We start from the raw sequence: 1,153,433 nt of genomic DNA, 5'->3' as shown, positions 1-1,153,433 counted from the left end.
AAGGTTGTAAGTTTTATTTTAATATACGGTCTGGCTCTTGTCCATTTGTATATTCATTTGCTCAAGCTCCTTGGAGAGATAAACCATGTTTGCCTTGCTCTATTTGCAAAGCTGAGTTGATCAAGTAGAAGGCAAAGGAATGTCCAACCATGAGTGAAGGGCTTATATTCTGAATTGTATTCCTTTCCTGCTTACTCACTATCAAGATCACCAATAGAATTAATTGTGATTAAAATTGAGATTCAAATAAAAGAGCTCTTTGCATTTCCAAAGAAATCATATAACTCTAGAAAACAATGCACTCCTTTTATTAAATGAAAATCTATTGAGCACAAATATGGATTTGACCCTTTAACTATAGAGTTCAAATTTCATTGAGGAAACAGATTCATGTAAGCTACTTATGTTTCTGCTCTTGGTTGATATAGAGTATCAAACTTGATTCACTCTTAGGCCCCAGAGCATGGAGGATGACTTCCAAGAGGGTTTGGTGACTTCCCTATATGGGTGGAACAGAGCTTATGCAGAAGGATTCTTCAAGTCTTCAGTTGAGGGTGTGTCAATACATATGTGTATGAAAACAACAGTTGAGAAAAGAAACAAAAGATAGAAAAGGTTAGGGCACAGTTCATTTTCACCATACAGCATGAGTTGTTTAAGATATCACAAGTCATACAGAATTGAAGAGTATTCAGAAAAGTCCTCTTCACAGACCAAACAAAAGAACACAAGACAAAAGAAAAATAAAGTGGATATATTGGACCTCATCAAAATTTTAAAAGCTTTCTTTTCAAACAACATTGGTAAGAAAACAAAAAGGCAAGCTGGAGACTGAAAGAAAATGTTCACAAAACACATATCCTACAAAAGACTTAATCCTAGAGACATAAGGAATTCTTATTATATAATAATAAAAAGACTAATACTACCCCTCCAAACAATTTTCAGACTTTCTTAAATAAAATACATGGATAACAAACAAGCATATTTTATAATAAAAATGATCAACATAATTTGGCAATAGGATAATGTGAATTGTAGCAAAGCAACATATTTCTACCTACTTATTAAAATATCTAAAATTAACATGGCTGCACATTCAAGTGCTAGCAAGAACATAATATTGGAACTCTCAAGCATTTCTGGTGAAGGTGCAAATTGTATGCCTAAAATGACAATTTCTGAAATGCAATTGACACTTTCTTAAAATTTTAAACATATGCCTATAAAATGATCCAAGCATCCCACAATCTTGCACAATAAAAACATATCTACACAGAGGCTTGTATGCAAATAGCAATTAGATTTTGTTTGTACACCAGCTTCCATTAACAGTTGATTAATAAACAATTTGTGGTATATGCATGCAGTATGAATACATTGCATTGAGCTCTATGTAGAAACATAGATGAAACTCAAAAAATTGCAGTGATTGAAATAGGCCAGACAAAAGAGAATGAATGCATGTCATGAACATAGCTTGTATTTTAGATGGTGATGGTCCATTGATGTTAGTTAAATTGCAGTAAGACTTCATCAGATTTCTGTCTTAGAAAGTTTACTATAGTTGTGGAGCTGTAATATTTATTTGGAGACTAGAAGAGCTGGGATGGATGCCTTTAAGAAATATGAGAATGATTGCTTGAATCAAATCTATTTCTTTCCAATTATGCCAAGAAAACATACAAGCCAGAGACTGAGTTGGAAGAAAATTACATTAGTTATTTGATATTGAGGTGAGATGAGTTTGTGATCAAGAGAAGAGAGGAAGACAATTGGGAGGCAAAGATATGAATGTGCTGAGTCTCTGAAAGTTTTCCAACACTCTATATTCTACAGCTCCAGTGCTCAATCCCTCTTCTTGAAATCCCTGAACTTATTTAAAAATTAGAAAAAATTACTTGTACACGTGAAGATTATTTTATTGGCCAACTTTTCTTTACTTGCTTCTTTATAAACTCTAACAAGGTGCTATTTTTCCATAACCAGTTTTTAACTTACATTTTTAACTTCATCCACTTAAACAATACATTCTTTGAAGTTAGGGTTGATGGATTTCCCAGCTCACAATCAATCCCCACAAATGCTTTCTTGCATAACATACACATTCAATAAATATGTATTGATTCTTAGCAACCACAACAGAAATTTAATTGTTCCTGATTGTTAGTGTTCAATTACCTTTCTTTTATGAACCACATAATTTATTTGTCTTCTCCTTGGTTTTCTGTGATCATTTTTATATTAAGCCTTAGTAACCTGTTTTCCTATTATAATAAAAGTTCTTATCTACTCAACTTAATGAAATTAGCAAGTTAGTACATTCATTCTTCAATAATCAGAGAAGATATGACTGAATTTATAGAAACATCAGTGATGTTTGAAATATTTTTGCATGGGGTTGGGTAGATAAATGTTTGATTTGCTTTGGATGATGGGTAATGTCCAGACATAAGGAGAATTTTTTAAAACATAAAGAAATACGAATTTAAAAGAGTTAGTTCAAAAAAATATCAATTTAAAATTTTAATTAAATTAAAATTAAAGTTCAGAAACTGATTTTCAGAGATTGAATACAGGTAGGTATTTAATCAATGCAGTGAGTAATTTTAGTTTGAACTAGGATTGGGTTTATGGTATGTAGAATTTTAACTTAACCAATGAAGTATAAATGAGTCTGTTTCCATATATTAAATATGTGCCTAATTAAGTCAAATTTATAAACTTAATAATCAAAATTAGATTATTTCAAATAAAATTATATTTAAAACATCAATCTCTCTTGCATAATCATCATAAGGAATAGATTTGCTGTACAGATGAATACTTCTTTTTATTTCTAAAAGCAATATCTATATCTTTTTCATTAAAAAACAATAGTCATTTTTATGTTGAAAAGTAATTTATCATTCTATATGTATAAGTACATATTTTATCTATTGTTTGCCTATTTATTTATTGCCTCTGTCATCCTTTATTATTTTATAAGACTCAGACAATTACTTACATCATGAAAGTTTCCTTGAATTTTACGTATAAATTTTACGAACATGTGTGTGATTAGCCTTGGTTCTCCCAGTTGCTGAAATCCTCATACTTTGTGTGCATCCTCTTTAAATTGGTAAGAACCACTGCACCACTCTATCTTTGGTTGTACTCAGTAGTTCTCCCCTGTGCTTGGGATGGTATAATCTTTAATTTGTTATGTGTAGATTAAAAGCTGTATTCCAATAATAAATTAAAATCTTCTCCAGGCAACTTCAATATCCTAAAGAAATCATGGTTCAAGCAGTCTATTTTTTGACACTTGTTTACACTATCCCATCCACAGTGATGGAAAAAGTGACATAGTATAGATCTGTAAGTGACAGATTCCCATCCAGCTCTGTTTCCCAACCCCAACATCACTCAGCAACTCAGATTCAAGAATTTGCTGATGGTGCCCTCTGCATATAGACACAGGCCCAATTCAAATACATTCTATGAAAATCAAAATGACACAGATGTCTTAAGAACTCATACATGAACGGAAAGCCTCTGCAAAATAGCAAGAAACAAAGAACAACTCCCCAGTTGTACTTTCTGGTGTGGCAGCATATTCAAGCTAAATAAGGTTAATTCCTATTACCTATAGTTTGCTATCACCCATGCCCAAAAACACACTGCAAAATAAATATCAGAAAGAGACATCAAATAAAATTTAAAACAAGAGATAATCAATGAATTGATAAAAATCAAGTTAGACAATTCTGTAACATGTATATGACAGAAGATTATAAAACAGTGATAATAGAGTGGATGACAATAACTGATTAAAGTAAACAACTTAATATTTTCAGAATAATTTGTTTAGCAATGTTACACAAATCTCTGAACTAGAAAAGACAAAGCATGCTCATAATCTAATTACTTCAAAAATTCTATTAACATAACAATCCAATCCTGTTCTTTGCATTGTATTGTTATTGAGAGCTTCAGTTGCCATGACAACAAACTCATTTAGAGAAAGTAGCTGTTCATTTTTATAAAAAGCTTTTTGGATTATTATAGAGAAACAAAATATTTTGATTCAATAAAATGGTTGTTATAATATGTTGTTATGAAAAAACAGTCTATAAATAATTATTAAAAAGTTTTAATTAATTAATTACTTGATATTTATAGTGGAATCCAATACATTAAAAGCCTTATGATAAGAACCTAAAACACAAAATATCAAATAAGAGAAACTGCAATATCATTTGTGAATATTTATATTTGAATTTAATATTAAAATTAATGAGAAATGTAAAGTATCTGGCATATGGTATACTCCGTAAATCTGCATAGACTAGGTGGAAGGACATCTGTATCTAAAATTCAATAAATATTAAGATATATGTATTCCATTATTTCCATGCTATTGAGTTTCAGAAAGCATTTGTACTGTCAATTACATTTTGATAGATCCTAATAGAAGTTGGATATAAGTTGCCATATTTTAATAATGAAATGGTAAATATTTAGGTGAATTTATAAAAATTAAAAATGCATAGTGAATATAATCAATATATTATAGATTTAAAGAATTATGTTTTGAGGTCACTGTTGTCCAACCCTGCACTAATTCTATTTGTTTAATTAAAGGCAAAATATTAAAACTCCAAAAAGAACTATGATAAGAGTTATATAACGTTGAGTTAATTTGGTTATTCACAAATTTCACTCACCAAAATAATAATATTTTAAAGAAACTTGAAAGATTGGGAGTTTTAGTAAAATAAAAGACGAAATTATCTTAAACAATTAACTTCCAGAGAGTATAGTAAGCAAAACTTATTCTCTTTCCAAAAGAGAGATAATTAACATTTCCTGAGTACAAACTACTTGCTAAAAGAATATTTTAGGAGATTTGCATGTTTTAACTCTGAATTCTTACAACCATAGGCTTTTGCCCCATTTTGTAGGATGGGGACTCCTTCATGTTTAGCTCCAGGGAATCTGACTCCAGATTCTTTGCAACTATTCCTCATTGCCCCTAAGTTGTTCAAGTTATGGAGTAGGGGGACAGGTCAAGGAAAACCAATGTCTAGCTCATATATTTTCAGAGATTTCCCATTTTCCAGTGGGCAAAAACTACTGTTTTTTTTAGAATGCATTTCCTGTATACCATCTCTGTATTTCAATATTCCTATGATGTATAATTTGAGGCATTTTCAAAAGCACTATTAAGTGGTATTACGATAATTCAGTTTGAGGCACAGTGATATTTTTTCATAGCATCTCTGGGAGACATCATGTGCTCATTAGAAGGGAAATTCTGACATCAATACCTTTAGGCAGTTTGGTAGGAAGAGAAATGCATTTGAATATGAGCCCCATAATACAGACAATCATAGCTGCATTTCAAGTTCAGAAAGAGGTAACAGCTCTACTCCTAAATAAAAATAGATATCTGTCAGAAGGCTTAAAAATCCATGCTTTCAAAAGCTATAATATTCAGAAGCCCAGAAAAATAATCTGATATAATCCAAATAAACACTCCTGTCTGTCATATAACCTTTAATTATAATATGGCAACTGTAATTTCACCTAATTAGAAAAGGTGAACCCAATTTTGAATTGCAAATTATTCATTTTATGAAAGCTTTTATGAAATTAAAGCACCTTTAGACTGACAGCCTCAGTCAGTACGGTTTGAGTGCCCTATGATGTGACGTTTTGATTAATCAGTGAGCCATTCCAAAGGCTCTCACATGCAGCCACTGACTGGTTCTAATGCTAGGAGGTGCAGATTTCCAATTAAGACTTGCATCATGGTGTATAAGAACTGGCACTCTAACCCTGTGTGGTCTATCCAAACTTTTATTTATTTTCTGATTTATAACTGATGATTAGAATATCCACATGTCCATAAAATAATAAGAACTGAATGAGAAATCATGGGAAAATAATCTTGTGCTTACTGAAAGCATTGTAAATGAATTTAATTACAATTAATTTTGGATTGTATGCTTTGTGCAATACACAATTCTACAAAGTATGAGGCAAATCTTGATCAAAATAAAAGCCTAGTTTGCATTTTAGTTTTCGGATCTATAGAGGTTAAACTGTCATGATTGAATATATAATTTCATTCACTAAAAAGTAAACAAATTCTAAAAAGAGCAAGAAATGTTAAATCTACAAAATCTTTAAGATGACAAATTCATTTGGGCTGAATAATTATCAATTAAAATATTGATATCAGTAAATACATAAGTAAATATCAGTGTTCTCATCAGAGTAGCAATTAAAGAATATTTTGGAGATGGAATTCACTATAAAATTACATACACAGAGGAGTTGTTCTAGGATTCTATATACCTAGGAGTAATGCAGTCTTTAGGTTTAAGATATACCCAAATCTAAAAAACTTTAGCGTTGTCCTAAAATTAACAGAATTTGTTTAAAAGTAGATATAACTGTCAAATTTTCACAGTCTCTCAAACAAAAAAACAAGATATTAAAAAATAGCAAATGTAGATGAGTATTTTGTTTATAGTCCACAAACACAATTTAAGAGAATTGATATGTAGGAATCATACTTTGGCACACATTAACAATCTCAATAATTTTATTTCAGTGCCTATTTAGTCACCATTTTATTTTAGTCAACTCTTCTAAAGGTTTTTTTTGTGTGTGTGTGCTTACTGAAAGCATTGTAAATGAATTATGAGTGTGAAATTATGAAAATCTAAATAACCTCAAGAAGCAAACCTTACTGTTATTTGTCTTTATATAATGTACAATTTTTATTGCTTCAGAACGTACTAAAAATGATCCAACAGAACACCAACAAGGCAGCAACCGGAGAGCTTCTAAACCTATGTTGTCTACCAGCAATCCCAAGCAACAGGTAGTCTTAAAATAATGGACTTTCAGTAAGTGTCAGAATATTTCAGCAAAACTCAATGTATTATTTTCAAATATAATTTCAAAAGACTGTGTAAAACTTCTCACAACTACTGTGAACATTATTTTGCAGAAAATTCACATGAACAAAGATTGCTCAAGAATTGTGGACATTTAAATATTCAAGAGGTGCTACAATAATGACTGTAATAAAGAAACTTTAAAATATAATACACAGTTTATTCGCTGTATAGGACAGAAAGCTTTTAAAAGGATGAGGCATCCCAGAAGACATGGTGAACTGCAAGATACATGTAGAATAAAATGAAGTGACATAGAGGAGCAATATGATGGCAGGGAACCATTCTTGGTAGGAATTGTGAGACACAATTTCTGTCTAAGTAGTTAGCAATGTTCTTTAGGACAGGATTTATAATGCATGGGAACACATTTCAGTAGTCATCTATATCCATAAATTGCTACTGTTTATTCAAAATATTTACCAATGAAACTAAGGCACTAAAAAGTCAATTGTCTGAAAGCAATTCTATTAATTAAAGGATGAAAGTTTACATAAAATCCAGTAAGATAAAGACAAATGGGAATTTTTACTATGGGTCAAGACAGAAGTAAAATTTAATTCGAAAAGATGAAAATTTAGCTAGCTTTCAAAATTTTTTGTGCAATGAAGAATAGTTTAATATTTTAAATTACTAATTAATCCAAGGTTCTAATGTTATGCTGATATACAATGTCAATTTCACTTAAGAATTGATAGAGTTGAAATTGAGAACCTTGGAGGATATCATTCTTATTTATAATGGTAAATAGTGGAATCATTTATTCCTGTGCTATTTTAAGAGAATTGGTATGTAGGAATCATACTTCGACACACATTAACCATCTCAATAATTTTATTTCAGTGCCTATTTAGTCACTATTTTATTTTAATCAACTCTTCTAAAATTGCTAGCATAGGGATTAAAAGGCCTGAGGGCTATTTTAGTCAAGGAAACAAAAATAATGAAATAACTTTCTTGTGAGGGTGACCAATACATTTTTTTCTGAGGATAACATCATTTCTGTACAAATATTTTTTTATTATTTTTATCTCTAATCATGTTAAACATTTTCTCCCATGTATGAAGAATGTATTCATGAAAGCCAAGAACAGGTGCATCTTTCTACCTATAGTTTGTTTGTGGTTTTTATTTATTTTTTTAACTCTTGAATATATCCTATTTTAGTTATGTGACTGGATATCCTTTACATTCCAATTGGTAGAAAAATAAACTTAGGGTTTATTTACTCCTTCCATGAACTCATACTAAAATAAGGAAATGAAATAAGTACAATAATATGCAGAGCAGAAGGAACTTCACAAATATTTAACACATCTCTAAAGTCGGCCTGATTATTTTAAATTCAACTACAGAGACCCAGGAGAAAGTATTTATATGAGTTTTTTAGTGCAGACAGAATTGCCAAATTTGATGCTCTTGCCCAAAATGCCTAGATTCAAATTGTGGCTCTAAAACTTATTATGTATGTAAACAAACTTATTATATATGAAAAACATTTTGACTTCTCTGAACCTTTAATCTTCTGAGTCTATAACATGGAAATGTATGGTAATGTTATTTATTAGTAGAGTTTGCTTATGTATAAATTAACACACAACTTTTGTTAGTATATCTGGTACACAGTATAGTTTCAATAAATACAAGTAATTATTATCTTGTTAGTTGGAACTTCTAAGTATTGGAAGTCACTTATTATAATGTCAAGGGATATATCTATTACTAGTCTGGAATTCACAGTATCTATAAAGGATATTAAATATTTCATATCAGTAATGATATGAGCAATAGACAACATTGTTTCCTGGCCATAAATACAAGAAACATTATCTTACATATAAATAGAAGTGCTAGTCAACTTTTGCTTGAAGCCTTACCATGTATGATAGATGTTTTTAGCTGGAGAAAAGTGAACAGTGAATACAATAAAATGAAATGATGAGAAGTGAAAAAGTAAGGAGACAAATAAATGGGAAAGACATTTTAAAAAGGAGGAAAGCAGAAACACAGGAAATGAATAGTGTTATTGTAGTTGATGTCTCCCTAGACAGAGTCATCAAAATAAGTACAAATTGTCTACTAAGACACACAGAAATGAATTATAAACAATACAATAATATCCATCATAAAATATCATTTTTCTGCAAAAAAGTATTTGCATTTACACCTTTTAGTGTGTATGATTTTATGACTTAAAAAAAAGCAAACCACTTTTTAAAAGTTGTATTTGTTGGGTTGGCATTATTATTCATTATTATTATTACTAGTAGTAGTAGTTAGTGGTAGTAATAGTAGTATTTTCTTAGGAAACAGAAAGACAGATTCTAAATAACCTTTAAAGATCTATCTTTATTTTATCCCACTATTCACTATTTTTTCTAAATGTCAATCTTGCAATTTGGGGTTTAAATAAATCAATAGTAGCAACAAACGGGCCACTTTCATGACTAAAACAATCCAGTATCATCTTCATTTTAAAACAATTTTGAGTACCTACCATGTGAGAGCCATACCAGAAGTGGCAGTGTATAAAGAGAGAGAGGACACAGTCCCTGCCTGTAAGGAAAACTTGGTGATTGTATGTGAAATGTAATGAATAGCACATGACAAGAAGTGCTAGAAATTAATAACAAACAGAGCTTATCTGAACTCTACACCCAGAGCCAAAGCAATGCTTGCTGTTCAGTCTAGAAAGTTTCTTTTATAAAAAGAGGTTCCACAAGTCACAATGCTACCAGTGTAAGAATTTGAGGTGATGAAATCAAAGGATTATGAGATGTAAAATGTTTATGATTTCTGCTCTACTGAAGTGATGAATCAGCACAGATGGGATATTTAACCTTGAGTTTAAGCCCAGTTTGGGGGAACTTAGAGAAAGTAATCTCCAATCCAGTTTTATAGCTATAGAGAATTCCTTTCAAATGGACTGAAATCAGCAGTTAACCTGCACTATTCTGCTAGTTTACTTTCTGTAAAGATAGAAGCAGCTGCACACACTGTGGGGATCCAGGCTTCAAGGCCACTTTTGAAAAACAGCCCCTCTCTAATGAAAGTGAAATTTTATCCAGTAACAACTGACATGATTTACTTATTCTCAGAAGATTTAGGAAAAGATTTATTCAGATTTAGTGGAGAAACTAGTGGGGTTATGGTCTCTAGAAAGAAAAAAAAATATATGTGTCTTGAGCTATAAATTTTCCAAACAAAACAATCCAACACTTGGCTAGCAAAAAAGTATTTTACAATCCTAGAATAGAAAATACAAATTTTATAAAGCTATCTTTATATATCCCCAAATCTCCAATTACTAAAAGAGGCAATGAATGCCACAGATTTTTCAGTAATCTTATAAATTTAAGCAAATTCATGGACATCATCAGGAAATTAGAGACAATCAAACTATATCTCAATTGTAGTTCTTTCTTCTCATGTTATTCCTGAAATCAAATCTCATGAATAATTCGGGTATCTGATTTAACGCAGTCCTGATTTCTAATGCTTAGAATATTAAAAAATATGTCTATTGTCTAGCCTCATCATCACTCAGACTAATAAAACAAAAATGCTTAACCACGTTTACTCACATTTTTGTACATATATATTACATTATACATCATATCAAGTTTTGAAAAATATAAAGCCATTTCTTGCATTCAAATTGAAAGAGCAGATATATTTAAACTAAATAAAACTTTTTACATAGCTTAGCCATCTTTTTATAACTACTCAACAAAAAATAAATTAAAAATGAAAATTCAAGTGTGAGAATTCAAATATAATGGAAATGAATATTTAATCATAGAGTCTAGGTAGAAAGCAGAAACCATCCCAGTTGTGTTAACAAATAATATTTAATATAAATAATCATCACCTAGGGATTGAAGAACTGAGAAGACAAATTAGGAAGAATACTGAAATTTCACATGGTAGCAACTACAGAAAGAAAGCAGTACCATATGTCTCAGGGAAACAGATGAGATAGTTCAAAATTATTAAATTTATTGACTTAGTGAAGGGAGAACTGAAATTTAGACTTTAGTAAAAACAATCTGTGTCTGGTGTCTCTGAGATGAGAGTAAGTGCCTACTGTGTCTGGTGAACATAGTTCACCAGCTGGCACTCAATCCCTGAGGGACCTCAAACCTGGTTTGGTAAGTATTTGGGGTGTGTGATGTAAGCTGGAATCAACTGCCTATTTAGAAGTGTTTATCTCTGATCAAAATCATTTTTTGTGCCCAACTAAATTCTAGATTCATCAGTTCCATGAAGAATTCTATCTTCTTAAGAAAGGCTATTTATGTTGTATTGTATGTTTTTTTTTTTTCAGCAATAACACCTATATCTACATGTTCAAATAATGTAGTTGAGGAAATAAATCCTTTTCCATTAGATCTCAAAATTTTCTTTTCAAAAATGCATTTTACAATGAGAATTCAGAAAACTGGAGTTTCTATTAAAGATAAGGACCTAAGAACTAAGAACCTGACTCTAAGGCTCTTAGAAGCCACCTTAGCCCCTGATAGCTATAAAGCAGGTATTCTTCCAAGGCAATGGCTTGAATCATAGGAAACTAATGACAACAGAGAGGAAGTCACCAAAGTTTGAATAGGATAATTTTATAATTTTAATTCTCTTTTCTCTGTGTTATTAACATACACATTTACTTAATAATACACACCAATTTAGATAATTCTAGTTCATCAAAGAATAAGAACACAATAAACAGGGTGAATGTCAATGAATTAGTTCCATCAATGTTTACACCTGAAGTTATGCATATTCTCTAAATAAGGAAAATAAGTTTATCTGCTTTGTGATTTACAGATATTTCTTATCCAAGTAAACAAAACATCAGGCTTTCATGATATAATTACTGAGATGAAATGTAAGGGGTAATGGTTCAGTATATTTTCCAAAATAAAGTGCCCCATTCCTCCAAATTATTTCAGATTTGGAAGTTATTACACTATACATTTAGCTTTTTTACTTTATTCTATTCTCTCCCAAATATCTTCTTCTATACCACATTCTAGTTAACTATAATAAAACACAATATATTTTACCAAAGTTTACCATATTTTAGAAGTATAATTGATATAATGATCAACTATGCATATTTAGATTACACAATCTGATATATGTGTGTATATATATGTATTTCTGCCATTGTAAATTAATTTGTGTATATATATATATATATATATATATATTAATATAGCATATATATATGCTATATTAATGTAATACACACTAGTTGCATTTTTGTATTAATGACACTCTAGTATGTAGACTTTTGTGGCTGGATTCTTTCAGTTATCCTAATCATTAGAGCATCATCTATGCCTGTCATATGTATCAATGCTTCATTTATTTCTATTTTCCAGTAAATTCCACTAAATGAATATGCCACAATTTTTATGTATGCTTGTCTGTTATTTTTTCTTTTAATTTTGCCTAGCACAAAGAAATCTGCCATAAACTGTACACAATTCATTATTTTAAACATGATTTATGTATGTGTGATTTATTTTCCTTTGGTTAAATAACTAGGAGGAGAACATCTGATTGTATGGCAAGTTTACCTGTAAATATTTAAGAAACTGTCACACTGTTTTCATACTACTAAATAAATATTACTTTAAATTAAAAAATATAAAATGTATATTTCCATGAGGAATATTTGAGAAGTCCAGTTCCTCCAAATGCTAATATTTAATATGGTCTGTCTTCAGTTTCCCCATTATAATAAGTATATAGAGGAGTCCAATTGTACAGTTAATTTATATTTCTTCAATAGTTAATAATTTTCATTTTTATTTGTGTATGTGTATATATAGAGAGGCACATTTATTTAAATTTTCAATATCATTTACATTCACATAAATTTTGCTTCCCCCATGAAAATAATTATCTGAATTATGTTTTTTCTTACACTATAAAAATAATTTACATGGAAAGGAAAACACTAGTGTGCATGTAAGTACTGTGTTCCTTTTACTTATCTCAACCAACTTTTCTCTCAAAATGATGTGTCACATACATCTGGGACATACACAGCCTCCATCATTCTGTAAAATCTAACACTTTGAAAGCTTGACTGGGCTTCCCTGCTCTGTAGTGCTATTCACACCCTGCCTAAATCTATTGCTGAGAATAATGTGGTCCACAAGTCAGTATTCCTTATAATTTGTCAAAAATGAGGAAAAATGGGACTACATATTTTAAGAAAGACTAAATAGCAAAATTATTCGAAAATCACTCAAGATTTCTTTTTCTTAAATTCCTGTTTTGAACATAAAAAACTATGCGAGTACAAGAAGGAGAAGACCTTTCTGTTAACTCAGAAATTGTTCTATTCAGGAGTGGACAAAAATATATTACTTTTATTATGAATTCTAGGAAAAGACCTATAGATAGGAGATGTAACACCTCCATCCCTGTCAAGTGGAAGGTACTTCTTAAAACAGTGCTTAATATCATGTGTATCAACTAAACGAAAAAATTACAGATGACAGGACATTTGTTGCTCCTTTTTGAAAAATGCCATTTAAGACATTTGCTATATTTCTTTGTAGAGAATTTAGATGAGTATTTCTAAAAATGGCTAGGGATGCATAAAGTATTGTGAATAAAAGTTTTAGAATTGAATGAAACAATGTCATCTCTGTTTATTTTTGGTAAAGCATTTTTTAAAAGGTTAAACTCCATTTTTATTATCTTCAATATTTTTTAATAAACAAAACCTAACCAAATCAAGCAAGTCCAGAGACAATGTCCTTTAGTAAGAAATTTATTATTTTCCTTTTAATCTTGTGTCAGTTGGATTTAGTACAGAATTTCTAACTTCTGAAGAGAAAGTTACCACTCCAAGTTTTGTCATCTATATTTGCAACTCCATTGTAAAAAATTTACAATTTACTAAGTTTGCTATAACAGATAACTAGAGTTTGACTGCCTTTATGCACTTAGTACTTTAACTAGGTCACTATTTCCAGGAAAAAAAAACAATTTAAATACAGTTAAGTTGGTAAAATAATGAATTTCCCCTTAAAAATTGAATTGCTTGATTCTCTATTCCGTTTCAAACCTTTTGGTAAGACGATGTCCTGCACTGAATATCTGATTAAGGCTCTAGTTTTTCTCCACAAGAAATGTCTATATATCACGTACATTGAACATTAATGTAATTTCAAAATGTTCACAGAACGTGAAGTCTGTGAATCCAGGCTAACTAAATCCAAGACTGCAACATCCAAGTGTATATGTTGTACCTCTAAAAGGACACTATGATGTGGGAGTGGAGTGCGATGAGTTAGAGTTGAATCTCGTGGCATTCAGCTCACTAATACTTATAGAGATGAAAAATGTGGCAAAACATTAACTTCTAATTTATACAAAGAGGAAGTATGTGTGTGCTATGATAACTCATAGCTGCCATTGCAATAAATTTGTTAACCAGAAAAATTGTTTCCATTTAGTCAGTAGTTTAAAATTAAATCTTAACTCAGACACAATTTAAATTTATTTATACTGCCAAGAGAATTGAAGTAATCATGACTTTCTTGAAGGTTAATCCTGTTCTATTTTAGCTCTGTATTCTTGCAGAATACCCAGGATATGCTACATAATAATACATTCTTCTTTGGATTAAATTAACTAAGTGTGTGTGTGTGTGTGTGTGTGTGTATCTACAATGCACTATCAATGCATTTCAAACCAAAATTACAGATATCCTTTGTAAAATCCAGATTTCTTCTTTAAGTAGCTTCCTATTTACTCCAAAATATGTTTTTGCTTTATTGTCCTAGATCTAGAGTTTTCCACAATTGAATAAACCTAAACAAGTAAGAATTTTCAACGTATGCATTGAACATATTTGCCATCACTTCCAAAAACATTGAAATTATCCTTTTGGATTTCTCTCCTTGTTTTCAAATTATTCTAATTAGGTTTTGCAATATTATAGTAAAAAAGATTAAGTTTATTTATTTCTACACAAATTTTATCCAGTTCCATGTGACTAGGTCCATGAGATACTGGGTAATGGAAAAGGAATGTAAAAATAATTAACTATTAGGGAACCTGTGCTTTTGTACTACAGAATATAATTGTTTACAAAAGTAATTCTATTGCTACGGACACCAAAAAGATAAATGGAAGTCCATAAACAAACTTTTTCTGAATGTTTGAAAAGTATTGCTTATTGCTAGTCTTAAAAAAATAATTCAGTGAATAAGTTTGTAGCCAAACAACAAGTTAAATATCAACAATTTCAGTTATGAAATGAAAACATTTTTGAAAATAAGAAATAAAGAGCAAAGTACAATCAAAAATAAATAACTGGGTTGGAAAACATAGCAATTAATATCTAGAACAACTTAATATATTGCTTATTTTCAAAAAGACACTGTTACAAAATAATATGAGGAGGAATAGCATTTACAATTTTTTTTCCTCTTTACATTGTTAGCATATTTTGAACTGTGATATTTAAATTTCTATCTTCTGTCTTCTAAACGACTTACAAATTACCTTTGATTAGGTATCTCTAGATTTTGCTATCTAGAACTTATAAACTCTATGTCTTTACATGTCATCTTAAACAATTTCTGAGTAAATATTTCTTCCCAACTCTATTGCTGTTTTGTCTTTAAGAAGGGCTCTATTCTTTCATTCCTTCTGGCCACATTCATTTGATTGTGATAGGCATATGACACAATTTGGGCCACTAACACATGAAGGACATTTATATGTTTATATTTACCTTTAAACAAAATGTTTATATATTTATTTATTGGTACTAGTGATTGGACCCAGGTGTGCTTAACGACCGAGCCACATCATCAGCCCTTTTTTATATTTTATCATGATCTTCCTGCCTCAGCCTCCTGAGCTGTGGGGATTACAGGAGTATGCCTCTGTATCCTGCAAAGCTAAATATTTATTAAGCATATTTATATTTAATAAGTCTGTATTTTAATAAATATACTTTCCCAAATTATCTTTCTTGAATAATAGTCTGTATATTGTTCATCATTGACTGCCAAGTTTAGATTATGAGCCCCCATGTACATTCCAACTATGTTTATATGTTTTGTTGCTATGAAAAACTTTTCTGAAGATTCTGCACTGACTCTCCAAACTGAGAATTCTCCAAGCTGTGTGAAATTTGAGATTTGAAGAGCCCAGACGCCAAGGCCAGTCCAAATATGATGACTGTGTACAGTAACCAGAGTGTTCAGTCAGAGTTGGAAATTTAACTTTTCAATGACAAGATAAATAGTGAATCAGGATCCTATATCACCTCTGCTGAATAAAGCAGTGTTTAAATGATATTTTCCATCTCTAAATTTTGAGACCAGAAAATCTAGGAGCTGTCCAAGATAAAGAACAATAGATTAGGCTAAATTTGTGTTGCATCATTTCATGCAATGTATGTGTATATGGCTTACAGATAAACCTTAATAAAAATGAACTCATAACACTGGTTTGGGTGACATCATTTTTCTCCACCATGAATAAACTCTAAACTCTATAACTAACATTAATTTCTAGTCATCAATGTCCTGTTAAAGAACTCACAAAATTCATTTATTTTAATAATGAGATATAATTTGAATTCACATTTTTAAAGCTTATCTTCTAACCTCCTATATATTTAGTCAGTTATTCCAATGTCTTTATTTACTCTCTACTCAGTAACTATAGACAGAAATTCTTTTGAACTCTCTCTCAACACCCACATAAATGCAACTAAGAAATTACCAGGGCAGGAAAGACAATTATACTAAGAAAAACAATAACACAATTGAAGAAATATTCAATGACATGTTTGAAAGTGGAACTGGAATGACAAAGAGCATCAGTACTTACCCAAACTTCACCTCAATAAATATAAGTTTTCATTCATTGGAATACATAAGATGATACCATATCTACCTCCATAAGAGTTCCAGAACACCAGGCCCTATATTGAAGAAAAACTTTCTTGCATAAATGAAAGATGGAACTTTTTGAAATGACCAGTATATTTTTCCATCCTTTTCCCGCTCTTAAGTAACCATGAGTCCCATGGGATAAAAACAACAACAAAAAAGAGACAATGGGTATATCATAATTCCCAGAGATGAGGTGCTGTAAGTTAGCAGAAAACAGAACTGCAATAGTTCAAGGATTGTGTTATTAATGAACTTCACTGGTGAGTGTTAAAAAACCAGGCAAGAGAGAGAAGAAAGAGAAAAATACTGATAAGCAACACAGATTAGACCTGGGAAATTACTAAAGATCTAAAGATAGATCATTATTTTTTAATTATTTTTTATTTATATATGACAGCAGAATGCATTACAATTCTTATTACACATACAGAGCACAATTTTTCATATCTCTGGTCGTATACAACGTATATTCATACCAATTTGTGTCTTCATACATGTACTAGTTGTTATGTATTCACAAACAAGCTGTCCACAGTTTAAAAGATGAAGATCTTTTTGGTCTTGCAGGAGATGATTCATTAAACTACTAACTTATGCTTCCTGAAAGACAATTGCTGGAAACATACCATAGCCTACAAAGAAGTTCATCAAAATTAATATGTCTGCAAAAGGATTCTTTAATACTAAGTCATCTTTCATTCATGCCTGTCAAGGGAATTCTAACAATTCTCTGGAGTTCTCACTCTGTGTAATATCTCCTCTGTGATACTCAGGTCTTCAGATTCTAAGAGACTTGACTCTTTTGGAATCCAGATCTATTTCCTCAACTCAGGAGGCTTCTTAGCTCTGAATTAGTTTCTTCCCCTTTAAGCTACAGCCGGAAATATTTCTCTGGGCATCAAATTGGGTCAGTCTTGGAGCTTTTTTCTTCTTCCCCTCTCAAGGCCACTCTCCTTCACAGTCTGATGACCAAGATCCTGAATGCTTTGTTCTCTATATTTGGTCAGATTTTTTCTAAGAGGGTAAAACTAGTCCCTTTTACTCCATCTTAACTATATATAAACTATATTCTTTTGATACACTGTGTGTGTGTGTACACACACACACACACACACATATATATATATAAATATATATATATATATATATATATATATATATATATATTTCAAATCAGTCTTGTATCATACCAATTTCATTTAAAATGTGTTTTTTTTATTTCTGTTCATGAATAATTCAAACAGTACTTTCTTTTTTTTTTCTTTCAATGTTCAGAATTTTCCAGGATGGATGGATACTTTCTAGTGATTAGAAAACAGCAGCTATATCATGTTTTATTCAGAGCTTCAACTGTTTATACCTGTGTCTATAGTTTCTGTTATCAGCATATAGATATTAGAATTTTAAATGCAGATTAGGAAGTAGGTTTTCTTGTTGTGTCTTACAGGCAAAGAGCCTTCAGCTTATTAGAAACATCACCCAATGAGTAGGTTTGAGATAAGTAAATTGGTCAATTAACCTTCTGCTTATCACCATTTGCTCTCCTGATTCTCTTTGATATCTGTGTATATATTAAAAATATGAGTGGTGTGCCTAGTAAAATAAACAACACAAGTAAAGAGTAGCAGAAAAGATGGTCTTATTTACTAATAATTAATGTACATGATACACATCAGCTTCCTAAATATTTTATTATTGTTTTCATTTTTACTATTATAAATTACATTCTCTAAATATTAGAACATATAGTCTATAGTTTCCATGATACAAATGGTGAATGAGAACTGCTTTCTAAATAATTACCAGTGTATCAAGTGTCTGAACACTCATTTTCATCTTCATAGGAAAGATATTAATCCTTTTTCTTATAGTTCATCAGCAGAGGCTTGAGAATATAATTTGTTAGTAGCAATAAAATTTACTGGTTTAAGTGCCTTATGGATTGTTTATCTAATTTTTAATTTACTCAAATATTTATCTTTAAAAATTATTTATTTACGGTAGCATATATTCAAACTGCTTAAAGAACTGAGGATAAGAGTGAATAAAGGCATTATTTTGGCATCTAGAAGGGGAAGAGACAAGTACTAGTTATTAAATATCAACATGTTTTATGTAATTATTACTTTTATACTTCTTTGGCAGAGTATATATCCTTTTCATTTAATAATCAATTCACATTTGCACACAATGTACTAGGTATTGGGCAATCATAAAGGGCAATTGCTTTGGTCCTGTGATTTATTTGATATGGTGGGATATTCACAGTATGATCTTAGGAAAAATTGCAAACTCAGTGACAGGTTTCTCATCTAAGGCTGTTACTTGAGACATATTCACACACACAATGTGAAGTGGAAAATTGAGACAATTCTCTAGACAATTAAGGTTGTTATTTAGGGTTGTATTACCTAGACAATTGCCTTAATTCTCTATTTCACTTTTTTCGTGTAGACATCTTATTTTAATAAGACATCTCATTAAAGTGTGTGGGAGAATATGTGTGTGCATGTGTATTTTGTTTAAATGGTTCTACTAATGGAGATACAAACTTGTAAAGCCAGTCAAATAATTCTTAAGTTGTCTAGGGGTGGGAAGCAGTATTGTATTCCAGTTTAAATCCTTGCATTATAATTACTAACAACATATTTGATGTTGACATGTTCAGACATTCAAATCTTCAATTAAATAGAAAGTACCCTACTTTCTGTCAGAAAACCAAATTTTGAAAAAGGAAAAAAGAGCAAGTTATCAGGAAAATAAAAAAATTCTATATACTGAAACCCTTAAGAGTCTACTGTTGTACTAATTCTGATCCCCACTTCAAAGTTGTAATATTTGCACATGGGCTTGCAAAGCTCATGTATGCAAAATATTCCAAACTACACAAATAAACAAAAAGGTCTGCATGATCAAATTAAAAATCAGTAATGAGAATACTTCTTGTAAGGAATAATTCTCAACTTGAATCAAGCATGAAATAAAAATCAATGAAATAATGTGAGACAACCATGCAAGTCTTCTTTTAATGAATTGTGTCTTAATAAATATCACATTCATTAAAAACCTTCATCCAAAAATATTATCTACACCTTAACCATGCCACTTGATTCTGATTGAAAATTTCACTTAACTAAGCATGAAAAATGGTTGTGAAAGGAATGAGATTCCAAAATATTATTTATTGTGTATAACTAACATGTTTTATCTCCCTTTTATAATATTTAAAATTTAGGGGAATATTTCTACTATAGATTTTAATTTACATTAGAAAATGTTTCCAAGTTTGAAATTTCCTTTTTTTCTAAGTACATAGCATGACCACATTATAATAATCTATATATTATGGATCATATAGTTTTATAATAAATATAAATAATAACATAATATTGTGTATATATAAATTTATCCTTTAATGAAATTGTTTTCTGTTTTAGAAACTAAAGCATAACCCTATTTTTTATTTAAATTTATGTGTGTGTGTGTGTGTGTGTGTTTGTATGTGTGTTTTCATTTTCTGTCACTTGGCTTATTATTTAATTCCTAAGAGGGCTAAATAATCCTTGATTAAAGGAAAATAAGAGAATATATTATCTGGCTTCCAACTAATTGTAAGAATTCCTTTAAAGTAGAGAAGACATGGAATGAAGAAGAGAATACAAAAATGTGCACTTACAAATTTTTAAAATACTTCTGCAATGAATTATACATTTCTTTTGCAAAATGGAGTGTCTTGGTAAATACAAAAGTAAAATAAATTTTATATAAATTATAGTTATAACATTACAAGTTATAACAATACTAAATATCTAAGTTATAATATATTTTATTCACTTCTTAAAAACAAGAAAACAAATGACTATAGAAAAATCATAAAGAAATGTAATATCTAAGATCTGTACATATAACATAAAGTTAGATTTGGTCTTTTTATTTAAAGATAATTTTAGAAGAAATAGAAATCCAAATGCCTATAGAGGTAGACAACAAACATGAAGAATTAAATCAGGTAGTACAAGAATACAAGCAATACAATGGGGTTAGCAACAAATTAGAGAGTTCAAGTTCCATCTGAAGAGATTTCTCTTGTAAAAATAAATAAATACAGCCCTCTATGAACTTATTGAATCCCACATTAGACTTGTCTGTGACCCAGAGAGCTGCAGTCACAAGCTCTGCATCCAAAGTCTCAGCAGCAGAGACACATTTGGGAAAATGTTGGCTTGGGGTATTAAAGTTAGAAATAAAGATTTGTGTTATAATTGTATTGAGTTTTTAAAAAATAGTACAAACTAGAATTTCCTGATGAAAATTATTTACAAATGAATAAGCAAAACTTGCCACTTTGTATACAGCAGTTTCCTCTTACCTGCAACTTCCCCTTCCACAATTTGCTACCCAGTCAATTAAGGGCTGAAAATATCAAGTGGAAAATTCCAGAAATAAACAATTTATAACATTTAAATTGCACTCCTTTCTTGGTAGCATGATGAAATCTTTAGCATGATTCCACAGTGTTCTGCCCTGAATGTGAAGCATCCCTTTGTCCAAATTATTCACACAGTGTACACTAACTTCCCATTAAGTCATTTTGCATGGATATCAGATTGCCTATCCTGGTACTGGCATGCTGTGTTCCAGTAGCTCATTTTTGCTTAAAAATGTCTGCAAAGCACAAAATACTGGTGCAAAGGAGGCAACAGGGTATAATATTTGTAAGGACAAACTAACTTTTGTTCTTGGTTCTATGCATCCACTGGGGGGCTTGGACTACATCTCCTAAAGACTGGGACTAGAGATACTATACTAATTATTTTAGCATTGGTTACATATGTTAGGATTCTAAATTATTACTTTATTGAAAATTACAATTCTCTATAACATACAAACTAATAATAAATAGAAATTTTCCTATATAAATGTATTTCTAGTGTATTTTCTCCTTGAACCAGCAAATGCCATAATTTCATTCTTCTATACATCTAAGTAAAATGTCCTTGTGTATTTAGGCCATGTTTTCTTTATCCATACATCTATTGATGGGTATCTGGGCTGTCCATAGCTTGGCAATTGTGAGTTGTGCTGCTATAAACATTGATGTGTCTCTATCACATATGCAGACTTTAGCTCTCGTTAGGAAAAATACAAAGGAGTGGGATAGTTGGATCATAAGATTATTCCTTTCCTAAATTTTTGAGGAATTTCCATACTACTTTCCAAGGTGGTGTACTGATTTGTAGTCCCACCAACAATGTATGAATATAGCTTTTCCCCAAATTCTTAAAATAATTTATTATTAATTTAATTTTTTATGATTCCTATTCTGATTGGAGTGAGATGAAATCTCAACATAGATTTTATTCTTATTTTCCTGATTGGTAGGAACTTTGAACATTTTTTCATATATTTGTTAGCCATTTGAATTTCTTCTTTTGAGAAGTATCTGTTTTGTTCTTTGGTTCATTTACTGATTGGGTTTTTTGTTTTTCAGTGTTAAGATTTTTTAGTTCTTTACGTATTCTGGATATTAATCCCATGTCTGAGGAGCATTTGGCAAAGATCTACTGTTCTATAGGCTATCTCCTCATGCACTTATTTCTTTTGCTATGCAGAAGTGTTTTTTTTAATTTGATATCATCCCATTTATTGATTCTTGCTTTTACTTCTTACATTTTAGGTGTCTTGTAAAGGAAATTTTTGCCTGCGCCAATATGCTAGAGTATTGATGCTATTTTTTCTTAGCTGTTGAAAAGTTTCTGGTCTAATTCCTAGGTTTCTGATGTACTTTGAGTTTTGTGCAGGGCAAAATAGGGTTCTAGTTTCATTCTTCTACGTACTGATACCAGTTTTCCTAGCACCATTTGTTTAAAAGAAAAAAGCTATCTAACTCCAGTGTATGTTTTCGGCACCTTTGTCAAGTACCAAATGACTTTATCTATGTGAGTTTGTCTCTGTGTCTTCTAATCTATTTCATTGATTTTCATGCCTGCTTTTATGTTCAATACTTTACTAGTTTTGCTTCTATAATTCAATATTATAATTTAAGACTAGCTACTATGATATTCCCAGCATCATTCTTCTTGCTTATGATTGCTTTGTCTATTCTGGGTCTTTCATTAGTCAAAATGAAATTTAAGACTATTTTTTCCTAGTTCTGTGAGGAATGTCATTGGTATTTTGATGGGGATTGCATTAACTCTATACAGCACTTTTGGTATATGGCCATTTTGACAATATTAATTCTGCCTATTCAAGAACATGGGAGGTATCTCCATCTTCTAGGATCTTTTTCAATTTCTTTCTTCAGTGTTCTATAATGAAAATTATAGAGATTTCCACATCTTTGATTATATTTATTCCCAAGTATTTTATGTTTTGTTAATTGTGAATGGGAGAGTTTTCCTGATTTCTTTCTCTGCCACTTCATTATTGGAGTATAGGAAAAGGGGACAAATTCCACGAAAATAGCAGGAAGATCAGAGGACTAGAGGAAAGGAAGAAGGACAAAAAAAGGAAGGAGTAGAAGGAGAGGGAGGAAGGACTGGAAAAGCAAAGAAGAGTAGAATGAAATTGTCCGAACTATGCTCCATATATACATGAATATACCCCAGTGAACTTCAGATTTATGTCTATCTATAAAACCCCAAATTAGTGGCTGGGGATATAGTTTAGTTGGTAGAGGGCTTGCCTGACATGCATAAGGTCCTGGATTCAATCCCCATCACCACAAAAATAAATAAATAAATAAAGCACCAAATTAAAATAACTATAAACAAATAGCAGGAGTCCAGTAGAGCAGAGGAAAGCAAACAGAAGCAGGGAGGATGGGCAGGAAAGAGGAAGTACTGAGAAGCCAAAATGAAACAAATAATATTCCATGCACGTAAGAGTATGTTAAAATGAATTCCAATATTATGTACAACTAAAGTGCACTAATAAAAACATAAAAAGATAAATATAACAAATAAAAACTTAAAAAAATAAATTCAATAGATAATACTGTACAAAGTATCAAGCATTCAGAAATTAGTATAATAGAAAACTTTTACACCCTCAAGGAATTTCATTCTGTAGGGGGATAAAACTAAAAATAAAACAAAGTAATTGTTAATATGTTAGATGATAACAAATATTATGAAAACAATTGAACAATTATCTGGAAAACATTAATGAGGAAGGAGAGTTACTATTATTAGAATAGAATCTATGAGAAGGTGGCTTTTATACAGACCAGAATGAAATGAGGAAATGAGGAAGCTAATTATGGCATAAAATTATCCTAGGTGTAGAGAAAAATAAGTGCACTGATGCCTTTCGTGAGTTTAAGTACGAAAAAAGGAGCAATGAGAGTTTGGGTGAGCTCAGTAATAGAGTGTCTGCCTAGAATGCACTAGATCCTAGATTCAATATCCAGCCCCAGAAAAATTTTTAAAAATTTTAAAAAAATGTAAAAGGCCAATAAAGCAGAAATGTAATGAATAAATAGCACGGATGGTGTTAGTTTATGTATTCAAAGAGGCAACCAAGAGCCCATTTATATATTTGAGAAAGCATTCTGATGTCTGTGGGTAGAAATTACAGCATAATAGTAGGATCAGAAAACTACAAAACTATTACTATAATTAAAAAAAGAAAAAAGAAAGTAATTTTAATCAAAGTAGTATGGTATTATGAGAAATCAAAATATATGGAATATATTAATAGTATTGCAAAATGTGCTGAATTTCTAGATGCAGGTATGATAAAAAGAGGACTCAGAAAAGACTTCAAGACTTAGGCCTGACTATAGTAGGATGGATATGCTGAGATAGGAATGCCTTGGAATAAGTAGATTTGGGAGGTACAAAAGCCAAAAATCAATTTAGGATATGTTAAGTTGGAAATGTCTAATAGACACCCAAGTTGAAAGGCCAGGTAGAAGTAGAATACATGAGTCTGTAGTTCATTGTTGTCATGGGAGCTATAGACAGGTAAGCCATCCCCACCTGGAGATGTGATTTAAGTGCACAGGTCTGAATGAGCTAACCTCAAGATCCTTTCAGACCAAAGATTTAAAAACAGCCCAGGGTTCAGAGTGATGAGGAGGATGCAGGAAAGGAGTCCAACAACAAACAGTGAGGTGGCATTCAAAATGAGAGATGTTCAGAAGTCCAAATGAAGCAATAAAAGAAGGCAGAAAGCAGCAGTTTGTGTTATACCTAATGGGAAGTTTAGAAAGTTGATAGCTTGGAATTATTTGTTGCTCCCAGCATTGTGAGGGTCATTGAAGAACTCCAGCAATTACATTTACTAAAATGAGGTTAGAAAACAAACCTGACTGAAGAACATTCAAAAGACAGTGAACAAACAGGAGCTAAAAAACACAGTTATAAGAATTCTTTGAGGAAATTTTTCCTGTTAAGATGGGCTAATGCTGGAGAGAGGTATAGAATCTCCAAGGATTTTGAAACTTGTGAAACATGAGCTGTTACAAAGGGTTTGTAAATAGTTGGAAATAATCAAGAGGGAAATAGCTGAGGAGGAAAATGTGACAGAAAATCCCATGAGTAGGTGAGGAAGGATTGATCAGACACAAACAAGAGTGTGAGCATTTTGTATGACTCCCCCCACCCCCATGGCCAGGGAAGGCAGAGGCTGCAGGTATAAGCAACGTTGTAGAATAAAATGTGGGAGAAATGGAGATTCTCCTTTGCTTCCTTCTGTTTTCTTAATAAAGTCCTAAGGTATTCATCAGACTTTGTAGAAGAAAGAGGGATTGCAGTTGCATAAGCAGCTATAAGAGAGTACAGTAGTCGCCTCAGAGGTTTAAGGATCCATTTGTCTGGTAAACTGGTAGGATTACTATACAGTATGGAAAACTGTATAGGGTTTGCAGTCATGAGTTTAAAGTTATCTCAGGAACCCATTTTTAAGTTCTAATACGTGTGTGTGTATGTGTATGTGTGTGTGTGTGTGCACGAACATGTGCGTTCCTTAGGAATTGGTATATATGTGATCCTGTCATTCTTTTCCAATTTTAATTCTTTACTTGTATGTTTTACTACATACTAAGTTTAGCACAAATACTATATCAAGAATAGTAATAAAACTTTTATACCAACTTCTAGTTATCTATTCCTTTTTCAGTATTTTGGGGACCACACTAGAAGGACAAACTGACTACATTTTCATTAATCTTTTATTTTCCTTAAAATGATAATTTACTTTAATAACTCTATAAACTATTTGATCACCTTTAGGCAATTTTTATATTAGAAGCCAAATCCTCCTAACAAATGTGTGTGGGGTGGAGTGTTTGCAACTATTTCTCTTTTTTTAATAAGGAACTGATATGCTAGATGCTTTTAAATGGAGAGATTTGGGTTGCTATTATCTTAGCTATAATTCTTTTCCTTTGGAACATCCAATCTGCTTGATTTGCATAAGTGTTGTCCAGAGGCCCATCTCTTAAGGGCTTTGTCTTCAGCCTGTGCCAATTTGGGGACATGGTAGAAATTTCGACAGATGGGGCCTCACAGGAAGTCTTCTGGTAACTGGAGGTGCACTCTTGAAGGGAATAGTGAGACCCCAACCTCTTCCTTTTTCTCTTTTTTTTTTTTTTTTTACCTCCCAGCTTCCATAAGGTAAACACTTTGCTAAACCACATATTCACAGCCACAGTGTGCTGCCTCCCTTCAGGTCCTACAGCAGTGGAGCCAACCAACCATGGTCTGAAACCCCTAATAGTGTGAGCTAATAAAAGAGTTTTTCTCTTTTCAAGTTGATCCTTCAGGTATTTTGTTAAAGTAATGGACATCTGATTATCACAGAAACTAAACAATTCCTCTGGTCTGTTCAATGACATTTATACTGAAAGATTTCCTATGGTTAATAGCATGAAACTTGATTACAATAATGAATCTTTCTTTATCCATGTCCTTAGAATTGGAGGAAACAGTAGTTTAAATTGCAAAATATGAGAGAATACTCTGAAAGATATTCTCATATTGACTTATTTCACCTCTTTTCCACTCATCTAAGCACCTTCTTCCCATGAAGTTTTTCAAGACTGAAGATTAAATTTTCAAACCAAAGAAATTCTACTTGAAAATTTTTTCTTTTTCATTATTAAATTTCCCTGTCACAAGTAGATATGTAAGATGCCTTTTATAAAACAAGCTTGAATATAGGTGAAAAACTATGTCATTATTGTTAAGAAATATCACCATATGAAAAAAAAATCTGAAGTGAGCAAAAAAGTTAGAAAAGTGTGAATTTTAGAAAACACTTGCACTTCCACAGCATACATATTTACATTTTTAGTGCTATCTTCTTTTCTTATACCTTTCCTTTCCAATCTTTTTCTGTTGTAATTGTGCAGAGTAAGTATGACAAATATTGGCTGAGAGTATTGCCAGGTAGATAAATATCCTAATATCTGCCTATTAGGTGGCAGAGAACCACAGAGAGAAAATGGCTTTTTAATGGCACTATGCAATATAAGCCCAAAACACTGAAAGTTAAAACTGATGACCTCTCACTTCCTTGGATAATATAATTGTTAAGGAATTTCTCCTCAAAAGGACTAAAGTCACCACCTGACAAAATGGTTTTAATGAGTCAACTAAGTCAGATATATACATTTGAATCATTCATAAAATTCAGAGTGCACTCTTATGACATATGATATGAAGATATTTAGTATAATGAATTTTAATAAGTTTCAGCAAAGATCTCTTTCATGTGCATTAGAAATATGATCTTTGAAGACATTCAAAGTATTTTATGAACAAATAAATTTCAATTATATGACTGGCACAAATAAACTTTTAAAAAATTTTGTCCATATACATACAAGCACTTTCTATATGCTTAAATTTTAACAAAGAGTTTGGCAAAAAGCTTTAATCCTGATTATGCTGAATTTGTTAAAGGTCAACTTCCTCCACCCACCTATCTCAGGAGATTATTAATGATTCTGATTTTTTAAAGCCTAGATAATGAATTGCAACAATGAATATGTTACAAATGTTGATTTTTACATAAATTTAAGTTGTTATCAATTTTAAACACTTTTTCTAAAGCAAAACTTTAGGCTTCAAAATAGAATTTATAAAGGACAAGCTTTAAAGAGACATAACTTTAAAAGGAAAAAAAGAGAATGAAACCAATTGTTGTTTTATAATCCTCTTCAGTAAATCCAACAAGAAAGAACAAAAAATTCCTAGATTTTGTTTTTTGAAATTATTGAATCACCATTAGGAAATAAATGAGAGACTATGCTTTTATGTTTTTTTAATTTAAATCGAAAATTATGTTCTGATTTAACGCAATTAGCACTTTTTTTTTCTGAATGCAACCATTCTGTAAGAAACTAAAGAGGAGAAACTAAACTTTGGAAATTAATATTTTAGGTAAAAGTTATATGAGAGGAATAAAGGAATGATGGTATAACAATAGGAAATATGAAAAATAAAGGAAATAGAATAGTGGGGGAAAATCAGAGTAAAATTCAAGGTTTATGATTATTGCATATTCTCTGCCCTAAATACAGAAGGTAATCCTTTTAGCTAACCAATCTCAGTTAATCTGACAGCAGCCACCTGAGGCAAGTTGGTATTATCAATCCTGTTTTACAAATGACAGTACTCTGGCTAACTATAATTGATTGCAGCTTTTGTGTACAACAAAATCATAAAGATGTTACTGGTGATAGATATCAGTTAAAGCAAACAATCAAGAAAAATAATGTGAACACCATATACAGGCATTAGAAATGTTATTTTAACTGAATATATCAGTTTACATTCGTTATTGGAAATAAAGCTGTTAAGTATGGGATGACAGAAATTTCTTCAAGTTCTACATTACAAAGACAACTAGAATACACAGTCATAATTTTAGTGTAAATTTGCCAAAGTAAAGTGAGAAATTGAAGAGATTTGTAAAGCATTCCAAATCCACGATCCTAGATTTTCATTATTTTGTCAAATATTTTTACTCTTCTTTTTGTACCTTGTTCAAAATCAATGTTTAGAGACATCTTTATAGAGACCTCCCAAAACACTTGTTACTTTCATAAAACAATATGTATTTTCCTCATTATTGATAAACCAATTTATATAAAGTTTATTTAAATTATCACATTATATGAGACAATTATATACACATAATCTTAAAGATTATTTTCATAGAGCTTACCTTATAGCAGCCAGGTTGGTGTTTCAGAAAGAAGTCTTGATATTTTGGAGTATTCAGTAAGCAAAAGACAACAAAAATTAGAGAAAGATGAATAAATTTGGTTTTGGGATTTTCTGCAATAATAATAATAGCTATTAATTATTCACTTAATGAGTGTTAAGTCCATAATAAATTGCTAAATGGAAAGTTTCTTAGACCAATTAAATTTAGTAGCTTACTTGAGCAATTATATACGAAACTGAATAAAACAAACACAACAAAGTGATTCAATAATTAGGCTCCCTCCAGAACCAGAACAGGTTCTAGGAACAACCACCACCAACATGATCTGCCAGAATTTACAGAGAATGGAAGTAAAATAAAGAGACAGCTTAATTGGATGTGGCTTACTTGGTTAATTGGTTACAGAGCTCCCTGCAATTAACTAAGGCTCAGCTACTGTGATTAAACTCTATATTGTTTTGGTCTGTTGGGCCCAGTACAGAGGCTTAGTCCAAGTCAATAGCCTCCTTCAAATTTTCATTTAACAACCTATTGTCTCTTTCATTGTCACAATGGTTTGGGATAAGCTTTATTACTCACACTTGACAGATGTAGATAACAAAGTCTAAATATCCTCTCTAGGTTATTATCAACTGGCATGGAATATTTAGATATGTGCTCAGAGACTCAAAAATAGAATATTGGGAACTAGGACTGAATCACATGCCAATCTCATTCTAAAACTCTTAACTACTACAAATAAGCAAGGCGACTGGGATGACTTACAATATATAGTACAAGCTCATTGTGATGACCGTGATATACATTTTTCAGAACCTCTAACTGCAGTATGCATACATGTTTGCAGGTCTGATATGAAATGCTCTGAAACCCATCTCCTCATCTGAACAAAGGCTGGACTTTTCAATGGATGCTTCTAGCCAATGACTAAGAGGATACTAAAGCTGGTCCACTGTAGGAGATGAATGACTCATCTAACACACCTAAGGGAAGACCTGTACTCCACAAGTTTCCTTAAGGTTTTTGTGTACATTTCTTCACACTGCACTGCAGTCCACAATCTTCCTTTGCATGTTACTTCACCCTCCCTTCCTGCCTTTCTCCTTCGGTTTTCAGGAGTCAAACATGCATTACGCATCCCTGGTTTTCTCCATCTCCCCACTCCAACCTATTTTCCTCTAGTATTTCCTCCAATAAGTTTTCAGCATGATTTATTCCTCCTTGATTTGTGTTGATTTATAGAGAATCTAGACTAATACATTAGATGACTCTTATATCGGACAAAAAAAAGTAAGTTCTGGATTATTTTTTATCCAATTAGTCATCTCTATTTTATTTTTTTTTTTTGTTTTTTTTTTTCAGATGTGCAAAAATTATTTTATTCTCTAGGGACATGACTTTGTGCATATTACATGGCTTCTTCCCCATCCTCCTCCTCCTCTTTTTCCTCTTCCTCCATCTTCTCCATTTCTTCACCATTATTCTTTACATAATTCTGCCCACCCCAACCATTATAGGCATTTTAAAATTATTGTTTTAAGTGAGACATGTTTTGGAAACCCTTGGACTAACTATATTTTCTTTCTTTTTTTTTTTTTTTTTTGAGGGAAATTCTTTTTTTTAATTTTTTATTGTTGGTTGTTCAAAACATTACAAATTTCTTGACATATCATATTTCACACTTTGATTCAAGTGGGTTATGAACTCCCATTTTTACCCCATATACAGATTGCAGAATCACATCAGTTACACATCCATTGATTTACATATTGCCATACTAGTGTCTGTTGTATTCTGCTGCCTTTCCTATCCTCTACTATCCCCCCTCCCCTCCCATCCCCTACCCTCCCTCTTCTCTCTCTACCCCCTCTACTGTCATTCATTTCTCCCCCTTGTATTATTTTTCCCTTTCCCCTCACTTCCTCTTGTATGTACTTTTGTATAACCCTGAGGGTCTCCTTCCATTTCCATGCAATTTCCCTTCTCTCTCCCTTTCCCTCCCACCTCTCATCCCTGTTTAATGTTAATCTTCTTCTCATGCTCTTCGTCCCTACTCTGTTCTTAGTTACTCTCCTTATATCAAAGAAGACATTTGGCAGTTGTTTTTTAGGGATTGGCTAGCTTCACTTAGCATAATCTGCTCTAATGCCATCCATTTCCCTGCAAATTCTATGATTTTGTCATTTTTTAATGCAGAGTAATACTCCATTGTGTATAAATGCCACATTTTTTTTATCCATTCATCTATTGAAGGGCATCTAGGTTGGTTCCACAGTCTTGCTATTGTGAATTGTGCTGCTATGAACATCGATGTAGCAGTGTCCCTGTAGCATGCTCTTTTTAGGTCTTTAGGGAATAGACCAAGAAGGGGAATAGCTGGGTCAAATGGTGGTTCCATTCCCAGCTTTCCAAGAAATCTCCATACTGCTTTCCAAATTGGCTGCACCAATCTGCAGTCCCACCAGCAATGTACAAGTGTACCCTTTTCCCCACATCCTCGCCAGCACTTGTTGTTGTTTGACTTCATAATGGCTGCCAATCTTACTGGAGTGAGATGGTATCTTAGGGTGGTTTTGATTTGCATTTCTCTGACAGCTAGAGATGGTGAGCATTTTTTCATGTACTTGTTGATTGACTGTATGTCCTCCTCTGAGAAGTGTCTGTTCAGGTCCTTGGCCCATTTGTTGATTGGGTTGTTTGTTCTCTTATTGTCTAATTTTTTGAGTTCTTTGTATACTCTGGATATTAGGGCTCTATCTGAAGTGTGAGGAGTAAAGATTTGTTCCCAGGGTGTAGGCTCCCTATTTACCTCTCTTATTGTTTCTTTTGCTGAGAAAAAACTTTTTAGTTTGAGTAAGTCCCATTTGTTGATTCTAGTTATTAACTTTTGTGCTATGGGTGTCCTATTGAGGAATTTGGAGCCCGACCCCACCGAATGTAGATCGTAGCCAACTTTTTCTTCTATCAGACGGCGTGTCTCTGATTTGATATCAAGCTCCTTGATCCATTTTGAATTCACTTTTGTGCATGGCGAGAGAAAGGGATTCAGTTTCATTTTGTTGCATATGGATTTCCAGTTTTCCCAGCACCATTTGTTGAAGATGCTATCCTTCCTCCATTGCATGCTTTTAGCCCCTTTATCAAATATAAGATAGTTGTAGTTTTGTGGATTGGTTTCTGTGTCCTCTATTCTGTACCATTGGTCCACCCGCCTGTTTTGGTACCAGTACCATGCTGTTTTTGTTACTATTGCTCTGTAGTATAGTTTGAAGTCTGGTATCGCTATACCGCCTGATTCACACTTCCTGCTTAGCATTGTTTTTGCTATTCTGGGTCTTTTATTTTTCCATATGAATTTCATGATTGCTTTCTCTATTTCTACAAGAAATGCCATTGGGATTTTGATTGGCATTGCATTAAACCTATAGAGAACTTTTGGTAATATCGCCATTTTGATGATGTTAGTTCTGCCTATCCATGAGCAGGGTATATTTTTCCATCTTCTAAGATCTTCTTCTATTTCTCTCTTTAGGGTTCTGTAGTTTTCATTGTATAAGTCTTTTACCTCTTTTGTTAGGTTGATTCCCAAGTATTTTATTTTTTTTTGAAGATATTGTGAATGGAGTGGTTGTCCTCATTTCCATTTCAGAGGATTTGTCGCTGATATACAGGAATGCCTTTGATTTATGCGTGTTGATTTTATATCCTGCAACTTTGCTGAATTCATTTATTAGCTCTAATAGTTTCTTTGTAGACCCTTTTGGGTCTGCTAGGTATAGAATCATGTCACCTTCAAATAGTGATAATTTAAGTTCTTCATTTCCTATTTTTATGCCTTTAATTTCTTTTGTCTGTGTAATTGCTCTGGCCAGTGCTTCGAGAACTATGTTGAACAGAAGTGGAGAGAGAGGGCATCCCTGTCTTTTCCAGATTTTAGAGGGAATGCCTTCAATTTTTCTCCATTCAGAATGATGCTAGCCTGAGGCTTAGCATAAATTGCTTTTACAATTTTGAGGTATGTTCCTGTTATCCCTAGTTTTTCTAGAGTTTTGAACATAAAGGGATGCTGTACTTTGTCGAATGCTTTTTCCGCATCTATCGAGATGATCATATGGTTCTTATTTTTAAGTCTATTGATGTGGTGAATAACATTTATTGATTTCCGTATATTGAACCAGCCTTGCATCCCAGGGATGAATCCAACTTGATCATGGTGCACAATTTTTTTGACATGTTTTTGTATCCGATTCGCCAGAATTTTATTGAGGATTTTTGCATCTAGGTTCATTAGAGATATTGGTCTGTAGTTTTCTTTCTTTGAAGTGTCTTTGTCTGGTTTAGGTATCAGGGTGATGTTAGCCTCGTAGAATGAATTTGGAAGTTCTCCCTCTTTTTCTATTTCCTGAAGTAGCTTGAAAAGTATTGGTATTAGTTCCTCTTTAAAGGTTTTGTAAAACTCTGCTGTATACTCATCCGGTCCTGGGCTTTTCTTAGTTGGTAGTCTTTTGATGGTTTCTTCTATTTCCTCAATTGATATTGGTCTGTTTAGGTTGTCTATATCCTCCTGACTCAATCTGGGCAGATCATATGACTTAAGAAATTTATCGATGCCTTCACTATCTTCTAATTTATTGGAGTATAAGGATTCAAAATATTTTTTGATTATCTTCTGTATTTCTGAAGTGTCTGTTGTGATATTGCCTTTTTCATCCCGTATGCTAGTAATTTGAGTTCTCTCTCTTCTTCTCTTCGCTAGCATGGCTAAGGGTCTGTCGATTTTGTTTATTTTTTCAAAGAACCAACTTTTAGTTTTGTCAATTTTTTCAATTGTTTCTTTTGTTTCGATTTCATTAATTTCAGCTCTGATTTTAATTATTTCTTGCCTTCTACTTCTTTTGCTGTTGTTTTGCTCTTCTTTTTCAAGGATTTTGAGATGAAGTATGAGATCATTTATTTGTTGGTTTTTTCTTTTTTTAAGGAATGAACTCCAAGCAATGAATTTTCCTCTTAGAACTGCTTTCAATGTGTCCCATAGATTCCGATATGTTGTGTCTGTTTTCATTTATCTCTAAGAATTTTTTAATTTCCTCCTTGATGTCTTCTATAACCCATTGATCATTCAGTAACCTATTGTTCATTCTCCAAGTGATGTATGCTTTTTCCCTCCTTCTTTTATCGTTGATTTTCAGTTTCATTCCATTATGATCAGATAAGATGCATGGTATTATCTCTACTCCTTTATATTGTCTAAGAGTTGCCCTGTGACATAATATATGATCTATTTTTGAGAAGGATCCATGTGCTGCTGAGAAAAAAGTGTAACTGCTTGATGTTGGGTGGTATATTCTATATATGTCAATTAAGTCTAGGTTATTAATTGTGTTATTGAGTTCTATAGTTTCCTTATTCGACTTTTGTTTGGAAGATCTGTCCAGTGGTGAGAGAGGTGTGTTGAAGTCTCCCATGATTATTGTAGGGCGGTCTATTAGACTCTTGAACTTGAGAAGAGTTTGTTTGATGAACATAGCTGCACCATTGTTTGGGGCATATATATTTATGATTGTTATGTCTTGTTGGTGTATGGTTCCCTTAAGCAGTATGTAGTGTCCATCTTTATCCCTTTTGATTAACTTTGGCTTGAAATCTATTTTATTTGATATGAGTATGGACACTCCTGCTTGTTTCCGAAGTCCATATGAGTGATATGATTTTTCCCAACCTTTCACCTTCAGCCTATGTATGTCTTTTCCTATCAAATGCGTCTCCTGTAGGCAGCATATTGTTGGGTCTTGTTTTGTGATCCATTCTACTAGCCTGTGTCTCTTAATTGGTGAGTTTAAGCCATTAACATTTAGGGTTATTATTGAGATATGGGTTGTTCTTCCAGCCATATTTGTTTATTTCTGTTACTAAACATGGTTTGTTTTCCTCTTTGATTATTCCCCCCCCCTTTACTGTCCTACCTCCCACTGTTGGTTTTCATTGTTATTTTCCATTTCCTCCTCCTGTAATGTTTTGCCGAGGATGTTTTGAAGAGATGGTTTTCTAGCTGCAAATTCTTTAAACTTTTGTTTATCATGGAAGGTTTTAATTTCATTTTCCATCCTGAAGCTTAATTTCGCTGGATACACAATTCTTGGTTGGAACCCATTTTCTTTCAGTGTTTGAAATATATTATTCCAGGATCTTCTAGCTTTCAGAGTCTGTGTTGAAAGATCAGCTGTTATCCTGATTGGCTTACCCCTAAATGTGATCTGCTTCCTTTCTCTTGTAGCTTTTAAAATTCTCTCCTTATTCTGTATGTTGGGCATCTTCATTATAATGTGTCTAGGTGTGGATCTCTTATGATTTCGCACATTCAGCGTCCTGTAGGCTTCTAGGGTTTGGGATTCTGTCTCATTCTTCATGTCTGGGAAGTTTTCTCGTATTATTTCATTGAATAGACTGCTCATTCCTTTGGTTTGGAGCTCTATACCTTCCTGTATCCCAATGACTCTTAAGTTTGGTATCTTAATGTTATCCCATATTTCTTGGATGTTCTGCTCATGGTTTCTTAACAGTCTTGCTGAGCTGTCTATGTTCTTTTCCAGTTGAAATACTTTGTCTTCATTGTCTGATGTTCTATCTTCTAAGTGTTCTACTCTGCTGGTAGTATTCTCCATTGAGTTTTTAAGTTGGTTTATTGCTTCCTGCATTTCTAGGATTTCTGTTTGTTTGTTTTTTATAACCTCTATCTCCCTGTATAGTTGATCCTTTGATTCCTGGATTTGTTTGTGTAATTCATTGTCGAAGTGATCTTTCATTGTCTGATTTTGCTATCTAATGTCTTCCTTGATACTCCAGATCATCTGAAGCATGTATATCCTGAATTCTTTATCTGACATTCCATCTGCTGCAGCTGTTACCTCTTCTAAAGTTGAGTTGACCTGCATTGCTTGTGGTCCTTTCTTTCCTTGTCTTTTCATACTGCTTGCGTTTCTTTCTGCTTGGTGAAACTGTTGTGTTTTTGAAATGTTTTTTTTCCCCTATATATTTATATTGCTCTTGTATAGTTGAAAAGTCTCCCTTGCATGGTCGGGCGGCGGTCTGCCTACCTTGCAGGCGCGGGCGGCGGCTCTGCTCTCTCCTTACTCCAATTGGGGTGACGTGACTACCACGCCGGCAGGTCACTGGGCCTGTTCCGGTCGCGGGCAGCGGCTCTGTTCTGCCCCTACTCCAATTGGGGTGACGAGTGTACCATGCCGGCAGGCCACCAGGCCTGATCCGCCGGTCGGTTGCAGGTCTGCCTACCCTGCAGGCGTGGGCGGCAGCTCTGCTCTGCCCCTACTCCAAATGGGGTGACGTGTCTGTCGCACTGGCAGGCCACTGGGCCTGTCCCGCTTGTCGGTCACAGGTCTGCCCACCTTTCGGGTACGGGTGACGGCTCTGCTCTGCCCCTACTCCAATTGGGGTGTTGGGACTACCACGCCGGCCGGTCGCTGGGCCTGTTCCTGGCAAGGGCGGCGACTCTGCTCTGCCCCTACTGCAATTGGGGTGACGTGTGTACCAAGCCGGCAGGCTCCTGGGCCTGATCTGCCGGTCTGTCACAGGTCTGCTTACCTTGCAGTCCCGGGCGGCTGCTCTGCCCTGCCCCTCCTACCACGCCTGCGGACCGCTGGGCCTGATCTGCAGGTTGGTCGCAGGTCTGCTCACCCTGCAGGCACGGGTGGTGGTTCCGCTACGCCCCCACTCCAATTGGGGTCACGTGACCACCACATTCCACACCGGCGGGGCCTGATCTGGGCGCGGGCGAAGGCTCTGCTCTGCCCCTACTCCAGTTGGGGTGACGTGTGTACCACGCTGGCAGGCCGCTGGGCCTGACCCGCCAGTCTGTCGCAGGTTTGCTTACCTTGCAGGCGCGGGCGGCGGCTCTGCCCTGCCCCTCCTACCACGCCCGTGTACCACTGGGTCGCGGGTCTGCCCACCTTGCGGGCGCGGGTGGCGGCTCCGCTCCGCCCCCTCTCCAATTGGGGTCACACGATCACCACGCTGGCGAGCCGCTGGGCCTGCTCTGGGCGCGGGCAGCGGCCCGGCTCCTCCCCTCTGGCTCCACGACAAATCGAGAGAGACTCGGGTGTCTGTGCCTCACCCTCCCTACCAGGAGACCTACTGTTTCTGTCGCCGCTGGTATTGATGAAGTTCTCTCCTCCACGGCTTTCTGATGACATCAGATCTCTGCCATGTTGGTATCCTATGCGAATGGCAGCATTTCGTTCCCTTTGCCGGGTAACCAAAGCAACGGGTGAGTCCTGACCGGGCCTCAGCAGGACCCGGACCGAGAAGCAGTTTCCGTGGGCTCCTTAGCCCTGGGCCAGAGCAGTTCAGGGAGCCGGAACTCGGCCGCTCCGTGCTCAGTGTATGCTCTGATAAGAGCAGGCTCCAAGAAGCACTCAGGCACTGAGCCTGAGTAATCTGTCTGCAAGCCGCAGGCGAATGACAGCCTGAAATTACCTGTTCTATGGCTGAATGAGCTGTGACTAGGTAAAATTTACATAAGTCTTGAGTTGCTAATGGTTGTGACCTGACTTCTGGTTATGCAAATTTCCATAGCTAGAATCCCACTCATTCACCTTCCTATTGAGAAAGGTGAACTAAGAGCAATGGCCTTGGAAGTACTCTAACCAAATAAATCAGTTACTTTTTTGTTTTAACTCAAATGCTTAGTTATCTTAATTATAATTAATAACATTAGTGGTAGCACTTTCAATAATGAGTCCCATGATAGGAGGGATCCTGACTCTGGCTGAATTTCAGTCTTTGCTGTCATATAGTTGTACATGCCTTTCTGGACGTCAGTTTTCTCAATTGTAAAAATGTGAATAATAATAATAATATGAGTGACTTAAGAGGGTAATCCACACATATTATTTTTGGTAATGTCTAAGCGTAAAAATTTATGAATTATTAGTTATTATGTCAATCAGGAATTTGTATCAGAAAGTAAAAAAAAAACAATATTAACTTGGTACGCTGGTATGCACCTATAATCCTAGAAACTGGGGAGGCTGATTCAAGAAGTTTAGGAGTTCAAGGTCAACCTCAGCAACTTAGCAATACCCTATCTCAAATGGTAAAAATGACTGAAGTTGTAGCTCAGTCGTAAAGCACCCAATCCGCAGTATCACCTCCCCACCAAAAACTAAATAAATAAATAAAAAGAAAACCCAGCTATTTTAAACAGAAACATATTTAATATAGATTAGACAGTTATAAGACATTTTGAAGGAGTGTGACCATAAGCAGGGGTTATTGAAATGCACCCCACCTTAGAATCACAACTCAAACTGACAATTGAAGATTCCCATTCTCAGGGCATAAGCAGGAAAGTTGTGGGATCAGGAAGCTAGCTACCACTGATTGCATCAGTTGAGTCATCAGAACAAAGGGCTGTGGCTGTTAACTAAGGAGCCTGAAGCAACTGCCACTACCATGAGTATGCTTCTACTCTCTGAAGTGAATCACTGGACTCCAAAGCACTGCTAGAGAGTAGTGCTATGCCCCCACCCCAAATCTGCTTTCAAGCAGCCAGAACCAAGAAGCAGGAACAGCTAGTCCAACTCCCACTTTCCAAGGCTCATGAGAGGGCCTGATAATAGGTATAAAAATGTATGGGAAATTTAATTATTCACTTTTTAACAATTGATAATCCAGGAATGATTATTGAAGTCATGTGTACCAAATCATAGCTACTATAGTTATTATTATAGACAATGATGTTCATAGAGTGAAAGTATTATTAGGGAAAGTATTATGAAGTGATTTATAAATGAATAAACAAAAATGTTTAAAAAATTGCTTCAAAGACAGTATGCTTAATGATGAATATCTTTTCAAAGGTGGTTTGCTAAGATATTGGCCTGTTTATTCTAACAGGTCTTGTAAACACAAGTAGGAATTTACTGTTTAACCTATCAGTCTTAGATACAGAGACTAGCATTGATAAAGAGGGGCAGAAGGCTTCTGAACACCTTAAAAACCTTTTAATTTTATTCTTATTTAAGTCACTCTTGGTTTTCATTATGTATCTGTTTATCCCATCTACCTACCTACCTACCTATCATCTATCTTTCTTTTTCTTTCAGTACTGGGTATTGAATCCAGGGGTGCTCTATTAATAAGCTAAATTCTAAGGAGTTATTTAGTTATTTACTTATTCATTGTTATTTTGAGTCAGGATCCCACTGAATTGCTGAGGTTGGTGTGGAACTTGCCATCTCCTGCCTCAGGTTCTCAAATAGTTGGGATTAGAGGTGTGTACCATTGTGCCCAGCCCCACATATTTCTTTTCTGAGCATTCATTATTTCTTCTCATGAGATAAAGTAAGGGGAATGATATAAGTTTGCAAAAAAGACTAAGTATATGGCAAAATATGATGTATATTTATATTAATCTAATGGAGACATAAACCTGACAGGTACTTACATTAGAAAGGGTTTCTCTACACTAAGTCAATGTGCAAAAATATCATTAATTTGACAGGCTTAGCTACTGTACTGAAGGAAAAGTAATTCTTATTTTAAGATAGAATATTGTTGTATGTAGGAAAATATATTTCTTTTTTTGATAGACACCATTATTGCCACTAAATGTAGACACAGTCAGGTCTGTGCATACAACAGAAAGATTACTTCACTGCATTCCAGGGTTGGATTTTTTAATTGTACCAAGTTTGGCTAGGCCTTGGATAGCAGTACCTCTCAAACATCAGATACTGCAATGGAGCTGGTAAAAGTAGAAGCTAAAGAATAGACTGAATGAGGAGATAAATGCTATTTCCTTTTTATTGTTGAACATAACATAACTGCATGAGAGGTATAGGTATACAGGATAAAGTTTCTCATCTTTTTTAGGACCAAAAAGCAAATTAGTATTTAAAAGAATGTGCACCAATTAAAGTTTGTTAAAGGAACAGAGATAAATAATAATGCATTTGATGAAGAAACATAGAATTATAAGATAAATCATTGTAGTAAGTTTTAGATGCAAATATTAAAAAAATCACTTGGGATTATGCAATTACCTTATTAATGAGAACACAAAGAAAACTTTATGGATGAAAACTTAAAGAAAGTCATATGCAGGTCAAACAGAGAGAGTAATAAATAAACATAGTAGGTTGCTCTAGTACTTTATTTCTATGACTTCTCAAAATCCCAGTAAATAAGCATTAAAAAAAAGAATTAAACCTATACTATCAGAGGGAATAGAAAAAGGTACAATGGCAACAAAATCGTAGAGGTTGGAAAGCAGGTTAGATGACTGATAAATCATTTAATGTAACCCAGAACACTCAACCTTAAGCCAGCAGACAGGAAAGCTGAGAGGCAAACTTGATTTATATTGAAAACTTCCCAGAAGACTCAACAACTATTTCTACAATGTACTTTTGGAAACAAGATGAAGATGGTGCCAACAGCAGAAGGAATGGTGAGAAGCCTAAAAATCACTAAAGGAACTAAAAACTCAGAAATCAGCATGACAGATATCTGAGGAAAACATCCATTTCAAAAGTCCTAACAAATCTGAAAAGTACTGTGATGCACTAAACAGTCAAATATAGACCCAAAATTCCAAGGAATCATCATAAACATGTAAAACTGTGAAGAAATATATGAAAGAAACATATATGCACCTATATATATATTTTAGATTTTTAAATATGTATATGAATTTGAGGAGATTGGAGATTGAATGTATGTATATATACACACATATTTTCAACTATACATGCATATGTGTGTATGTATATATACATAAAAATATGTGTGATAAACCGAAATTAAAAGTCTACAAAACATTAGTGTGATGGAGGTTAAGCAGTGGGATCTAAGTGGACTGAAGCTGTTAAGGGAAGAGATTGATACTAATTAAAAGAAAAATATATATAAATATATGACATTAATTTGGTTTTGTTGTCTAAGGCTTTCTGATTGAAAATGACAAACTGACTTTAAAAAAATCTAAAAGTAATAATTGATTATTCAGAATTCATAGAATTAAATGGTGCCAGATTTTCTAGTAAACTTCCAAATATGTATTTTTTTAAAAAAAAGCTTGTGGAATTTATGTTTCTGAAGTTGTTGAAACTTAAACATGCCCTGAGACTTTTAGAGACAAGCTGTTTTATATACATACATATATATGTATGTATTTGGATATGTGGAGGAGGAGAAGGAAGAGGAGGAGGAGGAGGATGTGTATGTGTGTACATGCATGTGTGTGTATAAAATGACCTTAGAGGGACTGGATGAGATTGAGAAAAAGTATAAATGGGGAAAACAATTGAAGGCATGTGTGCAAAAACAAAATTATAAAAAAAAATAAATGAATATTTTAACGTTGCATATATATATATATATATATATATATATATATATATATACAGAGAGACATATACTCATAAACAAACATAATTGTGCACCAGTGAATTATTTATGAGCAAGCATAATGTTAAATTGTAAGTAAATCCAAACATTTCAGTTGCTTTGCCACTGATGATTTTCAGTGAAATGGGGACAATGACAAAGGAAATATAATTGGAATCGGTTTGGAAATGTCAGGTACAAATTTCTTAGGCAAATTCCGATAGAACATATTTCAAGGCTGGATATATGTGTGTGTTTATGTGTGTGTATGTATGTGTGAACACACATCTGTGAAATGTGTGTGTGCAATTGTGTACATGGAGTTTGTCCTTTATAAATATTAAAACTCAACATTCAAACCTCTACTTTGAAGTTGAATATTGTTCACTGTAGTAAATGTATTCATTGAGGAGGGCCTTGGCTTGTGATTAAAAACATTTTTAGGAAAAGTGAGAAACAAATATTTTGAAAAAAAAAAAAAAAACGTTTCCACTGTGCTTTTCAAATAATCTATAACAGAATCACTGGACATGGCTTCTAAAGACTTATTCCAGATTCTAAAAGACAGAGTTGAGTTCTCCTAGAGATTGCCTTTGTACTTGAGAAAATAATGAATCCATCAATTAAAAACACCTCAATGCAATCTGTGCAATATACTACTCTATTTTACAGTCAGCAACATTTATCAATAATTGAACTCTCTCCATTTTATTTTTCACTTCGTCTAAAACTATTTTTTTTCATGAGAAAGAAAGGGAATAAAAAGAAATTGAAATTACAGTGGAAAATTTGTAACCTTTCCACAGTAGGAGGAAATTTAACTGTGCAAACAGGTTATTTAAAAAGACTAAGAGCTAGCTTTTCATCTGTGCCCCTTGGACAGGGTGATAATTATTTACAAAGCAGGATTACCCTGGCATGGACCTCTCTGGATGACCAGTAAGGAAACCTGAGGTGGCTATGACAAGCCCTTTATTAATACCAAAGTGGTTATTTCAAACAAGTGGCCAATTCAGGAACAAAAAGCATGAATAGCATTTACTTATAGCACAATGCTCAGACCTTGGCCATCATTATAAGGACAAGATCACAGGATGCATTTTATTTGCATGTATTTTTATTAACATTTACATTGGCAAAGTTAACAGAGCTTACATATGGAGCCTAGAAGAAGTCATCACCTTGCATAAAAGGTTTTTGACCTAATCTGGCCAGTCCGAGGAATCAGTAAAAAGAGAATTATGAACACACATATGTTGGTCATATTCCAATGGAGTAATTACCTTTTACCTACATAAAATAGTTTTTGCCTTTCTCACTTGAGAAGTTATTTCTCCACCTTTCTTTCTAAATACTGTTTGCTGTGGAGCAGCTATCATATCCAACTCCACAGGTGCCTGCATTTCAATGGTGGTGACTGATCTCTGAAGATATAACTGGTAGGGCATTTGGAGATCCTTCTGTATGAAAGGCATAATATAAATTTAAAGCATTGTTCATTTCCCTTGGGGCACTCAGTTAACATGCCACACCAACACTAATCAGTAAGGCAGCTTGAAAAACATATTCCGTTATCAGGACTTGGTTCTGCTTTAAGAAGGAGTTTTGAAATATATCTTGATCATGCAAATGCCATATAATACCAATACTTGGGACCTCAAATGTTCCTTTGCCTCAGAATGTCAAGATGCCATGGGAAAATTGTGCTTTCTTCAGGAGAGTTTATGTGTAGGAGGTAATTGAGGTGAAAACCCCCGGTGAATAGGGAATTATTTTAAACTGCTTCTGCTAAGGTAAAAATCTCTGGTGCCAAGGCTCCTAACAGTAAACACATGAAAATATCTCTTCTAGTTATTTGCAAATTAAGTAGCAATGAAGTCACAGGAAGTATAACATCCAAATTTCTATGCTGATGCTGAGATTTTGTGATAATAATTTTTCTGAAGAAAAATAGAGCAAGAATGAAGAGGTGAAATCCTTCAATGCTACTTCAGTAAGAGTGGTCAAAAAGTCACACTTTCTAAAGGTAGAAGATAGGTAGGAGGCCCCTGTTACATAGTAAAATGAGAGTATAACCCTGTATCAAGGGAACACAGGAAACAAGACATTCTGTGAAAAGTACATTCTGGAAACACAAAATGCCAAACACAAAGACTTTCAACAGCAAATTCAAGATTAGCACGTTAGCAGATCAGATTCACAGATCAGATAAAGAGCCAGGTGAGATGGAAAGCACATTGTGAAGTGAAGCTTGTTAGAAGAGCATATTGGGTAAGAATATTGGAGGTTTCTGAACCTGGGAAGCTGGTGGAGTCTGTGATCAGAAAAATGATGTAATGCCTCTTAGTTCTTGAAAGTATATCTCTGACTGAACTGTTCTGGGAAGAAGAGAGAGTGGTAGTACAAGAACAGAAACAGGGACAGCCAAAGTGAAATACTGTTGCCTTGGTCCAGGATAGTATACGTAAAAACCAACCTGATGCAAATAAAAAATCACCTGTTAAATATGCAATGACAATGGCTTGGCTTTGCCTTCATTTAAAACTATTAGTGGATAAACAGTTCTATCAGTAGGGCATCCTATTCATCTCTATAAGTTTAGTTTCCTATGTGGTATTGTGTGCAAATTTCCATCCTGAATTCAATATAAATTGATCTTTCATACTTCTAACATGGGGCAAGCTGTGCTAGGATAAGAAGAGAACAATTCACATGGTCTTTTTTCCTTTTGTTGTTCCCTGTGTAGGGGTTTAAGACAGTCGCCAGCACAGACTTGCATAGAAAAAGTCATGACAGTGGTTAATGTTATTAGGAAGGGCAAATCAAAGTCAAATGAAGAAGCAAACAGGGAGAAGATTAAACTGAGAAACATTTATTCATGTATCTATTTATTTAATTACTGTTTCTTCTGTGATATATGTAGACAATTCACAGATTAATAAGATTACAGAGCCTGGGAATGGTTTGTGATCCTATGTGTGAAGGCTACTCTGAGTTGAAAAGTCGTAGAGTTGTATATTCAAGTTGTGCTTGAAATACTTACCCAGGGCATCGGTTTGTAGCATAGTTTCTAGAAAAAGACTCTGAAGCATGCTGCAAATGACAGAAAATGTTCAAACCCAGAGGAGCAGTACTAAACACGAAATCCAGAGGACAACATGGGACTCAAAGGCAGAAGTCATGAAGATTAGGTACTGCTTTAAAGCAAAATATTAAGCAGTTAGAGCAAGCATCTTAGTTAATACAAAAGTCATGTGCCTGAATCTGTTACCAGGGAACAGTGAGTTTTCAGAAGGTGTGGAACATGTCAAGCATTTGTGGGGAGAGGGGAGAGGGAACTGTGTTAAAACCATATTATGAAGGTCTTAAATGTCAGCATTGTGTACATATGGCAAAGACTTCAGAAAAGAGCAAAACTGAAAGTGATAGGGGATATTGGGATATGTGCTCCTCCTCTAACTACCCATTTCATTTTAGAATTCTCCTACATAAGCTTCATTATTTTACATTACAAGTAAATATTGGTTGAGCATCCACTTTTGCCAGGCACTGTGTTGCACACCTGAATATAGCTTTAAACATTTTGTTTGGATCTGGCTGATAATGAATGTTAGTTAAAGAAATGGACAATAACTAATAAATGAATGCATACTTGATAAAATCTGTGATTTAAATAAAGTGCACTGTGAGAAAATAATACAGTCAGATGAGGTTTTGGATTCCTAATTTAGATTAATTTGGATATAAAAAAATATAACTCTTGTACACTCCTTCTTTCTTTTTCCCTTTCTAAAAATTCTTTCTATATTTAGAATAGAAGCCCAGACTGGGATGTAAATTTTGGAATTGATTATATATAAATAATAATTAAAATCGTATAATTGACTATTAACCACAGAATTGCTTGAAATTGCCAAGGCAGAAACTGTAGAGAAGAAAGATTAGATCTGAGCTTTGGAACAATTCCAAATACCAAGTCCAAGGAGAATAAGCTGAGCATACTCCCAACCCTGCCTCATCTCCCCTAGACAGGGTATGATCAGAAGACAAAGATAAAAGGAAAGACACATAGAGAAGGTAAATAAGGAATAGAGTTGGGAAAGTTGCCCAAGATCACAACAAAGATGTGACCATTGGCTATGGTAGCAGGAAGGTCGAAAGAAGATACTTTTTAAATTCAATTTTAACTATACAAGTTACCTCAATCTTCATCAATACACTCTTTATTTTCCATTGTTTGCAATGGATGGAAGGTTTCTCATTTTCCATAGATCAATTTTACTTTAATCTCTTATACTGTTTTTTTTTTTTAATTTTTCCATTGGACTGTCCTCCTCAGTGGAAATAAATAAATAAATAAATATTATCTTTTGTCAATTATCCACTATCTTCTGTCATTAAAATTAAGTACGCAAAAAAAAAAAAAACAAAATTATGATCCCAGTTTTATCCTGGTGGCATGTAATTACTTGTAGTTCATCTCCACCTTGAGGAATCGGTAGGATTTCTTTCTTTTTTTTTTTTAATTTTTTATTGTTGGTTGTTCAAAACATTACATAGTTCTTGATATATCATATTTCATACTTAGATTCAAGTGGGTTATGAACTCCCATTTTTACCTCATATACAGATTGCAGAATCACATCAGTTACACATCCATTGATTTACATATTGCCATACTAGTGTCTGTTGTGTTCTGCTGCCTTTCCCATCCTCTACTATCCCCCTCCCCTTCCCTCCCCTCCCCTCTTCTCTCTCTACCGCCTCTACTGTCATTCATTTCTCCCCAGTAGGATTTCTTCTTAGTGAAGTAGGGGCTTAGGCCACCAGCAGAGAATGAGGGTTTGGTGAAACTGATAATTTAAAGAATGAGAATAGAAAACAGAGTAGGAAACAAAAGGTCTTAGGGACACATAATCGATGACACTTTAAACAAGTCACAAATATTCCCTTTTACTGAAATTCAGGGTGTTTAAAGAACGAAAGAAAACTTTCTTCCTTGTCACTATAAATGTGTGTGAATGTGTGTGTTATTATAAGGTATTTTTTCCTCAATAGTCTTTTTTTATTTTTTTACTTCAGAATCTAAAGAAACAGAACAACAAAAATTACTCATCAAATTAAACTGGCATTTAAAATCAAGTTACTTAAAAAGATGTGGTGAATCTGAGGTGTCATTCCAAAAGAAAAATCATTGTATCTCTAATTATATGCCTTAATTAATTAAATTGTAACTGAAATCTGTTATACATAGAAACTGAATAAATGAATGAACACACAAATCAATCAATGAAAAGCTTTGGTCTTTTCTGATGTCACCAAAGAAGAATAGACATTGTTTCTATAAAGTGAAATAATCATTCATGAACAAAGTTCCCTATTTTAATTTTAATGTTATTATCATATGTTTTATTTTTTATATTTTTTTTCTTTCTTTTAGCATTAGAAATGTAGATAATATGGACCTTCAGTAATGCAATGTAGAATTTGATCTCAGTTTGCATATGAAAATAGTGATAGTGTTAGAATATACAGCCAGTAAGTAAGTGCCAGATCTTCACTTGTTATTGGAAAAAGCAAATTGCATTTTTCTATATAAACTTGTCTACTCTCTTTACCTTTTTCCAACTACTTAGGATGCCAAGGTAGTTGGCTGCTTCAATGACCTCCTTTTTTCTCTGTCTCCTCAAATGTTCAGCCAATGGAAGTTTCCAACAGCAGGTTTAAAAGTGAAAAGAGACAGAGGTCAGAAGAATGAGTTGGGTTCATTTGTTCATATATATGTATTTTTTTCCTCTCTCTTCAGAGCCTTTCTTTTTACATTCAACATATTTTTTCCAACATTATTAAACACTCCCTACACTTATTTTTTAAAAGCTTGGTATAGTAGCTTCCATTTTTATTAGGCCTAGAGTACTACATTATATGTTATTAAATACTGCTCATACTTTGTAAACTATTCCTTTATCAAAATTTCTTCAAATGGCCAGAAGGAGAATAATATATGCTTCTGTTTCAGACCTTGAACGGATACAAACTGCTCTCATGAGAAAAAAAAATTGAATGGGGAGAAGATTGGCTACCATATGGTAATATTAGAATTTTTGAGAACTTTGAGTCAGATTTGGGATGGCCCATACATGATATGAAGCTTCAGATTCAATGAGACAAAAATCCTTGCTTTTCTAGGTGACTTCAGGATAATAGGAGGCCACAGAGTGTGAAGGGATGGAGCTCAGAGGTCTGCCAAATTATTTTTGACTAATTAAAAATTTAATTAAATCCTAGGACTGTGACAAGATAAATATACTATGACCCTGGAGCATCTTGTAGTACCAGAAAGTAAAGGAGTGTTCAGCAAACAAAAGGGCAAGGACATGTCAAAGGGATACAGGAAGCCAGCCCATGCCCCTTTGAAAGCATTCCCAAAAGACACAGATGGAAAATTTTTAAAACAGAATAAATGATAATTAACATTATATTGGATTATAACCCAAAGCAAAAATAAATAAACATGAATCTATACTGTTATGAATAAAGGATTGAATAAATAAATAAATGAGTGATAAAAGAAAAATATTTTCTGTAGAAGAATACCCCAGAAACCACAGAATAGACAGACACATTCCCTTTTTAGGAAGAAGAGCTTAGTTCCCTGACCTTCTCTTGAAAGAGAGCAAGACTCCAGAATTCCCAACCTCCTTAGTTAGCCATGCAATTTGATTTTTCCCTGAGAACATTCAATGGATTTTCTAAGACTAAACACTTGTTCCTGCTAAATTCATAGCCTCATATAATTTTAGTTTATATTGATGACTCTTAGTGTGCTGGTGGCAGCAAGAAACACACTCTCTCTCTCTCTCTCTCTCTCTCTCTCTCTCTCTCTCTCTCTCTCTCTCTCTTTCTCTCTTCCTTATGTTTTTTTTTTTTTTTCCCCTAGGGTGTGTGGGGTGAACAAGCAGTAGTTTTACATATTCTATTGATTTCTGTAGACAAAAAAAAAATGTGCCTAACAGTTCATCTTCAAAGATGCATTGACTACAATTTTATCTTCTGACTTTAGGAGGTAATAGGATTGTCTCTTTTTGTACATGGAAATAAGAAAAGTTTCCTTCTATTACTCTCTGGTTGGTTCAGACACAAGTCTTAATCTAACTGAAGAGACTTGTTATTCCCAAGAAAACTATAAAGGAACTATTTCCCTTTTGCTCTCAAAGAACTATAGGAAATGACTGTCACAAATATTATGCAACTAGGAAGAAGAGGAAAGCAACATGATCTTATAAAGTAACTGTTTTCTTAATGCAATTTACTAGATACCAATTTGTCCTGGGGGAAGTAGTATATATTTCTAGCATTACACTATATATTTTTGAGAAAATAAGGTCCAAAATATTTTATACAAAACAGGGTTCCTTTTGAGGTATATGTGGAAATAGCTAAATTGATTGAGAAGTATTAATATAATTGTAATCTTATATTTCAGTGAACCAAACAGAGCCAAGGTGGCATGTGAAGTCCTTCTGTATCCCAGCTGTTAGAGCAGTCGTGCACAGAGGAGCAGGGAAAGCATCACTCTTACTAATAGGATCTTAGAGGGACTTACTTCTAAAGGAAATTGATTTTAGAGGGAAACATGTCAAGTTCTTTTATTTTGAGAAACTTGCTACTCCAGCAAGCCAAAACAGACCAATCAAGACAAAATATGGTCTAAAAATTCTGATACAACTTCTAAGCAACTCAAGTTTGCAGACTGAAGTTTCAATTAATGAAAAATATTTCAAGTAAGAAGGATTAAATAAATCTCTGATGAAACAAATCTGTTTGAGGCCTGAGGTTAAATGCAAGATGACAAAATGTCAAAAATTTTAAAAATCCACAAAAAGTCTCATTGAATTGTTAAATTAATTTTAATTCTTAACTAAAAATATCTCTTCATGCGGCTGGGGTCTTGGCTCAGTGGTAGAGTGTTTTGCTAGCAAACACTGGGTTCAAACCTCAGCACCACATAAAAATGAAATAAAGATATTGTGTCCACCTACAACTAAAAAATTTAAAAATATATTTTTTTAAAAAAATATCTCTTCATTAGTTGTTTCATCTGATTAAAAGTGAATGGAAACAAACATGCTTAAGCATTTAGGATTGCTCTGAAGTACCACACATTGGGGTGACACAAATTCTTTGGGTAAGTTGCAACAGTTATTTGGAATGTCAACAATTCAAAGGAAGCAAGGCAGATAAACAAAATATTCTTAGCAAGAGCTTAGACTTAAAACTCAAAATTAGTCAACAAAGAACAGAAATTGAGTTTCTCATTGTTCTGAAAATGTTGCAATTTTTACCTTACTTTTCACTATTTGATTCTATTCCTGTACACATACCCTTTCTAATGATCACGTGTTGATTATCCTTAAAAAATTATTTTTTAGAAAGGATCTCCTTAAATTGTCCAGGCTTGTAATCTTCCTGCCTCTGCCTTTTGGTATTACAGATGTGCACCAACTCTGCCCATGTTTATTGACTCTCCAATGGATTTCTAAAATCATCATGCTCCCTGGTTTCTCACAGTTATTCATTTGACATGTTTCTGTTTTCATCTTGAAATTGTATTGATAGCTATATTTTTGTCTGCCCAGATTTGGAATTTTGTTCCATTTGTCATTGGGGGATGAATCCCCAACTCCCATAGCTAATAAAACTGTAATTTAAATTTATTTTTTTAAATTTTAAATAATTGGTTGGATGCTGCAGTACCATCAGTATTATCTGAGATGTTTAAATAGAATTTAACATTTTAATACATTTTAATAATAATCTAGTAGTGAATTGGGCTGTCAGTAATCTAGTAGTATATTGGGCCTATAGTTATGTAGTCTTATGAACATAGCTCCTTCTTCAATGAAGGCAGATACTTTTTTTCTAGAGGAAAGAGAACACTTGGGAGATAAAGCTCATCTATGGAGGTGAATAATGATAAAGTCTGGAAGCTAGACAGGGTATGAACTTCCAGCTTGATTACTTACTAGTGAGATTTTGAGTGATTTCCTCATGAAATCCATCAGTGTCCCTTTTGAGCATTACTGGATTCTCCTTAAACTACATCTCAAGTTACTGTACAAAGATCCTATGTTACTACAAAGAACTAAAAAATACGATAGAACTTCCCTCTAGTATTGGGAAGATAACACCAGATGCTATTTGACAAAGTCTCCTGAAAATCCCCTTGGAATATGACTGGCCTTTTGTCAAAAGGTTTAGCTCCTAAGGCTCTTTCACATTCAAGGCAGCACTCACACCTCCCATGGTCTCCCTCAATGCATCTCCTTTTCAAAAGTCTGTAATTGTCTTCTCTCAAAGCCACTGAATTTCTGTCTTGGTCCACTTGTCTGTTTCTCTGATTTCATGTAAGCCATTTAGCCTTCTTTTGGTTTTTCTAATTCTCTTCCTCACACTTCATTTTAGCACTCAACTGAGCAGAAAAAGCTGAGTCAAAGAGTATTGTAAGATACGTAGAGGAAGCAAAGGAATCATCCTCCTTAGGAAAGAGGGGAGCATTGTAAATGTTTATGTATGTAATGTCATGTCCTGTTGTATTTACTGACTCAATATCATGACCTCATCTATAATCGCAATTACATATACCGTCTTAGAATGCGATCAGGGTTTTACCTGTGATGATGCATATAAAGTACTTTACAATGATCGTATTAAAAGAGATCAATAAATGTTAGTTTTATGATATTATGTTCAGTAAGTTGTATGGATTTAGTGGACATTTCCTGGGCAATCCAGTGAGTCTTTACTAGGCATAATGAGATCGCCCCTTGGCAATTACTTTTAACTTTATAGAAGTCATCTTCATCCTTTGTCTTTGACCATAATTTCCCAAGTAAAAATAATCAAACTCTTTGCCAATTCAACACACTTGTGCCACTCTCATAATCTGTTATTGCACTTGAAAAATAATTACACAAAGTAAAAATATTAAATACAAAATTTCCTTTTGAAAGGTACATGAACTTTGCATCCCTGTCCTAATATTTGTTAACCATAAAGTCCTAGGGGGTGATTTATCCTCTTATCGTTAACACACCGAATTATATTTTTAAATCTTGCATTGCCCCAAAGCTCAGTGCCTATCCAAGTTGAATGCCTGGAGAAATGTTTCCATTTATAAGTTACTATTAAGCTTCAAGTACAGAATTTATTCCAGGTACTAACCTAGACTATGCATCCAAGGCAACGTAGGTTAAGACTTTTCTTTAAATTGGACTAAAATGGTTAATTCAGTATGTTCCTATAGATTCAGTGACTATGGTTTCAGAATTTCTGCTAAGGTGAACAATATTAATGTGCATTGAAATATGTAGAAAAATCCCAGCATCAAAAACAATACTTTCTCCAGACATGTGCCCATGTGAATAGGTAATATATACAAATAGTTCTATATTTCTTTTTTCTATTTCAGAAGACATATTTACACCAATTTCATGGCTTATATAGCTTGATGATTGTGCATGGTAGATGATATATTAGATAGTATTGCAGGTACAGTTTCTCTACACTGATAACCTGAAATGAAATGAAATATCATTTCCTTCTAAATGCAAAGAACTAAATATATCTTCCATTCTAATTGCTAAAGTACTTTAATAAGGCATGAAATCTATTATCTAGGAACTCTACAAGTAAGGTTCAAGGTACAAATAATCCATGTCCCAATGTTTTATTATTTAAGAAATATTATCTGATTACAGTTATAAAAGAATTGTAACTTGAAATACTGATTTTATTAATTACCTTTATTAGAATGGGAAATGATCTTGTTTAAATAAAATGTACTATAAATTAAGAAATTATATCCAATGCTGCTCAACAAAGCAAATGTTAGTTAAATAACTATTTTACAATAAAAATAGTTATGTCATTAAAAAATGCTTCAAATAATAGTAAATAAACATTTATACATTAAGTGAAAATCCATAATGTCTGGCTTGTTTCAATTAAACCAAAAGCTCTAAGGCCAGTGAAATTAAGCCTCGTTCTCTTAATTTCTGTATTATTGATGCACATTATAAGTTAATTTTCATTTCATTGGAAAAGATATATCAAAGTAACGTGAAAAAATATCTGAGTTCCAGCCTATATTTATGTCTTAAATCTTGATTAAATTACCCAGGCTTATAACCCTGATGTATTTTGTCTTAGAACCTTTCCAAATAAGCTTTATGGTGTCAGAAAAATGCAAGAAGAAAATTTTGTCTGTTTTCAGTTGAATATGAGCATCAAATTGTCTATGCAATAATTGACTTGATTAATCTGTCCTCCCATCATTAGTCAATTACATATCTGCTTTCTGCCAATGATATTCTTAATCTCTAAAAATTTAACTCTATGAGGAATGACCACACATCACTGAACTCTATGCTGCAAAATATTGTCTTTACCACACAAGTATAGTGCTGAAGAGACCAAGCAATAGCCCAGCATGTAAAAACTCATTAGCAAGTATCTCCTGGCATTGGCCCATGTGACCAGGGAATTTCTCTAGTCAACTATGGACTTTCAGCTAACAACTTAGAAAAGGGGAAACATGGCACAGAAAATATGCATATTGTGGTCCCATTTCTGAAGTATAAAATCCAGCTTCTGATTTGAGATCAGGGATTGTGTATTCAAAAATGATAAAGGAAACAGTTTTGCATTTAGTACCAGTTCTTCCAGTTCTTCCATCCTGAAGGGAAACTACACAGCAATTTGCAGCAACATTCATAACAATTGTGTCCTCTCTCTGTAAGTTGTCTGTTCTGGAACTCATTCAGAAACTTAATTTGTTCTTCTGTTTTATTTTTAGTGACTATCAATTACTGTTGTCACAAAATTCATAGACTAAGACCTTAACAATTTGCTTTATTTCCTACATACAGTGGACTTATATACAGTGGCTTTATTTTATTTTAGAACATATTGGACCACTCTGTTTTGAGTCCTTGGTATTGACAGGCTAGTGTGTATCAACCAAATGGACCTTATGAAGTAAATAAAAGTAAACTCTTAGGCAAGGAAAACGATTAATTTAATGAAAGGAATTATCATTATTTAGACTGGAGAAGAATCTTTTTTAGAATTGGATGCCAGAGCTGGGTCATTCAACTTGTGCCCAGAATTATAAAAATGGTTGGTTTTTCTTTAGTAACAAGCAGAACTTTGGCCACAAAAAGGTAGGATGTGTGCACAAAGGCAAAGTAGTGGGACAAAGCAGAAGCCAATTTTATAATCTGAACAGATTTAGTTGCAGTGTTTTGGCAGTGTTAAGAGAAAGGGAGATTGATTGGATGGGATACTTTTTTAAAAGATCTTACCATACTCCAAGTAGGAGTTGGAAAATCAAGTCACAGGGTATCCTTTGGGCCTCCACAGGAGTTTGTGGTCTTTCTCTCTAGAAGATAGTCATTAATATGATTTAGCTATGATGATTCCCAACAAAATATTTCTTGCTTTCAAAATCTGATACTTCAGGAGTGCTTGTGAATTCCTCATACTCAGGTGTGCAAAGCTAGATAAATAAAGGCAGTCAGTGAGTAGAATCATATTATACTCATGGAGAAGATTTCTGATGATAAATGGGGTAAAAGGTACAGGCCGTTCCCAAGAGGTGAAAGCCTTAGCTCAGAAATCATTCCTTATGTTGACTTAACTCCTACTGGGAAAATTATTACACTCATCTGCTTATTCAACATAGGCAAAGATCAAAGACGTGTATCTGTTTGTGCATTTTTAAGTGTGAAAGTAAGATTTAGATATATATTAAAATAAGATAAAATCCCATTTATTTGGGATGATTCAATATATTTATTCCTGAACTCAAGAAAATTAAATGATTTATATGATTTCCCCATTATGGGGCCTAAAGCAGAAGAAAGCAGTCTATTTCCAAATAAAATAATACAGTGTGATATTTATGCATATGTGTGTGTGCATGAGTTCCTGTACATATTTTATAACCACATAATGGCATTGCTTATCTCCTATTCAATAGAAAATAAAGCTTAGTATTCTTCATTAATTTAGCTGGTACATGTCCATTTCCTTCATTATTCTAATGTCAGGTATCTTAGGCAGGTAGCTCTGTCTTGTTAGGGAGAAATACATTTGAACTTATTTTAGAAAGAGAAGAATTTGGTAGCTGCCTAACTATTCTGATCAATTAAAATCCTGATCTGAAATAGAAATGTATTTTTAAAGCAGCTGTTGAACATTTTTTATCCTATAACAAATGCTTAGATTAACTATAAGCTCTAGTCCAAAAATAAATTCACATGTTTAAAAGGTTTCTGATCTATAGAAATAAATATCTGATAAGCTATTTTCTTTAATTAGTAAGTCAATTAGGCATTGATTATAACACTATAGTATCATTGCAAGTTTTATTGCACCATTCTGGCTTAGAGAGCTTTTTGGCTTCCTTATATGTTGCAGCAGTTCTCTTTGGTTTAATATTTGGAATTAATTTCTGAAATAGCTTAGACAGGCTAACATTCAGGCTTTCGTTTCTCTAAATCTGATAGGATGAAAAAATAAATAGCTGAAATATTCTAGAGCTATATTACAGGCTTCAATGATCACAAGGGTCTATGATTCATTCCAAAGTAAAGTTTCTCTCCTAATATGTCTGATGTATTGCTTTTATTGGCAATTTTCATATCTGAGCTGGTGACCCTGCCATTTGTTTTTATTGTTATTGTTCTTTTTGTGGCAATGATAAGAAAACTACTTCAGGCCCTCTGGTTGTTTATGTCTGCAGTCAGCTAGCAGTGCTGCTGTTATCCTTTGCAAGGTTCTTTTCTTGCCAATCATTTTTTGGATACCTGATTTCTGAGCAGATGCTCTTTTTAATCTCATCTCATGTTAATTTTAAATATTTATTCATCAGATGTTTCCAGTATCCAGTAAACTAGGAATAGGTTTTTGTGTTGTGTTCATTGTTCCCATTGAATTGTTGTGTCATGATTTACATGTCTGTCTCCTTCAAAGGACTTGGCTCAAAGATGGTAAGGGTTGATATTTTGTCATCTCTACAGAATCAGAGGATAAGCAGTGAACCAAGCAAATTTTAAACATCCAGTGGCTTTTGATTGAAGGAATAAGCAATAATAGAACATGACTGCAGAAGCGGCATTTTAGTGGCTAGCAATGAAAAAAATTAAGTACAGCAGAGAATGGATTGGCACTGTATCAGTGGTTTGGAGAGAATTACATAGAAAAGAATTATCACTTTGGAGAATCAGCTTGCCTACTCTTTCTTAGGTTCTTTAGATAGATCTGACTAGAATGTGTGTTGTGTTACCTTCCCTGTTCTTTTTATTTTTCAAGAATACTCATCCATGTGCATGTTTGACCTACTGTATAGGCCTGACTGCTTTTCTATGGTTCATTGCATTCTTCTGTCTTTGTAGTCTTAACTTGTGTCTCATTTAGGACTCTCTCTTTATTTCGATCATGCCTTTGATCTTTTCTCCAGCATTCTGAATTCACTCTTATGCATTTACACCTACTCCCACTCTATTCTAATTTGTTTTACTGCTTCATACTTTTTTCTTTTCTCTTTTTCTTTTTCTTTCTTTCTTCTTCTTCTTCTTCTTCTTCTTTTTTTTTTTAATCTCCACAAAGGTTAAAGTCATATTATAGAGTCTGGGGAACTACTATGTGTATCTAGATTTTTTCTAAGCTAGAAGGCCAAGGGGATGGCTCTGAACATATATGTAACCATGCTTTGTTTTATCTAAAGCTTGGGGCCTATATGCTTGTGAAATGAGGCCTGTGTGTTTTCTTTTTTCCAGAATCCCCATGTGTGCTGAGTTAATGAACTTTGTTCAGTCTCCAACATTTCTTTTCAAACCTGCAAAACTTGTCTGCAGGGTTACAAGAAAGATCAGAAAAAATGATGAATATAGAACAATAATTTCAGAAAGATCTCATTAGTTACCTATATATATTGTTTAGCAATTAATTGACAAGATCCTATACAACTTCCCAGATATGGGTGAAATGCTTATGAGTGCTCAAGTCAGAGGATACAAGAACATTTTCAGTTGTACTCTTTGTCTTGCTAGGTGACCTTTGGCAAGGTGCTAAAGTTCTGTATACTTCACTTGCTTCAGAGGATTGATAAAAAAAGTATACACATTTCAATTTATTGGCTATCACACACTGAAGGCTCCTTAAATACATTACTATATTTATTTTTACTGTTACAAAACGTTCTCTTTTTTGACACATAAGAAGTGTGTATACTTGTGAGGTGCCATGTGATACTTTGATTCCTGAATACTTTAGGTAATTATCAATTCAGGATAATTAGGATATCAGTCATCTTAAACCCTTGTTATTTCTTGGTGGCAAAGATGTTCAGATCCTCTCTTTTAACTATTTTGAGATATACTATTCATTGCTGTTAACTGTATTCAATCTCTCCTTCCATGGAACATTGCAACTTACTTTTCTCATCTAACTGTAACATGGTAACTACTGACTGACCTCTCCCTGTCCTTACTCCCTTTTTCTCTCCTTAGCCTCCAGCAATTAAAATTCTACTATTAATTTCCATGAGATCCAGATCTTATATGAATAAGATCATACATTATTTCTCTCTGTGTACCTGCCTTATTCATTTGACATAATGTCCTCTAGGTCCATCCTTCTTTTTTATTTCCCATGTTTTTATTGGTATATTATAATTATATATAATATAACTATGTATGTTATTCATATGAATATATAATGTTACATATTCATACATGCACACATATAACTTTTTGTAGAATGAATTTGTGAACTTTGATATACATAAATGGGGTATAAGTTATCATTTTTCTGATGGTATATATTGTAGAATCCTGTAAGTCCTATAGTCATTTATGTACATAAGGTAAAAATGTCTGTTTTGTTCTACTATCCTTCCTATCCTGTATCCCCTCCCCTCTCCTCTCTTTATTCCTCTCTACCTAATCTAAGGTAACTCTCTTCTTCCCTATTGCTCTCTCACCTAATTGTGAATTAATATCTGCATATCAGAGAAAACATTTGGCCTTTGGTTTTGGGAGATTGATATATTTTGCTTAGCAATGATAGTCTCTAACTCATTAATTTTTCTTTTTCTCCTTTTTTGGATGTCTAGTATTCCTGTGTGGGGGGCGGTATGGGTGCACATGAACACTACTGGTTTTTGTGTGTTGATTTTGTGACCCACAGCATTACTTAAGTCATTTAATAACCTCTAAGAGAATTCATTAACATCCAACCTGTCTTACAAGAAATCATAAAAGGAGTTCTCCAAATTTCAAGAAAATAATGCTAATGTGTATCATGAAAATATCTTAAGGGAGAGTTAGATTATGATATAATAGTAGCAGGGGACTTGGGACACCCCACTTTTAGCAATGGACAAATCATCCAGACAGAAAAGTCAAGAAAGATACAAGAGTTTCTTAAACTATTTTCTAGGCTTATTCTTAAGGCAATTCCTAGCCAACAAGTGTAGTCACACTTGCAAGAAATATGCTTCTAATTCCAAAGAAAAGCTCACAAGCTATAATTGAACAATTGTGGTGTCATAATGTTGGACAAATATTGATGTTCTTGAAATCAGAAGTCTTTAAAGCAATCAAAGATTCTAAGTGATTAATAGTCTTCCTTCTTTGCCCAAATTTCTAAAGTTTGCTTCTTTAACAACAAAAACAACACACCCTGTTTTCCTGTTCTTTGCACATAATTGGAACTTTTACCAACTGAATACTCTGTTTTAGCTAAACTCTGCCCTCTTGTAAGCCCCATTTTATTACATCAAAATTGACACCTCAAAAAGAAAATAAAAATAAACGATAACTCTGCAAGTTGTGGGGCTCATTCCTTATAAGGAGATGCTGTTCTTCATCTTTGCTTTTCATTGGCTAGGATGAAAGCTGTGGTCTATTGAGACCGTTTTCAGGTATGAATACACCAGAGAGAGAGGCTTCATCCCTGGTGAGTTCCATTCCTTTAGGTTCATTGTCTTCTCAGCATCCATTCTTTCTTCTTCATGCCGCATTAACTTTGCATAGGGTGGATTGATCTCCGCTAGCATGGTATCAGGTTCCCCATTGAAACCAGGACTCCCTTATCCCTGCCTTCTCATAATACTTCAGACAGCCCAGGTCAAAACTAGTCAGAACACTGCTCTTCCCTGAACCCAGAAATCTATTCAGGAAACTTTCAATCAGTAAGAAACTCTGACATTTATTTATTATTCTAATTTTAGTTTATTTTTATTCTTTAAATTAAATGCATTTTGAATTAGTGTATAAAACAAAATCTATACATATTAATGGGTAACCTGATGTTTTTATACATGCACACATTGCATAATGTTTAAATCTGGTTACACAAATATATCTCATCAAATATTTATTATCTTTTCAAGTGAAAATATTTCAAAATTCTTTAACAGCATGTTATTGTTATCACATACCAGATTCACTTGCTTGTATCTCCAATTAACGTAGACTCCAGAGAGGAACCTTCTGCATCCCTCCCTCTTACAAGCTCTCCTCAGCCTCTGCTAACCATCATTTTACTCTTCACTTCTATGAGATCAGCATTTTGTTCCCAGAGGAAACTGCTGGAAGAAAATGAAGCATCTGACCCACTTGCTGGCAGCTACATTAGGAACCAAAAGGGAACCAGCTTTAGAGTAGACTCGGGACTGTTTGTGAAAAAAACAGAAAATCTGAAAGAAACTGGGACCAAAATGATCTTGTTGAACCACTGGATCTTCAAGTGACATGACCAAGTGGTTCATTTCACTGTTTACACCATGTGTAATTAGAGATTTCCTTTACAATGAAAAGAATCAAACTGAAACACTTTCATTGGGTGACATGTGAATGAACTTACCACTGAGGACCATAGCACAGTCATTGTGCTGTAAGTCAGAAAACTAAGTGACCATAGTATTCGTTAGGAGAACTCCTGATATCTGAGAACTTAGAAGTTATTTTATTAAAATTAAATCTAGCTTGCACAATGTAGATTAGGTAGCTGGCTCATGAGTATCCAAAATATTGCTTGAATGAGATCCAGATACATCTTAAGTCAGGTCCAATATCTTCAGAGATTAGCGAGGCGTGGTAAACCTAAGCCTGGTAGTATTGGTCCCAGTCAAGTAACTTTTCTTCAAATACAGAAACTTTGCAATAGCACTACATTCGTAGATCTCAAGTATGTTTCAGAATCCTAAATCTTTCTCACAAGATTGATTTGTAAAACATAAAAGCCACACATGATAAAATACCCCTATTCAAGGTCTTTTGATGACCTCTATTATTTTCAACAATAGCAGTGGAGCAGTATAAAGGATATGTAAAATGCCACCCAAACTGATCTGCACTTAGATCTCTAAATTCATCTCCTAAAATTCTTCTCCTCATTTATTTATCTCTAGCCTTGTTGGCCATCTCACTTTCATAATCTTGTCATCGACACTTCTGACATATACCCTACCCCCTGGTTACTCATTTGCCTAGAAGGTAACGGCCATCAATATCTGCATGAATCTCTTTTTTACCTATCTTTTAAAGTCATCCTTGCAATAAGAACTTTATTAACTGATTTTTCAAAAGTAGTAGATGCTCTCCTTATCATCACATTTATTCCCCATACACATACATGGACACCATATCAATGCTACTAATTTATTTTCTTCTTGTTCTTAGTATTTAGCATAGTTTTAAAATAGGCATTTATTTTATAATAATTATCCATTTAAGTATGATTTTCATGCTCGTGAAGGAGCACCTGCAATGGAATTACCATCCTCTTATTCTGTCTCTTTCTTTATGCACTGCCACCACTCAATGCTAGTACCAGCTGTGTTTCCCCTGGCTGAGAGTCACCAACAAGATTCATTCCCAAGTCCAGCCAGAAGCCTTATAAGCAACACAAAAGAAGGAGAGCTTTTATAATTTTTAGCCCTTACTCTAACAAGTGTATAACTCAAGGAGACATTGAAAAAAGTACAGGTTCATGAGTACTAGATATCCATTCTTGTCCAGTTTTCATCAACTAGTGAAGAAAATTTTTTCATATTATATTAAGGTTTTGTGTATTTGTTGATTGGTTTGTATATGGATATATATATATATATATACATATATATAAATATATGCACATAATTTCTCTTCTTTTCTACCATTAATTCTTTTTATTATCTTTTTTATGGATATACTTTTCTTCTCCTAATAGTCAAATCCTTTTCTATATATTTTTTATTATTTTATTCTTTTATTATGTTTATATTTTTCTTCTGCTCTCTCTTCACTGTTTTAATATTTTAACTTATCTTTTGCTATCCTCTTCCCCTTTTCTTTCCCCTTAATTAATTGCATTTATCATTTTTAAAAAACTATTTAGTTTATACAATATCTGCTCCCAGCATTTCTGCTTTCATAGTTGTTAGTATTCTGAATGCAGTTGGTACCTGGTTCTCACTTTAATGCTATATCTGTCTCACCACTGTTTGTTGTTGATGCTGTTGTTCATTTCCCCTTTTGATTAAGTGCTAGGAATTGAGCATGACACTTTGTGTACATGGGCAGATGATCTTGTGCTGAACTACATTAACAGTCTGCCTAAGAGACAGTGTAGCTTATCCCACATCAACCCAACCCATTTGGACTTGATCAAATATGGGAATGCAAAGTACAGGGAGATAAAACTGCAAAATAATTACCAGGCCTATGGAGGCATAGTTAGAGTGGCCTAATGATCTAATTCTGGATATCTGATTCTACATCACCAGTAGAGAGAAACAACTGTGTATATCATACAATTAGAGGACTAAGTATTGGTCTCTTTAATACTCTTCCAGAATACAGCATTGACATGATTTGAGGAGTAATCACATAAGGTGAACCCAAGCGCTACTTATTATAACACAATTGCCTGATTCATACAAAGGACCACACTCTTGTGAGAACTACAGAGAAGGTGGGGCCCTCAGACTCCAACACAGTGTGTATTGTGACAAAGAGTCATTATCAAAGAAGTAATGAGAAAAATATGTTACAAAACCCACTTGGAATTATATTAAATATCTCACAGCAATCTGATATCCCAGAACAAAACATAAAGACAAGGTTGTTCCCTAAAAAGGCCCTGACAGACAAGTAAGAAAGACATCCAACCTAACAGACACACAAATCTCAACATAGAAAGTATGTGTGTGTGTATATATATATGAAAAAGCAAGGCATCATAACTCCTCCTAAAGTTCATAGATTATATCCAATAAAACTATCCTTTAGAATCATAAAAGAAATAAAGACCTTTAAAATAAGCATAAAGGAATATAAAACCACTAAGCCTGCGTTGCAGAAGATGCTTAAAGCAATCATATAAGTACAAAGAAGAGGAAATTAAATACAAACATTAGATTGGGGAAAGAATAAATCTTACTTTAGAAGTAGTTATGCAAATGAGAAATTGGAAAGAATATAACATTAGAAAAACTACAAAATGTCAGAAAGTAGTATTCAACCCTGAATATATATGGCCTTAATTCTTCAATAAAAGATGCAGACTATTTAATTGGATTTAAAGAAAATATTTGTTCACTGAAGGAAATACATCTCAATGGCAAAACATATACAGACTGAAAAATGAAATGATAGAAAATAGTGTTCTATGAAAATAGAATATGGAAGCAAACAGGAGTACCTACTATAATATCTGACAAATCAAGCCTCAAACCAGAATTAATCAGAAGGGACATATTGGTGAAGAAAACAATCCACCAAGAAAATATAATAATTAAAAATGTATATGCATTGAACATCAGTACACCCAATTTCATAACAAACATTACTTGACATACAGCAATAGATAGATAGGCCCAAACTCAATTAAAGTGGGTGACTTTAGTACCCCATTCTCACAAATAAGTAATTCAGATAAAAAAATCAACAAAGAAATATCAAAATTAAACTACATTATAGATCAAATGAAAGCCATCTAAGGAATATTCCATCCAACAATAGCAGCTCATGGAACCTTGTCTAAAATAGAAACATCTTAGAGTATAAAGCAAATCTTAATAAATACTAAATTAATTTATATAATTTCTTACATCTTTTCAGATTACTATGGAAGGAAACTAGAACTGAACAGCAAGAGAAACTAAAGAGAACTCAACAGAAAGAGAAAGTACAAGATAAACTATATAAGCACAAGGTTGAACAATACACAGGAGAAGGAAATGAATAATAAAGATCAGAGATGAATTAATGAAATCAAAACTAAAAGAAAAATGCTAAGGATTGATGCCTCAGAGTTGGTTCTTTGAAAAAATAAAGATTGATAAACCCTTAGCCAGAATAAATAAAAGAAAGGGAATACACAAATTAATAAAATTAGAGAAATAAAGGGGATTTTATAGCAAACATCACTGAAATCCATAAGATCATTAAGGACTATTTTGAAATCTTATATTCAATAAAATTGGAAAATCTATAAGAAATGGACACATTTTTAGATTCATAGAATCTACCGAAATTGAGCCAAAGGATGCAACAGAACTAAGCAGGTCAATAAAAACAATGAATATTAACCACTCAAGTGTCTCCCCAACCTCCACAAAAAAAAAAAAAAAAAAAATTCCTGACGGATTCACTGCTGAATGTTACCATGCTTTCAAAGAATACCTAACACCAATTCTCCTGTTAGTCAGCTTTTCTTCATTGCTGTGATGAAAATATCTGGCAAGAACAAGATAGAGAGGGAAAAGTTTATTTTGACTCATGTTTTCAGAAGTTCAGTCCAGGGTCTGCTGACTCCAGTGCTCTGGGCCCTAGGGGAGGCAAGACATCAAGATAAAAGGGCACGGTGAAGGAAGACTGCTTAGTGTCTAACAGTCTGGAAGCAGAGAAAGCAAGAGAAATGACAGAAACAAATTTAAATAGATTCTAAAGGCACATCTCCATTGACTTACTTCCTTCAGCCCTACCCCATCTGAATACAGTGACTACCCAAGACAGTAGTCCTCTTAAATTATTAACCCATCAAATGGATGAATCTGCTGATTAGGTACTAACTCTCATAATCTAATCTTTTCATTTTTGAACATTCCTCCATTTTCTCACATGAACTTTTTACAATTATGCTATAATTTTTAAAATAATTAATTTATTTTTATTTTTAAAATTTGTTTTAATTAGTTATACAGGACAGTAGAATACATTTTGATATATATATCCTCCATTTTGATATATATATATATATATATATATATATATATATATATATATATATATATGGAGTATAAGTTTTCATTTTGTGGTTGTACATGATGTAGAGTTACCAGTCCTGGAATCATATATGCAGAGTAATAATGTCTGATTCATTTGGGGGGACACTTTACATCCAAACTGAAACATCCACAAACTATTTCAAGAAATAGAAAGGGAAAAAAGAAAAAAAAGTTCTTAAACTCATTCTATGGAGCTGGTTTCAATCACCCCCACCAACTAATCTATTTAAATTAGTTCATAACTCTCATAATCAGTTTACCTCTGTATATTTCTGCATTAACAAGATTATGGGAGATACCTCATATCCAAAACATAGCAACTTGTTCCCATAATATTTGGAATCTAGGGACAAAAAAAAATGACATGAAACTATGATTCTTTCTGAGGTCACTTATGTGAATAATGTGAAGTTGGCTATCCAGATTTGTTTTATTGAATTACCATTGCAAACTTTTTAAATAATTAATTTGAACCATTGTGTTCAACTGGTTTCAATATATTGTGGTTTAAATACTGTAGTTTAACAATATATCTTCAAATCAGGTGTTTTAAATCCTCTGATACTGTCATTTGCTAAAATAGGTTAGTTTTTTTTTATCATTCTTCTTAATATCATATACATTTTAGACTAATTTTGTCGATTTCCACCAAACCGTGTTAGGACTTATTAAACTAGTGTTGAATCTCTACATAATTTTGAGGAAATTAGCCATTTATCTATATTGAGTCTTCAAACTCATGACAATGCTATTTCACTTTATTTATTTACATCTTTCTTAATTTCTTTCATCTATTTTCTATTAATTTTTGTGTATCTAAGTCTTACACATTTTCTAATTTTTTTAACCAAGAACTTGGTTTTTTCTGATTCTATTTTTAATCATATTATTTACATTTTAGATTGTTGTCAATATAAGAAAGAAAACATATTTCTACAATGATCCTGTTAAAATCATTAGTTTATCCAATTACCTGGATGATCCAGTTCTACTTCTAAGCATAATAGTGAGATTAATTTTAACATATCCATAAATGCATATAACATAGTTTGCTCCATTTCAATCCCCAACATTTCCTCTTTGACTTCCTTTTTACAATCTTCTTTACTTATCCTACCCCCAATCTTCTACTACTCTATTTCTCTTCCTTCTATTTATTTATTTAAGTTGGACTATTATAGTTATATTAAAATTTGAATGCATTGTGATATATTCATATATGCACTTGTAATGTTTTTCCTTGTAATGTTTTTAAGTAAATTATGGAAATTCTTTTTAAAGATAATGTGTCCTTGTGCCATTTAGATCCATGTATGCTCCAATTCCACCATTCTTTTTTTTTTTTTCCCTTATTAATTGTATGACTTCATGCAAAATACTGATTTTTCAGTTAAGTTTTTATCTGGCAAATGGAAAATATCTCACAGAAGCTAGGGGCAATCATGGAAACCGCATGGACAATGTTTGCTATGTATATCTGAAGTATGGTTGGTGCTATTCAGTTTAAATACTTTTCTGCAATTCTATTCCAGAAAGGAAGAAATAAATGTAAACAGTACCCAAATTAATACTTTTATTGTGGAATTTTGAAAGAAATATTGGTAACACTTGAATACAAATATTTCTTGAGCATTTAGTTCAGCTTCTTTCCAGCCTTTACAAACACTGAGAAAGACAGTATTTTCCAACAAATTTTATTTTCCATGACTATGAAGAAGCATCTTTTCCTAATCTGTTTATGATTAATTTTTCAACAATATTAGATTATCTTTATTCTTTCTTAAGACATTGTTTTCTGGTAATCTCCAGCTTGTACTGATTTTACTTCTTGTAATGTTTTTCTCCTATTGTAAATAAATTAAATACTCCAAGGTTAGAGTATACATGATCTATGTATTTTCCTTACTGTTCTTCTTTCCCTGAGCAGGGGGAGCTCTTCCTCTAGTAAATCACAAGATCCTTTAGCTTGGTTTGTTTTTTTTCTTGATTGTTCTTTAACCATTTTGGTTGGGGAAAATGCACTGATATTCCTGGGTGGAAGAAGAGAGGATTTAAATTCTCAAAATTCATGTGGGCACATGGGATTGAAAAGATCTGAAATTATCTATTAGATATCTTCTACTGCTGAAGTTCCTTTAAGTATACATAAACTTACTCCAGGAAAATAAACAAAATCAGACTCTATAGCTCATTTCTCCTTACACTAATTATTTCAGTTTGAAAGTATGTATTTATGGTTTGTCAATGTCTTACCTAAGTTAAACTATTAAGAGACACACTGGCCTCCATGGTAATTTTTAGTCATTTTTCATTGCAACTTGAAAGGGTAAGCCTTTATTTTAGCAAATGGTTTCAAAGGTTTCACCCTATAATTGGCTGGCTCTATTGCTATAAACCTGTGTAGAGAGAGCATGATGGAGCAGAGATGCTCATGTCACAGCAGTTGGGAAGAAAGAGGAGGAAGTATGAACAGGGGGCTGGGAACAAGATTCATCCTTCCAAAGTACACCCACACTGACCCACTTCCTCCAATTAGGCCCTACAGTCTTTAGTTTGTATCACCTCCCCATAGTCTATTCAGTTATGAACCCATAAATGAATCGATCCATTAATGATATAAAACACCTCATGATCCAATCATTTTCCAAAAGCCCCACCTTTGAACTTGTTTCATTGGCACCAAACCTTCAACAGTTGGTCTTGGGGTGATTTTTCAGGTCCAAACTGTAACAACAATTTTATTTAAGATCCCAAAAAGCCAAGGGCAATAAACAGGAATTTTAATGTTTCTGCATTTTCTATAGGAAAATAATGTATAGTTTAATGTTGTACACAAATTGTGCATCTCTAAGATTGCTCTTATTGCCTGCACTTTTGATGGTTGTCTCCTCTTACCATGCTGTATGAGTGGAAAAAAGAGGCAGTCAACCTGAAATTTCACAAAATGTCAGAGTATGTAGCCAGTAATGTCTCCTATTATATTTGCTGTAATCCTCACAATAAGTAATGAAAGGCAAATGTTATTGACAATTTTAGAGCAGAAAGAAATAACACAGAGAAGTTCATCCATCTATTTGCTTACAATACTACAACCTAATAAGGCAAAGTCAAATTCAAGTCAGGCCTTTTGATTCTGAAGTTCATGACTCTTTCCTCTAAAACAGTACTTATTTGAAGGACTTTGAACAAATGATACTGTATTGTTGTATACCCAGCAATAACATTTTGCTTCATGCTGTGTCAAATGACTATCTTTGTGATATATAAAACAACATGACATAAGTGTCATATAATCATTTTAAAATATTTTTAAAGCCACCACAAAATTGCTTTTCATAATTTCAACTGTGAATAATGACAAGATAGTTAACTCTTGAAGTGTTAAATTATATGTGTACCCATGCTGTGTGTATATTCATATAAAATCTATTTTATATGAAATAGATAATACATAGATCTAATATTTTTCAAATGCCATTGTTTTCACTAGATTGAACTGTCATCTGCTCCAATAACATGAAACCCTTATTTTACTGCAGTATCACAAACAGCCACACTCTGTTTTTTCTGACAGGCTGTATTTTTATTTTATGCTTTATTCTTGAAGCTTCAGTAATTGATACCAGTTCTGTTCTAGACAATATGTCCAACACAGTGGGGTAAACATTTTTTTTCTTGTAATGTAGTGCAGAATGTCAGGTGATAGAGTTCTAATATAAACTTTATCTCCACTCGTAACTCAGAAGCTCATAGAATACCTTGATAGTTGGACAAACGTGTTAGATTTCAGTCATAAATTGCCATACTCTGTATCCATAAATGCATTTATATTTGGGAAGTATATTTTCTTACTTATGTTTACATTTTTAAATATTGTCGTTTCTGCTTTAAGTCTCCTTCAATTCTTTTAATTTTGTACATGTATATACACATATGCATATAGAGTTTATTTCAGAATATTATTTAATCTGAACAAATCAGTGTTTGTGCTAGATTTGTAGAAAGATTATTGATCATATTTTTGAAAAAGAATACCAGGATCGAATTCAGGGGCAATTGACCAATAAGCCACATCCCCAGCCCTGTTTTGTATTTTATTTAGAGACAGGGTCTCACTGAGATGCTTAGCGCCTTGCCTTTGCTGGGGCTGAATTTGAACTCACTATCCTCCTGCCTCAGTCTTCTGAGTCACTGGGATTATAAGCATGTGCCACTGTGACCACAATTACCACTGTACCTGGCAATTGATTATATATTTTTAATTATTATTTTATTCACTCCAGATCTTTAGACTACACATCATCTGTGACTTTATTTTTGTTACTCCATCTCTATGTCTGTGAAAGGGTATAACACACAAATGTAAACTGAAAAAGACTTTGAATGATAAACATAAAAGACTTTGAATGATAAACATAAACTGAGATGACATGAAATTAAAAACGTGTTTGTAAAAATGGACATTATTTTCCCATTTATACCTCTTTGTATATAAAATGTAAAAATATCAACATATTTGTATTTCTATATTTAAAAATCTGTAACAATATTTGTCAAATAATTTCTACTCAACAAATAGAATTTCAGAGTTTGTGTAGCCAAAAGCATATACAATTTGGAAAATCTTCCAAAGAAAAAATAAAATATAAAAAATGCAAAACTAAGTATGAAAGTGAATTTACTTAGAATTTTAAAAAATTACCAATTGTGTGATTTCAAAATCCAAAAGCACAAAAATTACCAAAATCAGAAAAAAATATGTAATATCATATAGATACTTATCAAAATATCTATAAAAATCTTAATTTTGATTGTACATTCTCTGATCATTTCTTCATATTTAGCAGTTTTGTAATTTTTACTAATGTAGAGAACAGAAAGATAATGCAGTCTTACCATATAATGGCTTATTTTTTTTTAATTGGTGAAGATGATTCTCTCCTGATTGCAATTCACCTGTGATGTGACGTAATTTTTTTGATTGTTGTCAAATTTGAGAAACCTTTTATCAGGTTTATTTCATATATTCTGGTAGCATTTGAGAATATTTTATGTATTCTTAGGTAATAACTGATTTATCTTCAGTAGTGTTTGAATTAATACACACTAAACCATTTGTTGTCTATGTATTCTTATTGCAGTGGCTTGTTATGAATATATTATTTTTGTACAATGTAGAAAATATTCATTAACTGGACTATCAAACTGTACAAGCCTCTATTTTACTTCAATTCACAATGTATTTTCCACTTGATGAATTGCTGATTTCACAATGACCCAAGAAATACGTTGCAGGGCATGTCTCATTGCTAGAATAATTTCTACTACCTACATGTAATACTGGCAAAATTGTTTTATTGTATGGTCCATTTATAATTACATATCCTGTTTATCAAATATAATCCTAACAAATTTGCTAATTTGGCTTGGTGTATAAGAAAACTCATTATGCTGCTTACAATTGCTCATGTTTAATAGTTAGAAGAGTTTCTCCTAATTTTCTTCTAGCTTTGTACATTTCAAACCTTGATTTTTCTCCACTTTTCACATACCTCTGATGCCTGCTATCAGGCAGGAGATATACCATATTGTGATTCAACATCCATCCCTTCTTCTTAAGGACAAAATTCCAAGTTAGTTTGCAGACTGTGTACTGGCCAAGGCTTTCAGGAAAGCCATTATTACACTTTCATGTCTAAAACATTTCTCATGAATTCTATGTCTAACAGTACCTAACTCTCAAGAAGATTGCTGCAAACTATAGATTTCCATCTCATGAAGCAAAGGTAGGTTACATTCCCAACTGAATTTCTTTTTAGCAAAATCTTCCAACTAAGTTCACTTCAATGATATTATAGACATGGGGATATGTAATGAAAATGGAGACTAAGTAGAAGGAATGAGGAATCTTCATTAACTACAGATTCCTATTTTTTTTCCAAATTTTGCAAAAATACTATTGACTCAAACACATTGTCAGAGCCTTTTTACTGAGCTTGAGGTATGGTTCTTTTCTTTTCTTTCTTTTATTTTTTAAAATACTTTTTAGTTGTCAATGGATATTTGATTAATTAATTAATTAACTAACTAATTAATTAATTAATTTATATGCAGTGCTGAGAATTGAACCCAGGGCCTCACACATGCCAGGCAAGTACTCTACCACTGAGCTGCAACCCTAGCCCCAAAATGTGCTTATTTGCATTATAAAATTAATTCCAGAGCTGTTTTCCATACAATCTATTTCATTAAATCCTCATACACATTTTATCTATAACTAGATGAGAAGCCAAGGAGCAGCAGGTGAAAAAACACATTCAATGAATAACAGACAAAATGTTAGAATGACTTTTGGTACACAACAGTGAAAATAAATGAATCATCCCTGCATACGTCAACACAGATCAACTTAAAAGAATATAATATTCACTATTAAAAATAAGTTGTTGAAGTTTGCAGACAATATGATTCCTCTTATGTAAATCTCTCTCTCTCTCTCTCTCTCTCTCTCTCTCTCTCTCTCTCTCTCTGTGTGTGTGTGTGTGTGTGTGTGTAGAAAGCATGATAATGAATGTGATGACCGCTCAGTGGTGGCCAGGTTGGTCGGGGGAAGGGAATGGAATCACAGCACAGCATTAAGACACTTCAAAGGTAACAATGGTGTTTCTTTCTAATGCCTTCTGAATATATTTAAAATATCTTAAGCATTAAATATTTATTTAAAACATTTGACAAATCTCAATGAGATTTGAAATATCTAGGCAGTGGGACAGTTTCAGGCTTAGAACAACAAATCCAAAACAATGGAGATAGGTGGAGTAGATTCAGGTGAAGTTAAAGACTGAAAAACAGTTTTAGGCTTGGCTATTTTTATTGTGAGGTTGGATTCATAAACAGGCACATCTAAACATAGGTCAAGTTTTAAAACTCAAGTGAGGCAAAAACACTGATGGCCTTTGTTCCAGTTGAGTTAAATGTCCACAGTGAAAGGTCCTCAATACCCTCTGTGCTAAATAACAATAGTATACAGGTGGTGCTGTTGAAATGGCAGGTACCCAAGGGCAAGCTAAGGAGCTGGGGCTGACTGCTTTATTTGGCAGCATGTCAGTTGTTTTCAGAAGATATATTGCAAATTTTTACTAGGGGCCAAAAATTTATCAGGCTCTATACTAAGATATGGAACAAACAGCGGATCCTGTGTTTTGTTTTTCTTTTTTTTTATTTTATTTATATATGACAGCGGAATGCATTACAATTCTTATTATACGTATAGAGCACAATTTTTCAAATCTCTGGCTGTATACAAAATATAGTCACACCAATTCATGTCTTCATACAAGTACTTCGGATAATAATGATCATCACATTCTACCATCATTTATAACCCCATGGATCCCGTGTTTTTCAGTAGCTTAAATTGTCTTGCCAGAAAAATGTTCCTTAGGCGAGAAAGAAAAAGACCAAAACCGAGATTAGGAAGATGGCGGCGAGGGGAGTGCATTGCCCCCGTGTGCTGCTTCACTGTGTGGGAGTATGACAAGTCAGGACGGCTAAAGGCTATCTTGTTAGGAATGGGGTGCTCCGGAACCTGGAGGAAGGATTTCCATCGCACGAGGATCGGCTACGGGGACTCAAACGCGAGAGGTTTGTCGCACGGAGGGTAACACTGCTTATTCAGCAAATCGCCCCGCGGCTAGAGTCTGCAGCGCGCGCTGGGAAACGAGGAGATAGCGACACAGGGATACAGCGCTGCAGTTTCTGCCAGCCGTGCAAGCACCGTACTCAGGGCTGAATTCTGGGTTCGAGACGGGGGAAGGAAGCGGTTCATCTCGGTTCTCCACACCGGTCAGACCACAGAGGAGGCCAGCAGCCACCATGTTGGAAAGCTGACATCACCATACCTGTTTTCGACTGACCGCAGCTCATTCAGCCATAGAACAGGTAATTTCAGGCTGCAATTCGCCTGCGGCTTGCAGACAGATTGCTAGGGTTCAGTGCCTGGGTGCTTCTTAGAACCTGATCTTATCGGAGCGAACACCGAGCGCGGGGCGGCCGAGTTCCGGCTCCCGGAACTGCCCTGGCCCAGGGCTGGGGAGCCTGCGGAGGCTGCTTCTTGGACCCTGCTCCTATCAGAGCATACACCAAGCACTAAGCGGCCGAGTTCCGGCTCCCGGAACTGAGCCCGTGGGGGCTGCTTCTTGGAGCCTACACTTATCGGAGCACACACCAAGCACGGAGCGGCCGAGTTCCGGCTCCCGGAACTGCCCTGGCCCAGGGCTAGGAGCCCGCAGAAACTGCTTCTCGGTCCGGGTCCTGCTGAGGGCCGGTCAGGATTCACCCGTTGCTTTGGTTGCCCGGAGGGGGAAAGAAATGCTGCCATTCGCATAGGATACCAACGTGGCAGAAATCTGATGTCATCAGAAAGCGGCGGAGGAGAGAACTTCATCAATACCAGCGGCAACAGAAACAGTTGGTCTCCTGGTAGGGGGGTTGAGGCACAGACACCCGAGTCTCCTCGATTTGTCGTCGAGGAGCCGGGCCGCCGCCAGCGCCCGGAGCAGGCACAGCGGCTCGCCAGCGTGGTGTCCGCATGACCCCAATTGGAGAGGGGGCGGAGCAGAGCCGCCACCCGCGCCCGCAAGGTGGGCAGACCCGCGACCCAGTGGTACATGGGCGTGGTAGGAGGGGCAGGGCAGAGCCGCCGCCCTCGCTTGCAAGGTAAACAGACCTGTGACAGACTGGCGGGTCAGTTCCAGCGGCCTGCCAGCGTGGTACACAAGTCACCCCAACTGGAGTAGGGGCAGAGCAGATCCTTCGCCCACGCCCGGATCAGGCCCTGCCGGTGTGGTGGTCACGTGAACCCAATTGGAGTGGGGGAGGAACGGAACAGCCACCCGTGCCTGCAGGGTGAGTAGACCTGTGACCAACCTGCAGATCAGGCCCAGGGGTCCGCAGGCGTGGTAGGAGGGGCAGGGCAGATCCGCCGCCCGCGCCTGCAAGGTAGGCAGACCTGCGACAGACCGGCGGATCAGGCCCAGGAGCCTGCCAGCGTGGTACACACACCACCCTAATTGGAGTAGGGGCAGAGCAGAGTCGCCGCCCGTGCCAGGAACAGGCCCAGCAACCTGGAGGCGGGGTAGTCACGACACCCCAATTGGAGTAGGGGCAGAGCAGAGCCACCACCCGCGCCTGCAGGGTAGGCAAACCTGCAACCGACCGGCGGATCAGGCCCGGTGGCCTGCCGGCGTGGTACACTCGTCACCCCAATTGGAGTAGGGGCAGAACAGAGCCGCCGCCAGCGCCCAGAACAGGCCCAGTGACCTCCCGGCGTGGTAGTCATGACACCCCAACTGGAATAAGGAGAGAGCAGAGCCGCCTCCCATGCCTGCAGGAAAGATACGCAAGCAGTATGAAAAGACAAGGAAAGAAAGGACCACAAGCAATGCAGGTCAACTCAACTTTAGAAGAGGTAACAGCTGCAGCAGATGGAATGTCAGATAAAGAATTCAGGATATACATGCTTCAGATGATCTGGAGTATCAAGGAAGACATTAGACAGCAAAATCAGAAAATGAAAGATCACTTCGACAATGAATTACACAAACAAATCCAGGAAGCAAAGGATCAACTATACAGGGAGATAGAGGTTATAAAAAACAAACAAACAGAAATCCTAGAAATGCAGGAAGCAATAAACCAACTTAAAAACTCAATGGAGAATACTACCAGCAGAGTAGAACACTTAGAAGACAGAACATCAGACAATGAAGACAAAGTATTTCAACTTGAAAAGAACATAGACAGCTCAGCAAGACTGTTAAGAAACCATGAGCAGAATATCCAAGAAATATGGGATAACATTAAGAGACCAAACTTAAGAGTCATTGGGATACAGGAAGGTACAGAGCTCCAAACCAAAGGAATGAGCAATCTATTCAATGAAATAATACGAGAAAACTTCCCAGACTTGAAGAATGAGACAGAATCCCAAATCCTAGAAGCCTACAGGATGCCGAATGTGCAAAATCATAAGAGATCCACACCTAGACACATTATAATGAAGATGCCCAACATAGAGAATAAGGAGAGAATTTTAAAAGCTACAAGAGAAAGGAAGCAGATTACATTTAGGGGTAAGCCAATCAGGATAACAGCTGATCTTTCAACACAGACTCTGAAAGCTAGAAGATCCTGGAATAACATATTTCAAACACTGAAAGAAAATGGGTTCCAACCAAGAATTGTGTATCCAGCGAAATTAAGCTTCAGGATGGAAGATGAAATTAAAACCTTCCATGATAAACAAAAGTTTAAAGAATTCGCAGCTAGAAAACCATCTCTTCAAAACATCCTCGGCAAAACATCACAGGAAGAGGAAATGGAAAATAACAATGAAAATCAACAGTGGGAGGTAGGACAGTAAAGGGGGGGAAATAATCAAAGAGGAAAACAAACCATGTTTAGTAACAGAAATAAACAAATATGGCTGGAAGAACAACCCATATCTCAATAATAACCCTAAATGTTAATGGCTTAACCTCACCAATTAAGAGACACAGGCTAGTAGAATGGATCACAAAACAAGACCAAACAATATGCTGCCTACAGGAGACACATTTGATAGGAAAAGACATACATAGGCTGAAGGTGAAAGGTTGGGAAAAATCATATCACTCATATGGACTTCGGAAACAAGCAGGAGTGTCCATACTCATATCAAATAAAATAGATTTCAAGCCAAAGTTAATCAAAAGGGATAAAGATGGACACTACATACTGCTTAAGGGAAACATACACCAACAAGACATAACAATCATAAATATTTATGCCCCAAAGAATGGTGCAGCTATGTTCGTCAAACAAACTCTTCTCAAGTTCAAGAGTCTAATAGACCACCATACAATAATCATGGGAGACTTCAACACACCTCTCTCGACACTGGACAGATCTTCCAAACAAAAGTTGAATAAGGAAACTATAGAACTCAATAACACAACTAATAACCTAGACTTAATTGACATATATAGAATATACCACCCAACATCAAGCAGTTAAACTTTTTTCTCAGCAGCACATGGATGCTTCTCAAAAATAGATCATATATTATGTCACAGGGCAACTCTTAGACAATATAAAGGAGTAGAGATAATACCATGCATCTTATCTGATCATAATGGAATGAAACTGAAAATCAACGATAAAAGAAGGAAGGAAAAAGCATACATCACTTGGAGAATGAACAATAGGTTACTGAATGATCAATGGGTTATAGAAGACATCAAGGAGGAAATTAAAAAATTCTTAGAGATAAATGAAAACACAGACACAACATATCGGAATCTATGGGACACATTGAAAGCAGTTCTAAGAGGAAAATTCATTGCGTGGAATTCATTCCTTAAAAAAAGAAAAAAACAACAAATAAATGATCTCATACTTCATCTCAAAATCCTTGAAAAAGAAGAGCAAAACAACAGCAAAAGAAGTAGAAGGCACGAAATAATTAAAATCAGAGCTGAAATTAATGAAATCGAAACAAAAGAAACAATTGAAAAAATTGACAAAACTAAAAGTTGGTTCTTTGAAAAAATAAACAAAATCGACAGACCCTTAGCCATGCTAGTGAAGAGAAGAAGAGAGAGAACTCAAATTACTAGCATACGGGATGAAAAAGGCAATATCACAACAGACACTTCAGAAATACAGAAGATAATCAAAAACTATTTTGAATCCTTATACTCCAATAAATTAGAAGATAGTGAAGGCATAGATAAATTTCTTAAGTCATATGATCTGCCCAGATTGAGTCAGGAGGATATAGACAACCTAAACAGACCAATATCAATTGAGGAAATAGAAGAAACCATAAAAAGACTACCAACTTAGAAAAGCCCAGGACCGGATGGGTATACAGAAGAATTTTACAAAACCTTTAAAGAAGAACTAATACCAATACTTTTCAAGCTACTTCAGGAAATAGAAAAAGAGGGAGAACTTCCAAATTCATTCTATGAGGCCAACATCACCCTGATACCTAAACCCGACAAAGACACTTCAAAGAAAGAAAACTACAGACCAATATCTCTAATGAACCTAGATGCAAAAATCCTCAATAAAATTCTGGCGAATCGGATACAAAAGCATATCAAAAAAATTGTGCACCATGATCAAGTAGGATTCATCCCTGGGATGCAAGGCTGGTTCAATATACGGAAATCAATAAATGTTATTCACCACATCAATAGACTTAAAAATAAGAACCATATGATCATCTCGATAGATGCGGAAAAAGCATTCGACAAAGTATAGCATCCCTTTATGTTCAAAACTCTAGAAAAAACTAGGGATAACAGGAACATACCTCAATATTGTAAAAGCAATCTATGCTAAGCCTCAGGCTAGCATCATTCTGAATGGAGAAAAACTAAAGGCATTCCCTCTAAAATCGGGAACAAGACAGGGATGCCCTCTCTCTCCACTTCTGTTCAACATAGTTCTCGAAACACTGGCCAGAGCAATTAGACAGACGAAAGAAATTAAAGGCATCAAAATAGGAAAAGAAGAACTTAAATTATCACTATTTGCAGATGATATGATTCTACACCTAGCAGACCCAAAAGGCTCTACAAAGAAACTATTAGAGCTAATAAATGAATTCAGAAAAGTGGCAGGATATAAAATCAACACGCATAAATCAAAGGCATTCCTGTATATCAGCGACAAATCCTCTGAAATGGAAATGAGGACAACCACTCCATTCACAATATCTTCAAAAAAAATAAAATACTTGGGAATCAACCTAACAAAAGAGGTGAAAGATTTATACAATGAAAACTACAGAACCCTAAAGAGAGAAATAGAAGAAGATCTTAGAAGATGGAAACATATACCCTGTTCATGGATAGGCAGAACTAACATCATCAAAATGGCGATATTACCAAAAGTTCTCTATAGGTTTAATGCAATGCCAATCAAAATCCCAATGGCATTTCTTGTAGAAATAGAGAAAGCAATCATGAAATTCATATGGAAAAATAAAAGACCCAGAATAGCAAAAACAATGCTAAGCAGGAAGTGTGAATCAGGCGGTATAGGATACCAGACTTCAAACTATACTACAGAGCAATAGTAACAAAAACAGCATGGTACTGGTACCAAAACAGGCGGGTGGACCAATGGTACAGAATAGAGGACACAGAAACCAATCCACAAAACTACAACTATCTTATATTTGATAAAGGGGCTAAAAGCATGCAATGGAGGAAGGATAGCATCTTCAACAAATGGTGCTGGGAAAACTGGAAATCCATATGCAACAAAATGAAACTGAATCCCTTTCTCTCGCCATGCACAAAAGTTAATTCAAAATGGATCAAGGAGCTTGATATCAAATCAGAGACACGCCGTCTGATAGAAGAAAAAGTTGGCTACGATCTACATTCGGTGGGGTCGGGCTCCAAATTCCTCAATAGGACACCCATAGCACAAAAGTTAATAACTAGAATCAACAAATGGGACTTACTCAAACTAAAAAGTTTTTTCTCAGCAAAAGAAACAATAAGAGAGGTAAATAGGGAGCCTACATCCTGGGAACAAATCTTTACTCCTCACACTTCAGATAGAGCCCTAATATCCAGAGTATACAAAGAACTCAAAAAATTAGACAATAAGAGAACAAACAACCCAATCAACAAATGGGCCAAGGACCTGAACAGACACTTCTCAGAGGAGGACATACAGTCAATCAACAAGTACATGAAAAAATGCTCACCATCTCTAGCTGTCAGAGAAATGCAAATCAAAACCACCCTAAGATACCATCTCACTCCAGTAAGATTGGCAGCCATTATGAAGTCAAACAACAACAAGTGCTGGCGAGGATGTGGGGAAAAGGGTACACTTGTACATTGCTGGTGGGACTGCAGATTGGTGCAGCCAATTTGGAAAGCAGTATGGAGATTTCTTGGAAAGCTGGGAATGGAGCCACCATTTGACCCAGCTATTCCCCTTCTTGGTCTATTCCCTAAAGACCTAAAAAGAGCATGCTACAGGGACACTGCTACATCGATGTTCATAGCAGCACAATTCACAATAGCAAGACTGTGGAACCAACCTAGATGCCCTTCAATAGATGAATGGATAAAAAAAATGTTGCATTTATACACAATGGAGTATTACTCTGCATTAAAAAATGACAAAATCATAGAATTTGCAGGGAAATGGATGGCATTAGAGCAGATTATGCTAAGTGAAGCTAGCCAATCCCTAAAAAACAAATGCCAAATGTCTTCTTTGATATAAGGAGAGTAACTAAGATCAGAGTAGGGACGAAGAACAGGAGAAGAAGATTAACATTTAACAGGGATGTGAGGTGGGAGGGAAAGGGAGAGAGAAGGGAAATTGCATGGAAATGGAAGGAGACCCTCAAGGTTATACAGTGGAGGGGGTAGAGAGAGAGGAGGGGAGGGGAGGGGAGAGGTGGGGAGGGGGGATGGTGGAGGATGGGAAAGGCAGCGGAGCACAACAGACACTAGTATGGCAATATGTAAATCAATGGATGTGTAACTGATGTGATTCTGCAATCTGTGTATGGGGTGAAGGTGGGAGTTCATAACACACTTGAATCAAAGTGTGGAATATGATATGTCAAGAAATTTGTAATGTTTTGAACAACCCACAATAAAAAATTTTAAAAAAATAAATAAAAATAAATAAATAAATAAAATTTGAGGCTTGCCAGCACAGTGGTGCTGTCTGTAATTCCAGCTGCTCCTGAGGCTAAGAGGGAGGATCACGAGTTCAAAGCCAGTCTTGGTAATTTAGCAAGGCCCTAAGAAACTCAGCAAGACTCTGTCTCTAAATAAAAATATAAAAAAGGTCTGGGGATATAGCTCAGTGATTAAGTACCCTGGGTTGAATCCCCCATACCAAAAAAAAAAAAAAAGTGGATTTAGGAATTGCTAGTCAGAAATACCTAAATACCTGGGCCTTAATGCTAGCAGTGTGACCTGAAGTAAGACAATTCCACTTCATATCTCTCAGTATGTTCAGTGATATAATGGAAGTAATTAAGGTACCTACTCCTTCACAAATTAAAGTAGATATCACCTATAAAGTACTTATAAGACATTTGATATGGATAAAAATATGATTACATTAACATATAGTTCAATTTTCTTGAGTTAATAGTACTCAAGACAATGTGTTCACACTGAATCACAATCAGTTATATAAATAAGCCCATACAATTAATAGAAATGTTAATACTATAAACAAGTCTCTTTAAAGCAAGCTGCATTTTATACTGCACTACCCACCAAATGAGAGATCAGGGTTTTCTCATGTTCAGAAGTATCCTGTAGAATTTTATTACACCAATTTCTTTTTGTCCGTATTGTGCATATATCTGTGCCTGGCTAAGACAGCACACTCTGTCATTAGCTTTTCAATAACATTGCAATCGGTACTCCCCAACCTCACTTTCTCCTGAACACAGGCTTTACTCTTAGCCTTTCATTACTCACAAAAGAATATGCAGTGTCTCAGTTCCCCAGCTCTATCTCTGTGTTCCTGGGGTTGTTCATTCTCTTCACCATTAAGTGGTAATGTCATGTTCACAGGCTAGCTTCTCATTTTTTGCTGATCAAGCTATTATTTCCTTTTATAAAGCTTTGTTCCAAAGACTCAGCTTACACCTGTTAGAAGTTTATGTCATTAGTGACTTAGCCAAATAAAACTGATAAAAATATAAACTATTAAGATTTTTTAAATCAAGTTAGTTAGAAAATGATTAAATCAGTGGCTTACACTGAGATTGTCATTATAATAGCATTTGGACCATCATAACTGGTAGTCATTCTTCCTTGCCAAATTATGAAAGATTTGGACTAAAATAATTGTTCTAAGTACCCAATATTATAATAGGGCAGAGATTCAAACTCAAAATAGTTTGGTGACTCAAATCCAGCACTGCCAGGATCCTGTTATCTATAGTGGGATGCTGAGTTGTGGACTCCAACACAATCCCTTCACTTTCACCAAGAGCAGAATGCTGTGCCCATAGAACCCAAGCTAGATTGAGTACTATTGATAGTGATATGTTTAGCAGAAAATTTATTTTGATACTGTTCTGCATTATTTTTTGATGTCTACTTCTATATTCATTTTATTAATTGACATAGATATATTAATCCAATGTCAAAAGTTTTAAATACACCCTTTCTCTGAAATCTGATCTCACAAATATTTCTGTGCTTATCCATAACATTCATAAAATATGTTCTATTGTCATGCTTCTTCATTTTCCTAAATACCAGATAATAGAGCTTTATTTTGTACAAATGTAAAGGGTAAGAAATACTTACTAGTGGACTGCTTTCCTTTCTTAGTTAAATTGTTAATTTTGCTGGTATTTTGTATTGAGATCCAAAAGAAAGAACAATAGGAGAAACACTAAATTTGGGGATCATCACAAAAGTTTTTTTTCAGATCAACAGTTCTCTGAAGTAGAGAAAATTTAGGTAAATTAGACAAATTCAATAAAATCTTCATATGCCAATCATTAAGAACTTGAAATCTTTTAGTCAGTAATTAAGCCTAAATATTAGGTGGAAGAATATGAACAGATTGTTTTAACCTGCAAACTTTCTAGTTTAGAGCAAGGGATAACAAAAGTACATATTCCATTGTATTCTGACTCTCACTTCCTCTTTTTTCTTTTCTGTGGCATTGCTGAGACCTGGGACTTTTAGTTTTGCAGCTTTGGAAAAAATAATGTACTTTTTTTGGTGGGAGTGGTCACAGTGGTCACAAAAAGTTGTGGCTATAATTAATTCAAACAGTGTAAATAATGTAGTGCCAGAGAACTATGGTTCTCATGCCAAATCCTGCTACATATTTTGTAAATTGGATTATATTGTAACATGGTACGCAGCCCATAGAAAGTACTATGATAAGATCATTATATATAAAAAATCTTTTAAACATTTGAGTGCTACAATGGTAGAGTTGAGTAGTTTGGACAGAGATGGTGTGTCCCCAAAAGCCTAAAATACTTACTATCTGACTTCACAGAAAGTTTGTCAAACACTGTCCTAATGCCTGTTTTTCCCTTCCTTCCTTTTTTATTTCTTTTTTCCTCCTTTCTACTTATCTCCCTTTCTGCATCCTTTGTACTCCCTTCATGTTTCCTCCCTACCCACTCTCTCCTCTCCTCTCTCTTCTCTTGTTTTCCTCCCCTCCTCTCCCTTCCCCTTGCTCCCTCCCTTGTTTCCTTCCTTCCTTCCTTCCTTCCTTCCTTCCTTCCTTCCTTCCTTCCTTCCTTCCTTCTTTCCTTTCTCCCTCCCTCCCTTCCTTCCTTTCTTCCTTCATTTTTTTCTTTCTTTCTTTCTTCCTCTGGATAAAGGTCTCTATATGCTAGTCAGTTCTCCATTGCTGTAACCAAAATACCTGACAAGAACAACTTAGATAAGGAAAAGATTAGAGGTTCATGGTCAGGCAATGCCATTGTTCTAGGCCTGAGGTGAGACAGCACATCTTAGTAGAAGAACATAGCAGTGGAAAGCTGCTCAACTCATAGCAGCCAGGAAGCAGAGACAGTGCAACAGGAGCCAGGGACAAAACATAATCCCCAAGGGCATGCTCCCACTGACCCATATTTTCCAGCCATACCCCACCAGGCTACAGTTAACACCATTCAAATTTTTAATGCTTCAAATGGATTAATGTATGATGAGGTTACAGCTATAATAATATAATCATTTCACCTCTGACCATTCCTTCATTGCCTAAAACATGATCTTAGGGGACACTTCATATGCAAATCATAGCATGTGAGTCAAGGTCTCAGCTAAACTCTAAGAATACATCAATAAAACCCAATTTCTACAGTGATTAGTAGGTACAGAGAGGTAAAACTTGCAGTAGCAATACTATGATAAGATCAAGTATATATATATATATATATATATAATCTTTTAAACAGGTCTTGGGGAGTCACAGAAGGTTTTCTGAAGTAAAAGATCTTTATGGTGACATCTGTAAAAGGAGTGAAAGTTTGGTAGAAAAGTATGAACGAGGGACAATATTTGCAAAATTATTGTAATTCCAGAATTTTGCACTTTTAAGAATTTAAAACAGTTCAGCGTTGTGGGAATGTTATGGGTATGAGTACTAATAGGTAAGTTGAGACAGCTGAGCAGGGGCTGGCCAATGCATGGCATTAAAAACCATAGTTCAGGACTGAATTTATTATTGCAAAGTAATGGAAATGTCCACAGAGGGAGGAAGCTTGTTGCAATGGATTAAAAGCCAAATTAGACTAAAAAAAAGTATCTAGTTATCATTCTAGACAGTGAATTTGGGCATAATTATAAGTCATATGATTTGAAATACTCTGAAAAAGTAAACAAATAAAAAGAAATTGGTTAACACTAGTAATAAATCTAGGTGTGATTTCTTTGAAGAATTTGATGGTATTACACAAAGGGCACAGAGATTATCAAATCCTACATTACTAAGACATGTTGATCAAAGATGCAATGTCAAAATAGGAAAAAAAATACTGTATGATAATAATAAAAATTGTTGACAAAGCAATCATAAACATGGGTTATAATATTATTTAGCCTCATGTATATTTACTTAGTATATATTTATGGAATGTTTTCTAGTTTTCAGGAAACATTCTAAGTATTGGGAACATAGTAGTGAATAATACATTGTGCCTTCTCCATTTATGAAGAGCAAGTTGTAATGAAAGTTATAGCAAAAAATAAGAAAATGAATATAGAGTTATGAGTTGTGAAATATGCTATGAGGGAAGAAATAACAGGTTTGAGATAAAAGAGACAATATAATGGTAGTTCATCTGTCTTAGAAAGGGAAATGGGGGAAATTGTTGTGATAAAGTGACATTTTAATTGATGCCTAAAGATGAGTAGATAATGATCATGGAAAGGGACATCATTTTCAGCAGAGTACAGCGCATGTGAGAGAAGATTCAAAGGATTCAAGTCTATTTTAAATTGCTTATACTTTGATTAGTGTGTATGTTTATTTAAATCCAGTATTATATTCTTTGACTTTTAATTAAATAATTTTGTGCATTTATACTTAATATAACTAAGTTATATTTATACTTAATTTATTATAGTTCATGATTTATATTTGTCTCATATTTTCATGTTTTATTTTCTTCTTTTATTGACTTTAAAATTATATCAGTCATCATGAGTGAATTTGTACTCTATAAAATATTATGTTATAAAGTTCTATTTTTCTCATTTAGAGTTTTCATTTTAACTTCTTGCTTTAGTGATTTTCAGCTTTTTCAAACAATTTTTATTTTTCACTTTTCTTAATACCTTCACTCATAGGTCACAAAATTACTGTATGATTCTCAGACATGCTTATAGTGGTGGATCATATGACTGAATTTTCTCCCACTGACTCAGCTGAAATCATGGTAGCTTTTTCTATGTCGAATCTATTAAGTACAAGGTGCAACTCTATGTCTTTTTCTCCTCATGCAACTGCAGAAGATAACTTCACAGAGGATGGAAAATTTTCAAGGTAGGAGAAAATTTCAGAGTCCCTGAAGTAGTAGAAGAAATCCCCATCAATTAGAAACATCTTCCTTGAAGTTTAGATTATTGAAAGACTATCAACACAAATTAGAAAAAAATAATCATTTGAAAACAGTATAAAAAGAGCAGGAATAACTTAGTTGATTTAACATATATTAAGGAACAATATTCTATAGCATGTGATGAATTGGACTTGGGGGAGTAGAAACAGAGCTGAGATACACATGAGCAACTCCATGATTGGTAGTGTCATTTCCTAAAAAGGAAAGACAGGGAGATAAACAAAACAGAGCAGGGAAAATTGAGTTTAGTTTCCATTACATGTGTCCCAAATTCCTTTTAATCTAAACCAAATTTAGTCGTTGTGTTCCTCCTTCTATCTGTCTGAATGGTAAAGGTACACAAAGGAGGGAATATCATATTGTCACAAATGAAGATAAATAAATCATTCCTGACCATGTACAGGGACCATGTGCCTATTAATGAACAGGAGTCCATCACTTGCCTGGACTCTGCCCCATCTGCATGTTAATACCTCTCATTTTGGAAGGTATTGGAAATAATAGAATGATCATACTTGAGTGAGCAAACAAACAGGCAGAAAAGTCTGCTGCTATAAAATTTGGAGGATTTGGGGTGGACTGGATTGCATAGACAAGAAAGAAATAAAAGAAGGTGAAGAGCCAAGTTTGACTCTGGGTTAGAACTGAAGAACAGAGGAGACAGACAGTGTAGTGGCACAATAAAGATGAAGGATTTATTTTTAAAAGGTCCCAAGGGATAACATGGGACACTGTCAAAAGGTTTAAATGACAGTAACTCTGATCTAGTCTCTAGATTGAAATACATTTATTTAGGATATAAATAACTATTGGGATGTAGTGGTGGGCCAATGAGAAAGTACATACAAAAGAAGGGGAAAAAATTGAAGGCAAGTAGTTAGAGAGGAAGGGTAAGAGGAGAATGTAATGTCATGAAAAGAGAAGATTCTAGAGCATCATAGGAGAGATAAATATTTAAACATAAACAACATAAACAATAGAAATTAAATATTATATCCATTTACATTCTGAATATGGTAAGCACTATGCAGTGTTCCATGCTTTTCGTAACTAGTAGAACCGCAGCAATATTAATAAAAGGAAGATTTACTGGGGAAAGGGAGTTGAAGACAGTTTGATGGCCTAGCAATTTTTTTGTGGTTTGAAGAATAATATACAGGTGAATAGATATTTTTATAATTCTAGTTCTTTACTTTTATTTTTTTCTTCCCTTAAGCAATACTATTCTCTGAATTTGGAGAAGGACCAACTTCATTCTTTTTTGCCCTAGAGCCTCCCTGTAACCCCCACACTTGCTGGGAAGACCAAAAGACTGAAAGGGAAATCACACCTGGCTAAGTTTTTCTTTAAACTTGAGGGAGTCTTAAGAAAATGATAATTTAAGAATCTCATAACAGATTGAAAGTTATTTAAAGTATTATACTTTAATCACAAAACCTTATTCCTTCCCTTGAAATCATTTTATAAAAATATTTTATTCCTGACTTTGCAAATGGCATGAGTGAGTTTTACATATCTGTTTATTGCTTTCCCACACAAACACAAAAATAACCCAGCTATGATTACATATTACTGACTGTTTATAAATTGCAAATCTGCTCCCAAAAATTCATGGCATTTTCGTGTGAACTTAAAACTATTCTAAAAAATAAAGTCTATTAAAAATTTTGCAGGCACAACTCCAGGAAGTCATTTTATACAGTCTGAATTTTTTTTTATAGAATATATTTTGTATCCTACATATCCATCCTATAGGAGAGTTAGTGGAGGACATAAAAGTCAAAGTCCACACATAGCCATCTGTCTGAGGGCTTCACAGAGGAGAAGAGCTCAAATCACCTTATGACAATACATTAACAATTTTCTTTGGGATAAATTTTTTACATCATCATGCTTTCTTATAGGCACTTACTAATATCAATCTGACAAATGATATCTCCCATTTTGCTTCATCTAACTACATATAATTTAATTTTAAGATGTGGCTTTTATCATAGAAGTTTTTCAGGAAATAATTTATAAGGTTGAACTAGCTGAAATCAGCACTTCTTATCAATTTACTGGCATTTTTAATGTTTTTATGATTTTATGTTTTCCTGAAGTACCTAAGTAGATTTAACCCAACATTAATGTGTCCTTTTCTTTTTAAGTCTGAATAACAATGATCCTGTCTCAATGAGCTCCTTTCCTGAGAGGTGGATCATTCATTTTTCTCATCCTTTAACTTTAACCATACACAGCCCACATCACAACTGTCCTGATTGGCGGAGCATTCCAGCTATGCAAAAGAAAAATGGAGAAACTCCTTCAGGGTAAATGAACCTGTAGTACAGAGGATAGAAGACATAAAATAAACCAGGTAGTTTTTGCATCCAAAACTACCTGATTTATTTTATTCCCAGCTATCTAACTACAGAACAAATTTGAATGTGATACCTATACGGTAACCCCAAACATTTTATGTTTTTGTTTCCATTCACTTATTTTTCTTTTACTATGCACATTTTGTTACCATTCACTGAGATCTTAGAACCATTAGCCACATTAATTTATGACTCTTGGCATTCATTACTTCTTTATGTGCCCACAAAAACTCCTGGACTAGTATTTTCACCAAGTGTTTTTGATAAATTTTAAGATTTTTCCTATGAGATACTGGTTTATCTTAAGACATTAGTAATCAAGTGTCCTCTTACATATTCTTACCATTCTAGCCATCTCCCAAACTAGACATATCACATATCTCATTGGAAATTTCTTCTTGACATATTGCTTACTGTCTTCACCTGTTCTGTGTTCTAGTTCTGACGACTCTTTGGCTTTCTTCTGTTTGGTTTTCTCAAAACATTTCTAAATAGAGGAATGGCAGAAGATACTTTATCTACTCCTCTTCTAATAGACTTTTACATTCTGTCTATGCATAATTGCATCCATATCAAGGATGTGACTGGCAATGATTCCCTATTATCCCTCTAATTTCTACTCACTATTTTCAATCTACACTCTCACTAAAGTATGGGGCCTATTTGTCTTAATACCATATCTTCATACACCTGTCAATTCTTCTGTTTTCCCAACCTAGACATTTTATAATATTTTAGCAATATACTGGAGAGATATAGGGCCACAGTGAACCTCAGTTTTACTTGAAAAACTATAATTCTAATATGATTTTCTAGTCAGAGCTCAGTAGTTGGTCTTGTTTCTTATTTTCATAAAAAAAATACAACCATTTTACAAAGATCATCTTCCACTAACCAATTTTCCAAAACCTATATATATTCTGCATGTTTACAAGTTTGCTGTGCCATTTTTTCTATTTAACATTGATCCTCTACTTCTGCTTTGGATCCCATTAGCTATGGCCAAGTCAGAAAGCTGTTTGCGCTATTTATTTCATCGTCTGTCTCTTCCCACAGAGACACTTACAGTTTAAATGGAATGAAACAAATACTTTGGTACCATGTTACTCTATAGCTCCCTTCCACTCCTTGCTTCCTTTTGGAACAGAATTCCATAGTTACCTCCACATTCTGTCCTGAATGTCTCGCCTCCCATTCTCACCTTCCACCACCATACTGCAGCCATACTCCCCATATGCCACTTAACTCATATTTACAAGATGACAGTGAGTGTACCCTACTGAACCATTCCCTTGGACAAGTCTCTGTCTTCATTTTACTCACACTCTCAGCAAACTTTCAATGATAAGTCCTACCTTCTAGAAACATTTTATTCATGTTGTCAGACAACTCACATTCCTGATTTTTCTCCTACTTCACTAAAGGCTCCTTATTCATCTTTATCACCTATTTTATCTTTGCACAGCCTCTCAGTATCAGAGATTTCCAGGATTTGGGGTGTTCTCATTTAATTTCAGAGTTTTACTCACGGCTCATTTATAATAATAGCAACCAAACTAATAAAGGTTAAAACAACTACACAACAGATACTGTTAATTAACTCTAATGATTAATTGTCAGAAAAAAAAGTTTTATTTTGTAAATGATCAAACTGAGTGCCAGAAAAATCCAGTGTCTTGATCAAATTTACAATGTTAACACAGCATGCCAGGGATTCACATTCTGGCTATTTGGCTCTTGAGCTCATAACTTCAGCCTGTATGATATACACCAACTGCATATACCCAACTCTGACCTCTCATTGGGCACTGGAATCTTATAACTTCTTATCCAACATTTATCCACATTTTAGAGACCTAGCCACCTCTAAAAGTAAATACATACAAAACTAAGCTCTTGGTTTCTTCTCAATACCACTTTTCTTGTCTTCCCTCTGTGACAGAGACACTTCCCTATGAAAGAGTTCCTATTTCTCTGTGTTCATCTCACTGTTTTCAGGGACATTGGATTTCTGATGGCATTTCAACTTATTTTCTAGTAATGGTCTTTGCATCTTTCCTTTTATGCACCAGGAATGTCCTCTACCAAGAGCTCCTATGACTCGCTCACTCACTTTATTCAAATCTGTGCCCAAATATCACTTTCTCCTAAAAAACATTTCCATGAGTTAAATATTATCACACTGCTTGTTTTCACTAAGTTTTTCTCTGTCTGGCTTATTTTACTTTTCTTCATGAAGTTTAAGTTCATCTGAAATTAAATATTTTTTACTTGCTTCTCATTTGCCTAAAAACAAAGACTTCATTAGGAGAGACATTATTAACCATGAAGTCATTCCCCTCTTTATGACTTCTTCATTTTCTTTTGGCCTCCTTTTCCCATTATTATCAGTTTCTAACAGTATCACATTTATCAATAGAAATGATGTAATATTTTTTTCTATGAAGTTGTCAATGATTCCTCCAGATAAAATATTAAACTCATATTTTTTACACAAATCCTAACTTTGAATTCCTACTATAGATTTATCACATCCTACCTAGTGGTAAAATGTAACTGCTGCTGTTTGTCTCCCTTGTGCAATTATGTTTAATTATGTTTTGTATTTCAGTAACCAAACATTTGCTGACACTCTCATGTTGCCTTTATGTGGCAAACTTGTGTCATCAATTCTGTTTGTCCCAAAGGCCAGACATAGTTACTTGCATATAGCAGCCACTCAATAAATATTTGTGAAACTGGTGAATCTTCCTGTTTGTGAAAAAAAAATGTATTAATTCTTCAACTTGAATAATATGATTTAATTATTATGATATTTAATTACTTGGGAAAAAACATCTGTGAATACTCTGGTAAAGATACATAGGGTGCTATCATCTATTTATTTTATATATTCTACCTTTTGTGTATTGGGTTTTCCTAGAGGGAAAGAATTTCCTAGAAATGCTTATGGTTCTTAATGATGTACCACAATCTACTTCTTACTATTTTGCCTATAGTAAATTGGAAACCAGATGACCTGCACCTCCTCTCTGAGGTTATGTTTGTTTGTTGAGTGACCCACATTGACTGCTCCAAATTCACAATCACTATTAAAACCCAACAAAGCCCAGGAAGCAGCCCTTCCTATGCCTTTAGCAGATGCTTTCCAAATCTCCTTTCCTTAACAATGACAGGCAGGCTGCTGGGAGGCCTCCTAAGTCCCTTGGACTTGAACTTCTTATACTGACACTGGCTGCACAGATTAGTCTGGCATAAATAACAGCTGCTTTAGCCTCTTGTGATATAATTTTTGACAAACTATCTGATGTCTTATCTAAGAAGAAGAACTAGAAATAACATCAGAGGGAGATTTCATTTTATTTGTTGAACTAGTGGAATCCAGGATTTGTGTATAATCCAAAAAATATTTGTCAGAAATGTCAAATGTTTGTTTGCCCACAGAAACCAATAATTTATCTTTCTAGATGCATTACATTTTCCAAATTCTCAAAAAAAAGAAACACTGCAATTACTATAGTTTATTAAATTTATATGTATACCTTCTGTTGTGTATTTAGCACAATAAAAACCATCTATAAATTCAAAATAACACAAATGTGGCTTATGTATTTTTCATCCAACAATCCCTATCATTGTTGAGTTTGTTCAGAATGAGGACGGAAGATATTAGAAAATGTCCCTGTCTCTTGCCAATTGAAAAATAAAACTCTTTCAGTTCGTTGATTCCCTGAAATTCTTTGCTTTCTTAGGAAAGTTCCTTATACTCTGTAAAGGGAGCCTTGGAATTAAATATTATTTTGGCAGTTGTGTCATAATGTTGGCTCCTACTAATGTTGTGAGCCAATAAATTCCATTTGTGTGTGTGCACATATGTATGGGTTGTTTTCTTTCTTTAAAACATCAACTGATGTGTAGCAAAGTTTCCATAAATTATGCTTATGCAACTGATTTATTTTAACCTAAATTCAAGACTCTAGGTTCCTCATTTAGGCAACCAAAATTACACTGTAATTTAATTTTATTACCTAATAAAAAGGCCAACCTCCTTTAATATGAGTCATCTGAAAGCCTAATAAAGATAGCCTCAACTTATGACTTTTACAAAGTTGCTGAAGGGGCAGGACAGGACATGGAGCATTGAGAAACTACTCTGAACTGTTACCAATATATTTGCTGAATTCCTGCCATGAGAGGCTCCAGACTGGCTTCTATCCTTGTCCTTGTTCCCTGGCAGCTAATTGTGGCCCCATATCATAGTGACAGAGCTAAAGAAGAAGTTGAGCCTGTCTTTCCTGTTCAAGATCTTCTTCTCATTCCTGATAAGCTGTCAAAACCTTATCCTCCTCAGCTTTTATATTTAAAGAAGTCATGATTTGTTTGTCACTACCTGCAACTGATCCACACTAACCCCAGTGTGCTATTTTTATTTGTTTGTTTAATTTTCTAGGATTGTAATAAATATCCTATATGTGTGTTTATAAAATCAAAAAGCAATTGAAAACATATGAAATAAAAGACTTTTAATCTAGTAAAATCAAAGCTTATAATTTCTTCCAGATTTTATGTAAAATACATGTATCAGATTATATATAAAGCTGTTACAATAATACCACTTGTAGTTGGTTGAATTACATCTCCCCCAAATCAAGTCCACCTGCAAAATAAAATGTGATCTTATTTTGAAATAGAATCTTTGCAGATCTAATCAGTTAAAAACCTGGAAATAAAATTATTCTGGATTTATGATGGGCCCTATACGAAATGATTGGCGTTCTTACAAGGAATAGATATAGAACAAGAAACAAAGATAGCCATGACAAAAGAGGTGGGGGAAATAGGAGTTATGCTTCCAAAGGCCAAGGAGGGGTAGTGCCACCAAAAGCTAAAAGACGCCAGGAGTGATTCACTTCCCTCAAACCATCAGAGGAACTCAGCCTGGAGGACACCTTGATTTTTAACTTCTGGCATCCTGAACAGTGACAGAATACAATTATGCTGCATTAGGTTTAGTGTATTTTAATGCTACAACCCTAGAACCCTAAAATACAAATGTAAATACTCTCGACATATTTTTTCACCTGTGACACATAATTCCCATTTCCAATGTCCCTGTCCAAATACACCATAGACCTTTTCCCAGATGAAAGCCATGCTAAGAGCATGGGGAAAAGATAGGTTGATCTAGATGGTATGGGTTTTTAAAATTTAGTTGGTATAGGAACATGAAATAAAACATGAATTACGAGAACCATTTAATACCAAAATTGATGTCTTTTGGCTGTTCCTGCAGGCTACCTTTCAAATTAATCATTTTTTTTAAGTTTAAAAAAGAAAAGATTAAGTCTGGAAAATTGAATGCAAAAGAAGCATCGTCATTTCAGGGTTAGCTTGATAGAATTGAACTATATGAGTCACCTCCAGGGAAAAAGAAATTCTACTATACAAATACCTAAGTTAAGTGAGTTATTGTGAGATACAAGCATTGTGAAAAATACATTTTATGTTTAAATAACTGAAGGAAGCCCATTGTATCTTGAAGGCCCCTATATCCTGGAGTAAATAAGTCTGTATGAGTTTGTGTAAGGCATCAACCACTCCTTTTTCTTTTGTGTAAGGCATTAAAACTCCTTTTCTTCACACAGGAAACCTACTCATGTCTTTCATAGAAAGTGTTCTGAGAAACTGATTTTTACAAAACGCAGGGTTGTCTATACCAAACCATCTGAATGAATTTAAAATTCAAGACAACCCATTTTACATTAAAATCAATGCAAAAAATATATTTTTATATCATTAATTCATTTGGATTCTAGCTGGGGTTACCTATAATTCACAGGGAGAGTGTTCAATAACCCTCAAGTGCAAAAAAATTCCTACACATATATTTTCAGAGCCTTTCTTTGTATAGTCAGCAGTGACTTCTACAAAGGGAATAATAAAGGGCATAACCCCTCAAATTGGTAAGTTTCAATTAGTGGCTGATGCAAAATTGACAAAAGTAAGATTTTAGCATCAGAATCTTTTTTTAGAAGGCAAATTTTGTATACAAACTATAAAAGGAAAGAATACCTGGGACTCTGGACAACTGTACTTATATACAGGAAAGTGACATAAAGCAGTAGCAACAGCAGAGGTCTAAAGTTTGAGAAGCTGGGTTCACAGTACACCACTGCTGTACATTTCCTGAACAAACCTGGACTTCTCTCTCATGATGTATTATATTTAGAATCAAGCTAAAGATGGCATTTGAGAACAATCCCTTAAAAGTAAAGTGTCATACAAAATGAGCTGTTTATTGTTCAGGAAATGTACAGCAGTGGTGTACTGTGAACCCAGCTTCTCAAACTTTAGACCTCTGCTGTTGAAAAAAAAATATTATGGTAAATTATAAAAGATGGCAATTTTTACACCTGGAAAAGATCTTCTGGTTCTCAATATCTGAATGTATCATTTACTTGTATTTGTTAGGTAAAAATCATATTATCTCAATCAAAACTAAAGTATGTTCCAATCTTTTGCTTCTTAACAAATGCATAATCATCATAAAAAACTGTTCATGTCTCCTGTTTATATATTTTATATATTGAAAACAACACGAGAGAGAGAGAGAGAGAGAGAGAGAGAGAGAGAGAGAGAGAGACCATTCAAAACCATTCGTGTATAAAAGATGCTTCTCCTAAGCTGCCAACATCTGAATGTAGCCTCATCAAAATGACAAATACAGGTAAAGTAATACTGCAGAAAGTCTTAAATGATGTGAGGATAATTGTCCTATGACATAAATATTATTTTCAGTCAACAAGGGGTTATCACTCATAGTTCAGCTGTAAATACATTATGGCTACGAAATGGGTTTTTCTAGAGGGAAAGGAATTTATTTCTAGAAAGCAAAGCGGGAATGTACAAACACTTGAAGACTGGAAATAGGAATGGCATTCAATCTAATTAGAACATAACCATTGATTTGGTCATTCTACTTTGTATTCAAACCCATAACATCAATTTGTGTCCCATAAATATGTACAGTAGTTTATTCTGTTTTCCACTCCATGCTTTCACTTAGTAGCAGCCTAAAGAAAGAAAGAAAAAAAAATGGCAAATTCCAGAAATAAATAATTTGTGTTTTAAATGGCATGCCATTTGTAAAGTGGTAATGAAAGTTTGAGATAGCCCAATCCATCCTGCTCAGAACATGAACAATTCCCTTCTTCAGCATGGCTGCACTTAGTTGCTTAATAGCTGTCTCCATCATCACACTGACTCTTGTGTTATCACAGAACTTGTGTTCAAGTGACTTCTTTGTGTGAGTGTGTGTGAGTGATGCTGGGTATCAGAGCCAGGGCCTCCTGCATTTCAGAAAACTGCTGTACCACTAAGCTACATTTTCAGCTTTTTCAAGTAACCTTTATTTTACTTTGTAATGGTCCCAAAGCACAAGAGTAGTGATGCTAGCTAGCAATTAGGATATGCCAAGGAGAAGCTGTCTGGTGCTTCCTTTAAGTGAAAAGTTGAATGATTTCAACTTAATAAGGAAAGGAAAAACAATCTTATGCTGAGGTTGCTAAGATCCATGGTAAGAATAAATCTATCCATGAAATTGGGAAAAGAAAAAAAAATAATCTGTGCTAGTTGTGCTCACAAACCTCAAAGAGCAAAAGTTACAATCACAGTGTGTGGTATGTGCTTAGTTAAGATGGAGAAGTAATTAAATTATGTGTTTCAGTACTATCCATGGCTTCAGGCATTCATTGGTGTGTTGGAAGTTATCCCATGCAGAAAAAAGGAACTAATTTACAGCTATCATTTGTCAATATATAATGAAGAATAGCTAAAACTGCACATTTGGGGAGGTCTTCATTTTGTTTGGGAATTTCTGTGAGCCAAAGTCACATTAAATACTTTCATGTTATGTCTCTGAGTTTTTGCTTTACAAAGAATGAACTTTAGATTCTTTCCTGCCTTCAATGAATTTATAATCTAGGTACAAGTAAAAAAAAAAGTTCAAAAAAGAAATAGTGCCATACCTATTGAATTGGGATGGCAAAGCATTGAAAAAAAATAATAATAGAATTGGAAAGAGAAAATGAGAGAATTCTAGACCAACTTAGTTATAGAAATCAAATTTTATCTTGGATTATTTTAGGATCATGTATGATTCCAAATATTCTACCTTACTGTTTATAAAATGCACTTAGTCCAGAAGTGAGGTTCTGGAAATGCGTTCATCAAAGACAAAAATTAAAGGGCCTAACTGTATTGTTAACTTGCTATTTGAACTTACATTGTATATTTATTTTTACTATCTTTACAATGACAAATTTTGTTCTGGATTTCTACTCTAATTCCTCGTTGGAGAATACTGAGATCACTGTGCCAAGGAATCCAAGACTTTCAGAGTATAAATGCAAAACTGTGCTGTTTATATAAGCTCCCCCTAGGAAGGTAGTGAGCAGGGCTAAAGCACAAATATGACACATTTGCTAAATTAATTCCATGACTCTGTAATGAACACTGTAGCTTGCTAAAGGTAATCTGAAACCACTATTATGGAGATGCTCAAGGAAATTTTCTTATAGATAACGGAAATCAAGTTGAAATGGAAAATGAATGCAGTTCAGAAAGACAGAGCTAAGAAAATAATATCAAGTAGATGTGAATGCCACAGTGGTTGTAAGAAATCCTGGGGAGTACTCAAATAATAAGTTGTAACAATTAGGATGTGCAGCAGATAGTACTAGAGCCTATAGACTTTGGAAAAAAGAGTGTCCAGTTTGAAATACTAGCTCTACTGGTTCTATGGACATGAATTTGTCCATGTGTAAGTTTATTAATTAAGAAAAAAAAGTATGAGTGTACCTTTCCCCCCACATCCTCGTCAACACTTATTGTTGCTTGTATGCATAATAGCTGCCATTCTGACTGGAGTGAGATGAAATTTTAGAGTGGTTTTGATTTGCATTTCTCTAATTGCTAGTGATGATGCACATTTTTTTCGTACATTTGTTGTTTGATTGCACATCATCTTCTGAGAAGTGTGTCTTCAGGTCCTTGGGTCATTTATTGGTGGGTTACTTGTATTTTTGGTGTTTAGCTTTTTGAGTTCTTTATATACCCTAGAGATCAGTGCTCTATCTGATATGTGAGGGATAAAGATTTGCTCCCAAGATGTAGGCTCTCTATTCACCTCACAGATTGTTTCTTTTGCTGAGAAGAAACTTTTTAGTTTGAGTCCATCCCATTTATTGATTCTTGATTCTACTTCTTGTGCCACAGGAGTTGTACACTGCTGGGGGTACTGAAAGTTGGTGCAGCCAATATGCAAAGCAGTATGGAGATTTCTTGGAAAATTGGGAATGGAACCACCATTTGATCTAGCTATCCCTCTCCTCAGTCTATACCCAAAGGACTTAAAAACAGCATACTACAAGGACACAGCCACATTGATGTTTATAGCAGGACAATTCACAATAGCTAAATTGTGGAAACAATCTAGATGCCCTTCAATAGATGAATGGATTAAAAAATGTGGCATATAAACACAATGGAATATTACTCAGAAATAAAAGAGAATAAACTCATGCATGGTATTTACAGGTAAATGTATGGAGTTAGAGAAGATAATGCTAAGTGAAGTTAGCCAATCCCGAAAAAACAAATGCTGAATGTTTTCTTTAATATAAGGAGGATGATTCATAGTGGTATAGGAAGTGGGAGCATGGGAGGAAAAGAGGAAATCTAGATAGGTCAGAGGGGTTGGAGGGGAAGGGAAGGGGCATGGGGTTATTAATGATGGTGGAATGTGATGATCACTATTATCCAAAGTACATGTTCTAAAGTCACAGATTGGTGTTAATATATTATGTATACAACCAGAGATATGAAAAATTGTGCTCTATATGTGTAATGAGAATTATAATACACTCCGCTGTCATATATAAATAAAAATAAATAAATAAAACTTTAAAAAAGAGTAAATATTATTAGTTATCACAGTATATTAAATAGGAGAAGAAAAATGAGAGAAACCCTTTGATTAATGCTAGCAATCATTTCTTCAAGGTGAAATTAAGTTTCTATAGGGAATCACAAGGAGTTGAGTAGATACAACCAGGTTGTAGTCAGGCTGAGAATTGCTTTTAATGTCTGGCCAAAGAATTTATATTTTATTTTATCAGCATTTGTCACATTATGTTTTTCTGAACAGTGAATATTAATAGCTTTTCCTATGAAAATATGCATACTACGACATTTCTTTTAGTGGCAAAGTTGCAGATCATTAAATCTTTTTTTCATTTACATAGATATAGCTTATTTCAAGGGAAAATATTATGGAGGATACTTAATAGCAATGGACAAAAGTAATTTAAAAAACCATGTTCAAAACTTAATCCCCCATGCCCTACAACATTTAGCAATTAGACCTCTATTTATAAGAGTACAGTGTGTCATTAACAGTATTGGTACCAGAATAAGATATAAGGCAGGATCTAATCCCAGTCATATTATCCTTGTCAGCAGCTCTAAGCTACTCAACTACTTAAATTTCAACTTCTAACTTTTTTATCTTTGACCACAACCTGATATGTATATATTACATAATACATATATACATATATATATATATATATCTCCTGTTATCATATAATATTATGTTATCACATATTATTATATTATACATACACTATTATATCTCATCAAATATGCACAGATATCTATTATCTTATGATTCATTAATTTCCTTAATTTTGCTTATTTGCCAGCTTTCTTCTTTGACCCTTTACAACACCAACATGTGAACTTTTTATTTTTTGATCCTTCTATTATATCCATCTGGTCAAATATTACAATAGTCTAATACAACTAACCATATTTTTTTCTCTGAAACCCAAACTACAGGAAAACATACACACAAAAAAAGAAAAGAAAAGAAAACCCTATGTTTCCTAGTATTTGAATAATGTCCTGATGGCAACTTCAACTGGATCTTTGACATGGACACTTTCCATTATTAGTCCTTAATCTTCAAATTTCCTGCATTCTTCTTAACTGCCTAAATCATAACTTCACTTTTTACCTTTTAGTATTTGATTAAATGCTTCACTTTACAAATAAAAATAGAAGGCATGAGATAGAATTTCCATCCATGGAATATTCCTATCGGTGTCTTGCTCTTGTTATTACCATGTATTTTTCCAATGAACCACCTTTATCTAGAATGCATGATTAACATGAAATGCTGCTTTTCCTTCAATACTAAAGTCAGATAACAAGACCTTCTTGGAATTTACTAAGTTTGAAATAATAGTCCCAAATTTAACTTCTGTAATATCCTGTTCTGATGTGTAATCCTACAAAGAATTGCCATTCTGTTTCAATTTTCTCCACCCCTCTCTACTACTCTGTATTCAATATGAGGCCAGGAATCATGGTTTTATTTGTCTTTTCCCTCTGGTTCTTAGTACAATACTTGCAACATGCTAGACATTCAAGCAATGTTTATTGAAAGAAGTAGTGAATAAAGTTTACTTTGTAAAGGGTTTCAAGGCTACTGTACGCCGCACAAGCTAAATCTATGACTCTACCTCATGAACAACAGTCTGTGTCTTCTCTTCCTTCAAGCTATTTCCTAAATCTTTGCTATTTGATGCGTGGTTCTCTTAAGAGCATTCTTTCCTTGGAGCTCACTATGACTGGGGAGCACCAGCCTCCAGCCCAGAATTATCAAATATGAATCTACATTTTAATAGACGTAATTCACATGCAAATTAAATACTGAAAACCACTGCTCCAAAATATATTTGAACACTGAATACCCATCAGAAAGGAAGCTTATGAGAAAAGTGAGAGATAAAAGACCAAAACACTGGCAAGAGATCATTACTCAATAGGAAGCATTATTAAACAATATCAGGTTTCATTCGTTAAGCTAAATTTTCCCAATACTAATGATGTGATGGAAACAGTCCTAGGCTCTGTGTTACAAACTGGAAATCAGTGACAAATGAGAATATAGCCTAGGAACTCACAGTATCCTAGGTTATTCCTTTTTCTATTGGGAATCTCTCCAGCTATTTAGGACTATTTAGTGGAGTCATCCTTCAATAAATTGGCTAAAGAGGGGTCTCTTCAAATTGAATGTTAATGTTTAATGTGTCAGAGAGAGAGAAAGGTGGATGAAAGAAAAGAGGTCTTTTGTAATGCCAGATATGATGGTTAGTTTTATTTATCAACTAGACTGGGATGCTTAGACATCAACTTAAACATAATCTGGGTATATCTGTGAGGGTGCTTCTAGATGAGATTGGCATCTGAATTATTAGACTGAGTAAATGAGATTGCCCTCTCTAAGGGGATCATGCCTCATATAATCCCTTGAAGGCCTGAACAGGACAAAAAAAAAAAAGCTGCATAAGGCAATTCCTGTCCTTGTCCCATGATTTTCAAATTGGTACATTGGTCTTTCCTATCTAAGTATGCAGATTGAGACTGGGACTTACATCATCAGCTCTCCTGGTTCTCAGACCTTCAGACTTGAAGGAAAACTCAGACATCAACTTCCCTGAATCTCCAGCTTGCCAAACACAAATCCTGAGACTTCTGTGTAATATGTGAGCCAATACCTTTTAATAATTCTCTTCATATTTATGTACTTATTATACTTTTTGTTATTACTCCAGATTATATCCGGTCTACTTAAGAAAAGAAGTATGCTGTGAAGAAACAGTGCATGTGTTATGCAGGCAGCAGCCTCATGCATCTATTTTTATTGTCTTTTCATTGCATCAAGAAGCCATGTCAAGTGGTTGACCTATACTACTTAGGTTTATGTGAGTACTCTCTATGATGCTGCACAATGATGAAACTATCTTAACAACTGATTTCTCATCGTTAAATGATCTATGGCTATATACCCTATCCTAGTAGCCCTATTTCTATGGTGGACACAGACTAACACACCAAGTAAATATTGTTAAGTTGTTTACATGCAGAATTTATGATGCAAGTTAATCAAAAATGATCAGTTAAGTCTTTGAAGCACTCGAATAAAACTATACTAGGGTTATTGTTCTTATGTTCTTTTACTTGCACGCATTATCACAACAAAGCAATTAATGATGAGCTAGATAATATTCAATACTGTTCTGATATTGTAGTCACTAGCCACATGTAGTCTTTTAGACTTTTATTTAAACTAATTACAATTACTAACATTAAAAATTCACTTCCTTCACCACTCTAGCCAACTTCAGGTATTCTATGACCAAGGGAATTGTATGTAATTGGTAACTGTCACATCAAACAGTGCCGATGAAGAGTGTCCTCCACTGAAGAATATTCTGCTGAACAGCACTATTCTAATTCATCAGTGAGAACTTTGGGCATCAACAACTTTTATAAAAATATGGTTACTTTTAAAATCCAAATAATATTGAACAATTTCCCTAAATTATTCTTGGTATGTCTTTTCAGGAAAAGAGCAAGTTCTCCAAGTGTTTTTGGTATGAAATGTGAACAATGAAAGCAAAATATTTTAAATTGAACTGTTTTTGTGGCACCTCAGTTATTCCTTAACAATTTCCAACATATTTGACATTGCTTTTTAAATAATTTTTCATTAAATACCCTTTACAAATTTTTCCAACTGATATTTTAAAACAAGTTTTGATATTTTATTCAGAAACACTAGATGATGCTGAGCCGTAAAATGCTTTCTAATTTAAGTCTCGTTTTTTTTTATGTGTAGGCACAATGAAAATTAATCACAGGAAATTTAAAAAGCATGCAGTCGAATTAAGTAGGAGGCCATTTCTTCTTTCCTTGTGAATAAGAATAGTTAGATATCAACAATCTTGACTTCCTTATATTTCTGATGTGAAATGAACTATACTTGGTAAAATTTCTTTGCAGTTTCCATACTCAAATGGTATTTTTCCATTGCAACTTACGAAAATTCTTCTTTGTCAGTTTCAGAATGCAAGATTTACACTTATCTATTATGCAAAGCATAGTTGTAATTCTTGAATCCATTCATTATAGATTTATAACTACTGGCCTCTGTTTGTCTAGGCACTTAAATACCAAGCCTTTTTGCTGCATTTTTTCAGCAACTCATTACATTTCTTTTATTTGTTTGACAAATTGATCTCAGTTCTGTTCCTCACTTCCAGGTTCTTCTCTTTTATTATCCAATCTAGCTAGAACAGAAGGAAGACTGACAACTTTCATTTAACTGTCAGGTCTTTCTGGAGTCCAGTAGCTGCAGTAAAATGACTCTACATTGCATTTAACGAACCATGAAGATGGTGAGACCAATAAAAGAAGTTTTCATGCACTTAGAGCAAGAGGCTGGTCTCATCTTCTATTAATGCTGTTTAACAGCCCACAACAACTGCCAGACACAGGAAAAAGGTGAAATGGTGATGTAACTGAGCTACTCACCTCCCATAATGAAGCATCTGTTCAAAAAATAGAGTGTTCTCTTCGTCTAAGGAACTCACAAGGCGAAGGTGCATCAATCAGTAAGGACAATTAGACAATATGTGTTCTAACTGCAGGAAAAATAGGTTAAACCAAAAAACAGGTTTTTAAAAAAACAAGAAAATGATGGCAGCTATTCCAGCAATTTAAATACTATTCATTTGTTAGAGTAAAAAGAAGTGCACAGCCTACCTACTGTTATGGCAATTAGGTTCCACCCAATTTGGCAAGAATAATATTAAGCAGTAGATGAATGTTCTGTTTGGTTTGTAAACATAAAAAAATACCAGTATTGTTTCTATAAAATGCTGGAAGTTTACCTCCCACCATAGAATTATTTCTCCTCTTTGTATTTGGATATCTTGGCTATTAAAGGAAATACAAGAATAAGTGTGGAAGCAGCTCCCATGGTTGTACCTTATGATCACACATACATCCTTTTCCCCAGGACGACTTGAACATTTCAGATTTTCTTTCACTTTCTTCATTTTGTTCACTTCATTTTAACACTAAAATAAAAAAAAATTCAGTTACTTTATTACACAATGAATGGAAAGAGGAATAATATATGTTCAATACACACCCATAGTTTATTAGATGAACAAGTGATGATAACTTGTAACCCTACAGTATCCACAGCTCTGCAAAAACTGCAACTCCAGTTTGCCACAGTAGTTGCATTTTAATACTCATAGATTTGGATTATGAAAGTGAAATTTGGGTTTTGAAAGTGAATTTTCAGAAGTCACCTGGTAGAATATTACTGCTTTCAGGAGATATGATGCATTAAGTTAAGCTATTATTAAACAAAGAAACGTTATAGAAATTAAATTTCAGAAAAGTATGGGAGATGATGCTTAGAAAAAAGAAGTAGGCTACTGACAGAGGATACAAGCAGGGCCACCAATAGCTTACCAATGAAGCTAAATGCAGTTCTGCCTTTAGGTAGGTGCCTTGTTCAGGGCACAGACTACACAACTGAGAACCATTGGTAGACCCCGTAGGTTTAGACCCCAGATTTAGAGCCTAAAATGCTTCAGGACAGGTTAAATATGGGTGGAAGTATTGAACAGGGTGTTACTGGAATGTCAGGCCTTATTAACAACAGTGAATCGATCATTGAAACTGCCTATCATCTGTGAGTGTTAGGACAATAAATTAGAGAACAATATGGTAATTGGAAGACAGTAAAGGTTGATTTTTATTTATTTATTTATCATTTCTTTTTAGTGGATGCTGTTTTTCAGAGGGGGCTTACTCTGTAGATGTTCTCTTCCTGGGGAGTTTTTCACTAGAGAGATTTATTTAAGAAAGTATTAAATAAAGTACCTTGGTATTCTTCTAAATGATTGGAATCCTATCATGAAAAGAATGTGCAATCTATATATGCTAACAATAATTTATTATTAGTTTTACTTAATGCATTTTAATCAAACCTATCAGTTTTTATTTTACTTATGTATACAGAAATTATTTGTCAAGTGTCTGCCTTTAGCTTTCAGAAACAAATGAATAACATATCTATTATTTTGCTTATATGGATATGTAAATGCTTGGTTTGCATATATGTATCCGAATTATGTTTACATTAAGGAACCTTTCCTTGGAAGAGGAGAATTAGCTAACACTTTAAAAATTGAACGTAGGTATCCTGGAGCTTTGTATAGTAAAAACCTGACCTTTTAATTATGTACCCAGAGAATTTGTGGTTTATGTCATTTATGACACAAGTCTATCATGCCTCAAAAATTTGATGCCTTAGTCAAAGATCACTTGACCCCAAATTCACATGTTTATCTAGAAATTCAGTGCACTTAAAATATCACCTTAGCTCTAGGTTTAAATAATATAAAATGTGTGTTTGGCCTTTAGCTATATAAATATAGTCACTGTTATTTGCCCTTTAAAATTCTTAACAAGAAAACCATTCATCTAATTTATAGTGAAGTGTTCTACAACGGGCTTAGTATATAATCATCTGCTAGCACCACAATAAATAGCTACTATGTATTCATCAGAAGTTATTATTAATCATCAGCTTCTTATAATGGCTATGCTTATGCCTCTCTAACAGCTTCACTCTGTCAATGAAGTTATTGTGGATTGAGCTAAGAATTTCATTAAGTGCCTATTTTTTAGAAGCAACACTTTTGTGAAGAACATGTGGACATATGCACATAAGCAATCTATAATTTCCTTATTATTTCATTGCCATAATTCTATTTTAGAGCTCACTTTAGATATCCATCTTTAAAATGAACCACATTAGAGAAAGCTTGAGATTTACTTCATTCTAAAGTGCATCAAAATATCATATAAAATAGAAGAAGCTTTGTAGGACCAACAGTTCTGCCTTAATTTGAGTCTCAGTTTTTATCCATTTTAGGTATCTAAACAGTCAATTTAAGTTGTAAAATCCATCCAATGTATATTTATCCAGTGAATTAACAGGGATAATATTTTAAATTTAAAAACAAAAGCCCTGTGTATATTGATGGGATAAAATTGGACAAGAACAGTTTCAGTCTATTGATTTAACTCCTAACCTTTGGTAAATCTATAAACTTTACTCCCAAAACTGAGCATGTATGTACATATACTGAGGAGATCAAATCTATATCCAAAATCCTAATAGGTTATGTATGAAAGAAGAGGGAGATATGATTTAGCTTGTTTTTCAGAAAAGCATGAATACTTTCCATGACCACAAATTGATTTTTTGATTGTTGGGTTAAAACACACACACACACACACACACACACACACATCTTTATGAAACTTTTAAATTTAGAAAGTAAATCCAGTGTCATAAGAATTTGAAGAGAGAAAAGATCAACATGGCTGAAATAAGTAGGGATATTGCAAGAGGTAAGATGACAATTTTTTTTGCGAGGCATGGTAGTGCATGCCTATAATCCCAGCAACTCAGGAGGTTGAAGCAGGAAGATCATGAATTCAAAGGCAACCTCAGCAAAAGTGAGGTACTAAGCAAATCAGTGAGGCTCTGTTTCTAAATATAATACAAAATAGGGCTGGGCAAATGGCTCAGTGGTCGAATGCCCCTGGGTTCTATTCTGGTAACCCATCACTATCACCACCACCCAAAAAAAACATGATGGCAATTTTTAAAAAATCATTTGGATGCATGGAATGAAAAGGGTTGTCCAGTGCCAGAGATTCAGAAGCAGAAGTCCTGATGTGAGAAAGTGTCATGAGGAACAATAAGGAGATTGGAAAAGTCTACATGCTATTACAGGATTACTCTGGGAAGATATCATAGGATTAAAGTTTAAACTTTTAATTTATTCACTGCCAAATTTTGAAAAAAAACATTAAAATTTTAAAAATAGAATGAGAGACATTATTAATATATTAATTTTTTTCTAACATATACTTTGGCTTTGTTTTCTCTCTCTCCAATAGTTTCCTTCTCACGTTTTTGTGTTTTTTCTCTTCTAATCTGTAGGGCTTTTTGTTTTGTTTAGTTTTATTTCATTTTGTTTTATTTTCAGATCTTGAGTTTTGATGTTCTTTCTTTTTAAATTTACATTTTCTTCCTAAGACCTTCTCATCACTCTAGTGTTCATCTGTGCTCTTCTCGTCTCATTTCTTGAATGACTATCTAATTTTGCATCTTCCCTCAAGCTCTAGTCTAAATGACTATTCATCAACTCTTTCCATTTGGCTAGATTATTTCTACATTGGAGAGTATATTATTGCCTCCAATTCATCAAGTACAAAAATGAAACTTCATATTTTGACTCCGAGTTCAATAGCCTAACTTCTACATAGTAAAGGTATATTTTAAATTGTACTTTTATTTTGTATACATATTATTTGAATCATACCTCCCTTCAAAATTATCAGTGAATCACATCCTCCTCTAGGCCTGCCCAACACTAATCCTATACACACAACCATGCAGAACATAACATTATATAGAATAGTGAAAATGTTCTTTATTAAAATGTCCTCAATTTCTTATCAATAAAGAATGACTGAAAATAAAATAACTACATATTTTAAAGCAGTAATATCAATGAATATTTTGATTATAAGTACAATAAAGCGAATACTTTTTAAAAAATGAGAGTCCATAATTCTTTCAAATAGATTTGCAGTTAAAAATGCACTAAATTTTCAATAAAGGTCTGCACACTCTACAAAAATATCTTGATATATTAAGGTATCAGAAAATTTGACATAATTGTGTTACCTAAATGATCAAACTTAGCCAGACACTGAAACATAAAAATGTTACAAAATGATCATAACCTCAATAGTTATTATGCTCAAAAAATTGTTTTCTAATTTTTAGTACACTTTGATAACAATGTGCTATCAAAGAATCCGAAGTATAACAGTTCCTCAAATTTTGTCTCTGTCATGTTCTTTCCTTCTTGCTTACTATAGCATTAGCAAAAAGCAATTTTTTTCACTAATATTGTGTCAAACTTAATGTTTTCAATACAATGAAGGCTGTACATTACAGAAAATTATTATGTATTAATAAATTGTGTAGAAGCAGAAGTTAAAAAGAAAAGAAGACCAAAATTTGATAATTTTTCTTCTCCCTTATGTAATTTTATGTTGATAATATTATCTAAATGGCAACTTTATTGAAAACATTTTACTGTGAGATTTAAAATCTACAGAATCACTTTGTAGATTACTAAGAATTACCAATCTACTATGAAAGTACAAGAAAATGTATCTTGAATTTTCTGTAATCAAGTACTACAGGAACCAAATGTGGTAAAAGTCACTTAAAATTTTCAAATCAAAGACAAAATTGTAGCATAATGTCCATTTTTCTCAGAGTCAAATGTATTTTTAAAAAAGATTTTTTTTGTTTTTCCAAAGAAAAAAAATTAAAATGTGTGAAAAGAAACTAATGTCTAATAGTTGTTAGTAGTATAAAAGTCTGCTCCCAAGATCAAAGAAAAAGATTTGGTAATTAATGATTAAACTAAAACCATCACCAGTTTTTCAAAGTGATATGAATCATCCTTATTTTTGTACATATGAAAAAAATTATGTAAACAACCTGAATATCCACTTTCCATTAACTAGTGTATATATATATATATATATATATATATATATATATATATACATACACTCAGGAAAACATAATTGTGCTTGTATCACAAATTCATGTACATTATTTAACATCTAAAACTTTCTGTACTTCAGCAAATAAATACAACTTTATAGTGAAAGACAGTCCATGAGCTAATGAGTTCCTATTGTTACATACACCAAAAAAGCAGTGATGAGTAAGCTTCAGCCCCAAGAAAGCCACAAACCGCTTAGCCAGATGTGCACAGTGAATAAATCATATTATGGTTTCATCAAAGGATTAGAAAATCCTAAGCAGAGAACAGAACCTTGGCACTTTATACTGATCATTAGGAAACAATGGCCAATGCCCCAGCTGAAAGAGTATCCAGGTGATCAATAGGACTCCATACAATGTGGGAACAGTGTCTTCCAAACAAAGCCACCCATGCATGTACTTTCAGTTAGAGGCACAGCTCCCAAACCTAATGAAACAAGGCGCCAAGCATTAAACTCAGACTTAGGAAATATTTTTATCACAAAATAATAAAAAATTGAAATTGAACAGATTATAAGAATCCAAGAATAAAAGAAAATTATTAGAGAATGCAAATTTTTGTTATTTCATTTTTATTCCAAAATTTTGCAAATTTAAGAATATTCAGGGCTTTTTGAAATTATTCAGGTCATGAAACAAGAGGCCATCAGAGTGTTCTTTATTTATTTTTAGATGAAAAAGACTAGATTAGCAGTCTATGTGGGAATGAAGTTAGATTAATTTTGAGACAGTTTTTTGTTATATCCTATAACCTTTCTCTTCCAACATTTCCCTGGTGAACATGCTTTTCTCGTACATGATTAACTTCCTTCAAATAAAAGGATAAACATTCAAAAACAGAAAAAAAAAATTGTCCTAACAAGTGTTATGATGCAAGCCAGCAATTTGGGAGGTTGAGATAGGGATTGAAAGTTCTGGGTCAATCTCAGAAATTTAGCAAGATCCTCAACAACTTAGTGATAATTTGTCTCAAAATAAAATAATAAAGAACTGGGGAGATAGATCAGTGGTAAGGTGCCCCGAAGTTCAACCACTAGTTCCCCACCAAATAAAGAGAGTAATCTTTATACTCTATCCCATGTTTATCCTTGTACAAACATTACTATAACCAGTATCATACTCTATTTTATATTCTACTTTTTAGTTTTCCAATGATAGGCTTCTTCTTGTACTAAGTTCTCCAATGAATTTACCATTTTAAACATAATATACATAAAAATATACCAATAATTGTTAATAGACCAGGAAATAATCTTTATACCATTTTTCCTTATTCCATGACACATGAATATATCACTATTTTTTTCTGTTTTATTTCCTTCATACCACTCTCACATGTGTCTTGCCCTATTCTTCCCAACCCCATTCCTACTCATGTAGGCTTACCATCATCTCTAATCTAGACTATTATATAAATTATCTTTTTGTCATCAGATATAGTCAGCCTCTCAATTACAAGGGGTGCCTATCTGATAACATATAAAATGCCATAGGTTATAAATCACACCACTAATCATGAAGCATCAAGTACATGAAAGACATGCTGTCAATCAAAATACAATTTAAAATATTCTAATACTCTAATTTTTTTTATACTTACTGAGATATTTTTAGTTAAAAAAATATCTATTTTTAACACAGACTATTTTCTTGTCAGTTCACTCCAGGGAATAAAGATACATGCAAAACAAAATGGCTACAGAATTCATAAATCATCATCACATTTACTACCAACTCCTCTGAGTCATTGTTCAGGTAACAGTTTTTTAATTGGTGTTTTTTTTTTTTCCCATTCAATAACATCTCATGTGCCACCAAAATCATTGGCAGTGTGATATTTAAATGTTAAAATCTTAAGTGTTTATGCATCAATTTTAAAATGTAGGCAGATATACAGGTTTTTAAAAATAACAGAGCAAGGGCTGGGGATGTGGCTCAAGCGGTAACACGCTTGCCTGGCATGCGCGAGGCGCTAGGTTCGATCCTCAGCACCACATAAAATAAAATAAAGATGTTGTGTCCACCGAAAACTAAAAAATAAATATTAAAAAACTCTCTCTCTCTCTCTTAAAAAACAATAACAGGGCAAATATCAGAAAGAAAAAAGAAAAAGGAAGGTAGAAAAGAAAAGAAACATTGCTCTAAATAGAGAAAGTGAACCTGGGCATTGCATTATTGAAGTGAGATATTTCTCATTCTCATTTCCTGGACTAGATTTCATTACAAGTTCCAAGGCAAATGTTGGGATTCAGATAACATATGATTATAAATCTTTGGTTTCTGTAGGCTAGTTGGGAAATATGGAAATATACTTTTTTATGTAAAGAATGATGTTTTAAGAACCAGTATACAATTAATTTTTTATAAGTTTGTTCATACATAAAATATGAGACTAATTATTTTACACAAAGCATGCCTAAAAAATATCCATCAAAAGAAACACCTTTTTTTAAATAAAATTTTCCAACTTTGAGAAAGAAAACACTATGTGCCTTATCAATTATTAACAGAAATTTTATTATGCCAACATGTAAGCTATTTTGATTATAGGAAAACATTCCCCATATTCTAAAAGTTAAAAATAGTATCACATTCACTCAAATATTAAATATAATCTTATTACAAATGATAGTCATGTTTTTTCTTCTTAGTCTTCGGTAATTCCATTGGTAAATTAAAATAGTTTAGAGTAACTATTTAGTCTCTATCTTTTGATGTTAAACATATGCTATATAAATAATATAAAAATTAAGAGTTTTCTGAAGTCTTAATGAATTATTAGTTTGCTATAACTTCCATAGTTAAACAAAACAGAGTTCACACCAATAATGATGAAACTAGCCCAAAGAACTTATGTTGTTCTGTTTTTACCAAGAATATTTGTTTTTTAAAGTCTTGAATTCAATACATAATACCATATGTTTAATTACCTTTTAAAACAAAGTTCTTCTTAACTGATATGATTTAAAATAATTTTAAAACATTGTGTTTATTAAAACTCTTTATTGACAAAATGTTAAAATTGTTTTTCATTACAAATGCCTTGAAAGCCCTTTTTCTGGTATAACCCAGGAAAGAAATGAAATTATTTAAGTATTTTAAAATAGATGCTTGGCATTTTAAGCCTGTAGAACATTAATCTGATATAAATATACAAAAGTTATAGAGAAAAAAATCTGTAACTCACAAAGAAAAAAATAGGTATATTCATGATACGATTATTGTGATTAGTGTTAGTAATAATAAGCTAAAAACTAGAGTCAAGGAAATTACATATTAAATATGTAAATTACATATAAGTATATATAATATTATAAAATATATATAAACATTTGGAAGTGAAAATATTAATATAAATTCAAATGACTATATTTGAGAATAAGTAAAATTAAAAGATTAATGTTTGACTTTAGCTGATGTAAGTTTTAGAGAGTTCTGTTTAGGAAAAATATTACAGAAGTTTCCCTATGTATTTAGTATTTTATTTCTTAATGATTTAATATCCATGATTTCAATTTACAGTATTTTAAAGACTTTTTTAGTTGTAGATGTACACAATATCTTTATTTTTATGTAGTGCTGAGGATCAAACCCAGTGCCTTCCACATGCGAGGCAACCATTCTACCACTGAACTACAACCCCAGCCCCTAATTTATACTTTTTATGCAGTTAGCGACTCAAAATTAATCAAATATCCATGTAGAAATTTTTAATAGGTAAGACAATAGTTCTAGAAATATAGACTTGAAGGCATGTGTTGACAAAATAGAAAGAAAGAATTAATGAAAAATTTTAAACAAGCCAAGAAGAAAGCTTCAAATTCTGAAATGTAGAAGATAAACAGTAAGAATTGAAATAGAATAAAGATTATTGCTCTTTGTCAATTTTTTTCACAAAAATAGTATAACCACACTGGGCCCAAAGAAAAAAATGTAATAGCAATAATACAGAAGTGGTTTTGAGACTCATACTAGGTATTACACTGAAACGTTTAAAATCAAGTTTAGAATATAAATTTTTAGGAATCATTAAGTTACTTTTTCAGAAGTTAATTCCAGAAAATTGGTTAGAAAAAAATTTATGTCAGACTTCATTCAAATGGTAAAGAAAATTCAAATCAGACTGGATACATTTTGATTTTTAAAAGGTTATTAAATTGCTCAAGTATTTTTTTTTCTTTTTATTTGTGACACTGTCAAAGATTCAGATGTTTTATTAAAAATTTACACAGATTTAAAAGGCTTCTATAGAGTGTCATAAGACCATGGAGTAGACTGTTTTAATATAGAGGATAAAAACACACAGCAATGCAAAATTCATCTTGCAGTATTTCTATTAAGATAGAATTATGGGTAAGATATTGTCTCTGAGGATAAATTAACTGGCTTTAAATTTTTGGGCTGGTTACTTAATATCTGTGCTTGCTTATTGTTGTTGTTCTATGAAATCCAGATTTTTGAGAGCCACAGCCGAGTCGGAATGGCCCCTGGCATTTTGCCAGATGTAATGGTTGAGAGGGGAGCCATTAAGATGATGCTGGACTGAAACAGGTTGTGTATTCAATTGTATATAGACCCCTGCTGTCCGCCTTGGGTGCCCGCTACTTTGGAGTTCTTGCGGAGATTCCTGGGGAGTTTGTGTTGGTTGGTGAAGTTCCTGTGGAGGGAGTTCTGGTTGGTGTGTGGTGTTCCTGAGAGAGCCTCGTGGGTGGCGTTCTGGGGAGCTTGGAAATAAAGTTTGTTCCTGCTTGAGTGGCTCGTGATTTCTGCCCAGCCAGACTGCAGCACCAGATAATAACAATTGTAAAATTATGAGTAACATATCAATTCATTCATATAAAGCACATAGAAAAGTATATGGCGTATCATATAGTAAAGGCTCCCTCTGCAAAATGAAAGCGTTACACTACTACCTGTTATGGACTATACTATTTTGTAACATATTTTAAATTTGCACTTTTTATTTTCATTTGTAATAATCATCAAACTAACTATAAGTAATAAATGTTCACACATAGTCCTTCCAATTTAGAGCTTATACAAAACATTAGTTTATGATTCCTCCTCCACAATTCCACCCACAACACTTTAATAGCCTAAATATGCTCATTATTTGTTCCACCATTAGGATATAGTCCCTCCCTAGATTATGGAAATCCTGTCTTGTCTCCCACATCTTTTCTATTAAATTCTATTTTCAGAATACTTAAAAAAAATCTAGCTGAGGCATCCTAATAACTTAGACTGTCCTATTAAATTACTACTTGAGAATTGTTTCTTCATTTCTGAAAAAAACTCAATTATTCCCCTTATTGTTTCCACTTGAAGAAGAAGAAGAAGAAGAAGAAGAAGAAGAAGAAGAAGAAGAAGAAGAAGAAGAAGAAGAAGAAGAAACAGATCATATATTTAAACCGGATTAAATTCTAATTTATTTGACAGATGTCAACAGGTTAAATTTTAAGGAGGGTACATTAGCCTTCTTCACTGTCGTGTTTTGCCATTTATAACTGATAGGCATGGCATTTCCAATAAGTGTGCCCTTTCTTAACACAAAAGATAGACTTTATCTAGTATAGTCAAAAATTGTTCTTATAGCCGGGTATAATATCTGTATTTTCACATTGTTTTTCTAGCTCATTTACTATAATCTATCATGCATTATAGTATTATAGTTTTGCTGCCTTTTTATCTCTTAATACCAAATAATAAAATAATTGTTAATTCTTCTCCTATTGGTTTACCTCTGGAACATAACACAAAGTCTTCAGCATATCAATGTTAGGTAACTATAGTATTGAGAGAAGGAAGGATATGCTCACCCTGGGCAGACTGATATTTTACATGTGACACTGTGTGTTCCTTGAAAGTAGGAACTGCATATTTTATTTCTGTTTCCCTGGCTATCCTAAACTGTATTAAAAATAGCAGTTGTACAATTAATATTTTAGTAAATTAAAAAATTTGAAGAAAATAAAACAGGGTTTTCTGAAAGTAGCCAAGAAAAATAAAGTTCAATAGATTAGTTAAGACTTAAAGATCGTTTTAAATTATGCATCATAACAAAGGATTACAAACATAATTTTAGATACTAATTAATATTCTATTATGGCATTCAATGAGGATAACAGGATAAAAATCTCTAGGAAATTAAACTTTTCTCCATTAAAGTGAGAACCTCCTTTTTTTCTACTTGCTTAATGTATGTAATGCAAAGTGTGTCTTCTAGTCAGATGCAATGGGTGTGAGGAAAAATAGTAACACACAAGGGATTCTATAAAATTTTGAATATTGCTGTTAATTGATCTGCTTTTGGCTCTTAAAAGTAAAGCGTGCTACTCCAACTGTGATGAAAAAGGTCAAAATAATCAACCTTGTCCAGCTGGCTGTCTAGACTCTTAGAAATAATACAGTATTGAGGACTCAATAGCTTCTGCTTTGGGCAGATTAGGCACCCAGGTTAGATTTGTCAAGCAGTTTCTACTGTCAAGAGTGTGCATGGTCTCCACCATGGTTACGTTATTCATGGGTTCACCAAAGAAACCATATGTTTTGGGGGAATGCATATGATTATCTGTAGGATGGCCCATTTTATATACCAGATTATTGATTCCCTATATTTTCTATTTGCAATTTAGATAGGCCAAAGATATCATCAAACTGTTCTGTTCTAAAAGGCTTATGTGTATTCCTGTACTCCAGAAATCTTTGGAAAATACTCCTATTTTGGTTTTTATTTTTCCCCAAGTCTAACAAGAATTTAAATAGAACCAAGTTCTTTTGTTATTCTTCATAAATTATCACAGATTCATAATTCACACCATCACTCCTATGGAAAATGAACAATTAGAAGAATTTCTCTTTACCACTGTTTTCAAGGTCTCACACATTACAGACTTAAGTAGGGGTGTCTGCTTTCAATCAGTATCACCTATCTTAGAGATCTAACAGTAAACCAGAATCACACTTCTCTTACTCCATTAACCAGTCATGGGAAACTCCTCTTAAGGTCACATCTGTAGTTGACGGGGAGTCAGTGAAGCAGCAAGAGCAGGTACCATGGGAGTCTAAGCCATCTGGTCTTATGGTTTATTTGTGCCTTCCTGGACCTATGTGGCCAAGTCTAATATATACCCTTTTCATTTTACAATGGAATGCTGCAATGCATATCCAATTTTATGGTTCGGTGGATCAGATCACACACAATTAATGATGTACAATACAAGTTGCATAGTTGTGGTATCCCATGAACAGGTGTTCACTCTACAAACTTCCAGTGACAAAGCAAGGCTACATTTCCAATGGAGAATACTTATCAGTTGAAGAAGATGTGACTTTATTCAAGAGTTTTAGAGTTCTGTGTTGTTATCCATTTGTGGTGGTTTTGCAGAATTTTTATATAACTCTCATGTCTATCATAATACTTCTAATACAGTTGGATATATTAGGTCATAACACTCAAGTGACTGGCAAGATGAACCATAGCCCCAAACTGAAGCTGAGTCTTTCCTCACTTCAGTGTTGAGCTTTGCAAGTACCCCAGTAAATGAATGAAACTAATTCTCCTCTGCCTGGCTCCAGAGATACAGTGTTGCATCATAGAAGGTAGTGAGGGTGACAGGAGCTATTTTAGAGTCTCTTACTTGGCCTTTCATAACATAAATGTCTCACGCTGAAACTTGAGATTTTTTTCCAGTTATTACTATTCCATATGCTGGTACTGGAAATAGAACCACAGGATTGGTCTGTGATCCATTGATCCCACATAAAGAATGATTTGAATCACATTTTTTCACTGATGACTTCACTCTACTGCCTTCAAGCTGAGCAGTGGAACACACTGTGACTTTCAGCTCAGACATTAACATAAATTTAGGAGTTATTTTTTTATGAATTTTGGGAAATCTGAGTACAACTCTTCCCCAGTGTGGAGTCAATCTGGTAAATGACCACTGGTCTCCCTAAGAGAAGATTCATGGGATTTAATCTGAAACTGAAACTTTTCTTTCCAGGAAGATTTTGAATTAGAATTTAAATGTCTTTATATATATCCAGATATTCATGATATATTCATTGAGTAGCCAGTGGTGATTTGTTGTGAAATTTATTCATAATTTTCTGTTGACTAATTTTTTGGTATAAAGTTTTCCATAATATCTCCTCAATTTCCAGTTAATATCTATAAAATATGTAGCCATATAACCATTCTCATTTCTTCTTTCTTTTTTTGCCAGTAAGATATTTCTTATTTATTTCTAATTTTTAAATTAAATTTGTTTTTCAACTAGTACATAAAACAAAAATTGTTATTGAGATTGCACATTTTTTGATTCATGTCATTTTGTGTAATGTTTAAACTGCTTAAATACATTATCTTCTTACACATCATTTCTTTATGGATAAAACTTTCAAAATCTTATCTACTCAGCTTTTCAAATGTACAATGAATTATTGTTATCTATAGTCACCCTACTGTGCAAGCGCACAATGGTATTTCTTGCTTCTTAGTGTAACTTAGTAGACATTGATCAATCATTTCCCATTTTTATATTGGTAATTTATTTCACCTCCCCCTTTATTTTTTCTTGTCATTCTTATCTGGAAACTTATGAACATAATTGACTTTGCAATATACTGTGTTTTTATCTTATGGAATTTTTTTCCATTTATACTTAATGTATTTAAATCTTACATTCATTGCTTCTTCCTTCTAGTTATTTTAGATTTGCTTTATATTTTCTAGTGATTTTGGTTTGGGTTTTGGTTTAGATGACTCCCATGCCATTGATTTGAGATTTTATTTTCTTGATTCCATTTAATGATAAAAAATTTTCCTTCTTATTATTTCATTGTACACCTAAATTTTGATATGTTACCATTAAAGCAGTCAAATCATTTCTAGTTTTATTTTTATTTATTTCTTTGACCCTTGATCGTTTAGAAATGTAGCAAGTTCACAAATATTTGGAGAAATTTCAGAAATATTTCCATTATCGATTTCTAATTCCCAACTTTGAAAGATTAACTTGGGTCTTCAAAGTTCTCTTTCTATACATCTGTCCCTTTTGTTGTGTTTTCTTTTCATATTCCAGCTGACTTGATCCCTGAAGACTCTCAGCTCCATCTCCTCAACTCAAGGAATTTCCCAAACAGTCTGCCTGTTTTTTTCTCCATTTCATATGTTGGAAAGTGTTTTACAGCACTAAGGTGTTCTAAATCATTGCATTCATATTATTAGTTTCTCATCTCTCAGTAATCTCTATCATTCATTTCCTAATGTCCATTTTCTTAAAAACCATGGTTTCATATGTTTTGTCTGTTTCAGGTATGAAGATAAATACTATCTCATCTTGCCTGGAAGCTAAAAAATGTCAATATTTTAATTGAAAATTTACCAAATAATGAATTTTATTAAAAGGATTTTAGTAGTGAATTCCTTGGCTCAATTTATCTGCTTTATTAAATTTCATATGAAGCACCAAATAATTTCCTCTTCTTTTTTTATTTTGCAAAAGTATATTTTATCATGATCCATTATTCTCTATGAAAATCATAATTAAGATTTTATTTTATCCATCACTTTCTCACTATTCAAAATAAGTTACAATAATTTCTGCCATTGTGAGTTTTATCTTGTGGCTATTATTTACATCTAGTCACAATTTTGCATGTCTGAATGATTTTAGGAAGATTTAATTCCCTAGTCTCTTTTTGCACATTAATGTATTTGGTTAGTTTAATTGTAACCATTGAGAGATTTGCATTTGCCGTTTCAGTAACATATATCCTGATCTATATTAATAAGTAATCTCATGTACCTATTTTAAGTGTATTCATTAAAATATTATCAATAAATCTGTGAGAAAGAAAAGTGGTAAAGAAGGATCAAAAGATGTAACAAGGAAATAAGGAATGGAGGAAGAAAGGGAAAAAGAGAGAGAGAAGAAAAGAAATAGTGAAAGAAAAATTTGTTAGTGAATACTGAAGGCTAAGCACCAAATTGTAGAAGGGATCATATACCCTTAGCCTTAGAGTACCTGAAGAAACACATGTAGTCTGGGATTGAAATTATATAGCACTCTCCATTGACATAAGATGATGTCTAAACCTTCTACATGCCTTAAAAAAAAAAAAAAAAAAACCTCCATTACATGGTCTGTTTTTCTCTTCAGACTATTTTTTGATTCTGCCCTCTTCACTAGAAAAAACATTTGGGTTTCCCTAATGAAATATAATTTCTATTATACATTAATATATGTACATGTATATATATGTATTTATATGTACATGTACATATAAATACATACATGTACATGTATATATATATATATATATATATATATTTCTTTTCATGTACATATATTTTTTCTTTATATGTGCATATGTACCTATTTCTTTAATGTACATACATATTATTTTTTCTTATTAGTTATACATGATACTAGAATATATTTTGACATATTTTACATATATGGAATATAACTTCTTCTGGTTGTATGTGATGTGGAATTACACTGTTCATTTAGTTATATATGCACATAGAATTGTAATGTCTTATTCATTCTACTATCTTTCCTATTCCCATTATTCCTCCCTTCCTTTCATTCCCCTTTGTCTAATCCAAAATACTCATTTATTGTGAGTTAGCCTCTGCATATCAGAGAAAACATTGGGCCTTTGGTTTTTTTGGATTGATTCATTTCACTTAACATGATATTCTCCAGTTCTATCCATTTACTGGCAAATATCATAATTTCACTCTTCTTTATGGCTGATTAAATATTCCATTGTGTATATAAAACCACATTTTCTTTATCCATTTATCTGTTGAAAGGTCACCTAGATTGGTTCCATAGTTATACTATTGTAAATTGACCTTGATGTGGCTGCATCACTATAGTATGCTGATATTAAGTCCTTTGGGTATAAGCCAAGGAGTGGGATAACTGGGTCAAATGGTGGTTCCATTCCAAGTTTTATGAGGAATCTCCATACTGCTTTCCAAAGTTGTTGCACCAATTTGGAGTCCCACCAGCAATGTATGAGTGTACCTATTTCCCCACATCCTCACTATCATTTATTGTTACTGACAATAAATGAAAATTGCCATTTTGACTGGAGTGAGATGAAATATCAGTGTAGTTCTAATTTGCATTTTTTAACTGCTAGAGATGTCAAACATATTTGTTGACCAATCCTATTTCTTCTGTGAAGTGCCTGTTCAAATCCTTTGCCTATTTATTAATTGTATCATTTGGTGTTTTGGTGTTAATTTTATTGGTTTCTTTATATGTCCTGGAGATTCATGCTCTATCTGAAGTTCAGGTGAACATTCTACCCTTTCTCTTTACTAATGCTTCTTATTTATCCCAATCTCCTATTTCAAAGCGATTTCCTTTGTAAAAATGTCTCATGACTCTCTAAGCACAAGACTAATTTAAGTGTTCCCATTATATATCACCACAGTTCCTTGAGTTTTTCCTTATAATACTAAGCACCACATTTTATTGTGCTTTCTTATTTATTCTTTGTTTTCTACATTGTGTGATCAAAAAGTCTAGAATATTTTTTATCTTAATTATTGAAGAGTTAGCACTTAATGAAACAATGGGACCAGAATAGGTCTTTAAAAATATGTGTATTTACTAAAAGTGCTTATCATTCTCATATTTTATGACACCATTTTTCGAAGAATCAACTAGTATCTCAATAGTTGCATTCCTTTGAACATATTGCACTCACTCAATTTGTATCCTAATTAAATTAAGTAAAATAAACTGAAGTTCTACCCACAAAAAAATCTACTTTTAAAAATAGACTTAACTTGTTAAAGGAAAGAAACAATTCTTGTTATTTTAATTAGTATGTCTTCTTCAGATAGCAAGGTGATCTATTAGGATACAAAGTATGGATTTTAATGAAACAACCATTTCCCAAAAAATCCTGTCCTTTGGCACTTATTTATTGGGTTAATCAATGTTCCACAAAATTTCATGTATCTAAGGCCACCACTACTCCCCCTACCCTGGCCACAGAGATTTGTAACACTAATGAGTACCCATGACATGGATGTATGATTCTCAAAAAAGCTGGTAATTTAAGCTCTAAATCTAAAGAGAAGAAACCAATGTGATTAGAAGAAAATTAACTTCTCAATGTCTCTATAGTCTTAACCCTGTTCCTGCTTGTTTCTGAATAAGCCTCATTCTTACACATCCTTAATTCTCAATGTTATTCAGGAAGTAATGAAGATGTAAAGGCAATCTTATGGGTGGAGAGTTAGAGATCCAGAAAGTGCTGTTTGTCTTCAAGTAACCATAATACATTCATTCAGAATGAATCATGTGGCCAATATATATTTAACCAAAGTTTCCAGTACTTCAAAGACATCATGGTTTCTCATGTAATTTTATTATAAATTCCCCATAAGACAGGATCTGTAATTCATATTTTTAAGGCTGACCAACTGATAATGTGTATATTTTAAGAAATATGTGGCTATGGTTTTACTCACCTTAAAATTTCAAAGAAAGCCTTAATAAACTAAAAGCAAAATTCTAATGAAGAAGGCCAGATGCCAGCCAACATATACGCATTTATTTTTCAGGGCATGAAAGGTGAGTGGGGGGAACTATGACCACCCACAGAACAGGCCCAGCGGCCTGCTGAGGGGCAGAGCCGCCCCCCACCACCCACGCCTGCCAGGTAGGCGGAACTGTGACCACCGACAGAAAAGGCCCAGTGGCCCGCAGAGGGGCAGAGCTGCCAACCACTCCTGCAAGGTAGGCGGGCCTGCGACCCACCGGCAGAACAGGAGCAGCGGCCTGCTGAGAGGCAGAGCTGCCCCCTCCCCCCACGCTTGCAAGGTAGACAGAACTGTGACCACCCACAGAACAGGCCAGACCTGCAACCGACAGACAGAACAGGCCCAGCGGCCTGCGGAAGGGTAGAGCCGCCCTCCCCCCCGTGCCTCCAGGGTAGGCGGTCCTGCGACCCACCGGCAGAACAGCCCCAGAGGCCTGCAGAGGGGCAGTGCCGCTGCCTGCGCCTGAAAAGTAGGCAGAACTGCGAACACCGACAGAACAAGCTTAGCGGCCCGCAGAGGGACAGAGCCGCCACCTGCGCCTGCAAGGTAGGCGGACCTGCTACCGACTGGCAGAACAGGCCCAGCGGCCTGCAGGCGTGGTAGGCACATTGCCCCAATTGGAGGAGGGGCAGAGCCACCGCCTGCGACTGCGAGGGAGATTTTGCAACTATACAAGACCAATATAAATATATAGAGGGAAAATTCAATAGCACAACAGTTTCACCAAGCAGAAAGAAACGCGAAAAGTATGAAGAGACAAGGAAAGAAAGGACCACAAGTAATGCAGGTCAACTCAACGTTAGAAGAGGTAATATCTGCAGCAGATGGAATGTCAGATAAAGAATTCAGGATATACATGCTTCAGATGATCTGGAGTCTCAAGGAAGACATCAGAGAGCAAAATCAGACAATGAAAGATCACTTCAACAATGAATTACATAAACAAATCCAAGAAGCAAAAGATCAACTATACAGGGAGATAGAGGTTATAAAAAACAAACAAACAGAAATCCTTGAAATGCAGGAAGCAATAAACCAACTTAAAAACTCAATGGAGAATACTACCAGCAGAGTAGAACACTTAGAAGATAGAACATCAGACAATGAAGATAAAGTATTTCAACTTGAAAAGAACATAGACAGCTCAGCAAGACTGTTAAGAAACCATGAGCAGAACATCCAAGAAATATGGGATAACATCAAGAGACCAAATTTAAGAGTCATTGGGATACAGGAAGGGACAGAGTTTCAAACCAAAGGAATGAGCAATCTATTCAATGAAATAATACGAGAAAACTTCCAGGACTTGAAGAATGAGACAGAATCCCAAATCCTAGAAGCCTACAGGACGCCGAATGTGCAAAATCATAAGAGATCCACACCTAGACACATTATAATGAAGATGCCCAACATACAGAATAAGGAGAGAATTTTAAAAGCTACAAGAGAAAGGAAGCAGATTACATTTAGGGGTAAGCCAAACAGGATAACAGCTGATCTTTCAACACAGACTCTGAAAGCTAGAAGTTCCTGGAATAACATATTTCAAACACTGAAAGAAAATGGGTTCCAACCAAGAATTGTGTATCCAGCAAAATTAAGCTTCAGGATGGAAGATGAAATTAAAACCTTCCACGATAAACAAAAGTTTAAAGAATTTGCAGCTAGAAAACCATCTCTTCAAAACATCCTCGCCAAAGCATTACAGGAAGAGGAAATGGAAAATAACAATGAAAACCAACAGTGGGAGGTAGGACAGTAAAGGGGGGAAAATAATCAAAGAGGAAAACAAACCATGTTTAGTAACAGAAATAAACAAATATGGCTGGAAGAACAACCCATATCTCAATAATAACCCTAAATGTTAATGGCTTAAACTCACCAATTAAGAGACACAGGCTAGTAGAATGGATCACAAAACAAGACCGAACAATATGCTGCCTACAGGAGACTCATTTGATAGGAAAAGACATACATAGGCTGAAGGTGAAAGGTTGGGAAAAATCATATCACTCATATGGACTTTGGAAACAAGCAGGTGTGTCCATACTCATATCAAATAAAATAGATTTCAAGCCAAAGTTAATCAAAAGGGATAAAGAGGGACACTACATACTGCTCAAGGGAACCATACACCAACAAGACATAACAATCATAAATATATATGCCCCTAACAATGGTGCAGCTATGTTCATCAAACAAACTCTTCTCAAGTTCAAGAGTCTAATAGTCCACCATACAATAATCATGGGAGACTTCAACACACCTCTCTCACCAATGGACAGATCTTCCAAACAAAAGTTGAATAAGGAAACTATAGAACTCAATAACACAATTAATAACCTAGACTTAATTGACATATATAGAATATACTACCCAACATCAAGCAGTTACACTTTTTTCTCAGCAGCACATGGATCCTTCTCAAAAATAGATCATATATTATGTCACAGGGCAACTCTTAGACAATATAAAGGAGTAGAGATAATACCATGCATCTTATCTGATCATAATGGAATGAAACTGAAAATCAACGATAAAAGAAGGAAGGAAAAAGCATACATCACTTGGAGAATGAACAATAGGTTACTGAATGATCAATGGGTTATAGAAGACATCAAGGAGGAAATTAAAAAATTCTTAGAGATAAATGAAAACACAGACACAACATATCGGAATCTATGGGACACATTGAAAGCAGTTCTAAGAGGAAAATTCATAGCTTGGAGTTCATTCCTTAAAAAAAGAAAAAACCAACAAATAAATGATCTCATACTTCATCTCAAAATCCTAGAAAAAGAAGAGCAAAACAACAGCAAAAGAAGTAGAAGGCACGAAATAATTAAAATCAGAGCTGAAATTAATGAAATCGAAACAAAAGAAACAATTGAAAAAATTGACAAAACTAAAAGTTGGTTCTATGAAAAAATAAACAAAATCGACAGACCCTTAGCCATGCTAGCAAAGAGAAGAGAGGGAACTCAAATTACTAGCATACGGGATGAAAAAGGCAATATCACAACAGACACTTCAGAAATACAGAAGATAATCAAAAATTATTTTGAATCCTTATACTCCAATAAATTAGAAGATAATGAAGGCATAGATAAATTTATTAAGTCATATGATCTGCCCAGATTGAGTCAGGAGGATATAGACAACCTAAACAGACCAATATCAATCGAGGAAATAGAAGAAACCATAAAAAGACTACCAACTAAGAAAAGCCCAGGACCGGATGTGTATACAACAGAATTTTACAAAACCTTTAAAGAGGAACTAACACCAATACTTTTCATGCTACTTCAGGAAATAGAAAAAGAGGGAGAACTTCCAAATTCATTCTACGAGGCCAACATCACCCTGATACCTAAACCAGACAAAGACACTTCAAAGAAAGAAAACTTCAGACCAATATTTCTAATGAACCTAGATGCAAAAATCCTCAATAAAATTCTGGCGAATCGGATACAAAAACATATCAAAAAAATTGTGCACCATGATCAAGTAGGATTCATCCCTGGGATGCAAGGCTGGTTCAATATACGGAAATCAATAAATGTTATTCACCACATCAATAGACTTAAAAATAAAAACCATATGATCATCTCGATAGATGCGGAAAAAGCATTCGACAAAGTACAGCATCCCTTTATGTTCAAAACTCTAGAAAAACTAGGGATAACAGGAACATACCTCAATATTGTAAAAGCAATCTATGCTAAGCCTCAGGCTAGCATCATTCTGAATGGAGAAAAATTGAAGGCATTCCCTCTAAAATATGCAACAAGACAGGGATGCCCTCTCTCACCACTTCTGTTCAACATAGTTCCTGAAACACTGGCCAGAGCAATTAGACAGATGAAAGAAATTAAAGGCATAAAAATAGGAAAAGAAGAACTTAAATTATCACTATTTGCAGGTGACATGATTCTATACCTAGCAGACCCAAAAGGGTCTACAAAGAAACTATTAGAGCTAATAAATGAATTCAGCAAAGTGGCAGGATATAAAATCAACACGCATAAACCAAAGGCATTCCTGTATATCAGCGACAAATCCTCTGAAATGGAAATGAGGACAACCACTCCATTCACAATATCTTCAAAAAATAAAATACTTGGGAATCAACCTAACAAAAGAGGTGAAAGACTTATACAATGAAAACTACAGAACCCTAAAGAGAGAAATAGAAGAAGATCTTAGAAGATGGAAAAATATACCCTGTTCATGGATAGGCAGAACTAACATCATCAAAATGGCGATATTACCAAAAGTTCTCTATAGGTTTAATGCAATGCCAATCAAAATCCCAATGGCATTTCTTGTAGAAATAGAAAAAGCAATCATGAAATTCATATGGAAAAATAAAAGACCCAGAATAGCAAAAACAACGCTAAGCAGGAAGTGTGAATCAGGCGGTATAGCGATACCAGACTTCAAACTATACTACAGAGCAATAGTAACAAAAACAGCATGGTACTGGTACCAAAACAGGCGGGTGGACCAATGGTACAAAATAGAGGACACAGAAACCAATCCACAAAACTACAACTATCTTATATTTGATAAAGGGGCTAAAAGCATGCAATGGAGGAAGGATAGCATCTTCAACAAATGGTGCTGGAAAAACTGGAAATCCATATGCAACAAAATGAAACTGAATCCCTTTCTCTCGCCATGCACAAAAGTTAATTCAGAATGGATCAAGGAGCTTGATATGAAATCAGAGACACGCCGTCTGATAGAAGAAAAAGTTGGCTACGATCTACATACTGTGGGGTCGGGCTCCAAATTCCTCAATAGGACACCCATAGCACAAAAGTTAATAACTAGAATCAACAAATGGGACTTACTCAAACTAAAAAGTTTTTTCTCAGCAAAAGAAACAATAAGAGAGGTAAATAGGGAGCCTACATCCTGGGAACAAATCTTTACTCCTCACACTTCAGATAGAGCCCTAATATCCAGAGTATACAAAGAACTCAAAAAATAAGACAATAAAATAACAAACAACCCAATCAACAAATGGGCCAAGGACCTGAACAGACACTTCTCAGAGGAGGACATACAATCAATCAACAAGTACATGAAAAAATGCTCACCATCTCTAGCTGTCAGAGAAATGCAAATCAAAACCACCCTAAGATACCATCTCACTCCAGTAAGATTGGCAGCCATTAGGAAGTCAAACAACAACAAGTGCTGGCAAGGATGTGGGGAAAAGGGTACACTTGTACATTGCTGGTGGGACTGCAAATTGGAGCAGCCAATTTGGAAAGCAGTATGGAGATTTCTTGGAAAACTGGGAATGGAGCCACCATTTGACCCAGTTATTCCCCTTCTCGGCATATTCCCTAAAGACCTAAAAAGAGCATGCTACAGGGACACTGCTACATCGATGTTCATAGCAGCACAATTCACAATAGCAAGACTATGGAACCAACTAGATGCCATTCAATAGACGAATAGATAAAAAAATGTGGCATTTATACACAATGGAGTATTACTCTGCATTAAAAAATGACAAAATCATAGAATTTGCAGGGAAATGGATGGCATTAGAGCAGATTATGCTAAGTGAAGCTAGCCAATCCCTAAAAAACAAATGCCAAATGTCTTCTTTGATATAAGGAGAGTAACTAAGAACAGAGTAGGGTCGAAGAGCATGAGAAGAAGATTAACATTAAATAGGGATGAGAGGTGGGAGGGAAAGGGAGAGAGAAGGGAAATTGCATGGAAATGGAAGGAGACCCTCAGGGTTATACAAAAGTACATACAAGAGGAAGTGAGGGGAAAGGGAAAAATAATACAAGGGGGACAAATGAATGTCAGTAGAGGGGGCAGAGAGAGAAGAGGGGAGGGGAGGGGAGGGGGGATAGTAGAGGATAGGAAAGGCAGCAGAACATAACAGACACTAGTATGGCAATATGTAAATCAATGGATGTGTAACTGATGTGATTCTGCAATCTGTATATGGGGTAAAAATGGGAGTTCATAACCCGCTTGAATCAAAGTGTGAAATATGATATATCAAGAACTATGTAATGTTTTGAACAACCAACAATAAAAAATTAAAAAAAAAAGAAAGGTGAGTGGGTATTGAGCTTCTTGGACCCTTGAAATCACTCCTTAGAGTCAGCTGTGTTTCTCCGACACACATGAAACTGTTTTTCTGAAATAAGCACCATGAATGGTGACTTCTAAATATTGAACTTCAGGTTTATTATCTGTTTCAGTTAAAATGGCTGAGTTCTGACATCTGGAAAATAAAAGTGGATTTTTTGGGGTTTTTTTGCTGGATCCTGGATACTTACAAACTATTTTTATTATGATATTTCTGGCAACTCACCCTGCATGCATATTCATGGATTTGGAAATGCTTCCTATTTCTATAGATTCTTTCCTCATTTGCAGGTGTGATTATGGATTCATGAATGCAGCTAATCACTTCTAATATGTACAGCAATCCAGCCACTGCATTGAAATTTTCCTTGATTTGTAATGAAGCTATGGCCCTGAAGTAAGCTCACAAAATTATGTAATCCAGGATAGCCTTCAGCAATAGTGAGAGCTGTACATAAAGACTGGTTCCTTTGGAGTTTACTCTCAATTATATTTGAGGAGTCAGCAGAATTTCCCTTCCTCTCTCACTTGCCCACTCCACTCTACATACAACACGCTACATGTAAGCAGTGAATGCTCACACACCGACACTCTCACATCTTTTCTACATATATTTAATAAAGACTATGTGTACATGTGTTCACAGTCAAAAAAATGAAATCTCGTTTATTTTAAAAAGAACAGGATATTTTATCTTCCCCATGTTAAATAAGATTCTGATCCTATTTCCATAAATTATAATCAAAACCTTTGCAGGAAATATGCAAAATAATGACCCCAATTTATGTTTCAGCAGTTTGTTTCTTAATTTTATCAAAAAAACTAGAAATTTTTCTTTCTTCTGATCATTGAGGGTATTAAATTTCTTTTGGTGATAGTTTATGTCACAACAAAGAAGCAGCACACAGAGAAATTTTTTTTTCTTCTTTATCCATGATGCACAACAGATTCTTAAAAAACATTTGAAGCTCTTTAAATGAAATGTACCCCAACAGCATAGAAAGTATTCCTCTGATGTGAAAAAAAAAAAAGTGAGAGACCTTTCTGTGATTTTGTGACTTTCTGACACTAGAACAGATGCAGAATTTAGAGACCTTGCTCCTGTTAGGTGCTGGGCAGCACCTGAACCACGATGCTGCCAAAGGAGTGAGACACCACAGATTCCAGGCTCATTAAAAGTGGCTTGAGGCAAGAGATGTCAACCTGCATCATCAAATGGCAGTGGTGATTGCTACCCCAGCTGCAGTTTCCAGGCATCTCACCTGCTTTCTGATGTAACTCTACTTGGCTTCTATTTTGGCTCCTCTTTCTTTCTTTTTTTTTTTTTTTGACACGTGGCTTTATCAAACCACATTTCCCCACGGCTTTCCCCCATAACTATGTTGCTTGGATTCCAGCATTCATTTAGTTCTTTGTAGCCCTGTGTGATTTTGGTCTTACCAGATCCCATATTATGTCACACAAGGCACCTCTAATACAATATTCTGAACAAAGACAACATAAAATATTATGCATGAATTTGTAGGCCTTTTTTTCATATAATCTTATGGATTTTGACACAATTCTTGATTTTTCTCACTTTTTTTCCCTTAAGTTTCTGGCACATAGAAAAGCCCTACTTTTTGTTGTTATTATTTATGCTTCTATTCTTGTTTAGAGTAAACTAAAACCAAAAAGATAATAATTTTTTCAGTGTCACAGAGATAGCAAATAATGCAGCTAAGACTTGAGTCCAGAGACTGCATATTATGTCCCTTTATGCTTAATGAGTATTGTTGGACTTAATTCAACTGAGCTACTCAGAGGATTTCAATGAAGAATAGCGTGGTTGCTATTCCCTCAGTAAGCAAGAAGTCAGCACAGCCCAACTCTGTCAGCAAGTAGTCTATTCAGGTCCCAATCACCTGGCAGGCCTTGCATATCAGAACCACTCTTCCTTGTTTTGGGTACTGGGAATATTGAAACTGAGTCCTGGAACCTGGGAATTCATATGTTAAGTAAAACTCAAGTACAAAGGAATAAAGCAGATGTTAAATTTCCTAAATAGGGATGAGATAAGTTCCTCTAGTTGGAAGGAATGTTTTGTGGTGAGTTCCACAAATTCAGGATAGATTTGAGCCCTTTTCCCTCAGATCAGCATTTTCCCTTTGGAACTGATAGGAATGAAACTCTGATTGTAAGAAATGGAGGGCTGAAAGCACTACTAGCATAATCATTTCATGTTCTATACAGAGATTTTTCCACAAGTCAGACCAGCACTACTTGTATGTGGACTCCTCTGAGGATCTTTCCTTAGAAATGACTCTTCCACATGTATTGGTTTCTAATATGACTTTGAGAAAGTTGTTTCAATTTTGTGTCCCTGGTTTCTACAATTGTAAACTGGTGGTACTAAAACGATGCATCTCATGTGGTTCCTTTGAAGATTAAATGAGTAGATATTGTGTATATCTGCACATAGAAAGGTCTGTAAGTGCTACCTATTAGTACAATACTCACAAAATAAGTGTCAGTGTGCTTCCTCCAATCTTTGTATTCAAAGATAAGATATACAAAAACTCTATGAAAACGGAAAATGAAAATAGAAAGAATTGTGTATTCTCTATAGATAAAGTACCTGTACATTTCATAAACAGTCATAAATTTTATTGCTTATACTATGAACTGAACACGAAAGAAGGACATTGAATTGCAAAAACTCAATGCCTTGAGGATGTTAATGACACTCACCTTTCTCAACTATATAAAAAATAAAGCAACCACTCTATTAAATAGCTTTCTTTAGTTTATTACTGTCAACATTTGCAAAAAACTTCTGCTAAGATGATATTGAGGACAAAAGTATCTTTCACAAAATTTTCAGTGTAAGAAAAATGACTAATAGTTAGCCATATTTTTTAAAAGAAAAAAGGATCATCATCTCAGGTTAATATCAGAAGGAAATATTTGTAAAAACTACATATATTTCCCATTTCTCAATCAAGTTTTCCAAAGACTGTGAAAAAGAAAGAAACATACTACTAATTTCCAAAATGTTTATAGATAATCCTTCAAATTCATAACAAGTTTTGACTAAGTTTGTTGCTCTTTCCCCAAAAAGAAACAAATATTAAGCTCTATAGAAACTCTATAAGTATAGACTTATAGGGCTGGAGATATGATTCAGTGGTAGAGTACTTGTCCGGCACATGCAACGGTTCAATTCTCAGCACCATATAAAAATAAATAAAGTATACAATTAAAAAACTTATAAATGAGTGCATACAAATTTTATTTTTTAAAGCAAGAAAAATGAGACAAGAAGACATCAAATTTTCAAAAATTGCAAGATTCTCGGTGCACGCCTGTAATCTCAATAGCTCAGGAGAGTAAGATGGAAGGATGGTGAGTTCAAAGCCAGTCTCATCAAATTAAGGAGACCCTAAGCAACTCAGCAAGACCTGTCTCTAAATAAAATATAAAATTCAGTTCCTGGTACCAAAAAGAAAAAAAAATTCAAAAATCATATTGCAAGCCACTTTATAAAATAGAAATATGAATATATGGATGAAATTTAAAACTGTTGATTCATTTTTTTAAGAATTGAATATCTTTTCTATGTGCATACCTCTTCTGATCAGGCAGAATAACCGATCCCAAAGATGCAAGCATCATTACCCTTAGAACATGTGAATAATTTGTACTAGGTGGAGTTTACATTACACATGAATTTATATAACAGGGAATTTGCACATCTGATTGATTTAAAACTCTTGAGATCACCCCCGATAATCTGTGTGGGCCTAATATAATCACAGGAGCTCTTCTAAAGAGAAGTTAGGGAGTCAGAGTAGAGGAGATGCCACAGTAGAGGAGGCTAAGGCCTGAGTGATGTAACTCCTGGAACAGGCCCAGGAAAAAATGCAGGCATCCTCAGGAAGTTTTCCCCTTATAGCCTTCAGAAGGAAATACATAGACTATACCTTGATTTTACCCCCTGAGACTTTGGTCTCCAGAATGATACATAAATGTGTGCTTCTTAAGTCACCAAGTTTGTTGTAATCTGTCACATGTAGTCATGCTCATTGGGGCAACATACTGTGAAGGGAAAAGATGTGCATTTGTGGAATTGTGAAGTAAACTGAATATTTCATTTTTTATTTCAAATTTCAGGGTGCAAGCAAAACATGCTGTTATGGTGTTACTGTTATAACATCAACAGAAAGGCAGCTTGATCCTGGATAGAATGAACAAGAAAATTTGAGATAAATAAAAATGAAATATGAATATATAAACTCTGCTAAACTGGAGATTTCTACAGAATCTATTGTTATCAATACAAAATTAGTTCCAAAGTTTAGTAAAAACATGAATTTTTGATGTTAAAGATTAGTTATCAATTGTAATTTTGAAATTTTTACACACAAAATGTTCCTAACATATGAGGATTTCCCTTTTATGCTGAAAAGAGTGTAAGATAGTGAAATATCATTGCCTGTTTGTGTTATTTTTGCCACATGCTAAAATAAATTATTTTGAAAATACTTTTGATTATAATATTATTTCTCCAAATCTTCAATCCAAATGATAACTGAATACTTGGTCTTTATTTTAAATAACATCTTTATACAAATGTCTAAAGCCTATATTTATTACCATTATCTAAGGAAGAATACCTTCAAGTCCACTAGGAGGGTTTATTTAACACCAGATATCTTTGAAAATATCAATTTTTAAATTGCAGTGTGACTGAAATGCACACAAATATATTTGGCAGCATGCTGATTCATAGTCAGGTGAGATCAATGAGGATGCTTTGAAATTAAACTGGATCATCAATTTGAGTCATTGCTTAATTTCTTACTTGATAGATCTGCTCAGGTCACGGATTGTTGACTTGCAGATAGTATGCCATTTGATGCCACTGATAAAAATGATGATTTGGGCAATGAAGACACATGTGATGAATGAAAAAACAAGGAAATAATAATTTTGCCTATAGAAAAGAGGGAAGTACAGAGAAATCAGAGTGATATGTTTAAGACTGATGAGATGTTGGCTATAATTTGAGGTTTAAGTTCTGCTCTAAAAGCCAATTGGACTGATACCTATCACGTGTTCTAGTATTAGTAGTCACTATTGAATCAGGTGACAGAGAATGTGATTCTACTGCCATTATTCTCATTCCAGAGCATTCAAACTAAGATGTAAAATGCTTTGACTAGTTCTTTTGCTATCTTGTTTCTTTATAGTAGAATTGTAATTTGGGATATATTTTCTATCTTCAGGCCACTGTAAAAGTGTCAGAAGCTTAGAGAAGGTTCAAAGTATCCTATTCATTTCCTCTGTCTTGGGATGAGGATAAAAATCCTTAGTATCATACTCCCTGAAAACACCTTTGACAGTATTTAACTATGACACAGATGTGCATCATGGACACACATGATCACAGGCTCTAGAAGCATAGAATTGTTGGTGTTGTTGTTGTTGTTTTTAATTTACTCTTTAATAGAAAAACCCTTTAAACTCATTACTCAGACTTAAAATTTTTCAGTGTTAGCCACTGCCCATCTGCTGTCTATATCGTAAAAGACAGATATTTCTGAAATCCTAACCAATCAATATATTTCTACAGAAATGATGCCCTATAAACCTCAATGGCACTTGCTGACATTAAAACTCATGCCTACAGACTGGGGTTGGGGCTCAGTGACAAAGCGCTTGCCTTGCACATGTGAGGCACTGGGTTTGATCCTCAGAACCACATAAAAATAAACAAACAAAATAAAGAAATTGTGTCTGTGTATAACTAAAAAAAAAAAAAAAAACCTCATGCATACAGTATACACAAAACACCAAAGATGTCATATGAGTTTTCTAATTCTAAAACTTCTTTTCATACATATACTGTTTTCACTAATAAACTGTGTTGAGTCATCCCTAAATATTTTGACAAAGGAGGGCTGCGGCTGGGCATGTGTGAGGCACTGGATTCGATTCTCAGCACCACATATAAATAAATAAAGGTCTATCAACAACTAAAAAAGAATATTTAAAATTTTTGACAAAACTATTAAATTTGTAAATATAGCTGCTTCGTAGTTTAGGCAGCATTATTGTGGATCAGAAATTCAGGCACTATAATGTAAAATATCTGGAAATTTTATATGAGCTGATCTACACCTTCAAATTTGTATATCCCAAATCTTTATATGGTTTATATAGTTAATCAGTAATATATAATTGATTTTTTTTAAAAAAATGACTCCTATATACATTTGAGGATTTTAAATTTCAAAAACTACATAAATCTCTAACATGCACTGGGAAAGTTCTTTACACAAAACTGCAGTGTTTTTTAGTCAGTTTTTTCACTTCCGTGACCAAAAGACCTGAAAAAAACAATTTAAGGAGAAAAATTTTATTTGAAGGCTCACAATTTTGGAGTTCTCAGTCCATTAACGGCAGCCTCCATTTTGGGGGCTCAAGGTGAAGCAGGACATCACAGTGGACAAATGTGACAAAGGAAAACAGTTGGAAACATGGCAACAGGAAACAGAGAGGTCTGCTCAACAAGGATAAAATATAAACCCCAAAGACATGACTCCCAGGGACCCACCTCCTTCATCTATACCTTTCCTGCCTACAGTTACCATCCAGTTAATCCCTATCAGGGAATTAACACTTGATTAGGTTAAGATTATCATAACCCAATCATTTTACCTCTAAACCTTCTTGCATTGTCTCACACATGAGCTTTTGGGGGACACCTAATATCTAAACTATAACAGCATGGATATTTTAATATTCTGTAGTCTAAGTAGAAACTAAATACAGATACAATAAAATTAGTAACTTATCTGCATGATATTTATCATGTTTTTATTTATTCCAATATACTCATGCAAAAATGTGGTAGGAAAATATGTGCTTTTTCTGTAGATATATAAAGGATATAATTTTACACATAAGCACCAGAGACCAAAATAAGGATTCAAGTTCAAGATTCTCTGAATTCATTAGATTGTTGAGGTAAACACGTTGATGTAGCTCATTAAAAGGAAAGTAGAGTGGATCATTAAAATCCTTCCAAAATTTATCCATTTACAGACAAATCCATCTGTACTGACAGTCATTCAGCTACATGTTTTTCCATCAACATGTGTAAATGTAGCAAGATTTAAATTGTTTCTCTACAATGAAAACACAATTTTGTTCTAGTTTCCTGATTGTATATTATACTCTGAAAATTTCTGTTTGGTCTTTTGAGTGGTAATTGGCATTCATCTCTCATATGCTGTTTTATCATGTGCCTTTCTCCCTGCACATTGAATTTGGCTATGAAATAATACAATATTCTTACAATTCAATATTCATACTTGTAGACAATAAACTTGGAGGCATATCAATTTGTTTTTAGTATGTATGTCTTGTATCTTGACCTAATCAATTAGTTTTTATTACCTGAAGATTTAGTCCAGAAGTTTTCCTGAAATTTTGCTGAAGAAAGTGAAAAAAACATGATTAATATGGACATGTAAAGAAAAATACAGTAACAAAAAGAGGGCAGGTGGCATACAAAGCTAGGAAAAGAAATAGAATAGAATCTTCATCTTTAGTAGCTGTTAGGATTCGCCAACAAGGCCATTTTCTCCTTGCCAGATGGCATAGCGCAGCATTGTAAATCTTCCAGCTTTTGTAAGTAGATGAAGATCAGCAAACTGAAAAAAAATGTATTTGGCTGCATTGAAAATAGGAAATATAGAACCCAATAAAAACCTAGTATTAATAAAAATCTAATTGTCAAATAAGACATAAATGAGGGGCTGGGGTTATGGCTCAGCGGTAGAGCATTTGCCTAGCATGTGTAAGGCCCTGGGTTCGAACCTCAGCACCACATAAACAATAAGTAAATAAATAAAACAAAGGTATAAAGAAAAATGCATAAATTATAATACATACATTTTGAGAGGGAAATTTTTTTTTCAATGCTCTTATGTTTTTTTTTAGTGCTCTTATGTTTGTAAAAGTTGAAGAGACAGTAGACAGCATTAAGTGGTTAGATAATACAGGCACACTGATAGCAAAAATACATATAATGATGGGAAATTGAGAAGCAGATAATCATAGACTACCAATTAACCTATAAAATCATTATTAAGTAACACTTGAGTAGAACTTAAACTGTAGAAAATGTACTGGGTAATCAAAATTAAACACTATCTTTTTCAGGAGTAAAAAACATTATATTTCTGCAATTGAATTATGTTATACAGTAGTTCTCCTAATTAACCATGGTTCCTGGAAGCAAATTCTAAGTTCAATTACATTTTATCTTATTTTTGGTACCCAAACTATTGCCATCAAGAACAAGTGACATAAGATCATGATTCTTAATTGAATGAATAAATGAATGAATGAAGTCAAGTAGCAAGCAGTATTTTCAGCCACTTATAATTCTATAAATCATGAGATTATCATAAAATTTATATGACACTCTACTCTCTAGTTAACATTACCTTGTAAATATATTTTGAAAATATACATGATGGTACCTGAATGACCAAAAAAAAACTTGTTTTCTCCAATCAGCAGTATAACAATGGTAAGAGTGTGAGCATGCCTACCAGAATTCACTATTATAAGGTTGTGAAAATTAGATGTTTATTCTCTTATTTTGCATTCTTGTGTTAGTAAAATAGAAATAAATGTAATAAAAAAACTTCGTAGGCCAATATAAAAATTAAATGAGAGTCATTAAGTCAAATACTTAGCCCAGTGCCTAGCACATACTAGCAACATAATAAAGGGTGGTGGATTACTTGATTTCTTATCTTGCTTTTGAGGAGGTTTAAAAATTATTCTAGAAAAGCAAATAATGACCTGGAAATTTGCTGGACATTTTCAAAAATAATATCATGAGATAACAATAAGCTAGTCAAGTTAGTCAACATAATAAACATTCACAGACTATCATGTAATAAAGACAATGGGAATTATCAATAAGAACATAAGCAAATCTTTAGATATAATTATTCCAAAATATTTATAGTTTTATATTTCTACTTTTTGCACTTCTTTATAAATGCAAACAGAAAAGAGCTAGAAGTAAATAATACTTTGTTTTCTTGGAATTAGATAATGGCTCATAAAGCCTAGGAAAGATCTGGAAACATAATGCAAGTAGGATCAAGTAAACCAAGGAAAATTCCTATGGTGGCTAAGAACACTCAATGAAATACCATCTACATGATTTGGGAGAATATTATAATCACAGATGGAAACTTCTCATTTTTAAATTTTAAAATTTAACAATATCTGAGTTTGTAAAATGATAAATATTGCATTAATGTACATAATGAAAATTCACAGATATGCAACATATTTACAAACCATGCTGAAGTTAATATGCCTCCCCAAGAATCTGAGAGGATCATTAGAGAAAATAAAATAAATGACATTATAGGGGAGTTGGACACAATTCATTATCCATTGAGTATTGTCTAGGATTTATTAAATGCTGGCAATCTGAATAATTTACAAAGTATTGTAGACTTAGAGTTAATTCTTTTATTACAATGGGCAATATGGGTAATTAAGAACAAAAATACAGAACAATCAGATCATCAGAATTTACAAGTGTTGGTGAGGATGTGTGAAAAAGGGAACAGTTGCACACTGTTTGTGGGAATGTCAATTAGTAAGTACAACCATTAGTGAAAACAGTATGGAGGTTCCTGAAAAATTTAAACTAGAAATACCATGTAATCTAGCAATCCAAATACTGGCTTTATATCCAAATGAAATGAAATTAGTTTGTTAAGTGGACATCTGCACTCCCATGTTTATTGCAGTACTATTCAAAATGAAATTCAAATAATCTATGTGTCCACCAAGTGATGAATGGATGAAGAAAATGTAGTAGATATACACAATAAAATACAATTCAGCCATAAAAAGAATGAAATCTTGTCATCTGTGATTACATGGATGAGACTAGAAATCATTATGTTAACTGAAACAAGCCAAGCACAGAAATACAAGAATCACATGATATCACAGCTATGTGGAATTTTAAAAGTTGATATCAGAAGTTGGAGAATGATGGTTGTCATATGCTAGGAGAGAAGTTTGGGGAAAGATTTGTCAAAGCATGATGTTATGGTTTAGATATGAGGTGTCCCTTAAAAGTTAATGTGTGAGACAATGCAATAATTTTCAGAGGTGGAATGATTAAATTATGATAGGTGCAACCAAATCCATGGATTAGTCCACTGATCTGGATTAACTGGGCAGTAACTGTAGATAAGAAGGGTGTGGCTGGGGATAGTAGGTCACTGGGGGTCTATCTTGGGGGTTTATGTTTTGTTCTCTGTGAGTGGAGCTCTCTCTGTGTTTCCTCCCAATCATGTCCTGGGCTGCTTCCCTCCGCCATGTCTTTTCCCCATGATGTTCAGTTTCACCTTGGATCCAAAGCTGTAGTATCAGCCAGCTGTGAACTGAACCTCTGAAACTAAGTCAAGATAAATTTTTCCTCCTCCACATTATTCTAGTAGTGTTTTTTGATCACACCAGCAAAAAGATAACTATAACAGGGACAAAGTTCCTGTTAGAAAGGAGCAAGAAATTCTGGTGTGCTATTGCAAAGTCAGTTGACTATAGATAATAATGTACTGTCAATTGCAAAATGTTAAAAAATAGTATTGTAAAATGGTTGTACTAATTTACATTCCCACAAACAGTGTGCAACTGTTCCCTTTTTCACACATCCTCACAAACACTTGTAAATTCTGATGATCTGATTGTTCTGTATTTTTGTTCTTAATTACCCATATTGCCTATTGTAATAAACAATAAGATAGCTATGTTTATCCAAATCTGTGTGTTAAACTTTATACAAGATATATATGTAATGAAACATCACATGACCCATTGTTATTTACAAGTTTTTTGTTTGTATGTATCAATTAAAAATACATTTAATTTAAATTTTAAGAATCACCAAACAATTATTGAAATAATTCTTTGGCCCAAGATATATAACAATGAAATTATGGATTATTTTTAAAAGCATAAAAATGAGGATGTTTAACATTAACTTTACAAAATAAAAATAAAATTCTATAAACATCAAAACAGTATATGACATTTTTATAAATAATAAAAATGTATAAATATTTAGGAAAATAATCCAGAAAAATGACAGCAACTCATAACTATATAAGATTGAATTAAGGGAACAAATCAAGGGTGGATATATGAAACTGCAGAAAGGAGTGATGAGCATTGCAAAGGTAAATGTAAAAAGACTATTGAGCTGGGGCTGGGGATGTGGCTCAAGCGGTAGCGCGCTCGCCTGGCATGCATGCGGCCCGGGTTCGATCCTCAAAAACTGAAAAATAAATATTGAAATTCTCTCTCTCTCTCTCTCTCTCTTTAAAAAAAAAAGACTATTGAGCCCTTAAAGCTCATATAATAGATGTTCATTTTAGAGTTTGTAACATATTTCTATGCATAAATAAAATGGACTATAAAAAGACCAAGCACAGAAGAGGTAACTAGAATTTAACTTTTGCTTCTTAAGTAGCAGTAAGAATACTGATTTTATGAAAGAAGATAATAAACCCAATAAACATATTAAACTTTGTAGGTTACGAAAAAAGGTATTGTATTGATATGATATGACCAAAAATAGAGTGAAAAAAATAAAATGCCCCGAATGTTTGATTAATACAAAAAATGAAGAAATAAAATATTGGTAGTTATATTAAAAGTAATATACTCTAAGTAAAATACATTACATAATCTAAATAAAATACTGAGATTTTCAGACTAACAGCACCCAAAACAAGAAAAACATGCTGTTTACAGAGACATAGGATAAATGCAGACATAGAAGGTTAAGTTCAAATGAATAAGGAAAAATACATCATCACTCACATATAAAAAAAGCTGGTGTGGCAAAGTAGGAAGTAAGACAAAATATTTTGAAAGAGCAGAATTTAATATTGAAAAAAGGGTCAATTCATCTGATTACACAATGCCCTTTAATACAATTGCATAAAATATAATACAGAAATTGTTAAGATTATCAAGGTGCTGTTACACATGATTTGGGAAGCTGAGGCAGGAGGATCAAGAGTTCAAAGCCAGCCTCAGCAATTTAATGAAGCTCTAAGCAACATAGTGAAAACTTGTCTCAAAATAAATAGTTAAAAGGGCTGGGGATATGGCTCTGAATCCATGGATTCAATCCCTGATACCAAAAAAAAAGAAATTGATAAAGACAAATCTCCAATCATCACTACAGATGTCAACCCATATTTCTTTCTAAAGGATAAAAAACTAGGTAAAACTAATTATAATTGAATAATATAATATTAATTTATATAATATAATATTATATAATATTAATATAAAATATTAATGTTGGATATTTGAATTACAAATGAATTGATATATATAGAATAGTGACAAAAGTATAAAATGATTAATTTACATATTTAAAGAATGTTTACTAAGATCTTTCCTATGATTAATAATGAAATCATATCTCAAAAACTTTTTATTGGTTCATTATAGTTATACATACTAATTATAATTCATTGTGACATATTCATTCATGCACATAACTTGATCAATTTCATTCCCTTGTATCTCTCCTTTCCCTCACCTCTTCACTTTCCCTGAGCCCATTTATTTCTTGGTGTCTTTTCTATTTTCATGACCTCCTTTTTTTGTTTTTCCTTTTTTCTGTCTAGCATTCAGATTTGAAAGAAAACATGTGACCCTTGACTCTCTTGAGTCTAGCTTATTTTACTTAACATGATGTTATGTTCCATCCATTTTTGTGCAAAACCTGTCGCGACCCCCTCGCCAGCAAGGAAGACACGACACAGGATTCTTCTTTCAGCGGTTTATTCAGGCCTTAATTCTAGTCTTCTCTCAAGCGCTCTTGCTTCCGCGCACCCACACACAGCCTAATAAAGCTTATTCAAGTCCAATCCAAAGCTGCCACGTGGGGTTTTCTCATAGGGTATTGAAGGACAGCGGGCCAACTCTCCCTAATAAGGAGTTGTTTACCAAGATCCACAACGGAGACCGGCGCCATCTTCTAATGGCGGCAACGGTCTACAGACACGGCTCACCACAAAAACCTATAATTTTATTCTTCTTTATCACTGAATAAAACTCCATAGTGTATGTGTACCACATTTTTAAACCCATTTTTCACCTGTGGACAGACATCTAAGCTGTTGCAATAACTTAGCTATTGCAAACTGCACTTCTATAACATAGGTATGCATGTATTGCTGTAGTATCCTAACTTCAGATCTTTTGTATATAAATCAACAAGGGGTATATGTACCTGGGTTCCACTCTTATTCTTTTGAGGAACCTCCATATGTATTTCCATAGTAGTTGTATCAGTTTCCAGTCCCACCAAAAGTGCATAAATATTCCTTTCTCTCCCATCCTCACCAACATTTATTAATATTTATATTCTTGATGATAGCTATTCTAAACGGAGCCAGATGAAGTCTCAGTTTTGATTAGCATTTCCTGACTCCTAAAAATGTTGAACTTATTTTTCATATATTTATGCTCATTTGAATTTCTTTTGACAAATGTTTAATTCATTTGCTTATTTATTGATTTAAATATTATTATATTTGGATATTAATATTTTTAATTCTTTATGTATATTACATGTTAATCCTCTTGTCAGAATAGTAGCAGCAAGGTTTTCCTCTCAGTTTTGTAGGCTTTTTCTTTATGCTTTTAATTTTTTTTTTTTTTTTTTTTTTTGCTGAGCAGAAGTTTTTTAATTTGATGCCATCCCATGGAATTAAATCATTATTTCCTGAACCTTAAAATCCCATGATTGTAGTTGTTGCCTTTGCCTCTATGTTGTACTGTTGTCCCTATGTTGTCTCCTCGTAGTTGCAAACTTTTATGGTCTACTTCCTAGCTCTTTCACCCATTTTATTTGACTTTCATGCAGTGTGAAAGTTATGGATCTAGTTTCATTCTTCTACATATGGATATCACCTTTTCTCAGTATCATTTGATAAAGACACTAAATGTGACCTGACATTTTACTCTTGAGATTTTTAGAATTCTATTCTTGTTTTACATATCTGGGATTTTAATTATAATATGTTCTGGAGAGGTGCATTTTTTTTTGGTGTTGTCTATTTTGGTTTCTAAATGCCTCCTGCCTTTGGATGACCATCTCATTCCCAAGGTTGGAAATATTTCTGTTACTATTTTACCCAATAGGTGATGCCATTAGTCTATATCTCTGCTCCTTCTCTGATGCCAATGATTTTGAAGTTGTTTTTTTTTTTTTTCCTAATGTTGTTACAGAGTTCTTGTATATTCTGATAATCTTGTTGTGGTGGTTTGCTTGCTTGTTTTCATGTTATTTTGCTGTCTTAGTGTTCAAGTTCTTGTACCTTGTCTTCAGGGCTTGAAATTACGTGTTCTTTGTCTAATCAGTTATTGAGACTTTGAATTGAGATTTTTATTTGATTAATGAATTTTTCACATCCAGGACTTCTATTGGTTATTTTTTTTCAGAATCTCTGCCAGTTAAATGATATGCTTTGTTAAATACTGCATTTTCTCTCTTGCAGAGATCTTATAGGGCTGAGGATAGGTGTCATTGGTTAGAATCCTTGGCTAGCATGCATGAGACTCTGAATTGGATCTCCAGCACCACAAACAAACGAACAAAATCTTCTTTTAGCTCACTGATTATTTCAACAGTAAAGTTTTGAATTTTTTATCTGGCATTCCTTCCACATCAGTAGTAACAGCTATTGGAGTATTCACTTTGGGTGAAGTCTTATTGTCTCATTTTCTTAAATTATCTATATTGCTATGTTGATTTTAGAGCATCAGGTGGGGTGATTACATTTTATGTTACACAAAGGACATTTTAGTGAAGTGATTTTTCATTACTATGTGCCCTCTGCTGGGTGCATATATGTCAACATTTCCAATCAACATGATCATGCTACCATGTTCAGTTGTTATCATCATTTTGAGAGAAGAAAATAATCACAAGTACCTGGGGCCACTTCAGAACAAAGCCATATACTAGTAAATTTTAAAACTCTTATTGAAAATATTCTCTACAAAAATATTCTCGACTCCAAAGGGAAAATAGGAATAATGCTCTAGAAGAGATTGAGAAATTAGTTATTAAGGAAAGTAGACTTGTTATTGAAGTATATATGATATAAAAGGGAAAATATAAAAAATAGAAAAACTTTAAGAAAAATAGTGGAGGAATAGAGACTGGAACAGATAATGCAAGAAGAAAAAGAGAGACAAAGAGGAGAAAGTATAAACATGAAGGGAAAAGAAAACATAATTCCAATTTATGTTTTTAAACCATAATGGAAATACATAAAATTGGATTAAGGAATGCAATATCAAATAACAAGGGGAAACCTATCAAATCAATACAGCTGTTGATATCTGTGAAATCAAAAACTGACATTTGAGAGATTTAAGCTATTCCTTGACAAGCACTTTTATGTGGGCCTTCCAGATTTTTATTTCATCTGATTTTAGGAAACTTAGTAAATGTCCATACCTCTTTGACTTTACCCCTAAGTTTCTGAGCTAGTGGAGGTAGCAACATCACCAACCCACCTCTGACAGAAATATAGGAGGCTCCTTCCATTCTTTTGTGTGTCCAATACATGTTTATGGCCTAGCATCTAGTTCTTTCCCTGTTTGGAAATGACATGTATGTGCTCACTTATAGAAATCTTTCCTGGGCCTGGAGTTATCAAAATAAGTGTGAGCTTCCCTGTGTAGATTTTGGGGTGCATGAGCAGTGGGAACCTATGGCAGAGACACAGCAGGCCAGTGATTTTTGCATTTTCCTATGGAAGATGTGGGCTTCTGCCCTCAGCTAGCATGTGTTAGTGGGTCTGCAGTCCTGTAAACTCAGTGGCAGCCGATGTCTGTGGAGCATGCATCTGGTAATAAACATGAATATACTCAGACACTCATTAAGCTATCTCCTTAAAAAAGTTAAAAAGCACCTAGATTTGCTAATTATAATAAATATATTAATATATAATAAATGTATAAGCAATAAGGAATTTCTAAGGCTTATAAAGTGTTCCTTAAAATTAATAAAATTTCTAAATCCTAGCAAGATTAAAACCTAGGCAGAACTCTTTTTCTTTTTGGCAATCTCTACTCTTTCCTTTTTGAGTATGACCCATCTGAAAAGGAACACTAGTAAAATTCTGAGAGGCAACTAAACGGATTCATTGTAACCTCAGGGAGAGAAAGGTAAGGACACATATGCTGTCTTTATTTAACTGGGGTTGTGTCTGAGGGGTCTTGAAGCAGAGAAGAGGTTTATGTAGCCTTGAGCATGAACCAAACTTTGGTACCTATTTATAAATTAGGGAATAGTTACCTGCACTTCTTCCTTTTGGGGCACATAATTTAGCCACATGAGCATAATATATCTGTTTGTCAGCCCTTACTCATTCACTAGATTGTCATTCTTTTGCAACATCACATACATAGATCTTTCTGACCATGGATGAAAGATTTCAGGAGACACCAGAAAGTTGACAGTCATCTTGGGGGAGGGTCTCCCTGGCATGCTCACTTAGGATGCTAGAAAGATCTGTCTGCTGACCTCTGAACACCTTGAGAGGGACTACTGGTGGTGCTTCTCTGATTACTCCTGGTTTATCACCAGTCCACAAGTATAGAAACTATGTGCTTAAAACCAGTCACTAAGGGGCTTCCTGAGACTACACAAAACCCTTAGCAAGCAAAGAGAAATTACAACTGAAGAAAGACACTAAGGAACCAAAGAAAAGAACAAGATGAACACCTACAAAAGTAAATGAAACTGATGAACTCAGGTGAGGTTTTCAACTAAAATGCAGAAAAAGGGATCAAAATTTTAAAGTAAAAATATATATTAATAATTATCTTATAATATTACTTTTAAATTGCTTAATACTTTAAAGTCTAATCAAGAAGAAGGAAGGAACACGACTAATATAAAGAATTGAAGACTCTGAATGTCAAGTGCAATGCCAGAGCATGTGGCAAATTTAAAAAAAAATGGAATTAATAAAGGGAAAAATGAAAAACAGAGAGAATAGTTTCAGAAAATGTAGCATCCAAATGTTGATATTCCCGAATAAACAAAGAAAACAGAATAAGAACAATTATGCAAGTAATTAAAACTAACTTCTCTTTATAATAAAAAGACTAGATTCTTCAGCTGGAAAGGGCTCATTGAGATTCATGCAAGATTCATTTTTAAATATAGACACAAATATATTGTTTTGAAATTCCTGAACAATAAATATGAGTAGAGAGCTTCCCAAACAGCCCACCCCACAAAAGAACCAGCTTCTTATCAAGGAATAATGATGAGATTTTTTTATATCTGTACAGAGATAGAATGATCAAATATTGTCCAATACTTGATCAGAGGAATTGACCTATTAATAGGTCAGAGTCTGCTGAGAAAAAGGGTTTGACTCTCAAGAATCCTGCATCCAAACACAGTAGCATTCCCCCCCGCCCCCAGGAGCTCTATGCAATTTTTAGACTGTCTGAGCATACTTGATATATTCTTTCCCTGAGTAAAAATTAAATTAAAACAATGGTATGGTTTAGATATTAGGTATCCCCGTTAATCTCATGTCGGATACAATGAAAGAAGGTTTAAAGGTAAAATGATTTGACATTTGAAATTATGACATCCTTAAACTAATTAATGAATTAATCCCCTTACATGAAAAACTGAGTGGTAACTGAAGTTGAATAGGGTGTGGCTGGAAGAGGTGGGTCACTGTGGTGTGCCTTTGGGGTTTGTATTTTGTTGTGGGAAGGAGAGCCGTCCCCACTCCAGCTGGCTCTCTCTCTCTCTCTCTCTCTCTCTCTCTCTCTCTCTCACTCTCTCTCTTTCATATATATATATATATATATATATATCCTAGCAACAGTATAACCTAGGTAAAACAACCCTGTGTGTTTTACTTTCTCCTCTTTGTCTCTCTTTTTCTTCTTGCATTATCTGTTCCAGTCTCTATTCCTCCACTATTTTTCTTAAAGTTTTTCTATTTTTTATATTTTCCCTTTTATATCATATATACTTCAATTTTTAATTGAATTAGTGGATATGATCACACTGGGCTCTTTCTGCAAACCCCATACATACTGGATGCTAAGTCAAGATGGCTCCAGATGGATTCTAACTTTGCAGGCTGAACCAAGTTGTTCTATTCACCTTCAGCAGGTCAGAGCACAGAGTAGGCCAACCTTCTGAGGGTCAACATTTCAACAAAGGTTTCTCATACCCTAGAGGAATTTTCTTAATGCAGAGGTAGTTAGATCACCAATTCACATACCTACAGTCTGTTTGGGCTTCTTCTATGTAACTTTCCTTAAAAAGCCATCAAACTGCAACCAAGGATTCTGGAAGTGGAAACTGAGCTTGGATTTCCTGTTTTATCTCATTGAACTCTACATTCTCAAGCCACCGCTTTATGTAGGAAAATTAAATCAATTTTGGCATCATTCCCAATAAAAATTTACCTGAATTCCCCTATTTCAAATTTAAAATTTTAACTTCCTCCTCTTAAGAAAAATACAATTTCCCTCTGTTCTGATTCTTAGTTCCTTAAAAAATGTAATTATTTATAAACAAAAAAGATGTATGGAGACCAATACTGGTCTGAAAAAAGAAGTGGTGAGGTATTCTAAAAAAAAAAAAAAAAAACCAGAATTTATAAGAGTAGAATGGTAAGTAGATACCATATGTTTGCATTATTTCCTATATGCAAAAATAATATATTTCAGACTTTCTTGAAATCAAGTAAAGTCACTAATGCAGAAAACTAAAATATGAGTGGAACTAAAACATAAAAACACAATTTTGGGATCTTCAGCTCTCTTCTTCTGCTTTAGTGACTGAGGGGTCCATGGACTGAGGTGGTAGGACACCCTAGGTAATGGAGGCCAATCGTCACAGCAAAAGTTCCCATGATGTCTCATAAGTGAAAAACAAACTTTAAAAGGCTGAAGAATTGAGATTCCAGCATTTTCCCCCTCACAGTATAGCCTAGTTTATCCTGAATAATATAGAAGGTAAAAGAAAGGAGAAGTGGAGAAGTTAATGTTTTCTAAAGCTTTTATCTTGGATTGTGGTCAGAGATAATGTCATTTGTTTTCATTACTATAACAAAGAAAAACAATGTATTAAATTATGATTATTCAGAATGAAAAGATGAATACTACCATATTGAAAAGCATTGAATGTAATTAGCAAGGCAAAAAAGGGAAATAACACACTTACATTAAAGCCAGCAAAATAATAAAAAGGAAAAGAAAACAACAGCAAAGTAAAATAAATAGACAACATAAAATAAAATGCTAGTAATAAAATCAATTATATCATTTATTACACAAAATGTAAGCTGGCTGAATTTCCTGATTGGAGATGGATAATTGTTAGAATGGGTAAAAGCAAAATCCACACATATGTTGTTTACAAAAAAATAAAGTGATAAAAACAAGTTTGAAATAAGAGATTGGCAAAAGATTCTTAAGCAACTATAAACAGCAGAAAACGGTCCGGGAAATATATTCATAACAGTGGAATCAATGAAAAAAGAATTCAACAAGGAAAAATGGCACAATAAAAAACAATTCAAAAATCTTACATTTTCAGGGAAATGTAATAGACTTAAACCTTCACATATTGAACAAAATAGCAAATATCTGTATAAAGCATCTTTCTAAATTGAATTTCTGAAAAACAGTTATAATTGGGAGAGTTAAAACATCTCTGTCTGAATTTTGACAAATCATATTTAACAAAATATAATAGCTATAATGGATTTAAATGTTCCAAACATTATTAACAGACTTAAGTATTCTCTCAAAAGGAATAATTACTTATATCCATAAAATAATTTATTTTATCCATGGAAAAAATATTTTAAAAATCACAACAAAATTAACAATTTTGTTTTAGATAGAGAATTCATATGCTACATACTGTGATACTAATATATAAAATTAAGTTGAATTGATAAAATGTAGCATAACTAGTACAACTTCCAACAGATATTCTCCCGTACATTCCTCTTGGACATGCGAAAAGCAAAATTAGAAATTAAGTTAAAAGTTATAAGAAAAGGTACCCCTTGAAGCAAAAACTATGATATTTAGGCATATCTCATATCTCTTAAAAGTTTTTATTAAAATAAAAGCCATATTAATAATAATAGTTAACATTGTACATATTTATTTTATCAGGAATTGCTCCAAGAACTCAGAAGTATTATTAAACCTTATTGCAAACCTAAGAGATAAACATTATTATTTTCCCCATTTTACTAATGAGAAAATTGAGCCACAAAAGTGTTAAAAAAAATCCATGCACAAACCAGCATTCCAGTATAGGTGGTCAAGATCCATAGATCATATTCTCTAATATTAAAATGTAGTGAATATTAATCTTCAGAATTGGGATAGAGGAGTTATAGGGAACTAAAAGGAGAACAAGAGAAAATAGGAGATTGCAAATAATAAATTTAAAATTGAAATTCATAAATCAGAAAAAAATATAATTGACAAGACCAGTAGAAGAAAGCTGAAACTTTTGGCAAGAGTAAAAAAAAATTATAAACCATTATAAATCCAATACACAAACAATATTTATAACAGCACACCTTTTGATCAACTAATTCTATTTCTGGTCATGGATTCTAACTGAAAATTGGACAATCATGGAAAGAATGTACATCTTTCAAGACCTTTCATAATTAAAATTTTTGAAAATTATGTAAATAAATGACCACTGTTTGGCCACTCAGTGATTCCATATCCATGGAACACTTAACATAGAACAATGATAATATAGATCTACAGTTATTGCCACAGAAAAGCATTAACAATTTTTGATGTTTTTAGGGTATCAAACGTCATGTAAAATAACATTATTTAATAATGTGTATGTACTTAAGGAAAAGTATCTTAAAGAATTAGAATACAAACATTTAGTTTTTGTACTTGTGACCTCACCCAGATCTCTGGATAAAAATTTTAGTGATTTATTTTTAGCTCTCTTCTTAATTAAATTATTTCAGGATTCGAATTGCTTTAGAATTAAAATTACTTTTATAGTAAGAATAAAAACATTTTTCACATTAAAAACAAAAAAAAAACCAATGAATTCTGGATATTTAAAAAAAAAACGAGTCACAAATGTTAAAGTTATATACTATCACTCAGACTTAGAAAATATAATGAAAAAAGAGGCTAACTTTGGATTCACAATCATTAGAGAGACATTAGGCATAACTTTTTCTTCACAGTAAGTGTAGTTCATTATCTGCTTATAACAAATGCAAAGGAAGGCAAAGACCAGGCCCTAATAGAATAACAATTAGGAGCTTCCTAATAATTGGCTTGGTCTAGAGGCAGAGTTTTGGAAGTAATCTAACTTTTGATGCACTCAGAACTTTCTCCAATTTTTCCATATTTATCTCTTTATTTCTGTGAGATAAGTTTTAGCATATTTTTTCTATTTCATATTAACATATAGGAGCATACTTTGTAAAAATAGAATTCATGTTAAACCATATTTTAAACCAATTTTTGCTTTTAAAAAGACACATTAAAATACAATGAGATTGTCAAGATAATCTGATGAGTTTAAATTTATAGAAACTGTTGGCTGATAGACAAGGCTGACTAGAATTTACTTATCTCCTTCATATAAGAAGTGGATTTTTTAAGTCATTGTGAGGGTTAGGAGGCATAGATTCTGATTTCCTAATACAAAGATAGCCCTGATTCTATTTTTAAAAGTATTCTTAAAACATTTTATATCTCTCAATTAATCTTTAATTTAAACTATTTTGACCTATTCATCATAATGTGACAATAAAAAAGACCTCCCTAGAAAAATATAGTAAAACCTAAGAAGTAAAAATCTGGTGATTATTGGGATGCTAATCTATCTAATCTCACTATATTGAAGACCTACAACATACCTACCCTTTTTCTAAGTGCTGAGACTACAAAAAGAAATAAAACACAATACCTTTCACTCAAATATTCTAATGGAAACCCAAGGAGAACAATAATGGGAAGTTCACTATTATAAGCAGAAGCCGTAATAATTTTGTACAAATGTATTTCTGATATAAAACTCAGGTAAAAATAATGCATTAAGTAAATACATTTAAAGACCTGCTATGACTTATGTCAAATTGTTTAAGGACTTAGTATGATTTAAGTAAAGACAGACAAAGTATACAATAAACCTGCTATCAAAAGAAAATCACTAGCTCTCTGGCTTCCAACAGATTTGGTGTCACTTTTTTTTTTTTTTTAGTTGTTACCCCTTCTGAGTGTGTGTGTGTGCCACATCAGTGATCATGAAATAATTAGATGAAATAACTTATTTTATTAATCAATAAAATAGTATATGTTTTAAAACATGTTTAATAGTAAATAAATGGTTAAAAAAACAAAGAATGAAAATTCCACCTTTTTAGTTTTATGTCTTCTATCAACTTTATAATATGTAAAATTTTGTGGGTGTATATAGAGAATAAGCATACTGTAGTTTTCACTGTGATTGGGAGAATACCTGTTTCTGGAGTTGTTGACAATTTGTGAATACATTAGGATAGAGGGCAAAGAGGGATTAAGCTGACCTTAAAATACAGGAATTATTCGTGATTATTCAAGTGGCCAATCTTATCACAGAGCCACTTAAAAGTGCAAGGAGGGAGGCAGAAGGATATAAGAAGAAAAATGTGAGGACTGAAAGAAAAGAAGGAAGAAATGGAGGCCCAGTAGAAGTGACAGAAGGAGGGATGGGTGTCTATGGATTTGAAATCTTTTACTCTCAAATCCCCAATGTTTCACCACCTGTTTATTAATTTCTAATTTAAGAACAGCACCTAAGGTATGGCCACCGTGATTATATATTTAGGAAGGTGTCCAGTCCATAGATCCCCTTGGATGAATAATGGACACAGTAACCTAAAGTCAAAAGGGATATGGAGGAATATAGGAGATTTTAAATGTAGAAGGAAATAAAAAGAAAATGTTAATTTTAAAGTCATTTTACAAAATAGGAGTGTCTCTTTTTCACTTGAATTAGGCTATTGGCTGAGATTTGAATTTTCTTTTTAATCAGTTTTGTCCTTGTGCTATTCATAACAACATACTCTAAGCCACATAAGGAAAAATATCTGTGTGGGAGATTTCTTTCTATTTTCCATAATTTCCATTATTTAAGTTTATATTTGATATTTTCACTTTTATCATTTTCTTCTTTTCTTAGCTCTGTTTTTGGACCTCTGCTCACTCTTGCTCTTTGTACCATTTATATTACATACTTAGATATTGATATTTACAGCCTTTAACAATCCATCTCATGAATTCCAGACACAAAAAAGTTAGATGAAAAAAATCGGACTGCTGAATTTGTTGGCATACATCTTACAAAATTTGAATGTTCTCTGAGAGCAAAGTTTACTGAACTTTAAGCCAATTGATATTTACATATGTCTAACATTATCTCAATGGCTTTGTGATTTTATTTGCAAAGCATTTTAAGGTCACTTTTTTTAAAAGCTATCTCAATCATAAAAGTACTTTTTGAGTTTACATAAAACATAAGGATTATTAAGAAGGAAAACTTTGCAAAATATCCCTCCTGCTAGCATCTTAAAATAACAAAGACAAACAAAAATTACAAAAGAATACACAGTTTAATATACTAAAATAATTTACATGATGCCATGAGTATATATGTATGTAAATGATAGTACATTCCAACAAATTAAACAAGAAGTAGGGAATGATGATTTTTAAAATGATAATCATGTGAACATTTCTAAGGATCTGTTATATATATATATATATATATATATATATATATATATATATATATATATATATCAACCTTATTTGATTGTTTCATATGTTGACCAAATACAACTGAATTTACAATGATTTGTTCTATGAAACAGTTCAGAATCTTTTTATAATAATTGAATGGCATTGAATTAAAAGTGAGTTTTTGCTGCTTCACTTTTAACTGAGTCATCTGTATAACCACACATTGTTTCCATCCATGATATTATTGCATTGTAGGAGTAGACTTGGGTTAAGTTTTAATAAGATCTTTATATCTGTTCACTAAACACCAAGTAGCTGATGAACAAGCATTAGCTAAAGAGGCTTATGAATCAAATTAGGGTACAGTTTTAAGCTTCTATTTTCTTAAATTGTATCAACTTCTACTGTTAGTCATTTATTTCAATAGTAGTTCAGCCTAAACATATTTTAAATTAAAAGTCCTTTTGAAGACTTGAAAATCTTTCATTTCATGATCTTTTCTTCATTAAATTTCCTGTCATAAAGCCAAAGCCCTCTGAATATTCATTAATTTGCTCTTCCAATTAGATAAATGTTTTAGTCTTCCTCTGTTCACAATACCATCTATGCCTAGAAATAAGCAGTTCATAGACCCACTTTAGACAGGTGGCTAGCGACTCTTCTATCATTTTGTATATTCAATAGACATATAAATAGCAATTAAAAATCTGCTCTACTATTTAGATGAGAGATAAAGTATACTCAGATCTTGCTTCTAAACATTACTTTCTGTGAACAATATTTATCTTTGTCTGGATTTTGTCCAGATAGAGTATAGAACTCCTGAAAGTTAGATTGGATTTTTTGTTTGCTATATAGAACCAAAATAATCAGTATATACACTAATTCCACATCTTATCACAGATGGCAGAGAGGCACAATCCAGAGAAAACCCACAAGTGACAGTGGAGAGAAATGAGAGGCATAAAACAAACAACAGCTTTCACAAGGCCTAGAGCACAACAGTATTCATCTGCCCACCAAAAGCTTTCTCCGGCATGGAGTTAAAGGGAAAATGAGGAAGAAATAAGGGATTATGCTCAAGATCAACACCATGTCTTGTAAGCAATCTGGGATCAGAGAACACTATAGACACAAACCAGGAATAGCAGCCCACTCATGCTGAGCCACTTAAAATCACAGAACATGATTAATACAAAGCAACATGTCCTCTTCTCTATGTAAACAGCACACTTGGGGAACCTGGTACACAATATTACTTTATTTTAGAGCCCATTATGTTACATATTTGATTTTTCCTTTCCATATTAAATATAGCCTGCCGGGCGCAGTGGCTCATGCCTATAATCTCATCAGCTAGGGAGGTGGAGACAGGAGGATCCCAGGTTCAAAGCCATCCTCAGCAATATAGGGAGGCACTAAGCAACTCCTGAGACCCTGTCTCTAATAAAATACAAAATAGGGGTAGGGATGTGGCTCAGGGATTGAGTGCCCCTGAGTTCAATCCCTGGTACCCAAAAACAAAAATTAAAAAACAAAAACAAATAAATATAGCCTTATTCACTTTTAAAACCCAGGTTGAAATAAAGAAACCCCTACACTTACTTATAAATTGGCTTTATGTGAAAACAATGATAAATAGGGACAGACATTAATTTTTATTAATAAAACCCTCCAATACTTAAACATGAAATTATGATTTTTAATAATTTGCTTTTATTCCATAGTGTGAATGTGTGTGTGTTTAGAGTTAAATATAAGTCTATGTCAGTATGTTCTCATTTACAAAATTTGGCCTAGAAGCAAAAATAATAGTGTATTTCATTTCACTTAAATCAAGTAAGCATATCAGAAAAATTCTATGCCCCAGTCTGGCTGCAGCTGGGCGGGCAGAATAACCGGGGGGTGATGAGCAACTTGTGTACATTGATACAGCAGGAGTGGGAGCCATTTATTGTAGGACAGGAGGGGTATATATACATTCCAGATAGCTTATCTTAATTAAAATAAACTAGATACAGCAGTCAACCAATAAGGAATCTCCACACTTAATGGCTCGCTGGCGTTACTTCACAAACCACTCCCTCTGGCCAAATGCCAGGCGCCATCTTGACTTGTTTACAGACCCTAACAATTCTAGACAATAAAGTTTGAAAGACATTTTACCAACAGATATCAGTATACAAATATTATTTAAAATATACATATACTAAATAACTCACATAATATAATGAAAAGTAAATATATATATGTATATATATACATATATATACATATATATATTCTTATTCTATTGCTTTGTCAATAATCAAATCTACAATTTACCAAAACACACTTGCCAAATATCATATGTATAAATAACAAGTGCAGTAACAAAACTCTAAATTCATATGTACTTTTAATATTAATTTATTGATTCTTTCAATTATAAGAACTTTTGAGAAGAATTTTAAGATTTATGAAAACACAGTTCTCTGAAAATCCTCTGACCATTTTTTTAAATTCATTTTAATGATGCATGTAAGTACTTTCTCCATGCCTTTATCCTAATTCATTCATTGGCAAAGTCATTCACCCATTTCGTTAAAATCTACCTATTCTGGGAATAAGTAGAAGTCAATTGAAATCAGATTGGGTAGGGCAACAACATAGGAAGCCCACACTCTAGTGACGAAAACTGCTATCAAATGATAAGTGCTACGAAGGGCAACACACATGGACACACAGGAATGAGGCTGGTCTGAGGATGAATATGGATTAACATATTATGAGATGAAAGAATATTTCAAGCTAAGGAAAGCACTTGTTCAAAAGTCTCAAATATCACAGAATATCAGTTGAATCAATTTTAAAAAGAGGTAATATTGGAATAGAGATCATAAAGAAAGGAATTAAAGAAATATATCATTCTTCAGACAAATATGTTTTTAAATTTTTTGTTGATGAACCTTTATTTTATTCATTTATTTATATGGGTGCTGAGAATCAAACCCAGTGCCTCATATATGCTAGACAAGTGCTCCACCACTGAGCTACATCTCCAGCCCCTTCAGACAATATTTATTGAGGGCCTATTAGACTGTTCCCGGTGATATGGATACAGTAGTGAGCAAAACAGTCCAAGAACCTGCAGAACTTACATACTTTTCATGGGAAAGAGTAACATGCAATAAAAATTAAGTGAGTGAAATATTAGGCAGTAAGAGCTGTGGAGAAGAGTTAAATGTGGTGAAGTGGAAAAGGAATGTCAGGGGAGGGAAGAGGGTTGCTGTTAAATTGGGAAATATTTGCAGAGTAGTTAAGAGTGATGACTTGAGTCCAAATAACCTCGAGGTTATAACGGAAATGTTGCTTAACTTTAGACATTAGGAAACATGAAGCATTGCGAAAGATTCTGAAGTAGAGCGTGAACATAGATATGTGAGAATATTTTTAAGTTCCCATCCTCCTCCTCCTCCTCATCTCATAATCATGTTCATTATTGCCATCATAGGAAAGTAATGGAAGAAGTCATTGGAAAGAAACTATGGAAGAAGCCAAATGAAGAGCAAAATCAGTGAGAAGAACGTGACAGGCAGAGGGAGTAGAGGTACAAAGACCTCAATGCAGGATCCATTTTGGTGAGGTCACAAAACCATCAAGAGTAGCACCTGACAGGGGAATGGATAAAAAGGTATCTGAAGGAGGTCATGGCAATTTCAATAGATCCTTAAGAGTCCTTGCAAAAGATTTGTATGCATTAGGTGGGAAGGGATATATTAGAGTGATTTAAGCAGAAGAGTGAGATGATGTGATTTTGTGAGGATATACTTGATTTTTATAGAGAACTGTGGAGGCAGAGTCAGGAACAGAAGGATGGAAAACAATTAGAATGTCTATAAATGAGGAAAAACAAAAGTGTAGTCAAGAAAGACCTAGGCCTGTCAACTGGAAGAACAAAATCGATACTCACTGAAATTGCTAATCATGTACAAGGAAGAAGTTTGGTTGTGGTGGTACCGGGTGGGAAGGGGTAAGGAATTCAGTTCATACATGATATTTCAAATGCACATTCAAATGGAGTTGTGGAGAATGGTTGAACAGGAATCTAAAATTAGAAAACATTAAAAGATGTAAGTTGGTTGTGTTCTTCTAGACTCTCCTTGCCATTTATAGATAGATAGATGGACAGACAGTGTGTGTACACCCAGTCATGCTCCACTTACCAATAATAATGCTGATACACTCTGAGAAATGCATCATTCCTCAATTTCTTTATTTTGTGAACATTGTAGAAAGCACTCACACATACCTAGATGGTTTAAGTCAATCACTCAACCTGGCCTCTTGATATAGTCAAGAGGGGAGGAAAACAGGACATGTATGAGGAAAGAAGAGAAGAGATGTGAGAAAAGAGCCTTGATGCATTCTGAGATTATAAAAGTAAAGGAGAAGAGAAAGGAGTCGTGGAGATTACCTGGGGTTGCTCTTTACTTGGAAGGAAAAGATTTACCTGTGGGTGGATTATACTTAATTCTTTCTTCTCAACTCTCTCATTTATACTCTGAAGGTCAATTTTGTTCCATAACTTACACTGATATATTTACAAAAAATTTAAATGGTGTTAAAATTTAAGACAAAGATTCTCTTTATAGATGAATAACAAGGTTTAATTTTCACTACTAAGACCAGGTAAGACACTTTCTGGTAAGTATGAGGGAGGAAGATAGCCTTCTCTCACAGGGAAAAAAAATTAAAAATCCAAAGTCATAATCAGAAATTATTGAAGACTTCCCTATTTCAATACTCACTATTCTTCAATAGTACTAAAAAGCTCTAAGACCTACAGAAAACTTGACAATATAATAGATGTCTTGTGTGAGGATAAGAAAAGAGGGCGGCATGAAGAGACATTTTGTACAGGTGTAGTGCACTTACCAGTTGGATCTAAACAGAACTAGTGCTCTCTGAGGGAGAAGTACTGGTAGTTCTCTTATGAGAGGATTCTAAAAGAAATTGCATTAAGTCACAAAAGGCTTATTAAGTTATTTAAGGTAAGAAGATATCTATTCTGGTGGTTGTTAAATAACCAATCGTTGAGTCGTAGGGCTTAAATAAAAATTATGTTAATAGCCCTCATGGTTCCCTGGGTTGACTGGTCTCAGCTGGGAAATTCTTGCTTAGAGTCTTCTGTGAAAGCTGTAGTCAGATGTCAGCTGGAGATGTTTATTTGGAGGCTCAACTGGGCTTGAGAATTAAGATGGTTCATTACATGATTATGGGCTCAAGATTAAACTGATGCTATCAAGCAGAATGCCTACACTTGGCCTTTCTATATGGTCTGGACTTCTTGCAACATGGCAACTGGCTTCCAAAATGGAACATCTCGAGAAGGAAAGCCCAAAGAACAAGGGTTCCAAGAGGTTCAGGTAGAGGCTCCAAGAATATTGCGACTTTGATATAAAATCATACATTATAATTTTCAAAACCTTTTAATGGTCAAAGCAAATCACAGGATACTCTCCATTCAAATATATACAATACTGCACATGAATACAGACAAGGATGTAAACACTAGGAAGTGTGGCACATTGAAAGGATATTTTTGGAGACTGGTTATCACACTATCTACTAGAGTAGATTTTTTTTAAATGTGATATAGCTAAAAATACAAACTGAATTTATTTTAAGTGTATTCTTTTGGTTCATAACCATTGCTTCTCTAACATAAAAGTATCTAGGCATTCTAGTTGATCCCCATCCAAATGTACCTACATCTGCCTTTATAACTCTCTATATAACATGCAAGACATATCCTTACAGAAGCATTCTTACAGAATTCAAACTCTTTATAAATTATTTTTATCAGAAAAACAATAGACAATTTAAAGTGTTAATTTTAAAATGAATTGTGAATCTTCCTCCAAAAACTGCTATAATAATTTCTACTAGCATTAACAGTGCTTGGAGTTTTCCATTTCCTCACAGAAACCATCAAAAAACCCTTCTGATGTGGAAAAAAAAATTTTTGGGTCCATTTTTAAATTGCCTTTTTGTACTTGCCATTGGATCACTAGTAAAATTGAACATACTTTAATCCACTTATTTTTATCCTAATATTTTATAACAACAATATATTGTGATTTTTCTGTTCAAGGTCTTTACTATATTTTCGATTAAAATTTGTATTTGTAAAAAGGTATTTTTGGTACCACATTAAATATTTTAATAAGTCATCAGAACATTGGTGAAATAAAACAAATACACCAAATACCATGGTCTGGATGACATCTGTGATTGACTTCATGAATCAGTACATGATAATATTCAGAAACAGAAGCAGAAGATTACTATTATCTGTTCATTTGTGGATAATCCTTTAATTCATCATCTATCATATATTTATTTTATGTTGTAATAATTACCATCAAAATTTTGTTCCACAAAACAAGTATATATATTTATATATGTGTATATATATGTATATATATTTATATGTGTATATATATATATATGTATATGTTTATATATATAGGGTAGGGAGATATATCAGGTCCTTTATTCCACATATTTCTTCTAAACTTTGGATAGCAAAGATTACACACACCCTCTATATTTGAAGAACTAAAAGAATGTTCAGAAGTATGCACTGATAAAATGGGTAAAGAAAAGAAGTTTTTTCCTAACTAATATTGATAAATAATAAATGCCTAATCACAATTTGTATCTTTACCAAACTGTAAAACTGTCTGTTTTCTAACAGGTGCCAAGCACCATTTAATCACTAAATTAAGGGAGAGTGACTACATAAAGTTTCTTTAAAATTATTTTATTTCTTGCTTGTAACCAATGTTTATTACTAATAAGAAACATTAAAATTATCATTATCAAAAACTAATCTAACGAAATACCATTTTATCCAGTTAAATACATTTCTGCATTTCATTAATTCAAAATACAATCAAAAGCACAAGGATAGAATACAGTTACTATCTGCCCAAAAAAGTCATTGTGTGATACTATTTGTTTAAAATCATTAAAACAAATGGATCTTGTTTTTACTGCATAGTTTTATTTGTTTTAATGTCTAATGAAATACTCTGTTTTTTCTAATATTTTACATGTTGAAATCCACTTTCATGCTACTGCATAAAACATGAGAATTAACTTTTGCTATCAAAACTGCAAAATTCATTTGTAAGCAATTCACTGGACATTGTCTAAAAAGAAAATCCAACTATAAAATTATGTATGATGTCATAATACTTTTGAGTAACGAGAGTGGTAAAGAGCTCAAAGTGAGCAACATATTATTGAAAAAGACATATTTGTCAGAATTAGTGAGATAGTCTCACTAATTCCTGCCTGCTCAGGCTCTTGGGTTTGCAATCCTTCTGGAATTTGGCAGATAAAGACACAGAAACAATTCCTTGTTTTCCCCAGATAGCATGCTCAAAGATATAATATATAGCCCCTCTGGCTCACAAATTTGTTATGTCAATTACTCAAACCTGTGGACACCTTGAAAACACACTCTCATTTATCTATTTTCCATCTTTGCCTATCATGTTCTTTTTCTTTTCTTTTTTTTTAGTTTTTTATATATGCAACTGCGCTTGAAAAAATGTTCTTTACACATTGGCTGTCATCAAACTAATAAGTTTTCTAGGGCTTCAGAGTAGGACAGGTTCTCAGTTACTAGATCTTATGAATAAACAAACCCATGGGAGGGATCCACACAGCTAAAGAGATTGAATAGGCACCTAAAGCCAAAGTTAGACAAGATAAGGACTAACACCTATGAAAGTGAGAAAGGATTCACAAAAAAAGAATTACAGTCTTTGGAATAACAAAAAACGATTTTGTTGTTGTTGTTGTTGTTAGTAGGATTGAACTTAGGTTCACTTTACCACTGAGTTACTTCCCCAGACCTTCCTATTTTCACTTTGATACAGGATCTGGCTAAGTTGCCCAGGCTGGTCTTAAACTCCTTGTGCTCTTGCCTCAGACTCCCAGGTTGCTATAATTACAGTTGTGCAACCATGGCTAACAATAAAATCTTTAAAACCTTTGGAATCACATCAAAATGACTACATGCAAAACTATATTTTTGCATTCTTTAATACTGCTCCATTTTAGCTTTGTTCCTACTCATTCTATCGTTAGAACAGTTTTTATAGCTCTAACAGGTTTCTACCTGAATTTATAATAGTTTAATGCTTGCTGTTGAAAATGTGGTCTGTGAACAGCATCACAGATACACCTGGGATCTTGTTAAAAATGTAGACTCTTAGGCCTCTCTTTAGACCTGCTGAATTCACTCTGCATTTTATCAAGATTCCTGAGCTATTCCATACAAAAGAAAGTTTGAAAACACCAACTTATCCAATGGAAGTTAGCTTTGAAAACTGCAGAAAGACAAACTTAATTTGTAATACAGTACCATGATAAGTGAGGTCTGGCTCTTGTCTCCAAGGATGAAATTGCTTGGTTGAATAAATAAAACTTTTGGCAGTTTTCTTTTAGTTTTCACTGACTCACAAGAGAGCCCAACTATTTTTTGGACAAAGGGACAAATAGCGGAAAAAACAAACAAACAAACAAAAAAACCTAACAAATACTCAGTATCTATACTAGGTCAGGTACTTTACTTAAGGGATTCACCAAAGTTATCTTATTTCATATTATCAAGAAACCACTTGAGTAGTGGTAAGATGGACTTCATTTCACTGATGAATAAGCTGAGATTAAATAACTTTCAGTATCACAAGCCCAATAACTCTTGGGCAAATATTTCTTTCTGCAAGAAAACACACTTTCTACTATTAAGTTCAGTGCACATGAGTTAGAAGTAGTTTGTGAGAAAATTTAGTATAATTAAATGCATGTAGCACATTTTAAATTACAAAAATGATCAGAAGACAGTATTATCACTGTGGACTGGTAAACTTACTAAAAAAGACTCATGGAGGGTTGGAGTAGAAAGAAGGAGAAGATGTAGATGATGGGAAAGATAATTAATTATTTTTATTTATTTACATCAGCTTTGTGTATAGCACTGTGATAAGAATTTTCCATTCATTTTCTATTTCTTATGCTAACGCAATTAATTACAAAATATTTCCAACTTAAAGATAAAAACTAGAGTCTGAAAAGTGTAATAAATAAGATAAAATTTACAAGGTAAATAGCAGACAGAATTGTGGAGTCAGAGTTTTTTTTTTTATTTTTTTTATTGGTTGTTCAAAACATTATAAAGCTCTTGACATATCATATTTCATACATGAGATTCAAGTTGGTTATGAACTCCCAATTTTACCCCAAATACAGATTGCAGAATCACATCGGTTACACATCCACATTTTTACATAATGCCCTATTAGTAACTGTTGTATTCTGCTACCTTTCCTATCCTCTACCATCCCCCCTCCCTCCCCTCCCATCTTCTCTCTCTACCCCATCCACTGTAATTCATATCTCTCCTTGTTTATTTTCCCATTCCCCTCACAACCTCTTATATGTAATTTTGTATAACAATGAGGGTCTCCCTCCATTACCATGCAATTTCCCTTTTCTCTCCCTTTCCATCCCACCTCATGTATCTGTTTAATGTTAATCTTTTCTTCCTGCTCTTCCTCCCTGCTCTGTTCTTAGTTGCTCTCATTATATCAAAGAAGACATTTGGTATTTGTTTTTTAGGGATTGGCTAGCTTCACTTAGCATAATCTGCTCTAGTGCCATCCATTTCCCTGCAAATTCTATGATTTTGTCATTTTTTAGTGCTGCGTAATACTCCATGGTGTATAAATGCCACATTTTTTTTATCCATTCATCTATTGAAGGGCATCTGGGTTGGTTCCACAGTCTAGCAATTGTGAATTGTGCTGCTATGAACATCGATGTAGCAGTATCCCTGTAGTACGCTCTTTTAAGGTCTTCAGGGAAAAGTCCAAGAAGGGCAATAGCTGGGTCAAATGGTGGTTCCATTCCCAGCTTTCCCAGGAATCTCCATACTGCTTTCCAGATTGGCCGCACCAGTTTGCAGTCCCACCAGCAATGTACAAGAGTACCCTTTTCCCCACATCCTCTCCAGCACTTGTTGTTGTTTGACTTCATAATGGCTGCCAATCTTACTGGAGTGAGATGGTATCTTAGGGTGGTTTTGATTTGCATTTCTCTGACTGCTAGAGATAGTGAGCATTGTTTTCATGTACTTGTTGATTGATTGTATGTCCTCCTCTGAGAATTGTCTGTTCAGGTCTTTGGCCCATTTGTTGATTGGGTTATTTGTTTTCTTATTGTTTAATTTTTTGAGTTCTTTGTATACTCTGGATATTAGGGCTCTATCTGAAGTGTGAGGAGTAAAGATTTGTTCCCATGATGTAGGCTCCCTATTTACCTCTTTTATTGTTTCTCTTGCTGAGAGAAAACTTTTCAGTTTAAGTAAGTCCCATTTGTTGATTTTTGTTATCAACTTTTGTGCTATGGGTGTCCTATTAAGGAATTTGGAGCCCGACCCTACAATATGTAGATCGGAGCCAACTTTTTCTTCTATCAGACGCAGAGTCTCTGATTTGATATCTAGCTCCTTGATCCACTTTGAGTTAACTTTTGTGCATGGCGAGAGGAGGGGATTCAGTTTCATTTTGTTGCATATGGATTTCCAGTTTTCCCAGCACCATTTGTTGAAGATGCTATCCTCCCTCCATTGCATGCTTTTAGCTCCTTTATCAAATATAAGATAGTTGTAGCTTTGTGGATTAGTCTCTGTGTCCTCTATTCTGTACCATTGGTCCACCCTCCTGTTTTGGTACCAGTACCATGCTGTTTTTGTTACTATTGCTCTGTAATATAGTTTTAAGTCTGGTATCGCTATACCGCCTGATTCGCACTTCCTGCTTAGAATTGCTTTTGCTATTCTGGGTCTTTTATTTTTCCATATGAATTTCATGATTGCTTTATCCATTTCTACAAGAAATGCCGTTGGGATTTTGATTGGCATTGCATTAAACCTATAGAGAACTTTTGGTAATATCGCCATTTTGATGATGTTAGTTCTGCCTATCCATGAACAGGGTATATTTTTCCATCTTCTAAGATCTTCTTCTATTTCTCTCTTTAGGGTTCTGTAGTTTTCATTGTATAAGTCTTTCACCTCTTTTGTTAGGTTGATTCCCAAGTATTTTATTTTTTTTGAGGATATTGTGAATGGAGTGTTTTTCCTCATTTCCGTTTCAGAAGTTTTGTCGCTGATATACAGAAATGCCTTTGATTTATGCGTGTTGATTTTATATCCTGCCACTTTGCTGAATTCATTTATTAGTTCTAGTAGTTTTTTTGTAGACCCTTTTGGGTCTTCTAGGTATAGAATCATGTCATCTGCAAATAGTGATAATTTAAGTTCTTCCTTTCCTATTTTTATGCCTTTAATTTCTTTCGTCTGTCTAATTGCTCTGGCCAGTGTTTCGAGAACTATATTGAACAGAAGTGGTGATAGAGGGCATCCCTGTCTTGTTCCAGATTTTAGGGGGAATGCCTTTAATTTTTCTCCATTCAGAATGATGCTAGCCTGAGGCTTAGCATAGATAGCTTTTACAATGTTGAGGTAAGTTCCTGTTATCCCTAGTTTTTCTAATGTTTTGAACATAAAGGGATGCTGTACTTTGTCGAATGCTTTTTCTGCGTCTATTGAGATGATCATATGGTTCTTATTTTTAAGTCTATTGATGTGGTGAATAACATTTATTGATTTCCGTATATTGAACCATCCTTGCATCCCAGGGATGAATCCTACTTGATCATGGTGCACAATTTTTTTGATGTGCCTTTGTATCCGATTCGCCAGAATTTTATTGAGGATTTTTGCATCTAGGTTCATCAGAGGTATTGGTCTGTAGTTTTCTTTCTTTGAGGTGTCTTTGTCTGGTTTCGGAATCAGGGTGATGTTGGCCTCATAGAATGAATTTGGCAGAGCTCCTTCTTTTTCTATTTCCTGAAATAACTTGAAAAGTATTGGTATTAATTCTTCCTTAAAGGTTTTGTAAAACTCCGCTGTATACCCATCCGGTCCTGGGCTTTTCTTGGTTGGAAGTCTTTTGATTGCTTCTTCTATTTCATCTATTGTTATTGGTCTGTTTAAGTTGTGAGTATCCTCCTGACTCAGTCTGGGCAAATCATATGACTTAAGGAATTTATCGATGTCTTCACTATCTTCTATTTTATTGGAATATAGGTTTTCAAAATAATTTCTAATTGTCTTCTGTATTTCTGTAGTGTCTGTTGTGATATTGCCTTTTTCATCCCGTATGTTAGTGATTTGAGTTCTCTCTCTTCTTCTCTTCGTTAGCATGGCTAAGGGTCTGTCGATCTTATTTATTTTTTCAAAGAACCAACTTTTAGTTTTGTTAATTTTTTCAATAGTTTCTTTTGTTTCAATTTCGTTGATTTCCGCTCTGATTTTAATTATTTCTTGCCTTCTGCTACATTTGCTGTTGTTTTGCTCTTCCTTTTCTAGGGCTTTAAGATGAAGTGTGAGCTCATTTATTTGTTGGTTTTTCCTTTTTTTCAGGAATGACCTCCAAGCGATGAATTTCCCTCTTAAAACTGCTTTCATTGTGTCCCATAGATTCCGATATGTTGTGTCTGTATTTTCATTTATCTCTAAGAATTTTTTGATTTCTTCCTTTATGTCTTCTGTAACCCATTGATCATTCAGTAACATATTGTTCATTTTCCATGTGATGTAGGATTTTTCCTTCCGTCTTTTATCATTGATTTCCAGTTTCATTCCATTATGATCAGATAAAATGCATGGTATTATCTCCATCCCGGTATATTTACTGAGGGTTGCCCTATGGCATAATATATGGTCTATTTTTGAGGAGGATCCATGTGCTGCTGAGAAAAAAGTATATCCACTTGATGATGGTTGATATATTCTATATATGTCAGTTAAGTCTAGGTTGTTGATTGTGATATTGAGTTCTATAGTTTCTTTATTCAGCTTTTGTTTGGAGGATCTGTCCAATTGTGAGAGAGGTGTGTTGAAGTCACCCATAATTATTGTGTTGTGGTCTATTTGATTCTTGAACTTGAGGAGAATTTGTTTTATGAACGTCGCAGCACCATTATTTGGTGCATAAATATTGATAATTGTTATGTCTTGTTGGTGAATGGTTCCTTTTAGCAGTATATAATGTCCTTCCTTATCCCTTTTGATTAATTTAGTCTTGAAGTCAATTTTATTCGATATGAGGATGGCCACCCCTGCTTGCTTACGAGGACCGTGTGCATGGTATATTTTTTCCCAACCTTTCACCTTCAGCCTGTGTATGTCTTTTCCAATCAGATGTGTCTCCTGGAGGCAGCATATTGTTGGATTTGTTTTTTTAATCCATGTTACCAGCCTATGTCGCTTTATTGGGGAGTTTAAGCCATTAATGTTTAGAGTTACTATTGATATATGGTTTGTACTTCCAGCCATGTTTGATTATTTATCTTCTTCTTTTTTTTTTTTTTAATTTAGTTTGTTTCTCCATGGTTAGCTTTCCCCCCGCCCTCTGTCTTTATAGAGGCACTTCCCACTGATGGTTTTGGTAATTGTTTTTCATTTCTTCCTCGTGTAGTGTTTTGCTCAAGATGCTTTGCAATGCTGGTTTTCTAGCTGCAAATTCTTTTAGCTTTTGTTTATCATGAAAGATTTTTATTTCGTTATCGTACCTGAAGCTTAATTTTGCTGGATACAGAATTCTTGGTTGGCATCCATTGTCTTTCAGTGTTTGAAATACGTTGTTCCAGGATCTTCTCGCTTTCAGCGTCTGTGATGAAAAATCCGTTGTTAACCTTATTGGTTTACCCCTGAATGTAATCTGCCTCCTTTCTCTTGTAGCTTTTAGTATTTTCTCTTTGTTCTGTATATTGGATATCTTCATAACAATGTGTCTTGGCGTTGGTCTACTGTGATTTTGTGTGCTCGGTGTCCTGTATGCATCTACAATTTGTATATCCGTTTCCTTTTTTATTTCTGGAAAGTTTTCTGTAATTATTTCTTTCAGCAGGTTACTCATTCCCTTGGTTTGAATCTCTGTACCTTCTTCTATCCCGATGACTCGTAGGTTTGGTTTCTTTATGTTATCCCATATCTCTTGGATGTTTTTCTCGTGGTTTTTAACCAGCCTTTCTGAGTTGGCTAGGCTCTTTTCAAGATGATATATTTTGTCTTCATTATCTGATGTTCTGGCTTCTACTTGCTCCACTCTGTTAGTGATACTCTCAATTGAGTTTTTAATTTGGTTTATCATTTCCTTCATTTCTAGAATTATTGTTTGGTTTTTTTTTATAATCTCAATCTCCTGATAAAGATGCTTAACTTCTTCTTTTATCTGTCTATGTAATTCATTTTCAAAGTGTTCTTTCACTGTTTGGATTTGCTGTCTCGTATCTTCTTTAAGGTTCCATTCCATCTGTCTAAGGTATTCCTTGAGTTCTTTATATGACCATTTTTCTGCTGACTCTAGGTCCTCCTGAATATTTAGGCTGTCCTTCATTGTTTGTACTCCTTTTCTTCCTTGCTTTTTTATGCTGCTCATGTTACTTCTTGTTCTGTTTGACTGCTTAGTTACTGTTTACTCTTATAGATTTATTTGATGCTTGAGAGGAAAGATATTAGAAGGGAAGGGAAGAAGTCACTAAAGAGAATGAGAGTAGGCAGGTAGAATTCAAGGAAGGGGTAATAAGAAAATTGAAAAGAAATGAAAAGACAAAAGAAACAAGAATAACAAAGATTAGATAATAAAGAAAGAAAGAAAAGACGAAAAAAAATTTTTAACAAAAATAATAGTGATAATAAAAAATGAAAATTAAAATTTAAAAAAATAATAATAAAAAAAAATTAAAAAAAATAGAAACATTGAAAAAAAATTAAAGAACAACAACAAATAAAAATTGAAAATGAAAGAAAAAGAAGAAAAAAAAAAAAGAAAAGAAAAAAATGATAATAATAATAATAATAATAATAATAATAATAATAAATGCAGTCCTAGAGTTCTATTAACTTCTCTTCCAGTAGGTGGAGCTGTGCCCACTGGACCAAGCTTCTCCTCTCAATAGGTGGGAACCATTCACTGTGCAGCAGCTCTTTCTCCTAGACTGGGCGGGTCTCCAATCCTGAGTGTCTAGGGCCTTGTCTTGTGTTTCCTAAAGCCAAGCCGTGCTCACCTGTGGTGCTCACCACAATACTGGCTACATGCCAGGTCTGCTGCTCCTGGGAGCCCTGTTTTCATGAACACCTGGGCTCACTCTCCCTGTTTGCCTCCCTCAGACCCTAAGTTTGTAGAGCTTGGGGCTGAGATCCCCCAGCGAATTTGCTTGCCCTCCTGTAGCCATGCCCCCGGTAGCTGGTGCAAGAGACCTCAGTTGTCAGCACTGGTGGGAGCGGTAGCCGGGAGTTCCGCGCCGCGAGTCCCGCGTCACTCCTGATTCCCTCGGTCTGGTTATTGCGTTCACAGGAGAGCTGGGAGTGGCCCTTATGTTTTCCCTGCTGTGTGGAGAGAGATGACTAGGGGATTACACACCTGTCGCTCTGGTTTCAATGCAGTTATCTCCTCCGCCCGTGACGCCATTTCTCTGCCATGGTGATATCCCATGCAAATGGTGACCGTTTGTTCCCTTTGCCTGGTGACCAATGCAACGGGTGGGTCCTGACTGTCTCTCCCAATCCCCGTTTCAGTCCTGTGGCCACTGCCTATGAAGGCTCGGTTGGCTTTTACCTCTGTAAGTTCCTAAGGGCCGGCCAATTATTTCAGCGGGATCGTTAGTGCTGAGTCACACGTAGCAGGCGAACCGGAGCTTAATTGCCTCCAATTCGGGCTCTGTGTGTGTGTTCTGAGGGGCCCAGCCTGTACACCCCAGATCCACGTCAGCTCAGCATTGCCTAGTGATCCTGAGCAAACAGCATTTAGACAGTTTACGGCTCCCTATGCCCGCGCAGTTGAAGATGTCAGAGACTTGATCTCTCTGCGCCTGCCACCATGTTACATCTCCTCAGTGATATTCATGTTGCCCTTACAGCTTCCTGGTATAAGCAAGTTCTTGGGATTATACAAACTGCTGCTTCTGTTTCCAGTCCAGATTTCTAGAAATGAAACCCTGCTGCCGTCGCCTCCGTCTCTGGGCCACGCTGACGAGCGCCGCGCTTGTCTGCGACCGTAGCAGAGCCGCCCTGGCCTCCGCAGCTCTTCAGCCCGGTGCCCGGCCCCAGGGGCCCAAGCGGCTGCCGCCGCGGCTCTCGGTCCCCCTCCTCAGGAGCACGGGTCCCCTGGCAGGGGGGTGCAGAACGACCCCAGAGCAGGCTCTGCCCGAAGGTACAGCGGCGAACAGGCCACCGAGACGCTCGAGGCTGCAGTCCAGCCTTCGGAGGACAGGGCTCGGCACGCAGCCCAGCTCCAACCTCTAGGTGCGGCTGCTGGACAGTGTATACAGAGCCATCAAGACAGCAAGCAGAAAGCAAATGGCGGCTCCCGCGGAGTGGATTTTCGGCACAGAAACCACAGCCCCGCCAGAAATCCCAATCCACAAACTCTCCCTGTATAAAAAATATTCAAAAAAAGAAAAAAGAAAAGAAAAAAAAAAAAAGGCGGGGCACACTGAGCTTTCTTTGCCTCGGGTACTTACAATCCACTGCTGATTACACATTCAGCTTCTCCGCCCGGAGCGAAGCGAAAGAGGAAGCAGATAGGAGCAAAGCGCCCGCGGCTCTGAGCAGCCAAGCGTCTCTTTTTCGAGTTCTTTGTTCTTCCTGCTCCTAGGCAAAGTGGTCCACTACAGATTAACGGTGAAAGGAGCTTTAACAGACTGTGCGAAATCTCTATTAAAGCCGCTGCTTTGAGCACCACGCTCAGCACTTCAGCAACCCCCGTATGCAGTGGCCATCTTCCTGGAGTCAGAGTTTTAAAGCCATGATACTCCCACCAAACCACTGGGTATAAGCGCAAATAGTGGTATAAGGTTTATTTAGGTTTATTTATTATAAGGTTTATTTTAGCTTTATTTTTGACTGCAATAATTTCCACAAATAATCAGAAGCCATATGTATTACTCTTATTGATATTATGCCAAAGTATTTGCTTTAAAAAGTCTATTTTTTTTATAAATATCAGTGGCCTAACTATTCATGCCTCCATTGAATTATAACTGATATATCTAAGTATTTTCTTCAAATAATCTTCTGGTTCCTTCTGGGATAGAATAAAGAAGTAGAAATACTTGCAGATCAAAAATACAACCTTCCAAAATCATATGTAACTTATCCCCTAAGTACAAAACTATAACATCACAAGCTTAATAATAAAGAAAATACCTAAGTACCTAAAGCCTCCTCAGGGGTATATAAACATTACTGGAATGTTGCAATTTTTTTTGCCATTATATCAAAGGGTATCACAATGGTCTCAGTGGAGAATCATTTTCTAGCTGTTTAATAATACCAAGCAACTAGTAATCCAATGAAAAACAAATCAGCAGGGCTATTTGATGTCACATGTAACTCCAAGAGAGACTAATTCAATGAGTCTACAACCTACATTTCTAAGTAATAAGAATGTTTCATTGTATTATTCAGTACCTTGCAGAGACACATTAAATGTTTACTGAAAAGAATTTAATTGGAAGTAAAGCCAAAAGCCTGTTGATGGATGTGAATTTGTAGATACTGCATGAATTTCTACATAATTGATATTTGCATTTTCCTCTCTCCTTCATTTCTCCAGCAACACAAATGAAATTACTGATATTTGCTAACTGTAAGAAGTAATGCAAAAGATGCCTAAAAGAGATGTTAAAGGGGTGTTGATAGCAATAAATATACTCTTTTCATTAAACTTTAATATGTAGTTTTTATATTGATAGACATATAAAGTTATTATATTCACTGGCACAGAATATATGTCATATATTCCCTAGCCCAACTTTCCATTAACACATTTTTTCATTAATTAATTTATATATTTTTATTCAGGCATTTCATTAAAACACCTCATGCTTATGTTCTTTGATAAAAATAAATAAAAATGGCACTTGCCTCACAGTGTTGTTGCAAATATTCAATCAGATAATCAAAGTTAAGCATCTAATACACTTTCCGATAACTAGTACATATCACTGTTACTATTACTAAATTAAATATGCCTGATAAATAGCACATTCCACTCTTATTATTACTCCTACTATATTAACTATATATACTGAGAATCTAGTTTGAACAAGACTCTATGATGAAAAAAAAAAAAAAAACAATGAATAAAACAAGTACCTGGCTCTCATATTATGGACATCCTGGTAAGGAATTTAAGTAACATATTCATATAATATACACCAGTAAGGTGATGATAGTTTCCAAAAAAAGCTCTACAGGAAGACAGAGACAATAGCATTCCCTTCTACAGTGTACACTGACAGGTACTTTAAATTTTCTTTTTGCAGGTTTTTTTTTTCACTGACTCACAAAGCAGCCCATTCTATTTTTGGATATGCTTAATTATTAGAAATTGTATTTTATCATTCCATGTGAAAACTGACTTCAGTGCTTTTCAAAATATTTTCCATTATATTTCTAATCTCTATCAGGTATATTTCAAGCAAATGCAAATCAAATGGGGAAAAAAAGTGAAAGAATTTTCTTCAGTGTTTTTTTTTTTAATACAGAAACTAGTAACTTATAAGTGAATTATTCCTTGTACCATGTTGTTGTTTTATTTCTGCTGACTTCTAAGTAAAATATAATTTTTAAAAAGGATAAGTAAAGGGCTGCCCTGGCCACTTGTTCCCAGTATATTTTCAAACAAAGAGCAAAACATTTCCTTGGGGAAAAAATTACCCTGCTATGTCCTTAACATTTTATATATCAATGGATGTCTGAATTTCAGTTTAGCCACAGAAGAGAGCTGAAGGAACAAAAGTTGACAAAGTCGAGTGCAACTAATGAGAGGTAAGGGAGCTTAGAGTTTTGCCATGAACTCTGGTTTTCATTATAGCATTTTAGGAAGCAAGACATATCAAGGAGAGGGATTAAATGGCATGGGAAAAGGGTGAACATGATTAGATTTCACTTTTGAAAAGATATATTAGAAAGTATGCTGTCAAAATGTGACAGTTACCTTCAGTTTTTTTTCCAGTTATAGGCAATATTGTTTCTCCAAATATGACTTATTTGAAAGTACTTTTTCACTATGTATTTTTCAATTTGAACAAAATAATTGAGCTTGTTGTTGACATTATTTGTTAATAGAAATGATAGATATAAATGCAATATTGCCTAAGAATGCTCATTCTTTCTCATATTCTGCTATTGTGATGTCACATTTTACCTGTCTACATTTGGTGTTGCTTATTACTGCAGGCAGCAAGAAATATGCACATGTCAAACTGCCTCTAGCTAGCAAATACATTTCTGGGAGACATAATGTTTTAAACAGGAAACACAGGCAAGTATCTACAAGGCAATCTGTCGACAACTAATAAAGTATTCATATTTTACCTCTAGCACTGTAAGTTCAAAGGGAAGCCCTTACTAGTAGAATTCCTGTGCATGTATTAAAATTTATTATTATTAATACAACAGTTTCACTAATACAACAGCAAGTTTAACAAAGTCTTGTACTAAAGGCAAATGATTTGTCAAAATTATTAAATGTGAATTTTTATCTCCTTTTCTGGTCAAACTAGTTTTTAATACCTACATGACATACTTAATAATGAATGTTTCATGATCCCAGGAACTTTTATTTCCTAATCCCCTTAATCATGGTGTATGCCTTTGAAATTCCAACCTAAAAAAGAAAACAGAAAAAAGAAAACTATCAAAGAAAATTTTCATAATGGTATACCATTTAATATCATAATAACTATATTTAGATTACTGGGGATACAGAACTCTATTAAAACTTTTAATAAATGAATTTTAAATGACATTTGATTCAGTGCTCTTTTATAAAAAAATATTTTAAAGTGTGAATGAGACTTGTTTACTAAAATGTTTGCACATATACATATGTGTATGTATTTATAAATTTGATTTTTCTACATATATCTACATAAAAGTTAAAGAACCCTTAATGTCCATACTTTGAATCTCATATTTTCTGAATAAATGATAATTTTAAGTCTTACATTATAGACTTCCACTTCTGACCAAGATGGAATAATAATAGAATGACTCTAAAACAAACCAGAATGACGTAAAACAAACCCATACTAGATAAAATATATGCAACAATTACTTTTCAAGCTACTGGAGATCTGGAAATGCAAAATAAGGATATCAGAGAGAGGGTAAAGAAATGTGGTGAGTTCTAGGCTAGTCCATAACGCCAGTAGGGAAGACTTTACAATGCATGAGACACTGTATGGAGACCAGAAGTTCAGCTCAATCATGGCCAATACATGACCTGAAACTGAGCATCACATTGGACTTTCAAAACAAATCTTAAAAACAAAGTTTGAAAAAATTATTGTCAAGAACATAACTGAGTACCCAAATCAAGCTCAAAACAATTCTAAGAATATAAAAATATCCAGAGCTGGGGATATAGCTCAGTTGGTAGAGTGCTTGCCTTGCATGCACAAAGCCCTGGGTTCAAACCCCAGCACCACAAAAAAAAAAAAAAAGAACATAAAAATATCCAGTACCCCAAAGGGAAAATGCATAATTACAAAGAACGCAAGGATTCAGGGGGAAAAAAATACCCCAAACTAACACAGAGGCTAGAGTTATAAAAATAAAATCTCACTATAGATTCCTCAGATATTAAAATTAAAATAAGAAATTATGAAAAAATACATGATAATATACATTTAAAAACAAATAAAATGAAAAATTCATCTTCAAAAATGCAAGTTTATTTGAAAAGAAATAGCCTGAATGATTCTATAGCTATTCTAAAAATTAATTTAAATCAAAAATCTTCCAGCTGAGAAAATGTCAAGCCAAGATGGGTTTTCCAGTGAATTCTACCAAAAATTTAAGAAAGAAATAATACCAATTCAACACAAATGCTTAAGAAAATTTGAGGAAGAGAGAATAATTTCCAACTATTCTTATTAAGTTGACATGTCCCTGATAACTAAAGTGATACAGATATACAAAAACCATATCAAATAAGAACAAAATGATGTAAAATGTCTTCAACTTGCTAAAAGTATCTAAGAAAAAATAGACCTAACATTTTACATTTTAAAAATTTTAGTGTAGTGAGAACAATTAAATGAGATCTATCCTCCTCTTAACAAATCTTTTAAATGTATGGACATTATTACTCCTTATAGGTTTCACGCTATACAACTGGTCTTCAGAGCTTCATCCTGCTAACCTGAAACTTCATCACTACTCATTAGGAACTCCTACTTACCCTGTCCTCTTCAACTTCCCTGATAACTACCAGTCCATACTTTGATCTGTGAATTTACTATTTTATATGCCTCAAATAAATAAAATCATTAAGTATTTTTCTGAGATTGGCTTATTTCAATTGGTCTATGACCTTGCCTTATCCTCAGCCCAGTTGTGTCAGGGTAGTGGGGTAGATTGCAGACAGGCTAAAGATAGTGTCCAGGTACATCACCGGAGACAGATGGTTTATTGGAAAAAGTTTACAAAAGATGAGACTCTTACAAGAAGAGTTCTGAGGCAAGAGGCTAATGGACACACCTCTGTCCCCTCACAGTTATTTGTCAACCAATGCCTCTTCTCCCACAGGTGTTGTGCCCAGGGGTGGCTGGCTGAATAAGTGACATATATGCTTTCCTCACTTCTGCACCTATATCCATTCAAAGAGAAATTTTATATTAGGCTGCAGAAGCCATGGAATCATCAGCATTATCTGGCTTAGTTTGCTGCACGACCAGCATCCCAAAGACTAACTGTCTTGGTGTACGTGAAAGAAAATTGCTTTCTAGAGATAATATTAACTTGCATTAATTTCCAGTGCATATGAGAGAGTCAAGGTCCTTTAAAATAATATGTATCTGGGGGCTAGGATTGCAGCTCAGTGGTACAGCGCTTGCCTAATACTTGTGAGGCACTGAGTTCGATCCTCAGCATCACATAAAAATTAAATAAGTAAAATAAAGTTATTGTGTCCATATACAACTAAAACATTAAACAACAACAACAACAACAATAATAATAATAATAATAATAATAATAATAAGTATCTGAACTTTCCAGTATAGGCTTGATCTCATTGTTTCCTTAACTTGGCTAGGTTTTGGGAACAGAAAGGGAATATTTAGGGACAAGGTATTTTTCCATATCCTTATGCTTTAGAGTTAAAAACAAAGTCAAGTCCCATCTAAGTTGTCATATTTTGCAGAATTACATTCTTTTTAGAGGTCAAACAGTATTTCCTTGTATGTGTTTATCATGTTTTATTTATCCATTCATTTGTGGTATATTTGGGTTTCTTCTATATTTCCACTGCTGTGAATCATGCTACAATGAACATCAGAATACCAATGTATATTTGAGCTCCTAATTTCAACTCTTTGGAACAATATATAGAGGTGGTATTGCTGGATCAAATAGTAGTTCTGTTTTCAAGTTTCTGAGGAACCTCCATAATATTTACCTAGTAAAAGGACAATCTTGCATAGTTACTAAAAGTGTGCAAATTTCTCCACCTATTCATCATCACCACTTCATTCATATATTCATATATGAATGGTACAAAATAAATATTTATTTATTTATTTATTTTGTTATATATATGTATTTATTTATTTTGTACTAGGGCTTGAACTCAGGGGCACTGGACCACTAAGCCATATCCCCAGCCCTATTTTTTTTGTGTGTGTGTGTATTTTATTTAGAGACAGGGTCTCACTGAGTTGCTTAGTGCCTCACTTTTGCTGAGGCTGGCTTTGAACTCATGATCCCCCTGCCTCAGCCTCCTGAGCTCCTGAGATTAGAGGCCTGTACCATCACACCCTGGCTATCTTTTGGTTTTTCTTAGTAGCCATCCTAAAGGATGTGGTATGATAATACATTGTGGTTTTTATTTGCATTTTCCTGATTAATAAAATTGAGAATTTTTCCATATATCTGTTGGCCATTTAATTCTTCTTTGGAAAAAATAGTCACTTAAGTTCTTAACCCATTTTTAAAATAAAGTTATAAGATATTTGCATTTGACATGTAGGAATTATATTTTCATATATTTTGAATTTTAACTATTTGTCAGATACATGTTTGCAAATATTTTTTACCATTCCATAGGTTTTCTTCCTGTCTTACCAATTGTTTCCTCTGCTATGCAGAAGGTTTTAGGTTGATATAGCCCCACTTGTTCAGTTTTATCTGTTGTCTGTGATTTGTGTGTCTTATCAATGAAATTATAACCACTATTAGTGTTGTGAAGCTTTTCCCTTAGGTTTTCTTCTAGAGACTTTATAGTTTCAGTTATTATAGTTCTTACATTTAAATCTTTAATCTATTTTTAATTGATTTTCACATAAAAATATCATCCAAATTAACTTGGTAAAATAAACATTCAGTTTCATTTTTTTGTTATGCATATATACCATTTTCCCATAACCATTTGCTGAATAGATTATCCTTCACATCTTGGTTATTCTGGGCATCCTCTTTGAAGGCAGCTGACTGTATGTGCGTGGATTGATTTCTGGACCCTTTTTTTTGTAGAATTGTAAATTAAATTGTTCTAATTTTTGTTTCAGATATTTCTTTGTCAGTTTATGAAAACATAAGTGGTTTAATGTCCTGCAACTTTATACTAAATTTATTTATTACTCTTAACAGCTTTTACAGGATTTTCAGGATTTTTTAAATATATAAGCTCATACTATTTGTAAATAAGGAAAATCCTATCTTTTCCATTCTGATTTAGAATTCTGACTTGGAATTATTTTATTTCTTTTTCATGCAAAATTGTTTTGGCTAAGACTTTTAGTACAACATTTAACAGAAGCAGCAAGAGTTGAAATCTTTGCTTCATTCCTGATTTAGAGGAAAACTTTTAGCTTTCTACTGTTGAGGATAGAGTTAGTTTTGAGCTTGTAATACATGGACTTAATTATGTTGAAGTATATTTCATCTTTTTCTAGCTTGCTAAATTTTACCAAATTCTCTTTATATATCTACCGACATATAATTATTTGATTTTAACTCTTTATTTCATCAATGTGATTTATCACATTAATTGATTTCATATGTTTACTCACACTAAGTATATGATCCATTTTTTAAATGTGCTGTTGCATTCAATATTTTGTTGAAAATATTAGCAATATATAATCAGCAATATTGACCTATGATCTTCTTTTGTTCTGGTGTATTACCTTGAGTATCAAGGTGATTTTGGACTCATAAGTTGAATTTGGAAAGATTCTAATTTTAATATTATAAAATATCCTTCCTTACCTCTTGTTATGGTTCTGATGTGAGGTATACCCAAAAGCTCACACTTGAGACAATGCAAAAAGGTTCAGAGGAGAAATGATTGGGTTGTGACAGTCTTCACACAACCAGTGAATTAATGTCCTTATAGGAATTAACTTAGTGGTAACTGAAGGCTCCTAGTATGTTGCAGGGAAAAGGTTGGTATTGGGGGGTGTGGCTTTGAGATACATATTTAGTATCTGGCAGTGGAGTTCTTCTCTTCTTCATGATCATGATTGTGAGCTGCTTCTCTTTGTCATTGATATCCTGCCTCACTTAGAGCCCTGAGGAATAGAGCCTGTTGTCTATGCTGAAACCATGAGCCCTCAAACTTTTCCTCCTCTGCAAAATTCTACTGGTCGGATCTTTTAGACACAGCAGCATAAAAGCTGACTAAAACACCTCTTGTAAGAGTTTTGGATTAAAAGTCTATTTGTCTGATATAAATATAGCCATTCCTGCTTTCTTTTGGTTACTATTTACATGGAAAACTGTTTCAGTCTCTGCAGTTTCAGTCAAGGTGTGGCCTTAAATCTAAAGTGAGTTTCTTGTAAACTGCATATTATTTTATTGAAGAATAAAGTACATCTATATTTAAATTACTAATAGGAAAAGGTTTACTATTGTCATTTTGGAGTTGTTTTCTGTGAGTTGTGTACTTTTTTTTTCTACCTTTCTTCCCCTCTCTTTATGTCTTTCTTTGCATTTTTAAAATTTTTGTACTGATGTACCCTAATTACTTTTCCTTTTTCTCTTGTATAATTTTGATAAGCAATTTTTTGTGATTTCCTTGAGGTTTACATAAAATACTTGTTAGTCAGCTTTCTATTGTTTTGACAAAATATCTGAGAAAATCAACTTGAAGAAGGAAAGATTCATTTTGGCTGATCAATTCAGAAGTTTTAGTCCATGATCATTTGTCTGTCTTGTTTCTGGACCTATGATACAGCAGAATTTCATGGAATGGCCCGCTGCCCGCGCAATTGGGCGGCTGGAGACCGCCCGCCCGCAGGTGACCGTGCGGCTAGACCCCCCGACGTGCGGCCCAGCAGGTACAGCACAGAGACTCTAGGAAGAGGTCTATAGCCAGGCCTTCATGAAGTAGCCAACTGGGAGCTGAAATCAACCAGAGACAGTCCAGTCCCAACCCCCCCTTCAGACACCCCAGCAAGGAGCTTGAGGCCCGCCATAGCAGAGAGGTGAAGTCACTGGAGCTCGGCCGTCGGAATTCCTTCCCAGCGGAATCCACTTTAGCAGGCATAGTCTATCAACACAAAGGAGAGACAACAGAGATATCAAAAACCAAAACAAATCTATAGGAGAGAGCAGAAACACAGCAATCAAATAGAGCTGGAAAGTAACATGAACAACATGAAAAAACAAGGGAAAAAAGGATTACAAACAATGCAGGACAACTTAAATCTACAGAAGGACCTAGAAGCATCAGAAACATGGATAGGGAAAGAACTCAAGGCATACCTAACTCAGATGGAAAGGAATATTAGAGAAGACATGAGACAGCAAGTCCAAGCAATGAAAGTATATTTTGAAAACGAATTAAACAAACAAATTCAAATGGCAAAGAATGAGCTTTACCAGGAGATAGAGATCTTAAAAAAAATCAAGCAGTAATCCTAGAAATGCAGGAAACTATAAACCAAATTAAAAACTCAAACGAGAATATTACAAATATATTAGATCAAGTAGAAGTCAAAACATCAGATAATGAAGACAAAGTTTATCAACTTGAAAAGAATATAGTCAACACAGAAAAAATGCTTAAATCTCACAAGCAATCTATTCAAGAGATATGGGATGTCATAAAAAAACCAAATTTGAGAGTCATCGGGATAGAAGAAGGCATAGAGATTCAAACCAAAGGAATGGACAACCTATTAAATGAAATAATTCTAGAAAACTTCCCAGAGATGAAAGATGGAATGGATTGCCAAATTCTGGAAGCCTACAGGACCCCAAACATTCAAAACCGTAATAGACCAACTCCAAGACATATAATTATGAAGATAGCCAACATACAGAACAAGGAGAGAATATTAAAAGCTACAAGAGAAAGGAGGCAGATTACATTCAGGGGTAAACCAATTAGGTTAACGACTGATTTTTCATCACAGACTTTGAAAGCGAGAAGATCCTGGAACAATGTATTTCAAACGCTGAAAAATAATGGATTCCAACCAAGAATACTGTATCCAGCAAAATTAAGCCTCAGATTTGACAATGAAATTAAAATCTTTCATGATAAACAAAAGCTAAAAGAATTTGCAGCCAGAAAACCAGCACTGCAAAGCATTTTGAGCAAAATACTACAAGAAGAGGAATTGGAAAATAGTGCCCCAAAATAACAGCGGGAGGTATCTCAGTAAAGGGGGAGGAAAATAACCAAAAAGTAAAAACTAGCCAAACTAAAATAAATAAATAAATAAACATGACTGGAAGTACAAACCATATTTCAATTGTAACCCTAAATGTTGATGTCCTAAATTCACCAATCAAGAGACATAGGCTAGTAACCTGGATCAAAAAAACAAATCCAACAATATGCTGCCTTCAGGAGACTCATATGATAGGAAAAGACATACACAGGCTGAAGGTAAAAGGTTGGGAAAAATCATACCACTCACATGGCCCTGGAAGCAAGCAGGAGTGGCCATACTCATATTCAATAAAATCAACTTCAAACCTAAGTTAATCAAAAGGGATAAACAAGGACACTATATACTGTTAAAAGGAACCATCCACCAACAAGACATAACAATTATCAATTTGTATGCACCAAACAATGGTGCTGCAACGTTCTTAAAACAAACTCTCCTCAAGTTCAAGAGTCAAATAGACTACAACACAATAATTATGGGCGACTTCAACACACTGCTCTCGCCATTAGACAAATCCTCTAGACAAAAGCTGAATAAAGAAACTATAGAACTCAATAGCACAATCAATAACCTAGACTTAACCGACATATATAGAATATATCAACCATCAAGAGTGGATACACGTTCTTCTCAGCAGCACATGGATCCTACTCAAAGATAGACCATATATTATGCCATAGGGCAACTCTTAGTAAATATAAAGGTGTGGAGATAATACCATGCACTATATCTGATCATAATGGAATGAAACTGGAAATCAATGATAAAAAAGGAAGGAAAAATCCTACATCACATGGAAAATGAACAATATGTTACTGAATGATCAATGAGTTACAGAAGACATAAAGGAGGAGATAAAAAAATTCTTAGAGACAAATGACAACACAGACACAACATACCAGAATCTATGGGACACAATGAAAGCAGTTTTAAGAGCGAAATTCATTTCCTGGAGTTCTTTCCTCAAAAAAAGAAAAAAAACAACAAATAAATGAACTCACACTACACCTCAAAAACCTAGAAAAGGAACAGCAAAACAACAGCAAATGTAGTAGAAGACAAGAAATAATTAAAATCAGAGCATAAATCAACAAAATCAAAACAAAAAAAAAACATTGAAAAAATTGATAAAACTAAAAGTTGGTTCTTTGAAAAAATAAATAAGATCGACAGGCCCTTAGCCATGCTAACGAAGAGAAAAAGAGAGAGAACTCAAATTACTAACATACGGGATGAAAAAGGCAATATCACAACAGACACTACAGAAATACAGAAGATAATTAGAAAGTATTTTGAAACCCTATATTCCAATTAAATAGAAGATAGTGAAGATATCGATAAATTTCTTAAGTCATACGATCTGCCCGGACTATTCCCTGAGGATCTTAAAAGAGCTTACTATAGGGATACTGCCACATCAATGATCATAGCAGCACAATTCACAATAGCTAGACTGTGGAACCAACCTAGATGCCCTTCAATAGATGAATGGATAAAAAAAAATGTGGCATTTATACACAATGGAGTATTACGCAGCACTAAAAAATGACAAAGTCATGGAATTTGGAGGGAAATGGATGGCATTAGAGCAGATTTTTCTAAGCGAAGCTAGCCAATCCTTAAAAAAACAAATGCCAAATGTCTTCTTTGATATAAAGAGAGCAACTAAGAACAGAACAGGGAGGAAGAGCATGAGGAAAAGATTAACATTAAACAAAGACGAGTGGGCGGAGAGAAAGGGAGAGAGAAGGGAAATCATATGGAAATGGTAGGAGACCCTCAATGTTACACAAAATTACATATAAGAGGTTGTGAGGGGAAAGGGGGGGAACAAGAGAGAGAATTGAACAACAGCAGATGAGGTATAGAGGGAAGATGGGAGGGGAGGGGAGGGGGATAATAGGGGATAGGAAAGGTAGCAGAATACAACAGTCACTAATATGCCATTATGTAAAAATGTGAGTGTGTAACCGATGTGATTCTGCAATTTGTATTTGGGGTAAAAATGGGAGTTCATAACCCACTTGAGTCAAATGTATGAAAGATGATATATCATGAGCTTTGTAATGTTTTGAACAACCAATAAAAAAAAAAGAATTTCATGGAATGGTGCATATGGTAGAGCAAAGCTACTTACTTCAGAGGTGCCCGAAGACAGAGTCAGGGGTGGCATTGGGATTCCAATACACCCTTCAAACGAATGTTCCCAGTGATCTTATTCCAAATAGAACACACCTCCTAAACTTTCCACCAACTTCTGATATCCCATCAAGCTATTAATTCATCAATGGGTTAATCCATTAATAGGGTCAGAACCCTCTGGGACTGAGGTAGTGGCTCAGAGGTAGAGCATTCACCTAGCACATCAGAGGCCCTGGGTTTGATCCTCAGCACCACATAAAACAATAAATAAATAAATAAAATAAACTCCAACAAAATAAAAAATTAATTAATTAATTAATTAATTAATTAATTAAACTACAACTAAAAAATAAATATTTAAAAAATAAATAAATAATGTCAGAACCTTCATAATTCAATCACCTCCCGAAACCTTCATCTTTGAACATTGCTACACTGGGAACCAAGCCTTCAACACATGAGCTTTTGGGGGACTTCAGATCTAAACAATGTCTTAGAGCTATAATATTTTACTTAAGCTAACAGCAACTTAAATTCAATTGCACGCAAACACAATAATTTATCTCATACATAATTATATATACTTGTAACAATTTACATAGATGCATATTGTATATTTTAAAATGTAGTTTTAGTTTTAGTTATTTTGATACTTTTACTCTTTAACTTTTATGCCAGAATTAAAAATTAATTAACCACTTCCATGACAATAATACAATGTTATGGTTTGGATATCAGGTGTCCCCAGAAAAGTTTATGTTTCAATGCAGCAGATGTAATGAATAGAGTATGGGAGTTATTTAGCCATTGAAAGAATTAGTAATTTGAGTGGATTATATCTAGGCATGCAGGGCGTGGTGGAGTAAGTGGGTCACTGTGAATATTATGCTCGAATTCGGGACCCCCAAAAGACCATCAGAGACCAAGATCTATGTAAGCAGCAAAGAGGTGTTTATTGCGAGCTAGCTGATTCCTCCACGTGCACACACAGCAACTGGTGACGCTGAGAGGCCCTGAGCCCAGGGTTTGCAGCAGTTTTATACACTCTTTGGGGAAGGCAGGGACTCCACATACATCATAGCATCTCTTAGCAAATCATCACACACCGCAGGAAAATCATAAAACAACTCTAAAACATGATTAGCACATTCACTGGCAGGAAAAAGTTGGGTAGGGGTGATTGGTTACTACAAGAGGGGGATTCATTTGAACTGATTGGTTTAAGCCAAGAAGGGTGTTCGTGCTGAACTACATTGTTTCCCAACACATTATCAACCACCATAAACTACTGGGAGGGTCATCTGGCATCCCAGGTATTTCCCTGTCTCATGCTGATTGGGCTGCTAGGGGATTGCTATGGGTCCCCACCTAGTCTGACTGAGTCAGGGACACCTGGCGCAGCAGATCTCTCCTATTATTTGCAGACAAACAACTCAGCAGGGTGGGTATGTGCCTAGAAAGGCTCTGTGGGTTTTTACAAGGACAAGGGTCACGCCCCTTCCTTGGACAGGCTTTGCTCTGAGATAGAGGCTGGTTTCTCACAAATGGAGTCACATCAGTTTCTCACTTTTACCATGATGTTCTACCTCACCTCAGGCCCAGAGCACTGGAATTAGCCATTGATAGACTGAAACCATGAGCCAAAATGAACTTTTCCTTCTCTAAGTTTTTCTGGTCAGGTATTTTGGTCACAGTGATGAAAAGCCGAATAATATATAAAGTCTTCTGTACTGGTCTATGATTTACCTATATCAACATGCTATATATTTCCTTGTGCCACTGTGTGGCTCTTTAGGGCTCTTTCATTGCAACTTTGAGTACAATATTTAAGGCTTTTGTAATGTAGGTCTAATAAACATGTCACTACTTTAGAGGGAAAGTAGTTCTCCTTAATTTTTGAAGGAGAGATTTCCAGGTATTGTATTCTTGGTGGGTAGGTTTGCATTTTTACCCCAGAACTTCTTCTTCTTCTTCTTCTTCTTCTTCTTCTTATTATTATTATTATTATTATTATTAATTGTTTTTAGAAAAAGGAAATAGAAGGTTTATTGCTTTGTTAGCAAATGAGAAATAAAGGCGATTCCTGTCTCAGAGGCTGTGATTCTGCTCATAAGCAAGAACAGCAAGCTTTTAAAGTTTTAAAGAAGTGATTCAAAGATTTCATTATATTTGTTCTCTGTTGGAGTTATAATTCTTTTGTTAATTTGGGAGATAATCATTTCTGAGATCTCTTAGTACCTTCCTAAAAGTCTAGATTACTTCTTCCAAAGGTGGGTTTGTACTCAAGGACAGATAAATCTGCCCAAAATGGGGGGAAAAAAAAGGTAATCCTGTTTCCCAGGAAATTCAGGAGGGGAAAAAATTAGGGAGGAGCCAAGAGAGAGGAAGAGAAAGAAACTTATTTCCATTTTGAAAATAAGTTGCAGTGGCAGAGCAGCAAGGGCTGTATTTAAAGCATAAAATAGACCACTGTTATGTCTCCCCACTGTTAATTTCTACATTCCATTTCTATGGAAAAATGGGGAATGGTATCTCCAAGCTGCTTCCTACTAAAAGAGGGCAAAGTTAGGGCAAGTCCTTGTTCTCTATCAGACAGGGCATGGACAGTTAAGGATATTCAGCATCAGAGCAGTTCAGAGGTCCACAGTGGTTGATGGCAGGTGACTGAACAAGGCATACATAAGGCAGGGATCCTGCTAAGAAGACAATAAACAAGACAACAGGTATTACATTTTTTTAATAAAAAATTAGCACAAAAGCAATTACTATTTCAGCCAGTCTCTGAAAACCATGAGGACACTAACTCATAATCATATCAGTGTAAAACAGATCCAGTTTATCAATGTAGGAAGTTAGAAAGATTTGTAAGTCTATCAGATCAGGCTCAAATTAACTCAGGACAAACTTGCAACTCTAGAGACCTATACTCCTCATTATTAGGCACTCCCCCACAAAAACCCTTCCTTTTCAGCCTCCAGATTTACTTACTTTACTTTTGGTAGGGCTAACAAATTTGTACACCTTAAGTTACATTAAAAAAAAAAAAAACATTGTTTTTTCTTTTAAGTGTCATGTAGGACCGTGCTTTGACTATTCTTTCCTTCCAGGTGTTTAGGACCAAGTTGGTCAAAACCGACTTGGTTTCTATCTATTCTTAAGAATCAGCTAAGATTCCTCAGAATCACTCTTGGGGATGTGTGTGAAGCCTCTTGGCTCCTTTAGATTTCCTCTACCAGTGGTGCCATCTGCCAGAATGGGTCAGGATTTGAGTGACCATTTGTGGCTTCTCAGGAAACATCAAGGACATTTCCCTCTCCAAGGACCTTCCCCTTTGAAGAATGTATACTGGTTGGGTTCCTGTTCTTTAGAGTACTCTCAATCTCCCTGTTCAGCAGATGGGGTAACTCACTGGAGTTTCAGGACCCAAGAGGAGTCCAGTCATTCTCTGGATCCTGTCTGACCATAGATGGCAAGGACCAAAATGTTAGCTGCTTTTTCCTTGATGCTTTCAGTTCCTTGACTTATGGTCTCCAAGTTTGTGGTTTTAAACACCCAGCAGGACAGTTTCATTCTTAAAGGGGGTGTAATAGGTTATAACTTTAATATCTATAACTTTACAGATATCCCTTTCATTTAATTGATGTCAATATTAGTACTGGAAATCAGCATCTTATCTGTTTCATAGGTGATGGCTTATTATCTCAAGTTATTTCATTAGAATCAGTTATCTCTGTAAAATACTAACAAGCAATGGTTATAAAGCTCATAAGGACAAACTGAAAATAACAGAGCAATAGCTATGAACCAAGTAAAATGATCTTTATAATATTAAACCTTAGTTCTGTATAATATGCCCTGTTTATTTTGAGATCACAGTAATCTTTACAACAAAATTCAATCTTTTGAACACAATTCTAAATGAACTCAAGTCTAGTGTATTTGGAACCATTCTAACATGGAATAAGGTGGGAGGAAGAGTCTTATCTCAGGTAAGGTGGGGCTCTTGACAAATAACAATACAACATTACATCTAAAACATGAATCAAACAAAGGCTAAGAGAGCTTTTAACCTTCTTTTTATGGAAAAAGTGGCAAAATGCTTCTATGTTTTATAATGTCACATTAAAACAGATCAGAATGTCTTTATCTTCCAAAACTACATTTAAATTCTAATTCCGGTGTGAAGCATAACACAAAATTGTATATATAACTTATTTACAACAGGTTACTTTATCCACCTATATGGGATATCAAATATCAAAGGATAGCCTTAATCTCTTCTAATTTAGGAAACAGTGTTGATGATCATAAATTGACATAGTCAAAGCAAATTGATAAAAGACAGACAGGTCTTCAAATGACAGTTTTGTCTATCTATGTCAGATACAATGTATAAAAGAGAGCACTTATTGGTTACCTTGCCAGTAAACTTACATTAACTTTTGTTTAATATTTATTGTTTAGTTATAGTTGGACATAATACCTTTATTTTATTGATTTATATGTGGTGCTGAGGATTGAACCCAGGGCCCCACATATGGTAGGCAAGTGCTCTACCACTGAGCCAAAGCCCCAGCCCCACATTAACTTTCATTTTATAAAATTTACATAACATTTAGATAAGGCTTATACAGATATGGTTCTCAGATGCATACATATACTTAGTCACATGTACTTAGGATGTCAACTAATGTCAACTATATTGTTATAACCTAAATAACAGTTGTTTATCTAACCAATTACAAAATGACCATTTAAGACTTTAAAACAGGTACAAATCTGTATTTGGGGTAAAAATGGGAGTTCATAACCCACTTGAATCAAATGTATGAAAGATGATATGTCAAGAGCTTTGTAATGTTTTGAACAACCAATAAAAAAAAATTCTGAAAAAAAAACACCAATTCCTTTAACAATTTGTTACCTCAAGTAACAAAACCTAACAAATGAAAAAAAAAACTTATCTTGATAGATAAGAGCAGATCAACATTTCAGACTTTGCTTCATTTCAGCACATTAAAGTTCAAATAAATTTGGGCTAATTATAGACAATTTAATGACAAATACAAACTTTTTGAGATTTACCTTCCACAAACCTTCTGTGACTTATTTAAACATTCACAACTTGTTTACCTCCTTAGTTTTGTCCTCTCTCATCTTAGATGTTAGCCCAAGAATATTACTTTATGAGGTGAAATATTTTCTTATCCAGAAACATTTCTTTTACCTTCTAAGTTTCCACTCTAAAATATTTCCACATCTATAACTTTCATTTTATTTTTTTAGTTTCAGACTCTTTCTTAAATTCACATTCTGAAACAATCCTTATGAGTGTTATGTGTGCATGTAATCTACACAACAATTTCATCTCAGGAGAGGGATCAGATAATCTGGCAAATACAAAAACTGTGTCTTAATCTTTTCTCTTCCAGGTAGCATTCAAAGAGTTGGAGTAGAGGGTAGTTTTAAGCCTGACCTGTCTGCCTTATTATTATCATGATGCCATCAACTTCAAGTGAGATCCCCCACTGTTGATTTTACCCAGAGGCTCCTTTTGGGCCTTTTCTTATGCTAGACATATTGACATGCATTGGAGGAAGCCCTTTCCATCTTTTTCCTTAGGTCTCCTTGAAGATCCCTTTGCAGAGGCTGCCTACAAAATAAGGGTTGGTAGTTTCTGTGTTTTTCTTTTCTGGGTGTATTTATTTATTCTCCCTAGGCATTTAGTTTTATGGGTTAACAAGAACTGCCTGTCCCCAGTGATATATATCCCCTAACCAAGTGGGGAGATCTTAAAAAGGAGAGACTATTCCAGTCCCTGAGTCATAAACTAATAGTACTGAACTGAAACCCATTGCCACATCTTTTGTGACCAGCAGTCTTCACACTCCATGGGCAAAAGAGGCTGAAAGGCAGTGTAAAGGCCAGGTTTTTTTTTAGCCTTTATTCTACACCCCAGGCAGCTTTGCTTGGATTTTTTATTTTTTTTTTCCAGTTTAGGGCCAGTGTCCCTAACCATGATGAGATGATCTGCAGCCTCAGGGGGCCAAGATGAGGAAGACTGCAGGAGCTTCTGCAGCTACTAAGATAGTCCCTCAGTCCCTCCCTTTACTCATAGGAATAGCTTCTCCCATTCAACTTGAAGCAAACTCACCTGTCTCCTAACTCTCTTTCAGTTGGATCTCAACAAGTTCATCATCACCTTGAATACTCAGCATGGAAGTGGGATTCCTTACAAAGCCAGACCTGCTTAAGAAAGCTGGAGTGGGGCCTGATCTCAAGGTCTCATCTGGGATGTCAAATTTGTTGCTGAAACTGGGTTCTTATTTGGATGCCAATATGATGACAAGGACACCATTTTGAGAAAAAGGAAAAACAAGTTTTATTGTTTTGCTAGCAAAGGAGAAACACAAGAGACCTCTGTCCCAGAGGCTCTTTTTTAGCACTTTGGAAGTGTCATTTGACTGGCTTCTGGCCTGCAAAGTTATGCTGAAAATTGTGCTGATAGTGTTCATGGAGATTTGCTTGTATAAAACAAGTTTTACTTGCTATTCTTGAATTTTTTTTTGTCTGACTTTTGACAATTGGATTATAAGGTGTCTCAATGTGGGTTACTTTTAGTTCATCATATTTAGTTTTCTTTGTGCTTCTTGAATATGTTTGTCCACTCCCTTCAAAAAATTTTGGTGGTTTATTATTTTTTTAATAAACTTTTTGGTCTCTTCTTTTTCTATTTTCCTGATAGCCTCATAATTCATATATTGGTTTTATAGTATTCTGTATTTTCTTTAGTTTTGTTTACCCTTAATTTTTTCCTTATAATTCTTCTGAATAAATTATCTTCCATAACCAAAAATGTGAAAAAAACAAAACTAAACTTTTATGGTTTTCATACACTAGAAACTATAAATGTTGCTTATGAAATTTAAATATGATGCTGTACTTTGAAACTGTCTTCTTCAAAATTCATGTTGAAATATTGTGATGGTATTAACAGATAAGACTTCTGGGAAGTGATTCAGTCTATTTAAGTTCTGCCCTCAAGAATAGATTTGTGCCTATATAAGGACTTATGAGAACTAGCTTAGATCTTTAGCTCTTCACCTGCTGCCATGTGGGGACATAACATCTATCCTGTCTGGAAAATACACAAGAAGGTACCATCTTGGAATCAGAGAATGGGGTCCCTCAGCAAATTGTGCTTCTGCCAGTACCTTGATCTTGGACTTCCCATTCTGCAGAACTATAAGAAATAAATTTCCATTCTTTAAAAATTACCCAGTTTGTGGAATTTTATTTTAACAGTACAAATTAATTAAGAAAGATGATGTTATAAATAGAAAAATAAACATGGATCACAGGTAATAAGATTTAATGGTGTTAAGATATTCAATGTCTTCATTTTTTCTACAAATTTAATGCAACATCAATTTAAAATCTTGCAGATTTTCTTTGGCAGTGAAAACATAACTTGAAAATCATAAGAAAATTCCAAGTATAATTTTGGAAAAAGTAAAATACAAACAATTTATTTCACAGCTTTTCATAAAAATAGAAAAATAATCCAAACCATGTGATATGGAATTAATATATATAATTACACCAACAGAAGAGACTGACACATTGAGAAATGGACCTAAACATGTAGATGGTTGATTTTTTCATAAAGGTGCACAGCAAGTCCAAGGAGTTATAATAGTCTTTTCAACAATTGAAAATTGATATGAAAAATAACAAAAACTTGTTATAATACTATATAATGCAAAAATACATAAAATTGATTATAAATGTTAATATATTTCAAAATATTTTATAAGAATTGAGTGAATATAGGAAAAAAAGTTGTTAGGTTGAATGAGACTCAAAATTTTTTAAATATTACACTAAATCCAAATTTGTAAAGAAAAAAAATTGACTTGATCAAATTAAAAACTTCTACTCTTCAAAAGGTAATTTTGTGAGAAAGAAATGTCATAGAGTGTAAGAAATGATTTATCAACAAAATACCAAAAAGTGATCTTAGTAGATTTAAACAACATTCAAACTCAATAATCAGGAAATAACCCTATTATTAAAAATAAATTAAATATATGAATATAAACATCAACAATAAATATAGGTACACAAACACAGGAAAAGTTGTGCAACATCTCAATATTTATTTAGTCAGTGAAAAATGTAACAAAAGTGAATTAGCACTACAAATATTAAAATTGCTAATATAAAAAAATGACTGAACATACCACATGTTAAAGGGGAAATAGAAACTCCTACATTGATGTTGAAAACATATGATATTAAAATTAACTTGAAGTAAAGCTTAGCATTTTCATAAACAAATATATGTGAAAATTGTGTAACTACCACATGATCCAACCATTCCTTTTTAGTTTTTATCCAAGATAAATAAGGACTTGTGTTCTTATGAAAGACATTTACTTGACTGTTTATAGCAGCATACTGTTAATAGCAAAAGAAAGAGAGAAAGAAAGAAAGAAATGACAATTACTTATATGCCAACAAGTAAATGACAAGCAAGCCCTACAATGTAACAGTGCTCAGCATAATAAGAAATAATAAAGGTAATGAACCATTGACACAAGCTACCTCATGGATGAATCTCAGTATAAGTAGGTCAGGTACAGGAAGCCAGACAGAAAAGATTATTTATATGAAATCCTAGAAAAATCTAAGTATAGTATCAGAAAGCAGGTCAGTGTTTTCCTGGGGCTGGGAGAGAGAGACAGAGATGGCACAGGGGCAAAAAGAAATTTGGGAGTGACATATTCACTTTTTTTGTGATTTAATGCTTATATGCCTATATAAAAAATATTATCAGAATGTATACTTGTCTCTAAATTTGTGTCACTTTTATCTCTAAGTAAAATTCACAAAATATATTGTTGCAAATTATTTTCACTAAAATCATTACAATTTATTTAAGCATTATTTCTAAATGGTTACTATGAACAATTATAATCTATTCTAGATTCAAGTGTACTCTCTACATACATATTAATGTAACACAAGAAGCTTGTCATTTTGACATGTATATATTCTTAAAAGCTCTAGGGCTTTGGAACTACATATTTTAAGGAAATTTGGAAATAGTTGAAGTGGGCAGAGTGAACTCAGTTATTCTGCTGGGATGTCCCTTCTGTAGATGATAGCCTAAATTACAAATCACTTCTAGTTTAAGAAACAATAGAGAAGTGACTGCTAGGTGTGTGTGTTTGCAAGTATTTACACTTAATGAAATTAATGACAAAAGGTACTTGCTTATGTGTGGGAGTGATACTATGGTCTGACAACCATCTGTTTTCATTACAGATGAACTGAAGGAGTTCTATTTACACTCTTAAGAATATGACATGAATTTTGCACTAGGAAACTTTGTCTAAGCTCCAATGATAAAATGGTATTGAAACAGTTGAGTTCCTGATAATAGATACAGAGATGAACATTTGAGGCAATTAAGAAAATATCAGTAGAGAGGAAAGCAAAAGAAAGGTATTAATTAGCAAAATATCATTTTCAGCAACTATAACTTAGTTCCACCAGAAGAATCTATATAACATATTCAAAGTGAAGTGGGGATAGGGGACAAAGAAGTCAGTACATCTACTTAACAACTCTCATTCATCATTGGCTGAGAGTGTTCCTGGTGTATTATGTCTCTCATCCTACATGTGAGGAACTTAGCACACTCCTACTGTGAGAGAAAGCTTTCAGACAGATCAGAATCCATTTAAGGACCGTGGCAAGGGGATATGGGTGAAGTACCAACAGTGCTTCCAAAAACTAAATTAACGTTACATATTCAAGAGTTTTTTCTTTAAAAAAGGGGGCAGGGGGAGATTTTGAAATAAGAATAGAAGCAATATTTACCAGAAGCCATGTTTATATACTTGTACATTAGGTTACTAATAATGAAGTAAAGCAAGCAGTCTCTATACAAAGCACAAGGACTTTGGGATTTACAGAAACTATTAAAATAAAATAAAATGAAAACTCACTTGAGATGTAGATGAAATGAGTAGAGGCAACTAGAGTTATCCAAATAGATGCTCATGAATTCTCGGGTGAAGTCCCTTGCATTGGCAGGAATAATGCTATAAAACTGTGTGTAAATATAGCACATGTAGGAATTTTATTAGATTTTACAGAATATAATGGAATACAGATAAAATGCTTACCTCATGTAAAAGAGATTTAATATAAAGCTCCATGGAAAAGTGGGAACCCAAGAAAGTGTTCCAGCAGGGAAACTTGAGCAGTCCACTTTGCCATGCAGGAAGAAGCAACAATTCTGGAGTGGCTGTATAGCCTGTCTTCCCCTGCTCTGATGCACTCCTCTAGGGACTCCAACACAGCAAGTCACTTCTCCTCCCTTGCTGGCTTGAATGTTTCCCCCAAAGGTTATGTGTTGGAAACTTAATTCTCAAATTCATATGTCGATAGTATGTAGACGTGGGGACCTTAAAGAAATAATTAGGATTAGATGAGGTCATGATGGTAAAATCCCAATGATAGGATTATTGGCTATATAAGAAGAGGGAGAGAGACCCAATAGACCCCACTATTTTTCTCTATCCTGCATCTTGCCATGTTATAATGCAGCTAGAGGGCCCTCCCCAGATGTGGACTCTCAATCTTAGATTTCGATCTTAGAAATAAATCTCTGTCCCTTATAAACTACATAACCTAAAGTATTATGTTATAGCAACAGCCAATATTCTAAGACACTCCTTTCTACTTTTTGTCCTCTATGACCATTGTTTTTCATCTAATGCCTCCTGATGATTCCCCCTCTTTCTGTTTCATAGTCCAGCTACCAAAGGGATATGACCTAATTGTATCACTAGGTTATTCTCCAATTGAAACAACATCATTAGACAATGGTCTTGTTCTAGAACTTCTTAAGAGTGGCTGTCTTTGCAAGAGAGCAGATTCCCAGCACAACATGTTGGATCATGGCAGCTGTCTTATTGGTTGACATAAAGCCTGCCCAGTCATGGAAAGGACCCTATTCTGGTCACTTTATTCATAAGAGGAATTGAGTTTGCTAAGAATATGGTGGTTCCTAAAGTATATTTTATTGTCCTCAGGAAAATGAAATCAGAGAGTTAAGTTTTCCTATAAACTTTCCTGAAAGAGTAAACATGGTTCCTGGAATGTGGTAATAAATTTGTGTGTGAAAATATTAGATGATGTTAATGTTTATTATACTAAGCTAAAATGGAAGGACTCTGAGCAATTATAACATCTGACTGGGTAACTTTGATAATGATATGATGAAATAAATAAGAGTAAGACCTATGAACCCAAAATAGTATCAAGCAAGAGAATTATCATTGAGTGTTCCTGAGAACACATGCATATGTTTTCATAATGGCAAACAGTGCCTTTTAGCTTTCCTGACATGTTTACTTTTTTTATGAGCAAATGCTAATGGACAAAATTTAAATTGTCTTTATTTATTTAACATCCAGGATATGGCTTTCATTTATTAAAAATTAAAATAATGAAGCAATATTACTGAAAAATACCTCCTCATGCAAATTAATGATACTGGTTTTTAAGTAAGCATTTTGTAAAGTACTTAAAGATCTTCTTGTGGTTTATACATAACAAACAAAAGTTTTGTTAAGGTTATCAGTAGTTTACCTGAATTTATTTAATTGAAAATGACCATGAATTAAGCCACCACAATCAATACATTTCAAACACTTTGAGTTGATATAGCACCTATGACTAAGATGCATAATAAAGCTTCAAGTAGACATTATATTAAAACTTTTTTTTAAGATGTGACTTCAGTTGCAAGGTAACTATAATTTAAGGGAATCTTTAATTATTAATATTTCTGGGAAATGTATAAACTCCTTTCCCTTTTGCCCTCAATAACAACAACTCCTATAGGCAATGTATTTTCAAATATTCTTATTATTTTATCTCTTAGCAGTTTGTTTATAAAAAATCCAACAATGCCAAAGCCAATAATGAAGTCAGCTGGTGAATCATAATGCTGTACATCTTATTGACACATCTTAATAATTGACTTCAGATGAGTGCAAAAGAGTGAAGTGATTTCACTGAAAGTAGTTCTTTCATATCATGTCTGAAAGACGAAGGGAAATACAAATATTTCAAATAAAAAAAATATTCCTGAGCTCTCCCTTTTCCTGGCTTTGTGCCAGGGCTGTGGGTAACACAAGGAAACTAAACCACAGTTCCTGATTACTAAGAACTTTTGATAGTAGTTCAATATAATAAAAAATTTGGCATATTGCCCCATAATTAGTATAAACCATATAGACCTAGCTGCATGAAGGGCCCTATACAAAATGATTTTACGTTAAGGAATGTTAAATTTAGAATCACATTGAATACATTTTAAGTTTAGGAGAAGTTGAGGTATAGAATGTATGTGAAGGTTTGGGGATTTATTATACATTTAATTGGGGATAATTTTATACTTCTCTCAGACAAATGAAAATATTTGCATTTCAAAGTATTACTGTGCTCTAATTAATAATAATTAAGCAAATCGGTGAATAATAATTAAGATTCCAAGAATTAAGATCCTCATGGCGGAGCATGAGCTGTGACCACCAGATCTAGTTGCAATGATTAAAAACATAAATAAAACTTTGAAAATATCAATAAATGCAATGGTATCAAACTAAAGAGCAAAGGAAACAATCAAGAGCATGACGAGAGAGCTTACAGAATGGGAGAAAATCTTAGCTGCCTGCACCTCAGGTACAGAATTATTCTCCAAGATATACAAAGAAATTAAAAAAAGAAACAAACAAACAAACAAACAAAAAAACTTAACACTCCAAACAAATAGCCTAATCAACAAATGGGCAAAGGAACTAAATAGAAACTTCTCAAAAGAATAAAAATCAATGGTCAACAAATATATTTTTAAAATGTTCAACATCTCTAGCAATTACAAAAATGTAAATCAAAAGTACACTAAGATTTCATCTCACTAGAGCCAGACTGGCAATTATTATGAATACAAGTAAAAATGAATGTTGGCAAGGATATGGGGAAAAGAGTACACCTGTACATTGCTGGTGGGAGTGCAAATTGGGGCAACCACTCCGGAAAAGGTATATGGAGCTTTATCAAAAAACTAGGAATGAAACAACCATTTGATCCAGTTTTCCCACTCCTCAGTATATATCCAAAGGAGTTAAAATCAGCATTCTACAGTCATGCATCCATATCGATGTTTATAGCAACTCAATTCACAATAGCTAAGCCATGGAGCCAATCTAGGTGCCCCTCAAGAGGTGGTGAATGGATAAAGAAAATGTGGTACATATACACAATGGAGTATTACTCACCCGTAAGGAAGAATGACTTTATGACATTTGTCCATAAATGGATGGATCTGGAGACTATCTGCTGAGTGACTTAAGCCAATCCTAAAAAAAAAAAAAAAGGTCAAATGTTTTCTCCGATATGCAGAAGCTAACTCAAAATAAGCAGGGGAGGAGAAGAATAGAAGTTCAATGGATTAGACACAGGGTAATGACGAAAGGGAGGAAGCATAGGAAAAGGAAAGACAGTGGAATGAATCTAACATAACTTTCCATTGGAAATATATGAATAGATCACAGTGAATCTCACCATTGTGTATGTCCACAAGATTGGGGTTCTAATTAGAATAAGATACATTCCATGCTTGTAGGTATAATTATATCAAATAGATTCTATTGTCATGTATAATTGAAAAGAACAAAAGGAAGGAAGGGAGGAAGGAAAGAAGGAAGGAAGGAAGGAAGGAAGGAAGGAAGGAAGAAAGGAAGGAAGGAAGGAGTGTGATACAAAGGGACATCAAGAAGATTCTGCTATAACTGCATTCTTGGCAGGAAGTGCAAATGTAGTTGTGTTTAATGTATGCATTTTGATAATGTTCCTCTAGCTCATGTAACTGTGATATTCAGTTATATGAACTAGAGGAAAATTGGAGTCTACAGCCATCAAGTCATGGTCTGAATGTGGCCATCCCATTCCAGCCATACCGGTCATGAGGGAGTGCTTTTCCAGGTGGCATTTCTTGCTTCTTTTCATTGTTGACTAGGGCATCTAATAAGCTTTTCCTTCCTTTTAAAGAGCTTTCTATTAAGGGACCAAGTTGATCTGTTTCGAAAGAGGAAGCAAAGGATAAATGAAATATTGGGAGGAATATTTATCTATTATTATCTGTTGATAGGGATTGATAGGGAAACATATTCATATAAACTTATCTAATGTGACATGTAAGTCACTCTGAACATTTCAATAAAAAATAAATTTTTGCGACATCAGTGAAATTATTTTATAACTACTTTGTGGATGACAGTGAGATGTGGATGACAGTGAGAGGGAGAGGGAAGGGGCATCTGTGTTTTCCTGTATTATCCAGTTGAGGCATCTCTAGCACGGGGCTAAGAATACAGTTCAGGAATCCTAACACCTGGATTTAAACTCCATCTCTGTTTCTTACTTGTGGAATGAACTTAAGCAATTTATTCAATAATTTGCAACTTTATTTCTCATACTTAAATTACAATATGAGTATGATCCTATAAATGTTAAATATCACAATATTTAACACTATCAGTAAAAATTATTTTACAAGCAGTTATTTTCAAATAAAAAAATAATAACTTACTGTGGCCATTTTACTTGAGCTAATTTTCCCATCCATGTTGCTCTTCGTGCAACTCAAATCAATGAAGAAACCCCCATAGAGGAAAACTCATTAAATGCACAGTATTATTAATAAAATAGTGCACAAAGAAGGGAGTATTTAATAGCATTCTGTAGCCTTCTTATAGTCCACCTTAGAGAATTACTTTTTAATTTTCCCTTGGTCACCATGGAAATCACAAAATCCTTAAGATGCTCTGCCTGGGGATTTAGTCCCAGGGACATTGCCCTGGTAATGGTGATGTATTGTGTTCTGTAGGTGTTAGATCAGTGTCTTCTTTGATGACCAGGAAGCCAGAAAACACATAGCAATTAAAAAGATGTACAGTCTAATATATTCCAATTAGAGATGATTACCCACATCCACCAATGGGTATTCACAAATTACCTATTAACCCTTTCAAGAACAGGACTGACTTTATAATGTTGCCATTGATTTTGAAAGATGTACAAAAGAAAATGAAGATTATATTAGGCACAGAGTGATTTTTTAAAGATTTGCTTTGTTTTTTCTTTTCCTTTTCTGGATAATAAGTTGGTTTACTTTCCTCTTTAACATATAATATCCTTTAAAATAAGAACCTGAAACACTAACATCTTATTTGGAAAAAAAAATTACTTCACAGAAGGTAGGATCAATGGAGGAAAAATTTACCAGTAATTTAATTCTGACCATTAGAATAGAATTATCGATAAGGAAAAAAAATAAAATGAAGTATACAATTTCAGGGAAAATGACCTTGCAATATTTGTCTTTAAAAAAATAGAAAATGGTTTATGAAGGAATTTTACTGACTAGTCATACTTTTTCAACTAAGGAGTTAGAATGGAGCAGAAAGAGAAAACAGCAATAAGAAGCAGGCATGAATCTGTCCTATAGCTACTATCATGTTGTGTTGATGATATTTTTAACTTGATGTGACTAACTCAAAACCTTTGTTCTCTTTACTATCAACCATTCTTCTCTCTCAAACTTCATAAATCACCACCTTCTTACTCAACCTAGAAACCTTAGAAGTATTATGGATGTTTTTTTTCCTTTTCCTCACTTCTGACATTCACTCCAGAAAATACTATCATTTCTATCTCAAAAAGTGTATCTTATGCCTGCTCCCTTCTCCCTGTTTCAATACCTATCATCCTAATAGAAAAGGAGAGCAAGCCCTGGCTTTTTGCCTCCTTGCTGCATAGATTAAAGTGGGGAATGCTCTACTCGTTGGTAACATGAAGAGGACTCCAGAGATTCACTCACACAAATCAGAAGTGCTTCTGAGAAAAAGGAGCCTTCACCTTGTTACCATTAGTGCATTCAGAGTACAGACATTGAGAACATTTCTGGGAAAGCTGGCATGTGTCCTCTGGAGTTTTTCAGAATGGGTGATCAAAGAAGATAGTACCTTGCTTCGCATCGGGAGAAGTCAGCATGCAAAATATTCTTTCTTGCAAGCTATAAAAACACCATTTGGCAGGAGAAGAATCGTTTGTTTCTCATGATAACGGGAATGCATTGAATGCATCAGTACCTGGATAATTTGAAAACACCTCATCTTTCCTCTCAATCCTTCTACTCTCCTCTATCCCTAAACTGGTACCTAGAGAAGCCAGAAGCAATTTACTTAGAGAAGGAGAAAGGCCAAGGTCATCGTAGAGTGCATGGAATACACCATGTTCCCCATTTTCTAGTGCTGCACAACAAATTCCCATAAATTCAACAGTGACATCTATTTATTAGCTTATAGTACTATGAGTCAAAAAAATCTGACACGGAATGGCTTAGTTCTCTAGTTCGGATATCATAAGCCTGAAATCAGGGATTTGAGCAGAATGAATTATCAGCATAAGGCTTTGGAAATTAAACAAAACAAAACAAAAACCCCAAAACATTCTATGCTCAATTAATTCTTGCTATTGGCAGAATTCATTCCGTTGTGGATATAGGACAAAGGCCTCTGTTTTCTGGCTGGTTGCTCAAGTGCATTTCTACACCTTTCTCTGTCTTTACACCACCGCATTAAGTCTCCCTCATGTCACAATACTCTGACTTTCTCTTCTATGACCAGACCCCCCAAAAAAATCCATTTTTAAGAGCTCAAGTGATTGGGTCAGGCTAATCATAAATTATACTGCGGGGAGACTTTAATCAAATCTGCAAATGCCCTTCACAGCAGCACCTATATTGATATTTTAATGAATAACCAACTGGGGGCTAAGAATCTGGAGGGGTCATCTTAGAATTCTGCCACCACACTTCTCTTTTTAACCACAATATCTCAAATAGCCTCAAACAGCTTAAATGATGCTGGGAATGAGGACAAAAGAGGTATCAACTAGATGTAAAAATAAAGTTGTTGTTGTTGGTTTTAATCTTATGTTTTAAATGACTGAAAATAAAGCTACAATTTAATTCAAGAGAACCGAGTTATTATCAGTCTGCAAAAAAAGAGTTCCAAAGAGCAGGCTGTGGTGTTTACACATCAAGGGCCTCCTCTGACCACTCCAAAAAGGTGGCCCAGTACAGCCTTCTACTCAGTTCTCAAAAAGGCCAACTTCTTTCACTTCTCACAGTCTTCCTGCAAGTGGTTGTTTCTGAATAGAACATTATTTCCATTTCAATTCCCCAGTAGTCACATAGTCCACAAATTTTCACATATTTCTCTAAGAAATTTTCTAGCCCACACCACCTAATTAGATACTGTTGTATTGTAACCTATTGCTTCATCATCTTCATTCCTTTCATAATATTTATGGAAGTTTGTAATCATTTATTTATTTTCTTGTTTATTTATTTTTGTCTCTCACAGCTAGGTCTCAATTTTATAAGTACAGGAAACATGTAGAGTTGTGACCTTTCTCACGCTCAATCTCCTGAATAGACCTAATACTCAGCAGGTACCAATAACTATTTTGAATAATTAATAATATATAGTACTAGAAAATCAAATCAATCAAATCATTGAGAAGGGAATGAGGTATGTACAGGTTATACAGGTGATAAAGTCACAAGCCTAATGTGATCAACAGAGTTGTTTTGTTTGGAGAAAGCATGTATTTTTTGTTGTTGTTGTTGTTTGTTTGGTTGGTTGGTTGGTTTAAACCAAAATGTGATCTGTTAGGGACTAAATTTCAATGACCTTTCTACCTTCTAATACACCCATCACTCTAGCATTTTTATGCTGTCTTATCTCACATTTATATGTCCTACCTCACAAATTCAAACTTTAAAATATGTATTACTACTTATACAGTGACAAGAACAGGAAGCCAGTTGAAGATTCAGAAGAGTGGCTATATTTTAAGGCTAGGCAAAATAAGGCAAGGCTTGTTGTTTTGGTTTCTGTTCTAAAAATATTCATGCCAGGACCTCAACCCTAACCTGAATTCTAATATTATTCCAATTCCTGCTCTCTAGAAACTGTAGCTCTAAACTTGCCATTCTATCATTTTATGTCTTTTAAAAGGTAATGTCTTATTCTGTAATAATTGAACAGGACTCTTCTTTTTCCTTCAGTACTACTATTTTTTTTATACAGGGATTAAAACTTTTACAAATTTTTATGGTTCCTTATAAATAGTTGATATTCAACAAGTGTCTCCCATGTAAAATGTATAAATGAGTGTTTATACTCATGAAGCCCTAACTATGAAAAATGTAAGGCTCAGACAGCTTTTTTGTAAAGATTATCCACTCAGATTTAGAAATATAAGACCTTTACAGCTCAAATATAGTTTGCTGAGATCTATGAAGACACATTTTTATGCCATGCAAAGATTTCTCCCATTATTATTTTTGTATGCCTACCAGATGAATTTTGTCATAAAAATGTTGTCCTGGAAAGTTTCCCATTGTAATTATGGGACACTTTCTTCCCTAACACATCTATAAATTGATGCTGCAATTTTATTTTATACTCTCCCCTCCCCCATCCTATTTCCAGTTAGACAGGTGAAATGAAACTTGTAAAGACTGGAAAAGTCCTTGCCTAGATGATCAGGGATTACCAGTTTATAAGAAAAATAAATAAATCTCACAAGGCAGAGCAAATTGCAAAGTACTGGACTCACAACTCTTCCTTCATGATTCCCTGCAGTTTTAATGTAGTTATCTGGCACCTAAAGGACACACTCAGAATATATTATGCCTGCTTAGTGACAGTGATCCTGAAGAAAACTGTGCTGGAATTCTCAGCCTCAGTTTCTCCACTATTAAAGGTCACATATAGACTTCATTTTGTCCTAATCTCCATCACATCACCCTTATCACTGAATCTCTAGGACACTTCCTCTTTTTTTAAACTCTTTTTTTAAAAATATATTTTAGTTGTTGATAAACTTTTATTTTATTTATCTGTACATGGTGCTGAGAACGGAACCAAGTGCCTCACGCATGCTAGGCAAGTGCCCTACCACTGAGCCACAACCCCACCCCACACTTCCTCCTTTTTAAAGAGAAAAGGCAGTTGTGGGAAGGGATGGGACATGACGCTCTTCATGCCCCTCACTAAGCTCTGCTATGTACTTTGTTTCCTGTTTAAACTTTCCCTCTCTATCATGATCATTCACAGCTGTGACTATTTTGCTTTTATCAAATGGCCACCCTTCAGCATGTAAAAATTGACTTCCATCTGTCTTGAATCCTTTTATTTTTTCCAACAGCAAATGCAATACAGAAATTCAATAATTTTCAGCATCATTATTAAAGTGTCCAGGAAAACATATTCATTTTTAGAGAAATATTTACAGTATGTCCCATCTTGTCTCTTTCTAGATAATTATTAATTTTAAACCTATTATGTAATATTGCATTGATTCCTTTCAAGTAGAGAGATGAACATGTACCTTGTCTGTCTTCCTTCATGAATAAGTAACTCCAAAAATTAAACAATAAATGATGGGCTGGGGATGTGGCTCAAGCGGTAGCGCGCTCACCTGGAATGCGTGCGCCCCGGGTTCGATCCTCAGCACCACATACAAAAAAAACAAAGATGTTGTGTCCACCGAAAACTAAAAAATAAAATATTAAAATTTTCTCTCTCTCTCTCTCTCTCTCTCTCTCTCTCTCTTTTAAAAAAAATGAATATATTTATTCACTTATATGAATGAATGAATTCATATAAATTCATCTTTAACAAAACTTCTTACTGTTGTCATTTTGGGTACAGGTAACATAAATAGTATAAGCTAATTACTTAACCTAATGTGCAGTAATGTTTTATCTCAGAGCTCCAAAGTGAATATAGTTAAGCCTGTAAAAATTATCCCATAAATCTGAACAGTCAAAAAGCATCACGTCAAATTTTATCCATGTACATGTGCGTTTCATATGCTGAGTTCACTCCTGTGTGATAGAAGACAGCTCAAGGACATGACCAAGATTAAGTATAAATTTTCCTTCAAGGATCATCTTTATCTTTACACCAAGGAGGAAAGTCATAATCCTTTTCAGGTAAGTACATAATGCAAATACAGATCTATGGTAAAATGGTTTGTTCAAAATATTTTGGCTCTGGTAGCTAATAAAATATATACTTGTTATACAAAGAAAATAATAAAAACACAAACCCCAATTTCAGAATAATACCAGAAAAAGGACATTATATTGTGTTTTGTTTTCCAAAACTTCATCTATTTTGATATTTACATTTGCTGGTTTAGGGTGGAACAGTTCTTGCTAAATAAGGAACTGACAGCTTAATTATGTGTGATTGATATGCTTTCTTTCTAGAAGTCATTGCTGGCATATAAACACCTACCTTTACTGTTATTTGTTTTTATCATACTCAAAATAAAATAAATATAGAATGGAGAAATTTAAGTTTTGCTGAATTTAGTAATGCTCTTTGAAAAAAAAACCTAACACAGGCAATATTCTATTTAGCAAGTATTAAATTATCCTGTTCTGCATTGTAAGGTTATTCCCCATATGGTATATTGTTCATCTAAAATTGCTATGCAGATGTAAATATGACAAGTACTGTTTTAATGAGAAATCCTTTACAACATATTCATTGCCATGTCTCTATTTAATACTCAGTGTAAACAGCAGGAAGAAACTGTCCATTTCTCCATCTTAGCTAAATTGCACAAAATTGTCTGTAAAGACAGGCAGTGTTTTAAAGAACTGCACTTTTAAATATCTGTACAGTGTTAAATGTTCTTCATAAAATGCCACCATTTCCAGATTATTATGCCTTTCCCATCAGTAGCAGAGTCTAATGGGAATAACATTGCCTTTGAAATCAAACTGACCTGGTTTGCATCTTTGCTTTGTTACTTACTAGCTGAGCAAACTGGCCAATACTGTTTAACTATGAGTTTCAAATTCTTCCTCTGTAAAATGTTATCACAAAAATTATCACAAAACTTGCAGAGCTAACCATGATGCTTAAAGTAATGATGAGTATAAATTGTGTAAAAGCATGTATGCACATTGTATATACTATCAATAAAATTGTTGTTGTAGTTGTTAGGTCCGATGAAGGTTTACACTGAAAACTCCTTGATTATAAAGGTAACAACCCTTTTCCATATATGACTTTTAATGTGTTTCTCTTAGTCTGTGGCTTTTATTTTCAAGAATTCTTTCCATCTCTGGGCAGAATCACCTTGGTGTGACCAACCCCAGCTGCCTATGTCACGCTTGTTGCAGCCAACATAGCCATGCTGTGTCACATCCTAAGTTCATAGACCATCAAGACAAGCAAGCTCTGCTGATGTAGGACTGAAGAGGCTGAACCCTCGATGAATTTTCAGGAAGCAAGTTTATTGACTCCAGGGTCCAGAGAGGCTATTGCCTAAAAATTTGTCTAAAAATTCTTTGAACTTTATACCCAATGAGAGGAGGATTTAGGGGTTTAAAGATTTACATGACAAGTGCTTTTTGTCCTTTTTTTTTTTTAGACTAGACAGAGGTTTTGTAAGAATTTTTTTTTTCCGCAAACCTGGCATTTACAAAAAAGAGGAACGTACACACCACAATGCCCTTTGCAGAAGTTTTTGCTGATATCCTATGTAAAAAGCTTTCCAACAAGAAGAGGAAGTTACATGTTTAAAATATGGTGAGAGTTTCTGCTTGATTATGGTAAGGGTCTTCTGGGGAGGGGTCTCTGTTCTGCTTCACTGGGATAGGACCACTGCCTATATTCCTATGGGCTACCTACTGAGGTAGAATCCTGGCCTAAGACTTCTAGCCAGGGGTGATGCTTGGCAGAAAAGAAGTTTAAAGGACTAGTGCCACCTGTTTCTACTTGGTACTGAGGCTATACTACAGGCTCTGACTGTGGGTACTGAACCAGGGAAAGGGGCCATTAGGATATATGACCAGCGTTAGATTTTACCGGCCTAGCACTGAGTATCAAGTTAAAGTCCTATACTTACTACGCTGTCCTAATCTCCTGTAAATGGAGTCTTGCTCCATGTTAAGCTACCCAAAGTTGGAATAATATTGGTGAAGGCAGTGTCTTGACCACCAATACTGATGCTAAGCTGGGTCCCACCCGAATAACATAGCTACAGGGACCTGCACAGCCAGGTGCAGTGGTGCATGCCTGTAGTCCCAGTGGCTCAGGAGGCTGAGGCAGGAAGATTGAGAGTTCAAAGACAGACTCAGCAACAGTGAGGTACTAAGCTACACAGGGAGACCCTGTCTCTAAATAAAATACAAAATAGGGCTGGGGATGTGGCTCAGCGGTTGAGTGCCCCTGAGTTCAATCCCCAGTATGAAATATGTGTGTGTGTGTGTGTGTGTATGTGTGTGTGTGTATCTGCACAGTCTCAGGGGAGAACCTCAGTCCATGATGCAGCTGGTGGGGATATTTAGGTTGAAACATGAACAGTTTCCCACTAGTGCACACTTCTCTGTGTAATGCCTAGGAAGGTTCAGAGATGGGGTATAAGGGCTTTTGTTTTCTCTCTGGTGCCCAGTCCCATCACAGCAGGCTTAGCACCAAGCTCCAAATCAAACTGCTATGTTTACTTCACTGCCCATCAGTGGGCAGTGTCTTATTTCTTCTGCTCTGCTGCCTCAGATTGGAGGGGAAAGGTGGTCAAGGCAGTAACCTAGTTATCTGGCTTATGCAGTTCTGGTATCTCAGGCCACAGGTCCTGGAGTGGGATCAGGTATTGTGAGGTTCTGTCTGGCACAGGGTTTCATCATGGAGGCCTGGTTCTGGGTTTCAATTTCTGGGTTTCTTCCTCCTTCCCTCAGATGGATGGTGTCTCTCTCCTTACTGCTTGGAGATGGGGTAGAAGTAATGAAGAGAACTCTTCCCTGATTTCTTTAATAATTTGTATACTGAAACTAGTCTCTATGGTCTCTCACATGGATTCTATAGGTCTTTTGAAGATAATTTGGTGCCTGAATAGCTGTTCAACTTGGTGCATGAATCAGGAGATGATTGCTGGAGAATCTTAGCTGCCTTTGTGCTCTGCATTTCATCTTTGACTGTTGAACCACCTTTACATACCTGAGACAAATCCTATCTGACTTTGGTCTATAATTATTTATATACATTGTTTTACCCGATTTTCTTATGTTTTGTTGAGGGTTTTTGTTTCTATGTTCATGAAAATTATAGGTCTGCAGTTTTCTTGCAACTTCTTCAAATGGCCTTGATACTAGGATTGGTGTTGAGGTTTAATGTTGATCTCATATAATGAATAAAAAAGTATTATCTCTACTATTTTCCAAAAGGAAGTAAATAAAATTGAAACATTTTCTTCTTTAAATGTTTGGTAGGACTCACCAGTGAACTTATCTGGGCCTGATACTTTCTTTTTTGAAATGTATTAATTATTCAGCCAATTTTCTGAATCAAACATTGTCAGATTTTTCTTGTGAGTGTTTTGGCACATTGTGCTTTAGAAAATTGGTCTATTTCATCTATATCGGTCTATTTCATCAAATTTGTAGGCAAAAGTTGTTAGTAATATACCTTTACTATCCTTTTACTATGTACAGTATCTGTGGTGATGTCTCCTTTTTCATTTCTGATTATTAATAATTTGTGTCCTATGTCCTATAGTTGGCATGGTTTAACAATTTTAGTGGATTTTCAAAGAACCAGCATTTGGCTTTGTTCATTTTTCTATTAATTTCCAGTTTTTAATTTTACATATTTCTTCTCTAGTTTAAATTTGGTCTATTAAATTTACTTTGCTCTTCATTTATTAGTTTCATATGGTGGAAATTTAGATGTAATTCATATCAATCGTCTTTTGTTATATAAGCATTCAATGCTATCAACTTTGTCTGAATTCTACTTTCCACACAAATTCCCACAAATTTTGCTAAGTTGTCTTCTTCATTTTCATTTAGTTCCAAATGAAATAGTAATATTATTATCTTGTTTTCTTCTTTGACCCATGTGTTATTTAAAAGTTGCTGTTTATTCCCCATTTATTTTGATATTTTCCAGATATCTTCCTGGTATTGATTTCTAGTTTACATTCTTTCATTATTACACTCCAGTCTCTACTTGCATGCCAACTTCATGAGAAGTCAGATACGATGTTTTTGTTGCTCTATCCTGGATCTGTGGTTTGTTCTCTGACATTAATTTGGGGAAATTCTTTGTAAATGTTTCAATTATTTCTTCTGTCCCTTTCTTTTCCTTCTGGTACTTTTGTACTTACTGCATAGTAACTTAAATGTCCTCTTTGTGGTGTTGTTTTTAGTCTTTGCCTTTGTTCTTCTTGCTATTCCTATTTGTAGTTTTCTAATGATTCTTTTGGAGATTCTTTCCTAAGTGACATCCAGTCTAATCATAAGCCTATTTGAAAGCATGTTTCTCTTTTGCTGAAATATTTTTATATACAGCATTCTTACTTGTTCTTTCTTAGAATTTAAACCACTACTTATGTAGCTGATTTGTTCTTATATGTGATGTGGTCTATTTTATGCAAGAGAGGCCTCAGTTTATTAATCATAATGGTTTAAAATTCCCATTTTGACAAATCCAAAATCTCTGATATTTGCTCTTTCTCTTCAAATTGTGGTGTTTATCTTTTAATATGTCAGTGTTGTGGTTAGGATATGAGGTGTCCCCCAAAAGCTCACATGTGAGACAATGCAAGAAGGTTCTAAGAAGAAATGATTGGGTTGTAAAAGTCTTAACTCAATCAGTGATTTAATCCTCTGCTAGGGATTAACTGAGTGAGTGGTAACTAACCTGGTAGGGTGTGGCTGGAGGATGTGGGAATTGGGGTGTGGCTTTGGGTATCTATTTGTATCTATTAAATGGAGTTTCTCTCTCTGCTTCTTTATCACTGTGATGTAATCTGATTTTGTCTGCCACCCTCGTCTGCCATGATCTTCAGCCTCACCTCCAGCCTTGAAGAATGGAACTGGCCTTCTATGGACTAAGACCTTTGAAAACTGTGAGCCCTCAAATAAACTCTGCCTCCTCTATAGTTGTGCTGGTCAGGTCCTTTAATCACAGCAGTGAAAAAGCCAGGCACAGTGGAACATGTCTGCAATCTCAGCAACCTGGGAGACTGAGGCAGGAGGCCAGCCTAAGAAACTTTGAGAGGTCCTAAGAAACTTAGTAGGATCCTGTCTCAAAATAAAAACTAAAATGTGCTGGAGATGTGGCTCACTGGTTCTATCCCCAAGGACCAAAATAAAATAAAACTAATGGTGATGTTGATCTCCCCTCAAATTTTGACTTAAAAGCCCATCTAGAAAGCCCACAAACTAAATATCGGAAATGAAATATAAGTTTATAACCCTTTTCTTGTTAAAAGTAAATGACCCCTAAAGCTGCTATCCTTTTCCTTAAAATTTTAAGATAGTTTTGGGTAGAGGAAATCTTGGAGTATCATTGGCCTAAAAGAGTAGGAGACCTGTCACCAGGGAGAGCTTTGGGGTTGATTGTATAATGCTGAGCTATATTTGGGAGAAAAAAAAAAAAGAAAAGAAAGAGAAAGAAAAAGAAAAAAGAAAAACTCTTAATTTTTTTATAATACTGTCATTGTAATCAAAGTAACACTGGCCCAGATATTTGGGTTAAAAAGCACACTAAAGAAAGAAGATAACCACATATAAAAGGAAAACAGATATATTTTCTTAATCATGTTTTTTTGTTTGTTTGTTTGGTTGGTTGGTATTGTGGTCAGAGAAATGCAAAGTTTACCCTACTTGAAGGGTTCTGAAACCCTGTGCTATCTCAGACGGCAGGCTTAGAAGCTTTGACTTGTCCTACTGGAACACATTTGCCTGGGTGATAGACCAATAACTGGGCCAGCCTCGGTGCTTAGAGGAGTGCTATCCTTCTAGCTGGAACCTTGTAAGTGAAAAATATCAATCCGGACAGTGGAAGGAAGAGCTGGATATCTCACCTTTGTCATGTAAACTGTACAGTTTTATGATTTGGACTATGTCATAGGCATAAGGGTACAAAGCACCAGCCACTCCAACTAAGGGTCTTGCGTTTGGGAATTACTTGTGAGACTCTCCGTGAAGATAGGGTGCCCTGACCAAATCAAAAGGGTCTGCAGGCTGAGGTTGAAGGGGGCTGTAGAATCCACAGGAGAAAAAAAATAAGGATTGATGGAAGTTCTGGATGAGATGGGAACATTCTTGTTGCCTGGAAGGATCTGGTTTGGTGGCTTTCGTGTTTGCCATTGCTATTGCTGCTTCCTCAGTTTGAATCTCCTGTTCCTGAACCAATCCTTTCCTGTTTTCTCTCAGAGGTTGAGTTTTAAAGCTAGCTCCTCTGGAAGTTGTTTTCTGGGAACCTGGTCCGGCTAAATAGACCTCCCAACCCTTCATTCTTGATGCTTCTTTAATACTATGGAATTGGCTTGATCCTGTGGTAGCAAGTGCATGCTGAAATCACCTGTGTTGTTTAAAATGTGTGACTGAGAAGACTGAAGAGGAATTTTGTTCATCAGAGGTACTATCATAAATCCCTCTGGATTGCCCATTTTCAGTCCTGCTTGATGTGTCTCTCTAAGGAAATGCATTTTCCTTAGTGTGTCATTTTCTCTTGATAACTATGCAATGATGGATTTGGCACTAGCTCACATGGAGATTTCTGTTCAGGAGTTGCAGCTTCAGTAAGTTGTGATTCTCTGTGTAGTCCTGTCTGTCTCTCCAATATTGGGGGTAATGTTTTGCTATCAAACATTTCTTCTCTTATGAATTTAAGAAGCATGTTAATTTTTTTTTTACTTTAGTGAACTTTTTTGCTAAGAGCCATAGCCAAGTAGTAATGATGCATGGCATTTTTGGTTGAAAGGTGACACCAGCAAGCCGTTGAGATGATATGATCATGTTAAGATCTGCATTCAAATGGATATTAGACCCCTGCTGTCCACCTCTGCCTGCTATGGGACTCCTGGAGAGTTCCCATTGGTTGGGGAAGTGCGGTAGGAGGGAATTCCAGAGGAGGGATTTCCTGTTGGTGTGTGTGTCAGAGAACGCCACATGTGTGGATCGGCATATTTCCCAGGAACATACAGGGCATTGGCGGGAGTTTCAAAACTAAAGTTTTGTTCCTGTTTGAGTGGCTCATGATTTTGTGCCCAGCCAGACTGTGGCACTTTTTTACATGTTGTTAGTTGTGGAAACTTCCAATCTCATTACTGAAGGAACTGGAAGTCCCTATCTTTTAAATCCACATTTTCTTCTTCTTATATTTCTCATCTCACCTCCACTTTCTCTCTATATTCCCCTATACTTCATTGATATAATTTGTTTCCATTCTTCTTTTTTTCTTGTCCCACTGTTCCTTCTTCATTAGTTTGGAAATTACAGCTTTTATTATACAGTAGTTATGCTTGAAATTTAATAATGTATATTACCTTAATAATATCTGAAATGAAATAATATCTTCCTCCACATTCTTAATAATTGAAAGCCATTGGAATAATTTACCTGTTATTACACTTTCCAGACATCCAATTATTTCTTATATATTAACCCTATGAATTAGATATATATTTTTATATATATATAGCTCTTCAAATTTACATATATGCTTCCATTTATTTGGCTCACTGACTGTGAATACTGTACATATAATTTCTTATATGGGGCATACCCTGAATTGTTGGGGTTTTTTTGTCTAATTTTTTTCAATTGATTTTAAAACTTTGATTTTATTCTGTATTTCTGGGAATAAATATAGATAAATCTATCATTCCTGTTGCTTTAATATATTCTGCTTCTCTTTCTCTGTTGCATTACAGAAAATTTCTTCATAAAAATCCTTTATTTCTATATTCATCCTTATTTTATCTTTTTGTTCTATTAATATTTTAAGAGTTTATTTTAAATAAGTGATTTTTCTTTCTAGAAGTTTATTTTGGCTTTTTTCTCTATTAGTCAGTTATTTCTAATAATCAAGAAATAAAAATATTATTTTTATGAGTCCATTTTTTCTATCCTTTGTTTTCTTTTATTCCTGCCGCAGTCCGGCTGCAGCAAAATAACCGGGGGATACCTCTGTTGTCCTACAATAAACGGCTCCCACTCCTGCTGTATCAACGTACACAAGTTGTTCTTCGCCCCCCGGTTATTTTGCTGCAGCCGGACTGCGGCATTTTCCACTTTAATGAGCTCTGTCATACAAAAAGCTGTACATATTTAATGTATAAAACATGATGAGTTTGGAGATACATATATATTATGACAAGGGTATCCTATGATACATGCCTCATGCTTATAATTCTAATTACTCAGAAAGCTGAATCAGGAGAATCATAAGTTCAAGGCCTTTCTTGGAAACTTAGTATGATTCTGTCTCAGACATATATACACACACACTCATACACTTGCACACAAATACCATTAAACCATTACCATAATCTATGCCATAAATGTATCATGGATCTTTCACCTCTAAAAGTTTTTTTCTACTCTCTCTCTCTCTCTCTCTCTCTGGTTGTGAGAACACTTAACATAAGATCTACCCTTTTTATAAGACCTGTCAGAATACAATATAATACTATTAACTTTAGCCACTGTCTATTTTTTATTCTTAGATATTACATTGCCAATTATAAAAACTGAGGAATTAGACATTCTATGGACTTTCTGTGGACTTCAGCACATGTTGACTTTCTCTTTCAGTACTTAGTGATACTTGATTGCAATGTTGTAAAATTCCTATTATATTGTCATAATTCTCAACATACTCTAGGACTAAACAGGAGAAGATTTCTTCTAGAAACGTTTCCCCCTTCTTATGCTTAACTCTAATCCCCTCAAAATTTTTACCTTAAATAGGATTCCTGATTTTAAGGACTTCTACTTATTGGTGATCCAAGATTTATTATTCTTATACCCAAAGTAATAATACTGCTTTGAACTTCCATTCTTGGCAATCCTATTCCTCTTATTTCCATACATTTTTGTCCCTAGAAAGGAATTTGGCATTTGTAGTGTTCTCTACTTGTTATGTATGTTGGGAATAGCGATTAAAATTCTCCTTTTTTTTTTTTGTAAGCTGTAGATCATATTAATGTACCTTTGTTATGGAGGATTTCCCAGAGTAGCTTGTTCACCATGATGCTAAAAGCAAAATCAAGAATTTGGGGATCAAGGTTTGTAAGATTTCATCAAATGCATAAATATCAGTAAGAAATTTCCAAAGAATCAGAACCAATAGGATGGACAGATGTAGATGGTTGTATAGATCAGAGATTAATCATGGAATTGGCTCACTTGATTATGGAAGCTGAGAAGTTCCATGATATGTTGTTGTCTAATAAAGAGAGTGAGTCCAGAAATCCAGTGGTGTAATTCAGGTGGCCAAAGGCCTGAGTGCCAGGGAAGCCAATGTTATAACTCCTATTCTGAGGCTAAAGGCTTCAGTACCTGTCAAGCCAGTGAGCACTGGAATTACCTGTACATGTTTCTACATCAGAACGTCCAATACCAGGAGCTTCGCTGCTCAGAGCAAAAGATTGGTGTCCACAAGAAAAGAGACAACAAATCCTCCCTTCCTCTGCATTTTTCTTGTGTGAAATACCTCCATGGATTTGCTGATGCCCACCCACACTGGTAAACCTGGATCATATTTACAAAGTCTACTGATTCAAATGCTAATCTCTTCTGGAAAAACCCTCAAAAATGAACCTAAAATTAAGGTTTTACCAGTCATCTGAGTGTTCCTTAGCCCAATCACATCGACAAACAAAAGTGAACACCACAACATTTTATTTGTGCGATTATAAGAGCTGTTGATCCTGAATTTTTGTATCAATTTATTATTGCTTTAGTGGAATAGTTACTTGCTTAAATGCACAGAGGCAATTCTGCAGTTATTCCTACTTCATGTTGTTACCTTTGTCCTTATCAACAAAAAAAATCAGTTAATTTTTATCCTTTCTCTGAAATATGCCCTTCTCTCTTTACTTTCTTCTTCAACTCCATATAAAACAAATCATTGTAGGTAATTATTAATTATCTTCTAGATGTAAAAGTCAATTTTAAAATGACTTTACTTTGTGTAAGTAAAAATGTCAAGTGTGTTGTTTTATTTTTTCAAAAATCTCTAGCCTTATACATAAAAGCAAATTTATTTCCTATTATCCACATTCTAAGTTAATTTCATTAAGCATCTTCAGAATAAATGAACTGTTTTAACTGTTTTAAGATAACTTTTTGTTTATTCAAACTATATGCATTCCTATGATAAATGTTCTTATTTCAGATTCTAGTCATATTCATTGCATTAGTAAAATAATTAATTTTGAGGTGGCAGGTGGTGATGAGTTGTACTTAGAAATGAATATATTTAGGAGGAAGGAGGCAGAAAGGAAAAGCAGAAATACTGGGGAATGATACTGACCAATTTATGTTGTTATATTGTGTGCATGTATGGATATGTAACAAACCCACCATTAAGTATGACTATATTGCACCAATAAAAATGTGGGAAAAAATAAAGGAATATATATCACTCTTTCTAAAATATATAATCCCTTTCTTGTTGAGTTTATTAATATTCACCAATTATTAGATATGAGGTGTCCATCAAAAATTCATGTGTGAGACAATGCAAGAATTTTCAGAGGTGAAATGATTAGATTATGAGAGTTGTAAACTAGTCAATGGATTAACCCACTGTTATGGATTAACTGGGTAGTAACCATAGGCAGGTAGGTTGTGGCTAGAGGAGATAGGTCACTGGGCATGTCTTTGGGGTTTATATTTTGTCCTGGTTGGTAGAGCTCTCTATTCTGGTTGCTGTGTTCTGAGCTGCTTTCCTGTTCTATGCCTTTCACCATGATGTTCTACCTCATCTTGATCCCAGAGCAACTGAATTGGCCATACTTTGGTTGCACTATGCATAACTTCACATTATCATTATAATTATTTAATTAATATCACATATGCATTCCTTATTTTTGTCAGTGATATGCTAAACACTTCAGATTCTCATAAAACTCTATATGCAATCTTAGAATTGGAAAAAAAATGATGCAAAGAATATCGATGTGATTTGTTGTATTTTTCACAAAGCATGATTTGTTACATTTTAATATAAAAATTTACTTTTTAATAATAGTATTATACTTAAGACTCATCAAATCATTATGCAGGAAAAATACAAGATTATTGACTCAAAAACTCTAGTATTTCCAGGAATTTATTTTTCCCAAAAAATACATTTTAAAAGTATTTTCTCTCTGACAATAATATTTGCATCCATATACAAGCACTTTAAAGGAAATGACTGAATCAGAAATCAACAGATTGCATCAAACCAAGGTCAGCAAATCTCGCAAATGATTATCATAAATGCCTGTCAGCAAGCCTATATAAAAATGGATAGATGTCATTGTTTGGTTCTTAATAGAGAGGCACTAACTCCAGTCTCCCTTTCAATACAGTTGGCACCTCTGACTTCACATTGATAAAGCAAACATGTGCTGACCACAGCAAAGGCAAAGGCAGGATGAAACCAGCATGGAATATCAGAGGGTGCAAATATTATTAAAGCATTATCATTTGCTGAGCCCCCATCTGCCAGGAAAGCTCAAGTGATTACACACAGTACATCCTTGTGGACATATACTTTTCCTTTTCTCTCTCTAGTCCAAATTTTTCTTACTTCACTAAATTGGCCCTATATTTACATACAAAAAATGATCCAGCTGCTTTTAAAACAATACATCCCACTTTTGCAAAATGATGCAAAACAATTTCCATACCTGTAGCGTGATACACATGTGTGCTTATACACAGAAACACACAGCACTAAAACAAATTGACTAGATCTGAGAGCAGATATTTATATCTAGAATAGGTTTTTCAATGGTTTCTAAATCTAAATCTAAGTTCATGACAGGTTAGGGAGTTATTTATAATTCTATGCAAAATATGTGATATGTGCTTGTGTTTTAAACAAATATCTTCTTTTCATACAAGAAGTCTTCTCTCCTTCTGGGGGAACATTCCTCTACCCCAAAGAACCAGCTCCGCATGTGTGTTATACATTGTCATGGCCTTGTGTACACAATTAATTGCACTGTGACTGATTTTTTGCCTAAACTGAACTATTCTGACTCCCTTTCCTAATAATTTGGAATTGTATTCAGACTTTGAGTGAGTGGCTAGAGATTTATGTGCTCCAAAATGTAACATGCCCATTTATGTACTTACAGACAGTCATATTTCACTAGGGAAATAAAGTTATCTTACAAAATCAAAATCAGAACAGAAATAGGAGAGTTATTCCTGACAATACTCCATATTCTAAATGAGTGTATTTGGTTGAGGCCTGGCTTTATTCCTAGCTTAAATTCTGTGAGCTACCCCAATATATAATTAACAAAGTCATTGTCCTTAAGTTGCTTCAGATTGTTTCAGTTACATAAAGATCCATAAAAGATTGTATTATTTTTAAGAGAGTTGGTATGAGGGGTCACTGTTTTGAGTCTATAAACCATTTTACAATCATGCAGATATTGCTCTGGTTTTAGGGATTGCTTTACTCCTAGTTCACCGTTAGTCAAAGCCTTGAAGAACCTCTTTAGCCTTGCAGAATATAATAAATTTCTTGTATTTTCTACAGAGGAAATAAGATAAGACTTGGTCATTAAAGTAAACATGTATTCTCAAAATAAGATATTAAACAAATACGGGAGTTAAAAAAGGAAAAGTGCTTTTGGAATCAGACTACATTTAAATTTCACCATATGTATTTTCCTCTTTTTTATTTTTATAGCAATCAGTTCCACTTGATTTTTTATCCTTGAAATGGATGTTTCGGAATTAGAACAAAACCCTCTTAATATGTCACAGTGAAAAGAGAATGCACTTTTGAAATAGTTATTCTAGTTTCAAATCCCAAATCATCCATTACTATGTGCATGATCTTGGGCAAGTTACTTTATCACTCTAAGTTACATTTTCTTCATCTAAATAATGGTAAATGGATCAGTATGAGAAATAAATTAAATGAGATAGCACTTGTCATGTAGCTTGAGTGGTGCCTGATATATAGTAAGTGCATAGAGCATATTAATTCCTTTCTCTTGCACTCACACTGGAAAACCTTTAGGCTTAACTCAGGAGTTTATGCTAATTCAAAATCAAGTTAATAAGGCTGGGTAGTGGTGACAGAGGTCCCCAAATGTTAATGTCCCCTAATCTACTGTTCCCACAGGCCCCAGAGGTCTTTCAGTGTTAATAACACCAATGATGAAGAACCTTTTTTTTTCATTCTAGAATCAATTTTCATTATGTATCTGCCTAGAACATTCCCTATAACAATAATAAATGCTAGTTATTGATCACTAACTAGGTAGTAATCAGTTAAGCATTGTAGGATTTATTACATTTAATATTCAGAGCAACACCCTGAGTTAACTACTGCTATCTTTATTTTAATACTGTGAAATCTGAGGCTTAGAAAGTTTAAATAAGCCTATCATCCAAGGTTACCAGCCAGAAAGTCAGAGTCATGATTCAAAACCAACTTTGTCTTATCTCCAAAGTCAATATTATATTCAACCTCTTTTATATCTAGCCCATTAAAGTAACGGTAGCCTGACTTCAGCATTTCACAGGAACCCAGGAAGAAACACATCAAAAAAAAAAAAAAAAAAAAAGAGTGATTCTACACACCAGTGCTTTAAAAATAAGCAGTTTATATACTTAAACTTTTTTTCAACTTATACTTCAGAATGACATTTTATGATATATTTTTCAATTTAAAAATTGTACCAAATTCAATTTAATTTGAATTATACCAAATTGAACTGAATTTTGATCATTCAATTTCTCTCTTTAAAAAAAAAACCAAAAAAACAAAAAAACCTGTGTGGCTTTGTTGCCGAGTGATTCTTGTTTTCTTCTGCACTATATTTCCTTGTTTTTGAAAATATAAGCTTTAACTGGTTATCTGTTCATCATCTTCCTTCTCCACTAACATTCAAGCCCAATAATTGCACAAACTTTATTTTATTCACCATTGTACATGCCAGCACCAAGGACCCTGCCTGGAACCATTAGCAACTAAATGAATTTTATTACTAAAATATATTAAAAAATGTATAAATCTTTTTAATATATGGTTAGAAATCTTGCAGTCATTCTATGAATAAATGAGGTGCAAATGATTCAACATTTAATTTATGTATAAATGTAGACCAAATTACAACAAAAATACTGCCAAACTACTGTATATTTTTATTAATAACTCCTATAGTTTTCTTAGTGGGAATTAACAAACAGTGAATACATAATTGTTCTCCATCTGTTTTCTTTTTTTTTTTCATTGTTATACTTGATTCATTGAAGTTTCTCTTTTTATTTGCCAATCCAAGTGCTCATTACTTTCACATTATTTCCTATATTCCATTTTATAAACGGCTAATAAGTTTGACACACATGACACACTGACTTAAAAGAGATTATTTTCTTTCTTGTTGAACAAACCATGTTACTCAAACATGTGAAAGAAGTGACTCTTCCGTAATGTAAGTAAATTTCTCTATCCATCTATCTTATGTATCTATTTATTATTTTGAGAATGAATTTATCCAGAGCTTTTTCCAACACTACTTACAATGCAAGATAATAAAAGGATTAAAAGTATGTCTATGGAGCAATATTTCCAAATGCTACCTGATAATTATTTATTCTTCCTGTGCCTCATTTTTATCTTAACTAAAATGAGCATTAGAGAAGAATTCCAATCTTTATTCTTTCTTTCTAAGCTAACAAAAGAAAAAGTGAAGTCATTCTCCTCTATTTTGAGAACGGAAAAGGTAGAGAAGTTTCAATTCAAAGACTGTGGATATCTTGCACTGAAAATAATTTTTTTTTTTATATCTGTCAGTGTTTCTGGTTGTCTTACATTTCATAGTTGGGTAAATTTATTCAGATAGCCTGAACAGTTGTCATTATTCCTCATATACTGGCTGTGTGGCCTGAGACTAGTGACTTTAAAACCCTCTAATTTCTGTTGCTCCATATTTGAAAAATGGGAGTAAGAAACGCTCTGTCTTCACAGAGTTGTGCTGAGAATTAATAAATGATGCATGTGAACTGTTGGCACCATGTTTCTTCCGTAGTAGTAAGTTCTGAATAAGTGTTAGCTATTGGTAATTTTCTGTACATTAAAACTATTATTATTTTATTACTTCATCAAGATTATTACCAGTGCAAGAGAAATAGTATTTTAGACTCTTTTGAGCTTTCCGTGGCAGGTTTATAATTGTACTTTAATTAGAGTCCCTGGTAAAATCCTCCATCTAATCTAGTCATTTCTGAAGGGCTAGTTTATGATTCATATGTCTGTACTTAATTCTCTCTTGAATTTTTTGAATTCTGCTTTATGTTTCTGATGTGAAGATTTGGGTGTAATTCCTTGAATCTTTATCTATAAATTGCCAATTCCATATTATCAGCAGATTTGTATGAGTGTTTTATAGTGTATGGGATAGAAAAATCTCAACATATTCTTTTTTATTTTGTTTAATTTCTTAACTTATTGAATCTTTCCTATTCTACTTATAATATATGCTAATTATAGAAAGATTACAAAATTGCATGTAGAAATGAAAGGTAAAAGAAACAACAAGTGTTCTCAAGCTATTTAGAGATGAAGATAATAAACATTGGATTTTAATTTCTTTTAGGGTTATTGCTTTATATTGTATACAATTCTGTATTCTGATAAGTGGAAACATCTATATGGCTTTCTGTTTAAAATTTATTTAGCACTTATTATATGTTGGGCCAATATGTTTAAATATAAATTACCCACAATGAGTATTTGATCTATTATTTAACAATTTTTATTATGGGAATGTTAGAAAAGTGCACAAAACACATATGCTTGGTTTAAACAAAAGTTAAAAATTCAACATTTATTTAACCTTTATTGACCTGGTGAGGAAGTAGAATGTACTAAACATCCCCAAAATGCCACTGAATAGGTCTCTCATCAATTCCTTCTTGTTTGTATCTTTCCAGGGATAAAACCATCTTGACTTATTTTGCTAGCCACTTCCTCACTTTTTTCTTTCTTTCTTTTTTTTTTTTTTTAATTTCTTGGCCCATAAACAATAAGGTCTGTTAAAAGAACTGTGAATGCTATGAGATGTTATCTTACATGTAATCTGATATGTTAGCACCCCCATAATTACGTGGTAATACACAAGACTTCTATATAGTAGACAAAAGACAGTTTATTAATCACAGGAATGGAAGAGCCAGATAATTAGCACTGCTACAAGTTTCCTGAGTATCTTTTCCCACCATGATACTTGGAAAAGGTCAGAGGACCCACACACAGTGAGATGGATTACACTAGAAGGATCCTGAGCAGTGCAGACAGTATCTTTGTCTTCATGTCTGTTTACTATAACTTAAAAAAATAGTGTAAAGCAAAGAAAGTTAGTGCCTTTGCTCAAAAGGCATAAAGAATCACATGGAAGACCTATTGACAATAATTAAGTTATTAGCACCAATTGTGGCAAAGTCAGTCCTTTCCTTAATTATCTAAAATTATTTATTTCTGGAGCAGGATGTGCATCTTAGTATGTCTGCACATCTTTCTTCCTTGCTTTTGTTCTGTTGTTTTGTCTACTCCAGAGAATTACCATCTTAACTTTTTGTGACTTCTAAATTTTACATCAAAGATTACATTATATTAACCATAGTTTAATTATCTACATATGTTCTGACAGATACACATTTCTTGGTATTATTTTAGAATTTGTTGGCGACTATGAATGTGGAATTTGCAAAATTTTCCCAAGCAACATCTTGAATATTGATTAAATAATTATTCACAAGTAAATCATAGTGTGATGCTACAGTAAATTGTATCTTTTAATTTTTTCTTCATGTCCATTTGACAAGAATAAAATTTACTTTATATACATACAAATATATATACATATGCAATGTGTAATTTTTGTTTTTAGTAACCATATTAATCAGATTAATTTTAATTTTATCCTTAGTATTTTTATATTGTATTAATCACTTTAAAATAGTGTTATCCAGTTATAATAATTTTAATTTTGTTCTTTTTCTTGTCTCACTTCTCTAGCTAGAAGCCTGAGTAATATTAAATGAAATTTATAATAGACAATATTCTTACTTTATTCTTGACTTCTGCAGAAATGATGTCAACCTTTGATAATTAAATGTGAAGTTCCCTATAGGTTTTCTGTAACAATTAACAAGTTATTAAACTATATTCTATTTGCTAGCATATAAATCTTTTTTTTTAATTGTGAATTGATTTTAGTTTTTATACAATGCCTTTGCTACCTCTATAGAAATGATTTTAAATGAGTATTTGATTTTACAAAATTAGTATGGTGAGTTACTTGAATGATTGTCTACTGTTTAAAGAATCTTTAATTCCTGACATAGAAAACATGTGGTCATGCAGTAAGATGTTTATATATTCAGGGTTACAATTTCTGATGTTTTCTTTAGTATTTTTTGCTCTACTTATGAGCTTGATTGGTTTGTATTCTTTTCCAAAAAATTCTTTTGGATTTTGTATCAAAATGATAGTTGTCTAATAATATGAAGTGAATAGTGTTCTTTCTTTCCAATTGTCTTGGAAATACTTTCTCAAAATTTGAAATATCTCTTCTTGCTTTAATTATTGGTGGAATTATGAAAGAAAAATCTCACTCTAAAATTTTTTCTAGAAAGATTATTTCATTTCTTTTTATTAGGTTAAGTGAAGTTTTCTGTTTCCTTTTGTGTAGGTTAGTAATTTTTTACTTATTTGCTTAGTTTCTTGTGGGTATAGTGATGGTTTAAAAGACAATTTCTGAGTCCACATTTTTTCATTTAAATCCCAGTTCTGACATTCATTAGTTGTATGATGTTGGTAAACTTATTCAACTGGTTTATGATTAATACCTAAAATGTGCTCTCTCCTACATTGCCAGTAGAAATGTACATTTTATAAACACTTCAGAAAACTCAAATATGTATAGATAGATGTAATAATGAAAAAAATGCTGATGAACATCCAAAGCAGCTTTATTTATAAAAGACAAATATTGCATACATTCCTAATGACCTTGTTATGAAAGTGAGAAAGCAAACAAAAAAACCCTGCATAATGCTCCTAAAAAAAAACACTACAAAGCAATGAAGAATGACACTAATGCACATAGAATGTCTGCATCTCAATCACAGTGAGGAAGTGAAGTTAGGTACAAAAAGTAGAAAACATTATTTTCTATTACTTCGAAACAAGTCAAATTATAACAGATGTCAGAACATGGATTATCCTTCAATGTAAATACTGACAAGAAAATGGCATATGGAAACATTCTGGAATGATGAAAATTTTGATGGGTTATGGTTATGTGGGTACTGACATAAGTAAAAATTTATTTAGCTGAACACATTAGTGCTATGGGATTGCCATGTGTAAAATGCACTCCTAAAATTAGAGAATTAATGGAGGCAGGTGATTAAATAAAGTCTATATAGATGATATTTTTAAAATAAAATAATGAGATTACAAAACCTCTAATTAATTTTCCATTAATCCCTGTCCAATATACAGACTCTAGTCTATTTAAATTTAATTTAGTTAAAATTATAGAAAAATAAAAAACTTAGATCCTCATTTATTCTAGCCATATTTTAAGTGCTCAATACCACTTGTTAGGAAGATGGCATTTTGAGAAGACAAATTTTAGAATATGTCTGTCAATGCAGAAAGTCTATATGGACAACATTTACACTCATTCCTTGAAATCCTTGGTATTCTGGAGATAACAAAATAAATATCTGAATATCTACTGAAATATGTACTGATGAAAAATAATGATTTTTTGTATGTCTTTCATTTTATTTATGTCTTTATTTTCATATTTTTATTTGTTCCAATATATCTTATTTCTTAGTTAAACATGACAGTATAACATAGACATGGAGTATAATTTATTCTTCTGGTTGTACACGATGTAGAATTACACGAGTCATGTAATCATATATGCACATAGGGTTATGATGCCAGATAGATTCTATTATCCATCCTACCTATCATACCCGCTCATCTCCATTCACTCTCCTCTGTCTAATCTGAAGTATATCTATTCTTTCCTAGCCTGGCCCTTTATTGTGAATAAGCATCCACATATCAGAAAAAAACATTCCACCTTTTGTTCTTTGGGATTGGCTTATTTTGTTTAGCATGATATTCTCCAGCTCTATCCATTTACCAGCAAATGCTATCATTTCATTCTTCTTTAGGGCTTGTAGGGCGTGATGTAACACGTGGGGCATGTTGCATCAGAAAGGAAGAAACCTACTTGGTACCTGCTTCTGGTCTTGGGGCTGCACATGGCTAGATAGCGCCTGGCGATCAGCCAGGAGGCAGTGCTGAGGGTGGTGACAGAAAAAAACAGACCACCTCCAGGATAGGTCCAGGACTTTTCTGCCCTTGTGGACAGCTCTTGCCTTCCTTTACAGATCATGGGATGGGTATACACGTGAACTCGCTCCACCCCTCTGACCTTTATCCCGATTGGCTCCTGTGCATTATATTAGTTGTGTGTACTTCCTCAATAAAGGAGATCCTGTTTTGACTGGTCTCCCTGGCATGTCTGATTGTCCTCCAGAAAGGGAGGGCTGGGTGTGGGCGGCCAGTAGACCTTTGCCTTTCTTGGGTCCTCCTGGTTGGGGTGTGCTTTCCCCATCTCCTGCAGGTCAGGAGGAAACGGGGAGGGGGGGGGCGAGGGGGGGAGGCTAAAAACCCGACAAGGGCTGAGTAATATTCCATTGTGTATATATACCACATTTTCATTTTTGGTATTGAGGATTGAACCCAGGAGTGCTTAACCATTGAACAACATCCGTAGCCCTTTTTTATATTTTATAGAGAGACAGGGTCTCACTGAGTTGCTAAGTGCGTTTCTAAGTTGCTGAGGCTGGCTTTGAACTCACGATTCTCTTGCCTCAACCTCCTGAGCCACTAGGATTACAGGCATGCACCACAGTGCCCAGCTATATACCACATTTTCTTTGTCCATTCATCTGTTGAAGGGTACCTAGGTTGGTTCCATAGTTAAGCTACTATGAATTGAGCTGCTATAAACATTGATGTGTCTCCATCACTCTAGTATGCTGATTTTATGGTTAACATAGGTATTCTATTCTCACAAAAATATTTAGATATTACATTTATAACTATGTCATTTTATTCTATGTTCTGGACTAGTATTTTTAATTTTTCTTCAAGTTACTTATATTATGTTTTGTCAGTTTTAACCTATAATACCTTCAGTGTACATTTAAATTTTACTATTGGCTCTTGATCTTTTTGCAACCTTCAGGATAATTTCTTTCCATCTCCCTTTTCATATTTATCCTGTTTGTTTTGTCCTTCTCAGCATAGTTCTTCCTTAGGACTTCTGATTCTGTTTCATATAAGCATTTATTTCTTTCATTTTTGAAACATTAGAATATTCACAATCTTCATCTGTTTCTAGCAGCAGGGTATAGTTGTTGTTTTTGTGTTTTTGTTTAAATGCATGTTCTTTGTTCTTTCCAAATTTTGGATAGTTTTAGCACTACTATCAAGACTCTTTAGACTTACAGATCAAAGATTGACTTGTAAGAATGACTGCCAATCTAGTTCCATTTTTCTATCTGATGCTCACCTGATGCCATATGAATGTATTTCTGTGCTTAGTTTTCTGAGACCACAGAATTCTTAAAAATTACAGTTCCCCAAAAGTACTTGAATAATGGTCTCTCTGTAAACTCAAAGTATCAAAGCTCTAATTTGTAAGATTATAATCAGAATGTATCCCTACTAATTCATATCATTCTGATCTGTTTCTTCCCATCCTTCTTTCCCAGAAAATACACTTAGATAGTATATAGAAATTGGGATAGGGAGAGTGAGGCATGAGTTCTTCAGATTAGGACAGTATTTTTCTCACTTTCATTAAAGGAGACACATATTTTAACATTCTAATTAGATTTCACAAAATTAGCTAAGAATGTTTTGGATATAAAAGTTAACTTTGTAGTCTGGCTAAACATCAAGAAGTATAACAAAGCCCAATCTACTAAAATTATTTAACATTAGCACAATGTTAAAAATGGAAAAACATAATTTCTCATATAAAAATCAGTGCCAGAAATATAACAAAGTACAGATCAGAAAATGAAGAAAAACAAAAAGTCTATTCCTGTATTATATACCAAACAAATTTTTCATGGATTCTAATATTCACAAAGCCAAAATAAAATTATAAAAGGGTATGTTGTAATATAAATTATTATGAAAACATTATTCAATGAACTAAAGAAGGCATTATTCTTATGTCCAGTATTCATGCTTGGGAAGAAGAATCATAGTCAAAATGAAAGTTCTCTCAAAATTATTCTATGGATTCGACAAAATCCCAAACTATTTAAAAAATTCCACCTATTTTATAGACATTGGCAAATCAATTCTTAAATTTATATGGAAAATAAATATATATTCAAGTTAACACAATATTGAAATAAAGGAAGAAAATTAGAGGCCTCACAATATCTGACTTCATTATTTACTCTGAAGTTCCGGCTAATAAAACCCTGTCTTATTGGTGAAACAAAGACATATAGATTAGTAAACTAGCACAGAGATCCCAGAAATTGACCTACACAGATATAGTCAACTGATCTTTATCAAAGCGGTAAAAGAAATACAATAATGAAATAATATTTTCCACTAATGGTGTTGGACCAAGTAGACATCCAAAAAAAAAGAAAGAAAGAAACAGGAAGAATGTGAGACAGCAAGGAAGGAAGGAAGGAAGAAAGGAAAGAAGGAAACCTTATATGTGTCTCAAAAATACATCCAAAAGCAAATGGATCATAGACCTAAGTATAAAGTGGAAAACTGCTGAGGGGTGAGGGGCAAAAGAACAGTCAGTGTAGGTAATGAATGATTGGGTCAGGAAGATGGGGGTTGATTCTAGAGGAAACAAATTCCTAATACCTCCAGAGCACTTGTCCTCCTCCAACCTATTGCCAAGGTTACCTGCCTCCAGGAAATTTTTCCTCCCTGCAAGGAGTTGTTAATAGCACCTGGGTGTAAGTTGTTAGTAAGTAGCACCTGCCTGTACCCCTAGGCTGCTTGGTTCCTGCCCTTGGATCACTCCAAATTTTAGGTCACATCGCAGGATGAGAAGAGGAGGGGACACAAGAACAAAGGAACTCTAAAATCTATAAATGGGACAGGATGTAAGAACAAAGGAAGCAACTTGGATTCCCCTCCTCTGCCAAGGAGCCTTTGCCCCCCTCTCTCTGTTTACCCTTTAAATAAAATGTTCACTCTTGCCTCAGCATTTCTCAGGTGTTCAGTCTTCAATACTAGAATAATGAGATTCCAACCTGATTGTCAACATCAATATCAAAATTATGAAAGCTCTATAAGACAACAGGAGAAGATCTAGGTGACGTTGGGTTTGGTGATGATTTGTTAGGTACAACAAAAAAAGGCATCCATGAGGAAAAAAAAAAGTTATACTTCTTTAAATAAAAAAACTTATGTTTGCAAAGAAAATGAAATATTGTAAAGACAACAAAAAAAGGAATCATAGACTGAGAGAAAATATTTGCAAACACACATACATTGTAAAGGTTTTGCATGTAAGTAACAAAAAAGTCACTTAACACTCAAAAATAAGAGACCAACTCAATTTAAAATGCAGAAAATGTTCTGGACTGGAAACCCCACCAAAGAAGATAAACAAATGACAAATGAGCATATGAAAATGTGCTGACTACTGTTTTCCTTAAGGAATTGGAAATTAACATAACAATGAAGTTTCAATTTACACCTATTAGAATGGCTAAAATCCAAAGAATTACTTATGAAGTGCTGGCTAGAACACATACACTCAGGAATTCTCCTTCACTGTTAATGGGAATGAAAAACCTACACCAACTTTGGAAGAAAGTTTGGCAGTTTCTAACAAAGCTAAACACAGTCTTAAAATACAAAATCGCAATTAAACTCTTAGATATTTATCCCAAATGAAGTGAAACCTTATGTCCACACCAAATCCAAACACAAATGTTTATAACAGCTTTATTCAAAATAACTTGGAAGTAAACAAGATGTTCTTCAATAAGTGAGCATATAAACAAACTGTGGTGCGTTAATATAGTGTAATATTACTCAACTATAACAATAAATCTTATTAAGTCACAATAAGACATTTGTAAACCTTAAAAACACACTGATACATGAAAGAAGCAGTCTGAAAAGGCTAACACAGTATGATACCAATTATAAAACATTCTCAAAAAAGCAAAACTATAGACACATTAAACAAATTACTGGTTGCAAGGGGCTTGTAAGAGACTGAATAGGTTAAAAAAAACAAGGAAAATTTTAGGTTAGTAAAAATTGCTCATGTGTGACACTTTAAAGATAGATGCATGAAATTGTACATTGCTCAGTACATAGAACATTGCAGTACAAAAACTGAACATTAACTTGCAATTTTAAGTCTCATTTAAGGGAACTATGATCTTAGCAATGAGAGTAAATGTTGGTGGAAGAATTTATTATTTCAAGTGTAAAGAAGAAACAAACAAAAAACACCTCACCAAAGTGGTAGAAGAAAAAAATGCTGACATTTAAAAAAAGAATTTACTATTAAGCAAGGTGAGAAGCTAGGGTGATTCATGTGTTAATAAAGTTAATAAAGAGTTGGGGATATTAGTATGAATTCATGTTTAGCTTACCATACATACAGATGGTTACATATAGAAATATTTATGTATACCAATACATACTTGCAAAAGTAAGGGAGCTTTCAAAAAACACAATAGGAAAAAACCTTGACTGATGAAGGTGATGTAGGACAGAAGAGGCTAGACACTTGTGGAATTTTCAGGAAGCAGGTTTATTGGCTATAGGATCTAGAGGGATTATCACATAAAATTCTTTGGACCTAGAGTCTGGAAATTCTTGGAACTTTATATCCAAGGGGTGGGTGCTTGAAGGTTTTATATATATATATATATATATATATATATATATATATATATATATATATATATATTTAGTTATAGATGGACACAGTATTTGTTTATGTTTTTTTTATGTGGTGCTGAGGATCAAACCCAGGGCCTCACATCTGCAAGGCAAACACTCTACCACTGAGCTACAGCCCCAGCCCTAGGTTTGCATTTTTGTAGGAGTCTATATAAAAGTATTTTTTTTCTTAAGTTCACAGAAAATGCTTTTCGTTCCATTTATTTTTAGATAAGTCAGAGGTTTTACAACAAAAGCCCAGTACTGATGTCATCAAGTCTGTGGCCAAACTTGCTTTTTGCAAGACAGAGTAACTTAGCCCTCACAAGAAATAGGAAGTCCTATCCAACATTGGTTTTTTGTAGAAGTTTTTTGTGGATATTCTGTGAACTGGTGCATATCCTCTGCTTTGTATGATAGAAATGGCACTCTATTCTGATATCTTTTTCCCCAAAGACCCATAACCCTAGTCTAACCATTATAAAGATATCAGATAATTCTCCAAAATACCTGATGAACAATACTTCTCAAAACTGGCCAGCTCAGGGAAAATATGAAAAACTGTCATAGTTAAGAGGAGACTAAAGAGAAGTTGTAACTAATGATAATAGGATCTTGGAACAAGAAGAGAACATTAGATAAAATCTAAGAAAATATTAATAACCTGTGAGCTTTAGTGAACAACAACATGTCAATGATGGTTCATTAATTGTAACAAATGTACCATGCTATGTAAAATGTTAACATGAAAGAAACTGTATGATATTCTCCAGTGTTCTATGAATCTAGTGTTTTCCATAAAAGTAAAGTCCATTACAATAACAAAGACTAATTGTTTTCACAAGCAATGTGCTCTGAGAATTTAAGAAAACAGTGAGATAGAAAAAGAAATGAAATACATATGTATACATAGAACACTGACACATAAATCCTGTGGTTTGGATAAAGTTTGAGTGTGTCTTCAAAGCACTGAAGGTCAAAATGTGGTTTCTAGTGTGGTGATATTGAGAGGTGGTGGATTCTTGGAGGCAGGGCCTAGGAGAAAGACTAGTAATGAATTCAGGTTGCAAGGAGGATCACCTTGGGAAGGGATTAATGTAGTTCTTAGAAGATGCCACTTACTTCCAGTCAGTGGGTTGATATACAAAGGGCAAGCTTATCTCTTAATATCTCTGGCTTCCTACTGCATGATGTGATGTCTTCTGCAGATGGCCGTTTGACCAAGGAGACCTTGATAATACCATGGCACTCTGCTCTTAGAACCTCCAAAACTATGAGCTAAATAAACCCCATTTCTTTACAAAGTATACAGCTTCAGGTATTTTGTTTTAATATCATGAAAGAGACTAATATGATCTATACACAGTCCAAAAGATGAATTAATAATAAATTTTATATATATGTACATATATATATATAAGCAGAATGAATATCAAAGATTCATAAGAGATTATTATGAAAATGTATAGGCCAACAAAATAGTTAACCTAGAAAGAATGAATAAATTACTAGAAACATATAAGCCTGAATCATGAAGAAACAATCTGAACAACGTAAAAATGATTAAGGAAACTGAAGCAGTGTAATCGAACACCTCCTAACACAGAAAAGTGCAGGTTCCACAAGGCTTCATGGTAACATCCTACCAATCATTTGAAGAATACCCAATTTTCTCACATTCTTCCAAAAATCTTAAAAGGTAAGAATTCTTTCAAAGTTATTTTACCAGGCCAGAATTACCATCATACCCAAACCAGAAAACAACACTATAAGAAAAGAGAATCACAGGAGAATATCCCTGATGAAAAGCATTGCAAAAATCCTTAACAGAATATTGTCAAACTTCAACACAATATTAAAAAGATCATACACCATATCCACATGGAATGTATCCCTGGGATGAGAGGATAATTCAGCATATGTAAATCAGTAAGTGTGATATACCACATTAACAGAATGAAAGATGAAAATCATATTTTTATCTCAACAGATACAGAAAACATTTGAATAAATTCGAAATCCTTTCATGATAAAAACTCTCAACAAACTAAGTATAGAATGAATAATGTACCATACATGATAAAAGCCATAAATGACAATCCCACAGCTAATATCAAACTCAGTGGTTAAAAAGCTGAAAGCTTTTCCTCTAAGATCAGAACCAAGACAAAGGTACTACTTTTTTTTTTTATACCACTTCTGCTCAACCCAGTCCTGGAAGTCCTACCTAGAGAAATTAGGTAACAAAAAGAAAATGGGGCATCCATTTTAGAAAGGAAAATGTTACATTTTCTGTTGGGAGATGATATAATCTTATATATTCAAAATATATATTTAAAATATATATCTTACAAGACTTAATCTTATATATTTAAAATATATGATATATTTAAAATTCCTAAGAATTGTTACAAATAACAATGGATTAAGTAAAGATACAAGACATAAAATCAACACACACAATTTGTATTTCTATATGCCATTAAAGGCTATCCAGAAAAGAAACAATAAACAAGTAGGACTATATCAAACTAAATGCTTCTGCCCAGCAAGCTATCTCATTTATAATTGCATCCAAGAAAAAAATACTTAGGAATAAATTTAACTATGGAGGTAAAAGATTTGTACACTGCAAACTATAAAATTTTGATGATAGCAATGGATAAAGAAAAAAATAAAGGAAAGCTATTCCATGTTCATGGATTAGAAGAATTGATATTGTTAAAATGTGTGTGCTATCTAAAACTATCTGTTGATTCAGTACAATTCCTATAAAATTTCACTAACATTTTATAGTAATATATAAAGATGATGCTAAAATTCATGCAGAACCATATAGAGTATCCATATCAGTTTTGATAAATAAAAAGTTATAAACATATTTTCTGATCAAAAATAGAACACAAAAATACAATAATACAAACATGATGATACTATTATAGTAACAGACACACAGACCAATGGAATAGAATCTAAAGTCCATAAATGTGTCCATGTATATATATGGTCAACTAATCTTTGACACAGTTTCCAAGAATATTCAATGGAAAATATTCAATTCAAAAATAGTCTCTTCAATAAATGATATCAGCAAAACTGAATATCATGTGCAAAGGAATGAATTTATTTCTTTATGTTACAAGATACAAAAAAAATTAACTAGAAATAGATTAAAAATTAATAGACTAAATTTAAATCCTGAATCCATAAAATTCCTAGAAGAAAACATAGGGGAAAATTACCTTGACATTGGTCATGTTGATGAGATTCTTGGAACTGAAACACAAAGTGCAGGAAGCAAAGCTGCAAAAACCAAGCAGGATTTTATCAAACTAAAAGCTTCTGCACAGAAAAGGTAACCATCATCAAATTAAAACTATGCAATGGAAGAAACATTTGTAAACCAACACTTGATAAGGGTTTAATATAAAAAACATATATGGAATTCATACAAATCAACAGTAAATTTAGATGGACAAAGGACCCAAACACCTATTTTTCCAAAGTCATACAAATGATCAAAATATATCCAAAATGTGCTCAATATTTCCAATCATCAGGAAAATGCAAATAAAAAATCACAATGAGGTATCGCCTCACTTTTATTAGGATGATTATTAGCAAAAGGTTAAGAGATAACAAGTGACAACAATGGTTTGCAGAAAGCAAAATCGTTGGTCATTTGCTGAGAACCACCACCGAGTCTGTATGGCCCCTGGCATTTTGCCAGAGAAATGTTAGAGTCTGTAAACAAGTCTGGATGTCTCCTTGGCTCTCAGCATTGCAAAATGCCAGGGGCCATACAGACTAGGCTGTGGCTCTCAGCAGTCATTGTTGGGAAAATAAATGGATATATCCATTAGGATCTGACAGTTTCTCAAAAAACTCAAAATAGAACCAACATATTATCCAGCAATCCCACTCCTGGAAATATATATATATATATAGGAAATATAGTCAGTATTGTGAAAGAGTTTTCTGCTCCTCCATGTTCATTGCAGGATTATGCAATTGCTGACACAGGGGAAGAGTCTAAGTAATCAAATTGATTTTAAAAAATGTGCTTCATTACACAATGGAATCCTACTCAGTCTTTATGAAGAATAAAATCTTGTCATTTGTGACAACATGATTGAATCTGGATGACATTATACTAAGTGAAAAAATTCAAATTCAAAAGCAAAAGGCAAATATTCTACAACTTCATGCACATCTGGAATTTTAGAAAGTTAAATTCATAGAAACCCAAAGTGAAATGGTGACTGTCAGGGTCCAGAGTGTGGAGCAAATGGGGAAACATTGTTAAAGAATATAAAAGTTCACTTACAAGATAAATAAGTTCTTGAGATCTCATGTATAGCATTGTGACTATAGTTTATATTGTATTATACAATTAAAACTTGTTAAGACAATAGATCTTACATGTTCTTACCCTTAAAAAATTTAAACATGGCAAATATGTGGGTTAATGAACAAATAATTGACATGATTGTGAATCATCATATACATTTTAAATATATATCATTTTGTTAGTTATACTCAAATAACATGTTGTACATTTTAAGTATATATAATTTTATTTGTTAGTTACACTTCAATAAAGCTGATAAAAATTAGTAATCAAACAAACATTAACTGAAACATAAATAGTATACTGTACATGGATTCTCAAATTGGAAAAGAATAATAACCCAAATTCTCTAATGGGAAAGTAAATATTGGCTGGGGAAATAGCTCATTTGGTAGAGTGTTTACCTCACATGCACAAAGTCCTGGTTTCAATCCCCAGCAACACAAAACAAACAAACAAACAAAAACAAACAAACAAAAGAACAAACCCATAAATTGAATTGAAATAACTTTTGGAAAATAATTTGCAATATTTCAAAAATTTACCCTTCAAGCTTATAATATCAGACCCATATATTCCAATTGTAATAATTCATTCTGCATATCTATATACATATACACACATTCATATTGATTATATATTATGTAAAGTTTTAGCACTATAATTGTATATTGTTTTAAATATCAAACGTTAGAACTTTGAATACTTTATTTAAATATATTTTTAGTTGTCAATGGAGTATTTATTTATTTATTATATTTGTTGCTCGGATCAAACCCAGGGCCTCACATATGACAGGCAAGTGCTCTACCACTGAGCCACAACCCTAACATCTTAAATACTTTTACCATAAGGAAATGATGAATGTTTGGGGAGACAGATGTTTGTAATGATTTAAATATTGCTCAATATTCACTTGTAGTAAACACGACATGGTACTCTATGAATATGCATCATTTTTTATGTTTTTATATGTTAATTTAAAAAATAAGTTGAAGTTTTAAAACAGCAAAAAATAGAAGAACCTAATTATTCTACTAATAGAAGATGAGTTAAAGAAATTATACCTATATGATTACACACAGCAATATAACAACATATTACTTTGGAATTAAGATTTGGAGGTATATTAATAGCTTGAAACGTTGACCAAATTAAAATCTTTGGCATATTACAAATTTTAGTGCGGTATAATTCTGTTTTTATAAATTCAAATAAAGCTACAGAGTATCCAGCCTCCAAGATAGTCCTCAGAATGATCTTGACTCCCAGTATTCACAAAACTATATAATGCCCTTTTGCATTGAATCATAGATATACTGTAGAACAATCTGTCTATGACAGAATTATGGCATATGACTTCCAAGGATAGATCATAAAAATCCCATCTCTTGGAGTTTGGATTGCTTGCTGAGAGAGAAGGCACTCATAATAGCACTTCAAATACTCAACAACCCAAGTGGAGATCCTTTCTGAAAAGGAACTGAGACCTCCCTGCGAAAGCCAGAACTCCTTTTTCAATCCATGTGATTGAACTACCTCGGCAATGACTGGCTCTAATTTGAGAAAACCTTGAGATAACTACAATCCCAGCCAATCTCTGACTGGTTCCTCAGTATAGATTTTAGGCAATACAATCCATTCTCAAATCTTTGACACATAGAACCCACTAATAAGTGGCTGGTTTTGATTTACACAGCATTAGATCACATATGCACATAGATAAAGTACTAGAAATGTATATACTAAAATGTCATCTCATGAAATGTAAATTACGGGAAATTTTTTGGATTATATATATTTCAAGATTTTCTGATAAAGATTTTATGAACTATTTTTTAGAAGAGTTTAAAATGGAAACTTATAAAGCAGTAAAATCACCCTTTTTTGTTTATATATATATATATATATATATATAAATTCCTAAGATTCAAGGTTCTCACAGGGTAATAAATTATTATTGTTTTTTTTTCAAAAGTCTTATGTCATGAGAAAAATTGTGGGATTTTTTTGCTTATTTTAAATGTAGTGTTAAACATCTTACAGTTTTAGAGATATTTCCCAGAAGTTAGAATCAGGATATTTATTATTTTAGGCTTCAGAATTTATACTTATAACTTTTTCAGAATATTCATAAATATTTCTTTGAAATGGTATCTTGGTAGCACTTTAAATTGTAATTACTTTCATTTTTATTTTTAAAAATTTGAAGCATCTAAATATTAAAGAAATTCTTATACATTGTCGAACATTTGGCAAACACAAAAGAGCACAACTTAAAAATGAACAAAAATAATTAATCTATCACTAAGAAATAAGAGTTGATGATTTTTATATATGAAGGAAGGATTTGTATGTACACAGAGACAAAGATCATTGTGTAGAAGTTGGAGAAGAAAAATAAAGACATAGGCAGATGATAGATTAAAATATTTATAATTTCCTTTTATTTTTAGGAAAGGTAGAACTGTATATCCAAAGTTCCTTAGATTTCTGAACAAGGTCATACTGTACATATATGTATTTTGAGATTGCACTTTGTTCCATAGAGGAAAAAAAAATTGAGAGGCAGAAGAACAGACAGAATAAATCACAAGTGAGAGCACGGAACTAAAAATGCTGGAGGAGGAACAGCTAAAAGACATAATCCAGAGCCAATATTCTTTGCTTTTCTTATAAATCCTATATGAGTTGTTTTCTATAGCTTGAACCTGAACTTAATCAACATAGTTGTTATAGAGAGAGAATAGTGGAGAGGAAGAAAATGCAGAATTGGAAGCCAAATTTCTTCATTTCAGATTCCAGTTTAACACTTGAGGTCTCTGGGACCTTAATCATCCATTGAGCTGCTGTGTACCCCACTTTCCTCTTCTGTGGCATGGGACTAATGATGGTGCCTAACTAATAGGGTTGTTTATGGGATGATGAAATTACTTAAATATTAGAAGTGGAAAGAGTGGCCATCATTAATTAGTGTTATTTTAATTTTTCATATAATTATTTTATTGGGTTTTCATTTGTCCTTAAAATTTGTGCAGTATTTTATAAAGCACAAAGTAAAATGTGCCTTGAATTTTTTTCATTCTTTTCTCTTTTGACATCTACACAGTCTTAAAAGTCCTTTGCATCCTAGGATCAGATAAAGATTTCATACCCCATTTGACCCTCAATGATTTTTGTTTTTCTTTCAGGGAATGGCATAAGATGATGGTTTTTACTATTTTCTAAATAGTTGACTCCTTTTATCATTACTGTTTTTTGACTAATTTTTCCTCCTGTAATCTACTGGTTATGTGAACTTTATCATATACATATACTAGGTATCAAGCATTTTCAAAAATATTTTTTAGTTGTAGATGAACACAATACCTTTATTTTATTTATTTATTTTTATGTGGTATTTAGGAACGAACCCATTGCCTCACACATGCTAGGCAAGTGCTTTACCACTGAGCCAAAAGCCTAGCTTGGTATTATGCATTTTTATTTTCTGTAAGCACTATGAGTTCTTTGGATTTTTCCTCTATATCACTGGTCAGTTTGCTGCAGTGTCAATACTGCCAGCCAGCATGCCTCCATGATTTTAATATCGTGGATATGAACTTAAATTGCAAAATTGCATTTTTTTCTCAGATAAGTTTTTATTTTTGCTGTGTATTCTTCTTGGTTTTGAAAGATTCATTTCTTTGTTTTTACAGCATTCACATGAATGGATGCCCATATAAGCTTTTGTTTTGTTTATATCGTTTTCTTTCTCAGGCACTTATCCAAAGAGAAAAAACTCTTGACTGATATTTGTTGACTGTTTCCTTGGCTAGAACTATAAATAAATTTTAACAGAATCAGTGGATAGTAATGCCACATCATATACTGGTAGTTTATAAATATGCAAGTCAATATATAGTTTAAATGAGAACATTTATAGATATATACTATTACCTACACAGGTAGGTAATGTAGAACTTATTTTTTAAAAATCATTTGGTTCAAAAACATGAATCCTGTCATTTTCTTTTCCATTACTCCTTTTATTTCTAATCTTTCTTATTGTGATTAAATTCTATTCCTAAAGCACAAAAATGGTCATGTTGTTCTCCAACCTAAAATAAAATGGAACTTAATTGCATTCAGAAGACATATTCCACAATTCTCCCAATAGTGTTTTTACAGCATTGACATGTACTATTTCTTACTGTACCACTCATTTTATGGTTAAGCATACTCTTCATAATGATATTCTGTATCCTAGATATGCTTTAACGCAGAGCTAAAATGTTATCTCCAAACAAAATACTGATTGCAATTCCTCTGTGTGGTAACACTTCATTTCTGTCACTATTGTGGTAAACTTTTCTATAAAGAGACATGAAGTTGTGAGATTATTAGACACTGAGGTCAGCCTTGGTCAAGACTGGAACAGTTACCAAAAGTAAGGTGAACTTGAAATGAAATAGGAACTTGCTTCGTCCAGAGTCATGTCCATGGGCAGGGATTATGTCTAGATCTTCTTAGTACGTCTGGGATTCTTCCTCTGTAAGTGATCCTATGTCTACCTTTTTTGGGGGGTGGGGGTGGTACCAAGGATTGAACTCAGGGCACTCGCCCACTGAGTCACATTCCCAGCTCTAATTTGTATTTTATTTAGAGACAGGGTCACAGTGAGTTGCTTCAAGCCTCACTTTTGCTGAGGCTGGCTTTGAACTCCCGATCCTACAGCCTCTGCCTCCAGAGCTGCTGGGAACATATGTATATCTTAAAGGTAGAAAAACACAAGTCAAGGAATTAACAGTTACAACAGTTTATATGTTTTTTTTTTTTTTTTTTAAGAGGTGAGTGTAAGGCCGGGCATGGTGGCGCACATCTATAATTCCAGTGGCGTAGGAGGCTGAGGCAGGAGAATCGCGAGTTGGAAGCCAGTCTCAGCAAAAGCGAAGTGCTAAACAACTCAATGAGACTCTGTCTCTTAAAAAAAAAAAAAAAAAAAAAAGAAAACTAGGAATGGGGATGTGGCTCAGTAGTCGAGGGGTCGAGGGCCCCTGAGTTCAATCCCTAGTACTAAATATAAAAAAGAGGTGTGTGTGTGTGTATCATGGGGCCAGGGGTGGGGGAGAAAAAAAGAGAGAGAGAGAGAGGGGAGAGAGGATGAGAGAGAGGGGGGAAAGAGGATGAGAGGGGGGGGAGGGGGGAGAGAGAGAGAGAGGGGAGAGAGAGAGAAAGTGAGAGAGCGAGTGAGAGAGAGAGATCCATCTATGAAAACAAGGCCTTTATCTTATGTACTCAATTTCTAAAGCTTTATAGAGTGTTTAAGCATGTATCTTCCATGTCCAATATTTAAGTGAACTTATTCTTTAATTCTTTCAACAAATATTTGTTGAGTCTCTGCTATAAGCTGGTATTATACTAAACTCTGGCAATAAATTAGGAAGCAAGACAAATCTCAAGGAACATAGACTACTGTGGAAAGAAATTTGGGAACCCAAATTCCCATGTTGAATCACTAATCTTCAATGTGACTCCATTTGGATGTAGAGGTGTTAAAGAGGTAAGGTTAATGAGATCATAAAGTTAAGGTCCTACTCCAGTAACACTGGGGTACTTACAGTTTGTGGAAGCAATACAAGGAATGTCTATGAAGAGGAAAATCATGAGTAGACAATAAGAAGGTAGCCATCTACAATCCGATGAAAGAGGCCCAGGGAAACTAATCCCTCAAAGACCTTGATCTTAAATTTCTTGCTCCAAGTGGGAAACCTGTTTCTATCTTTAGTCACCTATCTGTAGTATTTTGTTACCATAGTAGTATTTGTAGTATTTTTGTTGCTTTGGAAAACTAATACATAGCCCATAATGGAGTAAGTGGGAGAGAAGCAGGATCCTGCAGTCTGCTGAATGTATTGAGGATTTGAGTTATTATTCTTCACAATATAATATAAAGCCACAGGAAAAATTAAGAGGGATGACAATAATCTTTGCTTTGAAAAACTACTCTGAAATATTAGTTTATAGGAGAGCAAGAAGGAATTTTAGAGATTAACAGTTGGTTAGTTATTAAGATACAGAATTGTTAATTACTTTTTTGCCACTAAATGGCAAAAAACAGACAAGTCTTTATATCTTAAATAAAGTATTTCTTTAAAATATATTAGGGCTTAATATAGCCTCAATAAAATAATTTCAAACAACATTCACATATAAAATAATAATTTAGAGATATGGTATGTATATTTATTAAGAAAAATCAAAGAATAACAAATTTAGTAACTAAACAACAAGAAAAGGAATAAGACCCTAACACAATGTTCTGTTGACTAAATTGCTTTATATAATACCATTACAATTGTGATTAATAAATATATTTAAATAAATGTAACTTATTTCTGTTTATCATATCATTTTTAAAAAATATATATGTCAAACCCCATTATATGAAATGAGTTAATGAAATAAACTTACAGAGTTTGGCATATAGTAAATTCTTGGTGAAAGTGGTGCCTTTTATGTCTTTTTAGATTTCTTATCAGTTTGTGTTGAATCTTCTGGAGTTTGCACATTATTTATTCCTTTTAATTGCTTCTAAGACTTTACAGTGATAATGGTATCCCAGGTTGCCAGATAATTTAGAGAAATCACTAATCATCTACAACAAAACTGTTTTTGAAATAAATTCACTAGTAAGGTAGGATCATAATAAATATAAATAGAAATCGTTTGAGAAATCTTTATTATAAATATTAATCCATCACTACTTCCATGCTTTAGCACCTTCATTCTGCAGTGAAGATTATATGGAACATTAGAAAATCAGTCATAATTAAAACAGTAGCTTTAGGTCTTTAAAAGCCATGTGACCCCACATTGAAAATAACAGAATTATCATATATGAATAACCCAAGTAAATGAGTCATTTGGGAATGCCAAAATTGGTTTCTGAATGATGATATAGGAAGAAAAAAAGCATTTGAAAAAAATAGCTAATTACAATAGAAGAAATCATGCAATTTTCTGGCCACAACCCTTCTCTCCTTTCTCAGAAGAGACAGGACTAAATATCCTTAAGAGTTCCTGATAGCATCTGGATTTGAGTAATGGAAAATTAGATCACCCATAAATGATCACAGATAAAACCTTCCTCATAAATCCAATTAAAATTGACAGATCAGGGTAAGTGTACCTTCTAGATTATTATTACAGAAATAGAGCAAAATTTTATTTGTTTTACAGCATGATCATTTACATGTCTCATGTCAAGGATGTGGGGTCTGGGCAAATATACTTTGGACTGTAGACTTGTCTCAATTTTAAAACAGTTCTCAAATGTTCTTTAAATCCAATGCTAGTCCTTAAAGATCTTTCATTATAAATAATGTGTGTTTGTGTGAGTGCACCCATATACACGCATGCAGGCATTTGCATGCACAAGCCAGGAAAGAATATGCACCAGGATAAACATATTTTGTTTTCCACCAAAATTGTATGTCTAGGTAAGTTGCTTGAAATAGCCTGCAACTTCAGCTTTGACACTTTGTCATTGTTTATAACTTATCCATGTGTACAAATCCCCATCTCATGGCCCTGATATTTTTTTCCTTTAATCTCCAAGAAAAAAATATAACTGAGTTTAGTTGTCACTTTACATTGACTGAACTGTTGTTTTTTTAGGAATAAAAATGAGAACATTTGCCACCATAGTTCATGTCCAATCATATCCAGAATAAATGAGAGATAGAAAGTAAGTATTAAGTGTACAAGAATAAATCTCTTTAGGCAAGGACTATGGTAACCTATGATCTTATAGAAGTAAGCTGATCATTCAGTTATTAAAATATCTAGTCCCTCCAATTATTCTACAAGTAGCCTTAGAGATTACACATTATTCTTTTCTTTTGCATTGCAAGAGCTGAAATGGAATCTAAGGGAACAGATTTACCTTTGGTCCTTCACAACTTAGTAGCTAAAACCAGATGAATTGAGGTCTCCTGTCCTCAATTTCAGTTTTCACTCTGGTTGAAAAGATCATTTAACCTAGAGGTATCAATTTAAAATTTATGGACATCCATAAGAAAATTTCCGTTTTCTTCATTTCTAACCTTTGGCTCTTTTCACTAAATGCACCCATCATTGTAATTGATTTATATTGCCACAAAGTTTTTCTGATGAACACACATCAACAATAGATAACAACAACAACAAAAAAATAGATTGATAGAACCATAGCCATTTCCATGACATCACATGAACACAGCCTGCCTGTTTTGAAATACATACTAGGTCTGAGAAGTTCTACAATTAAATTCATCGTAAAGTTTTTTTTTTTTCCTAAATTTGTTTTGCTTACAGACATCACTGACATTGTGTTCTACAGTGGGGAATGAACAAGTTGGTTAAAGTAACATTCTGTGATAAAAGAGATGAAATCCAGAAAAATTATCTCTATGATGATTTGTGATCTTATGTACGTTTTATGTACTTGTTGCTCATTTTTATGTCTTCTTTGAAGTGATGTCTATTCAAGCCCCTTGTCTATTTTTAATTGTATTTTTCTACTATTGCATTATAAGAGTGCTTCATAAATTTGGATTATTAGATATGAAGATTGTATACATTTTCCCATTATGGATATTACCTTAAATTTTCTTGATTTTTTTTCTGTGAAAAGCTTTTCTAGAGATATTTGGTTTTATTTATTTATTTTTGTTTTTGTAGCTTGAACTTGTGGTATTAAAACTAAAAAAAAAAAAAAATCACTATCAAGGTTAATGTCAAGATCTTCCTCTGTATTCTGTTCTAGAAGTTTTATGGTTTCAGATCCTACATTTATGTTTTATCCCTTTAGAATTAAATTTTGTAAATACCATTAGGGTCCAATTTGAACTCCTTTGCAAATGGAAAACCACTTTTCCCTGCATCATTTATTGAAGAGCCTATCCTTTTCTGATTGTATCCTTTTCCCTTGGTACCCTTGTTGAAAATTAGCTGACCACATATGTTTGGATTTATTTCTTGATCTGCTTTCTCATCCATGGTTTTATGTTTCCATTTTCAACCTTTAACATATTATTTTGATATCTATACCATGGGGTATAATTTAAAATGTGGAAGTGGGATGCACCCACCTTTGTATTTTTATTCTTCTCAACATTGCTTAAGCTGTTAGAGGTTTTGTGGGCCTACAGAATTTTAGGATTTTTTTTTCTATTATACGAAGAATACTATTGATAAATTTTGCATTACATATGTATATTATTTTCTGTAGTATGAAAAAGGGGGATCATCAAACACACAAAGAGAATACTGAATTCTGCCACCAGACTCCCTCACATTCCAGGATGAGGAGTAAATGGGGAGATAGAAGTCAAAGGATAAATAAGTCCTCAAATTGAAAAAAAAAATCTTTTTGAAAAATAATTGATAATTTTATTCAGCTCATAGAATTTGACAAAATCAAACAGAACTGGGTTTTATTAACTATCATTGTAAGTAGGAATGCTTCAGTATTCTAATCTGTTTTGTTCGGCACTCATTATAGTTTTAATGTAGTTTCAAATAGCAAAAAATTTTTGAAGTCTGTATTTAAAATAAACTCAAATAATACGCTAAAAAAACAAAGTTTTCTTCTTAAGTGCTTGCTTCAATGTTATTTAAGGGAAAGAAAGCCTTGAAAAGAATCAAATATTATATATCTAAGTGACAAAAGAACTCATAATTCAATGCTGACCAAAAATTCTGTTGATTACAAAGTACTGAAGTAATAAATATAGTAAAGAAATAGCCAATGGTTGATATTATTTAAAACTCTCTTACTTTAAGCTAAGATGAGGAAGGGCTACCCTTTAGCATGAGTAAACTGGAGGTATACGAGTGTGATGGGTAATATTATGTGTCAGCTTCACTTGGCCCTGGTACTCAAATCTTTTGTCAAACACCAGACAGAATATTGCTGTGAAGGTTGTTATTTTAGATGTGATTAATTTGAAAATCTATAGATTTTACAAAAAGCAGGATATCCTCTACATTTAGAAGGGGGATCATTTAATCAGTTGAAGACCTTAACAAAAACTCGATTGAGGTCCCATGAGGAAGACTGAATTCTGCCACCAGACTCCCCTCACTTTCCAGCTATAATACAACACAACCCTAGGTCTCCAGCCTGCTATCCTACTTTGCAGATTTTGGATTTGCCACCTTCCACAACTGCATGAGACAATTTCTTAAAAATCTGTGTGTATGTATGTGTGTTTCTCCCATCTGTATTGTATAAGGATGTTTTAGTCAGTGATAGACCACATATATGATGATGATCCAGAACATTATAACAGAGCGGACAAATTCCTATGGCCTAGTGATATCATAGCTATTATAATATTTTACTGCAATGCATTGCTCATGTTTGTGGTGAAACTGGTGTAAACACTCACTCTGCTGCTGGTTGTAAATATTTAGCACTTACAATTATGTATAGTATATAACACCTGATAATGATAATAAACAACCTGTTACTGGTTTGTGTATTTTTATATTATATTTTTTATTACTTTAGAGTGCACTCTACCTATAAAAAAATGTTTATGGTAAAATAGTATGAAATGTTATGCCAGCAGCAGCCTCATATATCTCATGTTTAAAGTGTCTCTTGATTCCATCATTTTCTCTTGTGCTTGATCTAATCTTGCATTGTATTGTGGTTTGGATGTGAGGTGTCCCCCCAAAATTCACATATGAGACAATGCAAGAAAGTTCAGAGAAGAAATGACTGGGTTGTTAACTCACCCAATCAGTGAATTAATCCCCTGATAGAGATTAACTGAGTAGTAACTGAAGGCTGGTAAGTTGTGGCTGGAGGAGATGGGACATTGGGGGCGTGGCTTTGGGGTATATATTTTGTATCTGGGAGTGGAATATCTCTCTCTATTGGCTGATCATCATGGGAGTCATGCTTTTCTGTCATGATATTCTGCCTCACCTTATGCCCCAAGGAATGGAGCCAGCCTTCCATGGACTAAGACCTCTGAAACCCTAGGCTCTTAAATAAAGCTTTCCTCCTCTAAAATTATTTTGGTGAGGTCATTTAGTCACAGCAATGTAAAGGTTGACTAAAACACATTTTTTTTGTTCATCATGGCCTCTAGGTATACAAAATCTACTGTTAATGTTGCCAGGAAAAGGCATCATTGAGTGGTTGACCTGGACACAGAATTAAAAATGATTAAGGACAATGAAGGTAGAAAATCAGTGATTGTTATTGCTTGCCAGACATATCCCACTTGACCTTAGTTATCATCTTAAAAAACAAGAACAATGTAATAGAAATCATTAAAGGATCTACTTCATTGAAGAGCCTATACCAAATATGGAGATGACTTAGATTGAATGACCAGGCACCTTCTCAGCAACATAAAAATCACAGACAAATCAAAAGTCTATTTTTGATGTTTAAATGCAGATTGGCATCCTTGAAACTATAGCCAGAGCAGTTAGACAGAAAGAAGAAAGAGGTTAAAGGGATATGAGTAGGAAAAGAAGAAATTAACTTATTCCTATTTGCCAATAACATGATTCTATATTTAGAAGACCCAATAAATTCCACCAGGAAACTTCTAGAATTCATAAATAAATTCAGCAAAGTAGCAGGATATAAAATTATCACCCATAAATCAATTGTAGTCCTATACATCAGTGATGAATCTGCTGAAAGAGATACTAGGAAAACTATCCCATTCACAATAGCCTCAAAAAAAAAAAATGTGGGAGTCAATCTAGCAAAAGAGGTGAAAGTCTAATGTGATGAAAATTATAGAATACTAAATAAATAAATTGAAGAAGACTTTAGAAGAAAGATGGAAAGATCTCCCACACTCTTGAATAGCAGAACTGACATTGTCAAAATGGCCATACTACCAAAAGCACTATACAGATTTAATTTAATTTCCATTAAAATCCCATTGACATTCTTCATAGAAACAGAAAAAAGCAGTCATGAAATTAATTTGGAAAAATAAGAGACCCAGAATAGCCAAAGCAATCCTTAGTGAGAAAATGAGGCAGGAGGCATCACAATACCAGACCTGAAGTTATACACAGAGCTATAGTAACAAAAACAGCATGGTATTTGCACTAAGACAGATATGAATACCAATGCTAGAGAATGGAAGACATCGAGACAAACCCATATAAATACAGTCATTTCATATTATACAAAAGTGCCAAAACCCTACCTTGGAGAAAAAATAGCCTCTTCAACAAATGGTTCTGGGAAAACTGAAAATCCATATGTAGCAAAATGAAATTAAACCCCTATTTCTCACCCTGCACAAAACTCAACTCAAAGTGGATCAAGAACTTAGGCATTAGAACAGAGATACTGAGTCTAATAGAAGAAAAAGTAGGCTCAAGCATATATCACATTGGCTTATGAACTGACTTCCTTGACAAAACTCTTAAAGCACAAGGAGTGAAATCAATAATTAATGAATAGGATGGAATCAAACTAAAAAGCTTCTTCACAACAAAGGAAACAATCAAAAATGTGAAGAAAGAGCCTTCATAATGAGAGAAAATCTTTGTCACCTATACTTCAGATTGAATGCTAATCTCCAGGATACAAAAAGAATTCAAAAATTTTAACACCAAAAAACCAAATAACCCAATCAATAACGGACTAAGGAACTGAACAGACACTTCATAGAAGAAGAAATAATAGTATCAGTCAACAAACGTATGACAAAATGTTCAACATCTTTAGCAATCAGAGATCACTGAAAATCAGCATACTACAGTGATGCTTATATCAGCCACATCAATGCTTATAGCAGCTCATTTCACAACAACTAAACTATGGAACCAACCGAGGTGCCCCTGAAGAGATAAATGGAAAAAGAAAATGCGGTTTACATACACAATGGAATATTACTCAGCCATAAAGAAAAATGAAATGATGACATTTGTAGATAAATGGATGGAATTAGATAACATCATGCTAAGTGAAATAAACCAATCCGCCCCCCCCCCAAAAAAAAAGGCCCAGTGTTTTCTCTGATATGCACATGCTAATTCATAATGAGGGAAGGTTAGGGAAGAACAGAAAAACATTGAATTAGACAAAGAGGAATGAAGGGATGGGAGGGAGAATTGGAATAGGAAAAATAATAGAATGAAGTGGACATTACTATGTGTACATATATGATCGAATGACCAATGTAATTCTATATCATGTACAACCAGAAGAATGAGAAGTTATACTCCATATATGTCAAAATACATTCTACTATCATGTAGAAATAATGAGAACAAATGAAAAATTATAAAAATATGAGATACAGGATTGGGCCTGACCAACACATTGAATTCTCTGCTAGCTCTGAGTAGTTTAAATGATTCAAAAAGTTTTATTCATTACATAAAATGAAAGGAGTGATGAGCGCAAGTGATGATGTGTAGGAGGGATCTGAAGAATTTTAGGAAACTGAAGATAAGCTGATCCTTGAGGATAGTTACTTGCCACAATAAATCTTCAAATGGATGAAACTTTCCATTTTGTATATGGATCCCTGAAAGTATTTTCATCCACAAGGAGATCAAATCACTGCCAGATTTCAAGGATGTGAAAACCAGGATAACATTCTTGCTTGGGGACAAAGTTTCAGGCTACAGATTGAAAACACTGTGATCTGGCACAGTGGGAATGCATGGTCCACAAGGATCTTCCTTACTGCCCATGTACCACAGGAGTAACATGAACTCCTTAATGACTCAGCTTCTCTTCCAGGATGCCTTCCTGAATTGATGAGCCAGCAAAATGGACAAGCAGTATTTGGAGAATAACACACTTTTCAAAATTTTGTTTGTTATTAATAAAGCTCCCAACATCCTCTTTTAAGTGGTTATCAACCTTCCCACATTCAAAATGGTATTTCTTTCTCAAAACACCACCTCTGGGATCCAACCCAAGATCAAGGTGTTATAGAAGCCTGTAAGGTCTATTATTTGAGGAGGACCTTGGCCCAGACTATTGCTACAACTAAGGAAGACAATGATGCAATTGCAGAAGTACTGTGACATCTGTGACAGCATCAATAAAGACACAGGTGAAGTTTGTCCATGACTTCAAAGTATTTGCCAAAGATGAGGAAGTTGAAAAAAATCAACCTGGCTGTTGCTGAGATTGCAAACACCTTTAACTCCATTATGGATGAGGATGGACATTTGGGCTCTCATAGAGCTGATTCCTGAGGAATTGCCTAATGAGGAGGGGATGGAAGTGGAGCAGGAATACAGAGATGAAGAAAAGACAAAAGGAAAGGAATTGTTGTAGGAGGAAAAGAACTTGTTAAGTTTCACAGTGAAGGGTTTAGCAGTAGCTTTTGCAGAACTTAACAAGTTCCTTTAAAGCTGAAAATACAAACCCCCAAATCTGCATGCATTCATTCACAGAAAGAATGTGAAGCATCTGCTTACAAGCCAACATGATGAAAAGCAACAAGAAGAAGATGCAGCAAACCACCATGGACTTATTTGTGAAGAGACACCTCTTCCAGAAGACCCTTAGGCAGGTACTTTGGCAGGTATTTCAGAAGAAGGCATTGTAATCACAGGAAATGACAGCTCCATATGTGTTGTTGCTCCTGAAGACCTTCCAGTAGGGCATGATGTGGGGGTGGAAGCCAGTGATATTAAAGATCCTGACCCCATGTAGGCCTAGGATAATGTCTGGGTTCTTGTTTTATTTTTAACAAAATTCTAAAAGTAAAAAAATAAGTAATTTTACAGTGCACAAAGTGTTTGTGTTTTAAGATGATGATATTACAGAAGAGTCCAAAAATTTAAAATATAAATTAAAGTTTATAAAGTAAAAACTTACAGTAAGTTATGGTTAGTTTATTATGAAAATTGTAAAAAATAAATTTTGAGAAGTATATGTAAGGCTCACAGTACTGTACAGTATTTCACATTTATTGACCACTCACTCACTAATGCAGAGCCCTTCTAGATTAGCAAGCTTCACTCATCACATAAGTGTCCTACAGCAATATATCGATTTCTATATTTTGTACTGCAAATTTTTACAGTACCTTTCCTATGTTTAGATATGTTTAGATATACAAACATCATTTTGTTATAATTCCCTAAAGCATTTAGTACAGTAATATTTCGTTTAGGTTTTTAAGTCTAGGAACAATAGGCTATACCACCTTGGTTTGTAACAGGCTTAACACTTAGGTTTGTATATGTATACTCAGTGATATTTGCACAACAAATCACTTAAGGAGCATTTCCCAAAGTGAATCTATCATTAAGGGATGCATGACTGTACCTCTGTGTGTGTATGTATGTGTTTGTGCGTGATGTGTGTGTGTGTGTGTGTGTGTGTGTAGTGCCCTGAGGGAAATTTTCAGCACTGATGTTCAAAAATATTTGTAGTGTAATTTGTCTATAACAGACAATATAAAACATAACTATCTGCTAACAATATAACAGATATATATGCAATAGTGTAGTCATACCATGAAATGCTATATAGATTTTTATAAAAATGAAGAAACAACAGCTGTACAATGGCACAGAGGAATCCTAACATATAGGATTGTTCAGCACAAGAGACCAAATACAATTTGTGTGTGTGTATGTATTTAACAGTATATTTATACTGTTAAACTAAACAGTATATCATATAAAGTGGTTTTGTATGAATACATGTAAAAACAAGTTATTATTTCAGATATATGCAGAACAAAGGGGCAAAAATGCAAAGACATTGAGGAAATGCTGACCATGAAATAATTGTTGTAAATATATTCAAAGAAATAAACAGAGGTTGTAATTAAGAAAAGGCTTACAGGAAACTTTTGGGATACTGATGATTCTTGTTTGTTAAAGTGGATGAAATTAAATTGATGTTAAGTTCAAAATAATACTTTTAATAAATTGTACGTTTATAGTTAAGTTCAAAATAATACTTTTAATAAATTATACATTTATATTCTATGTACTTTTTTGAAACATAAAATTCTAAAATGTCATGAACATGGGTGGGTAAATTTGGAAAGCAATTTGAAATAGTTCTTTAAACTTATTACACTTCAAACCTAGATGGTTTTCTCAAGTCTTAAGACAATTCAATTGTTTACTTTCCTATGAATATAGCTTACAGTAAGAGCATTGAAGACCCCAAAAGTTTCTAAAAGTGGTCATGGAACAGAAAAGGTATAGTAACTTTGTTTATGCTTAGGACCATATCTTAACGCCAAGTTTTATGAAAAGATGAAAGCCTGTTTTATGAAAACCATTTCAGTAGTGAACATTCTTCCAAATTAAAAATTACCAATTCCTGTCAAGATGACATCATAAATTTACACAATGAGGTACTTCCTCTTCTAAAAACATACATAAGCATATAAATTTCAGGAAAAAAATGAAAAAAGGAAAAAGGTTGACAAATCATAATAGAATTTTAAAATATTCAAAATAAACCTATCCTCAATAAGAATCAGAACTTTCCAAGAAATAAAATGAAATAACATAATAAACGACTTGTTTGAAAAAAATAAGGTTTTATTATCTTTACAGTACAAAACGAAATATTAAATTTGGCGTTTATTTTTTAATAGATGGTCCTGAGTTCCGTACAGTCTTTTGGGAAGTGAGGAAAATCTTTAAAAATGATTATTGTTTCTAACTGGACCCATGCAAATGTATGATTAAATGTCTTAAAGCCAGACTCATTATTTTATAAGCAAAAAAAAATAAAACTTTCATTGCTTTAGAAATGATTTCTACCCACACCTACTGTAAGATTTCTCTTTCCTGTTTAAGTACTTTAGTGAAATTTTCAGGGTCATTTTATGGGAGTGGCTGAAGAACTTCATAAATGGAGTAGGTATCCCCACTCTCCCTAAACAATGCACAAACACATACTTCTTATTTCTTTTGTTTACCCTTAGAGCTGATAATTAATAGAAAAGATGGTAAATAACTGGAAAGTGAATGAAATAAATTATGATTATTAAACAGCATGATTCAATAGTGAAATGACTTTGTTTTTCCTCTCCTTTATTCAATAGCCATCTCCAAGAGTGCATACTGTGCAACTGCCACAATATAAAGAATACCAAGACTTAAATAAGTTCTGGCTGGAAACAAGCTCATTTACTTTTACTTGAAAACCACAAAATGACAAGTTATTTTAAAAACGAGAACTATCAATTCAATTCTGGCTTAAATCTAACCCTCCTTTACAACAGCATTTAAAACCAAACCATGCATAACTAAAGAATGTATTCTAAAAATACAGAAGACATTGTAATTGTATATTGTAATTGTGGTCTTGAGAAGGTCTCCTACAGTACATGAAAAAATCATAGAAACATATTTTTATGTTCTGTCATTAAATTTATTGCATCTGTGCTAATCTGGGCTACTTGATTATACAGAAGGGTAAATTCGGAGAGTGAACTGATGAGGAGAAATGATTTTGTAGCTACAGAATTCAAATTAGTTGTTTTTTTGGACCAAAAATCTGCTTCATTATTTTATCAACAAGGAGAAGATAGCATATATTTCTAGAAAGTAACCTACACCGGAATGGTTTGTAACTTGGGGTGATCCAGTTATCCATGCCCCCAATCCACAAAACATGTATCAAGTCAGGAGAAATTCCGGTTATCATAACTACTGCCATCTACTGGTATCACTGGCATCTAGTGAGTAGAGGCAGGGAATGATGTTAAACATTTTCCAGTGCTTGGGGCAATCCCCCAAAACAAGTACCTGGCCCCAAATGTCAAAAGAGTCTAGGTTGAGAAATCTCTCAACAAATTTGCCAAGTTTTATACATCTCATACTGATTTGAAAACCATCACTAATGATCAGTTTTAGTTGTCAAGGTGCTCCAGTCTTAAGCCAGTTTAATTCAAATAGAGAATCAATTATAGGCCAATTTATCGAGTTTTATTATTCATATGTCCTGTTTTTAAGTGTACCCTGACTGACTTCCTTCAGAAATTACAAAATGCTCTCATTAGTTCTTTTCATTAGATCTTGGGTCCTGTCTTGCCTAAAATTTCTCATGCCTAGACAGTAATAATATGAAATATGAATATGGCTTTACTCATTATCAAGAAAAAATGTGAATTTATATTTTATCTTTTGTTAATAACAATCTCGTTTATACCACTGAATAAAAACAGGCTTATTAACTAACACAGCTTTACAATATTACCCTTCCCAACACTCCTGAATGTTCAAAATACCAGTCAGAGGGCATGGAAGAAAGGAGTGTAAATCAATCTACATAACCGAATAATAAGCTATCACAATCAATCTCCACCTTTCTCCTTCCAAACTAATTCCATACAGATTATTATATTTCTTCAAATATTAGAAGTTGAAGTTTAAAAACAAAGGAAAGCACATAATTATAAAAGAAGAATTAAAAGCAATGTCATTTCTAAAAAATTCTGGCTGAGGATGGATTCCATTACATCCAAGCCAATATTAACCATCTAAAAGATTTTTTTTTAACAATCCTATTATCTATTCTTGATACTAGGAGGTTTTCTTTCATTTTGTTGTGGTTATTTGTTTTTGTTCTGGTTTTTCCTCAAAAGGAGCCAAGACTTCCAGGATTTATGTTTCTGCTTGGAAGAACTCTGGGACCTCAAAAGCAAATACTGGAAACCCTGTAAAATCCTCTCAGATATATACCCTTAGAAAGGTCAAGGGGAAAGAATGTCATAAAAGGCTTTTAAAATCATTTTCCTCTCTAGTCAGAGGACAGCAGAAGTATACAGGGCAAGAGGGGCTGCCCCATCCAACATTCTTGCACTCACTTCAAATAGCACTGACCTACCTGTAAATAATCTCTCCAATGCTCTATGCATCTATAAACTAGGTTTAGTTATTGCTTCTTTGGGTTGTGTTCTGTGAGAATTAAGTGCTTTTTGATCAATGAATAGAAGCTGAGATAGAAACTAGAAATAAGGAAAAGAAACTCTTTGCCTTTAAATAGAAGTGGCTCCAGTTTCCGTTTACAAGCTTGAAGGGTTGTTGTACATATTAAAACTGCTGCAAAGCTTCATCCGTGGTCACAGAAATCCCTCCTCCTTCTTTCCCAGTCCCCACCCCCGTTGACACTGAAGATGTCAGATCCTAGGGAAACAACAGTTAGGAAAGGATGCATTTCATAGCTTGTATTAGAAAAGGCTGGCAACCCCATCTCTGCATAAAATAGCACTAAAGTGAGTCACAATGCCGGAAGCTGTGCCTTCTGCTTCTCTTTATCCAGATCTAATTCATCTCTAGCAAAAATATTAAATAATATTCCATAGTTTTGCCCATGTATATGACATGTCAATTCTTCTAATCCCTCGTTTGTTCTAGATAATTTTAAGCTTTAACTATCAGTGTACCACGCTAGAAGGAAAAAAAAAATCAGTTAACAAGATGACAGTGTTATCTAGGTATTTGGCGTCAATATTAGCAAGAGTCTGTCATTTGATAATTATTTCCCTAGCACACCAGACGGTAAAGAAAATGTTTTCATTCATCCGCAAATGACTAACATTTTATTGACGTTTCAAAATGCGGCTGCATACTATTGCACTTTCAATCCGAGCCGGTTTTAAGAATTAAGCCTGAATACTAATAACATCAGCAACTCCTGCTGCAAACCTCTTGGTTAATTGCTGAGCTTGGAGTGTTAGTTTAGCAGGGAAGTGTTGTTGGTTAGGGGCTCTTAGATATCAGTCCGTCTGGGTGGTCACAGGTGATGGGAAGCCTTCCCTTTTCCCACAAGTCCTTATGCATGGCGATAAAAATCACTCTGAGTACCACTACTACCAAGCAAAACGACTCCCTGCCTGCCTCATAAAGAGCTCGGGCTGGGGAGGAAGCCGGATGCTGACCCCTGCAGAGATTATTGCTACGGTGCGCTTTGCCAAAGGATCCTGCTAGCGTTATGAAAAACGAGTTAGGATGTGCAAGGCAGCTATATTGTTTAAGAGGAGAAGGACTGGGGTGAGGCGAAGAATATCTTTTTGAAACACTACTAAAGGCGGAGGGGTGGGGGAGGAAAAGAATTAAGGAGGGGCTAATTTATTTTTAACTACTTGTTTCTCTCCACTTGGGTCCTCTGCTTCCCGAACTCCTCACTGAACAAGATTGATCGGCAGAACTGCTATGGACTCCAGCATCAGTTCTTTCATTGATTTGTAAATGGCCCGGAATAGCTAAAGGATCTTGAATCTGAAAATGAGTTCAAGAACGAAAGAAAAGAAAGCGGGAGGAGTAGGGGTCGGTTCCCTGCCCATTCTGCCCTGGGCCAGGACCGCGGCTTGCAACAGCCTAGTGAAGCAGCAGAGGGGCTGCGGCTTGATGAGCGGAGATTGCAGCTCTGCGACCCCTGAGATGAAAGCTTGTTCCAACCCGGTTTTGAGGTTGTTTAAAAATAAAACTCTGTGACTCCTTAAACCTGGTAACTCTGCCCTGCCTAGATTCGGATGAGCTGATCATTCCGCCTGATAGACGCAAACGGGTTAAACTGTTAAACTGCCTCTTACATAACAGGACTGACTGGCTCTACACAATTAAAACACTTGATTGCAGTCTCTTTCCAACACTGCATCCCAGCACGGCCCGCCCTGTCCCTCCCAGCGCGCCTGCGTGCCGCGCGCACACAAGCTCTGCGCTCGCGCCCAGCGCGTACTACTCGCTGTCACACACACACACACACACATACACACACGTACACACGTTTGCTCTCTCCCTCTCAATACCACACATACACGCACACACACACAACACACGTGTGTGTGTCAAGACGCCTAGAGAAGGACAGGAGTCCTCCAATCCATATGGGCTGACCGGACAGACTCGCCAGCTGCTCTACCGCAAGGCCTTGCACCCCATCGTGTCCCCGAAAAAAAAAAAATCGGCGCCCTGCCACACCGTCCCTTCAAATTCCAGAAAAGGAGTAAAAAGAAAACTAGTTAGCAGCTTCTTAACTGTAGCGCGAGACCACCAGGGCAAGATTAAAAACAAAACAGCAACAAAAACCAACTCACAGTCTTCGGCGTCATGATGGCGCCGACCCCAACTTAGAAGACTTAAAACTTACGGTGCCTCAGGAGATAAAACGCACCGAAGAGGGGAAGGAAAGCGCCCCTCAGCTCTCTCCACCCCAGCCCCGGTACACTTTTCTAGCAAAGCATCCCTCTAGCGCTTACGACAGTGAGGGAAACCTTCAGTCTATGTGCATCTCTTTCCTCCTCAGTTTGCACAATTGTGATATACCTCCTCGGATTTTTTTTTTTTCGTTTTCTTTCTTTTCTTTTTCTTTTCAATCTTTTTTTTCCCCCTTTCATATCCCCCCTCCCTGCTCCATCCTCAATCCCCGGGCGGGGTTGCTAAGGAAACGGCCGCTTGGCAACGCGCGCGAGCCCGGGGGCCGGCGGCCGCCGCTGCGCCCCGCGCTGCTTCTGCCTCTGCTGCCGCTGCTACTGCTGCTGCGATTGCAGCCACCGCCGCTCGCCCTGCCGCCGCTGCCGCGCCTCCTCCCTCACTCGCCGGCGCGCTCGCCTCCTCGCTAGATGGTGTGCGAGCCGCCCAAGAATTAGACACACTCCGGACTCGGCCAAAAGCAACCGAGAGGAGGTGTAGTGTGGCGCCAGGGGGTGGGAGGGGAGGGAGGGAGGGAAAGTGAAGAGGAGGAGGAGGAGAGACAGAAAAAAGAAACAACACCCGACAACTAGGAGGGGGGGAAAAGAAAGAAAGAAAAGAAACCCACCCACCCACTCAAAAAAAAAAAAAAAAAAATCTGTGGCGCGCCGCCTGTTTCCCGGGAAGACTCGCCAGCACCAGGGGGTGGGGGAGTGCGAGCTGAAAGCTGCTGGAGAGTGAGCAGCCCTAGCAGGGATGGACATGATGCTGTTGGTGCAGGGTGCTTGTTGCTCGAACCAGTGGCTGGCGGCGGTGCTCCTCAGCCTGTGCTGCCTGCTACCCTCCTGCCTCCCCGCTGGACAGAGTGTGGACTTCCCCTGGGCCACCGTGGACAACATGATGGTCAGAAAAGGGGACACGGCGGTGCTTAGGTAGGAAGAACGTCTTTCTTTTCGTACTTGTCTCAGTCTCTCTTTCTCTCTTTCCACCTTCTTTACCTTCTTTTAAACTGAACAGTAATACTGGGGGTGCTCACTAATCAAAAGACCACATCTCAAGAAATCCAGGTGCTGATTCTTCCCAGAATCCAAGCCTCTTTTTTTGCCGGGGCAAAAGGATGCTAAAGCACTTTGCTGGGAAGCCAAGTAGCCCGGGGTTGAGTGAAGTGTCAGGTTTGGAAGGAGGAGCAGGTGCCACTTTGAAACTCAATTCACAAGGTCTCTGTTTTACTGTCATGGGGTACTCTCGGAGAGTCTGACAAGTTTATCAGGTTTGTTTCTATTTTACTCTAGCCTAAGTGACTTTGTCAAAGTGCTGGCTCTCTGCTCCATTTATTTTTCCCTCTCACTTGGACACTCAGGCTCAATTTTTCTCTCTCTTTAGCTTTCTTTCTTTCTTTCTTCCGGTTTCTCCCCTCTCTTTTTTCCTTCCTCTCTTTTACCATTTTCTCCACCTCCGTCTTACTATTTGCTCTCGATTGCCTTCTTTTATCCGTTTTCTATTTTTCTGTTTCCTCCCCTTTTTGATCTCCTCCACTTTTATTTCTTATCCACTTGTTTAACCCTATCCCCTCCTTTCTTCACCCTTCCCTTTCCCTTAATTTTTTATTCTTATTAGTGTCCTCACTCAGTGCCTTGTCTTCCCTCTTTGATTCCCATTTCCCACATCCTTCTCCCCTGTGCTCTTCCCCATCCGTGTCACACCCACATGCATGTTCCCGCTTTCCCCCTAAGTACCACTTCTCACCCTCATAAATCTTAGTTTTATAAACACACTCCTTCACAGGCTCTTTCATATCCTAGCACACATGGGCACTTCTGTACTCTACGGACCCCTCTCACGTTCAGATTCTTGCTGTTTAAAACGCATACACTCCTCTGCTCCACACACTGTCACTCATATGTGTGTACACACTATCTCCCCCACCCCCTCCTGCCTTCTCACCTTCCCCAACCTGCTGCCACCTCTTCTTCCAACCTTTCTCCCTCCTTCTGGTCTTCAGTTTTACTTCTCCCCCAATCCCTTCTTCTCGTTTCTCTGAGCTTAAACGTTGAAATGGTTTGTCATTAATGAACATCCTAGCCTGGTTTTATCCCTAAGCAACATTGCAGAATGAGCTTCTGGAAACATTTCCTTTCCTGTGAAAATACAAATTGATGATCAGTAGTGCTTGAATCTAAACAAGGATAAATGCTCTATTCCTTCATTTCCCATTGCCCTCCCTTCTCCCCTGACACCCCCACCTGACATATACCTCAAATCTTCCTGAAAGATATTCTTTCTCTCCACTGGGTGGTAGTTAGCTTATAAGTGTAGGTTACACAAATTCAGGATACATGGCTTAAGAGATGTGAAAGAAATTGGTATATATTTCTGTTTGAATCATGCAACATATTTTAAATTTAATGATGTGGGTGTGGTATATGGCTTATACATCTTGAGACATGAGTCCCAATTTGCAGAGTACTATTATAATTTCTAATATACACTAATTTATGTTTTAACAATATGTTATCTTTGTTATGAATACTGTTGTATATACAAAAGTAACAAGTTTTCAAATTACACATAGTAAAATAACTTCATTGTTAGTCATAACATTGTCACATATAGAATATAATTTAAACACATAATTACTTTTTATATTGTTTCTTTTAGAAGTTTGAATAACAGTGATAAAGACAAAATACTACCTTTGGGGGCTGAAAACACATATCATGGAGCTGCAATATGTATGTCTGTAGTGGCATATTGCTTATGTGTGGAAAGCAGTACCATTTTCAACCTAAGGGATTTGGTAGATGGCTTATCTTTTCACCATATTACTTGGCATTTTTTTTTTCCTAATGAACAATCCATCAGATACCATGGTTAATTACAATAGCTGGAGCCACATTCTGCTTCCAGGAGAACTCACTGCTTCCAACAGTGAAGCTTTCCTGACATGTGGGGATAATATCTTTCCAATGTTGTTGGTTTGGTGCAGTCCTTGTTTACTTTCTGAGCAGTGTACTTCATCCATTTATATGCTCTATCCTGAGTTTTGTAATATCTTTAGGAAAATTTTGACTTTTAAAACTTCTTAAAGCAAATAGAATCTCTGTCTCTTCTCAATGATATTTTGAACCAATTATAATTTATTTTTTTGATGAACAATCATTTTTTTGTAATATGAAACAGAAATCTTATCTGCATTACCTTTTACTCAAAGCAATTTGCTCATATTAATTTTATAATTATCTAGGATGTATCCAATTGTTGAATTTTTTTACATTGCCCAAAGGTTTAAAAATAATTAAACATATTTATTTACAACAAATTTTATCTCTATTAAAACAACTTTAAGTAATATCAAATATTTTTCTTGACTTCTGCATTTGGTATTGTCTTTGTTCAAGACCAAAACATGTATGGCCTAAGGACTCATAGAGTGTGGGCAACTTAGGTGCCATATTTTTCAAAAGGAATAAACTTACAGAGTTATATTCTGTTTTTTTTTTGTTTTTTTTTTTTTTTTTTTTTTTTTTTCTGGTATGCTCAGCATTATATTTGGCATTAACCTATAACTCATTAGAAAGCAAACCAAAAATCTACCCTCCAAATATACACCCCCTTCCCATCAAAGTAGATGAATCCAGTGTTAAGAGAATACTTAACTGAATTACAAGATGTTATTTATCAAGCTTTACGCAATATATTGTTTTTATTGTAGCATGTTCCCCAAAGTGTCTAATAAAAAACAAATGGTGGCATAACAGTTATCAAATAACTTTAAGTGGTAAAGGCCTTAAAGTGCAAGCCTGCCAGTCAGTGACTCTGTTGCTTGTGGTTACATTAATGAAACAGAAGTTTAAAGGTCAAATGATACATTTTCATCTTCTAAGTGCCAGAATGTCTGTTTTTAAGAAGAGAATCACGAAAAACAAAACTTTCCTTAAGTGGAGCTACAACTCAAAGGAAATTCATTCTGTAATCTACTAACTTTATCATGCAAATAATATAATCTGTTAAATTTGAATAGAGAATTTATAGTGAAATTCCATTTAAAAATTTCAACATCTGTATCATTTTACTTTGTCCTTTAAGGTTAGTCAATAATATTTTTCATTGCTAAATCTCTGTTCACTTGAACTATTTGGACCTTCTTGATAAAATATTTCATGGTGAATATACTCAATGTAATAATATATACTTTCCTTGCCTAAACTTTGGATTTAAGTAAATTCACGAGTGTCTAAAGGACATTATTTTTATATAAACAAAGCATTTCCATTAATTTATTAAATTTGATCACTACCTCATGTAATACATATAGTATTTTATTTCTAACAAAACTTGTTAAGCTTTGTGTGGACACATCAACTTTTTTTATAGTTTTCATGTTGCATTTATACTGCATAGAAGATATGAGTTACTTTGTCAGTGTATGACATCAGAGAACAGAAGACAGTAGAACCACATTGGTTCTGTTTTAGGAACCAGAGTGTGTAGAACTGAGGAGTGGGGCAAACATTACTTTGGAAAAGTACGTAAATTTTAGATGACTTATTTTTACATAGAATGTGGCCATTACTGTACTGTCAATCAATTGCTTTATTCTTACCCTATTAACATATACTGTTGTATAAACAAGTTGAAAATGGTTAACATTCTTTGGAAACAACACTGTGAACATCCACATTTATATCCTCCTTGTGCCTGCACATTTTTTAATTACATGTCATTTTTAAGCTAAATTTTTCAATCTGTTTCTCATTCAAACCCTTCTGTATGAATTTTGTGCATTTTTAGCCATCTTCCTGATATGAATTCAAAATGTCCTATTATCTGCTTGTCATGCTTTAATCAAAGGAAGGAAGGAAGAGAGATTCTTTGCTTAAATATGATATCTTCTTTTACTTTAGCAAAACTGAACACAAGTCTGTCATTTTAATCCACTGAATTTGAATGGAAATTGTGTGATATCCTACTATGATACTGTAATAAGCAGAAGCATTTTGCTTACAGCCTAGAACACAGTTCTAGGAAACATTTTCATTGGAACGTACAAAACTTTTTCAAGTATATTTCTAAATGGATATGACAATTATTTATTACTTCTCAACATGTTTGTCCAATACATTTTGCCTTTTGACTAAACTGTATTAATTAGTATTGGTTTGAATGCATACTATTGGCTATAGTAACTTAAATGATTTATGTACAAAAATGCAGAATTACTTATTGCAGTAAAAATGCATTATGCTGTACTTGGGGAATATCATTAGAAAGTATTTCATTGTTGAGTTGTTCCTACACGTGGATACTTTGCATATTCCAAGTAAACTTTTTAATGTGGCATAGAGGTTTTTCAGAACTATTCTGAAGTATGATATATCGCCAAGTATATTAATATACAGCCTTTATTAATTAAGTAACAACATAATATTTTTAACTTTTCTAGATAAATTTATATTTGCCATTGGGGATTTAGACCCTTTTAAATTTATTTATTCATTTTTGATACCAGAGATTGAGCCCAAGGGTGCTTAACAACTAAGCCATATGCTCAGCCCTCCTTTATTTTTTATTTAGAGACAGGATTCACTAAGTTGCTTAGGACCTCACTAAGTTGGTGAGGCTGGCTTTGAACTTGTGGTCTTCCTGCCTCAGCCTCCCAAGCCATGTGCATAGTTCAATTTTTTTTCTTAATTCACAATCATTGAAAAGTTCATTTTGTTGTATAAATCTTTGCACCAAAGCATGTTAATATACTACTTATTTTGAATAGATTGGTTTTGTAATTGAACTGCTTCATGAAATAAGTTAATTATGTAACACTTGACTTCTAAAGAATTTAGGAAATTGGTCATATCATGTTATGTGTCAGCCAGTTGTGGGCCTGTTGTACTGGTGTATCCTTTATCATTCAGCTGTTCTAAGTGTCTGGGATTAGGAGATGGAGCTAGCACCCCAGGCTTCCATGTCATCTGTCTTCTGTCTGTGACTGGCTAATGGAAAGTATTTTGGGAAGAAGGGAGAGCATTACAAAGTGAAAAATCTAGGGTATTTCCCCTTTCCTCTCTTTCATTGTTTTAGACAGTGTCCAGGACCATATCCAGCTCGCACTAGAAGCCTTTTGTGCTAGCTTCCAACTGATAGCTAGTTCTTGGACTTGTGTTTACTGCCTTATCCTTTTATTCCTTCAACTTAGGAGTACTTGTGGCTTCCTGCTGTTACTACACACTGTGTTATCTCACCAATTTGTTTGGTTCTCAAACATTCTATCCCCTTTGTAATAAATTCCCTGTATTAAATTGCCTTTGTTTTAAATATACTGAATGGTTTAAATGTTTCTTGCAGAGCAATGATTGATACATAGTGAAAAATAATAGTTTCAGTGATTTTAATTATGTTTGATTGAATGACTACTTCCCCCTGGTACTACAAATGTTGCTTGCTGGGGATGGATGTAATACTTATTTAAGAAGAGATGCGTAGAAGTTGAACAATAACATCAGGTTTTATTACAAAGAAGAAAGATGGATACATTGTGGGTTTTTTTTTCCCATACCCAGATTATGGTGAGAATAATAAGCCAAATATATATAAATACTTAACATAAAATTGAGCAAATTCAGTAGAAAAAGATAATTTTTTTGGATGGAAAATTAAGTTAGTGAATCTATATTGATAAAATTTAATAGGGCTCTATTATTGCTTTTGACAAAATCAAAAAGATAACTAGGACTACGCCCTGCTTGTGGATATGAGATCAGAATGCTAAGACAATTTCTGTAGTATTGCCATGAGGATCAAAAGGAATTCAAAGTTTTTCTTTTATTTAGCTTAATACCTGAGAAGCTAATCAAAGTTTCTTGTTTCTTATAAGGTGTATGATCTTAGCAATGCTCTTGATTCAATTATTCGACTGTTGTAGGATCTAGTCTCTCAAACTATAGAATTCTCTAGTTAGAAATAAGATCTATCTTTTATCATATCTTCCTTCAGAATGACAGAAATTAAGACATTGTAGACATTACATGATATTACTTACATGAAGAGCTATGAGAAGTTTCAAAAGTGATTATTGTTGCAGGAATTACTTAAGAGTGTTTTTTAAAATTCTTCCCCTTAATGAAGGACTAGAGGGTGTAGTGACCAGTGACCTTCCATCCACTTCTGTAGAACACTTTCTGAAAGACAACTGTTTTTCAATTTGCTGTCTGGTTTCAATATAAGCAATTACTATCAAATCCTACTTTTGGTACATTTCTCCATAATTTTTTAGGAAAATGTTAATTTAAAATCATCATTGATTAAATGACTTTCAGAGATACTTTAGAAAAGATTTCTGAATTAGGAGGAAAATTAAATTCTTGATGTCTACCATTCCATCTCTCAAAGCTTTGGTGATCCATTAAAGTTCATCATTGACATTTTTCCTTTGGTATATATACTTCGATATAAAGAAATTAAAAATTATTGCTTTTTTATTTCCTACAAGCTTAATCTTACCTATCCATATAGACATCATCTTACATGTCCATGTAGACATCATCAAAAATGTTTCAAATTAACTAGTGAAAACAAGGAATTTCTATACTACCACACAGTAAGAATTAGGAATTTTCGGCATAGGCATAATAATTATCAAATTATAGTTCCATACTATAGTTATTACAGGATGAAAAGTGCTATAATTAATAAGATTCTGAAGAAATTAGTAGTTTTGGATGTTTTGCTAAAATATACTTCCTATCCTTTGCTATATTTTGATTAGAAAAAAAATATTTACATTTTTAAGTATCATGACTCTTTTGTATCTAGGGCCTTAGCATAATATCTTGAACACAGGAAGACAATGCCTACTATTTTTTTAATTAGAGAATCAATGGAAGTATAAGGAGAGGAATAAAACAATTTGTTCCTTGTTGTTTCACATTTTAATAATTATAATACCATTAATACTTAATTGGAACTTCATGTTTATAGAGAAATTTTTAAATTAAATCTGCATACCAAAAGTCTCTTGAGTAATTCCTGAAAAAGTCTTAGAAGATCAAGACATAGACATTAAAAACATACAGTGCCTTTAGATTGCAAGAAACAGTATGTTAGAGGGTCCTGAAGAAAATATGCTGAATATCATCAGATTTGAAAAATAAAATGTACTAGAATGTAAAATAAAAAGCATTGCATATAATAAAGGAAAATATTGTTTGATTAACCTTTTACTTTGTTTCTATTTATGTGTGCCTGCGTGTATGTGCTGCTAAGACTTGAGATGTTTCTTACAGGGACTTCAACAGAACTTTAAAACATAGTGGTCCAGTTACAGATTTTGAGATGTTAATATAATTTCAAAATCCAAGATTTTAAATTATATAGGAGGACTTTTGCTCTTTGCAATTATAATCATCAGGTAATAGGAACAGTTCAAAATAGTGAAATGTCTGTTGTGACCTCCTAATAATTTCTGTGTTTCTACCTCAATGCATGAAACCTCCTCTTCCTTTCTCTTAAAGCTTCAATTAAAATGAAACCAGTGAAGATAATGAAGGTAGAAAGAATTGGCTGTTGCTACAGATGAATAACTCTGAATTATGAAAAGTAGTTACACACCCAAACCAGAGCAGAATTTTGTGTTATTCCAACCTCAACCATTCTCCAGAGATTGGCTAACAGTACTTTATAAACCACAGGGTATTGATACTAGCTTAAAGAATTTTAATGTGGCTATGAGGTTTTGATTTATAATGTTGAGGAGGTTATCTATTAGCATAGTGGTTTCTGAGCCATATCAAGTTCTGAATCCTGACAGAGGGCCTTTGATGCTCTTAAGCATCTAGCTGGCATGGAAACTGGTCACTTAATCACATTCTCTAAGAAAAGTGGAATAGAGGAAAGAGGAATTTGGCAATGTTGCCCACATTAAGTGTTTGTCTTCTGACCAGAAGCCAATATATTGTAGTTTCCAAATAGCTAGTAATTTGCTCGATGTATGGAAGATGTGTACAACCATTTTTAGTCCAGAGCTAAACTGTTCTTTACTGAAGTTCACTAAGTCATTTGGACATAGGTGCAGTGCCTATGCTCATGCTGCATTATTGGATTTTTGTTCTGTTTTGTATTTTTTTTAAATTTTTTTTAAAGCTGAAGCTATTCCCATAAAACTTTTAATGGTTCTGGATTGACTTAAAGGGTCATGGAAAATGTATGTCCTCTTGTCTTCAGAAAACCCTTTCCGCTCATGCAACTTAATTAAATTTATGTATAATAAATGGATTTAAGAGATACAGTAAATGTAAAAGCTATAATAAGACATTGTATATTACCTCCAATAATATCACATCCTATGGTATAGGGATATTAAAATAATAAATCAAAGGAATCATAAAGTTTTCCTAATCTTCTAGACAGAATATTTCTTCCAGGAGAACATGTTTAGATATATTTGATTCACACGTAACCTTTTTTTAAAATTAATATCCTGGGTAATTGATCAGTTGAATAGAAAATGACAATTCTGCTGCTTCCCATAGTGTTTGGCCCATTATGACTACTGAAACTCAGAATGCAGAATGAAGAAATGGAAGAAGAGAGGGAGACAAGGAAGAAGAGAGGAAATGTTATACTGTTTGAGTGACTTATAATAAAAATATTTAAAAGTTTAAAGATTAGGAATAGCATAGAATTAAGCCCATAAATTGTGCTATATGCAAGTATAATAAGAGAACATTTGTTTATTTAATATAATTAATTAAATAATGGACATTATCCTAAGCCTGTGTCCTTCCTATGATGAAATGAGGTGCACTGTATAAATTGCAACTCTGAAATCGTGTCTTTCGCTCAGGGATATGTCTTCATTTCAATTTAGCAGTTCATTTATGATAATTTTATATATTGGCCTGCATTGAGGTCAGGGGATATGTTTTGCAATATGTTCACAAAATGAAATTTTATATAAATCTTCAAATAATGGGATCCTTCTTTATCATTGATCAATATTTTTTTGCTCATGCATAACTAATATGAGACAATAGATATAAAGAGTTAAGAGATATGAAGATTTGCTTTTTCTTATGCACAATTTTTCACTTGTTATTGCTTAGTTTTACTGAAATTGGTCATCCTTTGAGGTGTCCAGAATAGCAGGGACCAGATTTTGCACATCTGCTTCTTTATTTAACTGGATTTCTGACCTTGAACAAATGCCTTACCTCAGTAGAACTATGAGCATTATATGAAATATTGCCTATGAAAGACTATCAGTATATAATACATAGTAAATACTAAATTTATATCAGCCAATAATTTTGGGCTGCTTCTCTTCTAATCTCAATCTGAAGTTTATTGATACATCTTACCAATTAATGTGAGTATATTTTGGTCCCATTTAACTCACTGTACCAATTATTTGTGGCCCTCTGTAAAATATTCACCAAATATATATTTTACATTTTAAAGATTATATTTGATACATATACTTGCTTTTGTTGTTTTTAGCCCAATAAAAATTAAATGACTCAAAATAGAAATAGAAATACACCTATGAAATGTTAGCTATTAGAATGCAGAACCAAGGCATGAAAATGCCATGGAACCATAAACTTTACGCTCAGCAGACTGATGGTGATTTGATTTCTTGCCAGTATTAAGAGAGGACAGTAAGTTGGTGGTCACATGAAACGTAAAAGGCATAAAGGAGAAACAAAAAGACTCAGAAAAGAACAAATAAGGGATTAGAAAGTACGATGCAATTCAGTGAAGGAGTCAGAGGGTAAAGATTAACATTTGTGAAAGTTTCAAAGAAGATTTGATAACTGGTGATAACATTGGAATAGTAGATAAGAAAATTAGAAATTAAAAAAAAATAGCTAACTCTGGACTCTGTGTAGGGTAGCAAATAATTATCCTGGATTAGGAACATCCTATGATTCCTTAGATCATCTGTAGGTTAAACTGAAAGTAGTACATATCAGAGGGAGGATTTACAGGCAAGATCTTTCTTTCTTGCCATTTTAGCCAAAACAATATGCTGAGTACAAGCTCAGAAATTATGTATGAATGCTTGCTCTAATTCTGCATATTTTAAAAATGCATAGCAGAATGTTTTATATACATAATGGTGGAGGCATCAACATCTTGACTTAGATCCATCTGGTACTCTTTGAATATCTATATGACACAATTTTGCAATAGTATGTTATGAAGTATTGATTTTCAAGTTTTATAACCACTTAGGCTTGGAAAGGTGATATAACCTGCTCCAGGTAGAATAGGAAATGACTATATCAGAATTCCAATCAGAATTCCAATCCAGGTCTTCCTATACCAAGTTCAGTGCTTTATCCATTATCTTTTACTTTTATTAAGAAAAATTGGCATAATTGATAAATTTGTTATTTAGTTATTAAACATTTATTGAACACTAACTTCACTTTAGCTACTTTTGTGTCTACAGTGATAAAAATCAAGAATATATGTTATATATTGAGGAAAAATATGAAATTGGTTTAAATGAGACTAAGTAGTTTACACATTGCATTAGATGGTCATCAGCATATACTAGGTAGGAAAGAGTGAATTCTTAAAACTATGTATTTCCCCAAAGAAAAACCTATCATCCAAAAAAAAAAAATCATCTCTAATGATTACAAGCTACTGATAACACAGAGAAAAAAAAACAGCTAGTGAACATAATATATAGTTAGTATTATATATTTGCTACTTCAACATTTCCTTGCAACAACATGTAATTTTTCTACTCTTAACAGTGGAGGAAAAATCATAGAAATACCTTTCTGAACTTCATTAGGGGGAGTAAATGCGTGCCAGGACTTGGTCCATGGCCTGTGTGTCTCAAAAGCCTGTGTTCATTTTTAAAAGTGACTACATTTTTTGATCTTTTGTATATTGTAATCCTTAACAGAAGGGACAAGCATTGGTTGCTCACTATAGTATTCCAAATCCCCAGTTTAATCATTTGAATGTTAATTCTGATATAACTCTGAACAGTAGAACCACCTTGATTTACTCCTTTGAAGAGAGCTAGGCAGCCGAGAGTGTGGAGTACCATTATTTCCCATAATAGACAGAAAGATCAAAAAATGCAGGAACCTATGAAAGATGCTTTTACTCCTGTTTCATTAAGCCTGTCAGTCTTTTTTAATTGCTAGAAATGAAAAAAAATCAAGCATATTAGGCATGTTGTCTTTTTCTGCTAGTTGGTAGGAGTGTATATAGTTTATAATTAGGCAAATATGTGGTCTAATTAGAATATATATGAATATATGTATATGTGTATATATGTATGTATATATACACACATGCACATATATATACGAGTTGAGTAAAAACTTGTTTCCATCTGATAGTATGTAATTTATTAATATTTTTATTTTATTTTTATATATTCACCTGCTCCAGACTTTGCATGATGGTGTTTTGCTTTAGGTATCCAAAGTGCTCCCCAACAAATGTACAGTTTTTGTTTCATATCATCCGAGAACATTTTTAACCTTTCTAGGCTAATTCTAGCTCTGTCTTTGAATTCCTACAGCCATCATTTTGTGTTTTTTTTTTCTATGAATTTTACAGTCTATTGTTATTTGACTTCAAAGTAATATAACATGATTTTAATTGATGTATATTATTGCAACCCTTAATTCAACCTTGTATATTATGATTTATTTAGAAAATTTTTATTAAATTTAGGATCCTTAAACTGATTTTGTTCATTTTTTTGAAAAGTTATTTTTCCAACTCATGTGATAGTTTTTGCATAGAAAACATGGTCTTTCAGATTTGAACTCATTTTAGCATATATATTTATGGAGTTCCTGTAATACAAAGTTAAAGGAATCATTATAGGTCATTTTATACTAGATACAATCTGTTTTCTCCCTAATATCTTCTCAGGTTTACCTATTTTTAAAGGAACTTTTGATACTGTGAAGAATAGTAGTCATTTAAACACCTCTATTCTGCAATGACCTTCCCTTCATATTGTTTCTAATTTGAGGGTTTGTTTTTATAATCATCTGAAATCCTTTGTCTTCATACCATCCTCTCGTTAATATCTTTATGCATAGATTTTCCTTCACCTTTATTGTCAATTTTGATATATTCTGAAGGTCCATCATGAGTTTTCTTTCATACAATTTCTTCTAATTGACACCTTGTTGCCATTGTAATTTGTTTTTTCTAAAATACTACACTTTTCTCAATGTACTTGCTTTATATTTTTCTTGCATGGAGTGATAATATGCAAAGGAGGACTTCATAATTACCACATGATGGTCTATTGGACTGACAAAGCAAACAGTATTTGTAATTCTTCTGTAAATGATTCTTCATTGAAATAGCACTTCTGTGCTTTCATCCCTTCATTTTCTCAGCTATTTCAATCTTTCTGCTCACAATGGAATGGATGACACTTCTTCCAAATGTGTAAATTGATGAATTTAGTTTCTGACTTATCCTGGGACATTTAAAAAATTCTCCTCATATTTGACACAAATAATCAGTTGATTTCTGCCAGATAATATCTTCACTTTTCTGTGTCATCTAGCTTTAGTAGTAAACAATGTGAATAATATTTATATGGGGAAATCATGAAGATATAAATTTTTGTTACTATTCTGAGGCAGGAGGATCATGAGTTTGAAGCCAGCCTCAACAAGTTAGAGACCCTAAGCAACTCAGTGAGACCCTGTCTCTAAATAAAATAGAAAAAAGGACTGGGGATGTGGCTCAAAAGTAATGGTAGCTGAAAATAAGACTTTTTTGCATTTGATTAAATAAAATTACTTTAATCCTAGTGTGCATATTGTAATATTTTTTCCCATATATATTATAAAATAGGCTGTCACACATGGGGAGAAGAATTAAGTTTCTATTTGAAAGTGACAATCAAATAAGTTTCAGAATTAGAAAATTCTGTTGATTATTATGTCTTAACATTGATGATAATTTCTATAGTCCAAGAAAATTTATTTAAAATTATAAAATTATAAAGACAGCTCATTAGAGGTTGTCCAAATATTTTGTAAGTTTCTAAGGTATATTTGATACTACATGTTTTAGTTTGAAGAGATAGAGTTCTTAGTTTGATTTTAAAGAGAAGACATTTTGATTTCTATGGTCTTCAGTATGTATTAGTAGTTAGTGGAAAATTTAATAGATAGTTTATTGAATGATTATATTATGTATCCTTGGAAGCTTGAACTATACTTAACCACTGACTCATTATTCCATAATAAATTTTCATATACTGTAGGATTAAATTAATTCTTAGTTGTTCAACTAAATTGTGCATTTGCATTTCAAGTATTTTCCTTAGAGAAAAATGCAAAGAGGAAGCTTTATGTATTTTAAGATTAAATGGAAATACTGAAACTGATTGACTTTTAGTACCATAAAACTAATTAAGATTAAAGGATAACAAAACTATCTTCTTAATGAAAGAGTCGATTTATTATCTACTTTAAATGATTTTCATTTGGCATCAGCACCTAGGTTGATGGTCAAACAGGCAAACAGCTATCATCAGTCATGCATAATTAGAACATAAAAGATTGTCTGAGTGTGCAGAGTAAGTATAACTTAGGAAAAAATTGACATAAAAAGTGTAAACAAATTGGTAGTAATGGTGTAAACAACATTTCATCAAGAGAAAATGGAAAACATATATAGCTTTTGTACTAGTTTGTGAAGAGTTGGCAACTGAAAGTATACTTAAAATTTATTCACTTCATTAGTTCATAAGAAATCATTAATGTATTATGTCTTCATATTCTTAGGAAGGACAAAAATACCTAAATTTATTTCTTGAAGTGTTTTCTATCTATAGAAAAATTGACTTTTGGTACACTTAATTTTTTTTTCTTTATATTCAAGAGGAGAATTTTTAATGAAGAAATAAAATATTGGTATTTAAATATGATAACTATTGAAAAACTTTCTTTATTATCAAATATGTTATACATGTCAGTAGGCTCTTTGTTGTCTGTCATTGAAAATAACCAATCAATGTGTTTAAATAATTATTACCATAAAACTATGGTTTCCATATATATTATTTTACTTTGGATGATAAGTAATAATAAACATTTAGAACAATGAGAACCAAAGAATAATACTCATTAAAATATATTTGATTACATTTATTCATTAATTTTCTATATTTAAAAACCTTCAATTTGAAGTCTTTGTATTTATTAATACAGTGTAAATATTCCTATCAAAGTAGAAATTAAGATATGATGGTAACTATGTCTTATAAACTTCAAGTTAAAATCTAAGCATATTTCTTTCATACCTTTGAAATATTGCTTATTTGTTATCTCACTTAAATATCACAACAAGCTTATAAGGAAATCAGAGCAAGTGTTAAAATTCCAGTTTTACAAGTGAATAGGCTTGGATGTTTGAAGACCTTTTCTTGGTTACTAGCAATAAATATGTATTATAAACATCAAAGCTTGGACTGGAACCCAAGATGAGTTCTTACTTTGTATCCCTTGCTTCATATTACTGATTACACAGACATAACTACAGAGTTACAGATTCATTTGATTTTCCAGGTTCACTACAAGGGCTTTTGGTTTCACCTTAGCCTCCCTATTGCTTGTGCCTGTCATAGCTAATAATACCTCTAACTTACAGAGATGGCTATTTCCATTTTGTGCTCCATTCCTCATCATACTCTGCCCATTTCTACAGAATAGATGTACTTTGAGTTAATAGCACAAACATCTAAGAAATGGAATCACATGAGGAGAAAATATGTGAGTAATAATGATATAGAAAAAAATGATTTCATCCTAATCTACTAACATACCATTTCCTTTCACTTCTGTCATTGTCATTTCTCCACTTCCACTTCAATAGCTTTTTTCCCCTTCACCCTGAAATCCAAAGAAGAAAATACCAGGAGAGGATAAATATGTTAATGTTTGAATGATATTTTTATAACATTTTTTTTGGTGATCCTTCTCATTATATCCTCTAAGTAAAAGCCACATCCTATAGTTGTGTCTAGAATCTTTCAAATTTGTGTTGACACAATCAAACACTTTGTGTTTAAGCTTTGACTTAAACTCTTCTAGAATTCTATTGAATTCCAACTGGAATTCATTTGATATGTTAAATATTAAAATAGTTTAATTCAAACAATTATTTTATACCAATCTTGATACCTGCAGTATATTTTCTTGGGAACAGTTTAAGAAACGCTCTGCCAAGTAACAGAGGAAGGAACAGTGAAGTATAGTGTGTCACTAAAGACAGCCTCTTTGTTTTCAATAACAAATTGCTACCACATAGGTGTGACTTTGGGCAAATTGCTTATCAAATCCTGTGCTAATAGTGCATATTTTATAAATTTGTTTTGAGCATTTGTTCATATAAACTTATATATTACTTAAAACAATGTCTGGCTCATCATAAATACTTAGTAAATATTAGTATATTACCACATGTTGTTTGTGCATACAGATCATATAGCTTAATGAGTGAGAAAAAGGTTGTAATTCAAAAACATTTTCATACAAATTGGCTCACCAATAGAGATCTGGGTTTTGGATGGAATTAAAAATGGAGGATGTCTTTAACTATATAATATAAATAACTATATAAATATAAAATATATAAATAAAAATATAATGTAGCAAAAGTCAATTTTTCTATAGTTAGAAAACACTTTACCAAGAAATAAATTTAGGTATTTTTGTCCTTCCTAAGAATATGAAGACATAATACATTAATGATTTCTTATGAACTAATGAAGTGAGTAAATTTTAAGTATTTTCCCATTGGGGAAAACATCATTTTAAGCCCTCGGATTTCAGTCAAAGTACTGTGGATTCTTTGAACTCCTAGATGATGTGACTTTTGGCAGTTCACTTAACCTCTCAAAATCAACTAGTGATAAAAAGAAGGATGTGTCCCTACTTCTTAGGGTTGCTCTGTGGATCAAAACAGGAAAGTTACAGAAAGCCTTTAGCAGCATATACAATACTTAGTGAATGATTGATAGGTTTTGTTATGGTTTTTATATTAGTTTTATGTTGTATCTAGTTATTTTTAAAATTTATTTTAAATCAGAAAGGGAACAAATGTATAAAGAAATAATGCATGATGAAAATTAGAAGACTTACTACTGAGAAGTGAAGAATAAGAACAATAAAAGAGACAAGCAGTAGCAAAAGGTAAACTTTGCCTGCATAGCAGTTTTTCCTAAGAACTATATGCAAGAGTAGTTTTATGTTTATCTCATTAATGTCAAATAACACGTATCAGCCTTCTTCATCTTCCTGGTTTTGAGATTGCCCATCAAATAGACATGATACTTAGCCTTTAGAAGTATTTAATGAGATGTATTTTCTCCATGTATAAACTCCCTTTCCACAATAGGCTTGATACAGCAGGAAGCTTCACTGCATCACAATGATACAATAAAATAGTAAAATAATAAAATTCCTCCTTTCATCATAGATGAGACAGAAGTTTTTGTTTTGAGATTTAAATACTAAAAACCACTGATGTAAATCAGGGGGTGATTTTATGAGCCAAAACTTGTCTTCAAGTACAGAAGGAATCATTACTGATGGTGCAGGAAAAAGGGTAGTTGAGGAACAAAATAGTAAAGATATTTCAATGTATTAAAGGAGAAGAGCAGAAAAAATCAATACTGAAGAGGGTCTTTGGGCCTGATCACTTGTTGTCTAGACTCAGCCTCATTTCGTCTTCCTTTGATGACCATCTCTTCAGGAGGCGAGCATTTCTTTCCTATCATCAATGACCAGCGTATTCTGAATTAAGGTCTACTGAGCTGTACTAGCTTGAATTCTAATCAATGGCTCTTTGTTTTTTAAAAAATATTTTTTTAGTTATTGATGAACCTTTATTTTATTTATTTATATATGGTTCTGAGAATCGAACCCGATGCCTTATGCATGCTAGGCAAGCACACTGCTACTGAGCTACAACCCCAGCCCCTAGCTCTTTGTTTTTAATGTACTTTCCTAAAGATAATCTTGTAGTCTTGGTAAAAGCTGCCAAACTAATGCTGTAAACTTGGGGTTTATAAGACCTCATCATAAAAGGCATTTATTTGGTCTTCTCATGGTTCAGATCATGTATAACTACAGGAAAACGAAAACAACTTAAAATGTATGAATAAAACAAGCTGGGATATCAACAGGAAGACATTTTATATAGAGGTACACTTTTTGAAGAGCCTTGATAATTTATTCTTCATTGGGATCTTTGGATGAGCTCAATGAAATATGTGGGGAAGATTGTAAAATAAAAGAGAGAAAATAACTCAGGTCATATATCTATTTAGTAAGGAAATCTAAAAAACAATTTTCTGCTTCCAATGCTTTACTTGTTTCATGAAACCAAAAAAGTGATAGGTGAATTTTAGTGCCTACTTATACATGTTAGTACATTTAGAGCTTAATGTAGTTGATTATTTTTCAGTTTTAGGATATTTTCTCATGATTTATTATCCTTTTTTTTGGGGGGGCGGGTTCCAAGGATTGAACTCAGGGGCACTTGACTACTGAGCCACATCCCCAGCCCTATTTTGTATTTTATTTAGAGACAGGATTTCACTGAGTTGCTTAGAGCCTCAATTTTGCTGAACTTTGAACTTGTGATCCTCCTGCCTCACCCTCCTGAGCTGCTGGGATTACTGGTATGGGCCACCAAACCTAGCCTATTATCCTTTTTTAATTTTTTAAGGTAAAATTAAAAATTAACTTACTTTTTTCCATATTTGCTTTATATTACTTACTTGATCATTTGTTGTCTAGACTCAGCCTCACTTCATCTTCCTTTGATGACCATCTCTTCAGAATGGGAGCATTTCTCTCCTATCCTCAGCGACCAGCATATTTACTGAATTAAGGTCTACTGTACTTGAACTTATATTAGGTATAATAACTTAGTCATGTAATTGACCTGTGGAATGCAGGGCCATAATAATTTTATTTCATAAATGTCCAAAGCATTTTTATGATTGTTTCTTCTTTCTCTCTGCTCTATTTTCTTCTGACCCTTTCACTTTAAACTAGTGATAATCAAATATTCTGGAGGTGTGTTTGTTCTTGATAAACTTAATGAAACCAAGGGAGTCTGATGAATGCTCAGATCCTTGAAGGGCTATCATGTATCTCTGAACTTTCATTCCAGAGTTTCCGAAATTTGAGCCCGAAGATTTTGTTTTGGGGGTTGTCTGAGTTTTCAGTGTTTAGTATTATCTGTGGCTATTATCTGTGTGATAAAGGTAATTTATTGTCAGATGCCCTCATAAGGTTAGAATCACCCCCAGTTGAGAATCATCAATCCATACACCAATGACCCTTGATTCATGAATTACAGATTTTAAAATCCTGCATGAATGGCAATTTGGAAAAGATTGAGAATACTGGGGAATATATATTTGTAAAATATTAGCTTCCCTAATTCAAGACTTCAACCTTTTATGTCATCATTTCCATAAACAATGACAAAAATGAACTTTTAGTAATTAGTGATGTTCATTATGTGTATTTTTTTTCCTGAAAAGACTTCAAGGAATTGTATAAGAAAATTATAACTAATGTGTGTAACATTCTTATCTTTATACTTTATGAATTTCAAATATTTGGCCTTTGCATTTCATTTCAATAGATGCATGGTCAGATAACTATTGTAGCCTCATATTACAGATAACATCTCTCAGACCTGGGGGTATAAAATAGGCCACAAAACAGAGGTGTACTCCAAAACAGTGAGCAAGAAAGAGCTACTTTAGTAGAGATGGTCATTAAGTTGCTTTCTCTTGTTCTATTTATTCCTGATAGAAATATTGCTGCTTTAAAAAAAGTGATGGAAATAGAAATATATGGAAGAAGGACATATGGACAGGAGACATATATCAAATTTAGTTACACATATCAATCTGTAGTTATATATATATTTATCAGCAATTTTAATAAAATATATTAAATTATCATTTATTAAGCACTTACTATTTGTCAAAGGGTAAATCAAATTACACATATATATTTTTTCAATCCTCACCCAAACTTTTAAGAAATACTATTATATAATATTATTAGCTGATTGATTAAAGAAAATTCTTAATTGTTAATTTGAGTTTGAATCAAAGTTTGACTTATTCTAGAACATATTCTGTTAACTACTGCATTATATTGATTTTCAAGTTTTGTTATCGTAGATTTAAATTTTTAGGATTAAGCTGTGTCATTTCTCTAATCAAGTAAAAAAATATGATAACAGTAAAGAACAGTAAGTTTTTATTTATGCACAGAATATATATTGTAGTTTTTACATAAATTTTAGCTCATTAATTTTATTCTATGAACTGCAATAATAAAATAGATGTGAGGAAATAAATTATGTTTATATGTAAAATAATGTACTTACATGGTTAGAGTAATTACAATTCATAATTTCATTTTAATTTAAAATGTGTATTTTCTACCTCCTCATCAATTTATACTAGATAAACAAACAAACAGAAAGCATATTCTTGTTTTTGTTTTTTTCTGTTGAGAGTGGGTTAGAGGAAAAGGATCTGGCCAGCTGGTGCAGAGTTACAATTTACTGTAAATGGCAGTGAAAACAGACTTGTTTGGAATCTCCAGCTGGATGAGCATTGTGTCAACACTTTTGTGATATTTCTTGATGATACCATGTTAGTCTGAAGAGCACTCAGCAGATACTAATTATCATCTGGTGAATACTCTTCATTCAAAAAGGTAAAAATCTATTCAGTATGTGCAATGCATGCTTAATTGTTAACCTAAACTTCAGGCTACTAAGACAATAGTGTAGGTATATGCAAAACATAGTCTGCATTATTGCATAAAATATTTCTTTATCAGCATTTGTATTTTGTTTTCTATTATTTTTATTGTGTTGGTTAAATAATTTATCTGTTCATACAAAACATATGTTATTGTGCAATTATTACATAAAACACAACACATAAACGTCTAGATTTGTCTTCAATATAATTTGAAATTTTTATTTAATTTATAAAAAAGATAATAAATGTTTGCTGTATGTCCATGGTAGGTATAATGGTTTAAAATTAAGATATAATTTTAATAAATTATAGTAGGAATTCTTACGTGATAGTAGAGTTCTCAGCATGTCTTAAATACCACAAATGGGATAAAGTACATTAATACCCTATATAGGTTAAAATTATATCCTGAATTTTTATTGTATTATGAACATCTACTTATTTACTCATTCATTTATTCAATATCTATTCAAAACCTAATATATGCTAGCTATGTTAACTATCATTTCACGTTGCTGGAAATAAAATAATTGCTGTTCGTGTATTTTATCCAAATAACCACTCATACTATTTATTATTTTATTTTAATTATCTGTATGTGAAATATACTGCACAGCAAATGCAATCTTTAAAATAATAAATGTCAGATTAGCACACAAGAGGAACATTTTACTCACGTGTACTTTCTAGTCAAAAACAGCCCAGCTCACTGGTTTATTTTCTATAATATATTTCCTTTAAAGACCAACTGACTATGAGAAACCATAAGTAGAATCAACAGATCAATATAATAATATATTGTTGGATCACTGAGATAATAGAAAACCTAATGTGGATAATGGGGGAAAAACAAAACAAAGCTAATACTAAAAGTAGATAAACACTGATACATTTTACTACATCTTTAGAGTTGGATACATAAATTGCCCCAGTGAGTATCTGAAGAAATAGGAATGTCTGTAAATTTGGGGGGGGAAATTAGGCAGAAATAATATGAAAGAAAAACATTTTAGGGAGGATGAGGGTATCAGGGATTGACTTCATGGGTACCAATCCACTGAACAACATTCCCAGCCATTTTTATTTTTTATTTTGAGACAGGGTCTTGCTAAGTTGCTTAGGCCATAGTTAAATTGCTGAGGTTGGCTTTGAACTTGCAATCCTGCCTCAGCCTCCTGATTTCTTGGATTATGGGTGTGAGTCATCATGCCCAGCTTAAAAAAAAAAAAATACAGTTTAAAAGAAACAAAGGATCTAATTCTTGCAACTGAATCTTGAAACAAACAAACAAAAACTATGTAAAATTTGTCAATATTTTGCAGGCTGTTGAAAAATATTGAACCATATGTGAATTAAATGTTTTTTATAATGTGTATAGAAAGTGGGAGCTAAGGTATCACTTTGGAAAACTCAAAAGTGTTCAGAACTTTAATGTGATGACTAGAGTGGCAGCAGCATTCCTCTTTCATTCATTTTATTTAGGCTTCAAGTATTCTCTGAGTGTCTCCTAAAACATATTTCTACTGTGCATTAAACAAAAATATAAAGCTTATTGTCCATTACAGGAGAGTTAATTGTAACAACAATAAATACACGCATGAAAGAGGTACTATATATCAATTATATTATGAAAATATTACATAATACTTAAATCCAGAGAACAAGGAGAATGCATGATATAGAAAAATGGAAATGTTGTATGGTCTGAGTAGGAATTTGGCTTATTATGAGATTTGGCTTAGGAAAGTATACATGTAAATTTAGTTGCTATTAGAAAATGTCATCCAGCTCTGCTTTGGAAACTTTTGGCCTTGGGAAAATCATTTGAAACTACTTCAGTTTTCATTTTTTAATTCATAAAATGGTGGAATATAAAAAAGATTTCTGTCATTCAAGATCTTGTTGAATTAATCTTTCATATTAACTTCATTCAGTGTTTTTACTGCTGATTTTTCCTCCAACACACATCCAAGATCTAATTCAAATTTCCTGAAATCTCCATTTTAATATCATAGAAAGAGCATTGATATTCTCTGCCAATATCCTGAAATCCAAATAATACTTCTATTTATTCCATTTAAAGGCATTCACCATTGGATTAATTGTTCTTGTACTTCATTTTTATATCCTTTCAATTAGCATCACATTTGACATCTCTCACAGATTTCCCATTTCCATTTTTATTGGTAACACAATGCTCCAGTATGTATCTCTTCCACAAAAAACAAAAAAACAACAACAAAAAAAAAAAACAGATTTATTCCTAGGGTATTTTCCATGTCTTTCTTTGTGTTCTCTTTTCCTATAGTTGAATGGAAAATACCCATCATTGGCTATGCCCCAAGATACGGCAGAAAGACTAATATATTGAAGCAAAGATGAGTGTTGATTTATTATTTTAATCCCTCTCCAGGCTCATTGTCACTCCATAAAAGTATTCTGATTCTGTTACTTGATCTGAAATTCATTGTCTGATTTCTCTGCCTGAACTTCTGGGCATCTAGCCTAATGAGATGGAAATATTTCCTAGAGAGTCCCCAAAGCATCTTAACATGAACTTTTCAATTCTTCAAGTATTTCCAAAAGAGATAAAATGAAAATAGAACTATTAGAGATTCTTTGTTGACAATGAGGAAGGGATGATGGATGCGACAATGGAACATTATTGCTCAAAATCTTAAAAATCACTGCCCACCAAATTCAATATAAATTCTGAAGCTACATTATCAGATAATTTGAACAATTTTTTCACATCTTTTGGTCCATAAAATTCAATGCACCCAACTCAGTGTAACTTTCCAATTATTTATGCTTGTCAAAGTATTGCTTGAAGCAGAAGGTCCTTTAAGTTAAAAAAAATCAGAAAACATATATTCCACTTAGATAGGGAATACCAGTTCATTGTTCCTTAGCAATGTCATTGCTTTCTAAACAGAAAATTTCACTTTGCCCTCAATATGACCATTTATAATCATCAGCCTGAACTAGATGTTGTGAAGTTATATTCTGTACTATTAAATCTATAAATCAATGTCCTACACATATAAATCACATACTACTTTCAGGAATTGATATATTTAGATCCCCAAATGGTCAAGCATCTGACAAATTTAGAACACCCAAAGAAACACTAAATAAAACCTATTCTCTCTGTTTCGCTATCTCTTTCCTTCTCCCTCTCTCTCCTACCTCTCCATCCTCTTACTGTCAGTTTCATATATGCACATACAGACTCTCTTTACCCTCTCTGCAAGTCATTCTAAAGGTAAGTCAATATATAAACTATATAGAATAATTGTAATGTCACAGAATATAGTAATTGAGCAAAATAAATCAACCAAAATGTCACACACATATATTAGAATTATTGAGATTTGAGTATATCAAACAAACTTTGGGGTTATAGAACATGGTATAGTAATCTTTTAAATGATTTTTTAAGCTCTGGAAGCAACCTGACATAAGACCACATGGTATATAATATTATTTTTCAAGTAAACTCGTTGACTTCCCTAACCAAACCTTTAAGTTATTAGGCTGCACATTTTTAGGAAAAAATTCACACAAATTGATGTTCTTGGACGTTTCAAGTAAGATATAGAAAAAAATATACTTCTAAATGAATTATTTGTAAACAAAACACAATGATATCTACACAATAAAAAGTAATATGCTGAAAGTTCTAATGTACTAAATAAAAGTCTTTCTATAATCAATCATCTTTTAGAAAAAGTAATTTATTAAATTTTTCTAGAATGCTTCCGTAGAAAAAATACTTTGAATATATATCATAAGAAAATATTTATTCATAAATATATAAAATAGTGTATATTCATTTGCCCTTTACTGTCTTGCTTTAATATATTTTTGTGAAATAAATATTTTATTATTATCTATTAATTGATATATTGACCTAATACTTATAAATAATAAGATTGATTTATTAGAAGAATAGAGTATATTTTGTTTAAAATAATACATTGCCTGAAAAAAAATCAATGATACAGTATGACCTAACAAGGTGTAATATGGTCCTAGCCTACTTTGTTTCCTACCTATTCACAGGAGAATTTCTAGTCAATAAGAGTTGATTTTAATGTCCCATTACTCTTCCCACACATTTTCTATTTTGCCAGAGGATCTTCACATAGGCATAGGAAATCCTCTGGTGAATTTGACCGGGGTTCCTACAATAAAAAAATTCATGAGTTCATAAATCTTTCATTCTCTTCAATTTATCTGGAGAGTTATGGATAGCATGCTGGGTAGCACTACTTGGAGCAGATCATCTTGAAAAGTAATGCCATCTCCATAATGGGGAGGTTGCTATTTCCCAGTGGGGGTGAGTGTTTAGACTGTACAGATACAGCCCTATTGCAGATTGCTGCTATCAGAGAAATTCACATTCTTGGTTTCGGTAACAATTTAAATATATTTCAGTGGCTAAGATTTTAATTAATTATATCAAAAAGAGCCTATGTAATCACTACTAAGGTTCTGATAAAAATGGATAAAAGAAGAAAATTCTACAGTTCAATGTATTCTTTTTGTATTAAAGCCCTTCAGTGTATGAAGGTACTACAGGACTCTGGAATTATAAAATTATTTTATGCTATGCATACTGTGTCTTTAGGCACAATAGTAAACAAAGAGACTATTTTTCTTTGGCTTGTTTTGCATATTTCTTTTATATTTTATTATACATTACTTGAAGGAAAGGATGTGTATTTTATTGTCCTTAATAATCTTCCAAATAGTCATTTTTTTAAGCACGTTATCTTGCTCTTTGGTATGAATGTGACAATATGCATGTAAGTGTTAAGACTTAAAAATAGTTTTCTTACTAGATATGGAAAAAATAATTAATTACAAATGTAAGAGTAGGAGATTAATCAAAATTCTCCAAAAAAAATCAATAGAAGATATGCATACATGGCAGGGAGAGAGAGAGATTTATATATTTAAGGAATTGTCTTAGGAGATTGTGGGGGCTAGAAAGTGTGGAGTTTGTAGGGCAAGGAAGCATACTGGAAACTCAGGCAGAGTTTCTATGATGTAGTTTTAAGGAAGATTTCTTGTTTAGGAGACCCAATATTTACTCTTTAGTTCTTCATCTGATTGAAAGTAGCCAATGAAGCTATTTCTCTGCTTTTTGGTCCCTGTGACCCAAATATCTGACATAAACAAAAGGAGGAAAGAGTCAGTTAAACTCAGGGTGTCAGTCATGATCAGCTGGCTCCATTCCTTTGACCTCAAGGCCAGGCAAAACATCATGGTGGAAGGGAGTGGTGGAAGAAAGTTGTTCAGCTCATGGCAGTGGGGAGTGTAGCATGGGGGAAGAGGAAGGATGGTACCTTGGGCGAAATATAGTGCCCTAGACACACTCTAGTCACTCCAGTGAGATCCCAACTCCTATTAAAGTTTCCACCTCCCTGTGATTTCACCAATGTTTTAATCCATCAGTGTATTAGTTCACTGATGAAGTTAGAGTCCTCCTTATACAAATACTTCCCCAAACCCCAAATTCTGAAATCACTACCTAGGGTAACAAGCCTTCAACATATGAATCTCTGAGGGACACTTTATAATCCAGATAATTACAGTGGGCCACCCACATGCAGCAAGGTAATCTGCTTTACTCAAAATCTCCCTATTTAAGTGTTTATCAGGTGTGGTGGCATATGTCTGTAATCCCAGCGGCTCAGGAGGCTGAGGCATGAGGATCAGGAGTTCAAAAAATAAATGAAAACATTTTAAAAAAAAGGAAGGAAGGAAGGAAGGAAGGAAGAAATTAGTTCAAAGCCAGCCTCAGCAACTTAGTGAGGCCCTAAGCAACTCAGTGAGATCCTATCTCTAAATAAAATAGAAAAAAAAGCGGGGCTGGGGATGTGACTCAGTGGTTAAATGCCCCTGAGTTCAATCCCTGGTACCAAAAAAAAAAAAAAAAAAAACAAAGAAAGAAAAGAAAAAAAAAATTAGTGCCAGTGGGCTAAATATCTGGTGAGGATCTGCTTTCTGAATCACAGATGATATCTGGCTCTGTTTTCATATGATACAGAGGTGAGGGGTTCTCTCTTGAGCCTTTTTTATATAGAAACAAATCTCTGAGCCCATTAGAGGACTGTATGCCTAGACCTACTCACTTAACAGAGGCTCTACTTTCTGTTACCCTTACATTAGTGATTAGATTTCAATATGTGAATTTTTTTGGTTTTGAACATATAAAATTAAAGATATAAAATTAAGTTATGGGATAGCAATCAAGGATAACTTTCCAGAGAATATGGAAAAATATTAAATAAATTAATATATGTTTTTGCCTTTTTACTCTTGCAGGATTATTGGATAATACAAAATAAAATTTCTTTGTGGTATTTTCCCATATTTTTTTTGGTAAAGTGCAATTGTTTCTAAATAAAACCAAAACACTATCATTTTTATGGCACAGTTACTCCTTAACTAGTGCTTCCTTTATAAATAACAAATTGTTGAAGACACAGTAAGATGGACTTGCAGGATAAAGAACAGCATTGTACATTGTTTCTGATAGTGCTACAAAGAAAATTTTGAATGATTTATAATAGTTTTATGTTGATTATGTTACCAGGTTTAAAAATGTGGGATAGCAAGTCTGTTCAGCCTGGACAGATTAAATACTTTTGAGGGTTGTTATGGGCTGAACTTTGTCCCTTGAAAAACTGATGTTAAAATTCCAACCCTCCATGTCTCAAAATGTGACTGTATTTTGAGATAAAAATTTGTATAGAGGTAACTGAAGTTCAAATGAGGTTACTAATATTTACCCTTTTCCAACACGACTATTTCTATTAAGAAGACAGATGATGTGTTATAACATGGCAAAGGCATTGGTCTACAATAGGGCCAGGTGAGAGGCCTGGAGCACATCCTCATCCAAAACCCTCAGAAGAAACTACTGGCTGCCAACACATTGATCTCAGAATTTCCAGCATTCTGACCTATGGACAAAAAATTCTGTTATTCTGCTCTATCAAACTAAAATAAGGGTCAGCAATATCCAAGTAATTGTGCTGTTGGAACAACACATATTAATAAAAGGACAGATAACCTATTCTTCTCTTATTAGCTTTTGTATTACCTTACTGAGGAATATGTATTTTTATAAAACATTTAAATTCCTTAAGTCTTTTGTTCATCCTTAAGAACACCATAATATAGATAAGGTGAATTTTGGATATAGACATTTCAGATCAGAAATACTAAGTAATATATTTATTAGTTAATTAAGTCCCTTATTAGATGCAAAGGTAGTATGTATTATATGCCAGGCACCAGTCTATGAAACTTTACTCCTGGCATAGTTGTCTGTTTATTTGCTTCTTTGTGTTCAGAATAAGTCCTAAAATAAATATTAATAAAAATTTCTTAAATTACTTTTTACCTTGAAAGTTATTCTTAGGATTTAAGAATGAAGTAAAATAAGCCATTTTGTTCACAAGCAAAGGAAGGTTTTTCAAACTTTTCCATGATTATAAAAAATCACTGTATTTTCAGTTTTAAAGATTTTTATTATACAAATTTTTAAATATACAAAAAACATTCAAAATAATACAATGAATTCCTATGTGCTTTGTACCCAATTGCAGTAATTATCAGCATTTTGCCAATTTTGTGTGACATAGCACATATATATATCTTCTCTTACTGAAATATATTAAATTATATCCTGGTTATCATAATCAGTCATCCACAACTTCAGGAAATACCACCATCATACTCAGCAATATTAATAATGACTTTGTGATATTGTCTAATAGCCATTGAATACACAGAGCAATCTTGCAATCACCAAAAGTATGACAACCAGATAGCAAATAAGGACTAATGTAGTGAAACAAGCAATATTCATCCTAAATATTAAGTAATCTTGCCAAAAGCATTGAGTCTGCATCTTTTTAAGTTTGTATAACTAATTACAAATTTAAAGAAAGTGCAGGTAATAGAAACAAATTTTTTAAACAAAGCCACGATGATACAGAATAAGTTCAATATATGCTGTACAATATGACTATTTTTAATATAACCATTACTGTAGTCAATAACAATGTATTATATTTAAAATTGCTAAGAGAATAGAATTTAGGTGTTCACACAACAAAAATCTAAGTGTCTTAGGTAATGTATATGTTAATCCAGGCAATTTAGCCATCCACAACATATACATATTTAAGAACATCATGTTGTACCCAATAAATATATGTACATATAAATATATGTATGTATATGTAAGGTTTATTTGCCAATTAAAATCTATAATAAAACGTAATAATGCATTCTGCTAACTGGAGAACTCCATAGGAAAATATTTTTTTTCAGTAACTAAATTACTTGAGAAAACATTTGTAAGTATGGAAGGCTGTAACTTCTATAGAAAATTAGTAGACATCAACTAAATGCAATGTGTTAGTTTATTGATTTGGACAAACCAAGATCATACATGCATTTTCAGATAATTGAGTCAAAGAAAATGAATAGTATGATTTAGTAAAGTCTAGAATTTATTTCACATTAAAGATTTTGCTTATCTCATTCATCTTTTCTCTCACCTGGGGTAGAGAATGTGGGTAATAGAATTTGGGTGAGAACACTCAATTTGGAATTTCTTTTTTAGTAACCATTTATATCTTCTTCATCTTTAATTTGTTTATTTGTAGTGATGATAGTCATAATAAAACCTATCTCATTCCATCCCATGAAGATTAAATGAATTAATGCAAATAAAGTACTTAGAAGAGTGCCCAGCTAATAAAATCATTCATTGTATTTATTTTCTGTCTCATATTTTAATGCATATAATTTCTACTATGACATAATGCTTCAAGCCTTTTTAAAGAAGATGGTATAAAAATCTAAGATTAGAAAAAATGAAGCTAGGTAGTTCAACTAGTGATATTTAATGAACTTCTTACCAAATTACAAATACTTCTAATTCTTTTAATGTTACTTTGCTAAAATTACAATAAAAGTAATTCCCCATTTCCTCTGTTACTACTGAATTATTTTAGGGTGAAGAATTGTCACCCTACTATTGTGCTGTGTACTAAACCAAATCAACAATTTAAGTGGAATGCACAGAACTTCCTTTTAGTTTCATTTGTCTCAGGGCACAAAATCACTGGTCATTAGCTATGTGATAAGGCCTGTGTTAACTATTTAGCTTTCAAAATAAATAATATAAAATAAATAACACTGGTAATTAAGAAGTCACTCTAAGTTGTTTGGAATATTATTCCAATATAATAAAGGCAACAGCAAATGGATGTTAAAATTTCTGAAGTGGAAAATGATCACGATTTTTCTCAAGATAACCAAAGCTTCATAGAGAAGAAAATGCTTGAGGTGCTTTTAAAATAAGTAAGAGATTTTTTAGACAGAATAAAGGAAAAGGATTCTAAAGTATGAATGCAGGGCATGAAGTCAGAAAAAGTAACAGGATTTGGGGTAAATTAGATCTACTACATAATTGTTAAGGCACAATTGTGGAAGGGCATGACAGGAGGTACGGTTCAAGGACTAGGCAAGGATACAGTAGTAATGATGTTTGAGTTTCATTTGCACAAAGCAAATTACAATAGTTTGGGTTTTATTTAGTTGGCTGTGAATTTTTTCATGCAACAGGGTGATCTAGGCAGGATTTTATTTTAGAAAAGTTATGGTTGGAAAAGAGACAGCAAAACACTGGAAGTAGGCTTATTAGTTTCAGTAATATATTGCAAATAGGCAATAGATAAATATAATCAGTCTATTATTAAATGGAACAAAACACTTTCTACAGTAAGATAATTGTAATTCATCTCACTGTAACAATGGAACTCACATATTTCAAGGGAAGAAAAATATTTTGAAAAATATTAGCAGTTATATTAGTAGAGTAGTAAATAATTATTATTTTGATATTTTGGATTAAAGCTTGCATTTAGTTTCTGTAGCCTATTAATTTACATGTATTCCAGAAGTAGTTTTTAATAACATATGGTTTTATGTCAGTTTTTTAAAATGTAGGTAAAATGTGTTGGGTTCCAAACTTATACATTAGAAGTATAGAGTATATAGTTGGTTTTAGATGAATGGAATTTTTAATTAGCAATTTTGTTAAAATGAGCCATGAATATTCTATTTCATCATTGCATATGCAAGAAACTTTGTGTCAAATTGAAATATTTTATTTTAGAATATTTTTCACATATTTAAAATTAATTTTGAATCTTATAAATGATTCACATGAAACTTTATTTTCTTATGGCCAAGAGTATCATTCTTCTTTATTATTTTAACATGATTAGATTTAAAGTTTATGCCTATTTAACTATTTCAAAAACTTGTGTGTATTATTTAAATATTAATTTATACCACATGCATTCAGGAATTATTATTATTATTATTATTATTATTATTATTATTATTATTACTATTATTATTATTATTTTGGTACTAAGCCACATCCCCAGACCTGTTTTGTATTATATAGAGACAGGATCTCACTGAGTTGTTTAGCAACTAAGTTTTGCTGAGGCTGAATTTGAACTCACCATCCTCATGTCTCAGCTTCCTGAGCCTATGGGATTACAGCATACATCCGGCCGCCTGCCTAGGAATTATTAATGGTGTTGTGACCATGCATTGACTTGGGATTTGACTGGAACTTGGAATTGGAAGAATGACTTTTTCTGATGGTGTTGTGCTATTACAATAGATGAAGTAGCATAATCCTTTTTGCTTCTAAACATTTCTTTAATAAATTTTAGGTAATTTACTGAAAAAGATATTTAGAATTTATTTTAATCTCTTCTCAACCAATTAGAAAACTTTTGAGCTTTGTGATCCACTATGGAAACTTTGGCAACATATAGCTGATCCTCAATGTGTATTCCATATATGTGAAATTATTATTATTTATTTGTGATACCAAAATCAACACTTGTGGCACCTGTATGTATATGCAAAAGGGGGAAAACTTTGAGTTGATGGTGCTCTAATTTCTATTTGAGATCAAACCTGGTGATTCTGTTTTCTTATTTCAGTCTATTGGTGATATATTTTCCACATTTTTGTTGTTTTTATTGGTGATTTCACTGTTTAAAATGGTCCCAAGTCAGAGTGTGGATCAGTTCAAGAAAAGTGTTATTTTTTATGGAGAAAATACATGTATAAGGTGAGCTTCATTGGGCGTGACTTAGAGTGTTGTTGGTGATGAAATCAATGTTAATGAATCAATAGTGCATATTAAATATAAGGAGTATTTAAGTAAAAGCTCATATAAAACCAGGCAGTGTGTTAATTGGTTGATGAAAATGTTGTGACCAGAGACTCACAGAAACCTAACAAGAAATATAAGAAGTTAACTTTGTATTTCCCCCAGAAGCAATGGTCCAGTGTTTGTTCATGCAGGGTAGGCAGTGAATTAAAAGAACATTACTACCATAAATAATGAGAATTGACTGCTTTTGTGTACTCAGTTTATAGATTTGGCAATGTGAGGGTAGGAGATGCAATGACAACATGATTTGCTTTCATGCATATGTGTGTATAGCTAAATTGAGTAATGTTTATGAATTAATATTCTTGGTTAGAAAAATCCTGAATCACACATCATGTTACATAAAGTAGATAGAAAAGAATTACAAAGTCTCATAGAACTAACACTTCTTAATATTTTGGGTAGTTAATTTAGCATAGATTATTTCAGAGTCAGAGAGTTCTAAAGGTATAAATCTAACAACTGTCAAACAAAATGCCAAGGCATTTGTATCAGCTGACATGCAGTAATCCTGTCTTCATCCTGCACAATATATATTTTGAATATACACAAATAAAAAAATTACATGCATGTGGCAAGAAGTTCTCTACCACATATTGTTTTCAAAACAAAAACAAGTTCAGAATGCTGAACAAAATAAATAATTAATGAAACATAGAATTAACTTGGGATCAGGGACTGGTGTACTAGAAAATCAGATTAAGATGCTATCCTTAGATAAATCTGAAAGGATAAATCTAGCTTCTCTATAAATCACCTATTAACCTAAAACAAAAAGAATTTAATTTCCAATTCAAATTAAAATGAAAAACCTTGTTAAAACATATTTCAATAGCCCATCGCTATTTATCCAAACTTCATGCCATATAGAAATTAATGTACTTACTTTAGAAATAATTGAAAGTAGCATAAAGCCAGCAATATAAATAATATTTTTAGTCTCTTAAGGCATATAATTAGTTAATGAGTTAATAATTGTAGTGGATACAATCCAGCAAATTTATGCACATCACAGACTTCTTTTTCTAGATTGTTATGATTGTAGTCAATTTGTGGTTTTTGAGTTCATGCTATCTCTTGAAAATTAACTTTATTCATTTAGAAATATATCTAGCATTAAAACTGTCTCCACAGGAGCACAAAACTGTGAGTATGATAGGCTCTGTCTTAAAGTCTGGTGGTAAAACCATTTCCAAAACTCCAGATTATTTATTATTTAAATATTAAAATCACCCTATAAAATAGATACTATTTTTTGCTTCAAAGTTTATTCATCCTGATAAGAAACTTACCTTCTGAAGAAATAAAATAGCACTTTTAAGTTTATCATATCCAAAGATGCCATTAGTCATCTTAATTGAGATAAGAGGGGTACCTTTATGATGTAGTGATAATGATTTGAATCATTTCTTGTGACCTTGATTAATAAAACTTGATTGATAAAATTCAATTTATTAATAAAATCTTGATTATTAAAATTTGATCATTAAATATTACTCTAAATATTATCAGAGTCAGAATTAGATATTTATAACATGTTATTAAAATATTTTAAGATATATAAATAATTAAAATATTATCTTATTTTTATTCATTTTATCCTGTTCTTTATTTATAGCTTAATAAATAGATTTAGTATAAAGGCGTGATTAATACCATTGCAATCAATATTACTTTTACTAATCATGTTATATTATAATTTTAAAACATGGTGTTAAATCTTGCTTTGTAAAAATACACTGTTATACCCAGAAAATAAGTAGTGATATGTAGTATAGGAATATTTATACAAAAATTATTTTTGGTTAGCCTCCAGGAAGGGTTAATTCCCCTTTTCTGTGTTGCTATAACATGAGGCAGTAGTGTAGGGCTGGCCAAGAATGGAACTGAGCTTAATTTTCAGCTTTGACATATACTAATGTAATATTCTTGGACAACATGATTAATCTATCTGTGCTTTGATTTACTCTTGATATAAATGGAAATAATAAGGTATCATATAGCTTTGCAGTGGGGGTTGAATTAAAGAATACATTTAAAGTGGTTAGAAAGTATCTGATAAATTTTACCCGATAAATATTAGCAATTAGTGGTAAAGTAAGCATAGTTTATATACACTATCATGAGAAGATCATTAAATCATGGTAACAGAGGCTAGTAAACATATAAGGAAAGAGTTGTTGAATGAAGGAAGGAAATCTCTTAGCTATCATGTGGGCCTGAACTCAGTCAAGAGGTATTTACTGAGTCCCCATGTATTTCTGAGGCCAGGAGGTAGTTCAATGAACAGGATAGATCTGGCCTCTGCCATTTCAATATTAGTACTTAAAGTCTAATAGTAAAAATAAAATGAAATATCTAAGTATTTCCATATACATACATGGAGAATACACATATACTCACAAATTTGTTGTATAATGACTACTGATGAATGTCTTATAGTTTAATTTTCCATCATAGATTTTTTTTTTCCTGTTATTGGAATTGAATCCAGGGGTGCTCTACCACTGAACCACATACCAAGCCCTTTTCAGTTATTTGTTTATTTATTTATTTTTGAGACAGGGTCTAGCAAAGTTGCTGAAGCTGGTCTCAAACTTGCAATCATCCTGCCTCAGCCTCCCTAGTAGCTGGAATTACAGGCATGTGCCACCAGACTCAGCAACAGATAAAATTTTTAATACCTCAACTAGTTTTACTTTAAAAAGAAGCATATAAAAATTTCTTTGTTCTAAAAGAATGATATTCAAGAGGATGATTATTTAATTTATAATTCACTTTTATTGTTCTATGAGTGATATGTCAGGAATAATAATTTAGATAACATCAAGTATATAACATGATATGAATTCACAATTACTTTGTCATCTTCTCTATATTAATAGTTTATGCTATAAAATGTATAATTATCTTTCCTATACTCATCTTTTCATTATTCAAACTAAGTCATAACTCCAAGAGTTCATTCCAAACAAAAACATTTCCTTCTGTGCATGATAGAAAATGTGTTTTAGATGCTTAGTATATGCCAAACACTGTTCTAAGGGTATTCCAGGTGTAATGACTTTTAAATAAGCTTCACAATATGTCTTTCAAGTAGATATTATTTAATATATTATTAGATATAGAAATAGAGACCAAATGAGGCTAAGTCCACATTCATAAACTGGTGGTAGAACTGGAACTCAAATCAAATCTGACTCCAAAATGTACATAAGTACCCCCCTTATGCTGTACTATGTCTATTATGGAGCTTTAATTTTGGATTGCCTGGAAATAGAGGAATATTTTAATGCATTAAGGTTGGATTTATCTGCCTTTTGAAATCATTTTTTACTATTTGATTTAGAGGCCTAAAAATGAAAGAGGAAAAGTAGTTGATATGTGTTTCTAAATGTAGAATATGGTAAACACCCATTCACACAGATTGCATAATAATTTTCTTTAAATAGATTTATTTCATAGATTTAGGGTTTATTATACTGATTAGTCATTCAATAGCATTATATAAGTAGTAGTGTAAAATCTGAAGTCATTTTAGATCTGTGCTGTCCAATCATTTTATTTTGAAAGTGATCTGTAATTTGGGTAGTTTGCAGATAAGAAAAGGTAAAAATTCATGTGAAAATCTAGAGACTTAAAATATCTCAGATCTACATTTGCAACCATGCAGATCTTGCCTACAGATGAGCTAACCAAGGCACGATTTTACAATCTTTCTCAACGAAGCACAGAGGCCACCTATAGGCATTGGTCAGAGTTAGTGTGTAAGAAAAAAAGTACACAGCAGCGTGGGAGGCTGAGGCAGGAGGATGGAGAGTTCAAAGCCAGCCTCAGCAAAAACAAGGTGCTAAGCAACTCAGTGAGACCCTGTCTCTAAATAAAATACAAAATAGGGCCAGGATGTGGCTCAGTGGTCAAGGGCCCCTAAATTAAATCCCAAGTATCCCCCAAAAAATATGTGTGACCTTATTTCATACATTTTATAGAACCTGATTCATCAGTTATAGTTCTCACATTCTTAGAAGCCCAAAGAAAAACAAATCCCCTTTAAAGCACTTGCATAGACTTTATTAATCAAATAATTTGCCCCCTTAAAATTATAGTCAATGGGTAATATCAAGTATCCAGGACTTTGGATTCCAGTCCTATCTGAATATTTGCTATTTTAATTTAAATAATTCCTTAATCTCTAGGATTCCATATTTTCACCTGTCAAAATACATGAGGGAGGTTTTCATTTCTAAAATTATATTCATCTTGGTTCTTTAAGTATAATAATAAAATTATGGCCTTATTTCCAAATCAAAATACTATGTTTAGAATTTCTCATGTTAAAAAAGCAAATTATTTTATAATTTTTACTATTTAATTTACATTTCACTTTTATCTTATTTCATTTTTTAAAAATTTTTCTGACTATAAAGTCAATTCTAATCCACTTATACTATCTCTTCTAGCTTCCAAATGATGGAAAGCTGTGGGTACAATTTTTAGGTAATTTTTATCTGAAAATTTAATTTTTCTCTCACTATATTTTTATCATTCTGTTTGAAGAACTCATCAGTTTTCATCATGTAAAAATTATATAGTTTCACTACAAATTGCCTTTTCTGATTTTAATTTCAGAATACTACTTAGCCAACCCTGAAAATTAGGTGATATTTGTGAAGAACACAAGTAGCATAAAATGAAAAATACAAATCCTTTTAAGTAGCTGAAGTACTTAAAAGGTTATTTATGTCATTGTTTCTTGATTCAGGCTAAAGAAATAAAGAAAAATGTAAATAATCTTAGCACCATAGTTAATTGTTTCAAGGAAGAATTTTAGGAAAGAATTTCAACTGAACATAATTTTATGATGAATTATTGAAGATTATGTCTGTTTTCCTGAGAGCAGAGTCACCTGCATTCGTTTGCAGTTTTATATGCTTAGGGATAAAGCATCTTTGACAGTGGGAAAAGAAAGATTAGTACAACATTCTCTTCATAGCAAACTATTCTTTTCATACAAAGCAGTGATGGGTTGACAGTGATATATTTTTGTTTATTATTTGCCTTCTTTCTTAATTTAAAAATAATTATTTTTAATATTTTTTTTAGTTGTTGATGAACCTTTATTTTAATTTATTTATATGCGGTACTGAGAATTGAACCCAGTGCCTCACCCATCCTAGGCAAGTACTCTACTACTGAGCTACAACCACAGCCCGAGTAATTATTTTTGAACGGGCCCTTTTTCACACTTCAAAGTTCATGTGAAATAAGATTTCTTTCAACAGTTTGGAAGCATTTTTAATGTAGGATGTGAGACCCATGAACTCATGAACAGTGCTCAGGAAGGAGAATGCAAAGCACATGTTTTTGAAAAAGTACCTTACTGTAACATCTCTTTTACTATAACACTAATTATTAAGCTCTATAGTGTGAAGTACCATGAAAGGTTCTTCTGCACCACAGGTCCTGTCCTTCCCAAGTTTTGAGCTTTAAATACCTTGTTTATTCGTTCTGCATTTGGTGTACATTTGGGGTACACAAGTAACTTACTGTATTTAGCCTGAGAATCTTTAGGAAGAGTAGGAAGAAGGCACACTGAATCCTAAAAAGGATTTTTTTTTTTCAGATTAAATGCAACAGGATTGCATAATAAAGGAGAAGAGGGCTGTGGGATCTCAGGCAGTTGTCAGGAATTGTCTTGCTGGATCTCCAGCACCAGAGGCAAGGAGACATCAGTGTCTAGGGAGGACTGTCCTGACACCCCTGAGATAATCCTGCATTCCGTTAAGGAGGTTCAGTTGATTAGAGAAGTGGACTTTCATGATAGCCCTGGAATAATCATGTCCCTGTAGGAAGTAGGTTTTGTTTTATTTATTTGTTTTAATTTCATCAGCCTAACATAACACAGGTAAGAAGTAAGTATCTCTTGGTTCAATTTGATGTGGAAATTTAACGTGGTTTATAGAGTACACTGTAAAATCAAGAAGAATTTTATACTTTGCACATATTTCAGTTATCATCTGTACTCAATTATATTGTGGTTATTTTTTTTGCAAGCCTATCTCTTCTACAAGAATCTCAGGTTCTGAAGGGTTGACACCATGTGTTATTCACCTTGGTATGGTTAACGTTTGTCACAGTGCCAAGGAAATTGCTAGTGTCCAATGAAGGAGGAAAGAGGAAGATGCTAAAAATCCCTAGCATTCCTACTGAAAGGATTGTATTAGTAAAGGTGGATATTTGATGATGTCTGTCCGAAAAATTGAGGAAATTAATCACTTATAAATAATCAGACATTTAAATCATACAAAAGTAATTTGTATGCAGTAAGAAAAGAAATAAAACATGGTCCTTAAGACAGGAAAAGAGAAGGAAGTATAAAGAATAAGGAAATAGAATACCTACCAAGCTTGGCTACCATATGGCAACTTTATTAAATGATCTCATTTAATTCTCACAACAACTGTGCATGAAGCCATTAATACCTTCATTGCACATAGGTACTAATTAAAATGTCGCTTGTCTAAGTGACTGGTAAATATCAATACCAAAATGAGAGAACAGGTCTGTCCTTACCAAATTTTACTGTACCACCCAGTCTCCCTAAAAAACATTTAATAGGAGAAATTTACAGACATCTCATTATGAACTCTTAATAACTGGAACCTCTACAAATTGAATTTACATAGTCTGATTGGTACGGTCTGAATTTTTTGCCCCTTCCTCCACAAAGTTCCTATGTTAAAATCCTAGTCCTGGAGGTAGGCCTTTTGGGAGGTAATTAGTTTGTGAGGGTGGAATTCTCAAGAATGGAGTGAGTGATCTTATAAAAGAAGTCCTTGAGAGCTGCTTTGACCCCTACACCAGAGGGAGGATGTGGTGAGAAGATGTCAACCAGAAAGTGAGCCCTTACTGCACTAAATTTGCTGAAGCCTTGATGTTGGACTTCCCAGGCTCCAGCACTGTGAGCATATTTGTTTCTATAAGCCCCTGGCTTACGAACAATTGATTTTGACTTTAATGTATGGTTTTCTGGCTTTAGACTCAACGTTAGGTGTCTGCTAATCTTTAAACAAATCTTCAAATTCATTTGACAGTAATACAGTATTTAGAAAAAAACATGTATTACATAGTAAATTATAAAATTACATTTGCTTTATAATTCTGGAATGTGACTTGAGTTTCATAAGCAGGCTCACCTACAAAAATTGGATGTACATGTGTCAATTTTCTTTAAATATAATATCATATATGTCTCTTAAATTCTGGCATACTTTCTTCACTACTGTGGAAGAGGTCTCTGATGAATCTATGTGCTGAGAGAGAATATTCTGTATTTTAATTTTCATAATTTGTGAAACCATTTAGGAGTTAGTGAAAAGATGACCCATGAAAAAATAAATAAAATATGGATAATAAAGACAGATGTTATGGTTTGGTGCTGAACTTTCCCCCAAAAGCTCATATGTTGAAGGCTTGCTTCTAATGCAGCAATGTGCAGAGCTTTGGGGAAGTAATTAGACATGTGCGCTCTGATCTCATCAGTGTATTAATCTACACATAGCTGCATGAATTGCTGGGAGGTGATGGAAACTATAAGTAGTGGGGCATGGATGGAGGAAGTATGTCAATGAGGGCATGCCCTTGGGAACTGTATCTTCTCTTAAACCTCTTCCTCCACCCTCACCCTTCCTGGCTACCATGAGCTGTGCATCTTTCCTCCGTCATACCCTTCTGCCTTGACATTCTGTCTCATCTCAAGTCCAAAGCAATGGAGCCAGTTGACCATGGATTGGAAACTCTGAAACCATGAGCCAGAATAAATCTATCCTCCTCACAGTTGGTTTTCTTGGGTATTTGTCACAATGACAAAAAGCTTAGTAACAAATCAGGCATTTGTCACTTTTTAATTAAAGTCAAGAATATATATATATATATATATATATATATATATATATATATATTGGTGAAAATCTCATAAGACAGAAAATATTTTCTAAGTAACCTGAACACAGAGAACATGAATGTGTAATATAACATTTTAACCCTAGGTTAGAACCTAGTATACAGTGTCATTTGAATCTTAATTACTCTTTCTTCCCCAAACAAATCTCTCAATTATTTTATGTATTTCAACTAAAATTACACTCCAAAATATTAGAAAAGTGAATCTTATCTCTTCATAAAAGTTCTAAGCAACCGAAAGTGACTTATTCAGGTATCTCAGTGGAAAGAGAAATAAAATATAAATTTGTTAATGTCCTTCATTCCCCTCATTTCTCTTTTACAGCACAAAGACCACCCTTTAAAAGGAAAAGAGCCTATGACCAACAATTAAGAGAATGTTAAAAATCATTATTTATACATACGATTTAACACATAAAGGAAGGTCAACTATTGATTATTTCCCAAGATGGACTAGGTATTAGTATGATTCAAAATTGCATTTAGTTCAATATTTTCATGTTTAATTTTTTAATCTCTATGATCTCACTTTAGAAGATTAACCTTCATAAATATTTTGATCATGGTTTCTTTGACTTACATTCTCTTAAATTCTTATATTTGCTGACTACACTAATTTTCTAGTAATTCTCCCATTTCTTAACTCTTCCAAATGTTATAACTTTATAACTTTTAACCATGTTACTTCTTACACTGTGAAGAGTGGCTCCCTATGATGAACAAAGTACCAGACTCTTCAGACTAACTTACTTCTCCCAGTATACCTCTGTTGTCAGTTAGATTAGCAGTATTCTGCTTTACTATCTAAACACCATATTTTCTGTCTCCAAGTCTCACTTTTTATCCTTCTTAATGAACTATTTTACACAAACTTTGTATTTCATAGTTACAAAATGCTGTTGCAAATATGACATTTCATAATCTCTTACTACCCACAGATTCATCCTATATTCTGCTTATCAGAAACCTCTCTAAAATGCAGATCTGTTTCTGCAATCATCCACATTTAAAAATTATTCATAGATTTCCATTGCCTAATAAGATACCAATTTTCTTGGTGTAGGTGTCTTCCACCTTCATTTAGATAATGAATTAACTAAATGAAGGTGGAGGACACCTACACCTGCCTCTCCAGGTTATTCTTCACCCACCAACCTTTACATTCAGTCCATGTTTCAGCTGGTATGCAGTGTTATACCCCAACGTGTACACCATATGTCCTGTCTGAGTTCCACACCTTAGCTGACAGTCATCTGCCTACTGGAATGAACAGTGTACCTTTCTCCTCACATCCTTCCCCATGTTTTTCATATTCAGGGCACTCTTCTAGGCCAAGAAGTGTGATCTCCTTTCTAAAAGTTTCCCTGATGAGGGCAACAGTAATGGACTGCCACTCTGTCCTGAAGGCCATCTCAGCTTTTAAATATTGCTTTTAACAAGAACCACACCTTGATATATATTCATGGAGGTGTTATTTTCTCTGTAAAGTTTCAGTTCTTTGGGGGACAGAAGCAATGCTACATTTCTCTGTACTTCAGTATGTCTGTATTTTTCCATATTTAATCAAATTACAAAATTTGCTAAATTTAGTGAAAAACATGAGTTATCATAACTATCAGAATTGTGAAATTAAAATATAGCTTTATAGCTACATGACTATTTTTAAGACTTTAATGTGTAGCTCTTTTAATTCAGCTGTCTCATGTCCTTTTGTTGTTTTCTCTAGAGGCATTAAAAGCATCTCAGGGGAGATTTGATAATTACCTTCAGTCCTATGTGGTAAGAGAGAAATTCATGAGACATGAGAGTGAATGAAGACCATGTTGTTTTAGTCATCTGTGTCCCTCTGCTTTTCCTTTGCCCAGTCCTACAAAATGGATTGTGTTATACTTATTTTTCATGGAACAATATTTGATAAAAATGAGAAAATAGTAACCCATGATACAATTGAAACTCTATTATATTACCTTATGGGAAAATATATTAGTTACACATCATTCAAAGCACACAATTTCATAGATATTGTTTGTCAAGGCCAGAATGAAACATAGTTATAGCCATGGTGATGGTCAGTAACAAAGCTCATTCAACTATCAAAAAAGACCTTTTTCTATCTCACCTTCTCTCTAAGAAAGCCAAATGGACTTACCTGAGTGGATTGACGTGTAGCATTCACATGCTTTGTGTACCTGTCTGTGCATTAAACTTTCCTTTGAGTGCCTGTCGAAAAAAGACTGCGAGATCATTCTAAGAGATCCTGATTCAGTGGCTGTATGCCCTGTTTGCTATTTCAAAAATTCCCCTAAGAAGCCAGACTTGTACAGCTCATTGACAGCGTGTAGTAGATTTTTCTCTGCATCTATATGAATGAGATTGTTTATTGGTGAATTATCAAATATTTTATCAAATTTGTGCTAAAACAACACCCTTCTTTCTATATTCTACCTACTTTCTATATTCTATTTAATTCTTTATTTCTTCTGTTTGTTATTCTTCTAAAATAATATTGGCTAATTAATGATATTCAGAAGACCATGGGAGGAATGTAACACGGTGCCCTGTTCCTAAATTATTCACTGTTTTGGTAGATGATCCCACAAATTAACAAATTTTTTAAAATACTACAGTCTCATACATTTTGGGTAATATAAAGTCATTCAGGAGGAAAGTTGAAGGAATTCTATCAAAATGAACAAGATATCACATGACAGCAATTATAAAACCAATAATAATAGCAACCACTGACAGACCACTTACTATGGTTTTAAGCACTTTTTATATATGAACTCCTTTGTCTTCAGAACAATACTGAGATATGTATTACCATTTTCTCATCTTAAATGTGAGGAAGCTGATGCAAATCAGAAAATAAAGAGGGATAAAAATTATTTGATAAAAGAAAGAAAAGAAGGGTAGAAAGGCAAGTATCGTGAAAAGAAGCTATGAAAGAGTAAGTTGGAAGGAGTTGATGTGCAATGTGCATAAAGACAGATGATCTCAGTTGTTTCAATCTGCCCACTTTTTTGAGTCACTCCTCTAGCCAACAACTTTCATGCATTCATTAGTCAGGGACTGGTTATGTTATTCTGGGCAGGACATGAATCACTATGTAGACACTTCTTGATACCTTGGGAATACTTCCTTGACCCTAACAGACCACATAGAAAACATTTAAAAATACTGAAGTTTGCTAGGAAAGGGCAGATATTAAGATAGCTTAATTATATTATTTGTAAATAACTCAATGTTAACCTAAAAGGGCTTGTTAAATCATAGGTAGTAGGATGAAGTTCCAAAATCAGTATTATTTCATATAATTTATTATTTACAAGGCTAAAACACGAGTGTGCTTATTAAATTTTGGATGACAGGAAGTTGGATACAGTTGAGAGAATTTTGTAAATAATAGGATAAGAATTCAAATTAACTTTGATAAATCAGATAAATATTCAGCTTTATACTAGATGAATATGACATGTTCAGAGTGAATATTATAAGAGAAATAAGGTTGGAAACGACTGGCTAAGACTACTATTTTACACAGAAATCTGAACTTCAAAACTAGATAAAGAACATTGTGCTTCATTTATATTTATTAAGCAGAAATCCAAATTTATGTTTGTAATGAAGAACATCATAATTTGATTTACACATTTGATGACTTAGGAAATGCATTTGAAATCTACTAGGTTTACCTTCTATCTGTAAATCCATTTCTAGCAACAAAACTGTAAAAAATAACTTTTGGGTCCCATTTGTAGCAATGAGTTCTGCTTTTTTAGTTTAAGTTAGATGTTGGATACAAATAATTATTTTGCAATTGATAATCATCTTGTTACACCAAAGAGAATTTTTGAGGGAGTTAGTTAACTTCATTCTTGAGAAGATTTTTTTAACTTTGAGTGAACTTTGGACTGCTTACTTTAGTAGAATTACATTAGCAAATGATTCATGTGATATTTCCCGCAGTAAAATCTGCAAAGTATCCTACCCAATTTGGTTGCTTAAACAGTTAAATCTTCTGCAATCAGAGAACTCCCACTGAACTAGTGATTATCTGTATGATATATTCTAATGTACTGAGCAACTGTGTAAAGATCATGTGGATTGATTGTTCATTTCACTAACTTCTTAAAGGGATTGAGTGGAAAAATTACACAGTACACTATTCATTGTACAAAATCTGCTTTTTGATAAAAGCAGAATGTCCTAGAAGAATAAAGAATTTAGAAATGTAATTTTCATTACTTGTTGGAACAGATTTTTTTATTTTTGATGAAATCTTTGAAATGAGAAGATGAATCTAATTCTCTAAATAAATCTTAATTTTACAGGTGTTTTAGAAACTTCAATCATTGTGTTTCATTATAAATAAAAAATTAACCTTAAAAAATAAAAGGATATATTGATTAACATAAATATAATACCCAAGGACTTAACAATTAGTTAAGTGTATTTTAAGATTTATTCTTACTTTTCTTAGACTCAAACATGAATTTTGCAATAAAGATCTAAAGGTCTTAATAAATATTATCTTTCTGGAAATGCAAATTATTTACTTTGAAAAAATTTGAAATTTATTATAAGATTCTTACCAATTAAAAAAAAATAAACAATAAGGTCTGCTATCAATAGCAAAAATATTATTTACAAACAAAATATTATTTTATGTAAGTGTATATGTAGGTATATATATATATATGTAATTATATATTTATAAAACAAAAAATCTATCAGAGCCAATACTACAGATTCCTGGATCAATTTGCTTAAGCATTAAGCCCTGTGGAATGATACTCTGTTTCAAGACTCTGTAGGATTTTTGACAAGTGGAGTTCGGAAAGAAATTTGGTAATGACTTTCAATAGTATAAAACTAAGGATTTAATAACCTGTATATACTAACACATTAACAACTTAGTGAGAGCACTATTCTCAAGAAAGTGAATTTTTGTCATATTTCCCTTATTCTATTTTTTGTTGCCCTAATTCTAACCTCCCCCGCTAAATTGTGAGCAACAAAACTTAAAAAAAAATGCCCCAGATTAAACTATTTCAGTTTCATTTTCCTCAAAGAAATACAGCTGAATGAAAACATGAGAGCTTTATAATTCAAAAGTCTCTGACCACCCTTTGGTCTATAGATGTATCCAGACTTCCTTTTGATGCTTTATAGAGCCCAAGGTCACTTAGTATATCTTACATCATAATATAAAGGGATTTGTTTTGAGGAATTAACTCATAACTTTAGGGAGGCTGAGAAGTCCTACAATCTACCTTCTGCTAGCTGAAGAACCCAGAAATTACAATGATGTAATTCTAGCCTGAGCCCAGAGGCCTGAGCAGTGGGAGCCATTCCACGTGCAGGAAAAGACTGATGTGCTATTTTAAGCAGGTAAGCAGGAATCCAAACACTAAAATTCCTCCCTCTTCTACCTTTTCTTCTATTCAAGCCCTCAACAGAATAGAGGACAGGATGATGCCCACCCATACTGAGGAGGAGAGTCCACCATTTCAAATCTAATCTCACTGACATTAAAATTATCTGCCAGGTACTGCTATCATACTGATTAGAGTGATGAAGAAAGTGAAGCACTGAGGAGTTAATAACTTGCCCAAGGACACCCAACAGTAAAGCCAGTGTTCTAGATCAGGGCAGTCTTATTTCCTTGTGCTCTGGATAACCCTAGCTAAAATTGCAGAACACATTCTGTGAAATACAAATCTTTCTCCAATTTTATGAATTACCAATATTGTTTTCCCTCCCCCCACTCTTTTTAATGGTAACCCCATCTTCTTTGTGAACCTGCACTTATTCATACCACATCAAACCCATGTCTCACAAGGGGAAAAAAAAAACTTGCTTTGATGAAAGATTTGTATATATAGTAGAGGAAGAGTCTAAATTTAGCTTAGCAAAGTTAGATACTTCAAATATAAATGAAACATTTTCATCCTCAGAATATTTTTTAGCTCCTTCACTCCAAGCTGAGATGTAGTGCCAGTTTCTCCTCAGTTTCTAGCATTGCAATATCATCATGGTTTTCTTTCAGTCCTTCCCTTCTTGGAATCAAAGTGATTCATCTTGTCCCATGCAAAGAAGGTCTTCTGCAAACTTCCTTTATGACCTTTACTCTTATCTTCAGGTCATTGATTTTTCATCTTATTTTCATTATGACTTTAGTATATTTTCACAAATACTTCCCACCCATAAAGGACTCTGGAAATAGCATTCAAGATGATGTAATTTTGAACTCCTTCTTCTATCCTTTATTTGATGTTCAGTGTTTAGGAGACACTGTTTTATAAGAATACTTCTCATGACTTTCCCAATAGATAGGCTTTTAGTATTCCTGTTTTAGATATGAAGAAATTTAAATTTTGATAACATTAACTAGGTTTTCTGACATTACAAAACTCTGGAGTAGAAGACTACGCATAGTAGCTTTGATTTTACTAAAACCCAGTTTTAGTTTTAGTTTCAGGTGGTATCTTCTCATTTAGGTCATGGATATTCCTAAATACGTTGTTTAAACAAAGTATTTTAGGATTTAGACACTTTGTGTATATATAGGTTCCATTTTCTTAAGGCAATCAACTTGTTCGCTATTCTGTGAAATTAGAAGGGATGACCATTTCGCTTACCCTAACACTGTAATAATTGTAACCTCTTGTTTCTTAGTGACATTTTTAAAAAGTTACAGAATAAAATATGACAGAAAGGAGAATGCTTTGTTTTATGTTGGTTTCTATTTAGCTCAGAGATATAAAAGTTAAAAAAAAGTGTGTATGTGTGTATGTGTGTTTGTGTGTGTGTGTGTGTAATATGATAACCCGGTTTTTAAATTACTTTTTTTCTTGAATTCCAAAACATTATAAAGGATGGGAATAGCATCATTTTATCAAGAAATAAACAATTTCAAGAACATATTGTGAATATTCTGGTAAATATTAATTTCTAAGAGTCACATATAAGTGATAAATACACTTGATTTTCACCAAAGGTTAATATGGCTTGTAATATAACTTGAGAATTTCTGAAAATATGAATTTATGTATGAAGTGAAATTTAAGCTTTCCCTTGACAATTAGGAATTGAAGGTTATAACATTTGCCATTGAAAAGATAATTATTCTCTAGATATCCAATAAAGTCTGTGCCCTGTGACACTGGTGATTCAGAAAGCAGGTGTGTGCCCTTTATGAAGGATTGGCTTTGAAAGTAAGGAGGGCATGTGTGTCATTCATTTGTAAAATGTGACTTTTTGGATCTTGAGTTTCTGATTGATCTTATTCTTTTATAGCCATTCAATTTTGATGTTCTTTTATTTGAAAAGATCTGTAGTAGTAATGTAGCATGTTGTAATATGTCTACAACTGTCTCTTTTAATGAAAGGCCCTCTTGGAATAATACCAAAAATTCTGTAGTGTATATATTATTGATACATTAAATAAATATGTATTTTTACAAAAATGTAGATTCCAATTATTCCAGTGGGTATGTTTAAGATTTGTTTTTCTTTTATTTCCACTCAAACAATATTTATGACTATTTACTTTATAATATATTTAATCCTTAAATTGTGTTTTTTTAAATTTAGCTTCTTAGATCTTTCATTTTATTTTATTAGTTTTTGGTGATACTGGGGATTGAACGTAAGGACTCACCCATGCTAGGCAAGTGCTGTACCACTGAGCTATATATTCCCAGCAGACCCATTTTAGATCTTTTAGTCTATAAGTCCCTACTAAGTTAGTTACTCAAAATATGTATTTGCATATAATACAAGTCTAAACTTCTTTAAATACATATTCTCTTTCAAAATCAGCAAACATCAATGGAATTTCATCAAAACCAAAGGTAATATGGATCAACTTTTATTCCAGTTCTTGTGAAAAGTAGCACTAATGGTCAAAGTAGTTGAGTTTGATTTCTCTGTCCTTTCATTACTACTACATGAGGCTATATTAGAAATGATCAGATTTAAAACAGAAATTAAAAATTACTAATCAAGATAAACTATCCATTAAAATTTAATTAGTTTCAATCAAAAATATTATTAGATATCCATTAAAGAGGCTGGATATGTACCTAATATGTATGTTTATACTTGTAATACTCTTAATTCTTTAATACATGTTGTTCTTATTCTTTTGTCCTTGATGAATTTTGGCTCAAAGAAATAATCTGTAGCACAATTTTTTTGATGCTAGGAGAATTCTGATGAGTTTCTTTTGTAAAGTCACTATTTTGTAAGATAATTGTTATAAAATACCTTAAAAAGTAAAATTTTATTTTTCAGCAATATGAATGTAACAGTATAATTTTCAAATGTATAATCAGTGCGGAACTCATATTTGAATAAAATAATAGTTTATTTGGACATAACAACCATAAACAAACTTGACTATAAAAAATACACAATGATGTTACCTTATTTAATCCAGCTCTGATGAGAAATAAGGGACAGTGTGATGTAATAATTTATAGTCACCTGAATCAGAAACATGGTTTTTAATGAAATTTTATCACTTTTTACTTACTAGGAAGGAATTCATTAATGAGTAACTTCTCTGATTCTTAGTTAATTTATCTTTAAACATTAATAATTAGGTTGTTGTGATAAATATACACAGTACCTGGAAATTGCTAACAGCATTACTGATTCAGTAATTTTAAAATATTTAATTTGGGTGATATTTTAATAGAAGATATCTTATCAAAGTCTCAGATTTTTTAACCATTTTAATGAATACTAAAATATTTTACCAAGTTGTTTCCTTAACAAATAGAACACATTCAGATATTTAAATATTTGACATGGAATCATTATTAAGTATATTGTTTAGTCTAATTTTTTATAGTCATAAGCAAAATAAATATTAAATCATTAAATAATGTCCTTATTATTTCAATTATAAGCAGTGATTTTTTGGACTTTATTATGTAGATTTGGGTCTTAAGGCGTCAGGTACCACTACCATGTGTTTGAAAGTGTAGGCATTCTCTTATTTCCATATACAACTGTTAAATTTTTGTGGTCTAATGAAGATGCAAAAAAGACAATAAGACTCAGATTTGTAATCATGCCTCATCTTGATGTTGAGATGTTTTGAGTCAATTCCTTATTCAATACTGTTGGAGTCCAAAATAAATTTAAATGAACTGATTTTTAAGTCATCAAATAATTATAGCCTACAATGTAAACCATTCTATTAGTTAAATAAATAATTATAATTATTCATCTCTTTTCATAATTCAGTTAGTTTAACTATTTAGTACATAGCTTTTCAAACCTAGAAACATTGTCTCTAGTCCAGATTAAATAATCAAGTATAGGGGTTGGGTTGTAGCTTAGTGGTTGAACACTTGCCTTGCATGTGTGAGGCACTGGGTTCAATCCTCAGCACCACATAAAAAATAAATAAACAAAATAAATATTTAAAAAAATAATAACAATCAAGTATATTTTGAATAGTGTCTTTATTGCTGTTTGTGTCTGTCTCTCACGGTTTTACGTTTTGATTAACACAATAAACTAAGTTAAAATTTTTTAAAAGCTAACTTTAATTTAGATTTTGCAATATACTATCTATGTAACCTTAGGTAAGTTGCAAGTTATTTATATAATCTTGGACCTCACCTTGGATATTCAAGCAGATAATGAATATTAATTAAAAATAATATTGAGACCAAACTCATAGAGGAGTTATATGAGAATTACATTAAATAATACATGTAAAGAGCAAATAACTCAATGTTTTTGCATTTTTATATCCCCTGTGTAGAACACTGTTCCCAGGATATTCATCTTCCCAGAGATATTCATCAGAGAGAAATTTACTAAATCATTTAAAACAGCATTCTTTACTTTCCCACCTCCTCTCATTACATCTCAAATAACATGGCCATACATTAGGAAAAAATTCAGTGAATTTGACAGCTTTCCTAATCAGTTTTCTCACGGGGTCATTCTTAATGATATGGTTCTCAAGAGAAATGTTATTAAACAGGAATATCTTTTTCACAACTTAGTCAGAAATTGTTGAATCCCATACATCAATGAAAGCCTGAGTTCTTGGGGGATATTTTGGTACACTTAAGCTTACAATAGTTTTCATCAAAATTATTTTTAATTAAAGTGGTTGTCATGTAGCTGTGATGTTGTCACTTATCAGCATAATGAATTTAAACTGAAGGCCAATCTTACTGTGAGGATGAACTGATTAACTGGAGGGACTGCATTGGTAATAATTAGTAAGAAAAGTGCAGTGGTGCAAATCAATATCTTGGTGCTGAGACTATCCTTGGGGAAGCTAAACCATAACAAAGCTGTCAAGCTGCCAGAAGATGGGGAAGTTGCTGATTTGTGTTGCTAATTTATTCTCTGATACCTTCAATTTATCTACTGAATACATCAAAAATGAAAGAAAGATATTTGACTTAATAATCCACACTGAAACCTTAAATGGTAAACTAATCACACCTTTTTTTTTCTTTCCTTTTGAGAGAAGAGGAGTAAAAAGCTTCAAGGAATATAAGGAATTATTGTAATGTTTTATTTTTTGATCAATTTTTAGCAAAGTAGGTATGCATCGCTTTCTATTTATTTAAAATGATTATGTTAATATAATTATTTCAATATTTTTTCATTTTAATGGAATATTGCATTATAAAGTAGTCAGGATCTTTACTTAACTAATGAAATTATAATCGTTCTTTTGGTCGCTTAAACACCGTGCTTCAGGAATGAATCACAAAGACAGGAGATAGTTCACTCATTATAAGTGTTAGATTATCAAGTGTAATAACTCGTTAACAAAGAGTTATTTCTAATACTTTTTTCAGAAAAATCTTTCCTGCATCACATGGAAAGTAAGCCACACAGAATTTTGTATGAGCCTTATTGTTTTGTTTTGTTTTTGTTTTTGTAGTACAGTATGTTAAAATACTGGAGTCCTGATCTATTTTTCTATAGCTACATAATGAACTACTCCAAATTTTGTGGCATAATGCAAAAGCACTTGTGAAAACTCATGAATTCAGAAAAAGTAAAGCAGATGTCTTGCCTTTGCCTGATGATCAGCACAGGGTAATGCAAATGGGTAAGGAAAAGAATTATCTGCCTACTATCCAATAGGGGAGGCATTATTAAAATTTAAATTTATATTAATTAAAATTAAATGAAATTAAAAATTGAATTCTTCAGTCACACTATCTATATTTTAAATGACTTACTGAAAAATACAATAGCTACCTATTTAGAAAATACTGGCATATAGAAAGTACCTTTTGGATGGTATTAATCTAGAGATACCTTAATTCATATATTGAACACCTGGACTGAAATGATTCAGAGGTCAGGAACAGGTAGAATTGTCAATTGAGTATGTACATTTGGGGGATTTAGAGGAAGAAAACTGAGTTCTGAGTGGGAGATTCTCAACAGCATGCATTCCTAGAAAACAAGTTTGGAAGTTGCCTGTCCTTCTATTTCTTAGCTTCAGAAGTCACGTAGAGTACTATAACCTTACTTTATCAAATAAATAAGCCCAGCCATTAATAACAACCCACTCAGATAAATAATGAGTGAATATTGACTCCAGCTCTAGAAGTTTGCTGAACTTTCTTACAATGATTATTTTGAATTTTTTGTTAGGCAGTTCATACATCTCTATTTCTTTAGCATCAGTTGCTGGTGCTTCATTTTGTTCCTTTGGTGATTTCATGTTTCTTTGTTCTCAATTGTCATAGCTATGCCATGGTATCTGAGCATTTGAAGAAATAGAGACTTATTTCCTTCTTTATAGACTGGTTATGTTTGGGAATGCCCTTTACCAACCAGCCCATGCAGAGTTTTTTGGGCAGGCTATCTGTAACAGACTGTATAAGGACTACTAGTGGTTGGAGTCCTTATCAGTCTAGCCTTGTGCTTGATCTTTAGAAATGGGTCGGCACCTGAATTCACTAGAGTGGACATACTGATTGGGTCAACAAGAGCTAGTCTGCACTGGCCATACCTACAGGCTGTATCAATAAAGGCCAACATGAAGGCCATGTACTCAGGTATTGGACTGATGGCTGTAAACCTGAAATTGGGGATAGTCCAGAATCTGGAGTTACTGGATCCAGGCTTGCTAGACAGAGACTGATTCTGTGGTGTAGATCTGGAGCCTGAATCTGTAGGGGCTGGTTTCATTTTGCAGCAGGCCTGATCCACAGGGTTACTTGGGTCTGATTGGCCTTACTTATAAGTGAGGGGAATGTCAAAGATTCTGAAGCTGTAAGTTAATATCACTATATAAATGATGCCTTAGAAAACTAGATAATTAGTCATTGTGGGAAATGCTCAGTAGTCAATAAAGAAGGCTTAGTTTAAACAATACTTAACAGAATTTTTTACAATTTTTATGGCTAATATCAGAGGTGAAATTATGTGATATTTTTACAATTGCATTTTATCATGGTGTATTTTAATAAATTAACACTAATTTGTATCCAGTAACATTAAGGTCCACAAAAGGAAAATTTGAGCAATGATAGATTGAGTATACTTCAATTTCAAAAATCATGATTTAATTTTACCCTTTTTCCAGAAAAAAAATTATAAGATTTACTATGAATTAAAATTAAAATATATATGAGGGATTTAGCTAAATAAAATCATTAACACTATTGGATTGAATAGGGTTCCCCCCGAAATGCATGTCCACTGAAAATTTATATATAACCTAATTTGTAAGCAGAGATTTTGAAAATATAATCTATTTATGATGAGGCTATACTGGATTGGAGTGGCCAGTAAGTAATACCAAGGACTGGAATGCTTATAAGCACTATCTTTTTTAATAGCCTAATTGCTAGGGGTTGTGGTACACGCCTATAATCCCAATTACTCAAGAGGTGAGGCAGGAGGATCCCAAGTTTGAGGCCATCCTCAGCAATTCATTGAGATCCTGGATCAAAATAAAAAAATGAAGGGTTGAGGAAGTAGTTCAGTGACAAAGTGTCCCTAGGTGCAATCCCCAGTATGTATGAATGTGTATACACACACACACACACACAAATGTAATAAAACTGTTTCCAAATAATATACTCCTTTTCATATTAACTACCAAGTTGGACATAGTATATCATTTTGACATTGACCCTATTTCTAAATGTCCTTACCTTTCATTAAACTAACTCTATTCCTTCAATAAGAACACTCAGAATTAAAATGTTGGTTTGGTTAATAGCAACATTTAATATTAAAGACACTTTAATAAGCTCTAGAAAGACTATAACTGTTTATGTGAAAATATTTAATTTAGAATGAGAAAATGTTTTCAATATGCCTTGAGTATTAACAATTTATTTGTATACCTGAAATATCATAATTTGATTTTCTATTTAAATATTATTCCTGTTGTTGTAAGTATATAGCTATATCCATATGTTTGCTATAAACTCACAATAACTTGATTCTACAATGACTGAAAATATTATAATTAATAATGACTTTTAGAAACTTGAAAAATACATGACTGCCTGAAAAGGTTATTATTAATAATGACTTTCAGAAACTTGAAAAATTTATGACTTTAAGACTTTAAAATTGAGATCTCATTGTTGATTCTGGAGACATATATTGTTTACATCAGTATGTGGTATTAGGGATAAAACAAGAATATATGAAATTTGGCACATCTCTGTGGTTTCAGGAATACTTGGAATGACTAAGAATTTATCCCACTTAGGCAAGGGTGAAAAATTATCATATGTCATTATTTGAAAATTATTTTAAAGCTTCTAGATTGATATTTGTATTTCAAATACTTCAGTTTCAGTATTTCCATACTCTGGAATATAATATAGCTGATACTTTCTGATAGGAAAGTGATTTAACAATTGGTCCTAACTAGATATGTACTTATAACTATAAGTACTTCTTTTGTGAATTATGTTCTTTAGTGTCTTTAAGATACCTAATATGAAAAGTTTTATTAAGGATTTTTAAACTGCATAATTTATCACCTTGTCAAATTCACTTTTATTTTTATTAGAAAGAACAAAAACTATATATATGCATGTGGTTTATTTATCTATCTCTATATATCTCCTAGGCATATGCAAAGACTGAATCATTTTTGCAAATGTTTTACAAAATCAACAGGAAAAAATATATCTGGACACATAAATGCTGAATTAGTCCTTATTCATTCTTGTGAATGAAGAATTTACAAATATGCCTACCATTCTTCTGCTCCCATGTGAAATTAGGAGAAGACAATGTGAATAGTTACCTTCAATTCATACCTTTAGAAGTTTATCTGTCCATGGGCTCTTTAATAGTGTAATCAGAAAGATGCAATATGCATATCTTTTGATGAGAATAATCTGTTTTCTGATGTCTTTGGCTATGCATCTTCACCTCAAATGACCTTCCTCTGTTCCTTTTCACCACCTGTATTAACTGATTGCCTACCACAAATGGATTGTCTTATATAATGTTCTATCATGATAGTTAACCTCTCCCATATACTTGACACATTATATGGTCTTCTATTCAAAGACTGCTTATTTTGCACTTTTTATGACAACTTCATAAGTCTTATCATTCATGTTAAAATGTTGTTAGTTTAGGAAGTGGGGATATTTTATATTTCCTTATCTAACCTATGGCAAGTTGTTTCTCTATCCTAGTGAGTGGAAGGACGGATTTTAGAATTACTAATTAACATTTTCTAAGTTTATTACCTTCCTCTCATGTGGATACAATTTTGCTTGTTATTTTCTTAATACAAAAAACTGTATAAATAATTTAATGCTCCAAATGTAAGTGATTATTAAGGCAAAATGTAAGTAGTGAAGTGGATTATAAGAACTTCCTTAAACATTGAGCATTTGTGATTTTAGTGGAAGTCTTAGTTTCTATTGTTGTTGGGTTTTTGATAAATTTGGTGTCCAGCTGCCCACCTCCAAGCTTGGCTTCCTGAAATGACTTCCAGCCAAATGTGTTAATTTTGTCCTGTTCTTTCAGGATCACACCTAACCAGTGTGCCATCTGCCACCCTGGACATAAGAAAGACTAAGAAAAAATTATTTCAAAGTATAATATGATAAAATGAAAATATGGGTTTTGTAGTATTGTAACAAAAAGTTCATTAATGAAGTTTACTGGTTATGACTCAATGATAATTGAAAGAGAAAAGATTTACATAAACTATCTTATTTCTTCAGAAAATTCTATCCCTTATTCTTTTAATATACTTATATCCTAAAACTGAAAAAATCAAAATAGTGTGAACATCTTTGCCAATATCATCATTTGGTGACTGGCAGGATTCAGAGAACATGTATCATGAGTTTCTACCTTTAGGAATAAGGATTTCATTCAACAATTATGTGTTTTTCTATTCCACAATTGTGTGTTTGATTTTTAAAATAAATTCTAATTTTTTTCTGGTCCATTCACTTTTCATTGCAAATGAACCTTAGAAAATAAATCTTTCCAAAGACAGTGGTAAGGAACTATAAGGTATTATTTTAAGACACTCTCCAGAGTTGTTCATCTTTTCCTAGACTATTTTATCGATTGATCTTTGTCAATAGGGCAGCAGTTCTCAAGAGTTTTTAGTCTAATCACCTTTATACTCTCAAAAAATATTTAGAACATCAAAGGGATTCTGTTTATATAGGTTATATTTTTCAATATTCACCTTTCTAGAAAGTAGAGAAATTATAAATATTTATCAGTTCATTTATAAATAAAACAACAAGGCCATTCCATGTTAATATATAATGAAAATAATATAAGCATGTGTGTATTTTGTAAACAAGATGAGTGGCATTTTGTATTAGATTTTCTGCATATCTTTGTTGTCTGCCTTAATAGAAGACAGTCTCATTTTATTCTGATTCTGCATTCACTTAGTGACACTATGATATTTAGTTGAGCATAGAAATAAAATCTGCCTGCCGTTTTATAAATTTGAAAGAGCATAAGTGTGTTAATAGCTTTTTCAGAAAATTGTGAGTATTCTAATTTTAAGCTCCTTTAAGTAGAATTGACATATAAAGATACAGTTCATATTTAATACATATAATTTCCTGATTTTAGACATAAGCATACTCCTTTAATACCATCACTACTCAAGTTATCAGATATATCTATAATACTTTTAGAATTCATTAAAACTTTCATGTATTGATTTAAAAAATTGTAGTTGTAGATGAACAGCATGATTTTATTTTGTTTATTTTTATGTGATGATAATGCTCGAACCCAGTGCCTCACCCTTGCTAGGCAAGAGCTCTGTCACTGAGCTACAACCCCAGCCCACATGTATTGATTTTAAATGGTTAATTGCATTGTTGACCCTTGTAATATACCAATAAACTTTTTGTGTACTTTTACATTAAAATTCATTGATTTACCGTGCTCTTTGAATACATCTTTTACCTTAATAGGATTCTGTAATATCGAATATTGCTAAATTAGAAAATACTGTGCAAGCTAGGAAGCCCTCAAATTAACAGTAGCAGAGTCAAAATGTCAGAAATTTAAATTTTTGCTGATTTATATCTTTGAAATAGAAATTTTTCATGGGTGATAGTGCTTTATTTGAAGCATATATCTTCCACATACCTTTGTTTAATTTTGATTTCATCCACCATGTATTCCTTTAAGGAATAAATAATGTTGAAGACAAATGCCACTAACTTAGCTTGCACTTCAACAACCCAGAAAACCATGGTACAAATCAGCAAAGGATGTACTTTTTGTATTTGTTCCATTTCACCCCTAGAATACTTAAAAAAAAAAAAAAACCCACACGTGCTCAGGGATTAAATATTTTTTTCAAGTCATGATGCCACATTGTTCTACTAAGTTATTTCTTGCTAAAGGCTGTCATTTTACCCACCATTGTTTTTACAGAATTGTTGCAAATGTCAACATGATTAAAAAATAGTGCAACAATATCACTATAAAAATAATTTTTATGGAGTAATTGAAACTCACAGATACTTAGATTTCTATGGACTACTATATAAGTTAAACTTCCCTGCAATATATGTTCAAGAATGTCTTCAAAGCCTATTATATTCCTCCATTGTCTACATTTGATTTTACAAAAACAGTAACTGGATCTGCAAGATCGAAAGCAATTCATTATTAAATGACTGTCATTCAGTAAGTATTAAAAATGTTGCAAAGTAATCATTGTCATCATTTTAACTATCATTGTGTGGGTATTTATAATGTGTCTGACACAATGATAGGAATGATCTATGATTACTTTGATTCCTTATAATTACCTATAAAGTTAGGTAATTATCTGGTTTCACAGATAAGAAAACTGAGGCAGGAGATTATGAAATTTGCCTATGTCTGCTGTTCATGCTTTCAGTCTTTACTTATAAAAGTAACATTAAAAGGCAATGCAGAATGAATTCTTTTAAAATCATGTTAAGTACATGTATAAATCTATGACAAGAAACTTCACCTGTATGCCTGGGTAGAAAGAACCAATCAAATATAAATTAATAGATGAGCAAAAAGAAGTCTAATGGAGTAGAGGAAGACGGGAGATGGGAAGAAAGATGGGAGGGAAAAGCAGGGGCATGATGAACTGAAATCTAATTCCATGTATGTGTGAGTTTGTGAGGATAAGCCCAACTATTATCTATAACTATAAAGCTCTAAACCAAAACAACTATTATTAATAAACTATCAACCACTTTCATGAAAAAAGAAGTAAATATTCACCCACATATTTGGAATGTTTAAATGTATGTACATAATTATAATAAAATACCTTATAAAAGACAAAAAAAATATAAAAATTCAGAAAATTTTCAAAAAAGATGGCTATAGTGATTATAGGAATCTTCAATGAATGAGCAGGATACATGCCCAAACTGTTAGAATTAGTTGTTATTTAATTGATTATCATGGTATGAGGGATAATTCAAAGAGATTTATCCATGAAATAGTATAGAAAGGAGGAGAAAAATATACTAGTTATAAAGGCTACTGTGGGTGTTTGAGAAATAGCAATGGTATTAAAAATAGAATACAGTGGTTGAAGGAGATGTGGCAAAAGCTGAAGACATGGTAAATCTGTGGGAGATTATGAGTCAAAGATATTTTTGGGTTTTGAGTGTGTGTTCATAGAAACATTGTATTTCTATCACCCATGAGATGATGGATAATTTTTCTGATTCACAATTCTTGTCACTTTTCGTGAGGAAAATTAGATAAATGGGTTAAGGAGAGTTGCATAATTAAATAAGATTTCTATATTTCTCAATGTTGAGGAATATTTCCATACACTCTTCTGAAAATAAATGTTAAGCATCCAATTAGTTCCAAATAAGTGCATCTAATTTTTAATTTGGTTTTATATCCTCAGAAGGCAAATGCAAAGGTAAAACTTTGCAAAAACTTTAGAAATAACCATATTAAGTGATAATCATTTCTGGGGGGAGAGAGAAGAAACAGGAAATTTATACTGTTTGTTTCCTTTTTGTTATGTTTTTTTTAACCCATGAATCACCCATTCCTTTTAAAATTCTAGCAAACCTCAAAGTAAGTACTTTGAAGTTGCTTAATTTTGGATCTATAATCATACTTGTCAAATTATTTTCTAGTACCACTGGGTATAAAATAGCACTTTTTAGAATATATAACCAATTGACATAGTAATTGTCCAATTTCTCACACTTTTCTCTATTCTTTATGTCTTAAATAAATGACTTAGATCTTTATTTTAATTGGAAAGTCAAAGACATTTCCATGAAGGAACATGTAATGTGCTGATCCTCTGCTGTGTGTCCTCTCTGTTCTTCTCTTTTCTCATGTTGTATTCTGTGCACTGTATCCCATGGTTTTATTTATTTGATATTTAGTTCCTAAAATCAATCAGTTTCCTTATATACTTTACTGAGAACTTCTTTCAAGTGCCTGTATTTTGGCTTTTTTGGCTTGTTTTTGTCCTCATTGTCATTGCTGTTTTCTGTCCTCTCCAACTTACAACTTTCCTCTGTGGTGTAACAAGTTATTTTAGAATAGTACTTAACATCTTCATCTATTGGTCCTAAACATCTTCTAAGAACATCTGTCTTCAATTCTTCATGGACCTATCATTCACTAGGAATAAATTATGCCTCTGAGTTCTACACTTTTGAAAGCTAATCCTTCTTTTCCAAATATGTCTCATTTCTCTTTATAATTCATTTCATGAATTCTCCTATTTTTCATCCCACTCCATTCTACTTTTGTATTTATTTTGTTGTGTTTGGTTCTTCTTCTTCTATTATAAAACTGTATATGCCCCAAATTCCTGTCTTTAATCTTCTTATGGCCTTTCATCAATTTTAGCCACATTAGTGTTTACCTTTATATTAATATTTAGCAAATCTCCATCCCTAGACATAATCTTTTTGGTAAACAAATACTCAGTTCCACATTGATATACTGTCCTCTGAAATGCAAATGTCCAACTTCAACATGACATCCTTGCTCAATCACAATCTATTTTCTTTGAAAGAGTATACATGGGCACATTCTGCCTCAGAGTCATAGTATATGAACCATTTTAAAAATGATAAGTCATAAATAGCATCTTGTGTGTAAGGAAACATAATGTTTGAGGCTTTAGTCATGCTGGCACTGTGGTCAGCTAAAGATTTCCACAGATGATTAAAAACTAGCGTGACATTTGTTATTAGGAAGAACTCTTGATTTCTATATATTTGCATATAGTTGATTACTAATAAATTAGAGATTATGTTAAAATTAATATAACACATTTCTTCGAAACGTATGTACAAATACTTGTACAACTACAAACTTGGCATAACTCCTAGTAGCATATATGCAGTCTTCACAGTAGTGTGACATTCAAACATTTCTTTCTAATACCAAATTCATAGAAAGATTCATTCAGAAATAAATACAGTAACACACTCTTTTGCATATTTGTGTTGGCTTTATAACTTCTGGTTAATATAAGGAGAAACTATTTTTGTGTTACTTTGTATTAACTGTTGAAAACAATTTAATCACATAGTTATTAAAACTCTTATTTTTTCATTTTCTATAGTTAACATTTTTTAAATAATGAGCATGAAGTGCAAATGGTTGTAAATATGATGTACATTTTGTGCTTTTGTATTTTTCTATTAATTTTCAACTCAATTTTACAAATCTCACTTTATAATGTATACACTTCCTCACCTTGTCTGGCATGTACCCCTTAAGTACTTTGTAACTACGTTTAACCTCATTTTTGGCTCCTCTGGTTCTCTTGTGTTTGAACTCAGAATTAGTTACACTGAGAGCTTCTCTGGCCCTCCAGTTTGCAGATGGCATATCCTGGGACTTACCTGCCGCCATAATCATGTGAGCCAATTCTTATAATAAATCTCCTTTTCCATATCTAAAAACATGGGTAAAGATATCTAAAGATAAGTCTGTATTTATCTCACTGGTTTTGTTTCTCAGAAGAACCCTAACACAGTCCTCATGGGTGAAAATGAAAATGAGACTTGAGGTCATAAAATGTAATATGACTTCCCTCCACTTTAGTAATTGTCTTACTATAAGGATTAGCCTATCTGGTCTTTAACACATTGTGCATCTCTGCATACTGAAAAAAAAAAAAAAAGGATATCAACTTTTTGAGTGAGGTCAAAGTAAAACATAAAGATTAGTTCCTTGGAAAAACATTATATAAGATTAAGATTGTAAATGTGGGAAGACAACAAGTCATAGAAATGACTGTATCAAATTAGGAGGCACTTCAACATGCTGTCCAAAATTTATATCACTGAATATTTGCTTGCAATGAACATTAGGACACTGATATTTCTTGAATATTTGGTTTTGCTATTTGTTCAGATATTTTAATAAATGTTGAAATTAATTGTGTTTTCTTCTCAGAGTGTGCCACATTTTCAGAAATAGATTTGTGCCAAGACTCAGATATAATCATCTGTTAATAATGTGTAGTTGATGCTTTTAAAAATAGCATTTCCCATACACACTCACAAAATTGCCTGACTTTCCTCCCCCACAGAATTAATCATGCCATCTGTGCTTGCATTGTGTTTAATTATACTTCAGTATAACGTTTACCATATCATATTAGAGTTAGTTTTATATCTCTTTGTCTTCTCCACCAAACCATGTGTCCCTGAGAATAGAAATATCTCATTCATCTCTGTATCCCCAGCAACTGGCTTCATGTTTGACATATAGTAGATATTCAATAAGACTATATCTGCATTCTTTTAAAAAGAAATCAAGTCAATGAATGGGAGTATTTTTTAATTAACAAAATCACCTGTTACTCATCACTCTAAAAGGTAGCAAACAATTGTAAAAGGAAACAATCTTAGAAAGCTAACAAGATTCAAGTTTCAATAATATCTACTAGAGGTGTAACTGAAGTTGAACTTGCACATTTAGCATCTATTTTGTCTGGTATTATGTTTGAGGCAATTCCCCAATAGATGAAGGCCAGAGTCAATCTTTTCTCCCCTGATTCCTAGAGTCGTGTTTTGTATTCCAACCAAGATTGATTTACCCATTCCTGAACATTCATGGAGTTAGAACCTCTAGAGTGAAGAGATCTGATGTCAGTGTGTAGGTTGACTGAGAATGTAGAAGTGATAGAAAGTCAAAGGAAACTGGTTACTGCAAATTGGGACTTAGTACTTTAAAATCACTTTCAAATTCCGTATTTCAAATTCCAAATTCTATCCAGTTTTTTTTTTTCTCTAGAAAAAATATTTTTTGTTCCTTCCCAATTATGATCCTGTGACAGGAAAATCCTACATTTGCAACAGATTTTTTCATACATCCAAGCTTTGTCTGTCATCAACACAGTTGTTTATTGTTTTGGATTATATTCTATAAAGGCATATAATTTTATTTTTTAGCATTATTATATGCGATTTCAGATCTATCAACCTGCTTTAGATTTCCTATGACAAGTTGTAGAAAGGAAGCTGGAAATAATTTTAGTATTACAACCAGAATTGAGGTCTATTATAACCTGTTAACATCTTGAATTCTATAACATTTATTCTCATTTGGAAATTAAAATAAGTGTCCTGATTGTTCTGTTTGATAGTTCTGAAACAGAAGAATCAGTGACTATACATATGTTTTAAGTCTTAGCTCATTAACATGGCCTTCATTATTTGTGTACCTCTATTTTTGTTGTTGTTTTCCTGTATTCTCAGCTATAACAATACTGCAGAGAAGTCAGCATGTAATTAGTTTGGATGTATGAAAAACAGATTGCATTGTTTCACATGCTGTGAACTTTGAGTGATCTACAATGCTGTGAAAATAGCAAGCATCAACAGTGTTTCCCCTTAAAGCTCAACATTCTTGACGTTTTTACACATCACTGCTTGGGGAACTGAAAAACACAGAGGTCCTACTGATATGATGACTATTGACTAAAATGGCTGGATTGGTTAGCATTTATTGGCTTATGGCTTACCTCTAAAGATGCTTTTATTCTTAAAATCAATTGTGATCTTATTTTGAGCATGCATGTTACAGAGGAATAAAAGGGAAATGGTGAGGAAATATGAAATGAATTTTATTCTCATGTAATACGGGCTTCAGTAAATCTAAAGATCTTTGCAAGGAACCAATTGAATGATGTTTATGATTATGGTCCAGAAACACATTATGTGGTCAAATAGTTAATTCAAATTGACACAGAGTTTTCACTGTGCAACTTTGTTTTAGGAAGGTTTAGTCTTTAAGAAGGTTATTGGTTATTATTCTGAGATTTCACTGATGGATATTTGGTGGGATCAAGTCAGAGTTCAAAGGCTGGTGGATCTAGTGACTATGACTATTCTAATTTTCCTTTCTAATACATTTCTATTCTAATTAGATGTTTGGTCAAGATTAATTTAATCAACTTTTATGCATAAAATAAGACAAATGTTTATAAAAACAAATTTCCTGATTCTTTTACTAACCCATCCCTTCAACATTTTAACATTTTTGAAATTATGACACAGCTTAAACTCCATGTAACCTTATGTTTGTGATTAGTCAAACAGGAGAAACAATGTTAATGTCCTATGTGTATACAAACTTTGTCCAAAGCTATTATATTTTTCTTTCTTCATTTCAGATATATACACTGTTGAGTGTATAAGAATGGAGACTATTTGCCATATGCATCATCCTCAACTAATGCCCTAATAGGTCAAATTAAAATGAAATTTTGAACACTATGTTCTTAGAAAGCTCTGAAAAAAGAACAAAAGACATCTGATACATTTGATATTAATTAATCAAATATTCTCCACATTAGAGGAATATATTCTCTTTCAAAACTATAAACAAATACCTTATAAGACCCAACAAAGAAACTATTAAGTGAAGATGTATTGTTTTCTTACTAAAATATATAAAATATGATTTCCTGTCATTTCCAAATAATGTAAAATGAAAGCATTAGAAATTTTTTGATCCAGTAGACTAAGGACAATAGATTTCAATGTAAATAAAACTGATAATACCCATTATTATATCATATACAAATATTATTAAGTCATTTTATAGTATGTAGGATGAATTTTTCTTAGTTTTGGCACATAGTTTTTATCACTACTAGTGTATAAATGTAAGGCAACATAAAATTACTGAAATATATAATCTAACAAATACATGTAAATGTAGAATGCAACAAACTTTCTGAACACATTCTTTATTGAAAAGTTAGATTGAAAGTTCATTATAACTCAAAGGTATACTCACTCATTCTTACACTGATGTCAAAATGCTCAACTTCATATAATATTTATGATGATTTTTTAATTATACATTTTATATTTAAGTATAGGGTAGTAATGTCATTCATCACGTCTGGTGCATTTGCTGACCAGCAGTTTCCCCAAATGTATCAAATCACTTTGTCCACTGGTTTATATATAGGTGTCTTTCGAATCAAAGATGGCATAAAAGAAGGAAACTATACACTAGAAAATTAATTTCAAGTTTTCAAGCTCAGCATTCACTTCTATATCAGAGTAGATGTATGTACAAATTTTTAAGACATACTATATAGAGCCATGTATGTTAGCATAGGTCTGTAACCTCAGGTTTGTTAGGAGGCTGAGACAGGAGGATTGCATGTTCAAAGCCATTCTCAGCAACTTAGAGAGGCCCTAAGAAACTTAGTGGGACCCTGTCTCAAAATGAAACAAACAAACAAAATAAGGGCTAGAAATGTAGCTCCGTGGCTAAGCACACCGGAGTCAATTCCTGGTACAAGAAAAAAAGTACAACCCTGCTCCCCTACACCCCCCCCCCCACATAAAATACTATAGAGCAGCTGTTAAAAACAAGGTAGAAATCAGTGTTTGTCATACATTAAGTTGCAGAGGTAGGTGGTCCTGGCCTTTTGTGGTATTCCTGACTGTCACAAAATTATGCTCCTTCCAGCTCTTACATTGTCTTACATTGCTAACACTTACATTTTCCCTATCCTCTATGTTACTCCTTGGCAAAAGGTCTTTAGAGCTCCAATATTACATCACATTCCAGCAAATAGGGTGGACAGCAAGCCAGAAATCCACACTCTTCCCTTAAAATTCATACCAGATTATCCTCTATCTTTCTTCTTCTCTTGTCCTTTGACTAGAATTAGTCTTCTATATGTTCCTATTTCTGAAGGAGATTGGGAAATGGGGTCTTTATTTTGGGCATTATCTGAAAATTAGAGGCACATTTTCAGTTCAGAGAGAACTTGGATAAATTCTACCAGCCTACCTTCATACTCTCCCGAGTCATACCTCTTTCTGCTACCGGGATAGAAGTGAAAAATTATACTCTTCAGAGAGAGAAAACCTTTCTGTCTTATTTTCCAAAATATTTGAAATAAGTATAATTTTCACATACTACCAGGGTTTTATTATTCCTTACATGTCTTTATGTTCATATGATTTAATAAAAGTTTATTATGAATTTTGTGCTTGGTTAAATCCCATCTTATTGAATAGTTCCAGGACTGCAATTCAAATTGAATATAATAAGAATGGTTCTCCTGGAGTTGTGAACTATAATGCCCCTGTTGCATAAAACAAAAAATGCAAACAAAATGCTAAATTTTAACTGATTTCTTTAAAATCTCTTTTAAATATGAATGATGTAAATTGACTCAACCAATGACTAATGAAAATGTCTTATTTTGTTTTTAAATCATTGAATCTTACCATCCATAGAAGTGTCTTGCTCCATTGTTGAGAAATATATTTTAACTTCTCTTCTTGGGTCTGGAGTTTGGTAATTCATACTTAATCTACTTGGAATAGTAGGTAGGTGACAATTTATCTGAGAGATGAAAATGGAATTTAAACATTTGGAAGTATACATTGCCAAGTGTTGGTCAGTAGGCTGCCCCTGTCCTAGTGATTTAAGTGGCAAGTTTTTGACTCTATGTAATTAAACAGTGTGTGAATAATTAAAACAATTATTTTCAAAAAGTTTAATATATAAAATATTCTATCTTGAAGTCTAAAAGCCAAATAGTGGAAGTAAAGCTTCTGTTGATTAAGGTTATATTTTCCATCATTCTACTTTGTAGCAATAAAATTGAGTAAATAAAGGTACAATAAGCAGTTATTTGGAATCTTTTATAAATAATGAAGAATATGATTTTCCAATATTTGGTTTCTGTTTTTATCACTATAATAATTTAACTTGAGTACTTATTTCCTTGGCTATTTTATCACTTTTGGGGAAAGCATTATAAACATTGGCTTTTAGTAGAATATAAAAGGTATATACAGCATAGTTCTTGTTGCCATCTGAAGTTTCCTCTGACCCAGGTATATCATTAAAATTTTTCGATAAACACATAGTATAAGCAATGTCTTAAAATATTCTCCTTAAAAAAATACATGTCAGCTAAATTCTCTGATTTATTGTTTCAAATAATGTTAGGTTGTCCCAAATCTACTTGCCACTTTTATATGGCACATAGGGAAATGAGAAAATGGTTATTAAAATTTTAATTTCATTCTCAATTATTAAAATGACTTCTTGTGGGACACTGTTTTATTATCTCAACTTGCCAGAAATCCTTTCATTATAGTTACATGTATGTCATTTTCTCTCTTACACTGATTATTTTTTTAAGTAAAAAATTTTGCATTTCCCTGTCATTTTTACAAAGGCACATATTTTATTCAGCATTTTAGCATGTGTTAAATTAAAATTAAAGTCCTCACTTAATATAGCATTACTAAGAATTTCCTGTGGTACTTCTCACTTCTCCCCTGAAGTCTTCTTGAAGTCTAAAAGCAAACTTTTTCAAAGATTGTGTATTGTTCACAATTGTGAACAAAATTTTTAAAGTTTGTGTAGCAGTACCTAACTGAAGTCATTGGAAGGGAGGAGAAGGGAGGGGTTGTGGAAACTTGATGAAGAAGGCACAAATGTACTGAGAGTTAATGCATGAAATACCGTTAGGCTGCTTCTTCTAAGCAACTGCTCTCTCAGTTTTCTTCAAACTTAAATCACCACCGTCACAACAAGAAGAATGGTTTGATCCTTAGTGTGCAACATGTACCACCTTTTAATTTAATGCACAAATAAGATATGCAGTATTTTGCAGAATATCAATGAAAGACCTTCATTCATTTATCAATCATTCGTAATTCTATTGGTATTTCTGGATATTATATTCATTTATTATTTTTGTTTAAATCTACATTTATTCACATATAAATAGACTTTCATAAAAATGAACTCATGCTTTGTATACTGTTTCCTGCTGGCATTTCTCATTCAACATGTTTCATATAGCTCATATATTAATAAATATAATTTATAGAATCAAGACAAATACCTGTTTTACTGTTGATAATTGTATGTTTATTTTTTAGTGTTTTTATTGGTCCATTATAATTATGCATAATAGTGGGATTCATTGTGATAACAGTCTTATCTGCAGATAGCATAAATTAGCCTATTTTATTCCCAGGTACCTCCTATCTCCTTTTGCCCTCCTTCCCCAACACCTTGGTTATTCTATTTTCTATTTTCTTTCCTTTTTTTCTATCTTGCATGTGTGAGAGCAAACATACTACCCTTGAATTTGAGTCTGGCTATCTCGCTTAGCATGATGTTGTCTTGTTTCATCCATTTTCTTGCAAATGAAATAATTTTGTTTTTCTTTAGGAGTGAGTAAAGGTCCATTGTGTATATATACCACATTTTCTTCATCCATTTATCTAATGATACACACCTAGGTTAGTTCATTGTCTATTGAGAATTGTGCTGCTATAAACTAGGCTACCTGAGTATTATGATCAGAGTAATAAATTATTATATGTGTTAAGTAAAAAAAATTAAGTTATCTGACTATACTTCATAAGGTTTTGCAAAAACACACAAATATGTTTTTTCATGTATCTTTGAAAATACATCGTTTTTATCTCCAAGAGTTAAACGTTGGTTTTCCTTTGTCAAATTGCTATTTTTAAACTAAGGTAATATATTACATAATAAGAAAAAAACCTGAATTATTGCATTTCAGAAGAATAATTTTACCTAAAATTAACATGGCTTTCAAATGAATTTTGAGCTTTACAACTAAAAACATAGAAGAAACTTTGGCCTACCACTTCCTAGTAAAACGTTTATCTGAACTGTATCCTAGAAATTTGGAGTAGATAAAGTCACGGTGATAAGATTTGAAATTATTGGGAAAATATTAAATGTATAACAATAAGGAGTAAATCTTCACCCTCAAGTGACATCTGGCATGTCTAAAGTACTTTGATGGTGGTTTTTTTAACATTATCATAGTGATGAGCCTTATTCAATTTTATATATATATATATATATATATATATATATATATATATATTCAATTAGACTTTGGATATTAAAGGTGGATATCAAATGTAGAGTTAGTTGAGTGTCCCTGAAAAATCCCTGTGCCTCATTGTGTTGTGTACAAACATGAATAACCAGGTAGAGGGTCCAGCAGAGGACACTCTCTTCTTTCTGTCATGGAACGCATCTTCTAGGGTGAGGAGCTGAGGACAATGAAAACATCAGATAAAATATGAAGATCCAACCATGAATTTTGAAAGCGCTTTTGTCATTCAGGTGGTCTGTGGTCATGCAACTAGAATCTTCAGAAGAGGGAGAAAGAAGAGAAATATAGAATCCCCTGTGTGGAGGGCAAATCAAGTTCCCCAAAACGTTAACCAGATCTTCATCTTTATCTGATACTTTCCATGTACCAGCACCTTCCTTAAGCTGAATAAAACTGTTCATACTGTGAGGTATGGAACACTCAAAATCCATTTCCCTGGATTTGAGTGTTTGTAGCCTACTCTTGAGTTAAATAATTGATTTTACATGTTTTTCAGAGAATCAGCTAAGGAATCTTAGCAACTTACCTAAATTGCTTGCTGTGGACTTTGAGTGTAACAAGGATTTCTTCCTGGTAACAGTGTCCTTTCAGACTCAAAGTTTGATGGCAAATAAAATATCTATTTGTAGAACAAATGCTGCCACTAAAATTAAAATATTACTCATTTGTTTAATCCTTCTGATTACCACATCATAAAAAGATAGCAAAAAAATTGCTCCCTTTTACTGTTTCATCCTTATATATGTGTATCTTTGAGATACACGTACACACACACACACACACACACACACACACTTTCACCCCTGTGGGCCCCGTCATCAAGAAGGGAAGGAGATTGCATGGTTAGGTGGCACTGCAACATTTGTCTTAGCCTACTAGAGAAGTAGTCCCATTTATGCACATACAGGGAAGTGCTAAGCAAGACACACATCTGGACAAATATTGATGTCGTTTATTGTATTCGAATACTTCTTTCTGTAAATTCAAGTGATGAATTTATTTTTCTTGTGAGCTTATGGATTTGTCAGTTCTATGGTTTGTAACAGTTTTTTGAATATAAAATGTTTATGTATTATTTTCTTTATTTATATAGAGATGATGGACACTGACTGAAAGTAATAAAGTGATACATTAGACCAATATATTTAATAAATTTGATATCACTCACTATGTTCTCTAGGCTGTGTCTGTATGTTTTGATTATAAAACTTTGGAGTTGATACATAGGGCTAAGTTTCAAGGAATTACAATGCTGTTTAGGAAGTAGATTATCAGGATTATAAAATGACCTGGGATGCATTAGAATAAAATTGAAAATAAAATATTTTATAAATACACACATGAATTTCGTATAGTAAAAAATACCATATGATCTAAGAATAAAAGAATATATTATGTGAAAAAAAATTATAGGCCTTATACTGAGTTAGAACTAAATTGCATATTTTTTTCTTAAAATTTATTTTTACCTTCTAAGAGAGTTCTCTGCATATAATTCTTTACTTTTAGTAAGCCCAGCACCATAGATGTTTAAGGAAATGATGGTGTTGACATTAGGACCTGTTGACACCTACATTAATCTTGTTTGATTATCAACTTTAGAACACACAGTTACACATTTGTCTAATGTAGTTCATAATTTTTGAATAACAAAGATACTAACAACATTCAAGAGATATGTTATGTGACTGATTTACTGACCCTTGTGGTGCATTATGTTTATACTGATGGTTAGAATATTTTTAAATGTACCAGAATGTTTCTTGGTTGTTCTATATGAAATTCTTGCAAAAAGGAGAAGAAAAACTTGTTTTTCAATTATCTATTAGTGTTATCTTAGTGACATAGACAAGAAAGATTTCAATCATCTGCAAAATCAGCCAACAATCAACTTTTCTATAGTCTAATGTAGGTGCTTGCTTCTTTTATACAAGATGCAGAAAGGTTAATTGCATAATTGACACTCCAAATTAGTGATTTTCTGTCCCTTACTGGCTCTCGGACGTTAGAAAAAGTATTTCTCTTTCACTGTGATGTTCAAAAGCCATAGTGTAGATATGAATGTTCTTTTCCTATAAAAATGTATTAATTATTATTTAGAACATTAAAAACATTTTTTTCTGAAATGTGGGCTGAATAGGAACAATAAACAATGAAAACATAATTGGACCATCGATAATCTAATTCTTTCTAGGTGTTGCACACTACACACACACAAAAAGAAGGAAAGAAAGAAAGAACAAAATAAAGAAGCAGAATCTCAAACTGAGAGGAGATAGAGTCCCCAGGTATTTATAAAAATCTGGACATGGTAAATAAAGCCTATAATTTGTAAACTATAACCCGGCATGACAAAGTAACATCCCAGAAAAACCCACCATTCTAATGTGGCAATATACAGTTTGATTAAATACAGTTAATACATTGAATATTTGAAGCTTAATTAGTATTTTAGTTTCCTAAGTGAAATATTATTCTTCTTACTGAATCATTGCTAAGAATGTATCTCATAAAGACATACGCTTTTGCCCTCCTAGACTGTAATTTACATTTTAATATTTGTGATTTGCAATTAGCACTATCATTACCTTTTATTTGGGGAGTTATATTAAATCAGTACTCTTAAAATTTTAAGAAAAATCCATATTTTGTAATGTTCTTCCTAGAGTATATTATAGTGAAATGTATTTTACTATCTGCCAAAACTGCTCTCTTTTACAGCAGAAGATAAATTGTTCTTTATCTCTGAGCAGTGCCTTTTTGCCATAGCCAGTGGGATTCAATACCACTGATTCTTTTTACAATCTTGGTTTAGAAAATTAAAGAAACTCAAGTAGCACTGCTGCAATCCATTCATAGCTAATACATCTTGTCGCGCATGGCTGAGGACAAGTGCCCTCCAGATTAAATTTTGCTGCTCAGCACCCTGCATTTTCATAAAATATAGTCCTTACATAGCTCCATGAATATCCCAAGCATGTGGTTTAATTTAAACCAACATGCTTGAGTCACCAACTTAAATAAAATGTTTATAATGTTCCAAACTATTTTATAAATGTACCTTAAAATAAAACAAGCAAACACTATAATTTCAAATGAAATAAAATGATATCTATACTCATTGACAAGTAGAGACTTCTTCAGGGAGAGTTTCATGAATTAACTTGGAACCAGGTATTTGTAACTATTAACCTGTGACAGAGAAAGCCTCTATTGCCTGCTTGGTCTAAGTCACAAGGTGCTGGATAGACTATCCTGCTTCCCAGCCTCAGGGCCGAAGCTGCTGAGTTATTTTCATTATGAACAGTCTCACGAAAAAGTTACCTTTTTTTTTTTGGTGCTGTCTTTGAGTTCCATGCTACAACACTTATAATCACAGATTAATGGCAGTCTTTGATATGCATTTTGAAAAACAAATCTTCATAATAACAATTTGTATTTGAGTTTAAACGAAATCAAGACAGAAAGGGAAACAAAATGGACAAAACCAGTCCCATTGGGGAGTTACTTATTGTGTTGTATACACATACATGTCTTCTTAATGGTTCTTGGGAGTTATTTTTATTTTTATTTTCAGTATTATTTTTTGGTGCCAGGGATTGAACCCAGGAATGCTTAACCACTGAGCCACTTCCCTGGCCCATTTTTTAAAATTTTCTTATTTGAGACAGGGCCTCACTAAGTTGCTAAGGGTGGCCTTGAACTTTCAATCCTCCTGGTTCAGCCTCCCAAGCCACTGTTCTTTGGAGTTATTTATTGTCATTATTAACATACATGTGGGTTGGTTTTCCTATAAGAGGCATCATGTGAAATCTACAAGAGCACTTTATACTTATATGTGATTACTAAAACAAACCATTTAAAATAATCATCTACTGCTACAAGTTTCTCATGTGTGTGTATGTGTTTGTGTATGTGTGTGTGTGTGTCTGTGTGTGTGTTCTAGTCTCAATATAATCTATCAGATGATTCTTCATAATGATAAAAATTTACTTTAGGAACTATTAATATAACTTTTGGCCACATAGAAATATAGATGAGATAAAAATGAAACTAAAGGTTAAGGAGAAAGTATCCATCCATATTCTAATGACAAGTATATACAGTTATTAATGTCTGTAAACCAGTTGGAAGGGTATTGTGATCTTTTATTGTTAGAAGAGTATGAATAGAACATCAAGCATACAGGAGCCTGTGTGTCTGTTGGGAATTTGAAGGAATCAACACCATATGGTTTATAGGGAGACCTACTGAATCATCATATAAAGCTTTAAGTAAACCTTCAACTAACATGACAGCAATATTATAAATTTAATTGAGGCACCATATACACAATGTAGAAAGTATCAAAGGTCATCAAAAATATCAAAAAAGTAGTGGAATCCATATAACTCAAAACAAATAGTAAACAAAATAATTTAATGTGTTAAAGTGCTTTAATAATTGTATATCATATACAGTTATGTCAATGTTTTAAATTAATTTTCACATAAATATCAAATGCCCTTGAAAAATTTTTTTTCTAATAAGATTGACAGGTAATTTCCTAAGAGCAGTCTCATGACTTTAGCTATACACATCACACATAATTATTAGTTATTCAGGTACATTAGCAGATGTATTTTTTGCCTCTGTAAAACATTTAACCAAAATGTTAATTCTATAGACATAGCAATTTGATTGATGTGTTAGATTAATATAATAGAAAACAATATTAAATTGAAATTAATGCTTAGGAACACCATTTCTTTGTTGGTAAGAAATAAAAATGTATGCTTTATGGATTAACAAAACCATTGTTTTCAATTTAAGTAGAATACCAAAATTAAATATACCCTCCCACATAGATATCTGAAGGCACATTTTTATTTTAGTTACTCAGTTATAAGTAATTCATTAGTAATTATCAGCAGGCACATTTCAAGTAGTGAAAAGTTATGGGTCACTTAAATGCTCACAAAAAAAAAACTGTATTTAGTTATTATAGTAACTCTAGAAGTAAAGCACATAAACACACACACAGCTTGGACACATACATATGTGCATGCAAACACACACACACACACACAACCAGAGTATTAGAGGGGTTAAATTAACTTTATTAAGCAAATATATGTATTATGTGATAGAGTTACAATATGAATGCATATATTTTGCTTTCCTTCTCATCAATTTGTTCTTAATATAGCTATGTTTGACAAAAGGAATTTGAATTTCCCATTTACGTACGTGTTATTTTGGATAGTGTATCGATATTCTCTACATTAGTAAAACATTTTAACATGTTTTATTAAGTTGAGGGATTCTAATTCACTGACTTCTTGATGCTATTGATTAAAGAAATGACGATTAGGAAAAAAGAAGAAGGAGAAATAAAAATTTGTGCACTGTAAATTTTATTCCCTGACTATAAAGACCAAGATAAATTCTTTATATCAGATAACTTTGAATATTTTATATTCCTCTTAAAGTCAATGTGTTCTTCAGCTAAGGCCTTGAAGAATACTCTCATATGGTGACGACATTATGCCAGTTGTTAGTATGTGTCTCTTTGATAGTATGTTTACTATCTATATTAGTTCTTATGTGGGGAGAAACTATGTAAAACATGGACATATCACTTAAGCAATGTTACTTTGCCATCTCATGTGCGTACTAATTTATGATTTCACTAATCCATTGAACAAATATCACTTCTTAGGACCTGCTTTGATGACCATTATTTTAGTGACTCAGAATATAGAGATAAATAAAATGCATTGAAGCACATGAATTTTATATCCTCATAATGTGTCAGAAAGAAATAAGAGAAGAATTGCTGCACAAGTGACCTTCTAAGAGAATATTCCTAGAATATTAAAAAATATAAACATATATGTAAAGGAAAAATAAAACAATATGTTTTTATACTATGATAAAAATACAGTTTATCATTTGAATAGTGAAGCTATTTTCCTAAAGAGGAAAAATGAGATAGCATCAATTACACTTTTGACAAATTATTATGAATGGAAAAATGTGTTACATTTATGAAATATAGTTTTGTGTTAAGTTATGAGGAAAAGAATCACTACTCAATAAAAATATATTTATGGATTTAAGACAAATGTGAAATGAAAAGTACATGTTAGAACCATTCCTGTCTTGTTTTGTTTTTGACTGCTATGAAGAGCTGAGTTAAAGTCATTCAGAACTGAAGTATTTATCATGACTTGATGGTCTGACTGTTGTTTAAAGAAAATCTAATAGTTGTTCAATTCTGATTAGAACAATAGGAAACTTGTTCCCTAAGGTTTCTGTGTATTATATACAGATAGTATACACTTAGAAAACATTTCCTAAGATGATTAATAATAGTATAAAGGACTCTTGTTTAAGTGGAAGCCTAGGAATACTATCTTGGATATTCTATACAAATCAATTGTATGGCCTTTAAATAGAAGAGTTAAGAAAACTCATTTTTTAAAGTACAAGCACTAAAAGCAAGAATATGATTCATTTTAATCCAGTTAATGAACTATTGCCAAGAATTAAACAATGGTATTCCACCAGTGTGATTAACCTGCAGGCTATGGAGAATATGGACATAATACAGAAAGGTCATTTGTTAGACAAAAAGCAAAGAAAATTTTATGCTGCAGATATTGAGAACAAGTCCAACCTTCTTGATCTCTACAAGTTCATAATTTGTGGATAACACTGCACCCTTAGAAAGGTTCATCTTTGAAACTTAATTCTAGTATTTTGGAACACCCATGTAGTATGAGAATGGCACAGAATGGCTAATGCGAGTCCCTCCACATTCTTTTCATGAGAGTAGGAGATCAGCATTCAACACCAATTTCACATTCCTTTAGCTTCAGGAACCAAAACAATTTTAATGCTCAGAGCGATTTGAATGTGTGTTGGCATTGAATTCTTCCTGATGCATTGATTAAATTAACCTCACTGAAGTTGTCTGAAGGAAGGCCACATGAAGCATGGAAATTCAGGATAGTCATCAAAAGCTTGTGCTAAGCCAGCCATGCTTGAATTTGTAAAGCAGCTCCATCATCACTCAATATCTTTATGCATTAGCTACTCAGTCCTCAAAAGAGGATTTAAAAATTGTGTCTACCCTGACAGAATGGTGGACATTAACTAAGGCCACACATGGAAAGCTCTTAGCACTGTACTTGGCTTGTGGCTCATTAAATATTAGCTGCTATTATTATATACTACTTTTGAATTGTGTGTTATATATAATTAAATATCTGTATATCTGTAAAGTTTAGGGTTCTCATCCTCTCTCTATTGGTCTCCCCTCTCCCTTTTCCTGAACATTCAATAAGAAGAAATTCAAGGAACCTCAAAATCTTATAGCTTGAACCTAGGAAAATATAGTAAACCTTAGAGTCATTTGTTCAAATATTTTGAGTAGCAGTCAAAATGGTTGGTCCTGAATCATGTCTTTGGTTTAATTGATCAAATAAATTAAGTTAAACACAAATATTTTTACAAATAAACATTGAATACTGGACATATGTCAAGTACCATTCTGGGATCTGTTTTCTATTTTATATATATATATATATAATTTTTTGAAGAACTAGTATGAATTAGACAAAAATGTTCCTTTGGTGACAAAAATAATAGCCCTTGCTGATAAGATTTTGAAGGTTAAAAGTTTTATCACTAAAGGCTGAGCTCTCTCTAGAGGGGAGAGATACCACCCGGAAACTTGCTAAGGATGAGGATAAATCTGCAGTAAAGTCTCCTCGAGCTAAAGGGAAAAGCACTGGAAACCCCAGTGCTGCCTTTTTCTTGCTATAATATCTGGCCCAGGTTTTTCCCCCTCTTGCTGCTACTCTTAAAGGGTTTAAGGATATGCATTCCTCTAGTCAAGAATTAATGAAATATTCAAGATGAACCAAAAAAGAAAGTATGTTTCCAGTGCACTTAGATTGGTCACCTACAGTGATGGTATCCTAAGTCCAGAATGATTGGCCACGGAAAGACGTTTTCTTTGAAGCATTGAATAAGAGAGAAAAAGAAAAAGAGAAAGGTGAGTATTGCTTTCTCCTAGGGGGTACAAATCTCATAGAGCATATCAAGGACTATGCTATTAAAGGATTGAAAACAATCTTTGTGCAGAACTTTTCAGAGTTTTCAGCATTCTTCTGAATGCTTATCTCATTGCATTTTCAAAGAAACCCTTGCAGTTTTAAAATTTCCACTTTAAAATAAGGTAGCAGGTTCTTAATACAGAACATGACACAATTCCAAGAGTTATGCTTGGAGAACTAGGATGGCTCAGATTGAGAGTTATGATTTTAATAGCAATTGCATTTGAATTTATTGAGCTTGTAAATGTGGGATGGAATAATCTGTGTAGTATCTTAAGCCCTGTTACAAAATTACAAAATCGCTTCACCCTGTCTCAGTTCTTTGTCTACTAAGTAGAGAATCTGAGATTTCAGCATTTGTACTATATCATCTGGCCTGGTCCTTTTTTCCCCTGCTGCTGCCCCTTTTCAATGGTTTAGGTTAGGCATTACCTTAGGCAAGAATTAATGATATATCCAAGAAGAATCAGTATTAAGTTATAAACTCTCCAATAAAAGCTACTTAGATTGAATGGGGAAGAGAAAAGAAAAAAATGGAAACATTGTGGAAATTCAAAGAATTATTTGTTTTCTTGAGAAACATACATTTTCATGAAAAAAGTAAAAATTGGAGCTAAATTTATTATGATGAGCTTTTTGAAAGTTGTGTAGGCAGTTGTCAAAATGTCATGTTAAATTTCATTTGGGCTAGTATAAATCAACAGGTGGAGAACGATCTAAATGCTCTTATGTGATATTTTCCGAGTTATAGGTGGACAGGAATTACCTTGATTAGGAAGATGTTTTTTGCTGAATAGAGTTTAATCTACTACTTTGTGTTTTTTTTTTTTTTTTTTTGATACATTTCTGGATTGACAAATTACAGAATAAGTAATAATTTACTGCTTCTATTGATCTTAAGGGTCGCAGATAGCATTTGGTATGTATTTTAAACTAAAGCCTTATAGTATGTGATGTTTTATATTTCATATTAAGTTATATCTAATCGATTAAAACATTTGCAAGTCCAGAATAGAACATGTATTTTCTTCACCTATAGAGGGGAAAACAGTATATGTGTCACATCTAATCTGACCAGTGATGCAAAGGTTTTATTTATTATCCCAGTTGCATTGCATGAAGGGTCCAACATAAATGTGGGTCTTTGTACTTCTCAATTTATTATACAGTTGAACAACATTTTAAGAAACACCCACATAGTAATCTGAGAGTAATTCCCACTAGATTCTGCTTTTCATCTCAGCTTCTGACCTAATAAAACATTAGACATATTTTATTTTTTTCATCTATCTTCTCCTGGCTGGTTACCTCAAGTAGGAAACATAATTTTAATGGTAGAAAACCCTATTTAATGCATGGAATCATTTCAATGAATTCCATTTCCATTTGTGCGGTTCTTTTTGTACTTATCACTCAGCCTTTCTACCAGTCTCCTGGGGAAAGGCAGCCCTTATTGTTTCTCTCATTTTCAGACCCTGAACAAGTAATTGCTAAGTTTATGAAGTCAGTCATAACAGGTATATTCATATTTGATTGATTGTTCTGGAGAGTTCTGCCACTGGATTATACCATATTATGTTGAACTCTTTGACAGTCTTTTCTTTATTCATAGTGCTTTAGAATAAAGGGAAATATATCTCTAAGACTACTTAATTTAATAGTCTTTAATTCTAAACACGATGCAAATTATGGTCCTTTCCTTTAATAATTGTATAGGTATAAAGATTTATTTAATTGGTGACAAAATGATAATAACAATATTAGTAATAAGTTTGGGAAGAAAGGAAGTGAGAAAAGTAAAAGGAAGAGGTGCAAGTACTGAAAGCCTGCTGTGCGCCAGGCTTTGTTCTCATGCCAATTGCTTTGTTCTCATTGACTCTAATCTTCACACCATTAAAATGTGGTGTTTGCCATCCTCACTTTAAAAATAAGGCAGTCGATGTTCAGGGAGCTTAAGTAACCTGCTAATCATAATGAAACTAGTATAATAGCTAGCATTTGTTGAGAATACCCTATGTGCTATAATTGAGCTAAGCAACTTTTCCTGTTATCTCATTTAATACTCAAAAGAAGCCTGTGAGGTAGGCATTGTTTTTATCCACCTTTAGATATAAAAAAAAAAAACAAAAGTAAAAACAAAACAACAACAAAACAAAACACTATCATTACAGAATTGACTGCATTGACAAACTAATAAGTATTTCAGCATACATTCAGACCTGGAACTTGAATTTAGTACCTAGCACTAGGACCAGATGTTTCCTAATGATCATCTGCATATTCCAGGATAAAACTATAGTATGACAGATCTAAAGGATATCAGTGAATTTTGTACCACTAATGTGTGATTTGAGCTATGCCTAAAACACAAGAAAAAAAATGGAATAATCATAATGAAACTAGTATAATAGCTAGCATTCCACTTAGCCAGGAAAGCTAAAGCTACTGATTTAGGTCTGTTACCTAGTTTCTCATCTGTCCAATTCTGTCTTGCCTTCTGTTATTTTCAGTGCATCACAGGAGGCTTCCTAACTGTGTTCAGTGACTCAGGATGCAGCCATTTATTGTTCTTTCTCTCAAGTCTGATTTACTTTCCAGAGCTATTAATTCATATGGTTTATTCTTTATTTCATTCCTTATTTCCTGAGCTTCCTTTTCAGTCTTCTTGCACGTTTCTTTTCGATTCTGGCTCTCTTTCTTGCTAGGGTTCTTTTCTGGTACTTACTTTGCCAACTGCCTTTCCCTCACCTCCTTTCAGGTATCTTCTTGCTCACTGGTCAGAACACACTTTATTTTTTCAGTGTTGTTACTATTGCTGCTACTGCCTCACAGAGCATTGGGGAAGAACCCCAGTACTTAACTGTTTTAGTTTCTTTTATTCTTGCTCATAATGTGTGAAGCTCTGAGCTGCTCTTAAAGCCCCATCCAACATCAGCCTTAAAAGTTTTCCCCTCCACATAGTCTGGGTGCTTTTCATAATCCCAGACTGAATGAGAGCTCTACAAAGGGAAGGTATATTTGACTGTCAAGATCACTAAGAAAAAGCTTAAAGAACACAAATAAAATTTGTCCTTGGAAGCATCTTAAATATGACTGTCCAGTTATAGCTCAATAAAAAGTTAAAAGTTGTTGGATGTTCTTTTCATATGTCATTTACATCCATGCTGTTTTGTCTATATTTATGCAGGTCCTTCTATTTGGGATATCCTCTTCCAACAGCTTTCTCCATCCCTATCTTCCACTTAAGAAAATATCACTCAGACATGAAAGCCAATATCAAATGTCAGATCATTCATGAAACCTTTTATGAGCTTCTCTTCCTGCAGAAGAAATAACATCTCTTCAAGTTCTTGTGCATGTTATATACCCCTGGAATCACAGAAATTAGCAAATTGCACTCAAAAGAAGCCTGTGAGGTAGGCATTGTTTTTATCCACCTTTAGATATAAAAAAACAAAAGTAAAACCAAAACAACAACAACAAAACAAAACACTATCATTACAGAATTGACAGGATTGACAAACTAATAAGTATTTCAGCATGCATTCAGACTGAAATGTTTAAGCAAATAGAGATAAGTTAGGGTACTACAAATAACTATCACCAACAATAAGTTTTGAGGTCTCTAGAGACATTCTTACTGTCAAACTCTTAGCACCTGGTATTAGACATACATAGTGATAATGAACAGATGCTTGAATATTTATTAAGTTTGTTAGATCTTCCAAGAAGCACCAGTTCAGGATTAGATTACAGTATTTGTCGGGGAAATATTTATGAGGGCTGAGGAAATGGGAACAGAGTAGGCAGGGAGAGACTTCAGATGGTGACACAGGTCTGACAGCTGTAGGAGAGGCAGAAACATGGAAAATTGAAGGGGAAGAGGATCTTCAAAATGCAGCACAAGACTGAGACAGACTTGTCCTGGTTGTTGTGAAGTTTCTCAGCAAACATCAGAAGAAAACTCCAAAGTTAGGAAAATCACAGTTTTTATAACACCCATGCACAGCCGTTCCCTAGAAGCAACCTTGGGAAAGCTTGGCCTTGGCATAATTTCCAAGTGGATATTTGGCCAGTATGCTCTCTGCAACAGGATCTCTTAAAGAGAGGTTGCAATGATCCACTTTCCCCACTACCACTTAGTAGCTCCATAAGAATAGTTCTGCTACAGACTCATGTGGTTAATATATTGGAAAATGGGGGCTTACCTCTAAAATTTTTAAGCAAGTAGAGATGAGTTAGAAAAGAGCAGACCTAGATTTGGGTCTTACTTTTAGTACTTAGATGAATAATATTTGTATGTAACTGTACCCGTGTACACCTCAATTTTCTTTTGTATATTATATTAAAACTTTTCTGTTTTATTTTAAGGGAAATATAAATTGGCAAAAGCAGACTGTATATATATGTATGTGTGTGTGTGTGTGTGTTTGTATACCTCTCTATATATGTGATTATATACACATATATCTAATAAATATGTAATTATACAATTGTTACTTTTCCCAATTCAGACCTTACAGAGCCACATGTTACCCTTAGGGTTGTAAGGTAGATTTGGGCATAGATTCTTCTTTAATAAGCTGCTTCATTACTAATATTAGTGTTCACTAAAAGAATCAAAAAGTAGAAATTGCAATGTTATCTTGTGATTGAAAATGAGAATGAAGCATTCAGAACTTTGGACTGTGATAATTTACTCAAAGGGCTTAGAGATCCTTATTAAAATTTGAAGTAATAATGATGATGATGATGATGATAGTAATACTAATAATAATACCTGAACATTTTTTTAAAAAATTCTGTATCTGATGTATTTTTGTAGTATTCTGTATTCTGTTTCTTCAGATAACTGAGTAAATCCTATTAAGAATGTCAATATAAAATTAATCTGTTAGGGTAATAAAAATGTAACCAATATATCTAATAAACAGGTAATTTTTAGAACTAGGAATTCTTCTAACCACAGGAGAAAAGGAAGTGTTACAATGTCACTAAGCATGAAGAGCTGCAAGCGCCCTCAAGCCCATGAGTCATGGGTGTCCTGATTTAGCCTACTTGTTCATGCGAGCTGTCAAGGAGAATCAGTAGAGGGCAAGGGAAGTGCTGTGACAAGGTGCCACTGAGAAGAGAGCTAATTGGGATTCTGCAAACCAGTGGGTGTATGAGGTTCAGAGAAGAAATGGACCAGTTAATGGGCTATACTAGCTTTAAGAAATGACCATAAATATCCCAAAATGCAATTGTGTATTGGTCAAAAATTCAGTGTCTGTATTTTTTAAGTAAATTTAATTGTTAAGAATGAAATAATTAAAAAAACAGTGGTTATTATTTTAACTACACATAATAAACTGTTTCTTCAGTACTAACCTCTCCTAGTAAAAAATGAACAACAACAAACAAACAACAACAAAACTACCGGTTTGATTATATTAATTCTCTGTCTTTGGCTTTTTAAAGACTTCTGACAACTAGGTTAATACCATCCTTCCTAAATTTTAAGATACTGAGATTCTAGAAACTTATGACTTAAAGCCCACAGTTAGGACCTGAAATCAACAAGCTGTGCTTAATCTCAGTGAGTCATTCTTGCAGTCCTCAAAGAAACTTTATTGTTCCTCCTTGCACTGTCTGTGTTGCAGGTGTTCCCCAGTGTTTTTTAAAAATAACCTATCAGTGTATTGACGATTTTAGATGTCTCGTACAAAAAAAGATATGGTCTACAATTACATTTAAATAATGTTGTTTTGTTTTTCTAGAAGATGAGAATATTAATGCATTGAGAAGGAAAAGCTTATATGAATGATTTTTGAAGGAATTCTTATTTTGATATACTGTCCACATAAACATTAACATTATATGTAACAATTTATATAAAAGGAAAATAATTCAAAAAATGGATTGGTGTATGTACAATGATGTTTAATGCAGTATTAGTTATAATAATAATATATGTAAAAATAAAATGAATGTCCCATAATAAGAAAATGGCTAAACCCTAGTATATATAAACCACTGCAATGTGCTTCTGCCATTGCTTCCTAATCTCAGAGGGAGGCATTCAGTTTAGCTAGAACTAGGCTTGTGCCCATCTCTGCTTCTTTACTCATCATATCACATTGCTTTTGCCTGAATTCGAATCCTGACTTTGTCAATTGCTTTGTACATCCCATGAGTAAGTTCCACACCTTCTCCTTGCCTTACTTTCTTCATTTGCGAAATTGGACAAAACAGAGGTATATATACTTTAGTCTGGCCAAGATCATATAACTACAACCCATAAATCAACAATAGGTGCTCCATGAGCATTAGCTTTTAACTACTGTGAAGACCATGATACAATCATTTCTGTAGTTATATGAAAAATATTCATTGAACCAATCTTGAAAATAACTACTCATTATTCCCAACTATCATTATTTTTCCACTGAAATCTAGCTTTTTTTTTTTTTCTTACAGACACTAACATCATCTATCTAAGTCTGACCAATTCACTTCCCTATTTCACATCTCCCAGTTACAGGGCATGCTGGTACCTGTAATCCCAGCTACATGGGAAGCTGAAGCAGGAGGATTGCAAGTTTGAGGCCAGCCTAGGAAATTAGCAACACCCTGCCTCAAAATAAAAAAAAAGAAACAGGGCTGGGAATGTAAGGTCCCCTGGGTACCACAGTACTAAAAACAAACAAATAAATAAAGAATCAATCAAAAACCTTGTCAGTGGTCTCCCCAGCTACATGACTTATCCCTGCTATAACTACAAGCACATTCTTAACACTCTACCTTCCAATTCATGTTCATCTATCCCAAACTGTTTACTCTTTCCCTTGTAAAATGGCAGCCTTTGTTGTTTTTAAGCCAATGCTAATATCTTTTTTTTCTCTTGTGTCTAAGAATACTCATCTACTGACCTTGTTAAATTAAATTTTACTCATACATTGATGTTTTAATTCAACAATTTTAGTATTCTTCTAGAGCCAGACTTTAGTTAGGTGGTTCTTCTCAGGGTCCTCTTGATATTGCTTGTCTATTTCTATCATTTCATCTACCACCTTGTATTTTAATTGTTTTGGTGTTCTTCTTCTTCATGAGAGTTGGAGTATATTGAGGCCAAATTCTTAGGAAAAGGTATTCATCAAGCCTGACACAGTGTTTAGAGCATACTGTTGTTCTATAAATGCTCAGAAATAAATCTTAAATTGATACAATTGTTGTGATCTTTATAAAAGTACTTATGAGCAATTACATAGTCACACAAAAATATTTGTATTATTTTCTGAGGTGAAACAAGGTACAAAATTTCATAGGAGTCTACATACCATCATTAGAACTGTATAAACTAATCATAGATGGGGAGAAAACAGTTGACTTATGGAGAATTTCAATGTTGATTTTCCAATCAATTTCCAGAAAATAGTTATTTAATATGTAATTTAGTACTGGTAAAATTTATGCAATTTTCTTAGAAAATCTTTTTAAAAGATTTTGTTCTTATTTTTAACTGTCTTCAGAGACAAAGTATCCTACAGTATTCATAATTTTTCATTTCCTTGATATAGATAAAGGTTACATAAATACATTCAAACGAATAACATGTAAGTTGTATCCATAGTGCAGGACCGGCTTAACATGTGAAGTATATGAAATATTTTAGTTATTAAATATTTTAGTTATTAAGTATTTTAGTTATTACATATTTTACTTTAAAAAGCGTGAAAGTCATTGATAGAAAAACAGTTGTAATTTCAAATTTTAATATTTTATGCTATAATACTTCCCGAAACTACAATCAGTAATTTTCTTATAGATGGAGACTATCACTACTTATATTCAGATATTTTAAAGATTTCTCCTGCTTAAATGTATATCCAAAACATACTCCACTTATATTTTCCAACATATTATATTTTCCAGCATTTTTACCTCAACACTTTTGGGTAATTATTTCCTAGACAGTCTTGATATCATCACATTAGTAGCAATTAGACGTTTATAAAGAGGAATGTGAAGTATTTCACCATTTAAGTAACTTTTGAAAACGATATCTGAAAGTGCAATTAAGCTACTAAACATCCCTATGACAACAGAGAAAAAGGAGGAATGGACAAAACATTAAATGGGAGGAGGAGACCTCTGGTAACTTCTAACTATGACTTTCCTTCTTGATAGGTTAATTTTGGGTGATGATTAGCCATCATTAATCATTAATCATCCATTAGTGATTTCAAATATACATTATCTAAACTTATCATACACAGTTCTTAGTGGTTGAATATATTATACATATTGCACATAAAATGACTAAGTCTCAAAGAATTTAAAACAACTTGTAAAAACTGAGTGAAATCTTTCCTTCTAATTCTTTTTCCCCCCCATTATTCCACACTACCTCTCTTAGATCATGGTAATGCAATAAAACAAAAATTTAAGAAGAAAAAATAAAAAGACTTATGTTTTCTATTTTTTAAAACTTAAAAAAAAATAACTTCCTCCCTGGTCCTTTGATTCATCAATATAAGCATGCAAACTTTTCATTTGAAAAGAGTAACAAGGTTTCAAAAAACATACTTAGTATCAAAAGATCTTTGTTCTAATTTAAATCCAGACACTTGACTGAGTAGATGGCTTGAGGAATGTCAGTGAACCTCTCAAGTCTCAGTTAACTCACCTATAAAACAGGATTATACATGCCCAGTGTAGCAAAACTCTACAAATGGCAAAGAGAGCAGTGACTGCCAGACCTCCGGAGAGAAGAATGAAGAGACAAAGCACAGAGAAATTTCTGGGCATTGAAAGCATTCTGTATGATGCTATCATGGTGGAAACCTCTTGTTATACCTTTATGCCACTCCACAGATTGTGCACTCACAAGCATGAGCCCTCATGTGCACTCCAGGTGCTACAAGAGATTAACGTGGTGGGGCATTTTGGAGAAGTCTGTGCACATGTGAGTGAGGAATATCTGGTAAATCTCTGTGTTCTGTACTCAATTATTTTGTGAACCTTAAACTCCTCTAAAAATAAAGTCTGTGCATGAAGTACAGGATAAGAAAATGTACAACTTTATACCAGTAAATCTTAAATAAAATTGACAGTTTTCTTAGGAAAAAAATGTCTGGGGTGCTCATGTCAAATGATTGTTGTACAACAATATGAGAGAATTAGAATGTACTTAAATAATTATAGGCATTGTAGAGAGTTACAACTTTATTAGCATTGTCACTATCTAATTATTTTCATCTATCTTTTGTTATTTAATAGAATGGCAATAACAATCAAAATGATGTAATGAGAAATATAATGAAGATTTGAGCTGCAGATGAAACTGTTAGAAATTAAGTAGCCCAAAATATCATGGGGAAAATTTCTAGCCAATTACTCTAGACATTTTTCTTTTAAAAAAATGGCATTTAAAAATATATTAAGAAACACTTATATGATACTTCCTTACAAGCTGGAATATTACATTAAATTATATTGCATAAAAAATGACTTAATACCTGGGACATATGAATATATTAGTTTATACAGCAAAAGAAGTTCAAGTGTCAGATGGAGTTGAGATTGCCCAACAATTGACTTTGAGATGAAGAAGTTATTCTGGGTTATGCTGGCAGGCCTAAGGTAATCCTAACAGTTGTTATAAGAGGAAGAAGAAGATAGAGGAGAAAGAACCAGAGATAACCAGAGAGACACCTACAGTTACCTGGCAGGACTTAGTTTAACATTGCTGATTTTGAAGATGGAAGAAAGATCCATGAAGCAAGAAATAGGAGAAGTCTCTAGAAGCTAGAAAGGGCAGGGAAATTAAGTCCACCATAGAACCCCCAGGAGAAATGTAGCTGTTTGATCTTAGTCCACTGATACCCACTTCCAATTTCTGACTTTGATAACTGTAAAAATTTGTGTTCCTTAAGCCACTGAGTTTGTGATAAATTCTTATTGTGGAAGTATGACACTGACATAATATGCTTAGCATAACAGGTAAAGAATATAACAGAGTTTTTCATCTGCTTATGATGATGGCAAACAGGTTTTCTATCCCAGTGTGAAGAGTGAAGACACCTTTGGGCAAATTGCAATTGATACTGGTGCTTTTATTTATGGAGAAGGCGAACATATACTTATTACTATTAGAATTATATTCATAAATTATAGCTGATTAGGAAGTTTTTCAAACTGTCTATTAACAAGTTGCATGTTGGTGAGTGAGTGAGTGCTATATAATATTTTCTTAAAAAATAGTACATTGGTGCCTGATAGAAGCACATGGAATTATAATGATAAAACATTGAAATATTTGATATAGAAAAGATCTAGTATAGGTACTTTCTTATACCTGTCTATGATACATTTAATGCAGGCAAACTACTATTTAGGATGATTTTACTGAAAAAAAAAAAAAAAAAAAAACGACTCACATTGGTTCAATTAAAAAACAAAGGACTAAATCATTAACATTTTATAATTTACATCCTGATGACCTCTTTACCACCCACTGATGATGATTATTTCATAATCCAAAAATGTTTTGTTTTAATCCACCAGTTTTCTCCTTGCGTTTCCTGTTAACAAAGTCATTTGACATTACAAATGTTTAATTATAGGAAATATTGGTTTCACAAAAAAAATCAGCTTTTCAATGACTTGGTAAAAAAATGTGTAATTGTTGAAAGAATAGTTTTTATTACAAAGTACATTTCTCATAATTTTGGTATTTTGTATAAATATTCACAGAAATATTAATGTTCTTAAGCTGGGGATTTGGGTCAGTGTTAAAGCACTTACCTGGTATGTGTGAGGCACTTGGTTTGATCCCAGTGTTCTTAAAATAGTTCTAGGAAATGTATTGACTTTTCTCTATCAATCAAGAGGACTGAAATTGAATATAAATAAAAGTTTAGTAACATTCAAGTGTGAAGCACTAGGAAGAGCACAGAACCAGCTAAAAGCAGGAGAAAGATTTCTGAACCTGGAGAGTTTACAATTTATCAGAATGTATACTTAGCATCTTGTAGAGATATTAAAAGAAGTGCAAACAAAAGAATCTTGTGTGGAAATAAAATCATTTTTATTATTGAGTATCAATAAATGTAAATCTGAATTCCTTGATTAAACATCTAAAATTGGTATTACTGGTCCCACATTTTTATTATTTTTTCATATGGTAGTTTCAAGAGCTGTGTCTTTCCCCCTTCTACTGATCATTTGTGTTTAAGTCTTTCATTTGTCTTTCGCTCACCTCTAATTTGTCAGTGAACCTTTAACTGACATTTATTAAAGTTCACTAAATTTGGAAGCAATTCTCAAGGATTAGGAAGTGTCAGACATAATTTTATGCTAAAAACAGTGGGTCAGAAAGGAAAGCCTCATCAGTATATATCCATTTAATGGAGAGTTTGGCATAAATTCTGGATCACATAAAAGCCCTTACAGGGGAGGAAAAAAAGCACTATTTGCATATGGATAACCATTAGAGAATTTCTACTTCATTAACCTGTTGAATCCTGTAAAAGGTCAGAGACAGAAATAATATTAAAAACCATAAAGAAGAATTCAGTAGAGACAATATATTTAATTCCTAAATTATAAGATTATACACTAAGTCCAGACCTGAGGCAAAATATCTTAGAATGGATAATTAACTGAACATCAGAATTAAATGATATAGGGAAATATATCCATTATTCAATTAATATGTAATATGAAAAACTGTTTATTAAAGACATTTGAAGCCTTTTAAAAATCTGAACTAGCAAAATTTAATCCAATGTGCTGAAAGTTATACCTTGCAGATTTTGAGGAAAATAAAATTTCCTAAGGTATGTAAAGATTTGAATATGATTTTTAAAGGTCTGATTAATATCTATTGCTTTCCTAATATAGTCATGAGAAAAAACTTTACCTAACACTTAATATCCTTTCTTGATAGTGAGCTATTTGATGTGCATGAATATCTAACTCCTTGCAACTACTACTAATTATTCTGATTTTTTTTATTGTGTAGAATGAATTTGGTACATTTTTTATATGAAAGATTTTTTAAATTTAAAAACTATTATGTCCTTCTCTCTCTTCCTCATATCACTCTCAAATTCACCTTAATTAATTCATATACTATGCATTTCATAAAATTTCCCAAATCTTTATGAAATTTGCAGTTACTCTCCCTTCTGAACTCTCTATCTGGGTTGCCAATGTTCTGTAGATAACCAATGTTTTGTGGGCCCAGAAATTAACAAAACAAATGAACAAAAATCATACAAACATATCTGTATTTCTCATTCAATTTTTTTTCATGTGTATACTTTTATTTGTGTACATGTGTTCAGAGAGAAAAAGGATTAAAAAAAAAAGGTCAACTTTCCTTTTAACTCACCAATTTCTCTCCAAAATTTAATGTAAAAACTTACTAAGTAACAGGTTAATTTGTCTACTTCTGGCACAGAAGTTACTATATTTTTAAAACTTCATTTGTAAATTTGGAATAGTTCATACATTAAAGATGAATTTACATAGACTGGTAAATATAGAGCTGCATATTAGTTTGAAAGAAATTCAATGATCCAAAATGAGAGTTACATATGATCCTTAACACTTCATAAAAAAAAAAAAAACAATAAATATACTTCATTTGATTTCCTCTACCTTAACTTCTTTCCATACTGATAAAAGAAAAAAGAGGGAATTAAAACAAAAACAAAAACAGAAAGCTGTGACTGTAAATATTCAAGACACTGATCATCTAGAAAATTATCAACTTTAGATACTCTAATGAAGTATAATATTCTAAAACTAAATAATATACATATTTGAAAATCATAAATTTTATTTTATTTCCAGTTTAATCTTAAAGTATTCATATGAATAAAATGACAGACAATTGTATGTTGAAAGAAAAGATGGCTCTCATTTGAAGTCTGGGCACAAAGTACAAACTGGAAATTTGGGAGGGTATTGGAGCTGATCTCAGCAGTTTGTAAGACAGGGCTTGAGATGAGTGGATCTAAAAAGAACAGGTGGAGACAGTAAGTTGGATGATAAACAGGTAGCAATACCCTTCTTTAGACTGCTCAAGGATGCTTCTACCTGTATCACAGAGAAAAACTAATAAGAAAATTAAACAATTTTCAAATTCATTTGGAATGGATTACATTCTAAATGCAAGGTTCTTTCTTTTAACTTACATTAGGTCTTTTAAAGTAGCCGTTTAGGATCTCAAAGCAGCAGTTCACCACAAAGTGAGCTATAACTTTAAGAAAAGATAGGCTCCCTCTAAGACTCAAGGAACTTGGTTTTAGTAGCCTGCAAAGTAACTAATGGAGACCTGTTTTTCCATTCACCTTCTGATTTATGCTTTTACCTTTACTTTAAATAAATGTTTGTCTGGCTTGGTGTTGTGGCATATGCCTGTAATCCTAGCAGTTTGGGAGACTGAGGTAGGAGAATTACAAGTTCAAATCCAGCCTCAGCAGTTTAGCAAGGCCCTAAGCAATTTAGTGAGACCCTGTCTCTAAATAAAATATAAAAGAGGGCTGGGGATGTGGCTCAGTGTTGAGCACCCCTGGGTTCAATCCTTGCTACAAATAAATAAATAATGTTCATCTGAAAATTTATTTAACTTTGGATTATTTTCTAATTCTTGTATCCTAAAAGTGTCTACTTCCATGGTATCTCTGAGGATTGAACATATTTTAACTTACAAGAGAATACTGACTTTCTGTAGGGCCATTCTTTTTTTGTTCTTTAGTTTAGATTTAGCTCCTAGTAGAAAATATGATTTCTGATGCCATAATTGAATAACACATTATACTTCTACTTTCTTTCTTATGCTGTGTGAAACATATCTATATCCATATCTATCAATCAAGAAACCTAATTACCATCTGCCTTAACAGTATTTGTGAGAAGGATAAAATTCATTTTTAAATGGTTGGATTGCTTTTGTCTAGTAGTACCTTTAGATAATTTAGTTAAACTGTATAAAGTATTCTAAATTTATAATCAGTCTAGCTTAACAACTTAATTGTTCTAAAATACATTTTTGTGCCTACGTTTGTTTACATATTCATCAAACTTCTAACTTCACTATTTTTAGTAATCCTTTCTAATCATATTTGTGTGTTTATGAATTAGGCCATGGTAGAAATAAAGCACATAAAGAAATATAACATAACCTCTAGAATGTTTTTAAGTATGTAATTATTAAACAATAGGCTATGTTGTTACCTTTACATCACAAATTAGCAGTATAGGCTCTGGACAGGGAAGTTTGGATCTGAGTCTCACCAATCACCTTACACAAGTTGGCTCTACTGAGTTTCCTTAAATATAAATCAGTAATAATAATAACAGTGTCTGGTACAAGGATTAAAGACAATTTCTCAGTTGTTTAGCATGTGTCCTTATCCTCATATTCTTACTGTAAAAGAGATGTAATCCAGCAATGGAAGTAGCATGGTTAAATTAAGCACAGTACCATTACAGAACACTGATGAATTCTGCAGCCTTTTTGGTCAATATTACACTATTTTTCTGATACTTTCCCCACCAAAAAAATAAAAAAAAACTACCTTATGTTATATATTATAATGTATCTTTATTTTATAATAAGTGAAAGATAATGTAAATCTATATTTATTAAATACCAACTATCCATAAACTCTCTGGGAAATTATCTATGTTATCAGAAAAATGTGACACTTTCAAGCTGTAAGAAATTTTCACAAATAATTTCCTAATTAAATATAACAGAAGCTGTTGATTTATTTAGGTGTACATTATTGCAATAGCTTTTAAGTCCTATCTTTAAGAGAGTAGAATCTTAACAATTTTGAACTGCTGGGTTTCTAGGGCTCAGAATGTTGCTTATTATACTATAGGTGCATATATATAAATATTTGTTACTGAATGAAGAATCGCTTAACTCTTACTACTCACTTTAGTCTACATAATGTTGCATAAGGATGTTATGGTTTTTAGTCCCATATTATTATCATTCAAGACTCTATTGTTCTCAGTTCTTCAACCTGTCTCCTGATAGGCTAGGTTCATCTGTTTCTAAGAACAGATTTCATGTTTTTCTACTCCCATTTTCATGGCCACATTGCTCTTTTCTGTCTATGTCATAGACATCATTGCTTTGCTGAGCACAAGAATTTTTATTAATGACTGTCACTCTAGTCTTGAGGCATGGAGCCATCGATACTTTCCTTTCTTTCTTGGACTTTTCCATATGCATACAACATATAGTTTAGTTGAACAAAATTAAATTATTTGGAACTTGTTGTGGTGCTTACCTTTTCCATAATTTCTGATAGCACATTTGGGTCTAAACTGTAACTTAACACTAGTTTAATTAATACTTTAAGGAGAAAGCAAGGAAAATGCAAAACACTGGCATATGTTTCACAGCATCTGTGGTATGGGCATTTTGACTGAATATTCTCTTAATAGGTCGGTACCCTACACATTGTAAGCTGTTTAGCTGCAACTTGGCTTCCACCTACTAGATGACCATAACAACATTACAAATCATGACAATCAAAAATATCTCCAGACATTGCCAAATGTCCCCTGGGGGCAATGCTAGCCCAGATGAGACTCATTCATCCAGGGGATATGGAACATTTCAGTTCTCACACTGGAAGTACTCCAATCCAACACACATCTAGGAAGCTAGATGCAAGCTTCCCCAGAAAAGGAAGAGGTGCTTTCTCACTGTAGTCTAAGTAAAGACCACCACCTGGCATCTTCACTGCCCCAGGAATGGGCTGACTCTAAGTGATAAAGGGTATCCTTGAGCTCTCCAAATCCAGCCTCTTTTCAAAATCTACCAGTGTATGGTGAAGCTGTCAGTCCTACAAGTCCTTCTGGCAGTAATTCTCCCTCCAAGATCCTGGAGTTCCTGAAATAATGCTCATAGTAATAATGTGCAACTAGATAGATACGTAACAGACTATCACCCAACTTGGCATTACTAAACATAGAAATTGTCGGGTTCTTTCACAGAATTCAATCTGTCATGAAACTCTGAGAGAGTCTTACTATATAGCAACTTAAATAATAGTTACAACCTATTTTGGTTTGGTTTTGTTTTTCCCTAAGAAGCAAAGGGATGACAATAAAAATAAAAATTCAAGTCAGCCCTAGAAGGCAAAGACTGTTCACACATTTTTATGTGTCATTTTTCTATATTCATGTATCTTAAACTCTAGCCTCAGAAGGAATTCTATCTTAAGTATTGTGGCAATTTTTGATGTTCTGCAAAAGTTTCATTTGTAGAAAGACTTTTTTATAACTTTTCTAAAAACAATACAAATAAGAATGTTTTTTCAGTAACAATATCATGATAGAATCTATGTATATATTATTGAAATTATTTTAAAGTTCTAAATTTGGATTTGGTACTTAGATTACATGATGTATCTGACTGCCTTTCTGGTCTTGCCATTATTGAAATAGACTTTTTATTTAAAATATTTTTATATGGAGAAATATAAATAATAAATTCTGTCATAATAATATTCTTATAATTGCAATTTAGATTTGTAATGGGAAGGAGAACTAACGAAACTATTGAAATATTTTTAGACTTTTTAAAGTTTAATTTGCCATTCCACCTGGGCACTTTAGGGAATTTAAAAGTATTTTGATATAATATTCCAGGGAGAAAAGTCATCAGCAAACGGTCTGTTCTTTTTAGCGCTAATATTGTTCACCCATCAGCACCTGCTTCTTTGGAGAGGGTAGCAGCTGTTTCAGTTGGAAAAAGGAATGAAACCTTGATAGTTTCACACTCAGTACTACTGTGTAATGAGCTGAGCCAGCTTTTGAAAACCCTACTTACCTTCTGGAGGAAAGTGATACATTGCTTGCGGAAACTTTGGTCATTCATTAAAAAAAAAAAACAAAAAAAAAAACAGTTACAAAAATAAGATAAGTTTTCAAAAAAGAAAAATGAATAAATAAATCACATAAAATCCATTTATCTATAGTTATTAAACTATTTGTATGTCAGAAACACATTAGGCAGTTTTAATGCACCTTAATTTCAGATCAGTCATATATATATATATATATATCAGTCTATATATATATATATATCAGTCTATATATATATATATATATATATATATATATATATAGAGAGAGAGAGAGAGAGAGAGAGAGTTTAATCATGGGCTAAATTAATTCAAATATACAAAATGTAAACCACACGTTGTTCTTCCATCCACAAGATTTATTTGCTTATGTGTGACTTTCTTATATCCCATTTAACTTTCGACCCAAATTATGCTGCCCCGAAATATTTAAAAGGTCTCAGGAAAAACCACAGCAGGAAATAAATCATATTAAAACAAAATGTGTGACATCAGACCCAAAGGAAATTGTAACACAATTCCTGGGCAAAGCTTTGCATTCTTCTGTAATATTTAAATTCATGGATACCAAAGTGTTTAATTGCAGAGAATGAGAATAATGTGACTCTGCTTGTAGTATTTACTGTTTGAAATTGCCCTGCAGTTGTCTTTCTTACTAAAGTCTTGTAGCACTTTCCATTTGGAGATGTTCTTGAAGACCATGGGGAGATTTTGTGTTGTGCAGAAATCAGTGACCCATTTTACTTTCCAATGTGAACCCAATATTGCAGCCATGTTCTGTGGTACCAGCTTTACCTTTAGTGATTGTCAAGGTGTTGTGTTAATTAGCTAAGACCTCTATGGTCTGGCCTATCATTTTCTTAGCAGTAAAATTTTCTTCTCACTTATTAAAGAGAGAAGGTACAGAAAAACAAGGAGATAATTGCAGGCTCTTCCTACTCTTAAATACCCTGTCTGTCTGAAATGAAAGTTTACAGCTGAGGATATAACCTAGCAGGTTTCTAAAGTAAGTACCAAAATTGGCATGACAATAGACATCAACAAGCACACAAGAAAATGATTTTGTCTAACCTTTAGTAGACAGTTAGGATCTATTACACTAATTTCACATTATCTAGGCAAAGTACACACCACCTGCAGCCACAACAGATGTATTCTTCAGTCTTACAAGGGCCTTACACCTGTGTTTCATTTTATTTCGGGTTCAGTTTAACATGTTGAATTAGATTATTTGGGGTTTCATCTTTGTCAAGTGAATTCGTAGACAGTACATTCCACATACTATTTATGTTTTAAAAATCAGCGATATCTTCATTTTAATTACAGTCATCCCATTCTTAAACTCAACTAATGTAACAACTGTGAGACACTTGATCAACTAATGTATATTATAGATCTTGTGTTTTTACTAATTTTCATATTACAACTTAGTTATTGCACAAAAGGTCTTCCAATCTGAAATGTGCTGATCTAGGAAAAAAGTTTTATATTTCTATGGTGAGATGGATTTATTTCAGTTCTATCTGACTTAAAAATTTGCCCCCAAATTTAGAAGCAGATTCATCTGACAAGGGCAGAGAAGAGGAAAAGGGAAACAGAAGATGGCAGGGAAAACTGAATGGGCTACACATAAACTGGTGGGGCTGGTTGGGCCACTGGGTCACATGAAAAACACAAGACTCTTCCCTGGCACACGCTCCTTTGACTGCATCACAGCTAGTGGGCCTGGTGCCCAGGTCTGCCCACAGGCAGCTGGGCAAGAGCTGCACAAAAGGGCACTTTCTGCTGAGGATCCTATTTCCTAAAGTACATCATCTAAGAGACTTTATGTCCTGACAACATTATAGAATATTATATTCATAAAATACATCCCCCCCCAAGATGTCTTTTGACCCAAAAAACTTTGAACACTGTAGGTTCCCATCTTTCCCAATGATAGCATCTCCATGCTTCCAGGTGGTGAAGAATACCTGGTCTTTGTGTTGTTTCTCAACTGTGTTACTAGAGGGGCATTCCAAAGTCACTGATCCCTTCCATGGCTAACTTCAGAGTGATTTTCCTCATGTAGACCTATGTAGGAAGCCCTTAGATTTTTTTCCTCCCCTTACTTCCATGGGCAAATGGTGAAAATGAGAGAGATTTGATAAAGCAAATAATCCTTGATGTTTGCTCATAATGCTTTTCCATAATGTTTATTAATTTGTGTGAAATTTGGCTCTCTTTATGTTTTTATAACTTTATTTATTTATTTTTTATGTGGTGCTGAGGATCGAATCCAGGGCCTTGCACGTGCAAGGCAAGTGCTCTACTGCTGAGCCATAACCCAAGCCCCTAAATTTGACCCTCTTTCCTCGTATTCTAGTCTATTAGTACTACTGTCTGGTTCATAGAGAGTAAAAATTGTGAAATGAAAGAAGTGATTACTTTCTGTAACCAGGGTCTCATGCTTGTAGCTTTGTTCTTGTGTGGGTATGTGCAGTGATAACTTGATCTATCAGGTTGGCTTCTGGAGGGACTGGAAGACTTTGAAGAGAATCAAATAGCATGTAGCTCAATTTTAATGACTTACCGCCCTCATATGATGAGGTGGAGCTGCCTTGGATTCAGTGCATGCAGTCATTGTTGTCCAGGCCCCACGGTCCCCACTGTCTGGATGTCTTTACTGTGGTAGCCCAACTGACATGCTTATATTGGATGGAATAGTTAAGCTTCCCTAGTTCAAATTGTAAAAATACTCCATTCATTCTAAGAACAATGCTTTTTTGTAATCATGAATCAAATATAATTGCAGAGATTAACCTTACGATGTCCACTTAAACTTCTAGTCTTACATACATACCTGTTTATAAGAATATGTGAAAGTAACAGTGCATAGAATCATGAACCCACTGCCATAAAAGTTAGAGATAAAAATTTGGAAATTAGGGATCGCATTAACATTTATATTAAATATCCTTTATTGTAAGTTTTATTATTGGTAACATGAATTAAAATATATTTTTCCATTTTGGAAGTTAGTGGGAGACATTTATTTTAATCTCCAAAACATTATCAAAGCAAACATGTAAGCTGTTTTGTATGATATATAACAAGCAATTGAAAGATAGGGTGTTTTATATCAACTGAGACATGTGTATAAAATTTTTTCTTATCAATTTTTAAAAATCTGACAATAGTACAAAACAAAAAATTGTTCTCATAAAAAAAGGAAAATATTTTTATTATGTTTTTTAATTTGTGTGAAATTTGACCCTCTTTTGTTTTATTGTAGTCTATTAGTACTGCTTGGAGATTTATATATATATATATATATATAAATATATAATATATATAATACACATATATAATATGTATACTTTATCATATATATTTCATATATCTATGCTAGTTATATAAACTAGTAATATATAATTTATGTATTAGTTATATATACTAATATATATATTAGTAACAGCAGTGATAGAAGAAGAGGAGGAGGAGGAGGGGGGAGGGGAGAAATGTACCTTTTGCATTTGTTGAAATAGTTAATCTATCAAGAAAATTTAATATCTAATTGTGGAAAAAGTTGCTTAATAACAAAGTTCATGTGAAACATAAAACCATTTAGCAGAAATGAGGTGATGATTCTTTCCACTTCTTGCAAAAAATGTTGTTTATGATCTTGTTCAAAACAAATATTAAGAAATTCATCTGAAACCCTGTGAAATACAGCTAAGTGGCCATATGGGCTTCCAAGCTCCAAAATATTGCCAAGACCAGAAATGCGATTTTTATATTAATTGAAGACTTAAAACAGGAATCTGAAATACTATTGAAAATATGACATATAAAACATAAAAAGATGATCCAAGCAGGTAAAGTAAAAATATGTTAAGTCTGTCTTATTTTCTAAAATCTCTCACTCCTATACTATTATATACATAATACTTAGTATTATGTTATTCTATAACATAGTACTTTTCTGCCAGAATGCTCATGTTAATTTTTATAAGAAGTTGCAGGTATTTTCCATTTGCTGTTTCTGATACTTTAATTCTATGTGAAATTATTTTATAAACAGGACTACCCTTGTGTTTTAACTTAGTAGTATTCTCTAAAGGATGTTTCTACTTCAATTTGATTAGTTTGACGTGGCTTCATTTGGTTACCTTGGTTGGATTTGAGGAGGACGTGAAAAAAAATTACCACTAATAAAATACATATCACTTAGATTTATAAGATCCATAAGGTAAGGATGGTGTATGTATCAATGACAATCATCACTGCAGACTTGGACTAAAGCAGGTAAAGTCATATATCCGCTACTCAAATTACTTGGGACTGGAAATATTCAGATTTAAGAGTCTTTTACCTTTTGAAAAAGTTGCATAAACTGGGTGTGCATACCTATCCAGAAAATCAAAAACCCTAAATGTTCCAAAGTCTGGAACTTTTTGAGCATGTTACATTTCAGTCTATAATTGGAATGATTGTAAATGGATGTTGTTTCTCAAACTTTTCCTGTTTCACCATTAGAAATTCTTAGGGTGGGGAGGAGCTTAGGAGAGCTTTTTAGTTAATTGTCCAAGGAATGTTGAAATGACTAGGAACGTGTAGAAGATTTGAAATGTGAAATGGAGAGGTATCAAAAGCACACTTCAGCTACTTCCCAGTGATGCTGCAGGCTACTCTATTTCTTAGATAAATCAAATCTGACACTTCATTTAGATCTGCTTCTTCACATTTCCTCCATTTTCCCTGTCAATTTAATATTTGATGTTCCCTGTTAGCAACTGCCCACTATTGAATATGTGCTGTCTTCGACACCAATGTTGCATCACCTTTATTATTCCACTCAGTGTGTGTAAAATATTTGCCATTATCCTTATTTTGAAGATAAGAAAACTGAGGCTTAAATTAGGTAAGGAAATTTTGCAAGGTTGAGTCTCTTAGAGTCAACATGTCATTTTGCTTATTCAACTAAAAGCCTACATTGGGTCTGAAGATATTGAGATAGATTATGTCTTGCTTAGAAAATACATTAAAATATTTTGCATAATAGCCCCATAAAGATAAATATTTTATTTTCAATTAATAACCTGAGTAAGTAAAAATACTCAAATCACTTTTGAACTACAATGTAGTTAATATATCATTTTTTAGGAACTTGACTCATGATGAAATGACTATCTAGAAAGAGATAAAATCCTTGCCAAAATGTTAATTATTTCAAAATGGAAATCTGATTATTTTTAGGATAACTGACTAAGCCACTAGGTTATGTGATTTGGGTACTGATGACATTTCTTCCCTTAAATTGTAATTCTGAAATATTATGAAGGATGGGCTTCCTTGACTGAAGTTGATAGTTAATTTCTCAGCGTCCTTTAACTGCTAACATTTGAAGTGAACATTTTTATTACTAAAGAGGGATGCTCTTGGAACCACTACTGGGATAAGAGTCACAGTGGTTTTAGCAATGATGAAAAGGTTAGAACAATTAGAAAGTACTCATGGCATAATTGAGATGTATGAATTTCTGGTACATAATCAAACTCTTTTAAATAGCTTCAGGAAAAGTACAGTTAGATTTTAAACAGGAAAAATAATTTTAAAACAGCTCATTTAACTATTGTTATTTTCTATTACGTATTTTTCCCTGGGGGATCAGGAATTTGAAGAGTTATTCTATAATATTTATCATTGTGTTTACTATGTTTTATATTTATCGTTGTATTCAAAGACTAAAGTTACTCATAGCCATTCCTCTAATAGCCTCATTTTTAATCTAGCCCATTCAAATATGGTTTGCTGACATTCATTCTGAAGGATAATTTATTAATGTATTAATGTACCCAGTGACCTGTGGACATCTAATAACTGCTAAACCAGCAGGGCTCAGATTTGCCCATGAGTCATGTATAAAAAAACATATTAACCAAAAGTTACATATGATCTTAGGATTTGAGTCAAAGATGTTCTTATAAAGTACACTTGGTGCATGTTCATATTGAGAGAAGTCAAATTTTGTATGAAATACACAATCTGTAACATTTATTTGATGTTGAACTAGCTCAAAAGTGTTTCAGATTTGGTGGGTTTCTAGTTGAGTTGGGCCTTCCTGATATTCCCCCATTAGAAGTATATTTGTTATGTTTATGCTGTGGAAATAAATGTACATAGACAATTGTGCCCTGAAGGAAATGGAGAGCTTTCTAAGTTATAATGATGACAGAAATGGATTCTGGAAAATGTTCTGGGAAGACTGGCTCAGCACCAATAGCCAGTCATGGACCAGAGGCCACAAACTATAAACTAGAAAAGAAAATTTAGAAGGTTCTGATTTGAACAACTTGTAAATATGTTGGTAAAAATTCCTGACTCTTCAGAGACTTTACTTTGCCTTCAAAAATTCACTCCTAAGCTCTTAAACTTCTCCCTCTGAAGTCCATCAATCACATAGGGATACTCATATGCTCACTTCTTGCCAGAATTAAAAACCGCCATTTTTTTTTCATGGTCTACAGATAACTTTTATTAAATATATTAAATTGGTTCAAATTTTAGAGAGATTAGTTTTTTTTTTTTCCATTTTGGCCTCCAAGAAGGGAATGCTTTTTAATGTGATGTACAAAAACTGTCAGAAGAAACACAGCCAAATTTACCCACGAATCTTTATCAGCACAAATATCTCCCAGATACTCCATTACCTCAGCCTATACATCTGGTTAGAGATATTCACACTTACTATCAATACTTGCTGAACTCACATTCATTTTTCACATTTTTACTCTATGATATTAACTTCTACCACTATCCAGAAACTTTATCTCACCAGATTCCAATCCTCTTTCTTCTGCATAAATCGGTGGTCAATTTTTAGTCCTGAGTGTATTTTACTTTTAAGAAGCTCCTTTATCTTTGGGACTCCTTTATGTGTGTTTCATGCTATTGTAGGTTTCCTTCCACTATTCTACCTTATTCTTCTTAGATTAATTCAATAACTTTTCTCACTTATCTTTAAAAAGATATGATCCATCCATACCCTATTTTTAGGTCCAGTTATCAATACTAAATGATTCCATGAATAATGTATGAATAATATCACCTATATATGTAGTTTCAGTCATTGTTTATATAGTGTATGTATGCACATATATATGTACACATTTATTATCTATCATCTATCCACTGCCATGTGTCATCTGTCATCCCTATCTCTTATCACAATTCTGACCTTCAGTTCTATCTATTTAACTTGTCTTTGGGGCTGGGGTTGTGGCTAACTTGTCTTTTGAAGTCCTTATTCAGAATCCAAAAATCAATTTGTATTCAAGTTTATAATAATAATAATGCTTTCTTAAACTCTGATTATAACTTGGGTCTTTTTCTCAAACAATACTATTATTAGGATTCAATTTCCAAATGATATCTCTGTGTCATTTTAGATTTATATCTTTCTACTTTATTTCCTAAAGTTCTCACCTTTACTTCCAAAAATTGTGTATGTAGACATGTGTGTGTTCCTTTTCTCCATTTTCCTGATAAATCTTACCATATTAATAAATTTTTATAATTCTCATATATATAATTTTATTTGCTTTATGGTAACAAATTCTTTAGTTTCTGGTTTTGTTAAAATTAGTATTTTATAGGAAAGATGTTTGTTTTCCTTTTTTTGTTTTTTGTATTCCTTCCTTCCTGCCTGCCTGCCTTCCTTTTTCTCTATGTTTGCTAAAGAGTCAGAGGAGTTATTTAATGGACCAAGAACTAAACCAAGCAACCAAAGGGCTACAAATCAGAAAGATGCTAATGATACAAACTTGGTGCTACTATGTTTTTAATGTTTAGGTTTTAGAATGCCATTGGAAAATGTATGTAAATAAATAAAGTTACCATTTTTAGCTTTGTAAAACTGTCACAATTTCATATTCTAGTACAGACTACAACCTGAATGTGTATATTTTGAAAACCTAAAAATCATCAACAGATCTTTACAGGTAATAAGTTTTTGGCCAGTCATGGCTGTAGAAGTCCAGGGTTTTCCACAAACTCTAGTCACCCATGTTGATCATTTTGTGAAGTGATTAATAATCAAATGCTACCAAAATATCACTCTTCCAAAATTTAAGACTTGAAATATGCATATTGTATTTGTATTTGATGTATTATCTCTACATTTGCTAAGGTCTCAGGTAAACTTACTTGGTTTCATTTGTCGATCTTTAAATAATGATTACAAATATCTTCTTCAAATTTATTTCAGTTCATTTTTGCAGTCATTATATTTACTCATTGCATAAGCAAAAATTCCTATCACAGCTCTTCATGCTTCTCACACTTAAGAGGAGATTTCAACCATGTTTTCTCTCTTATTATATATTCTTTTTTAAATAAGCAATAAATGATTCTTCTTTCAAAGTCAATGTGTGTCAGTTACAAATCCCTAGTATCTTTGTATCTTGAAAAGCTTGTGCTTCATGACAGGTGTCAGGATCGGTGTTGATTCAAATTAATATTAAAGAATAAGAAATGCATGGAAGAAGAAGTGCAAAAATCTCTGTCTGAGATACTCAGCTTTGGATCTTTAATGCCCATAAAAATGAATTGCTACTAGGCAAATTATGGGAGGATTCAGAGGAGTGATATGTGAAGAGAATAACACAAAGAAAAACATAACAGGCTCTTTGAATATAGGTCTGGTGTATAAGTTTTAAACTTGCCTTATAGTTATTGTGTAAGGATATTAATACTTGGTGGATTTAAAATAACAATTTTGTAAATTGAGTCTATTTTTTTCCCTTTTCCTTAAGAAGCTTGCATGTTAAAATATACTAGTTCTCAAAGTCTAAATTTAAATTTAGTGTGAAATCCTTTAGAAAAATATCTTATCAGTAACAAATTTCTTTTTTATGAACTCATCTACATTTAAATGTGAACTGCAATGATATCTTATTGTCTAAATATGACTAATGCCTTATTCATGCAACACAAATACGTACATGCTTGTGTGTGCACACATAGAACATTGTGCTGTTTTCACAGAGTAAGAAAGATTGTAAAAGTCAGCCACAATCAAAATGCATTCATTGGGAGCATAGGTCAGTGACTAGAGTATAAAAATCCCCTGTGAATTGGAAAGCAATTGTACATCATGACATAGTAGAAAATTCAACTTTTCTCATAATTTCACAGCATATTCTCCTTAAAGATGTAGTCTCTGGCTTGTGTGATTGCATATAAATGACAGTTGCTATGTGCATTTGTGCCACCTACCAACCCTTAATTGTTGAAACAGCATATTAAAACATTTTTAAAGATCTAGTATTGATATCGATATGGTAAAACAAAATCCTTCTGCAAAGAATTAAAATTCAGTTTTGGGAAGATCTCAACCCACAGCAACCCTGACCAACAGAAAATAGAAATAATGGGAATCACATAGCATGTGAAGACAACAGACCCTCTGAGAATTTTTCTGAATGATATCCTTCAACTTTCAAGAAAAAACTAAGGTATTCCAATTCCAAAATTATAATACATGTCATCAGAGATGGAGTTCTGTATATGTGAACAGAATTTAATAAAATATTTTATTATCTGCTCAAATATGAAAAAATTGATGGACTTAGTAAAAAGAATCCCTTTAACAGGAATGTCAATCAGCAAGGGAAAATTTATTTTTTTCAAAACACGGAGTGATATTTTAGCAGTCTGCTTTATAATGACTCTGAGTAAGTATAACAGGGTTACATGAAATAGTGAGAGTAAAGAAAAAGAAAAAAATGGAATCTCAGAAACACACAAAGACAAAACAAATTTTCTAGGATAATCAACCATATTGTGAGATATGACTTGGATCACCAGATGCCCACTTATCAAGAAGGCAAAGAGATGGAATTTCTACCATCGTAGTTTATCCAAACTTAACATTAAAAGACCCAGTTCCCTATCTGTCAAGATCATTGTACTGTCATGTGTAACTAATTAAAACAAATTAAAAAATTATAAAAAAGACCCAGTTCCTGAAGTAGGCAAAAACAACAGATTCATGACAGCATGGTGCACTCTCATCAGCCTGAAATTCGCACCTTGCAAACTCTACTTTCTGCTTTTATGTAGCATTCACAGGCAATCAAATACTGTTCAACAACTTGATTCACTTGACCTGAAATCACAATGATTAATGTACTTGGAATGAAAATAAAACTACACAGGTATATTTAGATGATGCCAGAAGGACACATATAAGATAAATTTTTAGTAGTTGACTATGAGGATATCTTTTTTCCCGAGCATGTCCTTTTACTTACTATCCAGAATGCTTTAAATTTCTTGGTATTATTATTTTTTTTCTACTAGTTACACATGACAGTACAATGATCTTGGTATTATTCAGGATATTTAATGAGTGGCATGACTGCATGACTGACAAACTTTTAACATGAGTTCATTTTGTAGGTATATAGGCAATATATACAGATCATGGAGGAACAATGAAAACCCTGGGGGCCGAGTTACATATCATATTTGAAGGAAATATCATAATAAATTCTTTTCTTGAAATTTTCTAGGGACAGAGATATGTATTACACACACACACATATATCAATTTTAATTCTGAGTCATATGGAGGAACAGTCCAGGAAGTAGTAGATAATTTAAGCAGTAGATAATTTGGCTCTTTTTTCTAAAGTGTAAAGTGAAATAGGTCCCTTTTGATCCCTATGCCTTTTTCTTGTCTCTTAAATTTGGACATTTATCCACACAGGTAGAAAAGTACCTTTGGGAAGAGTTTTAAAATCTAGGCAATTTGGGTATACATAGTGCATTATTAAGGAAGAATTACCAAAATATGGTGAAATTCTAAAACATGTCTGCTTTGTTTCTTTCATATGTGAAATATGTAGCTACCTAATTATGAATGTGTTTACTCCATGCATATATAAACTCTAGGTTTTGAATTGCTAATTCACATTCCATAGCAATTATGGTTTATGTGTGTATGTATGTGTGTGTGTATGTGTGTGTATAGTAAATTGCTGGTCTGTTTTTTATATTTTCTTATATTTTGTAATTACTTCCTCTTTATATCAATAGGAAATACCTTAAATGTGAATGGTATTTGAAAATGTTAGATAATATTAAATATTGTGTTTTTCACTGACCATAACATATCCACATGTATTTAATAGTCTAGTTATGCATGATTATAAAATAAGTACATATTCAAAAATGAATGAATTTTTGAATAAGATATAATTTGAAGTTCCCTAAAGACCTATGTGTTTTGTATAATTTAGAATGAGCAAAATCTTGTGTTTATTTCTGGACCACTCTACACTGAATTTATATGCACTTGTTCTTCAGAATCAAAACTGTAGTAATTTTCCTTCTTCATTTTAAAAGCCTACTCCAAAACACCTGAAAGATAAAATACTTCTCCATCAATAATAGAATTGATACAAAAGGGGAAAGGACAATGAGAAAGTACTAGATCATTCTGACAAGTCCCTCCCCATCTGAAAAGCCTGAGTTAATGAATATATACATTTAAAATCGTTTCCTTGGTTGTCAAGACATTTTCTTGAAGTGAAGATAACAGTGACCTCAATTTACAACGTGAAGGGACACTAAAACTGTCCATATTCAATAAAATTTTTACATAGAACAGGATTTCTCTATTGCTTTTCATTATTATTTAAAATGTATTCACTATTGGAATGGAAAATGTCTACTTTAGAAAGCATTTTTGTGACTCAGAAAAAGTAGATATTTAATAATCAGCAGATACACAATCTGCAAAACAGTTAATCAGAAAAATAATAATTTAATGTAACCTTTACATATTATACAAATTTTAAAATCTGAAATTATTTTCTTATTAGAAATTCTCACTGAATGTTACTTATATGTCGCATAAATAAATTTTATTGGGCCAATTGTAAACCCTCCATAATACTAATTTAATACTTACTGCATTTTTATAAAATAGGCATTATTTTAATCCCCATTGTAAAATGTGCACTATCTTAATCCCTAAAACAGAAATGGAGGCACACAGAGGTTAATAAGTTGATATGCATTATACAACTATGTGTTACATCTGGAATGTGAATCCATATGGTGTGACTCTGCAATCTGTGATTTTAACAAATTGGAATACAGCATCTCTGAAAAGGCTTTGTAAATATGTATTCATGATCATAGGTGAATAACGAAGCCCATCATTTTTTTCTTCCTAGATTGTGTACCGTCTTGATATTCTTTAATAGATAATGAAGAATGTGTGTTTCCAAATAATGAGTGGTATTTGGATGTTCAGCATTAATTTCATTGGATTGTATTAGCTCATGTAATTTCACAATTTTACTCACCCAGCACCTCCTATGTGTTAGTCTTTGTGCTGTGAATTGAAGAGAACAAGGATGCCTGAGTTGGAATAACTTAAGAGCTAGGGAACATACAAATAATTTATTTTCAGTTATTATTGAACGCTAAATAAAACAAAATGTAATATGTATTATCTCATTCCATATGATGCAGATACAGTCAAATTAGTAAAGTTTGCCTCATATAATTACCTTCTTATTGACTTCTGTATCATTCATTGAACAAATGTCTATGGAACATGTATTCTTCTTTACAGTTCCAGGTGTGGAAATAAAACAATCATTTCTGCAATCTGTACATGGGGTAAAAATGGGAGTTCATAACCCACTTGAATCAAAGTGTGAAATATGATATATTAAGAAATTTGTAATGTTTTGAACAACCAACAATAAAAAATTAAAAAAAAAATAAAGATGGACATAACCTTTGTCTCCACTGAGTCTAACCCACCCAGCCATCTTCACCATCTATCGCCTGCTCTTTGTCTGCTCACCTGTGCTCTTCTGACTTCCCTTAGCCACTATCCCTGCTTACTTTCAACACAGACACATTACACTCAACATTATGATTTCCAGCTCTATCCATTTTCTTGCAAATGACACAATATGGCTCTTTTTTATGACTGAGTAAAATTCCATTGAATATATATCCCACATTTTATTTTCCAGTTGTCGGTTGATAGACTCTTAGTCTGATTCCATAATTTGGCTATTATAAATTGCACTGTGATAAACATGGGCACGTATTATGACTTTGATTCTTTTGGATAAATACCAAAGAGTGGTGAAGTTGGATCACATGGCATTTCTATTTACAGCTCTGTAAGGAACTCCATACTAATTTCCATAGTGGCTGTACTATTTTACATTCTCATCAGTAGTGCATTAGAGTTCCTTTTTCATGCATACTCATTAGCATGTATTGTTAATTTCATTCTTGATAATTGCAATTCTTACAAGGGTGAGATGGAAATTCAGGGGTAGTTTTGATTTGCAATTCCCTGATGGGGAAAAATGATAAACTTTTTCATATATATTTTGGTCATTCATCCTCCTTTTTTGAGAACTACCTATTTATTTCTTTTGCCCATTTATCGACTGGATTGTTTGTTTTGTTACTGTTGAGTTTTTTGAGTTATTTATATATTTTGGAATAGTAACTGGCAAAGATTTTCTCCCATTATGTTGGTTGTCTCATCACTTTGTTAATTGTTTCTTTTACTGAGAAGAAGCTTTTTTAATTTGATGTCATCCATTTCTTGGTCTTATTTCTTGAGCCATAGGGGTTCCTATTCAGAAAGTCTTTGCCCACAAATACAAGTTGAAGTGTTTCCCCCTATATTTTCTTCTAAAAGTTGCAAAGGTTCTAAATCTTATACATGGGTCTTTGATTCATTTTGATTTGACTTTTATACATTCTTCTACATGTGTATATCAAGTTTTCCCAGTACCTTTTGCTAAAGAGACTATCTTTCCTCCAATGTGTTTTTGTCATCTTTGCCAAGATTTTAATGAGTGTAGCTGTGTGGGTTTGTTTCTGTGACTTCTATTTCACTGATATACATGTCTATTTTTATGTTGGTGCCATGCCATTTTTGTTACTATGTTTCTGTAGTATAATTTGAAATTGGGAATTGTGATGTTTTCAGATCAGGGTTTCTTTGACTATTCTGAGTCTATTGTTCTTCAATATGAATTTTATTACAGTTTCTTCTAGTTCCATAAAGATTGTAATTGGCATTCATGTGGGCTATATTGAATCTATGTATTGCTTTTCATAATATGACCATTTTGGCAACATTAATTCTGCCTATTCATGAACATGGGAAGTGTTTCTGTCTTCTAATTCTTCTTCAATTTCTTTCTTTAGCATTATCATTGTAGAGGTCTCATATGTTCTTGATTAGGTTTATTCCTAGCCTTTTTATTTCTTCTGAAACTATCATGAATGGAATTATTTACCTGATTTCTTTCTCAGTGGATTCATTATTGGTGTACAGAAAAGCTATTGACTTTTTTATGTTGATTTTTTTATCCTGCTACTTTGCTCAATTTGTTTATCAGCTCTAAAAGCCTTTTGGTGGAACATTTAGGGTCTTCTATGTACAGAACCATATCATATGAAAATAGAGATAATTAGATTTTTTCTTTCCTATTTATATCCCTTTTATTTCCTTAATTTTATTTCCTTAATTTCCTGCTTAATTGCTCTCTAAAATTCTAAGTGCTGTATTAAATAGGGGTGCTGACAACAAAGGGAATATGCTTTTATTTAAATATCACTGGATCTGGACCAAAAGACAACTCTAAATTCTAATATAATATTTGAGTCACTGGTGCTACCAGGATTCAATGTAAAGCAGCCTGGAAGTTAATATGTATCTCAGGTTGGTTCTTTTACTTAAAGGAAACAAAATGCATGCAACTCAGGCAGCCATCTGTATCCATGTGTTCCATATCCACAGATTCAACCAAAAGTGGGTGAAACTTAATTTGTAAAAGTTACATCAATACTGAACATAGAGAGACTATGTTTTCTTGTTTTTGTGCCCTAAAGAACACAGTACAACAGGAACATTGACACTATATGAGGTATTAGAAGTAATCTAGAGGTTATTAAAAGCACACAGGAAGATAGCATAATTTATACGCACATACTACACTATTATTTTTTGTATACCTTAAGTATCTGCAGATTTTAAGATCTGTTGGATCCCTGGAAAGAATCTAGCACAGATATTGTGAGATAACTATTTGTTTAAGCTATAAAGTTACATACATTTTATATATGTATGTATGTTATGAACATGCATGCACATATATGTATGAATCTCTCTTTCTTACTCAGTGTTGTAGTTTAAATATGAGATGTCCCCCAAAAGCTCATGGCAATATGTAAATCAATGGATGTGTAATTGATGTGATTCTGCAATCTGTATATGGGCTAAAAATGGGAGTTCATAACTCACTTGAAGCAAAGTGTGAAAGATGATATATCAAGAACTATGTAATGTTTTGAACAACCAACAATAAAAAAAATAAAATAAAAAATAAAAAAAAGGCTAAATACAGAATAAAAGAGGAATAATCTCTTATAAACTGTTTGATTAATAGAGCTATTTGGATAATTCAAATATGAGCACACTGGAATGAGTAAAACCAAAAGATGTGATAACTTGCACTAAAAACATGGGGAGCTTGTGTCTACCGAAAGGAAAACAGATGTCTCTGAAGATGATTGTGGGGCTCCTTTGAAGAGCTTGGCCCTCTGTTTTAGCAGGGAGTATGAAGATGAGGAGATAAGAGAAAATTACAAGACTTCCTCAACCTGTTTATGATAGCTGGAATATTTCAATGAATTATATAAGCTAAATGTTTCCCTACTTAAATTATTGAAGGAAAGTTCTGAAGATTTCCTTAAAACAAATGTTGTAATACGATCTTTATTTTCCTTAACATACAACTGAATTCATTGTAAGGTTAAGTCAGCAGATATAAGGACTTTCAGACACCAATAAATATTAAAATGGCAAATGTTTAAAGACAAAAAGTTTGCTTTAACCTTTAAGGAAAATAATGATTCTAATAAGAGTGAAATACAAAATATTAATTGAAGAGGAGACTCACAAAAATATTAGTGAAAGAAAATAAGTTTCAAAACGCTGAAAATATAAGAATCCTTCTAAATGAATAACAAAAGACCAGTGAGATTTTTGATGGATTATGAGTAATTTAGAAAACTTACAAATGGATCACTATAAAAGAAAACTTTTTCATTTTTTTAATCATCAAAAAAAAAAAAAAAAGCTCATGTGTATAACAAGACAAGAATTTTCAGAGGTGAAATGGTCAGATCACAAGAGAACTAGCCTAATCATTGGATGGATCTGTTGATTGGCTTAACAAGTACTATGGATGTTATAAGTGGGTAGGGTGTAGCTGGAGGAGGTAGGTGATGAGAGGTATGATTTGGGAGTTTTTATTTTGTCTCTGACCACGAGAGCTCTATCTGCTTTATTTTCACCATGTCCTGAACTGCTTTTCTCTTTCACACCTTTCCGCTATGATGTTTTGCCTTACCTTAGGCACATATGATGGAGTTGGCCATCTATGTACTGAGACCTCTGAAACTGTGAACATGAAATAAACTTTTCTTCCTCTAAACTTATTCTGGTTAGATCTTGTGATCACAGCAACAAAAACTCTGACTTAAACAGTCAGCTTTTATTACTCTAACAAAATACCCGAGATAATTATCATTTAAAGAGGAAGGGGTTATTTTGCCTCATAGTTTTGGAGGTCCATAAGTACTTGTTAAGTCAATAGTACTTGTTAAGCCAATCATGACTGATTGGCCTGCTGCTTTTGGACCTATGGCAAGACAGCACTTCATGGTAGGAGCACATGGCAGAGGAAATCTGTTCACTGTATAGTAGGAAGTGGAAGAAAGAAGAAGGAAGTACATGGGGGGGGGGGGGGTCTCAATAACCTTTTCAAGGGCATTCCCCTTATGTCCAGCACACCTCCTACTAAGTTCTAACTCTAAATATTCCACCATTCTCCAATGGCATTATGGACTGGAGACCAAGTCTTTTACACATGGTCCTTTTGGGACACTTATCCAAAACCTAGATCTTGGGCACTGGGGTTGTGGCTCAGCAGTAGAGCACTCGCCTAGTGCGTGTGAGGCCCTGGGTTGGATCCTCAGCACTACATAAAAATAAATAAATAAAGGTATTGTGTCCAGCTACAGCTAAAAAATAAATATTAAAAAAAAACCTAGCTCTCTATAGTGACCTATCTAGCAATCAGATTATTGTGTCTCATAAAATGTCTTATTTCCTAACTAAAGTAGTGGTCATGAGAAAAATCTGTCTTTTTTTGGTGAAACTAGGATAAAATATTTTGGTAATGTGGATTTCATTATGTTACCTACTATTCAGTAAGTGAAAATTGAGTTACTGGTGTTGAAGATCAATCTCATATTTTGCATGTGCATGTATCTTTATTTCCATGTGTGTCTGATAATCATTTAGAATTGCTTTTTGCTTAGTAAGAAATAAAAAAAATCACACTCTGACAGAGTAGAACCTTCCTAATGAAGCATTAAATTATAAAATCTAAGTACCAATTGCCTCCCTGGGTGAGAGGGCATGGAGTTGGAGTCTGGCAAAGTAGAATGAATGATGAACTATGGGTTCCCTCCAGTTCCTGCAGTCTGTTTCTCTGATGCAGAGATGTTTCGCTAAAGGGGTACTCCATTGGTTTATTTATAATGATTGCCTGGATATGGTGTTCATGCAGTTGCTGCATTCCTTTTCTTTATTAGCTGTAGACTATTTTATTATCATGCTTTTCCTTTTTGCTATAAATTGTTAATTATTATCTTGATGGTATGGGTAAAACTTCTATTACTGTCATTGTGTGCCTAGCAGTTATAGAGATTTGCTTTTGCTAAACCCCTATCATACCAGACAGTCATAAACCACAGATACAATGCATTAGAGAAAAGCCTTTCTGCTTTTGTGGCATTCAGCCCAAGGGGATATATATGTTTCCAGGTGCATAAAGAGACGGTTTATCATGGACCTGTATATTTTGTCATATAGGTGTAGTTGCCATCATTTAAACGAATGATTCCACCAATGACATATGTTCCTTTAATGAACCTGTCACACTTTGACCAATGTTATTGTCACTGATTTGCTAAAAGTTTAATAAGAGATATCAATAAACTGAATGGTACTTTCAACTGGTTTCAGAGTGTTGGGATTTCATTTGAATAACTTATTAAAAATTTATTAACTGACTTCCAAATATAGTTTGGAATAATACATACCATAGAGTTACACAGTGGATTCTGTTTATTGAATGTATGATTTTGATATATTTTATCCTAACTCCATGGTATAATTTCATATCATGTCAAGACTAGAAAATATGGATAAAATATAGCTTTTTATTTTCATAATACCTTGAAAATAACATGCACATTTATTTTTTTTTTTTACAAAATACTTTTAATTTGCACAGGATGGGTCCGTGTGTTTCCAGTTGCATATTTCTGAATCTTCTGTTTTAGACAAACGCGTTTCTCTTACTAGAATCCCTGTCTTTACAATTATTCTAATATTCGCTTCCTTTTAAAAAATGTTTTACTAATGTATTATAGCTATATATAGTAGTGGAGTTCATGTTGACATATCAATACATGCATGGAATATAATTTGCACCCTATCAATTTCCATTTTTTCCATTTTTTTCATTCCCTCCTCTCTCTCTCTATTCCCTTTCCTCTACTCTACTACACTTTCTTTGATTTATTTATTTTTAAGGTAGATTTCACTGTTGTCTATTCATATATGTACATAGGATAGTTGTCAATTTCATTCCACATTCCTCTCTTTTCCCATCCCTCCTCCCTCTGCCTCAAACCCCTTCCTCTATTCTACTTATCTTCCTCTTATTTTCATGATTCCCCTTACCCTATTTTCCCTTTTATTTCACTCTAGCTTCTGCATATGAGAGAAAATATTTTGAGTTTGACATTCTGAGTCTGGTTTATTTCACGCAATGTGATGTTCTCCAGTTCTATCCAATACCAGCAAACGCCATAATTTTGTTCTTCTTTACAGCTGAATAAAACACCATTGTGTATACATACCACATTTTCTTTATCCATTCATCCATTGACAGGTACCTAGGCTGGTTTTATAACTGTGCTACTATAAGTATTGATATGCTGATTTTGGTTCTTTTGGATAAATAGCAAGGAGTGGGATATCTGGATCTTATGGTAGTTCCATTCTCAGTTTTTTGAGAAATCTTTGTTCTGTTTTCCAAAGTGCTTGTACTAATTAGAAATCCCCCCAAAATATATGAATTCACCATGTTTCTCCACACCCTCATCAGTATTTATTATTATTTATATTCTTGATGACTTTCATTCTAACTAGAGTGGTATGTAATTTCAATGTAGTTTTGATTTGCATTTCCCTGATAGTTAAGGATATTGAACATTTTTTTTCATATATGTATTGGCCATTTGTATTTCTTCTTTTGAGAAGTGTCTTGTTTAGTTGTTTTGCCTATTTATTGATTGTGTTTTGCAGTCCTTTATATATTTCTGGATATTAATCCCCTGTTGGAGGAGCAGCTGGAAAAGATCTTCTCCCATTCTGTAGACTCTCTTTAAGTTCTTATTTCCTTTGTTGTTCAGAAGCTTTTTAACTCCAATATGTTGGAGTGTTCAGCCTATGTGTTTTTCTTGCTGGTACAGAATTTCTGGTCTAATTTCTAGGTCTTTGGCCCACTTTAAATTGACTTGTACAGAGCAAAAAATAGGGATCTACTTTAATTCTTCTATATATATTTATGTATTTCCCTTGGCACCATTGTTAAAAAGGCTATCTTTTTTCTAATGTATGTGTTTAATACCTTTGTTGAGTATTTCATGACTGTATCTCTGTGGATTTGTCTTTGTGTCTTCTATAATGATCTATAGGTATTCATGTCTGTTTTGATGCCAATACTATGCTGTTTTTGTTGTTACAACTCTGTGGTATAATTTGAAATCAGGTATTGTGATTCCTCCTGAATCACTCTTTTTGCTCAGTATTGGTTTGGCTATTCTGGTTCTTTTATTCTTCCATATTAATTTTAGGTCTGTTTTTCTACTTCTTTGAAGAATGTCATACTATTTTGATGAGGATTGTATTAAATCTATATATTGCTTGTGGTAATATTGCCATTATGATATTAATTCTGCCTGTTCAAAAACATGGGAGGTCTCTCCAACATTTAAGATCTTTGATTTCTTTCTTTAGTGTTCTATAGTTTAGATTGGAGAGGTATTTTACCTCTTTGGTTAGATTTATTCCCAAGAATTTTGTTTGTTTTTTGAGACTATTGTAAATGGAATAGTTTTGGAAGAAGTTTCTTACAAGATTCTGGTACATTGATATTGAATTTCCCCACCTCTAAACTTGTGAGACAATATATTTCTCTTCAGTATAAGTTACCTTGTGTCAGGCATTCTGATAGAGCATAAAACAAACCAAGATAAACTCCTTTTATCCTTCCTCCCTCCCTCCCTCTCTCCTTCCTTTCTTCCTTCCTTTCTTAATACAAAATCATCTTAAGTCATTTGGAACTCAGATAACAGCCAAGAAAATAAGTTGGGAAATTGAAAGGGTGGTATATGGGTTTAAAAATAAAATTCTACCTCTACAACCAGTTCTCTATATGGGTTAGTTTGGTAACTGTATTCTGAACCAGAGGGTCTTTCTCAAAATGATGATAAACATGTTATTATTCTAGACTAGGAAGCAAAATGTAGGGCAATCTCATTCATTGGATGAACTGCAAGTACCAAGGTAAGTGGAGGATCTTCTACTTTTACCAATGCAAATTTAGCTATTGTCAAGAGAGGAACAGAAATCAAAATAAATAACACAATTGAGATTACTTTCAACATAATAAAGATGGTGTTTGTGATGTGACGTTTTAAAAAATTTTTATAATATTTAAGTCATGAAAGAAATATTTCCATGATTATAGAAGACAATTGAAAAGGATTTAGTATAACAATAAACTACCCATTGAACAGATTAGCAGCTGTTGAAGTTTTGTAATATTTATTTCATAGCCTTTTCCATTAAGGGGATAAAACAATAAGATTTAGTTAGAATATTGAAAAGAATAAAATATTATAAATTAAGCTAGAAACACTTTATCTAATTTCCTTTCCACCTGCCCTACAGTCATTTTATAAGCAACCGGAGGTTTCTAAGTTTCTGTATAGTATAAAATAAGAACTGTTTAATATAATTTTTAAATTATACCAAAAATTATACCATATCCTAGACATATTTCAGACATTCATTTTTTTACTCATGTGATGTTTTGACAATTGACGTATGTTCAAAGTGATGATTTAGTTATTTTATTCATGTTATTTGCTATTTTGCATATCCATAGATTAATAATACATAATATAGTATTATTTGAATATTTTCTAGGCTCTTTGTGTTTTTTAAAAATTTTGTTCTTTTTGTTATTGTGTCTTAAATTTAATGAATTAATTGTTGTCTTTATTCCTTTTCTCAAATATCAATTTGAAATTCTAGTTCTAATCTTGTGCAGTTTTTCTTATTTTTAAAAAGTGTTCTCGACTTAACATACAAAATAGGTTAGTGGTTCTGTCCTCCGCCCAAATGTTCCAAGAACATAAAAATACAACACTTATTAGACCCAATAGAAAGCCCTATTGTTTTTGTTGTTTTTATTCTACATTGTTTTAATTCCACATTGTTTAAACCCACCATTAGAAAATATTGCTGCTGGTAGTTTTACAGACAGTGAATGTGGAAATTTTGCTTCTTGTTGATTTTTCTGTCCTACTCCTTCCCCTGAATTCAGTTTTTTCCTTTCTTCTTTTCTCCATTTTTTTGTGGTGTATTCAGCAAGAACATATTAAGCATGATTTCTTTATTTTGTTGGGAAATGTTATTATTTGCCCAGACTATTGAATACTTCAGAAGAGTTTAGACTTCTGTAGTTACAGATTTTTCCCTTAGCACCTTGCAAATGTTTAATGTTAGTATGTTAGTTTAATGTCTAGTATGTTTAATGTTATTGATTAAAAATCACCTTTAATCTAACTTGCTATCATTATTCTGACATTTCCATTTTTCTTTTTACCTATTATTTTGCTAGTTTTACACTAGAGATGTTCTATACATGGAGTTTGTTTTATTCATCTTTTTGTCACTTACAAAAAGACCAGACAAGAAAAATATTAGAGGATAAAAAGTTTATTTGGGGCTCATGGTTTCAGTGGTCTCAGTCCATAGATTGTTGATTTGACTTCCTTGCTCTGGGCACAGGCTGAAACAGAACATTATGGCTCAAGGGTATAGAGGAGGAAATCAGCTCAGGACCTGAAAATCAGCAAGCAGAGAAAGGCTGCTTTGCTCAGCTGGGAAAAAACATATACTTCGAAAGCATGCTCCCAGTGACCCACTCCCTCCAGCTACACCCTACCTGCCTATAGTTACTACCCAGTTAATCCATTCTAGTGGATTAATGCACCAATTAGGTTAAGGCTCTTATAACCCAGTCAGTTCACTTCTGAAGTTTCTTGGATTGTCTCACACATGAGATTTTGGGAGACACCTCATTTCTAAACCATAATAGAGATTTTTAATCTTTATTCTAGATTTTGACTGATTATGCTTTTTCATTCTAAAGATTTAATTAATTCTAGAAGATTGCATCCATTTCCTATTGCCATCCCTGTTCACCTCTTCCCCTTATCCCTCACTGCTTACACCAATCTGTCTCCAAACACTGATACACTTTCTATTTATAAATTTGTTTGCAGTTTCTACAATTTTACATAAATAGTATCTTATATACTTCAATGGATATAGGATATTCAGTTTGTCTGTGCTTTGATTTTTGGTGCCTTTCAAGGAATTGGTTCATTTAATCAAATTGTTGAATTTGTTGACAAAATTATTCATAATATTTCCTTATTATATTTTTAATATCTGTAGAGTCTGTAGTAATTTTGAGACATTCACTCCTGATAATAAATTATTTACTCTCTCTTCCAAAGAATGTAATTAAATTTTCAATTTCATTGGATTTTCACACATAATCAGCTTTTGTCTATTGGTTTTTTTTTTCTATTTTTTATTTCATTCATTTCGGCTCAGATATATATTATTTCCATGCTTCTACTTGGTTTGAATTTAATTTTCTCCCATTTTTCTTGTTGCTTGAAACAAAAGATGAGATTATTGGCTTGGGATCTTATTTTTTTTTAATTTGTTCTAACTAGTTATATATGGCAGCAGAATGCATTTCAACTCAATGTACACAAATGCAGCATAACTTCTTATTTCTCTGGCTTTATTCGATGTAGTCACGCCATTCGTGCAATCATACATGTACATTGGATGCTAGTGTCTGTCTCATTCCACCATCCTTCCCATACCTCCACACTCCCTCCTCTCCCTCACTCCCCTCTGCCCAATTCAAAATTCCTTCACTTCCCTACACCCCAGCCATTATGTATCAGCATCTGTGTGTCAGAGAAAACATTTGGCCTTTGTTTGCGGGCGGGGGGGTGGGGCGGGGAAGGGTATTGCTTATTTTGCTTAGCATGATATTCTCCAACTCCATCCATTTACCTGCAAATGCCATCATGTCATTCTTCTTTAAGGCTGAGTAATAATCCATTGTATATGTATACCACTTTTTCTTTATCCATTCATCTGTTGAAGGACATCTAGATAGGTTTCATAATTTAGCTATTGTCGATTGACCTGATATAAATATTGATGTGCCTGCATCACTGTAGTATGCTGATTTTAAGTCCTTTGGGTATAAACCAGGACTTCTACAAAATCTCTAAACACTGCTTTAGTAACAATTGACAAATTTCTAATTTCTCTTTCATTTTCATCAAGTTATTTATATATAAATGTTATCTAGTTCCTAATACTTAGGGAGTTTCCAGAAAATTTTATTCCATTGAATGGTAACTTAATTTTACTCTATAAAGATAGCATACTTTCAATGACTTGAAGTTTTTGAAAGATTTGAGACTTTAATGACCCAGAATATGTCCAATATTATAAATGACTGGTGTTGCACTTGAAGAAAATTTACTAATCTGCTGTTTGGCAGAATATTTTATACATGTAAACTTACATCTAATAATTTCATAGTGTTTTTGAGGTATCTCATATCATTGCTGATGTTTTGTATAATTCTATTATTATTGAGAGACAGGTATTCAAATCTCCAACTATAATTGTCCTTTTGTTTAGTTACCCTTGTAGTCCGAGCAAAATTTTATTCATGTATTTTGTATTTCTGTTACTGGGTTGAAAATAACTTAGGCATAAATTGTTATGGCCTCTTAAATTGACGTACTTATAAATATGAAATCATCTTCTTTATATTATATTCTTTCCTCTGAAGTAAATCTTGTGTTTTTTAATACAATCTACTAAACCTCCTTTCAATTTGTGCTGCCTTTCAGGTGTTTGCCCATCCTTTGACTTTTAACTATTTCTCTTTTCACATGTTAAATTATCTTTCTTCTTGAGAGCACAGAATTGGACGTTGCTTTCTAATCCAGTTTGACAATATTTGCCTTTCAATTAATGTGTTTGGAGCACTTATGTTTAGTGTGATTATTGATGTAATTACAACTAGGTCTATCATCCTGATGCGTATATTTTTATTTTCTTATGTGTTTCTTATTTCTATTTTATTATTATTATTATTTGTTTTACTTTTTTTTGGATTAATGGAGTTTTTTTATTGTTCCACTTCTATTGCTGGCTTATTTTTATAGTTCTATTTTGCTGCTTTACTGATTGCTTTCATGTTTTATAATATACAACTTTCAGGGGTATTTTTGTGTTTTTTAAGTAAATGATCTTTTGTTTTCATCTCACATTTAGTAGCCAAGGACATGCAAAACCATCCAAATTTAATAAGACCAATGTTTTTTAAAAACATAATTTGATCAAGCATATATTAAAAATGTTACAATGTAACTTAAAGTGACTTCACACCTATTACTCTGTATAAGAACCTAATAATAGCATATTCTATTTCTTTCCCCCATTCTTCACACAAAATCTGTTTACATATGCATATGTGATAAATGCCACACTACACATTTTTTTTATTTTTGCTTAAAAAACTAGTTATGTTTAGACAATTAAATAATAAGAAAAGTCTCATACATTCCTCTCCATGGTACCCTTTCTAGTTCTATCTAGCCCCTGTGTGGCTCTAAAGTTCCATATAGCATATTTTTTACACCTGAATTACTTTTTTAGTGCATCTTGTAGTGTGGCTCTGATGGTGGTAAATTCTTTCAGTTATTGTGTGTCTGAAAAACTCTCTGCCAGCATTTCTTAAATAAATTTTCAATAGTTATAGCATTTTAGATTGACTTTTTTTTTTTCAGAATTTTAAAGTTTTCACTTCACTATCTTCTATCTTCCATTGTTTTGGCAAGAAAGCTGCTGTCATTTAGAACACATTTATGCCTCTGCATGCAATATACTGCTTTTGTCTAGCTTTTTAAAAGGGGTTTCTTTATCACAGATTGTGAGCAATTTGTGTCATACCTATGGGAAGTTTCTTGTGCTTGGGTTTATGGGTTTTCTGCCTTCTTTTGGTTTAAAGTAGTATTTTTATTGTTTCAGTGGACTTCATTTCCTCTCTTGGTTCTATGAGTTTAACATTTTCTCAAATCTGGAAATTTTTTATCCATTATTTCTTCAAGTTGTTTTTCCATCCTTTGGCTTCTGTTCTGGAGATTCCACTTGCAGTTACATAAGACATTTGAAGTTGTTTCCAAGTTTACTTGAGATATCTCTTCTCATATGCTTCATTTGGAAAGTTCCATTGCTGTGTTTTCAAGTACTGATATATTTTTTTTTCTTGAAAAGTCTTACTACTGTCAATGCGAACTTTTGTATTTTTTTAACTTAGATAATGTATCATATTTTTATATCTTTTGTTTCTATTTAAATTAGCAAACATGTGAAATGCAATTATAATAATTGATATTCTTACCTACAAATTCTAACACTTTTATTTCTGGGTCATTTTTGATTGATATCATTTTTGTCTTCATACTTCTTATTTCCCTGACTTTCCTAAGAGTGGATTCTAAGCAGTGAGAGTTTTATGTTGATTTTTGCTGGATATTTTAAATGCTGTGAATATTTTGATCCTTGCTATCAGAAGTACTTTAGTTGCTTGGAAAGTGTCTTATTCTTTAGAATCTGACTTTTAAAGTCTGTTAGTCATACCAGAATGATGAGCAGTATTCAACACATTATTATTCCTTTCCACAATGGTGCAATTCTTCTTGGTGTCATGCCCAATGCCTTGTGAGTTACTATATTCTTCTTCACTTACTGGAGTTGTCATATGTTAATAAAGCACATGAATAATAGTGTTAATTAAAGAAATGACATTTCAAAAAGATTACCATAATACCTTTATCTTCAAATTTGGTCCAAGTCATAGTTGATTCTACTCTTGACATGCTTACCTTAATGGATTTTTCCAAAGCACCAGTTCATGGACTTTTAGGAGCTATGCTTGATGCTCTCTCTGGTTCTGACCTCAGGTTTGGTTTCTTATAAACTGTACTTCCTCAAGACACTCTAAGCAGAATAACCAAAAAGATCAAATTTTACTCTCCATTGAGAGAGTAAACAAATATGAATTTTTAACTCCATAATAACTTTTTAAGATTCCTATCGGTGTTCTATTTATATTCGTAGACACTGGAAGTAAAACGATTCTAAATGGTGGCAGTGTAGTAAAGTCAGTCCACTAATGTACATATAAACAGTGAAGGCATATGTGATATATTCTTAGGTTTATCTCAACTTTTATGGCATTACAAAATTTTCTTGAAAAAAACAATTTATTAGATATTTTTAATATTTGATATACAATATTCTTATATAAAGATTAACCACTAGAATTTTTTACTTTATGTCTTCCTGACTTCTATAAAATGAAATTGTGCTAATTCACCAATTAGTTGGGACTCAAAATTTCCCTCAAATTCATTTTATTTGTGAATAAAATATTCACAAAAGCACTATATGCTGGACCTTCTTTGTTTAAATTCCCCCCAAGTCCACTCAATTTTTAATATATTTCTTCTGTATCTTTATTTTTACATAGTATATTGTATATATCTCAATCCCCTGTTATAATACATAAGAGGGAAGTTTTCTTCTTCATTTATTTCTAAAACATCAGAGTTGCTTGTAAAATATAATAAATATATTTTGCATAGTTTTTGAGTATGTATTATCAAATATATTGAAATGTAGGTGTACGCAGTGGGTTGTTTATAAATGCTTAAGTATACAAAGTTGATCTTATTAAAAAGCTAGACCAAATTAATCAAGTGTCTGAGAAGACAGAAATCATAACAATTTTTTTGACAGATGAATATGAATTAATAATTTGAGCAATGGAATTCTTTTATTAACGTCAGTTCTGTCCCTTATCCATCCTTCCATCCATCTATCTATCCTTTCCTTCCATCCTCCTATCTAACATACTTAGGTGTGCACTTTTAGCTAGAATCCATTACAGGTAGTAGAGATGTAGCATACATATTCCTAATGTCATGAAACTTATACTGGAAATGTGAGAAAGAATTTAAGGTTACTCAGGGATCAATGAGAAGTATAGTGAAAATTAGCAAAAAGTTTATTGGAAATGAAGCTTCAGAAGTAATGAGGATTGAGGAATCCATGATTGGTATTCAAACTGGCCAAATTTACTACTGCAGTCACCCCAAAAATAGCAGCCAAGGAATTTCCTCAGAGGAGTGCCCCAAACCATCTTAATATGTGACCAAAGAAAGAAACAATAACTGCCAAGGAGGTTGGTTCAAAGTACTTATTTTGGGAATTTACATACAAAGTACTTTAGCAGCTTATAATAGACACTGAGAAAGGAAACCAAGTATGTCTCTAAGGAGGAGTTGTGTTATAGAGTTTATTTGAATGTTTGGACAATTTGGTTCAAGACGAAGGCTAGTTTCTCTGTATTTAGCCCCAATTTTGATCTTTCAGAATTTCAGGCAACAGTTTAAACTTCACCAGTAACAGTATAAATGTTTAAAGTTTGGGCCCGGGTTCAAGCATTCAGGGGAAACATGCAGCTACCTGGGTCACTGGACATCAAGGCTGTATTTTCTATGTCAAGACAAAGAAAGCAAGAGTAATTGGGGAGTATGGTATTAGACTATCTGTCCACTAGTGTTCAAAGTGTACATGATGCAAAGTGAAATAGGAGTCATTAAGAATTTGAGCAGAGGAGTGGTAGAATTTAAGTCACTGACTATTCTGTAAACTGAATTGAAAAGAGGATCTATTGATGAAGCTATAGAAGCAAGAATAATAAATGGCAGACCATTACTGTCAACCAGGTAAAGGGTAAATTTAAGTTTGCCTTCAAAATATATAGAGAATGCACATATTAGACTTTTTTTCTGATAAACCTAATATATAGTATCTCAGAGCAAAAAAAAAAAAAATGTAGTGAAGGATCACTCCAATCTGTTTATTCTGAGCAACTTCAAGCAGAATAGAAATATCCTTAACTGAGAGAGTAGTCAATCCTATCTATTTTCATTCTCTCCCACTCATTCTCATGGATCTTCCAATTTAGATCCTACATCAAACACTGAAATAAATTAGACCTCTATCTATCTTCCTACTTGCCTACCCTGCAACACTTCAATCTCTTAGGAAACTCTTCCCTCCCTAAATTTCAGGATTAATGTTTTTATCCTTGTTTGCCCTAAATATTTTTGCTCTGTATTTCTTTCTCACTTTCCATTTGTGGTCTTTCATTGATTTTGTATGCAAGAAATAATTAACAAAGCTATACATCTATTAATAAATAAATATATTTAGCTTAGTTATTAATGGATATAGTTTATTATATTTTGCTGTTGGGTTTCTGTTGTTATTAGCATGATTAAATATGGAAAAATAAATACATTTTGTCAACTGACTATCATATATTAATCAAAGAATATAAATATGCCTTCAGAAAGATTTATTTGGGAAATTTAACAATAGCATTCACAAAGATTGAGCATGAATGTGTTCATGAGGATTTTCCAGGGAAGCAGAACCTATAGGCTATATACATATGTATACCAATAGAATATATATGTATATATAAAAAAAAAATATATATATATATATATATATAACATGTATGATATATAAACACAAACACATACACATCCATACATAATTAAAATTTTATATGTATGTGCATATAATGATATATATATATATATATATATATATATATATATATATATATACACACACACATATATATAAATGCATACATACACACACACACACACACAGAAAGTATAGGGAATTGCTCATGTTATATGGAGACTGAGAAGTCGCACAATCTGTCTTTATCTGTAAGAGATCCAGAGAGGACAGGAAGCCAGTGATATAGTTCCTGTTTGAGTCTGAAGGCCTGAGAACCAGAGAATCAATGATGTAATTTTCTAGTTCAAGTCCAATGGCCAAAGAGCCAAGAGCACTGATGATGTAAGTCACAGTATAGTGACAGATGATCAATATCCAGTCCAAGAAATTAGGCAATATGAGTGAATTCTACATTCCTTCAAAATTTTGTTCACTCAAGTCCTCAACAAATAGAATGATGCTAACCCATCTTAAGGGGGAAAATTTATTTTAATCAATGTACTAGATCAAATGCTTATCTTATCAGGAATCCTCATCACAAAAACACCCAAATTGATGTTTAGCCAAATATGTGGACACTTCTGTCCAGTCAAGTTTACAATAAGATTAATCATCATAATAATAAAATTAATTAAAAATAATTGAAAATGTTTATGACTTTTAAAAATAATTTTATTTAAATATATGTAGAATTTGCAAACTTATTTCCTATTTAGCATGGGTGGTCAATTCTATACAACTAGCATATATATTTACAACTCCAGTTAATCTTGTTTTACACAACTTATGAATATTATTTATTATTATGTTTCAATTTCAAACTTTAACTGTTAGATATGTCTACCTTATGGCATCTCTGTTTATTATAATTCACACTCTGGGGATAGAATTCATTTTTAGATGTGCAGGTTTCATGATTTATTGCTACACTTTAATACTTTTTTTCTTGCCTGCATTAGTGTTCTACACCTGTTCTCTATCAATATTTTTTAAAATTTTCAGTACATCTAACACCATTGAAAACCTTTAATGTAACATAGTATCATGATCCCATGTTTATAATGCAGTTTTAACTTCTTATATTTTTACACTTCTTGAGTGAGCTTTTAACAACCTATATCAAATAGCAAATGAGAAATATTTCATGTTTTATTTATTATGGACATCAAAGGAAGGTAAGTTTTTATCCATATCATTTTAAGGTTAGATTGGGTTATTCTTGATTCTCCTAGTAGTATGTGATGCCACTCTTCTTTTAAGGAAATTTGTTATATTTATTTGCCATATTCATACATTGTTATTTCAACATAAGAATGTTTATTGGCTTTGTTTTGTTTTGTTTTTGTCCTACAATCAATTACAAATAATATTTATTTTTGTCTTCTCTTTTGAACCTTGGAAAAGATGATATGGAGTTGTAAATAAAGGCTTATGTATATGGACATTTTCTCTTTTAGATTAGAAACATTGCAAGTCAATTATTTCTTGATTGTGATGAATTAAATGTCTTCTAAAGCCTGTTTTACCTAATAAGTGGATGCACTTAGGATACACTTAACTACTTGTTGATCTATTCATTTTATAAATGAAACATATGTTCAAGGTGTTGAGCTTGAAATTTGAAATAACAAATTGGATTTCTTTGTCATCTTTAGAATCTTTTTCATCATTTCATTATATGAAGATTATTTTGGAAAATTTATATTAGTGATCCCATACAATGAATTACAATTCTTACATTTTTAAGTGCTATTATTCATATATCAATCATACAAGTACCAATAGTCACAAAGATGATGCTATTATACATGGAGGGCCAATTTTCCATGGCATTTCTACACATCTTGTGACAGCTTTTGTCCATAACTATCTTTTCAAGTCCATTCTAAAGCAAACAGAATTGGAGGAGATAGGTGGTGTTTCCTTCCAGGACAAAAGGCAGATTTGCTTGAAGATCAGATTGATAAACATAAGTTCTCTGCGGCAAATGTTTGGCATTCTTTCCTAAAGACTTCTGATTAGATTGGGATTTTCTAACTTCAGATTTCCTCAGCTACAACACATTCCTGTTGTGTAACATCAGCCTGGGCCATTCAGCATCACTTCAGAGAGTCTGGGTGGTAGGAAGAGGACATATGAGAACCTGAAATTCATACAAAAATAATAAAATTCTCTTTGTAGCACTGCATGTTTTTTTTAATCAATGATGTCTTAACCTGGCATAAATACAATAATATGTATTCTCCAATAAAGCAAACTAGAAGGGAACTTTTAAAAACGATTATTTCCATTTTTTTTAAAATTTATAATTGTATTTTAATGTAAAAATATGTTCTTGGACTTTGGAAAGTTCCAGAAATAATATGGAGATGGTAAAAACAAACAAATGAACAAAAACCCCTCTTTCTTGAACACTGCCTCCCTAATGTCACAAACATACTTTCTCCCTTTTTCTCTTTCTCTCTCCCTCTGTCTCTGTCTTTTCCTTTCACTCATTAACATTCTCCCCTCCCCACACACACATTCACCATTTAAATTTCAGAAGAAAATCACACCACATTGCAGACTATCCCTAATAGTATTAGTATATTTTAAGGATTTAGCATTACTGCTTTTATAAACTGGAATTATTTCTTTGTTGGGGGAACTGTCTGTGCAAGACACCAAAATGTAATAAAATATTTGAAATAAGAGTCCAGACACCTAAGTTCCAGTCTCACACATCCCTACCAGTAGGACCATTGCAGTTCTCCTAAATGTGTTTCTTCTTGTTCTGTTCTGCTAGGAAAATGAAAGTTCATTACTATAATAATTTAAAATAATTTACAATAATTTAAAAGGGCATGTCCAATTATAAGTCAAGTTTCTTGATTCTGTGTGAGAAATATAAATACTGTCAAAGCAACAAAGTTTCCATTCTATTCTACTGCATCACTTCATACATACTTTGAATATAAGCATTAGTTGCTATAGTTTGGCTATTCGATACTTTACCTTTGCTCTATGTATATCCATTTAGAAATGATATTTTTATTATTTTCATAAAATATGATGAAACTGCCATTGCACTTTAATACTGAAACTTCTTAATAATCCAATTTACAAATAACTTACAGAAGAGTTGTTAAATGACTTTAGTATATAATTTATTAACTGAATTTGAGTATTTTAATTTGCACACATTTTATATTGTACTTTATAACCTATTATATACTATAATAATGATGAGGTAGGAAAATTGTGTTACTCTGCTATTGTTGCTATGCTAGAGCCTGTGGATAATTTTGTAAATATTTGTCTTTAATTTTTTTTTAAAGAGAGAGAGAGATAATTTTAATATTTATTTTTTAGTTTTCCGCAGACACAACATCTTTGTTTGTATATGGTGCTGAGGATCGAACTCGGGCCACAAGCATGCCAGGCGAGCGTGCTACCGCTTGAGCCACATCTCCAGCCCCTGTCTTTAATTTTTTAAAAGCAGAAACAATTGAAATACATGTGACCATGTAGAATTTTATTTGGGATATTCATTTGTCTATAGGAAGGATGAAAGTTCTTTTTGTTTGTTTGTTTGTTTTACTATCTTGCATAGTGTTATTTCTTTTTTGTTAACTAGGAAATTTGAATGAGCTGTGATAACTTGGGGTTCTACTAATACCATTTTATACTGTTTTGTGGAACTGATATTTTATCAGATATCATTCCTTACAACCTAACAGATTGCTTACTGAAGTTGTTATTGAGTGACATGAGGTCATGAAAAAAAATTAAGATTTAAGTTAAATTAACCTCTGATTTTTATATAAACCTTGAAGTATTTATCACTAGTAAATATTTTTATTAAGGAAAAATTACTACTCATTCTAAATTTTAACTTATATGTCATCAAATGAGGAAATGAACCATTTAGATGGCTTTGTACTTCCAAATTAAATTATTTGTAACAACATTTCTGTAGTGAAAATGCTAGCTCAAGATAAATTCAGCATCAATGCTTGGAATAAACTAACATCTAAATGTCTATCAATAGCAAAATTGAAGACAGTCATAAACCTAACAAATTAGGAACAATAAAATTAGGTCTGGTAATCTTTTCTGTATTCACAGGCAACCTAGATTCATTTTAGTTACAGTAATCCTGAATCTGGTCTTTGTTTTCCACATCTATGTTTCTATGTATTTCTAAGTCTCAGTAATCTTTCTTTATCTGCTGCATTGCTCAAGGATTTGTTGCTCTTGTTCTGTTCATGTCTGATTTTTGGTTTGGATAGTTTTTTCCTACCCCAACTATGGAGACTTGGATTTTGCTCTGGGCTAATCCTTTTTCAGTTCTCTTTCAACTGTTCTCCAGGGGTTTCCTCAATATTTTGGGGGGAACAGTTAGAAGAGTTACTATGGCCATAGTAGGAGAAGGCCACCTAGGAGATTAGTCATAAACCAGCAGTGAGCATAGAAATATACTGTGTTTGCTAAAATGTGTGTTTACTTAGAAGGAGGGAGGGTCATGGAATCCCTGGGGAGTTAAAACCCTGCTGTTGGCTCTCACTGCTGATCATCAACAAACTTCAAGGCAAGAGATTTGCAAGCTAGCAGTTTCTGAGGTTGAAGGGAGAAATATGTTTTCATTTCCTTTCCTTTCCAATTCCTCAAACATTACATCTCAGATTATATAAACTATATAAATGATAAATTTCTAGTTTCAAAGAAGTGATTTATATGTAACTTTAAAAGAACATCTATTTCTTAGAGTGTATGAAACAGCAGCAATGCCACCACGGCAGAATCATCCACCTAGGCCAATGGTTGTACTTCACTATGTAAATGTAATTTTACATATGCAGATAATACCAAATAAATCCATTTTCTCTTCTGCTTTTAAAGATATTCAAATGCTCAAAACCTCAAATCCAGTCATCATAATAAAGAAGCTTTTGAATTCCATCTTTTAATCAATTATATAAAATTATCTATCACTTCATCTTTTTAGCTAATGACTTGTTTATACTTACTATTAATTTATTAGGACGAGAATACAAAAGGAATATAGCATCTGCACCTATACAATATTCTCTACAGGACTTTTCCTATCGCCTAAAACCTGTGAGAGGCTCTTTGTATCTCCTAAATTTGTATTTTTCTTCGTAAATTTTTAGAAACTGAATGCATTATTTAGCGCTGAATTTTTCATCCCTACCTGAGTCATTTGCCTTCATTTCTATATGAATGATTACCTGCAGTTAGAATTTGTCATCATTATGATCCTGAAGCATTTATGAAGCACTTCATACTATATGGTACCAAGCAAAAGGTATTTCTCATCCTGCTGCCATGCTTCTTGAGGGATTTGCCTTTCTTATATATACTTCCATGAATTATACTGACTTATTCTCAAGATTATCACTATACATTTAAAATTTATAGGAATTATTTTATTAACGATATTTTATATTAGCCAAAATTGGCTTTTAAAGTAAAACATTATTTCACCATAGCTAAAGATACATGGAAAAGGACAAAGACAGAAACAACTAAAATTGAAAATCTTAGAATTTATAATTCCAATTAAGAGGAATTGTGTCAATTTCAGGACCTTACCATGGAGAATTAAAATGTTACCAAAATAAAGCTTCTGAAATAAGTTTATTTAATAACATTAAAATCTTTTAAAACAATATTCTAGGAAGTGTTTTATGTCCTCAAGGTCTCCATTATTTAGACATACAGAGAATACTCCTAGAACTTTCATGTTGTCATTACAGAATATAGAGTTGTTTTATTTTGTATTTTGAAAATGTGTTAGAGTGTAATCACACTTTTAACATTATTACTGGACCTCACTGCTTTCTATTAGGGACCATATGGAACTGTACTCCAACACACTAAATAGTTGTCATTTTCTGATATTTATATAGTATTTTTAAATGATAATGTGCTTTTAAATTGCTGCCATAGCAATGGACCATGGTACCCTGCACAGTATCCTTCCATTTCACGGATGCTAGTATTTTCTATTAATTAAAGAACTCACTATACTATTCTTAAGAAATTCTGTTGAATCATGTATGTTTACAGTAGAATAAATACATGCATGCATGACTGATATCAGATACATTACATGTAAAAACACATATACTAATCTCCGTAGAAGTACCAGTATCACAAGTTTGCATATGTTTCTATATGTTGAAAATCATAAAGTTACTAAATGGATTGGGAGTAAAATTCACAAGATTTGTTTCACCAACTAAGAAACTGCATGATTGTGCATGTTCTTGAAAAGGCCATTTCTTTACAAATAGGGTCCTGGGGGATTGATAATACTAGATGAAGCTTCCTTTTTATTCACTTGCTCTGGGATTTCCCATTTTGTCAGCACTACATGCACATTGTATTATAAATGAGAACAGCTTGTTGAGGGCCATGGTTTAATGTTTTCTGGAAATAGATGAAGACAACAGGTTGTGATATATCTGTAGCAAGATCTCAATGGGAGTTTGTGAATATGAGAGTTTTGTTGTTTGTTTTCTTGAACATAGAAAACATATTTTTGCAGTGACACCGTTGATAGTTACAAATTCTTCCTAAAGAAGTAATAATGCATATTTTCGAATAACCTGGTTTTGGGGAAACAATTGATGCTCAGTTTGCTCTCTGAGAAAACAATATTTACATATAAATACTATAAAGCTATTTGCATATTAACTTTAAAAATCCTCTACATTATCTCTTTTGTTGTTGTTTTGGATGTTTTTAAAATTTATTTATTTATTTATTTATTTATTTATTTATTTATTTATTTTCTGTATGGTGCTAGGGATTGAACCCAGGGCCTTGTGTGTACAAGGCAAGCGCTCTACCAGCTGAGCCTTATCCCCAACCCCCATATTATCGCTTTACAAAGAACTAACCTAGTATTTTTTTTTATTGTTAGGACTCAATTGATAAAGTCTCCTTACTCATCTAGAAAATACTTACTTTTCTGAAAAAAAATGGGGTAAGGTAAAATAGTCTTTTCTATTTTTCCTCTAAACATGTTTTGCTTTCTGTATGTTTACAAGTCTGCTCATTTCACAACACTGTAAAATTTACTTATTAAAAAATATTTACTAATGCCTTTAAGGAAAACTAAGTTATGCCTTTATTTTCTATCTTCTCATAGATTGATAAAGAACCTATTCTTAGATATATTTATTAAAGTCTTAGTACATATCTGAAGTAGAAGATTGATTGTGGTATGGCATAAATATTATGGTATTGACTTTTTGAAAATATAGACTTAGAATTCTATGCAATTGATTTTAAAACATCTAGCATTTAAAAAAAAAGCAGGGATGATTTAGATCTGTGATAGGTGATTAAAAGATTGATACCTTTGATCTAGGAGTATGTTTAGGTAACAGTTTGTTTGCAAATGGCAAGGTAAAAGACATATCCCAAAACAATAGTAAACTGGGTAAGGTAGTGTATATAAAATTATACCAAACAGATGTAAGAAAATGACTCCAATGTGGAAGAAAAATTACCTCTATGCACCCCACATTTAAAGTTTAAGTATACTCTTGGTATACACAAATGTGCAAAAATTTGTTCTAACCTCCTGCAATAAATTACGTTTCATCAAATGTTGGCACCTCCATTACTGATCATTTTTTAAGAGAAAATGTTATATGACAACATTTTGCATTAAAGTGAACTATAAAAATATTTAAATCAAACAGCTTCAGAATGATACATTGTTCATTGAAAATTGCAAAGCATGAGGGAAAAAGGGAATGAATTTACAATAGACTTTAATTTCATCTGCTAAAAAATAGGGTTTCCTAAATGAACATCTTAAGAAGTACTGAATTATGCACAGATATATAAAACATTAATAGGATATTTGTTTGGAGTGGCTAATTTCATCCTTAATTGCTAAGTTTATTTACAGGATACATGATACCATTCCAATTTCCTATCTTTTCAGTTATACTCTTGAATAGATATATATTTCTAAAAGATACTACTTCATCAGCAAAGCATTCTTTTCATCATAAAATATATTTTTCAGATTGACCTTTTCCATTTTGAAAATAAGTCAAATATTTGTTGAATATAAAGAAAACTCATTTAACTCTCTTTGTTTAATATGGTTTATTATCATCCCTTTATGACTATTATTTTTTAACTCTCGTATTTCCCAAACTTTCTCTTATCTGCCATCTGAGCGTTTGTCATCAGACTTCCTCTGGAATTAAGATAGCTCTGAGACAATCTTAAACTCTTATTTAAATAAAATTATGTGAAATCCAAAAGACCTTGATTTTGTCAGATTATGGTGTACAGTTTCATATTCATTTGACTCATTTTCAAAATTAATAATTTATATATGGTTCACAAAAAGTTCACAGTAATGCCCATCTACGTGAAAACCCTCTCCTCCAGCATAGCCAGACATTTCAGAAGGTGTGAGTGTGACCAAGTGTCACTTGTCTGCAAATTCACAATGAAACGCTCTTTGAAGACATTCCAGGATTTCTCAACCACAGCTCATTGACATTTGAGGCTGGATAGGTTTTTGTTGTGAGGGTCTGTCCTGGGCATTGTAGGACATTTAGCAGCATCCAAGTCCTTTATCAACAGCATGCCAAGAGAAATTCTCTGCCAGATGTGACAACCCAAATATCTCCAGACATTGCCAAATGTCTCCTGTAGACAGAGGGCAAAGAAATCCTCCCCAGCTTAGAATCATTGAAATAACCCAATATTCACAACAACATAAATATACCACCTGTTGACATAACTCTCTGAATTTGCTAACCCTGGTAGTTTCTTTTATCATACAAACAAAAGTTTTCTTCTGCCTTAAGCTGTTTTGTTTTTTTTTTTTTATAGTACTAAGGCATTCCAGTTCTGGTCTTCAAGATACATTACATTTTCAGAAGCATCTTCATCTCTTTTTAAAAAACAGTCTTGGAAACTATTCATAAATTTTAACCTAAGCACATTTACTAATACATCTTTGTCATTATCTTTATTTAACAAATTTAGGCCATTTTTATTCTTAATAAAAATAAGAAATTATTATTTCATTTATTATTTACATTTCAAATGAGTTACATCCTGAGAGCATTAAATTTGGTTGATGTTTACCAATTTCCATTTATTCTGCATTCATTGCACCAAATTATATTGTGAAATGAGATTCTCTTTATTTAAATTGACATTTTACTCATATCTTTTTTCTCCACATATCAAACTCCTACTCATCCTTCAAGGCCCAATTTTCCACACTTTTAGAGAAAGGTGTATTCTCCTCCTCTGTGTTCCCAGAGAACTCATTTCTAAATGTTATTCAATTTCATAGCTTAAATATAAAACATTATGAAAAGTTAAATTAGAATAAAGCAAAACAAACTTTTAATTTTATTTACCTTAGAATTGGTTGAAAATCTAATTCAATTAAATATGATAAAAATCATTTTCATTACAGGATATAGTCAAGTTCCTTTTGCCATACCATGCTGCTTGAATTCAAGAAATTTTCTTAACTAAAATATTTAATTGACAAAATCATATTTATTGGAAATTTGTTTGGAATAGCTGCCAAAATAGAAATATATTTCTATATATGTGTGCTCCACTTATAGAAACTGACTTATATTTATTAAATACATGTATGTAATTCATGTATATATCTGGAGTCAGGTGAAGTAACAAAAACCAATACAACCATTTTAAACAGAATGAAATTGAGTTTGGGTACTTAAAACTTTTGAAAGGGTAGAAAACCAGGCTATAGGTTAGGTTGCTAGTAATGAGTCCTAGAGGAACACTGCAAAACTGCTACTACCAGTTGAGCATCCCTATTCCAAAAATCCAAATTGCTCCAAAACTGTTAAAACTTTTATTTTTTATTTTTGGTACCAGGTATTGAACCCAGGGGCACTTAACCACTCAACCACATCCGCAGCCCTTTTTATATTTTATTTTGAGACAGTTCACATTAAGTTGCTTAGCAACTCACTAAGTTGCTGAGGCTTGCTTTGAACTTGTGATCCTCCTTTCTCAGCCTTCTGAGCTGCTGGGATTACAAGCATGCACCACCATGCCTGGCCAATGTTCAAAACTTTTTGAGTGACAATATGACATCACAACTCTAAAATTTCACACCCGACTTCATGTGACTGGTTGTGGTCAAAACACAAGCACACTCCAAATATTGCATAAGGAGTTCCATATATAGGAACTCCTTATGCAATATTTGGGCTTTAGGTCTCATTCCCAATATTTTATATTTGCAATTATTTCAAAATACAAAATTAAACAAATTTTAAAATACTGCTGGTTCTGAGCATTTTGGATAAGTTATGCTCAACCTCTTAAACACCACAATCGGAAAGCAGGAAAATTAGGATATGGCTTTACTGATTACAACATTCAAGATCATGCTACCTAAGCCAGTGCCAGAATTTTTGCCACCTGAGATACAAAAAGTGCTGCATTAACCATACTAAAGCAAAAACAGTATTTCCCACTACTTAGCTTCCCAATTCACTTGGTTCCTAATTGTGATGGGCAGAACCTAAGTCATTTTGGAATTTTAGTTGCAAGGGATATGGGATAGTTTCCTTCCTCCCTCCCACCCTCTCTCTTCCCTCCCTCCCTCCCTCCCTTCCTTCCTTCCTTCCTTCCTTCCTTCCTTCCTTCCTTCCTTCCTTCCTTCCTTCCTTTTCTTTCATTCCATCCTGGGCATTATAAAGTGTTAAAAATAAGAAAGACTGAGGAAAACAATCACCTGCTGTAGTTTGCAAGCGCAGAGTTAGAATGTGGCCACAAGTAATATGATTCTGAATCCAAGGTTTTATATTACGACCAACAAAAGAAATGCATCAATCCCAGTACCAGGTACCTACCTAAAGGAATTGAAGGTTGGGGATATGGCTGAGTGGAAGAGTATTTGCCTAGCATGCATGAGGCCCTGAGATCAATCCTCAACACTACGAAAAATAAGAAATAAAGGAATTGACATCAGTGTGCAGAAGAGATATCTATACTCCCATGTTTACAACAGAATTAGCATTACTCACAAATAGACAAGGTATGCAAACAACCTAAGTGCTGAGTGGATTAAAAACTGTGGTGTTTGTACACTTGGAATATTGTTCGGTTTTTGAAATGGGAAAATTCTGTCAACTGCAACAACACAGATGTACCTAGAGTGGGGACAGAATTCTAAGAAATTAAAGCCAAGTACAGAGAGACAAATATTACATAATCTCACTTATATGTGGAATCTTAAAAAAAAAAAAGTGAACTCATCAAAGTGTAGAATAGCATGTGGTTTCCGGAGTTTGGGGTAGGTGCATAGATGGGGTAAGGGGAAGCACTGGGCAACAGGTACAATGTTATAGTTAGATCCAAATATAAACATTGGTGTTCTCTTGAATAACATGGACCCAGTAGTTAATAATAATGTCTTGCCTATTTCAAATTAGCCAAAAGAAGATTTTTAATATTCTCAACCACAAATAATTAATATTTGAGTTCATAGATATAGTAATTAGCCTGATTTGATCATTTGTGTTCTCTTCCTTTTGCTATAAGAAACCTTTAAGAACACAAAACTACCTAATTGGGTATTGTTTCTGTAACTAGGGTAACGGGGCTCTGTTTCTGTAACTGGGGTGACTGGGCTAACTGTGATTGGTTAGGCTTCCCTCCGCTTGACTGAACTGTCCCGCTTCTGTAACCTGGCTTGCTTGCATTGGCTAGAATCCCTGAACATCCCTTTTGCGGTTTTCAGGCTTATAAGGAGTGCCCTTGCAATTGTTCAGGGGCTGATCAGGGGAACAGCCTTATGTTCTGGTCAGCCGCTACCAGTGTGCTTCAATAAAGGCTTGATTTGATTATACGTGAGTGGTCTGGAAATCAGTTTATGAAACCCCGGGACAAAGCTTCAATTATATATATATATATATATATATATATATATATATATATATATATATAGAGAGAGAGAGAGAGAGAGAGAGAGAGAGAGAGATGTTATAGTTGATATAATATATATACATGTATTGAAAAACCATGTAGGACCCCATAAAATATATAATTATTATTTTTCAATTAAAATAAGGCTGAAGGTGTAGCTCAATTGTAGAGCTTTCCTATTAAATATGTACAAGGTCTTGGGTTTCATCCCAGCATGGGGGAAAAAAAAATATATATATATATATATATATATATATATATATATATATATATATATATAATATTACTTAAAAATAATCTAGAATTATAAATCATTGGGAAGAGTACATGTTTAGCATGCATAAGGACCTGGGTTCAACGTTCCCCAACATTGTAAAAATAAAAATAAGGCAGGTGTAATGGTGCATGCCTGTAAGCCTAGTAACTCAGGACTATCACAGGTTCCAAACCAGCCTTAGCAATGTAATGAGTCTCCAAGCAATTTAACAAGACCCTGTCTCAAAATAAAAGATAAAAAAGGCTGGTGATGTGGCTCAGTGGTTGAGTGCCCCTGGGTTCAATCCTTGGTACCAAACAAATAAATAAATAAAAATAAAATGAAAAGGCTATATTATATTGTCCTTAACCAAGTCCACACAACACTGCTATGGCCTAGCCACTCAGTATTACAGAGAACAGACGCAAGTCTTGGAAGAAGTCCAAAACCTCAAAAATATTATCTACCTTTTTTTTTAAAAAGAGAGAGAGAGAGAAAAAAAATTTTTTTTTAATATTTAGTTTTTAATTTTCGGCGGACACAACATCTTTATTTGTATGTGGTGCTGAGGATGGAACCCAGAGCCGCACACATGCCAGGTGAGCGCGCTACCACTTGAGCCACATCCCCAGCCCAATATTATCTACCTTTAAGGAGTAGGAACAGAAAAGTAGTTTCTTGCCACAAGAGATTTGCTAGCATTTCTCCATGGCTTCCTTCCATCACATTTCCAGAAAAACGTGCAGATGACTTTCCAGAGTGAGTAACTTCAGTGTTTAGATAGTCCTGCGTATTCACAAAATTTCTTCACCATACTTTCTGTCTCTTCTCTTAAATAACATTTGGCTGCAGTTTCTAGAGCAGGTGGCACTTGAGAATCAAAAATACCTTGAGGCAAGTGAACATCCCTCTGCTTACAGTCTGGCCTATATAAAGAATGTTAAACTAGCAGGTGTCCACACCCCCAGATGCATTCTGCCTACAAACCAAAATGAGATCGTTCTTTTTTCACTGGGGAATATATGTCTGGCTTTGAGAAATTGGTGGACAGTGATTAATTCCTTCAGTGTTAACAATGTCAGGTCATAGTGTATGTAAGTGGATAGGAATCCCGAATTCCAATGATCTTACTATAGAAATGAAATCTGCCCAGGTGTCATTGTGTTTGCTTTCCTTCCCTCCCCCAAATGGAGCAAGGTAGAAATGTCATTGTAGGTGTTTTCTCTGTGCCTGGAATGCTGAGAGATTAAAGCACAGAAATCAGTGTCAGCGTTGCTACATTCTGGTTCACTTTAAATCTTTATTCCCAAACAAGCAATTCACTGATGTATTCAAAGGGCCGCTGATACAAATAATAAAGGAACAAAGATTGCCACTAAACCTTGTGCTTAGAGATGGTTGAGGACAAAAAGAAGTCATGCATAAACATCTCTAGTTTTAATAAAAGTCACAGATTTAATGAGACATTTCTTTCAAAACCACATATAAGATGTTCCAAGCACATGCCATATAGTCTGTGAAAAGAATGGGCCTTCATTGTCCCAGTGTATTTAATATGTATTAGTAAAACTCATCAATTAGAGATGACGCTATGAAGATAGAGGGAAAAAAAGATGAAAGTCAAAATGGCTTACGATATTGCCACTTCTTTTTTGAACCAAAGTTCACAGAAAAATTACTTAAGCATTCTTTTGAGCTTTCAGACCAGCAATAATAAGCTCAAATAAAATGCATTTTCCAAGGTACATAGAACCAAGCTATTAGTGAACTATTTTAATGTTACTTAATAAAATATTTCAATTAATGTTCTTGAAATCAGTGAATAAAGTTTTCTATACATATGAATATTGGAGTACATTTAATGTTAGCACATTTATTTCTAAGGAAATAGGTGAAATAAATAATAAACACTTTTAAACATTATGTCATTTGAAAGATTTAAATGTTAATCTCTATTTATATAATTTAAATGTGTTTTTAATTAAGCTGTTATCTGAAGTCAGCATAAATATTCTACATAAAACAAACTAATTAAAACAACTTCTTAAGCGGGTATATGGTAGAAATCATGTTGGGATATTTTATTTTCATTAAGTAGGGATTAAATTAGCTGTAATTAGCTTAGAACCACTTCTGCCTATTTTTGTCTAATAAATATTTATTGATTATATTCTATATGTACAACAATTATGCTAATGATTATAAAGTTAGATCATTAAGTCTGCATATGAGTTTAAAGAAATCCAAATTTCTAAACCTAGGGTTGTAAATTGGGTGTTATTGTTCACATTTCAAAAGGATCTATGCTTTGCAAAGCAATTCTTTTAAAATGCCATCTCTAATGCATTTGCTGCTTTACAGATCATAGGTACTTTTCACAGATTTGATGGATAGGTACATTTTAACTTAAGGTTTATGGCTTTACTTCTTTCTAAGTATCTTTTAATGTGCAGGACGTTAAAAAAATCAAAAAGTGAAGAGCATTATTATATAAAAAGTAAAAGTCTTTCACTAAAATTCCTCTCATTGCACTCCCCAGAGTGGGACTTTTTCTTTATCTGTTTTGAGAATCAAAATTTCTATTATCCTTTTATTGAACCTCCAAACTGACAGTGACAATATAAAATCTCCAGGGTGATTTCCTTACTTACATAATATGTGCCTTCTGTTTTAAAGGGTCTGATCAATTTTTGCATGATTTTGAGGTTAGGATGCATATAACAGTGTCTCTAATGTTTCATTGTTTCCCAGATATTCTTAAGTGAGTGCTATTGCTAGTCAAGCCCTACTTGTTTTCTTGACTTCCTGTATTTATAAGAACTATTTCACTTGCCCACCCGCCATCAGGATGGCATCACCGAAGATATAAGAAGACAGACCCTTAACACTCACACTCTGAATTTGAAATTTTCTTTCCTTTAGTAACTATCCCACATTTCATTTTGGGTTAGTCAGTGTATCATCTAGAGCTCATCCTACGTTTGGCAGTAGTGTCTCTGCTATGCCATCAGTGCCTGGACAGCTTGCCAGCCAAGTCAATGGAGCCACCATGCTCCCCTACTTTCATCTAACTTGCGGGTGTTGCTCCAGTTGGACACATGGTCAGGCTCCTTTGTCAGACTTAGTCTACTCATGAGGCTCTGTCCAAAGGCCAGGCTGATGCCAGATTCTCTGATACAGATTTCTCATTAGCCTTAGCAAGATTACAGACTCTTGAGGCCAGGGTGCAACACCAAACAACAGTTTCCAGACAACTAGAGGAAATGAAGAGATAAATAACTCTAATAAATGTAATTCTTGCCATTAAATATTACTGTGAAGTCTAATGCCAGCCACATTTCCTTTGGTTCATCAAAGATGCCTACAAGCCCTACTTCTCATCTTTGATCTATAGTGGGAATTCCCATGGGAGTATGCTTAACCCAAAGTGATGTGTCACTATTTTATATGCTAAATGGAAATATGTGAAAGGCCAAAATTAATGGATTGTTCAGTAGTTTAGTATTCCTTGGGTTGTTCTTGGACTCACTCTGGCTCACTCAGGAAGATTAACAAAACAAAATTTGGAACCAAACTTTCAGTATTTTTTGCACAACCACAATAGCTTTCAGACTAGAAAAAAAAACAGCTTTCTCATAATTCCACAAATCCTATTTTGTCATAAAAAAGCAATAGTAACAGATATGTCACTTCATCTTTTTATAAGACTCAACTTTGTTCAAAAACACAAATGCTTCATGAATACAATACTTTTTACTTTCAGTAAATTGTAGGTTTAGTGAGCTAAAAGTCTAACTCCTATATCAACAGTTTGCTTCAAAGAAATTTGTGCTTTGCCCTTGAGAATGGTGGGGAATAGAATCAATTAGAATAAAGGGACTTCTCAGAACTCCCTTAGTTTCTTCATTTAAAAACAAAAATATCTTCCAAAATGTCTATCCAAAGTAGATGTTAATTTTTCTATGTCATCACTTCAAGTCCTAATGTTATACTCACTTTATTAATGAGGGCTGTTCAAAGACATAGAAATAATAGGATGGCTGGGGTGTTAACTGAATATCTGATTCAGTGAGTTGATCAATTCTAAAACCTTCAAATATTTAACAGTTACAGGTTGTAACTGTTATCATGATTAGCAGGCAATAACAGAACATCACACAGGTATTTGTACATAGACTATTTGTATATATACGATATGGTTTGGGCTGGGTATGTGGCTCAAGCGGTAGCGTGCTCGCCTGGCATGCATGCGGCCCGGGTTCGGATCCTCAGCACCACAAACAAAGATGTTGTGTCCGCTGAAAACTAAAAAAAAAAATAAAATATTAAGAAATTCTCTCTCTCTCTCTCTCTCTCTCTCTCTCTCTCTCTCTCTCAAGAACCTTTCTTTTAAAAAGAAGATATGGTTCAGTGGGTTATTTGGTAAAAATAACATGTAACAGCAGCAGTGTGCTGAATGATGAAGCAGTGTGTATGGTGCTGTCATACACAAGAGTTCAGTTCAGTCTTACATACTGTGCAAGGTGGTACTGACTAAGAAACTGACACCCGGATGGTACTTGATAAAAATGAGAGCCACCTAACTGTGAGAGAACAAATTCTACAGAAAATCCATGATTAAAGATCACAGTCTGAGTCTGCTTAGAAAGAGTAATTTGGAAAAATAGCCTGAAGTGGTGCAATTCCTCAGCTTTGCCATCCTTCTCCATGCTTTCCCTGTTCACCTACCTATGTTCCTCTTTACTTTCTGTCTTCCTTTCCTGATATTACTTCTTACATTACCAAATATTCTTCCTTTACCAAATATGCACGTGTACACATACTTCTGAACATATGTATTTCTAGGCATCTATATATTTATCTCACATTAAAATGCACATATACTTTTTTCCTGTAAAAGTTTAATCCCACTCCCAACCTCCAGTCACCAAGGACAGCAGCTACACCATTACCTCAATAAATTACATATATCTTTACTTTGTTCACTTTATTTAATTTTTTAATTTTGGGCCTCTGTTCAGTTGGATTGGCAATAAACTCATATTTTATTTTGGCTTTCTCTACTGCAAAGTTCATTTTGTGTTAGACTGTCATATGGCATCAAGACCTAGGCCATTGGGCCACACCGTTTGCTAGTTACAACAGGTTCATAACCCCTTATAGCATGAAACCCTTAGTTCTAATAATCCTCTGGACCTCTCTGTGTCAGGTTGGACTCTTGACTTTGTGCCTGCCTGGTGTCAGTCTTCCTAGATGCATCATGCAGCAGGGATGAGTGAGTATGCAAAACTAACTCGCAGGGTTGCTGTAGAATGAATATATTCAAATCCAAAACACCAAGCAAAGGAGATCCGACTTGTGTAAAGGTAAAAGAAATTGAAGTTAAAGTGTAAAAGTCCGGGCATTGTAAAGTTTCTAAGCTGCAAGGCCTGAGTTAAAATGTAAAGGACCAGGTATTGTTAAGTTCCTATGCTACACACAAAACCTGAAATTCCTGTAGCTGTTAAGACAATACTTGGAACCGCCCAGTAAATATTTCCCCTGATCGCCTGGTTGTTTGATAACCTAGGACCCTGTATGACTTTGCACGTAGACATCACAGGGCCTAAACCAATCAGTTTGAATGTACCTCCCCCCTTAGAACTGACCTATCATTCCCGCCCGACCTGTTCCCGCCAATGAATGAACTAATCATGTTTAGGAGTTGTTGTTTGATTTTCCCGCAGTGTATGATGATTTGTTAAAGGAGACTATGATGTATGTAAAGTCCCCGCCCTCCCCAAAAAGTGTACTTAAGCAGTGCTCAGCCCCTGCTCGGGGCTCTGGGCTGCTCTCCCTTCTTGAGTGAGCACGGAGCCCCAGTGCGCTGGATTGGATCCTCAATAAACCCCTTTTGCTGTTGCATGAGCCGCAGTCTCTTGGTGGTCTCTTCCTCTGACTTTGGCCAGACCCTTACACTTGTTGCCTTTAAAAGGCAGGAAGTTTAAGAAAATCTAGGCAGGTGAGGGCCATGGAGTTAGTTCTAAAAGAAAGAATTTGAAAGGAAGGAAGAATAAAATGCAACACTAGAAAAGTTAAGAGGGAGAAAGTATGGGGAAAAAAACCCAATTCCTCATCAAAAACCTATTAAAAAGAGGAACCTGGAGGATCAAAAGTTATGCCATGGCATGGGTGGTACTGAGAGAGGTGGGGAGGGGAAGGGTTATGATTTTCAACAGGAACATCATTTGAGCCTTAAAAGAAGAAACCTGGAGTGCAGAGGAATCACCTCTACCAACTAGAAGTAGTTCCCAAAGTTTTACATCATTTTCACTCCCTGTCCCTCAGGTGGAGAACTGAGGGAACAGAGAAGTGGGGGAGCAAAGCAGAGGTCTCAGGAAAGGTAATCAGAAGCAAATAAATAATGAGATATATTTTTTCAGAGTTGGGATATGGTGCCTTGCTGTTTCTGGCTCCTGCGAATCTATGGTTGCTCCATTATCCTCAGTAAACTACAGATTACTCTCTATCTTCACTTCTCCCTTTCCCCCAATCTTGGAAAATAATTTTCTAGTCTGGAAAAACTATCTCCCTTCATTTTGGTGACTAAAACCTATTTTCCTTTGAATCATTGGATGTAGACTTCACTCAATTTTGTATATCATCTCTGTGGAACACTGTGCCTAATACTTATAAAGTTAAATTAATCTGAGAATGATTCTTTTGTACTTTTTTATCCCTTTAATACTTTGTTTAGACCTATCAACTAACCAGGTGCATTTACTTTGGTGACTACACACTTGTGATTAAAAAAATGATTCTCAGGTGTCCCAAGCAGGGCTACAGCATCTTCCATAACATAGTAACAAGATTTCAATAATCACTGTACACATGGATCTTTAAACTGCTGGTTATTATGGTTTAGATATGAGGTGCCCCCCAAAAGCTGAGATGTCTCCCAAAAGCTCAGGTGTGAGACAATACAAAAAGGTTTACAGGTGAAATGATTGGGTTCTGAGAGTTTTAATCAGTGAATTAATTCCCTGATAGCGATTAACTGTGTGGCTGGATAAGGTGGGCATTGGGGGCATGCCTTTGGGGTATTTATATATATTGTATCTGGGGAGTGGAGTCTTTTCCTCTCTCTGCTTCTTGGTAGCCATGTGCTGACCTGCTTTCCTCCCATACCTTCTTCCACCATGATGTTCTGATTCACCTAGAGCCCTGAGGAAAGAGCTATTTATGGACTAAAACCTCTGAAACCGTGAGCCCCCATAAACTTTTCCTTGTTGAGAGCCATAGCCAAGTAGGAATGACACATGGCAATTTCCTTGTCAGCCTACCCAATGTTGCTTAGAGGGAGGACTCTCCATTGTGGAAATGGGCTTGCCTTGGACCCAGGTCATTTGCAGTGACATTGCATGAATGTTTGATAAAGGTGACCCTGCTCAAGGACCAGGGTGGATTGGGTTTAGGGTGGATCCTGCTGGGAATTGGGCGTATCCTGCTGCCTCAGGAGCCTGCTCCTTGAGTTCCCATGGAGTTCTGGTGGGGTTCTGAGAGTATTTGGGATGCAGAGCCCAGTGGAGGCAGGAATTTTTTCCCAGAACGTGCGTGTAGAGCCAGTGAGAGTTGGGAATAAAGAGTTGCTGTTTGAATCTACAAGGCTTTTGTGGTGGCTCGGTTATTTTGTGCCCAGCCAGACTGCGGCATTTCCTCCTCTGAAATTGTTCTTGTCAGGTCTTTTTAGGATTTGGTGTCTCTGATAAACTCCATGATTGTGACATGCTTGGTGAATAGGAAGTTTCTGTGCAAAGACATGGAATGCCTGGCTGCTGGGAAACTCCTGTGCAAAGACACAGTATACCTGGCTGCTACAGCAATGTCCTTCACAAGGAAAATCTGTGTTGGAGTCTTATCAGTTTCAACCCTCATCTCAGGCACACAGCTTCTGGGAATATAGGGACTTGTAGGTATTCTGACAATGGAAATGTACAGGGGCGTGTTCTTCTGGTTACCAAATTCCCGTGAGGGGGTAGGGGGGAACTAGCACTCTGTTTCCCATGCTTAGAATGCTCAACAGTTTCTCCTTGAAGCTAGTAAGATAACTATACAGGTGCAGTATCTAGTTTCTATGGTAATGTCCTTAGAGAAAAGGGTTCTGTGTCTTAATCAGCCTGGACTTTGATCTCAATTATCTAGCACCTGGGATTAAAGGAATACTAAATAATAATGTAGTCATGGTACTGAAGACCTAAGTAACTTTTGATATAAATAAATGTGGCTGCTTGGAGGAACAGCCACTTCTTTTCCTGCCTCTGCATCTTGTCTCTGTGTATTCTTTTTATTTTCCTTACATCTTTTAGCCACAGCAGTTAAAAAGCTGACTAAAACACAGGAGGAATTATCCATGTAAAATACTTCATTTTATCTCCACACCAAATGGAAATTAATCTTCTGGGTTTTGCAGTTGTATTGTCTCTCATGGTTCCCCAGCCTGGAAACAGATTCTAGAAGTTTTCTTTTCTAAACTTTTGCTTTCCTATCAGGGAAAATATGAGAATTCCACATTGTGAATTTGTAACATTCACAATAAAAACATCAATGTTTTTATCCTGTTATCAATTTTTTATTCAATTTTATTCATGATGTAGGGGGAATTGAAGGAAATTTTTTAAAATATAATTTAAGAATCTTTATGGATATAGACATCCTTTTCCATACAGTCAGAAAGTAATCAAAATTTTACCCATTGTCTTATTGCCTAATTCTCTTGTCTTAAAAATATGGTAACAAATATGTTCTTCTTTGTTAATAACAATGTTGATTTGGTCATTTAAAGACAATTAGGAACAGTTGACTAGAGTCAGTAAGATTTAATTTCCTCCTGGTCTTGGGAATTAAAGATAGTTCTCAAGTTTCTGCCTTCATACTAGGAACAAATTAAATTTCTAAAGCAAATAGAGAGATGGGAAAATATGATACATATTTATAATTTTTAAATATAAAATGGATGTACAAAAGAAACAATTACTATAACATATGCCTCAGAATGATTCCACAGAATCAATTGAAAGTTCATAAATACTTTGAGCTACTTTAAAGAAAAAAATTCATTAAAATACTCCTCTCTCTAAGTTTTAAAGGTAAAATAGCAGTGTATGAGTTCCTTGAACTAATAACACAGGTAGAATTAAATGAAGTGTTTTTATTTACAATTTTTCCTGTTTTTTTTTCTCTAAACCATTAAGCTTGATCTGCCTTTTAATGAAAAAAAGGACTCAGATAAAAGAGAATGAAATAATAACATAGGTTGGGAATTCTTTCTTTATTTTCTTGGAGCTGTATATTAATATTTAAACAATTTTAGAAATCCCTACTATTTTCCTGTAAAGTTGTTATTTTATGTATAGTGCTATCATATTAAGAAATTTGTCCAGATAATCAGATTATTAAATTATTTTATATATTGTTAAAATGTGTTTATGTGAAAATGAGATGGAAATAATGGATTATCACCCATTTTCTAGACATGACAACCTTGTCTGGTAATGTTGCTTGCTTACCTGGGAAGTTATTGACTCATTAACACCAGGAGAATACTTTATAATATTAAGATCTATTAGTACAGTTGTATATTAAATAAAATAAAAATTTCCAAAATAAATAAAAGCTAGACATCATGGCTTTACTATGAAAGAACTGTATCCAAATTAATACTCAGCAGAGCAGGAGACAAGGTGTTGCTGAAAAGGGGAACACACCAAGAATTTGGAAGCTCAATTCATTATCCTAGTTTTTATCCTGTCCCCCTTGGAGAACTTGGATGTGTTTTTGGATTACTAAGGAGGCTGATATATCTGATTCCCAGAGTCTATTCTAATATCCCATAATTGTGTTTTAATTTAGCAAATAACTGATGAGGTGTTCTTGAATTCCATAACACATACTTTTAATAAATTTTAATTTATTTATTCTTCTGAACCAAGTCTTATATTATTGCAATAATATGAGATTGTTCTTTTGTTAAAATTATATGTATAGAAATGAATAATGTTGAACTATTTTGATAGACTTTAATCTTACATTTAAATGATATTTATCTAGTTCCATAGTGATTAATCATATTGCATCTATATATCATACTTGACAATGTAATAATTCTCTGAAGATACTAAAATTATCCTAAAATGAAAAGTAAAAAAAAAAATCACAATTAGAAGGAAGATTTCTCTGTAATGCTCTAATGAACTTAGTAGAGAATGTTAACACTTCATGGTATTACATTAATCACTTAAATAAAAAATGATGGGGATGTGGCTCAAGCGGTAACACGCTTGCATGGCATACACCGGTCGCTGGATTCGATCCTCGGCACCACATAAAGATAAAATAAAGATGTTGTGTCCACCGAAAACTGAAAAAAAAAAAAAGAATGAATCCAATGTGTAGTCATAACAATGAAAAAGCTTTTCAGAATATTTTTGTCACAAAACATCTGATCTTATGGGATTTTAAGTACATGAGGGGACAATAGAAGGTGATTTTAAAAATATTTGTAATTACCTATTCAGTTACCCACTAAGATGTTCTGGAAATTGTTCAACTACAACTTTCATTTTTTTCTCAAAAGACTGTTCCCTTTGTTTTCCAGAAACCCCAGTATCACCACACACAAAAAAGAAATATGTGTGTGTGTGTGTGTGTGTGTGTGTGTATGTGTGTATGTGTGTATATATATGTGTGTGTGTGTGTGTGTATATATATATATATATATATATATATATATATATTATACATATAGTAACAGAATTAACCACTGATTTCAGAAAAGACAGGGAATAGGGTAAGAACACAGCCAAATGTATTTTGTTAATTTTAAAGAAAAACAACATGTGTAGACTGATACAGATTTATTAAGTGCATATATATGTCTGAAGATTCCACTAATATTTATTTAAATAGACAACAAAAAAAATAGTTTCAGAGAAGACAGACCAATTTTGGCGATTCCATGGATAGAAACTCATTTTTAAGTGGAAAGCATAATAGAAATGACATCCTTTTGCCTAAAAGAGGCTAACAGTTTTTTTTTTCCTTTGAAATAAGACTAGAAAATCAACCCAAAAGAAACATACAAATGGGTTTAAATAGGTACAAGTTGTTAGCACATATTAAAATATAATTTTAAAGTATATGTAAAAACTCTTACACATCTATCATATATTTTCCATACTAATATTTTTTTGCCGTTTATTCAGTATAATTTTTTATTCCAGAATAAGGCCTTATTCTCTATTATTTAGACAGGTTATACTACGTGTAGGACTTACCATGAATTTTCAAAAATAGACAATTCTAATCAGAAGTATGATTTCACAAAACTTCAGTATGGTAATTTCACATAATGAAATTTTTAATATTATCAATATAAGTTTGTTTCCTGCCTATGTTATCATTGCAAAGCAGTTCTGCAATCAGTTGATTCATTAGACCATTCTTTTAAGAAGATGTATGATTATTCACACCCTAATGATATTTCACTCAAATCATTGTATACAGACCTAATAAGAGAAATTTTCTTATCTGAAAAATTGGTTTCTTGAAGAAGCTATATAAATCAAGCTTGAACCTTTTACAATTCTAAGTTTCATGAGTTGTTGCCAAGTAGCTAATGCCTCTTACCTGATGCCATAACAGGAAATAGGAAAGTGTCATATATCTAAATCTCTATTTCTGTATTATAATGACACTCTTTGCCTTTGATAGAGAGGGAACATTGAAAATCCTGAATATCCTAATGATACTTCATTCACAATTGTGTCTAAAGATTTATCCAAAATTTAGAAGTAGTAATTTAATCTCTAATCTACCATTACTCTGATTCATTCAATATTTCTTTGTTGAAAAGTTTGATGGGTTCCTTACTCTAAATGCATTGCTGTCTTCCTTAGTCATATTTTCATTTTAGTTTTCCATTCAAGGCAATGGGAAGAAATTTATAACCCATCATTTTAGAGGCATAATCCAATCATCCTAGAAATCAAAACCTTATTATTTAAGTCCATTTTTCCCCCTCTCCCAGCCTCCTTATTTCATAGTTGGGATTGAGAATAGATATCTGAAATGTATTATGAGTAACTTAAACTAACATAGTTAGCAATATCTACTGAATTTTTTTTCCTATATAATGAGGCATGCCTCCGAACAAAGAAGTTTGAGAAAGCAGACAGTGAATTTTTAATATTGCATATTCCTGGGTCACTGCCTTCTCAAATTGAATTTGAGTGCTCAACACTGCTTTTGACCATGCTGCAGAATAGTGTAGTAAGAAAAGCTAACTGAAATTTCAAATCTACCACTGAGACCAAACTCCCATTTCCTTTGTCTAGTAACCATTTGATGTAGTTTACAATCTTCTGACCCTATTCTAGAGTTACATTTCTTAAGTGTTCTTTATATTTGCCATTATTGTTTCCTTATAGTTTAATCTCAGTGTATCAGTTATTATTTATCATCATATTTCTTTACATTTCCTTCAACCAATTGTAATAACTTTAGAAAAGAAGTTATCTAATATTTTTTCTCCTGCTCAAAAAAAAATAAGTTTAGATTCTACTTATTCTAGGGCAAAGTCATATTTATCTTAGTTATATCTAGGTTTTCACTGCCATCTGGCATCTCTGATGCATTTTCCATTTTATTTTCCATTAAACCTTTCTAAAAGTCTTCTGCTCTCAATAAACTTAACACTGTTCTCCCTGCTCAGTTATGAAAAGCAAGTTTCTCTACTAAGGTAATAAAAAACCTTTAATGCAAACTTCCTCAATATGCCCCTTTGTTGGCTTTGAAACATTCACCTCCATCCCCTTCCTTCTTGTTCCTATTGCTGCCCTCAGTCATCTTCTGTTACCATTACATGTGTAATTCTCTCTCTCTGTATACCTACAAATATCTTCAAGTTTCTATAGCATAAGATAGATTTCACAAATACTGTTGATACTTAGTAGTGTTTCTGTTGTTGTTGTTTTGGCTGTTGATTTTTTTCTTATATTTCAAAACCTCATAATAAAGTAGTCTTTCTGCCAAAATTTTCTAATCTGTTACTCTTTATTGTCAGATGCTTGCCTTTTGCTTCTGTTGAATTTGTTCTCTTCAGAATCAGTGATGATTATATAATCAGCACATGTCATCCATTCTCTTATTAAGTAATCTCAGATATCACATAGCTCTTGGGGCATACTGGGACAGTGGAACAAAAGGCAGAAAATGAACCTGAGAACCAAGAGAATTGACCACTGTAGACGTTCCACTTTGAGGCAGGTCTGAATTAAGGGTGGAAGTGACAACACTAAATCAAGTTCAGAGTCATGATTAATATTTTGGACTTGACAACCTTAGCAAATTGAGATGGTGACCCAATGGGTATTATCTGTGAATGAATACAGAAGGCATGAAAAATGCTAGATATTTAATCCATCATCAGGAAAGATTTTCCTCACTAAGTCAAACCTAAAGGAATTAGTAGGAGACAAAACATTAAATACATTGTGAACATTAATATATTGTGATTTTAAAAAAATTATCATTAGTTATGTGGTCAGCATACTGTATTAGAAAATGAAGGTCAGACCAAAGGACAAAGGAAGAAAATATATATATATATATATATATATATATATATATAAATACACTTTATTCACTACCTTTACTCAAATATCAGTGGAACACAGTACAAAAAACAAACAAAAAAGGAACTAGTAACATCTTAATAATCAAGTATACATGAAAAGTGGAATTTAAGGACTCCATTTAAAAATTTGTAGTAAATACAAAAAAAAATGTGTGTTATTATATATTTAAAGAAAAGTACTTTTTGGAAAGGGAGATAACAAATACAAGCAGTTGCAAACAATTAGAAATATTATATTACAAGAACAATAAAAAGATAGCTATTCACTTAGAGTGGTTGCTTATGATATATATCTTTTCTCCTCTCATCTGTTGACTTTATTGTGATTGTAAGGAATTGCCACTCAGCTAACATTGCAAAGTTTTCTTTTAAAAATCATTGCATATAGTAGGTTTACTACTGAAGTTGCTTACCTTTTAAATATTGTTTGTATTTATTGAGAAAGATTTGGGATTCATTTGACTTACAGTATCATTGATTCAGCAATAAAATAATAATTAGGTAAAATATCTACAGGAGAAAATATAAATATATTCATAATTCATATTTAAAATATTCACAACTATATAAGTGAATATAACTATATTCTTAATAATAAATATGAAAGTGAAGTATATGTGTGTCTATCCAAGTGTATAATATTTTATTTGTTTGTTACATAATAAGATGTGGCACTTCAGCTTGCTTTGGTAAGGAGGCCGCTAGTAAACACCTCACTTTAAAAGCTTTTCAGTTATACTCTCATTAGCAGAAAGTTACATAGCTAGCATGTTTACAGAGCTAGACTAATTTTACTATCTTCCAAATGTGGGTAGTTCATTAAGCTTAAATACTATCTTTTTTTCATTTTATAGAAGCAAGGTCACAGTTATAGCATAGAATGTTGTCTATTGCCAAATTTCTTGTAAAATAGCAAGACTGCAATATTTATGCAAATAGGCAGGGTTTTTTTAGTTTGGCCTTTTAATTTTGAAGGTCACCCTCATAAAGACCATGTAGCCTTCTCACCATTAGGCTTCTGAATTTTTTAGAGCATAATTGAATTGGGAGGGGGTTGAAATACCCACTATGTCAGCTAACTCATCATATTACTTAGACTAATTATTTTCATCTTACTAGTAAAACATTCACAAGTATGCTTCTTTCTTCAATCTGCTATAGGATTCATTGTAAAGCAGACTTAATTGAGAACTGTTGAGAAACCCAAGTGTGTCCTTAGTTTTCTTTAGGGTAGCACCTTTTTCCTAACTGCTCCCTAAGGTGACCAAATGCTTTTTATTAGTGTTAAGGCAGTCAGCATAGCATTTCAGGTGTGCTATAACTAGATAAGAGATGAAGGAATGGGTATGCAGATGCAGAGGCAGATAGTAAAACATGCATAAAACTCTAACAGATTTTAAAAAGCAATATAATGTTATTAAAGCTCAAAATCAGTTAATGTAAAAATAAAATAAAACCCTCTGAAAACATTGTTGGCATTTCTAATTTGATATCTAGAATTTATTTCTGTAGACCTCTGTATTAGAGAAGTTTCTTCAAACTCATTACTTTTATATGACCAGAGACTCAGCAGTGTCTGTTCTTTGCTGTGTTTGAAATCAGCATTTATTTTCTTTTTATTTATGGAACATTTGATATAAAACTTTCAATGATGTGGTTCTTTATTGGGGCTTAAGCATCTCTTTCTCTTTGAACCTTTTTTAAAAAATAATCTATAGTCTCCAATTTTTCATTAGTTTCTAAAGAAAATAGTAATAATAATAAAACTGCTCACAACTGTCCTGAAATATTGGTGAATTCAGTCCATTTATGCTCATTGTGTTTTATTTAAATCTTCAACTTGACATAGAAGTAGACTCCTAGTAATTTGGAGTTTTTAAGGTGCCAAACTTAGTTTGGTAAACTTACTACATTCAGAATTTAATAATTAGCAATTATTTTAAAAGTATTTGCTTCCTTCGTGTTAAGTACTTTACAGTGATATTGAAGGCATCTTTGCAACTGGATAGCTTTTTTCCTGCTAGAGAATTCTTCAACACCTATGTTTAATGAGTTCTCATATAGATAGGTAATTTGTTAATGTTTTGTTGAAGAACTACACAAATGCCTCCTACTGAATTTTTGTTCTTTAGAATGTTTTATGGGAGAAAATGAGAAAGACAAAGCCAAGTTCAAATGTTGTGCTTAAGCACTTATCAAGGACTGAATCATGCACCCTCAAAATTCATGTGTTGAAGCTGTAACCCGAAATTTGATGTGCTTTGCAGCCTTGAAGAAGTAATTAAGGCTAGACAAGGTCATGAGAGTGGAGTCCTAGTGATATGCCAGTTACCAGTGATAAGTTCTACTTCCTCACATGTTGAAGTACAACATTAGAGAAGCACTCCAAGGCAATCATATAAAGCAGGGTTTATTTAAAAATGGGTAACAGAGACTTCTGCCAGGAGGGAGAAGGTGGTTGTAGTTGGTATCCAGGTATCCCAAGAAGTGAGTGTGTTCTGCCTTTTTATATGTCCTAGGCTTCCCTTGTTCTCCTGCTTTCTTCACCTTATCTCTCTCCTTCCTGCATACATGACTAGGCCCTGGGGATGCTTGATGGGATGGCCAGTAGGTGGGAAACAGGTGGGATGGAGGGGCTAGGAAGGAGTAATCCTGGTAAGGAGGGGGCCCAGAGCAAATTAATTAGCAGTTCCTCATAAGCTCAGAAGTTGTTTCATTACGGGCTGTATATACAGCCAAGGCTTTGGGAACATTAACATTTCAATCCTCCCGTAGCCCAGTTTCCAAAATTTGGAACCAAAGTGGTTTGGTCTGTTTTCTTCAATGTGGCTGAAAATACATATCTACACTACTACCTGTTTTTTAATTTTAGCTTTATTAGTTTGATGGGAATGGTATCCTTACAAAACAGGCAGAGACCCTTAAACTTTCTCATTATGAGGATATAGGGAGAAGGTGGCCATTTATAAGGCAGGGAAAGATCCATTACCAGAAATCTGCCTTGCCAGAAACTTGATTATGGACTTACAGGATCAAGAACCACAAGAAAATAAATTTCTATTGTTAAGTCACTCAATCTGTAGTAGTTTGTTATGGAGGCCTGAGCAGACTGACATAAGCATATGTCATATGCACATCATATGAACATAGCTACAAAAACTTGTATAATTCTTAGCTCATTTGTGTCCTCAGTAGACAAAATTCCACATCACATCAAATGCTCACTAAGTAATTGATAAGTAATTAAGTGATTTAGAATTGTTCTATATGTGTTTATCATTGAAACCATGCCAGACCAGTTCCACAAAGTGGAACAACTCAATGAAATGTACTTAACATTACCATGGTCACATTGAGTGGGACTGACTGTGTACGGAGATGCCTAGGTTCTAGAATCTCACCAAAACACTAACCTCCACAATACACTGAATAAATGCATAGCTGACAAGATTTTGTGTTGGCTGTTTTTATGAGCTGAGATATAATAAATTGATGATATTGTGAAATTATAATAATAAAAAGTAAGTACTGAAATCAATTTTAAGCAAAACATGAACATTCCTCTATGTGTTTTTCTCAGGGGTAGCTAGTACAGAAAATTTGTGTTATATTTCTAAACTTTCCTGGTGGATGTTTTAAAATTAAATATTGATTTGGTTTTCAGTTATACTCTTGGGTCCTTGGTCGTAGCTAAGTTCCAAGTCTGTCTTTTTATTCCTCAGAAATAGAGAATCAATGAAACAGAACTGACAAGAATATTCTAAACAGTTATTTGAGTCCTTAGAAGAAAATCAGATCATTTTATTTTTGTAATTACAGTATTTAAATTTCAATCTTCTATATTGGCAATGTCAAGATCACTACTTCAGTTTTATTTTATTTTTTTTCCGCTGCCATGCAATGGTTAAATATAAGAATGTTTGCTACTTAAGATCCAATTCTAGAGTGTTATGCCTATATAAAAATATTCAAATTTTTGTTTACTTAGAGTTAAATCAACTAAAAGAACTTTACTGTTTGCAGAAAACAATAATGAATTTAGATAGACCATATTTAAAAATAATATTTAGGTTTTATAAAATGGTTCAGATGCTAACGACAAGCAAGAATTAAATTGGTGAGAAAGGCAAAGCTACAATGTATGTAGTGTGGTAGAATTACTGTGAGGAATAAGCCAAATATTAGACCTATGTGGATAAAATATTTCACTAAGTTTACCAGGCCCAGTTTGAATGGTAAATCATTTATTCTTGCCACTAAAGAAGAAAATTGGTATGTATAAATGAATTTTATTCCTTATATCATACCTTCATAAAGTTAGAAAATCAGCAGGCCAAAGTCTGAACTAATATTTGTCTCTTTGCATTTTCCATTTAAGAAAAAAAAAATCAAAATCTCAAAAGTTTTATTACTAATGGACAAGACGTGTTCTTTAAGCAGCTCACTCACATAAGAAATAAAGCACACTAAAATATACAATACATTTATGCTAGGTTAGAAAAGACAACTAATCTTTGAAATAAAATCGTTCTTAGGCTTAATCAAGACATTTATAAAAACTGTTAGCATTTCTTCGATTCCTTGCTATTTCTTTCTATGAGAGTACATTATTTGAAATAACTTAACTTCCTGGAAATTATCCTATGAAACATTAATACAAAGTATTTAAAATAAAATAATACTCTGTAATAATAATTATAAATTTCTGGTTCAAACAAATGCTGATAATAAAGATGTAGTATGTCATTAAAGATAATATACACAAATAAATCAGTAGACGAAATTCCACATCACATCAAATGCTTTATAAGAGTTCAAAGAACTGAAATGTTTTATAAGAGTTGAAATTACAAATTTTATATTACTGCTGATTTCAAGATGAAATGCATTTCATAAATATAATCTGAGTCACAATGTATTTATTTTTTCTAGTTTTAACTTTGTAAGTTTTTGAGTGCAAATGAGACTTTATCCATAGAAACTGAATTTTAACACAGCTGTAAATGTGGGGGATAAGAGTAAAAACAAACAAACAAAAACCCTTAAATATTACACTGCTTCAAAAAAAAAAGAACGTTGTCTTGTGACTTGAATATTTTTACTACAATGACACATACCTGCATCAAAGCTTCTGATATAGCTATTTACTTTCAACTTACCTATTATTATTACATCTTAGTTTAGACTTCTCAAAAAACTTACTAATCAAGTGAAGCTAAGCTTTAGATTTAGTTCACATGTTTCTAGTAGATACTTCAAGTAGGAAATGAGAAAGGGTATTTAAAGGCATCCGTGTTGGATGATTTCAAAGTGGGTCTCACAAAGTACATAACTGGGATTGGGCAAACTTAGGACACAATAGTTTTATATTGGTGCTCATAGAGTGGCAATGTCTTGATGTGATTCATGAGATAACAAGTGTTTTGTCTCTAAATAAAACAGTTCCTTGAGCTAGCACCTAAGACCTAGCATCTATTTTTTTTTTTTTTAAACTGGTCTCTTATTTAGCAGAGGAACAAAAAAGTAGGCCTGAACCCTGTATTTTTTAACACAGAACCAGGAGAGTGTGACTAGATCTGGTATTGTTTACTATAGGCAAAGGGAATTATATTATTGCTGTTCTCAGTCCCTTCTTTTGGTTATTTTTCAGCCTAAATTGGATAATAACCAATTAAGATCTGGGAAATGATCAATCCCGCTCTGCTCTGCATAGTTGTTTTGTCATGGTCATAGACATTTTGTTTCTTAAGGTGTTGCCTGCCTCTTTTGCCCTTTTTCTTTTCAAAAGATTAATTATTCCACCATTTTACAGGACAGTGGCTATTCAACAGTGTTTAAAACTCTGAAGGTCACATTTAAACCTATACCACAGATACTAATAGAATGATTATAATCAGAGTTTTAAGCAAGCAGTTAAAATTGACCCCAGAGTTCACAAAGAGAACAGATTCCACTTCCAATACAAAATTTGCACAGAAAAAGACATGGGGCTTTAGTCAAGTTACCCACATTCTTGATTTCTTCTGTCATTTCTAAAATTACCTTAATGATCCCAGAGGTCTCTACAAGCATGTGAGGACAGTATTCCTACCTTAAGGATGAGTGAACATGAAGATGAATGTTATATGTAAAGCAGCTGGTCCAGCTTCAGGAAACTTTCAGAAAAGGCATCCTCTCGTCCTTCTGAAATCACCTGATTCTCCTGCTGTTCTCTGAACAAAAGCAGGTAATATCCCTCCTACTTTGTTAACCTTTTGTAAACATGGCATGGAAGTCCTGGGGGATGAAAAAAAAACTGTCCAAAATTTCAATGAAATTTTTGAACTCAGTATAAGCCCTAGCTTATTTCATTTTCTATTATACCATTAATAATTCTCTTTTCTAGAAAGGGAAATGGATGGGTTAAAATGGAGCCTGTAGGATGTAAGCCACTCCTTACATCAGGAGGAGGAGGCCTCTGAGGCCTGTGACTTGGAGAATAATGAGACAGGACAGAGCAATTCCAGCGGTCTTCCCTAGGCAAGATGCATTATCACATAAACTGATAATTGGGCACTTAACCTTTATGTGTGGGTCAGATATCCTGTAGTTGCTTTTCATATTACTCAATCCTCACAACCACCTTATGAGATAAGTACTGTTGTAATCCTACCTTCCTGAGATAGAGTGAGCTTAAAAGACCTCCACATATTTGCTAGCTTCTAGAAAGTGATGGTAGTGGGCTTCAAACCCAGACTCAAGGGTCTTTAGTTTTGATCATTGTAAAATATCACCTCTCATAAGCCAGCACAACTTAAAAAAAAATAAGAGTTAAAACTAATCAATCTGCATAAGAACTTATAAAAATTTATTTTGCCTGAAAATTCAAAATTAAAAGTTTAAAACATATGTCTAGTTACATTGACTCGAAAAAAAAACCTACTTAATTATCTTTTACACATTTATAATTTTTAAATGCAGTAAACTGCAAAACACATAAAGGTATAATTCATCATTATTGACTTTATGATTTTCTAATCTGTATTAAAATAATATTTTAATGTTGGATTTTATAATAGCAGCACTTAGTTTGAGTTAACTTGATATGAAAATAAAGTTAGACAAAACATGATAGCTTTAGAAAATTCATGCCACATTTCATTAATTTTCCTATTATTTAACCAATTATTACTTATTGAGGTTTCTTATGTAGTAAAATAAGTTTAAATAATCATTGACTTTACTATATTATCTACTCAAATTTTTGTTTGCCCAAACTGTGGGGAATCTATAAACCAAAGAATGAAACAAATGGAGCATTTTGTTATTTAAGAACATTTAAAATGAAATAAAGTTAAAGTTCACCTTGAAACATCAAACATCATTTCTAGTTATTTGGTGTATATTCAACCTTAATTGGAAAATTGATCATTTAAGACTTGTATTTGAAGTGTAAAGAAATGTGGTCCACAGAGAGAAGAAAATTCCTGCACACTGGATTTGAGGCCTTGTGAAAGTCTTAGCAAGATGCTTAGTCATGCTTTAGAAATCATATACTTTGGATCAAAGCTTTTAAAAAAGGACATATCTAATCCATTGCTTTGCTTATTAAAAGTAAATGTGAAAGCATGGGAAGCAGAGTTAAGAGGTGGAAGAGGAAACTGGGAAGAAAATACTTTCAAGGCAAGCTTGGAGAGAGACCAATTCTATTTTCATTAAAAATAAACCCTTATAGATGTACCTCACCTGGAATTGGTGTGGATTAGGGTTTGCCCTCTTAATTACAGTGGTTTTGGAATTTGAGGATTCTAAAGTTTTATATCTTATGAAATATCTAAATAGTGAAGAATCAAACTATTAGACAATGACATACTATAATAGACTTTGTTAAGTTTTACTTTTAAAATAATGACTATGTAAGACACTGAGAAGGAGATGTCTGAATTTGAGAAACATAAGCAGTATGCTAAACTTGGCATTCACAAAAAGGAGAACTTAACAGGAATTTTAGTGGGAGAGGTAAGTAGAGGGCAGGAGATTCTTTAATTAACATAAAGCATTGCAAGGAAATACACCACCCAAATCAATTAGAAGTGTCCTTAGATCTTCTGTTTGATTCCTACAAGAATTATACATGTAAAAGTAGTGTAATTTTGTCTGAAAAATACTAAATAGGAAATCACTGAAAAGGTAAGGAAAGTATGACTGCACTCTCATTATATTATGGAGCAGAGACTAGATTTTCTTGTAGATTTCCAAGAAATCTACAAGATTTTTTTGAGTGTAAGAATAAACATGAATTATTATTGAACTATCTGAAATGGATTTTAATCCAAAGTCACCACTAGTCCAAGTTTGTATTCTAAAATGTAAATCTCAAAGGAGACTTATAGATAATGTAAAAAAACAAGCTCGAGAAAAGTACAATATTCTCGCATTTCACGTGCATGTTTAGGTAATTCACTATTAAGTTGCTCAGGCATCTCCACTTGTGGATTAATTTCTTCTGAGTATTGTGGATGTGGGGAGGTACTAGAAGTTACTATAGTAAAAACATGACATTATGTGACATTCTTACATAACAGTTTTGGCAGCTGCAATGCACTATTAACCTTTATGAATCATGATACTTTTAAAGCCTATACATTTATTATGGTGCTTATTTAATGAATTTAACCATATTACTTTTGGTCCATTCAATGTAATTATAAATATCTTCAGTTCCTTTTAGCAGTGACCTTTCCTAATGGTTTTCTTTAAACATTGGTACAATTCAAGGTTACTGTTGGTTACATGATGATTCCTATGGAGAATCAATAGGAGACATTCCTATTGAATAATTGAGCTCTATTGTTTGTTCTGTTTTATTTATCTTTAAAAGTTTCAGTGTCCTCAAAAGGAAAAAAAATCCTCCTACTCCTTATTAGAGCATTAACTTGAATAAAGTGAATTCCAATGGATTATTAAGCATTTATGTAAACTCATTTGAAGTATAGAGTGGGAAAAGAAACATTGAGATGTATAGAAACAAAAAGTATTAAGAAAAATAGTTTCTGGAGATTATCAGTGCAATAGCTTGGACTCAAGTAGTATCTATGTGTGCTATATATATGTGGGGTCACAGGAAGAAGTGTCTTCATTTTTGATGATAGGATGAGAAAAAAACTAAAAAAACAGCACAGAAAGTGATTCAAAAAACACATGCTAAAATAAGAAGATGATTAAATATATAGAGTGAGTGCTAGGTACATGACTAAAAACTAACACTCTATGATTAAATGCTCAGAGTCCAGACCATTTTGGAAGCATGAGGACACAGGGAGCAGGAAGTCTAGGTTTGTTCAGGGAGGAGTTTTGTTTCCTGTTGTAGACATTTGAGTATCTGGGTAGAAAGAGAGTAGCTCTGGGATTGAATGCCAATACTAAATAAATGTATTTGTGTTTCTAAGAATCTAGAAGCAGTTGTCTTAATGGATGTAATGAGATTAGAAAACAGTCAAAAACTTTCAAAATTGTAACAGCAAATTATTTTCTCTAAAAGGATTTCTAAACTAAAGATAACCTTTAGCTATAAATGCAGAGCTAGACAATAAATACCAGTGAGAAAATTCAGTTATTGGTTACATCTGACTTTTACTCAAGTGTAATGGCCTTTATTTCCTTCTAACCACTGCAGCATCTTTTTCTTACCCCTTTTTCTTAAAATTCATATTACCAATAAACAAACAGTAAATCAACATCAAAATAATTGTGATGCCAGCCTAATAATTTTTTTCTGGGGCTTTCCTTTGTTATTCTACATGAGGGCTGAAACACACTTCATAATGAAAATCAAGCTCCATAATTCATCAGTCCAGTTATTTTCAGTTCACATAGGAAAACTTGTAGTTTATGGCAAGAATCTATGCTCATTAAAGGTTTCATAGAGAAAGAGCAGGAACCTCATTTATGATTCATTTGGGTTCAGGGCACAGATTATTCTCTGCCTGAAACATTCTATCTCTCTTTCCCTACTACTGTTAGTATTGAATGCCAATACTAAATAAAAATATTTGCTACTGCTTATTGATCCATGAGATTGTTGATTTTCTGTTTAGTTTCCCCAAATACATAAATTAGTTAATTCTCATTTTCCTTTATGACATAACTCTGATATTATTCTTCATAGCCTTTTCTGTAATGGGTAGTTACAGATTTATTTGTGAATGTACTGTCAATTTGGCCTCTTAGTCTGATAAACATGTGTTGTTCACCATCTCTAACATTGCTTTAAATTACATGAGATCATTACTTGTGTGAGAATTGACATCATTAATTAATTATTAAATAGTAAGGGAAAAGGATGAAACAAGCCAAAATACTTACAACTGAATGCCTATTTCTACTGACTTTTAAGCAATAAATGTCAACAAAATTTATTGTATTCAATTCTTTACTAAAAAAATGAATCATTCACATCTGTGAGTCCCTTCCTGTTTTGAAGTTAGATGTTCATTGTCTCAGAAATGTGAGAATGTGTACTAGGTGAACAGCAGCATGCTAGTTAAACTTTTCACTAAGAAAGCAGAACATGGGGAATATTTACTGACAAGATTTTAAAATTTGATCTGACCAAACTGTAGTTTTAGGAAAATGCTGATTTATAAAGAATGACCTTAATGAGACTTTACAATTATAAACATCTTTCTAGGTAGAAAATCACATTATCAATATAACCCAGTGTAAGGATGTTCTCATATCTTGCTAGATTTTGATGATGTTCATATACTGGGTATTTGGAATAATAAATACTTTCCATTTAAAAACATAATGGCCACATAATACTCTTACATATACACATTTGTAAACTATTGAACATTGTTAATGACTTGCAAATACTTTCTCCCTCAAATCTATGAAGATTTGGAAGCAATTACATAGTTTTTATTAGTAATGTTACATTATTAGACTCCTAACTAAAAAATGTTTGCCTTTTGCTTTATCATTTGATTTTCACATTTTTAAAGAACTTTTGTAGTAGGTACAAGGCTTATAAAATGTCCAAAATTAAAATTAAAGATTCACCAGTAATAATAAGAATTTGAGGAAATTGCACATTATAGTACAACAAAGAGGAAGAGCTCATCTCCAGTTTGTTCATTATGGCCTGAAAATGAGAATAAGCACAATTGTACTTCACTTGTGCATTGTATTTTTTGTATTAAGTAAAATTCGGTTAGATAAATGAAAATTATAGAGCAACCTGTGTTTTCAAAATCCTGTTTCTTTCAGAAGAAAAAGGGGGAATAACTAGATCTCTTTTTTGTATAGCTAGAAATCCTCCCCAAGTGCAGCTGCATCTACTAGTGTATTGTTAAAAAGAAGTGAAGCACATCAAGTCAGAAAGCCTTTTCAGTGGTGGGTAGAGAGACAACACTGACTAGATATATACTTCTTGTCGGTCTTTGCCATGGATGTTGACATGTGCTGGATGCCCCTCCAGACTCCAGAGGAGGAGGACATTTCAGACCAGCCTCTAATTTTCCTCTCTCTTTTTTCCTAAAACTTCCTGACTTGCTCTCTCTCCCAGCTGTACAGTACATGTTTGCATTGCTCAAAGCATAGAACCCTCTCCTCCAACCAGCACGACTCCCTCACACTGACTCAACCCTTTGCCCTCAGTGTTACAGACTAAATGTTTGTAGTTCCCCAAATTCCTGCTTTGGGCCTGAGCCTCAATGTGACTGTATTTGGAAAATAGACCTATAAGAAGTAATAGGGGTGTGGCTTTGACCCATTTAGGATCAGTGTCTTTATAAACACACACACACACACACACACACACACACACACACATCATGTGAGGATACAATGAGAAAAAGTTGCCAACAAGACAAGAAGAGGCCTCAGAATGAATCCCACCTTGCTGACACCTTGATCTTGGATTTCTCAGGCTCCATAACAGTTCTGTTGTTTAAGTCACCCAGTCAGTCCATGGCATTTTGTTTTGGTAGCCCAAAAAGACTGACACAATTGGTCTAGTTATTCTGTGTGAATGAGAGAGCTAAAATTGCTCTTAAAGCTTCTAGAGTCTTTCCTGACTTACAGTAAAGCAAAATTAGCTCTTCCTAGCTCTGCACTCCCATGGGACTTGAAAAAGACTGTGATATGACAGTGTGTGCTGATTTTTAGAGTTGTTCATTCCTTCCTTCCTTTCATAATATCCTTGAGACATAAAAATCGTAGTTTGGCACAAATGAAGAAGGAATAAAGAGAAAAGGGACGAGAGAAGCCATGTAATCAGAGGGAAAGGAAAGGAGGAATATAGAAAGATAAAGGGGAAGCAGAATCTGATAAATTCAGCTATATATTCATCACCATTATCATAGATATACAGTGTCCATGAAAATGGATGCCTTCATATATCTGAGTGGATATCATTTGAAACATAAGTGTGGCTGACTGTCTTCCCCAGGCAGGGAGTAATTCATGCTCACCTTTATTGAAACTTTTCTAGATCTCCAAAGGGATGGAAAGACTGAAACTGTCTTTTATAACTTGTAGGGAGGAAGATTACCCAATAAATTTAAGATATATTATGCATGTCAGAGACAGGGAAAGACGCATGCTTTCCCAGCAAACTTCACAATTGGGGATTGCATCTTTATGAATCCTGAAAGTTACTAAAATCACCTCCAACAAAATTCCTAAATTCTTTATAGAGAGATGGCATTTGTGGAATCTCAGCTTGACACTGCCTAGGATATTACCTCAGTCTTATTTTTCATATGTGAAAATTCGGTCTACATGACTTCATGACTTACCCAAAGCCCCCAGTTCTAGTCTACTCAGGAAGAATGCAAGCAGGCAAGTGTGCGCACTCCCCTGAAAGTGGGCCTGCTGCCTGCTGAGAATGTGCTCATTTTAATTTTCATGAATCTAGAGTTGTCATTAGGCAAGCTTAGCCAATGTGTTCAGTGAGCAAACTTGCTTCCTGTTAAAAAAAATTATCCAAATTATCAGGTAGATGATCCTGGAGTTATTTTAATTAAAGGCAATGGATAAAAAAATTAGGCACTTAGATAGGTTTCTTGGACTCATAAAATTCAAAAAGGCTCTTCTGTCAATATGTAGGTTAGAGGTAATTCCTGTAAATGTGAATGTAAATTAACTGTGTAAATTCCCATGCATATTAATTACAAAATAAAACCTCACTGCACTATCCATTACTTCCATGATGGGAGCTCTGATTTTTAAGGGAAAAATTTTTATAAACAAACTAGAAATGTTTCAGGTCTCTATCTTGATCCTGTCTGACCTCAGACACTCGAGTATATAACAATTTTTTGATGAACTTTTGCCTTAAGGCATTCCACGAATGGAATGGTTACATAAAACTAAAGGACCCCACAAGGCAACACCACAGGAGAGTGATTTAACCTCCAGGGACTCCTGCTTATAGGTATATTTAGAGAAATATGCACACAACTCTCCTATTAATGATGATATGCAAATTAGTTATTTGAAGCAACCATAAATGATTTTGCATTTTTAGACAACCTTTTGATGGAGATAGAAATCTAATGTCAAGCTGTTAGTCATCTGGCAAATCCCTAATTTCTGACTTTAATTTCCAGTTTGACTATTTACATGTTTAAAAGGCTCATAAAATGTAACAGTAATCATTTTTCTATTTAAGAAATTAGGAGAATCTCCGTACCCCAAGTCCCTGAAGTTAGGTGTGATTTGGTATTTCTTATCTCAACCAAATTTAAAATTAATCACTGAACTAATTAGTTATATATATTTAATGGTCCATAATTTAATCTTCAGTCTTCTGGGCAAGACATTATTTAAAGTGCCCCAAGTGAACATAGAGTATAACTGATCAGATGAAATAAAGAAAAGATAAAGACTATCAGAAAAAATAAAAGGTGTATATAGAAGTTGGCCTTGGTGGAGACATACTAATAACATATGATTTAGTAGAAATCAAATAATATTAAATAAAGAAATAAGCTTTATTATTATGCTAATTTAAGAATTAGTAATTTTTTCTGTAGAAGTTATTGCTTCAAATATAATGATTATATTCCTTTATATAAAATAATTATTCAATTAAAATTGTGCTTTCAGTGACTAATACATATGTATTGACATATAACTTCTTGTTTGGAATATTATTAGCTAAAAGTTACGTGCTTTTGAGTGTCAATCACTATTCTAAGCATAATGTACAACCATTATAATATAGGCACTATTCCTTGTCTCATTGCACAAATGGAGCCCAGAGAGATTTACCAGCTTGCTTAAACTCACATCATTACGAGTGGAAGTGGGCGATTCCATTCTGGCTAACAGAAATGTTCATCTTAACTTCCATGTGTTGGTTCACAAAATATGGTTCATGTAATAACATTATTTGGTCCAATGAATGACCAACATCCTCTAAGAGCTTGTTAGAAAAGTAGAACACTGGACCCAATTGAGGCCTGATAATTCAACAACTAAGTACAGTCATGTGCATATAATGACATTTTGGTCAATAATGGACTACATATGTGACTGTTGTTTAATCAGATTATATCACTAACTGATATTGAAGCCATTTTAGCTTGTGCAGGTACACCATGTGATGCTCACACAATGATGGAATTTCTAAGGACACTTTTCTCAGAACATTTCCACATTAAATGGCACATGACTCTACTGCCTCTTAGTGAAACATTCCTTCCACAGCTATACTATGTATTATTTTATATTCCAAATTGATAATATATGCTTCCAATTTTAAAAGGAAGAAAAAAGCTCCTTAGTATCAACTTCTGTAAAATTTTGTATCAATTAAAATATAAGACTTAGGCATTGAACCAAGAATTTATTATCTAATCAATTATTTATTAGAATATTATTATAGAATAATATTCTAATGATTTATTATTCTATAGTTATTCTATTTTTGATCTTGCTATTTAGTGGGAGAAATGAAAGGTACACATTTGAGTCCTGTTTAAGACTGATCTGGATTCTACTCCTTTCTGATTGAGGGCAAGTTACTTAAACTTTGTTTTCAACTCTACAAAAATTGAGATAAATTTGACAGTGTCTCTGAAATATACCCATGAGCAGCTTTTTCTTCATCACTCATATACCAGCATACTGTGGTAGCTTACTTCAGTAGCAGAAGTTTAGTGTTTACAGCAAGCCTGGAGGTCCTTTCAACTGTAAAGGTAGTTTCACTTTTTCACGGTTTCTGATTTCAGTAAGTTTGGGGTGACCTCTGACAATGTGCATTTCTTTTTGAGGGTTCTGGGAATTGAACTCAAGAGTACTTGACCACTGAGCCACATCCTCAACCTTATTTTGTATTTTATTTAGAGACAGTGTCTCACTGAATTGCTTAGCACCTCACTTTTGCTGAGGCTGATTTTGAACCCTTGATCCTCCTGCCTCAGCCTCCAGAGCTACTGAGATTAAGGCAGGCACCACTGAAAATTTGCATTTCTATCAAGTTCACAGGTGATAATTGCTTTTCCAGCTGGCTAAGGATTACATTAACAAGACACCTTTCTGGCCTCTGGTTTCATCTAGGTTGATCACCAAGAGTATTTCCCAAATTAATTTAATTAGACATTAAAGAAGTCTCAGGGTTATCTTGTACATAAAATAGCTCTGATTCTAGAAATATAGTGAAATAATTCTTTCAAACTGGGTGGAATTATACCCCACTGGGTGAATACCTCCTAGGAACCTGAGGCATGCAAGTATTTGGGGGATATGTATTTGCTGTGCCTCTTTGTGAGTCATTTTATTTCTTCTTCCACAGAGGTCATTTCTTCCATGTTAATAAGCAAATGTGCTCTGAGAGAACTATGCTGTTTGTTTCTACCAGGGTGATTCTGAGGAGTATATGCCATCCCATTATTGAATGTTTTGAACATAATCCCTGCATCATGTATATTAATTTTGTATTATAAAGTAAGTCATTCATATTCTAAGTATTTGTAGTCAAAGAATTTTTGAGTTTCTTTGAATTATCTATGATAACAGGTCATATTTAAGATAAATGAAATATAGAAAGAAAATCATACTAAGAATCACAGTTCATTATTAATATCAAACAACTATAAAATGGGTTTACTAAATTTTAACCATGTGTTTTTAATCACAATAATTTACTAAACAGTATAATGATTTGGTTTTATAAATAATTATTTTAATCATTGCTATGTATCTAAAGTTATTAAATAATGCAAGGAAATAAAAGTTATAACATTATTATAAATTGGTGATTAATAAACCTTTGGCAAATGGATACATGATAACTAAGAAGTTTTTCATAATAAATATAACATTATAATACATCATAATTAATTCTCATAATTTTATATGGATGTATCAAAAAAAATTCAAGATATAAGAATTTATCAAATTACCAGAACAACTTTATTTAAAGGAAACCAAGCAGTCTAAAGTTTTAGCACAACCTGCTTAGTAAAACATTTTTGTAGCATAAGTACTCAAGTAATATCGGTCAGTCTAACAGATTATCTAAGTTCTTGTGATAAACAAATAATGCATTTATGTTATGAATAAAATTACACTATTTTAAACAAGAAAGTGGTGTAGGAAGTAATCAGGCTCTTTTTTCTATTTTTCTTTCTCATTTTTAATCTCATAGTACATTAAGCATATTTAACGGTAAACAAAGGGTGAAACAACAAATAGTGTAAAAGTTACAAGCTATGCCATGTATGACTTGTAAATCCCTGAAAGCTGGTGTCATTGTAGTCTCTCTGTGTTCATCCAAGGAAAAATCATCAGCCCCTTGAAAAAGCACATTAGCTGACAGTTTTGGCAATTATTAGTCACAATTCAGTGTTATCAGCTTATAGCTGGATATTCAAGTATTTTCATTTCAGTTTTGAAATTACCATAAATATCACATGGATGATAATTTTGCACTACTCTTGTAGGTGATTTATGAGAAATTATGCTGTTGAAGTTATTAGCAGGGACATTTTCTTATAAGCATTTAGGGGTTTCCAGTATGATTAGTCAGCTTTTTGTCACTGTGACCAAAATACCTAATAAGAAACACTTAGTTCAAAATAAATTTTTCCTCCTCTAACAGTTTCAGAGATTCAGTTCACAGTTGTCCAACTTCATTGTTCAAAGCCCAAGGTGAGGCAGAATCGTTTGGTAGAGCAGAGCTGTTCCACACATGGAAGCAAAGAGGCTCAGGGAAGATGAAACCTTCCAGGGTAGGTCCCCAGTGACCCACCCACTCCAGCCCACCTACACCTACACCTATCACCCAGTTATTCCATTTCAATTAAGATGCTCTAACTAGCTTCTCTAATTATTTCACCTCCTGCATTAATATGGAAGCTTTTGGGGCATCCCCTCATATCTAAACCACAACACAGGTATTGGCCTTTGAAGTGATATACTGTTTTTAAAGTCAAATTTTTTAGGAAATATAAATTTTAAGGGGAGATATTATGTGTGAAATTTCTTTTGGTTCATAATTGCATTATTTGTAAAATGTTCAGTGCCATTATTAATAAGGAGTATTAAAGGAACACAGATGATTTAGCTCAGAGAAGAGATTAGTTAAGAGCACAAAGAAATATGCAACATATACTTGATCTGACAATTACAACTCAGGGTTATAAGAGGAAGTTGCTTTAAAATTTTTTCGAAACTGAAACTACAAAATAAGATGATTTTAAATTATTGATAACAAAAGTTCTAAAACCTACCTAGACTGATGATCTTAAATCAAGAATAGTGTCTGTAACATTTTCAAGTCTGAAAATACAAATAATGCACTTTCTCCTGCAAAACTAAACATTCCCTAACACTATTATAATAAATGCTAATCTTTTTATCCATTTATCTATAAATCTGTGTAAAAGTGCACATACTCATAATGATGCAGTGAACACATTTCATTTAATAAAATGTATTATATATATTTGAGCAGTCTTCCTAAAACAAAATATTAATGCAATCTTGTGTGTGTGGGTGCTTTACCACTCTCAGCAATCAACTGGATGCTGTCTAAAATGAGCTTTGTTTATGAAAATTTATTTATGTAAGTTGAAAAAGCTACTGTATCCTCAGTTGTCTCACATTTTTACTTTGTATGTAAATCTATCAGGCCATTCCACAAAAGGTCTAGACTGAAATCATTGTGTTGCGCCCATTTAATGTACTGTTTTCTTCTATAATTGCTTATCATCATTCCCAAAGTGCTGTATTTTCATCATTTCATCATCTTAGCAACCTGAGACATTCAACAGATAATTTAGTGCACATATGATGCATTTTTTCTTTCTTTTTTATGTTCCAAGAATCCAATAAAATTTTCTCTCAGGATAGCATAATTTCCTGGTCATTAAGTTAGAAAATGTTTTGTATCCTACTTTTCCTTCAAAATTATATTTGAACCACATTAATCATTTTTTATAAATGTTTTATTCCTTTAAACATTATTAAGAAAATTCTATATGTTAGGCAGTAAAATAGGGTCTGGAATGCAATCATGAACAAGCTTGACAAAAACCCAACTCTCCTGGAACTGATTTTCTGGTATAAAAATACAGATTTTTTAAAAAATGTAAAATACAAAATAATCTTGTTGATGATTATAATTGAAAAATGATTAAGAAAATGGTGTTTAGAATTACAAGAAAAAATGTGCACTTTATACTTTTAGATAGAATGTCCAGAGGAAGCTTCACCAAGAAGGTTAAGCTTTGAATAGTCCTGAAGAGATGGCCAAGCTGGTCTGTGAGGAAGAGAGCATGAACAGACAGAGCACAGAGGATATTTAAAACAGTGGAACTATCCAACAATTATAGTATAGAGGTGGATACATGTCATTATAAAATTCTCAAAATCCACAAAATGTACACCAAGAGTGCACACAGTGTAAAGCATGGTCTGTGGTTAATAAGGAGGTCAGTGTAGGTTCATGGAATCTTAATAAATGTATCACTTTGGTTCAGGATATTGACAGTGGGAGAGACTCACACACAGGGCTTAGGGATTTGTGGGAACTCTCTACTTTCCACCCAATTTGTTGTGAATCTGAAACTGCTCTAGAGAAAGCCTTTCGAAAGAATCAAAGCATAGAAAGAATTTCTCTCTCTCCCTCAAAACAGAATGCTTGTGAGAGGGGAGCAAATTTTTACTGGGGGGTATTGAATAAATGTCCATTGTTACTAAAAAAAATTGGATGATATTTTTCTTTATATATTCTGATTCTAATAGTTGTTTTATATCTAATTTCCAAATTTATTTAGAAAGAATAACATAGCCTCTATCGTTTCCTATTTTTTTATTCTTAAATTATACCAAATATTTCAATTATAAGTAGAGTCGAGTCAGTATAGTTAATTTGTTTCTATAATGCAAAATATTTATCCAAGATTTTTGAATCATGGATTATTAATGTTTTCATTGATTTTTAGTTCATGTTTAAAAATGAAATTCATAGCACACTTTGTGTTTTGGATAAAATAATCTCTATGATGAAGGAAATGACAACCAATGGTAAGACATACACTGCAGAGTTCTATGTTTCAATATTGAGGCATACATGTAAATCTTTAGGTTTTAGCTTGATTTGGATCATCATTTCTTTTGTCTTTAAGTGAAGGAAGTTAAGCTTGAAATAAATATAAAGACTGGCTAAGAAAACAATTAAGCAATATTTTAGAGACAGTAATGCCAAGGCATTAAATGAGATTGCAGTTTCTGTCAGTATGATCCATAGTTTTCTTCTGTTTTTGTCGTTGTTTTGTAAGCGTAGCATTTCATCATGTACAGGATCTATTTTCATTCTTATCCGTGAATAATCCAGGGAGAAGATTTGCTAAGGAAATAAAATGACCAGTATAATAGATTGAAGATTTCTTTTGTGTGTCCTCAGATAACACAGTGTCTTTAATACGAAGATGGAATTTTAGTTGAGGAGAATAATATAAGCCTCTATATGGAAAGTGAATTGTTATAGGTACATAAAGAAGGATAAGTAATTTTTGACACACAAATTAATACATTCATTAAAATATTTGAATTACAATAACTTCGCTATAGTTTGGATCTTGAATGTCTCCCAAAGGTTCATGTGTGAAAGGTTTGATTTCCTGGGTGTTGCTGTTGGAAATTATGGAATATTTAAGAAGTGGCTCCTAGTCACAAGTCTTTAGGTCTTTGAAGTCATGCCCTTGGAGGGGATTGTGGGACCCTGGCCCATTTTTTGGTTTCTCTTTGCTCCCTAGTGAGTGGTTTTGTTCTACCAGGGGCTTCTCCCACGATATACTACCTCACCACAAATAAACAGCACAAAATGGTCATGGACTTGACCTCCCAAACTGAGAAAAGACAAACCTTTTTTTTTTTCTTTATAAGATGATCTTCTCAGATCTGTTACAGTAATCTCAAGGAAGTTAACATAGTCATTAATATTCCTTGCTTTAATGTCAATTTTTATTGTTATCATCTTAAGTATCATCAAATAGTTATTGAACAGTATGTTTGATAATACGTGTCACTTTCTAAAGAGAAGCCTATTAAGGATTTCTTTCCCTATCACTTTCTTTAGCTCCTCTCTCCATCCTAATTCTAGTCCTTGCTGCTCAAATAACTCAGCCTTCAAGTGTGGAGAAGGCAAGAAATAGTTACGTTCCCTGATTTTTGGTTGCAAAATACACTGATCAATTTTATTTCCATGATCATAGAATGGAGATCCTGGATATAGGTCTAGGTCAATTGAGAAACTGGTCAAGTTAATGTTTGATAGTGTCCTTCTTTGTTTACACAGCTGTATCTCTTGTTAAAAATCTTCAAATTCAAATCTTCTCTGAGTCTGTTTTATGACCAACTAAACCAATTGATGCAGTCATTCACACAAAAGTTTCAGAGATATCTAATAACATCTCTAATATCTAATATCTAATAAGAAAGTATATGGCGTGGCTAAGAAGAAGTGTCAGGGGATACTCATAATACATAGTAACGAAGAAATCATAAGATAAGAATCAGGAGAGTTGCTTTTAGATCCAAACCATGTCACTCACTAGCCATATTTATTAAGACATAGTACCGAAAACCCTTGGCCTCAGTTTCACCATATATTTTTTCAGCTAATATTTACTTTTCATGTGTCTTGCTCTGTCTTGGGCCATTATGTACACTGGGATAAAATGATGATCATAAAAAAGGAGACATTATTTACTTCTAGGAGACTCATAGACTAATGGAGTCAAATTAACCAAGATATGGTTAAGTGCAAAAAAAGGAACCTACAGGGAGATGTAAAGAAAAATTATATGAAGGTTTGGGAGTGTGTAATTTCTGAGATTCATTTTAGATTTCAAATTTCATAAAATAATCCCACAATCCTTGATATATTTAAATGCTGAGAGTGGGCATGAAGAAACTCCATCAAGCCCTCTTTATTCTACAGGCAATCTTCTGCTTTCAGATTGGGTATGACTTGAGAAAGCCCTATTGTGCTCAAACACCATGCAGTTTGATTGGTTTCTCCAGAATGTACTAAATGTAGATTTTAGGATCACAATGTCTTTCTTTATCACTCTGTTGTGTTTTTTTTTGTGTGTGTGTGTGTGTGTGTGTTTCCTAAATTAAACCCAAGTCCTGCGTGCATTTTCCTGACTGGAAACTAAAAGTGTCTGAGAGTCTAAAACCTATCCGTAGCGCAGCTTCTCTTCAATTCTCTATTCAACATCACAAAACCTGTTTTTTTTTTGAACCTGCTCTTTCATGCCTCTGTCTTTTTTTGTATTTTTTAAACCATCCCGTGGTCTGATATCTCCTCTCCCAACTGGAGACTCAAGTGTACATTCATTCTTTTATATGTTCATTCATTCCAGTCATAATGTCAAAATGTAGAGCCCAAATCATACTATGAAAGTTTTAGGAAGCCTTCCTTGATTCTGCCAGGAAAATCTAGTTGTAGTCACCACTTAACAAATGTTTTCCAAGTATGTGTTTCTGCCATAAACACTTTTCATGCTTCATGTCATTCAAACCTTGCAACAATGCTGTAAGGTGGTTCCTCTTATTCTTTCTATTTCACAAATGAGGAAATTGTAGCCCTTCAGCTGATATATGGTCAGACCAGAATCCAAATCTAAGCATATAATTCTATAATCTTGTTTCTTAATCAGCACCCTTGTCTTTTTCATTTTTAAAAACTTTTTTTAAGTTGTAGATGGACACAATATCTTTATTTTATTTATTTATTTTCTTATTTTTTAATGTGGTACTGAGGCTAGAACCTAGCCTGGCAAGCATTCTATCACTGAGCCACAAACCCAGCCCCTCTTTTTTGTCTTTGAAACATTCCATTTGTTATCTAAGTGTAGTGCCTAGTACTTAATTGATTATGTTTTTGATATTTTAAAAATCTAACTTCTATATTTAAATATGAAATCCTTGTCCACAGGTGCCATATCATGTTCTTTTTATTATTTGCAATCTCTAGGAAAGCAATTTTAAAGTAAATTAATTAATTTTGTATATTATTCATGAACTTGAAAAAACGGTCAATCACTGTAATAAGTTTTGAAGATATACTTCTGGAATATGTATTTTTTCTCAATAAGTAACTATTTGAATATTTGTACATAAGTAGTTAATACATTTGAAATACTAAAAGCTTATAATGACAAGATTGCTTTACTTTCAATGATTCATGATATCATATAATATATTTAAATTTCAAAACACCCTATTATTTAACCCTAGAAGATTGATAAATGAATGAATTTAAAATATCAAATCTCAGGTGGAAAAAAAACAATAATAATAGCAGCAAAATATGAATATTATACAGATCATTTATTGCCCAAACAAGGTAAACCCTATTCATAATAGGTTTCTAAATAAATTACTTAGAGGGTTTTTGACACAAACAAGTTAACTTTTCTGCAGCAGTGACCCTTGCTTGAATATCAGTTTCTTAGGAGACTAAGGAGGATTCTTTGAGCCCAGGAGTTTTGGGGACTGACTGGGCAACGTAGTGAGAGCCTAGGTGAAGAGTGATAGAATGAAAGAAAGCAGGGAGAGAGAAAACAAATAAGTAATGGTTCTATCTAGTGAAAGAAACCATAGATGTTTATTCAAATGCACAATTCAATCTTGGAATTTGTGTGTGTGTGTGTGTGTGTGTGAGAGAGAGAGAGAGAGAGAGAGAGAGAGAGAGAGATTTTGTTGTTTTGAAACTATCAGAATACTTTTGAATATATAGAAGCATCTTTTAGAATTCAGAAGCAGACTTTGGGATTCTCTTCAATACGATAGAAAATTATAGAGGCATGTTTTGGTCTTTGTTCCTTAATTACTCTGAATTCAAAGACAATTCTCCAAATTTTGAATATTTTTTAATACTCACTTGGCTCATCTTACCTAAATTTGTAATGACTGGTTATGAAACATGAAATACATATAAGCAGATGTTTATTATAATGACTGGCATTGTTTGGGTTGTCATATCCTTAAGAGAAAAGAGAATTTTCTATATTTCTTTCTTTGCTATTGTACTAAGATTGTAAAGTAGGACTGATTTGTCCTCATGTCTGATACTGCTTTTTATCCTTAAAAATCAGATAAAAATCATTACCAGATAACCAAATTTTTTTTTCTATGAGATTTTGATAACTGTGACAATTACTTACTTAATTGGTATATTACTCTTCCCACTGGTATACTAATTACAAGGAATTTACTGTCATATAGAATTGATGAAATAGTGTATGGTTGTTTATGAATCTTAACTCTTAATTACCAAGATCACATGATTATATGTATATCACACAGAAATCACTCAACCATATTCCTAAATGAACTAATGAGTACTAGGGATGCTGAAATTACTTTTTCATGTTTTAATTTGAATTTATATTATTTTAGTTATAGATATATGACACATTTCATTTAAGAAGATTTTATGTGTGTGTGTATATATATATCTGTGTATATATATGTGTGTGTGTATACACATGTGTATACACACATAGATAAATACCTATACAAATATCTCCTGTTAAAGTTACCATTGACATATATCTATTAAATAAATCCATATGTTTTTAGTAGTATTATGAATTTTTCAATTTTATATGTATTACCATAAACTCATCATTTGAACAAATGGTCTATTCAGAAGCAAGAGCTCCATTTTGAAATGGAGATAAAGTAATATTAATATATAGGTACATTAGTATATGTGTTAATAAATTAATATAAACAGAAATATTCATATCCTTTTAATTTTAATATACACTGATAGTGAAATTTCAAGTATAAATAAGAACATGTTCTTCCTATGGATATCAGTGAAATTGTAAACACAACCCAAAAACAAGACTACATCCTTAGAATCTCTAGTCTTCAAGATTATGGTTTTTACATATGTATATGAATATTTGTATATATGTCTTTTCTAGTAAATCATGTATGAATTTTAATGAGATTTTTAGCTCAAAAGTAAAAGGTTGAAACAGTGTGTGTCATATTTTCTGGGCATTTTTCAGTCTTTTTTCTGGTCTTATAGTGAACTGAACTTACTGAAGATGCCATGCTGTAGGTGATTTTTCTGGATTTTATTTTTGCCAGTAAATTACATTTGGCATCTCTGCTGTGTCTGATTTTTTACTATGTGACTTGGATAACTCTTCGGGTTAAATTAGGGAGTAGTAAATTAGTACTCACAGTTGATCATGGATGAAAAGACAGGCTGTCTAATGGACAGAGATGTTAGAATTACACTCTCTTGAACTAGACATTGTTAGTTCCAAGCTAATAAACAAGAAATGTGCATCTTTTCAACAGGGTAGTCATTAGTTGTTCTGCATTTCCACTGTATTCTGATTATTTATAATTATTTGTTGCATTAGAACTGTAGAAAATGACTTAAATCAATAGATGCTTTCTCCTGATTTCTAAAGACCATCCTCTGTTCTTTTCTAGTAATTTCACTTTCTTTTCTTGGTGCTTGACTTAGGAAAGAATAATTTTAAAAATAATTATTCATTTACCCTGAAATGGAAAGGATTTTGATTTTTTTTTCTTTATAACTTTTTAGTAGAGGTTTATGTGGAGAAAAGTAGAGCTTAAATGATGTGGTTCAGTTACCATTAGTTTCTCTGAAGGCCATAGAACCCCATCTTTCTACCTTGCTGCTTCCCCATCCTCAGCTTCCTCATGACATCCCATTGTCTAGTGTGCCTGCTCCAACTGCAGATGTTACATTCACATTTCATCAACAGAAAGGAGGAAAAGAACTGAGAAAAGCACACTTTTTATTGAGAGTGACTAGATATTGAATACTGATTCTGTTTTGCTTTCATTTACCACAGTTTGTCATATGGTGGATTAGTCAGGGTTCTTCAAAGGAAATAGAACTAATTATGTATGTGCATGCGTGCACACACACACACACACAAACATACACAGAGGAGAGAGAGAGAGAGAGAGAGAGAGAGAGAGAGAGAGAGAGAGAGAGAAAGGAGGTATTATATATTACTGTAAGAACTGGCTCACACATGTAAGCCAAGAAATCTATCTGCCATCAAACAAGTCAGCAAACTGAAGACCTTAGATAGATAATCATGTAATTCAAACCTGATGGGGGTAGGGTGCTGGGTAGCAGGTAGAGTTCCTATTTCAGTCTATTCAGCTAATCATTTATGAAGCAAAGAATGGGAATTTGTATACTCTGTGTTTTGTTAATGCCCCTTTTGTTTACCTCATTATATGATTCTCATGTAAGTCAGATAGATAAGGATGTTTCTTTTCAGTGAATATAGTAGTGAAAACATTGCAGGGTGGGGGTATTTCACTAACCTTCCTGTTTATTGGATTGATAGGGCTTAGGTAAACAGGAATATTTTCACTGTGATAATTTACAAGTCTACTAATTTAGAATAGTACAGAAAATTACACTAACAGCACAGAGCTCTATACTGATATTAAATAACGCTTGACTAATGGTGGTATTGTACGTGCACTTGTCAAAGTTATTTGTAATAGAGCAATACCATGCTTATGTAATGCCCACTTATAAAGAATATGTCACTTTGTGAAATATCTTTCCTGCTGAAGCCATTGATTACTTTGGTTTACACTTCATGGAATACACTGGTATGGATAATCTCTAAATCAGCAAGAGTTGTCATTCAAGAAGGTGAGAAGCTCATGTTTAAACAAGGAAACTATATCTTTAAGAGCAGAACTTGGATATGAGAGGGAATGGTTTCTTCTCTTTTTGTCTCTATCTTTTGAGTCTGAGCATTTTGTCTGGGCTTTAACTGTTAGTAAAGTATAAGAATTGCCTCTATCCCAAGCTTGAATCTCTGCCCTCTGGGTGGTGGAGGTAGCCTTCCTCAAGCCATCATCATTCTAAATGGAGAAAAACTGAAGGCATTCCCTCTAAAATCTGGAACAAGACAGAGATGCCCTCTCTCACCACTTCTATTCAACATGTTCTTTAAACATTGGCCAGAACAATTAGACAGATGAAATAAATTAAAGAAATAACTATAGGAAAAGAAGAACTCAAACTAGCACTACTTGCTGATGATTCTATACCTAGAAGACCCAAAAAACTCCACCAGGAAACTTCTAGAACTAGTAAGTGATTTCAGCAAAGTGGCAGGATATAAAATCATCACCCATAAATCAAAGGCATTTCTGTATATCAGTGACAAATCCTCTGAAAAGGAAATGAGGAAAACTACCCCATTCACAATATCCTCAAAAAAAAAAAAAAAACCTTGAGAATCAACTTAATGAAAGAGGTGAAAGATCTATACAACGAAAACTACAGAACCCTAGCGAGAGAAATAGAAGAAGACCTTAGAAGATTGAAAGATCTGCCTTGCTCATGGATAGGCAGAATTAATGTTATTTAAATGACCATACTACCAAAAGCACTATACAGATTCAATGCAATTCCGATCAAAATCCCAACGGCATTCCTCATAGAAAAACCAATCATGAAATTCATCTGGAAAAATAAGAGACCCAGAATAGCTAAAGCAATTCTAAGCAGGAAGAGTGAATCAGCTAGTATTGCTATACCAGACCTTAAACTATACTACAAACAATAAAATAACAAATAAACAAAAAATAGCATGGTACTGGCACCAAAACAGGTTGGTAGACCAATGGTACAGAATAGAGGACACAGAGACTAACTCACAAAATTACAACTCTCTTATATTAGAAAAAGGTGCCAAAAGCATGCACTGGAGAAAGTATAGCATCTTCAACAAATGGTGCTGGGAAAACTGGAAATCCATACGCAACAAAATGAAATTGAGTCCCTATCTCTCACCATGCACAACAGTTAACTCAAAATGGATCAAGGACCTAGGAATTAGACCAGAAACTCTGTGTCTAATAGAAGAAAAAGTAGGACCTAATCTTCATCATGTGGGATTAGGCCTCAACTTCCTTAATAAGACTCCTATAGCACAAGAATTAAAACCAAGAATCAACAAATGGGATGGATTCAAACTAAAAAGTTTTTTTTTTTTTTTCTCAGCAAAAGAAATAATCTGTGAGGTGAATAGAGAGCCTACACCTGGGAACAAATTTTTATCCCTCACACATCAGATAGAACTCTAATCTCTAGGGTATATAAAGAGCTCAACAAGATAAACACCAAAAAAGCAAATAATCCGATCAATAAATGGGCTAAGGACCTGAACAGACACTTCTCAGAAGAGGATTTACAATTAATCAACAAATATACGAAAAAATGCTCATCATCTCTAGCAATCAGAGAAATGCAAATCAAAACTACTCTAAGATACCATCTCACCCCAGTAAGAATGGCAGCCATTATGAAGACAAACAACAACAAGTGTTGGTAAGGATGTGGGGGAAAAAGGTATACTCATACACTGCTGGTGGGACTGCAAATTAGTGCACCCAATTTGGAAAGCAGTATGGAGATTCCTTGGAAAGCTGGGAATGGAACCACCATTTGACCCAGCTATTCCTCTTCTTGGACTATACCCAAAGGACCTAAAAATAGCATAATACAAGGACACAGCCACATCAATGTTTATAGCAGCACAATTCCCAGTAGCTAAACTGTGGAGCCAACCTAGATGTCCTTCAGTAGATGAATGGATAAAAAAAAAAATGTGGCATTTATACACAATGGAATATTACTCAGCACTAAAAAAAGAATAAGATCATGGCATTTGCAGGGAAATGAATGACATTAGAGAAGATTATGCTAAATGAAGTTAGACAATCCCCAAAAAACAAATGCTGAATGTTTTCTCTGATATAAGGGGGGGTGACTCAAAGTGGGGTAGGGAGGGAAAGCATGGGTGGAAATTATCTCTAGATAGGGAATAGGGGTGGGAGGGAAAGGGAAGGAGAAAGGGAATATCAAGGATAGTGGAAGGAGACAGTCATCATTATACAAAATTCATGTATGAAGATGTGAATTTGGTGTCAACATACCTTATATACAAACAGAGATATTGTGGTATAAAGGTGTATTAAGAATTGTGATGCAAAAAAAAATAAGAGATCATGTATAATGGCATAATTTGGCGTGAACATACTCTATACAGAGTTATGAAAAATTGTGCTGTGAATGGATAATTAAGAATGTAATGCACTCTACTATTGTCATGTCTATAAGAAATAATTTTAAAAAATTGTCTCTAACTATGAAGTCAGGTGGGGGTTTGGGTCCAGCTGGACTGAGCTTAGTTTTAAGCTAGATTTTAAGATAGATTATCTAGGCGAAATTATTTTCTGTTTTCCTCATTTTGGTTACTCCGCAAAAGTTTTAATGATGGACAAATCATTTCAAATTCAAGCCTTTCTGAATGTAATTAAGAGGCAACTCTAGTAATAACTGTAATAATTTAGAAAGATGTTAGACCATGATGTCAAGTTGTCCTTTCCAACTGAAAGATGCCCCTGCACTGACAATTCTGTTTGTCTTCAGATTACCTGTGAAGAAGGCTATAGAACCCCATCATTCTACCTTGTTGCTGCCGATCTTTCAATTGACATTTTATTCATGGTGCTTTAGCCAAAACATGCTGATAGAGTATTTGAGGGTGCCCAGTGAATGTTTTTAACCAATTGAAAAAAATGAACAAAAATTAAGGTAAAATAGTTCAAAATTACAGAGGTGTACTAGGTTGGAAGACATAGTTTAGTATGGATAAAAATAGGCTTGCTAATTCCCTGTCTCCTTGAAGCATTGTTTAAGCATCTGAATGGAAGTATGGGAGAATAGGAGATGAAACCACCTACCTAGAAACTTTCATCAAATAGATACATATAATTTAAAAAGGCATATTAATGATTATTAACCACTGATAACTTATGTCCATAACCAGAAAGGACAGCTCTTGCCTTCTTATCAGATGATTTCTGTACTCTTCAGTAGTCACTTTACTGTCTCACACAATGAGACTTGGCAGACTCACTTTACATAGCTCTTGATCCAGACCCTAGAATAAGCCATTTATTAATAGACCCTGCTTCACATTAGTGGGATATGAAATTAGAAACTACAACTGGATACCAGAATAAATCATGCTAGATATGACTTATTTGATCACAGACCAGTTTAAATATTCATGAGTTTATGATTTTCAGCTCTTAATGTGTTTTATAGATATTTTTCCTATAAAAATTACCTTTATTTTAAATAATGAAACCATGTAAACAAAACATTTTCAGTAATATGACAAACACATAACCCTTGATTAAACAAAAAGTAATATTTGTCATTTGATTTGTATGTAATTTATATTCTTACAGATAACAAAGATATATATAAAGTATTTATCCCAAAACTGATGTGAGTCATACATAATAACATACATGTGGGTGTGTTTTATATTTAAAATGTAGAGAAATGACACAGAGAGGTGTATATAATCTCAACCTGCCTTTTTCAGTGGATATGCTATATTTGTGATTTGCTCCCTGTTAAAAAGAAGATGTGGCTTGATGTCTATATAGTATTTTATGAAATGAATGAACAGGAGGTTAATTATCTCTTCAATTGAGAGACTGTTAGAGGTGTTTCTTCTACTTACTCTTATTTACAGTACTTCAGCAAAACATTCCATCCTGTGTCCTCTTGTACTCATGTAAAAAATTTTCTCTAGGGAAGATATCTAGAAGCGAAATCGCTGCAGGAACTATATGTACTATTTTGATTTTACTAAGTATTAGTGAACTTCCTCTACAAATTGGTTCCACAGTCTACACTTTTGCCAGTGCAAGTGTCACTCCAAGTATCATTAATATGTAATGTTATAAGGCATTAATCTTTGGAGTGATACCTAGTTTTAAATATATTTTACTTATTACTAATGACATTCTATAGATGTCTTATAAGTCCATTTTGTTATATAAGTGTGTATTTCTTCATCAGATTCATAGTATTTGATTGTTATAGAACTAGTAAGATTTTCTCTTTAATCCTGTCAATTTTGATGATTTTTTTTTCCTATAATATAATTCATCTTAATTTCCATATATATTTGCATAAAGTAGTCCTAGCAGTTGTTTATGATCTCAAACATTGCTACAGCTTTATGTATGTATTCTTTGCCTTTCAATAGATGTTTCTGTGTATTTGAACTTGTCTATTTTCTTGATCTGTCTTACAGAAGTTTATCAATCTTAGTCTTCATAAATGAAAAGCTTTTATTTTTTGTTTTATTTAGACTCTTTGATTTGGTTCTTAAAGCAATCTTATTAATTATGTGTTATTATCCTTTTTAAAAGATGAAGACACTAGAATTTAGAACATTTGAGATTTGCAAAAATCAACAAGCAGGAAAACTGTTAAATCCTGAGTTAAACCCAAGTACTCTGACTCTAATCTTAGTTACTTAATCTTTTTACTCATATGTAGGAACAGTTACTCTTGTTCATACAGTTAAAAGGCACTAAAGTTAATATATAGAGGAAAATTTCTGTATAGAACATACCCAGGCACATTTCCACTTTGCAGCATGTTGACAAATGGACTTCCTAAAGCTCAACCAAAATATATTTTTCCATAGCAGCAGGAATAACTTTAGCTTCTGTTGAAAGGACCTGGGTAGTCATCTGTAGCATTCATTCATCCAGATGGTCAGCACCATAAAAATTTGGATGAGAATTAGGATATGCAGATGAGCTGTAGATTCTTCACAGCTTGACACTGCTGAAAATTTTTTAAAAATTGTGTCTGAGAGCTCAACATTTCTTATTTTGAATCATAAAGAAAAGCCACAGTATACATATTAATTGTTTTACTTCCAGTATGTAATCTTCATACTTTCATAGTGCAATGTTTAGAGGACAATTGTTTTAGGCATTTTTTTTTTTTTTAGTAAATCAGAATTTAGAGTAAAAGTAGTGTAACTCACCAGACTGACCTGCTTTTCTGTAACAGTGTGTAGGCAAGCATACTTTTAAACAACAGATAGAAAGCAAACTTTTTAAAGAATTAATAAAACCTGTATCAGTTATTTGTTTCTTACTTTTTCAACTTTAATTACAATCTTGTGGATCTCTAATTTTTAAAAATAGATATTTGGTAAGCTTCCCTAAACCTATTTGGAATCTTGAAATATGGCAATATTTCAAAAAATATCTGCAATTATATTAAAGGAATTTATAGGGAAAATTGTGAACTCATTTTATTCCATGGTTCAAAAGTTATATCTATTGGAGGTAAAAATGAGTTAAACATGTAATATTTTAGGCTTAATATTATCCATATTTATATCTTCACAGGTGAATTTTGGAATGGTGTCTGTTAAAATATTTATTACAAATACCTGAATTTGAAAAGATTTCCCAGTTATTTAAATTAGAAATATTAAGGGCAAAGGAATTAATGAACTTGTTTGAAATAATAAATTTAGAATAAAAAATAATAAGACAAAAAAATGGAAAAACACCATTTTTTGAGTATTTTTGAAATTGAGAATGATAATTTATCTTTCATAAATTTCATATTGTAGAGTCGTTTTGAAAACATAAAAGAAAGTAAAAATAAAAACATTTTGGGAGAGTTTACAAAGTATTTAAAATCTGTGCTTATTAACAATTTTGAATAGGTATTCAGGAATTTACCATATTATCTTCAAATAATGTCAAATTAATGACTTTCCCTTAGGTATTAATCAACTTTGAATTGTTATAATGAAATACTTGAGATAATTATCTTATAAGAGAATGGGCTTATTCAGCTCAAGGCTCTGATGACTCCAATCAAATATGAGACCAACTCCTTGGTCTTTGATAAGAGTGACAAATGGCCATGTGAGAAGCATGTGACACAGCAAATTGCTCTCCTCATGACCAGGATGCCAGAGAGGAAGAGAAACTGAATTGGTTCCTAAAATCCCCTTTGAGAGGAGCCCCTAGAGGCCTAAGAACCTCCCATGATGCACCTTCTGAAGATCCATAGCTCCTCCCAATAGAATCACACTGGGGTCCAAGCTTACAATCTATGGACTTTGGGAGATGTTTAAGATTCAAACTATAGTCCCTTATATCAAAAGCTGATGTTCCTTTAATGTCATAGGAGTAGAAGCCCAGAAATTTCTTTTTCATTGCCAAGAACAGAGGCAAAGAAATGCCTTCTAAAATCTGGAAGAGCAGTGAATAGAGACATGTGATTTTTTTTCTATCCTAACTAATATATGTGATACATTTACATTCACTAAATAAATAAATAAAGCATGGTGAAGAATAATCTAAGTAGCAATATAGTTAATCTTTATAAATGTAGCTAAAGCACAAGGAAACCTAACTTATTTTGTAGCAAATGTATATAGAAAACTATAACTTGAGGAACTTATAATCACTGACCAAGGAATAAACTTGAGTAATATCAATATGGTCATTTGTACATTTATCCAATTCAATCCAGTTTGGTACCAGTTTTCTTTTTCATGCCACTTCTTATTTTTGAGCTTTTTTTTTTTTTTCTAATTTTGCTATAGTAGTCCTTTAGTGAATCCAAAGGGCATAGCTTTTATACTTAGGAAAGGCTTATATGCAAAAATATTTCATTTGTTTCTCTAGAATTTCATTTGTGGAACTGTTCACCCAAGTTATCAATGTTTAATGGGAAAAAATGATCCTATTGGAAAAGCATTACCTTTTGATGCACTTTTTATGTAGTTTGTTGTAGATAAACCTTACCTGTTAACTTCGTATCATTTTAATTATGCAAATATTTTAAAGGCTGTGCACTGGTATGAAAAGCCATTTCCTATTGGACCCTTTGTTTCAGTCACCATAGTAGGTATTGAAAATTCAATGCTTCAAACAGTTATGAAATAATGTTCAAACATCTGAAAGTGGAGACAAATAACTTTTTCTACCTGCAATACAATTTGCATATATATGTATACCCACACAGAAGGGATTGAACACAGGTTCACTAAACCACTGAGCCACATCCACAGCCCTTTTTGTTTATTTTTTGAGACAGAGTATTGCTAAGTTGCTAAGGGCCTTGCTGAGTGGCTTTGAACTTGGGATTCTTTTGCCTCGGCCTCCTGATCCATTGGGATTATAGTTATGCATCACTGCAAGTGGCCACAATTCAGTACTTTAAAAATATATTTGAAGGGCATGAAGAAATGTAATGGTGTTACAAAAGATATAATAAACCAAGACTGGCATTTTGGGGTTTCTGATAACTGAGGGGACTTAAAAAGAACTGGATTTTAGGAGAGGAATAGGAATTTGCCAAAGAGGAAAGACTATTTCAGTAGTAGTAACTGACATTAATAAAAGTAAAATACATTTATAGGAAGTGTTTAGAAGGGACTGGGAAAAAATAATACTGGATGAGTAGTTCTAATTTCATTCTGAAGTTCACAGTAACCATTTAAAGTTTTGTAACCAAGGGAGCATGATATTTAAATTGTTTCAGAACATTTCTAGCAAAGAGGAGGACTGAGAGAAAAACGACTAAAGAGTGAAGATGTTGAAGTCAGGACAGTGTTTAACTTACTGCTAGGAGGAAGAAAAACAAGTTTCCAACTAGGATAGTAGTTGTGGGAATAGGAAAAATTCTTTTTGAAAGATATTTTAGCATTAGAGTCAGAAGAAATTAGAGATTAGTGAAATATAGTAGAAAAGTGGGATGACGGAGGGATAAATCCACAGTAGCAGTAACATATTGCATTGAACTGACATTAAAGAATAGCTTATCAGAGATTCTTACAAGCCTCATGTACATATAGCAAATTCTAGTAGAGATACTGTCAATTAGGCAAAAAGAGCAACTAATGCAGTTTTTTTGCATGTATTAACATTGATTAGCAGTCATGTTATTGACATCTAAAATATAACCATCGAAAGGAAATTATTGAAAGGAAATTAAATATGTACTCAGCTAATTTGGATAAGTTGTTTTCTCTATTATCACCAGTAAAGTGAGTACTTTATTGGGCATGAATATATACACAGTTAAATGTGTGCTTGTTTTTGTGAAATTTTGAAAGAAAAATGTTTTAGCATCATGAAAGAATCATGGTTTTATTATTTAAATCACAATGATGTCTTTAAATTTACATTTACTAATATTTTTACCTGTTATAAACATTTATTTCATTATAATAGCTTTAAACAAGCAACATCTTAAATTTACATAATTTACTTTTTTTTTTTTTTTTGCTCACTGGCTCCTTGATTTCAATCCATCCTTTTGGAATCATCTTCCTTCTTGAAGATCATCCTTTTACAGGTTTATTTTTCAAGTTAATTGACGTTAAAAGCTTTTTCATCTGATCCTGTTTTTTGTCAGTTTTTCTTGGTACTTATTCTATGTTGATGATAAAATTTAGGAAGATATTGTTCTACCATATTTGGGGTGTATTGCTGCTACTGAAATGTGTACTAAGTACTTAATTGTCTTGCTTCCCTGATAAAATACAGGCTCCACTTTGGTTGCTTTTACAATAGAGTTTGGTATTCTGCAGTTTCACTATGTTGGGATTAGGCATGTATTTTATCAAAATATGTGTTTGGGACTTATTGTGCTTCCTGAATTTATGAGTTTATGATTTTCCAACAATTGTGGGAAAAAACAATATGTTATCTCTTTAAATATTTCCTCTCCTCCATTCTGTTTTCTCATCCTAGTACAACTAGTCTTTGGAGTTCTTCCCTCCCTATGTATTAACATATCTTTAGTATTATCCATCTCCTTATTTCTTCTTGCTGCATGCCAGATAATTTGTTTAGATCTACCTGTTCATTTTACATATTATCTTTTTTAGCTGAGTTTAATGTAATAGTCAACATGATTTGTGAAGTTTTTTTTTTTTTTTGTATTTCAATAGATATACTTCTCAATTCCACCACTTTTTTTTTTTTTAAATCCAGATATGCCTGTGGCTCCACTCTTCATTACTTATGTTGCTGTTGAGAACTTAAGTAATTAAATCCTATTTGGGTGCTATTCTCTAATATTTAACCAAATGTTGCACTTACTCTTCTTAGGTTCTATATATAAATGAAATTTAAAACAGTGATTGGGTGTTTAGGTATGGGTATCAGAAACTGCAGGGATTTATAAGTTTATATGAAATCAGAAAAGGCATTTTGCATGTGGAAATAGCATAAAGTTTACATCATATATTTTATTATAAAAGTATAACAATTTGAGATTTTTAAAATTAATATGCTATTATTTATGGTATAAATTTAATTAGATTTTTCTTTGATATTCTTAGAAGATAACAAATAGCAAAACAAAGTAACCAAAGTACACAGTTGGATGGGTTTGCATGGTGTGCTACATATTATCCTTATTATATGGTTTTCTGGTAGCATGAACACCAGTATTCATATTCATAGCAATAGTATATATTTTAAGGTTATACTGATGTATAGCTTAACATAAAACACTTAGTATTTTAGTGTTTTATCTAAATATTTAGGTGTTGATTTTAGAAGCTACCAAATTTACTACTTCATAAACATAGTTCTTTATTCTTTATCATATTTCAGACTTCTACTACATGAAACAATAAAAAACGAAACACAGAAAATTGCAGTATTAAGCATAAAAATTTTTTTGACCAAGTCGCTACTGATAGCTAATATCGACAGAACTTCAAATGAGAATCCTATGACTCTTTTGGGAAACAAGAGAACAAGTACAAGAAACATAGCCATTAGGAAAGAAATTTCAATTTTGCAAGTGCAAGAAGAAAACATTAAGCTATAATTAAAAAAAGTTATTGGAGACCTCCAGAAAGCTTCAAGCCAATTTAATTAATGCAACCAATCTACTTTCTTTGTATATTATAAAAAAAAAATCAGTAGTCTAAGGATCAGCTTTCAAAGTTTATGGAATTTGGCAGTACACATTTTAAAACCTAAATTTTTGTATTTAATAGAATCAAAAGAATCTTAAAAATGCATGTATAATCTGAAGTTCATTATCTTAGATTATAGATTATGAAATAAATAATTGTTAACAAAATTATTAACAAAAATCATATTTGCCATATGAATAATAAACAAAAACTGTTTTGATAGAATTTTTTTAAATGAAGCTATAAATATTTGAGAAGAAGCATGCAATTCTGAAGTGATCAGACCATTAATGTGCCAAAGGTATTCTCACATGTATGATCAATGGAATATTCCAAAATTTTTATGCAATTTCATAACACAACAGGATTCCATTACAAATTCAAAATGAATTCACCTTAATTGAACATAAATTTCCTTGCTTTGCAAAATGTTCCTTCAGCAAGAACTACTCAGAAATAGTACTGAGGAGAAAGGAATAAAAATAAGATAGAAAGGCAGGGTGTGCATAGGTCTGTATGTAAGGGAGAGATAAATACAGGAAGATATTTATGCAGCAGATAACAAAAGGTTTATGTTGTTTATCATATCACATAATGTACTTTAATCAACATTCCTTCTTAGAGCAAAAATAATTGTTTAAACTATTGTTTACATATTAAACTGATTCAAATGATATATGATGTAAGAAAATTATTTTAGGTTAATTATGTCATTATTGGTTGAAATCTTAAGAATTTCCTATTAGAAAACATAATGATTTCTCTAAGAAAATAATTTTTCTAAGTGTTAATTGACCAACATTGTGCTGGTTTAATATATCTTTAATGTTTCTCTGTTAAGTAAATATAACATTTATATCTGTTGTTCCAAATTAAAATGATTAAATTTTAGATATCAATATATGCTAATATCTAGCAAATTCCTCAAGAATAATTCCAAACTGGTATTTGGAGACAAAAGTCATTTGAGAACATAATTGTATAATTGCTAGAATGTAACTACCAACAGTTACTAATTCAGATTAAGTATTTTCTGTCTACTTATACTGGCCTTCTATTCAAATAATTTATGATCTCTGTAAAGTTCTATTGCCTTCAGGAAGTTGTGTTGTCTTATGAAATTTTATTAAAACATTAATGCATTATCCATCCCATCATTTTCTTACCCTTCCATCTATTCATCCAAATAACAGTATTTTGAACAATAATCAGTGAACCTCTAATGACATTCTGTGAAGTTTCTGAAGAGATGAGCCTCTTTAAGAGCTGATTTTACTGTGCATTATACTGCCAAAGACAAACTTGTCAATATACATTTCATAGCTGAATGCCAAAGTCTATATATAAGATACAAAGGAGCAACACTTTGGTCTATCCTGTTAGAAAGTGTCCACTAAATATTTTTTTAAATTTATTTTTTAGTTTTTGGCGGACACAACATCTTTGTTTGTATGTGGTGCTGAGGATCGAACCCGGGCCGCACGCATGCCAGGCGAGCACGCTACTACTTGAGTCACATCCCCAGCCCCATCCACTAAATATTTTATAATCTATGTAATCTTCACTAAAGAGAATTGTAACTGGAATTATACTCAGTTCAACCAAATTGGATGCCAGCTATTTATTGCTATCTTTTTTTAAATTAATTTTTTATTACTATTTATGACAGCAGGATGCATTACAATTCTTATTACACATATAGAGGGCAGTTTTTCATATCTCTGGTTGTATGCAAAGTATATTCACAGCAATTCATGTCTTCATACATGTACTTTGGATAATAATGTCCATTACATTCCACCATCTTAAAGAAGATAAATCTGATAACATTTTTATGTAAATGGTATATTTTAAGAACAGCCCCTCCCAGGACTTGAAGTCTATTCACATCCACAAACCTGATATTATTATGCATCACTGACGATGTTTCTTGTTAGAATGGACAACAAAATTGACAAGCTAGAGCACAGATTAGGAAAATCACTCAGTGTAAAACCACAGTTCAAGCAGGATTCAGAGCATGTAAATTGTCTGTAAATTATGGTACCTTATCTTCAGAGTTTTATAAATTGAATAAGTTGTACTTCTTAAGATTGGAGTAGACATCAAGTCATATTTTTTTTCAGTAGTAAGAAATGGGTATGGTGTTAAAATACACATTTTATCTTCTGTTTGGTGCTTGAGGTATGACAAGATGATTCTCATCTTTACATAAAATCAAAATGCGGTTCACACTGTGAACTTTTTACAAACCAGTTTGAGCAGAACACTCATTAAGGGTAATGGAAATTGAACATATACAGACACTGTTACACCACAACAAAATTTAAATCTCTAATGTACAGGATATTACTAAACATTAAAGATTCATGAGTTGAGTTAGGATCTTAAAATTAAAAGGTATATAATTTGGTTTACAAATCAAATCGATCTTTCCCATGTTTATAGAAGTTGCTATTTTGTCACTAAATGTTGTTACAACTAGTAAGATAGTTCTTTACTGCTTTAGCCAGGTACAATATTCCTAGCATGAAATAAATGTAAGGTAAATGTATATAGATATTTTCTGTCAAAAATTTTAATTGATGACGGAAGGGTCTACAACTTATCTTGTCCTTCTCTACAAATGTTTCACTAGCATTCTACCTCATTTTCAAAATTCTTCTAAGACCTTCTGCGTCATACCTGCATGTTCTTTAGTTACTAAAATTTATATGACAAGTATCTTATTCTGTTAGGGCAAACATAACGAAGTACTGCGGAGTGGGTAGCCATAAAAAGAGAAATTTCTTTTCTTGCAACTCTGGAGCCTACAAGTGTCAAACCAAAGGTAATAAGGGTTGTTTTCTCCTGCAGCCCTCTGCTTGGTTATCTACAAGTCTTCTCACTATGTCCTTTTGGGGGGCATTTGTGTCCCTGATGTCTTTCTTTTTATAACAAGGCCAGTCATTCTGGATTAGAGTTCCAAATTTATGCTTTCCTTTAACCTTAATTACCTCCTTAAAGGCTTTATCTCCAAATACTTCACATTGTAGCTTAGAGAGGTTCCATCTGAATTTTGGGAAGACACACTTCCATCCATAGTAGTCAACCATTATTTATTATATTGTTTGTTACTCTACAAGATGAAATTTGGTCTCAGTTTCAGGCCTCTAGAGGAAGCAGACTAGTTCTGTATATTGAAATTTTGTTGTGCACCATTATTTTGTTTACAGAAAACACATAAATTGAAATTAATGTTAATAACAAGCAGTATGTTGAGAGTTTTAGCCTGTGGATTCAGGTTTGACTATCTGAATTTGCTTCCCAGCTCCACCATGTATTGGATGAGAGATCTTGGGAAAGTTGTTCATCTTTCCTGTACCTCAAACTTTTCATGTGTAGAATTGATATGAATAATGTTTTAAGAGCAACTCATGAAGAATTTGAAAAACTCCTAGCAAATAGTAAATGCCTTATAAACATTAGCTATATTTATTATTGAGAATAGTTTTCTATTTACTCTGCATATTTAAAGGTATACTTGGGATAGTTTTTAAAGTAGAGGAACTTTTTTAAAATAATACTTTTAATTGCAGATTGGTTAATTGTAGACTCTGGTCTCGGTCTGTTTTGGTTTCTATCCTGGCTTTGTCACTTCTGGGCTTGGTGCTATTGGACAAGTCATTTAATATCTTTAAGACCTGTTTTGCTTATGGAAAAATGAGAATTCAAAATAGTGCCTTTTAGTGGTGTTTTGAGCATGAAATGCAGAAATGAAAATGAAGAAGAATATTACCTGATGTGGAAGAAGAATTATGACTCTTATTATGTTTTACTTATATAAATATCAATGTGATGATGATTAATTTACCTGTTTGCTAAAAGTACACTTTATACTTTGTGTTTCATTCAGTGCAGTCAAATCTGGACAATAAGCCAAACTCTCCCCAAGAGTCATTGCTGCAGTACTTTTAATAGACACATGGAAAAGGTGCTCAGCTCCCAGTGCAGCCTCTGCAGATTGATTCTGTTTGTTTGTTCATCTGTTTGAAGCTTGGGTAGATAATAAGCAATGCCAGTGTTTCCTATCTAAATCTGTGGGAAAGAAATTGGTAGTTTGCTTCTGTATCCTGACAAAACAAATCAAATTCACACCATTTAGGACCATTCACTAAATGATGGCTGCTATAGAAGAAAGACCTACAAAAAAAAGATTTAAAGAGGAACCAGGAGATTCAAAAACAGGTAGACAGGATGTTTTAGAATCCTTACAAGTCTGCCACCTCTTTGACCAAGAAGGTAAAAATATCTTGTTATCTATATTTTGAACATAATATGAAAAGTGTGCAAAACGTAGACAGGAAGATAAAGATGCCTAGTTGAAAAAAACATGAAAATGCAGTTTACAGTCTTGTAGGTATTTGTATGCTTGTTTTCATGGCAAATATATGAAAAAATACACATGTATATAGCTACACCTGTTTACCAAAAAATCAGTGGGTATCTTGAGATACTTGGATTTTTTTTCCTTAGAAATATCTGGCATTTGACCTACAGGTAGATATGAAAACAGTAAGTATAACAATAATACCATAGAGCTTGAAGTTTATGGTTATAATTCAGATACTGCAACAAAATGCCATGACTTTAGGCCAAGTCATATATTCTGTATTTCCTAGTTCCTTCACTTATGGAGAGGAAACAAGAAAATGTACCTTCTGTATCTCAAGGTTGCTCTAGAATTTGTGATGAAAAAAAAAAAAACCACGAAAATGCTTTTCAGTGTTAAAAGAACAGTTTAAATGCCAGGTATTGGGGTTAGCAGCAACAAGAAAAATAATAATGATGATTCTCATTTCAGATGATTAATGGTTTTAAGTACATTTGCTTTTCTGGTAAGGTATATCCTTTGGTAACACAGATCCTATTAAAAGTCCATTCTGGAAAGAAATTTAAACTAAATTGACAAGAATGACTGTGTTTGGACACCACTGATGAAAGAATGGGGCCAGCATAAAGGAAGCCTTGGGCTCAGGGCCACTGCGCTCTGGTTTGATCCCAGCTGTCTGAACCACAGGAGCTTTTGCTCAGACACTATCAACATATTGCTTGTTCAGTCAGAGTTTATCTTGCTCCAGTTATTGGTGCACTAACAAAGCCGCAGAGGTAAAGGATCCTCAGCTCCTCTACATGCCTGGAGAGAGGATTAGAGGCTTTCTCTTCTTTAGGTAACTGTGTCTGGTTTCTGTATTTAGAGGGCTTATTTTTAATAACTGAAGAGAAAAAGGCGAAGTGAAAATGTTCTTTCTGAGAGACTGGAAAGGCAATATGATTTGTGATAAAGGCCGTTTCTTTCTACAAAATAAATGACACAGACTTAATTACCCATCACTTCTCTACATCCGCCTTAACTCCCTATACCTTTGGCTAGCACAGTTTTAAGTAAAACAAATGCAAGAGAGAAGGAATTTTTTTCCTTTCTCTTATCCTTTCAGATGTTTATTTCTGCTTCAATATTAAAAAATTTATTAAATGCACCTCTTGAATTGTTCTTTAAGCTGAAATTGAGTCTGTAAGTCATCTCATCACTGAGCATTATTTTACAGGATAGTAGCTGTCAAAAATTACATTAAACCTAACACTTTGCAGACTACATCTTACATAGAGATTCTGTGAGCATTAAGCCTTAGGAAGAGCACATAGACAGTGTGATCAAGAGCTGCAATCTCAGCTTTGTGGATGGTTATCACTGTGAGGGCTAATAGTCATGATTTAAATTGTGCACATATGTGCATGGTGTGTTATTCCCTGCATACTACTTTCAGGATGACATTTGCAGCAGTTTTGTGAGCTACTGAAGATTTTAATCTATATATTTAGGACTACTTAGTCCTGTCCTAGAAACATCTTAAATTCGTACTATATTGGAAATAGAACTAGCTTTAAAATAAATGAGACTCACATTCAAATTCTGGCTCTGTTATTTGAGTCCCAGAATCCTCATGTAACTTGTAGGGAATGGTAGAGGATTAGAAAATTGCATGTGAAACAGACTATCCATTTGCTTGTTGGGATAAGAGATTATCCAGGGAAATGTTTGATTTTGAAATTTATAAATTTATCCTACAAGATGATTCTTACTGATGCAGTTTGAGAAATAATTTAAATCTGAATAGATTTTATTCATTTCAAAATAGATATAACACCCTGATCTATTAGCAATTCCACAACTAAATGGTTCTTCAACAATGCAACATATAGAAAGAAGTTTCTTCTTTCTCTTTCCTTCCACTAGTTTCAGCATACCATGGGTTAGCAGGCTTCACTCCACTTGTATATGCATATGTTACCTTCTTAACAGAGGAAGAGGACTGAAGCTGGAGGTGCATTCTCCCTGAAAGTGGCTAACCATCTGTTAATTGGCTAACAACACCATCTGGGCAGACCTTTGTTTCCTTTTCAGTGAAAACTATCTCAGGCAAATATATCCTCTTGCAGTCTGAGAGGCACAAACCAACAAGGTCAGTTCAGTTGACAAGTTAGCTCCTACCCCAATGTTGGAGAAATAGCTAGGTTGAAGAGAGAGTCCTCCTTCTGTGGCATCAGGAATGAAAGTCTACAAGGAGATACATAAGTCTTTGGGGAGTTCTTCACTTTGGTGACCAGAAAAAATAGGTGCATCTCCAAAGTTCTTTATAACTACTTTATTTTTTGCTCTATTTGTATTTCTCAAACTAATTCAGTTTCTTCATACTATTCAACATGCTGGACATTTGAAGTCAAATCAGGATAACTTTCTACTAAGAAGAGGGAATAATATCAATGCATGTAGTGTAAAGATATAACACCTAATAAATTCTGCTAATACTGCTGTGGTAGGTGTCCTTATAAAAGTACATAATAAATATTATGGTATCACAGAGAAGGAGTGATTAACTCTGCCTGTTGGATTCTAGAAGTCTTTAAAACTTGGGTGACAGTAGTTGGGAAATGCCCTATTGAAAAAGGGGTCATGTGATCTGGGAAATATTTTATAGTCAGAGGAAACAAAATAAGTAAATGTTGAGAGAAAGGAAATTTTATTGTTTTGTGGAATGCCCATTTATATCCTGAGGCAGCCAGCTCCTTCCCAGGGTAGTTTTTCCTGGTCAGGTGGTGATAAGCCACCTGAGAAAATAGAGCCTGAAATAATTAGTGAAGAAATAAAAAAAAAAAAAAATAGAGTGAAATAATAGGTTTTAAAAGAAGAGCAACTGATAGATTCTTCCAGTCTTGTTAGGAACTGAAACAGATCAATTAAAAATGGCTCTGGTAGTTTATTTAAAGGGGTAGGTCAAAGGCAGGGATAAGGTTGCAGGGGTAGAGTCTTGCTTCATGATGTCTTGCTGTCAACAGGTTGATTGGCATCTTGGCAGGCTACACCCATCTCTGAGAGACTGTGTGGCTACAGAAGGTCACCTCATCTCTAGAGGGGGAGTTCCATGTAATAGGTGATCTTAATAGTGTGATTGTCATTATAAATTCCCAAATACCAGATCTACCCCCCCAGTGGCTCTAGCGCTGAAAAGGTCCTCATGGGTAGTCCACAGATGGCTCTCGACACATATGTGATGATGGTGCATCTTATTGAGAATTAGTTATTCTGGAATATAAAGTGGGGACCAGTTTGGAAAGATCTTGAATCCCTATTAAATAATTCTGCTTTATAGAATATGATCCTATTGACAGCAGAACACTAAGTATCACTAAGAGGCAAGGAAATTCATGTCAGCACTAGATGTAATTCTACTTGTTACTCAGATGGGGCTGAGATTTCTGTGAAAATATCTAATGAAAATTATATTTAAAAGTCTATTCCCTTGCATCTTGTTCCAGCTATGTAATGGTTGGTAGGGAAAAGTCTGCTATCCAATCATGTATTCAATCTCCATGTGCTGCATGTCATGCTATGTATCAGGCATTAAATTAGACATACTAAGTACAGGGTATTAAATAGACACAACTATGACCTTGGTCATCTCACTGTTAAATGCCTGAAAAACCAAACCAAACCAAACAATGCTATGTATTGGAATAAATCATAGTGACTCTGTTTGAAAGTATGTGTATTTGTAGGGAAAAGTTCTCATTAGCTGTCCAAAATAAGCTCATTTTAAGTGCAGTTTTAGGGCAAAATTTCTCCATTACACTTGATGAAATAATGGCACACTGTTAGTAATGATACAGATGATAGGGTGTTAAGACATCAATACATGGAGCAGTTAATTAGGTTAGTTATGTGTTCCTTCAGCTAATTCTGAACCATGGAAGACATCTGTAGTTCTGTGTAGAAAAGGAAGACTTTTTATGTTCTTTTTTATTCTCTTTTTTTTTTTTTCTCTTGACAGAAATCCATTCTAAAAGATAAAACTAGAAAAGTCAAAATAGGTATCAAACTTTTTTACTGGGAAGAGGAAGTGGCTGTGTCATACTTTCTAGCCCCGAGGGAGGAAATTCATAGGTGACTTCCCTCTTGCCCTGGGCCATTTTCCAATAGGTTCTTTTTAGTCCATCAAGACTTTTATCCAGCAGAAAATACAATTTGGGAGTTGGTTGAGCATTTGGAATTTGCCAGGGTAAACATTCAGATAAGATGCAATGGATCTGATGTTGAGAAAAATAGGAATTAATCTCTAAAGAACTATTTATACAAGAAGTACATCACTTTTAAAAGCCCAGTCTCTCAAAACAGTCCTGTTTAATGACTAGAAGCCTGGAGATTACAGATGGAAGATAATGGATGACACTAATGTGTCCATCTCAGTTAATTACATGAAAACTTAGGGAAATTGAGTACTGTTTATTGTTGTTGTCCATCTCCTGCTGAGAACTGCTCCAATTGAATGTCACAGAATTTTATTTATTCCCAATTTTGAAAGAGTGTTCTGTAATCCAGGAGCTTATCGTATTAACTCCTCCTCTAAACAAGGGCAGAGATGCAAATAAAGAGGTTATTAAATTCGGCTGTAGAAGACATAGATCTTTCATTAAAAGTTTCTACACAAGCAGAAGCACACAAGCTTAACTCAAGGAGATTAACATGGTTAGGTTAGAGGCTAATTGTGTTTTGCATCTGAAATGTAATAAAAGTTTGTACCCTTTGGGGGGAAATACAGCTAAGGTTCATCAATTTTTACCATCTTTAATTCTGCAAACCCTGGAAAACTAATTCAGAGCAATAGTACCGCTAGTTAAGATGATAAATCTCTAATTAAATAAGGAGCTATCTTCTTAAATGAATAATCTGTATCTAGATCTCAATGTGTCTCATTGTATTTAACTGTCTGTGGGGGGGTGATCAAGGTAGGTTCATAATCGTGGACATAGAGTTTGAATTATTTTGGAAATGGTATTGACATGGGTGTAAATTATTAATATCGTAATTTCCTAAAAGCAATTTTTGCCACTTCATGAATATGAACTTTATGAAAATTTTATTATAATTTTTCTAGCCAATTACTTTGTCAGAGGGACTGCAAGATGGATTCTTTAAAACCTGAGTTTCCAACTAAATCATGTTGAAATCTGAATTGCTTTAGGCATTGTCATGGAGGGAGCACTGGTCTGTGTGAAACAATGGAGAATATTTTCATTGTTTTCTAAATGTGACTTTGCTGCTTGTTTTATGTTTGTAAAATAGTTATTAGTGAAAACATGACTTAGGATTTAACATGCATAATGTATAAATTTATGAAAAGTACTTGATTTCATAATTACTAAAGCATGTTTGTTGAATGAATATTCGTGGTTATTTTTAATCTGCTATATAAAACTGAGAAATCTGCCTAACATATAAGCAAAACCAACCAAAATAGAGGAGGTTACTTTTTCTCTCTGCCATTATATATATTATCACTCAAACCATCTATTAAAATCTATCTACTATTAAAAAAATCATTGGCTGGATTGTCTGTGTATTTAAAAATGTATATAGAGTATCTATTTAAAGTCAAGGATGCTAAAAAGAAATGCTGATAAACTCCAGTAAATAGGATTTCACTTGTCAGTATCAGATCTGATAACAACTTGACACATCCAGGCAAACAAACCAAACTCTTCCCTCTACCCTCAAAAAGAATGGATGGTTCCTGAGTCTACAGCAAGATTATATATATATATATATATATATATATATATATATATATATATAGTGTATGTGTGTTTTATTTTTGTTTTTTGTTTTTTTTTGTTTAAGATGGAGGATCTGTAGTGTTAGTGGTGCTAAGAACATTTATTGTGAATTTGCTTTATAGACAGAACTTTATGGTTTTGGATGCTCATAATCCTTACTTCTTGGCTTAAAACTAGGAAATCAAGAGCACTAATAATGAAAGCTCAGGCTGTAACTAAATGCCAGGCTCTAAGAAGCTACATCTTTGACATCTTGTCACATTAACTTCCCTACAAGTCAGATGTAAGAGAAAGACAACAAGAACAATGAAAACAAAAAGAAATCAATGTGTTGCCGTAGATCAGGGACCATTCTGAAAGACACACTTCTAGTTGTATTTCCAATGTGCCTTTTCCATTTTGTGCTGCTGTAAAAGTAACATCTTCATTAGATACCTCTGGTGTTTACAATCCCCACAATAGAAATAAAAAGGAAATGAGATGTTCCATTTTTAATATTACACATACAATCATTTTAGAGTGTAGAGGTTAATTCCACCCACAAAAGTGCATGAAAGAAATTAAAGGAAACAATTTGAACATTTTAATTCTTTTCATGCATTTCAAGGAGAGGAATTAGGCTCCAAAACACAAAACAATTATATGTGTAATTTAAAATACATACTGATTTTTTTCAGAGCAATAAATAGGCAATGGCACTAAAGTGTAGGGCTTACCTTGCATAAAAGAAATGTCTACCTACCCAATAGCATGAAATTTTAAGGACAGTTATTAGCAGATGCTTAGCTTACCATTATCACGTCTGTGTAATGACATAAACCTCAGCCATTTTGTCGAAAGCACACACGTGAAACAAACTAGACAACCTACCGCTTAAATTTTTCTTCTAACACCACTCTATTTCAAATTTTATTAACTGTGTTTATTTAGAAACCATTTGATTCTCAGAAACCTTTAATAGAACCCAAAGCCTTGAACTCTTTAACTTGCTGTTAACAAGATCCAGACCAGAAATCATACTGAACTATCTAATGGGAGTATGCTAACTACTTGGTCTTTCTTTTGATTCTCTTTGCCAAAATTCTAAATTCCTTTTGTATTTTCGGTATTTTCAAAGGCAAAGAAAAAAAAAAGAGCTGTTAACTCTATTTATGATGTTCCTTCATTTCTTTCGAAATTATCAGGCCGAGTTATGTCACATGCAAGGATCCCTCTTAAAAGTTTCATGTGAAGGGAGTGACAGGACGCTGAATCTCAAGGGCACATGTTACCCGTGTGAAACTTTAATGTGTGGCCTGTCAGGTTGATAATGTTCAGATATGTCCTACTAAGTCAGAAAATTATCAGGGAAGGAAATGTAGAAAAATTAGTGTATATTATAGACTGGATTTTTTTACCCCCAAAATTTATGGTTTGTGATCCCAACCCCCATTGTATTGTGTCTGGAGACAGGGCATTCAGGAGGTAGGAAGTTTAAATGTGGCCAGCAGAGTGGAGCCCTCATCCAATAGGAATGGTCTCCTTATGAGCAGAAGGCAGCAGAGGTTTCTGTCTCTGCCATGTGAGGACACTGTGAGATAGCAGCACTCTATAAGCCAAGGAGGGAGCTCTTGATAGCTCTGCAAGATACCAGACACCAACCATGCTGCGACCTTAATCTTAGGCTTCCAATTTCCATAGCTGAGAGAGAATTAATGTTGTTTAAGTCCCCAGTCAATAGTATTTGTTCTGGCAGCCTGAGCAGATGGTATGGTGTGGGTAATGGGGTGGAGATCCTCTTTTAGAGGACTGCAGAACCAACAAGAATACCTGGTGCTCCTTAGATCCTCCAGGAGTTCAGCAAATGGCTAGGGAGTCAAGAATGGAAAAATCTTTTTTTCTTGGGTCTTTTGCTAATTCTAAACAAAGCGAATTACAAAACTGTCCCTTTTTGTACCCATGATGTAAGAAAACTGCAAAACTACAGTAGGTATGAACATTTGGCTGTTTAACTAGAATCCAGTTACCCGGACTAGTACACACAATTATCCATGCCAATCTAGGAGTAAGAAGTAAATAAATGAATAAAATACAAAGTTGAATTTAAATGTACTTCAAGAATATACCAAGTGAATTTTGCTGATGACATTTTTAATAAGGAAACTCCTTCTTAATTTAGACTGTGTGCAAGTAACTCATGCAATTCATTTTTGATTCATTCTTTCATCTGATAAATATCAATATTATTCACCAGCAGTAATATCAGGTACTTTGAGAACTCATCACTGCTCCCACTTTCAGGAACTCTCAGCATTTGGGGGAGAGAAGGGGTTTTTAATTATAATGAAAACAGACGAGAGAAATGAGACACTGAGTACTATTATGACACAAAGGAGAGATGACTGGCCCTACCTTTGTGCAGGGAGATTTGACAAAAAATGCACCTGCATGACCAGCAGTTATGAGCACTGAAGGACTGAAGTATCTACCTGTGTTGAATCAGAAAAAAAAAAAAATAGTTCCAAGGGGGTCAATAGAAATTGATGATTAATTGGACAAATTAGTGGGCAAGTAGAGGAAATATCATATAAATAGATTTCAAAACAAAAGTTAAGTTTCACATTCTATTAATTCTTATTTAAAACACTGTTATGTGTAATGAAAAGGAACTAATTTAATAAAAATGAATTACTGGCTATTGTACTACATTTTAAATGTAATCAAAAGACATGGATCAGTGAAAATAATATTAATGAGCATAAGGAGACATTTGTTTCTTAAAATAATAACTTAGTGAAACTCTATTGCTATTCTAATCACTTTGGTGAGCTTCTTAAGAAAATCACCATAATTTCATCAGGACTTTTTGCTTTCTACTAGACTCTTCTAGTTTCTGTTTCCACCACAGCATCTGGAAGAACACTGACAATACTACCTCTGAGAGACTGAGAGGAAAAAGCTAGCCTCTTGCATTCTTATCCTAACTCAGCCAAGAATTTTCCTTTGATCATCTATGTAGTCATAAACAAAGAAACCTTCCTTGTGCTGCCAGAAAAAAAAATCAATAAATAATGAGTAAATAAATTTCTAATTCAATTCATGGGATGCATAAATTTGGGTTTCTCTTTACTCACCTTCTCCCCCTGGACCAGCAAGACCCACACAAAGAATATAAAGGTTTGATTTACTCCTTAACAGTATTGTGTTGTTAGCTAAAATCAGAATATTGAGTATTATTGTACTCATTATACATAATTACTCTTGTTGGAACTATAAGTATTGATATCCCACAACAAACAGACTCATATCTCTCAAAGAGCTTATTGATTTGCCAATTTGTCAAGAATAAGAACTAGGAAATGCACTTAGTAGAAAATATATACATTCAAATCATAATATCATAGAATTAGCTCTAGAATTTTAGGAATGATGAAAGTAGAAATCAGATTAAGTAGTTTATTTAGGGTAACACAGTTTTGTTTGTTTGTTTTATTTTTTTTTCAGAACTAGTTTTTAGAAGCTGGATTTCCAGGCATTAAATCTTTTTGATTCGTTTTCATGTGCTTTGTATTTTTGAAAAGGTTAAATGAATGAATTGTGCAGACTAGATACATGAGTATTATTTGAAATAAAACTTTGACCACAGTTTTTTTTTTCAAATACATCTAAATTGATATTTGTTTTTCCAGTTTGCTATATTTTTATTATAAGCAGTTGATACATTTAGGAATAGGATAGTACACTTTATTTCCCAAGTAATTTTGTCAATAAATAGTATTTTGTGTTTCTGAAATAATGTTGAAATTAAGGCATAACCAGCATAATTAGACATATTTCACTTACTCTCTCATTTTTTAGCGAACTTTATAAGAGGTTAAATTTTATCTCCAAGAATGGAAGGAAAGAGCATACTCAAACAATAGATAATTCTAGAGCAAATCAAGCAGCATTTTTAATCAGTAGAAAGAGACAGAAGTAATGGAAGATAATTATTTGTTATAGGAAAAAGAATTTTACCCTATTAATCAATTGAAACTTGTTGTAAATGACTTGTTCAAAAGAATTTGTCTATGCCATTAAGGATAAAGATGATATGAACATTGTATTTAATGTAAACCTCTAACCTTTGCAAAATATTCTGATATATAGTGAAATAAACACATATAAATATACATAGTGGAGAAAAAATAAAAGTATTTGGCGTAAGCAATGTAAATATAAGTTTATTTTACCGTAAACTAATCATTTTGAAAGGAAAAAAAAAGTGGTCCACATGTCACTTATTGAATGTGTAATCTTGCTAATTACCTAATATTTGGAAAAGGCTTTGAAGATGAGAAGTGCTATATGTGTGAATATTATTTGTGTACTATAGCCTCCATAAATTAAATCTTGGAAAAGGAAATACCATTCTTTTGATTTCTCTAAGGGTAATTAGCAATTTCTGCCCTCTTCAGAATTTGTAAGTCATAACATCTCAAAATTATTAGAAATCCAACCTGATAATACAGGATATATATATATATATATATATATATATATATATATATATATATATATATCTGCTATAGATAGCAAAGATGGAAAGTCAAATATTAGATGAACTCCAACAGCAAATTTGTATAGGACAATTTTTTTTATGGTGAGTGTTAGCACAAGATGACAAAGCTCTGAGTCTGTTATCAAAACACAATTAAATACATATTTATTACTAAACAGGGTACCGTAGTGCTGCAGATATAAATTAGATACATGTAGGGACAATTTTTGTAAATAAAAATTCACTTTCAAAAGTTAGTTGCTTTAAATAATGCACTGTAGCTTGAATTGAGTCAAGGCAGGAGAACAATAAACTATTCCAAAGAATCTATAGTCTAAAAGTGATTCTTCAGAAAATAGTTCCAAAATGCCAAGAAAAAAAGCACAAGAGAAGACAAAGGCAGATGAAAAGTTCGAAGATACAAAGATGTATAAAGCCATAGATGTGAATATTCAAAGACGCACATCATCCATCGTTTACTCAGCAACAGAGAACTTCCTAAGGGGCTTCCGTGCATGCTGAAGGGTTTCTGGCTTAACCTGCAAAAGCTCTGATGATTTACTTTGCACTAGGGAAGAAAGACATTTTCTTTACAATTTTATTTTTCCACCTGCTGTATTTTTCTTTTGTGCAGAAGATATTTTGCTGTAATTTTCTCTAGTTAATGTACCTATTATTTTAAAATTATTCCCCAGAGCTAATTAACTTCAGCAGGTTTAGATCCTCTCATTTTACCTTATGACTTTCTACTCTTCTAATTGCTTCAACAATGCCTTCTATCAGAAGAGATGATTTTATTCTGAATATTTAGAGAATTAATTTAAGTTCAACAAATATTTAATTGAGGTTATGATATATTTAAGGTATAAGAATCTTAAAGTTTAAAAAAATCGCTAGTTAATTGTAGAATACTTAAAATATTCTGACATTGATGTTTTATTGTAAATATAAAATATGAAACTAGTGTTATTTTTAGATACAGTTCTAAGAAGGGGGTAAGAAATAAGTGCAGTAGTTAAATAATTCAGCATTTCTAATTTTTCCCTAATTCATCTAGCAACTTAGCTAATTACAGATAGAATTTGGCTGAGGACATTGTGGCCTTTGAGTTTAATGTTAATTACCTTACTATGGTTCCTGGCAATTAATTTTAAAGAATAGATCAAGCAAATTGTTTCTAGACCCAAGTACGATTTATGTGATATGAAAAATTAAAAGATAATTTAAAAAATCTTTATGCTGTGCACACTTAATTGGCAAAAATATAATTACTATATTTTCCTATATGTAGTCTATTTACTCTTATTTAAATATTATTAAAAAGTATATTTTTATAATTTAAAAGTCAGGGTTCACTTGGTGTTGGGGACTAAAAATCCCACACTGTCACATAGTTTGTATTTATTGGCCTTACCTGGTTGCCAGTTCAATTTTCATTTCTAAGCAAGGAATGAAGGAGATGAAGGTATCTTCCCATATAAAATAATTTGTCTTACAAAATCAGGCTGCCCAAAAAATATCAAAACAAAGGAGAGGGTGTGTGTATTTGTATTCATTTACTCATGAATGTTTTGTGAGCACCTACCACTTCTAAGACATTGCACTAATTAATATGTGCACTGAATGCAAACATGAATATATACTTCCTGTTCTGAATAATACTGCAGTCTGGTGACAAGAAAAAGGAAACTACAATAAAATCAGGTAAGCACCATCACAGACATAGACAAGAATGCTAGGAATGCAAAGGGAAGCAATGTTGACTCAGCCTAGAGCAATCAAGGCAAATTCTGCTGAAAAGTTGAGATTTATGGCCTTTCATTACTGCAGTCACCAAATCCATCTGATGGAATCACTGGAGGTCCCACACTGGAAAACAGCAAATATAAACAGAAATGAAAAAGTGTTGTTTAAATCTATGTATGCATTAGCATGTACTTTAGTCATATACTAAGTTAAACTACTCATAAAATGTCTCACTATTTTTATGCAAAATTTAATGGTCCAATTCTAAAACTAAGATGAAAAGCAAGAAATTAAATTTATACAAATTAAAAATAAAACTTTTACTATTCAAAATTAATTTTCTTGACAAGACAACTGCTTGAATACAAATTTGAACTTGTGTACTTTTTGTGAAACATGCCTATATATACATCATTTTGATGTAAATGGAGGTTGCCCTCCTTTTGATTGGAAATGTGCAAACTTTGACACTAATACCTAAAGAATCAGGACTTACTGTCAGTTATGTCTGTGAGGGTCTACCTATTTTTTAGAATACCAAAATTCTTTCAGATTCTTCATTTGAATTTATGTGAGTGAGTTATTAGAGTCAGATTTGACCTTGACTACTTCACTAATGCTTTCTATGTCAATATCAAAATTATTCAGTGTGTGATCAGTTGTAAAGCTATTTCAGGAGGAGCAATAATCAAAAATTCTATTAATTCTGGGATCCTAAGGCATTTTTTTTTCATGGAAGAATTCGGTCAATCTTTGTCACTATCAACTTAACCTGAAGAAGCATTTTTATAACATTTGGAAATTCACATAGATGTCCACCTCCTAATTTTGTTCTCCAATTAACAACTTGAACTAAATACTTCATAGTTTATCATCACTATCAAGAATGATGTCTTCACATTCTACCTGAAATTCATAAATACTCTTCTACATAAGTCAATTCACCAAGAAGTTCTACCAAATTGTTTTGAAGATGAGCTTTATATCTCTTGAATTTTTACTGAAAGTTGGACCAAGTGCTCTGGAAAAGTTGGCAAATCGATGTAGGACAGAAAAACTTTATATTCTCTTTGTGTACTCTTGACATGTTTCAAAAAAAGGCAGTGATTCAAGACCCTGGATCTGATAAAGTTCAGGACAGTAGACAAAAATTGTCCCAGGATCATTGACACTGTTGTTAATGCCAGTGTATGCCAACTTAGAAAGCAGTGAGTCATAGTCTTGTGCAGGGCTCCTTTCCTCAGCAAAGCAGCAAAACTATGGGTATTGCCAAGCCTCACAGGTGCTTCGTCTGTGCACAGAATTACCCACCTCTACTTCCAAGCTAAGTTTTCCTTGGCAAAGAAACTTTTTCACACTTTCAAGGATATTGATGGCCCTTGTAGTTTTCAAAGGGGACTGAAAAATGTAATAAAATAATACAGCATAACAGAAGTGCTCACAATTTTATACATATAATAGCTGACAATATATTATTTTTCTTCAAATCACAGATGAGGTGGAATCTTTCCAGGGATTATAACATTACCACGAACTGCCCCCCCCCAAAAAAAAAGTAGTTCTTCTTTTGCTTGACAACATAATGCTTAAAACAAAGGTGTTTTATAGAAGAAAAATCTAAATTCAGGAAACCAAGTTTTCTTCTCATGACAGTAATCTTGATTGCATTGTATATTTTCATGGTAGACAAATGCTTCATCAAAACTTTTGGTCTTTCAGAAAATCTTTCTGGACATTAATGCTAATTACGTGTTCCTTGAAATTTCCTGATGAATAGGTAGTCATCAGTCATTCAAAGAAGGGTTGGGCTTAACATGTTTAGGGAGCATCACATGCAAATCCACATGTGGAAAGTGCATAAGGTAGACTGGAAGATTAGCATGTTTGGGGAGAAGAGAAAAATTAACTTCTGAATATGAGACTCAAGGGTCAATGAACAAGGTTCATTGACCAAATACCAAAATAATTATAATTGAGGTACATTTTTTTTCTCTTTTCTTTCTTAACTAAGAAAAATAATTTTATGTTAAATTAGGACATGATGTTGTCACACTCTGTACAAATTTGGAATATCAAAGGGTTTTACTATTTAGTTACAGATCTGAAAGCCTGATTGAACTGAGGATCTGATTCTAAGATGGTTCCTAGTAAGGTAGGCAAATGGGTGCTAAGTCTTTTCAGAAGATTTTAATTTCATTCTCTACAGATCTCTTTGTACAGCTGCTCAAATGTCCCCAGGATACTAACTTCCCCTGGAGTAAGTAACTCAACAGAGCAAGATAGATGCCTCAGCAGTGTCTTTTATAAACTAATCTCAGAGGTTACATGCTCTCATTCCCTTATATCCCATTATGTAACACAGTATTCCGTGAGAAAGGAGAACTACAGAAAGGCATGTATACCAGAGATGAAGATTATTGGGAGCTATTTTAGAGGCTTGCTGACATAGACAAAAATCTTTGCACAGCAGAATATCTAGAAGAGTCATCCATGAATTAAATATTTTAAAAACTTCTCTTTCTACATTAGTTAGAATTGAACTGGAAAAAATATTTCAGACAGTAACCCAGTACTTTAAGTATCTGAGTATAGCAGCTAATAGATTTAGCATAGTTCTTAGACTATAATTTTATGATAATTGTTGTTCCTGATTTGTGGCTTCAAATTAAATTTAAATGAAATTAATTATGTATTTGTATTGTAGAAATACCTTACAATATCAGTGAGTACATACTGTATATTAACTAATTCATTTACAAATAATTCATTAAAGATTTTAATTCATTTTTGAGATAATTTTAATATTAACCAGTAGCATTTAACTGTATATACTATATATTAATTAATTTTTTAAAGTTATGATTTTGTTAAGCTTTATAATTTTTTCCTTTTAGAATAGAAAGATATTGCCTTATCTAGAAAAGCAGTGGACTTGAACTGAATCAAATATTATAATGTAATTGAATTTTTTATCCTATATTAGCAACCATTTTTCTCCATCACGATGAAAAATACTTCAACTATCTATGAATTAACAAAAGAAGTAAAGCAAAAATTGTAAGTACTTTTCTCCATATTAAGCCAGAAGCTGATATATATTGCCTTCAACTTTCAAAATTGCTATTTTGAAAGGTTCAACCATTTTGGAGTTTAGCCTATTTAATAGAATAAAATTACATGTAATAGAACCCAATTCAACTTTTATTAATGCCCAGCAGTATGCAAAGAATTGGGATGCAAAGATGAGTCAGAGATGGTGCTTACCCAGAAAAGTTCATCTTTCAGTAGGAGAAACTGGCATGTCCTTATTTAGCCTGCTTCCTAGATTCAGGTAGTATATATTTGAACAAAGGCACACTAACAGAAGAGCATAGAGGAATGAACTTGAAGCTAAATGCTCTGTGCTGTGGTGCTCTGCATCCAGATAAATGTATGTGCAAACAACTTTCCATTCTGTAACTTTATAGGTTTAATTTGTTTCATTTTAAAGCATGGAAGAATTTTCTGATCAATAAGCCTTGCTGCCACCTGTGCTCATTTAAAGGTATCTTTGCACTTCCTATTTTCTCTGCCTTGAATGAATTTCATAAAATTCTTCCTGAGGCAGGATACTTTCATCTTCCATCCTCAGTTTCAATGTCACTTCCTAGAGAAATTTTAATGACTTCTCTATCTTGAGTAGGCCCCAAATTATTTTCTATTTCATCATTCAATATATTTTCTTAATATAACCAAATTTTTATAATCTCCTTGCTTATTTTCTGATTAGGTACCCAACTTCTTCACTACAATGGAAAGTCCACCCATGTGATTTTGAGCAGGTGGTTTTAGGATCAAATTTGGAGAATTCCTATTCTAGGTTGTTCTCTTTTTTTGCTCCTTTAAGGTTGTTCAATAGTTTGACTTAATTTTCCAGAATGTCTCAAGAATGTAGCTAAGGCAAAAGAAGGTCTAAACCTCTAAGTGAGTGTAACTTCACTTTGAAGATGACAGGATTATCCGCTGGAGTTTGGGGAAAGACAAAACAAGCATCTGCAAATTAGTATTATATTTTATCAGATCCCTGGAGAATATTTTACTCCTTATTTGCTAGTCATGTCAAAGCAAGGCTTGTCCCTATTGGTCCCCCATCCTACTCCATTCTTCAATTCTTTTATCATCTCCATCAATGAAAAAAATTTGCTGTGTAAGTATGTATTGAAAAATTATGGCCAGGTGCAACGATGCATGCATAATCCCAGTGACTCAGAAGGTTGAGAAAGGATGACAGCAAATTGCAGACCAGCCTCAGCAAGTAAAGCAGTCCTCTGTAAATTAGCAAGATCCTATTTCAAAATAAAAATATATAAGTAAATAGGACTGGGAATGGGGATCAGGGATAAAGCACCCCTAGATTCAATTCCTGGTACCAAAATTTTTACAAAACAAAGAAATTATGAAACTTGAAAGGACTTGGGCATTTTAAAAGATAATGGACTACATACAGGACCAATGCAAAATGCAAGGTAGAAAAGAAGATTATCAAATACAAGGAATTTAGTCCTTTTTGCTTCCAGTGATATCTTATTAAGCAATTTACTTATTAAGAGACTTCAGTTTTCTGATGTGCTCAAGAAAAAAAAAAAAGAGTCGTGGGTGAAATGAACTCTAAAGTTGCTTCTAATTCTAACATCTTTATTATAATATGAACTATTATGATGAGAAAGATCCATGGGAATTCAATGCTGTTCATGACACTTCTGACAGAGGATAATAAGAAAAAACTTTAAGAAAAAATATGGATTTCCAAAGGATGTACAGAAAGGGGGTGGATTTGAACACTTAAGGACAGAATGGGGGTGGATTTGAACACTTAAGGATAGAGGTGGAAGACGAGAAATGGAGAAGGATATTGCAGACAAATGGAAGTACACAAAAAGAGAAGTAGAAGGAGTAGTTGGCCATTTTGGCTGCCTCCTATGTACATGCAAGACTAGATTCTGGGGGGCCTCCACTGTTTGGATGAGCTGTGTTTTCTTATGTTTCTTTCTGTACAAATGAAATTCTGTAGTCCTCTATATTTCACCTACTGTGCAGAAAAAAACTTCATGTCCATCAATGAATAATAAAAATTTAAAGTACTGAATGTTAGTTAATGATCCAAATACTTATCAGAATGTGAATAGTAACCCTTCTTAATAAAAATAAACTTCTCAAGTTGAAAATTTGAATTTCTAGATTTTCCATGTCAGTGGTGCATAAGAGGCGAATGATTGCTTACAATAAGAACATTCCTTTAAATTTAGAATAAATACTAACCAAAATTAACCTCTGAATAATTCTAAATATATTTCAGAATAATTTATTATTTTAAAGGATTCTACAGCTCTTTAGGGATGACATAATTTATTAAGTTCATATTTACTGATATCTCAATGAAACATGCTATCAAGCCATAATTAATTTTATATTAAAATGTGCATATTCATTTAATAATTTATCAATTATGTTATTCAAAAATCAGGGATTGAGTACAATTTTAGAAAATAGATCATCTGGCACAGCTACTCATTAGAACTGAATGAACTTTCTTTAGGTTTTAACTCTATTTCTGTTTCTCTTTTTAAATTTACTTATATATTGGGTGATAAGAGATACTCAGAAATCTTGAAATGGTTTTCTGAAGATTTAACTTTAAATCTCTTATTAATATTAAATCTCATCCCTTTTCTGAATGCTTGAAATGCTTTCTGAAATGGATGAGTAGATATTTAAAAAGCTAAGAACAGATTGCTGGTATGAAAAAAATATAGCAGAAACTAATCTTTAAAATGAACTTGAGTAGAGACCAGGAAAAGGAGGATGCTCAATTAAAAAGATTCTGAGCTCTTTTGATGGTAAGTGTGGGAAAGGTGGCTAATCATTTCTTACAATCTGTGTATCATTCTGCCTATTTGAAAATCATAGATACTAAAAGATGGATGTTTATAGGTCACATGGACTGCATCCTCACTAGCTTCTGAGATAACATTTCAATATTTTTTTCTGCGATGTTTTTTCTTGTTTCTTATTTCAGGCTTTCCTGATCATTTTATTTGTATTTATTTTTATATATTTGAAATTTTTCTTATTTTTAATTAATTTTATTTATTTTGTATCTTACATATTTGAAGATTTTGTTCTGGTACTATAAATATATTGCATATAGAACTCTAGAAGCTTTATAAAAGTATTTTTATCATTAAAAAAGGTTTATTACTATTAAATGGGCAAATTTTTTAAATAACTAAAGATTATTTTATTTATTGCTAAATAATCAGATCATTTACCTGTTTTAATTAACTCTAACATAGATTGCTTTAGGTCATTTATCCAGCCATAATCTGCAGTCTATAATTTTTTTTTGTCATTTTAAAGTATTTCAGTGCCCTAAACTTAATGTCATTGAACTGAAGTCAAGACTCATCTCTCTGCAATTTGTTGTTTCTTGTATATTTTTCCTAAGTAAAATATTTTGAGTAATAAACTGTGCACATACTTTTCTCAGTGCTTACTTTGTTTTAAAGAGATTTTTAAAGAACTTTCTCCTTCCAATTATAAAATAAATAGATGATTTCTGTCTTCCAGAACTCTAATGCAGCTATGTTATGCTGAGTGAGAACAAGTTATATTAAGAAGGTACTGCTCAAAATTTCCTGTGAGTAAAGGATCATGGGAAAATAAACTTAATTTTTGATCACCATATTTTTTTTCAGGATTTGATAAAACCTATAAATCATAAAATCTGCTCCTGCTCCCTGTCCTTGAGTATCACAGAATGACCTCAGATATATGTTGTTATGGAATAATGCTTTACTTCTCTCTATTCTTTTAGGTTAAAAAAATAATGAAAGAAAGAAAACCTTGAAGTGTGTATAAACTTTATTTATAAGCCATTTGTCAAAATAGTAAAAGGTGAACATACACTTGATAATTTGGCTTTGCCACCAAATAATGCTATGCTTTATTTATGATTAATCCTTAGAACCAAAGCAAGGTGTAGACTTCCCAAAGGACTATTAAGCACTTGCCTATAGGACGATTAATCATGGCAGAGTTTGGGTGAGATCATGACTCCATGATTTTTTGTGGGGTGGATTAATAGAATATTTAAGTGGTTACTCTTTCATCTTAGATGTCCTAAACATATACACTACTTAAATAACATCTGGCTATATCCAAGGCCCTGCAATTAGGTATGGTTGCAAAGATGGTTCAGTGAACTTGTTATTTACATAGCATCAAATGTTGAATTTATTTTAGCTAAAGTTATGGAATATTTAATATCTCAGGGAAAAAAAATCATGGACCTCCTTTATTGACTGAGGATATTGTTCTGTTTTGTTTTCTTCTTTTTGTTTGTTTGTTGTTTTTGTTTTTTAATAAATCTTAGTGCTAACTCTGTTTTATTACCTTTAATATTGAACTGACAGAGTATTGAGATTTTTTACTTGGTAGGAATTTCTCAGCTTTCTCAATTCACTCACCAGTAATCAAGTCTTAGTAATATTAACCATAATATATTAAGTAGTTATTATGTGTCAAGCACTGTGTTCAGGACTTTATGAACATTAGCTGGAGCTTAGAGAGATTAAATATTTTTCAAGGACTCAGTGATGGAAACAGTGTCTGAATACAGATCAGTGTGTGGTGCTTCATAGTGTACATGGTAAAGCTTTTTATTTCTTACATCTTTGTTTTAATCCTTGAATTTTAATTTTTTTTTAATTTTTACTTTTGTTTTTCTGTATCCCAGAGAAATAAGGGGTATTTATTCTGATATGCTTTTTTGGGATATGGTTAAAGAGCAATTGTGTAGTCCAACCAAAATTTCCAGGAGTATTATATTATCCTTGCAGGTACTGATGCAACATGGGTCACTGAGCAGTGTAAATTCTACTGTACTATTTCAAGTGCCCTTGCCCAGAAGTCAATATGTGTCACATTTATTCCAATGTCATTCAGACCATTTCAAAACATGATGGAAGGCTCAAATTTAAAAACCTCAAATAGCATGTAATTGAAAACACATAACAGTGTGATTCTGAGCATTGCCAACACAGTTATGCTAGCTTTTGACTGTGAGATAGATATATAGTTCATTTCAGAGAATATAGCATGCAATTTAACTTTTACTTCTTTTTTGAGTTGAAACTTGACATTCATTCTGAAGTCATTTTACAATTACTTGTAAACAAGGTATAAGATGAATTTATCAACATTTACTACAACTACATCCTCCAACACTTATATTTATGTTCATACATTCCTATATAACATGTAACACACAGTGAGTGTATAAGTCCAGACCCAATTAGGATCAATGCTATTTCAAAGAAAGAAATTTTGATTAAAACAAAAAAAAAGTGGGCAAAGGAGAGGGAAGGATGGAGGGGAGATGAGGGAAGGAAAGATGGTGGAATGAGATGGATATCATTACCCTAGGTACATGTATGACTGCACATATGGTGCAATGCTAAATCATGTACAACCAGAAAAATGAAAAGTTGTGCTGCAATTGTGTACAATAAATCAAAATTTATTCTGCTGTCATATATACCTAATTAGAATAAACAATTTTTTAAAAAAGACAAAAGAAAAATAATGTTTGATACAAAATATTGGATAGGTTGGAGAATAACGGCGACTATGAGGAAAATGCAAAGATTATTGATTCCAGGGGAAAAATTGTCAAGTGAGCTCAGGAGATAAACTGGGGACAGATGTGCCTAATTGGATATCTTGGAGGAGGAACCTTCATGACTAAGCCATGTTAGGAAAGATAAGTACCAGATGACTGATACTGGTTATCAGGGGTTGAAGCCCAGCAGTTTAGCCCAAAAATGAGAAATGCAGAACTGAGAATGTATCTACTAGGTATGCTCTGAAAAACTGGAACTTTACAGAGTGTAGTACAAAACCAGTTTTTTTCCCTAACTCTTTCCCTGTGTTTATTTAAAACCGCTATAGGAAAAAGAAATGTTGGGTGATATCTAGTATAGATTCTTTGAATTTTCAGGGTTGTATAAGATAAGCAGAACTGGTAATAGTCAGAAAACACACCTGTGTTCACAGGTAATGTGTCTACAATGTCTTGGGAAGTATAATAGATAAAATTCTAAATTTTATTCCCCCAGTTTTGACCATTTCCAAATGTGTGAAAAGGTGAGGATTGTAGGTGACTTTGTTTTTTCCTTTTTCTCCTCTGTTGCTTATGTGATTTCTGAATTTTCTAGAGTTGATGAGAGGATATATCAAGGGGAGATAAGAAGCAAAAGTGTTATTCTTTAATTTGTGCTTTCATGATCTGACATCGGTGCTCACTGTGCTTGGCAGATGTTCAAAATTCATACTTCCTTGAATATTTTCCTTGGACATATCTGTGCTGGGGATACAAAGTGCATTTCTTCTTATGCAGGGTGTGTATTCTATGGATGAAGTCTTTTGGCTTCTTCTTATCCTGCAGTATCAGCAGGTTTTCCATGATATAACAGGCAGGTTTCTGAGGTAGCATTCCTGTAAGTCATCTCAGGCTGACTTTCTGCATCATATGATCTACAAATGGTCCAAATTCACTTGCTTTGGCAACCCAGGATGTGCAGAAAAGTCCTATCATGGTCCCCTCATCTACCCCCTGCTTTTTAAGGAACACACATAATCTCTTTTATTTTTCCCAGTAGCTCAAAGACCCCATGTGCTATGCTGAAAGGCAAGTAGATATGTACACATCTGCTTGCTAGCATTTCCATTTAAAATAAACAAACAGAATATTTTCCAAGATTCTTCCACATTCACCATTTTGTACCCTTCAGTGGGAATCGGCAAGTTTCACCAATCCAGACGACTACTCTCTTTGAGGAACTACCACATGGGTTAGATGACTTAGCGTCTCACTTTAGAACACAAGGGTAAGCTTGCCATCCCTTTTCAGTTCTTATTCTTTAAATACACAAACAATTCAAGACATTAAACTTATTTTGTAATAGAATATGGTAGTTCAGGAGACAAAAAAATGAAATTCTGAAGAAAAGAGAAAGTACAGGTTGGAAAGAGCATAGGAAATAAGATATAAAATTCTAAATATTTGTACTGCAGATATATGTATGTATTTGTATATACTGCATATACTGCAGATATATGTTAACTGTATTTATGTATTGAGCACATGAAAAAAATTTAGATCCTTTCAAAATAGGTTTAAAAGAGAACTTAAAGGAATTGATGAAGGAAGTAAGGGACAAATGATTAGTACCTTAAGATTGGGATTCAATTTATTACAAACAAATATATAAAAGTATTAGTGGCCAAAACAAAACTAACATACATAAAGTATATTTTAATTATTTTATGCTTCATTTAACTTTTAGATTAAATTAATAATATTCTGTAGGGAGATTAACAAATTTCCATTAATGTATGCTATCATTGATTACTTGAAACACACAGTACTGACATATGGATGAACCCAAATAGAAACTAGACTATTAATTTAATGTCCAGAGAGGTACAGACTATTCTGACTTGGACTTCCTTAACTCATAGTCTTTAGTGGAAAGATCATTGTTAAAGATTATGGCATTGATAACCTAGAAATAGTTGCAAGCCATAATTGGAGTTGGATTTAGTATTTGACCATTTTTAAAGTGCTATTTTTTCACAACTTCCACCTTTATATTATTATAAGCAGCACTTAGTCACCTATTTCGTTATGAACCTTGTAATAACCATTGTCTTCCTACTCTCTTGCATGCTTCTGTGTGCATGTACATGCGCACACACACACCCACACCCACACACACATTCCCAATTTCTTTCCTTTCACTAAGATGCAGAGTTGATGGACTTGTTCTCTGATTTTTTGTCAGTGCTCTTACAGCACTTGCCAATTTAACTGCCGAGGGTTAGCAGGCTGACAAGTTCATCATAATCAGCATCTATTCCATTTCCATTTTATACTCAAGGTCTATTGTTGCCAATTCATTCAAGAAGGTGTTTTTATTTAAGTGGTGCTTAAGTGCTGGCTTCTGTGCTCTGTGAATGCAGCCCTCAGAGGGAATGATACTGTGGAATGGTTCACTCCGTGTGATTCTAGGCTCTTGTCTATTTCTATTGCAAATTCATCAGAGATTTTCCTTTCCTCTAATGTAACAAGTGTTTATCTGGCTTCTCTCACCCTCTAGCATTTTGCAGGCCATGATGTTGCTTTCAGGGGAAGACTATTACAAAGCCTTTGTCATAAGTTGTGCTAAATATATTTGGGGCTCAGCAATTATAATATATAATAGAGACTCATATACAAAACATATATTAATATTATATACAATTTATAATATGCCTCCTACCTACATTCTTGGCACGTTATATGTATTTGCACTTAATACCAGAAGATAGTCCTTTAGTATTTATTCCTTGATATCATATTCATTCTTCTTATCAAGTTGCTGAGAGTTTCTCTATTATCCTTTATATGCTTCAGGGTATCTGCCTAGTAAAAAAAAAATCCAAAATCCTCTTTGTTCTCTTGATCACAATATTGAGCTGGTATCCAGGAATACAATTTTATTTTATCTTTCCAACACTTAGATGGTTCTTACTATTAAATGAAATTTATATGTAAAATGTATTAAATATAATATGTGATACAAGTAGTATTAAAGGAAATGAAATTATTGAAGGGTTTGAGCATGTCTTGCTATCTAATTTTTTCCTGGCTACACATTAGACATATTGTTTTTTATAGCTCTGTACATTGGATCTTACTTTATGCATTTACTTCAGAATATATGGAAAATACATTTTTGAGTAAAGTGCTTATGACCAGTGTTCTATTTCATCAGAAACACTTCTTAAATAGATTTTTAGAACTACCAATGGTTCTCAATCTAAGTAAAAACTGAATAAATTTTTAGGTCTTTCTGATCATAAAAGAATTCCAGATTGTTGTGAATCTGCAGGTCTCTTCTCTACATTCTTGGCACGTTATATGTATTTGCACTTAATACCAGAAGATAGTCCTTGAGTATTTATTTCTTGATATCATATTCATTCTTCTTATCAAGTTGCTGAGAGTTTCTCTATTATCCTTTATATCCTTCAGGGATTCTGCCTAGTATAAAACCCCAAATCCTCTTTGTTCTCTTGATCACAATGTTGAGCTGCTATCCAAGAACACAATTTTATTGTTTTTTTCTTTTTTTTCCTTTCCAATACTTAGATGGTTCTTACTATTAAATGCAAAATAGATGAATGCTGGAATATCAGAATTTTGAAGAAGTGAGTTCTTCATTATATTATTGTTTCCAAGAGACTATTTCTGAAATACATGCTCTTATGCTTACTTTTCTGTTGCTGCAAGCTTTCTTATCTGGGCTTCTGCAATAATGTCTACACATCCACGTATTTGTCCTTTACCTTGCTTACATGGTGATCACTTTCCTGATCGAAAAACCTCAATGGTGTCTCAGTGCTTACAGGAAGAAGCTAACCCTCTTAGCGTAATATCCATAGTTTCACATTAAGCAACCATTATCATCTGCAGTCATCTTAATGTGCACTGAACTGTAATCACATTGCATGATTTATTGTTTCCAGAACTTTTCACAATCTATTTTATCCCATGTCTTGACTCATTTTGTTCTGTTTGTTTAGAATGGCATTTCCTACATTGCTTTCTGAAAAGAGTTTACAGGTTCCTCAAAGTTTACGTCAGCTTCTTCTGCCTTATTTTCCCTTTTGGGGAAAATCTCTCTTCTATGCACTCACAATGTATTTTTTTATATTCCTTTTATAGAAGTTATTATAATCTGAGTCATATGATTGTTAGATCTGCAGGTTCTCCTCCGCGTGATTGTGAATCCCCAGTGACCTGAGTGATGCATTTCTCAGGACAGTCTTGCATTCAGTGTCTTACAAACAGTGTTACATTGGAATCCATTTATGTTGTTAAAGCTGTTGACTCATGGAGCATCCATACTAACACTTTTCCTTTTCTTATTAATGTTTTGTCCTGGAACACAAGGATCTTCACTTACCTAAATTACTATTGCTGCTCACTAATGAGGTAATTATCTCAAAAGATTATAAGCTTTTGAAGACTGAAATCCTATCTTTCATCTTTGTACCCTTGCATTTGTGGGCAGAAATCTTTGCAAATGGAGATATGATGTGAAAGAGATGTGAAAGTTATATACCTGAGCTTGTGTCCTTAGTATCTCAGCTCTCTTCTAGCCTACTGAGTAGTTCCCTTCACCTTGAAGACTAGTTTTTATTAAAATATCATGATTTAGTAGAAGTATTATGAGCTTCCTTGGGAAATAGACCCAGCTCCAATCTCAGATTAAGCATGTTAATCTACAACTTATCTTAATAAATGTATCATATTTGTGTAGATAATGTTTCACTGCAGGTTTTTCTTGATACTACATCATGGATATTTATCCCTGATGGTGTGCGTGGAACTACCTCATCCCCATTTATCACCATGAGCATTCAGTAGTATGCATGTAGCAGATTTGAAGATTTTTTTAAGGAGGAAACCACTGTACCATAGTGGTTACCACCTTCAGTTAGAGTTAGAATTCAATCCTTCTAAACCTTACTTACTAGTCATGTGACACCTTGGCCAAGGCCTGATGTGTAAAGTCACAGTATTTAGAAAATCAGAACCATTCACTAATGCTAAGAAATATGCTTAGCAACAGAAACTTTAGTTTTTTTATTACATGTAAATGCCACCAGAGGTGGCAGCAACTTTGAGTGGTGGCCATAAACGCCAAGAATGGTGCTTGTTTAATTATAGAAGTCTTAGGGAGCAAATAAAAATAAATGACCTGGCAAATATATTCTGTTAGTACCTTTACCAATAGAGCTGTGTTACATATTTTGTACTATTTAATAAAAATGAAATCATATCTTGCAGTACATGATGGAAATATATTCAGATATTGGCAATTGTTCAGATTGACAGTCTAATACAAAAATTCATGGCATAGTCTTTTGCTTGATTATAAGTATAAAACTATTTAACTCTATTGTTTTGTCTAAGTTTTATCTAGGTGTTAATAAAGAAGGAAAAAAGGCAAAGAATGATAACCAAGGCCATTGTGCTTTAGGTTGGAAAAGCAGAGCATTTTCCAAAGAATTGCTATGACACAGTTGATTCAGGGTAACAAGAAATCAGTCTGAGCTAATAGTTTATGTTCATATGCTGGCTCTATCAGATGTTAAGTACAGGACTTCAGAACACATTCCCTCATTTGTGAAGTGGTAATAATAATATTGATTTTCTAATGAGATTGTGAACATTAAATGATATAAGTTGTTAACAGTGCCAAGAATATAATAAGTACTCAATAAAATGTAGCACTTTTCTTTTTTAACATGGTCTTAAGTTGTATTTTTAATTTTTTCTATTAAATATCTGTTCTTACATCTCTTTAAAATCTGTAGTCCTTAGAGTCAGTCTTTTTCCCAGATTTTGTGTTTAAAATATCAGAGATGTGAAAAATATTTAAGGTAAAAATACAGACACAAATTCATTTACAAAAGTGATTGATGTTGCAGTAGCAGGATGCTGGCACAGGCGAGAGCGAAACACCCAGTACATCATCACCTGTATTCTATCAAACACATCTGATGGGTACCTGAGGGAGTAGTGCTTTCCTCTGTAAGCAAAAATACGAGGTTTGCAACATCTATTTTAAATGCTTTTATTTTACTCTTTTCCTCTATCTTGTGATATGTTCTCTGCATTAATGTACATATATATGTATACACACACACACATACAAACACACATATTCCACCTTGTTGCAAAACAGAATAGAATTAACCATGATTATTATTTGCAGTATCTGGCCTATTTCTTTCATCTTGTTATACCTAGCATTATACCCAAGATATATATATATATATATATATATATATATATATATATATATATATGTGTGTGTGTGTGTGTGTGTGTGTGTGTGTGTGTATGTGTGTGTGTGTATAAAATACTCTTTTATCATTCTAATATACTAGTTGAATCTTTAATATTCCATCAATGTGATTTAATATTGCTTTTAATGATTATTCAGTGTGCGACTTTTTTTCTACCATTGCCTAGTAGGGCATAGAACCATATAAACATTTGTCACATTCAGAAATGTTAAATACTTATTAGGAATGCTTCACATTTTTTCCATAGGGTTTTTACATTTCAAGAATAAATTCATATCTATCTATCCATATAAATAAGTTTAGGGAATATCAAAGCGATCAGAATAGGAAGACGGATTGCTGGATTCATTTCCCTCCTAACAGCATCACATTAGTACTCACTAAAATGTTACTTATGCTAAATCAGAGTGCAGTTGTAGAAATTGTGAATTGTTGACATGGTGTTCAAAGGAATCAAACAACTCTGAAATCTGAGAAGACAATTTTTGATTCATATGGCTTTAAAATTTTCAACTGTGATGCTATTTCTTACATTCAAAGTTATTCTAAATCTATCCATCTGTGATTGTGAAGCTATTACAATACAGTGAGTGTAAATGTGGGAAGAACTTTTCTAACCAAATGACAGGAGAAATGTGAAACAATCCCAATTCTCCTCACTCTTCTGGGTCCCTATTGGCTCATATGTAAAATAGGGGTTGTAAAAGGACATAAGCTCAGACAGGTTTTGTGAAGGTTTAATGAATAATAAAGTGCCAAACAAGTATCTGACTTATAAACATTATCCATTCATGTTAATGATTTTCATTATTATAGAATGCTTTAAATCCTTTAAACTTTGACTTTCTGAGGATGCTTCTCCCAAGGGTGCCACTGGGCTCCCTACCTTCCTCCACATGCACGTATTCTCAAACCTCTGCATCATGTTGTAGGGAAATAGCTCTAAACACAGAGTTTAAAAATTAAACTTTTGAGTCTGAACTCCATATTATTAGCTGTTTAAATTTAAGCAAAACATTTCAGCTTTTGATTCTCAGCTCAGTGAGAGCTTGGTAAGATGCCTCATTCCTGAAAATGATTTGTAAGTAATTATTTCCTCTGATTTCTTACTGCCATTCTGCAATAAGGTTCAGAGAAGTCAGATGCCTTCCCTACTTATTAAAAGGCCTTTTGATCCAGGGAAGTAGCAGCAGTTGTCCACTAATATCCCAGTTCCTTAGAACAAGAAGTATTTTCTATCTGGTCTATCTGTTCAACATTCTGCTTAACGTTGCCACCAAATAAGGTTTTGTGGATGAAAAGAAAGTGGGATATGTTTACCACAAGAGAGATGCCAACTTATGCTTTTCCCCAAAATGGACTACTGAGTTAATTAATAGTAAACCAAAAAGTAAATACATAAAAACATTCTTCTCTCCCCTTTCTTGCTCATCAAAAAGGACATATGAATTATACTCCACAGTGGGTGATCACACCTGCATGTACAATAGGAAACCCTTCTGCTGTTTCCAAGGGCTAAAGATATAAGACAATACTAGGAAAAAGTAACACACCTGTGCACTTTTGGCTAGGCTTGCTATGTATTGTAACTGGCCAAATGTTTTCAAATAAGAGTATTCTGAAACAAATTTTATATAAAAACCAAAAACTGTCATTCCATTTTGCACATCTTATTCAAGAGTGCCTCTGCTAAATGATTGCTGTGCTAATAAGGAAAGATACAAGAAAGTAATTCAGTTCTTGCTCTTTCCAACTTCCTGAAATACATGCAGTAATTAAGATTGGTATTCTTTAACAAAGAGGACAGCATTTTGTCGGCTTTCTTGTTTAATGTAAACATATGAAAATAATAACTCATGGCAAGTCAATGTTTCTGAATAATTTTCACACCTTAAAGGATATTTAGAAGCTTGAGTCCAAGAGGCTTTATTCAATTCAGAGACAAGTAATAAACCCAGAAATGGTCTAACCAGAATATTAATATTATGAAAGAGAATCCATACAAAGGAACTCACCTAGCTCTGTGCATTCACTATGTTATATACACATGGAAAAACATTAACAGATTCCTAAAATGCACATTTGTAGAAGTTTTTGTTCATAAACCCAGTTAGATGTCCAATATTGTGGATAGATCCAAGATTTTAGGGTTGGGATATAGTTCAGTGGTAAAAGTTTATTTAGCATGTAGGAAGCCCTGGGCTCAGTCCCTCGCAGTGAGGAAAAAAAAAAAAGTGGCAAAAGTTGGGTATAGTTTTTGATATCAATTAAATTATTAGAACTGGACAAATTATCATAAGGTAATTGCTTAGGTTAATTTGATTAGAATTTGAGATGAATGAATTTACTTGAAAATGAAATACTGCAAAAGCTGATGATTAATGTTCCATACTTTAAGAAATAGCAACATTTATGAAATACATGACATCAGAATAAAATTCTAACCTGTATAAAAATCTCCCATTTGACAGTGCTTTAAAAAATCTTTCCATTATTGCAGGGTAATAGCTTGACTGTAATGTCTGCTGTTAAAGGAACAAGTGTCTGTACAAATATTAATCTTACATTATTACTGCTAAATATTCAGCTGATTTGAATATTAAAATAGCCCAAAGGCTCTTCAATAAAATATGTGATTACTGAAATAGTGCAGTCCCTTTTATCATGCCGGGCATATCCCATACATATATTAACAGATTTCATAGTTGCTTAAGTTAAGTAAATATATTAATTTATAATAGTGCCAAAGCCTGAAGTCTAATTTTGTCTTTTTAGAAATGTTCTTGCTATTATACTTTGACTTTTCTAGTAGATTGCAACAAAATCTTGACTGTATAACATTTAACTCTTGTAATTTTGCACGATTTAAAAAAAAATTAGAAATGCTAATGTAATTTTTAAATAACAATATCATCTTAAATAACAATAGCTAACGTTTAACATATTGTATGCTGTGTTGTATCAAGATACTTTGAGAGAGTGAATCTTTTAATCCTTGCAGAAGGGCTTTGGCAAGTTCTGTCATTATTCTCATTTTAGAAATGAGGAAACTGAGTTTGAGGGTGCTTAAGTAATCCTCTCAAATCGACCCAGCTAGCAAGTGACTAAACCAAGATTCTAATCAATGTGGTCAGATTTTGCAGCCTGTGCTCTTTTATGCTAAAATATATTTGATGAAGAGAATATTAGTCAAGCACAATGTTTTTTAATAGGACAATCTACATATGTGAGAATGTGAGGACAGTATGAATAATAACATTTGCAAAAAAAAAATGTTTTGTGTGTGTGAAATGGCTTCTTTGTTTTGGATGTGAATAGACTGAAGGAACCTGATGAAAATCAACTATGATCTTGAATCCTGGCATCCTATTTTATAACAGAACTCATTTATGCTGTTTAGATTAAGGAAAAGCTGAAGAATACAGCAAAAGTCCTTCATCTCTGCCTTCCCCATGGCATTGCAAGATTAGAGACACAATAAACAAGGACAGCTCAAGTCCAATTTTAAAGCTGGCAGGTGTCCGGTGTTCCTCACAGCTTCCCACTCGGTTACTTATTCTGCACACAAAGTTCTCCTTGGTTCCTAATCTCTCTGTTCCCAAACTTTAAAACTTGGAAGTTTTCTCCATAAGCATTTTTAGCTCTTTAGGATTCTTACAAGGACTCCACCAAAATTAACCCATACTCAGACCCTAAATTTTAGGAATTTTAGAGTTGTCACACTCAGCTACCTTAAAATGTTTGAATCAGATATGAAAATGTATGTGAGCAGTAAGTCATTCTCCATGTGTAAGATGCTTCTTGAAAATGTAGAAGCACAAGTGTTTTGAAGTCAGAAAAATCTGAGTTTATTTTCCAGCTCTTTTACTTTTTAATTCTGTGAGTTTGAGAAAATGAGTTCATCAATCAAAATTTGTTTTCTTATCTGTTAATCCAGATAAAGTAATATCTACATCATTGAGCTATAGGGATTTATTTTTTAAATGCATGTAAAATTCTTGATATATTGTGGATACTGTATAAAAGGACCACCCCATCATTTTCTTGAATATACCTTGTGATGGAAAACATGCCACTTCATGAGGCAGTGCATTTCACAGATTAGCCCTTTTATTAGCCTCAAACATCTCCCTCTTCAGACCATTTCTACCCCTTTCTAGTACACTTCTGGATCCTCCTGGGCCTCTGCCTCTCATAACCCCACATAATTCCCAGAATCTCTCTGAACTACCATGCTCTCACTTGAAAAATGAAAGGATTTTTCATGTGAGATATTTTACAACCTCTTCTCATCTATAAAACTTGGCAATACTTTACAGTGTTCTCATATTTAAATCTTTCTCACTTTGCTTCTCATTAACTCTGAAGTCATGAACAATCCACTTGTGATTTTGTGTTTTCTTTTCCCAAATCTTGTCCTATGGAGGGTCAACTTTAAGGAGCAACTCTACTGATTACATTTAAGGTAAGAAATGCATTTGATTTTCAAAGTTGCAAGCTGAATTTTAGTATCCAACACTTGTAAAAGTGGAATGGTACCGCAATAAAGTGGGATTGGTACAAGGAGTCCTCCTGCCTCTGGACTCCTTGCTTTCTTGCCCTCTGATCCATTCTACCTTCTTATCTTCCCTATTGCCAATGTCTCTTTAATGCCTTAAACAGATGGTAGCTCTTCAATAGTATTCCAATAGTATCTCAATAGTATCTCTCTCTAAGTGGCTCCATGGAGACATTATTTCCATGAAACATTATTTTAAAATCACTTCCTTAAACTGAGTGGTGACCTTTATGGGGAATCTTTAATTCTATCTGGAAAGTTGTTGTCAGCTACTTCCTCCTGGTGCTTAAGGCCCAGAAAAGCCTAGTTTCCAAACAGCTGCAGGTTTCTCTTTTTTCTCTCCTTTTTCTAAATGGACTGGTTATCCTGGTAATCAGTAGGAAAGCCTTCTACAACATGTAAATAACAATGTAAACAACAATGAAAACTTAAAATTTTCAATCTTATTATGACTCAATTTTCTGAGTGTGCACAATGCAGAATTGTTTCAAAATGCTGCATAACAAGTTGCTTTCCTTCAGTTTTTTTTTTTCCTATGTATAATTTCGTTGTCTTCTTTTCTAGGAAAATGTAAAAAAAATGCTCAACCAATAACTTTGTATGATCCCTGCAAAGATTAAATTATCCCTATCATACTTTCCAATGGCATTGAGTGACAAATCAAGCAACTTGGAAATTTCATTGACTATATATAACTGCATTTGCTTTAGTGCAATTTTAATTATAAATGGTATATGTTTTCTCATCTTTTGACTTTGAACAGAAAATATTTTTAGTCAGTGTGATAATTCAGAAGAGTTCTGGTTGCTTTACCTTACTTGTATAGTTGATAGGTTTACTTTTTATTTCATGAAGAAAAATACCCACATGCCATGTACTATTATTATTTTAAGTGATAAAATTTGTTTCTTCTAATGAGACTTTTACACACAAGGTAGTCATATAAGGTATTCATCTTAAACATGCCTCCCCATAGATACAGAGATAGAAATATTATATTTCTTAAGCCTTAAACAGATGGTAGCACCTCAATAGTACCCCTAGTTGTGACTTTACATGTTAGAATTTTACATTCCAGATTTTCATTTGTGTCAAGTGTATACTAAAGAATGCTGATTAGACATACTTTCTAGGTGCATTAGGATTGGATTTATGTTTAATACTACCTACTTTAAAGTTGTATTAATTTTTCCAAACTTAGCTGTTTTCAAAAACATTTATTAACACAAAGTACTTGCGAGAGAGAAAAAAATCTATAATTTTTACAGCACATTTACATCTTTCAATATGAATGAAATTATATTTTATTCACATACTATTTTTTTTTTATCAATAAACCTACTTCAATTCCCAAAATTAGGGCATGAAGTCTGAATAGTATTACTCTACTTTAGCATTCTGACCTACTTCTATTTTAGCTATTTTAGCTATTTTTATTTCCTTAATTGGATCACATATAAACATAATTCTCTGCAGGTTGTTGAGCATCTCTCCAAATATACTTTTATCCTTAAACATGTTGCATATAATTCACATACGGTCTTTCTTCCATTTTCTTGCATATGAATTTTGGTGCACAGAGGAAAAGTCTTCAACTTGGCCCATCATTTTCTATTTAAAAGTTCATATTTTCAATGAAGTGCGCTTATTAATAAATTCATCAAAATTACTCTGTCATGGACATACAATTCTTGATATATTAATGATACATTATGTGAGTTTCACAGTTAACTATTCAGAGCTGCTATCCAATTGCTGACTGGACATGGGTCTTGCTAGGTTTTCCTTATATCTTGATCTCCACACAAACAATACTGAGATTGTCTCTATCCCTTTCCCCTTCTTCCTTTTCTCTAAATTATTGTCTTATTTGGATCCCTTTCTCCATTATCTTTCGTCTTCTTTCTAGATTTTCAAATTATATTTTCAAAGTGTAAGAATCACTTTTTGCATAGCAGTCTAAATGATTAGATAATCTAATGTTTTCTAATCAGTCATTTAAATCATTTCTTTTTTCTTGAAATTTTAGAGATATTCGTATTAATTTCCATTTTTAATTTTTAATAAATATTTAGTTGTTTAATTTAATTGAGGTATTTAGTAAACATTTTATTGTGCATCACACCCTGAAGGAGGGATATAAGACATGGTTCTTACCTCACTATTCACTATTTAATAAGGAAAATAAGTTCACACTATTTAATAAGGAAAATAAACACTGAAACTTTGCAGTTTTCAAATTGCTGCAATAAAGAAATATGTAGGGTGCAGTGGGAATATAAAGCAAAACATCGAAGTTTATCTGGAGAAGGTCAAAATAGTTGACAAAGGCAGAACTATTTGAGCAGAATCTTGAAGGTTAAGTAAGCATGTTCCGCATTTAAAAGGGTGGGAGAAATCATTCTAGGTAAAGGTATCAGTGTGTACAAGGAGAGTGACAAGAAATCACTTAGTGCTCTGAACTCAGGGTGATGTGCTCAGGAAAGTGTAATTTGTGGGTGAAGTGGTCAGAGAGCTAGGGAGGAGGAAGGAGGAGAGTTGATATTTATAGGTAGAGAGAAATGATGATTGCATAAATTTATTCACATGCATATATCAAACCTCCTAGTATATAAAAAACATACATTTTCATATATATTTTCTATGTATTTCAATGTAAAAATAGATATTTGTGTGAAAGCTTTTATCAAGAGTATAAATAAGATTCATGCTTCTGACAAATAACTTCAGTATAATAAGAAAAATAAATTATAATAAGCATGACACTAAGTCAATTTGAAAGGTGTTGTAATGGCCAAGGTAAAAAATGATAAAGGCTTAGAATACTGCTACACTGGGTTTAAAAATAAAAGAGGAAACAATTCTGAGGATTATTAAAGCTATTTATTCAATAGGATTCAGTGGCTATTGAATGTATGAGGTGAGGAAGTCTCCAAGAAAATTAGTATGGATAACTGAGTGAATTGGGAGCACCAGATATTAAGACAGGAATTTCAGGAGAAAAGATAAGAAAACAGGGAGATGTTGAATCTGTTGGAAGTAGAATATTGTGAGGAGGAAGTGTTGGTGGAAAATACAGGAAGAAAAATCTAGTATGATTTAACATAAATACAGATTACCTGGTCATGGTCTTCACCTTTAGATTCTCCACTAAAATCAACATGGAGTACAAGGTTCTGCAATTATAGCAAATACTTCTGGGAGATGATAATCTAAGTGCCCAGGTATCACACTAGGACATAGTTGGACTTAATACTTAGTGAAGATATGAATTGGAAATATAAATTCACCAAGGTGTGGTGGCATATACTTATAATACCAGCAGCTTGGGAGGCTAAGGCAGGAGGATCCCAAGTTCAAAGCCATCCTGAACAAAAGCAAGGCACTAAACAACTCAGTGAGACCCTGTTTCTAAATAAAATACAAAATAAGGCTGGGGATGTGCCTCAGTGGTGGAGTACCCCTGATTTCAATCCCAGTACTTACCCCCTCCCCCCAAAAAATCCATAAGTTCTTATATTATTTGGTTGGCAGCTAACACCAGGCTAATGATTATTTATATAGCTTAAACATTAAAAAAAACTTTCCTATAAAACCAAATTTGAGAGAATATTAAAAAGACTCAAATCGTAGTACTTTTGAATACTTTAAAATTTCATATAAAAATGTGGATGATCTCTACCTTTAACTAAGTTAGCCTACCAAAGAAGCTCTTTATTGCTGTTTATTTAGAATAGAATACATATGCCTTTTATCTGGACCTCTGCATCTATCATATGCAATCAGTAAAGGCTAACTTTTTTTTAAGTGAGGTAATCTCATTATCATAAATATCAGATGAAACATCTCAAACTATCACACACAAAAAACCAAACTGGTAAATGAAAAAAATCTAAACATTCAGACCAAACCCAGTAATAATGCATAAAATGAGAAGAAACATAAGGCCTAGGACTAATCCCCATGGAGTGAGAATATTTGAGAAGTAGGTAGAAAAGAGAGAAGCTAGCTAAACAAATAGAGGATTACTAGAGAGCTAGAAATAAAGTCAGGAATTCATCAAATTATTACAAACAGAAGAAGCAGGGCACTAAGGAGGAATTTGTAAATAGTAGCATAGTTAAGTCAACAAAAGTAAGGTGGGGCTTGAAGCTGGTGCCTTAGAAGTTTTGCTTTATGCAGTTGATAACCATGGCCAGGGCCAGGACGACTATGTAAACAGAGAGGAGAAGAACCCAGATCTATGAAGCTTGAAGACAGAACTGGTGGTAAGGAATTAACAGGAATGAGGGCAAATTCTTTCTTCTTTTCTAAAGGGATGTTATTATGGATGGTATAAAAGGAAAAAGAGGCATTTTATAAAACTCATTTTCATGTTACATTTTAATTTTAGTGTTCAACTTTGCTGATAAAGTCTTTAATGTGTTTTGGTGTGGTGAAACCTATACCTTAGGAAAAGAAATAGGCCAGAAGTAGAGAAAACAGTTTTAGTTTCAGTTTTGCCATGATAATCCACTTAATGGAACCATAAAATTTTCAAATCACCCAGTCTAAATGCTGCATGACCACCTTTTCCATGTCTTCCCATTCTTAACAGCAAATTGGCTGAGAACTACTTCACAGGTGGAGCAGAGATAATATTGTATTTGATCCAATGAACCATCTGCTTTAATTATGTCACTCCTTGAAAGTGGGGCTCCCTTCTTCAGAATCCAAACTTAGTTTTTGGGAGAAAGTACAAAGATCAAAATTATACTGCCTTTCTCATCAGTGAAATATTTAAATGCTGCTACACGAAAAGTCAAAATTCAGCAGCTAACTTCAGATAGATCACAGATCAAATTTGTTTTCCCAATTTGACCTATGACTTGTTTATCTTCTTCAGTAACTTTCTCCATGTTGATGCTGCTGACTGGTCTGGGACTAATTGTGATCTCAATTTGGATGACATTTTGCTAGTTCTTGATCCCCAAGAGTTAGTAGAGTGCCTAGAAATATGAATGATGTACCCCGGATATTTACTGAATCAATGAATGAATTATTTTATTATTTATAGGAGTTTTAAAACCATCAGAGTAGTATTAAGCTAATTAAATTTAACATTTTTTGTTCCTATTTTTTTTATTGGTTGTTCAAAACATTACAAGGCTCTTGACATATCATATTTCATACATTAGATTCAAGTGGGTTATGAACTCCCATTTTTACCCCAAATACAGATTGCAGAATCACATCGGTTACACATCCACATTTTTACATAATGCCATATTAGTAACTGTTGTATTCTGCAGCACTAAATTTAACATTTTTATAAATAAATTTTATCAATAGGCATTTTAGAAATATCGGATCTCTAATACGATCATTTTTGTTCAGTATAAAATCCAGTATCTATATAGGCTCTCGACATAAAAAAAATGTTAAAATGTTTCATGTACAGAGAATTTGAACATCTTAAGAGTTTTTTTGTGAAATCAATGTGAAGGTTATGCTATATATTAAAACTTAGCCATATGTATAACAAGTTATATTTGGTGTCTAAACTGAGCATATTCCTTAAAAGTTTAATAGACGGTTTGGTTTCTTGGACCATAATTCATTTGTAGAAAAGTGAAATTGAATTGTTTCTCTATAACTCCCAAGTGGCAAATCATTTCAAGAGTTCTATGAATAGGCATATTTGCACAATCTTATTGGCTACCCTAAAGGCAGAACCAATTATATTATGCTAATGCACATATTATACTCAGCCATCTGAATTTACCATTCTAGTACATCAATGTATATTGTCTTTTTAAGAGGTAAGCTTATAGCTGTCAAGTTTGCATAAAGAGAGGTTTTCAAGATTTGCAATTGTCAGGTTTAGAGAGCTTGAAGCATTCTTACATTTCATAATAATGACTGAATATATCTTTGACAGTAAATACAAAGTTGAATACAGTGGTAACCTTGATTAAGTATAACATGGTTGTGGAAACATTTTGAAAAAGGCTTTTGCATCTTTATGTGAAGTTCATAACAACCTAAGGAAAATTATTTGGAAATTTGCTCATTAAGAGCTTAGCAGAAAGGCATTTACTTTGCATTGCCTAATAAAACAAACCAGTGGATACATATTTTTTTCCTAGGGCATATAGTTTATGGTTTAAAATGTTGTACTTTTGTGACATAATTTACCAAGGGATTTTATATATTTTATTTTATTTCTTATCAGATAGTCTAACATGAAGAGCTTCCTCTAAAATAGAGTAAACAAAAATAAAGGCTGCTAATGCTTCCAATTTATGTAGATACTTTATAAACCCTAGGATGCTATGAGCATCACTTGTGTAACTAAGGAAAAAACGTATAAAGGTTTTTTAATTGAAATTTTATTTTTATTTTTTGATGAAAAGAAAAATAAATGATGTGGTAGTGGGGGAAAACATTTAGTACATAAAATTTTTCTCAAATAATGTCTGGTATGTTATTCAGTAATATGATATAGCTAGATGGTTATCTATGAGAAATCACTTGTGAGTGGAAAGCATTTTAACCTGAATTTTAGCAAGAGTGATATCTTGAATTAAAGAAAATTAATGACTTGCAAATGAGATCTGAGTTATAAATGGTGAAGTTAGGATACATGATGGATTCTTTAATGTTTTTAAGGGCTTTTCTTAATATCTTGAAGGTGAGAAATGAATGTGCATCCTAGTTCTAAGCAACCCATTTATTTCCCTCTCTGTCTCTGATTGTGGTTATCCTTTTGTTTAAGCAATACAGTGTGTTGAGGCAGGACAGCACAGCATAATATGATAGGAGAATCTAATAAAGTATAATGACATTTACTAGTCCCTAATACTCCTACCATGTTATTTTTGTTAGTTCATTAAACAGTTTTCTTTTTTCACTTTAATGTTCATTGATCCCCAGTGTGTATGAAAGCCTTTACATAGCTCAAGTCTTTAATTTGTTATTTTAGTAATTATTATTCTTGTGTTATTTATTAAGACTTTTTTTATCAAAATGTTTTAAACATGGAATGTAATCTAGTATGGAAGCATTATATTAACTTTAAAAATCTCTTGCTTTAATTTACAAGATATTTTCTAATCTCATTATAGGGGATTTAGCAACATAGCTCTCATTTATACAAAAACAGGCTAGTTGGCCTGTCTGTGTGGAAAAATTTGCATCTGTATTTTAAATCACTAAGCCTTTTTAATACTCCCCAGATAAATCAGCTTTTTGGATTCGTCCAGCAAATAGGTGTGGGGACAAACTATAAACACTTAGCTAAGTAGTTACAGATACATGAGCAATTAAAATAAGGTAATTTTATTTGTGTAAAGGGTTTGGGCTTAATGTCAATCAGACATTAATTTGCTCAGGGTCCATTGCCACCAGCAAGACACAGAAAAGGAGTCAGTGGTCTGTCTACTTTCTGATCAATAACTCCTGCCACAAATATGGCAGTGACTAGGAAACTGAAATGCAGCAAAATGAGCACACAAAATTCTGTTTCATGAAAAAAATTGTGTATATGCAGGTTTTACTTCTATCATTTCAGGGTATTTCAATACACAGTATTACCATGATTTGTGGAAATGAAATAATATTTAATGAAAGTAGTGCCACATGTAGAGATTTTATTATTACTATTGGGATGTTTCTATAGTTCTAAATTATGAGTCTTTTACCTTTTTTAAAATAACAGTAAAATTAGAAGGATGTAGAAATTGTCATTATTCCATATTTTTTTTCAAATTCAATGGATCAATTATTTTTGTTTAACTGAAAAAAATTAAAATCTTTTCCTAGAAATCTTGTCAAATATGTTCTCAGAAACCTTGTCTTTTTATTATTATATTACCTTTTTAAATTATAATTTTTAAATATTTATTAGTAGTGCATAAAAGGGCAACTGATTTATATTATACTGATTTTATATGCTGCAGTCTTACTATACATTGAATTTAATTATGAATTTGTAGATTCTTTTAGTTCCTCCATCTAGATAATTATAAATAATGACAACCTGGATACTTAATTCCTGGATACTTAAGTTCTTATTTCTTTTTCTTGTCATATTTTCATGGCTAAAGTACTTGTAAAAAGTGATAGTAACTTGCCTAGCATGTGTGAGGCACTGGGTTCGATCCTCAGCACCAAAATAAAAATAAACAAATCAAATAAAGGCATTCTGTCCATCTATAATAACAACAACAAAAAATTTTTTAAAGTGATAGTAACAAATATTAGTTTATACTCTAAAGGAATTGCATTTATTTTTTTCACTATAATACCTACTATAGCCCTTAGTTTATATCCATTTTAAATTTTTGTTTTTGGTACCAGGGATTAAATCCAGGGACACTTAACCACGGAGCCACTTCCCTGGTCTTTTTTATTTTGAGAAAGGTTCTAGCTAAGTTACCTCAGGCCTTGCTAAGTTGCTAAGGCTGGCTTAGAACTTGTGATGATCCTGCCTCGGGCTCCCAAGTTGTTGGGATTACAGACATGTGCCACTACACCTGTCTATATCTTTTACAAATTTAAACATTCAAATATATAACCTTTATCAGTTTACTAAACTTTTTTTATAAATAAATATGAATTTTATTTAATATATTTTATGCATGAATTGAGATGATCATATACTTTTTCTTTAACGCATTGCTAAACTAATCAAATCTTTGAATAAACAAAATATGTTGAAGTGGTATTTTTAAAATAAACTGCTAAATTCAGTTTACTTTAGACTATTTATATTTATTAATAAGAATCATTTATAATTATCCATTCTCATAGTTTTCTTGTCTAGGTTTGGCATCCTACATATAATTATTCAAAACAAAACAAAACAAGTACATAACATTTTCCTTATTTCTATTCTTTGAATTAGCTTAATATTGTAATATGGTTCCCCGAGTAATTGATGAATTTACTTGTAAAAATGTTACTGGATTCTTAGGTCAGAACAGTGCTACTTTGGAGAGTCACATCAAATCAGGTCTGCTTACTCATCCGAAAAGATGAAATAGAGAAATATAATGGTGAAGTAGGAAAAGAGTTCATTGAGTGTAGCTATACCTAGAAGACAAGGGGACAAGCATCTTTGTGGATATTGGCATAAATTTCAGATTTAAATAGCCAAAGAATTGGAGCAGGGGAAAGAGGTGTATATAATTAAGTAGTCCTAGGCAGATTGGTCAGGCTGATCACTGTTTCAGGTTTGGTTCCAAGTCTCCATGGAAGTTTTAACTGCTTCAGGGGAAATTTGGTCCCTGTGTGTCTGGGTTGCTCCTGCTTGTGGGGGTGGCTCAGTTCTCACCATAGGGTAATCTGTCTACAAGACTTGCTGTTCCTGTCAGGTTCAGGACAGTGAATGGAGACTTCTAGATGCTGTCCAAATGGTCTGGAACAAGACATTGTAAAAGTTGGCAGTTGACAATCCATTGAATATGATGTCCATGTGAATCTTGAAAATAGCTTAGCTACTCTTGTACAAGTCTACAAGAAGCTGTTGTCTTCTGCCTTGAAGGAAAAGGATTGTCAGATTCAGATGAACATTATTTAAATGATTAACATGCATATGTGCAGAGTTGAGGAGGAATCTGATCCAGAGTTTTAAGGTAATGAAGTCAACAGATATATTATAAAGAGGTAGATGCCAAGCTTTATCTTGGTTTTAGTTCCCCATGTGCAGGTGAAGTGTCACTACTTTAGTAAATGCAATCTCTAAGTCCCTGTTATTAAAACAGGGATGTGGGCTGGGGATGTGGCTCAAGTGGTAGCACGCTTGCCTGGCATGCGTGCGGCCTGGGTTCAATCCTCAGCACCACATACAAACAAAGATGTTGTTTGCTGAAAACTAAAAATAAGTATTGAAAAATTCTCTCTCTCTCTCTTTAAAAAAAAAAGGATGATAGTCTTTAAAGGATGATGTTTTACTAATGATTTATTTTCAAGTGTCAGATAAAAACTATCAAAATCCTCTTCCTTTTTGAGTCAATTTCTTGATTAAATATTTTTACTACATCGATCATTTTTTTCTGGTTTTTAAAAATTGTTGTTATTAAGATGCTGGGCATTGAACCCAGGGACCCGTGAATGCCAGGAAAGCTCTCTATCCACCAAGCTACAACCCTAGTCCCTTGCTTTGATTCTTAAGTATATTGGCATGAAGTTTTTAAAAATATCAATAAATTGTCTTTTTAATTTCTATCACATCTCTATATTTCTTTTTAATTTGCAATATGGTTTTGATGACTTTTTAATTAAATTCACTGGATATTAATTAAAACTAATTTTCTTGAGCTTTGGGATGATATAATCTTTTTTTGTATTTCAATTTCTATTGCATTAATTATCACTTTAAAATTACTATTTTTACTTCTTGAATTTTTCTAACTTCTACTCATAAATTTACATACTTAGTTCATCACTTTTTAGTGTTCTGCCATTGTCTACATTTTTTAAAATTTTAAGTGCTACATATATGTATGTATATATTCTTGAAGTTTGATAATGTATAATGTCTAGTTATTGGTAGAACTCAGTAATTTTTAAAATATCTATTCTGATTTTCTTTAACCTATATATTACTTAGAAGTCTGTTATTTTTCTAAACTAATAGATTTTTCAAAAATATAATTTTCTTTTTTTTTTATTTCAAATTTATTTAGTCAGAAAATAGTCATTATGAAATTTGGGGGGACTTATAGGAGTCCCAAAAGTCAACTCTTCATATTAGTAGGCTGCCCATTTGTAAGTTCAACCACATGTAGATTAAAATTCCTCAGAAAACCAAACATTCCAGAAACTTCAGGAAACAAACCAACAAACCTGAATTTGCTGTGCTCCAAGCTCTACATTGAATCCATGTAAATAAAGAGATCTGCAGGCATACCCTGGTGAAGCCACCTGCTGTGAAGGAAGACAATGTTACAGTGTTGCTGATGTTTGCTATTGTAGTTAGAACTTAATGCCCAGCCATACTGAGCACAAACATTATAAAAAGTAAGGTCATCCCTGGCTATCATGGGGAATTGGCTTCTATGGATATCACAATTCATAGATACTCACATCCTGTTTAAAATGGTTTAGTATTCATATATAACATACACGCATCCTCCCATATTCTTAAAATCATGTCTAGGTTACCTATATGACCTAATACAATTTAAAAGCTTTGTAAATAGTTGTTAGGCTGTATTGTTTAGGGAATAATGACAAGGAAAAAAATTCTGTACATGTTCAGTGCAAACAGCCATAATAGTCCAAACTATGTGATACTCCTCAACAATGTAGCATTTTCTTTATTTCCTGGCAGCGGGTGTAGTAGGGTATTCCTATACATCATTTCAGTCAGGCAGATTCAGTGTAGGGCTAATTGGAATGTGGCCAATTCAAGTTTTGATAACTTGGAACTTTCTGGAATTTGTATTTTGAATATCTTCAATCCAAGTCAGTTGCGTTTGTGGATACGGAAACCAGGAAAATGAAGAGCCAATTGTATTTATATAACTTAAACTGTACTCATTTTTGTGACTTAGAGATGATTTTAAAGTATACCACAAGGTGAGAGTTGGTTATATACAAATACTACCGATTTTTATCTAAGAAACTTGAACATCTGCAGATTTAGTACTCTCGTCTCAATTCCTATGCTTACAGAGGGATGACTATATGTACTTATTTTTTATGAACATTTAATTGGCTCTTGGGAGTGTGTGTCCTTTCCAACTGTTTGAAAGACAGTTCAATTATGACCACTGAATCAGTCTCATTAATTGATTAACTTGTTCACATCTTTTATGCACTTCTCTGATTTCTTTCTTTAAAACTGATTAATCTTATAATGACCGGAGGAATTGTGTTAACACCCACTGCTCTAATGATAGATTTGTTATTATATTTCTGCAGTTATATCAATTTTTTTCCACTATTCTGAAACTGTATTATAAGCACATCCAAAATTAAACCTTTCATACCTTTTCTGTAGAATTGGCACTTATATGAATAAGTAGTTCATCTCTACCTTGTCTCTACTGTGTTTGTTGGTGGCAGTATTGGTGCTTTGTTTTACTATTTTACATCATAATTTATTTGATATTAGCATAATTCCATCAGGTTAACCTTGCTCAGAATTTACCTGACATCTTTTCTGACCTTTGACTTTTGATATCAGAATAATTTTGTTTTATGCATTTTTTTTCTTGTAAACGGTATAAAGTTGGGCTCTGTTTTATTTTAGCTACTCACAGATTTTTTTTGGTCATCCGCTGTATAATATATCTACTATAGCAATAATCTCTGCTGTTCTGTTATCTGGAAAGAGAATATTTTTTCTGGCATAATAAGGGTGCTACTTTTTGGAATTCTGATATTATCACAGATACTCTTCCAACCTCCCAACTTTCCTGGGCCCCAAGTTTTGTCTATGGCCTTCAGGAATGACTTGAGATATCCAAACTAGTATTCATGTTTTGCCTTCCTACTTTAGACATTTTGGAAATTTTGTCCCTTGAGTATTTCTCTCCTTAATTTCCTACAGTTAAACCATACATCTGATATCCTAAATGACCATACAGGGATTATTTTCCTCAAACTCTTTGATGATTTATTACCAAAAACAAAAAGGGATTTTACAAAATTAGTGTAAAAACTTAGAAGGAATTTTAGAAGAAATCTGCCCAACATTCGTATTTGTTTAGTCCCTCAGTTTCCTCATTTGAAAAACAAGTATTCTAGAACCTAAATTCCTGCATTAGTTCTTTTATTATAGTCAGAATAAGGATGAAGTCCTTGACTCATACTTAGTCACATAAGTACTCAATAAATGATCATTTATGCGATTAGTACTTATAAAGTTTTTATTAAAATCAGTATTTTAATAAACAATGCCTTTAAAAAGAAGAAGTGAAGATGATGAAGCAGACTGTAAATAAAACTATAAATGATTTTACGTTAAAATGCAAAGCTTCAAATTTACAATGATGCATGGAACAAAATGAGGAAATGTGATACTGTATGGCAAATTAGGCACAGTAATGAAGCTTGACCATTATTCAGCTTTGATCAAAAGAGAAGTGGCAACTTAAAAATTAAGACAAAACCAATTTAAAGATGTCTTTGCCATCCAAAAGCTTCCTCCTGGTTGAAAGTTATTCATTGATTTCATCAAGATTTCATTTCTGTCTTCATGTTACTTTTTTTTTTTTAAGTTCTTCCTAGCTTCTCTTACTTTTAAAGAATTTTCAGTTTCATATTGATGGAGGCAGCATATAGTACACATGAGTTCTCATATAGGGTTGTCCTCTATTTTTTTTTTCCCTCTCACTATTTTCTAACGTGGAACAAGAAGACTCTCAACTTAGGAGCGTTTTATAACTGTGCATGTGATTATGTAAATATGCTTTTATGCTGTGTCCATATGATTAACACTATATATACATGTGAAAGAGAACTCTAAATAGATAATTTTACCATAGTATTTTAAGTCACCAAGACCCATCTTCTGTCTCATCAGCTAGATGGAAATGCATAAGCAGATAAATCCAAGCATGATGAGCACAGAACTGCCATTCATTTTATTGCTTGAGGTAACAACTGTGGAATCATCCTTAACTTTTCTCCTTTTCTCTCACATCATATACAGCCTGGGAATGTGTTTTCTCCTTTCTAATATCCAAATACGTGTTGAATCATATTTCCTGATTTCCAGGCTACCATCCTCTCAAAGCCACCATCATCTCTTGAGTTTTCCAATGGTTATTGTTGCTTCCACTTTTTTTCAGTCCTCTGCAGAAAAGGCTGAGGGTGGTGATACCTATGTTAGATCACATCGCTCTACACTAAGAATCCCCCATGTCCTCTTATCACATTTAAGCTCAGACACAAAATTCACATAGTGGTCTTTAAGCACAACCTAAAATAAAATCTCTTACCCTGCCTATCTGGTCTTCATAGCAGCCATGCTGGCCTTCTCCCTGTTCTGGAATGTTCTCTGGGAGATGTGCATATAGCTCTATAGCTGCTTGCTGATTTTTTTTCCATTTCATTCTGCTTTATGGTGCTTCATAACAATTATCATCACCTGATATTGTATTTTATGATTTTGTGCTCATTTATTTCTCTTGGATATTGTACACTTCACTTGCACATCAGAATTACCGGATAAATTATCAAAATTACATATGTCCGTGTGTGTATGTGTGTGTGTGTGTGTGTGTAATCACTCAGTAGAACACGAAGGGTAGAATCCTAGATTTATATAGTTTTTAAAAGCTCTTCAACCAGATTCCAAAGTGGCATATATTCATTTTGTTTTGATTTTTCTTCCTTTAATTGACTATAAACTTAAAAAAACAAGGGCATTATCTATTTTTTTCTTTGCTTTATTCCTACCCCTTTGAATAATACTTGGCTCATAGTAGGCTTCTGATACATATTGTGTTCAAAATTTTTTAAATGCCTGATTTAATCTTATCCATCTAGAATATATAAATAAATATGCACTATTGCTAATGTTGTAAATAATTCAGTAAATACTCTTGCTGTTATTCTTTCATCATCCTGTTCACCCACAGAAACTCTGAGTTGAATAAGTATATAAATATCTTTGTCGCCATGGAGATTACAATTTCATCCTAGTGGTAAAGTTCTGTAGATGGTTATAAGTTTTGAATTAAGACTATCTAAGTCTCTTTAGGACTGGTTGTGAAATTACTTTAAAGAATCCTTTTCCTTTAATTCAATGTAATTGCAACTGTTATTTTTGCAATGCTGTTTAAAGTAACTTTCCAAAGTAATTTCAGAAGATTCTTTCTTTTTAAAACTATGACTAATTAAAAGAAAAACCAATTTTCTGCAAAAGAAAATAGATAGATTGTAATAGATTTACAAGAAAGACTCACTACATCTATCTTAAAGAAAAACTCATATTCTGCATTATAAATACAGTTTGTGTGAAAACTCTGGGATATCCTAGATGGAAAAAATCTTAGGTCATTTAAAAGTTCATCTGAGATTTATGCCCAATGATCATTCATTTATTTTTTTCACCCACTCACTCAATAAACATCTTCAGATGCTAAAAATTATAGGTATTTTCCTAGATCCTAAAGATAAAATACATGCCCTCTGCTCTTAAGAAGATCATTTTGTCAGAGAGATCTACTTTTGTAAGGAAATATTAAAAAAAAATATCCTGTTGGAGGTAATATAAGCCATAGATTGTAAAATGCTAGGAAGCACATGAAGTGAATCCAAAGTGAATCCAAATATGGTCTTGGTCCATGCACTTAACTCAAAATCTCTCCCTCTGGATTTTGTAGTATTCAACTTGTTTTGTGTTAAGAGAGATAGTCTACTTATTATTTACTCATGTTATTCAGTCCATTAAACTCCCTTTGTCTACAACACACACACACACACACACACACATACATTTTACACTTAATTCACATTGCATTGTGTACCACATTTGTTCAATATAGATATTTTATCAAATTGTATAGAAAAATATCAAATGACTATAAGGGGTTACAGTAAGTATCATAAACATCTACTACAAAATTCAAACTCATGTCATGTTTAAAGGCTACCAAAGTAGCAAATAAATTCACACAAATTACTGTGGTTACAATTCAGGTATAATACAGAAACAACTGTGAGTTGTAATTAAGGAGATACAAAACCAAAATCTCTAGAAAGATCGAAGTGCTTATAGCATTATAGTAACTGCTCATTAAACATAATTTGATATACCTATACTTTTTCTCTGAGAGAGGGCCTCTGTAGTAGTTTTTAGAGTGAATCTAAATATCTCAACTTTTGGAATGGGGGTTTTATGAGTTGCTGTCTGTTTTCTTCCAAGTTTACAGGTTGTTTTCCTCATACATAACAGCGAGACCTAATCATTTTTTAGAAAATTTTATTTGTTCTTTTTAGGTATACATGACAGTAGAGTATATATATTTATACAAACCTGGAGCATTTCATTTAGTCCTATTTCTTTCTTTGTGCAAGTACTTAAGGGAAAAGGGGAAATTCCATGTACTTGAAAAATTTTCCTATCTATTGCCTTCCTGTCAACTCCAGGATAATTATCTAGCCTCTTTTTTTTTTTTTTTTTTGAGGCAGGAGGCAGATGAGTATAAAGAGAATGAGGATCCCAGAGGTATGTAGGCCTGAATTTCAAATCTAGCTGTACTACTCATAACTGTACCACCTTGGAAGAGTTAATTTATTTAATTCTTAGTTTATCTACCTGTGAAATAGGGAAACATTCTACATCTCACATACTCTCTCTCTCTTTTGTCTGTCTTTCTTTTCTTTGTACCAGGGATTGAACCCAAGGGCATTTAACTACTGATCCAAATCTCCAGTCGCTTTATATTTTTATATTTTATTTAAAGGCAGCGTCTCAGTAAGTTGCTTAGGGCCTTCCTAAATTGCTGAGGCTGGCTTTGAACTTGCAATCCTCCTGCCTCAGCTTCCTGAACTGCTGGGATTAAAGGTGTGCATCAACATCCCTTGTTCACATGGTCTTTTTGGTTTTGTTTTTTTATTTGGCACACAATCATACAGAGTTATAGGTCACAATGCAATGTTTTGAATCACATAGACTTGGATAATTTTTTGGATAATTTTTGATGATTGCATTTAAAAATCTTTGTAAAGGATGATAAATAACAAATGTGAATTTTTCCTATACCTCTCTTCCTTACACATTTTTTAAAAAATCTTTTTTGGTTGTATATCGACTCGATGCTTTTTTTGTTTTTATGTGGTGCTAGGATCAAATCCAGTGCCTCACACTTGCAAGGCAAGTGTTCTACTACTGGGCTACAACTCCAGCCCCTTACACATTTTTATTAGTCAGCTTTTCATCACTATAACCAAAATATCTGACAAGGAAAAAAACTTTATTTTGTACTCATGGTTTCAGAGGTTTCAGTCCGTTGTTGGCTAACCCCATTGCTGTGAGCCCCAGGTGAGGCAGAAGAGTAGGGAAGAGTGTGGAGGGGGAAGGCTGCTTAACTCATGACAGCAAGAAAGCAGGTGTTGGGGGAAGGTACCAGGGATACATGAAACCTAAAGGCACACCCCCAGTGACCTATTCCTCCAGCCACACCCTCCCTGCCTACAGTTGCCATACACTTAATCCATTTAAATGCTTAATCCAACAAACTGATAAATACAATAACTAGTTTACAGCAATCACAGTCTAATGGTTTCACCTCTGATTATTCCTGTGTTGTCTGATACATAAGTTTTAGGGGATACCTTATATCCAAACCATAACATTTTATCAATTATTTTTAGTTTAATTTTCCTTTATTCCCATTTGTTTCATTCGGAGTTGTTGTTTCCCTAAGGTGTGATTCAAATCTGTCAATGATACCTCAAGGAATTTATTTATTTTAAAAGGTCTTTTAAATGCAAACTATAAGGTAAAATTATCTCAGAATGAAAGATAATTTCTTAATTTGAGAAAATTTACCTAAAATAAAAATTACTACATTCTTCTTGTTCTTATTTCTTTTTGGACAAAATAAGAGGTCAGCCTAGTTTGGAATTCATGCTTATGACTTATTAGATAACTTTGGAGACCCATTTTTTTTTCTGATATTCTTTGAGATTTTTTGGTCATGAACTCCAAAATACCTGAGAAAAAATAATGATCATCTTTTCCATGGTAAAACATATATGTTTTATCTTTTCCATGGTAAAACATATGCTTGACTCAGAGGTCCACCATCTGTTCCCACCACAGCTTTCATATAACAGTATAGATACGGATACTCAGGACCATAGGACAATAAAATGTATATTTTTATGACTACAAAATTTTAATAACAATATGTTTATTTTATAAGAATATAGATAAAAGGTGACATTAAACACTAAACATTTTTAAAAGATAAAAAATGAGTTACCAATTTCATTTATGCTCATAAAAGCATCACTCCTACAATAGAATTTTTATTATGTTTCTTCTAAAAACTATGCACATATAACAAATTCAGGGAGGTCCTCTTTTCTGAACTATTTGGTTATGTGTATGGAGTGTGTGCGTGTGTGTGTGTGTGTATATATATATATATATATATATATATATATATACATACACACATATATATAAATACACAAGGGAAGAAGAGATGCATGCACACACACACATATATATATATATATATATATATATATATTTTTTTTAATTTTGTTTTCTTTCAACTCATACTAGTACTTTTCTCTAAAAAATGTTTTCTGATTGTTAATAATTGGAACAAATAAGGTGTTAGCTATGACATTATACTGAACACAGTTATATTTACTTGAATTTCTTAAAATAGATTCTTAGAAAACAACACTATAATACAATTTTAATGACACCTGTATGCCTAAATTTGGTGCTTTTGTTTGTCAAGAAATAATTTCTTGTGGAATATTTGGAAGACTTCTTAATTGTTGCATTTATGTTGACATTAAGGGTTAGAAATAATTGTTATGTAGAAAACTATCTTGGTTGTAATAAGTAAAATGCACAGTATATATTTCCAGTTTAATGAGGATATCATAGTTAAATAAAGAACTTCCTTTAAAAACCTAATGTTCACACAAGTTTCATGAGAATTTAATATGCCAATATTGGTTTTATAAACTGGAAATTTTTATTTAAATGTGTTATTTAACTAAATTGCAATATATAGATATAGTATTGTTACTATATCTTACAGAAATTCATTCAAAAGCTTCATACATCTTTCAATAAGTTTTGTATGTTTTGCTGTTAGTATATGGTAAATAATATAACTTAGAAAACAATTAAACAACCTGAATTTTAAAGTGAGATTAGTAGTATTTTATGGTTTGGATGTGAGATGTCCCCTAAAAGTTCATGTTTAACACAATGCAAGAATATTCAGAGCTGAAATAATTGGAAATGGCTGTCTATGGACTGAAACCTCTGAAACCATGAGGCCCCAAATAAACTCCTCCAAAACTGTTCTTGTCAGGTCTTGTAGTCACAACAGTGAAAAAGCTAACTAAAATATAGTAGTAAGAATAATATAACTGAGAAATGTTGCATCAATATCTCAGAAAAGATTTTTTCAAGTGTTAGTTCATTTATAAGTATGATGATACCATCTATGGTCTAGAAATGTATCTATGGAACTCAACAGTCCTAGATGCAAACTTTGTTCTGCCACTTACCACTTATGGGGCTGCTAATGGTTTCTCATATTAGCCACAGGCTCTTCAAAGGAGAAGAGGTATAATATCCTACAAAAATAATTATAAACCAAGATAATGTTTGTACTGCAAAATGCCAGGAAGACAACAAGCACTCAATAAATAATAATAATACAATGATAATGTTAATCTGTATCATGTTAAAAACAAAAGAAGTTATATTGTTAAAGCATTTTAGAAACATTGCATATAAAAAAGGTGAACAGCTTTTATTTTTTCTTCAGTGATCCCTAGAGCTTTTAAAATGCTAATGTGCATTGTGAATCTCTTGAAATTCTACAATTCCCAAACTTAATTAACTATGAAGCACCCTCCTTTTTTTTTTTTTTCCCACAGAGCATCTCTTGGGACTAGTGTTCTTCCCACACACTTTCTTAAATGATTTCTTAGGTAAACACCTACCTATTAATCATGATGCATGTAAAATTCATATTGGTTAGATTTTTAACTGCTTGAATTAAAAAAAAGTATTAAATGTCAAATATCAGAGAATAGAATGCTTACAAAACTGATAATGAAGATGACAGTCAGCTAACTAGAATATTTTAGGAATAAAATTTCAACTGCATCAAAATTAATCTCTCTGTTCTAGATGTTACTGCAAGGACAAGAGCATAATTTCAACTAATACCATTGTTAGTAATTATCATTTGTTAATTATAGAAATCAATTTACTTATAGTTACTTTGTGTTAACAAAAATAACACATTATATTTCCCTTCTACCTTCTGAAGTTTCCCTGATTAAACTAGAAAGAGTATATAGGAGAAAAGGCACACACACAAATTTATTAATATGCAAACAAGACAAATCATACAAGGGGAAAAATCATAAGAGTATTATTTCCCATGTGTTCAAAAGTACTTAAAAACTTATATACCCCATTTCTATAGGGGAGGATGGAATAGGGACTGTTGGTGAACATGAAATGATTTCTAGAGGAACTGAATGGGTTTGCTGAACATGTGATGGGCTAGGATAGTTCCACAGAAGGCACAATATCTTGTAAACGATTTTCTTTGGGACTGAAATAGAGGAGAATATTGTGTGACAAATGTCTGTCAAAGTGTATAGCCAGACTTAAGTCTCTTCCTGTGAGTTTTAGTTAACAGAAATGCCCAGAAGGGGCTATATGTGATTATTTTTCTCTCTGTGGACCCAACCTTTCAGCAGAGGAAATGGCAGAATACAGCATCTTCCAGCACCTTCTGATAACTTTCTATAATTGGAAATAATCAGCATATGGGGTGCCATGGGTGGAGATGCTAGTCCCTGGATTCCGGCAGTTAATATCACAATTTTTTCTTCTCTTTGTTTTTTTTTAATATTTATTTTTTAGTTGTAGTTGGACATAACACCTTTATTTTATTTATTTTTATGTGGTGCTGAGGATCAAACCCAGGGCCTGGCACATGTTAGGCAAGTGCTCCACTGCTGAACCCAGCCGTGTCACAGTTCTCTTTAGGGTCCAATAATGTGTAATTTTGTAAATAATAATAGTAATAACAACAATAACTAAATGACAAGATTTTTATCTTGCCCTCCAACCAAAGTTCATTGATTCCTTATCTATTGATTATAAAATCAAGATTGGTTGTTGAAGTCATTAGATATTATGTATCAACTTTAAATTTAAGCCTTAAGATCTCAAATACTACCCTCACTTGTGCAATTTTTATTCTATTTGATCTGCCTTGTATAGTTTTTAAAAATACACCTTATGCATTGTCCCAGAGGAATTCACAAGAAGCTGACTTCTCTTTGCCTTCAGTCTAACTCTGAGCTCTTAACACATCCTAATGTTCTGCACAGCTTTGCTTGAGCCTCACTCAGCACCCCCTTCCCTAGAACTTCATGTGTTTCATCACTTAAGTTTTCTCCACCTAGAGTTTTGTAGGTTCCTCACACTTCAGTTTGTTTACTTGTCTCTATGCCTTTGTGTGTATCATTCTTATTGGCTGCTAACTCCAATTTCATTGTTCCACTTGTATACCACCAGTTCTAGAGACCTTCTCAAAGCCTTAATCACTACTGCTTATAATGCCATTCAGCTCTGTTCCTATCTCACACTATCACTTCTCTTATTTGCAGTGAACATGTTGTAGTCTAACAATATAAACTTTTATTCCTAAAAGATCACCTTTTTGAGGACAAACATTGTGGCTCATTAATTCTTAGCATCTCTGTGGTATCTTGCTTGATCTATGGTTATTATTTGTGATTGACCTCACTAAGTATTAGCAAATTTTTCCAGTAATAGATTAACCTTACAAATCTGTGAACCTTCCAAGTTACCCACATAGCATCTTGAGAGTATTTGATCTGCTAAGTCAATATTTCCATGTGAATGCTATTATGTAACACTGAGAGATCATCCTTTCAAACCCTAAACTTCCCTTTCCCAAAGATATCCGCTCACCCACTGATTTTCTGAATTATTCTAATACCAACTGCATCTTATTCAGGCACTTGCTGGTAATGAACTTTTCATGCTGAGCCCACTAATATCCTTTGAATTCTTATATTCTCTCTCATCCCTCTTTCTGGGTAGATTCTCAGAATGTTCATCAGCCCCCATGGTGCCCAAATTGATCTTCATTGACATGACCAAAATCATGCAGAGGGTACTACATTAGGCAATTACGAAAAGCAGGAACTTGAAAGAAATAGTTTGTTTTAAATATGTACTTAATTTTTCTCCACTTACTTTATTCTTTATTCAGAATCCCACTTATTCTTGTGTCCCTTTCCATTTCCTATTGCCACTGATGCCATTTCTAGGACCTCTTTATAACAAGGGATTTCAGGATGAAGACAATAATGGAAGCTAGGGCAGAGGTCATGATTTGTCCTGTGTATCAATTTTAAATTATCTTTTTAAAATCTCACTGTGGGCACATGATATCCTGTGCTCAAAGAAACATCTTTTATTCACCCAATCCCTTCCCATACATCTACCAGCAAACCAGTGCTCATATCCTCCTATACTTAGGAAACATTCCATTCCCCTGGAACTTACGGCCAAAGTCAAGTTTCCTTTGAGTTCCACACGATCCTGATTTCAAAGAATAAATCCTGTTATTTTCACTGTCCTAGTGGGGATGGGAAAGTATGGAAATAAGGATGAGAAAAAAGAATATAAATAGACAGGAGAGAATATTGCGATGCTTTAGTTGAGCCTGGCAGGTATATAGAGTTGTATACTGCACATAAGGCAGAAATTTCATTTTTATCCATTTTCATCACATTTTCTTTAGTGAACAGAAGGAGGAAAAAGAAAGAGTATGACTTCGTACTAATTAGAAAAATAGAGATAAAAATAGGCATCTTGAAATTGGACATTTTATGGGCACCATTTGTTCTCTCTTTTCCTTCTGTTTTTATCCAGAGCTACTTTTCCTTTGAGTTCTTCCCCTTCATATATCCTCACCTCATTTTATCAGCTGTCTTTAACTGCTTCTGACCTATCTTACAAGCATGGGCCCTGGCAATGACAGTTGTCAGCAGCTCTTCACAGCTGATAGAGCCATATTCTCACTTGATTCCCCACCCCCCATTCAAAAAAAAAAAGAAAACAACAAACACCTGTTTTGACTCTTGTCTCTTCTTTTTCACCAATGGCAAATTAAACTGACAATCAGTAGCAGAGGAGACTTAGTTTTCATTCAAATAATGTTTAAATATTTTTCTTTTTTTTTTTTTGCCAATAGTTTCCCCTTCTGATGTTTCTTCCATGCATGTTTTTGAATGCTTAGATTATTTTTATAATACATTCAAGTCTTGGTTTTTAATACATAGGATTTTATTTTTTCACTTCTTAGATTTAACTAGCAGTGGAACTGCTATATCTGACCCCATAATTAGTCATGTTTGCCAAGTTTAAAATAACTACACTATATTTCATTCATTTTCTAAGAACACAAATATCTATGATATGGTGATGCTATCAGATGTTGGGGCCAATGATTTGAATAACACATAATCCTGTTATTGATAGCTGAGCATGTAGTGACTAGCTGGATACAAACAGTTTAATAGAGATGCAGGAAGTCTTGCCTGGATAACCCCATGGGTTACATGTAAACTGTCTCAGAAAGTTGTCCTGCCCATGTTAGGATGCTACTAGTCCATTTCCAGATGGTAACCAGTAGAGTCTTTGAGGACTACTTTGTCCAAAGAGTATTTTTATCCTAAGATTGTGCTTTTTATAAACACAGCAAAAAAGCATTTAAAAGTGGAACGATTTTTAAAAAGAAAGAAGAAAAACGCAAGTTGGGGAAAACTGCTAATTTGGATTTAAATGAAATCAAAATTAGAATATTATGTAAGAATCCATATGTTAACCTTCACAAAAGCATAGAACACTTAGAAGAACTGTCCCTGACATGTCGAGGGAAATGGAGTGGCTTGATGCCTCTCATTTTCTATAGTTGACAATAAAGGAAACTTTGTATTTTAGTTCTGATTATTTATGTCATAGAAGATAAAAGAACTCAGGAGACAAATGTAAAACTTGTTGATTATCTGCTATATAATATTTCATAATGTATTTTGACAAGACATTCAGATGGGTTTAACACTGATATATACTTGGACTGGCTTGTAATGCAAGTTTGTTTGATTTCAGTCATCCAACCAAAGTAGTTTCTGAAGAGGTTTTCCAAACTATCAACCCAGCAGTATATACTTAGCAAACACTACAGGTGATTCTGATGAAAATGGTCTAGAGGTGAAACACTGCACTTGCATCTTGAATTATGACCATCAGTCAATCACCTATTATTCAGAACAACTTGCATTAAGCACTGCATTAATCATGGAACTATGGAAAGTATTGATCAAAGAGAATCATATAGGCCAAAGCTCAACTTTCAGTGAACTTGACTCACCAGTTTTTATGGTTTGGATATTAGTTTTGCAAAAGCTCTTCTGTTAATGCAGGAGGTGAAATTATTATATTATGGGATCTGTAGCCTTATCAGTTCATTATGACTTGAATGGGTGAACCGAATGGTAGGGCTTGACTAGAGGATGTATATCCCTGGGGATGTGCCCTGAAAGGGTTTACTTTCCCTGAGGCCTCTTCCCTCTTCTTGGTTTGCTTCCTGGCTTTCATGAGGTAAGCATATTTCCTCCAATGCCTTTCTGCCATCATGTTCTGCCTCACTTATCCTCAAAGCAATGGAGTTGATGGATCATAGATTGACCCTCTGAAATCATGAGCCCAAAATAAACTTTTCCTCCTTTAAGTTGTTCTTATGTGGTATTTTGGTCACAGTGATGAACAGGTGATTAACAAAACAATGGTTATGGAAATAACTTTATTTAAAGTGTATGAGCAATTATCATTTGTCAGGCCCCATTCAAACTTATTATATAGATGATCTCATTTAATTCTTGAAACAGCCCAGTGCGGCAGGTACCATTTTAATTTTCACTTGTGAATGAGAAATTAGAGCCTAGTGTAGTTAAACAACTTGTATCATTGGCTCATGAACAGAACACTTCAAAAATAGAGTTGGAGAATGTTTCTATGCATACTAGAAGATCATGAAAACCAAAGTAGGTACAATTTATTGAGTAAAAACAATATTTACTTGTAAAAAAGAGTATAACATGAGAAGTAGATGTTTCTTAGTTGCTAGAAATTTCTATACCCTCTTTGATTATTCTATTAACTATGTGACTTTGGATGTACCATGGCTATTAAACTCAATTACCTGTTGTATAAAACGTGGATAATGGCCAGTCATGGTGGTACACTATTGTAATCCCAGCAAATTGGAGGCCTGAGGCAGGAGGATTACAAGCTCAAGGCCAGCCTCTGTAATTTAGTGAAGCCCCAAGTAATTTAGTGAAACCCTGTATCAAAATAAATTTTAAAAGGGCTGAGGTTGTTGCTCAAGGGTTAAGCACATCTGGGTTCAATTCCTACATCCAAAGTCACCTGTCCAAAAAATGTTGATAATAAGAATTCACACCCACTAAAACCACCAATGAACTTGTGTATCCATACCATTATTGTTTCCTCATCGATCAAAGTGATGTTTGTGTATGTAGAAAGGTCCCCAGATGTTTATTTAAATAATAAAGAGTATTGAAATATATTTTTAAAATTTAGAATTTCATTATAACTTTTCTATTTCTTCCTTAGTCAGAAGTAGTCCCTCTGTCCTTACATGGCTCATTATTACACAAATATAAATAAAGCTCACTCAATGTATTTTCATTGAAAAACACAAAAAACACAAGGTTCAGAACGTGAGCAAAGTATTGTATTAATGCATGTCATGAAGAAAGAATCACAATTACTCATAGATGATAGAAATTATCTTCATCTTCAGAGTTCATTTGGAAAATTAGATTAGGTTTACTCTAAGCTTCCAAACTTCAAACAGACAGTGCATGAATAAGTAAAAATGATAACAAATGGATTTTTAATGAGTTCACTTTTATTGAAGGATCTGTTTAATTTGGGCTGTCTTCCCTTTTTACATACTGGGTATAATACTTGATTTCTATGTGCATTTTTCAGCTGAGAGCCCTAGGACAATTGGTAACTTAGCTTGGCAGTGGCAGAGCAAAGCCGGAGCTGGTGGAGGGAAGTGACCTTCTTCAGAATCACCCTGGCATTCCCTGCTGCCAATCAGCTGAGCTCACACTGAGCTTGACCCAGAAAATTGGTCAGGTTAGATAGGAAAGGAGGAAATTTCTTCCTTTTTTCTTCTTTTATGTGTATTTTTTTTTTTTAATCCTTTGGACTAAGAAGAAGAAGAAAAGTGTTAAAAGGATCTAATGCCTGTATTCACTCTGGGATACTCATTTCAAAAATGAACTCCAAACTGGAATAAACATACAAAATTTGAGAAAGAAATGGTCAATCTTATAAGTATGCCAAACAACACTTACAAGTGTAAGTGAATTTTTATGTTTGCTTCTAGGGTGAACCCAAGTATTTAAATGATACCTTTTTAAAAAATACCCTTGTTAATGTTTATTCTACTTTATTATGAAAGGAAGTGATTATTTTGGATGGGGACTTTTGGCCTTTGAAGGGAATGGAATTAGAACTTACTAACAGTAAAGAAATATGTGGAGATATACAGGCTTATTAAAACATACACAAACAAACAAAAAATTGCACCATTAACTTTGACCTTGATCTCTCACTTTACACTTTCATCAAAAAGCTGTTAACAATGTACTCATCCCCACTGTGCTCTGTGGGAAAGGTAAGGCTGCTGCAGAGACTATTCAACTCGGGGTCGCAGGGACTTGTTAAAGGCACTCTAACCTTGCAAGCTACCTCATTTTTTTATATATAGTTTTTTCTGCACTAAGTCAAAATAACATTTTAGAAATGGAGATTCACCTCTACATTATTTGAGTTGCTAATGTTATTATTTTTAGTGGAACTTTTCTGAAATGCCTTTGTTCTAATATAATTGTCATGTTCTTCCTCATCACATTATGCAGTTAGGTACATGGTACATGGTGTTTAATGTCAAAATGTATAATGTATCTGGCATGCGCAGGCTTTTCTTCCCTTTATGATACCCTAACAGTATTGTGCGGGGTACTGACCACAAGAGAATATAAACAGGACAGTTAGTTTGGTGGCAGGGATACTTATAGGGGAAAATGATTATTTTGATAGAACATATATTACATTTTGTGGTGGAGAATTATGATTATAGGCATTTAAAATGCATGGAATGTTTCTGCTATACCTACGTGGTTTGGAAGGCCTTTTCTATACAAGGCTTATTTACTCTCAGAACTCTAAATTTACCATGTCATTTTAACACAGTCTTGGGGGCTGACAGAGCCAGGGATACTCTCATAGACTAATGTAAGTGGACACACAGAAGTGCCAAAGTGCATTAGGAAAATGGAAATCTTTCTGCTTCATGGTTGAATTTACCCTTCTCTAGAGACTGAATTTATTTGCATATTTTATTTCAAATATATTTGAGTTACACTGAAAGAGGTTTGAAATTAATGCCATGATTAAATGACAGACATAACAATGGCTAACCTGGTAGCCACTCATGAATTTTCCTTTCCATAGAATTTAACTATTCTTTACTTTTTGGTTAAAAAGATATCTTTCCTATATACATGAGTAAGATTGTATTGGAAAAGGTTGGCCAAATAAAAGGTATACTTGACACTGTATGCATTACTTATACATAAGGAAAATTTAAAAACTAATAAGATGAAATTATAGAGACTTATCTAGTTGATTTTCCTATTTTCTAAACTTTCTTCCCTGAATGCATGCATTGTTGTCTTCTGCTAAATATTTGGAAGTACTGAAGTCACTAAAAACAGTTTGCAGGTGATCAACTTACTTTTCAAGTAAAAAAATATGGAAACTTGATTTATAAAACAAACAAACCTGCATTATGATGCCCAAAGTTTGTAGAACTATCTCAATTAAAATTATTAAAAGCAATCTGAAACTGAGTTTTTCAAATAATCTACAAATTTCAAATAAAGACAAATTTAGATAAGTTTAACTAGAAAACATGAATGTTCAATGTTTGAAAACCCACTATCAACTTTGATATTTGATTTTATCTTTAATAAGTTTAATTTATAAGGAGAAAGAATACTTGACAGAGTGACTTATAATATTGAACATCTCATCAGGGTGTGAAAACATCATTTAGAGTCATACATTATATATTGATTATTTATCTTGATTTTGTTGGTAGACTGTTGGGATCTTCCTCTCAGTCTTGTTGGTGTTGGGTCATTTTCATTCACGATGCTCTTATCTTGTCTCTACTGTTCAAGTTCCCTGAATTTCTCAACATAAAATAATAGAAATATCATGCCTCAAAATAAATACGCAAACAGAGTTATTTATTTTCAGCTCTCAGTCACTGTTACATATTGGTATGCCCTTGACTTGCAAATGTTAGCTTCTGTTTTACCCAAGAAAAATGCAAATGGCTCAGCAGGTGGAATGGAAACCAGCTAAATGGCATGCAGATAAGCATAATCACCAAGGAAGCAGAGGGAAATTAATGTATCAATGTCATTATGACCACTCTACAAATCTAGTCTGAGGTGCACAATAGATAACTGTTAGCTAAAATTAAAAGACTTTTATTCTTTTGTCTTTGTCTTGATTCTTACTTTCCAAATATGTATTCTTAGACTAATGAATCCTGAATCTTTAGTATATTGAAATGAATTAAGCAATGGTTTTCCTAAATATCAGTTTTCATGTCAGAGTATTAGTTTTTGATTTTTCTTATATACACAGAACTGATCAGGGCAGCAGGACAGGACTATAATCCCAGCAACTTGGGAGGCTGAACCAGGAGGATCCCGAGGTCAAAGCTGGCCTGGGTAACTTAGTTTAAACCTGTCTCAAAATAAGATAAAAAGAGGTGGGGAGATAGTCTGGTGACAGAGCACTTGCCTAGCATGTGCAAGGCCCTAGATTCAATTGCCAGTACCGCAAAAATAAGAAAAGAAAAAGAGGGAGTTACATAATAGTTTGTTTTATTTTTCTATTTTACCACACCAAGGAGGTTGGTATGGTTATATATGTATACTCATATGTAAAACCCTATAATTATAAATATAATGTATGTGATTAGACAAAAGGAAACAAAACAAGAATAAAATTGTGACATGAAACAGTTGTGGGTTATGGGAATTTTGATTATCTATTTTCTCTACACTTCTTTCTTCCTCAATTAATTCGACATGCTGATCACACAAAATAAGTGGGAAGAAAATTTATCTTTACTCATTCATTTGTCTTGCCATTAATCTTTCCCTTACTTCATGAACAGTGGCTCATGTAAATGAACTTCAAATATATATATATATATATATATATATATAATATGACTGTGTGTGTATACACACAATTCTAGAACAATAACAACAAACAGTGTGCTTTGTAATGATTCTGAAATGGAATTAAACATTTTAGTTCTGTTTATCCCAGTATTTCAAGTTTTCACTGTATTGAATTGATTCTGGAACAAACTGAAGTATATATTCCTTCAGACTGATATTTTCTGTGTATGATTTTATACCATTTTATACCATGTTTATTTACATAAGTTCAACAGAAGGATGGTCCCAAAATATAACCATTTTCAGTTAATATATTCTAAAAACAAAATTGAATCCTGTCTTCCAACAATTTTTTGGCTTCCTCCAATTAGGCCTTTTTTGGATACTTCTATTTTGTTTATTTTTTTATGTGGTGCTGGGGATTGAACCCAGTTCCTCGCTCATGTTAGGCAATCTACCTACTGAGCCACAATCCCAGCCCCAAATGTTAGCTTTTGATTTTTAAATGTCTTTAATTTTATTTGCTATACCATACTGCTCTATTTTCTTGTGCTTTCCTTTCCACCAATATTATCTCCTTGCTTATTTAACTTTCTAATTAAATTCTTCCAGGATCCCGTTAGAGTTGCATTGCATGCTTCTGGCAGGCTTCATTTTGCTGTGCTGCTTCAGCTTGATTTCGGGTACAACAATGTTGATATTTACAAAGCATCCTGTGAAAGTCAATATTGTACCAGGCAGAGCAGAATAGCAGCTGGGTTGTCAAGCCTGACCTGCTAGCCCAACACTCAGATAGGGTTTAAAGGAATCAAGGCAAAATGAAAACCTCAAGCATTTTTATATGTATTTTAGGTTATTCTTGAATCAAAGATTAAGTTTCTAAGGAAATGAATATCTGAACATAGAACTGAGTCTCTATCTTTTCTTTACATTTTTGTTTGGGGGTTGTAATTTGCCAGCCTTGAATGTGCCCATAGGAATGTTGCCTAGTTTTAAGTGCTACTTTTAAGTCACTTTACAGGTTAATAACAAGTGTAACCTCTCAAGATATTTTTATTCATATGCTATTTAAACTGTAACCCATTAGCAGCAATTACTTTTTGGTAAGCTTAGAAACATGCAGCATTTTACATTTGATGTGTCCTTTGCATTGATTCAAGGAAATCATGAGAGATCTGTGGTAAACTCTTTGGTGCAATTTGTAAAGAATAATTAATGAATCGCTGAATTGCATTTTTGAGAGCTAGTATTGATTTACATTTAAGAGTAGGCAATCAATATGACATTATTGATTAATAATAGGAATACTAAATTTTTTATGTAATTTCCTCATACTATGGTTTTGTTAGTCCAACACTCCTACACCCAATTTTTTAAACTCCTATTGAACACTTTTTCTATAGAATATATAGTAAAATTCTGCCAAACAATTATGTGCTTGCTTTTAGTGCTATCTAATGACTGCATCTATCACTTCACTGGACCATGGACTCCTTGAGGATGCAGTTTCTATCACAGTGCAGTCACAGCCCAGGTGTTGAACAGCTTCTGTTAATTAGTTGGTATTAGAGACATCATTTTACTTTCCCAGATAATACTGTGGAAATGTGTTTGATTTCTTCGCTATCATCTAGCATGTTTAGGAATTCAATAGGGGAACTGAGAAATGTATATAATTTAGAAAAGGTGATAGTTATCACATTGCTATCTTTTAAATATTTTATTATGTTTTTTTCTGACTTTATAATACACTTCCCACACCTTTATGTGGAATTTTCATTAGAATAATATTAGCAGTTGATAAAGTCACTTGGTTACTCGACTCCCAATTTATTTTCTATGGGTCATAAAACAATGTGAGAGCAGGAAAGAAATGTGTTTAAGTCCAGATTCAAATTAATTTTCTTTCAAAGCAGCTTACAAATTTTCACATTTAATAATAATTAAAAATATATTTGTATTAAACTTTAAGAAGTTGTGACAGGATGAAAATACCAGGACACTAGAATTTTATTAATAATAAAATTTAAAAACAAACATTTGATTCAAGAAAATGGTAAATTCATTTTATTCTCTGGAAAATATGTAGAATGAATTATCAAATTTACTTTTTGAAAGGGAGACACTCAGGAAAAAAAAATATGTCTGTAGTCTGTGTAGCACAGGGGACAATTTCCTTGGAATGAGCTCTTAAGTGCATCAAGAGTTTCAGGTGAACTTTAAGGAGATACATTCTTATATGTTTATTGGCAATCACTTTTGTGTTTCCCTCAAACTCCTTTGTATTCTGATCTACCACTGCTCTAGTTTGTTCTAGCTACTAACCATAAGATTGAATACAATATTTATAATGCCTTCCTTAAGTTTAAAGGAGTTGATGAATGACTAATCACCTATCATTCATCTTGTTCATGTCTACTTTTCCTGGATAGTGCCTAATGTTAATCTGTCTATTTTAATATTTAACATTTTTTATTTTTGGCATGTCCAGAAAATTCATATGCTATGTTATTGTGATTATAGTTCAAATTTGATCCCTAGAAGAGTGATTCTCAATATTAATAAGCATACAAATCACCTGGGAGCTTATTTAAATGCTGATTCTAATCCAATGAGATACTGCATTTCAAACAAGGTTGCAGGTGATGAATATTTTGCATCATCTAAAATCCAAGATTATAAAATAAGGGGCAAAAATGAAACGTTAATATAAGCAACAGGTGCTACAAAATACCCTTACCTTGGGATAATTTGATGAACTGCTCATTGGTACATTGCTACACACTATTTACACAAAAGAATAATTTTGTGACATGAGTATAAAAAATTTGAATAAGCTGCATTTACCAACATTATATGATAGAAGTAAATGAATTGTTTTCTTATATAGGATGGTAAACATTATTAAACCAGAAAAAAATATTTTAAATACACAAAACCAAAAATGTTTAAAAGAAATTAAAATAAACTTTCAGATTTTATTTCTGGTAATGTAGAAATTATATTTTTAGAGTTACTAAAGCTCAGAGTGCACAAAAAAATTTTGCACATTTCCTCTCAACTCTTTGTCTATCTGGAAAATGAAAAGAGCATTACAGAGCACATAATATCATTGTATGAATAATATACTTAGCACATGGATTGTGCAGGGACTTCAGACCCAGAAAGCAGATTTGAGATCCTGACATGTGGAAGAAGATTCAAGGCATGGTGGGAATATTGGCCATCCTTTGTTTGCAGGTGGCAATAGCCCCTAGCAGGCCTCCTGGAATCACTTCCTGTTTTCATAATACAGGCCAAACAAAGAAGGCACACTGCCAACAGGTCACATAAATGATCGAATGCTGACAAGCAAATATTTATGACCTTGAATAAATACAGTGAATCAGAGTGTTTCTGACCTTGCCTGCAAACTGATCATAACATAGCCTATTCATTGCCTTGGTCACCCACAAAAAAGCATAGCATAGTGTGGGAGCTTAACTATAGCCATTTTGTGACTGCCTCAACAGCATGAAAGTACTAAATCACTAGTATTCATTTTGATTGTACCCATAATTATTACCTTTGTCCAAAGGTCAAAATTAAGTAGAAACTAAGGGAACTTAGGAAGTAAGTAGCTTCATAGTACATCATGCCTCTTCTAGAATAGTGGTCACCATGGGATTCAAGTTTTCAGAACAAACTGGAAATTTTAAAGTGTAGGCTTCAAAGTTAGCATTGTATACATTTAGGAGCTTGATTATGCTGCTTAGCCCTCCTGAGCCTTGGTTTTAGCATCATGCATATAGTGTTATTATGAGAACTATACAAGACCATCTACATTTCATTCACAACACAGTGACCAACACAAAGTAGAGACTCAATTATGTATACTACTTTTCAGAGTAAACAAGCAAACATGGACTATGGAAAACAAAAGCAAACTACTCAGTGACAAATTAAGCAAAGTGTGGCACATAGCTAAGACTAGGATTTGAGACCAAGGCCTTAAAAAACTCAGGAAATCATAGATAGTCTGTAAAAAAAGTGAAAGATATGTAATTTTAGTGACTAAAACTAACTGTCATGGAAAGCCAAGGCTCAGAGACCCAAAGGGCAAATGCATTTATCCAGATATAAATACACTAGCATCATGGGAATAGAGAACATGCATCTTTGAAATTATCAGAAGACAAAATTACCAAACCTGAGTGAAAATAGCTGAAGAACTTCAATTCTGAGGACTGAACCCAATTTTCATAGTTCTTGCTCATTCTTACATATTCCAGTTTCTTAAAATTTCTGATATTATGTCATCTTCCTAGACAGGAAAAAAAATGTTGGAGGGAGGGCAGATAATGATTCAATTTCCTTGAAAAATAATCTCAAGACAGTCTGCAGGAACTAATAGTGGACATTATTAAACATGAAAGGATAGAATGAATGGGGCAGGTTATGAAATCCCATTCAAAGTTGAACTCATTTAAAATAGAAGTATTTTCCCAAGTAATGATGGCCTCATTGAAGAATGGAGTAGGCATTCTTGTATTCCTTTTCAGCCCTACTATTTTGTGATGTCAAAATAATTGGGACTCAGAAAGTGAATTTTAGAAATTGGTATCTTTCAATGAGAAAAACTGAGAGCTGGAGGCAAACCTGACATCTGTGTACTTTGCAGATGGTAGCATAGAAATCAATTCATTCAATCACATATTCTTACATTTAAGAAGACTGAACTGATCATTTAACACGTGTCAAATACTTAACTCACAGAGTTAAGGCTTGGTAAAAGAGAGTCAGATACCTGAATTTTACATTCCCAAGTGCAAGAGAATTCTACATACATAGTATAATATACATGGGTATAGCTATAATAGTCCTAAATATGTCAGCATATGTATATATAAAATGGTAATACTCATTTTACATATCTAAATTACTTACAAATATTCATATGTAATATAGTATATATAAAACCTATGTACTTAGAGTCATAATACATATTGTATGTCTATTCAAATATATGAAGGGATTATGTATATTATATATTATATAAGGTATTATATATATTATATTATATAAGGGGTTTTATATATATGTATACATATACATATATATATTTAAAATCACATACACAGGGAAATTCAAGTCTACTAGATTATAGTAAATAAAAATATTGTGGAGGGCATGACCTACTTTCAAGCAATCTTCCAAAGTGTGAGTAAAAATCTACACAGGAAGGACGTAGTGGGGAGTCAGGAAGGGCATTGAAGAGAGAAAAAGACATGAGGCTTAAAAGTACATGACATACTTTTATTCTGCCTTTGTGTACTGTATGTGAAATAAACAATAGCATTATAAGACTATAATAGTTAAATAGACTTCTATTATGGGTATATTGAACTGTAGGCCAACAATTGTAGAATTTATTTTGTGAGCAGTAGGAAGCCATGTGAACCTTCTAAGCAGGAAGAGCCATCATCAAGACTGTGTTAGGAAGATAGCTGTGGCCATAATGGGAGAGATAGGATTGACATATTTAGAAAATGATTTCAGTAGTTCAGGTTACAGATGATAGGAGACCATACAAAGGTTGTGACAATATGAATGAAGAGTGAGATTCAAGTACTGAAAATCACATGAATCTTCACAGAGATCTCTTCCTTTTAACAACTAACTTTTGCTAGTCACAGAAATTCATAGACTCCTGTTACTCTGAGGCTCCAGTTTATTTAACTCTTTATATGATAATCACACACTAAATATAGATGGGCTTTACCTAATTTATAGACCCAGAAGAAATAATTCCAGAGTATTCTTTGCAATTGAATTTTTGTGAACTGACTTGTTATACCAATGTATAAAGCAAATATTTTCATTGAAACTGTTTAGTGCCTAGAAGATGGGAAGAAACAATTAATAAAAGATTTATTAAACTGCATGCCAAAAATCATGGAAAACACTTTATATGCATTATTTTTGGTAATCTTCACAAAACCTTTGTAATAAGTATTATGACTGCCCTCATTTTACAGATGGATTCACAGGCAGATAATTTGTATAAATTTTTTTATATAGGGTGTTAATTGAAAATGCATAGGTTGGGCTGGTGATTTAGTTCAGTGAAAGAGTACTTACCTAGCTCCCATAAGAGTATGGGTTCAATCTCCAGCATTACAGAAAATTTAAAAATAAAAAATATCTTAGTGTTTATTCTTTATATAGAATCTCTTAGCCTTACCATCCACAATTACAACAACAACTCAAAATTTTCTTAGGGAAAATTAAAAACTCATTTCAACATTGTTAGTTTTTACAACAAAAGATGAATCTATTAATGCTAAGAAATGTTAATGCAAACTCTATTAATGTTAATTAAAACTGGTAGGAGTATAGATAGGAAGTGGTACAGTGTTAGACCTTGTGTATAATATTGAAATTCATGACTGGCAAAAATGTTGGAGATTATTTAGAATAAGTGTATAATTCAGTAGCTGGGCAACTGATGATCTAACTCAGTGAATATTACCAATTAAAGAGAGAAGCAAATAATTTATGTAAATAGAAAGAAAATGTAGCAGACCCATAAATATTTTATTAGTATATGAATTCTGGTGTCCTGCTATTCTTAAGAAAACGCATTCAATAGAAATTCACTGGAATCTTAGTTATGCAAGATTTTATAATGGATTCTCAGGAAGAAAGAAAAAATCCTGTGTTTTGTGTATTCAGAAAGTTCAGAGAGTAGAACATTATATTACATCAAAGCGTTAGAAATTAGTAAGCACTAATTGAAAACTTCAGTGTTGTTATATGTATTAGATGATGCTCCATGGACAATGATGGGGGAGTTTAAGTGATAATTAGGGTTTGTAGTAGTACACCTGTGAGCAGCAAAGGGCCTTGAACTACGCTTGGTGGCACAATGTGTTTACAACTTGGAATACAGGAAGTTGCTTCTAATTTAGGAATAATTAAGAGGAGGTAGTGGTCAAATTTAAACTTGGAAAGTTAAATTGAAGTTAATTATGGAAATCCTAGAATAACAATCTACAGAATTTGGATTTTATTCTACAAAGATTATTACTGAATGGATATGTAGAAGGTGTTTGAATTCAGTTGCTTCATCAGATGATTCAGAATGATTAATCTCTCAATAGGTATAGAATTCATAATGTAAGAGAAGACAGTAAAGGATAAAAACAAGATCTGTTTGGAAGGATTGTACATTAATATAAGCATTAAGTCATCAGATCCTGAGATATGAGAAAAAAAAAAACAGAAAATAAAACAACAAAAATTTTAAATCTAATTGGTCTATAAAATAGAATTCAAGAATGTCTACAAAGTTTCCAGGCTGGTTGACCTTGTACCATTTTGTGTCTATTTAGAGGTCTCAGGAGAATCAGAGAATTAAAATGAGAACTTAAATTTTAACCATACTGAATTTTTGAAAATTGCAAATTTTTGAAGAATTAGTTGGAAATACAAAACTGAAGTGAAGAATAGAAATGAAAGCTAAACATTTAGTTTTAAGAGACATCAAACAAAGGTGACATTAATACTACACAATTATGTTTTCTAGAAACAATGAGATTTAAGGAGAAGTAGTAAGGAAGTAGAAGGAACAAGCAGGAAGAAATTTGGAAAATAAAGCATTTCAGAAACAAAAGAGAAGCATGTTACAAAAAGGCTCAAGGAAAACACAAATCTGAAAAAAAAAAAAGATCAATTGAAAGATCTTCGGTGTCTTTGGAAAGCATTTCACAAAGAATGTAAGGTTAAAGCTCAAAAGCAAAAGATGTGAAGGACAAAGAAAGTGAGCTCTTTCAAAGCAAAAATAATCTTATCTATTGTTATGTCTCTGGATCCTTTCAGTCATGCCTAGAACTTTGTAGGAAAAAGGATTAAAAATTTCCTAAGGTGAGGATTGATGAGAGAAGGCAAGAAGGAATGGGATCAACATCATGTTATTGTTGGAATTGAGGATAGTTCCCTGAAGGGAAAGTTGAGTAGAAAAACACACATATTTCTGAGATGGCTAAAAAGATTGTGAGAGTATCCAGCGTAATGAGTTTGATTTTTTTTTCTCATAGCATTGAAAAAGGAATCTATTAAAAAATGATGGAATTGATTAGGTCCTCAGGGGTTTTAGAAAAGGCTTAAGAAATCATTGTGAGGATGTAAGAGGTAGGCACAAATGAATAAGCAGAATAAATAGCAAGGGTACATTTGTGGTAGCATATCATGATTCTAACTTGTCTCAATAAAATAATTGCATGACTTCTTACAGGTATATTTGACTATACGTAACTGAGTGCATATATTTAATTATGATATAAAGAGGTATAAAGTATGTTTGTTTTTTATAAAATGTCAGCAACTTGGACTGACCTTAAAACATACCCATGTTTTAATAATGTTATCAATATTACTGCATATTTATAATACATGTTTATTATATGTCAAAAAACCTACAAGGTACTATACAGAAAATAGAACATTCTCCAGGAAGTTTTTCAACTGGTATGTATTGCTGGTGTATATTACTTTTTTCATCATATTAATGGTTATCCTTAACTCTTTCTGTAGTTGCAAAGTTAAGAGATGTATATACATAGGTATTTCTAATTTTAAGAAGATTTATTCTCTAAACTAATGCCAAATCATTAAAAACATCTTTAACAAAGCTAGCTACCAAGAAAAGCAAACGTTTTATGTATATAGAGAATGGCATGAATGCGATTAAAAAGAAAGCTTCAATTAATTTCATTTAGAAAATTGTCCTAGGATATTATGTTTGAGTTGCAATTGGTGACTGATGAAATGATCAGAGAAAGAAATGTTGATTGCCTGTGGCATTAAAAATTAGTTTAAATTTCTTGTCTTAATTAACCACACATAGAAAGCATAGGTTGTATCTTTTTAGCATTTTCTTGAAAATGTCAGAGGCCTGTATGATAAGGCAGAACAGAGAAAGCAAATCAATGTACTTTTAAGTCTTACAGTGATATGTTCTGAATAAACTAACTCCAATTGATCCTTAAGTATAGTGAGGATGACAATGGAAAAAGGTAAAAAAAAAAAGTAAGAATTTCCACCCATTTTTACACCTACAGTTAATTTGCCTGCTGTTATTTCCCTGATAGATTTGCCTAATTGATTTTTCCCCAAAAAATACTTTCATTGATCCTGGCTCCCTAAATGTGTAGAATAGTAATGTTTTCCATGGTATAATCAAAAAGCATAGATTTGTGTCTCTACCCATTCTTTATAGGTTGTTCTTTGTGGCTACAGGCAAAGAGATTTCAGTCATCAATTCCCCCACTAGTTTGGCTGTGCTGGACAACACAAAGGAAGTTACCAAAGGAAGCTTCCAAGGTCTATGCTCACCCTTCCTAGTCAATGTTGGATGTAAACTTAAATCTTCTGATCTTGTTGTGACTCAGCTACTACCTGTGAAGGTTTTCTCCGAGGGCAAATTCATTCCTGGAACTTGGTGCTTTTACCTTGATCTCATAAATTGTGACTTTGGTAGTGTTCTTTTAGTAAATAACTTTTTAGGGGATTCCTCAAATAGGAAAGCTGTTTCTTCTCTTAGATTTACAGTTTTCAATTCTCCCCAATGCTTAAACTGCTCTTCCAAAAATCCTGGCATACTGATGCCAGGCAAAAGTTCTTCTATAAGCACTATCTACTGATATTCCTGCACAATTCAAGTTAAGAATGAAAGAAATGAATTCAAAGACCTGTCTCTGGGAGGACTGTGAAACCATCATAGAAGAATTTCACAGAGTAATACCATGTTGTAGGTCCTGAGCATTGACATAAGCATTTAGTCTGAGATGGCATGATTTTGGGGTTTGATTGGACAATCCCTTTTTCTTTCCTCCAGCTGGAACAGATGGCGGGCATTTGGGAAATCAACAATGACCATCAAACTTTTTATAATAATAAACTTTACATGGACTTCTTGGCTCTGAACAAATAAGAGAAGGGTAGATTTTTCATGGATAACACATTTAGGCGTTTCAATATTAATGTCGTCTCTTCTACCTCATACAAAACATCTTATGGTTTTTAGGCTCTTGAATCTCTAAGAGCTGGTGGCTTTTTGACAATGTGATCCTCTACATTAGCAAATGGAAGGCTGTCATTTTGTAAGTAGTTGACAGGGGCTTAAATGGTAGTCCTCATACATGTGTTTGTTCATGCATTCATTAAACCACTGTTGTGATAAGTTTCTATTAACTGTTGGGGATATAAAGCCAGGTTCTCTAGTACTTTGTCACAATGTAGATAATAAGAATGGAAAAATAGTAAAAGATAGTACCAATGGCAAGGTTAGACATCCATAAATTGAAAAGAAAGAGTCCTCTAAGAAAGGGTTGGATTTGAAAAGTGCTCTATGTATCTATGGGTGACTCTCTCAGATTAAGATCATAACATTGGAGTTCGACTTGAAGTCTGAGATCTGCCATAAAATAACTAACTGCATGACATGAGGAAATTTTTTTTTCTCTCTTTTTTCATTTTATTCATCTATATTTTACCTATAATAATAATTCCTGCTTTATGATGTAGTTAGAGAAAAAATTAAGTAAGAATTCATTGGACACATTTTGAGGCACATCTTAAGCACTAAACATGTAGCTATTATTATACCTTATTATACCTGAACTATTGCCCAACTTCCATTTTCTTTTCTTTTTTTTAATAACTAAAATCTGAAACAAATTTTATTGTTTTCTAATTAGATAAATTCCATTGTCTTATAAGGAGATAACATGCATATTTATCTTTGTAAAACAATCCATTTTTACATAATATTTGGCTCTTGAGAGATCTGAACCTAAACAGTTTACATATTATTATGAGTACATTCTGTCAGTAAAATAGATGAGACATCATTTTTCAAGTTTAGTTAAGTATAGAATGAGGTCATAAATGGCTTTATGTCAGAAGTTGGGCCCCTAACTCCACTCTGCTCTTTGCCTATTACATCATGCTTTCTTGCTTAAAAAGTACTTTGCTGTCTGAATAGTCTCTTTAGATATTCTAAGAAAGTTGCTAAGAGATAACATATCAGTCTAAAAATTTAAAAGTTGGCTTAGCTCCATAACTAGGGCATGGGGATCATGAACCTTTAGTTGAGAGCAGTATGAACTACCAAAGTTATCCACATTAATTTGTCTGAGAAGCAACCTGCTGAGCAGTTGTCCCCATAGAATGCACTGCTTCCAGAAAGATGGAAGAAGGTAGACGGTACTCTAGTTCTCAGTTATTAGTTTGGAAATTTATAATCAGTATATTTGTTCATTTTGTATCACTTATGATAGTGACAGAGAAAACTTATATACTGTTTTCTGAGTCACTCTTATTTTACATAAAAAAATTCAGAATTAATTAAGTTACTTCAGTCAATGTTTTTTTGATACTCACCCTAGAAATATATAAAAGGTTCTAAAATATCTCAATTTCGTATCATTACATGGTGGAAATAATAGTTGGTATATGTTGACCTAAGTGAAACTTATTATGAAAGTTTATCTCATCTCTTTTCATTGATTATTTTTTAAGGTGCCTACAAGAAAATTTAAAATTACATTTATGGCTCATATTACATTCCTATTGGATAGTGCTTTTCTAGACATGTAATTATACACACTTTAAAAGACATCATTTGAGAGTAAATCCCTCAATTATTTAAGAAGTTTTCAGTGGCACGATATTTGGAATCTTCTGGTAGTTTCCATTTCAGGTTTTGTTTTTCCTTTTTGTATTTTCTACCTATTTAGGAAATTTTACCAGTTATTCAGCAAAAATATATGTGTGTGTGTGTATGTATAAAATTTTTCAATAATAGTACCTGTGATAATAGTCTCCAACACTTGAGTCATCTATGTCGGTATTAGATAGAGCCTAATGTTTTATAATTGACAACACTATGGTTTATTAGTTTTCTGATGTTCCATAAACACCTACAATAGAGTTGGAACATAAAGTTGGGTGCTTGGTTCTTGCTCTCAAATAAAATCCAGTAGATTAAATAAATAATAGAAATATCAGTAAGGATGCAGAGAAATGTACTTTGATAGGAGTAAACAGAAGTTGTTATGAGAGTACACAGAATAGGGAGAAAAAAAGAGTAGAAACTGTGTTTGAGGAATACTATGGACCAATTAGTGATCATCAAATAAAAAGTTAGACACATCCCAGGTGCAAGATACAGAAGCATGAAGCATGTTCTGTCAAGGAAGGAAATGTGTTCTCTGTGGCTCAAAGTGTGCATTTGGCAAGAGGAAATAGAGGCTGAAAGGGAAGGGAGTAGTGGCAAAAGCTGATATTGTGCCAAATGATAGTAAAATATGTGATTCTAAAATATGAAATCCATTACATAGTATTGAGTACTGTATAGGGAAACTTGCAATTTGAGAGCTACCTCTAACAGCAGATTAGAGGGTATATTTCAGAGTGAAAAATTGGAGGTGAGGAAATCATTTAGGAGGTCATTATAGCAGTTCCAACAAGCATTTATGACCACGTTAGCTACAGAATTTTTATTCTGTAAGAAGTATGGCAAGGAATAAATAAATGAAGGCAAAGAGGATAGCACTGAGTTTTTTGCCTTGGGTTACAAGACATTTTCAAAGATGGAAACTGCAGGGAGACAATCAAGATAGGTTCAGGGAATGATTGTTCAATTGAATACATTGACTTTATAGCATCTCAGAATATCTTCTAGTCATTAATTATATATATATGACCTGGAGATATAGATTGGGAGAGTCATTACTGTATTTAAGAAATAGTTCCATTAAGTGTTTATGGATTGAGCATTCTCTCAAAAAGAAAATGTAGAGTGACAAGAACCTAGAGCTAGTGACTAAGTCTTTTGATGAAATTTAGTAGGTATCAGAGACATATCCATAGAAAATTCATTTGCATTTTTCCAATTTAATATAATCTGTAGCTTTGCTAGGCCAGGAATGTTCTAAAAGAAAGATGTTTTATAATTTCACTAAATTATCATTTTACCAGAGATAAATTTTGAGAGCCATACTATTATTCAAAATTATGTTAATTAGATATAAAATATATTTTGGCATGCATTTGATGTCTATAACCAAGAATTTTCCCAAAATACCATATGAATACTACATACTAAGAAACTCCTTACAAATGACTGGGAATAGATAATGGATTCATCCAAAGGGTGCCCAAATGTATATACCTTAATTGTAACTTTCACTTAACAGTCATTGGGGGCGGGGTGATAATGTATATACCAATAGATGAGTGTTGTTGTTGTTCTTGTTTTAATCAATGTTATGTTGTTGAAGAAATCAGAACTGCTGAGGTAATTCAGCAAACTTGTCCATTCTAGTAGCTATGAGAAAGAGAATTTGCCTTCTCTATGTAAGATCAACAACTTCTGTAAAGCGGTATGCTGTTTGTAGATAAAACTATTGGAAATATTATATTGACATCATTTGTATTCTGAAAAAGATTAGTATTGCAGATACTGAAAACAAATTTGGCTGCACTTCAATAATAAATAATAATATGTTTTTTGTAGACAGAGTAGAAAATCTTCAATAGTAAATTATAACATAGTGACTCCTTATAAATGGACACATCCTTGTTGTATATGGTCAAAGTTATATCATTTTGCTCTAAGTTGTGTATCAGAGATCAAACAAGTTCAGAGAAAACAACAAGGGCAGTTAGTATATATTAGGATTTACATATGATAAGTGATTGGAAAAAATAATAATGGGAATGGTATTGAAATTAGAAAATCAAGACAAGGAGTTTTGTTAGGAGAGTCACAAACATGGAAGCTATGATCCTTATGACTTCTTTATGCTGTTTCATATTGTGTAGAAGAAAAATGGAGACTCCCTGTTAAAATTTGTTAAAAATATACTTACCAAAGTGATTTAATTTTCATCACTTGGGTATTTTTAATAATATACTTCCAGTTCACTGTATGATCAGGTTTAGGCTTTATTCTCCCAAAGTTTATGAAATAAGCATGCTGGTGGGAATTTTTTAATGGACTGGGTCATTTTTAAAGATGGATTAAAATCATTAATAACATTTGCAGGTATGTAAGCTCTGGCCCTGAAATGCCATCACTCATTTGTTCTACTTAGGCAACACAAAATGTAGTTGCTGGATTGATCAGATCTGCAGCTGGATCACTTACCGGCTCATTAATTTTTATCATATATTGAGTATTCTGACCTGGTACATCAGCTTTTGAAATAGCCACTTGTCTTCTTTCCCTGGGCAAATAGCTACTGGATGCATTTTTAAAATGTTGATCTAATTTATTTTGTTCTCATTGAACATCTGTGGAAGTGGAAAGCTGGTAAACAAGTGTTTAGGTTTACATGTACTTTGGGACTCATATCACCTCTGTGTACACTCAGGCAGGATCAGCCTAGGCAAATTTGTTTACGTGGCAAAACAGGTCTTCAGCACTTCACCTCTTTCATGCTCTCCTCCCTTCTCTTTCGGCATCTACCACCACACATTTAGTTTTAGCTCTTCTTGATGCTTGGTAGTCTCAGAAAAAAATAATTTGTATGCTTGACATGCTTGTGCATTCTTAGATGCCTCAAATCTTTCCCAGTGCAAAGAAAGCCCTTTTCCTACCCAGCAGGATAGATCCCATTGCCTTGACATCAAGAATCCCCATCCTACATATTCAGTGCCTCCTTCATGAGTCACAGGGTGAAGAACAACGGGTGTGTCACAGAAGGACATTGATTCTGTTGACTTTAGGAACTTCAACTTCTTACACAGCATTTTTTTTTTTTTTTGCTATGCCAGTAATTTTTATCTTGTTTCTCCTCCTAATTCCAACAATCTGTTCCTATCTCCCAAATTAATGCACATCAGACTATTAGAGCCTTCATATATGTTTCATGTCTCTGAAATAGAGAAAACAAGACCTCCAAAAATGGCAGTGCTTCACATGTGATTTCAAATATTCATGATAATCTAAGCACAAAATCTTGTGTATGTAACTTTTCCTTACATTTCCAACCAAGTATGTTCAGCTGTATGGTCAGAGCCATTTTATTTTTTGTTAAACCATGTATTAGCACAGCAGGTTGTTGTTCTCTTTGATTTATTCAGCAGTTGTTTATGATGGACGTGTTTTGTGTGTGCACCATTGTGAAATCTCTATGTGTATACAGTTCAGTGCCCTTCTCCCTCCTTTCAGTTTGGCCTCCTCAATTTTTATACCTCCTTCCCGTTTTACAATTTCCTCCCTTGAAAATGAAAGTCTCTGTTTTCCCTCTGTCTCTTCTCTCATCCCCATAACACCTGTTCCTTTCTCCCTTTTACATAGATTTCTCTGACTGCTATCCTTTGTGTGTTTGTGTTACGGGAAGGGAGGATTCAGTTCCTTTATAGTGATTTCATGAAAGAACAATAACAAAAAAAAAGACAACTGATGTGTGCCTGACTGTCATGGCATGTAAGGAGGATCATGAATTCCCCTGCTGTTAACAAGGCAGGGCCACAAGAAGTCATATCTGTAGGATTGGAGTGGCCATAGCAAACAAGAAAAAGATTATTTTCTTATTAATAGCTTAGAGTTGACAAAGATTTTCTAAATGATTTTTAAAGTAGCTTCCAATACATCCTTTTTGAATGAAGGGCTATGCTTTCATATTCCATGTGGCAGAGCTGATTATTTTATACACATCTTTTCAGAGACTTAATTGTATAGAAAAGGAACTAAGACACAGAAAATAAATAGCTTTGATAAAACAGATTTTATAAAAAAAAAAAAACAATTTCTTCAATTCATCATAATATTCCAGAGATTTTCCCCTGGCGATGAATGGATGTAATTTTCCCTTTTGTACCACAAATGGGGGTGTTTATTTTCCTACTGCTCAATAGTAGTTAAAATGCTGTGGGAATGTACTTCCGTGGTATCTTCTCCAGTGTGCTCTATCCCTGTGCAATCAAATAAATTGGATCATTGAAGACCAAGAGGCACATTCATGCTGCCGCAGTAGTGACAGGGTCAGTGTTCTGCATTCTGTTTCTGCCCCTTTCCTTCTTTATTCTGCAGTTTACTATTTGGCCAGCATTATTTAGTGTTATTTCTGCACCATGTCCCCCTTCCCCTACCCTTTCCACAGATCACTACCGTATGAGTGGTTTGTTTCTCCCTAGTAGCTCTTGCTGTTTCTCCCTAGTAGCTCTCTCGTGCCTGTCTCTTTATCTCTTTTTTTGTGTGCAAGATGTGAGGCTGACATCAGGCCTTGATTGAAATCCTGGAGTAGCCCTTTCACTACTTCCTATTCCTACCTCTTCTTTCTTTTATCTGGATTCAGTAAATGAAGGCTATATAATAAGCAGGTCTGGGAGAGAACTGGACATTAACTCTTTAGGAATTCTAGTGTGACTGATAAAGCCATCCTGTTGAAAAGCAGGGCAGTTGTTTCCTAACAAGCTTGATTCCAGAGACAGCAAGAAATGCTCCTTTCTGGAAATCTCTTGTTCACAAAACAACTCAAAATTCTGCTTTTAGAGTATCAAAACTCTTAAGTTGAATGTTTCTTCCTCAAAATATCAATATCAAGGCAGATATGGCAATTTTTTTCCCCCATGGGTCACTATATCAACCTCTAGGTTCTACAACTCTGCTGCAAAATCATCAATCCCTTTTTGCATTCAAGATCTTTGTATTGGGGAAAAGGACAGAAGGATTCTGAGTCATTTCTGACAACAACAACAACAACAACAACAACAACAAAAACAGTACTAGAAAGCAGCATTTCAAAGACAATGGTTAGAGTGAACTTTTAAAATCTGCAAATCTGACACAGACCAGAGAAGCCCCAATAGCAAGTCAAGGTGTCAGGGGAGGATCTGTCTTATTAAATGTACTACGGGTAACCAGACATGTAGACATCATTTTGAAGCTCCATCTTCTTTTTAGACTACCTTGATTCCATTGATCTTTATCATGGAGCCCTGCAGCATGTATCTGGAATTTGGAAGCCCTTTATGGTAAATGTTCTTGAAGGAGTACATAACATGGGGGAGGAGGTGTGAGTGGTGAAGGAGAAGGACTGAGTGGGACACCAGGGCAGTTACAAGAGGTATTGGGAAGAAGTATAGAATGAAGGCTGGTCTCTGGGGTCAGACCAGATATGCCAAAGGACATCTTAGTATTATTGAGTTGTAGCATCCAAAGTGGAAAAGACAACTTAAACATTCACTCAGCCAAGACAAATATTTCTTTTAAAGTGTCATAATGCACTATTGTGTGGAACATATCTAGTAGATTAATGACCAGCTGTGGTGAAGGCCTAGAGCCGAATTTTAAGCTAGTGATAAATATCCTGGATTTAGAAGATTAAATGTTTCTGTAGCTAAGCTATGTTTTATGAAATGATAAAAACAATTACCCTGCCACATATAGAATTCTCACACACTGAAACCAAATTTAATTATCTATATCTTTCCAGACAAGATTGGAGAACAAATAAATATTAATATATGAGTATTTCCAGATTCATATAATCCTTTTTCTTTTTACAGTATTGTCTTATATATTTTCTTAACTAACATATTTCAACTACTATACTTTCCAATTTTCTTCTGACAAGCAAAGTTATCCTCATTTCAAACATGAGAAACCCTGGTGGTTGGAGAAAATTATTTCATCAAGTATAATGCTCTTCCAAGTATGGTGAAGCAATGCAGGTTGTCTACCAACGAGAGAATGAATAAACAAGTCTATCAAATGCCATAATTTTCTAGATAGTCTGGGGAGCTACCAATATAAAATAGATGAAATGCTTAATAGATTAAAAGAGAGAAAGAAGTTTTGCTTCTTTCCTTTGTGTTACTCTATGGTTACCATTTCTAAAATCCATAAAATCATGCATATATGTAATTTAGTAGGCTTGTCCATACATTTTCATAGCTTTTATATGAAAAAATCAAAGACATAAATATACTTTTCCACTCCCTCCTAGGAACTGTAAAATACCAGAATGCATATGAGTGAATATAATAATGCTTGGCACATAGTGAAAGTCTGCTAAATGTCCTTTTATTATTTTTCAGAGGAATTCCTGATACACTAATAGCAACTGGAATATTTTCAGTCATATGGACATAATTCTAGATCTGTCTTTACAGTTTTACACCTGTGTAAACTTTAGCATGCCTTCCATAGTGATAGTAATGATATCAAAATAATAACTCACTACTACAGAGTAAGTCAAATACTATTATGAGTCATTTCCATATATTACAACTAAATAAATCCTCATAAGAGCCATAGAGTATTCTTACTCATATTTAAGGATGAGGAACTCAAGGAACATGAAGGCGTAATCACCAAGAACACACTGATTGCAAGTGGCAAAGACAGAATTTGAATCCAGGCAGTTTGTCTTATTTTGTAGACTCCAATATTAGGCTGTCCACATTTAAATCCTGGTTGGGGATTTTATTGTGGTCTAACTTTGGGCAAATTACTTGACCTGTCTAACTCTAGCTTTTTCATACAACAGCCCGTGAAGATTAAATGAGCTATTCCATATCTAATGTTACCAAAGTGATTTGAACATATTGTATTACATATTACATACAGTGATATTTTCATGGCTTAAAGTATGCAATGTAGGGGGAGAATTCAAAGGATATCCAGTGCATCTTCATATTTTTATAGTATCCTAAAAACCTAAATGTATGTGATACTTCCAAAATTATAATTTATGCTGCTTTTTATTTATGATTTTGTGTGTGAAAAGATTAGTAGAGTATAGAAGAGGGAACCAAAGCTTACAGAGATGAATGTAATGTGATATAGAAGTTAAGAGGCTAGATCCTGGAGACAAACTGCCCGGATTCAAATTCTGTGAGTTATTATTTTTATATCATTATTATTACTATGTAAAGCATGCTTAAGTTTACACAGGTGTAAAGCTGTAAAGACAGACCTAGAATTATGTCTGTGTGACTGAAAATATGTCAGTTTCTATTAGTGTATCAGGAATTTCTCTGAAAACTAATAAAAGGACATTTAGTGGACTTCTACTATGCGACAAGCATTCTTATATTCACTCATATGCATTCTTGTATGCAACTACTTTCCATTCAGAGAAAATTTATCCTCATCTCAATCATGAGAATTCATAGAGGTTGGAAAAAAATATTCCATCAAGTATATGCTCTTCTAAGTATGGAGAAGCCATACACATTGTCTACCAGTCAGAATGAGTAAACAAGTTTATCAGTTACTGTGAGGCTAGGCTATTTTTGTTGGAATATTAAAAATTATTCCTTGTCCCAAATATAGGATGTAAGATGTTACTGTGCCCTTTTTATCCAAAAGAACCCGAGAGATTAAACTATTTGCCTAAGACCACCAGAAATCCAACAAAAGAAGTCTAATCCCAGAGCATGCATAATGTTACACAAATTTTAATTTATTATTTTTCTCTGTATTTTTTAATTATCCATTGTGGATATATATTAATTTTACAAATGAAATAAGTGAATATTAAAAGTTATTTCAACAGAATAACTATTCTTTGAAACAGTAGATGCCTGAGGGAATTGTGCACAACTGGTGATGACTAAATTGTGGAGGCAGAAGGTGGGATCCTGTTGCTGTGGGTGGGCAGGAGTCTTTTATAAAGAGGAAAGAAGAGATAAAAAAGAGAATTAAAGTGTAGCAGACAGTAACTGAAATGGAAAACTTCAGCTTCTCAAAATACCTACTGGGGGCTAGATTTATATCACAGAATAGTATAATTATGATGCAAAACATTTCAAAGAGACATTTTATCACAGCTGGATTAATGCAAGTATTGACACACCTTAGACTGTTGTTCTATGACTCATAGAACAACTGGTATATTTGTTAAATCACAATTATTTGAAGAATAGCTAATTATTTTCAATAAAAAAGGCTAATTTTAAAAGTTGCAGTGAGGGGAAAAGCTAATACATTATAAATAAAACTGGAGTTTAATTCAATATGCCTTATCTATATTCATTACTATTGTGATCAGTTTTTCCATATTTTTGGATACATGGGTACCATTGATCATATATGTATCCTTTGTCCAATTTCTATTTGTGAGACTTAAACATTTGTTATTTAGAGTCTTATCTAATTGTCCAAACACAGCTTGAACTTCTGCAGGTTTAGCAAGAGCAGCTAAGAGGCCTGAATTGGGTTTAATCTGATTCTGTTCACTGGAATTAAAACTGACTTCAAGTCCTTGTGGCGGGTGCAGGAAATTTAGAAAGGTGGCAAATTATTCTCTGCTCTGCTAATGTAGAAAGTAGTCTCTGTGACATGATCCAAAGAAATAAATCCTGTCCGTTAAAAACAGAGAAGAAAAACACTTGTTTAATTTGTCGTTACAACTAGATTATAAATCTCTTTAATCATTTTGTTCTGGGGGAAAATAGGTGTTTATCTTTGTCCTTTCATTTTTCATATACCATTGTATCAAATCATTCATATTTTCATCATTGCATCATAGTGAAATTGTTGTTTAACTTATTTATTTTTATAGTAATTAATAGCTTTAATAGTTTGAAGTTTAATTTAGAATTATTTTTGTGGGATTTTTTGTTGTTGTTATTGTTTGCTTTAGGTTTTTACAGATATTGCCTACAATGGACATGGAAAATAATCTCAACTGCAAATTGTTTAATGATTAGCAAATGATAATGATTCCTGTTGCTTTCTATATGACAGAGCTATTAAACATAGTTTTAAAAGGACAGCTTATTTTTAAGTTTCAAGAGGACACCGTATTTATAGTTTGACTTTACTTTGCATTTGTAAAGCCTAAAGAAAAAGAGATTTCAGTTTTGAAAATTAGGATTTATTTATTATTGTATTTTTGAACTTACATATCTAGAAATTATTTTTTCCTTCTATAAATTGAAAGAATCAAATAGTGCCAATATCACAAATTACTATTCCACAGGACATTGCTCATTGAATGCAAAGAAAAAAAAAAGTGTCATTAAACATTTTTGCTTACTCTACAGTGTATACAATGTGTTTGCAATATATGTGCTTTAGTATTCTGAATGAGAGCTGAATGGTTCTAAGCTTGGTGTGAATTTAGAATTCTTAAGTAATTCACATTATGAATATAACTGCAGGGCATGTTCCATCTTTTTACTGTGAAACATGAAGCATCTCACTTTCTCACCCTCTTAAATCTCACCCTCTTAAACCTCACATTTTACTTACTGGTAAGGCTAGAGCCACGACACAGAAATCGTATGCCTTCTACAGTGCCATATTGTGCACATGCTGAGATTGAAAACCTTGGATCCACAGGATTCCATCTCACCAACATTGTGCTTTCTACAAACCCTGGAGAGGTTTCACTTATAAGTTTTCCTTTGTGATTCTCCACTGCCTGATGGTACTTTCAAAACTACTTTTTCAGTTTTGTTTTTTTTAAGTCATTATGCCATCACTTACTCCACTCCCATCCAGTCTACACATGTCCAAATACTTCAATACCAGCCCCATTCACAAAGTTCACATTCCTCCAAGCTATGGAACTAAACCTTCCACACCATACACTAGTAACACTGAGCAAGTCTTCTGCTTTCTGATGGATTTGCTTGAGACTTCTTGAATCCTCCACTAGTACTTTATCCTCTGCTTTAATTATGTAATGAGCCTTATCAAAGCTATCCTCCTACAATAAACCCTCTGTAATAATAATCTTCTTTCTAGAAATTCTCAAATGAGAAATGCTTATTTCTCATAGTCTTTTCACTGTCTAAGTTGAATTATAACTTTCTATGTGATCTTTGCTATCTCTATTTTTATACCCAGTAACTCTTGAGGTACAATTGAATGAACATGGTGTCTACTATGACCAGTTCTTGCCCTCTCACTGCTTGTGGGATTTCAAATGAGTCACACACTGTACAGACAGAAGTTTATTAGAAAACATGAGTGAATAGATGCCCATGTAGGCACTGAGTGGACAGACTCTGGGAAGAGCCTCAGAGCTCATAGAGAGCCCAGGTGTTTAAGGAACTTGTGTTCCTTTGTGCTTGCCTTACTTTTTTTTTCTTTTTCCTGTTATGTGATTTATTATGCTTTGCGTACCCTTCATCAAATTTTCTGTGTGAGGGTCATGATCACAGGGTTGGTTGTGACATGATTTTGACATAGTAGTTCCCTTAAGGGGTTAAAGTTAACTATAGCTAGGTGAGGTTTGGTATACCAGTTACCATTTTCCAGGTGCTTGCTTTGAGAAAGTTCCCTGTGATTCTCTGACCTGTGACCTATGGATTCTCTTTGATGTATATGTCTGATGCTCTCCCTGGGGTTATTGCCCTTCATTGTCTTTCCCCCACCCGCCTGCCATGGCTGCCTATCCGGACAATAATATATTTCATAATATCTCTAATATCTCTCACTAATAGAATATTAGGCATGGATGTGTAGGTGATAAGGTCGATGAGGAAGGACACCATGGTTACAGAGGCACAGAAGGACATTTGAGCCAATCTCAGAGTTTTGGAAGATTTCTTGGCAAAGATCACGCATAGGTAGACTAAATTATAAAAAGTGGAGAAAGAACAAATAAATAAGAAGATGGAAAGAATATTTAAGACAGAGGGAATAACATAGGACTATAGAAGCACTGAGGAATGTGGCTCTGTAGAGATGGTTTGTACTGAGAGAGTTAAGTATATAAGACAGGAAATGGCCAGTAATAAGCTAAAAGTTTGATATTGTTTTGCTTAATTGCGATATGAAGGTTGAACATTATGATACTATGGGTTTGGACTTCATCGTATAGATGAAAGGTAGCCACTAAGTGGTATAAAGTGAGAACTGACTCTAATAAAGGGACTTTTAAAGCATATGAATATTTATATTCCTACTTTGCCACATGCTGTGAGCCATTAGGAATAGGGTGGTGTTCCTCATTTGTAAAATGTATAGGATAATTTTTAAATCATTTTAGAAGAATTAAATTAAATAACGCTGATATCACATGTTTTGTATGCTGCTTAGTTAGATATTGTGTTTTTCTCTATTGTCTAAAATATATCCCAGCATATGGAAAATTTGCAGCAATCACTGTTGAATAGACCACAGTCCTATGCATAAGAGAATGGGTCCTATGTTGCACTGGGTTGCCAACAGAAATGGCTTATATTTGAATCTTTCTTTGTTTTATTTTTAGATTGAATTTTAATTTTTATCAAAGTAATGCATGTGCATAGCTTAAAAGTCAAAGACAACACAAGCTTTCTCACTACTATTTCTGGATCCTCAGAGGCAAACTCTTATAATTCTTATAGCTGTTTCTTTTTACATGTATCTCTGTTTTTCTAAATAACATTAAATCAATAGCATCATTTGCTAATTTTCAATTTGAGGCATTTCTTATAAGTTACAAGTAGAAAAGATAAAATTCTGATTTTTCTAACTTCTTCCTCACTTCTGTATACTTACCTATTTCTTTCCCTATTCATCTCTTAGAATTGTATCACATTTGGTGGTTAAATGAATAATAATCAAGGACTACAACCTCACTACTATAAAGATTGTTTATACCTAATAAATAAATAAATACTATAATTTAATTTTTATGTATAGCTTTTAAAAAATACTATATTTAATAAGTATTTCATTTCTATAGTTTTTTATATATCTGTATTTACATTGTCTGAAGATGATATACTTAATATTTTAAATATTCTATTTATTTTTCTCAGGCACTTACATTGCTATTGTCCAGGAACTATTTCTTATCCATGACAGCTGAATCTAATTTTACTCTCTGAAGTCATTGAAGGTGTTTTCTCTTTCTTTTTAGTGTTCTCAAACTTCTTGCATCAGTATTTTCTTTGTGTTCCTTTATTTTATTAGATTCATTTGTTTTTCTCAAATGTTTGATGATCCTTTCTGTTTATTTGCTTTAAGAAAGCAGTAGACAAAAAGAATTTCACAATTATGTGTAAAAATAGCGGTGTGTTTGTAGAAGGATCCTGTGTATAATACATTCATTTCTTTACAAACCCCAGAATATCATTATCTGTGTCTCATGACATTAGCACATGACCCAGAGTTTTTTTATTTCCTGTCTCCTTTCTGGAATGGGGGGTAAGCCTGTTCTGCAGCTATCAGGTAGATGCACAGGGAGAACTCTGTATTGTTTTGTTGTAATTGTGAACTTCATGTCTGTTTTAATCAGCTTTCTCACTGCTGTGACTAAAGGATCTGACCAGAACAACTGTAGAGGAGGAAGAGTTTAATTGAGGGCTCACAGCTTCAGAGGTCTAAGTCCATAGAAGGCCAGTTCTATTTTGGGGGGCAGGAGGCAAGGCTGAACATAGCAGAAAAGTGTAGTCTTGGGAAACAGCTCTCACCCAGGTAATCAGGAAGCAGAGTCTGTTCCCCAGATACAAACACATACCCCAAAGCTATGCCCCAATTCTCACCTCCTCCAGCCACACCCTCCCACTTCAGTTAATCCTACCAGGGATTAATTCACTGATTAGGCCAAGGCACAATCATTTCTCCTCCAAACCCCTCTTGCATTGTCTCATATGTGAACTTTCAGGGGACATCACATCCAAACATAACAATGTCTTATCCCTGTTTACACTATAATGACTTTTCCCCTATTGTGCAGGGCAACTTTGACTTTATAGTCTTCAGCATAATTTCCCTTGCCTAAATGAATTGGAGAAGGATTTAAGTTATGAGTTACACAAAATTCGAACTAACCTTTTTTTCGTGGCCACACTCCTCACTCCCATTTTTTAAGTTAGCTTGTTTTGCCTCTGATTTTCTAGCCCCTCTAAATTTTGATGATTCCAATTGACTTGCTTCGTTTCAGTCACAACCTCAAAAGAAACTTGATTTTCATCTGTCTTATAAATCAGTATCCACTCCTCCATCACATTCTCACCACAAAAAAAAAAAAAAAAAAAAAATTCATCTCATTTATTTTCATGTCCATTTTTAGTCTCATCCTATGGTTTATTCTTTCTTCTACTTTGGTGATATTTTAGTGTAATTGGGGGATTAATTGAAGATGTAAGCCCTTTCAATCTGGAACTTTAACCCTAGATTTGAAATTTTCAAAATGCTTTTTTGTGGACCATCTGATTTGACTCCCACAACAGTCTGGAATATTTCACAGATGGAGTCGGTTTTATCTCTATTTGATTGATAAGTTATGGGGGCAGCTTCTCAAGTTAAGTTTGGTAGTTGTTAGGTAAAACTTCAGGACTATAATTGGGTTTTATCTTCATTGCTCTTTGTAATATATTGCAGAGTCTAAGGTATAAAACATGGAGAAACTATTAGAAACTCAGAATTAAATAAATATAGAAAATAGAAAAATAAAATTTTATCATAATACCCAAAGAAAAAGTCTTACAAAAAACCAAAAGATCTGTCCATCTTCTTTAAATCTTACTTTAATTCTTTAATTTAATTATTTAATTCTTGCTCATTTAAAAAGACTAAATAATTTTCCAAAGTTAAACAAAGTATTGGTTACTGCTCTATCTCCTGTGTTTTACACACAGCACTTAGCTGGTGGTATTTGGCACCTCTCTCACCATGATGAAGAACCCTCTGATTACAGAAATTTAAGAGTTTTATTACCTTACATGCTGGGCTCATGTAGAAGACCATCAGGAGACTGTACTCTCAATGAAAAGCACCTTTAATAATGCTCATCACCTAATGCAGCCAGCCTGTCTGGACAGTCCTCTTGGTACCTCAATTTACATAAAACAGCAGCAGCAGCATCTAAGGAGAGGATGCGTGAAAAGATATTTATTCTGGCAGACAGTGAAATTAGTGAAGTGTATATTCAAAGAATTCTACTAGTTTTTCTCTTTTATTTTTGTCTGCTTTTTTCTTGGCTCTACTCCTTGGGATTCCTTTCCCTCTCCCCCTTTTACTTTGCCATTGTTTTCCCTAATGTTTTGTCCATTATGCTTTGTAGGAAGAATGATATTCTTGGTAAAATTGTAACGTGCCACAGTCTGGCTGGGCACAAATCACGAGCCACTCAAGCAGGAACATACTTTATTTCTGAACTCCACCAGCACACTCCACACGCTCCCTGGGAACTCTCCCGAATGCCCCCCACTAGGCTCACACCAACTGGAACTCCCACTCCCCGCACTTCCCCAACCAATTCAAACTCCCCAGGAATCCTCCAAGAACTCCAAAGTAGCAGGCCAAGGCGGACAGCAGGGGTCTAACATACAATTGAATCAATCCAGCATCATCTTAATGACTTGCCTCTCAACCAATACTATTGGCAAAATGCCAGGGGCCATTCCAACTTGGCTGTGGCTCTCAGCATCAATGAAGATGAGATAGTAAAAGGATGCAACCTGATATATACTGTTTGGCCTGAATCTTTAAAAAGAACAATTTTTATACTTATTTTTTACATAAAATAGAGGTAGCTAAAGAAATAAAGTTCATTTAGATTCAGTTCTTATGGAGTCAGTCTTTAAAGAATTCAGCTTTAAAAATTCATCATTAAGTTACACTCACTGACCATTTTTTAGGTGCCTAGATTCCCTCAGAATGTGATGTTGAGATCTCAACAATAGCAAACAGCATCTCTAGTATTTTAGTCTTTGAAATGCAGGGACAAATAGGTAGTTTCTAATTTTAGCCTTTCCCTCATAGTACCTAACATTCCATAACTACTGTATAAATTTTCCAGATTTAATTTGCCTTTAAGAAACTCTAAATGTGTGAATAAAAGACACAAAACTCAGTTAAAGACTGTCTCACAATCTTTTAACAATTTTTATGAAATCTGCATTTAAATCTATTGAAGCATATCCTGAAAATATGCATTTTTTTCTTTGCTGATATTTCACTCAGAGCATAACTCTTGATTTTAAAGGCAGTGAGAGTAAAGTTGTTTGAAAGGAAATATTTCTGATTAAAATCCTAGTGCAAGATAAAAGCAATCTATAAAAACCTTTCATAAAAATACATATTTTTTTAATTTCTAAACTCAGAATTTTGTTTTAAAAGTAACTTTTAAAGAAAGTATGATTTCCAAAAACTGAGAGATAGGTAATTGTCCACAGTTGAGATAATACACACACACACACACACAAAAAAAAAAAAATTCTGTAAGCTCTGATAGCCATGAGCAAGTCTCCCTCAATTAGATTCACTTATCAGGTATTACAAGTAAATAGAATGGAAACCCTGTGGCTTGAGCCAATGTATTCCAACTTTGCATATTCACAGGAAATCTTCCAGTAAATCATAACATAGGACAATAGCATGGAAATTTCAGGGCAATATCAAAGACACCCGCCTCATTACTCTTTTATCTCTTGGCTCATGTACATACTATATAAACTGATGGGATTGGCATTGCTTCAGTGATCCACATTTTGGATGGAGACTCCAAGCTGTGTTTCAAGGTTATGAAGAGAAGCAAAAAAGAAAACAAAATAAAAATATTTCTTGAAAATATAAACTTTCCTTTTGGAAGTTTTAGATTAATTTATTCCATTGGTTATACATGAGTCTTACATATAAGCTTGTTCCATTTGTATGAGTAAATAGGATTATGGAACGCAATTCTGGAACACTAATCAAGACTTACTTGGCTAAAAACATACTTACAGAGGATCTATGGAACACCAGTCATGGTGTTTGATGATGACCAAATAATGTCAAAGGCTCTGTACTTAGGTGAAATTAGAAATAAGTCTATTTCTCTTTCCAAAAAGAGATAATTACATTCAATGATATTCTCTTCCCCAAAATGATAAATGAATCTGGCTGAATGGTAAAAATATGTGGTGATCATAAATTTTCAGCTGGAGCTTGGGGAGCCCATCTAGAGATTTTGTTTTGGGGAGAAAAGCCTAAGATACAGAGAACTTGCCTTCAGTTACAAGGCTTACAACTTGCACATCTCTAGTGAAGAGGACATGGGATACAGAGTCAGGCATATTTTCTTTTGTACAGGTTGTATTGTAAGATTACAGACACTTAGCTATCATTAGACCATACTTAGGTTGATTCATTTAGCAAATTTAAGGAGCTTCTGCAAAAGTATCAGACCTTACTTTAAAAATACTGATTTCCAGACTTTACATGAGAAACAGGAAAAAAGAGCAGCCTAAATGCAAAGATCTGAGTATATAATACTCCTCCTATCACATCCTTCCTGATCTAATGTTCTGTACCTCTTTAAGTTGTAATATTTTTAAAGTACTTATATATAGCCTTAGTATATCTGACACACTTACAGAAGAATGTAAAAAATGCAGAAATTAATATAAAATGGCATAAGAAGTCAGAAGAAATGTGCTACAAATAAAATAACCACCATCAGTGTTCTCCTCACTGCTCTCTCAAAAAAGCTTACTTTGTTTTCTACTTCTGAAATTAGGTAGGCTATGTTCTATCTTATCATAGGAATATATTTGAAGTCCTCTATGCTCCTGTGGATAGACCTATGCTATCTCACATTTATAATGCCTATTTAATAAGTGATTCAGCATGTACGTAATAGAAAATTGCTCTTTCTGGAATAAAGAACAATGACTGAAGAGCAGAGTGGATATGTCTTCTCTTAATGTTTCCCACACTGGAAATCTCTTACCATGTCTTTTTATGAGTCCCACACTGAACATTTAAGTGCATTAGTGAAGGAAACATTGACACAATGGGAAGTATACGTTCTGCCTTTTGCTATTCTGGAGTTAGTTAAAGCTTTCATTAATTTCAACAAGAATTTGAATAAAGATGGTGAAACCTCATGATTAAAGTATATACCTTTTAATAGATCACCTGTATTAGTCTACCATATTTATGAAATAAATAAGAAATGCTAATTTCTGATTTTGAGTAAATGAATTCAGATGTAGACATTTGCAAAAATAATTATCATTGAATATAAAACAGGCTAATTTTAAAATAAAAAGAACTGTTAATTATGAAAGATTTGAAAATAACTCACCCTTAAATAATTTTGTTATTGCTAGAAAATCAAGAAATAACACTATTACTTTTATTAATTTTTACTGATTATTTCATTAGTACTATATTAAAAACTAATAAGTTGTATGTTTAATTATAATTTGCATCACCAATATGTGGAATTTTTAAAAAATTTTTAATAATGCTATTTTAAAAGCTGTCAAATGTAATGATCTATCAAAGGCTCAAAAGAAAAAAATATAGTTTAGAAACTATATAAAATAGGTTTAATTATCCTGAAATTATGGAAGATTGATTATTATTTTATTCATTTTGTTCATATAAAAATAGGTGTTATTAATCAGGGCTTAATCTAATTTGTAATACTATTAAAATAGGAAAATATCAAGCTTATTTTGAATGTCAAAAGAGATAATGAGTAACTGAATGCAATCAGAATATCAGAATCAATATTTGTGAATGTCTTGAGGTAATGTTGTTAATGTGCATGTGCAGAGTGCTTTAGTATGGATTGTGGGAACAGTTGTGTAAGTGTCTGTAGTGAGAAGATAAAGAGCACCAGGTGAATAGAGATGAGGGTTCTGCTGATGAATACCCTTCTTCTACTGCCTTCTGTAAAAGGTGAAATTCATATAGTAAAATTTATTTTGCCCAATAAATGCATCAAATGAAAATTAGAATAGGATCTGAAGGAAAGAATGAAGTTAGGAAGATGGGAAGGATGGAAAGATGGATGGAAAGAGGGAGGGTGAGAGGGGAGAAAAACAGAAGAAAAGGAACTCCTCCTGTTGGCAGTAAAAACACAGGAATCTATGAGGAAAGGCACCAATGCCTGACCCAGACAGCTCTTAAGGGTATCCTCTTAGTGGCTAATACTCTTTTATTTTATACATTCCATAATCGTCTAAAGAATGATAAAAATGGTTTCATTCATTTTTAGCCCAAACTTAGTATGTTTTTATCATATTCTCCAGTATTCATTTTGCTAAAGGGGAAAAAAGAGGGTAATCAATCATTCTCTATTTTGTCCCCAAATAGTTTTAAAACATTCTTTAAAGAAAAATATTTCAAATAATATCTCTTGTCCCTTCTATTCTACATGGTAGATTAAAAAATCCCAAAGATTTTTGGGCACAGATTAAAATCTTTATTACTTTCTGAGAGCTTCTATAACAAAGTGATACAAATTTAGTGACTTAAAACAACAGAAATTTATTCTCTGAAGACCTTGGGCCTAAAAATCTAAAATCGAGCTGTAGCCAGGACCTTATCCCCTCCTGGGCTGTCTTGGAGCTTCTGTTCCTGGCCTCTTCCATCTTCTGGTGACTCCATGTGCTACTTGGCCTCTGGCCAGATCACATCAGTCTCAGTCTCTGTGGTCACATTACCTCCTATTTTGCTTGTCAAATCTTGCCTGTGTTTTTCATGTAACAATGCTTCCCTTTGATGTGGGGGCCACCTGGATAATTCAGGAAGATCTCTTTATCTCAACATCTCGAACTTAATTAAATCTGCAAATGCTTTTCCCCTATAAAGTAATATACCCATGTCAGGGAATAAATGACTGATTAGATTATGACTCTTGTAATACAATAATTCTGAATATTCTTACATTTTCTTACACGTGAGTTTTTGGGGACACCTCATATCCAAATCATAAGATGGTACAAGTCCCAAGCATTGAAACTGTGGCTCAAATATCCTTATGGTATGATAACTTTCCAAGGCCATGAAGGCACAGACAGTTTTAAAGGATTTCTTGATCATGAATTTTTATATGTATTCTTCCCTTAAATGGACCTAACTAATAGGCCTGCCATTGGGCTGCTTCTAGTTCCCATATAATGGAATCATTGTGAAAATTAAATGATAGAATATAAAGTTCTTGGAACCATATCTAGACATAAAAAGTGATTAGTGAAACATGCTTGCAACAATATTATAATATTTAATATAAATATTTTTGTAATAATATTCATACTTCCATTAAACAAAAAAGCTTTGTAATACATGAGTTTGTAATACATGAGTTTGGGAAGATGTTACTAATGTTACATAAAAATCTTTACTCTTGCTGGCCACAGTGGTGCACACCTGTAATCCCAGCTGCTCAGGAGACTGAGACAGGATGATCATGGGTTCAAAGCCAGCCTCAGCAAAAGTGAGGCATTAAGCAACTCGGTGAGACCCTTTCTCTAATTAAAATACAAAATACAGCTGGGGGTGTGGCTTGGTGATTGAGTCCACCTGCCACAGTCCGGCTGCAGCAAACTAACTGGGGGGTGAGGAGCAACTTGTGTAGATTGATACAGCAAGAGTGGAAGCCCTTTATTGTAGGACAACAGAGGTATTTATACATTCCACACAGCTTATCTTAATTAGCATAAACTAGATACATCAGTCAACCAATAAGGAATCTCCACACTTAATGGCGTTACTTCACAAACCACTCCCTCTGGCAAAATGCCAGGCGCCATCCAGACTTGTTTACAGACCTTAACATCCACCCCCCCCAACTGTTTAATCTTCCACATTCACTTTGGTAAAGAGAAATTATTAGTATTTCTTGATTGGCTATTTAAAATTTAAGAACATCAACCAAATTGGTTAGGAGGTACAGATATAGAACAGATATCTACCTCTTGAAATGTTGATTTTACCCAAGCTCTATTTGTTGGGTGTTAAATATATTTTAAATGATGTTTTAAATAAATAATTAGGAAATACCTTCTGTTGAAGATCCTGCACTGAACTGTGAAAAACAAAGGTAGATGAATGTAGTCTCTCCTAAAGACACTCATGACAAAGAGCATATCAATGTAGACAGATGAAAAATGAGCATGATTTCTGTCACAGAAATACTGTACACTTGCATTCAAAAAAGAAAACTGTATTCACAATTTCTAAAATTGAAATATTTAAATGAATTAAAGTAATCTAGCATTTTTACACATTTTGCAGGCAAGGCAATGTTGAATTCTCAAAATAAATATTGCCAAAATTACTTTCAGATACAACTGAAAAAAAAAGTGATAACTTTTGTGGTTTCAGTTGATTTAAAAAAAAAAAAAAAGGTTTGCAGGAAGGGCTATAACTCAGTGGTAGATCACATGCTTAGCATGAGTGAGACCCTGGGTTCAATCTCCAGCATTAAAGAAAATAAAGGAAAGTTTGAAACTAATTTACATAAATAAGAAGCTTTCCCAGAAAAGACCATTACTAATTTGGCACATACATTTTTTTTTTTTTTGTCCAGACCTACTCAGAAAACTGTAACAGAAAAATAATTTATGAAAATCCAAGTAGGAACCAGGAAAATGTAAGCCAAAGACAGGCAAATCAGAATAATCACAAACTTTAATTATGTTTATTTTCTCATTTTATTATAATGTGAGAGAAAAGGATATGACTTTGTGTTTAACTATTGTGTTTCTCTTTTTTTTAATATGTATTTATCTGTTCACTCACCCACATTGAATATTGTAATAACTTGTAAGAGGACATCATTATTTTAAGTCCTGGTATTTAAAAATACATTTACTGTGTTTCTACTTTCCAACCAAGTCAATGAAACCAAAGTATATAATATCTCTTAAAGTGAAGAGTCAACTGGTAAAGTAATATAATGACTGTAATCATCTATCTCTGTTCTACCTCATTCATTACATTTGAGTTCAGCTGTATCAAAATCAACAGAAATTCCATAGTATCATAAGCACAAATAGATACTTGATGAATAAATAGGAATACATAGGACAGGAAGTAAAATGGTAACTGTTTTGTAGGATTTTGAAATCTCCTCTAGAGAAACAAATACTACCAGTCAGTAGAGTGACCTTTTCCACATATCAGAGAAAAAGGATTAAAAAAAAAATTAAGGGGGGAGGAAATGTAGCTAAGATTAGATATACCCAGGTTCTTCCTAAAATGTAATCTGACAGAAGTACTTTAAGAAAATATGTAATCTGACAGAAGTACTTTAAGAAAATGGTATATCAACAGAAGGACTTATTTTGTTCTTAGTTTCTGCTTTTCATTCAATTTTTTCCACTCACCTCAACCCTCCCTTACATTAAACATATATGGTAGGTGGGGATGGTGGTATATTTTTACTTTACAGTTATAGGTGTCCCAGCATGGTATCTATTTATAAACCTGTCATTTTTAATTTGAAAAGCTTTGTAATATACCAGTAATAAATGCATTCATAACCACATCTTCTCTAATCACTACAGTGCCTGCACTGCTATTTGGCACTCATTAGCTGAAACTGCCATTCACCTATAATTTATGACTAGCATACAATTATGTGTTATCACTACTCCAAGTGATTACTACTCTGCATGTTTTTGAGATAATGGTATGCAACACTCTATGATAAATTGTACTGCAATGGATAGTTCATTTCTGTCATTTGCTCTATTATTTTCCTAAAAACAGTCTCAAGAGAATTATATTGAAATGTGAGTACTTATCAGAAGCAAGAATATTGGGTTAACATTGTTCCTATGAGAAAAGGGGGAAACTTCATTCAGGGAAGGAAGCACACTTGATGGTAATAAACACATTTGAAAATATTCTGATAAAAGTGAAATATGGAACTTTAAGGATTCACTTCGGGTTTTGTTTTAAAAATGTGTGATCATGTATTGATTAAAGACCAAAAATAATATATTTAATAATTTGACATTATTTCAACATTGAATAACATGGAGTTTAGTATCGGTAATTGAAAAAGATCACAAAGTTTCAGTTTGGCTGTGATGTATTAAAAACCAAAATACTTTTAATTGTTTAAACATTTTCATTTTATTATCCTTCTAGTACTTTCACAACAGTTGTGAGAGCTACTATTATTTACTCTGTGTCAAATGAAGTACTGCTCTAAGTATTTCACAGGTATAAACTCATATAATTTACATATTAATCCTATAAATTAGGCATTAGTATTTCAATTTTACAATGGAAATGAAGAACAAGAAGTGAGTAGGTTGTTCAAGAGCACAGTAAGACCACATGGGTGTTTCAACTTTGCAGGGCTACCATAAAAAAATACTTCAAACTAGGTGGCTTATGAAAACAAGAATTTATGTTCACTTTGAGTTCTAGAGGCTAGAAATCCGTACTTAAAGTGCTCAGAGGGCCACACCACCTCTGAAGACTTCAGGGGAGGTTTCTGTGTTGCTTCTTCCAAGTTCTAGTGGCCCCAGGTTTTCCTGAGCTTCTGGAGTGGAACCTGATCTCTACCTGCATCTTTCAGTGTTCTTCTCTGTGTGTCAGGGGCACCTCCTCCCCCATGAGGGGACACCAGTCCTTGATTTAGAGCCAATCCAGGAATATTTTATTTCAAGATCCCTAATCAGTTCCATCTGCAAAGGGTCTATTTCCAAACAAGGGTACCTTCTAAGGTTCTGAATAGAATTAAATTGGAGGGGACACTACAGTGTTGGAGCTGAAGGCTCCATTCAGACATAAACATACCACACCATCTGTTCCCTTAAGCAGGTATGACTGTCCCAGGGTCTGGGTTCAGTACATATTTCATTTAATGACAATTCCAACCCTCTGGAGTTCTCTCTCTTTTCCATATAATGCCCAAGGTCATTTAGCACAAAGCATCATCATTTAAATTTGAAATGCTTTTCCTAAAACTTGGAGTATGCCATTCTCCAGGTTAAAAATTATTTAATGCATTAGTTATCTTCTGAATTAAAACTAATTCCTTGAAATAATTTTTGAGTCCTCTGGAATCTGGTCTCTGCCTGTTTCTCCAGCTCACGCTTGTCTTTAGTCCTATAACCTGTCAATGCTCTACCTACCTGGCTTCCAAACTTTCTCCCAGGTTGTTCCCTCTGCCTATACACTTCCCCTATCACATTTGTGCTTCTGCCTACTCTCCAGGTCTCACAGTATCACTACAGCTGGACTGATCTTTCTGGTATCCTAGTCATTTGTGCTGTAGAGATTGCTTATTTAATGGTTGTTAACTTTGTGAGAAGAAGCACCACAGCAATGGATTCTCAGCCACACATTTTTTATGTCCTTTAAAAAATAATTAATTCTTTTAGTGATACATGACAGTAGAATTTATTTTGATATAATTATACGAGCATGAAATATATCTTATTCTAGTTACGACCCCATTCTTGTAGATGTATACAATGGTGGTATTCACTATGATGTATCCATTTAAGTACATAGGAGAATTAATGTGAATTTACTCCACTATCTTTCCTTTTACTATCCAACCATCCCTTACCTTCATTGTCCTTTCTCTAATCTACTGAATATCTATTCTTCTCCTTCCCCCCCCCCCATTGTGGGTTGGTTTCCACATATCAGTGAAAACATTCGACCATTTTGAGAACTGGCTTAGTTATTATTCTGTAACAGAGAACGGCACATACAAACATACTAGCTGTACTTTTTAATACAGCTATGCAACAAATTTTCAATATGTACTACATAAAAGAGTAGTAGCTATGCTAAAATATATATTGAAACGTGAACAAAAGGAAAGAATTGAAACCAGATTATCTCTACATATGATGCAGAAGCAGAAAACTGCCTAGTAATTCATGATTCAGTGTCTTCATCATGTTCCCAAAAGGCTTATTTTGAGTTTTTGTCAAGAAAAAACACATCTGGATTTCCAGTGAGCAGCTGAAAGTCAAATACTATGTCTGCAGAGTCACTCCTGTTTTTCTTCATGATTCTAGAAGAAAAACATGGAGACAAGTAAGTTTTCATGACAGAACAGTTCTGACACAAAAATGAGATTGGCTGAGTTGTTTGATTAAGGTTCTGCTTGCATCCTGGGGTTGTACTTCTTCCAGTGCTCATGGAAGCTACATGATGACAGAGTCAGGGCAATGCTATATGCCAAGGTTCCAGTGGAAGAGTCTTAGTTCTGAGAACATGATACATCCCACTGTGGTGTCAGATGTGTGGGGGTAAGCCACAGCCACAAAGTATCAGACCTTTCATTTATAAATCATGCAAACTATCTTATCAGGAAGCCACCTGCCACTGTGAAAGAGTGCAATATTTTAAAACATCATCATATTTTTAGTTCCACAAGCTGGTTTTCCATGAGAAAAAATATTACTGCCCACAAACAAGGCTATGATCCATTTATCTCTTGCCAAAAATATCATTTGCTATCATGTAGACTAACTATAGATCTAATATGCAATTTTACATGTAATTGAAACTTAGCTGTTTCTAATTAGGAAGCAGCAGATCAAATTTATGGGTGGGGGTGATCTATATTTTTGAAAAAATACCTATGCAAATCACTCTTTAGTTATCACTACACTTTGTAAAATTTCTTCTGTACAAAAAAAATAATCTTTTCCCATAATTTTTCAAAACCTTCCCTGTACTTTTTCTCTGTGTTAAATCTCTCTTCCTAATACAATTGTTAAGCAAAACAAATCTTATTCACCTTGTAATGTGAATTAGGAACTTGTGTGTAGAGTGACGGTTCCAGGGATTTTTTCACAGATTTTGTTCACTCTTCAACCTCCAATGTCCAGAATTGATACTCAATAAATACTTCAAATACATAACAAATATGAAAGAAATGTACTGTGACTTTAACTCAGTCGTTGACCATGACAAATTTGATATCCCAAAACCATTTTGGAATACTTTATTTTTCATAGTAACATCAGAAGGTGTTCATTATTTAAATTATCTTTATATATACAAAGAAGGTATTGGGTTATACTGGTTCTCTCTCTATTAACCGAGGAGTGAGTTCTTTCAGAAGTCTTTGTTGCAATAAAGGATTGATATGGAAGGTCTAAGTGACACTTACCAGTGCAACTTGTCCACTTACTTATAATTAAACAAGTTTAATTTATGAAGGGAAAGTTGATGAAGTTCCAGAGTTATTAGGCTAAGGAGATAATTTAAGTAGAATGTTAGCAGGCTGAAGAGTGAAATGATTTTCTGGAAAGCAGATTTGTTAAAACATGACAACCTGGAAAATTCACTTTTCTTTCTTAAAGCTGTTCTCCATAGTTAGAGCAACTGATTATTTTTCATGTCATTTATATGACTAATCACCATCATTATTACAAAGTGATTTTCCACCTCAACATATGAATCTATGAATAAAAATCATATATTAAATATTATTCCATAATAGAGTATGGCACATACAAACAGTGATCATAAAAGTTCATGCAGCCACTTTTCCAGTTAAATGTGGAGGATTTTACCCCAGTCACATGGTTTTAAGAAAAATAATAATAAGTACCATCAAATATTTGCAATATCCATTTTATGAAGAAATGTATTGCTTCTGAATTATTTACATTTGAAGAAAAACATGAACAAAAAATAATGAATGGCCATATCATTGCCTGGAGTCATTCACTTATTTGTATATATGTTTTCTTCTTTGTAAATGTATCAAGCCAGAGTAGTTGAGTATATGGAGATATTCTTCATTTATTAGATTCATAGTTATGATAGAAAATTAATTTTGCTTTGAGATAAAAACTCTAGATGTTAAAAATTGTAATCATCTATGTATTCCACCTACTCAAAATAAGATAAGATCATGGTATTTAAAGTTCAAGCTTACAAGTTCCCCTTGCTCACAAAGACCTGTGGTGATATAAACTATAAAATTAATATGCACCATTCTCTGAGAGTACCATAGAAGAAAACTTATTGGTGCCTTTGGATGATGGTTGGATTGAACTGCTCTATTTTCTTCCTTAAGCTGCTATGAGTAGGAACACCCAGCATGGACTTTTCCCACTGTCATAATCCATTTATTACAGAGATGTGGCATTTATTTGAATTTTGCAAGTATAATATCAGTTCTCCATTCATTATTTTTTCATAAGTGCATCTTAGTGTAATAATCCTCTGCTCTCTGCTCTCGTGTTTTTGTCAGAACCTATTACATCAGTGAAGAAATCTTTGTTTCTTTCTTAGCCCTGAACATACTCAGAGCTCATTTAGGTTTTCTAAAACTGAAACAAATGCAGCTAATTATTCCTTGACCTGTATTAACAACCCAGCTGGTCTGGGCCCATATTTAGCCTACTGAATATAAAATTATAATAAAATCTACTTGCAACCCTCTTCCAAGCATAAGCATGTGAAATATCATGAAGAATTTTAAGAGCTGCTTTTTTTTTTTTTTTTTACTTTAAGCATGATCAACCACTTTTCTATGGTCTCAAGCCGTATGTTGCTTTTAACTCCTTTAATTTCTGTTTCTCTGCCACAGAGCAGAAAACCAGAGGAGAGAAGTTGCCATCTGCATTGGCTCTCATCACCTGCAGGAATTTTTAACTTGCCTACTGAAGTGATTGAGGCATGGTTGATTTTCAGCATGCTACAAAAGATGCCTTTGTTTCACTGAAAACTCAATATATATCGAGATCTCATATGCACTTTAACTCTTTAAAAAAAAGAAAAAAGACCATTGGATTCTTTTATATAAGTTAGAATCATTTTGAAGCTCTTGTTTGAAAAATAAAGGAAACTTAGAAAACAATTAGAAGACTCATATTTTGAAACCTACTTTTTAAGAATCTTGCAGAGCAAAACCATCGATATAGGAAAAGGAGTACGTAGCCCAAGTAAGAATCAGCAGCACAAGCAGCCATCTAACCAGTTTGACTGAGGGAACACAGGGCTTCTTCTACTGTTTTGCCCATGGCATCTGACATTTTTTTGAGAAAATTATTGCAACAGACAGAGTACATATACTAATAAGTTAAAATATAAAACCTCAACTTGAATAAGTTTGCCATATTAGCTAGCTATTATTTAAAGAGATAGCCATGCTGTAATAAAATAAGTGATATCTGTATTTTATAAAGTGCTAATAATTATGAGTTACAGTTATTTTAAGATTAAACAATTCATATATACACACACATATATAATGCATAAATATATATACGTGTATATATATAAAGAATATATGTATATAAAGTGTATATATACATAAAATATATATATATATACACACATGTATATATGTGAATACTTAGTATATATATACTTATGTGTATATATTTTAAATTATGAAATATTATTCATGAGCTCTAACAAATATTTGTATAACTGAGATGAATTATTGAACTTTTTATGTGAAAGTATTAGCATTCTGCACAAAAGTTTTACACATGATTATGGAATTAACTTTAAATCATTAGCTGTGATAATATAATTGTCCCCAGATTGGAAATTATTTTCATATGACATACTACACAAGCTTAGCCAAACATCAATACAGTTATAACTGTTTACACTCTAAACATGCTAGATGAAATTTTCTGTTGTCTTATTACCAGGCTCAAATGAAACATATCTAAGAGATAAAGATTAATCTCTTAATACATTTTCAGATTATATGGAACTGAATTAAAAGTCATTTCCCACATGTAAGTTTCCAAATTCTAACATAGTGTTTTAGGTTCTGTTAGGAAAGTGAGCAATTAAATACTAACCTAGAAGTGGCATGTAAAATCCCAAAGTTCAAGAGAATAGATAAAGGTGCAACCTAGATTTTAACACTTTTCTATGAATACGTAAAGCCCATGAGTCTGATCACTACAAACTTCTATTCAAAGAAGAAAATCTAGGTTTAAGATACATAATCAGTCTGGAAGAGCTTAAGGGAAATGAGAAATTTCTTTAGAACTTATGGAGGAGAACCCAAAACACTTTCCAAAGGATAATTTCTAAAACATACTGACTCAAGAAAAAAAAATGTTGTGTATTAGGTCTGCACCACATTAAATTAGTTTTAGAAATCCTACTATACTTTATCCAATATGAGAGGAAGATTTAGAATGCAAATTCACAGAGCCATTGCACTGCACAAATCTGGTAATACTATTCACACCCTAAAATATGAAGCCTTGACTATGTGACCATATGTGGAAGGTGACTTTCTGAACAAAGTGCTGTATTTATAATGCATTCATCTGCAAACAACAGAAACACTGACTAAAGCTTTATGAAATCACACAGACATGCATTGTCCTTCTTATGATGGGAGATAAGTGAATCCAAGTTTTGTTCCCAGGTTTAATGACTTCACTCCTGTGCTTTTGGTCCAGAGTTTCTACAGTTTCTTTGGTTTACAAATAATTTGTGAACATAATTTCTTTGTTTACAAGCTAGCCAACACTGCTTCTAGCATCAAGTCTACATATATTAAAAATTCAAAGTACTACAGTGTTGATAATCACAATATTGCAAAATAACTGTATGGTAATAAAATTACCACACTTAACTCAGATTATTTATTAATCACCATCTGAGAGTGGGAGGTGGACAATTATCAATATCTATTTCCTCAAGTTGGACATGGAATTCTCTTTCACAAACTTCCAATTTATAAGTGCACTTTGGCAAATGTTTCATGTGATTACATATAAATATAATAAGTAAAATAGTTTTTTAATGATTTACCTGTGTTACATAATAAACCACTACAAACATAATTTTATAAAATAACAACCATTTTATTTTGCCCACAGGTGCTATTGATCATGAGTTCATGCAGCTTACCATGGGGTTGGCTCATGTATGCTCAGAAATATCTGGATCCTCTGCTGGGAAAATCAAATTGCTGGGGGTGACTTGAATGACTGGAGGTTGGAATTATCTAGAGACCTCTTTAATTCATATGTTTGGCACCTCTGTGGCTGGAATCAAAGGCCCACCTGGGGCTGTAGATCAAAAGAGGTCATCTGCACTTGGCCTTTCCCTGGCAATTGGATTCCAAGAAGAAAAAAAAAAAAAAAAAAAACAGAGAGAAGTAATATGGAGAGTGAGCACTACAAAGGAAAAAAAGAGAATCCATATGGGCTTTCTTTGACATGGCCTCAAAATAATGCCTCAGTATTTCAACCATGTTCTAGAGGTTGCAAGCTCATCACTAAGGCAAACCTACATTTATGAGGGAAATATAAACTCTACCCTTTGATGTAGAAATGTCAGTGTCCTAATACATGAGAGACAAGGAAGAGATATTGTGTCCATTCTTGGAAACTATCTGCCACAAGTATTAAGACTGAAGTGAAAAGAATTGGGATGGGATTTGCAATGACCTATCATGGATGCTATTTAAAAATTTTAAACAGCTACTATAAACATTGCAAACCTGAACTTTCAATTCCAGTTATATTTTAAGAAGAAAACACCATTCTTCATCATTTTGAGTCTCTGACAATCTGAATGTAGAATGGACTCTGATGTAATGTAGAACAAAGATTCCTGACCATAGTTGCATAAATCATCTGAGAGATCTATATTTTTTGATAGAACTTGTCTCATATTTACCACATCACAAACTCTCATAAAGTTTCTGCAATTAGTGTTTTTTATTACAAATCTCAAACTGATAAAAATAATGATTACTAAATATGCTTAATCACAGGATTATCTTTGAGAGTGTTTAATTGTGATATACATATTTATATATATAAAACATTATATAAATACATATAATCATATCATAGCAGATGTAGTCATAGAAATTCTAAAAGTGTTAATTTTCAATATAATCTTCTCTTTCCCTCCTTCTCTGTTTCTTTCTGTCTCTCTCTCTCTCTCTCTCTCTCTCTCTCTCTCTATATATATATATATATATATATATATTCATAAAATAAACTATTCCAACAAATACAAAAATGATGGGAGCAGTAACAATATTTGAGAAAGGATTTTGGCAAAATTAAAGGTACACATAGCCTTTGAGCCAACAGTTCCATTTCTATAAACTTGTGCTTCAGTACTACCTACATTGTTACATTGAAAGCCTATTCTGTATTTATTAGTATATATCTCCTGGGAAACAACTAAATAGCCCTATCTAAAGGGCATGACTAATTAACAACACTTGTATTATCTTTATAAAACACAAAGACTATTGGTGATTTCTTAACTAGTAGGCCCCTTCCTTGTTAGTTACCCTCACTGATTAATGGATCAACTATGTCTTTTACTATCTGTAGTGTGTAGATGAGTCATCAGGAACTCATACAAAAGGAGAATGTGCCTATGGATAGGCTTTAGAGGAACATGTCCTACATACACGATGAAAGAAAGCAAACTGCTTAAAACATTATATGTAGAATGATCTTATATATGTTAACAAAAAAAATTTAAATAAATAAAGGTATTGAAAAAATATTTTTGTTTTTATAGTACCTATAGAGTCATGATAAGAAATGAACAATTTCTTGAAAGAATGACACTGGAAGCTTTGAAATGAAGAGTATTTCTGTATTTTGCTGTTGTTGTTGGTGGTGTTTTTTCACTAGCATTCACTATTTTTGAACTAAGAGGCTAAGCAGGGGGCTTGGGGTTCTTTTTTACACTCTTCAAAGTGATTCTGATGTCCATTTGGGCTTAAGAGTAACTGTCACTAATGTGCTTCTTTTTGTCTCAGGTGAAAAGAAAACAAAAGGTATACTTAAAACAAAAAAAAATAGAACTGTATTCAGAAAACTTGAAAGACTAAAAGTCTGAGCTTTTTAATTTTTTTTAACAGTGTATCCTTTGAAAGAAATAAGTAGGAGACATTTTTTATTCTTCCAAATTAGCATTTGTAAATGCAATAATCAGATATGCTTTAACATATCATTATGTAAGAGATAGGTGCTACTTAATTTCTAAAGGATTTTTAAGTATATTGAATAGAGCCAACTAGGGCAGATTTTCATTATAATGTGATATCATTATACCAATGATTGCAGGCTAATTCCCCACTTACACAATCTGACCACTGACCATGCTAGATCAAGAGAGTTTAATTTCCTTTGTAAATGTTCATTCCTGTTCATTTTACTTGAGAGCAAGTAAAATGGTAGTTTAATAAGGGAAGAAATCATTTTTAAAGGGAGAATATGTAAAGGCAAATGCTGTGGATTTTTGGCAGAATTATTACACACTTCCCTTTACCATCATCCCCTGACATATCTATGTAAAACCAAGAAGAAATCATGTTTTCTGATTTGTTTCCAATAACCTTTTAAATGATGTCCACCTTTGTGTTGACCTTTAGTGTTGACAAGTGCAGAGTGGACTCTTGTCTCCAGGAAATAGGGTAAAATAATAGATCCTATTCCCTATGTCTTATCTGACATTTTGGCATTCATCACTTTCTAAGACTGTATTGGGCATTTTTTTTTTTTCTTGAAAGCATTACTTTATACTTGCCAACAGTCAACTTTGTTATTTTCTCATTCACAAGAATTTCTTAACAAGAAAAGGAATATGAAGATTAATAAAGCTAACATATTTAAATCAGTCCCAAAGTTGAGATTTTTTCATTAGAAAACTGATGTCAGAGTTATAGCAACTGTAGAATTGAAAACAAGGGAGAACTCAGGGAAGATATGTGACTTTCTCAGCTTCCATGATGGAAGTGTCAAAATTGGATCCAACCTAGCTCTATTTGACTTCACACCTCTGTCAACCACATTTTACATACTTATCTTTGCAAAGCACCTTACAGTTTACAAAGTATTTTCATGAACATCTCTCATTTTAGTCATAAAATGACTCTAATAGCTAGTTATTAATATTGGCATTCTGCAAACATATAAAATGAAGGATTGAGGAATCAAGAGAGCTACCCAAGATGACGGAATTAGTGTGAACTTGGACCTTTTACTTTCTATGGTTCTTCCCATTGTTCCTCACCTGACTGAATGATTTTGCACCCATTGTATCACCTAATTTAATCCTTACTGCCACCTGTGAGGTTGGGGAGTTTTATTCTTGATTTTAGGATCAAATAAATGTGCTGGGAAAGTTAAGAACCAGAAATAGTAAGTGGTGGATATCACATCTATTGACTCCAAAGTCTGCTGCTTATTTAAGTCTTAATCCTCTTGGCATTTTACAACAAAGTTAATGTCATCTGTAAATGTAGAACTTCACTTTGTACCCCTGATTTCAAGCCAGTGACAAATAATTTTCAATAGCACATGTATCCGAGTTGATTTCAGCTTTGCACCTAAAGACATAGAAAAACCAGAACCAAACTTTAGGAAAGAAAGTTCTAATAGATGGCTACTTAACTGGAATTAAGGCATAACACCCAGCCCTCCACAGCTCAAGTTTAGCTCAATTGGTGACTTCAAAAGAAACTGATACTTCTTATTGAGCCTAAAATATGACCAAGGAATTGCCCAGGCACTTTAAAAAATGTAGTAAAAACCCTCCCCTGTGTGTATTTGACAATTCTGATATATAGGCATAATAATAATTTGTTTATGGAAAATTTAAAAGTCATCAAATCACATAAGCTATGGGGTTAATATTATATAAATGATACCTGAGGTAAATAGCATAATTTTATTTTGTGTTCTGGCATATAAGGCATTTTGTCTCATTGGGGGACATTTTTGTATTTCTACAAAACATACAGTTCATTTTAATAAAGATAATTTTTAGAAGAGCTGACTGAGTTAAATTTACTATTGTGACTTACGCAATAAAATTAACAAAAATTAGATTCTGCTTATTTCTAAATCCCAGGAAAGCAGGCCTTAATGATGGAACAACTGTTTAGCCCTGCGGATTAACTTTGAGCCTCCTAATGAGCTACTAATGTTCATGGGAATGTTGGACAGAGCTGAAGATGGATATAAGAAATGAAAACTTAATAACAGGAAAATAATTAATTTGAGAATCTGCTCTGGCCATTAAAGATTTAACTTCAATAGGAAATAAAAGGAAACTTACATCTTCATTTTATTGCTATGATAATTTTCTAGATACTATAAAACCCTTGTAAAATTATATGTAGTTGCTTTTTATCAGGTTCACATTTGTGTGGCAATAAACCTTTTAAAGAATCTACTTTATTTGTTTATTTATTTATTTTTGAGAGAGAGAGAGAGAGAGAGAGCGAGAATTTTAATATTTATTCTTTAGTTTTCATCGGACACAACATCTTTGTTTGTATGTGGTGCTGAGGATCAAACCAGGGCCGCACACGTGCCAGGCGAGCTTACTACCGCTTGAGCCACATCCCCAGCCCTAAGAATCTACTTTATTAACGAATACCTTGTATAACTTTGGCAGTATAATATAAAATAAAATACAATAACTAGTGACATTGAATTAAGACAATCAGAAGAAATTCTTTTTTTTAAGAACCAAGTTCAAAACAAGCTTTTAAGGCACAAAATATTTTTCGGTTTTTGTTTATGCATTTGTTTGTTGTTTAACATGGAAGGTTCTCAGTAATTTGGTTGAAAGAGATGTGTGAGATTTCTTCCACATCTATGTAAAAATAAAAGATAATCTATAAACATACTAGTACCAGGTATGTAAATTGTTCTAAATTCCATTTGGTACAAAGATAATATGAGTGAATGCTAATGGCATCTTTACACATTTTTAACAGTAAATACTTGTTGTCTTTGTGCCTACCTGTGAAGGTTTTGAATTTGAGAGTTGAGGGTAGAGGAATGTCTATGCATTATTGATGTTGTTTCCATTCATATAATTCAGAATTTTTGATATATCTGGTATAGAAAATAGGTGACATAATCTGGACTAAATGGTTATCCGTTCATTATGTTACTTTTTCTTTATTTCTAATATTTACTTATTATTATCAAAATTGTCCATGAGAAAAAAATATTTCCATGCATAAAGGTTTTCAATGCACAAAATGTCAGTGAAAATTAGTAACTATTAGGGCATAATCAACTTTTGTCATGAAAATATTTAAAAAATTGGATATGGTAGAAAAGTTATAAGACTTAGAAACATGGTAAAATCCTAAAACATAAATTATTTGGCAATTAAATTACCAGAGGATGGATGTTAAGAAGGGGTAAAATTAAATATTCATTTAAGTTTATTTAGACCCCAGAATAGATCAGAATCCAGAGACACAGGAACTATATCTTGTATGCCCAAACCTGAATATTGTATTTAAAAACCTATGCATTTTGAACAATATTGTTAAAACCAATATTGTTCCACTTAGTAAATGACATTGTCAAAAAAGATACATAGAGAAATGGAGATAGTTTAAAACATTTGATTTATTCACATTTGTAATTTGTTGGTCACATACAAGAAAGGGGGGAAAAGGAAGTGCTCTTTAACAGGGTCAATGCTGTTGGTAGTTGGCAAAATACTGAAAATTGGAAGAAATAGAGGACATAGAAGAAGGATTAGTCTGGTATTAAGTAAATTCAATTTAAGGCGTAAGTGCTTGTGCCCAATGGCCAGGGAAGTAGGAAGACTAGCTAGATGTGTAGATTGAAAATCAAAATGTTATAAATGGTAACAGAGTGAAAAGTAATTAGATCACCAAGCGCGGAATCCAGTTGTCCCTTGTCATCTGCATTGACTAAATGAATTATATTTTTAACAGCACAACAAAAATACTGGGATAATAGAGAAAATTAATCACTGGGGAGGAGGGGTTAAAGAGGATTTCACATAGATGATAGCATGAAGTCCAAGGGGCTGGGTCTTAAAAGATGAATTAGATCTATCAAGTAGCCCTGAACTGAAAGACCATGTAATATGAGTTGATGATGTCCTCACAGTTTTGAGACAGGTAAGTGTTCTATTCATCAAAATACTGAAAGTAATGAATCAGTGTTGTTATTACTGTTGTTCTTGGAAGTAGTATGCTTCCTCCCAGCAGGAGAAAGTCTCCTCTTGGTACTTCTGTTTTCTCCATTATTTCAGTTTTTTTTTTTTTTTTTTCCTGGATTCCTTTATGGAGAGACAAGAGTTCCATTTCTGGTTATAGATTAGGCTTAAAATACAAATGTCTGGTTAAGTTACTGATGTGGATAAAATATACATTGCAAATCTATTCATTTCTAGTTTGAAAAAAAGGAGTTAGAAAATCGGAAGATGTAGATGCTAAAAGAAGGAATTTCCCTAAGGGGAAATGTAGTAGAAGTAGAAGCCTAGGACTTTAAATTTTGTCTCACACTTTTCTTATGAAAATTCTAAACTCAGGGGATATGGGCAAATAGGAAAAAAAAATTAAAAGATTCTCCATGACCTACATTAATTGTACATACTTTAGTGGAAACTATTCACATGGGAAAATAACAAAAGGGAACTTCAAAGAGGAAATTTAAAATGAAATTTATAAAATAAAGGAAGCTCTATAATGTGGTAAATAGAAAGAGGATATTTCAGGGAAGTCTATCATTAATGTTTCAGTGTAGTAATCATTCAGGAGGAAAAAAAAAAGAGAGAGACCAAGTTGCCTATTATGCAAAGGTCATATTAAAGGCTCTAGGAAAACTATGGCTAAAAATAAATAGAAGTCAGATTATGAAAATCATTAATTCCATAATAATGCCTTTGGGCTTGTTTCTGTGGGCCATAAGGAGTTACTTGGTGGTACTGAGAAAGAAATTGTGTGGTCAAAGTAGAATTTAAGGACAATAATCAGAGAGATAGAGTAGAATGATGGTCAGATGGTGAGGTTGCTTCATAAGTTTTCCAAAGGCAGAACTTAAGAACTTGTCTTGCTTACTGAGTCCTTACCCTACACTTGATAGGTTCTGTCACACTTTTTTGTTTGTATTATTGATTTAACAGCAAGAAGTTTTATTCATATGGACATTTGATCTATGTTAAGCAATTTTACAGTACCAATGAGATTAGTAGATATGTTGAATTGGTTTCAAACCCAATTAACATTTTAATGTGATTATTATTTGAGAGTAATTATTGAGAAGGAGTTGGGTCACAGGCAATGTTAATCTTTTACAAAGAACTTAATGAGCATATGCTTTATTCTCCTCAGCTGCAAAAACATAAGCACTTTCTTGCTATTCATCTTCAACTATTTTCTAATCCCAAAGTTAGTTTCTCTCTCTCTCTCTCTCTCTCTCTCTCTCTCTCTCTCTCTCTGATTGTGATAGAACCCAAGGTCTTACACATGGTAGGCAAGCATTCTATCACTAAGCTATACCTCCTGCTTGCTGTAACCAAGTGTGTGTGTGTGTGTGAGAGAGAGAGAGAGAGAGAGAGAGAGAGAGAGAGAGAGAAGATGAGATCAAAGCCAGGGCCTGGCACATCCCAGATAAGAGTTCTACCACTGAGCCCCATCCCAGCCTTATTTTATATATTCTGGTCATGAATCACTATACTAATATGCATTTATCCATAAAATTACAGCTATGTATCAATTTGATTCATTTGAGGTTTTTTTGTAAGTTATTTCTCTGTCTGGAATTGGTTTTAAATGACTTCAATACTTACAAAACTGGATTTTAGAGCTTCAAATTACTTGTGTAAAGCTTACTCTTGAATCTAATCCTGGTGCTTTGACTATTGGCATTTAGTGTTCTGCTCTATAGAATAAATCTCTTAATGAACCAGAATGAACAAAGTAAGAGTCCGAAACACTAATTCTGGAAGATTACTACTGGACACCATGTTCAGAGGCAAAAAGATCAAAAATACCTGTGTATTGTTTCTCTCTCATGTACATTAGTACATTGAATGGCCTGAATATTCTTGCAATGAGGATACCTGATCATTTTTGTTTATATACACATGAACATACAATTTAAAGAAATGCTTGTTAACTTCCCAGGGAAGTAGTTCCATGGAATCCACCTTGAAAAACTGATTCTATTTAACTGTTAAGGGTATCTAGGTCTACAGACACTAATCTTGAATAATAGTTGTGGGCGGAACAAGATTTAGAGTCCAAGTCTTCATATTCTGCTTTTGAGCCCTTTATTTTAGGTTGTATTATGAAGAGTTTCACATTCTCTGCATTTAGACATTAGAGCAGGTATACTTATATAATCATTAAAATTTACCCAAAGTAAAATAGGACTTTTTCCTGCTTATATGACTGATGTATATTGACAAATAATTTTAGAAACACGGTACAACTTTTGAAGGATCAGCATTACAAAATCATTGATTTTTGTTTCTCACCTTGTCTTTAATAACACAATTTTATAAATCCAATTTCAGGTTACTTATTTCTCATTATTTTTATCATGTAGAGAAAGAGTTTTCACTCTTTTAGGCTACCTGCAGCTTTGGCAATAAATGTTTTCCAAAACAAGAAAGAAATGTTAGAATTTAAAGGCTAGAGTATAGCTCAATGATAGAACAGTTTTCTAGACTATCTACAGCACTTAGTTTGATCTTGATCTCCAGGACCAGAAAAAAAAAAAAAAAAAAACAGAAGAAGAAAAGAAAACGTTAGCATTTTATTTTGTAAAAGGATTCTACTCTACTTATTCATTTTTTTTATTTGGTTTAGTGATTTTTTAATATCCTTTAATAAACTTGAATATATTTCAAACTTACATCTTTAATAATCATGGTGAAAGATGATTTATTCAATTAGTAACATATTCAACAAGTATTTATTGAGTACTACATAAATATCAGAAACTGCTAGCCTCTGTGACTATACCGGCTTCAAGAAAATCTTTGTACTCAAAGACTTGACAAGCAAGTTGACATATGGAAAGTATGTTTAGTATTGAAATAAATCAGAAAAAAATAGTGATTTTTTTTTTTTACTATCATCTAGTTGCCCAAAATATTCAATATTAGCACTGCCTTTTTAAAACATTTATGTACTTGAGATATACTTGGATTAATGGAAAACACAAAAGAAATTGAATTTATCCATTTTAATGCTGTCTTCATCATATCTTCAATTTTAAGAGAGAGGGAAAAAGTTTTATATAGACAATAATACGTGTGAACATAAACTTCTGCACAGAAGTATGATTTGTTTATAAACTTTTTCTTTCCTCAGCAACAGCATGGTTAGCTGAACCAGCCTGAAGGTTCTGTGAAAACTAAATTTCATGCTATCAGCCACCACAAAAGCACAAGAAGAATTGACAACAAAGATGTATATCATGGTCAGTGTCACTGCTGACCTATAACTAAGATATTTTAACGGATACTGCTCTAATAATTTCCAGTGCTAAATTATTTTGAGAAAAGTGAATACAAAAGTATAAACTATAAAAATTAATAATACTTATTCTTTCAATGCTAAGGCAGAAGACAGATCTTAAGCCAAATCACAAATAACTAATACTGGTTCATAAAGTGAACAAATAAGAAATTTAAAGGTTGTATAAGAAATAAGTGTACAGATGCAATCCACATTTTTGTTCTGCAGGGAGATCTGCTTTACCTTTGTGGTTATGACTGCCTTCAGGGAGTATGTAATCTGTCATGTCAGATAATCTTAGAGTCCGGAGTTCACTGCCATTTATATCTGTAGGCTAGGAAATGGATAATGTCAGTACTCAAGCATTTATCTACTACCACATCAGAGAATTACTTTCTGCTTTGTATTTTTTTTCCTGTTTCTTTACTGACTGTGCCATTAGGCCCACAAACTGACCATGGCTTACCAAAAAACTTTGTTAATTTCCTGACCTCACTTAGACAATTCAGTATAGGGTAAAAAATGATGCTCAGCGGCATAGGGCTAAATTGAAGAATATCTTAGAAAATTATAATTTTATAATAGTCTGGAGAATATGATAGAAATGGCCAGGGACTTGGATTCACTTGGAACTAAATTGAAATTCCAACTCCACCTACACCTAGTTTGCTACTTTGAACCATGAATTTCTTTCTGATGCATCTTTATGTAAAGTTTAGCAACAACAGTAACTTATTATAAAGTACTTGTGCATATTTGACTCATGCCTAATATGTCACTAAGTACATTTTATGGAATTAATGATATAGTGCTGATATTAATTGTAACTTGATAATTACGGTGTATGCCTCAGAGTCATAAGACTGCAGCACTTTTTACTATGATTGTATAATTGTACTTTTGACAACATACTCATGTGGGTCTTTTCTTTTTAATGTATTGATTTCTCCAGTTTCCTTTTTAGAAGTTAGAAAAGCATAGATTATTGGAAATGATGATAATTATTCCAAAACTTTCTTCATTCTCAATTTAATATTCATTAATTCTAAGGCTATTATATGTGTGAATTATTCAGGTAATTGATTAGGTCAGCAAATATTTTTCTCTCTTTCATTTTGTTTAGGCTAATATCCAACCAACTTCAATATACTGTTATTCAGATTTTCAGCTTCTGAATTTATGGTCTGTAGGGTTGGTCTGTCAAGAAGATAGGAAAGTTGGATTCATTGAGATAATCAAGAAGAAACAGGCATATGGCCTCTGTTGATAAATGTTTAGTATTAAAAAATACCTTTCAATATACTAATTAAAAGTGTAATGGTAGGAAATCTAATTATTATTTTTCTCAAGGCCCTGAGTGAATAATAAATGGTGTCAAAGATGCTGTCCTGCTTTCATATGCTTAAAAGTATTCAAATAAATTTGAAGGAAATGGAACTCAAGGATTCACACATTGTATTATTTTGAGGACAGAAATACCGGTTTGACTCTACAGTTTAGTACAAATTGTTAGTTGGCTGAAGACAGACTTTGAATACAATTTTTGAAATAAAATTTTCAGCAATTAAATGATGCTTGCCAACTCAACAACCACCAAATAGGAGGTTGTGATTTCTAGTTTCAAAGAGTACAGACCATACATATCATCTAATTGCTCGGCTTTATCTATAAATAAAGATATGTAAATAAATAAATAAATAAATAAATAAATAAATAAAGATATGTAAGGAATAAGCTAAAGGAAGCAAACTGAGAGACATTAAAATGCAATGAGATCAAAAAGGAGGATGATTGGAAAGCTATTAAAAGTTTCAGTTTTACATGAATCTACTTCTTGTAATAAGACTAAGATTAAGCACTGATGGAAGGAGAGTTTTCTGTTCATCTTCTTTTCTCTTCCATAAAACCTCTTAAAAATCTTGCATCCTAACATTCTCCTCATTCTGCTAAAAATGATTTTTGGTAATGCCACTGTGAAGTAATCTTCTGGTTAGCATTTTCAGTCTTCCTTTCCAACATCTTAGTAATGTTGGATACTGAAGAGCTCCTCTTTCTTATGAAAATTGTTCTTTTTATAATTTTCCTACTATTTGCAATACCAAAATATGCTGTACCTAATAATTTTTTGAAATTCCTTTCTATTGATAATGTCCCATAGAATGGCATGCTTGCATTTATTATAAATAATTTTCAAATGTATCTTTTTTCCTAGTAACCAAATTTATAATTACTATTTGACAGTCTCTTCCTGTTGATTCTGTTTGTATCTCAAATACATTAAAAGAAAAAGATTATCATCTATGCCCTTAAACCAAGTCCCCTTTCAAACAAATTTAGGTAGTACTTGCATTTTTCCAGGTAGCTAAGTTCAGCCAGTTATTTTCATTCATTCATTCTTTTTTTTTTTTTTTTTTTACCAGACCACATGTCTTTGGGGACTAACAATCTCATCCTGACCATGACACTCCCATTTATCTTCTTTAAATTTTCTCTGTTGACAAACTGGTCTGGGCAGGCATGACCTCTGGCTAATATGAGCACATATTCTTCTAACCACCTATTCTGCCTGTTTTAAGAATTCTTATTTTAATTCATATCACACACTCCCTCCATTGTCCTCTTTGGACTTTTTATCCACCTATATTATATTACCTAGAAGAGCATGTTAATATAATCTGCTTTCTGATATTTCTCATTATTCTTGAAATTTCTGGAATTTCTGGGGCCATATATTTCAAACTCAGCGTCCTTAGCCAAAGAGACAGTGCTGAAACAGAAGGAAGTTCAGTAAGTGCTTGGTGAAATAGCAATTGGATGAACAGATGAATGAAGAGAACAGCTAGAACACTATTGTTTTCTGATTTTCCTACCTTGGGACAGTTATTGACAGCTCTGGAGCCTTTTATTTTAGGCATATAAAAATAACAGTACTATAAACCATGGAGGGTTATTATAAAAAATTAAATTATGTAGTATATATGAAATCATTTACCTTATTACCCCCTATTGGGTTATACTTAAAAAAATGATTCCTCACAAAATCTTTTCAAGAATATTCCCTAGCTACTCTAAAATATCTCCATTGCCTATTGAAATTATTCTCAAATCAATGCCATTTAAAATCATCTATCATGTACCTCCCACTGAATTTTAGAATTTTATTCTTCATTTCTATCACATATTTCCAATCACCTTATCAGATTGAATGTGATTGCATATCCTTTCTTCCCATTTTTTTTATTGGTTGTTCAAAACATTATAAAGCTCTTGACATATCATATTTCATAAATTAGATTCAAGTTGGTTATGAACTCCCAATTTTACCCCAAATACAGATTGCAGAATCACATCCGTTACACATCCACATTTTTACATAATGCCCTATTAGTAACTCTGTAACTTCTTTTTGTCTTTGTTGTTGAGAATAATTCTGTCTATAGCTCTTATTCATCCTTTTTTTTTAATTCTAAATGATTCCTTTCCATAAAGAGCCACTCACATTCCTATTTGTCCAGTTAGCTTTCCTAATTCTAATGCAATGAGTGCTGATCTCTCCCTTCTCGTATTCTGTTTTGGTCAGCTTTTTCACTGCTTTGACTAAAAGACCTGACAAGAACAATTTGTGGGAAGGGAAAGTTTATCTAGGGGCAAGGTTTCAGAGATTTCAATCCATAGAAAGCCGGTCCCATTCCTCAGGGCTCAAGATTAGGCAGAACATCATGGCTAAAAAGTGTGGCAGAGGTTAGTAGCTCACATGATGATTAGAAGCAGAGACAGACTATACTTGCCAGATACAAAATATATACCCAAAAGGCATGCCTCCAATGACCCATCTGTCCAGCCACACCTTACCTGCCTTCAGTTTTCACTCAGTTAATCCCACTACAGGATTAATCATTTCTCCTCTAAATCTTCTTGTATTGTCTCACACATGAGCTTTTGGGGAACATCTAATATCTAAACCATAACAAAGTCCTAAAAACCATGCTGTCTCTTCTGATCCTTCTATTATGTGCATCATGGTGGTCATTGTGTAAATAGTTAGCTTACCTGCCCTTTTGGATTGTAAGCATATTGAAAGCAAGGGAACTTTATTCCACCTTAACTTTCTAGTGTATTTGTATAGTCAGAGCTCAAAAAGAAAATTGGTTGAAGAATCAAAATGAGAATTGACTCACACTCAAAACAGCAATCTTAAGTTCATTTTGAAGTATTATTATTTATCAGTATGATTAGACAGGTGTATTTTGGTTTCACCTCGTTTTCTCTGTTTAAAAACAAAAGTGAAGTTTAATTATTGATAATACTGTGATTTGCCTGACATAGTTGCTTGCCCATTAATAGCTTATTGGAATGAGTGGCTCATCTCACAAGGGTCACTGAGCATCTGTTAGATAATGATGACTTTCAGCCATTGCTAAAGATGAAAGACAAATGTTTCTCATTATGTGTAAGACAATTTGCTGTTTGGCAAAATAAAAAATGTGTTTTGCCAAAAATGATTTCTTTTAATTATTGGGTCAGTGTGTATTTCAAAGGAAATGGAATCAATTCATTTATTAAAACTCAATAAAATGTCACTTTAAAATCTATTAGCTGCCCATAAAGTCCATATTTATTTTACAACTTATCTTTTTTCCCTTTTGAACAAAATATATAAAAAAGAAGGTGGGCCTTTAAAGAATTGTATAGAATTGATTTGAAATCTTGAAAACAAACATGAAAACTCAATGATTTAGCGAAAACCAGAGTACAATAGCTTCATTGAAGGACTCAAAATTAGGAAAATTTATATAGAGAAAAAAGGGTGTATCTGCATAGATAGTGTGACATTCATAAAGTATTTTAAATTAGAAGAGAGTCATAAATTAAGGACCTCTTCAAACAAGCAAAGCCAAGAACAATAGACCTGTGGGTTTGGTATTGATTGCAAAGACCAACATGAAATATGGGTAACAGAATAAAAGCTGAGGAAAGTACGGATGTATTCCTAACATGATTTTTACAAGGCAGTTTGTGCTTAACTAACTTGCTGGGCTGCTTGAAAATAATACACCGTGAAAGATAAGAAAAGTGGATATAGTACATTTCGATTTTCATAAAAGATTTTGACAGCTTCACATGAGAGATTAATGGCTAAGGTAGAGAACTATAGAGAACACAGTAAGGAGTTCCTTATAGGAAACCAGTTCAAGAATAAAAAAGAGTATTTGAGGATAAAAATATTCTTAGTTAAAAAGAATTTCAAATGTAGTAACCATTACAATTCTCAGGGCATGGTACTTTTTGTATTTATAGTTTTTTTTTAAAAAAAAGCACTGGATCTCCATTCTTCTTCCTTTCCTTCTCTAATTTATAATTACATTTATTATGATTAATTTTGTGTTATGCAATTATAACTTATGCAAGTTATAATAAAGGTAGTTACTAGTATATTCAACAAGAAAATGCAGGTAAACCCAAGGCCATTGGATGACAAATTTACCTTTTGCTAATAAATGAAAGATTGTCATGGATGAACTCTGAACTATATGCACTTTAGTAATATTTCACTAAGACAAAGTTTGTAATTCATCAAAACAAAATTGGGGAAAAAACCCTATGCTTGCATTTGCAAGAGTGATAATTAAAAATATCACATTGTTTAAATTAAATTAAAGCCAGATGGGTGAGGTTTTCCCAGGTTTTAACAAAACATTTGTTCATTTATCGAGTTTTCTTCATGCCTCCTCCTCACCCACTCCTTATGTATTTAATCTAGCATCTGAGTTATTCTCACATAGCTCTGGAAATATAGGAAAGAAAATACCACCATATGAGTGGCTTCCAGTGTTTTTTTTCCCCCTTCATAAATAGCAGTTTGATCTACTTTCATTGTGTCAGAGCTAGAATTTAACAGCACTAAGATATTTTTAAAGTAAAATTAACAAGCAGGTACAAGTAAACTCTGTAGATAATGGGTGTTCCTGTTTGTTCTGAATGATATGTTTAATTTTTGAACCGTAGACAAAATCCAGAAATTCCTGTGTATGCTTCAATTTAGGATAATCAGGGGTAATGAGCTAAAGAACAATAGAGTGAGGGAGATGCCAGGGCTACCTCTTATACAAATCCTACCCTGACCTCTTTCAACATAATGTGTTGTTTTCTCTTTTATATACCATTCATGTTTTTCATTTGGAATTATAATTGTACTACAAATGTAAATTGTGTGTGTGTGGTGTGTGTTTTAAGTGCCCACTGTATGACAAACACTTTGCTCCTTACTGGGTATCACAAACAATAAGTTAAACGGGGTTGTCTTTTATAGTTTAGGAGGGACAAACTGTGATCCAGTGATTTTTAAAGCATACCATAATTGAGCAAAGTAGCTAAGGTATAGAGATAATGCAAGCTTTGGGAAGGGCCCTTCACCTGTGTGGGAGCATGAAATAGAAACAGCAGGGAGAACTTCCCCCCAAAAAATGACATCTAAGGTTCATTGCTTTGATCTTACCACATGGGACATTTCAGTCAATCCTCACCAAATAGCTCTTGTAAGTATACATTTCTATTCCCTTTTTAAAGAAGCAGATGTGAAGGCAGAAAAATTTAGCACCCAAATCCATGAAGTTAGTAAGTGACAGGAAGAGCTGTGATTCAAAACAAAGTTGTTCTGTATTCAAGGTACAGATGTCTTTGGAGAAACCCATTCAACATTCTCAAATTTCAGTTCACTTGTTTTTGGAGCACAAGTCTTCTTTGCTCTTTAGGTTTACTTTTTAGAGTGACTCAAGGAAGTAAAGACAAATATCACAGAGTTCTGACCTTGAGAGATGATTAGTCACAGGGATAGGAAAATAGGCAGCAATCTTGTAAAGAGAGGTCCAGCCAGAAATTCATGGATGAAATCTCAGCTTTTCCTAAATCACAGTGGAATTTTATATCCCTTGGAGGCACTCATTTCCGGAGCCAGCCAGGCACTGAGATATGACAGGTCCAGCTGTCCACTAGATGCTGCTGCTGGATGAGTCCTCTAGCAGGAGAAGCATTGATATTTGGGGAGATTCTGCTCTTTGTAGGAAAGAGCTCAGATTAAATTAATTTAAATTGTATATTGGTTACATATTCAAACTTCACTTCCCTTTACTATGTTCATAATTATAAATATTCATTTTTATTTCTTGTTCATTTTTGTTCCCAACATCTCTCTTTCTCATTCAGACACACTTCTTTCTTGAAGCACTCACATAACTCTCAAACAAAGATTTAACAATGACTAAAGAGTTGGCCACAGAGAAAAGATAGATATTTTTAAATTTCTCAAATGAGAAATAAAATATATTTAAAAGTAAATATATTTAAAAGTAAATATTTGAATTGCATGAATATAATCATAACATTTTTAAATGTATTTGAATATTGAGTAGATATAAGGAATGATCAAGTTCATAGGATTTAGCAAAATTAATAGAAAACTATTTTAATTTCAAGAAACAAACAGGGTGATAATTACTTATTGGTGCATACACAATTAAAATATATCCAGCTATGCCCCAGTTTTGTTTTAGTTAAAAAATTTGTTTCTAGCAACTTTGGACACAGAATTAACTCAGATTGAAAAAGACTTAACAACTGTATAAAAACCACCCCTGTTAATAATGAATGTCTTCAGGGGATTACCCTGAATGTGTAAACTAATATTCCACTAACTCTCATACAAACTCAGTTGTCTGTTTACCCCATGTCTAGGAAGATATACAGTGGAGAGTGAAAGGGGAAAAAATAGAGACAAATATACTGATAGCAATAGAAGAATATTCTGGGCTCCAAATACAGTTAAGTACATGGTGGCTTTCTAAGGACTATGTATAAACACAGATTTATTTATTTATTATTATTTTTGGGTACTGGGAATTGAACCCAGAGGCACTTAACTATTGAGCCACATCCCCAGACCTTTTTATTTCAATTTTGAAATAGGATTTCTCTAACTTTCTTAAAGCCTCACTAAATTGCAGGAGCTGGTTTTGAACTTGTGATCCTCCGGCCTCAGTCTCCCCAGTCATTGGGATTAGAGTCATGTGCTACTGCGGCTAGTCTAAGAAATTTTTTGATCTTAAATTTTTGTATGTGTTTTTTCGCCAAGACTCAGCTGCCTGCAAATACTTCTGTGATTGGACTAGATCCCATTTCTACCACCTGCTTTTACGCTATTCTTACCAAAAAAACTCTTAAATATGCAGTCATATCATGGTCCCTGGCCCAAAGAGTATAACCCCAAGATTTGAAATGAAACAGAGAAATTATTTAAAATACTGATGTTGAGACAACATCTAGAGGTTGGTAAATCCTTTCGTAAAATACTGACAGTTTTCAACACATATGTGAGTGATATAATTAAGTCTCCAACTGATATAGCATTTGGAATGATTTTGGTGATAGATGATTATAATTTTTTCTCATCACTCTTAGGAAGTTAAAGAATTGAGTGTCATTAGTGGAACAGAATGTCTTCCATTTACAAAAGCAAGTTTTCTTATGGTTTCTATCTATAAAAACAAAACCTAGGAAGAATTGACTCTGGACATTGTTTTTGATTAAGCAAAATATTTACCCATTTGAGTAAAAAGTTTGTCTATTCATATAGATAAAACATATCATTAACATATACATTAATAAGTATATAAAATAAATATATATTTAAGAATTATTTATCCAAATGTGTGATATATATGATTTGATCAGTTGTATAATATTAAAAATTATAAAAAAATAATCTTAATATTTTTTACTTAGATTTTCATGGTCACAAAACTTTTTTTAATGCTGATTTACAAATGTAATCTTATAGCAGAGAAAATAAGATATCAATACAAGATTAAAAATAAGATTAGGATCAAATTATGTGGCAGAAGCAACACAAAAATATTTATATGAGCAAAAAATGAAATTGTGTAACTTCTTTTGAAGTAGAGTTTGTTCATATTTATTTAAAGGCTATTAAGTGAACATCAAATCAGGGTATTGTTTTGATATTTTGAACACATTAAAGTAAAAATTAAAAATTTTATTTTAAAATGGATATAATTTATAGAAATATAAATCATAGGTTTTCAAAGACCTCAGGGTATGATTAAAAAAAATTTAGGTGGCCAATTCATGGGTATACATAATTTACAAAACTGTTTTATGGGTCATAAAAGAAAAAAAAATGTGACTCTTTAAATCGTTTCAATAGATTTGAGATTTGTGTTCATTTAGTCTATAGAGATTCTTAATTCTGTCCTAAAATTATGAGATATAATCCATAGAACCTTATAATATGTATAAAGTACTTACATTCATAATTCAGTTTATAACTTTATGTCTTTATATACATGTCTGCTTTGCAGAGATTCTTTGATCACATACCAAATTAGTAGTTATTTAATACCAATAGTATTATCTCCATTTTGCAAATATGTAAATAAAGCCACAATAGAAGTTGAATTATTTGCCCTAAAATAACAATTAGTAGTAAAACTCAAAATACAGATTTTGAGTCTTAATGTAACTTTTTAAATTTTTTTGTACACTGATACCCTGTTTATAAACATTATCTGCTCATAAAATGGAGAAATATTAAAAAGAAAAAAAACTTTTATGGTTGTTCAAGGAATATAAGTAGGAGAATGTTAAACATAGCATTCTGTTATCTACAAAATTAACTCTGTGAACTAGCCCTGTGCTCTGAAAATCTACATGAATAGTTTTGCTATACCGGGCAATACTCTATGAATGTTTCTTTTTATTCCTATTTAAAATTTATAACATAGTTTTTGCTGAAGATGTTGGAGACTGTAGTTTTGCTTTGTTTTTAAACACAAAATTAACCATAGTAAAGTAGTGTAGTTATAGTTAACTTTTTTCACATACTTAGCAGGTACCTGGTACATTAATCCAAATAATTAATTTAACTCATAATAGTTCTATCCCATAAGGATTTTTACTAGCCCCATCTTACAAGTGAAAAAACTAAGAAATTAACTTGCCCTGGGTTCCACAAGAAATAAGATATTTGAATCCCAGTGTTAACTATAATCACTACATTATGCAGAATGAAAAGAAAAAATAATAATACAAATAATAAGGTCTGGGAGCAGCTGGGTTCGTGGCTCAGTGGTAGAGCACTCGCCTCACATGTGTGAGGCACTGGGTTCTATTCTCAGCACTGCATATAAATTAATGAATAAAATAAAGGTCCATCAACAACTAAAATATATATTTTTAAAAAATAATAAGATCTGGCAATAATTCAAATTCGAGAGTATTTTTAACATCTCTTAGGAAATTCTTATCAATTTAAATTTACTTCTAGGGAGCTGGTTCAAAGTACATTCTTCTTTTCTCTGGGTACACTCCCCAATTTATATTTTAAGGCAGAGTTTGTACTGAATTATGGTTTCATTTTCTCAATAGAGGACACATAAATATGTATTAATGGCTACTTTAGTTAATGATACCAAGACCAGCTTTAATTGGTAGTGCTATGTAGCCATTCTTTATTCATAAAATAAAACTTGTGCTTGGAAAACTTTTTGCAGGAAAAAAAAAATTGCAAAAAGAAAAATCCAGCCAGGACCACCAGAAATTATAAAGATCCTTGTATGAGGGGGCATCGGGGGAATTTATTTTGTTTTTTAAATATCTCTATTCAGTGATACTGTAAAGTAGCACTTACTTCCTTTGACAAAACACAAGCTTTTCTGCATATCCATTTTGTTTCTTATTCTATCATTTCTATTTATATGCAAATATAATACTTTTAATGATAAAAAGATGCTTAGAGGAAGGGAGTTTAGTTGTTAATGTTGTTTTTAGTTTAGCATCCATATCATTTGTTCCCTGGCTTTGAGAAAGAGGTATCTGTACCTACCATCCAAAAGGATAGACAAAAGGAGAGTTTCTGGGCCTGATAGCATTCCTGCTATTTTAAACGCCTCATGCATGCATTTTGAATATAGTTTTCTTTCCCTTTATAGCTCCTGAGGTGAAAGTCCAACTTCTCCAGGAGGTAGCTGCCAGGGAGACAGCACTTTGCAGACAGAAATCTCCCACAGCGGTTCAGAGCACCTGCCAGTTAGCAAAAATCTTGAAGCTCTTCCAGATCCAAATATCTCACATTCAAGTCCATGTGGGAAAAAGCAAGCTGGTTTAGTTGAATTCAAAAATTAAGAAGTAGAGATGACAAAGAAATTTCCAAGTTGATCCATATGTAAAGCTTTGGAACAAAGCTATTCCTAAACTAACTTTGCAAATATATGATACCTCCTCCTTTTTAGCACCATTATATTCTCTGCTTCATTTGTCACTCCTAGATCTTAGTCCTTAAAGTGGGGATAATTTGACCTGCCTACCATGCAGAATGTTGTCAGTGTTTAATGAGATCATATATAAAAGTGTTTTCTGTGCCTCTTAACTTATATAGTCTTGCAGTAGTGAAACTTATTATCATTGTCAGGAAATGGTGATGATTATTAAAATTTAGTAACAAGACCAAAACGAGTTTTTTTGTTTGTTTGTTTGTTTTGCTAGTCAGTATTTCACAGTTTCTTTAAGCATGATGTATAGGATAGCTTTTGTTCTACTCATGCTTTTTGGGGGGGGAGGAGTACTGGGGATTGAACTCAGGGCTATTGGACCACTGAGCCACATCCTCAGCCCTATTTTGTATTTTATTTAGAGACAGGGTCTCACTGAGTTGCTTAGCACCTTGTTTTTGCTGAGGCTGGCTTTGAATTTGAAATCCTCCTGCCTCAGCCACCAGAGCTGCTGGGATTATCTGCTGTATGTGCCACTGCACCCAACTCATGCTTGTTTTAGTAAATGCTAAGTTACATGTTAAACTGTTTACAGATAATACATTCAAGTACCTCAAATATTTGTTATTGCTATTTTTAAATCAAGGCATTATTACAGGAAAGTTTGAATTGAATGTCAGTGGAAAGAATATGATAAAGCAATTTGGGGAAATATGTAGAAAAGCATGTTTTAATTATAAGTTAAATAAGTGATTCAGATGTTTAGAAGTGTGATCAATCCATAATCAAATTAAAATATGAATGATTCCCTAGCATTGAAAACATGGAAATTGCACACACACACACCACATGTACACATACATACATATATACATATACATACATACACACAAGTTTAAATAATTAAATTGTGCCTTAAATTAAGACTGAAAGATACAAATTTCTATGTCACATTATATTAACATTCCTAGCTTTTAGGAAAGACTTAGGCATAATTCTTTGCCAACTTTTAGGCATAGTTTTACATGAAAAAAAAAAAAAAAACAAGAAAAATTCAAAGAGCTTATTCTTTTTCTAGGTTTAACTCCCTGTAACTTATAGCATCAAAATTTGGTCTTGCCAGTAACTGATACCTTTCAATCCTTTATCCAGGATATTTTTAAAAAGGTCTTATCTCAAAAAAGTACTAGAATAAGAATATATAGAAAATAGATTTATATCCCTCACAAAATAAGAAATCAATGTTATTTGTGCATCAATATTTTTTTTTCTTTTTTGTTACTATAAAAGAAGTAAAGTATGGCCAACATGGTATATAACTCCCATCCTGAAATTACATTTACATGCTACATTAATATTACTTAGATAACTAGGCATTGAGTTTTAATGTATATAACCTCAGCATTTGTATACATTGCAAGTTTCAAAATACACACATCTATAAGTTACTTAATGTCTCTAAACCTCACTTTCTTCCTTGTAAAATGGGCACAATGAGTATTTCACAGAATCTACCTCTAAGGTTTGTTGTGAAGACTGACAGAGAAATACATGCAATATTTTTAGAAAAGTATCTGGTATTTAGCGGTGTTAGTATTATTATGCACACAACAGTATTGAATTGTTACTTGCAGAAGTGCATTTCTCACTAGATTTCGCATTTGTAAAAAAGAAAAACATTTTAAAATATTATTCTTTACTATAAGGGTGAGTTCTTCATTAAATAATTGAAACTCATTGGACAAATTACTGATATTATAGATTTTTCACCATATAGGACAAGGTTTCCCATACTGCCAATTCTTGCCAAAATAATGAGAGAAGGGTGTGGTGGAGAACACCTGTAATCCAAACAACTCAGGATGTAGAGGCAGAAGAATTGCAAGTTTGAGGCCAGCCTCAACAATTTAATGAGACCCTAAGCGACTTAGTGAGACTCTGTCTCAAAATAAATAAATAAAAATAAAGAGGTTTAGGGATGTAACTCAGTGTCCCTAGGGTCAATCTCTAACACCAAAAACAAAAACAAAATAATGAGAATCATTTCTGTCTCAAATTAGTTCTAAGAAAAAGCGTGATGTTAAATCAATCATAATATTGCTAAAATGCTATTATATAGGAAATATGTCATGATTTATGCATACATAAATTATATGCAAGTTTATGTATACATACAAACACATTATCTATAGAATAACTTTCCTGAAAGATATGAAAAGAAAATCCCTTAAAAACAAAGATAGTGGGAGAGGGTATAGAATTTGGTCTGTTCCGTTTAATTTCCACTTTACTTCCCTTACTGCACCTTGGCTTGGTAGTCAGGATGTCAAAAATTTCTTTGAGAGTAGAATTCACCTGAAGATTATATGAGGTTCTAAATAGTTTTGTATACTTTTGAAAGTTCTCCTTCTGTCAAAAGTAGAACTTTGTGATATAATGAAGGAACAAAGAAGTACAATGTAGGTAACTGGCCAAATCCCTTCATAGAAATATTGTTTTCACATGGTTTAACTTTGAATCCAAAGGAACTTGTGCTTTCCTTCTCTTATTGATTAGTGCATTTAATAAGGGCTTTCATTAATCAACATGGCTTGAGAAGAGCTGATCTATTTCCATGGAGCTGAGCAAATCCTGCTATATTCAATACCAGTAATGGTGCTCAGGCTCATGTTCAGGGATGTTCAGTGATGAGAACTGGAAATATAAAAGGGGGAAAAATCATTCCTAAGTAACAGATTTTTTTTGCTTGTTTGGTTTTTTTTTTATCAGAGCTTTAAAAATAATAAATAACCCAAGTAAGTTAATTTCCAGTAAACACTCTGATGTCCACATTTCAGACTTAGTCATCACAGGAGGTAGTATCACAGGCAGGATCTGTTAGAATTATTCCACCCATAGTACTAGCAGTTTCTCAAATGGGACTTCATACCCCCACAATGGGAGCCACCTAATGTATAGTAACATCATTTATAAGGGAGCTCATGAAAGAGTTCAGGAGGAGCAATACCATCCTTCTTAGAAAAGTATTAACTCCTGGAGTCTGGGTTTATATAATTAACAACTGTGAAACAAAATGAAATGTTCAAGTTATTTTCTGTACGTATTCTAGTAGCCAGATGTTTGGCACTATGTATACAAAACATCCATATGATTGACTGAAAATTTAAGTATTTGTCATTATGTTTGGTATGGTGTTAACACAGCTTCTTCTGAAGAGCATATTTTTAGAACTTCTTTATTCATCACCCTGAAAAGTAGGTAGTCTAGCAAGTGCTTTTTTTAAAGTGGAAAAAAAAAAACACACTTTCAAGAAAAGCCATGCCATATTCAATTAAAGAATATATTCATTATTGAGCATTTTTATTTAGATTCCTTCATTTTATATACTTCAAAGAGATTCTAAGATCATTAGCTGCTAAAATGTTCCATTGGGAAGTCCAGAGAAGAAAAAATTATCTGAGTTTGCCATCAGGGAAATGTGGCTTTATCCTGCACATTAGTGATCTGACTGTTCTCACTTTACGAAGCCTCTCCCTTTGGACTCCATTTTGAACAGGAAGAATGCTTTACCCTGTTACACAATCCGCCACTGGTTAAGAGTGAAGAGAAGCTTGGTGATTTTTTTTTTATAGCAAGTATAGTGTAAGGAGACGGTCATTATTATACAAAATACATGTATAAAGATGTGAATTTGGTGTCAACATACCTTATATACAAACAGAGATATGATAAATTGTGGTATAAAGGTGTATTAAGAATTGTTATGCAAAAAAAAATAAGAGCTCATGTATAATGGCATAATTTGGCATGAACATACTCTATATACAGAGTTATAAAAAATTGTGCTGGGAATGGATAATTATGAATGTAATGCACTCCACTATTGTCATGTATATAAGAAATAAATTTTAAAAATTACTACAAAAAATAGTGAAGACAAGAAGTTTTGATCAAGTAGTAATCTAAGTCCCTTTGTTTTCTCATCTTTTAAATAAAGATAATAGTGGCATCTGACTCAAAGAATTATGTGAGGATTAAATCGGACAATAAAAGTAAAGTGGCTAACATAGTGCCTAACACATACTATGCAGAATGTCCAGAAATTTAAAGGAGCTCTATAAGTGTAGTCAGGTGGTGTAGCTTTTTCTTATTTCAAGTAGCTGTTTAGTGGTATATATGATTCGCTCATTCATCTATGTCATATAGCAGTTATTGTTTGTGTTACAAATATTTGCATTTAATTATATGCTATTATAGTTCACATGGGTGTAGTCTTGCCTTCCCAACTATGTTGCACTTGAGAAATTTTTATATACTTTACTAAATTATTACTTTTTTTCAATAATGTCTTACTTTTGCCTTCATTCAAGCACTCAACACATGTTTATATTTATTGTCCATTATGTATAGGTCCTTGGAATATACAGACAAGCAAATAGACACATTCCTGAGTCATCTAGCTGAAAGAGGAAGAAAAAAAAATCAGTCAAGTAAATATGGTACCAAATGAAAGTTGTGAGAATAGTGGAGTTATTTCTGCTGTTTAATATCTTAGTTATCTTGATGAAGACCTAAATCAGATAGGAAACAAATTGTGCAGAATTCTGGAGGAGGGAGTTCCAAGCAGAAGAAACAGCCAGTGCAAACTAAGCATGCACACCTGGCTGTTTGGAAACACACCTAACAGATTGGTCTAGAGCAGAGTGGAAGAGAGTGGAGAAGACAAGGGTAGGAGAGCCTCAAGGACAGGTTGACCACCAGCTGGATCTTGTGTTCTTATGAATGAAACAGGCTGGGAGTTGTTGATGATCTGATTTAAACTCTAAAAGTTTCATTCTGTTTATTGTGGGGAGAAGAGACATGGACATAATATCATGGGCAGAAGCCAGAGACTCTCAGAAACCCTCAGAATGATCCAGTTGGAAGAATGATGATTTAATAACCTCATTTTACTCCCTGTTCTCCATGAGGGCTATTCATGAACATGCTTTGTCATCCTTTTTTTATATTATAAATTCTGCATGGACTAGGAATCCAACAGATTTATATGTTGAGTCTCATTCATGTGGTCTTTCTAATGTATGTCTTGAAAAATATTGGGGTGGGACCAATGACCATTATGAAATAGTTATCCTCCTCAAAGAGACATAAAGGACTCCCTTTTGTTTTCCCCCACAGTGCAGTAGTTAAGTTCTATTCTTCTGTGATGACCTTTGGCATGCCAAAACAGAGGAATAACACTTACGCTAAGACTTGCTGGTTATTCTCTTAACCAGTGTCTTCCTCCACACCAGCATAAAAGTAAAGCTGCTACTATCTCTAGGGAAAGGGAATCGCCCAGCAGAGTGCTCCGAATCACACTTCCATGGTAAAATATCCATTAATAATTAATTTTCTGCTTCTTTTAGAATAGGACAGGTTAAGCAGTTGGTCACATTCAGTAAATAAGAAATTACTTGCGGTAATATCTGCAACATTCTAATCATCTTCCCATTTCAGAAACCCATTTAAAAAGTCTTTGATCTGCATTACAGTGGAAAGGACATTGAATGTGGAAAGAGAAGACTTGATTATAAATTCAACTTTGCCACCCACTAATAATGTGGCTTGGGAAAGTCTTTTAACCTAAACATCTCTATTTGTTTTCCACTGATTAAGGGCAAAGAAGTACATATCCTACCGGGCTGTAATGAGTACCCAATATGACAAACTGCAAAGGCTATGAATGCAGCAGTCACACAATAAACACTTGATGAACCCAGATGCTAAATGACACAGTCCTACACGTGGTATTTAGAGCTCTACTCTACAGCAGTGCAAATGTGATCTTGCAGAATGAGGAATATGGTCCCCTCTATCTTCTTTCTGCATATCATTTAAAATTACAATATACTGTAATTGTTCAATTATATCATTAAAGGGATTTCATTTTCTTCATTAAATACATAAGGAAAAGCTTTTCAATTAACAATGACCTTTAAGACTTCTACTAGTTGGGATTCTGTAGACAGTGAAGCTGTCTACAAATTAGATTCTGCAGAGTACCTTGCTGCTTACTTTTTCACCCAGTGATTAGTTTCATGCAGTTGGCAGCAGCCTGCCCTGTTGCCTTCAGCTTGCAATTTTGCAGCAATCTCAAACACTGTGTTCAATCCCCCAAGGTATTCTGTGGAAATGCTGTCAAACTATTTCAATGTATGTGTGTTTTCATTCTGTAGCTGTGCTTTGTACTCATTTAAGAAAACCAGTCTTTAATTTGTAACAGAACGTTTTCAAGATGAAACATAGAATTCTAGTCCTCAGCAAAATCACTGGCATATGACCACAGCCTTCTGTTGTAAATCTTCAAGTGCTTGACTGCTATTAGATACAAAGCTGTATTTTTGAATCTTGTTATAGAATATGACTTTGAGTAAATGGTTTCAAAATCAGACTTAAAATATACAAATTGCTATTATGCTTGCCATCATCATGTGGCTCGTCCTTCTTACTCTATATCTCTTGCTTTATTGTGCTTTCATGGAATGCCTCACTCCCTTTCTTCTATCTGGTTTTACCCACATGTCACACCTCTGTTCACAGTGCCCTGTCTTCCAAACCCCTCAAGGATTTCCTCTTCCAAAAAGTCTTTTTCTACATTCCCAAACCCCTTTCCTGGGTCCAGCAATCCTTTCTTGTCTCCAATGTGTCTGTACATGATATAATAAAAATATTCTCTCTTCTGTGTAATAATAATTGGTTATTCAACTAGTCTTCCTTAGTAGTCTCAAACTTTTACAGAGAAATGGTAGTAATAATACCTTTTGAATCCATAAATAAGTACTTATAAATATTTCAGAATAAATGAATGCTTCCTAGAAAAACTATTGGACAGTTTATTTGAAAAGACAGTAAAAATTTGCTCCTGAAAGTATTATATTAGCTTTGCCACATTTAATTAAGACAGCCATCAGTAAAAGCAGTTTACAGTTTTATCAATAAAATGCAGTTTATAGTTTCTGGGTACAGGCTCACCACTGGGCAATTAAAAACAATAATAACACGTGACATTATTCTATGCTTTTTACATCTAGTTCATTATATTCAGAATTGGAATGAATCAAATCAGTCTAACTCAGAGACCTTTACTACTGCTCATAATTTCAAACAAAGAAATATGTTTTAATGCAGAAGATTGTTATTTGAATTAATTCTACTTCACTCAGATTTGGTAGGATTTTTCATCCAGACAGGATAAAAAAAGAGTTTGATTGTCCATTTAAATACATTGAAACACCTCCCCCTCCACACACTCACACACACAAATGTATGCAGATATTGTTAACAGATTTGCATTGGGAATGGAAGTTGTATCAGTATCATGTCTCCTGAGTTTGATGTTTGCATTTGATGTTGTGCTATTATTCAACATTTGGAAATAACACTCAGACCAAAGATAATGTTGTTTCTCATTTTCACTTTGATTAATAGCGTTCTGTCTTTGGTAATTTTTAGGTGTTATTTGGAAGATGGAGCTTCAAAGGGTGCCTGGCTGAACCGGTCAAGTATTATTTTTGCTGGAGGTGATAAGTGGTCAGTGGATCCTCGAGTTTCCATTTCAACATTGAATAAAAGAGATTACAGCCTCCAGATACAGAATGTGGATGTGACAGATGATGGCCCATACACATGTTCTGTTCAGACTCAACATACACCGAGAACAATGCAGGTGCATCTAACTGTGCAAGGTAAGCCTTTCTAGAGGTGCTGTATTGTGAAGGACTGTATTTTAAAATGTTTAGTATTTAGATATCAAAATGAAACAGAAGTAACAATATTGAAAGATATGCTGTCATTGTCTTCAGAAAATTATAATCCTAAACACCATTAAATATAAGGGTATTGTAGGCATAGAAATCCCCCAAAGATCAAGAAAATCAATATCTGTTAATGCCAGATGATGATTTTTGTATGTTTACTTCTTAACTTCCTTTGAATAATCTCTTCTATAAATCTTCAAGAACCCATATTTAATACACTAAAATAAGTATTTGGAAACCTATGATCAATATATATTGAAATACTAAACTTATAATTTTTTATCTGCATATTTATATAGATTAGTGGATTTCATTTTGACATATTTATATATTCATAAAAACAGATTTTGATTAGTTACACTTCCCAAACCTACCTTACTATTCTTTCCTCACTTCCCCTGACCCTCTTATTCTAAAGGTCTCCCTTCTACTTTCATGGAATTTCCCACTTTTTCTTCTTTTTTTTTTCTCTCTAGCTTCCACATATGAGAGAAAATATACAATACTTTTCTGAATCTGACTTAGATTGCTCAAAAGCATGGTCTTCAGTAAACTTTTTGAAATATGATGGTAACTATTTAAAAGCAATTCTCTTAGCCTCCAAACACTTTCTCCATCCAACTTCTGTTTACATTGATTCAAGGCACAATGAAAAGTGGCAGCCTTCTAGAATTACTTTATTTCAACATTGAGTAATTGAAAAACATATGTGCACAATGCTTTACACTTAGATTTACTTTCAGTAGATCATAAACCATGCTAGCTAAATTATAATCTCCAAATGCAAACAGGACCATCAAGTTATTTTGCTTCTGTTGCATACTAAAATGTAAGAGGGACATACCCCCAATATAAGTACATTTCAAGAAACATGCAATTATAATGCTAGGAAAAAGGAAAATGTATATTTTTTGCCCTTTACATTATTTACTTGTGCTCTATAGATTAATCATGTGTTGGTTGTATAGAAATATTATGCTCTGTGGAGTTCAAAAGTAGCATTGCAATATTTCTAAGTAAAATTAATAACAAATTCTATGATAATGTGGTGCCAGTGCTTGCATGCTTAATGCCTAATGGAAAAAAATTGAGGGAGCAACTTTGTTGTACTTCTCTGAGTTTATCCTTCAATAATTCAAGGGTAAAATGTAATTTAAGTATAAGACTTAAGTTTGGGAAAAAATAGCCTATAATTTTTCTAATTTGATCTTTGTTTTCTTATGTAAAAATAACCCGGAATGCAAACACAGCTTAATTTATTAATATATATTTTTACATTGTGATGAGGTTAAACTTCTTAATTAAATGATTTGCTTTAAGGGAAAAAAGTATAAATTGAAAATAAATCAATGAAATTCCTCAATATTTTTTTTTGACGCCGATTGTCATATATTGTAGTGCTGCCCATTATTATAAAGTGTTGTATAAGAATATGATAAAGTTTTTACAGGACTCTCTTTATTCAGAGGTTATTCTGGGACTCCAAAGGGCAAGAGTTTGTCCAGCTTGAAAATCTGACATGAGATTACAAAACACAAATACATTTTTCTGTTATCCACATGTAATCTGTTCTCTTGTTCAGTTCTTTGCCTTTTGACCTGAGTTTCTAGACCAAAGACTACAAAAGATTTTTTTTTATCTGAGAAAAAAAATGGGCATAGACAATGATACATTTGAGTCATTTAAGATAGACATTTTGCTGGTACACTGTAAATTTATAGGTTTAAGTACTGCATCTCTGAATACTAAATGGGTCCTCATTTTCTTTTTCCATTCTCTCTTTTTCCATGCTATGTATCTATTTTTAAACCAGACTGTGGAATATAAGTCTTTCCCAGGCACATGTTTAATTGAAATAGGACTTTGTTTTAACTATATGTTATATAGACTGTTTAAGGTGGTTAATAGTTTTAAAATGACTTCATGAGTTACTATGGTAATAGTCATTTTGCTGACCATTTGGTGACGGTGAACATTTGAGCAGTTAAAAACATCCTTCGTGAATGTTTTGTCAGTATATTTTGTTCCTCTAGAAAAAAACAAAAATTCAGGCTACTGTTTTGAAAGTATGTGGTGGGGTCAAATTAAAAGCTAATAATTTTACAGCATTTATGAACATAATTACTTATTATAAGTTGATTGGCATGTGGGCTATTTTCCAATTACATTAATAAAGTTCAGGGAATACATTAATAGGCTTGTCAGTCAATTCAAGAACTAAATAAATGTCATAAAAAGTCAGTCCCACATAAGCTACATTTCCTCTCAAAGAACAAAAATAAACTGATGTGCACATTTCCTCAGTCTCTAATGTGTTAGGCTGTCTGATACTCAGGTATATCTGGATAGTTTTGAAGCACATGCTCTTTGCCTAACAATTTGTCAATCCTTTATTCACCAAGATAAAGAAACTCAGCAATTGAGGGAAGACCATATTAATCACTGATGTCAAACATACATTGACTGGTAAAAACACAGCTCATCTTCAATAGTTGCAACTGTGTACTCCAGGGAGCTAGTTTTTCAAAAATCTTTTTAGAAAGGGAATAACAAAGCGGTTATCTTGCCAACACAGACAATGTGGAAGTTTGGTGCTATTGATTTCTTACAGCTATTTAATATAAATGAATGGAGTAATAGGGAAGGAAAACACTGGAGTAGAAGTCAGAAAACCTGGATTCTAAATTTTCCATCAAAAATGAGTAACTTTCAAGTCTCTCTTAACACTCATTCTTTCCAATTGAAATGACTTAAGCAGACTTTAAGTCAAAACTCAAAAGCAAAACAACAAAAACCCATAAAGAAAACAAAAAAAAAACAAACAAAAAGCAGATCTACTGTTATTATTTGCCTTAGATTGTAAAAAGATAAAAAAGATGCTAAAAAAATGAAAAATTTCATAACTTTCATTGAGCATCATGCTAACTAACGTTTGCATCTGACCTCCACTAGTATTTACATATTTCTTTACATAATTTTCTTTCTCCATCTGAGCCCAACAACCTATGCACTCATGGAATTTATGAAATGTAATAATTTGGGGTTTGGCTTTAAGATGGCAGTAACTTGCTAACATATTCAGGAAGAAAATGTAGTGTGTGTGTGTGTGTGTGTGTGTGTATGTATTTAGTGTTAGTAAATCGAGTTACCTAACTATTCAGTTTCAAATCATGTGATGCAACCTTTACTAAGAGCGGTCAATCTTCTTTGTTCATGAGGAAATGTGCAAGACTGGAGAGGACTGGCTATGAAGCTAGAGTGCCCCATTATGACACCAAAATGATAGAAGCATAAAATGTAATGATGCTTATTTAAATATATGTCTAGAATATTTTCTACTTTGACTTCTCCATAATGTCTAAAGATTGAATATACCACAAAATAGACATGCAATTAATATTATATATTAAGTATATATGAAATATATATATGATAAAAAGATGTTTATCACTCACCTCATGCCTTTTCAGGTAGATATACTATGTGTGTTCTCTGAGCAGAGTAGATTTGAGTACATAGCTACATGACCAAAATAACATCTTGAGTATATTTAACTTTCCTAGGATATTGCCATTTCCCCAGGGTTTGACATATATAGCATATGAATGCTAGACAGGATGCTACATTTTCTTCTTCTTCAAGGAAGGGTTGTTTCTGTACCTACTGGGAATGTGTCATCAGAGAGCATTCACTGGTCAGTTCTTTTGTAGTGTAGAGATTCACTTGCTTGCCCCAAAAGGGCCTTTAAAACCTCGGCCCTGATTGAGGCAGAGGTTTTAAAGGCCCTTCTCTTGCAGTTCAGTTTAGGACAACTTTGATGGGCCACTTAAGCTCTAGAACTTCCAGTTTTCCAGCATGCACTAAAGCTCAATTTTTTGCTCAATTTGTCCTACTTCCTTCTTCTTTCTTCCCAGTGTCGGTCACAAGAATATGCCTTAATAAATACCCATCACTCTACATTCGATCTTATTTCATAGTATGCTACCCAAAGATCCCCCAAAATAACAATGTTAGGTCCTGGTCTGGTTTAGTCAGTATTTTGAAAAAGTCTTTGTAAACTAGAAAGACGACACACTAAAACACCATTTATTATTAACAAAGTTTTATGTTGGAAGGGATTTAAAGTGGCTTATAAAGAAATATTCAGTATACCAAGATGAATAGCAGAAATAGGAGGTGAAAGATAAATAAGGAAAGAGTAGGATGCAGTCAGAGGTGAAGCTGAATCATAAAGTTTATGCCAGGATTTCTATATACTTTCAGAGCTTCGTAAAATATTTAGTTTGAAGACTCCTAGCAGCCAATACAGAGAGAAAAACAGGATTTGTTATTCATTTCATGGTCCATAAGGTTAAAACATTTTTCTCAGTACCCTGATCCTGTTATTCAGAATGGAGAAACATTTTCACTGTGTAAGGACATCTCAGCAGTAACCGCTATAGGACACAGTGCTCATTCACTGGATTTTTCTTTATAATACCTTTCAGTATAACCTAAAGTGAAAGGAAGTAAAAATAAATAAGTAAATAAATAAACCTTTAAAAATAAATTCAGCAAGATGCTAGTTAATAACAGAGATAGCTTTTTGATTATTGCCTTAATCGATGAATAAATTTTAGAACCTATCCTTCCTGAGGCAAACCTCACAAATACAATTGCTCTCAATGAGTCTTTTTTAAAGTACCAAGTGGAGATACTTTAACATTATACTACCAATTAGTATCAGGAGAGCAATTGTTCCATGTAGCCACAAGTATAAATCCATAATCTTTAGGTACCAGCACATCTTAATTTCAGGTTAACATCCTTTTTATGAATATTAAGACCTTTACAAGATACACACCGCAACAGAACAGGCACCTCACTTCAGTTCCATGTGGAGCTTAAGGGGAAAATGCAGCATCCTAGGACCTGGGTAGGAAAAGACTCAAAGGGGAGGAAAACTTTAATGGTCAAAAAAAGCATGTCAAAATGCCATGTACGTTAGAAAACTCAAGTCACCGTTCTGCAACAATGAACATTTCAAATTTTTCAACAAGCAACAAAATGAAACCAAAGAAAAATTATCAGTACTAGAAAAGTTTTAGAGAGCCTACAAATGTCAAAGCAGTCACTGCCTACATGTAGTGAGGGCTCAGAACAAGACTCAAAGACTGGCTCCCACCTGTGTCATTCCATCTCTATTTACACAGGAGAGAAAGATTAAGATTATATAGGAAACCAGTTTGAAACATGCTCAAAAACACAAAGCAAAGGACAAAGATCCTTAATACATGTTCTTAATGTTTTTAGTATGAGAACACCTAAAATTAAAATGGCCCCATAACTTCTTGTGTATTACTACCCTTCCCTAAGAACCTTTAGCTTTAAGGAATGAAACTTCGTGGCATGCCAATGAAATAATACAGTTACAAAACATAATCTTAGGTAAGTGACAGAGGTGACTTGTTTGGCAAAGTTACTACAAATGAAGGGGATGAGGTTTCCCCAAAAGTGGACTTGGGTTTCTGTACATGATCTGTGTCTTTACAGCATTATTAAGATAAGAGAGATAAATTTGTAGGGATACCTTACAAGTGATGATATCTAATGATATCTGTTTGTGAGGAAATGATCATCATTTACTACTTAAATATTGATTAAAAGTGATATAAAATTATTAAGGAAATAAGTAGTCATATATTCCTTCTCATTCTTTCTGCAAGGAATTCCTTCCTGCTCTACTATAAACTATTCTTTACTTACTCCAATTCATATAATGTGGTAGAATCCAGTGAAATCATATTATACTAAGCTAACAAAGTCCAATTAATACTCAACTACTGGTCTCAGGGCCAAAGACAAATTAAGTTCAATAAATGATACCAATAAGCTTATATTAGTCCTTACAGGTTTTCCCCACCATAAGGTAGTTGTAACAATGAAACTGAACCTAAAAATACACCATTTTAAAATTTTTGTTGGTTGGTTGGAAAGATCCATGTTTGCAATTTATGAAGATAGGAACTTACTAGAATTCTGGAAAATAGGCCTCAATAGTTAATAGGAATATCATTATATTTCCCAAGCACTTCATCTAATGGGAAATGTGTAAATCTGTTGAAATATATGAGATAGTACCATGGAGGTCTAGAGATCAATGATCTGATATTTAAACAGTTATGAAACTGGGAAAATTAAGTCTTTCAGGTGTCATTTATGATCTGTACTTAAATGACAGCATTCTTCAAAATGCTGTCACAGATAAACTCAAGCCTATTGTCTGTGCTCATGAAATATTGCAAAACAATTTTTTAAATGAATGCATTTTTCAGATCTAGGTCTTCTGTTTCTTTTCATGCAATCCAGAATGGCTAGAATAACTATTGTTACAAGGCAGCATATCAGGCCAGGTTCTAGGAAGCCATTGCCTCTCATCTATCTGTAATTATAATAGCATTGATTGGGTTATTGGTTTAGCTAGTGTAGTCCACAAGATATAAGGTTAATTGAACTAATTTTTAGTGAAATTCTCATTTGAATATTGGCTTTTGTTCCAGAACACATATATTTTTTAAGAATCCTTTCTCTCCTTAACTACCTTCCTTCCCTTCCTTATTCTTTCCCTTTCCTCCCTCCCTTCCTCCCTTCCTTCCTTCCTTCTTTCCTTCCTTCCTTCTTTCCTTCCTTACTCTCATACTCTCTCCTTCAGAGTCTTTAAAACATGATTATTGTCTATTATTTTATGCATTTGAGATGAAAGAAGTAAGCAGAAAGATAAGATAGATTTCAATAAATAGTATTTTTTCTAAATATATTTTTTTTGCTAGAAGCATAGCAATCATATTTTTCTAATCAAAATGTCAGTATATGAAATTTAATATATTGGCTAATGGAAATCAGATATTAGAATAATATTATAGATTAATGCTGTGCTAAATTTCATAATGTACTCTTTGCCATATTCAAAGGGAATGATGACATTTATGGAATTTTCTTATAAACTTCCACTATACTTTCATTTGCCAATGGGGGCAGGTAAGGAACAAGAAAAATAATATTGTAGATATTGCACATTTCTGGCTTTCATCTGAGTCACCCCTTTTCCTAGAGAAGGAGTATTGTGAGCGGGTAACAACAAATGGGAACAATATTGGAATACAAATGAGCATCTCTACTGACTAGGAATTGTGCCAACAAGAAGGAATTGTGCCTTGGATTCACTCATGAATGCATATTTTGAGGATGTGGCAAAAGAAAGGCAAAAAACAAGCATTTGTACAGTTTGTGTGCTGATGAAGAGCAATTGTGCCCTGCCTTATCCTCTTGTAGCTTTGAATCATACTGGCAAGGATTAAATAATAAGATATCTGGAAACAGGATGTATAATAAAGAAGAGGAACATTGTTTTTCATTTTGACTGAGTAGAACAGTGCTTCTGTTTTTGATAATGTACAGTTGAAAATAATTTGAAATTATTTTGAAGTAATTAACCCTTTAAGCAAGATTTGTTGCCCTTAAAAGTCCCTTAATGAATAATGGATATTTATTACAAGATCTAAGGACATAGTTTGATAAATATCTCAAAGCTTGGACTGAACACATTTTAAGTTTCTTGGTAGTAATTCTGATTTCTGTTTAGTTTGTGAATTACAGAATGCTTAATTTGCTGACGATCAGAGAAAATCTTAATTTTTTTCAAAAATGAAATAACTGATAACTGTGTGTAAGTAATACATGTCAAATCCCAGTGTAATGTGTATGATCACTATGAAAATCTCTCTATAAATAAAAGATTATCATCCTCTAGCTGGCCCACTTATTTTGAGAAACACTGCAAATAAAATCTAAATCAGGTGGAATAACTTATCTTCTAAGACGTCATTGTAATGTTATTTGAGCTATAAAGTAATTTTTCTGTTTTGCTTTCCAAATCATATATAATTAAGCTATTATGACGAAGGAAATTAGGATTTTAATATTTTCATCAGCTAAATTCTAAATGACATACACTTTATAACTTTTATTTAAGTCAATGATAAAATATAGTAGAGGAGAATTTTTTAATCTGTTAATGATATCATTTATTTTATGATTTATAGCAGAAAATAAGCATTAATCATATGTAATATCAAAAAGAAAGTGGTGCAATTGAGACCATTGGCAAAGTTTATTTTGTGGGGTCAGAGTGGTCTATGTCCCAATGTTCCTCTGCCCCATATCACTTCACTTCCCATCTCTTCCACACCTTCTGTTTACTGATCTAGCAAGAGCAGTAGACAGAGAAGGTGGACTATACACCTTCCCTTAGCTGTCAGCTTTCTAACCCACTTTGGTAGGTTTGCATTTAGCTCAGAAATTCTTTAAAAGTTTGTGGTCATGAGCCCATTTGAAATTCTGATGAAATCTGTCAACCCTGTCTTTAGTAAAATCTTCACACCTTTAACATTTTATGTATTTACTTACATGAACATGAGACTTATGATCCCCCTACATCCATCTATAGTCTCCAAAGAAAACTCTTTGAGGATGAGGACTGTCTTAATCCTTTTTGACTCCCAAATATCCATAACAGCGCCTGATAAATGTTGAGAATCCAAGAGTGTTTTATTGGTTGGATACATATGCATAATTTTTTTCTCCATGGCTTCATGCCAACCATTTTGCTTAAGCTGTGACCTAATGTATTGATGCTATCTTCAGGGCATTAACACAAGGAATGCTGACATAACAAGAAAAAAATTTAAATTAAAAGGATTAGTTAGGTATTCATGAGTTAGTTTGCTTATTTTCATTCCAGGTCATAGCATCCTTATCCTCTGCTAATCCCCATGTTTTCACTAATGCAGCAGAGTGATGGCATGTTGCAGAGAAAAAATAATAAATGAGATACAAGCATTTTACAAAATTTGTTTTTCTTCTAGCAATGTTATCTTAAGAAAAAAATATATATTTTATATGGGCAGAATTAGTTATAAAGATTATAGTCAAGAGTTCAATAACCACTAAAAAAAAAAAAAAGAGTTCAAATACCAAACCCAAGTAAAATGTTAACATTTAAAAAGAGTCAAGAATTAAACAATTGAAATTTTCTTTACATATTTTACAAATTCATTCTGGTTTTGATTTGAGCAAGTGGGTAGATGAACACATTTTAGAATGTTGAAGAAGGGGAATAGATTTCAGAGCTATTTGTAGTGCAGAGTAAGGTAACACATACTCATTGCTGTTACCTCTGCTTAGGACCCTTTCATTCTAAGATAGTTCACTTTAACAGGGCATGTTGGATTCCTGAAGTTTAATTTGAAAGAGATGTGCTGTTCCACTTCAGTTCAATACTTACTGTGTGCAAATGACTTTGCCCAAAGTTGCACATGTGTTCCTCCTTGTGGTGAGCAAGTGTTGTCATCTCTTTAAGACTTTCTTTCATCCTCTGAGAGCTAAAATGTAATGCCAGCTCTCTGGTTTGTCATGAAATTTTAAAAAACAACTAGATACATAAGACTTTTCAAAAAGTGTCTGATTCAGAATAGGTATTCAATGGATGTTGTGATCTTTCTTTTTCTAAAGACCTACTATTGTATAGACAGGTCCCTTCCTCCTTCCCTTTCAGTTAGAATAGAATTGATATTGCTCTCATTGATTCCAAGAGATTTTTTATTTGAGAACATACATAATTAAGTTAATTTGTAAAATATTGTTAAAAGTAATTACTTTCCCTTCCCATGGAGAAATTCTTCTTTTTCTTTTTAAACGTGGAATATATTTGTACTAATGTTAAGATTTTGAGCTAATTAGAAATAATTTCACATTTTGGGGTGCTAATTGCTACCTAAAGTTAAATAAAAGATATTGTGCGCTGGTTTTTGCCAACTTGATCTCAAAGCCATTCTTTGCTTCTTTCTTGGTATGCCCTGTATCACGTTCATGAGTATATCTTTTCTGACTTCAGAAAGGATTCAGCCATTGGGGACATTGGCAAGAAAGAGCTAGGAGACAGGAGGAATGAACAAGTAAGGTTGCTTTTCCCTCTCATTGCCATGGGCACTGTCTCCTGCAAGGCTTTTCTCCTTGGCAACAGCTTCAGCTGGACATCCCACCTTGACATTGGCATTCTCACACCAGGAAACCCCATGTCCTGATAGGACTGCCATTACCAGTCTGACCTCTGGGCTCTGGCAGTGATACCTACTTGCAGGAATGTCAGTGACTCCTTGTTATTACAAATCTCTGATCTGCCCCTCCTTCACATGCTTGGTCTTCTTAGCTTTTTATCACAGTTGTAAACTGCTTGCTTTATTAGATCCTTTTTATTTGAAATACTGAGATTGGTTTCTGTTTTCCTGACTGGATTCTTGGTGATACTGATTTTTTCAAGCGTTTCCTACTTGTAAATATTCTCAAGAGGCATTTTTTTGTTGTTGTTGTTGTTTTTTAAGTTCTGTCCTCTATATAGGTAACCATCTTATTTAAAGATAATTACCAATTTACATTCTGGGAAAATGTATCTCATTCCTGAGTCTGAAAAGCAAATTTAAAAACAAATTTTAAAATTAATTACACATATGTTGGGATCTCAGATTTACTAAACTAATTATCAGAAAGTAAGATAAATTAGGGGGAAAGCTAAAAGTATGCATAATTATTAAATGTTGGCATTTATGTGAGCCTTGGGCTTCTCTTTATTAGCTTTTTGGGTGCAATTATCATTAACATTTCAGTTGCATCTTTAATGAATATTAGTGCTACAAATACATAATGGCATGAGTGGAAACAGCAGTCTTTCATTATCTACATAGACTGCCACTTTAAGGAAAATAACCTACAGAGAAGCTGTAGAGCTATGGTTGTATATTTACCCCGGAAGCTCGGAGATGTCCAGAAGTATTCCTGGCCTTAATTCCCACCCCACCCCCACATCCCTATATTATAAGCCTTGTGGGTAAACTAGTGAAAAGCAACTTGAAACTCTTCTCCAATAAACTAGCTAGCCAAGTTTGAATACTAAATTCTATTGCAGCAAAGGCTTATTCTTTGAACATTTGCCTTGTGTTAAGCATTTCATGGATATTAGGATACAAAGATCAGCAAATAAGAATTAACTTTTCTTTTCAAAAAACATACAAATCAGGGGGTGAAATGATGTGAAGGCAAATGAGTGCACTAAAGTTGGATAGAGGTTGAATGAATGTATCTGCAGGGCACATAAGGATATGATGGTCCTCTTTTTTGCAGATTCATAGTCAATGTTTGGGATGAAGTAATTGGCAGGGAGAGGAGTTTGAGATTAAGTGATAAATAAGGAAGTGATGGTTAGTTTGTAGTAATCTTGGAAGTGACTTTTAGTGTGTATAATAAATCATTCAGAGTGGAGTAAGATGCTACTTCAAGACTCAGCTAGGACTGAAGAAGCACTTGGGAGTAAGATGCACATTATTTTACTCTGTAAAGTGGAATGAGGGCAGGGGGAGAGGTGAGAACAAGGGTAGATAAGTTCTTCAGGCTGGAGGAATAGCTAGATCAGAGAGGTCTTTTAGAAGTGGTGCTGACAAAGAGATGCTCAAATATGCCTCTCCTGAGAGATGAAGATGCAGTTGGAGATTGTTTGAGCATGTGAGAAGCAATGGGACTCTTGGGGAGCAACAGTAGGAGGCTGTAATTGCTGGATTCAACTGCTGACTGGAGCCATTCATTGCTGAGAGGAGCAGCTGCAGAGAGCTTAAGCAGGGAGCCCTAGGGAACCACCGCTGGGAGCTTCCCCAGATTAAGAAGCTGTCAGGGGAAGCAACAGTTAGGAGAGTCTTCATATGGAAACTAAAGTTATCCATCCAGTTCCACCAGCTCAGCAGGTGGTAATAGAGAAAACACAGCCTTACTTACATAAAGATATGTTAAAATATTTTGATAAAATAGACTTCAGATTTTTTAAATAACAACTTTTCTCAAAATCTGAAGAAGATTCCTTGGCTGATGCAATATCACCTCTGTTGTTATCGTTCATGGAAGGATAATTTTACCCTAAAAAGTAACTGTTATATTGGTTCAAAAGAAATACAAAAGAATATATGCCAAATTTGGTCCATTCGGATATGGATATATATATATATATATATATATATATATATATATCTTTTTTTTTACCTGAATGAATATAGTAGTGTTTTTTTTTTATTCTTCTTCTTATGTTTTGTTTGGTGGGGGGAGTGAGGTCAATTTATGGTATAAAAACTTGGGAAAGGGAATCCAGTTGAACACCATTGTGTTAGTCTACATTTCAATAACAGAAGGAGAAACAGAGTGGGTACTGTGGAAATGAAAGAATACGAAAATAAACACATTTAACTTGGGAATGGATGCACTCTAAAATTTAAACTACATCTAGTAATATTTTTGTTTTGCTGAAAACTTATAACCTTGCCAATTTTTGTCAAAATCACTCCATCTAGAAAAGTTTCACATGGATTAAGAACCATGGGAGTCAGCTCTCTGGCTTAATAGATACTTCATTGCTATGTGTTTTAATCGATAAACTTGACCTTCAAAATTTGCCTGTTATACAGTCTGTTCTGAGCAAACAATAGAATGAAGTGAAGTCAGTTAGGATTTGAGTATATTAGTGAACTGGGGATTGAGTGACCAAGAATGAAATGCCAGAATAATAACACAGTGGAGAAACTCATTTTTGAAGGTTCAACATATTCGATGTTTTTTTTTTTAATAGGTTCATTATATATAAAAGAGCATTTTAAATAGAAACACTATGTGTATTTTCAGAGTATCAGGGATTTACCCTTGAAGTTTCTGACCTATTAAACGTTCCTGGAAATAGTTACTTGAGTTCTGCTCTGGACAAATAAAAAAAAAATGCTCTCAAAGGTATTTATTTAGCTAATGAAGATGCCTTACAGAGCATTTGAACAATTATTTGAAGGCAGAAAACATTCCAAGACTCATCCATCTCTTGTGGAGAGTTGTCGGCTTTGCACACCTCGGAGTGTTTTTTCCCATCTCCAAAGGAGACAGTGTCCCACTTTCGGAGATTTGGCATGTGTTGAGATTACTGTGAGGCTTTTGAGCTTGCAGTTCACACAGCCCACTTGTCTTTGACAGTATGATGTGTTCCTCTTTTAACTTTGCAGTACACAGCACTGAGGTCTTACCTAAAGACAACCAAACTCAATATGTGCTTTCTGAAGTGTGGTTTGCTATTTAATTTGGCTGCTTCCAAAATATGATATGACTTACTTTTTGCATTTGCATGTAGTTAGCAAACTGGTGTGTACTTAACAAGATCAAAGGGAGGGAATATGTGCATCTCTGGAACTTTGAATTCACAGAGATTTCTTGGAACACACTCTAGGTTTAAAATGTGAAGTTAATCAAAGAGGAAGAACTATTTATTGGAGAAGCAAATTTATCTTCTGTTTTCTCTCTTTGAGATAGGTGAAGGAGCTAGACTTGTGGTTCATCACCTTCTGAAAGAAAAAAGAATATTTATTATTATTAAAATATTCTATTACTTATCAAAGATAACTAAATATACCAGTTTGATTTAACATGCTCCATAATTTTTCAGTTCTCTCCTGTCCCACTGCAGCATTTAACATTCCATATCCTCACCATCAAGTAATATTTATGAGTAGCCATAGGCACCAAATGCTGCACAGTGCACTGTGTCAAGAATGGCATTAGTCCTCTCTGACTCTCTACAAAGAGCCCTGACACAGATGGAGAATGAGAATATGTGCACACACAAGAACCTTTTTCTTTTGCCCATTGTTATGATTTGGATATGCAGTTCCACAAAAGCTTGTGTGTTAGTGCAGAATATTCAGATGTTAAATGATTAGACTATGAACTGGGTGGTAATAGTAGTCAAGTATGGTTGGAGGAGGTGGGTCACTGGGGGTATGGCCTGGAAGGATTTATCTGCTTTGTAGCTGTTCTTCCTTCCTTCTCTCTGCTTTATGGCTGTGATTAAGGGCACAACTTCCTTCCAAAGTAATCTTCTGCAGTGATGTTCTATTATGTCTTGGGCCCAGAGCAATGGACTCAGCCCACCGTGGACTAAACCTCTGGAACTGGGGGTGAAAATAAATGTTCCCTCCTCTAACTTGTTCTTGTCAAGTATTTTGGTAACAGCAATGAAAAACTGTCTAACCAGATTCCTGTCACCGACCAATAATTAGAAGTTGCCTGTTGCATATAGCTGCATGTAACTTTTGTATGAGCCCAGAATGAAAATATTAGATTTGGCTAAAATAAAAAAAAAACTAGGGCTAGTACGGTGAAAAGCATGTTTAGTGAAAAGTTAGAATACAGTGTATTAGGAATTGAAAAAATCTCTGGGCTTTGTATTTCTGCATAAAGATTCTATATTTCCAGTATTTCATAGTGAATGAAAGGTTTCTTAAGGAACTCAATATCATTCAGAGTCTTGTCATCAGATTATTGCTTACTATCCTGATGGTTAATAAGAAAGAACATTTTTCTAATAAGTCTCATTATGTTTTTTCACTTTGTTTTTATATTACAAAATTAATAAAGATCTATTAAACCATCAACTAATAAAAAATATGTTTTTAAGTAAATGGATGAAATTTGAAGATGTCTCTGTGGGAAGCAGTGTAGTCCAAATGTCAAACAACCTAGAATCTACCGCCTGATTCTCCGATGCAACAATCTCTTCTGCTTTTCTTTATTATTTTGCTCCCCTTTACCTTTTGGGAGTACTGAATATTTTGAGGTTCCATTAAATAACCATTAAATGTTTCAAACATCTGCATTCTTTCCTGAAAATCCTTCCTTTTTTTGAAGTAGAATTAATCATACAGTCTCTGAACCATCTTTGACTGTTTCAACCCTTCTATCAAAATCCCTTATTGCTAATATATCTGTTTCTGGCTAAGTGATAAACTACAGGAGGGTAGGTTATATTCATGTATTAGTCAGCCTTTCATTACTGTAACAAAATATCTGAGAAAATCAACTTAAAAGGAGAAAGGTTTGCTCTGGTTAGCAGATTTGGAGGTTCTAAGCTATGGTTGGTTGCCTTCATTGCTTTTGGGCAGGTAGTGAGGCAGCTTGTCATGGTGAGGAGTCCATGATGAATCAATCTGCCTATCTCATGGCAGCTGGTTAACAGAGCAAGAGGCTGGTGTCCCTCAATTCCCTTGGAACACAGACCACCAGCTACCAGAAACCTCTTATTATTCTCTACCTCTTTAAGGTTCCTACCACCTTCTAATAGCACCAACCTGAGGACCAGATCTTTACCACATAGGCCTTTGGGGAATATTTCAGATCCAAATGATAACAATTCATTCTTTTCAATAAATATTTTCTCCATAAACTTGATACTATCACATGCTAATTTCCACTATCAGAGCTGATAGAATCAGCTAATGGAACTGTGTTTTGTAGATAAATGACTTCTTTAGAAAGTGGTAGAGTAATCTGGGCACTGGGGTGCATGCCTGTAATCCCATTGGCTTGGGAGGCTGTGGAAGGAGGATCATGAGTTCAAAGCCAAATTTAACAACTTATTGAGGCTCTAAGCAACTCAGAGAGACCCTCTCTCTCTAAATAAAGTACAAAAAAGAGCTGGGGATGTGGCTCAGTGGTTGGTTGAGTGCCTCTGGGTTCAGTCCCCTGAACTAAAATCAAAGAAAGTGGTGGATGAATATAGGTCTTTGTCATGCTCTGTCACTTAGAAGTAGTATGAACTCAGATTTGAGATGCTTAGTCCATTTGAGGCTTGGTTGAGAATCAAACCTCTGTTACAGAATTACCTGAAGAATCAAGAGATAAAATGTCTTAAGGAATGGACACAAAGTCAATATTCCATAAGTGAGACTCTTTTAAGAGATTTGTGTTTATGTTTATAACCAGATAAAAGGATCTGTTTTGATTTCTCAATTTCACCTGTCACTTTAACTTTTTATTTAATAGATAGATTGACCTGCCTTGTTATAAATATTAGCTGCCTCTCTCTCCATCTTCCTATTTTTTTTCCATTTTATTTAGTTATGACAGTACAACATAGAAAAATGCATAAACCAAGACATTTTTCAACTTTATAATGACAAAAAGGCTTCTTATCAAACCTAAATATGTTAACATGCCACTCAACTCCTTTGTTTATTAGAATTAATGAGATTCTTGCTAACTTTTTTTAAAACAAATCTGACTAACCATCTTCTAGCCTGATAAACTAAGCATTTTTTTTTTTTGTTAAAATATAGATTTTATAATGACAGATTAATTGTAGACCAGACTGTTGGCAAAACTTGTAGTATCAACTAAAGAAAGAGAAAAGACACAATAGTGGCCAAAAAGATATGTATGTACAAAATGATATTCATTGCCAATGGCCAAAATAAGAACACAGAGCAGGTGAATACACTTGGTTAAAATAATAGTGAGTGATTTCATTATGAGATGGCAGTAGCCTGAGCATCTGCCTGGAACTACTAGAAAGGGGGGTGATACCATTTCCTGACTGCTTTGAGGTTCTGACAGATGTGAGAAAGAGAGAGACACTGAGAGGAGGAGAGGGGGAGAGGCTACACTGACCCAACTCTCGTAGTTCCCAACTTCCACCTCCCATCAGGAGGTGATACAAACTTATTATTTAGGGAAGAACCATATCTCTCCATAGGATGGAATACTTAGTGCTACACTGCCTGGATGCTTGTATAAACTGTGAGAATAATAAAGAAGCATCCCTGTATTTCTCTTGGAAAGACAGCACTAAGAGCAACAAACATGAAATCATGTGAAAGGTGGGTTATCAAATAAATAGTAATAATTGAGGGCATCTTGTTTGCAGTGTCTGGACCAGGACCACATAAGTAGCAGATTCTCTGTCCCCACTCCTGAAGTTACTGGAGGAAGAGGCTGTTAAACACACACACACACACACACACACACACACACACACACTAGTTGTTTCACAAGTACAAGCTTACTTACTATGAAAATATCCTGCTTCTATAGACTCAATTTTCATGAATTTCCAAAAATTCTGATTAATAATGAAAAATGTTTATGTGTGTGGTTTAGTTTCCTCCTCCTCCTCCTCCTCCTCCTCCTCCTCCTCCTCCTCCTCCTCCTCCTCCTCCTCCTCCTTAATCAAGTGGCCCTATGAGTATTGCATTTAAGTTCTCATATCTCCCTAGAGGTTAGCCTAGACATTTTGACTTTGTCAGCAGACTGTGGAAATCGAGGAACAATGATCTATCCAGTTAATTTATCCAATAACAGCCAACAACTTTGTGCATTATTTACCTCTTCAGTGAAATGTGGAAGTATAAATTAAAAGGATAAGTTTAATTAGTCATTAAAGTAACAGTCACTTCAATTTTGATTGATGAAATAAAAAATAGATGAAAGCTGTCTATGGTGGCAGCCCAGGATGAATCTGAACCAAGGAAAATAATTTATGCCTATTTTCATCATTACCCTGGCAGTGTCTACTAGGAGGCAAAAAAGTGATATGGATTGGCTCAGAAAGAGTTAATTTCTACTCAAATTTGACATCTCTGAATCATATCCTAGGTTGACCATAAGCTCCCCTTTCAAGGGCCAGAAATATCTCACAATCCAATCTTCTTATATTGTTCAAATTAGTATGTCTTTGTTTTAAATTTAGCAATTCTTATGTTAATGGGAAAGGATGTTGGTATTGTGATCAACTCTTCACAAAGAAGCTTAAACCACTGAGGGATTAAAGACATGCTGGGAAAAATATTGTTTGTCTTGCATATAGCAAGGGGTATATTTAGCTATCTCTTTTATTTTTTTCCCCTTTACTTCAGAGGAAACAGTGTTACTAGAATTTGCAACTAAGTGTTAAAGACTTCAAAATAACAGAATTCAGGAATTACACCTCTATTTTTTTCTTTTTTCTTTGTGTGTATGTGTGTGCAATTCCTTTATTATGAAAGATTAAAAAGTGCTAAACAATTAGAAAGAAAAATAATTAGAAATGAAATCAGGGTAAAATGAATAGAAAGAAAATTCCAATCAGTTAATGAAGGCAAATCATTTGGCATTGAGTCTACTTAATAGTTCATGTATTTCTTCATTCTTCAAAGTTTAATCTCTAAGAATGAGAAATTCAAAACCAAGAACAACATGGGAAAATCAAACACAAAATATGAGCTTAGTGGTAACATCATGCAGGATTCTTTTCTTTTGTTGAAAAGAAAACCAAGATGTAATGCAGAGAAGGATTGCTTCCAATGAATTTATGAGGATAAAAATACACAAATTTTGGAACCAGTGTGCAACTTACAACTGTTCAAGCTGACAAGGTTTTCCCCTAGAGAACTGTACTGAATCACATGTATCTAACAATTAAAATTAGTGTTAAAGAAATGTCAGAGAAAGTAGAAAATTATTGGGCCAGGTTTGTGGCTCAGTGGTACAGCACTTGCCTAGCATGTGTGAGGCACTGGGTATTTCAATCCCCAGAACCATGCAAAAATAATTAAAAAAATATATATATATATAAAGGTATTATGTTAAAAAAAAGAAAGGAGGTAGAAAATTATCTTAAATGGTGAAATTGAGAGAATTATTATAAAGTATATGAAAATATTCAGTCTAATAGTAAATTTATATATGTATACATATATCATATATAGAATGACACATCTATCTACTATTCATAAATCTATCCTCACAGTACATTTTTTAAACAAAAAAATTGGAAAGATTATGATAGAATACATCTTTTTCTACTGTGTACTATTTAGAACAATAATTTCAAAGAATTATCTGCAACAAAAGGGATTCAAATGTTTTGAAACTGAATACTATAGTACCCTCTAAAACATACACATGGTAAATTCATGTAGAATTCTCTAGCCTGAGTTCCTTCATAGTATATCTGACTTTGTTCCTCAATGTTCATATAATCTTGTTGAAGTAATTTTGTATCTTGGACTCAATTTCTTCAAATACTTATGTTCACAAACAGTCCCTATTCTCATGGGGCTTAGAATCCATTCCTTAGCTTTACTCACAGTTACAGTTGAATTTGCTTCATATTCTTTCAACAACTGCCTGAGAAAATATGAAAAGGTATCTTATTTCCATTTTTTTTCAGAAATAGAGAAGTTGAGTGTCTTATTCTAGATCAAAGAGTAGTAAGGAGCTGGGCACGGTGGTGCATGCCTGTAATCCCAGAAACTTTGGAGGCTGAGGCAGGAGGATCACAGGTGTAAAGCCAACTTCAGTAACTTAGTGAGGCCCCAAGCAATTTAGTGATACCCTGTCCTAAAACAATAAAAAGAATGCATCATGGCTCAATAATTAAGTGTCCCTGAGTTCCATCCTCAGTACAAAAAAAAAAAAAAAATACTAAGGAGCAGGGCCAAATGTTAAATGGATGTCTTCTCTTTCCTGACCAGAGCTCTTAGTGTCTGGGCTCCTAGCATCTTAAAGTTTGAAATAATGTCTTATTTCAAGTTTATTACCCAGAATCTAGCATGTGGTCTAGTCTCTGATATTCATTAATATTTGTTGAATGTATAAGAACCTTCTCCCATAATTATGTAGCATTTAATTAGAGTTTGTGGGGTTACTTTAAAACTTCAGGATGAGAAAAAAGTACTTAAAAAATAAAAAGTAGTGTTCTACTCCATCTGTTGATTTTAGTTTTAATTTCTTGTCTTTTTATTTTTGTATGCTCTAATCATATAGTAGACTGAATTGAATCTGTGTCATATTTAAATATGTATAAATAAGTAAATGTCAATGCTATTTATAGTGTCTATGCATAACTACAATTGATAACTTTGATTAAACGTGTAATATTTCTGATATGTTATTTGTTATCTTTCTGTGATTAATAAATTTTTCAAATATATCCTCAATATTAACATATTGATTTAGTCCTCATAATGTTTTTGAAGTCTAATTTATTTTCCAAATATGTCCAAGATAGACTTACATTTAGAACAAGATAAATCATATACAGATTTGTATAAAGTGCAATGAAATAAATATCCAAAACCTTCTAAAACCAAATAAACACCCCTTTCCAGTTAAAACTGACAATTCATTTCTCTTTTAAATTGTGGGTACTTGAGTGAGTTGTCAGTTTTGGTTATATTATTAACTCACTAGTGCGAGCCACTGTTATCATCTTGTCCCAGCTTAGAACAACAACAACAAAAAAAAAACAGAAGAAATTTTGTCTTGAATTTTGAAGTGGTTTGCTGAGATTAACCAAATAACAACCAAACAATCATGTTAATGGAACACGAGGAACATTAAAAGGCTATATTTTAGTTCAAGGTATATCTCTGAAGAAATACCAATAGTGAATTTTTGTAGTCACTCCCAGTTTCCCCATAGCTTTTCTTTTCTCTCTTTTCCTGTTGCCTTCTCGGTGGAATATCTTATGAAAAAACAAACAAACAAAAAAACCCACCAGCCATTTCAAGTGGACTCCTACTGACATCCCTTACCACATGACAGCAAGGATCTATGCCTTCTCTAAAATGTTCTCTCTATAAATGCACCACTGCATCTTTCATCTTTAGTACTGAGCCCATAGAGCACTGTGACAAAGACTTAAGTGATTTGAAAGTCTCACAAGCAATCTAGGAGGAGTTCTCCAAGCATTTCAGCAGCAACCTCCTTAAACTTCATTAATATTGTTGGAAGTTGTATGCTCAAGTGGTTTCAAATGATTTGTCTTCTATAATAGTAACCTTAATACTGTTTTAAAATACATTCATGTTAAATAAATGAGGGAAGAAAGCTCATTTTCCAAGATTTGACAAGAGAAAGGAAATATAAATAATCTAAAAATTCTTTAAGTCTACTTTGGTAACAAAACATAATGAAAAAATTGGGTTGGAACATATGGTTCTCCAAAAGATTATTTATTTATCATATGATAAAATAGTAGATTTTCCACATGGAACAGGTTTTAAAAATCAAGTCTCTTAATTTATAAATAAAGGTGCCAAGACCCACTGTAGTTTAATGACTTCCTTAGCTTGCAGAGTTAGTAACTGGAGTCTGAAAGATCTGTTTAAAATCCAAATTTTTCCTAGTTGGAATACTTCTCAGAGCCCCTTTTCTTTACACTTTTTAGATGAATCTGCTTTCTTCGGATGTTGCATAGATGCTGAAGCTTTTTCAGACATGTGGCTGGGTTCCTGTATCACAGAGAGTACATAACTCTGTGTATTTTCCTTCCCTTCCTGTTCTTTTGTCTTGAAAATTTTCAACATTTTCCAGACTTGGTTTGCTGAATGCAAACCTTGTCATAATCCGGATTTGTAATTGTGGTTACACTTAAGAAAATGTTTGCATCACAGAAGATCAGAAACTGTTCTAGAAAGACTCAAGAGCATGTTGTAAAGAAGAGACCCAATGACTGACTATTCCATATGGATTAAACTGGTATTTTCAAAATTCTCTCTCTCCCCCCCACCCCCGCTCTCTCTCTCTCATAATTTGACATTTGTTCCAAGTAAATTATTTGGTATTTCTAACAATAATTAAATTCAGTGTCTTGGCCAATTATATTACCATATCAAATTTGAGTCTTAAAATCACTGTGGACATGGCACAAAGGAAACAGAGGTCAAATCTAAAAATTACTTTAAAATCTACAAAAAAATCCTCACTTTGGGCCAGGTGTTTAATCTTCATTCAATTAGAAATCATATTTTCTCCTATAAACACTGATCACCAGTTTTAATTTTTCTTTTTCAAATGAAGCCAAGTATAGAGAGGAAGAGGACTGAATTAACAGATCTAAGACAAAATGATGGATACCTAACATTTTCCTGTAGAGCCAACTGGAGCTAACCTGTGGCCTGGTGACAGCAGCTAATACAGCAAAAAAGTCATACATGTGAAATGAAGAGAGAGTCTTCATGAAATCCAATGGATTTCCTCAAGTTTCTCTTTACTAATTACTCCTCAAGCTAGATTAGAGCTTGGGTTAGTCAAGGGGCAGTTTAGGTTGAAATCCAGTACAATCTAAGCCAACAAAATGTCACATACACACTTCACCTTTTTTTTGTTGTTGTTGTTGTTGTTTTCTTTTTGTGGGTCTGTTTGTTCTTTTTACTTTAGTGCAGTGATAGAGTTAATAGGACACATGTTTCTAGTGAAGCTTGTTAGGAGGAAAGCTTGACAAATTGAATATGACAGAGTTTATCTGACAAAGAACAATTCATGAATCAGGTAGCATTCAGAACTGGAAGTGTTCCAGAGAGCTCCACTTTAGGAGTGTGCAACCCATGCTTTATCAGCAGAAGAGAGAAGCAAAGTGAAGAAATTATTTAGTTTTCTACATCTAGTCCTTTGTCTTCATAGGGTATGAGCTAGTGGAAAACCCTTAAAAGTCAGTTGTTGGCTTCTGATTGGTTCTGAGTGTTTACATTTGGCTTCAGTTTGCTTAATTATGAACCTAAAATACTACCATTCTAACCTAATGGCTTTTTAATTAAAAAGTTTTTAACAATCTCTAAAATGTCACACTATTAAATTCTAAGTGAATTTTAATGTTTCACTCCTGTTGGCCTATGAGAATAACATGCTAAGCCTCCTATCATAGGTGGTTTTGCTGATTTGGGAAGGAGTTATTACTGTACCCTTTTCTAAATCAATTTCTTTCTGTGAGCTTTGTGTCTTTTCCTGAATCAGAAAAGTTACCCCCAACTGTTGTTAGATTTAGAAGCTTAGTTTTACTTTGTAGGCCCCATCAAGAAGGACTAATTAGTGACCAGAGGAACCCATAATGTTAAATTTTAATAAACAATTTTCATGACTTTTATTTTTTATTGATTATATTTACAATGTTCCAATGTAAGAGGAAAATTCCACTTACATTAAGGTGTGAATAGTATATAAATCTAAGTAAAAAGATTTTATTAGAAAATATATTTACATAAGAATTTTTAATTTTAATTGACATTTCTTCAGAGTTATACTTTAAAAATAAATAAAATATTTTTAAATATAGCTTTTGAAGAAAACATAGGTCAAGTTTATTTTGTTTTTGTACATAAAATTGAATTCATTAACTATATTTTTTGATGTTGTTTAGCACTTCCTAATCTTTCAGTACTTTAAAAAAAACTTAACTAAAATATTGGACCTAATATCTTTATACTTAAGACAAAATTACATATGAGAAACAATAAGCAGACTATACAAAAAAATGTCCTGATTAAGAAGAAAAATCTTTCACCATCTTTTGAGAGCATTCTAATTTTATAGAGAATTAAGTTGCCTACTCTAGTGTTCATCAGAATGCTATGTTATGGATGTACAGAATTTCCTTGAATTGGAAGCTTTGCATATAGTGAGAGACTCCCATGTAAGTTTCCATCTTGAATATGAAATGTATTAGAATCTGAGGTCACATAACTTTGTACTCCAGTAAAACTGCCTGAGGACACCTTCCTCCTGTACTTTGAGTTCTTTCTGCATATCACATTGAGTCTGTTGATGCCAAAAGAGTAGAAGTTCTGAGACTATCCATTAGTGAGTTAGCTTGTTTGGGTTGGCAATTGTATAAGCAACTGGCTTATGCAAATTCTAGTTTAAATGTGTTCCCAGTCACCTTTATGGAGACAGATTTTTCACTTCTGAAGAAGAGAGGCTAATTTTACCAGATCCTTTACTGGAAGAGACATAGAAATAAAATTTGAATGACAGTGTTAAAAAAATTAATAAACATTGCTACTGTATTAAGTTTATATTACTTAGTCAGACTTTATGTCTTTACCATGGCAATTATAGTATCTTGCACTTAAGAGTGATAGTGATTGTTTAGTTCCATAAAGTACACTTGAATATTTTTGGAGATCATACTATAAATATCATATAATTTTATTCAGTTTTGTTAAATTGACACATAATAGTTATTAATAATGACATTCTATAACTTATAATACAATTTTTGATTAACAATATAAATTAATTTTATTAAGCAGTGTCTGTTTGAAATGAAGTTATTAATAAACATGCCCAAAAACCCTCTTTTTCCCTTTGTGCATGCTGATAGACACAGTTACTCTCTTTAGCAATGCCATCACAATTGCTTTTGTTCCCTGAGGCACTGTTTCATACTGTATTTCATTTTAAATAGATAAAAGAGACACTAAAGGATTTTAATATGGTATATAACACAGTGATGAAATGGAGTCAACTCTATAAGTTCTTATGACACATAGATAGAAAAAGCAAAGTAATAAGTTTATTATTATTAAATAAATGAATATGGCTCAAATTATTGCCCAGAAATATATTTCTGCACACTAATATTAAAGTCAATAAATAATAGCATGCATAGCACACATCTTACTGATTAATGGAAAGAAAAATAAGGCTATATACATAGATATATAGCAAGACAGAAAATGAGGGGGACTGATACATAAAGGAAATTTTATATATATATCACATTAGTGCTATATATGTCCATACACATATGTATTTAGAAAAAAATATATATATACCTATAATTAGAGACAGGTATAATGTTCATATTATATAAATATTAAACATTTAAATATTTTAATACTAAATTTAATATAAATATTAAATTTAAATATTAAAAACAGTGAAAGCATATAATGAACATTTATTTGGACACACCAAAATTCACAGAGATCTCTCTTGTTTCCTGCATCACCTCAGTAATGGGACTTCCAGAACATATCTAGATGAAAGATTTAGGTCACACTGGTGCTTTTGGATTGATTTAAAACTAACAATATCTGACATATTAAATATCTTAGTTGAAATGCTATCATCATATAAAACTCTTTTGTCAAGTTTGGTTAATATTTTATAGAATGAAGTGCATAGAAATAGCAGTGAAAATAAGATTCCTGATATAGTTTGACTGAGAGTAGAACTTTAAATAGAATTTATTTCTTGTTTAGTAAACATACCAATGATATGAGCAGACACAACAAAATAGCATCACAGTGGTGTCAAAGTTCACAAAGTCTGTGCTGGTGTGGCATCAAATGTGTGCTTGAGTCATAGCAATGTGAAGAGGACTTTGTTTTCTGATCTATCAATGAGGATCTCTGGAGGAACACATTTTGGATCAACTTTCTTCATTTTCATTGTCTCTAAAAATTCCTACACCTAGCAAATAAATTTCACAGATAGATAGCTCTAAAAAGAGAAATTACAAAATAAAAGAGGATTAATCATAGCATTTCAATAATTCATTGTCTCAAAAAGTTTCCCCGTTTCAGAATAATAGCTACTGAGATAGTACACAAATACATGAAAATATAATCTATAAGTGACACTCACCAGAAAAAATACAGCAAAAATTTAACTTACAATTGAAAGTATATTTGAGGATTAAAATGACACATTGTACCCACAATGTATTTATCTACTGTTATGGGATGAATATGTATTGTCCCACAAATTCTCCTGTGTTGATGCAGAAATGTTCAGAGTTGAAGTGATTTGATTGTGAGAGCTGTATCCTAATCAGCCCATCCTTGTTTGAATGAACTATAACTGTTGAGGGGTGGCATGTGACTGGATAAAGTGAGTCACTGAGACACGCTCTGAAAGTGTTCATCTTTCTTGTGATGCTTCCCTACCATCCCCTTCTTCCTGACCCTGCCATGAGGTGAGCAGCTTTCATCCACCATTACCCATCCGCTAAGATGCTCCAGGCCCAGAGTAATGCAGTCTATGGACTCTAACTTTGAAACTGTGAGCCAAAGTAAACTTTTCATCCTAGAAGTTGTTGTCAGGTATTTTGGTCACAGTGATGAAAAGCTGACTAACATAAAAATTGTTACTGAGAAGTGAGGTTGTTGCTATGACTAACCAGACTAATGTGATTCAGAAGCATCTGGAGCTGGTTTTTGGAAGAAATTTGGAAAAGTTTGGAAATGCAGGCTGGAAGTCTTAAAATGTTTTAAGTAGAATTTAATGTGTGATTCTGGTGGGAGCTCAGAAGACCAGAATACCAACAGGGATTTGAACAAAGACTGCACATAAGGTTTTCAGAAGGAAAAGAGGATTCTATTGGGAATTGGATTAGAGGCTATTTGAGTTACATTCTGGTAAAGAACTTTCCTACATTTGGCCTGTATGCTGAGACTGAGGCTAAATTTAAAGGTGATGGACTAATAAATCTGGCATAGGAAGTGTCAAGGCAGGACAGCATTTGGCAGAGATTTTGCTGGCAGATTTTTAGCCAGGTTAACTATGGGAATTGGGAACAGAAGGCAGAGCTGAAGTATTTTAAAAAGTTGTAGTTTAACCAGGAAAATGCATGTAAAACTGAGACCAAGAAAGTTGTGCTTATTGAAGGGATTAAAGCCCTTAAAGAGGTGGTAAGTAAATTGCACAGAGACAATAAAAAGGATGGCTTAAAGACATCTCAGGAATCTGCAAGACCACAACCATTGCAAGCTCAAGGGTCTTGAAGGGAGCATTCCTTTGAGAACAGTTAATGGGGTCCTTAGGAAGCTCTTTTCCTGTGTTCAGGCACTCAGAGACCACTGCAACCGTGATCCCTTAGGGGCTTATCTACTGCAAGAGCTGGTGTTAGATCTTGGCATCATCCTTGCCAGGTTCTACAGGAAGGCAGAATGCTGGAATTAGTGGGTCATGGGAGCTTTCACAGAAAGACCTCACTGGCCAGACAAAGTGTTAGCAGGGTTAGAATCCCTGCAGGCTTCCCCCGAGAGGGCAATGCATGCAGCTTTCAAGGTGAAACTGAAGCTGGAATGGAAATCCCAGGAATTAAGAGATGTCAATAACATGGGCTGACTTCTGAGAAAGGTTGCTGGATGTAGAGCCAAGCTAAGAGCTAAGAGCCAATGTGTACCACAATAAGCAAGGTCAAAGAGGTAGAACTGCCCAAGCCCTTTGGAGAGCACATTTTTGCTATTATGTGTCCAGGTTTTGGTCTTGTTTTGGACCCATCCCTTTCTTCTATGACTTTATTTATTTCTTTTTGAATGGGAATTTTATTATGTACCATTTTATATATGATATTTGTAACTTGCTTTTGGTTTTTACTGGGTCTCTCATCCAAGAGTTTGCCTTAAGTCTCATATAAGACTTTTGAGCAATGTTGGAACTGTTAAGTCTATGGGAGTCTCAGAGATGAATGAAATGCATTTTGCATTATGAAATGGATATGAGCTCTTGGGCATCAGGGGCAAAAGATTTTGGTTTGGATATGATTTGGTTTGGTGTTTTCCAAAAATTCCTGTGATAATTCAGGAATGTTCAGAGTAAATGATTAAATTGTGAGAGCTGTACCCTAGTCAGTTCACCCTACTTTGAATGGACTATGTAGTAACTATAGGTTATTGTGGGCATGGCTAGAAGAGATGGTCACTGTGGTTCTGCTTTAGAAGGGTTAATCTTCACTATGGCCTCTTCCCCTCCCTCTTTATCTGCTTCCTGACCCTGCCTCAAAATGAGCAGCTTTCCTCTGCCACTGCACATTCGTCATGGCACTCTGTCTCATCTTGGATTCACAGCAATGGGGTCAGTCCACCGTGAACTAAATCTCTGAAACAGCGAGCCAAAAGAAACTTTCCTTCCTTGGAGTTGTTCTTGTCATATATTTTGGTCACAGCAATACAAACCTGACTAATACATTTACCAAGGAAATTTGATAAAATAATTTACAAGTTATATGTTCTCTTGAATAATTATAAAGAAAAATTTCAAAAATTATAGTAGTTGTAGTAGTAACCTTATAAGTGTTGAGTTAGCACATGAGAAGCAAAGGTTAAGTGAGTCCTGAAGTCACCAATTTATATTTGATGTAAAATAACAGATTATAATATACTTATTTCAAGTGTGAATTTAAAAATTGAGTCGATACAAAGTAGCTCATTTTCTAAGCAGAAAATATTGATAATGTTGACAAAGCAGATCATTGTACACAGCAGATCTGTAAAAAAGTACAGTTCTTTTTATGGGACTCTGAATATCCTGTAAATTGAAACAAATTGAAATATAATATGAAAAATAATCCTTATGAAAAATTCTTCAACTTCTGCTAATCTCAAGCATTTTTATTGGTTAATAAAATGCATAAATTGATAAATACTCTTGTATTAAATTAGCATTAAATAATGCACAGCTTTGGATTCTTCAGAATTTGTAAAATATCAACCAACTTAGTCATATACTGCATTTATATTTAATTACCAGGCCATGGGCATTGGGAATAAGGTAGCTAGTCTTGTCATTACCATTGGATAGTTTAATTTCTGTGTGCCTTTCTCAGTTTCTAAGTCTATGAAGTAGGAATCAATAGTTCTTTCTTTCTTTAATTTCCCTGCACATGCAATTAACAAGAGAAATAAATCTTATTTTTAAAGAAAAATATATTGTCATTTAACCTTTCCATTTTTGTGGTATTATGATTACAAATCAAACATAAGATGTTTACATCGTGTTTCTAGGAAAAGGCATTTGCAAAGGCATTCATGAGAACCACAATGCCACATTGTAGTTAGGAAGAAACTTTAACCCCAGTGACCTGTCTGAATGATTGTTTGATCTTCTCTAACCCAATTACGTAAACTCTAAATCATGATCAATGAAGTTAATTGCTCATTCAATATTTGCATTTTTAGCACTTAGTTTGTACCATATATAGTTATAGAAGTTAAGGATTCAGCCATGTATGAGATAGCCTCAAGGGGCTGCTTTGTTGGGGCCAACATCCCAGTGAAGGGAGATGCATAATAAATAAGAAAATTGTCAGGCTGTAATAATGGTATCAAAGTACTAGTGGTTGGTAAATGGTAACTACTATTATTACCAGAAGCAGCAATATTAGTAATTATAGGCTCTTGGAACTAACATGGGGGCATATTCTTTATTTTTAGATTATTTTCTTTCTACTTACTATGTCTTGAATTCAAACCTCATTTTAAACTTCATTTGAGCACTGATAAAATGTTTGGAAAATCCCATATAATTTCTTTATGAAATCCTTAGCAAATATAGATCACAGATTAACATTATCAGTAGTGGATTTTATTGTAGAGGAAAATGAGCTTTAAGGTCAGATAGATATGTGTTCAAATCATTTAGTTATACATTTTTTGATGATTAAACAGGAATTATTTTGGAGTATTTTAATGCTGCTCAGCTACAATCATGATGACAGTAATGGTGACTATTTTATTTTTTAATGGTGACTTTTTTTGTTAAATTTAATACCTAAACATGTCTATAGCCTACTATAGATGTTATTTCTACCATAGATATTGTTTCTTGCTTCATATTCTTTCCCCTTCAATGCTTCTTGCCCAGTAAAATATTTAATTAATATTAATTAAACAAACCTACATTTGATGTGGAATAATTCTGTACATATTGAGAGATGAGTTAAACAAACAAATGTGCTTTCCATCCCTAGCATATATAATTGTGGGTACAGCCTAAACCTTATGTTTCTTCTTAAAAGTTATTAAAACATGCAAACATTCTTTTCCTACATTAATTGGAGCCCTGCCCTCATTTTCCAGTATATAGTTGGCTACCCTGCAAGTTAAATAACTCTAATTATTAAGATTCAAAGCATTACATGTATCAGTGAAGGCAATTAAGATGATTTGAATATTATTAAATGAAAATGAACTATTTCTGTTTCAAAAAACTAAATAAATATGCTCAGGGATTTTTACATTGTTAAATTGCCTCAAAAATAATTGGACAATTCAGTATAATAAAGTGAATGCAATAAATAATTTTAATTTATAATAATAGTAAGTAATGTGCTTATTTGCATGACTAGGATAAAGAACCGATTGTGCAAATACTAAATAGAGACTAATAGCAGAATGCATAGGTCATTGTATTTCTAGTTCTTAACTTATGGTCCTTTACCATGGTCCAATTGGCCCAGCTACACTGTAGCATCTCTTATAAGATACATGAGGAAATCCCCATGTATCCTACCAAAGAAACTGTGTAGCATCTTCCTCAGTAGGATTTCACATCCAGCAGAACACTGTATTGTTTGGCTGTTAGTATAGAAATGAAAACTAAGCTGTCAGGACAATGAAGGAGGGTTTTATTGGTCATTACCTCAAATGTTTTCTTTCACTAGCCACATTTTTCCTCTGTAACCCTTTAGAAAGATTCTCAAATACTCCATTGACTATTTAAGAAGAAGAACTTAAAGAAAGCTGTAAGCCAATAGAGAATTCACAGCAACTAGAGGTCCCCCCTCAATCAGTAATACTGACCTTTTAGACATTAGTGGAATGGCTCATGGTTGATGAGATTTGGATAAAATTAAAAAGCAAATATGGAAAATTTTAGATAAGCCTGTTATGAGAAAAAAAGGTTTCTGATCAAAACAAAGTTGAGTGTTCATAACTATGAATAACATGACCTTGGATTCATGACATTCCAACACTACTCAAAAAATATTTCTATAAATGAAATAATATTATTTATTTATTTATTTTTTTTTTTTTTTTTTTTTTTTTTTTTTTTTTTTTTATTGTGGGTTGTTCAAAACATTACAAATTTCTTGACATATCATATTCCACACTTTGATTCTAGTGGGTTATGAACTCCCACCTTCACCCCATACACAGATTGCAGATTCACATCAGTTACACATCCATTGATTTACAAATTGCCATACTAGTGTCTGTTGTGCTCCGCTGCCTTTCCCATCATCCACCCTCCCCCCTCCCCACCTCTCCCCTCCCCTCCCCTCCTCTCTCTCTACCCCCTCCACTGTATAACCCTGAGGGTCTCCTTCCATTACCGTGCAATTTACCTTCTCTCTCCCTTTCCCTCCCACCTCTCATCCCTGTTAAATGTTAATCTTCTTCTCCTGTTCTTCGTCCCTACTCTGTTCTTAGTTACTTTCCTTATATCAAAGAAGACATTTGGCATTTGTTTTTTAGGGATTGGCTAGCTTCACTTAGCATAATCTGCTCTAATGCCATCCATTTCCCTGTAAATTCTATGATTTTGTCATTTTTTAATGCAGAGTAATACTCCATTGTGTATAAATGCCACATTTTTTTTATCCATTCGTCTATTGAAGGGCATCTAGGTTGGTTCCACAGTCTTGCTATTGTGAACTGTGCTGCTATGAACATCGATGTAGCAGTGTCCCTGTAGCATGCTCTTTTTAGGTCTTTAGGGAATAGACCAAGAAGGGGAATAGCTGGGTCAAATGGTGGCTCCATTCCCAGCTTTCCAAGAAATCTCCATACTGCTTTCCAAATTGGCTGCACCAATCTGCAGTCCCACCAGCAATGTACAAGTGTACCCTTTTCCCCACATCCTCGCCAGCACTTGTTGTTGTTTGACTTCCTAATGGCTGCCAATCTTACTGGAGTGAAATGGTATCTTAGGGTGGTGTTGATTTGCATTTCTCTGACAGCTAGAGATGTTGAGCATTTTTTCATGTACTTGTTGATTGACTGTATGTCCTCCTCTGTGAAGTGTCTGTTCAGGTCCTTGGCCCATTTGTTGATTGGGTTGTTTGTTCTCTTATTGTCTAATTTTTTGAGTTCTTTGTATACTCTGGATATTAGGGCTCTATCTGAAGTGTGAGGAGTAAAGATTTGTTCCCAGGATGTAGGCTCCCTATTTACCTCTCTTATTGTTTCTTTTGCTGAGAAAAAACTTCTTAGTTTGAGTAAGTCCCATTTGTTGATTCTAGTTATTAACTTTTGTGCTATGGGTGTCCTATTGAGGAATTTGGAGCCCGACCCCACTGACTGTAGATCGTAGCCAACTTTTTCTTCTATCAGACGGCGCGTCTCTGATTTGATATCAAGTTCCTTGATCCATTTTGAATTCACTTTTGTGCATGGCGAGAGAAAGGGATTCAGTTTCATTTTGTTGCATATGGATTTCCAGTTTTCCCAGCACCATTTGTTGAAGATGCTATCCTTCCTCCATTGCATGCTTTTAGCCCCTTTATCAAATATAAGATAGTTGTAGTTTTGTGGATTGGTTTCTGTGTCCTCTATTCTGTACCATTGGTCCACACGCCTGTTTTGGTACCAGTACCATGCTGTTTTTGTTACTATTGCTCTGTAGTATAGTTTGAAGTCTGGTATCGCTATACCGCCTGATTCACACTTCTTGCTTAGCATTGTTTTTGCTATTCTGGGTCTTTTATTTTTCCATATGAATTTCATGATTGCTTTCTCTATTTCTACAAGAAATGCCATTGGGATTTTGATTGGCATTGCATTAAACCTATAGAGAACTTTTGGTAATATCGCCATTTTGATGATGTTAGTTCTGCCTATCCATGAACAGGGTATATTTTTCCATCTTCTAAGATCTTCTTCTATTTCTCTCTTTAGGGTTCTGTAGTTTTCATTGTATAAGTCTTTCACCTCTTTTGTTAGGTTGATTCCCAAGTATTTTATTTTTTTTGAAGATATTTTGAATGGAGTGGTTGTCCTCATTTCCATTTCAGAGGATTTGTCGCTGATATACAGGAATGCCTTTGATTTATGCGTGTTGATTTTAAATCCTGCCACTTTGCTGAATTCATTTATTAGCTCTAATAGTTTCTTTGTAGAGCCTTTTGGGTCTGCTAGATATAGAATCATATCATCTGCAAATAGTGATAATTTAATTTCTTCTTTTCCTATTTTTATGCCTTTAATTTCTTTCGTCTGTCTAATTGCTCTGGCCAGTGTTTCGAGAACTATGTTGAAGAGAAGTGGAGAGAGAGGGCATCCCTGTCTTGTTCCAGATTTTAGAGGGAATGCCTTCAGTTTTTCTCCATTCAGAATAATGCTAGCCTGAGGCTTAGCATAGATTGCTTTTACAATATTGAGGTATGTTCCTGTTATCCCTAGTTTTTCTAGAGTTTTGAACATAAAGGGATGCTGTACTTTGTCAAATGCTTTTTCCGCATCTATCGAGATGATCATATGGTTCTTATTTTTAAGTCTATTGATGTGGTGAATAACATTTATTGATTTCCGTATATTGAACCAGCCTTGCATCCCAGGGATGAATCCTACTTGATCATGGTGTACAATTTTTTTTATATGTTTTTGTATCCGATTCGCCAGAATTTTATTGAGGATTTTTGCATCTAGGTTCATTAGAGATATTGGTCTGTAGTTTTCTTTCTTTGAAGTGTCTTTGTCTGGTTTAGGTATCAGGGTGATGTTGGCCTCATAGAATGAATTTGGAAGTTCTCCCTCCTTTTCTATTTCCTGAAGTAGCTTGAAAAGTATTGGTATTAGTTCTTCTTTAAAGGTTTTGTAAAATTCTGCTGTATACCCATCGGGACCTGGGCTTTTCTTAGTTGGTAGTCTTTTGATGGTTTCTTCTATCTCCTCAATTGATATTGGTCTGTTTAGGGTTTCTATATCCTCCTGACTCAATCTGGGCAGATCATATGACTTAAGAAATTTATCTATGCCTTCACTATCTTCTAATTTATTGGAGTATAAGGATTCAAAATAGTTTTTGATTATCTTCTGTATTTCTGAAGTGTCTGTTGTGATATTGCCTTTTTCATCCCGTATGCTAGTAATTTGAGTTCTCTCTCTTCTTCTCTTCACTAGCATCGCTAAGGGTCTGTCGATTTTGTTTATTTTTTCAAAGAACCAACTTTTAGTTTTGTCAATTTTTTCAATTGTTTCTTTTGTTTCGATTTCATTAATTTCAGCTCTGATTTTAATTATTTCTTGCCTTCTACTTCTTTTGCTGTTGTTTTGCTCTTCTTTTTCAAGGATTTTGAGATGAAGTATGAGATCATTTATTTGTTGGTTTTTTCTTTTTTTAAGGAATGAACTCCAAGCAATGAATTTTCCTCTTAGAACTGCTTTTAATGTGTCCCATAGATTCCGATATGTTGTGTCTGTGTTTTCATTTATCTCTAAGAATTTTTTAATTTCCTCCTTGATGTCTTCTATAACCCATTGATCATTCAGTAACCTATTGTTCATTCTCCAATTGATGTATGCTTTTTCCTTCCTTCTTTTATCGTTGATTTTCAGTTTCATTCCATTATGATCAGATAAGATGCATGGTAATATCTCTACTCCTTTATATTGTCTAAGAGTTGCCCTGTGACATAATATATGATCTATTTTTGAGAAGGATCCATGTGCTGCTGAGAAAAAAGTGTAACTGCTTGATGTTGGGTGGTATACTCTATATATGTCAATTAGGTCTAGGTTATTAATAGTGTTATTGAGTTCTATAGTTTCCTTATTCAACTTTTGTTTGGAAGATCTGTCCAGTGGCGAGAGAGGTGTGTTGAAGTCTCCCATGATTATGGTGTGGTGGTCTATTAGACTCTTGAACTTGAGAAGAGTTTGTTTGACGAACATAGCTGCACCATTGTTTGGGGCATAAATATTTATGATTGTTATGTCTTGTTGGTGTATGGTTCCCTTAAGCAGTATGTAGTGTCCCTCTTTATCTCTTTTGATTAACTTTGGCTTGAAATCTATTTTATTTGATATGAGTATGGACACGCCTGCTTGTTTCCGAAGTCCATATGAGTGATATGATTTTTCCCAACCTTTCACCTTCAGCCTATGTATGTCTTTTCCTATCAAATGCGTCTCCTGTAGGCAGCATATTGTTGGGTCTTGTTTTGTGATCCATTCTACTAGCCTGTGTCTCTTAATTGGTGAGTTTAAGCCATTAACATTTAGGGTTATTATTGAGATATGGGTTGTTCTTCCAGCCATATTTGTTTATTTCTGTTACTAAACATTGTTTGTTTTCCTCTTTGATTGTTTCCCCCCCCCCTTTACTGTCCTACCTCCCACTGTTGGTTTTCATTGTTATTTTCCATTTCCTCTTCCTGTAATACTTTGGCTAGGATGTTTTGAAGAGATGGTTTTCTAGCTGCGAATTCTTTAAACTTTTGTTTATCGTGGAAGGTTTTAATTTCATTCTCCATCCTGAAGCTTAATTTCGCTGGATACACAATTCTTGGTTGGAACCCATTATCTTTCAGTGTTTGAAATATGTTATTCCAGGATCTTCTAGCTTTCAGAGTCTGTGTTGAAAGATCAGCTGTTATCCTGATTGGCTTGCCCCTAAATGTAATCTGCTTCCTTTCTCTTGTAGCTTTTAAAATTCTCTCCTTATTCTGTATGTTGGGCATCTTCATTATAATGTGTCTAGGTGTGGATCTCTTATGATTTTGCACATTCGGCGTCCTGTAGGCTTCTAGGATTTGGGATTCTGTCTCATTCTTCAAGTCTGGGAAGTTTTCTTGTATTATTTCATGGAATAGACTGCTCATTCCTTTGGTTTGGAGCTCTGTACCTTCCTGTATCCCAATGACTCTTAAGTTTGGTCTCTTAATGTTATCCCATATTTCTTGGATGTTCTGCTCATGGTTTCTTAACAGTCTTGCTGAGCTGTCTATGTTCTTTTCCAGTTGAAATACTTTGTCTTCATTGTCTGATGTTCTATCTTCTAAGTGTTCTACTCTGTTGGTAGTATTCTCCATTGAGTTTTTAAGTTGGTTTATTGCTTCCTGCATTTCTAGGATTTCTGATTGCTTGTTTTTTATAACCTCTATCTCCCTGTATAGTTGATCCTTTGCTTCCTGGATTTGTTTGCGTAATTCGTTGTTGAAGTGATCTTTCATTGTCTGATTTTGCTGTTTAATGTCTTCCTTGATACTCCAGATCATCTGAAGCATGTATATCCTGAATTCTTTATCTGACATTCCATCTGCTGCAGCTGTTACCTCTTCTAAAGTTGCGTTGACCTGCATTGCTTGTGGTCCTTTCTTTCCTTGTCTTTTCATACTGCTTGCGTATCTTTCCTGCAGGTGCGGGCGGCGGCTCTGCTCTCTCCTTATTCCAATTGGGGTGTCGTGGCTACCACGCCGGCAGGTCACTGGGCCTGTTCTGGGAGCTGGTGGCGGCTCTGTTCTGCCCCTACTCCAATTGGGGTGACGTGTCTGTCGTACCAGCAGGCCACTGGGCCTGTCCTGCTGGTCGGTCGCAGATCTGCCCACCTTTCGGGCACGAGTGGAGGCTCTGCTTTGCCCCTACTCCAATTGGGGTGTCGTGACTACCCCGCCTGCAGGATGCTGGGTCTGTTCCTGGCAAGGGAGGCGACTCTGCTCTGTCACTACTCCAATTAGGGTGGTATTTGTACCCCGCCGGCAGGCTCCTGGGCCTGATCCGCAGGTCTGTTGTAGGTCTGCCTACCTTGAAGGCGCGGGCGGCGGATCTGCCCTGCCCCTCCTACCACGCCTGCGGACCCCTGGGCCTGATCTGCAGGTTGATCACTGGTCTGCTCACCCTGCGGGCACGGGTGGCGGTTCCGCTCCACCCCCACTCCAATTGGGGTCACGTGACCACCACACCGGCAGGGCCTGATCCGGGCGTGGGATAAGGATCTGCTCTGCCCCTACTCGAGTTGGGGTGACGTGTGTACCACACTGGCAGGCCACTGGGCCTGACCCGCCAGGCTGTCACAGGTCTGTTTACCTTGCAAGCGCGAAGGGCGGCTCTGCCCTGCCCCTCCTACCACGCCCATGTACTACTGGGTCGTGGGTCTGCCCACCTGGCGGGTTTGGGTGGCGGCTCCGCTCCGCCCCCTCTCCAATTGGGGTCACGCGGTCACCACGCTGGCGAGCCGCTGGGCCTGCTCCGGGGGCTGGCGGCGGCCCGGCTCCTTCCCTCTGGCTCGAGGACAAATTGAGGAGACTCGGGTGACTGAGCCTCACCCCCCTTACCAGGAGACCAACTGCTTATGTCACCGCTGGTATTGATGAAGATCTCTCCTCCACCGCTTTCTGCTGACATCAGATCTCTGCCATGTTGGTATCCTATGCGAATGGCAGCATTTCGTTCCCCTTGCCAGGCAACCCAAGCAATGGGTGAGTCCTGACCTGCCCTCAGCAGGACCCGGACCGAGACACAGTTTCCGCGGGCTCCCAGCCCCGGTCCAGGGAAGTTCCGGGAGCCGGAACTCGGCCGCTCCGTGCTCGGTGTAAGCTCCTATAAGTGTAGGCTCCAAGAAGCAGCCCCCGCGGGCTCAGTTCCGGGAGCCGGAATTCGGCCGCCTAGTGTTTGGTGTTTGCTCTGATAGTAGCAGGGTCCAAGAAGCAGCCTCCGCGGGCTCCGCAGCCCTGAGCCAGGGCGGTTCCGGGACGGTTCCGGGAGCCGGAACTCGGCCGCTCTGTGCTCGGTGTAAGCTCCTATAAGTGTAAGCTCCAAGAAGCAGTCCCCGCGGGCTCAGTTCCGGGAGCCGGAACTCGGCCTCTTGGTGTTTCGTGTTTGCTCTGATATTAGCAGGGTCCAAGAAGCAGCCTCCGCAGGCTCCGCAGCCCGGAGCCAGGGCGGTTCCGGGACGGCTCCGGGAGCCGGGACTCGGCCGCCCCGCGCTCCGTGTTCACTCCGATAAGATCAGATTTTAAGAAGCCCCCAGGCGCTGAACCCTAGCAATCTGTCTGCAAGCCGCAGGCAAATTGCAGCCTGAAATTACCTGTTCTATGGCTGAATGAGCTGCGGTCAGTCAAAAACAGGTGTGGTGACGTCAGTTTACCAACATGGTGGCTGCTGGCCTCCTCTGTGGTCTGACCGGTGTGGAGAACCGAGATGGACCGCTTCCTTCCCCGTCTCGAACCCAGAATTCAGCCCTGAGTGCGGTGCTTGCGCGTCTGGCAGAAACTGCAGCGCTGTAACCCTGCGTCTCTATCCCAGCGCGCCTTGCAGACTCCAGCCGCGGGGCGATTCGCTGAATAAGCAGTTTTACCCTCCGTGCGACAAACCTCTCGCGTTTGAGTCCCCGTAGCCGATCCTCATGCGATGGAAATCCTTCCTCCAGGTTCCGGCGCACCCCACTATTGCTGGAAATTCCCAACAAGATATCCTTCAGCCGTCCTGACTTGTCACACTCCCACACAGTGAAGCAGCACACGGGGGTAATGCACTCCCCTCGCCGCCATCTTCCCTGAAATAATATTATTTAAATGGAATAATAAATTGCTCTCAATTTGGGTACACGAAGCTATTAGCATTACTGCAAAACTGAAATAAGCATTTATGTAATGCTTCAGCTGTTCCAATGAATTGGAGTCCTTGGTGCATGCTCTCAATAGTTTCTTCCTCAGTGTTTCTTTGTTTCCAGTGCCTCAGTTAAAGTAATCTCTCGGGCTTAAAGCCACACCTTTTTTTCCCAGCCTCTTTGCTCTGGGCTAGTGTCCAAGAAGTTTTATTAGTTGATTCTGTCTGCAGATCTGTCCTTATAGATTGCTACACTTGCCCTATCTTCCTAATCAAACACTATTGGGGTACCCTCTGTATCTTGAAATTCAGAGGTGTCAACCTCATCTCTGAATCTAATGACTTTTTCATGGTCTCAATCTACCAGTTGCATTGTGGATTCTTTTATATCTGTGAAGGTTGTTCAGAAACCAATGTCAATACCTTGGTTTAGTATTTGAGAAAACATCAATGCAGGAGGTAGTAGTTTGAGCTCTCCATTTTTAAAAAGAATTTTAAAAAGTGGACTACTTCTCCAGGCATTTTTGTTTCCCATAGAATTCCTAGGTGTGTGTGTGTGTGTGTGTATGTATGTGTGTGTGTATGCAATGTGTGTATATATAATATATATGTATATATACATATATGTGTATATGTAATGTGCCTAGAAATTATATGTATTTTCTTCACCAATTTCAACTTTTGGATCTCAATTTTTGCAAGAAAAATTTCAAACTTCTAGAATTTTATTAAAACCTTAAAAAAACTGCCTAGCAGTTTTATCTTTTAGGGAAACCTGTTGATTTTGATAATTGTAAACATTTTATGGAATACTCTCTTTAAAAAAATGTATTAAGAAGACAAACAAGGTACAGCCATACCACTGAAGAAGAAATTATTAATTTCCTTGATGACTGAAAACTTAAATACCCATAAGACTGCCTTCAGTAACATCACTGAGTATCTTCAATGTACCCACGCTGTCATTCCTAGTTCATGAGTTTTATTCCATCATTGATTGTAACATACTAGTAACTGTGATAGTTAAGTACTTAAAAAATCAATTCTTTAAAAAAATGCTATCCTTAATAAAAAATCATCTGTTAACTCTCTAAAGAGCCAGGACTATTAGCTTAAATTTTTGAAATTAGAAATAGCCTTCTTTTGGAATTATACATATGTTGTATTGGCTTCAATATTGATCAAAATTCTTTAAAATTCAGTATCAAATTTATTGGATGAATGTATAGTTATATCTACAGTTTTAGGTAAGCATTCTTCAAAAATTTCTAGAGATTTAGTCCCACAGAAGTTGACCAAATTTTTAGGTCAAAACAAGACAAATAAATAAACCCCTGTTGTTTTTATGTAGTCTCTATGCCTTTAATCATAGAATCATCTATGTGTTTGTAACATTAATAAGTTTTTATACTAGGCAGTAAATACATTGTGCTTGAAAGTATGAATTAATTCCTTTAAAATAGTGGGGCTAATGTGCTTTTATCTCCAATTTTATAAATACCAAATACAAATTTATAACTTCATTTGAAACACACCTCTTAAACTAGGGTTCCAAATGCACAGTGGACTTTGGATATTTCAGATTTCTTCTTTTTTAGTATAAAAGAGTAACAGAATTTGAGGGATTTATTAAGGGATAGGTAATTAACTAGCTCACCAGCCAGGATTAGATAGCTTTCTTTTAGTTCTAAATACACCAAAGAATATTGTCTTTTATCCTGCCTTATATGACATCTGTGTTATACTGAGCTCAGTCCTTACTAGCTGTTCATGTTGGTAGTGGGAACAATGTTATGTTTTGACATTTAAACATTTTTAAAAAATGGAAAACAGGGTAAATAATACTTTGAGTTATAATAATACTTTGAATATTATTATATAGCTTTCAGTGTATGTTGAAGAGAATACCAAAAGTGTTTTTGTGTTCTGAACTTCCACTATTCCTTATTAGGTAATTTTTCTATTCAGAGATAGGTTTGAAGAAAAAGTAAAGAGAGATAACTAACCTCTGTTCTGGGCGAGTAGCACATGAAGAATAAGTTATGGGACCCTCACACTATTCAGTCCTGGTTGTTATACTTGAAGTGTGTAAATGTGTGGCCTTTCTAAAATTTGAGCTCCTCTGGCTTTTGGTGCTACTATCTGTTGCAGTGAGATTGTACCATCAATGGTCAGGTGAACCAGACTTCAGATGGGGTTGAATGATGCTAATCTTTTGGACTTCTGCATGGAGAAGATTTGTTTCGAGCTGATTTTACAAGAAAATATACATTTCTTTTTTTTAAAGAGAGAGAGAGAATTTTTTTTTAATATTTATTTTTTAGTTTTCGGTGGACACAACATCTTTATTTTATTTTTATGTGGTGCTGAGGATCAAACCCAGAGCCCCACGCATGCCAGGAGAGCGCGCTACTGCTTGAGCCACATCCCCAGCCCCAAATATATATTTCTTTATTCTTCATTATCAAAGAGAATCTATAGAACACAATTGGAAGGAAAAAACTGAGAACCATGTCAGTTAAAAAAAAATAGTAGGCTCCGTGCAATGGCACACTTTTGTAATTCAGTGTCTCAGAAGGCTGAGGCAGGAGGATCATGAATTCAAAGCCAGCCTCAGCAAAGGCAAGGTACTAACCAACTCCCTGAGACCCTGTCTCTAAATAAAATACAAAACAGGGCTGGGGATGTGGCTCAGTTGTTGAGTGCCCCAGAGTTCAATCCCTGGTACATCTCTCCCCCAACCAAAAAAAGTAATTTAATAAACCTGGCATAAATAATGGGAACAGATATTTGCCTCTCATCTCATGACTTGCTTGAAGAGTATCTTAGTCCATTTTGTATTGCTACATAAGAATACCTAAAACTGAGTAATTTATCAAGAAGAGAAATATGTTTATCACAAATATGGAAGTTTGAAGTCCAAAATTGAGGGGCTGAATCTGGTGAGGCACTTCTTGTTGCCTCATGATATAACAGAAGTTCCCAACTGGTGAGAAAGCTAGAGTATGCAAACATGTGTCTCTCTTCTTCCTATAAAGAAACAAATCCCCTCACAGGAGCACCACCTTCATGACCGCATCTAACCCTAACTACCTCCCAAAGGCTCCATCTCCAAAGCCCATCAGCATGTGATTTTGTAAATTGTTTCCAACACCTAAAATGTGGGGGAACACATTCAAAATATAGCAAAGACTAAGGAAATAAAAAAAATTAAAATGTTTACATTTTTGATAGCTGTCAAGTTTATGTCAATATCTTTCACACCAAATAGAATCTTGTTTTTACCATCGGTCAGTGCAAAATAAACGTTGCAAAAGCAGTAGACCTAGCCTCTCTTTTTGTGTCTAATTCTTCCTTGTTTGCATCCTTTTCCTTCCTATTTTAGAGAACAAGCAAATGTTAAAACATATAAAAATACAAATGCAGCATACGTTAGTCAGTAGTTTGTTATCTCAGTTATTGTCACTGAAGATATTTCTCTCTGTTTAAGGAAAGGCTGGGAATAGGTGAGTGTAGATATACTATGCCTTATACCACCTGTTATGATTTGGATATGAAGCATCACCCCCTTCCCCAAGTTCCTGTTACTGCAGGGATTTTCACAAGTAAAATGATTAGATAATGAAAGTTGTAATCTAATAAATCCATAATACTAGTTTGAATGAACTGAGGGACAACCATAGGCAGGTTGGGCATGGCCGAAGGAGGTTTGTTACTGTGGTTGTAACCTAGAAGGGTACATCTTCCTGCAGCCCCATTTCTCTTCCCCTCTCTCCCTGCTTCCTGACCCCACCATGAGGTGAGCAGCTTTCCTCTGTTGGGTCTTTCCTCCATGATGTGCTGCCTCACCTTGAACCCAGAGCAATGGAGTCACCCATCTATGGGCTGAGACCTTTGAAACTGTGAGCCCCAAATAAACTTTGCCTAGTCTAAGTTGTTCTTGTCTGGTATTTTGATCACAGTGATGCAAAAGCTGATTAAAACACCATCTGTATTATCCTTTTGGAAGCCAACTGATGTTAAAAAGTGAGGTTAAATGTTTTACTCAAAATAATTTTCCTGATTAAATGTGAAGAACTAAGGACTATTGATCTTTTCTACCACTAATTGCTGTTTCTATTGTTCCCTTCCTTCCTTCATTTTTCCATAAACCTTGACTAACCACATGCTTTTCACTGGCCATTTTAATTTATAATGTGAGTTCACCCAGAAGGATTTTAGATACCAATATTTTTTTTGTGGAATACCCAGATAATACTATGGTAGAAAAATAAAATAAAAATTCCATGTCTCACATTAGCATTGCTAAAGCAAACACTAACATTTTCATTTGCTATTCTTGTTAGGTTATAAATACTGATCATAATTCTCAAGGGAGAACATGTTTAGCAGGTTTTGAATTTAGGAAACTTCCCTGGACTAATCTAAGCCCTTTTGTTATAGTTTTCAACACCTTTTGTTCCTTTGTGTATAATTAGCAACTCCTTTGAAAGCTTGCAAACATTAGAGTTCAGGCTTGTCATAAGGACTATTAATGGTTGATAGTCTTTTCCCAGAAGTGCATAAGTGAAAAAGCTGTCGTCTTTTGATATAGAAACTTCATTGCAAGATTTAATTAGCAATTTAAGTATAAATCTTTTCATCTTAGTCTTCCACTTATTAAAAGCATTTCTATATCTTAGTTTATAGTATAAAGACATTTTTGTAAAAATATATTTTATAAATTTTCATAGTGTATATAAAGCCCCTATTGCTTTCTTATGAAAAATAATTAAGTAAATCTAAAATAGATAAAAGTTTAAATAGAAACATTTGATAAGATATTTGGATAAATCATAACAATGTGTATAACCACATGAAAATAATTTCCTAATATGTTGAGAACTTCTCTGTTCTCCAGTGTCTCTGTGCAAATTAAATATTATGTTCATGTGATTAATTAATGGCTTGTGGACCACTTTCTAAGAAGTCTGGAAATTTTACTGTGTATTTCAGTTTTTAATGTGTAAACTTCATGTGTTTTTAATTCACCCAGATCCTCTTATAGTTGAATTGCTAATTTTTGTGTTTTAGCTCAGATATTTTAAAAAGGAGACAATGTGCACATTTTCCTTACAATTAAAAACAAAATCTAAACAAGTAGAAATTCTGCAAGAAACAGTGCTATGTGAGTCAGATCTTTTGGGAGAATTGCAAGCTGGCATTGTTCCCACTTATACAGCGTTTCTTAATTTGTTCTACTATAAAATAATGTGAGTGCTCTCCATAGCCATAAGTACCTCCCCAGTTTGAAATGCAGGAAGTGTAATTAGACTTGAAGCTGAAAAGGAAGGTACCTTGGAGAGTCCTGGCTCTTATTAGCTTCAGAGCTAGGGACAAACAGATGCCACAGACTATTTGAGGGCTGTTTCTTGGATGATGCTAATTGTTTACTGTGCTCATTATTCTGTGACATCCTTGGAATCACCCAGGTGGGGACATGTCAGAGGAAAATTACCAATATCACACTTCCATAATGTAAGTCTGTTTTGGCCAAGGCAGAGGGATTCAAAGCTATTCTAAAGTTTATGAATAAGATTACGAAAGCACTTGGCATTGGTTTAGCTTGTAAAAATGGGACTGCCCGAAATTGTTTCAGATCCTTTCACATTCCCATCTCAAAGATATAGAGAGAAATGTTTACTAAAAGAAAGAAAGTCAGGGACAAGTTCAGCCTTTCTCTATATGAATTTAAATCATCTACCAGGCAACTGCTTTGAGTCACTGGATGTGACAGGATTGATTGGATTGCCTGTTGACAGCTCTTCCTGTCTCATTCTGAATAATTATTCAATATTTTTAAATGTAATTTTTCTTGGCATATTTTCTTCATGAAAGTAATGAGTATGTCAACTTCCCACATGTGAAGTACAGGTTTCTGTATGTCATAGATATTTAATAAGAAATTAAAGCTTCTTACCAGGGAGAAGGAGATGTGATATTTGAGTTTTGTCAGGAGAAATTTTAAGACACATTTTGTTTTCAAATTCTGAAATTTTAATCATTTGTTTATTTGATTTTGTTGCTTTATGTTAGTCAGCTTTTGCATGGCTGTGACCAAAAGACCTGATAAGAATGATGTAGAGGAGGAAAAGTTTATTTTGACTCATGGTTTTAGAGGTCTCAGTCCACAGATAGCCAACTTCATTGATCTGGGTGAGACAAAAAATCATGGCCAAAGGGCATGGTGAAAGAAAGCAGCTCAGGAAATAGCAACAAGGGAAGAAGAGAGAGAGCTCCACTCACTAGGGACAAAATATAAAACCCAAAGTCATGTCCCCAGTGACCTACTTCTTCCAGCCACACCCTACCTGTCCACAGTTAATCCATATCAGTGGATTAATACAGTAATTAGGTTAATACCCTCATAACACAATCATTTCACCTCTGAAAATTCTTGCATTTCTCCCACGTGAACTTTTGGGGACACCTGATATATAAACATTTACAGTTTGCATTCCAAATAATGAAATTATCAATGTAATAAAAGTGCTTTAAAAATAGATGGATTATATAAGTTAACATTGGAATAATGTTCGTGTATACTGGTCAGTTTGGGTAAAATTTAGACTATGAGTGCATCTAGACATGAGTTGGGAGTGCAGAATTGTCATCATGAATAAAATATAACTCTCAGGACAATGGAAGTTCTTTGAACAATGTTTTTATCAACCTGTCTGAACACTATGGAAAACACCAATCTTGAGAGAAAGGATAAACAATGAAAAGCAAAATATAAGCTGTTGACCACCTCATGTAGAGTAAACAATTGGCTATTAAATACAGTATTAGGAAAGATATGGAGTAAGGAGGGAATGACCTAAATTACTTTCAGCAGACGCTTTAAGGGGCCCCATGGAGAAACTGAGCAGTTTGATTTCATTGATTTGAGAAAGGCATAAATATAGAATGGTGTTATGGCTAAAGACACTAAAGAGTCATAATGCCTAAGACAGCAAGAAAATTATTTCAATCAGGTTATGTTAACTCTTTACTCTTTCCAGAAACTTTACTTTGTTTAATTTTTTTTTTGTTTTTTAACAATAACTATTTGAGTTATATGTGGTTATAAAGCTGGATCTATGTTAACTTTAAGAAAATATCTCCTTTATGTTATCTTATTAAAAACATGTGTTAGTGTTATAACCTATAATCATCTCTATCCTAAACAGTATCTTTTATGGGGATTTGATCAAATCATCAGATTTCTGTGTTGAATTCTCTATTTGTGGCCTAACTTCTTGTTAAACAAAAAGCCATCCCTTTAATTTTTTCTGTAAATTAACCAGAAGCCTAAAGATAGTCAACATGACAACATAGGAAACAACAGTGGAGGTTTAATACCTATAATTATTATATAATAAATTAGATATTTCAATATGGAGAAGAATATCAAAATTAATATTTGACTATAATGTCTTACATTATAAAATCAGCTTTCTATTCTGAATGGAATGCAACTGAGAAAATGCCCTTTTGTAATGAATAGATCTTAAAATAGTGGTGTTGGTGAGCTGAGCAAGTGTGTATGATTTGTATTTGTTGAATAATGATTAATACATATGAAAAACTGAGACCTAGAAATATCGATGCTCTATAACAAAATAGCAACAAAGTGGAAATTATACTTTTTGAATTTATTTATGTTTAATTGAGTTAAAACAAACATTGTAGCAATAAGTGAATGGTTACAAAGAGTTCACTTTAGTATTTACATGTCCTAGATATTGTACATATGTTTTCTCTAATCTTTTTGTAAAACAGATAACATAACTTTCAAATGAAAAAACAGAACCTCCAAAAGCAAAGGAAATTATCCATGATCATATAGCTAGTAAATAGGAGCAAAGTATCCCTTAAACTTAGAACTTCTGAAACTAAATCCTTGGAAAGAACTCAAAATGATTTTATTTTATTTTTTTTTCCCCTGATGATGAAGATTTTTAGTATGTGGAGCTGATAACCTGTTATCACAATTCCTGGGGGCGAGAAAACAGGAATACTAAAAATAGGTCCTTTTAAGCCTTATTACATTTCACAGTGTCTGTTTAATTTTTAAGGAACTAAAATTTTACACATTGTATTTGCAAGAAAGTCAGCCATGAAAGATTCAGTGTTCTTATGGGAAACATTCTCTTCCCTAAATGAAAAAATAAATTCTCTGTTAACTCTCTTGAAAGGTCTTCTAATTGAGGAAGTCCATTCTTCCCTCAAAGCACGTGAGCAGTTCCCATTAATAATAAAGCCCTTAGGGGAAAAATAATTCCCTAAGACACTATAAAGTGCACAAACAGGATGAAATCTTCTGCCAAGGTTTATACTGACTCTGAGTTTTGATATAAGCAACTTGCTATGCATTCCTCAGGAATGAGGAAAATTTTATCAGCAGTTATACAACTAACTGAATTAAATGGAAATGAGCAATTATGAAAGTCAACAGATTTAAATTGTACCCTCTTACTACAAAGCCAGGTTTGCACGTGTTTATTTAGATGACAGTCCATCTTCGTGTGCCATACTGTAGGATCCAAGAGCCCAAGAAAGTGAGATAACAGAGCTCTTGAATTCTACAGGAAGGCAACATATTTCAGAGAGAATTTTCCCAAACTGTGTTAATGTGAAAACATCTGTCAGTTGCAGATTAATTTTCTTCACAAATTTTCTACCTGTGGGAACATCTGCAGCTGAAATGTATTTCTCTAAAATGTAGATTACAGAGGTCAAACAGTTTATCAGCCATGCTAAGAACTGGTTGCTTTCTATAGAGCAAAAGATATAGCTGAAATAGCAAAATTGAGTGCACACCCTCAAAACCACAAGCAAAACACAGTTGGGCAAAAGAGAAAAACTTTTTAAAAAGAGCATATTGGGTCTAAAAATAATTTAATTGGGAATTCACTTGTGAAAATCATGTGATACTTATTATATTCAGGAAATGTTTTAGCAACCTTTTTCCCCCACATGAATTTTTATAGTAAAGACGTTCCCTTTCCAACTTAATAATAACTAAACAAATAATAAATTGGGCAAGTGCACCTTGCAGAAACTTTGTTAAAATGTTTATTTATAGGTTCATACTTAAATATTCTGTCTATTTTAAAATAGATATGCACAATAACAGGTTAGGCAAATGTAGCAGTAGAAATCTGTGCAAAGTCCTAATTGCTTAGCAATTAACAGTTACAATTTATTTTAGACTAAGATTTAAGGCTCTTTAAGGAACTTGCATGCTAGTGCCAAAAGACTTGGTGATGTCACTAGCATGGAAAAAATAGACTATCAATAGTGTTCTTATTAAAAGCTGAATTTGCTGTGAAGATACCTTCCTCTTCTAATTATCATCCTTTATGTGTGTTTGTGTATGTGTGTGTGTGTGTCTCCTTTCTGTTTTAGACTCTTATTGTCCATACAAGTTTCTCATAAAACATCTGCATATTTGCGGATCCTATTTCTACAAAACTTCTAAAAGAGGTATTTCCTTGAAACTTGAAATAAGCTTCACTGTGGGAAGAATTCTGACTGGACAGAACTCTTTTGCAAATGCTTTCTAGGTTTAAAAAAAAAAAAAATGTGAGTGAGACACCAAGGGAAGGTGAGTCAGTAAATTTCTTCAATTGAAGAGCATATAGGACACTAATCTTTTGCTATTCTCAAGGTTGGCCACACTGATTTTATTTTATGGATATATTGCCTATCAATCTTATGGAATTCCAGGAAGATTAATTTTGTGCTGGAAATTGGATCTAAATATTAGTCAATATTAATTATTAAATAAATATTGAAGCTTCTCAGCCTATTTATTCCCTATTGTGGCAAGATGTGAGGTGTTAAAGAAAATGCTAGAAGCTATAAGCATAGAGTCTTTGTCCAAATCTCTTAGCCTTTTCTTGAGGTGTTGCATTTATGGGAGAGAAGAAAAATATTTATGCATACAGCTAGAATTGAAGGCAGTAGGTTATCTTGGTAGGAAGCTGCAAAATAATATTTCACTAGAGGGTAAAAGAGTACTTTGAAAAAGCTCCATTGAAAGTATGAGGTTTTCTATCTATATCAAAGTGCTTCATTTCAAAGAAGTTAAAAAATATTTGCAAAAAGAAAATTCAACTGGAACCAAAGGATGTCTTAAATTTGAACAGAGAGCAACAAATAAAAAGAGTAAACAAAGAATCTTTGTTCTGCTAATGCTAACTTACATATATCCTTCGAGGATTCATTTGGGCAATTAAAGACATAGTCATTTTTGCCTCTAGAAATATGCTTTTAAATGAATTAAAATTATAATTTTATCAATCCTAAGACGTTGGTACAAAGTGGCACTTTAAAATACAGACATATTTCTTCAAAGTATGAACTATTAGTTTATTTTTTAAGAAATTATACCAATAACATTAAAAATTATAGGCTTCTCAGTACATAAAATTATTGATTTTTTGTTATGAAGTATATCTTCAAAGATTTCTACCTTGATACCTGGGGCATTTTTAAACATAAGAACTTAAAGAGTCTCTCCATTATTAAGTCCTAAAGTTTAAATTCAAAATGATACTCATTTGAGAATATGCTTGGGAAGGAAATAAATTTGATACTATTAGCTGTAAGCAAAAATAACCGAAAACGAGAGCAGATCTCCAATCAGAGAGCTGTATTTATTGAGCAGCGGTGGAATGGCACATTTTCAGGGGAAAAAATGGCGACTGGTTACAAGAAGGGTGTGCTTTTTATAAGTCTTAATGAGAGTTAATCATAGCAGAATGTTTAGTGTGATTTAATCATTAGAGATTTCGGACAAGCCAGCTGGGCAGTCAAGAAACTAGTTGTGCAGGTTAAAAATTTAACTCAGGAAAAGAGCTATAAAAGCTCAAAACTCATTCTAACTCAGGGAAACAGTTGTAATGGCTTGAAACTCCTTGTTAACTGGGATAAAAATTCAGAGCCCAGTGCCCATTTGTTTGCCTTCCTTGCCAGGACTCAGTGTTACCAGAAAGGATGAAAGATCAGAGCCAGGGCTTAATGTTTACCTTCTCTCTCCCAGGACCCTTTGTCCTCCCTCTTCCCTGGGGGCTATCATTCCCTTTTTCTTGGGGGATGTTATTTTCTGTATCTTTCATTAGCTATCTTGCTAATCTTGAAATAGTTAAAGACAAAAAATACTAAGGTTGATGTACTTGGATGCTAATGAAATGGTTGTCTTCCTACAGACTTTTAGTGTTGAAAATAATTTTATAGTTTTTTTATGAGTCAGTTTTTTTTCTACACTGGATCATCAGAAATCAAAAGTTTTGGTTCTTTTGCACTGTTATTATCTGTAAATTGATTTTCAATATGAAGAAAAAAGTCTAAAGTTTTAATCAATGCTCCATCTGAACACAGAGGGGAAAAAATAACTAGGCTCAAGAAATGCTGTGAATGCCATGCTAAAAACTTGGCATTTCTATGATTTTTGTGAAATGTTTTAGTAAAGACCAAAAAAAGTTAAGATATTTTTCCTAGGAGAAAAAAGAAGATTCTGTTTAATTAGTTGGCAAACTAAAACTTTTTTGCTTATCTAGGGATCTTAAGCTCTTGAGGAATGGAATTTATTGTATGTTTTTCATGAAGCATTTAATTATCTTTTCACCTATATTGTCAGCTTTAGGGTCAGTAAGTCCATATTTCCATAAATATGGGGGTAGATTTGGCCTCCCTAAAAGTATCCAGGCTTGAGCAGACTTGCTGGTATGATTTGTTTTCTTAAAGATATCCTTAATCTTTAAAAATTATTCTCTTCTCTTAAATACTGAATTTGTTCCAGGCTGCCAACTTATATCCTTTCAATTCTATCTTATATTAATGGGGGTAGGTGAGGAAGGGCATAGTTTGTCTTCATTGTGGTTCTTTGCCTCAGTTCTAAGAAAATAAGAAAAAAGCAGTCCCTCTTACTACTTGTCAACCTTTGTACATTTTTGTGAGCTATCTTATGGCCAATAGGTAGAATGTACATATGTTATACATGCTGCTTTCAAGCTTTCATTTTTCGTATTTTAAATATCATATAGAACAATCAGGGAACAGATATTTATTTCACTGACCTTAATATATCTCTTATCAAAGAAATTCACTGATGAATATGATATTGATATGTTACTTTTTATTGTCCTTGCCCTAGTGTGGCTAACACCATTTGACACATGGGTGGGTAACAGATATATTAAATGTACATTGATGTCTTAGAGATCCTTGAATGTGTTCTTGGTGATGATAATTGCAATTGATTGTATATCTTTGAGATGTCATCTGTTTCATGGTTATTTCTAGCAATTTGTCATTAATAATGTGTGACTTAAATTAATTTATTTAATTAAAATTAGATATTTTCAGAATGGAAAACACTTTGATAAAGACAAAATGACATAATTTCATTTTATAGGTACAAACATCACTGTAGAGCAGAGGTTTTCAGAGTGATCTATAAACTATCAGTATTGATGTTATTCAGAATTTATTACTGCAAATTCTCAGACATAGCCAAGACTTCATTCAAAGTTCAGTAATCTTTGCTAAAAATGTTCATGTGGAAAGTGAAATTTAGACTTATTTGTTCTATAAAATTTGAAAGAAAACAGTTTAAAGAATATATTGACCCCTGACAATTTGAGATTATTTATTGATTTAAGAATTATACTACTGCTTCTTTCTCCTCACTCCCAACAAACAATACTGACATAATAAGAGTAGGTTTTTTATAGTGTTTGAAATTATTGCCAGGAAAGAATCATTTTAAAGTCATTTCTAATTTCAGATAGGAAGGCCAAATCATTACCCTGACATCTCTAAATGAAGTTCAGACCATGACAGGCCAGTTATATTTGCTGAAGTCCGAACTTATAATACAAAATCTATAAGCTTATCTCTCTCAAGGACTAAGCAGCCAGTCCTTAGTGCTGGGGTAGCTCAACAGAGTGTTCTCAAATTCAGGAGGTAAACCTGTCTATGTTAGCAAGTAAACACAAAGTGGAAATTTTTGTTGTGCTCTTATAAAAGCAATGTGAATTTATTTTACAGCTTATAAATAATGAAACTAAAATCACAATTTTCTTCTTGTCTATTCTATTTTCTTGGTCATAATAGTAAATTGTGTCCCCTCTCCTCCCCCAAAATCATATTATCAAAATCCCAATACCTAGTAACTCAGAATGTTACTATGTTTGAAGATACAGTCTTTAAAGTGGTAACTCAGGTTAAGTGAGGGCCTGACTATAATCTCAGTGACTGAGGAGGCTTGAGGCAGAAGGATGCCAAGTTCAAGGCTCACCTTGGCAAAGAGAGTCCTATAACAGCTTAGTGATACCCTGTTTCAAAATAAAAAATTAATAAATAAATACAAAGGCCTGGGGATGTAACTCAGTGGTAAAGTATTCTAGAATACAACCCCTAGTACCAAGAAAAAGAAAAAAGTTCAAGAACTTCATGAGGGTAGTCCTTATCCAGTGACTGGTGACCTTAGAAGGGGAGGAGCTGAGAAGAGGCACAAAAACAAGCTCAGAGAGAAGCAGCAAGAAAAGGCATCCCTTACAAGTCAAAAAATGTATAGTCAAAAGAACAAAACAGAAAAAACAAAAAAACTTGCCAACCCCATAAAAGGGCTTTTGACTGGTCTGAGTAGCCTTGTTTAAGTCCAAGGTAATCATCAATTGCTACTGCTATAGGTGACAACATGAATCAGTTAAATTCCAAAAGCTCAAAATGATCAGGTATCTCTCTTTACAGACAGAAGCAGAATTATTTGGAAACAAAATTATGAGCTTTAGTTTAAGAATGATGATGATGATGATTATTAATTCTGAGACCTGCTTTCCAGTACAATTAAAGCAAATAAGCACAGCCTAGAAGAGGATTACAAATTGACCCAAGGATTTATTTATATATTTGAGTCTCAGAAAAAAAAATGTTAATCTATAAGATTAGCATTTTAAAGGCATATCAATTTATTCTTATTTGTTTTGTGATTTGATACATGCACATTTTACATTGGAAAGTTTCCTCAGTAATCAAGGTCTGCAGAACGTTTACTTGTGATGCTGTGATATGAAAACCCAGCTCCTCTTGTGTTGGCTGGTTTTTAACTGAAGGCACTTGGACCTTAGGAAAGGAACATACAGAAGAAGCAGGCCTGGCAGCTGAATCCTCCAGTAACAGCAGATTAATATTCTACCTGCTTTCTGGTGTAGTCTAATTATAATATTAGGCTGGGTCATTGAAGTGATGATGGAGAAGATAACATTATAATGTTAAAAACTCACATAACATTGGGTTATAAATATAAGTATAGCCACACAGTTTTGGGGTTGAAGGTGGAGACACACAACCCTAGCAAGACACGGAGGAAAAAAAATGAAAAGTTGGTTGTTTTAGAGAACAAAGATAATAAGCACCATAACTGTTTTATATTCAAAAAAAATTTTATTTTATTTCCTGTGTTCCAAATCAATCTGGAATACAATATTAATGACACTGTACTTTCATAGAGTGCTTTGAGATCCTTGGATGAAAGGTACTATGTGTGAATTAATGTCATTTAAAAGCCGTCTTAATGACTTCATGAGCAATAGTGGAATGGCTTCCAATTTAGTTCTAAATAGGTGTAAATCATTTCACATGAAGAACCAAGTGAATTAATTGCAGAAGAATAGTTCAGCATGCACCAAACCTATTAGGATACTTGAACACAGCTGCAACTCAGAGGATAAACTAGATTAGAATACTGTTTGCAGAAAATAGCAAATCGAAGCACTCTTTGAGGCAATTAACAAAATCAGAGCATCCTTTGAAGCAAATAAGCATGAAAAAATGCCTTTCTTACTCTGATTTTTCCAAATGCCTAATTTTGCTAGTGTCTTGGATTATGTTCAGAGCCCAACACAACAGAGTTTCTCTCATACAGATGAGATTTTGTTTTGATGTGAACTATTCAACCACAACTCAATGCACATTTTCAACCATAGCAATGATGAATATGAACTATTACAGTAATGCCCACTCCAGCTTGACTCACTGGTGGCATTACCCTTCATGTTCTACTTAATGTTTCTCCATTGATTTGTGGGAATGGAGGGATATAAGAAGATTGAAGGGGAAACTAGGAAAAGTTAAAATCAAATATGAAAATACATAGATGTATGTTATTTAGAATACACAGTGTTTTTAATCTATGTTATCTTAATGTTATACAACTACCCTGTGGATTAATAGGGTAGAAGTCATTTTCCTATATTTAAGAAAGGGAACATTTAATTAACTGGCCCAGGGCCATAGTGAGTCAATTGCAAATAAGGGATTTAACCTAATATTTTTATTTAAAAATATTTTCAATAACTCATGCTACAATAAAATGTCTCCTTTAAAAAAGTTTGTACTTCTTTTTTCTTTATCAATAAATATCTTAGCTACTTATACTGCAAAACAAACCTTAGAGATAATGTTTTGCTATGGGCTTTATATATTTCATATATTTGTCTCTATATTTACGTACTTAGTTTTCAAACCTGAAACTCAAATTATTCTGTAAATATAAATTTCACTCTGTGAAAGAAGATAAATGAAATTAGGAAAAAAATAAACACAGACTTCAAAACATCCTATTTGTCCTTTTTCTTCTGTGTCTTCAAAAACTTGAATTCAATATGCTTCAATTCCTAAAATGCAAACATTAAGAAATAGACATATCAAGAAAAGGCACATAGAGATATGAAATAAAGGCCATTTTGTTTCTGAATGGAAGCATCAGTGAAGCCCAAGAGGTATCTTGTGTCTACTAACTATCTACAGTATTTTCAGAAGGAAAAAAATGAAATAGAAATGACAATAAGTGTTTATGGTAATCTTGGCTATTATATCATTTCTTAGATTCCATATATTGTTAACTTATTTTGTTTCAAGTCCTATACAAACTGCTCACTTAATAGTTCGCTCTTCTCAGGAGTGTTTCATTGAAATTTGAACATATATCTGTTGGGATATTAAATTATACTGTAATATTATGGCATATCTTGTTTTCAGTGGCTCAAAACAACCAAGTTTTACTTTTTGCCCATGTTCTGTCCAGCATGGTGAGTAGAGGAGTGTTACTTACATTGTCTCTGCTAGCTTAGGATGAGAATAGAACAGCATCATCTTGAAGATTATGCTGGAGGGACAATTCTACATTGAAATAGGAAGCAGCACATGGTCACTTCTGCTTATTACTCTCACTATGGGACCCTTGTAAATGGCTTGTCGCAGAAATTAGAGTTAATGTCTACAACACAACAATACTACTTTAGTTCTTAGAACAGCCTGTAGAACCATGGTTTGGAAAGTCATATGCAAGTAGCTACGTTAGCCAACCTTTATCTATAGTTTTGCTTTCTGGGATTTCAGCTATTCAAGGTCTACTGCAGTTTGAAAATATTAAATGGAAAATTTCAAAAATGTATAATGCATAAGTTCTAAGTTGCCTGTAATTCTGTGTCCCAACTGCGATGTGAATCATCCTTTCGACCATCATATATACTCTATACACAATTCACTTTCCGTCATCTAACAGCCCTCTCAGTTACCAGACACATCATCTTGGTATCACAGTGCCTGTGTTCAAGTAACACCTATTTTACTTGATACAGCTTAATATAGCTTCAAAGCACAAGAATAGTGGTACTGGCAATTAGGATATGCCAGGGAGAAGTTGTACAGTGCTTCTCCTTTAAATAAAAAGGTAAAAGTTCTTGAGAAAAGGAAAAGAATCATACTTTGAGGTTGTCAAGAGCTATGGTAAGAATGAATCTACCTTAAATTGTGAAGAATGAGAAAAGGAGGAGAAGGAACAAAAGGAGGAAGAGAAGAAAGTTGTGCTAGTTTAACTATCATATCTCAGAAAACAAAAGTTACACCCACAATGTGTGCTGAATGCTCAGTATAGATGGAAAAGGCATTACACACTTGGGTTTTGGAACTATGTGTGGTTTCAGGCGTCTACTGGGGATTTTAGGACAATTCTCTGTGGGTACTAGAGGAGTACTGTAATTCAGCAAAATGCATTAAAATCACTACAGAAAACCATAGTCTAGGACTTAGATGCACCTAGAGGGAAACATCCCCATCTTCCTCTTTAGAATAATTTTTATATAATATTTGGCCATATCATTATCATATAGTTAACTTAGAAGTTCATAATCTTAATGTATTATTATTTTCCACCAGTCTTACAACATTACCTACAATTTCCATTATTTATTTTTATTTCTTCTGTATTGTTTAGTTGGCCAGAGGAGTAAACTTTGTGGATTGTGCAAATTAAAAAATGCAAGGTTGATGCTGCCGTATTTGGTTTTATGTAAGCAAAATTAAGAGGGGCTACTGTGAATAATGTGTCTCACAATTCTCCTCAGAAAGGATAAATTGATATTTCAGTTATTCTTATTTGATTGTAGAAATAGATCATTTGAGCTCAAGTTAGATTTGTCTACTACAAATCAGTTTATCTTGTTATGTATGGATATGCCAATATAAAGCATGTTGTTTCATGACTGGCCACAAATGTAACAGAAATGCAGAATGTGTGCAGCTGACAGGGCTATTTAATATGTATTCTGAGCTTCAAAGGAGCATTAAACAACAATCACAATTGAGCTTCCAATGAAAAAAATTGACTTTAATTCATTCTTACTTTGACATGTCCCATGATACTTGAAGTAGTACCACTAGAGGTACTTCTACAAGGGAAAATTATCCCACAACACTGCATTCTACACAAAAATATACAAAAATACTGTTCTATCAATTTTGAGGTTGAAGAACCATTAGAATTTTAGAGATTTGAGACCCAGGTAGGACTTCCAAAATGATTAGGTCATTCACTTCTGAGCTGCCCTAGGGCTATGGCTTTTCATTTCTGAGAATAATATATCACCTACATTAGTTAGCCTACATAAGGGCATTCTGCAAGATGTACTCTGCACTCCCAAGTCACTGAAACAAAGATGATGGAGTATTTGATATTTGTAACACATGCTGGAAAAAAGCTCTAAAACTACTTCTATATGGCTCTTCTACTTAATGCAATCCTGCAATAGAATTTAACTTCTATTAGACTTGTTCCTTACAGCTTTTTTATCCCCAGGTATTCATATGAAAGCTGAGATTCTTACAAACAAAATATTCTAGCCTTCAGGGTGAATTTTCAAAATCCTGCATAGGCACGGCACATATAAAATCAGTTAGTTTATTTCATTTAGGGTACATGTTGCCTCAGCAGTGTTTTGAACATTCACCCCTTCAGGTTAACACGTTCATTAAAAAACATCTCATGAGTATGATATGAACTCAAATTTGAGCACACAGATTTGATTGAATAAGAAGACACTTACAGATCTAGATAATAGTCACACCATAGGTCTGTGATTTTTCAACCTAGCTCTAGGCCAACATAATTTCACACAGTGTAACAGAATGAATAATAACATTATTACCTAATCTTTAAGACATTACATACCAAATTCTGGAATTAGGAAAATGAGTCAGCAATATGTATCTCCCCTACCCTAAGCTTTAATCATGGTGTAAATAGAGTATGAGTTTAATTTATACCACTTTATTTTTTTCCTTTCTTCTTCTTCCTTTTTTTTTTTTTGTTATACTCTATAGTTTTATGATGTTTTTCCTTGATCAGTGGTGATTTTTTTCAAACTAGTATTTGCTCTTTCACCAATATCCAGGGAAGAATTCATTGATCATTCTCTAACACTAATTAATTAATTATGTAGCCCTCCAATATAATTATTTATTAATTATTTTAATTCTTTGCATGAAAAATTAATCTCTATAAAACTGTTTAAACTTTTCTAGCATATCTTTGTGAATAATGAATTCTATATTTGAAAATGTTTAAAACAAATGATGTGGTTTGAGTGTTAACACATTCAAAATGCACAGTTTATAAACACTTTATAAAAACTATGCAAACAAGTTTGATTAGTCTTAACAGACCACTGTTACATATTATAGATTTTTCAGAAAAAAATGCTATTTTTTTTACATTTTTAACTGAATATAGGAAAAAGGAAATAAAAATAATTATTCTTTACAGCAATTATTATCTCGTGACCTGAACATAAACTCTCTATTTCTTTTAATCATGTTTTGATCTTTATCTATACAAATATTTTCTGGGCAGATTTCCAGCTTCTTCTCTCTATTTTGCTACCTTTTTCATAATGTAATAACCTGAAAATAACAAACTATATAGAGCACTATCGATGCTATCTAGGTATCAGCATCCTTCACATTAAGTAAATAGGAGACTAATTGCATTTGTATTATGGACTGTGTTTGTCTTCCAGAATTTCAGGAAGGTAATCACTTTTGCATGCTCCATTTTCTTTAACACTTATTTTATATATAATAGCATATTTTAGAATTATTTTTCACAATTATTTGTTATTTTTCTCATGATAGTATAGTTTTAATTTATGGGTTCCTTCTCCACATAATCAAGATTTGGGGGACTTGTGTTAGTAAATATGGGTCTACCTAATTTCGTTTATAATTTCTTTCTCCCATCAAGTCACTAAATATTTAGCAAATATTTATCTAAACTAGTTTGAATCCTAGAGTTATTTGGTTCTGAATATTAATCTATGAACAAGACATGGGAGGATCCTGCCTTCATAGGAAATAAAATGGTGAAGGATGCAGATGAACACATAGAAGTTTCAGGCATAGTATAAAGAAAATAGTGTATTTAGAGGACACAAGAGGTGCCCCTAAATGGGATTTTGGAACTGAGAGTGTACTCCTTGGAGAAACTGATGCATAGGATGAGGTACCAGGTATAAGATACGTAGGGTGAAGTGGAGTGAATGAGAAAAGAGTCTTGTTGTCTATTGTATACATACTTCTGTGAGAGGGTTGGGGGATGTCAGAGGAGAGGAAGAAGAGTCTGTGAGTGTGTTGGGGCAGAGGAGAATAACAGAGGAATATAAAGTGCAGGCAGAAATGGGAGGAAGGAATAGAAATATGTTTCAGAATAAGGTATAGTTTTCACTGAACAAGAAGCAGTTTGACATGACAAAGATCATATTAGAAAGTTCCTGAAACATTATTTGTCAATAGAAGTAGATTTTCTATGAAGCCAGTGAAAGTTAACTTTTAGAGGCACTCAGCTATGAGCAACTTCCACAGCACTGAAGTATAATAGTTTATATGAACATAGACCTATTTATCATTTATTTATCTACCACTTATTTTAATTTGTAAAGGAAAGTATTTTACTTCATCAGTTAAGATGACTGTGTCTTTCTAGTTCCCTTAGTATCACAAGAAATTGGAGTGGCCATCTGTAAGGAAATTGAGATGATTGAGTGTTAGTGGGATATTTTTATGTAATTAGTTGCTTCCAAAAATAGTAGTTACATTTAGCTATTCCTATGATAATATCTTTCTGGAATATGCCTGCTAAGAAATAAGGAGGAGTAGATTTAGAAAATACTTGGGAAAAATATTTAAATTTCTTGCTGATTAGACATAGAAGGGTGATATTGTCAAAGATTATGTATAACTTCTATGTGCCACTAAAATGAGGCTATTGATCACATTGTTTTAATGTTGTCTTCCATTCAAAGAGCAAGTACTTTGTATCAAACAGGTCATATCTGACAAAGAATTGATGGACTACTTTCTAAAACTGGTAACTATCCTGAAATAATTTCAGAGTACAACCAATAGTGAATTGATATGCTGAAACATGTTTTCCTAAACTAATATTAAAGGTATCAAATGTAACAAGTGCTGCAAAAGGAAAGTTGAAAATAACCTTCCTTTTCTCTTGATAGAAAAGGCAACTTGTTCTATAAAAGGCAGAGTACCTATTTACTTTATAGGTGATTCATAGTTAATTCTTAAAACACTGATGCTTCTGACGTTGTAACATGTTTGTCTCAATTTTCTTTTTCTAATCTTAAATAACTTTTTTTTTCTCACAGAAAGCCCTAAAAAGTTTTACAAAGTTCTCTAAATACTGAATGTGTCCATCCGACAAATAGATGTGCTCTTCTCATCCCTGTCCTATAATTCAGGTTATGTGATCCTCATTAATCTGTATCAAATGGAAATTGTTTTCTCCATGAAATCTTACAGAAACCAATATCATCATCTCAATTCAGTGATTTTACAGAACTCTTGACTATTGAAGTACTTACTTGAATTGTGACCTATGGCACTATTATATTAAGAGAACTTACTTATTTCTTCAAACCTTTATCCTCTCTGATAGTCTAATACAATACCTTAACTGATTTAGAATTTTGCCAACTGAAGATTGATTCATCTAGATTTTTAGAACTATATCTTGTAATAAAAGAGTTAGTTGTTTTATTTTGTTGTTTATTTTTAAAGACTGATGGGATCTCTAAAAGTGTTATTTTCTTTAATTTGCATGCTTTTCTTTATTTACTTTTATATACAATAATTAACTGGCATTAAATAAGGGGAAGTAAAAAATACTGTTTTGATAGCACTCGGTGTACATATTTGAAGCATACATACACTATTAATATTGGAAGGGAACTTTAATGCCTTCACCAAATAAAATTTTCCTTTCTGTCTTTAGCATATCTGGCAATTCTCCATACATGGCTAGACTATTTCCATGGACAGAGAGTTAGCCATCAATTGCAAACGTGGCTCTCTCAAATCATGGCAGTCATAGTTGATATATCAGATCTCTGTTTGTAAGATCTAGGTGTTTCTTGAGTAATGAATTCATTTACTGTCATATTTAATTATAGCAGCACAAAGAAATAGTTATGTTCCCATTTTCAGAGATGGAAACTGCAGTTCAGGGAAGTTAAATGATTTATCTTATTCATTGTTCTTGGTATAAATCTTTGACTTGCCTTTTGACATGGTACCAAGACAGTATTCTGTTATCCTATTACTTCATACCACATTTGTTTATAAAATATATAATAGTTGTTGATGTGTCCTAGATCTTCCCTCGTGAACACAATTTAGTGACCATAAAATTAGCTTCAAACTAAACAGGAGAGTAACCCTAGACTTTCATTATGAATACAGCAACATTGGTGGAGTTATGACAGGGTATAGTATTTAAAAGACAAAATTACTATAGGGCACTTAAGAGAAAAAATTTAATATCCCAGTTGTTTTAATGAAAATGTGCAAAACTTTGTAAGGTCAGATATTTGTGCCATCATTTAAAGGACAGCTTACATTATTCACAATAGCTGTAGACTTTTTTCATTTTTTAAATATTGAAATATTAAAAGAATTAAATGGTTAGGGAAGTGTCTGCTCTTCATTATTATTTGATTAGTCTATTCTTACTGACATTATAATGGAAGAATATGATATGTTTTGAAACATCATGTCAAAAACAATTCCAACACTGCCTCTAAAGCCAAAATTCCTCTTTCTAATAATTGCTAATGGTCTACTTAGGAGATATTTTACTATTCATCTAGTGTTTCTCTAATTATTGTTCAATTAAAGATTTTCAGATTATTTGAATAGTCTTTTTTTTTAAACTGAAGATACAGTACCTTGGACATATTATGTGCTTCTTTTCTCACATTCCTTTCCTTTAGTAAGAGGAAAGACTTCTGTTTGCATCCGGTTTTTTTATATGTTCATATGATAGGAAATGAGGATATTTTTAAGCTGGCACTGAGACATTAGTCCATTTTCTGTTACTATAATAAAATAATTGAAATGATTACTTTATAATGAAAAGAGGTTTATTTAGCACTCACTTTTGGAGGCTGACAGTCCAAAATCCAGTGGCCCCATCTATTTCTCTCTGGTGAAGGATCTCTGAAACTGAACCACAACTTTTCAGAAAAACAGGAAAGAAAATGGCCATGTTCAAAAGTCATATAGGACGGTTCTTATGGTTTTGGCGTGAGTGTCTCCCAACATCTCACTTTTGAGACAATGCAAGATTCAGAGGAGAAATGATTGGGTTATAAAGTCTTAATCTGATCAGTAAATTAATGCCTGATTGGTAACTGGAGGCAGGTGGGGTGTGGCTGGAGGAAGTGATTCACTGGGGACCTGGCTATGGGGTATATATTTTGTATCTGGAGAGTGGACTCTTTCTGCTTTCTGATCACCATGTGAGCTGCTTCCTACTGCCACACTCTTCTGCCATGATGTTCAGCTTCATCTTGAGCCCCAAGGAGGGTGACTTCTAAGGACTGAAACCTCTGAAACTGTAAGCCCTCAACCTTTTTCTCCTTTACAATTGTGCTGGTTGGGTCCTTTAGTTACACCGTGTAAAAGTTGACTAAAACAATGATCTTGCATTATAGTCTACTATGTTGAGAGCTAACTCACTCCCAGAGACCATTAATCTCTTCTGAGGGCAACACTTCCAAAGACTTTATGATTTTGCACTAGGTCCCACCTCTTAAAGGTTCTACCACCTTAAAACCACTTTGAGCACATGAGTCTTTGGAGGACAAATAACATCTAAACTTACAAAAACTGTGGTATATTTTAAATGTTGACATTTTAAAAATAACATTTTCAACATAAATGAAAATCAGTGAATTACAGTAGTGTTAGTAATATGATATTTTTAAGATGTATGTCTTTGTTCAGGACAGCAAACAGAAACCACTTGAGGTATTTTAAACACAAAGGGATACTTTCTTTTTTCTTCTTTGCCATGCTGGGGGTCAAACCCTGGGTTTTATGCATCATAGGCTAACAGTCAATGGGATTCATTCTTACACAGACATTGAGATGCTCACCAAATTTGCTGGAGTGTTGTGCATCAGGCTTCCAGGTATGGCTAGCAAAACATTTGAGATCTTATCCCCCAGGTGACTAATGCTGAAAAATAATAAGGTAGGGAATCAGGAGGCCACCACTGGAAGGGTCTAACCATTTTGCCCTTCCCACCCAATTCCATATTTTATTCACATGAGATAAGTGGTCAGTCACACAACACCCATATCTGATCTGTCCTTGAACTTCTCTTTATTGACATACTTGCTAGAAAATGTATTCTCTAAAAAGTAGCTCATGACACTGTTTTCAGTATTTTTCTTTCTTCGTATGGGGCAGTCTATACTTTCCTCTTGTTCTTGATATATCCCTAAATCAGAATCCCTATAAGACACTGTGTTTTGTTTCTCATGTGATATTCAACCTGGTATATAATGGCATGTGCACCTAGAGCACTGTATAAATAATAAATAATAATATTTATGTCCTTCAGGGATAGACTGAAAACTTTTCTACTTTAATTGAGTTCTTCTGTTTGTGCTTTTGATGTTTTATTTATTGTGTGCTTTGTTGGAAGGATTTTTCTGTTTATGTTATGGTCCCTGTTCTATTTCAGCACTGGAAATAGCTCCTGTCTTCTGTTGCCCTTTTCTTTGAAATTTTGTTTAATTTCTGTCAGATGAAGGTGCTTTGGAGGCTGGAGGGCACTTGGGTCAATAAATTAAGGATATAAAAAATGCCGTCTGCCACTTTTTCACGTACCATACAACATTCATCAACGTATCAGGAAAAATTACTTTAGTCACAATTCCCTCACAGAGAAATTTATTTTCTTGTTTTTCTCTGATGACCTTCTAATTTTTAGGTATAATCAGATTGTAGTGAAAGCCAGTAAATTATACACATGGTTTTCTTAAGTCTAACATCCAGGCATTGCTAGATCATTCAGAATGTAGCACAGCAAAAACCTGGCCTGAAGTGCAGAATGGTACAAATTCTCCCTTTCAGGATACATTAGTGGCCAGTAACTGATTGCTTGTGTCCTCCACAGGGGATATATTGCATTATCTCCATCACCAGAAATCATTTAGCATGAGTAGCAACAAGAGATGATGCTATGACACCTGTGGACCCCGTGATTATAGCCCTCTGACAATTACCTGGGCAATCCATCAGTGCATGGGTGAGGGAAGAACCTGATTAACAATGGGGCGGGGGATAATTTAGTGACATATGGGCAAGCTTTGTTAATGAGTTGTGAGGTAGTATCTGAGTTCCACTACATGACTTTGTCAAAGTTACTTACCTTGCCAAATTTCAATTTTCTCATCTATAAAAATGTAAAACAAAACAAACTTAAAATGTTGTGGGGAGAATTAAAAAAGACAAAATATGTAAAATTATTAGCATATAACAAATTTTAGGAAATAATATTTTAATATTCTATTAATAAGGGACAGCGTTCTTGTTCATTATGTATAATCGCCTTGGGTGGGTGCCAGACTGTTCAATTATATCTCAGGGGGCTCTGGAAGACTGGTACTTTTTATTCCCAATTGTGAAGAATCAATCTGCTTTGGAAACAATGTGATAACTCTAATTGAAGGAAAACAAAAGAGAAATATAACTAGTATTCTCTCATTCAATCACATATATATTCAAATAACATTTTTGAGGCAAATGATATGAACAGTATTGTGCTACATATTGGGACTCTAAAAATGAAAAAAAAAATAATAAGGGTATGTCCCTCCTTTGAGAAGCACACAGATATGTTAATAATTGATTTCAGTACAGTGTCACCTAAAATGTAGCATAATCTAAAATGCAAAAAATAGAGAGGAAAGCCACTGACCACTTAATGGAAGTGCAATGGCAAGATTTACTTTAGGAAGCAGTTGAAATGGTTTTGTGAAATCATTAGGCCAGAACAGTTCTGGATAGGAGATATCTCAGAAAAGAAGGAGAAAAGGAAGAAGAAATTATCTCATACTGATTATTGAAAATGAATGAATGGTGGCATATTAAAAGTGGGGACAGGGTGGGAACTCTAGCTCAGCTGTGTGGTAGAATATGAGCTATGGCATTAGCACATCCAGGTTTAATGCTCCTTTATGCCCCTTCCTGGTTATATTATGAATGTTTTTATGTTCAAAATTTCTTTTTTTATAAATTTTGTGGAGTGTTTGGGATGTTAAAGAAGGCATTTGTTTTTATAGATCAGTAGAGGACCTGCATATAAGAAGCATTCAAAAGGGATGATTATTATTTGTAATTGGGAAAAAATTAAGACAATGTCATGGATTGTATATATAGATTAGGGTAAAATACACATAAAAATTCAAAACAACATTCATCTCAAGTTAATATCTATTCTGTCTTGTGTCTTAAATACCTAAATTATTTCTTCAGATTCATTCCTCTGTATATGTAAAACTGACATATGTTCCAGATGAGAAACTATGACTTTATAAATGAGGTCCTGGAGAGCCAACCTTATCTAAATACATAGTTTCTCTTCATGGAGTGAAGTCTATTTCATTTTATTCATTTCTGTTGAATCAGATTCCTTAAATGGTTAAACATAAAAATGGAAATGGTGATAATTACTCACTAACTTGAATTAATGTGACTGCATTATGCCCTAATAACTGCAGTTTACTCATGTCTCCCCTGTAATAATACAAAATTAATTTCACTTTATGCTTGCAAATAATCAGTTTATTTATAAAGGTTACCCATCTTTCTTAGTACAAGTTATTCATTTCTCATTACTTACTGGATTGTGCTAATGAAGCCAAGGCTGGGGATTCACACAGATCTATTTCTCCTGCTCTCTTTGGTGTTGAAAGAGCAGCATGGGAAGGAGAGAAATCTGCAGACAACTGAATCTGGGCCTGGAAATTTGATTCCAGCCTCAGATATCTGCCAGGCCTAGAGATGCTTACGTATCTCCTAGCACCTCCATGGAGGGAAACAACACTACTCCAAGAGAAAAAGTAAGTTCTCTGAACTCAGGTACTGGCTGTGTAAGCTACCCTGCTTGATTCTAATAATAGTACAGGGTGCTAATTGTATGCTAGCCTGTCTCTAAATGTATTACATTTAATTCTCACGATGATGTCAGGAGCTAAGTGCTACCATTATCCTCATTTTATAGATGGAGAAACTGAGTCACAAAAAATTCAGTTAAAAACTGGCCCAGTTTCTAACAATTGTTACATGCTGAAATTATGATTCAAGGCCAGGCTATGGGGCTCCAGATTTTGTGATCTGAAACATTATACTAAACTGCTTCTTAAAGACAGAGCCAGGAAAATATTCCATAATTTTTAAACACAATAGCTTCTTAGCTTTTATTATTTAGCGAAAGTGTGTCTTTTCAATGGCCTCTTCTTGCTTTTGGTTTCATTGGATGCCCAATTATACTATTATAATTTGATTATGCAAATATGTTATTCTATAAGATTATCTTAATTTTCTTTATGTCCATATGTTCACTATTTCCAAACACAGAAATATTTTATAATTCGGGAGATTGTTTATCCTTTCTGGCTAAGTATTTATTTTTTTTCTTCTACATAAAAGACTGAGATATAATTAAAATCTCTGAGGACTTTTTACTCTGAAATGTAATCCTCCTATAATTCCATAAGAATGGAATTAAAACTTCATATCATTCTTCTTTTAGTAGTTATGCTTTTCAACAAATCAAGTTCATAGTTTTGCAGAGTCAATTGAAGAAAAGTCTTCATTTCATTGTATTTTGTGATAATCTAAATTCTAATCTAATGATTTTTAAAACACTGTTTTTATTATACACTAGAATTAGTCACTAAAATGAAGTGCACAGTAAATTTGAATCATAATTTCCTGAACTATGAAAACAACCCATCACCATCTTTGGATAATATCAGCTGGTTCACAAGACCTACTAGACAAAGATTTTGAATAAACTGCTGAAAAGTGGTAGATAATGGGTTGGGGTGTACCTCAGTGGTAGAGTGCTTGCCTAGCATGCATGAGGCTTGGGATTCAATTCACAACACCACAAAAATAAAATAAAAAAATAAAACAGAGAGATAGATAACAAAAAGAGTAGCTAAATTCAATAATTCCACATTGTATTCATAAATTTAACCATCAGTGTGTATCCCATAAATTTATACAATTATTAATTGTCAGTTTACAATAAAAATGGGAAAAATGTATAGTTATACTGTGCAATGATCCTTCCTATCTTGTAAGAGACTCATGGAACCCGTCTCTTATAAGAGACTCATGGAACTAGATGCTAGCAGATAGTATGAGTAAAAAGATCTACAAGAAGGGGGAGAGGAACATGGAGTGTCAGATAGGAATGGCAGGGGACAAGTTACCAATGATCTAATATTGGTAACTTACTCTCAGAAGTAAGTTCTGAAAGAAAAGAAAGCAGGCGTATATTGGATCTCACAAACTTTCTCTTTGCGGATAGTTCTTAGAAGAACTTTAGGCCAGCCACATATGAGTGCTTATTCCATAGGTCTGGGAGTTTTTTGGTGTACCCATAAGGATAAGTGGGTCATATGTAACCTGGATGGGCAGAATTTGGAAGGGAGCTCTCATATTCACAGAGCAGTATGGATCTGGAAACAGACTGTTGGCAGCTCCTCTTCCTTTATTAATCATTGTGAGGATGGCAGATGGTCCCTGGTTATTTTCCAAGTGAAGTGAGAACAGGGTGTGGAGAGAATTTCTTCTCTTCTGTCGTCTTCATTCAGGAATATGTGCTGTTACCTAAAGATTTAGATGGATAAGTGAAAAACTTTTATTCAACCATTAACTTGTTGAAAGTCTGCTATATTTGATGTGTCATTATAGGCAGTGGTGAAAGAACAGTCAACCCTTGCTGTTGTGGAGTGTACATTCCAAATATGTCCAGAAAGAGATGATAGATAAAAGAAATAAAATAAATGATACCTTAAACCTAGGATCAGCAAATTCAATCTGTAGGCCTAATGTGCCCTACCACCTACTTTTATAAGTAAAGTTTTATTGGAACACAGTTGTGTTCTTTTGTTCATCTATTGTCTATGATGGCTTTAGTGCTACAATGGCATTTTAGAGTAGTTGCAACAGAAGCCATGAAGCCTGCATCTGTCCAGAAAATATCTGCTAAATTCAGGGTTGGATGCTAGCAGACAGTATGAGTAAAAACATATACAAGAAGTGGGAGAGGAACATGGAGTGTCAGATAGAATGGGCAGGGGACAAGTCACCAATGATGTAATATTTATGTAAAGCACCGAAGAGACAAGAGATCAAGATGTTCAGCTTTTAAAGGAAGACTGTACTAGGAAAAAGGAACCACAAGCTCAAAGCTCTGAGTCAGAAGAATTCTTGGAGGATTCTGTTAGCAGAAAGGCTAATGTTGCTGGAGAAGGTTGAAGGAAGAAAAGAGGCAGGAGATCAAAGACTGGGGACAGGAGAGAGCAAATCATCACACAGGGCCTTTGTGGCCATCACAAGTTCTCGGACTTTGTGTTAAGTGAGTTGTGAAGCCACAGGAGGGTGGAGACCAAGTGGCATGTAACTTAAGTGAACAGGATCTTTCCCACTGCTGAGTTGAGAACATTCTGATGAGGAACAAAGCCAGGAGAAGGGAGGGGAGATCTTCTAGTTAATGTTATAAGGAACCAGGCATGATATATCAGTGTCTGGGAATATAGGAGTATTGGAGGTGAGGAATTTTGAATTTTGGATAAAATCATGATGTCTAATATCCCTCTTCCCATCAAAGAGAACTGATAGAGAACTGATCTTCAATTAAATACCACTTTTATTTAGTTAAGAGCAATTAATAATCCCATTTTGAAATGCAATGAATATTAGTTGTTTTCTATGGAGGTATATTTATTACGTAAGTTTCCCCCCACATGTATGGGATACATACACACAGGCACACAATCACAGGCACACATGCTTAACCATTAGTTATTTCTAATTAGAATTTAAAAAGAGCTTTTGTTTGTTCATTTGTTTTCCATAAGGAGTATGTGATTTAAATGCTTGATTATGGATACTCAGGCAGCCTGAAAAGTGGGAGAATACCACCTAGATTCCTATAGATTCTTTCCTTTTCTTTAATTATCACTGAGAAATCCAGCAACTTAAAATAGGATTCTCCATCACTAACATGTATCAGCGAGTTTCCACTATAATAATTTGCCAATAAAACCCATGAAGTTCAGGTTTTACATGGTGAGTTCTGAGATGCACACAAGTGCAAGGCTCAACAGGCAGTCTGTTTAATCTAATGTCAAAGCCATTGTGGCTTTTAAAACTTACCTGCAAGAATAGCTGGAAAATGCAGGCTGAGCAATAGAGTCCTAAGTTTCAGAAAGGAAACTTTAAGAGGAAAGATAAGAAGATCTTTTTTCCACTGTGAGCTTTGGATAAGTGGGGGAGAAGGACATCTCTACAGTACCTCACCAGGCTGCTGACATGAGGGATCAGCTAGTCAAAACGTGTTTGTGCTGCTGTAAAGAGTGACCATTGATGATCGCCACTGCAGTAGAACTCTAGGGAAAATATGTTTAAAAAATGGAAATTAGGACAGAAGAAAGTGAAAGCCAAATTGCAACGCTTGGTGTTAGAAAGTTGAAGGGAAAAGCAAAGCCTGCCAAATTCAATGCCCTAGAGAATATCCTAAGGGAAAGAGAAATTCATGCAAAATTCTTTAGATTTTCAAGAAGAAAAGAAGAAAGGCTTTATATAGCAAGGCTTAAAAACACAAAAACATCCCTTCAATTAGATTCTTCAGAAAATTTGGGGTATTGTAGAATTTTTGAAATATTTGAGGTAGAGGTAGGTAGAATATATACTTTGTTGAAGCTATACTGGCTAGAATTAATGTATCACAATTGAGAGATAAACAACTGTATCACATATTCCTTTAGAGCTTTATAATGTATAAAATGTTTATACATAAATTCTCTAATGAAACCAAGGAAGTTTGTGTGTTAGGATATATTTTAGGTAACAAAAAAAAAAAAACTGTGTCACGAAAATTAAATGACAATTTTGGGAAAAAAAATTATTGCAGCCAAATTCTTTGGAGTCCTAACATAAGACACTTCTCAATACTTATGCTCCCTCTGACAGTGAATTCTGTCTTATATTCAAAATCAATACAGTATTTTATAACCACCTAGAAGTTAGAGGGTAAAAATCCCTAAGTACTGCCATTTAGTTTATACTTTCCTGTTTATAAGTCACCCCTGGGCTATCCCACTAGCTCATTCCATTTTACAGAGAAGGAAAATAAACCTGAAGTACTTATCCAAGGTCACAGCATGGAAATATATGAGTGAGAATGGAAACCCTAGTCATCTGATTCCAAAGCCCCTGTTTCTTCCTGACACCATAGAAACTATACATGAAAACCCTGTCTATCCTGGTTTAATTCATGTTAATGTGAACCAAATACCAGCAGATCCCAGTGGCACCAACACTAATGAAAATTAAAATAATCTACATTGCACTAAAGGTTTCCTTTAGATTGTGAGTTTCTCATAAAGGAGCTGAAGTTTAAGCTATCCCTTGTAAATTTTTATTTTGTACAATTAATATGCTGACTTGAACAATTAATATGCTGACAGGCAATAAATGTTAAAATGAACAAAAAAATAGATGAATGGACATAGGGATATGGGTGGAATTCTGTTTATCTTACTATTGTTCTATTTCCTCCTTCCAGCCTTTCATTATACTCCCTTTCCTAAGCCAAGAACTATTAGATGAAAGTCCTTTCTGTTTCCATAAAGTAAGGTGCATTAGATCATGTGTGCCTGTAAACAAAAAACTAAATCTTGCTAATCACTAGATATGGCACACTGTAGAGAACACATTTTCTAAATGAATGAATAAATGGACAAAATGAATGAAATTAATAGATAAATAAATAAGTTGTACAATGCTTTTCTATAGGATCATGTGTTTGCTCCTCGGAGAACTCCTTCTTCATGAAGATTTCCCTAATATTAGCTCCCTAAACAAGGCTACCCCTTGCAATTCCTTAGTACTATGTAGAAGTTTCTATGAACTTGTGTCATTTGGTGTATGTATCACCTGGCAGGGGCCTTACTTGTGTATATAATTGGTTGGTTTTCACCAAGTTTTGAAAATGGACACTATTTATCACTCATTTATTTGATCTAAGTACTTTGAACACAAGCATATCATAACTGTCTGACTTTTATTTTTTGGCCCTATCCTTAATCTTCATCACAAAGACTTGTAGGGGGACAAAACAGAATTGTATCCTGTGCAGCAGATGTAGCACACCAACACACAGAATTGTAAAAAGCATTGCTAGGCCACATAGAGGGACTGTGGAGTATGGTTGGAAACTAGAATACAATGACATCTGCTTGCTGGAATAACAGGTCATAATTATACACTTGAGCATGAAATTTCTAGCATATTCTAACAAAAGGTGTGTTTTGTGAATTCAGCCATTTCCTAGTAGAATTGACTTCACCTCATTGCCACCCCAATCATCTATTATAACAATGTTTTTTTCATAGTGGCATAAATGTTACCTGTGTCCTCTAAAATGCTTTGGGTATCTTAAAATAAAAGTATAATGCAAATCTAAGAGAACATTATTAAATTTAAGACTCTCTTAAGAATGCATAAGTCAAAGCTATGGTTACTGTACCATAAAGATGATTAAGCATAATCAAAACCACAGACTTATTGTTCTTAACACAATCTGGTCTCAGTATCAAATATCTTTTTCAATTAATTTTTCAGCATCTTACAAATGCCAATGTACATTATAAAGCAGTTTTTATTTTTCTTTTAGAGGTTAAATGGCTATGGAGGCTTCCTCCAGAGTGGAGTTGGCTATTTCCGCTTCATAAATCAACATTTTTTCTCCTAGGACCAAGGGAACCTCTGGATTCATTTATTTCATTTTGAAAGAAAAATAAAATCATTATTAAGTGTCTCCCAAATAACTTCACCAGTGGAAAAAAAATGAAGTTTCTTCAAGGTCTACGAGGAAAAACCAAAGATTATACAAATGTAGTTTGTCAGCAATTGCATATCGATTGAATAAAAGTTGTTTTGCTTTCTAATTGCCATGTTTCCTTACAGGGAGCTTGGCAGGTCAGGGATTTGAGTTTATTGAAGGAAAATGAAATAGGTTGCAGTTTGACCTGACAGACTGCACATAGGGAAATACACAACTGAGTTACATTTTAAAAAGGGAATTTGGGCAAGGAAAGTGATTTATAGAACTTCTACATGCCTAAACTTGGTATTCACTGGAGACTATTTAAAGATAAGTGTGGAGGATCCTAAATTCAAACAGCAAAATTCTGAGTCAAGAACAAGGTGAACTCAAAGTCTTACAGAGTAGACCTTGTGCAGTAATAGAATGCTCCCCAACTGTTTGGCTTTTGGTGCCAGTGAACATTGACTGTCAGGACTGCTGTTTTGATACTTAAGATTATAATTCTCATCACCTCCTAACTGACCAGTTAATTTATGGTGTTGAGTTAGATAAACTTTCATTTAAATATTTTTAAAATATTGAATGCCCTATTAGAAATATATACACAATATGACAGGAAATAGAAATATAACAAAATATACTTTTATCCATTTACTAATCTACTCAATATGCATTTGATGGGAGCCTACTGTATTCTAAGAACTGTACTAGATTTGGAAATAGAGAGATTAAATATCATTTTGGCCTGAACTATGAGAACTCACATTTAGGAGAAGAAATTCTAGTGCTCACAGTGGAAAAAATTTATAGTCAGCAAGTCAGCTGCTCATGTGCTGTGAACTAAGCACATTCATATGAAAGCAGACATCTAGCAGTGCTAACAACCAAGTGTGAACTGCCCTATAAATGCAATCATCTCCACACCACACCACAGAAAACCTGGGGTACTTTTTGTGAAAAAATTTTGCTCTCCAAATAACAAACTCTCTAGCTAATTTCTTTTTCTGTTAATCCCTTTCTTGATCTTGCTATTGTGTATCTGTGTGTGGGTGCGGGGAAGCCTGTAAATTCAGAGAAGCCAAAAAGCATAACTATAGAGAATCAAGGTAGTGTATTCAGTTCACCTTCAGTTTTCTCTACTGAGAGCTATTCATTTTTGCCTCCTTTCAGCTTAATTAATTACCTAGTGTGCTACATAGCTTATGAAAATTTCAAGAAAGAGGCAAAATTTGGTGGAATTCTACTCCATTATACTGGACACAAAATTTTAACACCAACATTTACCTGTGAAGAATTTTGAAGTTTCATGATTATCCTTCAGCATAGCATAGTAACATTAAATTCCTGTATGTCACCATCACTTCATGTAGAATAATTAAGAAGAGTACAGTTATATCTGAGAATTCATCAAGCTTAAAACAGCAAGTGATTTCAGTTGTAGCAAAATTATGAGTAGGATCTGTGAAAATATGCCAACATTCTAAAGACTGATAAAAATTTATGTATATTCCCTATAATTTAATTCAATAAACATTTACTGAGGGCATACTTTTTGCCAAGCTCTGAGATTATATAGATATATTTTCACCTTTGCCATGAAGACTCACAGTTTATTATTATTGATTAGGAGGTGAAAATACTTCTGAAAGTCAGCATAAAATTTTACCATGACTCATGATTATTGGAAATTGTTTTAAATTGAAGTATACAAATTTATTTTGTTGCAAATTGAAATTTCTGCTATTTTTAGTCATACTCTGCTTCATCCCATTTCTGTTATGTGCTCCTTCATCCTTTAGTTACAATAAATTTTTATTTTTACCTCTTTTTTCCACCCAAATAGCAAGTTACTCTTTGTGATTCCTTTGGATTAATTTCATATCAACTCTTTTCCATAGTTTCTTCATTAACTTGACCTATGTGCCTTTTATCTAAATTACTGAAAACCTTTTATTTACCTGCCTCCAATCTTGTTCTTCTCTAATCAAATCTACAAATTACAGAGCTGTAATACTTCTGAAAGTACCTGAACAAACCATTCTCTATTGTTAAAAAATCAATCATGGTTGATTTTCCATTAAAGTATAAACTAAATGGGCCATGTATGTAACAAAATGAGTGAGTTGAATAGAATTGAGGTAATAGGGAGTGGTGAAGACTCTGGCATGGAGAGGCTGTTGATAAACCTCCAAAAGAACTTAGTTCTAGCTGACTGCTTTTGTATGGAAGTACAGGATTTTTTGGAAAAATTTTTGCAAAGTATATGTTAAATTTCCTAATTTTTGAAATTCTATTTGGGTTGAAAAGCTGATTATGGAGACAGGCTGTTAGCCTGTGAATTCTGGTATATAAAGTTTGACCATTTTATATTGCCTGTATTTCAAGGCCCTATAAAATCTAGCTGTTTCATCTGATTACAATGTTTTGTCATTATTATTATCTAACATTGACTTTGTGTCTGTTTTTATGGACACTACATCTGGTATTTACTCCCTATAACAATTTAATGAAGGAAAAATTATTATAGCTATTTAAAACATGAAAAAGAGATAGAAAATTGGACAGTAGCTAAATACTGATTTTTAGTTTTATGATTAATATATAACAGTGTTGCATTCCAAAATCTATGCCCTTACACTTTTGAATGCTGTTTCCTGGATACATGTCTAATAAGTATATATGTCTTTCCAAGAACACTATGCAAAAGGGACTGTTTTTAGCCTCGTTTTCCAAGTGTGGTGAAGTGAGTTGTATGACTTGTCTAAGGTCACAAAACTGCTAATGGAATATACCCAGAATACAAATCCACACCATTTAAATCTAGAGTCTTCTATCTTATTAAACATCCTAAATAAGCAGAAAAATAGGTAAAATAAGTAAATTAAACTCATTTAAAATGCTGCTCAAATGCCACTTTACCTATAATGATTCTCTCATTTTCTTTATCAGAATTAATTTTTTCCTTCACTGAGCTACCATGTTACTTCACCTGTATTTCTCTTATCTACCTTGTGTTAAATCTGCATAAAGACCTTCTTCTTTTACTAAACAACATCAGCACCTTGGTGATCATGCCCAGACTGCTGTACATAGTCAGAGACTGATAAAAATGTGTTGATTGACTTTAATAAAATACATATGAATTAAAGAGTTTTATATGTTTCCTTATACAAGAAATGTGCTATGTCTAAATGTAGTAAAAAAGGGTGTCGGTTCAAAGCTCAGGGGTTAGAGCACTGTTCTTGTAAATGTAGTAAAAATATTAATTAAAAATAAAATGCCAGTTTCTAAAGAAAATTTGCATTTTCTTCCCACCCCTTGTTGATAATGCTTAAAAATCTTGGTTCAATATAATTCATCAAAACCATTTATTAAATTATTCAGCAAATAGGCCCATGATGTATTTGTAAAATATTAGAAAGGAAAAAGCTCATTTGATCAGGAAATAAACCAGGGCTTGTGCATGTGGGCGGTAATGTCAACATGCAAACCAATTCCCCTGGTAACACATTGCATAAAAACATTTTGTTCCAACCAGGGTATCCTGCTGTGTTGTGTAGTTTCCTGCCAAAATACTCCTTTGCTGTCATGTAGATAGCCAAAGCGATCTGTTAAGAAAACTCCCTTCTGTACACAAATAGCCTAACTCAGCACTTCTGAAGGCCCATAGGAAACAGGTGCTCATATTGAAATTTTCAGGAATGGATGCTTAGGATAAACACAGGGAGCTTCATGTCACATAATCATGGCTACTACCCTCTCCCAAACCTTGAATCAGAAGTGACTTTAAACTGTATTCTTAACTCTCAAGAAAAATCTCAGCCTCCAGTGCTTCCAGTGTTGGACTTTTTTTTTTCCCTTAAATTCTTCTTTTTCCTCTTCTTCTTCTTCTTTTTTTTTCCCCCCTGATACTGGGTAAAAAATCCAGAGTCTCAAACATGTTTGGCAAGCACTCTACCACTAACCTACATCTGAGCCTTTTTTTAAAAAAATATTTTATTTTCAGACAGTGTCCCTAAATTATCCAGGCTGTTGAACTTGGGAACTTGATCCAGCCTCCCAAGTATCTGGGATTGCAGGCATGCACCACTGTGCCCAATTTAGGCTTATTTTTAAGTGAACTTTATCGAGGAAATTCTGAAAAATGAGTGTTGCGGTCTTTATAGATAACTATGACACCCAAGATAATAAGCAAGATTTTATTTTTAAAAAATATTGTCTATACCCTACTACCACCCCTACCCCATCCCAAATATATTTTTTTTCTTTTTTTGGTGCTAAGGGTTGAACCCAGGGCTTTGCTCATGCTAGGCAAGCATTCTACCACTGTGGATTTAAAAAAAGAAAACTCCCATTTCATCTACATATTTAAGTATGTATCTTGTCTTTGTTAAACATAACCATGGTACCTTTAGTGCACCTAAAAATTAACAGTAATTTCTTTTTTAAAACTATTTTTTAGTTGTAAATGGACACAATACTTTTATTTTGTTTTTATGTGATGTTGAGGATTGAACCCAGTGCTTCACACGTTCTAGGCAAGTGCCCTACAACTGAGCTACAACTCCAGCCCATGGTAATTTCTTAATGAACTTATATGCCAGTGTTTACATTTCTATGATTATCTCGTAAGTTTTCCCCAGCTTATCTTTTAGAGTCAGGATCTTGTAAGACTCAAACAAACATTACAACTGGGTGGTCCATCTCCAAGTCATGCACCTTAAAATGAGACAAGATACACGAATGGATCCTCTGTATGCCAGTGTCTGTACTGCAGTTGTGTGTAGTCTTGTCATGGGCTCACCCTTCCCCATTTTTAAACTTTCTTTGAAAACACATCTAGTGGTTTTATGAATGTTTTCTGTTCCCTTTTGTAGAGCACAGGTATTTCCCACTTTTTTTTTTTTTTGGTATTATAATAAATATCCTTGTATATAAAAAAATATTGTTTTAGTTGTAGATGGACACAATACCTTTATTTTATTTTTTATCTGGTGCTGAGAATCCATCCCAGTGCCTTCCACATGCAAGGTGAGTATTCTACCACTGAGCTACCACCTTAGCCCAGCAAGATTATATTTTTAGCAGCCCTACAGTTTAAAGATTAGAGCATCTGAATGTATGCTGTCTTTTCCATGAAAAGAAGGTGAGAATGGCCAGTGACTAGCTTCATCATGTACTCAAGATTTCCCCCCTGGGAAACATATCCTTGAAAATATGTCAGCAATCTTTTAACTTTCATAGCCTTCCCGTGTGTGTGTGTGTGTGTGTGTGTGTGTGTGTGTGTGTGTGTGTATTTGTAGCTCTAAAGAACAAAGGAGATAATCATGTGAGTAGTTAAGACCTCTTGTTGTGTAAGATAGATGTGGCTAATAGCACTCTGTGGTACTTGGTATTAGAAAAGCAATCTGACTTAAACTGCTTTCTATGAGAAGAATTTTGATGAGCTGGGAGGGCAACTTTCCCTTATCTAAAGACAGCTCTAGAGAAGGAGCAGAGGAAACAGGAACAGAGGCCCTGGGTCAAGTAGCAAGAGGCAAATCTGTCTCTATACCTTTTTGCTTTGTGAATGGGTCAGCTTGATCTCTTTCTGCCTCAGTTATTTGTTTATGAATGGTGATAATAAGAGTACCTAGGGTAGGATTGTTGTGAAAATTAAGTTGAATGTTAAATATTTAGAATAGACATTCCAAATAAGAAGTGCCTGCTAAATATTATTACTTTTTAGTAGTTGGTTTTGTTCTTACTACTTAGTTTTGGTGGTATCTGTTGAAGAACTTGGGGGAGGGGGTTGTTTTCTCTGAGTTAGAGAACTCCATTTATTTAGGGTTTGTTTCTTTTCTTACACCTTTTTCTATTTTTTCCTTTTCCTGCTTCATAAGTATGATAATAATTTAATTATTTACTATTTTTTTTGTTATTTATGCCTGCTTATTTAGCACAGTATGACTTTGTATATCACAGTAGAATTTTATGACTGTAAATATAAAATATATCTGAGCAGATATATAAGATTATATAGTTAATTATCAAAATTAATGAAAATTAAACTATCCATTTGGTTATTATGTCAAAATTAACACAAAAAAACTTCCATATGACTTCCTGCTCTACAATTAAAATGATGTAAGTTATTGATTATTAAAAGCAATTTTCACAAAAATGTAGTGACTTCTAATTTGTTTGAACCATTGTATATCATTTTTAACATTGAACCTCTATCTTTCTTGAATTCTGATTGACTCATATTAAGAAAAATCTTAATAGATATTGTCAAAACCTCAGAGACTAAAGTCATTTCTGTCTGCATATGTGAACTCTTATGAATGGCAATTCCTTGGATGCAACATGGCTGTCCACCTTGGTAGACCTGTTCAGGTATGTCTGTCAGAGTATCCAGTTGGGCACAATAGTCTTTCTCATGGTTTGGGTCAAGGCAAGTTACTATGTGTTCATGATCTGACCTCCCTCATTCATCTCATCTCTAAACTCTTTGCAATTTTCATCTATTAAGCTCAGCAGGAGCTGTTGGAAACAGCTGGTGAGGAACTTCTTATTCCTTATCAAATCTAAAGCATAGAGTTCTTCCTTGGGCCATTCTTGCTAGTTGAGATTTCATGAAAGGCAAAACAACTCACATGAGGTGGGATGGAAAGGGAGAGAAAAGGGAAATTGCATGGTAATGGAGGGATACCCTCATTGTTATACAAAATTACATATAAGAGGTTGTGAGGGGAATGGGAAAATAAACAAGGAGAGATATGAATTACAGTGGATGGGGTAGAGAGAGAAGATAGGAGGGGAGGGAGGGGGGATGGTAGAGGATAGGAAAGGTAGCGGAATGCAGCAGTTACTAATAGGGCATTATGTAAAAATGTGGATGTGTGGCCGATGTGATTCTGCAATCTGTATTTGGGGTAGAATTGGGAGTTCATAACCAACTTGAATCTAATGTATGAAATATGATATGTCAAGAGCTTTATAATGTTTTGAACAACCAATAAAAAAAATTAAAAAAAAAAGAGTAGTTTTAATATGTGCAAAAGTTCAAGGATATTCTCTCTGGAAGTGCTAATTGCAGGATCATGATTCCTGTCTTTGTCTTTAGCAGCTTATTCAATACCTGAAAGATCACGAATGAGGTTTACATCATTAAGGTTGGTTTTGAAATGCCTAATAGTGGCAAAGCAAAGTGTGACTTCTTTTTTCCCTTCACCATAAGTAAAATCGCTGTTGATTTGGTAATATGACCCTAACCTTTAGGAACCATTAAACGGTTTTAAGGATCAGGAGGCCCTGATTTTCCCTTTGTGGTGTGATTCAAACCCAACTGGTCACGAGGGAAGGCCTACTTCATAAAATTCTTCAGTTCTACTCCTTTCCCCTCTGCGGTATTATGTCTTTGTTAAGAGATGGTTACATCCATAGTTCTCATTAGTTTGATTAATGGTATACTTCTAATAGAGGCCGCCACCTGACATTTGGGAAAAAAATACATGGCAGGTAATTTTTAAAAAATACAGAACCTGTCCCCTTAACCTAGTTTCATTCCCTCTGGTAACAGTGGCAATTGGATGTGACACTCATCAATGAATGTAGTCTGACATCCTCTCTTTTCCTCCCTCCCAAGTTCAATTAAAAGGATAGACTGACTTTCTGGAGAGACCGAAAGAAATGCAGTGAGAGATGTATGTATCCCCAGCTCAGTATCACATCACCAATTTTAAACTTTGCATTTCCTGCCAATTAGACACGTTAAGCTTTCACCAGAATATTGAATTAATGGAGTGGTTCTGTTTCTAATAGATAATGTATCTACTGCCTGGCTTGTCTTTTCACTTAGAAAAACAATGAAGTGTGAGAATAATTCAATTTGAAAATTTTCAAATGCTGAACTAACATATCTGTTCAAAAGTCTTGCTTTGGATTGGCTTCAGGTCTCAATAATGAGACTACCTTCTTCATTCTTGGTCTTTGCAAGGACTACAAGTATTTTATATCCTTGATGGTTATTGACTGTCTCTTGCAATAACATGATGTAACTTAAATTTCAGAATCTATTTTGTTCTGAGATAATGCCCTTCTAACACATAGCACATAGAGGAGATACAGAAGAGGTCTCTGATCACCCTTCACCTGGTAGATTTCCTCAGTCAGTATGAAATGACTGAAAATCACCTTCTCTGATTGCATTTTAGTGCACAAGGGTCAATATCCTCCACTTCTGCTCTTTTGTTGCCTAATGGGAAATGGATGTGTTTCAAATTCACTCAAGCAAATCGCAAGTTCTTTTAAAACAATTTTTGCTTTTATCTTTAAATGTTGTATTTCCATATCTAAATCTGTTTCTCTCTAAAGATTAGAGACCCTGTGTTTCTGTGCAATAGTTCAAGCCCTTCTCTGTCCCCATGCCACAAAGAGGATGTTGCTTCAGCCTGGAAACCTATGATAGCAGCTGTCCTTGGGCATGGATGTCCTCTTTAATCAAAGTGAGTTCCCTAATGGGCACTCTAATGACATTCATTTGCCATTCGGATGTACCTGATGTGACACCTGAGGCAATGCCACAATTATTTTCCCTTAAAAATGTGAAATAATTTTACAAAATATAAAAGATAGAAATATTACCCAAAGAAGTTCAGTTTTAAAAATAGCATTATTATCCTGGATCCAGGAATAAGCATTTATCTCACACATAATAATAGAGTAATTTCATATTTAAGTTGGTAACAAAATTCTGTATTTGAGAATAATAGATCTATTGGTTGCAAAAGATCAATATGCAGACTCCATAACATTATTTCTTGAGTTAAGATAATGGTAACTTAATGATAACATTGTTAGGCACATCTGAGAAATAAAATGTTTTACTCTCTAGAATTTTAAATGTGTTTGGCAATGGAAGAAGTCACTCTACACTAGAAGCAATATTTAAAGCTAGATTAATAATTTCCAATTTTCCCTTTCATGGAATTCCTAATAATACTGTAACTGAGATGCAAGCAGGAAGATTTTCCATGATAATTTGAAAGACACATATAACATGGTAGATGAAAACACATTTTCAGTATATAATAGTATAGTTTTATTACTGATAATAAAATGCTTGTAAAATTTTGGAGAAATTTCTTAATATTTCCTCATTTGGTTGGTTATCAAACTCAAGAAAGCTAGAAGAATCTTTAGAGCACAGTTTGTTTTTAGATTCTTGGACCCAAGCCTTAAGTAAGTGCCGCCCATGATAGTCTGATCTTGTCCAAGCATGATGAATCTAAAAATTAAGCTCCACAGATAGGAGGTGTATTTTTCTCTTCAAAAGAATCACCAGGGACCATCCTTTCCTAACCTTCCCTTTCACTTTTTTTCCACTGACTAACAAACCAGAACAGCTAGACTTCTAACTCCCAGAGTGCATCAGTGCCAGATCATCAGGCAGCATGAAAATGGAATAAAAGGACAGAATATTGTGATCAATCGCAACTTCCCTTGTGATTTCCAAAGTAGCAAATGCCTATTACTCATCATCTAACAGACAATGACAGTGAGCTCCAAAGCAAAATGCAAGGTTTTGATTTAGATCTGCATTAAATTCTTTGTTCACTGCTAAGCAGTGATGTGTGATCTTCAGAGCTGTGACTGTCAGAGCCTCAGGTTCCTCATCTAAAAAAGGGGAAATACTACCTACTTCAAAGTGATTTTGTGAGAATCTTAAAAATTCATACACCATAAACACAGCATAATTGGGATCTGCTGTCAACAGTGACTGACTGATGGCCCAGATTAAAAAAAAAAAAAATTCTGAACCTGGTGATCTATGGATGGAAGGAAATTTGTTTTCCAAGGGGACTAAGAACGAGGATTGTACTCCTACAATGTGCTATGTTTTTTTTTTTTTTAAGAGAGAGGAGAGAGAGAGGGAGAGAGAGAGAGAGAGAATTTTTTTTTATATTTATTTTTTAGTTATTGGCGGACACAACATGTTTGTTTGTGGTGCTGAGGATCCAACCCGGGCCGCACGCATGCCAGGCGAGCGCGCTACCGCTTGAGCCACATCCTCAGCCCAATGTGCTATGTTAAGAGCATTGTATGTGTTATTCTCATATTGACCCCATGAGGTAGGTGTTTTGTTTTATTGTTTTTAGTTTATTGAGAGTTACCTAACCTTTCTAGAGCATGACCTCAGAATGACTACTCATAACCACACATTGTACTATCATGACAGTGTGTGCTCTCTAGGGCAGATAGATGGACATACATGACTGGAACACACAGTAAATAAGAGGTTTTTTGTTTACAGACATAGTATAAGTGCTTCTCTGTTTCAATCTTTCAAACTGGGGATTTAACACCGTGGTGTACAATAAACTAGCAAACCAAACCTGTTGGAATAATATTCTTTGAAAAGCTATTTCTTGAGTACTGGATTATACTCAGTAATCATAACTCCCTACTCATTACTTCTGAAGATAGAATAGATTTATATTTCAGTGGTATTTAAGGTTTACATTATTCTACAGAACAGAGAGAGATATTCATATTTAATATAATTTTCTTCTCTAAGGATGCCTTTCATGAACCTTTGTTCCTTGTTTTGGGTGGACGTCTGATGATTATGCAGATTTTGTTAGTGAAGGTCTTGCCAAGAAACCGAATCAATAGGACTTTCATATATACAGAGAGATTTGTTTTAAGGAACAGGTTCATGTGATTATGGAGGCTGTCAAGTCCAAAATTTGCAGAGTAAGCTAGCAGGCTGGAAGCTCAGGAAAGAACTCATGTTGTAGTTCACATCCAAAGACTGCTGAATTTCCCCTGGTTCAAGGTCAATCTTTTGTTCTATCCAAGCTTTTAACTGATTAGATGGGGCCCACCCATATTATGAAGGGCAATCTGCTTTAGTCAAATCCATAAATTAAGTAAGGTTATAATTACTATGAATTCACAACCTTTAAATAGTACAAAGAGATTCATATTTTAAAGTAAATTAAGCTAAGAATCCCAAATCATTTATTTTTAAATATAACAATAGAGAATGAATAGTTAAGGCTTTTGTTTTCATATATAAACTACTACAGATAGTTTTGACAACACTGAAAAGGGACTCAGTCCCTTGAATTGACTTTTAGAGTAACTCTACTTAGAAATCATTTCATTATTTTCTAAAATTCTGGATATCAGATAAAATGTTACCACAGAGTACACAAAAGTACTGATTTTGAATACATACCTAATGACATGGTGATTTTGAACATTATTTAGAGTATTTATGGTAGCAAAACCCTAAACATCTTTTTCAGCAGCTGAACTATATTTTGCCCACTGTGCATAATCCTACAGATGTTGTTGATGTAAATGTTTCCTGATTCACGTAAATCAGGTGTGATAGAGGAGCTCAAACTGAGCACACTTCCATAGTCCTTCTATAAAGCAAGCACTTCCAGGAATTGTATTTACAGAAAAAGAGAAATCTGCTCTGGAGATAATGCATATAATCACATTGGCTAAAAACGGAAAAGCCTTATTACATTCTTGCTTAGTATCTTTTTACATTGTCACCTGCAGCTATGTTCTGTTGCCATTATTCTAATACTAGTAAGAAGAAATCGCCACTGAAAACCTCAAAATAGAGGACTTATTTTGTAAAGCTGTAATTATGTAACTCGAGTTTCAGCATCTCCTTCAAAGAATAACAACACAAGGGCTCTAAGAGTATTGCAAAAGAAGCACTTTGAAGAATCCTTCGTGAATATGTTTTCTTCAAAAATATACTTAAATCCTTGCAGAAACAAGGGATTTTTCATTAAGAGAAGAGTTTAAATGCCCTGGTTAAAAGGAGATCCTCTGGAATATTTGCAAATAATATGCCCAATTCTACAGATGAAGAAGTAGCCTATTTGATCACAATAAAATTATATCCTTCTATCTAAGCTTTATCTTTACTCTCTTGATTTTGTTTTCTATACTTTTAATTTTTACTATTTCTTTAGAAATATTCAGATCCTTTGAAACATTTGCAGAAAATTATCATAATAAACCCATCCTTTCCCATCCAACTGTATTTTTCCTTTTCAATTCCTCTTCTCCACGGGATTCCTCTCAGGGCCCTTGCTCCTTCTATTGGATGGGAGTCTAAAAGAATAAGTAAAACTGTTCTTAGCATCTTAAGTTTCCCAATGTGGTCAGCCAGACAGTGGAATGTTTGTTTGTTAGGGAGTAATGATTACTATAAGGATTTCAATCTCATGGTCATTGTAAAAACAGCTTGCATTTTCTCAAACCATCACAGAATATCAGATTAATTTTATATTAACTATTGGAAATAATTCTTTTATTGAAACCAATTTTTAATTCGACTTCAACTTTTATTGGATCTATTTTTTAATCAAATACTGGCCTTTATAGTTCAAGATTAAATCTCATTTGATTAATTCTAGATGATTTTTTTTCTAGGCTTTTTGTACTATTATATGATGTCTCATTGCTTGATATCCTCTCTCATCTGAGAATTTAATTACTGTCATTAACAACCAACTGCATAGCATTTATAAAGATGTTTAACAGAGTAGAGTTCAAGACTACTGTGAACGAAACAGAACACTTCACATCCATTGCCAGACTTACCATATGCCTTATATTCCCAGCTTAGCTTACCAGCATCCTACACGTAACCTTCTATTATGACCTAATATTTTTCAACAGAATTTTCACTAACTTAATACACCAATTATTTTACTTTCTTGAAACTAAGAATTCTTTATTTGACACGAATAATGATTTTTCCTATTGTGGTTTTGTATACATGCATAAATGTATTTTACTATGGAAAGAGTTCATTTATAATTTCATAACTAATTCTCAAAGAGTACTTAGTTCTCAAAATATGCAAAGTTATGTGTTTTATTTCATGGTTATATTTAAAAAACAAATTATGCTACATTTTACCTATGTGCAACTACTTTTCCAATGGTGCCTAGCCTGTATGTTATTTGTTTTTTGGTTTTTTTTATGAATTTTTTTTTAATTGGTTGTTCAAAACATTACAAAGCTCATGACATATCATCTTCCATACATTTGATTCAAGTGGGTTATGAACTCCCATTTTTTACCCCAATACAAGTTGCAGAATCACATTGGTTACACATCCACATTTTTACATAATACCATATTAGTGACTGTTGTATTCTGCTACCTTTCCTATCCCCTACTATCCCCCCTCCCCTTCCCTCTCATCTTCCCTCTCTACCCCATCTGCTGTTGTTTAATCCCCTCCCTTGTTTTTTTTTTCCCCTTTCACCTCACAAACTCTTATATGTAATTTTGTGTAACAATGAGGGTCTCCTTCCATTTCCATAGTTTCCCTTCTCTCTCCCTTTCTCTCCCCCCACTCGTCTCTGTTTAATGTTAATCTTTTCCTCATGCTCTTCTTCCCTGTTCTGATCTTAGTTGCTCTCTTTATATCAAAGAAGACATTTGGCATTTGTTTTTTAAGGATTGGCTAGCTTCACTTAGCATAATCTGCTCTAATGCCATCCATTTCCCTGCAAAATCCATGATTTTGTCATTTTTTAGTGCTGCGTAATACTCCATTGTGTATAAATGCCACAGTTTTTTAATCCATTCATCTATTGAAGCGCATCTGGGTTGATTCCAAAGTCTAGCTATTGTGAATAGTGCTGCCATGATCATTGATGTGGCAGTATCCCTATAGTATGCTCTTTTAAGGTCCTCAGGGAATAGACCGAGAAGGGCGATAGCTGGGTCAAATGGTGGTTCCATTCCCAGCTTTCCTAGGAATCTCCATACTGCTTTCCATATTGGCCGCACCAATTTGCAGTTCCACCAGCAATGTACAAGTGTACCCTTTTCCCCACATCCTCGCCAGCACTTATTGTTGCTTGACTTCATAATGGCTGCCAATCTTACTGGACTGAGATGGTATCTTAGGGTGGTTTTGATTTGCATTTCTCTGACTGCTAGAGATGGTGAGCATTTTTTCATGTACTTATTGATAGATTGTATGTCCTCCTCTGAGAAGTGTCTGTTCAGGTCCTTCGCCCATTTGTTGATAGGGTTGTTTGTTATCTTGTTGTTTAATTTTTTGAGTTCTTTGTATATTCTGGATATTAGGGCTCTATCTGAAGTGTGAGGAGTAAAGATTTGTTCCCAGGATGTAGGTTCCCTATTTACCTCTCTTATTGTTTCTCTTGCTGAGAAAAAACTTTTTAGTTTGAGTAAGTCCCATTTGTTGATCCTAGTTATTAACTTTTGTGCTATGGGCGTCCTATTAAGGAATTTGGAGCCCGACCCCACAATGTGTAGATCGGAGCCAACTTTTTCTTCTATCAGGTGCAGAGTCTCTGATTTGATATCTAGGTCCTTGATCCATTTTGAATTTACTTTTGTGCATGGCGAGAGAAAGGGGTTCAGCTTCATTTTGTTGCATATGGATTTCCAGTTTTCCCAGCACCATTTGTTGAAGATGCTATCCTTTCTCCTTTGCATGCTTTTAGCGCCTTTATCAAATATAAGAAAGTTGTAATTTTGTGGATTGGTCTCTGTGTCCTCTATTCTGTACCATTGATCCACCTGCCTGTTTTGGTACCAGTACCATGCTGTTTTTGTTACTATTGCTCTGTAGTACAGTTTGAAATCTGGTATCGCTATACCTCCCGATTCACACTTCCTGCTTAGAATTGCTTTTGCTATTCTGGGTCTTTTGTTTTTCCATATGAATTTCATGATAGCTTTATCTATTTCTACCAGAAATGCCGTTGGGATTTTGATTGGCATTGCGTTGAACCTGTAGAGAACTTTGGGTAATATCGCCATTTTGATGATGTTGGTTCTGCCTATCCATGAACAGGGTACATTTTTCCATCTTCTAAGATCTTCTTCTATCTCTCTCTTTAGGGTTCTGTAGTTTTCATTGTATAAATCTTTCACCTCTTTTGTTAGGTTGATTCCCAAGTATTTTATTTTTTTGAGGATATTGTGAATGGGGTGGTTTTCCTCATTTCCATTTCAGAAGTTTTGTTACTGATATACAGGAATGCCTTTGATTTATGCTTGTTGATTTTATATCCTGCCACTTTGCTGAATTCATTTATTAGTTCTAGTAGTTTCTTTGTAGACCCTTTTGGGTCTTCTAAGTATAGGATCATATCGTCCACAAATAGTGATATTTTAAGTTCTTCTTTTCCTATTTTTATGCCTTTAATTTCTTTTGTCTGTCTAATTGCTCTGGCTAGTATTTCAAGGACTAAATTAAATAGAAGTGGTGAGAGAGGGCATCCCTGTCTTGTTCCAGATTTTAGCGGGAATGCCTTCAGTTTTTCTCCGTTTAGAATGATGCTAGCCTGAGGCTTAGCATATATAGCTTTTACAATGTTGAGGTAAGTTCCTGTTATCCCCAGTTTTTCTAGTGCTTTGAACATAAAAGGATGCTGTACTTTGTCGAATGCTTTTTTTGCATATATCGAGACGATCATATGGTTCTTATCTTTAAGTCTATTGATGTGGTGAATAATATTTATTGATTTCCGTATATTGAACCAACCTTGCATCCCAGGGATGAATCCTACTTGATCATGGTGCACAATTTTTTTGATATGCTTTTGTATTCGATTCGCCAGGATTTTATTGAGAATTTTTGCATCTATGTTCATTAGAGATATTGGTCTGTAGTTTTCTTTCTTTGAAGTGTCTTTGTCTGGTTTTGGGATCAGGGTGATGTTGGCCTCATAGAATGAATTTGGAAGAGCTCCTTCTTTTTCTATTTCTTGAAATAGCTTGAAAAGTATTGGTATTAATTCTTCTTTGAAGGTTTTGTAAAACTCCGCTGTATACCCATCTGGTCCAGGGCTTTTTTTGGTTGGTAGTCTTTTGATGGCTTCTTCTATTTCTTCCTTTGTTATTGGTCTGTTTAAATTGTGTGTGTCTTCCTGACTCAATCTGGGCAGCTCATATGACTTAAGAAATTTATCGATGTTTTCACTGTCTTCTATTTTATTAGAATATAGGGTTTCAAAATACTTTCTAATTATCTTCTGTATTTCTGTAGTGTCTGTTGTGATATTGCCTTTTTCATCCCGTATGTTAGTGATTTGAGTTTTCTCTCTTCTTCTCTTCGTTAGCATGGCTAAGGGTTTGTCGATCTTATTTATTTTTTCAAAGAACCAACTTTTAGTTTTATCAATTTTTTCAATGGTTTTTTTTGTTTCAATTTCGTTGATTTCCGCTCTGATTTTAATTATTTCTTGTCTTCTGCTATATTTGCTGTTGTTTTGCTCTTCCTTTTCTAGGGTTTTGAGATGTAGTGTGAGTTCGTTTATTTGTTGGTTTTTTCTTTTTTTGAGGAATGAACTCCAGGAAATGAATTTCCCTCTTAAAACTGCTTTCATTGTGTCCCATAGATTCCGATATGTTGTGTCTGAAATGTCGTTTATCTCTAAGAATTTTTTGATTTCCTCCTTTATGTCTTCTGTAACCCATTGATCATTCAGTAACATATTGTTTATTTTCCATGTGATGCAGGATTTTTCCTTCCTTCTTTTTTCATTGATTTCCAGTTTCATTCCATTATGATCAGATATGGTGCATGGTATTATCTGCACTCCTTTATATTTATTAAGAGTTGCCCTATGGCATAATATATGATCTATCTTTGAGTACGATCCATGTGCTGCTGAGAAGAACGTGTATCCACTTGATGATGGTTGATATATTCTATATATGTCGGTTAAGTCTAGGTTATTGATTGTGTCATTGAGTTCTATAGTTTCTTTATTCAGCTTTTGTCTGGAGGATCTGTCTAATGGCGAGAGCGGTGTGTTGAAGTCACCCATAATTATTGTGTTGTGGTCAATTTGACTCTTGAACTTGAGGAGAGTTTGTTTTATGAACGTTGCTGAACCATTATTTGGTGCATATAAATTGATAATTGTTATGTCTTGTTGGTGAATAGTTCCTTTTAACAGGATATAGTGTACTTCTTTATCCCTTTTGATTAACTTAGGTTTGAAGTTGATTTTATTCGATATGAGTATGGCCACTCCTGCTTGCTTCCGAGGGCCATGTGAGTGGTATGATTTTTCCCAACCTTTCACCTTCAGCCTGTGTATGTCTTTTCCTATCATATGAGTCTCCTGAAGGCAGCATATTGTTGGATTTGTTTTTTTTGATCCAGGTTACCAACCTGTGTCTCTTGATTGGTGAGTTTAGTCCATTAACATTTAAGGTTACAATTGAAATATGATTTGTACTTCCAGTCATGTTTATTTATTTATTTATTTTAGTTTGGCTAGTTTTTACTTTTTGGTTGTTTTCCTCCCCCTTTACTGAGATACCTCCCGCTGTTGGTTTTGGGCACTGTTTTTCCATTCCTCTTCTTGTAGAATTTTGCCCAAAATGCTTTGCAGTGCTGGTTTTCTGGCTGCGGAATCTTTTAGCTTTTGTTTATCGTAAAAGATTTTAATTTCATTGTCAAATCTGAAGCTTAATTTTGCTGGATACAGTATTCTTGGTTGGAATCCATTATTTTTCAGCATTTGAAATACATTGTTCCAGGATCTTCTCGCTTTCAAAGTCTGTGATGAAAAATCAGCCGTTAACCTAATTGGTTTACCCCTGAATGTAATCTGCCTCCTTTCCCTCGTAGCTTTTAATATTCTCTCCTTGTTCTGTATGTTGGCTATCTTCATAATTATATGTCTTGGAGTTGGCCTATTACAGTTTTGGATGTTTGGGGTCCTGTAGGCTTCCAGGATTTGGCAATCCATTCCATCTTTCATCTCTGGGAAGTTTTCTAGGATTATTTCATTCAATAGGTTGTCCATTCCTTTGGCTTGAATCTCTGTGCCTTCTTCTATCCCAATGACTCTCAAATTTGTTTTTTTGATGAGATCCCATATCTCTTGGATAGATTGCTCGTGAGATTTAAGAATCTTTTCAGTATTGACTATATTCTTTTCAAGTTGATAAACTTTGTCTTCATTATCTGATGTTCTGACTTCTACTTGATCTAGTCTATTTGTAATATTCTCATTAGCATTTTTAATCTGGTTTATGGTTTCTTGCATTTCTAAAATCACTGTTTGGTTTTTTTTTTAAGATCTCTATCTCCTGGTAAAGCTCGTTCTTTGCAGTTTGAATTTGTTTGTTTAGTTGGTTTTCAAAATATACTTTCAATTCTTGGATTTGCTGTCTCATGTCTTCTCTAAAATTCCATTCCATCTGAGTTAGGTATGCCTTGATTTCTTTCCCTGTCCATGTTTCTGGTGCTTCTAGGTCCTCCTGTAGATTTAAGTTGTCCTGCATTATCTGTACTCCTTTTTTCCCTGGTTTTTTCATGTTGTTCACGTTACTTTCCAGCTCTGTTTGACTGCTTTGTAACTGCTTTCTCCTATACATTTGTTTTGGCTTTGTTTACATCTGTTGTTTCTCCTTTGTGGTGGGAGCTTATGCCTATAGATGTTGGGCTTTATTGTACTTTTGAGCTGATTCATTCAATTTATAAAGGGCTTCCGGATTTTGCATGCATATAGTGATTTGTTTTTTGTTCTTAGGACTTTATGTTGGGTGCTATGAAGGTATACGGGTTAGTATGTCTTGGCTACTTTAGAAGATTGCTCTACTGAAGGGGGATGCTAACCGTCAATTGGATCAGGGTGTTGGTAGTAGCTAGGTATTTAGGAGCACTATAGACGGCCTCGAAACATTCACCTGTTTGCATTTAGACAGTTACACGAAATGGAGGACCTAATGCTTGGGATGAAAGTTGGGGGGAAGGGGAAGGAAGGTGCTCTTGAAAAGTAAGAAGGAGGGGGAGTTAGATAGCATAGAGGAGAATGGAAAGAACAATAAAACTTGGAAGGGGAGAGAAAGAGGGAAAAAGGGAGAGAAAAAATAAAATAAAATAAGAAATAAAATTAGGTCTTAGAGATCCATTTTCTTCTCTTCCCGTAGGCAAAGCTGTGCCCTCCGGGCTGAGATTTGCCCTCAATGTATCAACAGCAATCCCTGTAAGGCGGCTCCTGGGAGTCTCTCAATCCTGTTGGTCCAGAGCCGTTTCACTTCTACAGCCCCTCCTCCCCTTCCTCCTGCCAGCCAGCCAGGTCCTGTGCACCAGAGGTGGTTCTCCAAGGATTTGGTTACACTTTCAGCCCCTCTGGGTGCTCTATTTCCCTAATGACTGAGCACTCTCTCTGTCATTCATCTAAGCCCCAGTGCTGTGGAGCTGTGTTCTGGGAGTCAATAGTTTAATTTTTCCGGACCCCTTTGGTGGGCACACCTTCGGAGTCTGGCGGCTAAGACCATTGGTGTCGCCACTGGTGGTAATGGGAGTTGGGGGTCGAGGATCCCATCTGCTTCCCTCAGCCCCTACAATCACGCCCACTCCGCTGGCAGTAGGAGGAGTTGGGGGTCTGGAGTGTCCTCTGTTTCCCTCCGCCCCTACTGTCACGCCCTCTCAGTTGGCAGTTGGGGGAGTTGGGGGTGGGGAGTCTTCTCTGCTTCCCTCCGCCCCTACAGTCACGCCCACGTCACTGGCAGTATTGGGAGTTGGGGGTCGAGAGTCCTTTGGCCCTTACAGTCACGCCCACGGAGAGATTTTGAAGTTTCCCGGTTGTTTGTATCTGATGCGGGTGGGAGTCACACACCTGCTAAAGTAGATTCCGCTGGGAAGGAATCTCTTTGGCCGAACTTTGGTGACTTCCCCTCTCTGCAGTGGCGGGCCCCTGCTTCCTTGCTGGAGTGTCCGAAGGGAGGGGTGGAACTGGCTTGTCTCTGGTCTGACCCAATCTCTGGTTTTAGTTCCCAGTTCGCTATTTCATAAAGGCTTGGTTGGATTTCCTTCACGTAGTCTGGGGGGGGGGGAGCCGTTTGCCGGGTGGGTGGTGCCGTTCACAGTGGGGGCGGGGCCGTTAGCAGAGCTGGGAGGGCACAGGCCATCTGCTGGGCGGGGACCCTTCTTGCCGCGCAGGGCCGCTGGGGGCCGCCTGCAGAGCTTGGGCGCTGGCCGCGGCGGGGCGCCAGCAGAGCCCGGAGGGCGGGGGGCCCGTTTGCCGGGTGGGCGGGGCCGTTTGCAGAGCCAGGCGGGCAGGGGGCCGTTAGCCGTGCGGGCGGGGCGTTAGCAGCACCGGGAGGGCACAGGCCGTCTGCCGGGCCAGGCGGGGACCCTTCTCACTCCGCGGGCCGCCGGGGGCCGCTTGTAGAACCTGGTAGGCAGTGGCCTCGTGGCTAAGAGCCGGGCGGGTGGGGTGGCCGGTCACCGAGCGAGCGGGGCCGCCAAGAGAGCCAGGATGGCGGGAGCCGTTTGCCGGGCCAGGCGGGGACCCTTCTCGCTGCGCGGGCCGCTGGGGGCCGCCTGCAGAGCCGAGCCTGTGCTGGCCGGGGGCGGGGCCGCCAACAGAGCCGGGAGGGCGGGGGGGGGGCGTTTGCCGGGTGGGCGGGGCCGTTAGCAGAGCCAGGAGGGCGCAGGCCGTTTGCCGGGCCAGGCGGGGACCCTTCTCGCTGCCCCGGGCCGCCGGGGGCTGCTTGCAGAGCCGGTTGGGCGGTGGCTGCGGGATTGGACCTCTGCGCCCGCGTGGCCGGCCAAGATTCACTTGTCTGGGGCCAACTGTCACTTCTAATATAACTTACTACTTCCTGGCAGGTCTCCTTTCAGCGGAATTTTGCTAGAAGTTCCTCAGTAGGTAGAATGTAGCTGTTTTAATGGGTGTTTCTGATCCGGTTAATGTGGAGATACTGAAAGTGCTGCTTCCTTGCCGGCCGCCATGTTGGATCCCCCCTGTATGTTATTTGTATCATGCAAATAAATTGTCTTGGAAAGTATTTTTTTTTATCAAAATCACATATTTGTAACTGTCCTGATAACTTTTTTTCCAAAATGCATATTGTAAATATGTACTATCTTTGGCTAAAAAAAAAATATTAGAACCTAGAAACTGAAAAAAGTATCATTGTTATCACTGTTTACAAGTGATGAGTCCTTTCTTCCCCGAATGCTGAAGTATAACACCAGAGAAGCACACAGAGGCAAGTGTAGAGTGGAGTGGAAGGCTTTATTAAAGGATAGCGAAAAGACTTCCCCCAATGAAGAAGGGAACCCAAAAGGTGGAATCTGTGGAAAGGGGAGGTCTTCCCTTTTTTATATCTAAGGTCCACATTTCTGTCCTTTGTTTTCTCTATCCTGCAGTGATAGAATGCAGGTGGGAAGGCCAAAAGGTGGGAGATAGGTGGAAGATGGGCAGGAAGGGTTAGGGGTGGTTAGATAAGCACTTTGCTGTTTGCTGGGAGCTAATTCATTAACAGTTCTTTAGGGTGGGGGGCGGGGCTTGGGGACATTAACATTTCAATTTCCCCAGGTATTATTCTTCTTTATGGACTCCATTCTGGATATGGTCTCCATTTTCTTTATCTTACTGGATATTAGACACGATTTACCTAACTATAGTAACTACCTATCTTTAAATTTGGCTTCAATATTATTTCCATTAATGTACCTCAAATAATGTGAACAAATGGGTATTATCTAGGGATTATAAAACTTTTAGGAAAATAAACCCTGTCAGTCTTATTTAATAGTCTTTCCTGACATTAATATTTTTAGAACATCAAGAAGAGTCAGAAATCATTTTACTTTTAAAAAATGTGCTTCCCATTAATCCAGCAAAAAACTAGGGAAGTAGATAATATACTTTAATATTTGTTCTTATTAGATGAATGTCCAATTGTGAGTGATTAACAATAACTCAATATCTTTCTCTTGGACTTTGCTTTACCATTTTAAATAGATGTTAATTAAGACTATGCCAATGTTGGGGAAGCTGCAGTTGTACATGCTCTAATATTGAAAGAAAAATGTGTGCAGGAAACAAAAGGTTATCTGCTCTTTATTTATATAGGGTAAGTAGAGTGCTGCATTCAACTGGGGGCCCATTATTAAAAGAGAGATGTGGAAAATGTGTAGAGTGTTAACAAGAGGGTGACAAACATGACTGAATGTTCTGGATAAGATAAAGAATGAATGTAATGCAAGTGAAAAAAAAAAGAAGTCTGAGGAGAAATAGAGTGTCAGTGTTCTCTTCACACTAAGAGAATAAGGCCTGAAATGAAAGGAACCTGCATTTAAACCTGGATCCTGTTCCTATGAACTGACTAACAATGATCCTCTGCTATATGCCCAGTAGAAATATATCTACTTCACCAGACTATTGTTCAGAATCAAGATGACATAATATGCCTAGAATGGTGTGTGGCATATAAAAAAAGATCTTTCTATAAATGATAGTTGTTATTTGCTTTACTATTTTTATCAGCTACTTTGCATAAGGAATTCTGAAGCTGAGTCACAGGGCTTTCTTAGGATTGCTAACCAGAGAATTACTTTTGAGTATGTTGGTATTGGTGGAGGGTGGAAAGCTAGGAGAATACAAGGAATACCAATGTAAGAATGAATTGGGAAAAATTCAAATTTTGCAGAAATATGTATGACTTTCTGTTTTTCTTCCTTCTTTCTTTCTTTCTTCAAGTGCTCTAACCCTTTTCTTCATTTCTTCCCTTCCTCCCTCCCTTGCTTCCTAGAACTATCATTAAATATAGTCATGTGTCCCTGCCAGACATTTGTTCATCAGGTGTGACATGGCCATGAGCCTTCCTCTGAAGTGTGGTAGAAGGTGATAACATATGGCAGATAAGGAATCAAGTATTGGCTACATGTTGTTTATTGTTCTTTGTTTAACAACAAGAAGGGATACCATGTACATAGAAATGTTGGCAAAAATGAAAGTACAATGTTGTTTAGACTGGAGTGAGCTATTTCAAATATAATTTTTTTTCCAAAATAAAATTTTAAAATTTTATTTTCTAAAATTGATATCTACATAGTCCCAATTTTTTTCCCTCAGGTGGTCTTAATAACACTAGAAAAAATAATATTTCATCCTCTTGTATCATCTTCCCTAACCATAACTGCCTTTAGTATCAACTCTAAATAATTTTAGTGAATGTTTTATTTTACTACTCTTAAGTTTTTGAAGTTTCTTATATTATCATTGCAGACATACATCACTGCTATTTAATTGTGTGTTATTAATTCTTTTTATAGATTTACAGGATAAAGAGTGTTATAGGAAAAATTAATATAGAAAACAGAATTTTATGAACAATAAAACCTAACCAAATAACTTATACTACAGAATGCAGAAAAATAAACTCTCATTGTATGCTTAGAATTTCCTTCAAAATTTAACATTAATGAATTTTATCTATTTGGATTTAACTCAAAAGTGGAACATGCTGTATATACTCACAGATTAGGGGTTGGGGCAGTCTGAGATAATGAGCCCACTCAGTCACTCAGCACTGGCTTTACCTTGTCTGCTAATCACCAGAAACCAGAAATCCTGATTTTGTACCTCACTGAAGCAAATTTATTAATTAAATCACACACAACCCCCCCCCCCTTTACTCTCACTATATACCAGACACAGATATTAAACAACTCAGGAACTCAATAACTTCATGTTGTAGATAATAAAACTGAGGTACAAAGAGATAAACCAACAAGCACAGTTCACATACTTATAACTTGGCAGAATCATAATTCAAAACAAAGCAGTCTAACTCGGAGGAGAGACTGCTCATTTAACTGGTATGCTATTGTGCCTTCCTTGACTACAATAGTGAATTGGAAGATTCAGAAACTACAAGATTCAACAAAATTACAGGAGCCATCCCTAGTGATTACTTCTTGAAGTAGTTAAGTCAGGGGACTGACAGAAGGGACAAACAGAGCCATCTCCTTAATCAACCCCGACCTTCCTTTTCTGTTAGAAAGATGGAATTGCAAGCATAAAAGGAATGCAGTAGGAGTGAAGAAAAACCTAACAAGTAAGCAGGGAGGTTTCAGGCTAATAATAGCAATAAAATCAATTTATTGTATGCAGGTTTTCTGATAATTTTTATGGTGTGATAGATTGCAAAACTGAGTATGTTTTCTCTACCGTTCCCTCTGTCCTTGTCCCCTTTCAGTGTACCTTAGCAGATTCTCCCATTAAGAGGCAGAATCTGTTTTCTCAGTCCATGACTACTCACTGTCCTTGTGACTAACTTTGACCCATAGAATGTAGCAGAAACCACATTATGCCTGTTCTGAGATCTGAAGAGCATTAGAGACATTTATTAGTTCTCTGTCTTAAACCTCTGCCATATTAAAAACAAAGAAGAATGTGGTCTTGTTACCTCCATCACACTGGCTGGCATCCAGCCAAATACCAGACATGAGATTTAGCCAATTACCAGACAAAGATCATGAGAAAGTCTACCTGAAATCAGCCAAGCCTGGTCCAGATCAGTAGAACTGTCCAGCTGTGTCATAAACTTGTGATCTAAAACAAGTAAGTTACTAAGTTTTGGGTGCTTTCTTGTACACACAGATAATTGATATTTATTTGTTATGTGTTATCTCATGTAATATTATAACAACACTCTTTGATGAGTATCATAATCTCAGGAAAAAACAAAGCAAAATTATTATAATAACATAGTAATGGCATAAACCAGCATTTAGTCCCAGATTAAGTGATTTTATACCCAGGGCTTGTCCTGCTCAGAAGGGAGAAGGTTAAACAATTGTCAGTTGAATTAGGGAAGGTTTTCCAGCAAAAAAATAACCAATATGATATATATATAGAATTGACTCACGCAATGTGAAGCCTGAGAGGTTCCATGATCTGCCATCTGAGACCTAGAAGAACGACTGATATAGTACAATCTGAACCTGAAGGCCTGAGAACCAGGGGAACTGATGGTGTAAATCCCAGTGAGAGGGTGGCAGAGGTGAGATGACATGTTCCTGCCTAAGCAAGGCAGAAAATAAAAAGGAGATAAATTCTTCCTTCCTCTGTCTTTTGTTCTTTTCAGACCCTAATGGATGAGATAATGCCCAACTACACTGGCATGAGCAATCTCCTTTACTAAATCTGCAGTTCTTTGAATGCTTATCTCATCTGCAGGCACCTTCACAGATATGCCCAGAAATAAGGTTTAATCTGGGCTCTCCAGGGCCCACTCAGTTGGACATATAAAATTAACCTTAACACCAGTAAATGAAGGTCTGGAGGCAAATTTCTCTTTATTTCATATCTGAATCTTTATGAATCAAGCAAATTTTGTGAAGCAAATGCCAATATTGGTGAAGGTGGCTTCACATTCTAGCACAAGGCAGTTTATTTGGTTATCATTGTGAAAACGTAGGCCAAAATCCAAGACTGAAGTGAAACTCATTTATTGATTCAACAAATATTTTATCAAGTATCTGCCATATGCTAGGCCCTGTGCTTGGCACTATTATGTAATTAATTTAAAAATAATCCATGATTTCAAAAACAACTCTAACCTGAATAATTTAGACAGAGTAAGACAAGTTATTCACAAGGAGACAGACTAATTAGAAACCTAGTTTAAATGCTATGCTCATGCCACAGTGAGATTGCTATGGGCTCTGAAGGGAAATGAACATAAAGATCTAAAAAAAAAAAAAAGGTCTAAATAATTAAGCACATGAAGAATGGCATTTGGGACCAAATTTCTTAAACCCACTCTGCAGAGAACACAGCATGAATTTGATGCAGCTGGTTTGTAATACCAGATCTAGAACACTCATAACCCCAAGTCAGGATGCTGAAAGCTTGAACCAGCTTTATGTATAGATGGAGACAGCTCAGGGAATCAGGCTAAGCACCAGAATGCTAGAGCCCCAGCTCAAAACGGCATTTGCCATTTGTTTTCTATGCAGCTTTGCTTTCTTCTCCATTGCCTCCAGCTCATAAAAAGACTAGTTTCTTCCAGAAAGATTCTCTCTGTTGAGAATTCTAGGCTTGACCAACCATGGAGAAATAAATTTTCTCTTCTCTCACAGTGTATAATTTTCTCTTCCTAACTCCTGAGAAGGGACCATTGGTAGGAGTTAAAGGCATTTGCCTTCAGAAAACAATAGTGTCTGGCTGAGAATTTTACAAGATCTATTTTATTTTCTTGTTACAAAGAAAAATCCCAACATTTTCTTATTGGCAGGTGCAATATGTATTTTTCTTAGTTAAAAATAATAATAATATTTCTGTTATTTTTAACATTTATATTACTGCAAGTAAATAAATAGTGAACAATCATATTTCTATTTTGCAATCATCTCAAAAGCTAGTTTCTTACTTTGAAGAAAACAGGTAATTTCTCCTTATTGGTTGAAGAAAGAAAATTTATTCCCTCTGGGTCACATCTCTAGTCTCGTGATGCTTTTCTCTCTAGGTATGTCATTGCAATTTCAGGATCCAGGAATTGCTTGCTCTTTTTTACATTGATTTAAAAAATATGTTAATAATTACTTAATAATACTATCTGTTCCTACATATTGTAGTCAACACCACTTGGTCAAAGCCCACTATCTAAGCCTATCAAATTCCAGATAGATGGACTTCTCTGATTGAACTTCTCCCTTTTGTCATGGTAGTGCACTTTACACACAAGTATCAGAACAAGTGGTCCCATTTTGATGAGTTGGGTCTTGGCTTTATGATTCATTGAATTTATTCCTTCTCCACTCTGTCCTCATGGTGTGCATCATTAAACTGCATTGTAAAGTCTCCATGGTCTTGTTAACCCCCCAATCCTCAGACCAGTTCAACAAATCTTCACTGAGGGCCTACCAAGTATTGTTATTTGATGTTTTATTATGGTTTATAGGTGACCTGGATGAAACTTCACAAGGAGAATGTGAAATCTATTTGCAGTTCTAAATTGTATAGACATCAGAGCTGACCCTCACTCTATGGGCCTTTAATTCAGTCTGACACATGAGGTCACATCAGCTAGTGCCTTAGAGGGCTTCTTTTTGTAAGAGTTCATCATTTACCCATGTACTCCTGAGCAAGAAAAATCTAGAGACAACTCTCCTTTCAGCTTCATATCTCTGATGATGAGCTTTCAGACATATGGCACAAGTGAGGGGTGTCACTTTGATCATCTGGTTGTCAGTTCGTGGTGCTATGTTGATCCTGTCACTGGTATCACCATTCTTCCAGGCTATCTTTTACTCTTTCTGCTCATTCAAACTCAGTATTCGATCTGTCATTGAGTCCTGTCATTTTCTCTTTGAACTGTCTTTCAGTTTATGCCCTCCTTTCCTCTCCTACCACACTCAACTAGGCTTGTGATTATTGCCGGTTGCTCAGATGAATCTCTACATTGCTAACACTTCTTGTGCACTCATGCCAGTCCAGTGTTCCTAAAGTCCTATTTTATTTCTCTCGTTCTCTGTTCAACAACCTAAAGTCATTCCCTTTTTACCATCTAATAAAATACATCCTAACTGTACCCCTATACCCTTCAAACCAGGGTTCCCATTCATCAGAGGCACCTCATGGATACCACAATTCAAAGTATCATGTTCATCCCTGCTTATTGCTTTCATTATGTTTTTCTCTCAGCCCCAAATTTCCTCACTTTCCCCTTTCTTATAGAAACCCTATGGTGTCCTCATGGACCGATAAAATACCATTCCTCACAATGCCCCTATAACAACTCTTAGACATCCTCTGTGGTTCCTTGGCACCTACTAATACTCAGAGCACATATCACATTGTGCTATAATTTTCTGCTTAATGACTGTGTCTCACACTCAGAAAGATTCCTCTGATAGCAGAAAACCTTTTCTCTTGCTCAACCTTCTAATCCCATGTGCCCACAAATGTTTGATTCATAGTTGGTGCTCAATGAAAATTTGTCAAAGTATTTAATAAATTTTCCCCACCTTTAAATGTTTGCCTTTAAAAATAGAATAAAGTTTAACAATATGTTGTGTATATAAAGATGAGGATTATAATATATAACATGCATGACCCTAGAGAAAAGGAGCTTTTGTTAACTCCAATGACCAGCTTATTTGTAATTGTTTTCTTCTCAAAAATTTTCTAGAGGCAGAGACCATATCTTAATAACCCTTTGATCCTTTGATAGCAACTAGCATAATAATGATAACTGAGTACCTGGTGACCTTCTAGAACATGTGATTCCCCGTAACTGTAACTGCACATTAACAATTGACTGCCCTAGAAAGACCACATACTGTTTTTGTTTACATCAAAGTGTGTGTACCTATCCAATCAAAGAAGACATTTTTAATTTTCATTGTTCTGTGGGCTTATGCTGAAGGCTACACTGAGAAATGTGGAAGTCAGTCTTTAGAAATGTTTCTTAATTTAACAGGTTAAAATGTCCCCAAAATTCCTATTGAATTTCAGATGATACTAATGGCATACACGTTTTTTCCCTCCAACTATATGGTGTGATCTTCTTGAAGATGGGAAATTTGGCTTATATAAGTACATTTTATCATAACACAAGTATCCTACAACAATAAATATTGAGTGAATATTTGCTGAACAAATGACTGAATTATATCAATTAAGAGCTAAACTTCCTTTTGATTAAGAGAAGAAAGTATTACTATGGAATAAAATAGAAAGCATTGTACTAAAAGAGTATGCTTAGACCTTCTCATACGTATATTCTTTATATCCCTTTGTGGCTTTATTTTTCTCTTAACACATAAGACTGAACTGCCTGCTTTACTTATACATCTGGTATAAAAGTTTTAATACAGCAGAGATTTTGGGGTTTTAGTTGCTTTTGGTTTACCACTAATGTCAAGAACAGGGATCAGCAAAACACCATTTGTAGACCAAGTCTGGCCAATAGTCTTGTTTTATTTTTGCTTTTTTAAAAATATATATTTTTTTATTAGTTGCTCAAGACAATACAATGATCTTGACATATCCTACATTTGATTCAAATAGGGTATGAATTCTCATTTTTCCATGGGTACAGATTGCAGGATCACATTGGTTGTACAGCCATGTACATACATACAGCAATACTAGTGTCAGTTGTATTCTTTTGATTTGTTTTTTATGGAAGTTTCATTAAACATAGCTGCTACCGTTAGTGGCTATTTTTGTGCAATAATAGCTGAAATGAATACTTATAATAGAGAACCTATGGCTTACACAACTGAAAACAGTTATTATTATGATTCCTTTCCAGAAAATGTTCAATTCTTAGTCTAGATCAGTGACTCACACCCAGTAGATAGTCAGTAAATATTTTTTATATGAATTGGTAAAATAAAAATTAAATGAGTCAGAAAAAATTCAGATAACACTTAACCATGCCTACTCCAAGTGGTCTTTTGTGTATCAAAATGTTTGGAGACCTTGTATCACATGCACAATCATATTTCTTTATCTATAGGACACACAGAATCCTGTGGAAAATAATTCAACCCACTTCTTGGGATTGATTTGTGTAAACCCCTTTTGATGGACTGGTATCCCTTAAAGAAGATTAGATAGAGGAAAAGATTAATATAATAACTGAAAGAGAATTCCCATTGATTATAGAAACCTAGTAACGTTAGGCAGACTTGAATGCAACTACTTGGTACAAGTAGACATTTTGGCTAACAAAAGGCTGGGTCAGACATGCCTTTGACCCCCACCCCCACCTTGAGAAGGATATGCTGCAATATCAAGGATAGATTGTTGATATTGTTGAAAGAACTTGTTGAAGGGAGCAAAGGATTCTTTTCTTGCTGGCTGAAGAGGGAGGGGAGCTTTGGTTGCTTCTTTTTTGTGTGTGTGGAAATGAGCACCAAATTATGGGCTGGACTGCAGAGGTCAAGAGACCAGAAATGTGTTCAGAACCTTTGAATCCAGACCTAAAGAATTGCAGAGTTGTAGGCAGCAGTTCTGATTACATATCAGAACCCCCTGCCAGAAATAATTGGAGTGTGATATCTCTGAAAAGACTGGCTGTCTGCCTCATCAAGTTGATAGGAGCTTATTGCATTGAGATTTGGAGTATTGCTGGGAATGTAACAGAGTTTTACTTACTGGTTGGCGATGCCAGAGATTTGCTGGATCCAATATCTGTTAAACCTCAAAAGAAATGAAGATTTCAGTTTAATTTCTCATAAAAACTGAAAGAAACTTATGATATGACAAAAAAAATCTTTGGGGATTTAATACTAATTGATTCCAGTTTGATTTCACATAATAGCTAAATCCAGAAAAACTCCTGTATCATACAAATTCAGGAAACTTTTTTTTTAAAATTATGAAGTGCATCAAAGGCTTATTTTCAACTTAATTGGGATTCAGACTTCAGATAATAGCAATAGACTATGTGATGAAAAAGGAGGTTAAACTACACTGATGTTTCACAACTTCCATATGTGATTGTTCTCACTTCTACCCCTGAGAAAACCTGCCCTGAAACGCATACACAACCCCTTAACTCTCTGCTCTTAGCCTGCCTCATCACTCAACCGTCAGTAGTATTCATTGTACATTGATTGTGAAGAAAACATAAGCCAAACCTTTTTCCTTGAAGGAGCACAGCTCACACTGCAGGCAATAAATAATGACACAGAATCAGAACAAACAGCAGCTCCTGTGGAGTGCAGGACAGCAGGTGTACTTTGCTAGAAAGTTAGAAACTCAAGAATTTGGTCTCTGATGGCAGTAGGCATAGGTTACTGGAAAAGACAAAGCAGCATGCACTTGAATCCCACAGACATGACCAAGATCCTCAGGAGAGTAAAAAGCCAGTGGAATTGTGGAGAGCTGCATATATTATATAGCAAAAAGACAGAAAGGAAGGAAGGAAGAGAGAGAGAGAGGAAGAAAGAGTGGGTGGAGGAAGAGTGGGAGGGAGGGAGACATGGAGAGGGAAAGGGAGAAAGAGAAAGGAAAGAAAATCTATCTTTCTCAATGGAAGGAAAAGAAATGTTCAACAAACTATGTAAGAGCAGCAATGTGTTTTTAGTTATTCCTTTGGGAAACCAAAATGCAGGTGCTATCTTCTCTTTATTTTTATATTTTCCTTTGTTTGCTATTATTATTTTTATTTTCTGTATGAAGGAGTGAAAAATAGAACTAGTTCAGGGTTAAAGAAAATGGTAAACATTTATGAGAACTAACAAGGAGCAGAAATAAACTAAGCACTTTGTGCATGAGGAAAAACATTCTTGCTCTGAAATTCACAGCTTCCTTGAAGAATAAGCAAGGTTAAGGATCGCAATACAGAGTAAGAGCAATCAATTATTCTATCCCCATTAATCCAAATTATTCAGTGCATATTATCTTATAGCATTTACTATAACATCTTATATGCTACAATTCCATAATTCAAATATCCCTCTAGCTTTTAAAGAAAATGCTGCCCTTTACCTGTTTCTGAGATTTTATATGTGTTAGGAAAAATTTATTGAATTCTTAAAGAAGCTGTTAGAAATGAAATATTTATTTTCTGAACTATTCACTTGACCTTACATTTGGTTCCACAAGTTTTTTTTCCCCCTTCTCTTTTTACATCTTTGTGGTTGATATGGAATTTTTATTTCTATCTGGGCCAATTGGAATAAAGAGCAAATCTTTTTAATGCCTGTTTATCTCTTGACATAGTTACATAAACTCCTAACCACGGAGGGAGTAAGACTTTGGAAAAACAGACAGGGAAAAAATATGATGTTTCGTGTTTTTGTCTTCAGATAGTTAATTTTGGAAGCAAATGTTTCAGAGAATAAAACGATGTTGTTTTATTTTCAATTTCTGGATTTCTGAGTTATAAATTATAACTGCAATAAAACGTGCATAAAAGACAGTTGAAAGAGATTCCCTAGCCTAGGAGTGCTAGCCTGCTCTCCATTGGCATTTACCATTTACACAAACTGTAAGGAAAAATCTGTGGCATCAGAAATTGAAGAATGATTATCTACAGAGAGTCGTTCAGCCTCTTCATTGATTGAACAGGGTTGCATGACAAAATAACTGTTGGTAAGTGATGTGGACCCTTCAATTTACTTGGAAAATGGAAAGCTAGTCATTCTTGGGAGATTTTCAACAGCCTATCAAATGTTACCCATCAATGGCAAAGTTGGGATTGTTTCTATTGCTCAGTAGTTAAAAGCTTTATGTATTTTTCAAGGAATGATGTTTCCTTTTCTCTCTGCTCCATTTCTCTATAAAATAGAATACAATAGAACACAAAAATAAAGGCTTCCTTGTTTTCCTATGTAATCATTGACCGTTTACTGGGTAGCCATACCAAATTGGATGTCACCATGCATCTCATCTTTTAGGAAAGTACTGTCAGAGACAGATCTAATATTGGCACCTACTCTATAGCAGTAGCATGCTATAGACCCTATTAGTTAAAGCCAGTTGTTTTCCCCTTCTTCAGAATAGGGAAGCTGACTCTCATCAGTCATACAATATTATTTGTAGACAAACATGCTATTAGTTTTATGGGTGTTCTCTTTATCCTTCTCATTATCCCTGGGTCTTACTAATGCATAAAAAGTATTCCATAAAGAGAGCTAGTGCATTTTGACACCAGATAAATGTAGTTCTGCAGGTAACTAGTTGACCCTTCCCTTGTCAGCAAGTTCACCCTGTGTACAGATAGCAGATGAGTATCTTTTGAGGTTCAAACCACAACACCACTAACACACTCCTTTTGCAGAGAAAAGGGGAAATCATCTTTCCTCCTCACTCCTTCAGACTCATAAGTGATGTTAAGTAAATGAAAATTTACTTGCACTTCTTTTTAGAAGATATACATCATAGTTTTATAAGTTTTTTAGCTAAAGGAAGGAAGACCCTTTCAATTAGGAAGGTACAGCTGATTGTTAAATAAAATAAACCAACAAAACATAAGAAAGCCAGAATGAACCTCAAATGAGAGATGTTTTTGTGGAGGAGGAGGAGGAGGAGGAGGAGGAGGAGGAGATGATTTAATGAAAGGCATGATTAGCAGGTAGATCCATGATTGTTGTGGTAGGAGAAGAAAAATTTACTGTGATACAAAGTAACATCATGGAAGTTCTAGTGTAGTGTAATAAATGGATGGAAAACACACAGAGAGAGTCTAGAATCCAGACAGTGGGAACAGGCAATAAAAGATCAGACCATAAAATGGAAACAGGAAACATAATCCAGTGGTTCATTTGTGAATCAGAATTATATTTCAAAGAGGTCTTATGCTGGATCTTCCAAATTAAAAGGTGAGACCTTAGTGTAATTTTTAAAAGCTACGTAGGTAAATTATAAATGCCACAGGCAAACAAAGGAGAAGAATATAATCAAACTACTTTCTGAAGAAGAATAAACAACATCTGAATTCCATGTGGGTAATAAGTGAAAAGAAACTTAGTCTCATGAGTTATCTAGAAAATTCATATTAAAACCATAATAATATATAATCTCATACCCTTAGAATGCCTAAAATCCAAACACTGACAATACTAAATGTTGGCACAGATGTGGATCAACTAGAACTCCTCGTGGGAATACCAAATGGTTCCATTATTTTGGAGAACTATTTGTGATTTTCTTATAATATCAACCACTTTTATGACCTGCAAATTCCACACAAGATATTTACCTAAAAAAGTGAAAACATACCTACAAAAGACTTGTAGATAAATATTCATAGCAACTTACCAACTCATAAAAAATTAAAAAAAAAAAAAACAACTCAAATATTCAAAAAAGTAAAACATAATCAAATTATTGTGTATTCTGATGTTGGACTGTTATTCAATAATAGAAATAAACAAATGATGAATACATTATTGATAAAACTTACAGAGATTATGATGAGTAAATGAAGTATATGAAACACAAGAATAGACAAAACTAAACTATAGTAGCAGAAAGTTATTACTTTTGGGTGTGTGGAGAACAGGGATTAATTGGAAAAAAAAAACACGATATAACTTTCTGGAGTGGTGGATATGTTCTGCATCTTATTTTAAATGACAGATATACAATTGTATACAGTTTTCAAAATTCACTGAACACTTAATATCTGTGCATTTAAATTATTCTTCAATTAAAAAAATGTGCTGGGCTAGGGCTATAGCTCAGTGGTAGAGAGGCACAACCTAGCATGTGTGAGGCACTGGGTTCGATCCTTAGTAGCATATAAAAATAAATAAAATAAAGGCATTCTGTCCATCTACAACTACAAAAACAAATTAAAAAACAAAAACAATGTGGTTTCTAGCATCACTCCATTTATCTATTTACAAAAGAGAAGAAGACTGATGATCAAGGAGTGTAGGTAAGATGATATGGCACTTGGGTTATAGATTTTTATCGGAATCTAGATCTCCTGATTTTTTCAGTCTCATACTTTTCTTTTTTCCAATTGCTTTTATATAATCATTTCTCCTTCACAATGCATCTATATTATTAGCAAAACAAACAGACTAAAACCTTTTTTCCCCCAATAAGAGTGCTAAAGCAGGAAAATTGCAAAAACTACAGCATCAAAATTAGCTTGCTTTGATGCTTTCCAGTAGACCTCCATCATCAGCTCTGAAATCCTCTTCATATAGATTAGGTTCGGTGTCTTAGAGTAGCCTTGCATGCCACACCTGGGTACCAAAATCTATATTTCTAGAAACAACCAGGGAAGATGACTTGGCACCTTTCTCAGGATTGCATTTTATATTTAAGGAGTACCTCCCACACTGGTAAACGTAATGAATAGAGTACATTTTGTTTCATCAAACAGCTTCTGTAGGCATTTGCAGAAGATCAGCTTCTGTGCACTTCAGTCAGATACACAGTTATGAAAGTGCCATAAAACCTGTGTGATCACCACCTGCAATGTAAAAAATGCCAGCAATAACTTACCAAAATATTTCCAGTGAAAATATGACTTTGACCCAGATGGCAAAATAGGCTGCGTTGGCCATAAATCTGCAGGCAGTGAATGGGCAGGTGGTGAGTCTGCTATCATTGCTACTGTTTTCTCAACACTTTATCTGTACAGACTTTTCGTAAGGAAATAAAAATTCTGAAAATATGGAAGAAGAGACAAAACACTGAGTGAAAATTCTAGTGCTAGGTTGTAAGTTTCTTGAAATTTAAGTAACCTGTCCTTAGTTTATAGGATAAGGTCTGAGATGGTAGGAGGTAGAGTAAAAGAACACTGAGAACAGAGGATAAAATATATGAAGGATGTCAAGTTCATTTCCTGTCAGTTTGGGCAGGAAGAATTAATGTTGTAATGCAAAGTTTGTTTTCTTCTTTATTTAGGAAATATATATATTTCCTAAATACCTAGAGTTTATATACCTTCCAACCTCCATTTCCTATTACTTTGCCTCTATACAGAATGAAAGCAGAGATATAAAGAAGTTTATCATGTATAGATTGCAATAAACTATAGTTGATTTAGGAATAATTTGTGATCATATTTTGATTTTAAGGGAAGATCCTAATGAGTAAAATGTTGTTTTTTTTTTTTTTTGTGTGTGTGTGTATGTGTGTGTTTCTTAGAAGGAAATGGATGAACTCACTATCCATTATCCTGTGAAGAATTATTTAATCCTCAAACAAGAAATGGTGCAGAAGTTAGGACTATGGAGAAAGTACGTCCTCTAAAGTATACATAAAACCTATATACTTGAGCCCAATTCTGTGGCATGCATTCCAGTGGTTAAGGGGAGCTGCCCTGTCTACATGGAGTTAGATTAGGAAGACTACCCTAGATTCTAAGACCTATATATATTCTACTTATCAAGGGCCCAGTGCCATGTAATGGTCTTTGCTTCAGTGCATATTTTGAGAATGGAACCCTTCTCCAAATATTATCTATAACATGCCAATTCAGCTATGCTTTCCATAGGCTGTTCCAACACATTGTAAAGTCAGTAGTGTGGATAAAGTAAGTATGTGATAAAAAATAATGGATACTGTTGTCCTGGGTGCACTTATACATCTTCCTTGCAATGGAATTTGTTAGTGGCCCAAATACATTGTGAACTTTTGAATTATAGAGCTGAATCAGGCCCTAATATCAGTAAAGGAAAACCCATATGCAGAATGTATGTCTATCCCTGTGAACACAAGCCACTGCCCTGTCCAGAATGCAAGGGAAACAAAGTAGTCAACTTGCAATTAAGTATCTAGTCTCCTCAAGCAATGATGCCATAATGAGAGCTCAGTATTAGTTTGTTATGGAGAGTTTGAAACTCCGCAGCAAAGGATATTTGGATATTTCCTTGGATACTTGGGAGCTGAAGCTGTTGGAGCTGTCTGAAACATTCATATATATATATATATATATATATATATATATATGCATGCCATGGCAAACACAATGTGTCCATTGTGTCACTCACTCAGCCAATGATAATAGCTAGGTGGCTATGACTAGCCAGATCATTCTATCTCCTTAATTCTTGAGTACTTCTTCCATTGTCTGTGTTCTCTAGTGGATATTTACATGTGATATTTACAAACATCTTATCACTCTATGCATGCCTTTCAGTCCATCTCTGTGCCTCTACTTCATTCTTTCTTGTTTACAACATTCCAATTTTTTACTTCTAGGTCATATGCCTAGGCCATCTAGTGGACCCTTTTTGAGCCATTTCTCTTACTATACAAAGTAGAAGACCAGTTGCACTGCCTGAAGCTCCTACTCATTGAGAAAATGTTCCTTACCACTAACTTTTAAGGGTACACTATAACTCTATAATGCTTCCACTATCCGTGTTTGGCTATCACACAACCCTTCTGGAAGCAAAACTGGAACTGTTTCCTCCTCTATCATTTGTATCCTATAGTTGGTGCTCTGTCCAAACCAGGACCCAATAGCACAACAGAAAGTTTTCCAAGAGCATGTAGATCTCCCATTGAATATGACATGACATCTTCTCAGAATTCTAGGGGTCTGTGTTTTGATTCTCCTCTCAGAATTGTCACAAATTCCATGTGGTATTTTTCCCCATCACTGATAGTTCCAACACCAGAAGGTGTAACCCAGGTGGTAGGACTGTTACATTTTAGCAAAAACCCTTGCAGAGCTTTTTTTTCTTTGGGCTTCACTCAGATTTGTATCTACCAATAAATTTCTGTTAACAAATGTTTTGTGTCAACTGGTACATCTTTAGTTTTTGAGTGAATATATTCCCTTTTAGTTAGAAAGACCCAGGAGGACAATGTTTCCTTTTTGTACAAGGAGGTACAGAATGTAATCATTTATCCTTTTACTTAGGACTCTTTAAATTGTTATAAACAGGCTGACTTCTTAATCTTCACAGGATTTATCTTCCACCCTGTGAAGTGCATGTGTTCTACCAAGGCCTCCAGAATGTTAGCTACCTCTTACTCATTTGGTGTGATCAATGTAATATCATTGATGTAATGGATTAATGTGAAGTATTGTGAGTTGTCCAGATGGTTCAGATCTCCTCAGACTATATATGACAGAGGGCAGAAGAGTTAACATAGCCCTGGGGCAAAACTGTAAATTAATATTGTTGTTGAATCCATGTAAATGTGAACTGTTTCTGATTGTCTTTTCTGATTGAGATAGAAAAGAACACATTTTCCAGAATAATGGCTTCATACCAAGTTCCTGAGGCTGTATTAGTCTGCTCTAGCAAATATACTACATCTGGCATGGCAGCTGCCAAGGGACTGTTACTGAGTTAATCTTGCAGTTATCTTCCAGGATCCATCTTGATTCTCTAGGGTTCAGACTAGTGAATGAAATTATAATATTATGAGAACAAATATCTTGTGTCCTTTAGATCCATAAGGGTGAAACTCACCTACAACCCCATATCCTACTCCTAGGATTAAATAGTATCTTTGATTTTTTTTTAAAAAAATTTCATCTTGGTTGAGGAGTACAGCACACTGGTTCAATAACTTTTGTTTTTGCCTCCTCTGCATGATAACTCTTCCCCAAGTCACTAAAAATCCAGTAGAGATATTTTACTGAATTTCAAGTGTTATTCTTGGTGTTTCATTCAAGGACAAGAAAAATGACCATTAGTGAATACACTATAATTGACAGGATATATTTGACATTAATGATCATTCCATTTATTCGTTTATGACCGGATACCAATATGCCCTCACTCTCACCATGAGAATTGTCTCTGGATGTCAGTGTCAACTTAGATCCTGTGTACAATGGTCATCACAATTCTCAAAGCAAATAGCCACAGTCAATTTGAGCAAGAGCTAGAGGAGTAATTCCCTTGTACTCAGAAAATAAAATTGTGGGAGCCTTGCTCCTAGAGATTGGAACATATCTTCCTTAAAAACTGGATCAGGTCTGGAAACTAGGCAAGGGATGATGAATTTTTATTGATGTGACTGTCCTTATCCTCCTGGTCATCTAAAATTGAGTTGCTGGTACAAGCTGAGAAGTACCCTGTTGACAGCCTGGATATTTTCCCCCTATGAATACTGTGTTCTGCTTGCCTCTCCATGACTCTCTATGGGTACAGCTTCCTTGAATATTATTCTGATATAGCATTAATTCAACAACCTTGGGTTCTGACAGTTAAGCACTGTCATTCAGTTCTGTTTTGGAGGGGGCTCTATCATTCACACTGATACAAGTAGATCAAAATCTGTAATAGCCTCTTTTTTTGCAAGTTCTGGTCCAGAGAGCTGCCATCCAATACTGATGTTGGTAATATCCCCTTCACACATACCTCATGGCCTCAATAAATGCTCTGTCCACTGGCTTTCATGTCAAACATCTACTAGGTCTGTCAGATGCACATTGAATACCCACTCCAGCAGTGTCCTGCCCTTCTACTTCCTTCCTATGAGCTTTCCATGACAATTCTGGAATATTACTTTTACTTATTGTGCATCATAACTTCTTCCATATTTCTAGGAGCCATTATAATATGGGATTCATACCACCACTTGGGGTAGACACTTACAAGTTAAATTCTGTACTTTGGGAAGACATACTCACATTGATAAACACTTAAATCCAATTTAAGTTTCCAACCCCTTGAATAAGTACTCTCAGAATCCAGTTCCACATGCACTCACCCAACCCCAGCTAGTATAGTTCATTTGGATTGAGTAGGTCCTTAGGGGCAAAGACCATCTCATCTCACCTGGCCGATGCTGTGAGTGTATCAAACTTTCAGGAATAGGGTCAGGAGGAGAAGGTAGGGCAGATTCTGAGGCAGATATCTTTATCTCAGAGGATAGAGGACTTCATACTGACTTTCAACAGGGATGACAGCAAGTGATAGGTGTTAAAAGGAGGGTAAGCCATATCATAGGCTCAGAAAACTCAGAGCTAAGAAGGCAAAAGTTTGGGGGGCATGTGCCCAGATGTATATATCTTGACCTTGGCTTTAATATTTACACTTCTTTCATGTTTGGCTAATCTATTAAACCCAGAACTGAGTACTCTGCTTTCTTCAACCTCTCACTAGAACCAATGCTAACTTTTTTGGAAAAAAAATAAAGAGGCCCACTGTCTTCTATATCTATCTTTCAACTCCCTGTTAACTAATCTTTAGTATGCCCCCCCATAGGGCAATACTGTACCATAGAAATATAATGTTAGGTTCATATGTACTTTCAAATATTTCTAGTAGCCACATTTTATAAAGCAAAACAGAGAAAAACAAATTCAATTAATTTAATATGCATTTTGTTTTATTCAATATATCCAAAACTGTTTGACATGCAATCACCTTAAAAAATTAATGAGACATTTTACCTTTCTTGAACTGAGAAAATCTGGTGTGGGTTAATCAATTCTGTGTATCTTAGTTTAGACTAACCACAACTCCAGGATATAACAGCTAATTCAGTAGTGGCCATTACACTGGGAAGCATGGCTACAAAGCACCAGAAGAGCTTAGCAATAACTATCCCTCATATTCTTAATATACTATTTTCTTCATATTTCTTAAGAACAGTAGTGACATCAGCTGCTAGTGTATGCCCCTCTATCAATACATCCTTATGATCAACCAAACTTCCCAAAGGGGAAAATTTTAATTGGATGTCACTTTGTGCCCGGTGCTGTCTATGTTTCCTATTACTAGTGATGGGTTGTCATTGCTTGCCAGATGGCATGTGATCTAGATCTAAAAAGCACACTTGTCTTTTAGCCTGCTTTCTCAAACCTCTCCTGGTACTGCCACAGATTGGATTCTTGGGAAGCAGACCATGAGTTTGGGTACAAGATATTTATTAGAAAATAGCACTTCTGAAAGGAAGAAAGAAGGAAGCAGGGTTGGTCAGAAAAAGATGTCACATTTTAATGAGCATCTGACAAAGGTTTGGCCAGTCTGGTGGAGTAATGGCCTAGAAATACAATAGCGCACCAGATTTAGCCCCTGCCCCTGAAATGGCTGGGACTTCTACTCCCCTTGCTCAGTCTTTGATGTGGGCTCTTTGAGCCAAGCAGCTGATCTAGCTGTGAAATCTTCACAGCAATTTTTTTTTCTTGAAGAAAAAAATGGGCATCACTTCTCCATAGCCATTCAGAGGCCACTGGTAACCATCAGGTGTGGCAACTCTGCTGTTATAGGGAAACTTAAGACTGAGTGAGGGGAGGGGCTTGAGGAGAGGATGGTTCCATGGCAAGTTGGTTTACTATGAAGTTAAATTTAAACACGGGGGATCCATGAAGGGAGGCTAAATTGAAGACCTGATTTTTTTTTTCTTCATTTCTAAGGTAAGAAAATAAGAACAGTATTGATTAAAATAGCACATAATTTCAGGAGGAAAGTTTTTGAGAGGCCAGAGGGAGGTGATGAAAGCACAATTTGAAGGCCTAGACTTTAATAGGCCAAGAATATTATATTCACTGTAAAAGTGAAGAAGGCAGAGAATATGGGTACAGACCAGATTAATTGGTAAGGTTTTAGGGTGGGAGGAAGAAAGATTTCCTAGCTGAATGTATGAAAAAAAGTTATCCACTAAGAAGGTGAATGGATATAGAGAGGAAAGGAAGAGAGAAGGAAGAGACTCATATGGGAGGTCTGAAGACAAAGAAGGCATAAAAGTAGTAAGTGTAAAGAGTCTGGCATTATAAGAATGATTTAAAAATTAAATTATAATTTCACTTATTATTGAGTTCTCATTTCAGTTTTGTGGCCATGAATTTGAATTCAGACTACATAGTAAGTAGGTAAACAAATAGTTGTATTTAATTGGTTTTTTTTTTTTTTTTTTTTTTTTTTTTTAGTTTCCCAGGTGAGTGTGACAAAGGAAAATTGGCCTGAGGGAATTAAAGTTTTGGAAGGAAATGATTTAGTTATGCATTTTGAAAACCAGTATGAGTAAAAGCAAATTAAGGACACAGTGTGGGATGCTAAGTGATAGTGGAAAAATCAGTACAGTTCCATGAAGGAGTAATATATTAAATCTTTTACCATTTCAAATATCTAATTATCAGTTTTCACTGGCTAAGGTAAGTAGAAAGGGAAACTTATCACTAGAAAAAGAGGAAGAAGAAGATGTTCATGACAGATTTTACCAATAGCACATTGAACTGGAGAATTTTTCTTATACGTAAGCAAGGAATGGAGTCATCTATGGATTGGAATCTTTAGATTTTGAGTATCTGCAAGCCCATGTGATAGCACACAAAGAACATTAGATATTGAGGCAAAGCATACCTGGCTTTGAATCCAGCCTCCATTATTTTTTCACTCATTCATTCCTTCTTTTTTTTGTACATCAAATATTAATTAAACAGCTACTCAGTACTAGGCAATTTTCAAAAGGTTTAGAAATAAACTGAGAAGTTCTTCCTTCACAGGCTTACATTCTGGTGGCATTCTAATTCTAGAGGAGAAAGATCATACAAGAGTAAATAGGTAGGTAAGTAAGGCACAGATATAGATGGTGTAATTTCAAATTAGGTTAAGTGTTACAGAGTAAATTAAGTGGAATTATGATGGGCCAAGGATGCATAGCTACTGTTAAATAAGGTGGTTAGAGAAGACCCCCTGGTGACACTGGCCCCCAGATCTGCATGACAAGAAAGAATCCACCTACACCAAAGGAGTATTCCAATCAGGGGAGAAAGCAGCTAGCTCGGCCATCTCAGATTAGGAACTAGAATTTTCTGAGCCTTGGTTCCTTCCTTAATAAGTGGTGATAATACCCTTTGTTGCTGTAAAAAGTAAAAATGGCATGTGGCCCAGTGAGCAGAAAAGAGTGAATAGTCATTGTTTTAGTCAGCTTTGTTGCTCCTAGATTAAAGGACCCAACCAAACAATTACAGAGGAGGAAAAGTTTATTTGAGGGCTGATGATTTCATAAGTCTTAGTCTATAACAGGCTGGCTCCATTCCTTGGGACTCAAGGTGAGGCAGAATATCATGGCAGACAAGAGTGGCAGATGAAAGCAGCTCACATGAAGATCAGAAAAGCAAGAGAGAGAGAGAGAGAGAGAGAGAGAGAGAGAGAGAGAGAGAGAGAGAGAGAGAGAGGCGCAGAGAGAGACAGAGACACTCGCCAGATAGAAATATATACCCCAAAGCTGCACCCTACCTGCCTTCAATTACCACTCAACTAATCCCTATCAGGAGATTAATTCACTGATTGGGTTAAGGCTCTCATAACCCTATCATTTCTCCTCTGAACCTTCTTGCATTGTCTCACACATGGGGTTTTGTGGGACACCTCATTTCCAAACCACAACAATCATGAAGTAGGATTGGCCCTCAGTATTTCTTCACAGAGCAGGCAAAGTTTCTAGAAGATTTAAGTTAGATCTGATCTCCCTGTGTTCTGGCTCCTACAGTTCACATCTGAGGAAGCTCTTGCACAGAGAGATAGCAGAAGTGTTGGCCATTGTATCTATCTGTTGCTTAAATACCTCCAGGATGTCAATGAAAGTTTTTGTTTTGTTTTGTTTTGTTTTTCTATCTAGGCCTCTAGGAATGCCCTCTAGAAAAATGTATTTGAGTAATATGTACGTTTAATATGCAAGTGTTCACAAACATTGCAAACCTTATTCAATATCACTATTTCAATAAACCTATTAAAAAGCTTTTAATGTGTTTCAATCTTTATTTTGACATGGTATCACAGTATTAATGCAGTATCAATTCTATCCATGGTGGTATTAAGATTACCTAACTAAAAATTGCTGAATTTACTCTAAGGTCAGTGGCTCAAAGGAATATTGGACATTGTGGAAGCGAAGTACACCATGCTGACAATTCCATTCTCTGAGTAGAATAAACACTGTGATTTTAAGAATGTCATTACAATATAATTGGACAGGATTTTTTAAAATTTAAAGTGAATCAGACAGCAGCCATTCAGTCCTAGAACACAAAAGAAAACTTATTATAAGTCTGGGAACCTCTTCCTTCCCCCAAAGTTGCCCTTGCCAGTTCAGCTGGAGTTTTATAACTATTAATAGTGCATATCACTAGCTTGAATAAATGAGTATATTATTTCCTGTAACCTAAAGAAACTCATGGCTCATAATGAATCTCATTGAGATCAGCCATCCCAGTTCACTGACAACAAAACTCTTTCAACAATCCTTTAAAACACAATAACACTTTGTACCAGATAGTTTTAGTTTTCATCCATGCCAAACTTTTATGTTTTCCTTATCTTGCTCAGAGAAATCTCTTTAGGATCACAAGAAGGTTTAAGACTAAAATATCATCAATTACATTCTTAATTTGTAACCAAGTTTCAGTGAATCTCTTTAAAGTGTTCAGCATTTATACACACACACACATACACACAAATTCATACAACTTGTCAGTGTCAAATTGGACATATGAGCTTTCTCTTGGCAGTTATATGTCATATATAATAATGACATTACCATGAACTCAGAGAAGTTAAGGAAGACCTTTGTTTTCTTATTATTATCTATCACTGTTATATCTATGCCTTTGATAAGCAAAATAACTTTTAGAGTTTAGGTTGTACTTCCCCATCATCTCAATTCATTACATTGCAAGGAACTGGAGGCATTTTTAATTTATCTTTATAACCCCCCATGCCTAGTACAAAGCCTGAGAAATAGACGCTACACAAGAACTGTTCTATGAATGAATGAATGATTATAGCCACCTAGCTTATGTTGTTTCACCATGTGGGTGGCCCTTAAATCACTCTTTGGAAAGTGAGATAAATGAGATAGCAAGCTGAATTTCCATGGCAGTAAATTTCTAGAGACGAGACTAAGGCCTATTATATCTGTTTACTTAACTGCCTGGTGTAATGATGATGAGAGAAGTGTGATGATACAGGTTAATCAAAACCTCAGAGAAGCACGACTTTCCACCAGAGCCCACATGCTTCTGCAACACCAATAAATTGGAAACAAACAAGGAATGGAGGCAGAGGCATTTTTCTTCCCTGTGCAGCCATCACTTATCTTGTCAGTCCCCCTGCTGCTGTAGCTCTCGCACATGGAGATGTGTGTTTAATAAGCACTAGGTGCGAATCGTCCTTGGTGTGCTCCTCAATCACATTGCCGTTAAGGATCTAATCATGTAAATGGAGAGAACCACATACATACGCTCTTATTAGGTTTTGCGAGCCAGTGACGAATTGGCATGTATAGAAAGCAGGCGACAGATAGACAGGTATTGTTATTGCCATTTTTATTTGCTTTGAGCTAATTTGGTGTGCATGGCTTTAAAAGCTTTAGAGAGTTTAAGGGGGGAAAATCACATAGTGGTTTTGGATGTCTCCTACTCTGAAAAACAACCTCTCATTTCCCCTATTGTTCTCCTCTTTTTTCTGAAATAAGGATATGTAATAAGGAGGGGGAAGTAATTATGCAAAAGATCCTACTCTTTTTTCACTTTAATGCTTTTTGAAGTTCAGAACTAATATTACCTTGGTTTGCACAACAGATGAGGTACATTCTCTTGTTTATTCAGAAATCATTCAACTATAGTAGAAAGTACAATAAAAACTCTTTTGATCTATATGTGTAGAATACACCTGCAGGCCTGTGCCATCTGTGTGACTGATAGCTCCCTAAACTCTCTTCTCAGGCTGAGTTTCTTCATCTATAAAATAGGAATAAATTCTACCTGGCACCATGATTATAGGAAATAAGCAATCTATTTAAATCACTCAATGGCTGCCAAAATATTATTTTTTTTCATCTGCAACAAACCTCACTGATAACAGCAGGACAAGTGCCTCCCTACTCTTAAGTCCTTCAAAACAGAATCTGAAATACCCAGAGAACAGCATCAAGAATCTGAGGTGAATTTCCTGAAGTTTGAAACATCATCACACATATATTTCTTCTGTTTTGATTGGATTCAAGTCCTGCTTTTCAGACTGTCACAGAGTGCTTTTCCATTTTAGAGTTTTAACATTTTGGTGTGGGGTAGTTGTGTTTCTGGGGAAGGAATTGATGTGTTTTATTTTCCTTTGTGAAAAGTCATATGATGTCATGTGTAAAAAGTATATATTTGTGTAAGAATTGAGTAGATAATTTCAGGTAGAGTGGAAAAATTAGTGATATAATTTCCTTTTGTTGGTACATTTCTAAATTTATGAAATGAGAAAAAAAAATCTCCTGGGAAATCTGGGTGCTTTCTTCTTAGTACTCATTATTTTCCTTGCAGATGGACTTCTGTAGTGTGAAAGTGATGTCTATGGGAAGTAGGACCAAATCTTAGTAAGAGACACTCTGCTACCTGCTTTGTCCCTGCTAAATATTAGAACTGCATTTCCAATCTTCAGTTTGGTCTCCTGGGTTGAAGTATTGATTTAAAACCTTTGAAACGGTTTGTTACCTTAGACTTTGTAAATGCAAGGAAAAGTATAAACTGAGACTAATCTACACCATATAATAAGAATCAGAGCATGGTAGGCAATTGAATTAAACATGAACATTTCCTATTAACTTTGGTTTCCCTTCAAAAGAATTCATTAAAACATTGGATTTGAAAAGTAGTATCATTATCCTCTACATTTTCATTCATAAGGTCTTTTGTATTCACTCCTCATCAGTCTTTTTTTAGGAAATTTTATTGTATTGCTGATTATTTGATTGATTTATATTTTCTGATCTATTATTTGAAAATGTCTAATTTTTTTTTCATAAATGTTTGAATTTTGTTGTTTCTTTTTTCTTTTTTTTTTTTTGTGCAGGGGGCTACTGGAGATTGAACTCAGGGGCACTTGACCACTGAGCCACATTTCCAGATCTATTTTGTATTTTATTTAGAGACAGGGTCTCTCCTCTTTCATTGAGGCTGGCTTTGAACTCAGGATCCTCTTGCCTTAGCCTCCTAAGCCAATATGATTACAGGTGTAGCCACTGATTCTGGCCCAAAGTTTTTTTGTTGTTGTTGTTTGTTTTGTTTTTTAAATTGAAAGTCTTTTAAAGCCATATTTTGGTACCTAATTTCATAGAATGAATAAGTTTTCTAGTAACTCTTAAAAGTATCTTATATAGCATTTATCTCAAAAATATAAGGGCTGGGGTTGTGGCTCAGTGGTAGAGCTCTTGCATAGCATGCGTGAGGCACTGGGTTTGATACTCAGCACCACATAAAAATAAAATAGAGGTATTTGGAGGTGTTGTGTCCACCTACAAATATATATATATATATATATATATATATATATATATATGATATCTATGATAGCTGGGCATGGTGTTGCCCATCTGTAATTTCAGTGAAGGGGAAAGCTGAGGCAGAAAGATCACAAGTTTGAGGCCAGCCTTGGCAACTTAGCAAGACTTTCTCGGAATGATGATGATTGTGATAATAATGATAATAGGACTAAGTATATAGTTCAGTGGTAGAGCACCCCTGGGCTTAATCTACAGCACTGAAACAAACAAACAAAAAGACTGGTATGTTAAAATAGTACTTAAGTTTTTGTGGTATACTGGCATTATAGAATAGTGATTAAGAATAATGATTTAGTGCCCCAAAACATCTAAATCTAAGCTCACCTGTAACATGTATTTGTCTCATAACCCAAACAGATTACTTAAGTACTCATTTTTTCTTAAAAATCCACTAAATGGGGATCATAAGAGTAACATTTTGTTATACCACCATGAGCATTAAATGAAACAATGTATACAAGTTGCCTACCAGAATTCTGGGAAAACAAGAAGTTCTCTGTAAGTGTGAACTGGTGTTTGTACTATACTACACTATAGCAATTTTCTAAACTGGTTTATGGCTCTGGTATAGAAATTTGTAGGTTATTTAAGAAAAATACTTGGTAGGTTATTTTTTGTTTTTGTTCTTTCTTTCTGTCCTCCCTCCCTCCCCCCCCCCCCAAGGGTGGGTTGTAGCTATTTCCAAAAGAAGTCTGAGTCAAAACTATTTCTTACATTGCATATATCTACACATTCTTTTGAAAGTTTTATATTACAGTATAGAAATCTTTATTAACATAAGTATATAAAGTTTAACCCACTTGAGGGAGGGAGGGAAGGAGAGAGAGAGAGAGAGAGAGAGAGAGAGAGAGAGAGAGAATGAGAATAAACAAAAACAAAAAATCCCAAATAATGGCAATTCCAATTGCAGTAGGAAAGAGAGAAAATTAATTTTAAAATTCAAATGGTCCTCAGCTTTAGGAATTAAATGTTCTAATATTTTATAATATATTTAAAAATTTAGTATCACCTTTTTGGCCAAATATAATCAACAATTGATTAAAATGTATGGACCAGGGGGTAATCTATTCTCATAGAGAGCAAGGACTTTGTTTATTGTGACATGATATTTCATGATACATCTGTAATTATTTATCAACCATTCCAGTATTAAGATTCTTGAGTTACACCTTGCTTAATTTTCAAAATAATAATGGAAAATTCATGATAAATGTGAGGCAGATGTTTTGCACGCAGAGTTATTGTGGGAAAAAAAAGCAATAGATTGAAATCCTTACACCATTTTGAGAATATTCTCAATCACTTTTATTTGGATAATGAGAAGTTGAGAGGTTGGTAAAAGCAATTATTCTATGTCATTATTTTTTCATTAACCACTTAATTTCTGTTTGCTTTTCCAATGCCTATTACTGAGAACATGAATAAAATTTGCCATTTAAATAAACCAGGTGCACACATATTTCAATTCTGTGCCTATTATATATTACAGCAGGCAAGTAGTTAAGCATTTTACAAAAGAAACATGAGAAATTATAAATATTGTTTGTAAACTGTGATGAGCTTGCAATGAAATCTCTAGCTAAATACAACATTCCAATTATCTCTAAAATTGTGTTAATGTTTTGTTTTCTTTGAAAGTGATATTCAAAAAGAGTGTACTGCCATCTCTATGATTCCACATGTGAACCTAAATTGGATGGTATCTAAATATGCAGTATGTCCACACATTGTACCAAGAGACCAGACACTGGATGGTGGCCAGCAGATCTCTTAGAATTGCATTATATGCTTGACATCTGTTCTTACTAATTAATTCACCTTGCAACATTCACCGTGGTTGGGAATATTGGCAACAGGACCTGTGTTGGCAGTTTATTATCACGTTTATAACACATGAATAAACAAACATTGCCTAAGATTAAGTATAATACTCCTATTATTTCCAAATATTACACAGAAAATTTGTTAAATATAAATATGAGAAATGAAAAAAAATATTTTAGACTCCTGATTCCTCTTCCTGATATCATCAAGCACTTTTTCACTTGACTGATACCTGATTCATTATTTCACTTTAATATACTCATGTAATAAACTATAAGAAATTTAATAAAACATTACATGTTATATTTTTAATATAGTCACCATGAATACAGATATGAATACTACTATCCTTGACTAACAGAGAAGAAAATATAAATACATTTTCAATTAACAAATGTTTATTGAATTTCTGTTATATAATAGAAACTGTCCTAGGCACAGGGGTGAAGAGTGACCAAGACTGGTAAAAATTCAAGAAATTTTTATTTTAATGAGAGTAGAAAAAAAGCAAAACACTTAGGTAATTTATATAATATGTTTGAAGTTGATAATTTCTACAAAGGAATTTTTATCAGGGACCATGGAAAGGTAACATTTGTAAATAAAATGATTAGAGAAGTCATTTTGACAAGATGACATTTAGGCAAAGTAAGGAACCCAACAGCAGAGGGTGACACTGTAAAGGAATGGGGAGGGGAAGGCTACTGTCAGCCATTGAAAGGATGCTATCTTTCTTCTGAGTACAATTATTTATTATTCTACAGGGGCTATCATAGCAAAAGACCACAAACTGGGTGACTTAAATAATAGACGTTCATTTTCTCACAGTTCTGGAGACAGGAACTCTAAGGTTGAGGTGCTGCTTGGATGGTTCCTGGCCACAGCTCTCTCCTTGAAATATCCTCCTATGACCATTCCTTAGTGTACAAGGGGTGGGGGAGAGAGGGTGTGGAAAACCCCTGTGGTCTCCTCCTTTTCTTTTAAGGCCACTGATCATATCATATTAGGGCTTCACCCTTATGACCTCATTTAGCTTAATTACTACCTTAAAGAAACTATTTAAAAAAAAACAACCACATTCTGCAGGATTAGGACTTTGGTATATAAACTAGGCGGTTACAATTCAGTCTATACAATTCAGTACATAATATGCTTTCCTCTGACTCCCCCAAATTATATCTTTCTTAGTTCTGAAGTGCACTCACCCATTCCATGGCACCAAAAGTGTTAACCATTCTCCCATCAAATCCAAGTTCAAAATCTCATCTATATAGTACCTAAATCTGATATGGGTAAGGCTGTAGATATGACTTATCATTAGGCAAACTTCCTTACCAGCTGTGAGCCTGTAAAACAATACAAGTGATGTGTTTGCCAAATATAATAGTGGGACAGGAATAGTATAGATATTCCCATTCCAAAAGGGAAAAATTGCAAAGAGGAAGCCAAGTGTTCCAAATGATTCCAAAATCTAGCAAGAAAAATTACATTAGATCTTAAAGTTCAAAAATATTCTTCTTTGGCTGGATGCTCTGCCTTTTAGGCACCATGAGGCAACAGCATGACTCTTGACACTGGAATCTAGAAGGTGACCCTACTCTCTGAAACTGGGGAGAAGGCACCCTTGTTTTTCTGGGTATGTACTGGGACTGTGGTAACAAGGCAGCACAGATTATCTGAATTCAGAGATTCAGATAATCTCTGAATCACCTATAAGGTCATTCTTCCCATTTTTGAAGAATAAAGCATGTTCCCCGCTTTGTAGCATACCTCCATGCCCTGTCTTGGTTTATTGTCAGACAAATGATTAAATCTATTGGTAATCTCTTTATGGAGTGATTATCCATCAACATCCTTGTGGTTTCCAGAACATAATTTGTCCCTTTTTTGCACTATGAGCAGACAGAGATTTTTCTAAATCATTAAGTTCTGGTATGTTTTTATTTAATAATTTATTTTTCAGTTTGTATCTTTCCTCTGTCATGTTACCATTAACAGGATAGAACCCAAGCAGCACCTTCAACATACTGCTTAGAAACCTCTTTGGCTAAATATCTAGTTTTACTGCTCACAACCTCTATTTTCTACAAAACTTCAGAACATGATTCGACCATATTCTTTGTTGCTTTATAACAAAAATCTCCTTTCTTCCACTTCCCAATAAAATATTCCTCGGTTCCCTCTGAGAAATAACCACAAGCACCTTGACTGTTCATGCCAGCATTCTGTTCTTGGTGATGTATTTATTCTCCAAAGCATTAATTTTCTCTGTTGCTCTCCTCTTCCAGAGCCCTCACTAGAATCATATTTACACTTTTTTCAACCAACATCACAATTCAGAACATAACAGATGGAAAACCATTAGAATATTTTGATTAGAAGAGCAATATAAATCTAATTTATTTAATCAAAATTACTATTATTTCTGTGTTGAGAATTGATTGCAGAGAGTGTGGATGCCAAGCAGGAAGAACCATTTGGATGTTCTGAAGATATTAAAATAGATTTGCTGGTGTTGGAACTGGAAAGTGCCTCTAATTTGCCCAAACCCAGTGGAACAAATTAGAAGCACCAGTTACCATAAATTGAGATACGGAAGGCTGATCATATAATAAGTTAGAATGGGAATAACACTAGTTCTTATAAGCCACGTTAAGGATGAAGCATATATTAGACACTTAAAAGGAGATACTTAGCAGGCAGTTGTATAGCTATACTTATAATTCAGAGGAAAGAGCTGGAAGAGCTGTCTATAGTTCAGGGGAGAATAGTCTGCCTTAGGCGTGGTATGGAAAAACATGAAATTTTCGAGGATCACTAAAGGACTGATATAGATAAGGAGGAGATCCCCAAATCCATTCCTTAGATCCCCTAATGTCAGAAGATCAGTAAGATAGAATAAACCTTCAGAACTGACTGTGCAGGAGAAGCCAGGGAAGTTATTAAAAAACGAGGAGAGTGTGATGTCCCAAAATCAAAGTAGACAAAATGTTTCAAGGAGAACAAGGTGAACAACTGTTGCAAATATTGTGTAATAGAAAAAAAATGAGAAGTGAGAACTAGCCTCTGGGTTAAGTAATATATATGTCATTAGGGACTAGCAGGAGAGAAGGTAATTGCAGAGGAGTAGCAGTAGTGAAAGTCTAGTTAGAGTGAAATCTGGGGAGGATTTCATGAAATCAATGGGAATCCTAAGTATAGACACTATATTGAGGCATTCTACTACAAAATTAGTATTTGAAGGTAGATGAAGACTGGAGATGTTGTTTTTCTCTGTGTTTTGTTTGTTTTCTTCAAAGATTAGAGAAATTCAATACATTATAGGAACAATTCAATCAAGATTAAACACAGGATGATGCAGGAGACAATGGAAGAGCTACTGCAATGAAGACTTTCAGGAGTTTAGGGAAATGGGCTTAATGAGAAAGTAGAAGGATGGGTCTGCATAAGAACAAAGCATCCCTGTTGATAGGGAAAAAGGCAAAACCGGAGGGCACAGAGGCTTACATGGAGAATGAAAGCAAATAATTTTGATTGAACATGGACTATGAGGATAAGAATAGTATGATATAGGGATAAGGAAAAGGGATGTGGAGAGGAAAATACCGAGAGTTTTGAGTACCTATAATATACAGATATTCTCTTAATGACTGAGAACACACAGACCAATACAAAGTCTTTTTTCTTAACTTCAGGAGGCTCCATTAGCAAGGAGAGCAAGTGGGATATAGTCTATTTATACAGGTTGGTTTCTTAAAATACTAGCTACAGCTGCATACCTAAAGTGTGTATCCATCCCATCGATGAGCGCATTCACACTCATAAAATAGGGGCGTGGAAAGGATTGAAAGAGGAAGGTATCAACACATTCTTAGCTCTGTGAGCTGCTGATTTCTTTACACAATATGCTCCTTTTAAGATTTGTTTTCATGCATCTCTCTTATTTATCTTTCTACCTTTTTATCCATGAAGGGAAAAAATAGGCTTTAGAGTCAGAGGACTTCAGTTTGAATTCTACATCTTATGTCCCTGGTCAAGTGATCTGAGCAAGTTCATGCTTTTGCCTCAGTCTCCCAATTATCAAAATGGGAAAATAGTGCCTCACACAATTATTGTGAACATGGAATTCTTTTTTTATTAATATTTAGTTGTAGATGAGCACAGTACCTTTATTTTATTTATTTATGTGGTGCTGAGGATCAAGCCCAGTGCCCCATACATGTAAGGCAAGCTCTCTACCACTGAGCCACAATCCCAGCCCATGAAGGTGGAATTCTTTAATATGCAAAAGTACTTAGAAGAGTACCTGGCAGATTGTAAATTTACCATCAATATTGTTATAATTAATCCATTTCTTTCAATATACATTATTTTATTTTATATTTTCCATCTCTTAGTTTTATCACCTTCCTTTTTTCATCTTTTCTTACTCATTTTTGAACCTTTCCATCTGCATCTTCTATTTCTCATTTAAGATGACACTTTACCATGGATTTTCCCTTTAATATTAACTATTCCTATTATTCCTATGATTTTTATTTATTTTTTTCCATTTAATATTAACTATTTCTGTTATTCCTATGATATTTACTTATTTTTCCCTTTAATATTAACTATTCCTGTTAGTCCTATGATTTTTGTTTATTTTTTATGTTTTATTTTTTGTTGTTGTTTTGTTTTGTTTTGCTGTTTATGTTTGAGCTAATGAAGGAACTTTATGCACCATCAAGTCTGATTCAGACTTGTGAATGGGCTGGGGTCAATGGCAATGTCAGAAAGCCAAACACAGCTCCTGGGGGTTGGCTTCTCAACAGTTCCAACCTGGATGTGCTCTGTTTGTCTATGAAGTAGACTACCCAGTCTGCAAAGGAGAGAATATCTGACTCATTGTGTCCTTTAACATTAGCCATTGACCGAAAGACTCATATTTTTTTTTATTATGACAAGAAATGACACCTAATGAAAAAAAGCCGAGATTTTATGCTTGAGCACCTTCTACATCTAGATACTACAGTGAATTGGGTTAAACAAAATAAGCCCAGTTTATTTTTCCTAAAGATATTCAATAAAAATGATCAGTGCAAATAGAAATTTTATGATTAAATTTATGGCACAGTCTATATAACCAGAGGAGATCTGCCCAAGAGTGTTGTTTAGAAGGAAATAAAGACAACTAAATAAATTAAGAGAAATGTATACATTATTCAGAACCATTCTGAAAAAAAAAATCAGAAAAGATTGCTGAAGCTATTCAGTGCAAGAATATTTCAATACGAGTTCCATAAAGGTATCATTTATCAAGTACATAATTTATGTCAGGTAATGTTCCATTTCTGTACATATATTATCTTACATATTCTCACAAAAGTGCTATGATGTTTATTCTGTAATCATCCACATTTTACAGAAGCAAATCAAGAATCATAAAATTTAAGTTATTTCTTCAATGTCAAACAAACAGGAGGCACCAAACTCATTTTATCTATCTATTTATTTATTTATTTATTTATTTGCAGTACTGGAGATTGAACCCAGGGGCATTCTCTATCACTGAGCTATCTCCCTTCCCTGCTCCATTTTTTTCTATTTTTATGTTTGAAACAGGATCTTGCTAAGTTATCCAGGGTGGCCTAAAGCTTGCAATCCTCCTGCCTCAGCTTCTCAAATTACCAAGATTGAAAGTGTGCACCACCAGGCCAGGCTGCACCAACATGTCGAGGAAGCTAAGTCTTTTATGTCCATACTTTTATGTGCATATGGTACATTTTCATTGCTAATCTCATTACCAGGATTCAGTGGCTTAAATCCTTATGAACAGTCAGTGCATTTTGGTCTACTAAGCACAGGCTTTAGAAAAAACAGTCTTGGAGTGAGATCCAGTTTTGCCACATAATATCTGTATGGTCTCAGAGTTTTCTTTTCTTAGAATTAGTTTAATAGTTTCTGATTCATATCCTGTCTGAGATACTGTGACTCATATTATTAAATGAGATAATAGATAAAAGTACCTAGCATAGTGCTTCCCTGTGAAGTATTCAAGAAATACTTTCTTGTTTGCTTCAGTATTCCCATCTATCTGGAAACTACTGGCTTGTGTAAAGCCCCTTCTTTTCTTCTTTAATGATACAAATACTTCTTTTCACCACCTGACAAATATTTAATGAGCTCCAGTTATATAAGTGCCTCCTGTAAAAATGACCAATGCATAGGCTTTACCCTTAAGCCCCTAATAATCTTTATCTATAGTCTCTAAGAAATTTTTCTTTAGCGCCCCAAGCAAAAGTGCTTTTCTCAAGTCACCCAGAACTTAACTTTTACTTCCTCTTTTCTTAACACTAAGCTATGTATTTGCTTTCTTTGTGATGTCACCTTATAAATGTACAGTCTTTGGCTCTGCAAGGGGATTGTGAGGAAATGTCACCTGCCTTATTTAAGAGACTCTAGCACCTTCTGCATGGGAGGTATCTACCAATTTTCTGATGAATAAATTTAACAAAATATTTTATTCTAGAATTGATTTTGAAAAATTCTTCCACCTAGTTAAATGCCACCTTATTACAACAATAACAACAAAATAGTATTTGGCCACATGTTATGTTGCATTTAAATCCCTTGAACCTTTCTTCTGGCATGTCATCTCACCTATTTTTTAAATTATTTGAAGATGATGAAGATACACAAAATGAAAACCTGTTCCTGGATGATTTTCTTTGCTTCAAAAAAGAGCAATAACCAATATTGGAGGGTGTGGGATAAGTGAAGGAACTTTGGATGGGGCAAAGGGGAGTGGGGAAGGGATCAAAAGGGTAGGAAAGACGGTGGAATGAGATGGACATCATTACCCTAGTTACACGAATGATGTAACTCTACTAGAGATGTAACTCTACCAGAGAGGTGAAAATTCTGCTTCATTTGTGTACAATGAATCAAAGAGCTTTCTACTGTCATGTATAACTGATTAGAACTAATACATTTTAAAAAATAAAGGGCAATATCTTTGTCTATAATCACCTCCAAAATTAAAAACTATAACAACCTAGCTGATGATAGTGCTGTGCATTGATAGGGCATTCTTTTCTCAAAAATATAACTTCCCAAGGAGATGTGTAAATAATAAGACTCGTTTAGCACTAGACTGAAATATGTCCCCAACTCTGCAATGCCTCCTGAGATGGAGCAAAGAATACACAGGGAAGGCCTCTACATGTGAGCAATTGCTAACAGGCGGTGGGTGAGGTGGGGGAGGAGGAAGGAGATTGGATTGGAATTCAGGTGAACCAAATGTTAACAGTTAAAACATGGAACTATATTAATATGCAATCTGGAGAGCAAGACTGGCACCAGCACTGTTACAAATGCTAGATTTTGATGACCACAAGTTGGCTTCTCTGTAACCTACAAGCACACTCAGAAACGTACTGTTTTCTCTAGGACTGACAGGGATTTGAAATTATCCCCAAAGTTCATCATACCGGAAACTGTAGATGTTCTTTATTTCATAGTATATCATTAAAAAAAAAAAAAGCTTCACTCCTTCCTGAAAGGATGTGAACTGCAAAATTTTGCGAAACATCTTTGTAATACTTTCTTTGCCTTATTCTATTTGTCTGCTGTTTGGTGATACACAACATAGAACTTACTGGAAATTAACCCAGTAAAAATTTAATGGATATTGTTTTTTTTTTCATTTTGTTATAGTTTTTCCTTATATTTGTTTTTTTTTGTTATTGTTTTGGTTTTAAACAAATTTATGAAAACATTAATCCTCCCATTGAGTCATCTGGATTTAATGTTTGATATCTAAAATTCATTTGCTAAAATTATGTGATAATTTTCTAGTTTAATTGATGCATATCACAGCTATGGTGGAGATGAAAGAAACAAGAAAAATGTTAAAGTCAGAAAACAGAAAATGAAAAAATATAAGGAAATGCAATAAGGAAGTAATTTTAAAAATAAAGAAGAAAAAAAGGAAGGAAGGAAAAGATGAGAAAGAAAGCAAAGAAGAATAAATTGAAAACAAAGATGGAAAAGCATGAGAAAGGAATCACTAGAGAGCACTTGTTAGAAGGCTGGAAAACAAATGATTTTGGTTAATTTCATATTAATTTCATTTCTATTAATAATAACAGCTGATATTTGTAATTTCTGTTTAGTTTCTATTATAACAATTTTCATTAATAATGACAGTATCTATTTAGCACTCGCTTTGCAAAGCTGCTTCTTCATCCAAGCATCAAATTATCCTATTTACAGATTCATAACAACCTCATGAAATAAGGATCTTTGAATCTAGGCTTTTATTAAACTTTAAAAATTTTATGAAATTTGAGAAACACAGGTAACCATTAAAATAATATTGACACCAATGTTCCAATACACAGATTTAACCATTTGATAAAATTAATTCATTTCACTTTGTAAAATAGAAACAGTATATAAATCAAGCTAAATACTCATGCTCTCTAATTCCTTTTAGTGATCCCTCTGTTAGCCTATAGCTTTTATATTTATGTTTTTGCACTTTATCACATATGTGTGTGCCATAATAATTTAAAGGATATTTTTATATATATTCAGTGTTTTCATAGTATAATTTTATTACTTATTATTTTCCATTATTTTTTCAGTATCATAAATTAATTCTATTAAAATATTTTAAATTGTGACTTTTTTTACTTGGACTTTTAATTCATGACAAATTAATTCTGAATATGATGTGAGATGAGAAATTAACTTTTTATTTTTTTTTCTAAGAGTAGCCAATTTTCTACTGCCACTGACTGAATCCTTCCCTGGCTTGCAATAAACCCCACTTTCACATTTCATACCTATGAGTATGCATGTTCTGTGACTGTTGTGTATTTTTTGTGTGTATCGGCTTTATTTATTCTGTATTTTTTCCTAGGGTTTTAGTCTTAATTTTGAGACTATCATAAGATAAGTTCTTTCCTTTAAAACTATTTTGCCATGGCTCATCTTGCTCCTTTTTCTTGAATATCAATTAGGTAATCTTATTGAATTCTGTGAATAAAATGAAATGTTTACTGTAATTGCATCAAAGGTATAGGTTTATTTGGGGAGAAATTAACATATTTTCTGTAATTTAATGGAACTCTTTTATCAACTCTAATAGTATGTAGCTTCTTTTGAATATTTTACAATTATATTGTCTATCAGCAATGCCTTGTTTGCAACTTTGTTTCCTGTACTTACCTATCCAACTTATTTTTAAACCTTAAGGAACCATCTGAGAACTCCAGTACAATGTAAATACAAGCAGTAAAAGTGGGCTTACCTATCATGTTTCAGGTTTAATGAAACATGTCTAACATTTTATAACTAAAGAAGGTGAATACTATGGATTTTTATTATATGCTTAAATCACATAATGAAATTTTTCTGGTTTGCCACATTTTATTATAAACTATAGTATTCTTTTATAATGCTTCTCCACATATATTGGCATGATTGTAAACATATATAGATATATTTCTTCTCCTCCATTTATTTCTACAAAGTCTGAGTATTACTAAATTGTTAAATAATCTTTTCATCTCTGGAATAAGGAATATCTTACTTAGGACTGATTTTTATAAAGAGTACTGGATTCAGCTGATGCATTCAATATTATAATTTAAATTTTTCTTTATTCATAGATGAAATTACTGTTCTTGTACAGTCCCTGTCCCTATTTAATATCACATAGCATCAGTTTCATAAAAATGAATTCATAATGTTTTCCTTGTTTTATTTTGGGAAATAGGTTAATAGTATAAAAATTACTACCCTAGAGGTTGATTCTTGAATCTTCCTTTAAGTGAGTTATGTAATGTAGAAATTATTTCTTTAAATATTGGTTGATCTCTTCTATAAAACTGTGTGGGCCTAGTGTGTATTTCTTGCTAACAGAATATTCAAATCAATAGTTCCTTATATAGAGAGACTGCATTCTCTAGAGTTCTCTGTTCAGTTCTCTTCTTTTTTGCATTTCTGTCATCTAAAACACATGATTTCCAATTTCCAAGGGGTTGAGCATCAATCTGTAGGAAATACCATGGTAGATCACCCATGGGAGACTTTTTGGGGCCAAATCTGAAAGTAGCACAGATCACTTCTGCTCATATTGCATTGTTTAAAACTCAGTCATAAGTAACTGCAAGGGATTTGTGGAAACTGAATCTAGTTGTATGCAAAGAAGAAGAAATGAACTTGGTGAACAATTAGCAACGTTATAACATCAAGTAAAAAGATGTATTATATTTCTCTACCACAAAAGAAGAGTTTATGCTTCCGCGTACAAATTTTGTCTAATCCTCTTTTTTAAAAAATGCCACTCAGAAACAAGCATACAACTTGGCCACTTAAATTGCTACTTAAGTCTCAGATACCCCCAGCTTGATTCAAACAGTTTGATAGTACAGTCACAGCACAATTCTGCTGAGTCCCTACCAAAACACAATATTATGTACATAATAAATCTTCTCATCACCTGGCAACTCTGCTCTCATTTTTTATATATTTTCTTTAATAAAGTAACTGTCAAAAATCAACGGTAGTCACTGCTGTTTTTGCAATATGCTTGAAAGGCAGGTGGTCATCCCATCTCTGGAAATTTAAAATAATTCAGTGATAAATGTGGAATAAAAGAGAAACTGGGGCAGAGAGTGTGTGGGTTTAGTTGTTTGGTGAAATAGGATGAGAAGGGCTCTTATGTTACTCATCAGCTGAGAAACATATTTCCATCTGTTTATACTAACATGTCAATCTGGATTCATACACTGTGAATGCTATAATGTACCCAAACTCACAACAATGTGCTTAGGTATAAACACTGGACATAATGCTCATATAATGGGGAAAATGCAAATCTAAAACTAGCCAATGGTATTTTCAAATACCAGAAAATAATCTTTTCTCTCCATAAAGATATTAATCAAACTTTCTTTCCATTCCAAGAATTTATAAAGAACTGATTTGTGCATGTTAAGTTTTAAGCCCTCAGAGAGAACACAGTGAATAACCATTTATGGCATGTTTGCTTTTGCATTTGCTTGTTTATTTTAGCGAGACTTAACTCAAGGTCCTCTATAATTTATTCCCATCCTGCCATTTTAATCTTGTTTCCAACTAAGTTTCTTTATGGCTAAACTGTCTGATCTACAAACATGGCCTAAGTGTTTACATAACTGTTTATTTCCAGACACTGATCTCACAATTCTCGTCCTCTCAAGCACAAAGTTATTTATTATCCAAAGCTGAGCTGAGATTTCATCTCTTCAACCAAGCCTTTTCTGATTCTTCTCCACCTGTCTGCCCTTCCTCTGCCTACCCTCAGTTATAGCTAATCATTCTCTGTCCTAAAATTCCATAATAATCCTTAGGATATTTACTTTATTATTGATGTTCTCATTTTCTCTCTTAATTAGGCCCTAGACATTTGGAAGCCAATACCATGCCTTTGATTCCTTTTTATAATCTCAATTCCTGATAAGACATAGTTGGAACACTATAGAATATTCCATTAGTATTAAATATTTTAATATCTATTAAGTGAACAACTTTTACTATATATATATATATATATATATATATATATTCTTTTTTGAGTTTTTATTTATTTCATTTTCAAATTTTAATTTTTTATTTGTTTTAATTATTTATACATGACAGTAGAATGCATGTATGCACTCATATTTTCTTTACACATGTACAGCTAAAGATTGTAGATCGCTGATAAATATTTAATAACAATTTCACCAAATAAAAACCATTATTTGTATCATTTGCCAATTTCCATGCTAGAAACACACCTACAGTGGCCAATTTCAGGTCACCACCATGATATCACTAAGCATAAAGTTGAAAGGAGATTTCAGTAGCATACCAGTACTTCTACCTCCTAGGTATAATACAAGCCAATAACTCCAAGAGAATTGACAATAGGAAAATGTAATAAAATATCTAAGAAATAATATACTCTGAGTTTTTATAACTTTTTCAAAATTACAAATTATGTAACTTTAATGTTATATCATTTAATTTTAGTAATGGCTATACTTAAAGTGCAACTTAAGAAATTTTTGAAAATCTAACAATTAGCTTTCACATGCTAGAACAAATTAGCTCTAGTACATTGCTGGGTTTCTTTTCTTCCTTTCCCTTCTTCTTTCCCTCTCTCCCTCCCTCCTTCCCTCCCCCCCTCTCTTCTTTCCTTTCTTGGTACAGGGGATTGAACCAAGGAGTGCTTTATCACTGAGTAAATTTAAGTCCCTCTTATTTTGAGACAGGCTTTTGCTAATTTGCTGAGGCTGTCCTTGAACTTGTAATCCTCTTGCCTCATCCTCCCAAGTCACTGGGCTTACAGGCATGGGCCACCACTCCTGGTCAGTGCATCCTATTTATATATGTTTTTGCTTAAAATAATTGTAAAAAGGGGAAATTCCAGATTTAGTATTTTTAGATGAAATAGAATACATTCCATTTCCCTCCTGTCATGGGCATACTCATCTTCCCTCTGTTTTCTTGTTATCCCTCTTGTTTTCTCACCCTCTTCTCCAAATATCTACCAGTCTTATTGCTGTTTCTGAACTCATGTTCTATGCTCATCATTTTAGTTCCTCATTTTCAGTTTCTAATAATTCTGGCCCTTTAAGGTTTTCATGGTGTATGATTCCAATTTACTTCTTCACATATATATTCACAATACAGCAAAAAATCAAAAAATTGAAAAACTTGAAAAATTCTAACAGCATATTGGATTCAAGCACCCACTCAATACAGTAACCCCTTCTCAATGCAGTAATCTTCTGTATTCTCTTAAAACCTTTTGATGACAGTGAGTTTATATTCTCTTAAAATATCTCTTTTATGGGAAGGAAACTTCTTTAATACAACCTGAAATCTGCCATTATTTTGTCCAGTAGGTCAAAGTAGAGTAAATCCACAATTCAATCATTTTCCTTCTTAGATTTCATGCCATTATATAAACCTACCTAGTTCCTTCATCATTGTCTTCATGTGATATTTTATCAGGGCAAACTAAATATCAGTTTGTCACTCTTGTGTTGATTATACCTGAAAGCATGACCTCTGGTAGGTGCATCAGTAAATATGTCTCCAAGAGATGCACACAGGTTATATTTAAAATTGAGTGAAGAAATTTGCAAATCCAGACCCTAATGGTACTTCTCTAAGATTTCCCTTCATTTTGGCATGAACCCACCACCAATACCACTTGCAGTAAGTACCTTAAATAGTTAGGATTCCATCTGGCTGTGTGAATACCTAGTCCATACATCATTTTATGGTTTGGAATTTCATTAACTACTTTCAAATGGCTCCTGAAATATACATGTACTCAATATGTTCATAGAACTTCCTTCACCTGCTAAGCTAGTTAGTCTACCCATCGGGTATGTTGGGTTATTTTAACATAGCCTATTTATTTATTCAAGCCAAAAATTTAGATATATTTTTCATTCTTCTATTTTTACTTAAGAGTGAGACCTGTGAAAAAAAAGATAGTGATTATGACCATGAGTTGTAGGTGAAAATACAGAATAGAAGAGCCAACATTTATTGGATAGTTTGAGCTTTTGAACTTCCAGCAAGAAAAAAAAAAGGGTTTGGCTTGTTTTTGGAAGATTTATCAAGATGATGAGACTGGAGTACTCCAAAGAAGAAAGTTCAGCAGGTTTCAAGGGCAGTTGCAGAATCCAGGTACCCATGGGGATATGCTTTTCCCTCTTCAGTGCATTTTTAAGTTCTTAAAAATAGAATATTGTACTATCTAGAAAGCCAAAGTAAAAAATTATGATACTTTTAACCTGGGATACAAAAGATATGTTATATACCTAGTCTTTTGGAGAAGCTAAAGCAAACCAGTGTTTTTACTCAGTAGTCAAGGTAGTCATTTTCTCTCAATGTATTTTAATTCAAAAGGCAGAAATTGTGAAGCATTTCTGCTCCTCAGAATATAATAGTTAATATGAAAGAGTGACTTCTTAATGAGTGTGTTGAAGATTCAATCTCCAAATAAGAAACATTTAGAACTGTTAAAAAATATTCTCAATTTGTATTTTCCAAGTAGTTACTTATATTATTTATGATCCTGTAAAATACTTAGGGACATATATATACACTAGTTTCTGTATTCATCTGGTTTCTCCAGAAGTATTTAGAGAAAAGAATGTTTCTTAATGAATAGAAAGGGGTCACAGGAATAATTTTAGATGTGACCAGCTGGGTAGTTCAGTCAACCTATAGCCATAAACATAAGACTATAGGGTCTACAGATGGCTCCTGATCTTACCCAGCTCTGCACCTTCACAACTGTACCACTCGACCTGAAATGCACATCTCCCTTGAGAGAGTTCCAGCATATTATTCCAGTAATTATCTTTGTATCCTTCTGTCTCCATTTGGTTTGGTTGAATTTCCTCTAGCATAAACATAATATTTTATGCATATGTCTCCCATAAAACTTGATGTAATGATATTTTTAATCTATTTCAATGTTTGTTTTCTAATATAATACACAACCTACCAGAAAACAGAAACTCTATTTTATTAAATTTTAAATCACTAACACCTACTGCGATCCTTTGTGCATAGAAAGTGATAAATGAAACTTTTCAAACCAAATGAAATTACATAAATCTGTAAGAGAAAGACTTTTGAGGCTATACTTCCTATAATTAGACCTTTCTGTTTATTACAATATTTGAGTATTAACAAAGACACATAATGATGTTATAAGACACACAGGCACAAACCATATTCAATGATATATACCCAACTATGTAAGTAATATACATATAAGTATAAATGTAGATAAGTACTTATATATGCAATTCACTAATTATATATTTATAGGTATATAACTATATTTTGGTTATATTATTTCTATATTTAATTAAAAATACTAAATATGAGTTACCAAATTTCTTTGTTTTTAAGAGAGAGAGAGAGAAGGGAGAGAGAGAGAGAGAGAACTTCTTTTTTTAATATTTATTTTTCAATTTTTGGTGGACACAACATCTTTATTTTTATGTGGTGCTGAGGATCGAACCCAGCCCCGTGCATGCCAGGCGAGTGCATTACAGCTTGAGCCACATCCCAGCCCCAACCAAATTTCAATATTTTTATCAGGGTCTTCCATAACATTTTAGCATATTTTATAAAGATTACCTAAGAATACTTTCCCTACTAATGAAAATGCTTATTATAATTTCACCTAGATATAAGACAATATACAATATCTAATGCACTTGAGAAAACCAAGCAGATAAAGAGATAAAACTTTTCATATACAAGGCCAAGATAATTTTAAGTATCTGAAATTATAAGTATCTGAAATTTTCAGTTTTGTGATTCATATTTAAATGTAAATCCCAGAAGCTAGCCCCAGTATAAAACAATTTCTGTCAAGAGACTGCCTTTTTTTATTCAATGAATAATTTAAAACTCAACTTTTTTCATGTGAACTGTCTTATATCTTGGCAGTAGGCATAGTATTTCAATAATTTATATAATTTTGAATATAATATACTTAATGCCATAAAAGCAATTTCTTTGATATTGAATTATAAGAGAATGCACTTAGGCCACTGTGACTAATGATCTAGGGGCCAGCAGCATGGCAAATTACCTTTTAACCCAATTTCAGGCTTAATCTGTATGTGTAACCATAGAACTGTACCATCTTCTGGGACATAAACTGCATGATAACATTGGGTTGTAATATTTAAAAAATATATATAAATAAATCATCTCTTTGAGAAAAGTAAATAGAGTGACATGATCATTAAAAAAGTGTAGATGATAATTGCATTTTTGGAAGCAGAGAATTAACATGAATCATGGTCTTTTAAAATTTAAGTTTCTGAGTTAAACCTATTAGAATTCTTCCTAAGACAGGGATCCAGTCATTCTGGAGATTGAGTCATGGTCCATGACCAGTGAGCAACCACATATTACTGTAATGATGCATTCCTTTTAGAAGAAATCCAGCAGTGTAACATGAAAATGGGTCTTTCACAGCAAAAGCAAGCCGAGGGCTTGCCAGGATTTAAGACAGAGATGGCAAGATCATGACTCCCTGGCTGAATCTGGACCATGCAGGGCTTGCAGCATATGGTGAAGATTTTGTACACACATAAATCTACAGGCAATGTTTACTTTCATAGACCATGTAGATTTCTGTATTATGAAAAATTTCCAGCATGTGGTGATGAAGTATCTTTGATAAGAGCCAGTTTTCTCTAATTCCCATAAAAATGCCATTTGGATTGACGACAGGCTAAGTTCACAGAAGAGGTTGTATGGTACAAAAACATTAAAAATTTAAGTGTAAAGAGTTAGTAAAGTTAGACTTCCATTTTCTAGTTGGAAATTAATTGTGAAACCCTCTTCTCTTTAGACTGATGTTCTCCTCCAACCTCTATCACTTACAATGTAAATATGCACAATTTGTCTTGACCCACATTACATTTTATCTTGTATGTTCTTATCCACAGCTTTAAATATTTTAGTTTTTAATATAAGTAATCAGGATTTTGAACAAGGGAGGTTTTTCTATTTATTTCTGGAGTCTGTATTTTGTTCCATTGTCTATCTGGATGCCAACACTACTCTGTCTCCACTGTAGCTTTATAAATTGTGAAGTCAAGTAGTATAAGTCCTCCAATTTTTATTATTCTTTATAACATCATGCCCAAACTTCATGGTTTTAAACAACTACAATTATTTATTTTACTCACAAGATTATACTTTGGGCAATTTGGACATGATATGTAGGGCCTCCCTGGGATGACTTGAGCAATTAGAACCTAGTTGAGCTGGAGTGCTTCCCAGGCTCCCTCTCTGTTTCTGTTGTCTCAGAATTCCTCTATGCAGCATCCACATGTGGTATCTTCATGTGTTCTCACCATCATGGTGGCCTCAGGGTGGTCAGACTAATTGCACAGTGGCTCAGGCCTCCAAGAGTGAGCATTCTCAGAGAATGAGGCAGGAGATCAATGGTATTTTCTGTGACCCAGTTTGGAAGTTACACAGCATTACTTCTTCCCCCACACTCTTTTGTGACATGCCTGTGAGCCTACTCAAGTGCAATGCCAGGCATTGTGAAGGAGGTAAGTTGCCTCTTCTTAGTGGGAGGAGTTTCAAAGGATTTGCCGCCATGTTATAAATTACCACACAAGCCAATTACTCCAAAAGCAGATGGGTGAGAAGATAGTGGAGTTGAGGACTGGATATGTAGAACTATGCTAGATGGCCGATGCCACCTTTGCCAACAAAAGTGTCAGTAAGCCTTAAGTATATTACACTTCTCAATGCTCAGCAAATATTAACCCTTGCTGTAGATATCTTTTGGATATCTACATATTTCCAATAAGAAAATCAGAGACCCCACCAAACTACCTTCTAGATCATTTTTTTAGAGTATGTACTTCATTAGGGTACACTTTATTTTCAGCCAAAACTTCAGCACTAATGTCCTGGTGAACAAGCTAGTTGGACTCCATGGAAATCTCCATGTAAAAATTCATGCCTAAAATTACTGAAGTGAAATATATTAAACTATTAATTGTGATGCTCACTTAATTGTGGCATTACATTAAGTTGAATCACAAGAAAATGACAATATCCATTTGTTTTTAACCTACAAAGGACCATTTTAGATGGTACAATCTAACGTATTTTTCCTTCTTATTCTTTATGTACTTTTTCACACTCTTTTCAGTAATGCACATTATCTACATAATTAGGATAATAAATATTATTTACAAAGAACAAAGAAACCAGAACACTTCAAAGAAGGCATTGTTTTTCTAATGGTGCTGGGATGACACAGCTACTTTGCTAGTACATAAAACACCATAGCAGCTTTTAGATATAAAAAAAATCTGCTAAAGCACATTTATAGAATCCTGAGCCTAACAAGGAACACTCACACTGAACCTAAACAGGCCTACTTCATGAAATCCAGAGACAGGTGTTACATTATAACGCTAGGACACCCAGAGTAGACATTGGACTCTCTGGTGTTTTATAAAACCCTGAAGCAAGCTTTTAGCTAGAGGAAATGTTTGCAGAGAAGGCAGCTGGGATCTCGTTTGACACAGCTGGGCTGTTTCCTCTGGTTTATGTGGAAAATAATTCACTGCCAAGGATGAGGCAAGAAAAGTTCACTCAGGCCATTCCAGAGGGTATTTTTTTGGCAGGTTTCCAAACGGAAGAGTGGAGCTGGCCACCAGGTTTATGGGAATAGTGACTACACTGAAAGAAGGTACCTCCTTTCCTTATGATAAATTCCTGAAAGGGGAATCATTGGATCCATAGGTTCAAAAATTTTAAAGTTCTTAAAACACATTGCCAAATTGTTTCCAGGAAAAGGCTCATTATGAATTCTTAATAAAATATTGCCATCACTGCAGTTTTTGAAGTTACAAGAGTTGATTCCTTGAGAGTTCAATCTGGCAAGGAATGGACACCTATAATATTCTTCTCAAAGGTGTTTGAGCGATGGTGTTCTTCCTGTGGCTTTTGTTGCCATTGTTTACTGAGGAGGAGGGTGAACTGCACAGGCATTATTGAGTCCCTGAGTCCCTGTGAGACACAGAAATGCTATAAGTGGGCTCCAGCCTTCCTCCTCCTGCTGCTGCTGCTGCTGCCACCACTGCTGCTGCCTGAGGGGGTAGCTGCTATTATGGTCCTGATTTTAAGCAGTATTTTGTATCTTTGAACCATCCAAGTAAGTGAAGCTGCAGCTAGCCTGAGGAACAGCAGGGATTTGAACTCTGGTGTATAAACATTCACGTGGACAGGCCAGCTATTGATTCTCTAGCCAAAACGGAGCAAAAATAACAATACTCACAGTGCAAAGTATTAAAACTCTTGTGTAACAATGTTGTATTTTTGGCTTCAGAATGTTTGTGCAGCAAGTAAAAAGTTTGCCTTCAACCAAAAATTTAAAAATAACATATAACTGTTAAGCTACCAAAAACTATCCTCTCTAAAATCCGCAGCCTGTTTTTTTTTTTTTTATTCTTGTGGCACACTTAATATTTAAGTATACCAAACCTTATCTATGTGTATCTGTATATGTGTGCATGTGAATGTGCCTGAGTGTTTTCGATTGCCAGAGAAAATCTACTGAGCAAAGTTATGCCTTTTTGAATGAGAAAAGCTGTCTTAAAATTTATGGATTCTTGCTTTCTCTTATTGCACTGATACATAATTTGTGTTTTTTATAATCAAGAGATAATGGAGAGAAAGGGAAGAGAAAAATGATTTTCCTGTTAATTTTTCCATAATTCCATTTTCTGTGGGTGTTTATCCTTCTCAAATGTTTCCTTTCTTCCCTCTATTGCTGATTGTTTTACTCACCTCTATTGACTGTGGATTTTCCCATGGGGGAAAAATTTTCCATGGTATCTTTCTGCCTCTAGTATGGTACCCATCTGTGCACATCATTCTGTTCTCCCCAAATCTGAAAATAAATGCAAACTATTAAGGCATTCTGTCTTCTAGGGAGAGTTATAAAGGAAGACCTCTCTATTTAGAGTGCAGATTTTAAATAAATAGCAGAGAGTATTTTAGGGAGGCATCCTTTTGGAATCCTGCAAATCAGTGTTTCCAAAATCTGTAGATTTTGGAACTCACTACATACCTACTGGTCAAAGAGCTCCTAAGTTAGTCTTCTTCCCACCCTAGGATTGTGAATAACTCATCAGATTATCCCTGATGATTTTCTAGATATAGGGAATTACTGTTTTTAAACTCTCACATTCTGCCCAAATTCCATCTGCCTCAAAAACGCTTATATCAGCATCCCTTCCAATTCCGACCCCATAGAAAGAGTTAGATTTGTAACTCTCCATTTCCAAAATATCTTGGAACCTCTTTGTAACTCTTTGTTTCCAAATCACTTTGGGTACCACTTTTTAGGACTTCTTACTCTATATTGTAATCAGTAATATCATGTCTTTCAAATTTTTTGGACATGGACTCCTTTAGGTTAGCCTCCCTGATAAACTTGATGCTCAATAAACGTCTGTTGAAAAGATGGATGGATAAATAAATTAAAACAAGTCACTACCAATTTGCTAACTTCCTGAAGGACACAACAGGTTGAGAAAAACTTGTTCATAGGTTTCTAAATATGGAAAAACACTAAGCTCAGCAACATGATTCAAAGTTGGAATGGAAGTCTAAAAGATATATTTTTCTCAAACATGTTCTTTACCCCCTAAGTTTTTCTGGCATGTTCCATTGGTAGGCAATTCACGAATCTGGCAAGTTTGCATTCGCAAATCATGCTTGAGTATTTTTCCTCCAATCACTATCGCTGAGTGATGGGATGAGGGTAGAAGACATAAAAATCTCTGAAATGTCATAAACCATAAAAAGTCAGTTATAGTCTATCAGCTGGAGAAAACAAGGTTGCTGGTTAGACACGGGCCATGAAACCATCAAGCACCCCCAAGTAAACCAATTTAGAAAACAAAATCGTGAAACAAATTTCTTCTCTCAGTTTGTGAACAGCACCTTTTCCAGGAGGTTTGCTATGTAAGGGAGATCTGCTTTCACCTTCTGGGGGCTGGCCAAGATGAAAAAGCAAGTGCCAGCCCAGCGAAAGAAGGAATGTTCTTTTGATATTGCCAGCCATCACAAGATATGGGAGCGCAAAAAATAAAAAATAAAAATAAAGCCAATTCTCCAAAGATTTATAGTTATGTCTAGCTTGTTGACTCAAGCAGTTTGGAAAAGCTTCAGAAATATAGTTTATCTGAGCTAAGTCAGTTTCCAACCGAGTGGACTCAAAAACAAAAGTGGAAATAATATGTACATAGTGTTAGAGTCAATCCTTTTGACTCTAAATTTGCATAGCTTCTAAAGTAAAAAGTACTCTATCCAATACCCATAGTACTACTTAGGATGTGATAGCCCATTCTATTGAAAATAAATTTGTATGATTATTGTCCAATTATTTCTGTGGGTTTGTATGTCAAAAACAATGGTAGACAATGGAACAGGAAAAGGCTGTGCTTTGAAACGAGTTAAAAGGAATATTAACTCCCCGAACTCAGAGAAACCATAGAACTATAACACCATTTTTTTCATATTATAGGATTTATATTTTGTCATTCTTAAAAGGTATGAAATTTGGGGAAAGCCTTCACTGAGAAATTGAAGAAGTATTAGCCCAGCAGATGAAAGAACAATAAATCATTTTCATTGACTATTTCTAGGTACCCAGTCCTTTTCTCTTCACTGGTGATAGACAGCTAAATGAAGTCAACAGGGTCCCTGCAATAGATCTCGACTAACCTATTCTCTGTAGAGACAACAGACAGTAAATAAGTAAGTGAATACCAACGAGCAATAGGTAGCAATGGATTATTATAGCAAAAGAAATACAAGAAGAAAAGGGATATAGAGTTGAGGGCACAAATGGTCATTTCAATAAGATACACACTGCCTTTGTCTGTTCAGGTTTCTGTAACAAAACACCATGAACTTGGTGGGTGATAAACAGCATGGATTTATTTCTCACAGTGCTAGAGGTTGGCATGTTCACGCTTAAGGTGTTGGTAGATTGGTGCCGGTGAGGGCCCACACTCACAGATGGTGCCTTCTCACTATTTTCTCACATGGTAGAAGGGACTAGCTAGGTCTCTGAGATCTCTTTTATAGAGGGACCAACCACATAGGTAATCTAACCACTTCCCCAAATCTTAGCTCCTACTGCCATTGCCTTGGGGGTCTGTTTTGACTTGGGAATTCTGGAGGAATGAAAACATTCAGGTAATGGGACATATTGTGGAAAATCTTGTGTTGCTTTAAGATGATTGATGTCATCAGTGACATGATACATTAGGATCAAATTGTGTGCTTTAACTGCTCACTCAGAGAGTTTTGTTTCACTGTTTTTTTCCTTTGTGGTAAGTTTTTGGGTGAGAGAAACAATGGTAGGGTGAGGTAAGTCAAGTAGGATTTCAGAGTGATAGAATCATTCACATTTTTATTTGTTTGTTCGAATGCCCGTGTTTGGAGACAATGTTCCCATCAGATCTACTGTTGTGTGCATAATTCAGATAGAATTGTGACAACCTCCAGGGGCTTCAGTAATGAGCCTGTACCTCCAGAGGACACTGTGCTTGCCTATAAAACACTGCTCTGGTTTTACTCTGTGACTGAAGGAGCAGGTAGTATTGGTGTCTAGAATACTGTGGTTACATAAAATGTTGAATTTTTATTTTTGTATTTATCTGATAGTGCTTGGGGATTAGATTAAATAAACATGTCATCTACCTTTTAGTCCTGAAACCCTAAAGAATACCTCTAAATGAATTTGTATTCATCTCTGTGATTTTTCATGGATTTGTACAGCTTACAAGCATGATGGGACATTTAATTAATTTCTGTAAAACAGTGCAATTGCCAGATCCAAATAGTTTGTGTCTTGTATTTACAATAGAAATAACCATCAAGTGCATCCTACAAGGATATTCAATATATATGTGACCCAACCTCATAATTGGTGTAGGTACAGACTCTTTAATTTACTACTTCTAAACAAAATCTGTACAGACTTTTGACATAATAAAACACCCTGTACTTATATGATTTGGGGTATATGCAAATCAGTTTGCCATAATGTTGGCTTCTTATATTGTTAATGGTTATATTCCAGGTTACATGATGAGTTCATGTAAAAAATTAAAGTTACATCTGTGGAGACTGCTTATTAAACAAACAAAAAATATATTTCTGTAGATCAGAAAATATAGGCTGGGTTGCAGCACAGTTGTGGAGCACATGCTTAGCACATACAAGGTCCAGCAACAATAAAGAAAATAAGCATCATTAAAAGACAAAAAAAAAAAAAAGGATGGGAATACAGCTCAGTAGTAGAGGATTCACCCAGCATGTGGAAGGTCTCTATTCAATCTCCAATATAAACAAACAAACAAATTACACCCCCTCACATATTCAGTTGCTCATTTTACTACAATTAATGTGTGTATGGAGAATCCCAGATGATGGGCAACATGGTAATCATTAGTACCTGTTTTGGGTGTATGTTCCAGAATTTTTCCTTTCTGATACTGCTTTGATTAAATTGAAACCAATAAGATGTTTAAATTCTCCCCCAAAAGTAAAAATCTGTAGATACATCTAAATATATCTCATTGTCTCATTTCAGATTTAAGTGAATAAGAGTTGACAACTGGGTACTAAGTAGCAATTGAGTTTGTGGCCAGAGAACAATTATAGGCAAAACAGATTAATTTGAGGATCCAAGAATGATTCATTTAAATGGATATGAAACTTCTGAAGAAAATTTCACCTAGCCAGGTTTGATGGTACATGTCTGTAATGCCAGCAACTTGGGAGGCTGAGGCAGGAAGATCACAAGTTTGAGATCAGCTAGACAAATTAGCAAGATCCTGTTTCAAAATAAAAAGGGCTGGGGATGTGGTTTAGTGGTAGAGCATTTATCTGGCAATTTCAAAGCCTAGATTTAATATGAAATCTAGAACTTTTACATGTCCTTGTTTTTATTTATGTTATGATGATGTCAGTTATGGTAATGATGTTATAATAACTATTTGCCACATAATAAAAAAATCACATTTATGTGAATAATCTATTTATTCATTAGTTGGCCCTAGGTTATAATACAAAGTATTATACACAGCAATCCAAAAAACTTATTAAAATCTGTAGTTAGTGCTTTAAAAATTATCAAACATATCTGCTTCCTTTTATACAAATTGTTTTTAAGTATTTAGAAAAGTATACAAGGGAGTTTGAAATAAGAGATATAGAAAACAAACATACATCTAGAATAGTGAGTTATTTTAAAAATCTTTCCTAAATTTTCTATATTTCTGTTTAAGTGGAATATCTGCATATTGTGAGACAAACATTTCATAAGTTTGAGAATCCTACCTAGTTATGTGCAATCATCATTTAAATACACACTGCAACACAAGAATAGCTACCAGACCTAATAGTCTTCAGAAGCCTGAGATGTCACATTTTTCCCCCAAGCTGCATCTAGGATAGAAGCATCTCTACTCTCTTCATTTCGCTTCAGCCTGATGAGTCTTGGACCATTCCATACCTTTCCCCAGTAAGGTTTTCTGGTGACACCTGGCGATTGTGAGCATAATCCAGTTAACCAATCCTCTGAACCTTCATTTCGGGTGTTCTACATTGAGTTATTAATGATTTTTCTCTATTACATATAGCTCTGCACTGATGTGCAGACTATACTATGTGATTCACTGTCAAAGAAATCAGCCTTAAACAAGTATTACCTGTTTTGAACCCCAAAGTGTATCTAATGGATATGTATTACTCATATAAGATAGAAAAGGAAAATGTGGAAAATATTCGTCTTCTCTTAATTAGTTACATATCTCTTTCTCTCTTTTGATTCCAAGTTTCTTGAGGGTAAGGATTATGCTTTTAAATATTTGCATTTCCTTTGGGCCCAGAATTATTCCTTCCATAGTACTCAGTAAAAATTGGAAGTCTTGATCACTGAATATGCAATTACTTTGAATATTCAGCAAACCAACATTTGTTTTTCCTCCACAAGTCATAGTGAATAAGAAGTGCAGGAGAAAGATTTTACTGTCCCTCTCTGCACAGCATCTGCTACCAACAGGTGATGCATTCTGGGGAGAAGAGCCTTGCCAGAGGATTCTCTCTTACCAATGCTCTGTTTCCAGATGTTTCTTCCCTGTGGCATATCCTGAATTATGAGGCCCTGGGAGGTGATTGCAACTACTGTGATGACATATCACACCTGGAACTCACCACTCTTTCCCTACCACATAATTTCTCATAGTGAAATGTCAAATCGGAGTTTATTGCTAAGGGACTTGGTTGTTTATCTACTAAAATATTATTGCTTAATATTAACTTATCATAATTTTGGCATCTTAAATATGGGTATATGCATAAAGATGCCACCAAACTATTTTATTATCAGATAGAATTTTAAAAATAGTGTCCTTTAGAGGACAGAATGAATGTTATGATGGCATACCATCAATGCTCTTAAATACACATACTTCTGTTAAACCTTGAATTACATAGTTGAAATATATAGATGAAGTTGTCAGACTGGACTAAGAGCTCGATGAACTATCTTCTAAAAAAGAGAAGAAGAACTACATAACTTTTTTCTTCTCTGAAATAGTGAACATTGGTATGTGTGTAAGTATGAGTATTTTGTGTGTGTATATAGGTATGAGTGTGTGTACATGTATTTATATATTCACATGTATTTTGCAGTCATCCATAGCAAACTTCTCTCTACATCCAAATATTCAAATGATATTTTTGTTTAGTGATATAAGGTTATTAGTTAAGTAAAGTTTTAGTTCATTAGTTTTTTTTATTATTAGCTATTAGTTCTCCTACTTATTAGTAAATCTTGCAAATTTTTCTGTATGTTTTTTTTCTAGGATGTTGGAATGTCTTTATTACAGTTCAGTTTCAGTTAAGCTGAAAAAGACTTCCTTGGGATTTCTTTGTTTTTTAAATTATTTTCCTGAGAAGAGCTCAATAAAGAGTTTGACGACAATATGTTTTAAATGCCAATTAAAATATGTCATTTAGAAACAGTTACAATCATATGTCACTTAGAAACAAGTCTTTCTCAATCATATCAACAGTTACATACAATCAAATGCTTTATATAAGTAATCATATAATCCTTGATTTACTTTTATCCTTGATTTTATTCCACAAAAATTAAAAGATACCAATAGAAATATGGATATTTAATTTATACTCACAACACATTTTGATAACTGGCTTTAAAAACAGCCGTGAAAACGTAGTTCTTGCATAAAGAAAGAGAATGGGATAATTTAAATGGTTCTGGTAAAAAAATCATATATTTTTTTTAATAATTATCAAGGAGTATAATTGGCATTTGCTTAGATTTGACCTGAAACATGCTGTAACTTTTATAAAGTAAGCCAAGCGACTCATGGCACAAGTCAGTCATATGCACCACCAAAATTTTGAAGTTAGAGAAGAATCCTAAGGCTTGGGAAAGGGCAGAACTGAAATTAAATTCAAGCACCATATGTGTGCTTTATGATATTTAATCCTAACAGCTAACACTGACTCTTTTTGAAGTCCTTCAACACAGAAACTTTTTGAAGTCCTTCAACACATACTAACTTATTTAGTCCCCAATAAAGCTAGCTATACAGACTTTGTACTATTGTTTCCAGTTTTTAGATGAAGACACTTAGACTGAGATAGATGAAGTAATTTGCCTCAGGTAACATAGCTAGCCACCAGAGAACCAGGCTCTACACCCATGTAGGTTGAGAATTGAATGAGACCATTTAGTTGGCCACAGAATATGAAAATATAATCCTAGCAGTTTTTAGAGTTTTTTCTGTGCAACACTAAATTTTATCCCAGGATCAAATTCTGGGACACAAGTTTCAATAGTTCAATACATCAGAGAATGAATACTATAGCATTTCCCTCATTATTCTTATAGTTTTGCAATGCATAGGGTATAAAGAAGGTTCTAAGAAGTCTCCTAAAGAGAAGAGATCTGACATAAAGACTCATTGAACCCACCTTTTACAGCCCTTTAGGATGTGTTCCTTAGAAAATAAATTCTGAGAAATTTTAGACCTACTGTCTTGCAGAGAGAAAATAGAAGCTGAAAATGGCTCATGACCCTAAAATCTTGCCCCACCCTATGTCCTACCTCATGCAGCTTTTAAATCAGCATGTAGGCCAAATAGTTTTGCTATTTTAAGTTTCTTGAAATTTCCGCTTTTTTATTTAACTGTTTCAATAGGAAAACTATCACTGAAGTGAAGATAATTGAATAGAATAGGCTAGTTATATTCTCATTTGGCACAACTTAGTCACAATAAATATTTACTTTAAACAATATTTTTAAAGTGCTTACAACTAAATATTTCATTAGTTCCAAAGCATTTAAAATGTCTAAAAATAAAGCCAGCTGACAAACAAGGAACCCTTATAGTCTTGTGGTTCTAGAGCAGTCACTTTTAGATGAGGACCAGAGGTTTTACAGGCATTCTGTAACCATTTTATTTTTTTGGGGGGTGGGGTATCAGGGATTGAACTCAGGGGAATTTGCCCACTGAGCCACATCCCCAGCCCAATTTTGTATTTTATTTAGAGACAGGGTCTCAGTTGTTTAGTGCCTCGTGTTTGCTGAGGCTGGCTTTGAACTCACAATCCTTCTGTTTCAGCCTTGGAAGCCGCTGGGATTACAGGTGTGTGCCACTGTACCCGACTGTCATTATTTCTTCATTGAAAGGTATTATGAAGTCAGTGATGTGTAGTTCAACACACTACGTTTTCTTCTGACAACTGCATGTTTTGCCATTTCAGTTCCTCCGAAGATATATGATATCTCAAGTGATATGACCATCAATGAAGGAACCAATGTCACCCTCACTTGCTTGGCCACTGGGAAGCCAGAGCCCTCCATTTCTTGGCGGCACATCTCCCCATCAGGTATAGTAGGAGTGAATGCACCAGTGTTGCTTGTGCTGTTTGTCATTCTTTTATGACTCCACTTGTACAGAACTTGATTCACTCATGGAATATTTTTGTATCTTCTTTTTCTGAGGCAGGCAGAATCCATATTTTTATACACATACTTTATACTTAAAGGCACTGCAATTCACAAAAGTCAAATGAACACTGCCTATCAGAGCCCTGAATTACCCTATCTCTTGATTCCTAGTCAAGGTTATTTTCATTTTAGTATACTAGATAATCACAAATCAATAGACAAAAGGCTGAAATGGAAATATCACAAGAGAAAAATCTTCATTTAAATGTGTGAGGATTTATTCAGTCGGCATTCACATGTTAATAGGCCAGCATGCACTGCTGAAGTAATCAGGGGAGAAGGAAATTATACAATTGTGAGGTTGCTGGGTCTAATTTCAAACTGCTGTTCAGAATCAAGGATTTTGGAGTTAGAATTAAATTTTAACTGATGAGAGTTCTAAAAACCCCAGAGTTTAAGTAACTTGTGCACATAAATCACATAGGTAGGAGAAAGGAAGGACTGAACATGGTTATGGGTTTCCGGTGCTTCTGCCTCAGTGCACACCCTCCCAAAGAGACTAAGTCAATTTTAGGAAGTTAGTGATAATCATCATCAAAACAAGTCTGTTTTCACAGCCTCGATTTTAACAATTGGGTAAAATTTAAAAGTTCAAACTACATAGCTTTGAGCATCCCCTGTATGTGAGAGTGGTATTTTTTTAATAAATAGGATCCTACCTCATTTCAGATCAATAAAATTTTATTTAATTTTAATTTTATTTTATTTTGATGGAAATAACTCTCACAAAGCTGTGCAGTGAAATTGCTTTTAACAATATCAGAAAGGAACATTTTATGTGGGTGTAGAAAGAACATAATTGGAACATCTATTTTATCTGCTAATGCTTTAATATCACTTATCCTTAAGTGTCTTTTAGTTTCCTCATTTATGCAGTGAATCTAATGAGACTTACCCACATCACATGCTTAGTATTACTATTAATGTGAGAGAAAATCAATATAACAGCAGTATACCCTTATATAATATGCATTATGGCCCTTATAATATTTCTGAAGTTTGAATGTGCTCTTGGCTGCCCATGCTTCACATTAGAGTTGCTGCAAAATCACTGGTATGTGAGCATTGAATTCATGGCAGCACTCTCTGTGGGATAAAAGTGAAATGAACTCAGAGTTAGCAGTTAGACACATGCACTTTTAAGCTGATACTCTTATACATCAATTCAGCCAGTTCTTGTGCACATCTCAGCCTCAGTGACCTTAGCTTGTTTCCTGTTTTCCAAATGCTGTATGATAATGATTTGTGACTTTTTTTTCCCAGTTGACAAACTAATACGCACTTAATGAGTACCACTGTATAGTGTGAAGTACATATACATTATAGAATGGTAAAATCTAGCTAATAATTAAGAAATGCATTACCTCACGAAGTTATTTTTATGGTGAGAATAGTTAATATCCACGCTTCCCTGTCTTTCAGGTATTCAATATATCATCATTAGCTATAGTCACTATACTATACAATAGATCTCTTGAACTTGTTCCTCCTATTTGACTGTAATTACTTAGCTTTTGACCAACTATGTATCCTGGCTATTGGGTGACTCAAATAATATAATATAATAGGCACAACTGTATTTTTATAGTTATAATGTGATATGCAAATGTACAGCTGATTCTTAATCATCTTTCCAGGGATTTAAATCTGATATGGCAATATAATTTTTATGAGAATGAAGCACATAATCTTCCATCTTCATATAATTTAAGATTACTATTTCGGACCTAACTCTCCTGCTTTTCGTGCTTGTTAGTATGCATATTCTTCTTTTTAAAGGCTTGGATACTTTTTTAGTTTAATTAAATAGCAGGAATGTTAGTAAAATTATTAGAATAATGATAATGGATAACATCATAAAGCTGAAAGAAGACAGCTTTGGTTTATAAATTAAACTGTACATAGATTTGTTTTTCTGATCCTGCCATCCTAAGCAAATGAGTTAAATTAGCATAAATATTAACTATTATCCAATGAATAGATAGACTTGGAGGATATTTTTATAAATGGCTCCAATAATTTCAAATCATAATTTGTTAACATTAAAAATCTACAGCATGGTGGATTTTCAACTTTAAGTTACACATAATAATAATTCTATTAGCTTTTTATCAGCTGTTATGACCATATTTGAAAGTAAAGTTGGTAACTTCATTGATTTATTTATATTTTACCTGAGAAATCTCAATGTTTTACATGTTGTTTCCTTTGTTTTATCGTGGGAAAAAAAAATTGTCTCAAAATGGCTCTTAATATGTAAACAAGGTTTAGTGTTAAAAACAGGTGTAGTTGTCCTCCATGTCAGTACTAAAAGCAAGAGCTAGTATTGTGCATGTGTAATTTGTGTATTTTTTACCAGTAATTTTGATATATCTGGTTACATGATCAGGGTCAACTCTAGTTTCATAATTTAATAATAAATTACTGTTCATGGGATTATAGCTACAGAACTTCTAGTCCACAGAAAAATGAGGCCATGTGTTCAGCCACATCACAAACATCATTGGAGACAGTTGAAATTGTCATTCTATTTATTATTTCAAACAACTCCCTGTACTTTCACCAAAAACATTTTTCCTAGAAGCATCTGGACACATAAGCTTCCTAATAGTTCAATTATTCCAATGATTTCTTTGCATTTTTTCTATTCAACATTTGGCAATTAACTTCAAGTTTATGCTAAAAAGTTTGCAGAGATAATATGAACACCCTGTATTCTTTCTTTAATTTAATCAACACTTTGTTTCATCATTTGCTCTGGGTGTTGAGTATGTAGCATGAGAGGCGGCCGGGGGCGGGGGGGGGGGAGAAACTCCTTGACTTTCTTAAGGGGTTACATTTTAAAAAAATGTTTTTTAGTTGTAGATGGACACAATACCTTTATTTCATTTATTTTTATGTGGTGCTGAGGATCGAACCCAGTGCGAAGCAAGCACTGTACCACTGAGCCTCAATCCCAGTCCAAGGGGTTACATCTTGATTAACCCATCATAAATTGAAAATATCCTAAATCAAAAATCTTGCAATACACCTAATTTGAAAGAACATCATAGCTTAGCACCACATCACACTGAATAGCATTACTGTGTGGCTGACTGGTAGTTTTAGCTTGCTGTCACTGACAGCTTGGTGAGAGGATATCATACTATATACTACTAGCTTGGTGAAAAATCAAAATTCAAAGTACAGTATCTACTGAATTCATGTTATTTTTGCACCATCATAAAGTTGAAAAATCCTGAGTCAAACTATCATTAAGTTGGGGCTGTATAAAATTAAACTATTTCATTGATTAATTTGAGAGCAGACGTTCAAGGCTTGAGACTTGGCCTGTTTAATCTCTGGGTATTCCTGTCCGTATTCCTAAAGAATAATGACATTCTCTTTTCATAACCACAGCAGTTTTTGACTCCTGAAAATCCAGCATTGGTATCATGTTTTTAATCCAATTAATCCATAATTCAGTTTGTCTACAGGACCATATATTGTATTCAGTAGCCACACGACGTTAGTGTTCTTTAGTCTGGGGACTAATTCCTCAGTCTTTCTTTGTCATTACTGAGCATTGACAGTTTTCAACAATGTCTGTACCCTTTTTAAAAATAGAATGTTTGTTTCTCATTTGGGGTTTTGCCTCATGTTGCCTCATGATTGCATTCTAGTTATGGCCATCTGGAACTAAATAAGTGAAGTTGTATCCTTCTCAGAGAATCATATTCCGTGGCACATGATATCCATCTGTCCCTCATTTGTGATGTTAATTTCAATTACCCAATCAAGGTGTTGTCTGATTTCTACACTGTATGGTTTCTTCATTTTTTTCTCCCCATGCTACCAATAAGCTGTCTGTAGGGAGAGATTTTAAGAACATGACATGCAAATATATGCTCTTTGTCAATCCTTCTTTTTTGATTTGATTTTGGTTCTTTCATGAACTAATATTTACTATGATGATCAAACTGGTGATTATTTTTCCTAGCTTCAGCAATCCTGTTTTTACCTGTTAATACTTGTTATTCTACTGAAATAAGAAACTCACTTTATCTTACATGTTATTTGTTTATTTGCTTATATATCTATTTTTATGACATGAATTTGTGGGTTCCAAACTTATAAAAGTTGTTTATAATTGTTTATAATTCATTAGTGTCTAATTACTTTGATGTTCAAATTGCCCCATATCTGGCCAGTCTCTGTCACTTCAGTCCCACTGCTGTGTCCTGTGGCATACTCCCATGATTTTCTTGAGTACTTCCATACTTTGTGGCATCACAGAATATCAGGATCATATCATGTGTCTTTCCTGGTCCATTTCTGGAGTCAACCATTTCATTTAATTTCCAATGAATGCATACACCTGGGATTTGAACCATTGCTTGTTGGTTTACAAATTTAGCACTATTGATCTGTCTTATACTAAAATTATCAGGGACTGGAGTATCTAGGCTATTTCCTATGATATTCTACTAATTCATAAGAACTTAAATAACTTTCTAACAATGGAAAAAAAGTATTTTGTTTGTCTTATCTAAAAATATCCTGGAAAAAATTCCTGGGACCTATGAGTATGTCAATGATGCTTTTGGAATTAATGGTGGAACACATTTATGTCAAGGAAAACACAAGGAAGCACTTGTTGAACCAGAGGTATGTTCAAGATTGTTTATTTACATGCAGTCATACTGCACCTACCAACCTGTGATGAGCTCCTTGTCCTTGAAAAAATTCTCAAGGTTTTCTGAAAATAACTAATATGTGATTCTTTTTTCCCCTACTAGTAATATAGGCATCTTATAGTGTCAACGTAGCATAGTGTTTGAGGCCATGAACTTTGATATTAGTCAAATTGGGTGTGATTTCTAACTCTTCTTGTTACCATTAGTAAGATCTGAGGAAATAAAATATTAATTTCTTTAAACATCAAATACAAATGTTGGCTCAGTGGTAGAGCATTTGCCTAGCATGTGTAAGGCACTGGGTTCGATTCTCAGCACCACATATAAGTAAATGAATACAATAAAGGTCCATCAACATCTAAAAATATTTCAAAAACAAAAAATACAAATGGTGGTAACAATCACACTTATTTCCCAGAACTGCTGAGTGTTCAGTGAAATAGTATAGAGTGCTGAACTAAGTTCATGACTTGTAGAGTACATCCTGTTATAAACAGTAATATACTACTGAAATGTGTTTGAAATTTTGACCATCCTGTTACTTTCCCTGGAATCGAGGGGCCTATTTGACTCTTGAATGTAATCCACACAGCTGCTCCGAAATGACTTGATCATAAAGCTAAAAATCAGTTCAAACTTCTAGAGAACACTGACAGATTTACACAAAGATGTGATTTTGAATATAGAGAAAAAAATAAAATTCTTATTCACTCACCATTATGTTAATAACCCTAGATGTATTCAGAAAAAGACATAGGAAAATTTTAAAATAACAGATGAGATAAAACAGATTTGGAGACATTTCGAAAGCCTTTTTCAAATGTTCACTTACTCATTGCTCTTTTTCTTGATCTCTATTTCCCTAGTTCATTCTTTTGTTATCTGAACTCTTCGGAGATATTCACACTTGCCTGTCTGATGGTGTTTATTAGCTGACAAAGGTATTCTTAGGACTCTGAAACCAAAATGTGACAATTAATACTGGGCTATATGGCCCAGCCTCTTTTTTTTCCAACCAACTTCCATATGTCTAGTGCTTTTAACAACGTGTCCTTGATTGTCCATGAGAATCAATGCTCTTACCTAATTCAAGGTAAAGACTACACTGGGCTCCTTTTCTTCCTACTGTTCAAGATCTAATTTCAGTAAATATCAATTCTCTGTATCTTTCACTTCTTCTTTTCTATTCACACCATCCTGCCCACATTTACCTAAGTTCTAGTTCTCTTTAATTCAATCCCTGACATCCATCACTTTGATTTTATAAACAGATATTGAGCACTCAGAAAGGAAACCTCAAACAGTGCTGAAAAGATTTAGGGAAAGAACCAAAAGGATGTGATTTCAAGAAACCAACATAGGAAGAGGTTTCTAGAGCAGTGAGTGGTGAACACTATCAGGTCAAAAAAGGTATAGACTAACCCAAATACTTACATGTGTGAGGCCTCTTTGGTGGTCATTATAGCAATGCAGACATAATGGGTTAGAAACTCAGCTATGGAGGATGAGAGTAACGGGAAGTAAAAGGTTCAGATATAGAGGTATTGCTGTAAGTACTGTCAAGATGGAAATTCATTTCCTCTAATTTTACACAAGGTGTTTACTAAGAGTGTACTTTGTTCCTTTATTCACTTGACCAGCTCCTACTCATCCTTCAATTTTTCATAAAACACTTCATAAGCATTTTAGGAAAAACTGAGCTTTTCTTCTTTTATAGTTGAATAGAAGTTTGTGCCACCACATGTGTGGAGTTTGCCCCTGAATTGTAGTTATTGTCTTTACTTGCTGTGGTCTCACAGGATAGGGGACTCCTTGTGTCCAGAGACATCTGATGGCTCATGGCTGAGCATAGGGTCTGGTACAAAGTATAGGCTCTTTAAATATTGCTGGACCAATGAATGCCCCTCTCTGGGCATGGCTTCTCCTTAACCATTGCTCCTTTTGCTCTACTAAAGTAGAGTTGAACAAAAGGATCTATATAACCAATAAAACCTAGGCTATTGGCCTAGGATTTTAAAGAAAAAGTTTGCTGACTCCTGCATCAGATATTTTAGAAGAGGTTTGGATTCTAAATGTTGTTTCCCAGATGAGAGACATATAGGTTTAGCCCACTAAAACTTTTATAATTATATTAAGTACAATTTTAAGATAGAAAATGCTAATTGCTAATTATCAGAAAGAGTAGAAAAAATGTAAAAAAAATGAAAATTATTAGTTAAGAATTATGCGCACTGCTGCAATCTATTGTTTAATATAATTCTGAAAATAGTTAAGTCATCACAGGTACAAACTGGAAAGTGTTAGTTCCTACTAGGGTTCTTAATTCGATTGTCATTCCTCTTTTGTGAAATAGTTTTCTTTGAAATGCCCGAGTGCTAGGCCAACACCAGGGCTGATATGGAGAAACTCTGTGTGTGTGTGTGTATGTGTGTTTCTTCCAAGTTAGCAGCCTGTCACCCAAACACTGTAGTTCTTTAAGATTCGTGTTTTAGGTTTGCAGTCCTGACACTGCACTTTGCTCTTTGATGATAGAAAAAAGATATTCAGTAAAACCAGCAATTTATGCTGATGACATTTCAACAATACTAGATCTTCAGATTATAAGCTGTGGTTCCAGTTCCATTGTAGAGCAGCACTCTGTGGAAGCTTTGTGAATTTCCATAATGGCTTTACATAATGGATAATTATATAATGAATCTACATAACGATGGCAAGTTAAACTTTTACTATAAGAGCACACACCAGTAATTTATATATGCAGTTCAAATTGCCTCTTTGTTCTGAGTTTTCTTTACACTTTTTAACTTTCATTTGTCTGTCGCCAAGGTCCCCTCTACTTCTCTCCAGTTACTGGTGGGCCAGATTAAATTGTTTGAATACAAACAGTTTTATTATTTGAATATAGAAATAAGAACATTTTTAGTATTTTAGCACATATGTAAGAGTAAACCATGGGCCTGATGACATGATAAATCAATACAAAAAATAGTTCACTTTTCTCAGAGCAAAGTGCCAACCCATATAAAACAAACAAACAAACAAAACAGAAGCCCACCTAACCCACTTAGAATTTCATAAGTTATTTTTTTTTCTTTTTTCCCCCTTATGGAACTTGATTTTCTGAAGGACTGGGACACTAGAAAACAAGAATACTGTAGATTGTCTTCCCCTTAATGGATTGAATTGGAGGGGAAGATAATCATTAACGTTAGACTACTTACATTTGAGACTTAGATTTTTCTGAAGTCTTTTCCCCCAGGATTTTAATGTCATGTTTCATGTTTTAGGGAAAGGTATTATAGAAATGGTCATTTCTAAACAACTTAGAGGCTTGATTAAAGTCATCATCTGAAAAAATGCAGCTTTTATTTTGCTGTAAATTTCATGCTAATTTAGGTTGAGGTGGGACTCTACGAATAAAAATTCAGTTCATAATATTAGAAGAGTTCTATAAGGATTCAGAAAGAGCACTAGTAAGCACAGTAGATGTATAAAATGGGTCCATTAAATATTTATATGAAGTATCATTTACTGAGCATTAGTACGTTCTATGCGCTGTTCTAATACATGTTAAGCTAACATGTTAGCTGGCTTTCATGAGACATATTTCAAGAGAAAATAGTTTAATAATGATTTTTTTTTTAATCAAGGCCCAAAGTTTCCATGACAATTGTAGACAAGAAAACATGATAGCTACTCCATGTATATATAATAGATCAAAATATGCTCTACTGTCATGTATATCTAAAAAATAAAGAAAACAAATGGTTGGCTTGCAGGATATTATTTGAGGAGCTTATTGTGAACGATTACTATGTCTGTTTTTTTTTTCCACTCAAAATGAATATATTGCTATTGTATTCTAATTTTTCTCCAGCTTATTCTAAAATTATATTTTAGACCATAATTAGGAATAATCAACACTAGTGGAAAATTAGGATGATTCTAACAATCTTTTATCACTAAAACACTAAACACTTTTTCTGTGTTATCTTTTTAGATTCAGAAAAGTATGGCTACATGTTTCATGAAATTATAGCTACATGTTAGGTACTCGATAGATGTTTGGTTAATGAGCTTGTTAAATGATGTATTTTGAACACTATATAGTCTTTATATGATTAATCTGTATTAACTAATTAATATTATTTAATATTACTAGGAATTATATTTACATCTATCACCTACATGACAAGATCATTTCTCAAAGAGATTATAGGAAAAGTTTACAATGTTTTTTTGTAATTATTAAACTTCTATTTTAAAAGGCAGTAACCTAATGTTTTAAAGGAAATGGTGAGTACTTGAACTATCTCATTTCAAATCCCTCCTCTGACACTCACTGCATATGTCAGGCTGGGCAAATTTCTTAAATATCTCTGCCTTAGTTTCTTTATCTGCAAAAGGGAGATGATTATAGTAATATCACTGGGCTGTTAAGTAAAAAGTTTAAAAGAAAACACATCCCAAATTAAGAGCTCTAAAACTTAGCTATTATTACTAAATTTTCTTTTACATTTCATTTTTATATAGTTGCTTGAGGGCATATAATAAAATATGGTTATAAATACTGTGTTCTTAGGTTATAAAATTAGGGAAATGTAGTATAACAATTGCATTTCTGAACTGGTGAGGTGGTATTAAACATATATATATATATATATATATATATATATATATATATACACACACACACACACACAATAAGGGAAAGAATGTTTACTGAAAAAGAACCAGAATAAATCCCAGAAAGAAAATTCTGAATTATTTATCAGATTCCAATAAGCTGTGAATAAAGAGAGGAAAGGAAAAGAAACATAATGTATTAAAGAGGGGTAAAGTTTTTTTAAAAAGGATACTTTCTCTAGTTTCATTCTGTTTTGTAGAAAAAGAACTATAAAAATAAAGAACAAAAGAAGAATGTCCTTCACATAGCAATAGTATATTCTTAAGGGGTTAGCATAAGAGTAAAGAAGCCTGTGTCTCTGAGAATTCCATATAATTACTAAAAGCATAGCCCAGGTAAAAGGATGTGGTTGTAGCTCGGTGGTAGAGTGCTTGCCTCACATGCGTGAGGCACTGGGTTTGATCCTCAGCATCACATAAAAATAAATAAATAAAATAAAGACATTGTGTCCATCTACCACTAAAAAAAAATGTTTTAAAAAAAAGGATACTGTGATCAGAAGACTAAGAATAATGGTGCCAGGTTTTTGGTTTGTTATTATCATCATCATCATCTATAAGTAGTCTAATCTTAGTTAAACATGTGACCCAATTTCTGCTTATTAGAGCTTTCAAAAATTTTAAGGCTCTCTAAGAAACTTATACAGAACATTATTGCACAAATTTACAAATTAAAAACATCATACAAAGATCTTGAAAACTTGTCTTCAAAGTACACAAGATTATGGAATTCATTAAATTCAGAGTTCTTTGTGTGTGTGTGTGTGTGTGTGTGTGGGTTCATTTTCCTTGTTAGCCAAATAATTTTTTTAGTGCTTCTTTTTGCATTTGGTTTGAATGCAATCCAGTTCCAGCCGTATTGTTTCTGGACAGTACTGAAGCTTTGAAGATGTATTCCTCCCATGCATCATCACAGCATTGTCATTCTGACGATATATTAGTGTAATGTATCTTCAGAGCTCAAATGAGAAGCTGTCTGGGAGGAATGGGGGGAAGAGTGGATTCAATTCAATTACAGGACAAAAGAACCTGCTGAAGAGGAGTGAACTCTCCCATTAAGCTTCTCTGTGAAGTTGATTATAACCAGGTATTTCATGGAGGTGTATTCTATTTTTTCCTTTTGTGACATGACAAGGAATAATTGTGGATTTTGCACACATCTAAAGGATTAAATGACTTCTCCACCTTCTGCTTCTATTTCAGTAGAGGCCTAATATGTTTTGGAGTCATTCAATTGATTTGAGGAGAAAAGTCTACAAGAAATACTATTTATTTAATATATAAACCTTTAATATACAGTTACCCTATGGATCCATTTATTAAAACTTGATAAGCAAAAAAGAATGCTCATTTTTCAAATCAAGTCTTAGATGAAAAATTTTAAAGCATTCAGACCTAAGTAAAGGGGAACAATAGCTAGGGAAAAAAAGAAAAAGAAAAAAAAGAGTTGTCAGCAGGGAACATGCCGCAGTCTGGCTGGGCACACAATCACGAGCCACCACACAGCTTGTAGATTCAAACAGCAACTCTTTATTCCCGAACTCACACCAGCCGTCTACAACCACGTTCTGGGGAAATCCACGTTCTCTGCCCAAATCCACGTTCTCTGCCCAAATCCACGTTCTCTGCCCAAATCCACATTCTCTGCCCAAATCCACCTCCACTGGGCTTCTATCTCCAAAATATACTGTCTAAATCCCGTGAGAACTCAAGGGGAACTCAGGCAGCAGGATACGCCCTATTCCCAGCAGGAATAATCTTAAACCTTAAACCTGGAACCTAAACTGGGAATGCCCTAAACACGATTATCTTAAAACCAGGAACACCCTAATCTGCCTTGGTCCTTGAGCAAGGTCACCTACATTCAATGTCACTGCAACATGTCAGCAAGGAAATTGTCATACCTACTTGGCTAATGGCTGGCAAGGAAATTGTCATACCTACTTGGCTAATGGCTCCCAGCATCTCCCCCCTTCTGATTAATTAAACAACAAGCAATGTGGCTTAAGGACCCTGCCTGGTAGGTTGTCCAATTCAACATATGGTTCTTACCCGTCATGGGAAAAACTGACCTTTAGGCGTCAGCCTCCTGTCTTAGGTTGATACCACTGCAATTGAATCATACCCGTCACTGACTACCGGTCCAGCATACAGCCATACTTGTGGATAGGTCTATGCACCAGTGGGGGGGTGAGGTTCTTTGCCTCACCTCTGTTGGCCCCCAAATTTGGCCTTGGTGCCAGTGGGGGAGTGAGGTTAATGTGGCTTATGGACCGTGCCTGGTAGGTTGTCCAATTCAACATATGGTTCTTACCCGTCATCGGAAAACTGACCTTTAGGCGTCAGCCTCCTGTCTTAGGTTGATACCACTGCAATTGGATCATACCCGTCACTGACTACCGGTCCAGCATACGCCATTGGCCCCCAAATTTTAGACCATCACTAGCAGAAGGGAGGAGGATACAGAAATGCCACAACACCAAGCCAATTGACGGCTCCTTGGGGAAAATTGCATCACTGGTGACACCATCAGCAAAGATATGCCAGCATTACCACAATTCGCTGCACCAAATGATAGTTACATAGTCCAGGCAAGTTCTGCAAGCAGTTCAAAGCAGAGGAATCTATCAATATGTCCATTTCCTCCCAAAATCCGTTTCCTCCCAAAGTAAGTTGACTCTTTGATTGAGCATTACTTGTTGAGTTCTTCACCAGCACTGGGATGGAGATAGGAATTCTGGCAATGATGCTAAAGAGACATTATCCTGAAAAGAATTATTAAATATAATGAAAAGGAAAGGTGAAAGTAAACAAACAGATCTGTTAACCTACTTTAAAAACAATCCTTAACAGCTTTTTACCTAATTTAAATTAGTAAACAAACAGATCTGTTAACCACCTTTAAAAACAATCCTTAACAGCTGTTTACATAATTTAAATTAAACCATTTAAATCACGTGAATAAAAAAAATAATAATAACTCGGATCCATTTTTTCATGAGCGCTCCTCATATAAGAAATATGGACATACGCACATACAGACATACAACACAAAACACAAGAGTGTACACAAACGTACAACACATAAGAAAATAGTAAAGGCCTTGTAGCTTTACCTAGGTGAAATCTCCATTGCAATGTTTAAAAACTCCACAGTCAAAAAATAAAACTGATCAGAAAAACATTAACCTAGGTTTGTATGAGCTCAAAAAATAAAAATAGAACCTTATGATGTGGAAAAATGCAATAATAAAATAGCTATTGAAAAAAGCATCCTGGTTAATCACTGTCGCAGATGTAAGAATGGCCAAGCTGGAGTTCTGGATATCAGCTGTTATGGATTTGAGTCAAATCATCTTCTTTTCGATCTGTAGGAACTGTTTTAGTTAATCTCTCCGGAATCCAAATGGGCTGCTGTTCTCCCTGTGGAAAAACACAAACAGACCCCCGACTCCAGGCAATCACTGGGTCAGGACCTTTCCATTGTCCTGTTAGAATATCTTTCCAAAGTACTTTAGGCTTATGTACATTTTTTGGATACATGTGCCTTTCCGCAGCACTAAGTCCTGATGAATCCAAATTTAAAAAGTTTAGAGTAAAAAGGGTTATTTTAAGTTTATCTATGGGGGATATATACCCCTTTCCAATTCCCTCTTTTTGCTTTAATAAGTATGTCTGTATCTAATAGTGGTCTTAGCTTTTTGCATTTTCTATCTGTAATAACTTACTTGATATTTTCAACCATTTTTTATCTTATTTCTATCTTCTAGTTTTTTTTTTTTCCTAAGGTTTGTATTTTTACCCTTAGTTGCTTATTTTCCTCCTAGTTTTTTTTTTTTTTTCCTATTTTGTGGGTTTAAAATTCTTGTCTTCCTACATCTTTTCTATCTTTTTACATCTTCTTTATCTTTTTTCTTTTTAACTTTCTATACTTCTGTCTTTAAAGTTTTTCACTTTAAATTTTTAATCTTCTTTATCTAAATATCTTTTATCCTATTATCTTCCCATTTTTTTTTAAGTAATGCCTTTAAGATTAACTAGGCTTCGAATGATGCAATAAAGCAATCTTTTTTCCGCCATGAAGGTATCTCAACCACCTTCAATTTAACCTTTTAATTATCATCTATACTGTACTTTTAAATGTACTTTTTCACCACCTACAACTTCACTCTTTTAAATGAGGCTTAGATTTTGTTTAAATCGCTTCAATGTTAGTTTACATGGCTGCCCTTCATCCAAAGGCTTTTTAATTTAAACTCCATTGAGAAGCTTTGTCTCAATCTGCATGTACAAATACCTTTTTCTTCTTTCTTTCTTTCTCAAGCTTTTAAAGTAAGTCTAGTTTCCTCAAAATTTTTTTAAATGGCATTTTACAACTTTTTACTTTACCACACAGAGATTATCTCATCTAAAAACATTTTTTTCCTTTAACCTTTTATATTAAAATATATTTCCACATCTTGAATCTTTTTCTATCTCTTTTTAACCGTTAACCCTTTTTATAAATTCACATTTTGAAACAACTCTTATAAAATTTCTGATTTAGACAAATTACTCCACTTTAATAAGATGAAAGACTTTCATGTTTCTTATGACACTATAATACTATAATTGAAACCCAACTGAAAATTTTTCTACTCTTTGTATATAAATTACACATGATAGAATCTTAACACTTAGTTAACCTTGTTTTAGCAAAGACACAGACACAAGCAATATTAAACATTTTTCCATTTACCAATTTATGAAAACACACATAATGTTTAAATATATTACCTTATGGAACTTAATAAGTAAAGAGTACTTGATTTCATATTTAGTGGTTGATATTTTAACACTTTAGCTTTGTAAATTAATCAGATGTCTGTAAAAACCAAGATCTTAGACAAATGTAGTAAACAGAACTAGCCATCTCTTTCTTGTTGAAGAAAAATCCTTCTACAGGATACCATGATGGTCCCATTGATATACTTAATAACTCGTCTTTAAAAAGCCATGTGCTACATTTTTGTATTGTATCAACATATGTCCTAACTGTTCTTGGTCTTACTGGGGTGCCTCCTTCCTCTAACAATTTCTCTTGCTCGGAGGCGAATAACTTCAAACCTTGAGTTTTGAAGTTGAAATAACTTCAAAACCATTTTCCCAGGTTTGCCTGAGAAAGTTCTAGGGATAGGCAGCTTGAAACAAAAACAAGATAAATCAAAACAATAACACATTGTTTTTTGAATTGGTCACCCATTCTTTCGCTCTTCCTCAGGGGCGAGCAATTTCACTTACCTCTAAGCTTCAGAAGTTTCCCGCACGGGATGCCAAATGCCGCAGTCTGGCTGGGCACACAATCACGAGCCACCACACAGCTTGTAGATTCAAACAGCAACTCTTTATTCCCGAACTCACACCAGCCGTCTACAATCACGTTCTGGGGAAATCCACGTTCTCTTCCCAAATCCACATTCTCTGCCCAAATCCACATTCTCTGCCCAAATCCACATTCTCTGCCCAAATCCACCTCCACTGGGCTTCTATCTCCAAAATATACTGTCTAAATCCCGTGAGAACTCAAGGGGAACTCAGGCAGCAGGATACGCCCTATTCCCAGCAGGAATAATCTTAAACCTTAAACCTGGAACCTAAACTGGGAATGCCCTAAACACGATTATCTTAAAACCAGGAACACCCTAATCTGCCTTGGTCCTTGAGCAAGGTCACCTACATTCAATGTCACTGCAACATGTCAGCAACATGGGGTACGCTGGCAAGGAAATTGTCATACCTACTTGGCTAATGGCTCCCAGCAGGAATAAATGAGAGAATCAACTCTTTCTAGCTATTTCTTGACTCCTTGACATTAAGCCCAATCAGAGCTGTTCAGAGTGATCAATAAATCCTATTGCTACTGTAAATTTTGTTGGATATCCCTTGTGTATTGAAAAGCAGAATGCCTCTTAACTTTATCATAGTAAAAATATATCCACAGCTCACATCTTTCTATCTGGTTTACAAGTTTTGCAAAAAAATATATTCCTTAAGTTAAAACCAACCAAACAACAACAACAACAACAAAACCATTAAGTCACTATAAAAGAATTAAATTATAAATATTTATTTTACATATATTTTATTCAAAAATCTTCTTTTGGCATGTATTTTGTCAGACATCATGCTAGATGTTGAATATACTGTGGTGAGATGAAAAAAAAATACAGCTAATACTTTAAATGAGTTTGCAATCATCTAAGAGATATCCATGAAGAAAAAAAACAATTATATATGAACAATTATTTTTTGACTATGTGTATGGAATCCTTGAGGAGTTATCCTTAAAACTGAGCCTTAAAGTTTAAGAACAGGAAGTTGTTGTATGAAGCAATGTCATACATATAATTAATGGGTTTAGCATTTGTAAATGCTTGAAGGCAAGAAAAAAAAATTGATATGTTCTAAGACAGAAAGTCAGTGGGTCTGGAACAAAGAGAAAAAGAACAGAGTGCCTTTAGGTGAGGTTAGAGGTTTTTGGTACATAGGTAAGAGGAGTGCAGGTTGTAAGTCATGGTGAGAACTTTTGTTTTGTTTTTCTTCTTCAAGACAAAAGAAAGAGTGTTGTGCATGGTAGTGGTATGACCTTATTTTAATAAGATGTTTTTGGTGGTATGCAGTGAATGAGTTGCATGGAAATGCTGAAACAGAAACAGGAAGACCATTTAGGAAACTTTTCTAGTAGTTGAAATGTTGACTTTAGCAAGGCTCCAGAGGTAAAGAGAATTGAGTAATCCTCATAATATTTCATAGGAAAACCCCCAGAACAATGATAGATTAAAATAGAGAGTGTCACTTAGTTTAATGGCTTTATGAACTTGCAGAAAGGATCGATATATCATTAATGAACATGAGATAAACTAGAGGAGAAATATGTTTTAAGGAAACATCAAAATTTCTGCATGTTAGATTAGAAGGCATTTAGACATTTCAGAGAAAAATAGCAGGCCTGAACTCAAGGAAGTGGCCAGGAGGGAAAATAAGATTTGGAATCATGAGTATAAGTCTGTCCTTATAAGGCAGAGGAGAAGACAGAGGAGGGCCCAGAATCAGTGTCTGAAGACCTAGGAAACAGAACAAGAGTCTGTAAAGGAGTGGCTGGTGTGATGGATGAAGACCAAGGAGAGTGAAACTCAGAAAGGAGAAGTTTTTAATAACTGGAAAGCAACCTAAGGAGTTGATGTAATGAGAAATATCATAAGACACATGTAGAAGAGTGCCAATTGTGTTTGGTAATAAGGAGTTGTGTTTTTGTTTGTTTGTTTGTTTGAGTTGATGAAAGCAGTTTCAGAGAAACTGGGAACTGGACCCAGACTCAGTGGGTTAAATAGCCAAAACAGGTGGTAAGGTGGTCAGTAAGGGAGGAAAGGTTTTCAAGAAATTTTGTGGTAAGTCGAAGAGAAATAGGTTGTTTACTGGATTGTTGTATAGGATTCTAGAGAGAAATGGATGCTTAAAAAAAAAAAGAAAGAAAGGTAAACATAATAAACCCAGCATAAGTACCATTGAGCTTCAACAGTTATCAATATATAGCTAATCTTGACCATCTAAAATGCCTCTTTCAACCTAGGAGAGAGTTTTTATCTATCTATCTATCTATCTATTTATCTATTTTTCACAGAAAAGGTTTATGTTGAAAGGACCATAAGCAAAAATAATTGCAGAACATTTAAACTTAACTTATCATAAAAAATAGGAATACATGGTAGCAATTGTAAAACGATCTCTCTTTCTTATTTGTGTCTTATTATCCTATGAAGTGGACATTTCTGTTTGGCTAATACAGGACACACAAGGAGCCTGAATCCCCAGAACTATACTGTGTGCTGTTCACAAGCTCTTTCCTCTGGAATACGTCAACTCTGTCCCTGGAATACTTCTTGTCACTTCTGAGTACCTTCGTCCCAGCTCTTTCAGGAAAGCCTCTAGTCTCCTCTTTTTGATAATGTGTTCTGTCTCTTAGTTCTGTTCCATTGCTCTGCCTTGAAATTGTGTGCTTTATGCCCAATTCATCACCCCAGGTGTCTGCTGCTGCTGACTGGGACTGTCACCTGGCAGTTTATTGCTCAAAGGAATCACCATCCTTTTCCTTTCCTTGTGGTCTGTAACAGGAGGTGCAGTCTTGGAAAAAGTCAGCCTTTCTCTTCCCAGGTGTTCTGCTCTGCAGCCGTCACAGATTGCCTCCTGCTCCCATCACCATTCTGAAATGTTACTGAGCATATGTTGGATCCACAAAGTTAATCAGGAAGAAGGAGGAAAGCTACTTGATGTAGTTTCCAGATAGTCGAGGGGAAAAAATGCTTCTGTCTGAGCACCTGTTGAATATGATTTTGTACCGTAACAAATATACTTGCTCACCCGAATAAGAAAAGTAGTCAGTCAGTCAAATACAATTTGAGCCTACAACTTAAAAAAAAAAAAAACTTTTCTGCATTGTGTTCTGGATGAATGTATTAAAATTTTAAGTGTGTTTCAAATGCTGCTTCTGTGATACACTGAGTCTGTATATAGTCTAAGATAGTAACCTAAAAATATTAAGGTGGAATTATTATTCTGACATAGGTAGTTTATAAATAGAATTGTATATTAACCTTTATTTGGCTTCCGTTTACAAATTTGTCCTATCCAGGATTTCTTCCTACAGATAGAGTGGTAATCAGATATGAGGTATTTGAATAGAATATGATTTTTACAAACCCTACTAGATTGAAGGACACATGTTAAGCTTGTTAAGACCCTGACATAATCATCTTTAATCATGATGTCTAGACTAAACATCAAACATGCCTAGATTAAGATGCAATTCAAATTGACTTTCAACTCCAGTTTCCTTGTACACTGCTTTTTAATTCCATTATTTGAAAATGGATCCTCTCATTTATACTCTGAAACATTCAGTAATTTGAAGTCTGCCCATGCAGGGCAATATAGACCAACTAAAGGTAAAGTAACAGTCCATCTTCAAAAAGCAAAGAAGTGTATACAGTTACTAGAAAGTCAGAGGGAAAATGTTGTTAACAGTGCACAAGCAGGAGACAGTCTTGGCAGTGATTCCCTATAACTAATTACAGAAAAGGCCATATTTAGATCTAAAATTACTAATGGGAATGGATATTATCATTCTGGACCACATATCCAGATGTGAGCAAAAACCTTTTATCCACATACCACTGTCACTTTTTAGGATTCATGTGGGTGTAGATAATGTTATCTTCTATCTCTGCTAGAGTGTAAGATCCCTGATTGTTGAAACTACTTCTATCCTGATCCTCACTGTGCTTCATTGACAAATTATGTGTCTAGTGCATAGTTTTGAATGAATGATAAAACCTCAAATACATCATTGGTGACTTTGTGTAATGATTTATCTCTTCTTTCATTACCACTGACAAAAATATTATACCAACAGCATCCTCTTATGAGCACAGATTTTTTGCTGGGCAATTTATATTAATTTCTTAATAATACTTCAAACATACGTACATTATACATAATACTGCTTTTATTTTTGAGCTACTAAAGAACTTTGGATCTTTTAGCATTTAGTAATTTTTCCAAGGACTATGATAGGTATCTTTCTGAGTCAGAATTCACACTCAATATCAATTGGGTCCAAAGCTTGAGCTATTAAACATAACTAAAAGGAGGATATAGAATGTGAATTACTGGCTACATGAAACTGCTAATAAGCAAAATTAGAATATCCAGCTCATAGACTTACTATTATAGAATGATGTTCACATCAAAATAGCCAAAATTTCTGGAAGATTTTCCAACAAAGAGAGCTATTCTAAAATAGAATTGGGCCCCTGTTAAGTAGTCAACACCCTATCACTGTAAATATTAGCAAAGATCCCATAATCTCCTATCTGGAGGGCTGCCTAAGTCAACACAGACACTTAGGAATGTGAGAGGGTACACTAATGAGTGAGTCAATAGTAATTGATTTATGCATCAAGGAAAAACATGTTTAATATTGAAGATGTCATTATTTTAGCAATTAAAGAAATATATATATATAAATATATATTAATAATATAAAATATTAATAATATAAAAATATAAATATATATATATAAGTTTGATGTCTGCTCAGACCATTATTTCATAAACCAAATGTATTAATGCAAAAAAATAAGATAGTATACATTTAGAATAAAATAGTTCTGTGCAAAAATGAGTAGTTGATAATTTTGCATCAGATTTTCATTTTATCTATTTTATCTAGCTAGGCAGGGAGGCAGAATTGTATATTTTTTGTAAGTCAGGAATCAAAAATGCACAAAATAGGACAAATAGCTTTCACTCTTCATTTTTGTCGATAACAAGTTTTTGGAACACAGCCATACCCATTTACTTCTGTATTACCTGTGGCTTCTTCCAAAATATAGCAGAGTTGAGTAGTGCAACAGAGAACCTATGACCTGTACATAGGAAAATACTTACTATCTGGCCTTTGACAAAAGAAGTTTGCTCATCCCTGATGCCGATAATTAGAGGATCCCACTTAAAATGTATATATTTCATTCTTGGAATCTCTCAGAACTTGGACTCCTGCTGTATCTTAGAAGGTCAATATTTGATTTCATTGTTAATACTCCCAATGTCTTACATATTTCCATTCCAACAGAGAACTCTTTCTCCATTTTTCTTCAATTAATCTATCAATTAAATTGATCTATTTTGTTTTTTATTTTGCTAAATTCATGTTCACTGGAACCAGATGACCACTAAATTTCTTCAAATTCTGTGAGTTTAAAATTTCATATTCTCATACTATTTCAAATATTCCTTTCACATGTTTTCTCCACATCTTTGTCTAGAATATTTTTTTTTATTACAGAATTCTGAAGGGATAAATCCTTGACTGCATTTTTCTATTGGTAGAGAAAATGTGTCTCTGGACTTCTTTCTAGGAAGGATGCTCTCTGAGCCAATTTATGCAGCCACTTATGAGTGAGGCAGGATTTTTTTTTTTCTTTCTTGGAAAGGGAGCTGGAAGCTGGCACATTTGCCCAGGAGCCCTGTCAGCCTCCATTGAATGACAGTCACAGGAGCAGCTCTGGGCTGAATAGCTCCTGCGAAGTAAGATAAAAGTCACTATTTGATCAACATCCAATGGTAGAGAAAGTGCAAGAAACAAACAGTGGGGAAAAAAAACTTGTCAAATAAAATCAATAAGGTCTCTGTCTGGGATTTGGGAAGTCAAACAATGGGAAAATGTGTGATTTAATAGTATTGATCTTCAGAGACATCCTCAGCAGAGCCTCTTATACCCTTAGTAGAAATTCATTGTGTTAAATGTTGATCATTCACTGTTCCAGGAGTCAAATCATTTTCTTGATGTGTTCAAATTATACTGCAATCTAAACTATAATAAGCACTATCTCTATGCTTTAGAGGTGAAATAAGTAAACTGTATAAATAAATTTGAAATGGCAGATTAAAATAACAGCTCTTGGGTTGCTCATTACTGACCTTAGCTAAGAGTTTGGCTCTGATTGAAGAGGTTATAAAAACTGAAACTGCTAAATTTCTCAGTGCTACTCTATATTCAAGAATTCAGGCTTAAAGAAAGAACAAAAACAACAAAAAGAAAAATGACAGCTATACTCCAAATATTTTACTATATTCTCACCCCTAAAATAGAAGAAATAAAATAATCTCTAAGGCACTTTGTGATCAAACATTCTTTACTATTGTGACTCTAAGTCATAAACTAAAAATCCCATGGACAGAATACACAGCATTGCCTTTCCTTACATTGTCTTGAAATACAGATACACAAATTTTTACATGTGTGTAAATATTAATGTACAGTCATAACCTGAACATTAAAGAAAACTTTGAGGTGCAATCAGAATAGAATCCTTGATAATTTGAAATACAAAAATAAAGTAATACTATGCTTCTTGGGGCAATCAATAGCAGATCAGTAAAATCTGAAATCTGATATTGCTGGCACATGGGATGATGAGAGTAACACAATGGCTGACTGTCCAAAAGAAAGGAGCAAACAATTTTATCAGGAAAGACAGTGAGACTTGAGAGGGATTTTTACATGTACCTAGAACAAGTGACACTAAACAGTTGAAAGGGTTCTAATGACTCTTTCTAAATTAGACTAATATTAAAAATGAACCATCATTTGGGAAGGGTGGAATAATGAAGTCCACATATATTACTTTACAGTGCTCTGACTTAATAAATAAGTGCAACTCTGAAATGCTGGAGGAACTGGGCGCAGTGGTGCACTCCTGTAATCCCAGTCACTAGGGAGATGGAGGCAGGAGGATCCCAAGTTTGAGGCTAGCAGCAGCAGTTTATCAAGTCCCTCAGCAACCTAGTGAAACCTGTCTCAAAGAAAAGGACTAGGGTACAGCTCAGTGGTTAAACCTGCCCCTGGGTTTAATCCCTAGTACCAAAAAAGAAAAAAAAAAAAGTGTTTCAGGAGAAGATGACCAATATAACCAGAACCCTCTTCTAAATATTGATTAGGAACTAATTTTCAAAAATTTGAAAGACAAGCTTGTAACTGTTTTTTTTTTCATATGTATAAATTTAGATTTTATTCCTGAAGCAAAATTCACAATCCATATCTTCATAGGGTAACTATAATTATGTGAGTCTACCTGTAATGGGTTTACATAGACAAACTATATGATCAGATTCTATGAAATAGAGCAAGAGTTGGAAGTTTCTACCAAAGGTGAGGGTAGCTGCTGCAGGATGGAGAGAGAGTCCACATACAGGGAAGGGAAATATGAATGCAAATCAGGAGCTTCAAGTGGCAGGCAAAGATAGAGTGTCAGAGACAAGTGCTCAAAAATAACTGTGAAAAATTGCCCTCTCATCATTATGTATAACATGACAGAATCTGTAAATGCTATATTACATGTTGTGGTAACAAAGGTGTGTTATTATTATCATTTCGTTTTACTCACAATGAATCTGAGGCTTAAATAAATAAAGGGAAAGTATTACATTAAGAAACAGGGTTGCTGTATAGTTTACTGCTACAAATTTTGAATATTTCTTCCATTGAGATAATATTCCATCCAGTGTTATAGCCAGGAAAAAATTAACCAAATGGTGATTCAGTGAATACATCTGTACCCCAGTAATAGTGAATTCAGGGGATAGATCTTTCTTTAATTAAATATTACCCCATGTTGCATCAGAGTATTCCATTCTGGATGTTTGATTATAAGCAAACATTTTTTGTTAGATTTTGGTCATATAAGCCTGCACTTTGATAGAGCATATTGAAAACATCTTTCTTATTTTAAATGGAAAAGAAAAAAAAAGGAAACTTCTCATTGGTTCTTGAGAAACAAGAGTTCTATGATCTTCTTATAATATTTACAAAGAGTTCTTTTCCTAGTTTGACTCCATTCTCCTTATGCCACATTTTGATTCTGTTTTCTTTAGATAATTTTCTTTGATCAGTCTCTAAATGGCTTATTTTTCTCCTCCTGTGTGAATCATAAGAAGCATATTACGGTCCTGTACAGAACTCAGTCCCTCTGTGTATTAGAGCTTCAGAAACACTCTCCATTTTTCATTCCAAAGTGAAATTGTATTTGATTTCATTTGTTTTAAATTATTCCATTAAGTGAGCACCAGATAGTCCCAGAGATTTTTTTTTCTGGAAATGGTAATAAATGTTTTTAAAGCAGAAAATTTATTTATTATAACCCACTAAAAATTAATCAGCCTACTGAAAAAGCAAACATACAGAACCAAAGGGCAGAGCCTCTGAACTTTCAGCTATTTTTTTTTCAGAATACAGATAAATCATTGATAAGGTCTCAATATATCATCACATTTCCATCTTTGTCTGGAGACTGATATTTGTTTAAAACGTATCAAAAAATAGCAATCTATCTTTTAATTTAAAAAAAAAAAGATTTTTTTCAATGAATTAATGCAGGCCTATATGTATCTTTTCTCAGGAATGAACTTCAAATTCACCCCTAGGGAACTACATTGTAAACCCACATAATCTTTGTAATACTGATGTTGAAGAGGGACTCTACTTAAAAGCCAATTATACAAATATAAATTGTCAGGCATTCTGTAAGGTAAGGTAGGAGAAATGAGCACTGGTCAGGTTGGGAATCAATGGCGCTGTTTTCCCTCAAAGCTCTTGTATTGTGCTTTTGTGCACTGAACAAGATGTTTAATCTCTTTGGGATTTAATCTTCCATATCTGAATGGAGAAAGTTACACTTGTCCAAATGGACTGTTTTGATGACAAAATGAAATAATCAGCAAAAGAGCATTTAAAATCAGAAGTCTTAAACAAACTTAAAAAAGATACTGGTAGACTAATTGTGTCTCATAAAATTAGATTTGAAAGGACTTGAATGATAGTAAATATTTTTAAATTGCTCTACTTCTTCCCCTAAAACTTTATAACCCATATTTCTCTAATCAAACATAAAAACAGAGAGTGAAGACGAGGGTACAATGGGAAAGAAGGGAAGATCATATTGTGAAATGAGAAGTCAACCCATCCATGTCTTCTGTTATATTGTTTCTATTATTCTGTAAAGATGATGTAAGCCTTTTCACCAGGTCACCATTTTCGCTCAGAAGAGACATGAAATGATTTCTACATTTATTGTTGTCTTAATATTGATCCCATGCTATACACTGAGATGGCTTTAATGGAGGAAGATTGACTGATCTGTGTATCTATGATATCTGATCCCTTTTATAAGTATCTATAGAGGAAGTACTTCATTCTTTTGTTGGTGTTATTGCTGCTAATGAGATTTATATGCCTGACTTCAGAACAGCTCTCTTCCCGTGTGTCTATTTGTCACTAAGTCAGTTGCCCCATTTTTATGTTAAAAAGCTGATATATTTTACTATTCACTAAAGGAAACCATCTTAAGGAAGACAGTCCCCTCTTATACTAATTCAGTAGTCATTTAAAAACCAGTAATGCAACTAAATCATTTACACTAGCTATTTCCTTTTTCTCCGGAAGAGGGTTGAAAACTCTAGTGACCCTTTGAATCAGATAAGCTCTTTATGTAATTGAGGCAACCAATATTCTATTTTTAATAGCTAATATTCAAACTGCCTGAAAGGCAGTTGAGAGATGGAATTTGCTGTGCAATTAAAAGGGTATGGAATGGAACTGCAGAAAATACCTCTGAGTTTCATTTTGGAGATTTTAGAAGTGTGTGTGTGTGTGTGTGTGTGTGTGTGTGTGTGTGTATGTGTATTTACTTCAGGTCAAGTGACATTATATGTGTATTGACAGAAGTGGCAGAACAGAGAATATATGTTGAGGAAAATTCATTTATTCAATGTAGGAAGTTAAATGTCTTGGATAATTAACAGGAAAAAAAAGGATTCCAAATATTATTCACTTAGGACTTAGATAAGGAGCAGTGAACTTGGGGGTATTTTATATCTTTCAGTTATAACCAGATAACATTATACTAAGAAGTAGTTCAGAGTTACTGAAACAGCTTACCCGAGTTTGCTATACCATGTTAGCAATTCAACTAGTTCTTTCAGGCAATCTTTAACTCTTCACTTTTGTATCCTTAATTAGCAAATTTAGCTATTTATTTATCAAGCAAATATTTATATGAAGCCTGACACAAAACTACGCTAAGTCAGAGGCAAGAACATGAAAGATATCACATTGGGAGCAGAAGTTTGTTTCTGTATTTTTGTTGTCATTGATTCAAATTTCAAAATTGGAATCAAAAGCAATGTTACCTTTCGCACTCTCATTTCATTTATTTCCCCATATCCATTTTCTCTCAATTATTGCAAATCTTGAATCAAAGGAGGGAGCCATCTTCATTGTTCTTTGTTTTTCAGTCCTATTTAGTCAACTCAAAATGTTCTTCTGCCTTCTCATCCATGAGTATTTTATTGTCTGCTCCATATCCTACCTTGTCTCTAAAGTCATCCATGCTTTGAGATCAAGGACCACAACTTTTTTTTTAATCAGGTTTGGAATATATCACAATATATATCGATGGTACTTGATCAGCAGGATTTATTTTCAAATCATTGAGATTAGGCTCCTAGATGATTGTCCATTATAAAATCAAAATTTATCGCAAGTAGTTTCCTTATTTTATTTCCCAAGTATTTTATATTAAGTTTTGAATGGAATGTCTTCCTGATATAAAATGTCCATCTAGAGTTCTAAATAAATATCTTTCTTACTGGTTAAGACATTTAACACCTTTTTTTTTTCTTTTTTTGTTTTGTTGGCAAGTGCTTAAATCAATTTCACATGCATTTTACAGTTGAATTTCTTTGGAAGATTTAAAGTATAATTCAAATCTACATGATTTCTATTTTTATTATTATTATATTATTATTATCAGTTACTTTCTTGAACCTCAGTGCACAACATATGGACAGTCAGTATTGCTTTTCAGCTCATTGTCCATTCATTGGACCCTTCAGAGCCCTTTAATCCTTTGCTCTCCATTGCCCTTTCTTCCCTGCTTCAAACCACCTACTCTAAGGCATTTAATGTAGATTCCTAAATGAGAATTAATTCATATAACATATGTAGAATTATTTAAAGATTCTTAAATTTATACAAATAGCAGTGTTTAAACATTTTCATTCCTCCATATCCTCAGCAAAACTTAGTTTTTTATCAACATGGCAATTTTGTCCAACCTGAAGGGATGAAAGTAGCATCTAATTTTTAAAAATTGTATTTTATTCAATTAACAGTGAATTTGAACATATACTCAAACACAGTATAAATTACTCATATTTCTCATTTGGAGGAGTTTCCTTTATACATTTTTAATTTTACTATTTTAATTGAGAAATTGATGATACTCCTTGTACATTTATTGCTTGTCTTAAACATTTTAGATAATTCCCATCATCTTTATGTTAAGTTTCCTTAGATTTTCTTTTGATGAACAGAAATCCTTGATTTTGCAAAAACATTAATTTCTTGCCTTATAGTTTGTAGGGTTTTTTTGTTTTGCTTTTTGTTCATCCATAAATCACAAGTACATTCTGCTTAATTTTTTTTTCTTTCTTTTCTCCTTCTCTTTCTATTTTCAAACTGATACTTTATATTTTCTGAATGAATCACAAAGTTATCACCTGAGAGTGAGGATGAGATCTAGGAATTGAAGATTGAAAGAAAAACTATAGGAACCCAGAAGATTTTTATCTGTATTCAGGGAGGAGAGGTTTTTTTGTTTGATTCTATTTTGTTTTGTGGATGAGAGTTATCAAATATAATAAGGATATTATGTGGATATGATGTGTGATCCTGTAGAGAAGACAAAGAGCCATCTATAGCCTTTAAATTACAGAAAAGTAAATTTTTGCTTTTATGTGAAAAAAGTTCTGTATTAGAGTTGAAAAATCACCAGGATTTGTGTTGAGCGATGGCATCTTGCTTATTTGGAATATATGAGGTATGTCAGAGTGGCAACTCATGCATAGATTAAGAGTCCTTAAAGATCCAAGTCAATGTAGAAATATAATTCCACCATCTAATAAAATTAAAATAACAATTTTGAGCTAACTCTACTAGTTATACATTTTTTTAAAAAATATTGGGCCAGCAGTAGTGATAGCAAATAGAGCCAGATTTTAATGTAATCCAATAAATTCAATTAAGTGATCTGAATTATCTATCAGTACCAATTTCTCAATTAAATGTTTTAACACAGAAGATAATAAAGGACAAAGATCAGAATAAAGGAAAACCTTTAAAATTAATCCTTATATTTCAAAAGAAATTTTTATATGGCTCTTATTTCTCTTAATTTCTCTACTAAAAGAGGCATACACAGGCACTTGTCATATTAATAGTTGGATTTAGGAATATAATATGGAGATACATATGTGTTAGAGATATTTATACAAATCTTCCAGTGACTTAGAACAGAATCAGCAAACTATGGCTTACTGGCAAAATCCATCCTGCCAACGCTTTCTGTAAATAAGACTTCATTGGGAAGTATCCATGCCATTTGTTTACACATTGTTTATGACTGCTTTCACAATACAACACAAAAGACAGGTACGGCAGAGACTATATGTCCTATAAAATTTAAAATATTTTCTACCTGTTTATTTTTAGAAAAACTTTGCTGATTTCTGTTTTTAAAGATGAAGATGAAAGATGAGAATACTTGTAACAAACTAAAACTTATGCATCATCAGTATGAATATGTGATGTTCACTTGCATGTTTTCACAGCTGAATGGATTATTATCATTGTTAACATTTATGGAGCACTAGCTATGTGCTACATTTGCCACAAAATTTATGTCCACATCTCATTAATTATCATTAATATATTAAAACTCACTCTTCCTTTTGAGAGAGAAAAAATAAGGCTGAAGAGTAGAGTTAGCATTTGGAACCTGAGCTTGATAACTATAAAAAGCCATGAAAAACTTCATGCTATATTCTGAGGCTAGAAAAAAATAATAAATAATATCTAAAGGTCATCTGTCCAAGCTTGATAACTATAGCTCCCTGGATATAGAACTACACCATCTTCACTTTTTTGATAATTAATCCTGAAGTCACCTAAGTCATCAGTGGATGAGGATTGCAGAATTAACTAGAAGGAGGGCTAAGTAACATATTTTCAAGTTTTCAAGGACATATTTTCAAGTTTGACAAAAAGATAGTTATTTTAAATACAATTTGCAGTGTAAAGGTGATGCTTGAATGAAGAGGAGCAAAGAATGAGGTCTAATGCTTCAATTATGTGGCTAAAGGAGGACAACTCAATTCATGAGCTCTAAATATTAATTAATTAAATGAGAAACTCAAGTATCAAAACCCAGAGAGTCAGGGCAGAAAGACATTCAGAAAGGCATCAGAGCCAAGCAGCAGCAAGCTGCTCTTCAGGAACACCAATCTGAGAAAAATCAACCCTATAAGATAAGTTATTAGGGCCCTATTACGGAGCCTGGTTGTATAACAATACTGTTTCAAGGGACTCCATAAATAAGGTTTTATTTTCAGCATGGGTAAGACTATTTTTAAAAATACCATATTGAGAGACTTTCATATCCAACATACTCAGCATTAGTTAAAATTAAGATCCTTTATTAACAAAGAGGCTGATCTGGTTATACAAATTTTAGTTGAAGTTTTGCTCAGGCTGTATTTGAAAAATAAAATCAATGGCAGATGAATGATATACTATCTGAATTGGACTCTTACTAAAAATAACAAGTAGAATTGCCAAGGTTGCATGTGCTGTCTAACCTCTGTTTGTTTTATGTATACATTCAACTATGTTTTACTCTTTTAAAGAAAGGCAATCTGAATCACACTGTTTTCAACATGCATAGATTCTATCTTACAGAGCAGAATTGGTATTGGTCAAATTGGACTGCCATAATAGTTATCATAGACTGGATGGTTTAAACAAAGATTTATTTCTCACAGTTCTAGAGACTTGAAGATCCAAGAACAAGGTGATGGATGATTTGCTTTCTATTGCAGAATCTCTTCCTAGTTTGCTGATGGATGCTGTTATTGTTTGAATCTCTTGGTCCTGAACTGCTGGTAGGCTGTGGAGAGGTGGAGCCTAGTGGAATAAAGTTAGGTCATTTGGGTGTGCCTTTGAAGTGGATATTGGGTACCTGGACTTTTCCCTCTCTCTTTGATTCATGGTCATCATGAGGTGAGCAACTTTGCTCCACCACATGTACCCACACAATATTCTAATTTATAAAAGGAATGGGGCCAAACAACCATGGATTGAAACTTATGGAATCTTAAGCCAAAATAAACCTATCCTCCTTTTAAATTGGTTACTATGACTTTCTGTCACAGCAACAGAAAGGTAAATAACACAGATGGCTATATCCTCACATGGTGCAAAGAGAGATCATTTCTTTCTCACCTCTTTTTATAGGGTACAAATCCCCTCTTGAAAATGACCCCCCCATAACCTAATTACTTCTCAAAGGCCCTTTCTCAAAATTCTATCACATTGGTTATTAGAGTTCAACATATGGAGTTTGGGAAGATACAAACATTTACTCCATAGCACAATGCATATGGTGGGTGGTTGTCAAATACTGGCACGAAGATAAAACAATATTTGGAGACACGAACGAATTTTATCAGGAATATTAGCTTGAAAGAACTGAAGAAAGAACTATTTTTGAACAAAAAAAAACAACTGAACAAAAAGGAATAAGAGAATTGAATTTATATAAGGAAACAGTTAAAAAATGAATTAAAAATAAACTGATTAGTACTGGCAAAAGATTATGAATAATAATTGATATTCTGTGTCATTGCTGTTATTTTTAATGTTCATGCCTACCCAGAATACCATGTTGTAAAATATTTCATATATTTTATGAACTCTAATTTTACTGCAAATCTGTACCTTGTTTGACAACTATAACAGCTGAATCTCCAACCAAAAACTGCCCCACATGGAAAATTAACAGCCTCTAGCTGTCTTCTCTTTAGAGTAGTAATGAAAGATCTGAAATTTAGTATGAAACAAAATCAAGTGATTGCATGCCTAACTGGGACACAGTAACTAGAAGAAATAATTAGATGTGTGTGTGTGTGTGTGTGTGTGTAAATTGTCTCTCATATTCTGAGAATAATTGGGGCACTTGAGGAGACTTATATAAGAGGTCTCTTTCAGTTCACAGCTTCACTGAAGCAAAGCTTTAGCATTATGAAATAAGTCCTGAAAACAAATTTTTACTTGTCAATTTTGAAATTTCCAATGGCCTAACTTAATTATGAAATAGTTCTTTAAAATGTCTCCATCCATTAATTACAAAAGCAATACAAGTACTAATAATGCCATTGCCTGCCTCCTGGCTTCCCAAGAGACGCATGAGTGATAATTTTCCTTGAGATGTGCCAGGGATAATCTTTAACAATGTACCTTATAAATCATATTTTAGCTGAATCTTTGTCTCAGCTACCTGTGCACCTGTTTTATTTTCCTGTTTTCAGAAGACAAGTCCTCAGAAATATCAATGTGTATGAACAAGCACATTTTGTTTCTGGAGGTCACTACTTGTCCCTAGGATGTAGGTGATTCATAAATAAAAGTTGGCCTCATATTTTCCATGTAGGCTAGGTATTCAATTACTTATTTCATATACTCTTCTATTAAATTAAATATATATTAATCTCAATATCTGAAAACCATATAAATCATACAGAAACATAGCAAACCAAAAAATATTTAAAATCTTATAATAATGGAGCAATTCATTCACCACTTACTGAGAACTCTCTCTTCTCTATGAAGGGCCAAACTGAAGAATGGTTGTGAGACAAAACAAAACATATTGAATGCCCTCAAAAGTTTACAAAATATCCAGAAGATAAGGATGTAAATAACTATATTATAGAAGGATGATGTATATTCCCTAAGAAGAGCAATGAAAAAAATTCTAGGACAGTCACAGTTAAGACAGATATGCCTAAATAGAACACATTTAAGTCTGGCATCATGAAGTATTTGAACTTGGTAATAACCCTTCCCTATCAGCAATCTCTGGAAGGTGAAAACGTCTGCTGTAGTAATGCCCAAGGAGTATTTGGGAAACCAAATGAGGATGTTCAGGGTACATGGTTGGGATCTTAGACTTTTTGATTTGGTAAAAATTGAAAGTTATTAAGTTTTTGAGCAATGTAATAATAGAGCCATGCTTTATAAAGATCAAACCCATAGGGATATGAGAGCAGGAAGAAAAAAATCTATGAAGTTCATGAAGGCAGTGATTGCTATGTTTTTTTCACTATTGTACTCCTGTCACCTAGATCTTCATATGTGCTCAATATACTTTTTATTGAATGAATAAATCAATTTCCTGATTTTGTGAGGGCCATGAAAAGAAAGTAAACTTTTATTTGATCTTCTAGGATTCGTTGGAAAAATGTGTAATTGCACAGAGGTAGAATAGGAAATAAATAGCTGGTTTTTGAAAGAAATAAGAATGATTTAAGAGTTTTATGTTGTTGTTTTTGTTTTTTACTTGCTTCATTTCTGTTTTCTGTGTGCTTTCTTTAGTTGCTAGCTATAAATAAAGATAACAATTTGGATTGAATGTGGAAAGCAGGGAGTTCATATCATGTAATTCTGTGTATTTTCAGTAAAGAGAGGCTGAGCTCCATATAAGATTTTTCTGAGAGGTCCATTGTAGTAGAGGCATATTTCAGGGGAAATAAGCAAAATAGGAGACACAGGAGGGATGATACAACTGCACTCATCCAGCTTGGCCCACTTTCTTCATAGTTAGCAGACAAATTCTTAAGTCGTCTGATGTACTCAGCTAGTGTTGGTGCTGGGAAAAGGCACAGTTGCCTAAATGGATTGTAATTCTAGCCACCATGTGGCTGGAGGACCTGGGCTAGAGAGCTCCCAAAATGGGTTAGGAATGAGCAGGGGTTATTACTTATGCAGAAGACAATGCAATCAAATTGAACTATTACCTTCTTAGCAGAAAAGCCCAGTAGGAATATCAGCTATCCTGTCCTTTCTTTACCCAAGGGAACAAAAATTGGAAAGTTTAAAATAAGTTTTAAGTTTCATTTTGGTTGGCAAGTTTATACCCACCCCCCATGATTTAAAGACTAACGGCAAGATAAATGACCACCTTGAATAGTGAGAGAGTTCTTCTATCCGCCTCTTTCATAATAACATTTCTACCCCTTAATCTCCACTGTGATGGATGGAACAAGCTAAGGCCTAAACCTTCAGTCAATGTTAGCATTCACTTCCCAGAAAAAAAAAAATATTTTCTTACCTCTATCCCAATGAGGTTTGAATATGAAATATACAGAAATCATAACCAGAATTTGTAATTCTAAAACTATTGGTTGAGTAAAAAGTCACAGTTTAACAGATATTTTGGGATATAATATGGATGAGCCTATTTCATTTCCTTTTCCAAAGCTGAAAAATCAAAAGGATTTCTTTTAAAATTCAGGTTACATCTCTACTTTTGCTTGAGGTTTATTATAGCTGAAAGACTGGTTTTACACATAAAACTTTTTTTTGCTTAAAACATGCATGAATGGTTTCTGATTTCTTCTCATCCCAATATTCAAGAACAATTTTAGGAAGCATCCAACTTTACCGCATTGCATTCTCGAGTGTTCTTTCCTGACTTCTCTTACAAAGCCCACCCAAAATGTGCCTTCCTGATGTTAAATACCAGTTGGCATTTTTAGTTTCATTGGAATAGAATTGCAGAATTTTGCTTTTCTTAATTGTGAAAGAGGCACATAGTTATCCACATTTTTTTCCTTCTGCATATCTAAAAATGCATTCAATTCTTCAGCAAATATTTAGCTCTCTTATTATGCCAGGCACTTGAAGGCATTAACCCAAAGGGCTGATTACAGTGGAAGTTCCTAGTCATAGGTGATATACTGAGCAATCTTCAGTCCAAGAGGACTTTTCTGATTCTACTCAAGCTGTGTTCCAGTGGCAAGAAGAGGAAGCTCACAACCTGAACAGCTCTGAGATCTGGCAGCTTTGCTGGCATACACAGGAAATGTGCATTTTAAGAAACTGTATTTTGTGCCAATTACACAGTCTTTTACCAGTCACTGATTACTTCAGTACATTATTTTTGTCCAATGTCACTGCTCAACCTTGGGACCGGGGGAGTACATTTTAAATGGTAACTGCCTAAACTTTAAAGTGAATTTTTAAAATCAAATGAATTGCTTTTATATAAAAACAAAAAGAAAAGAAAAAAAATAATTTTGTAAAAGTATATAAGGTCTTTCAATGTAAACAACCAGACCCTACTTTGGAAAAAAACCGAGAAGAACATCAAAGGATTTTCAACAAATATATCAAAGGTGGGAAAGAACTAATGTTGTAACACATGGTGGACTTAATAGCCAATAACCAATAAGTAAAATTTTCAATATAATTTTAAAAGTTAGAAGAGGTATTTTTCTTTTAGAAATAAGATAGCTATTTTATCTAATTGGCTACAATGGCTTAACAATTTTGAATTGTTTATACTGAAAATGATGTAATAAAATATGGAAGTGCTCATGATGTAGGGAGGGTATACAGGAACTCTGTATTCTTTCTGTGAATAATAATTGATAATATCAACGGAAGGTAAGAATTTTGCACTATACCATAGAGTTTTAAAGTAGATGACTTTCTCAGTCCTTCTTAGCCCTTTGATACATATGAAATAATTTTAAAATATTTTTTTTTTCTCAAATGACCTTGAGTACATATTATTCTAGAATGAATCATCTTCAATTATTGTCCACTAGTACCTATCAGCACAAAAATGGAAGAGGTGAAAGAATATCCAAAATACCATACAAAATTACATATTCTTTAATGTGCATATTTAATTAGATGTTTATCATTAATTAGACACACTTGCATTTCATATACTTAGTTATATGTATATACACATTATATAAGAATATTCACTTGACAGTTCCTATGATAGTTACTATAATCTTGTTTATTTTCTACTCCAGTGTGTCACTGTGCAATGTTCTCATAGGCTTTTGTATGAGTCATATAATCACTACATCTCCTTTACCATTTAAAGAGATAATGTTTTCCTTTACTTTCATTCATTGAGTTTAGCCACCACTCATTAAATATCAGATTTTATGTTATCATTTTTTAAAGAGCTTTGAAAATTATATTGATAATTTTGCATTCTTAATAGTTGATAGTGGTGGGTTAAAATTTTATATACAGGTAAAATAAACACAAATAAGAAATATAATTCAAGCTGAATTTGGAAATTTAAAATTTAACATGACACTCTTAGGAGGCTTTTAAAAGGAAGCTCAATTTGAAGTGCGTTTTGAAGGATGGATGCTAAACTTGGCATCATTATTCTGAGTGACTCAAGTATCAAGAAGTGGAGAAACTTCCACTGCATTAGAGGTACTAGTAGGGCATCCATGAAAATATCATTGTAACTGATAAATGAAAATCACAAAATAGGTAAAATCTAGTGGGGAAAATTTGGAAGTCGGCAAAATATTACAAAAGGAGTAAAGGAGATTTCCAGGTAGAAAGTATATAGATTAAATTTGAAGATCCGAGGGTGGAGGCTTCAGAAATCACTGTAATAGAGATAAGTGGATGGAAAGAACAGTTGAGGTGACTGAAGTAGGCAAAGATTAGAAAACTGAAGAGAAGAACATAGAGGAGGACAAAGCGTTTTAGATATCAAAGGAGCAATGTCAAGACAATCAATTGTCTACTGAACTTAAAACTTTAGAGGTCATTGGTGAATTTAGTAGAAGCTACATTTGTGGTCCACTGAGGCTCAGAGTCAGATGATCTAGTTGCATCTGGAAGTAATAAAGAAGACCAATTTCCAACGAAGCATGGCAGTAAGGGAGGGAGAAAGATGGGACAGTCTGTTATGCCAAAAGGAACATTTTTTCCTGACTTTTAAGAAATTAGACTAAGAGTGAGGAACCAGTATAGAAGAGAGTTTAACATATGAGAAAGAAAGCAGATAATTTATGGAGAAAAGTTGCTTGGAATGATCAAAATAATGATATGTTGATAACAATTATTAAACTCTCCCAATGTGGTAAGCAAAATTCTAAAACTTTTATGTAAAAGAATTCACTAGTCTTAAAACAATTCTATGAAACACTATTATTATACAAATTTATAAGGAAATTGAAACTTGGTGAAGAGTAATTTAATAATATGCCCAAAGTCACTCATTCTATGAAAGGCTAGAGATTTAATTTGAAACTAGTCCATCTAGTTCTAATGGCCTCAACCTATAATTAAGTCATTCTAAACTTCTCACTTCTTTGCCAATAATTGCCTGTTCTGTTAATTCTTGAAGTCACAAATTTCTAAACCTGAGAGGAAAGTCCAAAACACTTTCTTATTTATTCAGTATTCTGCCCCCTCCTTAGGGTTAGTGAGTTCTAATCTTCCTATACTTTGATAAGTGAAGCAGTTGTTCTCAGTAATATGAGGAAGCCTAAGAGCTTTTATGAGTATCTCAGATCTTTAATAAAGTCTGGAAAATAACCAAACTGTCTGAATATTAATGGGGTGAATACTTTCCTACTTATCAATACTAAGAAATTGGAAAAGGAACAAATAAGTCATTCATTTGGAGATGGACACAGGGTATGGCACATTAAGTTTTTCTGTTTAAAAGCCATGTTTTTTGGCATGTTCTTCTGGATTGGTTAGTATACATAGTTAGTTCAGACATCTGGTTCTGTGCCATTTTATTTTGATGTATTATTGTATTACTATTGCACAGTCATACCTTACTTAATTCTGAGAAATGTGTCATTAGGTGTCTTCATCATTGTGAGAACATTACAGTATACTTACACAAACCCAGATGGTATGATTTACCACACAACTAGACTGAGTGGGTTATATAGGATATATGGGATGGCCTATTGTTCTTAGGACCATGATGAACAAAACAACACAAGATTAAACCAAACACAAGAGAAAAATATGCAATCTAGAGATGCAGTAAACACAAGATGTATGAGACTGCTGCCTGTGTTACGGGGCACACTGGTTTATAGTAAATTTCTTTTATATATAAGTAAAGGTGTATACTTTAAAGTAATGATATAAAGTTTCACACAGTTAATACATAAATCAATAACAGTTTTTTTATTATCATTATCTAGTATTATACACTATACATAAACGCACATGTTTCATTTTTGTATGCCTGGAAATGCAATGTTTATAAATACCAGCATGGCCCAAACATGTGAGTAACCCATTGCACTATAATGTTACCATAGCAATGATTTCACCAGGGGATAGGAATTTTTCAGCTCCATTATGGTCTTCAGGGATCACTGTTGTATATGTATATCACTGTTCACTGTTGTCTAAAATGTCACTATTTGATTATGATTATATTATATTTTGTTTCAACAAATGAGCTCTGATGAATTTATCAGTATTTACTGAACTTTTCCTGGGTTCCTCATTTTTTCTCTATTTAACCTCTCTCTCCACCCTCTTACTAACTTGTATTATTTTTGCTTTATTGAAAAGTTCTTAGAGGCCTGGACTCTTTGGTTGAAAGTATGATATGAAGCTGAAATATAAATAATGCATGAGATCCATTTTACTAACTTCCACTCTATCTGGGCAAGTGACATTTACAGTTGTAACAAACTGGAGGCATGGTGGTAAATAAGAATATTTGGACTAGGGCAAACTGTGGTTAGAAAATAGACTAAAAATTCTAAGAAAGGGCTCTTTCTCATTTGGCTAATGTATATAATCCACTTCACTGGTGAAATGTTCAGAGTCAGATGCTAAAACGCACATCTGTAAACCATTCCCACAAAACAATGCCCTCCTTCAGAGCACTCACTGATTTTTATCATTTTCCAAAAAGATAGTGCTTTTTTTTCTCCCAAAGAGCAATAGCAGCTGTATCAGATGTATGAGTATTAAAATGTTGATACAGTTGCCTTTTAAATCTCTGTCTAATCTCTGAGACTAACAGTGCATTGTGCAGCAGTTTGAAAACTATTTTCTTTAGAACAAAAATTTCAGTAGATGATCTGTAGGAAAAAAAAAAGTTCCCTGAAAAGCTGAGCACACCTTTCTTGGAGATTCACCATGCACATTAACATTTTAAAGGTTCTGAATGTCCAGAAATAACAATGTATGACTTTTCTCTGCTTAATACAGTATTTCTCAAGTTTACAGGAAAAAAAATTCTCCATAATCCAATTAAGAGAACCTTCTAAAAAATGAGTTTTTAATTGTGGTGATTGTTTTATGGTCTCTTTCCTAGTCCAGAAAATAAATAGACTTTGTGAAATCCTACAGCCTTTGATTTCCTCTTTTCGATACAATAAGAGAAAATTCAACATTCTTGAGTACTTATGTGTCAGTCATATCAACTCATATGTTTTTAGTAATATGAAATGGAAAAAATCTTTGAAAAGTGTCAGAACAGTAAACTTGATTTCTTCTAAAGCAGTATATTCTCACAGAGATTTGAAGGTAGTTATCAGGAATCACCTGTATTTTATCAATGCCAATGCAAATGCCTTAAAAAAATATTTGTGTATAGCAGTATAGTTCAGTGGTAAAGCTTGAACAAGGCCCTGGGTTATTTGATCCTAAAATAACAAAACTAAGCAAACAGACAAAAAAATAATTTGTGATGCTATTGAAACACAATTTTTAAAAATTTTGATAAAATGTTGCATTAAATTTCCCCCACATGTATCCCTCAAATTATCAAATATAAACTTAATACAAAAGAATACCTGGAATATAGAAAAAAAAAAAAAAACAGCAACATTATTGAACAATCAATTTAGTAAAAATCTTATCATGCTTTATATTTCTAGTCTATAACACAGAAGGGGTGGCATCCACATTAACAAAAAGAGGCACCATTTAATGTGTGTTGAATGTAACATTAATAAATTTAAGGAAGTAAATTATTAGTAAAAAAAAAAAAAATGAAATCATTGGCTGAGTCTCAGTACCTGATATAAAATCGAAATATCAAGTGACTTGATTTAATTGCATTGATTCATATATAAGAAATCACATCATTTTGTATCCCATATACAAAAACATAAATGTTTATAACTGGAAATCATCAGTTTACAATAAAATCAAGATAGTTTCAATTTCATATAAAATTGTAAATTTTACATTTTTTATTATTGCTCTAAACACCACTGTCTTATGAAAACTGGAGACTTAAATTTGAATTAATTAATACCTTTTCAATAAAGGTATAAATAGAAATCAAATTAATGACAGCTAAATTGAATCTCCCCCTTTTTCCCTTTGTTCATCTGTGAATGGGTAAAGATATCAAGCTTTCAAAAAAGTACTGACCCCAACCCTCAAATCACCTTAAAATTAAATCCCAACAGTTTTATACCAGTTCTGTGTAATGGCTCTGTGCTAGTAAAGCATGAGTCTTGAGAAGATGCCATATATGAAAACAATATATCAGTGTTGTATCTCCTCCTGCAGAGGTAGAGAGCAGTAACAATCATTTTAGGCAAGTCCAATTTTGCCTGCTCCACTGGTGGGAGCCAAGAAAGAAACAGTGTGATTTTTAAATGAAATTTCTACCAAACAACAATAATAAAAAAAGCAAAAAAGAACTTCTGTCTTTATACACTACACTGAAGAAATTGTTACACTGAAGAAAGTATCTATTTTTCTCTTTTTGTTCTTACCAAAAGAATTACCTCTAATTAGCAATGGTCCTATTTGCTTTTTTAAAACAACATATGCACTGAATTCTTTCTGCTTTAAAAAAAAAAAAGTGATTTTGGAAAGCATGACTTCAGACATCAGGGTGAGTACTCCTCACCCTGAGTGCCAATCACAAGAACCAAAATCCATCACCATGCAATCATGCAGTGATGGCTATTTGGCAGGAGGGCCACTCTGAGTGGAGTAGGCACCTCAAAGAGAAGTGTTCAGAACTGAGTTTTGTGCACTGTTCCGAAAATATGTCATGTGTTGCAGGGCAACAGTCAGTGCAAAGTGAGGTGAGCCACTGTAGAATACATTCCACATAAAATTCATCATATAAAATTTACCTCCTTGCCTTATGTTTTGTTAATAAGAATTATAACCTTGATCTTGTTTTCATTAAATTGTTGAAATCACTAATCCATTTAAGAACAAAATCCCTCAAGTTTCTTCTTTCCTGAACCTCTATGCTTATTAGGAACCCAAAAAGTAAAAAAGCTTAATGATGACAAAATTAAACCATTGCCTCCTTGATATTGATTTTTTACTGTCTTTTCTATGGTCATTTCTTTGTATAATCAAATTACACACAGATACACACACACACAAACACACATACACCCTCACCCTGGTACTTCTCTACAACAGTAGCATATGGACTTATAAAAAACTAAAACTGTAGGCTCAACAAGACTCTGATTTAAATAATGAACATGGGCTACCAAAGCTAAAAGAAACAGATGCTTGTGAATATTGAGATTTCTATTTACATTTTGTCACCTCATAGTAATTATGTTTATTAATGATTTATTTAATAATATTTTGGAAAATGCAGCAGTGAATATAAAGTATCTTTCAAAAATGTATTTTCAGAATTTTGAAAGCCCTACTTATTTTCCAAATAAAATGCATGTCTGTATGTGTGTGTGTGGGTATATATATATGTATACACAGAAATTATGAGAGTATGATATACACATTCCACATGACTTGAAAACTATCACAGAACTTAGTTCAAAACACAAAGACCTATAAACTTTATTAAAAATAAATTTTTAAAAATCTTGGCCATCATTACTACCTTTTCCAGATGGAATTGCAGGTTAGACATGTAAACAGACTTCTATACTATAATTTCATCTCTTTCCCCAAATCATTTCCTGATTCTTCTCTATTGGCATTATCAACTGCCTCTTTGATAAAAGTATAAAACAAGCATTTCAACAATACTCTCTGTTGCTTTTATTGTCAACAAATGGTATTTATTCTAAGAAATCTTCATATGTTCTTCTTATTTTCCAACAAATGACTCTGAGTTATTTGTATCTCTTCATTGCAAAACCATTTTTTTAAAGGAGGCTTCCTCTGTCTCTTGGTATTAAATTTTGTATCTGTAATCAAATTAAACATCCTGATCCCCTGTTCCAATTACCAGACTTGACAGACATTTTCCTACTTTGAAATTACTTTGATTGATTTTTATCAGATTTTATTTCAAAGTTAGTTTTGGATTTTCTCTCATAAGTTTTGTCTCCCAATCAATGAAAATTTTTAATTAATTCTTTTCTGATTAAAACTGTTCAGCCATGTCTCTTAATGAATTTTGTTAAGTTGCTAATGTAGAAATTCCAGATTTCTGTTTTAAATCACAACCTTTTTTAATTCAACAAGTATTTGAGAGCCCACCATGTGTCAAAGATTGGAATACAGTAGTGAACAAAATTGACAAGGGAAAGCTTCTTTTCTTGAAGAACTTTCAATCTAGTAAGGAAGAGAGATGATAAATAATAACTGTCTAACAAATTATATAGTATGGTAAAAATGACTAAGATTAATCTAGATGGTAAAGGGATAAAATGGATTAGGAATGCTGGAGCAGGGAAGAAATTGTTGCGATTTAAATATGGTTCTCAGAGTAGCCCCCTAGAGAAGGTGGCATTTGAACAAAGACATGAAGTCAGAGAAGACATTATGCATGCAGTGATTGTTGGCATATTCATGCAATGCCGGGCAACAGTCAGTGCAAAGTCCCCTAAGCAGGAGAGTGTCATGGGGGTGGGGGTGATGTAAAGAGAGTTTTGTGGCTGGAATATAGGGGAAAAGAGAGGGAGTATGACCACAAGGAACCTGGGAGTCCCAGATCAGGCCACATTATGAAAATGTTTTAAGCCATGGTAAAAATCCTTCCATTTCTCTTTATCACCTCTCCAATCAGAATTGACCAATGATTCTCTAATACCTATTGAATCAAAACCACAAGAAATCCCTGACTCCACGTTCCCTGGTCCATCTCTTCCTATCAGAGCTCTCTCATGGGTAGAACAGCATCACAGGAAGAACAACTTTTGATTTTGCTGCTCTTAACTTTTTTTTTTCCTCCAAAGTTCTTGTGTGCTTTGTTTTGTGGAAGTGAGAAAGAGATGAAAGTAAAAAAAAGAAGAAGAAGAAGAAGAAGAAGAAGAAGAAGAAGAAGAAATAAAGTAGTGAAAAGTTGAAGAAAACTTGCATAATGTGCGTACATTTTCTGTAACTGTGCTGTTTACGAGGATATATTTCACATTATTTAATCTTCCAAATTCTGAGAGGCAGTCAGTATGTTCATATTTACAGAGCTATGGAATGAAGTCTGAAAAGTTACACAAGTTGTCTAAAAATCACACAATAAAATTCCTACTCTAAAACTTAGGTGGAAAAGAGGTGTTAGATTCTGGTGAAAGATTCTTTTTTTTTTTTTTAAACAGAATGTCAATATGTTGCAAACATGTAAGAAAAAATAGAAGGTCAGAATATAGAGCTGTTCTAATATGGAGGTCAGTGGTCTCCATCTTATTCACATCCAGGTTTAGTTCTAGTCCTGAGAAGGCACTAAAGAAGCATACACTTCAGCAGTATTTATCTTACTAGCAAGATCTTCCTTTTTTATCAAACTCATCCTTCCAGTTTCTCTGTGTATCAGTCAGCTTTTTGTCCCTGTGACCAACATGTCTGAAAAGAACAACTTAAAGGAAGAAAGATTTATTTGGGTCCATGGTTGCAGAGGTTTCACTCCATGTTTTGCCAGCTCCATTGCTCTGGGACTGAGATGAGGCAGAACATCATGGAGGAAAGGTATGGTGGAGAAAAGCAAGACAGTCAGGAAATAGGGAGAGAGAGGGAGAGACAAATGAGGGCCAGGGACCATATAAATCCTTCTGTGGCACACCCCAGGGACTCACTTCCTCCAACTAGATCCCACCCTCTAAAGTTTTCACCAGCTCCCCACAGTCCATTCAACTATGATGAATTAATCCTTTGACAAGGTTAGCACTTTCATGATCCAAACACTTCCTAAAAGTCCCACACCTGAACATTTGTGTCCTGGGGAACCAAGCTTTCAAGTACATGAGTTTTGGAGGGACATTCCAGATCCAAACCATAGCACTCTACCTGGGCCAAATCTGTTCTTCTAATCTTCTGTGTCTCCAGATTGTTTGCACAAATCTTCCCCTTTCATATCCTGGTTGTATCTTTTTGTTTTTAAATGAGTTAAAATGAACCAACATTCTACCCTTCACTTGTATCCCTGCCTATATAAGTGATCCACTTCAGCCAGTGCATCCTTTCTGACTATAAGCTTCTGGTTTTGGTCTACCTGCTCAGTCAAGGAAATATTCTGTGCTCTTTGGGACACAAGCATGATATGCTTGAATATTATATGCTGATATGGTGGATTTCATACACCTTTTCCAGAACTGAAAAATTGTGCCAAATTTTGTTGCTTTTATAACATGTATCTTGCTAATGTTGACCTGTGTTTTTCATACTAGTAGGTCCTCATACCTGCCAACAATGCTTAGGTTGTTTCTCACTATTCTTTAATATAAACACAGTATTCTGCTCAAGTGGACTTGGAACTGTCCCTTTCCACATGTGAAATAGTCATTTTTTCATCTGTAGTTTTTTCTTTGCCACTATAGCCAGAAATGCCCTCTATGAATACCAAACCTTTCTTTAAAACTAAACAAATTTTGCTTTTCCACCAGAGTGCTCTACTTGGAGGACTTCAGTTTTTGGATTTCCATTGTATAATATGCTCATACAATGGCACACACACAAAAAAAAATTGACTGTATTCTTTGATTTACTTGTGCTGGTTTTGGTGCCTGTGTGTTTTTGAATCAGTTTGCCATCTTGTTGAGAACTACTGTCCTTGATTTTTCTTCATGGCCTAATGATATACTAGTACCCTAGAAAATTCCTAATCAATGTTTCAAGTATGAGTGTAAATAAAATTTTATCAAGGTTTTAGCTATTTACCTCACCGGTTTTCTGTATCTTTTAGCATATTCTGAATTTATTTCATTGTGCTTATTTAAACGTTTATTACTTATTTAAAATGCTCCAAGATTGCCACTCTTTATGGCCTATTCAACTTATATAAACTTATGCAATACCTTAAAAAAATTAACAGCAAAATAGAAATGACTTATAAGATATATAAAGACATACAGAGAAGAAACTGCAAGGGAGTGGATAGTATGGAGTACAGGAGAACAAATTATACAGTCCCATCAGAGTGATAAAGAAAATAAAAACTAGTCTGATCTTATAAATGGTACCTAATTAGAGTTAATGATGATTAACAAGAGACAAAATCAGCAAGCTGTCAGTAAATCTAGCTGATGTTGTGGCCCTCCACCATGCACTGACCATAGCAAAGGTGCCATATTTTCGGAATGTAAGAGGATTGAGGCTGCACACAAAAAGCTTAGGTCCCAAAGACTAAGATGTTCACAGAAACATGTCAAATATTACAAGTAGGTATTTGCTACATTTGCAGACTCAGTATGTCTTTTTTCTCCTTTGGAAATTACTATCTCTTGAGGGGAACTACTCTAAAAGGTTATAATACACTGACTTCATTATATCAGACCAGGATGAGTATGGGATTAAGGCTTCATCCTGATTCCACATCCCTTTGATGGAAGTGATTGCTGGAGAGATGGTAACGGACTGTATCAAGGCCTGCCAAAGCCTTTGGAAGCAAATTAACATGGATGGTGGAAGCCAAGGGCCTCGATCTTTCTGAGATTAAGAATATTAAGAATGATATAAGTCTGGGAATGGGAGCTATCTTTATGATCACAGAGACAACCCACCCAAGAGTAAAACAACATAAAAGAAAGATTATCAGAAGTACAGTTCTGTGAATTCAGATGACAATTTCTGAACTCCTGGCACTAACTCCTAACTTCAAACTCTTCAGTTACTTAAGGCAGTAAATTTCCTTCTTTGTTTAACCAGTTTAAACTGAATTCCCTCACTTTGAAGGAACAAAAAAAAAATCATAGCTAATGCAGTTGTCATGTGGTACCCTGCAGAGCAAAAATCCATTGTATCTGTAGGACGAATAGAGCAAAATCAGAAGGAGCTCTCAGAATTTCTTTCTCCAACTCACTCCAAAACTGGGTGATGATAAAAACTTTATACTTTATGATTAGTTGCAAAAAAAGTATAAAAGAACCACTCAGATTCTGTCTTTCACAGAGAAAAAGAAAAAGAAGAGAAAAAAGAAAGATTTCAGCTAACACTTGACAGTAACAGCTGTACTTCAATAAGGATCACATAAGTACTAACTTTTCTAAATACTAACTCCAATAGCTCACAACAGCAGCGATTTATCATCCAACATTCTTTCCAAGCATCAGTAGTAAAAGCTATCTTTGATAAATTCTTCAGCACATGTCCAGTTGCTGAAGATAGCATTTTTGTTATTTTTTTTTTCAACCAAACTGGTGACAGTCACAAGAACAAATGTCACTTACATAGAAGCAGAGAGATGCTGAGCAGATAACGTCAATTCTCCTACCACTGTGGAGCCGCAGTGATACCTCTTTTGGCATAGAATATTAACCTATTCAAAGCTTTAAAATGGCTACTAGAACTGTGTCATAATGCAATGCTTATTAAGAAGTGTATCAGAAAGAAAGGGGAGGTAAGGATGGCAAGTTTAGACCCATAAGAGAGTATTCAAAGAGAATAATGACAGTAACAAAAAAAGTTTGGCCTACAGAAGTTTCTAGAGAATGGGCTCTGGACACAAGCTATCCAGAGGCATTCAGAAAACTAATTCTGTGATTTTAACTGTATGTTTTGTTTGGTTGTGATTTGATCTGAAGATAATAGTTTCTTAATTTTCCATTGGAAAATTATTAATTATTATATATTCTTTTATATGTAATGAAATGACATGCTTCTAATCAAAGATTAAGTATAAAAGGAAGAGTCAGAGAACTCACCCTTAAATTCATGTTGCTGTTAACCATATCCTTAAACTTCATCAGCATGAATAGAATTTCAATCCAAGATTATATGCAAAGAAATATCCAGGTTCAGGATCCATAACTGTAAAACGTACCGAAAAGGGAACTAAAAGAAATATTTAGTTGGGAGAAAGAGTACAAAAAAAAAGACCCACTATTGGTTCTAGAATTCCTAGAAGACCAAATATAAAAGTGTTACACATGAAATTTTAGTTATTATTGCTTATTGAGATCCTTTTTGAGGCCAGCCCTTTTGTTTTTGTTTTTGTATGTGGGATTGAACTCAGGGGCAGTCAACCACTGAGCCACATCCCCAGCCCTATTTTATATTTTATTTAGAGACAGAGTCACGCTGAGTTGTTTAGTACCTCACTTTTGTTGAGGTTGGCTTTGAACTCACAATCCTCCCGCCCCAGCTTCCCCAAACCCTGAGATTACAGGTGTGTGCCACTGCACCACGCATCTGTGGGCCACATCTATCAAAAACTTCTTGATTCCTGTTTCTAACAAGAAGTAATAGAGACCAGATTTCTTTTCTCAATAAAATAACCACATATTTGACTTACCATATGAAATAGCAGTTCAAGAGACATTGGAAATTGGGGCAAGGAAGGATGATGATTCCTCAGACATACCCACTCTTGCCCAAGTTTATTGTTTCCAGAGAGTAACTAGGCCATGGAACAGGGACATGTAATCCAAGCAGAGTCAGGCTAACACACGGAAGGCTGGAGGTAAAGAAACCGAGAGTCCAGGGGAAGCAATGTGGTCAGACATAAAAGGATGAAGTGTCATAATATAAGCAATGAAATGAGAGAGAAAAAGACCAGCAGAGAGCATCTTTCTTGACATATAAAGCAACTACCTGAGACTGAAGAAAAAAAATCACAGAAAAGGGTTAATTAAAGATGACAGTGTCTGCTTTAGTGGGGGATACATAGGTCTAAAAGGAGCACTGTATTGGACCTACTTAAAAGAACTGTAAATGACTAAGTTTTCATGTAACTTAAATATATCCAAGAACAAAGCAAGAGTATTTGTAAGATCCCAGGAGCTTGGAAGGCTGAGGCAGGAGGATTGAGAGTTCAAAGCCAGCCTCAGCAAAAGTGAAGTGCTAATCAACTCAGTGAGACCCTGTTTCTAAATAAAAGACAAAATAGGGCTGAGGATGTAGCTCAGTGGTCGAATGCTCGTGAGTTCAATCCCCAGTACCCACCCCCAACAAAAAGAGTGTTTGTTTATAAGAATGCAAATGTATTCATCAACCAATCAAATAAAATTAACATACACCTTATTTATTGATAAGGTGATAGATAAATTAACATACACCTTATTTATTTATTTATCTATCTTTGAATTTTACAAAGCTCCTAAACTAACATCTAAAGATGGAAATTACAATCATGAGGTGATTTACTGGATGCAATTAAGTGTCAATTAGATTGCATAAGGAAATATTAATAAACTTGAATATAGACATAGATAGTATCCACAGTGAGACAGAGAAAAGAAAATTTTAAAAATGAGTACACCATCATAAGCTGTGGGACAATTTCATACAGTATATTCTTTATGTTACTAGAGATCCCAGAGAGGAAAAAGGAAAAAGTTTAAAAAAAAAAGTTGAGGAATTAAGTGGTGGAATTGTTTTTTTTTTTTTTTTCTAATTTGGTGAAAACTATAAACCCAGTGAGAGGTTTCTTTCTTTCTTTTTTTCTTTTATTTCCTTCCTGACACTGAATATGTTGTGTTTTTTTTTTCAAAGAGTACTTCCCCCATCTGTGTGGCCAGCAATTCAATACAATTCAGGTACTCTCACTGGAGTTAGCATCAGGACACACAAATTACAGGGTTTGGTCCCATAAGACTGCCCCATTTAGACACCAATTGAAAGTCCCAGAACACCTAGTCATCTGTTCAAATGGCTAATGGGGATTCCCATGACCCCTTGTTCAGGTTCTATAATTTGCTAGAATGACTTATAAAAACTTGAGAAAGCACTTTACTTTATCACAAAGCACTTGAATTAATATAAAGGATACAAATAGCCTCTAAGAAGTAGATGGGACGCGGTCTAGAAGGCCCCCAAGCACAGGGGTATCTGTCCCTGTGGAGATGGAATATGTATCAGCTTCTTGTCTTTGCCCACCAACACCAAAGATCCCCAAGCCCCGTTGTTTGGGATATGTTATGAAGGGTTTATGACATGACATGACTGATTAAATCATTAGTCATCAGATCATTATTAATTTTTTAAAATCCTTTAAGGTAGATTAATTTGACTTCAGTGTATTTATAAAAGAAATATATAAATGAATGACTTAAAATAAATTTTAAAATTAATGATTCACTGCATTTGTGAAGATTAGAAAATGTATTTCTAAAGACAAGAAAGAGAAGAAGTGCCTATGCACAAGAGAAGGGTATACAAAATGAAAAAAATGCTAATTTCAGGGAGAACTTACATTTGCAGATAATCAAGATCATCATCATCTCACTGTTTTACAGATGTCACCTACTGACTTGCTCCCCGCTTTCTACTCATGGCTCTCAGTCCATACTCCAGACAGAAGCCAAAGTGATCTTCAGAAGCTCACACCAGTTACATCACTTCATTGAAGTGAAGCTTTCCAATAGCATATCATTACACTAAAAAGAATAAAAATTTTTTGCCCTGGTGAAAATCATACGTGAACTGACTTCTACTGTCCACTCTTCTCACACTTTTCTTCCCTTACTGGCCTTCTTTCTGCCTCTCATCTTGACCTTGTTCTTCTATCTTGGAGCCATTACACTAACCCTTCACTTTGCCTGGATTCCACTCCCTTCAGCCTCCAGTTGGATGATATTGAGATCTCTAATTAAATGATATTTTGTAACCATCAAATCCCACTCATCCAGGGATAAGAGAAACATTTTCCATCACATCATTTTATTTTAGTGGTTCAACTCTGGGAATAATAGTCTGAAGTGTTAGAGAAATATTTTAAGTGATGATGACTACTGTAATTTGGAGGGCAGAAGACAAAGATGCTCCACACATACTACCATGCACAGGACAACACACCCTACCTCCAACCCCCAAAGAATTATATGGTACAAAAAATCAGTAGTGCCTGATTTCAAGTTTCACAAAACTACTTTAATTCTCTGCTGAGCATGTATAATGATCTGATATTCATTTCTGTGTTTACTTTTTCTTTCATTTTTTATGCCTGTGGAAACAGAGGTCTTAGGTGTCTCACTCAGTCCTATATTCTTAGCTCTTTAAGTAGTAACTGGCCCAGAATGTTTTATCAATAAGTATTTACTGAATGACTGAATGCCACCCACATTTTCCTTTAAAGGCATTATATATAACCCACTGAGTATATCTCCAGATGACCTCCATCATGAGTAGAAAGCATATATTCCCCAGAGTCTGATTTGAGATTAAAGGAGAAGGTATTCACCTTTTCATAAGTTTTAGAAGAAAAAAAAAATGTATGAATATTGGAATCTACAGGGGAGGAAGTTTACAAGCACACATATTTTGTGAGCAAAATTCTTTTCATAGCTTATAAAAATAAATTTACTTTCTTAAATCTCTAGCAGGGTCAACAATTTGTGTTTAAATGTGCAAACTCATTGCTTCTCTGGTTTTCCCTCTGTCATGCTATAAATAAATTAACACTTTTGTCCAATCTGTCTTGCTTCCACCTGTTATATTGGAAAAGATATTGCAGTGCTGGCTGATGTTTTCTCTGGAGAAAAAAAAACTATTGACCTCATTGTTTCAAGTAAAGGTAATAGATTTAACTGTTGATTTCCTGTAGTGAAAGCATACACAGGAGCAAGGATTGTGAATAATGGCACTCAACATTCAGGCAAATCATAATGAAACTTGAAGTTTAGAAGTTATCAAAATATCCATTTGGTATCCCTCATGAAAAACGTGGTTCTACTTCATTTTGTCAAATATCTCCTCTCTGGAACAACTCCTGAGTTGTGACAAATTTATCAAAGACAAAAATCATGTCTGTTGAAATGAGGTCAAGTAATTTTTTCAGGCTCACTGAGTATTGGAGGTAGGACTTGGCTTTAGGCCATAAGGGAAATAAATAGCAATAGGTTTATATGTTTTACTTCTTAGTTAAAACATTTTCACTTCAAGGAAGAATTTCAAAGAAAAAGATGCCTTCAGCTAAAATAATAATTAATATAATGGGAATTTCAGGCACAAGAAAACATGCAGTGGATATATCTGATATTAGAAAAAGTTATGGTCAAAGTCTGGAAAGGCCAGGTGATTTACTATTTTGTATATTCTTCTCTTTTTTATTGTATTCTCTCATTCACTTTCTTCCAATTGAAATGAATATTTATGATGTGTTAATAAGCCAGAACTTTCTGAGTTCTCTAAGTTACTGGCTATAACAAGTGTTGGGAGTTAAGAACAAAACCTTCCTAAGCCTCATCTCTTATCATGTTGGTTCACACTGAGGGAGGGCAAACCCAAATGATCCTTTGCAGAACCAAAGGCTTAATGTGTTAGGGGCAAAAACATAAAGTACTTTAGAACTCTTTCCCCAGAGAATGATTCAATTTTATTTCATAAAACTTTTTTCCTTGACATGATCTAACTCAAACCTTTAGTTGATCCATTTTCCCAGCTCCAGCTTCAAATAGGAAGAAAGTAGCACTTTTTGTTCCTAACAGAAAATCTTACGGATACATTTTTTTCCTTGGACTTGCCTGAAATTTCCTAAAAGGGATCAAGGGAATGGTACAAATAGGCAAACTATTACGCATACAGAAAGGGATAACTAGTCTACTGGAAAGAGAATGGAGTGTAAGAATAAAGATGAAGGGGAATAGAAGGAAGACAGACATGCAAAGACAAAAGGATTAATGATTTGATTACTTTTAAATGTGCTTTTTTACAGAAAATTTGAAAGCATTAAAATATCAGGATCTTCTATATAAACATGTGACACATAAAATTCTGTTTGAAGATAAACAAAAGTAACAAATACATTTTGAGTTTATAAAAATAAAAAAAATTAAATTAAATTAAAAGTCAACCAATGTTAAAAAATAAGACCAATAGGGCTGGGGTATAGCTCAGGGCTAGGGTGCTCCATTGCTATGTGTGAACCCTTGGGTTTGATCTTCAGTAGTGCAAAACTAACTAAATAAATAAAACCAGCAATATAAAAAATATTTCAAACTTCAAGCACTTGAAATATAACTAATATGTTATAATGGCCAACAGTATCTTTGCTGTTTTCATATGATATTGGCATTAGTTTTCTAGAGCTGCCAAAACAAAGTACCATAGACTAGGTGGCTTAAACAACAGAAATTTATGTTCTCATAATTTTGAACACACTAAGTCCAAGATCAAGATGTTGACAGAATGCTGTGAGGGAAGGATCTATTCCAGATTTTTCTCCTTGACTTGTAGATGGCATCTTCTGTGTCTTCACATTATCTTTCCAAATTTCTTCTTCTCATGAGGATACCAGTCATAATCTCAATTTCATCTGATCACCTCTTTGAAGATTCTATAAACAAATATGGGCACATTCTGGGATAGTGGGGGTTCAGACATCAACATATAAATTTCTGAAATGACACAATTCATCCCCTAACACTATCTAAAGCAATGTTACTGTAAGAGCACGTGTTTAAAAAATGTATTTCTTTGGAGAATTAAAGTAGTTTTAGACATTGAGTATAGTTTTACACAATACTAGTAGACGCTGCATGGTTTTTAGAAAGCTTTTCATGGTTGGTGTTTTCAGTGTTATTTGGGTGATCCAGAGGTTGGGTTGTAATTGTATGGCATTTCTATTAGACACCAGGCTTCTTATCTTGGAATCTGCTAAGCTGATATTTCTGCTTATAAGCAAAGTGAGATCCAAAAACTCTATGGTACTATCCAATAGGCAATAATCTCATATCCTTAATTTTAACAAATTCTGCTCTGTTATATTTAATTTAGCTATTTCTAGTCTATCTTTGGCTTTATGTTTTTATTTATGATGGCTGATCTAACCACATAGTATTTAATGATCCTCAAAACTCTGGTCTGTATAGAGAAATCAAAAGTAAATTTTTCTTTACCTTGACTTTAAGTTTCCTAGCAGCATAGGATAGAAAAAGAAACAATTTATTTATAGGATCACAGGTTACAAAATAAAAGGAAGTTAAGATGTCAGAAGTATAGTTTTTCTGATTACCAACATGCACAAGTAGTTCCTTCCTGTGGCCTCCCTGTAAGCGAATGCATTGATGAGAGCAGAGGAGGGCATCAGTATCTTCCCTGATATAAAGATGGGAGGAAGTTTTATATGTTCTTTCTTATAATGTCCCCCCATGCAGATGGATAGGATAATATCAAAGCAAATTTGGAAAAGGTAATTTTTTGAGGTGCCAAAATAAGGCAGTCAAAGGTCACTATTTAATAAGGTACTAACTTCTTTTGAAAATAAAATTTTAAATAGCTAAGGAAATGAATGAATTCCCTTTATTTAATTCTTAATGAATATTATTCCTGTATATGAACTTATGATACAAATTAAACACCAGAGAAGTCAAAGTTCTATTATGTGGGCAGATCATGTAGTACAGAGTATATTGCTCAAACAGTGCCCCAAGTCACAGAGCTAATACAATAGGGTGTTAAAATGAACTTGTATGTGAATCCTAAGACAAGCAATAACAAAGTGGGTTGTAATTCACATTATGTCTGTAGAACTTCTAAAACATGATTAACCAAGAACCAATTAAAATCCTCCTAAAAACCTCTCCCCACTATGGGCCTCAAAGGACTGTGATGTGAGTTTTTAGGAAGGAGCTGTGCTATGTGCTCTGCACCCTCATGAACATTCGATACATTAATTTTTTTTCATTCCTATCATGTTAGGAAGTGTACAGTAGTATGTCAGCATGCTTTAGTCTTTAGATTGATAGAGGATAAAAGCCAGTGTTTGTGGTTTATAGTTATATGGCTTTTGACAAAAGCATATGTATTCACTACTTCAATCAAGATACAGAACAGTTTCATTCTAGAAAATTTCCTCAAGCTGCACTTCTGTAGTCAATGAACCTTGCCTCCCCTAACACCTGGCAAAAATCTACTCTTCTTTAACTGGATAGTTTTGCCTTTTCCAAATGCCACATAAACAGACTGATAACGTAATTGTTTAGGTCTAGTTTCCTTCACTTAGTAAAATGTATTTGAGATGCATCCATATATGCTTGTAAGAATAGTTTTATTGGCAAAGATACCATATTTATTGGCAAATGGATGTGCCATAATTTGGTTACTTATTCACTGCTTGAAGACATTTGGATTTTTTCTAGTTTTAGCAATTATCAATAAAGTTAATGTAATCACTTGCAGGTTTTTGTTTAAATGTAAATTATTTAATTTATCCAGGAATGAGATTGGTGAGTGACCTTATAAACATGTTTAATTTTGTGAAAAACCAACAAACTATTTTTTCTTTTCTTTTTTTTAGTTGTAGTATCTTTCTTTCTTTCTTATTGATTTTAAAAAAATAAATGAAGCAGAATGCATTACAATCCTTATTACACTTATACAGCACAATTTTTCATATCTCTGGTTGCATATAAAGTATGTTGACACCAATTTGTGTCTTCATACATGTACTTTGGGTAATGATGTCTATCACATTCCACCATCTTTGCTAATCCCCTTCCCCTCCCTTTCCCTCCCACCCCTCTTCCCTATCTAGAATTCATCTTTTCCTCCCATGCTCCCCCTCCCTACCCCACTATGAGTCAGCTTCCTTATATCAGAGAAAACATTTGGCATTTGCTTTTCGGGGATTGGCTAATTTCACTTAGTATTATCTTCTCCAATGCCATCCATTTACCGCAAATGCCATGATTTTATTCTCTTTTATTGTTGAGTAAAATTCTATTATGTATATATGCCACATTTTTTATTTTATCCATTCATCCACTGAGGGGCATTTAGGTTGGCTCCACAGTTTAGCTATTGTGAATTGTGCTGCTATAAACATTGATATAGTTGTGTCCATGTAGTATGCTGCTTTTAAGTCTTTTGGGTATAGACCAAGGAGAGGGATAGCTAGGTCAAATGGTGTTCCATTCCCAGATTTCCAAGAAATCTCCAAACTGCTTTCCATATTGGCTGCACCAATTTGTAGTCCATTTCACATTCCCACCAGAAAGAAGATTTCCAGTTATTCTTCCTAGTAATGTTAGTCTCTGACTCATTTAATTTTCATACATGTGCAATGGAATTGCATTTGGTTTTTGCATTTCATTTTCCTAATGAACTAAGCATGTGCAGCATCATTTGTTTAACATAATCCCTCTGAGTAATAAATTATTACTTCTTAATAAATTAACTGTTTAAATATTTTGCTTATTTATTAACTGGGTTGTATGTTTATAAATTCTAAGGGTTATTAAATATATTTTGAATACAAGTCCTTTGATATGTGATTTATCCAAGTTTTCTCCTCTAACATGGCTTGACTTTTGATTTAATTCATGGTGTTCTTCCCAAAGCAAGAATTTTCTTTAATTTTATGAAATCCAGTTTATAAATATCTACTTGTATAGTTAATGCATTTAGAGTCATATATAAAAATATTCTTGCATAATCCAAATTACAGAGATGTTTTTCTCTATTTTCTTCAAGAATATTTAAAGAATTATGATCCACTCTTTGGTCAATGATAAATGTTGACCTGATCTATGTATAAGGTAGAGATTGTTCAGAGTGAACAACTTTCCTTGATGCTTAGTGACAAAGCATTTAGCCTTTTATCATTTAATATTAAGTCAGATGTGAATTTTTTTCATAGAAGTCTTTGTCAGTTTAAGAAATTCTCAAATCCAAGTTTTCTGCAAGTTTACTTTTACTCTTGATTGAATATGAAAATGTTCAATGATTTTTCTGAATGTAAAAATACTCATATTTTTGTTTTTGTTAATATTAGTAAATTATATTGTTTCATATTTTTAGTTTCATAGTCACCTTTTCAATACTGAGATAAATTGAAGTTTTTCATGGTCTGTTATTACTTTTATACATTGTTGTATTTGTTGCTAAAAAGTTATTAAACTTTTTAAATTCTGTGTTCATCAGTGATATTTTACACACATGCATGCGCGTGAGCGCGTGCACGCGCGCACACATACACACACACACACACACACACACATCTCCCTTTAGTTCTGATATAGCGTATTGGGAGCTACATAAAATAAATTGGAGAGTTTCCTTACTCATCCATTTTCAGAAGGAATTTACGTAGATTGGGTATTATTTATTTCTTGAAAGCACAAGCTTCTAAAGTTTTCTGTGTGGGTGACTTTTTTAAAATTACAAATTCAGTTTCTTGTAATTGAATATAGTGAAGAATCAATTGTTTATTTTTCTAAGTTAGAAAATTTGCATCTTTTTAAAAAATTATTGCTCATTTAAACTATTGATTTAATTGCCATGTAGTTTCTTCTCAGTATTTATTTAGTTTCCATTCCATCTTTCTGGAACTATAGTAATGTTTCCTCTTTCATTTCTGATATTGGTAACTTTGTGCCATCTCTCTTTTTATTCATTATCAGTCTGGATGATTTTTATTGATTTTAGTGAACTTTTAAATGATTAACTTTTAAAAAAACTTTTCCCCATTCATTATTGTTATGGTTTGAATCTGAGGTGTCTCCCAAAAGTTTATGTTAGTGCAGAAATATTAAGAGGTAAAATGTTTAGATTATCAGAGCTGTAACCTAGTCAGTCAAGCCTAATTTGAATATACTAAGTAGGTGGTAACTGTAGATAAGTGAGCCTTAGCTGAAGGAGGTGAGTCACTGGAAGCATGCCCTGGAAGAGTGCATTTTCATTTCTGCTTTCCTATGCTGGGCTCTTTTCCTCCATGATGTGTTGCCTCGCCTGAATCCAGAGCAATGGAGTTGTCCGTCCATGGATTGAGACCTCTGAATCCATGAGCTAAAATAAACTTTTCTTCCTCTAAGTTGCTTTTGTCAGGTATTTTGATCATAATAATGAAAAGCTAATTAAAACATCCACCCACTATAAATTTGACTGATTCCCATTCTTTATTGTTTTCATATTGTTGTTTTTTTGTATTATATTTGTTCTTAATTTTCTATCTTCTTTAAGTTGAAGTTTACAATACTGATTTTAGACCTTTATTCTTTTATTCTTATCATTCCATTGCTGTCTAGCTTGCATAGGTTCAGACAAGCAGTTGGCAGTAATTACTATTTTTGCTTTTGGTAGAAAACATGTACTAAACCTGTGGCTGATCTTTAGATTTTCTCTTTCCCTTAGGTTTTCATAATTTGTTTATGATGGTGTTGTGTATGTTTTTTGTACTTTTGTTTATCTTGCTTTGTGATCATTAACTTCCTGGATTTGCCATTATATTGTATAAATCAAGTTTTAGAATATATTTAGCCATTTTTTATTCAAAAATACGTTTCCTGTGCCAATTATGGGATCCCAATATCAATACATGAGACCATTTTATATTGTTCAGCCCATCACTTAGGCTCTGTTTATGTGGCTTGTTGTTTTTTGTTTGTTTGTTTCTTGTGGTTTTTTTTTCCTTTGCTACATTTTGGAAATGTTATATAATCAAATGCTATATCTTTTAGTTAAATAACAATATTTTCTTCATGTATAAACTGCTCCTAATTTTTTAAATTAATATATCTTGTCATGTTTTTTATGTACTTATGTTAAGAATTTTCACTGGGTGTTTTCTGATATCCATTGTGCTTATGATATTCATGTTTCTCTTAAATACTTGAATACAGTTATGATAATCAACTAGATTTAAGTCCTTGTATGATAGTTCCATTATTTCTATCATTTATATGTATCTTTCAGTGGCCTGATTTCTATCCTAGTTATTGTTCATAAATTCCTGCTTCTTTTAATGTTTAGCAATTTTTATTGAATATAAGAAATTATGTTGTTTCATCATTGAATGTGTAGATTTTGTTTTGTTTCTTTAAAGAGCATTGGGCTTTTTCTTATAGGCACCCATGTCACTTACAGATCATTTTCTACTTGTTGAACCCTATTTTTCAGATTTATAGTAAAGTCAAGAATTCAACTTTCAGAATCTTCCTTTAGATTGTGATAGCATAATTATGGCAATATAGCATTATATATTTACCCTAAATATTGGACTCATTAGACTTTACTGAAATTATCTGCTTATTCTTTAAAAAAAACAAATAAACAAAAACATGGTGGAGGCTCTTTGAAATGAAATAATCTTATTTACTTCTCAGAGATCTTGATGTGATTTATATCCATTGAATGAATACATGGATGGACAGAGCAAAGGCAAACAGGAAGGCAGGAAGGAAAGAATTGATTCTGAGCTGAGATCTTTCCTTCAGTGTTTTGTGATAGACTGGCAAATATGTAAATGAAAAAAAATGCCAAGACCTTAAGCTTTTTACTTATGATTTACTTTTATTCTGAAACCTGTTATAATCATCCCAGTAGATGATTGTAGACTTCCATAATTTCTATATCCTAATATATCTTTTTCTCATTATTCCTTCAATTTCATTTTTTTTTCTGTGCTCTAAAAAGACTTCCTAGAATTATATCACCTGATATGTTTGTGGCACATTCTCATAAAGATATTTTGCTTCATAAAGTACATCTTCAATGAATTCATTTTTTCTGAAACTCATTAGTACATTAGAGCAATTTAATGACCTCAGCAACTTTATAAATTGCACCACAAGTATTTTTTCCTATTGTGCTTAAAAATTAAAATACAAATTACTATTTGTATGTGCAAGTAAAACTACAAGGAGTAATGAAAACAGTATTAGACAGAATATTGGCCACTGAAGATGTCGAGGCCCCACTCCCTAAAGTTTGTGACTGTGCTACCTTTTGTGGTAAAAGATTCTTTTCAGTTGAGATAAACATTGAGGACTAGAGGTGAGAAAATTATTTTGGAGTAGGACGGTGAGCTCAACTGAATCATGAATTCTTAAAAGTGTAAGAGAAAAGCCAAAGAGAAGCTCAGAGAGACAAGGATGTAATAGAGAAAGAAGATTAAAAGTAATAGGATGTGACCCAACATTTGCTGGTTTGAAAGATGGATAGCACAAGGCAAGGAATGATGACAGTCTTTAAAGCTGGGAATGGTCCTTAGCTGACAGTCACCAAATAAGTAAGGGTCTAGTGTACTATAACAGCAAAAAACACAATTCCCCAAACCCTGAATGTGCAAATAAAGAAGACTCAGAAAGAAATCCTGTACCTCCTTAACACTGATTTTATTCAGGGAGACCCTGTATTAGTTTTATATCGTTATTATAACAAATTACTACAATCCTGGAGACTTAAAAGAGCACAGAAGTATTACTTTACACTTCTGTAAATCAGACGTTCAGTGCTGGTCTCACTAGAGAAGTCGTGTTGACAGGAGGTGTTCCTTTTTCAAGCTCAAAAGGAGAATCAATATCTTGCTTTCAGCTGAGGGATAGTCCCAGAGGTCACAGCTTTTCTTGGTTCATCCCCCACTTCTTTAATCTTTCAAGTTAACAATTTTTGGTAGAGTCCTTTACATTTCCCCCTCTTTTGACCTTTTCTTCTGACTTCTTCTTCTTTTCTTAAAGAATCATTAGATTATATTAGACTAGATTAGATTAGATTCTTTTAAAATGAGTTTTGTATGTCAAGGTTGTTAACGTAATCACATCTACAAAGTCCCTTTTTCCAAATAAGCCCAATTGCTCTTGTGAATAGAATGTGGATATCATTGGAAGACCTATTATTTTGGTTTTCATAGACTCTTCCTGGACTTCTGTCCTAAAGAACTATAAAATAATACATTTGTAAGGTTGAAATCCAATAAATTTGTGGTAATGGTAATTTGTTATGGCAGACATAGACAACCAAGGTAAGTACCAATAGCACTTTCCAGAAAATAACATCTATTTCATGCTTTACAGTTCTAAGAACAAGAATTATATATACGTGTCCTAATTTAGTCTTATAGTGAGCACTTTTATTAGCATACATTGGAAAAAAAAAAAACTAATGTAGAATTTCAACTACATATAGACCAAACACTTAGGTTTCAGAATTTGTTCTGGGTTTCATACCTGTCACTGGGTTCATTAGCAAGATACTTAGCCACTTTGACCCTTATTATGATTCCATTTATAGATAACTCTAATTCAACTGTGAATGATTAGGTCCAGGTCCCTCTATGGATAGCAATTCTGCCCACCACCACCCCCGCCATAAAATGGCATAATATTTGCATGTAACCAATGCACATTTTCCACATACTTTAATTTCTAGATTGTTAGAAACAATGTAAATATAAATGCTATGGAAGTATTTGCTGTACTGTACTGTTAGGGAATACTGAGAAAGAAATATCTGTTCATGTCCAGTACAGACACAATTGTTTTTCAGAATATTTTCAATCCATGTTTGGTTGGATCTGTGGATTCAGAATCCATAGATACAAAAAGTTAACTGTAATGGAATTTACCTCATATGTTTATTGAAGGTTTCTGAGGAATTATTTTACTAAAAAGCATTCATCATGATACTATATACATAATGATAATAATGACTAAATAAAAGGCAAATACTATTATTGTTATTTAGGGCAGAATGGTTAATCATTATTAAATAAAAAGGTTAATCTACCTTTTCTAATAGAATTCAACATTATCCGGACTTTCTACTCGTTTTGCTTAATCATATAGTAAAAAAAATAGAGATCCCATGTTAGACATGGACCAAGATGTAGACATTTATTTCACTGACTTATAACAGGAAAAACATATTTTTGAAGTTGCTAATAATTAAATAACTAATAGCAAACATGCATGTACTATATAAAATTACTACAAACTTTTTGTTTCATTTTATTTTGTTTTTTACAAGGATGTAATGGGATCTACTAGACTAGGCAGTGAGTAAATTGGAAAAAGGTTTTAGTAGTAGGTACTATTTGAGTAGATACCTGAAGAGTGAAAAAAAGTTTAGTAGGTAATCAAAGGTTAGGATGTTTCAGGCCACAGAGAGATGAACTGAATAAGGAGAATGCCAGACATAAGGACTTTGAAATTCTCACCAGAAACCCAAAGCAAAAGGCATCTTTGAATGCTGTTTTTGGACCAATGACTAGTAGAGATGGTTACATAAGTATACCTGTAAAATTACACACAAGCTCCTGTGTGAGGGCACACACACACACAAGAGAGTGAATCAGAAAGTTTACATTGTCCTTGAGAATTCAGGAAGAGAGGGTGACTCCAATATGTAATCAATCTTCAACTTAATCTACAGATGTTCTGGCATGCCTAAACCTGTGCATTATAATAATAGCTAACATATTATTTACATTCTTTTCATGTGTGTCACACAGTGTTAGAAGCTTTTCAATTGTAATTAACTTGCCCCTCACGACAATAATATAAGGCAGATTCTATTATTATATTCATATGGTACAGACATGTAGGCTAGAAATTAAGTAATTTGTGTAAGGTCACATACTTAACAAATGGCAGAATTTGGATTTAAGTCAGGTAATCCAACTCTACAACACACATCTCTAACCACACAGTATTTGCAATACACATAAGAGATACTTTCATAATACCAGATATGCTTGTGAGTAACAAGCTTCTGGGAAAAATTACACTCATAAGTGTACATTAACCTTCCCAACTATATTTTATAAGTTCAGTTGCAGAGTACCATCTAGTAATAACTGTCTATGAGATCCCAACAAAATATCTTTCTACATGTCAATCTTGAAAAGTGTAATAACTCTTCATGAACAAAGTTCTGAAAAATAATTGAAATGAGTCTGCAAAGCAGAATCCAGCCAGGTATTTATCATATGTGCATTTAGAGATTAGTAACTGAGACTGGAGTTCCTAGAAGAGGTTTGAGTATTCCTTAGGAGGTAAAAGTCCTAGGACATGGAGACTGATGGATGACAGATATAAAAGGAACTGTTGCTGTTAATGCTCATGTTTCCGGCTTGCACAACTGGGTCATGATCAAAGCTCTCACTGGGACTAAGAACATAAGAGGAATTACAGATTGAGCAGGAAAGGTAAATCGGATTTGGTTGGGTTGGTATTGACATGGTGATGAGACATGCAACCAGGGATGTCAACTTGCGTATATGTACTTAAGAGTCAAAATACAGATATAGCTAAGTAGATCACTTTGGAGCTTGTCAAAGTGCAGACAACCATGAAATGCAAATGAATAAACAAGATCCCTTGAATCGGGATATTGATTCAAGGAACAGAAGATAATGGAGGGACATGAAGATCTGAAGGGTTTTGTAAAAGTGAAAAGAGAGATGTCCTTAGAGATTAGAGGAAAACTATATCCTAGAAACTAAAGGAAGAGAGGTTTTTCTTGCAAATATTTTTCTGAAATATATAATACTCTAGGAAAATATCAGCCTATTGTGAATAATTTTTATGTTATGTAACAATGTTCGGTTGTCTTACCAAACTGAAAATCCAAATCTAGAGTGGCGAGTATAGAACTCTTTCTGATCAGGTTTGTATCAGATAGATGTTATAAAGCATAGCTTATCCTATTTTTCTGCTTCCTTTTGAGGATGGTCATAAAATTGGCATCATTGAAAGCTTGTGGAAATTCTTTTGTTCTCCATTTTTTGAGAAATCTCTTATCACTGCCCGGAAGAGAACATGCACAAAGGAAAACTGTTTAGATTATAAGCAGTACTTATCTTTTTTCCTAAAAATTGTATTTAATGTTTTGTTAGTCTTTATGATCTTAAGAAAGCTCTATGATAACTTTATAGATGTTGTTCTCATGCCTGTCAACACCTGTGACTTTAAGATGTCATCAAGGATGACAATTCTTTAATTTTTTCCCATAACTCTGAAAAGAAGTGGCAACTTCTTTAATTGTTAGTATTTACTGTACAGAACTTCATTAATTCATTTATCAACATATTTATGCAATAAGTATAAAACATATTGTGTTTCAGGCATTACACTTGAGCTAAGGACACAGAAACAAAGAAAAGAAGATGTCACTACACTGTTGGACAATGTCAAAATCTATGACCAGAAGAGGACTTCCATCTCACAATGTGTGTACATCTCATCCACATTTATAACTGGGTGATTAAAACACCTTATAATGTCTAGATTTATAATAGATGTGCTAGGATAATGTCCATCCCTCATAATCACTGGAGTCTTGGTTTGGGTGATGGATGGTTCTTATGTATTTGGTTTTCTACATCCTTTCAGCTTGGACTTTCTCTTCCATTTTGGGGGATAAATTGAGTAGTATTTCATGTGAGAACTGAAGTGTTCTACATTGTAATTTTGATGCACTATGCCCAAATCCTCTCACTGGAGAGAGGGGAAAAGAGGTATAAACTAACCAAGTGTCTAAAGACAAGAGTGGTTTTCTTGCACGTAGCAGTAAGTTAAAGAATTAGCACAAAAGAAAACAGGACAATAAAATACAAAGAGGCAGCCAAGCACATTGTAGACAAATAGTGAACTCCAGGGTTTATATCCTTGGCAAAGCAATTCTAAGTTTCAAATCTGGAATTCACTTCTGATAAGATCAGAGTGATAACAGAGGCAGGTTTAGTTTAGGATGGAAATAGTTATTTGTGTAAAAACAATAGAATGCTTAGTGCCTATCTTTTGGGAGAGCTGCTACACAGTTAATGGAAACAACAGATGGCTTAAAGTACCAGAAATCTAGTGGGAGAAAATAAAAAAGAGAAGTTGACCATGCCTTTATACTTTGTGTCTAAAAGTCTTTATATCAATGTCATATTATTGATACTGTTTGTAATATCCATTCACTTGCTCTACAGCTATTGGGTTATGGGTTATGCAATGCATAAATATATTTGCTGGCAATTCTAGATGTAATACAGACCTTGTTCTATAGTGGGATTGGAGAAGAATTCAGAAATATGATTAGGTGGATTGTGCCATCAATCCAGAGATAAATAGTCAGTAGATGTGAATGGTGCTCTTCTGGAGTTACCGGATGTGATGCTCCTGGCATTGGTGAGATTGTGTAATACCACTGTTTTGTAGTTGTTCTCTATCTTCCCATGTCTGCCATTTTGTCCTTTAGGATAGAAAAAAAGATATTTTTGCTTCTTTAATTCTGAAACTATAATTTGTTACCTTTAATTTTATATATTCATTTTGAGTAGACTTAAAAATCTATTGTGTTTATTCCTATCCTTTAATACTTGTTTTAGTCAGCTTTTTTACAGCTGTGACTAAAAAATATGATCAGAACAGTTATAGAGGAGGAAAAGTTTAATTGGGGGCTCACAGTTTCAAATATGTCCATCTATAGACAGGAGGCTCCATTTGTCAGGGTTCAAGGTGAAGCAAAACATCATGACAGAAGTGTGTGGCACGAGGAAGCAGCACACAGGATGATCAGAAATCAGAGAGACGTCTCTACTTGCCAGATACAAATATATACCCTAAAGCTACTCCCCCAATTCCCACCTCCTCCAGCCACACCCTACCACTTCAGTTACCACTAAGTTAATCCCTACGAGGGGATTAATCATTGATTGGGTTAAGACTGTCACAACCCAATCATTTCTCCTCTGAATCTTTTTGCATTGTCTCATATGTGAGATTTTGCAGGACACCGCAAATCCAAACCATAAAAATACTTAAAAAGGCTATTGTTCATATTTTTCCATGTTTAAACAGCAAAATGATGATACATACACTCATATCTACCATATATCCTTATTTTTTTAAGGATTACAAAATAGTGATTACTCAAATAGTTTATCATATATGCATATTATAAAAGGCATGCATTTTTATGGTACCATTTTTAATTGTGTCAGTACATAAAAATAGGAATATTCAAGTAGCATTTTAATATTTAAAATAATTCAGATCCTAATAAATTCATTTTTACAGAGTCTCACAATAGTATACCTTTTTGCTTGTGATTGTCTTTAATTAATTCAGCTACACTTATTAGTGCTCTCTATACTTTAATGTATATTTATATTATTCTTACTCATAATTTAATTATAATTTCAAAATTCTTACTGGTAAATAAGAATGAGTCCCCTATATTTCAATAGTACTAGAAGACACTCTTAAACTTGTCATATCTTAATTATATGAGTGAAAATAAGAAGAGAAGAGGGGACAATAGAAAGTAAATGTTATATCAGTGCTGAAGTTGGATAAGGGAACTGGGATAAGCTATAAGAATGATGAAACAATCAGATTTTAAGAATTTGAACTGTAATAATAACTTATTTTTGTGAGCTTACATATGGATACCAGTAATAGTTTATCAACTATCTCCTCAGAAATTTAACTATCCCCTATCTATAATTTGGCATCAGCTAGATAAATGGAAAAATAATTCCATATATTTAAACACTTGAGGTTTCAATTAGCAATGTCATAGTTACCTGGATGAAAGCCTGTGCCGTAGCTAACATGGACCCAGACAAGCAAACCCACAGGGGAAAATTAACTAATTGATGTGGGTTTTAAATCTGGAAGGCCATAACTAAATTTCATTTTGTTTCATTCATTAAAATTAAATCTTCTTATTAGTTTTCTAACTTATATGTCATTACAATAGTTCTGGTAATTCCAGTAAGATGAAGACAAAAATTACTTTGACTTTTGGAAACTGAACATTTAATGGAAAACTTGCTTCATTTGTTGTTCCCTGTGATATTCACTGATATGTGATGTTCAGAGACCTGTGCAAAGACAGAAAGGGTTCTTGCTCTCAAAATTCACACAGTAAAGCTTCCTTTGTCACACTTCTCATAATGAGGGTCCTTACTGCCCAATCATTCTCTGCTTGCAACTCAATTAAAATTCTGTTATCAAAGAAACATGTTTTCATTTCAAATATCATTCACTTGAGAATGTTCTTTATCTGTGGTTATATCTTTATGTTTTTAATTCACTACTATACTGCTTTTAGCCAAGTAGAATGTTCAGATTATCAAAAAAATAAGACTATATTTGTATTTATAACCATGTAACTCTTGATTTTGATGTCATAAAGATTTTTTTCCTGAACTTTCTTGAGTGATTTGTAGATAGTGTTTACAGCCTAAACTTCTTGGCAACATTAGTAATTTTGGAAACAGAAATGCAGCAATGATTTTATGGATCTTTATACTCTTATCAAGCTATCTGGCTTGAAACCTTGTGTATGGTAGGAGATTTTCCCAAAAGAAAAGTAACATTTAGTTAGGTTAGGTGTCAAGTTGCTAGCTTACACTATATAAAAGTCAATATGTACCAAGTCATATTAGTGAATTTCATCTACACTGCTAGGAGGTTGTTGAACTCAATTATAGAAATGTGCAGAGCTCTATTTGATGTGTGAGGAGGTTAGGAGACCACAATCAATTAAAAAGAACACATGTATATCCTGTTCTGGAAAACAGTTGTTTTGGTATCCCTTGTTCTGCTTCTGCTTTTTTTTTCCTCTGAGTTTTCCTCTGAACACAAGAGAACAAATAGTTTAATAATTCCCTAGTTTCATTTGGAATTGTTTTGTCAGCAATATCTAGTAAGAAGTCATGCGTTTATGTTTTATTTGAATGAAGCCTCAGGCTACTACAATTAAACATGCTGTTTTGTTTTTTTTTTTGTAGCAAAATCATTTGAAAATGGACAATATTTGGACATTTATGGAATTACAAGGGACCAGGCTGGGGAATATGAATGCAGTGCAGAAAATGATGTGTCGTTCTCAGATGTGAAAAAAGTAAAAGTTGTCGTAAACTGTAAGTCTCATCACCATTTATCAAGATAACTTCTGATAAAATATTAAATACTGTGGAAAAATATTGTCTGAAATTGCTGCTGCTATTTTTTTAAAAGGTGGTCTATTGGTAACTATCACCTGCTGACAGTGAAAAAGTATACCTGTTGGAATATTGATCAGATTGTTCTGTGTAACATCAGCTGTCCCAGCCAGTCCCCCAGAATTATATCTTTTCCAAAAAATAATTGTTTTTTATTGTTTTTTTTTTTTGGTTCTTTTTAGTTATACATGATAGTAGAACCAATTTTGCTATAATTATACAAGCATGGGCTATATCTCATTCTAGTCAGGACCCATTCTTATGGATGTACGTCCAGCATTCGATCTTATGAGCAAATTGAAATGTTTCTAATATCATCCTAGTCCCCAGCATCCTAACAGCACCTTCTCTTTCCTCCCTCATGGGTTTCTTCTGGCAGACACAAGAAGAAGTTTAAGTGTGTAGCTCTATTCAGACTTGATGAAGCCAAAGTATGATAGTCTCCACTTATAGAGAAGACCTGTGCCGTGATGCTCATACTACTTGGACAGTTTAATTGTATTAACTTGGAAATTTTTGAAAAAAAATAAGAAAGATGTTTTCCATTGTTTTAGTCAGTTTTTTTGCTGCTGTGACTAAAGCCCTTACCAGAAAACTTGTAGAGGGGGAACAGTTTATTTGGGGGCTCATATTCAGAGGTGTCTGTCCATAGATAGCTGGCTTCGTTCCTCAAGGCTCCTGATGAGGCAAAACAACATGGCAAAAGAGTATGGAAGAGGGAGACAGCTTAGATAATGATCAGAAAGTAGAGAGAGAGAGACTATACTCACCAGATACAAACTCTATATCCCAGTGCCATGCCCCCAATTCCCAGCTCCTCCAGCCACACACTACCCACCTACAGTTACCACTCAGTTAATCCCTATCAGGGATTATTTAGGGATTAACTCACTGATTGAGTTAAGACTCACAACTCAATTATTTTCCTCTGAATTTCTTGCATTATGTCACACATGAGCTTTAGGCAGACACCTAATATGTAAGCAATAACACCATGAACATCATTATTAGAAAGTTAGAATATAAGTCAGATACTTGCAGAACCATCAATGTTATTAAATCACACCCTTTGTCTAAATGCCTCCAAAACACTGAAATAAGACAATTTTCTAATAACATCCTATTGCAAATATTATTGTCTCAATAGTAATGACTAAAGTTGAATTTAATGCCCCTTAGTCTTTCTTTAAAAAACGTTCACATCCTTTAACTTTTTTCATATAAAACACCTTTAGGATAAGAATGCTTTACCAGAAGTATATACAACCTGCATCTTACTTTTTAAATTCCATTTACACATCTTTCTACATATGACCCTTGGTAATAATTGCACATTGTGTAATGCCACAGATCAGAGGAATTGTTCCAAATATATCCAGGAATGCTAACACTAATCACTAGCTATTTCATATTAATATACATTTTTCAGTCTCATGAGCCAAAAAATAACTTTCAGAACATGCCTAGCAGTTGAGTTGTCTGCCAGATCAAATCACTGTCATCAACTAGCATTTTTAAGTGACTAATGTATACACTAGGGGTTGAACTGTCTCTATTAAACCAAGAAAATGTGCATGATACCATATCAGGAAGCAGTTTTTGGAGCAAGATTTTTCAGAGTGCTCCACAAACAAACCATGGTAGAATCACCAGAGAAGCTTATTATGAATGTGAACATAAACCCTGTTGAATCAGAATCCTTGGAGTATATGGCCTAGATTTCTGCATTTTGACAAGTTCCCATTGATTCTCAGGACTCTTGTTACAGAGGGCTAGTTCTCATACCTCTGGAACTCTCTGAAATAAGAGGTAACAAATAAGAAAAAACTACCAACCATTTTATTAATGACATACTTACCTGAATATATGTGAAGTGATTTTATTATTGAAGGGTTGGAAAAAGAGAAAAATGATAATAATTAAGGAGTAATTCTTTTTAGCAGTGACTACTAAGAAATGGAAAAGTAGAGTTAAACTTGACAAATAAGCCAGGCACACAGCCCAGCAACCCAGCTTGCCTAAAGTCTCAGATCTAAAAAATATGCCTTTGGTAGGGATAGCATTGAAAACCCACCTGCTATGTGGATTTGCATGGGCCCATACTCCATACATAATCTCCATTTTCCTTTCTTTCATATGTTCTTTTTTTTCTCTAACTTTAGTTTATTGTTATTTAAAATTTAATCTGATTTACAGTTTTCCCAAATGGCTGAGGACTTTAGACTTTGGAAGATTAAGTTAAGGCAGTAGAAACATGGAGAGAAACTAAACAGAAAGAAAGACACATCAACCCAATTAAGTTGTTCTATAAAGGGTATGGATAGAGAAGAGAATCCATCCCATAAACCAAAAAGACAGAAACTGGAAGAATAAGATATCAAGAACTACAAGAGTTCTGCTAGTTTCATGGATGCTGGCAGAAGACAGACACAAAGGTCAGGTTAGTGCTCTGAGCAATAGTCATAACCAGAGTATTGTCATTTTCTAGCATTAGTTTCTCAAGCTCCAATGACTATAGGGTGTTATGATGAGGACTAGCTGACTCCTATACATATCTTACATAGTAGCTATGCCACAGCTGAAGCTGGGACACTCAGTTTCTTTATAACGGCAATGAGAAAACCTGCCCTTCGCCACAGAGGGAGACATTACATTTATTATAGTGGACCATAACCAAACCTGTCCTATGATTCAAAGGGAGAACTACTTCTACCATCTAAGATTGTAAAAAAGAATCAAAAACAAATCTCTCAGTGTCTCTGCATGAGAAATTCTCAGAAGTATCAGAGTCCCTTGAAGAACTATCTTCCTGCACAAGATGGAGCAGGAGAGTTTGGAGCAAAATTCCTTCACCTGAAGAAAGTACTTGAATTCTTTTTTTTTATGATGCCAGAGAACTTAGAATAAGTGTAGAAGATTCTGTGAATCACTCTATCATAGGAGGATAACAGGAAGATAAAGGTAAAAGTGGGAGAAAATGGAAGGGAAGTACTTCTTTCCCCATATTTTTTATTGGTGCATTATAGTTGCACATAATGCTGAGATTCATTGTTACATATTCATACATGCATATAATATGACAATATAATTTGGGCAATATCATTTCCCAGTATTTCCCCTTTCCCTCCTCTCTCCCTCCCCCTGGTCCCCTTTATTCTGCTGATTTGTTAGGGAAGTACTTTCTAAGTCATTACATGGACTACCTTTTTAAATATTTCATTTCAGGTAGGTAAAGTAGAGTCATAAATGGAATGTTGCTGCAGATATGACATTAATTTCTCTCTCATTAAATAATGGATCCAACATAAATTTTAAGTAATTTTAAATAGTTTTGTCTTTTGCCTCTCCTTGAATCATACTCTGAAAGCTTTTTATGAATGTTCCATGAAGTAGTGTTTCATAATGATTGTGCTTATTTGTCTTGTGTTTAATATTACTTGTGTTCTATAATACTGATGTCACACATATACAAGTGATAGCTAAGGTGCATAAGTGTGTGTATGAACAGTGCACTAGTATTCCTGTTTGTGATAAAGTTCACAGAGTTTTAATTTGTGAAAACTGTCCCTTGAAAAGGCAAAGATTGAGAGATACTTATGTATTTTACCAAGTTGATTTCCCAAAGGAAATTAGCCAAAACCAAACTTTAGTCCACCAAAGTTCAGAATTGAGGTCAGCATTCTCTGTTGCTAGCATGAAACCGCACATCACCTGATAACCTGCAGACTCCCTGAGGATGGTGTCATGCCAGGATCAAGGCAGGTCTTCATTTTATTGCTCTTAATCAATATTGATTGTACATATGGAACTGAAATAGCTTTGTGAGTTATAATTTGAAGAGAAACTCTATTCTTTTTTCCAAAATAGAGTTCAAGATTAAATTTAATAAATTTTCATAAGCTCTAGTATATTCAGTCATGTATTAAGTCAATTTGAGAAAGAGATTTAGGCCCCCTGTAAGTTTCAAATGTTTACTGTTTTATAGTTTGTCTAATACATATGCCATGTACAGTATATATAAAAAAAACACGTGTATAATAAATAAGAGCCTATTTGAAAAAAAATTGTGTGTATACAACTTTAATACAGATTTCCATTCAATTTAGCCAAATAGATTCATGAGATGATTAATATAATTGACTTACAGAAATTGGGCTGGTTTGCTGATTGAATAAATCAGTTCCTTTTGAGTTATTCAAACAAAGACTTACTATTAGAGAAGAAAAGTTGTGAACCACTAAATTTAGGGTGTGGGATTATTTCTGAATAAGGTGACTGTAGGTAATTATTCTCCTTGTATATAACTATATTTACTTTATTTATGTGTATGTGTTTCTTATTAAATTGAAAACAAACTAAAATAATAAAAAAGTCACATAGGTTATCATTACTAGATCTTGGGAGGCTAAAACACATGTGCCACACACACACACATACACACACACACAGGAGACACAGAGAGATAGACAGATCGACAGAAATTTGGAGCAGTTAAGAAGCCAGCGAATTTAGTTTTGGACATATTCCCCACCTTATTTGAACTTGTGTTGTTTCTCTAGCCATAACTTTGTGCCCACAATTTTTATTGTCAATTACAAAATAGAAGAATGAATAAGTCTCAAAAAACCCATGGACTTAACTGAATGAGGGAAAACAGGAACCCCTGAAGACCGAAGGTCTAGTAACGAAAGGAGAGATCAGAGTCTAGGAAACCAGCAAATCTAACTCATTGTAGGTCAAATCATCATACAATTGTAGATCCATGCAGAAAAGCAGAATCCCAGGTCTTAGAAATCAGCAAAGCCTGGAAGATTCAATTCTTTCTGTTCTGTCTGTGGTCTTGTGACAGAGCCTTTTTTCTCTACTCTCTTATGTATTCTTGTGAGGAAATGCTGTTTTTCAGAAATGTGGTCCTTGTAGTCAGATATGATTTTCTTGGCTATAATTATTTTTAAAAAAATATTTAGTTTTTAGTTGTGGTTGGACACAGTACCTTTATTTATTTATTTTTATGTGGTGCTGAGGATTGAACCCAGGACCTCGCATGTGCTAGGCAAGTGCTCTACCTGAGCCACAACCCCAGACCACTGGCTATAATTATTAACAAACAATTTACCATTCCATAATTAATGGGGCTTTGAGAAGCTGGACAAGATTTACTTTACCTGATTTATAATTTCTACTCTTGCAAATTTGAGGCAATTATATGATATATATATATATATATATATATATATATATATATATATATATATATATATATAAACATTTACAAATATATAAATGTAAGATCAGTTTACTCTAAAATGTAAGCTCTATATGGGAAGTGGTTTCCCCTTCTTTGAAAATTGATATGGTTCCTGTCACTTACAGCAGTACCTAGTCCACAGGAATACATCAAAAATTAGTTATTGAATGAATGGATTATTAAAAAGATTAGATTCTCCCAGGTGAATAATTCTATTAGGCAAAGGAGCGAGGAATTATTAGGTTTGCTTCATAAATTTTTTCTCCCAGGAAAATGAGAACATGATATGTTGACTAATATCCTTCTGATACCATTTTTTTTCCTATCAAAACTTTCAGGTGGATCCATAAAGATAACTTATAAATATAAATTTGAGTATAATATAAAGATATTTGTATAGTGCTTTCATTCAGAGAGAAGCAGCATTAATTCCAGTTTTTACAGATGAAATAATTGAGATACAGAGAGATTAAAATGTTTAATAACTTCCCTGATTTTTAAGAACAAAACAGAAACATGAATAAAAGAGTTTATTAAATTAACTGAAAAATATAGAGTCAACCAGATTAAAGTGAAAAGAGCTTTGGGTATTATTTCAATCTTTACTCATGATAGATTCATAGACTGACCATTTTACTTAGTATCAGAAATGATTTTGCATATACTTTGCAGTAAAGGAGAAATAATTCTTCCCATGGTCAAATAAATAGTAAATCCATTTTGAAGTGTGCTATAAACGAATTTTTTATTCAATATATCACTAGCACATATTTGTGCATTATTTTGCATCCACTACATAGTCATTTATGCAAATGTGCACCATATCTACCAATATAACTAGCCCCAAACATGTGGAATAGAATGTCCCAAATAGTATAACTTAGAACAACTGTATCAAAGCCTGAAATGAGGAACCACAGGGGAGAGGAAGAGAGAGGAGAAGGCTTTTAGGAAAATGACCAGTTTTCTCAGGCTATTCATAAAATTTTCTCTAAAACCTTGGACAATTTAGGCAGACATGTCAAACTTAAGACTAGAAAAATCTAGAGATGATAAGAAGCCATCATTGTAAATAAAGAGAAAATCCTTGCATTCAGTATTTGAGTAGGGCAAAAAAAATGCTATTGTGGGACCAGAAGACAATGATTGTTGGAAATCATAGTCCTCACCTTAGTTTTTATTTATGGCTCCATTTTATGCCCCATATAACTTTGTGTTTAACTCCTACTTTACATTTTATTATAATTTAGTCCAAATTCGATGCTGTTCTTTTAAGCTAATTAACACTTACTTAGCCATAACAATTCAGAGCATAAAAATTACATTCAGTTTCCTGTGTACTTCAAATGAAGTACAGTTTATATTCCATCACTAGAGTAATAATGAAGCACTTCAATATATCTTCACATTCATTCATTTAGTTACTTATTGCTTAGCATGAGACAGTCAAGATGTCAGTTCCTAGTTCACTCTCTAGAACAGGAGAAACACAAAAAATTATATTGTTACAATACAGTGTGACAAGTGATTTGATAAGCCAATCATAAAGTACTATGCAAGGCTCAAAAATGCACTAAACACAGCCTTGAGGTATCACTGAAAGCATCTGAGAGGTCTTAACCCTGATGGAATTTAAAAGATGAAATTGAATTTGACAGGAAAGAAGGGTGTTATAGATAGAAGCAGCAGCAGCAGCATTTGCTTAGCCTCATAGGAGTCAGGGGACAGGGAATTGTTGCTTAGTCAGGCTGCGGTGGATTGGAGTGAACCAAAAAAGGAAACAGAAAGAAAAGAACATGGGCACCACAGGGAAAGCAAGACCAGATTGGGTAGAAGTTAATGAATTCACATAGGGATACTTAGACCCAGTGCTTCACAATCAAACAATAATACCTTTGAGATAGAACTGTTCAGAGTAAACTCTGAATATTAAGTAAATGTGTTTAAATATTTTCATTTCAACAACTGTGGAGAATACTTGGAAGATTTGTTTTGCCATGACAAAAGTAAGGGAGGGAATTAAAATGATAATACTGAGAATAATTCGAACTGAAAGAGAAATAAGGAGCTAAGAAATCTGAGGGAAATCCCTGAAGGTATTGAACAGGGAATATTACAAACATGGATAATCACTCCATAAACATGTTTTTAAAGAAAACATTTTTTTCAGAACAACATAAAAAAGTAAGACTTATTTCTTTTTTCCTTGGAACCATGTGATATGAAAAGGTCAAATTAATTCTATGGTTTATGTGATCCTTCAGTTGAAATAAAACTGTTATTAAATATATGATTAAGGAATCCATGATTTCTTTTATTAAGGGAGATGTAATTGATTCTCTGTTTTAAATGTGAGACATACACTAGGATTAATAACTAGTGTGCTGAGATTCTTTTTACTTAATGAGTCTGAGACCAAGTTTAACTTAAATGTGTTCTCCCAACCTTTTATCTAAATTTTGAGAGGAGTTTACTATTAATAATCTATGAGTGATCTTTTCCCTTTTGTTCATGGAAAATCAAAAATGTGTCTGCATCAATGATATTTGCATATTTCATTGTTCTTAGCTTTTCTAAAAGTGAAAGCTGAAATAATTTCATTGCTTAAAAACATAAACAAAACTTTTTGCTAGAAAAATCTGTATTTTCTTTAGAGTTCTTTCTAGGTTGACATTCACCACTTCAGAAAAAGTTGTGTATAAAGTAGTAGATATAATAAGGTTTGATGATCTGCTAGCAAAAAGGAAACAACTTGTAACAGGGTAAAAATGCTCTGGGTTTAAAAGGACTCCATGCCAAACTGAAAAACAGTGTTAAAGTTAGGAAGGAAATAACAATAGAAAACTACACGTATGTATGCCTACATACATACACTGCAAATATACACACATTTGTGATGGTGTATTTATCTAGATTAAAGTTCTTATGTTTTGCCAAACTGGCAAAGGGTCAAACTCAAAAATCACAAAGAGAGTTCTTCTTAATATATTCTTCAAAATTATTTTAAAGTTGCAAACTTTGCATTAGTCCATATAAACATAGAGTTTATAAACTTGTATTTATCTAAATCCAGCTTTATCAGCATGCTTTCTCAGTGAATACATACATCAAGCAAAGTAATCTATGGAATTGAATTCTTTTTAACACAACACTTGAGAGCCATTCACAGAATGGAGCAACATTGAATTAATCTTGGGTCTTTGCCACATCATCATGATTAAGCTTCACAGAAACTGCCAAATATTCTTATGCCTGATAGTGCACATGTTTATGAGGCTTGTGTATGTGTTAGAAGAAGTAGAATGGAATGATTAGGGGAAGAGTATGGCAGACATAGCGTAAATAAAGATAGTATATAGAAAAAAATTAGAAGAAAAAAATGGGAACAAAAGGGACCCACTTGTATAGCAATACTAAACTACATTATCAAAGACATTTATATAATAAGAAATAGCAATGAATTTAATATGCAGATTCCAGAATAACCACTCACAGAATTTGCTGAATAATTCAGACTATGTTATATTCATCTGTAAATAAATGGGTATAATTTATCTTAAAAAATTTACTAGATGATAATCCACATTTTAAGTTTAGGGATTATAGAAAAAAGTAACATAATGAGGCATATTATCTTAATGCATACTAGTTTTTCTGCAATAAGTCATACTTTAACCTAGTCTAAATAAAGAAGAACTCTGTGGTCTGGAACAGATGTTGAAAATGTTTTCTGCATTTAGGACAATCAGCAACATTTACAAGATAGGACAGAGGGAGGTATATCAATTAGGTGAAGTTCACAAATGCTTCATTCATTAATGCTGTTTCATCTTTGTGAGCATATTGGTTTTGTAAAGCCTTCTGTTTTTCTGTGGATAACCAAAGGACTTTGAAGCTCTGTGTAATTCACCTGCAGATGCAGTCTTTGCTAAAGTCTCTCATGAACTGTTCTTCATACCCAAACAGGAAATGAATTAATCTGATAATTTATAACTTCTTTACACATTGTTGTGTAACTCCAAGAATCCAGTATTCTGATATACTCTGATAGAATCTTCTCATTATCTAATGCAATAAAGTTTTCAAGTTGTTTATCAAAATCTGGCTTTATCTCCTTCCCACACCTACTGCTTGCACCACTTCATCCAGCCTGCTTTGAGCTTAGTTTTGGCCCTGTGAACAAATTCCCTTGAGGGAAATGCAAGCAGAAATGATACAGGCCACTTCCTGGAGTGCCCTAAAAATTTTTCATGAATGCTCTGCCTTGCTCATTTCCCCTCTCTGCTAACAGAGATAGTAATCTCAAGTACAATCTTCAAAGTTGCATGTTGATGATGACCAAGCTGCCATTACATTGAACCCTGGAATGACTGTGTGCAACAGAAAACTCTACTTTTTACCCACTTTACTGCTCACCTTTCACTGACCTAAAACATTTTCCATGCATGCTCTTCATGTGAGAACTAAACTTCTCTTTTGCTGACTCATTTCATGTTTACCTTTATTTGTTCCCAGAATATAGCCTCTCCTGACTAATGCCATCAAGGATATATCCCAAAATACCTTGGGTAAAATGTAAATTTTGTATTTTATACTACTTCAAGAATCTAGCTTAGAAGCAATCATAACAAGCTCCCTGAGAAAAGTATAGAGATAATGGCTGTCTCTTCCTCTGTGAAGCATAGCCAATTGAATTTGTGTTTGTAAACTTTGTGTGTTACAATGAAAAAAAAAAAAATCTTACAGTATCATGCCTTTGAAGCTACCTATGATTATACCTAAAATAAAATTAGATTCAAAATATCATCTGGCTATCAACCCTGACATGAACTTTCCTGACAAATTATGACTGAAGAAAAAGAAAAAGAAACAGTGGTTGTAAAACTTCCCGAAATTAAAATGGACATAAAAACAGAATCTAAAAGGAATTTATACATATAAAAGGCTCAAGAGATAAAATATGAAAAAAAAATTACCTGCTCGGCATAACCTCATGGAAGACAGCAGCCCTACCTCTATAAAAGAAGACATAGACTTCATTTCCTTTTAAGAAACTTCCAGAATGTACCAAAGAGGAAACCAGACATTCCCCCTTAGTGTATGCTTGCAGCTTTTGAATGCAGTTGGAGTAGCATTCCTTTGCTTTCATCCAACTCTCTTTATCAACTGACCCATTGCATTTTGTATTAGTCAGGGTGGTCTAGAGGAACAGAATCAACAGGAAGTATAATTATAAAAATCAGACGAGGTTGGCTGAAGGGACCAGAAGCTAGATAGTCTACAATGGCCATCTGCAGGCTGGAGAGCTGGAAGAACCAGTAGCTGCACAATCCAAGATGCTGAATCCTTAGAACAAGAGGGATCAATTGTGCTACCCTAGTCTGAGACCAAAGGCTTCTGGAGAATAACTGGCAGAGTCTGCTTCGGAAGAATGAAGAAGTGAGAGTCCAATATCCTCAGACAATCACAACAGCAATCAAGAATCCATTAAAGAAGAATGGAGCTTGCATCTGCTGCTGCTTTCTTGTTCTTCCAACTTTTATTCCATCTAAGCCATCATCCTATTGGACAGTGCTGCCCACACTTAGGGAGAATTCCATTTCAGCTGGCTATCAATCATGCCAATCATTCCTAGACATACTTTCACTGACAAACCTGTAAGTCTCTAATCTTCCACATCTCTTAATCCAATCAAGTTTACAATTCAAACTAACCATTACATATTTCATAGGGTATGTTTTTTTAAACTTTATGTGTGGAAAGAAAAAGATGAGAAAAGGACTAGAACAATACAATAGAAAGTATAACTCCATTGGCTCCAAGAATTATGGTATCAGGAACAAAGTTAGACAAAATGAACAAGTAGATTTTTCAAGTTGTATTTGATTAGTCATTTTGACATCAGAAAGGGAAGAAGAGCTCTGGCACAGACTTGCTCTGCACTTGGCCTAAAAATGTAGGAAACCATCAGTTAGGAAAATTGGGGAATCCTTATTCCCTACCTATCCCTGTGTGGGAAAGTGTTCATTCAAACTAACACTCTACAAAGGAGGCAGAAGGAGGACTGGGAAAGCCTAAGTAATTATATACAAGAACAAGAAAAAAATAGCATATATATATATATATATATATATATATATATATATATATATATATATAAACAAACCCATTGGGCATGAACATCTTACTTAAATTATTGGCTATAACAAAAGGAAAACAACAACTTTTTTTTTAAACACACCTACTATTAAGCACTCAGAGTTAGCTCAACAAAAATATAATAAAATCATAAAAAGAGACTGAGATGAAAGAACCAGAGATTAAAACAATAGGGTTCATTATAAGGATAACTACTCATGATGAAAAGAAAGCTGGTGACTTATTTCTTACCATTAATCATAAGAAAAAAAAAAAAAATATATATATATATATATATATATATATATATCTCACAAAAATGCTAGAAGTTAGATAAGAAATATGTCTTTCCCAGCATAACTAAACTATGGCAATAGCAGACATACAATTGGGATCCAGAAAGTATCACAATTGCTGTTCTATGGGCAAAGTGTCCAACCTAGATATTCCCTAGAGGTGTAGATTCTGGTTTGAACTTGCCAGTACTGAGAGATTACAGACAAAGCCTTGACCCTTTAGAGTAAGAAAAATCACATTAATGATAACCCGCTTCATAAAGTTGGGGCAATGAAAGTATAACACACTCAGGGAAGTCGTAGGAAACAAATAAACAACAACAACAAAAACAACTCACCCTGTCAGGTATACCTCAACTTTGACATGAAGTAAAGAGGCAGGGGAAGGAGTTGTGTGAAAGAAAAACATTCTTCTGAGAATTTGCAACCACAGGCTCACCTCAGTGAGAAAAGAAAATGCAGTCTTTTTGCAGGATACATATTAAACACAGGCATCAAAAATTTTCCAAAGTTGAAATTCTTCATACATAAATTCCCAATTGAAAATCCAGTGCATAAAAGAGAAAACAAGCCCACAATGGAAAAACAAGCAAACAAATAACTGTAGAATAAGAGATAAATACTGAAAATATTGGAAACATTCCAAATATAATGTGAAGAAACAGGATGTAAATATGCTTAAATAAATCAAAATGGAATTACAATATGATGAAAGAAAATAATGCTATCAAAATTGATCAAACAATTTTAAATAAACCTCTTCAAAAAATACCAATATCTCAGCTTAAAAGGAGAATCTATGAAAAGCTATAGCAAATTTCATACATGTGCATTAAATGTAAATACATTTCCTTTAAAGTTAGTAAGACAATGATGATACTTTTCTCACTTTTCTTACCAAGGCTGATAATATGATCAGGAAAAAATATTAAAAATAAAAGAAGTTGAAAACAATAATTAAAATTTCCATCATTCTCAGATCATGTTATTGCTTTTATACAAACCCAGAAGAATTTACAGATAAATTAATAGAACTAATGAGTTTATTATGGTTAATAAGTATAAAATCAATGTGTCAATTTTACATTGCTATTAAGCAGTAAATAGTTTAAGTCCAATTGAAAAAAAAAAATGTTTGCAATATAAACAAAACATAAATATAATTTAGATATATCTAATGAAATATGCCTTTGGAGTCTTTTAAATGCAATTACGAAGAGTTGAGTAAATATAAAGGTTAAAAATAAATAACCAACAATATCTGAAAGACCAAGACACCCTCATATTAAAATACATTGTATGTTAAAATTCAAATTATAAACCAAAGTCAGCTTTTCATGAATCATGGTAAGCTAATTCTAGAATTCTTATAGAGGACTTAAAGATGTGGCACAATGGTAGAGTGCTTGCCTGGTTTTGTATGAGGCCCTGGGTTCAATACCCAGCACTAGAAAAACTAAAATAAAATTTATATGAAAAAGATAAGATTCTCCTAAAGAAAGAAACAAACAAACAAACAAAACACGTGGATAATGTGCCCTATCAAATGTCGAAGTGTGTTATAAATGGATATTTAAAAAAGTGTGGGAATCATTTAACAATTGACAGATCTACAACTGGTAAAAACAGAGGTCCCCAAACAGAATCATGATGTTCAAGAATTCTAACATATGAGTCACACTGGTAGAGAAAAAAAACCTGCTAAAATGGTTTGTGGAAAATTCATTTTCATAAGGAAATTAATCAACAATATATGTGGAATCCTATATCACAAACAAAACAAAATGCATTTCATATACATTGAGACTGTAAGTCAGGAAAATCATAAAGCCTCCTGACTCAGAATGGAAAGTGTCCTTGAGCCAAACAGGAAAGTGTAAATCATGGTAAAAATTACATTGTTAGACCTCATTAAAATTAATAATTTCTGTTTCAAAGGAAAGCAAACAGAAAGAAGGGAAAGTATTAAAATACACAAAACCAATAAATATTAAATATCTAGAAATATAGAGAGAGCTTATTAAAAGAAAAGTAAATAATTCCCTAAAATATTTAAAAAGAAATAAAAGACAGGTAGGTGAACTGGATCAAAAACATATGAAAAGATATCCAATCTTATTGGTTGCTAAGTAAACACAAATTAAAATCTTAAATGTGTATCGTTTCAGATATACAGGTTAACAATATAAATGTCATTCTTTTTTTTTTTTTAACTTGAGTATCAGAGATTGAACTCAGGGGCACTCAACCACTAAGCCACATCCCCAGCCTTATTTTGTATTTTATTTAGAGACAAGTTGCTTAATACACCTTGCCTTTGCTGAGGTTGGCTTAGAACTCCTGATCCTTCTGCCTCAGCCTCCTGAGCCACTGGGATTACTGGCATACACCACTTCAGGAGGTTTCAATATCTTACATTTGTGAGAATGTGATACAAAGAGAGCTCTCACATACTCTTGAGAGGAATGTGAATTGAAACAATGATACAGGAAAGCAATATTGTATCTTCTAGAAAAGTTAACATGTGTATACCTTACAACATGTATATTTCTCTCTGCAGTATAATCCCTGCAGTTGTGTACATGTGAACAAAAGAACATGCACAAGAACATTTATAAAGTCATTCTTTTTAATCACAATAAGACAAAGTATAACCCAAATGGTTGTCAGGGCATGTGTAAATTATGATAAGTTATATAATAGACTTCTATGCAGAAATGAAAGTAATTCTATAGTAATTACAATACTCAGTGTGGATTTATCTCAAAAGTATAATATAGAATAAGAAACAATATACAGAAAATAACATGTTAGGAAATTGTTGATATAATGTTCAAAAATAAGCTAAAATGAGTATATTGTTTAGAGATGCTTGAATAGTTTGTAAACTAGGAAGTTGTGCCTTCAGAATACTGATGACAAGGTCAAAGAAACAAACCCATAAAAGGGAAACAAATGAATTTTATAGGACTCAGATATAATTTACCAATTATAAGTATTTTGAGGGAGAAGAAACCACAACTAAAAGAGGAATATTCAAACTAATAATTGAATAAAATTTTAAGGGATTAAAAAAACCTTCATATCTCTATGAAAATAGCCAATAAGCCAGAACGGTTGTGCTTATGCCTGTCATCCTAGTTAGTGCAGACGCTAGGTAAAAAGATCATAAGTTTGAGGCCAGTCTGGGCAATTTAGTAAGAGCCTGTCTCAAAATGAAAAGGGGTGGGGATGTAGTTCAAGGGGTAAATTACCCTTGGGTTTGATCCCTAGTACCAGAAGAACAGCTGGGTGGAAGAGGAATTGCCAAGAGAAGCTTAGATGTATATTTTAAAAATCATTTCCATAAATGAAATATTATATCAGAATTTAGTCCACACAAAATAAATGTCACTCCTAAAGAAAGCTTTAAAAATCAGGCTATCCTCATATTTCTCCTTCACAATACTAAATGGCTGGCAATGGAACCATGCTTGTAGACTTTGAGAAGACATCAATTTTGACTTAAGAACCAATCACAAATGTGTGATGCCAGTAAGAAGGTACTACTTGCAAAATGTCAGAAAATATTCCCTCCACAGGCCTCTTTTTTCCAGTTGATATAGTGACAGTAACAGTACTAGAAAAAATATAGTATGAAATTAGTGACAACCAGTTAAGCTTGAAAACCAGCTAAGGTCAGATGTAATAACAAATAATTATTATAAACAAGATTTTATAAATTGCATCAACATTTTTCATTATAATTTGTACACTATAGATACATAAATTGAATATAAAAGATCCTGATATGAAATGCAAAATTATAGTATGTAATATGGGACAGTGTAGAAATTGGACCATACAAAGGCCATGAAAACATGCAAAATACCTCTCCCATTGGTTACAGAACATTAATTAATTTTTAAATTAATTAGACATTAATGTAATTAATTATTGAATCTTAACAATTCAAAAAACACAAGGAATATTATTAAATCCTAAAAGCAAACTTTAAAATAAATGCAGTGCAGAAAATGCAAATGCAAATCTGTTTCATACATAGTAACATAGGAAGGGAAATCTATAAAGAATAAGAACTGAAACCCATAAAAAGAAAAGAAAAATCAAATGAAAATATCAGTTATAATAACAAACTAATATGATTATTAACCCATTAAAGGGCAAAATTACAGTGCTTAAAACACTAATGTTTATTACATTGTAATATATTAATCAATAACATATTATTTACATAAGGTAGACTACAGGAAATTAACATTAAAAATTAAAGTATAGATAGAGATGTATTAAAGTAAAGAGAATGGTAGTAAAATATTTTTTAAAAATATTTTGAAGGAGCCTAATATATAGTATGGTAAGTTCTTTTTTGTGAGTTTGGAACCAACTGAGAGCTATATCTAAGATCATGACAAATGGAAATCTGTCCCCTATCACCACAAGTTTGGAGGAGATGCTGTACCCTATTGGAAGGATGCCTCTAAATAAGGAAAGCACCCAGCAGCCTGCCTAATTCCTTCTTTTAATTGAACATTTTGGTAACTCACTCTTCCTTTCATCAGAATAGAAACAGAGATCAGGAAAATTATTCTAGACCGTCCACACAAAATTATGAGGCTGTAAAACTGGTGATTCTTTTCTAACAATCCATATCAGTAAAGAAATAATCATAGATCAAACAATGTACAATATACAGAAACACACACTCAGACATGTGTTTGTGTGTGTATATATGTATATGTGTGTGCATTTATATTAAATCTAAGAAAATTTGTACTTTGTATAATAATGATTTGTATAATAATGTACTTTGTATAATAATGATTATCACATAGAAAATGTTTACAAATTCACAAATATTCAGAGAAAGTTTTAATTTCTGGACTAAAAAAATTAGAATGCTGGATAAAGTATGATATAAAGGAATGATATTGAATTAAAATAAATATATGTCCATAATAATTTCATAGAGATAAGAAAGTGCGGAACTACTTTTTGTCTTTTTCTTCAAAGTATCTGAGACCTTAAGCAATCATTTTAATGATAATGTAAGATACACAGAACAGGAGATAAAGAACAGAGACAATTAAAATTATGAGACATCCTCCCACATAAAGTGCCTCCAGATGGTTGTACCTATAAGTAGGGATAAATGATAAGTGTACCCCAAATTTTAGAAGGATATATAGGAAACATTTTCTGTCTCGGGTTTGGCCCTGATTTCTGGGGGAAAACTCAAAATATATAACTTCAACTTCCCCACAAATAAATAGTCCCCAATCACATAACTATATTTCACTTTTATTTTTTAAAATTGATTAATCAAATGTACTTTGCTCCCAGACAGGTGAAACCCGCAGGAAACTGGCAAAAAAAAAAAAAAAATCCCTCAAATTTTTGGAGAAATGTCACTTTAATTAAAATAGTTTGAAAATCAGACATAAGTTCAAAGAAGCAAGAGTGAAGCTTGAATATGAGAAATAAATAAGAAATTTTATCAAAACTCTTTATAGAACTTCCAATTATGAAAATTAGAATAATTATAATTAAAAACCCCACAACCAAAAAAATGGGGTATATAGGGTATATACAGATAAAGAGAGATTCAGCAAATTGGAAAATAGAACTGAAATATGTATTTAGAAGGCTAACCAGAGAAACCAAGAGACAGAATTTTACAAATATAGATAAAAGATATTGAGGTATAGAGTATAAAAATCTAAAATACATACATATTATTCCATAGGACATATTATAGAGATTAAGGAAATGGGGAATAGGTAAATTCAAGGACACTGATTCAGAATTTTTTAGAATTATTGAAAAATTCTGATTTTCAAAATAAGGAATCATTGTGAATCTAAAGCAGGATAAATAAATGATATGCACATACACATCATATTGAAGCTACAGAAGGCCAAAGAAAGAGATGTCAAGAACAATTTTTAAGAAAAGATGATAGATCACCTATAAAGCAACAGGAATTAGACTGACAGCAGGATAATAGTAATACCATCAGTGTCCTGAGAGAAAACTTACAATTACTTATGCCTGAAAACATGAAAAAGATCTTCAAACAATGAATAAGAAAATTTGTTATAAAATGAGCTGCATTATTTAACTTGAGCATTTCTATTGCAAGGTAATATCTGATTCTCCTTAAGGAGACAACAAAAACAAAACCAACTTCAATGGGTCATTTTCTTTTTTTGTTTGTATGTCATTTTTTTATTAGTTGCTCATGACAATACAATGATCTTGACATATCATACATTTGATTCAAATGGGGTATGAATTCTCATTTTTCCACGTGTACAGGTTGCAGGATCACATTGGTTATACGTCCACATATACACATACAGCAATACTAGTGTCTATTGTATTCTGCTGCCCTTCCTATCCCCGCCTCCCCTCTCCTCCCCTCCCATCACCTCTCTCTACCCAATCTACTGGTCATTTTCTAAACCCTTGAAGTTAGGTATATAACTGTTTCAGAGATCTCAAGGACATACAGTATTTTCAGGTGGAATTATTTATTTATTTGTCTGTTTGGTTATTTATTTATTTATTTTTATATATGATAGTGGAATGCATTACAATTCTGATTACACATATAGAACACAATTTTTCATATATCCGGTTGTATATATAGTCACACCAATTCGTGTCTTCGTACTTGTACTTTGTATAATAATGATATTCACATTCCACCATCATTAAACCCCATGCCCTCTCCCTCTGCCCTACCTAGAGTTAATAAATATTTAAATGCTGGTTTCTAAAAATCCAGCCTCCTTTTTAGCAAACTTGATAATCATAGGAGCACATGTTGACAAAGGGGTACCATGAATTAAAGCAGTCTGAAGTGCTGATCTAACACATTGAAAACTGCTGTGGAGAGTCCCCTGGACCCATAGATGATTTTACATGGATGAAGAATAAACTTTTGTAATATTTTGTAAAGTCACCAATACTTTGCAGAGTTATATCTTACTACTGCATAAACTGACATACAACATATATTTTCACATTTCTAAAATATAAGCTTTAAGCAAATGCCTGCCATATGGAAGGCCTGCTATATAGGAAATACATTAGGCAAACACATTGGTAAATAAATAAGTAAAACATAATTGTATATTTTTAAAGTTCTAGTCAATGTGGTGAAACAGACTAAAACTAAAGTATTACACAACAACCTTGAAATGGAAGGAGAGAAATGATGTTTAAAATATCCTAAAACTTTTGTATTATTATGAAAAAGTAAGCCAATTGATTTGCTTAAATCCAAAATTAATAAAATAGAAACATACAAAGGAGTAGGACAAAGCTAAAATCTATTTTTAACACAATAGAATAAAGTCCGCTAGTGCCTTCATGAACTTTCCAGCCTCCAGAAACCTGAAAAACTTCCATTGTTTATAAATTATCTAGTCTAAGGTATTTTGTTATATCAGACTTAATAAACTAATACAAAATTTAATTGACAAATATAATAGGCAAACTTCTAATGAGGTTAGTCAAATGTAAAAGAAGCAACAAACAAAATTAAAAATAAAGGGGTAGTACAGAACTCTACATCCTGCAGAGAATAAGCAGGTATAAAAAGACTATCATTAATAATTTCATGATAATAAACTAGAAAGGTAGAATAGATAAATTTATAAAAATATTACTTTCTAAACATATCCAAGAATAAACAAAATCAGAATGACCTTTTATCCTCAAGAGATACTGAATCATCTCCCCTAAATGAATAAATTTCAGTTGTTTTCACAGGAGAATTTGAACTGACAACAAATAAATTCTTGAAATTCACACAGACTCTTCAGAAGAATTTTTAGAAAACTGAAAGAGAGAATACTTCCAAATCATTCCATCAGATTTAAATAACTTAGTAATGAAAATTATATAAAGATATTAAAAGACAAACATAAATAGAAAATAGATGCAGAAATACTAAACAAGATACTAACATACTGATTCCAGCAATTTTTAACAAAAGAAAACCACAATCAAGTTAAGAGTTGACGGTTGAGTTACATTGTAGATTAAAGGGAAATAAAAATCAAAAGTAAATTTTAACAGAATCAAGGAAGTAAAATCAATAAATTCAATATATTTAACGTAGTAAACTAAAAAGAGAAGAGGACTTAATCTGATGCCAGGCATGTACAAAATATCTACAGCAAAATCTTAATTAACATGGAATAGTTATATACTTTTCCTTTATGGTTAGAAATAAAAGAGTTGACTATCAGTGCCTATATTCAACATTTCAGTGCAGTTACTTGTATTAAAAGACAGAGAAATAAAGGACCTCAGAACTTGTTGTGTCCTACATGTGCCTCTCCAAAATTCATGCTGAAACTGTTCCTCACTGTGGTGTTGTGGGGCCTTTTGGGTAATGTCTGAGTCATGAGCACCTTATAAAAGATGGTTCTGCCTCCTAAGGAATCAGGAAATAGATGTCAATTAGGAGGCCCACACCAGATATGGAGTCTGCTGGTGACTTCATCTTGGACTTTCTAGCCTCTAGACACCTAATAAATTGCTATTGTTTTAAAATTACCTAGTCTAAGGTATTTTGCTTTATCAGTCATAGTTCAATCAGTTTGAATGAACTCCTACAAAACTGAAAAATAAATACGCCAAGGGGCTGGGGCTGGGGCTCAGTGGTGGAGTGCTTGCCTTGCATGTGTGAAGCAGTGGGCTCGATCCTCAGCAACACATAAAAATAAATAAATAAAATAAAGGTATTGTGTCCATCTACAACCAAAAAATATTTTAAAAATAAAATAAATCAAATTGCTTTTATTTGTGGATAATGTCATGTTTTGTACCATAAAGCCAAAAGAATTCATGTAAAAGCTATTAATAAGTTTAGCTGAATAAACCAGACAATAAATAATAAGAAACTAAATTTAGGTATTTAGTTTATAATAATAAGTATGTATAAAAGTTTATCTTAGAGAAAATATATAAGTCTTTCTGGAAAAATATAAATCTTATTAAAACTATTTTACTTGTTTAGCCGTATAACAGAATGAAATTATGTCTGAGGGCATCAAGTACTCAGGCCAGACTCAGAATCAAAGGTCCTGTATTTTCTCTCATATGTGGCAGCTGGAGGAAAAAAAAAAGTACAAGGGAGACCAGTAGAATAAAAAGAGGGATCAGAGGAAGGCCAGTGGGGAGAGAAAGGGAAAGAACTGGGGAATGAAATTGATTACATTCTATTATGTGCATGTACAGATATGTCCAAATGAATCGCACTATTATGTATAATCATAATACAGCAGTTTAAAAAGGAACTTAAGAGACTTTAACTATGAAGCAAGGTAAAAGTATTTTTAGATCTGGAAATTCATACTATCCCTGTAATAAAAATGCTGTTTTTCTCAAATTAATCCATAAATTAAATACATTTCTAATGAAGATCTCAACAGATATTTTTGGCCGTCTTCACAAACTGATTCTAAAATGAATATGGAGAATCAAAGAGGTCAAGAAGACTGAAGCCAGTTCTAAAAAGAATGAAAGAGTATAACATATTTGTAATTAGACAGTTTGGTGTTGTTAGAATGCAAAATGTATAATAGGACTATGGAGTAGAGAGATCACAAAAAAATTAATGGACAATAATTACAGTTGAAATTCAAAGCTAGTTCTGTTTGATTCCCAAACTTCTTCACATAATGTCCAGAGTAAACTTTACAAAATACACACCTGTCCTGCTTAAAAATCTTGAGTGGTTTCCCTTTCTTATAGGAGTATCAGTCCCTTGGTAGGATACTCTAGCCTCTTCTTGATCTGGCCCCGGTTAGTCAGGTTCAGGTCTCTTGCAGTGTTCCCTCACCTTACTCTCCTTAGGATGTTCTCTCAATCTTACAGAGGAGTTTGTTTCCTGTATTTGCCATGTGGTTTTGAAATTAGGACTGAATATACAATCTTGAAGGTCTTTTTGTCTCTTTTCATGCTGATGACCTAATCCCTAATACTCTGTCTAGCCCCAAATGAGTAAATTTTGACTGCAGTGTTTAATAAATAAGTCAAAAATGGCACTTTCCTGGCAGCCCACTCACCATGAAAGTGTAGTATCCATATACAATTGAGTCCTTTGATGTGGCCATTATATGAAGCTTGCTCTGGGAGGACCTGACTAGCAGTAAGGGGTGTTGTGTTGTTAAATGTGCTGGTGGTCAGTCACTCAGAATGTGTGCAAATGTAATCATGTAAGATAAAATTTGAGTAACCACTTTATTACTTCCTGAATTATACTAATTTTGTTATAGAATAAATCACATTCTTACGACACCGTGTAATTGACAAATGAAATAGAGGCTAAGCTTCAGTGTAATATAGTAAAGAGAAAAGCTTTTAATATGAATATTCATTTTACATATATCATAGTTGTCCAGTGTTTCAAATAGAAAGACAAAAATTATCTGGCTTAAAATTACCCTTATTTCCTTTTTTATTAATTCCAACTAGATATAAGCAATCAATTTCCTATCTTTCCATACAATAAAAATATAACAGAGTATACATTTTTCCTAACTTGTATGCATGAATTGTCTTAGAGGTGTTTGCATACTGTTTTCCTTTAGCACTGCACTCTACAAATCTATCATTGTGACTGTACATGTGCTCTATGAAAAAAAAAGTAGTAGAATCTGAAGTTCAGTCCATATATGGACAGAAATCGTGAGGGCAATTTTCAAATTGACTCACAATAGATAAAATGATATAATCCAACTCCCTGTTACCAGTAGATCTTATTAGCATTTTCCATTATATTTTATAAAGCAAATGCTGATTTATGCTTAATAATCTTGATTTTTCCTTTACAACTTCAGTCTCAGATTGAGAAGATTTTAATGTCCCAGGAAGCTAGATTGCAAGTTATACACACATTACTCCAGGCTCACTAACTTTCCCATTTGTAAATTATGTTCGAGGACATTACTAAACACGAGAATCAGTGTGGCCATGCTGAGACAGTGAAAAATGAGACACATGCTCCGTGAAACAGGCTTTTATTTTAATTTATGTAAAATTGTCAAATCCTAAATTAATGAATAGCAAGTGTGAACTTCCAAATGGGCTCATGTGAAAATATTTCTATTTGTGGTTATCTTTTTAATTGTATTAAGGGCTTTCTCTTTTGTGGCTGCAAAATAAATATAACTTCATTCCCAAACCCAATATTCACTCAATGAGAGTATAGCAGACATCAAATAAAAGCAGCCATGCAACTAAAATTAAAGTTCAATATCATTAATTTAATTATAGTACATAATCATTTGACAGTGCTACGGATTGGATTTAAAGGATGATATTGTAATTGATTGTTAATCATTAAGAAGCATGCAATAAAGATAATGCTGCCTGGGTGGTGGAAAGTTAGGATTTTATCCTGTTCAGGGACCAGATTGTGGGAACAAATGACTCCTGTCACCATCAGTGAATCCTTGAGGATGGAAATGGAAACAGAGGGCTCCTTTGTGAATATGTGGAGCAAAATAGTGACCACCATAATAGAAGGCTAACAATGAGCAAGCTTGTTGCTAAACACTTTGCATATGTTATCTCACTTAGTCTTTACAATAAACTGTGGGGGTAGACATCATTATTTTCACGTCACAATAGAAGGAAATATAGTTCTGTGGATTGAATTCACCCTCACATGGTCATGCATAATGGGCAGGGTGATAAGTCTGATTAGAAAGCCCAAGCTTTGAACCACTACTTATATTCCCTCCATTGAATATCTGCAAAATACATTACCCTCAGTTTGTTTGGTAGTTGCCTGTCCTAACAATTATCCTTTACATTCTACCAGATGTTTGCTGGGAACATCCTCTTTCCCTCAGAATTCTTCCAAATCTCTCTTCTACCTACCCCCTCTCTTTCATGATGTATAAAGGGGGAACTGAGAGAATAAAAATATTTTACTTTTTTTTTTGGTGCCAGGTATTTAACCCAATGGCATTTAACTACTGAGCCATATTCCTTCTCCTTTTTTGTATTTTATTTAGAGACAGGGTCTCTCTGAGTTGGTTAGGGCCTCACTAAATTGCTGAGGCTGGCTTTGAACTAGTGATACTCTTGCCTCAGCCCCCACAAACTGCTGGGATTACAGGTGTGCACCACCATGCCTGGCAATATTTTACATTTTGATCTATGCTACCAGACAACTTTAATTGACAAGAAAAAGATAATAAGAAAGGTAATATTATGTGCCTTCAGGTTACATTATGAAGAGACAGTGGTTGACAAGACAGGGCACCCAATAATCATTCAAAAAAGTTCTTATAAAGAAGAAATGTCCTTTTGCATGCAAGATCACCCATGGTTTGTTGGTGGTATTATAGGGGGTTTCCCTTGCCTTATAGCAATCATCTCATTGTAGTGCCACTGGGTTTTCATTGTTTGTAGTTCCCTGGAAATTGATGATTAGATAAAATATGAAATCAGGCTATAACATCATTTTTTTCTCATCAGATTCTACTAGTATTTAGTTAAGAGACAAAAGTTATTGATTCACTTTATTTTTATACTTAAACCACAAAATCTTTGAGATGTATTGGAAGAAATTATTTTCTTAAGAATAATTTCTAGAATAATAATTGTCCCTAATTTGTAATATGTTCACATACATACATACATGAAGAAAAAAAAAATCGTTGGAGGCTTGGAACATTTTCCCCAAATAAGAATATAAGAGTAACTAAACTTTGAAACTTACAAAACACATTCCCAAGCCTTATACTATTTTGCTTCGTAGAATTACTGAACTCTGTAAACGTTTAGTATCATGCTGCTTAGCATCTATGTTGTGACCGAAGTTAAGTTGTTTGGGACAAGACATGAATTCCTTGTTCTAATCACTATATGTATGTTTGATTTCCATCTATACCACAAAACCCAATTTAATGCATCTGAACTATATGCCTAGTAGTGAATACTAGTTTTTCACTATTTATTTGGAAACTGCAACCCACATTCAAGCTCATAATCTTATGTATAAGAATATTTTTTCCTCATGCTCTAAAACAAAAGTTATCCAGTGTTTCTTGGCTGACTTCATGGTGAACAGGAAAGTCTTCTGTAGTGCTCCATAGGACATCTCAGGACACCACAAGTGTTTCTGTGTAAGGACAGGAGCACCTGAACTTTCCACATGACTCACGTTCAGAGTGGGTGGCAGATCTAGTATCAGATGAGAGATCAAATCAAAGGCACTAAACTCTGTTCCCAAAGACATACTTGAGTTAATTTTTTTCTATTTGTTAACTGGGTATATTTATACCTGTTTTAAATATTGCTTCTGAGAGTTCTAATACACACAAACATACTATGTGAGTGTGTGTATACTATAAGCAGTATCTATAGCAAAATACCTTTTTTTATTAAGAAGGATTTCAATAGAGTGAGTGGATTGATAACTTTAAGTGAATACAATTACAAATGCATGGGAAGTACCATTATTTCCTAGTTTAGGACTATCTTACATATTTGATTTGCTGGACTAATGTTTATTTTGAAATTTTCAAGATCTTTCTGCTGGTGACAAATTACATAATTATTATTTTGATCTATTTAAAATAGAGGTAAGTTTTGATTTTATGTGAATGGTAGCAATTTGGTGAAAAGAACTTTGAATTCCAGATAGTTTTTTTTTTAAATAAAAAAAATGTTCCAATTAGTTATGCATGATAGTAGAATGTATTCTGACATATTATACATATATGGTGTATAACTTCTCATTCTTCTGGTTTTACATGAGGTAGAATTACATTGGTAATGTAATCATATATGCACATAGGGTATGGTGGTGCACACCTGTAATTACAGAGGCTTAGGAGGCTGAGGCAGGAGGATCATGAGTCAAAGCCAGCCTCAGCAATTAAGTGAAGTCCTAAGTAACTCAGTAAGACTCTCGCTAAATAAAATATAAGAAAGGACTGGGGATATGGCTCAGTGGTTAAGTGCCCCTGGGCTTAATCCTGCTACCAAAAGGGAAAAAAAATTCCAGATAGTTTTAGAAAACAATTTTTATTAGCAATAAGAGAAGATTGACTATATCTAGAGCAATCATTTTTATAAAAATAGAAGAAACAAATGATTTCTGTTCCTTACCAAGCATTTGCTTTTTCTAAAATATACTTAGAGTATTGAAAGATAATTTTTTTCACATGCAATACCCAAAATGGCATTTTAGTGATGGCATTAATACTAATCCATTTTTGTATGAACACAAAAATTAGTGTACAAAAGAAGTGTGAGTCTTTGTAAATTTTTCTGTTATTGCTTTCCTTGTCTATGTTCTCCATAGAGACTGAACTCTATTACACTGTGTCTAAAACACAGTAGGAGCTTGGCAAATAATTATTGAATAGAGAATAATTTAGTGAAAATAAATACATGTGGGCGTCCACTCTGTGTAATTACTGTAAGTGCTGACTTGATTGCTCACACAGTGTCACAAGTCAAAGGGAACATGTCTGTCAGTGTCCTGAAACAGATTGCTTAGAGCTAAAGATGCATGAAGGCTTTCCACATTTTTAATATGCTTTACTTTCATTTTAAGGGAAATAATGTTTCCAAATACAGGTAAACTAAAAATGACATTTTAGACCCAATAATGCCATATTAGAGTAAGTTGATTTTACAGCTGCTTTCCATGATCAGGCGTACCATAAAAGCTGGGACTAAGTTGAAATTCTCTCTGTATATTCAATGCCCAGTATAAAGAAGGAACTAAACATATTTCTGTTGAATATCAAACTGATAAAGTGTGAACAAAGGATAATACATTTGGGCTTTCTTGTCTTTACCCCAATGCATGGTTAACTTTCTTGCAAAAAGATGCATTAGCAGAATAATAAGCTGATGTCCTGATCATAGTATATGGATATGATTGCTAAGTAGTCCCTGTTGATTTCAACCACCACAATTGTAATCAATGGCAGACCAGGCAAGCAGTTAAATGTGTTGTGATGGGCTCTAAAAATTTCCAATTTAAAATTCCCTTATCCTAACTCATTCATGATATGTTAGTTTTATTATTTGCTAATTCGTTGACACCAATTATATTTTTTCTGGTGTCAATTTAGTTTTATGTTAAAGAATACACCTGGGTTTTCTTTTCTTTTCTTTTTTTTTTAATTTAAAAAGCCTCTTTCAATGTACTTACTATAGCAATGCTATTTGAAAGTTTGATTTGGAAACCACCGGACACTTTATCCCTCTATTAGGTCACCATGGAGCACCTCCTCATATTAAAGAGGTGCTCCATGTTGATCTAATAGAGGATTCTGGTTTACTCTGTTGATACCAACATTTTCTTTTCATTCATTTAACAAGTATTTTAAACAACTGTAATGTACCGCTCTGCAAAGATTATGATGCTCAGCAGTGAGCAAGCAAGATAAGACACGATCTCTGCCTTAATAGTACCTATAATCTAGCAAGGAATATATACCTTTTGAAACATGTTTTTAAAAAACACAACTCAAGTATTTCAAGGGATCCTCAAGTGTACTTTTAGAGTAACTTTTAATGGAAATAGTAATTTTACCTAAGTTCATTTTGTCTCCATCTAAAGCACTCTTAGTTAATACAGCAAATGATTACATTATGATTATGGTTACTCCCCTCAATTCTCTCAACACTAAGATAAACTTTACAAACTAGTATTGAATTGCTCAGCCTTTAATTCTGAAATATACTTGTAAGGTCCTTGCTTAGTGTCTGGAAGGCCATCTTAAGTGACAGCGCCATTTTAAGAAAAATTTCACTTTCCTGCCCAAGTGGGTTTCTGAGAAAGGCTCACCATTCCCTCATACCAACCCCACCCTTAACTGCCCACATTAGGACCCACCCAGCTCCTGAGCTTGCCCTATGAAAGTCCTGATCCCCAGGCCTGTTTTGCCTCTGTCTGTCTATGGAGAAATGTGCCTTTATTTGTCAGCTCTGACAAATAAACTCTCATGTGTATCTCCGCCTGGTCTTCATCTCATTTCTTGCTCACTTGTCTCTAGGTTCCTCGCTTTCCTTTCAATACTTACCTATTCAGAGCATGTATTTGGCATGGCCCATAACATTTATATAACTTTCAATATAAGAATCTATGGGATGGTGCAAATAAAGAGAGGACAGTAACAAAACATTCCTTAAAAATTTGAAAAAAAAAAAGATTAACAATCAACTCAATGAGAATAGCTATATAAATGGAACCTGGAAATAGATTAATTGAACACTATTAAGAATCCACACTTCACTGGGAAATTATGCTGGCCAAATTATATTGTCATATTGTGTGCATGTATAAACATGTAACAACGAATCCCATCATTATGCACAATTATAATGAGGGAAAAAAAAGAATCCATGGTTATGAAACAGAACCTAATTAAAGAGTTGTATATAACAGAAATCAGTGGGAAAACTCTAGTAGTCATAATTATCAGGCTGTAAGTAATCAGAAACTATAATGGAAATTGTGGATCGGTAAAAGATAAAAGATGGAATATCAGGATGGACTTGAGACTGTGATGACTTTGCCAAAATGACAGATATATACATAATGCCCTGGAAGCCACTGCTTGAGAAGGTAGCCTAAAAAAAGCTTAGTTTTCCTTTTACGTTTATCTTTATTTATATAAATCTTAATTTATCAAACTCATATCATTTACAATGTCTATCAACTTTTCCCTTATTTTCAAAGAACTATTATAACCATAACCCAGATATTACCAGGTGCCTCCATTTTTACCTCTCAGTGATGATCTTTACTAATAATGGGGCTATGTGAAGGATTCTCTTTACTGTATTTCCATCATACATCATGTCTAGGTAAGAAATATGTAGTTTATATTCTTGCTCGCTATTACCATGAGCAAGAATATAAACTATATATGGTGCAACATTGTCTTATACTCTGAAACCCCTCAAGTATGAAGTGAAATTGTTCTCACCATCCTACATCATTTTGTCCCATTAATGTTAATTAGACTAACAAAGCTAGTAGTGATTAGTATATAAAATTCTACTGCAAAGTTAAAGGAACAAAATGGAAAAAGGATTAGTATGTAGCATACTAAAATTTCAGCCTATTTGATTTCTGCTTCTAACTCTGATGAAGAGCTTTGAGATAGACTCATGAAGTACATTCAGAATTTTGAGAAGAAATACAATAAAAATTTTAAATGCCCAAATATTACTTAAAAGTATCAAAGAGATGCTAACACAAATACTTGTGGGTAGAGATAATTATCATTTTTCAGCTTTTTTCATTCTGGGCATCTGCCTATTTGAGGTTCAGGTCAGGAGAATCCACGTGTTTTCTTAGGCAGAGGGCCACTGCTATGGACCACAGAAAGAAGAATTGTTGAGGATTTCAAAGAGGTGAGGAGACAAAATGAATATTTAAGGGTTGAGAAAAGATAGATAAGAACAAAGCCTAACACATGTAGTTTCCTCAGATATACCAATATTTTAGATGAATAAGAAAGGAATTTAAGAAATTAGATGGAAATACATGAAAAGCAATGGTAAACATAATAATTTTTATCAGTCTTTCTATGCTGAGTAAATGAGATTTGGTATTATTAAACTACCAAGAGGAAAGATCCAGGTGAGCATACAAGCAAGCCTTCATTTGAAATTGTTACAGAGAAGCCTTGAGTGGGGACCAACTAGACACATGGAAGCTTAAAAATTTTAATCCAAACTTAATTGAGATCAGTTACATATAATTAACATAATCAATTCCCTACTGTATTTTTCTACCTGATTAACGTGAATAAGTTTTCGAGGAAAATAGCATGATCTAGAGCCAGTATGATTTTTATTATATAAGGTAGAGTATTCAATTGAAAATACCAGGCCAAAAGACAGAAATAAATGGAAAAACCCATGAGATTAAAAATACACAACAGAGAGTCATATGTAACCTAGAAACTGGAGTAACAAAGGCTATAATTATCATGAAAAATTACAAAGAAATAGCTAACACCATACAGCATTTTATTGATTTATTTGAATCCATAAAAATCAAGTGGAAATTATAACTGAAAATATACTAACTGAGGTTAAGAAATCAACAGATGAGTTTAATGCCATGCCAGACATAACAAAAGAAAGGATTAGTAAATTGGAAGCAGGATTAATAAATAGCAGGTATACAAAGTAAAGACAGAGAAAAGGAAGATGGTTAAATAGAGAGAACATATGTCATGGTAGACACGATATCAACTATATAAGAAATTGTAGTTCCAGGAGGAGAAGAGAAAGACAGTAGTCCAAAGGAAATAGCTGAAGAAATAATAGCTAAGCCTTTTTTTTCCCAAAATTGACGAAGACATGAAGTCTAACATTAAAAAAAAAAAAAGTGTGAACTTCAAGAAGGGCAAGATAAAGAAGTCTAGGGTAAATACATTATAGGCAAGCTTCTAAAAATCCAAGATAGAGAAAAAAAATCTTAAAAGCTGTAACTCACACTAGAGAATACAATAACTTCAAAATGCACCAATAAGACAACAAATATTTCAACAACAAAGAAACGAAAGTCAGAAGGTCATGTAAAGATAACTTTAAATTGCTGAAAGAAAATAACACAAAGCTAGCATTGTATTCCAACAAAAGATGATTGTAAAATGAGAGTAAATAAGAATGCACTCAGATAAACAAAGCTGAGATAATTCATCACTGGGGGATGAACACTAAAAGAAAACCTAAGTCATATTTTTTTCAGGCAGAAGAAAAATGATCACAGATGGTAACACAGAAGCAGGAGGAACTAGGAGCAATGAAAAGAGCAAATACATGGTATCTCTGTAAATGAATATTGGTCACACAGAACATTAAATATAATGTTCTAGAATATTAATATTTATCTCAAATTAAAATATATGACCACAACAAGATAAAGAGTAATGAAAGTAGTGTTCTAAGGTCATTGTTTTATAAGTGAAATGATAAAATATACTGAAATAACTCTAGGTTGCTTGTTTCGATATCTAGAAAACTACCATTAGTAAAATATTGTAAACCAAGAGGAGTAATAGAGAGCTGGGCACAGTGGTGCATGCCTGTAATCCCACCAGCTTGGAAGGCTGAGGCAGAAAAATAGTGAGTTCAAAGCCAGCCTCATCAAAAGTCAGGCACTAAGCAATTCAGTGAGACCCTGTCTCTAAATAAAATACAAAATAGGGCTGGGGACTCAGCTCAATGGTTGAGTTCCCCTGAGTTCAATCCTTGGTGCCCCTCCCCCAAAAAAGTAATATAGAAAAATAAAGTAATAAAAACATCTACTCTAAAGGGGATAAGAAAAAAACAAAGTGAAACATTAAGTTATAAAAAACAAATAATTAGATTTTAGATACCCAAATATTTCATTAAATAAATCAAAAGTAAATAGAATATATGCTCTGACTAAAAGATACAACTTAAATAGGATATTTCATTGAGTTTAAAAAATATAGAGCTAGACCAAAATAGTTTGTGTAATTTTACCCTCAGACAAATGAGATTTTAAGGTCAGAAACTTAATTAGAAATAGAGAATTACATTTCCATAATGACAATGAGATCTACTACTAAGAGATTAATCAAAATTTGAAATCTGCATGTACTCAATAATACAACATAAAAATGTATAAAGCAAAATATGACCTAAGTAAACAGAGTTTTAGGAAAATCTGTAATTATACAAAAAAACAGTAGTAAATCTCTCTCAATAAATAAATGATAGAGGAAGTAAACCAAAAACTCAGTAATGGTACGTAGATAAGAACAACATAGTCAACACATGTGATGTACCATGGTGGCTCACACAAAGCAGACTGCTCTTGGAAACATTCTCTCCATTTCTGTCCGTGTTCTCCATCTATATAATCTCATCTGTAAATCATCTCTCTGCAACATTTTGTTCCCTTCCTTGAGAAAATACCAACCCTTCTAAGCAAGGAATACTCAATTTTATTTCCTTTCTTCCCATCAGGAGGCATCCAGGTGGTTGCTGGTTTAAGGTTCTAGGCAAAGAATGAAACCTCAGCCACAAAGAAAAGTAGATAAAGGTTCTCTAAGTCAACTTCCATCTTTCCATTACTGAGAGTTGTGTAAAGGCCATCTCCAGTATTAATAAAATCTTTAATGATGCTTATCTGTTAAAAATAAATATTCTATTGAATGAAGAAAAATAGTTATTCATGAGTGAGTGCTAACTCTAATTTCTAGTAGCCCTCATTATCATGCTAAAAAGGAATCTTCCCTCTAACAGCCTAGCAGTAACTAAAAATGGCATTCCAGCTCCTGGTGGCTGCTTCCAGTGTTACTCTGGGAATGGCACAGTCTTTAATTACCCATGTTCTCCTCTAATAAAAGGAAGTAAAAGGTGTTTTAGTTTTCTCTGGTCAAATAAGGATGCACTCTTCTTCCAAGAAAAAAGAAGAATAAGGGTAATGGGCAGTTTACCAGCTGAATGAACTTCTATGTGATACTTTGAGAGTTGTTCAAACAAGTCTAGATGACACAATGAAGATTTCTGTATCAGGGAAGAAATATTTGGTTAAATTCCAACTTAAACAATTACTTTAACTGTTAGTGCCTAGTATAAAGTTTTTAACATGTATATATACATATATAACTTTTATCTTCCTTTCATACGTGTGTGTGTGTGTGTGTGTATCAGCAGAAAGGGAAAAAATAGGAGTAAAGGAGTAAACTTATGATTTAGTTATAATCCACTGCTACTTCATATAGATTAACAATACCCATAATCATTATCATCATCATCATCATCCATAATAATAATAATAACTGTTAAAATGCATGTAGTACCTAAACCATGCCAAAACTTTTTCTAAGCAGTGGGCAAATATTTACTCTTTGCAATATGCTGTGACCCTTATTTTTCAGACAAAAATGATGCTCAGGGAAATTAAAAAAACTTGCTCAAAGTAAGCATAAGGGAATTGGAGCTAGGCAGTTTAGTTTTGGGCACTATGCCCTTAATCATTTTGCTACACTAAATTTGAACACAGAGGTAAAGTTTTGGTAAAATATTAGTCAAGCTATTGAGGCACTTTTGAGACACACTACTCTGGCTTCCTCTTTACCCTGAAAAAAAATTACAAGAAGTAAGTCTTTATTTTTTTTAACGTTTACAAAAAGTAAAATTTTTCATTAAGTCCTTCCCAGTAATATTTCTATATTACATCCTCCCCACTCCGTTAGACAGCTCTCTCCACCAGACACCAATGTGTAGAATCAGCTAGAACCCAGATCTCCTGACACCATCCAGGACTGTTCCTCATGCTGATATCAAGGGGTTACCAGTGATGAGTTCTGCTCTCTCACATGTTGAAGTATAACATTGCGGAAGCAAGGCAAGGCAAGCATATAAAGCAGGGTTTATTTAAAAATGGGTAACATAGACTTTTCCCTGGAGGAAGAAGGGGGCTGTAGCTGGTATCCTAATATCTCATTAAGTAAGAGTGTTTTGCCTTTTTATATGTCATAAGCTTCCTTTGTCTCCTGCTCTTTCTCTTAATTCTCTCCTTCCTACCTATGTGAGTAGGCCCAGGAGATGCTCAGATAGGATGGCCAAAAGGAGAGAAGCAGAAGGACAGGGGGAAGGGCTGAATGGAGCAGCCCAGTACACATTAATTAATGACTTTTATAATTCCCTATAGGGAGGGGCAATTCCTGGGACAGGTTACCTTAGTAACAGATTGGGGCAGCAACAAGTTATCTTAATTGGGTAGAGGAAAGGCTCTGAAGGCATTTCAATCCCTCAGGAGGCAGTTTCCAACTTCCTGCTATCACTCAATTGGCCTCCTTGATCCGACTTGACTCAGTTTACCTATCTATACTGACTGCCTGTCTAATTCTGGCTTCAGTGCCGCCAGATTGCAACTCTAATGTTCCCATCTGGCACAATTTATCTCAAGTTACTGCTCACATTCTCACCTGTGTGTATTTCACAGACCTTGGTTTTACTGCACAGTTACACAGAAAAGCTTAATTCATTACCACATTTTAGAAACCAGCTTTCCCTGTCACTTGTGGCAGTTTGCATTGAATTACTCAAAACATTCAGAATGTATTTTTCAACTCACTTAAAACTGTCACATTGAAATCTAAACCCCCATGTTTCCAGCTTTAAAAAAAAACCAAGTAATAAATTATGTAATTTCGGCATTTTTTAAGATTCGCTTTAGTTTATATATGGTGTTCGTTCACCTTTTCTATTAGGTAACATTTAATATCAGTAAAGTGCTTTGCCTTCTCTGTACAGCCCTGCTCTCATTTCTTTTGCCTTATGGACTTCAGTTATGACCAGACATAATAATTAATATATTCCTCTAGAAAGGTATATTATAGTAATATTATGAATGTTAATACTAGACCAAATATTTGTTCATGCCTACAGACAGATGCCCACACAATATTGGAAATTGGTTTGTTATATATGAGGTCATGAGACTTTTTTTTCAATAGGCACTTGTAGTTGGGAAATAATGGAATGACTTCAATAGCAAAATAAATCTCATGTTGGAAGGTGGTTTAGAATGCAACTTTTAAAAAAATCATTCAAAATTACACTTTAAGGAATAATGAAATACAGAAGTTATTCAGCTCTGTCTGCAGAACTTTTTCTGGTATGTTAAACATTTGAAGTCATAACAAGAGCTATACTTTGGCATAAATTTACAGAACAAAAGGAAAGTGAGCTTTTACTTCTGAGTGGGTATATTCTAGATAGAAGATTTGTAGTAAATCCCCACATAATTGCAGTCTGGGCTTAAAATGTTTCACCATGGATGTGGTGCTTGCGTCTGTGAAAGGCTCCAATGCCATTTCCAAAGATAAACACTGCCTATTCTATATCCCAATCAAAATGAAAGATCTTTAACAGATCCGGGGTGGGTGTTAGTATGTTCATTTTTAATGCTGATTGAGTGCCTATGCTTTGGCTTCTAAAAGAACTGACTATTCTATTTCCATGGCAGGTCCCCACCCCTCCTACACACACACACACACACACACACACACACTTTGCAAAAACAGACAAAGGAAATTCCCTCAAGGGCTTCCTTAGTATGTGGCTCCCATAAAGGAATTATTTTGTTTTAAGATCCATAGTTTGAATGCAAATGAGTATTGTTGGGAGGGATCATAAAAATCCTAAAAAATAAAATGGTATATAAGATAGAAGCATTGCTTGGAAGTATGTCTTTATGTTCATACATGAAAGAGAGGTTTAAAAAAAATGTTTCTCTGAAGCATTTAGGTTTGCCGTGTATTCATTTGTATGTTCAGGGTCTGCAGGACTGTTTCCTGTGAGTGGAGTATGAGATGGAATGAGTCAGATGACTAACTGCTAACATCTTGAAAGCAGAAGCTATTTCTAATTTACTTTTTTATCCTCAATACTCAGTGCAGAATCCATCAAATAAACAAATACGCTTAATAGATTAATGAATGAACAAGTGTTGTGTAATAATTTGAATTCTTTATTGTAGGCATCAGAGAACCTACAGAGAGGTTCAGTAAAGAAAGCATAACTCTTAGAGGAGACAAAGTGGGATGTTAAAAATCTAGAACTCATGTTCTATAAAGTATGACTGAATTAACTGGTTTGCTTTTTGTCCAGAGAAATAAAGATTTAGAAAGCTACAGTCAGTCTCCAAATAAATGAAGCTTTACTATATGAAACAAGGAATAAATGTCTGTGTAGCTCCAAAGAAGAGATCCAGAACTAATGAGTAACAGTTTAGTGAACAATGGAGCTCAAAATGATTCTAAATGAGTGCTGTCCAGCATTGGAACACTCTGCATATTGGGAGTGGGTGCTATATCCCTGTAAGTGCTCAAGCACCATTGAATGTGGGATCCTAAGGAGCGGTAACTCTATCACCCTCTTTACCCCCACCAGCATGTCTAGCTCACGGTGAAATTCAATACATGTTATTGGAATGAGTATAGCATAGTCTCAATAGAAATCTCACAGGGTCCTTGTAGCCTGCTAATTTCCTCCTGATTAGCATATACATCTACTTTGTTTTCAGAAGCTTCACAAGTTTCCTGTAATTTAAAGTCAATAGAAAGTATATTGAACTTGAGATTTTAACTGAACTAAGGTGTATTTTTATCCCCAGATAGCCAAGATGAATGAAAATCGTGTGTAATGGAAACTATGGTTTTAGAAAAATTAGTTTTATTATTCCAGAATATTGTACTTTCACTTCCTAAGTGTCCCTCATTTGTCACACGAAAGCCTATCTTAAAGTGTTTAATATATTTTCATGAATGATTTAACTTTGCAAATAGCTGTGGTAAATATTTGATATGCTGTTATTAAATTTTCTTTTGCTGACCTAACCTTTTGACAGTTATTTTACTGTGGCCTGATATTGTTGGATTTAAGTCATTTCTACATTTTGGATACTCATTCCAAAGAAAGGTTTGATAGAAAATGTATGTTTATACCTTCTTATTAAAGGTTATCTATCCTAGAAACTTACATTTTTCTAGATAAAGTAAGTCCAAATGGCAGGCTACTCTTCTGCTGCTATTCTGCTGCAATAATAGGATCAACTTAAACAGATCAAGGGGAAAAGAGTGTCAGAAGCACAAAGAGATATTTTGTACAATGCACCCTAACCTTGTCAGAGAGATAGGATCTTTTTTTTTTTCTTTTTGTTCCCGAAGGGACCAAATAACACAGGCAAGGTTTGGATTGATAGCAAAAAAAAGGAAGTTGATGAATTCTCACAAGGTTTTATTATAAATTATATCCCCAACTTAATAGATTGAATATTATTTGATATAAAATTACAGATCCAGTTCACTTATCTACTCATTTCTCTTTTAAATGCCAACTGGAAAAAAAAAATACTTGAGAGAATCTTAACAGTCTTGGTAAGAAAAGAGAGGTAGAAGCAAACTGGAAAATGTAAGAAAATCTTAGAAGAAAATGTAATAGACAAAATTAGTTGAAGTAGAAAATAATAACATGAGTATAGGTGCCCTATCTCTCTGTCTCTCTCTCTCTCTCTCTCTCACACACACACACACACACACACACTAGAAGTCATATCTGTATGATGCAACAAACACATAAAGCATTATTAATTTTAAATATCTTTGGATTTTTTATGGGGTCCTTTATAATTCTCATTGTAAGAGCTGCATCACCACACCATGTGAGTAATTTCTCTGGGCAAATACAGTGGTATGGGTGTACATCTTTTTAAGCAAAAGGAAGCTTGAACAGAACACTGCCTTCTCTCTTCCACATAGAGGGAACTCAACAAGACTCACAGGTTGGCTGTTGAAGAACAGAGGGCAGGTCAAGCCTGCTGTCCTTCTTCAGCATTGTGCCCTTACAGTCTACACAAACTGCAAAGCTCTTTGTAGTTACTCTGCTCAAATAACCTCAAAGATTTAAAAGTGTTGGTGGTTTATAACCCAAATTCAGAGAAGTTAACAGCTAGTGAGTAAGAAAGCTAAACTTCAGGAATGGTCCTCTATGGGCAAGGCCCAAGATCTTGCCATAAAGTCTACTACGTCATCAGATTGGGTTAAGCCTGTTACAGAAAACCCAAGGTACAATATCCAGAACAACTAGGATACAAAAATAACAATCACAACCTTTAAATCTTGCCTTATCAGGAAAGACTTCTTTCTTCACATTTGGGTTCTACTCAACAATTAGTTCAATAATATTGTGACCTAAAATAATATTTCATATGACTTGTCAAGTATAAAATGTCTCAGAGAAGGCAAGTATCCCCAGGAGAGTGTCAGAATGTAGTTCTCCAAAGATGATTTCTCTAAAGTTTTTTAAATGCCTAAAATTATATATATATATATATATATATATATATATATATTTCCCCTAGAAACCCTTGTTAGTTCTGTACCCTTTATTTTGTATACTTTCTTAATAGTTGATTATTTTTATTTTAAATTATAAAATAGGCCTACATATAATCAGGATCCTCATTCTAAAACCATTCTGCCCAGAAAAAAAAAAAAGTACATTGTATGTATGAGATGAAGGTGCAATAGCCACAATTGCCCTAATACATCAGCTTCTCTTTAACATATGCCCCCATCAAATGATTGAAAAATGTGGCACATTTAGAGTGAATTTTGGCACAGACATAAAAATTCAAATTTCAAAATTATAAAGAAATATTTGGTACAGAAGAAAAAAATGTGGCTTATTTCTGCCCAAAGAAGATAATTATTTTCAAGTCAATGCATAAGTCATAAAATATCTAGATAACAGAAAGAAGTTTATTAAGAATTTAATCATATATCTATTTCCCCTAAACAAAAAAATCCCCTTGTGTTCCATGTCTGTGCATTTTGCACTATGCTGGGTAATGCGGATCTAGTGATAAATGAACAATTCCTGCACCCAATGAGTTCACTCTCTACTATTGAGTAACAGATTGTAAAAGTAACTTTTAATAAAGTATGGGGTATGCATATGGCATTATGAATGCATGGAGTGAGAAGTAATTAATTATGCTTTGGCTGGGGCTGTGCAGGGATCATGGAAGGAAATGACATTTAAATTGTGATTGAAAAGATAAGTCCTTTGGCAGAAAAGAAAAAATGTCTAGCCATGGGACTTTGGACAAGCCTCGAAGCCTGTTTGGGTTAATGTTACTACACAAGAATGTATGGCTTTTAGCCATGCTGCCATAGTTATTAATTTAGTTCTAAAGCTACAGAATTTGAAAATATTTCTTTTCTCTATTGTGAAATCCTTGTTAAGCATTGCAAATAGTTTGTAACAAACTTTTCCCTCATTATCAATTACCAAAGGAGCCCATTCACCAGGGGGGATCAAACCATCAAAACTGGCATATGTAAAGTTCATGCTCAGCAGCCCCAACTGGCTCTTTGTAAGCTTGTTTTCTTACTTGTTGACATCTGCTCCTATCTCCTGCCAGACCCTAATGTTTCCTTGCTTTTTCATCTTTGCCATTATTAAAATCTGCTTTTCTGAATGATCTTTTTGTTTCTAAATTAGTTTCCTCATGTTGGACATTTCTAATGAGTACAGAACTGAATGTTTCTCTCTAAATATGATAACAAAACTTAGGCATCTTTATGACATGCGATTTGGTTTTACAGTGACAAAAAGTAATTTCAAGAGTGTATTTTCATGTTATTTATTGGGGTGAGATTTAGAGACCCAATGAGAATTTAATTCCCCAAGGAATAAATGTTCAGCAGAAATTTTTATTTTATTTTTGATCTTCAGACTTTTTTCCAACACTTATTATGGTTTTTGTAAAGGTCAAGACAGAATCCCTTTGAACCATTGTTAGAGCCCATTCCCAGAGATGGTTCCTGTGAAGAAACATGAGGTTTTGTTTGCCTTTTAAAGAATTCAGTAGTTCTTTATACTATTGTGATTCGCTGTCTGAGTGTAAAGCTATTTCAAGACATTCTTTGTGGACTGCTGTTTCAGATCTCCTTTATCAAACTACAGTGGCCTATGGGGTTCCTTGCTCAATACTCTCGCATCTCTCTATATTCTGTGTGACAAATCCTGACTATTATTTTTGAAGCCAAACAGTATTATGAACTGTCTGTGCTGCAATATTGTGACATTGTGGTCAGTTTAGGGACACTGTCCTATTAGTGAATAAATGAATTAAAGGCATGTTGCAATTATTTGGAAAATCTAGGTCAAAGCCTTTCCCAAGATGCATGAAGCAAGATACATTCTGATACTTGAGAGTCACAAGGTTTTACTTAAATTAGCAATAGAGATAAAACAGCAAATTCTCTTTTATGAAGAGGACTCCCCTTATTCCATGCCTATGGAAATTAATTAATAAAACTTTTTATATATTTTATGATAGAAAAAGCCTAAGAGAAATCTAGTGCAAGCCTCTCATTTTGTATAGATAAACCAAGGATCAGAAAGGTTAAGTGGTTCTTTCCTATTAGAAAGGGCAAAGGGACCAGTAGACCTGCTTTGTCTTTTAATAGAAAGTTCTGGTGTTTTGTTTTTTGGTTTTTTACTACATCATAAGAGTTTAATGATAGGACTCAATTTTTATGTCGATGCAGTAGATGTTTGAAACATGCAATGTTCCTGATTGGAAGGTTGCTATGGGTGTCAAATCTGGAGTCAATCATGCCAAAATAAGAACTCACTCAGTTATCATTCATAAACATCCAGCAGTTGGGCAAGTTTCAATTTCTCATTTGTAAATCAGAGGAAATCCATCCTGTTGTGTGCAGGGTGAAGTGAGATATTATGTAAAGGGCTCCTATCATAGAAACCAAAATTCATAAAGATTATAAGGTTAATATGCCTAATAATTATGGTAGTTAATATTACTAAGCAGAAGTTTGCTAGGGTAGCTGCTCAGAAGACCTTGACATAAGATGAAATCACAGTGCCTGCAATAAATCATTATGGCAATTTTTATCTCTCCTCTGATGCCTTTTTTCTCTAATTAGATAATCATTTGTATAATAATTTTCTCTGTACTTTCTATATCTATAAACTGTAAACTCCATGAGAATAAGGATAGATCTGCTTTGCTTACCATCATACACCCTTATTTCAAGAACTAGCACAGTGCCTGGCAAGTGCACCATACATGTGAGTATTATTATCTTGCCTTTCCAACTCTGAAATACCAAAGGATTTACAAATCTAGGGTGTGTCCTCCCTGGAGCAAAGTGGATCTTTGGAAGACTCACAAGTACAAAGGTACATCCTGTTCCCAAGGCCTTAGAGGAAAAAAAAAATTGAATCAGTTTTGTGTGAGATCTTCTCATGCACCTAAAAACTCAGAAATTGGTGTGCCTTCAGTCACACCCTGCCTTTAGGGATGTAAGACTGTTTTGTGATACAGGTATTCTGCTTGTTCCCTCTGCAAAATTTGAATTATATGTTTGCATGTGTAAATGCCCAATAATACAATTTTGGATTCCCAGTATTAAAGGTTAATGCTTTGTAGGAAGAAAGGGAATTCACAAATTCTCCAATATAGAATGCAAATATTTCCATTTCCTAAATTTTTATTTAGGAAATCTATTTTATAAAAAATCTATTTAAGGCTTAAAGTGTAGGTGATGTCATTTACGGAGGCTTCCCTGATTGTTTAGCACATTTGGTCTGATCATGTCTCTAAAATACACCTCCTTGGATATCCTAACATTTTCTTTGCTCATGATAGCTCTTCAAATTCTTTGTAAGCTCTTTAATGGTTCAGAACACCACCATAATTTCTTTTACACCTTCCACCTTAGTAATTAGTTCTGGATTCTGCCTAAATGAAGGTACTTAATAAGTGTTCCTTGAATAAATGAATACAAGCATACTTCAGAAACTTCACTCTGGATGGAATTAAAAAGTGTAGTTTTGATTCCATAGGAGGAGTTTCCATTGAACATAAGTAAAAACAGAAATGGAAATTTAATTGACAAATACACACATTCAAATGTTTACAAAGTAGCCATCATGGGTGATTTTACTGCAACTTGAACATTGAAAGTCACAATATAAAATGTGTTATATTTTTCAATCACTATTTAGAAGGGAATATTTTTTCTTGTGGGTAGGAAAATACTTAGTAGTCCATCATTGAATTCATATGTTAGTCCCCTCCAAAATTTATGTTTCCATTGAAAACTAGCACCCTATAATGTCAAAACTCTATTTATGTTTATAATGTATCCACTCACAATAAAAAGTATCACTTGTCATTTCTGTCAAGAGGAGTTTAGAAATTATCTATCACTTGACCTATTTGATATTAACCTACAGTAAATCTTGCATCCTATCTCATAGCTGGCACTGCTTTTCCATACTCCACTGAATATATTCAGGATACAGAATATGCATGTCCCCAAAACCTCAAAATAGAAGAGTGGAATTAATTGTGAGTGAAGTCAGACTCATATTTATGATTTATTTATTTCACTTCTAAGGTATTTTATTTTTGAGCAGTTTTAGGTTTAAAGAAAAATCATGCATAAATTATATAGTCTCTGCATAATGCCTCTACTCCCATTCCCCAGTTTCCATTTATTAACATCTTATTTTAGTGTGGTATATTTGTCACAATTTGATAAACCAATATTGACACATTAATATCAAGTCTATAGCTTACATTAGGGCTCATGCTTGGTATTGTACATACTATAGATTTTAATAAATGCATAATACCATGTGTCTACCATTACAGTATCATACAGAACAATTTCATTGCTCTAAAAATGCCTGTGTTCCACATATTCATCCCTGCCCTTGCAGTGCCCTAAAATCCTAGCAACTATTGATCTTTTTATTGTCTAAATAGTTGTGCCATTTCCAGAATGTCTCATAGTTGAAATCACAGCCCCCATCGTCACTTTAGACTGGCTTCTTTCAGTTAGCAATATTCATTTAAATTTCTTCTATCTTTTTTATGTCTTGATGGCCCATCCCTTTCATGTCCGAATAATGCAAAGCCATATTTATATGAGATGTATTTCTAGTGGCAAAAGGAATTATCCGAGATATCATGCAGAAGGACAGGAACTTGGAGCCTGACAACTATTGGTTTGAGAGTGGCTTTACCATGTTTTGGCTGTGTGAGATTGGGCAATTTACTAAAGATCACACAGCTGCAGTTTTGCCATCTTTCAAGTGAAAAATATGAAAATTTAACTTCAAATGTTCATGATAAGAAAGTAGCATACAAAACCCCGGCACAGCACCTGGTCATGCCAGCAACACAAGAAGCAGCTGTGATGGTTGTAGATGCAATAGTATCATGTATGGCATAAAAGGGTATTTTCTTTTCTGATATGTAAATATACCTATTATGTATATATAATTATACATAATCATATGTACTTTATTAAAAGTAATATATATTAGATAATAATATAATTTAATATGATAAATTCTATTATATTAAACAACGATAATAATACATACATCACATATACTTTTAATAAATATCACTTATAGCAACCAGGCAGGGCTGTATAGAGCTTACAAAAAATACAATAAATGAAACTTACAAGTCTTCAATCTAATACAAAGAAACTGGCAAGCAAAATATAGGAGGATGAAGGTGGAAAGGAATCCCTTATCTAATGCATCTAGTTGCATAAGCATTTATGAAATGAAAGGCTTCAATTAAAATGCTTTTTTGAGTTTCAGGAAAGAAAAGTTTATGCATATGAATATTAGGCTCTTTGATAATACATTGAATTACTTCATATTTTCTAAATATAGATATATAATATCATCGTAAATTTTCCAAAGATTGTTCAATTAAAATCAAGACTGGGTGGAAAGGAAAGTTGAGTTACAGATTCATAGATTGCATTTATAGAGAATCACCATTGTCTTTCTTCCTTCAGCCCTTTATTGAGATTATAGTAAATAATAAACAAAACATTTGAGAATATAAATACAGAAGAACTGAAGAAAGCAAAATATTTTCAGCATTGGTATTGATTATAATTAGCAATTTAGGTAACTAAGTCAGAGCCTGTGTCAAGAACTGGAATCAATGACTCTACATTGAGGTGGAGGTAAGAGGAATGTCAATGAGTCAGTGAATTCCTACCTCTGACAAGATGTTTTAAAATGTTGAGTACAAAGAGAGATAACTTATTAAAGAGAAGACCATAGCATAGAATGTATGATGATTTATAACAGGGGTTGGCAAACTTTTCTATAAAGGAACCAATAGTAAATTTTATAATGCATTGAGGCATTTGTTGCCCTATGTCCAACTCAAGTGTGACATCATAGAGGATTAGAAGCCACAGATAATACAGAAAAAAATGGTTGTGTGCCACAGTCTGGCTGGGCACACAATCACGAGCCACCACACAGCTTGTAGATTCAAACAGCAACTCTTTATTCCCGAACTCACACCAGCCGTCTACAATCACGTTCTGGGGAAATCCACGTTCTCTGCCCAAATCCACCTCCACTGGGCTTCTGTCTCCCAAAAAATACTGTCTGAATCCCGTGAGAACTCAAGGGGAACTCAGGCAGCAGGATACGCCCTATTCCCAGCAGGAATAATCTTAAACCTTAAACCTGGAACCTAAACTGGGAATGCCCTAAACACGATTATCTTAAAACCGGGAACACCCTAATCTGCCTTGGTCCTTGAGCAAGGTCACCTACATTCAATGTCACTGCAACATGTCAGCAACATGGGGTACGCTGGCAAGGAAATTGTCATACCTACTTGGCTAATGGCTCCCAGCAGTTGTGCTGTGTTTTAATAAAACTTTATTGAAAACCAGATGATTTAGAAAATAATAGTAAGAGTGAAATGAATCAGAAAGCATTTTGTTCAGCTTACAACTAAAATGACTTATCAAGCTATTCTTGGTAGAAGTAAAATACTGCCATTTGTTGTACAATGGAAGAATGCAGGGTTTAAAATAAGAATTGGACATACCCTGGTTTTTATCTTAATTTGAAATTATGGGTTATATGGGTGTTTTACTTTTCCTTTCTGAGTCTTGGTTTCCCTAGTTGTAAAAGATAAACCCTATCCCATGATCGTTTTATACATTGTAATCCAAAGAGCTTGTATGAAGCACCATGTCATTTCTGGCATGTAGTTGGTGCCCCCAAAGAATTTACAGGGAATTAGTACTTGTTGGATAACTTAAATTGAAGATGGAAAGTTTCAACAAAAGTAATAATGGTACCTTATTTACCTGAGTAGTAAATAAGATGATGTAAAAACAACTAGCATAGTGCTTAGCACCAAGTAAGTTGTTCCATTGATTTTTAGCTGTTGCTTGTGCTGCTGCTTTCACTAAGTATAGCAATGTATGGGATATATACATTTAGAAGTCAGTTCAACATGTGCAGGATAGAATATGCCATGAAAAAGACACAGAGGTCACATCTGATTGGGGGATCAGAAAATGGTTCATAGAGAGATGACATTTGAGCTGTCTGGGAATGGTTCAGGATATTTCAGTTGAAGTAACTGAAAGATGTCACTGATGAAACAAAGGGTGAGGGCAAAAGAAGAGTTGAGGCAGCTGAGGGGCATGTGGGAGCAGTAACTTAACATAATACTGTTTGGAGAATTTGCACATTTCTTATTCAGGCCTCAAAACAACCCTGTGTGGTTATGCCTTTTAAGAAAGGCATAACTACTGAATCTAGTTTGGTCTACAAGTAACATGCTGACCACAGAATCAAATTCAGTTCATACCCCTCTGCCCCAAAGTCCATGTTATTTATACTTTGCCAAACAAACTCTGTAAGAACAAGTAGAGCTTAGTGAAGTCTTGGTCCTCCATATGTAGGTCAACAGTTTCTCTGTGAAACTGTAAATATTTTCATATCTCAGACTTCATTCATTAGTCAAAAAATCCTTGAATTTCATTTTCTAAGATATTCCAAAAATATTTTAGCACCTTCTGTATGTCAGGCACTATTTTAGGGTATAGCATACATTGGTAAAGAAAGTAGATATCTGCTACATAGTTATGGGTTTCTATTCATTTTACTTTTTGGTAAGCATTGTCAAGATTGAGTTAAGGATGTATTACCTGAACAATATTAGTATTTCCCTCAGAGAAAAGTACAAAGCCATTTGTTATCTAATTATAATTCTATTCCCCTAAATAAAGATATTAAAAAGCTAATGTCTCAGTATCATTAAGAAAAGCACAATGAGATCTCCAAATAGCAGATCTTAGCTTATATCTACTTTAAAAAAATTGTTTTTTTTCTTTTTATGCTAAGATTCTCAGTGTTTTTTAGGACATATGGTGACAACAGTGAATTTACTTTTAATCAAACTTTAGGAAGATGCTACTTAAAGAATAAAACATTGTTCGTAGAAAGTTTTTGAAATTTCAAAGCCAAAAAGAAAACAAATACTCTCATAAGTGAGCAGCAGGGAGAAAACTTGTCTGACCTTCTCTTAATAACAGCAATAAAAATGCAGGGCTCATTTGTAATAAGACAGGTGCAGTCTACATTTCAAAATTTGTTATTTCTGCATTTATATCTTCACAGGTTCAAACTGCTGTTTAAAATGTGAAACTTGTGCTTACTAGTTTTAAGTCCTAGAAATAAAGATGCGGCTTCCATGAAACAGCTGGTTCTAATTAGAACCCAAAGTTCTGATTCCACTTGATCTGACATCCCCATCTGTATAGAGTCATTTCACCATAAATAGTGTAAGCTATAACTTCCAGTTTCAACCATGAAAAAAAAAAAAAAACCTCAGAATCATAGTTCCAGTGATTCAGGGGTCACTGAATTTTCTGTTTATCATCACAACATGTCTGTATGTGCTGAATCCAGAGGTTAGAATGTCTCAAACAATAACCAAGAAATAAGGATTTTTTCTGCCATGCATTTCTTTATTTATTTGAAAGTACTTAGAAATCTAGTGTCAGATTTAAAAATAAAATATTCTCTAATGCCACTAACTCCTTGTGATATGCTTTCATGTTTTCTCACTTTTGTTTCATGTTTCATATGTTTCCTGGTAGAATTAAAAATATTAGGAATGCAAAATATATTGTGCTTTCGTGATGCCATGATTTTTCAGATGTGGAGGCCAACTGTCAGAGGAGGCTGAACTCTGACTTGTCTTCTGCTCACACATAGGAGTCCAGGAGTAAAGTTGCAGACTTCTGAGTTCCCAACTAGCATGCATCTCAGCATTCAGAATGGCCAGTGCAGGCAACTTTGCAAGGGTTTCTTCATATTTATAGTCTGAATTTGTGTAAGGCAAATTTGTTATCAGTTTTATAAATCAGAAGCTAAAAAGTATACTCATTCTTAATCGCTGTTCATTTTTTGGATTTTATATTTGAGCATAGTTTGTGCATACAATTTTGCTTTCCACTTTATTTTATTCTGTTCCCAAATAATTAATCAATCCTTATGAATAGGTTTTTCAATGGCTATATGGTATCTTACACAAATGTCCCTCAATCTAAAATAGCATTTTATTGTTTGGCAGGCCGTTTCCAACTTAGTTACATAATGTAATGAAAATCCCTGTACATTGCTGTTTTGTTCATGTTCGTTTATATCCTTAGGAGAAATTCTTTGAATTGGAATTCTTGGATCATCAGAATTTTAAGCCATCAGATATGTATTGTCAAATTTTCCTTCTGAAAAGACTATACCAGTTTATGATTACACCCTCATAATATGAAAGTTTTGTTTTTCTGCATGTACAACTAATACTGAATATTTTCATTTCCTAATGATTTCATGTGTAGTCAAAATATGGCATCCCATTTTAATTTATATTATGTTAATTAAAAGTGAAATTTGACACATTACACATTTTTGGGGCGCATATATATATATATATATATATATATATATATAGAGAGAGAGAGAGAGAGAGAGAGAGAGAGAGAATGGCAAAATTGAGAAACTATACACAAGGAAAGGAATGATTGATTTCATCTGAGAGGATTGGGCACCACATTTAACCGGAGTTTAGAAAGAGTCATTGGGAATTCAATTTGAGGTGTGAAACAGAATGGAAAAAATGAATTGAAGAAGTATAACAAAGATTTAGGTTTCGTTTAGGAAAGAATATAGTGAAAACTGAATGTGGTGGAGATAGATATAAGCCAAAGAAATAAAATTAAAATTTACCAATCCACTCTCTTGAGTAATGGACAGGAAGCATGGGGCACCATTAAAATCTTGTGGAAAAACAAACTGAAGGAACAAGAGAAAACCCTGCATTTCTGTGATTGAATCATGGATTTTTTTTAGATGGGTCCTCTGGAGATGCTCTGGCTCAGTCATGTAGTTTCCACATGAGAAATCTGAGCAGTTAAGGACTTCGCCTGGGGTATCATCTGGTCAGGAGAGCCAGAAATAGAACCCAAGCCTCCCAATGCTCAGAGGAATGCTCTCTGTTCATTTTTACAAGACCAAAACATCTCTGAGCAAGCAGAATTGTGATGTTATGTTTGTGTCCAATGAATCACTTAACTTCCCATCTTTAAAATGAGAGAGTAAGACCAAATAAAGATGAAAATCCTTTGTTCTTACAAAAATTATTGGATTTCATCTGCATATAGCCTGTATTCAAGTTGGTTGTTTCTTGAACTGTGCTAATGTTAAGTGTGTGTGTGTGTAATGTGTGTATTTCTCTTCATGTATGCTTTTAGATGGCTGAACTGCTTTCTTCTACCCTGTGGTCAGGTAATTCAGAAAGTGTTCTGGTTTTTGTTTTAAATTGAATTTTCTGAACAAAATTGTTTCTTGGCTAAGATGATTTATAAGATATTTTAGACCCCAAAGCATTCTTTTAAGGGAGTTATAAACATCTGTGAAAGGGGACATTGCCAGTTGGCTACATATTTTTCTGACTCAAGAAAAACTAGTAGGATATATTAAATGTTATTTTTCATTGGAAAGGAAAAGAAAGGTTCCTTCATTGCTTTTCCCACATATATATTTCTATATATATCTATTATATATATATATATATATTTTTTTTTTCTCTACATATATTTTTCCATATATATGCACTTTTCCCATATGTGTATATATATATATATATATATATATATATATATATATATATATATATATATATATATACATATAAGTGTGTGTATGTGTGTGTGTGTGTGTGTGTTTATGTACTTTTTTCACCTTCTCTCCTTACTGCTTATGTTTTTGTGGATAAGCTTAGAATGAGCCATGACATAACAATTTAATTTTCATGGACATGTAAGTGTCACAGAAGTATGTACAGGGTGCTAACTGCACATGATGTGATTGCTCTAATTCAGTGTATCCTGCTAATAAGACCATTATCATATGTTCAGTTCCTATTCTTTGGTTTCTTCACCCTTAGCTAGAAATGGTGACATTACTTGTAAAGGTGAATAAAGAAGAAATTAATGATCTTTCATGGGGAAACTAACAAATGAACAAAAGCCCACACATGAATCATCAATGGTTATTGGAGTTTGTTAGGAGGGAGGGGGAAGAAAAAAGGAAACTGGCTTACAGGTTGTTGTGGTTTAGATATGAGGTATCCCAAAAAAAACTCAAGTGTAAGACAATACAAGAAAATTTAATTGGTTGTAAGATTATGATTATAAGAGCTAAAACCTAATAGATGCATTCATCAGAATAGATTAACTGGATGGTAACTGGAGGCAGATAGGATGTGACTGCAGGAGATAGGTCTTTGGGAGCTGCCACATGGGGAGGGAATTAGTAACCCTCAGAAGTGTGGGTCCACTGGAAATGAAAAGTCTGGAAAGTAGTATCAAGAAGTAAAGCAAAAGACACAGGAAAATATGTTTTGGATCAGGGGCTGGATGGATCAGAGACCTGATAGGTCTGATACTAACAAAGGGGAAAAGCCTGAAAATGCTTTATTTATAGTGAAACACACCAAAGGAATTTATTGTGAGGAGGGCTTCTTCAAGGTACATAAGAAGTGAGAAGCTGTGGGGGAGTTGGCCTGATTGGGGACTTACACTTGTGCAGTAGTTCTTTCTCCTACAGGCAGCTGGTGCCTGAAGGATAGTTGGGGCACTGGTATCTCACTCTGCCTCTGGGGAGTTGCATTTGAACCTAGGGCTGTCTGAGTCGATAATTTCTAGGTATTACAGATTCTTTTTTGAGTAGGACATTTGTCAAGGCAACAAAGCAGTCTCAGATGGGTGAGATTACATCAAGAGTTCGATTGGCACACCTCTGCTTAGAGATGGATTAGACACGCCCACAGTTCATTCACAGCTTCCCAAAGGGAGCATGTGGAATGTGCCATTAGCATTCATATTTTGTCCTATATGAGTGTAACTTTCTCTCTCTCTCTCTCTCTCTCTCTCTCTCTCTGCTTTCTGGTGGGCATGCTCTGAGCTATTTTCCTCTACCATGCCCTTCTGCCTTGACATTCAGATTCACCTTGGGTCAACAGCAATGGAGTCAGCCATCTATGCACTGAGAACTCTGAAATCACAAGTCCCAAATAAACTTTTCCTCCTCTAAAATTGTTCTTGTCAGGTTTTTTTTTTTGGTCACAGCAGCAAAAAACTGACTAAAACAAGTGGTTCTTCTACCAGCACAGAACTGTTGTATTAATGTGTGGCCTCAAATATTTATTGCATCCAAATGAATATTTCTTCGCTGATGATTTGAATATAAATGTGAAGCAGATGTACCTCAGTCCCTCCTTATCAGAGATGAGATCAGTGAAAAATCTGTGAAAGTAATGGAAATTTTTTCTGATCAAATTTCTAAAAGTTGTTTGTAAGGCTGGGTTAATGGACCCCTGGGTTAGAAAAGATTACTTAGTACAAGCATTTAGAAACATACTGAATGTGTCAGGGGACCCAGCTGGTTCTCAAGAACTGACAATGTCGGGAAAAGAAACTTTCCTATGGTTTAGATTTGAGACTGATAGAACTTAGGAAGAATAAATAGAATGGAAAGAACACATTTTGGTCCAATATAGAGAATTATGTTGATGACATTTTTTACTGGACAAAGAAGATACTACATCAGCATAGCTTTTTAAACAAAACTAAGATGACATGACTAGAACCAACATATTCTAAACATGATGATTATTTTTGCTTCAGGTTAAATATCATATCCATTGCTAGCTATTACCTTAATGAATTTACTTATAGTCTGTATCCATGATAATAATTAATAGTCAAAATAGTAATATAGCAGGGGCAATATTTTAAGATGGAAGGCTACTCCAATAGTATATAAATCCTTTTTTTGGTGTCATTTGTAAGCTTTCAATTTCTGATGTAAAGTCCCTGAAGAGTCCTCTCAGTACTGCAGCAGAAAAACAGAAGTTTTTTCTCTCTGAGACTTAGATATTACTCCTGGTTAAGAATAAACAGACTCAGCTATGGCTTACTTTGAAATAATATAGGTATTTTCAAACACAAAGAGAGAAGCAATTTTTCAAATGCATGGTGATCATTAATACTATTTCATTTCTCTAACAGATTTTCTTGCCCTCTCGTACACATTCTGACTTTCCTGAGTGGCCTAGGTCTGACCTAAGATCAAGCTTTCTCTTAATCTTCATACCCTATAGTTCTTTGGAGGGAGAATCAGTTAATTTCTGGATATATCTGGCAGAATTTGCCAAGTAATGAAGATCTAGATTAGTTATATTACAAGGCCTATTATAAATTCCAAGGATATGCTCCTTTCAAAGGAGATATTATGCTGGTTCAGGGAAACCTACCAATTCAGATCTCCTCCTTTAGAAGAGTACAGAAAAGAAAATGAATTGCTGTTTTAAAAATTAATTTTCATCTTGCATCATTCATATACAGCTCTATGAATGTGCACATATTTATGCACATTCATCATTGGAAAGGGCAAAGAACCCATCATAGTCTAGAAAAAAATATTGTAATATTTTGGTGCAAATTTGCACATTTTGGGGAAAATTCTCACTAATATTTCCACTAATGTAAGTTAATGGAAGCAATAGAGGAACCAGAAAAAATTCCGAGATGTAAATTTTCTTTCCTATGTATGTTGCAATCCAAAAATACCTGCCTAGAGTTCATGACCTTTTCTATGCAAGGCAGCCAAGCAGTGATTAAAATGAGGAACTTCCCAATCATTACTCAACTTCCCTACAGCCCAGTGTGTCAGCTGATTAACCCTGATTGAAATTTAATACCCATTGTTCCTACTCCACCTAATCTGTCAAAGGACTACAGACAATGAGGAAATAAATGTCATCATCTTACTCCCAGAATATTCTTCAAAGTCCAGAAACTTCAGACTTAGGCATTTCCTTTAAAAGAAGTTAAATCTTACCATGAGCTTAAAAAATGGTTCTTTTAATATTTAAAAACTCAGAAAAAGTCCTAAGGTATTGATTTATTTCACTCATCTGTTAATACATCATAAAAATAATTCTTGAAAAACTATTTTTTCTCGTGTCACAATAAGAAAAAACATCTAATTCAGGAGTATATTGTATTCCTAAGACTATGTTATATAAATAAAAATTAAAGAGTGATAAATAGCACTATTATTAAGTGCTCAAATTTCTTTCTGCTTTCAATGATTAAATTTTTGTGGGTACACTACTATCCTGAATGTTCACTATAGTAAACAATTATACTCAAACTGTATCATAAAATTTGAATTATTTCAACAAATGTCTATTTCAGACATACCAAATGCAAAGCATTCACTGTGCTTGCATTTTTCAAAAGTCCAAAATTAGAATATAATCTAAGATTTCTGTTCTAATTAATACATGCAAAACTGAGAGTTATGAGGCAAACCTGATTTATTAGATGGGTTGGCTCCAAGTTTGTGTTCAAGGGGTGGGTGCATAAGAGAATACTTTCATGTAGACTGTTGAGGTAGAGAATTGTCCACAATTTAGAGTTGTATAGATGTCTAAAGACAGCCAATAAGAAAGCCATAAGACTGTGGAACCAACCTAGATGCCCTTCAATAGACGAATGGATAAAAAAAATGTGGCATTTATACACAATGGAGTATTACTCTGCATTAAAAAATGACAAAATCATAGAATTTACAGGGAAATGGATGGCATTAGAGCAGATTATGCTAAGTGAAGCTAGCCAATCCCTAAAAAACAAATGCCAAATGTCTTCTTTGATATAAGGAAAGTAACTAAGAACAGAGTAGGGACGAAGAACAGGAGAAGAAGATTAACATTTAACAGGGATGAGAGGTGGGAGGGAAAGGGAGAGAGAAGGGAAATTGCACGGTAATGGAAGGAGACCCTCAGGGTTATACAGTGGAGGGGGTAGAGAGAGAGGAGGGGAGGGGAGGGGAGAGGTGGGGAGGGGGGAGGGTGGATGATGGGAAAGGCAGCGGAGCACAACAGACACTAGTATGGCAATTTGTAAATCAATGGATGTGTAACTGATGTGAATCTGCAATCTGTGTATGGGGTGAAGGTGGGAGTTCATAACCCACTTGAATCAAAGTGTGGAATATGATATGTCAAGAAATTTGTAATGTTTTGAACAACCCACAATAAAAAATTAAAAAAAAAAAAAAGAAAAAAACCAAAACCCCAAACCAATGCTAAAACCTGTAATTCAAGAAAATCTTCTTGAAATAAAGAGAATATTATGAAAAAAAAAAGAAAGAAAAGAAAGCCATAAGAAAGTAACTAAAGAAGGCATTTGCATTAAGGACATTTTTAAAAAAAATTATTTCACTTAACAGTATATGAACAGATACCAGTCTGGAGAAGTTATCAGAATAAGCTTGTAGATGAGGAGAGCCCCATAGTTTGGGTAGTAACACAGGATGCATCTGTGCCTGGTGAAGATCCTAAGGATGGCTACATTTTATATGTATGCCAGGCTTGATGTTAAGCACTTTGACACATCTTGTTTCTATTTAAAAGATGTAGAAATTGAGGTATGTATATTAAGAACATTTTCTAAGATCTCACACCCACTATATTTATTCAACAGCTGTTTACTTATTACTTATCAAGTGCCAAATACTGTTTTAGGGTCTTGGGATTCATAAATAAATACAACAGACCCTGACCTCATTACTCTTTCACTTTTTAAATTTTTTTTAGTTGTAGATGGATATAATACTTCTATTCATTCATTCATTCATTCATTTTTATTTTTATGTGGTGCTGAGGATTGAACCCAGAACCTCACACATGTAAGGCAGGCACTCTGCCACTGAGCCACAATCCCAGCCCTAATCTTTCACTTTTGCAGAAAAAAAGACACTAAAGAACTACCAAATAGAGCAAAAAGAAAGCAAAAAAAAAAAAAAAAAAAAAAAAAAGTAAATTCTATATTAAGATACAATAAACAGTATGGGGTTAAAAAGAAAGCAAAGAGAGATTGCTTGTTAGGAATTGTGGTTTTTAAAAATTTTTTATTCTAATTTGTTATATATAACAGCAGACCGCATTACAATTCATGTTACACATATTGAACACAATTTTTCATATCTCAAATTGTATACAAAGTATATTCACACCATTTGTGTCTTCATACATGAACTTAGGGTAACGATGTCCATCTCATTGTACCCTTTTTTCTACCCGAATGCCCCTTCTCTTCCCTCCCACCCCTTTGCCCTATCTAGAGTTCATCTAATCTTCTTATGCTCCCCCTCCCAACCCTACTATGAATCAGCCTTTTTATATCAGAGAAAACATTTAGCATTTTGTTTTTTGGGATTGGCTGACTTCACTTAGCATTATCTTCTCCAACTGCATCCATTTACCTGCAAATGCCATGATTTTATTCTCTTTTATTGCTGAGTAATATCCCATTGTGTATATATACCACATTTTCTTTATCCATTCATCTACTGAAGGGCATCTAAGTTGGTTCCACAGTTTAGCTATTGTGAATTGTGCTGCAATAAATATTGATGTGGCTGTGCCTCTGTAGTATGCGTTTTTTAAGTTCTTTGGTTACAGACTGAGGAGTGGGATAGCTGGGTCGAAAGGTGGTTCCATTCCCAGTTTTCCAAGGAATCTCAATACTGCTTTCCATATTGGCTTCCCCATTTTGCAGTCCCACCAGCTGTGTATGAGTGTGCCCTTTCCCCCCCCATCCTTACCAACACTTATGGTTGTATATATTCTTGATAGCTCCCATTCTGATTGGAGTGAGATGAAATTTTAGAGTAGTTTTGATTTGCATTTCTCTAATTGCTAGAGATGCTGAATTTTTTTTTATATATTTGTTGTTTGATTGTATATCTGATATATATTGTATATCAGAATATTGTATATTCTGAGAAGTGTCTGTTCAGTTCCTTGGCCCATTTATTGATTGGGTTATTTGCTTATTTGCTGTTTATATTTTTGAGTTCTTTGTATACCCTAGAATTAGTGCTCTATCTGATGTACAAGTGGTAAAAATTTGCTTCCAAGCTATAGGCTATCTATTCTCAGCACTGAGAAGTTTTTTACTTTGAATCCATCCCATTTATTAATTCTTGAGCTATAGGAATCTTATTAAGGAAGTATGAGCCTAATCTGATATGATGGAAATTTGGGTCTACTTTTTCTTCTATTAGTATCAGGGTATCTGGTTTAATTCCTAGGTCCTTGATCCATTTTGAGTTGAGTTTTGTGCATGGTGAAATATAGAGATTTGATTTCATTTAGTTGCATATGGATTCCAGTTTTCCCAGCACCATTTGTTGAAGAGGCTATCTTTTCTCCAGTGCGTGTTTTTGGCACTTTGTCTAATATAAGATAATTGTAATTTTGTGGGTTAGTCTCTGTTTCCTCTATTCTGTACCATTGGTTTATTTTGGTACCATGCTGTTTTTGTTACTATTGCTCTGTAGTATAGTTTAAAGTCTGATATACAATGCCACCTGCTTCATTCTTTCTGCTACGGATTGCTTTAGCTATTCTGGGTCTCTTATTTTTCCAGATGAATTTTATGATTGCTTTTTCTATTTCTATGAGGAATTTCATTGGCATTTTAATTGGAATTGCATTAAATATGTATGGTACTTTTCGTAGTATGGTCATTTTGATAGTATTAATTCTGCCTATCCAAGAAGAAGGGAGATCTTTCCATCTTCTAAGGTCTTCTTTAATTTCTTACTTTAGCATTCTGTAGTTTTCCTTGTAGAGATCTTTCACCTCTTTTGTTAGGTTGATTGCCAAGTTTTTTTTTTTTTTTTTTTTTTTTGAGGCTATTGTATATGGGGTAATTTTCCCTGTTTCCCTTTCAGAGGATTTGTCACTGATATACAGAAATGCCTTTGATCTATAGGTGTTGATTTTGTATCCTGCTTCTTTGCTGAATTCATTCACTAGTTCTAGAACTTTTCTGGTGGAATTTTGTGGGTCTTCTAGGTATAGAATCATATCATTGGCAAGTAGTGCTAATTTGAGTTCTTCTTTTCATATCTGTATCCCTTTAATTTCTTTCATCTGTCTAATTGCTCTGGTGAGTGTTTCAAGAGCTATGTTAAATAGAAGTGGTGAAAAAGGGCCTCTGTCTTGCTTCAGTTTTTAGAGGGAATGCTTTTAATTTGTCTTCATTTAGAATGATGTTGGCCTGTGGCTTAGCATAGATAGCTTTTACAAATTGTTTAATCTCCTCCTTGATGTCTTTTGCAACCCATTGTACATTCAGTAGCATATTATTTAGTCTTCAGGTGTTGGAGTAACTTTTATTCTTTATTTTATATTGATTTATAATTTCATTCCATTATGATTGATAAAATGCAAGTTAGTATCTCTACTTTTTTGTATTTTGTATTTGTTTCTGTTATCCTTAGTTTTTCTAGTGTTTTGAACATGAAGGGGTGCTGTATTTTATTGAATGCTTTTTCTGCATCTATTGAGATGATCATATGGTTCTTATCTTTAAGTCTGTTGGTGTGATGAATTACATTTATTGATTTCCATATGTTGAACCAACCTTGTATTCCTGGGACAAGCCCTACTTGATCATGGTACACTATCTTTTTGATATGTTTTTGTATTTGATTTTTCAGAATTGTATTGAGAATATTTGCATCTATGTTCATTAGAGATATTGGCCTGAAGTTTTCTTTGTTTGATGTGTCTTTGTCTGGTTTTGTAATCAGAGTAATATCGGCCTCATAGAAAGGGTTTGGAAGTTCTCCCTCTTTTTCTATTTCCTGAAATAAATTGAATAGTATTGGTATTAGTTCTTCTTTAAAGGTCTTGTCAAACGTGGTCTTGTCAAACCGGTCCTGGGCCTTTCTTGGTTGGTAGGCTTCTGATGGTGTATTCTATTTCATCATTTTAAATTTATCTGTTTAAATTGTGTATATCATCCTGATTTAATTTGAGCAAACCATATGACTCTAGAAATTCGTCAATGCCTTCCGTACTTTCTATTTTATCGGACTACAAGTTTTTAAAATAATTTCTAATTATCTTCTGTATTTCTGTAGTGTCTGATGCGATATTACTTTTTTTTCATCATGTATGTTAGTAATTTGAGTTTTCTGTCTCCTCTTCATTAGTATGGCTAAGGGTTTGTCAATTTTATTTGTTTTTTCAAAGAACCAACTTTTTGTTTTGTCAACTTTTTCAATTGTTTCTTTTGTTTCAATTTCTTTGATTTTAGCTCTAATTTTAATTATTTCCTGTCTTTTACTGCTTTTGGTGTAGATTTGTTCTTCTTTTTTCTAGGGCTTTGAGATGTAATGTTAAGTCATTTATTGGTTGACTTTTTCCTCTCTTAAGGAATGAACTCCATACAATGAAACTTTCCTCTTAGTCATACCTTCATAGTGTCCCAGAGATTTCATTCACCTCTACAAATTGTTTAATCTCCTCCTTGATGTCTTTTGCAACCCATTGTACTTTCAGTAGCATATTATTTAGTCTTCAGGTGTTGGAGTAGCTTTTATTCTTTATTTTATCATTGATTTATAATTTCATTCCATTATGATTGATAAAATGCAAGTTAATATCTCTACTTTTTTGTATTTGCTAAGAGTTGCTTTGTGGTATAATATGTGTTCTATTTTAGAGAATGATCCATTTGCTGCTGAGAAGAAAGTATATTCATTCATTGAAAGATAAAATATTCTATATATGTCAATTAAGTATAAGTTATTTATTGTATTATTGAGTTCTATAGTTTCTTTGTTCAGCTTTTGTTTGGACAATCTATCCAGTAGTGAAAGAGGTGTGTTAAAGTCACCCACAATTATCACGTTGTGGTCTACTTGACTCTTGAACTTGAGAAGAGTTTGTTTGATGAACATAGATGCTTAATTCTTTGGAGCATATAAATTTATAATTGTTATGTCTTATTGATGAATGGTTCCCTTAAGCAGTATGAAATATCCTTTTTTGATTAACTTGGGCTTGAAGTCTACTTTATTTGATATGAGGATGGAAACCCATACTTGTTTCTGTAGTTCATAGTGGTATGATTTTTCTCAACCTTTCACCTTCAGTCTGTGGATGTCTTTTCCTATGAGATGAGTCTTTTGGAGACAGCATATTGTTGTGTCTTTTTTTTAATGCAATCTGCCTGTCTGTCTTTTGATTGGTGAATTTAGGCCACTAACATTCAGGGTTATTATTGAGACATGATTTGTATTCCCAGCCATTTTTGTTTATTTTTGGTATTTAACTTGATTTTGTTTCTCCTTTGATTAGTTTTTCCTTTCATGTAATACCTCCCTTTGCTGATTTTCATTGTTGTTTTTCAATTCCTCTTCATGGGCTATTTTGCTGAGAATATTATACCGTGCTGTCTATCGAATTGTAAATTCTTTTAACTTTTGTTTATCATAGAAGGTTTTATTTCACCATCAAATATAAAGCTGAATTTTGCTGCATACAATATTCTTGGTTGGCACCCATTTTCTTTCAGAGCTTTATATATGTTGTTCCAGCATCTTCTAGCTTTCAGGGTCTGGGTTGAAAAATCTGCACATAATCTAATTGGTTTCCTCCTATATGTAATCTGATTCCTCTCTCTTGTGGCTTTTATAATTTTCTTCTTATTCTGTATGTTAGGCATTTTGGTTATAATGTGCCTTGTTGTGGATCTATTGTGATTTTGCACATTTGGCATCCTGTAAGCCTCTTAGAATTGGTTTTCCAATTCATTCTTCATGTTTGGAAAATTTTCTGATATTTTTTTCATTAAATAGACTGTTCATTCCTTGGGTTTGGTACTCTATGCTGTCCTCTATCCGAATAACTCTTAAATTTGGACTTTTTTGCTATCCCAAATTTCTTGAATGTTCTGCTCATGGTTTCTTACCATTTTTACTGTGTGGTTTACATTCTTTTCAAGATTATATATTTTGTCTTCATTGTCTGATGTCCTGTCTTCCAAGTGATCTAATCTGTAGGCAATGCTTTCAATTGAACTTTTAATTTGGTTTATTATTACTTTCATTTCAAGGATTTCTGTTTGGTTATTTTTAGGACCTCTTTCTGCCTATTGAAGTGATCTTTTGCTTCATATGTTTGTTTATGTAGCCCTTTGTCAAAATGATATTTTGCTGCCTATATTTGCTCTCTTATATCATCCTTAAATTTACAGAAAAATTTAATTATGTATATCCTGAACTCCTTCTCTGTCATTTCTTGTTTTGTGCTGGCTATGATTTCTAATAATGTGTTATCTTGATTTGTTTGGGGCACTTTCTTCCCTTGTCTTTTCATATTGCTTATGCGTCTTAACTTCTAGCACTGTGGATTTGAGGCATTACTGTTTTTACTCTATAGGCTTATAGTGTCACTGTGGGGATCCAATACCTCTGCTTTGAAGTGAAGGACAATGTTAACAGATCCCAATATAAACCCTAAAAACAAATGTTTGCTATTAAGACGTTTACAGTTTGATCACAATGTACAGAAATAATGAATTCAATTATTATCTACAATATGGTCAGCAGGTTTGTAAAAGTTTACAGTTTCTGGCAGTGGAGAAAGAACAAGTGGTGAGGAATAGGATGATATGCTGAGGAGGCAGAGGTGAGGATATAGAGTTATTGCATCTTAGGATTTGTGAAAGGGAACTCTAAAGAGGAAAATTAGTAGCAAGAGAAGAGAGGGGGAGTAATTGTGGGTAGACAAGTAAGTGGGAATACAGTAGAATACCTAAAACAAACACACATGTATATTAAGAAAAATAAAAAATATTTAAAATAGTAGAAATTGTGGGAAAAAAAGAAAGAAAATGAAATAAAAGAATATACAACACAACTGTACTATACTATTCAGACGTTCCAGTCCTCAAAATCCTAATTCACGCAAAGTGCTCGGTTACACATATGTTGGGGATGTGAGGACGGGAGAATAGGGAGGGAGAGGAAAAAAAAAATCCTAAAGGAAGAAACAGGGATTGTTTGGGTTGGAGATCAGCATCTTTCCAGCACCCCTTCTCATCCAATAGGTGGGGTCCTCTGTTGTTAGCTGATACCTCCCCCCAGGATGGTGAAGATAACCAGGTTGTCACTGTGTTGGGGCAGCTGCTGCAGGGGAGAGAGGGGAGTTAGAAACTGGGTACCTTGGCCAGCTGGAGTTCCCATCTGGGAGTTGCCCCCACTGAAGATGGTGATGAAGGTGACCCAAGATGAAGGCATCTGCTTTCAGCATGGGATGTTGGGTCGGGTGGGGGGAGCTGGGCCATGGCGTTGGACTATGAGTTCAGAGATGAGCTCTGTGATGTGCAGAGTGTGGCTATTGGCTGACTTCAGAGCCCGTGTGAGGTTTTTGAGTGCAGGCAGGCCACTGTGCATAGGGGACTATCTCCGCTGGTGCAGAGTCCCAAGACGGCAGTGACTGGGGAAGCTCCATGTCAGGTCCACATGGGAGTGGCAGCTGGAGTTCCTGTGCATGGGAAGCTGCCGGGTATCCTATGTGGGAGTGGCCTCCATGATTTCTGCTTGGGTGGGTGGCTGAAAGTTCTGCGTGGGTGCTGATGCCAGTGGTCCTGCTAGGGTAGCCGGTAGTCCTGCATGGGCAAGTAGTTGGAAGACCTACTCTGATGCTGAGGCTTGGAGCCCTGGATGGGCACCATGACTGTGATTCCTGCATGGGAGCAGGAATATCTCTCGCAGAGAAGAAGTATTCTCATTACTTGAGTCCCAGGTCACAGAGTCCCAGGTCACAGAGCAACACAGAATGCTGCCTTCCTCTGGTCCGCCCTCTTGGATCCTGGGAATTGTGTTTTAATGGAATTTTCAGGGTAGACCTCACTGAGAAGGTGACATTTGAGCAGGGACTTAATGGTGAAGAAGTTGACCATGTGCTGTCTAGGGGAAAATATTCCAGTTCTAGGGATAAAAAACCTTTGGATTTTGCCAAAACCCAAAGGTGAGACTGGTGAAGCTGGAGAGGAATGAAAATATAATGAATAAGACAGACATCACCCTGGATCATGGGTGCATGCCGCATGCCATTTTTTTTTTCAGTTTTGTTCCCAGTGGAAAATAGAGCTCCCTTGGGCAGCTAGTATCCATGTTATTGCTAGACAAATAGCAGAAGTTCTAAACTGGGCCAGAAAAGAATGCTCCATTACATCGGTTTCATTCCCTGTGGCTGTTTAATGTTTTTCCACAGGAAACTTATATCATATTTTCTGTAAGTAATAAAAACTGCCATCAATTGTTTATTGTTCATTTAAATTTGATTCTGTTTTTGCAAAATCCATGAGGAAAACTAATGAATGACTTCTATTGACTGTTTATGATTCCAAATCATATCAAACACCAGTCCTGAAGGCATTCTATTTACCACCAAATGATTCTGGATTGTTTCTAAGGTCTTATTGGATTTTGGAAAATTATAATATTTCTGAGCTTTAATTTGAAGAAGCTTGGAGTTTACAAATTACTGCAACCACCCACATGCAGATACATTTGTATTTGGAACATGATTGGACTCCTGAGAATTTGAAGAACAACAGTATCTTCCTTTCTCTCTTAAGGCTGATTCTCTCCTCTGTTGATTCTGCTTCCTGGCACTAGGTTTTAGAAACACATAGAGGCAACATAACATGGTGAGGTACTATATTTCTTTCCCAGAAGTTAAGTCTTATACAACTGAGAAGCAATGACATGTCTATCCAATTCAAATTTAGAGCCTGACTTTGCAATGAATTCTCAAATTGAACCACCAATTTTCCATCAACCCATTTTATTTTCTGGCCTAGGATACTCTGTAACTGTGGTGTTACCAACACCATCACTCTCAGTAAAAAAAAAAAAGACATGTTGCCTGAAACGTGGTCTCTCCTCCCCAATTAGGGTGCATTGATGCACTTTGTCAACTGCATTTTGCTGACTTCTCAACAAACCTAACAACATAACCAAAATCATGAAAATTTCAGGCTAAGTCAGAGAAGAGCAAGGGCAAATATTTGCTAACTTGTGTGGTTTTGCATCATCTCACATTCCACCAATGAAAAGGCTACCTACATTGTCAGGCTGGACCCAGTCGCCGGTGGCCCCATTTGGAGCAGAAAAACAGTTCCCTTCATCTGGAGGGGGGGGCGGGGCAACGCCTAGTTCTTGGTTTCAACCCTTTATCAAGTCACAATTCTTCTTCTTCCTTATTTTAAACTTTGCTTACTCATCCCTGATTATATTTAGCCCTGCCTAAAAGTCCCAGTGATACTCACAGGCCCAATCCTAGATAAAAGAGTGACAATCTGCCAAGAACTCTTGCTGCTACAACTCTCAGAAAAAGAAATACCAAAGAGATGAGGGAGAAATACATTTCACTTTTATAGAACAGATATTTATAAATTGCCTGCTGTAAGCTAGAATAAACATTTACAGATTCTCCCCTACATACTAAGTGCTGAAGCAGGAACAGTGTACTGTATTAGTTCCAGTTAATGCAGTGAATGAATGAATGAGAAAATTAAACAAAGCAACAAAAACCTTGCTGCCTTAATTGATTGTGATCTCACTACCATTTAAAAAAAATGTTTTATGTGTTCAAAGATGATTGCTCTCTTATTCTTTCTCCATTGCTTTTCTTTCTTCACCCTCTCTCTTTCCTTCTTTCTCCTTTTTGTTCTCCCTTATCTCCCCCTTCTCTTTCTAAACTCACTGAATTACACTTTAGTTGTCTCTCTTTCTGATAGAATAATCAGTTTTGTCATTTTTCTTTATTCCATGGTTAAACATTTCACCACTGGTTCAGACACTTCTTCTCCCAGCCATGTGGCAGTCATTATGAGCAGCACCTGCACTAAGAACAGTTGAGCTTGCCAGTAGTGAGAGGCACAGCCCTGCCAGCCCACCCCAATCATCGTCTGAGTGTAGCTGCACTGCTCCCCTGACCTGCAGGCATGTTGGTTATTCTGATCCTGTCTCTCATTTGAATAGAGGCCAGAAACTCTGCCAAATTATGTGATGATGACAAATGGGAACCTGGACAAAGCTATCAGGTAAATGCATTAACTCACCGTATTTCCTAAGGCCCCAAGCATATGGATCATTCTCAGGAAGAGCTTAGGGAACATAAATTAGTGAACCTTGCAGAGAAGTCCAAATGAGTGAATCTGGTGCTTCTTGTTCCAGAGAGATGTCATCCTTGTCACTTTTCAAGGAACCTCAGAATATCTGAACTATTCTTATCCCCACATCTCTACTCAGGCAGAGGCCCTCTGCTTCTGAAACAGAAGCTTTTCAGCTTTGAAATGCATTGTCAGGTCTGTGCTAAGTAGCTTGCACCTTACTTGCCTGCATGCTATGTGATTGGTTCCACTTACTGATTGCATCCCCACTCAGCTAGTGGTACTTACATCCCAAGTTCAAAACTGAGAAGGTGATCCCCTGCTCCTCTGTTCATCTTGTGACCGTCTGGAGATTTCAAAAGTGGGATGAGTGTTTCTATCCCAAGGATTCTGTGTCACCTTGGCTTTGTTTGTTTACAAATAAAACTCTCATGACAGTAAGAACAATTTAAAGAAAAAAAAAATACCACTGGCCACCTGCCACGCTTTCATATGCACTTTTGTTAGTGTGGTGGGTCTTTTTTTTTTTTTTTTCCTTTTGGGTAAGCAAAATGTTTTTATACACTGATAGACCTGCTTTATAGATATTTTATCCTTTTTAAACATAGTTCATGGAGCTATAGCTTCTCAACCTTTCATGGGTATTCAGCAACTGTCTCGTATTTCATGAGATACATATGTATATCAGCTATAACACACTGTCAGTGAACAGTGGTTTTCAATCAAATAGGCTGTCAGTAAAGCTGATTCACTAACAAGAAAGCTGTCAAGCTGTGACAGCTGCTGTCTTTGCTACCCAAACAATCTGTTCTGTGCTAATGGTGACTTGTGCACTCCCATTTATTATACAGTCGTAATGAGCAGTGTCCTTAGGAACACAATCTGAGTTAGTGGATTTACATTCTTTGTTGTGTGGGCTCTGCAAAATCAACACCAGCAGAATTAGCAGCTGGTTTTCCAGGGAGACTTTGGAGGAATTTTCTTTGTTCCAGAAGTTTTAGTTAATTACCAATGATGAGGAGTCATCTACCACTCATCCCACAAGCCTCTACTGAGTTCATACCATATATTCAGAACCCTTAAGTATTGGGAATACATAAAAAAGAATAATAGCTATTTTCTCCCATTCACTTAATCTATTAATAGGTCACATATTTGATCACTCCAAGTTTGAGTGGTTAGACATTGTGTTTCAGTCAGAAGCTCCAAGGTTTTAATAAATAATAAATGACTTCTTAATCTTCCATGCTGAGGTTCAATATTTAAGCTCTTCTATATTTGGCTATTGAGATAATTTCCTCTAGTCTGATACTGAGTTATTAGTAAAGAACTTTATTTTATTTTCAAGTGACTATCTTCTGGGAGAGATTTAGAATGGTGAGGATACTCAATTCATAAAACATAGCGCTTACCTCCTGATCATCATATATATCACTTTTGTTAAGAAAGGAACTTTCTACCTTTTATAGTTTCCAGGATATTCCATTCAGGCTATTTCCCTGGCTTGAATCACTAGGGGAGACTAGTGAAAGGTGTGAAGGAGAATAATTCCCCTTGACACTCTGAGACTTCTCTGTGGTATCCCTTTGGAAGCCAAGAATATTTTTTCAGTTTCAAGGGAGCACCATGTTCCAGGTAGATTAGAGGTCTGTATCCCATGAGTCTCTACAAAGCCAAATTTGCATATACACAGCTCTCTCCACAGCCAAGATTCCCCTCATTGTGATAGTAATGTGACCACCCATAATCCAACAGAGGGTCCCAAGTTGAATAACTTTAACACATAATTTGTTATGAGGTAACCCATACACGTCTAGTCTTGACTGCACAGCAGTTCATTCAGGTCGAAAATGTAACTTTCTGAGAATAATAATGGGACATATAATAGGCCCATAATTGTGCTAATGAAAATATGATGTGTAAGGGAAGGCAATACTTAAGGTACACATTGGGCATTTAAGAATAGAAGCGTAGCAGCTCTGCCTCAATTTGTGATGTTTGTTTGCAAAGAGTGACAATCATCTCTGGGGAGGAGGAAATGCACACTAAGAAGCATGACTTGTTCTTTGTCCTTGGGCAATCCTGATTGGTTTTTAGTACTCCCATCCCCTTTCTCCACTCCTATTAATACATCATGAAGACACTTGGTGACATGCACATCTCCATTCACATTCCTCTGGTACTCCAGTGCATTATTGACATGTTCTGGTTGGGTCTATATCACATTACTTGGAGTGTCACCAGTGACCGAATGCAAATTAGTAATGGTTAGTGACTCTAATTTCCACCTTTACCAGCAGTGCAGTATTTGTTCTGAAAAAAGGTTTTAATATACTACTGCCCAAAGACTATATCTCACCTTCTGTCTTTCTCTAGACACCCACACCTGCTCACGTGCGTGCACATGAACACACATTCTTCCATTATATCACCAGACTATCACACACACTCACCTGCAAACCATGTGAAACAGAGAATGTGAAAATATTGACAAAATGTCTTCAGCAAGAGCAGCAACAAAAGAAATAAGAGCAGCAAACCTTTGTGATGAGCAGGGACTTTGTTGAGCAAGCTCTTTGTAACTGCACATTGAAGAATTGCAAAAATGCTCAGTAATTGCAATCCTTTTTTCAGCTGATAAAAATCATAAAGCATAAACTCACCTAGTTGACAAAGCCTGTGATTGGGCACTAGAAAGTTGTTCATGTCCCTTTCATTTTTCTTGCAATCTGTTCATCTTCAAATATGCTGAAGTCTCTTTGTAAAAATAGTCTGTTTTTCTGTTTACTCATACTGTCCTCTGAACACCAGCACATGTGGCAGAGAAGATGAATGTGTGAACACAATGGTACCTGCACACAAGAGGCTCCAGCTCTCATGAGGGAGTATGAATTTAGAGCACAGGCTTATTCTTATCCATGGTAATTTATTTTATTCTTTACCCTTGACAGGCAAAATGAATATGAGTATAGCTGTTAAGAGCTACAATTTTTCCCTCCATATTTAGACACTGTGGTATTATCTAGTGAATGATTTAAATTTGGAGAACAAATAGATCTTAAAAGGAATTCAGAAAATAGTTATCAGCTGCCCAGGTAGACACATGTGGAGTCAGTATGGAAAATGCCACAGATAGTAATATGAAGGATTACTCAATGCAAAGAATTACCATCTATGAGACATAGTGTTTAAGGGTATGACCTTGGACACCTTACCTCTCTTTGCCTCTGTTGTAAAACGGAGATAATGACAGTACTTACAGAATTGTTGTGAAGGTTAAGTGCATTGGCATATGACAAGTCCTCAGAATAATTTCTGGCAATGGATTAAATTGTCCATCCATCTTCCTACCACTGTGCTTTTCCTGTGCTACTTCGAGAATCAAACATCTAATATGTATTCTTGGTTTTAAGTTATTTTCTTGAGCCAGGTCCTTGCTAAATGCTGCTTTATTTTCATGTTCTCTAATATTTACAAAAACTCAGAAAGAGTTCATTCCCATTTTACTAATGAATAAATGGTATTATGGAGGTAACTTGCTTAAAACTCATATGGAATGTAATTCCATTTTAAAGCTATACCCTGCTGCCTGCTTGTAAGTCACAAATGATATACATGATGAGAACACACGGGAGGAAGGATGATGTCTTTGTAGAAGGATTTAGCAAGGTTTTGATGAAGAGGTGGTGTCAACTGAGATGAAAAGCCTGTATTCTCATAATAAAATTATTGGAGCAGGGATAGCCATGTCCAAAGCACTTATGGAATAATCCATGTTTGTTAGCATAATAAGAATTTCTTGAGTAAAACAAGCCTGCATTTGAATCTAGCTTATCAGCTAAGTAAACTTGGAAAGATTACTTAACCTCTATAACTTCAGCTTTCTCATCTAAAAGATAAAAATAAATAGCACCAGACATATGGGATTCTTAAATAAGAAAATCATTTTAGGAACTTGGTACTGTTTCTGGCACATAGTTGATGCTTAGAATAGATTAATTATCATGACTAGTATCAGTAGAGACTCTAGGAGTAAAGAGAGTGTTCACTGTCCCTGGAGACACACTGAAACATGGGTTAGGTGGTCTCTATAATTCTCGTACTGCATTATTACTCAATGATTCTTCCTTTCCTTTTTCATTTCTTCATATTCTTCTCTCTCTTCTTTTTCTCCTTTTATTCTTCTCTTACTTCTTCTTTTAGAGAAAGATATGCATAATAAATATGGACCAATCATGGTGAAATCAGTGTGACTAATTTCCTAATGTATCTTCATTATGACCATAATTGCATAGCATAAAAAATTTCTATATAAACTTTTATATTACTTCTGTAAACAGGATTCATTTAGGCCTTTCTTCTGGTATTGCTACTTTGCAATCTATAGAAATGAGACTGCATAATATCAAATTATATACATGAAGACAATCATTATTATATAACCCATCTCAGTTAAGCTGAACACCCTTTAATTTTATAACGACAGTTTACTTTTCTATTATTGTATACAATTACATATAAAATCAAACAGTAATATGAAAAAAATCTCTTTCAAAGGAGAGAAATCTGTTTTATTACTCTATAGGGGGTACCCTAACATTCTAGAACATACAAATTACTTAATAAAAATGTTTCAAATAAACATAACACTTGACAAATTGTAATAATGTCCTATTGGGCATGGTGGACATATATATGGGAAGAACTGGTAGAATAAAATAATTAAATGAATGGTATGTGTAGAGATTTATACACTATAGTACCAGAATCCATGACCCTGGAAAATATTAAATTCAATTTTTCCCCCTGTGTCAAAACAGAAAGATAAACAAATATCTGTAGGCATGCTTTGTGCCATAAAATTCACATAATAAACTTTTTTATATTTATTCTGCTTTTTTTGTCCATGTAAATACTTATATCTGCATACATACTCCTTTCCTTCCCCTGAATCCTACGTTCTGGGTTATTATAAAAACAGAACCTTGGGTTTATGGTAAAAAATTACCCTAAAGTCTGGGACAATGGCATGCTCCTTTCATCCCAGCAACTAAGGAGGCTGAGGCAGGAAGATCATGTATTTGAGACCAGACTGGACAACATTGTGAGATTCTGTTTAAATTTTTTAAAAATAAAAAGAGGTTGCTCTAAGGAACTCCAAGAACATTTATAAATACTAACAACTACTTGCTGAATGAAATGAATCAATGGAACACATTTAGCAACAAGCCAGATACCTGTATTATGGTTGTCACTAAAGTCTCCATGAATAACATTCAGTTATGAAAACAGTCACTTTTGCAAATATAAAAAGTAACAATCAGTATGACTAGTACAGGCATTTCATAAAATTGAATCCAAATATACCCTGAAAAATATTATTTGGCTAAAATCTATTCCAAAATAGCCATTAGAATGATAGAATTTTGTAGACTCTTACCTCAAAATAGGGAAGCTAGACTTTTGATGGCAATGATTCATTTTTACTTCCTGTCAATCCATCCATTCCTCAATTCATGGATAGCCTTGTCCTAGTAGTAATTCTAAGCTTTTACTAGTTTTGTTTATCCCATGTAATTTTGTTTACCCTTACTTTTCAAAAAATGTGTACTATTTCATAACAAAAATAGAAACTAAAAGACATAAAATGAAATGGTTTAATAAAGACTAGGGAGGTATGAAATATATAAGAAGGAACTTCTAGATTATCAATTTCTCTTCAACTAATGTGAAGTAGAAATTATTTTCTTCATGTCTCCTGGATTTTTAAATTTATTATTTACTTTTTCTTTTGCAAGGTCAACAATATTTCTTTCTGTGAACTTACTATAATATAATTTTAAACAAAAATATTTAATTATTTGTGGGTATACCATAACATTAAGGATTGCTCTTCAAAAATATTGGGAAAAAATTTTTGAAAAATTCATCAATACTTCTATAATATAGGTCATTACAAGTACACAAGAAAGAAAAAGAGCTCTTTTAAAATTCCATTTACTTTCATCTTTGATTTAGTTTGTCTTTTGAGTGTTTGCTTGTTTACCACTTTTTCCTTTGCTTTTAACATTTTCTGATTTCATGTAATGCTATTTCTTCCATGACAAGATAATAAAATATGTATTTGTACTCATGATACTATAAAAACAGCATTACTTAGATAATATGAAGCATTCTTAAAGTGTGCAGTAACAAAAGAGAATAAATTAATTGTAAGCAAATTCTCTCTCAATCCTAAAATCTCATCTCGTACCCATGATATCAATTAAGATTTTTGCACAAGTGACTCAACACATTCATAACCCTAGGCTAGCTTTCTCCTCTGGGCCCTAGACCTTTTACATATCTCTTCTTCTAATATTGACTCTTGGGTGTCTCAAGAGTGTCTCAAACTCCATGCTTCCAAATTGAACTTAGGATTCAGAGCTGCCTTCTATCATCAACGACTTACAGTGTTCTACCCTGGAATGGCATGATCATCCATCCAATTGTGCTAGCCAAAAACCCAGGAGTAATTTGTGACATCCCCATCTTTCACTCCCTCATATCCAGTCTGTCACAAACTCTATCCATTTTGCCTCTTAAATAATTCTCCTAAACCCTTTCTCATCATGCATGTCTGTCACTGTAACTCTGCTTCTGTACCTCAACCTTGATTGCTGCAGTGTTCCTTCCTGTTCACTCCTATGCTTTTTTGCTCTCCAATATTAGATTCAGATTACAGCACAACCAACAGTTTGTTTTAATTTTGTTTCTCTGTGGGATTATTTGGAAGGAAGTGGGATTGTTTGTTTTGTTCCGAGCCAATAACAACTAATGTACATCTCATTTTTCTGATAACCTGATTAAGAACAGTTAAAACTATGTGTTATTTTCCTCTATTTATCACTGTCTCCTGACTTTTAATATCCCATAGTCCTTTTGATATATATCTGGACAAGTCACTAAGATTCCGACCGTTTTTTTCTGAAACATTCTTCCTCTTCTACTATTTAATCATTCTGAATTCCACCTTCCTGTTTTCATTAACCCATTGCTTCTCAGAAGAGTAGAACAAGAATTTTCTTTCCTGACTTCTTGAACCAATCTACTCCTTACTTCTGCCCAGACTTTTTAAGCTAACTTATAAACCTTTTAAGTCTGCAACAATATTATTGAAATGCTTTTCTTCCTCCATCTATAGGGATGCCATATTTTCCTGATAAAATGAGTCCTATTCTTTTTATATATTAGTAAAATCTAAGACCCATTTATGAATGAAGGCATAATTTGGATCTCCTTATAAAACTATATTACCAATAAGTACAGAGCACCTTAAGACCACTATATTGTGAAGAGACTCCCAAGAGTCTTCTTGTTGTTCAAGTGGACTTGCTTCTTGTTTTCAAGCTTAGTCCTTTTTAGTTTCTTCTTTAAGTCCTGAAAGCAATCAAAATATAAAAGTGAAACGGAATTTGTGGAAGCAATTTTCACCTATTTGGGAACTCAGGATCTTTGTGATTTAAAGAATCTGGCCTTCCATCCACAGACTTAGCTGGAAAACACAATAAAAAATAGCATTAAATATTCAGCCTCATCTTTACTACCAGGCCAGATGTGCCAGTTGAGTTTAAAGTTAAGCTTCAGCAGCCTACTCATAACAGCCAGTTAGACCAGGGCTTGTCAAGGCCTCCTGGTGCCACCTATGTTTGGCTTTAATTGTCCTGGTTTATTTGGCCAATAGCATTTTACTGATCTAACTGCTGGGTACCCCTGCTCTTTGCTTAAGGTCTGGTGACCCACTGGATTACTTAGACCACTCCCATAAAAAGATGACTCTTTTATATATCTGCTCAGCTAGAAAATATAGTCACTCTTCTAGGACAAAGACCCTGAAAGTACTATGAAAATCCCTTTTGGCCGCATCTAAGACTTAAAGCTACATTCTTGATCAGAATAGTTCAAAGACAGTCACACAACTGCAAAAATAACCCATATAGTATCTATAACTCCAGGTCTAAAATAATCTGGTCTTTCCCAAAACCTCAGTTTCTAAGTGTTTATTTTTCTGATTAAATTCTTCTTGTTGTCTATATGCTTCAAAGTTTCTGGACCAGTGTACCAGATTATAACACTTCCTAAACTTGTCTTCCAGCCAGACACAACTGGAAAAACACAATCCTCCCCAGGTACACTGCCTTTGTAAAACTTCCCCAAGGAGATACTTGCCCTTCTGGCAGCCAGCAACCCAAGAGAATCTTTATATAACCTGTTCTTCTTCTTCTGTTATTCAAACATCAGTTGTTCCTCCATTTCGGGGTAACACTGAGCCAGAAATGTGCCCACAATCTTCCAGCAAAAATATTAAATGAAATTTCCCCTGTAACCTTAACTTTCCATAAGAATATATGCTACTTTCGAATCCCCAGGCTCAGTTACTCCTTTCAGAATGGACTTTGTATTCCTATGGACAGCATCACAGTTTGGCTCTTGACTATTGAACTGAATGGAATAAACTTTCCTCCTTCTAGACTCAAACTCCTACAGTATACCTTGTCCCTAATGAAATCACAAAAGATTCAAAGTGAGGCCAGAGAAAAATCACCAGTGGTACAATTAATAGGTCTTTGAAATCATTTAGTGAAAGTTAAGAATTGTAAACATTAAATCTGTTACTATCAAAGGATGGCATTATGCAATTACTGAAGAGATGACCAAAAGAAAAAAAAATCCTGTGGCATTTCCTGATAGCAAAGAGCTTTAGGCGTAAAGAAGATAAAAGCTAGTTATGAGGGCAGTGAGGAGAGGGGTGGGACTGTGAGGATGGGAAGGACAGTAGAATGAGACAGACATTATTACCCTATAATACACATATGATTACACTACTGGTGTGACTCTGCACCATGTAAAGCCAGAGGACTGAGAAGTTGTGCCCCATTGTGTACAATGTGTCAAAATGCATCTACTGCCATATGTAACAAGTTAGAACATATTTTAAAAAATAAATGAATCTTCCTTTATCCTTTTCAAAATAAACAACAAAAAAACTAGTTATGAAGGTAGACAGCTCATATGTGAGACTGGGCATGTTGGATCAAATTCATAGATCATAAAGAAATGGGTTAAACAACAGGACACATTCACAGTTGCTCTAATTTGCTGTTTATTACATCACCCTAAACGGTGTGCAATTTGCTCTAGCTCCAAAGTTGACAGAATTAAATCTGACTAGAGATGCTTTAAAAAGTATATGTAGCTATATTTACTTCATAAAATAAAACTTATTAATAATTTCATGAAATTAAATAAATATTAGGATAATTTTGGTTGTGAAAAGACTGAATGGATTTATAGGAAGTTTCACCTATGCTTGACAGATTTCACTTCACCTATAGAGTATTAAAGAAAAAAATCATCTTCAAAGAGCTTTCCTATAAGTAAACAGACTACATAATAGAAAAGCTATAATTCATTCATCTGTTCACTCATATGACAAATATTTATTGTTGAGGGCATAATTCTGGCTGCAAATACTATTGCATATTAACTAATATGTAGTAAATAATTAATGTTTGCTTATTTTCAGAATAAAATGATAATTAAGGAATAAATTCAGAGACTGCATTGTGTTTAAGAAAATAACAGCATATTTATTAGCCATGACACCATAATAAGAATAACATGCTAAATTAATTTATAATTGTGTACAGTCTATATGTAACTCTATAATATAATTTATATAAAATAATTATATAATGTTTACTACTAATAGTGCTATCATAGAAATTCAGTGATATCAATTCATATCATATATAAAAATAAGTTTCATACAAGTCTATAGATGATTGTTGTAATAAGAGTATGCAAACAGTGAACTAGGAATTCAAGTACATACTAAACAATGCCATGAATTTAAGAACATACCAAACAATAGCAAGGTATTTGAGATTATTATATTCAAAATGGTCAACTGATGGAATATTAGTAGTTTTTAATAAAAAGTGCAAATAAAGACATATTTGTGTATATACACATACATAAATGAATATAAAACATGCATACATAGTTACATATGCATGCACACACTTCTCATCAGTAGATCAATTATATTGGAAGATTTGAAAACGTTGAGTGTTAGATACTTACAGCATTCTGCCAAACAAGTATGAACTCACTTGAATCAAGCTGGCTATAGTATTTGTGTGATAGCACTTTGCATTCAAAAGTCTTTATGCCAAGCCTTTCTAATACTCATTACATACATTCTCTTATTTACCTGTCACAAGTCTTTGAGGAACATTTTATCATCCCTGTGTTTCAAAGGAAAGACTTAAAGTTTAAAAATTAACACACTCACCCACTCTCCCAAGAGGAGTTACTGGTCATAAGCTAAGATCCTAATTGAATCACTCCTTATACAGCACTCTTAACTGCTGCACTATATGGATGCGAACATTTAGAAATTTTTTAGATTAAACATCTCCTTATAATTCTTACATAATCTCTGTCTGTCATATACTCTTGTCCACTCATGGTAAATATTACCTGGATCAAAAATAAGAATATCTGGAGTTCAAAACTACAACCTTATCTGATAATGATTGTTTCATTCATATTTAAGTTCTGGTTAGCATTATTTTTCTCTTAGTGAATGTGAGTATTTACAAGAAAATTTTATTACCATCCTAATTACTAAATAATGTGTTGATTGCCCACTAGATACAGAGCTCTGTATTAAATTTCAAAGATGGAAAATGAATCGGGAACTGTTTATATTGTTGTTGTTTTAATATGAACAATTTGGCAAAGAATTAACATCTAAGTTTTGTGAAAATGCATTATAGTAAATGGGAAGAGAATTCTCCTTGGTAGAAATCAACTATTCTTAATGTGAGAAGTATTTTTTTCTTAAAGTTGCATATATCTATGTTTGTGGTATAAATAGCTGACCTCTCATAAACTACTTGGCTTTACTTCCCCTCGCAGAAAACTTTGAGTCAATCTAATATTAGGCTTTCCATTGACACATCTTAACAAGTCTACAACAATATTACCCATATATACTTAAATATTTTTAAATGGGCTTATCTAGTAATGGAATGAACCAAAGAAACTAAAATAAAAATTTGATGAAAATAGGCAAAAAGGAAAGAAGTGGACACAGATTTTTGACATTTACAATTAATTCCATATAAATATTTGTTTAATCAGACAATATGGTTAATCACCAAGGTGAAATTCAAAGTTACCAACACTGAATGCTGGTGTAAAAGTTAATAAATTCAGTTCATAATCATTATGCACATGCTAGTTATAATAATTTACTGTCCATACCAAATCTTTATAAGCATTGTAATTAAATATAAAATGCACATTAGAATTATAATGAGTAATTAGGGCAACATAACTAATATGCATGAAAGTCCCAAAGCTCATTAAAATGTTAAAAGACAAAACCTGTTCTACCTAGTGTTTTTGCATATTTTCTATAGCTAAATGAGTACCAGTAGTCTGTGCATTGTTTTGCCATTTTTGGTTTCTATAAATTACGCATTTAAATTGCCCTGGAAACATTTGGTTTAGTTACCAAATAAAGGCTTATTTTTATTTTGGAAGAAACATGTTCACACACACACACACACGCACACACATCAAATCACATCACAACATTTTATTTATGCTATTACTAGTTTGTTTCATAGAATTACTGCAGTAAGAGGAATATAAAACTATCTTGAACCATTATTTCTTGTAGCACACAGTGGAACACAATGGAAAATGTTTGCAGACAATAAACCCAGTGAGGAGCATCATCTTGACTAGTCTTTACCCTTTTCCAATAAAGTCATAGTCATTTCCAACCAAGAATTTCCAATTTAAAAAAAAAAATATGAACTCAAATTCTGATGGAGAACCACATTAAGCACTTAACCAATAATGAAAGTAGAATGCAGGTCTTCTGATATCACTTGGGAACCATTCATCCTGCATCTTTTATAAACAGATACATACATTGTTTCTAATATGCCCAGTATATACCTAGTATATACAAAGCTCAATTTTTATTTTGAAATCATATCTTGCAATTAATAAACAGTGAAAAGATTATTTAGTTTCTTAAATACATTTCAGGTTCACCAAAGTTTTCTGAAGAAAATATATGCTTATATCTTTAACATGTGTATCCACTTATATGATTAAAATACAATTTGTTGTAAGTAGACTGTACAACTTTTTCAGGAAAATTTTAAACTTTAGATTAAATTAAAGATATAATAAACACAGAAATTCTGCTATTTCCATATCATTACTATCCTTACTCATTAAAATGTATTCATTAACATGCTTTGAGAAAGGTAAATCTTAGAAAATGGCATTGATATAACTATTCAGCCATAAAGTACAAATGTATTTAATTATCACTTATATATTCTTTGAGCATAGCAAGACTAGTCACATTAAATATAACTCATTGGAATTTATCTGTAGCAAGTTGAAAAAGCCTAAATGACAATTACAAAAGTATATATAATTATAATATTTTATAGGTATAATGAATTTATTTATTGCATTCATTTATGCAACAAAAAATTTTAAAGTATCCATTTTATTCCTAATACTGGGCCAGGCCATAGTGAATCACAGAAGTCTGTGACACAATATGATGAATTTCTAATTCCTTTAGAACTTTGAGCAGGAGCTATTTTAATCTGTCATTACTTACTAGCACTGAGTAAATAAATGAATGGAGAACAGGCCATAATTCAGAATAAATATGAAGTTAATAGATGACACATGAAAACAGAAAATTATCTCCCAATTTCCAAATGCATATTATTTATAATCACTGAAGAAGTAGGAATTCTTCCAATGGTGGGTTTCATCATGTTTCTTGGGATCTTTAATAACACCTTCCTGCCATGCTGGCTGCCCATAGTTCTTGGTTTGCATAGCATTCGCTGTTACTTTCATTTTCATGGGCAGCTCTGTTCCTTGGGTACATCTTCATTCTTCATATTGAATATATATTCTTCATATTGAATTACTCAGAAATTCACAATTCATTTCAGATGCTCCATTTTATTTACAGAGAATAAAATAAACCTTGTCTTCAAGGCAGACTCAGAGACTTAGAGGTCTCTTTGGCTTCAGTATGGAAGAGACTTTGAGATTGAATGACTTTGGAAACTTCTACAGACTAGTAGTAGTCTGGATAATTTCTTCCAAATATTGGCTCCCTCCACCTCCAAATGTAAGGGGAGTAATATATCCTCAGCTCCATAGAAAGACTTCATCGTATGACTGCATAAGCTAGTAGGTATTCCAGATATGATAGAGAATGGATGGATACATGAGTGAGAAATAAATGTTAATTATTGAATTTCACTAAAAATTTGTGGTTATTTGCTGTGGAAAATTATTGTGACCATAGCTGACTAAAATATAAAATTAGCCAAAAAGTTGTTTGGAACTACTCTCTGAGGCATATGTTGGTAGGATAAAAATTGCTTGAATTTTTTTCTAGAATTCTGCTGTTCAGATATATATATATATATATATATATATATATATATATATATATATATATATATATATATAATATTTTACTGCCTAGCTATGAAATACTACCTGAGCTATTGTGTAATATATAAAAATTAATTCCTTATATAAAAATTAATGCCTTAAGTTAACCATTTCATTTCAGATGCTTTGCTTCCTATCATTTGAATACTCTAACAACACATTAAATGTCTTATATAAGTGTATTTTATATATATACATGCATACATCTAAGCAGAAAGAAATAAAAAGTATAAGGTATTATATAACAAAACTTACTAAAAATGTGAAGGTTATGTATTTGCAGACATTGCATTACACAACATTAGGTATTTTAAATGTAAAAATTATAGTGTTATAAAACTTTTCTATTCAGCAATGACACCTTCCTTGACCTGCAACAAAATGTGCAACATTTCTGTAATAGAATTGAATGGTCATTGTATTGCATTCTTTACTCACTCAGCAACAGTGATATTTTAATTTTCTTATTTTTTATTTTTTAGGGGTTACTGTTTCAGGCACTATATAGAGGACTTGGGATGTGTCATTGAACAAAATAAGGCCTCTTCCATTGTGGTTGTATATTCCAATGAGAGAGATGATCTGCAGACTAAGGAGTAAATATATACTATATAATATAGAGATCATTGGTGTGAAGAATGGTATTGTCAAGAAGAAAATAGTTGCAGGATGAAGGACTTAGGATCATTATGTTGTATAGGTCCAGGATGTTCTCTTTATTAAGGTGGAATTTGAACAGTGATTGGAAATAAAAGCAAATGCAAGCAAGATGTGAAGATATATGAAAGATGAATATCCTGTATTGAGGAAGTGTCAAATATAAAATCCTGTAGGGGCATATGTGTCCACAAATACCATACTTCAGCATGTCTAAAGTAGATTGGACAAAAGATAATGTACAGACATGTGGTCATTTCACTTAGCCTTTTGTAGGCCACATGATAAATTTGTTTTCTATTGTTATTGTAAAGGGAAGCATGTCTTTGTTTAGTAAGGGTGGAGGATTTGACTTGTTTTAGCTTAAACACCTGTGGCTGCTGTGTTGAGAACAACCTGAGTAAGGAAGGAGGAAGGGAAAACCAGAAGGGTCAGTTAGAAAACCACTGTAGTATTATAAGCATGGAAACAATATATGCTTAAGGAAGTGAAATGCTAATTACCTGGGTGGTATCATTACATATCACATACATGTATCAAACTGTCACACCATGCCCCATTCACATGCACAACTATTGTGTCAACTAAAAATAAACAAAAAAGATCCCTGTCATCCCATCTCTTTCGGAAGTTGACGCAGGAGAATCTGGATTTCAAGGCCAGCATGGAAATTAGCAAGACCCTGTCTCAAAGCTAAAATAAATAAATAAACAAAAAGGGCTGGGAATGTAGCTCAGTAATAAATAGAGTGTGTGTCAATTTCACATACACGCACAAAACAAAAGAGGTAATGTGGGCTTGCATGCTAGTTCCAAGGCTGGTTAGAAGTGGTAAAATTCTAGATGCATATTAAAGGCAGAACCAACAAGATTATAGAGTTACTTAGAAATGCTTTCTAATGAGATTGATGAATAGCTAATAGTAACTGTCCAATAAGCACAAGAAATAAAGTATGGGGCTGGGGTTGTGGCTCAGTGGTGGAGTGCTTACCTAGCACAGGTGAGGCACTGAGTTTGATCTTTAGCAATACATAAAAATAAGTAAATAAAAATAAAGGAATTGTGTCCACCTACAACTAAAAAATATTTCAAAAAGAAATACAGTCTGCAGCATGAGAGGAGTAAATAAAGACTATTTAGTGATTTTGACTGAAGGGCTCTGAATGAGATTGAGATTATGAGGAGAGTGTCAGCTTTATTTTATAGATACTTCACAGAGTGGAAGAAGAGAGACCCCAAACATTTTTGTAATAATGTATTCATGTGCTGCTCTTGCTGACAGAATTTCTCTTTTTGTCAGTCAGACTTTTCCTTTCTTGACACCCTCTTCACTTGTCAAATTATGTTTGCTGATAGGCAGAGTTTTCTCATACCATGTTTTTATTTAATCATTGTAGGAAGTATGACACTTTTTTTCCTTGTAAAATATTTTAGTCCCCCAAATCTCATACTGTTGTTTTTGAAAATTATACTTTTCCCACCACGTTTCCTCCCACATCTTCTGAATTCTTTGAAATATACTATTTTGTAGGTAAAATGTCTCTCCTTCTTTCTCATTCTTTTTCTTTTAGCTACTATTTTCTTTTTGTTCTGATTTCACTTTCTTTCTCCCTGAATACAAGTGTATGAAACAATGTTTGCCTAATGAGAAGAAATATCCTCTTTGTATTGCACAACAGCTACCACTTCCCATTAGGTTATTGTTTTCTCCTTGTTTGTAAGCTCATGGAAAGTCTATAGATACATCACACCTGCTTCACAGCCATGATGTCTGTTGATTTGCTCTTTGAACCATAAGGAAATGCTATAATATGACATACTCCAGAATGCAGGTTTCATCATACAGCCAATTCTCACCTCTAAATAAACAGAGATGTAAAAGTGGTTCTAGTTTAATGCTCATTTTCTTATTAAGTAATCTGTAGTTTGGGAAAATATGATTCACTTAACATATTTTCTTAAGTCTTACTAGACTTCTACCATTCTTTCTCATGCATTTGAGGGAAAGGGAAAAAGAACTTGGTAGCTTATAACTGTATTTCTATGATATAAATCCTTATTTTTTTCTTTATTTTCTTTCTCATTCTAGCAATTCAAAGCTTACTTTTCACTTCCTCTAAGACAATGTGTTAGGAATGAAATTCTTTAGAATATATTAGTAATATGAATTATTCATTTTCAGAATTAAACAAGTTTAATAACTGAATTTTAATCAACTTTTTCAATGTTCTATTTTAAGATTATTGAAGGCCACAGGAACCAGAAGAAATAATAAGCCCTTTAGGCAACTAAGAAATCTTATCCAGTGCTTACTCAGTAAGGGCAGAAATCATATCAGCCCAATATTCTTTAATGTCTTCAGATTTATCATAAGGTCTTTGGAGAAAGCTGGTCCTAGATCCAGAAGGAAACATGACCCAGTGAGGAACTGGCCAAAGTGAAAAGTCTACTAATGGTATTGCCAAGTATATCATTATTGCTATACTTTTGTAGATTGATTGCAAAAATTTTCAATGTATACACAAATTTAGTTCATTCACATTTTCAAAGATCACTATTAGTCTTTAAAAGTGTAACATGACTTAAAGCAAAACAATAAAAGAAGCCACATCAAAATATCTTGGCTAATTTATAAAACTAGAAACATTTTCCCTCCTTAAAAAGTTCCCAATAATATTCTCATGCTATCCAGGCAAATCTAAAGGAAGAATTTGAAATGCTCCAATCTATAATTTTTGAAGATTTATTAAAATATTTTTGTATCAGTAAATTTATATTACCTTCAATATGAAAAAATACATTGAAATGTTTTAAGATTTATAAGGTTTGTACTGAGGATAACTTCTATTACAAGACTGTACATGCTGAGAATAGAGATGCCTTTGGAGAATCCCAACTTCACAATTCTTGCAAACTTGTCCAGTGTATCCAAATCAATCACATACAGCTATAATTTCAGCATGACTGACAACAGACAAGAGATCAAATCATGAACAAGTCTAAAGAAAGAAAGTTTAGAGAATAGCTAGGAAAACAGTGAACCATTTAATTTCTATTGATACAGCTGGTGGCCCAATAAATCTCACACATATTTTACAGTGGATGCCTCAGTAGAGTGTGCATTGCTGACTACAAGGGACAGCTACTTCAAGCTGTAATTTCACCAGTGTTTACCCTTGTCAAAAGCATGATATGAATGGATTCTGCCTAAGTACCAACAAACTACTCATTATGTAGCCCCTTTTTTTTTTCTTACTGCATTTTTATCTACATCTTTATGAGTCACAGATAACCCATCTACCCATCCATCCAGTAATCCATCAATCCATTAATCCTCAGTGGCCTATAACAGCATATACTCATATCAACACAATTCCATATTTTTCACATCACAATATAAATGACTAATGATAACTTAGTATATTTAATGCTTTGAAAGAGTTTAATATGATAGCATGAAATCTGAGCTTAAGAAAAGAATCTCTTAAGTTTTAATCTCAAACAATAAGCATATAATTTTCTTTGCAGATTTAAGAAGCCAGTGCAAGGGTCTTCACTAATGTTGTTAAAATTAGATTTCATGTATAGTCATATATCTCAGCTTTATGAAATTTCTCACCAAATAGTTTGCTTTTTTTCCTGTAGTTCTGGAAGTACAAGGAAATCATATCACAGCTTAGTACACTGTCATTTTGGATATTAAATGTTTAGTAAAACCATTAAGGTCAAGTTTACATGTGAAATTCCATTTATCACTGTCTTTTTTTGTGAAAAAGAAAATGACCTCATCATATGCTTAACTGAATCAATGAATTGATCTTTTGTATTCTTGAGCACATAACTCATTACTGCAAATGCATGTCTTTCTTGAAGGGATGCTCTTGTGTTACATGTGCTTTACATGTTCTATCACATTATGAAACCTAAACTTAGGCCATGAAAAAAAAGACAACAAAGTCTATCATATCTGTCGTTCAGAAAAGAGGTTCTTAATTAACTGCAGGACATGGATAGAATTCAGGGGAAGTAAGAATATACTAGTCCAGGTTTTAATTAAATTAATTGCATGCTTGAGCACCAAGGCAATAATTTTTTAGAAAATAAATTTTCTATTTTACCCATATATTAACACTATTTCATGTTCCTAAAAGGAGTATGGTGATACTACCCTATTTTCCTGCAGTAATTCCTGCTTTAGATAGTGGTTTTTTTTTTTTTTTTTTTGACTGCTAATTCAGTGCAAAGCACTAAGGTACACACTTTCCATGAATTGTTTTATATTGTCTATATGGCAATCCTGTGAAGTAGCTACTATTTATTTTACAGATGAGAAAATTGGGATTTAGAAGAGTTAAGTTACTCAGCAAATGCCCACTTTTGTTTGACTGCAAAGTATAGCTTTTTCAATACAGTATTTTACCATTGTATAAATGTTTAAGGTTCAGGGGTAAGCTGGAGATACATTACATATCAGATTGTTTTTATCTCCTGAGATGCTAACCAGAGGTTTAAGTCAATTTAGAAATCCTTAAATCATAAAGGTTATGATTCAACTGTATCTTGGTAGTTTTATTTTTTTAAAAAAGATTCAACAAATTATTCTTTCACAAATTTTTTTCTCAGCAATAAAGGGAGATCTTCATGTCATTTAAAGTAAAATGAGTCTGTGAAGTAAGGGCATATTGGCTTCATGGAAAACGTTTGTTGACCTTGAGATATGTTTCTTTAAAATCTGTGATAAACTTTGAAATTTTTTTCATTATTTTCCACCCACCTTCAAGGAAGACATTCTCAACTATCATCATCCTCATCTGTAACAATAATATATTGAAGGGGTGGAAGTGTGGTTCAGTGGTAGAGCACCTGGCTTGATCCCCAGCACTTCAAAGAAACCAATAATGTATCAATCATATCCTATATGTATGTTCTCTGGTAGGTACTGGAAATTTTACATATTTTTCAAAGACTGGCCAAAGTTTTCGTTACTATAGTCTATAAATTCTAGAATCCAGCCCAACATCAACATGCTTATTTACCATAGTATTGTTAAACTATGTAGCTACTGTAGGACTGATTTCTTTCTCTTTGGGACATCTAAGTTTTCTATTTCTCTTTGGGCACTCTTCTTTGTTGTTCCATTTATTTTATGTAGCACTTTTATTATTGGCCATCATTTTGAGGTATGAGGGCATTGGTAAAGTTTTTGCCATATGATCTAAAGATTCATTCAAACTACCTTGACTTGATAAGGTTATTAAAGTAATTTTTTGACTCACTTAATTTTTTTATAATAAGTTTGTATATAACCGAAGCTCTCACTGAGGATGGCAAAAGAGACAGAAGGTCTCTGTGGCTATTGTCATGTAACTAAGAAAATGAATCTTGATTAGGCTTGTCAGTGCCAAGTACAGAGGTTCTGTTGTTTGCACCTGCAGAGCCTGGAGTTTTGGATGAAGAACCTTTCATTTTCTTCTTGAAATGACTGGCTAAACAATGCAAGAAAAAAAAAATCCCACTGAGTAAATGAAAAGGAAGGACTCTTCTTTTTTGAGCATCTAATCACACAGGTGTTAAATACCCCTTGTTGACCCTTTTGCTGGCTTTCCCCAACATCTGTTCTCTGCTCTTACCTGTATCTATCTAATAACATTCCTCTGAAATGGATTTTTTTCACTGTGTAATTGCTTCTGCTCACAGTCATATACAATTTGGCACAAGGATGGTGGGCTTAAATGTCAGCAGTACACATATATCAGTTTTTTTTCCAAAGGATTCCATTGTTATTGCGAATTTCAGAGGTTCAAGCATTTTCTTTCCTTGCTACTTTTGTGATTAAAATATTTCATCAGAGCAGAACAGAAAACTACCTTCCTAATAATTCCTGAAACATAAGCACATTATGATGCATACATGTACACTCCTACTGTCAGCTTACATTGCTAGTGCAAGGCCAAAATTTACACAGCAATGGTAGGAATATAATGTTGAAAGAAATAGACTTGGAGAGAAATGATTTAGTTTTATCATGTAATCATTTTCCCAAGAAGTGCCCAATCTGATTTCTTAAAATATGGAAAAATTTAGTGTAAAATGACTGTTTTGTACAAGTTAGCCAAGCATACTTACAATTTTCACTGTTACAGCTCCAGTTGGAAATTTAATTAGTTAGAATTGTTTTCAGGAACATCTATCCCAGCCAAGTTAATGCCATACCCTTAGGATGCAAATAATTGAAGCTTTCTCCTAGCATGAAACTTGTAAATACAATCTAGTTCATGAGCACTCAGGAGCTTATGGAACCAATGCTAACTGTTCATCTTAAAAGTCATGGATTACATAACTGAAAATGTGGAATAGAACTTGGAGATCCAATAGTCCAACATATGCAGATATGTCTCAAGAAATATCAAGCCTACAAGATGCTCAAATAAAATCTTCTGGAATTCTATGGTCACTAGTTTTTAAAAAGCTCTATCCAGGAAGAGATTTATAAGATGTACATTGACAACACAATCTCTGAGAAGTACTATATGAAATAAACCTACTGGGCATAATCAGAAATGTCTGTTGTTGGTCAAAGAACCCCTTTATTTGTACAAAGTAATAGAGTTCAGAACAGTATAACTTGAAATTTCACTAAAAATGTTCAGGCATTGTCAGTTAACTAAAAGGAATTGAGAACGTCCAGTGTGATCAAAGATCTATTGAATTAATTTTTCTTAATTCCTGCCTTCTCTATTGTATGTCCAATGACTTTCTCCCCATCCTAAGGTACTATGCCAGCCCCCTAGCTGCTTCTCTGCAAACTATATTTCATAGAACAGTCAAATACAATTTATATAATTGTAATCAAAATATCATTCTTGTGCTCAAAATCTCCCAAATATCACTTACTTAGAGTAATATTCAAAACCTTCACCAGGGGCTACCAGACCTACAAAATCTGGACCCCAGCTGCCAAACTACCATTTCTACTGGATTCTTCTCAGTGATACTCAAGCCATCAAAAATGACTACTTTTCTGTGCTTTAAACAGATGCTGAACTTAAACGCACGTTTCCACCTAAATATGCTTCTCACTTAAAACCTTAATTCCTGCAAGTAACACATGACTATTATTATCACATCATTTAATTCTTGACTCAAACATTACTTTATAAGTAACTAGCTCCATGACTGCTCCATACCTTGCTATTCCTTTGCCCTGCTTTTTTTGCATCTCAGATTGTATCACTCTGTATTAGCTCTTTGAGGGAATATTATTATGTTTCACTAATGTGGTCTCTTTTACAAATATTTATTGAACTGATGAAGAAATGATGAATAAATAAGCACATGAATTCTCTTCCTCTCAGTCATTTTCAAAAGATGAAGAGTAATATGAATTTTTATGTACTAAGAAAATTCAATAGAGTCTTAGGTTTGAATTTGTAATGTTGGCCACAAAATCAATCTACACCAATCCCCTATCTACACTGGTTGCCCTAGTGCCCATAGCCCTTTTACTCTATCCTAAGAACACAGAATGTTCTTAGGATATTTTCTTATGTGTATCATTATTAATTATTGATTGATTCACAATTTATTCATGCTTCATGTGACATTTTAGGTATCTTTTCTTTCACGGTGTGCATCAGCATTTCATGACTGCCTAGAAAACAGGATCAGGTCCCTTTAACTTGTGTGGTAAAGCACCCTGTGCCAAACCATATGCACACTGTACTGCATAAAAGCCTTTTAATGACAAATTAGATTTTTATTTTGGTTCATTACGCCTGGGTTTTCAGGCAATGTTCCGGATTTCATGCTTTTGTTTGTAATGAGTCATGGCCCCCTTGACAAACAAGAGAGTAATTAAACTAACCAGGTTATCAATAGAAGCTTGTGATGGATCTCCTGTTGCATATGGTTATTTCATCTTCAATAATAGTTGGATATCATGAAAGATTACGGCCTGTTAGTGTGACAAGGAGCAAGTTGAAAGCCTGCAACAACAATAGTAAAAATACAATCTTACCTGTACCTTTTACAAGCAAATCAGTGTCATACTAATTGGCAGATGAGTGGAATTTTATTTATAGGCATATTTTATAGGTTTTATTGCTTTCTACAAAGGGACATGAATCTTCCCTTAACAAAACAATTAAAAATTGCTAAAGTATTCTTTACATTGTATTTGTGTGTATTTTTATGTGTTCGTATGTGTGTGTGTATATTAGCTTGCAATCTTTCCTCATTCAAATATTTTTGATAAACATTCTTCCATTATTTTTCACCACGTTATTAGCAAGTACTTTAATAAAAATAGGTATTTGTGATTTTTTCTGGAACCTTATTTAAATTAAATCTTTACGATTAAGAATAAAATACCATAGAAAAATAGAGGTGCAATAATTTAAAAATGAAGAATCACCCTTAATAGAAAGTGATGAATTTACTAGGGTATTAAAAAAAAAGACAATGTTTTATTTATGAAGGTTTATTTCCAGGTTTTATATTCACCACATATTGAAAAACATTAAACCCTATTTTTTTTTCATTGCTTTCCAAAGGAAACTTAACTATATTCAGAGCACACAGTTACTCGGGTCATGTTTCTAAGTGAACCAGGTATTTGCATTTTCCAGGATCCAGTTGTACTGAACTCTCTCCCATTGTGTTATTTAACATATGTGCTATGTTAAAAGCTTGGTATAAAAGCAAATATTTGTGAAAAGACATATCATCCATGGCCTAAAATCTTCTCCAAAATTCTTCCCCTGACAAACTTCCCCTCTCAGTGATGGCATTCTTGCAGTCATGTAAGCCACTTGAAGTCACCTTGACTCATCATCTCCTTTTCTCACTTCTCACTGCAGTCAAGGGGTCCTTGGGGCTCCATCATGACAACAGGCCTGGATCCCAGCCACTCTGCACCACCTTTTGCCACTCTGCAGGAGCTGCCATCACTTCAGTTATTTGCAGCAATTTCCTTCCATCCTGGCCTCACCCATGTCTTTCCATGACGTAGCAACCAGAGGGCTCCTTCCAAAGCACAAAGCGGATCCCACCTCTCTTCTATAGTGGCTCACCATTTTACTGGGTAAAAGTCATATCAGGAACATGGCCCTCCAGGTCCCACCTGATCTCCTGTCCTGTTCCTCTTGGGCCTTGACCCCTGTCACATTCCCTTCTTCTCCTTGCTTCTGCCACACTGATCTTGGTATTTCACAAACAAATCAGGATTGCTTCAGCTGGGCTGTTCTCCTTTCCTGTAAGGCCTTCTCCATATGTGCAGAGAGATAACCACTCCTTTGCACCCAGCCAGTTTGTAAATCCTCCTTCTCAGAGAGGCCTAATCAGACAGCCATCTAAAACATCGCATTCCATTCCTTGCTCTAATTCTTCCTACTTCGCTGTTGTAAGGTGTCTGCTGTTACTGCTTCTGTTTTTACTATAATTAATTTTATCACCTTCTGACTTTTACTCAGACTTCTCTGTCCTTATACCTGCTGTTTATTGTCTCCTCATCCCTACCTCATCTGGAATAAGGCTGATAGTGGAATTGCTTTGTCCCTTGAAAAAGGCCTGGCGCCTCCTGGTGGCTCCATAACCATCTGATGACTAAAGGAACAGATGGGTTACACAAAAGGTTTTTAAGCATCACTCTCTGCTAGACACTATGCTTTGATTTCTAAAAGTGCAAAGATGAATTGGATATTGACCCTGCCATCAGGAGCTAACCAGGAAGCTACCCATATCCATGAAATCGTTACAATAGAAAAGCAAAAGTGTAAGGCATGAGCATCTCATAAATAATACTCACAGAAGGGACAGTTATTTCCAGCTAAAGTAAGAATATGGAGACCATGACACCTAAAATAGGCATTGAATCCGTGGAAATGGAGAAAAGCAGTTTCCACGTAGATGAAAGCACATAACAAAATCACTAAATTGCTAAACCCGGGGAGTAAGTAGGGGAAAACAGAATAAGAAAGGGTCCAGGCCTGCGTCAACACGGCCAACTTCAAGTACAAATTCTGCCTAGCTGTGTGACCTTAGACAAATTGTTTAACGTCTCTGAACTTCCATTTTCACATTTGTAAAACGGGAATAATACCATCGAGCTTAGAGAATTACTGTGAGGAAATCAGGAACATAAAGCACCTGGTCCATTGACTAACTCCAGGTGATTACTCAATAAAGGAGAGCTGTTATTGAAGTGTAGTTTGACTGGAGTACAGATGAAGTGTTCCCCTCACCATGCCATTTTTTTCCAACAGGAAGTAAGACCAAAATGTATTGCATTTACTCTGCTGCTCCCTGTGAACATTCATCTATTGTCCAACTTGAAAAATGAAGCTGAAAATGACTAGTCTTGTGTTTCAAGCATAAAATACTGCAAATGTGATGCATTGGCATATCGGGTATAAGATTGCTTTGAATATAGAAGGAATCAAAATATATGTATGTTATATTTTTGCTGCAGATTATTATTTTTTTCCTTACCAACCAGGTTTTATTTATTTTTATTTTTTATTTTTCATTTTCAGTTGCTCCTACAATTCAGGAAATTAAATCGGGCACTGTGATCCCCGGACGCAGCGGATTGATAAGGTGCGAAGGTGCAGGTGTGCCGCCTCCGGCCTTTGAGTGGTACAAAGGAGAGAAGAAGTAAGGACTTTGTGATTATTGCTGTGTTTCAAGCACTGGGAGCTAATGTGTTTGTGTTTCAGATACTTACTTTAAGCAATTTCTTTAACTGGCTTGAATGATTCTCAGCAGCAGGCAAAAGGAAGGGGCCCACGTGGGAGGGATGAGCAGCTAATAGCATCCAGAAGGAAAGTCCACATTGGTTTATATAATCTCAGAAATGCCTGCAAATTCCCCAGTGCCAAAGCCTTTCATTTCTTTGCTTCTTTTCTGAACCAGCACACCAAGCCTCTTTCTGACAACCATATTTACTTGGGAAGTAAACCTGGCTCTAAAGGACTTGAGCAGAGCCCCCACAAGAGCACTTCAAATGCAACGGCGCTGCGGACTCAGCCTGGCTTCCTTGATAAGCCTCCACCCTTGCACCTGCCTGACTCTCCCATAAGACAGTGGAACGTTCTGTGTTATGGGACACTGTGTTTCAGATACTCTATCACGAAGCAGTATGTAGAGGAGATAAAATACATAGTTAAAGAACTAACCAGAGGATTTGGGGCTACGCTAACGTCAGCTCTGTATGATTGTACCCTAGAGAAACCACACAAGTCTTGGTAAGAGCTTTTGAACAAGACAAGGATTGATACTTTCTTCTTCTTTGAACCAGTAGGCTCATTCATACCTCTTCAACTGCTCTTATCGAGGCTTCTAGGAAGCTGTTGGCTAACTAGAAGATGTCATACAGACCTAAGGATTATTATCTATACTACACATATCTTGCTTCAAAATTAGAGAGGGACAAATTCAAGAAAAATATTAGGATGAGTCATATTAAATTGCCCATATTTTAGTAAAAAACAGAAAAGCCAAATATTGGCAATTCCGTATAATTCAACACAGTTGTATGGGGTTTTTTTACTCAGATCCGAGCTCAAAATTAATTGAAACTAACATCCAAAGAGAAAGCTGGCAAAAACACACAAGAACTTACAATTGCCATGATAGGTGAAAATGGATTAGATAAGCAGTTACTTTGATTTTGAAATTGGAATCAAAAAGTGGTTTGTGGAAGATAGTCTCCCACTTTAACATTGGACTTAATGTTCTGAATATCTCACTGTAGGTTTACCTTAAATTTTTGCAACTATTTTATTTGCAACCTCTTATAATATGGGTTGCTCAATTCTTATTCTTTTCACTAATTAATTTATGCTTTTTGCTAATTCTAATTGGGGCTTTGTGGTATATTTTTTTATAATACTGAGAATGAGATTAAATGATCTGTGGTCACCCCCATTCCACCTATGACATTCTAAGTCTTCAAATATAGTCTTTGTCAGATCCTCATAACCCAAGTTGAAAAATGGTCAGTTTGTGATTATCTACATGTCCACACATCCAGTAGAGTGCTCTCAAAACTTGAAACGTGTGGAACTTTTTGTTCAAACATTACCTTATTTGGGAATTAGTATCTATGAACATAGCACTCCCCTGATAGATGTGGGGTGAATGAAGCCTCAGTTCCACCTGTCTAGAGCTCCTCTCAGCATGTCCTTGCAATACCTCTCAAACACCCAGTTCCCTACAAAAGAGTTTAAATACACTGACTTACATTATTTTACCTGTCTCCCAAAGTCATTTTTAATATATGTTATTAATGGAATAATAGGTAACCATCAGAATTATTTGTCATCCAAGTGAGAGCTTTTTTGTTAAAGGCCAAATTTTTTCCAATACTTTGGTGTCCTGGATTTTTTTTTTCCTGTTCTATCTCCCTTTCCCTTTTCTAAATTCAGATACCATTGTCCAAAAAAAAAAAAAAAAAGACTGCAATAACTCTCAGTCCACATTCTTGGCCTACACTGTATACAGCAAGGTTCCTATTTGTACCCATAATCATAGATTCAGTGATTTTTTTTTCCTATTGGGATGACATACTACAGCTTTTATTATATTTTCAAAAAAAGTTTAAGAACTACTTGCTAACAAGGAAAAAATAGATTGGTTCTCCCCAATCAATGTTTTCCCCAACACACTCACACACCTAGGGAAAATCTAGCAGCTGTGAAAATCAGATGCACTTTTGAAAGGCAAACATATTTTCAGTTCTGAGTGAAGTATATGAATTTATCATTTTCTCAGTTTTATATAAGGAATTATTCAAATTTTCAAATATTTATAAATAATTTCCTTTACAAACTATTGTAATGTAAAGTATATGTAGAGAGAAGGAGTCTGGTTGCTGAACGGTTGTGACTATATTCCCTAAGGATTTACCATCAAGTTCCAGGCTATTCAAATAGTTACTTCATCAAAAGGAAAAACTATCTATTGCTATTTGAATAGCTAGTATTCTAAGTTGCTAACAAATATTAACATTTATTCTCATAACAAACTGATGAGAAATATACTCTTATTTTTATGAAATTTTGCTTGTGGAAAACAAAACACAGCATATTTTAAGTCATTTGTACAAGTTTTTGCAGTTAGTGGCAGAGCTGCGGTTTAAATCTAGGAAATCTTGCAAAAGAACCCATGGATTAAACCCTTCTACTATGGCACTGAGTGTAGGTCATGGCTGTGCAGAGTTTATCAAAAATAATTGGAAATGTCAGTGATAAATACCAAAGGTATAGGCATTTCAGTTTGATTATAGGTTTGCAAACTAGGATACTCCTTATACAGATACTCACAACTTCCCAATTTATTTAGTCAAGGACACAGAAAAAATGGAATCAAGTGCACACATGGCAGAGACAGATACAACACATTTCAGAGTTGTCTTCTTGACCTTTGAGACCCTGTCCAGGAGCGAGATGCTGTCAGAGACCCTGTCAGAAGGAGGAAGAATTTTTGTGAGCTTTGGAGGAGTTCTGTTTCCCAGAGATCTTTGAAAGTCTTTAAATTCTTTTTTCTCATTTGTTCTACACACCTCTGTGAGGTTACATGAAGAGTCAAAAATAATTTACCTCACTTTTTTTTTACATGTTAGGAAATGTTTATAAATATACATTTATCTTAAATCAAGTTCTTCAAAGTCAGAATTTCATCCAAATATACAGAAAACAGAGGCTGAGCCTGGACATCCCTAGCCTTTTTTGCATGCAGTTCTTCACCCTGTAAAGTCCATTTTTCTATGTGCTGAAAATAATCAGCTTGAAACCCTCTTAAAAAAGAAACTATATAAAATTAAGCCCACTTTAAAGAAAAGAAAGAACTATATTCTTAAGGAGAAAAAACTTTCCAGGTCCTTAAATTTTTTTTTTCTCATTTATTCTACACACTTCTGTGAGTTAAGATTTACTGATGAAAAATTTAAGACACAATAACCAGTCCAAGAGCATTCACTTTAAGTTGCTTTCAAAACACATTTTAGATTTGTCAACCTCACAGCCCCACATTCTTTCTCTTGTATCAGCTGTCATTGTTAGTTATCTATCACTAATTAACAAAGTAAACTTAAATATAATAGAATAACAGTTCCTGTGGTCAGGAATCCAGGAGTAGTTTAACTCCATGGTTATGGCTCAGGGGCTCTCAGAAGGTTGCCATCAAGAAACCACATGCTGAGGTGGGAGGGAAAGGGAGAGAGAAGGGAAAATGCATGGAAATGGAAGGAGACCCTCAGAGTTATACAAAAGTACATACAAGAGGAAGTGAGGGGAAGGGGAAAAATAATATAAGGGGGACAAACGAATGTCAGTAGAGGGGGCAGAGAGAGAAGAGGGGAGGGGAGGGGAGGGGAGGGGAGGGGGGATAGTAGAGGATAGGAAAGGCAGCAGAATACAACAGACACTAGTATGGCAATATGTAAATCAATGGATGTGTAACTGATGTGACTCTGCAATCTGTATATGGGGTAAAAATGGGAGCTCATAACCCACTTGAATCAAATTGTGAAATATGATATATCAAGAACTATGTAATGTTTTGAACAGCCAACAATAAAAAATTTAAAAAAAAAAAAAAGAAACCACATGCCGCTGGCCATACTAAGGCCTGGTTTGGGCTGGAGGATCTGCTTCTCAGTGAGTTCATCCCATATACCCAGCAAGCTAGTGCTGGTGATAGCTGTTGGCAGATGGCCTCAGGTAATTGCCATGTGGATATCTCCATAAGGCTACCTAAATGTCTTCCTAACATGGCAATGGGCTTCCTCCAGAATTAGTGATTCCAGATATAGCAAAGTAGAAGCTGCTTTATCTTTTATGACCTGGTCACAGAGGCATGCTGTGTTATATATGCAATATCTTATTTCTGCACAGGACAACTCTCTTTAATGAGGGAGGGGACAATGCAGGGACATGAATATAAAGAGATAAGAATTACTGGATGCCATCTTCAAAGATGGCTCCTAATGTATCTCTATTATAGACTAATTGTTTTTCATAATAGAAATATCAGACATTTGCACTGTTTAGATAAGCATTTTGACACTGACTAAATTTATATGGTTATTATTAAAATATTACTCTTTTGAATAAGGTAGTCATTATTTAACTCTTTAATCTCTTTCAGCATACCTAGCAGCGACAGTCCCAGTAGTCTTAATTTTGCTGTCTATACATTTTAGGATTAGTAAAATCAGAGTTTGGCGATCCGTTATAAGGAGTGCCCAAAATTTAACCTTTTCTCTTGAAAATAGAGAAGGTTGATAAGAAGAAACATACTCCTTATATGCAATAAAAGGACAATTCTAGAACATCCAATGTAACTTTAAGCCAAAAAAAGTCTCTAATGATATAAAATTAATCTATTGCTTAATAACAGTACAGTCTCCTGGGATTAAGGTTAAACCATGCATTGTAATGGACTGACATGTCAAAAAGTATTTCAAAAGAGGGAGTGATGTATCACTTTGTGAAGTCAGAATTACAATCTTGTCTTAGATCAAAATGTTGCTATATGCTTATGTGGATGAATTCCTTCCTCTTCTTGATTTCATGAAATTCAAACCTGACACCTGGAAAGTTACACCTTCTGATTTCTTATGGCCAGTTTAACTACTCCCAGTTTTTATGGGGCGGATATGATTTAGTCATTCCACAATATATAAATATATGAAAGCATCACAGTGTAGCCCCCAATATATATAATAATTGTTCATCAATTAAAATAAAATGCTAACTAAATAATTAAATTCAAAATATCATTTTATTCACTTTGCCTGATCTTACGCAAAGGGCCCATTATAGCAGTGCATTTTGGAAATCAATTTCAACATTGTTTCTTTTTTAATTCTTCATCATAATTCAAGATAGGGATGCAAAAGTTATAAATACTATAAATAGAAATTTCTCTTATGAATGAAAAACATATAATAAAACATTAAAAATTAATGTATTAGTCAAAAACTAACATGCATCTTAAAAATGGAATCTTTTGCATTTGATAGTATGACAAGTATACTATCTTGACTTTTTAAGTAGCATGGTTGAAATTTAGTCCATGCATTTATAAATCATTCTTTATAAAACTTTTAGAGAAAATGTCATAACTATTTCTAATTTACCTTGGTGAAAAAGATAAGATACTTATGTATTTAAAGCCTGCATGAACAAACATACATAATATATATCAGGAGACAGTTTGTAGACTGGAAAGGGCCTACAATCAATCACATAGATGACCAGGTGAATGTGAGATTTCATGTCAGACAATGATGATTTTTCATTCCTGGCTTTACAGAGGTAATAATATGAGATATCATAATTATGTCAGTGACCATTCCTCTCCTCCTGCCTACTCTATTTTTTTTTTTTTTTTTTTGGAGGGAGTACTGGGAGATTGAACCCAGGGGCATTCTACTATTAAGGAACATCCTCAGCCCTATTTTGTATTTTTTTTGTAAACAGGATCTCATTGAGTTGTTTAGCACCTCGCTTTTGCTGAGGCTGACTTTGAACTAGCGATTCTCCTGCCTCAGCCTCCCAAGTGCTCAGATTACAGGCTGGCAACACTGCACTGCCCCGACTCCTCCTGCCTACTGTCTAGGCAGTCCATAAATTTCATCTGTTGAAGGAATTTAGTAAAGAGTGTCTTCTCTACTTAAATTTTTAAGGAAATCAGCAGAATGAGTTAAAATATTTCTTTGGGTCTTCAGTTATCCTCTTTCTCATGTACTTTATTCATGTCAAAATTATCAACTCATGCCAGGCACAGTAGTGCCTACCTGTAATCCCAGCAGCTCGGGAGGCTGAGGCAGGAGGATCACAAGTTGAAAGTCAGCCTCTGCAAAAGTGAGGCACTAAGCCAACTCAGTGAGACCCTATCTCTAAATACAATATAAAATAGAGTTGGGGACTTGGCTCAGTGGTTGAATGCCCCAGAGTTCAACCCCTGGTACCCTCCCCCACAAAAATTATGAACTTATCACATTTGTATAATGCACTAGGATTTTCAAAACACTGTCATATATGGTAGCTTTGCAAAATGTTTGTATTGTTTATTTCACTTACAAAGAATGAACTCTTCACAACTGGGGTGCTACTTGGAATTAAAAAAAAAAAGCATGAGAAGATAAACATGTAAAGTACCATACAGAGCACAACTTGGTGTTTTACTCAGTAGCTAAGCTGGAAAAATACACATGATGGGAAGTCCATACCTTGCTGCTCTTTCAGATGCTCCTCACTCTCATACATCTCAAATAGTGTATGCATCTCTCTCTTCCTTGTGAGAATCTAACATTGAAGGTGTATATTTAATAGCATAGCTCTAAAACAACCCAACAATGTCATCTGCTCCTCAATAATGGACAAGCAGTGGTCAGCAACGCTTTTTGGAGTACACCTATGAATAAGATTTAATTTAATTTAATTTGAGGAAAATTAAGAATATACACATTCTAATTTTTTTTTACTTATTTGTATCCTAGTATATTATAAATGTTAAATGCCATACAGTAGAAAAAAACTATAAAAATGAGATAAAATTACAGTATAAATGAACTCTTATTATTTTCTCAAACTCTAACACATCATTTTCTACTAATTTTAGGATTTTTGCTCTCCATTTTGGAGACTGTTATAAAGTATGTTAGCTTAAAATAAGACATTTAAGAACTTTTCAAAGGCAATTTTAACAGCATGCAACTTTTACCCTACTTGCTGACTTTGCAATCTTACAACATACTTACATATCTCACCCATTCCTTGCATAATTCCAACCAGTTTATACTTAAGGAATAAGCTATCCCTAAGAATAAAATGGGAAGTAAATAAAATTTTCTGATTCCCATGTCAGGATGCCTCCTATATTTTACACTGCAACTTTGATTATACAGAAGGAACAAGAAATATATTCTATCTGTCTCTCTCTTTTCACCTTTTCATGTATAAGATCATTCTTACTAGAGTTAGAAGTTACATGTTTTGATTTAGAAGGGTGTATTTTTCCTGGGCTGGGTGCTCTGACAAGCACCCTACTTCCAGCACCTTGGGAAGCTGAGGCAAGAAAATGGGTTGAGCTCAGGGGTTTGAGGCCAACCTTAGCAACATAGTAAGTAAGACCTGGTCTAAAAAAGAAAAGAAAAGAAAAATTTCCTGCTAACTTATGATTTTACTTCTTCATTCAACAAATATGCCTTGGGCACTTATCATCTGTGAGATAATTTGAAAAATTTGAAAAGCAAATAAGTTCCTGCATTGAGGGATCATGCATTTTTAGTGTTATCTTATTTTTATGTAATGTTATGTAATGTAATGTAATGTGATTCTGATGGTATTTCATTCCTTTTAACCATCAGTGTCTTATCAGTACAAGTCTCATCATTCCTGTGGAGTCCATGGAGGTAAAGAATAAATATGCAAAGCAACTGAGAGCATTTCCTCAACTGGAAATTGAGATACAAATGCATATTATTATGTTTAAAATCTGGGCCAGTCAAGCAAAGAGGAAAGTGGACCAACTCCATATTGCATTCCCTGACTTAGAGAGTTTAGAATTTGTCATAAAAATCAACAAAATGAAATAAGCACTTAGTTAGAAAATCCTCAGGGAATTTTTAGTCGATTCCTGTGAAAGTGCACAGAAAGAGTCTCTTCAGTTCAAATCAGAGGATTAAAGAATGCTTCAGGACAAAGGTAGCTTTCGTACTGGACACCAAATGGTGAAGAATACTTTCAACCATTACAAAGGTTGAAAATAATCATCAGCAAGGGAAGAACATGATCAATTTCAAGTCAGCGTTGTATAGAGATTTTTTTTTTTAATGCCTTAGGATGCAACATATGAATTCAGGTGTAATAAGAAGTAAGACTAGCAAGGCACATTAGAGAAAGGCTTGAACAGTCTGAAATGTGGTAAAGCAATCAGATTGGATTCTGTGGCATTCAGAAGCTATTGAAGGGTTTCTCAACGTAGTAAACAATGCAGTTCCTATCAGAATGTTTCTTGAGGCAATTGGGGGAATGGATGGGAGAAGTAAAATAAGGCTCAAACTGGAGTATAGGCTGTGCAACTATAAAGCAAGAGAGAGAGAAGTGGTAGTGTTTATTTATTTCAGTAGCCAATTAGATGGGGCAAGACAATTTGAAGATAATTTCAGCTTTATATCCAAACAATATAGTGAATGGTGAGTCCATGAGGGAGGCTGAAACAAGAAAAATGGTGTGGGAAGAACCATGATGAGTTTGATGTAGGACAGATTAGAATCCAGGTATTAATATTGCATGTAGAGTCCATCAGTAAACACCTGGAATTTGGTTGCTTTCTTAAAATTTAGTGATCATTACAAATAAATATCTGACCCTATCACTTTATACATGAGGCCTGTTCATAGTTCTTTACTGTCCCTGGACAGAGTTCTATCAACACAGAATGGCATGGAAGGCCTTCACCCTCTATCCCCTGTTTACCTCTCTGGCTATGAATCTTGTTATTCTACACCTCACAACTTGAACCATGGCCATAGTGAGAGAGTTTCCATCCCCAAATTGCACATGCTTGCTTTCTTTCATGCCTCTTCACATGTTGACCCCTTTGCTTAAGAACTTTTCTACACATTTTCATCCCTAGCTCCCCTGAGCTGTCTGCCTTCACTGACTAGTCCTTTAATCTCCATGCTGATGCCCCCTTCTCCAGGAATGCCACTCAGAGCCTTGTCTATTTGGGAAGGTAGCTCTATCAAAGCACTTATTAAAACATCCTCAGCTTCTTTTACTTGTCCCATCTCACTTTTAAACTCTTACCTGAAAATGAGGTTTCTCCTTGTTCACCATCACATCCCCAACACCTAACATAGTATTTAGCATGAATAACACACAATGTTGAAAGAATGAGTTATAGCCTTTTAATAATTATAAAGTAGAGCCATTCTTATTTGAATTCAGTCTGAGATGGAAAACAAAGTATTCACACAGCTAGATCCTGTCACTTTAGATTGTGGGACATTGTAAACCCAGCATATGTTTGGGGAAAGGAAAGTGGATTCTGTCGCTCACTTCTGTCTTCCTTTATTGTAAACGTAATCTTTCCAAAATGGTTGTGTTATTATTCTGTGGGACGAAATTTGACATTAAAACCATGGACATATTGATATTAGAAAAGCAGTTCAAGCAGAGGGGAGAAATTCAGTTGCAGGCCAGGTTGTCAGGGATACGGGAACTCACCACAGTCAGGGGCGGCTTGTCACCTGCACTGCAGCCTTTGTATATTCGATGTAGGGTTAAAAGGGATGATCCTCCCTCTGCGAATCAAACTGTCACAAATAAAGCAGTCCAAAAGTCTCTTATCTAAAATTATGAATTTCATTAAAATTGATAAAGTAAACAAGACATACATTTTAAATAGCTTAATAAAGTCTAGAATCATTAAAGTATCCTAATGTATTATAATAACATTAATTTATTCAAATGCACAACTAAAGGTAGATACCCCTTGGGGCTAAGACAGGGATGCATGATATTCTTCAGTCTGTTCCTAGGAAGAAATGATATCATATTGTTTTCAAGCCTTAAGTATCAAGCAACACAATAAACCAATAGGTTGCTATAGCAGCATGTTCACATAAATTTTCATTTCTCTCTGGTTTCCAGCAGTTCTTATTCCTCCCCCTTTTTACTCTTATTTTTCTGTTATCTACCCTGCACATCTGTGAAAAGTCTAGATGAGGTTGATAATGTGCATGTAATTGTTACTGAATTTGGCACATCTTGGAATCACGATGCCATGATCTTTTCAGTCACTCTCCAGATCTTTTCTTTAAAAATAATTTCCTGTATGCTCAATATTTAATATTTGGCTGCCATCTGAGAGGAAATGTATCTGTTCTGTCTAAGAAACAGACCCTATCATCGAACAATAATATCACCTATCATAATCTAGTGCCTCCCGCACTTGATATATATGTGCATAGATATTACACATTATATATTTTTAAAACATTCTTACATTAACATTTTGCTACTGGGTTCATTTTTCCCATTTCATAAATGAAAAAACTAAGAATTAAAATATGTAATAGCATAATACATGGGGAGTCAAGCATGCAGCACTCACTGTGTCCCTACCTATTGAGTGCCCAACACTATTATACTATGTGTTTGGAATACAACAAGTAGCAAAACCCTTCAGAAACCTTGCCATAAAGGAGTTACACTCTAATAGGGAAGATGGACATTAATCAAAAATCACACAGATATATGAAATCTTAGAACTGAAATAAGATTAGAAAGAAAAGTATTTGATATTATGCTTATGGTTTGGCCAAGTCAGACACAATGCAGTCACTCTATAGCATCACTAGAACTTGAACTTTAGACACGATTTTAGAATTACTCTAGAATATTGCATTTTTATCCACTGACTAAAGTTGCATTCTTTGCCATTCTTGACTACATTCAGAGTATCCACATTGAGGTGCGATATTCTACCATGCAAATATTTAGTGAACCTGGGGAAGGAAAGCAAACCATAATTGATGCATAGGGTATATGGACTGGGAGGGAATTGGAGGAAAAAGGAGAGGAAAACCCATTTTGTGCTTCTCATCTCAGGTTTCAAGAAGCCCAAAAAACTGACTGCCCTAGAGGCTAAGACGACAGCAACCTTGAGAAGCTTTATTATAAGACATAATTAAAAACCAAATAGTCATGAGACCTCTGACAGATTCATCCAGATAGCTAGCTGAATTGAAGCCTTTTGTTTGTTTGACTTTCTACCCCATTACGCTCAATCCTTGGATGGAACCTGACTTTCTTGGCATAGATACCACACAACAGTTGGCTATTGAGATCCATTGTTTTTTTTTTTTTCTTCTCTGCCCCAAATCAATTTTCTTAAAGAACCAAAATTTCTGACTTCTATCTCCAAACGCAAATACTCAAAACTTCAAATATCCATGTTTACTCCTTATGATTTGAATACTAACTGCTGTTGTGAGAGGATACCATGGTCAGAAGACCTGCATTTCAACCTGCTAATTACCAGATGGTAAAAGATAAATTAGCTTCATCTCTCTAAACTTCAGATTCCTCATCTTTAAAACAGGACTACATAGCACCAATATTCTAGAATTGTTGTGAAGTTTAATTGATATATACATTTGAAAATGCTTACAGCTTACATGTTTTCTGAATGTCAATTTCCTATAATCTTAACATTGAAAATTTTGGGTGTGTAGTGCTGAATTTTTTTTTTTTTAGTGTTAGATAACTTCAGCCATAGTGTATTGAGAACAACTACCATTTTCCACATATAGAAAGCCTTCTTCCTCACACTGAAAAGACTAGAAATATAATTATAATGCAGAGCCTATATTGTTTATTATTATTCCTGACCCAGAAAGACAGAGAGGGAACAATAATCCCAAAATATTGAGTGAAGTTAGATTTATATATAAAATGAATAAGGTACGGAACAGCTTCTCCATTTATTTTTTGCAATCTTAACAATTGGTACTCATGGCTATGTGGTCAGATTTTCTATAGCGATGTTGCTATAGGTTCTTCTGGTCATCCTTGATAACTACAGCCTGCAGGAGATTAAGACTGTAAGAATTTCATGAGTCTGAAATGTAGTATCTCTAGTTATTAGCATGCTTTCCATGTGCTACTTTTGACTGACACTAAAAAATATAGGGGGTCTATTCTAATTCAGAACTAGTTAGTGGGTCGGGCTGTGTCACTTATGAGCTGGCAGAATCTGCTGGCAAAGCAAATAGCCTGCAGTTTACAGATTTATGAGACATTGGCAAGAGACAAAGGAAGAAAAAGAGAAATGGTCCTCGAAATGGAGACAAACTTCAATTGGTGTCAGAAGGCAGAGGCCAGCAGAGTCTACAGTAATAGAAGGATCTATAGCCACATTCCCTGTGGTGAAAATGCAACGAAGAAGAGTGACCAGGTATTTCCAAGTAAGCACCACATGCTGCTAGAGAAAGGGATACCATGTCTAACTCCTAACTCAGTAGAAAAAAAAAATTTTTAGAAAAAAAAGGCTATAGAACAGCATCTTTCATTCTGTAAGTCAATATGAGAATGATTCTTTTTGTAGAAAGTATCTTGGAATAATCTGTTTCAAAAAGAAATGTCATCAATTAAAGAACATTTTTATTATGTGCTTTTAATCAGATTAAGGACATACCTACTTCCAGGTGTGGCTCAAATTTCTACAACCAATAACTCAGGGTGGGTGTGTTTATCTATAGTAAATGCCTCTTTCCATATCTGACTCCTTTGCTTGACTTTGACCTTCTCAAGGGCAGAGTTCATGTGCTGCCTGTCTAGTCCCTAATCAGTCAGCATAAAACTCATCTTTATAACAATGGAATGGATATTTTCTGAATTGATTTTAATATTTAAGAAAGTCCCAAACCCAGATCCTTTCAAGAAAATTACAGTACATCCTCTGGAGATGTACATCATCTCAGAAGTCACTTTCCCTCACAGTCAGCTTTGCAAAGGCCCTTCCAGTCCTCTACCAGGTAAAAGTAGGGTCTTGAGTGATATCTGAGGAGTCAGCTTTAAACTTCTCTGATAAGTAAGCTTTGGACTTCTCTGATAATCTCAGACAGGTAGTTCCCCTGAGAAAACAAAACCCTCCAGGGAAGATGTTTTTCATTTTTGTTGCCCATAATCCCCTGTGTGGCTGATCTGACTAACTGGGGTTGGAGCGCTAAGTGACACTCGGTTAAAGGTACACGCAGTACTGCTGGCCAGAGGTCCAAAACAGGCTTTCCCAAACAGAGCATGGATGCACTGTGTGACTCAGCAACATCTGAAGCTTTTCCTCCAGATATGTTTAAGGGCAGGGAATCAAAATCCAACTGAGAAAGACAACCATTAGGAGTATAAGCCAATAGCAGGATGGAGTGTCTGAAGTTAACATGGAGTTTCTGGGCTAGACCCAGAGTCTAATCATTGAAGATCTGATCAACTCCTTCTTAATTTTTTAGCACCACAAAAATCTTGTTTTTTCAGGGAAGGGGCACAATAGGGGTTAGCTGTCAAGGGGGTTCCTAAGTGTTCTGGAATGTATCTACAATAGAAATGTTGGCAAATTGACTTGAGTCATAATACTTAAGCTGGCAGGACAACAAAACTGTGATTTTTATGCCTAATGTATACTTCTTAGATACAAACAAAGTTATTAATATAATGCACAAAATTATGCAATAAATACTATGGGACATTAGAGCAAATTTTTATAGTCTTGAAATATGAGAAAGAGGAGAAAAAGCTGCCAGACTCATGATATCTGATGCCCTATTTTCTTTTATCAGAGTTGGGCATCATTAGATTTATTGCTTAAGCTGAACTTTGTTCAATATTTATTCAACTCAAAGTTCTGTTTATCTGATTAAAATTTACGTTTTCAATAAGTCAGATTCAGCTATTATATGAACTACAAGTTATTCCCAGAGTAGTCAAGTATGACTACTTATTTCAATCTGAATTTAACTATAGTATGTTTTATCTAAATCCAGGTGCAAAGTTACATAACACATTTCAAAGGAGTTCACCTTACACTCTCAGGGTATGCCATTTATTAGTATCTTCATTTAGTACTAAACTGAACATAATGAATGAAAAGGGTAATCTAGCATGATATTTAAACTATGAATTTACATAGCCCATATTGTCATCATCACGTCTCTTTCACAATAAATCTGGGGTTAGTCAGGGAGAAGTTAACATCTCATTGGCCTCCTCATTGCAGAAGAATTCATGTTTAGAGAGAAAACATCTTAAAGAGGCCACTGAAGAGGAACTTAATAACACCTGTGTTGGGAGACGATCACCTGGACTCTATTGGCCTTTGTGCTACTTTGTGCCTAAATACCACTATAAAGGTCTAGGTATGATTCAAATATCAGAGAAAGTATATTCACATGGTCTTACCTTTATAGGAGCTTAAAACAATTCAATTTTTTGTTTTGAAAAAAAAATCTTATTTACATGGAAGCTGCTGGAAGGAACAATGCAGGAAAAGAATACAGAGAAGGAAGAGTCATTTAAGGAGAAACAGGAAAAAAGAGACAGGTCTTAAGGTGGGCCTGCATAAGAGGAAACTGGCAGAAAGAGAAGGTGTATAAGAGACAGGGAGAAGATTAAGAAAGAAAACAAAGAATGAGTGGATATGACAGGTGCTGACATGAAGCCATGCTGCTTGAGAATAAGGGTCTCTGGTGCTAAGTGTGGAGAGAAGTTGTTGAGTAAGTCAGGGTAGAATCAAATTAAATTGAATCCCATATTGAAGCCCAGAGAGGTTTAAGCACTTTCTTGGGCACATTCTGAAAACATGGTAGAGATGTGACTCAGCTTTTAAACACTATACTACTGTCTCTTCCTAGGTTTAATGTCCACCCAGGAAATTGTCCATCTGGGTGTTCCATGGCAATAGTAAAGTCATGTTGATTTTGGTCTTAGAATATCATATCATAGTTGGAAGGTTAAGTTTCATGACATTTGCCCAATTACGTTACCTGAACCAGCCTAGACATACGCTAACCAGCTTGCCTAGAAACCATCAGTTTCTACTTAAGTGGCATCTTCTTATCTACTTCCCTTTTCTCTGTCTTGACTTTAATAGATGAGTTACTATCACTATGCTGTGTTTAATTTACTATAAAACAGTGCATCAATGGGGCCTGTGGATATCCAAGCTCTGTTTGTTATGTAGCACAAATTATCCCACAGGAACAGTCCGCAGCTGTCAGGCAGTCTCGCCTCCTTCCAGTCTACCAATGCAAGGAAAATATAATTACATTGTTATCATCTGTATGCTAACTTCAGTGTTATCAAACTGCCTATGGGTTGGCATACCTACCCCATGTAAGGTAAATGTGAAACTCATGTTCACGATACATATTTACCTAGACTTTATTTTGTCTTCTAGGCTCTTCAATGGCCAACAAGGAATTATTATTCAAAATTTTAGCACAAGATCCATTCTCACTGTTACCAACGTGACACAGGAGCACTTCGGCAACTATACTTGTGTGGCTGCCAACAAGCTCGGCACAACCAATGCAAGCCTGCCTCTTAACCGTAAGTAATACAGTGCTGAAGAAGTGCTCCCAGGGCCTCCCAGCGCCTATACAGTGGCATAGATGAAACCTAAGAGTGGAATGTACATTGTAGAACTCATTCTGATGTGACACATCCCTTACACACAGAAAACCTTGTCCCCAAACAATAGGGACATGTGAAATTTTCTAATTCCTACAGGAGTCTACATGTGCATAGAAAAATATCTTAGCGCTAAGGAAAAAAAATACATAAATAATAGGGCTAACAGAAATGTGACTTCTGACTGAGGACAGCTGCTTTAATAGGGTTTTGTTTGTATTTTGGGGTTTTTTAAAAAATGTGTTATCTTGAAGCATAAATTATTTATGGCTTGCTTTACTCTTGGTTAGTTTTCTTTAGACATTCATCTTTGGATAGCCAGAATTCCATAAGCCATAAATAAGATGAAATAGTAAGTAAGTAATGGTGGACAAAATATTTAATCCATACAGATAACATTTTTACTCAAGCCTGTATTTTGGAATATAGCTTAAGAGCTCACTAAAATAAATATTTCATTGCTAGTGTGTGTTAGTTCCTGAAAACTAGAAATGAATAAGAGAGCAAACACAAGGACCTGTTAAAAGGAGAGAACCTGATACTGTTTTCCTCTTCGATTAATTTTAGTGTGCTTTAGAAGCCAAGTAAGCAAAAAATGGTTGCAACTATAAAATATTTCTAATTTTCAAAGTGTGTGTTTCTTAAAAAGCTCAGAGAAAACTAGAGCACCCTGTTCAATCCCTCAAAGTTATCTGAATTACCCTTTTATTTATCTTTAATACTTTACAGTAACCTGACGTGTTTATTTATATCAGCATCCTGGGATAGTAAGCTATCTCTGAAAAATACACATGCTCTGCAGTTCATCACAGAAATGATCTTTTCCATTTTGTAGAAACAGGGATAGAATATATAATGTTCCTACTATGTAAAATATATTATCGTAAGTTTCATGATTTATGAACTTTGAATTTCCATGTCTTAGATATGAAATAAAATATATGAGTTTATATCACAGTTTTTTTAAATTTTAGCTTGATATTTCTTAATATTAAATTTTGAAAGACATTGTTTGCCATGCAATAACTATAGTGTAATATGCTTGCTCTAGTGTCGTCCTTGAAAATGATTTACTTAGTATGATTATAAATAAGGGAAACTATTGAAGATGTTATAAAACAGTATGAATTCCAATTTAATATAAATATTGATACTTCTTTGGTATATTATTAATATTTTACATAGTTTAAATATTCAAGAGCCTAAAAGAATCAATGAATTTAAAAGGCTAAAAGAAATTTAAGGCTTTATAACATATTAACTTTTTGCTATTTAAATTTCTAAATCACATCCTGATTGTTCAAAACTGAACAATCAATGAATGTGACAAATTAAGAACAAATGTCACTTATTTAAAATGATTATTTTATTCTAACAATCTTAACATTGTCATCTGAAAATAATATGCTGCCAAAAGGCTTCTAAATGTGGAATATTTAGGGTGGACTCTCATAATCTCTACCACTGATTTTCTGTCCATTGAGATGCAGTACATGCCAGTAAACTTCTTCTTAAATTTTGTTAGTAAAGTCAAAATGTACAAATCTTGTGTGAAGTTACAAACATAGCCATGATATTTGATGAAATTCCTATTTATTTAGAACTCTCATATGCACCTTTGAAGTACTCATTGCACTAAGCATTTCTATTTGTACTATAATAATTATTGTATTTATTTTTTGTGGTGCTGCGATTAAACCCAGGGCTTCACATACACCAGGCAGGTACTTTAGCACTGTGCTATATCCCTACCCCCACTGTTATTTTTGTATAGTTTTAATCTTTCCACCAAACCATGAGTTCTTTGAGAAGAATCAATGTCTGATAAACAGTTTTATCTCCCCTACCAACAAGCACAGTGCTTGCTATTTAATAGGTGATTAGTAAATATTTAGTGAATAAATGAATTAAACACTAAATAGTTGAATTAATGGATTAATGAGTAAATGAAGGAGTAAACTGTGTTTCAGCTACAGAATGTGTATTTGCAACCTCCAGAGATATAAGGCAATATCACTGTAATTACAAACAACACTTGTTAGCTTACTCTGGGTCTATTCTAATTTCTTTATTTGGATTTGTTTAATTCTCATATAACTTAAAGTTAGATTCTATAATTCCCCTCTTACAGATAAGGAAACTTACAGAGAGAATATAAATATGGCCAAAGGCCAAGTGGTTGGTAAGTGACAAAGTGAAAACTTGAATTCTGATAGTCTGACTGCAGAGTCCAGGCTTTTAACTAATACACTTCACTCTTTATGAACATAAAACCATCAAGAAAGTCAGAGATAATTTGTATCATTTACAACATGCTCTTCAAAACGTAAATCTCTATGTATAAGATAATTTTCCTTTCTGTAGGTTTTATCAACTTTCCTTTAATAATTAGGATGTTATTTAATATATGAAAATTTACTTTAAAAATAAATGTCCACATCTTCTTCCATAAGAACTCCTCTCACGTCTTCAAAGTCTCTGAAGGAGAAAAGTGCTCAACCTTTAGAAAAATGATCCAACACTAGAAACAAGTCCTAAACTGATCCAACATTGACCTGTGACCTTCTAAACAACCTCTATAATTTGTTACAGGTCAATGCTTTCTATAGGTTATGGGGTGTGTAATGCCAACTTGCCCAGTCCTTGTTCAGGAAAAAGGAGGTAGACACCAAGGGACCCACCATCTGTATAGATAATGTTATTTGGCATATGTTTTGAATAAGAAAATTTTCATGTTTTTGTGACTTGTGTCCTTGAACAGTTAATAAGTCAAAGTCAGGGTAACTGGCAGTGTAGGCTACCTGCTATAATGCTTATTAGTAGCAAGCACTCAAACTTCAACAAAGTGGTAGTCATTAGGAATCAGCTGTTCATTCATGCTACTTAGGACAAACCCTGAGACTATTACAACTATTACAATCTACTTCTGGCTTGTAATAACTCACATTTTCTAGATCATTGAAAAGATAAATGGCAAGTTGCAGGTCATAATTAAGATGATCACAAAGAAAACACAACACTTTAGAATGTGTGAATGGGGGGTATGAGTGCATTTCACATAGTGAGAGTCCAGTAGGTCTTGGTTGATCACACACCTCACACATCAGTTGTGTGTGTGCCTTCAGTTAACTCATTTGAAAAATGATGGGGATAATAACAACCCCCTTTCAAGATATCAACTACTGGGGATGTTTCATTTCATACACTTATCATTCAGCCTGGGACAAAGAAAGGCATTAAATATTGTAAACCATTGTACTTGAAGTAATGTACCAGATCTAGCTTCTAATTTAATCCCATCCTTTGCTTAGTGCATTAACCAGACTTTGTGGCAATAATTCAAGATTAAATATGATACCTGCAGTGTAGCAGTTTGGATAGGAGATTCAAAAAGATTTAAGGCAGAACCAAAATAATTCTATTTTGAGGTCCAGATAATTCATTAAGTAGTAATGTGTCAAATATATATACTGACTGCCTACAATGTGCACAGCACTGTACTAGATTTTGGCCTGGAATCCCATAGCTGAGAAGAAGGAAGGAAGAAAACAGGCAAATCTAATGCAACATAGACAATGGTACTATGCTGAGGTAGGGAAGAGGCTCTAAATCTCAAGGATAATGAATGGACTCTCATCCAGAGTATCTAATATTGATATTTGAATTATAACATCTTAGCAATTATTGTCTCATTTTTCCAAAACAGAACTTTCAATGACTCAAGGAAAGCCATAGAGAAGATGCCACATGAACTAAGGAAATGATTGGGTTGATCCTGGGTATGAGAATGGTGTGAAAGAGCGAGGGGATGTCTAATATAGAACAGATCATGTAAAGACATGTTGGGATGAAATAATGTGTTTGAAGACACAATGATATTTCCATATGGTTAAAGAACAAGGAGAAGGAAAGTACTGAGATATGAGGCTAGACAAGTTGGCATGGATTAGGACAAGAACTTTATTCTGGATTTGGAGAATCACTGAAAGATATGAATGATATGAATAGATTTGTTTTCTGAAAGACTTTCTTAGGCAATCTGGATGACAAACCCAGATACTAAAACTTTTAATAATAAAAACAAAAGAAACTAAATGCACAGAAAGAAGAGCAGACGTGAGAGAGTTGAGGCGGAATTAGGAGATATGAGTTGATGACCAAATTTGAGAGAACAGAAAGGGAGTTTCAGGAAGCTATATAATTCCTAATGTTTGGTTGGGGTGACATTAATCCAAATAAGAACTTAAGAGAAGGATTCAGGCTTTTAGCTTTTAAAAGGAGGTAGAGATTGAAAGAAGAGAATAAGTTCAATTTTAGACATATCCAGTTTAAGGCAATGCCCAGTAGGTAGCTAAATATAAAGTTCAGAATGGAGATATAGATTTGGAAGTCATCAGAATGGAGGTGGTGATTTTAATCATGTGAGTAAATCAGACTTCTCATAAAAATATGGACATGAAAAGGTGACAAAGGATAGAAATATAAAGAAAGTCAGCATGGAAGAACAGATAGAGGAGAAGGAGCATCCTCTAGAAGGATGCAGATTCAGTGTGAATGGAGATGCCAGAGGAGGTTCAGTGCTGTGGAAGGTATGGGTGGAAACTATTTCAGGAAGGATGGAGGGGCAGCACTGTCCTTTGCTGCTGTCAGGCCAGAGAAAGTCTGAAAGTCAACTTCTGCCTAACCATTGGATGGCTATTGGTGATCTGTGCCAGATGATCTCTGTGGAAAACTGTGAGTAGAAGATAGGTTTCCATGGATTAAAGTTGAATATGTGGATGAAGAAGCAAAGAGCTGGGAAATAAACCACTCTAGGAAGGAGACAAGACCATTGCTGTGCTTAGATGCCTTGAAGCTGGTCTTCTCGGGCCACTTTGCTCATTAGCAGGTCCAGTGGCTGTGTGTGATCATGAACCTGACCTGCAGAGGCACAACACTTGGGCTTCAGTTAAATAAACTTGTTCTGCCTGCTGGTTTTCTGCAAGCCTTCCTCATCTCCAGCTTCTTTGCCTCTTGTCACATCTTTCTCAGGCCCTGAAGAAATTAGCGAGGCCTGTGATTTAACTCAAAGTCATCTTCAAACCCTTTCTTTTTAGGCTTTAGGTTGTTATTGTAAAAGGGACTACAATTTTTTTTAAGTAGAAATTGTAGTGATTTCATCAGTGGGACTACTTTAAGTTACTTTAGCTAGAGTATACCTTGTCAACTAAGATAGAAGCAAAAAAAATGTGGAAAAATACAATAAAGCACATGGTGGAGATTTCTCATCATCTAGATCATCTGTCTAAAAAATTCTGAAGCATTTCTGCATTTAAAAAAAAGTGAAAATTAGAAGTATAAAGAGAAAGACTATTCTGCAGATCAGTGTAGATCAGCCCTCAGGGCAAAAAAAGAAAAAAGCTTTAAAAAATCATAATTGATGATGACAATGTGCCAACTATTGAAAATCCCTTATTAAGTAAAAGTTTGAGACTCAGAGTTATTTATTTTATTGTTTTTTTTTTCACCTATGTGTTTTGCTTCTTGAATATGAGCAACAGAATAGATGATTCTTCAATGTCTGTTTCTTTAAGAATATGAACTAAATGGTATCATCCTGCCATCTATGGGTACAATTCATCAACTATACACCATCATTTAAGAAGGAATTCAGTACCTAAAAAACATAAAGTCATTTCTATAAGTAAAACACATTGTATATGCTTTCTTTCTTACTTTCACAAAACAACAAATATTTACATCAGAACAGTTATCCTTTAACTCACCATCTTAAGGGAAATTGGGAAGAATAATTAATTAAGAAAGAAGAGAGTTACATAAACAAAGTACACAATTTTGGCTTAATATAACCTAAGACCTGAAAAGTGAAAATATCTGAAACAAATCTAGACTTAATATTAATGAAGTGTCTCCTAATAGTCCCCCAATAGATAAAATAATAGTATTGCTACAATGGGTGCACACCAAAATCCCCTTTAAGTTGGTCCCAAAAGTACGCTTTCAAATCCTTTTCTGGATTACGAGTCCTAAGGATACCAAAGGGGCTTTATGCCTTTGAGTGTATATACATTTATCCAAAGTAACAAAGCATTTGTCACAGAATAATACACATAAAATATTACATATAAAACCTTCAAAGAACTCACCCAAACCTTGTCTTTTATCTGCCTTACCTATGCTGTGGATAAAATAATGAAGTTCTAACTTCCAGTGTTTTACAGAGTCAGTAGTATTTAATTCTCTAGAAAATCTCTTCTTATATTAAAGAATATTTCTTTACTGCCTATTTAATTTGATAGATACCTCCTCTTTTGGGAAAAAAAAGTAAGTCAGTAGCTTGTATCTAAAAGGGAAATGGAAGAGGCAACCAGAGAATATAAGAATTGGGTAATATGACAGCTTTTGCCTGTTCAGATTCAACTGATGCAAGTAAACAGTATTTGTTGACCGATTTGTTGAATCTGGAATGAACTCTACCTTTTGCAAGTAATATTTCAGCACTCTGCTTGCTTGAAATGTCCCCAGATGTTGGAAAGCTACTGTATAGGCTCTCTTGCTTTTTCTATTATAATGAACTCTGATTATATGTGAAAGAAGATACCACAAATTTAAATGATTCATATTTTAAATCAAATCTGATCTCCCCTCCTGAAACTTAAAAAAAAATAGGGTTTTCATTCTGGTTGAAAGAGGCAGTAATAAATTTAGATTTGGTGATTATTGACTTCCTTTGATGTTCTCATAATAAATGCTCAACAGAAATTGTTTGCAGTTGTAGGCAAATTCTGATATATTTCTGCAGGTCTATCAAGTGACACACACTATCAACAGAACACTCACAGAGAAATAATTATTACTCAAATAATGAGTGTATACAAATTTGCTGAATTGAGTTTAAGTGAAGGAAGACGATTTCCCTTTCCCCTGGAACCTGTGTGGTTTTTTGTTTTGTTTTTTTATATTTTAATTAGAGACAGGATCTCACTGAATTGCTAAGTGCCTCAACAAGTTTTTGAGGCTAGCTTTGAACTAACAGTACTCCTGCTTCAGCCTGCCAAACTGCTAGGATTACAGACGTGTGCCACCATGCCTGGCCGGTGTGTATTTTTAGGAAGATAGGTACAAAATGGTCATTATGTACCATAGGGGTTTGAGATTGAAGAAGTCACAATAAGGTTCTCAAGGTCACCAAATAGCTATGAGTGAAAACCTAATACAGATGCAATCAACATTTTAGTTGCACATGTCAACTGACAGAGTTTTATAGCTAGCTAGATGGTGACTCAGATATTACTAGTTGATTTTATTTCAACTTTTAAGAAAACAGTGAAATCCTGTCTTCTCCCAAATGCAAACTCCTACTATTCAGTCATGTGTCACTTAACAATGGGGATGTGTTCTAAGAAAAGTATCATTAGGCAATTCTATCATTATTCCAACAACATAGAATGCACTTACTCAAACTGAGATTGTGTAGCCTAGTACACACACACACACACACACACTTACATGGCATAGCTTATTTCTTTGGAGCCATGATGAATAAAACAGAGATTAAATCAAGTGCAAGAGAAATGAATGATGTGATCTAGAGACACAGTCACCTGAGATGTATGAAATGCTTCTAGGGTAATGCAACACAGTATTTTGCAGCCACTAGTTTTTTGTAAACAGAAGAAGTGCATTCTAAAATAATAAATGATAAAATGTATAGCAGAGCACATAAGCCAGTAGCATAGTCATTTATTAACATTATCAGGTATTATGTAATGTACATAATTCTATGTGCCACACTTTTATACTATTAGTATAGTAGGTTTATTTACAGCATCTGAGTGATGCACTATGCTATGGCATTGTGATAGCTACCATGTCGCTAAACTGTAGGAATTTTTCAACTCCATTGTAATCTTATGGGGTCAGTGTCTTCTCTGCAGTCCATCACTGACTGAAAGCATATTATGCTATACACGACTGTATAACAAAGAGAGAATTGGAGATAGATCAGTTTCCTTGGAGGTAACCCTGGTAAATCTTTTTCCTCCCTATCACACTGCACAGTGACATTGAAGCCCGTCAAAGTGTCATCAAATTCCAGAGAACTAGATTGGAAAACTTGTGGGCTAGAGCAATTCTTTCACTTTACTAGGTGAGGAAACTGAAGCCCCAAAGGGGTGAGTCGGAGCCCAACATCAAACCCCATAACTAGAGCTAGAACAGTTTTCCTCCCTTTGTTCCAACACTTCCTACTATATAAGTGAGCACATACATAGCTTTGAGTCAAGCAAAGCTGAGTTGAAACCATAATCCCACCTGAGGGATTCTGAATAGTTCTCTCAGTCTCAATATTTGAGCTTTACTCACCTCCCTTATAAAATAGAGAAGCATACTTTATAATTAGGGGTTTCCATGAAGAAGAAATGAGATAGGACATACTAAATGGCCAATATGGGGCCTAGTCCAAAACAAGTTCCCATTAAATGTTAGTTTCCTTTTCTTTCTGATATTATATACAACCTAAATGTTGAGTAATAATCACAAGCAGGCTCACTTCCACATAACCCGAATAACTTTATAACCTTATTTCACGGTATATCCAAATTAACAGCATTTATTCTTTGATTCATTTCTTTATCTACCTCTATATATGGTTATGAAACTGTCTTTTTTATTAGAATTATTAATTAAATCAGCCATGCACATAAGCATTCATTTGTAATAAGTGAAAAAAAATGTGCAGGTTGATAGAGAAGGTTGTAAAAGATTAATTACTCTGCTGTTGTGTTTCTCTCAGGTTAAGAGGCAATTTGACAGCTGCATCTTCAAGCTTCTGGTGCTGCCTGTACATCTCCATAGCTGAAGGGTCAGTAAATACCAAAGGGAGAAGGGAACTTTGGTATTTGCTGTTGTTGATCAGCCTTGGAATGCTACAAGCTTATGGGAATTAGGTACCAAAAATATTTAGAAGATCAAATTTAGACATAAGATTTTACCAAGAGCTCTAGCCTTGGAATCTAACCTTAAATTGAAAGGTCCTCAGCACTTTACTCTCTGACCTGAGTTTACTTATCTATGAAATTAGAAGACTAGAATAACTGAACTCTAAGTTCTCTTTCAGCTGTACTGCCTTAAGATCCTAAAAAATAAAATCTATATAGTTAAGAAAGAAAAATAGTGGTGAATATATATGTACGTATACATATGCATATATTATTTAAAAAGTTATACTTACTCAAAAAACTAAAAAGGCTGCCAATATATTCCTTCTGTACAATTTTGTCATTGAACTCAATATTATTCTTTATTGACAGAAAAAAATGTATTTTAATATATTTGGCTTTGCAGTGAGTTTCCATAAAGTTTAGCTCAAAAACACTGCTGGCCTAATCATTTTGTCATCTCTACAAAGAATTTTTCTCCCTAAGGAAATTTCCTTTATGTTCTCAGTTTCAATTCTGTTGGTCAGCAACCTATGCAAAGGCACTAGGAATTGACCTTCTTGCTTGCTATGTTATTTCACAGCCCTAACCCTATAATAAATTAGGTCAAATATAACTTTGTGTGCATGGCGCTTTGGCTGTTAGGGCTTTATAAAAATGAAAACATGCCAACATTCTCAGCCTAAAGAAAATGTGTTAGCAGACACTTCCTTCAATAATACCATTCCCAGTCATGTCTCTGGGAGAGCCTATAAGGATGTCCTCTTAGAGATTCCCTTCCCATTATTTCTGAGAAGTCTCTTTACACATGCACTGTTTTCCTTATAGCTGTGAGTAGATCTGAAGCATGCTCTAGTGATTTGAGCACATAAGAAGGTGGTGAAGTCTAAGCTACCCTCTCCCCCTTTTGTACTTAGATTTCTTTCACTGAAAAATGGAAACGTGGCCCTTAATAAAAGACCCAAGGATGTGCATGGGGAAAAATCATTATTATAAAATGCTGGGCGTCATAATTATTAAAATTCCCATTTCTCCTTAGTATAAAGCACAATTAATGGAGTGTCCCACCAAAACAAAAAGTAAAGTGAAATTGGCACTTTCTTTTTTCTATTTGCCATTTTGATGTTCCAGATAAAGGTAGAAGAGGAGGAATTAACTGTGAAAGCAATGATATTTCAGTGGGCCACACTTTCTCTAAAGCACTGTAAATTCAGTTTTAGTATCCATAAAACTGCTGGAGAAGGGACTAAAAATGGCATGTCCTCATTGAAGTGTCTATTCAGCATGGGACGGATTTCCTTATAAATGTAATTCAATTGGGATCCCTCTATAGAGACACAAATTAGCTATCTTCCCAGTATATACTTAAATAAGATTAGAATAAATCAAGCAAGACTTGCTGTGTGGAAATGTTATTTCACCTATGCTGTAGCCAGACAGTTATAAGAGGCTGGATTTTTCCCAATTTTACCTTTTTATTTTTTTTTCCCAGCCATCTTTGCGTTTCAGCAGTTATAAAGCAAAGAGGCAATTTGAGTTGCCTAGCTCTAAAGTGTGATTTTAGATAGCTGCATACTCTTCAGTTCCTTCTTTGATTTTTGAAAATCAATCCAATTAGTGCACATGTGGAGCTGCCTAATTAGTGAGGCAGATCATAATTCTTGTCAAAGAACCATTCGGGTCACTACTGAGTCCACTTAGAGGGAATCACAAGTTCCCTGAAATACTTCATAAGACAAGACAGCTTATTTCCCTAAAACTGACAGAATACTAGTATTTACTCTAAGCAATAGTGGATATTACTATAGGGAAATTAGTATTTTCTCAAAAAAAGTCATCATACTTGGGAGGGCTATGGTTTGGAATATAACAGCATGTTTACAAAATTGTAGCAAAGTGCTGTTTATAACCTGAGTAATATTAATTGAGTAAACACATTTTTAGAAAGACTTGCATAAGCAGTAGATGCATAACAACTCCACAGGCTTAGAAGGTAAGTTGAAAGGGTTTATTTCCCTCAAGCTAGCATCTTGCCTGTTGGAGATCATATTTGACATCGTTTCTTACACCCATTTTGCTTCACATTGCAGAAACACCTGTATTTTTCCAACATTCCTCCTGCCAACCTCACCTGAGAGAATGGGCCTCATGTGACACAATAATTTTACACTGCCACATGGTACCGTCGTGATTATTTCCCATCTATTATTTATTTTCCTTATTCCTTTATTTAATTTTTCCCCTCTTATTCTTGTTATCATTATAAAATTTTAAAAGGTTAGACACATTCCTGATTCATATATTATTAGTGATTGCCTCTCATTCACTCTTTTTTCATTATTTTTCTTTTCTGTATAATCTCCTCTTGTTTGTCTTTCTCTCACATCTCCTCAACTCCAGGGCTTAATCATCACCAAAAGAGATAGATGTTTCTCTCACCACGAGTGTAGATTTGTGACAGAACCCAAACACCTCTGAATAGGCAAGCTCAAAATTGCTTTTGAAAGCTTCATCACTGAAAATGTAATCAAACTTAGCTTACCCAAAATTGATTTAAGTTTGCAGCCTAAGGGCCAACCTTTGACCAGGGCAGCATTCACACTTGCCATCGATTCTCCCTGCAATTGAATTACTCAGGCAATTCTGTGCGTTTTCAGCTTTAGCCCCGGAGTGCAAATGGCTAATTTGGGAAGCAACTTGGTTTTGCTTGAAATTTGCAGGAAGATTTTCTCATACCTTCCTGGGGAAAAGCAGGCTTACTTTTCAAAAATATTCTTAGTCACAGAATTGGTTGCCCAAAGGATATTTGGTTTGCTTGTTCTTATGTTTGTTTTGATTTGAGAAAACTTTGCTTCCCCTAAAGAATGTCTTCTGACTTTGAAAAAAAAAATGAGTTCTAATCCTTCAATATGGATTCTAAAATTTGGAAGAAATGAAAATTAACAGGAAATAAACATGACAACATGATATGCTGCTATTAAATAGAGGGAACATTCACAAAGAGCTTGCATTCAGTAGTTCTAGAAGCAGAAGTTAAAAATATACTGAGAAGCATAAGAATCTTCACTGGGTCTCTATAGAATTGTATTCTGTGAAACACCTCCCTCTCTTCATCTCTAAAATATGTAAGAAACGTTACAAATCCTCTTCTGGGCACAACAGGCCTCTCTTATGCATTTCAATTTTTCATGTTTTTTCCTCTTATGCTATATACCAGTTGCACATCTTCCATTCTTCTAACAAAACTCCTTCACTTTCTCATACACAATACCATCTCTATATATTTATTTTGCATACTGACAACTATCAAATAGATTCAACTTTATACCTTGCAAACACTTCTCCATATGTAAATTCAGACTTACTACGTAATATTTTATTGGTTTCATCGTTATATATTCAGTGATGCATTGATATATATTTAACTGAAATAAAGAATGTGTGTAACAAAATTTACAAATAATAACATAATATTTGGTTTTCTCTATAGTAAATCTTAGATAGCTGATTACTTCTCACAGGTGCTTTTCACTAATTTTTTACAATCTGTAACCAAACTATGGTTGCAGTTCAACTGTGATATGACATATGGAGTTGTGTTCCAACTATGAGCATCATTGTAACATAAATATGGGTTGGTATTTTTATTTATGATAAAAATTAAGATGAAAATAACACATGCAGCTTCTTTGTGGAATAAAAGAATAATTTGAAACATTGCAAGAAAATTCCCTCAACTTTTTGTGTTATTTTCAATGTAAAAGACGAAGACTTGACACACATTTGTGTTTAATTTCCATTAATACTTTTGTCCCTACTCTCTTAAGTAAAGACAATCAGTAAAACAATAAATCAACCCCTGTGGGGAACATTTGCCAGTTTTCATAGTATAAATGTGCCTACTATGGGTGATTTCAGGCTACCAAAGTGATGTTACTAAATGAAGAGTTGGGAGGAAATGCACTATAGCACTTCATTATACAATATTTCTACAATACAATATGATAGATGAAAATAATCTGAAGATCATAAAACATAATTTTGAAGTGATAAGGCTTGAGTAGTTATAAAATTTATTAACATAAGGTTATTAATACAATTTATTATGTAAGTTTATATAATTTAATTTTAATAGTGGCCATGTTTCATGAGGCATTCACAGAATCCCTAAAAATTTAACTATTGTTCTCATGAACTGGTACCAGTTAGGTTCAATATTCCATTATTTAATTCAGTTGGCTATAAAGAAAAACATGATTCCTCTACATGTAAACTGTCTGACCTTAGTCAAATTATATAATCCTTCTTATCTTCAAATTGCTCAACTATAAATTGGAATTAATAATAATTAATGCACATGGAGTTGGAAGAATTAAATAAGTATAAAGTATTTGGAACATGGTAAAAGTTTATATAGTAGTAGCTTTTCTTTTTCCTCATATAACTTCAGTCCCCCTCACTATATATACATAATTCCCTTAATTTTATTTTGAGGTAGGGAAGATGTAATTAAGCATCTCTTAATCCATGTAATGGTCCCTGATACAATTGAGATTTGCAGTGTCTCTGAGTTAAATATATGCATACATAGTATTTTCACAAGTATGCTATATTTCTTTAAATTTGTTGCAGCACAAAATATTTCCCTCTTATGTAATTGACTATGCCTTTCCTACTCCACACTAGGTTTTAAGCAACATTATTTCTTTAGACTTAAATTATCAGACCTCCGGGGATGCTTATATTGTAATATTTTAATCCAATGAAGCCAGAGGGGAAAAATATATTATCTAGTCATAAAAAAACTTTTAAAGCCTCATATTAACATCACAATAGGATCCAAATCCATTGTTATCTCTCCTCTAACCTGGCCAGAGTCAGGGGAGAAGGAATACATATTTTAAACTGCTTTGAAAGAAATGGAATTAGTTCTTTCATACCATCTACTTCCCTCAAAAATACTTGAACACTTTAAAGGAAGTAAACCATAGTTTGTAAACTACATACTTTGGTATAGAAAGATTAGCTGTTACTTCAAAATTTTTAAACTTCAGCACTTTTCTTTCTTTCTTTTCTCTTTTCTTTTCTTTTCTTTTCTTTTCTTTTCTTTTCTTTTCTTTTCTTTCTTTCTTTCTTTCTTTCTTTCTTTCTTTCTTTCTTTCTTTCTTTCTTTCTTTCTTTCTTTCTTTCTTTCTTTCTTTCTTTCTTTCTTTCTTTCTTTCTTTCTTTCTTTCTTTCTTTCTTTCTTTCTTTCTTTCTTTCTTTCTTTCTTTCTTTCTTTCTTTCTGTCATTATTCAAACTGTTGACCTGAATGTCTAATCCTATGCTATTCTGGGAATACAAAGATAAGCTAAGATATCTTGATATTCAAATTTTTGGAGACTGCTCATTTTATTTTGAGTTTGATTTTGTTTGCTAATTTAAATTTCTTAACTGATAAATAAAACCCAAAAAATGTAGATATTTATAGAGCATTATGATATTTTGGTAATGTTTAAATGAGATTAAACATATCTGTCTCCTCAAACATTTACCATTTTTTGATGGTAAAATTATTAAAACTCATTAATATTAGCTTTTTGAAATACCTACTACATTATCATTTACTGTACAATAGCATACCAGAATTTCTTATTTCTAACTCTAACTTAGTATCCATTGATCAAACTCTCCAAACCTCTCTCTCTCCCCTGATCTCCATACCTCTGGTTACTACCATTCTATTCGGCCTTTTATAAAATCAACCTTTAAAAGTTCCATTTATATGTGAGATCATGAAGTACTTTAAATTCTGTGCCTGGCTTAATTCACTCAACATGATGATCTCCAGTTCCATTCATGTTAGGCAAATGACAGAAACTCATTCTTTTTTTATAGTTAACTAGTATTCCATTGTGTATATCTACTGCATTTTCTTTATCTATTTTTAGTTTTCAGACACTTAAGTTGTTTCCATTTCTCGGCTATTGTAAATAGTGATGCAATAAATGTGGGAATAAATATGACTCTTTAAAATACTAAATTCATGTCTTGCATATACACACACACACACACACAAGGTAGTGAGATTGCTGGATCAAATATCATCAGCAAAAATTATCTTTTTATATATGATTGATAGCTTTTAAAATGTGGGTGACTATATATAACATGAAATAGAATTACTGAAATGCAATACCTTGGTTCTTAAGATGTCTCATTTTGCCTGAGGAACAACCCATTACTTAGATGAGGCTATTTGAGTTTCTTCCTTAATTCCTCTACCACTTTTGGCACTGCTCACATCCATGTTCTTATTCATCAGTGCTTTATATGTTTCTAGAAAATCATATATATTTATGCCAAATTGTATTTTAAGGAAGAGCAATTATTCCACTCTGTTGATCTATTATGCTGATCAAATAATAAGATAATTAGCACTGAACTGCTTAATGAGATGTCTAACCTTTCACTAATACATGTTTCCCTAACTTTTTCTTAGCGCACTTTTAAGTCTGTCCACTAATTTATAATGTAATTGTACAGGCCAACCTCTTTTTCTTTCAAATTATGCAAGATGTTTCAACAAGCTCTCCAAAAACACAAAGGAGCCAAATTCTTTGTCTCAGAGTATATAATAGAATTAAATCCTTTTGCCACTGAATCAATCCATGAGAACTTTAATATATAAATTTGTAACACCTTACCTTCTGATTAGAGAATTTCCTGGTTAATAATGACATGGATATAGCTAATTAATACTTATAATTTATATGTCCTGGAAAACAGCCCCATAAAAATAGTTATTAACTTATTTATTCATAGTTTGGCTATCCAGTGAAATATCTAGTGTAGTATATACTGTCATCAGTATAAGGAAGAGTTAAGTTCTGGATAGGAGAACTTACATTTGCTTTTTTTGTTATGTCTTTGTTTATTGTTTCGCTTTGCTTTCATCTCTAATAGCCTCTATCACTAGTCCCAGCTTGGTGTCTGGAAATTAGTATGTAACAGGAGCAAGGTGAGAGAGATGAGATGTTTAGCACAAATTTATCCCCTCTGTTAATAAATACACACAATATAGATCCCTGTGTATACACCCTGCACTAGCTGATGGGAGTGGGAAGAGAGAGAGAGAATTAGTGCAGCATTTACAGGCTATGGCTGTTGCAAGATCAGACTTAGTATCTGGGCTCAATAGAGAATGAGGAAATGCTGGGTGGACTGCAGTGCTATATCTAGATACAGATAATCATGACTTCAGAAATTCAGCGAGAGAATGTGTATTGGTACTAGAAAATAACAACTCTAAGCAAGTATTCTGCTGATGATGATTCAGAAACATTATCTTCAAATGTAAAGACAACATTATTATCCTTTGTGATTTAACAATAGTTGAATTCAACATGAGATAGGCCTAGCCTTAACAATTGTAAAAAATATTGTGCTATGTCAGTATTGTTACTATTGTTCAAGAAGGAGAGTGCAACAAAGTGACAAAAGTAGACAGAGGATGACTTCAGAGCAGAAATGGAACTGATTATCCCAGAGGCAGATAATGGAAAAGATCTGGAACCTAATGTGATGTTTGGAACTGACTCTGTGTGTGTGTGTGTGTGTGTGTGTGTGTTAGATTAAAAATCACCCAATATTAATTTCAGTTTTTTGTGACCACCATTATATGTATTGCTAAAAAACCTATGCCTTCTAAAAGACCAGCAAATACACAATAAGTCCAAGTACTTGTTTATGCTCTCATTAAATAAGGGTTTAGATCTTCCTCCAAAAATGCTGATAGCTTTTAGAAGGTTGCAACCATACCACAGATTTCTTCATAGGTAATTCTGTAAAGTTTATACAATTCTTACATTTGTCTTGTTTTAAATGACTTTTGAAATTTTAATGTCTAAATCATTAAGAAATAAAGCAATTATTTTATCTACATTCTACTTTACCATTAAAATTCTATTTAAGCAAAGTATTTAGAGACTCTTCCCCCACCAGAAGAACGGGAATATTTTATGAACTAACATATCATTTATATTTCTTAATATTAAATTTCTGTGGAACCTGGAAAGAACTAACAAAAAAGGTTAAGATTTTGTAAATCTCTTCTTTAGATAAATTTTCTAAAGCATCTCTGTTTGTTAGGATTAGGAACAGTAGCAAGTGGCAAAACTCAACATAACAATGACAAGCAAGATAAAACTGTCTCTCACACACAGAAGCCTGGGATAGACAGTTCATGGCTAGAAAAATATCAGTGCATCAAGGATGAACTTCCTCCTGGGATTTTGTTCCAAGTTGGAACATCCATTCCCAAGGACACATCATGGTCCAGGATGGCCGTTTCTATTCAATGCATCATATCTATACTTCATGCTTTAGGGAGAAGAAAAGGTCTCCATGTCTTCTTTTATGAATACATCTTAAAATCTCATATACCACTAGTTCTTACTGACCTGGCTACTTAGCTGGCTGCATGAGAGTTTGGGGATCATTTTCTGTTATTTGTTAGTATTCTTTGCAAAAATATGCAGTTACTTTTTTGTTTTTCTTTTTAACAGAGAAATGATATGATGAATGTTGAAGGAAAACATTTATTTTTATCACAATCCACTCTTCTGTTACCCAACTAGCCAGGCACATACTCTCCCTATGTGTAGAATATACTCATTTCCATGAAAGATAGGAAATCATAGTTTTCCATTCAAAGACTGGATCTAACTAAGGAGCAGGATCTCTGGCTCTTAACACAGTTTTCACTGTATCAGCCTGAAAGCATCTGGTCTGATGACCTGAGGGTTAAAACAAATGCTTTCTGTCACACACAAGTCAGTACACTATGATGGACTATGCTCCAGAAAACTGCAATAGTACTTTTATTCTGGGAACATGATAAAAGAAAACTCACAGCATTCACTTAACCATAGCAGCGATCAGATCCTGCCTGTTGCAAGAGTCAGGACTCACTTTTCCAACAGTAGAATGATCCTTAAGTAGCTTACTGGTAGCAATTCACTCTAGTCTCTTGGGAAGAACTCCCAAATCCATTGCCCCCAGTGGACCTTGTGTTTGTCCTCTTGGAATGTTTTTTGAACACTGTGCTCCATGACAATATCTGACAAAATCATCAACAGATGAACAGCCTATGTGGCCAACTTTGTACTGTGCATAATCGGGACACAGAATTCTCTGTAAGGGTGAACAACTAAAATCCTAGTCCCAACTTGTGGTTTCTTTGACAAAAGGATTTGCTCAAAATGTGAGTAGGTTTCCCATATACCTAATTTCATTGTTAGGAAACGTAAAGATTTTTTTTTCCTTTGGTGGAGAGGTTTTTAATTCCAGAAACTCCAATCTTTCACTTACCACCCACTTTGTTCCCTCTCAATCAAGTAACAGCTACATTGAGGAGATCTGAAATAATGAGCTTAGATGGAAGGCTAATAGAGTAGTCCCTACTATCTGTAAAAGATAAGTTCTTCGACCCTCAATGGATGCCTGAAACTGTACACTGAAACCCATTATGTACTATGTTTTTCCTATATGCCCTCCAGAATTGCCACAAAACACAAGTTACTCTGTCCTGGTACATGTTATGCCTGATGCCTCCTTTGCAACATGACTCTTGCACTTTGGGGCCATTATTAAATAAAATAAGAGTTACTTGAACATAACCGTTGCACAACTTAGACAGTCAATCTGGTAACTGAGACAGTTCCTAGGTGCCTAAAAGATGCTAACATGTACAATGTGGATGCCTAGGCCAAAGGAATCATTCAGGTCCTGGGAAGAATATATCAGGAAGACACAAGTTTCATCATGCTGCCCAGAATGTGGTTCAATTTAAAATATATGAATTGTTTATTTCTGGACTTTCAACTCCAGGAATTCCATTGCAGATCATGGTCAACTATAGGTAACTAAAACCTTGGAAAATGAAACCATGAATAAGAGGAGGACTATTACACTCTTGATGGTCTGTGCCCTCATAGTTCAGCATGACAAACATGTTAGTTTTCTTTTGTATTGAATATGATGCTTTGTGGTTATTTCTTTACAGTTTTACTTGGGGTCCAAAGCAATTTGGCTTTCCAGTGTTGCAGAATATAAATTACCAGTCTTCCCGTTAGTTCTCATTACAGGGTATATGTGATACACCCTTAGTGAAGGTGCATTCTTCCTGCATCTCTGTAGAGGACCTAGGACTATACTAAGTTTGTGAGTCTGAAAGTGGCATAGCTCAGGAAACATGTTAGCCTTCTGATTTCTTCTCTTGTTTTCTATTCTTAAAAATCATCATATTGTACATTTAGTCTCAAAAGAATTTTATATTAAATCATGAGCAAATCATTTATCTTTCAAAGATGCCAACACTCCATAAAACTTCAAATGAATAAGGATCTGAACATGTCAAAATGAAGCTGAATCAGAAATAATCAAAATTAATCATATATTTTTAATTCAATGAGTAATTGTCTTCACCAAATAAGACATTGTGTGTGCACAGAACATATGCACATCCTTTCATGTAGAGTTAGGGTAAGCTAAGAGAAATAAATTACTAAGGTTTTCTCCTTAGATTGAAACAGCATAAATTTATTGCTATCTCCAACTATCTCCAACTCACAAAGAAATGTGCTAAATCTTAGAGGAAAAGAATTAACAAACCTTTCTTAAGCCATGAATGCTGACCTTAAGAAACTACCCATCTATGAACTCCCATAGCCTACCTCATTTCTCACCTTCCTTCTCTCATATTTTATGTAAAGAAATCATTCCCAAAAGAAGAGTTAGTAATTCTTCTTTGGTATTACCATCCATGGTAGAACCTAGAAAAGAACGCAGTTCTTCTACCTTTGTATTTTGAAACTCTGTTTAAAAGAAAAGAAAGGAATACAGAAAACGGTGTCAATAAGTGTAAAGTGTCTGAGATTTTACCCAATTTATAAGCTAATGGTAACTTGCCACAATTTCATGGATGCTGGCAGAAAACACAGCTCCTGGGTTCAGAGATATGACTTTATTATGCACAGCACAGACAGTAGGCAGTGAGTCAGCATGTTTGTTTTAGTTTCATGAGCCCCCATGCCCACAAGGTAAGATGGATTTCCTAGATGAATGTCTGAACATGCAGTGGTATCTGTTAGAGGAGAACACCAAGATTACGGAACTCAGTGTTTTACAGCAGCAATAAGTAGGCCAGCTCTTTGTCTTAGGATATATTTTCTCATTCTATAAGACATGGTCTGCATAAGAGTATTTCCTTTTTTATTTTTTATTCAGTTTTTTGTTGTTTGATTATTTGGTACCAGGGATTGAACCTAGAGGTGCTTAATCACTATCACATCTCCAACCTTTTTATGTTTTATTTTGAGACAGGGTCTTGCTGAATTGCTCGAATTGCTCAGGGCCTTGTCTCTAAGTTGCTGAGGCTAGCTATGAACTCACAATCCTCCTGCCTCAGCCTCCCAAATCACTGGGATTATAGGTGTATGCCACTGCACCTCGCCAGGGATTTGTCATTCCCCTTAAATTATGTAATAACAAAACATGAAGAAACTCAAGAGGCCTAGGAAGGAGAGTCCCCCCAACAGTCTACAAAGAAGGAGAGGTAAAAATGGTGGCTGTAACCCGGGTGTACATCTTAAAATTTATCATGCTTACACATATACCAAGGATCTTGTTAAAATGCAGACTTTGATTCTGTGCTTCTGTATCAGAGGCTGACTTCTAATTCTCAGGAGTGAATGATACTGTGAGTTCAAGGGACACACTTAGTTAGATAACAAGGCTACAGGGAAGTCTGGTTGAGCTTCAGAAGAGCTAATTAGTTAGCACACCATATTCTAGGTTCTGGACCTCCTATTTCCAAGACCTTGAGATTCTTTCTAGTCTGCTTTATAGGACTTAGCAGAATATGACAAACTGATGCTTTCTAAAAAATATGTGTGCGTGTGTGTGTGTGTATATATTATATATATATATATATATATATATATATATATATATATATGTATAGTGGTAACTTATATATATACTTATATATATGCATATATTATACACACACTATATATATAATGTGTGTGTATATATACATATATATGTATATATATATATATATATGTATATATATTCTGATTAGACTCTAGAATACCAATGTATTAATTTATAATAAGGGATTACATGGATTATAGTATACATATTGGCATGATCAGTTTATCCTGTCCCTAATGTAAAGTCATAAGAGAAGTCACATCAAAGTTAGAATTTGTTTAATTCATTGTTAGAAATCATGACTTGAGGACAAAAAAATATCGAAGTCAGTACAACCGGTTATTCTCTCCAACATAGGCAAATCTACAGATAATACCAAATGACAATCTGGTTTCATGGTGACCATGGATTCAAAAGAGGGGAAGACATATAAATCAAACATTTAATGACATAAGTCTAAAACCTATGTTGCATCATTAATCTCACAAAAATGGCCATTTTTCTGGGCATAGTGGTGCATGCCTATACTCCCGAGCTGCAGAGGCTGAGGAAGGAGGATGGTGAGTTTAAAGCCAGCCTCATTAACTTAGTGAGACCCTTTTTCAAAATAAAACATAAAAAGGCTGGGAATGTGAATCAGTGGATAAGTGTCCTTGGGTTCAATCCCTTGTGTGTGTGTGTGTGTGTGTGTGTGTGTGTATATATATATATATATATATATATATATATATATGGCAATTTTATCAGTAACACAGAATACACATAACATCTAATGATTCTGACTCCTTTTCTTGGAGTGGTACATATTTCCAACTTTGAATTTCTTCAGGTTTTCTCTGAGACTTTCCTTGTGTATGTATGTAGATTACAACATCCTCTATCTTTACTTCCTTTTCCTTTACTGTAACATCAAACACAAAATGATCCATAGCCACGTTAAACATGCCCACAGTGTGCCTAAACCAGAAGCAGTGTCTACTGACTTAATATGTGGCAAAGGGAGATTCTTCGCACTTGGGGATTCTCAGAAAAACCTTATCCTTATAAGAATTCAGCCTCTGGATATTTTCTAACCTAGGTTTCTCCAGAAGCACTTTACCCATGTTCTCAGTAAGTAAAAACTGTTTTTAAGATGATATTAGCAGGGGCTTAGGACTGTAGTTCAGTGGCAGAGCACTTGCCTGGCATGTATGAGGCATTGGGTTTGATCTTCAGCACCACATAAAAATAAACAAATAATATAAAGGCATGCTGTCCTTCTGCAACTACCAAAAGAAATTTTTTTGAAAAGATGATATTAGTAAACCAATCTAAATTGTAACCCTTTATCAACTGTTCACTGAATACTCTTCTAAGGGTCCCTTTGAAAATGTAACAAACCATTTATTAATGTCTAGCACAACTGCATGTTCAGTCAGACACATGTATCAGCTACTGTTGTTTCCATAGTGATAACTTGAACCTCAAGTAAGTTAATATATGTATGCATTTGCAGATTAAGTTTGAACACACTATATTTAAAGGAATATTTTCTTATAAGCCTGCTACTTAAAGCCTTCAGACCTCAAGCATATATGTCCAGCCCCTGTGTTTGAAATCAATGCTTAAACTAGAGTTCATGGTTTTTTAAAATGCCTAACAATCAGAAGAACCAGATGCTTTGCTTTTCTCAATATCAAGAAAAGAGTTAATGTGGGAGGTACTGGTGTTAAACATATTATATCTTGTTAATACTAAAAATATATGTGTGTTCTAAGCATGCTACTCACAGAAGCCCTTGAAACAACAGCTATGCTGGCCTGGCTTTGGTCTGAACAGAGACAGGCGTTTCACTTGTTACTGCCCTTTTACCTAAGAGCAGTTAGTTTCTCAGAATCTCAACAGCCTGCTTTCTGCCTTTGTTTAGCATTGCTATGTGTCAGGAGCCTAATAGACCCCTTCAGTAGCTGTCTGTGATTAAGAATAAGGAATGGGGATCAAAGAGGTCACCAGTGCTTAGATGGCTTGTTGAAATTTTGAACTCTAATGAATCATTTGTGCTAGGGTGAAATAAAGCCTATTTAAACCCAGAAGTCATCAGTATTCTCATATGAAAGACAAAGGCTTATACTCAGAGTTAATCTGAAAAATTAAAGTTCCAGAGCATGGCCAAAACATGCTATGAATGTATAGTACAAAGAATTCTCTGTCTCCGCTGCCCCATTCTGGTCTTGTACTGTACTTTGTGTGAAAATTAGCTATGATATGTCAAGGCTCATTAGTGTCATTCTCACACCCTTGACTTTTGAAAATGTACATTCCCAAATGTGGGCTTTGAAAACATCTACTATGAACATAATGAGCTCACATATCAGATTTGGAAATGTGTTATTGTTGTTAGTTTTATATGTGGCAGTCAATTACTTTAATTTCAATCTGGGAAAAATTGATTGATAAAACATATAAAAAAGTACTTATTTATATTTAAAGCATGGTAAATCCATGATGCCAGCTCCAGATATCATTAATAATAGATGTGCTAGGGTTTTAGGGAATTATGGGAATTGTTCTGAGTTGATAAAATAATGTCAACTTCCCTAAATACACTTTGTGAGGCACTGAAACCATGTAGATCCTTGATTTAACTTTTAAAAAACTCTCAGATAAGTCTGTCCCAAAATAAATTTATGAACAAAAAGGAAGTGATGATAAAATGCTATTTACAGCCAAAATGTGTCCTACTTTCTAATATTAATTTTTATAAGATATATGAGCCCTTAACCCATTAATCTATCATGTTTAAATGAGGTCTAAAGTGAAAACTTCCTTATGCTGCTTGACACACCATCAATTTAATCTGGCAATTAGCTAACATACCTAGAATCAAAGAGAGACATCATGGGACTGAAAGGACAGTGCAGATCAGGGTAGAGCATTTATTTAGCATGTGCATTTCCTGTGTTTGGTTTAATACAGTCACCAAAAGAGAGGGAGGGTGCAGGCTAGACATTTACAAAACATTTTCTTTTTCTATGAATATAAAACCAACAAAAGCATCTAAAAACACAACAACAGCAGTAATTACTAATGCTTTGGACTAAGCCATCACCTCCAACTACTTTGTTAACTCTTCATCAACTTAGCTAAAACTCATGTTGTTAGTTTTTCCCTGTAAGGCTACAATGACTTGCTTATCAAGTTTAATTGCTGTTCCTTCATATATTTAACAGATATAGGTGACTAGGGATACAGCACTATTTTAGAACATTTTCTTTTTAAAAGTGATAATAATAATAAGTAACTAGTATAAACAAAGTTTATAGGTATATTAAAAATATTTTACTGTGTCACAAGAAATACTTATCCTGGAAGGACGAGTTTACAAATAAGAAATGTATTTATAATACAGTGATTTTAATTGTACCTTATACACGAAAAGTATATTTGACTGTGACATTAACATTATGGTAGTGATATTGGCAGCATTGTTAATGCTGTATGTCACTTCCCAGTTTATTTCTTTTAAAGCCACACTGGTCCAGAATATGACTCCAGTTACCGTGCAAGAGGTAATAGGAAAAATTAAAAGTATATTCTGACCAACAATGAGCTGTATCGAGGTAGGAAGGATGAATTTAAAGTCCCATGCAATGTCTGTGGCATCAGTGTATAAGTATGATGAGTATGTGTAACTTGTCAAAAAAAGGTCATATATAAAAAAAATCCAAGCCTATAAAAATGACAAATTAAAAACAGCTTCTTGACTTACAAGACATAGAAAATTATTAAACAGTTCCTTCTCACAATTCTTTTCAATCGTGAGCTTTCATTAGAAAAGTCTTATGTGTGTCAACAAATTATAAAACAGCAAAAGATAAAAAAATTTCTAATTAACTAAGTACTTTAAAACACTGTTTTTGGTCCTTAAATTGTCTTGCATAAGAACTGTGAGTGTGTGTGTGTGAGTGTGTGTGTGTGTGTGTGTATGTATGTGTGTTTTAAGGAAACAGGCATCAAGAGAACAAGAAGAGTACAAAGTCACAGAACTAGTTAGCAGTAGATATGAGGCTAGAACCTCATTTTGTCAATTCAGTACACTACCACTAGAAAAGAAATAGACAAGGATTAGACAAGAAGGAGGAGATGGTGAACCACACTCGTGTCTGAACTGTTCCAAGTGTCACCTGACATACGGTTCAAGTCATAGTTTACAGCTCAGCCAGGCAGAGAATCCCTCAATGACTTCATGTACACTAATGCCTCTGTCTCCATTAGCCAAGGAAGCACTGCAGCTGGCTCTCACAGCAACCCAAATAAAACTCAAGCACAAGATATTCATCATCTCATTTCTGTACTTAGTGAGGGCAAGAACCATGTGCAGCCCCAAGAAAACAGGGTTATTTCATTTTAATAAATAAATAAATTCAAAAGCCTTAAATGGTGATCTAGATCATTACTGAAAATTTTCTTATGCATGCAGGAGAGACACCAGATTATTACACCACCAACAATAATGAATTTTTTCATCTATTTCTCCATGCAGTGCACTAAACCTCTTGTTAACTGCTCAAATATAGTTTTCTTCTCTCTCTGCCAGGCTCATGCTGTGCAGGCTGTCTTTCCTACTCCCTCTTTCCCTTTCTCTCAACCTCCCTTCCAACAGATTATTTTGTCTCTTTTTTTAGTGAATTTCTTTATATATGAAGTGATTCATTTATTTTTCTAAGATTGTAAATTTAGAATTTGAAGATTTTAAAATTCATACATTATCCCTAACAACAAGGTTACATAAGCACACATAAAATATTTATCAAATTCTTATAATTTTACTTTAAACACATATATGTGTGTGGACATATATACATATCATATATGCTTACTATACGTGTATTTATATGTGTATGTTTTTAAATATACTTTTCTTTTCATATACTTTTATTTCATATACTTCCATTTTATTTCATATATTTTTGTAAGAAGATACTTTCATCTTCTGTGTTTTTATTTACCACTGGAAAATCTAACACTCATCTAGGACTTGTCACATAGTAACTTCAATAAATATTTGATTACTGATAAACAAATTACTTTCTTTTCTAAATCTGCTCATCTGGAATTTAGGGATTACCTCCAAGGTCATTGAGGACTCCTGAAATTGACCCTTGTTCCTGCTTCCCAGATTTTGCACCTGGTTCTGAAGGCAGACTCTCAGGGGTAAAAGAGTAGATCAGTGGTACGTGGACTGTAGGGAGCAGAAGTGATTCTTCATTAGAGCTCATCATACTCTGAGGTGTAAGTTATGGCTCTCTGGATTAGAATGGGTATCTACCATTAGGGAGGCCTATTTCATAGATGGGTTAATAAAAAGGACTTCTTTATCTCAGCCAAGGAAATCAATAATTCAACTGAAAATAAAAGTTCTTTTTCTCTTGTTACATAGTACAACTGAATGGGTGCGATGAAATTTCATATTGCATCTACTGATTCTCTTAGTTCAGGCTTCTATAACAAAACACCGTAGACTGAGTGGCTTATTAACAACAGAAATTTCTTACTATTTTGGAAGCTGGAAGTCCAGGATCAGGATACCAGCATAATTGGGGTTCTGAAGAGGGACTTCTTTTGTGAGTAATGGAACACAGACTTCTGGTTGTATCCTTACAAGGTGGATAGAGGGTTAGAGAACTCTCCTGGATCCCTCTTATAACGACACTAATCCCATTCATGTAGACTCCCCTCCTCATGATCTAATTATTTCATAAATGCCTTAGCTACTAATGTCATCATATTGGAATTTAGAGTTTGAGGGGGACACAAACATTCAATGTATATTGTACTGGTAAACTTTATTGTGAGCTGAACAATAATATAAATCAATTATTGTATGAATCTAGAATAAATAACACAAAACTGTACTCATACATACACATTATGTGGAAATCAAATAATAATAGAACAAGTGCACAGTTTACTTGAATTTTGTTCTAAATCTCAAGAAAGCAGAAAAAAAAGGCCACATATAAACATTATTACCAGAAAATGCAACTGTTCAAAAAAAGCTCTGACTATTAGATTACAGTATAGGTAATAGAAAATGCTTATCAATTTCTATATCATTTCTGCCTTTTGCTAGAAATATTATTTTTAGAACAATCTTCCCTCAAGCCATTTTTCTAAAACTCAGCTACTACATTCACAGCAGAATCTATATTTAAAAAAATGCACTTTTGAAATTGCTCCAAACTCTGTAATACTTAATCAATTTTATCTCAAGCAGATAGTTTGGAAATATGATAGAAATAGAGATAAAAAGAAAAAAAAAGGGAGAGAAAAGAATGCCATGGGTTTGCATTGCCCTAAATAAAATCGAGACATATATTCTTTTCTCAGTTTATGTCTTTCCCTTCAATTATCCTCAAAGAATCAGAAAGCTTTTACTAGACTTCTAAAGATTGAATGTTTATATACCTCCTCCACCAAATTCATATGAAAATCCAGACCCCAAGATAATGGTACTGAGAGGTGAGGATTTTCACAGGTGATCAGATCATGAATGGGACTGGTTCTCTCATGAAGGAGGCTTGAGGGGACCTGTCTGACTCTCCACTAAGTGAAGATAGTCAGAATGTAAAAAGAAGGATGGGCTCATACAAGTCACTGAATGGGACTTGTTCTTGCCTTTCCCAGCTTCCAAAATTGTGAGAAATATATTTCTGTTTATAAACCACACCATCTATCATATTCTGGTACAGCTTCCTGAGTGACTAAGACAATACCTAGCGTGAAACCTTTGATGCCACCCTTTCCTGTATTCTTTACTTCTGCATCAGTATCAACTACAAAGTTTTTATGGGATAATAAATTGATTAACTTACATTCAAAATTTTAAATGTGATTGCAGAAAGAGAGATGTGCGCTGAACCAGAGACCAAACACATAAGCAAAGAAGACCAACTAAGTGTTCCCTTTCTTCAGATGGGTCACAAATGCTCATTGTGCCTCCCAGCCAAGTAGGGAGGCTGAGGCCCAGTCCTCCACCAAGGTCATAGCAGGTAGCCTGTTCTTATGGAGATGTGTTATCCACAGGGGTGAAAGGACACAGATATCTCTAGGATTAGTCATACTGTGTATGTAATTGATGAGTCATAGCAAAGAAAATGTGTAGCTCCTACCTGCTGCTAGAGTAGGATCAACTAGCTTATGGTCTGATTGCAGATAATTTGAAGGCAGGACTCCAGACTGGCAAAAGGCCAGCTCCCTCCAACACCATCTTGTACTGGTTTCTCCCCAGCATGAAATCTTAGCTTGTGTTTCCTAAAATACTTTCTATCTCTGTCTTAGCTTTTTGTCACTATGACCGAAACATCTGACATAGACAACATAAAGGACGAAAATTTATTTTGTCTCAGGGTTTCAGAGGTTTTAGTCCATGGTCAGCTGGGTCCATTGCTTTGAGCCTTTCTTGGCAGAGGAAAGCTGCTTAGCTCACATAGCTGGGAAGCACAGAAGGAAGGGCTGGGGACAGGAAGTATACTTCTAAAGCACTTTCAGTGACCTATTTCCTCTAGCTGGCCCCCAAGTTCTAAAGTTTCCTCCCAGTAGTCCTTTCAGCTGTCAATGGGTTAATCCACTGGTGAGGTCAGAGCCCTTCCCAAAAGCCCCGCCTCTGAACAGTGTTGCACTGGGGAACAAACCTTCAACTCTTCTGAGGACATTATAGATCCAAAGGTGACAACCTCTAGTAGTCATTCCTTGGCAAGCTCCTCTAATTTAGTGTGACACAAACTGGATCTCTAAAGGTCTCTTGTTTGTCCTCAGCACAGTAGTTCCTTCCATTCATGATTTTACTTTCCATGGTTTCAGTGACAGTCAGCCACAGTCTGAAAATATTACATGGATAATTCTAACAATAAGTAACTCAAAACTCATTTTAAAATATTTATTGCAGTATATTGCTATAATTGTTCCATTTTAATATAAGTTTTTGTTGTTAATCTCAGTGAGCCTAATTTAGATTAAACTTTATCCCAGGTATGTGTGCATAGAAATATATATATGTGTGTGTGGGGGGGGTGTGGGTGTGTGCGTGTGCGTGTGTATGTGTGTATTTTTTTTTTCAGTTTATAGTTTCAAGCATCAGAGAAACATCTGGGAATGTATCCTCCAAGGATAAAAAGAGATTACTGTATGAGCAAACCTCCCCATTCTGACTTCCACCCACATCCCCTCTACACCAAAGATGTTCACACTTTTCTTTCATAGAAGACCCTAATCACCAGTCCAATCTGATTCACTTTAATGTGGAAAAGAGGGGAAATATTTCATTCTATATGCCAGATGTGCCACTTCCTTAAATTTTTTGAATTCTTGGAATGTAGCAAAGAAAGAAAATGGAGACAAAATGTTTGTTCCCAAAATCAGTTTATTAATATTCAAATCATACTAGAGTATATTTTAACTTTTAGTTCCCAAGTCTTTTTCATGCTGGCCCTTTCTGTCTTTTACGGTTAAAATAGGGTTCTGAAAACTACTGCCTATGAGCCATATCCAGTTACCACCAATTTTTTTAAAGCCTATGAACTAAGAATGGCTTTTAGCTTTTTTTTTTTTTTTTTTTTGGTGCGGGTACTGGGTATTGAACTCAGGGGCACTTGACCACTAAGCCACATCCCAAGCCTTATTTTATATTTTAATTAGAGACAGTGTCTCACTGAATTGTTTAGTGACTCATTTTTGGTGAGGCTGGCTTTGAATTCGTGATATTCCTGCCTCATCCTCCTGAGATGCTGGGATTATAGGGGTGCACCACCACACCTGGCTGGCTTTTAGCTTTTTAAGTGGTTGTATAAATCAAAAGAATAATATTTTTATGACACAAATATCATAAGAAATGTAAATTTCAATAGCAATAAATAGAGTTTTGTTGGAGCACAGCCTTGTCCATTTGCCTATATATCTTAGGCAACTTACAAATGGGGTGGATAAGTTGCTGAGGAATCATTTGCCCTGGATAGCCAATAATATTTACATCCTGGCCTTCTACAGGCAAAGTTGCTGATCTCTGTTAAAACTGTGCTTCACCGAACCAGAGAGACCTGGGTTCAGATTTCCCTCTGTCAATTAGTCGCTTGTTAATTAATCTGAAGGATATAATAGCCATTTCACAATAGTGTTTCTGAGACTAAATGAGAAGATGCATACAGACCACCATAGCAATTACCTGATGGAGAATAACATTAAATAAATGCTTTTTATAAAGTAGGCTAAGAATTTTTTTTACTAATATCTGCCTTCCTTGTGTATCAATTTCCTTATGTATAAAATATACAAAATATTAGAAAATATTTTGCCCTAGCTTGCTGATACTCTTTTCTAAAGACCCAATAGCATATTAAAATTCAGATACTTTAAAGTTAAAAGCAGTATTAGAAATCCATGCACCTAAATACCTATATTAATTTTCTAGGGCTGTACTAAAAATTACTATAAACTAGGTGACTTAAACAACAGACATTTATTCTCTCGTGGTTCTGGAGCCAACAGTTTAAAAACAAGAATTTGGCAAAGCTGGTTCCTTCTGGCAACTCAGGGGAATTGGTTCCACGCCTGACTCCTGGCTTCTGGCAGTTGCCAGCAGTTCTTGGTGGCCCTTGGCTCGTGCCTGCACAAATCCAATCTGTTTCTGTTTTCTCATGGCCTTCATCTCCATGTGCCAGACATTGTGTTAAACTACGGCATGTATTTTCATGATTTGCCTTATATGTGGACATAGATAAGTAAGAATATATTATCAAATTATGCAGGGTTTTTTTTAAAGAAATTTACAAAATTTTAAGAATTTTATAAATTACAGTCAGTATGCCTACCCAGAGTGTTTCTAAAAACCATATTCTTTCCAGCCTAATATGGCTCTTTTGCTTCAATATTATTCTCTGCTTTCCAATATTTCCTATTTCTAGTTCATCCATCATATTTATTTCATGTTCCTTTTCTTTTCCTAAGCTTCTGAGCTGTTTCTTTTTTCTATGTCTGCTATGTACCTGGTAAAGAAACTGAAGAGTCAGCTGGCACTCTCTGCGTGTTCCTGTCTGCATGCCAATACTTGTTGCTCTGTCCTATTTAGAGGGCCTGAGTTCTTGATGAGGAAATGTGTTCTGCACAGAGACCAGCACAATTTTGGCAATCATAGGGAGAGACACTTATTTTCCCTGCTAAGCAAATAGCTTATTACTGAAAACCACTAAGAACCGAGATGAAGTCTCTATACAAGAAATGACATGAATCGTAAAAGTCTTAGCCAGGCTTAAACTATTGTGTGTACATACATAGAAGCATGCTCAAGCACACAAACTCCAGCTGTTTATTTTTTCCTTTTCTTTTCTTTTGAATATGCCTTAATTCTCTAGTAACCCCAAGCCAAGGATTAAGTCAAGTAGGATCTCAGTGGAAATTTGATCCAATCCAGTTTTTGGACAGGATTCAGAGAAAAGCTCAAGCAGGGAAAGCATAGCTTCCTCCCAGGACCCATCAGGGGGTGTTTGCTTTACTTCCTTGCTTCTCTACCTAGCTAACTCTCAGTAAATACACCATAGGCTGGTTTGGGAGGAGATGCACGGTACTGATTCTTTACCTTATATAACACTATCCAAATTTGTGTGCTCTCAAAATGATTTCTAATTGATAGTCACTCTCAACTTCACCTTAGAGGCATATGATATGTAGTAGAAATGGATAAACCATAAATGGGGACTCAGAAGACTTGGATTTTAACTACAGCTCTGTAATAGATGAGTTTGGGAAGTCACCTAAAGTCTCAGGGCGTGGGATGAGATTGCATGGGATGAGATTATCTTTAAATCCCTTTATAGCTTTGTGTCAATGATTATATTAAGACCTGTATGTTCCAGTTTTATCCTTGTGGGACAAAGTTATAAACAGTCTATCCTATCTACATACTATTTGATGTTTTGGCAATTTCATTAAAACTATTAGCATTCAGAATTGATAAACTACAGTTATCCATAAAAATATTCCTTATTTCTTTGAATTATAAATGAGAATTGTGTCGAATATCTGAGTTATTTTTATTTTTAGTGTCTACATCTTTGTATTTGTGAACACGAAGAAAAAAGAGGGAGATACATGAGGGAAAGTAGAGGGAGCACTAGAATTTGAATTGTAAAAAATTGAGGGCTACACAGATCTTATGTTTCCCACTATTTCCTGGTTTTTAAAAGATAAAAATTAAGAAAAGCTGGTTGAGAAGGAAAAAAAAATAAAGATTAAAGAGTCACAGAATTGGGTCCAAATTTGTAATTCACTACTTATTTCTGACTGGTATTTGAGACTAAGTTCTCTAATTATTAAATTTTGGAAAGACAAGCTTAGAGTTCCTGGTGATGATTATGTGAGACCGTATAAATAAATACTTTCCTTATCAAAGGGCTACTGCCCAGGAGAAGTGTTTCTCAAATCTTAAAGTGCATGCAGATCACCTGCGATCTTGGTAAAATCAAGTTCTAGTTCAGTAGGTTTGAAATGTGACCTGAGATTCTGCATTTCTGACAATCTCCCTGGAACTGCCAAAGCTCTGAATAGAAAGAGCAGAAGCATTTGATAAATGTTTAATGTCTTTGCCCCTCATTCTTCCACTCCCAAACATAAGTACAAATTTACTTTGAAATGTTAGTCTTTTTTGCTCCCAATCTGTATGCCTGTTCTGTACCATCATCTGTCACCTATAGTCAGGACAAAGAACACCAACCATGTATCATTTTCAAGTCATCTTGCATCAACCTGCTAGGACAAGTCTCTCAGACTTCCTCTGAGTATTGTCAACCTCCCTTTTCTTTTTTTGGCCACCACCAACAGTTATCAAATGCTAAAAATTATTGATTAAATTTTTCACCCTCTTTTACAATAGAAGATCAATGTTCCTGGTAAAATTATATTTCTTTGCTTGCTTCAAACTTTCTATGTTAAGAATGTATAAAAACAACAAAATAATCTTGCTCCTACATTTCTCCTGGCTCATGGTTTTGCCATTCTTTAATGCTCTTCTATTTCTCTAAATGATAGAAAAAGGCCTAGCAACAGTTTGTCTTTCTAGTTCTTTCAGTCAATAATAGATGATAATTTACTCTCTCTCTCTCTGTATGATTGGAACATATTTTAAATTATCCATTTGAGCTTGGTCTGTAATTAAAATTATGTGTGCATTTAGGACATTATTCTGCAAAAATGCTCTGTGGGCTCCCTCTGATCTTGCTCATAGAGTCCAGGTGCAAAGAAGCACAAAAACATTGAGGGAAAAAATCAACCATTTCTTGGGTTCATGTACTGGCCATTTTTGTAACAGCTCCCAAGTAAAATCTATAGTTATGTCTTTTCAAGAGATTGAATGTCTCCCAAAGTAACAGGAAAAATGGAATCTTCTCTTGCTTCACTTTAAGTAGAAGTGAGACCTGTCGCTTGTTTCATATATTTCATAGAGCATAGCTCTCATAAACAAATTCATTTCTATGGGGACTATTATTATTCACAAATATTCTCTTACCTTCCCATAAGAAGTTTATACATCTATCCACTTTTTAAATGATGTATGAGGCCTCCCTCCTTTTGACATCTGTAGTCACGTGACTTGTCATGGAGTAGCAGAAGTGATGTATACCATATTCTGAGCAGGAACTCCAAGAAATATTAGAAGTTTGGTCTCTGACTTTTCCTATACCATGAGATGTCATGAGCCAGGTAAATGATATGCCTTGACCTTTGTCTTAGATAAAGACACATACAACAGAAGCAGAACTGCAGTTGACATGCAGTAGACAAATTAAATGATCAAGAAATCAAGTTTGTTGTTGGAATCACTGAATGTTGATTGTTACCACAGCATCACCTGGCAAAAGTTAACAAAATTAGTGTTTTTACCTTTGTAAATGACTTTAAGAACAGGACAGGGAAGCCCCTCAATTATAGAAAAAAAATGAATTAACTAAACAATCAAGTAATTTTCTATGGCAGATTTTAAAGGTTACTGAAAATGCAAAAGTTACATTCTGCTTTGTACTTGAGTAAATATCTATACTAGGGAAGACATGTAGATTTCATCAATAATCTAGTGCTACTTAATACAAAGAGCCTGCCTTGAAAGACTGAAACATCAAAAGAGGGAAAAAAAAAACAGTTTATTAACATCTGTCATATGATGGAGGTAAAGGTAAGTATTGCAATATATTTGCTAGCTTTATTCTGGAACGAACAACAACAACAAAAATACCAAAGTAAACCTGAAGATTTATGTATAGTGTTTTGAGAAAGTAAACAAGATCCCAGTTGATTCTAGAGCAAATTTCTGTTCTCAACTGTGTGCAAAGATAATGACAGTAAATATAACAGAGCTGTATTAGTCAGCTTTTTGACACTGTTACCAAAATACCCGCCCCCCCCCAAAAAAAAAAAAAAAACTTAAAGGAGGAAATGTTTATTTGGATCTCATGGTCTCAGAGATGCAGACCATGGTTGGATTTTTCCATTGCTCTGGGCCCAAGATACTATAGAATATCATGGTAGATGGGCATGAGGTCAGAAAGATGCTCAGTTTATGGCAGCCAAGAAGAAGCAGAAAAGAGAAAGAGAGAGAGAGAGAGAGGATCCAGGGACAGGATATATTCCAGGCTATACCTCAAATGACCTGTTTCCTCTAGCCATATCTCAGTTGCCTACAGTTACCACCTAGTTGTCCTTTTTGATTATTAATTTATTAAATGAATTAATCCACCACTGATGTTACAGTTCTCACAGTCTATTTGTTTTACCTTTATATATTTCTGCATTGCCTAACACATGAGATTTTCAGGGAACATTAAAGATTCAAACTCTAACAAGAGCAGAGTAAGTTCTACTGAAAAAGTTTTATTTTTTACTGTCATGCATTATTATTATTTTACCAAATAATCTATGATGTTTATTAATAATAACCTGAATCAAACCTTTGGTCCCTACCTTGCCACTAGGAAGCATTTTAGTCACTGAAGTGTATAAATAACTACAGGAATTGATTATTAATGTATCTTTGTACCACCAATTCACTTCAGCCTAGATACTAGAAGTGGAACAGATTCAAAATTGACCTCCAAGGCAGGAATTGTAACATCCCAAGTGTCAAAAGTATTATTACTCATATGTTTTTGTAAACTCTAGCAAAAATGCAATTTAACAATCTTCTACATCTCAGTGATTCATGAATGCTACACTTATGCATATTCATGAAAGAAAGACCTAAAAAGAATACTTTGTCACTTTCTTTTCCTCTTTGATGTAGGCAGAACAGACACTAAAAGGACACCTAAACCATCTGACCAACTCTGAACTCTCTAGAACTTAATATGATTGACCCACAGGACTTGAGTATCTGTGCTTTCAGGGTTCATGGTGTATGGAGAAACAATGAAATAAAAAAAATGGGGGCCCTACATTTCTATTTCAAATATCCATTTGTTTTAATAGTGTTTTATTTTCATTCTACAATAAAAATTAGTATCATATTTTCAAATTTGGCTTGTGATTGGTGTTTTATAAATTCAAATGAGGACAGATTTTATTCAGTTTAGTAAGTTTCTTTTATTTATCTTTAAGGAGGAAAACAAATGATATTATAAGTATGGGGGGAAATCCCTTTTAAATAGTATAATCATATAATTTAGTATTCAAACTGATGTTTTTAGAGTAAAAGTGGGCCCCATAAAATATATAAGGATTATCTCAAGCAAACCAGAATGTATATTCACATTGGCTAAGAAAATTTGGAATTTTAATGCTGAATCAAATTAATAGCACCAACTGGGGATGTAGCTCAGCTGTAGAGTGTGTGCTTAGTATGTGCAAGGCCCTAGGTTCAATCCCCAGTATCATTTTTTTAAAAAAAAACTAATTTATAGCACTACTTACCTTTTTTAGAGATTTTTCTTTAATTCTGCTCATGATAATCTTCTTAAACTCTCTCCATTCACTTATTCACTAACAGAAAGTTGAGCTGTCTCATTTGCTTAATAAATTTGAATATTGCCTGCCTGAATTTCTAATCTCATGATCATTGCCAAGATGTGCTATGGACTTTATGCCCATTATATTATTTGATCCTTAATGCAGTATTATGAGAGAGTTTCTCAGTTTCACATAACATAAAATCACATCTCAGAGACATTAAATGATTTGTTCAACTTCATAAATTAGTGTGAACTGGAGCCTGATTCAAATCCAGTTGTATCTAGATAGACAAAGGTAGGTACATTTTTTTTATTCTTAGAGTTCTTTATAATTTTTTCCCTTAGGCCTAGCCTTCAGAAGGTCAGTAGGCAAAAGTTAAGAAAATTGTTTGTACTTCAAGGAAGACAAGGGGTATCAAGTTTACCCCTTACAAAGCATGACATCCATTTTTATTTAATAGCTATTAGAATGTTAGTTGGTTCTTCATCATCATGAGACACCAAATGTTGAAATGAGAGATAAGGTTAATTCTAATTACCTTAACAAATATCTAGCATGATCTAGTTGAAAGAAATCAAATTTATATTGACGTAATTTGGGTCTGAAATATACTAAGTGATATTTGGGAATTTGTTCTGTTTCTCAGAATCCTAGTATCCTCAGTTGGTACTGTTACCTTAAAGAATTGAAAGAATGATAGTATTTATTTATTTATTTATTTATTTATTTATTTATTCATTCATTCATTCATTCATTCATACTGAGGATAGAACCAGGGACATTTCACCACTGAATTGCATTCTTAATCCTTATTTATTTATTTATTTATTTAGAGACAGAGTCTCCCTAATTTTCTGAGGCTGGCCTTGAACTTACAAACTTCCTGCATAAGCCTCCCTAGTCACTAGGATTTCAGGCCTATGCCACCAGCTGACAATACATTGGATAAGATATATAATGGAAAATTACACAGTGCCTAGAACATATTAAGGTCATATATTGGTTTTATCTTTTCCAACCCCTGAAAACACTGAAGGATTTCAACATAGACAACAAGAACAATCAGGAATTTGAAAAAGATCTGGGGTTAAGTCCTACCTCTGCTATTTATTAGATTTTTATCCTTGAGATAATCAGGCTTAATTTTGTCAACTTTAAGTATTGGCAGTGCAATAATAGGAATGCTGAATATCTTTCAGGATTGTTGTAAGTTACACATAAAATAAGAATAAAAGTTCTTTATAAGTGATGTCTTTCAAATGTAGCTATTATGATGATGATCATTATCTTCTCCAACATGAACTCTTAGTAATTAGGGCAATATCTGTGCAGTGGACAGCCATGGATACCAGACCTGAAGTGAGGGTGACAGAGCTGGTCTTTGGACAATTCTTTTAGAACCTCTGGGACAGAATATAGTAGCCAATAGGAAGATGATAAAATATAAGGTTGAAAAGGCAAGTCCAAGCCCATTTCTCAGGAGTCTTTTGAGCATCAAGAAATAAGCACAGCTTTTCAAATACTTGAAGATATATTCCCAGAATGATCATCTGAACTGTGTTGACATTTAAGGGATATTGGTGTGAAAAATGTGTACAATTGATGATGCTTTGCTGGGTAGTATGTTCCCTGAAAATTGTGGGATCAGAATGAATTCAATTCATGTTCTAACTCAGCAAGTATTTTACATACATGTTTTTGGAATTTGATTAAACATTAAAGTGTTGTTATTGTCTCTTTTCTCTCTTCATCTCTTCCCCCTTCCCTTCTTATCCTTCTGCCTACTTCTTCCTTCCTTCCTCCCTTCCTCCCTCCCTCCTTCCTTTCTTTTCTTCCTTCTTTTCCTTTTTTTTCTTTCTCTTTCCTCCCTCTCTCCCTCCCTCCCTCCTTCTTTCCTTCCTTCCTTCCTTTTCCTTCCTTCCTTTCTTTCTTTCTTTCTTTCTTTCTTTCTTTCTTTCTTTCTTTCTTTCTTTCTTTCTTTCCCTCTTCCTTGGTGCTAGGGGTCGAACCCAAGGCCATAAACATGCTAGGGAAGCATTATACTACTGAGCTATATTCCCAGCCCTTTTATTTTTCATTTGTTTGTTTGTTTTTGAGGCAGAATTTCCCAAAGTTTCTGATACTGACCATGAATTTAGAATCCTCCTGTCTCAGCATCCCAAGTTCCTGAGATTATAGGCATTCATCACTATATTAAGCTATTTTTTTTTCTTTTAAAATACCTTTCTGAGAACTTTTGGGATGATAGAAGTAATCTGTATTATATTGTGGCAACAGACGTACAATTCCATACATTTGTCAGAACTCACAAAATATACACCACAAAAGGTGGATTTTATTGTGTACAAATTTTAAACATCAAATAGGCTATCAAGGAAACCCAAGATAGAATGCAGATTCTGAAAAATGTGTCTAAGTTTGCAACAAATGAGTCACATTAACCGCACTGAAATGAGGGAGGAAGAAAGGAACTCATCTAAGTAACTATAAAATTGTCCTTTGATTTGATGCTGTCAGCCTAAAGATTAAAAAGAAAATACTGTACCATAGTTGAAAAATTCATTTTTCAAAAGATTATTGTTAGCAATTCTGAAACCAATATAAAATGTATCCTAGGATTGAACAAATAAGTAAATACATTATAGATAATGACAATTGGCTTTCCCACTCTGTGCAAAAGAAATTACAAATAAGAAAGGGCAAATGCTAGAATGAACTAAGTGCTTGATTGAAGTTGCAAATGTCATATATATATATATATATATATATATATATAGACTCATGGACATTCATTTCATTATTTGAGTTATGAAATATTATCAATACTTGTTTCATATCTCAAATTGATCCAGTTTTGACCTTTTGGAGCTCTTTCAGGTTGTTTCTTATAAGTCTTTTGGAAATGTCCCCTGGTTTATCAGCATTTGCATTCTTTTGACCAAGATATGCCCAACAAGAACAAGTTAGTAGAGAGAGTTTATTTTGGCTCATAGCGTCAAAGGTCTGACTCCAAAGATGGCCCACAGGTGAGACAGAAAGTCATGCAGGGAGGGCATGGCACAAGGAAGCTGCAGTCCTCATGGGAGCAAAGAAGAGAGAGAGAGAGGAATGGGGAGGGGCCTGTAGGAAGAGCAACCCTTCCAGGCACATGGCCAGTGACATACCTCTCCCAGCCAAGCCCCTCCTGCCTACATTTTCCACCTTTTTAGTCCATTCAAATTAGAGTGGACTCACCAGGGTTCAGTTCTCACAAACCAGTTGTTTCACCTTTCTATATTCCTGCATTAACAGAAGAGCTTTGGAGGGACACTTCATACCCAAACCACAACATTCCCATCCACTTATTTATGTATTTTTTAAAAATATTTTTTCTTACATCTTGGCCCACAGGTGCTTTAGGCTTATTTTGTATTTTCCCTGCCCATCCCCAGAATCAGCAGTTTTAGAATGAAGCATTTCTTCAAGGATTCCTGGTACCTCTTATTAGAACATGATACCAAAGACCAAGACCTGGGTGCTAGGAGCACTCCTCCCTATTGGAGTCACAGTGCTTCTAAATTTCTCAGCAGACAGTGTTAAAAAAAGGTTTGTACTCATACTAGCTCATGTATACACACATATCTATGTTTATCTCTGTATCATACATTCATGAGAGGAATCCAAATTTAGGGACATTCTTCAAAACCCCAACTAGTACTCTTCAAAGTTTTAAAGGCTTAAAAAACATTGATGAGGTATTTCAGACTGGAAGAGTTCCCAGACATGGGAACTAATGCAATATACTGGTTTGGATCCTGGAATAGAAAAAGAACAGTAGTGGAAACACTGAAAAAATCTGGATAAAATCTATAAGTTAGTTAATGACATTGTACCAATATTAATTTATTTGTGGAGATAATTATATTGATTATTAATAATTTATGGTTGTGTCTCATAGTGATGTAAGATTTTAACCTTAGAGGAAGCTGGGTGAGGAGGACACAGGGATTCTGTTCTGATCACTTGCAATTCTTCTATAAGTTTAAAATTGTTTTAAAATCCAAAGTTAATGAAAAAGCTATTGAGATACTTTGACTTTTTGAAGTGAATGACTTAAATTAGCTCAATGGAATTAATAGACATACTAGAAATATTTCATCAGTATTTGATTTTCCTCTTTGATTTATTTCCTTCAAGTGTTTGATGTTCATTGTAATTTTTGATTCATTCTGAACTTGACCTCTTTCCTCTCCCATACTATCTCTATCACAAAGATAACACCTGCATAAAACACAGACAAATTTCCAAGGCTCCATCCTACTCAAATATCTCCAATAACAAGCCCTGACAAACCTCTTCAGGATTTAAGCCACTGCTACCTTCCTAACTCTCCACAATCCCCTCCACTTATTATGTGTTGTTTTCTCACAAGTGCCCCACCAAAAAAATTGTGTTTCAAAAAGAAATGTGGGAAATGAATTATACATTCCTTAACTAATTCTTTAACTAATATTAAGCTTCACAGTATTTGAAGGTCTGTAGTTAGGAAGGCCTTTCCTGATTACTTCAGAGAAAACCATTGGGTGATTCTAAAACCATTCTAACTCATAGCTTTCATAACATAAGAGCATTTTCATGATTTGCAAAATGCATTCTCAATATCTCTATTCATCTCATGCAAAATAAAAATTATACATCTGTTCAGGTGTTTCCATTTTACTATTCAACACATCTGTTTTGTGAACCTTCTTATTAAGCACATATTTCTCGTGTCATAAAAAAAAGACATGAGAAATAGGTTAATTGAACAAAACAATATATCTTCTTTCCTGCCACTGTTAACTTTGATAATATATCTCTCCTCTATATGTCTTCATGTTTCTTTTTTTTTTTTTTGAGTGTAGTTACATGAGTGTGAGTTTGTCTAGATCTATTAAATTGTGAAAAGGATAAAATTTCATTTAAAAATATTATCACTAACAGAAAAGAATAATAATTTTTTGCAATTTTATAGTCATGTATATACAAGATAAGGTGTGCATCAGTATATACATGTATGTAAGCACACACACACACACACATATATATATATATGTATGTAAGCACATATAACATACACACATTATTGTAGAAAATGCTGCTAGAATTGCTAAGTAAATCTTAACATTCAGTTTTACATAATTGCCACCTTGTTTCAATTCTTTAGGCATTCCAGAAATTCTTTCCCATCAACTAACTGAATTAAGCACACCTGTCTTCAGCACTTTCCCCTTTCTGTCTGACTATTCTCTTGACTAGGCAATGAACAGATGGTTTCAGACACATAAGGCAGAAAGGTTTACAGATATATTGTATGGAAATATGAAATGTGAGTTCAGTGATTCAAAAAGCCCAACAGGGAAACCCCAGGCTTCCCTGCACTATAGATACTGCTATTGTGCATCAAAGTTTGATATATCTGCATGCTCAGAATTTATTCCCAAACTATTTAATCTTCATTTAAAAACAAAAGGTCTAAAAAATGACAGCTTATAGTACACTAAATAATATTTTCTAAGTATGCAAAGTTCAAAAATTCATACCATGTTTTATGATCTATGATCTAATCATGTTCATTGTAATTTTTGATTCATTCTGAACTTGACCTCTTGCCTCTCCCATACTATAACATGGCAACCATGTATATTCATGTTTTCTTGAATTTTGTAACATCGTGAATATACTGTTAACTAAGTTTTCTGACTGATATGTAAAAACATCAATAGGAACATGAGCATAATATGATAGATGTTCTTCATAGAAATGTATTCCTCAAGCCTAGGTGTAAATACTACATTGAGGACAAAGGACACTTGAAAATATCTTGTTAACTTTCCATCACTGTAACCAAAACCCCTGACAGGAATAATTCAGAGGAGGAAAAGATAATTTTGAACTTATAGTTCCAGAGGTTCAGCCCATTAATGGCTGACTCCATTGCTCTGGGTTAGAGGCATGGCACAGTATCAGGGTGGAAGGGGATAGCAGAGGAGACCTGCTCGGCTTAAGGCAGCTGGGAAACAGAGAGAGAGGAAGGAGTCACTGGAACATGATATAATCCCCAAAGAGACACCCCAGTGACCTATTTCCTCGTGTAATAAGAAAGGCAAGGCCGAACATCACCTGGCTGTAGTGACCACCCAGTACAACAGTCCTTTCGATTTATTAATCCATCAAATGAATCAATCCACTGATTAGGTTATAGCTCTCATAATCTTACCATTTTACCTCCGAACACTCTTGCATTAAAACAGGAGTTTTGGGGGGACTCCTCACATCCAAACCATAACAATATTCTCAACTCTAGGATTACAGACAACAATAAAGGAGTATCAGAGTTGGTCCCCATCCATTCAAAAAATGAGTGCAACTATCTTAGTAGAAATGTTTTGTTTTGCTTTAATTGGTCTTTTGGGGCTTCATTCTCCCAAATTATCTGTGAAAGAAATAAACTTCAGAAAAATATTAAACTTCAAATATTGAGACTGGCTAGTCTTATGCTCTGTACATACTCAGCAGGACTCTTTATCAACTAGAAGTAAATTAATTCACTTTCTTTTTGTGGCAGAAGACATATATTTCATCTTTATATGTCTTTATGAGTAGTAAATGTTTCAAAAATGTGTGTTTCATGTAGCAAATAATATCACAAACCCAGATTCAGAAAGAAAATTCTCTTCTTCTAAGGCTGGGAAAGAAATATAGTATGTGGGCAGCTTCTTCCTACTTCTCTCCCCTGGCAGACATTATTAATCAACCTTAAAACTCTTTGCTGCTTAGTACAATTGCAGTCTCTAAACTCCTACTTAGCAGTCAGAAGTGGCATTCAAGGCATGTCTGTCTGCTTAAACAGCATTAATCATGGCTAGCTGTTCAGTTTAAACTGAGGTATATGGTAAAATATAAAATCTGTAATATGCAAGCAAAGGCAGTACACGGTAGCAATATCCAAACAAAACTTCTCAATCCATTACTCAAAAGGCTATTAACACTTTATTTCAAATTGAATTTTAAGTGGTGTTCCTTAGGTAGATACATTTGCCATCTACCATTTATTAAAGGGAAAAATTATTCATTTTAATGTGTGTGTACTTTGGGGAAGTTGTAGAAAGGCAAATTTGTTGAATACTTTTGGGGTGACTTTTTGGTGTTTTTCAAGAGAACACGGAAGAAATATTGCATTGAAGATAATTGGATTCATGATGTTTTTGTACTCAGAAGCTTCCCTTTAAATGCTTACATTGCTGTCTGTCATCCTAGCTTTCCATCAGGTTCCACATGCAGGGCACCTAGCAACCTAATTGTTGAAATCCAGAGAAGAAATCCAGGAACTTAATGTTCCAACTGTATTCTCTGATGAATAGAAATGATAAATTAGGTCTCAAGTATTTCTTCTATGTTGTCCAAATTCTTTTAACAGCAAAAAGAGAAGAAAAAGTAGAGTAGGGTCTTTGAGGAACTTCTACCCAGGAATAGAGATTCACCCAATGTTGTCTTTCTTGAAACTTGAAGTCAAAATAGGGTACAGTCGAGTAAGAAATCCCAATATAATAAATGACTTCCTACTTGCAAACACTTTACCTCTTAAACAATTAAGTGACTCCCTCTTCCTTAATACAGAAACTATCCTAGCAACTAATATATTCCCCTGGACCAAACAGGTTCCCTCCAACAGCTATAAAAATGGCCTATGTTAACTGAGAGATTAATACCATTGTTTGATTTTTTAAATTTATTTTTTAAAATCTATTTCCCGAAATGTCATATTCTACTACTTCTACCTTTAAATAGATCAAACGCTTCTAAATATCTAGAAGGACTAGGTATTTCACATAAGAATTTGTCCACTATGCACACAGTCCTGGTAAATAAAATTGCACACATAGCAATAATCTATGATTATAATCTGAGGTATTTTCTAATATGACCATTTTCTCCTCAATTCCTTCTCCCTACTTTCAGTCCAGTGGGCATGTACAGGCTACATGTAACACTTAGAAATCTTGAACAAATTCCTAATCCAAAGTCATTTATAGAGGATAACCTTCTTATGAATTTCTACCCACACAAAATGTACAAAATGTGCTAATTTTGCTAACTACTTGGTCATATGCTGGCAATCTCTTTATCATCTAGAGACTAGTCATTGCAAAATTGGAACTCATTTTTTCCATTATATACACTGTACATACATCAAAACAAAATGCACAAAACATACAGAAAATGATGTCTGAAATGTTCAAGTATGAACACACTAACATATGACCTTTTTCAGTTGCCTCCCTCCCACCTTCTCTACATCACTGAACAAGTACAGATGGTACTATACTTCACACAGATGTGGTTTCACAGTTCCTTCCCAAAATATAATCTTTTATTTCAATTTAAGCAAAAAGATATTTACAAAGTGATATTTTACTTCCTGTACATTTAATATACATCAGACACTTCTAAACATCTAGACAGACTAGATGTTTCAGGTAAGGACTCAATTTGTCCGTTATGTACACAACAATCGTGAGTAAACTGCACACATGTAACAATAGTTCTAATTTGAAAATGTCTTCAAAATATGAGCATTTTGGCTCTTCACTGACCCAGTGGACTATCATGCTTAAATTTTCAAAAAACAATCTTTACTAAAAATTTTAACACAAAACATACAAAATTAGTTTACTGCTTCTACTTTTGTCCTTTATGTACACTATGTACACAGCAGAGTAAAACAACACCCATAGGCATAAGGAACAATGGTTACTCTTGCCTCATTGGTAGCATGATGCTCCCAAGAACCAGCATACAATGTGTACTATTCTACAGAGAGAGTTTGGCTATTGCCACACCTCTCAAAATATTTCATAAGAATTTTAATGAAATAAATTTACAAAACTTGTTGTGTTTTACTACTTCTACTTTTAACATATATCAGGCACTTTAGAATATCTGTAAAGACTACTTCAAAAATGTACTTAGCATTTTCATCTATATATACAGTTATAAGAAATAAAATGCTCAAGCCAAACAATGTTTATAATAAAAAAATTCTTTTATAAACAGAAAGAAGGTCCATGGTTTGATTTTTATATTAATATTTAATTCTAAATTATTATCTATAATTAGAAATATGTTGTCTAATTAAAAAATTAACATCATCTGCAATTAGTTTTTGATTGATACTTGTCTGGTTTATACTTGTTTAATTCCCAGATTTTCAATAATAGAAAAAAATTCTAGAAAATAAATCCTTCAAGAGTTAGAAAGTTAACTAAAATTATTTATATAATAGTAAACCATTTTATTGGCCTGTTCTAGTATCTAATTTGTCTAAAAGACACAAAGATGAAATCCAAACAACAAAATTGGTTTTATTAATTTTCAAAAGGATTAATTAAAGCAATGAATTTTCATTTAGGATGCTGACTTAGTTATTGCAATAAAACAGCCTTTAATCTAAAGCCTAACTTACTTTAAATCTTATTTTTAAGATGGTCTATGATGAAGATGTTTGATATTAACAAAAGTAAATATATTAAATAAAGAATTTTATACCTAAGTAAATATAATTATTACAAGTATGCTAATAGCATAAAGATACTTGGGCTATAAATACATACTCAACCAAATTTGAGTTTAGTCGAACAAGGTATTTTAAAAACTATCAGCTAGTAAACCATTTTCTTTTCCAGAATGGCTCATATATGTAACCATAGTCTTAGGTAAAATTTTTAAAAACTACACATAAACAGATGTGAGTCATCTGTGTTCAATTCCTTAAAAAAGATGGAAGCTGTTATTGTAATATATTTTGGATTAGTTATGTCTGTGCTATGAATAAAAAAAATCTCCATTGTATCATTCATTTTAAACCTTTCCATCTAAAAGGTTTATCTTTGAGTCAGATTTTTCCACTTATGACACATTCTGATAGCGTCTGGCCTACTTTTACGGCTTAAAGAGTGTTCATTAAAATGAAATACATTAACATATAAGCCACAGACAGGGAAGATGAAATTGCCTTAAATAACTACCAAGGAAGTAGGTGTAAATGAAAACAGTTATAAGTTGAAAATTAATTCTTAATACTTTGATACCAGGCAGATTCTAGGCTAGGCAATTAATTATTCATTCCAAAATGCTAGAAATAACCTTATTATTAAAAGACAGAAAAACTTAGAGAAGAGACTGGTCATTCAAAAAGAGGGTAAGTGAAAATTATAAGTTAACATGCTCTGGTTCCTGAAAAATAAACATATGCTATGGGAAAAATGTAGTTCCCAATATAATCTTATTTCTAGAAAGGATATTCTCAGTAGAATTTTTAATATTAGTGGAAAAAAAAGAAAGAAGAATTAAATTGGTTTACAATATAGGTAATTTTTACAATTTTGACCTGATTCTTTCGAAGAAGGATATATAAGTAAATGAAATCTGTGTTACAAAAACCTAAGAATAGAAAGGTCAGTGTATGTTCCTATATTTAGGTCAAAGGCAAAGAAATACTTTTTCCTGACAATGCCTATGTCAAGAGATTTGGAAGTTTCTATTGTTGAATTCTCATGAGAATGTGCTGTAAAACAAAATGCACTTTTGCTTACTTATACATCAAAGAAAAAACAGAGCTGGCAGTAGTTGAGGCAGTAAAATTGCAATGGGGGAGAAGACCTCAGTTTAGAACTGGGCTCACTTCTGAATGCAGCAAGCAAAGGTAGGCATTTATAATGAAGCAGCAGAATGAGAGGTCAATGGGTAGATAATTATGGAAGAGGAAACTTCAGGGGTAAGGGGTATTCTAGTTAAATATATCTAGCAGAATTCTTTGTTAAGGCAGGCCAGGATGATCCATATCTCCTGAGAAATGTAAGGGTGAGGAATTTTATCAGATAGAGAGAGTCATCGAAAATTGATGAGGAGGGATTCTCTCCAAGCTGACTGATCAAGACTCTTGCTACAGCCGGGCAAAGCAATTGCAACAAGGACAGAGGCCAGTGTGGAGCCCTGGGGGACTTAGAGGAGCCAGACTAGAGTGAGGTCAAGGAGAGTCATTGTCAAGATGGGATTCAAAAAAAAAAAAAAAGGAGGAAAAGGAAAATAAGAGTGTTTGTGATTATAGATAAAGAAGTTTTCACTCTTGGGGCACTTGTTCTGTTTGCTATTATGTGCATGAATGAGAATGGGTTATTTTCAGGCTCTAAGTTTTTTTTAATATTGAGGTGTATTTTAAAGAATGAGCTTGCAGAATGCTCATTTAAGGTGATATGCATGAGATAACCGATGGACTTTATATTGGGTGTAAAATCAAATCAAATGCAACCAATACCTGGAGCCCAGCACTGAAAAGGGGTTTGAGACCAATGAACAAGACCAGTGCTTTGATTGATTAGCACTGTGTACCACATGTGGAAAGGAGGCACCAATACCTGTTTTTGCCCTGATTTAAAATCTTATTTCTGTAGCTGGCTGTACAAAGTTATGTAATTTGCCTAAGACCTTAAACATAAGTAAAGAGAAATCTAAAATCCCAGATGTCCTAATTTCTAATCTTTCCTTTTTGTCTCACACAAATCTACCTGAATATGTTCTTTGTGTATATATTCAAACACTAGAAACATTTATGTGTGCATACATATATGTATGACTGTCTCTGAAATACTCAATCATATGAATAGTTCATTAGGCAGTTTATTTCTCAATTTTTCTGTCTTACTATGTATTTGCAAATAAGAGAAAGTATGATTGAAATTCCTTATGACTTAAAGTATGTTAGATTTTTCTTTAATGATTGTCTGTAATGAGATTCATCTTTTACAGAAACTTTCAATGCTCACACTTTTGAAGAAGGAAAGATGACTATTAAAGAGTAATATTTGCATATTGTAAAAGAGTGATGCTTGCATTTTTTTGTGTTAAGGTAGGAGAAATTGCAGTAGCAATCCTGATGGTGTGTGCAATATTATTTAATTAAGTACTTATAAACCATATCTATAAAAATCCTTCTTAAAGGCATAAAATGTGGAGTACTGCATTATGATATGGTAAATTACTTTCATAATGCTGGTCCCTGAGACAACATAAATACCCAAAATGTAGGTGTTCTAAGTTATATGTAAAAGATGTATTCGCTTAAAACAGTGAATACTTAGGTGAGGTTCATCTCATAGTTTGACAGATGGTATATTTCAAGATTGTTGAAGGAATCAAATTCCCTAAACACTTCTAATAAATACTGCAAGAAGATTTTCCTCTATCATGGAAAAGTATGGTCCATTTCTTTTTCCTAAATGATTCAGATAAAAAAAAAAAGAAGTGAATGGTAGTGGCATCCCTTGGACTCCATTAGAGGTTGTGGTCTCAGGAGCTGGTTCAGAAGCTAAGAATGGCTCACTCACTTACAGAAAGGACTAAGAATTTGTAAGTGAGGTGTCTCAGAGGTTAATGAGAAGTTGGTGTCTCATAGCTGTGGTCATAGTGTCTTTGCACAAAGGGCTGTATTCAAGAAAATTCCACAACAATAAGTAAAGAAAAGTTTGACATAGTTTGACAGATGGTATATTTGACAGATGGTATATTTCAAGATTGTTGAAGGAATCAAATTCCCTAAACACTTCTAATAAATACTGCAAGAAGATTTTCCTCTATCATGGAAAAGTATGGTCCATTTCTTTTTTCCTAAATGATTCAGATAAAAATAAAAAGAAGTGAATGGTAGTGGCATCCCTTGGACTCCATAGAGGTTGTGGTCTCAGGAGCTGGTTCAGAAGCTAAGAATGGCTCACTCACTTACAGAAAGGACTAAGAATTTGTAAGTGAGGTGTCTCAGACATTAATGAGAAGTTGGTGTCTCATAGCTGTGGTCATAGTGTCTTTTCACAAAGGGCTGTATTCAAGAAAATTCCACAACAATAAGCAAAGAAAAGTTGGTTGAGGATCAAAATAGTCAACCCTGAACCCTGAGAAGAGCAAGTATGAGTTGGGAGAGTTTCTGCAAAGGAACAGTACTTTTAGACAATGACATTCCAGGATCTAGGGGAGGAATGAACACTGAAGAAAATAATACAGTTTCAACTTTAAAATTTATGCCACATATAGTTTAACAAGACAGAAAAAATATCTGTGAATGGCTAGGAAGGTAGTATTTCAATGAAAATAGTCTCAGATGGAAAAGGTAATCTGTGCTGAAATTTGTAGCTCCAGCAATACTCATGGAGGCAAAAGATGGAGAAGCTAAAATAACTCAAAAACTGAATACTCCACCATTTGGTCTTGAATAGTAGAAAGGATTATGCCACAAAATTGCTACATTTATGGTAGAGTGGGTGATAATGATATAGCTTAATTGTACTGTATCAATGAGGAAGGAAGTGTACATCATTGGAAACATCTTTATCATTCCTAAAACAATCCCAATGTATACTCTGATGCTTGCAGTATTGTAAAGTAATATCTGGCACAAAATAGGCATTCATTCAACTGATTTCAACCAAAGTTGTTTAAACACTTTTATGTTTCTGACACTATCCTAGGAACTTGAGCTTTCAGTAGTAGTCAAATGGTCCCTGCCCTCATTCATTTAAGGGATTTGTAATAAATATTTGGAAAAATATATAAAGTATATTTTTCAAAAAAAGTAGATACCATATGACACATCAACTTTCCTTGGTCATTGGTACTCTACACAGGAATTCTCTCCTCCAAATGCATTGCTTAATAAGAACATGGGCTTTGAGTTTTAATATACCTGGGTTTGGATTCATGCAGTTCTACCACTTTTCAGGTAAATGCCTTGAAAAGTCACTTTATCTCTTTGTGTCACAGTTTCAACACCAATAATTATTCTGTTAAATTATTTTGGAGACTTCCAGGGCTTATCTATTTCTGGTTCTCTTCTGTCCAGGCATTTGGGAATAGTTTAAGCAAGAGCATATGACTTGTTCTGACCAATGACATTTTGAGCAATTATGATATTTGGAGTTTCCAGAACAAAGCATGAAAGAGCCACTACATAACACTCCTTCTCTTCCAAGTCTAGCAAGGAGAAAGTTTTCCCTTTCCACATGCTACACTAACAAGAAGGTTACCCCGGTCACCGAAGGATATACAAAGATACATGGCAATAAATAAACAATTGTCAGGCTAATTCTCTGAAATTTTAAGGGTTGATTATCAGTATTATCTAATTCATTCTAATATAGGCTTGTATTGGATAAAGCATTTGAAGTGTTTAGCACAGTGCCTAGGGATATAGTAAGCACTCAATAAATACTAGGTTTGACTCTAGGCGTAAGTAGCTTCCCTGTGTAAGTTGAGGTTGTTTCCCTGGTATCCAAAAGGACAAAGTTTCAGCCACTTCTCATAGCATAAGAACTTTTCTATTCTCAGTGCAGTGAAGCTATCAACCTCTATCCACACAGACTCATATGAAATGACTAGCTCCTTCTTTTATTTAAATCACTGTACGTTGACAATATTTGCTGTACCAAAGGGGCTCATGTTATTCAGCTCTACAAAGTCGCAAATAATATATATTTGAAAACAAGTGGTAGCTGATGTAAGCACCAGATGGCTCAAACATACAATCAAGGGAGCTGCTTTTAGCTCTACCCCAGGGCTCTTAAAGCCGCCTTCTCAGTGCTCCTTTATATGTTGTAGTTTATTTCTGAAGTGACAATAAAATTGGGAACAGCAGAATGGAAAGGAGAACCACAGCCTCGGCATGTTTTAACAATCTGCTATGCATATGAGATGAAATGTTGCCATCACTAGAATCAACAACATCTTGACACATGATTCAAACGTCAAAAATATCCAAGAATGTAAGATGTCTTTGAAACAGTGACATAAAAGCTAAAGTCAAATCCAGATTGGAGGCTGATCCCTGACAGGATCTTGTCTCCACTTTTGTGGCTGTTGATAAATTTGTAGGGCACGTGTTTTGGCCTTGGGGACTGAACACCTAAGATGTTCGTTATTGCAATCGTTTGTGTTGGATGGCAGCATGGAGCGTGTCTCACTTAGGGTGGCAGTACTGCAGAGACACACTATGCCTGAAGCAGCAGAACTGCTGCTGCTCAGAGAAGCCACCAGCTCTGAGAAGGCTCACTGTGTCTGCAGAAACAGCACCATCTCTAAAAGAGAGGTGCCGAAACATATTTAGTATATTTTGCTACATAATAAATTACCTCTCAAATATTATAGCTTAAAACAACACGTATTCATTACTTCAGTTTCTGTGGTCAGATTTCCAGGAGGATTTACCTAGTGGTTCTGGATCAGTGTCTCTTGCAAGGCTATAATTACGATGGCAGAGTTTGACAAATGTGGAAAATTTGCTTCCAAGATCTCTCAGGGGGTTGTTGGCAGGAGACCACTATGTGGGCTTTTCTAAGGTGCTCACAACATGGCTTTTCCAAGCTACTGAGGGGATATGCAGTGAGTGGAGCACACAGGACAGACAATGCAGTGATTCTTACTCCAAAGCAGAACCATATGACATAACTTTTGCCATATAAAGCTAGACCAACATACCAACCCTGGTATAATGATGTGAATACTTGGAGGCCAAGGACCACTGGGGCCCATCTTGGAGGCAGGCTAACATGAGAGCCATGGCTGTAGCAGAACTGGCAAAGCAACATTGCTCCTGTTCTCCTCTTTTCCTCTGCTGGATCGGTTTGCTAAAAAGTGCATTCAATCCTCACTTCTATCTGGGACCACACTGATATGGAGAAATGTTCCGTTTTTAAATCTCTTATTTTTTTTTAATTGTTGAACATCTGTAAGTATCTTTACCTCTGCCTTCTATTCTGTGGTTGAGTATTCCTGTTTATATTCTTTTCAAGGGATGACAAAGCTGTATTGCTATCAGTTCAGTTTTTAGAAGCCATCCTCCCAAATAGGAAAGACACAAGAGCAGACTATGAATGGCAGAAAAACCTACACCCTTTCCACTACAGTGACTTTTCTAAATTGCAAAATGTATGTGCTCTTATTTCCAATTAATTATCCCCAAATACTTCACAGTCTATTGTCTCTGTCTTTTAACAAATGAATGAGTTATATGGACAGTAGCAGACATCAAGGAAGGGCCTGTTACTTGCAATCAGCAGTGAAATGAGGTTTCAAACAAACTTAGAGGAAAAGACAAGGACAGCTGTTCATAAAGAATTTTTATACCTCTTATTTTAGCAATATGAAGACATAAAAATATTCTAGAAATGCAGAAGATGGTAAACATAACCTCTTCACCAGTTATTAGTGGTCATGATAGTAGTCAAAACTGTCTTAAAATAAAAACAACTTAACCAGAGGATGAAGTGGCAAACAAACAGCCTCCCTCTAGTTTTCTTTTCTTTTTTACTTCATCATTATTTAATCTAAATTTATGACTTGTTTAACTAGTAGCAAAGAATAATTTACAGAGGTATCAACCAACCAGGCACTCTTTCTGTAGGAACTGATAGTAGGTAATTCAGGTCTTGACCTCTATTATTCTTGTTCCTCAAGTGTTGTAGGCTGTCTTTTCATACTGTTATAGGTCACTGATTACTTAATACCTTCTAAGAACCACTGGTTTAAGTAGTAAGTGCACAGAGTCTAGAGCCCTCTGGGTTTAAATTTTACCTATGCCACTTACTTTTGTGACAACTTGTACAAGACCTCAAATTTTGCTTAATTTTTTCCTATTTAATAATGATAATAATAACAGCATTTTCTTGTATTGGTCCATTTTCTTTTGCTATAACTGAATAATAGACTGTGTAAATATAAAGAAAAGAACTTCATTTCTTATAGCTCTAAAGACTAGAAAGTCCAGCCAAAGTCAAGAGACCATATTGGGTGAGGAACTTTTTGCAGTAATGATGTCTGCAGAGTCCTGAGACATAGAATCTCATGTCAAAACAGAAAAAGTAAACCTGAAAGAACTCACCATTATGACAGAGCCACTCCTGTAATAACCCATTGATCTACTAATCCATTAATCTAATAATGGATTTGCCTATAAATGGATCAGTCTATCCAAGTGGAGAAAGATCTCTTCCCATTCAGCAAACAATGTTATAGAGAAGTTATAGTGAGAAGTTTCTTTCTCATTAACCCTAAAGCTAATGCTTGAGTGGACAGCTTCTCCAAAAGTCCCACCTCTCAAAATCCATTAATACATAACTTTGGGGATTAAGTCTATAAAGCAAGAAATCTGGGGCACATACTCACCACTTCTCATAGCACCACTTCTCAGAGCACCACTTCTCTGGATTATTCTGAGGATTAAAAGGCTTCATATGCTTAAGTCATTTAAAATGTTGTCTGAAAATACATATATGCTATTATAATCACCTTTAAACCCAGTTTTCCTTATTTAATATTTGGCCAAAACATGTATTTTATGGTGCCTTATGGAAATTTTTATTCTAATTATTTGTTATATTTCCACTAGAAAACAAATGCTGTCTTATTTATTTTTGTACTGCCCGCATTGTATGACACTTTGCATAGTAGAGAATCAATCAACTTTTGAAAAGATTAATTAATTAACAGATGAATCAAGTGATTTTTTTTTTCATCACAAAATTCTCATTTTACCCTCTGTTAAATAAATGGGCATTTTGGGGAAAAAAATTCCATAAGCATTCCTAATTTATTTAAATTTTCAAAAGTTTGGCCATTTCTCCTTCATAGTAACCATAATCAAATGCCAATCAAATAATATAATTTGAGACACTAGAGCCTGAAGATCAATTTTATCATTTAAAAAAATTATCAACATGGTGTTATACATCTGTAATTTCAGCAACACAGGAAGCTGAGGTAGGAGGATTGGAAGTTTGAAGCCAGCCTTGGCAGCTTAATGAGAGCCTCAGCAAATTAACGAGACCCTGTTTAAAAAAATCTATCTATCTATTTATTTAGTTAGTTATAAATAGGGCCGTGAATGTAGCTCAATGGAATAGTTTTTCTAGATTCAATTGCCAGTACCAAAAACAAACAAACAAAAAAAGCTTAAATAAAATTCTACTTTTCTTTTTGCTAATTTACTGCTTTTTTATGATTATCAGACTTAAATTCCTCTCCACGGATGTAATCATTGAAACTCTAGAGTCATATTATTTTTTATTTGTATCACAACATATTATTGTTTGTATTACAGCATATTAGTTTTGGTTTGTATTAGATTGATTATTTTATAGGGAAGATAGTAGTAAATGATGTTATTAAGAAGTTATAGTGAGAAGTTCCTTCCTCGTTAACCCTAAAGCCAATGCCTGAATAGGCAACTTCTCCACACCCAGCCTGAGCTTCCCACTCAGGTCTGGCCTCTTGTAGAAGCAGCTGCCAGGGCTGCCATGCTCTGTGTCCCTCATCATACCCACCTGAAATGGAAGGGTATGTCATGAAAGGAATCATGTCTGCAAAACATCAGAGCCCTCGTAGAATTTAAGAGAATAGGAAAAAGTTTAAGAGTATGGCTAGAGACAGAAGAATGAAGGAATGAAGGAAAGACTACACACAAAACTGAGATGGAAAAGGGACATTGACACACTGAAATTGACACAGGGCATTGAATTCCAAAGGACTCTAATTACCTCCAAGTTAGAAGAGTTATGAAGAGAATTTCTTTTCCACAAAACCTATTTGAAAACTACTGTGGAAGCCAGCAAAACTCGAAACAAATCTATTTTTAAAATAGAGGGATTGGGGTTGGGGTGTGGCTCAGTGGTAGAGCACTTGCCTGGCATTGTGAGGCACTGGGTTTGATCCTCAGCACCACATATAAACAAACAAACAAATAAATAAATATCAACCATTAAAAAAAGAGAGAGGGATAATTAGGTTATGGCTTAGTGAGCATTAAGCACCCTTCATTCCTTCTATGGGAAGGTCAAAGGCAGACAGACAGATTTTGATCTTCAATTTTTGAGCTTGACTATAAATCACTAAATCCAACAGGATACCTTGGACCATACCACTTCTTACCACTTCTCCCTACTGGACTAAGAGCTTCATTGGAGCACTTACAACATTTTTGCAAGCTGTTATATCTCTAGCATCTAAGTAGCACCTGGAAGATAACAATTAATAATCTTTGTGGGATATATTAATGAATAAATTGGTTCAGATGGAGTCAGGAACCAAATGGATACTGTAGTAGAAGAACTGACCTAGCAGTCAGGAACCTGTATTCCAATCTTTGTTCTGATCCCAACTACCATTATGGCAACTGACAGGCTATTTCCTCTCCCTTGATTACCTACTCCATTTTTGAGTAAGGAAACAGCCCTAGCAAGACTATGATGTGGTCAAAGAAACAGGTATCTTGATCAGATGATGCAATTTCAGTTTACATGATAGAAAATATCTTAATCCTGCCTTAATTTTTTAAAAAGCTTTAAAATGTAGACCAAGGTGAAATTTCATTGAACTCGGGATTTCTATCACCTTAGTATCAGATTTAAACTATAAGTTTAATATATTTGATTAGATTTCTGAGGGTTGTCACATGTGCTTGACATGTGTGCATGACATGTGTGCATGTACAAAACAAAACATTCACACTTGAACAGATGTACCCACATGTGTATATGCAAATGTATACATGTTCTTTTATTCATCTAGTAAATTGTTATTGAGTACCCACCATGTGCCAGAAATATTTTAGGCATGGAGAATTCCATAGTAAAACAGACAAAATTCCTTACTTTATGAAGCTTATGTTATATTGAGAAAGAAAATAAATAAGCAAAAATGCTTATCACATCACATATGTGCATATCATATCATACACATGTATAAAAAATTACAGATGGATTATAGGTATGTACTACTTTATATTCCAGTATAGATGTTCATAAATATTTGTACTTGTTCAGGTTAATTTAAGAGATTGTGGCAAATCTTTCAACAGTTAAATATGTTCCAAAATTGGTGGGTCAGTCTCTGGTGTCAAGAAATATCAGCTGTAGTGTTCTTGTTCTTCAGTCACTTTTTTTCCCTTGCTTTGTGGTGTTGGTTGTGAGAATTAAATGTTATCACAGGAGTGAAATTATGATACAGCCTAGCCTAGCATATCACTAAGAAGACTTGGCTCTTGCTGAATTTTTCATGTTTGGAGTAATGTTACTGGGGTAGGGCATTGCAAAGGTTTTCCTCTTCCTCTTCATTGTCGGTGGATTGTGAGTGAAAGGAACAGTTTCTAGTTCCATCCCTGCATTTACTGGCTGTATGATTTTGGTACAATACTGTATTTACCTGGGCCTCTTTTTTCTCATCTATAAGATGTACTGTTAGACGCAGAAGAGCCTCTAAATTTTTTTTTCAGGCGATTAGGTCCTCTGATTCTAGCTGGAATCATTACCCTGGTACCTCACTGCTCACAGAGCATATCTTATCGTGCCCTCTCAATAGCTCAACTCTGCAGAGCATTACACAGTGCAGAATACGCTCTAGCCAAACTTGCCAGCAGGCTTGCACCAGCAATGAATCCATCTGACTTCTCCTTCTGTTATCTGTTACCAGCCTGGATGAAGCATGTGACTCATATATGGAAGCTAACATTCAGTAAGGCAATTCTTAGGAAGGTTTACCTCCAAACGTCTGGTTTCAAGAGATTGCCCCACTACATGCTCCTAAAATATTCTGAATTTATTTACCATACTGTTAATTACATAATTACTTGATTGTTTTTTACTAATTGCCAATCTCCCTTATAGTATACTTTATAAAAAAGGAAATTTGTCATACCCATCACTGTTCCAACAACACCTAGCACCATGTCAAGAAAATAGAATGTTCTCAAAAGGTGTGTTGGAAAGAAATGAATAATTCCAAAATTATCCTGTTTGTCAGTATGACACAGAGCAGGCAATTATCCTACAGGAAAATGTCCCTTGTCATCCCTCACGGCTTTGCCCTTGGCCTTTGGTATTTTTCCGTGGCTGAGCCAATAGTACAGCTGTTTCTTGGCAGGACTGGTTTTCTGCTAGCATCAGTAAATTGTGTCATTGCCACATTGCTTTAAATAGTGCACGGGGAAGGCCCTAGCAACACAGATTCCACCAACCTGTGGTGCTCCTGTGATTCCATTCTGTGCCTGACCTTACCCACCTGGCTCACAGAAACATGATGGCAGCTCCCTTCTGAGCTTGTCATGGAAGTCCCATAGCATCTCTTTTTGCCAAGGTTTGTTATCATAGCCATTTCATACTGGCCAACTGCTGGACTCACTTTACACATCTCCACGATGGAAAGCCAGTGTCTTAGGGACATTTATCACCAAACTCAAGCTGCATTTTTTATTGCTAGTTTTCAGGTTCCTTCTCTATTGCTTATATATTTACAAATATACTGTCCAAATTGGGTCTGGAGGTGACTAGAGAATCTTCCTTCCTATGATATCAGAAATTTTGGATCTAGATCACAGATACAAAAATTAGTACCTTCTAACTATCCATCAGTCACTGTACTAAGTGTCTCATCTTGGTTATTCATCTTGGTTATTCGTCTTTAAAAATACATATTACCTGTGATCAATAAACTATAAAAAACCTCACTGCTAGTTTATGGCAGAGACTTGAATCCCAGTGTGTGTGACTCCAACCACATTAATGACACCTCAAATGACTAAGTCTTAGAGTGTTGATTTGAATTGACCAAATCCCTCTTTAGATTCCACATGTCAAACTGATAAGTAATGTGCTAACCCAGGGGACTGAGTATCTCAAAGCAGTGGACATTTCTAGTTCCTCAGAGATCCCTCAAGAATCTAGCCAAGAAATTCCAGAGTCAATAACTTTTATTCAAACCTCCATATAATGTTAAGTGGGGAATAATTAAAAAGAGCTAACAAGTTGTTGCCCGGTCCTTGGAAATAACAAGGATCTTGTAGGTTTAAGACAATAAACCATCCAACTATTAATTAAAATCTGTCTGCACTCTGCATATCTTTGCATGACCTCAGTATGATGTGCTTTTATAAATATATAACTAGTTTTTAAGTAGATTCTCTTTTGGATGCTTGTTGTGTCCTCAACTACGTTTCCTATATTTCTATGTGCATTCTAATTTGTAATAGAAAGGAAACCAAGTGTGTTTGTTAAAATCTGAGGCATTTATTCTTCTGTGCTATTGAGAAGTATGTTTCTGAAATAATACCAGAGTTTCATCAGATTATATTCAAATATTAGTATCTACAAAATGATAAAAGTCAAACAGTATTTGGCCTTAGAGTGCTATATGAAATATTCACTCTAACCCAAAGTATCTCAATGGCCTTTTGGCTCCATGTTATATTTGCTGAAGTTTAGTAGTTTACCCAGAAGTCTGAAGCAAACATTTGTATAAGTTGTAATTTATAGCCTGAACCAAAACTTTTTCAAATGCATTCCCTCAAATATCATCCAGTGGGGAATATATTACAGTGAATTTTTAAGTCTAGAAAGCTATTTCATAACATGTAAATATGCCATTTGTGGTAAGTGTCCTTTGGTTACTCCAGAAAAAAAAAAGTCCCTTACTTTAAATAGAACTGGCTTGGTTAACTGTTTTCACTTTCAGCAAAATAGTTTTGACCAAGATTAAGTATGGCAATATTTACATTGTCTTGAGACATTTACCAAGATGATAATATACATGCATCCTTTCTCAGCTTTGACAGAGCGCTTTTCTTCAAATGGACACTGGAGGAATACACATTTCGAGATTCTTATAGCAACATTCTAATCCTTACTCCTCTGTTTCTCCTCCTTTACTCCATCACATACACAGTGTTCAAACACCTTCAAACAGCAATTGCATGTAGGCACAAAAATTTCTTCTGCAAAACATATGCAGAATATCTTGTGGATTTGTAAAGTTAAAGTGAAATTTTGTTGATTGAGTGGAGCTAATGTAACATGTACACTTACATTTGGAAATACTTTTGTAATCATTTTATTAATAGAAATGATTTTCTAGAGAAAAATATTTACCTTTAATGTCGAGTTGCATGATAGTCACTTATAACATAGCATTACAATTACTTTGAAGATATTTATCATAACTCCAATTAAAAAATAAAATTTATAGACTCATGGTTATTTGCCAGTAACCGTGCTAAGTAATTTGTATGCATTATCTCATTTACTCTTTTTACAATGTTGAGTGGTAAATATCATCATTTTCTCCATTGCACACATTGAGAGATGGTGAGTAGCTTCTAAGTATTAGAGCCATGATTTAATTCTTGGTAAGTTTCCTCCAGACTCTGTTATTAATCACTGTGTAAATCATCTTTTAAACAACTATCTGATGGAAATGAAAACAACCCATTGAAGTATTTGGGGCAACTATTACAACCTCTTTAATCATATAGAAGAAAAGTGAAATCCAGAACTTGCTTTAGAGTAGCACACCTGCTTTAACAGATGGTATAGAATCTAAGTCTTCTCCGTGCCAAGAGTGCCCTCTATATTAGAAAGTAATACCACGTGAATATTCAGAGGTAATACATTTTCTTCTTTGGAGGCAAAACTGTGATTGCTAAATCCTACTCTCTGTACAAAGTCCCTGCTATTCCAATGCTCTAGCCTTACATATGTGTCATGGGCCTTCATATGAAGGAAAAACGTATGGGTCACCTTTGTTTTTTTTTTCTTTCTTCATTTTCTTAATTTGTCTTCTGTGTCCATCTTAGCTCACAGTCTGTCTTCTGTGGCTTCATCAGCACTAACCTTGGTCATTCCAGAGCAACATCCTCTTCACTCCACTGTGAAAATGCAGTCTTCCACTCCACAATGATTGGGAGTCAGAGCTTTCAGATGAAACCATGGCAACCAAAAGGATTGATTTCTGCCATGTCTTTATAACACAATCATGTTATCTCTCAATAGGCTAAAAGATAACTTGAACATATCACAAACCATATAATAGCATAAAGATAAAGTAACAACCTAGAATCCAAATGTGACCTTCCAAAATACATAGAAATGAAGGGTTTTGACACTGGACAATTCCAATAATATATATGCATAGATATGCAACAATAATTAATGTAGTTGATAGAAACAGCCATTAGCAATGATTCCTTCCTATAGTACATTGTCTCCTCAGTTCTTTGTTTTAAAGGAATTTCCTCTTGTTCTGGACAAAATTACATTTGCAAAAGGAATAAAATCTTGTTTTACATGATACTTCCACATGACTGTTAAGAATGTCTGTTTTGGTGAACTTCTCTTCACCCCTGTTTTATGTACAATTAAAACTGTCCCCTTGCTAAAGCTATTCCCCACAGCAGTGCAGAACCAACAATGATATATTCTGCCATAACCCTGGAGCACTCACTCTGCTTCTTCATGAAATGAGACACATAAGAAAGTCTCACCAAGGACCTTCACTGTTGCTTGTCACGAGAGCCCACTTGGCACCTCATGAAGAATATTTCACTGTACAAATTGATTACGAAGATGTTCAGAACAGCAGCTCAAATCTGATCCACATAAAAATGACAATTTTCTTGAAAGCTAAGCAATCTCTTTAAACTGCTGTTAGCAGAATGGAGGTTTACAAGTTCAAGATTCCTATTTAATTGTGTAATTCTGTTATACCATTCCCTGAGCTCTCTGAACAATTGTCCTCTATGGCACCAAGATTTAAACAGAAGCAAACGCCTATACTTGGTGTCGGCTCAGTATATGAGAATAAGATTGGAAAATGTTGTACAGATCCTTTACTCAGCACCATGCCTGTGAGAAAAGCTCCAGGAAGAAAAACTGATTGAATCTGCCTCTCTTCCAGTTTTGATGACAGAAGCTACTCACTATTAGCTACCTCCAACAGGAAGACCTGGGAAAGCCAGCTGTTGTGAGGAATTATAAGATCCCAGGTACAGGAGTGTTCCATTTAAGTAATTATAGATACAGTGAAGTGGATGGTGAGAGAATGAAATGCTGGAATAGACTATTTTTTTTATCTCTACTCCTTATTAGTGGGGTGACTATGAATGAAATATTTAACTTCTCTATGCTTCATTTTCTCATCTACACGGGGAAATTAATAATAGTATCTACCTCAAAGAGTTGCTAGGAAGATAAAATGGGTTAATATATGTAAACATGTTTTTACTGGTAAATTTTCCTGGCACATAGTAAGAACCTGACAATCTCCCTAATTGTAATTAGTCTAATAAAAAGAATTATTATTGTCATAATGACTGTGAATAACTAGCTTTTGAAATATTGAATCAAAGATCTTGGAAGAGTAAATGGAAATATTTTGAAGTGCAGATTTATTTGATCAGTTTCAACTACTGTACAGACAAGGATTCTCTAAGTAATAAAGCATTATTTCCTTTTTAAGAATAAGTTTGGTTGTCTTGAGTTAGAGAAATCATTGTGATTTGTATAGAAGTAAAGGGGGACATTTTTCATTTTAAGTATTTCTTGTATGTCTACAATTTCACACAAAAGTATCATTGTAGGATTAAAATTCATTTTTTGCTTCACAAACATCTTTGGCTTTTAATCTATAAATGTGTATTTCAATTTTTGCCTCATTTAGAACTGTTAAAAATACCCTAGATTCTGCAGTGATTTTGCAATAACCAATATGACTCTAAAATAATGAAACCAAAATATTCACTACTTTTAATTGGAAAAATTAATATCTAAATTTTAGGTGGAATTTTGTTATTTATAGTTTCCACTATTTATGTTGTTCTTGATCTTTGTTTGAACTTGGTCAAGTTAAAATCTCCCTAAATTCTAAAATTCTATTTAATTTTTATCTTTGATTCACATTCAATTATTTTTTTTCTCTTTGCTGGTAGAACTAGTGATTAAAATTACTACTGCTACTCATTCTCACTTGGCTATTTATATGATATATCTTCAATCTTTTCAACAATTCTGTAAAGTAGAAACTTTTAGCTAAATTTGATAAATGAGGAAACTGGGGCTTGGAGAGTTTCATTAAATTGTTCACCACAATGCAGCTGAATAATGAGAGATGTGAGATCTGATTCTAGTTTTATTTGGGTCCTTTCTAACTCACCAAGCTACCTCACATCTAGGAATGTAGCTGGGTTTTATCAACTACGACCCTTAGCACAGCTTCTCCCATTCGGAGTGTTTGATCTAATCTTACTTTGGTTTCTCTTCTATTTTATGCCTGTGTGACCCTTAGATTTTTATAATCTGAATCTCCACTCATCTAGCTTCTCTTTTTCCAATTCTTGCTTTACATATAATTACTTCACTGGGGATTCTACTTCATCTTAGTCTATATAGGAAAAAATTATATCTCACGTTAGCTGTGAAGCCATAATTATGGAGTGCATCTTGTGTGCAACATAATTTTTCATGCACCAAATTCCTGTATTCTTTTAAAAAGCCTTTCTAAGAGACAATGTGGCTTTACATAAGCAATTTAGCTCTACATAAGCAAGCACAATGAAGAGCTTGGTTCGCTGGGATAGCTCTTTGTTTCTACCATCCTTTCACTAAGATGAAGTTGTAGTTGTATGCCACTCATCTTTTTCAATGAACTCACAGAGCAGCATTAGACATTCACAACAGGGGAAGCCAAAGAGTTGAAGAAATTGAAGTTCAGATATCCAAAATACTGACCACAAAAAACACTCTCTCCTGAATTTCCTATTTCCATGAATATATATTCTGAGTAGGCACCTACCTTTTTAAGTCATGCTGTTTTCAGTTCTCTTTAGAATTAACAAAAAAAATCCTTTCATTCAAGTGCATACTCTAAGTTTATATTTATGAATTTATGTACAGTATTAGCTAATATTTTCATTATTTTGAAAGAGCATCTTTTACATTTTATATTACAAATCAAAATATTTGAGGTTTCACTACCATCCCACCAAAGAACAGAGTCAATTAGGGAATTATTTCTTTTATGATTTTTTTGACTTGGAAATTTATTCATTTTTATTACTAATGGAATTTTGATAAAATTATTGAATGCTCCTGTATTTTAAAAATTCTCAAGAACACCAAGTCACACTGTTTGATGCAAGATTTGGCTTTTGACTTTTAATTGCTGCTTATTTTCAGACTACTACTTCTGCCACTAGAGAATGTCTTTGTTCAGAAATATATTCTCCAGTCCAAGATGTGTTATAACCCAGCCATGGACCTTGTCAGCTGTCCTTAATATGATACACTGACCCAGAACAGTCAGAAAAATACCCAGAGTCCTTCTGATAAGGACTTGAGTTCCCTAAATAATGCCCCCCCAAAAAACCCAGTTTTTTAGAAGTCTGATTTTATAGCCACACAAGGATTTTATTGTTGAGACCAATAACCAACGTAGACTAGTAAATAAGTGACATGAGTGTACTATTAAATGGAATTGGTAATTGCCATTGCCTTGTCAGAATCCTAAAGAGGTTGCAAATAAAAAATAACAACAGCAAAAATTTACTTTGTTTTGTTGTTACTGTTCTGCAACACCTCATGAAGGCAAGTAAAGCAGGTTTCCAGAGACAAGATTTTGCACGAGAGTCTCTGGTTTGATCTTTCATATACAGGCATTGTTGAGTTTTAAGAATTAAGTCATGTGCTCTTCATATTATATAATTTTTTAACAAATAGGTTCTATAAGGGTAAGAAAGATGTCTATATTCTCAATCTACTACATCATTAGAGTGTCTCAAAAATGTAGTATTTTCCTAATATTTACATTTCCACTCACTAAAATTAGTTCATATTCTTTCAGGTTGACAATGATGGTGTTAATCTTTGTTCTACTACTGTTTTACTATCACCATCATTTCCCACTTGAATCTTTTTAAATGAAAAGCTGCAAACAGAAATATTAAATGAAAGTATGTGTACACAATTTAAAATGCCACAGAACTTATTTGCTAGATAATTATTGGAAAATTATATTGACAAGTCAATGATACAGTTATCTTTTGATTATACCTGATATATAGCCAGCATTGCCTTGCAGCATTCAAATATATTTCAGTAATTCAAACTGTGTACACATTTTTCTGCATGTTTGTAGGGTGTGTAAGGGTGTCTGTGTGTATGTGTTTACTTTTTACTTGGAAACAAATAAACATCACAAGTTGCCATGTTCAGTAAATACACTTGTAAAATGTGAGATTTTAAACTTTCAAAGAAATTTGGAGATAATTTGAATTTTACTCATGACTTTTATTTTTGGTGCATATTAAAAAGAAACATTTGATTGACTTCATAAGAACTGCCATCAGCTCTTCAGAAGAAGGCATTCTATGTGTAGGTTTTAGTATTTTACTAGAATGAAATTCTGTAAACTATTGCTTGAGAACTCCCAGGGCAGTTCTCTAACCTTGGGAGGGCAAAACTTGATGATATAAGTATGAGAACATGGAAGTGACTCCTAAATGTTAGCTCCGTATAGGAGATGAACAAATAGCAAGTACAGTGTTGGGATGTTGTATAAACCACAGAAATTGAATTTTAATCAACTTTTTGATGATCAGAGAAGTCTCCAAATAAGGACCCCCTGTGTTTATGTTGCATGACTGTTGATTGTCTTCATGGGTGTTTGTCTTTTTTGTGTGATTAATACACAAAATGTTTTTCTTTTCTTTCCTTTTCCCTTTTTGTAGAAATTATTGAACCTACTACCTCTAGTCCTGTCACAAGTCCAGGTCAGTATCCACATACATTCACAGAGTATGTCTGGGTACTTTTTTCATTAAACAAGAACTTAACATCTTGGTAGCAACAAAGCGAGTTGATTCTGGGCCGCATGATTGCCATGCTGCTCTCATGTCTATTACTTGTCCTCGTCTATCTGTGGTTTGTCCTGTCTTTGGATTTTGTGACCTGATCCTGATCCGACCCTGATTTGAAGTTAACATCTTCTACTTCATTCTGTAGGGCTTATGAATAAATATGTGTCACACTGTAGAATAGTTGCAAGGTGATTAGTTTCTGCAACACCTTTGCAAACAGAGCTGTAGAGAGTTTACAAGGTTTTCTGAGTAGCTATTAAAAAACTATTTACTTTGGCTTGGTATTAAGTTATTGTATAATCATTATGAAGCAAGAAGGCATTTAGTGCTTCCAAAAGGAACAATATCTGGGGGAAAGCCGATACTTCTGCTCTTACCATATTACAGTGGGAGATTTTGGTCTTTTGAAACTGTCAAGTCAAAGGACTTATTTCAGTTGTTCGGCTTTATTTTCAGATTGTTCCTAATTCAACCACAAACACTCCATCTGAAAAGATAGGCCATTGCTATAAGTGCGTTTTTAAGAGTTGTTTTCAACTGTGAACATTCCTGAGTGACACCAAATCGAGATAAAAGCTATTGATATTAGAAACAACCTTTATCTTGTTATATAGGAATTTAGCAGTTCATTTTGAATGTTGGCTGCTGGCTATTTAAAGAAGAAAGTGGAACTGCTAAAGTTATTTAGCTTTGAAAAGTTCATAGGGATTTCTTGTAACTGCTGAGTTAAAGGATTTGTTGCTGCTGCCTACCCATAAAGAGGTGTAAGTTAGTTAAATAGTTGTTTCTCCTCTCATTCCAGAAATGGCACTAAATTTTAGTCTAAAACAGGATTTGCTGATCTGAGAAACTGAGTGTTTTAGAAATGAAAAAAAAATTCTATCTCAAATTGTAATCAATCAAAAATGCTTTAAATTGCTTTAGATGATTATGAATTGCCCCCACCCCCCAAATGAAACAAGTTTGAGTAAGTCTATGATTATGTATTTAAAGAATCTCATAATATGACACTTTCTGGTCAAATTATAGAATACGTTCTCATAACCTCTGAAAATGAAGCATATTTGAGTAGTCTGTCTTAAATTATTTTATAGTGGATGCATGCAAAGTGTAGTTATATTATTAATAACAGCTTCCTATTTTGCAGATGGGGTTAATAGCCCCTCAAGTTTGAGGAGCATATTAATATAAGTAGTAGTCATTTAAATAGAATTTTCTCTTTTTTATTGATTTAAAAAAATAAATTGACAGCAGAATGCATTACAATTCTTACTACATGTATACAGCACAATTTTTCATATCTCTGGTTGTATATAAAGTATGTTGACACCAGTTTGTGTCTTCATACATGTACTTTGGATAATGATGTCTATCACATTCCACCGTCCTTGCTAATCCCCTGCCCCCTTCCTTTACCTCCCACCCTTCTGCCCTATCTAGAATTCAAATAGTTCTGATTTCTATGAATATCCATGACCTCTACAGAATAATATAATCTGAGGTTTACAAATAATTTTAGAGTTATTCTTACTGGTAAACTTTTTGTTCTTCCTCTTTCCATTTATTTTATAAAATATATTAGGCAATTTCTGTAGAACTATGTCACCTAGTGGATATAAGATTAGATGAGCACTTACTTTCCTTCTTAGGACATTGCCTAAATTATTGGATGAAGTTAAATTAAAACAACAAAGTGCATTCCTTATATACTCAAATAAAGAGGAATGGTATGCAAAATGTTTTAAAAATTGGAATCTACTAGCATATAATAACATATTTGCTGATGGTGTTAGTAGAAAACATTTTATGTAAGGTAAATACAACAAGATGTTTTTGACAGGCCATCTATATCAAAAGTTTTTACAGAGGGATTAGCAAGGATGGTTGAATGTGATAGACATCATTATCCATCATTATCTCACTGGTATGGGCTTTTACAAAACTATTTAGCCATCATGAAACAAAAAAAAAATTTCTTTAAAAATAATCTTTTTTTTTCCAAAAAAAAAAGTATAGTATAAGGGATGAAAACATAAACCTTGAAGCTAACTGTAAGTTTAAATTCTAGCTCTTTTATCATTTAGATGCATAAATCTTATCAAGTTACTTAGCCTCCCTCTGACTTACACTGCTCATTTGTAAAATTAAGTGAGGGTGTAGCAATGATAGCTCCTATCACATGGAGTTACTATGAAAACAGTATTGACAAAGCACCTAAATGAGTGCTAGCACAGTAAAAGAGGTCACAAACCTGGAGACAATGCATAAGATGTCTATATGATGTCCAGAATAGAAAACAAACTAATAATTTGCTTAAAAGCAAGAAATTGGACTCTAAAGAGTCCACAAAGTCTCACAAAGTTATCTGAGACCTTGTGATTATTGTCAGTGCCTAACAAAATGCCTACACAGCAGCCATTGTGTCTTCAAATTGATCAATGTATTGCTAGGGTTAAATGTTTTGAAACTATGAATGCATGAAAAATAGTCTAAAATTGAAATTTTCAGCACTGTGATCTTCACAAAGATAATGTAAGCTTTTTCTGAAAATATTGTGAGTAAAGTTAATAAGCACATGTTGAATTGAACTGAATTGAGTTGAATTATGGGGGAAAAAAACAAACGCCACTATAATGAAATTCACCCTTCATATATTGTGAATTTGTTAAAGGCCTCCAAGGAGCAGGTTGATAAGGCAAGAAGTTAAAGAGTACGTGGTTATATCAGGATTGAAAGAGTGGTATAAATGATAAACAAAAGCTTTTTAAAGATTGTGCACTTTGCTAAGGGAGGTACAAAGGATAAGGATTTGGCAATATCATAATTGCCATGTATACATGATAGACCATAACCCGAAGCAAAAGATTATTCAAGACAGATGGGAAAGTAATTTACTTTTTGAATAAAGCCAAATGTTATGAGTTCCAGTTGTTTAAAACAAAGCTCTAAAAATGTTATCCAAATAATAATAGTAAGTGAAAAGTCTCACAAAAGTATTCAAAAGATAAGAAATATCAGATTTGCAAACTAGCCCATTTGATACTTCTACATAAGTGGAAAAGAGAATATAAAATAACACGACATAGATCTCATATTTCTTAATATTACTGTCAGAGAGTTAAAGCAGAGATAAAGTGAATACAGTTATGAAAATATTGAACATACTGAAAATAGATTGTAGAAAGTGGATTTATATCATTTATGCCCATAGTTCTAAAGGAATGAAGGTCTTGAAGTCATAGCTTATATTTTTATATATTCTTGACAAGTCAAAATCTGCTACAACTGACGGAAATGAAAATTGAATTATTAACATCATTATTCAAGAAAAGGCCACAAAATATACTACATAGTAAGAACAAAAGAAAAATATTCTTTGATCAGTCTCAGTCTCAACATTTGAAAGGTAAAGGGCGTTTTTCATGATGAATGAGATATGAAGTGAATTTGAAAATTTAGGCTACTTTAATCATAATTGCCATGCTAGATCATAATTTATTACGAATAATGATCATCAAGCTAAAAATTACCCACTGTTAGGCTAATAACAATAGTATGTTATTCAACCAGCTGTACCGTTTCCATTTAGTTTTTTCACACATATATGTGTGTGTTACTATATATAACAATATATAATTTAAATTATAGTTTACATGTAGAGTTAATATATTTTAACATCAATACTAGACTTTATAAAATATAGAAAAAGGGTAAGGCTGTCTACTCTGAATAAAACTGTTTTCAAACTTATTTCTAAATTGATCTATTGGTTTGCTAGTGCAATTTATCTGTGTGAGGGCACCACATCAGACTCTCTAGTGTGCTCTTGATCCCAAGAAGTCAAAACTAAACATTCCAGTCCAGGATCAACTTATAGTGTTGCCCTAATTCTGGTTTTATATTCCTCTAACTATCTACATAGCAGCACAGTGATCATCCAAAAAGTTAAAATTCCAGTCAAATCATGTATTCTACATGAAGTCAAAAATTAATAAACAACAATCCAACCAACCCATTTCAGTTAATAGGCAGAAGAATAAAATTAGGGGTTTGTTTATAACGCACTGCAGATGTCCCATCTGGTATTTCTCCTTACTTGGTCCCTAGTAATCTCTGATAGTCACTAATTGAAAATTGTTATTCTGAAAATAATTTAATTTTTAAGGGCATGCCATTGATATTCGTAGTAAAATGGCTTTACTTACATATACTTTAGACAAATAGAGAAGTAGTATAATATGACTTTCCCATATCTGAAATTAAACCAAAAAATCAACACAATAGGAGTTGGAATACTTCACTATTTAAAATGACTATTATAAGTACATTTTATTTACATATATTTTAACATCATTTTTTAAGTTTGTGAAGTAAATCTAGTTTCATTTGACACCCAAAGTAAAAAACAAAACATTTTTTTAAACCAAAGGTCACTCAGAAAATATATGATAAAACCAAAATTTAAATGCCCAGAACTTTATCATCAAGTTTGTGTGCTTCACTTTAAACAACAGATAGTGTTGGTGAAAAAATAAAATGTAATCTTTTAAAATGAAATCATTTAAATTCATCAGAAGATACTGCATTATATAAAGAAATCCCACTCTGAACTGAATAATTCCTAGTTGATACATCCACTTAGCAAATAATTTTTCACTTTGCAATCTTACAGGGTTTTCTTTAAAAGGAAACTGCATTTATTCAACTTAACAGGAAGCCCAATTTCCTGTTTCCTCGGAAGAATTTAGTTCATCATTTTAGCAAACATTTACTGAGTAACAACAGTATCAGACACTGAGTACTGGGAGCATAAGGTTATAATCATAAAGGGGGTTGTATCCAATTAAGGAGACATAGTATATATGTGACTAATCATTGTTTAAAATCATGTATTCTCTCAGTTCCATCCAAAGGAAGAAGCAGACACTTTTTGCTGGAGGAAATCTTCACACACAGAAACTGGGTCTTCACAAGTGAGGAATTGTTGGAAAGGAATAGGTGTATTGAATGTAGCAGTAAAGGAAATGATTAAAAAGTCAAAAGATGTAAACACTGTGGAAGACCCAGGGTAACAGCCAATTTTAATTTTTGTATCTTCATACCTAAAACAGTGCCTGGTACTTAGCAGGTCCTCCATGTATACCTGATACTTTCAACAAAATTCCTGAACCAATTGTCAATAAGGTATCTTTCCTCATGAAAAGAAGGAGGGAAGGAAGGAAGGACGGATGGATGGACTTAGAAAACTCATGTGTAGTTCACAGAATATAAGAAGAATCTCATAGCTATCTGTACTGTGCTTCAGTTAAACTTATTGAAGAGTGGAAAGTGGTGGAAATATTCCATCAAAAATCAAGGTAGCAAGAAGACTGGGAAATTTATTCATTTGTTTACACTAAACAGAAAATTCAAAAATCCCAATGATTAGGTTAAATGCATATACCTGACTACACAGGGATGAATGGAGTGTGGATGGATAGATAGATGGAGAGATGACTGATGAATAGATAACAAACTTATATGTGCTTCACAAAGCTGGGCCATAAGATAAGTGTAAAAACTGGTAGACATTGAAAGTAAGTTTAACTTGGGTAGTTTCTGTTCATTCTCAAGAACTTATTGAGCGTCTGAGTGTTTGCACACTGCACCATGCATTAGAGGTGCCTACTACTTGCCATTTGAATCTCACCTTTCAATGGCTGACAGCAACATGGAGACAGAAGAGATTAACACTGTGCAACATGTGTTATAATAGTAATATGTAATATACTCAGAATGCTGATCCAGCCTAAAGAATATCAGAAAAGACTTTCTAGAGGAAGTGATTACTGAATATTTTTAAAAATTGAAAGCAAAGAAAGAAAGCCATTTCAGACAAAGCTTCTACATGCACAAAGTAACAGAGGCATAAAACAGCATGATGTGCTTGAAAGGAACTACAGATAATTTCTGGAACGCAAACTGGGCAGAGTACAGTGAGGCTAGGGGGTCCATGAGGCCAGATCATGAGTGTTGAGTGTATGTTGCTTGGAAGCTTGGTCTGCTTAACCTTAGACAGAGTCTGATTATTAGGCTTCCAATGTAGCTTTGAGAATGGAACTGATTCAAATTGTTTAGAAGAGAAACATCAGAGTGCAGTTGTTGATTAGATCTGGAGGACAGGGAGAGGGTGAAACAAGGACGACTCCCAGCTCTCTCTGCAGACAGGAGCACCATGCAAGACAGAGTGTCATGCCAAACGATTTAGACTTTATCCTTTTGTTTAGGAAAGGATTCAGTGTTTTGTTTTATTTGGTTTTGCTCTAACAGGGAAATAATATCACTGTCTGTGTTTTGCAAACATAATTCTCTAAAAGTAAGAAAATGAAGAATGGGGGTGAGAAGCATGGAGTCAAGTCTGGGGAATCACAATCTAGTGACAAATGAGGACAATGGCTACCTGAGAACAAACATCTCTCTACAAGCTGGGTGATCTGTTCCTACAAAATAACTAACAAACTTTTCATTATTTCAAATTTTATTTTAAGGTTTGTGGGATTTTTTTTTCCTAATTTGAAATAATCAAGCTTTCATTATTCTCTGATTGTTAGAGCATAAGGAGTTTAACACAGCTCAGAATATATTTCAAATTCCAATTAATATTCAATATAATGAATTCTGATATTAATTATAATTATCTATAATTAGTTGATTAATTTCCAGATACAAGTATAGCAAAAAACCTGTGATGCAATTTATAATATGAAGCTATTGTTTAAAAAGGAAGAAAAAATGAGATGCTCACTAATCTGTGCTTCTCACCATTTATTTGAGACTTTCTTGATGACATATATTCAGCTCTGTCTCAAGATATAATTTTAAGCTATTGGCCTTTTGTTTTATGATGGGGTCAAAATAAAGCACCATCAAAGGTATGAATCAATGCCTCAAAGTCAAACACTATATGTACTAATTGCAAGTCTTCAACAGGTTAAATCAAATGATTGATATATAGCAGAATTATTAAGATTACTGATGATTACTAATATTTTGCTTTATATATATAAATAACCCATGCTTATGAATGTCAGTCCCTGTTAAGTACTCATTAAATATCCTGTACTTCCTGAGAAATTACAGAGTTAGATCACAATCGTCAGCTCTTAACACCTTACATTATATCTGGAGGTATGTATCTACCATAATCTACTATATTTCTAGATTGCAAGATCCTTTAGGGAAAGGAGAAAATTGTGTTTTTTTTTTTCCTTTTTTTTTAAAAAAAAATATTCTCTTTATGTAACTGAGTGACTGGAACATGTTAAGAATTGAACTCACTACATGAATGTATAATTGAATAATTTGGTTAATATAAGGAAGCTTCTAGCTGATGAGAAATTAGAATATTTGAAACCCATGTCTTTATATTTTATATTTAAAATTAAATATGCATGAATTATTTCAAGTTCAGCATAGAACTCAGATTTACATTGAGAAAGAGTTCTCACAATGAACCTATTCAAAAGAGGAGACAGCAAAAAGCTGGTGGAAAATTGAATGTCTTCCCAAGATATCTATGAGAAAGAGAAAATGTCTTCCTCATCTTATCATTCAGGACTTATCAACAAAAATAAAGAAAGAAAGGAGGTTAACAAAAGCAAGCTCTCCAGGATGAATGTGTGGATATCTTGCATATTGAAAATATACAAGATTTGTTGAATGGATGAATGGATGGATGAATGAATTCATTGATGCATTAATTTCCTATTGCTGCTGTAAAAAAAATCATTATAAACATGGTGGCTTAGAACAACAAAAATTTATAATTTTATAGTTTTGTAGGTCAGAAGTTCAAAGTGGCTCTTTCCGGCTGAAATCAAAACCTCAAGTCTGCATTTTTTTTCTAGAGCTCTAGAGGAAAATCTGCTCTCTGCCTTTTCCAGTTTCCAGAGGCTGCCCACATTCTTTTGGTCATGTTTCTCTACCACCTTCAAAGCCAGTTGTGGTGATTCAGATCTTCTCATGTTACCAGTGACTCTGGCTCTTCTGCCACAGTTAGCAACCCACAGGAGGCTGAGGCAGGAGGATTGAATGTCTGATGCTAGCCTCAGCAACTGAGCAAGGCTCTAAGCAACTTAGTGAGACCCCGTATCGATATAAAAAATAAAAAGGGTTGTGGATGTCACTCAGTGGTTAAGTGCCCCTAGATTCAATCTCTAGAACAAAAACTAAAATAAAATAAATCCTTGTGATTATATTGAACTCCTGGATAATCCAGGATAACCTCCCTATTTTAAGTCAGCAAATAAACAACCACAATTTTATCTGCCATCTTAATTCCCCTTTGTCTTGTAATACATATTACTAGATTCTAGGAATGAGGATGTCAACACCTTTGGAAAGCCATTATTCTCCCTGCTATGCCAGGATAAATAATCCTTTTTCTCTACTTCTAAAACTTTCCCTCAAAACCAACCAAATATACGGGATTTGTCCAAAATTCAGGTATTTAGAGTTTGAGAATACAGGTTATTTGAACTTTGAATTCTATATTAAAATTTTTCAATCAATCATTGATTTCACTGTGGAAAAGGTAAAATATCTATTTAAACGATCATTTTTTTGTCAGACCAAATTATTTCATACCATATTACAATATTTTATAAAACAAATGATCTGATATCAGACACACACACACACGCACAATGTGGAGAAGAGGCTGTCTTAATTTAAGAGATAAATCCCAACTGCTTAACTAATCAATCAGAGAAGGTATCTATAACAGGAAATGCAAGTTAACCTTGAAACAATTGGAGTTAATGACTTTTAGTCTAATAAGTGATTAGTTTTTCAATAATACATATAGGAAACAGTTTCTTTCTTGGATACCGGAATCTAGAAGGCAACAAGCAAATACTTATTTGTAGGTATCCTGAGTAGAAATGCATATATTTTAAATTGCCTTTAATGCTGAAATACTAAAAGTAAACAGAAAAAAAAAATCTGTTTTAGTAGAGTTTATCCTGAGAACAGGATAAAATTGATTAGAAAAGGAGCCCTCTCATTTTTTTATATTTATGTTTTAGTTATAGTTGGACACAATGCCTTTATTTTATTTATTTTATCTTTTATGTGGTGCTGGGGATCAAACCCAGGGCCTCGCATGTGCTCGGTAAGCACCCTACAGCTGAGCCACAACCCCAGCCTCTAGTGCTCTCTCATTTTTGATTTTCACTATCACCTTTGTGTGACAGTTTTCCATTTGCTACACACTTGCCTCTTTTAGAACCACTATATCATCAGTCAGTCCTCCTAACTGATATTTTCTCACTGTACTTGGAATCCAGGTCAATGCATATAATCTGAAATGAGCAAATTTCATCCAGTTATTAGGCAGTTATTATACCAGTGCATGCCTATGTGATGTTTTTTTTTGTTTGTTTGTTTTGTTTTTTTAAAGATCGAGAAAGAGAGAGAGATAATTTTAATATTTTTTTTTATTTTTTAGTTTTTGGCGGACACAACATCTTTGTATGTGGTGCTGAGGATTGAACCCGGGCCCCACGCATGCCAGGCGAGCCGCTTGAGCCACATCCCCAGCCCATGCCTATGTTATGTTAATGTCAATAACCTCAAATATGCACCTACCTAAGGACATTTGTGTTTTAAAAGAAGCTACTGATTTAAACCTAAATACTTTATTTCTAGTAGTGGAAATGGGCACTGTAGGGGGATGTTATTGGTCCTGAGAGATTTCCTGTTGGACCAAAAAAAAAAAAAAAAACCACAAAATCCAAGGATTCACATCCTTGGGCTCTCCTGCTCATTTTCCCAGCTGTAGTAGCTGGATTTGCCTCTGAGTTTTCCTTAAATACACTAAATGGAGGTTTTATGAGAAGAAGTAACTAAGGCTTTTTTGTGCTTTGTTAGAGGAAAGTGGTATTTATACTCATATTTCAAAGTAAAAATTTAAAAAGTATTTTTGAAGTATTTTCATTATTTTTCAAAAATAATCTATGATATCTGACTTATTTTATCAGTATTTTATAGAAAAACAATTTGAAGTTCAGAGAGGTTAAACAATTTATTCAAGAGTCATAAATTCAGCAAGTATTTTCTTTGATAGGGGTCTTCCTACATTACTTAAGCATTTCACTTGTGGTCTGATTTCATCTTCAAAACTCAAAGTTATCTGCTGATCAGCTCCTGGGTAATGATCATGAATCTGAACCATGAGAGGTTGGGTGGTCCTGTTGGGCAATTTTATTCTAATAGGATGCCAATTGAACCAACTATCTTGTGCTCATCTAAACAAACAGAACATGGCATCTTTAATATCCTGCCTTATTTCTTAGAGGATCTGAAGAGAGTCTGTTAGTGGTTTAAAAAAAAATATATATATATATATTGATTGGTTCATGGGCAGTGGACTTTGTGCCTCTGCTCATGAATTCAGGCAATCAACATTTTCCAACTCATGGAGTACCCATCACTTTTGTATTGCTTTTTATTGTATCAGCAGAGCACCAATCAACTCTCCAGAACACTACAATCAGTAGGCAACCATACACATGAGCATGAGAGTATGCACCTTCACTGTAGCTGGATTTTTGAAAAGTATGGCGTATGTGTGGAAGGGGCACAGCGGTGTCTTGTGTACCCATTTTACAATTGATAATGGATTTGACTGGGTTTACACTGTGGATAAATGTATTCCACTGGAAGTCATTTCTGTTAAACTAAATACCTTGATTTCAACAATTCTTTCATATTTTAAAATGACATTATACTCAGATATCTAGGTAGTGGTCATACAGTCATGAATATATCAAGGAAAGTTTGAGCCTGTCTAATTTCCTCGATAATGTGTTCTCTTGAAATTTCTGAAGTTCAAAGATCATTTACGTACTTACTCACTCAGCATCTTTCATCCAGAATCTATTACATGCCAGGCTCAGTTAAAAATAAAATAATCAAATAATCAGGACATAACCTGAAAATATAATAGTGGAGACAAGGATATGTTGTATCCTTTTCATCACATTTATGTTAGAAATTTTGCTTATTATGTTTATTAGAACTTCTGGGTTGTGCTGGGCATGGTGGCACATGCCTGTAATCTTAGCTGCTTGGGGAAGCTGAGGCGAAAGGAATGCAAGTTTGAAAGCCAGCCTCAGCAATTTAGCAAGGCCCTAAGCAACTTAGCAAGACCTCAAGCAACTTAGCAAGACCCCGTCTCTAAATAAAATATAAAAAGGGCTGGGGATATAGCTCAGTGGTTAAATGCCACTGGGTTCAATACCCAGTACCAAAAATAAATAAATAAGTAAACAAACAACAACAACAAAAACTGCAGGGATGTGCACCCATAAGGAGAAAGGTACTTTGATGCCTATCTTAAGCTTTCGTTGCTGATGTGGCCTTGTGGTTTTCAAGCCTTGTAGTCCATTACTCATTTTATCTTCTGGATCTGACAGAGCAGAGCAAACTGTGCATAGATGTTTTGTGTTATAATGTATTTAAGGATGTACAAATCATTCTCCATACTAAAAAAATCTGTACTTTTCACAGCTAGAAGAATGCAGTCACTAGGTGGCACCTCTGTGCTGTATTCTCTGCTGAAGGATCACAGTGACCTTTCTATTTAAGTACTGGCTTGTGCTGGAAGTTTGTAACATCTTCTCTTCTCCTACAGCAATATTTCATTAAATTACGATTTGCACTAATCTTTTGAACAAGTGTTGCTCCTGTAAATGTAATAATAACATTCTGAAATTGTTCACACTCACTGCCAATGAAAAATGAATAACTCAGCCTTGGTGCCTGATAGTTGAAGCATACTAAAACATATAATCCATTTGTATTTAATATTTCATTGGCTTGGGTCTAAAGAGGTAGGACAATGTACTGAGGCAATATACTACCATGATTAGGACACGCTTACTTACCCAAAAGGTTTGAAATCATGTCAGTTACATTCAGGACTTCAGGCATGCCTCAACTTATTTAAACATATTGATGAAAAAAAAATGTTCTCTACAAACACTCATTCCTCTGGAAATATAGATCCATAAAATTGAATGATTAAGAAAATCTTAAAATTTGCTTTCAAATCTTAATTTCTGTAATTTTCCTATAAACTAGAATAGGGTCTATGGGTCTTAATCAGCTGTGAAATAGCTTTGGTATTCCTTATGAGCTTAGTTAAATTGACTATTTCCAAGTCATATGGGACATAGCACTTTTGTATTCTGAACTATCTGCATTCAATCTAGAATTTTAGAATAAGGAAGATTCAACTTGGACACAAATCTCTATCCACAAGTCAGAGGCCCTGGAACTAAGCACTTGTGAGTGAAGAGAATTCTACAAATCCCATGTTATTAGGCTGCTAATTAAAATGCCCAAGAATTACAAGTCATGTCTAAATTGTCCCTTAATCTGACAAGTTGCCAAAACTTAAAATGCAGAAATTTCCAGTAGATTCATGTAACCACTAATCAATGGCCCTTCAACTTCTCTTGGATTGGGATGGAGTGACAGAAAATGACAGTTGACAAATAAAAGCAGGGCAATCTGTGCTTCTTAAGTCATATTTGATAACCTTCCCACTCTCCCCATCTGTTCTTTCCTGTTCATTTTCCCTGTCCCACCCATGCCTTTAACATGACATGAATGAGGAGCTATTGATTTGTTGGTTTTACATATTGTTCACACAATTATTCCTCATGGTGAATAATATGCACAGTCAAAACAAGGCGCTATTTCAAAAATGTAGATACCAATATGGCCTCTAGGAGTTACGAACAGAGATTTATAAATATTTTGAATAAACAAAAAAGCATTCTAGGCTTTCGACAGCCTTGTGAACAGTTTACAATCTTAACATATGTAATTAAAGAACATAGGATGTGAATCAATAACCTGACAATAGGAATCATTGAGATAAAATCCTCTTCCTGAAGTCCTGTCCAAAAGAGAGCTTTCTGGAAGACAAATGGGACTAGATCTGCCTGTCATGAAGCAATGGATACTTTAAGATAAATTTGATTCCTTGCTTACCAAGCAACATGATGATACCCAGAGGGAGGTCAGCATGTCCTAGTGGACAACATTGAGGTGCAAATCAAAATCATAGTCATTACCATTTATTAAGCAATTACTCAGTGGCAGACACTGTGTTAAATAATTTTAAATGCATTATCTCAGTTAACCTTCATGACAACCCTAACAGTGGATATTTTCATCCCAATTTACAGAGGAAACTGAAGCTCTGAGGGCTAAGTAATCCAGTCACTGACGTCAGGGTTTATACAAGTCCAAATCCTGTGATCTTAAAAATTAAACGAGTTTCTCTGTTGACATTCTCACCTATCTTCTTAGGGGCTGACAAAGAAATGAAATTTTATCTTTGAAAAAATGAAATTTTATCTCTTCCTTTTTAATGATAATCCTTAATAATCCTTTCACCACATATTTAATAAACAAAAAGCAAATAAATAAAAAAGAAAAAAATTTCTTTTGCCCTCAGTAAATAGCAAGCTTTAAAAATCCTAGGTCCCTTCATGTTGTCTCAGATTCATCATATTTTCACATTTTTCTTTAAGGGGAATTCATACATATCTTGGTTTGGTAATAAAAAAACTGTCTAAGACCTCATTTTGCATCCTATTTTGAGATTAACTATGTGATTGAAGTGCGTTACTTAACTTCCCTGAACCTCAGTTTCCTCTGCAAAACGGGAATAAAAACGTGTATATTGTAGAGCTTCGAACTATTTTAGGAAACTATGAACACAACTGAGCTTAATAAAGGTAGATATCAGTGTTAATGCTGGCCTGTTTTCAAATAAAGTGCCCATCAACCAGTTTTTATTTTATATGTAGGAAGTAGCATGAATTTTTGATCTTGTTCTGAATTTACATATTAAGAGTCTTCATTCAATTTTATCAACTCAAGAACATAGAAAATACAGGTTTCTGGTCCCACAAAACTGAGAGCCAGTTCCAACATACTGACATATACACAGAGATAAAAATTACTCTGAGTGCTTTTCCTCATGACTCACTTTATTTTGGTGGGGAGAGGTAAATCTCTGTATCAAACAGAGAACATGTAGAAAAATCAATCAGCAAACTAATCAAATCAAAAACTAATAGGGCTATTTAACATCAAAAATATCCCAGACTTTAAATCATAAAGGTACCATATAAAAAACTTAAGGTAATAAAACGAATTTCTTTAAGATTCACTTGAATTCAGCATTTCTAAATTATATCTATAAACTCATTTTTCAAAACAAATTAACTTTTTGTTAGTGTAATACATATATGTGACACTTTTGTTAATGTTTTTATATATACACACACACATATATAGCAAAATGTTAGTTTTTTGATAATCAAGGTAAATATTATATTGGCTCCTATACATCTTATTCCAAAAACTTATTTTACTTACACAATTTTTGGCACATTTAATATTCCCAACAGAGAACATTTTACATCAGAAAAGCTCCATTTTAATGCAATTGAATAGCTATTTTAAAAATGCACTTGATTTCACAGAAAGGAAGAAATGTTTGTATTTTGAGAGGGAAATCGTGATTTTGGTTTGAGAATAAAGAATAATAACAGTACTTTAAGCAGCTTATTGCGGAGTTCTTCATTCATTATATCATTTTCTTGCATCTAAAATTTCAGTGATTTCAAATTTTTACACATTTTTAATGTTTTCAGAATGCAACTATATTGTGGATGTTTTACAACGATCGCCAAATTGGATGCATTCTTTAATTGTTTTTTTTTTAATTTATAAATTTCTGATATAGACATTGGTCGATTTAAGTTTAAATATAAAGGAAGAAAAATGTGCCTTATTATAGTTTGTCACTACATGGTTGTTTATGGCAAATATACTTAATATTGTCTCTATGTCTTAGACTGATCCTGTCAGTAAAATACACAGGATGATACTTTAGGACCATAAGAATATTTTAAAAGGACATATCTCTCTTTGATTCTACTTATCTCAGTACAACCATAACAAGTACTTATCAGATAATTTATTTGACAACAGCCTGGCATTGATCTGCACAAAATCACTATGTTAAAATTATGCGTCAACTTGTGAAATGTCTCTGGAAGTCTCTGCATTCCTAGGAGATGAGCTCTTTCCACCTGTTGAGCTGAGGCTCTAAGAACAACTGAATGTAGTCCGTACATAATGTATAGTGGTGAAATGAAGGCTTTAGAAGAAAGAGGGGAAGTAAACACTTCACAGATGTGCTAATTTGTTATATATTTTAGGCAAAGTGGTGGGAAAGATTTGGAGACTTTGCCTCATTGCCTTAAAGATTCCAGTTAAACACTGAACACATTAAAGATTCTGAGAAATGCAACAATAAGGAAATGAGTAAACTTTGTTTAGTTCCTGATTCTCTAAACTCACTCAAGTAGAGAATATCACAGCTCTTGTTTTATTAATCAACACCTACTTTAGTAGAACATATGTGAGCGCTGGTGTCAATCACATGTCTGAAGAGCAGTCACATGCTGCCTGCTACTCTTCTCCAAGGCACATCCCAAGAGTTCTTCCCAGCCAGATCTGCAAAATTATTGTCACTCCCAGCAGCTGCCCCAAACTTGGAGAACTATTTAACATTGTTTCAAGCCACAAAACTTTCATTGAACAAACTTTGCCTTAGAAGATAATTCATAGGCCAGAGAAAATTCACTCTGTGTTCCAACCTTCAGGTTTCTAGTGTATGTTTCTTTTCCCAACAAATTTGGCTTCTGGCCAAATAACCATGGGTGCATATAATTATCTATTCAATCTTACAATGAACATGCACTTCAAGTGAAATTACTTTGGTTTCATCATTGATTATTTAAAATATATATTTTCCCTTCTGAAAGTGAAACAAAGAAGTCAACAAACTTCATACACATGACTTGATGCTTAACAATGTTGAACATTTGAATACATAAATGAGCTTTATTTGAACAGAGATATTTTTGTGCAATTTATAATAGCTGTAATTCATTCTATCAAAACAGAAAAGTCCTTCTCATCTGTAACTATGCTACATGAAATTTCTTATTGCTTATGTTTTTATGAACATTATCTTTTCACTTTCATATTGTACATTTCAGCATTCTTTTAAAAGTTATCAGGGAACAGACAAATTTGTATTGAAATAAAGTAATTGATTTTTTTTAATTGATAAAGAGGCCATAAAGATTTACCTTGATTTCATTTTTCAGACAGGTAAACTAAAGGTCTGTCAACTCTCAGTGACATTTCTGGAACCCTTTAGTAGCAATCAGTTGTTAGAGCCTAGGTTTCATTACTGAACCAGGCCTGTTTTGCCCACTGCATAGTATGCCAATCTCAGACACAACTTTTGCAAAAACAAAAAAAACAAAACAAACAGAAAAAAAAAGAAAGAAAGAAAGAAACAGCAGCCAGGCATTGGAGGGGAGATCAGAGTGTTGTGTTGAATCTGCTTCCACAGAGATAAGGTTTAGAGATATTACTCAAGTAAAGAAATAAGGTGATTTAAAGCATGGGGAAAGGTGATCAGAAATGAAGTTATCAGTGGTTTGTGCATGCATAACCAATATTCTTAGGTTTTTATGGGGTACATGTTCAGAAAATGGTTAGCATGATCTGAAGGTGGAGTTTTCAACCTACTAATGTCAAAAAGTCATCCACTGGACACCTGCATGGGTCAAAGTGATGAATCTGTGCTTTGGATAAAAACAGCTTCAAATCCCTGAAAAGTAACCATGGCAATTGTAATCATCATAACCCACATGTCAGAGATGTTATCTTCAGAAAACCTAGTAGGAGACTAATAGAGCTCAGCTCTGTGACCTTGAGAATTAGTAATTTTTAAAGCTAACTAAATGCAAGTAACTGAGGGAGAACATGGGGGCTCAGAAAAAAAGTAGTAAAAAGTACAAAGCATTGGTTAATATAAATGAGATGAGACCAGAAATGTTTGTAGGTTGGTAGTTAACAGAAGTAGCGTTTTGTCCTCCCATGTAAACTTGGACACTTGAGGTCTTGTTCTTTTGATGGTTAAATTCTTGAGAATGGCTCTAAGGTCCTTGAGAGATGTTTTTGAGCTTCAAAAGATATATACTTAAAATTGTTAGCCCATCTTTTATTAAATGCCCAGCAGATGATTGTAGCCCATTGAGCAAGCATTCTTTTTTCTTTTTTTTTAAAGAGAGAGAGAGAGAGAGAGAGAGAGAGAGAGAGAGAGAGAGAATTTTAATATTTATTTTTTAGTTTTCGGCGGACACAACATCTTTGTTTTTTTTGTATGAGGTGCTGAGGATCGAACCCGAGCCGCACGCATGTCAGGCGAGCGCTCTACCGCTTGAGACACATCCCCAGCCCAAGCATTCATTTTTAGTTTAAGATATCCTAATTTACAACAAATTTATTTTAAAAAACAGCCAAAGTGGCACTTGGGTATTTCAGCAGTATTTCAGATTATGGGGGTCATTCAGTTTATTCTATCAGCTTATTATTAGGTCTCAAAAATGTAGGTGTGTACACACATGTCTACATGTGTGTATAGAGTAAATGGGTCATTCTTTGGTGCCATTTACAGAGTAATGCCAATTCTATTGAGTAATTCAAAATCTGTAGCAATCTTGAGGACTATATAAGAAAGTTACAATATAATATTTAAAATTAACATGCATGCATGCACTATTATTGTTAAAATATAAAGTGCTGATAGAGTTTAGAGAAGACTTTACTGCAGTTTGCTAAAATGATGATGAAGAACTTTGAAGATAAGAGGACATTTCATCTGATCTTTCAAAGGTCAAAAATATTTAAGCAAACCAAGAATATGGGATGTCTTACATAATGTGAAGAAATTTCTCAATTCCAAAATTAAGACATTGTCCATAAGGAAAACTGAGTTAGGAGAGCTGGGAATGTTGCTCTGTGGTAGAGGACTTGCCTACCCTGTGTGGAGTCCTGCCTTTGATCTCCAACATCAAAAATAGAATAGAATAGAATAAAATAAAATAAAAACTGAGGTTTCACTGTAGCAATCTTATTTAAAAATAAAATCCAGGGTTCAGTGGTAGAGTGCTTGCTTGGTATGTGTGAGGCACTGGGTTTGATTCTCAGCATTGCATATAAATAAATGAATAAAAATAAAGGTCCATCAACAACTAAAAATATATATTAAAAAATGTGAAAAAAATCCATGGTCCTGATGAGCAATTCAGATGAAAAAAAATAGAAAAAGCATTTTTCATTTCCTTATTTGCATTAATTTTGTAGATCATTAATTTGGCTATGTATGACTGTATTCACAGTCTGACTTGACACTCATACCAGAGGCTGGAACTTTGTTCAACCATGCAATCATTGGCAATAATACAACCATCACAATTTTAACCTTATTAGCTTACAATGTAGGAAGTTAAATAAATCATAATTGCAGATAGAATTTTCCTAAAATAGATTTAGATAGACATGAAGGAACTGTAGGACTGTTTCTTTGGTATTATGTTTGATTTGGGGGTCACAAAAACTCCTCTGATAATAATCTATTAACAAATAAGACTTTTAAGATTTATTTCTAAGACTAAATATTAATTCAATAGAGAGAATTGCATTACTTTTTGAATACTACCATCATCAGTTCGGTAAGATGCAGTGTTGTAAAGAGGTACAGGTTAAGTAATTAATGACCCTTACATTGATCTGGCATTTATGGAGGTGAAATATTTTGATTCAAGTGTTTCAGTACTATGTTGTACATATTCTTTATTGTGGGTAACTTATCACTAGTAGACTTTATTCAATCAGAAATGACAAATAGTCCTCATTCTACCTGCCTACTCATATTGATTGATAATGACTATCTAGTGTAAAGGCTGAGAAGGAGCATGTGGCTGTGTCAGGCCTCAGGAAATACATGAGGCTATGATAAAAATCTTCGTATTTCTGTTCCCATTAGAATAGAAGTCCCACAAGGACAGGAATTTTGTATTCTCTTTGTTGCATCCCGAGTGACTGTAATAATGACCAGCAGAGTATATGTGTGTGTGTGTGTGTGTGTGTGTTAGTGAGATATGCAAAGAAGGAAAGAGTGGAAGGAGAATGGCACCTCACATGGTCTCATTTGTTATATTTTTGTCTTCTTTGTGGTAGGTGGTTAAAACTCCCAACATCTCTAAGCCACAATCCTTGAGTATGTGCTAAAATATGATGACTGAGCCTATTTTTAACAAGAAGTTTTTGAATATAAAAAATGCAAACAGTGACATACATATGGAGAGAAGTCATAAGCCCAATAAATCCCAAGAGGCCTGATTTTTAACAGACTATCCTGTTAGACAAGGGAGGTTCATTTTTCTACATAGAAGAAAATAAACTCTTGCTAAAAATTGGCATTAACTCAATTTTTTTTGGAAACAGAAAATACAAAGGAAGTTTGAGTTCTGAAGTGTCCTCAAGGTCTTTGTATTTATCCTGCTGCCTCAGAAGCCAGTAGCCAGCAGAGGATTTCTCACTGATGGGGAATGGATTTGCCTTTGAAGCAACTTTGTATATAACTGGCTGCAACCGAGATGAAAATAATGGAAGCCAAGAGACCTGGCAAGCAGCTGGGTAGTGGGCATGCCCACAACTATCTCCACTGAATATATTCCCTATGGTTGAGTAATGACCTCGAGGTCTCCCATGATTAAGGCAAATGATCTCATGAGTGGTCATGAGTATGCACATTGATTGGGCTTGGCAGATTGCATAATCAACTGCAAATTAGCTTTTGGAAATGACTGGCTATACCCAGTGGGTAGAAGAAATGGAAGCAAGGGGATCTGGCAGACAGCAGGTACCCATAGCAGCTGTATGAGTTACATTCCCATAATTTACTGCTGAAGAGAGCCAACTCTGGACCTTTCATAGCTGTGCTTTTCATTTTGATATTTGGAGGGACTACAGGAGGAAGCTGTACACCCAAGCAATTTGTCTTTAGGGTAGCAGTAAAGCATAGTGAGAATGTCCTACTTACATTGGTCCACCTCTTGAATCATGATATGCACATTCCTTTTCTTTATATACAGAGAAAAGCACAACATCTGCTCTACTGATAATTGGACACCAGACTTGTCTGATAAAAGGATATTAATTTTCACTTCATAAATTAATAGACCTTGGAAGTCAACTAGTTCATCACACACTCTTACTGCAGGAAACTTCCTAAAGCAGAAGGATGTGTTTGAAAGAGATAAAGGCATGTTTTACAATGTTATGATTTCGAATGCTCTAAACTTCATCTTCTTGCATGTAGAGAAGTATTGCTAAATCATTCCAAAGAAAAGAACTATTAGATGGCCACAGCCTCTCTGCTCTCAGAGGAGAGCATGTTTTTCTGTTTGTATATTTTATCAGACAGGCCCAGGCTCTCACTTATAAAAAGATCCAATCAATAATTATTAATGAACTCATGCTAAATTTTAAGTGATGTCTTATGGGCCATGGTAGCTATTTGCTCCTGCTTTAATTCAGCATACATTTTTTTTCTGTGAAGGAAAACAATACAAAATGTCTTTTTCCTATCTTGATAGGAACATAGAAAATATATAATTTCACATTCTACCTTGAATAAAACAGATATTAGCAAATGGAAAAGGAGGTTCTGATCAGAAAACATAATGTTCAGTATTATTTTGCCTAAGACATTTGATCTATGCATCACCATCTTTCTTTGTCCTGCCAATGTTTATGTTTTATAATTGTCTAGTTTTTTATTTTTTATTTAGCTTCTTTAAAACTTAGACTGTATATTTAATAGGAACAATACGAGTCCTTGAACCACTACAATGTAGAAGAACAACAAACCATGCCTATCTTGGGAATCAGCTGCCACAAATTGATTGGGCTTGGCAGATTTATAATTTATAATTTCCTTATAAAAATATTTTGAAAACTTTATTTCAAAACAAGAGTCTCAAATTGTCTTAGGAAAAGCATATTTGAAAAAAATTTAAACTATAGAATGAGAGTAAAAGTCTGTCTCTAAAGGGAAATATATTTTAAGCCTTATACAGAGGAAATACTGATATTTCCCTCTACATTTACAATACATATAATATATATGGTATTATTTCAGAAGACTATTTGAGCACAGGAAATTAAAATGATATTAAACTTTGATTTCTGGATTCATGCATTCTTTCAATCAGAAGGAATAGACTCTTTTACATAAAAAAATAGATACATCATGTGTCAATTGATCAGCGGTTAGTTACCCACCCATCTACAGCCCCAAACCCCTGTGGTATGTAAAGTACTACCTGACATTACTTCAACCAGAGATGCATTTCTTATCAGAAATTTTAATATTAATAAGCTCTTCTCCCTAATTCTTTCTAGTATATTGAAGACAAATAGAATTATAGAAACCAGACACACTATACTTAGCTTATCTGATTCATAAAAACTAACATTTTAAGCAGAAATCAGATTAAGCACATGAAAGCCTTATTTTGGATGATGGATTTTTCAGTGTTGAGAATGAATGTTAGCAATTACACACAGTTTAACCAATTTTGAAGGGTGTCATGGAATGTGCATGGTGTTTTTAAAGCAGGGGTAAACACACTTTTTCCATTGGTATGTTGTCATGGGACTCTAGCCAGTAGATTGTGAATTCTCGGCTTGTTATTGATCCATTGCACATCCCTTAGCTCAACCTGAATATGTAGCATGATATGGACAGAACAAGAGATAACCAAATATTCTTTTTTTATAGAATTGTCCCAATTCAGAGTTCTCCAGGGCCCTTCAAGATGCCTATTTGAGATACTTTTCTTTCTGAAACGTATTATATTGAGAACTAAAAAAAATGTGCTCTGTCATAATCCCACCCCAATAAAGTACGAATCCTGGTCCCCTTACCATTTATATGGAAGTAAAAACAAACTCCAAAATGCAAAATGCATCATATAATGAAGGGATGTCAAACTTGCAGCCAATGGACACCTTCATCCTTCCCAAGCCGTCTATGACCACCTGCTGCAGTACTTAAGCCAAGAATGCAACCCATCACTGTTTCTAATTTCAGGATTTAGTAAAATTTCTGTGAATATCGTACCAAAACTAGTTCCAGTCACCAATGTGAGTCCAATTCCAGCCCTTTGATTTCTCTATTACTCTGGTTTCTTGTGTCCTGTTCCACTACGTGTTACTCGTAACTCTGTTTTCTCCCAGTGTATCAGAGTATGTCATATTCCTTAGAATTATCCCTAGCTGTGAAACTGGACAAGAGCTCTACACTGAATATCTGTATCTTTCATATGAAAGGAAAAAGTTACAAGTACCAGGTAAACTAGCCATAGGTAGTGATCATATGAACAGTTTTTACACAGTTAAGTTTGTAAGATATGGAAAGCCGGTCATCTATTTCCAAAGTTGAACCTTCTGGAATAATTTTCTGTGAAAAACAAAAAAAAAAAACAAAATGAGTTGCAACAATTATCATGTTCCATCATCAGACATTCATCCCTGGAGAGCTGGTAGCTCATTTTCAGTGATGAGCATGTATTCAATACATGTTGATAAAATTCTTATATTTTATCATTTATATAGTGTTTCCTTAGGGAAATATCTAATGTCTTCTTGCCAATATCACTACTGTCTTATTTTATACTTGTTTACAGTCTGTGTGTGTACACATATATGTGTGTAAATATTTACATATATATATATACGTAAATATTTACACATATATTTTATACATATACATATATATGTATATATGTATGCATATATAGACATATGGGATATAGCTATATAGGTTTTACTCTCTTTTTATTTTCTCCTGATTTCAGAAGTTATCAGATTGCTATATTTCCATTATACCAAATCAAAACACTTGCTGGTACTAACTGAAATTTCTGCTTAATAACATAGCAGGAATGATCTATGTTAACCACAAAGCTTGTGTTATTTAGTATAAATAATAAAGATGTTTAAGGGAAGTAGACATTGGTGAAGGAGATAGTATTGAGAGGATTCTTTAAAGAGGATGCAGTTATGTACTATGAATTTAACCAACCGTGTACTTTGAGGGAACAGTGTTTGCAAGATTGCCTCCACTTCAGACACATATCACAAGTTCCTGGCTCTCTAGGACCACTCTTATTTCAGACCAGCTAGCTGTAAGTTCAGAGTCCCCAAAATTAACCTTGGGTTTTACGTCAGTAGAAGAAACCACAGAACTCATTGAATGCTATTAAAATTACAATTTATTAAAGGGAAAATATACTGGATCATCCAAAGGAAGAATTTGCATAGGGCAGAGTTGAGAAGGGTTCCAAGTACACAGCTTTCACTGGATTTTCTCCCTGTCCAGTCATGGATGGCATTGTCTCCTCCCAATCACATTGTGTGATGATACACAGAGCGATGCCAACAAGTGAAGCTAAATTAAGCCTTTCATGTCTCAGATTTTTACTGAGACTCAATCACACATTAATTATGTGTCCGACCTTTCATTTCCAACACCTCACAAAGGTCAGCCTATCTTTAATCATCAATTCTTTTCAAGGTCAGCAATGGTGTGGTGTGATCTCAAAGCCCTCATATGAATCACCTTGTTATACCATCTGGTGGCCAAAGATCCCAGCAAAAACATTCCTATCAGACAGGACATGCCAAAAGCTAGAGATTGCTTCTCAGTAACCAAAGGTAAAAGCCAGACTTCTCTTTTGGTGAAGCTGAATTTCTTACTACATCATCTGAAAATGAATTTTAAAGGAAATAGAAGATGAAATTAGATAAAGACATGTCGTGTTGTGCTAAAAGATACACAAAAGGAACGGCTTGGATCAGATGTGAATGAGTGGATCAGAGGGTGTGCTAATGAAGGAATCCCAACTCAGCTAAGGCCAGAGGTATTTTAGGAAATTGCAATAAATCAGCTGGGTTAGAACAGAGGACACAGAATCTGGATAGCCTTTAAAGTCAAGTTGAGCCCAGGCAGAGAAATTCTGCCTGGGAGCAATAAAAACTAGAAATATTTAAGATTCTTGAATTTGGGAGGTGAATAGGATGATGAAAATTTTATGTAAAGACATTCTGATGTGTCCTCTTTATACCTTGATACCACATTTTAAAATTATGCTGACAACTATAAAACACCAATAAGAGGGCAATTGAGATGCTGAGGACTAAGATTTACATACATAGGACTTAATACAAAATAATGGGAGTTCATAATCCGCTTGAATTAAATGTATGAATATGATATATCAAGAGCTTTGTAATGTTTTGAACAACTAATAATAAAAAAATTTAAAAAAATACAAAATAGTTTTGTAGCTTGATAAGATTCCATATTTCAGGGAAGTAAAACTAGAATACAAAAGAGAAAATTAGAACAAGAAAGGTACAAACTTACCAGTATATGGGGATTTTTTTCCCTATTAAACTACTCTATAAACTAAATGAAAACTTTTCAAAGAATTGGACTTCTCATCAACTAGTGTTCAGGTTGTAGATGGCTGTTATCCTACATTTCAGGGTTGATTTGTAGTGAGTTTTTCTTTGGAGGCCTATGTCTACTCTTATTTTAGAATTCTGTATTCTTTGAAGTACACAGGATGATTTCAATGAGGGACGGCCTGGGTTCATAGACATCTGCTAGGAAAATGCCAGGAATATAGGTGTAAAGTGATCCAGTTTCAAGTATGGTGATAGTAAATGACCATGGAACAAAATGATAAAAGGAATCTTTCAAAAGAAAAATAAAAAACCATGGTAGATGGCTGGATGGGGAGTATGAATCTGTGGAAAATGCAGAGAATTCCCACCCTTCAAGCATGAGTGACTAGGCTAACTGTGACACAGCTAGCAGAAACATAATTATCACAATGCAGAACAATTTTTAGGAGAGAGATGGTGAATTTTGTCTCCAACATAGTAAGTTTGAAATGAAGGGAGAGATCCCACCAGCAGTAGATAAGAAACAGCTCACATTTAGACTTCAGTGAGAAACAGGGTCAAGCCCAGAGGTGGTCACTAGAGGTTCCGTTTTCATTGCTTCAAGACTTTTATTGTGGCACTTACCACAGTATGACTTTCATTAGAATCATTGAAATACCTCAGAATGAATTCTCAGATTCTTGAAAGCAGTGTCAAAATTTTATACATCTTTTTGTTTTACCTGACCAGTTTTATACCTTTCAAGTATTTAGTAAATATTTTTGTACCAAATTATTTAGAGATAAAAATCTGAGAGAGATCCATAAGCAAAAAACTCAAAAGGACATAGAGAAAAAACAGCAAGAGATTACTAAGTGCTTGGAGAAGGGAAAGGCAAAGAGCTGAAGTAGGAGCCAAAAAAGGGAGAGGAGAGAGAAAGATCAGGGTAGTACATTATTGTGGACCCTGAAAACAAACACTTCTGCATCAAGGACCTGGCTAACAGAGGACTTGATAATAAGAAAGGAGAAAGAGCCATTTTTTTTAAATAAAGATTTTGATTGATAACTTTCAAGACACTATTGTAAAACCTTTAGAACTTTCCATTATAAGAAAATTTAGTCTGTGTCCAAGAAACACTTATAGCAGGAGGCAGGCCCCTTTACTGTAAGTGAGATCCTCTTCAGGACACCTCTTAAATCTGAAACTCTTCTATGCATTGTTGTTTGTATTTCATCTATGCCCTATATGTTAGTCTGATATTGCTGATAATATTAATATATATATATATACACCACTAACTACCTGGGCAATTTACAAATAACAGAAACTTGCTTCTCACAGTTCTAGAGGCTGGAAAATCCAAGATCAAGGTAACAACAGCATCTGATGAGGGCCTAGTCTCTGCTTCTGAAATGGTTCCCTGAAGTATGCATCTCACACGGCAGAAGGGCCAAAAGGAGAAGTGGCTCTCTGAAGCCTCTTTTATGAATGCATTAATCCCATGCATGGGACTGGAGCCCCTATGACCTAATCACCTCCCAGAGGCCTCACATCCCAATAAAGTTACTTTGGTGCTTAGAATTTTGGAGGGACACATACATTCAAAGCAATAAAATGGAATACCCTGTTAAAATGAACCTTCAAAACAAGTTTTTCTTTGGACAAAATGCTGACAGAAAGAAAAACCAATAAGCACATTCTTTTGTTTTCTATTTTACACATTTGGGGGGTGACCTGTTTTTTCCTTTTGAAGATATAGACCTTTGTGAGAAAGAGACCAGTTGCTAGTGTTGTCCCTACAGGCTAGAAATGTGGAGAGGCCAGACTTCACCAGAGCAGGGTTGATTGACATTCACACTAAGATGAAAGGTGAGGAAAAACACTGTGCTGTGAGTTCATGTTTTCACTTCAAGAAAAAAGGGTCAAGCCCGGAGGTGGTCACTAGAGGTTCCCAGATGTGCTTTTTCTTGTCTCTTCTCCCACAGTACACACATGCTGTTGTTTTGAAGAAAGACTTTGACCATGCACACATGCACATTGTATCTTATTGTTTCAAATAATGAGATTTTATATTAAGTTAGGTGGGTAGCAAATGCCTATTAACTCCAAATTTGTATTTCAATATTTAAAGAAATATGTAATAGTTACTTCTTTTGCTTTTTGCTAAATTTTACACATTCTTGGTATGAACAGAGAATAGGTTAGAAAATAATACTTCTTTATTAAGAAATTAGTAGGTATCTACTATAAATAGTCCCAAGAATATTTTATAATACAAAATAAGAATAACATATAACATTCACCTATTTAAATTTTAATCATACAATTTAATTTTAAGTGGGTTGTATAAATTAGTACCTAAGTGGTAAGGCAATTCAATTCAATTCTTGTTTTATTTTGGGTAAGAGGGAAGTGGCTACTTTTTCTGCCCATCAAGTATAATTATTTAAGTTTTATCCTGTTTGGGGGCTGAAAAATGATGATTTGAGAGCAGGGTAGCAAACCCCCTCCTTTATGTAACCTACATATTTTCCTTTATAGTTGTTTAGAATTCCTTTTTAAAAATGCCTTTGTTTTCTGCCTTTCCTGGTTTAAAGTATCTCAAATTGACTTGATGGAAGCTTCCAGGGTATCCTCCAGGGAAATAAGACCAGTTAGACAAATTTGGATTTAGTAAAATAGCTCTGTTTAAACAGAAAACCAGTTCTGTTTAAATAGAAAAATAGGTTTTACAGTTCGAAAGACCAGACCTTAGATCAGGTTTCTACTTGTACTAACTCTGTGACCTCAGTTTAGTAACATGACTGAAATATGGCTTAGTTGCCTCTTAAATGAAGTAAAAAATACATATTCTGTTAATCAGTATTCTTTCTGAGAAACAACAGAAACCAAATATGAATACCTCATACAAAAATAAACATATTAGAAAGGTATATTAGAGCTAACAACATCAACAAGAGGCTGAGAACCAGACCTAAGAAAGGGTAAGGAAAAAGGGAAGATTGGAGGGCCAAGAATTAGAAAACTAAAACACATCCTCTTGCCTCAGCCTCCCAAGCCACTGGGATTAAGCAAAGCACTAAGCAACTCAGTGAGACCCTGTCTCTAAATAAAATACAAAATAGGGCTAGGGATGTGGTTCTGTGGTCAAGTGTCCCTGAGTTCAATCCCCCCTACCTGTTCCCCCCCACAAACAAACAAACAAACAAAAAGAATTAGAAAACTAGAAACTCAGCATGGAATTGTTTTGGCCAGACTCCATTACTACTACTTTGTTTGCTTTAATTAATAACAAACCTCTCTGGAAGACTATATATATATATATATATATATATATATATATATATATAGAGAGAGAGAGAGAGAGAGAGAGAGAGAGAGAGAGAGAGTGTTTTATTTGTGTGTCTGCTTTTTTTGTGGGGCAAATGGGGGACAGATTGGGAATTAAATCCAGGAGTGCTTTATCACTGAGTTATAGCCTCAGCCATTTTATTTTATTTTTTTTTTTTAATTTTGAGATAGGGCCTCACAAAATTGCTAAGCCAATATCTAAAAGATTAAAAACCTCAAAAAAAAGTTTCTGGGCTGGGGATGTGGCTCAAGCAGTAGTGCACTTGCCTGGCATGCGTACGGCCCAGGTTCGATCCTCAGCACCACATACAAACAAAGATGTTGTGTCCGCTGAAAACTAAAAAAATAAATATTAAAAATTCTCTCTCTCTCTCTCTCTCTCTCTCTCTCTCTTTAAAAAAAAAGAAAAAAAAAAGTTTCTATTTCACTGAACATAGATCATTATCACTGCTGTCTATTTTGCCTAAGACAGAAAACAGGAATATTTTCTTCCCTGTTTTTCTTTAATACTTCTGTCAAGACTACATACAATGAGGAAGAAGTAATTATTCAATAGTAAAAACATAGGCTATGTTCATATGTTTAATTATCTAATATAATCTTCACAAGAACTCTATGAGATATTTGAATCTCAGAAAACAGACTCAAAAAATTAAATAACTTTTCCAAAAGTAGTAATTAAACAGTGGAATAATAGTAATAAAAAGAGTAAAGTCAGTTTCTAAGTCTAGATTCAGTTACTTCTACATTTTATGATTTTTATGCCATTTCATCTTTAATGGGAAAGAAAACCAACTAGTTTTATGAATCTTGAATGGACTATTTTTGGTTGTACTGGTGGTTGCAGGCAACTATAGGAATCTGGGATGGGCTATCAAGTGATATTTGAAATCAGGGTGGCTCTGTTGATAACAGAAAAAAGGACACAGGTAGTTAACAGTGGCAAAGATGATCAAGATATTTAGCTAATTTAATCAAACATTGGATGAATAATCTGATTCTCTGAAACTCAATATAGACAGAAAGTTATGGTACCATTTGAAAAAGTAGATTCTGAGGAATAGATAAATAACTTCAAAGAAAATTCTAAGACACTCAAATCCCTATTTCAAGACTTCAAACTTGAAACAGAATGAGTTTGGTTGTAGAAACTGCTCTTGTCTCATAAGCACAAAGTAACATTTTATAGGGAAAGAGAGTTGACAAAATTGATTGACAGGGCTATAATCATGGGCACTGGGTTGGCCCCAACATTGGCCTCCAAAACAACGTGGCATACTTTCCCATCAAGGAAACTTCCACATTCCTGGGCCAGTGTCAGGAAGCTGGGGAAATCAAGAAGATCATCACAAAATAGATTGCCTCTGGAAATACTCTGGCTTAATTTGAATGTTGAGACCACAAGCTATAACCAGCACTGTGAACTCAAGAGTCACATCATTCCTGAAAGATGCACAGGTGCCAACTGCCTCATCTCTGCTACATGAAGTTCTGAATTCGAATCTTGAGCTTGTATTCAGACTTGAAGAATATAAATCATGTCTGGAAACCTAACTCCAAAGAAGTTGGGAAATGTTATTTTTAGTTTTCCAGTGTCTGCAGTACAAGAAAAAACTTCAAAAAGATGTTGGCAGAAAATGTCAACTAAGCTAATCTATTCTATCTACCACATCATTAATGTTTTTGAGAAAATGTTTATCTGAAACAGAAAGAATATGGGATTCGTCACTGCAAATTTATTACATTGTAAAGAAAATCAGTGAGCAAATACAACTTCTTAAGTTTCAAGGAAAAGTACATTTTGCTTACAAAGGAAAATGTTTGCTCATTTTTACCAAAATGTTTTTTTCTTTCCAAATGCATGCTAGGATATGTATGCATCATAACAAACTACTCATACCATCAGCAGTTTCTGAGCAGAACTTTGTCACTCATAAATCAGTAATATTTACTCCTCAGCTAGCTCATTATTTTCATTTTGAACTATTCTGGGAAGATTGCATATTAGTCACTGGCTAATGTTTCAAAAACGGGACAAATAGTGTGGAACAGAGCATGCAAACTCAAAGAGGCTTGAAAGACCTGGATTATGAGTGAATAAATGACTCGTAGAATTTAGAATAACAATGTATAAAAGGCATGAAACTCTGGAACCAAAATGATCAGAGGGGCTACAAGTTAAAAGGGCTCAGAGAATAAAGTGCACATCAGGAGTAGAGCTCTTGAGTAGTTACAGATATTATACTGGAATCATCTGCCTAGGAGACAGCCTTGAGGAAAGGGGAAGGAAGGCAGTCCCTGGGTAAAAGAGAAGAGAGCACACCTTCAGCTGTCACTGTGACTTTAGATAAAGCATTAGCATGTAGGATTATTTCAGCAAGAGCTCCTGATTCTGCCCTGAAAGGCTGTCATGATGATTATTAGGGATTGCTTCTTCAAAATGTGGTGTGGTCCTGTCAAAGAAAGACCCAGTGTTTTTAAGATAAACTTTTCACTTTCAAACAACTTAAGAGATGCAGAAATCCTCTATGTATTTTATCTCTTCCTCTCAGTTTTTCTGTCTCTCTATGGAGTAGAATTGGTCAAGGTCCTTACAGCCTGTATCATCTTGCTGTTATGGACAATTGAGTAAAGACCATCCTCCATCTGACCTATGTTTCAAAACTGTGGTAGGAAGCATGTATGGGAAAAAGAAACTGATTTTAGAGATTATATACTTCTACATAACAATAATAAGAAGAAAAATAACACTGTTAGTATTTAAAAATATTGTCAATATGTATTAATATTAACATCAATTATTGACTTGTTACTGTGTCTGGGGAGTCTAAATACTTTAGTTTTACTGTGTCTAAATACTTTATGTCAATTAGCATACTTCTTTTTATCTCCATCTCTTTTGTTTTCTTTTACATCCAGGAACAAAAAAAAATGCTGAAAATGTCTCCTTAGGACTCATATAATAGACCCTTAGAAAATAATTTCATCAAAAACCAATTTTTAATAGTAGAAAAAGTGAACTAGCAGCAGAGGGTTCCAGAGAGGAAAATCATACCACCTGCTTTGTGCCTGGTAGGGTGTGTTTGACTCTGAAGGTGACCTTATGTAAGGATGTGCTTGCTATAGTGGACTCATCAGCAGGGTCCTTGAGAAAGGAGTCCCACCTAGTCCTTTCATATTCTTCCCTCTCCTAAAGAGGCAGGTTGCATTTTGTCTTCTTTTCTTTCACCATGAATATTCAATGGTAAAGGGTAGAATATATTCACAAAAGACATATCAGATAAAGAAATACTATTCAAAATATATAAAAAGTCTCCCCTAAAAACTCAACAAAAAGAACACAAATGACTGGTTTTAAAAAGGACCAAAGACTTTAGCAAACACCTCACCAAAAAAATAAATAAATAATTGTGCGCGTGCTCGCTCTCTCTCTCTCTCTCTCTCTCTCTCTCTCTCTCTCTCTCTCCCAGGGCAAATAAGCATATTTTTAAAAGTTTCCATGTCACATGTCCTCAGGGAAATGCAAATTATATACTACTACCCACCTATTAGAATGGCCAAAATTCAGAACATTGACTTCAGTATAAGCTGGCAAGCATTTGTAGCAACAGGAACTCCCATTAATTGCTGGTAGGAATGCCAAATGATGCAGTCACTTCTAAGGATAGTTTGGTAGGTTTTTTGTTTGTTTGTTTTATAGAACTAAACCTAAGATCCAGCAATTGCATTCCTTGCTATTTATCTAAAAGAGGTGAAAAATTATGTCCACACAGAATCCGGAGCCCACCTGTTTATAGCAGATTTATTCATAATTGCCAAAACTTGGGGGCAACCTGATGTACTTCAATAGGCCAGTGGATAAGCTGCAGTATATTCGGAATGTTGAATGTTCTGTAGCACTGAAAAGAAATGTGTTACAAGCAATGAAAAGGCATAGAAGAAACAAATACACATTACTGACAGAAACATGCCAGTCTATAAAAACTCCACACTGCATGATCCCTACTACACAACATCCTAGAAAGTAAAATTATGGAGACACTAAGATTGGTGGTTGCCAGGGGCTGCAGGGAGGAAGGTATGAAGAGGTGGAGCACAGAGACTTTAGAGTCGTGAAAATACTCTGTATAATATGATAATGAAAGATACACATCATTATACATTTGGCTAAACCCACAGAACACATAACAAAAGGCTGAATCCTAATGTTGATGACGGACTCCTGCTGATCATTATGGGTCAGTACAGATTCCTCAGATGTGACACATGCATAACTTTGATGGGGGAGCCATGCATATGCAGGGTGGGGAGCATGTGGAAAATCTCTGTACCTTCTGCTCTGTTCAGCATGAACAGAAACTCCTCTTTAAAAATAAAGTGCATTATAAATAAAAAATAAAATAATCAAAAAATAAATTGTGGTAAAGGATATAGTCAGAAAGGAGGAAAAGAAATGGGGTAAATTTACCTTTCCTCCCTTCTTCATCTACTCCCATAGACAATTAGCTGTTAACTAAATAAGAATTGAAATGACCAAGGTCAGAATCCTGTTCACCATATCACTGGAATAATCTCAGTTTGGGGTACATTATTTAATTAAGTTTTTTGCTTACTCTTAGTAAATTCTATGAGGAATATTTTCATAAGTAAAAAATATTATAAGTAATTTGTCACCTCCAAATATTAAAGGTTTATTTTGCTTTATTCAACATCTACTCCAACTTGGAGATAGAGTTTCATATAAGAAAAATTTGGACCAAATCAATGCAGTACCTGAACTATTCTGAATGAGCTGGAAATAGTTTCTTGTCTGTTTTTCACTATCTGTGTGATTTTGCAAATATTGTATAAATTCTGTGGTCCTCAGTTTCTCAATTCTTATAAAGAAGGAGCTGGGCTGGACAACTTAGACATGTATGATACTATGCCAACTTTCTCAGACACAAAAAGATGGGAGATTATTAATACTATTGGGTAGATGATGATAATATATTTCTGAAAGGAAAACCTACACTGGGAATTCAGCAATAAATTGCTGTCTTAGAACATTTCAGTTGCACACACTTTCTGGTAATATCCATTATATTAAAGGCCATTTGTAAGGTTTCCATATCTTGATTTATTCTAGTCTGGGATTGCTTTCTGAAGGGATAATCTCATTTATGATATTGCCTTTTTAAGATGTAGCAGCATTACACAGAAAGATAAATTTGCACTGCCAAGTAAATGCAAATGATCACTATTTTGAAGAAATATCTTCAAGCCTTTATTTTATACAGATAAATATGGAGATTCTCATATGTTTAAGGATTACAGGCAAGAGCAATAAATAAAATTAGTTAACCCTGGATTTAAAAAAAAATAACATTACATGAAAAGGAATGGTGTCCCAATTACACTAGAGGTTAATATTCAGCTGAATTTCTTCCATGTACCCAAATGGAGAAACTGTTAGAATGTTCAAAGCACTGAAATCCATGTCCATAAAGGGTATCTGTGAAGCTGAAGTAGAATTGAGAACTGATGCTGGCAAAGCTAGTTCTCAGCAAAAGATAAAAGTCCACAGTCACACTAAGAAAAATTTTGTAATAGTTGATCAATTTACTCCAAGCCACCCTTTGTTTTCAAGGTTATATGCCTCAAGAGCATACCAGTTATCTTCCAGAGATTACAGAAAATATTCTACAGATTTGTTGTTATTATTTACTTCTAATGAATAAGAATCCAGGTGAAGGAAATCCTTTGAGAAAGTGAAGATTTAAAAATCTTTTTAGATCCTGCTGTTATAGAAATGACTGTTAAATGCTGGGCACTTTTATTTTTGTTATCTGTTTTAAACCAAAAGCCAGACAGTCTTAGCTATTTAAAATCCACTACTGACGGTTGCCTCTGAACAGAGACAGGACATGTCTGACATCATTGCTGCTAATTTGCCTCTCCCAGGTATGGGACTGTTTCCCTCTGAGCCTGAACATGACCTTAGAAGACTCTCTCATGATCACAGCACACCTGGTGGCCACTACCAATGGATAAGAATTTGCACTGAAGATAAACCTATGAGCCATGCGTGCATGGCTTAAAGGCCTAATATATTTATGTGTGTAAGTATATATACTTACACACACACACACACACACACACACACCACACACACACACACACCTCACTGGAGTCCAGTCATCTCTCGTGGTTATGATATAATGTTGGCAACATCATTTCTATCAAGAGTTAATCTAGTATTTCCTAATTGGACCTCATGCTATTCTTCTTGCTTCCATAAAGTTTATTCCAAACTGTTTAATTTTTTTTCTCCTTTGATTTAGTGCTTTATACATAATTATTATACATAATAATGGGATTCATTTTGCCATGTTGATTCATGCACATGACAATTTGACTGATCTCATTCCCTAATACCTTCCTTTCCTTTCCCTCCTTCCTCTCTTAATCTCCTGGCCTATTATAATGATCTCCCTTCTGTTACTTTTATTTAATTAATGGGTTATAATTGTACATATATATATTATTCATTGTTCATACACAGACATAACATAATTTAGTAGATTTAATTCTTCAATACTTCCCAGTCCTTTTTTTCCCTTCTCCCTCTCTATTGATCCTCTTCCTCTACTTTATTGATCTTCCTTTTATTTTTGTAAGATTTTCCCCCTTTTTAAAATTCCTTTACTCCCTCTGTCCCCAGTACTACATATATATGAGAGAAGACGTACAACCTTTGATTTTCTGTGTCTGAGTTATTTCACTTGGCACGGTATTCTCCTGTTCCACATATTTACCTGCAAATGACATAATTTCATTCTTTATTATAGTTGAGTAAAACTCTATTGTAAATATATACCACAATTTCTTTATACATTCATCTGTTAATAAATACCTAGACTGGTTCCCCAACTTGGATATTATGGATTGTGCTTCTATAAACATGGGGATGCCTGTATCACTATAGTATGTTGATTTTTGTTCTTTTGGATAAATAGAAGGGAGTTGGATAGTTGGGTCATAATAATTGTGGTTCTTTTCCTAGTCTTCTAAAGAAACTCCATTCAGCCTTCCAAAGTGGTTGTATTACTTTTCTGTCCCAGCAACAATGTATGGGTGTATCTTTTTTCCTCACATTCTTGACAGCAATTATTGTTACTTGTATTTTTGATGATTGCCATTCTAACTGGAATGAAATGAAATCTCAGTGCAGTTTTGATTTACATTTCCCTGACTGCTAAGGATGTGGAACATTTTTTCATTTATTTTTTTTGCCATCCATATTTATTTGTATTTATCCTTTTGAGAAGTGTCTGTTTAAACCTTTTGCATAGTGGCCAAACTACATGTTGGCCCAGGTAACAACTTTATTAATAAGACTTCTAAATTTCAAGAACTGGAACCAAAAATCAGTAAGTGAGGTGGCATCAAATGCAAAAGCTTCTACACAGCAAAGGAAACAAAAATGTGAAAAGAGAGTCTGCAGAATGCAAGAAAATCTTTGCCGGTTACTCTTCCAATAGGGGATTAATATCAAGAATATATTAAGAATTCAAAAAATTAAATATTCAAAAAAATAAGAACCAATCAACAAGTGGGCAAAAGATCTAAATAGATATTATTCCCAACTTTTAAATCATAAGTCCTCTCCTCCAAGCTCTGCAGAGATTCCCCTTTCACAGGAATAGAAACCTATGACCTTACAACAATCTTAAAATCCCAGTGTGATCAGGAGCCCTGGCCTGTCTCTGCTTCATTTCTTGTTCCCTCTCTCTTCTCCACTCTAAGTGCACTGTTCCTGGAACATGCCAGACCAGGTGGGCTATGTCTCATGACCTTTATACTACTTGTCCCTTGTATGGGACACAGTTCCTTCAAAAATCTTCATGCCTTACCATTGCCTTCTTCAAGCATTTTCTCAGATTTCCACTCTGGGTTGCCCCACTCTGACCACACTCTTTCTTTTTTTTTTTTTTAAATTTTTTATTGTGGGTTGTTCAAAACATTACAAATTTCTTGACATATCATATTCCACACTTTGATTCAAGTGGGTTATCAACTCCCACCTTCACCCCATACACAGATTGCAGAATCACATCAGTTACACATCCATTGATTTACATATTGCCATACTAGTGTCTGTTGTGCTCCGCTGCCTTTCCCATCCTCCACCCTCCCCCCTCCCCACCTCTCCCCTCCCCTCCCCTCCTCTCTCTCTACCCCCTCCACTGTATAACCCTGAGGGTCTCCTTCCATTACCATGCAATTTCCCTTCTCTCTCCCTTTCCCTCCCACCTCTCATCCCTGTTAAATGTTAATCTTCTTCTCATGCTCTTCCTCCCTACTCTGTTCTTAGTTACTCTCCTTATATCAAAGAAGACATTTGGCATTTGTTTTTTAGGGATTGGCTAGCTTCACTTAGCATAATCTGCTCTAATGCCATCCATTTCCCTGTAAATTCTATGATTTTGTCATTTTTTAATGCAGAGTAATACTCCATTGTGTATAGATGCCACATTTTTTTTATCCATTCGTCTATTGAAGGGAATCTAGGTTGGTACCAGAGTCTTGCTATTGTGAACTGTGCTGCTATGAACATCGATGTAGCAGTGTCCCTGTAGCATGCTCTTTTTAGGTCTTTAGGGAATAGACCAAGAAGGGGAATAGCTGGGTCAAATGGTGGCTCCATTCCCAGCTTTACAAGAAATCTCCATATTGCTTTCCAAATTGGCTGCACCAATTTGCAGTCCCACCAGCAATGAACAAGTGTACCCTTTTCCCCACATCCTCGCCAGCACTTGTTGTTGTTTGACTTCATAATGGCTGCCAATCTTACTGGAGTGAGATGGTATCTTAGGGTGGTTTTGATTTGCATTTCTCTGACAGCTAGAGATGTTGAGCATTTTTTCATATACTTGTTGATTGACTGTATGTCCTCCTCTGAGAAGTGTCTGTTCAGGTCCTTGGCCCATTTGTTGATTGGGTTGTTTGTTCTCTTATTGTCTAATTTTTTGAGTTCTTTGTATACTCTGGATATTAGGGCTCTATCTGAAGTGTGAGGAGTAAAGATTTGTTCCCAGGGTGTAGGCTCCCTATTTACCTCTCTTATTGTTTCTTTTGCTGAGAAAAAACTTTTTAGTTTGAGTAAGTCCCATTTGTTGATTCTAGTTATTAACTTTTGTGCTATGGGTGTCCTATTGAGGAATTTGGAGCCCGACCCCACCGACTGTAGATCGTAGCCAACTTTTTCTTCAATCAGACGGCGCGTCTCTGATTTGATATCAAGCTCCTTGATCCATTTTGAATTCACTTTGGTGCATGGCGAGAGAAAGGGATTCAGTTTCATTTTGTTGCATATGGATTTCCAGTTTTCCCAGCACCATTTGTTGAAGATGCTATCCTTCCTCCATTGCATGCTTTTAGCCCCTTTATCAAATATAAGATAGTTGTAGTTTTGTGGATTGGTTTCTGTGTCCTCTATTCTGTACCATTAGTCCACCCGCCTGTTTTGGTACCAGTACCATGCTGTTTTTGTTACTATTGCTCTGTAGTATAGTTTGAAGTCTGGTATCGCTATACCGCCTGATTCACACTTCCTGCTTAGAGTTGTTTTTGCTATTCTGGGTCTTTTATTTTTCCATATGAATTTCATGATTGCTTTCTCTATTTCTTCAAGAAATGCCGTTGGGATTTTGATTGGCATTGCATTAAACCTATAGAGAACTTTTGGTAATATCGCCATTCTGATGATGTTAGTTCTGCCTATCCATGAACAGGGTATATTTTTCCATCTTCTAAGATCTTCTTCTATTTCTCTCTTTAGGGTTCTGTAGTTTTCATTGTATAAGTCTTTCAACTCTTTTGTTAGGTTGATTCCCAAGTATTTTATTTTTTTTGAAGATATTGTGAATGGAGTGGTTGTCCTCATTTCCATTTCAGAGGATTTGTCGCTGATATACAGGAATGCCTTTGATTTATGTGTGTTGATTTTATATCCTGCCACTTTGCTGAATTCATTTATTAGCTCTAATAGTTTCTTTGTAGACCCTTTTGGGTCTGCTAGGTATAGAATCATATCATCTGCAAATAGTGATAATTTAAGTTCTTCTTTTCCTATTTTTATGCCTTTAATTTCTTTTGTCTGTCTAATTGCTCTGGCCAGTGTTTCGAGAACTATGTTGAACAGAAGTGGAGAGAGAGGGCATCCCTGTCTTGTTCCAGATTTCAGAGGGAATGCCTTCAGTTTTTCTCCATTCAGAATGATGCTAGCCTGAGGCTTAGCATAGATTGCTTTTACAATATTGAGGTATGTTCCTGTTATCCCTAGTTTTTCTAGAGTTTTGAACATAAAGGGATGCTGTACTTTGTCGAATGCTTTTTCCGCATCTATCGAGATGATCATATGGTTCTTATTTTTAAGTCTATTGATGTGGTGAATAACATTTATTGATTTCCGTATATTGAACCAGCCTTGCATCCCAGGGATGAATCCTACTTGATCATGGTGCACAATTTTTTTGATATGTTTTTGTATCCGAGTGGCCAGAATTTTATTGAGGATTTTTGCATCTAGGTTCATTAGAGATATTGGTCTGTAGTTTTCTTTCTTTGAAGTGTCTTTGTCTGGTTTAGGTGTCAGGGTGATGTTGGCCTCATAGAATGAATTTGGAAGTTCTCCCTCTTTTTCTATTTCCTGAAGTAGCTTGAAAAGTACTGGTATTAGTTCTTCTTTAAAGGTTTTGTAAAATTCTGCTGAATACCCATCCGGTCCTGGGCTTTTCTTAGTTGGTAGTCTTTTGATGGTTTCTTCTATTTCCTCAATTGATATTGGTCTGTTTAGGTTGTCTATATCCTCCTGACTCAATCTGGGCAGATCATATGACTTAAGAAATTTATCTATGCCTTCACTATCTTCTAATTTATTGGAGTATAAGGATTCAAAATAGTTTTTGATTATCTTCTGTATTTCTGAAGTGTCTGTTGTGATATTGCCTTTTTCATCCCATATGCTAGTAATTTGAGTTCTCTCTCTTCTTCTCTTCGCTAGCATGGCTAAGGGTCTGTCGATTTTGTTTATTTTTTCAAAGAACCAACTTTTAGTTTTGTCAATTTTTTCAATTGTTTCTTTTGTTTCGATTTCATTTAAAGGGGGGGGGGAATAATCAAAGAGGAAAACAAACCATGTTTAGTAACAGAAATAAACAAATATGGCTGGAAGAACAACCCATATCTCAATAATAACCCTAAATGTTAATGGCTTAAACTCACCAATTAAGAGACACAGGCTAGTAGAATGGATCACAAAACAAGACCCAACAATATGCTGCCTACAGGAGACGCATTTGATAGGAAAAGACATACATAGGCTGAAGGTGAAAGGTTGGGAAAAATCATATCACTCATATGGACTTCGGAAACAAGCAGGAGTGTCCATACTCATATCAAATAAAATAGATTTCAAGCCAAAGTTAATCAAAAGGGATAAAGAGGGACACTACATACTGCTTAAGGGAACCATACACCAACAAGACATAACAATCATAAATATTTATGCCCCAAACACTGGTGCATCTATGTTCGTCAAACAAACTCTTCTCAAGTTCAAGAGTCTAATAGACCACCATACCATAATCATGGGAGACTTCAACACACCTCTCTCGCCACTGGACAGATCTTCCAAACAAAAGTTGAATAAGGAAACTATAGAACTCAATAACACAATTAATAACCTAGACTTAATTGACATATATAGAGTATACCACCCAACATCAAGCAGTTAAACTTTTTTCTCAGCAGCACATGGATGCTTCTCAAAAATAGATCATATATTATGTCACAGGGCAACTCTTAGACAATATAAAGGAGTAGAGATAATACCATGCATCTTATCTGATCATAATGGAATGAAACTGAAAATCAACGATAAAAGAAGGAAGGAAAAAGCATACATCACTTGGAGAATGAACAATAGGTTACTGAATGATCAATGGGTTATAGAAGACATCAAGGAGGAAATTAAAAAATTCTTAGAGATAAATGAAAACACAGACACAACATATCGGAATCTATGGGACACATTGAAAGCAGTTCTAAGAGGAAAATTCATTGCTTGGAGTTCATTCCTTAAAAAAAGAAAAAACCAACAAATAAATGATCTCATACTTCATCTCAAAATCCTTGAAAAAGAACAGCAAAACAACAGCAAAAGAAGTAGAAGGCAAGAAATAATTAAAATCAGAGCTGACCACACTCTTTCTAACTGAATCCCACACCACTACTTGCAATACCTCTTCCTTGACTAGATAGTTCACTTTTTAATCTCAATTATATGAAATATAATTTTTTCCTGTGCTGAGGATTGAACTCAGGGCCTCACATATGCTGGACAAGCTCTACCGTTGACCTACATCTGTAGCCCAATTTTTTGTCTTTTTCAAAATCTTTCTGGTCCTCTCTCAACCAGAATGTAAATTTCATCAGGACAATACCTTATTCATGAATTTATTCCCAGCATACTATTACAGGCAGTATATAGTTAACTACCAGTTATATACTAAATTGATATCTACATGCCTTGATGAATTAATAACAGTTATCACCATAGGACCTCAGGGAAGGACAGATGTGAAGTAGACATTAGGATGATCCTGATAAACACATTTCTGCTTGCAATATCCATTTTGGAGATTTGCTGTTTGTGACTTAAAAGTGATCAATATCACAACATTTTTATTTCTTAGCAACCAGCCTCAAAAATCCTCTACTGTCACAAATTCCTTTGCACAACTGAAGAAATGAGAATTAAAAGTGGAAAGACAGAACATTAAAAAAGTCTAAGTTATGTCAGTCAATTCTAGGGTTTGCTTAAAACTGTGATCACTTTCTTGACAAGAATAAGTATTTTTTTTTAATCAGAAAAGATCTTGTGAATTAAGTAAACATCTTTCTTCACTTGTTCGCACCACCTAACAGTTTGTTCTATTTTGTTTAGAAAGATGAGCTGTGGCAGGTGTTTTGCTTCTTCCTACGTTAAAAAAAAAAATCTATACATGCAAGATGTTTCTCAGTGACTGCAGTGACTGAGCTCAAAATACCTTTTTTGTTACCGTTTCTAAAACTAGTTCTTTAATATTAATGTGGTTCTGCTTTGGCAAAACGAAGATTAACAGCTATTTGTGGTATGCATTTTATTTCTGTATTTGGCTATTTAGTGTACAGAGGAATCAGTAGGAAGAGTCATCAGTGCTTTAAAAAGTAAGCAGAGGTTTGATCTCCTTTGCTCTTGATTCAGTGTTTCATCCATATCAAAAGACCTCATGCTGAAAGTGAGATAGTACATTACTCCTAAAGTCTGATGGTTTGTGATTTGCTACAGAAAGTGGACTCTGGTTTTCAGGATTAGACTAGGGTCCAAAAGACAAAAGTACAGAGTGAGAAACAAAAGCTCCAAGAATAAAAAGGAGAAGAGGAAACAGAAGAGTAGTAAGTTTTAAAGTAAAAACATGAATATTGTTTTTACTTATGAAGTGATTAGAATGCACATCTTTATAGGCAAACAATAGAAATAAAGGAGATAAATACAAAAGCTCATATGGTAAAAACAGCCTTTCAAATAAATGTTTAAGAGAAAAAAAAATAGAAAGGAGAGAGGATGAGAGAGAAAATCAATGTCTAAGATTCTATATCATCTGTTACCAAAAGAGTTTACAAAGTGGTTTTATCTTGAAAGAGTAGTAGTGAATATTAAAACACTTAGTGAAGTCTTCATTGGTAGAAAGATCTAGACTATCATATGAAACCATGCTCCAAGGAGCACCAATCAGCTCAAAAGTTTTATTTTGATACTCACTAGGTTAAGTTCATTTTTACCATTGCTGCCATTTGAGAAGGGAAAACGTGAGGAAGCAAAGTGACTCACCTCCATATGCTCAATATATGTGGACAACCAATGGAAGGCTGATGTTATCCAAATAATTTAAGACCCCTGAAATTGTAACGTGAAGAATAGTTATAACAGGAAGAAAGAATTGCAGTTGTCAAAAGTATTTGTCAAAACAAGCTCAGTCTTATTGAATTTTTTTTTTTATTTCCTTCAAGCCTTTGAGCAATGGTTAAGCACCCACTATACCTGACTTTAGGGCAGCTGCTGGAGCAGGGCAAGACCAGATGGCATGGAGAGGCCTGGGCTTCAGCTCTTCTGAGGTCCCACTGACCTGCTTTGCCTCCTCAAGCCAAAGCTGTCTTCACTTCCTTGCCTGATAACTTACTGAGTTATAAAATGGAATTTGTTATGTGGAAAGAAATCAGGCAGAACAGTTGCAATGATGTTTATCTTTTAATACGTATTAGCTATTTTATTACATAAAATAAAGGAATTAGTTTTAATATAAAAAGAGTAACTCAGACTCAGTCTCCGATCATTCCTAGTCTATGGTTTTTAAGTTATTTGATCTCTTTGAGCACCTTTTTCTTTTTTTGTGTGTATATTTTTAAAAATTTATTTATTTATTCTAATTAGGTATATATGACAGCAGAATTCATTTTGAGTCATTGCACACAATTGCAGCACGACTTTTCATTTCTCTGGTTGTACACAATGGTCATACATTGCTGAATCGGCCTGGGTACAGCAGTAAAAGAACAAGGACTGATGCTCTTTATGTACTCGGGGGGAGCCAATAAAAACATAATAAATAAACAAACCATATTGTATATTAGAAGGTGAGAAACGTTAAGAGAGAGAAAGGTGGGAGGGAGAGGGAGAGAGAGGAAGGGAGGAATGTAGTGAACAGAAAAGTAAAGGGGAGGGAAGTCTGCAATTAGCTACTTACTATACTAAAACCTTCCCTATACTATACTTCCTATAGTAAAATCTTCACATTACTTAACTTCTCTGGTCTCAGTTTTTTAATCTGTAAAATGAGAGGGTATGTAATGTTATTAGATTTGTAGGATTTGTTTAAAGCTTAAATGAACACTTCATGTAAAGTAACATTTTTCACAGTAACCACTGTGTTAAGTGAAGTAAGCCAGGCACAGGAAGCCTAATACCACATCTAAAGAAAGTGATGCCATAAAGCAGAAAGGAGATACAGGGGTTTATTGGAGGGTGGGTTGGGGAGAGGGTAAGGGAGGATAGGCAGATATTGATGAATAAATGGGTACAAAGTCCCAGTTAGAGAGGAGTAATGAATTCTGGTGTTCTATTGTACAGTAGAGAGACTATCATGTAATAAATACTTCAAAATAGCTAGAAGAGAGGATTTTGAATGTCTTTATGAAGAAATGATAATGTATGAGGTGAGGTAATAGTATGCTAAATACTCAGATTTGATTATTATTCAATATATACATGTATCAAAACATTGCACTGTATCCGACAAATATCTATAATTATTATGCATCAATTTGGTAAAAAACAGAACATAGAACAACACCTGGCACATAGTAAATTTGGGGTAGTTATTAGCTATTATTATTATGAGTTAGAGAAATGCGGCTGCTATAATTACAAGTTGGCTCAAATGTAGTCTTCTCAATTTTATTGTTCACAGGCCATTATAATTATCCTGTTTTGACCATTTTGAAAGCCTAAAAATATTTAAAAGTGAGTGAGCTGTCCTGGAAAATTTCATAACGAAGTAAAATGAACACAAACCATGCAAAAGAAGTACAAATATTCGAAATATACTAAACAATGTATTAGCAGTTGCAATTGATTTACATATAAGCAATCATGAAGCTACTGAGAAACTTTAATAAGCAACAAAACCACTATAGATAACAAAATCAATTACAATATTAATTGCATATTGACAGGGAAAAAAGATTCCCTATCAACCAGGGGCTCTGATTTTTTTCCCATAAATGAAAGAATGCAAATAGTTTAAAGAATGTTAAATACCTATAAATAAGGATTTTACACAAGATATGTTTAAGCCATAACTCTGTTGGGCTGATATTGGTGTGAAAACAGTTTCCCAGAAGCAAAGTTTTCCTCCCTTAAGCATATATTTACCTTAATTGCCTATCACAATGCAGGACTGGGTGTCAGAAGGACCTAATAAAAATGAATAAATAACACCTAGATTCCTATTAAATATTTAGCCTGTCTAGAAGAGAAAACAAGCAAGTGAGACATACTTTTATAATGGCTTTTTTCTACTGATTGATTCTACTGGATAGTGAATTCAGCTGGATTATATCCAACCAGCTAAAATGGGATGCTGGTTTTCTGATTTATTTTTTCAATCCCATGTCAGGGTTTTGCTTGTGCATAAGTGAGAGAGAGAGATGCAGCAGGTGAAGAAAGGAGAGGCCAGAATAAGACGGTAGGAAACTAATCCAAGCCAACCTATGGAAGCACAATGAAAATCATTAGCATTGATTCAACTGACCGGCACAGATAATCAGCCCCTAGGAGAAATACAGTTAAGGCTTGGAAAATCATAAAGCCAGATCAGGTTATTTGATCTCTCCTAGTTTTAAAATAGTAAAGTAAAATGATTGTTTCTGTCTAGTTCACATGGAAAGATATTTTATTAATAAAGTAAGCTTAATGCATATATTGCACATTCTAAATATTGTAAGTTTGTGAGACTGTGATGGCATAGACAAAATAAAATGTCTTAACAGGAGGAATACATCCATTTGTGTAACTGAATAGATAAGATAACTGGCTTCAGGTGAGGTTTGATCTAGTTGCAAATAGAGTGTCACTGAGACACTTTACCCCTGTCTGTCTTTCACGGTATAAACTTCATCCTCACACACCAGGTTTAACACACAGTAATTCTAATTTTCCCTCTGAAGTAGCAAGATGATTCACAAGTTCTAGGCCTTCGATTCTCACACAATACCATCACAAGGCAGGATGGGAGGAGATAATTATTTCTGGTTTCTCCTACAGATATTCTAGGCCTTGTATTCACTCTGTGATCCAAATTAGTCCATTATGTATTTACTATGTCCTAAGGAACAGGATATGCTGTTGTGTTAAGTCAGGGGAGGATGAATCCTACACAATCTTAAGCAGAAGAGTGTAGTTTCCAAATAAATATCAAGCCATAGTGAGCAGAGGAAAAAAGTAATAACTGAGAAAGAAACAAAAACATCATATGCAAAGACTCAGCCTCTAAAAATGTTTGAGGGGTTCAGAATGCCCGATAATTGTTGACACTAATAATTGTGAATTAGTTTCATGAGGCTGGGAAAGGGGGCTCATAGGCCAGATTATGAAATGCTTCAAATGCCAAGACGAGGAATTTGAGATATTACCCCTGCTACTAGGGAATCTGAAAGATTTTAATTAGGGTAGTAACATGATGAGGCTTTACATTCTGTAGTCTGGCCATAGTATTTTTGTACTAGCCACACATGTGCACATCCACACCTGTAGTTTTGCCACGATGATTGTGCCTTTTCATAGCAAAAGAAATCAAAAGTATGAAAGAGTGTCAGTTCCCTGGGAGCAAAATAGAATGGAACAAAGAATAAAGGCACACATTCATCTTGTGGAAACCAATGAAAACAAATCCCAATTCAACAAAGAGCATCCTTAGCTTATTTGAAGAGAAAACCCTGATAAAATTATATAAGAAATGTACAAGATCATTGTGGTACTTTGTACTCCTCGTGCCCTCAGGCTTCCTTCCAATAGGTTTTGATCTTTAACTTTGTGAATAAAAGAAAGAAGGAAGGAAGGAAGGGGGAGGGAGGGAGGGAAGGAAGGAAAGGGAAGGAAAAGAAAGGGAGGAAGGGAAGGAAGTAAAATAAAAGAAAGAAAGAAAAATGATTCCCAGGATGTAATATATTGTCAGACCATTGAGCTATCTTGTCACTCTTTGTAAGAGATCTGAGATCCGGTGCCAAAGTGTATACAGGAAACAAATATAACAAAGCACCAATAATCTAGTAAGGGAACAAAATGCCTCAAACAGAAGGGCCATGAAGTTTCAAGCAAGGGCTTCACCTTCCACTAACCCTGCTTTTCCTTAAAAGCATCTGGCATCCACTGCAGCTAACTGAGCTAAAATCACTGGACACCTTCTGCCATCAATTTGGTAGACAGGACTAAGTACAAGGTGAAAAGAGGAAGTCCCAGCAAAGCAGGACGGGTGGCAGGCAGCTGTGCTGCAGGCATAAACACTACTATTAGAAGGCAAGAAGCTTGGAGTCAGGAGGAGGTGAGAGTCAGGAAATGCTAACTTGCCTTCAGCGTTCTGGCAGTCTCAAGGGAGACAATTAACGCAGTGTCACCAAAAGCAAACCTCAGCCTTTGACCAGTCCTTGTGAAAGGCGAAAAATAGATTTTCATACACAGTTGTCAAGAAACCGGCTGAACAAAAGCATCTGCCAAACATTCTGCCCTAAAGTTGGATTTCCAGTGAATGTCAACAAAATTTACTGCTAAAACACATATAAAATCCATCTTTGAATATCTGCCAGTTACCTCTTATTATCATTATTTAGCAAGGCTGCCTGTTTGTTTGTTGTTTTTCTTTTTTTTTTTTTTTTGAAACTTAATCTTTACAGATTAAGCATTTTTTTTATATGAAGTGTTCAACAAAATCCTTGGTTAGAATTAAATTTGATTCAAAGACAATATTTTTTTCCTGTGTGCCACTCAGCAATACTGGCTCCTTACAGACCAGCCAGGGTGAGGGAAATCATCTAATTGTATGTGTGACAATGCATTAATTTCTTGTTTGGAGGTTTTTCTGTTTTGTTTTTTTTTGTTTCTTATCTTCTTCCCCTGCTGGTACAACGTGAGGGTCTCCCACACCACCCTCAGTTTTGGCAATTTGTTAGGAAGATTCACAGTGCTCACTGAAAGATGTTGCTCTCATGATTACACTTTAATACAGCTAAAGGATACACATTGAAATCAGCCACAGGAAGAAAGGCAGAAGGCAAGGTTCAGGAAAGTTCTCAGGAATGGATCCTCCTTTGTCCTTCCTAGGGAGCCTTATTTCCCTGTGTCAATAATTAACAACATGCTTGGAGTATCACCAAGGAGGGACTCTCACCTGAACCTTGGTGTCCACAGCCTTTACAAAGGCTCCATCACATGGTCACAGTTGACTGTTCACCTGGCTGATCTCCATTTCCAGCCTCTTGGGATGTTCAGCTCATTCTATGTGGCCTGAAGCTTCCACCCTAAAGCATGTGGTTGTAGTGGTTCAAAGCTCCCACCTCCCAAATCTTCCTAACTGGCTGGCCTAAAACCCCAAAGCCAAGAAAGAACCTTCTCCTAGCAGGCATGACATTCCAAAGGCTAAGAGATTATTTCCTAGAAACCAAGGTAAAAATCCATACCTCTCTTTGGGTAATGTTGAATTGTTACATAACTGATAACACAAATAACTGTATCTTGTTTATTTCACTGAATTTCAGTTTTTGTTGTCAAAAATTATAGTTGAAAATAGAAATGAAGGATCTGGACTAAAATGTATTCCACAACCTATTTAAGCTTCACTATGATTGCCCCATGATTTTCTTTCCTACCATTCAAATATAAACCAATCAAATAACCATTTTTAAAAAACTAGTTAATGCAAGAAATCTTAATAAGAGATCACTTTTATAATAAAACAGCAAGGCACCTATTAAGAATTCTTAAGTATTCCTTAAAAATATATTAAAGGGACTGAATGAAACAAAAGCAAACAAAATTAACAACAACAACAAAAAAAAAACCCTTACTATAATATCTAGGAAGGACTGTGAAAGTAAAAGTCTGTGTATAAACATATATTACTATGAGTCTCAAGTGAAGTCTTGTAAATTAAAGCCTAAAAATTTGAACATCAGTACATCAGTGAAATAAAAAATAATTGAAGCCAGGAGGGGTGGTGCACTCCAGTAATCCCAGCCTCTCAAGTGGCTAAGGCAAGAGGTTCCCAAGTTCAAGGGCAACCTCACCAACTTAGGGAGACCCTGTCTCAAAATAAAAAATAATAAAAAGAGCTGAGATTGTAACTCATTGGTAAAGTGCCCCTGGGTTCCATCCCCAGTAACAACAACAGCAAAAATGAATAATTGAAGATTCTCTAGAGAAAAACAGTGTAGGAATAAAATGTGCCATACAGCACTACATTTTTAGGGTACAAATTGAAGAAATTAAAGATCAAACCTTTACCAGAGAGAAAAAGTAGAAAATAATTTGTTAGTTTACATCTTTGAAAATACCTTGTCTTGTAAATGTTTAACCAGGATTGGTTCCCTAACTCAATAAAGAATAATTTAAAAAAAAAAAGATATTCTTAAGAGTGTTTTATTCTTACTGAAGCAAGCATGATGTCTCTTATGCCACCTCTAATTCTTTTAAGTAAACATTATATTGTTACTAATGTTACATTGTAGGCTTCATTGTTGACTTCTATAATTTTGAGCAATAATTTACATTGGAAAATATCCTTAAGAATATGTAATACATACCCAAGAAAAGTTATTTAAAGTTATACATTGTTAGCATGCAAATATATTATGTCCTATTCTTGCCATAAAAATCTCAGATTAATATAACCAAATTTTTACATTTCCTTTTTGTTTGGAGGAAATTTGTTTAATGACTCAATCTTGGAATATTTACCAAACATCTTTTTAACTTCTTTTAGGAAGCACCTATTACCTACTGTGTTTCAAATCATATTTTAAAAATTCTTAATAGCCATCTCTAAGAGGTAGCAGAATTTCATTTTTTAAAAATAAAGAAATACAATTTATTCAATTATCAAGAGAAATACAAGAATAATATGAAAAATTCAAGTATGCACCAATTATGTGTATCAAATGCTAACGTTTACTGATTTTTGCTTCAGATTTCTATTTAGGGTGGATAGAAGTCCCATTTGTCCTATTGCCAGACGCTACCTCCATCCTGAATTTAGAATGGATCTTTCCCAACCACATTTATATGCACCCTTAAAGACTACATATTTTGAGATATTGTGTTTTAAAATTTTATATGTTCTTTTTCTCCTCTTACCTGACCTCTGTTGAATTTCTAATGCTTTTCTCTTTAAATTTTTCCCTCTGTTGATTTGGAAGCTATATATTTCATATTTCTATTCTTTTAGTGGTTCCACTTGCACTTTATCATTCAGAGTTACCTATTTTTTTTTTATAAAATAAGTTAAAATATATTCAGTACCCGTTTCCCAGGCAAGAGAAGAAATATAATATTGTTTACTTATTCACTTAGCAACTTCCTCTCTCGTTGTCTTATACATGCTCCTTATTTACTATTTTGGGTTTTTATTTGCTGTTTTAATCACACATACAAATACACACACATACATACACACACACACACAAGTTTGCTATGTTTTCTTTCTGTATTCAACAGATAATTCACTTTATCAAAATATAGTACTTTCTATATTTATCATTGTTTCTTTCACATCAACCTTCCCACTGGTTTATCTTTTTCTGTGTTTTTTTAAAAATAGATTCTTTTATTTCTTTCCATGTGAGTTTGTGGGTGGCAAATGTTTTTAACCTAGGTTTGTTAGGATTTTTGAATGATAGCTGTGTTAATACAGAAGGTTGGAGTGTCAAGGAACACTTCTGCACCTTATAGATCTTACCCAGCACCAAACTTTATTAATGATTCAAAAGATACAGGCAAGCAGCAGGCTCAGGCAAGACATTCATTTCCTGCAGGAACTCAAGACTAAATGTAATTTCCAAAAACGTTCTTTCCCTTACTTTAGGATATATTTTCATCTCAAACAGAATACTACTGAACAATATTTGCACATTGTTCACAAAGGAAACCATTAGGAATTTGGAACTCTTTCATTTTATACTCTGATATTTGTAGACATAAGAAAATGATTAGATGATTACCAGTCTTCTTTCCCATTATCCAGCAAGCCATGCCCTATGCACCTATAAGGTCCAAGTTCATTTACAATAAACAATCTAGTTACACCATACAGTTTCTACAAAAAAAAAAAATTTCTTTATTTCTTTATAAAGGCTCCCTATCTATGGTGAAGTCTATCATCATACTACATAGAAGTCTATTCAGTTCATTGGCATGTTTATAAAGAAGTACACTTAAGGTCTTTCATTTCCCCTCTGAATGTCTCCATTAGAGAATAATTGAGTTGCAGATACCATTACAACTCTTTTTCTCTCAATTTTTATATAGGATTTAGAATTCTGGATTGGAAGTTTGTTTGTTTTTCCCTTAGCATTTTAAAACTAGCCTTCCATTATCTCTTGACATCCACTAGTTGCTAATGAGAAGTCTGCTGTTGATGTAGTTGTTTTTGTAGGTCATCAATCCTCAATTTCTACTAGTTTTTACTATAGTCTCATTGTTATCCTTTGCAAGTTATTTTTAATATTACAATACATGTGAGTTTGTATTTAATTTCATTTATCCTAATTGGTATTCACTCTGCATTTTCAGTTTTAGTACTCGTGTTCATTTAATTCTAGAAGAATCACCTTTTGTTTGTTTTTTTATCATGCTTTACTTCCCTATTATTTCTTGTTTTCTTCTGTTTAAATTTGTTTCAATTATTGGAGCCTTTCAGTCTCCCTTCTATTTTTCTTTAAACTATACATATATTCATATACACACTTTAAAAAAATACTTTATCATTCTCACTATGCATTTCTTTATGGTTTTCTTTTTAAAAACTCTGTTCTCCTGTCCCAGAGTAGTTTACTCCATCTTTATTCTTTTAATTCTTCTCATTTAGAAAACTTAATATATTTTTCATACTTACACTTTTTCTTTAATTTCTGCCTGTTTGTGTTTTATTATTTCTTCTTATTATGAATGAATATCTCAGTCCAAATTCTGAACCTTGGGGACATAAACCTAACTCTGTTTTCATTAGTTTAAAATGAAACAAAAATAGTTTCCCCCTCCCCCCATTATCTTCTGGTGAGGGTCTTGTGCTACTTTAACTCATGGTGGAAAGCTATGACAGCAAACAGGTACATGAAGAAGAGACCCAAAAGGGTCAAACTCCTGAGACCACTAAGCCATTCTATGAAAAAAGGCATTCATGAAAGATCTGTCCTTATGACCCCAATGCTTTCCATTGGCCACACCTTCTGACTCTGCAACATTGAGAAATCAAGGTTCTAACACCTGGACCTTTGGGAGATACTCAGTAAGGTTTTACTGAGAACTTAATATTGGGTTTAAAGTAGGTCTTTAAATTACCATCTACCAAACTATCTAAGGAAAGGTTTCCAATGCATCACCTTTCTAAAAATAAACAAACACCAAAGGAACATTTACAGATAAGTCAACTTGAGTCTAGTACCTGCAAAAATAATGAATAGATCAAGATGCTTCCATTTTAAAGTGCCCCAAAGATCTTAATATTCTAAGATATAACCAATACACCTTTATAAAGCTCAAGTCCCGCTAAGCTGACTGAATTTCATCTTTTACACAAGAATCATGATCTGAGGAGTGAATGCCCCCCCTGCAAAAATATTCATATATCAGCATTTCATTAAGGCTATTTTGGGTAGACTTACCCAGAAACAGTAGAAGAAAAGAATAATTGAAAGTTCAAGTTTATAAACATCTCCAAATTAGAAGAAATAAATGGCAATTCAGATGATTTGGGCTAGATGTGTTTGAATTATTAATCAATGCCATTCCATTATTTTAGCCAATACCCTTACATCTCTCATTCGTTCTTTCACTGCTCGTATGAACTCAAGGACAGATAATAAAATAAAAAGAGTTGAAGGGACTGTAGATAGCATCTAACCCAACTATTTGATTATAAATTTCTCATAAATGTTGGATCTAGTGAAAACTAAACTGAAGGGGAATTTCAGTATGAAGGTCCAACATGCATCTAAAAGGGTCAGGATATTTGCAGAGAGTAGAAATTTTCTCAGAAGGTCTGGCATATAGGCTAGATAAAAAAGAAGAGTAAGCTGTAAGGTGAAAGTCAGGTGGAGTTCAGCTTCTAGAAAGTCTGGAATGCCAGGCTGATAGGGAATACTGGGACATTGCACTGTTGGGAATGAGGAACTGTGGAATTCCAGCTCCCTGAATGTCACTGACACAACCTGTTGATAAGATGGTACTGAGTTTGCTTCTGTAGGTAACTGATAAAAATACCTCTACAGACTTGGCCTTTTCTCAGAGAAAAAAAGTCACAGTAAGGTTATACTGAGAACTTAATATTGGTTTAAGGTAGGTCTTTCAATGTGGGACTTGGTTAATACTGGTTAGGATCACAATATGATCCTTTAACACTGATGGTTATAGCAAGAGAGGATTTTAAGAGGAGAATTTCAAAGTTGTATGATAGTTTTCCATCAAAAAATAATTGAGAAAAAAAGCTTAAAGAAGAAAAGAATTACTTTGGCTCATGATTTCAGAGGTTTTAGTCCATGGCTGACTGGCTCTGGGTCTGATATGGAGCAGAACATCTTGGCAGAAGGGTATGGTGGAAGAAAGAGACTCACCTCATGACAGCCAGGAACTGGGGGTAAAGGGGATGAGGGGGTCCAGAGACAAGATATGCCCAAGGACATGCCTTTATTGACCTACTGCTTCTAACCGGGCTCCATTTCCTGGTTTCTACCATGTCCCAATAGTACCACCAGCTTGGGACCAAGTCAACATATGCGCCTTTGGGAAACATTTCAGAACCATACTATAATACAATGTAAATTGTTGATGCTTTTATTGAAGAATTGCTAGGTCTTCCAGAAAAAAAATAACAATAAATTTTATTTGTATATTGGGATAGAATCTCCCCTGTGTTATTGAAGACAATGGAGTTGTAATGTCACATTATGGAACTAGTAAGCTGCATAAGGATAGATGGTTTCAGTTCTTGGAGCCATTAGAAGTTCTAAAGCAGGGACATAATTTGACTTGTCTTTTACAAAGATTTTCTAGCATGTGTGAATGGAATGAAAAGCTATGTTAGAAACAGAAAGCAGCATTAGCTGGAAAATTGTTTTGCAATAGCAAATGGTACATTTGCCTGAATATATGAAACAAAATGAGGAGAGAGACAAAGGGAAACTAAAGAAGAAAAGTTACAGTTGAGTAGGTTGGCAGTGAGGGGGTGAGGGGAAGTTAAAGCAATTAGAAAAAGCCAGAAATTCAAGATGTTCATTTTAAATCTGAATGCCTATAGGAGATCTCCTTCTCCTAGCAAATGCAGACCTTTCTCACATGCTTCTTGAGGACTGTCCCATTCACTGAGCATTATTTCAACATTGCCTTTGTCAGAACCAGTGCTTCTTAACCCTAGCTGCAAAACAAAATATAAAGGGTCAATGCCTTGACCCTATTCCAAAACAGTGGAAACTGTATGTGGAGATAGGGTCAGACATTCAAATTTTCTAAAGCTTCCCTGGTGATTTTGATGTACAGTGAGTATATAAATCATGAAGTGGAATACAGACATTTAATGCTTGATCTTTGACTTCAAGGGATTTGAGATCTTGATTGGAAAAAAAAAACTCACAAATTTGCGATATCATCAAACCCTTTGGAACTTTCTAGTAGTAATAGAATTAAAAAGACTTGATTTTTTTGCTTTTAAATAAATTTTAAAATTTTGGTGAATGTACCTATTCTTCATTGGGTAGTATTACAGAGCATGGTCACCACTATCTCTGTGGAAAAGAACCAACTGCACCATAATGTTCAGGGAGCATTGAATCAATTTAGTATGCTTGACTTGAGCACTCTCAAGCATAGGCACACTAACTGTTTAATAATCTTCAAACACTAGAATTAATACATTTTAATATCTGTATTCCTACCAGATATGTGCTCCTTCAGAGAAAGATTTATGATCTCTGCTGTTTTCTCAATAATTCATCAGTTGTCCCTTTCACTCTTGTCCCAGGCTATCTCTGATTGTATTAACTGGGCTGCAGACAAGGTCTCAGCTGGGTCTGTAGTGATGTAAGTGCTTCTGATGAAAGGTTTGTTCTTTTTTTTCCCATAGATATTTCTAATTCAGCTTATTGCTTTTCATTTGTAGCCCCCACTTTCCCCTAGATACGAAATTCGACTGGAGGATTTTCTCTTCTCAGAAAGTTAAACATCTGTTAATGAAAAATGACCAGAAGTAAAGTACTTATTAGAATTTAATTACAGAGCAAATTATGTTTTTTTTAATAGTTTACAATGTGCTCCTGCTTACTAAAAGTGGTGCACTCTATTTTACAAATTTCAACTTTATCCCTATGCAATGACCAAATTATCTTAATGGGTGTCCAAGTGACAAATTAGATGAATGCCTTCCCCCTGAGTCATTTTCTGATAAAGACACATCGTTTAGTTGCAAGATGACAAACTATGTGTTCAAAGTGACAAATCATTTAATTAAAATTTACAAGCGGTTAAATACTGTTTGACCCAAATGGAGGCCGTTATCATGAATCAATTTCAGAGGAGGAGAAGGCTTTTCACAAAAATCAATCCCAAATAACCATAGCCCTTTTTACGTATTGTACAATCTCTTCACCACGTTTCAAACACCTTTTCAGGTTAGTGGCAGTTTTTACCTGGTTCAAAAAGAATTTCAATCTAGTTGAAAAGAATTTAAGAGTTTTACTTAGTACTTAAACTCTATTCAGATTCATGAATATTTAATATCACGTTCAATGTTCAAGCAAAATGTTCTTCTATCTTAAAAGAAAATAGCTAAAATTTTGATGAGTTATGTTTTTTTATTGCATATACAGGCCAATGGAAATTGCAATCATCTTTCATGAAAAGGCTGGGTAGTTTTATTATTTGAGAATAAGGGTAGCCATTGCATTTACTTACTAATACAGTAAATGTAAAATTGCTTAAGTAACATGCTTTATTATTTATGCTGCCAACCACATAATGTGAGGGTAGTTTCATAAAAAATATAAATTAGAGAAATTTCACATGCCAGCAGGCTGTAGATCTGTTTTATGGTTCTGACTTAGCAGGTGCCCTTCTATTTTAGTCGTGCCCTGTAATGAAGTACATATTTAAGCAGTATTGAAATGCAGATAAAAATACAATGCACATAAGGCAAGTAAGTTCTTTCTCCAGTGACTCTGTACTTCACAAGCTCCATCATTAGTACTTAATGACTTGGGATTCTTTTCATCAATTCAACTCAGTTTTTTGCTCAAGGTTTTTTTTTTTTTTCCCCATGCCAAGGTTGATAAGGTATTAAGAAGTATCTTTCCTCAATTTTGGGGAAAAAAATACTTTTAACATTGATGGATTCATCAGATATGGAAAATTCACCTATGAATAAAAAAAAATACATTTATAGTCAGACTTTGACAGTGGTCCATAGTACCAATGTTTAAACTAACCTAGTAAGCAGAAGGGGTCAGAAAAATAAAAATAATTATCTATAATATATGCACCATTTCTTCCCCCACAATTATATTATAAGGAAAAGAAAAATTATACTGCTGGATTATTTAAATTTATTAATATTATAACTATCATATTACTTTGCAATATATTTTTTTGTCTGTAGAAAAATAAGCTTAAATTTTTTACCCTTAGTTAGTTGTGTTAAAAGTCAGGATAATTAAGTATACTGTAAAGTAACAGGTTTTCAATTTAATGTAATAACTATTTATTATTTAAAAACATGCTCTATGACTCCATTTAAAATATAAAAACCAGCCAGGCATGATACACTACACCTGTAATCCCAGCAGCTCCAGAGGCTGAGACAAGAGATTTGTGAGTTCAAAGCCAGCCTCAGCAATGGTGAGGTGCTAAGCAACTCAGTGAGACCCTATCTCTAAATAAAATACAAAAAAAGTAGTTCTGGGGATGTGGGGGATATGGCTCAGTAGTCAAGTATCCCTGCATTCAATCACTGGTTAAAAAAAAAAAAAATATATATATATATATATATATATATATATATATACACACACACACACACACACACACACACACACCCCAAAAGGTTTGTTTTATGAGGACAGTAATACAACCACAAATACTTAAGACTTTAAATGTACTACACCTTAAGTCGAGATCTTCTTTGCAATTCCAGATATCAAATGGACAGATAGCTATGATTTTGACAAGTAATTTAAATAGGAGAATATTTTATAAAAGGTCAGAAGTAGAAAATGTTTTACCCTCAGTTGAAATTAATGGTTCAACTAATGTCTAATGTTTATAGTATTCTGGAAAACATCAGCCTCTAATTATCTAGAGTAGTCATAAATAATTGTCAAAAATGCAAATGAGAAAAATTCTGCCAAATTAAAATCATTAGTTCGCTAGCTAAAATTTCCTCTCATATTAAAAACCACTTACTTTCTAAAGTATGAAACTGAAAAATGAAGGAATCCTTTAGTATACTGTTACTGAAGAATTATTGAAATTTGACTTTGAAATACAAGCACAAATGACATAACAATTTTAATGCAGATCATATAATTTTCTGGGTATTCATTATTACCTTGTTTTCTGTTTTTACACCATGACACCTCCATTAGCAAACTAATACATCAGACGCGTTTCTCTCACACTGTAAACACTTCTAACACAGCCTCAGGTTCACCCACATAGTTCCTACTAAACTTGACCTACTGGCTGATCTAACAAAGTAATCAAACCTTCAGCTTTGTACCCAAAGGGCTGATTTCTGAGAAGACAAGCCAATTTTGTCTTATTCTCCCTTTCATTTATTAATTTTAACCAGTATTTTTCTATGAATATGTATTTTTGCCATGGCTACATAAATATTGACAATGGACAGATAGTAAGTCTTCTGCCCATGACATGTAAAACAAAAATCCATTAATGTTATGAAAAAGAGGTTTTCAGATTTGTCTCAGAGCTGGCTCAAAGGCAACCTATAATTTTTACAATGGGTTTGATTATCTTTTGTGAAATGTTGGTTGACTCCTTGGACCACTCTGCACAGCAGGATTCAGGCTCTCCTCTCCTCCAGATTTAAGAGGCTACATCAGAGTGTCATGAAGTGTGGTCTGTGGACCTGTGTGGGGTCCCATCCCCTCTGCTGTCTCCATGACTTATTTCCAACCCTTTCCCCCTAGCTCACTCTCCTTCATGGACTCTGGCCTCCTTGTCCTAGCCACATGCCTGCTGTGCTCCACCTGAGGGTTTGTGGTGGTAGCATTATTCCCCAAACATCTCCTGACACTCTCCTTTCCTTTCTAATCTTCATCCAGTTATCATTTTCTCAATGAGGTCTGCTCAGACCAGACATGTTTGTTGGCTGGATTCCCAGGCATATTACCCTTCCCGTGCTCTATTTTTTTCATAGTACCTGTCATATTCTAATATGATGTATATCTTAACTCTTTATTCCGTTCATGGTTTATAGTCTACCCACTGCTCCTCCTACCACATAAGCTCCCAAAGGGCAGGAATCTGGGGCAAGGTGTGTTTCGTTAAGTAAATGTATGCCTACGCACTAAATCAGGGAAGAAAGTGGTTACTAAATACTTTTTGAGTATGAATTGAACACCATAGAAGTATGCTTCAAGTAAAGACGACTGGTTATACAAGGGGTTATGGCATGTTGGTGTATTGCTATGACTATTATTTCTTTACTAAGGAAAGGTTATCATATGGTGCCTACAGATTGTGCCTAGCATCACAATCAGGGCTATTATTTGCATATTGCTATCATGACTTCACACATGAGGGAACTCAGACTCAAAGAACTTAAGTGGTCACATATTTAGGATGTGACATATCTAAGAATCAGAAACAGATCAGAAGTCTGTGACATATCTAAGAATCAGAGACAGATCGAAGGCTTCAAAGATTTTACTATTAACCATTAGACAATACAAAAAAATGCTCATCTCTAATGTCAATGTGGTATAAGTTGGTCATAATCACTTTTTTCTAATATTCTCTCTATATATAGTATTGAATTCATTGATCTATTATTTGTTACATTGACAAAAATAATAAATCCCTGGTATTCCTCATTTTTTTAACTCTAATATATTCTATATCCTGCCCTAGCTTCACTTTCCTAAAATACAGCAATAATGATGCCATTAATATGATCAGAGGTCTCCAACGTGCCTCCGTTAATCACATATTTTCTATGACTCCAGTTTACTTAAGGTGTTAGCTTCCAGTTGCTGTGACAAAACACTTGAGAAATCAACTTAAAAGAAGACTTGGGACATGGTTTCAGAGGTTGTGATACAGGGTCACATGTTGCTATGGACCCATGGAGAGGCCAAACATCCTGGTGGGAACATGTGGCAGAAGAAGCTGGGCATTTCATGATGACTGGGAATAGAGAATGGGGCTCAGATACCCACATAAGCTCAACGCACATCCCCAATGGCCTATTTCTTCCAACTAAGCCCTGCCTCCTGAATTTTTCACCACTTCCCAATGGCACAACCAACTGGAAATTAAGCCTTTCACAGGGGAGATTTGAGTAGACATTCTAGATCCAGCCACAACACTCACCCACTGATGCAGTTCTCTCTCCCCACACCCCTCCCCAGTAAGAAAGTCTTGAAGAAACTAGTAAAGTCAGAAGTAAAAAAAAAAAAAAAAAGTTGGGTACTATATCTAACTTCACAGGCTCATGAATGCCCAGGTTTCAATAGGAAGTAACTCTACTATCATCTTTGCCTTCAAAACATGGTTGCTGTTTTTTTTTCCAAACCAGCATATGTGTATGTTGTGATATGAGTTACAGAAGATAGGAGTAGATGCTATGTCCAGATTATGGCCACGTCAATAATGACCAGGATACCAGTCAGCAGCAGCTTGCATCACCACCAATCCTGAAATAATTAGGTCCATGAATCAGGGGTCCTGTTGGCAGTCACTCAAGAAGAACTACAGGCTCTATCAGGGCAGAGACAATCTTATTCACTGCTGTATTTTTAGTATGGAGTGCAGTGGCGAGCTCCAAGAGATAATCATTACTTGACTCTACGATTTTTATTCTTGTTGTTCTCATTCAAACTCTAATTTTTTATTCTCATTTGTCTTCTGTTACATACATTATAATTGCAGTAATTTTGCAGGAGGTGCAGGAATTTGTAATAGTTAATGAAATAAAAGGTACAAATTCTGAGGTCTCAAATATCATCTAAGTATTCCTACAATGATCCTTGACTTCTGTATGAAACCCAATGAAGGCTCTGAAGTGCCTTTTTCTGTCCTGAATCCTAACACTCTTCTGAAGATAACTGATGGGGATTTTCTTAAGAGTGAATATAATATGTAGGTCCTTTTCCCCCTGAATGACTGTGTACTAGAGGTCTTTGTTTTCACTTCAACTATTTGAGATAAAGTTTCTGTTATTCTATTAGACCCCATCATGTAGACTTCCTTCAACACCAAAACCCTGCAGTTCACAGTGTGAAGCACTCTGTCCTGTCAACGATATACACAGGAGTGAGGCAGCATGTTTTTATTTAATTATGCAGAACAGAGTTTCCCAGATGAGTTGGTTCACAGGTGCTCTTCATTTCCTGTGCTCTGTGATGGAAAATGCTCTTTAATTTATATACCTCTGATTTTAAGCCTGCAACAAAACTGCATCTTTGAGAGAATATGATATTCTGTAATAAAATCTCAATCTTTCATTTTACATTTTTAACAGATATTTTTAAAACACATAATTTAGCAAAATTGTATTGGAAATGGATGGAGGCAATGCCAATAAAGCTATATAATTTGAGTACAGATCATTTGTTGCTTCTCTTTATCTTTCTCCTAAACCTTTCTTTTTGTGCATGGTCCCTAGTAGTCTTTATTTTCTGCTCATTTTACTTCCCTTTTTAAACTTGCTATGCTGTTCCTCATGACTAAAAGCCATCCCAATCTCTTCCAGGACAAAATTTGCCATATTCCCTTATCCCCTGTAAGATAGACTTAAAATCAGAAATTGTCCATGTTTCATAATATGGCTCTTTTTATCCCCAACCTAATATTACAACATTGTCAACTTTGGTTCATATTGTTTTTTGTTTGTTTCTCTCCTTAATGAAGAGATGAGAGAGCAAGCTGTTGATAGAAGATTAAAACTTGACTTTAATCTACTTTTATTAACTGCACAGATCCTTCGCAGATGTCTCCAACTGGGGTTTAAAAGTAAAGACCCAGGAAAGAGATGAATTTAATTCCTACCTTCTCCAAGAAGAAATGTCCTAGTTCTGAGTGACAATTCTCCCTTAGATTCCTGACTATAAAACTCATCTAACATAAGCTCTACTTATTTTATTTTGTTTAGTATTCTTTTGTGCCTCTCCTTCTCTAATTAGTATATAAATTCCTTAAGGGTTAAGATAAGAGTCCAGCACTGAGCCTCCTACAAAATACATTATTTGCATGGTTTTGTCCCCATGCCAGATTTCTTTATTTGAAATACGTATTTTTCCACATACCTCAATAAGAAATGCATGATTTTTAAAAATTACCTAGGAAGCTTGTTCACTATAATCCACAAAACAAATTGGCAGCCTGGATTCAGCAACTATTCCAAATTGACTGTGATCCTCTATACCATCAGAATGGGGCAGGAATGATGCAGTAACGAAGTTTCAAGTCTGTGTTTCTTGCTCACATTACATAAGGGCCACAGAGGGCAGCTTCTTGTCTCCTTATCCTGCCCTCATTCCTTATCTGTGACTCAGGAATTTCTGCCCTGTAATTATTGGTTGCCATATTAGGAGAAAGAAAACTTGGAGACTCATGAACTTCTCAAAGCTTCCTGCTTAAAAGTAGTGCATACAATTTGTGTTCACATTTCACTGGACCAAGTGAGTCTTATCACCTGGCAAAGTTTAACAGAGTGGGGGAATTCAATCATAGCATGTGCATGCAAGATAAACAAGATCACCCCAATGCACTGTTCAAACTTTGTATGTCCTTCTCCCAGCATTCCCTGGCCTCCGTTTCACTACTTAATTTTGCTCCACAGCTTTTGTCACTTTTCCACATGAAATTTAGTTTAGTATTATGTTTCCAGTTTCCCCTCTCATTCAACCTGCATTGTAATATACATTAAGAAAAAATGTTTTTTCTTCCTTGTTTATTCCAGTGCCTGGAGGAGTGTCAAGTATACAGGAAGCACTCAATAAACAATTATTAAATGAATGAATGAACTACACATGTCCAAACTGCAAATATAAGATTAGCTTTAATCTTGTTTTCTTATTATTTCTCAAGTTTTATCCAGTGTTACTAGAAGCACACACTGTGCACATGTCTTTGTAACTCTTCTCCATTTTGTCAACACAAATTATTCCTTTTGATACATATAATTATAAATGAAACTTGGTACAAAAACTTGTTTATCAATTAATTGATTGGCTGATTCTTTTTAAGTAAATTATATCCAAAAGACAAAAATTTTTAAAGTGTTCTTTATATTCTTTTATAAAGGTACTGTTGGGGTTATTGTTTTCATCAGGACTGAAGGCGTCAGCTAACTGCTCTTCCAGTGTAATCTCTGGCTTTTAGTACAAAAGCCTCTCTCCCTTCTCTCAGGATGAAATCATTTGAAGTATCTTCTTCTATGATTGGCCTGGTGCTCACAGTCACCAGACAGGTAGGGGGCCTTCCTGCTGGGCAAGGCCTTGCTTTCTAAGGCCTGCTTTGCACTACAAAAGGAAACTACCTGCAGATCACCTATTAGTGCTTGATTTTCCTCTTTGCATCTCCATTGCCCTCTAACTCGCATGCTATCATGAAAGTGCCCTTATTCTAAAAGGGTCTGCTGAATTTTACAAATACCAGCTATTAAATCTGTATTTGATCCTAAAAGATTTGTTCTATTCTGAAGAAAGGATAAAAGACACCCCTAACAAACTTGGACCATTCCTACTTAAAAAACAATTATGGGTTTCCATCTAATGCTGAATATTCTCCCCAAAGCATTAGATTTCATCTTTGATTTTACTTGCAAATGGGTGTTATTTCAAGGTTCCATATGGAATTATCTACTACCATGATAATGTTTCCTGTTCTATGACACCAAGTTTATAAAGGATACAGGTTAATAGACCCATTGAGCCAAACACATGTATGATTTCATAGTACAAATCATACCCAGGAATGAGACCCACCAGGGTTCAAATCCCATTCTACCATTTGTTCTGTGCTGTTGCAGTCCGGGCTGTTACTTGACCTCTTTAAGACCCCATTTCTTCCCTGACTAAAAGGCCTATGAAGATTAAATAAGAAAAGTTCTGTAAAGCACTTATAACAATGTCTGGCACACAGCATTCAGAGAGAAAATGAAATTGGCTTTATTTTCTCAACTAGGCCTGCACTTCATGTGTTTCTGAACACGTACCCTCCTTCAAAGCTCTCTTCTCACTTTTATGCTGCCTCCTCCGATAATCAGTTTCTTTCAAGCTAACAATCCAACTTCTCTAATCAGTTCTAAATGGAGATTGCCTCTTCCCAGGATCACCTCACTGGTGTTTGACATTGGACGCATATCTGAGATCCATTAGTGACATTTGTATAAGTCAGATGGGAAGATTAGCCATAAGCAAACAATGTGTTCTTCTATCAACATTTGTTCAGCCTTCTGTGGGAAATACCAAGAGAACTTATTAGAGTAATTTGCAAAATTTTGTTGGGCCAGTTTGCTTATTCAAATTAGAAACTGATTATGCATTCAAGCTTTATAAAGAGAATAAATTAGTTCAAACTTCTTCAATAAAAATGTAAGTAAGACCTTCAAATTTGGCAATCATGACCAAGATCAGGATGTTAATTTAGCTTAACTAATTATGCAAATCTTAAAGACAATCATTTAGAGGTAATCTGTCTTATTTTTAAATGTGAGCATTAGGGATATTGTATAATTTTTTAGGAAAAAAAAAACTGTGACATGATAGATTGTCAAAAATATTTTTCATAAGATTTTTGTTAATTTAGTCAAAAATTTGGAACAGGTATCTTTTTTGAGACCATCAATGGACAATTATGTTTATTATATATTAAGACATTCTACAGTTGATATTGAAAATGGGTAACATTAGATGAATACCCAATCTAATCCAATCCAACACTGAAAATGTACAAGCAGTTTTTTTAAATCATAAAGAAAACAAGTAAGCCCTGAATGGAAATGTCATTGTCCATGAGAAAGAAAATATAGGTTTCTTTAGGTTCAGATACCAAAAAAATTTGTTTGGCAATGGTATGGGATAAGTGTTTAAAAATGTGTATGATTAGAGTTAAACCAAAAACATAAACTCCAACATTAGTTTTTACTCTTGATGTATATTTGTTGGGGGCCAGGCAAATTGTGAAGTAATAAGATTGTGTTTCTGATGTTTTATGGAAACCACTATCAGTGATTCTTCTCCACCATAGAAATACTGCTGGTATGGATCCATTGATAATCACTTTAGTACCTTATTCTTTCTAGGAAACATCATCCCCAGACACCTCCTCTTTCTTTTATACCTGGTGTCTACATATTCCTTCCACAAATCTATAATGCCTTCTCACTACTTCTTCTCAGTAACCTCAAAATTTCCTGTTTTGTCATGGCATCCAAACCTACCCTGGACTCACTACCTCAAACTCTACCACAGGCTTGATGACAGTAGTTAATATATCAACTATCCATTGGGAAGTTCTACCCACACAATTTATTAAGTATCATATTATCTTATAATAGAGTCCAAACATTCATATAAGATAAATATATATGTTTTTTAAAACCTCATTTGATGAATAAGAAAACTAGGGCTGACAGGTTTAGATCTTGGAAACCAGGTTGAAGGAAGTCATGAGTCTGGGGTATAAAATACAAGATATTCACTTTCAGAGCTGTAAGAATCTATTAAAGTTTTGTACCTTAGCCCTGGGTCCCTTGCTTGCCTTTCCTTACCCCAGGCTCTATTGCCCATGGTTAAACTAATTGTATTTGAAAGATATGGTGCAGTTCAATCTGAATCCAGAAACTGTGGTTGGCTCTTTATCAATGATACTGCCCCCCACCTCCACCTGAAATACTTCTGGTATTGATCAATTCACAGATAACTTCAGTATGTCATCCTTTCTAGGAAATATTATTCCCAGCCTGAAATATAATTCACTTATTCAATTAATATTAAGTACCTGCTACCATCCAAATACTGTGCCTGGTTAGTACAACATACATTAGTAGGGCAACAAAGACATTATACTAGCGTTTATGGCATTAAAAGGCCTAGAGGAAGAAGTAAATATTAAGGAAGCAATCATAAAACTGAAAACAAGTTACAACTGTGACAATTATATGAATAAGTGCATGGTATTATGATTGTATGATTGTCAACACCACTGGTGTTTGATCAATTCAGGTGTTCTTAGAAGGATTCTTAGGAAGTTATGATTAAGCCAATTATCCAAAGGATGAGTAAATTACTGCATCAAGAAGGAAATAAGAAAATTCTAGGCATGGGGGCAGGTAGGGAAAGATACAGGTATTATTTGTATATAATGCAGAAAGTAATAAACTGTGCAAAAAAAAATGGGTGCTCAGGTTGGGGATTCTGCCTGCAGGTGATTACGGGAAGTCAAGTGGAAGAGTTGGCATTTAATCTGAGCATTGGTGTAGGGACAGGATGTGGATATGCAGACATGGGGTAAGAGGATCATTCTAGGCACAGGAATTAATTACAGCAAAGGAACAAGGTAAGAAAGCTGAGCTGGATACAAGGCAAAAAAAAAAAAAAAAAAAAAAATTCTCAGAATTGATCATTCAGAGTTAAGATGACTTTTGCTAGAAGAAAAGTTATCTTCAAATTGGAATAATATTTTCAAAAATATCAAATAAAAGATGAAATGGGGGGAACTTATTTTTTTACTTTAGAAAAGAAGATCCTTAAAGTAATGGAAAGAAATAAACAAGACAAGAAATAATTTATTTTAAAAGTCCAGGACTGATAAAGAACTTAAAGCTCAAAGTCTGTAACTTGGTTTGATTTTGCATGTCAGGGGTTTTGAGGAAAGGGGCGACTATCAAAGCAGGAGCCAGGAGATAACTTTGTCAGAGACATATGAGACTGATGAAAACTGGGAGATACTGAGGCAAGAGAGCTGATAAAGAAAACTTCAAGTCATTTAGGTAACAAATGACCAAGTTCTGGATACAATATAATTCTAGATCAAAGACATACTTGATTAACATTTGGAGAAGGACCTAGAAAAATGTGTCTCTTGTTGCTTTGAGGAAGTTGGAACCCCAAACTGAGCCACTCATCTATTTAATGAATATGTACTGGGTGCCATGTGCACCAGACCCTGTGATAGGAACTGGGCTCAAAAACTGTATATACACAGAGTCCCAATTTTAAGATACACATGGCTTACTTTATGGCTAAAGTCATATAAAAATTGAGTAGCAAGGATACAATTTGAATGAAATTATGCATACCATTGAAATGCAATTTGATAATTGAAAGTAAACTTTTAATAGAAATTATTTTGTGAAAAGTATTTCCATGGTGGGCTTTGTAGAGGTCATTGTTAACCAGGTCATCAAAGAATCCACAAACTATGTGAGTTTGCAAAATACAAATATACAATGGATTAAAACAATGTTTAATGACCAAGGAATAGTATAGATAATAAGAGTTTATGGGAGTTTGGAGCATTTACAGAAAGCAAGGATAGTAAGCAGAGAGTTTAGACAGCAGTCAGGTCTTGGGCTGTACCTTGATGAATCAGTTGAATTTTTATTTAGCTTAGCAAGAGAGACACATGATCCTGCAATGAATAAATAAGCTCCCTGGGGTAGCCCTAAGGTGCAAGGAAAAAGATACAAACTTTGCAATCAGATGGATCTGGATAAAGTGGTAATGTATCTGTGTGAGTTTTGGTAATAATGTAGCTTCTCTGATTCTTAGTTATCTTTCTCCTAAAATTAAAAACAACAACAACAACAACAACAATTTCCATTTCACATAGTTGCTGTAAGAAATAAAGGAAATCATTCAAGTCAGTTCTAAAAATGTTAGTTCCCTCTCTGAGTTTTCAATAGAGAAAACTTATTAGTCATGTACTGCCTAAAAAATAAATTCCTTACCTTATATAGGAACAATAAACATGATGAGTAAACAAAGTATACCTATCTACATAGCAGATTTCATGCAGGAAAGGACAAAAAAATTCAAATTGAAGTAGAAGCCTGAACCTATTCTTTGAATTATATATTTACTGTCAAACAGTAGAGCATCATTGATAGCCCGTAAGCAGGGGCTCAGTGTGATGAAATTGGACATTATGAATATTATTCTAGAAGTCAGTGTAGTGGCAGAAAGATGCAATAGCTTTTCTCACCCATGAGGGTCAGAATGACATTCCTATAACAAAAACAGATCAACAAGAGAAAAGCAGCTTATTTATTTACTTATTTATTTATTTATTTTGGGTACTGGGGATTGAACCCGGGGTGCTCTGCCACTATGCTACATCCCCAGCCTATTTTATATTTTATTTTGAGACAGGGTCTTGCTAAGTTTGCCAAGGTCGGCCTTGAACTTGCGATCCTCCAGTCCAGCCTCCTTAGTGGCTGTCACTACAGACATACACCACTGTGCCCTACTAAGCCAATTTATTTAAGTAAAGTCTTACATGACACTAGGGTGCTCAGAAATGAAGATCGAAGACCTTTTTTTTTTTTATCCTGTAGAAATGTGATTGGACAAAAATGGTGTGATCTGAAGGGAATAGACTGAAGGGGGAAACCCAACAAACCTGTCTGTTCTGATTCTTCTTGGTCTGTGTTGCATTCCTTCCTGCCAGGGATGGGGCAGGGCCCCTAAGGAATGAGAGACAGAGAAGGGAGAGAGTGACCTTTCTAGGTTTTGTCACTTGCTTTGGGGAAGAAGAATTCTAGTTTTTATGACTTGCCTTGAAAAAAGAGTAACTGTGTTTTCTGCTGGCTCAGTCTAGAGGAGAAAAAGAAAGACAAGAGAAGACAGAGAGCTATTGCTTTTTAGGTCTTTCCAATTTCCTTTAGTTCCAGGTACTCAGCATGACAAAGGGCCATACTTTGAAGTCACACATTCTTAGCCTCAACACCAGGGAATGATCAAATGAAGAGAATCTAGACCATGAGAGGGGGCTGATGGTAGGAGAGAGTAAGGGGTGGTTTGGAGAAGGGTTAGAAGAAAGACACTTGTGAAGGAAGTATTCCAGGACTTAGTGATTGGTTGACAAAGAGAGAAAGAAGCTGGGAAGAGATGTGCAGACTCAGAAACCAAGGGAAGGTGACAGTACTTCCAACAGATACGAACTAGGGAAGCAAAATGGGGAGGGAGATCAACCATTCTGGTTTGCCCTGGTCTGAGAGGAAAGTGTCAGTGCTAAAATTAGTAAAAACCCACACAAAGTTGACTAGTTGGTCCTCTCTGTAGCTCTGTGTTCTTGAAATTCTGAACCCACTGCTGCTTCCGATGAGCAACACATACAACTTTATTATCTGGAGGTGAACCATGCGCATACTACGGACCAAATTGTCTTTGGACTTTTAAGTCACAGAAGATGTAAAGGAAACAAATAAATTTATTATTTGACTTATAAATCATAAATTAAAAATTTTATGTTGGAGTTATGAAAAAGCGACAGAGTGGGCGCAGGTAATAGCATCAGCCTAATCGTCAAACATCGAGCTCATGTCCCACCTCCACAGAAAGCTAACAGGATAAACTTGAATTAGCTGCTTCATGATACCAGACTTTCATCTGACCCCTGATCCCTTGCATTCAGTCATTTAGTCAGTCAGTCAATTACTATTTATTGAGAGAATTTGGTGTTTGAGTCAGCTTTGTGTTGTTGTGACAAATATAACCCAACAAGAACAACTTAGAGGAGGAAAAGTTCATTTTGGCTCACGATTTAAGAGGTTCAGTGGATGATCAACAGACTCCACAGCTCTGGGCCCAAGGAGAGGCAGAACATCATGGCAGAAGGGTTTAGTGGACAAAAGCTGCTCAGTTCATGACAGCCAGGAAGCAGAGAGAGAACACCACTCACCAGAGACAAAATATAAAACACAAAGGTGATTCTTCAGTGAACTATGTCCTCCAGCTATACCCAACTTACCTGTGGTTACCACCCAGTTAATTCAGTCAAGTGAATTAATCGACTGACTAGGTTATAACTCTGGTGATCTAATCCTTTAACCTCTGAATATTTGTGTATTGTCTCACACATGAGCTTTGGGGTAACACTTACATCCAAACCATAAATTAGGAGTAAGGAAGTGAGTTTATTATATATCAAGCATAGTTCCAGGTGCTATGCCAGGGCTTCTTAATCTCCATACTATTGGTATTTTGGATGGAACACTAAATGTCTTCTGGAATTGTAAAAACACTGAAAAACCTGTACAGAAATTGGTTCTCTGTCTGAAAAGTAGAAAATCGTGGAAAGCCTCTTCAGAGTGCTATCATCAGATTCAACAAACCACTCACATCTATTGTCCAATATTTATGCCACTGGAAGATTGTCTTATTGCCTCACTTGCGTTTGTGCCCATCCCTAAAGCGATTGCCCTGGGATCTGATTGGCCAAGCTTGGATAGCAGACTTACCTCCATGCTGGACCTACTGGAGAACAGAGCCAGCCTGCCCAAACCACAAGTTTTGACTAGGGAAATGATGGTGTCCTAAGGAAAGATGTAAGCAAGATAAAACCTTCATGTCTCCTGCAGTACTTTGCAAAGGCTATTTGCACTTGTGATATAAATAGTCAGATCTTATAAGAGTCTTTATTTTTTAGGTATGACAACAAAACAGTGATTTATCCAAGTTTTATATAACTACTAAGTGACGGAGTGAAAATTTGAAACTGGACCTTCTATCCACAAATGATCTGCTCTTTCCATTTCTCATGCTTCTTCTGAAGTATTTCTACCCATCTCAGGATATGGAGATCCACATTATAAGAGTAGAAGGTATACACACACACAAAAAAAAAAAAATCCACAAGGAAAAATGTCTATTTGAGTAAATCATAAAGGATGTTTGTTCCAGAAACAAAAACATTTCAAAGATGTGACTGGATTTCTAGATATGAGAACACATCAGAGAGGAAAGCTAATGGCTTTGAAAAGTATCTATATGGCAGATATTATAGATGTCTGAGAATCTTTCCATCAAATAACATGACAAGGGACTGAATCAAAGAGAAAACATGTTAGATCCAGAATTAATGACAATAGACAGAGGCATCATAAGCTCTAAAGAAAAAGAAATCTGAAAATCTAGTAAAAATTTCTTAAAAACAAAACGCTTTAAAGTTAACGAAAAATAGGAGTAATTTCAGTTGTCATTAGATGTTGATGGACAGGGAGTTGTTAAGGAGATGAAGAATAAATTAGGACATGAACAGTCATAAGAAATGGGGAAATTAAGTCTGGAGTAAATTTTTAGTTCGAAAATACAGTAAGCTCATGAATTAAGGCTAAAGAGAAGGCAAAAATGAAAGGAACAGGCAAACTCTAATGTCTGTGGTTAAATGTGAGACCAACATTTGCAGTGTAATTGTGGCTCAGTTTAGGGTAAAGGAAAAGGGCAGAGGTTATTTGTTCAGTGTACGATTCTGATTTATAACCTTTTGTCTACTGACTGTGGGGCTTTCTCTATTTAGTAGTGTTCCTCGTCAGTGAACAATCTGCTCAGAACCATTCCAGATTCATGCTGATCCTTATTAGTTTTTCATTTCCCTGGGAGTTTCTCTCTGACACGAACAATACTTTCCAGTTACAAACAGTTCTGCAGCATAAAATACCACGAAGGGCAATAGCACTTGTTTGTACTTCTTTTCCCCTTGTCTTATTGAAAAGCTGCCAGTGTTATTTCAGGTTCTTCCCCATTCGGGTAAAACTTATAATTCCACTTCATGATAAGCTGATTGACCTATGGCCTTTCCATTTCTTGCCCATCTTGGCATAAAAACTTTAACCTGTCACTGTTGTCATCCCATGAAATTAAACCTAGGTTTATTTAAATTCTCTGACATTGAGTAGCATTTTACACTACATATCCTATGCTGAGTGGAATGACTCACTCCTCACAGTCCAGGATTTAAGGATTTTCAAATTCTCTATCCAAACTGATCTGATATTACAATCCCATCCTTGCAACCCAGGAACAGGTTGGTATGTTCCTGGGACTACTGTGTGAAGGCCCCCTCACACACCCTTGATTGCAGCTTAGGCAAAACATAAAGATGCCACAGAATTTGCAAAGGATAAGTTATAGAATATCCTGTCCCCTAGATCAGTAAAGCACAGCTCTGAATCCACATCTGTACCACCTGCAATTAAATACATAATGACTTCTTCAGTTTCCAATTGTCACTGCATTTCTCTGCTTTCAAAAAGCTATCGAGATATTTGGGGTATGAAAGATACTATATAAAACCAAATTTAGGGGCTGGGGATGTGGCTCAAGAGGTAGCGCGCTCGCCTGGCATGCTTGCGGCCCAGGTTCGATCCTCAGCACCACATACAAACAAAGATGTTGTGTCCGCCGAAAATTAAAAAATAAATATTTAAAAAATTCTCTCTCTCTCTTAAAAAAAAAAAAAAAAAAAAAGATCAGTGTGCGGGTGACCACATCCACTGACCATTAAAACCAAATTTAATTCTGCACTATTCCAGTAATTTGCCTCATAAATACTTCTTGAGGTGGTGAAATACTTTCGGTTATAGAAATAAAACTTATGTATTCATGACCTATGTATTATTTCATCTTCTTGGAAGTCAAAGGACTCTTCCTATGTTTATGCTACTGAAATAAATCTTCTACAGATGTTTTTACAAAGGTTATTAGTACAAGTGACATTGTTGTTGGAGTTAGCATCATTATCTGTTGTATTCCCAGCAATTACTTTTTATTTGTTTTTCTGAGTCATTTGAAATGAAAGGGCTCAAATTTTTCCTCATTAATAACTACTTTATTTCTCCAAAACCTGACAGTTTAATAGATGGTTGGACGTGTTACTGTGACCTTCATGGTCAGGAAAAATTCACAACAGGGGTCTCAACCAAGGTAGCCTTCAAGAGCTCTACTGAAGAGACAGCCCCAATGGCACTGAGACAGGTCCATGTTTCTCCCAGTGATGTGTGTCTTTACATGTGTCTTCCACTCTGAGCATGTCCATACACAATCTCATCTTGCCCTCTGAGGAGGCCCCTGCTATATTGGCAACGTTGAACAGAAATCTTCAACACTTTATTTATAAAAGTCAGAAATTATTTTCAAACCTTATAGCAATGCAGATTGCTACTTTCACAAGAAAATGTACTAAGAGTAAAAAAACAAAATTGTGATGTTCTACAAAGTTTTATGTATAGTGATATCATTGAGGATTCTCTTTGTATCTGTGCCTTGGGAAAATCTAAGTGTATGAGAATCAGCCATCCCATCATTCATACTTAAATGAAATAAATAAAATAAAGGAAGGTTTGTGACAATCAGGACTGCGAATGTGTGTTTAGAGGATTTACAAATTGGCCCAATATATCAAGTGTTTATAACGATTTTTCCCCCATAGTAAAATTACAACTATTTGCTTTATAGCATGAAGACTTTTCCATGATTTTAAAATGGATTTATTTTATTAATTCAGAGGCTAATTTTGAGCCCCTACTGGTGCTGAAGGATAAGATGTGGGTCCAAAGGTATGTAAGATATGAATCTTGCCCTAAGAGAATTCAAGGTCTAGTGAAGATTATGTGTTTAAAAATAAAATCTCACTTGGGACTCATTTTTTTCAGGATTATGTACTAGAATATAGAATAGGATTATTGAATATTTTAATGGACATAATAAGATTTAAAATATCATATTTCAAAAGAATTTTAAATACTTACTTATAAGCCTAGCAGCCTAATTTTCACTGTCTCTTCAAGGACAAGGACAGGACTCTGTTACTGTATGTATAGTATTGGTTTTAAGTTCAACAGTCAGTCTATGGAATGATTGGTGATACCAACTTCTAGAAATTTGGGGTATTTTGAGTGCCTTTTGGTTCCACCAGTTTTATCCTGGGTTCATTTTTTTTTCACTATAGAATTAGATAAAGTCTCTTAAAAATTTTTTTTTCAGAACTTTGTTACAACATTTTACAGTAATTGTAGAAGTTCTGATGTTGAAACTCCCTTGTTGAAAAAGCCCATCTGCCCTACCTAGTGAAGCACCGAAATGCTATAAGATTCTGAAGGGCATATGTCAAGGGTCCAATTGCTGCAACTCATTAACAAATGAAAGGTGATTCCTAGGCTGGAGAAGAGAACATTAGAACTGAAACTTTCTTTGAATTCCAGTGCACTAGAGGCTAGACCTGCCAAAAAACGCTGGAAGCACTTATGGCCCTGAAAGTGACACACACATTGCTATTCAGCATCAGACTAATTTTTTTCTAAAAGGTGTATTTTTCTATACTCTGAGTAAGTGTTACATGTTCATGAGTAATTTTCTGCAAAGGTAAGAAATTGAAGAAAAAGTTACCCATATTTTCAACACCCCCCAAAAAAGTAGGATAATATTAAATCTTATTTTCTAAAAAATTCTTCCAAAAATCTTTCTCATATTTTTGTTATTACAGTATTTAAAATTTAAGTAACATTTAAATTTTTGATTGCCACAGATATTTTTTTGTGCATTGACTTAATGATGAAAAGGATGCTTATGAATAAGAATAGTCTATGTAAAATTTTGTAAGTTCCTAAAATTATTGAAAATCGAGGCAAATATAAAATATTTTTATTTAATAAATTATAGGATTATATTAATTAATGAGAATAACAAAGAGGGAGAGACAGAGACAGAAAGAGAGGGGAAAAGAAAAAAGAAAGAAATACTATCCAGGCTGAGAATAATGTATTCAGTAATGTGATCCAGAATTTGGAGTTCTAAACCATTGGTATAGGTCCTGAGTCTGTTTAATAATTGTAAATCTGAATGAGAAGTTATACTCCATGTATGTATGATATGTCAAAATACATTGTACTGTAAAGTATAACTCAAAAGAACAATAAAATCAATCAATTGATCAATCATCATAAATCATCAGCACATCAGTAAATCTCCTTGAGCCTCAGTTACACCATCTATAAAAGGGAGGAAATGATAAAGCTCTCCTTAAAAGCGTGTTTTGAGAATTAAATGATAAAACATGTGAATTGTGATATAAACTTTACGCGCTACTGAAATGATGCTAGCAGACCATTTAGTAAGCTGAATTTAAAAATTAGTTCTTAAATTCAGTCCTTAAAAATTATGTTACTCTTTATCTGTCATTTTCTTAAAGTTCATACAACCTAACTTAAAAAATTAGTACTGTCAATTAGGTCTGCCTTCCAAAGTTCAGAGATGACTTCTATGGTCATTTTTTAGCTTCACTAAGGACTTTCTACCCACCTACCAGCCTTGAATGAAGTTTTGTCTTATCTTTCCCATAGGCATTGTTCAAAATTTTCTAAACTTTAAAAGTAGAAATCACTGGGTATAATTTTAGCTAATATAAACAGTTTTAAATTAATTGATGTTAGAAATTTCTAATCCAGCTAATTTATACTTCGAAACAACAAAATCTCCTTATGAATGAATGAATACTCTGCTCCATGGAGCTCCTCTCCTAGATGCTGTGAAGGTGAATATGCATTCTGATACGATCAGGTTAGGCTTTGTAGAGTTGAAGAGAACCACTGACTGTATAAAAATATCTATTACTCCTTATGGGTGTTGTGAATTGTAGCATTACACCTCTTTGGGAGTCATACACAGACTAGTAGCAATCCCATGTTATTCTTTCACAACTCTCATAAATGTGACAAAACCATAGCATAGACCATATTATAAGCTTCTTGTAAGGGGAATAAATGAAAAGTAATGAGATTTTTATCCTATGCCCTTTCACTGTGCAGTTAGTTATCACTAAGGTAAAGATTCCAGAATGCTCCTCTTGTGGTATATCTTACAATGTTCACTGCCATAGAGTTGGATCCAGTTGTATAAGGGACAGCTAAGTTGGGAGCACCTTACCCTCCTTTATATTTTGTCAGACTGTGTCTGTTGTAAGCCTTCTGTATCCACTGGGAGAGCTTGCCCTATTACTTGCTTTTAGAGTTTTTATCTCTGGAATGTCACATCATCCTTTCTAATCTCTCTTAGTGTCTTCTTACCAAGGACTTCTCTTATCTGTCAGGGCTCAAGGAATAATGGCTTTTTGTTGTTGTTGTTGTTTTACTTTTTCTTCAGAAGGCACTGCAAGATCTCCTTTTTTTTTCTTCTAAGCTCCAATAAACCTCATTTCTATCTTTTTCTTTCAATATTGACCAGAGGCACAAAACACTCCAATTTCTAAACCATCTTTCAGGAACCAGTAAACAGGGCCTCTATTGCCAAGGTGGAAAAAAGGGAAAACTTTATACTGACCTTCTCTTGAGTCAACTTCTTCTTTCCCATGGGGGTATCATTCAGTTCTGTGAAAGTACCTAAAATGCAAGTGTATTGAAACTTTCCTCTTCCAATCCCTGTAATAAATATAAACTTTTGCTATTTTTTTCTTTTAACTATTCTATAGTGTAGAGATGTACTTTCTTTGATGGAATTTTAGTGATATTTAAAAGAACACTGAAGAGGGAAAAAATGTCATAAAAAATAGTTCATTCTCTCATTTACTCAAAAAAAAATTATAGTGGGCAGTTTATTAAACTCATTCTAGTCATCCTAAACACAAAGTGAAGGAGACATAGTCCCTGCATGAAGCTTCACAGTCTCTTAGAGAGAAAAGTAAAATTGTGTTCAAACATTTAAGGAGCATGGATGATGGACTTGACTGTGTGTGAAAGATCAGGAAAGGCTTTTCGAAGGCTGAGGTGTGGACTGGAGGAGGCAGAGTTCAGCATCCAGAAAAGATGGGGATACTATAGTCACTCCAGAAGCTGAAGTGTGGCGCCCCATGGTTGTTCAGAAACTGCAAGTCAAGTCAGGTAATTGAAAGAGGAGCAGCAAACATGTTATTCATGGACTCATGCGAATAAGGGGTTTGAATTGTACTGTATGATATTGGAATCTTCGAGGCCAGGAAGTGATTTATTTTAATGTGCATTTGTCAGGATATCTCTAGTAGCAGCACTTTGCCCGCTCTGGGTGGATTAGACAAAGTGGACCAAACACAGCAGGGATATTAGTCAGCAGGATAATGCAAAACACAATAGGCCTCAAGAAGTCACACATAGTGAATGAAGACATTGTGGCCCTGAAATACTGAGTGTGAAACACATTATTTGTATTTTCAATGAACTTTTCAGTGTTTTTATTTAAAACTGAAAAAAGTCATATTTAACTATATGAATTTAAATAATTTATTATAGACTTAAACACTAAAACCAATTAATTTCATGATTGAAAAGATATAACAAATATTAGTTTGCTTTTAAAATCAGATCTCTAGGACAAAATTTCCAAAAGGAATTTTGGAATATAGGTTAAGATTGTGAATTCTGAAGAACTGATCCTCCTGTTTGGGATTTCATAGGACTCAGACACATAATATGCTATAAGGGTAAATAAGAGAAAAATGGTAAGTCTACATTCAGGAATATAACAGAAGACATCATAAAAATGAAAAAAAATCATGGTTTTGAGAAGATATTTATAACATATGCATATCCAACAGTGGATGTGTATCTCAAATATATCAAATCTCCCATAATAGTAATGTTAAGACATGCAATATGGAAACAGGCAAAATTATTGAATAGGTACTTCACAAAAGGCCATATCCAAATAATCAATAAACATTTGAAAGACCTTAATCATGAGGTAAATGGAAATTAGAGCCCCAATTTAAAAAAACTTCTCCATAGCCATCAGAATGGCTAAAGTGAAAAAGTAAAATAGCAATAGTTTGCTAAGATATAAGAGCACTCTTATATCACACAGCCACTTGGTAAACTCATTGACCATATTTGCTGAATCTGAGTGTATTCCCACCCTCTCACCTGGCAATTTCATTTCTCAGCATACTACACAAAGGAAGGCATATGTTCACCAACAGCTATGTATTGGAAAGTTCAGAGTAGTATTATTGTGATAGGCCAGATCTACAAACACCCAATGCCTATCAGGAGAAGAATGGATAAACTTACATTGTATTTACGCAATACAATCTTATACAGTAATGAGAATGAATGAACTCCAGTTATATCCAACATCATAAATAAACTTCACAAATGTAATACTGAATGAAAATAGAGCAAACACAAGAGAATTTATTGTTTGATTCCATTTATTTGAATTTGAAACTTTGGTACAGTTAGAAATCAACGTGATAGTTACTTTTAGAAATGGAAGTTATAACTAGACAGGGAACAGTCACTTCAAGGGCTGTGGTGATATTTCCTTTGTGACAATTATCAAGCTGTACAGTTATAATTTATGCATTTTTCTGTTATATTTCAATTAAAAGTTTACATTAAAAAGAAGAATCAAATAAAAGAATATGAGTAACCAGCCTTTCTTATGAACATACAGCAGCCTCATATTGTCATCTTTAATTAAAATCTAAACCTGTCAACTAAATTTGTAGTCACTTAAATTGGTCATAGGGACACAATCCACGTAAAACATGTCAGTCTGAATTGTTTCTCCTCCTCAACAGTATCATGTGCAATTCTTAAAAGTCAATCTTGTCAAAAACAATTCATCGCACCTCCTCAAAATAATGAACACATTGTCGAGGCTTGCCTTGTGGTTTTATGAAACAATTCACTATTTCATGACATTTAAGAACGTGTAGCTTTTTTTCTCTCTTCTGAAACAAAAAGAAACCTCCCCAGCTTTCTTTTCTGAGATGGTTATCTTAGAACAAACTAAACAGAAATCTATTTGGTACACATCTGATTTGAAATGTCTCCTATTTCCTCTTCCTCACGGTTTTCTGTGAAATGATTTCCAATGAGTTCATCTCAAATGAGGCAGCATGACTTCTAGTAAAGGGAAAAATACCTTCTAATGTGGTCATGGATGCTGTAAAGGCCACATAAAGTCCTCCATACTGATAACTCCTTATAGCAATGTGATTCAAATTTTACTTTCTGGGCTGCATTGGCTATTTTAAAAACAATGGTAGTTTTCGTTTTAGTGTGATTTTGAAAATTTCTTATGAAAGGATAATCTAATATGTAAAAATATGATGGAGAATTGGAAAATAAAGATACGATATAGTCTTATTTCCTTTTTTTTCTTTCTTTGATTTCATGATAATAGAAAGCTAGGAAATTTCAGTGACAGAGGGTTAGCTCTACTAAATCACATTACATAGAAATTTATTACACATCCTTGGAAATGTCCAATGTCCATAACTGAGACCACAGCACTGTACTTGACCATTGGACTTGTCCCACATAGGTTCCCATCAGGCAGCCAACTCCCCGCTGAAATATAAGAATAAGCATATTGGGACTTTCTATTTTTATTTAACATTTCCTAGGTCTTATTCCCCCAGCATCATAAATCAAATTCCTCCCAGGTATCTGCAGTTTAAAGTGTCTTGTTTGGAGAACTTTATTACAAACAGAACTCTCAGTAGTCAGTTGTGTCATACCCCACACAGATCACTTACCTTATGCCTAGTCATCATTTCTAATTTAGTTCTTTATAGACCATCAGCCTGCTCCTGGAAAGCCATAAATCCTCAACTAACTTTAAGTGAAAATATTCAGAGATTTTTCTCTCTTGGTTTCTACAAAGAATTCTAAAATTTTCTTTTTTTTTTAATTTTTATTATTGGTTGTTCAAAACATTACAAAGCTCTTGACATATCATATTTCATACATTTGATTCAAGTGGGTTATGAACTCCCATTTTTACCCCGTATACAGATTGCAGAATCACATCGGTTACACATCCACTGTTTTACGTATTGCCATACTAGTGTCTGATGTATTCTGTTGCCTTTCCTATCCTCTACTATCCCCCCTCCCCTCCCCTCCCATCTTCTCTCTCTACCCCATCTACTGTAAAATATTTTCTACCTATATTGTCCCATTATCTATCATCTATGCTTAAGACAATGTTGACAGCTTCACCTAATTAAGGTGGCAAATATATATATATATATATATATATATATATATATATATATATAATATTTTTAAAAAATTGAATCTGTGTTTTAGCCTTGAGTTTGTGATTTCTTCTTGATTTGTTGCAGTTTCTGAGAAGGCAAGGTTAAGGGCTTTCCTTACCATAAGTCATTAACCCCAGCTAGAGTTCAATGGGCAGGTTGGTAGAACCTTGCTTAAATAGCACTAAAAATACATTGTTGTAACATCTCTGTCATTTCCAATTTTTCTCAGAAGCTGTAAGTATTTATGGGAGTCATTTTGTGTCAATATGTTACAGTTATGCATTGTGCAAGTGCACATCTTCTTAATATTTCTGGACTTCTATCCAAGAAAGTAAACTCCAGGAAGGCAGAGCTCATGCCCATTTGTATGCCTGGGCTTCCGTAGCTCTAATATCTAGAATAGAGCTTGCTACATAGTAGCACTAGCTCAAGCATACCAATTGAATTCATGAATATTGTTGTGTTAGAAAGTTTGTTGTCTTTTGAGCAAAAACTGTGCCTTATATTGAACTTTATATGACTCATCAAGTGAACACTTTAATGGAAATGCATTATCTTCTAGATCAGAGATTGGCAAACTTTTTTCTGAAAAGCCAAATAGTAAATAGTTTTGACTCTTCTAGTCTTAAGATATCTATAACAAGTACTCAACTCTATAGGAAGGACTTAACTCTGCAGCAGGAGCACTAAAGAAGCCACAGACATATGTAAAGGAATAAACAGGCTAGCCAGCCCATCCACCTCCTGGTTTTGTATAACTTTTGAGATAAAAAAAATGTTTTTTAGATTTTAAATGGTTTTAAAAATCAAAAGAAGAATAATATCCCATGACACTTGAAAATTATAGAAAATTAAAATTTCTGTGTTCATAAATAAAATTTTATTGGAACATAGCCATGCCTATTCATTTACATATTATCTATGAATACATTTGCATTGTAATGGTGGAGTTTGAGTATTTGCAAATCTGAAATAAACTACACAGAAGAACTTTAAAAAAGAAGAGGGCTAAAAATGATAAGGAATTTTCCTTTACATTCTCTGGTTATAACAATTTCCATATCTTCAAGACTTGTAAAATGCATGAAAATTTAGTTTTTGCAGACTGTAGCTTTTACAATTAAAACTTGCTAATGACAAAAGAGAAAGAAAAGACACTATTCCATACTCATTGTTGAGAACAAGTTACCTATAATCATTGATTCAAAAATCAAATGCTGAAATGATGCCCACAGGTGATGCTAAAGATTCACACAAATCAATAGTGTTAGGTTTCTCATCTCTATCAACTTTACAATTCTTTACAACAAAATTGAAATTAACTTCTCACTTTTGTCCTCTGACACAGTTGAAAGTGCTAAAAAATCTAGAAAAAAAATCTAGAAAATCTGTATAGGAGTTAATCAAGAATTGACTATAGATTATTATCTTCTGTAAACTGTAAAAATAAAATGGGCATTACTTACATTCATCAGAAAAAACAAAATTAAGTTATGTTTCTCACAAATTATAATACTCTGTTGATGTTAGACAAAGTATATCTGAAAAAAAAAGATATGATTTTTTGATATTGGAATCGTAGCTTCAAGAGGATGTATAGAATATCTTACTCATGTTTCTATCCTCATAGCTCAATAATTTAATGAAAGAATTAATTATGATGGTCAAAAAGCCATTTATTCATCCATTAATGCATTTGACCAACTAATAATCATTTAATGACTATTCTGACCTGTTGCTGTGGGCAGAAGATATGTAAGAAACTGCCTTTACCCCTCAGCAACACTCACTGAGTAGATAACATATAAGTAATAAGAGTGGACCTAATGGTAAATATATAATTTATATATAATTCCTTTTATTTTAAATTTTAAATTTAAAATAAAAGGAATTATAGGGCAGCATGTTTTTAAGAATTAAGGGATGGAACAGTTGTAGGGAAGAATGATCACTGAGAACTAGAGAGCTCAACAAAGGCTTCCTCTAGAGGAATGACTTGGCAAGGAATACGGAAGGTGAGAAATCACCCAGTAAGCATTAGATGAATAAGCGCTTGACCCCTAAAGAGAAAGAAAAATACAAGTGGATAAAATTTCCAGTTTACTACCAGGAGCCTATAGGAGAACAAGCATCCACTGGTGGCTAGTGGCCAAACATGCTCTCTCTGCCCACCTCCACTGCTGTCTGAGCCTGGAGTACAGATCTATGAGTCAACTCTGAGTTAACCACAACATTGCATGATCTGGAACAGAGGAGGAGGGATAGAGTTTTTTCCTGAAAACACTGACCATTTTTTAACATCTAAAAAGATTGTTGAACACAAAATCCCTCCATTGTTTCTGACAAAACATCAGAGTCAACATAATCTTCTATCAAAACAAGGCCCTGCAGAGGGATTCCTGGTGCTGTCTCAGAATTTACCATACTGTTCTATACCTTCCATGACTAATTCCTGTTACCCTAGCTAAAGATCACTGCAGGTTTTAAGATTGTGCTATATAAAGTTAGAATGTCCAGTTATTTATTCATTTATTTATTTTAAAAATATTTACTTTTTTAGTTGTAGTTGGACAAAATAAAAAATAAATACCTTTATGTATTTATTTTTATGTGGTGTTAAGGATTGAACCCACACACACGCTAGGCGAGTGCTCTACCACTGAGCCACAACTCCAGCCCCAGAATGTTCAGTTATTTAATAATGGCAAATTTTCCTGCATTGTTTATTGGAGATAAAGAAACATATAAACAAAAGTAATCTTACTTTTCTATTTTAAAGTGTTTTATATTTGCACGTTCATGTGCTTGCAAATACATTTATATAAAAATGATTTTCTCAAGGTAAATTCCTAACGTGGTAAACAAACACCTATACTTTTCAGGATTCAGATTTATGTAGGATGTAATCATCACCAATTTTATTTTGCTAGTATCTTATAAAGTACACACACCAATTTCAACTACCATTTGAAATATTTACTTAATATTAACATTGTGATAAGCATGAGTGTACTAAGTATTAGCTAATGTAGATTTCCATCTTTATGGAGTAAAAAGCATAAAAGATGTAGAATTAAATAATTGTTTGTAATTTTGCAGGGTTTTCCTCTCCTGATTATACTTTTTTGGAAATATGTATTCATGTAGTGATTTTGGTAAAAGAATAACGTATGGAACCATCTTCAGGCACCCTTTGAAATATTCACAATAACCAATTCGTGCTTAGCAGGGAGAGATTTAGTGACAGACAATGCAGACTCCTGTCTTCAAGGAGCTAAAAATCTAGTATAAGTGATGACATGTACTGAGACAGCTGTGCTGCAAAGCAGAAAGGGATTTCTTGAAAACTCCCGATACCTTCCCATATCACTAAAAGTAAACACCAATTTCATTACTGTAGTTTGCAAGATTCTAATGACTAATCTGATCAATCATCACCAGGATCCCAAGAATGTAGACTATTGCTCACCACGGTTCAACATATTCTTTTGAGGGCTAGGGTCAGAAATGCCACATTGTCATTTCTATTTCATATCATTAGCTAAAGCAAGTCTCATGGCTGAATCAAATTCATGAAGCAGGGAAGTACATACTGCTCACAATGAGAGGGTCCTGAAAAGTACCCAGCAAAGGGCATGGATAAAGGAAAGACTCAAGAGGAGAACCAATAACAAGCTGTCACACCAAGTTATGTGCACATTTATGTGATTTTTGTGTTCTTTTGATTGTCAGCTGTGCTGATTTCAAATTAGTTGATGTCCTTCTTTACTTCTGAGTGATTACTGACCACCCATGCATTGGTCATATGACCATTCCAGGACCATGGCAATACATTTTTGCCTAAGAGAAGTATATTTTGACTTTATTTGTACTGATAAGGACTTTTCAGAAACATGTCACATGTATTCACCTCTAGGCACTTAAAAACATCTTCCATTTCAGGTGTAATGACCCAGAAACACTGACCTAAAAATGCAGGTGTACAAAGTGAACATCAATAAATGCAACTGTTTTAATTGACTGCTTTATGCTGATATAAGATATGGGTGACCAGGATATTTCCATGATTCTGATCATTTAAAAATATTAATATTCAAAACCTTACTAAGCTGCTCACCTGCATCAGCTAAACTGATTGAGGTTGTTGGACCAATCAAAACCAGACACAACAAGACTTTCTTCTTTCAACTCTATAAATATGACATTTCTAATTCCAATGACAGAAATAAAAACCTATGGCAGTGTCTCTCAAACTTTAATGTGCATTTGAATCACCTAAGGTATCTTGTTAAAATGCAGATTCTAATTCAGTATTCTGAGGGAAGAAATGATAGTTGACATTTCTAACAAGCTCCCAAGTGATACTGATGCTCTTGATGCTTGGACCATACTGAATGGCAAAGGCCTAAAGAATTCAGTAACATCCTTTCTGATTAGAATCCTCATCCATAAATTTCTTAAACTGCATGTAAAAAAATGTAAGAGACCTCAGCACATAATTATAGAATTTTTTCATATATCAAAGGTGATCTATCCTTTTGTATATTGATAATAAACAGCTTTCATATTTTGGAGACAGAACACTAATCAAAATAAAATCATATTAATTAAAGAGCAATTATTTTATTGCTCCATCACAGGCTATGGTTGTTGGCCATGAACGAGGAATTACACTTGGACAAGTAAATTGGATCAATGCTCATAAGAAGTTTCAGAATATACTGGTAATTCAATATTTCTCAATTCATAGTAAATCATCAACTGTGCTCATTAGCTAACAAAATATATTGATTTACTTAAGGAATCAGTGGAAATATGTTTTGGGTGAAAATATTAAAAAATATTTAATACTAACTCGGGATGACATGGTAATAGGTATTGTAAATGAAACAATGATGGATGACACATGACACCTATTCTCAGTAAGTTTGCAAACAAGTGAGCAGAAAAGGATCATCAGGCAGCAACAAAACAATGCAGGAAGTTCTAAATTCCTTAAGAAATTGACAGAGGTCCCAAGGAAATTGCTAAAAGGAAAAGTTACTTGAGGGTGAAGAAAAACAAGAACAAACTAATATCACTATGTATCGTGCTCTCTCTCTCTCTCTCTCTCTCTCTCTCTCTCTCTCTCTCTCTGTGTGTGTGTGTGTGTGTGTGTGTGTGTGTGAAAGAGAGAGAGAGAGAGAGAATAAGACTATATATGATACTGTCTGTATCCATACTGGTATCAAGACAGTGAGAATGTGATAGACAGATAAAAACATCAGTTGAATGTTCAAAATAAGAATCCCTGAACCAGAATCCTACTCATGCATATGTAAGGTAAACATCAGTCTTGGTAGAAGCATTCAGTATATTTTACAGTTTAGTGAAGGAAAGGAATGATGGTGAAATTCCATTTGAACCCCAGAAACCCCCCCCCCCCAAAATTATAGTCACTCCTTAAATTTTATTCCTACTTGAACACTTAATTTCTCATAGACTTTCACAGTTTGGGGATCTGTAAAATGAGTTGGTCTTCTTATACACAGAACCTTATTCAGAATTTATCATAGCCCTGTTTAGTGCTTGAAAAACATGATTATTTGGAGTAGTTTAGAGAAGACTCAAAACAGTGATAAAAAACATAATGGGGAGTGAAGATTAGAGCAAATGAGATTTGGGGATTTGTTCATTTGAAAAAGACTGCAGGGGACTTGGATTTCATTGCAAATGTTGAACTAAGGGTACTGAGCAAAGATTTGATGATTAGGGCATGGCAAAAAGAACCCACACTTAGTCAAACACATGAGCAAGCACTGGTCCACATGTGCTTGGCCAGTATTGCTTGCCTCTCCAGCGAGTAAACAGCAGGGCAGGTTTCCACTGCTCTATGCCTGGCCAGGGATACTTGCCAATCTTCTAGATCAGCATATTCAGGTTCTAGCCATAATAGCACCAGATGTGATCAGGTATTATCTCAAGAGTGTGTCTGGCTCCATTTTACTTGTATAGTCTTATGAAATTTCTAGGATTCCTGACAAGCAGAATTCTGAACTTGGATAGAGTCCAGTTCATCCAAGAACCTTAACCCAGGATCATTGTTCCTGTTCGGTGCTCCAAGCCAGTATAAACTGTCATACCTAGCTAATTTTTCAATGTGAAAAGATTAAAAAAAAAAAAAAGAAAACCCACAAAACCAAAACCCTTTCTTTATTGCCCTGAAAGTAGTTCTTCATCCCTCTTTTCAGTGGGTTGAGAAGGCAATTATGTTTGTTTAGAGAGTTTATTATTATGCAAAGTGATTTTTCAGCACCACACACAAAAAAGGAAGGTGCTGGGATTCATCACATTTGAAGTATCATTATAATTTGATAAGAATGCTTTACAATAGGAAAAGAATCTAGGAGTTTGACTACAAGTACAGATGTATTTTTTTCATAAGAAACAGATTGAAGTACCTCTGCTAAGATCCATTAATTCTTGGTGCCAAATTTAAGCATAGCCTCAGATATTGCAACACCTGTTATTTTGTCATTTGTATACTTCCAACCCTGGCAATCTTTGACTAAGGGCTCAGAGAAAACATTTAAGTATCTTCAAACCTATCCAAACAGTTTATATGTTGTCTCTACCACTGAAACTCTCAGAGAGCATTGTAATTTGGTAGTCAACTGATGGGAATCACAAATTAGCAGCTATAGGTGATAGAAAAAGACTTAAGAACCATGTCCAGCAAGGCATGCAGCTTTTGTAAGAAAGTCTCTCCAGAAACAAAGATATTACTACTAATGAGAATCCCTAAGATGGCTTTGAAAGCAATGTTGCTTCCTAAAGTGCTTACTCAATGCAGTTCTTCTACCTTTGGCTGGAAGAGATATTATACTTCCTTCTCAATGTCTTGACTTCAACAACAGCTCTGCTTATTTGAATTTACCATGAACACTGTTTTAGTCAGCTTTTTCACTGCTGAAACCAAAAGACCTAACAAAAACAATTTTAGAGGAGGAAAAAAATTTTTGATGCTCACAGTTTCAGAGGGCCCAGTCCATAGATGGCTGACTCCATTTCTCTGGGCCCCAGATGAAGGCAAACACCATGGTGGAAAGATGTGAAGGAGGAAAGCAGCTCAGGACATGGCAATTAGGAAGCAGAAAGAGTTCTCCTCACCACAGACAAAATATAAATCCCATGTTCCCAGTGATTCACTTCTTCCAGCCAAACCCTATCTGCCTATAGTTACTGCTGTTGACACCTAATAGTGGCTTAATGCATTGATTAGGTTAAGGCTCTTGTTACTCAATTATTTCACCTCTAATTGTCTTACACATGAGCTTTTGGGTAATATCTCATATATAAACCATAACAAACACTAAGGAAAAGTCAAACAAACCTAGATGTATCTTAAGACAAATGCAAATTTGGGAATTTAATTTACACAAAGCAGTCAATTAATTCCTTTTCTTCTTTTCAAAAATCTCATGCTCAACCTAACTCCCCACTCACATTTTCCCAAATAGAGTATGTGCATATCTAGATGAACCTAACCCATAAATACAAATTGGACAAAGTGTTTTGATAACATTATCAAAAAATATTTGCATAGAAACACTTTCATTTCTTGACTCGTTGATAATTGGCCTTTTTTTAGCACATGAATTTGTAATGTGAGCATTTTTTCTTATGGAAAAGACTTCATCTATTAGTTTATATATATATATATATATATATATATATATATATATATATATAAAATATTTATTTTTAGGTGTAGATGGACACAACACAATGCCTTTATTTTTATGTAGTGCTAAGGATCGAACTCGGGTCTTGCCCATGCTAGGCAAGCGCTCTACCGCTGAGCCACAATTCCAGCCCCTTAAAATATATTTTTGATACCAGTATTATGGAAATATAATTTACTTGCATATAATTGGCCCATGAAAAGTATAAATTCTGAGGTTTTTAGCCATAGATTTATGAAATCATCACCAGAATCAGTTTAAGAACATATGCCCACCCACCCCCCTGCCCTAAAATCCCTTTTACTCTTTAGTTCTCATTCCCCAAACCTTTTATCCCTCTTGGCCCTAACCAATCAATCACGAATCTTTCTGTCTCTATCTATCTGCCTATACTGGAAACTTCATAGAATGGCAATAATAGGTTTTATAATAATTTTACTGACTAAATTTATTCATTTAAATATATTTCATTCTTTTAAAACATTTTTTTTTCCTGAGTCATGCACCCAAAACAAATGGTATGTGCTTACAAAGATTTTAGGACTACATTTATAGCTTATATATGAAGTTCTGTGAGAGCTGGGATGTAGCTGAATGGTAGAGTATATGTTTAGCAGGCACAGGGACCTGCGTATTGCAATTTCCAGCATGCGTGGACATGTGCATATGTGTGCATGTACATGTGTGTGCACGCACAAACTCATGCAGACAAAAACCAGCTGTATGAATACATACAGGGTTAAATTTATATAGTTAAGCAAGTCTTATTTCTAACTTATAAACTTAGAGCTGATTTAACAACTTCAACATAGCTTTAATTTTTTTAAAAAAAATGTATATTTGGATAAAATATATTTTCAATAGTTTGTTTATGAAGTTATTTATGAAGTTTATGAAGTTATTTATTGACAGTAAAAAATAAGCCTTTAAACTTAGGGAGACAGTTAATCCCTCTGTCTCACATGCACACTGGGCTCCAAATTATGACACTTCTTTATTGCCCAGAAGCATTTTGGGGAAGTTTGGAGCACAATAGATTCATGTCCACTTTAAAATTCTTTAAAAGCAACTGCTCTTGAGTTATTATGTGAGAGGATAGCTATACTAATTTGTTTGACTATGATAACCATTTCACTATTGTCTTAGTTCCTTTGTGTTGATAATAAAGGACCAGAGATTGAGTGATTTAATAACAACAGAAATTTGTTTCCCACAGTTCTAGAGGCTGAGAAGTCCAAGATCAAGGCACTAGGATTCTGTTTCTGGCAAGGGTTTCTTGCTAAGTACTCACATGACAGAAGGAGAAAGTACAAAAGGAAAGGGACTCTTTCCCTCAAGCCCTCTTATGAGGATGTAATAACTTCTTGAGGTCACTACCCTTAGGACCTGGTCACCTCTTGAAAGTTCCTTCCTCTTCACACTGCTGCATTGGGGATTAAATTTTTACATGAGTTTTGAGAAGGACACAAACATTCGAAACATAGCAACTATGTGTAAGTATATTGTAACATCATGTTATACACCTTAAATATGTGAAACAAAATAATTTCCTTTGAAAAAGAGCAACTGCTAATAAATATATACTATTTTTTGCTTGAACTATTGCTATCGACTCCTAATTTCTCTTCTCAGCTTTGCATATTGCATCATCTTAGTCTATTCTCCATCACAAGGAGTTTGAATTATAAATTTAACACATTACTCCTCTGATCAAAACCATCCAATGTGTTCTCTTCTCATGAAAAATAAAATCCAGAGGCTTCTGTGTGACCATATGATCTTGCCTCCTGTTCTAAGACCTTGTGTCTTATAACTTTGTCTCACTGGACTCTCATATTCTTCTCCAGACATCCCAGTTTTATTGTTTTTGAAAATAGCAAGCTTGCTTTTGCCTTGGAGCCTTAGTACTGACTAGACTTCTTAACACTGTTTCCCCTCAAATATTTTTGTAGCTCATGCCATTGCAGTATTCAAATCTCCAGCCAAGGTCTCTAATTCACCAGTTGTACATACAAGAGCACGCTTTCTTCCCACTCACTCTCTGTTCCTTCATTCTGCTTAGTCTTCTTAACACCATGCTCTTGATGTTTCACTTACTTGTTCATTCATTTATCTCCCTTTCCCTGTCCTGTGTGAGTTCTGAACAAGATGTTTGTTTGTTCACTGCTGTGTCCTTAGTGCCTAGGAAGTGCCTGATAATATAGTAAAATTGGTAAATATCTGTTGAATGGATGCACACATGGGAGGATGGATGGATGGATGTTTGATTGGATACGTGGGCAAATACATGAAAGCAAAAGAAATATTTATCTTCTTCCCTTATAAGATAAAATAATTCCAAAATAGAAGTATAGGATTTGTATAGACTTTTAATTTTTCAAAGTTCAATGCTTAAATGTTTTCAGAGCTACAGGTTAGCTTTTAGCCCTGAAATCTCTCTTGATCTCCTAGATGAACTCACTTAGGTAAAAAGAGTGACTTGATTTGATTTTTGACTTGTAGAAGACTTTGAAGATTTGTTTTATAAATAAGAATTTTCTGATCAGACTTACTAGAAACCTCATTTCAGAGCTGACATTTTGCAGTCATTGGATGAAATATCAGAAGCAACTAAGAAGCAATAAGTCGGACCTTGATCATGGAGGTTCTGCAGTAAGATCCTGCAGAGACGCCTTCATCCCTTCCTTCTCTTCCACTAGTGCACACTTTAAAGAAAAATTGGAAGCTATGGCTGCTTTTTATTTTATACAAACTCTATTTTTGTGTTTTAACATTAAATAAACAGAATTCATGATTTATATATTTATCATATTTTCAGTTACATTTTGCCTTGCTTTTAAAACTGTATTCATAGGTTTTGAATACATCTAAACAATGCCACAGAATGTGTTCATTGCCTGATCACAAAAAAATAATGTGCCTTTTTTATTCTTATATTGAGAGCCACAGCCATAAAAAAAAGCTATAAGACATCCCAGTTCTGAGAGTTCAGTAAAGTGTGTGAATTATATACTTTCTGTATTACCAAGCTAAAATGTGAGTATAATAAAAGAACTTCAGAAAATCCAGATACTCTAAGGGTTTAAATGAAAGTACAGTGTGACTACTCTAAAAAAATTAAGAAGAAATAAAAACTATGAATTTGAATTTTAAATAAAAACAAGAATAAAAAGGCACATTATCTCTTCCTGTGACCTAGTTGAGCCTCAAGGCAGAGAGCTACAGAATGGTGAGCTACCTTAGGCCAATCCCAGGGGAAGGCACCTGGTGGGAATGACCTTCAGAGAGAGAGACAACACAGACAGGAGAGGTGCACACTGAGGTTCAAATGAGATCCAAGAGCCAAAAGGAGAGAGGAAAAGCATCTTCAAAACAGAAATTATGAGCTTCAGTGGCCATAGCTTGCCAGAAGGTGAACACATGTTCAGAGATGAGATGTCCCAGCTGCTAGGAGGATACTGTCTACTTTTGTACTGTAGTACCAGGCCATGGACAGTGGCTCTGCAGTGGTAGGGAGAGGTGGGACTTGGAGTTTGTATGATATTTACTTGTGAATTTTCTTTATCTGTCCTACCATTCCATTACAGTTTGAGATGAGAGACAAGGGCTGGCAAAGGACTTTGAACATAGAAGGGAGTCAACACATTTGTTGAATAATGAATGTACTTTATCCTCCCTCCTCACGAGTAAATCCTTCCTACAGAAGCATGGGTAATCCGTAAAGTATATTTTCACTTTAAAGCAAAATACATCTCTTTAATATTTCTCTGAAAGAAGCACTTTGAACTGAAGGCAAGCACAAAGTTTCCATAGGGAGAATATTTTGAGAAATTTGTATCACAAAGCAGTGATTTCTAAAATGGAAGGGCCTCCTCAACCGTAACCATAGTATGTCATGCCTGCAACAATGTTTTAATTGCCACCATTTGTCTGGCTGCAGAACAATGAGGTATGGAGGGGCCTGGGACTGGCTGGAGAGTTCCCAGGGTGAGAACAAAATGGGATGCACCGTACAGTGGACCTAACAGATGGAGAAAGCCTCTGATGGATGACTTTCTGAACAGACTGCTCAGAGACCACAGGCTCTGGGTGACTTGGCTCAGACTATTAGCAAAAAGAAGTATTTCTCAGACAGTCTTTCATCAATAAGGATTTTATTGTGCAATCATTGAGCATTTGAATTAAAATGAAATGCTGTTTAGACTTTGCATCATTCAGACTTTTTTTGTTTTAATTGCACCTTTTGTACAGTAACAAAATCTGTTATGATACATAGACTTGTGTATTCTTGACATAAAATAATCCATTTAAATATTGGGTGGTCGTTTGTTCTTTCTTTAGAAATAGCTTTTTCACTGAATTTAAGTTCATTAAAAATAAATATGGCTGTGCTTGCTAGTAACAGCAGTTCTAGTCAATGTGGTTTATAAAAAAAAAAAAAAATCTAAAATTATCCAGATGTCACTTTTTAATCAAAGAACCAAAAATAATATATGTATTCATCATGCCAAGGTTTCTTCTTATTTCTTATTGGCTTTTTTTGTGAAATAGAAGTTGCAGAAAAGGCTACCTGTAGATGATAAAGGTTAGATTTTTTTTCTTTTTATTAAAGAAAATAAAAAGAGATTTTCTTCATTTCCGTGGGTTTTTTATTTTTATTTTTATTGTTGGTTGTTCAAAACATTACATTATTCTTGATATATCATATTTCACACTTTGATTCAAGTGGGTTATGAACTCCCATTTTTACCCCATATACAGATTGCAGAATCACATCAGTTACACTTCCATTGATTTACATATTGCCATACTAGTGTCTGTTGTATTCTGCTGCCTTTCCTATCCTCTACTATCCCCCCTCTGTTTTTTTTTTTTTTTTTAATGGCAGATCTTACTATAACCTTTTAAAAGTTTTATATCTTTTGGCTTATCTCTGAGGGGCAAATAGTAAAGTAGTTAAAAACAAAGATCTTAAAGCCACATAGATGGACTTAAATCTGAGATGCAATGCTTGCATGTCTTAATTTCCCCATTTATAAAATGGGGCTGTAAGAAGTAAATAAATTTAGATATGCAAAAATCCTAGAATGGTTTTTAAATATAGCGGGTCTATGTAAGAATAAGTTTTTGTTTTTGTTGTTGTTCTAAATTCCAGAGATCCTCAAACATGCAATTATTTATCCTCCTTTAACTATGCACCTCACTGAAAGCACATTGTTATTATGTTTCCAGCATTTGAATTTATTAGGGATTATACTGAGAGCCTTAACAATGCAGCAACAATGAGGATAAGTTGTTTTTATTTTCGTGAAGCATTGATTTGAACAGTGTTATTACATGTGTACTATTGAGGATAGGACTTAACACAGACTGTGCTGACAGCAGGTGTGAAACCTTCAGCCCACAGGCCAAACGTGCACCTCAGCTTAGTGTCATCAAGCCAGAAGGGCAAGCACCAAGAGCTGGCATTGCCATTCATACCTTCTGCTGTGAAATACAAAGAGGGTATTGCAGTCTTCTGGAGCGACATTCTATAAACACATAAGCTGAGGCTGTTTCCAATCCATCTCACCCCTCACCATGATTATAATTCTCAGTCTCTCTTTGCCTTTTCGGTAAGTGTCATTGTGTGCCTCTGAAATGTTGGATGCATGAGAGAGAGAGTGTGTTGTCAGTCTCTCAGCTTCTCTTTTGTATGAATGCATAATTCCCTTTGAGCATCTCTCATTATTGTTTGTCCTTTTGCCTTTTTGGTCATTTTCTTTATATGACTTATGTTGTATCTTCTTAGCTCAGCGTTCTCTGTGCTTCTTTACTTTCCTCATGTTGTCATCTCACTTAAAATTCTAGAAGGTATGGATTAGAATGGAAGATCAGCTTATTTTACAATAGCTACATTCTTTAAAATCAGAACCAGATTTATATTTTGTTGCTTAATGAATTTACTGAAAAGAACTCCTTTACTTAGCAAATATTTAACACCTGCTATATGCCAAGAACTAGAAACAGAGTTTAGTTTCTTATTCATATTTAAAAGTGCAAGTAACATCATACATCTTTATTAACTAAAACATAGCTGGTTACTTAAATTTCTTTTAACCTGTTGATTGATTGCATTTGGTTAACTCTCCATAGAAAAGTAAAGGATTTCCTGCCTTTCTCTAAACTCAAAATAAGAAATTAATGTTAAAAATATATAATATTAAACACATATTTCCAAATAGATTAGACTATGTTAATGCAAATCACAATAACAATGAATTTAATTAATGAACTTTAACATCAAAGGATTCCCTTTTTTAGAACAAAAGAAAAATGATGACAGTCTGTCTCATTGGCATGGTTATTGACTCAAGATGCTTGTACACTCCGGTTCACACAGTCGTCTCTACTTCCTCGGGTGGAACATCTTGTGGTCTAGGCCCTACTGTGTCTATAAAGTCTGTATGTGAGATTTAAGCTCAGATAAATACCTAACCATGTAAACATGCCTCTATTCCATCTCCAAGGTGGGCATACAGGAGCTGATATTTTTAGAAAGCTACTAAAGTAAACACTAACTATTCAGGCAATGAGAGTAAACAGGCTTAAAAGAGAGAGAATAAGAATCAGCCCCATTTAAGAACAGAGAAAAAAAAAACAAACTTCAACATGTCTACTGTGTGGGCTTCCTGTACCCTTACTGGCATTTCTTTGATATGTGATTTTCAAAGCAGGTGCTATTCTTATTGCAATCACATTGTCACACTCCATTATGAGGAAGCAATTAAGCCCATAATAAGTTAAGAGGTGATGTTTTGTGTTTTTTTTTAATCTCATACAACCCGTTGATTTGTTAGCTTTTGAAAACAGATAGGAATTTTTCAATTACACCCTGCAAAATACCTTTTCTCATTCTGAGTGTTTGAAAAGCAAATGTATCTTGGATCCAGTGCTTTTGTGTTTACAAATCTGGATATGATTTAGTAAGCTTTAAAGAGATAGCAAGCGCATAGTAAGGAAATCAGATTTACATAATTTTCTGCTTGCTTACAGAACACAGCAGTTGAGATTATCTTTTACATTTGGGAAGACTGTTTTAATATGATAAGATGAAATACCACCTACAGTACACTTGATCTTTCTAGTTTGACTTCTTAAAATAAATGATGAGCTGATTTGTCATAGTGCCTTTTAACATAAATTGCTATTATAATCTAAAGAAACAATTCTAAAGGAGACTGCCTTCATCTACATAAAAAGATTTAGGTTATTTCTACATTTATTCTTGTCTCTCTGCAGTTTATTTGCTGTAACTTTACATGGCAGCAACAACAACAACAACAAAATCCATGCTTTGTTCATTCCAGCCAGTCTTCTATTCATGCACGAAGAATAGCAAAGAACAGCTTAAACGGAGAAGTGGCATAAGTGAAAGAAGTATATTGACTTTACTTTTTGCATATAAAAATAAAAGGTTTTTGAGGAAGATATCTGTGCCCTTTTTCCCCTACTGGAAACACAATTAGATTGCAACCTTGGGGAAATAAGAGAGCTGAGGGTTTTACTCTTCAGCTGCTGCACTATGTATATATTCTTGCAGCTTCAATAGTTGCTGTAAATAATGAGTGTCCTAGTCCAAACATCTTTTAGCTGTAGGAGTGTGATTGCTAGGAAAAGAGGACATAGTGCTAAACTAAAGGACCCAAAGGACCCTCTTATACAATCGTGAGCCTCAGGGAAATGTTTGATGTTTTTTTCATCCTGATTTTTGCTTTATGTATTGTGAGCATTTTGCTTGACTAAGCTTTCTGTCACCGTCTCTAAACTCTATTTGTACAAATTTGCCATGGTGCCTATTTTCTGTATCATCTGTATTTATTATTTGACCACAAGAGTTAGAAAAATGAATGTGGTTGTAGGCTTACTAGGATTAGTTATTCATTGAGATGTGTTTAGATTTAGCTATTGTATATTAAAAAGGTGTGCACTGTGGGGTGCACATGAGTCTTCCGGTCAAGCTTTCTTGTTATATTCTGTATAGAGATTACATGTAGGTATGCATTATCTCATTCAGGGCACAGCCTGAAATGGGAGTAATCTTGGATTTGTAAGTGGCTGATGATTATATCCTTTCAACTCAACAGAACAATAGTAGTGACCCCTGGAATCTGATTGGAGCCTTTGTTTTTATTGTTTTCCTAGGGGTAAGGTTTGTAGTGACCATGAAAAATAGATACAGGCTTAGAGAGTGTCGTTTAAGCAAAAACTTGATTCAAAGTTGACAAATCAATTCAAAGGGAGATCTGAAGCTATTAGAAATTCTGCCCTGGCAAGCCTCCCCATGCTTCCAAGCTTCCTGATCTGGGAAGACTGTCCCACTGTAAGATGACCTTCTGAGACCTAAGATCACTTAATGTTTGATACTCAGCCATTGCATTTTAACATGTCTTTCCATTTCAATATATTGTCTCTGTCTCTTTAATCCTTGTATTGCTCTTTTTTTTTTGGAGGGGGAGGAGGGTGGTGCCAGTTGCCGGGAATTGAACTCAGGGGCACTTAACCACTGGCCACAACCCAAGGTATATTTTGTATTTTAGAGACAGGGTCTCACTGAATTGCTTAGCACCTCACTTTTGCTGAGGCTGGCTTTGAACGTGATCCTCCTGCCTCAGCCTCCCAAGACACTGGAATTACAGGCATGTACCACCACACCTGACTTGTATTGCCTTTCAACAGCTTTTGTGACACACTCCCATGAAAAAAGGCATTTGCTTTTTATTGTTTGAACACATGATCAAGAATGTAGTGGCTGAAATCAACACAGATTATTAGCTCTCAATTCTGTAAGTTTGATATGCTAGCTAAGATGGGCTCTTGTTTACAGGCTGTAGGTGAGACTCTGCTCTCAAGCTCATTCCAATTGTTGCCAGAACCCACTTCCTGATGGTTGTGACAAAGAGGTCTTTGTTTCCTTGCCATCAGAAGGAGGAAGTTTTCTACTTCCAAGTCATCTGCATTCCCTAATGCATGGACCCCTTGGTCCTTAAAGGAGCAACAGCAAGGCAAATCTCCCTCTAGGAGTGAATCTGTGACTTCTGCCACTGGCGGAGAATACTGCCTTCTTTTAAAGGAGATTTATCAGCTTCTAGAAAAGTGTGCCCTAAGATCAAATTGCTTTTTATAAACTAATTTATAAATCTATAAATTTATAAATTACAAATAAGAATCCCCTCCAATGCTCACAATAATCCAAATGTATTAATATCGACACCATATAGATAGAAATTGGCTCATAGCACATCAGTATTTTGGTGGTCTTAATTGTTTATGTTTAAAGCTTTCTAAAAGCAATTAAATTTGCTTAAGAAAAAGACAGGAAAATTATCAAAAAAGGCTTCTTGTTTCTTTTTTTGGTACTGGGGATTGAACTCAGGGGCACTTCACCCCTGAGCCACATCCCCAACCCTTGTATATATTTTATTTAGAGACAGGGTCTCACTGAGTTGCTTAGCACTTTGCTTGTGCTGAAGCTGGCTTTGATCTCAGGATCCTCCAATCTCACCCTCCTGAGCTACTGGGATTACAGGCGTGAGCCACCACGCCCAGCTGGAAATGATCAAAATGATAGAATTCACAAACACAATGAAGTGAAAAAAAATTTTAAATGTCCTTTGCATGCCCTGCCCCAAACAAAAATTCTATCTTTTATTTAGCCCTAGAAATGTGTCTTCTCAGAAATTAATACAGTAAACTACATCAAGAACAATCTAGCTTTTCCAGCACTTTGTCTAACTGGTTGGAAACGGACCTTTGATCCCTACCTACCAGCAAAGTGATAAAATAGTAACATCTCCAAAGGAACAACATGTGATATATATGTCTCTAACTGCCACCTAAGAAATAGTGATTCTCAACATTTTCTTCCAGAATGTTATATCCTTCCCTTATTTTAAAATAGCCTTTTGACTCTATTTTTTTTCATGATTGAGTGATCAAGAAATAAAACCATAGTTGAAATGTTTCTCCATACTTTAAAAACTAGCTCAAATGCAAGTCAATGGTTTTAGGATGTATTTTAAGAATATTTTAAAAAGGATGAATGGAATTAGTGGACTCCTCATTTAGCAAACATATCTACAAATGGGAAAGGATTCAAACTGTCCAATATGAAGAAGGTATTTGCAAGGCTCCAAATGAATATGTTTGTGTTTTCAATGAAACTTTCAGTCACAGGGTCTCCTAGACTACTTCTTCTCTCAACGTTATTCAAGTTTCAATACCTTTTCCAACACTCCTTTTAATCCTGCTCAGCCACTCTCTTTCGCTTACAAATCTTTTCCTTAATATCCTTACATCATATTTCTTTTTCTTGTCAGCAAACAGTAATACAAGGCCTTTGGCAAGTTATTTTCCTATACCTGCTAAACCCAGATACAGTCTGTATGGGCTTTCGTAGTCCTATAAGTGGCTTTGAGCTTGACCTAGGCCCTTGCCTTTAGCATTCAACTGTGAGATTTCACAGGAATTGTCACCTTGTTCCTTAAAGAATAAAAAATGGCATTTTGGCAATCTTAAATAAGAAAAACACTCACACAGAAACCATTATGACAAATTGAGGAATATTGAACTAGTCAATTTGTGCATTTCATTGAACATTCTGAACCATACAAATTTGAATGAAGCTTTCAATACACAAATAAGCCAGTTCTGTAACAATAGACATTGCCATTGTATATTAGACATTATGCATAGTGCAGCCAGCTACATCAAAGAGATGGGGGAATTGGGACTTGTTTTCAATGTTAAATTGAAATCCAAAAAAATTATTGTTGTTGCTCTGTAATAAACAGGAATGCTGCTTAATGAAAACCTCTATTTGTATTATTGGTGAGTTTTTTTTTTCCTAATTCAGACATGTGGATAAAGCTGCTCTATTACTCTTTGCAAGCAGGTAGCTGCTTAAACTTTAGAAACAATCACCTTTTTCCTGTCAAGAATATCAGAAGAATAGCTTAAATACTATAGACAAAAAAATGGCTTTCTATAGGAAGAGATTCCCAGAAGATTAGTAGAAAAATGCACAGGGCTTATTTCATCCCTCTTATTGTCTTTATTTTCAGCACAGTAACCATGAGATATTAGAATTTAACATCTTTTCCCTTTGGGGGAAAAGGGAGAAAAAAATCAACTCTTTTTTTTCTAATATTATAATTTTAAAAAACTCACTCAAGGGCAATTATGTAGCCCAGTTCATTTTAGAATGACATGTTTCTAAGAAAACACCAAAATGTGTGATTGTTTTCTTTAAATCTTGTACATTAACTTACAGGAAACTTCAGATACTCTTTTTTTGACAATCGGAATGATGCCAAATATCCCTAATAATTGTGATTATAGTTCAATTTAGTGTCAAATGGAAAATGTATACTAGAACACATATTTAAATGTGGCTCTCTGATTTCATTAGCAATTACCCTTAGATATTGGTGTACTAGGAGGTTGAAAAATTACTGCAGTAAAACCAAATTGACACATTTATTGTTTTTAAACCATAGCTTTGCTCTCTAGGAATATACGGTTCCCTTAATCCCTTTTCTATTTTTCAAGTTTTCAAGTCCTGACCTAAAGCATGAATAATACACTGAAGCTGCGACTTCACTGGAAAATACAAAACAAAACAAAGCTGCATTTTATGCAAAGATGCTCTGAATGCTGATTTTCTGATTTCATGTGTACCTTTGAGAAACAGAGAATCAACAGTGAGTCTAGACAGATAGCAGAATTTTACAGATGCCTATTCTTTTGATTCTAGGCAATATTCCTCCCATACAAATAAATTAAGCATTCATAACACATTTCCAATATAATGGTTATTTAACTATCAGTAATATTAATCAAAAAAATATCTAGTATGAGCTTCATAGGCTTGAAGCACTGAAAAAGTCCAACTGAATATATTAGAGAGAAGCAAATAAAGCAGACATTGACTATAGATCTTAGAAATTATTTTCAACAATTGGTACTTCAAAATGCAATTCTATGGGCTGGGGATATGGCTCAAGCGGTAACACGCTCGCCTGGCATGCGTGGGGCGCTGGGTTCGATCCTCAGCACCATATAAAAATAAAATAAAGATGTTGTGTCCACCAAAAACTGAAAAATAAATATTTAAAAATTCTATCTTTCTTTCTCTCTCTCTCTCTTTTTTAAAAAAATGCAATTCTATAACTTTCAGCACATGTACAGAAGAAACTCATTTAGTATTTCATTGGTTGAAATGACTAATTAAAGAGGTGACTAACTTTTGGATAATTTACTAGACTACAAGATTCTCTTAATTATATTAGATTTAGAAATATTTTAAAATTATACTTGTTGCATTTAATATTAATGAGCAGAGAGAGAGCTATATGCCAGAAACAAAATGCTAAATAAATTAATGTGGACAGTGTGATATGCTGGGCCAGGCCCTGAACTCAAAGCCTGGAAACCTGCATTAATTCTCTGCACCATTCTTCACTCTCCAGATTCCAGTCTCTTTGGGCTTCAAAATGACACAAGCCTAGAACGTCTTTCTCTAACTGAATTTCTGATTTAGTTTTTACTTTCACAAAGAAGAATGGAGTCTTTCAAAGTTTCTTTTCACCCTGGAACTCGAATAATATATGATTTGGTGAAAATCATTCCTTTTCTTCTAGAATGGAATGTTTTATTTCAAATAGACTATAAATTTCTTAAAGCCAAGAACTAGGTCTTGTTCATCTTTGTGTACTGAGTACCAAGCACCAAGCTTAACACAGAGTAGGTGATCAATAAATTATTTCATTGAATAAATAACATGATTACCGATATAAAGTCAGTTACTCCTAAGTTATGATTTTTCTGACTGAAGTTCAAAAGAACAATTTTCCAGTTTTAGGTTTTAATGTATACATTCAGATTAAGAATAATTGAAAATGCTATTAAAGCAGAGGCAGTGCTCAATAAAATAAAGGTTTTGCTTTATGAAATGACAAGGCTTTCCCTAGTATTTTATAACCAAAGAAATTATGGATATAAAACTTAACATTGATGGACTGAAACATTTATTAATGCAGGAAGTTGCTATTTCTGTGGCAGGCAAACACTAACATAACTGATCAAATTTGAATATCTCAACAATGAGTCAGAGTAAAGGTATTTCAATATAAGGTCTAAAAAATGTTACCCTTCTCTTTATAATATCTTGACTAGTGTCCGAAGAAATTATGACCAACTTATTATCTATACTTTTTTAAAGGATGTTACTAATCTTTAAAAATAGATTAGATTGTGTTGAGTTCTGGAGTCACTATGCAAATTTAATCTTTTTTTATTTTTTGCATCCTTTGGTCACGTCTTTTTATTTTCATGTGTATGTTACCAAATTCCTTCCATAACGATAGTATTTCTTATCTTTCCATTTTGCAAGCTGGATCAACTTAGGTAGAAATAAAGTCTAGCATAAAGAGCATTTCAAGGTTGTAGGGGAGAGAGGCATTTTATAGTTGAAGTCATAATAAAAATATAAGAACCATGAGTGTCTTTAAATATTTAAAAAATACAACGGGAGAGAGGACTTTCATTAGACAATGTTGCTGGTATAGCACAAACCAAAATGATGATCTTGTAAAACAGTGGGTGATATTCCTGGGACAAAGTATTTGAGGAAAAAAAAAAAGATTTAATTAAGATTTTAAGATCCCTTTTTCATTACTAGGAGAATGGGCCTGCTAACACTATTATTAATGCAAACCTCATAAAAGTGATGAAACTGAGAAAATTGTAATAAGCCAAGAAGAGCAGTGGCAGAGATTGAAAAGTTGTTTACTTTCAATTGGTTTATTTACCTGAAATTAATTGGTTGTGTACCCACTATGTGCAAAACACCATGAGTTGGGGAGGATATGAAGTTGCCCTAGACCCAGTATCTGTAATCTATTGTCTTTCTCTTTTTCATTCAAGATTGTTGTCTTTGTCTGGGTTTACCCAAAATGAACGACTCGCTTATAAATGATTATTTGGTGAAGGAATTTCAGGGAACCCTAGTGGGCAGTTGAACCAAACAAAATAGGGAGGGAATAAATCCAAGAATGTGTTGTTGACCTGATCCTTGCTGTGTGTAATGAGGCTCTGTTCTACTGGGGATCCTCTGAAAAGCCAAGTGAAATCTACTTCAGAATTGTTTGCTCTGCACACAACTGGTTGTCATAGCAACAGCTAAAGTAATAAGGTAATGAGAGGATGTAAGACAAGACACAAGCCGTGAATAAAAACCAGTATATTTTGCAAATTTATCTCATGTAGAGATAAAAGAGCAGGTATTTATTAAGTCCTTCTTATATGCAGTCACAGTGCTAGTCACTGGGGGAGAGGAAAAGAGAAGAAAAGAAAGATAAAAATATCAAGAATCATGATCCCTGTACTTTAGGAACCCATCCTCAAGGGAGGAAGCCAGTCTGAGTAAGGCCATGACAGACAGTGAGCTGCAGTGGGGCCTCCAGGGAGGGAGCAGGCAGGGAAGTGATCCTAGAGGAAACCCTGAACTAGGTTCTTAAGGAGAAGGCCAAACAAGTCAGATACAAGCTAGAGAATTGGGAAGGTGAATCTGAGTAGAAGAAACATGTATTTCAAACCCAAGGAGTTACAGGGTGTGATTTACTTAGAGCATTATAATCTACTTAGAAGAATTATGTACAAAAACAATATCCTACCACATACAATAGTAAACTGGAAATAGTAGGTACTCAGCATGTGTAGGTTCTCAAGCATTCCATGTTCAGTGTATGTGGTAGGAGTATTATTCTCTCTTACTTATGGAACTTTGTGGTACCTCATTCCAACAACAGGATATTTCATCTTGGGTCAAGAAAGGAGCTCACACCCGTAGTTCTTATATTAACACATTTTTAAAGCCATTATTTATGGAGCGCTTAAATCAACACTGTACTGAGCACTTTTTAAGCTGTCTCATTTACTTATCACAACACCATGAAGAAGAAAATAATATCTCCTTTCTCAGCTCAGAAAACTGTGGGGGCTAGGTTAGCAAATAGTATGCTAAATTGGAAGCAATATAGTCTCCATTCATCACTAACACATTCAAATAGAAGTCTAGATGGAAGTGACTGTTTAAAGTTCTCTTGGGTGTGTGTGTGTTGTGTGTGAGCATGTATACATATGTCTCTGTGTATGTATAACTGTGTATTTATGATATCATATCTTTATAGACAACCAAGAAGAAAATACTCTCCTTTCCAGTAACATGGAACCAATGTACTCTATAATGGTAGTCAATGTTTCTAAGTCCCGCATTATTGACTAATGATATCATCTGTCTTAAAATTCTCTTTTCTCTTTTTTTGTTTTATTTTGAACTTTATATTAAGTCTCATTGAAATGCAGAAATTAAAACAATGCATCTATAATTTGGTGCTATATAATAAATATTTGATAGCACCATCCTTTGATCAAATGCTATGAGTGATACAAAAGTAAATTAAATATGATCCTTGCTTTCAAGAAACTTAGACTCTAATAAAGAAGATGAACATGACAGTAATAAAGTATGGGTCAAAGTAAATGGCTATGAAAGAAAAGAGGAACTGACAGATTAATTCCAATCAGAGTTAGATAGTGATTTAGGGAAACTACATAGAATTGGATGCACAGAGAATCAGCATACCCGAATTCTGGTCTTATTTGCTCAATCCCCACCAGCTTTCTCTCCTTATCTGGAAAGCTGAAAACTCCCTAAGAGTTCTGACAGATCCTAACTTTGTGAGCAGGTTGCATTGGAGATGGGTAATATTTCAACCACAGAAACCACAAAGACACAGGAGGCCCTCTCAGATGAAGGCACACTATGAGCAAAGATCTGGCCATGTCCTAAGAACAGAGAGCTTTCCCCCTGTGTGATTTGTGCAGAATGTGGTGGAGAACAAACATTGACAGGGCTGGAAAGGTAGCTTCCGAAAAACATACAGAGGTGTCAAATTCCATACAAAGCCTTTTAGATTTTATTAAGGTTTTTTTAATAGCCAAAATACAATGGCAGAGTAACCAAAAATCAGCCTAGATTGTAAGATCAGAAAAATGCAAGGCCAATCACTAGCTTTTAATCACATTTGAAAAGATAAAAACAGAAGAAACAAAACCTCGAAGGTATATGGAATATTTCCAGAACTGGAAAAGATAACCAAACCGATGAAATTCTTGATCCTTATTGCTGAAAGAACAATGTTGCAGAAGAACAGAAAATAAGCTGGTTTAGGGTAAACTTCCTCACACAAAATATGCAAAAAAATAATAATAAACAAGATGATGTAATCATTAAAGCTCCAAGTTTAGACATCCATATAAAAACTTAAATAATTCACACCCACGTAATCACATATATAGTATCTTCAAAGAGACTTCAACTAACAGAAATGTTTGCTGGTTTGCAATTTCTCCTGGTTTTTTTTGTTTTGTTTTGTTTTGTTTTTTGGGTTTTTTTTTTTTTAACCACACTAGTGTCACGGTAAAGATACAGCTAATGGCAGTGACTATTAGTGACCTTAAGAACACAGCTGGGTTTCTATTTTTATTTCTATAAAGCCCTGTTTTCTTCAGCTAGATGTTGCCTTAAAGGCCCAAACTAAAATCTATATAACAAAGGTTATTTGTATATCTTTTGTGTATGTATATATATATTACACAACAAACCTGCTCTTAAAACATGCATACATACACAAACCTACATACAGAGACACACGTATTCTAAAATATATAAGAATGCTTATATAGAAACTCATTTTCTCCAAACTAACCTGATGGACAACTGGAACATGCCAAGTTTAAAGGGTTATTTAGAGCTATACAAAAGTACCTGAATTGACAACACACTACAAAACAGAAATAGTATATTTATGTAAATTACTTCTGATTTTATAGAAACAAAAAATATAATACATTTAGAAGATATTGATGGGCAATTAGTGATCTGTCCTTTTTTCAATGATTAGGACAGAAAAAGACAACAAAACTTGTCTTTATTTGGGTAAATGCTTTCTTAACCTCCATATCTCAGAATAGAGGCAGTGATCTTGAAGAGTTTCATTTGGCTGTTACCAGGTAAAGGTATTTATCTACAAATATACATATTTTGGAATCTGGGTAATAACAGACAGATAGATAGATATTTGGAATACCTATTGTAATTGATGATGAGTAGTTATGATGGTATAATATGAACTTTGGCAAGATGGTTATTCAGTAAACAGAGTAGGACTCAGGATGTTGGTCTGCCAGAGAAATAGCTTAGTAATTACTAAGATCAAGTTGTCAGGAAAATATCACTAGTCAGAAAGAGATAGGGATGGTATAACTTCCCTACCCATTCTCCTCATTGTTTATAACACACAAAAAAAGAGAAACTTTTACGAAAATAATTATTTTATACTTTTTGTCATTGTGAAAACTCAGTTTACCAAAGATGGTGGAATTTCTACTCAGTTTTTGATCAAATAAAAAACAAAAATCCAAAATATTTGAAGAAGTATCTAAAATATAGATTTTTTTCTATAACCCTTAGACCTCTAATTTAAGAAAAGTTCATCAATGTGCACTTTGTTAGCTTGATTCCATCTAAAGAAAGGGAAAGGGCTGACTGACAAGAATTTGAAGCCACATATCCAATTCTTACATTCTTTCCCTAAATACCAGGGGAGTTGTCTCTGATAGAGGCTCATAAATTAAGTCTTATTTTATCAGATCAAGAGCTTCTGGAAAAGTGGACCATGGTGTGTTTATCTCTCTGTATTCCTAGGAAATAGTATACACTATACAAGAAAGGTTTGTTGAGCAAAAACATGAATTGAAAATCTATCCATTGTTATCTCTACCACATAACAACTGCACTAAATAGGCACAGTTGCTGAACCCCAAAGACTAAGGGAGGAAGAAGATCCCAGAGTACAGCAGCATGCAATATTAACACCAAGCCCTCTCCCTGGGCATCACTGTGTCACATGAGTGTGGTAGTGTATGAGAAGACACCACTTGTCCATCCTTATCTGTGACACACTATATCACATGTTAGGACCTGGGCCATGTGATTACACATAATCTTGTGTGTAATTATGTCATTATACTGAGATTATGTCATTATACTGAAGCCTGCTTACTTTCACTATACGGAGGCCTGCCTACTTTCTCTAGATACCACAATCGAAACTATGCATTCAGTTGCAAAACATAACCCATTTGCTGTTCTTCTTGTCCCCTAAACTCCACTCAGAGTTTTGATAGAATTAAGTGAAAAAATGTGAGGTGTAATCAGAGCCTCCATATGTTTCCTGCACCTGCTGATGGCATAGAGGGGTGGATATGGCTTAAAAGAGGATTAAACTATCTTTTAAGGAAACTCATTCTACACTATGTGATGATACAGGGTCACACTACCTATTGGATCGAGTCATTGGTGCACAACTTTTTAGTACTCTAATGTGCTTTCTGTTTCAAATATACATTAATTGCTTTCTTACATGAAATAATTTGGGTGTATATCATTCACTTCCCGTTAAGGTAGAAGCTTCCTTGGGAAAATGAGAGTTAAGGCCAGTTTTGTCTTATGGAAGCCGAATTAATGTACATTAAGTAACTCTACCTAAGACTGTGACAGGAATCTTAAAAATATGACTCAAAGCTAGTTTAGTTAAAGCTTGTGCAATTTAAGGAAATTGCCTAGGCGAGTAATTGGTATTGTACCAAAACTAAATATTTCACAGTTACATTTGCTCTTGCCTAAAAATAAAATCTAGAGCAATACAAGGGAAAACTGCCAAGACTGAAAATAATATGCAGCAGCTGTAAGTAATTGGGAGTGATAATCATAATTAGACAAGATGTAAGATATGTGTTAAAACCCAGATTGGATCTTCCTGTTGATAACTGGGAGAAATCCCAAAGGCTTAGACTCTACACCTATCCTGGGTACTTCTGCTCCATGTCTGAGAACTCCTTCAAAATCCCAGCAAGCTTTAGGTCATCCATGAAACCACACTCTGAATGGCATGTGGAAATGCCAAAAGAGGAGGAGAGAGTAGAGGAGGAAAAGGTCACACTCCCTGACATGGAAGAGACTGCAAAAAGAGACTAGCACATCATCTAGCAGTAACTGACATTAAAATATATCCTTCCAAAGAAGCTAAGGAAACAGATAACTGTGATTTTTTGCTAAGAGAGAAAGGAGGACATTTTTGTAAGACCAGAGAAACACTGATTTATTTAATCAGTATAGGTTAAGTAAATGAAGTTAAAATGTGCTTGTTGCATCCAAACTATCTTAAGCTATAAAGAAAATTCTGTGGGGACAGGGGACATTTCTATTTTTCCCAGGGATCAGAATGTCTGGCATCAGGCACACTCTCAATGTGTTAAATACATGAGTGAATGAGGAGTAATCCTCAAAATATCTGAGTGGGTGCTTGAGCTTTGTTAGTTACTTTACATCGACTCATTTTAATCTACTTGTAAACTTGAGATACCACTTATAAAAATAATGAACTAAGTAAAAATAATGAATTAAGTAAAGTTTAAAAAAAAACTTGCCCAGTTTAGTCCAATTAGAAAGCAAAAGAGGTAGAATTCAAACCAATGTTATCTGTCTCCAAGTGCATATATCAAACACAATGATTTATTTAAAAAAAAAAAAACTAGAATACCTTAGCCTTATTAAGAAACCAGGAAGTATGACAGCCAACTCTAAGTGTCACCAAGTGTCTAAGTGTCACCAAGACACTCTCTCTAAAATTCCCTATTTCTTTTTTTCTCTCTCTTTCTTCCCTCAAATAAAATGGTGAATATGAAACTAATACACTGCTCAAGGGCTGGGCATCTTTTCTCTCTGTTTTAAATCCTCATCTCCTTTGATTTCTTTTTCCTTTCTTAACCCCTTTCTTTCTCTTCTCCTTCTTTAAAATTTTCTTCTTTCTACTTAGAAGGTGTTGATTAAACAGATGTTAGAAAAGAAACAGAACACATTCTTCATGATACCCTTTTCCTTAAGGGCAAAAAATCATAGGAATTACTATTGAAATAGAATATCTTATAAAATTATTCTCAAATTACACAAATGTATACTTAGGAATATTTTCCAACATTTAATTTAACAGACATCTATTGAACACATTTGATAGAAGATACAGAAACACATATTATTGGGAGAAATGTCCCATAATTTTGAAATGCTTATAGTCAGTGGAAGATTTTATAACTGTATGTTAACAAGGAACCAGTTCTGAAATCAGTATAAGGATATTAATAATTCTTACCTGAAAGACTGGAGGGAGCCTCATGGAGGAAGGGGTATTTTATTTGTTTATTTTATAATACTGAGGATTGAACCTAGGGATACCCAAACACTGAGCTACATTGCCAGCCCTCTGAATTTTAGATCTTGAGACAAAATCAAATAAATTGTCCAGGCTGGCTTGGAATTTATGCCCTTCTACCTCAGCCTCCTGAGTAACTGGGATTACAGATATGAGACACAATGCCTAACTCAAAAGAGGTTATTTTAGATGTTTAAGGTTGATTAGGCATTTAATAAGTAGAGAAGGGATATAAGAAGAAGGCCACAAAGGCTTAAGGATGTAGCATGTGCAAATGACATGGGGTAGTAAAACACTGTGTGTTCAAAAATGGCTTGTCAGTCTAGAGTTGAGCGTAGGCATGAGTTTGGATGAGTGGGTTATAACCAGACAACAGAGGACTCTGAATTCTGGACTATGTATCTGTCTTTTCTCCAGAGGCAATAGGGATTCCTGAAGCTTTCAAGCTAACATTCTACTCTTTCTTCCTCTAGTTTAACATATTGTCCTCAAAGTAGCCAAGTGATAATTTTAGAATGGTCAGACTCTCCTCTGGTCTCTCATGTCACTCAGAGTGGACCCCAAGCCCTCACCATAGGCCCCTACTCTCTGAGCATGTGACCTATGCCTCCTAATTTTACTTGGGATAATAGTAGTACAATATTCACACATAGTCAAAAATAGAACCTTATGAAAGATCTGACCATTACAGAGAGGCACATACCAGATGCCTCCTGAAAGTTCATGTTGATAGCTGGGGCCTTCTGGTTTATTTGCACTCACTGCCTTCTGCAGTGAGAGGATGGTGTTATAAAATTCAGTACATGTTCTATCCCCCTATAATCTGCCTATAATTTGTCCTCTTTTTCAAAATGCTTAAGGCAGATAGTCTGATCTGTACATATCAGAATAAGTTAAACTACCCTGCATGACATCTAGTAAACCATAGGCATTCCCTTGAGTATTATCACACTCCTCATTCACTCATTTATTTCACACATCTAGTGTGTGCTCTGTGCAGGCACTTGAGTCAATGAGTAAAAGCAATAGGCCAGAAAGTAGAAAGAAAAGATTCATCAAAATATGGGAGAGGAAAGACAATACTCATCTGAAAAAAAAAGAAGTCATGGTATTATGTCTCCTTATGTTTGTGGTGATAGTAGGGTAAATAGATGTAAATCATATAATCATTTGAAAATAAAAATACTGAGTAACTTCTAAATTATGGACTTTGTGATCAGTAAATAAAAAAAATAGAGATCTTAGCTTTGGAATGTTTTTGGTCTAGTTGGAGTAAAATGTATAAACATGATTTTATGAGTTACTAAATAATATGGAGAACAGAGAAGAATGCTTAATGTAGCATGGGATTTTTATAAATGATTTTTTTTTTCTTTTTGATGTAGGTGATACTTTACCAGAGTCTTGAAGCTAATTTCTAATTATAGCTAATAGTTATTTTCTTTAATTTCTTAACATCAAAAATTCAACTGGGGTTGTGGCTCAGTGGCAGAGCACTCGGTTCGATCCCCAGCACTACATGCATGAGGCACTCAGTTCAATACCTAGCACTACATAAAATAAATACACGTATGGTGTCCATCTACAAAAAATTCAATTGGAATTTAACATGTGAAACAAATCAAAATATCCCTGAGACCCTTAATGTTAATACCGTTAGATCTTATCTCCAAATAGTTTAGTCCAGTAGTCACAGACACATAGAAACTGAATATGATAAATTTTCATCCAGGAGAATGAAATTACACAACAATGGGATACCCCAACAAAGACTGCTGCACACCATTTTTAAAAATGCGATTTGTATGTACTGAAGTGCAAATTCTATTTTTTAAAAAGTCAGGTTTTTTTTTGTTTTGTTTTGTTTTGTTTTGTTTTTTATACTGTTGCCTGAACTACTCCCCTGCCATAGTCTCTTATCCTTCTCAGGATTCCATATTGTCCTTATAGGTGTGTATGTCCTATGTTCTCTATTTGCCTGTTTATTTGTATCCCTACTAGAGTGAACTCTTTTTGAAGGAGAGGATTGGGTTTTATTTATTTTTGTTCATGTGTTATTTAATCCAACTTTCAAAACATAAAAGACATTCAGTATACAGTACAAGAGTGTGAATGATGATATATGACTTATACTGGGCATCTGATGCCACATTTCCTTGACTAATTTTTTGTGGCCTAGTGATTGTTCATAATTTTCCTGCAGTCCATTAGCTATAATAATTGCTGGCTAAAAATGCAGCAGCCAGCTTCTAGTTTACTTTGGTACTAGAATAATATTACATTCGCAAACAACTAAAAAGTGAATCAATGACAAAAACTTTGCTATTTTAATTGTAAGGTCTTCATTAATTTTAAAAGATACTATGGATAATATCTTTGCCCTGTTTAAAGTGATAGTAAACTGAGCAGAAGAAGAGGTAGACACATTTCGAAAAAAGATGTCCATGAAGGTAGATGTCAAAAAGACCATATATGTCTTATAAACCATTGAATTCCCAGCACTCAATATGGTGCTTGGTATTGAGTTCAATAAAAGCTTGCTAAATGAGTCAAGGAAAGTATTTTTATTTGTTTACTAGGTTTTAAGTATGAGACTTGTTTCAGAAGAGATTTGATTGTTTGTGATAGGAATACACATTTTAATTACAAATTAATTTTTATGTCATTGAATCATTCACTTAGAGATTTCTTGAGTATCTTCCATCCACTATATACCAAACTTTCTGTCAGGGAAACACAGATAAATAAGATGGGGCCTCGATCTAGAAATAGATACATATACAAACATTTGCAATTAGTGTAATAATGATATAATAAAGGAATATAGATCATAGTCTAATGACACAAAAAGGGTATTCAGCTCAGTCTGTAAGAGGAAGAGCCAGGACTTAGGAAAGATTGCTCTAACATACATTCCAAAAGATGGATGATTTTTTAGGGTTATTGATATTCTACATGCTTAGGTACTATTGAATTTGTCATTATAACAAAATAATCTACCTCTGGCTTGTATGCTTAGCTTTTAAAATATTTTTTCTTATTTATTAAACCATTTTATTTGTTTATTATTGTTTCTTTATAAGTTTGGTTACACGTAGATTCTTAAAAGATGATTCTGACACAACTGTTAGTAAGAAGGTCATATAAAATAAAATATTCATTTATATTTTTAAAATATTCTTCCAGGTCTTAATTGAGAGAAAATAATGAGTTCCCTGGTTTTAAATTAGACTTATGTCATATATTTGAAAGGTATCTGTTCAGTCATAGATATACTGTCTTCATCAGGTTTTCATTTAAAAACAACCCTCATTTACAATGCATTTAGATACATTAAATAGTTGATTTGGTTCTCTGTAGCTTCAGCACTGGGTTCTAGTCATCTGGAGTCAGCGATTGCATTGTCAAGAAATCTTCCCACTGGCAGGGGCCAATGCATCTTTCCTCCACTTTAATTCCTTAGTGGTATAAACAATACAATTTGTTCTTCTTCTGACATATTAATACTGTCATTTATGAAAGTTCCATTAAAAACTACCTGCTAGTAATTCAAACCCTGAGCAACTTCCTGGATTTGAGTTATGAATTAAGGGGTAGAATAGTATATTTCTTTATTACATTATTCAATTTTGACTAGGAAATAATGCTTGAATTAATGAAAGTTTCTATTAAAAAAGGTAATTAAAATAAGTACATGGATTTTTTTGTTATTACTATTATTACTGTGTTAAACAAAACTCAGTCCTGAGCAATACTGAGCATGCATACAACATTCAATTTCTGGAGAACAGAATCCACATACAGGAGGTAGCCACCCCCTTGTGAAGTGAAATGTAATCTCCTCAGTAGATGCTAACCATATCCCAGACTAGATGAATCTTTAGGGTTTGGGTGAAAATTCAGCATAACTGTTAGCTAAGTACCACATGAACTTCTTTGTGTATAATACTGTGATCTTTCTAATATATGAATATGGTTATATATCCAACCACTCCAAATTCTTCAAATTCTCCTTTAGATTAGAAACTAAAACTCTTTTCATTACAATCAAGGTCATTCTACTTGCCTAGAGCTCCAGTTTCAATTCCCTCCACTTCAGGCTCAAACTTCACGGTCCAGCACGACTAATCTACTTTTAGATCCTAGAAGTATGTCTGATCTCTCCTTTCCTCATGCCTTGGGATGTGTTATTTCCTCTATTCAAATGGCAGCTCTTTTTGGTAAAACTATTAAATCATCCCCCTCTTGCACAGGTAGATTTAAATGCACCATTTTCTAAGTCACTGCAGTTTGCACATGCAATTTCTAATATTCCTAAGATTGTATTATAATTGTTTGCATGCCTTTACCCAAACACATATAAAAACAGTTCTTGGAAGAAAAAATTTCTTTTTTTGTTTTTCTAGTATTTCATACAATATTTGACTGATCAGAAAGATTTACAAATAGATGCATGAATGAATATTATTCACAACTATAAATATTTACAATATATATGAGGAATAAGGATGTTCGTGGTTGTTTATCGAATACTTAGCATGTGCCTAGCCCCGTATAGTGTATTTCTGTGCTTCATCTCCCATTCTCACCACACTTCTGCCAGCTAGATTGTATTATTTTTGTTATTTCTAGTTTGCCCTTGAGAAAACTGAAGCTCAGAGAGGTTAGTCAAATAGGCCACACATTCTCATAGAGCAGAATCAGATGTGAACCTAATTCTGTCTGACCCCAAAGCCAATGCTCTCCCCAGTACACCCAGCTGTCTTTTGATTATTGTCAAGATCCTGAAAGGCACAAATTAGATTTTGATTTAATCTTTTCCATTTCTTTCCAGCTCCAAGTACAGCCCAGTATGGAATTACCGGGAGCGCTGACGTTCTTTTCTCCTGCTGGTACCTTGTGTTGACACTGTCCTCTTTCACCAGCATATTCTACCTGAAGAATGCCATTCTACAATAAATTTAAAGACCCATAAAAGGCTTTTAAGGATTCTCTGAAAGTGCTGATGGCTGGATCCAATCTGGTACAGTTTGTTAAAAGCAGCGTGGGATATAATCAGCAGTGCTTACATGGGGATGATCGCCTTCTGTAGAATTGCTCATTATGTAAATACTTTAATTCTACTCTTTTTTGATTAGCTACATTACCTTGTGAAGCAGTACACATTGTCCTTTTTTTAAGATGTGAAAGCTCTGAAATTACTTTTAGAGGATATTAATTGTGATTTCATGTTTGTAATCTACAACTTTTCAAAAGCATTCAGTCATGGTCTGCTAGGTTGCAGGCTGTAGTTTACAAAAACGAATATTGCAGTGAACATGTGATTCTTTAAGGCTGCAATACAAGTATTCAGTTCCCTGTTTCAATAAGAGTCAATCTACATTTACAAAGACACATTTTTTTCCTTTTTTGATAAAAAAGCAAATAATATTGCCTTCAGATCATTTCTTCAAAATATAACACATATCTAGATTTTTCTGCTCGCATGATATTCAGGTTTCAGGAATGAGCCTTGTAATATAACTGGCTGTGCAGCTCTGCTTCTCTTTCCTGTAAGTTCAGCATGGGTGTGCCTTCATGAAATATTTTTCTCTTTGTCTCCAACTAATATAAAACATTTTGCTAAATCCTACAATTTGTAAGGAAAAAAATAAACCACAATGATAAAGTTAAACTATATCCTATCTCTAAAGAACAAAGGAGCTATTGGATTGTATTCCTTCATTATCAGTGGGGTTTGAGAGTGTTGCCCCACAATAACTCCGTTCTTGGGATGAAAAACAAGTTAATCACATAGAAGAGTAAATGTACCGTACGATTTCTTTCGTTGAAGTTAAATGTTAGATCTACTGTGGGAAATAATTCCCTTTAAAATGACAGCACAGTCCACTCAAGGGATTGCTGAGCAAGACAGTATCTTTTTTTCTTTCACTATTTCAAGCTTAAATTTTTAAGATGGTTTGTCAGAGAGGACACAAAGTCCTATCACCTAATATCACATGAGTTGGTAAGCACTCAAAACTAATTTGGTTTTGTGATAGATAAGTTATTATGACAGAAACAGTGCTCCTGCAGACAGGAGCATTTTGCATATTTTCTATCTAAAAACATCACTCAGTTGATAATCTGGAATGCATGTTACATTGAAAAAGTTCCAAAATATTTTATATCAAATATTCTATATTAGTATACAGAAGATCAATCCCTGAAGTAAATAACTCTTTAATAAAATCTTTCTTTATAACCATTTCAGTTCAAACAAGTGAAGCCAAAAAATTACCATGCTTTATTTCTTCTTACATGATATATGTAAGATGTGATCAAATGAAGACAGACACCAGTGATGAGAATATCTTAAGATGTATTAATTATTCAATTACTGTGAGTATTCATTTTTTTTCTACTTAAAGAATGAAAACTACATTTTTGAAGGAAAATTCTGTGAGTCTAACTATTATATTACAGGAATAGGCTGATGGTTTACTCTTTACCAAAGAAAGACCATAGCCTTGAAAGCCATGTTACAGGTCTGATGAAGTTGCCAATTTCAGCACACCTACATTTCTACGGATAGTCATCTTTTACAATCATACCAACAACCCACATCCAACTACTAAGATTAGATATAAGAAATTTTACAGAGGTCACACATATTTAAGATAGCTAATATTTTGCCCTAGAAGTGATGACTTGAAAATTGTGATTTTTTTTCCAAATAAAATTTAAAGACAAAGTATGCCATAAATCTATTTTAATTAGAAAGATGACTCATAAATTAGGAGGCATAAATATAGTCTTCCCACAAAATGGCAATAATATGGCATAATGCTCTGAAATTTACTAGCTGTAATAAATCTATGATGTTTTGACTGATATATTAAAATTGGCTTTAAAATATAGCATTTAAATGTATTATATATTTGTTTTTAAAAATATTCTTTGTGAAATTGGCGAGTAAACTAAAAATACTTTTTTTTTGTATTGCAGCTTTAAAGTGGCACACTCCATAATAATCTACTTACTAGAAATAGTGGTGCTACCACAAAAGTGTTAACCATCTGTACATTGTTTGGGAGAAAGAAACAGATCAAGAATGCATATTATACAGTGACCGTTTTCCTAGAGTTAAAAATACCTCCTCTTTGTAAGGTTTGTAGGGTTAATGTGAGGTAAATTGAGGTATAAACTATGGATGAACCAAATAATTAGTTCAAAGTGTTGTCATGATTCCGAATTTGTGGAGTCTGGTGTTTTTCCCATAGAATGTGACAGAAGTACAGTCATAGCTCAGTAGCTATATGTATTTGCCTTTATGTTAGAAGAGACTTTCTTGAGTGACATTTTTAAATAGAGGAGGTATTCACTATGTTTTTCTGTATCACAGCAGCATTCCCAGTCCTTAGCCCCTGGACAGAGTGAAATCATGAGTATTTATGAGTTCAATATTGTTCAAATAAGGCTACAGTATTTGCTTTTTTGTGTGAATGTATTGCATATAATGTTCAAGTAGATGATTTTACATTTATGGACATATGAAATGTCTTGATTATTCCATTTTATCAGTCCTGACTGTACAAGATTGTTGCAATTTCAGAAAAGCAGTTTTATAAAATTGATTTATCTTTCAATCTAAAATAATTTCTTAAGCTATTCCTTTCAGCATTGTGTTTTCCACAGGTTTCATTTGTGGGATTCCTTTTGTTGCCCCAAAATTTTTGTCCAAGAAAGAAGAAAAGAAAATAAAGAGCAGTTGAGAAAAAAAGATAAAGACAGAAAAGGAGGTGAAGACAAAGGAAATAGAAGAAAGGAAGAACAGAAAGAGGGAAAAAGAGGAAAGGATGAAAGATAGGAGAAAGGACGAATGAGAGGGAGGCAAGAAGCAGAACATTAGGGTAGTTAGCTTTTTCATTTGCATTCTCGGTTTAAATGCAAGTGGTGTAATGTGTTTTACAATTATCTCATTCAACACGTAAGTCCTGTTACACCATTAAGTTTCTATTATGCAGCAATTATATAATGAAAAGTACTGCCCAAGTTATAGCATTGTGTGATTTTTTTGAGACACTAAGATTTGAGAGAGAGAATTTCAAACATAAAGTCACTTTTGGGGGATTTATAACTTCACTGAAAATTAATGCTTCATCATAACATTTAAGCTATATCTAGAAAGTAGACTGGAGAACTAAGAATATTACCCAGATAATTCAGAACAAAAATATATAGATATATATATATATATAAATACCCCTATGTGTGAAGTCAGAAAACTCTGAAAAGCTGAATTATCAAAGCCAATCATCTATATTGATCAAATTACTGATAAATTGTTAATTTATCCATTGTATTTAGCTTTGTGACACAGCCAAAAGTTACCTATTTAATCTTTTCAATAAAAGTTGTTTTTTGAAATCCAGAAATGATTTAAAAAGAGGTCAGGTTTTTAACTATTTATTGAAGTATGTGGATGTACAGTATTTCAATAGATATGAATATGAATAAATGGTATGCCTTAAGATTCTTTGAATATGTATTTACTTTAAAGACTGGAAAAAAATCTCTTCCTGTCTTTTAGTAAAACATCCATATTTCATAATCTGATGTAAAATGTTGTACTGTTTCCAATAGGTGAATATAAAGTCAGTTTATCAATTAAATATGTATTTGACTCATTTAAAAACTATTAGTTTAAGAGAAAAAAATGGAAGAAATAATAATTTAAACATGCTTCTCCTAGTCCCTCCTTCATTCTCTGTTTCATTCATTGTATCATATTCACATCCTTCAAAGCAATACTGGTTGAAAAGTTTTGATGCTACAATTTCAAACACCTCCACATGGTTTTTCTCTGTTGCTGATTCCCAAGAGGTTTAACAAATTTCATTACATCTAGCTTAGAAATATTTTTTCTGGAGATATTTTAATATCAGTTACTTAGAACTTTTACTTGTTGAAATGCAGCAGTCAGCTATAGAAACTAATGATCAAATCCTGACAGTCTTACAGCTTAAGCAAATGAAAACCCCAATGCTTATAGAAGCCAAAGTGTAATTTCTTAAGAGGGCTGAGTATAAAATAACAGTCAGAGTGAGCATAGGCTTCCTTCAAGGAATTTAGATAGAATTTCTTTGAAAACATCTTTCCTTCCAAACAAAACATGTGATTTGACTGAGCACCCTTAATGTGTGAATACTATAATATACAAATGGGAGTTCATTCCAAATGAACAATTTAAGCCTTCTTTCCCAGATCTGTCCATTTATAATAATTAACCAAAAAAAAAAAAATGGGAACAATGTGGTTGATGAAACAATGCACCAAATCATGAAAAGATCCATGCTTGGTTTACTAAGCTCTTTTGAAATATGGGTGTTATTGCTATTCTGGGAAAACCATATACACCAAAGCCTTCCCCCTACAAACAGTGAACATATATCTAATATGTTTAATTTTCCTACTGCCTCATTATTCCTTGCCTTTTCAACTTTTGTCATGAACTTAATTACATAATAGAAACAGAAACACCAAGTAGCAGATCTAGAAAGCTAGCACATGAAGCTGAGCTAGTTTTTAGGGTTTTTTTTTGGGGGGGGATATAATAGATCAAAACACAAACACTTCAAAACCGCATACAGGTATTCAGAGAACAATTATTCACTTTAGCCTATCAGGAAGAAATGTAAAAAAGATTTTAAAGAGAAAATTTTCCCAAGAATGATTCATTCAAGATAAGGGAATTTGAGCCAGTCCTGGTTGTGCATACCTATAATCCCAGGGACTCTGGAGGCTGAGGCCAGAGGATGGCAGATTCAACTTGGTGAGACCTTAGCAATTCAACAAGACACTGTTTCAAAATAAATAAAGAAAAAGGACTGGGAATGTAGCTCAGGGGTAAAGCACCCCTAGGTGTAATCTTCAATGCCACAAAAGTGGGGGAGGGGATTTGATCCAAGCACCACAGAGTCTTTATACTCCCTCTGAATTTCCCAAGCACAAGCCTTCATAATCACATGCACTTATATCAAATGATTTCAAGCTTAGAGAAAATATTTAGAAATTGATATCTTTTTTTTTGTTTGTTTGTTTTTCTTTTTTTTTTAATTTTTTTTATTGGTTGTTCAAAACATTATAAAGCTCTTGACATATCATATTTCATACATTAGATTCAAGTTGGTTATGAACTCCCAATTTTACCCCAAATACAGATTGCAGAATCACATCGGTTACACATCCACATTTTTACATAATGCCCTATTAGTAACTGTTGTATTCTGCTACCTTTCCTATCCTCTACCATCCCCCCTCCCTCCCCTCCCATCTTCTCTCTCTACCCCATCCACTGTAATTCATATCTCTAAACCAGCAAGCAAATCCAATAAATACTTCCCAGACTTCCTGGAGAGAAAGAAAGAGAAATCATTTCACCCTGTTCCCTAGAAGCTTCACCCACAGTAATCCTAAGGCTACATCAAATTTCCCACAGCCTTAGGTCCAAAAGATGTGCCATCCTAAGAGAAAGATGGGCAGCTGGAGTTACCGTGAGGGATCACAGCTCTTGCACTTTGCATTTTATAATGGTAAAGCACTTTGGCAGACATTGCTGCTTTGGCTCCTACAATACTTCAAAATAACTCTAAGTAGAAAATACTATTGTCACACATTGATGATGAAAATGAGATTCAGAAATTTTAATCACTTGCTGGAGATTACACTTTTACTAAGCGGAGTATTTGAGCCAAATATTTGAGCCAATGCAAAAATTCTACTGGCTGATTTCTACCACCATTAGCCATCCTGAGAATAGGAAAAGAATGTGATGGCATTGCTACTCCACAACTCTATGTATGTTTATATTTGGAAGATGGAATTGGAACATGGAAGCACAACAGGTTTTATTTCTACAAGATTAATAATTGTTAATTTCCAAAGAAAAATCTTGTAGAATATGAATATTATAAAATACATATAGAGGTTAAGGCTTCACTCTCTTCATTGGAATATATAGTAAATCAGATATGGGTAAAACTCAAGGCATGATTCATTCTAAGGCAAATTACTCTCCAGCTGTGAATCTGTGAAATCAAATAAGTTATGACCTTCCATATTCTAATGACTCCAAAGGGTATGAGGTTTAAAAGCAAATCAGATTGTACATCTCATCTAAAACTTTTGGAGTGTGGAATATACTATGCCATTGGCTTCAGACACAAAGTGCTTGTTGTATTAGGACCATCACACAAAATGGAGGATCTTGTCATAATCACATGTAACTTTTTATATAACATTTTGCAAAAGACCTGCCAGGTTTTGGATAATCCATTAAGACTATTCCTCAGACAACTGCCATCAACAGAATTGTTGGGGAAATATAACTCAGAATACACATACCTCTTTTTCTGAGTCCCTAATAGACTACTGGTTTTTAATCTTAATCATGCTGCCAATTTATATAAAAACACTAATTATGTGTACATCTGTGTAGAGGCAGTCAAACCAGAGGGCAGTCCAAATTCTAGAAACTAAATTATTTGCAACCTAAGAAACATATTTGTATTTTTTGTCAAAATATAACTATATTGCAAATCCTATGACCATCACCTGTTGGTCCGAAGAATGTGGGAAATATTACATTTATATACTTATAAAATGGGCACATTAATTTGCTAATGAAAGAACTATGTAAGATGTTACAAACCAGGATAATTTAAGAGCACATGCTTCTATAGATCAAGAATAATGAAATTAATATGCTAAAAGAGGCAAAATTGTCTTCTTCCAGAATAAAGAATTCAATTGAAACTTTGCCCAAAAGAATTAATTTCCATGTCTACAGAGAAGAAATATTTTGTTTTAGTGTCACTTATCTACAATTTGGAAAGAAGTAACATGCAATTGAAAATGCAGACCCCCTTAAAATCAGAACCAGATAACCTGAAATGGTGGCTCTACATAATGCACATTTCTTAATTGTAGCAGAAATTTTTCCTGGGACTGAGGATGTAGCTCAAGGGGTAGAGTGTTTGCATAGGGTTCAATCTTCAGTACAGAAAAAAAAAAAAGATCCTCTAAAAGGATATGTGAAAATTTTGGAGGCAGTTAGATTGACCAAATTGCTATGATTTTGAGCCTCCTTAATATAATATCTACTTTAATGAAGAAAGTTCCCAATGTATCTATATATCTAATATCACATATTCTTTCTCTTCTAATTACTCATTGTTCCCCCTCACAAACAATCACTTCATAGTCTGGGTCATGTAGAAGAAGTGAATCATTATAATAAATATCTCACTTCAAGAAGATAACCTGTTGAAAAACTAATGTATTTTGGACACTTATTACATGACGTAAATTCGGAGTATAACAGGCATTTTGCATCAACAAAAAGAAAAATGAAATAATGATTGAGATAGCAACATTTTATCAACCAAATACAATGGCAATGGTCAGAACTTTGCAAAAAGCCATAGCAAGAGCTGAGTAGTCTACTTCCACTTAATGCTAATGAGCCCGGTCCCAGTGCAAATTTTGGTTTGGTAGGAACTACAGGAGGTGGCATGGTTCATTAGGCTTTCAAAGCTTTAAAATGCTAAAGGGGGTGGTTTTCCTTCTTCACTTCAAGTGGATTCTAAAAGCATTGGAATGTTCCTTGGTGGAACTTTGAATTTGCTAGTTTCTTCATTAAATTTGACCTTTTTATATTAAAAAAAAAGTTCACTTTAAACTAAACCACAGCTGACTTATACCTCCTGCAGTTCTGAATTGTGTTTTTAAACAAGTACTCCAAGCACCTGGAATTTCCTGAGAAAATCTGGGGTACATGTATTTTAAAAACGACTTATAAAATATTCCTTGAAGCCTATAATATATTAACAATAAAGAAAAAAAATGTTTCTTGATTGTTCATAAACACCGAATAGTACCTATTGAACTCCTGCATAGTTTTTAAGTAGTTTCATAAATATGGATGGGAATTGCCCGGGAACTTGACATCCCCCTACCACACATTTGACAAGTGACCTGGCAAAAATGTGGTCAACAGCTCATTTTTGACATACTCCTTAAAAAATTGTTGCCAGAGATTTGAAACCGCTTCAAGCTGATATCTTTTTTGAAACAAAACACATACTCAGACACAAACACAGAATTGCATTGCTATCAGTGATCTGGAAAATAAGCTTGCAAGCTGTCCATGTGGTATTCTGGATAATTTAAAGAAAAAAAAAAAGGAGAAGAAGTGACAACAGTACAACCACAGTTTCTGTTTAAGTTTCATTTGCAAGATTTTAGCATAAGGAACATCTTGTGATTTAATTAATCAGCAAATGGCACCTGCTTTAAATACTAACATGGTGAAAAGCAGACTTTTTAAAAATTTTGGAATAAAATTTGTCTCTGGAAATATGTCCTTCCTGTTGGTAGACAACTATTTATGTTTTGAGAGTCTTACTGTCTAATACCGTTAAATGTTGACAGGAATGAAGACTGGTTTGGTTTCCTTTTTAAACGTGGTATAAGCTTTTTTTTTTTTTTCTGGAAATACATATTTCCAATTCTTGAATATACAAAGTAGTATGTGTGCTCAAAAATTCTCATCTTCTCACAATTCAGTTTTTACAATGCATTAACCAATCTTTATGGTTTGTGTATGACACATGTTGGCCTTTTATAAAGTAACACAGGAACTTATACAGTGGTCTCCATTTTCATGTTGAGGTACATCCTCAGACTGTTATCATTTCAAGAAGAATCTGTCATCTCTTGATTCTGGAAATTTTAAAATCAAATTTAGACTGAAAAGACATTTACTTTAAGTGTTTTGATCAGATAACTCGAACTGTTCATGTGGAGTTCATCTCTCACTCATTCATTCATTCCTCAAGACAAAAAAGTGTGATTCAAACGACCTTTGAAGAACTAGCTGAAAGAAATTGGTAGAGTTAATAGGGATATTTAGAAGACCAAATTGAAGGAGAAAAAAAGCATCCATTCTCTAATCTGTTTTCTAAGAAGCCAAGTTTTGTAAGACTAAAAGAGATGGATGGAGAAGAGAAAGGGGGAAGTGGGAAGAAGTGGGGAAGACAGCACAGCAGGGAGGGATGAAAGGAGAGAAAGAGACAGAAACAGAGATACAGAGACAGACTGACATATATTTTCTCCTGGAAAAGTAGTTGCTGAAATATATATATTCCTAAAAATGTCGCTGGAGAAAGACTGTGTGTGGGGTGGGATTGGGGGGAGTGTACCTCCTATTGACTGGGTTTATCATTGCAATGGCTTCTTTTAGATATATGGTTTAAGTTTCCACATTTATGATTAGTAAATACAGCAATATAAATAAAAGTTGCTAGTCTATATTTTCTTTTTTTGTCATTCCTTGTTTCCTTAAAGTTTATTATTGTTCATGTGAAATTAGATCTTAATAATAGATATCACACTCTTCTCTTGAGAAAATATAACAATATTCCATTGCATCATACAACATAATAAAATGAATAAAGCTTCCATTTCTCTGTGACATCGATAGTTAACAATGACTCTCATAAGCAATTACTGGAATTGCTTAATAAGGAACAAAATCTGAGTTTTAATACGTCACCACTTTATAAATACGAGCAGTAAAAATGAAGAATCAGATCTTCTGTCATTGTCAGGTATAAACTTTTGATGATGTTTGAAAAAAAAATCACCAAATCCTTGAGAATTTAACTACTATATCTTGAGGCTGCCAGAAACCTTGAAAAATATTTTTCAAAAGTAAATAAAAATAAAAGTTTATTTTAAAGGCTCTTGGTGTTTCATGAACTGTGATGTAAGTGTCTGTGTGCTATAGTTTATTAGTTGGGATTGCAAACAACAGGAACAGACTAAGTTGAGCAGAAAAGAAATTTATTGGCAGGTTCTAGGTTAGGTCTCAGAATTATGGAAAACTTGGAGAGCAGGATGGCACCAAGTCATGAAATACTCAATAGTCAAACACACAGCCGAGATCATACCAGAAGGGTGGGTAAGCACACCACATTGATGGGGTTCACAACACATTACTTCAAAAATGTGATTTTAAGCATATTAATTTTAAGCTGAAGGAATGTAGAAATCACAAGTGCCAGAAGAATTCATTGACCTCTCTCTTCTCCACTGAAGCAGGTCGTAAGACCTTCCTTCTGAGAGGCACCCTTCCTATACCCAGAGGAAAGAAGCATCTTTATTTCCAGAAACAAAAGAAAGTTGAGAAGAATCTGGTGGAATAGACCTTGGTAAATTTCCCCAAGTTGACCACCTAGCTCATACCCTTTTCTCCCACTATGTTTTCCAGAACTACTCTCTGTCATCCTAGTATAAAACACTCAGGTTTATTTGTTTCTTCAGGTCTTCATTTCCTCTGAAAGCTTCTCTTATCACATACAATTTATTCTAAATAAATTTGCATGCATTTCTCTTGTTATTTTTTTCTTTTGTCATTCCAGCCAGATAACCTAGGAGGGAAATAGAAAAAAGAAATTTTCCTCTCCTACAGCTTTCATGGACACCTGTCATTAATATAGGACAGATGAGAATGGACACACAAGGAATTAGTAGGAAGCAGGTTTATTACTTGCAAGAGTATAGAGCAGCTATAACCTAAAAATCTCTGCACCTTGAGTCTGAAAATTCTTTGAACTTTATACTCAGTGGTGTGGTTACATATCAGTAGGTTGGTACATAACAGTTTTTGTCCCATATTTTTAGGCTAGACAGAGGTTTACCAAGTCTTTACTACAGGAAGCAGAAGTAACAATTCTTGTACATAATCAAGTTAGTGAGCCAATTTAGCTTTTGCAAGACAGAGCAACTTATCCCTCACAGAAAATAGAAAGTTTCAATCCACATTGAATTCTTTGCAGAAACTTTTGCTGATATTCTGTTAATAAGAACAATTAAAGTGAGGGCCTCTGGAGAAGCTTAATTATGACTCTTTGGTGGAGGAGGGGATCCACTACATCACTTATGCTGAATCTCAGTTCTACTGCTGTTACTCTGAGATACAGCTAACTGTTGCCCTGTCTGCTTCACTCCCCAACTATCCAAATGTTGAGCAGTTGCCCAAACCTAGGCTTATAAACCAAGAATTAAGCTACCAGGTGCAGAAAGTATCTTGGCTACCTGAGTTGTAGAAGCAGGAGGTGCAGCTCTTTCTTCCAACAAGATCCATTTATAGACAATATTCCAAATAGGAAGAGTTTCTAGGTATATTCAGGCAAAGTATGGAAATTATTAACTACAAATCCCTGTAAGGTGAATTTGTAATAGATTATACATGGAAAGCCATTACTCATATGCTTTCATGCTAATTTAGTAACATTTTTCTGTTTTAACTATAATCTGAGAAAAACATTTAGTTATGCCTATATAGTTAATGTCTTCCACACCCAAATTATTTTCTCAGTAAAAGAAATATATTTAACCATACATCAAAATGTTATATTTTATTTGATGTAGTCTTGAATAACACAGCAGAATTGATAGAATTTCTTAAGTTAGTATTTGTAAAGACTGAAGATTCAATTGGAAAAGATAACAGATGATAGATACACAGGCAGACAGACAGATACAACTTTTCCCCTCAAGATCAACATTTCTTAAAAGAGGCAAAATGTCCAAATATTTCTTTTGCTTCAAGTTTACCTTTTAAGAGCAAAAGAAATTCACCCTCAAAATATTTGTTATTTAAGATAGATGCAGTATATTATGGTGAACCTGTAGGCTTTTATACTACATAGTTTTAGAAAGAATTTTCTCAGGAGTGGTCTGGCTCCCATAATAATTGCTTACTTAAAATGTAGAGCTGCATAAAAGAGTTTCCATGCACACTTAATATTTTAGATTTGGTAGATACTTTTCTTATATTATAACTCAGTGCCTCTAATACAATCATATGTGTGAGAACACTATTAAAAGTCATATTAAAAATTAATATAAAAACTAAGCACCTTTAGGAAAGTAGCTTCACAGAACATCATAGTATTCCAAATCAGATTAATGGCCTCTGCTTTAAGTTGAAAATATAGTAATGTTAATTTGAGCACAGGTAAGCTCTAAGGACAAGGAGATATTCAAAAACTCTGAAACAAATTCCAGATTCTGTCTCAGATTAAAAAAGAAAAGAAAAGAAAACTTTACTAAATTCCCCATTATTATCCATGAAGGTACTGAGTTAATCTGAATAATTTGATAGTGAGAAAAAGAGAGATTAAAAAACTGATAATCTAAAACAAATGAAAAATATAAAATCAGACTACACTGAATGGCACATTCCTGCCATATTATCTTATAGATATTTTATTTCATTGTCAAAAGGAAAATGTTTAGCTACATTCATAGAAATAGGTACCCTTATTTCCCTAAAGTACTAGGCCGGTGATCTTGGGAAAAGTAAGTAAAGCCTGCATTTACCTGTAATTTATAATACTCAAAATATTTCCTCTTTGGCATTGCCTTATGCATTTAGACTGGCTTTGAATATGATACACTCATCCATTCAACCACTAAGTATTTATGGAATGCAAACTTTTACTGAACACTATGCTGTTATATAAGGATGAGGGACTCAGAATGTAATGGGAGAAAAAGACCATAAATAAATGATTACAACACAATGTAGCATTGCAAATGTATTTATGAAGTGTTTGGGGAGCATAGAAAACAGTGCTTAACTGTCTGAGGGAGGCAGGAAAAGTTTCACAGAAGAGGTGACATTGAAGCTTGATCTTGCAATGTGACAGTTTCATGCTGATTGTGAACTGCAATAAATATTTGATAAATATGAGTTTGAGTCCTCATTTGGAGCAATGTATGTCAAGAAACTGAAATTCATTTTAATTTATGGCCAAAACACTACCATTTGTACCATCAAATGCAAAGTTGATATCCATTGCCTCCAACTATTTCTTTCTTTTAGTCCCTATTGAATCCACTCCAATCATGTTCCTGTCCCCATCACTTCAGTAAAACTCAGTGTCATCACCAATCTCCACATTGCTAAACCCAAATGTAATTTCTCAATCCTTGTTTTACTTGACCCATCAGCATCAGTTGGCAAGGTGAATAGATTCCATGCTCTTCCCTGAAACACTTCATACACTTGGCTTCTGTGTCAATTTGTGTATTTCATTTTTCTCCTGTCTAGTCGCTCTTTTTCAGATTCTTTTTAATGGTTCCTCCTTTTCTTCCAAATAACTGTCAGAGTGCAGTTCTCTACTGCTTCTCTGTTCCTGCTACACTCAATTCCTAAGTGGTAACATTCTATCTCTCAATATTAAATGGAATCTGTACCTTGTATTTGTATTGCTAGGCCAAAAATCTACAATGAACACAAGACTGACATATCCAACCTTCCACTCAGTATCCCCACTTGTATGTATGCAGAACATCCCACACTGAACTGTCTCAAATCTGAGCTACTCCAATTTCCTTCAAACTAGCTCTTCCTGTTGTCTTCCCCATCTCAGGAAATAGTAACTCCTTTATTTCAGTTGTTCGTATTAAAAACTGTGGAATTAGTTCTAACTTTCTCTTAGATTTCCCAGCCTATCACCCAATCTTACCAACTCCAGTTTCAAAACACATCTAGAATCTGGTGACTTATCACCTTCACTTTCCTGATCTCAGCCTTCCTCATCTTTTGCCTAGATTTGTGTAAGAATTTTGTAACTGTTCACCCTAATTCTAGCCTCGGTTTTTCCTCTATTCCAAACATAGGAATCATAGCAATCCTGTCAGATCAAATTATTTCTCTGCTAAAAAAAACTTTCTAGTATCTGTCTGTGTCACTGTGTTAGTTAGGTTTTTGTTGCCATGATCTGACCAGAACAACTTAGAGAAGGAAAAGTTTCTTTGGGGCTCATGGTTTAAGAGGTTCAGTCTGTGTTCAGTCAGCTGACTCCATTGCTCTGGCCTGAGGTGAGTCAGAGCATCATGGCCAAAGAGCCTGGTAGAGGAAAACTGCTCAGCTTATGACAGCCAGGAAGCAAAGAGCTAGCAGTAGCAGCCAGGGAAAAAATACATAATCCTCAAAGCTTCCTCCCCATAGCGACCTATTTCCTCCAGCCACACTCCACTTGCCTACTGTTACCACCCAGTAATCTATTCAAATTATGAACCTATCAAATGGATTATCCCACTGATTAGTTTACTGCTTTTTTTTTTGCCTCCTGCATTAATATAAGAGATATTGGGGGACACTTCATATTCAAACTGTAAGTCACTCTGACAAGAGTCAAAACATTTGCTATGAATCACAAAATCCTGCATGATCCCAAATCTCATTTTTCTGTTATTGTCTCTTGCAGCTCTTCCCCTATGCTCATTTGAGTGGCTTGCTAACCTCCTTGCTGTTACACACACACACACACACACACACACACACACACCAGCCCTGCTCTTGCTGAGGACCCTTCACTTTCTGCCTTTCCCACTCAAGGGATACTACATGAGGGCAGGGATTTTTATTTTTTCTTCACTACATTATCTCTGATATTTAGAAGCAAAGCTTGACAGAATAGGTGTTCAATAAATATGTTTCAATAAATAAATAATATACAATAACAAAATTGAGGATAATATAAATCAGTACCAGTACTGAGTATTTATTCACCTAGGTTTTGAGAAAGCTACTAAAACAATAGATAAAAATTTGTGTATCTCTTGCCAAATCAGAGGTCCTTTCAACAAGGAGGAAAAAAGTTACACATCCAGGCATGGATTCTGGCACAGTCTCTGTTGTTTTCTATCCAGGCCAGAACTCCAGATGGAAATTTGAGGTGGTGGCAGATCTGAAGCTGGACCTCAATGGATGTTAATGTTCTTTCCATAATGAGATGTGTTTTCCAAATCCTCTTCTATTTTCCCTAAAACCTCATCTTGTTTTAACCCTTATCAAACACTCATTTTATTTTTCTTTATATTTCTAATTGTAATTATTCGCTCTACTAAAAATAAGAATTGCTGAAATATAAATGACCAACCTTGCGTGAAATATGGTGATTTTTGTGAACTTACATTCTTTTTCCTTCAGAAATTCATACAAAATATTTCTATTGTGCCTTACTTAGTATGTTCAGTCTACTACAACAAAGTATCATAAAAATGGCAGCAGTTTATCACAGTTCTTCAGATTAGGAAGTCCAATCTCAAGGTGCAGGCAGATTCAGTCTCTGAGAAGACCCACTTTCTCTTACACAGATGATGCCTTCTCTGTGTCTTTACATGGCAAAAGGGGCACAAAGAGCCCTCTGGGTCTCTTGTAAGGATACTAATACCACATGAAGATTACAACCTATGAACTAACCACCTCCCAAACGCCCTAACACCCAACATCCTTACTTTGAAGGTTAGGATTTCAACATATGAATTTGGAGAAGAAACAAATATTCAGGTCACAGTAAACTGAAATATAAAACAATTAACTCACTTAAACTATCCATGCCAATAATAGAAATGCTATTTAAAAGACAATATTTATTTTGTTGTTGAGATGATAACACAACTCAAAATTTTACAGTTTTAAACAAAAGTCTCAACTAAAATCCACAATCAAATGTATTTGATTTCTTAACCTTAAAAATATTATTTTCAGGACTAGTGTATAATACTAGTGTATTAAGGTGTCCATAATGTTTATAGATGCTTGGTTGTTTATATCAGTTGAAATCTTTCATTTATGCAAAAGCCAAATAGCTCAGTGAGAGCTTTTCTCCTCTGTGCAGGCACTGAAAGACTCAGGCTGATGAATCTCCACGATCATCAACATGGATTCTAAGGCTAACTTATGCATTTAACATCTAACGTTAAGACAAAGGGAAAGAGCACAGAAATGTGCACAAAGTTCTTATGGGCTAGGCTTGGACATGGCTTGCACCGTATCTATGTTTTCTTTGATCAGCATTCAGAATTTTGGCTCCAACCTATAGTGAAAAGGGGCAGGAAAAATATATCAAAGAGAAAAGAGAGATTAATTTTATTAAATTTAGCTAGACTCTTTCACATTCTGCATTTTAGTCACCACATATGCATTTTTCTTTTGGTCCCACACAGAGAACACATCCTCTCCCTTCCCTAAAGCTGCATCCAGTCACGGCATCCAGGTTGAAATCCAATATTTCTGGTGATGCAAAAATTGCCCATTAAGGCCAAATGTGGCTCCTGTTGAATTGACAACTCCTGTGACTACCAACCAACATGTGACCATCCACTACTCCCAAACCACACACATACCTAAATTATGAAAATAGTGTAAGAACAAGATAACCACAACACAAGCTCCTCTCCAGAAAAGGATACAAAACAACAGTAGCAAGGATTTCTAAAATCCTGCAGGCAGGCATTTTGAAGCATTCTTAACACATGAAGAAAGGAAAATGTCTTAATTAGACTAAGTTAATTAATTAGACTTCTGATTTCTGGAAAAATCTCCCTTGGCTCCCTAGTTCTGCTTCTACCCTTTGAAAAAGTCTTCAATGATCATTATTGTTTATATCCACATCTGAGATTGGTGTGGAGGATTGGGCCCTCCTTTGGGACTGTAGAGGCTTTGGAAGCCTGACCTTTGCTTCAGTGAGAAAGTTATATTCTTGTCATAGGTTGGGTCTTTGTGATCATTTGTCCCTCACAAGTTGTTTCAATATTATATTCTATTTTCAGGAATATAGTGGCACTCATACTTCCAGTCCTTTCATCTCCCAAATGTCTGTATTTCTTTATTCTCTTTGATTTCTCCAGTCAACGTGGATATATTGGATATAGTAGAATATATTCCTTCCATGGCAATCTGGGGGCTACTGAGCCAGACATTAGTCATGTGACCATATCCAACTTCAACAAAGACTAGTTACAGGGGTCCAGCAGAAGAGAAAATCAGTTTCCATCGAACTATTAAATTTGAAGGATTGTAACTCGCTCTGTGAGTTACAGAGTGATCATTTTTGGTTTTGTTTTGCTTTAAAAAAAAAGATTTCATGATAGAGAAGAAAATGATGTCAAGAAAGTCTTTGAACTTTTGTGAAATATTTAATGTTTATGAGAATTCCATTTTTCTGAGACCTCTTGCTGTATCATGAGTAGCTTGACTACCAAAGTGAAAAATATGAAAAAAAAAATAGTCTCATTTTGAAGGAATAAAAAGCTTATCTTGCGCTCTTTTTTTCTGTCCTGTGTTTGGAATCCCTGCAGTTTGAGCATTCTTGTCTGCATACTCCATATACTCTTAGCTCTTGGCAGTTTTCACTGTTACATATCATACAAATTATGGTAAGTATTCAAGGTTCCGGGAAGTAGAAGAGGATGTGAGGATATCCTTAAAAATGTTTAAGAAGTGAATTGTTGCCAGGTGTGGTTGAGCATGCCTCTAATCCCAACAACTCAGAAGGCTGAAGCAGGAGGATCACAAGTTCAAGGTCAGTTCAGCAACTTAGAGAGATCCAGTCTAAAAATAAAAAATAAAAAGGGTTGAGGATGTGTCTCCATAATTAAGCACCCCTGAGTTTAATCCCTTGTTCCAAAACAAACAATAAAACAATTGATTCATAATAGTTTTGAAATCAACCCTATGATATTGCTGAGATATTTAAATAAAACAGAGGCATGTTTTCAATGACAATTGTTTTTTATTTAATAAAATTACAAAATGATTAAGTTAAATTATCTTCCATTTGTATATAAATGATCAAGTGTGGAATTTTTTCATGCAGAAGTTCCAAGAGCCCTCTTAGTTGGAGGACAGAAGCTATAGAGTGTTGGTATCTATTGCTTCAAGCTCCAAAATAGGTTTTCCCATTACAGCATGCTAGCTTCCAGCTCCTAATAGTATTTTAGCAGAAAGATTGATTAGGATAGGGAGAAAAAAAAACAAGCTTACTGGGGGACTCTCACTATATACAAAAAGTTTATTACTTATGCCTAAATAGAGAATCAGGAACAGGAACTACATCACCAGCCAAAATATCTCTAAAATTCTGTCATGATTGGATTCCCAGTACAAAGCAAAAAGGAGTGAGATTTGTTTGTATTTAAAGGAATAACTCAACCCATTACAGTTTTAACCTCTCAATAGATAACCTATACAAAGCTAAGGTAATGGCTTCATTATGAATCGCCTTCAGGTTTATCATCCAAAAGAATCAGGCTTTTGTCTGCGGGCACCTTCTCAAAGTTTTCTCCTGGAATGCAAAGGAAACCACTTTGGTATGGATATAAATAAAGAGACAGCACTTCTCACACTTCTGCCCTCTTGAAAAAAATGTATATTTTCTTTCTCAATTACTCAGTGAATCATGCACTGATTTTGTCTGAATAACAAAAGACTTAAGTTTTTTATCATATATTTATGTCTACTAGAACCACTTCTTTAACAAAGTCCCATCACCAAAGTACAAACCGTAAAAAACATTAAAGTATCTTAATTCAGTAATTCTCTTGGCTGAAATCAGGGGTGTGGGGGAGTATGAAGAGTTTTATTTCCCTTGACAAGCATGGACTTGAGAACTGGAATTAGGATTTTTTTTCTTTGAGTCATTAAAGCTCAGTCTATCATCCATTTAATTTTATCCTCATTATACATTTTATTTTCACTAGTTACCAAAGACTTCACAATTCTAAATATATAGTTTTGTCAGCTCGGGACATTTGCAATAGGCATTTTTTCTTCACCTTGATTATGGCATAGAAAATCTTTAGAAATTTATACAAAGCCTATACTATTCATTCCATTTTAAATTCATCCCTCTAAATTAATGGTTTCTATTAATTAGACAACAAAAACTGAAAAGGGGAAAAATGGAAGGTATGGTGTTTTTCATCTAAAGGTGCACTGCTGTAAGAGATGTTAAACAGTTGGGCCAGATTTTAATGAATTTCGAGAAAGGTCTTAATTAGGGTTGACATCTGAACTGAATAGTTCTACGGTATCCTATACATGAAGGGTTCTTTTTAAAACTAAAACCTAGAATTATTATGTGTAATTAGTGTTATAAATGAAAGATACAAATGGCACATTTTGGTGCCAGGAGAATACTAATTCAGACCTCATTTCTAACAGGCCTTCAGCTTACACTGACTACTGTTTGCTAACTGTACCATGTTTCACAAAGGACAATGTTTGAATATAATAGATAACAAGGATGAGAACACTATTTTTTTTTTATTCTACTGGTAATTTCACTTCCAATTAATTCACTCTTTAGACCTATATGATTTCTATATTCTGTGTAGCTCTCAAAAAGTTATCACACATGTCTGCTGACAAATCCAATCTAATTCGAAAAATGGTGGCGAGTGTTCGTAAACACACAGTTTGAGTAAACTTAATAGACAAGAATGCTGCAAATGGTTCAAAAGCAATTACATTACCTTTAAAAAAAAAAGGATAGGGCTTGTTAATAGGCCAACACATAAATACTCCCTTTAAAGGAGACATTCATCTGGCTTACTGGACAAAGGTAGAATTTTTATAACTCCCTTTGATTAGATACTGAGGAGACAGAATGAGGCTACTTTAAAATATAGCTCTATCCTCCACTGTTAAAAGCATTCAGACAAAAAGCAAAGGTGCTCTCAAGCCTTGCTATTAATTTCTTGTCAAAGAAAATGAAAATGCTGGGAAAGTGTTTGATTCCTGAAGAAAAACTTATTCTTAATTCATACCAAAATTAATAATTTGAATATTTCCATGCAAAAATATATTGTCAAAGAACTATGAAATCATCTAGTAGACTTTATTTTAGAGCAAAAATGCAACCAGGGAAAGTTTCTACTCAATAGAAAATGTGGATAAATACATCACCAGAAATAGCACTGTCAACATCAACATTAACAACATACAGGTATTATTTATAGATGTTCCAATGCACATGCAATATTAGGAAAGAAGGGTTTGGCAGGATCCTGTTTTATTGAAATAAATTGGTCTAAATTGGGGTCTGGTGAGGATTACTGTAGATCAGGCATCAACATACTTTTTTTCTATAAAGATTCAGATAGTAAATTTTTAGTTAATATGATATGTTACAACTGTTTAACTCTATCATTGCAGCATGAAAACAACCACAGATAATATATAAATGATTTGATGCGGTTCTATTCAAATAACACTTTATTTATGGATATATATTTAAATTTTAGATCATTTTCATATGCCCTAGGCTATTCCTATTTGTTTTTTCAGCCATTTACAAATGTACAAATCCTTCTTAGCCTGTGAGCTATTCAAAAGGAGATGTTGGCTAGAATTTGGTCCATGAAACACAGTTTGCTGATACTTGCTTTGTATCATAGTTTGTCCAGGAAAACCCTATTGTGCACTTGTTGAACTTGAAAAATTATTAATTGCTACCTCTTTCCATCTCTGAGTGTTATGTTGTAATTATGTGATCACCTAGCTATCACGACAATGTATTGAAACAAAAGGCCAACAAAGCCATGCAACATACACTTTACAATAGAAGTATATTATAAAATATTTTATTTATGAATGCCAATTAATTAGCATTATTAAATGTAAGTTCTGTTTTTTATCTTACTTATCAGTGCACATGTGAAAGCATAATTAAGTAATGAAAGAAAAGTGCTTAGTAGCCTTGCACAGTGATACATGCCTGTAATCCCAGCGGTTTGGGAGGCTGAAGCAGGAGGATCTTAAGTTCAAAAGCCAGCTTCAGCAATTTAGCAAGGCCCTAAGCAATTCAACGAGACCTGTTTCTAAGTTTTAAAAAAAGGGCTGGGGATGTGGCTCAGTGGTTCAGTGATCCTAGGTTCAATCCCCAGTACTGTACCCTCCAAAAACAAAAGAAAAGAAAAATGTTCAGTAGCTAAAGAAAGGAAAAAGTGGCATAAAACAAATGATAATTAGGTTTGTCTAAAGGGATATTCAGAAAAAGAAAACATAGAACAAATGAAGAGCCTTCTCTTTTTATATTGTAAAAATATTATATATGAAATATAGTCTGACACACATGAAGCAAAATCCTGTTTAATATTTGAAAATATCACTGCACATAATGTGAAACTCAAGATGGCTAGCTAAGGAAAACAAATTGGGAATGAAATTTTTTCCCAAAGTTAAATGGGTTAAAAAGTTGAATACTAGGCATGTAACAGATAAATAACAGACAAAAAAGTGTTTAGAATATCATTCAACAAAAACATTTTCATCCCTAGATTGCATAATTAGCTTATCCATGACTTTACAATGACCAACAAAATCCACATTTTTCCAGGTCAGTATTCAATAGCTGCATTTGCTGGTTATACCCAAAGCACTGTTAACTTTTTTATAGAAATATTTCATTTGTCACTAAAAATGACCAATAATGTCAACATAAACTTTAGGTTGACAGCCACAATTTCATCAGGAGGATGTACAATTCAAAGAACATATTTTCTTCATCCAGCTCAAAGGTTAAGATGTATCATGGCAGATAAAAGCTACACTTTGTACCCTATGAAGACAAGAAATAATAACCATTCTTTAAGGAAAAGCATGATATGTGGTCTTGGAACCTATAGTAAAAACTCATAGGCATCCCCACAAGGTATCATAATAACTCCATAATTTACTGCTTCTCCCTGGTGTTTGGACCAGTGTGACTCTCTGAAGTGCTTACTGTTGATAACCATGAAGAATGGCTTCTTTCCCACATTCTTTTATTTCATTTACTTTTTTTTTCTTCATCTAACATCAGACACTGTTGCTACATACAGGGAGCAGAGTCTAAGGAACCCACATAATTCAAGATCATTATATACCATGAAAACTAAAAATCACAGCTCTCTCCACAAACTGTGTCCCATTAGCTTTATGACTCTATTTTTTCCTGACTGAATAATTGGTCTGCTTTAAGGAAACTACTCCCTAATAACAATGGAATTAATCAAGTTTTCTTCCTTTGTATTATCATATGAGAAAAAGAGTCAGAAAATAAAACTGACAAAAGAAGAATCAATCTTCATGCCAAATGGGAAAAGTAAGATTTCCACCTAATCAAAACAGACATGGAAACAGATGTGTAGGGTATAGAATAATATTCAGGGAACCTATTGTGTAATTGAGGATGATTTATTCTAAATCAATAATTTCCCCATTTTAGGACAAATCTTTCTGTAGATCTTGCTGAGGTGTCTTGATATTGGTGTCTAATCTCTAATATCTCCTTTCACTGACGTCCTGGACCCAATACATTTGGCTTCCTGATGTGATCAATTGGCAGAGGACATGCACTTAGAAAAGTGTTCACACTATATCTAGAATCTCATTGAGACTAGAATCTCACTTTCTACTTGGATGCAGTGCTAGGTGTTAAAAATATTTATGCTTGGCATCCCAGGAATATACTGATTATACCACTTAAAGTCAATTTATTTAAGCAAATATATATTTTTTTTTAAAATTTGTATTTGTAAATACAAAAGCTAAAGTCAACATGAAAGCCAAAGTTTGGCAAATTGAAATTTGCAAATTCTGTAATGCACTTACTTGGTTAATGAAATTTTAGAGCATCTTAAGTCTCTTTGCTAATGTCCTTGAGTTTTTTTACATTAGCTTCCCAATTAACAAAATCATGGTTTTTGTTTTTTCTTTTCTTCTCCAAGCATCAAGCCTAAAAGATAGTTAGCTTAAAGCAAAAGCCACTTCTAATTTTAGGGCTTCCTTAATTAAAAGAAACATTTAAGAAATATTTTTTCTCATGCACGAGTTTGAGTATCATGTAACTGTAGATTAAACATCTACAATAAGGTCAATTTACACATAAAACAATTTACATTTTGGAGTGCTTATCAAGTACACACTATTTGCTATGTATTTCATGACCATTTCCCACATATTCCTAAGAGTAACCTTATATTATGCCCTTTTTATAGAGAGGAAATCTGAAGCACAACCAGGTATGCCCCCCCCCCAAAAAAAGAAAAGAACAGGTAACATAATCCATGAATGATAGGTGGGACCACGTTTAATATAGGCAATCTGATTTCTGAACCAGTTCTGTTTATCACTACACTCTGTACTGCCCATCTGCATTTCATTCTTAAAACAATATGTTTGAAAATCTTAAAAAAATAAATAAATAAGTGGGATATTCGAATGACTGACCTGATTCACTAAAGTATACCAGAGCATGAACCCTCTGTGTCAAATCTACATATGAATTATCTCTCACACATAACATTTTATTTACTACAGTTGACAGACAACAAATAAATTCATCTAGGTGTGGAATCATGTAACTTTCTGTTTAATCCAGAGCTGTCAGAGAAAGTGTAAATATCTGCTGCTTCTCCCACATCATCTCTCCTGAGGAATGCATTCATTACTTCACATTCTATTGAGGTCATAAGATTTCAGAAGTCTTACTTGTTCTTCTATCTGTTGAATCTATTGCTGATATCAGGAAACTATTGGCCGATACTTTTTAAAAATGACAAGGTTACTACTTCAGCAATGTTCTCATTATGTGTGAATTTTCAGGTCAGCATCTACAGAGAATACAAGCAATGAGGCGCCTTCACTTAAAGGGTTTGAGATTGCTGAAAAAATACAGTTCAGTAGGGTCGCCAGGTTTCTATTCTCATAGCAATAACTTGAGTATAAAGCTTCATTAATGGATCAAATCCAAAATAATTCTGAATTTGAGACCACAGTACAAATGTCCAACTTCTGAATCACATTGACTCTTATGTAATCATGATTTGGGTAAAATTATAATTTTAAAGCAATATACTGCATTAAAATATCATTCAAGCAGTTGATTTCTTTGTGTGTTCTCATTTTAAAGTTATTTTATAAGGCAAGAAAATAGTTTCTTCCCAGAACCTCCAGAAAGGAATGCAGTCCTACCTACACCCTGCTTTTTTCCCAAGGAAACCTGTTTTGCACTTCTGACCTTCAGAACTAAAAGCAAAAAAAAAAAAAAAAAGCATCATTTTAAGCCACTATACCTGTGGTAAGTAATTAAATAGAGTAGCAATGGGAAACTACACAACATCCATTTCCATTCTGTCTCAACTCTCCTCTCTCATGTGTATCTATACATAAACACAAAGGGAGAGAGTGAAAGAAAGAGAGGGAAAGAGAAGAGGAGAAACTGTAAGCTTTCATAGTGAGGAATATGCTAATACATATTCTTATTAAGCATTTTTTAAGTTCCTAAAACCAACTTCTTTTGTTCTTGTCTGCTAAGTCATATGCAATCTTAAGAGAAAACTTTAAAGTTGAACAGACTTGAGAAATTAAAGTTAATGAATGCTTCTTTTGGATTAATTAACTATACAAATGGAGAGCAGAGTGCAAATCGGTTTGGGTCTCCCCTAGGATGCTGTTAAAGAAAAAAAATGCTGCTGTCATTTTCACTAGAATGAGATATAATTTTGTTTCTCTCTGCTCATTCAATCTGTAATACATAAGAACTCAGACACCATTGTGTTTGAGTAATAACTTAATGCCCTACCTGAAAACACTATAATAGGAAATTCTGATAAATTAAACCAATATCTACTGGAATGAGAGTTTAGGAAAAATGTTCCCATGTGATAATTACAAAACAAACTGTTGCTAGCAGTAAACTTTACTTGTTATATTGTGAGGGCAATTTAACGGTCCTGTTGAAATAATTTCATAACTATAAAATGTAATTGCATTTTTTAACCCAATATGAACCCTTTTCACAAATGAAAAAAGAAATCCAGAATACTATTTTCCTTCCTCACTTTCTAGTTAGAGGCCTAGCCAATTCATAATTGTGTACTGTCTGATTAAAAGGCTGTCTTATTTTTTTAATTAATGTACTAAATTTGAATTAATATCAGGTTCTTTGAAACAGTACTGACATTTTGATCCAACATGGAAGATTGAGAAATAAGAATATGAGGTCTAACAATGGCATTTTACTCAGTCATAAAGAAAAATAAAATCATGTCATTTGTTGGTAAATGGTTGGAAGTGGAGAATATCATGCTAAGTGAAATAAGCCAGACTCAAAAAGACAAAAGTCAAATGTTTCTCTCATATGCGAGAGAGATAGAGAGAGAGAGAGAGAGAAATTCTTCATGAAAATAGAAGAGAAACCAATAGAGTAGAGGAAGGGAATAGAGAAGGAGGGAGGATAGGAGGGCATATGAAAGTACTAATGTATTAAATCTTCTAAATTATGTAACATCCATGTATGAACATACTATGATGAGTCCCACTTGTGCATGAATACATGAATACATACACACACACACACACACACAGTGAAACTGATGTTGCAACTTTTTGCTAAACACATTTAGTTAACCAATAGCTACAACCAGGTTAATCAAAACTCTGAAAAGTTCTTCTCCTAGGAGTAAACATTTGAAAAGATATTATGTTGACAATAAGAAAAGTCTTTAGAATTTTCACTCACCTTTTTTCTCCCATTAATTTTTCCAACCAATATATATATATATATATATATATATATATATATATATATAGTATTTTTCTTTAAAATGATTACAGCAGTCCATTCCTTAGGCAAGAAAAAAGCACTCCAAGACCAATAGGGATGCCTTAAACCACAGATAGTATCCTATTTTATGTTTTTCCATATATATATATATATATATATATATATATATATATATATATCTACAATAATTTTTATTTGTAAATTAGGTATGGAAAGAGATTGCCAACAACTAACAATAATAAAATAGAATAATTACAACAATACATTGTAATAGAGGTTATAGGAATGGAGTCTGCCTTTCTTCTCCCTGTCTGTCTCTGTCTCCATCATTCTCTCAAAATATTGTACTAAAATCACCCTTTTTATAGTGAGGATGTGAGATGATATAGTATCTACATGAGATAAAGTGAGTTAAATGATGCAAGCATTATGATGCAACAATAGGCTATCACTTGAGGGTCACTTGAACATAATCACTGGGATATCTCTACAGCCAATCTGATAACTGAGATAGCTAGTTACTTAGCAGCTGATGGGTGGGCAATGTATACAGTATGTATACATTGGATGAAAGGATAATTCATGTTTCAGTGTGCAATCACATGGAATTTCATCACACTAATCAAAAATGGCATGCAAGTTCAAACTCACATACTGTTTATTTTTTAAATTTCCCACATAATATTTTGGTACCACAATTGAACATTGGTAATTGAAACAGCAGAAAACAAAACCAGGGATAATGAGTGGACTGCTATAAATCTTACTGTAATAAAAGTCCTTCTTTTCTAGAGCTAGGGACATTTTGACAGATGTTCATTTTCTTATGGTAGTCTTGACTTATGGGTAGATTATTAACCTTTAAAATATACATAAAACATATAACAATGAGACACCTCTATATACATGGCCCCAACCAAAACATTGACAATGCTAAATGCTGAAAAGGATGTAAAATGAGAGAAATTCTCATTTGTTGCTAGGGGAAATGTAAAATGGCAGTCACTTTGGAAGACAGTTTGTCAATTTCCTACAAAACTAAAGATCCTCTTATCATTAATCCAGGACTCGTGTTTCTTGATATTTATCCAAAGAAATTGAAAAAAATAAATTCACAAAAAATCCTGCACATAGCTATTTATAATGGTTCTGTTCTTAATTGCTAAAATATGCACGCAACCAAGATGTGACTGGGTAAGCATGTAGTACATCCAGGCAATGGAATATTATTCAGCACTAAAAATAAATGAGCTATCAAACCATGAAAAGACACAGAGGAAACATAAATGCATTTTACTAAATGAAAGAAGCCAATCTGGAAAGGCTACATACTAAATGATTCTAACTATATGACATTCCAGAAAAGGAAAGACCATTGAGATATTAAAAGGATCAGTGGTGGCAAGCAGCTGGGAGTTGTGCAGAGAGAGGAGAATGAATAGGAAAAACAGAGGATCTTTAGGGAAATTTTTTGAATGACACTACAGTAGTGGATATATGTTGTTATGCATTTGCCCAAACTCATAGATTGTACTACACCAACAGTGAACTCTTTTACAAACTATGAGTTTTGGACAATACTGATGTGTCACTATAGATGTATTGTGACAAATTTCCACTGTGGTGAAAAATGTAAAATGTAGGGAAGGCTGGGGGTGAGAAATGGGGATATGTGAGAACTCTGGATACCCTCTGCTCCATTTTACTGTGAACTGAAATTATTTTTTCAAAATAAATTTTATTAATTATAAAAAATAACTTAAATAGCACTGTAGTAGCAGGAGATACCTTAAATAAATAGCATCTGTTTTAAAAATAAGACTAAAACTTTTAACTATTTAATCTGTTTATTAATTTTGGTAATGGGCACAGGTCACTGACATTATCCCTTATTGAAGTTTTGCTTCTTGGGGGATAGCACATTAACTTTGAGGGTCTTAGAGATCATTTATTTTATGTATTAAACACCCCCACAGTACAAAACTATTTAAATGTATTTGAATTTTAAAAATGATAAATTTATCAATATTTAGCTGATATTATTAATGACCTCATGCCCCACAAGGAGTTTTTCTTTGCTGCTTACCTTTAATGATGTGTTTTTATAACAAATTTAGGTTCATTTCCACATTAACTTATGTGGAGGCCCAAGTAAAAACAATATATTTTTATAAGAAATAATTTCCTAACAGTACTGTGAATGCAGAACAGCAATGATTTGGCAACCTACAAAAAAAAATCAACTCCCAAACTCTCCATATAATTATATGAAGTTACTGGCATTAAAGTTATGTAACCTAACTGCGTCATACATATTTGTACACTCCCAATGGGTTAAAGGAAAATTAGCATGTATGATAGTGCTCAAACTGAAAGGAAGGTAAGGAAAAAGAATTGAAAATACAGCCAGCTACATTTCCAATGAGTTATTGAGGAAGCAAGTAAGGTACACTGCTGAGAGCATTAACACTTCCGTGGTCATTACCCACCATAATGATAATTTCGGAAACTGTATCTTAGCAGAGAAAAGAATTGTTCTTTTCAAATGAGCCTAATTTATTCCTTGACTAGATCTAACAACACAATCATATTCCTAATAGTACCATATTTAAAAACCCTCCTACATGCAAATAGAGAATGAAAGTAAATACTGTATTTAATCTATAAACCAAACACATATTCCTAGTTCAAATCATAGAGATTTAAGCACTGGGCTGCAAAGAGACACATAACACAATAAGCTAAGTATATTTTTACAGATTTTTTTTTACCATCCGTTTAGCTGATACTGTTCAGTCTGAAAACAACCCCCTTAACAATAACACCCAATAATTGAGTTATAAATAGATGTAAAACAGTAGGAAAAGGTACATCACCATATGTGGCTTTTGCAAATTGTATGGGATGACTTCATTATTAGCACACAGCTTGCCCCATGGTCATTATAAATCATTTCATTGATGAGATAATAATAATGGCTTATGATATTATGCCCTTGTCCATTGTCACAGCTTTCCAGTACAGCTCAGCAGGAAGAGAAAAGCATCTAACAAATTTGTATCTTTCCTTTGGTTATATGTTCATAGCAATCTGCACTCATAAAATTTTTTTACAAAAGCAAGAAATTATAGAACTCCTTCCAAAATAAATTACTGAGAAATAAATCCATATTTGTGAAAACTGTTGATCAGAATTATTCGAGCGAGTTTTATGCATTTAAAAACCTTGGCTATTATATGTGGTATTCAGAAGAGAAAGAAAGCAAAAGGGTAAAGCTTTCTCCATTATTGAGCCCATATGGTGTGTCAAGTGCTTGACATAACCTCCCTTCCTTGATCCTCATAGACACCCTGCAAGGAAGACACTACTGACATCACAGAGACTGAAAAAACTGAGGCTCAACAATGAGTAGGGGAGGTAAGAGTGAACTTAAATCCAACTTGGCACCTTCCATCATCACCCTTACATAATTTACCTGAAATAAACTTGGAAGGAATGGTGAATTAAAAAGTTAGTAACCAGCATTTTTATCATAGTGTTGACATGTATGGAGTCAAGCATCGAAATGTTCAGGACAGACACCATGAATATTTTATTTGGGATTCTGAATAGAGGGTAACAGACTACTCAAGGCCCCACGTGTTCGCCATATAGATCGAAGCTTCTCAAAACTATCTGTGATGAAGAACTTTTTGCTTGTTTTAATTTCCAGTCTATTCCATGTCACTATTTCGTAAATTGCAGTACAAATAAATAATTATAAAAATGAAATTAAAATGTAAAGTAAGGTACATGGAATACAAGCTCAGTTAATTTAATTTTTAATAATTACATTTGACAAACATCACAGGTTTAGATAGATCAGTAACGTCAAAATGCTGTAAAGTTTCTAAATGCTTGTGTTGTTAAGGATGAATGATAAGCAGTTCTCAAAATGGCTGATGTCCACAGGCCACACCCTGACTATGAGATCTAGAGAACTTGGTGGAGGCCCATCGCTTGCTTCGCGGTTGTCTGATGCGCACTTAGGCAGTGCATGAATTTCAGATATTCCCCAATTCTAGGCCACTATTTTGGAAACTGGTGAAAATTTACCAATTTTACCAATTTGCACAACTGCTGGTGATTAAAAGTAAACTGAAACCTTCAGAACTTTTTAGTCATTTCATAGCACAGCCTGATGTGTTAGAATGGTCAACATAGTCTTTGTTGTTCAAGTTCCTTCCAGCCCATGTCATTAAATTGTTCTTTGGGAAAAAAAAAAAAAACTGTTTTTGATTGCTCTGAGCATTGGACAATTTATTCCTAAAGTTTTGCTTTTAAAATTAAACCATTATAGTAGCCAGGCATGGTGGCACACACCTGTAATCCCAGAGGCTTTGTGTGAGGCAGGAGGATTGTAAATTCAAAGCCAGCCTCAGCGACTGAGCAAGTCTATCAACAACTCAGCAAGACCCTGTCATTAAATCAAATATAAAAAAGGGCTGAGAATGTGGCCCAGTGGTTACTCCTCTGGGTCCAATCCCTGGTACCAAAAAAGAAAGAAAGAAAAAGAAACCACTACATGATTCTTTATCTTAAAATAAACCTTTAGAAATAACTTTGTTTTTTTTTTAATGTAATCTCAACCCTTGTCACTTTGGAATTGTCATTTGAAAAGCAATATGGTTTCCTTTGTCAATGCACAGACTCAAGTCCCTTTCTGGTCATAAACTAGCAATGTTTATTCTGTAAGCAATTTTCTATTAGTACATTTAAAAAAAACTAAAAAATTGGAATGCAATATGAATAAATACTATGTCAATTATAACATTATATACATAATTTTAAGGCTCATGGTCTTCTTTTATAAGCCTGACTATTAATTAACAAAAAAACTTAGATTTGCATATAAATGCATTCATAATAACAGTGTTATTTTAACCAATAAGTGTAACATTTAGAAGGGTAAAAATAAACAGCAGTCTACTCATATGTAACTTTTTCTTCTTCAAGGAAACATTGTTAGAGCTAACAATTATGCTGCTTTCAGAGTAAAATAATTTCCTTTTAGGTTGTGTTTCTGGATATGTAAGTGGATATGTCACCAAATGTAAATTTCAAAATTTAAGTGGAATTTCAACTGTGCTATGTCATTGACACATATTTCATTATTCCAGGTTATCAGAGTTTCATCTCTAAAGTCTCAACATCAAATATCAGTTAGTTTAATAATAGAGAGTGAAGAGCATAAAAATATTAATATTTTATTTTCAAATTACATTCAGTATGTAATTTATTATCACATAATACCAAATATGTAATAGTAAATTTAGAAATAATATTAAACTTGCAATATAAAATGAGAATGCAAGAATTTAGTTTTTTCTTCTTATTTTTCTTGTGGTTGTTACTAAAAAATAATCACAATTGAAAAATGTGCTAGAACATGGTGCTGTTGCAAATCATGTTTGGATATTTAAATTATGATTTTATTTTTATTTATTCTATCATAAAAATCAAATTTGTATTGAACACCTTAAATAGACTGATTAATTATGACCATATAGAAAATAAAAGCACTAATTTTTCAGAATTTCCAATGGTATCCAGGGGAGAGTGATCTTAAATTAGTGATATTAAATTAGTTATTTTTAAAGAACACACACACACAAACACACACACACACATACACACACCCTGCTTGGTATCCTAGTTAATGAGATAATAACAACAATTATGATAGTATTTCATCATTTGTAAAAGAAGCAGCATTTGCACATTTGTTGCCATTAGCAGAATGACTTTTTAATGGATATTGCAATATCTTTATATCATATAATCAGACTGAGATTCAGTCTATCCTGCCAAACACAAAATTAAACAACATGTTTCTGTCTTACTGAACTGTTTATTCCATTTCCTTAAAGAGCTGAAAAAGAAAAGCATGGTTTCTTCCCAATGACATGTTTATGCAACAAATATCTTTGTCATATTGCTGTGATCCACCGCACTTTTTTCCTTACGGTACACTAGAAGTATTAAAGAGATTAGATTTTGCCCATTGCAAACCTTTATTTTATTCAAAGGCAAATATATTCACTTAACGAAAAGCATTCTACCTTGCAAAAGTTTAAAAATTAAAAAGAATGAGTAAATTTTTAAAACACATTGTTGGACTAATGGGAAGAAAATTGGAGACAGGGCCTCTGTGTGACTTAGCAGCAATTTATGTGAAAAGATTTTTAGCTTCTAGAAGAACACACTGAAATATGGTAATGGTGAAAAAAAGTGGCAGAAAGTTAAAATCAAGTTAAGGAAAGTTAGCTGAGTTAAAGGAAGGGGTGGTCTTATGTTCTTTCACCGTACCATGCCTGGTTTCAGCTTCATGAACCATATTTTAAGAAGGTGATGGATAGAATCTAGACCCTCCAAAGGAAGAAGCACAGGAATCTGGATATTTATCTATCAACTTTTGATTGATTTAAGCAAAAGTTTCAACTGGTAGCTGAGACACAGAATCTGACCATTCAAACATGTTTTATTTGTTGTGGAAAGTATTGAACTGTACAGTGATTTAAGTTTAGAATAGATATGCATATTTAGAAATAAGGAGATTTCGCATACAAACCAAATTTCAGGAATTAAAAAATCTGGCAACAACAGGCCCATATTTTTCCCCTCGGCAGCAACTGATTGAAGCTGAGAGCTGCTGCCTACGGTATTTAGATAAGGTATAAATTCTCCACTTTGTCCTAGCTGTGTCTCTTTCTGTTACCTCTCACTCTAGCTAAATTTACACATTCGTGGCAACTCAGCGTGCAAAGGTGTAAGTTTGTGACAGATCTCTGAGTGGAGCTCTGAAGATGTGTGGGCTAGATAGACAAGAGGTGCTATCGCCATGCTTTCCAATTATTTACAGATTGTTACACAGATGAGAAAAGGACTTTTTAAGTTTTTAGAGAAAGCGTAAGTAAGTCTTAAATGTGGAGTTTAGAGGAACATGGGTTTTAAGATAACACACACACAAAAAAAATAGCATCCTTTGGGATAGAGTTATTTAACAATAGACAAGTCTTTTTATTTTTATTTTTTTTTTCAGAAATGAGTATGTTCACTTTCATTAAAGATACGAGGTAAAAGCTAGGTAAAAATTTAGCATTTGTCCATTTAGTCCAGAAAATTAGTGATTTCATATAAATTTATTTTATTTTATCATTGTGTACAAGAGCAGTTCAATTTTAGTTGTTATGTTGTTTCTCAACTGAATTATTTTTGGCCTTTTCTTAAAATGCTCTCCCTCTCTCAGATACCATATGAGAGAAGAAAATATGACATGTAAAAGACAAAATTTTAGTGATTGTTCAGAATTTTCCACTTTTAATATTAATCTCCTTCTTATTTGATGGTCTAAGCTATGGTAAAATCCTTATAAGAAATTGTTGAATAGAAAATTAGTACTATAGTTTGAGGGGCTGGGTATGTGGCTCAAGCAGTAGTGCGCTGGCCTGGCATGTGTGGGGCGCTGGGTTCCATCCTCAGCACCACATAAAAATAAAATAAAGATGTTGTGTCCACCAAAAACCTAAAAAATAAATATTAAAATGTTATCTCTCTCTCTCAAAAAAAGAAAAAGGAAGAAAGGCCTTGTTCCCAGCACGGCACTATTGGGGGAGGACCTTTATGAAATGGGACCTAGTAGGAGGGAGATTGTAGGTCATTGGGGGCAAGCTCTTGAGAGGGATATTGGGATCCTGGCCCTTCCTCTCCCTTTTTGCTTTCCAGCCACTGTGAAGTGAGTAACTTGCTCCATGTGCACTTCTGCCGTGGTGTACGGCCTTGCAGAGGCCCCAAATCAATATGGCCAACAAACCACAGACCTCTAAAATAAGCCTTTCCTTTTTAAAGATGATTAACTCAGGTATTTTGTTTTAGTATGGAAATCTGAGTAACACAATGAGACAGTAAGTCATAAAGCTTGGATGTGATTACATTTTCTTCAGAAACAGTGAATTCATAGGTATTGGATAGAATGAGGTTAGTTTTGGCCAAAGACCATTGTAAATTAAAAACATTAATATGCTTCCTTTAATAACCAATTGTCCCAGATATAGAATATACTATTTGATATAACTATATAATATAATCCATAGCTATATAATAATATTACAATATGATAATTATCATATAATAATGTTTATATATGTATATACATGTGTGTGTGTGTGTGTATACTCTAGATTGTGATTTCCAACCTGTTTAAATGCACCAGTGTCAATTTTGCTGAAATATTTTCAGATTTGTAAACTTGAACTTAATGGGTTTTAAAAGACAGGTAGAAAGTTCTTAACACTATGAAATATGTGTCTTTAAAAATCTAGAATGGAATTTTTCCAAGTTCTGAATCTGAATAGCAGTTTATAGGACTTATGGGAAACAGAAGATCAATGTGACCACACCTCAAGGAAACCATCACTCTATAAAGCAATAGACCCATTTCTCTACTTAGGCAATGTATAAAATGAAAAGAGAGGTCAAGTGAGGAGAGTGGGAAGGGAGACCATCAGAAAATAAAGAAATATAGTAGTCATCAAAATGAAATAAAATAAGTACTCTTGTCTGATCACACGTCACCCAAAAGAACTCAAAATATTTATGAGTCAAATGGGAAGTTTTGAGTGAAGACTGGTATAAAATACAAAGGAAAAGATAGTTTCCACTGTGTAAAAATTCATCAGGCATAGGATATTTGCATATTGTTGAAGTTTCATTCCACATATGATTTATTAATTATAATAGGAAAAGGCACATTTAAAATGGAGAAATCTGGTGGGCATAGCATTAACCAAATGAGCAAACATAACATCATCAATAATGCAGCATATTGCTTGATGTCGTGCATCCATGTAATATTCCTGCAAAAAAAAAAATAAGTTAAATACTAACTGAAATCTAATCATGAGGCAACAGACACATGAAAATTGAAGGCTACTTTCAAAATATTGCCTGTGTTATTTTAAAATATTAAAAGACAAAATGAAAAAAATGAAGTTTCGGGTAGTGTTCTAAAATAAGGGAGAAGTGCACAATGTGATCCTTGATAGGCTTGTGGATTAGAGCAATTAACAGTTATATAGAGTACTGTTGAGACCACTGAGTGTCATTAAATAGAAGTAAATATTAGTAAATTATATCATATTAACTCTAAATTTTCGGAGGGTGATCATTTTCTTGTTGTTTTGTAGGAGAATTCCAGCTTCTTCAGAGACTTAGTCTTAAGTAATATGTAGAATCATGATATTTGCAATTAATTCTCACTTGGTTTCAGAAGATAGAGTGAGAGAAAGAGTCTGTGCAAGTAGACTTAAAAAAGAAAGAAGGAGCAAACGTGGCCACATTACAGCAATTGTTACATTTAAGTGAAGAGAGTGATTCTTTGCATTATCCTGGCAACTTTTCTGAAATTAGATATTTTGCAACATCTCAATGGTGATGGTGAGAAGTAATTATTTTAATTAGGTAGAGTACGATCATTGAATAGTAGCTATGTTAAAAATAAGAGTCTATCAATTCAAAATGAATGCTGAAGGAACAATAACATAATGTCTGAGAATGCCTTTAAAATACTACAGTTTAAAAAAAAAAAGGTGGTGGGAGAATAAATAAAACAAATTGCAGCTGGGTAATCAATATGTGGAGCCTCATTTAAAATCTGTTTAAAGACTGATTTTCAGAATGTTTTATTAGAACAATTTTTCACCATGCTTTTTTGTTTGTTTGTTTGTTTGTTTGTTTGTTTAGCTGTAGTTTCAAAAACAGTTTTGGATACAATTTTTGATGTGTAAGTAAAGATTTAGAATCAAATATTAGAGAGTACATAATGTAATTTTGGGGCATTATTCAGAGTAGTTTAAAGACAAGTTACAAGAAATTTCTGATAGACTTTCATATTCACAGGAAGAATAAAGGAAGAAAATCAGAAAGTCACACTTTTAGACTGGAAAGGGCACTTTTTCTCAAATAAGAAACATTCTAATTGTAGGGTAACACTCTGTTATGTTTTATAGTAGGAATCAAGATTATTATCAGAAGACAGACTTTACCATAACTATTTTTGTTTCTCCTTAAATATATCCTTTCTGAAATAAAATGGGGCATATTCAATTATGCTGTGTTTTCATAACATACTACAAACATAAGTTTTCTTTCTATAAATGTTACTGGTCATAAGGAAACAAAGCTCCTTGCGCTAACCCAGTAGAGGATAAAAGTATTTTTCACATAATTCCAGAAAAAATATGCAAAGAGAAGTATTTTGTTTGTTCCTTGGAAATGCTCAATATTTCAGTAGTGCAGAAACAAGTTATAAATTTCTAATAATCAGGTACTAAATTATAAAATGTTATAAGAAGAATTTAAAAGCATTATTTCTAGATACAGTTCTTTATTTTAAGCAGTTGATGTTATAGGAAATATACAATATTTTCTTTCAACTCTGCACACACTCATGCACATTTCAGCTGGTATGCTCAGATTTTTTAATTTTTTTGACATATACTTAGAATTATTATCAAGAGTAGAAAAAAATCTTTACTGTATTCTCTGTACACCCAACTGGGACACAAAGATTTAAAAAAAAAAAAAAAACAATGAGAAAGACATACAATGACGACATATAAATCAAAGCTTTAAAATTATATCCCTATGCTTCCAAAATTTCTTGGTAAGTCTTCTTAAAAATTAAATTATAAGTTTTACTGACTTACTAGTGATTATTTAGATATCCTTTTCCTTTGAACAGTCATTACTAGATATTAATATTCAGAGTTAAGAATTTTGTTTATCCTAAGAACAGACAGGTTTTATTTTTTAAAATAGTTTCTTTTTTGTAACAATCCTGCCCAAATTTCTTTGTATTATTGCAGTCAAGTTTTGCTGATAATAAGTTACTAATGGGTTCTAAAAGACCTTATTACATTGCCCAAGACCCACAAATGTTCAGTCTTCCAAATGAAAAGTCATTTTAAACAATCATTTAAATAATTCAAAGTATTCTGTAGAATGTTTTCTTTATTAAATGTTAAAAAATGGTGTGGTTTGGATTTTGACATAAACAATGCTACACTGAGAAAAAGACTTTGTTCGAACCATCTGCTGCACAGCTCACAAATATATTTCCATTAATAATTCTAACTGGGGGGAGACTTATGTCCAAAAAAATGCATCAAAACAAAAATAATCTAGTTTTACACTCCTTAAAATGACAAGAATAATGAGTGTAATGCTCATATTGGTTTCATGTTTTTAATAGTTTTTAAAAAATATAGGCTCAAATTTTCTGAACAGTGTTTAGCATCTATCCATATCCTCTGTGTTATATAAATTAAACTAATTCTCATGTTTAAAAGTATAGTTCCAAAATGAATTGTATAGAGAGGATGAATATAAACAGTAATGCTGCAAATACCTCCAGTCAAGTGATGCCCTTAACCTTATAGGAGAGAGAACTTGGGCCTCATGAATGGGCTTGTGATTCTTTAAGTGTTTCCTCTAATAACAATGACCTTTGTTTTCCCTCCCTCCCTCCCTTCCTTCCTTCCTTCCTTCCTTCCTTTCTTTCTGTCTTTCTGTCTTTCTTTCTTTCTTTCTCAAGGAAAATTGAGATTGTGGATGGTAGTTTTTCTTGGCTTTGAAGATATTCAAGGAATGTAAAAAATAGCAAGACTCTTTGTGTATTCCCTTCTCTCCCCAGAATTGAACATGTAACAGCCATGCCACAACCTGAGATCAAAAAAGCCACCAAAGACCATTCCAAATTCTCTTAGATTCCCCAGAAGATACAAAATTTGACAGGAATCAGAAATCAAAACATCTAGAAAATATCATTTTATTTGAACTTGCTCGCTAAATTCATGCATTCCACAAATACTTGTCAAGATTTGTTATGAGCCACACACTCTAGTATGTGTTGAAATAGTCAATTGTGAGTAACAGCCATGGTCTCTGTGCCTGAGAAGTTTCAGTCTAAGAAGAAATTCCACATTGACCAAATAAGTGCAAGTCAGATGCATATTATGAGCCTCAGGTGAAGGCTTCTGGAATGCTGTGAGGGCTACCTGATGAAATAGGGCTTCATCAATAAAGCTAGTGAATGAAAAGATCTTTGACAGACAAAAGGGGAGAGTACAAACAAAATGTGGAGATTGTATTCAACATTAGAGTAGAATGCATGTTAAGAAAGAAAGATGAAGTTAAAATGATTACAAAAATGAACAAAACTCTTTTTTAAAACTACTCTGAGACATAAAATTGTTTCCTGAGTTATATTTTCAGTGAAATATAACATACAAAAAAGTCAAGTTCAAGGGGGAAGTAGAAGATGGCGGCGAGGGGAGTGCATTGCCCCCGTGTGCTGCGTCACTGTGTGGGAGAATGACGAGTCAGGACTGCTAAAGGCTATCTTGTTAGGAATTTCCAGCAATAGTGGGGTGCTTCGGAACCTGGAGGAAGGATTTCCATCAAACGAGGAGAGGCTGCGGGGACTCAAACGCGAGAGATTTGTGGCACGGAGGGTAACACTGCTTATTCATCAAATCGCCCTGTGGCTAGAGTCTGCAGCAAGCGCTGGGAAACAAAGAGATAGCGACGCAGGAATACAGCGCTGCAGTTTCTGCCAGCCATGCAAGCACCGTACTCAATGCTGAATTCTGGGTTCGAGATGGGGGAAGGAAGCGGTCCAATTTGGTTCTCCACACCGGTCAGATCACAGAGGAGGCCAGCGGCCACCATCTTGGAGAGCTGATGTCACCATCTTTGTTTTCGACTGAGCGCAGCTCATTCAGCCATAGAAAAGCTAATTTCAGGCTGCCATTCGCCTGCGGCTTGCAGACAGATTACTCAGGCTCAGTGCTAGATGACCCACGGAGACTGCTTCTTGGAGCCTGCTCTTATCGGAGCATACACCGAGCACAGAGCGGCTGAGTTCTGGCTCCCGGAACTGCTCTGGCCCAGGGCTAAGGAGCCCGCGGAAACTGCTTCTCGGTCCGGGTCCTGCTGAGTACTGTGGAGGTAAATACCAACCGAGCCTTCGTGGGCAGTGGCAACAGGACTGAGACGGGGCCTGTGAGGGCCGGTCAGGACTCACCCGTTGCTTTGGTCACCAGGCAAAGGGAACGAAGTGCTGCCATTTGCATAGGATACCAACATGGCAGAGATCTGATGTCATCAGAAAGCGGCGGATGAGAGAACTTCATCAATACCAGCGGCGACAGAAACAGTTGGTCTCCTGGTAGGGAGGGGGAGTCACAGACACCCGAGTCTCTCTCGCTTTGTCTTCGAGCCAGAGGGGAGGAGCAGGGCCACCGCCCGCTCCCGGAGCAGGCCCAGTGGCTCGCCAGCGTGGTGGTCACGTGACCCCAATTGGAGAGGGGGCGGAGCGGAGCTGCCACCTGCGCCCGCAAGGTGGGCAGACCTGCGATCCAGTGGTATGCGGGCGTGGTAGAAGGGGCAGGGCAGAGCCGCCGCCCGCGCCTACAAGGTAAGCAGACGTGCGACAGACTGGCGGGTCAGGCCCAGCGGCCTGCCAGCGTGGTCACACGTCACCCCAATTGGAGTAGGGGCAGGGCAGAGCCGCCGCCCGTGCCCAGAACAGGCCCAGTGACCTGCCGGCGTGGTAGTCACGACACCCCAACTGGAGTAAGGGCAGAGCAGAGCCAACGCCCGCACCTGCAAGGTAGGCAGACCTGCGACCGACCGGCAGAACAGGCCCAGGGGTCCGCGGGTGTGGTAGACACCTCACACCAATTGGAGGAGGGGCAGAGCAGAGCCCCCGCCCGAACCTGCAAGGTAGGCAGACCACCGCCCGACCCTGCAAGGGAGACTTTTCAACTATACAAGAGCAATATAAATATATAGGGGAAAAAAACATTTCAAAAACACAACAGTTTCACCAAGCAGAAAGAAATGCAAGCAGTATGAAAAGACAAGGAAAGAAAGGACCACAAGCAATGCAGGTCAACTCAACTTTAGAAGAGGTAACAGCTGCAGCAGATGGAATGTCAGATAAAGAATTCAGGATATACATGCTTCAGATGATCTGCAGTATCAAGGAAGACATTAGACAGCAAAATCAGACAATGAAAGATCACTTCGACAATGAATTACACAAACAAATCCAGGAAGCAAAGGATCAATTATACAGGGAAATAGAGGTTATAAAAAACAAACAAACAGAAATCCTAGAAATTCAGGAAGCAATAAACCAACTTAAAAACTCAATGGAGAATACTACCAGCAGAGTAGAACACTTAGAAGATAGAACATCAGAGAATGAAGACAAAGTATTTCAACTGGAAAAGAACATAGACAGCTCAGCAACACTGTTAAGAAACCATGAGCAGAACATCCAAGAAATATGGGATAACATTAAGAGACCAAACTTAAGAGTCATTGGGATACAGGAAGGTACAGAACTCCAAACCAAAGGAATGAGCAATCTATTCAATGAAATAATACGAGAAAACTTCCCAGACTTAAAGAATAAGACAGAATCCCAAATCCTAGAAGCCTACAGGACGCCGAATATGCAAAATCATAAGAGATCCACACCTAGACTCTTTATAATGAAGATGCCCAACATACAGAATAAGGAGAGAATTTTAAAAGCTACAAGAGAAAGGAAGCAGATTACATTTAGGGGTAAGCCAATCAGGATAACAGCTGATCTTTCAACACAGACTCTGAAAGCTAGAAGATCCTGGAATAACATATTTCAAACACTGAAAGAAAATGGGTTCCAACCAAGAATTGTGTATCCAGTGAAATTAAGCTTCAGGATGGAAGATGAAATTAAAACCTTCCACAATAAACAAAAGTTTAAAGAATTCGCAGCTAGAAAACCATCTCTTCAAAACATCCTCGGCAAAACATTACAGGAAGAGGAAATGGAAAATAACAATGAAAACCAACAGTGGGAGGTAGGACAGTAAAAGGGGGGGGGAATAATCAAAGAGGAAAACAAACCATGTTTAGTAACATAAATAAACAAATATGGCTGGAAGAACAACCCATATCTCAATAATAACCCTAAATGTTAATGGCTTAAACTCACCAATTAAGACACACAGGCTAGTAGAATGGATCACAAAACAAGACCCAACAATATGCTGCCTACAGGAGACGCATTTGATAGGAAAAGACATACATAGGCTGAAGGTGAAAGGTTGGGAAAAATCATATCACTCATATGGACTTTGGAAACAAGCAGGAGTGTCCATACTCATATCAAATAAAATAGATTTCAAGCCCAAGTTAATCAAAAGGGATAAAGAGGGACACTACATACTGCTCAAGGGAACCATACACCAACAAGACATAACAATCATAAATATATATGCCCCAAACAATGGTGCAGCTATGTTCATCAAACAAACTCTTCTCAAGTTCAAGAGTCTAATAGACCACCATACAATAATCATGGGAGACTTCAACACACCTCTCTCACCAATGGACAGATCTTCCAAACAAAAGTTGAATAAGGAAACTATAGAACTGAATAACACAATTAATAACCTAGACTTAATTGACATATATAGAATATACTACCCAACATCAAGCAGTTACACTTTTTTCTCAGCAGCACATGGATCCTTCTCAAAAATAGATCATATATTATGTCACAGTGCAACTCTTAGACAATATAAAGGAGTAGAGATAATACCATGCATCTTATCTGATCATAATGGAATGAAACTGAAAATCAACGATAAAAGAAGGAAGGAAAAAGCATACATCACTTGGAGAATGAACAATAGGTTACTGAATGATCAATGGGTTATAGAAGACATCAAGGAGGAAATTAAAAAATTCTTAGATATTAATGAAAACACAGACACAACATATCGGAATCTATGGGACACATTGAAAGCAGTTCTAAGAGGAAAATTCATTGCTTGGAGTTCATTCCTTAAAAAAAGAAAAAAACCAACAAATAAATGATCTCATACTTCATCTCAAAATCCTTGAAAAAGAAGAGCAAAACAACAGAAAAAGAAGTAGAAGGCAAGAAATAATGAAAATCAGAGCTGAAATTAATGAAATCGAAACAAAAGAAACAATTGAAAAAATTGACAAAACTAAAAGTTGTTTTTTTGAAAAAATAAACAAAATCGACAGACCCTTAGCCATGCTAGCGAAGAGAAGAAGAGAGAGAACTCAAATTACTAGCACACGGGATGAAAAAGGCAATATCACAACAGACACTTCAGAAATACAGAAGATAATCAAAAATTATTTTGAATCCTTATACTCCAATAAATTAGAAGATAGTGAAGGCATAGATAAATTTCTTAAGTCATATGATCTGCCCAGATTGAGTCAGGAGGATATAGAAAACCTAAACAGACCAATATCAATTGAGGAAATAGAAGAAACCATCAAAAGACTACCCACTAAGAAAAGCCCAGGACCGGATGGGTATACAGCAGAGTTTTACAAAACCTTTAAAGAGGAACTAATACCAATACTTTTCAAGCTACTTCAGGAAATAGAAAATGAGGGAGAACTTCCAAATTCATTCTATGAGGCCAAAATCACCCTGATACCTAAACCAGATAAAGACACTTCAAAGAAAGAAAACTGCAGACCAATATCTCTAATGAACCTAGATGCAAAAATCCTCAATAAAATTCTGGCAAATCGGATACAAAAACATATCAAAAAAATTGTGCACCATGATCAAGTAGGATTCATCCCTGGGATGCAAGGCTGGTTCAACATACGGAAATCAATAAATGTTATTCACCACATCAATAGACTTAAAACATAAGAACCATATGATCATCTCGATAGATGCGGAAAAAGCATTCGATGAAGTACAGCATCCCTTTATGTTCAAAACTCTAGAAAAACTAGGGATAACAGGAACATACCTCAATATTGTAAAAGCAATCTATGCTAAGCCTCAGGCTAGCATCATTCCGAATGGAGAAAAATTGAAGACATTCCCTCTAAAATCTGGAACAAGACAGGGATGCCCTCTCTCTTCACTTCTGTTCAACATAGTTCTCGAAACACTGGCCAGAGCAATTAGACAGACGAAAGAAATTAAAGGGATCAAAATAGGAAAAGAAGAACTTAAATTATCACTATTTGCAGATGACATGATTCTATACCTAGCAGACCCAAAAGGGTCTACAAAGAAACTATTAGAACTAATAAATGAATTCAGCAAAGTGGCAGGATATAAAATCAACACGCATAAATCAAAGGCATTCCTGTATATCAGCGACAAAGCCTCTGAATTGGAAATGAGGACAACCACTCCATTCACAATATCTTCAAAAAAAAAATAAAATACTTGGGAATCAACCTAACAAAAGAGGTGAAAGACTTATACAATGAAAACTACAGAACCCTAAAGAGAGAAATAGAAGAAGATCTTAGAAGATGGAAAAATATACCCTGTTCATGGATAGGCAGAACTAACATCATCAAAATGGCGATATTACCAAAAGTTCTCTATAGGTTTAATGCAATGCCAATCAAAATCCCAACGGCATTTCTTGAAGAAATAGAGAAAGCAATCATGAAATTCATATGGAAAAATAAAAGACCCAGAATAGCAAAAACAACTCTAAGCAGGAAGTGTGAATCAGGCGGTATAGCGATACCAGACCTCAAACTTTACTACAGAGCAATAGTAACAAAAACAGCATGGTACTGGTACCAAAACAGGCGGGTGGACCAATGGTACAGAATAGAGGACACAGAAACCAATCCACAAAACAACTATCTTATATTTGATAAAGGGGCTAAAAGCATGCAATGGAGGAAGGATAGCATCTTCAACAAATGGTGCTGGGAAAACTGGAAATCCATATGCAACAAAATGAAACTGAATCCCTTTCTCTCGCCATGCACAAAAGTTAATTCAAAATGGATCAAGGAGCTTGATATCAAATCAGAGACACGCCGTCTGATAGAAGAAAAAGTTGGTTACGATCTACATACTGTGGGGTCAGGCTCCAAATTCCTCAATAGGACACCCATAGCACAAAAGTTAATAACTAGAATCAACAAATGGGACTTACTCAAACTAAAAAGTTTTTTTTCTCAGCAAAAGAAACAATAAGAGAGGTAAATAGGGAGCCTACATCCTGGGAACAAATCTTTACTCCTCACACTTCAGATAGAGCCCTAATATCCAGAGTATACAAAGAACTCAAAAAATTAGACAATAAGATAACAAACAACCCAATCGACAAATGGGCCGAGGACCTGAACAGACACTTCTCAGAGGAGGATATACAGTCAATCAACAAGTACATTAAAAAATGCTCACAAAAGTAGAGGGAACTGTGACCACGCACAGAGCAGGCCCAGCGGCCTGCTGAGGGGCAGAGCCACCCCCCATCGCCCGCCCCTGCCAGGTGACCACCGACAGAAAAGGCCCAGTGGCCCGCGGTGGGACAGAGCTTCCAATCACTCCTGCAAGGTAGGCGGGCCTGCGACCCACGTGCAGAAGAGGAGCAGCGGCCTGCTGAGAGGCAGAGCCGCCCCCTCCCCCTGCACCGGCAAGGTAGAGGGAACTGTGACCTCGCACAGAGCAGGCCCAGCGGCCTGCTGAGGGGCAGAGCCGCCCCCCACCCCTCGCGCCTGCCAGGTAGGGGAACTGTGACCATGGACAGAGCAGGCCCAGCGGCCTGCTGAGGGGCAGAGCCCCCCCCACCCCACGCCCCTGCCAGGTGACCACCGACAGAAAAGGCCCAGTGGCCCGCGGTGGGACAGAGCTTCCAATCACTCCTGCAAGGTAGGCGGGCCTGCGACCCACCGGCAGAAGAGGAGCAGCGGCCTGCTGAGAGGCAGAGCCGCCCCCTCCCCCTGCACCGGCAAGGTAGAGGGAACTGTGACCACACACAGAGCAGGCCCAGCGGCCTGCTGAGGGGCAGAGCCACCCCCCACCCCCCGCGCCTGCCAGGTAGGTGGAACTGTGACCACGGACAGAAAAGGCCCAGTGGCCCGCGGCGGGACAGAGCTTCCAATCACTCCTGCAAGATAGGCGGGCCTGCGACCCACCTGAAGAAGAGGAGCAGCGACCTGCTGAGAGGCAGAGCCGCCCCCTCCCCTGTACCTGCAAGGTAGAAGGAACTGTGACCACGCACAGAGCAGGCCCAGCGGCCTGCTGAGGGGCAGAGCCACCCACCACCCCCCGCCCCTGCCAGGTGACCACTGACAGAAAAGGCCCAGTGGCCCGCGGCGGGACAGAGCTTCCAATCACTCCTGCAAGGTAGGCAGGCCTGCGACCCACTGGCAGAAGAGGAGCAGCGGCCTGCTGAGAGGCAGAGCCGCCCCCTCCCCCTGCACCGGCAAGGTAGAGGGAACTGTGACCACGCACAGAGCAGGCCCAGCGGCCTGCTGAGGGGCAGAGCCACCCCCCACCCCCCGCGCCTGCCAGGTAGGTGGAACTGTGACCACCGACAGAAAAGGCCGAGTGGCCCGCGGCAGGACAGAGCTTCCAATCACTCCTGCAAGGTAGGCTGGCCTGCGACCCACTGGCAGAAGAGGAGCAGCGGCCTGCTGGGAGGCAGAGCCGCCCCCTCCCCCTGCACCGGCAAGGTAGAGGGAACTGTGACCATGCACAGAGCAGGCCCAGGGGCCTGCTGGGGGGCAGAGCCGCCCCCCACCCCTCGCCCCTGCCAGGTAGGTGGAACTGTGACCACCATCAGAACAGGCCAGACCTGCAACCGAGAGACAGAACAGGCCCAGTGGCCTGAGGAAGGGTAGAGTCCCCCCCCCCCCGCACCTGCAAGGTAGGCGGACCTGCGACCCACTGGCAGTACAGCCCCAGAGGCCTGCAGAGGGGCAGTGCCGCTGCCTGCACCTGCAAAGTAGACAGAACTGTGACCACCCACAGAACAAGCCTAGCGGCCCGCAGAGGGACAGAGCCGCCGCCCGCGCCTGCGAGGGAGACTTTGCAACTATACAAGACCAATATAAATATATAGGGGGAAAATTCAATAACACAACAGTTTCACTAAGTAGAAAGGAACGCAAACAGTATGAAGAGACAAGGAAAGAAAGGACCACAAGCAATGCAGGTCAACTCAACATTAGAAGAGGTAATAGCTGCAGCAGATGGAATGTCAGATAAAGAATTCAGGATATACATGCTTCAGATGATCTGGAGTCTCAAGGAAGACATCAGACAGCAAAATCAGACAATGAAAGATCACTTCAACAATGAATTACATAAACAAATCCAAGAAGCAAAAGATCAACTACACAGGGAAATAGAGGTTATAAAAAACAAACAAACAGAAATCCTAGAAATGCAGGAAGCAATAAGCCAACTTAAAAACTCAATTGAGAATACTACCAGCAGAGTAGAACACTTAGAAGACAGAACATCAGACAATGAAGATAAAGTATTTCAACTTGAAAAGAACATAGACAGCTCAGCAAGACTGTTAAGAAACCATGAGCAGAACATCCAAGAAATATGGGATAACATCAAGAGACCAAATTTAAGAGTCACTGGGATACAGGAAGGGACAGAGTTTCAAACCAAAGGATTGAGCAATCTATTCAATGAAATAATACGAGAAAACTTCCCAGACTTGAAGAATGAGACAGAACCCCAAATCCTAGACGCCTACAGGACGCCGAATGTGCAAAATCATAAGAGACCCACACCTAGACACATTATAATGAAGATGCCCAACATACAGAATAAGGAGAGAATTTTAAAAGCTACAAGAGAAAGGAAGCAGATCACATTTAGGGATAAGCCAATCAGGATAACAGCTGATCTTTCAACACAGACTCTGAAAGCTAGAAGATCCTGGAATAACATATTTCAAACACTGAAAGAAAATGGGTTCCAACCAAGAATTGTGTTTCCAGCGAAATTAAGCTTCAGGATGGAAGATGAAATTAAAACCTTCCACGATAAACAAAAGTTAAAAGAATTTGCAGCTAGAAAACCATCTCTTCAAAACATCCTTGGCAAAACATTACAGGAAGAGGAAATGGAAAATAACAATGAAAACCAACAGTGGGAGGTAGGACACTAAAGGGGGGAAAATAATCAAAGAGGAAAACAAACCATGTTTAGTAACATAAATAAACAAATATGGCTGGAAGAACAACCCATATCTCAATAATAACCCTAAATGTTAATGGCTTAAACTCACCAATTAAGAGACACAGGCTAGTAGAATGGGTCACAAAACAAGACCCAACAATATGCTGCCTACAGGAGACACATTTGATAGGAAAAGACATACATAGGCTGAAGGTGAAAGGTTGGGAAAAATCATATCACTCATATGGACTTCGGAAACAAGCAGGAGTATCCATACTCATATCAAATAAAATAGATTTCAAGCCAAAGTTAATCAAAAGGGATAAAGAGGGATACTACATACTGCTCAAGGGAACCATACACCAACAAGACATAACAATCATAAATATATATGCCCCAAACAATGGTGCAGCTATGTTCATCAAACAAACTCTTCTCAAGTTCAAGAGTCTAATAGACCACCATACAATAATCATGGGAGACTTCAACACACCTCTATCACCACTGGACAGATCTTCCAAACAAAAGTTGAATAAGGAAACTATAGAACTCAATAACACAATTAATAACCTAGACTTAATTGACATATATAGAGTATACCACCCAACATCAAGCAGTTACACTTTTTTCTCAGCAGCACATGGATCCTTCTCAAAAATAGATCATATATTATGTCACAGGGAAACTCTTAGACAATATAAAGGAGTAGAGATAATACCATGCATCCTATCTGATCATAATGGAATGGAACTGAAAATCAACGATAAAAGAAGGAAGGGAAAAGAATACATCACTTGGAGAATGAACAATAGGTTACTGAATGATCAATGGGTTATAGAAGACATCAAGGAAGAAATTAAAAAATTCTTAGAGATTAATGAAAACACAGACACAACATATCGGAATCTATGGGACACATTGAAAGCAGTTCTAAGAGGAAAATTCATTGCTTGGAGTTCATTCCTTAAAAAAAGAAAAAACCAACAAATAAATGATCTCATACTTCATCTCAAAATCCTAGAAAAAGAAGAGCAAAACAACAGCAAAAGAAGTAGAAGGCAAGAAATAATTAAAATCAGAGCTGAAATTAATGAAATCGAAACAAAAGAAACAATTGAAAAAATTGACAAAACTAAAAGTTGGTTCTTTGAAAAAATAAACAAAATCGACAGACCCTTAGCCATGCTAGCGAAGAGAAGAAGAGAGAGAACTCAAATTACTAACATACGGGATGAAAGAGGCAATATCACAACAGACACTTCAGAAATACAGAAGATAATCAAAAATTATTTTGAATCCTTATACTCCAATAAATTAGAAGATAGTGAAGGCATAGATAAATTTCTTAAGTCATATGATCTGCCCAGATTGAGTCAGGAGGATATAGAAAACCTAAACAGACCAATATCAATTGAGGAAATAGAAGAAACCATCAAAAGACTACCAACTAACAAAAGCCCAGGACCAGATGGGTATACAGCAGAGTTTTACAAAACCTTTAAAGAGGAACTAATACCAATACTTTTCAAGCTACTTCGGGAAATAGAAAAAGAGGGAGAACTTCCAAATTCATTCTACGAGGCCAACATCACCCTGATACCTAAACCAGACAAAGACACTTCAAAGAAAGAAAACTACAGACCAATATCTCTAATGAACCTAGATGCAAAAATCCTCAATAAAATTCTGGCCACTCGGATACAAAAACTTATCAAAAAAATTGTGCACCATGATCAAGTAGGATTCATCCCTGGGATGCAAGGCTGGTTCAATATACGGAAATCAATAAATGTTATTCACCACATCAATAGACTTAAAAATAAGAATCATATGATCATCTCGATAGATGCGGAAAAAGCATTTGACAAAGTACAGCATCCCTTTATGTTCAAAACTCTAGAAAAACTAGGGATAACAGGAACATACCTGAATATTGTAAAAGCAATCTATGCTAAGCCTCAGGCTAGCATCATTCTGAATGGAGAAAAATTGAAGGCATTCCCTCTAAAATCTGGAACAAGACAGGGATGCCCTCTCTCACCACTTCTGTTCAACATAGTTCTCGAAACACTGGCCAGAGCAATTAGACAGACGAAAGAAATTAAAGGCATCAAAATAGGAAAAGAAGAACTTAAATTATCACTATTTGCAGATGACATGATTCTATACCTAGCAGACCCAAAAGGGTCTACAAAGAAACTATTAGAGCTAATAAATGAATTCAGCAAAGTGGCAGGATATAAAATCAACACGCATAAATCAAAGGCATTCCTGTATATTAGCGACAAATCCTCTGAAATGGAAATGAGGACAATCACTCCATTCACAATATCTTCAAAAAAAATAAAATACTTGGGAATCAACCTAACGAAAGAGGTGAAAGACTTATACAATGAAAACTACAGAACCCTAAAGAGAGAAATAGAAGAAGATCTTAGAAGATGGAAAAATATACCCTGTTCATGGATAGGCAGAACTAACATCATCAAAATGGCGATATTACCAAAAGTTCTCTACAGATTTAATGAAATGCCAATCAAAATCCCAACGGCATTTCTTGTAGAAATAGAGAAATCAATCATGAAATTCATATGGAAAAACAAAAGACCCAGAATAGCAAAAACAATGCTAAGCAGGAAGGGTGAATCAGGCGGTATAGTGATACCAGACTTCAAACTATACTACAGAGCAATAGTAACAAAAACAGCATGGTACTGGTACCAAAACAGGCGGGTGGACCAATGGTACAGAATAGAGGACACAGAAACCAATCCACAAAACTACAACTACCTTATATTTGATAAAGGGGCTAAAAGCATGCAATGGAGGAAGGATAGCATCTTCAACAAATGGTGCTGGGAAAACTGGAAATCCATATGCAACAAAATGAAACTGAATCCCTTTCTCTCGCCATGCACAAAAGTTAATTCAAAATGGATCAAGGAGCTTGATATCAAATCAGAGACACGCCGTCTGATAGAAGAAAAAGTTGGCTACGATCTACATACTGTGGGGTCGGGCTCCAAATTCCTCAATAGGACACCCATAGCACAAAAGTTAATAACTAGAATCAACAAATGGGACTTACTCAAACTAAAAAGTTTTTTCTCAGCAAAAGAAACAATAAGAGAGGTAAATAGAGAGCCTACATCCTGGGAACAAATCTTTACTCCTCACACTTCAGATAGAGCCCTAATATCCAGAGTATACAAAGAACTCAAAAAATTAGACAATAAGAGAACAAACAACCCAATCAACAAATGGGCCAAGGACCTGAACAGACACTTCTCAGAGGAGGACATACAATCAATCAACAAGTACATGAAAAAATGCTCACCATCTCTAGCAGTCAGAGAAATGCAAATCAAAACCACCCTAAGATACCATCTCACTCCAGTTAGATTGGCAGCCATTATGAAGTCAAACAACAACAAGTGCTGGCGAGGATGTGGGGAAAAGGGTACACTTGTACATTGCTGGTGGGACTGCAAATTGGTGCAGCCAATTTGGAAAGCAGTATGGAGATTTCTTGGAAAGCTGGGAATGGAGCCACCATTTGACCCAGCTATTCCCCTTCTGGGTCTATTCCCTAAAGACCTAAAAAGAGCATGCTACAGGGACACTGCTACATCTATGTTCATAGCAGCACAATTCACAATAGCTAGACTGTGGAACCAACCTAGATGCCCTTCAATGGATGAATGGATAAAAAAAATGTGGCATTTATACACAATGGAGTATTACTCTGCATTAAAAAATGACAAAATCATAGAATTTACAGGGAAATGGATGGCATTAGAGCAGATTATGCTAAGTGAAGCTAGCCAATCCCTAAAAAACAAATGCCAAATGTCTTCTTTGATATAAGGAGAGTAACTAAGAACAGAGTAGGGTCGAAGAGCAGGAGAAGAAGATTAACATTAAACAGGGATGAGAGGTGGGAGGGAAAGGGAGAGAGAAGGGAAAATGCATGGAAATGGAAGGAGACCCTTAGGGTTATACAAAAGTACATACAAGAGGAAGTGAGGGGAAAGGGAAAAATAATACAAGGGGGAGAAATGAATGACAGTAGAGGGGGCAGAGAGAGAAGAGGGGAGGGGAGGGGAGGGGAAGTGGGATAGTAGAGGATAGGAAAGGCAGCAGAACACAACAGACACTAGTATGGCAATATGTAAATCAATGGATGTGTAACTGATGTGATTCTGCAATCTATATATGGGGTAAAAATGGGAGTTCTTAACCCACTTGAATCAAAGTGTGAAATATGATATGTCAAGAACTATGTAATGTTTTGAACAACCAACAATAAAAAATTTAAAAAAAAGTCAAGTTCAATCATTTATTTCTGAATCATAATCCTAGATAAAAGAGGGAAAAGATAGTGTCCAGTGATAGTGTATATTGATATATCCCTGTAACTCACAATCTTTTTTTCAGAATTATATGAATAATGCCCAAACAATGACATTGATGACAATTGCTTAATTTGAACTTTTGCTTTACTTACTTATATTAAGCTTAATTATTTGATTTTCTACTATTTCTTAATCTGGACATAATTCAAAGAAAACCATTCTAGATGGAAAATTTGATCTATTGTTTGAGTAGAAGAATATCTAATTTAAAAAATACTTTATATGTATTATGTAAGTTTTTAATGTTTTCCCAGAAAGAGAGAGAGAGAAAGAGAGAGAGAGAGAAAGAGAGAGAGACAGAAATTTTATAGGGCGACACCTCTTCAAGGACTCATTAATTAGAAAGACCTATGGTAGAAGATGTCATTGATCAAGTGAAAGATTGGAGCTTCACGATATTAATCTCCTTTAAGAAAAATCCCACATTCTTTATAAATGAATAAATAATCTCTGCTCCTATAAAGTGTCAAAAATAATTGATAGGATGAAGCAAATTCTTTTTATGACAGTCTTGTCTTTGAGTCCTAGGTCCTTATAAACTCACAACAAAGTAAGGCAGCACCTACTAAAACAAAAGAAGAGCATGGGGACCACAGCAAGTGGAGAGCTCAAAAACCACATCCTAGAGGAGCTGCTGCAGGCACCCTGCCAGAAACACCCACAGAGTCTGCAGGACATCCTGCTTCAATCAGGATCTGCTAACCTTAACAAACCCTTACAAGCCCTTGAAAACCCCAACCCCTGAGGACCAGGGAGACACCTTTCAAGGAGTCCAGACCCTCTCCTGTCTTGGACAGTGAATAAGATAGTTTACTGCTAATTTCTCTCTGCCTGCAAATCTTTGCATCCGGCAAGGACCATCTCTATTTGAACCACCTTAACAATAATCTGGTAGAACAATGTGATTATCAGCACCTGGAACATTTAAATTTAATTCAAAAGGTTCTCAAAAAATAATTGATTTTTTTTTTTTTTTGGTACTGGGAATGAACTCAGGGGCACTCAACCACCACTGAGCTACATCCCCAGCCCTATTTTGTATTTTATTTAGAGACAGGGTCTCCCTGAGTTGCTTAACACCAGCTGAGGCTACCTTTGAACTTGCAATCCTCCTATCTCAGCCTCCCTAGCCGCTGGGATTACAGACATGGAACATTTTTTAACAAGAATTTTTTGTTTGTTTTTTTTACTATCCCAGTAACTCCATCTAATAACAATACTACCCAAGACTGCATAAGCATTGAATTTCTGTAGAATTCTAGGTACTAGGCTGAGATGAAATAAATATAGTTAGTATAAACAATCATATTCTTTTGAACTTAAAAGAAGTCATTTAGAAATAAATATTTCGAGCTGGGCATTGTGGTAAACACCTGTAATCTCAGTGGCTGGGGGAGGCTCAGGCTGGAGCATCTTGTGTTCAAAGCCAGCTTCAGCAACAGTGAGGTGCTAAGCAACTCAGTAAGACTCTGTCTCTAGATAAAATACAAAACAGGGCTGGGGATGTGGCTCAGTGGTTGAATGTCCCTGAGTTCAATTCTTGGTACTCCCCATCTCCCCCAAAAATAGTAAGAAAGAAATATTTTTAAAGTATTGTGTCAATTAACAAAACAAATATTCAAAGAACTGATTAGATACAATCTTCCAAATTCTCATCATTAGGCAAAGAGGATAGTGTATTTTTACTATAATTAGATACAATCTTCCAAATTCTCATTATTAGGCAAAGAGGATAGTGTATTTCTACTATAAAAGAAACTACAAAAAAAAAGAAAAAGAAAAAAAAATTAATGGAGGAAAATTTTCAGAAGAAAAAAGCAGCTACCAATTGGAGTTATCAGTCTTTTTTTTTCTAATTTTTTATTGTTGGCTGTTCAAAACATTACATAGTTCTTGATATATCATATTTCACAATTTGATTCAAGTGGGTTATGAGCTCCCATTTTTACCCCATATACCGATTGCAGAATCACATCAGTTACACATCCATTGATTTACATATTGCCATACTAGTGTCTGTTGTATTCTGCTGCCTTCCTATCCTCTACTATCCCCCCTCCCCTCCCCTCCCCTCCCCTCACCTCCCCTCTTCTCTCTCTGCCCCCTCTACTGACATTCGTTTGTCCCCCTTATATTATTTTTCCCTTCCCCTCACTTCCTCTTGTATGTACTTTTGTATAACTCTGAGGGTCTCCTTCCATTTCCATGCATTTTCCCTTCTCTCTCCCTTTCCCTCCCACCTCTCATCCCTGTTTAATGTTAATCTTCTTCTCATGCTCTTCGACCCTACTCTGTTCTTAGTTACTCTCCTTATATCAAAGAAGACATTTGGCATTTGTTTTTTAGGGATTGGCTAGCTTCACTTAGCATAATCTGCTCTAATGCCATCCATTTCCCTGTAAATTCTATGATTTTGTCATTTTTTAATGCAGAGTAATACTCCATTGTGTATAAATGCCACATTTTTTTATCCATTCATCCATTGAAGGGCATCTAGGTTGGTTCCACAGTCTTGTTATTGTGAATTGTGCTGCTATGAACATCGATGTAGCAGTGTCCCTGTAGCATGCTCTTTTTAGGTCTTTAGGGAATAGACCAAGAAGGGGAATAGCTGGGTCAAATGGTGGCTCCATTCCCAGCTTTCCAAGAAATCTCCATACTGCTTTCCAAATTGGCTGCACCAATTTGCAGTCCCACCAGCAATGTACAAGTGTACCCTTTTCCCCACATCCTCGCCAGCACTTGTTGTTGTTTGACTTCATAATGGCTGCCAATCTAACTGGAGTGAGATGGTATCTTAGGGTGGTTTTGATTTGCATTTCTCTGACTGCTAGAGATGGTGAGCATTTTTTTATGTACTTGTTGATTGATTGTATGTCCTCCTCTGAGAAGTGTCTGTTCAGGTCCTTGGCCCATTTGTTGATTGGGTTATTTGTTATCTTATTGTCTAATTTTTTGAGTTCTTTGTATACTCTGGATATTAGAGCTCTATCTGAAGTGTGAGGAGTAAAGATTTGTTCCCAGGATGTAGGCCCTCTATTTACCTCTCTTATTGTATCTTTTGCTGAGAAAAAACTTTTTAGTTTGAGTAAGTCCCATTTGTTGATTCTAGTTATTAACTTTTGTGCTATGGGTGTCCTATTGAGGAATTTGGAGCCTGACCCCACAGTATGTAGATCGTAGCCAACTTTTTCTTCTATCAGACGGCGTGTCTCTGATTTGATATCAAGCTCCTTGATCCATTTTGAATTCACTTATGTGCATGGTGAGAGAAAGGGATTCAGTTTCATTTTGTTGCATATGGATTTCCAGTTTTCCCAGCACCATTTGTTGAAGAAGCTATCCTTCCTCCATTGCATGCTTTTAGCCCCTTTATCAAATATAAGGTAGTTGTAGTTTTGTGGATTGGTTTCTGTGTCCTCTATTCTGTACCATTGGTCCACCCGCCTGTTTTGGTACCAGTACCATGCTGTTTTTGTTACTATTGCTCTGTAGTATAGTTTGAAGTCTGGTATCGCTATATCGCCTGATTCACACTTCCTGCTTAGCATTGTTTTTGCTATTCTGGGTCTTTTATTTTTCCATATGAATTTCATGATTGCTTTCTCTATTTCTTCAAGAAATGCCGTTGGGATTTTGATTGGCATTGCATTAAACCTATAGAGAACTTTTGGTAATATCGCCATTTTGATGATGTTAGTTCTGCCTATCCATGAACAGGGTATATTTTTCCATCTTCTAAGATCTTCTTCTATTTCTCTCTTTAGGGTTCTGTAGTTTTCATTGTATAAGTCTTTCACCTCTTTTGTTAGGTTGATTCCCAAGTATTTTATTTTTTTTTTGAAGATATTGTGAATGGAGTGGTTGTCCTCATTTCCATTTCAGAGGCTTTGTCGCTGATATACAGGAATGCCTTTGATTTATGCGTGTTGATTTTATATCCTGCCACTTTGCTGAATTCATTTATTAGCTCTAATAGTTTCTTTGTAGACCCTTTTGGGTCTGCTAGGTATAGAATCATGTCATCTGCAAATAGTGATAATTTAAGTTCTTCTTTTCCTATTTTGATGCCTTTAATTTCTTTCGTCTGTCTAATTGCTCTGGCCAGTGTTTCGAGAACTATGTTGAACAGAAGTGGTGAGAGGGCATCCCTGTCTTGTTCCAGATTTTAGAGGGAATGCCTTCAATTTTTCTCCATTCAGAATGATGCTAGCCTGAGGCTTAGCATAGATTGCTTTTACAATATTCAGGTATGTTCCTGTTATCCCTAGTTTTTCTAGAGTTTTGAACATAAAGGGATGCTGTACTTTGTCGAATGCTTTTTCCGCATCTATCGAGATGATCATATGGTTCTTATTTTTAAGTCTATTGATGTGGTGAATAACATTTATTGATTTCCGTATGTTGAACCAGCCTTGCATCCCAGGGATGAATCCTACTTGATCATGGTGCACAATTTTTTTGATATGTTTTTGTATCCGATTTGCCAGAATTTTATTGAGGATTTTTGCATCTAGGTTCATTAGAGATATTGGTCTGCAGTTTTCTTTCTTTGAAGTGTCTTTGTCTGGTTTAGGTATCAGGGTGATGTTGGCCTCGTAGAATGAATTTGGAAGTTCTCCCTCATTTTCTATTTCCCGAAGTAGCTTGAAAAGTATTGGTATTAGTTCCTCTTTAAAGGTTTTGTAAAACTCTGCTGTATACCCATCCGGTCCTGGGCTTTTCTTAGTTGGTAGTCTTTTGATGGTTTCTTCTATTTCCTCAATTGATATTGGTCTGTTTAGGTTGTCTATATCCTCCTGACACAATCTGGGCAGATCATATGACTTAAGAAATTTATCGATGCCTTCACTATCTTCTAATTTATTGGAGTATAAGGACTCAAAATAATTTTTGATTATCTTCTGTATTTCTGAAGTGTCTGTTGTGATATTGCCTATTTCATCCCGTATGTTCGTAATTTGAGTTCTCTCTCTTCTTCTCTTCGCTAGCATGGCTAAGGGTCTGTCGATTTTGTTTATTTTTTCAAAGAACCAACTTTTAGTTTTGTCAATTTTTTCAATTGTTTCTTTTGTTTCAATTTCATTAATTTCAGCTCTGATTTTAATTATTTCTTGCCTTCTACTTCTTTTTCTGTTGTTTTGCTCTTCTTTTTCAAGGATTTTGAGATGAAGTATGAGATCATTTATTTGTTGGTTTTTTCTTTTTTTAAGGAATGAACTCCAAGCAATGAATTTTCCTCTTAGAACTGCTTTCAATGTGTCCCATAGATTCCGATATGTTGTGTCTGTGTTTTCATTAATCTCTAAGAATTTTTTAATTTCTTCCTTGATGTCTTCTATAACCCATTGATCATTCAGTAACCTGTTGTTCATTCTCCAAGTGATGTATTCTTTTTCCTTCCTTCTTTTATCGTTGATTTTCAGTTCCATTCCATTATGATCAGATAGGATGCATGGTATTATCTCTACTCCTTTATATTGTCTAAGAGTTTCCCTGTGACATAATATATGATCTATTTTTGAGAAGGATCCATGTGCTGCTGAGAAAAAAGTGTAACTGCTTGATGTTGGGTGGTATATTCTATATATGTCAATTAAGTCTAGGTTATTAATTGTGTTATTGAGTTCTATAGTTTCCTTATTCAACTTTTGTTTGGAAGATCTGTCCAGTGGTGATAGAGGTGTGTTGAAGTCTCCCATGATTATTGTATGGTGGTCTATTAGACTCTTGAACTTGAGAAGAGTTTGTTTGATGAACATAGCTGCACCATTGTTTGGGGCATATATATTTATGATTGTTATGTCTTGTTGGTGTATGGTTCCCTTGAGCAGTATGTAGTGTCCCTCTTTATCCCTTTTGATTAACTTGGGCTTGAAATCTATTTTATTTGATATGAGTATGGATACTCCTGCTTGTTTCCGAAGTCCATATGAGTGATATGATTTTTCCCAACCTTTCACCTTCAGCCTATGTATGTCTTTTCCTATCAAATGCATCTCCTGTAGGCAGCATATTGTTGGGTCTTGTTTTGTGATCCATTCTACTAGCCTGTGTCTCTTGATTGGTGAGTTTAAGCCATTAACATTTAGGGTTATTATTGAGATATGGGTTGTTCTTCCAGCCATATTTGTTTATTTATGTTACTAAACATGGTTTGTTTTCCTCTTTGATTATTTTCCCCCCTTTAGTGTCCTACCTCCCACTGTTGGTTTTCATTGTTATTTTCCATTTCCTCTTCCTGTAATGTTTTGCCAAGGATGTTTTGAAGAGATGGTTTTCTAGCTGCAAATTCTTTTAACTTTTGTTTATCGTGGAAGGTTTTAATTTCATCTTCCATCCTGAAGCTTAATTTCGCTGGAAACACAATTCTTGGTTGGAACCCATTTTCTTTCAGTGTTTGAAATATGTTATTCCAGGATCTTCTAGCTTTCAGAGTCTGTGTTGAAAGATCAGCTGTTATCCTGATTGGCTTATCCCTAAATGGGATCTGCTTCCTTTCTCTTGTAGCTTTTAAAATTCTCTCCTTATTCTGTATGTTGGGCATCTTCATTATAATGTGTCTAGGTGTGGGTCTCTTATAATTTTGCACATTCGGCGTCCTGTAGGCTTCTAGGATTTGGGGTTCTGTCTCATTCTTCAAGTCTGGGAAGTTTTCTCGTATTATTTCATTGAATAGATTGCTCATTCCTTTGGTTTGAAACTCTGTCGCTTCCTGTATCCCAATGACTCTTAAATTTGGTCTCTTGATGTTATCCCATATTTCTTGGATGTTCTGCTCATGGTTTCTTAACAGTCTTGCTGAGCTGTCTATGTTCTTTTCAAGTTGAAATACTTTATCTTCATTGTCTGATGTTCTGTCTTCTAAGTGTTCTACTCTGCTGGTAGTATTCTCAATTGAGTTTTTAAGTTGGCTTATTGCTTCCTGCATTTCTAGGATTTCTGTTTGTTTGTTTTTTATAACCTCTATTTCCCTGTATAGTTGATCTTTTGCTTCTTGGATTTGTTTATGTAATTCATTGTTGAAGTGATCTTTCATTGTCTGATTTTGCTGTCTGATGTCTTCCTTGAGACTCCAGATCATCTGAAGCATGTATATCCTGAATTCTTTATCTGACATTCCATCTGCTGCAGCTATTACCTCTTCTAACGTTGAGTTGACCTGCAATGCTTGTGGTCCTTTCTTTCCTTGTCTCTTCATACTGTTCGCGTTCCTTTCTACTTGGTGAAACTGTTGTGCTATTGAATTTTCCCCCTATATATTTATATTGGTCTTGTATGGTTGCAAAGTCTCCCTCGCAGGCGCGGGCGGCGGCTCTGCCCCTCCTCCAATTGGGGCAATGTGCCTTCCACACCGGCAGGCCACTGGGCCTGCTCTGCTGGTCGGTAGCAGGTCCGCCGACCTTGCAGGCGCGGGCGGCTCTGTCCCTCTGCGGGCCGCTAGGCTTGTTCTGTCGGTGGTCGCAGTTCTGTCTACTTTGCAGGCGCAGGCAGCGGCACTGCCCCTCTGCAGGCCTCTGGGGCTGTACTGCCAGTGGTTCGCAGGTCCGCCTACCTTGCAGGTGCGGGGGGGGGTGCGGCTCTACCCTTCCTCAGGCCACTGGGCCTGTTCTGTCTCTCAGTTGCAGGTCTGGTCTGTTCTGATGGTGGTCACAGTTCCGTCTACCTTGCAGGCGCGGGGGGGAGGGGGCGGCTCTGCCTCTCAGCAGGCCGCTGCTCCTCTTCTGCCGGTGGGTCGCAGGCCCGCCTACCTTGCAGGAGTGATTGGAAGCTCTGCCCCTCCGCGGGCCACTGGGCCTTTTCTGTCCGTGGTCACAGTTCCACCTACCTGGCAGGCGCGGGGGGTGGGGGGCGGCTCTGCCCCTCAGCAGGCCGCTGGGCCTGCTCTGTGCGTGGTCACAGTTCCCTCTACCTTGCCGGTGCAGGGGGAGGGGGCGGCTCAGCCTCTCAGCAGGCCGCTGCTCCTCTTCTGCCGGTGGGTCGCAGGCCCACCTACCTTGCAGGAGTGATTGGAAGCTCTGTCCCGCCGCGGGCCACTCGGCCTTTTCTGTCCGTGGTCACAGTTCCACCTACCTGGCAGGCGCGGGGGGTGGGGGTTGGCTCTGCCCCTCAGCAGGCCGCTGGGCCTGCTCTGTGCGTGGTCACAGTTCCCTCTACTTGCCTGTGCAGGGGGAGGGGGCGGCTCAGCCTCTCAGCAGGCCGCTGCTCCTCTTCTGCCGGTGGGTCGCAGGCCCGCCTACCTTGCAGGAGTGATTGGAAGCTCTGCCCCTCCGCGGGCCACTGGGCCTTTTCTGTCCGTGGTCACAGTTCCACCTACCTGGCAGGCGCGGGGGGTGGGGGGCGGCTCTGCCCCTCAGCAGGCCGCTGGGCCTGCTCTGTGCGTGGTCACAGTTCCCTCTACCTTGCCGGTGCAGGGGGAGGGGGCGGCTCAGCCTCTCAGCAGGCCGCTGCTCCTCTTCTGCCGGTGGGTCGCAGGCCCGCCTACCTTGCAGGAGTGATTGGAAGCTCTGTCCCGCCGCGGGCCACTGGGCCTTTTCTGTCCGTGGTCACAGTTCCACCTACCTGGCAGGCGCGGGGGGTGGGGGTTGGCTCTGCCCCTCAGCAGGCCGCTGGGCCTGCTCTGTGCGTGGTCACAGTTCCCTCTACTTGCCTGTGCAGGGGGAGGGGGCGGCTCAGCCTCTCAGCAGGCCGCTGCTCCTCTTCTGCCGGTGGGTCGCAGGCCCGCCTACCTTGCAGGAGTGATTGGAAGCTCTTTCCCGCCGCGGGCCACTGGGCCTTTTCTGTCCATGGTCACAGTTCCACCTACCTGGCAGGCGCGGGGGGTGGGGGACGGCTCTGCCCCTCAGCAGGCCGCTGGGCCTGCTCTGTGCATGGTCACAGTTCCCTCTACCTTCGAGTTATCAGTCTTATTCATGACTAGGTTGAAAATAACTAACAGGCATCTTTTCCTCCCATGAGTACTTTAAGAAAATAGAGCCATAACTTTAAATTATTTCTATAAGATTTATTTTGAATAGCAGGATGCCACAAACCTTGTTCTAAATACTAGCAATTTCAATTGTAGCTTACATTATTTCTTCATTTCTTAAGTTGATTTCGGTGTGTATTGAGTAGGACTCTAAATACACAGAGCATTTGCTTTTGTATATTTAAAATGTCTGACCTTTACACCACATGAGTTTGCAGTTTAATTATATGATGGTACTAACAAGACTACAAAATGAAACCACTCAATAGCAAAACGTACGTGCAATATAATGTTGCACGCTGTGAAGCATAGCCAATATTACACAGTATGACTCCTCAAACGTCTGAGAAATCATTCAAAAGAATTAAAGCTTTTAAGAACAGAGATTTTTTAAGAGCAAATAAGGTCAAAACTTCATTAAGGGACATAAGACGCAGTCTGGCATTATTCATCAGTATAGAATATAAATCTTTAGTGACAGTTCTTAGCAGTTAAGGCAAACATTTGCGTAACAGTTCACTTAACATAGATCAAATTAATAATAGAAAGAATTATTTAAGCTCTGCCAAATGATTTCATTACAACCTTTATAATGAAATCTTGTTGAAAAGGGGATGGTGTGAAAAAAGTCCAAATTCGTACTTTAATAATTATTTCTAAGCACTTTGAAAATGAAGAACATACTGTAAAACAAAAGGAACCCATGTTTTGGCTTCTACAATAATGTGGCTTTTATATGAGAAAACAAAATTTCCTAGTACCAAGTTTGAACTTAGCTTATTACTTGGTGATTTTTATCTATTATTTATAACAAATCTCTCAAAACTTATAGGCTGAAAACAATGATGACATGTTATTTCCCATGATTCTGCTGGTTGCTGGGCTCTTCTACTTTGTACAATGTCTACTAGAATCACTCTGGTGCTATAGTCAGCTGGGCAGCTGAGACAACAGGTTCAGGAAGGCCTCTCTAACATATGGGGTCTTGGCAGTGGCTGATGATTGGGGGCCTTGGTTATTCTTAACTGTTGCTAGCACTCCAAGTGATTCTGCTTCCTTCAGGTCTCTTCACTTGGCCTCTCACTCCAGTAGGTGAATAGAAATTAATTTACAACATGACACTTGAGTTTGCAAGGAAATCAGTCTGAGAGGTCCTCACCATGAAGTATACATCAGAATTTTGCCTGCATCATTTTGCTAATATCTCACTGACAAAGACTTTAAATTGACCAATCCCAGCATCACTGTACGGGGGCACTAGAAGGACATAAAGACTGGGGTCATCTTCATTGCCTCTCCCCAATGTAGCAGTCTGCCATCCATAAGAGAAAACTTTTGTTACTTTTCAATAAATCCAGGAGATCCTGTCTAAAATCAAATGTTAAAATGGCTTATTTTCTGGATATATAGTCATTTATTTAACCCATTCTCTCTTTTTTAATTTAAAAATGATTTTTAAATATAAAAAAAAATCAGTTACACCTACATTAACAGAAGCTTATAATGATTACATTTCTTCTCTAGAAATAATTCTTACACAAAAAGATGGCCCAACTTTACATATCCTCCTCTACTCAGAGAAGCTTTTGTTGTTGTTTGAGAACTGTGATTTTACTACTAGTACTACTAATAATAACAATAATAATAACAACACATAAAATAAAAAGTGAACACAGTGATTGTTACACTGAAAACAGTCAAACACCTGCATCAAGCATAAATTTGCTTAAATGCATTGCCAAACTTGCCAGGGTATTCTTACTAGGATAATCATATAAAAATTAAATGAAGGAATGAACTAGGACATGTTACTGATTGCGCTAATAGGTGTTTGTCTTGAGTCATTTGAACCAGGTGAACATGTGTTTTGGTTTACTTTAAAGACTACAGGAGTCACTAAGGGTAGTGCAGAGCACAAGTAGTAGGCTACTTGTGTTAGGGAGTCTAAAAGAGGATACTCCCTTGCCATAGGTTCTAAAGGGTTACAACCACTTTATGTGGTGACTTAAAAATATACAAAACCTTACCCCAAAATACTACAGGGAAAGTTGATTGTCTTAACTTTGTATTGAATAGAGAAGGTAAAACAACTTCCATAAGAATTCTTGACCCACCAGGCATAGTAGTGCATGCCTATAATCCCAGTGGCTCAGGAAGCTAAGGCAGGAGGACCTTGAATTCAAAGACAGCCTCAGCAAAAGCAAGGAACTAAGCAACTCAGTGAGATCCTATTTCTAAATAAAATACAAAATATGGCTCAGTGGTCGAGTGCCCCTGAGTTCAATTCCTGAGGAACAGGGGCGGGGGGCAGGGGGAGAATTCCTCATCCTAGTCATTTCTTCAAAGTGGTTTAGAAATGAGAATGTACATTATTACATGTTGGGTCCAGAAAAGTTTTTCAATAAAGAATTTAATTTAATAATCTAAGACTGGTGCCCTGGGATCCTGGAAGAAGCAAATTCAAATGCTCTGTAAAGGAACCAACTTTCCTTCTACAACTCAAAGGATTTTTACAGATAAACTTCTAAAAAGTATAACTTTGCAGTCAAACATAAAAGGAAAACAAAGTATTATGAGAGAGAGGCAGATGGCAAAGTCACACAGCAGAATCATACCCAGAGAGTTCTGACTCTATAATTATCAAATTGAATAAATAAAAAAATAGAAATGCAGAAATTGTCAACGAAAATTTAAAACATGACTAATTAGGTGAAAACTAATAAGTAAACCTCTACAAATAAAAATGTATTGTTCAAATTTTAAAAACTAATCAATAGGTTTACTAGAAATAGATATAATGGAAAAAAATAGATGACTCAGTTTGAATAGTGATCATAAAATAATATGTATAATTATAGATAACAATATTAAAACCATATATGAGCATTGAGTAAAAAGTCTATAATATGTGAAATTTGACCATGAGAATGAGACAAAGAAGATAAAGCAAAGACAATATTTGAAGAGATAATGACTGAAAATGTCTCTAAACTGACAGAAGATCAAATATACAGATCCAAGAAGCTCTATGAGTCTCAAGTAAGAGAAATAAAAGTGTTTTAGACAGCTTTTTTAGCTACTGTGAAGAAAAGATCCGAGCAGAACAACTTTAGAGGAGGAAAAGTTTAGTTGAGGGCTCATGGTTTCAGAGGTCTCCATCCATAGAAGTAGGCTCCATTCCTCCAGGCTCAAGAAGATGCAGAACATCATGGCAGAAGAGTACAGCAGATAGAAGTGGCTCACAAGATGATCACAAAACAGAGAGAGAGAGAGACTCCATACACTAGATACAAATTGTATACTCCAAAGCCACACCCCCAATGCCCACCTCCTCCTGCCCTACCCTAACACTTCAATTACCACTCAGTTATTCCCTATCAGGGGATCAATTCACCTTTTGGGTTAATACTCTTATAATTATTTCTTTCTGAACCTTCTTGCATTGTCTCACATGAGAGCTTTTGAGGGATGATTCAAATTCAAACCATAACAAGAAGTAAACTTATACCTGAAAAGAGAAAAGCTAGAGAGGGAACAGATCATTCTAAAGAAGCAATAGAATCTGGCTCTGGTTTTTGTATTTTGCTGCTCAAAGTTTTCAAGTCCTTACTAAGCACTTAGCAAGACCCTGTCTCTAAATTAAATATAAAAAAGTGCTGGGGGTGTGGCTCAGTGGTTAAGCACCCATGGGTTTAACTTTTAGTATTAAAAAAGTGTTTTCAAGTTCTCAATCTGTCAAAACTGATAAGAAAGCCCAATGGAATCCCTTCTTTAATACCAGTGAAATTTTCAAACCATGCAAACCCCGACCCCACAGGGCCACTCACATACTGCTCACCCTGTCTATTGTGAATAGTCCCATCCTTGTCCACATAAAAACCCAGCTGTCCCCTTTTTTCTATCCTCTCATGCTTCTTCTGAAGCCATGTTTAGCCAGCTTGGGAGCCTACTCACATCTCTATGGGAAGCTTCATTATGAGAGTAATAACATTTTGTAAATATTCTTGGTGTATGCTTGGCATCATCATCATAAGTTTCAACAACTGAACCAACAATATCTGACCCAACATCTGGATGAGGGTCCATACTCCTGATAGAGTAACCCTAGTTTGTGCACCCAGAAGTACATGTGGACAGTGACCACTACCACCATCAGTGATTTTCTTTTCTCACTTTGTTTTGTAAAGTAATTTTTCTGCCTACTGCCTAGAAGGTCTTTAAAATTCATTGCTGCTTACTGGTAAACTTGTGCTCTCAGCTCTGCTGATCCATTCTGCATTGACAAATTCTACTAAGTCTGTGTTTAAATTTAACCAACTTAAGTTGGAAATTTTCAATAATTAGGGCTAGAACTATGAAATTGGACCCCTCTTTATAGTGGTAGTGGAAGTATGTCAGCCTGGACTTATCTGATGTACCTTGATTATATAGCCAAAGCCATGACTGAGACTAAGGTAAGGTGGTAAAACTTGTACCCAAAGTCAGTGGCGTATGTGTCTAAGTAGGTATTGGTTTCCTTCTATAGGGTGTCCAGGAGTAAGAGTGATACCTTATGCATTATATACTGGCCATGCCTTATACGAGGAAGAGAAGTTTTAATGTGGTGTGCTGAGATAGCATTAAAAAAGCCAGTGGCTTACTAGAACCCTATGAAACCTGTTACTAGCTATGTCTCTGTTTCAATGAACACCATCAGAATTAAGGAAGAACACACTCATGGCATCTTCATACAACAATCAGTGACTTGGTACTAGGGGAGTCTCCTAACCCTTATCACATTCATGTGAGTCTCTGGAGTGAAAATGTGTTAGAATATAGAGATCAGGATATGGGTCCAAAGTATATCTAGTAACCATCAAGATAAACACACACACACACACACACACACACACACACCAAAACAAAGCCTGCATATAGGTGAAGAAACAAAGATATGAAAACAGAGTTCAAAGTTTAACCTAATTGGAAACCCAAAATTCACCAAAAGGGTTCATACAATGAAAAGATAAAAAGGGCACTGATTGACCTTTTGCCTCTATAACATATTTTCTGAAAAACATTTACAGCTATTAAAATGCATCAATTGCGGGGCTGCGGTTATAGCTCAGGGGCAGAGGGCTTTCCTCGCACACGTGAGGCACTGGGTGTGCAAGGCACTGGGTTCGATCCTCAGCACCATGTAAAAATAAATAAATATATATATCTTAAAAATGCACCAACCGGTAAACTGGCATGGTCTTAATTGTTACAAGGGTTGAAATTAGTTATTCCTGGACACAGTATAAATTAAATAAGGTACCCTTCCAATCTTTGGAGAGTTATGGAGCATAAATTGGAAGAAAAAGAGTTATGCCTCACCTTAGCCATTGGAACTACTGCCTTGCCTAAATTTCCCATAATCATAGTGTCCATTTTTCTAAAATATACCATTGTGGTCATGGCTGGTCTGACCCAACAAGAAATAAATTAAAATTAAATTAAGCTTTTGGCACTTAGAATTGGCTTGATATAATGGGATCCGATGAACTTTCCCCCCAGATAAAATAGTTCATACTGCCAGATAAAAATTAAAAGTGGGCCTTCAAAGATTGAAAACCATTAAATAAGACCTATTTAAAGAAGAGGTGATTATCTCCATTACTTCTTTAATTAACAGCCCAATTTGGCCTATTTTTAACCCAAAAAAGAACAAATGATACCTCATAGTGGATTACTATAATGTTAATGGTATCATCACATCCCACACCAAATATTATTAAAATTACTGACTCCATTTAACCAGCAACTGGTAAATACTTTGACTCTTTTACACTCATAGATTTGGTTAATATGTTCTGTTCAGAATCTATTTCAATTGCCTCTCATATGCAATTTGCCTTCACCTTTGCAAAGACACATTAATGGATACTTATTAGCTACCTATGGAGTACATCAGTACTGTGATCAGACACAATCTTTGCAGGTAAGATCTTAACTGCATCCAACCTTCCCCAGGATCACAGGTTTGAGATCAGTCTGATAATATCCTCCTCTAAGGAGACTCATTTGACCCATTCATTCAAGACATACAAATACTCACAAGCGGGTCCTCCAGAGACAGGTCATTGACCCATGTGTCACAAATCCACACCACTTCAGTTAAATCCCTAAAATTTACCCGATAAGCTAAAAGCTGCTCCATTCCTGATATTGTCATGAAAATATATTGACCTTCTCAGCAACAAAGATGTTAAAAGAATCCCAAGATCTTTGGTTGAGGCATTGGAGACAACATATTCCTCATTTACAAATTTTATTTTAAGCCCAATTACACTGTTACTCACAAATTAGCCAACTTTGAATAGAAGTTCCTACAGCAAAATAGTAGGATCTATCCAAATTGCAATACTACAAGCACTTCATTTATACTGCAAAACCAACTTCCTCCATTCTAAGGGCATTAGCAACTTTCTCTTATTGTTTCAAGAGTTTCTGATGTACCCATGATGACCGTAAATTGCACATGGGTTTCCAGAGCAAAATAAATAAATAAATAGCCCTCCTTGATCCCACACTATATGTCATTAAGGTGGCAAGGACAAGCTACACACTGGGCTCTCCTGAAAACAAAAGGTTACTGGACCAAAGCCTATGACCCTTCATATATAGTTGCTCATTATTCATTGGGTCATGGTAACAGCAGCCTTTGAGTTCAGCATGGTCACTAAAGTTTCCTTCCTAGGAAATGGAGCCAAGCTTGGTTCTCTGACTTTTCCCACCTATAGGAGCTAGTGAAAGATGGAATGTAGTTTCCTTATTTCTTTGTCAAATGATACAGTAATGGAAAGGATTGCCCCTCTTCTCCATCCCTTAGCTTCCTTAAGAGTCCCTTGGCATCAACAGAATAAGCAGCAAAAAGAGTTCATATAGTAAAGGTGGCAGCTGCAACACTACATGCCATAAAACTTACTGGTGAGCTGCTGCTTTTCATTATTCGACTGTATGTTTCTGAGGAAAGATGGAATCCAAGTGTCAGCTAAATTGACTGGACCTCAATCAGACATTCAACACTGGATACCCTACCCAACAATCATCCTTATCTACACACTTTTACAGACTCTTTTGTTTAGTCCAGTCAATGGCATCTTCGACATCTTAGCCAAGATTTCTCTTTGGGGTAAAGAACCCCAGGAATCTTTTGACTCACAGATGAACAAGTCTACAATAGAGTCACAGTAGAAGAACTCATTGAGATGTCCTTTATCCCTCAGACCACCGCACATTATTTATAGTGACCACTGGTCATTTCACTTCTCAAAATATAGAATACTAGACTCTGGAACAGGGTATCAGTAACTCTTAAGAGCCTCCATAAGGGTACAGGCCTCATGGAGCATCATCATGTCTTACTTAGATAAGATCAAATCCTATTTAATTAAACAGCACATTTCAGTCACCAGTAGCATCAGGACAAATTATTAGAGTCTAGCTTTTTTCCCCCACATTTATATTGGTGCATTATAGTTGTATATAATAATGGAATCTTCATACCTGCACACAGTATAACAAGATAATTTGGCTAAAGTCATTCCACAATATTTCCTCATCTGACTTGTTTTCTGGTGCTTGAATACTGACAGCTTTCAAGATTCACCGGTCCTGTTTCCCCTTCATTCCGATTTCTGGGCTTGATAGAAAGCCCATTTCCCATTGGCAGGAAGTTCAAATAACAAAAAAACTGTGGCTGGCAGCCTCAGACCAATAATAAAAACCTCACCAGTCTCCCTTCTCTCCTCACCAATCTCCCCCTCTCCGCTCACCAGTCTCCCTTCTCTCCTCATCAGTCTCCCTCTCTCCTCACCAGTCTCCCTCTCTCCTCACCAGTCTCCCTTCCCTCCTCTCTCAAAACATCTTCAAATCTCCAAAAAGACTCATTATGTGAATAACAGACTTTTTAATATGGCACTGGTGTATGTATAGTGTCATTAATTTTGAGATTCAAATCAAACTGGAGGAGGGGAGGTCTTATCCCGCCTCTAAAGTGGGACCCCAATATCATCTACCTTTAAAAAAATTAAATAAAAGATAATTTATAGTAAGTTAAATTTATTAGAATTATTCTGTGATCCTTATACTGAAAGAATAAAAAATATTGACTAAACTCAGATTTTAAGAAGTTAGATCTGCATTTTAAAAAATTTTAAACTAATCATTACTGAGTATGCAGGCATAAGTTAAAATCTTATATATAAAAGAACTAAAATGAGAAAAATCCATTCAGTACAAGGAAAGAATGAAGAGAAATATATAGGAAAGGAATGATAAAAAGTATACATAATATTAGAAATTAAAATATGATTAATGACCAAAAAAATCCCAAATTGATAAAATATTCCCCAGAAGACAAGATTTTAAAAAACATATTTAAACTTTTTGCTGGTACACCCCAAACATATGAATAGGGGCATGCTCAAGGTAAAAGGATTTAAAAATACACAAAGGTAAATATCAATTTTAAAAAACTTGATATAGCAATTAGTATTAGAAAAATAGACCTTAAGACAAAATCTATTAATCAAGAAGAATAGAGCATTTAATAACAGCAAGTTTAAATTCATATACATCTATTGTGGTCTGAATATGTTCCCCCAAAGTCACACACTGAAACATAGAGTCAATGTAATAGTATAAGAGGTGAGCCCTCCAGGAGATGACTGAGTCACAAATGGGATTAGTGAATCTATCAGGGAGGTGAGGGTGGTAGTTGCCCCTTTTTCTTCTATCATATGAAATACATAAAAGACACTCTCCATGAGGAATGGTCCTTGTCAGACATCAAATCCACTGGTTCCTTGATCTTAGACTTCCCAATCTGCAGAACCAAGAGAAATAAATTTCTACTATTATAAATTATCCAATCAAAGATATTTTATTACAGTAACAGGAATGAACTAAGATAGCACTTAATAGTTTAAAATTACATTTAAAAAAGAAAACACACACACACAAATTTCCTAATTACAATAGAAGATATTAACCCAACTTTTAGTCACTTAAAGTTTTCAACTTTCAAAGTATGAATGGTCTAGGTTCTCCTGAATCTAGTCAAAACTTGATATGGTCTGGGAACTTTCCAGACATCTAATATTTATTTTTAATTTAACTTAATTGTGGTCTGAGAATACACTTTGAAGACTTAAGTCTTTTTAAAATTTATTAACATCTGTTTTATGAACCAGAATATAATTTAATTTAATAAATAAATTTTGTGAAGTTAAAATGAATCAGTGGTTTGCTTATGTTGGGTTATAAAGATGAAAATTAGGACAAATTAGTTGACAGTGCTATTCAAGTGTTCCCTGTTCTTACTAATTTCCATATGACCTTTTATATGAATTATTGAGAAAGAGGTAATGATAGCATTAATAATTATTATGAATTGTCCTATTTCTCCACTTAATTCTATCAACTTTTGTTTCATGCATTTTGAAGTTCTGTTAGCAGGTACATAAACATTTAGTGCTTTTATGTCTTTAATGAAAAATATTAAATTAGAAATTCAAATGGTAAATATGACATGTTCACAAATGAGGAGACTGAATATAATCAGAGGTTAATTATCTCCTTGTTGATCCAAGAAAATGTGCAATCCTAATCATAAAATGCTTTCTTATGAGAGTCAACTAGTGATTTTATAATGTATATGAAGAGGAAAATAATCAAGAATGGTCCCAGTATTCTGAAAGCAAAACAAAAAGAATTTGCTTTTCTAGATATTGACTTAGCATAAATTTAAATTAATTAAAACATTGTAGAAATAGAAATCGAAAATTGCCAATGGAACAAAATAAAGAATCAAAAAGTCAATTCATATGAACATTAAGTTAATTATGACAGTTGTCCCTTAAGGTCAGTAAATAAGAATGGCTTATTTATTTAATAACACTAGGGACAAATGTGCATGCACGAAGAAAGAAATTTCTCCACTGTTTCACTTCAAAAACAAAACACAGTTTCACATAATCAAGGTCCTAAATATAAAAAGTTAAATAAAAAAAATTGGTAAAACAATGTTAAAAAAAAAAAAAAAAACCTCTGACTTTTGGACAGAAAGTGATTTCATAAGCAAGACAGTTATGGATTGGATATGAGGTGTCCCCAAAAGCTCATACATGAGACAATGCAGGAAGGTTTAGAGGAGAAATTACTGGGTTATGAGATCCTTAACCCAATCAGTGAATTAATGCCCGGAAGGGATTAATTGAGTGGTAACTGAAGGTGGGTAGGGTGTGGTTGGAGGAGGTAGGTCATTGTAGGTATACCTTTTCAGGATATATATTTCATATCTGGCAAGTGGAGTCTCTGCTTCCTAATCATTGTGTGAGCGGTCTCCCTTCATCACACCCTTCCACCATGATGGTCTTCCTCATCTAGAGCCCCAAGAAATGGAACCAGCTGTTCATGGACTGAGACCTCTGGAACCATGACCCCCAGATAAAATTTTCCTTGTCTACAATTTTTCGGTTCAGGGAATACATATTTCACTGCTAAAAGCTTTAACTAAAAGCTAAAGCAATGAAAAAAAAATGACTAAAACAGAGACAAAAAGCTCCATTCATAAAGCAAATTGCAGATAAACTTAACTAAAATTAAAACTTCTGGTTATTAATTATACCATAAAGATAACTAAATTTCAAAGCAAAAATAGGAGATGATCATTAAAACACATATAATTGACAAAAATTGCATATACAGAGTACATATCTTTTTTTCAATCACTGAGGAAAAAGAAAAGTCTAATAAGCATAAAGGAAAAAGACTTGAAGAGGTAATGGTTTAAATGTTAGCATCCTCGTGAAACTAACATACTGACACGTGATCATCAGCGTGATGATGCAGGTGGGTGGTGTCATTGGGAGTGGATCTGGTCATGAAGGCTTTGCCTTTATAAACAGGATTAGTGCCCTTACAAGAAGTCTCTGAGATGTGTTGGCCCTTCCATGATGGAAAGACCCAGTGAGAAGACACTGGTCTGTGAACCAGGAAGTGGGTCGTCAACAGACACCAAATCTACCAACACCTTGATCTTGACTTTCTAGCCTCCAAAATTGTGAGAGATATCTTCTGCTGCCTGTAATCCACTCAGTTTATGACATTTTATTATAGCAGCCCAAATGGGCTAAAGCACTCTGCAAAAGAAACCTGAAGAGTCCATAACCATGTGAAAATATATTCAACTTTATTTTATTAATCATCAGAGAAATTCAAATTAAATTTCTAATAAATTAATATTTACAACTTATAGATTGGCAAAAATATAAAGTTACAGTTACTCTGTAAATAGTTTAGCATTATTTTACAAAGTTGATGCCCACATGCTCTGATGCAGCAATTTTGTCTGGATGTGTAACCTAACAACTTAAATATCTGTGCCCAGAGCTATTCAATAAAACGCAGATTCTGGAACATACAAATCAACACTGTAGTAAAGGAAAATTGCAATCAAAATATCCATTTAAAGTGTAATAAGAAGTAGGTTTTGATATATTTATATGCTGGAAAATTATAAATTATTGCCACGTTAAAAAAAACATAAGGATAAATCTTAAAAACATAAGTTTCAGCAGAAAAAAAACTCAGTTGTAAACAAATGTAGAGAATATGATTAAGTTATCATAACATGAAAGATCTAAAGAAGGAAATATTATTTTATAGTACATAGGGATGTGAATAAATAGCAAACCTAAAGAAAAGAAATGACAAATACGAATTTTTAGACGGGGTAAGAGGGGAAGAATCAAGATTGAGAAGGACATTCAGGAGGCTTGACTAGCAAATGACAGTCTCCTTAAAACCATGAGGTGGGTACACATGTACTTTCTTGTGCACATGTATTTTAGACACCAAATTTAATGTAAATAATTTTAAAAGACAGAGTTTTTAAAGTAAGGAATTAGAAAACGTTTGTTTTTGTTTGGGGTGAAAAGATTTTTTAAAAGACCTTAAGAACAGAAGGGAAAAAATGATGAACACCAAATATTAACTTGAGAGATCATGGAATACAAGCCCCCACCTAGTCAAATAATTATGGACAGCACTGTCATTTCTGTCACTAAGAGATATTATTTCATACATATGTGTTTTAGACAATATTGTTCTAATTATCAGTCATTATTGTTTGATCCAATTGCATTGCTATTTTGCCATAGTTTTTCAGGATATTTAAGGTATAAATTAATTAACTGAAAGCACATATATTAAATATTTTCCTTGATAATTATACTTCAGACCTTCAAACATCTTGATTGTAATATGTCTTATGAGGATAGAGGGTTTTAAAAAAATTATTAACTATACATTTCCAAGTTAATAAGGTTAATGAGTTGTAACCATAGTTAATTATTTTTAATTTCAGTAAAAGAAAAAAATAATGCATTGATATGTCTTTTATATCTATGTGTATAATTTTATAACACAAGCTTTTGCAAGAAATGATATCTTATCTACAGGTATGATTAAAAAGGATAATGAGTAGGAAAGAAAGGTCCCCCATAGTTTCTGAAGATGGAATAACATTACAGAGATCATCAGTGAGGCCAGTGAGAAATATACTGTTATAGAAAATAGAAAATTCATAGTTTGTTATGAATATGCAAACAGAAATGTTGAAGGTAAAAATATAGCAGTAGGAGAACCAGATACAATGAAAAACTGAATGCATGACCTATGCACTATGGAAAAATCAACTTAATTATGGTTTGTTACAATAGTTCCTCTTTCTGAAAGAAGTCCAGCTTTAATTAAAATCTTCTCATTCGATCAGATGGAGTTGCAGATGAGATTAGTTGAAACTACCTATTGTTCTTATTCAGTTTAATGTACTGCATTTCAGCATTAAGGAGACATACAAAAGAAAAGCATTTCACTAAGTCTTCAAAGAGTCTGTTACAATTCTAAATTTAATTAAATTAGATTAGTTGCACATCATTTATATTACTAAAAAAATATCAAGCAATTTCTAAGAGACTCCCCCTGCAATTCTCCTTCCTTGGTCTATCTTGCACAATTCAAAATTACAAAATCAGTGTTGAATTCCTGGTAGTTCTTTTCATAAACATCAGAGTATTTCTTATAAAAGCCTTTATTACTTTTCTCTCAACTATCCAGCAAATATAAATAGAACTCAATCAACAAATCATCTAATATCTATGTTAACAGAATGAACAACTCACTAATTTTCAATGTTCATCTGAAGTTAATAATTGCAGTTTTAGATAATCTCTCATTTTTCTACAATTTGGGGGGGTTTGAAAAGTAAAACATACTTCACGTATTTCTCTGGCTTGCTTCCTATGAATACAAACAGACAAAACCGATCTAGAAGTAATCCAGTATAATTCACATATTTCTGTAACTCAAATTAATCCAGCTGTCTCAGAAGCAATTTAAATATCATCTTTAACAACGGAATATCTCTATCCAAGGGATCTAACATGGATGTATGTGTTGGCTGAGAAACACAACAATGAAAATATGATTTTTGTTTTTAAACTATTAAATTCTGAAGCAATCCCAGACAAAAGATACTAAGTTGGTATTTGGGCCTGAGTAGGAACAGGGAAATTTGAGTAGAAATTAGTATCAATGAAATTTGAAATGCCTTCCTTGAAGAAAGTGTTTGTGAAGGTGTGATAATTTTGAGGAGAACACAAAGAGGTCTTAAAGAACCGCAAGAACAGAGAAAGAGAAGAGGGAAAGAGGAATTACTGGGAACTGAAATAGAGCAAATTCTATTCCATGTATGTATATATGCATGATTATTTCAAAATGAATCCCACTATTATTATACAACTATAATGCACTAATAAAAACTTTAAAAAAAAGAACAGCAAGAAAATTTTAGGGCCATTTGGAGGATAAGGGTTTCAAGTACTTAGTAGTAGATAGTAGTATAGAAAGTAGAGAATGTATCTAAAGAACTGTTATGCTCAAAAGATTTCAAAGTATAGTGTTGAAGATGCCACCTGGTTTATTTGTTGCTGAGAGTAAAATTTGAGAAAAGAACTGTTAAACAGAAAAAAACACCCAAGACTTACTGGTGTTGAAATTCTATATTTCCTCAGATGGTAAACAATGCTACAATTAGGAAAACGGCTTCTGAACCATGTGAACAAATCCTGGGGACACTCCCCCCCCCAAAAAAAAAAACTGAAACATGAAGCAACAGGTATAAAGATCCACAGTTTGGACCTAAAAACTAGTTAAGCAACAGGAATTCTAAAATGTTTAAGTCTAGCTGCCCTCACCAGACTTAGTAGAAGCCCAAACAAAGTAGAAAAAAAATCAAATCAATTTTAGGGTGGGGTTATTGATTTCTGATAGGAACTCCAATAAGATTCACAGAATATCTACAAAGATTTTTAAATAACTATCGTAGCAGAAACACTACCAATCACCCCCAAAAGAACAGAGATAGTGCAAAATTAAGAAATGGTTTGACCTCACAAATTCTGTTAGTAAGGAGACTGAGAAAACCACAAAGCCATGCACATGGTTATCAATTATTGCTTGGAAAGTAGAAGCAAAATTCTATACAGCTGAATTTGGAAATTTGGAGAATCCACCTTGGGCAGAGATAGTACTGAGAACTGAAACAAAATCTATTATTTGAACAGGACTTCAGAATTCCTTTGGATTCATGAGTCAACCCTCTGTTTCTACTATTTTCTCCTCCTTTGAACAGGAATTTACAGCAGTTATCTATGCTTTGCCTAAAATTATATGTTGGCTAATTAAAGATGGTTGATAAGTTCATAAATATAAAGATTTGGAGAAACTGTATTCAAGGAGCTGAACTTAAAAAAGTCTAACCAAGGAATAACCACCACCACACTCTGCTTGGATTATAGATGATGAAATTCTAGACCTTGAGATGATGTTATAATAAAGATGAGATATTTAGGGAACTCTGGGAGAGGTTGGCAGTTTTTGAACTAGGAAGGAATATAAATATATTTTGTCCAGAGGCTGTACTCTGGTACTTGATTATCCTTATTTTTAAAATTGATGAATCTTCATTGAATCATTATCATCACCCAAGGTTTACATTAAAGTTCCCTCTTGATGGTATGTATTCTAGGGGTTAGGCACCCTTCCAGATATTGTATATAGAAAAAAATAATAAAAAGAAAGGAAGATACATGGGTTGAATTGGAGAATGTCATGCTAAGTGAAATAAACCAAACTCAGAAAGTCAATGATCAAAAGTGTTCTCTCCTATGTGAAAACTAGGGCAAAATTAGGGTAAAAGGGAGATAAGTGTAATAAAGGAAGGGGATTGAGTGAGAGGGGAGAGGGAAAGGAGAAAAAAAAGAAACTGTGGAGTGAAATTGACCAAATTGTGCTATGTATACCATATACGAATATGCCACAGTGAATTCCACCTTTATGTGTGTGTATAAAGCACCAATTTAAAAAAAAAAACAATAAATAAATAGAAAAACCTATAAAATAAAGGGAAAGGGATGGGAGGGGAAGAAATATAGTGGAAGTACTGGGGATTGAAATGGAGCAAATTATATTCCATGCATGTATGAATATGTTAAAATGAATTCCACTACTAGGTATAATTATAATGCACAATTAAAACACATAAAAATAAAAAAAGAAGAAAGAAAGACACATTGTTTGTCCTCATGATCTTTTTATCCATAAATACAAAAACAGATTTTAAAAACTTTCATGCAAGATGAAAATGTAGAGAAATAACTTTGTGTCATGGCAACATAAAGAAGTAGGCAAATCCTCTGGATAGGAAAAAAAAGAATAAATAAACTAAACTGAAGTGTCAAAAATAAATAAATAAATGACACTTTCAAACTGAGAAAATTGATCAAAACCAAACAATGATTTGATATTAATTCTCAAAACCTGCTATAGATTTTGGTAGGAACAGCAGCAATCTGTGCCCTTCCTACGTCCGGATGCCTCCAGCTCAGTTAATGAAAACCATGGAGAGGCTTTCTCCAACACCAGTAGCTTGGTTAGTGGAGAGAGCAGACTCAGTTTGGGATGAGACTAAAAACTCCTGGTTTTGCCAGTTCAAAAATGACAAATTCAGCAGGAAATGAAGGTGGAAACATTGTAGTTTAGATAGTTCAAAGTTGTAGTTCAGCTGAGACAAGAAGTGGGAATAAGAGAGCCAAAGAAGGGCTAAGGTAAGCCTGACTTAAAAACTACACACTTACTTGCATGTTGTATACCTGATAGAGACCAGCAAACAAAAAGCCAAGGCAGAGTTGACAGCCAACTGAAACTTTGAATGTATCCCACAACCCATGCATAGAGCAATAGTCAGAGGTATGGAGTGTAACCACTGCGCAAGTCATTGAGTGACCATTAAGCTATACAGAGACAGGAGGAAACACTGGGAAGCCAGACTAAAACAATAATAATTAATTAAAATTAAAAACTGAAAAATTCTGCAGTGTAGATCCAGGTAAGTAAAAAAGAAAAAGAAAAGCAAAACAACAACACTATATATATATATATATATATATATATATATATATATATATATATATATATATGTATCTCCAGGATTTCTGCAATATATTGCCAAAAAATGTCCAATTTTAACCAAAAATTATAAGACATGCAGAGAAACAGTAAAATAAGCCAATACACACTCTCTCTCTCTCTCTCTCTCTCTCTCTCTCTCTCTCTCTCTCACACACACACACACACACACACACACCATTAATAGAAATGGTCTAACTGGACTCTACATCATACTTCATAAAGATCTAAAAGCAGCTTTTGTAATATGCTCAGAAAATTAAAGAAAACTATATTTTAAAAATTAAATAAAAATTTGTGACAATGACTTAACAAATAGGTAAACAGAAATTATTTTTAATGAAAATCCTAATATTTGAAAATACAACTATTAATAGAAATGGAAAAAAAACCTAAATGGACTCAAAAGAACATTTGAGGTGAAATAAAAATGTCAGAGAACATGAAAAGGAACAATCAAAATTCTACAGTATGAAGAACAAAGAAGAAAAAAGATGGAAGAAAAATGATGAGAGTCTTAGAGACTTATGGAATAAAATCAAACATGAAATACAAGTAATGGTAGCAGTCCTTTGTAGAAAAGATAGAGGTAAAAAGGCAGAAAAAAAAAAGAAAAATTGTTGGCAGAAAGCTTCCCATATTTGATTTAAAAACATTAATCTTCAGGTCTGAGAAGCTTAAATAACTTCAAGAGAAATAATCACAAAGATATTTATATATGTGTTTGTGTATGTCAGTGTGTGTGTGTGTGTGTGTACTGCTCAAAGACAAACAACAGAAAATCAAAGAGGAATACATTCAAATACAGAAAAACAACATGAATAAACAGTAATCCCCAGAAACAATGGAGAATGGAAGATAATGGTATGGCATATTTAAAGTACTATAAGAAAAGAAACAGCCAATTAAGAATTATATATCCAGCAAAACCATTGATACAATTTAGGATTAAAATAATGACATTCTAGCACGGCATGGTGTAGCACACATATAATCCTAGCACCTTGAGAGGTTGAGGCAGGAAGATTGCAAGTTCAAAGCAGCCTCAGCAACTCAGTGAGACCCTAAACAACTCAGGGAGACCCTGTCTCTAAATAAAACACTAAAAAATGGGGTGGTGGGGGCGGGTTGGGATGTTGCTCAGTAGTTAAGCACTAGGTTCAATTCCTGGTACCAAAACAAACAAACAAACAAATAAATAAATAAATAATGACATTCTTAGATTTAAAATAAATAAATAAATAGAATTTATTTCTAACCCTAACCTAAAAGACATACTAAAAGACGTTCTTTTGACTAAAAAGCATTATAGCATTTAGTAATTCAAATCCAAAAGAAGGAACAAAAATCATAAGAAATATTATGTACGTGAGCAAATATAAAACATAGTAAAAAGAAGGGAGAGTTTGAATCTCTATTGATTCTTTGAATTTCTGAAAGAAAAAAAATCTTTATTTCACTGGAATTTTATGATTGTTCACTGTAACAGCAAAACTAAAAATGGCTGATTCACTTTGATGGACTGCCTTTTAAATTCTGCGTGTTGGTTCCACATTCTGCCCTCCTGGAACCGCTAGTGCTGCATTAGTATTCCTTTGATTCTAGGATCTGTCCCCCGACTATCCATCCAAGAAATTTCTCTTATGCCTATGTTTACCCAAAATTTTATGTTATTACCATTAAAGGCAGTTACATATTTATTTCTCATGAAAGAACTGGGTTTTTAAATTCATCATAATTCATCAATTTGTTACATTTATTAAGCAACCACTGTTCTAATTTCTGGAATTATATAATTGGGGAAAAAAAACAGATGTGTCTCCTATTAAAAAAAATACTAACATTTATCCAGATGATCAGAAGAAAACCAACGAATTTTTAAAAATTAAATGCATAGTAAACTATAAGAAGGATAATATATTATAAGAATATAGAATGGGACACAATATGGATGGTCAGACAAGACTTCTCTTATCTGGAAAATTTATTTAATGTTTTCCCAGGTTATAAGATTACAGAATATTGAGTAGCCTGTCTTTCCTTTCCTTTCCTTTTTAACTGACATATAAACATACATACTTATGAAGTACATTACTGTTTTGATTCATGTATACATTGAGTGATAATTAAATCAGGCTAATCAGCATATCTTTCATCTTAAAATTTTATCATTTCTTTATAAGGAATATATTAAAAACCCTTTCTTCTAGCTTGCTTTTAATTGATTGTATCTGTACATCTTTCCAAAATCCCCAAAACACTCTGTGAAAAACCACAGCACATTTTTTTATCTATTGTTTAGTCATCAAATAAAAATTCTGTTTATACAAAGCTGATCTCTCCCCAGTCCCTAAAGATGGGCTTAGAACATATTTACATATGGAAATACTAGATGTTATTGATCTGTGGACTGTAGCCTAGGTGGAATCTTTCTCCATGAAAGTTTTCTCTTTCTTTATCTTACTAATTGTCAGGGAAAAGAAATGACATGACTGTAGATCTTAAGCATGCCATCCATTTAAAAACAAACTGCACACCCGCAAACCACAAAAGAAGGTCAAATGAATAGTCTCAGAGTCACATTGCCAACATTCTCTACTATGTGAATATTTAGACCATTATTTTTAATTGCATCTCTAGATACAAAGAGGGTCAGTATGCCATATTTTCAAAGTGATGCTTAACATTTGAAAGAGTGTACTATGTGAACCATGAACAATTTAACAAGTCCAAACTTCAGGCAACATATAGCACTTTATAAAAACATGTAGTATTTTTAGTAGTAAATAATGTAACATTTGCAAACTAGCACAATATTTCTGATTTCCAAATGTAATACTTGCACTGAGCATTGTAAAGATAGACTCTATTGTAAATTGTTTTTAAAATATTTTTATCTCAGAGAGGTAAAAATCATGTAAAAGATATAATATACATGAAAGAAAAAAGTATGCTTTTATGAAAGAAAATTTGTGAGTAAATGTAAAAGTTTTATGACAACTGTTCAAAGTATAAAAAGCTGGGATTTAGAAAATAATTTGTCTTTCACTAGCAAAAATTATACTACATTCATTTTTAAATATCAGTGTTTAAAATATTAAACAAATATGAAATAAATTAGGGGTAGGATTTTGTAATCATGACCACAGGTTTGGCATAACTACAAGACCAGCTCATATCAAACTTGTATGCAAAGAGCAAAACTTCTATTTAATATTATAGAGGTCCTGGGCTATGTTGAAAGGTAAAAAGTAATAATATTTTTTTACATTTATATATTATAATATGTAAAACATGTAACTTTATTATTATTTTTTACAAATAATAATTTTAAGAACCATGACAGCCTTTATTTGCAGAACTGCTCATACTTACAATGTTAAGGACTGATTCAGTCCTTTAACTCATACTTGATCTTTTAAAGATGGTAGACAAGATAGAACTCAGTTCTCTTGTGTACAAAGAGCTAAGCATGGAACTACCTAGACCTGTTCACATGTGTACATGAGCAAGACTCGAACATGTATCTGGTTTAAGCCAGTTTCAGGGCAAATAGTGATGTGGATCTTTGTAACTGTCAGCCTAACCTGTTTCTAACTGACATCGGAAGTGTCATTATTTTAAAATTTACTTAAAAATTATTCTTAAGGACAGTTAAATAGACAAATTTTTGAAAGTTTAAGGTTAAGATGCTTGTCCATTTATCAATTTCAATAGTAAAATTCCATGGGGATTTACCTAATCTTTGAGTGAATTTATTAGAATACAAATCCTATTTTTTCCAAGTAGTTATGTTGTCTCCTTTCTAACTGCTCAAGTTTCTCAATATTATTATTAAATTTCTACTCTGTTACAGAAATCATACCTTAAAAGATCTTGTCAAATGCTAACTACGGTGAACTAATTATTTCTCATTTCTAATCTCTCTTAATACATCTATGAATGATTTTGTCACATTTTACTTATTATATTTAATTTGTTAATTTATTGATATACAACTTCGTTTAAAAAAATAATGCAAATTTGCTCTATGCTAAGTGCTAGGTTAGGTGCTATAAATACAATGATGAATATTAAAGTCCTGTCCATAGGAAGAGCTCACAGTTTAATGGGGAAAGGTGGTCACAAACATCTTTATCACATATTGTAATAAATACTATAATATGCCATTAGTGTCTTAATGTAAATTGGGGATCACATTCTATGAATAGTTGATTTACATTTAGTGTTCTCACTCTGACTTCTACCTACATCTTTTTAAATAATGCCTTTAACTGATGACTTTTTATCTATACAATATAACTATACAATATAATTTTATAGTATAGTGCTGATCCCTAGCTATGCCACCATTTTGAATGAAAAATTTATATGCAGCAAAGTTAAAAATTTTATTCTTATCTTTGAAGTAAACCAACTTTTCTCTACATTTTTAATCATCTGAAAAGTTGTCTCTAATACCCAGGTAAAATAAAATTTTTCAAATATACATTGTTTAGTATCAAACATTGCTCATTCTCTACTTGCTGAATGCATTTAAAGCTCATCCTCTAGGTAGGTTGAAAATTATCGCTCCCTTTCTTTATTAATTGTCTTGCAAATTTTGAGCTCATTTTAGAAGAATCTTTCTAAGCCATTAATCTTTAGCTAGTATGTGAGAATATAATATGAAACTGAACCAAATTTACCTGAAAACTAGATATTTTACATGTATTGTTTCTTGTTTGTTTGTAAGGATCATCACTATGCAAATTATCTTTGCATTTGAAAATAAGTGGACTGAATAATACAGTGTTTTCTAGGGTATCAAATCTTTCAGTCTTAAATCAATATCCTGCTTAAGTTTTTTCATACACTGGAAGATAAACAATCACACAAAATTACCAAATTTGGCAGGCCATTATGGGAATTACAGAGTATTAGCAAGTTAGAGTGCTTTAGTAAGACTGACTGTGTAAGCATGGCATGCTTGAATCCCAGCACAGCTATATATCTCTTATTCAATAAGCTAGTAAGATGCATTATATTTTTAAAGGCTAGATGCTTGGGGGCAAAACAAATGATCAGCATGAAAGGGCTAAGCCAGCAGATGCAATGACATAATAAAAAAGTTTAGGGAAAGTGGAACAGGAGGTAAGTGGCTATCAGTAAAATCATGATATTGACATACTACTTTGGGGGAAGCAGTAAGGAGATTTTGGGATGACTGATAGGCTGCGAAAGGCTGGATTCTAGAAGAAACAAAGCAGCTACATTCTAAATGCATCAGTTGATGAAATACACACCCAGGTAACTAGTGAATAATGAATTACATCCATCTAACACAGGATACAAATAAGGAATCAACCCATTTCCTCATCTTTCCCATTGAGCTCAAAACTGACAACTTTCTGCAAAACAAAAAACAAAAAAAACAAAAACAAAAGAACTGCACTGCTTAGAATAACTTTCAGATCTCAAAGAATTCTAGTTTAATAAGTCTTACATATTTGTGAGATTTTGTGTCATTAAAACAGTCACCACACATATTCAAAGTTGAAAAACCAATCAGTGATATTCAGTAATATTAAAAGAAGAGATAAAACGTTGCCAGAAATTCCCTTTACACTAAATGTTCTTGGAAGATTTGGGATTTCTATTTGTCAAATTTTTAACAATAGCACAATGAACATTCTTTACATACACTATGTAAGAGGTCATGTTTACTTACAACATACATTCCACTCAAAACACATTTGCTGAGCTATGTCAAATTCTGCTTGTATTCCAAGGGAAGCAAAGTTGTGAGAGACAGGAGATAGCCCTGTGCTAAATGAGTTTATCGTATAATGCAAGAGACGATATAAGAGTAGCTAGAGTAGATAGAATATGATAAGTGCCATTAGAAAGGTACAGTAAAGTGTTGTGTTGCTTCACATGGTAAGGAAAGGAGAACAAACAATTTCATTCACACAATGCACATTTCCTGGAGGTCTCTCCTAGACATTTGGGGTAGATTAGTAAACAAGATAGACAAAGACCCCACCCTTTTGCACCTTTACAAATCTTAGCACACTTTTTCTTCATGAGAATATGGTGAGGCAAGTATGATGATAAGAAAGTGATCCTTTTACTTTTTGACATGTAAATAATGGCCTCCCAGTAGTGTTCGACATATACAGCTTAGAATATCAAAAGATTCAGTCTCTTCTCTTGTCCTCCTTAAAATGTATCCCAAAGTGCTAAACAACCAATCTTGGTTGTTTCTACCTTTTGGTGAGAGGTGAATTTAAAGGCTGCAAATAGGGGAGACAATTCTCTAGGACTGATATCAGATGTTTTTGCTCTAACAACAATTCTCTTCAAGGTGACTACCAGGAATGAATGAAACAATGGTTTATGTTAGAAATAAAGAAACAAACAACAGCAGTAAAACAACCTCTCAAATAGGACTTGAGTATCTGAAACCTTTATTCTATTCTTCAATAAGCAAGGCTTATATTGCTGTACAATTAAAGTTTTAAGTTTTCAATATCACTGTCATACTGCAATTATCAAAACTGACTCAATTACATGTTCTATATTAGATTTTTTTAAAGCAGAAGAAACTATTAAACTTTAGAAATATTTTTAGCAATGAGAATTAAATCAAAATTTATTTTCTGGTCAGCCCAGGGAAGTAAGTTAATTAAAATATTTAATTCCTGGATCATTCTGGATAAATCAGCAGCATTTAATAGATTTAAAAGACTGTTCATAGTGATAACAATATTGCATTTTTCCAAATACCTCAAATCCATTCAGATTTAGAATGACATTTTTTAACATATTTTCTATGACACAAATATTAATGACTAGTGTTTTGTTGAGCATTTACCAAATGTCTAGTACCAAACATATTACTCTTAATTTTCATAGTAACTTTCTAACATCATTCTAAGGATTTAGAAACTAAAGATCCACAAATAATAATATTTAAAACCATAATTCAAAGGAATTTAATAAAAAGCATTTAGTGTCACAATAGTTCTCAATTAATTCTATCCTTAGGACTCATTTGTGAATTTTGCAAAAATAGAAATACCTTACACCATACTAAGAGGTATGAATCAGTTTTGTGGAGTCTTCATTTTTACATTTAAAAATCTCTACTGCTATTTCTGATTTATCTCAATGGCATAGAATCTGTTAGATAGAAAACTGAATGTAAGATGCTCCAATACCTAAATAAGATCTTAAAAATAATGTGTCTACATGCAGGGGAAAAGAAAGTAGGCCCTTGTCTCTCACCATGTATAAAAACTAACTAAAATAGACCAAAGGCTTAAATGTAAGACCCAAACTATGAAACAACAAGAAGAAAACATGAGAAACATCTCAAGATATTGGCCTGGGCAAAGATTTTTGTATATGATCTTAAATGCATAGATAACAAAAATAAAAGTTGAAAAAAGGGATTTCATTAGCCTAAAAAGCTTCTGAACAGCTAAAGAAACAGTAAACAGAATGAAGAGGCAGTCTACACCAAATGAGAGAAAAATTTTGCTTATTATTTATCCAACAAAGAATTTCCATAGAAAATAAGGAACTCAACTCAACAACAAAAAAAAGTAATCAGATTTAAAAATGGGCAAATGACCTAAACAGACTTTTCTCAAAAGAGCATATATGAATGGTCAACTAATATATAAAAAAATTCAACATCACCAACCATCTGAGAAATAAAAATCAAAACCACAATAAGAAATTATTTCACTATAATTAGAATGGCATTATCTAAAAGATAAAACATAAGAAATTCTGGCGAAGATAAAGATCTCATGCACTGTTGGTTGAAATGTAAATTAGTACAACCACTACTAAAAACAATATGGAGGTTACTCAAAATCTAGAAATGGAACTACCATATGATCCATCAATCTCTCTACTGGAGATATATATATATATATATATATATATATATATATATATATATATACACTCAAGAGTGGAAAAAGATATCTGTGCTCTCATATTTATTACAGCACTACTTACATCAAGATAGGGCATCAACCTAGGTGTCCATCAACAGATGAATGGATCAAAAAAATGTGGTATATATAGACTGAAATATTATTCAATAATAAAAACAATAAAATGTTGTCATTTGCAGCAACATGGATAGAATTGTAAGATATTATGTTAAGTGCAATAAGTCAAGCAAAGAAAGACAAATCCCACAAGTTCTCACTTATATGTGGAAGTTGAAATGTTGACCTCAAAGAAGTAGAGACTAGAATAGTGGTTACTAGACCCTGGGAAAGATGTGGAGGAGAGAGGAATGGTCAGAGAGAGGATGGTCACTAGGTTCAGGAGTGCAGTTTGATAGGAAGAATGAATTCTAATATTCTATAGCACAGTTATAGTAAAAATATTGTTGATAATAATTAACTGAATATTTCAAAATAACTTCAAAAAAGAATTTTGAACTTTTCCAGCACAAAGAAAAGATAAATCTTGGAGGTGCTCATTATCCGATATGATCATTATACATTATGTGTGTTGAGATATTATACTATACCCAATAAATATGTATAATTGTTAAGTGTCAACTAAAAAAAAATATGTGAAAGGAATTGGGGACAGCTGTCTCTGAGCCTGGAAAAAACAAGAAGTAGTGCCCATGGTTTATATAGTTTATGTAAATGAGCTTTAGATTATGATCAACACAATTTTCTCAGATACCAGTCATTTCAAGGTGAATGTTGCAAATTAGTTCTGTCTTTTAACTAAAAGTGAGTAGACATAGGAGGAAATAATCATCTCCTTAGTTACAAATTTATCTCTTCCCTGCCCTAGAGTATGAGCTGAGGCTGGGGTAAATGCATCTATCTATATTATTTATACTGCCTCTCTCTGTGCCTCTGCCTTAGCTAAACAGGTATGTCAGATTGATTAGTACAGCTAGGCACTTAGGTATCCTAATAATTCGTTGAAAGCCCTACTAATGAATCAGACTTGGTATAAAAGATAAAATTTATTTACCATTCTAGATCACTCATTTATTCATTCACACATTCATTAAGCAAACACTTAATAAATGTCTAGTATTTTTGGGAAAAAATACTCAATAAGAAAGTCAACAGTGAATAAGTTTTGTACCCTAATGTCTGAAAACAGTGAATGGCAGAAGAACCCCTTACCTATAGGCCTGAAATCTACTTCTAAAGTCCTTTTTTCAAGCACTCATGTACCCTCTATGATAGCTCTTCATTCAAAGGTCTTTAAAAAAACATTTTTTTGAAGTCTTACCACCCAGTCAGTTCTGCTATTTATCATTTAATTCTTCCAGCAAACTTAAAAGGTAAATACTAACACCATCTGTGTTTTACAGAAGAAGGAACAAAGATTTAGAGAGAATGAGTGAATTGCTGAAAGTCACACAAATACCAAGTGACAGAGTAGAGACTTGAACCTACGTTCATCTGACTAAGAAACTCATGCTTTTAGCCATGAGTTTTTTGGGTTTTTTTTACTTCTAGTGGACAAATATATTTGTATTGGTCTAAGCCCTAAAGAGAACTTAAAACAGAAGCTTTTCATCTTCGTATAAAAGGAATAGCATTGTTTTGTCAGTAAATGAGAAAAAGGAAGGAAGGAAAGGAGGGAGGGAGGGAAAGAGGAGGAGAGGAAAGTGGATGAGGAGGTTGAAGTCAGGAGTTCAATGCAAAGACCTCAGGAAGTGTACACTCACATAACTCTCCATGCCTCACTCAGTTGAAAATATATTTAGAAACTGTGGACACTTTCTCTGATCTGCAAGATTTGATCACAAGAAGGGACTTAATGTCTTCCCGAGTCACCCTGACTTCAGGTGCCTCCCACTCATTGGTCATGATGCCTTCCAAGTTGCATATCTAGCCTCTTAAATTGTCTTGTTGGTCCATCATCTTGGTTGTCTTATCCTTATGTGATTAGCTCAATTTAGTTTTCTGTCAGTTGAACAAATCTGAAATAGGGTTTGGTAGCCTCCAATCACTCAAGAAGGCCATAGCTGTCAATCTCAGCCATAGCTGTTGTCAATTTCTAACAGACCAGAGAAATCAACATATGTAAATAGCCCTGAAGCTCTGCTTGCCAATAAGGTTGTTTGCTTGTCCTGAGCCAGGTAAGAGTTCTTAGCAAGGTCCTAGAAAACAGAGCAGTACAAGTCGAGTATGGGCAGTGAGAAGAATGCAGATCAGTGTGTTCCATGTCAGTGCTGAGCACCCTGCAAGGCAAAGCAAGTGACAATCAAACTTAAGAACCTTAAAAGCTGCCTCTAGAATTGTTGTCAGTGGTGAGAATTAAACTTATTTTCTTTTGTCAAAAGTGAAAATATGTTTATGCCAAAAAAACTTCAACAAGAAAAGGGATAAAAGGAAGTTATGTCCTTGCATGATTATGTGAGGAAAAAATGTTTTCACTCTCAACTCTGCATAGAGCAAAATTAAATTGTGTACTTTTTTGCTAAGAATTCTGACTATAGTGCCTAGAATACTGTGAGTGCTCAGAAATATCTGTAGAATAAATGAATAAATTTTAAAAATCAAAAAATAAATTGTACCGAATGTTCTGTTAAATAACATAAATATATATCAGAGAATTGCCAAAAATTAATTTCATTGTGCCTTCAATCAATGAATGTTTAAAAATGTGATCTTTGAGAAAGTCAGCCCTTATCTGAAACAAGGAATCTTTGCAAATACTGAAAATAGTTCAGTTTTTTAATGAAACTAATTTGTAATGTGTGCAGCTGATAGGACGAGATTTTTTCCCCCCGGATATAAATGAGAAAACGTCTTTACCTAATTCTATTTGTTTATCTCAGAAGGTCTTCTTCTTTACCTACTAAATAGCCTCTTTTCTCAAAACACTGTAGCGAAACCCATTGAACCTTAATCAACTATTTAAAGTGCATCTATTCTTTTCCATTCTGGCTTTGTAATTACCAATTACATTATTTTTTCTCAACTAGAAGAAACACTTCTGGACTTATTTTGATGGATTTTTATCAGGCAGCTCTCCTGCATCTTTAAGTAGCCTCTTTTGTAATAGTTTCACTTTGTTTAGTTTATGCTAATCATAAATTTACATTTTTAGTTATTAATAAATTCAGATGTCTCATTTGTGTTTGAAAACAAAGGCCTAATAAAAAAAAAACAAGAAAATATTAATAAATTCTGCATTTGTGCAGTTTGAAAACCAGATCTCAGTTAAACACCATTTCCAAGAAAAGCAAATGCCACAGAGGCTACAAGAGCCAAAATTGCTTATTTTACCTTCATTTTCAATATTAGAAACAATAAATATTTGTATTTCTTCTTCAATAACTCCTGGTTTTTTTCCTTAGTATGTGCATGAAAAAACAAGAAAAATATGGTATGAGTGATTTTTCAGAGCTACAACCAGTTGTGGCCTTTTTCTAGAGTAACTTGAGTTTCTGAATCACAATGGAGGTTGGTGGAGAGAGCACAGACATGGGGAGAGGCTTTCCTAGATTCCTCTTAAGTATACCACCTCCAAGGCAGGATCCAGAAGCAGGAACAAAAGAGAAATGCAGCAGATTCTTTTCTTAACTAGCATACATTTGAGTCAGAGGAACAGTCTGGAAGAGCAGTATGCCTCACAACTGTACAGCTTTGCCTAAATAGTGCTGGGTGGTTGGGAAGTGTATTGTCATAAAATGGTGTTTCCTGCCTAGGCGACTGTCTGATGGCTACTTGGTTTCATCAATTGTTATAATGTTTCTTAAACCTGGAACTTTAGGAACAAAATGGTTGATTTGCAGATCTAAGCAGGAGTTTCTCAACCATGGGGATATGTGTTAAAATCTCCTAGGGAATGTTTTGTCACACAACTCATCCCAATATAGTGTACACCTGCTCCCTTTAGATTCAGAAGCAGCTACCTTGAACACAGTTGTGATTCACCATGTGGAGAATGGACAAGAGAAAAGAGAAGAGCAGACAACTGGGTTGCACTGATTTTACTACTTCCTTTTGTTAATAATTGCATTTACTTCTTTGTGTTGTACTTTCTCTTTAGTCATGTCGCTGACAGCAGACCCTTAGTCTCCTTCCTCTACAATACGACATATTAGGACATAGGGCTACAGGGTAAGTATCTTCACCTATGATACTTCTGAGAATTAGTAGTGAGAATTTTTCCCAGTTCATGTGTATGACCACGGGTCAATAGTTTGAAAAGCCACATCTTCTTTTGGTCTTACTGATCATATGATCTCAGTCATTGGTGATCTCAACCCCATGATTTATATCATCTCCCTAATGCATATATCTCTTGGAGATAATCCCCCAAAACTTCCACAAAAAACATATTTCTTAAAATCCCCTTTAATTGCCCACATTTTTTTTTTGCCCTGAATTCTGGGCATCCTCTTCATTCCACTACTTCTTATCATTCTTTAAATACATTCTGCAGGTTTCCATTACCCATCTCTTATTAGCTCTTCATTTGCCACTTAGAGTTCCAGATCCATGTTACCCAACTGCCTGGTGTTTTCCTCATTCAAATGCTGTATAAGACAACATATGAAAATTGACCCCAAATCATACTCTTTACAATTTTTCTTCATTCTGGTTTCCTGCATCCCTCACTGGATTCTCATACCATTACCTATCCAAGCAGCCGCAGAAGTGTGGTTAGGTCATCTTCCTCACTCACCTCTCATATTTAATGTCAGAACAATCTTGTTATGTGACCATTTATATTTCTCCCAGTCTTCACTGTAACATCTCAATCATAGATTAGAATATAATCAGCTCTCCAGTGACACCAGTGAAGTACTATCATCCCCTGCCTCCAAGTCTCAGGACCATACTTATCTCCCTAGCTGGGGATGATCTCTACCTCTTCATTAGTTCAGCTCTTCTTTTCATTGGTGCCTTATAATTATATATCACAGTGAGATTTATTATCCATATTCATACATGCACATAACATAGTTTGATCAATCTTGTTCCCCATTACCTTTCATTTCCCTTCCATCTTCCTCCCTCCTCTACTCATCTCCCTTCTATTATTATTATTATTATTATTACTAGTAGTAGTAGTATATTATAATTATACATATGACTCATTATAGTATGTTCATGCATGGACATAGCATAATTTGGTATATTTTGCACACCAGTATTTCCCCATGCTTTTGCCACCTTCCTCCCCCTCCAACCCCTTTCACTACTCTGTTGTTCTCCTACTCCTTCTGAGATCATTCTTTATTAAAAAAAAAAAAAAAAAAAAAAAAAAAAAAAAAAACTCCTCTCTCTCTCTCTCTCTCTCTCTCTCTCTCTCTCTCTCTCTCTGTCGCTTCCACACATGAAATAAAACATTAGACATTTGACTTTTTGTGTCTTCTTAACATGATACTTAACATGACATTTTCCAATTACATCCACTCACCTATAAATTACACAATTTCATTCTTCTTTATGGCTCATTAAAACTTACGTTGTGTATTTATACCACTTTTTCTTTATGCATTCTGGTCTGTTGATGGGCACCTAGGCTGCATTACTTGGCTACTGTGAGTTGAACTGAGTTAAACATTGGTTTGCATAGGTCTCTATAGTATGCTGATTTTAGAAAAATACCAAGGAGTAGAATGTCTGGTTCATATAGTGATTCCATTTCTAGTCTTTTGGGAAGTCTCCATACTGCTTTCCAAAGTGGTTCTACCAATTTGCTGTCACACAAACAAGGTATCACTGTACACTTTTTCCCACATCCTGGCCAGCAATTGCTATTGGTATTCTTGATGGTTGCCATTTTAACTGACTGAGATGAAATCTCAGTGTAGTTGTGATTGTTATTTCCCTGAATGTTAAGAATGTTGATCATTTTTTTTCACATATTTGTTGGCCATTTATATTTCTTCTTTTGAGAAATGTCTGTTTAAGCTGAGCATGATGGTGCATGCCTGTAAGTCCAGTGGCTCAGGAGGCTGAGGTAGGAGAATCACAAGTTCAAAGTATGCCTCAGCAACTTGGTGAGGCTCTAAGCAATTAGTGAGATCTCCATTTCAAAATAAAAAGGGCCAGGGATGTGTTTCAGTGGTTAACCACCCCTGTGTTTAGTCCCCAGTACTAAGAGAAAGAAAAGAAAGAAAGAAAGGAAGGAAGGAAGGAAGGAAGGAAGGAAGAAAGAAAGAAAGAAAGAAAGAAAGAAAAAGAGAGAGAGAGAGAGAGAGAGATATCTGTTTAGAATTTTTGCCCATTTTTTTTAATATTAAGTTTTTTGAGTTCTTTATGTATTCTGGATATTAATCCCCTGCCAGAAAAGTAGTTGGCAAAGATTTTCTCCCATTCTGTAGGCTTTCTTTTCATGCTTTTGTTTTCTTTGCTGTATACAAGCTTAAGCTCTATAATTTTATGCCATCCCACTTATTGATTCTCAATTTTATTTTTTGGGCTCCAAGTGTCTTGTTAACGAAGACACTTGTTCTGTGCCAATATATTCAGGTGTTGACCCTATATTTTCTTCTAGCAGTTGCAGTGATTCTAGTCTATTTTCTAGCTCTTTGATGCACTTTGAATTGATTTTTGTGCAGGAGAGAAATAGGGGTCTGTTTCATTAGTTCAGCTATTTTTGATGAGGTTTGTTCCAAATTTCTTGAGCTACAATACTATCAGTTTTACCACTTAGTATGTGCCTTCACAGGGGGGACAGGTGCCTCCAGGAGACTGGGTTGTGACCAGAGTTTCAAGTATGGCTTCTTGCTGTACCAGCTCCTTTGCTTCATTTGGCCCTGCTGCTCAATCCACCCTTCAGCTTACATATATGGGTTATCTCTGCCAAAGATCCTGTGGAGGTCTCCTGCATTTACACTTCCTAAGAGTCTACTCCTCCCTGCCCCCATCCATGAGCCATCCCTTCTCCCTCCCACTGCCCTAATGTCCCACCCCCTCACTGGGTCTATCAGCTGTATCTGTAATGAACCTTAATTGTGGATGGGTTTATAGGCTTTCTTATGATGCTCCTGAGACCCAGACAAATCAGGAAATGTGACTGGACATCTGTTTGTGTCCCCAAGCCTCCTATCACAGTTAAAGAGACAGCCTGCCCAGAGCAGCTGGAGGACTTCCAACAGGTGTTTCCTAATTTCACTTACTGGCACAATGGGAAACACCTCTAGTTCATCCCAGATACACACTGTTACACATGATTTCCCTAAAGCTCAGAGATAGCCAAAAGGAAATTGATTCAGAAATCTGACTCCCAGGTCATATTTGACTCTTCTTCAGTTTTCCGTTTCCTCTCCTATTCCTTCTCTAGCATCAAAGGTCTTCTCCCTGCTCTCCCCAACATCCCAGAACTCTTCAGGAGCTTACAGCGTATTAAGCCTCATTAAAATTCAGCTCCAAGATCAAGAAAGGACCAGAGAGAAATAGGAATTCCTTCCTCAATTGTGCTGATGCCAGCCTTTCCTCTGAAATGAACACCTGAAACATTCCTCTTTAGACTACTCAGGGCTCACAGATGTGTAAACTAATCCAAAGGACAACATAATCAGGATCCAGAACAAGGCAAGAAAACCTAACATCTCTCTGAAACATCAACACACACATAAGAATATCACAGTTTCCTCTTTGAAAAGAGCCCATTGGCTACTGGATGAAGTCCAACTTCTGAGCAAGGCAAAAATGCCTTCTCCAACTGGCAGTAACCAGTCATTTGAGTTTTATATTCTACCTGCCTCCTGATCCCTTTCCAAACTTCCCTGACCTTAATCACTCCACATTACCTGCTACTCATCAATCCTGGTATGCTTCCCGCACTTAGTGCCTCGGTGCCCTCCACATCAAAAGAGCTTTTCCATGTTCTTTCTACGGAAGAAAAAAACTTGCTATTTCTCTTTCCCAAATGTAGTTCAGCAAAGTTATTCTCTTTGTTTTCTGCACTTTCACAGACCAATTAAGGTAGTCCAGGTAGTATCTATTAAATTATGTTTTAATTATTTGTCTACACTGCTAGATTCTATGTGGAGCTAGTATCAAGCAATTCTTAAAGAATAAATACTTGAATCTTTATGGTGTTTTCCCCAGAAGATTCCAATATTCTTTTGCTGCTAACTTATAGACCCAGAAAATGAATAATTATTCTGCCATTACAGTTCAAGACTTGAAGGAAGAGCTTTTATTCCTTAATAGTGGAATGGTATGGGCCTGGCAAAAAGTATGTTTATCCTCGCCCCTTGTGAGTACTACAAAGCAATGACAAGATTCATTGCCTGAATCAAATGTGGGCAGGCTGAGGTTTTCTGGAAGCAGACACTGAGATAGGCAGAGTATAGGTACAGGATAATGATAAGGGATCAACACTGTAGTAGGTAGGGTAAGAAAACAGAATCTCCTGCAGAAAGACAAATGGAATATGGATGTAGGCCTGATAGAGCCTCATACAACTCCTCAGCAAACTTTTGAGCACATGCCCATCAGAATTGACCTGCTATAGGCTAAAAATGATTGGACCTTTGTATCCTCACCATGATTAATCACTGAACATGGGCTTCCTTGAGAAGTTGTGACCTTGTTTGTGATTCTGATACTGTGCAGCTGAGGCAGACACTGAAGGAACAAAAGACTGGAGTCTGGAACAATAGCAGCTAAGGCCGAAAATCTTTCCTTGAACAGTGATCTGGATGGCATTTCTCATTCCACCACATGCAGATGTGACATTGAGCTTTTCCTCTGCAGTGCGCTCTAAGTGGATCAAGATAAGAGTTAGCAGGTAAAATGTTGTCTGTACACTACCCCTATCCTCAAAATTTTAGAGCCCCTTCCAGTTTGAGCTCTCAAAACTATATTCGCTTTCCAGAATTTCTGAACTAGGGATAAAATGGCTGTGTTTAAAATTCAAAAGTACTGTTAACACTGAAACAATGTCTATGCCAATAAAATAGCACTTTCAGCAGTTTTAAAATTTTTAATTAAGTCTTTCCTACTAAGCAGGAACTGAGACAGTTAGTTCCCTCTTTCCTCTTATCCTGGAGATTTCAAGAGCATTAACCATTATGCTCCAATGTGAATTTGATTCTCTTCTCTTGCTCCTGCCTCTCTCTTTTATTTCCCTTCCCTTTCCTCTTCTCTCTCCTCACTTACCTTGTCATCTCTCAGGGCTTTCTTCCTCTCACCCCTCTCCTCATTTCTCCTTCTCCTGTCTTCTTTTTCCCTTTGAAGGTTTGGTCAAAATTAACCAAACTTGACCATTATGGGGCTGATGCCTTGATCCATATCTTTGTTATGAGGGAAATCAAGAGGAAAGGGAAAAACTCTTTTCCTCCGCCTTCATTTTATTAGATCTTTAGACTATAAAATATCCTCCACCAACTGAAATACCACAAGCACTTCAAATAGCTCTAGGTGCCAAGGGATGTGTTGTAAACTGTCCCCGACAAACGACAACCAACCCCATCCTGGTCAGCGACAAGGTACGGTTAATGGGCTTCCTTATTCCTTTAAAGGGAGTGTGGTGAGTGTGTTTATCTGAATAAGTGCAGATGAGTATAAGCTAATAGTGCTCAGCTGTAGTTGTCACAGTGACCTATAGGCTTAAAAGTCATTAGCAGCTGGGGGCTGGGGATGTGGCTCAAGTGGTAGCGCGCTCGCCTGGCATGCGTGCAGCCCCGGGTTCGATCCTCAGCACCACATGCAGAGATGTTGTGTCTGCCGATAACTAAAAATAAATAGATATTAAAATTCTCTCTCTCTCTCTCTCCCCCTTCCTGTCTCACTCTCTTTAAAAAAAAAAAAAAAAAAAAAAAAGTCATTAGCAGCTGAAATGAAGTTGAAAATACTTGCAATGATGAATCATACCTTAAAATTTGCTTGGTTTGTGGTTGCATTTAACTATGATATATTAGTGAGTCGTCATTTCTTGTTGTCCCCAGAGTAGGAGGAATGCAAATCAGCCTCTATTTTATTCTTATCAGTGTGATATAACTTTTTAAAAACACATTTTATTGGGGCTGGGGTTGTGGCTCAGCAGTAGAGCACATGCAAGGCCTTGGGTTTGATCCTCAGTACCACATAAAATAAATAAAATAAAGGTATTGTGTCCAACTACAACTAAAAATTTTTTTTAAAAAATTTATACATATATATATGTGTGTTTTATTACACTTTGAAGAATTTTCTTATAGTATCAAGTGATTTTTTTTTGCATGAGTAAATTATGTCTGCTTGGATAAGTGATAATTATACTGACCCATGCCACTGGCCTCATAAGACAACAGAATTGAAGAAAATATTTGTTTTTGGCTTATCATAGGTGATGGATAAAATAAAAATGGAAGAAAACTAATGAGAGAATAAAACTTTACATAGAAAAGATTAATAGGTTTATTAATGTGAATAAAATGGCCTATGGTCCGGCAGACTGAAAGAGAGAATAGAAAGGGAAGATGAAGTTTGAACACCTACCATAGGAAGTGAGACCTCTCATGCAAGACTTCTTGTACAAAATGGAAATATCTAAAAAGGGATTTTTAGGAATATTACTGTAATAGACTATAGAAACTCCATCTTGGGAGAGCAAGAAAAAATCTGGACAAAAACGCAAAACTCAGTACTTTAAAACAGGCATCCTAAAATTGTTTGGGGTCCATAGTCAAATCCAGCCTATCACAATACATGCATATACACATATGGACAAACAGACACACATTGTGTGGTTTGTGGTTTGTTACAGCCTGTGGGCTAATAATGATTATATATTTTTGAAAAAATATATATATACATACATACTGTTTTTTTTGGGGGGGGGTACTGGTTATTGAACCCAGGGGCACTTACCCACTGAGTCACATCCCAGCTCCTTTTAAAAAAATTTTTATTTAGAGATAGAGTCTTGCTGAGTTGCTTAGAGTCTCACTAAGTTGCTGAGGCTGGCTTTGAATTTGTGATTCTCCTGCCGCATCCTCCTGAGCTGCTGGGATTACAGGTGTGTCCCACTGGCTGATTTGTATATTTTTAAGAGTTGAAAATATCAAAATTATATCTTACATATGTGAAAAATTATAAGAAATTCAAGTTAACAATTTCCATAAATAGTTCTATTAGAACATAGCCACGCTCATTTGTTCATCCATTATCTGAGGCTGTGTGTTATAGCTGCAGAGTTGAACATGACATCCAGATCATATGGCTCACAAAGCCTAAAATACTTATCTTACCCTTTAGAGTAAAATTTTATAGTCTCCTATCTTAAAACAGCTATTTATTCTCCTGTGTCTGTAGTTGGTTGAGACAGCTCTGGTGGTCTTGGATGGGATTATCTGGGAAGCTGAGCTTCCTTTGTGAAGGTTGGGAGTGACTCTGCTCACATGTATTCATTTTGGGGTCCAAGTGGAAGTGGCAGCAGCAACTTGGAGGATGTCCTTCTCCTGGTGAAAGCAGAGACAGAAAAGGCCAAGTGGAAACATCTCATGGCTGAGTGCAAAGTCATAGTAAAAGAAATACTTCCTACCCATGTAGAGGGCATGGCAAAGGTATGAGAGGGGTGAAGAATCACGGATAATAATTCAAACTGCCATAAGTACTCTTATCTTAGCACTCCGAAAAGTTTAATCCAATCATGACATCAATCTCAAGGATCTGATCATCTATCTACCTCATGACCAAATGCAGCTGGACCAAAAAAGATTTTGGTCTTTAGTTATACTAAGAATCAGCTTTTCCTTTTCCTTCATTCCCCGAACAATGAATTGAATATACAGAAGTACAGTTATTGCTCCAACTCTGAAAACTCTAGGAGAGTAGAATAGGGTGTTGCCAGCTCACATTATTCTGAAATAGGAGATATGCATTGTTGAGGTCCCGTTTCTGACCTCTAAGAGTACATCCCAAGTCCTGTATTATCCACAGACTACGCTTTTATCTTCCATGAGGTGCTTGTCTGTCCATCTTCCTCACTGCCTAATTCCAGTGAAGGCTTTGGTAAATACTCTTTTTTTTTTTTTTGATAACTGAGCAGTTCTCAATTTCCATGTAGAGATTTCAAGGTCCTTTCACATTTCTAACAGCCTTGATTTATTTTGTCCAATCTGGTCCTTTCTTAAGAACTTTGTGAATCTTTTGTAGATCTTTTATATGTTTGACTCCAGTTGACCTCATTGGTCAAAAGCCACACTTATACCATTTTCTTTTAGACATGCTTCTCTCTTAGATTTAATTATAAATACTTTGAACCTGCTATTTCATGAAACTAATGGCTAATACGTCATAGAAACCATTTTGTTTAGATGAGAAGATGTATTACTTGTCAACTTAATTATTACCATTATCTTAATAAAATTTTTGAGCATATTTCCTTGTTTTGCTCCAAGTACCCAAGTACTCAGTGCTCATGTCTTTGATTTAGTCTCTCCCTTTAGGCTCAATCCTAATTTGAGAATCTTTTACTGTCTCCAGAGGTGAAAGATAAAGAAACAGTTTTTAATTCTCCACCCAGAAAGTTATGGGCTGTCTGTATTTCCTCTAAATTTTCTTCATAAACTAGTCAGTTCTTTTATCTATTTCATGTAGGCAACTTTTCAAATACAGCTAAAAGCAAAAAACCTACACTCTGAATATTCTGTTTGAAAACCATTTTTCCCAGGTCAACAAATCCATCAGTGCTTTATCTTCTAAGTAACAGGAGGTGGCAGATTTACCTAGTTGTTTCACTGTCATTTTACATAGGTTGTCATTTTTCTAGTATCCTGTAAAATTTCCTACCAAACACTGGCTACAACCAAATACTTTAGGTTTTGTTTCTTTATTAGCATTCTATTCTAAGTATCAAATTCTATATCACATAAATATTGTGACTGTAAAATTGCATTTAAAAAGTAAACTCATTGCCCTAAAATAACCATCATTTATTCTCATGGATAAGCAGGCCAGCTGGAGTACGGTTGCTGATCTTGGCTGGGCTGAGCTGGGCAGCTTTGCTCCAAGCTATGGTGTCAGGAATGGCTCTGTTCCACATGCATTTACTCCCTGGCTTAGCTAATGATGCTCTTTTAATAGTGATTGAAGATGCAAAAATGGGCAATGCAAGCCCCAAAGGCTTCTTATGGCCTACATGTGGCTCACTGTCATTTCCACTCATATATCACTGAAGAAAGCAAGTCACATGGTAAAGATCAAGCTAAAGATGTAAGGAAAAATACTCCATCCATTGGTGAGGCTGTGTCATGGATGTGGATGCAATGAGAAATGAAAAATTGGGGGTCAGTCCACAACAAACATATCAATAGATGGTAGGTACTTGATAAATATACAGGTTACTTCTAATAAAAATGTTTACTAAAATAGAAATAGAAAATAGTCAATAGTAAACTTTTCCTAAATAATAAAGGACTAAGATTGTTTTATTTCAAATCAGGAAGGAGTGTTTGAGGATGACTTATGGTTTCACATTGTTTTGAAAGTTCTAGGGAATTTAAGACAACCCCCAACCCCAAGCC

At 34.1% G+C, this 1,153,433-nt stretch overlaps 1 protein-coding gene across 2 annotated transcripts; it reads left to right on the top strand.

The window, feature by feature from the left end:
- The first annotated feature begins 247,264 nt into the window (after nt 1-247,264).
- Negr1 (neuronal growth regulator 1) lies at nt 247,265-1,059,162 on the top strand. Of its 2 annotated transcripts, XM_046451001.2 has the most exons (8): nt 247,265-247,650; nt 564,824-565,056; nt 711,663-711,788; nt 772,904-773,008; nt 776,567-776,698; nt 864,218-864,338; nt 879,654-879,805; nt 1,055,343-1,059,162. In XM_046451001.2, the coding sequence occupies exons 1-8, from the start codon at nt 247,475-247,477 to the stop codon at nt 1,055,465-1,055,467; spliced, it is 1,170 nt and encodes a 389-aa protein (XP_046306957.1). In that variant the 5' UTR covers nt 247,265-247,474; the 3' UTR covers nt 1,055,468-1,059,162. The 2 variants fall into 2 exon arrangements, with proteins under 2 accessions (XP_046306957.1, XP_046306958.1); XM_046451002.2 differs by lacking the exon at nt 772,904-773,008 and having other exon boundaries at nt 247,268-247,650.
- The last annotated feature ends 94,271 nt before the right edge of the window (nt 1,059,163-1,153,433 follow it).

The sequence above is a fragment of the Marmota monax genome, unplaced genomic scaffold, assembly GCF_021218885.2.
Source record: "Marmota monax isolate L192 unplaced genomic scaffold, Marmota_monax_Labrador192_F-V1.1 WCK01_AAM20220418_F8-fsc00023, whole genome shotgun sequence".
In the NCBI taxonomy this organism is placed as follows: domain Eukaryota; kingdom Metazoa; phylum Chordata; class Mammalia; order Rodentia; family Sciuridae; genus Marmota; species Marmota monax.
This window is presented reverse-complemented; position numbering and strand designations above follow the sequence as displayed.

Bases quoted from the DNA above. Each gene is read 5' to 3' on its own strand.
- Negr1 (XM_046451001.2), top strand. From the start codon at position 247,475: ATGGACATGATGCTGTTGGTGCAGGGTGCTTGTTGCTCGAACCAGTGG. The intron at 247,651-564,823 runs GTAGGAAGAACG...GGTAATTTTTAG, and splicing joins GGGGACACGGCGGTGCTTAG to GTGTTATTTGGAAGATGGAG. The intron at 773,009-776,566 runs GTGTGTACATCT...TTTTTTTTGTAG, and splicing joins GAGGACTTCCATCTCACAAT to CAAAATCATTTGAAAATGGA.